Source organism: Pleurodeles waltl, chromosome 4_2 (assembly GCF_031143425.1).
Source record: "Pleurodeles waltl isolate 20211129_DDA chromosome 4_2, aPleWal1.hap1.20221129, whole genome shotgun sequence".
NCBI lineage: Eukaryota > Metazoa > Chordata > Amphibia > Caudata > Salamandridae > Pleurodeles > Pleurodeles waltl.
Window position 1 is genome coordinate 538,151,192 of NC_090443.1, and position 1,153,433 is coordinate 539,304,624.

Below are 1,153,433 nucleotides of genomic sequence, written 5' to 3' on the forward strand. Positions count from 1 at the left end.
TTGCTTTCACACACAGCAGCACGATGAACTCAGGGCCTGAATTAAGAAACGTGGCGCTGCACTTAGTGCCATATTTCTCACACCCCATAGTGCCCCCCTAACACCACCATTGGTGCGCCATATGGAAGATACAGAGCACCATTGCAGTAGTTAGGGAACTAGAGTCAGAATGTTTGACGCTAGTTCGGAGCTTTGCAGGATTATCATCATTTTTTACGCTAATCCCGCAAAGCCCATTGAGGCGCATTGTAAACAATGGTCTGAGCGGGCTTTAAAAGTGCCAGAAAAAATTATGCAAAGAACTCTCTTAGATTTCTTTGTGCCATTGTTTCGCCTCCCCCAAAGGGGGAATGCCCCCTTTGCATACATTATGCCTGGTGCAGGCGTAATGTAGTGCAAAGGGGTACAAAGTGGTGCAATGCATGCATTCCACCATTTGTAAATTTGGCGCATCAAATTTTGGTCTAGTTCGGCCACATTAGCATAAAACAAATGACGCTAATGTGGCACAAGGAGGACGCTAGGTTCTCTTAAATCTGCTCTTAGAATTAGAACTTTAACAGAACACTCTAGAATCCATAGAACATGCATATAAACCCAGAACATGCAGCCATCTTACTTCCTTGTTGCTGCTCAAAAACAGAGAAGTACATATTCTTGGTTAAACATTTAAACAATATCGTGACATGTTGGATAACGTTATATAAGGGTGGGTGACTTGTGTAGAGTAATCAGTGAATAGTTTTATTAGGTTTGATGAAGAGATGTGTTGTAAATTACCTATTCTTTAGACCTTTTTCTCTCCCTTCTTTATCCCCCCCTTTCCTTTACTCTTTGGGTTGCTTCCTAGATCCACTGATCTAACGACCATTGTCCATTTAAGGTTCGAACTGTCATTCCCAGCTGACTGTAATGTGTGATGGTGATAAATTGACGTGGAAAAGTATGTAAAAATACTTTTATAACACTTTTTTCAAACAGCTTTTCGTATACAGTGGCCGCTATTGATTTTCTGAGTCTATCGCTGTGTCCCTGGTTTGGCTAATGAATGATAGTTATTGTATAGCTCTCATATTTTATCCCCATTTACCGCACGGCCTATGTCAGTGCCCACATTAAGTTGATATTGTAGGACATGGTCCACCCCCTTTTTTTGTACTGAAAACAAAAATTGAACACCAATATTAAAATAAAAAATCATGTCACTTTGGCATAACAATCAAAATCATGTTGGAAATCTCCACTGTGGTCTAGACTGATTGGGCAGCAAAAGGTATCCCTTTAATTTCCAACATGGAAATATTATTTTTTGCAGCATCTAGATGAATATGTACTGCCTAACTTTGACTTTTATATGTTTTTTAAAACACAGAACATGTGCACCAAGGCTGGCATGACTGTGCTCTCCCAATGTCCCCATGCTTCTGCAGAAGCTGGGGTGGTCTGGCCATCTCACTTCTAACTCCATGTTGCTCTTACATTTACAGAATACTGATGTCACAGTCCAAGACAGATCATATCTGACTCCAAAATGTTGGTGCTGTGTTAGAAATGGGGTCTCTAGTTGGCAGAGGTATTCACCTTTGTCCAAATAGGGACCACAATCCTAGTCAGCGTAAGTCACACAAAATTCAAATTATCCTGTGCCCACCCTCTGGTAGCTTGGTGCGGAGCAGTCAGTTTTAACTTAGAAAGCAATGTGTATAGTATTTGTTCATTAAATCATACAGTAACGCAGTGAGAACACCACAAAAATACACCACACAGGTTTAGAAAAATATAAGATATTTATCTGGTTAAATTAAGGTAAAAAAGGATAAAGATTCAATAAGCACAAGTTGGGATATCACTTTTGCAAGGTTAAAAAGAGTCTTAAATCTTAGAAATCAAAAGTTGTCTCTTGTTTGCGCAAAGTACCTGCTTTGCATCACAAATAAAACTCACGGAGACCACAGAGGAGGAGATGTGTGGAAAAATAAGGTGAGCGCCAGAATTTCTGGTGCGGCACAGACGATGCGTCGTTTCTTTCCATGCTGCAAGGGGCTTTGTGTCGATTTCCGGCGTGCAGTCTTGGTTCCTCACAGTGATGCAGTGATCCTTTTGATGCCCTGGGACAATGGGGGAAAAATCCTGGACATGCGGGAAGAAGTCACAGGCATTGTGTTAATCCGGTAGGCAATGCATCAAATTTTCTGTTGAATGGCATGTGCTGCGTTGGTGCTTCACCGGGAAGTCAGGCTGCATCATTCCGGTTCGGCTCTGCATGGATCCGGTAGGCTGTGTGTTGAATTTCTGACTGCAAGGCAGGTGCTGCGTCAAATCTTCACTCGGGAAGTCAGGCTGTGTCATTCCGGTTCAGCTGTGCCGTGATTTTCTCATCGCAAGGCAGGCTGTGTGTCGTTTCCGGCAGGATGTGCGTCGATTTTCAGCTCACAAGGAGTTTCCTCAAGAGATGATGTCTTTTTGGCCTGGAGACTTCAGAAAACATGAGGCAAGCTCAATCCAAGCCCTTGGTGAACACTTCTCAGCAAAGTCAGAGGGCAGCAAGGCAGCAGGGCAACAGCAGGGCAGCAGTCCATCTCAGCAAAGCAGTGCAGATGAGTCCTTTGGCCAGGCAGTTCCTCTTGACAGGTTGCAGGCTCAGGTCCAGAAGTGTCTTAGATGATGGGGGCAGGGACCCAGTTTATATACCCAAAAATGCCTTTGAAGTGGGGGAGACATCAAAGAGTGTTTTTGAAGTGCACAAGTTCCCCTTTCAGTACAGTTCCTTCTCCCAGGGTCCCAGTAGGGGGGTTGGCAGACCATTGTGTGGGGGCAGGCAACTAGCCTTTTAAGTGTCTGGCGTTCCACCCTTCCAGCCCAGGAAGCCCCATTCAGAATGCAGATGAGTGCAGGTGTGACTAAATGTCCTGTGTTTGTGGTTGTCTGGATGAAATGCACGAGGAAGCTGTCAACCAGCCCAGCCCAGACGTTGATTGGAGACAGACTGTGAGGCACAGATGGATTTGAGTGCAGAGAAATGCTCACTTTCTAAAAGTGGCATTTCTAAAATAATAATATAAAATCCAACCTCACCAATAAGCAGGATTTTCTATTACCATTCTGACAATACTAAATATGACCTGGTTACCCCTTTCTGATCAGAATCTACCATTCAAACAGTATATGAGGGTAGTCCTAATGCTATCCTATGAAAGGAGCATGCCTCACAGTAGTGGAAAACAAATTTAGGAGTTTTCCACTACCAGGATTTATAACACAAACATGTACATGTCCTGCCTTTTACCTACATAGCACCCTGCCCTATGGGTTAACTAGGGCCTACTTTAGGGGTGATGTACATGTAGAAAAAGGGGATTTTAAGGCTTGGCAAGTACTTTTAAATGTCAAGTGGATGTGGCAATGAAACTGCACACACAGGTCTAACAATGGCAGGCCTGAGACATGGTTAAGGGGCTGCTTATGTGGGTGGCACAACCAGTGCTGCATGCCCACTAATAGCATTCAAGTTACCAGACCTGCGCACAGGTAGTGCACTTTACTAGGGACTTATAAGTGAATCAAATATGCCAATTGGGAATGAACCAATGTTACCATGTTCAATCGGGAGAACACATGCACTTTAGCACTGGTTAGCAGTGGTAAAGTGTCCAGAGTCCTAAAGCCAGCAACAATGAGGTCAGAAAAAGAAGAGGAGGAAGGCAAAAACGTTTGGGGGGGACCCTGCAGAGAGGCCATTTCCAACATTCCCTATTTTGAAAAAATGGGTGTTCCTCCAAAGTAGTGTCACCCCTGACCCAAGATTGGTAGCTCTCATTACACAAACTGGACTTGGGTCGGTTGCATACCTACATTAAGTCTCCTATCCAGTGATAAATATTTGATTTGTGATGATGGTCAGGTAACTTGCCCTTTTGTCCATCAGCTCCTTGGTGGATGTGGGGTTGTGGATGATAAGCATCTATATAGAAGTCATTTTTGGAAAACTAGTACATCTTTAGTTTCTCACTACAAGCCTTGGCATTTTTGTCACTTGTCCTGCATCTAACCTCTGTTAATCTGACCTGCTATGGATTCATTATGTGCCTACTATTAACACCTTACTAATCCTATATGATGGAAATCCATCAAGTCAATTTCCGTTCATTCACGCTGGTCTTGGGTCACTTCCTTACATGGAGCTAACACCTTGTTGAAGCCATCCCAAACCATACACAGCTTGACCTCGATGTGGGACAATTTAGACCACTTCTTTAAAAAAAGAATCCTCCATAGATTGGTTCTGGGAACTTTCTTTTTTTCTGCTCTATACTAAGAATCAAGAAAGCCCCACCCATATTGACAAGATATTATAAAGTATGCTTTCATTTGTCAACAATGTTGCGTGGGTTATCCTATATGATTGAAGCTTTATCAGCACCTTTTTGTTCTTTATCATTCTTTCTTATGTGTTCTTGTGTTTTGATGCTGTTGTATTTCATGACTGTTATCACTTGACTTGTCATTACTGCGTGCTCTATAATCTTCAGTGGGTATTGCTTCTCACTCTCATTTTATCTTTCACTGCTGCCCTATTGTGCATTCAGTCTTTTGATGAAGCTGCTATCATGACTATCCAAAATTACTAAGGGGGTCATTACAACCCTGGCGGACGGTGTTAAAGCAGCGGTAAGACCGCAAACAGGCCGGCGGTAAAAAATTGGGAATTATGACTGTGGCGGAAACCGCCAACAAAGACAGCCACTTTAATACTCTGACCGCCATGGCGGTACAAACAGACAGGCGGAAGACAAAGTACCGCCCACAGTATCACAACCTACCACCTTTTCCGGGGCGGATTCACCGTGGATAAAAACACGGCGGAAACAGCCATTTCAAAGGGAAAACGCTCACCTCTACACACTCCACGAGGAATCAGGACACCATGGATACGGAACTCCAAATACTCCCTGCGATAGTCTTCCTGCTCCTGTACGACCATCATCAACGTCGGCGCCGAAGACAACGGTGAGTACTGCACCTACGACATAGGGGAGGGGGAGGCAAAAGTCAGGGACACAGACACACCAACACCCCCACCCCCACCCCGACCCTCACCCACTACAACACTCACACCAATGCATATCCAAACATCCCAGTAACAATCCCCAAACCCCCCGGAAGAATGCAAAGACAAAAGGAAATGAGTGCAACCATTGTAATATATCAAAATACAGTAACCAAATATATACAGATCAATAGACACATTCAACAAAATATACATCACGATTAGTAGTGCAGGTAATGCACCATTCAATGTCCGTGGACCACTGGGCCCAAAATGCATGGGCGAGGCCCACATCAGATACCTGATCAAAACGGAGAGAACACTGCCGGGGCATCAGATAGAAATACAACAGACACCTCAGGGGGAAGGTAAGAGGGGCACCTCAGCCAGATGACTGCACTACGCCAGATCCACGAGGGGGCTCCATGCCCATTGATGTATCCTGGGGAGTGCAAAGCCACAGTCTCTCAAGTCTCTACAGTGGGTGGTTTGCCCACTGTTCAATCCTGGGGAGTGCAAAGCCACAGTCTCTCAAGTCTCTACAGTGGGTGGTTTGCCCACTGTACCATCCTGGGGAGTGTAAAGCCACAGTCACTCAAGTCTCTACAGTGGGTGGTTTGCCCATTGTACCATCCTGGGGAGTGCAAAGCCACAGTCTCTCAAGTCTCTACAGTGGGTGGTTTGCCCACTGTTCAATCCTGGGCAGTGCAAAGCCACAGTCTCTCAAGTCTCTACAGTGGGTGGTTTGCCCACTGTACCATCCTGGAGAGTGAAAAGCCACAGTCTCTCAAGTGGATAACAGTCTTAACAGTCTCCACTGGTTCTGGAGGGGGACTGGTGCCCAGAGTGCTTCATCCTACTAAGGACAGAGGTAGTAGATGTATCTCTTCACTGGTTCTGGAGGGGGACTGGTGCCCAGAGTGCTTCATCCTGGTAAGGACAGACGGAGTGGATGCTGTTCTCAACTGGTTCTGGAGAGGGACTGGTGCCCAGAGTGCTTCATCCTGGTAAGGACAGACGGAGTGGATGCTGTTCTCCACTGGTTCTGGAGGGGGACTGGTGCCCAGAGTGCATCACTCTCCCCGTGACGGTCCCAGTTCCGTCACTGCCCCTGCAGCACATGGGCTAGCGGTGCTTGAGTTGGCGGTGCTTGCCCTGTTCAGCGGTGCTTGTCCTGTTCAGCGGTGCTTGCCATGGGGGTCTGTGCCCTGTTCAGCGGTGCTTGTCCTGTTCAGCGGTGCTTGCAATGGTGGTCTGCGCCCTGTTCAGCGGTGCTTGGCCTGTTCAGCGGTGCTTGCCATGGCGGTCTGCGCCCTGTTCAGCGGTGCTTGGCCTGTTCAGCGGTGCTTGCCATGGCAGTCTGTGCCCTGTTAAGCGGTGCTTGCCATGGCGGTCCTTCATTGCCCAGTGGGGCTGTGGCTGCCGGGGCCCTCCTGGGCACTGACTCTGGCGGTGGCCTCCTGGCCAGTGACGATGGAGCTGCCCTCCAGGGCGCTGACTCTGGCGGTGGTCTCCTGGCCAGTGACGATGGGGCTGCCCTCCTGGGCACTGACTCTGGTGGTGACCTCCTGGCCAGTGACGATTGGGCTACGATGGGGCTGCCCTCCTGGGCACTGACTCTGGCGGTGGCCTCCTGGCCAGTGACGATCGGGCTGCCCTCCTGGGCACTGACTCTGGCGGTGGCCTCCTGGCCAGTGACGATTGGGCTGGCGGTGGCCTCCGCCGTGCTGCTCTTCCCAGACTTTGGCGATTTCTTCTGCCCCTTCACCACCTTGGGAGGAGTCACAGCTGAGTGGACACTCCCCCCGGGACCCTTGTGAGCGGCTTTGCCTGCTGGAGTCTTCCCCCTCTCCCGTCGGGCACTGTCCAACTTCTGGTGCTTCACAGGGGGGGGACTGGCTGTGTTGTGGCTCCGTGTCACACTGGCTGCCCTGGTGCCCGGTGCACTCCACATACCTCTAACAGGCACCACTGGTACCGGCGATTTTTTGGCTGAGGTGCTAGTACGAGACCTATGAATTGGAGAGGGGGGGTGGTGGGAAAGAGGTCAAGGTTGCTCAGGAAATGTTTCTTAGGAACACTGGGACGGGTAGCTGGAGGGGGTCTGGGAGTGGAGGAAGAGGAGGTGGTTGTAGGAGGTGTAACTTTTGTGGCTTTGGGTGCAGGTGCATGCGCTGGAGGCTGTCATGAGGTGGATGGCTGTTGGGTGGGTGTGTGCCTGTGTTTGTGTAGTTTGGGAGGGGGCGTCACAGACACACTGGGAGAGGACACAGGGGACGTGTAAATGGTAGTGGGGGTGGTGAGTGCAGGTGAGCGGGGTGTGGTGGTGGGTGTGCTGGTGCGGGACCTAGTGGCTGTAGTGGTAGTGCATGCAGGTGAGAGTGTAGACGACACTGGGATGGAGGAGGTAGACGATGACGAGGGGGACACAGGGGAGGCAGTGGATGTTGCTGTGTCTGTATGTGTGTGATGCTTGTGTGAGTGCCTGTGGGATGTGTGGTGCTTATATTTGCCTGAGCTTCCCTTGTGTGTTGATGTGTGTGCAGGCTGGTCTGATGGTGTGCTTGGGATAGGCTGAGGTACAGGGGATTGGGTCTGGGCGGAGGAAGTTGGAGGGGGGAGGCTATAGACAGGGACAATGGCTGCCATCAGTGCTGAGGCCAGAGATTGCAGGGTTCGATGAAGGGCAGCCTGACCAGAATGAATGCCCTCCAGGAATGCATTTGTGTGTTGCAATTCCCTTTCTACACCCTGGATGGCATTCAAAATGGTAGACTGCCCAACAGTGAGTGACCTGAGGAGGTCAATGGCCTCCTCAATGAGGGCAGCAGAGGTGACAGGGGCAGGGGCTGAGGGGCCTGGGGTGAAGGTGATGCCCACCCTCCTGGGTGAGCGGGCACAGGGCGAAGGCTGAGGGGCTGCTGGGAGGGCGGTGCTGGTAGGGGTGGTGGTGGCTGTACCTGTAGAATTGGGGGGCACAGATTTTGCCGCCACCACAAGGGAGCTCCCATCGGAGGACGAGTCTGTGTCGCTGGCTGCTGATCCTGTCCCCGCCGTGAAGCCCCCCTCGCCCTCCGTCCCACTGGTATATTCTGAGTCCGTGGTGTGGCCCTCCATGGCCATGTGGGATGCAGCTCCCTTGTGCTCCGGTGCCACTGTACCTCTGCCTGATGATGCTGATGCACACAAGAACAGGGAGACCACAAAAAGGGGGGGGGGGGGCAACAGAAGAAAGACAGGTTGAGTGCATGGCTTACTGCTACCGTTGGCGGACAATACAGACACAGCAGCCCCCTGCACTACGCCGCACTGTTGGGCTCTACAGATGCAGTTCCTGGGATATGGCCTACATGGCTATGGTGGACATCAGCACACATAGATGACACAGGGGCATGTATACCTGTACTTGGCACTCTACAGAGGTGGGGTGGAGTGCCACATGGCCTGCATTAGGGAGGTGCTTGGCCTACGGAACTCGCCCTGGCCTAGGGAAACCCACAGCCCTCCTTCCCCACCCAGACACCTTCACTGCACGCAAAGTCCGCAGAATGATATTGTACTCACACCCTTGTGTCTGCTGTCATGCCCTCAGGTGCCCATCCAACTCCGGGTAGGCCACCACCAGGATCCTGAACATCAGGGGGTCATGGTTCGACGGGCACCCCTCCCACGTTGGGAGGCCATCCCCAGCTGAGCCTCCGCCGTCTTCTTGCTCCAGCGGCGAATGTCCTCCCATCTCTTCCGGCAGTGGGTGCTCCGTCTCTGGTGGACCCCCAGGGTCCGGACGTCCTTGGCGATGGCACGCCAAATATCCTTCTTCTGGTGGGCTTTGACCTACATGACATGTACAGGGGAAGAAGAGAAGTCATTAGCAACTGCACCGTCGAAGTGAGTGGCCCACATCCCTCGCCTTGCCATGTGGCACATGCATTCACAGTCCTTCATGCACGCAGGACTCTGCCCCCTTCCTACTTACAACCAGCCCTCTCCACACAGGCATAGCCCATACAACATGCTCCCTGTGTACTCACCGGTTGGTCTGGAGGACCGTAGAGTAGCGTGTACTGGGGGGGACCCCGTCCACGATCTTCTCCAACTCCTGTGCAGTGAAGGCAGGGGCCCTCTCCCCGGACGCACGAGCCATTGTCTCTTCCAGACCGAGGTCACAGCAGCACTTGCAGTTTAGGTCCTCTTCTGTCGAAGATCAGGTATCGAGTGATTCAACAGATAGAAAATGGCGGTCACGTCCCGGCGGTTACGTCCGCAGCGGTGCGTATCATCACTGCCGGCGCACTTCCTCATTGGCTCCTGGGACCCATAGGGTCCAATGTTAACAAATGCAGCATTGCGCCGCGGTCTTCCACCGCGTACCGCAGCGGTGTAAACGCCAGCGCAGTTACCTCACATCCCATTGTCCCAGTTTAGAGGTCAGGCAGCCGCCATTTCAGGGGCCCACATGGCTTCATTTTCAACTGCGTCACACATACCTAGGCCTGGACTCAACACACATACAGACAACTTTTGGGATTTTGTTTCGTGTTCTGTGTACACTGTGGGTACATAGCTCTGAGTTGTTTGACTCTGTGGTCACTGTTGTCCTTCCTAGGCACCGTCAGCTGGGACATGTGAGGAGATGGCGGAATCCTCCGGTGTACCGACCGCTGGTGGACCTGTTGACAATGGAGGAGTGACATTTGATCATCACCTACAGGTTTGACCGTGAAACAATCCAGGAACTGTGTACCCAGTTGGAGCCAGACCTGATGTCAGCTATCTGCCATCCTACAGGGATCCCCCCTCAAGTGCAGGTGCTATCAGTGCTCCATTTCCTTGCAAGTGGGTCATTTCAAACAACAGTGGCCATGGCATCAGGGATGTCCCAGCCTATGTTTTCCAACGTGTTGTCAAGAGAGTTGTCTGTACTGCTGAAACACATGAGGAGCTACATCGTTTTCCCTCAGGTGGAGGATTTGGCTACAGTTAAAGGTGACTTCTATGCCCTGGGACATATCCCCAACATCATAGGTGCCATTGATGGGACCCATGTAGCTCTGGTCCCCCCCTACAGGAGTGAACAGGTGTACAGGAACCGGAAGAGTTATCATTCGATGAATGTATAGATGGTATGTTTGGCAGACCAGTACATCTCCCAGGTAAATGCTATGTTCCCTGGCTCAGTGCATGACACCTACATCCTGTGGAATAGCAGCATCCCTTATGTGATGGGTCAACTCCAGAGGCACCGTGTGTGGCTATTAGGGGAATCTGGTTACCCCAACCTGTCATGGCTACTGACCCCAGTGAGGAATCCCAGGACCAGGGCAGAGGAACGCTACAATGAGGCCCATGGGCGGACTAGGAGGGTGATCGAACTCACCTTCGGCCTCCTGAAGGCCAGGTTCAGGTGCCTCCATATGACAGGTGGTTCCCTATTCTACTCACCAAGGAAGGTGTGCCAGATCATTATCGCCTGCTGTATGCTTTACAATCTGGCTTTGCAACGCCAGGTTCCCTTTCTGCAGGAGGATTGTCCAGATGACGGTGTTGTGGCAGCTGTGGAGCCTGTGGACAGTGATGAGGAGGAAGCAGAGGAAGAAGACATTGACAACAGGGACTCAGTTATCCAGCAATATTTCCAGTGACACACAGGTGAGAACACATTCCTGCCTACTACAAGTACTTTTACACTTCTAACTCTATCCTGTCTGTCAATTTCAACCAGTATATGGTAACTGAGTTGTACATTTCCATTTCGGTTTCACAGGTGTGGTTACCAACGTGTGTCATCTGCTTACATTCCTCATGGACTTGTGATGTGTGACATAGGTATGTTGACATTACATTTGATAACGGATTTTGGCACTGTCATTGGTAATACACATTTTCAAAATCACAGACTGACTCCAGATTGTTTAGTGGTTCAAGGGTGTTTATTGAAGTGCTAAATATTGGAGGGGGGTGGTAAAATGGTGAGGGGTGATGGTGGAGGAATGTCCATGGCAGAGTCCAGTCTATTAGTCTCACAGGTGCACTGCCCATATGGGCATAGGAAGTGGAGCTGGAGCAGTTCCAATATGGATAGGGTCACAAAGAGGGACAGTGGGATGACAATCAGGGTGGTCTCATTTCTTGGTGGGGTCTTGCCATCGTGCTCTGTCCTGTTCCTGGATGATCTTAGGGACCACTTGCGGGGTGGTTCTCCGTCTGCAGGGGGTGGGGTGCTGGTGTTGTGGTCCTGTGGCGGTGGCTCCTGTCCACTAGCGCCGGCGGAGGTGGTGGGCAGTTCATCGTCCATGCTAGTGTCAGGGCCCCATGGAGTGCCACGGTGTCCCTCCTGGTGTTAAGTATCTCCTTCAGCACCCCTACGATGGTGCCCAGGGCGGAGCTGATGGTTCTGAGTTCCTCCCTGAAGCCCATATACTGTTCCTCCTGCAGGCGCTGGGTCTCCTGAAACTTGGCCAGGACCGTAGCCATCGTCTCCTGGGAGTGGTGGTATGCTCCCATGATGGAGGAGAGGGCCTTGTGGAGAGTGGGTTCCCTTGGCCTGTCCGCCCCCTGTCGCACAGCAGCCCTCCCAGTTCCCCTGTGTTCCTGTGCCTCCATCCCCTGGACCGTGTGCCAACTGCCACTGCCCCCAGGTCCCTGTTGTTGTTGGGGTGGTGGGTTATCCTGGGTTCCCTGTAGTGGTGGACACACAGCTGATTGACATGTCCTGGGGACGGAGGTATGGGCCCGCTGGGTGGGTGCTGTGCTGGTGTTAACAGAGGGTGGAAGGTCTGTGGTGGGCTGTGCCTGTGCGAGGGGAACTGACTGTGCCGAGGCCCACGATGGTCCGGGCTGGTCATCTGGATCCAGTTGGCCAGAGCTGCTGTCATCACTGTGGGCCTCTTCTGTGGGTGGGGTGGAGATGTCTGGACCCTCCTGTCTGGTGACGTTGGGTAGTGGTCCTGCAGGGGTGTAAAAGCATGATTATTGCATGTGTGTGTGTCATGGTGTGCAATGGGTGGGTGAGTGTGTACCCCGGTGCTAGCATTCCTGTGTGGGGGCTTGTGTGATGATGGTTGGGGGGGGGGTGTTATAGGTATGTGCAGTGGGCATGCTTTGGTGAGGGGTGTCCATGCTTTGTTGTGTCATGCAGGGCTTGGTGTTGGGATGGGTGGTTTGTGTTATTAGTACATTAGTGAGGAGTTGGAGTGATGGGGGAGGGGGTGAGGGTGGGGGTCTGTGATAGCATGCAGGTAGGGTGGGGGATATGATATTTAAGATTTGACTTACCAGAGTCCATTCCTCCACCGACTCCTCCGAGGCCCTCAGGATGCATAATGGTCAAGACCTGCTCCTCCCATGTTGTTAGTTGTGGGGGAGGAGGTGGGGGTCCGCCGCCAGTCCACTGTACCGCGATGTTGTGCCTGGAGACCACAGAATGCACCTTCCCCCGAAGGTCGTTCCACCTCTTCCTGATGTCCTCCCGATTTCTTGGGTGTTGTCCTACTGCGTTGACCCTGTTGACTATTCTTCGCCATAGCTCCATCTTCCTAGCTATGGAGGTGTGCTGCACCTGTGATCCAAATAGCTGTGGCTCTACCCGTACGATTTACTCCACCATGACCCTGAGCTCCTGTGAGAAAGTAGCCTCTTTCTAGCCTTGTTACCCCCACTTTTGGCCTGTTTGTGAGTGTATGTCAGAGTGTTTTCACTGTCTCAATGGTATCCTGCTAGCCAGGGCCCAGTGCTCACAGTGAAAACCCTATGTTTTCAGTATGTTTGTTATGTGTCAATGGGACCCTGCTAGTCAGGACCCCAGTTTGTGACCTATAGGTATGTGTTCCCTGTGTGATGCCTAACTGTCTCACTGAGGCTCCCTATACACTAATAAGGGATAACTGGGCCTGGTGCAAGGTGCAAGTACCCCTAGGTACTCACTACAAGCCAGTCCAGCCTCCTACATTGGTTGTGCAGCGGTGGGATAAGTGCTTTGAGACTACTTACCACTTTTGTCATTGTACTTTTCATAAGAGACAAATATACAAAACAAGTTCAGTGTATGTACACCTAACCAAAAAGTTTTGCATTTCTTTTCTCACCTCTTTTCTAAAGTGCTGAAAAGTACTTCTAAACTTTCAAAAAGTTCTTAAAAAGTTTTAAAAGTTTTTTCTGTTTTTCTAAAAGTTCTGAAAACTTTTTTCTCTTTTTCTATCACTTAAACTCCCTTTCTAAAAATGTCTGGCACAGGCCAAAATGTTGATCTGTCCAAACTTGCATATGACCACCTTAGCTGGAAAGGAGCCAGGAGTCTCTGTGTAGAAAGAGGTTTGAGTGTAGGGAAGAATGCATCCTTGGAATTATTGCTTAACATGCTTAAAGAACAAGATAAGGCCAGAAGGGCCCCATCTGTTGAAAAAGTAGCTAATGGTTCCCAATCTGATCCAGGGACTCCCCTAGGAAAAGATTCAGGAAAGAAACTTCATAGCCTGCCCATTACTAGACAGTCTAGCATAGTTGGTACTGAGGTTGAGTCACACCATACAGATAGTGTTGTCTCACATCATAGCAAGAGCATTCATTCTCACCACAGTAGAAGTGATGTATCTGTTAACCAAGCTGTTAGGGTGCCTTCTGTAAGGGACAGGTCTCCTTCTGTCCATTCTCATCATACTTCTGTTTCAAGGCATGTCCCTCCCACCCACCCTGATGACAGATTGTTAGAAAGGGAGCTCAATAGATTGAGAGTGGAACAAACCAGACTGAAGCTCAAGAAGCAACAGCTGGATTTGGATAGACAGACCTTAGAAGTAGAGAAGGAAAGACAGAAGTTGGGTTTAGAAACCCATGGTGGCAGCAGTAGTATTCCCCATAGTCATCCTGCAAAAGAGCATGATTCCAGGAATCTGCATAAGATAGTTCCCACTTATAAGGAGGGGGATGACATTAACAAGTGGTTTGCTGCACTTGAGAGGGCCTGTGCTGTACAGGATGTCCCTCAAAGGCAGTGGGCTGCTATCCTATGGCTATCATTTAGTGGAAAAGGTAGGGATAGGCTCCTTACTGTGAAAAAAAGTGAAAAGTGAAGCCAATGATTACAAAGTTCTTAAGAATGCACTCCTGGATGGTTATGGCTTAACCACTGAACAAAACAGGATAAAGTTCAGAGAGACAAAAAAGGAGTCTTCACAAGACTGGGTTGATTTCATTGACCATTCATTGAAGGCCTTGGAGGGGTGGTTACATGGCAGTAAAGTTACTGATTATGAAAGCCTGTATAACTTGATCCTGAGAGAGCATATTCTTAATAATTGTGTGTCTGATTTGTTGCACCAGTACCTGGTAGACTCTGATCTGACCTCTCCCCAAGAATTGGGAAAGAAGGCAGACAAATGGGTCAGAACAAGGGTGAACAGAAAAGTTCATACAGGGGGTGACAAAGATGGCAATAAGAAGAAAGATGGTGAAACATCTCAAGATAAGCATGGGGATAAGGGTAAAACCAAAGATCCCACTTCTAATCTTAAACACTCTTCAGGGGGTGGGGATAAAACAAATTCTTCCTCTTCTTCTCAACCTACACAAGTTAAAAAGCCTTGGTGCTTTGTGTGTAAAAATAGAGGCCATAGGCCAGGGGGTAAGTCCTGTCCAGGTAAACCCCCTGAGCCTACCACCACTAATACATCAAGCTCTAGTGCCCCTAGCAGTAGTGGTACTAGTGGTGGGACTGCTGGCAACAGTCAAGTTAAGGGTGTAGTTGGGTTCACTTATGGGTCCATAGTAGAAACTGGGGTAGTCAGTCCCAAGACAGTTTCTGTCACACCTAGTGGCATTGGCCTGGCCACACTGGCTGCTTGTCCCCTTACAATGGATAAGTACAGGCAGACAGTTACAATAAATGGTGTTGAGGCCTTGGCCTACAGGGACACAGGTGCCAGTATCACTTTGGTGACTGAAAACCTAGTGGCTCCTGAACAACACATCATTGGACAACAGTATAAAATTATTGATGTCCATAACTCCACTAAGTTTCTTCCCTTAGCTATAATTCAGTTTAGTTGGGGTGGAGTTACTGGCCCTAAGCAGGTGGTGGTATCACCTAGCTTACCTGTAGACTGTCTCTTAGGTAATGACCTAGAGGCCTCAGGTTGTGCTGATGTAGAGTTTTATGCCCATGCAGCCATGCTGGGCATCCCAGAGGAATTGTTCCCTCTCATTTCTACTGAAATGAAAAAGCAAAGGAGAGAAGGCCTGAAAACTCAGGATCCCTCTCCATCAACAGGTAAAAAGGGTATCACGGTATCCCCTAACCACCCTACCAATCAGGATACCATTCCTGTGGTGGGAGAAACCTCTCCTGGGGTGGCACCTGTTCCAAGGGAATCATCAGCTGGCAAAGCTGGACTCCCTGAGGTAGAAGTACCTCTCTGTGGGATAACTAACATTGGTGAGAAAAAGAGCACCATTTTAGTTAACATGGAGCATCCCTCCAACCCTCCCAGAGAAACTTTAGTGTAGAAAATCTGTACTGCCTCACAACACTTAGGTCAGCATCCCTGCCCTAGTGTGGAGCTCATAGGACAGCATCCCTGCCCTGCTCCAACTCAAGAGAAACAGCATCCCTGTTCTCTCTTCCAGCCATATGGACAAAGTTTTTGCCCAGCCATGGCTTTTCTGAGACAGCATCCCTGTCTGGCATTTCCATCACTACAAATAGGTTCAGTGGACAATTCCAACTGCTCTAAACTAAAACTTCCTGATAGAAACTCTGAAAATACATCTTCACATTGTTGCTTAGCTAAAAAACTTCAAACAGGGTGGTTTACATCCCCACAGGGAAGTAACCATATAGTGGATGATAAAGGGAGTAACCAGTCTATACCAGAGCTACTCTCTACTTATCACCACTTAGACAATAAAGTCTCAACTGGCCAAGGTTAGCCTTATTGTCCTTCGTTTGGGGGGGGTTGTGTGAGAAAGTAGTCTCTTTCTAGCCTTGTTACCCCCACTTTTGGCCTGTTTGTGAGTGTATGTCAGGGTGTTTTCACTGTCTCACTGGTATCCTGCTAGCCAGGGCCCAGTGCTCACAGTGAAAACCCTATGTTTTCAGTATGTTTGTTATGTGTCACTGGGACCCTGCTAGTCAGGACCCCAGTGCTCATAAGTTTGTGACCTATAGGTATGTGTTCCCTGTGTGATGCCTAACTGTCTCACTGAGGCTCTGCTAACCAGAACTTCAGTGGTTATGCTCTCTCTTTACAAATTGTCACTAACAGGCTAGTGACCAATTTTACCAATTTACATTGGCATACTGGAACACCCTTATAATTCCCTAGTATATGGTACTGAGGTACCCAGGGTATTGGGGTTCCAGGAGATCCCTATGGGCTGCAGCATTTCTTTTGCCACCCATAGGGAGCTCTGACAATTCTTACACAGGCCTGCCACTGCAGCCTGAGTGAAATAACGTCCACGTTATTTCACAGCCATTTTACACTGCACTTAAGTAACTTATAAGTCACCTATATGTCTAACCTTTATCTGGTAAAGGTTGGGTGCTAAGTTACTTAGTGTGTGGGCACCCTGGTACTAGCCAAGGTACCCCCACATTGTTCAGGGCCAATTCCCCGGACTTTGTGAGTGCGGGGACACCATTACACGCGTGCACTACATATAGGTCACTACCTATATGTAGCTTCACAATGGTAACTCCGAATATGGCCATGTAACATGTCTATGATCATGGAATTGCCCCCTCTATACCATCCTGGCATAGTTGGCACAATCCCATGATCCCAGTGGTCTGTAGCACAGACCCTGGTACTGCCAAACTGCCTTTCCCGGGGTTTCACTGCAGCTGCTGCTGCTGCCAACCCCTCAGACAGGCTTCTGCCCTCCTGGGGTCCATCCAGGCCTGGCCCAGGATGGCAGAACAAAGGACTTCCTCTGAGAGAGGGTGTTACACCCTCTCCCTTTGGAAAATGGTGTGAAGGCAGGGGAGGAGTAGCCTCCCCCAGCCTCTGGAAATGCTTTCATGGGCACACATGGTGCCCATTTCTGCATAAGCCAGTCTACACTGGTTCAGGGACCCCTTAGCCCTGCTCTGGTGCGAAACTGGACAAAGGAAAGGGGAGTGACCACTCCCCTGACCTGTACCTCCCCAGGGAGGTGCCCAGAGCTCCTCCAGTGTGCTCCAGACCTCTGCCATCTTGGAAACAGAGGTGCTGCTGGCACTGGACTGCTCTGAGTGGCCAGTGCCATCAGGTGACGTCAGAGACTCCTTCTGATAGGCTCCTTCAGGTGTTGCTAGCCTATCCTCTCTCCTAGGTAGCCAAACCCTCTTTTCTGGCTATTTAGGGTCACTGTCTCTTGGGATTCCTTAGATAACGAATGCAAGAGCTCATCCGAGTTCCTCTGCATCTCTCTCTTCACCTTCTGCCAAGGAATCGACTGCTGACCACGCTGGAAGCCTGCAAAACTGCAACATAGTAGCGAAGACGACTACTGCAACTCTGTAACGCTGATCCTGCCGCCTTCTCGACTGTTTTCCTGGTGGTGCATGCTGTGGGGGTAGTCTGCCTCCTCTCTGCACTAGAAGCTCCGAAGAAATCTCCTGTGGGTCGATGGAATCGTACCCCTGCAACCGCAGGCGCCAAAGAACTGCATCACCGGTACCTTGGGTCTCCTCTCAGCACGACGAGCGAGGTCCCTTGAATCCAGCAACTCTGTCCAAGTGACTCCCACAGTCCAGTGACTATTCAGTCCAAGTTTGGTGGAGGTAAGTCCTTGCCTCCCCATGCCAGACTGCATTGCTGGGAACCACGACTTTTGCAGCTACTCCGGCCTCCGTGCACTTCCGGCGGAAATCCTTTGTGCACAGTCCAGCCTGGGTCCACAGCACTCTAACCTGCATTGCACGACCTCCTAAGTTGTCCTCCGGCGACGTGGGACTCCTTTGTGCGACTTCGGGTGAGCACCGTTTCACGCATCCTCGTAGTGCCTGTTTCTGGCATTTCTGCGGGTGCTGCCTGCTGCTGAGAGGGCTCCTTGTCTTGCTCGACGCCCTCTCTGTCCCCTGACGCCATTTGCCACATCCTGGTCCCTCCTGGGCCACAGCAGCATCCAACAACACTAACCGCAAAATTTGCAGCTAGCAAGGCTTGTTGGCGGTCTTTCGGCGGGAAAACACTTCTGCACGACTCTCCATGGCGTGAGGGATCCGTCCTCCAAAGGGGAAGACTCTAGCCTTTGTCGTTCCTGCAGAAACCTAAGCTTCTACTGTCCAGTAGCAGCTTCTTTGCACCCACAGCTGGCATTTCCTGGGCATCTGCCCATCTCCGACTTGCTTGTGACTTTACAACTTTGTCCCCTTGTTCCACAGGTACCCATGACCGGAAATCCATCGTTGTTGCATTGTTGGTTTGTGTCTTTCCTGCAGAATTCCCCTATCACGACTTCTATGTCCTTTGGGGAACTTTAGTGCACTTTGCACTCACTTTTCAGGGTCTTGGGGTGGGCTATTTTTCTAACCCTTACTATTTTCTAATAGTCCCAGCAACCCTCTACAAGGTCACATAGGTTTGGGGTCCATTCGTGGTTCGCATTCCACTTTTGGAGTATATGGTTTGTGTTGCCCCTATCCCTATGTGTCTCAATTGCATCCTATTGTAACTATACATTGTTTGCACTGTTTTCTAATACTATTACTGCATATTTTGGTATTGTGTACATATATCTTGTGTATATTTGCTATCCTCATACTGAGGGTACTCACTGAGATACTTTTGGCATATTGTCATAAAAATAAAGTACCTTTATTTTTAGTATATCTGTGTATTGTGTTTTTTTAATGATATTGTGCATATGACACTAGTGGTACTGTAGGAGCTTCACTTGTCTCCTAGTTCAGCCTAAGCTGCTCTGCTAAGATACCATTATCTATCAGCCTATGCTGCTAGACACCCTATACACTAATAAGGGATAACTGGGCCTGGTGCAAGGTGCAAGTACCCCTAGGTACTCACTACAAGCCAGTCCAGCCTCCTACAGCTCCTCCTCCGAGAACCTGGGGTGTCTTTGCCGTGCCATGGGGTGGTGTAGGTTATGTGTGGGGTGGTGTATGTGGTGATGAGTGTGGTGATGTGTAGTGGTGTGTGGTGTTTTGTGCGTGGATGTAGTGTGGGTGATGGTGTTGTGTGCCTCTGTGTGGTGGCGTTGTCTATGCTGTGCAGTCTCCCTGGCCTTTGTCAACATTTTTGGTCATAGGGGTTTTTGGGTGATGTGGGTGTGTGTTTTATATAGTATTGATTGTGTGTGAGTGGTGTTTGTATGTGTATCAGGTGTGTGTATTTGGAATTGTCCAATGTGGCGGTGTTTTGGAGATGTGTGTGTATTTTGAGCGCGGCGGTGTGTACCGCCAATGGAATACCGCAGTTGAAAGACCGCTGCGTGGATTCGTGGGTCGTGATAGCATGGGCGTGTTTCTGTTGGTGTGACGGTGTCGGTTTTGTTTGCACAGTTTATCACTGACCTTTGGTGTGGCGGACTTGTGTGGGTGTCTGAATTTTGGCGGATTCCGAGATGTGGGTCATAATAGCTGTGGCGGATTTCCGCGGCCGCGGCGGTGTGTTGGCGGTCTTCTGCACATTCTACCGCCAATGTTGTAATGACCCCCTAAATCTCTTGATTATTTAATTTAATTTTTTTGTCAAACTTTTTTTAATTGACATTTTCATAGTTTACAAACAGATTCTCATCAAGCATGCAGTTAAATTATGGACCTGATTTAGGACTCGGCAGACAAGTTACTCCATCACAGAAGTGATGGATATCCCTTCTGTCAAAATCCCATTAAATCCAATGGAATTTAGTTTTCGGGGGACAGGATATCCGTCATCATTGTGATGGAGTAACCCATCTGCAGAGTTCTAGATCAGTCCCTATCTATTAAAGGACTAGCCAGTTTGAAACATAATAAACTACATGATGTCTCAGCAATGTAAGGCATGATCAATTAACAAGGAGTGTCTGAGCAGGATACTAACCGTGTTCCTGACCATCAGCTTGTGTGGCCCAGAAGTTTGCGCATAAATAAGGGATTATTCTTCTCTTGGGTCTCATGCACCAAAACTTATCCTGCACAATGCCCCCCATGGGTCCATCAATATAGAGGCATGGGGTGGTGAGGACCATCCTCCCATGTCCTGAAACAAGTTTCCAGGGATGTGCAGATAGATGCCATTGCATACTGGTCAGGCTTCTGGGTGCTAGTTGTACATTCCCACTAAGCTCATGGGGCCAGATGTATGAAACAGGCCTTTTGCGAATCGGAAATAGCGATTTCTAAGAAATCTCTATTTCTGATTTGCAAAATGTAATGTATCTCATTTGCGATTCGGTAATAGTGATTGCTTAAAAATCGCAAATGCTATTACCGAATCGCAACTTGCGATACAGCCCCCATTCGCATCTATGGGCCTGTCGGCCCATATTTGTGAATATTTTGCATGTCCCAAATTGCGAATTCCTAATTCCAATTCGCAATTTTGGGAAATGCAAAGTCCAGGGTGCTGGGGGCCTAAGCCCCCTCTGCTGCACCTCAAAACATTTCTTTACAACATGTAAGGTGCATACATGCCAAAAGGGCATGTGTGCGTTACATGTAAATTTAAAAAATGCATTTTAAATGCATTTTTAAAATTTGCACATGGTTACCACCAAGTTCAACTTGGTGGTAATAGCGATTCCTTAATTCCCAATTCGGATTAAGGAATTGCTTCTTACATGTGCTTTAGAAATCGCAAACAAGGAATCCTTATTTGCGATTTCTTATTTCGAGAGTCACAATTTGCAACTCTCTAAACAGGGTCGCAATTTTAAGGAATCGCTATTTTAGCGATCCCTTAAAATTGCATTCAGAATGCCTTTGATACATTCTGAAATGGCTTTTTGCATTCGCAAACGGGAATTCGCACCGTTTGCGAATGCAAAAAACTTTGATACATCTGGCCCATAGTGCGCAGGAAGGGGTTGATGGGACCGTGTCAGTCTAATGGGTAAGACCAGTGGGCCAGGAAGGGGAGGGGTGGGACTGAGGCTCAATGCATCATACCCCCACCAGTGAATAGGAAGAATTATACTTGGATGAGGGGCAGAGGCATAGAAAGGAATCCCAGACAGCTTTGTACACTCCCATTTGGTAAGTAAGTTGGTAGAACCACTGGGCCTCAGTTATGAGGCGCTTAGCACAGGGCGGCGCAGAAAATGCCTTGCTGCATCACCCTGCGCCACCAGGAAAGGGCAGAAATGAGCTTTATCTACAAGAGACTGCACGTTTTTGTCCTATCCTCCGCACTGGTGCCCAAATTGCTGCCTACTGCCAATGCAGGCACCCTTGCACCATGGTGCAAGGATTCCTACATTGCAGGGATAAATGTTTTTGTGCAAGAAAGAACAACTTCCTGCACAAAAACAATCACAACAGGTGTTTTCCTCTTTCCATGTGTGCTGCAAAACGAGGTCCTAAGGCTCATATTTATATTTTTTAGCACTGCATTTGCGTGCTTTTTTGATGCAGAAGCGTTGCAAACGTAAAAAATATAATTGTATTTTGTAAGTTTGTGCCGCTTTTGGGTAAAAAAATTATGCAAATGCGGCACGAAAAAAAGTATAAATATGGGCCTTAGTGTTTGCAGTCTGCCACTCTTGCTAACTCCATTAGCCACTCTGATGGGGTAGGAAGAGAGGGTTGCCTCCAGTGTCACAGGATGAGCACTTTGGCTGACCCCAGGGCTGTTGCTAGCCAATGTTGCGAGTGCTTTGAGGCAACCCTCCATGTCATGAAGGAGGACCAAGCGCATGGAAGGGGAAATGGTCTGCTCCCAGGTGGTCAGGGTCCGTGGATGAGAATGTCTGAAGAGCTGGGCAACAGCAGAGAAAATGTGGAAGGTGACAATCCCTGGTGCTGCATCTCCAACTAGAGGCATGCAATAGGAGGCTAACTCTGTGCAGCATCTGAGGAGTCCAATGCCAATCATTTAATACTTTAAAGTAATGAAATTTCAGTTTAGCTTCTTGTAAGAGAGTGCATCTGTGTGGAGGAGTGCATATAAGTCCTTGTCAGTATCGTCCCTGGCTAGCATGAGTTACCACTTATGCTTCGCCTGTCCTCTGGTTGGTTTGGAAAATTGGGGGTCTATGAATAAGTTGTACAGGCCAGACATCACCAACACCCCCCAGGCTTACAGAAAATGTCTCATGTTGGAGTGGTGAATGTGGGGTGCTGCTCCCAAACACCCTGTAAGGCAATGATGCAGTTGAACATAGGACCAGTGCCTGAACAGAGGGAGTCCAAACTCTGCTTGGAGTACAGGAAACATCTTGACTATCAATTAACTGATCAGTCCTCAGTATTCCTTCCGACCTCCAGGAAGGCCAGGAGATGGTGCGGCAGCCGATGCATATCTCTTGGTTCTGCAAAATGGGAGCAGAGAGATGTATCCACAGGCTGATCTATACAAGTGTGGGAAGACTGCCTAATGGTCAGCATGGCCCTGATCACTGAATTATCATGCTGCAATGTGCCATCGTTGTAGTAATAGAGGGCATTGAGGGATCTGACACATTTTAAAAGGCTCGCCTCTATGGTGACCCAGATAGGTGGGTCCGGGGTCTACAACAGCCAACAGGTAAGCTGAAAGAGATGATGCATCATGTAATATGAGGACATATGTGGCAGACGGAGACTCCCAGATTAAGTGTGATCATAGAGCTTGTCTAGTTTCAGTAAGGGATGCATTGTGCCCCAGATTAAGGATTTGATGGTGGACTAAATTTGAGACAGTGGGGCCTTGGGGCTCAACATCAGGAGAATTCCAAACACATAACTGAAGCAAGGGTAAAGACCATTTTCATGCCAGCATGAACCCCCAAAGGGAGAGCTGGAGGGCCGACCAACTTGAAAATTTAGTACAGGTCTTAGCTAGTAGGGGAAGCAAGTTATTGCCCACCATGTGAGAGAGGCCCCTGTTTAGACACATCTTCAGATACCTTTGGGCATCCACTGAAATGAAAGCCCTCAATACAGGCACTGATAGAGACTCATGGGGGTGGTATCACCTCACTCTTATTCCAGCTGACCTTATAACTGGAGAACTGGGAAAAGGTTTTCAGTACACTAATGAGGGCTGGGAAAAAGTCCCCCGGCTTTGTCACTGTCATGAGGATGTTGTTCACATATAGGAGGATTTTTATTGTGACACTGCCTCGCATGAAACCGTGTATCTGTGGCGAGGACTCTATGGCTAGGGGTTTCAAAGCCAGAGAGAATAACAGTGGTGAGAATGGGCACCCTTGCTGTGCCCCACAGCAATAGGGGAAGCTGCTGAACAGGAATTGAGTTGGGCTTCTGGCTGTTGGTAGAGCCATCTCATTTTGGAAATGAATTGTTGCCCCAGGCTAAACATCTGTAGGACTTTAAATAAGTAGAGGCATTGCACCTGATTAGAGGCCTTCTCTGCATCCAGACAGACCATCAAGGTCTCCTGGTCCAAGGTAATGGATGCCCATTACAAGTGTGAACTGTCCGGAGATGATTCCTGAATGAGTGGCCTGGCATGAACCTGACTTGGAATTGATGGATACATGGGGGAATGACTACTCGGTCTGGCCAGCACTATTTTGGCCAGAATCTTGATGTTAAGGGCATGTTTTGCAGCTTCCAGCCAATTACAATAATTCACTACAGAGGGGAAGTCATTGTAGGAAGCAGTAGCTCAGATAACAGAACCTTATGAAGTTACCTTCTCTCAATCTAGGCTTGTTACATTTATTACCAAAGTGTCTCATTAGGAGACCTCTCCACGTGGCCTTGCCTGCCGCTCAGAGGGTCTAGGGAGAGTCTACTGAGTGGGAGTTATTGGAGTGGGATCCCCGTATATGTGTGGACAGGATGTGTTTGTTATCCTATGTCTGAAATGTGCCCACGTTCATCATCCAGCCCCTCCCGGGGGTTGTCTCTTGACCCAAATCTATGGCGAGCTGCTTGAGGCAATGATCTGATATTGCTCCAGGCCGAATAGGAGCTTGGAACTCATAATGTAGAAGGGACTGACGTTCGTCAAAGGGAGCAGTGGGACCAGTATGCCCAGACTTTGGTCCCGTGCACACTTTGGGGCATATTTATACTCTGTCTGCGCTGAATGTGCGTAAATTTTTTTGACGCAAACCTTGCCCCATATTTAAACTTTGATGCCCGAGCCCGCGGATGTCAAAATCCTGCAGTGTATGTCATTTTCTGGATGCGGGAAACCGCCTTGCATTAATCATATGCAAGGTAGGTGTTCCTGTCCAAAAAATGACTTAAACGCCCGTGCGTCGTATTTATGCTACCGGGCAAAAATCCAGCACGGCCGGGAGGCGGAGTCAGAAAATTATGCACAGGCCGATTTGCGTAAAAAATTAACGCCTGGGTCAGGGCAGGCGTTAAAATGGGGCAAACACACCTGTATTTAATCAGAACACACAGAAGCAACAGCAGAGCAGCAAAAGGAAGACATGGAGGTGCTTCTCATCCAGCGTGCACGCAGACGCAGAGCACAGCAACAACAACAGCAGCTACCACAACACCAGCAGGGACCCCAAAGGAAACGCAGAAGGCAGGAGAGGATATTCTGCACCAGGACAACCCTTCATGGCCTCAGGGAACATGACATCATCCAGAGGTACAGGTTGAACTGGCAAGCCATTCAGGAGCTGCTGTGCAACATTGAGCCACAGATGGCACCCAGCTTGCTGACACCCCGCACCATCCTAACAGGAACCAAGCTGCTAGCTGTACTACATATGTTGGCAAGTGGCTCCTTTCAAACCACTGGCAACCTTGGTTGCTGAGATATCACAGCCATCATTCTCTGCCTTCCTGCCCAAGGTACTGGATGCCATCATCAGACTCACACCCCGCAACATCTGCTTCCCAAACACACAGCAGAAGCAGCAGGAGACCAAACAGGGGTTTTACCTCATTAATGGATTCCCACACGTCCTTGGTGCCATTGACTGCACACATGTACACCTTGTGCCACCTGCTGCAACTGAACACCTATACCGCAACAGGAAGCACACACACTCCATAAATGTGCAGGCCATTGCGGATCACCAAGGATTGATCACCATCATCGTGGCAAAGTATCCTGGGAGTGTCCATGACTCATTCATCTTCCATCACTGTGCCATCAATCAACACTTCCAGGATGGACGATATGGAAATGGACTGCTTATATACACACTGTAGAGCAACCCTCTAGGACAAACAACACATACACCACAACAGCAACATGTGAACAGTAACACACTGAGGTCGTGACACCGCTAGGCATGTTTGATAGGTCTGCAGTGAACCTGTCACACATCTGAAATTAGTGTACAGTCAAATGTTAAGACGTCAATGATCACAACGTATGGAGAGGTTTGGCTAATTGTCACCTTGCAAAATGTAAGCGTCTCACTGATGTTTAAATTAATCCATTGCATATGTCTGAGATGTCCAGGGTACATAGATGCTAACGTGTTACCACCACTGTCAAATTGAATTTGTGTATGGAACTATCATCTCACCCCCAGTGAAGACACAGGAACACCTGTATCACAAGTCACAACGCTAGGGAGTACACACTGTACTGCAAGTCCCAAAACTTACTGCTGACAACCGGTCAGCAGACAAACACTCGTTCAGCCAAGGAAACAACTCAATGCAGATGGTACATCCTAGAAGCCTAGGAATCAACACAATAACACTAAAGAGTCACAGACAACACAACTACTGCCATGCAAGGTGATATTAATGGGGCAAGCTACATCAACATGATCCCAATCATTTTCTTTTTCAGCTGATCAGGGGTTTGGGATCCGGCCATGGATTATGACACCATTTGGCAACCCAAGCACTGCAGCAAAGCGTGCCTACAATGAGGCACATAGGAGGACACGCACCATAGTCAAGAGGACCTTTGGCATCCTCAAGTCGAGATTCAGGTGCCTTGACATCACTGGTGGCAGTCTCCTATTCTCTCCGGAAATGGTCTGCAAAATCATTTTAACATGTGCCATCCTGCACAACATTTGTGTACGAAGGAACATTCCCATTTTAGAACCAGAGCCACAAATGCCTGAAGAGGAGGAAGAGGAGGATGCTGGCCTGCAACATGAGGGGGACCAACAAAACACAGCTGCTGGATTGCGTAAGCGTCAACATATTGTGAACAACTTATTTTGAAACAACTCACCATCACCACTGTATCAACAGATGTAAATATACACCTATAATAATCACCATATCATGGTCTGGGTAATCATTTTTGCTCACCTTTATCTCTAACTAACAGAATAAGAGTGTAGCCTCATGGAGCATTGCTGACATACCGATCAGGACACAGAAATTTCCAAACCAATTGTGATGCGTATTAAACAACAGTCACATTCACACACACTGTAAATGAAATATATCCTGTACATTTCACCTTTGAAGGCCAATAGCAGAGGACCACACCTATTTCACACATACATGTTAGCAACATGGTTCATCACAGCATATGGCACACAAGTAAGACACCATCAACCAATAAGGGGAAAAAACCTCATACAGGAGGCAGTGGATGTGCTATTACATTGGTAACAGGAATGTATGACCAGACCCTTGACAGCAGTAAGTCGTACAGCACCTATCTTTGCAAGGACTATCTGTGACTAGAATTCCATATAAGCAGAACATATACAGCACAAGTGCCACACCTATGACAAGCATTGCGCACATGGCAGTCCATGTACATTTCAGACCATGTCCTAAGTCCTGACACACCCATGCTCCTGGTCTCACCCCACCTGTCTTAAGAGGTCCCTGGAATGGTAATATGTGTACCCAGATATTCCCTCCCCTACACACACACAGACTAACAATAATTATCCAGTGTGCTTCACCCTTTAGTATGGTATGCCATAGTCATTGTACATCTGTCTGCATGGACGTCAGATTAAAATATGCACTGGCTTGTAGTCTCTAAGCCCTGTTATCACCTGTAGTTTGCTTCCCATGTGAAAGGTACTGTTGACCATTTGAACTCAAATCTCGCCTACTGGACTTGTGAGAAACTGATGCAGCACACACCTGTGAGCACCTCCATGCAGACCAGCCATTTAAACATGCACTGCCCTTGCAGATGCTTGGAACAGCATAGAAGCTGCCATTTTGGTGATTACACTGTTATGCATTGCTAGAAAATTTAAGCTGTGTAACACAGCCCTTGGGTTTATGTGTCACCTTCCAAAACACAGGACAAACACAGTTTTCCATGTCAACTGTCTTGTTCTTCCTCCGACCTGTCTTAGTCAGACCACTGAGTATGTACCTTGTGAAATTGCTGGATCCTGATTGACCCTGCATCCTGTCAGCCTGACTGGCACCTGTCTGTGCGTTACCCTAAAGGTTCCTTGTGGCTACATATGTATCATACTTGCTTTCCCAACCCCCACATTCCTCCGGGGGTATTTTGTCAGGTGGTTCTTCAATGCATACTCAAATACATTGTATAGCATAATCTGCTTATTTATCGTACCATAATTGGGAACTTGTCTTCAAATACCCAAATCATGTCCTATCCCTTGTCTGGGTCTCATGTATGCATGAGCGACAAAGTGTGTCAGTGTACCATGGCCGTATGCAGGGATTGGGTATGGTGCCTCCAGCAGAACCAGCAACGTCAGATAATGTGCATGAAAAGTCCACACATGTTAGGACCCTGACAGTTCACACGCTGAATCACATTGCTCACAACATATTGATGGGCTTTGCGTGCTGAATAGCTGCAAGATTAATCAACACATAGGCTATGATGTTCCCAGATGCAGTGGGAACTTCACAGGCCAACCTGTGTACAAATGTTGTAATGACACCTGCTGGAACAAGACTCCTGAGATATGATCTCACTCAGCACACCAAGGTTGCCCTGTTGACAGTCTCATAACACGTCTGCAGTGACAGGGTGGGACCATCCCCATGTAGGTTCTTATGTCCTCCTTGGCTTTACTTCCATTGATCTCCGAAGGATACTCAGTAGATACAGGAATAGCCGCAACTGACTCATGATGAGACCTGGACGTAACTGTGACAACATAGACCCCCAAAAATATACAGGATCAACATTGGACCACACACATGAACCATACACCTCTGTGCAATTGATCATTGGAAATATGTGGCCACTTGCTGCTGCGTCTGCTGGTCCGCCACTGCCACAGGAGAGTTGTGGCTCAGTCATATGACCACAACTGTGGCGTGATATTATATTTGTGGTTCACCTTTGGCTTTCCGTGTCCATAGCATGGTGCCCACTTAGGGGGTCATTCCAACCCTGGCGGTCATCGACCGCCAGGGTGGAGGACCAGGGAAGCACCGCCAACAGGCTGGCGGTGCTTCTCTGCCCATTCGCCGCGGTCAGAAAGAAAAGGGGATCCGGCGGTTTCCCGCCGGGTTTCCCCTGTCTGGGCTGAATCTCCATGGCGGCGCTGCAAGCAGCGCCGCTATGGAGATTCCGACCCCCTTCCCGCCACCCTGTTTCTGGCGGTTTTTACCGCCAGGAACAGGATGGCGGGAACGGGTGTCGTGGGGCCCCTGGGGGCCCCTGCACTGCCCATGCCACTGGCATGGGCAGTGCAGGGGCCCCCTAACAGGGCCCCAGCATGATTTTCACTGTCTGCTTAGCAGACAGTGAAAATCGCGACGGGTGCAACTGCACCCGTCGCACCCCTGCAACACCGCTGGCTCCATTCGGAGCCGGCCTCTGTGTTGCAGGGCCTTTCCTGCTGGGCCGGCGGGCACTCCCTTGGCGGGCGCCCGCCAGCCCAGCGGGAAAGCTAGAATGGCCTCCGCGGTCTTTTGACCGTGGAGCGGCCAAATGGCGGTGACTGCATGGCGGGCGGCGGACCGCCTTAGTCTGTACATGTGCCTGACTCACGGTGGGTTCACCAACAAGTGCCTAGGAAGCAGTATCCAAATTTCCAGGACATGTGATGGTCAAGTTTTGGACCATTGACATGAACAAGCGTCTGCCATCTATCCGGTGCATGCTTTGTAATTTGTGGTGTTTACGTTACCCAAAAACTAGGAAGTACACACAACAGATGTTGCTACGTGTATGACTAACACATGTCCTCTCTCATTTCCACACTGACTTGCATCTGAGGGTTGGAAACATTGACTTCACATTCATACAAGCATATTTGCAATGATGCATCTTGTGATGCACACACAATGGGTCAACAGCTACATTAGTAGCCAATGCACACACATTGAGCCATAGGCATTGAGGTATTGTACTTATGTGCGTCACATTGCTATCGTCTCCTGACGCCAAACATGCCCAATTTGTGCAATACTGATATGTAGGTCACACGTTTGGCCATCTAGTGCGTCAGTCAAGAGTGAAAATCCTGTAAATGAAGTAGCGGATCATGGTCCGCAGTAGTATGATGTCTCACATGTGCCCATACACTGTCATGACCAAAGTAGGTGCAATCAGCCTATCTCAGTTTTGTCACAAATGTAATCTAACATTAAAATGGTAAAATGACCCAAAGCCAGTTAATGCCTGAAAATTTGACGCACAAGCGTCAAAAAATGATGCTTGCGCTTAAAAAAGACACATAATGGCCTGAACAAACCTTGCCCCTGAGCTGTATCTTCCACACTGTACCTCAGAAAATTGGTTAAGTGTAAAACTCTTTCCAAACATATGGATGCGGGCTCATTTCTACTCCTGTGCGTTGAAAAAAATGATGCTCAGACTGTATGCATCAAAATCTTTTGACGCATAACGATAAAAACGCCCGCCGTTTTAGGCAGGAAGTGATGTAATAGGATATCCTGTTTACAGATTGTGTATAGTGGGTGTACTTTCACTTTCACTTTGCAGTCTGTGATACTTCATGACTGTGTGGCTGTGTTGAGAGTTTTGTCTGTTCAAATTGTGCTTTTGTCTCCTGTGTGGTCTATTTATTGTCTTTTTGTTAATAAAAACTTGTTGTTGTATCTTGTCTGAGTGTTTTTTGTGTACATTTGTGTTGTAAAGTATTGTCTTTGTTTTGTTGGGAGTCTGTTGTGGGTAGAGTTAGTTTGGGTATAGTCGGGCTGTGTTAGTTGTTTAGTTTAAGTATTTCCTATTCTACTTTCCCACAATTCTCCTTTGTTTAACTTTATCCCCTATTTATCTGTTGCTGCAAAGATGTTGGGTAGGCCTCGTCTTGGCAAGATGGGTGAGGAGGAGCTGGGTGGTTTTCTATGGCTGGTGTGCCATTTCCTACCCCTAATGATTGAGGCAGGTGGGCGGGTGATACAAAGGTATCACACTGAGGCACGGAGGCTCCGGTGGGCAAAGGTCTTGCATCACCTGCAACAGATTTATCGGACACCAAGGAACGACCACCAGCTGACGCACCAGTGGGCTGACCTTATCTCCCGGGAGAAAGATCTGCTGGACCACCTGGGTATTGTTATTGGTGGCCCTGTTGGTGAGTATAAATCATGTAAATGTGCACGATTAAATGCCTGTAGTGACATCAGATGATTTTTACAATATCTGCCGGCAATGTTGTTGAGTGTGTGGAATGCAACTTTTATCATACAGGGTCATATATCTACTTTGTTGTGGACCACAATTGCTAGCTGTTAGGAAGCAAGAGCTCCGCAAACTTACTGAATACTTTTGCATTATGTAAGTTAGTGCTGCCTTTGTGTCAAACAGCAACACAAGTTAGGAGCAAATTATGTATAGCTATAGGTCACAGTTGCCTGTGAGGTATAGAAATTTCCAAATAATTACCAACATTTGTTGACGCAACAGCTAGACTGACTTTTGAAACAGTACATGAGGCTGAAAATTAGTGCAGGCTTCACGTCACTTGATGATAGCAATGTGGCCCAAACATATGTCTCATGTGTGTCTGGTGAGTGTGTAAGGAAACCGATCACGGAAATTCCCAAAATCTTAGGGATTATTGTGCCCCTCCTTCATTTCTGATACATGTCTGATCTGGATTTGGACACATAGGGAACAAGTTCTAGGTGCGCTCAGCTAACATCTTATACTGGTATTTGAAGTTTGTAGTGCCGCACTTCGTTTAGGGATGGCTGGCCAAAGGTATGCACATGGGTTCATATCTCTATGGTTGGTGCAACTCATCATAACTGGGCCACATCAAATGAAGAAACTGTAACAACATGAGGGCTAACAACTGTCCCTGGCCCTCTGTACATTGTACCTGTGTGTCATAAATTTGTCATGGTCACAATGGCTGGTTGACTGGTAATGCCGTCCTCACGGAAAGTGGCTTTGGATGTCTCTCTACATGATGAGACGAATACACTCCATTATTATGTATGTCTGCTCACTAAGGAAGGAACATGTTTGCCACCACATGATAGTTAGGGCCACTGCATGTGTGCAGATATGTGTGTAACACTCACTGGAGACCCATGGTATGTACATGTTAGCCGTGCTATATCGGATGCAGTGTCATCATGTCTGAGTGGCTTCACTTACTTATGTAATCTTACACATAGTATTTGTCTTTGGAATTGTTGTACTGTGCTCACACATTACATTGAGCACATTTCTCCCTTCCATGCCTTACAGGTGGACCGGCACCTTACACTGTTGGCGAGGTGGCTCGATTTGAGGACCCAGAGAACTCCAATAAATGTTGATATGTCTGTTATGTGTTGTGTTTGTTGGTGATGTGTGATGGACTCCTGTGTGTTGGACACATAACAAGGTGTGATGCGCTGGCCAATCTTTTGTTTTGTTCTATGAGTGGAATATCATTTTATCATCATCTTTGAGTTGGCCAATCCTTATCCTATTGTCTTATTTAGGGATTCTAGGTCAGACCTGTAGGCCCCGCAATGTGAATAGGGATGAGTCATGTGGATAACACTTGAATCACACTTGAATCAGAAAGGATCACACTGGACCTAATTTGTGATTTAGTCAGCCAGTCAGACCCAAATTTTCCCAGAATGAGGCTGCCAAATGCTTACCCACAGACTTCTGCTTCCCAATTCACTAATGTACTTATTAAACTGTAGGTTGAACTTCCTAGCAGCATGTAGCTCCACATGTAGTGCTACGAGTATATGGCACTTGAGTGCAATGGCCAAGGTGTGCATGCAACTCATGGCCAGGGGTGTTCTTGCATTTCTGTTTTTGTTGTAATTCATGGCTTACTGGTAGTAAATGATGTGGACAAAGGTCTGCATTTCCAAACATGAGTGGCGCTGGTATTGGTCAAGGGTTTGCTGTCTCCTATTTGGAGATACTCCTTACCTGTGGTGTGTGTGTTGAGCCAAACACATGTCCAGCTTTCCTAAGCTTCCTGGGTTTCCTTGTTGTTTGAAATTGTTAGTTGTTAGTCCACCCCCCACCCTCAAACACAGGCATGGGTTTCTGAATAGTGTACCAAGGACTGATGATACAAGTTTGGTACACAGACATATAAATCAGTGAATCTTTTGTCTGAACCTAGTGTACACACTCATGTTTCGCACATGAGTACTATACTAGCAAGTCAATTTACAACTTGCAGATCATGTGGAAGCATTATTCTGTCCAACACAGCATTATGGTGTATAGTTTCTCTTTTCCTCAGATATTACCCTCAGGAAGGGCAGAGTATGATAGAATCCAGGCCACTGTGCATAGTTATCAGCCTACATTATTTCAGGACAGTTGTATTGACAATCTATGATATTTGACAGGAGGCAAAATGACATGTCTTTCTTCCATTGTCGACAGGTCCACCAGCGGTCTGTACATGGGAAGATTCCTCCATCTCCTCGCAAGTCCCAGCGGACGGTGCCTAGGAAGGACAACATGGAGCACAGAGTCAATCAACCCACAAGTACGTTCCCACAGCTTGCACAGTACACGATTCTCAATGCATTGAATGGCTTGTATGAGTGTTGATGCAAGGCCTAGGTATGTGTGACGCAGTAGATTTTAAGCCATGTGGGCCCTTGAAATGGCGGCTGCCTGACCTGTGAAGTGCGACAGTGGGATGTGAGGTCAATGCGCTGGCGTGGCACACCGTGGCGGGAGGCGGTCGAAGACCGCAGCGCAAAGCCGCATTGGTTAACATTGAACCCTATGGGTCTCAGGAGCCAATGACGATGTGCGCCGGCGGTCGCGGTACGCACCGCCGCGGTACGCACCGCCGCGGGTGTGACCGCCATTTTCTATCTGCTTAATCACTCGATACCTGATCATCCACAGGAGAGGACCTATACTGCAAGTGCTGCTGTGACCTTGGTCTGGAAGAGACAATGGCTGCTGCGACTGGGGAAAGGGCCCCTGCCTTCACTTCTGAAGAATTGGAGAAACTCGTGGATGGGGTCCTCCCCCAGTATGCGCTACTCTACGGTCCTCCAGACCAACAGGTAAGTACACTGGGACCATGCTTTGTGGCCAATGCCTGGGTTGAGTGGGGTGAATGAACGATGGTGGGGAGGGGAGCGAATGAGGCATGCATCAAACGACAGATGAGAGCATGTGCCACATGGCAAGGGTGGGGATGGGGGGCCACTCACATCGAGCATGCAGAAAATGATTGTTTATTTTTCTCCCCCTGTACATGTCACATAGGTCAGCGCCCATCAGAAAATCGACATTTGGCGTGCCATCGCCAAGGACGTCCAGACCTGGGGGTCCACAACAGACGGGGCACCCACTGCCGCAAGAGGTGGGAGGACATCCGCCGCGGGAGCAGGAAGACCGCGGAGGCTCTGCTGGGGATGGCCTCCCAACGTAGGAGGGGTGGCACTCGTCAATTGACCCCCCTGATGTCCCGGATCCTGGCGGTGGCCTACCCCGATTTGGATAGGCGCGTGAGGACATCACAGCAGACACAAGGGGATGAGTACAAATACATTCTGCTAACTTTGCGCGCAGTGAAGGTGTCTGGGTGGGGGAGGAGGGCTGTGGCTAACCCTAGGCCAGGGCGATTTCCGTAGGCTAGGCCCCTCCATTAGGCATGGCCCTGTGCCCCCGCCCCCCACCTCTGTAGGTTGCCTAGTACAGCTAATCATGGCCCTGTGTCACCTATGTGTGGATTTGTCGTCCATAGGCTTGTAGGCCATGTCCCACGGATTGAATAGTGTACCCCAAGTGCACGGCGTAGTGCAGGGGGCTTCTGTGTCTGTCCTCTCCGCCAACTGTGTCGCCAATGCATGCACTCAACATGTCTTTATTTCTCCCCCCCCCCCTTTTTTTGGTGGTCTTCCTGTTCATGTGTGCATTAGCATCATCAGGCGGAGGAGAAGTGGCATCGGAGCACGATGGAGCTGCATCTCACATGGCCATGGAGGGCCATGCAACCGACTCGGAGTTCACCAGTGAGACGGAGGGCGAGGGGAGCTCCACAGCGGGGACACGTGGTGACACCAGCGACACAGACACGTCCTCGGAAGGGAGCCCCCTTGTGGTGGCGGCAACATCCGTGCCCACCGCAACAACAGGTACAGCCGCCACCCAGCGCCCCAGCTCCGCCCTCCCAGCAGCCCCTCAGACTTCCCCCCATGCCCGCTCACCCAGGAAGGTGGGCATCTCCTTCGCCCCAGGCACCTCAGGCCCTGCCCCAGTTACCCCTGCTGCCCTCAGTGAGGAGGTCATTGACCTCCTGAGGACACTCATTGTTGGGCAGTCTACCCTTTTGAATGCCATCCAGGGTGTAGAAAGGGAGGTGCACCGGAGTAATGCATACCTGGAGGGCATTCATTCGGGTCAGCCTGCCCATCAGCGATCGTTCAACGCTCTGGTCTCAGCACTGACGGCAGCCATTGTCCCTGTCTCCTGCCTCCCTCCTCCAACTTCCTCAACCCAGTCCCACTCCCCTGTACCTCTGCCTATCCCAGACACACCTACAGACCAGCCTGCACACACCTCAACACCCAAGGGAAGCTCATCCAGACATAAGCACCACACATCACACAAGCATTCACCCAAGCAACAGCCACATGCAGACATGCCAACAGCCACTGCCTCCTCTGTGTCCCCAGCACCTCAGCCACCACAAAACCTGGACCTACAAGGACAATAGTCCAAGGATTTTGGAGGCCAACACCTTCAAGGCCAGCTACTTCGGCTAGCAGTAAAGATACAGCCAGCCCACCCCCTGGAAAGAAAGCCAAAAAAGCCAGTGCCCGGCGCGAGAGGCCAGACACAGCAGTACCCTGGCACCGTCAGGAAGTGGGGTGCCACCTGGCACACCGACAAAGGGAGGAAAGGGCCACAGAGGAGCAGGGAAGGGTGGCAAGGGCAGCACGCCCGACAAGTCCGTCAGCAGGCGAGCTTCCCAGGAGGGCCCCACCAGCCCCATTCCAGGGGTGAAGGAGGACACCCACGGGCCCAGGACGGCAGCACAGGAGCGCCCCGCAAGCGAGAAGACAGATGTGCACGAAGGGCACGGCAGCCACATGTCGGGTGGCGAGTGAGATCCATGTCATGGCCGGATCTGGTGCCCTGGAGACACATGTCAAGCACCGCTGAACAGGGCCCTTCAAGACAAGCACCGCTGAACAGGGCACCACCGTGTCAAGAACCACTGAACAGGGCCTTTCAAGACAAGCACCGCTGAACAGGGCACCGCCGTGTCAAGAACCGCTGAACAGGGCCCTTCAAGACAAGCACCGCTGAACAGGGCACTGCCGTGTCAAGACCCGCTGAACAGGGCCCTTCAAGACAAGCACCGCTGAACAGGGCACCGCCGTCTCAAGAACCGCTGAACAGGGCCCTTCAAGACAAGCACAGCTGAACAGGGCACCGCCGTGTCAAGAACCGCTGAACAGGGCCCTTCAAGACAAGCACCGCTGAACAGGGCACCGCCGTGTCAAGAACCGCTGAACAGGGCCCTTCAAGACAAGCACCGCTGAACAGGGCACCGCCGTGTCAAGAACCGCTGAACAGGGCCCTTCAAGACAAGCACCGCTGAACAAGGCACCGCCGTGTCAACAACCGCTGAACAGGGCCCTTCAAGACAAGCACCGCTGAACAGGGCACCGCCGTCTCAAGAACCGCTGAACAGGGCCCTTCAAGTCAAGCACCGCTCCCCTGGGCACCGCCGTCTCTGCACCGCTCCGCTGGGCCCTTCAAGTCAAGCACCGCTCCACTGGGCCCCGCCGTCTCTGCACCGCTCCGCTGGGCCCTTCAAGTCAAGCACTGGTCCGCTGGGCACCGCCGTCTCTGCACCGCCCCGCTGGGCCCTTCAAGTCAAGCACCGCTCCGCTGGGCCCTGCCGTCTCTGCACCGCTCCGTTGGGCCCTTCAAGTCAAGCACCGCTCCGCTGGGCCCTGCCGTCTCTGCACCGCTCCGCTGGGCCCTTCAAGTCAAGCACCGCTCTGCTGGGCCCCGCCGTCTCTTCACCGCTCCGCTGGGCCCTTCAAGTCAAGCACCGCTCCGCTGGGCCCTTCAAGTCAAGCACCGCTCCGCTGGGCCCCGCCGTCTCTGCACCGCTCCGCTGGGCCCTTCAATTCAAGCACCGCTCCGCTGGGCACCGCCGTCTCTGCACCGCTCCGCTGGGCCCTTCAAGTCAAGCACCGCTCCGCTGGGCCCCGCCATCTCTGCACCGCTCCGCTGGGCCCTTCAAGTCAAGCACCGCTCCGCTGGGCCCCGCCATCTCTGCACCGCTCCGCTGGGCCCTTCAAGTCAAGCACCGCTCCGCTGGGCCCTTCAAGTCAAGCACCGCTCCGCTGGGCCCCGCCGTCTCTGCACCGCTCCGCTGGGCCCTTCAAGTCAAGCACCGCTCCGCTGGGCACCGCCGTCTCTGCACCGCTCCGCTGGGCCCTTCAAGTCAAGCACCGCTCCGCTGGGCTCTTCAAGTCAAGCACCGCTCCGCTGGGCCCTTCAAGTCAAGCACCGCTCCGCTGGGCACCGCCGTCTCTGCACCGCTCCGCTGGGCCCTTCAAGTCAAGCACCGCTGGACAGGGCCGGATCTGTGTCGGGCAGGGCTGCACGAAGCACTCTGGGCACCATGCCTCCTCCAGAACCAGTGGAGTCTGTAATCCACTTGATTGACTGTGGCTTTGCACTCCCCAGGATGGCACAGTGGGCAATCCACCCACTGTAGAGACTTGTGAGACTGTGGCTTTGCACTCCCCAGGATGGCACAGTGGGCAATCCACCCACTGTAGAGACTTGTGAGACTGTGGCTTTGCACTCCCCAGGATGGCACAGTGGGCAATCCACCCACTGTCTGGACTTGTGAGACTGTGGCTTTGCACTCCCCAGGATGGCACAGTGGGCAATCCACCCACTGTCTGGACTTGTGAGACTGTGGCTTTGCACTCCCCAGGATTGAACAGTGGGCATGGAGGCCCCTCGTGGATCTGGCATCGTGGACTCATCTGGCTGAGGTGCACCCCCTTCCCTTCCCCCTGAGGTGCCTGTAGTTTTGCTATCTGATGCCCCTGCAGTGTTCTCTCCAATGGATTCGGGTATCGTGTGTGGGCTTTGGCCATGTGTTTAGGCCCATTGGCCCACGAACAATGGCTGATACCCAATTTGCACAGGACAATTTACATTTGTATATATAGTTATAGATGTTGGATATATTTTTTTACTTAGCCGTTCAACATACTTCAGAATTCATGAACATTTTATTTTGTCTTTGCATTCTTCCGTGGGGTTTGGGGGGTGTCACTCTGAGTTGTTGCTCTGCATTGATGTGTATGTAGTTGTGGGTGAGGGTGAGGGTGGGTGTGTCGCGTATGTGTGTGCCCGTAATATTTTGCCTCCCCCATCCCCTGTGTCGTAGGTGCAGTACTCACCGGTGTCTTCTGCGCCTGCGTTCGTGCTCCTGGTAGAGGAGCAGGAAGACAATAGCTGGTAAGATGTGTAGTTCGGGTTCCATGCTGTCCAGATTCCTCGTGGAGTGTGTAGAGGTGAGCGTTTTCCGTTCGTAATGCCTGTTTCCGCCGTGTTTTTATCGACGGTGCTACCGCCCCGGAAAAGGTGGCGGATTGGTGGGTTGTGATAGGGTGGGCGGTACATTGTCTCCCGCCTGTCTGTTGGCGGTGACCGCCGCGCTGTTTGTTTGTCCCGCCGTGGCGGTCGGAGTGTTAAAGTGGCGGTCTCTGTTGGCGGTTCCCGCCAGGGTCAGAATTCCATTTTTTTTACCGCCTGCCTGTTGGTGGGTTGGCCGCCGCTTTAACACCGACCGCCAGGGTTGGAATGACCCCCTTAGTCACCTACAAACGAAAGTACTGTCATCCTGAGACCAACAGTCTTGCTCAGAGCAAGAGTCCAAACTACGACATGGCGCCACCAACGATGATGTTAAGGCACTAATTTACGGATATCCTGACTATCACTGTCTCACAGACAACAGGTACCCTAAGTACCATTATACGGAGACGTCCGTGGTCTTTGGGAGAATCCTCCTCAGCCAAACAGGTAACACCTAATTAGGCTGTAGGTTGTTCGAGCTCGAACTCACAAAAGGAAAAACTTCCCCTATTTTGGTGTTCCGTTTCTCTAAGCAACTATGGCTAATACCATAGACATGCCTGCAAATGCTAGACATGCACTTACACAACATTTATTAGAGCATGGCCTTACAGAAGGGGGCGGGGATGTTACTATGATTATAGAAGCGACTGAAGCATACCAAACAGAGACTTTTTACAGTTGGGTCACCTTTCCTGAGGCTGACCAACGAACGCACACATTTGACATTGCGAACGTACCCGTAAGATACGAAGCATACCAGTATCATGAAATATCGCTCACATATCAAGAGCATCAGAACTGGTTTGAAGGAGCCCTACCGCATGTACTACGACGGATGAGGCTAGGTCCTTTAAGTAATGAAGGGCCTACATGGCCCATGTTTGCCACATATACACCTCACCCGGGCATACAGACTATGCCGATTGTAGATTTACGAATATTATATAATGAATTAGTGGCATTATATAGACGATTGGTTCAGTTCGTAATGCGAACATTGAACACTACACCAGCGCGTCCAGCACCACCAGTACCTGGTGGATATCAATTGGCTACTGGGATTAATCCACAAACAGTGCATACTATTATGGGTAAAGTGCCCACGGAACGGGAAAAAATACAGTTCTGGATTGCCCAGAAAACAAATCAGCTGGAAGCTGTGTTCCCCCATACGGGGCCACAGGAAAAACATAGACTACTCACTATGTTCTTGATGTTTGGGATGGTTCCCTCGGTGGATGAATGTGCCACTTGGGGTACAGTCTTCGCTGCTGTTTATACTACCACACATGATACCCATACACATGCCAATTTACCGGAAGTGTCAAAACAAATACAAAATGAGCATGGGGCTGCACCGGCCCTGGATCTGGGGATGAAATTGATGCGTAACTTTGACGCCGTCTCCTCGATAATACTAAGTAATATTAAAGGGGAAGCGGTGGCACTGGCAATACACCAGCGTCTCCGGGAAATTCCAAATGTGGAACAAGAGAGACAGCTACCGAAAATAATCTCCGATACCTATACTAGTATAGGACGGGATGGGTTGGGAGCCAAACCTAAAAAATTGGACATACCGAGTACCGCCCATAAGGTAGGTACAAAGCAAGCACAAGAGGGCTCTAATAAGCGCTGGGACAAACAAAAAGATTTCAAAGACAGGAATAATAAAAGAGCTGATTCTCCACATCCGGAGTACTCCGAAAGGAGGTATAATCTCAGAAATAGGGATAACATTAGAACTCCAGACAGATATACTGATTCACGTCCTTCTCGTTCCTTTCAGGACGCACCGGATAAACGTAGTGAGAGAGGGGGCCATCAAGATCGACGTCCGGAATACGTGAAAGAAAAAAAAGACATTCCTACAGTCTACCATTAAAAAAGAAGAAAAGACTCCTCAACAAAAGCCACAATTTAAAAGGAAGAAAGTGGCAGCACTGACCGTTAAAAATGCCAGTAGTATTGAGAACACTGTTGAGGGACAAGAGGTAGGCAGTGACTCTGTTGGACAGCACGGCAGAGGTCACGATATGTCGCCAGAGTCTGAAAGATCATCTGGATGCGACAGCAACTAGCGATTACATCGCGGTTGAGACGTCGGATGGCCGCGTTCTCCCACCCGTCGGGTTTATGATTTAACAATTCAGATAGAGGGAGACGTGGAACGCATTATTAGTGTAATATTTTGGGATGAACTTACTAGTGATATCCTGTTGGCCGAGAGAGACTGGCCACCTGAACATGTCCGCAAGCTCCCACATGGGGAAGATGTCATTTTGCCTTCTTTCTCCGATCTTGTTCCGGAGGCAGACAAAAGAGCCTATGCTGCTGAATGGGCTTTAGCGCAGGCACCTGCATTATACCGTAATCATGTAGGTTGGGACAAGGACTCTCCTTGTCATGTTATTCCCGTTAGGTCTACTCCCCACCCGCAGCCACAATACCCTGTTAAGCATGAAGCAAAAGCTCCGGTGACGGAGATCCTGTCACAACTTGAATATCAGGGAGTGATTGAGCCTTGTACATCGGCCATGAATAATCCATTATTTCCCGTTGCGAATCCAGATCATTCATATAGAATAGTGGTTGATTATAGACATTTAAATAGTCATACTCGCACATATGCTATACAAAATTCACACAGCACAGCACTGATAAACAATATAGTGCGTAAAAAATATAAAACTACATTGGATATATCGAATGGGTTTTTCTGCCAGAATTTAGCACATGAAAGTCGGGACCTAAGTGCATTTTCATTTGGCTCTCAGAAACGCTTTTGTCGTTTACCCCAAGGCTATAAAATAGCCCAGGACTGTTTTCAGCCCATGTAACATCAATTTTGCACGAGCTTGATTCCGATGCATTGTCCTATGTGGATGATATCTATCTCACTGACGACGCCCCCGACATTCATCTTGCGAGGGTCGATCGGATCATTTTGGGATTTGCAGACCTCGGTTATAAATTTAATTTTAAGAAAAGCAAGATAGCCTTTCTTAGTGTATTGTTCCTGGGATATGAGCTATCAAACGAGGGGAAGAGCCTGGCCCCGCACTTCCTAGAAAAGTGTGCTCAGCTACAGCCTCCGAACACACTTAAGAAATTACAGTCATTACTGGGTTTCTTTAAATTTGGCAGAACATACATTCCAGATTATGCAGAACGCATCAAACCACTTTATGACTTAATTCAGCCCAACTTTTCCAGCAGAAGATGGACGATTGAACACACACACATCCTTAGGGACATACAACGTGACATGCTAGAAGCAAAACACTTATACACACGGGACAATAAAACAAATTTGGTCATCAGAATAATTGCTGGAGCCCTTGGGTTTACCTATGTCACCTTTAATGAGGGTGACACGGTGCCGATAGCATACAAATCACACTTATACTCCAATGCTGAGAAACGTTTTGCACCTACAGAAAAGATTCTGACAGCAGTTCAGAAGGCCGTCATAAAGGAGAGGCCACTTGCCCAGGGGAAACGAATTATTGTTGTCTCCCCGGTGCCGGCCCAAGAGGCTGTCACTAAAGCGAGCGTTCCAAACGCTAAGGCATTACATCCACGTTGGATTCAATGTGCAACGTCTCTGACCGCCACTGATGTTGATTATGTGTTTGACCCAAGACTTCAGACACAAGAATTTTTCCAGTATGAACAGGAGTACCCCGCTCCTCTACATATCTTGCCAATAGACAGTTATAATACCATCATTTATACTGACGGGTCGGCACAACCGGCTGTAGGTACTAAACATCAATACTTGGCGGCTTGTGCAGCCGTGTGCGTGACGATGGAAGGCGGAGTTTTCCATCATCACAATACCTACACGCAGACCTTAGGGGACTGCACAGCCCAGTTGGCCGAACTTAAGGCTCTTCTTCTAGCGCTCGAACATACTGAGCCAGGAACCCAGACTTTGATAGTCTGTGATTCATATTACTGCGTCCAGTCATACAATGATTATCTCAATCATTGGAAACTGAACGGGTTTAGAGATTCTAAAGGGAACACCATTAAACACAAAATGTTGTGGGGAAGGGTGGCTGATCTTAAGGAGAAGCTATCATGTGTCCATGTAGTTCATACATTAGGACACCAACGTGTAGGAATACACGTTGCCGGCAATACATTGGCTGATGAAGCGGCCAAAGCATCAGTAGCTACGGCTTCTGTGGCTGCAGTGACTCGTTCTCAGACGAGGTTGGATAATGAAATACTGATTGCCGTTAAAGCTTTGGCTGCAGACGAGACCCTTCCGAAAGGATACCCTACGAACTATACTTATCATATCAGTGCACAGAATGTTGCTTTTGCAACAATTCCTGAGGTAGGTGATCGAGTGATCCCCAATGAAGACCAAAGATTAGAGCTAATAACAGCTGCACATGAGGGTGTCGCTTCTGCACATGCTGGTATACAGGCCACTATCACCATTCTACAACAACGGTACTGGTGGCCTGGTCTATGCAGACGGACTAAACAGTATGTCCTTTGCTGTGACATTTGTCAGCAGATTAAGGGCTCGAATATCAAACGCCCTCAGCAGACATCTCTCTTAGTGTCAGACAAGCCACTCCATTGTGTGTACCTGGACCATTGTGGTCCCTTGCAGCCTGATGGTGCATATAAATACATTTTAGTGGCTGTAGATTCCTGTTCTAGATTCCTGTGGGTATGGCCACAGCGGTCGGCTGACGCCCGGACTGTTATAAAAGATTTGCTGATCTTTATCGGTAGATATGCGGTTGCAGCATTCCATTCGGACCAGGCCCCTGCATTTGCCTCTAAAACTTTCAGGGACACCATGAGAAAGATGGGTGTTGAACTCCATTACTCCTCACCATACCATCCCGAGGGAAATTCGGTTGTGGAGAGGCGGAATCGTGATCTAAAGCAGTCCTTAACAGCTCGAGTATTAGGTTCAGGCCGCAGTTGGTTACATCACCCATATCCATGGGGTCCAGAGAGCACTGAATAAGGTCTCCATATGAGGTACTCTTTGGGACACCTATGTATGTCCCCCGATCTTGATGCCCCTGGTATGGTGGCAGCAGAAACACCATTTGACATAAAAGAACGTCTCGCTGTTTTACAGGAGCTTCAACAATACCGTGATGATAAATCATCTACAAGTGCTGCCACCTTGGGAATAAGGGAATTGGCGAAAACTTCGACTGGCTGGATTCCTAACGTTGGGGATCTGGTTTGTGAGAAGATCGCTGTGAAAAAAGAGTTTGGTCCATCATACAGAGCACCTGTACCGGTCTTGGGGATAAAAGGCACCAGGACTGTCATCCTTCCACCATTGTCTGGTTCCAAATCAAACAGATTAATCTCCATTGATGACATCAAATTACACCATGTGGCCGATTCTTCACAGTAGACCAGGAGGTCCTTTGGGTAGTTCCCGATCCCCTCTCACTACCCAACAGGACATCCATCTACATAGTAGGATGAATATCACTACTACTGACTATGCAACTATGTCAACTGCTGTTCCGAACACTTCCTCGAACATGGGGATGGCGGAAAATGAACTTTTGTTGGTTCCAGTAACAACTTCGGAGACCACCCCGCTTCAGGATTTGGCTGTGTTTTACACGAACACTTCCACGGAGAATGACGTTGTCTATCAAGAACTTCCACGAGCAATGGATGAGAATTCGACGGGTCCTGTGTTTGCAGAAACTTCCTCTGGCTATTTTGTAGACATTGATGATTTTTTCTTCGGATTCATCCTCAACTGAGTCTGACAAACTTTTGAGATGTAGCAAATTCTATCGATGGCTTAAGGAGAACTATTTGATATATCCATGGAACTATCTCTGGTTCTGTTTGACATTTATTGCATTATTTTTATGGATTGGTTTTGTGACTGTTTCTTTTTACTAATTAATGGTCACTATATCGCTGATCGCTCTTCTGTAGAGCCTGTTGATGAAATTTTAACACCACATCATTCTTCACATAAGGTCCGACGTGATTTGTCCCCTGTCAATATTACAGCTATACCAATTACTGATGGGATTGTGTGGGACAAAGTTCCGTTCGATATATATGGGCCTACAGAGATAATTCAAATACCATACGTGTTCAAAATTTCAATGTCTGATCTTATTACACCTAATGTTGTCTCTGATGATTGGGATGTCCAAACAGTTGATTCAATGCTAACTGAAATGAAGGACTATTCCGCTTTTGGAAGTGATGATGTATATGATTATACAATGAATTATGGGGAAATGTTCTGCTACAACAATTGGGGACATCACTACCTACACAGTGCCACTAGATATAGGCCTCTCTTGAATTATACACAATGGGAACATTGTTCGACACCACAGGTGGGGAGTCCGAAGTATTACAGCAAAAAATTTACATACTTTTCTGGGCATGATACAAGAAAAGCAGAGTCGTATTATTTTAAATTACCTCCGGCACAAATTAGAAAACTGCTGCTAACAGATACGAAACTGATTTATTCAGATCCCTTTGTTTCCCAGCTCTCGATTGAGGGTTACGAATATTGGAAAGATACTGTTGATTTGAAAAGTGTATGGGGGACACAAGATTGGCAGATACAGGGTAGGGAGGCTTTGTTTCGAGCTTGCCTGATTACTGTGCAAATGATTTTCTTAAATGACACTATTGAACAGACGTCATGTCTGGGGCTAGCGAAAATCAAAGACCTGAACACGCCCAGTATCCCTACTCCGACAAAGTTTAAAGATTGGCAACAATTTCTCAATGTCTCAGAAGACAAGCTAGATGCAATGGTTAAGGCTGGTACCTATAATTCTTCACTTTCCCGTCCCGGCGTGTGGTTGGTTTGGCCCTCTGACACTGATAAGTGTAGTAAGCGTTTTTTGAACTCTTCAGGGGGTTTTTCCATTCACAGGCCTGACCCTCGCTTTATATCAGGTCAACATACAGGTATAATTACAACATACAGGGGGTTATTCTAACTTTGGAGGAGTGTTAATCCGTCCCAAAAATGACGGTAAAGTGACGGATATACCACCAGCCGTATTACGAGTTCTATAGGATATAATGGACTCGTAATACGGCTGGTGGCAAATCCGTCACTTTTCCGTCACTTTTGGGACGGATTAACACCTCCTCCAAAGTTAGAATAACCCCCACAGTGTGGGTAAGCTGTGCCAGCAATGGGTGCAGACAAACATGCTAACAGCGGTTAAGCAACACCTGAACACTCTTTCTGACAGTATAGACTTACAGGATTTTCTGTTAGGTCCTAGGAAACATCGCTCGAAATGATTTCTATATGCTATGTATAATGAAATTTTGAAACTTTCCCAGATTGAGGCTGCTGCACGTTTAAGGCAACTAGATAAGGAGAATTTGGAAAAAACATTAGCTGTTGTCGATAATGGCATGAACACGCTGTCCAACAGGATTTATTCACTATCAAATATAGTGTCGTCTGCTATTGATATCACTCAGACTGACTTGTCCCAGTTATATCATGGGCAAACGCAGCTACGTTCCATCATGCAGCTGGGTTGGACATTACAGACACTGAAAAGTGGCCACATTCCATGGAAGTACATTAATGGGAGTGAACTGTTGGCTGCTTTTAATTTTTCCTGGGAACAAGAGACAAGGGCTAAAAGGGAGGCTCGTTTCACCCTGCTTCAAGTAGAGAAATTAGATAAGTTGCCCTTCACGGTAGCAGAGAGTCCTTCAACTATCTGGCTCTTGCACGGCATTATTAATTTACCGATTTCAACCTTTAGTTTCTCGAGCTGCCTGAAACATCTTGCGGTGGGACGATATGAGCAGCTAGGAGATAGCTTTATTAAGAAAGAGTGGGAGTTGCCCTTTGACTACAGATGTATGAACGGTGAACAGGAGGTCTTTCTTAGCGGAAGTGAATGTGAGACTGCTGTTTGTCATTCTATGATATGCAAACAGGTGTCCCTTCATGGTCTTTGCAATGCGGGGGTCGCAAATTTGGCCTGTTTTCTGAAGGGTACTCCCGTCCCCTTGATTCGTCCAGTGTTTCATGTACTTTCCAATGGAAGTTATGTTCTACTGAATGATCAAAGCTGTTGCGGCTTGCGACCTGGAATTGCCTACGCAATTTCAGTCACGAAGGTTGTTACGTGTTGTGGCCATGTTTTGTTTCCCCCCACACAAGAGATACAAGTATCTGAAATGTGGCCCTACATAGATACTATTAATATGAACTATGAAAAGTTGAGTAGACTAAGGGCCATATTTATACTTTTTGACGCAAAACTGCGCTAACGCAGTTTTGCGTCAAAAAAATTAGCACCGGCTAACGCCATTCTGAAGCACCATGCGGGCGCCGTATTTATTCATTGACGTTAGCCGGCGTTAGCCGGCGGCGCTGCCTGGTGTGCGTGAAAAAAAACGACGTACACCAGGCAGCGCCGGCGTAGGGGGATATGGAGCTTGGGCGTCAAAAAATGGGGCAAGTCAGACTGAGGCAAATTTTTCGCCTCAACCTGATTTGCGCCATTTTTTTCGACTCCCAACCCCCATAGAAATGACTCCTGTCTTAGCAAAGACAGGAGTCATGCCCCCTTGCCCAATGGCCATGCCCAGGGGACTTCTGTCCCCTGGGCATGGTCATTGGGCATAGTGGGATGTAGGGGGGCACAAATTAGGCCCCCCTATGCCACAAAAAAAAAAAAAAATACTTACCAGAACTTACCTTAATGTCCCTGGGATGGGTCCCTCCAGCCTTGGGTGTCCTCCTGGGGTGGGCAAGGGTGACAGGGGGTGTCCCTGGTGGCATGGGAGGGCACCTCTGGGCTCCTTCAAAGCCCACAGGTCCCTTAACACCTGCCTTGTCCAGGCGCTAAAAAACGGCGCAAAAGCGGCCGTACGTCATTTTTTTTGACCCGCCCACTCCCGGGCATGAATTTTGCCCGGGAGTGTAAATACGGCGCACATGCCTCAGAGTAAATTTTTTAGACGGGAACGCCTACCTTGCATATAATTAACGCAAAGTAGGTGTCCACGCTAAAAAATGACGCAAACTCCATGGACTTTGGCGCTAGATGCATCTAACGCCAAAGTATAAATATGAAGTTAGTTTTGCGTCGGAATTGTGTAAAAAAAAACAACGCAATTCCGGCGCAAACAGAGTATAACGGCCATATTTATAGTTTTTGATGCAAAAGTGCGCTAACGCAGTTTTGCGTCAAAAAAATTAGCGCCGGCTAACGCCATTCTGAAGCGCCATGCGGGCGCCGTATTTATTCAATGACGTTAGCCAGCGTTAGCCGCCGGCGCTGCCTGGTGTGCGTGAAAAAAAATGACGTACACCAGGCAGCGCCGGCGTAGGGGGATATGGAGCTTGGGCGTCAAAAAATGGGTCAAGTCAGGCTGAGGCAAATTTTTCGCCTCAACCCGATTTGCGCCATTTTTTTCGACTCCCAACCCCCATAGAAATGACTCCTGTCTTAGCAAAGACAGGAGTCATGCCCCCTTGCCCAATGGCCATGCCCAGGGGACTTCTGTCCCCTGGGCATGGTCATTGGGCATAGTGGCATGTAGGGGGGCACAAATTAGGCCCCCCTATGCCACAAAAAAAAAAAAAAATACTTACCAGAACTTACCTTAATGTCCCTGGGATGGGTCCCTCCAGCCTTGGGTGTCCTCCTGGGGTGGGCAAGGGTGACAGGGGGTGTCCCTGGGGGCATGGGAGGGCACCTCTGGGCTCCTTCCGAGCCCACAGGTCCCTTAACGCCTGCCTTGTCCAGGCGCTAAAAAACGGCGCAAAAGCAGCTGTACGTCATTTTTTTTGACCCGCCCACTCCCGGGCGTGAATTTTGCCCGGGAGTGTAAATACGGCGCACATCCCTCGGAGTCAATTTTTTAGACGGGAACGCCTACCTTACATATAATTATCGCAAAGTAGGTGTCCACGCTAAAAAATGACGCAAACTCCATGGACTTTGTATAAATATGGAGTTAGTTTTGCGTCGGAATTGCGTCAAAAAAAACGGCGCAATTCCGGCGCAAACAGAGTATAAATATGCCCCTAAATATGCCCCTAAAGGCGCTATTGTTTCAGAAACAGGTCGCCTTGACATCCACAAAAGAGACGTATGCTCTCCAGATTGCAAGATCATCAGCCGAGATACAATCCCTTTTAAATACCGATTTCCCCAAACACTTTGGAGAGCTGGTATCGAGAATATTCAATGCTTCAAGCACCACTGGGATTGTGCATTTCTTTCAGCCTGTCGGGTCTGGTTTCGTGTCCATCTTCCAGACTGTCTTCGGAGTCATCCCATCAGCCATCCATTCTCTCTTTTCTAGTGTGTTTGGTGGCATTCCGATTATTTTGGATTTAATTGGCGGACTACTACTGCTATTTTTTCTGATTCGCGGTGGTTGTTTCTTTCCAGCAACACAGAGCAATGGAGCTGCTCCCGTCAACCCCACTGTGCCGTGAACGCATGGTTCGGATCTTCGGTACACCTTTGCTGGTGGAACTGGAATTTGACTTGTCATTGTCATTCCGGCCGCTACTCTGGTGTGTACAGCCGTTCTTCCGCTGCATATGGTGCCTATTTGAACATCTGCCTGGTGTCTGTCTTGCTGTTGCTCCGACATCTCCTGTGGACCACGAACTGCTGATGTCCCCGATGAGGGTTCATTCACGGTCATGCCCCTTGAGACTGAGGTTGCTCCGTGAGGCCACCTATGAACTTTCTATTATAAGATCTAATATGGATGAGGGCGCTGCAGCGAGTGTCGATACACCGATGAATGTGGCTCACTTCTGCTCTGTGGATCCGTTTGTCCGTCCAGCTCTCGATTTCACTTCAGACGATGTTGACTCGTTTTTAAGATCCTTAAATGGTGACTTCGATGACATTCTTCAAGATCCTGCATATAACACATGATTTCATGAATTTGCTTACCAGTTCCCGGTTCTAAAATAAGCGATTATACTAAAAGTTTGCTATATTTGTCATGGTTGATATTAACATCTCTGTATGTTTTTTAAATGAATTTTAACACACAGCAATTATTTTGTCATTTAGTGAATTTTTTAGCTTGAGTTTTCGTTTTTTTTTGTGGTTTTTTTTAGTAGCAGCTTTTTTAGCATTTGGATTGCTTTACCTTCATCATACCTATTACGGCAATGGGGAGGGTGTAGTGAATCCTAGTTTGTTTTAACGGGATAACAAGAGTTAGCTTAGCCATAGGCTTGTAAACTAGTGCCCCCGTCACCCAGTGACTTTTAACCTACTTAGCTTGTTCTGTCTTAGTCCATTTAATTATTTATTTCCTTTAAGATGGCGGCCTTGTTTATAGTTAGGCCACTTGTTATGGGTTCTATTATCAGTGTCACTGCGCCAAGGCGTCAAGATCAAGCACGAAAGACAAACATACAGTAGGTATTCACACTTAGGGATTTTCCCTCTCTATACTTTCGAGGGACTGTTGATACTAATTGCCGTCCCAAGCATGCCTGTTATCTATTGTTATGAATAACACTTATGTCAGGGGACCTTGTAGATCTGTATAAATACAGCACTCTTTAAACAGATAATCAGAGGGATTCCGATCAGAGGGCATTGCCACCATCGCTGATACCGATGCTGCAGTCATCTTGACGCTGACACAGTCTTCGTGTCCCTGCGGAGTCTGAGATAGAGACCTCATTCCAAGGTAACGAGGACACGGCTTTGACAGATTAGGTTTAACGAACCCAGCTCTCCTTTTAGGTAGGAGGTTAGACCTATTCTCCTTAGGGTATTAGGGCATATTCCATCTTATACATATACATATATTTCTTTTATATATTGCACAATGGTGGGGGTCTTTATAACAATGACTCTCTTCTTCACAATACTGTTGCTTGGTATATTCATTATCCTAATCATTGCAGTTCATGCAACTTATCACAAATTGCAGTTATGTTGAATAAAAACGATTATAATTTCACTGCATCTGTGTTATTGCCTTTGTTTGTATGAGACATAATAAATCTGTGAGAAAAGGGTAATTTCCGTTTAACCACGACAACCCTGAGATATCTTACTTTGAGTCCATGCGTAAGCGACTGCTACAAATCACCTTTTACTATTGTGTTTCTGGTGAGGTACTGCTAGTGAGCCGGTAAGGTTTGGACAACAGTTACAACTAGTTGTAGGAAGAGACTTAGGCGGTCATTCCAACATCGGCGGCAAAAGCCTCTTACCGCTTTCAGAAGACCGCCACCATACCGCCACAGTCATTCTGACCCACAACACGGAAACCGCCAAAATACCGACACCCACAGAAGTCCGCCACACCAAAGGTCAGCAATAAACTGGCGAAAACAAAACTGACACCGTCACGCCAACAGAAATACGCCCACACTATCACGACCCACGAATCCACGCGGCGGTCTTTCAAACGCGGTATTCCATTGGCGGTACACACCGCCGCGCTCAGAATACACACAAACCTACAAAACACAGCCACATTGGACAAATCGAATACATACACACGCCACTCCCTCACACCCAATTAAATATAAAACACACACCCACATCACACACAAACCCCTACAACCAAAAATTAGGAACGAGGCACAGAGAGAGACACCACCATCTACAAACTAGCAACCACAGGCACACATTACCATCACCCACATTACTTCCACGCACCGCACACAACACACCACTAAATATCACCCCACACATCACAACACACACCACCCCACACTTCACCCACACCACCCCATGGCTCCGCAAAGACACCCCAGGTTTTTGGAGGAGGAACTCAGGGTCATGGTGGAGGAAATCATCCGGGTAGAGCCACAGCTATTCGGATCACAGGTCCAGCAGACATCCATTGCCAGGAAGATGGAGCTATGGAGCAGAATAGTGGACAGGGTCAACGCTGTTGGACAGCACCCAAGAAATCGGGATGACATCAGGAAGAGGTGGAACGACCTACGGGGGAAGGTGCGTTCCGTGGTATCCAGACACCGCATTGCAGTGCAGAGGACTGGCGGCGAACCCCCACCTCCTCACCCAGAATTTACAACATGGGAGGAGCAGGTCTTGGCGATCCTGCATCCTGAGGGCCTCGGCGGAGTATCTGGAGGAATAGACTCTGGTAAGAAACATCTTCACTACTTCATCCCCCCCACCCCACCTGCATGCCAATACATACCCCCACCCTCACCCTCACCCCCATCACTCCTACTCCTTGCAAATGTCTCACCATCACAACCCACCCATCCCAACACCAAGCCCTGTATGCGACCACAAAGCATGGACACCCATCACCAAAGCATGCCCACTGCACATACCCATCCCCCCCACCCCAAAGCCCCGTCACAAAAGCCCCCACACAGGAATGCAAGCACTGGGGGACACGGGCAGCCACCCATTGCACACCATGGCACACCCAGATGCAATAATCATGCAGGACCCCAACTCAACGTCACCGCGCAGGAGGGTCCACAAATGTCCACCCCACCCCCAGAAGAGGCCCACAGCGATGACAGTAGCTCTGTCGACCTGGATCAAGATGACCAGCCCAGCCCATCGGGGACCTCGGGACAGTCGGTTCCCCTCAGACAGCCACAGGCCACAGCAGACCTTCCCCCCTCTGGGAACACCAGCACAGCACCCACCCAGCGGGCCCATACCTCTGTCCCCAGGACACGTCAAGCAGCGGTGTGTCCACCACTACAGGGCACCCAGGTTAACCCACCACCCCAACAACAACAGGGACCTGGGGGCAGTGGCAGTGGGCACACGGTCCAGGGGTCAGAGGCCCAGGGAAACAGGGCAACTGGGAGGGCTGCTGTGCGACAGGGGGGGGACAGGCACAGGGAACCCACTCTCCACGAGGCCCTCACCACCATCATGGGAGCATACTACCGCTCCCAGGAGACGATGGCGACGGTACTGGCCAGGTGTCAGGAGACCCAGCGCCGGCCGGAGGAACAGTATTTGGGGTTCAGGGAGGAACTAAGAACCATCAGTTCCGCCCTGGGCACCATCGTAGGGGTGCTGAATGTGATAGCCACCTCATTGCAGCCCACCGTGGCACCACAAAGGGCCCCTGACACTAGCATGGACCAAGAACTGCCTACCACCTCCGCCGGCGCTAGTGGACAGGAGGCCCCGCCACAGGACCAACAGGCCACCAGCACCCCACCCCCTGCAGAAGGAGAACCACCCCGCAAGAGGTCCCTGAGATCCAGGAAGAAGACAGAATAAGATGCCAAGACCCCCGCCAGCAAAGGATACCACCCTGATTGTCATCCCACTGTCCCACATTGTCACCCTGTCCATCCTTAAACTGCCCCAGCTCGACTTTCCACAGGCATCTGGACAATGCACCTGTGATCCCAATAGTCTGGACTCTGCCATGGACATTCCTCCACCATCCCCCCTCACCAATTTGCAACCACCCCACAATATAGAGCACTCAAATAAACACAGTTATTGCACAAAAAACTCAGGAGTCTGGCTGTGATTTTGAACAAATGTATCAGACATTACCGTGCCAAAATGCTTATTTACATTGGGATGCCAACATACCAATGTCACACAGCTGTAGTCCATGGGTAAACAAAGCAGATGTCACACACTGGGGGCCACATTTCTGAAATCGCAAAGGAAAGTGACAACTCAGTTACCACACACTGGGTGAAAACGACAGACAGGAGAGAGGTGGTAGTGGTTAAGTACATGTAGTAGGCAGCTATGTATTCTTACCTGTCTGTCATTGGAAATACTGCTGTATAACTGTGTTCCTGTTGTCTATGTGGTCCTCTTCTGCTTCCTCCTCTTCACTCTCCACAGGCTCCACAGCTGCTACAACACCACCATCTGGACCATCCTCCTGCAGAAAAGGCACCTGGCGACGCAAAGTCAGGTTGTGAAGCATGCAGCAGGCCACGATGAACTGGCACACCTTCTTTGGTGAGTAGAATAGGGATCCACCTGTCATATGGAGGCAGCGGAACCTGGCCTTCAGGAGGCCGAAGGTCCGCTCGATCACCCTCCTAGTTCGCCCATTGTAGCGTTCCTCTGCCCTTGTCCTGGGATTCCTCACTGGGGTCAGTAGCCATGACAGGTTGGGGTATCCAGAGTCACCAATTAGCCACACACGGTGCCTCTGGAGTTGCTCCATCACGTAGGGGATGCTGCTATTCCGCATGATGTACGCGTCATGCAGTGAGCCAGGGAACTTGGCATTAACATGGGAGATGTACTGGTCTGCCAAACACACCATCTGAACATTCATCGAATGATAACTCCTCCGGTTTCCATACACCTGTTCACTCCTGTGGGGGGGACCAAAGCCACATGGGTCCCATCAATGGCACCTATGATGTTGGGGATATGTCCAAGGGCATAGAAATCACCCTTCACTGTAGGCAAATCCCCCACCTCAGGGAAAACGATGTAGCTCCGCATGTGTTTCAGCAGGGCAGACAACACTCTGGACAACACCTTGGAAAACATAGCCTGGGACATCCCTGATGATATGGCCACTGTTGTTTGAAAGGACCCACTTGCTAGGAAATGGAGCACTGACAGCACCTGCACTTGAGGGGGGATTCCTGTGGTTTGGCGGATAGGTGACATCAGGTCTGGCTCCAGCTGGGCACACAGTTCCAGGATTGTGGCACGGTCATGCCTGTAGGTCAGTATGACATGTCTCTCTTCCATTGTCGACAGGTCCACCTGAGGTCTGTACACCGGAGGATGCCGCCATCTCCTCACATGTCCCAGTGGACGGGGCCTATGAAGGACAACAGCGAGCACAGAGTCAAACATCCCAGAGTTACGTAACCACAGCTTGCACAGAACACGATTCTTAATCCCTAGAATGGCTTGTATGAGTGTTGAGGCAAGGCCTAGGTATGTGTGACGCAGTTAAAATATTAAGGCATGTGGGCCCCTGAAATGGCGGCTGTCTGACCTGTGAAGTGTGACAATGGGATATGAGGTCACTGCGGTGGCGTTGTACACCGTGGCGGTAGGCGGTCGAAGACCGCGGCGCAATGCTGCATTGGTTAACATTGAACCCTATTGGTCCCAGGAGCCAATGACGATGTGCGTCGGCGGTCGCGGTACGCACCACCGTGGACGTGACCGCCATTTTCTATCTGCTTAATCACTCGATACCTGATCTACGACAGGAGAGGACCTACACTGCAAGTGCTGCTGTGACCTCGGTCTAGAAGAGACAATGGCTCAAGCGACTGGGGAAAGGGCCCCCGCCTTCACCACTGAGGAATTGGAGAAACTAGTGGATGGGGTCCTCCCCCAGTACGCGCAACTCTACGGTCCTCCAGACAAACAGGTAAATACTCTGGGAGCATGCTGTATGGGCTATGCCTGTGTGGAGTGGGGTGGATGAAAGTTGGGGGGGTGGGGGGGAGATTGAGGCGTGCATGAAACAACGGTGATTGCATGTGCCACATGGCAAGGGTAGGGATGGGGGCCACTCACATTGACGGTGCAGAAGGTAATGACTTCTCTTCTCCCTCCGTACTTTTCATATAGGTCAGCGCCCACCAGAAGGTAGATATTTGGCGTGCCATCGCCAAGGACGTCCGGACCCTGGGGGTCCACCGCAGACGGGGCACCCACTGCCGGAAGAGATGGGAGGACATCCGCCGCTGGAGCAGGAAGATGGCGGAGGCTCAGCTGGGGATGGCCTCCCAACGTGGGAGGGGTGCCAGTCGGACTTTGACCCCCCTGATGTCCCGGATCCTGGCGGTGGCCTACCCCGATTTGGATGGGCGCGTGAGGGCATCGCAGCAGACACAAGGGGGTGAGTACACTCTCATTCTGCTGACATTGCACACAGTGGAGGTGTCTGGGTGGGGGAGGAGGGCTGTGGGTCTCCCTAGGCCAGGGCGAATTCTGTATGCTAGGCCCCTCCGTAAGGCATGGCCCTGTGCCCCCACCCCCCACCTCTGTAGGGTGCCAAGTACAGGAGATCATGGCCCTGTGTCATCTATGTGTGCGGATGTCGTCCATAGGCTTGTAGGCCATGTCCCAGGAATTGAGTAGTCGACCCCAAGTGCGCGGCGTAGTGCAGGGGGCTTCTGTGTCTGTCCTGTCTGCCAACGGTGTCGCCAATGCATGCACTCAACATGTCTTTATTTTGTTTCCCCCCCCTTTTTTGTGGTCTTCCTGTTCATGTGTGCATTAGCATCATCAGGCGGAGGAGAAGTGGCACCAGAGCACGAGGGAGCTGCATCCCACATGGCCATGGAGGGCCACACCACGGAGTCTGAGTTCACCAGTGGGACGGAGGGCGAGGGGAGCTCCACAGCGGGGACTCGGGCCGACAACAGTGACACCGACTCGTCATCTGAAGGGAGCTCCCTTGTGGTGGCGGCAACATCTGTGGCCACCCCAACAACAGGTACAGCCGCCACCCCCCCGCACCAGCACCGCCCTCCCAGCAGCCCCTCAGCGTTTGTTCCGTGCCCGCACACCCAGGAAGGTGGGCATCTCCTTCGCCCCAGGCACCTTAGGCCCTGCCCCAGTCACCCCTGCTGCCCTCAGTGAGGAGGTCATTGACCTCCTGAGGACGCTCACTGTTGTGCAGTCTACCATTTTGAATGCCATCCAGGGTGTAGAAAGGGAAGTGCACCAGAGCAATGCATACCTGGAGGGCATTCATTCTGGTTAGGCGGCCCTTCAGCGATCGTTCCAGCCTCAACACTGATGGCAGCTATTGTCCCTGTGTCTAGCCTCCCCCCTCCAACTTCCTCCACCCATTCCCTATCACCTGTACCTCTGCCTATCCCAGGGACACCATCAGACCAGCCTGCACACACCTCAACACCCAAGGGGGGCTCAGCCAGACATAAGCACCACACATCCCACAGGCAGTCACACAAGCATCATACCCATGCAGACATAGCAACAGCCACTGCCTCCACTGTGTCCCTCTCCTCCACGTCTCCCTCCTCCCTCCCTGTCACCTCTACATTCACACCTGCATGCACACCATCTTCAGCCACTACGTCCCTCAGCAGCACAGACACCAGAAGTGCAGTCACCACCCCCACTGCCACTTACACGTCCCCTGTGTCCTCTCCCAGTGTGTCTGTGACGCCCCCTCCCAACATACACAAACGCAGGCAGCCACCCACCCAACAGCCATCCACCTCACAACAGCCTCCAGCCCAAGCACCAGCACCCAAAACCACAAAACTTACACCTCCTACAACCACTACCTCTTCCTCCACTCCCATAACCACTACACCTACTCATCCCACTGCTCCCAAAAAGTTCTTCCTGTCGAAACTCAACCTCTTCCCACCAAATCCCCCACCCCGTCCATGTCATGTGACTCGATTGAGCACCTCAGCCCCCACAAAACCGGGCCCTGCCATCAAGGTCTGCCAGGGACAGTGGAGTGCCCCACCCACCAGGGCAGCCAGTTTGGTCCGGAGCCAAGGCACTTCCAGCCCACCCCCAGAGAAACACCCGAAGATAGGCAGTGGCCGGCGGGAGAGGCAGATGACATCAGGCACCAAAACCCCGACCAGGCCTCCGCCAGGGAGTGTGGAGACAGCTGCCACACCGGGCAAGGTGGGGAAGGGCCACAGGTGAACTGGGAAGGCTGGGAAGGGAAGCACGGCCGACACCACCGCCATCAGCCCAGCTGCCCAGGAGTGGCCCACCAGCCCCATCCCATGTGGGCAGGACCCCACCAACAGGCCCGTCCCAGCTGCCCAGGAGGACACCGCCAGCCACAAGTCAGGTGGGAAATGAGCACCCCGCCATGGCCGGGGCCGCTGACCTGCCCACTTCCATCTCAAGCACCGCTGAACTGGGCACCGCCGTCTCAAGCACCGCTGAACTGGCCACTCCATCTCAAGCACCGCTAAACTGGGCCCTTCATCTCAAGCACCGCTGAACCGGGCACCGCCGTCTCATGCACCGCTGAACTGGGCCCTTCATCTCAAGCACCGCTGAACTGGGCACCGCCGTCTCAAGCACCGCTGAACTGGGCACTCCATCTCAAGCACCGCTGAACTGGGCCCTTCATCTCAAGCACCGCTGAACTGGGCACCGCCGTCTCAAGCACCGCTGAACTGGGCACTCCATCTCAAGCACCGCTGAACTGGGCCCTTCATCTAAAGCACCGCTGAACTGGGCACCGCCGTCTCAAGCACCGCTGAACTGGGCCCTTCATCTCAAGCACCGCTGAACCGGGCACCGCCGTCTCATGCACCGCTGAACTGGGCCCTTCATCTCAAGCACCGCTGAACTGGGCCCTTCATCTCAAGCACCGCTGAACTGGGCACCGCTGTCTCAAGCACCGCTTAACTGGGCACTCCATCTCAAACACCGCTGAACTGGGCCCTTCATCTCAAGCACCGCTGAACCGGGCACCGCCGTCTCATGCACCGCTGAACTGGGCCCTTCATCTCAAGCACCGCTGAACTGGGCACCGCCGTCTCAAGCACCGCTGAACTGGGCACCGCCGTCTCAAGCACCGCTGGCCCATGAGCGGCAGGGGCTGGGCCGCATCTGTGTCGGGCAGGCCTGCACGAAGCACTCTGGGCACCAGGCCCCCTCCAGAAGCAGTGGAGGCATGCATCCACTACCTCTGTCCTGCACAGGATGAAGCACTCTGGGCACCAGGCCCCCTCCAGAACCAGTGGAGACTGTCATCGACTTGAGAGACTGTGGCTTTGCACTCCCCCGGATTGATCAGTGGGCAGACCACCCACTGTATAGACTTGTGAGACTGTGGCTTGGCACTCCCCAGGATTGAGCAGTAGGCAGCCCACCCACTGTATAGACTTGTGAGACTGTGGCTTTGCACTCCCCAGGATTGAGCAGTGGGCAGCCCACCCACTGTATAGACTTGTGAGACTGTGGCTTTGCACTCCCCAGGATTGAGCAGTGGGCAGCCCACCCACTGTATAGACTTGTGAGACTGTGGCTTTGCACTCCCCAGGATTGAGCAGTGGGCAGCCCACCCACTGTATAGACTTGTGAGACTGTGGCTTTGCACTCCCCGGGATTGAACAGTGGGCATGGAGGCCCCTCGTGGATCTGGCGTCGTGCACTCATCCGGCTGAGGTGCTCCCCCTTCCCTTCCCCCTGAGGTGCCTGTAGTTTTGCCATCTGATGCCCCTGCAGTGTTCTCTCCGTTGGATTCAGGTATCCTGTGTGGGCTTTCCCCATGTGATTTGGCCCGAGTGGTCCACGGACAATGCCTGCTACAATGCTCGGACTTGTACATTACTGTATTTATTATTGTGTTTTGGTGTAAATATTTAAATAGGTAGTTTTTTGATATATGCAAATGTTTCAAACTAATTCCTTTTGTCTTTGCATTCTTCCAGGGGGCTTGGGGGGTGTAACTGTGATGTTTTGCTATGCATTGATGTGTGTGTTGTAGAGGGTGAGGGTGGGGGTGGGTGTGTTGTGTATGTGTGTCCCTGTAATTTTTTGCCTCCCCCCTCCCCTGTGTCGTAGGTGCAGTACTCACCGTTGTCGTCTGCGCCGGCGTTCGTACTCCTGGTACAGGAGCAGGAATACTATCGCTGGGAGTATGTGAAGTTCCAGGTTCCATGCTGTCCTGGCTCCTCGTGGGATGTATTGAGGTGAGCGTTTTCCCTTCGGTATAGCGGTTTCCGCTGTGTTTTTATCTGCGGTGCTACCGCCCCGGAAAAGGTGGCGGATTGGTGGGTTGTGATACTGTGGGCGGTACATTGACTCCTGCCTGTCTGTTGGCGGTGACCGGCGCGCTGTTTGTTGGTTCCGCCGTGGTGGTCGGTGTGTTAAAGTGGCGGCCTCTGTTGGCGGTTAGCACCACGGTCGGAATGCCATTTCTTTTTCCGCCAGCCTGTTGGCGGTTTAGACGCTGCTTTCACGCCGACCGCCAGGGTTGGAATGACCACCTTAGTCACCTACAAACTAAAGTACTGTCATCCTGAGACCAGCAGTCTTGCTCAGAGCAAGAGTCCAAACTACGACAATGGCAGCCCATTGTGCGCCAATGCAGGGCACCAGGACAGGAGTGCGGCATATCTTGTAAATATGCTGCATTCCTGTCCTTTTCTTTTGCCACATGGCAGTGCTGCAAGAAGGCTTGTGGCGCTACCCTGCCTCAAAAGTTTGTAAACATGGCCCGTAGTTTAGGACATTTAGAGTATGGCTTAGGTGTAGAAATTAGGAAACTAAAAGTAATTGGTCAACTTGAGTTGAGTCAATCAATACTAGGTGATCTTACTTTGAAAAGAACAATGTTACTGTGTTTGTCTTTGCTTGTCAAAATATTGTTTGGGAGATTTGTACCACTAATCTTATTGGATCATCTTTATTTCTTACCTCAGCACCCAAAGGGAAGAAGAGGGCAACATCTGGGACAGGTCCAGGAGGAGTTGAGGGGGCCAGTGCCAACACCAGTGCGGAACCTGGCAGATCAGTAAGTCTTCCTGTTATAATATTGTGATTAGTATTTCCCTAATTTTCACCTCTCTTCATTTCAAATAATTTTTCTTTTATTTTTACTGTGCCTGTCGACCTTTTTTGTACTTATTTTTGTTCTATCTAAGCTTTGTTAAATTCTTAGTATCCCTACATTTATCTATTTTTCATGTTTCTGTACCTGACTTTCTCCTGTCTGTACTAGCTTTCCTCTGCTTTGTTACTAAGCTTACCTTTCCCTTCTACCCTCATATATCTTGTGGACTGATACTTTAATATTAAGAGGACAGATTTTTAGGACAGGTACTCTACCGACAAGATTGCATGTCAAAGCCAGCGTTTCTACACGTTTGTGAAGGTTTTCTTGGCCTTGCTCATGCCCTTTGGATTTGCGAACCAGGACCTCACCATAGGTTCTCCTGGATTGACCATAGTATTCCCCTCCTTTATTGCGCTTCAGTCACTTAGCTCAGCCCCTCTATTATGAAACATTTGAAGTTGATTTGTCTACCTGGCTTTTCTAACAACTGACAACATTCCTAAAGTGAATGATAGAAGAAAATAGAACTGTGGTGATCTATTGTGGTTGTATTTTGTGAGAATCTAAAATGTGTAAAAAAAAATTCTAGCCACACCAACCACCAGTTCAGGGGCAAATGGCAGCACGAGTGCTGGACGTGGCAGCAGTCAGAAGGGCAGCACCGACAACAGCAGGGATAGACATTAGTAAGTCATACTGCTCTTGCTTATTGACAATTACTAGTATACTCATGGCTAGGGCATTGCTTGTGCAGTCCCTGGTTTACCAGTACATTGGCGGTTGAGTTTTAATGACTTCTTCTCTCTTTAAATCTCTCAGACAAAAGCTCAAAATGAACGGACGCTACAAATGTTAGCTTGAATGGAAAAGCGAAGGATGAATGGTTAAACGAAAGAATGGGTGAAATGGTATATGAGTGAAAGAATTTGTGAGTGAAAGGAAAGAATGTATAGGTGAGTGATAAGAGATGCCTGGGTGGGAAAAAAGGATGAATGAAAGGGATGAAAGTGGTAAAAGGATGCCTCCGGGGCCGAAGGGCGGATGGCTAAAAGAAAGAATGGGTGAAACAGTATATGAGTGAAAGACTTTGTCTGTGAAAGGAAAGGATGCATAGGTGAGTGATAAGAGACGCATGGGTTTGTAAAAGGATGAATGAAAGGGGTGAAAGGGATAAAAGGATGCCTCAGTGGCTGAAGGGCAGATGAGTAAAAGGATGCTTGGGTGCAGATTGGGTGGATGGTAACGAACAATAATAATGAATGATGCGTGGGTAAATGGATAGATAGGTGAAAGCAGGGTGTTTGAAAGGATGGATATGGGATATTGAGTACTTGGATTAATGGGTGGAATATATGGATAGCTGGGTTGGAATGGTGAAAGACTGTCCGAGAGAGTGTAAAGCTTAAATGGTGGGTATCAAAGGGTGAATAGAATAGATGAATGAAAAGATGAATGTATAATTGCTTGGATCAAGAAATAAGGGAGCTCTTCTGGAGAGGGATGGGCCTGTTCACCTACTCCACTTTGGTTGCATGGTAATCAAAGCTTTGGTTCAAAGTGGAGGCATTTTAATTTTCTGTCTTCTCCCTTAACTCACTGTAGTTGAAGCAAGGCAGATATGTATCCTCTCACCTATCATCATACTTCCCTCCCATTAGTCAAACATGCTACTATGCCATAACTACAGCATGGTTCAATTCTGCAGTACAATAGTGTTGTCTGTGCAATGTGTACCACAGTTAATGCAGCATTGCAATGTTGCCAATGCATTGCAAACTTAAAAGGTGTGTTTCCCTTCCCTCCCAGTGCGCACCCTGCAGCTCCTAATACTTCAGTCATTTACTCTTTCCAAAGTTCTATCCCTGCCACCCAAAAAAAAAGAAAAATCCCTTTTGGCATGCACCACATTTATGTACAAGTGATTAATATTTAATGGCTTCCATAATGGATTCTAGGCCAGGTTTTACCCTTTTGACGTTTGTCTAATACAGTGAGGCATGTGTGGGTAAAAAAATGGCCCTTTGACTTGTTGTAATGAGCCACATCAAATTTCAATGGCCCTAGGGGAGCAGCAACATACTGCAAATGTACCACTCTACTTTAAAAAAAAAAAATTGTACAGAGCATTGTTTATAATTTGTAATTTGCCCTTTTCTTTCCCGCAATAGCTACTACTGGTGGACGTAAAGTTGCCAGGAGAGAGCAACCTGGCTGTAATGGTAGAGGCTGGATAGCATCTGCAATGAATGGCTGGTGCCCTTCAGGAGGAAGAGGACGAGGGCCAGGCAGCAGCCAACATGTTTGCCGGTCCTAGCTCCTCCAACCGGCCACCAGTGCCTCCAACCACCCAGCGGCACTATCATCGCAGCCACAAGCAGGCATCAGCCCATTCCTGTCCCATCACTGCTGCCTTCCCTCATACTCGGACTACATTGTCCAGTGCTGCATCCTTCAACACTTTGCACCCCAGGACCGCTGGGTGGCACACATTGAGGCAACCCTGGACGATCTCTGGACCCGTGTGGAGAACACCCTCTTCTTTTTTTTTTTTTTTTTTCTTTTTTTTTTGGAGGGAGGGAGGGACACTTGTGATGGGTAGAGAGGGTGAGAAAGAGAGTTGGGAACGGGTTTTTTTGTACTTTGAACTTTTTCTTTGGACTTTCACTGTGGGCTTTCATAGGACTTTGGTTGGGGACTGGACAATTTGTTTGGAGAGAGGGACAGGCCTGTTCTGGGTGGAAAGGGTAGGTTTTCTATTTGTAAAACATAAAACCGGATAATTTATGGTACTTCATTTATGCCTTAAACCTTTATTTTGGTGTTTTAGTTTACACTGCTGTGTTTTAGTGTGGCCTGTTTTTTTTAAAATCTGCTAAAAAACTCTATGTCATTTACTTATACCCTTGCTCTACTGCCCTCAGTAACTAAACTGACCACTAGGGAATGATTGTATTGCCTATCTTGCCTACAAAAGCCTGGATACACACAAACAACATCTTCTTCAGTAGAAGATAATTACTAACTAAATAAGGTTACTTCAATCCATAGTTCTTCTCTTACCTGAATAGATGAAGTGAGGGCTGATACCTCATTCTTCTTACTGCAGGGTTTTTCCAAGGTGGAATCTTATCTTAACGTAAGGGGATAGTAGAAGTAGGAGCCTAGCACGCTAACACAGAAGTCATAAGGTGGCACTCTCAACTATGGGAACTCCAAGTGTGGGATAAATTGAAGGGTTATCCACCACTGTCAACTAGATTGAAAGAAAATAAAGAGTTAGTGGGCTATTTATTATCTTTAGAAAGACTGAGACCAGACTACCATGATGGCAGTATTTGACACTCAACAAAGGAGACCTGATGTGATAATAAAAACTAGCAATAGCAACATCTTCTGAACAATGGGAAGCTAGTATTTAATGAAAACTAAACTCAGGAAATGAAATCCTCAAGTCAGGAGAAGTGGACTCAGGGACAGGAGTGGTTGGACAAACTTAAGCCTTTATTCAGCAAAGAACACAAGGTCTGAATGTTAATGGGGCTGGTGTGGAATATTGTAATAGAAAATCATGCAGTGAGTTGGTGTCGCTTTCATCACATCCGCCACAGCAAGTGTGTAATCCATTTATGGTGTAAAATTAAGTCACACCTTAATAAATCAGACTGCTTGAGGAAGGCTAGGGAATCGAAGAATGCATGGGAAAGGGGATTTTTAGTAAAGGTGTGACAAAGACAAACTCTACACAAAAGAAACAACAACAGTGTTCATTGGGGGTGCTGAGCAGCACACCATCATCAATCTGCTGTGAATGGAAATGATGAAAGGATAAGTATGACACAGTTCAGTTAAATGCTTGGCAAAATTTCCTTCAGCTTCAGAGAGACCTGAGATAGTATGTTGCTAAATGTTCTGTCTTCTAGGTTTACAAATTATCGAGGATTGAAGTTAACCCACACCCTTCTAAAAATGAGGATTGTTAATAAAAGCAAAATTATACTGTATGCCAAATTGGGCGATGCATCTCCATTCTTCTCGAAATGTCCATCACTCATTGATACCTGGCTGAACCTGTCCAGTAGGTAAGCTGGAGTGTTGAGCTTCCACCATTTTGTTCATGCAGGAGACGACTAGAAGAAGGCCTGCATATTGACAAACATTAACTGTGTTATAGAGTAAAGGAGAAGAACAAATGGAAGCAAGGTTAGCTTCATGAGATGCCAGTAGTGTACTAAGAAGACCCAAAGGCAGAGCAAGAACATAAAGAGGAGTTTCACGTTTGAATCTGCAATGCAGCACATTCACACTCAGCAGCAGTTCCCAAATCAACACATCTCACTCCAGCCTACAGAGCTGAGTGAGTACTACGCCTCAGAGTTTTCACCATCATCATGGTTTCTCTTTGAAGTCAATAACTTTCACCTTCTTACAGTTGAGGTAGTCCCAACCTGAGTGCTTCCATACTCCTGACTGAGTACTCTGTCCCTTTCCCAAACAGAGTGAGGCAGATCTGTGTAGTGCACTAATGTTGAAGAACAAATAGAGAAAAATTATTTGTGTTTGGCAACTAAAGTGACTGTTCTTTGAGAAACCAGAACAAATGAGTGGACCCTGCATGTACATTTTGCTAAGTTTGAAAAAACATGATCACCCATCAGTCCCCAAACATTGCAAATCATCAAACCATCTTGCAATAACATAAAATGACATGAGATATGAAATATGTCCTAATACTCTAACATGATGAATCTAATCTTTAACCTAAAGCGAGCTAGGTGTGTTAAACCTAATCTGCCAATGCCATGTCCATGAGAAGAGCCCCCCAACCCTTGTTACCTTGGAATGAGGTTTCTAGCTCAGACTCCATAGGGACACGAAGACTGGGTCAGTGTCAAGGTGATGTGCAGCATCAATAGCAGCGATGGCATCTGGTCGGAATCCATCTGACTATCTGTCTATGTGAGGTGCCTTTATACAGAACAGCTTGGACCCTGACATAGGTCTGTTCCCAAACAATAGATAACAAGACATGCTTAGGGCGGCAATTACATAAATAATTCCTTGAAAGCCCAAAGTAGGAAACTACCGAATGTGAAAACCTACATCTTATCTATCTACTGGCGCTGATAGTGACGCCTTAGCAGAGTGGCTCTGATAGTAGGAAACTAAAGCATTGTCCTAACTAAAAACAATGCAGCCATCTTGAAAACAAGTAATTAAATAATTGCGCTAAAACAGAGCAAGCTAAGTAGGGTAAAAGTCACTGGGTGAAGGGGGCACAGGTCCGCAAGCCAAAAGGCTAATCTAACTCTTGCTTCCCATTAAAACAAGATAGTATTCACTACACCACTTGAAAGCAAGCCAATGCAGAGGTTGGGTCCGATTCTTCTGATGCTGTTGTTGCCGGTGCTCTTTCTGTTGATGATAGCTGCTGTGAGACAAGACTGCCCTCTTTAAAAGTTGAAGGCGACACCCCAGAACTGCGGAGTGGAACTGTAAATTCCAGATGTTCTTCTTCCAGTTCTGTAGCATGCTCAACAATCCACTGCTTGCATTTTCAAACATCCCCTTCAGAAAAGGGAAGGAAAGTGGGAAGAATTTTTTCATAGCGTGGATCAAGTAGGGTGGCACAGATGTACTCTTCGGACTTGATAAAGTCAATTTGCAGCCTTGCACTACAAATCAAGTGATAGCTTTGGGCTCTCAACAAAGGTATGTACTGCTGAGTTTTTATTCACACCTCCAAGTGTAAACCTTTCAGACACCTTCTTTAGCTGCTTCTGTAGCAGATGCAACAATGGGATAGCCCAGTCCAATGCACTTTCCTCCTTGCTAACTTCCCGGATAAAAAACTCAAAAGGGAGCGGCATCTGTGTCAGGCATTTGACTAGGCCACATTTGTTGTCATCCATTGTCATAGCTTTCCTAATTGCAACCCCTCCTCTTAGAATGACATAGACACCGATCTGTCTGTATTGCTCAGACAGATGTTGCAATATACAATAGGCTGAGTTCCAGCGTGTTGGAATCTCCTGTATCAGGGCTTTAACTGGTACTCTGTTACCACACAGAGTACTCCTACCAGGATTTAAAAAAATGGCTGAAATGAGTGCTGATTCATCTGCAGGTGGTCAGTATGTTGCTGACTATGGGGGTCATTCCAACCCTGGCGGTCGGTGTTAAAGCGGCGGTCAAACCGCCAACAGGCTGGCAGTAAAAAAAATGCAATTCCGACCCTGGCGGGAACCGCCAACAGAGACCGCCACTTTAACACACCGCCCGCCACGGCGGGACAAACAAACAGCGCGGCGGTCACCGCCAACGGACAGGCGGGAGACAATGTACCGCCCACCCTATCACAACCCACCAATCCGCCACCTTTTCCGGGGCGGTAGCCCCGCCGATAAAAACACGGCGGAAACAGACATTTCAAACGGAAAACGCTCACCTCCATACACCCCACGAGGAATCTGGACAGCATGGAACCCGAACTACACATCCTACCAGACATTGTCTTCCTGCTCCTCTACCAGGAGCACGAACGCCGGCGCAGAAGACAACGGTGAGTACTGCACCTACGACACAGGGGAGGGGGAGGCAAAAAATTACAGGGACACACATATGCGACACACCCACCCTCACCCACTACAACACTGTTAGGGTTTGTACACAGCAAAGAGCATGTCCCCTCTCACTGCACTAGTGGGTTCTGTAATAGCTCCCTTTTAAACTTACTATTGAAAGCCTTTCTTGTTATCTCACCTTCCCCCCCCCTAGGCTTCTGTGTATGTTGTTTAATGTGCTGTTTTGTTTACACATTGGGCCTTGCTTTTACCAAGGCTTCTTTAAAATACTCGTCCCTAGGCCATGTGTTAATCCAACTCATTTGTATAATAACTGAAACTCTGCACACCTTTCAAGAACATGTGCAGCATGTGAGGACCACACCCAGCTCTTCAAACCACACCCAGCTCTGCACACCTTCCAAGAACATGTGCAGCATGTGAAGACCACACCCAGCCCTTCAAACCACACCCAGCCCTGTCTATAAAAGGCATCCCCGAGCCTCACCCAGTGCTTGTGCTCGTCTACCTCCCGCTTACCTGAGAACAGATCCCTCGGCGCTGGCACTCCTGCTCTTTACAGACTTTCATTGACTTCAATGGGCGCAGCTTCTGGCTCTTCCTTCTTCCGGTTTCCGGTTCCTCCTTGCTTCAGCCTCTCTCCTATGAGTAACCTGCAAAAGAGAAAGAAGACAAGGTTAGACTGATCAGTATCTCTTGCCAGCAACAAGTAAGTGCAAAACCTTTTATTACCTGAAAGAACTTTGACAACAATTTCTGGATTTGTGTATAGACAGTTTGAAGCGAAATACCTTCCACGAACATTGTGATTCAAACTCTTTGCTACAAGAATATTTTGCAGAACTTTGTGAAGCAAACATTGTTTTTTCTCATGGAACTTTTAAGAATCGAACAGTGGAAACCATTAACAGCAAGGCAAACAGTAAATCAAGGACTTGCACAAATTACATGCTGTATTTTGATGTAAAAGTACAGTATTTGTTTTATAAAAGATTCTGGAAATATGGGAAAAGTGAGACTGCTATTGGGAATTTAGGCTTTAGTTATATTATGATGAATGTTTGATATTGGTAATTCTGATAACGGTATTTGTTTAATGTTTTAGAAGCTTTACAGTAATAGAAAACACATCCCAGAGCAGTAACGCATTCCAAACCTGGAAACTAGAGACCAGGATCCAAGAGGTACTTTTAGAAGAGAATTTCTAATAAATAAAGGGATAGTCAGGAACCCATTTAGGAATAGGTTGCACTTATCTGTTCTTTGTTTATGTTTCATTAGGCACCAGTTTCTACAGAAGTCAGAAAGGGCTGCAGATGTGTGCAGCACTTCAACAGTGGAAACGCAAGAACGGTGTTGTCTCTCTTTTTTATTTTATCCACTTCCCCCCTTCCCTTGAGCTTCTGTTCTTAGTGCACTGTTTTAAAAACTAGTGTGCTGGAACAAGCAGTTTCAGGGTGGGGTCGGATTGTCTTCAACCTCCATCAGAACTGAACAAGAACTCAGGTGAGCTGGGCTTCTACAGAAGCACAAGCCTTAAAAAATTTCAGTTCTGGTGGACGATGAATAGCGGGGAAGAAATAGAGGGCATTGACGTCACGGATATGGCGCAGGCCCTAAATGAGGACTTGGCTCATAATGAATCAGTGTCTGGCATCTTGCAACATATGCAAGAGGAAATAGAGAGATTAAAGATGGAGAATACCTCTTTAAAACAGGATGTAAGCAGGTATAAATTTAGGGGATCTCAGCGGAACACAGCTTCTACGCCTTTGTTTAAAACCTCCTCAGAGACAGGGGCGCCATCAAAACATACAACTTTGCCTTCCCCAGTTGAGGTTACTGTTAATGTTCCTAATGTTGTGCCCTTAGCAGCACCTGAACGTTTTCATGGAGATAGTAACAAATTCCATGTTTTTATCAATCAATGTCAATTACACTTCATTTGTAAGCCACAACAGTTCCCTACTGATGATACGAAAGTGGCATTCGTCTTGTCTTATTTGGGTGGCACAGCAGCCAATTGGTCAATTCCTTTCGTGGATAGAGATGATCCCATCCTCCATAATTGGAATAAATTTAAACGTACCATGACCAGCATTTTTGCAAAACACACTTTCATGCAGGCAAGTGATAATGAGCTTTTAAATCTTAAACAAGGCAACAAGGATTTATTGACCTATCTCACTAGTTTTAATCGTTTACTCACCGAGACACAGTGGCCAGAAGAAAAGCGTGTCTCCCTTTTTTATAAAGGTTTGAGAGACGAGTTAAAAGACGCGCTGGCTCTTATCGTTGATTTGCCAAAAGACTATTCGGACTTTGTAGATTTAGTTGTGAAATTAGAACATAGACTAGGAGAAAGAAAGGGAGATAAATACAAACTGGAATCACGGTTAACTTTTATTAGACACGAGAAGAAAGACACAGATAATAAACTCCCTGAACCAGAGCCTATGCAAATAGGGACACTCAGAGGTCCACTCACATCAGAGGAAAAAGAAAGAAGGAGAACATTTCAATTATGTTTATATTGTGGCAGGGCAGGTCACTTTGCCAGAGAATGTCCAGTAAAGCCTAAAACTCCACGAAAGGGTGCTGTTTCCTCCACCTCCTCAACTGAATCGGGAAACGATTAAGCTCGACAAGGGGAGAGGTTACTTGTTCGAGAAAACATCTTAATCAAACCTCTAATGCTGCAGCCTTCAGGGTACCGCACATACCTAGACATTTCATAACTCAGGTCGTTTTAATTGTTACTACCCAAGTGAGGCATTCTCTCCCTGTCCTACTGGACTCAGGCGCGACAGGAAATTTTGTGGATAATAAGTTAGCTGAAATCTTAGGACTTCCTATGTGCCTAAAGCCTTGTCCAGAAGCAGTATGTGCAGTGGATGGGTCAGAATTGACCTCTGGATTAATCACAAAACAAACAAGTCCACTTGTTATGGTCTGTCAGAACGGGCACACAGAGGTGATTAGCTTTGATCTGATAGATACTCCTAATTTTAGTTTGATTCTCGGGGTACCCTGGTTAACAACTCATGACCCAAAAATTGATTGGGTGAATAGAACTGTTACTTTGGATTCCTCTTTCTGTAGAACCAATTGCTATCAAGAAGCAGGTACAGAACAGAGCACAGTATTACACTGTGCTAGTGTTACACAAGATGAACCAAGTCTCCCTCCTGAATATTCTGACTTTAAAGACGTCTTTGATCCAGTAAAGGCTAGTGTGCTGCCCCCACATCGGTCTTATGACTGCCGTATAGATCTTATCCCAGGGGCCCCTTTACCTAATAACAGAGTATATGCTTTGACTGACGAAGAAACCAAATACTTAAGAACCTACCTAGATGACCTACTACAGTCTGGGTTCATCCGTCATTCCACATCTCCGGTGTCATCTCCACTCTTTTTTATCCCGAAGCCGGATAAATCCCTGCGCGCGTGTATCGATTATAGAGGACTAAATAAGGCTACAATAAAGAATAAATATCCTCTTCCTCTAATACCTGTGTTGTTGGATCAATTAAGACATTCTACTGTATACACTAAACTAGATCTGCGGGGAGCTTACCACCTGGTCCGAGTAAAAGAGGGGGATGAGTGGAAGACAGCTTTCAAGACAAAGGGGGTGATTCTGACTGCGGCGGACGGCGGTCGCCGCCCGCCAAGCGGTTCCCGCCGAAACACCGCTCCGCGGTCAAAAGACCGCAGCGGTCATTCTGGCTTTCCCACTGGGCTGGCGGGCGACCGCCGAAAGTCCGCCCGCCAGCCCAGCGGGAAACACCCTTCCCACGAGGAAGCCGGCTCAGAATGGAGCCGGCGGAGTGGGAAGGTGCGACGGGTGCAGTTGCACCCGTCGCGAATTTCAGTGTCTGCAAAGCAGACACTGAAATTCTTTGTGGGGCCCTCTTACGGGGGCCCCTGCAGTGCCCATGCCATTGGCATGGGCACTGCAGGGGCCCCCAGGGGCCCCACGACACCCCATACCGCCATCCTGTTCACGGCGGGCGAACCGCCAGGAACAGGATGGCGGTATGGGCTGTCAGAATCCCCATGGCGGCGCAGCAAGCTGCGCCGCCATGGCGGATTCCCATGGGCAGCGGAAAGTCGGCGGTACACCGCCGGCTTTCCGCTTCTGGCCGCGGCTGTACCGCCGCGGTCAGAATGCCCGGCGGAGCACCGCCAGCCTGTTGGCGGTGCTACCGCCAACCTCTGCCATGGCGGTAATTACCGCCAGGGTCAGAATGACCCCCAAAGTTTGGTTTATTTGAGTACACAGTAATGCCCTTTGGGTTATGTAATGCCCCTGCAGCCTTTCAGTTCTTTATAAATGAGGTCCTACACGAATTCCTGGACGTTAGTGTCATAGTATACATATACGACATCCTCATTTACTCTAAGAACTCAGAAGAACATACCCAACATGTTCGTGCAGTATTATCAAAGTTAAAAGAAAATCATCTTTTTGCTAAGTTAGAAAAGTGTACTTTTAATGTCAACAAGGTGGACTTTTTAGGATACTGCCTGTCACCTCAAGGAATAACTATGGATGTAAAGAAAATCAGTGCTATTGCTGATTGGCCAGAACCATCCTCTGTAAAAGATATTTAGAAATTTCTGGGTTTCGCCAATTTTTATAGGAGGTTTATTGCACATTTTGCAGACATTGCAGCCCCAATAACTACCTTGTTGCGGAAAGGGCAACGATTTCTTTGGACTGATGAGGCGGCACACGCCTTTCAACTCCTAAAACAAAAGTTCACTTCAGCCCCAATTCTGAAACATCCTGATCCTGACTTGCCCTTTTTTGTTGAAGCGGATGCTTCACAAGTAGCTTTAGGAGGAGTTCTCTCTCAACGAGATGCAGTAGATGGCCAGTTACATCCTATAGCCTTCTATTCTAAAAAGTTATTGCCAGCTGAACAAAATTACACTGTGGCTGAAAGGGAACTACTAGCTATCAAAGTAGCCTTTTCAGAATGGAGGCACCATTTAATGGGAGCCAAGTACCCAGTTACAATCTTTTCTGACCATAAGAACCTACAGTTTTTTGGATCACTTAAAGCACTAACACCACGTCAGATGCGCTGGATAATTTTTTTTAGCACATTTGACTTTTTTATAACCTATAGACCAGGTGCACAACAAATTCAATCTGATGTGTTATCTAGATACGAACATACCTCAGACATGAAACAAGATAAAATAGGAGAACCCATTATTCCTCCCCAAAAGTTGTTGGCACCAGTACAACAGAAGGATTTCATCACAGATCTATATAATGCACACATGCAAATAGCACCTCAGGATTGGTTAAAGGATTCCCATAACACAATACAACGAGGTTTATTGTATCACAACAACATGCTGTTAGTGCCCACCTCTGAATTACAAACACAGGTGATAATTTGGCATCACGCCTCACCGTTGGCAGGTCATCCTGGTTGGGTAAAAACCCTGGAAAATGTGCAAAAACACTTTTGGTGGGACACTATAAGAAAGGACATTAAGCAATTTGTCACTACCTGTCCAATTTGTGCAAGACATAAATCTTCTCATAAGGCTCCTGACGGCTTGTTAATACCAATGCCAACACCCAAACAACCTTGGCACACTGTGAGCGTAGACTTTATTGTAGGTTTACCACCTGTAAAATCCTTCACAACAGTGTTGGTTATAGTGGATTTTTTATCTAAAATGGCACATTTTGTACCATTACGGAAATTACCCACGGCGGCAGAATTTGCCGATATTTTTATAAGGGAAATTGTGCGTTTACATGGTTTGCCAAGCAAAGTGGTGTCAGACCGAGGGAGCCAATTCAACTCCAGATTTTGGAAAAAATTATGTGAAAAACTGAAAATAGATGTGGCCTTATCCACTGCTTTCCACCCAGAGACAGATGGACAGACTGAACGACTGAACCAAACCTTACTTCAAACGCTACGTTGTTTATTGGCTGATTATTCTAGTGAATGGTTGGAAGCTCTCCCTGTAGCAGAGTTTGTTTATAATAATACTGAGCATTCAGCTCTACTTTGCTCACCATTCTATTTCTTGCAGGGGTATCATCCAAGAGCTATACCCATTTTGTTAGAAGATTCCCTGTTGCCTACAGTAACGGATAGACTAACGAGGTTAGGTGACATACAAGACAAAGCCAGGAAACATTTATTAAAGTACAAGGAAAGCATGAAAAGACAAGCAGACAAACACAGGTCTGAGGCCCCAATGTATAAAATTGGTGACAAGGTATGGCTCTCCACAAAGAACCTAAACATAGAGGGATCCCGAAAGCTGCAACCACGTTTCATTGGACCCTTTAGTATAACTGCCCTAGTAAACCCGGTAACAGTAAAATTAGATTTACCAAAAGAATATCCAGTACATACTACATTCCATGTGTCCTTGCTTAAGCCGTACAATTCAAAAACCCGACCTGAACCACCACCTCCACCCATACCAATTAAGGGAAATCTGGAATATGAAGTGAAAAGCATAAAAGACTCAAAAAGAATTAGTGGACGTCTGTTTTATTTAGTAGAATGGAAAGGATATGATGAATCTGAGAATTCATGGGAACCAGCATCATATGTACATGCCCCACAGCTGATTAGACGGTTTTATTTAAAAAATCCAGGAAAACCCCGTCCTGTAGGAGGGCCTTTGAGGGGGGCAACTGTTAGGGTTTCTACACAGCAAAGAGCATATCCCCTCTCACTGCACTAGTGGGTTCTGTAATAGCTCCCTTTTAAACTTACTATTGAAAGCCTTTCTTGTTATCTCACCTTCCCCCCCCTAGGCTTCTGTGTATGTTGTTTAATGTGCTGTTTTGTTTACACATTGGGCCTTGCTTTTACCAAGGCTTCTTTAAAATACTCCTCCCTAGGCCATGTGTTAATCCAACTCATTTGTATAATAACTGAAACTCTGCACACCTTTCAAGAACATGTGCAGCATGTGAGGACCACACACAGCTCTTCAAACCACACCCAGCTCTGCACACCTTCCAAGAACATGTGCAGTATGTGAGGACCACACCCAGCCCTTCAAACCACACCCAGCCCTGTCTATAAAAGGCATCCCCCGAGCCTCACCCAGTGCTTGTGCTCGTCTACCTCCCGCTTACCTGAGAACAGATCCCTCGGCGCTGGCACTCCTGCTCTTTACAGACTTTCATTGACTTCAATGGGCGCAGCTTCTGGCTCTTCCTTCTTCCGGTTTCCGGTTCCTCCTTGCTTCAGCCTCTCTCCTATGAGTAACCTGCAAAAGAGAAAGAAGACAAGGCTAGACTGATCAGTATCTCTTGCCAGCAACAAGTAAGTGCAAAACCTTTTATTACCTGAAAGAACTTTGACAACAATTTCTGGATTTGTGTATAGACAGTTTGAAGCGAAATACCTTCCACGAACATTGTGATTCAAACTCTTTGTTACAAGAATATTTTGCAGAACTTTGTGAAGCAAACATTGTTTTTTCTCATGGAACTTTTAAGAATCGAACAGTGGAAACCATTAACAGCAAGGCAAACAGTAAATCAAGGACTTGCACAAATTACATGCTGTATTTTGATATAAAAGTACAGTATTTGTTTTATAAAAGATTCTGGAAATATGGGAAAAGTGAGTCTGCTATTGGGAATTTAGGCTTTAGTTATATTATGATGAATGTTGATATTGCTAATTCTGATAACGGTATTTGTTTAATGTTTTAGAAGCTTTACAGTAATCGAAAACACATCCCAGAGCAGTAACGCATTCCAAACCTGGAAACTAGAGACCAGGATCCAAGAGGTACTTTTAGAAGAGAATTTCTAATAAATAAAGGGATAGTCAGGAACCCATTTAGGAATAGGTTGCACTTATCTGTTCTTTGTTTATGTTTCATTAGGCACCAGTTTCTACAGAAGTCAGAAAGGGCTGCAGATGTGTGCAGCACTTCAACAGTGGAAACGCAAGAACGGTGTTGTCTCTCTTTTTTATTTTATCCACTTCCCCCCTTCCCTTGAGCTTCTGTTCTTAGTGCACTGTTTTAAGAACTGAACAAGAACTCAGGTGAGCTGGGCTTTGACAAACACACACATCAATGCACATCAATGCATAGCAACACATCACAGTTACACCCCCAAACCCCCCGGAAGAATGCAAAGGCAAAAGGAAATGATTACAAATATAGAATTATATTGTAAGACTGAGTATAAAATATATCACACATCTATAACTTCATATACATAAATTGTCCAGTCCGATATGTCCATCAGCCATTGTTCGTGGGCCACTGGGCCAAAACACATGGGCAAAGCCCACACAGGATACCTGCCTCCAACGGAGAGAACACTGCAGGGGCATCAGATAGGAAAACTACAGGCACCTCAGGGGGAAGGGAAGGGGGGGCACCTCAGCCTGATGAGTCCACGACGCCAGATCCACGAGGGGCCTCCATGGCCACTGTGCCATCCTGGGGAGTGCAAAGCCACAGTCTCTCAAGTCTCTACAGTGGGTGGCTTGCCCACTGCCATATCGTGGGGAGTGCAAAGCCACAGTCTCTCAAGTCTCTACAGTGGGTGGCTTGCCCACTGCCATATCCTGGGGAGTGCAAAGCCACAGTCTCTCAAGTCTCTACAGTGGGTGGGTTGCCCACTGTGCCATCCTGGGGAGTGCAAAGCCACAGTCTCTCAAGTCTCTACAGTGGGTGGTTTGCCCACTGTTCAATCCTGGGGAGTGCAAAGCCACAGTCTCTCAAGTGGATAACAGTCTCCACTGGTTCTGGAGGGGGACTAGTGCCCAGAGTGCTTCGTGCAGCCCTGCCCGACACAGATGCGGGCCTGCCCTTCTGCCAATGGGCCAGCGGTGCTTGAGATGAAGGGCCCAGTTCAGCGGTGCTTGAGACGGCGGTGCCCAGCGGAGCGGTGCTTGACTTGAAGGGCCCAGCGGAGCGGTGCAGAGACGGCAGGGCCCAGCTGAGCGGTGCTTGAAGGGCCCAGTGCAGCGGTGCTGGAGACGGCGGTGCCCAGCGGAGCGGTGCTTGAGATGAAGGGCCCAGCGGAGCGGTGCTTGAGATGAAGGGCCCAGTTCAGCGGTGCTTGAGATGAAGGGCCCAGCGGAGCGGTGCTTGAGATGAAGGGCCCAGTTCAGCAGTCCTTGCCCTGTTCAGCGGTGCTTGCCCTGTTCAGCGGTGCTTGCCTTGGTGGTCCTTGCCCTGTTCAGCGGTGCTTGCCTTGGCGGTCCTTGCCCTGTTCAGCGGTGCTTGCCTTGGCGGTCCTTGCCCTGTTCAGCAGTGCTTGCCTTGGCGGTCCTTGCCCTGTTCAGCAGTCCTTGCCCTGTTCAGCGGTGCTTGCCTTGGCGGTCCTTGCCCTGTTCAGCGGTGCTTGCCTTGGCAGTCCTTGCCATGTTCAGCGGTGCTTGAGTTGGCGGTCCTTCATTGCCCAGCTGGGCTGTGGCTGGCGGTCCTTCATTGCCCAGCTGGGCTGTGGCTGGCGGGGCCCTCCTGGGCAGCTGGGCTGTGGCTGGAGGGGCCCTCCTGAGCAGCTGGGCTGTGGCTGGCGGGGCCCTCCTGGGCTGCAGTACCGGGCCTGTGTGTGTTCTCCTGCACACCTGGGATGGGGCTGGTGGGGCCCTCCTGGCCAGCTGGCCTGCTGCCGGACTTGTCGGGCGTGCTGCCCTTCCCACCCTTCCCTGCACGCTTGTGGCCCTTTCCCACCTTTGGCGGTGTGCCAGGTGGCACCTCACTTCCTGACGGTGCCAATGTAGGGATTTTGGTCCCTGGGGTCTTTGGTCGCTCGCGCCGGGCACTGGCAATCTTAGGATGCTTTTCCGGTGGTGGGCTGGCCGTGCCTTGGCTCCTAGCTGAACTGGATGCCCTTGAGGGTGGGGGACTCCACAGTCCATGGACAACAGACTTCACTGGTCCCGGTTTTGTGGTGGCTGAGGTGCTGATTGGAGTCTTATGAGACGGACGGGGTGGGGGAGTTGTAGGAAAGAGGTCAAGTTTGGAAAGGAAAATCAATTTGGAAAGAGAGGGACGGGTAGGTGTAGTGGGTATGGGAGTGGAGGAAGAGGATGTGGTTGTAGGAGTGTGAAGTCTGGTGTATTTGGGTGCAGGTGCTTGGGCTGGAGGCTGTCGTGAGGTGGATGGCTGTTGGGTGGGTGGCTGCCTGCGTTTGTGTAGTTTGGAGCAGGGGGTGACAGACACACTTGGAAAGGACACAGGGGACGTGTAAATGGTAGTGGGGTGGTGACTGCACGTGTGCGGAGTGTTCTGGTGGGTGTGCTGGTGATGGAGGTAGTGGCTGAAGATGTTGTGCATGCAAGTGTGAGTGGAGACGTCACAGGGAGGGAGGAGGGAGACGAGGAGGAGGGGGACACAGTGGAGGCAGTGGCTGTTGGTATGTCTGCATGTGGATGTTGCTTGTGTGAATGCTTGTGTGATGTGTGGTGCTTATGTCTGGATGAGCTTCCCTTGGGTGTTGAGGTGTGGGCAGGCTGGTCTGATGGTGTGTCTGGGATAGGCAGAGGTACGGGTATGGGTGGAGGAAGTTGGAGGGGGGAGGCTAGAGACAGGGACAATTGCTGCCGTCAGTGCTGAGGCCAGAGCGTTGAACGATCGCTGATGGGCAGCCTGACCCGAATGAATGCCCTCCAGGTATGCATTACTCTGGTGCACCTCTCTTTGTACACCCTGGATGGCATTCAAAAGGGCAGACTGCCCAACAATGATGGTCCTTAGGAGGTCAATGACCTCCTCACTGAGGGCAGCAGGGGTGACAGGGGCAGGGCCTGAGGTGCCTGGGGCGAAGGAGATGCCCACCTTCCTGGGTGAGCGGGCAGGGGGCAAATGCTGAGGGGCTGCTGGGAGGGCGGTGCTGGTGCGCTGGGTGGCGGCTGTACCTGTTGTTGCGGGGGGCACGGATGTTGCCGCCACCACAAGGGAGCTCCCTCCAGAGGATGAGTCGCTGTCACTAACATCAGCTCGAGTCCCCGCTGTGGAGCTCCCCTCGCCCTCCGTCTCACTGATGAAATCCGAGTCAGTTGCATGGCCCGCCATGGCCATGTGAGATGCAGCTCCCTCGTGCTACGATGCCACTTCTCCTCCGCCTGATGATGCTAATGCACACATGAACAGGAAGACCGCAAAAAAGGGGGGGAGGAGAAATAAAGACATGTTGAGTGCATGGATTACCGCTACCGTTGGCGGACAAGACAGACACAGAAGCCCCCTGCACTACGCCGCGCACTTGGGGTCCACTACGCAATCCGTGGGACATGGCCTACAAGCCTATGGACGACACCTGCAAACATAGATGACACAGGGCCATGGATACCTGTACTTGGCACCCTACAGAGGTGGGGGGCGGGGGGACAGGGCCATGCCTTACGGAGGGGCCTAGCCTACAGAAATCGCCCTGGCCTAGGGATACCCACAGCCCTCCTCCCCCACCCAGACACCTCCACTGCGCGCAAAGTCAGCAGAATGTATTTGTACTCACCCCCTTTGTCTGCTGTGATGTCCTCACGCGCCCATCCAAATCGGGGTAGGCCACCGCCAGGATCCGGGACATCAGGGGGGGTCAATTGACGACTGGCACCCCTCCTACGTTGGGAGGCCATCCCCAGCAGAGCCTCCGCCGTCTTCCTGCTCCCGGCAGTGGGTGCCCCATCTGTTGTGGACCCCCAGGGTCCGGACGTCCTTGGCGATGGCACGCCAAATCGTGACTTTCTGTTGGGCGCTGACCTATGTGACATGTACAGGGAGAGAAAAATTGTCATCAACTTCTGCATGCTCGATGTGAGTGGCCCCCCATCCCCACCCTTGCCATGTGGCACATGCTCTCATCTGTCGTCTGATGCATGCCTCAATCGCTCCCCTCCCCACCATCTTTCATTCACCCGACTCAACCCAGGCATTGGCCACAAAGCATGGTCCCAGTGTACTTACCTGTTGGTCTGGAGGACCGTAGAGTAGCGCATACTGGGGGAGGACCCCATCCACGAGTTTCTCCAATTCTTCAGAAGTGAAGGCAGGGGCCCTTTCCCCAGTCGCAGCAGCCATTGTCTCTTCCAGACCGAGGTCACAGCAGCACTTGCAGTGTAGGTCCTCTCCTGTGGAAGATCAGGTATCGAGTGATTAAGCTGATAGAAAATGGCGGTCACGCCTGCGGCGGTGCGTACCGCGGCGGTGCGTACGGCGGCCACCGGCGCACATCGTCATTGGCTCGTGAAACCCATAGGCTTCAATGTTAACCAATGCGGCTTTGCGCCGCGGTCTTCGACCGCCACGGTGTGCCACGCCAGCGCATTGACCTCACATCCCATTGTCACACTTCACAGGTCAGGCAGCCGCCATTTCAAGGGCCCACATGGCTTAATTTCTACTGTGTCACACATACCTAGGCCTTTCCTCAACACTCATACAAACCATTAAATGCATAGTGAATCGTGTTGTGTGCAAGCTGTGGGAACGTACCTGTGGGTTGATTGACTCTGTGCTCGCTGTGGTCCTTCCTAGGCACCGTCCGCTGGGACATGCGAGGAGATGGAGGAATCTTCCCGTGTACAGACCGCTGGTGGACCTGTCGACAATGGAGGAACAACATGTCATTTTGACATACAGGCTTGACCGAGCCACTATACATGAACTGTGTGCCCAGCTGGAGGCAGACCTGATGTCACCCATCCCCCAACCCACAGGGATCCCCCCTCTAGTGCAGGTGCTGTCAGTACTCCATTTCTTAGCAAGTGGGTCATTTCAAACAACAGTGGCCATAGCATCAGGGATGTCCCAGCCCATGTTTTCCAAGGTGTTGTCCAGAGTGTTGTCTGCCCTGCTCAAACACATGCAGAGCTACATCATGTTCCCTGAGGTTGGGGATTTGCCTACAGTGAAGGGTGATTTCTATGCCCTTGGACATATCCCCAACATCATAGGTGCCATTGATGGGACACATGTGGCTTTGGTACCCCCCAGCAGGAGTGAACAGGTGTACAGGAACAGGAAAAGTTATCATTCCATGAATGTACAGATGGTGTGTTTGGCTGACCAGTACATCTCCCATGTTAATGCCAAGTTCCCTGGGTCAGTGCATGATGCCTACATCCAGAGGCACCGGGTGTGGCTATTAGGGGACTCTGGTTACCCCAACCTGTCCTGGCTACTGACCCCAGTGAGGAATCCCAGGACCAGGGCAGAGGAACGCTACAATGAGGCCCATGGGCGGACTAGGAGGGTGATCGAACGCACCTTTGGCCTCCTGAAGGCCAGGTTCAGGTGCCTCCATATGACAGGTGGATCCCTAATGTACTCACCAAAGAAGGTGTGCCAGATCATCGTGGCCTGCTGTATGCTTCACAACCTGGCTTTGCGACGCCAGGTGCCTTTTCTGCAGGAGGATGGTCCAGATGGTGGTGTTGTAGCAGCTGTGGAGCCTGTGGAGAGTGAAGAGGAGGAAGCCGAAGAGGACGACATAGACAACAGGAACACAGTAATAGAGCAGTATTTTCAATAACACACAGGTAAGAGTAGACACCAGCATATTACATTTACCTAAAGACTCCTACCTCTCTACTGTCTGACTTTTCCCCCCAGTGTATGGTAACAGTGTTGTGACTTTCCCTTCCGATTTCAGAGCTGTGGGCCCCACTGCGTGACATCTGCTTTGTTTCCCCATGGATTACAGCTGTGTGACAGCGGTTTGTTGGCATCACAATGTGAATAAACATTTTGGCACTGTCATGTCTAATACATTTGTTAAAATCACAGACAGACTCCAGATTGTTTATGTGCAATAAGTGTGTTTATTCAAGTGCTCTAATTTGGATGGGTGGTTGCAAATCGGTGAGGGGTGATGGTGGAGGATTGTCCATGGCAGAGTCCAGACTATCAGTATCACAGGTGCATTGTCCAAATGCCTGTGGAAAGTGGAGCAGGGGCAGTTTAAAGTTGGACAGGGTGACAATGTGGGACAGTGGGATGACAATCAGGGCGGTATCCTTTGCTGGCGGGGGTCTTGGCATGTTACTCTGTCTTCTTCCTGGATCTCAGGGCCCGCTGGCGGGGTGGTTCTCCTTCTGCAGGGGGTGGGGTTCTGGTGGCCTGTTGGTCTTGTGTCGGGGCCTCCTGTCCACTAGCGCCGGCGGAGGTGGTAGCCAGTTCTTGGTCCATGCTAGTGACAGGGGCCCTTTGAGGTGCCACAGTGTTCCGCAATGTGGTGATTAACTCATTCAGGGCCACTACGATGGGACCCATGGCGGAACTGATGTTTCTTAGGGCCGTATTTATACTTTTTGGCGCACAACTGCGCCAACGCAGTTGTGCGTCAAAAAATTTAACGCCGGCTAACGCCATTCCAAAGCGCCATGCGGGCGCCGTATTTATGGAATGATGTTAGCCGGTGGAGCTGCCTGGTGTGCGTAAAAAAAATGACTTACACCAGGCAGCGCCGGCGTAGGGGAAAATGGAGCTTGGGCGCCAAAAAATGGGGCAAGTCAGGCTGAGGCAACATTTTCGCCTCAACCCGATTAGCGCAATTTTTTTTTACTCCCAACCCCCATTGAAATGACTCCTGTCTTAGCAAAGACAAGAGTCATGCCCCCTTGCCCAATGGCCATGCCCAGGGGACTTCTGTCCCCTGGGCATGGTCATTGGGCATAGTGGCATGTAGGGGGGCACAAATCAGGCCCCCCTATGCCACAAAAAAAAAATAATAATAATACTTACCTGAACTTACCTTAAGTTCCCTGGGATGGGTCCCTCCATCCTTGGGTGTCCTCCTGGGGTGGGCAAGGGTGGCAGGGGGTGTCCCTGGGGGCATGGGAGGGCACCTCTGGGCTCCTTCCGAGCCCACAGGTCCCTTAACGCCTGCCCTGACCAGATGTTAAAAAATGACGCTAAAACGGCTGGACGTCATTTTTTTTGACCCGCCCACTCCCGGGAGTGTAAATACGGCGCACATGCCTCGGAGTCATTTTTTAGACGGGAACGCCTACCTTGCATATCATTAACGCAAGGTAGGTGTCCACGCAAAAAAATGACGCAAACTCCAAGATCTTTGCCGCTAGACGGGTCTAACGCCAAAGTATAAATATGGAGTTACTTTTGCGTCGGATTTGCGTAAAAAAAAACGACGCAATACCGGCGCAAACAGAGTATAAATATGCCCCTTAGGTCCTCCCTGAACCCCATATACTGTTGCTCCTGCAGAAGCTGGATTTCCTGAAACCTGGCCAGGACCGTCGCCATCGTCTCCTGGGAGCGGTGGTATGCTCCCATGGTGGAGGAGAGGGCCTCGTGGAGAGTGGGTTCCCTTGGCCTGTCCCCCCCTGTCGCACAGCAGCCCTCCCAGTTCCCCTGTTTCCCTGGGCCTCCGTCCCCTGGACCGTGTGCCCACTACCACTGCCCCCAGGTCCCTGTTGTTGTTGGGGTGGTGGGTTAACTTGGGTTCCCTGTAGTGGTGGACACACTGCTGATTGACGTGTCCTGGGGACAGAGGTATGGGCCCGCTGGGTGGGTGCTGTGCTGGTGTTCACAGATGATGTACATGTAATCAGTAGCTTGACAACTGGTCCACAAGTCTGTCGTAAGATGAATAGTGTGGACAACATTTTGCTGCAAAACTTGTCCAACAAATTACAGCACATCATGATGCAGCGCTGGAACAGCAACTCTGGCAAAATAGGTCCGATTTGGAACCTTCCATTTCAGGGAGATGGCTGCCACAAACTTTAACAATCCCACTCCTTCCAATAAAGAAGAAGGGAGGAGGTCAAGCGCTAAAATTTTTGCCAGCTTCCCATTGCACAAATATGCCATTGGGTGGTTGGGGTCATAGAGCCTCCCCCACCTAATCATGTCCATAATAGTAGACTGGATTATCTTCTTTTGTGGGGCCACTGATGCAGGTAACGTTTGAAATGTAGGTAATGGTAGACTCAATGTGCATTGTGGTGCAGTCACGTATGCCGTGGTATCACCGACTCTGAGTCTTAATGTGCCATTGTGAGGTCGCTGAGGCAGGTGATTCTTGTGCACTGCTGGGGACAGGGCTGCTTTGCATGAGGATGTCACCCTCTTCTTCCTCACCTTCCACATTGATTTGACCAGTTGTAGCTGATGTTTCCCAGCTCTCCTCATCTTCACTACCGCGGCCACGTTCAGCAATTTTTTTAAGGTACTCTTCCCACTGGATTGTGTGATTTTTTTTTATATGAGTCATCTGACCTCCTGCACCATAATGTGAACTAGTCTTACCTCGATGAACACTTGTGTGGGAAATGGAGCATATTGCTATATTCTCCTCCTGTTTGCTAATCGTAAAAAAGTCCCTAACTGGGAGAAGTATTTCTTATGGGGCCACTGCCAATGCCTGAAGAAGAACTGGAGGTAGGAGGTTGTGTTGATTGCCTCTGTGCAATGCATACTTCTACTGATATTGGAAATATGAGAGCTGACAGTGCTGCCTGTGCCACATCCCTCAAAGCAGGTTGGATAATAATATCAGACTCCTCTGTGCCAGCTTCCACTATGACTGTTTGAGTTGCTGTCATCTTCCTCCTCACCATCATCCGCTTCCATGATTTTAAGGCTTTCTTTAACTTTTCTTTTCTCTTGCCTCTCCTGGCATCTCTCCGACTCTACTGGGGTCCAGTCCATGTCCCCATTATCATCATCAGAAGTGGTGCTTGGAGAAGATGGTGGAGTAGTACCCTTCCCTTTTTTTGCTGGAGATCTGGGAGCCATTGACTCTAAAACAGAAGGTTCTTGCTCGGCAGGAAGCTCGACCTCCTGTTCTGCTCCAGCTTTGGGAAGGCCTTCTGTAGGAGGCTGTGGATGCTGCCCACTTTACTCTGTTTCCTGAAACGACTGGGTACTACATTACAAAAGGGACTAATCCAATTCAAAGTCACTGCTCGTCAGCGTCACAATGATTGCAGTGGCTGCCTCACTGACAGACATGGTCTTGGGCTTAGGTAGGAGTGGTGCTGTAGATGAGGGAGTGCCTTCCCAGGTTCCTCCCAGGGGCCGGCGTGGCAGGCATATGTCTCCCGAAAAAGGTTGTAGTCGGCACACCACTGGTGGAAAGCTGCTTCTTCTCACTAACCACTTTCTTGGGAGCAACTTCTTTGGGGCCACATTAAAGCTCTCAGTTGGCAAGCACTAAGCTGTATAAGCAGAAGAGATTGGAGGACTAACTGTACAGGCTTTCTCTTTGGCAGTACTCTAGGTGATGTGACGTCTTTTCTCTTGTGCACTTAATAGCAAACAAGCAAGAAAAACATGTAGTTAGGTAAATGTGGCAATGTTGCAGGTTGAAATAGTACAGACAAATGCAATAGTAGTGAGGTTGGTTACTTATATAATAAATACCAATTTCATCAAACACTGCTGATTTCAAATTTGTCTACACTAAAGCCAGGGTGTTCAGGAGGAAATGGAATTATTATACACCTGAAGAAACCGAATGCTGTAGCGTGGTGGTGCGCCTTTGGTGGATGAAAGGATGGATGGATAGAGGAATGGAAGTGGATGGATGGATCAGGGCAAAATGCACAATTAAATACAATTAAATATAAAAAATTGAGGAACTAAAAAAAGTCAAAAGTCAAACGTAAAATTAGAAATAAAAATTCAAAATTAAAAAACTAAAATAAAATTCAAACATTTTTTTTTTAAAGTTTTAAAAAATAGAATAAAAATTAACATAAAGAGTTAAAATAGAAAATTAAAATAAAAAAAAAAATCATAAACTTAAAATAAACAAGTGATCATTCATTTCTGATGTTTGCATGGCAGCCTATGGAAAACCCACACTGTCTGCATGCACAAAATGGCTGCCAGCCACATGGTCAAACAACAACAAGGAGCAAAGAGGCATGGAACACAAAAAACACATGCAACCATGTGTGCAAAGGGACACAGGTTGGATGATGAACCACATGGTCAAACAAAAACAGTGAGCAGGTCCTCGTGCTAGCTCCCCCTTAACAGTATCTGTCCAGCTTGACCTCTGCCACCTTCTGCAGCGTAGTTCTCCTCATTGTGTGCTCCTTTTTTCCTCTGCTTTGCTCGTTTGCCATGTGGTTCAAGCCCATGTTTTCCTCCTCTTAACTGCTTGTTTTCTGCACCTTTCCCTCATCTTTTCTGACAGTTTTCTGCACCTTCACTTCCTCTTTTCTTCTTGTTCTCTGAACCTTCTCCTCTTCTTTTCTGCAAATTTTCCGCACCGCTTCCCAACTCCCGCCACCCATCTCCCCGCCCTTCCCCCTCGACCTACTTAATGGAGGCCTGAGTCTGACCCCCAATGAGCAGGTCCTCGTGTCAGCTCACCCATGACAGCCTCTGTCCAGCTTGACTTCTGCTACCTTCTGCAGCCTGGTTCTGCTCTTTGTCTGCTCCTTCTCTGCTCTACTCATTTTTACGCCTTTTTCTTCTCTGTTCTGTTCATGTTTTGCTCCTTTTCCTCCTCGTTTTGGCCCATTCCCTGCATCTTCACCTCCTCTTTTCTGCTCATTTTATGCACATTATCCTCCTCTTTTCTACTCATTTTTACCCTGCTCCTGCCTTTTCCGCTCCTTTTCCTCTCGTCCCTATTTCCTTTCTTCCACTCTTTCCCACCCCACATAGTGCCCTGCCCTGCCCCCTGGACCTACTTAATGGAAGTTGCAGCGGGAGTTCCCAGCGGACGTGTACAGCGTGCACACCGCTGGCATGCTGAAGGCACACCAAAGGCAAGCCCGTCTGCCCCCATCTTCACCTGGTCTGCAACCAACTCCAGGAACCCTGGCCCGCCAACCATCTACTGTTTCTCCACCTAAGGGGCTTAGAGCCTTTACTCCAGGATGCCACAACAACAAATGCTGCATCACCTCCCCTTGTGCTACCAAAGGACTCTTCACCAGCCAAAATCTGCTTATCCTGCAGCACCGAGCCACCAGCCCCGCGCAGCACCTGCCAGGAAGGTCACAGTTGATCTGGAACCTCTCTGACGTATCCTGCTCAATGCCCAATCCCTCTGCAAACACCACGGAAATCTGGGATACCATCACCTCCCTCTCACAAGACATTGCTTTCATCACCAAAACCTGGCTAAACCACTCCTCGAACCCTAACATTGCCACCGCAACACCTGACGGCTACAAGATCATACACCAATACTGCACCAACAATTATGGTGGGGGCATCGCTATCATATTCAAGAACACCATTCATTGCATCCCCAACAACAACACCTCACCCCTCATGGAACACCTCTGTTTCCAACTTAAAACTGACACCAAAACTACCCTCAGAGAAACCCTTGCATACAGACTCCCCAGGACCCTGACCAGCAGTCTGCAACGCCATCCCCAACATCACTGCAGCATTAGCCATTGACTCCAACCTCTACATTCTACTCAGCAGCTTCAATTTTAACATTGACGACCTCAGTGATGCAAACTCCACCACTCTCCTAGAGAACTTATGCAACATAGACCTCATTCAACTAGTCAATGGCCGGACACACTCTCTACCCCCTGTTCACCTCCGGCGACAGAGTCAGATTCGGCCACATCACAGAACTGGCCTAGTCTGACCAAAACATCATCCACTTCATCATCGCTGACACCCAACACACTACCACCAGGAACCACAGAGCTGACTACTGTAACTGGAGCAGAGTAAATTAATCACAGTGGATGCAGGTCCTCAGCTCATCCAAACCCAGGGCCTCATCTGACCTCAACCAGGCCATCTTGGGCTTCTCCTCCTGGGGCACCAAATGTGTCAACTCAGTTGCCCCGCTTAAACCAGTCAGAACCAACAAAACCTCTACAAACACCAGCTGTCATACTCCAGAGCTAAGAACTACCAAGCGCAGCTGCTACAAACTCAAGCTCACCAACAGAACAGCCCACAAAGCAGCCCTCAGCTCAAGGAGTTCAAGAGAGCAGCCATTGTGACCTGCATCGACTCAGCATCCAACAGCACAAAATAACTTTTCAAGATAGTCAAAGAATACTCCAACCCAGCAGCCACAGAAAAAGCCATTCACCCCTCCCAAGAACTCTGCAACACCCCTTTAGACTACTTCCACACCAAGATAACCACCATCTACAACAATTTCAACCCTCAAACCACAAACATCGACCTCAGCGCTCTCGACCCCTCAGGGCACACCAATATTATGTTCTTCACATGGGCACCACTCAGCACTCAATCCACCTCTATTATGTCATCCATTCACTCCAGGGCACCCAACGACCAATACCCCACCACCTGTTCAACCTCAGAACCAATCTCATCAGCACGGAATTCACCAGCATCCTCAACACTTCCATCACCTCAGTGTTGCTTTCCAGACAAATGGAAACATGTGGAAGTCAAAATTCCCCTGAAAACGCCCTCCGCTGATCCCAACAAACTCAAGAACTCAAAAATTATGACCCATCGCTCTATTCCCAGCCAAAATACTTGAGAAGGCTGTCAATCAGCAGCTCACCAGTTACCTGGAAAAAATACAACTTACTGAAAACCTCCCAGTTAGGTTTACGTTCCAAACACAGCAGCACAGAGACCGCACTCATCGGCGCCACTGTGGCATCAGAGCACCTCTTGCCCACGGAGAAACCGCTGCTATGATCTTCCTCGACCTATCAGCCACACTCAACACCATCCCCCACCACACCCTCATGAACAGACTCCACAGCATTGGAATACAAAACAACAACCTCAAATGGATTGCCTCCTTCCTGAGAGGACGCACTCAGAGTGTCTGACTACTCCCTTTCACCTCCACACCTAAGAGCATGATTTGCGGTGTACCCCAAGGTTCATCTCTCACCCAACTCTGTTTAACACCTACATGACCTCCCTGGCCAACACTGTTCGATCCCACAGACTCAACATCATCTCCTACGCAGATGATACTCAACTGATCCTCTCACGTACTGAAGACTCCTCCACCACCAAAACCAACTCCTGCAACGCCATGGCCACCATAGGCGACTGGATGAAAACCAACTGCCTGAAGCTCAACTCCGACAAGATGGAAGTCCTAATCTTCCGGATAAACACCTTCATTTGAGACCATAGTTGGTGGCCAGCTGGACTCAGACCCACTCCATGCCTGCAGACCATGCTTCCAACCTTGGCATCATCTTCGACAGTGAGCTGACCATGAAGCGGCAGATCAACCCAGTCGCCTTCTCCTGCTTCCACATCCTCCACATGCTCCACTGAATCTTCAGATGGATCCCAGTCAACACCAGGAAAATTGTCACCCAGGCCCTTGACACCAGCCACCTCGACTACGGCAAGGCTTTCTATACCAGTATGTCTTCCCAGCTCCTAAAGAGACTCCAGACAATATACAACACCATCGCCAGACTCATCCTGGACCTTCCCAGGTGCACCCACATCACCCCCACCTCAGAAACTTCCACTGGCTCCCTATCCAGAAAAGATGTAATTTCAAGTTCCTCAAACATGCCTACAAAGCCCTACATGATCAAGAACTGGATTACTTCAACCACCAAATATACTTCCACTAATCCATCAGACACCTGCACTCTGGCCTTCACACACAACCACCCAGATTCAGAGGCAGCTGCAGGTCCTCTTTTTTCTAGATCGCCACCAAGGCCTTGAACGACCTCACCCTCCGAACCGCACACTCAATGGCAGACTTCAGAGAGATACTCAAGACCTGGCTCTTTGACAGAGACATTGCACCCCAGCTGCCAGAAACCCCCAGGGATTGACTGCGACGCACTCTACAAATGACTGATTGATTGACTAATTGATTGAACAACAACAAGGAGCAACAAGGCATGGGGAACAAATAAGAGAACCCATGCAAGCCTATGGCAAAGACACACTGGCTGGATGCTCAAAATGCAACACAAATGCATGCATAAAATAGCTGGAAACAACATGGTAAAATACCAACAAGGAGCAAGGAGGCATGGCAAACAAAGAAGACTTGCAAGGCTACAGCAAAGGGACACTGGCTGTATGCAGAAAATGGCCACCAGCCACATGGTCAAACAACAACTTTGAAACAAGGAGACATGGAGAACAAAGAGCACATGCAAGCCTATGAACATAGACTACACAAAAGGGCCCCTGGTCACGCGGCATGGAGAACAAAGACAAATGGTGGATGATGACAAACACACCCACACACACACACACACGCACACACACACACTACTCTTAACCCCATGTGTGCACGTATGGGAAAATGGCCGACCCATGCACACCCTCCCTGCTGTGAGCCACGGCCGGTGGCCGATGCCAGAGAGGGTTTTTATAAAATCCTCCGGTGCTTCCACAAGAGGATTTTTTTTTAAATTTAATACCCTTTGGGAGACAAGGAAAAGCTTCCTTGTCTCCCCCTGACCTCCCCACCTGCCCCTCTATGATGTCAACGTGCCGCGAGGTATGCTGACCTCACTGTTTGTTTCCCCCACCAGAGCAGGAAGCGGAGGTATGGCCGCCTTCTACTCCGGTGGGGGAACACGGGCCCGAAAGGGCCTTCCCAGCCTTCAGGAAGGCCTTGTTCGAAAGGAGACACTCTCCCCTTTCAATCGCGGTATTCCTGAAAGTGCATGGTTGTGATTCATGCCCAGGAAACCCCACTAGACACTAGGTGTGTAATCTGGGGGGATCGACCCCCTTGAAGAAGGGGCGACGCCCCGCTGGGGGGACATTTAAAAAAAAAAACAATTTACCCCTAGTGGGGCGCTATCCCCCTCACCTGGACCAATTAAAAAAAAATGTGTTTACCCCTGGAGGGAGTGGGGGGGTGGGGGTAATCACACCCCCGGTTAAAAAAATACATTGAAAAAATTAAATTGACAGTGGGTCGCTCATGAGCAGGGCTGACCCCCTGAGGGGGCAATTTTCTTTTTTTATAGATGTGTTGTTTCCCTGGGGGCCACAATCGCCCCCCAAGGAAACCACATAGCTAAAAAAAATATATATATACATATATATATAGAGAGAGCCTCTCTAAAGGGAGAGAGAAATCTTTCATATATATATAAATATATATAAAAATGCTACCTCACTTGTGTGCCTGTGCCTAGTGCCTGCGTCAGGAGTGGATCAACCCATGGCCAACAATAGTCCTCATAAAGGACTACCATTGACCGTTGTGTGATCCATTCCTGTCATGGGCAGGAAACCCAGGCACACCTGTGGGGTAGCACTTTTATCGGGACAAGTTGGGGAACACTGGGTGGTAAGCAGTTTGTGGATCCCTGCAAATTCCTATATTTTACGTAACAGAAATGGAGGGAAAAAAAGGGAAAATAGTATTTTTACTCTATAGTTTACCTCTGCAGGGCATTCAGGGGGCATTCAGGGGGAAAAAAACATTGGGAAATCCTTACAAGCGATACCTCCCTGGTCCCATTGATGTCTGGATTTGATAGGTTTCCATAAATGATTCCCAATTCCAGGACTAATAAGTACACTCACCTTAGTTATCATTATCGCCACAATACATTTTGGTACCTTCCCTGTTGTGGGTACTTGGCCTACCCACACAAGTGAGGTAACATTTTTAAAGGAGAGACCTAGGGTAATGATGGGTGGAAGGAAGTTTGAGGCTGTCCTCAGATTCCAGAACTTTCCATCACCAAAATGTGCAGAAAAAGTGTTTTTAGCCAAATTCTGAGGTTTGCAAAGGATTCTGGGTGACAGAACCTAGCAAAATCTCACAAGTCACCCTATCTTGGGTTTCCCTAGGTGTCTAGTTTTAAAAAATATATAGGATTTCTAGGTTTCCATGTGTGCCGGCTGAGATAGATCCCAAAATCCACAGCTAGGCAGTTTGCAAAAAACACATCCATTTTCATTGGAAAAATGTGCTATGCCGGATAGTGTTTTGGGAGATTTCCTGTCACGGGCACTAGGCCTAACAACACAAGTGAGGTACCATTTTTATCGGGAGACATCAGGGACTTCTGGGTGGAAGGAAGTTTGTGGCTCCCCTCAGATTCCAGAACTTTGCAGCACCAAAACCTGAAGAAGAAGTGTTTTTTATCCAAATTTTGAGGTTTGCAAAGGATTCTGAGTGACTGAACCTAGTAAAAGCATCACAAGTCACCCTATCCTGGGTTTCTATAGGTGTCTAGTTTTGAAAAATATATAGGATTGCTAGGTTTCCTTATGTGTGGCAGAGCTAGAGCCCAAATTCCACAGCTAGGCACTTTGCAAAAAACACGTCCATTTTAATGGGAAACATTTTCTGTGTCCACATAGTGTTTTGTGACGTTTTCTGTCACGGGAACTAGGTCTACCCAAGCAAGTGAGGTGCCATTTTTATCGAGGGACATGGTGGAATTCTGTGTGCAAGGAAGTTTGTGGCTCCCCTCAGATTCCAGAACTTTGCAGCACCGAAATGGGAGGAAAAAGTGGTTTTATTAGCCCATTGTTGAGCTTTGCAAAGGAGTCTTGGTGACAGAAACCAGTGAGAGCCCCACATGCCACCCCATTCTGGATTCCCGTAGGTGTCTACTTTCTAAAAATGTACAGGTTTGAAAGGTTTCCCTAGGTGCTGGTTGAGCTAGAGGCCAAAATCCACAGCTAGGCACTTTGCAAAAAACACGTCCGTTTTCTTTGGGAAAATTTGATGTGTCTAAGCTGTGCTATTGGGCATTTCCTGTTGCGGGCACTGGGCCAACCCACACAAATGGGATACTGTTTTTATCAGGAGACTTGGGGAAATGATGGATTAGAGGGAGCTTGTTGCTCCCCTCAGATTCCAGAACTTGGAAGAACCGAAATGTGAGTTAAAAGTGTTTTTTGCCCAATTTTGAACTTTGCAAAGGAGTCTTGGTGACAGAACCCAGTGAGAGCACCACATGCCACCCCCATCCTGGATTCCCGTAGCTGTCTACTTTCCAAAAATATAGAAGTTTGGTAGGTTTCCCTGGGTGCCGGCTGAGCTAGAGGCCAAAATCACAAGTAGGCACTTTGCAAGGCACTTTGCAAAAAAATCAGTTTTCTTTGGGAAAATGTGAAGTGTCCATGTTGTGTTTTGAGGCATTTCCTGTTCCGGGCACTAGCCCTACCCACACAAGTGAGGTACCTTTTTTATTGGGAGACTTGGAGGAATGCTGGATGGAAGAAAGTTTGTGGCTCCCCTCAGATTCCAGAATTTTGCAGCAGGGAAATGTGAGGAAAAAGTGTTTTTTTAGCCCAGTTCTGAGGTTTGCAAGGGAGTCTGGGTGACAGAACCCAGTGAGAGCCCCACATGTTATTCCATCCTGGATTCCCCTAGGTGTCTACCTTCCGAAAATGTAAAGGTCTGGCAGGTTTCCATGGGTGCCAGCTGAGCTAGAGGCCATAATCCACAGCTAGGCACTTTGCAAAAAACATGTCCGTTTTCTTTGGGAAAATGTGATGTGTCCATGTTGTGTTTTGGGGCATTTCCTGTCTTGGGCACTAGGCCTACCCACACAAGTAAGATACCATTCTTATTGGGAGACTTGGAGGAATGCTGGGCGGAAGAAAGTTAGGAGCTCCCCTCAGATTCCAGAACTTTGCAGCACTGAAATGTGAGGAAAAAATGTTTTTCAGCCCAATTTTGAGGTTTCCAAAAAGGGGTATGGGCGACAGAACCCAGTTAGAGACCCACAAGTCACCCTATCCGGGATTTCTCTAGGTGTCTAGTTTAAATAAAATGTACAGGTTTGGTAGGTTTTCCTAAGTGCCGGCTGAGCTACATCCCAAAATCCACAGCTAGACACTTTTAAAAAAACATGTCAGTTTTCAATTGAAAAATGTGATGTGTCCTTGTCGTGTTTTGGGGCGTTTCCTGTAACAGGCGTACCCACACAAGCATGGTTCAGTTTTTGTCGGGAGACTTGGGGGAACACAGAGTAGAAGAACAAGTGTTTTTGCAAATTGACTTTCTCTACATTTTTGCCTTCCAAATGTAAGAGAGTGTGTAACAAAGAAGTCATTTTGTAAAATGCCGTCATTCACATGCTAATAAGGGGAACCCTGAATTTAGAGATGTGCAAATAACCAGTGCTTCTAAACTCCATATTTTGTGCCCATTTCGGAAATACATAGGTTTCCTTGATACCTATTTTTCACTCTTTATATTTTACCAAACGAATTGCTGTATACCCGGTATACAATGAAAACCCATTGCAAGGTGCAGTTAATTTTTTGGCTATGGGTGTCTTGTGTTCTTGATAAACCTACAAGCCCTATATACCCACAACAAAAAGGGATGAGCAGACGTAACGGTAGATTGCTTTAAAAAATGTGCCATAGCTGGAACAAGTTACTGAAGAAAGCGTAGACAGAAATGGCTGTTTTTTTCACCTCAATTTCAATGTTTGTTTCATTTCAACGGTTACTTTTTTTTTAACTCCTTCCCCCACCCCCTTTAATAGCTCCCAACTCCCCCATCCCTTCTTCGCACCACCCCTACTCTTGGGCTTACTCCTCCCACTTCTGCCCCCCTACCTGGCAACAGAAACCCCCCTCCCCTATTTCCCCATCCCCCATCCCTAAGAGCAATCAGACCGCCACTGGTCGGAATGATGATGACCCCAGATGTCCGCCGTAGGCCCACCCTGGACCTCCGGGTTTCCTGCATACATGAGTACCCCTATCATCATTACAGCTGTAGAACTTGCAAACTTCTACTCCAATTTCTGCTGATTCAGTACTTTCAGTTCCATCAAGTACTCTTTTGCTTGAATATCAGAAGTAAATATTTTGAGTTTCCCACTAACCACTGTCTTCAGCCATGCTGGGGCCAGCAGAAAAGCCTCTCCTCCCCTATCCTGAAAGGGCTTGATCAGCTGTCGCAACCTCCACCTTCGCTCCACAGTAACATGACAGTAATCCGGTCGAGTGAAGAAGGTGACATTATCTACATGGCTTGGAGCATCTGGGCTGGATTTTTAAAAAATGGCCTGTCTTAACAAGTATTTACCAAAAAAAACCAGTATAGCTCTAGGATGCTTAGATTACGCATAGCGATCTCCCACCCGCCTAACTATTGGGAATCTATGGACTTTTTGAACCTTTATCTCCAAATCCCATTTTGTAAGCTCTGGGAATTCGTTCCGCAGAAGCTTAATCAAGTATGCCCTGATGTCATTACCCTCCATGCCTTCTTCTATACCCAAACATCACAAATTGTTTCTCCTCTGTCAATTCTCATAATCTTCCAACTTCCACATGATGTCAGTTAGTTGCCCTCAGCCTGCTCTTTTAGTGCCTCAACCTCTGTCTCCACAGCAGCAGTTCTGTTCTCCATTGCGTTTAGTTTTTCTTCAATTTCTGTACAGGTTCTTGCAACTTTACGGACCGTACCCTGTAGTTGCTTAGTAGCAATCCGAGCCCTCTGGCTCTCTGCCCTTGTCTCTATTTGGAGCATCCTTATCGTACCGTATATCATCTGTAGCATTTTCGCGTCTATGCTGGTTGCATCAGTGCTTGAGACCTGACCATCCTCGCCCCCATCAGCTTCGGGTAGCGAATCAAACTTAGAATCTCTCTCCAATCCCATCAATCTAGTTCCTGAATAGTCACATTTGAGTGCCCTGGTGCTCTGTCCTGAGAGCTCTGCTCCACTGGTTGAGCCAGATCGTGATTTTATACACCTACGATGTTGTCGCGGTGGTCGCACTGTGGGCCCTGCCACTGATGATACACTCTCAGACTCTGATGATGCACTGCGCTCTACTACGCTCTGATTACATCCACTGCTGATAGCTTCGGAATCCTCAGTTAGCAAATAGAATTTATCTCCATCGTCCCTGGACCAGTCTGGGAACTTTTTACCTCTACCAGTTTTTTCTGGCTTCCGCTTCAGAGTTTTTGCCATTGCTGTCACCTCCTGCCGGTTTTAATCCTTCCCCCTCACTGAAGCGGAGTGCAGGGGCTTATCGACTAAGCCATGGGTACCCAGAGCGGTTTGAGTACCTGTGTTTATGCTCATCCGCTTGAAGTTGCATGTTGGCGCTAATGGATGCCTTGGCACACACACCATTTGTCACCGTATGCTCCTTAGAGCTACTTGGATCATCTAACAGCCACCCCTCACCATCCTGTGGCCTAACCAGGGGACAGTTGCTCCCTGAGGGCCCTTCCTTAGCTTGAAGTGGTTCTTCTCTCTGAGTCATTGTCTTAGCATTCTCTTGTAAACAAAGTGAAGTATCTTTGAGTGGAGATGAAAAACTCTCAATGCCACTCTCTTGCACCCCGCTGGTCAAAATGTTCGTAATAGTGGGCTGTAATTTGCCCTTCCCCCTGGGTTCAAGTGGGACCCCCCTGATGATATCCTTGCCATCCTTGCCATCCTTACCAGACCCACCTCCAGTTTTGCTGCTCAATTTGGTTAGCCCCAAAGCAGGTCGTCTACCAGTCGGGCCTACATCGCTCCCATCTTTCCCCACACGTATTAGCGGGGCCCACAACCCCTTATCACCAATATTCAGCTAGTTTTTTAGCGCCATATTCACTTTTGAAATCCACGGCAAGGCTCCAATAACCTTTGTAACTTTTCTTACTCTACAATGCCAGCACTCCGTTTCCTTTATGACAAAATTAATAGTGCTTCTCAACAGTCTAGTCAATATCCATAATGAATCATCAGAGGAGGCAAGCCGAGCTCTCTCAACTGCCCCCTCCTTTTGGCAGAGCCCAGTCAACATTAAAATCCCACCTTCCGATCCCTTAATATGAAGAAATACAGTCCATGGAGTCGCAGCTTCTTCACTTGCTTTAAACCTTTGAATAAGTGCCATAGTATAAACCCGGCTTGGTAAATTTTAAATCCTACCAGCCTCGATGAAGCGTGGCAGGAAAAGAGCAGTACTGCAGCTCCACGCTTCCGCATCTCCGCGAGTCTCGAACTCGTATGGCATCCAGCAGTCTCAGAAATCAAAGGGGGGGGAAATGTATTGAGCGCTCCACGCGCGGCATGCACGCTGCCTTCGGCGTCCGATCCTCTCCACACCGTGAATGCTCTGAGCTCTATGTCGGCATCCAGGGGAGGCGGGGCTAACGGTCATCCCCTACGTGGCCACCATCTTGCTCCCTCAACAGTTACTTTCTATAGGAAAACCTTGAAGGATCTACACAAATGATCCTTCGCTGAACTCAGAATTGTGTCTACTTTTCAGAAATGAAATGTTTAGCTGTCCAGGATCTACCATTAGTTTCATACCCTTTTCTTTCACTAACTGGAAGGAGGCGGAAAGCATAAAAATAGTAAAAATGGGGAATGTCCCAGTAGAATGCCAAAACTGTGTTTTATCACCGCAAACCCTTAGTTGATCCCATTTGCAGGGAGAAAACCAGATGCTTTCGTCTGAAGCATTGTTTTCCCATTTTTCCCAAAAACACCCATACTGTAGCTGTATTTGGCTAATTTCTCGGTCCTTTGCCGGGGACCCCACAAACTCTGGGTACCTTTAGAATCCATAGGATATTGGAAAAAAAGAAGAACATTTGGTGTGGATTTCCCCACAGCATATACACTTTTTGCAAAAAAATGAAATGTAAACAATAGCCAACATTTTTTATGTAATCCAATGCCACCCCTGCCCTAAATTAAGGCCCGTATTTATACTCCGTTTGCGCCGAATTTGCGTCGTTTTTTTCGACGCAAATTCGGCGCAAAACTAACGCCATATTTATACTTTGGCGTTAGACGCGTCTAGCGCCAAAGTATTGGCAAAGAGCGTCATTTTTTAGCGTGAACGCCTTCCTTGCGTTAATGAGATGCAAGGAAGGCGTTCCCGTCTAAAAAAATGACGGCGACGCAAATGCGTCGTATTTATACTCCCGGGCAAAAATCACGCCCGGGAGGTGGCGGGTCAAAAAACCCCGCATTTGCGCCACATTTTAACGCCTGGGTCAGGGTAGGCGTTAAGGGGCCTGTGGGCTCAAAATGAGCCCACAGGTGCCCTCCCCTGCCCCCAGGGACCCCCCCTGCCACCCCTGCCCACCCCAGGAGGACACCCGAGGATGGAGGGACCCACCCCAGGGACATTCAGGTAAGTTCACGTAAGTATAATTTTTGTTATTTTTCAATTTTTTTTGGGTGGCATAGGGGGGCCTTATTTGTGCCCCCCTACATGCCACTATGCCCAATGACCATGCCCAGGGGACATAAGTCCCCTGGGCATGGCCATTGGGCAAGGGGGCATGACTCCTGTCTTTACTAAGACAGGAGTCATTTAAATGGCGTCTGGGCGTCGAAAAAATGGCGCTAATCGGGTTAAGACGATTTTTTAGCGTCAACCCGACTTGCGCCATTTTAAGACGCCCTAGCGCCATTTTCCCCCTACGCCGGCGCTGCCTGGTCTACGTGGTTTTTTTCCACGCACACCAGGCAGCGCCGGTCCGATTGCGCCGTCTAACGCCATTCCATAAATACGGCGCCCGCATGGCGCTTCAGAATGGCGTTAGACGGCGCAAATTTTTTTGACGCTAAACTGCGTTAGCGCAGTTTAGCGTCAAAAAGTATAAATATGGGCCTAAATTTTAAAAACATATACCACTGAGATATTTATTTCATGCACTGATGGGCCTTCTGGCTTGATGGCCCTTTGGAAATCTAGGCCACATAGTAAGGTAATATTGGAAATGTTACAAACATGTAGAAAATGTTCTGACTTATGCAACAATGTTCCTTTACAAAAGATGAAAAATCAATTAAATACAAAATAAATAATAACTAGGCCCATACTTAAACTCCAGGCCACCCACCACTATAAGTTGTTTAAATCAAATTAAAGTAAAAAGAAATGCTGGTGCATGCCCAAGCAAACAAACAACACCCTGTTTCGATAGTTTTGGACCTTACTTGTGTGATTTCACTAGAACAAAGTCCCTAAATCCAAAGGCTTATCCAGGAGACATAGAGTGATCCTTGCTCCTTGAAATCCAAGTGAAAAGTGACCAGGAGATGGACAAAGCACTGGGAGGAGTCTGCTGGACAGGAACAAGAAGTTGGAGCCTCTGGGGCATTTCCTTCCTGTTTGAAAGAAAAAAAAAAGGTTTCTCACACTAAAAAACTACTTGAAGGGTCAACTGGAGAAGAAAATCCACTCAAAAAACTCTTTTTGACTAGATTTAGATGCATCTTGAGTAGAAAATCTACTCCAGGTGCATTTGCGCTTGCAAGCAGGACTGGTTGGTCCGCTGTCGCAGTGGGAAGCAGCTTGGGTAAACGTGAAGTTCGCGATCATGGCCAGAAGCAGTGTGAGTGAACAAAAGGTTTTGCACATGCTTACTAGGGGCCTGAGAGTGTTGTGGAACTTGCGAGAGAGCGCCAAAGCCAAATCTCACATGAACAAACTCCACTCTGCGGCAGATTGCAGAATTTGGGAAGTCAGCGCTACTCTGTGCAGCACGAAGTGCCCCATTTCCGCAAACTCTGGAGACAGAGGGAAGTTGTACACCTGGGTCCAGCTGTAACAAATGACATGCACTTTGTTTATGATTTACCCACAATTTGGCACATTTTGAAACTTGAGTTGTGAATAAATACGATCCTAGAAATAATTTTCTAAAACCACATAACCAAAGTCTTGAGTCATGCCATTGTTTGTTTCTTGGTGTGAGGCATCTCTTTTCATCCTGTCCCCTCCTATACTGCATAGAGCTTGTTTTTAGAGACACTAAAAGGCACATTTAAATTAGGTTTTTCAAATTGTCAACAAATATGCCAATGATCACCACTGAAATTCAATTTATTTATGTCTTTTTTGTACATATTCTTTCTGGATATCTATAACCCTTGATTAGACTTTACTACTAAGGATAACAAAATCCAATCTTGCTTTCCAGATGACCAACAAATTTGACACTGATCTCTGCTGAAATTCTTGTTTGAAATTGTTTTCATACGTCCTCATTGTGGATCACATGAGAAAAATTCAAACATGACTTTCAACAGTGACTGCTCTTGCAAAGCTGAATCTTAGAAAAACAGAAAATAAAAACATCAGGATGACACCACTTTTTGGGGGAAAATTATATGACCCTAAGAAGACATTTGCCTTAGAAATCTAAAAACAGGTTCAAACTCCTGGCAGACATGGACGATCAGACTGAGCCAGCTACAGACATAGTCAACAAGAAATCGGAATAAGTCGATTACATAGGAAGAGCAGTGAAACGTGTGTGAGGACCAAGCCAAAGAAGATGTAAGAATGGGTAAGACAAGACACATGACAAGCTATTGAAAACAGGAGAGCAGCAAAAAAAAACTAAACTCATGGAGGCCAAATCTGAGAGGCTGCAGGAGAAATACAAACAACAGTACACAGAAGCAAAACAGAGCAGTCAAAAGAATGACAGAAGAAGACAAGCAGACATATATGGATAACCTTGCCAGCCAAGCAAGGCAAGCAGCCAGTAGACGAGAACAGGAGAATATCTTGGAGATTACAAGGATGGTCTGTGGTAAATCTTGTGCAACATAAAACACCCCATATCATGGAATGCAAGACTCACTACTCACAACAGAGAAAAGACAGGAAGCTCATTGGGTTGAGCAATTCAAACACTTTTTGAAAAGATGAGTAACAATAAGCAGATTGGACATCCAAGAGGAAGAGACAGAGTTCAATGCGAATACCACCCAATCCCGGAAAGAAGAAATCATCTGATCTCTCAAGGACTGAAAATCTCCTGAATTCAGGAATGTATGAAATGTTCAAGGCAGACACTGAAACATCAGCCTAGATCCTCCAACCACTGCTTACATCGATTTGGGAGGGAAAGAAAGTACCAGACGTCTAGAAACAAGGGATCATCATTAAGATTAAGCAGAAGGAAGCATTAACCAACTGTAACAACTTGCATGGTGTCACTCTTTTGTCAATCCTGAGTATAATCCCTGCAAAAATCATTAAAAAGTGGATCTTTGATGCAGTGGACAAAAAAAAAAAAAAATGAACAGATAGGGTTCTACAAGGGTACAGGTTGTATTGATTAGCTCCTTACTTTAAATAACATCATAGAGCAATGCACGGAGTGGCTGAGAAACAATATACATTAACTACATTGATATTGTAAAAGGCTTTGAAAGTATCCACCGTGACAGCCTATGGCATATACTGAGTGCCTGTGGCATAATGCAGCTGATAGTACTCCTCATCAACAGTTTTCTATGACAATTTTACCTGCAATGTGGGAGACAGTGAGTACAGCTTTGAAGTCAAGATCGGTGTGAGACAGGGATATATGATGCTAGGGATGCTTTTCAACATAGTCATTGACTAAGTGATAAGATGCACAACAGAAAGCCAAGCCAGAGGTATCAGATGGACCTTACTCTGTACACTGGACGACCTTGCCTATGAGATTGACCTAGCCTTGCTCTCTCACACACACACCAGTATATGCAGAAAAAGATGCCTCACCTCAAAATCTATGCACAGCAGGTGGGCCTTAACATCAACACAAAGAAATAAGAAATCATGCCACACAACATACCAAACCCTTTATCAATCAAGGTGGATGGAGAAAACTTAGCCATGACTGAAGAGTTCGCCTAGCTAGACAGTACTATCAGACATGATGGAGAAGTAGGCAGTTACATCAAGAGCAGACTGAACAAGGCCAGGAATGCCTTCATGATGCTGACCAATGTGTGGAGGTCATCTCAGTACAGCGCCAACACCAAGCTAAGGCTTTATCAGAGTTGTGTTCTGTCCACACTCTTGTATGGATCAGATTGCTGATCGATTATCTAAGGTGACATCATTAAAATATTAGCCTTACACACTGTTGTGTGGCCATTTTAAGTATAGCTCCATGCACGTTAGTTTAACAACTAGCCCGCTGTGCACTTTGCCCTAGATACATTTTATTTGGCTTCACACTGTTATTTTACAATAACCAGTTTTTACGGTCTTGTTTTAATTTCTTCCATCAAACTGTTTAGCTTAGTTCAGCACTGTGTTCTCAAACAATGCATTCTTGATTGCCCTGTGCTTTAGTCAAGACTACAGTCTAGTACATTGCCGGTAAACGTGGTAGAAGTTTAGTCTCCAACATTCGTAGAAAATACATATCCTTACGTAGGGACATTTTCTTAGAACGTCTGTTGTGTTAGTTATAAAAACACTTTCTAGTCCTAGTACACGTCAAGAGGGAGATTCCAGCCAGGGAACCACAACTGTATGCTGAATGCCCCTTGCAGATGCTGATGCAGATTACAGGCCTTTGCTCAGGTATGAGGGTTGATGTCCTCCCGGGGGAACCTGAAAGGCAGGCTTAGAGCTTAACATGCTGTGCTCGAAATATAACTTGGAGAGAGAATAATCTAGCGGCACTATGATAGCCTTATTCTTGTGTTTCACTCTCATTGTTACTATTTTAATATTACTGTGTTGTGTAGTTCTGGTAATTGCAGCTCACACTTTGCTATCCAAAATGCTGTCATTTTATTAAACCAATTTTAAAACTTACACTGCCTTTATTGTCATTTAGATATGAGACCACACTGTGTATGAGAAAACCGGTTGTGACCTGAGTGACCACGACTTCCCTGAGAAGTACCGAAATGTAATGCGCTCGGCTGCCCAATCATCTCTACCATTCGGGAGAGATGAGGCACTGCTAGTTAGCCGGAGCAAAGCTCGGATTTGGAGCGACAAGCTTCACCTGCCATGGGTCAGACTCAGTCCCCCACACCGTGGACGATCTTGCTGCTCAAAATCCAGTAGTCTCATTAGGATAATGAGAGTCTACGCGACATGGCGCCGCCAACGTTTGGTCAGGCTCTACTTTTCAGGTCCACCGGAGTATCTCAGTCTCATTTTATATAATGACACCCCGGTTCCGTATACCGAGACGTCCGTGGTACTGAGGATTTCCACCACAGCCGTATAGGTAATCCTATTTCAGCTGGCGGTTGTTCAAGCTTGAACTTTAAAAGGAAAAACCCCATCTTGGTGTGACTTCTCTGAACTCTTAGTGCTTCTATGATGGCGAATCCCCAGGTTGTACAAATAGCTGTTAACATGAGACAACCCCTCACAACATACTTACTAGCAAATGGCCTCACGGCCCAGGGAGGTCCAGTCACATTTGTGGTGGACGCCTACGCAGTTTATAAAACAGAGCTTTTTTATTCTTAGGTCATATTTCCAGCAGTTGATGGGAACACAAATACATTTCACACATATACAGTTTCGAACACGCCTGGACAATACAGGGCGTATGCATATTTAGAGATATCTCTATCTTATCAAGAACATAATAATTGGCTTGATGGTGCCCTACCCCATACAATATTACCAGTAAGGTTAGGTCCACTAAGTAATGACGGTCCTACCTGGCCTTTATTGGACACATATACACCACATCCTGCGGTTGCGAATTTAGCAGTAGCTGAGGTTCGACGCTTATACATTGAGTTAAAAGCAATATTCAGACGATTAAGTGCAATTTGTGATGCAAACTTTAAATACAAACCCAGCGCATGCTGCTCCAGCACAACCACATGCAGTAACACCAGGTATAAATCCGGTGACTGTACATTCAATTATGGGTAAGGTTCCGGCCAAACGAGAGGAGACTCCGTTTTGGCCAGCACAAAAAATTAATACGCTGGAAGCAGTATTTCCCCATACGGGACCTCAGGATAAACATAGAATATTGACCATGTGCTTGCCCTTTGGGATGATCCCTACAGTTGAACACTGTAATACATGGGGCACGGTATTTGCCGCGTTCTATACAACGGCACACAGTACACCGACACTTGCCAACCTGCCGGAAGTGCTTAAACAAATCCAAGATGAATACGGGGCTGCCACAGCCCCAGATTTGGGAATGCAACTGATGGGCAATTTTGCCACAGTTTCTTCAATCATCCTAAGTAATCTTAAAGGGGAAGCAGTTGCACTTGCAGTGCGCATGCGGCTCTGTGACGTTCCACAACAAGATCAGGAACGAAAGCTGCCTAAAATAATAGCAGAAACATATTCAAGTATTGGTCAAGATAGCCTTGGGGCTAGACCACAAAAACCTCAAATTCAGGTTAAAATTAATAAAGATAATGCTAAACAACAACCTGAGGGTACTAAGAAAAGCTGGGAGAAAAACAACAAACACCTAAAAAAGAAAGGGGAGAATCTCCGTGAACGGAGACCCCACAGAATAGGTATAATCTCAGGAATAGATATAATATAAAAATGCCTGATAGATATCAATATACTGACACAAGCCAATCTTGATCCTTTCAGGACTCACCGGAAAAAAGAAATGAGAGAGGTGGGTGATCAGAGCGGAGAACAGAGTACATGAAACCGAGACAAGAATCACAACGCTCTTCAGAGGTTTGTGTTAAAAAGGAAGAGAAACCTGTACAACAAAAACAACAATTTAAAAAGAAAAAAGTGGCAGCAGTCTCAGTTCGACAAGCCACTCAGGAAGAGGGTCCTCTTGAAGAGCAAGAATTGGGCTCTAGCATTGCTAGACAGTGTGGCAGAGGTCACAATAGTTCGCTGGAATCTTCTAGAGCATCTGGAGGTGAAAGCAACTGATGACTTTATACAAGTAGAAACAGCGGACATGCGTGTCTCCAAGCCTGATAGGGTATACAAAGTAAGACTACAACTAGAAGGAGACATTGAACGCACGATACACGCAATCTTTTGGGATCGCAAAGTTAAAGTGTATGACATCTTGTTGGCCGAACAAGATTGGCCGCATGACTTTGTCCGCACCTGCCCATATGGAGAAGATGTCATTAAACCTTCTTTCTCGCCCCTTGTTCCAGAAGAACTCGCTGAGTCCTATTCTATAGAATGGGCTCTAGCACAAGCACCAGAGTTATACAGAAATCACGTGGGGAGGGAAAAGGACTCCCCCTACCATGTCATTCCCATTAAAAGTGAACCTCAGCCACAACCGCAGTATCCCATGAAACATGAAGCAAGGGCACCGGTGAGAGAGATACTCACGCAATTAGAATACCAGGGTGTGATTGAACCCTGTGTCTCACCAATGAATAACCCTTTATTTCCTGTAGCCAAGCCGGACCATTCATACAGAATAGTCTTAGAGTACAGACATTTAAACGGCCACACACATACATATGCTATACAAAATTCACATAGCACTGCACTAATGAGCAACATAGTGCAGAGAAAATACAAAATAACTTCAGAGATCTCAAATGGGTTCTTCTGCCAGACTATAGCGCCTGAAAGCAGGGACTTAACAAGCTTTAGCACTTTAGGCTCTCAGGAAAAATTCTGTTGTTTGCCTCAGGGGTATAAGAACAGCCCAGGACTGTTTGCGGCTCGTGTGACTGCTATTTTACATGAGATTGGCCCTGAAGCATTGTCATATGTAGATGATATATATCTCACGGATGATGAGTTACTACAACATTTAAGACAGGTAGCCCACATTGTTGTAGTGTTTGCCGAACTTGGCTACAAATGTAATTTAAAAAAAAAAATTGCCTTTCTCAGAGTCCTGTTCCTTGGATATGAGCTGTCGAGTGAAGGGAAGAGCCTAGCGCCACAATTTTTTGAAAAATGTGCACAGTTACAACCACCGAATACGATTAAAAAACTTCAATCTATGTTGGATTTTCAAAATTTTAGCAGAACATACATTCCTGATTATGCAACTCGCATAAAACCTCTATATGACTTAATACGTCCCGATTGTTCAAGTAAATTCTGGACAGTTGAACATACACGTACTCTTCGAGAATTCCAGACAGACATGCTAGCAGCGACACATTTACACACAAAGGGACAACAAAACACATTTGGTCATCAGGGTAATAGCTGGGGCTATCGGTTTCACCTATGTGACATTTAATGAAGGTGAGACAGTCCCGATTGCATACAAATCACATTTGTATTCAGCTGCTGAACAATGCTTTGCACCCACGGAGAAAATTCTCACTGCTGTACAGATGGCTGTTATTAAAGAAAGACCTCTTGCCCAAGGGAAACGCATCATTGTTGTTTCTCCAATTCCAGCCCTAGAGGCTGTTACAAAAGCTAGCGTTCCGAACGCAAAAGCATTACATCCACGTTGGATACAATAGGCTACGTCCTTAACAGCCACTGATGTCGACTTCATTTTCGATCCAAAATTACAACCCGAAGAATTTCTACAATATGAAGTAGAATACCCAGTTCTAGCGAATACTTTGCCTATCGAACAATATCATAGAGTCATGTACACCGATGGCTCTGTGCAACCAGCGATTGGAACTAAACATCAATACTCTGCTGCTTGCGCAGTCGTAAGTTTCTATATGGAGGGGGAGAAATTCTGTCCCCTACATACCTATACACGGACCTTAGGGGATTGTACAGCGCAATTGGCTTAGCTAAAAGCTCTGCTGATGGCACTAGAACATACGGATCCGGCACAGCCTACGCTGATTGTTTGTGATTCATATTATTGTGTCCAGTCCTTTAATGAATACCTGCATTATTGACGCCAGAATGGGTTCAGAGATTCCAAAGGCAACACCATAAAACAAAGAATCCTGTGGGGGAAGGTAGCAGACCTGAAAGAGATGCTACCGAAAGTCCATGTTGTGCATACACTTGGACACCAGCACGTTGGAATACACGTTGCTGGAAATACTTTGGCTGATGAAGCCGCAAAGTCAGCAGTGGCAGTAGACACTGTAGCTGCAGTGACTCGTTCGAGTTCCAAACCAGACACAGACATTTTGGCTGCCATAAAAGCTACGGTTGATGGTACGCTGCATCCTAAAGGATTTCCTAACAAATATCAACACTATAAGGGAGGTATGCTGAACGCTGAAGTTAAAATTCCAGACGTAGGCGTATGTGACATCCCAAACAAAGATATAAGACCACAATTGATCAAAGCAGCGCAGGAGGGGGTGGCATTTGCACCTGCTGGTGTGGTGGCTACAATTTCACTCTTACAGGCCCGTTTTTGGTGGCCCGGTCTCCACATTAGTCGCTGTTAATTCATGCTTCAGATTTGTGTGGGTGTGGCCACAATGCTCGGCTGACGCTCAGACTGTTATTCAAGATTTGCAAGTCTTTATCGGTACATCTGCAGTTGCGGCGTTCCATTCAGACCAGGGCCCTGCTTTCACCTCAAGGGCATTCAGGGACACCATGGCTTAGTTGGGGGTCCAACTGCAGTACTCGTCTCCATTTCATCCCGCGGGAAATAGTGTTGTGGAGCGATTAAACCGCGATTCAAAGCAATCCTTAACAGCCAGAGTCTTAGGTACCGGTCGTAGTTGGCTAACCCACCTTTATCGAGTTCAAAGAGCACTTAATAAACTGCCTAGAAGGTCCCTGGGGGGGTCGTACTTCATATGAGTGTCTGTTCGGAACTCAAATGTTTGTTCCGGATCTTGATGGTCCTGCCGTGGGGGCAGCAGAAACACCTTTTGACATAAATGATCGTGTCACTATTTTACAGGAATTACAACAGTTCCGTGAGGATAACTCTTCTAAAAGTGCTGCCGCCACAGGACTTAAGGATGTGTCTGTAACATCTACTGGCTGAATTCCCAGGGTTGGGTATCTTGTACGTGGAAAGGTCGCAGTAAAAAAATAATTTGGCCGTTCTTATCGGGCACCAGTCCCTGTACTGGGGATACACGGTACCAGAACTGTTATTCTACCACCGTTGCCAGGTGCCAAAGAAAATCGTTTTGTTTCAATTGACAATGTCAAACTACAGCATGTGGCCGATTCTGCACAGCCGACCAAGAGGAACATTCAGTAGTTCCCGAATCCCTCTCACTACTGGAGAAGAAGTTCCGCTGAAAGTTGTTTATACCAACACTGATACCTCTCCGAGCTTGGGGAGGGTGGATGATGATCTTGCATTAGTTCCACTAACAACAAGCACTTTAGAAACATTTGATCAAGTCACCACAACTACTAGTCAGACGGATGGTGCTGTCTACAGTGTACCACCACAGGAAACACCAACTCCGCCATTGACCACGGCTACGCCATTTGCACAAACTGCCTCTAGTTACTTTGCCGACTTCAATGATGGTCTATCAGACTCGTTTGCCTCTTCGACAGCTGACCTGTCAGGTGCACGTAAGCTAATACATTGGCTTAAAGAAACATATTTCATTTTTCCATGGAACTATGTATGGCTTTCCTTGACTGTCCTAGCCTTTCTGCTTTGGATTGGTTTTGTTATTACCTTTTTTTTGTTGATACATGGTCATTTTCTTCCAGAGAGATCAGCGGTTGAACAGGTGGAGGAGGTTTTGAAACCACATTTTTGTGAACATTTCTGCAGTGCCAATTCCTGATTGGATTGTTTGGGACAAAGTGATGTTTGATATATATGGTCCCACAGATATCATTCAAATACCATATGTGTTAAAATTATCTATGAATGATATAGTCATACCAGGCATTGTGTATGATGATTGGGATGTGAAAACAGTTGATTCTATGATGACAGAATTGCAATATTATACTGTCTATGAAAACAAAGATGTTTACCAGTTTAAAGAAAACTATGGTGATATGTTTTGCTATAATTATTATGGGCACCACTTCATACATAGAGCGAGTAGTCCCAAAACAATATTTAATTACACGCAATGGGAACATTGTCCAACTCCACCACAAGGGAGTTCAAAAACTTAGACTGAAAAGTTTGCATACTTTTCTGGGCATCGTCAAAAAAATGCTGAGTCATATTATTTTAAAGTAACTCCTACTAAGGACATACATATGCTATTGACCAACACAAAATTGATATAATCGGAATCCTTTGTTTCCCGGTTATCAATAGAAGGTTATGAATATTGGTCCAAATATATTGATTTGAAAAGTGTTTGGGGAACAAAAAATTTGCAGACCAAGGGTACAGAAACATTGTTTACACCATGTCTCATCCCTGTTCAAATGATCTTTTTAAATGAAAGTGCAACAAACAAGTTGTTTAGGCTTAGCAACAATTAGAGAATTAAACATGCACAGTATACCTGCCCCTGCAAAATTTGATAACTGGCAAAAGTACACAAATGCAACTATAAATTAGCTCAATGAGTGGGTTCAGAATGGTACGTTTAATGCTTCACTGACACGTCCAGGCAGGTGTTTATTGTGGCCAATAGATACCGAGTGTCATCAACGTTTTGTCACCTCCTTGGGGGGGGTTTCCGGACGAGTAGGCCAGACCCTTGCTATATAATCACCAGAACATGCTGACACAATTACAATGTATAGTGTAGGTAAATTGTGCCAACAGTGGCTAAAATCATCCTCACTAGATGCGGTTAAAGCACACCTCAATATCTTGTCTAACAACACTGACTTACAAGATTTCTTGTCAGGCCCCAAGATAACACGTAGGAAGCGTTTCTTGTGTGAAGTATACAATGAAATATGGAAACTTTCCCAACAAGAGGCTGCAGCCCGGTTAAGGCAAATAGACCAGGAAAATTTGAAAAAGGCATTAGCTGTTGTGGATAATGGGATTCACACCTTGTCCGACCGGATATATACAATTAACAACATTGTTTCTTCTGCTATAGACATTATGCGATCTGATATGTCTTCTTTATATCATGGACAGAGTCAGACCAGGTCCATTATGCAGTTAGGTTGGACACTTCAGACATTGAAGGCGGGTCGTGTTCCGTGGCAGCACATCAGTGCCAGGGAAATATTATTTTCTTTTAATTTGACGCGGCAACAACAACTAATGGCTAAAAAAGAAGCGACTTATGTCATGCTTAACATTGAAAAAATTGAAAGACTGCCTTTTACCGTGGCCGAGATCCCTTCGGCAGAGTGGATAATACACAGGGTTATTAATCTGCCTATTTCAACATTACAATTCACGTTCCGGTAGGCAGATATGAAAAGTTGGGAGATAGTTACATCCATGAGGTGTGGGAGGTTCCCTTCTCGTACAAATGCCTCAGTGGCATGAAAGAGGTCTTTCTTAGCGGTAGTGAATGAGAGACTTCAGTCAGCCATTCGATGATTTGTAAGCAGCTGTCCTTGCATGGGGCGTGTAATGCCCCGGTTGCAAACTTGGCTTGCTATCTGAAGGGAGTTCCAGTCCCCTTGATTAAACGCACGTTCCAGGTGCTTTCAAACGGCAGCTACGTCCTTCTCAATAGTGAAGACTGTTGTGGCATGCGGGCCGGAATAGTTTATGTTGTTTCGGTCTCTAAGGTTGTTACATGCTGCTGGAACATGTTGTTTCCCCCCACTAAATTAAGGGAGGTAGCTGATATCTGGCCTCATATTGCTACTTCCAAGGTGAATTTTGACAAGTTGAGTAGACTCAGGGCTTTATTGTTTCAGAAGCATGTGGCCTTTACATCTGCACGCAAGACCTACGCACTTCAGGTGGCAAAGTCGTCGGCAGAAATACAGTCCCTGTTAAATACGAACTTTACAAGACACTTTGGTGAACTCGTGGGACGTATATTTAATGCGTCCAGCATGGCTGGATTAGCACATTTTTTCAAAGCTGTTGGTATTGGTTTTGTTCACACCTTCTCCTCTATATTCGGTTTGATACCTTCAGCTATTCACTCAATTTTCGGAAGTATTTTTGGGGGATTTCCAAAAACTTTGGCTTTATTAGCCGGCACTTTGCTGTTGTTTTTCCACAATGGCTGTCCCGCTGCAACAAGGACAAATGAAGGCGCTCCCATCAGCGCAGCTGTGTCGTGAACGCATGATGCAGCAGTTTGGAGCAACACTCCTGGAACATTTGGGGTGTGACTGGTCTTTGTCATTCAGACCGGTTTTGGATTGTGTGCAGCCCGTGGGTGAATGGATGCATTTGTCCACTGGTTCTGGAGGGGGCATTGTACCCAGTATGCTTCGTCCTGCCAAGGATTGGGTGAGTGGATGCATCTCTCCACTGGTCCTGGAGGGTGCATTGTGCCCAGTGATGCTGCACCTGGGGTGTGGCACCTGGGGTGTGGCAGTTCCCATTCCCTCACCTGGGTGTCTGAGGCACGAGATGTGCAGGGAACAGGTAGCATGATACTGCATGGAGGCAGAGCCCCACTCCATCGTGTGACGACTTAGGCTGCAAACTGCTGGCAGTTCCAGTGCTGGTGCCTCAAGTGGTGTGTGCAGGGTCCAGGACGTCTCCTGCAGCCTGGGGATGCTGCTGATGTCCGATGTAGTGGCACCGTCTGGGCATGTGGCGGTGCAGGTGGCGATGCCGGCACCGGTGGCGATGTCTGCGGCAGAGATGCTGCCGGTGGTGCAGGTGCTTGTAGTAGTGGAGGGAGATACGAGGCTGTCTCCAGCAGCCTCGGACGGCTGCCTACTGGGGATGATGCTGGTGACTGCAGTTGTGGCAGTGGCAGTGCAGGGGGCGATGCAGATGGCATGGCAGGTGGCAGTCGTTGCAGCCGTGCTTACCATGGTACAGGTTGCTGGCCTGTCAGGACAAATGATGGTCACCAGGAATCTCTGAGCCCTGAAGTGACTTGCTCTTGCTTTTGTGTCCCTTCCCCACCTTGGTAGACACTGCTGGGACCTTGTCACTGTCCTCTTTTATTTTGGATGAGGCCTTGCTGGGTGGGTGGTGCGTCTTGTCCATGCTGCATGCTGGCCCCTTCTTAACCTTGGCAGGTGGTGGAATCGGGTGGTTTTTAGCATCAGAAGGTGGCACACTGCCAGCCCTGACGGGTGCCCCCTTCGATCCTCTCAGACTTGCAGGGACCACAGCGGACGCCAACTTGGTGGCTGAGGTGCTGGCTTGGGATCTAGACATCCTGGTCCTAGGGGAAGAACGGGAGGGGGAGGCATAGGGAAGAGGTCAACGTTAGCCAGGAAAAGTTTTTTTGACACACTGGTACGGGAAGATGGAGGAGGTGTGGGAGTGCAGGAAGAGGTAGTGGTTGTAGGAGGTGTACGTCTGCTGAGTTAGGGTGGCATGGGCTGGAGGCTGTAGAGAGGTGGATGGCTTTTGAGTGGGTGTGTGCCTGCATTTGTGTACTTTGAGAGGAGGGCTCACAGACACACTGGGAGAGGACACAGGGGACATGTGCATGGTTGTGGGGGTGGTGATTGCTCGTGAGGGGTGTGTTGTGATGGGCGTGCTGGTGATGGCAGTTGGGGAGGCAGTGGCTGATGAGTGTGAGTGGAGACGCTACTGGGAGGGAGGTGGACGAAGAGGACGAGGGGGACACAGTGGAAGAAGTGGATGTTGGTATGTGTGCATGGGTATGGTGGTTGTGTGAGTGCCTGTGTGATGATGTGGTGTGTTCATGTTTTCATGAGCCACGTTTGTGTGTTGATGTGTGTGCATGCTGGTCTGAAGGTGTGCTTGGGATAGGCTGAGATAGAGGGGATTGGGTCTGGGTAGTGAAAGTTGGAGGGGGGAGGCTGGACACTAGGACAATGGCTGCCATCAGTGCTAAGGCCAGAGCCTGAACTGCTCTCTGTTGGGCCGCCATGCCAGAATGAGTGCCCTCCAGGTATGCATTTGTTTGTTGCAAATTCCTCTTGACACCCTGGATGGCATTCAGAATGGTTGACTGCCCAACAGTGAGGGATCTCAGGAGGTCAATAGCCTCCTCACTGAGGGCAGGCTGACTGGGGCAGGGCCTGAGGTGCCTGGGCGAAGGAGACGCCCACCGTCCTGGGTGAGCGGGCACAGAAAACACGCTGAGGGGCTGCTGGGGGGGGCGGTGCTAGTAGGGGGGGGGTGGCTGTACCTGTTGTTGGGTTGGGCACAGAGGTGTCTGCCACCGCCAGGGAGCTTCCATCAGAGGAGGAGTCGCTGTCACTGGTGTCCCCTCCTGTACGAGTCGTGGAGCTCCCCTCGCCCTCCGTCCCACTGGTGCCTTCACCCTCAGTTGATTTGCCCTCATGGGCCATGTGGGATGCAGCTCCCTCCGTCGCCGGTGCCTCTGCTCCTCCGCCAGATGATGCTAATGCACACAAGGACAAGGTGACAAAACAAGAAGGTGGGGATAGACAGAGGATACACATGGTCAATGCCAGTAACACCACTACCGTTGGCGTACACAACACGCACTGAGCTGCCCTATGCACTAGGCCATGCCCAACCACTCACTAAGGTAGTCACCAGCCCATGGGGTACAATGCCTAACGCCAGCATCTGTACACCTCACACCCACAGGACCCTGTCCAGTAGGGGCCCCCACAGCCCCCACCCAGCTAGTTCCTAAAGCGCACAAAGTCAGCTTTCTGAAACTGTACTCACCCCCTTGTGACTGCTGTGATGCCCTCAAGCGCCCATCCAACTCCGAATAGGCCACCGCCAGGATGCAGAACATTGGGGGGTCATGGAGCAATGGGTACCCCTTCCACGCTGGGAGGCCAGACCCAGCTGGGCCTCTGCCGTCTTCTTGGTTCAGCGGCGCAGGTCCTCCCATCTTTTGCGGCAGTGGGTGGTCCGCCTGTGATAGACCCCAAGGGTCCGACCTCCTTGGCGATGGCACACCAAATACCCTTTTTCTGGTGGGCGCTGACCTAGAGGAAATGGACAGCAGAAAATGTAATTACTCACCAGTCCGGACCATCATACTCATTGCCCACCAGTTTCCACCCATGCCCTGACGCACATACAGTGACCACTTCTCATGCAGCATTCAGGCCAGGGTGCCTTAGCACCCCACAACATGTGGCTTACATCCACACCACTCAAAACAGGCATTGCCCACGCATAATGCTCACAGTGTACTCACGTGTTTGTCTGGAGGGCCGTAGAATAATGTGTACTGGGGGAGGACCCCATCCACCAGTTTCTCCAACTCCTCCGCAATGAAGGCAGGGGCCCTTTCCCCAGACACTCTAGCCATTGTCGCTTCCCGACTCAGGTCACAGCAGCACTTGCAGTGTAGGTACTCTCCTGTTGATAGTCAGGTAGCAAGTGAGTGAATAGGCAGAAAATGGTGGTGACGTCAGCAGCGGTGTGTACCGTCACCGCCGGCGTACATCGCCATTGGCTCCTGGGACCCATAGGGCCAAATGATAACCAATGCGGGGTTTCACGGCATCATCGACCGCCTCCTGCGACACAGCACAATGCCAGCGCAGTTACCTCATTTCCCCTTGTCCCTCCTCACAGGTCAGGCAGCCGCCATTTCAGGGTGGCTCATGGCATGGCACCTGACTGCGGCACAGCACATATTTGCACATATACTGACTCTCAAATTGACACACTGCTTCTGTGACATTAATTCAAACACAGTTGTGCTATCTATGTGGTAAATGACCTTCTGCTCACCGTTCTCCTCCATAGGCTACAACCGCTGAGGCTGCATATGAGATGGCGGCATCCTCTGGTGTACAGACCCCTGGTGGACCTGTTGACAATGGAGGATAGACACATTATCATCACATACAGACTTGATCGTGCCACAATCCAAGAACTGTGTGCCCAATTGGAGCCAGACCTGATGTCAGCTATCCGCCGGCCCACAGGAATACTCCCTCTAGTGCAGGTCCTGTCAGTGCTCCATTTCCTGGCAAGTGGCTCCTTCCAAACAACAGTGGCCATGACATCAGGGATGTCTCAGCCAATGTTCTCAAACGTGTTGACCAGAGTGTTGTCTGCCCTGCTGAAACACATGCGCAGCTACATCGTCTTCCCCCAGGTGGAGGATTTGGCCACAGTGAAAGCTGACTTCTGTGCCCTGGGACATATCCCCAACATCATTAGTGCCATTGATGGTACTCATGTAGCATTTGTGCCCCCCGCAGAAATGAACAGGTGTACAGGAATAGAAAAATCTATTATTTGATTAATGTACAAGTGGTGTGTTTGGAAGACCAGTACATCTCCCATGTGAATGCCAAATATCCTGGCTCAGTGCATGACGCCTATATCTTGAGGAATAGCAGCATCCGTTATGTGATGGGCCAACTCCAGAGGTTGTGGCTAATAGGTGAGCCCAAAGTCCCCACACAGTAAAAGTAGGTGTCTGGGCATTGGGTTGTCCCTAGGGCTTAGCGTGTGTCTAACAGTTGCCCCTCGATATTTGCAGGTGCCTATGGTTACCCCAACCTCTCATGGCTACTGACCCCAGTGAGGAACATCAGGACAAGGGCAGAGGAACGTTACAATGAGGCACATGGGCGAACAAAGAGGATTATTGAGAGGACCTTCGGCCTCCTGAAGGCCAGGTTCCGGTGCCTCCATCTGACAGGTGGATACCTGTACTACTCACCCAAGAAGGTGTGCCAGATCATCGTGGCATGCTGTCTGTTGCACAACGTGGCCTTGAGACGCCAGGTGCCTCTTCTGCAGGAGGATGAGCCTGGTAATGGTCTGTGGCAGCGGTGGAGTCTGTGGAAAGTGAGGAAGAGGAGGCAGATGAAGAAGATGTGGACAACAGAACAAGCATTATACAGCAGTACTTCCAGTGACACACAGGTATGATACTATAACTCCTCTTCACATTTCAGTATACTTTTGAAAATTGTACATGGCAGCCTCTTACCCTCTGTCTATGTCCACTGACTGTTCCCTTTGGATTCCCATTTTTTCAGATCTGTGTACCCCATTCTGTCTCCTGCTATGTGTACTGCTGCCCACCAACTGTCATACATTGGTATAATTCAATGAACATAGACATTGCAATGCTTTGAGAATATTGTAAGAAGATACCTTTCCAATCATTACACTGACTCCAGTATGGTTTATATTTCAATGGTGTTTATTTTTTGTGCTAAATAGTATGGGGGTAAGTGCAAGGGGCTGGGGTGATGGTGGAGGAAGGTCCATAGTAGAGTCCAGTCTCTTGGTATCACAGGTTCATTGTCCATTGGGGCATAGGAAGGGGAGTAATGGCAGTTCAAGGTGGACAGGGTGACATAGTGGGATACAAGGGTGACAATCAGGAGAGTCTTATTTCCTGGCGGGGGTCTTGGCAATGTTCTCTGTCTTCTGCCTGGATCACAGGGACCGTTTGCGGGGTGGTTCTCCTTCTACAGGGGGTGGGGTGCTGGTGCCCTATTGGTCCTGTGGCGGGGCCTCCTGTCCACTAGCGCCAGCAGAGGTGGAAGGCTGTTCCTCGGTTTGGCTAGTGTTGTGCCACTGCCTCCCTCATGGTCTTGCCCATGTCAGCCAGCACCCCTGCTATGGTGACCAGGATGGTGTAGATTTTTGTGAGCCCCTCCCTGATCCCGAGGTACTGTCCCTTTTGCAGCTGCTGGGTCTCCTGTAACTTGGCCAGTACCGTGCCCATGGTGTCCTGGGAATGGTGGTATGCTCCAATGATGTTGGAGAGTGCCTCGTGGAGGGTCGGTTTCCTGGGCCTGTCCTCCCCCATCACACAGCAGTCCTCCCAGCTTCCCTGCGGTCCTGTGCCTCTGTCCCCTGAACCGTGTGCCCACTGCCACTGACCCCAGGTCCCTGATCGTCCTGTGTTAGTGGGGTTGCCTGGGGTCCCTGTAGTGGTGGACACACTGCTGATTGACGTGTCCTGGGGACAGAGGTATGGGCCCGCTGGGTGAATGCTGTGGTGGTGTTTCCTGAGGGGGGAGGCTCTGTGGTGGGTTGGGACTGTGGCAGGCGAACAGACTGTCCAGAGGTCCCTGATGGGCCAGGTTGGTCATTGTGATCCAGGCGTGCAGAGCTGCTGTCATGACTGTGGGCCTCTTCTGTGGGGGGACTGGATATTGGTAGCACTTCCTCTCTGGTGACATTGGGTAGGGGTCCTGTTGGGATGCAAGTGCATTGTTATTGTATCTGTGTGTGCCATCTTGTGCACTGGGTGAGTTTCCCTGTATAATTGTGCTTTCCCTGTCGCCTTGGCCTTGTGTGATTGCTGATTGTGTGGGCTGGGTGAGACTCTACTGGGCATGCTGTGTTGATGGGTGTCCATGCAGGGCTGTGATGGGTGTCCATGCTTTGTTGTTGCATGCAGGGCTTGGTATTGGGATGTGTGGGTTGTGATGGTGGGGTATATGTGAGGTGATGGAGTGATGGGAGTGAGGGTACGGGTGGGGTATGTGATGACATGCAGGTAGGGTGGGGGATATAATGGTAAAGATTTGCCTTACCAGAGCCGAGTCCTCCTGCTACTGCTGCGAGGCACTAATGATGCGTGATCGCCAAGACTTGCTCCACCCATGTTGTTAGTTGTGGAGGAGGAGGTGGGGGTCTGGTGTCTTGAAACCACGGAACGCACCTTCCCCCGTAGGTCATTCCACCTCTTCCTGATGTCATCCCTGGTTCTTGGATGCTGTCCCACGGCATTGACCCTGTCGATGATTCTCCGCCATAGCTCCATCTTCCTTGCAATGGATGTCTGCTGCACCTGTGATCCGAATAGCTGTGGCTCTATCCAGATGATTTCCTCCTCCATGAACCTTAGCTCCTCCTCCGAAAACCTGGGGTGTCTTTGGGGTGCCATAGATGTAGTGTGATTGATATGTGTGAGGTGATGTGTGGGATGATGTGTTGGGGTGTATCCTGTGATGTGCGTGGATGAGGTATGAGTGAGGGTGTTCTGTGCCTCTGATTGAGTGTGTGCTCTTTGCTTGTCTCTCTGTGCTTGGGCTCTTTTTTTTAGTTGTAAGGGGTTGTGGGTAGTGTTTGTGTGTGTTTTATAGTGGTGTGAGTGTGTGGGTGCAGTGTGTGTGTGTCAGGTGTGAGAATTTTGAATTGTCCAATGTGTTGTAGTTTTGTAAGTATGTGTGTATTTTTAGTGCGGCGGTGTGTACCGCCAATGGTTTACCGCGGTTGAAAGACAGCCACGTTGATTCGTGGGTCGTGATACTGTGGGCGTATTCCTGTTGGTGTGACAGTGTGGGTTTTGCTATTGCCAGTTTATCACTGACCTTTGGTCTGGCGGACTTGTTTCGGTGTCTGTATTGTGGCGGTATTCTCTGTGTGGGTCATAATACCCATGGCCACAGGCACGGTAACTTTGCGGCCGTTGGCACGGTGCTAAGCAGGATTTACCACCTGTAATGAGGGCCTTAATATCTTTTTTTTTAAATTGTAGTGTTTTACTATCGTTTTAATAATATAGCAGAAAAATATAGTTTTTTGATAATTTGAATATGTTTTAGTTGATACATAAATTTTTTGTGTTACTATTGTTTATAAATAGTTGTTTTTTTTTAAATATAGGGCCATTTAAGAGCCCCTAACGTCACCAGTGGCGGTAAGCATTGCTCCATATTTACAAGGAGGTGTAATAGCACTATTTGGTGGTGTTACACCTCCTTGTAAATATGGGCCCCTCCGATGCAGTTTTCTGCGTCAGAGGGGCATGCAATGGTTGTTGTGGTGGGAATTCCACCACAACACCCATTGCTTTTGACGCTGTCTCAGAATTATGAGTTGTCGTAAATCTGAGGCAGTGCCAAAATCTAACGCCACCGTACTCGTTTTTTACTTTTTCTATGTGTGCTGCATCCTGCAGCACACAGAGAAGAAAGAAAACCGCTATAAACGATTATTTACGTGCAGGAAGGGACACCCTCCTGCACATAAACAATAATTCAAAATGAGAATTGATATTTAATTGATTTATTAATAATTGTTAATTAAATATTTAATTAATTTTTAATTATGTAAAATATGGAATCGTGATTTATTGTACTAATATTTTAGTTGTGAGGATGCTAGGTTTATATGGGTATAGGGTGGGAAGTTATTTACTTAACAATTCATTTATTATTGTTTGTTACTTGTACATGCATTAGGTAATTGAATTTTGAATATTTAAATTATGGAATATTATTTTAAATGTTATTTTAATTGTGGGCTGCTATGTTTGTAGGAGTCTTGACTGGAAAGTTAATTAAGTAATAATTACTTCACAATTAATTATTCATTGTCAATTAATTATTTCATTGATTTTTAAATATATGAACAACAGAATAAATATTTTTTACGTTATAATTTAGGTGTGGGCTGCTAGGTTTGTACAGGTATGGGGTGGGAAGTTATTTAATTTATAATTGAATAACTAATTAATGAATAGTCATTATGTAAATTGATTGTTTTTTATCACACACACACACATATATATATACAGTATATATATTCATATATGTGTGTTAAATGATATTTTTTGTATTAAGAGTTTAATATTTCTTATTCATGGTGGTGCTTGTATATGGAATGCGTATGAAGTGAAATACTTTCCCTAGTCTTGATTAGACTGTAATAGGAAAAGTCAAATTTACCCCTCAGAAATCCAATGCTTTCCCTACTGTTGCACAGACTGGAGTGGGAATGGTAAATTTCACTCTTCTGAAATCCAATGTTTTCCTTGCTGTTGCACAGACTGGAGTGGGAATAGTAAATTGTATTCCTCCAAAGTCTACCACTTTCTCTACCACTGCATAAACTAGAGTGCGAGTACTATATATTCAACATTCTTAGACCCCATTGGTTTTAGTAATGTGGGTTAAATAGAGTTTATAGCATTAATTGTTTTATATTGTTCATACTAACCCCTTGGGTGAACTGGACGCAACGGTTATGTCCTGGGTAGCACCGCTCGGGTGCCCAGGACGTAACCTTTATGTCCACATAGGTGCCCTCGGGGGAAGCGCTAGCGATCCCCCGGGGGCCTCGCGCCCCCCTCCCCTGGGCAGGGATGGAAGGGGAATCGCTTGACCCCCGTGGCGTCTGATGATGTCAGCACACAATTACACGCTGACCTCATCAGAGGCCTGCCCCTCCGCGCTGGAAGCTTCCAGCGCCGATCGGAGGAGAAATGCTTTTGCATTTCTCCTCCGATCATGTGAAGGGGCAAAGAAAGACATCAAAGGAAAGGAAAGACCTTTTCTTTCCTTTGAAATCTTTCTCAGCATTTCTGCAGCCCGATTGCGATGCGACCGTACAACAGAAATGCCCACTAGACAACAGGGAGATTTTTTTTTCTGCAATTGAATAAGGTGAGTGGACCCTTGGGCAAGGGCCACTCCCCAGGAGGGCAAATTATATTTAGGCCTTTTCTGCCCCCTTGGGGGCAGATCGGCCTCTTATAATTAGGCCGATCTGCCCCCGGGGGGCAGAAACCGCTAGACAACAGGGATAATTATTTTTTTCTTTATGTGCGGGGAGTGACCCCTTAGGCAAGGGTCGCTCCCCGGGGGTAAAATTACTCTTAGGCCATTTCTGCCTCCCTTGGGGGCAGATCGGCCTGTTTTTATTAGGCCAATCTGTCCCCCGAAACCACTAGACACCAGGATTTTTTATTTTTGGTGGCAATTTCATGCAAGGGGAGCGACCCCTTACGCAAGGGTCGCTCCCCTGGGGAGGCAAATTTATTTTAGGTCATTTCAGCTCCCCTTGGGGGCAGATCGGCCTATTTCTATTAGGCCGAACTGCCCCAGGGGGGCAGAAACCACTTCGGCACCAGGGATTGGTGTGTGTATATGTGTGTGTTTTATTTGGGGGGGGACAGCCCTTTGGGAAAGGGTCACTCCCCATGGGGGCACATTACAGTTGGCCATATCTGCCCCCATTTGGGGCAGATCAGCCTATTTTTGGAAGGCCCATTTGCCCCCAATGGGGGCAGAAAGCCCACCAGAAACCAGGGAAGTCAAAATAAGAGGGTCATATGGCCATACCCCCACCCCCAAATAAATGGGGCCAAAGTTGTTCTGCCCACCAGTGGGCACATGGGGCAATTACCCCTGATCCACACCATGGGGGGCAGAATGTCTACTAGATGCCAGGGAATTTAAAAAAATAAAATTGTGTGGTGGTGGCTACCAACCAGTATGGGCATGGTTATGCCTTCACCCCAACTGTAGGGGGTAACAGTCTTTCAACTTTCCCCCCACCCACTAAAACATCTTATCCAATGGCAAGCAAGAGGACATTTGATTATTTGGCCATGGGAGCTTGGCTAACTCTCAAAATCGTCCCACTTGGAATGGTGAGGGCTGAACTTTTTGGACATTGGGACGCTACCATGTAGAAAAATCCACAAGACCTAGACACATCTGAAAACTAAACGTCTGAGTGAGTCGAGGGTGGTGTGGTGTGCTTCACATGCACCCGCACCATTTTCTTCCCTACAATGCCCTGCAAACTTCCACCTTTGCTGGAATCACACATTTTCCCACATTTTTGTGATGGAACCTTCCGGAATCTGCAGCAATCCACAAAATTCCTACCACCCAGCATTGTCTCATCTATACCGATAAAAATTCTTCCCCACTTGTCAGCCTAAAATGTTTTTTTCAAACTGCCCTTTTGGATCCGCTTTGGTTCCCCCTCACTTCCGACATGTTTTTGGCTCTTCCCTGTCACAGGCGCTTGGCCCACCTACACAAGTGAGGTATATTTTTTACCGGGGGACTGAGGGGAACGTTGGGTGGTAGGACATTTGTCCCGGTGCAGTGATCCCTCACAGAAATGTGGAAAAATGTGATTTTTAGCTAAAATTGAGGTTTGCTGAGGAGTCTGGGAAAGAAATCACTGGGGGATGGACGCAAGTCACACCTCCCTGAACTCCCTTGAGTGTCTAGTTTTTAGAAATGTCTGGGTTTGGTAGGTTTCCCTAGATGGCTGCTGAGCCCAAGACCAAAAACACAGGTGCCCCACCCCGCAAAAACATGTAGTTTTGTATTTGATAATTTTGATGTGTCCTGATAGTGTTTTGGGGCATTTTCTTTCTCAGGCAATAGGCCTACCCACACAAGTGAGGTACCATTTTTATCAGGAGACCTGGAGGAACACTGGGTGGAAGGAAATGTGTGGCTCCTCTCAGATTCCAGAACTTTCTATCACCAAAATGTGAGGAAAAAGTGTTTTCTGGACAAATTTGTAGGCTTGCAAAAGATTATGGGTAACAGAACCTGATGAGAGCCTCACATGACACCCCATCCTAGGTGCCGGCTGAGCTAGAGGCCAAAATCTACAGCTAGGGACTTTGCAATGTAAAAATGTGATGTGTCCATGTTGCGTTTCCTGTTGCGAGCATTAGGCCTACCCACGAAGGGTGAGGTACCATTTGTATCAGGAGACTTGGGAGAACACAGAATAGCAAAATAAGTGTTATTGCCCCTTATCTTTCTCTACATTTTCTCATTCCAAATGTAAGACAGTGTGTAAAAAAGATGTCTATTTGAGAAATGCTCTGTAATTCACATGCTAGTATGGGAACCCCGTAATTCAGAGATGTGCAAATAACCACTGCTTCTCAACAACTTATCTTGTGCCCATTTTGGAAATACAAAGGTTTTCTTGATACCTATTTTTCACTCTTTATATTTGAGCAAATGAATTGCTGTATACCCGGTGTAGAATGAAAACCCATTGCAAGGTGAAGCTCATTTATTGGCTCTGAGTACCTAGCATTCTTTATGAACCGACAAGCCCTATAAATCCCTACAACCAGAAGAGTCCAGCAGACGTAACGGTATATTACTTTTAAAAATCTGACATCGCAAGAAAAAGTTACAGAATAAAACGTGTAGGAAAATTGCTTTTTTTTCACCTCAATTTCAAATTTATTTTTCAGCTGGTATTTTCTGCAGGAAACACTAGTAGGAGCTACACAAATTAACCCTTGCTGAATTCAGACTTTTGTCTACTTTCCATAAATGTTTAGCTTTCTGGGATCCAGCATTGGTTTCACATACATTTCTGTCACTAACTGGAAGAAGGCTAAAAGCACAAAAAATTGTAAAAATGGGGTATGTCCCAGTAAAATGCCAAAATTGTGTTGAAAAATGTGGTTTTATGATTCACATCTGCCTGTTCCTGAAAGCCGGGAAGACGGTGATTTTAGCACCGCAAACCCTTTGTTGATGCCATTTTCAGGGGAAAAAAACCACAAGCCTTCTTCTGCAGCCCTTTTTTCTCATTTCTTTTTTTTTTAATGACATTTTCGCTGTAGTTTAGCTAATTTCTTGGTCCCCTTCAGGGGAACACACAAACTCTGGGTACCTCTAGAATCCCTAGTATGATGGAAAAAAAGGACACAAATTTGGCGTGGGTAGCCTATGTGGACAAAAAGTTATGAGGGCCTAAGCTCGAACCGCCCCAAATGGCCAAAAAAGGCCTGGCACCTTAGGGGAGAAGGCCTGGCAGCGAAGGGGTTAAACATTATTTGTTTTTATTTTGTAATTTATTTTAATGTTTATATTATTTTTTGTAAATGCATTTTGGGGATTTTTCAATTTTTTAATATTTAATTTCATTTGTACATTAATTAATATATTTTATCTTATTACATTGTTTATGTTTTTATGGTTTTCATCGGGCCTGCAAACTCGAATATGCTCCAGAACCCACATCTGGCATTTAGTAAAGTGTGTCCCTAAGCAAATCACCTGCCCTTGCATGGGCCAATGATTGTTGATGCCATTGAGAAATGTTTACTTGAGCAAATGCTTTTTTTAGATCTCGTGTAGGAATGTGGGGCACGTGTCAACTTGTTGCCTGAGCTTGTGGCAACCTCATGACTCAGACAGGGTGTGGCCAGGTACAGAAGCCTTGTGACTCAGACTGGATGTGACCAGGGGCAGCAAGTTTTTAATGCCACACCATTCTTAAGGTGATTGCTTGCTGTCAGACGTCTTCAGATGCAGAGTGGGATTCTCTGCTTCCCCGTGCTTGTATTTTGATCATCTGCGTTTTGGATCACCCAGCGTTGCAGATGCCGATCCTAGAAAAGAAGAGATCAAGAAGATTAGCATCACGAAAGGCAGTAACGTGCTGCACGTGTTAGAAAGCCCTCTTACCGGTTAGCTTTGATACTTGATTGCGGGTTGTTTAGACGAGCATCACGCACTAGAAGGGTATGTTATCAGTGTCCTTGGTTGCTTGAATACTTGCTGTCTTCCGAATAATAATGCTCATTGTTGTTAACTTGCAATCACAGTACGGCTTTGAGCGTGTGTTGGACAATTGTTATTTCAACGATGTACTATGAACATGTTTGTTATAGTTGAGTTTTATGTAGCATTTTTGTGATACCAATCATTGCCTATGATAAAGAACACTCATTGCTTGGCACACGTTAGTTTCAAAACGTGAATCAAAGGTCTGTTATTGCCATGTTCAATTGTCACTGTGATGTAACAGTGATGACATCAATTACATACAAAAGTGAGCTTTAGTATACTAGCCCTATGCTCTCAGTGTGGTTAAAACACTGAACTGTGTTCTTTCCTATACTAATACGCTGCGCTGATTAATGAGAAATCTAAATACATAAGAATTGATTTTCATTTGCTTGTTATATATCTATGATTGTAAATGTGACAGTGTTTTCGAAAGTCTCATCAAGACTCAACGAGCAAGATGTACACTGAATTTCTTGAACGCTATAATAGGCCTTCTAGTGGAGCCACGTAGACTTGGGAACAAAGTGGGAATACATGCAGATAGTATAGAATGCTAACAAAAAGGGGCTGACAAAAAGCAGGGATTTCCAAAATGCGCTTTCCCCATTCATTTTTCAGTAGGATCTTTAGACACGCTTACAGCCTAAACTGCTGAACAGAATTACACCAAATGTGGCAGTAAGGTAGATCTTGTTGGTTGCGCAGAATGTGCTTTATGTAATTTGGTGTAAATCTATTCAGTAGTTTTGGAGATATTAAATGTAAAAAAAATAGATATCTAGAGACGTGGATCCTGCGCGAATCCAACTGTCCCATGCTGATATGTGATTGGCTGCCAAAACTTTAAGAAAGTGGTGGCAGACATTTTGGGACTCGGCTTAGGCTGAGTCCCAGAAATAAAGTGAAAAAAAGAAAAGGGGCCTAGGTTTAGCCACCTTGAACCCCTCGCCTTGTTCTAGGGGTCCCTTACAGACCCTGCCAGGGCTAAAAAGCATTATTTTGAAAAAATGTTGGATAGACATTTTGTAAAAACTGTGAACTCCTGTTGGATAAATGGGCAGGCGAGCTTCCGTTTTGGCCATGATGCTCATTTCATAGAAATTAAGTCACAACAGGAAGCACTTACAAATATAAACATAGCAGGTACCCCAGGTGAAGTTTCACTTCTGGAAAGGAAAAATGATTCTAACTCCTGGACTTGGCAAAGATGTTTTTACTCCATGATTGGCTGGGCTTGGCAAAAGTGTGTTTACGCCATGATTCCATATTGAAAAATTATCTTAAATCCTTTGTGGAGGTGAATGCATCTTTCATCTATTAGATCACACTCAGACACTCTTACACCCACATAAACCCCCTCACACCCACTCTAACAACCAAACACTCTCACACCCACTCTCCCACCCAAATACATCCTCTCACACCTATTCTCACACCCAGAGAGACAGGCCCTGTGGCCAACTCCTGCTGTGCACAGTGTGGGTTTGGGTGGTTAGGGGGGTTAGCCACAGGGACTGGATAAAGGCCAGGTCCTGCAGCCAACCCCCGCTGAGCATAGCCAAAGACCATGCACGGCTCAAGGTTGGGTGGTTATAGGGGTTGGCTGCAGGCCCTGCGACCAACTCCGGCCATGCACAACCAAAGGCCTTGTGTGGCGGTGGTTGGATTAATGTATAGTAATGGAAATTACTTCAGGTTAAAAAAACATAGAAATTCACTGAAAAAAACAAAGGTTACACAAACATTATAGTTAGGAAAGAGAATTAAAAAAAACCCTTAGAAATTAACTTAAAAAAAACAAAAGTTACAGGGACGTTATAGTTAGGTTCTGAATTTACTCACACAAAACCAGAGAAATTCAGCAGTTATAGTTAGAGTTGTTTCCAGTAACTATAACTTGCGGCCTAAGGTAACTATTACTCACCCCCCCAGCATGCACTGCTAATTACCCAAGATAACAGTACTCATGCCAACTTTTATAACATCAATAAAAATATCAATGAAACATTAGAAGCTAAATTACTGAAGAAAAAACGGAGCATGGTAAGTGGGCGAGTTATAGTTTCCCTATGCCGCAAGTTATAGTTACTTGAACTAACTCTAACTGTAACTGCCAAATTTTTCTGGTTTTGTGTGAGTAAATTCAGAACCTAACTATAACGTCTGTGTAACCGTTTCTTTTTTAATGAATACAAATATATATATATATATATATATATATATATATATATATATATATTTAGAGAGAGAGAAAGAGAGAGAGAGAGAGAGAAAGAGAAAGATAGCAAAAAAGTAAAAAAAGAGAGAGATTTAAATAAATATAAACACAGATGGGTGCCTGTTTATATAATATTAAATATTAGTGGAATATATTTAATTTACATTATATTAAAATCATATATTAAAAGATTAAAAATGTACTACTTTAAACTATTTCTATTTAAAAACTGATATTTGTGTCTATTTGTTGACAATATTCGTGTCAACCATATTTTTCTGATATGTTTGTACTTACCATTATACGTATTGGATCATGATATTATGTTAAATTATATTTTTCTTTTGGTATTTTGACAACAATATTTCAGAACAAGACTCAGGCCCTCATTTGGACTTTGGAGGTAAATTTCCCTGACCGCCAAAGCCCAATCCGCCAGACGATCGCCAATGCTGGCGGTCAGCAGACCACCATATTATGAGTGCTGGATGCTTTCCGCCATCAATGAGGCAGAAAACAGCCAGCTGTCATGCTGGCAGTTGGCGCTGCAGAGGCGGGTCCCTAGCTGGCACTGCCACACCAGAAGGCCTCCACCCGCTGTATTACAAATCGTAATATGGCTTGGCGGAGTCCTGCTGGAGTGGTGGGGGTGGTGGCGGCGAGGGAAGACCGCCAGGAACCATCACCTTCCGGAAGTTCCCCTCGACTGAGGAGGTAAGTGGGCATCCGAAGGGAGGGGGGAGGAGGTCTGTGTGTTTGGGTGTGTGTGTGCATGTTTGCGGAGGGGGGTGCTGAATGCGTGCATGTATGTCTGCGTCAATGGGGGTGTCTGTGTTTGTTGATGAATGGGAATGAGTGAGTGTGTCTGAGTGCATGTATGCGTATGCTGAATGGGTGTGTATGTGTATGCATGTATGCTTGAAGGGGTGTAGGGGGTGTGAGTGGGGGGATGGGTGGGGAGGAGGTGTGCATGTGTGCTGACATGTGTGTATGTGTGTGCCGGTGACAGGAATGGAGATTCTTGTAGCCGGGTGCATGCCTCAGAATCCGGACAGCAGGCTGGGGCCTGCCGCAGGGTTGGAGGTGCTCACCTCTGGCCGTGGCCGTGCGACTGCACCGGCGGGCCAGGCAGAGTTGTGGAGGCTTGGCATCTGCCAAGCCTCACAACTTGTAATGTGGCTCTCCTTACCGAGGCTGTAGGACCGACATGACGAGGCTGGCGGTCTCATGACCACCAGCCTCATAATGAGGGCCTTAGTCACAAGGCCAGCTCTCCACTAACCCCCAGAATGCAAATGGTAAAGAGGCAGGCCACAGAACACCTGAAGAAGAACTGTGGAAGCCGAACAGAAGACCCTGATCCACAGCTGAGGCAACGTACAGAAACTTGCGCAAGACAAACAGAAGTGAAGGTCTTTTGTTGCAGCCCGACATACCAGCCGGAATAATGGACAGTAGTAGTACTCATTGTTATTATCTTAAAATCCTGTGTGGATTATGTTTCCATCTTGACATCAGCTGGTGGCAATTTGGACTGTACTGTTACAATTAGACTAGGGTTTAGGTGGGGTGTATATGGTGGGTTTCTATCTAGAGTTCACTGTGGGGAAAAAAATCGATAGAGTGGAATGTGCCATAAGCGATTGCCAGTTGCTGAGATTAGTTACAGAGTTCTATTGATCATTTTGTTGTTTCTTACAGTTGGTGTGTTAAGTTCAATGGGTATTATCCCCAGACGTGTATACCTCTCTGATGAGGCCTAATTCGGCCATAATTGATCTAGTGGTGCTTACAGTCCCATCCCGAAGGTACCTGGTCTGGTAGTTAAAGCAGGGCTGTTCTTATTGTATTATTAAAGCAGGGCTGTTCTTATTGTATTAGGAGCAAGAATGATTTGCATATGGTGAATCTCCGTCTAGAATGACACAGCGGGTGAAAAACGATTAACTGCAATCCAGCTCGAGCGATTACCATTGGCTGAGGTAACTTCAAACCTTAAGCATTCCTTCGTCACTGTGTTATTTTTCACAGTCCATCATTCTACATGCATGGGATGCTTAGAAGATCTGAATATCCCGACGCTGCAATCTGTTTTCATAAACCTGCTTCCTACTACAGAAGTAATCCATCACCTGCAAATTATAACCTTCGTAATAGCAAACAGGCACACCATGTTTCTCTGGCGGGCTGCCAAGGGCTTCCTTGGAAGGAGTGTGCGGCCTACTATAAACTGCTTAGGGTGATTTATGGAGCTCTCTAAAGTGCTCCCAAAAGAGATTTATGGAGTGCTAACAATGACATTGTAATGTGAACACAGATCCGATGTTCTTGATAAGAGAGTGATAAAGAGTGACAGCTCACCAAAGCTAGTCTTCATAGGAACTGTAGATGGTAGAAGCTGCTTTCCTGACAGACGTTATCGCCGAGGACCCAGTCTTTTATGTTGTTAGTTGTCATGTGGTCAGGGTTTTATTTCTCCAAGTCTTATTTAACTCTGGTTAATCCCGCCAAACTGGTGTGCTGTAGAAATGTTTTCCGGTCTCCTTGCGAACTGGTGGAGTAAAAGAAAGCATCATTGCCCTGTTAAGATACATTTTGTATTCTCTTTCCACTTAGTTTGACAGGAAAGTATGCTGTAGCGGCTCAGGGTGGGCGGATGGGGAGAGGCGGCCCTAGGTGGAGGTAGCAGAGGGGTCAGTGGGGGAGTGGGTAATAAACATTAAGGGGCATATTTATACTCCGTTTGCGCCGAATTAGCGTCGTTTTTTTCGACGCAAATTCGGCGCAAAACTAACGCCATATTTATACTTTGGCGTTAGACGCGTCTAGCGCCAAAGTATGAGTAAAGAGCGTCATTTTTTTGCGTGAACGCCTTCCTTGCGTTAATGAGATGCAAGGAAGGCGTTCCCGTCTAAAAAAATGACGGCGACGCAAATGCGTCGTATTTATACTCCCGGGCAAAAATCACGCCCGGGAGGTGGCGGGTCAAAAAAACCCGCATTTGCGCCACTATTTAACGCCTGGGTCAGGGTAGGCGTTAAGGGGCCTGTGGGCTCAAAATGAGCCCACAGGTGCCCTCCCCTGCCCCCAGGGACCCCCCCTGCCACCCCTGCCCACCCCAGGAGGACACCCAAGGATGGAGGGACCCACCCCAGGGACATTCAGGTAAGTTCAGGTAAGTATAATTTTTTATATTTTTTAATTTTTTTTGTGTGGCATAGGGGGGCCTTATTTGTGCCCCCCTACATGCCACTATGCCCAATGACCATGCCCAGGGGACATAAGTCCCCTGGGCATGGCCATTGGGCAAGGGGGCATGACTCCTGTCTTTACTAAGACAGGAGTCATTTAAATGGCGTCTGGGCGTCGAAAATAATGGCGCAAATCGGGTTGAGGTGATTTTTTTGCCTCAACCTGACTTGCCCCATTTTAAGACGCCCTAACGCCATTTTCCCCCTACGCCGGCGCTGCCTGGTCTACGTGGTTTTTTTCCACGCACACCAGGCAGCGCCGGTCTGCTTGCGCCGGCTAACGCCATTCCATAAATACGGCGCCCGCATGGCGCTTCAGAATGGCGTTAGACGGCGCTAAATTTTTTGACGCTAAACTGCGTATTTATTCAATGACGTTAGCCGGCGTTAGCCGCCGGCGCTGCCTGGTGTGCGTGAAAAAAAACGACGTACACCAGGCAGCGCCGGCGTAGGGGGATATGGAGCTTGGTCGCCAAAAAATGGGGCAAGTCAGGCTGAGGCAAATTTTTCGCCTCAACCCAATTTGCGCCATTTTTTGTTCGACTCCCAACCCCCATAGAAATGACTCCTGTCTTAGCAAAGACAGGAGTCATGCCCCCTTGCCCAATGGCCATGCCCAGGGGACTTCTGTCCCCTGGGCATGGTCATTGGGCATAGTGGCATGTAGGGGGGCACAAATCAGGCCCCCCTATGCCACAAAAAAAAAAAAAAAAAAACACTTACCTGAACTTACCTTAATGTCCCTGGGATGGGTCCCTCCATACTTAGGCGTCCTCCTGGGGTGGGCAAGGGTGAAAGGGGGGTTCCTGGGGGCATGGGAGGGCACCTCTGGGCTCCTTCCGAGCCCACAGGTCCCTTAACGCCTGCCCTGACCAGGCGCTAAAAAACGGCGCAAAAGCGGCCGTACGTCATTTTTTTTGATCCGCCCACTCCCGGGCGTGAATTTTGCCCAGGAGTGTAAGTACGGCGCACATGCCTCGGAGTCAATTTTTTAGACGGGAACGCCTACCTTGCATATCATTAACGCAAAGTAGGTGTCCACGCTAAAAAATGACACGAACTCCATGAACTTTGGCGCTAGACGCGTCTAACGCCAAAGTATAAATATGGAGTTAGTTTTGCGTCGGAATTGCGTAAAAAAAAACGACGCAATTCCGGCGCAAACAGAGTATAAATATGCCCCTCAGTTTGATAACGTTTTCCGGTAAAGGTTTAGCAGCTGCCCCTGCTGGCGGTGGGGTGACGCTCCTCCGCTCTAATGGAGGTGCCACCCCAGAACGTATGTAACCATGACGGCATGTAACAGCCTCCAGGCTGCAGAAGGCTTTTCCCTTGTCAGTGAGGCAAGCCCCAGTGGCGAGAGGTAATTTCAAGTTTCGTGGTAATCATAAACAGTGCTTTGAACCTAAATCCTCACCGCACAGTGTTTTTAACAATGCATAACTGACAGGGAAAATAGCTATACAGCCTTCATCTCCATTTCTGTGCAGAAAGACCCAGGGCATATCTAATCAGTGAGACTGGGGATGGGCCCCTGAGATTTCTCATCCGTCACGACTGCATAACCAACTAAAAAAATATGGTGCACTGAGTTCAGTGGTGAGGGTACATATGGTTAGGAGATGGGCCAGCTGGGGAAAGATTAGGAGGGGTCATTTAAGGAAGAATGATATTTCAAAAAGTAAGAAACAAACTGCACAATTTTCTAATTGAATGTGAATAAGAGTCCTAATGCTATCAAAGACACAGAAACACTCTCCAAAAGGAAACTGGACACAGTAACATAACCATATTAGCAGACAATATTTTCAATGAAAGAGCATCATTATCCATCAATGTTTGAAGAAATCGGACCACCAACTCCACGTCCCACAAGGTAGAATCAAGCAGTTATGGGAGGTTCAAATATTTCATCCCCTTCAGTGACCTGCAAATGAATGGGTGCTCATCTACTAGACTATTACCTACCTTTTGATATCCCCTCTGGTCTGTGCCCATTGATACTACGAAATGACTTTTGCTGCCAGGGAAGTTAGGAAATTCAAAAACGAGGTGACAGCAAACTAAATGGGATCAGCACTCCTCTACAGACTCTAGCTAGATGAAGTGCCCCAAACTGATTTATAAGCCTTAGGTCTTTACTATAAACATGATGCTCTGATGACATCATAAGCTGTTTCTGAAAGTCCTGGGATGATTCATAATGCCCAATAGGTACTAAGACACAGGTAACAGGTTGCTCTGAGAAAATAACCTGTGATGCTGACCCCAGGGTCATCAAGAAATATGGGAAGACTGGCAATAGGATAGCAAGGTCTGTTGGCAACCCTAGAAGAGAAGGGTACCAGTGTTGCGCTGACCATAGAGGCATTATTAGAAAAACTTAAGCTATCTTCCTGTGGATCTCAGCAAGTCATCTAGATATCATCGTAAAAGGAGGAAAAGCATTGAGAACTCTGCACCAATATCTTGCAGAAATACATCTGTTGCTATTGCCTGCGATCAGGTCTCTGGCTGAAACATTGCTGTGCATGAGTTGTTAATCAGGAGGCAAGGAGATCTGACATAAGGCAACTATCATAAAGGATTTTTAAAGAATTTGTTGATAGGTTTGAAAACCTGTGAATGCAGCTGTCAAGCGATGTGGTCCAAATTCAGTCTTGATTACCAATTCACTGCTATGATGCAGGATCCTGCAAGGTACAAGGCCCACAGGAGTATTCCCCAGCAAAGAGTGAACTCCAACTCAGTCTTTGCTAAGTCTGCTAGGGGTTTCAACCTCGTTCCTCCCAACCAATTAACTTACATTGTTGTGGTTATATTGCCCATGCACAGAAGAACAGCACACTTTGCTTTGCCCTTTACAAAATTGTGAATCACAAAGGAGCTTGCAATAAGACCTAAACAATTTACGAGCATTGACAGCACCATCCTTAACAATTGTTCTCCTAACTATAAATTGCCACATCGCTCCCCCTTCTTCAAAGACTTGAAACAGATTCTCATATTAGATCTTGGACTTTAGGTAAAACAGCTTTGCCCTTTCAAGGCCCAGATTTCAGAGGGCCTAGCATATCCTTGCGCCACATTAGTGTCATTTCTTATGACGCTAATGTGGCCCAATGAGGCCAAATTCGCCACGCCATATTTACAAACTTACACATAGTAACTCCTCACATTATGCCTGCACCAGGCATAATGTATGCAAGGTGGATGTTCCATCATTAGGGGGAATGAAAAAATGGCGCAGTGGAAACCTAGAGATTCCACTGCGCCATTTTTAGTGGCTATTTTTAATGCCTGCACAGAGCAGGCATTAAAAGGGGGCATACCAAGGTTTTCAATGGGCCCCTGTGTACTCTGCAGGATTAGCTCCAAAATTGTACAGTACATCAATAGTGTCAAAAATGTTGACACTATTTCCACCTACTCTGCGCCATGGTGCACTATATATAAAATACGCCGCACACATGGTGGAAATAGGGGGGCACTAAGGGGCACAAGAAAAGTGGTGCTGCATTGGATGCAACGCCACTTTTCTTAAATGTGGGCACAAGAGTCTACAAGATCAAATGGTTTCCTCTCAGGTATAGTTATTGAAAGGAATTACACCTGAACAAGGCAGAACTCCTTGAAAATGTCTTATCTTTAGCTGTTACAGAGCCCAATGGAGGGGTCCTGGGAAGATTACCTAAATCAAAGAGGATAGGAGACCCTACGGTTTCACTAAGTGCCAGAGGGTGCATCTCCTGAAGGTTCAGGATTAACCTCAGTTCCTTCTTGATTACTGCTACCTTTCTTTCTGGGAGCTGAAACACTTCTTTGTGAGACTACCACAAATCCCAGAAATTCTATCTGTTGAGACTGGTCCCTTTTTTGATTAAATCTGGAAGGACATGAAATTGCCACGCCAACCTTGGTAGCTAATTTCTTAAGCTCTTCACGCATTCAGTGGGCACCTTTGGACACTGGCTCCTGATATCTTAAGCAAGAATCAGTCACAATTTGGTTTGGATTATGAACTAGGAGGCTCCTTGAAGCACTGGTTGCCACCAGCCTTAATCTTAATCATGGGTCCTTTACTGGGTATGTTTTTTCCCAGGGTTTATCCCTTTCCTTCTCTTTCCTCCTCCCTTTTTCAGGAGTTAAATTTGTTTTTAAATTAAACTTACAGGGTCTCACTTACTAGAAGTCCCTGTTTTCTGTGGATTGATTTCTTCCCTTCAACAACTTGATCCAAACAAGGCAAGTTCCTATTAATTTGCCATACCTTTCAGTGGTGTTTTAGCCCAACCTTCTTAAAAATAATGTCATAATGAGTTTTCTACATATACGGTGCTCACCCTTTGGTCCTGATGATACCCCCCTCCCCCAATAACCAGAGGTCAAAACTCAGTTCACTACAGATGTATATAGACCTTACATTTTGACTCCAGGCCTAGAAATAATACAAGGAGTTAAGAGTATTTTTATTTGTGATGCACGTTTTTCACTTGTAGTCCACATTTGTGAGCACTGTATGACTTGTAATAAATTGTCATTCATTCATAATTGAGTATTTGGTCAATTGACCATAAAAGTAGAATGAAAGCAGAAATTGAAAACGTCATATTACAATAGAACCATGATATTGCCAAGCTATACATAGAATAATTACAATGCCCCCCTGAAAAAATGGGTATATAGAATTTAAGCCCTAATGTGCAATTGTAAATTTAGAATAGGCTAATTATAAAAATACATCAGTGATAGTCCTTTACAATTGCAGGACTTATTTCCTTCACAGTTTCAATGCATGTGTGATGAAATTCAAGACTGAGAAGTAAATCAGTGGGGACTCAAGGTGCTGAAGAAAACCTAGGCCCTCCTAGTGATTATTAAAATGCCTACTCCTAAGGATCAGGTGTGGAAATTGGGACCTATAGGAAGAGTATAAGGTGCAAAAGCGCATAAAGTGCTTAGATGACTGATGCAACCTTCCATCGCAAGGACAGCAAGGTAAGGTTGGAAACCAAGTGCCTGACACATGGGAGGACACTAAAAAATAAATCTTATTCCCCCAGAGCCATGTGAGATAAAATCTCTGGGGCCTTGACCCATGTCAAATAAGGTTCCATACCCATGGTAGTTGACCATGGCACATATGATTGGACCATCACAGAGTCCAGCATTTTCGTGAGCCTAGCTTCCTCTTAAAAGCAACGTACTTTTCCCTTACTGGATTTGTAATATTGGGGGAAATCTCATCCAGCTCATCAGCAAGTTTTTGATATACTTAAGCCAAGGAATGGCTTGCATGTTACTTTGCGCAAGACAATCTTTGACAATACTACGTGTAAAATCCAATTAATCTCGGGTCCTAATTTTAATGCACTTGTGAATTGGAGCCAAGCAAACCCTATTTTTTATAAAGTCAGCCCCAAATTTATTATGAGTAATAAAACTTGGGGTAGCTATTGGAGTCCCTAATAACCTATTTAGGAATTTATTTTCTGCCTGCTGTAGGGGCTCATGTATTATGTATCCCCAAACTCCTGCTCCTTATATGCCCGCACTAAGGGGCATATTTATACTTTGTTTGTGCCGGATTTGCGTCATTTCTTTTTGTGCAAATACAGCGCAAACTTAACTCCATATATATATTTTGACGCTATACATGTCTAGCGCCAAAATATTGGAGTTAAAGTCATTTTTTGCCTATGGAGAACTACTTTGCATTAATGAGATGCAAGGTAGGCGTTCCGGGGCAAAAAATGACTCAAAGGCCCTAGCACCTCATTTATCCTCCTGTGCAAAAATCATGCACCGGAGGACGAGGGCCTTAAATAATGGTGCTAAACCTGCTTACCACCATTATTTAGCGCTTGGGTCAGGCCAGGCTTTAGGGGACCTGTGGGCATTTTTTCATGGTCAGAGACCATGAAAACAGCCTACAGGTGCGTCTCCCTACCCCAGGGACACCCCCACCCACCTGCACCTGGGGGACACCTAAGGATGGGGGAACCCATCCCTGGGAAGTCCAGGTAACTATTTTTATTTTTTTTGCAAAGTGCCATGGGGGGGGGGGGGGGCTAACTTGGGCCCCCTACATGGCACTGTGCCCCATAGCTATGCCCAGGGGACTTAAGTCCCCTGGGCATGGCCAATGGGCTGGTGGGCATGATTTTTGTCCTTACTTAGACAGGAGTCATGTCCATGGGGGTTGTGCGTGGAAATAATGACGCTAATCAGGTTAGAGTCATTTTTTTACTCTAACCTGACTCGTGCCATTCTTTCACGCACGACTTCCAGTTTCCCCTATGCCTCCCCCACCCGGTTAGCGTCAATAATTTTGACACTAACTGGAATAGCACCATTGCTTAAATATGACACCCAGCTGGCATCCAGGAATGGCGCTAGCCGGCAGTATACTTTTTGACGCAAACCTGCAGTAACGCAGGTTTGCGTCCAAAAGTATAAATCAGGGCCTTGGAACTTTACTTTTATACAGCGTAATAATGTCTGCTATGGGCTTATGTCCTAGATTCCTGGGAAATCTAAAAATTGACTCACAAGAAGCATCCATGCCCTTTCTTCTTTGATTTATTAGTCTTTCCCACTGCATATTCTTACTAAGTGTGAAGCCTAGCTAATTGAAATCTCTTGTCTTTAAAATCTCCTTTCCTCCAAGAAATTATTTTCTCAACTGGGTATCCTTTGGTCACAAGCCATAACATAAGATTTCTTGTAGTTCACGTTGAGCTTAGCTCTTGCATAAAATGATTAAAACCAATTAAAAGTGATTGTAGCCCATTTGCAGTGTGCGCAATCAAAACTGCATTGTCCACATATCAAAGTACTGGGACTGGATGGGAACCTACTTTAGGAACATCACAAGTAGAAGATATTAAGAAGGTATCCAAAGCATTAATATAAAATAAGAATACAACAGGGGCTAGGATACAACCCAGCCTTACACCTTGTTTTGCACTAATAGGCAGCATGTGAGCTCCTTGTTGAGTATAGCAGACCTTCATCTGAGTGTTATGATGAAGACTTTTTACAATGTGTAAAAGTACTGGGTCAGCCCCCTGCCTGGCCTATGATCTCCCACAGAATATCTCTGTCCACTAAGTCAAAGGCACAGAAAGGTCCATAAAGGCAAAATGTATGGCCCCTCCCCTGGTCATGACATATTTACCAAGGATCATATATAGATTTAACACTTGCTCCGTCGTGCCTAGCCCCAGCCGGAACCCATATTGGGCTTCAGAAAAGAAGGAATTTTCTTCCACCCAGTCTTCTAATTTGGGCAAGATTACCCTACCCAAAATATTGCCTGAGGCATCAAGTAATGAAATGGGCCTATAATTTGAGGAGAAACTTCTTTCTCTTTTTTTGAAGATGGGGATCACTCTAGAGTCTCTCCAATTCTTGATGGGTCACTCCTTAACCACTGTTCTAAAACATTAGTGACCAGGGTAGCCCTGAAGTCAAGGTTGTGTTTGAAAAGCTCAGCTTAGACCCCATCTGGACCCAGTGCTTTTCCTGCAGCAGAACTTAAGATCCCCTTTCACATGTCAGCTACAAAACTCGACTCACTAAATTTTAAGAGCTCTAAGGTTCACAACAAGAGAAACGGTCTTAAATGAGGGTTTAATGTCTCCACTAGAAAATATTTCTGTAAAATGCCCAGCCCAATCTTGCTCCAGGATATGACATTCTATACCTGTGGGGGGATTCCCTGAGAAGAAAGGCTGATTTTCCAGAATACCCGGTTATCTTCTAAAAGGGCTGCTCTTTCCAAGTCCCCTCAAACTCTTGCCCTGATCTCTGCTTTCTTATTCTCACTAGCTGGCTTATAAGCCCACCTTGGGCTCCTGACTGCAGCCTGATCTAGGGGAAGTATGTTAGTTATCTTTTTAACGCATCTGAGACTGATTTACATATCTCACTAAGGCTACCACAAACATCCGAACAGCAGCCCGGGTCTTAGCGTTAGGATCCCAGAAAACTACGTTGGGGTTCATGTGTAGCCATTTTCTTCAACCCCCTTATTCAATACATATGTTAGGAGGGGTTTGGCTTAATGAGTTGAGAAACTGGCAATGGGAATGCAAAAGTGACAATTAACCACTTACATGCCAAGGACGTAATGGTTACATCCGGTGGTATGGCGGACGTAACCGTTATGTCCTGGCTGTGACCCACAGGGGAAGCGCTAGCACTCCCCCGTGGGCCACCAACCCACCCCCCCAGCCCCCCAGGGCATGGATGCCAGACTTCCGCAGCCACCCCCGCTCCCCTGGTGACATCTGATGACGTTAGTGCGCAGTCATCAGATGTCGCCCTATCACGCTGGAAGCTATGCTTCCAGTGTGCCCCGAGGAGAAACTGATTAGTTTCTCCTCAGGAAGGTCGAAAGGGGGAGGTCAGGGAGGCATCAAAGGAAAAGCTTTTCCTTTCCTTTCATGTATCTTTGAGCATTCCTGAAGCCCAACTGCATAGCAATGGTGCTGCTAGAATGCTCACTGGACACCAGGGATTTTTATTCACATAAGGGGAGTGGCCCAAATGCAAGGGTTGCTCCCCATAGGGGGGGCATTATAATTTTTGCACCACTTGGGGGTAGATTGGCCTATTGTGATTCTGCACATCTGTCCCCAAGGGGGACAGAAACTACTAGACACCAGACATTTTTTTTGTATTACTTTACATAAGGGGAGCAGCCCCTTAAGCATGGGTTGCTCCCCATGGAGGCATATTATTTTAGGCCATTTCTGCCCCCCTTGTTGGCAGATCCACGTATTTTTCTTAGGCCCACCTGCCCCCAAGAGGGGCAGAAACCATTAGGCGCCAGGGAGTTTTTATTTATTTTGTTATTTTACATAAGGGGAAAGGACCCTTAGGCAAGGGTCACTCCCAATTGGGGGAATATTATTTTAGGCCATTTTGCCCCCCTTGGGAACAGATGGGCCTATTTTAATTAGGCCCTCAAGGGGTGCAGAAACCACTAGACATCATGGATTTTTTTTATTTTACATAAGGAGAGAGGCCCCTTAGGCAACGGTCGCTCCCCAGGGGACAATTATAATTTAGGCCATTTCTGCCCGCCTTGGAAGCAGATCGACCTAATTTCATTAGGCCCATCTGCCCCCATGGGGAGCAGAAACCAGTAAACACCAGTGATTGTTGTTGTGTGTGTTTTGTTTGGGGGGGGTGGCAAGGGTAAGGGTCGCTCCCCTTAGGGAGTACATTACTGTTGGCCATTTTAGCCCCCCTTATCGGCAGATCACCCTATTGTTATTAAGCCTATCTGCCCCCAAGGGGGCAGAAACCACTTAGGCACCAGGGATTGTTGTTTGTGTGTGTGTGTTTTGTTTGGGGGGCATCCCCTTGGACAAGGGTCATTCCCCATGAAGTCACATTACTGATGCCCATTTCTGCCCCCTTTGGGGCAGATTGGCCTATTTTTATTAGGCTCATCCACCTATAAGGGGGGCAGAAACCAGTTAGGCACCAGGGATTGTTGTGTGTGTGTTTTGTTTGGGAGGCGGCCCCTTGGGAAAGGGCCACTCCCCTTTGGAGGGGGGGGGCATTTATTTTGGCCATTTCTACCCCCCTTCACCAGAGAAGATTTTTTTTTTTTAAAGAGGGTGGGGATTTAGCCATACCCCCACCATAAATAAATGGGGACAATGTTGTTCTGCCCACTGGGTGGCAGATCGGGTAATTACCCACAATCCGCTCCCAGGTGGGGCATAAAGCCGATTAGATGCCAGGGAATTAAAAGAAATAGAGGGGTGGGGGCAACCAACCACTATGGGCATAATTATGTCCTTCACCCCAACTGAGGACGCAACAGTCTTTCAGCCCCCCCTGCAGACTAAAGCATCTCATCCCATTGGCAAGCAAAAGGACATTTGACTTTTTGGGGTATTGATTTTACCTATGGACCAAGAGAGCTTGGCTAACTTCCACAATCGTACCACGTGGGATGCTGAGTGACTGCACTTTTTGGACTTTGGTATGCTGCCACCTGGAAAAACCTACCAGATCTAGACACAGCTGAAAACTAAAGATCTGGGTGAGTCCAGGGTGGTGTGCTTCACCCTACACCATTTTCTTACCCACAATGCCCTGCAAACCTCCAACTTTGCTTGCAATCACAAATTCTCCCTACATTTTTGTGATGGAACCTTCTGGAATACAAAGCAATCCACAAAATTCCTACCACCCAGCATTGTTGCATCTATACTGATAAAAATGCCTCCTCATTGTCAGCCTAAAAACTTTTGGAAAAAACTGCCCTTTTGCACCTGCTTTGGTCCCTACATGTTTTTGTCCCTAACCCTGTCACAGGCACTTGGCCCACCTACACAACTGAGGTATCATGTTTATCAGGAGATGGAGGGGAACGCTGGGTGGTAGGAAATGTGCGCTGGGGTGGTGATCCCACACAGAAATGTGAGGAAATTTGAGGTTTGTAGGGGATTCTGGGTCAGAAAACGGTTGGGATATCCACGCAAGTCACACCTGCCTGGACTCGATGGGTGTCTAGTTTTCAGAAATGTCTGGGTTTGGTAGGTTTCCCTAGATGGCTGCCAAGCTCAGGACTAAAAACGCAGATGTCCCCTAGCAAAAACAGATAGTTTTGTAATAGATAATTTTGATGTGTTCATGTTGTGTTTTGGGCCCTTCCCTGTCGCAGGCACTAGGCCTACCCACACATGTGAGGTAACATTTTTATTGAAAGCCTAGGAGACTGCTGGGTGGAAGTAAGTTTGTGGCTCCCCTCAGATTCCATATCTTTGCAGAACCGAAATGTGAGGAAAATCTGTTTGGTTAGCCAAATTTTGAGGTTTGCAAACGATTCTAGGTAACAGAACCCAGTGAGAGCCCCACAAGTCACTGGATTTTCTCTACATGTCTAGTTTCCAAAAGAGTATAGGTTTGCTAGGTTTCCCCAAGTGCCGGCTGACCTAGAGGCTAAAATCCACAGCTAGGAACTTTGAAAAAAACAAGTCTGTAAAAAAATTGATGTGTCCACATTTTGTTTAAGGGCATTTCCTATTGGTGGCACTTGAGAGACTTGGGGGAATGGTGGGTGGAAGGAAGTTTGTGGCTCCTCTCAGATTCCAGAACTTTGCATCGTTGAAATGTGAGGAAAATTTGTTTTGTTAGCCAAATGTTGAGGTATGCAAAGGATTATGGGTGACAGAACCTGGTGAGAGCCCCACAAGTCACCCCATTCTGGATTTCCCTAGGTGTCTAGTTTTAAAAAATGTATAGGTTTGCTAGGTTTCCTAGGTGTCGGCTGAGCTAGAGGCCAAAATTCACAGCTAGGCACTTTGCACATCCGTTTTCATTTGGAAAAAATGTGATGTGTCCATTTTGTGTTTTTTGGGCGTTTCCTGACGCCGGCACTAAGCCTACCACAACAAGTGAGGTACCATTTTTATTGAAAGACTTGAGGGAATGCTGGCTGAAAGGAAGCTTGTGGCTATCCTCAGATTCACGAACGTTGCATCGTTGAAATATGAGAACATGTGTTTTTTAGACAAAGTTTGAGGTTTGCGAAGGATTCTGGGCAACAGAACCTGGTGAGAGGCCCACAAGTCACCCCATTATGGATTCCCATAGGTGTCTAGTTTTAAAAAATGTATAGGTTTGCTAGGTTTCCTAGGTGTCGGCTGAGCTATAGGCCAAAATTCACAGCTAGGCACTTTGCACATCCGTTTTCATTTGGAAAAATGTGATGTGTCCATTTTGTGTTTTGGGGCGTTTCCTGTCACCGGCACTAAGCCTACCACAACAAGTGAGGTACAATTTTTATTGAAAGACTTGAGGGAATGCTGGCTGAAAGGAAGTTTGTGGCTACCCTCAGATTCAAGAACTTTGCTTTGTTGAAATATGAGAAAATGTGTTTTTTAGACAAAGTTTGAGGTTTGCGAAGGATTCTGGGCAACAGAACCTGGTAAGAGGCCCACTAGTCACCCCATTATGGATTCCCCTAAGTGTCTAGTTTTCAAATATATACAAGCTTGCTAGGTTTGCTAGGTTTTCCTAGGTGCCGCCTGAGCTATAGCCCAAAATCCACAGCTAGGCACTAAAAAAACACACCAGTTTTCAATGGAAAAATGTGATTTGTTCATGTTGCATTTTGGGCCTTTCCCTCTTGCAGGAACTAGGCCTACCCAGACAAGTGAGGTACAACTTTTGTCAGGAGACTTGGGAGAACATAGCATAGATGAACAAGTGTAATTGCCAATTGTTTTTCTCTACATTTTTGCCTTCCAAATGTAAGACAGTGTGTAAGAAAGAAGTCATTTTGAGAAATGCCCTGTAATTCACATGCTAGTGTGGGGATCCCTGAATGCAAAGATACAATAACCAATGCTTCTAAACTCCTTATCTTGTGCCCATTTAGGAAATACATTGGTTTCCTTGATACATATTTTTCACTCTTTTACCAAATGAATTGCTGCATACCTGGAATACAATGAAAACTCATTGCTAAGTGCAGCTTATTTATTGGCTCTGGGTACCTTGGGTTGTTGATGAACCTACAAGCCCTATATATTGCCACAACCAAAATGGTCCAGCAGACGTAGTGGCATATTGCTTTAAAAACCTACCATAGCTGGAAAAAGTTACTGAAGAAAACGTAGACAGAAATGGCTGTTCTTTCAACTTAATTTCAATATTTTTTTTATTTCAACTGTTACTTTCTATGAGAAAACCTCTCTATACAAATGACCCCTTGCTGAATTCAGAATTTTGTCTACTTTTCAGAAATATTTAGCTGTTTAGGATCCACCCATTTCTGTCACTAACTGGAAGGAGATTGAAAGCACAAACAATAGTAAAAATGGGGTATGTCCCAGTAAAATGTCCAAACTGTGTTGAAAAATGTTATTTTCTGATTCAAGAATTTCTGTTCCTAAAAGCTGGCAAGATGGTGATTTTAGCACCACAAACCCTTTGTTAATGACATTTGCAGGAAGAAAAAAAACACATGCTTTCTTCTTCAGCACTTTTTCCCATTTTTCCCACAAAACCCACATTTTAGCTCTATTTTGGCTCATTTCTTGGTCTCCTCTAGGGGCCTACATGGTCTCCTCACACTTTTATTACTCATTATACAGGATAACAGAAAAAAGATCTCTGCTAAAGTGACCTTCAATGGGGCCTATAGGGCATAGCAATGCTGGTCCTACGTGGAGCATGCCCTATGATGAAGCATGGCATCCCTAAGGATGTGTGAGGGCACTAAGAAATAACTTTTAGGTCTCCCTGTCCCTGACTCATCCTCCGCCCTGTTCTTTTCCTTTCTCTTTAACAGGGACAGTACCTTCCTTATTTGTTAAAAGGTTTATTTTGCTAGGTTAAAATGGCAGCTTAAATCTGCTCACACATGCTGCTGTGGCAGGCCTGAGACATGTTTGAAAGGGCTATTAAAGTGGGTTGCACAGTAAGTGCTGTGGGCCCATTAGCAGCATTTGATTTACAAGTACTGGGCACAGGTAGTGCTACTATAGTAGGGAGTTCTAAGTAAACCTAATATGCTAATTGGGTGTAAGCCAATGCTGCAATTTATTTCAGATTGAGCATATGCACTTTAGCACTGTTTACCAGTGGTAAAGTGGGCAGAGTCCTAAGGCCAGCAAAAATGAGATCAACAAAAATAGGGGGAGGAAGGCAGAAAGTTCGGAGGAAGCCCACCCTAAAGCTAACAGGCCTAGCATCCTACATTTACATACCATGCACCCCGCCTTGTGGGGGCATGAGGCCTACATGTTTGTGACATTCATATTTAAAAGCAAGCTTGTCAAAAGAGTTTATTTTGATAGGCTGAATTGTAATATCTACACTGCTACAGTGAGACTACACAGGGTAGGCCTGAGACCATGTTGCATGCTGTAGTGGATGGCATAAGAGGTGCTGCATTCCACTGCTGGCATTTAACATTCAGGCCCTGAGTACATTTTTACCATATACTAAGGAATAATAGGCAAGTTAAATATGCCAATTAGGTGTATGCCCATTTGACTATGTTTAAAGGGAAGCATAGGCATTTTACTACTAATTAGAAGAGGTAAAGTGTACAGTGTTCTAAGGCCAGCACAAATATAGGGTTCAGCAAAAGAAGACAAATCTGGGGTGGTCACAAAGAAAAGGCAGATTTTCCTACAGATATCAACTGATTGAGATCCCTTAAATTTGGAACAGGGCACATTTTTTGCTCCTTTTTAGGTCGAGCGTAAGCGTTCAACCCCATGTATACCTTTACTATACTTTTTATGCCTTAAAGCGATTTCATTTGTTGGTTGCAGTATCCTTTAATAATTCTTGCTTGCTGGTGGTCAGTTCTGCCTTTTTCTCTCTCCTTTTGCAGTTTCAGAACAGCGACCAACTACTGTATGGTTCCACTTTGGTTTCTTTATCTGTTGCTGTGAAGGACTATTTCTGTTAATTCTTTTGTATTACCCCTATCACCGTGGGTGTTTTAGGCTGGTAGCTGCCTGCGTTTTATTGCAGCATTCTGTTCCTCCCATCTCCTCCTATGCAGGTGACATTTGTTTTGGCTTTATTCCAGTGCTGTCCTCGTTTACCTCTGGCTCCTAAAATAAGCTTATTTTACAAAAGAAACACCCAGTCATTTAGCTCACTGTTCACGAAAGCCACCATATGCCCTTTCTGGTAGAATGTAGCTAAACCTAGAAGCAATGATGTGAAACTTGCTTAGCCTTGTATCACATCTTGACTCTCTCTCCAGGGTCCCTCCCTGCCAGCACTCACGACATAGCACACAGAGCATTGTTTATCTCCTTAATTGGTGCCATAAATCTTCTCAGGCTGCACTGCTCATTGAAATGCGAGGCAAGGATGCTTGCAGGACGTTTCATTTTGTTAAAATAAAAAAAATACTTTTCAAACCTTATTTTCCAATTTCTGTTCAGACATTTGCACAATGCGAGGTAGTGCAGTCATCTTCTCGTCTCTCCTCAAGAGCTTGTGATTTCTGATGTCAGTAGCCAGTAGAGTAATTCCAGGCTCTGACAATACCCCTTCTATGATTGCAAATTAATGGTAGTGGGTACTCCGCCCTTATTTTTACTCTGGAGTCCCTGTGGCTAGAAGACTTTAACGTTGATTCAATATATTCCTCTACTTGCTAAGGCAGAGACCACTCAGAAGACTTGAGGTACTGTATCAGATCTGGATGTAAATTTGGGTATGACTTTTATGTAGCGAGTGAAGCGAGCAAGCTCGAGCAAGCTTAATGGATAAACGTGGGATCCAGCCGCCACTGATAAAAGTTTGGGAAAAGCTGTCAATAATGCATTTTTAAGGATACTGAGTTTTTAAGTTGTGTATGTAAACTCCAGGTCACAGGTTCCAATACCAGTAAATAACTTAGCTGGATGATACACCTGCTGCAGTCAGGGAGACAGAGAGAGAGCGATAACAGAGACAGAGAGAGAGAGAGATAGCGTTTGTGTGAGAAACACTTTTTATTTTTATGCTATATATCATTGTTCTAGTGTAAACCTAACTTCAAGGTGCAGCAGAAGGTTTACAGAAACCATATATATATATGTATCTTCACTGAAAAAATCAAAGGTTACAGGGATGTTATAGTTAGGTTTTGAATGTACTCACACAAAACCACAGAAATTCAGCACTTAGAGTTCTATCAAGTAACTAAAACACACACCCTAAGGTAACTATAACTCGGGAACTCACCATGCACAGTTGTCTCATCACCAATTGTATTGCAAATTTTGCAGTGAGAATATGAAAGATGGCGTAGACCATGTCATCAATGATATAATGTGTAGGAATTAGCTGTGCATGGTGAAGGCGCGAATTATGGTTACCTTAAGACGCAGGTTTTAGTTACTAGAAAAAACTCTAACTAATGTTTTTTTTTAATGTATAGTAAGTTTCACTGCTATACATGAATCCAACCACTGCCGTACAAGACCTTTGGCTGTATGCGGTGGCAGTGGCCACAGGAGTCCCCCTTTCAGCACCCAAACTTGCACTGTGCTCGGCCTTCTCCTGTGTGCAGTAGGGATTGCCCACAAGGGCTGACCTGTAGCCAGTCCTTGCAGACAACCCCCCAACCGCCCTGTTGCATAGGCTCTCATTATTCTAATGAGACTACTGGGTTTCGAGTGGCAGAATCGCCTGTGGTGAGGGAGACTGTGTCCGACCCAATGCAGGTAACACCTGTCACTCCAATCTGGGTTTTGCTCCGGCTAACTAGCAGTACCTGATCTCTACCCAAGGGCAGGGATGATTGGGCAGCCGAGCGCATGACAGAAATGGTTTCTCAGGGAAGTCATGGTCACTCAGGTCTCATCCGTTTCTCTCAGTTACATTAGTCTCATATACAAAATGACAAACAGAGGCAGTATACGTTTCAATAAGATTTTAATGAAGCGACTGCATCTTAGATAACAAAGTGTGAGCTGCAATATCCAGGACGACACAACATAATAAGATTAAAATTGTGAGAGGAGAGTAAAGCATAGAAATAACGCTACCCTGTTGTCACTAGAATCAATAGACTAATTCCTACCTAGGCTATAAGAGAGGACAGTGTGTTAAGCTCTAATTCTGCCCTTCAGGTTCCCCTGGAAAGACATCATTCCCCCATACATGAGCAAATGCCTGATGCCTGCATTAGCATCTGTAGCGAAGCATTCGGCAATCAGCATACAGTCATGGTTTTCTGGCTGGAATTTGCCTCTACCGTGTAAGGGACAGGGAAGTGTTTTTATAATGAAACAGTTGATATTCTGAGGAAATGTCCCTATGCAAGGATGTTTGTTTTCTATGAATGTCAGAGACTAAACTTTATACCATGTTCATCAGCAACCTATCTTACTGCAGCCTTGGAAAGCACGGAGTGAGCAAGAATGTCTTGTTTGAGAACAGAGTGCTGGCTTAGGCAAGAACAGTTAGATAGTGAAAATAAAACAAGACTGTGAAAGTCACTAATGTTAAAATAATAAATGAAGTTGAATAAAATATATCTAGGTTGAAGTGCACAGCGGCAGGCCTACTATGCTAAAATAACTTGCATGGAGCTATAACTAAAATGGCTACACAACACCCTCCCCTTCTTGGTTGAAGGTGGTTCAAAGCCTAAATATACATTAAAGGTACTAAAAACTCAACCTAAGATATATATAACAAAAATGTCAATTATGACAAGTTAAAAGGACACATGAGCATATATAAAAGGACAATTTAAAATGTTAACATATGGAATAAAAAGAACCGAATTTCAAGAGTCAAAATTATTTTTAGAATTCCCAATCGATTCCGGGACAATAGAGAACAGGAAATCATCCACTCCAGCAGGTGTTAAATTTGGAAAGTCATCGCCGAGAAGGACCAAGGAGCATTCGTATTCCACAGACTGAGCCTGAGCCTCAGCCAAGGCAGCATTCCATGGTGTTCCCAATGATGAGTGAAGAGACACATCCTCCAGGAAGGGCAAATCATAAGCAGCTTCCCGTAGCAAATGCACCCTCAACATGCATGTCTGGTAATAAGTTCTCAGCGAGAACATCACCAGATCGGCGTCCAATGAAAGCAAGCGCTGCATAGAAAGACAAATTTACAGTGCATGTTCAAAAGGCACCAGTGGCACCGAAACACAGGCTGCATACAATGTAAAACCGGTCTGAATGGCAGAGACCAGTCATACTCCAATTGCTCCTGGAGAGTTGCTCTGAAATACTGCATCATGCGGTCACGACACAGCTGCGCTGATGGGATCACTTTCATTCCTCCTTGTTGCAGCGGGACAGCCATTGCGCAAAAAAAAATAGCAACAGCAGAATGCCAACAATTATAGCCAAAGTTTTTGGAAATCCCCCAAAAATGCTGGAGAAAATAGAGTGGTTGGCTGATGGTGTTAAACCGAATATGGAGGAGAAGGTGTGAATGGAACCAGAACCAACAGCCTTAAAGAAATTTGTGATTTCAGTTGTACTGGACGCAGTAAATATTCGTCCCACGAGTTCACCAAAGTGTCTCGGAAAGTTTGTACTTAAAAGGGACTGGGTCTCTGCTGACGACCTTGCCACCTGAAGTGCGTAGGTCTTGTGTGCAGAAGTAAGAGTCACATGTTTTTGAAACAATAAAGCCTTGAGTCTGCTCAACTTGTCAAAATTCACATTAGAAGTAGCAATATGAGGCCAAATGTCCACTACCTCTTTTATTTTAGTGGGAGGAAAAAGTACGTTCCTGCAGCATGTAAGAAGCTTAGAAACTGAAACAACATAAACTATTCTGGCTCGTATCCCACAACAGTCTTCACCATTGAGGAGAACATAGCTGCCGTTTGAAAGCACCTGGAGCGTAGGTCTAATCAAGGGGACTGGAACTCCCTTGAGATAACAAGCCAAAATCGCTTCAGAATCGTTACACGCCCCATGCAGGGACAGCTGTTTACACACCATTGAATGGCTGACAGAAGTCTTGCATTCACTACTGCTAAGAAAGACTTCTTTCATGCCACTAAGAAATTTGTATGAGAAGGGTAGCTCCCACACCTCATGGATGTAACTATCTCCCAGCCTCTCATATCTGCCTACTGGAATGTGTTTTAAACAGTAGGTGAATTGTAGTGTGGAAATAGGCAGATTAATGACCCCGTGTATTAACCACTCAGCAGATGGTATTTCAGCCACAGTAAAAGGCAACTTTTCTAATTTATCGATGTTTAGTACGACATAAGTCGCTTTTTCTTAGCCATTAGTTGTTGTTGTCGCGTGAAATTAAAAGAAGAAAATATTTCTCTTCCGCTGACATGTTGCTAGGGAACGCGACACGCCTTCAGTGTTTGAAGTGTCCAACCCAACTGCATAATGGACCTTAGCTGACTCTGTCTATGATGTAAAGAAGACATATCTGTTTGTACAATGTCTATTGCAGAAAAAATAATGTTGTTTAAAGTATGTATCTGGTCGGACAGGGTATTAATCCTATTATCTACAACAGCTAATGCCTCTTTTAAATTTTCCTGGTCTATTTGCCTTAATCGGGCAGCAGCTTCTTGTTGTGAAAGCTTCCAAATTTTATTTTATACTTCATATAGGAAGCGTTTTCTATGTTGATTTCTGGGTCCTAACAGGAAGTCCTGTAAGTCGGTGTTATTAGACAGGAGACTGAGGTGTTCTCTAACCGCATCTAGTGAGGAAGTCTTTAACTATTGCTGGCATTGAAAAATATGTAAACTTTTCAGCATACGTTTTAGAACTCCCTTGTGGGGGAGTTGGACAGTGTTCCCATTGTGTATAATTAAAAACAGTCTTTGGGCTGCTTGCTCTGTGGATGAAATGGTGCCCATAATAATTATAGCAAAACATACCACCATAATTCTCTTTAGATTGATAAACATCTTTGTTTTCAAATACAGCGTAATACTGCAATTCAGTCATCATAGAATCCACTGTTTTCACATCCTAATCGTCAGAAACAACTCTGGGTATTATTATATAATTCATTGAAAGTTTAAACACATATGATATTTAAATGACCTCCGCAGTGCCATATATATCAAATATTACTTTATCCCAAACAATCCCATTGGGAATTGTAATAGCGGAAATGTTCACCAAAGACAAGTCTCTGAGGACCTTATGTGAAGAAAAATGTGGTTTCAGGACCTCATCCACGAGTTTAACTGTTGATTTTTCAGGAAGAAAGTGACCATGTATTAACAAAAAGAAAGTGATGATAAACCCAGTCCAAAGCAGGAAGGCTAGTACAGTCAAAGAAAGCCACAGATAGCTCCATGGAAGAATTAAATAAGTTACTTTAAGCCAATTTAGCAGCTTACGCGTTTTTGGCAGTTCTGGAGTCAAAGAGGCGAATGAGTCTGAGACGTCATCATTGATGTCGGCAAAATATCCAGAAGCAGTTCATACAAAAACTGGAGCTGTGGTAATTAATGGTTGGTGTTTCCCATGGTGGCACTGAGTAAATAGCACCATCCGGCTGTGTCGAAGGTGTATCAAATCGATCAATCATTTCTGTATTATTTTTTGTTAGTGGAACCAATGCTAGATCATTTTCCACCCTCCCCAAGCTCAGAGAGGTATCAGTGTTGCTACTTACAACTTGTAGAGGAACTTCTTGACCAGTAGTGAGAGAGATTGATGAACTACTGGTTGTTCCTTTTGGTCGGCTGTGCAGGATCGGCCACATGGTGTAGTTTGACATTGTCGATGGAGACAAAGCGATTTTCTTTGGCACCTGCCAACGGTGGTAGAATGACAGTTCTGGTACGGTGTATTCCCAAGACTGGGACCGGTGCACGACAAAAAGGACCAAATTCCTTTTTCACAGCAACCTTTTCACGTACTACATCCCCCACTCTAGGAATCTAGCCGGTAGGCGTTACAGGTACATCCTTAATTCCTGTGGAGGCAGCACTGGCAGAAGAGTTATCATCATTGAACTGTTGCAATTCCTATAAGACATTGACACATTCATTTATGTCAAAAAGTGTTTCTGCCATCTCCAAGCCAGGACCATCAAGAACTGGAATATCCATTTGAGTTCCAAACAGGCACTCATATGAAGTACGACCCCCCCAGGGACCTTCTAGGCAGATAGTTAAGTGCTCTCTGGACTCCATACAGGTGATTAAGCCACCTACGACCCGTACCTGACTCCGGCTGTTAAGGATTGCTTTAGATCATGGTTTAATCCCTTGGGATGAATTGGAGACGAATACTGGAGTTGGATCCCCAACAAAGCCATGGTGTCCCTGAATGTCCTTGAGGCGAAAGCAGGGCCCTGGTCCAAGTGGAAAGCTGCAACTGCATATGTACCGATAAAGACTCGCAAATTTTTAATAACAGTCCGAGCGTCAGCCGAGCATTGTGACCATACCCATAGAAATCTGGAGCAAGAGTCAACAGCAGGACTATACGCAGGAACCACCGCTCCTATACGCAGGAACCACCGCTAAACTCCAGAAACGTCTGCAAAGAATTCAAAACGCCTCCACCCGCCTCATCCTCAACATACCCCGCAACAGCCATAACTCTGCACACCTGAGACACCTGCACTGGCTTCCCGTCAGCAAAAGGATCACCTTCCGACTCCTCACCCACGCACACAAAGCCCTCCACAACAAGGGACCAGAATACCTCAACCGCCGCCTCAGCTTCTACGCTCCCACCCGTCTTCTCCGCTCCACCAGCCTCGCTCTCGCCGCCATCCCTCGAATCCGCCGCTCCACGGCGGGTGGGAGGTCCTTCTCCTACCTGGCGGCCAAGACTTGGAACACCCTCCCCACCATCCTCAGGACCACCCAGGACCACTCCGCATTCCGGAGACTACTCAAGACCTAGCTTTTCGAGCAGCAGTAACCCCTTCCCCCTAGCGCCTTGAGACCCACATGGGTGAGTAGCGCGCTTTATAAATGTTTATGATTTGATTTGATTTGAACAGCGACTAGGATGTATTCGTATGCACTATCCGGTATTAGGGGATCGCAATGGTCCAAGTACACACATTGTAAAGGTTTATTAGAATTTGTGAGGGATGTCTGCGGTGGGTGTTAAACAGTGGAAACCTTAATTTGTTGGCAGATGTCACAACAAAGTTCATACTGCTTGGCCTCTTTATACAGGCCTGGCCACCAATATTGGGCTTGTAACAAGGATATTGTAGCCGCCATACCAGCATGGGCAGATTCTACCCCTTTATGCTCTGCTTTCATCAACTCCAGTCTTATATCTTTGTTGAGAATATCTTGCACCCCTACACCTGGTATTATAACCTCAGCATTCAGGCAGCCTCCCATTCAGTAGGAATAGTTAGCAGGAAATGTTTTTGGATAGGGCGTACCATCAGCCGTAGCTTTCACATCAGCCCATATGTCTGCGTCAAGTTTCATACTTAAATGTGTTACTGCAGCAACAGGAGACATAACTACTGCTGACTTAGCAGCTTCATCAGCCAGTGTATTCCCAGCAACATGTATTCCAACACGCTGGTGTCCAAGTATATGCAGAACATGGATATTTGGTAGCGTTTCCTTCAGATCCGCTAATTTCCCCCACAGAAGTATGTGTTTGATGGTGTTGCCTTTAGAATCTCTGAACCTATTCTGGCGCCAGTAATGCAGGTATTCATTGTAGGACTAGACACAATAGTATGGATCACAAACAATCAACGTTGGCTGTGAAGTACCTGTATGTTCTGGTGCCATTACCAGAGCATTCAGCTCTGCTAATTGTGCTGTGCAATCCGCTAGGGTTTGCGTAAAGGTATGTAGGGGACAAAAATGATTGTCCTCCATATAGCCACTTACGACTGCGCAAGCAGCTGAATCTTGATGCTTTGTGCCACTTTCAGGTTGTGCAGAGCCATCAGTGTACATGACTCTATGATATTGTTCAAAAGGCAATGTATTTTCTGGAACCGAGTATTCTAGTTCGTACTGGAAAAATTCTTGAGCTTGTAACTTTGGTTCAAAAATGTAATCTACATCAGTGGCTGTCAAAGACGTGGCTCATTGTATCCAACGTGGATGTAATGCTTTTGCGTTAGGAACAATGGCTTTAGTGACAGCCTCTAGGGCTGGGATTGGAGAAACAACAATGATGCATTTGCCCTGGGCTAGAGGTCTTTCTTCAATGACAGCCATCTGAACAGCAGTGAGAATTTTCTCTGTGGGAGCAAAGCGTTGTTCTGCTGCTGAGTACAAATGTGATTTGTATGCAATCAGGACTGTCTCACCCTCATTAAATGTCACATAGGTGAAACCAATGGCACCAGCAATTACTCTGATGACCAAGTGTGTTTTATTGTCCCTTGTATGTAGATGTTGTGCTGCAAGCATGTCTGTCTGCAGGTCTCGATGAATGCGTGTGTGTTCGATTGTCCAAAATGTACTTGAAAATCAGGACGTATTAGGTCATATAAAGGTTTTATGCGTGATGCATAGTCAGGAATGTAAATTCTGCCAAAATTTAGCACACCCAGTAGAGATTGGAGTTTTTTTATCGTACTTGGAGGTTGTAGTTGTGCGCATTTTTCTAAGAATTGTGGTGCTAGGCTCTTTCCTTTACTCAATAGTTCATATCCCAGAAACAGGATGCTGAGAAAGGCTATTTCTATTTTTTTAAAGTTGAATTTGTAGCCAAATTTAGCAAATCCAACAACAGTGCGGGCTACCCGTCTTTCATCATTCATCATCCGTAAGATAAACATCATCTACATAGGACAATGCTTTAGGATCAATGTTGTGCAAAGTTTCAGTAACACGAGCTGCGAACAGTCCTCGACTGTTCATATACCCCTCGGGTAAACAATAGGATTTTTCTGCGAGCCTAGTGCGCTGAAACTTGTTAAGTCTCTACTCTAAGGTGCTATATTTTGGCAGAAGAAACCACTGGAAATGTCCAGTGTTGCTTTGTATTTTTTGTGCACTATGTTGTTCATTAGTGCTGTGCTATGTGAGTTTTGAATAGCATATGTGCGTGTATGACTGCTTAAGTGTCTATAGTCTAAGACTATTCTGTATGAATGGTTCGGTTTAGCTACTGGGAATAAAGGATTATTCATTGGAGAGGCACAGGGTTCAATTACGCCCTGGTACTCTAGTTGTGTGAATATTTCTCTCACGAGTGCTTTTGCATCATGTTTTATTGGATATTGAGGTTGAGGTTGGGGTTTATTTTTAATAGGTATTAAGTGGTAGGGGGATTCTTTATCCCACCCTAGGTGGTTGCAAATATATTGCGGGTGCCTGTTCCAATGTCCAATCGATGGCGTAGGATTCAGCGAGTTCCTCCGGGAGCAAGAGGCGAGAAAGAATGTTTAATAATATCTTCCCCATATGGGCAGGTACGGACAAATTCTGGTGGCCAATCTTGTTCGGCCAATAAAACATCATATATATTTACTCCATGATCCCAAAAGATTGCATCTATTGTGTGTTCAATGTTTCCTTCTAACTGCAGCCTTACTTTATACACCCTATGAGGTGTGTAGGCACCCATGTCCGCAGTTTCTACTTGTAGAAAGTCATCAGTTTCTTTCACCTCCAGATCCTCTAGAAGACTCCGGTGAACTATTGTGACCTCTGCCACGCTGTCTACCTGCGTTAGTGCCAACATCCTGTTCTTCAAGAGGACCCTCTTTTGAGTGGCATATCGAAATGCAACTGCTACCACCTTTTTGTTTTTAAATTGTTTTTTGTTTGGGCGAGGTTTCTCTTCCTTTTTAACAGAAACCTCAGATGAGCGTTGTGAGTCTTGGTTTCACGTACTCTGTCCTGCGCTCTGATCACCCACCTCTCACTGCGTTTTTTCGATGAGTTCTGAAAGGAACGAGATCAGCGTGTATCAGTATATTGATATCTATAAGGTGTTTTTATATTATCTCTATTTCGGAGATTATGGTGGTCATTCCAACCTTGGCGGTAAAAGCCGCTTACCGCTGTCAGAAGACTGCCAACATACCGCCGCGGCCGCAGAAAACCGCCACGGTCATTCTGACCCACAGTAGGCAAACCGCCAAAATACAGACATCCACAAAGGTCCGCCACACCAAAGGGCAGCGAGAAACTGGCGATGACCAAACCTACACCGTCACGCCAACAGAAATACGCCCACACTATCACGACCCACAAATCCACGCGGCGGTCTTTCAACCGCGGTATTCCATTGGCGGTACACACCGCCGCGCTCAATATACACACACACTTACAAAACACAGCCACATTGGACAATTACAAATACACACCCCTGATACACATACAAACACCACTCCCACACACCCAACACAATATAAAACACACACCCACATCACCCACAAATCCCCACTGCTACAGAATCGGGACCACGCACAGAGAAAAAGAGAACTGAGCACCCAGACGCGCATTTTACTTTCACCCAGCAATATTTTCACACACTTCACACAACACACCAATACACATCACCATACAATCCACCCCACACATCATCCACACCACCCCATGGCACCGCAAAGACACCCCAGGTTCTCCGAGGATGAACTCAGGGTCATGGTGGAGGAAATTGTACGGGTAGAGCCACAGCTCTTCGGGACACAGGTGCAGCACACCACCATTGCCAGGAAGATGGAGCTATGGAGCAGAATAGTCGATAGGGTCAACGCTGTGGGACAGAACCCAAGAAATAGGGACGACATCAGGAAGAGGTGGAACGACCTACGGGGAAGGTGCGTTCAATGGTATCCAGGCACAACATCGCGGTGCAGCGGACTGGCGGCGGACCCCACCTCCTCCCCCAGAATTTACAACATGGGAGGAGCAAGTCTTGGCGATCCTGCATCCTGAGGGCCTCGCAGGAGTATCTGGAGGAATGGACTCTGGTAAGTCAAATCATCACTACTTCATTCCCCCCACCCCACCAGCATACCAACTCATACCCCCACCCTCACCCCCATCACATCCTGCTCCTTGCAAATGTCTCACCATCACAGCCCACCCATCCCAACACCAATCCCTGCATGCGACCACAAAGCATGGACACCCATCACCAAAGCATGCCCACTGCACATACCCATCCCCCACCAAATCACCGTCACAAAAGCCCCCACACGGGAATGCCAGCACTGGGGTACAAGGGCACCCACCCATTACACGCTATGGCACACACAAATGCAATAACCATACTTTTATACCCCTGCAGGACCCGAACGCCACGTCACCGCACAGGAGGGTCCACAAATGTCCACTCCACCCCCAGAAGAGGCCCACAGTGAGGACAGCACCTCTGTCGACCTGGATCTAGATGACCAGCCCGGCCCCTCGGGGACCTCGGGACAGTCGGTTCCCCTCACACAGCCACAGCCCATAGCAGACCTTCCCCCCTCTGGGAACACCAGCACAGCACCCACCCAGCGGGCCCAACCCTCTGTCCCCAGGACACGTCAATCAGCGGTGTGCCCACCACTACAGGGCACCCAGGTTAACCCACCACCCCAACAACAACAGGGACCTGGGGGCAGTGGTAGTGGGCACACGGTCCAGGGGATGGAGGCCCAGGGACACAGGGGAACTGGGAGGGCTGCTGTGTGACAGGGGGGGACAGGCCCAGGGAACCCACTCTCCACAAGGCCCTCTCCTCCATCATGGGAGCCTACCACCACTCCCAGGAGACGATGGTGACGGTCCTGGCCAGGTTTCAGGAGATCCAGCTTCTGCAGGAGGAACAGTATTTGGGGTTCAGGGAGGAACTACAAAACATCAGTTCCGCCCTGGCCACCATTGTAGGGGCTCTGAATCAGGTAGTCACCACATTGCGGGACACTGTGGCAGGACAAAGGGCCCCTGACACTAGCATGGACCAAGAACTGCCTACCACCTCTGCCGGCGCTAGTGGACAGGAGGCCCCGCCAAAGGACCAACAGGCCACCAGCACCCCACCCCCTGCAGAAGGAGAACCACCCCACAAGAGGGCCCTGAGATCCAGGAAGAAGACAGAGTAAGATGCCAAGACCCCCGCCAGGAAAGGATACCTCCCTGATTGTCATCCCACTGTCCCACATTGTCACCCTGTCCATTCTTATACTGCCCATGCTCCACTTTCCACAGGCATTTGGACAATGCACCTGTGATACTAATAGTCTGGACTCTGCCATGGACAATCCTCCACCATCACCCCTCACCGATTTGCAATCACCCACCAATATAGAGCACTGAAATAAATACAGTTATTGCACAAAACAATCAGGAGTCTGGCTGTGATTTTGTACTAATGTATTAGACATTACCGTCCCAAAATGCATATTTACATTGTGATGCCAACATACCACTGTCACACAGCTGTAGTCCATGGGGAAATAAAGCAGATGTCACGCAGTATGGCCCACATCTCTGAAATTGGAAGGGAAAGTCACAACTCAGTTACCATACACTGGGGGAAAAGGTCAGACAGTAGAGAGGTAGTAGGGGTTAAGTATATGTAATATGCCGGGTTGGAATCTTACCTGTGTGTCATTGAAAATACTGCTGTATTACTGTGTTCCTGTTGTCTATGTCGTCCTCTTCGGCTTCCTCGTCTTCACTCTCCACAGGCTCCACAGCTGCTGCAACACCACCATCTGGACCATCCTCCTGCAGAAAAGGCACCTGGCGTCGCAAAGCCAGGTTTTGAAGCATACAGCAGGCCACGATGATCTGGCACACCTTCTTTGGTGAGTACAATAGGGATCCACCTGTCATATGGAGGCACCTGAACCTGGCCTTCAGGAGGCTGAAGGTCCGCTCGATCACCCTCCTAGTTCGCCCATGGGCCTCATTGTACCGTTCCTCTGCCCTTGTCCGGGGATTCCTCACTGGGGTCAGTAGCCATGACAGGTTGGGGTAACCAGAGTCACCTAATAGCCACACACGGTGCCTCTGGAGTTGACCCATCACGTAAGGGATGCTGCTATTCCGCATGATGTACGCGTAATGCACTGAGCCAGGGAACTTGGCATTAACATAGGAGATGTACTGGTCTGCCAAACACACCATCTGTACATTCATCGAATGATAACTCTTTCTGTTTCTGTACACTTGTTCACTCCTGCTGGGGGGTACTAAAGCCACATGGGTCCCATCAATGGCACCTATGATGTTGGGGATATGTCCAAGGGCATAGAAATCACCCTTCACTGTAGGCAAATCCCCCACCTCAGGGAAAACAATGTAGCTCCGCATGTGTTTTAGAAGGGCAGACAACACTCTGGACAACACCTTGGAAAATATAGGCTGGGACATCCCTGATGATATGGCCACTGTTTTTTTAAATGACCCACTTGCAAAGAAATGGAGTACTGACAACACCTGCACTAGAGGTGGGATCCCTGTGGGTTGGCGGATGGGTGACATCAGGTCTGGCTCCAGCTGGGCACACAGTTCATGAATAGTGGCTCATTCAAGCCTGTATGTCAGTATGACATGTCTTTCCTCCATTGTCGACAGGTCTACCAGCGGTCTGTACATGGGAAGATTCCTCCATCTCCTCGCATGTCCCAGCGGACGGTGCCTATGAAGGACAACAGCGAGCACAGAGTCAATCAACCCACAGGTACGTAACCACAGCTTGCACATAACACGATTCCCAATGCGGCTGCCTGACCTGTGAAGTGTGACAATGGGATGTGAGGTAAATGCGCTGGCGTGGCACACCGTGGCGGTAGGCGGTCGAAGACCGCGGCGCAAAACAGCATTGGTTAACATTGAACCCTATGGGTCTAAGGAGCCAATGACGACGTGCGCCGGCGGTCGCGGTACGCACCGCTGTGGTACGCACCGCCGCGGGCGTGACCGCCATTTTCTATCAGCTTAATCACTCGATACCTGATCTTCGACAGGAGAGGACCTACACTGCAAGTGCTGCTGTGACCTCGGTCTGGAAGAGACAATGGCTCATGCGACTGGGGAAAGGGCCCCTGCCTTCACTGCTCAGGAATTGGAGAAACTCGTGGATGGGGTCCTCCCCCAGTATGCGCTACTCTACGGTCCTCCAGACCAACAGGTAAGTACACTGGGACCATGCTTTGGGGGCAATGCCTGTGTTGAGTCGGTGGATGAAAGATGGTGGGGAGGGGAGCGAATGAGACATGCATCAAACGACGGATGACAGGACGTGCCACATGGCAAGGGTAGGGATGGGGGGCCACTCACATTGAGGGTGCAGAAGGTGATGACTCTTTCTCTCCCCCTGTACATTTCACATAGGTCAGCGCCCACCAGAAGATAGACATTTGGCGTGCCATCGCCAAGGACGTCCGGGCCCTGGGGGTCCACCACAGTCGGGGCACCCACTTCCAGAAGAGATGGGAGGACATCCGACGCTGGAGCAGGAAGACGGCGGAGGCTCAGCTGGGGATGGCCTCCCAACGTGGGAGGGGTGCCAGTCGGACTTTGACCCCCCTGATGTCCCGGATCCTGGCGGTGGCCTACCCCGATTTGGATGGGCGTGTGAGGACATCACAGCAGACACAAGGGGGTGAGTATACTCCCATTCTGGTGACTTTGCGCGCAGTGGAGGTGTCTGGGTGGTGGAGGAGTGCTGTGGGTCTCCCTAGGCCAGGGCGATTTCTGTAGGCTAGGCCCCTCCGTAAGGCATGGCCCTGTGCCCCCGCCCCCCACCTCTGTAGGGTGCCAAGTACAGCTATTCATGGCCCTGTGTCATCTATGTGTGCAGATGTCGTCCATAGGCTTGTAGGCCATGTCAAGAGATTGAGTAGTGGACCCCAAGTGCGCGGCGTAGTGCAGGGGGCTTCTGTGTCTGTCCTCTCCGCCAACGGTGTCGCCAATGCATGCACTCAACATGTCTTTATTTCCCCCCCCCCTTTTTGTGGTCTTCCTGTTCATGTGTGCATTAGAATCATCAGGCGGAGGAGAAGTGGCATCGGAGCATGAGGGAGCTGCATCCCACATGGCCCTGGAGGGCCATGCAACGGATTCCGAATACACCAGTGTGACGGAGGGCGAGGGGAGCTCCACAGCGGGGACTCGGGCAGACATAAGTGACACGGACTCGTCCTCTGAAGGGCGCTCCCTTGTGGTGGCGGCAACATCCGTGCCCCCCGCAACAACAGGTACAGCCGCCACCCAGCGCACCAGCACCGCCCTCCCAGCAGCCCCTCAGCGTTTGCCCCGTGCCCGCTCACCCAGGAAGGTGGGCATCTCCTTCGCCCCAGGCACCTCAGGCCCTGCCCCAGTCACCCCTGCTGCCCTCAGTGAGGAGATCATTGACCTCCTGAGGACGCTCACTGTTGGGCAGTCTACCATTTTGAATGCCATCCAGGGTGTCGAAAGAGAGGTGCACCAGAGTAATGCATACATAGAGGGCATTCATTCTGGTCAGGCTGCCCTTCAGCGATCGTTCAACACTCTGGCCTCAGCACTGATGGCAGCAATTGTCCCTGTCTCTAGCCTCCCCCCTCCAACTTCCTCCACCCAGACCCTATCACCTGTACCTCTGCCTATCCCAGACACACCATCAGACCAGCCTGCACACACCTCAACACCCAAGGGAAGCTCAGGCAGACATAAGCACCACACATCACACAAGCATTCACACAAGCAACATCCCCATACAGACATACCAACACCCACTGCCTCCACTGTGTCCCCCTCCTCCTCGTCTCCCTCCTCCCTCCCTGTCACATCTCCACTCACACCTGCATGCACAACATCTTCAGCCACTACGTCCATCACCAGCACACACACCAGAACCCCCCGCACACGTGCATGCACCACCCCCACTACCATTTACACGTCCCCTGTGTCCTCTCCCAGTGTGTCTGTCACCCCCTCTTCCAAGATACACAAACGCAGGCAGCCACCCACCCAACAGCCATCCACCTCACGACAGCCTCCAGCCCAAGCACCTGCACCCAAAGACACCAGACTTAAGACTCCTACAACCACAACCTCTTCCTCCACTCCCATACCCACTACACCTAACCGTCTCACTGGTCCTAAATTGCTATTCCTGTCCAAACTTAACCTGTTTCCTACAACACCCCCACCCCGTCCATCTCATAGGACTCCAGTCAGCACCTCAGCCACCACAAAACCGGGCCCTGTGATGACAGTCTGCCATGGACTGTGGAGTCCCCCACCCTCAAGGGCAGCCAGTTCAGTACGGAGCCAAGGCACGGGCAGCCCACCCCCGGAGAAACACCCGAAAATAGTCAGCGGCCGGCGAGAGAGGGTGAAAACACCAGGCACTAAAATCCCTACCATGGCTCCGGCACGAAGTGTGGAGACAGGTGGCACACCGCCCAAGGTGGGGAAGGGCCACAGACGAACAGGGAAGGCTGGGACGGTCAGCACGCCTGAGGAGAGCGCCATCAGCCCAGCTGGCCAGGAGGGCCCCACCAGCCCAATCCCAGGTGGGCAGGAGGGCACCAACAGGCCCGGTACTGCAGACCAGGAAGGCCCCGCCAGCCACCTGACAGATGGGCAGGAAGGCCCCACCAGCCACAGGACAGGTGGCAAATGACCTGCACGCCATGGCCTGATCCGCTGAACTGGGCACCGCCGTCTCAAGTACCGCTGAACTGGGCACCGCCGTCTCAAGCACCGCTGAACTGGGCACCGCCGTCTCAAGCACCGCTGAACTGGGCACCGCCGTCTCAAGCACCGCTGAACTGGGCACCGCCCTCTCAAGCACCGCTGAACTGGGCCCCGCCGTCTCAAGCACAGCTGCACTGGGCAACGCCGTCTCAAGCACTGCTGCACTGGGCCCTTCATCTCAAGCACCGCTGCACTGGGCACCGCCGTGTTAAGCACTGCTGAACTGGGCCCTTCATCTCAAGCACCGCTGCACTGGGCACCGCCGTCTCAAGCACCGCTGAACTGGACCCTTCATCTCAAGCATCGCTGCAGTGGGCACCGCCGTCTCAAGAACCGCTGAACTGGGCACAGCTGTCTCAAGCACCGCTGAACTGGGCACCGCCGTCTCAAGCACCGCTGAACTGGGCACCGCCGTCTCAAGCACCTCTGGCCCATTAGCGGCAGGGGCAGGCCCGCATCTGTGTCGGGCAGGGCTGCACGAGCACTCTGGGCACCAGTCCCCCTCCAGAACCAGTGGAGACTGTCATCAACTTGAGAGACTGTGGCTTTGCACTCCCCAGGATTGAAGAGTGGGCAACCCACCCACTGTAGAGACTTGAGAGACTGTGGCTTTGCACTCCCCAGGATGGCACAGTGGGCAACCCACCCACTATAGAGACTTGAGAGACTGTGGCTTTGCACTCCCCAGGATGGCACAGTGGGCAACCCACCCACTATAGAGACTTGAGAGACTGTGGCTTTGCACTCCCCAGGATGGCACAGTGGGTAACCCACCCACTGTAGAGACTTGAGAGACTGTGGCTTTGCACTCCCCAGGATTGAACAGTGGCCATGGAGGCCCCTCGTTGATCTGGCGTTGTGCACTCATCTGGCTGAGGTGCCCCCCCTTCCCTTCCCCCTGAGGTGCCTGTAGTTTTCCTATCTGATGCCCCTGCAGTGTTCTCTCCGTTGGAGTCAGGTATCCTGTGTGGGCTTTGCCCATGTGATTTGTGCCCAGTGGTCCACGGACAATGCCTCCTACAATGCTCGGACATGTACATATATGTATATAAGTGTTTTTGATGTGTAGATATATATATATAATTCAGTCAGTAATACAATATATTCCTATGTTTATAATCATTTCCTTTTGTCTTTGCATTCTTCCGGGGGCTTTGGGGGGGTAACTGTGATGTATTACTGTGCATTGATGTGTGTGTTGTAGTGGGTGAGGGTGGGGGTGTATGTGTGTCCCCGTAATATTTTCTCCTCCCCCCTCCCCTGTGTCGTAGGTGCAGTACTCACCGTTGTCTTCTGCGCCGGCGTTCGTGCTCCTGGTAGAGGAGCAGGAAGACAATCGCTGGGAGGATGTGGAGTTCGGGTTCCATGCTGTCCAGATTCCTCGTGGGGTGACTACGGCAACACCCTCTACGCTGGGACCACAGCCAAACTCCAAAATCGCCTGCAACGCATTCAAAACGCCTCGGCCCGCCTCATCCTCGACCTACCCCGCAACAGCCACATCTCCGCACACCTGAGACACCTGCATTGGCTCCCAGTCAGCAAAAGGATCACCTTTTGACTTCTCACCCACACACACAAAGCCCTCCACAACAAGGGACCGGAATACCTCAACCGACGCCTCAGCTTCTACGTCCCCACCCGCCTCCTCCGTTCCTCTGGCCTCGCTCTCGCTGCCGTCCCTCGCATCCGCCGCTCCACGGCGGGTGGGAGGTCTTTCTCCTTCCTGGCGGCCAAGGCCTGGAACTCCCTCCCCACCAGCCTCAGGACCACCCAGGACCACTCCGCTTTCCGGAGACTCCTAAAAACCTGGCTTTTCGAGCAGCAGTAACCCCCTCTTTCCCCTAGCGCCTTGAGACCCGCACTGGTGAGTAGCGCTTTATAAATGTTAATGATTTGATTTGATTTGATTTGTGTATGGAGGTGAGCGTTTTCCGTTTGAAATGGCTGTTTCCGCCATGTTTTTATCGGCGGGGCTACCGCCCCGGAAAAGGTGGCGGATTGGTGTGTTGTGATAGGGTGGGCGGTACATTGACTCCCGCCTGTCTGTTGGCGGTGACCGCCACGCTGTTTTTTTGGGCCGCCGTGGCGGGCGGTTTGGTAATGTGGCGGTCTCTGTTGGTGGTTTCCGCCAGGGTCGGAATTCCATTTTTTTACCCACCAGCCTGTTTGCGGTTTGGCCGCTGGTTTAACACCGACCGCCAGGGTTGGAATGACCCCCTATATCTATTCTGTGGGGTCTCCGTACGTGGAGTTTCTCCCCTTTCTTTTTTAGGAGTTTGTTGTTTTTTATCCCAGTGTTTCTTGTTACCCTCAGGAGCTTGCTTGGAAAAATCTTTATTAGATTTACCCTGAAACTGTGGTTTAGTTGGTCTGCCCCTAGACTATCTCAACCAATACTAGTATAGGTCTCAGCGATAATCTTTGGCATCTCGCGTTCTTGATCCTGTTGAGGAACATCCCGGAGCTGTCTGTGCACTGCTAGCGCGACTGCTTCCCCTTTGAGGTTACTTAAAATGATTGCGGATACTGTGGCAAAATTGCCCATTAATTGCATCCCCAAATCTTGGGCCGGGGCAGCCCCATATTCATCTTGAATTTGTTACAACACTTCCAGTAAGTTAGCAACTGCTAGTGCACCATGTACGGTAGTGTAGAGCACGGCAAACACCGTGCCCCATGTATTGCAGTTATCTACTGTGGGGACCATCCCAATTGGCAAGCACATCATTAAAATTCTATGTTTATCATGAGGTCCTGTATGGGGAAATCTGCTTCCAGTGCCATTATTTTTTGAGCTAGCCAAAACGGAGTTACCTCTCGTTTGGTGGGTACTTTACCCATGCTCAAATGTACAGTTGCAGGGTTAACACCTGGCATCACTGCATGTGGTTGCACTGGAGCAGCACATGCTGGGTTTGCATTCATTGTTTCCATTGCAAACTTTACTTATCATCTATATGTTGCTGTCAGTTCAGTATATAAAAGACAGACTTCAGCTACTGCTAAATTTGCTACTGCAGGGTGAGGTGTATAAGTAGCCAATAAAGGCCAGGTAGGGCCATCAGTACTTAGAGGACCTAACCTAACTGGTAAAATAGTGTGGGTTACAGTGCCATCAAGCCAATTATTATGTTCTTGATAAGATAAAGGTATTTCTAAATATGCATATGCCCTGTATAGTCCAGGGACATTTGCAAGTGTATAGTGATGAAATGTGACCCAAGAATAGAAAAGTTCTATTCTATAAGCCCCATCTGCGTCAACAACAAATGTGACTGGACCCCCCTGGGCCGTTAGGCAATTTGCCAATAAATGTGCAGTCAGGGGTTGGCTCATGTTAACTGCAATTGCCACCTGTTGCGGATTCGCCATAGTAGATGCTAAATTTGTTCAGAGAAGGCATGCCTAGTAGGGTTTTTCCTTTTAGAGTTCAAACTTGAACAACATCCAGCATCAGATAGGATAGCCTACTTAGCTGAGGAGGAAATCCTCAATACTACGGATGTCTCCGTATATAGTACTGAGGTGTCATTGTATATAATGAGACAGAGATACTCAGGAGGACCCGAAAATTAGAGCCTGACCTAACTTTGGCGGCGCCATGTCACTTAGGCTTTCATTATTCTAATGAGACTACTGGGTTTTGAGTGCCAAAATCGTCTGCGGTGTGGGAGATTGAGTCCGACCCACTGCAGGTGACACTTGTCGCTCCAATCTGGGTTTTGCTCCGGCTAACTAGCAGTGCCTCATCTCTACCCAAGGGCAGGGATGATTGTGCAGCCGAGCGCATGGCATAAATGGTTTCTCAGGGAAACTGTGGTCACTCAGGTCTCATCCGTTTCTCACATTAGTCTCATATACAAAATGACAAACAAAGGCAATATATGTTTCAATAAGATTTTAATGAAGCAACTGCATCTTAGATAACAAAGAGTGAGCTGCAGTAACCAGGACGACACAACATAATAAGATTAAAATTGTGACGAGGAGAGTAAAGCATAGAAGTAACACTACCATGCTGTCACTAGAATAAACAGACTCATTCCTACCTATGCTATAATAGAGCACAGAGTGTTAAGCTCTAATTCTGCCCTTCATGTTCCCCTGGGAAGACGTCATCTCCCATACCTGAGCAAAGGCCTGATGTCTGTGTTAGCAGCTGTAGCGAAGCATTCAGCAATCAGCATAGTCGTGGTTCTCTGGCTGGAATCTCCCTCTAACGTGTAAGGGACAGGGAAGTGTTTTTATAATAAAACAGTTGATATTCTGAGAAAATGTCCCTACGTAAGGATGTGTGTTTTCTATGAATGTCAGAGACTAAACTTTATACCACTTTCATCGGCAACCTATCTTACTGCAGCATTGGAAAGCACAGAGTGAGCAAGAATGTCTTGTTTGAGAACAGAGTGCTGGCCTAGACAAAAACTGTTAGATAGAGAAAATAAAACAAGACCCCGAAAGTCACTATTGTTAAAATAATAAATGAAGCTGAATAAAATATATCTAGGTTAAAGTGCACAGTGGCAGGCCTAGTATGCTAAAATAACGTGCATGGAGCTATAACTAAAATGGCTACAAAACAACCCAACCTGATGCTGTGCAAGACCCTTTGCGCATGCACGGCAGAAGTTGTTTTCGTCCACTCTGGGTATGAGAATAAGTGTAAGAGGCTGTATCCGGGGTAAGAGTGGATGTCAGTGTGTCTGGGTGTGAAAGTGCATACATCAGTGTTTTCATGGGTGCCTCAGTATGTGCACAGGTCTGTGAGTGGGTGCATCAGGGTGTCAGTGGGTCTGTGAGTGGGTGTGTGACAGTTTGAGTGAGTGTGTGAGTGTCTGAGTGGGTCTGTGAGTGGGTGTATGAGTATCTCAGTGGGTCTGTGAGTGGGTGCGTAAGTGTCTGAGTGGGTATGTGAGTGGGAGAATTGATTGAAGGAGAGACAGAGAGAGCAAAAGAAAGTGAGAGGGCGAGAGTTAGAGTTTTTTAGTCTTTGATGTCTGATATACTTAGAATGAGTTATTTGTTTCCAATTTAAAATAAAAAAAATTTATTTTAAATATAATAATTTGAAAACAATTTATATGGTTCCACCTAGACTTGAATCACCAAAGCTCAGTGTGAACGTCTGTGATCTTCACACTGAGCTGCGGGGTTTGTATTTGTTTTAGCCCTTTATGGGCTATCTGGGAATGCAAGGGATCTGTCAAGGGTTCCCCTGCGGTCCCTATATATTTTTTATTTATTGTATTTTAATTTTTAAAAAAACGTTCTTTGTGGTCTACCTGACACTGCAGGGGAAACCTTAAGGCTTTCCCTGCAGTGCCAATGCTTCAGCAAGCACGGAGCAGCTCTGTGCTTGCTGAAGCGTTTCATCTCTGTCCCCTGCACACGTGCAGGGGACAGAGATGAAAGCTCTGCTGTTTGACAGTGGGACATGCTTTAAAGTTCCCGCTGTCAAACAGCAGTGTGCTTGCTGTGGCTTGGCTGCAGCACTGCAGCCAAGTCACAACAAACATCTGTTTCCCATGGGTTCGCACCTCTAGACATAGCGGGAGCTGGCCCTGGGAAGTGGCGGTACCCAGGTCCATCCTTGGTCTCCAAGAGGGTGGCAGCATGGCCTCCCCCTCCAACTAGGACATAGCCCTTGGGGGTAGTGGTTCCTGGGGCTTGAGGGTCCCAAAGGAACCTGATTTGTCAAAATAATATTTGCTCTGAGTGGTGGCGGTCCCCGGGTGAGCAGGGGGGCTGCAGGCCCACCACATATTTGAAAAGGAAAGCCTTGGGGAGGTTGCAGTCCCCAGGACAGCTGGAGACCACGGGCCCCCTGCTTCTGTTGAAAGGAAGGACATGGGGAGGTGGCAGTCCCCAGGCAGCCCCTGCATATGTTAAAAGGAAAGTCCTAAGGAGACGGCGGTCATCAGGGCTGCGGGTGAGAGGGCATGGCCCCCCTGCATATTCAAAAATGAAAGCCCTGGGGAGGTGGCAGTCCCCAGGGCAGCAGAGAGCTGCGGGTCCCTCATACATAAAAAAATAAAAGCTCCAGAGAGATGTGGTCTTCGGAGCTGTGAGGGGGCAGGTAGGCCACACTAAATTTTGAATGCCCTGGGACCTGGCACACCCCGGGACCTATAAAAAAAAGCACGGGAGCCTGCGCTTGTTTTTTTTTATTTCTTTGCCGCTAATTCTCAAATATTGTAAACTTGCAGCAATGAAATAATTTTTAAAAATGTTTTTTTGATCTGGGGGTGTCCCTTTGGGAACCCCCCCACCAGTGCTATGGGGGCAGGATGTCTCTACCCTGGCCCGTCTTATGTTATTTTTACTTTTTTTTTAGAACTCAGCTCAGCCGAGTCCCAAGATGGCTGTCAACACTTCCTGGTTCGAAGTGTTGGCAGCCATTCAGAGCAGTGCATTTCCCTGCACGAGCTTGTCTTTCATCACAAATGCTTTGCGGCCAGAGATATTCAAATTTGAATTTCCCTAAATTTCTCAAAAATAACTCCAAATAAGTGAACACGTAATCTGAGCACCGATAGCTAGCTTTCTGCCAAATTTGGTTTAATTCCATCCAGTGGTTCGTCCTGTAGCAGTGTCTAAAGAATCCTATGGAAATTAACATGGGAAACGCAATGTTTTTTGAGCCCCCTGTTTCTCGGCCCCGCTTGACTGATCACCCTGAAGCTTTCCAAGGGCAACCAGAATCTCTGCAACACTCTTTTTGGAAAATTTCATGAAGATTCATCTAACGCTGCCAAAGATAAAGGCAAGTCAAAAAAAGCTTTTTCTGTAGAAACTAGATTCTAACTCTAAGGGGCATATTTATACTCCGTTTGCGCCGAATTTGCATCGTTTTTTTCGACGCAAATTCGGTGCACAACTAATGCCATATTTATACTTTGGCGTTAGACGCGTCTAGCGCCAAAGTATGAGGAATGAGCGTCATTTTTTTGCGTGAACGCCTTCCTTGCGTTAATGAGATGCAAGGTAGGCGTTCCCGTCTAAAAAAATGACTGCGACGCAAATGCGTCGTATTTATACTCCCGGGAGTGGGCGGGACAAAAAACCCCGCATTTGCGCCTCTTTTTAACGCCTGGGTCAGGGCAGGCGTTAAGGGACCTGTGGGCTCAGAATGAGCCCAGAGGTGCCCTCCCATGCCCCCAGGGACCCCCCCTGCCACCCTTGCCCACCCCAGGAGGACACCCAAGGATGGAGGGACCCATCCCAGGGACATTCAGGTAAGTATACTTTTTTTTTTTTTAATTTTTTTTTTTGGCATAGGGGGGCCTGATTTGTGCCCCCCTACATGCCACAATGCCCAATGACCATGCCCAGGGGACATAAGTCCCCTGGGCATGGCCATTGGGCAAGGGGGCATGACTCCTGTCTTTACTAAGACAGGAGTCATGTAAATGGCGTCTGGGCGTCGTTAAAAATGGCGCAAATCGGGTGGAGGCGATTTTTTTGCCTCAACCTGACTTGCCCCATTTTAAGACGTCCTAACGCCATTTTCCCCAACGCCGGCGCTGCCTGGTGTACGTGGTTTTTTTCCACGCACACCAGGCAGCGCCGGTCTGCTAGCGCCGGTTAACGCCATTCAATAAATACGGCGCCCGCATGGCGCTTCAGAATGGCGTTAGCCGGCGCTAATCTTTTTGGCGCAAAACTGCGATAGCGCAGTTTTGCGTCAAAAAGTATAAATATGGCCCTAAGTACCTAGTGACGACCTTCACTAAGGTATTTATTTCTAACCACTTAGTGGCGACCATCCCTAAGATATAAATATATATATATATACATATTATACATATATATATATATATATATATATATATATATATATATATATATCTTAGGGATGGTCACCACTAGGTAGTTAGAAGTTAGAGTTAGGATCTAGTTTCTACAGAAAAAGCTTTTTTTGACTTGCCTATGTCTTTGACCTAAGGTAACTATAATTCCAGCCATCATCATGCACTGTTAATTACCCCACAATTTACGCCACTCATGACACTTTTGATAACATTATTGATAATATCAATGTAATATTTGCAGGCACATTTTTTATGAAAAAACTGTGCATGGCGAGGGTGCGAGTTATATTTATCTTAGGGCACGAGTTGTAGTTACTTAAGATAACTCTAACAGGTGAATTTATATGGTTCAGTATGTTTATAATGTGAGCCTAACTATAACGTCCCTGTAACCTTTGTTTTTTTAAGTGAATTCCTTTTTTTTATTTTTTTATTACCTAACTATAACCTTCTTGTAACCTTTGGTATATATATATATATATATATATATATATATATATATGCATATATATATGAAAATCAAAAATATTCACCGCACTCCAGGAGGTTTATGAAGACTCTATTTTATTGTTTCCAGCAACCACCAACGGTTTTCGACTTCTAACAATTCTTGCTGAGGGCTAGTGAGTCCTTTTTCCTTTTGCCTTAAATAGTGTCGGTCCATAGTGCCCGTTATGTGACATTCTGGATCTTGTAGTTATTGTGTTTAAATACTGAAAAATAAACATTTACAATAACAAAAATTCCTATGTGGCAATTACTAATGATAAAAACTGTAGTATATTCTTAATCAATTATTATCATATATTAAAGTGCACGAATGCCATTTCCCTATGAGACACAATATACATATAATTATACCTTGAGTAGCAATGATGTTTCCTAACATATTATCCTAATAGTATTCCATTTTTCAATTTCTACTAGCTAAGTGCTATACATAATTATATTGCAGCAATTAATTCCCAAATGTTCATAATATTTTGTTTTCTTTTTTATGCAATATTAGCTTTGACCTACAGTTCGAAAGAAAATAAATATATGAAAAGAAAGAAGAAAAAAGAAAATAAGAAGAAAAGAAAAGAGAAAGTGAAAAAGAGAAAAACAGGGAAGAGAAAAAGAGAAAAAAGAGAGAAAAATGAAAAAAGGGAAAAATTGCAATTGAATATGAATATTTCAATATAAACATTCCAGATATTTTCATCCTTTTGGCACTTATGACTTGTTTAATATTTATATATGCACATGAAGTTCCTCGCCCATTTTTAACCCAAATGGGACCTTAGTTCGAAATTGGAAATGTATTTGCTCTCCAGCTGTCGTAGTTTGAGAGTTCTGTTTCCTCCACGTTCATTTTTATTCATTTGAGCCAACCCAAAAAACCTCAATCTTTTCCAGTCAGAATTATGATTCTCATTTTGGTGTTTCGCTATTGCATAGCTATGGTCTTTATGTTGTATAGCTCTTATATGCTCCAAAATTCTTTTATTTGATGGGCAAGTCGTGCTGCCTATACATTGCAGTCCACATTCACATTCAATGAGATAGTCAACAAACTGGCTGCTACGTGTTATTCTTTGTAAAATAGTAACATCTTTGCCTTTGTAGTCTTTAAAGATTGTGACATAATGGGCAATAGAGCATGCTTTGCATTTATTGCATTTGAAAAAACCTGTGGAGTTTTCATGCATCCAACTTTTCTATGGTTGTATTGAAAAGTGACTTTACACCAGCATGTCTTTAATAGAGCGTGATTTTCTAAATGTAACTTGCGGTTTGTCACCAATCATAGATGCTATATCATGATCACTTTTCAAAATTCTCCAGTGCTTTTTTAAAATACTCTCATTCTTTTTGCTTTCTTTGCTGTAAGCTAATATCAAGTGTGGTGCTTTATTCTCCATTTCTCCAATTGTTTGTGATTTACCAATCAACAATTATTGATGATTCTTATTTCATGCGTTTTGCATTCCTAGTTCAATATGTGATTTATGATATTTTCTTTCGAGAAATCGTTGCTTTACATATTGAAATTGCTTCTCCATTTCTTTATTATCCAAGCAATTCCTTCTTGTTCTCAAGAATTCTCCAGAAGGAATGCTTTTAAGTAATGGTTTGGAATGAAACCTAGTACCATGTAAAATACTGTTTGTATCAGTTTCTTTCCTATACCTGGTTGTATTCAATTAATTGTTTTCCACATAAACTTTAATATCCCAAAAAGTAATTTCTGAAGGCCAATATCATGTTCAATAGACATATATAAAGAAACTACATCTATGGTTACAAGATGATAATTAGAATTCCATACTATATCTGATGTAATTCTCAAAAAATCTCTAGTATCTTTAATGTAAGAACTGAGTGATGTTACCATTGGGGCTAACTAAAAAAACACATAACTTGCAATATTTTCAAATATTGAACCACATGCTGAGACAATTGGTCTTCTTGGAGGATTATGCAATGTTTTATGAATGTTTGGCAGAAAATAAACTGTGTGCATAATAGGATGTGATTGTTGCAAACAATGATATTCTTCATTAATCAATAATTATTGATGCCAATATTTTAATATAGTATTTACCCTATGCAATATCTCATTGGTGGGATTATTCTGTATTTTCTGATAGTTCTGAGCATCAGTTAGTTGTCTCAATGCTTCTTTCATATAATCTTCACGATTTTGAATTAACACATTTCCTCCCTTGTCAGCTGGTTTCATAATAATCGTATCATTAGTCATAAGTTGGTTTAGTACCTTTCCTTCATTTAAACGTAGATTTTCTTTGCTTTGATGACTGACATACTTTAAAGTTTCCAAATCCGTCATAACTGCATCATAAAATACATCAATTTTGTTTTCCTGATTGAGCATTGGACAAAATTTAGATTTTGATTTAAAATGACTAAAAATCTGATCTGATTTGTCGAGATACATAGTTGGTCTAATGTTTCCATTGGAGAGACGTCTTCATCATTAAATCACATTAACACACCTGTATATCTTGTATCTGGTCAATTATTAATTCTGTATCTATATTTGATGTTATGGTTGATTTTTCTTTACCAGGGTGTTTTACAAAATGTATGACCAATTTAAATTTTCTGATGAATTTATATGTGTCAATTTTAGTTTCTACCTTGTTAAAGTGATAGTCTGGGCAGAATGACAAACCTTTGTTTAGAACTTTATTTTCCTCATTTTTTAAGTCATAATCTGATAGGTTGACTACCAGATTTTCTTCAATATCTTCTAGAATTATCTCTATTGTTTGCTGTGGAGAGGGTAATTTCTTTTTTCTACTTCCTCTCCTAGCCTTTCCGTGCCTGGTTGTTGATATTTTGGCTGTCCTCTGCCACAACCGCATCCTCGGCCCCTGCCTTTTGATATCTGTTGATCTCGATATATGATTTGCATCTCCTCTAGTAATGCTGGTTTAGCTCTCATATCGCTATTATCTTCATTTTCACTAGATTCCCCCTCTGATTCACTAATCATTTCTGATGTCATAGGAGCAGTAGCTCCAGATCCAGATAGGAATTGTTGTTTAATTCCACTAAATCGTTTGGCAAATGTTAGTATTGTGCCATTTTTATAGTCATTTTCATCTCATAAAACTTTTCTCTGATTTTGCGCTATTACTTCAATTTCATTTTTTTCTTACTTTTCTTCCGTTTGATTTCTGTTTCATTATATCATCCTTATTATGCAACATAATTAATTGTTCCTTAATCTCTTTCACTGAGTTTGTAATTGCCTCTACATCCATCCTGGTATATTTAATTAGAATTAACATCATGTTACGTGAACAGGTCATATTGTTTTCACCCCAGGCCTGATGTCTGGATGGTTTGATAACGTAAAAATTCGAAGTCATCTTGGTACTCTTCTTATTTCTACATATTTTTGTAATGTAATATTTGCTGGTACATTTTTGACGAAAAAACTGTGCATGGCGAGGGAGTGAGTTATTGTTACCTTAGGGCGCGAGTTATAGTTACTTGAGATAACTCTAACAGGTGAATTTCTATGGTTCGGTATGTTTAGAATGTGAGCCTAACTATAACGTCCCTGTAACCTCTGTTTTTTAAGTGAATTCTATAGATAGATAATAGGAACCTCAGGCCACCCCACAAACAAAGGACAATCAGGGACCTGCGGTCAGTGGCAGTGGGCACACCGTTCAGGGGACAGAGGCACAGGACAACAGGGAAGATGGGAGTACTGCTGTGCACTAGGGGGAGGACAGGCCCAGGGAACCGACTCTCAAGGAGGCACTCACAGCGATCCTGGGACAATACCAACATTCCCAGGATATGTTGTGCCAGATTCTGGTCAGGAGGCAGGAGAATATGTGGCTGCAGGAGGGACAATACCTGGAGATCAGGGAGGACTTGAAGTCCATTAACACCACCCTGGTCTCCATTGCAGGGGTGCTGGCAGACATGGCCAACAGTATGAGGGAGGCAGTGGCACACCAGCGGGCCCCTGCCACTAGCCAGACTACTGAACATCCCTCCACCTCCACTGCCGCTAGTGGACAGGAGGCCCGCCACAGGACCAACAGGCCTCTAGCACCCCCCCTGCAGAAGGTGAACCACCCCACAAACATTCCCTCCAATCCAGGCAGAAGCCAGAATCTGTTGCCAAGACCGCGCCAGGAAATAAGCCTCTCCTGAATGTCCCCCTTGTATCCCCCTCTGTCACCCTGTCCACCTTGAACTGCCATTGCTCCCCTTCCTATGCCCCCTTGGACAATGCACCTGTGCAACAAATAGTCTGGACTCTAACCTGGACTTTCCTCCATCATCACCCCAGCCCATTGCACCTCCCCCTTTTCTCCAGAGCACTGCAATAAACACAATTTGAAAAAATACAAGAATGGAGTATGTCAAATTATTTCAAAATGTATTTGTTAACAAGGTTCAAACTTTGTAATTCAACTCTACAGTAATGTTTACATAGGAAAGACCTGTAGTTGGCTGCAGTGAACATAGCAGGAGCAATAGTGGGGCACCATCATCTGCAAAAAGAGATGCCAATGGGTACAGTGAGTGGGCATTGAAGTAGGAATTCACAACCTGCCAGTGACAATGTCACACATCAAACTGTCAATGAAATGTGAAATAACACTGTCTTACCTATGTGTCATTGGAAGTATTGATGAATTACTGCACTTCTGTTGTTCTCATCCTCATCCTCTGCCTCCTCATCTTCACTGTTCACAGGGTCCACTGCTGCCACACGGCCATCTCCAGCCTCCTCCTCCTGCAGAAAAGGCACATGGCGTCCCAAGGCAAGGTTGTGGAACATACAGCATGCCATGATGATCTGGCAGACCTTCTTTGGTGAGTAGCACATGGATTCACCTGTTAGGTGGAGGCACCGAAACCTGTCTTTCAGAAGGCTGAAGGTCCTTCCTATTATCCTTCTTGTTCGCCCATGTGCCTCAATGTAACGTTTCTCTACCCTTGTCCTGGGATTCCTCACAGGGGTCAGTAGCCATGAGAGGTTGGGGTAACCAGAATCACCTGCAAATATCGAGGGACAACTGTTAGCCACACACTAACCCTAATGGCCCACACCATACCCATTGATCAGTATAGGGAAAGGTGCGGAAGACATTGTGACGCAAAGGGTTAATTAGCTTGAACGGTGTAGATGAGCGTGATGCCTGCTGAAGCCCGAGCAACGTGGAAAAGTTCATGATGTTCGCTTGTGTAGGAGATTCCATCTCAACCTTGAGAACGAGACCACAGTAAAAAGATGGAATGAAAATAATGGCCAGGGAATGGCAGAGCATCCAAGAGACATGTGCTGATAACATAGCTAGAAAATGCTGGAAAGGGATAGAATCCAGGCTTCAGGTTATTTAAGCACTGAAGGGCGGGTGAGGGGATTGAAGCTCGCTGATGGAGTTGTGAAAGCTGTCATCTCCAGGCCCAGCGCTGCCTCCCTGTTTTCCTGTTCAGAGACCGTGACGCTTGAGGGGAAGAGAGGTCCAAGCAGGCGGTAGAGGGCTTTCCAGCATTTCGTGGACTACGTTAAGTTCCACCCAGGGATGAAAGGCCTTTGTTTCTCTGTTCTATTATTATGATTGATTATTATGCTTGCACTGTGTTTATAATCTAAAGTATTCAGCTCGTTTATATTTTGCTTTCTGAACTTCGTAGTGTGAGCTTGCTGCAGTAATTGAAACATGCATTTTGGTATGCCGTTAATCAAAGCTTATCTGAAGTAATCAGCTTGTTTATATTTTACTTCCTGAACATCGTAGTGTGACGCATTTTGGTTTACAGTTAATCAAAGCTTATGTCTGTCAATTAACTCTTTGCTCATATACATATACATAGATGCTCTTTGTAGTGTACTCATATATAAATAGACGCTCTTCATTGCTATTTTTATTCTACCATTGTTGATGTGCTAAATGCATACATTTACTTGAAATTCTAGTAAAGCTAAATTGTATTCATAATTGGCGTGTGGTCCTTCATTGAGCGTCCTTATTGACTTTTACCGAACAGGTGTCAACCAGTCACCTGAATAAGACATTTTGATACCAGAAGTGGGGCATAAGTCAATAATGCCTCTTTGGGGACGTAACAAAAGTGAGGCAGAGAGCGGAAGGCAGTATGGAACAGAAGCCAGATCCATTCCTGGGTGGTTAGCAACTGACCCGTTCTCTGGTGTGAAAGGACTCCTGAACCGGTGGGCAGCGCCGGTGTTATGGGAGGCATTAGATGAGAAAGTGACTCCTCTCTTAGTGGAAGATGTGGTCGAGAGTGTGAAGCTAAGAGGGGCGAAGCTGGAGCTGAAAGCAGCAGGGCAAGTGGGATGGCTTTTCCTGTCTGCGCTCCGTACGGTATACAGGAAAACATTAACACAAGATGCAGAGATAAGAAAACTGTGGGATGAGGTTGCAGCCTTGCAGGAAAGGCAGTTACTTATGAAAGAAACTATAGAAAGTGCAGTGACTCGGGGTGATCAAATGGAGGCAAGTTGCACCGCATTAGCAGTACGAGTAGCAAAACAGAAGAGTAGGCAGAAGCCTAAAATACCCTCAGCTGAGCAAGTGAGGGCATTGGTATGCAAACTGGGATCCTTATACTTGGGATGGAACAGTCTTGGATAATGATGATGACTGGAATTGGGAGGATGATGTGGAAGTACGTGTAGCAGAACTAGGTGGGGTTGAAAGTGGAGAAGGACGTGTAGGTGAAATTGAAGGTGAAAGGGGAAGTGAAATGGAGGTTCGCCCACTCGTGCAAAATAAATCAAAGGGAGTGAATGGTGGGCAAATACAGAATTCTCGTTTGGTAAGAGATTATACACAGAGTGAGTTGTTGGAGATAACCCGTATGTTTAGGCAGACGCCTGCAGAGCCTTTGTTTAAATGGTTGGTGAGATTGTGGGATACTAGAGCAGATGGTACATATTTGTCACCAACTGAACTTTTGAAAATGGGATCAGTAACTGCACATGCCATGTTAGGGCAACGAATACGAGGTGCACAGGGGCAACAAGCTTTCTCTCTAATGGGTTGGTTGATGGAAGGAGTGAAGCAATTCTACCCAACTGCTATAGATGTGGAAGAGAGTTGGGGCCCTTGGCATATGATTTCAGAGGCAAATGAACAACTGCGAGAAATGGGGATGCAGAACGCAGTGTATTCCCAACAGTTTTTAGGACCTGATGTTGAACCCGTGACAGCAGGGATCAGGGCACGGTTAATCAGAAATGCCCCTCTGCATATGAAAGGTGCCTTGTTGGCTCTTCTAGGACCCGCTCAGGGAAGACCAGTGGGGGATGTGGTGTTATTAATGGCACAATTGGAAGGGCTTGACAGACAAAAAGCAGCAAGAGCAGTGGGGCAGGACAATAAGTATAAGGGAGGAGAAATTACAATAAAAGTGACCAGACGACAAATGTGGATAGATTTGTTGAATGCTGGGGTGAAGAAAGACGAGATAGATGGGAAGCCTACCCCTTATCTGCTTAAAAAATGGAAAGCATTGCAGCGTAGACAGAAAGAGAAGGAGGCATTTGATGAGAAGCAGCACTCAGCACCACCCATGGAAGAGTCTGAGAAGGAAAAAACAGAATCAGGGAAAAATAGGAAGGTGCCTGTCTCAACTCTATATCCCGACTTGTCCAGTGATGGCTGGGAAGTCCCAGACCCCTTATTATGAAGGTCAGGCCAAACCCCGGGGGTCAGAGCAGTGCAAGAGGTAAGCCCCGGGGACCATATGTACCTCTCATCATTTATTGGCAAAAAGGAACACAACATGTTATGGCACTGCTCGATACAAGTGCAGAAGTAACTATGATAAATGGAAACCCTAAGAGGCTGCCAGGAAAGGGTATGATCATTAATGGTTATGGGGGTGCAGAGACAGAGGCCAAACCTGTTAAGCTCAAATTGTCAATTGGTAAAGGACCCCCGTTCACGGCAGAAGTGTTAATAGCCGAAGTACCAGAATACATTATTGGCATGGATTTATTACTTGGCAAAACTATTGATACGCAATGGGGAACATTTACTTTTGGTGTGAGGAGCGTACATATAAAGAAATCTAGGACAGTTCTGGTTGGGCATGCAAAGTGGAGTCCATTACATGTGCCTCCTCCAAAGGAGCCGGTGTGCATTAAACAGTACCGCATACCCGGAGGTCATAAAGAGATTTCAGAAACCATTCAGGGGCTGCTAGATGCAGGTGTGTTAAGGCCAGCTGTGAGCCCATTTAACTCTCCCATATGGCCCGTGAAGAAACCAGATGATACCTATCGAATGACTGTCGACTATCGACAACTGAATAAAGTGGCTCCATCCTTGGCAGCCACAGTACCAGACATCATCACGCTGGTGGAACTGTTGAGTAAAGATGTGGGGGAATGGCATGCCGTGACTGATTTAGCAAACGCCTTCTTTATATTGATGAGGCCAGTCAAGACCAATTTGCAATAAGCTGGCAGGACAGACAATTCACATTCAGGAAGTTGCCCCAGGGGTACGTGCATAGTTCCACATTGTGTCATGGACTAATAGCCAGCGATTTAGCCAACTTCTCAGCAGGAAACACCCGACTAGCACATTACATTGATGACATCATGATCATTGGGGAAACTAAAGAGCAAGTCTCAGACACACTGGAAAGGTTAATTAAATACTTACAGCAGAGGGGATGGGCTATTAACCCGAAAAAGGTCCAAGGCCCGGCACAAGAGGTAAAATTCCTGGGCGCTATTTGGTCAGGGCCGGTAAAAAGAATACCGCAGAAAGTGATTGATACAGTACAGCAGCTAAAGATTCCTACAACTAAGGCAGAAGCATAATGATTTATTGGTTTGATGGGATTCTGGAGGCAACATATCCTTCACTTAGGATTAATACTGAGGCATTATATCAAGTCACACGAAAAAAACACCCTTTCCAATGGGGACCTGAACAGCAAGAGTCCTTTGAGGGAGCAAAAGATGCATTACAGAATTATTTTGCGTTAGGTCCCATCACAGAAGGAGACCCGTTTGAGCTAGAAATGATAGTACAGTATGATGTAGTGATGTGGAGCTTATGGCAGAGCCAGGGAAGAAAGAGGGTGCCACAAGGATTCTGGTCAAAAAGATTAACACCATCCATGAGCAATTACACCCCGTTAGAAAAAGAACTAGCAGGGGCATATTGGGCATTAGTGGAAACAGAATGCATAACTGGTGACCGGCCAGTTACCTTAAGAACACGGGTCCCCTTACTAGGCTGGATAAGAGAAGGAGGGGTTGGCACTAAAGTAGGCAGGGCGCAGGAGTCTACCATCGTAAAGTGGAAATGGTATCTGCAGCAGAGGGCAAAACCGGGGCCAGCAGGAGTGTCGAAGTTACAAGAAGATGTGCTGGGGGCAGTGGATTTACAGGCAATGGCCCCCTCGCCAGAGCCATCTGAAATGGAATCCTCACCATTTAAAACAGCCCCACCTTTTGAACAACTCACTGAAGAAGAACAGCAAAATGCATTGTTTACTGATGGCACCGCCCGGTACCATCAAGGAAAAAGGCAATGGCAAACAGTTGCATTCCAGCCTGCTACAGAAACGCTGTTGCTGCGAGGAGGAGATAATGGATCAAGCCAGCTTGCAGAACTACAGGGGGTAGCAGCATCCCACTGCAGAACTACATGGGGTAGCAGGGGGTAGCTGCCCCCATTGGAGAGAAAACATTTGTGTACACTGACAGCTGGGCCACTTACCAAGGACTAGTAAGCTGGGCCCCGACTTGGCGCAAGGATGGATGGAAAATCAAAGGCACCCCCATGTGGGGATGCAAGCAGCTATGGGAAGAGATGTGGGAGAAAGGGCAAAAATGTAAAATCTATGTGGGACATGTGGATGCCCATTGCCCATCGGACACCTCACTTGCATCTCTATGCAACAACACCACAGATCAGATGGCCAAAACACGAACAGTGGTCATCAATGAGGAGGCTGAAGCTGCCCTAGCAAACTGGGTCCATGCGACATCTGGACATCTAGGAGAGAATGGCACTTATGCATGGGTACAGCAACGACAGATTCCAGTTACTAAAGAACAGGTGCAACAAGCAGTAAAGGAGTGCCCCACATGCAGCCAGATTAGACAAATGCCCCTGCAAATAAGCCTAGCACCCACATCAGAAGAGGAACCACAGCTGCTACGTTGTGGCAATTGGACTATATCGGGCCGCTACCAAAAGAAGGAGGAAAAAGCTACGTATTGACCATGGTGGACACCTACTCTGGCCTTATGTTGGGTATGCCCTGTAAGTCTGCAGACCAGAAGTCCACTTTGTGAGGGCTAAACTACCTGATAAAACATTATGGGGTACCTGATGAAATCCAAACAGATAGGGGCACACACTTTTCAGGGAAAACAGTGCAGGATTGGTCGCAGGAACAGGGAATCCGGTGGATTTTACACCTAGTTATTATCCACAAGCTGCAGGCATGATTGAGAGATATAACGGATTGTTGAAAGAACAGCTAAAAAATTGATCAGCACATCAGACTCTAAAAGGATGGAGTAGCAATTTAGACAAAGCCTTGTTCGAATTGAACAATAGACCAGTTGGGCAGCAGACTCCTTTCATTCGGATGACAGGGCATGATAAAGAAATCACCCATACAATGAATGTCTGGAAAACAGACCCTCAAGCTCGATTAGCTTTACATGCTACCTCTGGCAGTATAGGACTGGACCTGTTTGCTCCAGAGGACGGAGAAATACCCGTAGGACAGGTGAAGACTCTTCCCCTAGGAATAGGAGTAAGAGTACCACCTGGAACATATGGTAGAATTGCCCCTCGATCCAGCCTAGCCATCAAGGGAGTGTCGGTGCTAGGGGGAGTCATAGACCCAGATTTTAGAAGAGAGGTTAAAGTAGTATTACTGAACCAAGGAGATGCTGCTCTATCATATCAAGCACATGACAGACTTGCTCAATTGATTTGTGAACAAGCGTATACCCCCCACATTGAAGAAAGATCTGCCCCCCCGATAACACCCAGAGTGGTGAGGGAGGATTTGGAAGCACAGGAAGAAAAGTATGGGTGCATCATCCAGGGAAAAAGCCAGAGGCAGGGGAGATATTGAGGCAAGGGGTGGGGAGTACATATATTGTACTTTTAAAGAACTCTAATGTACCTGTATTTGTACCTGCAGTAAGACTTACCCCACGGTCGTAAATGATGACATCTGCATCAATGACGTGGTTCCTGTTTGCGGTCATGATTATGACCGGAAGAGGTGTATGGGTTTGACCGAGTGTAGCAGAGAATGTTGTTACAGACCTTCATGTCACTTGTGCACCTCAAGCCGCTAACGTAACTGATGACCGGGGAAATGTTTCATTTTGCAACGTGAAGGTACCTGGAGGCAAGTGGATGGCTGCCAAAGCTGTAACCTGGAAGGTAATTGGACAGCAAATCCGACATGCCAACGGACTGAATGAGTTGCAGGGGATGCCAGCAACAGTACAGGCTTTGAATTATACTCTAAACATGATATGTAAATATTGTGATACCATTGTACCTTTTACACCAGCACAGGCATATCCATGTAAACCCTATGATTGTTCTAACAAACAAAATATTTTACCAGGACATATGGTGGTTGTTACAATAAACAATGGAACCAAAGGAGTTTGATACTCCAAACCGCCCGCCTTCATGTTTTTTGTAGCCGAAAGATGCATGGTTAGCAACTTAGGCAACGTTTCCATAGTTCGATATAGAATAGGATGTAAGCAAGCTTTGCATGCAAGCATAATTAACCATATTGTGTTACAGATAACTATTGCCAAGGGGAATGTCTCTAAGTATGATCCATTATGCACACCATGGACACTACAGTTATGGCCCTTGCCGAAGTTACCCATTAGAAGAGATCAAGGATCCTTGATAGCCGGGGCCAACGGAATTGGAGTAGGGGCCCTGAATGCTTTTTATTTGAAGCCATTAGGAATAAGCTATCTTCTACAGGATATAGTACAGGGGAGGCCATAAAAGTAATTTCACAATGGGGCCCCACACACTCACAAGAAGTATGGAAGGTTCTGTGTGGGTTGTATCGTGATTGGCAATGGCATAATTTCACTTATGAACAATTTGGAAAAAGCTTTCAAAGCACGCAAACAGTGTCCAAAGGCATTCAGTGCATACTATGGCAAAGCATTGTTAATCAACAGTATGTAGATTTCAAAGCGGAATGGGGACAGCTTCAGGGTGAATATTGGAGACAACAATTGCATTTGCCTGAGGAAATATGGGTAAAGCCCATACAGTTTCATTGTGAGGGAGAAATGTGTAATGCTCATTTTGATATAGCTAGAAGTGATCTTCCTCCTGAAATATGGTGCCCCTTTATATTGTTCCCCGTAGTGATAGGTAAAGAATGGTGGATACCTCACACTGACAAAAGGTGGATGGATCAAACAAATCACACCGTAGATCCCACTAGATGTGCAGATTGGCCTAAGGGGTGGGTATGTACCCACACTGGACGGGTGCTAGATCCATGCCTTCACCCAATACCAGGAGAATGTGAATGGTTACCTTATCCTATTAATGGCACAGACTTATATCAGATAGGAACAGAGAGTATATGTTACATTACTAATCATCCCTTACTTATTAACGGATTTGTACAAACCACCTGAGAGCAGGTAATGTGTATGTGCAATATTACCAGCATTATTGACATAAGTACTCACACCCTATACCGACCGACTAAGTTCACCACAACCCCATTACAGACGCAAATGCAAGCACAGTTAGAATGGAACATCCCGCTTGTTGTGAAGTTGCCTAGACTAGAGGCAATCAGGCGCTACACACAAGTCACATTTGCTAAATTTGACATGGCGGCTAAATATACCAAGGATACCGCCATACAGATGACCATAGACGCCAAACAGCTTATGCACACTGCTTCACGCATCCAGCAAGTAACTGAGCACCATTGGTATGACATCTTTTTAGGTTGGCCACCAGGAGCTACGAAGACGCTAAATATAGTGTTACATTCGCTAATTTGGTTATTGATTGTCTGTGTTACACTAATGACTATACTATGTAGACTATATGTACGCACAATACAGCTTTATACTAAGATGCAGGCGTTTAGAATAATGCTAACAAGTATTCGTAGCAACCTAGCTAGCAAAGGGTCAAAATAAAGGATTCTTGTTTCGCATGCATAGCGCTCATCTAAGGGGTGGAGTGATCAGTATACGGAAAGGTGCGGAAGACATTGTGACGCGAAGGGTTAATTAGCTTGAACAGTGTAGATGAGCGTGATGCCTGCTGAAGCCCGAGCAACATGGAAAAGTTCAAGATTTTCGCTTTCAAGCTTGTTTTTTTTAACATTCCATAGATAAACTTATTTGCAGCTGCATGTGTAAGAAACAGGTTGTGTAGGAGATTCCGTCTCAACCTTGAGAACGAGACCACAGAATGGCAGAGCAGCGGAGAGACATGTGCTGATAACATAGCTAGAAAATGCTGGAAAGGAATAGAATCCAAGCTTCAGGTTATTTAAGCACTGAAGGGCGGTGAGGGGATTGAATCTCGCAGATGGAGTTGTGAAAGCTGTCATCTCCAGGACGAGCGCTGCCTCCCTGTTTTGCTGTTCAGAGACCGTGACATTTGAGGGGGAGAGAGGTCCAAGCGGCCGGTAGAGGGCTTCCCAGCATTTCGTGGACTAAGTTAAGTTCCACCCATGGATGAAAGGCCTTTGTTTCTCTGTTCTATTATTATGATTGATTAATATGCTTCCACTGTGTTTATAATCTAAAGTATTCATCTCGTTTATATTTTGCTTTCTGAACATCGTAGTGTGAGCTTGCTGCAGTAATTGAAACATGCATTTTGGTATGCCGTTAATCAAAGCTTATCTGAAGTATTCAGCTCGTTTATATTTTGCTTCCTGAACATCGTAGTGTGACACATTTTGGTATACAGTTAATCAAAGCTTATATCTGTCAATGAACTCTTTGCTCATACGTATATACATAGATGCTCTTTGTAGTGTACTCATATATAAATAGATGCTCTTCATTGCTATTTTTATTCTACCATTGTTGATGTGCTAAATGCATACATTTACCTGAAATTCTAGTAAAGCTAAATTGTATTCATAATTGATGTGTGGTCCTTCATTGAGCGTCCTTATTGACTTAAACCGAACAGGTGTCAACCAGTCACCTAAATAAGACACCCATAATCCAACATCCACAGGGTGGGTGCCAGAGCTCACCTATTATCACACCCTGTGACGCTGGAGTTGGGCCATCACATTTGGGATGCTGCTATTCCTCAGGATAAAAGCATCATGTACCAAACCTGGATACTTAGCATTGACATGGGAGATGTGCTGGTCTGCCAAACACACCATTTGCACATTAATTGAGTGATAACTTTTACAATTTCTGAAGACCTGATCATTTTGCCGGCGGGGGGACAAATTCAATATGTGTCCCATCAATCGCACCAATGATGTTGGAGATATGGCCCATTGCATAGAAGTCAGCCTTCACTGTGGCCAAATCCTCCACCTGGGGGAAAGCGATGTAGCTGCACATGTGTTTAATCAGGTCAGCCAACACTCAGGTCAGCATTATTGAGAACATTGGCTGTGACATTCCTGCTGCCAAGCCTACGTCAAATGGAAAGAACCAGTTGCCAGGAAATGGAGAACTGATAGCACTTGCACAAGAGGGGGGATCCCAGTGGGCTGACGGAGAACAGATATCAGGTCAGGCTCCAATTGGGCACACAGCTCTGTGATTGTGACCCTGTCAAGTCTGTAGTTGAGGATGATGTGCCTGTCCTCTGTTGTTGCCATGTCCATCAGGGGTCTGTACACGGGGGATGTCTCCATCTCCTATTCATCCGCAGCGGTTGCATTCTATGGGGTAAAAGAGTGAGCAGCTGATCATTATCTGTAGATTGTAACCACATAAATTCAATGCATATTGTGATTGTTACAATATTTTGGTGGCATATGTCCAGATTGTGAAATTGTGAACTGTGACGCAGTTAGGATCCATGGCCTGCACCCCCCTCCTGAAATGGCGTCCGCCTTTCCAGTATGGATGGACAGGTGGAAATGAGGTAATTCCGCTGATGATGTGTGCTGTTGCGGGAGGTGGTCTGGAACCGCCATGCAACTCCTCATTGGGCCCTATGGGGTACAGTGGCCAATGGTGATGTACGCCAGCAGTGACGGTACACACTGCCGTGGACGTGACCGCCATTTTCTATCTGAACACTCACTTGCTACCTGACCTTCAACAGGAGAGGACCTACACTGCATGTGCTGCTGTGACCTGTGTCTGGAACCTACCATGGTGCGTGTGACTGGGGAGAGGGGCCCCTGCCTTCACCTCGGTGGAGTTGGAGCGATTAGTGGATGGGGTCCTACCCCAGTACCGACTGCTGTATGGGTCTCCAGACCAACAGGTGAGTACACTGTGAGCGCGATGCATGGGGCATGAATGTATGGAGTGCTGTGTGTGAAGGCCTCGTGTGGGGGGGTTGGTGGATGGGCCCTGGGTAGCATGCAGCATGTATGCTGGGGCATGTCTGTGCTAATGGAGATGGGAAGGGGCATGGTGGGCAATAAGTGTAACAGACAGGACAGTCAGACTAATACCTTTCACTGTGTGTATTTTTCTGCAGGTCAGCACCCATCAAAAGAAGGGTTTATGGGTTGCCATCGCCAAGGAAGTGGGGACCCTGGGGGTCTACAGCAGGTGGAGCGCCCACTGTCAGAAACGGTGGGAGGACCTGAGATGGTGGGCACGGAACACGTCAGAGGCCCAGCTGGGGGTGGCCTCCCAATGAGGAAGGGGTGCCCGTCGAACCCTGACCCCCCCCGATGGCCCACATACTGGCAGTGGCCCATCCGGAGCTGGATGGGTGCTTGGGGGCATCACAGCCACAACAAGGCGGTGAGTACAGTGCCCTTCATTACTAATTACGCCTGGTAGGTGGTATCTGGGTGGGGGATGTGTGCCTGTGGGTGCCCCTAGGCCAGGCCTGATATTGCAGAGTAAGTCCCATGTTGGGCAGGGTTCTGATTTGAATTTCCTCCAACCTAGCTAGTAGGCATCCACTCCTGGCAGGGGTGTGTGGGTCTCAGGTATGCTGCAGTTGGCGGTATGTGTCCCTACCCATGGCCTGGTGACTAGCATTGTAAGTGGTAGTGCATTGCCTAGTGAGTAGGGCTGTTCCCTGTGTGTGAGTGTGTTGTATATGCCAACAGTGGTGTTGGTGCCGCCATTAACCAAGTGTATCCTTTGTCTCTTGCCCCTCCTTTTTTGTTTTGTCATCCTGTCCTTATGTGCATTAGCATCATCTGGTGGAGGAGCAGAGGCACCACCGACAGAGGGAGCTGCATCCCACAGGACCCAGGAGCCCGAGTCCACCAACGGTGAGGGTACCAGTGGGACGGAGGGTGAGGGGAGCACCATGGCAGAGACTGGAGGGGACAGTTTGGATATGAATACCTCCTCCGATGGAAGCTCCCTGGTGGTGGCGGACACCTCTGTGCCCACCCAAGCTACAGGTACAGCCACCACCCCCATACCAGCACCACCCTCCCCTCAGCCCTTCAGCGAGTTTCCAGTGCCCGCTCACCCAGGAGGGTGGGCATCTTTTATGCCCCAGGCACCTCAAGCCCTGCCCCAGTGAGCCTTGCTGCCCTGAGTGAGGAGGCTATTGACCTCCTGCGATCCATCTCTGTTGGGCAGTCAACCATTGTGAATGCCACCCAGGTGCTGGCAGCCCAAATGCAACAGTCAAATGCATTTCTGTAGGTCATTCACACTGGAGTGGCGGCCCAACAGAGATCAATCCAGGCTCTGGCCACCTCTCTGATGGCAACCATTGTCCCTGTTTCTACCGTCCCCCCTCCAACTTCCTCAACCCCAACCTATCTCAAGCACACAGGCAGACGAGCATACACACAGGACAACACACAAGAGTGAACCTGGTAAACACAAACACCACACTACATCACACAGGCACTCACACAAACACCATCCAGATGCAGACATACCAACATCCAGTACCTCCACTGTGGACGCCTCCTTCTCTTCGTCCACCTCTCTCCTAGTTGCGTCTCTACTCACACCTGCATGCACTACATCCTTATCCACTACCACCATCACCAGCACACCTATCAGAACACACACCTCACTGGCATTCACCACCCTCACCTCCATGCACACGTCCCCTGTGTCCTCACCCACTGTGTCTGAGCCCCCTTCTCCCAAAGTACACAAATGCAAGCACTCAGACATCCAACAGCCATCCACCTCACAACAGCATTTAGCCCATGCACATGCACCCAAACACAGCAGACAGACATCTCCTACAACCACTCCCTCTTCATCCACTCTCAAGCTATCTCACTCTTCAATGTCCCTAAGAAGCTTTTTCTCTCCACCATTGACCTCTTCCCTGCCCCCATCCATCACGTCAGGCCAGGATGTTCAAAACCCAGACAAGCACCTCAGCCACCCAGTCCACGGGCACAGTAGTGTCCCCAGCAACTCGAGGTGGAAAAGGATCCCAGCCACCAGCCAGCCAGATGGAAAGGGTGCCTGCCCCAAGTGCTGCAGAAAGGAAGGGCAAGGAGCCAGCTACACATGCTGCAGGGAGGAAGGGAAAGGAGCCAGCTACAAGTGCTGCAGGAAGGAAGGGAAAAGGGCCTGCACCATCAGGCAGTAAGGACAAGGGGCCTGTTGCTGGGACTCAGTCGGAGACTCCACCACCAACCATGGTGTTGCAGCCGTCCGAGGCTGCAGGGGATGGGCTGGGGCCTCCCCCCACCACTACCATCACCAGCAGCAGCAGCATCAGTGGGCAGCCGTCCGAGGCTGCAGGGGATGGGCTGGGGCCTCCCCCACCACTACCACCACCAGCAGCACCACTGCCACCACTGAACTGCCATCACCGCCAGCAGACATTCTGTAGACCTGCCTCCTTGGGCTGTTGTGCGGCCTGCCCACTGCAAATCTTTTGAGTATGACACCCACCTGAGAGACTGTGACCTTGCACTCCTCAAGATCTGCATCACAGGGAACGATGCCCCCTCCAGAACCAGTGGAGATGCCATCCACTCACCCCATCTTCCCCAGGATGGAGCTCACAGGGCACGATGCCCCCTCCGAAACCAGTGGAGATTCCATCCAGTCACCCCATCCTCCCCAGGAAGAAGATCACAGGGCACGATGCCCCCTCCGGAGCATGTGGGCAAGACACCCACTTGGGAGACTGTGGCCTTGCACTCCCCAGTACAGAGTAATGGGCATGTTGGCCCCTCCAGAGCCAGTGGGGTACTCACCCACTTGAGAGACTGTGGCCTTTCACCCCTCCAGGACTAGTGGCATTGTACCATCTTCCGGCTGAGGTGCCCCCCGTTCCCCGTCCCCCTGAGGAGCCTGCCTATTTTCTGACTGATGCCCCTGCAGTGTTTTCTCCGTGTTGTTGCAGGAGTAAAGTGGGGCCTTGGACTTTGTAATGTGGCTCTGTGACCCACAAACATTGAGGACTGGGCAGTGTCCCTTCATTTGTAAATATGTATATACTTTTTGATTTGGATGCACGTATTGCTACTATTTTATCTTACTACACTCTTTTTACTAAAATTGTAGTTGTCCTAACATTATTCCTGAGGGGTACAGGGTAAATATGTTATGTTGCTGCATCTGCTTGTGTGTATGGTGTTGGGGGTGGCTGTGTGTGTGTTGCATGTGTGTGTGTCACTCTCTTTTTCCTCGCCCCCTCCCCTGTGTGCTAGGCGGCTGTACTCACCGTGGTCGTCTTCGCCGTCGTTGGTGTTCGTAGTGGAGCAGCACGTAGAAGAACATGGGGAAGACATGCAGCTCGGGCTCCATGGTGGCATGGTTCTTCCCTCAGTCTCCACAGGTGAATTGTTTCCCTTCTGTGTTCTGTTTCCACCAAGCTTTTGATGTCATTGGTACCGCCCCGGAAAAGGTGTCAGTTTCCTGTGTCTTAAATACAGTGGGTGGAATATTGTCTTCCGCCTGGCTGTAGGCGGTTACTGCTGTGGTGCCTGTTGTTTACGCCCTGGCGGTCTGTGTGTTAAAGTGGCTGTCTGTCTGAGCTGTTTCCACCATGGTCATAACTTGGCAATATTTACCTCCAGCCTGTTGGCGGTATTACCGACCGCCATGGTTGTAATTAGGGCCAATATGCTTATTTGCATTTATATAACATGAACCCACTTAGTGATCAACAGAGGGGAGTTAGGAGACAATGAAGATCGTGTGCATCAAGTGGCGATTATACAATTACACTTTTTTGGCACAGAAAGGACAATTTGTCTAGTCTCGACCTAAAAATATAAGTTAATCCTTAAGGAAGCGCGTCTTGTATTCTTTCACATCAAAATCGGACAAGGTCCCCTTGTTTCATGGTACCATTAGTGCTTTAATCATGCAACTTTGAGAGAAATGACATTAGGGAAAACTGACTTATGATACTATGCCTAATGTCAGCATCACAAATCTGCAAACATCATAAAAAATAGGCAACATCATCGCCGGGCAAATGCAAACCTGGCAGGACCAGAAAGTCCTTCTCAGCCTCACTTTGCCATGCAGAGCCACCCTTTACATTGTTTTTAATGAAAAGCAAAGCCCAATTATACTTACAGTGGGGTATATGGCAGGGTTCAGCACATTTTAAAAACTTCATATGTTTACGGCCTATTGTTTCAGAGGCACACACCAGTAACAGCATTTGCCTAAGATCACACAACGCGGAGGGGCTGCGGCTACATGCCCAAATTTATAGATTAATGGTTCCCTTCATTTGAAGTTCCTCCTAGGAACATGTACTGCTGTTATAGAATGAACAGGAATAACGCACAGAGGGAACACCAAACAATAGGATGTAAGCTGAAGGTGTTTTTTTCCTCTTCAATGCAACTAAACTCATTCGTGCAACGTGTGTAAGTGATCGCGATTGAGGGCTGTTTTAGTGACAAATAGCAGTTCACATCATCATCAGTGCACTTGCTTGTGTTCGGATGATGGATATCTTTCTTAAATGCAGAATGGGATGGCTATTGTGCATCATTTGCCATCCTCTTCAGTTGCACTGCTTTAAAAGTGAATACACTGTGCTTAGTTGCCAGCTGACGCCATGCCAAGCGTGATATCTGTAATGCTGCGATGCCCTCACAGAGCGCACCAGCTGATGACATGGTGCGCATTAAATGAGAGCCTGACTCTGGTAATGGTTTGGCGGGAAGGAAAGACCCTGTGTTGTCCTTCCCCCATTTATTTATAGTCACCTGTCTCCGGGAATCAGTAACCTGACCTTCTGGGTCAGCCGCAAGCATGCAGCTGCCCGTCAACTAGACCAACACGCTTTATTACATCCCTCCCCAACTAGATGCAAATACGACAAAACTATAACAAACACACAAAGGACCTCATTATGACCCTGGCGGTAGGTGATAAAGAGGCGGTAATACTCCAACAGGCTGGCAGTAACTACCGCCAAATTATGACCATGGCAGTGATATCTCCGAAAGACAGCCAATGTACTACACCGACGCCAGAGCGAAACAATAGTCACCACGGCGGTACTGCTACCATATTTTAACCCTTCAATCCGCCACCTTTTCTGGGGCGGTACCAACACCATCAAAAGCCTGGAACCCAAACTGCGTGTTTTCCTGATGATCTTCTAAGTCATGCTCCGCCACGAACCCCAATGCCGGCGAAGACGACGACTGTGAGTATAGTTGCCTAGCACACAAGGGGGGGAGGAAAAAGGCAGTGACACACACATGCACAACACACACCCCACACACACACACCATACACACAACCAGCTGCACAAGATAATGAATTTGTCCATGATAATCGGCAAACTAATGTAAGGACAACAGGAATTGACTACAGTGATTGTGTTAAGATCAACATCAAAAATCATAAGTCGATCTGGCAATGCTACAGATATGTACAAATGTACAAAAAAGGGACACTGCCCAATTCATAGTTCACAGGGGCCATATGGCCACAGAGCAAAGTCCAAGGCCCCACTCGATTCCTGTACCAATACGGAGAGAACACTGCAGGGGCAACAGTTGGGAAATAGGCAGGCACCTCAGGGGGAGGGGGGCACCTCAGCTGGATGCAGAAATAAGACCACTTGTTCTGGAGAGGGCGACATGCCCTGTGATTTGTCCTGGGGAGTACAAGGCCACAGTCTCTCAGGTAGGTGACTTGCCCACTGGTTCTGGAGGGGGCAACATGCCCTGCGCTTTGTCATGGGGAGTGCAAGGCCACAGTCTCTCAGGTGGGTGACTTGCACACTGGTTCTAGAGGAGGCAACATGCCCCGTGCTTGGTCCAGGGGCGTGCAAGGCCACAGTCTCTCAGGCGGGTGACTTGTCCACTGGCTCTGGAGGGGGTAACATGCCCTGTGCTTTTTCCTGGGGAGTGCAAGGCCACAGACTCCTGAGTGGGTGAATACCCACTGGTTCTGATGGGGGCAGACCGCACAGCAGCCCATGAGGCTGGACTATATGGCATCCGTCGGCGGTGACGGGTGCACTGTGGTGGTGGTTGTGGGAGGCTCCTGCTCAGCCCCTGCACCCTCCGATGGCTGCACTGTGGTGATGGTTGTGGGAGGCTCCTACTCAGCCTCTGCACCCTCCGATGGCTGCACAACCACAGCTGGCAGTGGGGGCTCTGTGACAGCTGCTGGTGCAGGCTCCTTCTCCTTCAGTATTTGTGGCCTAGAATCCTTTCCACCACGAGCATGTGCTGCTGAAACTGGGCCCGTGGACTCTTTGGCTGAGTTGCTTGGCTGGGTTCTTAATACCCTGGCCATACGTGCAGGACGGGGGGAAGGGTAGGGAAGAGGTCAATCTGGGAAAGGAAATATTTTTAGGGACAATGGGGCGGGAAGATGGAGAAGTAATGGGAGTGGAGGATGAGGGAGTGGTTGTTGGAGGTGTTTGTCTGCTGGATTTGGGTGCAGGTGCATGGGTTGTATGCTGTTGTGAGATGGATGGCTGTTGGGTGTCTGAGTGCTTGCGTTTGTGTACTTTGGTTGGGACAGACATGGTGGGAGAGGACACAGGGGACGTGTGCATGGATGTTGTAGAGGTGTCTGCCAGTGAGGTGTATGTTCTGCTTGGTGTGGTGATGATGCTGGTAGTGGATGATGATGTTGTGCATGCAGGTGTGAGTGTGGACGTAACTGGGTGGGAGGTGGAGGAGGAGGAGGAGGAGACAGTGGCAATAGCGGATGTTGTTGTGTCTGCAACTGGATGGTGTTTGTGTGAGTGCCTGGGGGTGAAGTGTGGTGCTTGTGTTTGCCTGTGACACTCTTGGGTGTTGTCTTGTGTGCATGCTCATCTGCCTGTGTGCTTGGGATGGGTTGGGGTTGAGGAGAATGGGACTGGGAAGTAGTAGTTGGAAGGGGACGGTAGAAACAGGGACAATGGCTGCCATCAGAGAGGAGGCCAAAGCGTGGATCAATCTCTATTGGGCAGCCAATCCACCGTGAATTCACAATGGTTGACTGCCCTACAGAGAGAGATCTCAGGAGGTCAATAGCCTCCTCACTCAGGGCAGAAGGGCTCACTGGGGCAGGGCCTGAGGTGCCTGGGGTGAAGGAGATGCCCACCCTCCTGGGTGAGTGGACATGGGCAACTCGCTGAGGGTCTGCTGGGAGGGTGGTGCTGGTATGGGGGTGGCGGCTGCACCTGTAGCTGGGGTGGTCACAGAAGTGTCGGCCACCACCAGGGAGCTCCCATTGGAGAAAGTTTCAGCGTCTGTGTTGTCCCCTCTAGTCTCCGTCGTGGTGCTCCTCTTGCCCTCCATCCCACTGGTGTCCTCAGCGTCGGTGGACTCTGCCTCCAGGGTCCTGTGGGATGAAGCTCCCTCTGTCGCTGGTGCCTCTGCTCCTCTGCCAGATGATGCTAATGCACAAAAGGACAGGATGACAAAACAAGAAAGGGGGGAGAGGGACAAAGGATACACTGGGTCAATGACTGCAACAACTCCACCGTTGTAGTACACAGCACCCTCACACACAGGGTACAGACCTACACACTATGCATTGCACTACCAGTGATATTGCTATCCCCCAAGATATGAGGAGGAGCACACACCGCCAACTGCAGCAAACCTGGGACCCACGCAGCCCTGACCAGTAGTGGATGCTAACAAGCTAGGTAGGCAGTATTTCCCCTTCATACCCTTAGCCACCAGAGGACCTACGCTGCTATGTCTGGCCTGGCCTAGGGGTACCCACTGACACAACCACCACCTGGATGCCACTCCTTGAGCAGTGAGCTTCAATGATGGCCACTGTACTCACCCCCTTGTGGCTGCTGTGATTCCCTCAAGAACCCATCCAGCTCTGGATAGGCCACCCCATGTAGGGGGGCCATCAGAGGGGTCAGTGTCTGACGGGCATCCCTTCCTTGTTGGGAGGCCATGCCCAGCTGGGCCTCTGCAGGTCTTCGGTGCCCTGTGTCTCTGGTCCTCCCACCGTTTGCGACAGTGGGTGCTCCGCCTGCCATGGACTCCCAGGGTCCATACCTGCGTAGCGACGGCACACCATATACCCTTCTTTTGATGGGCGCTGACCTGCAGAGGCAATAAAGACAGGAGAACACCATGAGACAAACAGTCTAGCCAGTAACACAAATGGCCCACCATACCGTTACCATCACCTTTGGCACACAAATAGCCCAGCACACAGTGTGTACCTAGACAAGAGGACATCCCTCCCCCCTTACACAGTGCCTTCACACACAGCTCCATGCATTAATGTCACATGCATCCTGCCCACAGTGTACTCACCTGTTGGTCTGGAGGCCCATGCAGCAGTCCGTACTGTGGTAGGACCCCATTCACCAGTCTCTCCAGCTCTTCAGAAGTGAAGGCTGGGGCCCTTTCCCCTGTCACACAGGCCATGATAGGTTCCAGACACAGGTCAAAGTAGCACATGCAGAGTAAGTCCTCTCCTATGGAAGGTCAGGAAACAAGTGAGGAATATGATAGAAAATGGCCGTCACGTCCACGGCGGTACATAAGTCACTGCCAGCGTAGATCACTATTGGCCAATGTACCCCTTAGAGCCCAATAATAACCAATGAGGATTTGCATGGTGGTACCCTACCGCCTACCGCCACGCCGCACAACGTCAGCGGCATTACATCACTTCCACCTGTCCCTCCACACAGGACAAGCGGACGCCATTTCGGGGGGGGGGGAACACGCCTATGGAATAATGCTGCGTCACAGGATTAATAGGCACATACTTGACAAATTGCACTGTCCCATTACATGTTTACAGATTGTGGACTACTGTCGTGGCTCCATTGTTCAGTTTGTGACAGACTCCTCACTCTTTTGTCCCTTAGATACCTACAGTTGCAGATGAATAGGAGATGGAGACATACCCCCTGTGTACAGACCCCTAGTGGACTTGGCTACACTGGTGGACAGGCACCTTGGGGGTCATTATGACCTCGGCGGTCTTTTTGAAAGACTGCAGAGGGACCGCCGTACTGAATTCCGCCAGTGGTGGAGGTTTTCCGCTCGGCGTATTATGACTGTTGGCAGATCTCCGTCCTTTTTCGGACGGAGAGCCGCCAACAGCCATACTGGTGGGCGGCGGGGAAGTGGAGGTTGCTCCACCTCAACCGCCATGCCAACAGAACACCAACCACCGTATCACGTCCTGTGATTCGGCGTGGCGGTGTTCTGTTGGCGGTGTGGTGTCGGCGGAGCAGCCCCCATGGATCCCGTCCCCTCCCGGAGGATAGACGGACCAGGTAAGTCAGTCGTCCATTAGGGGAGGGGGTGGGGGGGTGTTGTGTGCGTGCATGGGGGTGTGCGTGTGTGTATGTAGAGGGGGTGTGTGATTGTGTGTATGCTTGCGGGGTTTTGTGTGTTTGGGAATGAGTGCGTGTTTGTCTGTGGGTATGTCTGTATGGATGTGTGCGTGTATGTTTGAATTTGGGGGTGCGTGTCTGACTGTGTGTGTGGATGTTGGCATGTATGTCGGTGTGTGTGCGTGTATGTGTGTTGGTGGTGCCTGCGTGTGTGTCGTGTGTGAGTGAGTGATGTGATGGTGGGGGTCGGGGTGGGGAGGGGGGTCCTGCCACCTTTGGGGGGTGGCAGGGGTGGTGGGGGGTGTAAGGGAGGGAGTCGGGGTGGGGGTGGGGGGTGGGGTAGACCCCTATCAGTGCCAGGGAAGGAATTCCCTGGCACTGATAGTGCTGACTTCCATGGATTTCATGGCAGTTTCAAACCGCATGAAATCCATGGCGGTCAGCCGGGTCCAAATACCGCCGGTGGTATAGTAACGGCCACCGGGCTGGAGACCCATGTCTCCAGCCCGGCGGGCGGAACGGAGAACCGGTGGATGACATGGCGTTAACCGCCATGGTCATAATAAAAAAAAAAAGACCGCCAGCCTGTTGGCGGTCTTACCGCCGCTTCTCCGCCTTCCGCCAGGGTCATAATGACCCCCCTTATCCTCACCTATAGACTGGACAGGGCCACAATCACAGAGCAGTGTTCTCAATTGGAGCCTGACCTGATATCTGCTATCCGTCAGCCCACTGGGATCCCCTCTCTTGTGCAAGTGATATCAGTTCTCCATTTCCTGTCAACTGGTTCATTCCAAGTGACAGTGGGCTTGGCAGCAGGAGTGTCACAACCAATGTTCTCAATAGTGCTGACAAGATTGTTGTCTGCCCTGATAAATCACCTGTGCAGCTTCATTGCATTCCTCCAGGTTGAGGATTTGGCCACTGTAAAGGCCGGGTTTTATGCAATGGACGTATCCCAAATATAATGGGGGCGATTGACGGAACACATTTTGCATTTGTACCCCCTCGCCAGAATGAACAGGTGTTCTGGAATCGTAAGAGTTTCCACTCCATGAATGTGCAGATGGTGTGCTTGGCGAACCAGTACATCTTTCATGTCAATGCTAAGTATTCTGGGTCAGTGCATGATGCCTTTATCCTGAGGAATAGCAGCATCCCAAATGTGATGGCCCAACTACAGAGGCACAGGGTGTGGCTAATATGTGAGCCCTGGTTCCCACCCAGTGGATATTGGTGTATGCCTATGGTGTGGGCCATATAGGATAGTATGTGGCTAAATGTTGTCCCTCAATATTTGCAGGTGACTCTGGTTATCCAAACCTATCATGGCTGCTGACCTCTGTGAGGAACACCAGGACAAGGGCAGAAGAACTTTATAATGAGGCACATGGGCGAACCAGAAGGATCATTGAAAGGACCTTTGGCCTCCTGAAGGCCAGGTTTCTGTGCCTCCATCTGACAGGTGGATCTCTGTGCTACTCACCCGGGAAGGTCTGCCAGATAGTCGTGGCATGCTGCATGTTGCACAACCTGGCCCTCAGACGCCATGTACCTTTACTGCAGGAAGAGAAGACTGGAGATGCCCCTGTGGCAGCAGTGGACCCTGTGGACAGTGAGGATGAGGAGGCAGAGGATGAGGGTGTGGACAACAGAACATCTTTGATCCGTCAGTACTTCCAATAATACGCAGGTGAGACAGTGAAACTTTACATTTCTATGACTTTGGTTGTAGACTGTGTGGCATTGGCATGCTGGTATTTCCCATTTTATGATCACTTACTGTTACCTCTGGCTAATAATTTTGCAGATGCTGGTGACTTGACAAATACTCCTGGTGTGATCACAGCAGCCAGCTACAGGTCATTGATTCTATGCTCATTCTATGTACAGTTTATTTGCAATGGTTGTACCTGTTTCAATCAATACATATTTGAAATACATGACATGCTCGAAATTGATTTATATCAAAGGGTGTTTATTGTAGTGCTAATATATAGAGGGGAAAGTGCAATGGGATGGGGTGATGATGGAGGAAAGTCCAGGGTATTGTTCCAGTTTGTTCGTAGCACAGGTGCATTGTCCAAGTGGACATAGAAAGGGGAGCAATGGCAGTTCAGGGTGGACAGGATGACTGAGTGGGACACAAGCGGGACAATCAGGAGAGTCTCATTTTCTGGCGGGGGTCTTGGCATGTGTCTCTGGCTTCTGTCTGGATCGAAGGGAATGTTTGTGGGGTGGTTCTCCTTTTGTAGGGGGAGGGGTGCTGGTGGCCTGTGGGTCCTGTGGTGGGGCCTCCTGGCCAATAGCAGCAGCGGAAGTGGAAGGCTGTTCAGATGACAGGCTAGTGGCAGGTGCCCAGTGGTCTGACACTGCCTCCCTTATAATGTTGGCCATGTCTGCCAGCACCCCTGCTATGGAGATCAGGGTGTTGTTGATGGCCTGCAAGTCCTCCATGATCCCCTGATACTGTCCCTCATGCAGCTGCCTGTTCTCCTGCACGTTGTCTAGGATCTGGCCCATCTTGTCCTGGGAAAGTTGATAGGCTCCCAGGATTTCAGAGAGCACCTCCTGGAGAGTCGGTTTCCTGGTCCTGTCCTCCCCCTGGCGCACAGCACTCATCCCAGTTTCCCTGTTGACCTGTGCCTCTGTCCCCTGAACCATGTGCCCACTGCCACTGAACTGAGCTCCCTGATTGTCTTGGGGGCGAGGTTTAGCCTGGGGTCCCTGTACAGGTGGGCTCACTGCTGATTGATGTGTCCTGGGGACAGGGGATTGGGTACGCTGGGTGGGTGCTGTGGTGTTGTTTCCTGATGGGGGAGGCTCTGGTGGTCTGTGACTGGGCTTGGGTAACTGGCTGTCCAGTGGTCCCTGATGGGCCAGGTAGATCATCCAGATCTTTAAGACCAGAGTTACTGTCATCACTGTGGGCCTCTTCTGCAGGGGAACTGGATAGTGCTGGCACATCCTCTCCAGTGACATTGGCTGGGGTACCTGTGGGGATGTAAATGATGTGTTATGGTTAATGTGTATGACATATTGTACATCCCTAGCTTCCCCTCTATGGTTGGTGTTGCCCTGCCAGCTTTTGCTTGTGTATGTTGGTGTATGGTGGGATTGTTAGTTTCCCTATGCTGTGCATGCTTTAGTGATAAGTGCCAATGCAGGGCTGTGAGGGGTGCCCATGCATTGGTACAGCATACAGGGCTTGGCACTGGGATTAGTGGGATGTGATGGTGGAGTGTGTGGGATGAAGTAAAGTGATGGGAGTGAGGGTGAGGGTATGTGATGGCATGCAGGCATGGGGGTAATAATTGATAGAATTTGACTTACCAGAGTCCAGTTCTCCTCCGACTCTGGCCAGGCCCTCAGGATGCAGTATTGCCAAGACTTGCTCCTCCCAAGCTGTGAGTTGTGGTGGAGGAGGTGGAGGTCCACCGCCTGTCCTCTGGATAGTGAGCTGCTGTCTTGCTGCTATGGAACCTACCTTCCCCCGTAGGTAATTCCACCTCTTCCTGATGTTGTCCCTTGTTCTTGGGCGCTGTACCACCGCATTGATCCTGTCCACGATTCTCCACCATAACTCCATCTTCCTGGCTATTGATATTTGCTGCACCTGTGCTCCAAATAGCTGTGGCTCTACCCTGACCATTTCCTCCACCATGACCCCTAACTCCTCCTCAGTGAAAGAGGCGTGCCTTTGTGGTGCCATGGGTGTTCTGTGATGTGTGTTGGTGAGGGTGTGTTGGGTAATGTGTTGGAATGTGTGAAGTGGGATGTGTGAGGGATGTATGGGTGTTTGTGGTGTGTGTGTCGAGTTGTTGCAGTGGTCTTGATGTCAGTCTGGTGGTGCTTATTGGTATTCGTAACGGGTTGTGGGTAATGTGGGTGTGTGTTTTAAAGTGGTGTGGGGTGTGGGTGTGGTGTGTGTATGGGTGTCAGGTGTGTGTTGTTTGAATTGTCCATTGTTAGGTTGTTTTGCATGTGGGTGTCCATTGTGAGTGCGGCGGTATGTGCCGCCAATGGTTTACCACAGTTGAATGTCCGCTGCGGTGATTATTGTGTCATAATGTGATGGGTGTCGTTCTGTTGGCGTAACAGTGTTGGTTTTGATACGGCCAGTTTATCACTGACCTTTGGTCTGGAAGATTTGTGTATGTGGCTGTATTCTGTCGGATTGGTGTGTGTGTGTCATAATGTGGTGAACGGATATCCACCGCGACGGAAGTAAGTTGGCGGCCGTCAGCGTGGAGGTAAGCAGGATTTACCACCAGGGTTTTAATGAGGGCCAAAGTCTCTTAGTCTTTGACTGGGCTGAAGGTTGGGCTTCAGACAGTATTTTCGTGACTAGTCTTAACTAAGTGGGGCTCTAGCACTGGCAACGGCTGAGGACTCTGGAGTGAGTGTGTCCCTTCCTACTGATGAGTTGTCCTTACACCTAGGCTCAGAGCCTTTGCCCGCTGACCACTCCATGGCATAATCAGCATCATGCAACACTTCTGGAGGCTCTTCAAATGTGGCTCGGCGAAACCAGGAGATATTTCGCATCACGCTCTCTCCTCGCCTCTCTGCGGTCACCATGGTGCCAGTTACTTTGATTATAGTCCATATCCCTGGTTCGTAAAGCATGTGGATTTTCCACCCTGGCCTCCGGTCCTTTATGATCACTCGATCACCAGCCTGGATATCCCATAAACCAGCATTGCGTGTTCAACTTGTTCGCTCGTCCATTTTCTTCCTCTTAACCTGCGTGTGCTGGGGGTGATAGGGAGTTGGCTGCCACTCTGAGTGAGTCGGGATGATGTCTCATCGCTGCCCTGTGACCATCAGGGACCAAGGGGCTTGGCTCATGGGACAGTGGGGCATCCCTCTGTATTCGCGCAAGAGCCAATGAAGACTGGTCTCAGGGTCAGTACATTCCAAAATGGCAATCCAAAGGACCTTATTGAGTGTTCGCATGAAGCGTTCAACCTCACCATTGTCCTGAGGCCACTGTGGTGTAACCCTCCAATGGCAGATGCCTAAACTCTTTAGAAGTCCCTGAAACTCACACCCCTGGAATGGAGGTCCATTGTCCGTCTTGATCTTGTCTGGGAGACCAAACATAGCGAACAGCTTCTCAAGGGCTGGACTAAAATTTGCGAACGCCGTTGAGTCTACCACCTCGACAACTGGATACTTGGAGGATCCATCAACAGCAACTAGGGTGATCCGGCCATCCGGGAAGCTCCCAAAATCAAGGCTGATTTTCGACCAAGGGACGAGGCACAGTTCTTCAGTGATGACGGGAGCAGGCACTTCGGGGTGGCAGTCAGTTGGCAAGCAGGACATCGCCTCACACAGTCATCTACCCCGGCCTCCAAACCAGGGAACCATACTTTTTCCCTCATGCAGGCTTTCATCTTAGCCATCCCTTGATGGCCTCCATGCACCAGTAAGATTACTTGTTGCTGCAGATGGAGAGGGATCATCATCCAGTGCACACGCAAGATCAGCCCATCAGGGATCAGATTCAATTCATTTTTCACTCTCCACAGCTTGACCCTTTCTGCCCCATCCCAGTTACTCGTGCCTTCGAGGAAGTCCTGCCAGGAGCCATGTTCAACGGCTTGTTTTACTTGCATCAGGGCAACATCTTCTTGGGTGGCATCGGAGATCTCTTTTAGGCTTAGTGTGTTGGGACAACTGCTGAGAGCTAGTGCTTGTACATGTGCCTCTGTTGCCTCCTCATCAGTGCTGGTGATTTGAACTGGTTCCCCGGGGTGAAGTGATAGGAAATCAGCAGGGTTTCTGGCACCAGGTCAATAGGTCACTTCCATGCAGTACACTTGAAGTTGAATGGCCCATCGTTCAATTCTGGGCAGTGGGTGTGGTGCTATCCCCTTGAACAGAGAAACAAGAGGCTGGTGATCCGTGAACACCCTAAATGGTCCTCTTTGCAGATATAGATTAAAATGGCCACAGTCCCACTTGATGGATAGGGCCTCCCTCTCGATTTGAGAGTAGCACTGTTCAGTGGGGGTTAAAGCCTTGCTGGCTTACGTGAGCGGAGCCCACTTATCCAGCTCAGCCTCCTGTGTTAGGACAGCGCCACGACCCTCCAGGCTGGCATCAACTACCAGTTCAGTCTTCTTAGACGTGTCATGGCCAAAATATGCCATTGTGGTCTTGCACAGGAGTGCCTCCTTCAATGCTGGAAATGCTTGCTCTTCTCTCTTTCCCCACACCCAAGGCGCATCTGCTTTTGTCAGGGCTTGGAGGGGCTCAGATAGTATTGCTAGCTGCGGGATGAAGCGTCCGCAATGTGTTGCCATCCCCAGAAAACTAAGCACAGCAGTCACAGTTTGTTGGGCTGGAGCCTGTGTAATGCATGGGATTTGCACAGGTCCACTTGTATGCCATCTTGGTTGAACACATACCCAAAAGAGTCAATGGAGTTCTGGAAGAATGAGCATTTGTTCTTGTGTAGGCTGAGCCCATGTTCAGATAGCGACTTAAGGGTGGCTTTTCAGCGTTAATGATGCTATTCGGCGGTGACGGAGAAGATCAAGATGTCATCACTGACGTTCATGACACCCTGTAGCCCTGACAGAGTCTGACGGATTGCATCCTGGAACATCTCGGCCGCCGACGATATGCCAAAGCTTAGACGCTTATATCTTCACAATCCAAGGTGCGTTGAGAATGTCGTAATATATCTGCTGTCTTCGGCAAGGCTGAGCTGGTGGTATCCGGCCTTTAAATCTAATTTAGAAAAACACTTGGACCCATTGAGGTCCATGATAATAACGTCTATGGTGGGAGTGATGTGTCTCTCCCTTTTAATCGCCTTGTTGAGGAGCCTCATGTCAAAGTCTGATTTGGCCTGGCTTTTTCAGTTTTTCAGCTATAACCATCAGCAAGATCCAGGGAGTGGGTTCCAACACCTTCTCTATGACTCCCTGTTCCTCCAGGCTGTTGAGCTCCTTTCCCACCAGCAGTCAGAGCTGAAATGGGACATGCCGGTGTCGCAGAGCAAAAGGTTTTACTGCTTTGTCAATGTGCAGCTTTATCGAGGGTGCCTTCAAACAGCCCAGTCCTGTAAATAGCTCTGGGAATTGATTCAACACCTCTTCTACCTAGCATGTTCTAATTCTTCTTGCGAATGATACCAGACCCAGCTCCTCTGCTGACTGGCTGCCGAGAAGGGTGTCAGCTTCTCTGTCAACGACATGGAACATGGTGTGGATTGCTTTATCTTCTGTCTGGACAGTTACTGACATGCGTCCCTTCAGAGGCAGGGGTGTGTTGCTCCCGTATGTGAATATTTTGGTGTTCGACTGTGTCAGTTTCGGGGGAGGTCGGAGTCGTTGGTATTGTTGGATGCCCATGACATTCACTGAAGCTCCCCTGTCTATCAGTGCTTTGACTTGCGACCCTGCGATTTCAATCAAGCATGTTGGTTGTGGGTGCCTTTGCTTCTTCAGACCACTTTCTAATGATATTAGGAATACCTCCTCTTCTTCTTCTATGGGGGAGGAGTCCTCCAGTGTGTGACGGGGCGATGGATGCCAGATGTGTCGGGAAGCGTGGTCATTCAACAACAGTTGTCTGATCGCTCGGGTGGGTGCCTTCCGTCCTATCATGCCTCTTCCCCCGCACATCCTTTACACACAGTGGTGAAATGGTTTAGTTTCCCACAATTGGAAAAGGTCTTACCCAGAGCTGGACAGTCTTTTTCATTGTGTTCATCTCTCCCACAATAGTCACACCGCATTCCTTGCCTGGCTAGGTTGTGCGATCTTGGCTTCCTCTTCACTGGTTGTGGCTGCACTGCGTCCACGCGTTCGATCGTGAGCACTGGGACTTTCTCCAGTGCTGGTGATGTGGCCAAGTCCATTTCTGCCGCCCTAGCTGCTGACAGGTCTTGAGATCGTGCCATAATTAATATGTTGTCAAGGCTGATAAGAGGTTGTCTCAGTATCAGGCCTCTGACCATCTTGTTTCTGCAGCCTTAGATAATCTGCGTGCAAATCTCCTTCTGTTGGTCGTCTTCTGTGCACATGCTTGCCAGTTCTCGGAGCCGGGCATTGAACTGGTCAATTGAGTCCCCCTCTCTTTGGCACACCTCGCAAAGTCTGAAGCATTCAAAATCTGGGTTGAAATGCGGGTCAAAATGCGCGTTCAGTGCTCTCACCACTGCATCATAGTCATCATATCTGCCTATGTGCGGGAGGTGCCTGAAGAGCTTATGGATCTCATTGTAGTGTGGTCAGTTTTACGTATCCTTTGCGCATTAGCTTCAGGCTTTAGGCCTTTGTGCATTTTGCCCTGGATGTATTTTATTCCTTTGCTCGCAGCTTAGAGCCTCTGTGCACTTTGCTCTAAATGCTTTTATTCGGCTTCGTACTGTTATTTTTCAAATAGCCAGTTCTACGGTCTTGTTTTATATTTCATATCACACTGTTTAGCCTACTTCAGCACTGAAGTTCTCCATAACACATTCCTGTTCACTCTGTGCTTCAGTCAAGGATACAGTCTGGTACATTGCCGATAGACGTGGTAGGAGTTTAGTCTTTGGCATTCCTGCGTAGGGACATTTTGTGATCACGCTGACATGTTAGTTATAAAAACACTTCCTTGTCCCAATACACGCAAGAGGGAGATTCCGACCTGGGAACCACAACTAGACGCTGACTGCCTCGTTGCAGATGCTGAACCAGATCACAGGCCTTTGCTCAGGTATGAGGGCTGATGTCTCCCAAGGGATTCAGAAAGGCAAGTTAGAAGCTTAACATGCTGTGCTCGAAATAGAACTAGCTGAGGGAGAGTAGAAATTATTAAACACCATGATAGCGTTCTTATGTTTCACTCTCCTCGTGACTATTTCAATCCTACTGTGTTGTATGGTCTGGTTATTGCGGCTCACGCCTTATTATCTGAAATGCAGTTGTTTTATTAAAACATTATTTAAAACTTATACTGCCTTTGTCATTTGTATATGAGATCATACTGTAAATGAGAGAATTGGTTTGGATCTGAGTGACCACGACTTCCCTGAGAAGTTCCAAAGATGTCATGCGCTCGGCTGCCCAATCATCTCTTCCTTGTTGGAGAAATGAGGCACTGCTAGTTAGCCGGAGCAAAACCAGGTTTAGGGTGACAGAGGTCTTTCCAAGTGGGTCAGACTCAGTCCCCCACACCGTGAACGATCCTGCTGCCTAGAAATCTAGTAGTCTCATTTAGGATAATGAGAGCCCACGCGACATGGCACCGCCAACGATTGGTCTGGCTCTAATTTTTGGGTCCGACTGACTCGCTCGGTCTCATATATATATTGACTCCTCGGTTCCGCAAGCGGATACGTCCGTGGGGCTGAGGATTTCCGCCGCCACGGGATAGGTGCATCCTATTACTTAGTGGTCGGTTGTTCAAGCTTGAACTTTGAAAGGAAAACCCAGTTATTGGTGTGCTTTCTCTGCCCTAGTGCTATTGTTATAATGGCGAATCCTCAAGTAGTGAACGTAGCGCTTAATATGCGCCAACCGCTCACGGGACATCTGATAGCACATGGACTGACGGTCCAGGGGGGTCCGGTCACTTTTGGGGTGGACGCTCATGCAGCCTATAGAACAGAACTTTTTTATTCTTGGGTCGTATTTCCAGCAGTTGATGGGGGTACAAACACTTTTTACGAATACACAATTGCGAATGTCCCTGGACAGTACAGGGCTTATGCATACTTAGAGATACCTTTATCTTATCAAGAACACCATAATTGGCTTGATGGCACCCTCCCACACACAGTAGCACAAGTTAGGTTAGGTCCACTGAGTAATGATGGTCCAACCTGGCCTTTATTGGCTACATACACACCATATCCTGCGGTTGCTAACTTGGCAGTGGCTGACGTTCGTCGTTTATATATAGACTTAGCAACTACATACAGAAGACTGGTTCAGTTTGTGATGCAGGCTTTAAATACTAATGCAGCGCGTGCTGCTCCGGCTCACCCACAGGCAGTGGTTCCGGGTATTAATCCGGCCACTGTACATTCGGTTATGGGTAAGGTACCGGCTAAACATGAGGAAACTCAATTTTGGCTGGTGCAAAAAATTAATACGCTGTAAGCAGTATTTCCCCATATGGGACCTCAGGATAAACATAGAATATTGACAATGTGTTTGCCGTATGGAATGGTTCCTCCTGTGGACCATTGTAAAACCTGGGGCACGGTGTTTGCCGCGCTCTACACTACAGCACACGGTACACCAACATTAGCTAATCTACCAGAGGTGCTTAAACAAATTCAAGATAAATATGGGGCTGCCCCCGCCTTAGATTTAGGCATGCAGCTGATGGGCAATTTTGCCGCAGTTTCTTCTATTATTTTGAGTAATCTCAAGGGAGAGGCAGTGGCGCTAGCCGTGCGTATGCGTCTTTGAGACGTTCCGCAGATTAATCAGGATCGGGAACTCCCGAGAATAATAGCAGAAACATATTCCAGTATTGGTCGAGATAGCCTAGGGGCTAGACCACAAAAACCCCAATTACAGGGTAAAAATAGTAAAGATAATGCTAAGCAACAGCAGCCTGAGGGTACTAAGAAGCGCTGGGAAAAGAAACAGCAAACACCTAAGAAAGATGGGGGACAGTCTCCGCAACCGGAGACCCCGAAGAATAGGTATAATCTCAGGAATAGGGATAATTTGAAGACGCCTGATAGATATCAATATACTGATACATGCCAATCTGGTTCCTTTCAGGACTCCTCGGACAAGAGAAGTGAGAGAGGTGGGCGGTCAGAGCGGAGAACTGAGTACGTGAAACGGAGACAGGAATCACAACGCTCAACGGAGGTTTCTGTTAAACAGGAAGAGAAACCACTCCTACAAAAGCAACAATTTAAAAAGAAGAAAGTGGCAGCAGTCTCAGTTAGACATGCCGCTCAAGAAGAGAGTTCTCTTGACGAACAAGACATGGGCGTTAGCACTGTTAGACAGTGCGGCAGAGGTCACAATAGTTCGCCGGAGTCTTCTAGAGCATCTGGAGGTGAAAGCAACTGATGACTTCATACAAGTCGAAACGGCAGATATGCGTGTCTCTGATCCCGATAGAGTATATAAAGTAACTTTGCAATTAGAAGGGGACATTGACCGCATTGTACACGCCATCTTTTGGGACCATGTGGTAAAATCATATGACGTTCTGCTGGTCGAACAAGATTGGCCACCTGACTTTGTTCGCGACTGTCCTGTTGGGGAGGAGGTTATTACACCTTTGTTCTCACCACTTGTTCCGAGAGAACTAGTGGAGTCCTATAGTAAATCATGGGCTCTAGCACAGGCCCACGCCCTATATAGAAATAACGTGGGGTGGGATAGACAATCACCTTATCATGTAATTCCAATAAAGGGCGAACCTCAGCCGCAGCCGCAGTATCCTATCAAATTTGAGGCAAGGGCATCGGTTAGGAAAATTCTTACACAATTGGAGTACCAGGGTGTAATTGAACGCTGTGTCTCGCCGATGAATAATCCCTTATTTCCAGTTGCTAAACCGGACCATTCATATAGGATAGTGGTGGATTACAGACACTTAAATGGACATACACGCACATATGCAATACAGAATTCACACAGCGCAGCGCTTATGAATAATATTGTGCGTAAAAAATACAAAACAACATTAGATATCTCGAATGGATTTTTCTGCCAAAATATAGCGCCCGAAAGTCGGGACTATACCAGTTTCAGTGCGTTTGGCTCTCAGAAAAAGTTTTGTTGTTTGCCTCAGGGGTATAAGAAAAGTCCAGGACTATTTTCGGCTCGTGTGACTGAAATTCGGCACGAGTTGGACCCTGAAGCGTTATCTTATGTTGATGACATATATTTGACAGACGATGAGATTCTGCAACATCTAAGGCGTGTAGCACGCATTGTTGTGGGGTTTGCTGAAATTGGCTATAAGTTTAATTTTAAGAAATCGAAGATTGCCTTCCTCAGCGTCATTTTCCTGGGATATGAGTTGTCGAATGAGGGCAAGAGCTTAGCGCCACATTTTTTGGAGAAATGTGCTCAATTGCAGCCTCCTAATACGGTTCTGAAGCTCCAGTCATTGTTGGGGTTTCTGAATTTTGGCAGAACTTACATTCCTGATTATGCTACGCATATAAAACCCTTATACGAGTTGATTCGCCCAAATCTTTCGAGTAGATTTTGGACGATTGAGCATACACATATTCTTCGAGATCTACAAACTGATCTCTTAGCAGTTAAACATTTACACACCAGGGACAATAAAACGCATCTGGTCATCAGGGTAATACCTGGTGCCGTTGGGTTTACATATGTCACCTTTAATGAGGGTGCGACAGTCCCGATAGCATACAAGTCCCACTTGTATTCTGCTGCAGAACAACGATTTGCACAAACTGAGAAAATACTCACTGCCGTACAGATGGCTGTGATTAAAGAAAGACCTCTGGCCCAGGGCCAACGCATAATTGTCGTTTCCCCGATTCCGGCCTTAGAGGCTGTTACTAAAGCTAGTGTTCTTAATTCGAAAGCTTTACACCCGCGATGGATACAATGGGCTACGTCTTTGACAGCCACTGATGTAGATTACATCTTTGACCCTAATTTGCAGACTCAAGAATTTCTTCAATATGAAATGGAGTACCCAGTTCCCGCTGGCACATTGCCTATTGACCAATATCAGGTGGTCATGTATACCGATAGCTCTGCGCAACCAGCGGTTGGGACTAAGCAACAGTATTCTGCTGCATGTGCGGTCGTGAGTGGCACTATGGAGGGGGAAGTGTTCTGCCCCCGACATACTTATACGCAGACCTTGGTAGATTGTACAGCACAGTTGGCTGAGCTCAAAGCTCTATTGTTAGCCTTAAAACACGCGGATCCGGCGATACTAACCTTGCTGGTCTGTGACTCCTACTACTGTGTTCAGTCTTTCAATGAATATTTACACTACTGGAGGTTGAATGGGTTCAGAGATTCTAAAGGCAACACCATTAAACACAAATTGCTGTGGGGGAAGGTTGCGAATCTGAAGGAAACGCTTCCTATGGTCCATGTTGTACATACACTTGGACACCAGTGCGTTGGAATACACGTTGCTTGAAATACTTTGGCTGATGAAGCCGCTAAATCGGCAGTGGCAGTTGCCACTTTGGCCGCAGTAACTCGTTTGAGTTCCAAACCAGACACAGAGATTTCACTGCCATAAAAGCTACGGCTGATGGCACGCCATTTCCTAAAGGATTCCCTTCTAAATATAGTTACTGCCTGGGTAGTATGCTAAATGCTGTTGTTAAAATTCCAGGCGTTGGTGTACGTGAAATACCCAATAAAGTTGAGAGACCTCGATTAATATCTGCAGCACATGAGGGGGCGGCATCTGCACATGCTGGTGTGGCTGCCACAATTTCACTTTTACAGGCTCGTTACTGGTGGCCTGGTCTCTATAAAGAGACAAAGCAGTATGTCCTTTGTTGTGAAGTCTGTCAACAAATTAAAGCTTCGACGGCTAGACGCCCGCAGCAGACGCCCCTTCTGATTTCAAATAAACCTTTACAGTGTGTGTACTTGGATCATTGTGGTCCGCTGACTCCAGATAGTGCATACAAATATATATTGGTTGCTGTAGATTCGTGCTCCAGATTTGTGTGGGTCTGGCCACAGCGCTCGGCTGACGCTCGGACTGTTATTAAAGATTTGCGCATCGTTGTCGATACATTTGCAGTTGCGGCTTTTCATTCGGACCAGGGCCCTGCTTTTGCCTCTAAGGCATTCAGGGACACCATGGCTTCGTTAGGGGTCCAACTACAGTTCTCGTCTCCATTTCATCCCGAGGGAAATTCTGTTGTGGAGCGTTTAAATCGTGATTTAAAGCAATCCTTAACGGCCAGAGTTATAGGTACGGGTCGTAGTTGGCTAACACTTCTGCGAGTGCTGCCTCCACAGGAATTAAGGATGAGCCAGTAATGCCTACTGGTTGGATACCCAGGATTGGGGATCTTGTGCGTGAAAAGGTCGCAGTAAAGAAATAATTTGGTCCTTCTTATCGAGCACCAGTCCCTGTATTAGGGGTTAGCGGCACGAGAACTGTAATTTTACCGCCGCTGCACGGGGCCAAAGGAAATCGCTTTGTTTCCATTGATAATATCAAGTTACAACATGTGGCCGATTCTGCACAGCAGACCAAGAGGGACACCCAGTAGTTCCGGAATCCCTCTCACTACTGGGGAAGAAGTCCAGCTGCAGGTGATTTGCACCGATGCTGTTTCCTCTCCGAGCTTGGGGAGAGTGGAAGCTGATCTTGCGATTGTTCCACAGACGACGATTAATTTGGAATCTTTGATCAAGTTGCTGTACGTTCTACTGATATTTCTGAACATGTGGTTTATAGCGTGCCAAGGCGAGAACCACCATCTGCTTCTTTGTTCAAGGTTGCACCTTTTGCAAGAACTGCCTCTGGCTGCTTCAACGACACTGATGATGCTGTGTCAGACTCCTCGTCCTCACTATCTTCAATCCGAGGTCAACGTAAGCTGCTGTGTTGGCTTAAAAACACATATTTTGTTTTTCCTTGGAACTATTTGTGGCTTTTTATGGCTGTAATGACTGTTTTCTTGTGGTTGGGATTTGTGGTTACTTTTTTTTTGGTAATACATGGTCATTTTCTTCCTGAACGATCTGACATTGAGCACGTGGAGATGGTGTTAAAACCACATTTTTCATCTCATATGGTTCGAAGAGACTTGTCCAATGTGAACATTTCTGCAGTACCGATTCCGGATGGGATTGTGTGGGATAAAGTGATGTTTGATATATATGGTCCCACTGAATTGATTCAAATACTGTATGTTCTCAAGTTATCAATGAATGATATCGTTATACCAGGCAATGTTTCTGATGATTGGGATGTGAAGACAGTAGATTCTATGCTGACAGAATTGCAATATTATACTGTCTACAACGATGAAGATGCTTACCTATTTAGAGATAATCATGGTGACATGTTTTGCTATAATTATTATGGACACCACTTTATTCATAAAGCGAGTAGCCCTAAGTCGATATTTGAATATGTGCAATGGGAACATTGCCCGACTCCTCCACAGGGGAGTTCTAAAACATATTATGATAAATTTGCATATTTTTCTGGGCATAATCAACAGAATGCTAAGTCTTACTATTTTAAAGTTACTCCGTATGCTAATAAGCAAATGTTATTGACCGATACTAAATTACTATATTCAAATTTGTTTGTATCTAAACTTTCGGTTGAGGGGTATGAATATTGGTCCAAGACTGTTGACTTGAAAAGTGTCTGGGGAACGAAAAATTGGCAAATGCGAGGCAGGGACACTTTATTTAGGGCGTGTATTATTCCTGTCCAAATTATTTTCCTCAATGACACTGTGCAACAGACTAGCTGTTTGGGCTTAGCAACGATTGGAAATTTGAATTTGCCCGGTATACCTGTCCCTTCCAAATTGAACAATTGGCAGCCATATGTTAATGCCACGTTTAGTGAGTTTACACACTGGGTCCAGAATGGTACGCTTAATACTTCATTGGTACATCCGGGCGGGTGGTTATTATGGCCCATAGACACTAATGGGTGTCATCAGCGTTTTGTCACCTCTTCAGGGGGGTTCAGGACTAGTAGGGCAGACCCTCACTACATATCACCAGAACATGCTGATATCATTACTACATACAGCGTGGGAAAGCTTTGTCAGCAATGGTTGAAGTCATCCACGCTGGATGCAGTTAAGTCACATCTCACGTTACTGTCTAATGATACTGACTTACAAGATTTTTTGTCAGGACCAAGGATGCCGCAGAAGAAGCGTTTTCTATATGAAGTATATAATGAGATTTGGAAGCTTTCACAGCAAGAGGCAGCGGCCCGGTTGAGACAAATTGATCAGGAAAATTTGATACAGGCTTTGTCTGTTGTGGATAATGGGATGCATACCCTTTCAGACCGTGTTTAGACAATTGACAACATCGTTTCCTCTGCTATAGACATTATTAAATCGGATATGTCTTCTTTATATCATGGGCAGAGTCAGACGCGGTCCATCATGCAGCTGGGTTGGACTCTACAGACCTTGAAGGCAGGTCGCGTTCCGTGGCAACACATTCGTGCAAGGGAGATATTTATTTCCATTAATTTGACTTGTCAACAACAGCTGATGGCTAAAAAGGAAGCGACGTATGTTATGTTAAATATTGAAAAATTAGAGAATTTGTCTTTTACGGTTGCTGAGATTCCTTCAGCTGAGTGGTTGATTCTTGGGGTTATTTATCTGCCTATCTCCACTCTGCAATTTACTTCTTGTTTAAAGCACATTCCGGTGGGTAGATATGAATGGTTGGGAGACAGTTACATACACGAGGTGTGGGAACTTCCCTTTCTATACAGATGTATTAATGGTTTGAGGGAGGTTTTTCTTAGCGGTAGCGAATGCGAAACTTCTGTCAGCCATTCCATGGTTTGTAAACAGCTGTCCTTGCATGGGGCATGTAATGCCTCGATTGCTAACTTAGCTTGTTATCTGAAGGGAGTTCCAGTCCAAGTAATTAAAAACACTTTCCAGGTGCTTTCAAACGGCAGTTACGTCCTTCTTAACAGTGAACCCTGTTGTGGCCTGTGTGCCGGAATAGTTTACGTGGTCATTGTCACCAAGGCTGTTACGTGCTGCGGGAATGTGTTGTTTCCCCCCACTCAAATTAGGGAGGTAGCAGACATCTGGCCTCATATTGCTACTGCCAAGGTAAATTTCGACAAGTTGAGTCGACTAAAGGCTCTATTGTTTCAAAAGCATGTGGCCGTTACATCTGCTAGCGAGACCTACGCACTTCAGGTGGCAAGGTCATTGGCGGAAATACAGTCCCTTTTGAATACTAACTTTCCAAGACACTTTGGTGAACTCGTGGGACGTATATTTAGTGCGTCCAGCACTGCTGGAATTGCACATTTTTTCAAAGCTGTTAGTGTTGGTTTTGCTCACACCTTCTCTTCCATATTCGGTTTAATACATTCGGCTATTCACTCTATTTTCTGAACCATTTTTGGGAGTTTCCCTATTACTTTGGCTTTATTGGCTGGGGTTTTGCTGTTGCTGCTGTTCTTCTGCAATGGCTGTCCTGCCGCGACGAGATCCCATATTGGCGCTCCTGTCAGCGCAGCTGTGTCGTGAACGCATGATGCAGCATTTTGGAGCGACACTCCTGGGACAATTGGAGTGTGACTGGTCTCTGACATTCCGGCCGGTTTTGGATTGTGTGCAACCCGTGTTTTGGTGCCTCTGGTGCTCGTTTGAACATGCACTGGCTCTTTGTCTCTCACTGCAGCGCCCCCCAGTGGTCGATCCTGATCTGTTGATGTTCCCGATTAGGGCTCATTCCCAGACTTGTGCACTACGGTTGCGTTTGCTTCGTGAGGCAGATTCCCTTCCTGGAGGAAGATGGTATTGTCTCATTCATAGGCCCTGCACGGGGTGCCGCCCTGAATGGTTTTGGGGCTTTGGAACACACCTGCTCCATGGTACTTTTTGGCGTGGATCTTCTGATATTGGCATATATCGAAGTGGAGGAACTCCTGCTTTCTATTGCCACTGTCTGACGATTGGATTTTTTTTAAATAAAAGAAAAATATACATTATATGGAATTTGGCTTTATCGTCACATGCTTCCCAAATTTATGACTTTGTTGTCCTCTGACCTTGTCGAAATGTATATTTTTATGTCTTGTTTATATCTGGGGCATACTTTTATAATATTAGAACCACTTGCTACCGACAAGGGGAGGGTGTAGTGTGGTCAGTTTTACGTATCCTTTGCGCATTAGCTTCAGGCTTTAGGCCTTTGTGCATTTTGCCCTGGATGTATTTTATTCCTTTGCTCGCCTCTGTGCACTTTGCTCTAAATGCTTTTATTCGGCTTCGTACTGTTATTTTTCAAATAGCCAGTTCTACGGTCTTGTTTTATATTTCATATCACACTGTTTAGCCTACTTCAGCACTGAAGTTCTCCATAACACATTCCTGTTCACTCTGTGCTTCAGTCAAGGATACAGTCTGGTACATTGCCGATAGACGTGGTAGTAGTTTAGTCTTTGGCATTCCTGCGTAGGGACATTTTGTGATCACGCTGACATGTTAGTTATAAAAACACTTCCTTGTCCCAATACACGCAAGAGGGAGATTTCGACCAGGGAACCACAACTAGACGCTGACTGCCTCGTTGCAGATGCTGAACCAGATCACAGGCCTTTGCTCAGGCATGAGGGCTGATGTCTCCCAAGGGATTCAGAAAGGCAAGTTAGAAGCTTAACATGCTGTGCTCGAAATAGAACTAGTTGAAGGAGAGTAGAAATTATTAAACACCATGATAGCGTTGTTCTTATGTTTCACTCTCCTCGTGACTATTTCAATCCTACTGTGTTGTATGGTTCTGGTTATTGCGGCTCACGCCTTATTATCTAAAATGCAGTCGTTTTATTAAAACATTAAATAAAACTTATACTGCCTTTGTCATTTGTATATGAGATCATACTGTAAATGAGAGAATTGGTTTGGATCTGAGTGACCATGACTTCCCTGAGAAGTTCCAAAGATGTCATGCGCTCGGCTGCCCAATCATCTCTTCCTTGTTGGAGAAATGAGGCACTGCTAGTTAGCCGGAGCAAAACCGGGTTTAGGGTGACAGAGGTCTTTCCAAGTGGGTCAGACTCAGTCCCCCACACCGTGAACGATCCTCCTGCCTAGAAATCCAGTAGTCTCAATTAGGATCATGAGAGCCCACGCGACATCATCACCTGCAAAATGAAGGAGTAGGGACCTCTTCACTGTGCCGTCCAGTTCACGGGTCACTATAAAGTAGTTATCGAGTCGACCAAGCCAGACTTTCCACCTGGGCGACGCTGCTGCTGGGTCCGCTAACTCACTGAAAGGTGGGAGCGCCCCAACCGTGGAGTGCCGGGACGGTTGATGGGCAGGTGGTGTTGGGTCATCAGCCGTAGGTATTGAGCACAGCAGAGTGAAAGTCCGTGCGGCCTAACCAAATACCCATGCTGTGGGCTATAACACAGCCTGCACTGTCCCACGTGGTCTGCAGGGCCCTATACCTGAATGTTGGCACAATTCATGTTGGTGGGACAATGTCCGTACAGCAGTGGAGCTTATGTTGAAGGCATGGACAGGGAGCACATGCGCTTACTTAGGGAGACAGCCATCCAGTCAAATTCTGTCACACCTTCAATGATTTTGGACCCTCGCGTCAATGTGGGTGTAGAAGCACCACTTGGCAGAACGGGGCAACGGTCAGCTCTTTGAGACTGTCTAATGATAGTAGGCACCGGTTGCTGCCAGCCGATAGAGGCCTCTTTGTTGCGCACAGTGTGGGAAGGGCAGGCACTGCACGGGTCTCTTGCCAGTGCTCAGACGCTGGTCCACGGTGAGAAGAAAAATGGGCCTCTTCACCATGTGGCTACACTCAACTGCAGATCACGTGTCTGCTGAATCGCACCAATGCAATGTTCCTGGGGACCTGCTGTGGACAACGCTGTCCGATGCTCATGTGAGAAGGGCCCCCTCATTGCTAGTGTATTGCTGCAATGCACAAGCTCTGATGGCGCGGTGCGCATTAAAGTCGCCCTTCTTCTGGGTCAGCCGCAAGCACGCAGATGGCGGATGACTAGACCAACACGCTTTATTACTATACCATAACCCATTCCTAAATGTCCCCTGGGCAGCACTTTGCATCGTAGACCTTGTAAGTACACTTTGTCATTAAGGGCATATGTCTAAAAGCTCTGCATTTAAACCACTGGGGCTGAAAAGTCTGGTGTAACAGGAGGTATCACACAACATGGATCCACTTGACAGGCATGAAGTTTCAGTTTTGGTGGCCATTATGAAATAAAACTTTTAACAGAGCCACATCGAACCCTGCAGTGCAGATTTGCGTGAGGTGGTTTTGTGGTATGCAAAAGCCCTCTTGTCGGACCACAAAAAACGTGTACCTACATATCACAACAAAAGAAATCCAGCAGTGTCTCTTCTTCACAGTGCAGAGTTTCCATGCCGGCAATTCTCTGACTTTCCACGCTGTTTCCTATGCTTGCATGTTCAGTGGCGCTGTAGCAACTTTTCAAACATTGCGTTAGAGTTTGTTTTCACGAACTTAAGGGTTAAGTGGGAATGAATGGGACACACATACTATATTGACTACACAGTGAGGAGTCAATACTAACTTCTGGAAGGAGTTAGCTGAGATTAACATCCCAAGTTTGCTACACATTCATGACAGGAACTGACAACCCACTGCTTTAGTTCGAGCATATTAGGATGATATATACATTCATAGTCAATCAATCAATCAAACAGTGATTTGCTAATCGCTATTCACCCGAAAGGGTCTCAATGCGCTGGGGGAGGGTGCTACTGCTCGAAGAGCCAGGTCTTGAGGTGCTTCCTGAAGGTCAGGAGGTCCTGAGTCAGACGGGGAGGGAGTTCCAGGTTTTGGCGGTAAGGTGGGAGAAGGATCTGCCACCTGATGTGGTACTGTGAATGTGGGGTACGGTGGGAAGGCCGAGGTTGGCGGAGCAGAGCGGGCGTGTAGGGATGTGGAAGTTGAGACGCTCGTTGAGGTAGGCTGGTCCGGCATCATGGAGAGATTTGTGAGTGTGGATCAGGAGCTTAAAGACGATCCTTTTGTTGACGGGGAAACAGTGGAGGTCTCTGAGGTGGGCTGAGATGTGTTTGTGGTGCGGGAGGTTGAGGATGAGTCGTGCTGAGGCGTCTGAATGCGCTGGAGTTTCTTCTGGAGCTTGGCCATTGTTCCTGCATAGAGGGCCTTGCTGTAGTCCAGTCTGCTACTGACGAGGGTGTGGGTGACCGTTCTTCTCGTTTCCACGGGGATCCATCTGAAGGTCTTGCGGAGCATGCGAAGAGTGTTGTAGCATGAGGATGAGATGGCGTTGACTTAGTGGGTCATGGAGAGCAAAGAGTCCAGTATGATGCCGAGGTTGCGTGCATGGGTGGTGGGCTTTGGAGCCGAACCCAGGGTGGCAGGCCACCAGGAGTCATCCCATGCTGATCTGTTGGGGCCAAAGATGATGATCTCAGTCGTCTCCGAGTTCAGCTTGAGGTGGATTTCTTTCATCCAGTTGGCGATGGCGTGAAGTCCGGTATGGAGGTTGTTCTTAGCGGTTGCTGGGTCATTCATGAGTGAGAGGATGAGCTGAGTGTCATCTGCATAGGAGACAATGTTGAGGCCATGGGATCAGACGATGTTGGCGAGCGGAGCCATGCAGACATTGAAGAGGGTGGGGCTGAGTGAGGATCCCTGGGGAACTCCACAGATGGTCTTAGTGGCCTTGGACAGGAACGGGGGGAGGCGGACTCTCTGGGTTCTATCAGATATGAAGGAGGTGAGCTAGTCCAGGGCTCTGTGGCAAATTCCGGTGTCGGAGAGGCATGTGTGAAGGGTGTGGTGACAGACGGTGTTGAAGGCTGCGGAAAGGTAAAGGAGAATGAGGGTGATGGTTTCCCCTTTGTTGAGCCTGCTCCTGATGTCGTTGGTGCAGGCGATAAGGGCAGTCTCGGTGCTGTGGTTCTTGCTGAATCCAGACTGGGAAACGTCGAGTAGGCTGTTGTCCTCCAAGAAGCGGGATAGTTGGTTGTTGACTATCTTCTCGATGACCTTCACTGGGAAAGGAATTAGGGAGATAGGTTGGTAGTTTTTTAGGTCTTTGGGGTCGGCTTTGGACTTTTGAGCAGGGCTTTGACTTCGGCTTATTTCCAGCTCTCTGGGAAGACGGCCGTCTCAAAGGAGCTGTTGATGATGGTCCGGAGCTGGGGAGCGATGATTTGGCTGGCTTTATTGAAGACGTGGTGAGGGCAGGGGTCGGCGGGAGGGCCGGAGTAGGTGGTGCTCATAGTCTTGGTGGTTTCCTCATTGTTGGTGGGGGTCCAGACATTCAGGAAGTTGGTGTGGCAGGGTGCATTGGGGTCAACCTTGGCAGTGGTGGTGGTGGAGGACGGTGGTGCGAAGCTTCCATGAATGTCAGTAATCTTGCTGTGAAAGAAGGTGGCGAGGGACTCGCAAAGGTCTTGCGAGTGGGGAGGGTCGGTGGAGCAGGACTTGGGGTTGGTGAGTTCCTTGATGATGCTGAAGAGCTCCTTACTATTGTGAGCGTTGTTGTCAATTCGTGATTTGTAGAAAGATCTTTTGGTGGCCCGGATGATCTGGTGATGTTTGCGCATGGCTGATTTGAGGGTAGCGTGGTTGTTTTCGGGTTGTTCTTGGCGCCAGGTCTTCTCGGCTTTCCGGCATTCACATTTGGAGGCCTGAAGGTCTGCCGTGAACCAGGCGCGGGTGTTGGTGGTTTTCTTGAGTGGGGCGAGGGTGTTGGCACAGTTGTCGAGCCATTGTTTGAGGTTGAGGGCGGCGGTGTTGGGGTCGTTGGTTTTGGACGGTAGGGCGTGGGCGAGGTTGGAGATCAGTTATTCCTTGGAAATCTTGTTCCACTTGTGGTAAGGGATCTGATGTTGTTGGTGGTGGGTGGTAGGTTTCTGGAAGGAAAAATGAGCACAGCGGTGGTCGGTCCAATGGAGTTTGGTGGTGTGAGTGAAGGTGACGTGGCTGCTAATCCCTTCTTTACTGCACTGCGCGAATGATGGCCTTTTTCTGGAGTTCATAGGATCTAACTTATTTTTTTTTGCTAGGCGACAGCTTTGGTTTTTTGTGTTCTTCATGTGAGTATTTGCGTCAACTCATTTGAACTTCTACTTAGAATCTCATTCTTTGAAAAGAACCCATTTCACCAACAGAACAAGAGAAAAGAACCAAATGTTAAACAATAATAACTTGCAGTCTGTTCACATGCAGAAGCTCCCACCCACCCCAGATTAATCATCCAATAAGAACCCAGATGGTTCAGAAGTTTGACTTGTGCTTCAGCTCACACATTATGGACAGTTTTGGGCTAAATGGGCCTGGAGGGACAGGGTGCACTCAAGCCTGTTGATACCAGAGGCCTGTCAGGGCATGGGCTGCTCTGGTAACAGGAGAGGCCAGTGCACAGTGTACCTTCCCTTCCCTGGAGCAGCAAATGAAGCACGCAACACACGGAGGCCTTTCACTGTCATCGACCACCTGGGCTGCCAAACTGCACCCACCTTCTACTGTGCGCAGAAAACAGATGATCCCTCCATGACACAGCTCTCCACCTTGATTTACTATTCATTTGCTCAACTCTCTCTGTTGTCATTGCACCAGCGGGAAAATTAATGCCTTTTACTAAAAAAATAAATGTTAACTCCAAGACAGGCAATTTCTGTCAGTCATGCCCTTGAATGAAAGCGGTACAAAATCACCCCTGTAATGCCAAACACCTCTCTACAATTCTCACTTACCACAATCCCCACCGTTTCTTGGGCTGAACAAAACAAACAGCAGTGAAGCCAGCTGGTGACGTCAGCAAGGAAGTGAATCAATGCTGGGCACCATGGGGCATGTAGTCCCTGCAGCACTGATGCGGCAAAAGAAGCACATTGATAATGCATGAGAAACTGCAAGTCCCGACCAGCAGTGTGCATGGCAGTTCACAAGGCAGTAAAACTTGAAAGCGGCAGTGGTAGGGAGCAAAAACAGGCACTCTCGACAACTGCCTCTAACATTTCACCTCTGTCTTTCAATGCACAGCAAATGTAACAAGATAAGAACATGATTTATAGCCCTGTTTACAGAAATGGACTTGGAGCAATGGAACACCACTAGCGCTCTTTTCAAATGCTCTTAGAGTAATTGTATTTAAATACCACGAACTACCTCTAATGAGGTGTCAAAGCACTTTCAGTGAGTAGCATGTTATTCTGGAACCCAAAAAGGATAAGTGGTGAATTAGTATAGAGAAATATGAGTTAAATTGAGCGGAGTACATGCAAGTCTGTTAGCTGGAGTGAAATAGGATAATGAAGGGATAGACGAGGAAGAGTCTAGAAAGTGTTACATGGGAGGTCATAGTAGTAAGATGAGGTTTGGGATGAGTAAAATTAGAGATGAAGGAGGGAAGCGTCTCCAGAAATGAATAAGGGAGATCATAGTAATAAAATGAGGTTTGGGATGAGTCAAAGGAGGGATACATATGGGGAGAATTTAGAAAGGGTTTGTAGATGGGTCTCCTCGACCGCCTCCTCTGCCTCCCAGAGCTGGCGCCGTTCGCACGCCTCGCTCAACCCACTTCCGCGTCCCCATGTTACCATGGGAATGCCGTCGGACGCCTCAGAAATGGATTTCCGGATTGAGGAACAAAAAGAGAAGACGGACTTTACGGGAGGCGCGCGTTACACGGAGCCGGAAAGGACGGAGGAGAGAAGACCGCTGGACGCCGAGGAAGAGTTCCCCGAGCCTGCACAGACGCCAGAGAATAGCGAGGCAGTTTCCACTTGAGCACGAGTGACAACGGCCCACGGAGCCCGCCACGACCCAGGAGGGTCGTGGCTCTACAAGGTACGGTCCTTCCTAGGACAAAAAGGGCACAAGAAGACAATAGGGGCACAGGGGAAGGAAACCGGGGAGGTGGGCCAGGGGAGCACCGGTGAGCCACTGGGGAGCACTTTGGGGCATAGTTCTGCCTAATCAAGAAAAGGATAGAACGTGCCAAAAGTATCCAAACCCACACCCTCACATTTGGACACCCTTCACCACCAAAGCCCTGAGAAACCCCTCCCTGCATGTGGCCCTAAAAAAAAAACACAAAAGCACCCCACAACATACTTACCTATGGTATCTCCTCTGTTTGTTTTTCGGTATTCACGGGAGACCCAAGGATTAGACGTCCGCTGAACCTAGAGGAAGAACAAAAGACAAGACTGTTAAAAGTTACCAGAAGAATCTACAAGACGTACAAACAACCCAATTGTACTAGGTTAAAACTAAATAAAATATCCTTCACCCTATCTAAGGCTCAGACCCTCTGTACCACCCGAAGCCTACCACAGGGTTGTTTGGGGATCATAGTGATAAAATGAGATTTGGGGTGATACAAAGAGGGAAAGAGGAGGGAAAAGCATAGAAAGGGTTGTTTTGGACATCATAGTAGTAGAATTATGTTTGGAATGAATCAGAGTGGAGGTACAGGACATATTGAGAGAATGCACAGGGGGAGACAGAGTAGTGCATTGGATTCAAAGGTTTTTTTCCTTCAACACTAGGAGTAAAGTAATAACTATATAGATACATAAGTACATAACAAGGATATACATGTTTAGGCCAGACAATATATCGAGTTTTGAGGTTGTATTTTATAAACTCAGATTTTCAAGTTGCTGTACTTTAAGTTTATTTTTATTTTGTGTATTTTTTCTACTATTTTTATTTACTTAATTTAATTTTTTTACTTTCTTACTTAATATTTCAACAGTGAAGCACTTGTAGATTAAACAGTTATGATAATATTTACATATTGTGATAGATAAAACAGAGACCCATAAGCATCTAATAAAATAACATATGAAAACTATGCATTAACTTTATACCCATGTGTGTGTGTGTGTATATATATATATATGTATATATATATACATAAGTAATATATATATTTGCTAAGCAGATCTAACAACTGTCTATACATTTTAAGTCATAAATATTATGCATATTTTTCCAAAGAAATACACACATCTAGATACATATATTTCATCAATTAATTCATGTTTATATACACAGGGAAATGCTGTACATTAGTGTTTGAGGATGGCGGTTATGTATGGAAGATCCAGCTCATGAGTAGTCTTCTGAAGATAAGATAGTTATCTATGGATCTTATGTCTGGGGGTAATGAAGTCCGTAGTGTAACTGCTTGAACAGAAAAATCTGTACCACCTATGTTTTTTTCCTTGTATGCAAGGATTTTTGTAGGACACTGAAACAATCAAATGAAAAGCAGTGGGCAGGCTATAAGCCCACAAAGAAGTAGATACACACATATAAAACAGGTCTCAAAAGCTCAATCTAAAAACAACAGATGTCATATGGAAAATGTCAGAAAAATTCCATTACCAACTGAATTAAATTTGCATGCTCTGTAACAAAAAAAATGTCACTGGAATACCTCCATCTTTTTTTAAGCCTACTTTTTATCAGATAAGTTGAGATCCATTGTTTTATTAACACAATACCTGTCACTTGTAACCAAAATGGAAGCCCTGTTAGGTCGAGCGTAAGCGTTAGACGTGTTGTATACTTTTAAGAATACTTATATTGTGTGTTCCAGCGATTTCATTTGTTTGTTGCAGTGTCCTTTAAAAATTCTTGCTTGCTAGTGGTCACTTCTGCCTCTTTGACCCGCCTTTTTCACTTTGGGAGCAGCACCAAGTACTGTAGAATTACACGAATGTCCTGTTTATGTCTTCTGTAGGGGACTTTTTTTCTTAATATTTGCCTGTTCGTCTTACACTGTGGGTGCGTGTTCAGTCCCTCCTCCCCACCAGCTCCCTCTGCAAACATAAAACAACAGCAGAGGTGGTATTTTCCAGGTCCAGCTAGCCCACATTTTAATTTGCAACGAGCACTTCCCACAAATGAGTGTATTTTGTTTCCTTTGATCAGAGGTGCTACCGCTTAACGGCTGCCGCGCTTCCTCTGCTATCTGTGCATGTTTCCCTGTTTTGTTAGTCTCCTGCTCATCTTTATGAGCTCTTGTTTTTTTTTTCCCACTAGAACAAATAGGCCCTCATTCTGACCTTGGCGGTCGGCGGAGAGGCGGCGGTCTGACCGCGAACAGACCGGCGGTCCAAAAAATGGCATTCTGACCGCGGCGGTCACCGCCGCGATCGACCGCCACTTTCCCACTCCGACCGCCACGGCGGTCATGACCGACGGGCTGGAGTTTGCGCACTCCGGCCCGGCGGTCGACCCAAGACCGCCAACCGTATCATGACCCTGCTTACCGCCGCGGTTTTTGGCGGTCGGGAACCGCCATGCGAACCATGGCGGTAGGCACTATCGGGGCCAGGGAATTCCTTCCCTGGCACTGATAGGGGTCTCCCCCACCCCCCACTACCCCCCACGAGTCCTCCCCCCACACCCTCCACCCCCCCAGAGGTGGTACGAACCCCCTGCCCCCCCCACCCCGACATGCACATACACGCACCCCGACATGCACGCACCCCCAACATGCACATATGCACACCCCCTACACACACACATACACAACGGGGGCACATACCCGCACACATACATGCCAACATGCGCACCCGCCGAATTACACACATTGCCCATAGGCACAGCAGCAGCCCCCGCCCGCATGCACGCACTCACACACCCCCTCTACACACCCCCATGCACGCACACATCACACAACACCCCCCCACCCCCTCCCCTCACAGACGATCAACTTACCTTGTGCGTTGGTCCTCCGGGAGGCGACGGGAGCCATAGGGACGTGACCGCCAACAGAAGACCGCCAACAGAAGACCGGCACACAGAAATGTGGGTCGTAATTCTGGGGGCGGTGTTCTGCTGGCGTGGCGGTGGAGGTTGACCAGTCTCCACTTTCCCGCCGACCGCCAGTGTGGCTGCTGGCGGTTTTCCGGGAGAACGCTCCCAGCGGTCGGAATACGCGCAGCGGCATACCGCCGCGGTCGGCGGTCTTTACCGCGGCGGTAACTCGGCGGTCTTGCGAAAAGACCGCCAAGGTCAGAATGAGGGCCATAGTCTTTACGAAATGCCCCCCAATAGCAATCTTATACTATCTCCTTAAAAGCGAGTGTTTATGTTGCCTCTTATCTCCTTAATGAATCAGAGCTTGTTCAAACCTGACAATAAAATGGGTGGACGGGGCTTGAATAAGTAATAACCTGAAACAGAAGGGCAGCATTGTAGTGGTGGCCATTGGATTGCTTATGTGAAACTGTTTTCCTTTTCATTTTCAGTTTATGTGGCAAGAAAAGTCTGGTTACGAGTTTACAACACTAATAGCTTTTTTTTTATATCAGACGCTTTCCTTTCGGACGATGTTTATGATGTTCAGTTCCTCTTTACTGATCTGATATCAAGGAGACACCACCCATTTTAGTTTTTTACGTATCCTGAAAAGAAATGACTGCCTAAAGCATGCTTGCGGGTGGTGTGCAGTGTTAACTGTTTAGAATTAGGTGCTAAACCAGCACGTAGGGATGCCAGATGTGCTTGCACTTTCAGCTTTAATTGAGGGGGCAGAGTAGGTTAGTTCAGAGAACTGATGCACTTTGGGACGTGGAAAAGTTCCAATAAAATCTATGTGTGGGATGCAAAGTATGGTCAGAGAACTGCAACTCTTGAGTTATTTCTATAGTTTTTTTTGATCGTTCATTGCCGGGGCATTGGTTCTTTAATAAATACTGTTTTATCTCAATAAAGTAGTCTGTTACAAGTGATGCTTCTACTAGTAGCTTGTGCAGACCTATTCTGCTTTCACGTCTCTCTATTGGAATTTGTGTTTTTTTTTCCTGTGAAAGGTATTGTGAAAAACAAAAGGTATTTATCAGCTGTGCCTGGGGGAGCTGCAATGTGAGCCTGGAACATCTCACCACATGCAGTTTTGCAGCTTTAAAACCGTGTTAGGCTGATATTCAACACTTATCTTTTGCAACCCCTACATTAGTGTACGTTTTAGATATCTGTGTTGCCGTCCTATGGCTAGAGCAGACAGGGGAAACTCAAAATGTTTTTAGGAAGTTTCAGGTGTGGATATTTCTTTTCTTGTGAAAAATAAACAATATTTTAATGCAAATCATTCTGAAAGTCAACACGTCATGCTGTACTGTAGATATAAAAAAATTGATGGAGCAATTATGTGAACCATTGGTTAATTTGTAAAGAAAAACATTAAGGTGCTCAGAGCTTTCCCCTGAGACTTGTGGTTGCTGCAATTAAATGTGCAAGCACAGAATACTGAGGCAGCGTAATCCTAAAGCCATCTTGACACCCTTTAATCCATTTACAGCTACTCCCTGCCGCTTCAGCTCAATCTTGCAGCTTTCTGCTTTCTCCCTTTGTGACGCTTTTTCATTTTTCCATTCCTCCGTATTTCCCATATGTGTCTTTTGCTCAAAAAATGTGTGATGCAAGGGCCACCAAAAATAGGTGCTGTGCCCCCCACCAGCACAAATTAAGCACTGAATTTTGAATGTAGCTTTGTCTATAAAGCTGTATAGATAGGTTTGTATGAGTAGCAGCATGGGTGGCTCACGTAATTGCTAAAATAAATAGAGTTGTCCAAACCTCCTCCTCTTTTCCAGAATGCAATGCTCCCATCTAGTATCTTTTAATGCAGCTCTCTTGGTGTATTTGGAATCATTTTGGTGGTGTTTTGGCCAGGGATGCGTGCATTGTTATCTCACACCCAAAGTCGACTGTTGCTAAAGTTCTTGCTGTTTCGCACATATACATCTTCCATTTTCTTAATCTACAGCTGGAATGCAGTTGCATGCAGACACAATTGCCCTCGCCTAGTCACGCACACTGTTACACACGCACACAGGGTACCACAGCATCTCATATATTCCGAAGGGCAAATTGCTTCTAGAGAAGATGTGGCATAACAGCCAAAGCTGCTGACTAAGGAACTTCAAAGTCAGGTTTGAGTCTCAGTGTCCACTTACCACCCTGTGAGTCTAAGCAAAACACTTTAATCTCCCCATGCCTAAAATCAACAAGCATTGGCAAAGTCAAAAAGTTTCACCTATGCAAAATCTGTAGTACGATTATTTATTTGTTGCCCCGCAGGCAATCTCACATGTACCAACTGCCAAGTAAATACGTTTTGCACCTCGGAGTAGTTTGTGATTTAAGGTCCTTGTTTAAAAAAATATTCCAGTAGGCCTTCTAGCCCTTTAGTTATATACAGGGCCACTAGAATCATGTGGCAGAAAGGACCAAAATATGCAGCAGGGTTGACCAATTTACATGGCAAAAAAAGTCCAGTTATGCATTTACAATGCCAATGGCTCCAAGTAAGGTAAATTAGAGACCTATTGCATTGCAAATGCTTTTTTTTTTCTTTAGCAAGCCTACAGTGGTTAAATACTTACAAAAACATCAACAGCTAAATGAATATACACTGAGAGCAGAATAGTGCTACCTTAAAGCATGTTTTACATTTTCCGAGGTAAAAATGGCATAATTCACCACCTACAAAAATGAGAGATGGATGTGGGTAGGTGGGGGCTTCTTTTTGGGTATACTGCTGTGAGTATGCATGTGTGTGTGTATTTATGTGCGTGCGTGTGTGTCTCCATGACAGGGAAGTATTTTAATAACTTGCAGAATTAATAGTCATGATGGCATCCTCTGTGTTTTACTGAAGCCACACTCCGATGAAGACCTTTAGGCTGCTATGAGTAAAACCTGCTCACATTTCTTTTTGTTGTTCCTGTTTTTTGTTGTAGGAGATAATGAACACCCTATACAGCCTTGGCTGATGACATCAAATTATCTTCTGTGAAGATTACCTGAACAACGGCACAACAAGGCAAAATTACTTAGCTCTGACACCATTGGGTCTGGTGGTTCATCCCTACAGGACCCTTTTGACCTCGTGGCCAAAGATACGAATGCAGGCGGGTGTACGGGCCTTTTATATTTCGGAAGTTGATAAAATTAGTTCTATTGAGTTGGGTAGCAATAAACATGTCATTATTGACCCAAGGGTGAATTCCTCCTTTACAAATACACTTTGGTGGTCATTACAACCCTGGCGGTCGGTGTTAAAGCGGCGGTAAGACCGCCAACAGGCTGGCGGTAAAAAATTTGCAATTACGACCGTGGCGGAAACCGCCAACAAAGAAAGCCACTTTAACACTCCGACCGCCACGGCGGTACAAACAAACGCGGCGGTCACCGCCAACAGACAGGCGGAGGACAATGTACCGCCCACACTATTATGACAGGCCAATCCGCCACCTTTTCCGCGGCGGATTCACTGCGGATAAAAACACGGAGGAAACAGGAATCCCGAAGGGAAAACGCTCACCTCTATACACCCCACGAGGAACGAGGACTCCATGGACCCGGAACTCCAAATTCTTCCTGCAATAGTCTCCCTGTTCCTCTACCAGGAGCACAAACGCCGGTGTCGAAGACCATGGTGAGTACTGCATCTACGACACAGGGGAGGGGGGAGGCAAAAAAACAGGGAGACACACACACAACACCCCCACCCTCACCCACTACAACACTCACTAATGCAAATCAATACATCACAGTTACACCCCCCAAACCCCCCGGAAGAATGCAAAGACGATAGAAAATGAGTGTAACCATTGTAATATATTAAAAGCAAGTAGGCAGAAATATATATATGCACCATGTACATAATATATACCAAGCATAGTAGTCCAGGTAGTGATCTAAGAAAGTCCGTGGAACACTGGGACCACACGGTATGGGCGAGGCCCACACAAGATCCCCGACCATGATGGAGAGAACAATGCAGGGGCATCAGAGAGCAACTAAACAGGCACCTCAGGGGGAGGGAAAGGGGGGGCACCTCAGCCGAGTGCACGACGCCAAATCCACGAGGGGGCCACATGCCCACATCCTGGGGAGTGCTAAGCGACAGTCTCTCAAGTCTCTACAGTGGGTGGGTTGCCCACTGTTCAATCCTGGGGAGTTGAAAGCCACAGTCTCTCAAGTCTCTACAGTGGGTGGGTTGCCCACTGTTCAATCCTGGGGAGTGCAAACCCACAGTCTCTCAAGTCTTTACAGTGGGTGGGTTGCACACTGTTCAATCCTGGGGAGTGCAAACCCACAGTCTCTCAAGTGGATGACAGTCTCCACTGGTTCTGGAGGGGGCATGGTGCCCAGAGTGCTTCATCCTGCTAAGGACAGAGGTAGTGGATGACAGTCTCCACTGGTTCTGGAGGGGGCATGGTGCCCATAGTGCTTTATCCTGCTAAGGACAGATGTAGTGGATGACAGTCTCCACTGGTTCTGGAGGGGGCATGGTGCCCAGAGTGATTCATCCTGCTAAGGACAGAGGTAGTGGATGACAGTCTCCACTGGTTCTGGAGGGGGCATGGTGCCCAGAGTGCATCATTCACCCCGTGACGGACTCAGTTGCGTCAGTGCCCTTGCCACTCATGGGCCAGCGGTGCTTGAGATGGCGGTGCCCTGTTCAACGGTGCTTGAGATGGCGGTGCCCTGTTCAGCGGTGCTTGAGACGGTGGTGCCCTGTTCAGCAGTGCTTGAGATGGCGGTGCCCTGTTCAGCGGTACTTGAGATGGCGGTGCTCTGTTCAGCAGTGCTTGAGACGGCGGTGCCCTGTTCAGCGGTGCATGAGATGGCCGTCTCCATTGCAGGGTCTCAGCTGCTGGCGGTCCTTCATGGCCCAGCGGGGCATTTGCTGGCGGTCCTTCATGGCCCAGCGGGGCTTTTGCTGGCGGTCCTGCATGGCCCAGCGGGGCTTTTGCTGGCGGTCCTTCATGGCCCAGCGGGGCTTTTGCTGGCGGTCCTTCATGGCCCAGGGGGGGTTTTGGGGCCGGTGACCTCCTGGGCAGGTGGGCTGGTGCTGGCAGTGGCCTCCTGGGCAGGTGGGCTGGTGCTGGTTGTGGCCTCCTGGGCAGGTGGGATGATGCTGGCGGTGGCCTCCTGGGCAGCTGGGCTGGTGCTGGCGGTGCCCTCCTGGGCAGCTGGGCTGGTGCTGGCAGTGGCCTCCTGGGCAGGTGGGCTGGTGCTGGCAGTGGCCTCCTGGGCAGCTGGGCTGGTGGTGGGGGTGGAATCCTGGGCAGCTGGGCTAGTGCTGGCGGTCCTCTCCTGGCCAGCTGGGCTAGTGCTGGAGATGGCCTCCTGGGCAGCGGGGATGATGGCGGTCTTCTCCGCCGTGCTGCTCTTCCCAGACTTGCTGGCTTTCTCGTGGCCCTTCCCCACCTTGGAAGGTGTCTGGGAGCGGCTTTGGTGGCTGGAGTCTTCCCCCTCTCCCGCCGGGCACTGGCCAACTTCTGATGCTTCACAGGTGGGGGACTGTCTGTGCTGTGGCTCCGTGCCACACTGGCTGCCCTGGTGGCCTGTGCACTCAAGATTCCAGTGACTTCAGGCACCACTGGTACCGGAGATGTTGTGGCTGAGGTGCTAATTCGGGACCTAGTAGATGGACGGGTTGGGGGAGGTGTGGGAAAGAGGTCAAGGGTGGACAGGAAAAGTTTTTGGGACACAATGGGACGGGTAGCTGGAGGGGGTTTGGGAGTGGAGGAAGAGGTGGTGGTTGTAGGAGGTGTTCGTTTGGTGACTTTCGGTGAAGGTGCATGCGCTGGAGGCTGTCGTGAGGTGGATGGCTGTTGGGTGGGTGTGTGCCTGCGTTTGTGTATCTTGGGAGGGGGCGTCACAGACACACTGGGAGAGGACACAGGGGACATGTGAATGGTAGTGGGGTTGGTGACTGCACGTGAGCGGGGTGTGGTGGTGGGTGTGCTGGAGAGGGACGTAGTGGCTGTAGATGTAGTGCATGCAGGTGTGAGTGTAGACGAGACTGGGAGGGAGGAGGGAGACGAGGAGGAGGGGAACACAGTGGAGGCAGTGGATGTTGGTGTGTCTGCATGTGTGTGATGCTTGCGTGAGTGCCTGTTGGATGTGTGGTGCTTATGTTTGCCAGAGCTTCCCTTGTGTGTTGAGGTGTGTGCATGCTGGTCTGTAGGTGTGCTTGGGATAGGCTGAGCTAGAGTGGATTGGGTCTGGGTGGAGGAAGTTGGAGGGGGGAGGCTAGAGACGGGGACAATGGCTGCCATCAGTGCTAAGGCCAGAGTCTGAAAAGCTTGCTGAAGGGCCGCTTGACCAGAATGAATGCCCTCCAGGAATGCATTAGTTTGTTGCAACTGCCTCTCTACACCCTGGATGGCATTCAAAATGGTACACTGCCCAACAGTGAGGGACCTGAGGAGGTCAATGGCCTCTTCACTGAGGGCAGCAGGGGTGACTGGGGCAGGGCCTGAGGTGCCTGGGGCGAAGGTGATGCCCACCCTCCTGGGTGAGCGGGCCCGGTGCAAAGGCTGAAGGGCTGCTGGGAGGCCGGTGCTGGTAGGGGGGGTGGTGGCTGTACCTGTAGATGCGGGGACACAGATGTTGCCGCCACCACAAGGGAGCTCCCATCAGATGACGAGTCCGTGTCGCTGGTGTCAGCTCCTGTCCCCGCCGTGGAGCTCCCCTCGCCCTCCGTCCCACTGGTGAACTCTGAGTCCGTAGTCTCGCCCTCCAGGGCCATGTGGGATGCAGCTCCCTCGTGCCCTGGTGCCACTGCTCCTCCGTCTGATGATGCAAATGCACACAAGAACATGGAGACCACAAAAAGGGGGGGACGGCAGAAGAAAGACATGTTGAGTGCATACATTACCGCTACCGTTGGTGGACACAACAGACACAGAAGCCCCCTGCACTACGCCGCACTCTTGGGCTCCACTGTTCAATTCCTGGGAAATGGCCTACAAGGCTATGGACGACATCTGCACACATAGATGACACAGGGGCATGACTAGGTGTACTTGGCACTCTACAGAGGTGGGGTGCCACATGGCCTGCCTTACGAAGGGGCCTTGCCTATGGAACTCGCCCTGGACTAGGGAAACTCACAGCCCACCTCCCCCACCCAGACACCTCCACTGCGCGCTAAGTCAGCAGAATGAGAGTGTACTCACCCCCTTGTGTCTGCTGTGATGCCCTCAAGCGCCCATCCAACTCCGTGTAGGCCACCGCCAGGCTCCTGAACATCAGGGGGGTCATGGTGCGACAGACACCCCTCCCACGTTGGGAGGCCATCCCCAGGTAAGCCTCCGCCGTCTTCTTGCTCCAGCGGCGAATGTCCTCCCATCTTTTCCGGCATTGGGTGCTCCATCTGTGGTAGACCCCCAGGGTACGGACGTCCTTGGCGATGGCACGCCAAATTTATTTTTTCTGGTGGGCGCTGACCTACCTGAAATGTACAGGGGAAAAAGAGAAGTTATTACCAACTGCACCGTCAAAGAGATTGGCCCCCATCCCTACCCTTGCCAAGTGGCACATGCATTCACCATCTTTCATGCATGCAGCACTCTCCCCCCTTCCTTCTTACATCCAGCCCTCTCCACACAGGCATAGCCCATACAACATGCTCCCTGTGTACTTACCTGTTTGTCTGGAGGACCGTAGAGTAGCGTGTACTGGGGGAGGACCCCATCCATGAGCTTCTCCAACTCCTCCGATGTGAAGGCAGGGGCCCTTTCCCCAGACACTCGAGCCATTGTCTCTTCCAGACCGAGGTCACAGCAGCACTTGCAGTGTAGGCCCTCTCCTGTCGAAGATCAGGTATCGAGTGATTGAACAGATGGAAAATGGCAGTCACGTCCGCGGCAGTGCGTACCGTCACCGCCGGCGTACATCGTCATTTGCTCCTGGGACCCATAGGGTCCAATGTTAACCAATGCAGCATTGGGCTGCGGTCATCGACCGCCTAACGCGACGGTGTACAACGCCAGCGCAGTTACCTCACATCCCATTGTCCCACTTTACAGGTTAGGCAGCCGCCATTTCAGGGGCCCACATGGCTTCATTTTCAACTGTGTCACACATACCTAGGCCTACACTCTACACACATACAGGCCATCTTTTGTGTATGAATGGTGTTCTGTGTAAACTGTGGGTACGTACCTCTGAGTTGTTTGACTCTGCTTGCTGTTGTCCTTCATAGGCACCGACCGCTGGGACATGTGAGGAGATGGCGGCATCATCCGATGTACCGACTGTTGGTGGACCTGTCGACAATGGAGGAGCGACATGTGATTATCACATACAGGCTTGACCGTGCCACAATCCAGGAACTGTGTACCCAGTTGGAGCCAGACCAATCCGCCATCCCACAGGAATCCCCCCTCAAGTGCAGGTGCTGTCAGTGCTCCATTTCCTTGCAAGTGGGTCTTTTCAAACAACAGTGGCCATAGCATCAGGGATGTCCCAGCCTATGTTTTCCAACGTATTGTCCAGAGTGTTGTCTGCCCTTCTGAAACACATGCGGAGCTACATCGTTTTTCCTCAGGTGGAGGATTTGCCTACAGTGAAAGGTGATTTCTATGCCCTGGGACACATCCACAACATCATAGGTGCCATTGATAGGACCCATGTGGCTTTGTTCCCCCCCCACAGGAGTGAACAGGTGTACAGAAACCGGAAGAGTTATCATTCCATGAATGTACAGATGGTATGTTTGGCAGACCAGTACATCTCCCATGTGAATGCCATGTTCCCTGCCTCAGTGCATGACGCCTAAACCTGCGGAATAGCAGCATCCCTCATGTGATGGATCAAGTCCAGAGACACCGTGTGTGGCTATTAGGTGAGCAGCTGGAAGCAAGTCAGTGGGAATGGTTGTCTGGGTCTGGGGATATCCCTCCAGGTTAGTGCGTGTCTAACAGTTGTCCCTCGCCATTTGCAGGTGACTCTGGTTACCCCAAACTGTCATGGCTACTGACCCCAGTCAGGAATCCCAGGACAAGGGCAGAGGAACGCTACAATGAGGCCCATGGGCGAACTAGGAGGGTGATCGAGCGGACCTTCGGCCTCCTGAAGGCCAGGTTCAGGTGCCTCCATATGACAGGTGGATCCCTATTCTACTCAACAAAGAAGGTGTGCCAGATCATCGTGGCCTGCTGTTTGCTTCACAACTTGGCTTTGCGACGACAGGTGCCTTTTCTGCAGGAGGATGGTCCGGATGGCGGTGTTGTGGCAGCTGTGGAGCCTGTGGACAGTGAAGACGAGGAAGCAGAGGAAGAAGACATGAACAACAGGGACTCAGTGATCCAGCAATATTTCCAGTGAGACACAGGTAAGAGTACAGACCTGCCTACTACATGTACTTTAACACTACTATCTCTCTACTGTCTGTCGTTTTCACCCAGTGTATGGTCACTGAGTTGTCACTTTCCCTTACGATTTCACAGATGTGGGTCCCACTGTGTGACATCTGCTTAGATTCCTCATGGACTAGAGCTGTGTGACATAGGTATGTTGACATTACAATTGAAAGAGCATTTTGTCACTGTAATTGCTAATACACTATTTCGAAATCACAGACAGACTCCAGATTGTTTTGTGCTTCAAGTGTGTTTATTTAAGTGCTCAATATTGGAGGGGGTAGTGAAATGGTGAGGGGTGATGGCGGAGGAATGTCCATGGCAGAGTCCAGTCTATTAGTCTCACAGGTGCATTGCCCATATGGGCATAGGCAGTGGAGCTGGGGCAGTTTAATTATGGACAGGGTGACAAAGTGGGACAGTGTGATGACAATCAGGGTGGTCTCATTTCTTGGCGGGGGTCTTGGCATCGTGCTCTTTCTTGTTCCTGGATCTCAGGGACCGTTTGCGGGGTGGTTCTCCCTCTGCAGGGGGTGGGGGGGGGTGCTGGTGTGGCGGTCCTGTGGCGGGGCGTCATGTCCACTAGTGTCGGCGGAGGTGGTGGGCAGTTCATCGTCCATGCTAGTGTCAGGGGCCCCTTGTAATGCCACAGTGTCCCTCCTGGTGTTGAGTACTTCCATCAGCACCCCTACGATGGTGCCCAGGGTGGAGCTGATGGTTCTGAGTTCCTCCCTGAAGCCCATATACTGTTCCTCCTGCAGGCGCTGGGTCTCCTGAAACTTGGCCAGTACTGTTGCCATTGTCTTCTGGGAGTGGTGGTAGGCTCCCATGATGGAGGAGAGGGCCTCGTGGAGAGTGGGTTCCCTTGGCCTGTCCGCCCCCTGTCGCACAGCAGCCCTCCCAGTTCCCCTGTGTTCCTGTGCCTCCGTCCCCTGAACCGTGTGCCCACTGCCACTGCCCCCAGGTCCCTGTTGTTGGGGTGGTGGGTTAGCCTAGGTTCCCTGTAGTGGTGGACTCACAGCTGATTGACGTGTCCTGGGGACGGAGGTATGGGCCCGCTGGGTGGGTGCTGTGTTGGTGTTTCCAGAGGGGGGAAGGTCTGTGGTGGCCTGTGACTGGGTGAGGGGAACCGACTTTCCCGAGGTCCCCGATGGGCCGGGCTGGTCATCTAGATCCAGTTGGACAGAGCTGCTGTCATCACTGTGGGCCCCTTCTGTTGGTGGTGTGGACATGTGTGGACCCTCCTGTCCGGTGACATTGGGTAGGGGTCCTGCAGGGGTATAAAAGGATGGTTATTACATCTGTGTGTGTCATGGTGTGCAATGGGTGGGTGACCGTGTACCCCAGTGCTTGCATTCCTGTGTGGGACCTTGTGTGATGATGGTTTAGGGGGTTGTATGGGTATGTGCAGTGGGCATGCTTTAGTGATGGGTGTCCATGCTTTGTTGTTGCATGCAGGGCTTGGTGTTGGGATCAGTGGTTTGTGATTTTGGGACATATGTGAGGAGTTGGGGTGCTGGGGGTGAGGGTGAGGGTGGGGGTATGTGCTGGCATGCAGGTAGGGTGGGGGATGTAATAATTAAGATTTGTCTTACCAGGGTCCATTCCTCCACCTACTCCTGTGAGGCCCTCAGGATGCAGAATCGCCAAGACCTGCTCCTCTCATGTTGTCAGTTGGAGGAGGTGGGGGTCCGTCGCCAGTCCGCTGAACCGCCTGGTGGTGTCTTGAGACCACGGAACGCACCTTCCCCCGTAGGTCGTTCCACCTCTTCCTGATGTCCTCTCGATTTCTTGGGTGTTGTCCCACTGCGTTGACCCTGTCGACTATTCTTCGCCATAGCTCCATCTTCCTTTCTATTGAGGTGTGATGCACCTGTGATCCGAATAGCTGTGGCTCTACCCGGACGATTTCCTCCACCATGACCCTGAGCTCCGCCTCCGAGAACCTGGGGTGTCTTTGCCGTGCCATGGGGTGGTGTAGGTGATGTGTGGGGTGGAGTGTGTGGTTATAAGTGTGCTGATATGTAGTGGTGTGTTGTGTGAGGTGCGTGGATGTTCTGTGGGTGATGGTGTTGTGTGCCTGTGGATGCTGTTGTTCTTGCTGGTGCTGTCTCTCTCTGGCCTTCTTTCGGAATTTTTGGTAGTAGGGGTTTGTGGGCGATGTGGGTGTGTGTTTTATATTGTATTGGGTGTGTGGGAGTGGTATGTGTATGTGTATCAGGTGTGTGTATTTCGAATTTTCCAATGTGGCTGTGTTTTGTATGTGTGTGTGTATTTTGAGCGCGGCGGTGTGTACCGCCAATGGAATACCGCGGTTGAAAGACCGCCGCGTGGATTAGTATGTTGTGATAGTGTGGGCGTATTTCTGTTGGCGTGACGGTGGAGGTTTTGTTTTCGCCAGTTTATCACTGACCTTTGGTGTGGCGGACTTGTGTGGGTGTCTGAATTTTGGCGGATTTCGTAATGTGGGTCATAATAGCTGTGTCTTCTGCACGGCGGTAAGCGTCTTTTACCGCCAATGTTGTAATGAGGGCCTTTGTGTTTTGAAACAGCAATTTGAACCTGATTCGTAACTGATAGCTGTGCATTTTCCAGTAGCAAATGCATCATGTCAAATCTGTAACTGCAGTTTTGGGGCCTTTAAGTCATGCATCGTATTTGGGGTCTGCAAGGCCTCTTTGATGGGGCGCCAGGTAGCAACTGCTGATCTGTGTTTATGGCCCACTGTGCACAACAGTGAGCTCGCTAGTTTGATGTACATTTTAGGACCTGTCCTGCTGATGTTAGGAGTGACAGTGTTCACTTTTAATGCGTTTTATGAGAGGTGGACCAGTATTCTACAGTTCAGGCCTTCCACTGTGGCATCCACGTTTAGGTCAGTAGTGCTGTAGTGAAACAGGAGGTGCAGGATGTGCTTATAACTTTATCTGCTAGGGTCAGGCTTGGGAACCAAAAGCATACCCGGCACAAATGCTCAAACCAGCCCTGCTTCTTTCATCTCGTAACCCAATCTCCCTCTTTGCATCCATCCATTCTTTCTTTTTCCTTCCTTTCTATCTTTCGTCTCCCTCTATGATCGCTTTTCTTCTCCCTTTCTCACTATCTCTTGAAGCCTCCCAGTGCATGCTGCAATTATTCTTCGAGAGCTGGGGAAAGTGACAGGAGCACTATGAGCGGTCCTGGGCATTTAAAACCGGCCTCAACGTGCCCCCGCCCACTGGGGAAACGCACAGTGGAATAAAAGGCCTGCCAGGCCATGGTACCTGCCACAATACCCTGCAAAACGTCCAAATTTAGTTTTGAAGAGGAGCTTTGTAAATCCATACCTCAGCAAATGATCACATTTCCCAATTAGTACTGCCACAGATTTGGAAAACTGTTAATAAATCAGGTTCATGTTCTCCTAAAGAGTGGGTTCCTAGGCGTACATCTGACTTTTCGTGCTTTCATGCACCCACTGGAGGTGTGTGACATTGTTATGAACTGCATGTGTCACCATGTAGACTGACTATACAGATTCCCTTTATAATGTGGTCGGTGATGACAAAGATAGTACTGTCAAGGGTGAGGGGAAGAATGGGACTAGGACATGTAAATTAATTTGCAACTGCTGTTTGATGTGGTGACGTGTTTTGGATGGCAGCAAGTCTTTATATACTAGTACCGTAAAGAAATGTCATGGGCTTGTACCAACGGTTCTTAACCTAGGGCCCGTGGACCCACAATGTCCACTCAGGGTTCTCAGGCAGTTAAGAAAATTAAATAATATTACCAGAATAATTCAGTATATAAACATAAAAAAATGAAATTTAAAATCGAAAATTTCAAAATCTTCTATAAATGTGAATGAATTTGAAATAGCTAAACATTTGCTATTCCTTGCCTGATTCATGGATACAGCACAAGTTCAGCCCATAATAATACAATTTCAACATTGTGTATTTTTCTGTTTGTGAATCAAATATTTCTTAATTTGTGTACTTGCTTGGTACATGCTTGTTCATGCATTTGTGTGTATTGTTTTGAGGTTAAAGTTGTTGAATTTTTTTAGGCTGGGGTCCCTGTTTCCGGTAGTGTTTAATGAGGATTTCCAGAAGTCAAAAGGGTAGGAGCCGTTGGTCTAGACAGTCGGTGTAGGGGAGCTTTCTGTTCCACCTGTGCTTCATCGTAGAGTAATGACTCCTAATGGTGTAAAGACAAGCAGGCATATTTTTGAGCAGGTTTGCACCGCATTTGCACCAAGCGACGTGGTACATGCATGACACAAACCTTAAATGTGATTTATGTAGCCATGCAAGCCCACTTTGCGTGGCCCTGAGATGCTCCATAAATCTGGAGTAAGGCAACACAACACAACACAAATAGTTGCATTGCCTTACTCTGCCCTGAGAAGGTGCTTCATGGGCATCATCTGGGTGTTGCCACGCAACTCCCATCGATTTTGATACATTCCCATATTTACCAAAACTGGTAAACCTAGGACTGTGCCAAAATGCTATGCCTTCCAAGGGGAGGCGCAGGGAGTAGAAACATCTTTATTTCTCCCTGTTACATCCTCTTTCTATGTGCGCTGCATTCTGCAGCACACATAGATTAAGGAATATGCCTCAAAGGATTGTTTTTGTGCAGGCAGGTTCCCCTTTATGCACCAAATAATCCTGCATGCAACACAGGCACCATTGCACCATGGTGCAATGGTGCCTGCGTTGGCGCTAGGCTGCCAAAAGGGTGACAGCCCAAGGGAAAAGAAAGGAATGCGCTGTATTGACTTAAACACAGCACATTGCTGCCCTTAACCTGTCATGCAGTGCATAGCAACAAGGCGACTTGCTGTGCTGCGCAGCACTGCATAAAAACGAATAAATATTGCCCAAAGATTGAAAATGGAGAGCATAAAAATAATATTGAACATCAAGCTTCATGTTGAATTTGTTGCTCGTTGACATTTTGTAGTGACCAAAGCTGTGATGGCTTAGAAAGATTACTATGATCAATGTTTTTGCTTGCAGTTGCATGTAGTTTTTAACTGTACTGTTTTGCAGAATGCCATGAAGTGTTTCTTCACACAACAGATGTATCGAACTTGCCAGGTACAACAGCTACATTTAACACTGACAATAACATTCAAATTGTCATCAACGTTGGGAGAAAACGATGGCCCTTTTTAAATTTAAAGCAAACATAGTGTCATTGCTTAAATCATAAATCTGCATTTTGTCTTCAAACAGATGTTGCTCAACGCCAATGTTGATTTGCAAGACCTGAGATTTAATCTACAAAATCGGAACAGGATGTATAAGTAATCATCACCAGTACTTGAAATGTGCAGTGACGTGTCATTGTTTGTTGTTCAACAACCTACAAGTTATAAATAAAACATGTTGAAACTAAACCTGAACCTTATATTTGAGAAATTGAAATAAGAGATGGCGTGTTAGGTAAGAATAAAAGATTTACTAAGAACTGTAGACGAAGGAATTTCGAATTATAGAAACTGTGGGAAATGAACATACAATGTCTTGGAAAGCAAATGACTCGATATCGCACGCAGTAATTCCTCCACACCCCCAGTGCTTATTAAATGGGTAGGTGTAATGTGATCCAAAAGGAATGGTGGTTGTTAAAAATAATAATAGAGCATGGAAAACAGGAACTAAACCTTAATACAACAGTTTTCATTTATATAAAACAACGCAGGGAAGGGGACATGTGGTCAATAAATGTAAATTTGGACTTTAAATTCCTTTCAGTTGGGTGTATACGAGCAGACTGTGAAATCTGTTAAATTTTTGCTTGACACACACTAAGAACGAGAAAGGTATTACTATTGATGTAACTAACTCTTTTGCCTGGATCCATCCCTATGTGTGCTTTTATAGTTTTGGGCTGGCTAAATTTAGTTCACGAACACATTTTTAGTTAAACTATGAAGGAACTCAGGGGCTGATTTCAGAGCCCCTAGCTCTCCTTGCGTCACATTAGCGTTATTTTGTATCACTCTAATGTGTCCCATCGAGGCCAAAAATATTGCCAAATTTACAAAGTGATGCATTGCTGCATTGCGCCACTTTGTAACCCTTTGTACTACATTATGCCTCTGCCAGGCATAATGTATGCAAAGGGGGCGTTCCCCCTTTAGGGGGGCTGAAAAAATGGAGCAAAGAAATCTGAGAGATTTCTTTGCTGCATTTTTTTGGTACTTTTAACAACTGATCAGAACAGACGTTAAAAGGAGGCACATCAATCTTTATAATGGGCATCAATGGGCTTTGCAGGATTATCCTGCAAAGCTCTGAACTAGCATAAAAAAAAATTACGCTTGTTTTCCTAACTACCGCCATGGTGTGCTGTATCTTATATACGGCTCACACTTGGTGGTGTCAGGAGGGTGCTAAGGGGCACAAGAAAAGTGACACTGCACTGTGGGCAGCACCACTTTTCTTAAATCAGGCCCTCGCTGTTGAGCTTTAAATGTTGGAAAGAACTTCAGCAAGAGTTATGTATGCATTAGAAGTTGCATATCTTCTTCTAGCTCTTGTGTACTATTTACATTTGCTGTAACATTGCTCTAGATGTGGATTGTGTGCCAACATTAGTATTGGAACAATGTAGCCAGGGACCCTAAAGCACTTAAGGACAACTAAGCCCTCCTCCATATTTGGGAAATATACATCAGCGGTAGTGGGGCTGTGCCACTTTGGTACTATTGACATGTATTGTATTGAATGCAGAGTACAAAGGACCGCGAAGGACAGGAAGTCTACTGAGTTCTGAAGTACTTTTAACCTGTGAAATATGTTGATCCTCTTCTGAGATTTGATGATTGCGCTTGAGAGAAAACAGTTTCGCTCTCATAATTTTCTCCTGGAAATTATGGAATGTGACCCAGAATTTAAAATCAGGGCACAATTTCTATAAATTCTTAAGTATCTTCTTCATTCATGTGAGATAAATGTCCTATATGCTGAGTATAACATACTGAAAAGAGCAGCGGCAGCCTGTCAGTTGAGCATGCAGTACAGCTTCATCCCATTATTCTAATAAACAATAAGAGCACTGACATTCTATATTCACGAAAAAGTTAGGCACTTCTGAATGACATGCTGCTGGAATAAGAGCAGTAGAATGGAAATCATTTCCCATGGAGGATACTGCTGTTCGTGAACAAGGTGAGTGTTTTATTTTGTCATACAAACTAAAATTAGTGCTCTAGAAAGCTAAAAATAAGGACATGTTTTATATAAATTGTGAAATATCATGTCATTAAAAAAAGTCTGACATTCTGAGTGAAACCTGTACCTCCATCACGGGCAGCTTGTCAGTTTTTTTTGTTAAATCTGTTTATTAAACGTTATACACACACAATAACATGTTTAGCCATTGATAATTTTTCAAATTGTTTACACGCATTTGTAGATCCCTATTGCGCAGTTGCGCAATACGATTCCAAAAACACCCTTGAAAATTATGCGACTAATTAATTAACTAAGGTCACAGCTAAACACCACTGGCATTATTCCTAATGTTGGATACACCGTCCCTGGGGGGTGGAATAAAATAAAGAGGAGATCCGGTTGTTACACTTAGAGGAGGGGTTAACACAGTTCGGATATTGGTTGTGAGGTGCAATAGGGCATAAAGCCATTTTAGGAATAAACAAAGTAAAACATATAATGCGTGAAATCGTGGTCCCTGCATAAGCCTCCAAAAGTGCCGCCTCATGTCGTTAGGAGGGGGCATGAGGGAGATAATGTACAGAAAGAGCGTGGGTAGGGGGGATTGAGAATACCATACTGTAATTATTAAACCAGAGGGTGATGTCTTTGCCCTTGTTATTTTATTTTATTTCAATTGTTAAGGAGGGTATGTGTCATCCCTGTTTTCTATCGCTACCACAAAAGTGTCCCAGACTTCGGGGCCATCCTGTAGTAGGCCTTTGTATTGCAGTAAGCGTAGTGTCTGAGCTTCAGCTTGTGAACGGCTATGCAAATCACGTAGCTAGGCAACATAAGATGGTGCGTGTGGGGCTTTCCAGTGTGTGGCTATTAGGCGTTTGAAGACAGCGAATGCCAAATCGATAAATCTGTGCCGATGTTTATCGCCTTTGGCATGTTGGCGTATGCCAAGCAGACATGATTCAGGGGTGGGCGACAGAGTGTGAGATGCAATGTCTGCTGTAGTATCCGTGACCCGATGCCAGGCTGAGTTTATGGGGTGACAGCTCCAGACCATATGATAAAAGTCTGCTGTCGGAGCAGCACATCTAGGGCATGACGGGTTCGCGTTTGGGTATATTCTTTGAATGCGGGCCAGAGATAAGTATGCCTGGTGAATGTAATTAAATTGGGTGTAGCGCAACCGAGGGTTGCGGGATATGGACTTAATCGTTGTAAGCGCCGCAATCCATGTTTTTTGTGATAGTGTTGTAGGGAGGGCCGCGTCCCAGCGTGCTTTAGCGAGCGGTAACGCAGAGCATACTTCCGCCATCAGTACTGTGTATAATTTAGTTATGATACCTTTTGCGCTACCCATAGTAAGAATAACAGTTAGTAGTTGGGATTCGGGTGGTTCATTATTGCCGGATCCCCAGAGGTTATTGAATAGTCGTTTAATAGCGTTGTATGTGAGGAAGGCTCCTGTGTGCATAACTCCAGCAGTCACTAGGTCTGCGAAGGTGCGTAGTTTAGAGCTCGAATAATAGTCGCCTACATTTAGAGTACTTATGTCACGCGTATCGTGATTTAATGATAATACTTGGGTGTTCGGAAGCTGAAGCAGTGGCAACAGAGGAGAGTAAGGGGGTAGAGGGGTCTTACTTTGAACGTATCTACGCCAGCAAAAGCGAGCTGCCTCTAGCAATATAAGTTTTGAGGGTAAGCGCTTAGGACCAGATAAGAGTGAGGACAGCAATGTTTGCTGGGCCAAATATGTCTGCAGCATTATGCATTCAGGGGAGGGGGTCTCTTTGAGCCATGTAGACACCCATAGCAGCTGTTAGGCTGCGTAATATCTCTCGAAGTTGGGCATGCCCAAGCCTCCTGCCTCTTGCGGATATTGTGTTGTGGCTAGCGCTACTCTGCGTCTGTCTCTGCCCCATAATAAGTCAGTCAATAATGAGTGCAATTTATAAACAAATGCCCGTGGCAGACACAACGGCAGGGCAGTAAAAAAATATAAGAACCTTGGAAGTATGAGCATTTTCGCTATTGCTACACGGCCCATAGGGGATAAGGGGAGCGAGCCCCAGAATGACAGTGAGCTGCGAGTAGAGCTGAGTGCTCTATCAATATTTCCTTCTTTCAGGTCAGCAATGGAGTGATAGATTTGGATCCCAAGATATTTAAAAGTATTGTGTGACCATGGGAGTTGATATTGCGGTAGTGTCATGTGAAGGTCTGCTAGTATGGGGGTAAGAGGGAAGATACTTGATTTGGACCAATTGACGCGCAAGCCAGAAGCTAGGGCAAAGGAGTCAAGCATTGATAGTACCTCAGCCATGGAGGTGGAGTGATTGCGCAGGTATATCAGGGCATCGTCCGCATATAAGGATATAATATGATGTGTGTTGGATTCGGAGATGCCCCATAGATGTGCGCAACTGCGTAGTTTAATTGCTAGTTGTTCCATAGCTATGGCGAATAATAAAGGGGATAGTGGGCATCCCTGTCTGGTGCCCCTGCCTATGGGAAATGCCTCAGAGATAACACGTCCGTTTTTGACTCGAGCTGTGGGATTAGAATATAGCGTTTTGATCCATTGTAAAAAACCGGGACCAAATCCAAAGGCTTTAAGCGTGCGTAGAAGATAATCACAGCTCAGCGTATCGAATGCTTTTTCAATATCTAAGGAGAGGGCTACAGCTTTTGATTCTGTGTTACTGTGCATTATGTGAAGCAGTCTTCTGATGTTTAAGAAAGTACTTCTCCCAGGGATAAACCCAGACTGGTCCGAGTGTATTAAACTTTCTAAGTGGGGAAGTAATCTATTTGCTAGTATTTTCCCCAGTAATTTACAGTCTGTGTTAAGAAGAGAGAGTGGCCTGTATGATGTAACCTCTAAAGGGTCACGGCTTGCTTTTGGGAGAACAACTATTAGGGCTTCGCGCATGGATTCTGGTAGTAGTAATTTATTGCGTGCCTCATTGAATACGTCTGTGAGTGGCTGTAGCAGATGTGTAGCATGGGAATTAAAGTACTCTATCGGTAAGCCATCTGAGCCAGGGGTTTTGCCTCGTGCCATTTGTGTTAGTGCTGCGCGCAATTCTTCTATTGTAATGGGACCGTCTAGGGTATTGGCATTGTCTATAATATGTTGGTTGTGAGAAACTAACGTTAATATATCAGTTAGTTGCTGCTCTGACGGGGGGAGGAGGTGTATATAGAGTACGGTAGTATGTTGAGAAGGCGACGTTGATTTCAGATTGGGTATTGACAATGACGCCGGAACTTAAACGTATTGCACCAATAGGTGATGACTGCGAGGGTTGACGGGTGAGTCACGCCAGTAGTCTACCCGATCTATCCCCCTCAGCGTGTTGTCGTGTCATGTAGTGTCTATAGTCGTGTTTACCCAGTCTAGTATCTGCTTCATTATAGGCAGCTTTAAGCGAATTCAGTTCAGTTAATGTAGCCTCACCCCTGGAGATCTCGATCTCCGCTTTGCGGAGCTTAACCTCTAAGTCTTGTAGTTCTTTAGTGAGTATCTTCTTTACCCCTACTGTGGCTGCGAGGCAGTGGCCGCGTATCACCACCTTGTGGGCGTCCCATTCTGTAGCACGAGATGTTGTTGTGTTTTTATTTAGTGAGAAGTAATCAGCCAATTGTTTGGACATTTCCGTATGGAAAGGGGGATCCAAGAGAATTTCTGGCTGCAGTCACCATGTTGGTATGCGGGTATGTATGTAGCCCCAGGCCATTATTGCGCATAATGGGCTGTGGTCCGATTTGGTGCGTGCCAAATATTCGGTACTGCACATCTTCTGGATTACGGATGCGGACACAAAGATCATATCTATTCTGGTGTATAATTTGTGTACTGGGGAGTAGTAGGAATATTCGCGGTGGGTAGGGTGACCTATCCTCCAGATATCTCTTAAATCATTATGAGAGGCCCATTTTGCTAAATCTTGAGAGGCTCGGTTGGTTGAGGCTGCACCCAGAGGGGAAAATGAGCGGTCCATTTGAGTGTTTAGGACACTATTGAAGTCACCCCCCCAGATGCACTCTAATGCAGGATCACTAAGACTGCCGGTGGTAAGCGTTTTCAGGAAGTCACCTTGGCTAGAGTTAAGAAAGTATAGCGCTACCAATGCTAATGGGGATCCGTCTAGGACACCCTCTAGTATCACATACCTGCCTTCTGGGTCGCATTGTGTGCGAGTTGTAGTAAATGGGACCCCAGGGGCCACCCAGATCGCCACGCCACGAGCATAGGAAGAGGAGGTGGTGGCGTGTAATTGTCCTTTCCATTTTAAGCGTGTATTCTCTAATATGGATTTAGTGAGGTGTGTCTCTTGTAGCAGGGCAATGTGTATTTGTTGTCTTTTAAGAAATGTGAGAATCCTTTGTCGCTTTTGCGGCGCTGCCATGCCCCTGATATTCCATGTGAGTATCTTATATTTCAAGATTCCCCGTTGGGTTTGAGAAGCCATAATACATTTGTAGATATAAATAAAACGGGGAGGTGTTTGTCCTCCGGTCCCGCTATGGGAATATCACAATGATTACCTTCCAAGACCAACCGGGCAGCGTACGCAGCATTGTTAAATGTGAGCTTATTGGTGTAGTGTATGCGGGATGGGTATTTGCGGATGTGTTTGCGGTAGAGTAGCGTGTGACAAGGCCAGTAACCCAAAAAAAAACTAATGCACTTGAAAACAGTATATAACAACAACAAGATAAATGAAAAAATGAAAAAAATTCCGGTCATTGCCGGCATGGGAGAACAGTCCATATGGCGCATGGGGGGTGCCAAAAATCGTTCGTGCAGAGTGAAAAGATAAGTCACCCTGCCCAAGTTGTTTATGATATTGAGTGTGCCGCCCGGGCCCGCGGTCGGGCCGCGCGCCGCGGCCAAGGGCCCGCAGTGTCGCCAGGTTTCACTCGGACAACTGGGGGGAGGAAGTCCCGTTATCGGTTATAAGAAGCAGGTATGGATGGATCACGGATGATTCAACCAATATCGTCTGCTGTGCGCGGTGTGAGCGTAGGGCCACGTGTGGAGTCCGCCGAGTCGGAAGTAAGGTCGTGGTCTGGTTCTCCTTCAGTTTGATTAGACCGGGCGGTTGGTGATATATTAACGAATCTGGACGTGGCTTGCAGGAGAAGGGAGCGTTCAGTTTGTGATTGTTCCGGTGAGGGTTTAGCACCTTGTTTTTTACGTTGCTTCCGCCTTGTCTTAGGTGGATACCAGCTGTTGCCTGGAGTTTCTGTGTCTATCGGGTCGGCAAAGCCCTTGGCGTGTAGCCAGGTCCAGGCATCTTCCGGTGTAGTAAAGAAATGTACCCGGGTGTCATCTTGTATTCGGAGTCTGGCTGGAAACATCAACGCATATTTGATGTGGTGTTTGCGAAGGCATTCTTTGACACAATAGAAAGAGCTCTGTTTCTTCTGGACTTCTGCTGTAAAATCTGGATATGCAGTAATCATTGCATTTTCGAAACGCATTGGGCCAGATTTGTGAAATAATTTTAGAATGAGGTCTCTGTCTCGATAGTTAAGGAGTTTCGCTATCAGCGGGCAAGGTTGAGTGCCAGGCGGAGGGGGTTTCCCTGGACCCTGTGGGCACGTTCGACAGAAAAGAACTTCGGGATATTGTCTTTGAGAATTGTATCCGTGAGCCATTGTTCTATGAATAGTTCTGTGCTGGGGCCTTCGATCCGCTCAGGAAAACCTACCAGACGTATATTATTGCGTCAAGACCTACTCTCCGCATCCTCCGCTCTGCGTTTTAAGAGGTCCACCTCTGTTGTTAGGTGTGATAATTGCGATTGGAGATCCTTCACAGAACGGGGTAGTATTGCAGAGTCTTTCTCTAATTCAGATACCCTGTTAGATAGTGCATGTTGGTCGGTTCGGAGTACGTTAAGGTCTTCTGCTACCGAGCCTATCTTGGCTTCTAGGGTGGACTTAGTATCTAGGATAGCTTGCAGTATCTTCTCGAACTGCGACGTGTGTGATTGTAATGTGATGTCCATCTTCTGCAAGGCCAGTTGCATGGACACCTGGGCGTCAATGGGAGGGGGGGTGTCAAGATCCATTTTACCCGGAGGTGCACGTGGGGTTTTTGGTTTGACCATTTGGCAGATTGGTTTCAGGAGTGTCCAGACAGTATAGGACCAAGTGGGGGAGATGCAGGAGGGGCGTTCATAAATTGCTACCCGTGGAACAGTGAGGGCGCTGTTATGGGGGTCTTAGGGTAACAGTTAGAAGCAAAAAGTGATACTCTGATGACCAAAGAATAGTGTACCAGGAGTGAGAGACAATTCACACGCCACCGGAACGGGACTGTAGTCACGTGGTTAAGATGCGAGCTGGTAGGTATCTAGTGGAGAGGTGGGTGCACTGCTGCTTTGGAACGAGTTTAGCACGTGACGCAGCTACTGGCAGCAGATGAAGTGTGCATGCTGTGTCACTTTAGACGAAAGAGATGGTGTTGTCGCGGAGTCTCACAGGTGTATCAGGACAGTAGGATAATTGGAATTGACACATTTGGGTAAGATGAGAAGCACAACTCTGGTTGGTGCAGCCTGGGTACGAAGGGCAGGCTGTCCAGTTGAGGGTCAATGTAGAAGAATGTGTGGGTAATGGCCCATTATATTAGCAAGTGTCAATACAGGTAGGAGGGCCACTGCACCTCCACCCCCGGCACACCTCTCCAACGAGCTCACACTCAGGTCAACGGCATAGCCACAAGCGATGGGGCCTATAGGATTTCAGACGTGCCTCCACGCAATGATGACAACACTGCACGGGAGGTAGTTGATGTGCGGAGTGTCAGCACATATCCACATGCACAGTACGCATATTACAGCTTAATTAAAGGTGCGCACCCACCTCAGTCATAGTCCGCAAGGCTGCGGCTTTTGCAGTATGATCTCCCGATCTGTCGTAAGTTCAGACTCCGATACAGGTCCTCTAACAGCGGGGTATTATTATATAGACCCCAGGCACGATCACGGGAGCGGCCGCATAGCAGTTCACAAGCCGATGGTGCAGCAGGTGTTTCATTTAGTGTACCGTTGCTGCCGCTGGTATAGGTCCCACTACCAGCCAAAGTACCCCGGGCACATCAATGTTGAAACTTGTCCAACGGATGGTAGGAGGAGTGCGCCGTGGGGCGGGGCATCAAGCCCCTGTCCGTAGAGTATTGTTTAAATAATTGGGCAGCCTCGTCCAAGACGGCTGCCCCGAAACATGGGCGGAAGTGTGGAGCCGCTCCCGTCTCCTCCAGCCAGAGCAATGTTATCGCGGCATGACCCCCGGGCCGGCCGCAGATGCACTCGTTAAAACGGGTACCAGTAGAACAATGCACATCCACACAAGCCTCCCTGCTACAGTTGTGGATGTAGATCCGGCAGCCCGCACACAGCATCCAACTCGGGCGCGGCGGCCGGAGCCCAGACACTGGGAACAGTTGAGGTAGAGCCGCCGATGGCCTCAGTAGCAGGTGTGCCCGCGGTCCAGCCTCTGAGCCAGACGTCGAAATGGCCGCCGACGCGCGGGCCGAAGTGTAGAGCCGTTCCTGTCCACCCCGGCTGTGGCGATACCACCGTGGCCCAACCTCCGGGCCGACCACGGGTGCATTGGTTGAGACGGGCACCAGCCCGGCAGCTCTCAGCTACGCAAGCCTCCCGGCTTCGGTTGTGGGCGTGAATCCGGCCGCACTGCCGCCCGCCCGCAACGTCCAAAGCGGGTGCGGTGGCCGGAACACGAACGCGTGGACCAGTGGAAGACGAGCCGACAATGGCTCCGATAGCAGGCGCACCCGCGATCCAGCCTCCAGGCCAGTCTTTGATGTGGTCGCCGACACGGGTCCGAAGTTGGCGGCACGGGACTACGGAGGAACTCAGGCCGCGGTCGCGAGCACGGCCGCGGCCTCCCTGGAACACGCTCGCGGTGCACACAGCAGGTGTGTTATCCGGATTCTGGATACGGCCCGCAGCGCGGACCCAGGACGGCAATTTAAGGCGGTGCCCGTGACCCTTTTCCAAGTTGCAGGCACCGCGAACAGGATGTTTTTTTGGGCCAGGGATCGGAGCTGCAGTTTATGCTGCCGCTCCGGTCGCCATGTTGGCCACGCCCCCCTTGTCAGTTGACTTCTAATGTTGTATTGTACACAAACTAAGCTCTCAACACAACTAAAATTAAGGAAAATTAATCACTAGAAATGTTCGCAATCCTTTGTAAAAAGGTAGGCCTGGGTGAAATTTTAATTATGCTGGGGTAACTAGAGTAATTTCAGTAAGTATGCATTACCCTTGTGATAGAAAATTACATAATTACAACAGCTTGGGCAATTAAGAGTAATTTCGGGGAAAAATACTACCACAGACACACAGGAACAATGAACTAAGAGAGAGCGAGTGACTACTGTTGTTCATGTCCTGTAGCAGTTAGTGATATTTTCTTAGGACAAAATAATTCCCTACCCCATTTTGGATGCAAGGGTTCATTTTGCACTAAGAAAATAGGGGTAAATGCTGGATTCTCACACAATTAAGCATAGGTATAAGTAATAATGCAGTAATTACACTACAGAGAACTATGCCCACCCCTAGTTAAAAGCACAATAACACTGAGATTCTTGCAAACTACACCTGAAAACTAAAATGTTTAAACAAGCTTTAACTATTAACTCAGTTCACAACAGGATAGCGAACCTCACATCATGGCCAAACTCAAATTGCTTTTGGTCCAAGTTATATTGAAAAGACTGTGTACTTTTTCCCCACACCACTTGTAAGCTCTGGTGTAATAGTCTTTATTTGGTATTGCACACAGCGGCTGTTCCTCTGTAATGGTGGAGGAGTGTCATCCCTCTAGTCAGAGGCAGCATATGAAAAATAAAATGATAATAAAACCATTTTTTATCATTTTATTTTTAACTGTGGGCCAGTTCCGTTGAGTCTGCCAAGGTTAGGGCGGGGCGGAACCATCCTCAATGGAGAGCATAAGAGAGGAGGAGTGGTGGGCATTGTAGGTATGCATGTCGGCTTGGTTGGCCATCTTAGCACAGCCCACCCAACATGCAAACTTAGATTTCTCCAACTCAGCTGTGTTGCACAACCAAGTGGAGAAAGGGCACATGCTCCCTGTGCCTGAGAGTGTGTCAGACGAGCTTGCTTGGGCCAATTCCAGTGCTTCTCTTATGCTTGTTATAGCATGAGAATAGCGTCTGGATTGGGAGGGAAGCCTGTGCAGAAACCAAGAAGCTGTGAAGGTGTGCTGATGTGGTGGCCGGCAGCGACAGTGGGAGGTAAGTTTTTTAAAAATTATTATTATTATTTCCCCTGCGCTGCCCCTTCACTCTTTATTGGCAGCAGTCGCTGCTGGTTCCACAATGAACTAATGATGTCACTTTTTCTATATTTTTATTGCATATTTTAATTAGAGAATTTAAAGCAACATGGGCTTGGCTCCAAAGAACAGTTGAGTCCTTTACATAATTATTTATTTCAGCTACTACATTTCAAAAGTGCAGGCCCTCATTAAAAGTGTCTCATAATCATTCCTGTTATTTCCCTGCTCTAGATTTACAGTTATCAGGGGTCCCGATATTTCTTGGGTCTGAGGAAATAAAGGGAATTATAAATTTGTGTAGAATACCATGCAGAAATTGAACTCTTTGTATGTTTTTTCTTGCTAATACACCTGGAGGCTTTGCCTGCTTGAAGCGTTTGGAATCTCTGCGTGGTGTACTACCTATCAGTAGTGCACCCACTGAACTCATATTTTTAACGGGCATGCTACAACTTCAACTACCGGGCCTGTTGTATTGAGGCCCATGGTGCTTTACGTATTGTATTGTATTATATTGTAACATTTATGTGGTATTTACTAACTCTGAGGGGCACTGAAGTGCTTGCCCACATAGGTAGCATGCTACACCATGTAGGACACGTAGTTGGAAAGATGCTATCCTCATTTTGTTTCTATGTGGCAAGTGATTCCATGTTATGCATGACAATCACCAAGGTGAGACTATCATGTTAGGGATACAACACTTAGCTGTTTGTTGGAAGAAGAGATGTGAGAGATAGATGCACAATTTATTATTGGTAGTATGTTGATAGTCTTGATTGGCTATGTAATTCCTTTTTTGGTCGACTTCTATGTTTCAGTCTATCTTGATAGTTACCCCATAGAGCCATCCATTCTAAGGTCTTGTCAACCCAAGCAGGCACAGGTGTGCAGGGAGAGGTTCAGAGATCTTCCTGGATAGATTATATTTTATTCAGCATTCTGTGAATGTCATCGAGTGATGTTAAGGAGTGGTCAAAGCATGTGGCTTCCTGAGGCCTTTAGAGGTAGGCTTTGTTAGAGTTCCGTAGTGGCCAAAATTAAACAGCAAACCTCTTCAGAAAGTCATTTCATGCTGGTACAGCTGGTGGGTAGAGTGGTTAGATTCCCTGGGCTGGAAAGGGTAGTGGATGATAGACGAGGCCTGTAACAGAACTACCCATATTTGGAAAGAGAGTCATGTGGCAAAATGAAATATTATGTGACTGTATTGGTTTACAATTAGACACAGTACCACTGTGGGTTGAAGTATTAATCTGGGAGCAATCATTATTACCCCTGGATGGTTAGCTGCTTTTACCCTAGTGTGCTAGTCTGTCTTGTGTGGCTGGCAATGGGATGCTTTTGGGGGCAGCTCACATTTTGTGGCTATAAAGGAGTTGTAGTTTTCAGGGCAACTAGTGATTTATATGGTTAGAGCAAGAGATACCACAAACTGGATTATTTCCTTTGTGATTGTGTCAGGTCTGTCAGGATGTATCATAAGCAAAAATTTAATTTAGCTGTGTAACAACATACAGCTGGGGGTGGCAAAATGCATTTGTGACAGTACACTATTGTTGGACCTGTTAGCCTTTGGGTGGTCTTCTCCAAAACCTTGGACCTGATTTAAGAAAAGTGGTGCTGCACTCAGTGCAGTGCCACTTTTTTTGCGCTCCTTAGCGCCTCCCTAATGCCACTATGTGTGCGCCGTATCTAACATACGGCGCACCATGGCGGTAGTTAGGGGAATTACCATCAACATTTTTTACTGTAGTTCGGAGCTTTGCAGGATTAGCGTAAAAAATGTTGACACTAATCCTGCAAAGCCCGTTGAGGCCCATTGTAAACAATAGTGTGCCTCCTGTTAATGCCTGCTCTGAGCAGGTGTTAAAAGTGCCAAAAAAAATGATGCAAAGAAATCTTTTAGATTACTTGTGCAATTTTCGGCCCTCCTAATGGGGGAATGCTCCCCTTGCATACATTATGCCTGGCACAGGCATAATGTAGCACAAAGGGTTACAAAGTGGCACAAAACATGCATTGCACCACTTTGTAAGTCTGAGGCGGCAACTTTGGCCTCGTTGGGGCACATTAGCGTGAAACAAATTACGCTAATGGGGTGCAAGGAGGCACTAGGTGCTGCCCCTTTGTGTCTTCACCCCTCCTATTGTTGCTGAATTTGTTTTGTTGGCACTAGGATTCTGTGGGCTTTACCACTGCTTGCCAGTGCAAAAGTGCTTGTGCTTACTCCCTAAAACATACTAGAATTGGCTTACACCTGATTGAAATATTTTATTTGCTTACAAGTCCCTAGTAAAATGGTATATCATATAAACTGGACCTTTAAATTAAATGCTACCAGTTGACCCACAGCGCTTATAGTGCCACCCACTTAAGTAGCTCTTTAAAACATGTCCCAGGCCCGCCATTGCAGCCTGCTAGCAGTGTTAAACTGCCAATTTGACTTAGTAAAATAACCCCTTTTCCAAGCCTAATGCTCCCTTTTTAAAACTAATAAGTTGTCCATAAGGTAATCACTAAACTGTCCTAGCTATTTTATGCCTGCAACCTGTTCCTGGGTCACATGGCTAGATATGAGTTACAATTGGCCTTTACATAATCCTTCCAGACAGCCACACAAGAGGCAGATTAGGCAGATTAGGTGTGTCAGAATCTCATCTCAGGCAGGATGGGGGTGCGGAACTGGGCACAGCTCCACTTGAAAATCAACAGGCTGTGCCTACACTCCCCTAGTATCAGCAGCCATTTGCTAACAATGTCCTCATTGACTTTCTAAGAGCCACCTTGCTTTCATCCTCCATCATTTCAGTGTCTAGTTCTCCATCATACAGACACAGGAAAGCAGGGATTACATTTGATCACCATCCATCTTGTGCCATGCTCAACCAGGGGCATCCAAAATGGATCCAATTGCCCACAGTGCTGAGTCTTGTATGATGCACGGAGCCCTACTCCAAACGTTTGCTACACATTCACTGCACACATGGAATGTCAGTGCAAGGTTCTGAGGGTTCATATAACAGCAAAACTTTACATGAGAGGAGTCTCTCTTTGACACAAACAGAGAGGTCTGGTCACACTAAAGATTCACAAAACAAGCTAAATTGCCTCCTCTGTTTATATGTTTCACTCTGGGCAGGAACAGCAGTCTTATGCACACTGTAAGGGTGCAATGTTCTACTCTTCTAGGGCATAGAAAATGTTCTGAGCCTTTTACTAATATGGTGAGGCTAAGGCCTCGAAGCACAGGGCCAAACAAAAATTCAGGATACTAGTTTCACATGCAGTCAGGAAGTCAGGACAGGAGCACATACCCGTTTACCATCCACATGTCATTCCCATCCCAACATGCCTCAATGATTGAACATAACATAATCATTGTTTCAATGGTCACTTGATGAATAATGCTCTATAAATCCTTTTCTTGCTTGGAAAAAACAAAAGTCTGTTGTTTGCTCACTCTAATTGACGAGAGTACAGAGAGCATGTTCTTCTTTATTAGTTAATGGAATGTGCTTTAAAACTCATTTACTGTCAGTACATTCTTACTGGGAATTTCTATCATTCTTTTTATTTGATTTATAGGTTCCTATTCATGCTCTTTCATTGACCACACTTTTCTTGCTAAATGACAGGGTTGGCTGTAATGAGACAAATTCCTAAATGGGAGAGATTCCCTGTTGTTGTCCATCAACACTGTCAGTAACGTTAGGCAATCTTCTGACCAAGCAGACAACAATACCTTGTACTACTTCCCCAAAGGACGTTATTTCCTATTTAAATTCATAATCATTTCTGAGAAAATTGATCACTAATTAGGAAAGCAGTGATATGATCACCAGTTCAGATTTTTTTTTCTAGGAGACGTCATTGTAGAATAACACAATATCAGGCATTTCAGCTTGATAAGCATTTTTTGCAGGGATGTCCTTGAGTTTCACCATCCAGGCATACTTGGATCAACTCATAAAAGCATGGCTTCTATTAAATGAGACATTAGGTAAGGATGGACCAAGAAAAATAATTGAAAAATTGTACCTGTCCTCCCCAGTGCAAAGGAGAACAGATATATGATAGGGAAAGATGGTCATTAGTTTGGGGAATTCAACAAATGGTTCTATCATCACTGGCTTTTCTTTTCTTTAACAGTAGGTAAATACAGGATATTGACAAACCAGTTTGACCACTGTAATTGAAAGCTGAAGGAAGGATGATTGATCAGTATGCCATTGCATCACAGTCAAAACAAGGTTGCATGCCTCCACTAGGCTTGGCCATATTAGCCTGCACATAGCCAACATGACCAAGTCGATAATCGTTAATATATAGTACATGATTTGTGCCAGTAAACAATTTTAAATTGTTTGAGGAACTGTAGGGTCTATTTACAAATTTATAAAAGTCCTACTAACACACTACATACTAACTATTGTTTACAAACCTATATGCAGAGTGTCTTCCTCCTCCTCCTCTGTCTATTTCTGTGTGGAAATCTTCAATGGGACTACGGAGTCTCCACAGATGTAAGTACGTAAGTATGTGTTTTTGTACTAAATATGGGAGGGACAGAGGGAAGAGTCTAATAAATGAGGAGGACTACTTACAACTAAAGGTTAAGGGCTTAGGCAAGATTCAGAGGGATTTACAAAGGGACATGTGCCCACCAACAAGAAGTAAGCCCATTGCTATCTACAAACTGCACTTCTAAATTTACTAGAACCGAAAAGGACCCAAACCGGTAGCAAATGTACTCAGCTCAGAGCTGGAGGAAGTCTAGCACTGCACATGGCTAACCACTGGTACTGCAACACGCTTCCCCAGAAACCAATGGAGGTACATAATATAAAACGCCATAGGAAAGAATATCAAATTAAATTAAATGTGAAACTATTTAATGATAAATAAATAATAAATATAACAAATTATCTCAAAATTAATCATATTTATTACTTAGATGTAATATATTTTAGTAACCTTTTGGGGATTTAAAAATTAATTTAACTTCACTATATGTAGCATTAAATTGTATTAAGCCATAATTAAAATAATTTTAATTCATTCTATATATAATTTTTATAATAAATAATGCAGAATGAAAGTATATGTTATTTTTACTGTACGTAAAACAAAAAATTCATTTGAATATGAGAAAATTATTTAAATTTAATACATTTAAATAACTTAAATAAGTAGCTATCTGGTATACTTTATTCTGAATGATAGGACAGGAGGAAAATGGCAGTATATGTAGTGCAATTCTTCCACTGTGGTGAAATTTGCATAAATTTGGAATTTCATACCTAATTAGTCACCTCTCTTAGAGATTTTATACACATACTAAAAGGGTAAAAACAAATTAACCGTGTGATATTGTTGCGACTGGAGAAAGGCAGAGAAAATTCTCACAGCAGCAACCAAAAACGAATCTTGAGAAGCCATTGAAGAAGCAAATACTGTGTATAAGTATACTTTAGACATTGAAATTAAAGATTGGGACAAAAATATTGAAGGTGTTCAGTTCCAATGGCATATAATAGCCCATGGAAGTTCATCTTTTGTTATAAATACGGGTCATTATTTACAACCAGGTCTTTGGGTCAACCATATTTCGACTCCCTACTCAAACCAGGACCCCACACCACCAGAAACTTTGAAAAGTGATCCAGCTCACAGCATTATACTCACTTCTGATGGCGAGTGTATTGTCTTTTCTATGACTGACACAATTAGTGCCACAGGTCTGTTCGCACAGTGAAGGCCCTTGGACCACATTTGATCCTGTGACATTTAAATAAGCCTGAAATTGCTGTGCGGTCAACCTACATAAATGCACTTTCTTTTGCTATTGTTGTTGATGCTTGGGCAGGGGCACACATTATTCTGATTTACAAGAAAGGCGAAAGAAAATCTTCAGCACACAACTGCTCAAGGAGTTCCAAGAGTGGGTGGACAGAGCACAGATTATATACTCCTTTCAGGCAGGTTTTCAGGTCTCGATTTGCACCACTGACCAAGCTTTTCATTTTAAAACGATATGATGAATATACATCCAGCTGAAAAAGTCCATTTGTAAGTAACCTTAGTTGACCAAAGAGGTGCCTTTGACACGTTCCAGATAAAAATGTTATGGGGGAATTTGGTACAATGAGTCATCCTCCTACTAAACTAAATTTATTAATTAGGCTGCATCATTCCAACTATGCCCAGTTCACATGTGGCAGGGTTGGTGAGGTAACAAATCTCATCCCAATTGCCAGGGGGACATGTCAGGAGCGTATTCTGGCAGCTACACTTTTTTGTTGTACATCACTTGTGTAGTAGATGTTTTTAACAACTGTGTAAATTTTTCCCTAAATTAAACAGGAAAAAAGTGCCTGGGATCATATTTGCGGGCTATACTCTTTTATTGTCCAGGATGTGAGTTGGGCAACAGAATATCCTCGACAAAGTTGAAGAATTTTGCTGGCTAAGAAGCCTAAAATTATTACTCAAAAGACCAAGCACATGATACTTAACCCCCACAAAGGCTCAAGTGGCACAGTGCAATTGAGAAGCAATATTCTCAAAAGTCCAAACCTTTGACTATCTTGGTCTAAGAATAGTCTGTCCATCATCATAGAGGTCTCAAATTCAAAATAATAGTCCCTTAGTTCAGCACAGTCCAGCAGCAATTTTAAAATTGCACCGGGGCATCCAGCCCAAATCAATCTCTCCTGCACTCCAAGTATATAACATAAACAATCAATCAGCTGAACTATATAGAGCCAAAATATGGGGTGAGGAGGCTGTAGCCTCTTTGACTGTGAAAAAAAAACAGTTTTGTCATATCAATACTACGCCTCCCCCAGAGCTCTTCCACTCTTCCTCTGTTCTTGGACATTGACCTAAAGACGATTGGCATCTTGCTGCCCTGAAGCCTCACCTTCATTTGATAAGGTTCTGATCCCAACATAGGCTGGAATCCTTTTGAAAACAAAGGGTTTAAGTTCTCCAGCTTGACTCTGGTTCCGGCACATGAAATTGTTGCTCTTTAGACTTGGGAGGACATTTATAAGCCCCTAGCGCCTCCTTGCGCCACATTAGCATAATTTTTTATGCTAATGTGGCCCAATGAGGCCTGCAGAGTACATCAATAGCGTCATTTTAAATACAGCGCACACATGGTGGCAGTAGAGGGACAATAAAGGGCGCAAGAATAGTGCAGCGCCACTTTTCTTAAATATGCCACCTCGTATGCAAACAATGTGGAGTGACCGAACAACCACTGGAAAAGCCACAAAGAATCATCTTATAAATATATACTAAGAAACTATTACTGAGCAGTGGCATCTGACTTCTAAGAATAGGAAACTTACAGATCATGTTTGGCTAAAAAGCCTTACTCAAAGTTGAACCTTATCTTGATGAGATTCAACCCCCTTTAGCAAAGAGCCTCTATATCAAGCTCAGGAATGGTTTATTACCTTTGAGATATTTTGTTTTGAAGTGGCACCTTTCTTTGAACATTGCTTCTCCAGGGTTTTGATGTTCTCAGACCACTAAGCCTATTGATCATGGGGTATTCTTCTTCCCAGCTTATTGCAAAAGTAGGTCTAAGTAGATTAGAAATCTGTGTTTAAAACTTGGTTTAAGAAGATATCAACAGGCTTGAGGAATCCACAAATCTGACACATGCAGACTGAGTAAGCATGTTTCTATTTTCAGCCTGGACACTAAGAAATTGCTTAATTCTTTCATGCCGCCTGTTGGTGGGCAAGATGGCACAAGTCAATTCTCAACCATGATATGTTCAATATCAAACTGTATCTATTAATGGCTGATGCCTCCATCTGGATGTTGTGCATATGAGTTTTTTTCTGTGTAGTCTGCAATTATAGAAGATCCTGGCTGACATAGAGGGCTTAACTTATATTGGTAATGTGTACGTGGGCTTATAATTATTCTGCAAATATTTACTATTTATTATTATTATATGTATGTATCTTTGTATTTTTACATCAATGTTTAATCTTAATAAACATATTTTGATGATGATACTTATCTTTTTGATTCAAATTTAAGTTTATAGTCCTGTAGTACATTTAAAATAAAAATATAAAAGTAACATTATTATTTAACTGACAAATATGTGTACTATATTTTCAAGCTTAATAATCTTTTGTACTTTCCCCTATACTTTTCTTTAGGGAGCTCTCCACTATCGAAGGACATAGAGGAGCACCTATGACAAAATGCAGGCCCTGGCAACATGGTGGTAATTTTTTACATATGTGGAATCACAGAGCACATTTTGACCAAAAAAAGAAGTGTGGTCAACTACTAAGGGGGCATCATGAAAGCATTTGAGTATTTAATGAATGCCCTTTCAGAGCAAAATTATGTGACATTTGTGTTTTAAACGCACTCTTTGACCCAATTTTCTACAAGCATGTGCTCAGGGGGACAACCCCTACAAGGCTTCCCTGGAAGAAAGTGGTTCATTTGCTTCACTCGCTTGTTAAAATTCACAGTAAAAGTATCATGCCCCAACTGGTTCACAGATCACCAGCTGCCATTGCAATGATCAGGACATTGAGCCTTTGATTTTGTAAAATAATTACATTGTGCATGCAGTGCAATGCACACTGTTCTGATTAAATGAAAAAAGAACCAGAGAACACATTTTTTTAAATGTTACCATGCTTCTTTATTGTGAATACATGAAAAATGATATGTTAATATAATTGTCTTTATGTTTCACACAAGTGATAGTGCCTTGGAAATGATTGTGAATCAAAATGTATTACCAACAAGGAATGATTTAAGACAATAACATATTTCATTTGAAATATAAGGTCTAAATCAGGTATTGCATGTGGATATAGGTACTACTGTTTCTTTGTATCTTGCTTGTATTACCTATTATTTATCAATTTATTTTTCATTTCATTGTACATCGAGGGACTATTGAATCATGACTGTTTGTGGTATAAACAATTGATATTCCCAGTGTTGTTTTGTATGTCCATCTCCTCTTAAAACTGGCATCTCTTGTAAGCACCTGATCAATAGGTGATATCTAAAATAGACATTTAGCTGTGCTGTGTTATAAATCATGTAGTTATTATGGACCTCCGAGTTTGTCAATTATTGTGGTGTACAGTATGGTGACATCTGTTCATGTGACGATTTAGGATCAAATAACATATGATGTCACTTGCTGTGGTGTCATTAAATCAAAGGGTTTGTGATGGCACTCCTGCTACCCAGGCATTTTGGTGACTCAACACCCATGTCTGTTCCTCTCATAGAATCATCTAATTAATCTGCAGGTGGCTTTTCTACTTTACCCTGGAGCCATAACTGCTCCCTCTTGCTGTTACTTTGTCTCATTTATGGGTTAGAGAGCACCCCATTTTACTTTGTGCCTCTTCAACCCTTTCTCTCTTTGCTATCATCCATGTTTTGGAGAATGTGTCCCATTTAAGGTCTGTCACCTGACCTTAAGTGATCAACAGAAAAATAGTTTCTGGAATTATTACTGAGAGAGGGGCTTAGACTCTGACCACATATCTGTTTCCTCGAATGCACCATTTGAAACCAGGCACACATGATGGAAAAGTATTGTCTACTGTATTGTATTGTTTCACTATTCCAAGATGGCCAACACTTTGATTCTAAATTGGGCAGCCATTTTGGAAGTAAGACAGTTATACACTATATAGAATACCACTGCAAGATGGCCACCCAGTGCTTTGTTTAACTTTGTTTGTTATTGCAAGCATATGCCCTCTCAATATTTAGGCAGCAGCATATTTTCTCTTTTTACCTTTTACTCTTTTAATTTATCTTGCATATATTGGTGAGTTTGTGTGTGTGTATTTTATTGTTGTTGTGTAAGTTGATAGATGCAAGAATGAGTCAGTAGGTGGATGAATGGAAGCATGAGTGCAAGGATGCGTGTCAGAGTGAATCTATGATGACTTTTTAAGTCCCTAAACTCATCAATGACTGAAGAGGGACTTTCATTTATAAGCCAGCCCTATTGGCATTGGAAAATGCTTGTTTTATCTTTACATGTTTAACCAGCAGGTGCATGTGTGTCACATGGTTCTTACGTGTGGGCAGGTATGCATTTTGGCATTTTGCTGTTCTACATCCTGTAGCTCCTCTGGTAGAACCGGTGCAGAGGTGGAGATGGATGTGTTAACCCTATGAATTCTATGTAGAAGCTGAACAGTTTCTGTGCTCCATGCATTCTTTATAGGCGCAATGCATGGGCAAGGAAGTGATTACTATGTAGCAATTGGTGGTTTTCTGCCTCCCATGTAATCCTCACTATCTGGCTTCTGCCTATTCTTTCATTTCTGCTTTCTTAGGTTTCCATGCTTTTTTTTCAATAAGGCCAAAAAGCTTTATATTGGTGTGTTTATGGAGTGTGTGTGCGTGTGTCTGTCTGTCTGTCTGTGTGAGAGGGGTCCTCTTGTGTTTTATATATTTATGGACTCAGGGAAAACTTTAGTGCTTTAATAAATAAGCATAGCAGATGAAAAGTAAATTAGGGCATAATTTAAATTTCGGAGTATGGTTTGTGAGGCCAATGGAGTGAAATACTCCATTGACTTGATGGAGTACCCATTGTCAGCATTTAAATGTGTCCATTGTCCCTGCAGATATCTCTAGTCATTGGCAGGAACTGCACTCACATCAGTTTCTGTTGATATGATAAAAGCTTGACGGACAGCTCCATCAAACTTGATGGCCATCCGTTTTTGCTTTTTTTAAAACAAAAGTACCAAAGCTGCATTTTGCTTTTAAAAAAGCAAAAACGATTGATCCTCAGATAATAGGATTTGTAATAAGGTGTAAGGGTAATTATTAATTTTTATTTTATTTATTTTTTGCTGTTGCTTACTGCTAAGTCTTACCTAACACTGGTGAATGTAAAAAAAAAAACACATAACACCGTCCACTCAAAATCAAACAGACGGTGTCATAGACAAACCTCTCACATCCTGTACTCCATTATGCTGTTGTAGGAGCATGTCAGCAGGGAAGCCAGAGTAGACTCCATCACTTGAATACTCATGCCCAGATTTAGCTAACTTTCATGTAGTGCAATGCAACAACCCAACAACCCAACTTGTCGCTCTACGTGAGAGGGCAGGGCTGCACATTATATGGCGCATTCCTGTCCTTTCCTTGTGTAGTTGCTCTTTTGTCTGCCTAGCACCAATGCAGACACCCTTGCATTATGGTGCAAGGGTGCCTCCATTTCAGGCAGGATTTTTTTTAACATTTTGTTTTTATTAGCATTTTCAGAAAGCAAAACAAGGAGCCCAAACGACATTTAAATAAACAGTAACATCACAATGGGTCATTTTTCAATTATTTTTTGCAACAACACAGTTTAGTACATTTAAGACATGATAATTGGACTGGTGACGGAGACGAGTGGTTCTCTAGATAGACTTCCATTCTGTGGCATTGAAATAGTTTTTAGTGAATGCCCCTCCACCCTGTTTCCCTCTTCAATGTGAAAGGGTTTCCTCCAAGGGCCCCATATCTTATGAAAGTTCATTGGGCACCCGCTAGCCTTATAGGTCACTTTTTCAAACCCTCAGGTATAAGTCCATCCCCATTTATTTGACGTCTCTATTCCTCTCCTCTATTTGCTGACATCTCTTTTGACCACTACTAGTCCTAGGTTACTAAATAGGAGCTTCTGCTTTGGAACATCTATGTCAGTTGGTATGCCCAGTAGGACATATTTAGGGTCAGCCAAGATTTCTTTGCCAAGAACTACCCTCAGCTCTCCCAGGGTTGTTAACCAGTATGATCGTATGCAGGGACAGTCCCAGAGGTTGTGTAAGAACGAGCCTGTGTGCCACACACCTTAAGCAGTGGAGGTATGCTGCCCTCCCAAACTTGTGTAGGCGTGCCCTGTCATAATATACCCTATGTACAATTTTAAATTTGATCAGCCTTAGTCTGGTTTTGAAAGCCACTTCCCTCAGGTGCATCAAAGCTGCCTCCCATTCTGTGTCATCCATTAGTCCCAGGTCTCTTTCCCATCTCTCTCGCAGTTTCCTTAGTGTGTCAGGCACATTATTATTGATAGTTTTATATGTCCAGGAGATGATTTTCTTCTCAATCTCCCCCTGAAGTTGTGCGTAATCTCGGATTTCTGTATGGGGTAGCTGCTCTGCCGGCCAAGCATGTTGAAGTTTCATATATTTGTGGTGTTGCATGCAGGCTAGTTGGTAGTCCTTTTGCAGGATGTTGAATGTTTTAAGGTGTCTCTCCTCTATCAGGTCTCCTAGTTTAGAGATACCTATCACTCCCCAGGCCCTGAAGCTCTGTAGTTTCCTGTGTTCCTGGAGGTATCTTCCATCCCATATGAGCATTTAAAGTGTGAGCTTCACATTCAACCCATATGTTTCCAGCAGATATCCCGGCCCCTATTGTCAGCTGTGTTGTAGTCAGTAATTTCTTTGCCCAATTTCCACCATATGGGAAGTAGAGATATGATATATGCTGGAATTGACTCCTCTCTCATAAATATGTGGGATGATGCCCTGGTGCATAACCCCAGTCGTTTATCACAATCAAGTGTGCTTCCCAGTAGTATGGCCGAATGTCTAGAATAGTATCCCCCTTTGTATTGATTTCACTGGAATCTCTGCAATGCCACACGCGAATGTCTGCCATTCCACAGTAGTTTGAGGACCTTCCCCTCTATCTTCGTGAATATTTCTTCTGGAATCTTAACATATATATCTTAGAGGAGATACAGTAGCTTCGTAGATTGAACATCTTACACATGGCAGCCCTATCTGTTAGTGGTAATGGGAGGTTCCTCCACCTCCTCGTGTCTCCTTGAAAAGCCACCAGGGCTTTTCTGATATTTTGGTTGAGGCTACGCTCCCTGTACTGAGTCACATATATTCCCAGATATTTGAACCCCTCCTTGTCTACTCGCAAGTATACCAGCAGGTCTAGCTGTGGCAGTTCCTCTCCTCCCAGGTACAGGCTGGATGGGTCCCAATTATCGTGTAGCCTGAGTGAGATCCATACCGCTCGAATAGTCAGAACACTTTGGGTAGTGTTGCGTGAGGTTAGGTGACATGCAGCAGGATGTCATCAGCGTGGAGTGAGACCCTTTCATCCTCTACCTCCCCCTCTCCCATGTGGAAACCCAATATTGCCCGATATTGGCATACCATACAGGCCAGGGGCTCCACTATAAGGGTGAACAATAGTGGTCGAGGGGATAGCCCTGTCTTGTTCCTCCCTCAATTGAAAATTTAGCTGTTTCCGTATTGACCCAGACTGCTGCCACTAGAGAGTTAGATAGTAGTGCTACAGAGGCCAGGAATTTGGGTCCAAATCCAAATTTCCACAGGGCCTGAGTCATAAAGGGCTAGTGAACAGCATTGAATGCCTTTTCAGCATATAGGAACAGCAGCACATGGGGGGTCCCCTGGCCCTCTTATGGAGTCTAACCTGTTGCGGAGCATGTGGAGGTTTATTCTAGTTGGTCTCCTGTTCATAAAGCTTGACTGGTCCTTATTGATCGAGGGTTATGACTTCTATTATTTCTCATACTAAGGGGCATATTTATACTCTGTTTGCACCGGAATTACGTCGTTTTTTTTTACGCAATTCCGACGCAAAACTAACTCCATATTTATACTTTGGCGTTAGACGCGTCTAGCGCCAAAGTCCATGGAGTTTGTGTCATTTTTTAGCGTGGACACCTACTTTGCGTTAATGATATGCAAGGTAGGCGTTCCCGTCTAAAAAAGTGACTCCGAGGCATGTGCGCCGTATTTACACTCCCGGGCGTGGGTAGGTCAAAAAAAATAACGTCCAGCCGCTTTTGTGCCGTTTTTTAGCGCCTGGACAAGGCAGGCGTTAAGGGACCTGTGGGCTCGGAAGGAGCCCAGAGGTGCCCTCCCATGCCCCCAGGGACCCCCCCTGTCACCCTTGCCCACCCCAGGAGGACACCCAAGGATGGAGGGACCCATCCCAGGGACATTAAGGTAAGTTCAGGTAAGTATTTTTTTTGAATTTTTTTGTGGCATAGGGGGGCCTGATTTGTGCCCCCCTACATGCCACTATGCCCAAAGACCATGCACAGGGGACAGAAGTCCCCTGGGCATGGCCATTGGCCAAGGGGGCATGACTCCTGTCTTTGCTAAGACAGGAGTCATTTTAATGGGGGTTGGGAGTCGAAATAAATGGCGCAAATCGGGTTGAGGCGATAATTTTGCCTCAGCCTGACTTGCCCCATTTTTTGGCACCCAAGCTCCATATTCCCCTACGCCGGCGCTGCCTGGTGTACGTCATTTTTTTCCACGCACACCAGGCATCGCCGCCGGCTAACGCCGGCTAACGTCATTGAATAAATACAGCGCCCGCATGGCGCTTCAGAATGGCGTTAGCCGGCGCTAATTTTTTTGACGCAAAAAAAATAAATATGGCCCTAAGTATAATAGTTGTGATGTTGCGGAGGAAGATCGGACAGTATGAGCTACATTCCTTAGAGGGTTTTCCTGTCTTTGGAATTACTACTGTTGTAGCCCTGCTGAGGTCTGATGGTAGGCTAACCCCATCTCTAGCTTCTATAAACATTCTGAGTAGGTAGGGGCCAAAGACCTGGCATTTTTCTTTAAAAAATTCTTCTGGCATACCATTAGTACTGGGCGGTTAGCCAGGCTTATGTTTACCTATCTAATTTCTTATTTCTAATAGAGTTATTTCTTTCTCAGGGGATTCACGGTCTTCTAGTGTCAGGGTGGGGAGATGCACTCCACCAGGAATTCCTCTATTTGGGTGGTGAGTGTAAGTGGCCGTGTTTATAGAACTCCCTATAATATTGTGCAAACTCCTTAGCTACTTTCTGGCCAGTATCATAGATCTCATTGTGTGTGCCCTGTAAACTATGTACATAGTGCACCTCCACCTCTCTCTTTCACAACCATGCCAATATTCTTCCGGCCTTATCACTGGCTTCGTGTAGATGGTTTTGTGTGGCTAGTGCATGGGATTTTGCAACAGTGTGTGATAGTGAGTGGTATTTCTGGTGGAGAATTGCTATTCTACATTGGGTGGGTATGTGGGTTCATTTGGTCTCTGGTTGTTTCTCCAAGGCTACTAATTGCTTTTCTAGGGATTCTATGTCTCCTTTCTCCCTTTTCTTTTTGTGGGCTATGACACTGTGAGATCTGTCCCTCAGTGTAGGAGGCTGGACTGGCTTGTAGTGAGTACCAAGGGGTACTTGCACCTTGCACCAGGCCCAGTTATCCCTTATTAGTGTATAGGGTGTCTAGCAGCTTAGGCTGATAGATAATGGTAGCTTAGCAGAGCAGCTTAGGCTGAACTAGGAGACGTGTGAAGCTACTACAGTACCACTTAGTGTCATATGCACAATATCATAAGAAAACACAATACACAGTTATACTAAAAATAAAGGTACTTTATTTTTATGACAATATGCCAAAGTATCTTAGAGTGTACCCTCAGTGAGAGGATAGGAAATATACACAAGATATATATACACAATAGCAAAAATATGCAGTATATTCTTAGAAAACAGTGCAAACAATGTATAGTTACAATAGGATGCAATGGGGAAACATAGGGATAGGGGCAACACAGACCATATACTCCAAAAGTGGAATGCGAACCACGAATGGACCCCAAACCTATGTGACCTTGTAGAGGGTCGCTGGGACTATTAGAAAATAGTGAGAGTTAGAAAAATAACCCTCCCCAAGACCCTGAAAAGTGAGTGCAAAGTGCACCGAAGTTCCCCTAAGGACAAAATAGTCGTGTTAGAGGGAGAATGCAAGGAAAACACAAATCAGCAATGCAACAACGATGGATTCCTGTCTGAAGGTACCTGTGGAGCAAGGGGACCAAGTCCAAAAGTCACAAGCAGCTCGGAGATGGGCAGATGCCCAAGAAATGCCAGCGGTTGGTGCAAAGAAGCTCTTACTAGGCTGAAGAACTGTGAATACTGCAGGAACGACAAGGGCTAGAGACTTCCCCTTTGGAGGATGGATCCCCCACGCCTTGGAGAGTCGTGCAGAAGTGTTTTCCCGCCGGATGGATGCCAACAAGCCTTGCTACACGCAAATCGTGCGTTTGGCGTTTTTGGACGCTGCTGGGGCCCAGGAGGAACCAGGAGGTCGCAAATTGGACCTGCAGAGAGAGGAGACGTCGAGCAAGACAAAGAGCCCTCACTGAAGCAGGTAGCACCCGGAGAAGTGCCAGAAACAGGCACTATGAGGATGCGTGAAACGGTGCTCGCCGAAGTTGCACAAAGGAGTCCCACGTCGCCGGAGACCAACTTAGAAAGTCGTGCAATGCAGGTTAGAGTGCCGTGGACCCAGGCTTGGCTGTGCACGAAGGATTTCCGCCGGAAGTGCACAGGGGCCGGAGTAGCTTGCAAAGTCGCGGTTCCCAGCAATGCAGCCCAGCGAGGTGAGGCAAGGACTTACCTCCACCAAACTTGGGCTGAAGAGTCACTGGACTGTGGGGGTCACTTGGACGGTGTCGCTGGATTCGAGGGACCTCGCTCGTCGTACTGAGAGGAGACCCAAGGGACCGGTAATGCAGCTTTTTGGTGCCTGCGGTTGCAGGGGGAAGATTCCGTCGACCCACGGGAGATTTCTTCGGAGCTTCTGGTGCAGAGAGGAGGCAGACTACCCCCACAGCATGCACAAGCAGGAAAACAGTCGAGAAGGCGGCAGGATCAGCGTTACAGAGTTGCAGTAGTCGTCTTTGCTACTATGTTGCAGGTTTGCAGGCTTCCAGCGCGGTCAGCGGTCGATTCCTTATCAGAAGGTGAAGAGGGAGATGCAGAGGAACTCGGCTGAGCTCATGCATTCGTTATCTAAAGTTTCCCCAGAGACAGAGACCCTAAATAGCCAGAAAAGAGGGTTTGGCTACCTAGGAGAGAGGAAAGGCTACTAACACCTGAAGGAGCCTATCACAAGGAGTCTCTGACGTCACCTGGTGGCACTGGCCACTCAGAGCAGTCCAGTGTGCCAGCAGCACCTCTGTTTCCAAGATGGCAGAGGTCTGGAGCACACTGGAGGAGCTCTGGACACCTCCCAGGGGAGGTGCAGGTCAGGGGAGTGGTCACTCCCCTTTCCTTTGTCCAGTTTCGCGCCAGAGCAGGGGCTAAGGGGTCCCTGAACCGGTGTAGACTGGCTTATGCAGAATTGGGCACATCTGTGCCCAACAAAGCATTTCCAGAGGCTGGGGGAGGCTACTCCTCCCCTGCCTTCACACCATTTTCCAAAGGGAGAGGGTGTCACACCCTCTCTCAGAGGAAGTTCTTTGTTCTGCCATCCTGGGCCAGGCCTGGCTGGACCCCAGGAGGGCAGCTGCCTGTCTGAGGGGTTGGCAGCAGCAGCAGCTGCAGTGAAACCCCAGGAAGGGCAGTTTGGCAGTACCAGGGTCTGTGCTACAGACCACTGGGATCATGGAATTGTACAAACAATGTCAGGATGGCATAGAGGGGGCAATTCCATGATCATAGACATGTTACATGGCCATATTCGGAGTTACCATGGTGAAGCTACATATAGGTAGTGACCTATATGTAGTGCACGCGTGTAATGGTGTCCCCGCACTCACAAAGTTCAGGGAATTGGCTCTGAACAATGTGGGGGCACCTTGGCTAGTGCCAGGGTGCCCTCACACTAAGTAACTTTGCACCTAACCTTTACCAGGTAAAGGTTAGACATATAGGTGACTTATAAGTTACTTAAGTGCACTGTAAAATGGCTGTGAAATAACGTGGACGTTATTTCACTCAGGCTGCAGTGGCAGGCCTGTGTAAGAATTGTCAGAGCTCCCTATGGGTGGCAAAAGAAATGCTGCAGCCCATAGGGATCTCCTGGAACCCCAATACCCTGGGTACCTCAGTACCATATACTAGGGAATTATAAGGGTGTTCCAGTAAGCCAATGTAAATTGGTAAAAATGGTCACTAGCCTGTTAGTGACAATTTGAAAGTAATGAGAGAGCATAACCACTGAGGTTCTGGTTAGCAGAGCCTCAGTGAGACAGTTAGGCACCACACAGGGAACATATACATGCACACCTATGAGCACTGGGGCCCTGTGTGACAGGGTCCCAGTGACACATACATATAGGCCACAAACCTATGAGCACTGGGGTCCTGACCAGCAGGATCCCAGTGACACATAACAACCATACTGAAAACATAGTGTTTTCACTATGAGCACTGAGGCCTGGCTATCAGGATCCCAGTGAGACAGTGAAAACAGTGACAAAACCCTGACATACACTCACAAACAGGCCAAAAGTGGGGGTAACAAGGCTAGAAAGAGGCTACCTTCTCACACAACCCCCCCCCAAACGAAGGACAATAAGGCTAACCTTGGCCAGTTGAGACTTTATTGTCTAAGTGGTGATAAGTAGAGAGTAGCTCTGCAATAGACTGGTTACTCCCTTTATCATCCACTATATGGTTACTTCCCTGTGGGGATGTAAACCACCCTGTTTGAAGTTTTTTAGCTAACCAACAATGTGAAGATGTATTTTCAGAGTTTCTATCAGTAAGTTTTAGTTGAGAGCAGTGGGAATTATCCACTGAACCTATTTATAATGATGGAAATGCCAGACAGGGATGCTGTCTCAGTAAAGCCATAGCTGGGCAAAAACTTTGTCCATTTGGCTGGAAGAGAGAACAGGGATGCTGTTTCTCTTGAGTTGGAGCAGGGCAGGGATGCTGTCCTATGAGCTCCACACTAGGGCAGGGATGCTGTCCTAAGTGTTGTGAGGCAGTACAGGGTTTCTGCACTAAAGTTTCTCTGGGAGGGTTGGAGGGATGCTCCATGTTAACTAAAATGGTGCTCTTTTTCTCACCAATGTTAGTTATCCCACAGAGAGGTACTTCCACCTCAGGGAGTACAGTTTTGCCAACTGATGATTCCCTTGGAACAGGTGCCACCCCAGGAGAGGTTTCTCCCACCACAGGAATGGTATCCTGAATGGTAGGGTGGTTAGGGGATACTGTGATACCCTTTTTACCTGTTGATGGAGAGGGATCCTGAGTTTTCAGGCCTTCTCTCCTTTGCTTTTTCATTTCACTTGAAATGAGAGGGAACAATTCCTCAGGGATGCCCAGCATGGCTGCATGGGCATAAAACTCTACATCAGCCCAACCTGAGGCCTCTAGGTCATTACCTAGGAGACAGTCTACAGGTAAGCTAGGTGATACCACCACCTGCTTAGGGCCAGTAACTCCACCCCAACTAAACTGAATTATAGCTAAGGGAAGAAACTTAGTGGAGTTATGGACATCAATAATTTTATACTGTTGTCCAATGATGTGTTGTTCAGGAGGCACTAGGTTTTCAGTCACCAAAGTGAAACTGGCACCTGTGTCCCTGTAGGCCAAGGCCTCAACACCATTTATTGAAACTGTCTGCCTGTACTTATCCATTGTAAGGGGACAAGCAGCCAGTGTGGCAAGGCCAATGCCACTAGGTGTGACAGAAACTGTCTTGGGACTGATGACATCAGTTTCCACTATGGACCCATAAGTGAACCCAACTACACCCTTTGCTTGACTGTTGCCAGCAGTCCCACCACTAGTACCACTACTGCTAGGGGCACTAGAGCTTGATGTATTAGTGGTGGTAGGCTCAGGGGGTTTACCTGGACAGGACTTATCCCCTGGCCTATGGCCTCTATTTTTACACACAAAGCACCAAGGCTTTTTAATGTGTGCAGGTTGGGAAGAAGAGGAAGAATTTGTTTTATCCCCACCCTCTGAAGAGTGTTTAAGATTTGAAGTGGGATCTTTGATTTTACCCTTATCCCCATGCTTATCTTGAGATTTTTCACCATCTTTCTTCTTATTGCCATCTTTGTCACCCCCTGTATGAACTTTTCTGTTCACCCTTGTTCTGACCCATTTGTCTGCCTTCTTTCCCAATTCTTGGGGAGAGGTCAGATCAGAGTCTACCAGGTACTGGTGCAACAAATCAGACACACAATTATTAAGTATATGCTCTCTCAGGATTGTGTTATACAGGCTTTCATAATCAGTAACTTTACTGCCATGTAACCACCCCTCCAAGGCCTTCACTGAATGGTCAATGAAATCAACCCAGTCTTGTGAAGACTCCTTTTTGGTCTCTCTGAACTTTATCCTGTACTGTTCAGTGGTTAAGCCATAACCATCCAGGAGTGCATTCTTAAGAACTGTAAAATTATTGGCATCATTTTCTTTCACAGTAAGGAGCCTATCCCTACCTTTTCCACTAAATGATAGCCATAGGATAGCAGCCCACTGCTTTTGAGGGACATCCTGTACAGCACAGGCCCTCTCAAGTGCAGCAAACCACTTGTTAATGTCATCCCCCTCCTTATAAGGGGGAACTATCTTGTGCAGATTCCTGGAATCATGCTCTTTTGCAGGATGACTATGGGGAATACTGCTGCTGCCACCATGGGTTTCTAAACCCAACTTCTGTCTTTCCCTCTCTATTTCTAAAGACTGTCTATCCAAATCCAGCTGTTGCTTCTTGAGCTTCAGTCTGGTTTGTTCCACTCTCAATCTATTGAGCTCCCTTTCTAACAATCTGTCATCAGGGTGGGTGGGAGGGACATTTCTAGATACAGAGGTATGATGGGAATGAACAGAAGGAGACCTGTCCCTTACCAAGGGCACCCTAACAGCTTGGCTACCAGCATAATGTGAGAGCACATCATCAGTATGATGTGATTCAACCTCTGTACCAACTATGCTAGACTGTCTAGTAATGGGCAGGCTGAGAAGTTTCTTTCCTGAACCTTTTCCTGGGGGAGTCCCTGGATCAGATTGAGAACCATTAGCTACTTTTTCTACAGATTGGGCACTTATGGCCTTATCCTGTACTCTAAGCATATTAATTAACAGTTCTAAGGAAGGATTCTTCCCTACACTCAAACCTCTCTCTATGCAGAGACTCTTTGCTCCTTTCCAGCTAAGGTGATCATATGCAAGTTTGGACAGTTCAACTTTTTGGCCTGTGCCAGACATTTTTAGAGAGAGTTAAAGTGATAGACAAAGAAAAAAAAGTTTTCAGAACTTTTTGGAAAGACAGAAAAAACTTTTTAAACTTTTAAGAACTTTTTGAAAGTTTAGGAGTACTTTTCAGCACTTAGAAAAGAGTGAAAAGAGGAAATGCAAAACTTTTTGGCTATGTGTATATACACTGACCTTGTTTTGTATATTTTTCTCTTATGAAAAGTACAATGACAAGAGTGGTAAGTAGTCTCAAAGCACTTATCCCACCGCTGCACAACCAATGTAGGAGGCTGGACTGGCTTGTAGTGAGTACCAAGGGGTACTTGCACCTTGCACCAGGCCCAGTTATCCCTTATTAGTGTATAGGGTGTCTAGCAGCTTAGGCTGATAGATAATGGTAGCTTAGCAGAGCAGCTTAGGCTGAACTAGGAGACGTGTGAAGCTACTACAGTACCACTTAGTGTCATATGCACAATATCATAAGAAAACACAATACACAGTTATACTAAAAATAAAGGTACTTTATTTTTATGACAATATGCCAAAGTATCTTAGAGTGTACCCTCAGTGAGAGGATAGGAAATATACACAAGATATATATACACAATAGCAAAAATATGCAGTATATTCTTAGAAAACAGTGCAAACAATGTATAGTTACAATAGGATGCAATGGGGAAACATAGGGATAGGGGCAACACAGACCATATACTCCAAAAGTGGAATGCGAACCACGAATGGACCCCAAACCTATGTGACCTTGTAGAGGGTCGCTGGGACTATTAGAAAATAGTGAGAGTTAGAAAAATAACCCTCCCAAGACCCTGAAAAGTGAGTGCAAAGTGCACCGAAGTTCCCCTAAGGACAAAATAGTCGTGTTAGAGGGAGAATGCAAGGAAAACACAAATCAGCAATGCAACAACGATGGATTCCTGTCTGAAGGTACCTGTGGAGCAAGGGGACCAAGTCCAAAAGTCACAAGCAGCTCGGAGATGGGCAGATGCCCAAGAAATGCCAGCGGTTGGTGCAAAGAAGCTCTTACTAGGCTGAAGAACTGTGAATACTGCAGGAACGACAAGGGCTAGAGACTTCCCCTTTGGAGGATAGATCCCCCACGCCTTGGAGAGTCGTGCAGAAGTGTTTTCCCGCCGGATGGACGCCAACAAGCCTTGCTACACGCAAATCGTGCGTTTCGCGTTTTTGGACGCTGCTGGGGCCCAGGAGGAACCAGGAGGTCGCAAATTGGACCTGCAGAGAGAGGGGACGTTGAGCAAGACAAAGAGCCCTCACTGAAGCAGGTAGCACCCGGAGAAGTGCCAGAAACAGGCACTACAAGGATGCGTGAAACAGTGCTCGCCGAAGTTGCACAAAGGAGTCCCACGTCGCCGGAGACCAACTTAGAAAGTCGTGCAATGCAGGTTAGAGTGCCGTGGACCCAGGCTTGGCTGTGCACGAAGGATTTCCGCTGGAAGTGCACAGGGGCCGGAGTAGCTTGCAAAGTCGCGGTTCCCAGCAATGCAGCCCAGCGAGGTGAGGCAAGGACTTACCTCCACCAAACTTGGGCTGAAGAGTCACTGGACTGTGGGGGTCACTTGGACGGTGTTGCTGGATTCGAGGGACCTCGCTCGTCGTGCTGAGAGGAGACCCAAGGGACCGGTAATGCAGCTTTTTGGTGCCTGCGGTTGCAGGGGGAAGATTCCGTCGACCCACGGGAGATTTCTTCGGAGCTTCTGGTGCAGAGAGGAGGCAGACTACCCCCACAGCATGCACAAGCAGGAAAACAGTCGAGAAGGCGGCAGGATCAGCGTTACAGAGTTGCAGTAGTCGTCTTTGCTACTATGTTGCAGGTTTGCAGGTTTGCAGGCTTCCAGCGCGGTCAGCGGTCGATTCCTTATCAGAAGGTGAAGAGGGAGATGCAGAGGAACTCGGCTGAGCTCATGCATTCGTTATCTAAAGTTTCCCCAGAGACAGAGACCCTAAATAGCCAGAAAAGAGGGTTTGGCTACCTTGGAGAGAGGAAAGGCAACTAACACCTGAAGGAGCCTATCACAAGGAGTCTCTGACGTCACCTGGTGGCACTGGCCACTCAGAGCAGTCCAGTGTGCCAGCAGCACCTCTGTTTCCAAGATGGCAGAGGTCTGGAGCACACTGGAGGAGCTCTGGACACCTCCCAGGGGAGGTGCAGGTCAGGGGAGTGGTCACTCCCCTTTCCTTTGTCCAGTTTCGCGCCAGAGCAGGGGCTAAGGGGTCCCTGAACCGGTGTAGACTGGCTTATGCAGAATTGGGCACATCTGTGCCCAACAAAGCATTTCCAGAGGCTGGGGGAGGCTACTCCTCCCCTGCCTTCACACCATTTTCCAAAGGGAGAGGGTGTCACACCCTCTCTCAGAGGAAGTTCTTTGTTCTGCCATCCTGGGCCAGGCCTGGCTGGACCCCAGGAGGGCAGCTGCCTGTCTGAGGGGTTGGCAGCAGCAGCAGCTGCAGTGAAACCCCAGGAAGGGCAGTTTGGCAGTACCAGGGTCTGTGCTACAGACCACTGGGATCATGGAATTGTACCAACAATGTCAGGATGGCATAGAGGGGGCAATTCCATGATCATAGACATGTTACATGGCCATATTCGGAGTTACCACGGTGAAGCTACATATAGGTAGTGACCTATATGTAGTGCACGCGTGTAATGGTGTCCCCGCACTCACAAAGTTCAGGGAATTGGCTCTGAACAATGTGGGGGCACCTTGGCTAGTGCCAGGGTGCCCTCACACTAAGTAACTTTGCACCTAACCTTTACCAGGTAAAGGTTAGACATATAGGTGACTTATAAGTTACTTAAGTGCAGTGTAAAATGGCTGTGAAATAACGTGGACGTTATTTCACTCAGGCTGCAGTGGCAGGCCTGTGTAAGAATTGTCAGAGCTCCCTATGGGTGGCAAAAGAAATGCTGCAGCCCATAGAGATCTCCTGGATCCCCAATACCCTGGGTACCTCAGTACCATATACTAGGGAATTATAAGGGTGTTCCAGTAAGCCAATGTAAATTGGTAAAAATGGTCACTAGCCTGTTAGTGACAATTTGAAAGTAATGAGAGAGCATAACCACTGAGGTTCTGGTTAGCAGAGCCTCAGTGAGACAGTTAGGCACCACACAGGGAACATATACATGCACACCTATGAGCACTGGGGCCCTGTGTGACAGGGTCCCAGTGACACATACATATAGGCCACAAACCTATGAGCACTGGGGTCCTGACCAGCAGGATCCCAGTGACACATAACAACCATACTGAAAACATAGTGTTTTCACTATGAGCACTGAGGCCTGGCTATCAGGATCCCAGTGAGACAGTGAAAACAGTGACAAAACCCTGACATACACTCACAAACAGGCCAAAAGTGGGGGTAACAAGGCTAGAAAGAGGCTACCTTCTCACACTCAGGACGTTTTGTGATCTTCCCAAATTGTGATGGCTGATGTCACTGAGTCTTTATTTTCACTGAAATATAGCTCGGTCTCTACTCTAAGTTCATAGGAGACCTGCTCATCCCTCAGTTCTCCAGGCATTCAGTATCTAACATGACCCCTTGCTGCCGGGTTTAGTCACCACCATGAGCCAGAGGAACGAGTGATTGGATAAGCCCCTGGCCAAATAGTCTGCTTTGTCTATCTCTCCCACCTCCCTCGCTGGGATGAAGATGTAGTTTAGTCTTTAAAACACCATGCGTGCTCCCAGGAAATAGGAGTATTGCTGGGCTTCTGGATGATGTCAGAATCAGAAGTCTATTAAGCCCATCGTGTTAAAAAAACCTGCCAGCTGTGTCTTTTTCAAATGTGTTTGGGTGGGCCTGATAGACCCAGTTCTGGTTTTATTACATTGTTAAAATCACCACCTATCATACTTAGGGAGGAGGAGGTGGTCTAACAGTATCTTAGCTACTCTGTCTAGAGTTTGTCTCTCCAGTTTCAGGGGGTCATATATACTTGCTCATGTAACAGCTTTCCTTCCCCACACCCTCTTAATGGCCACTAAGGTGCTGTTTGGGTCCACCCATGCCTTTTTGATCTTAACAGGTGTTTTCCTGATCAGAATAGCAACTCCCCATGATCCTGTTGTGTATCCAGCATGTGCCAACAGTGTGTAGGCCCCTCTACTTAAGAATTTGCATTGGGAACTCCTCAAGTTCGTCTCTAAGAGCAAGGCCACATCTGGTTTGTGCCTATTTATGTACGTGGCTACCAGTATCCATTTGACTTTATTGCCCTGTCCATTCACAGTCCAGTTTGTGATGAAGCAATTATGATCATCAGGTGATACAACTACTCCCCATCTATGCCTTGTATCTTTGTCTGGTCGCCTATATGTAGTTCTCTGTATCTGTACCCTGTGTTGTTCCCGATCCATTCCATGTGTTGTGTTCAAACTCTCTCCCCAACGTTTGTAAGAAGCAACTCCCTCTCCAACCCCCACAGTCCTCTGTGAGTGCTGTTCTTCTACAACATAACAATAACTACTCAACAGAAGAATCAGAGAGGTCTGTAGCTCACCATCCCATCCCACAAAATATTAACTTTTAACTCAGTGGAGCCTACTGCCTAGGAACCAGCAGCCTTGAGCTTCCTGTTGGGATTGGGTTTGCTCTGACTCAGTGAGTCTGCCTTGGCAGGGCAGGGGGTGAGTCATTCCAGCACCCCTAAGTTGTCATAGATCTCATGGAGTTTATAGTCTCTGCCAGCTTTGAAGTCTTGCCTCAAGGTAGGTTCTCTTTCCAATGAGGCAATAGCTGCCACCAAAGGGTGAGGAGAGTCCGAGTTTGTCTCTTGGTCCTCCCCAGATGGCCTACTCTTCAAGGTCTTTTTCTCATTCGTCGTCCTGCACTTTTTTGTGGCCATGTAACGATCTCCCTCACAGTCTGAGGATTTGCCTTGTTAAGTTCATTGACCCCCATGGTGCTGCCCCCGGCCTTCTCTGTGAGGACTGGCCTATCCTCTTGGGTTGTTGCTTGTCCTTAGGTCATGGTGCAGCCTCTCTTGCTGAATGGACATCTGGCTCCCGGCTCCCACCCCCTTTCAGCCAGCCATTCTTTGGGGTTCTAGAGGAAGTGTGTTTTCCCTTGGAAGATTACTTTCAGATTAGCCGGGAATAAAAGCGTGTATTGTATCTGGAGGTTACCGAACTTGGCTTTGACAGAATTGAACGTTCATCTTTGGCGCTGTACCTCCTGTGTATAGTCAGGGAAGATATGAATTTTGGAGTTCTCGTGTCAGACCTCTCAGAGTTTCTGGTCTTTGGTGAGGATCATTTCCCTATCTTGAAAGTTCGGAATCTCACTTTTACTAGTCTTGTGGGAGTCCTGGGCGGCAGTTTGTTTACCAATGCTTTTTGTGTGCCCATTCAATTATGAAGCACAAGGAGAATTTCTCTTGGGGTAGCTTTTGCCATAACCATCTTTCCAGGCACATTTGCATGTTTGGACTCTCCACTCCCTTCAGAAAGTCAACAAATCGGTGGTAACTCCTCCAGGCTCAGTTTTCAGAGTCATCTAGTCTCCACATTACATCTTTGTTGATCGTGCAGGTTTCCGTTACCTCCTTAATCAGGGTCTGACAGTGTCTTCAATCCAGCTATCCAGGTATCCTAGTTTCAGCTGAGGATAGTATTTCTGCCACGTTTCTGAGGTCCTGGAGAAGGAGAGATACCTCAGATTGGACCTCGCTCACCCTTCCCTTCAGGATTTCTCAGGATGACTGGATGGTCTGCAGGAGAGTTGCGTTGTCCGGGACTGCCTGTGCGGCTGGTTCTGTGGCCACTTCTGTAGGGGAATTTACCACTTTTGTGTACTTGTCCAGTTTCCCTTGGTGGGATGTCCTGGATTCCTATTTGCACGTCATGTCTCCCCCTGCAGCTCGCTGCTCCACTACCAATCTATGATGTGGTAGAGGAGTGTTGCCTCTGTTGTCCTGCAGTGTCCAGTATCGTCGCTCCAGAGCAGGGGTGCCAAGGTATGGCCTTTGGTCTTGATGTTGGGCCAATATTTGTAAAACGTGGGGGGCCCGCCCTAGTAGCTAGGCAGTTGCTTTCTTTGTAGGGGAGCTATTACTCTGTGTCCTGGTTGGCCCCTTAAGTGATTCAGTGTCCCTCTCTTGCCACCATGTAAACTTGTCCTGGCTGTTGGCACACCCGGGTCTCGTCGCTGCCATGTCCAGGTGATTAGACACGGGCCCAGGGCCTAGAATGTGTCCTCCTCTGCTCCCCCCTCGAGGGAAGAGAATGACCATTGTGGTGACCAGTGCAGGGTAGGCCAGATGTATCCAAGGGTGGGTCCTCCTCCTGAGCCTCGATCCTCGCCATGGGTCTGTCACATTTTCTGACTCGTGCCTTCCAGCCCGCTGCCTAGTGTCTCATTAGTCAGCATATCTCACTGTGTCTCATCAGTCACTCTCCTTTCCTCCTTTCCTCTCTCTGCCTGTCTATGTTGGGGGTAGGGATGCCTGGCAGTCCAGCTGTCAGAGAACCAGGCCGGCAAAAAGTATTCACTACCAACTATGCCCCCGGGGCATCCATGCCCCTTCCCTGTACACTGGAATCGTTTTGCCCTCCTCCTGGTCACCAATATTGGGGTGCCACTTTTTATGGAGGATGCCTGAATTACCAGAGAAGATGCCTCTAAGTGTGTTTTCCCATTCTGCTCACTCGGCCCAAGCCTGCAGGCCGGTCCCCCCTTTCTTTTCCTTACCGAAGGAGGGGGGCAATCATCTGGGCCTGCCAGGCCTCTCCTTTGGTGCTTGGTCTGGTATTCGGCCTGCATGTGAGGGTACAGCTCAGGTGACCTCCTCTTATCACGGCGCCTCATGTAGCTCACCTCTGTGCCGTGACTGGTGTGCTGTTCTAAACCAGAACTCCAGGAGCCACCGCCTCTAATCTCCAGGCAGTGGCAGACAGCTGCTAGCAGGTAGGCCCCACTCCGACCTCTGTGGTTCTGCCCCAGGCGGGGTCCCCTTCAGGCCCCACTCGGACCTCCGGGGTTCTGCCCCAGGTGGGGTCCCCTTCTCCTGGCTTGATGTCACCGGCAAGCCCAGGCTCCGGCTCGATGGTTTTGAGGGGGACTTGTTGCAGGCCATGTATTCTCCACCTGGGTCATCTGGCTGGTGTGATCCTCTGGTCGGAGATGTAGTCCCTCCCTTCCAGGCCAGGGGATCCAGCTGACTGGCCTCTAGTCCGCCACCGGACCCATCTCCTACTCAGCGTGTATCTGGCCTGCCGTGCTGTGTTCACAGCCATATCCGGGTTCCTGATCTCGGCTGCACTGTCTCTTGTTCTCTCAAACCTGTTGGCCCTCAGGATATTGTTGTCAGCTGTTGGGGTGTTATTCCCATGGGATTAGTGAGGATAAGGCAGGATTATAGGGGCCTTAGTGTGGAGCTCGTTCACTGAGTGTTTGACTTCATCGCATTTTAGTGCCTGCCCCCCTTCACGCCTGTTGCAAACATGATTGTTTTTGTGTAGAGAGAGAAACATTCCTGCACAAAAAAAATCCTCAGAGGCATGTTTTTCTTTCTATGTGTACTGTAAAATAAAGCACAAGTAGAAACAGGAAAAACGAGGTGAAATGAAGATATTTCTCTTTGTTACGCCTTGCCTGGGGAAGCGTAGTATTTTGGCACATTTTCAGGTCTACCACTAGTGATAAATCAATGAATGCACTAAAATCCATGGGTCGGCCTTGCTCCCCCTTGAGTGGCTCAAGGGCGATGCAACCCTATGATAAATATGGGTCTCAATGTCCACCCGCCTGTAAATCAGACGGGTGGGCCAAGGCTTTGGTGGAGAGGGTACTCCGCCGCACTAGCGATACAGTACCCTTGCCGCCAAACTCTAAATCAGGCCCTTAAGCTGCAATTCATTGCCCTGGGGTACAATATTTTCGATGTGATAAACAGCACCTATTATGGGTTTCTGAAAAATAACGTGGATTTTGGTGCTTATCACACTAAAATATGCATAGGACAATAAATAATATGCTTTACTCCCCTGTTAAATTCTGACAGGTTTGTCCTGGTGAAATTTAATGAAGGGTGAGCTATTTACTGCACCCGAGATTACCGGATTCAGCAAATACCACCCAAATCGTATTTCTCTACAATGTGCAAATAGAATTATGCAGGGGTTCGAAAACACCAACCCACTTGTGATCATGGCCTAAGACTTAGCAAGAAAGTCAAATGTCCGTTGAATACGTAGTAAGCTGAGTCTGTATACTCTTTATGCAGTGAAACTGCTACGCGAGCAGAGCATAGTATTTCAGTAACCCTGTCATGGGAATGAGCTCGCCTAAGGTCAGGCCAGTATCCCATGGTATCAGAGGGCAGGCTATGGAAGCACTAGGCTTTTCTGAGCCAGTGGAATTGGTTTCCTGAAGAAAGCCTGCTCCGTGCTGCCTCGGTCCCTTTATAGGTGGCTTGGACTATTGTTGCCTTCACAGGTCAAGAGAAGACCAGAAGAGAGCAGGCAGTGGGCATGCTTCGTCCACCACATAAGATGACCACCCTGCGGAGAGAAAGTGCACTTCTGGAACCCCCTGTCTAGGACCTGGGTGGGTAATAGCCAGAAGATAATAAAAGTTGAATAAACTAGTGCCTAGATGCCCTCCTCACCTTTTGTGGGTCTGAGCACACCATCTATAATTTACTTCTAGATAAGAGGAAAGGAACACTCCAACACTTACATCTGTGCAAGGAACCTCTAATTTCTGACTTCTCGCACTGGTCTATTTCCATATAACGAGTGAGAATCTAGTGCTTGGAATATTTGCCATTGAGTTCATGTGTAACCTGGTGCTAGGTAAAGAGTGAATGCTAAAGTGATTGACTCCCCTGTATGTGTTTGTCACAGCGAGAAACGTAAAATCACACCAGGGCATTCAAGTAGAACAGTCAACCTGAGGAGGATCCATTATCATTCTGTGGATATTGCAAGAAAGAGAATTAAAAGGGGAATTCATAGAGGAAACATCAGCGAAGTGAAAGGATGATGGCTCAAAGCTGAACTCAGCTAAAGTTCTCATAATATTGTTTCACCACAAGGTTTATGCCACATGCTTCTCTTGTCCAAACAGGCATGGAAATTAGGGTTGCATAAACTGTGTGTAATATCCTTCTGCCTAATCACACAAAAGTTTCGAAAAATGACTTAAATATAATCAAACTGCACTTCTGACGTAACACTATTTTACCGCAAAATGCACTAGGACTCATTTCACAACAATATAAAACGCAAAAAAACAAAAGTGCTACAAGCAACAGCCAGTCACTCACTTTCTGTTCTTTCACGTTGCTGGCCTGCTCTCACAATAGGATTTTTACCCACACGGACTTGAAGCTGAGCAATATGACAAAATTATGTAATATCGGAGATTTCAAGTAACAAGCGTAATTCTTAAAGCTAGAAATTAGGAGAGATTATGATGGCATAACGAAAATGCCGCCCCTAGCCTAGAGGAATTTCGGTGCCTCTACTTTGCTTTTAAAACCAACAAATATATCTTTGCTCATAGACACCTGCCTGGCGTATCATAGAACTTTAATAAAGGGTCATGTGAAGGAATCTCTTTCGACTGTGACACTAGTGACGTTCACACACTGAATACTTTACAAGCCTTTTTTATCATTTTATTTTTTTAGCAGTTGGGTGGTGCACCTGCTAATCTTCACCAGTGAATGGCCATTTTTTAGGTGTGCCTCTGCTCGTACATTTTTTCTAAGTTGCTGTGGTCGGCCGTCTCCTAGATGCTGGGAGCATCACCTAGCTGTGTGGCTCTCTTTTGATCCTTTGACTCATGCTTCACCTTCCGATTCCCCCTTTTCGATTCTCATTAACTTTGTTTCAAAAGCTCCCTCCATTTGTGTGGTTTTTATTCTTTATTTACTTTTGGATGTGGGGCTGTGTTCACCTTCCCCTATATTCCTTGTGTCCCCGCATCTCCTTTTTTCAGTGGGGTGTATTTGTCAGACAAGGGGCTCCTACTTTTCACCCTGGCCTGCTCTGCACACTTATATGTTGCGTTTTGCTGGAGTTCTACAAGCTAGATGGCTATGTATTTATTTTGATGGCCTCCCATCATCCAATCATGAAAGCTCCCATGGTTCCATTCTAATGGCATTCTCCTGACTTGGTTGTTTTGAGCATTTTGCCAGGACTGGTTTTGGTATCCCGTCTGACCCTGCATTCATGCTGACAGGCCCACTTACCCAGGCTTATGGACCCATTCCCTGCAATGAAAGTGCATGCATTGTTACGACTCTGGCGGGAAGATAACTTCCATGTAACTGCCAGCACTAGAAGAGCCGCAAACGCACCGTGAGGTTCCTTAACTCCAGAAACATCCTGGGAGCCTCCACTTGCCTAATTATAAGCAGCAGCCTCTGCTTCTAATGGGAGCTTTCACGAACACCACGCCCTCCACAGAGGTCTGGTGCTGCTCCTGAGGAAGGTCGGCGGACCTAGGGATTGTAACAAGCGTAATTTGTAATTCTTTCTCAGCGCACCTGTCATGACAGAGCAGGGTTCTAGGGTCCAAGGGGATGGTTGTAAAATCACTCAACGCAGCAAACTTACAGTGGTAGCTAACTTAAGTTTCTGTGACCTGCCCTCGCTGTCATTTAGACATTAATAGGATTAGTCATTCTGCACACTCAGCGCTGATGGCAAACGACTGAGGCGTGACTGGCGGGAAGGGAAGGTAGCTAATGTCAGTCAGTGGAGATAATTGAGGTGCATTTCTAAAATGCGAGAGTGAAACACCTTGCGAAAGTGAAGGTCAAGAAGTGTGAACATAGGTTAAAATACCACACGTCGGACGCCCTTTCACTCCCGGCACTTGAACAGGTGTTCGGGCACCAAAATAACCGTGGCCCTGGTTAACTGGTTAACAAACCAGATAGCTTAAAAAGTGGCCCCCGTTTGCAAATCAGGCAGCATTGAGCTTGTAAAGACACGCTGTATGCGTATTTTGCATGCATTTGTGTTTGCTGCAGGCAATGTGTGTGACACTATCAGGGAAAAAAATAAACAGTAACAAACAATTGCAATGCAATAGGTCTCACGTTTTCTTAAGCTAGAGCTATTGGCATTATACATTCATAACTGGACTTTTCTTGCCACCTAAATTGGTCAACTCTGTCTCATAATTTCATCTTTTTTTACCATATAATTCCAGTGGCCCAGCATTTAAAGCACTTCCTTTTACCTTCTTCGTCTATCTTTAAACATATACAATTTTATATATATATATATATATCACAGAAACCTTCATCAGAAATAAACTTTTGGTATTAGAATGTAATGCTCAAAACACCATAACAAAAATATCATTTAGGACGGACTGGAGGGTGAAAGGAAAGAGGGAGTCGGGAATAAAGATGAAAGTACAAGTGGCATAGTAACGGGAAAGGAAAATGGTTGATTGCAATTTCAGTAGGAAAATACAGCAGTAATTAGAGTTGAGTGAGGTCCATAGGTCTCTGGGCCCGGTGCCATCTGCACCTGTTGCTCCATTGATAACTAGGCCTTAGGAGAGAAAGCGGATGAGGCAGAAAAAGACAAGCGAAAGTAATACAGCAGACAAAAGGAAGAAAGAAAGGAGGTCGCAATGAAATGAAAAAAAAAAGAAAAAAGAATGAAAAAATGAAAACACAACTAAGAGAAGAAATAGAGCAAACGTGTGAGGCAAAAGAAAAAATGGAAGGAAGCTAGTGGATGAAAGATAAAGAGGAAAAAATTATGAAAGAAGTGTGAAAAGAAAAAGGAAAATGAACATTAGTGAAAAAAAGAGAGATGGGGAGAGAAACAAGCAGCGAAAGAACCAGGGCATGTATGTACTGACACATTTCCCACAGACACATAGTGGGGAACCCACTTTGACACTTCGGGTCCCGACAAGTAACTTGTGGCTTCCACATACAGGTGGGAAAAAGAAGGATTTATAGTAAAATCTGAATTGACAGATAAAGATAAGAAAAACAGCAAAGAAAGGAAAGAAGAAAGATAAAAAAAAGTGAAAGGATGCATACTGAGTCAAAGGAAAGAGCAAATACAAAAGACAAAGGAAGAATGAAGAGAAGAGAAAAAAATAGTAAAAGAATTGCCGCTTAATGAAGAAAAAGGAGAGGAACAAAACAAGGAAAGAAATACCCAAGTTTTTGCGAGTTTGAAAGAGGAGGTAGCAAAAGGAAGATGGAAATTAAAAAAAGGGAGAAAAGTAGAAATAAATAGTTGAAAGAAACAGCAAAACTGTAAATGTGTGGATTTTAAGAGCCTGAAAGAGGAAAGTGGGGGAGAAAGAAAACAGTGAGAGTAAACAAAGTAAAGGAAAGGACGGCCTGAGATAGGTGAAACAGACCCTCCCAAATAAATATGGAAGCTAAGATAAGATTTAATTGGCTCTCCCACGTCCTTAAACAGAAGCCAGAGTGTGAAACAGCAGGGGGGACTGCAGAACAGCAAGAGGTGCATTAGCAGATTGTATGTGAACCCCAATGCAGCAATATTGGGGTACATCAGATCAGGATTGGGGGTATAGACAGAACTGTGCCCGGCCCAGTGCTGGAATAACAGAAAGGCAGCAGGAGAAGAATGAGAAATGGAGTGCTGTGTAATTCTTGGTATTGGAAAAATGGGGCACTGCAAGTTAGGGTTGAGGTGTACTGACAGAGTTGTATGTGCGCTTCAGTACTGGAATAGTAACGGGCACACAAGATCAGAAGTGAGGTATGTTAATGGAACTATGTGTGGGACTTAGTAATGACGTGCCAGTGTTGCTGAGTATTAGATTGGCAGGCCCTAGTGAAGCTGCAAGCAGGGTCCAGTATGGGAGTGGCATTGCCTCTGAACCACAGAAGTGAGGAGTCCTGAAGGGTATGTGTGTGCCTTTGTACTGAGAAGAAATGTGCACTGAATGTTAAAACCAATGGATTCTGGGGGAGCTGTGGTGGTTTCTATCAACAGTGGTGTTGGATGTTAGACTTGAGGTGCACTGGCTGAGCTGCGTTTTGCTCTTTTGGGTCCAGTATTGGGTTGGCAGTGGGACTGAATATTAGAATTGACCTGCTGTAATGAAACTGTATGTGAGTGGGGTCCCAGTACAGGCAAGGAAGTGGCCACACCATGGTAGAACTGAGGTGCACTGATGGAGCTGCGCCCGAGGTCGTATTACTGGAACAGTAGAGTGTACTGACTGTAAGAACTGAGGTTCTCTGGCAGATGGTGTGTGTGATGTTCCTGGCACGGCTGAGGGCTTGGGGTGTGTGAACTGCAGTGCACTGATAGAGCTTCGAGTGGGATCCCAGTATCAAGCAGAAGTGGGTGTTGTCTCTAAGGATTGCGGAGCCATGGTAGAGCTGAGTGCCAGGATTTAAACAATTACAAGCGATCCTCTGTCCTTGCTCCAAGCACACAGGCAGGCACTCTTGGTAAAGAAAATCCAAGCCAAGGAAGGGTGGGAGCCAGGCAGCTGAGAGAGGGTGCAGAGAGCCCACAAAGACCAAATGAGACCAAGATAATAGCCTGATTTCTAGCCTTGTTTACAGCTAAGCTCGGAGGAAGAATGCTCTGCAAATGAAAAGGGACGCTTTCCTGGATAAGAGCAGGAAACACAATTAAAAAAATTCCCCTACAGACCAGATAAACAGGACAAAGCCTAATTAAACAGTAGTTGGTCCCCGCTCCCACACACAAGACGGAAGGACACAGAGGCATGACTGACCACTAGCAAGCAAGTATTTTTAAATCACACTGAAACTAACAAATGAAATAGCTGGAAGCCCACAGAGGAAGTATACTTCAATGTATACAAGAGGTCGTACGCTCACGCTCAACCTAAAAATCAGCCCACCCAGCCATACAACAGGCTCATAATCTGCAGGAAATAAACGGTCCACCAACCTATCGGGCACCGCCTGATTGGCTAGTCCGACCTCACAAGTGTTATCATAGACGAGTCTACCCTTTCTTGTGACTGCTGGTTTCTCCTAATACCACGCATTAAAAGCCTAGGGACACTGTGATTCATCTGCAAGGTTGCAAGACCAAAGGACTGCAGAATAAATATTGTAATACTGAGATGTAGCTATTGTAATAACCAGCTATGGTCAACTGGTTTAAGCAGCTCACTAAGTTAAGTGTCTAATCTGCCTTGCCCTATTAATAATACTCTTTTTTCAGGTCTAGCAATAGCCAAGACCCTTTGATTTTATCAAAATTAAACATGTAATATACTGACATGTGATTTGAGCCAGTGATGCTAAAACAATTCTGAGTTGGGGTGCTGCCATCAATATTACATCACTGAATGTATAGGGATTGTGAAAAATCCAAGTGTCACACTAAAAACAAGTGTAGAAGATGAGCCACGCCCATTCAGCAGGAGAGTGGTAAGGGTGTGGTATTTAGCAGATGGTGCATTTTAGAGCACTCTGTCACAAATATATTACTAAAGCATGCTGTGGTAGCACACTGCCATTTACAGACAGCACATTTCCACTGAAATGGCAACACAATGCGCACTGAAATACACTTTCACTGTATAACATACAAACAAACGTGTGGAAATCTGGTTCCAGCAAATATGTATAATTTGCACCTTCCCAAGTAAAGTGTCTTGAAATGTTTAGATCCTGTTAAAAACTTCCCTTCCATAACACGTTTGAATCACAGAAGAAAATTGTGCTTCATTTGTGCTTTCCTAACTGCGGATATGTTTTAAAATATTTGTAGAGTTTGGTTAGAAAAAATGCTTTCATCCTAAAGCCTTTCCTTTCACACTTTCCGTGTGCCCCACCAACATTGTCAGATAGTTCATTTAGCAAAATTCTCTAACTTTGCAGTCAGAGAAAGAAAAGTAAACACCAATCTACATATTGAAGTAATAAACAGCAAATTGAAAGACAGGAAATAGTCTAACACAGACAATACTCACCTCCTTAATTAAGCCAGCCTGTTCTGTGCCAAGCTACCACAGAGGGGGCACAGGTTAATTTATGGTGTGTAACAGACTTACCCAGACTAGGACTGTGGTCCCTACCTGGACAGGGTGCATGCTTCTGCCAACAGAAACCCAATTTCTAATAGCCGCTCTAATCTACCCTATGATAGACTACTCAACTCTACAACATACCACTCCTCTCTACAACACTTCACTCCATGCCACTCCACTATACAACATGCTGCTATACTCTATGACATGCCACTCCACTCTACTGTACAACACCCATTCCTCTCTACTCTGTGTAACACCTCCCCACTGTATGACATACCAGTCCACTGTATGACATGACACCATACCACTTTACAACACACCACTGCACTCTACACCACGCCAATCAACCTCGCTCCATTTTAAGACACTTTGTTGGTCATTTAGACATTGGCAGTAAAAGCCGCCTACCGCTGCTGTGACAGCCGCCAAAAGACCACCACCACTGCTACCATCCATCCGCCAGACTATGAGCACTGCTGGACTTCTGCCACAAAAAGGGTGGAAATCCGGCAGTGATCAGACTGGCGGACGGTGGTAATATGGCGCTGCTACCACCAGCACCACCACGCCAGTTGAACGCCGCCAGCCGTATCATGACCTGTGATACCGCCTGGGGGTCTACAGCTGGCAGAGCGCTGCTGGCAGTAGCAGCGCCCCCTCCCATTCCCTACCGGCCGACCTCCCCGGAGCAGGTGTGGTGATCGTCTGACAGGAGACGGCGGGTGGCTGGGTGTGGGGCATGTTGTGCGTGTGTGTGTGTATGTCTGGAAGAATGCGTGTATGAATACATGTATGCCAGTGTGTGTATGAATGCGTGTATGGATGAGTGTAAGTTAATAGGTGTGTGCATGGTGCATGTCTGTGCGTGTATGGGGGGTGGGGGGCTGTGTGGATGAATCGGAAGGGGGCTTAGTGTGTGTATGGGGGGCTGTGGGAGATGTATCTGAATGCAAACATGGCTGTAGACTGGCTCAGAATGCCAGGGGCGGTACTCTGTCGGCCGCCGGGCTGGGGATTGAGATCCCCAGCCCGGCAGCTCATACCGCCATGGCAGTATGAATGGTAAATTGGTGGGTTGGCTGCAGCCAACTCACCAATCTCATGATGTGGCCGTATATACCGCCAGCCTGTTGGCGGTACTACCGCCACATCAACCCTGTCGATCGAACACAATCAGGGACATAATGAGGGCCTTTGTGACATACCACTCCACAGCACTCCACTCTACTCTACGCCAAGCCAGTCCTTCGCTGTGCCACTCTATTCCAAAGCAGTCTACAACATTCACTCTACTCATAACAGGTCATTCAACCCTCCAAAACACCACTCCATTGTACAACACTCCACTCTATGACACCTCATACTACTCTCTATGACACTCCAATCTATTTTACAACATTCTTAGACACTCCACACCACTTCACTCTACAACACACCACTCCACTCTAGGCCACACCAATCTACTCTAGAACACTCCACTGTACCCCCTTCACTCTAAAAAACTCTACACCATGCCACTCTATGACATGCCTCTCCACTCTACTGTGCAACTCCATCTCCACTCCATACCACTCCACTTTATTCTACCACACACTACTCTACTTTATGGCACTCCGCTCTACAACACTCTATTCATCTCTATAATGCTTCACTTCACATCAATTTACTCAACTCTACTCCATTCTAAGACACACCACTCCACTCCATTTTATGACACGCCACTACACTCTACAACGTGGCACTTTACTCTATGAGATGCCATTCCACTCTAGGGCATGCCACTCTACTCTATGACACAACACTACATTGTACGACAAGCTACTCCACACTACGGCATGCCACTCAATTCTACACAACTCCAGTCTACATCCCTCCACTTTGAGACACTCATTGACACACCACTCTACTCTACAACATGTCACTCCACTGTATACCACTCCACTCTACTCTATGACATATCACTCCATTCTATGACACACCACTCCACTTTATGACTCTTCTCTCCACTCCAATCAGCCTTCCTCCACCATAGGACAGTTTATGAAATGCCACTCTATGATGCATCAGTCCACTCAACCCCATGATACGCCAGTCCCTCTCTATGCCACTCCACTCTATTCTACGACACACCACTCTACTCACAACATGCCACTCCACAAAACGTCACTCTACTCTACAACATTCAATGCTACAATACACCACTCCACTCTATGACACGCCACTCCACTCCACTCCATGACTTTGCCACCATACCACTTTACAACACACCACTGCACTCTACACCACGCCAATCCGCCTCGCTCCATTTTAAGACACTTTGGTGGTCATTTAGACATTGGCAGTAAAAGCCGCCTACCGCTGCTCTGACAGCCGCCAAAAGACCGCCACCACTGCTACCATCCATTTGCCAGACTATGAGCACTGCTGGACTTCTGCCACAAAAAGGGTGGGAATCCGGCAGTGATCAGACTGGCGGACGGTGGTAATCTGGCGCTGCTACCACCAGCACCACCACGCCAGTTGAACGCCGCCAGCCGTATCATGACCTGTGATACCGCCTGGGGGTGTACAGCTGGCAGAGCGCTGCTGGCAGTAGCAGCGCCCCCTCCCGTTCCCTACCGGCCGACCTCCCCGGAGCAGGTGTGGTGATCGTCTGACAGGAGACGGCGGTTGGCTGGGTGTGGGGCATGTTGTGCGTGTGTGTGTGTATGTCTGGAAGAATGCGTGTATGAATACATGTATGCCAGTGTGTGTATGAATGAGTGTAAGTTAATAGGTGTGTGCATGGTGCATGTCTGTGTGCGTGTATGGGGGGTGGGGGGCTGTGTGGATGAATCGGAAGGGGGCTTAGTGTGTGTATGGGGGGCTGTGGGAGATGTATCTGAATGCAAACATGGCTGTAGACTGGCTCAGAATGCCAGGGGCGGTACTCTGTCGGCCGCCGGGCTGGGGATTGAGATCCCCAGCCCGGCAGCTCATACCGCCATGGCGGTATGAATGGTAAATTGGTGGGTTGGCTGCAGCCAACTCACCAATCTCATGATGTGGCCATATGTACCGCCAGCCTGTTGGGGTACTACCGCCACATCAACCCTGTCGATCGAAGACAATCAGGGACATAATGAGGGCCTTTGTGACATACCACTCCACAGCACTCCACTCTACTCTACGTCAAGCCAGTCCTTCGCTGTGCCACTCTATTCCAAAGCAGTCTACAACATTCACTCTACTCATAACAGGTCATTCAACCCTCCAAAACACCACTCCATTGTACAACACTCCACTCTATGACACCTCATACTACTCTCTATGACACTCAAATCTATTTTACAACATTCTTAGACACTCCACACCACTTCACTCTACAACACACCACTCCACTCTAGGCCACACCAATCTTCTCTAGAACACTCCACTGTACCCCCTTCACTCTAAAAAACTCTACACCATGCCACTCTATGACATGCCTCTCCACTCTACTGTGCAACTCCATCTCCACTCCATACCACTCCACTTTAGTCTACCACACACTACTCTACTTTATGGCACTCCGCTCTACAACACTCTATTAATCTCTATAATGCTTCACTTCACATCAATTTACTCAACTCTACTCCATTCTAAGACACACCACTCCACTCCATTTTATGACACGCCACTACACTCTACAACGTGGCACTTTACTCTATGAGATGCCATTCCACTCTAGGGCATGCCACTCTACTCTATGACACAACACTACATTGTACGACAAGCTACTCCACACTACGGCATGCCACTCAATTCTACACAACTCCAGTCTACATCCCTCCACTTTAAGACACTCATTGACACACCACTCTACTCTACAACATGCCACTCCACTGTATACCACTCCACTCTACTCTATGACATATCACTCCATTCTATGACACACCACTCCACTTTATGACTCTTCTCTCCACTCCAATCAGCCTTCCTCCACTATAGTACACTTTATGAAATGCCACTCTATGATGCATCAGTCCACTCAACCCCATGATACGCCAGTCCCTCTCTATGCCACTCCACTCTATTCTACGACACACCACTCTACTCACAACATGCCACTCCACAAAACGTCACTCTACTCTACAACATTCAACGCTACAATACACCACTCCACTCTATGACACGCCACTCCACTCCACTCCATGACATGCCACTCTACTCTACACCACTCCACTGTGCGCCCCTCCACTCTAAGAAACTCTATGTCATACAACTCTATGACATACCACTCCACTCTACTGTACAACACCCTGTCTACAGTATTCTATGACACAGCACTCCAGTCTACAACACCCCACTTCACTCTATGGAACCACATGCCACTTCACTCTACAACACACCACTCCACTCTGTGACATGCCACTTCACTCTACTGTACAACATCCACTCCATTCTACTCTACTCTATGAAACACCACCCAATTGTACAACATGCTACTCCACTCTATGACGCAGCATTCAACTCTATGCCATGCCACTCCACTCTACGGCATACTGCTCCACTCTATGCCACTTCAACAATACGCCACCCCTCCACAATAAAACACTCTACAACATGCTATTCTGTGACACACCATTCCTTCTCTATGGCATGTCACTCCACTCTACCATACGCCAATCTACTCACAACACACCACTCAATTTAACAACACGCCACTCCAATCTACAACACTCCACTATATGATACTTCATGCCAATTCTCGCTACGACATGCCAATCCACTCTACGACAGTTTACTCTAAAACACTCAAACCACTCCACTCTATGACATGCCACTCCATGCTATGCTACTCCAATGTACGCCCCTGCACTCTCCGAAATTCTATGCCACGCCACTCTATGACATGCCACTCAAATCTACTGCACAACACACACTTCACTCCATGCCAACCCACTATATGCTATGACATGCCACTCCACTCTATGGCACTCCACTTTAAAGCACTCTACTGCACTCTATGCCCCTCCACTCTACACTACTCTACTACACTCTACAACACGCCACTCCATTCCATTCTACAACACGCCACTCCATACTGTGACAGACCACTCCACTCCACTCCACTCTAAGACATGCCACTCCATTCTACAACATACCACTCCACTATAAGACATGTCACTCCACTCTATGACACTCCACTCCACTCTATGACACTCCTCACCATTCCACTCTACAGCGTGCCACTCCACTTTACAACACACCACTCCACTTTACCCCACTCCATTCTATGCCCCTCCACTCTAAGACACTCTGGCCCTCATTTTGACATTGGAGGTAAATTCCACTTACCACTGCCACCAACATACCGCGCCGCGGATATCCGCTAACCATATTATGGCATACACACACCAATCCGTCACTATTCAGCCACACACACAGATCTGCCAGCCCAAAGGTCAATTATAAAGTGGCAGTATCAAAACCCACACCGTTACGCCAACAGAACAATGCCCACAACATTATGACCCACGAATCACCACGGCGAACATTCAATGGCGGTAAACCATTGGCAGTACATACCACCACCCTCAAAATACACACACATATACAAAACAACACCACAGTGGTCAATTCAAACTACACACACCTGACACACATACACACACCACACCCACACACCCTCACCACTATAAAACACACACCCACATTACCCACAAACCTTTACAAATACCAATAATTGCCAGCAGAGAGAGTCAGCAAGAACACTCACACAACTAGAGCCACATACCACCATTACCTATACACCACCCACGCACCTTACATCACACAACCCAACACATCACCCTACACATCCTCACCCACACCACTCACACTACACCCATGGCACCACAACGACACCCAAGATTCTCTGAGGAGTAGCTAAGGATTATGGTGGAGGAAATCATCCGGGTAGAGCCACAGCTATTTGGATCACAGGTGCTGCAGATATCTATTGCTAGGCAGATGGAGCTATGGCGGAGAATCGCGGACAGGGTCAACCCCGTGGGACAGCACCCAAGAACCAGGGATGACATCAGAAAGAGGTGGAACGACCTACGGGGGAAGGTGTGTTCCATTGCAGCAAGACACCAGCTCGCAGTACAGAGGACTGGTGGTGGACCCCCACCTCCTCCCCCACAACTAATAACATGTGAGGAGCAAGTCTTGGCAGTCATGCATCCTGAGGGCCCGGCAGGAGTAGCGGGAGGACTGGACTCTGGTAAGTCAACTCTCTATTACTATCACCCCCCCCCCACGTGCATGACATCACATACCCCCACCCTCACTCCCATCAATCCACCACTTCCCCCACCCCCCACAATCACAACCCATTCATCCCAATGGCAAGCTCTGCATGCCATAATAATGCATGGACACCACTCACAGCCCTTCACTACAGCATGCACACTAGAGACAATCAGCTAGCCCACCAAATAACAACTCACACAAGGCAAAGCAGCCAGGGCAATAACAACCATAGAGGGCAACCCACCCATGCACAATATGTCACACACAGAAACAATAACACTGCATTTACATCCCCACAGGTGCCCCAGCCAATGTCACCGGAGAAGAGGTGCCAGCACTATCCGGTCACCCCACAGAAGAGGCCCACAGTCATGATCGCCTGGATCTGGATGACCAACCTGGCCCATCAGGGACCTCCGGACTCGGTTACCCAGGCACAGTCTCACACCACCACAGAGCCTCACCACTCAGGAAACACCACCACAGAACCCACCCAGCGGGCCCATACCTCTGTCCCCAGGACACGTCAATCAGCAGTGTGTCCACCAATACAGTACCCCTTGCCACCCCACAAACACAGGACAATCAGTGACCTGGGGTCTGTGGCAGTGGGCACATGGTTCAGGGGACAGAGGCACAGGACAACAGAGAAGCAGGGAGGACTGCTGTGCTCCAGGGGGAGGACAGGCCCAGGGAACCGACTCTCCAGGAGACACTCAATGTGATCCTGGGAGCATACCAACATTCCCAGGAAACCCTGGGCCAGATCCTGGACAAGATGCAGGAGAACATGAGGCTGCAGGAGGGACAGTACCTGCGGACCAGGGAGGAACTTAAGTCCATTAACACCACCCTGGTCTCCATTGCAGGGGTACTGGCAGACATGACCAACAGTATAAGGGAGGCAGTGTCACACCCACAGGCTCCTGACACTAGCCAGACTACTGAACAGCCCTCCACCTCCACTTCCGCTACTGGACAGGGGGCCCCACCACAGGACCAACAGGCCACCAGCACCCCTTCCCCTGCAGAAGGAGAACTACACTGCAAACGTTCCCTGCCATCAAGGCAGAAGACAGAGACTATTGCCAAGACCCCCGCCATGAAATAAAGCTCCCCTAATTGTCACCCTTGTGTCCCACTCTGTCATCCTGTCCACCTTGAACTGCCATTGCTCCCCTTCCTATGCCCCCTTGGACAATGCACCTGTGCAACAATTAGACTGGACTCTAACCTGGACTTTCCTCCATCATCACCCCAGCCCATTGCACTTCCCCCTTTTCTTCAGAGCCCTGCAATAAACACCCTTTGAAAAAAGTATGGAGTAAGTCAAACAATTTAAATATGTAAATGTTTAACAAGGTTCAAACATTGCAATTCAACTGTACAGTAATGTTTACATAGGAAAGACCTGTAGTTGGCTGCACTGAACACACCAGGAGCAAAAGTGGGGCACCAACATCTGCAAAAAGAGATGCCAATGAGTACAGTGAGTGGGCATAGAAGTAGGAATTCACAGCCTGCCAATGACAATGTCACACATCAAACTGTCAATGAAATGTGAAATAACACTTTCTTACCTGTGTGTCATTGGAAGTATTGATGAATGACTGCACTTCTGTTGTCCTCATCCTCTGTCTCCTCATCTTCACTGTCCACAGGGTCTACTGCTGCCACATGGCCATCTCCAGCCTCCTCCTCCTGCAGAAAAGGCACATGGCCCGCAAGGCAAGGTTGTGCAACATACAGCATGACACGATGATCTGGCAGACCTTCTTGGGGGAATAGCACAGGGATCCACCTGTTAGATGGAGGCACCAAAACCTGGCCTTCAGGAGGCCGAAGGTACGTTCAATATTCCTTGTTTGCCCATGTGCCTCATTGTAATGTTCCTCAGCCCTAGTCCTGGGATTCCACACAGGGGTCAGTAGTCATGATGGGTTGGGGTAACCAGAGTCACCTGCAAATATCGAGGGACAACTGTTAGCCACACACTAACCCTTATGGCCCACATCATACCCATACACCATTATCTACTGGGTGGGAACCAGGGCTCACCTATTAGCCACACCCTGTGCCTCTGGAGTTGGGCCATCACATTTGGGATGCTGCTGTTCCTCAGGATAAAAGCATCGTGCACCAAGCCTGGATACTTAGCATTGACATGGGAGATGTACTGGTCCGCCAAACACACCATCTGCACATTCATCGAGTGATAACTGTTACAATTTCTGAAGACCTGTTCATTTTGCCGGGAGGGGGACAAATGCAATAGGTATCCCATCAACTGATGTTGGGGATATGTCTCATTGCATAGAAGTCAGCCTTAACTGTGGCCAAATCCTCCACCTGGGGAAAAACGATATAGCTGCACATGTGTTTAATCAGGGCAGACAACACTCTGGTCAGCACTATTGACAACATTGGCTGTGACATTCCTGCTGCCAAGCCCACTGTCAGTTGGAAAGAACCTGTTGCCAAAAAATGGAGCACTGCTAACACTTGCACAAGAGGGGGGATCCCACTGGGGTGACGGATAGCAGATGTCAGGCTCCAATTGGGCACACAGCTCTGTGATTGTGGCTCTGTCAAGTCTGTAGGTGAGGATAATGTGCCTGTCCTCCATTGTTGCCTGGGGTCTGTACACGGGGGGATCTCTCCATCTTCTATTCATCCACAGCAGTTGCAATCTATGGGGCAAAAGAGTGAGCAGCTGGTCATTATCTGGTACATTGTAACTACTACAATTCAATGCATATTGTGATTGTTACAATATTTTGGTGCCATATGTCCAGAATGTGAAATTGTGAACTGTGACGCAGTTAGGATCCATGGACTGCCCCCCCTGAAATGGCATCCGCCTGTCCAGTATGGAGGGACAGGTGGAAATTAGGTAATTGCGCTGACGTTGTGCGCCGTTGTGGGAGCTGGTCGGGAACCGCTGTGCAACTTCTCATTGGTTATCATTGGGCCCTATAGGGAACAGTGGCCAATAGTGATGTACGCCGGCAGTGACGGTATGCACCACCGTGGACGTGACCGCCATTTTGTATCTGTTTACTCACTTGTTACCTGACCTTCAACAGGAGAGGACCTACACTGCATGTGCTGCTGTGCCAGTGTCTGGAACCTACCATGGCGCGTGTGACTGGGGAAAGGGCCCCCTGCCTTTACCTCAGCAGGGTTCGAGCGACTAATGGATGGGGTCCTACCTGAGTACCGACTGCTGTATGGGCCTCCACACCAACAGGTGAGTATACTGTACGATGAGTACGATGCATGAGGCATGAATGCATGGAGTGCTGTATGTGAAGGCCTCGTGTAGGGGGGGTTGGTGGATGGGCCCTGGGCAGCATGTATGCTGGGCCATGTCTGTGCTAATGGGTATGGGAAGGGGCTGGGTGGGCCATGAGTGTAACAGGCAGGACGGTCTGACTAATACCTATCCTTGTGTCTATTTCCTCTGCATGTCAGTGCCCATCAAAAGAAGGGTTTGTGGTGTGCCATCGCCAAGGACATGCGGACCCTGGGGGTCTACAGCAGGCGGAGCAGCCACTGTTGCAAACGGTGGGAGTACCTGAGATGCTGGGCATGGAACACAGCGGATGCCCAGCTGGGGATGGCCTCCCAATGAGGAAGGGGTGCCCGGCGAACCCTGCCCCCCTGATGGCGCGCAAACAGGTGGTGGCCTATCCGGAGCTGGATGGGTGCTTGGGGGCATCATAGCAGCAACAAGGGGGTGAGTACAGTGCCCTTCATTACTACATATGCCTGATGGGGTGGTATCTGGGTGGGGGAAGTGTGCCTGTGGGTGCCCCTAGGCCAGCCCTGACATTGCAGAGTAGGTCCCATGTTGGGCGGGGTTCTGATGTGAAATTCCTCTTAACTAGCTCGTAGGCATCCACTACTGGGCAGGGGTGTGTGGATCCCAGGTATGCTGCAGTTGGCGGTATGTGTCCCTCCCCATGCCCTGGTGACTAGCATTGTCTAGTGCGTAGGGCTGTTCCCTGTGTGTGAGTGTGTTGTGTACGCCAACAGTGGTGTTGGTGCCACCATTGACCAAGTGTATCGTTTGTCTCTCCTCACCCTTTTTGTTTTGTCACCCTGTCCTTATGTGCATTAGCATCATCTGACGGAGGAGCAAAGGCACTGGTGACGGAGGGAGCTGCATCCCACAGGACCCAGGAGGCAGAGTCCACCGACGGTGAGGGCACCAGTGGGACGGAGGGTGAGCACCACGGCGGAGACTGGAGGGGACTGTTCAGACACAGATACTTCCTCCGATGGGAGCTCCCTGGTGGTGGCGGACACCTCTTTGCCCACCCCAGCTACAGGTACAGCCGCCACCCCTACCACCATCACCAGCGCACCTATCAGAACACATACCTCACTGGTAGTCACCAGGCAATCACCTCAGCCACCCAGTCCATGGGCACAGTAGTGTCCACAACAACTCCAGGTGGGAAAGGATCCCGGCCACCAGCTAGCCAGAAGGAAAGGGGGCCTGCCCCAAGTGCTTCAAGGAAGGGCAAGGAGCCAGCCCCAGCTGCAGGAAGGATGGGCAAGGAGCCAGCCCCAGCTGCAGGAAGGAAGGGCAAGGTGCCAGCCCAAGCTGATGCCAAAAGGGGCAAGGAGCCATCCCCAACTGCTGGCAGGAAGGGCAAGGGGCCTGCACCAGCAGGCAGCAAGGACAAGGGGCCTGGTGCTGGGACTCAGTCATTGCCCCCACCCCCAACCATGGTGTTGCAGCTGTCCAAGGCTGCAGGGGATGGGCTGGAGCCTCCCCCCACCACCACCACCAGCTCTACCACCAGCCCCACCACCAGCACCACCACCAGCCACAGTGGGTAGCCATCCGAGGCTTCAGGGGATGGGCTGGCGCCTCCCCCCCCCACCACCACCAGCTCTGCCACCAGCACTACCACCAGCAGCAGCAGCACCAGTGGGCAGCCGTCCGAGGCTGCACAGAATGGGCTGGAGCCTCCCCTCACCATCACCACCAGCTCTGCCACCAGCACCACCACCAGCAGCAGCAGCACCAGTGGGCATCCGTCCGGGGCTTCAGGGTATGGGCTGGAACCTCCCCCCACCACCACCACCAGCTCCGCCACTACCACCAGCACCAGTGGGCAGCCATCCAAGGCTGCAGGGGATGGGCTGTGGCCTCCCCCACCACCACCACCAGCTCCTCCACCACCAGCAGCAGTACCCGTGGGCAGCAGTCTGAGGCTGCAGGGGATTGGCTGGAGCCTCCCCCCCAACACCACCAGCTCCGCCACCAGTACCACCACCACCAGCAGCAGCAGCACCAGTGGGCAGTCGTCCGAGGCTGCAGGGGATGGGCAGGAGCCTCCCCCACCACCACCAGCTCCACCACCAGCACCACCACCAGCCACAGCAGCACCAGTGGGCATCTGATCGAGGCTGCAGGGAATGAGCTGGAGCTTCCCCCCACAACCACCAGCAGGAGCAGCACCACTGCCACCACTGAACAGTCGTCACTGCTGGCAGACATTCTGTAGACCTATGTCCATGGGCTGTTGTTGTGGCCTGCCCCCTGCAAATCCTGTGGGTATGACAACCACCTGAGAGACTGTGACCTTACACTTCCCAAAATCTGCATCACAGGGCATTATGCCCTCTACAGAACCAGTGGGGATGACACCCACACACCCCATCATCCCCAGGATGAAGCTCACTTGGCATGATGCACACACCAGAACCAGTGGAGATACCATCCACTCACCCCATCCCCCCCAGGATGAAGCTCACTGGGCACAATGCCTCCTCCAGAACCAGTGGAGATGCCATCGACTCACCCCATCCTCCCCAGGATGAAGCTCACCCCAGGATGAAGCTCACTGGGCACAATGCCCCTCCAGAACCAGTGGAGATGCCATCCACTCACCCCATCCTCCCTAGGATGAAGCCTACTGGGCACGATGCCCCCTCCAGAACCAGTGGAGATGCCATCCACTCACCCCATCCTCCCCAGGATGAAGATCACTAGGCACGATGTCCCCTCCAGTGTTAGTGGGCAAGTCACCCACTTGAGAGACTGTGGCCTTGCACGCCCCAGGAGAGAGTAATGGGCATGTTGCCCTCTCCAGAGCCAGTGGGCAAGTCACCCACTTGAGAGACTGTGGCCTTGCACTCCCCAGGACAGAGTAATGTGCATGTTGCCCCCTCCAGAGCATGTGGGCAAGTCACCCACTCGAGAGACTGTGGCCTGGCACTCCCCAGGACCAAGCACAGGGCATGTTGCCCTCTCCAGGACCAGTGGCGTTGTACCATCTGCTGGCTGAGATGCCCTCCGTTCCCTGTCCCCCTCAGGTTCCTGCCTATTTTCAACCTGATGCCCCTGCAGTATTCTCTCCGTATTGTTGCAGGAGTAAAGTGGGGCCTCGGACTTTGTAATGCGGCCCTCTGGCCCACAAACATTGAGGACTGGGCAGTGTCCCTTTATTTGTAAATATGCATATCCTTTTTGATTTGGATGCACGAATCGCTACTATTTTATCTTATTACACTCACTTTTATCTATTGGAGATGTCCTTGCATTATTCCTGAGGGGTACGGGGTAAATATGTTATGTTGCTGCATCTGCTTGTGTGTATGTGTTGGGGGTGGGGGTGTTGCGTGTTGTGTGTATGGATCACTCTTTTTTTTCCTCCCCCACTCCCCTGTGTGCTAGGTGGCTGTACTCACAGTTGTTGTCTTCGCCGTCATTGGTGTTCGTAGTGGAGCAGTATGTAAAACAGCATTGGGAATATGTGCAGCTCCGGCTCTACGGCGGCATGGTTCTTCACTGAGTCTCCACAGGTGAGTCCTTTAACTTTTGAGATCTGTTTCGGCCAGGCTTTTGATGTCATTGGTACCGCCCCGGAAAAGGTGGCGGATTGGACTGTCTTAATACAGTGGGCGGAACATTGTCTTCTGCCTGGCTGTAGGCGGTTCCTGCCATGGTGCCTGTTGATTACACCCTGGAGGTCAGTGTGTTAAAGTGTCTGTCTGTCTGAGCTCTTTCCGCCATGGTAATATTTTGGCGGTATTTACCACCAGCCTGTTGGCGGTATTACCGCTACATTATCACCAACCGCCAGGGGTGTAATGAGGGCCTCTGTGACATGCCACTTCATCACACGCCACTCCACTCTACTATATGAAATGCCACTCCACTCTATGACACACCACTCCACTCTAAGACACAACACTCCACTCTACAACACTCCACTCTATACCCCTGCACTCTTTGCCAGTCTACCCTATGACAATCTAGGCCCCTACACTCTATCACACCCTACTCCACTCTCTTCCATTGCACTCTAAACTTCGCTCCACTCTATGCCACTTTGTTCTACTTCACTTAACAATACTTTATGACCCTCCACTGTACAATACTTCACTGTATGTCATTTCACTTTATGCCACCTATCTCTAATAAACTATTTGTCACCCCACTGTATGAAACTCCACTCCACTCTACTCCATGACATGCCCCTCTAGTGTATGCTACTCTATGATCCGGCACTCTGCTCTATCACATGCCACTCACTCTATGACACTCCACTCCCCTCTAGGCCCCCCTAGGCTACTCCACTCTATGACACGGAACTCCAGAATACGACATGCCACTCCACTTTATGATAGGCCACTCCACCCTATGACATGCCACTCCACTCAACATCACTCCACTCTAGTCCTCTCCACTCTAAGGCAATCGAAAACACTCCACTCTATGACACACCACTCTACTGTATGCCACTCCACTCTACTCTATGACATGCACGTCTCTCCACTTAAATCCATGACACTCCATTCAACTGTACAACACTTCACTTCACACCACTGCACTCTATGACAGGCCACTTCACTCTACGCCATTCCACTCAATGCCCTTCCACTCTAAGGCACTCTGTGAGAATTCACTCTATGCCATTCCATTCTACTCTTTGACATGCCAGCCTACTCTATGTAACTCCACTCTATGCACTCCACTGTACGCCACTACACACCAACCAAGTCTAGGCCACTCCACCCTACTCTGCATCACATCACTCCACTCTATGGCACTCCACAACACTCTATTCCACACTAAGCCCCTCTGCTGTATACCACTCCACTCTAACATGCCACTCCACTCCACTCTACAACATGCCACTAAATGATATGCCACTCCGCTCTATGCCCTTCACTCTAACACATTCTACAAAGCCCCATTCTATGACATGCCACTCAATTGTATGCCACTCTACTCTACTTTATGACACATCACACCATTCTACAACACGGCATTCCACTTCACAACACTCCATTACACTCTACGATACTCCATTACATCCCACTCAGTGACACACCATACCACTCTACAACATGTCACTCTACTCTATGCTGCTCCACTGTATGCCCCATGACTCTAAGGCATTGTACAACACTCAAGTCTATGACATGCCACTCCACTCTACTCTACGACACACAACTCCACTCTACCCTATGACACATCACTCCACTGTACAACACACCAATCCACTGTACAACACTCCAGTCCACTCTATGATGCTCAATGCCACTCCACTGTATGATACACCATCCCACTGTACGATATGCCACCCCACACTATGACACACACCTCCACTCTTTGACATGCCAATTCATTCTATGCCTCTCTATTCTACTCTATGACATGCCACTCCACTGTAGGTGGCTCGACCAAGTCCTTCACAGAGTACCGGAAGCGTAAGCAGAGGTAAGAGGCTGGAGGAGCGAGGAAGGAAAGAGCGAGGTGCAAGGGTCAGCACGGCTGTCCGCAGCTGCCCCCGAGCTTCTCGAGCTTTTTGAGCCGTCCTGCCCCCTATTCTCCGGTGCCCTCGGCACCTGGCACCCGGCCCCTACAAGAAGGGAGGCACGGCCGCCAGCTCTCTCAGCCTGAACAGAGACAGAAAACAGAAGGTGGGAGCAGCAACGCAGTTTCTGACGTGACTCCCGCCCGCCCAGTTTCTTTGCCTTCTTTGCCCTCCAGCTGGACCCCGACTCTGATCACGACCCTCGGTCACCCATCGATTTCCTGGGGTTTGTTGTGCAGCCCGTGGAGCCCATGGGGTTGTGCAGGAGCTGGGCAGGAGTGGCAACTCTGGGATGTTCCTTGGTCCATGTTCAGTGGTGAACCTGGAGTGACGGGGCATCTGGAGTGACACAGGGCACAGTGCACAGTGCAGTGTGTGACAAGGTGCCAGATCGGTGAACTCCAACAGCGCCAAGCACGGAGTGGAACGGCACTCAAGAGAGGGCACGGCAAGTGGCCAGGACACCTCTCCCCAGCCTGCGAGGTGGGCTGGGTTGGTGGTGGTTGCAGCGCTCGCTGAGAAAGAGAGGCGACTTTAGCCCGTGGAACCCGTGGAATATCAATCCAGAGAGTCTAGAGAACTCTGGGAGTGCCTCGAAAAACTTGACCATAAGGCACCAAGTAGGAGCAAAATGGTATTAAAGCGAGACAAGAGTGGGTCAAGCAGCAGCAAAGCAGCGGAACAGATTGAAGCCTGAGTGCAGACGAGGCACGGACATAGCACCAAGCCACCAAGTGACAGAAGGTGGCAGGAGGTACGGAGGGGGATCTCATTATAAAAGCTGGGCTGTAATAAGGGTGGCCACGCAGACTTTTTTCGATCACCAGCACCAGCACCAGTGCCACCATCTATTATCACCACAGGCCAGAGGAGACCATAGACTGTAGACAATTGGCAAGCTTGCTCTCCGGTCTCCACGCCTGTTTGACCCTCAAATGACACAGAAAGTGAAGTGTCACAGCACCCATAATTAAAGTCGGTTGCATAGCCTAGCAGTTGGAGAGCACTTATGGGCAAGTCATCAGCATTAGAACAGACCTAGTGAATACTCCAATACTGGTTTTGTATGAAGCAGTAGTAAAAAGGAGAGCAAGTAGTGATTTAGATCACCCCACTCCATTCAGGGGGCAGACCTCAACTGACCTCTTTTCTGTTGCAAGGATCCATGATGATGAAAGAAGGATTGCTCCACTGGCACCAATCCAACAAAACTCAGGGGGTGGTACACCATTTATCCACAACTTGCAACTTCAAGTAAGCCCTGGAAAGAAAGCCAGAGTGAATCTACCCCCCTCTTTCCTCTTTCACCAACAGTAGTGATTATGGGAAAACAGCCTCTGACGGAAGATGTACTGCTTATAGCCTCAGTAGTACCAACTCCAGAAACAGGAGCTTCCCATACCCCCAGACAAGAAAAAATCAAGAGGAACATTTCTTTAGACCCAACCAAGTATCACCGGACATCCAGTCAAGCTAATCTATCTATTCTGGATTCGGAGATGGTAGTAACTGCGTAAACCCTAGAACAAGACTCCCAGCAAGGCGGTCCTTTGTGTCAAAGCCCCAAGTTCTACTCCTTTCCGATGTATGGATGTGAAAGTAAGGAGCAGGAGCTCTGGGATACATAACCGGGTATTCCAAAGAGAACACTGAAGGAAGAGAAAGTGAAAGCCTCACAGAAGTATCTCCTTAAAGCAAATACAATCAAAGGAACCCTAAGTGGGGACCATAAGGCCAACTCACAATCACAATCCTCGGCGGCAATCAGGGTGAACGAAATGTGGGCCGCAATCCTGAATTCAATGCATGCAACTGTTATGGATCTGTAGTTTCATTCAAATAAAATAGACATTCAGGTAGATTTGCTAAATACAATGGTGGTATTTGTTTCCTGAGTTGAAGGCAAGCTGGAAGAATTAAATGCCTTGATAACAAGGGCCCAAGCTAAACAAACCAATGATTTTACCATCTGCTCTTGCAAAGAAGTGGTAGACAAATTATCCCAACTGCCTTTTATCCTAGAAGGAATAATAAAAGAAGTTTGTTCCGCCCGAATTGATCAACGCATTTATGTTAACTCCTTTGCTACTATGTTAACATCTGCACCTCCTGTGCAGAAACAAGAAGAGATGCTTCACTCTTCCCAAGTGGCCTCATCTCCAACCATAACAGATAAAAGAGATTTGGCAGAAAGTAATATTACAGCAAGCCTTAGAATGGAAACCATGGAGACTCCATTTCTCTCAGAAGCTGCCAATAAGCCCAGGAACTCTGAGAACCCCACAACTCAGATTTTATAAAAAAGAGAATGGAAACGGGCAAGAAAAGGAAGGAAGTCAGTACGGTCTCACCAACTAACTGCTGTAAAGGCCACCAAAATCTCCCCAAATGAATCAAGCAAGGAGGGCACGGCATCAAGTGGAAGGCATAACAGGGACATTGGTGCCTATGATAAAGCAAGTACTGACCTAAATGCAGAAGAAAAGAATCCCCTTGATCCTGCAGGTGCCACTCAGTCAACAAGGTCCCCTTCGGGGCATCGGCCACCCATAGTAGTTGGCAACCACATAGACAAAAGAGCAAGCCCCCCAAGGGGCCAGCAGAGTGTAAAGCCAAAGAATACAGGAGACTCTAGTCAACTATCACAGGCCACTTTAGGCAGCAAGAGAAATGAACATGGTACCAGATTGAGTGAAGCTGGCCACAGGGAACAAAACTGGCACGCGGAGCAAAACCAGTCAACTCAAACAGGTACAAATAATCATGAACTGAATTATCAGCTGCTTTGGATTCCGGAATTCATCTCAAGGTTCCCTACAGATGGTCTCAATCGCTCTACTATCTTAAAACTTATAAAAGCAATTCCAGACCTACAGCATGTGTCCATGGATGACATTGCTGCCATAAAATGTATTCAAGCAATAGGCAACCAGCTTACGTACCCAACGCTTACTATTTTTTCAACGCCAGACCTCGCCAAACAGATTATGGAGAAGAAGGACCTACTGAAAGCCTGGGGTATTGAGGTGGCTATCTATAAAGGTGAGCGATATCCATCCCCGCTACTAGACTTTCAACTCTTGGAAATGCCTAATGGCATGTGGTCAGTCTTGCATGGAGTACAGGCTGCCATCCATCACAGTAGAGTCACTGAAGAAATGACTAGCGAAAGGAGAGCACCCAAGTCCCCCTTGAGAGTTCAAATATGGATGGAAGAAGGGAGGAAAAGACTGTTTTTTTGGTCAGAGATTTCAGCCTGACTGGAAATGGTTATCGACGGCATTCTCCCCAGGAGCGGCGGGCAAAAGCTGAATAGCTAAGGAACAATCCCCACAAGGTGTATTAAACATCTGCTCATGGAACATAGGTGGCCTACTGGCAAAGATGGAGGACCCAGCAGTAACAAAATATTTTAGTTAATTTGACATTATACTCCTACAGGAATCCTGGGAGAAGGAATCAACAACGTTAATAGGATTTACGGAATATTTCAGTCCAGCCACAAAAACCAATAGGTCTGGCAGGGTGAAGGGAGGCCTAGCAATCTATGTTAGCACAAGCATCCTAGCAAAGATCACAGAGCATAAGGAGGAAGATCTACCCTTTCAACTAGTCAGGCTTGATGGATGAGGAAAGAATATACAGGAACCATTAATCTTAGTTAATATATATATTAATCCAAAAAAGAAAACAGTTGAAGCTAACAAGCTACTAAACCGACTTGTAAGGATAAATAGCACAGTACACTCAGCATACTGGCTAATCTCGGGCAATTTTAATCTTTATCTATTCCATAATCCTGGTGAAGATCATATTCAAACAGTGACAATGGTGCCTGGTCAAACTCTCCCAATAAAAAGTAGGAAAGATAAGTTACGCATCTGTGAACCTGTAGGCCTCTTTGTGCTAAATGGTCGGAAGTCACCCGATATCCCATCTGCATGGACAAGATCATCCAGGAAAACGGTTTCTTACCTAGATTATACCCTGGTAACTCCTGCTTTGTACACATTAGTGAGTGACTTTAGAATTATGGACCGTGTGGAAAGTGATCATAAGCTGCAGATAATCAGGATTAGATCTTCACCATTTAAGCTAGAGAAAGTTGTATCCCTGAAAGGGGTGATTGATACTGAAAACTTAAAGTGACTGAAATGGTAATCTAATACCATCAAAAGTCAAGTAGAAGAGGCTCTATTAAGGCTAGAATCAATGGCTATGAACCTGGCATATTTGACAGCAGTCTGGGAGAACTTTGCCATTGATCTCATAAACAAAGACCCCTCAGGAAATACAAGAAAGGGTGTACAATTGAATTATCATAAATGCTTACATATACCACAGCCAGTCCGTAGAAGGAAAGCAGTTGCAGGTAAACTAAGGCAACTGCGTAAATTCCCAGAAAATGGATCACTACTGTCTGCCCTGCGAGAGCAAAGGAAACTGCTTAAAAGGGAAATATGGTCCTTTCAAAAATATCAGCAGGAGATGCTCTGGGCCAAACTACACTATGCGTCCAAATCCTCTGACTCCAAAAGAGTCTGGAAACTCATTAGTACCATAAATAAGGGTCCAAAGGGAGCTAATAAAGCAAACATAACAGAGGACGCTTGGGTGTGCCACTTAAAGTCTCATCTCAGAGAGTTGTCCACTAGAGAAGTGTCGCTAACTCAGGGATTCTCTAAAAATTGGGAACCTGATGGTTCGAATAATTTGATCACAGCATCAGAATTAATAAACATTATCGGGAAGTCGCGAACTGACTGTGCACCTGGCCCAAACGGTTTTCCGCAGGCACTGTTTCAACAAGCAACAGAAAGATGGGCCGATTTCCTGGCTGCAGTGTTCAATCATGTGCTTATAACAGGAATTATTCCGGCAACCTGGAGAGGTTCAATAATCCACCCTATATATAAGTGATTACAGATTAATTGCCCTCTTAACGTTGACCTCAAGTATTTCTCATCTTGTGTACTACATCACTTAGAGACATGGATTGCAGATAACAATATACTGCTGTTAAATCAAAGAGGCTTCACCAAGTATCAAGGAAAGTTAACGGACCTCATGGCACTCGGACTGATCATCAACAGAGCAAAAGCAACTGGGACTCCTACCTGTGCTTTGTTGATTTTAAAGCTGCTTTTGATTGTGTCCCCGTTGCAAATTATAGGCCAAACTACAGCATTGGGGGTTACCAGCCACTATTTTAAATGCCATCAAATTGATTTACTTTGATACATAGGTGAAGGTTAAACTGGAGGGAGGTTCACACCTATCTAGGGCAGTTAAAACAACAGTTGGTGTTAAACAAGGGTGTGTATTGGCCCCAACACTTTTCAGTCTGTACATAGTAGATCTCTCTGCTAAGTTAAATGATCAATCAGCCCATTCCCCCTCTCTAGGTGGTCAACAACTATCTAACATGTTATATGCAGATGTCCTATTATTGCTTAGCAACACCAGAATAGACATGCAAAAACTGCTAAACAATCTAGAAGAGTATGCAAGAATAAACAAATTAGAAATTCACCATAGCAAACCTAAAATGATTACTCTCAAGCGCAGACCCATTAGCCAGTGTAAATGGAATCTGAATGGAAAGACCCTAGAGGAAGTAAGCTCATACAGATACCTAGGAGTCATGATAGGTGTCAGAGGTAATTATGCGCCACAAAAAGAAGCGATAAAAAATAAGGCACACACACTTGTTCATGCTTTTGGCAAGCTTGCAAATTCAATCTGTGGCCATGCTCTGAATCCACTGACAGCCATAATGAGAGCAAAATTACTTCCAACCCTCACCTATGTGGCTCAAATAATGATGGGAATGGTGGTAGCTCTCCTGGATAAATGTCTGGTAAAGACATATAATCGTGTCTTTCGGCTACCAGGACACGCCTCCCCAGCCCAGGTCAGACTGGAATTTATGTTCGTTAAGCAGTCGGTGGCTCGTCCGGCGGCATATATCAAATGTTGTTGCAAACTAAGCCACGCCGTGAAAGGGTCACTAGCTAATCTAGTTTGGCAGGAAATTAATCTAGAAAGAGGGAATAGCAATTACAAAAGGTATCTGGAAAAAGCATAATTTTTTTTAACTTAGGCAATGTATGGGATCAGTCGCTTACCACCCTGGCTTTCAACAAAGCAGTGAATAGAGCAAGTAAATTATACAGCTGGCTAGAAGGCTGGGAAGTTCTGGCTAAAAGGTTGCATGGTTGGTTGATTCTCAATTCATATAAAACTCTCAAAGAATCACCACTTATGGCTGACCCCTATTCACAGAAAATCAAAGAACGCTTTCTAAAGCTAAGGCTGGGTAAAGTCCCAATGCTATACCACATGCCAAAATGGAAAAAGGGGTCGCCAGCAGACACCCATGAGTGCCGCCTATGTCATCTGGCGGTAGAAAACCCGGTGCACGTGCTCTGCATTTGCCCAGCTTTGGCTGCTGAAAGAAGATGCTCATTGAAAAAAGAACTAAGGGCCACATGTACAAAGATCCGGTTGTGTGACTTGCAAACTGCAAGTCTTAGCGACTCGCAATTTGCGACTCGCAAAACTGGATGTACAACAGTGTACTTTACACTGTTTGCGATTCCCAATGGGGTCGCAAATGACCTACCTCATGAATATTCATTAGGTAGGTCACAATTTGCAACCCCATTGGGAATGGCCACCCTCACAGGGATGGTGGCCTGCAGGGAAAGCAGACCACCATGTCTGTGACTGCGTTTAAATAAAGCAGTTTTTTTTTTTTTAATGCAGCACGTTTTCCTTATAGGAAAACGAGATGCATTCCAAAATCAAAAATGAAAAGTAACCACGCCCACGTCACGTCAGTCACTTTCATTGGTTCCTGGGCTTGCTCTTTAAAATCTGCTTGCTTGCATTTGTTAAAGCCATGCATACGTCATGCCTTTTCCGGTGTTTAGCCCACCTACACAGCACCGGTAAAGTACTGAAACCATTCGAGGCTCCATGTTTTCAGCCCGGGTTTCCGGACTACTTTATCTGTTTATTTTCCCCAAAGTGATCGCCCTGGGGTTTACATAGCACGATCGCGCTATGTTTTTACGTTTTCAATTTCAGTGCAATCGCACTGCATTTTACATAGCGTGATCGCGCTGTGTTTTATTTCTTTTCATTTGTGTCAAGAAAAGTCCGGTTAGGAGTTTACAACGCAAGTAGCTCGAACTCGAGCAAATGCGAGCCCCGTTGCATTGAAAATGCTTGTTTTGAAGTGGAATGAAGATGCCAGGGGCTACACAGCCCCTATTCACTTTCGAGAAGTCCGTCCCACTCATGGTTGTGATGATCTCGGTGTCGATGCTGGTCTGGTCTCAGAGTCAGAAACAGAGGGGGACTAGAGCTGTACTTGCGAGCGCAAAGGAGGCTGGACTCAGGCACTCAGCCCTGCACTTTAAGGCCTTGGCTAAAGCAGGGGGAAATCCTGGTGACCTGGAACAGAGACAGGAACAGAAAACTTGTCAGAGAGAGTGAAATGTCCTGCCTGTGTACAGACTGGGTTGCTCTGGGCATCACGTCGAGTGAGAAGTCTGCTCATCAGCACCAATCCCCCTCCTCTCAGGTCTCAGAGAAACTTCAACAGCCTCAGATCCGAGCACTGCCGCTGCTGTCATCTCACCAGTCACAGTGTGAACTGTCAGGCTTTCATGACTAACTGAAGCCCACCTACTATGACTGACCTTCTGGTGCAGCAGCTGTGTGCTGAAACTGAAGTAAAAGCACTTTCTGGGCTACTAGAACCAATAAACAACTGAACAGAGCATTTCTAGCCAATCCTATCAATCCAACACTACTATACTCAGTAGCACAAAACTAGGGGTGGGCGCCAGTAAACTTCACCACGCAGGGGTGGGCAGAGAGTTTGCAGAACTCCATGTTCCAAGTGGAGTGTAGAGTCCACAAAACTCTGCCAACTCTTCTGGAGGAGTGGAGTTTACGGCCCACCCCTACTCTACTGTGCGACACGCCACTCCACTGTATGCCACTCCACTCTACTCCATGATACACCACTTCACTTTATGACCCGCTATTCTACTCGACGACTTTCCACTCCACTTATGATACTCCACTCAACGGCATGTCACTCCACTCTGACATGCTACTCCACTGTACACCACTCCACTCTACCTCCTCCCCACTAAGACACTGTACGACACACCACCCTATGACATGCAACTAAATTCTACTGTATGACAATCTGTTCCATTTTTTGCCACTCCACTGTTCTGTAAGACACACCACTCCACTCTATGACATGTCACTCAACTAAACAGCCATCAACTCCACTCTATGACACGCCATGGCTCTACTCTATGACACACCACTTCACTCTGCAACACCCCACTCTACGTTATGACACACCACTCCACTCTCTGACATGCCACTTCACTGCACATCACTCCACTGTACTCTCCAACATGCTACTCCATTGCATGCTGTTCCACTCTAGGCTACTCAACTGTATGCCTCCACTCTATGCCATTACACTCTACACTATGCCACTTGACGTCATCCACTCTATGCCAGGACTCTATGGGCCTTATCATGACAGAGGGGTTTCCTCCATCACAAATGTGACGGATATCCCTTTCACTGTTTTACAATCTCCATAGAATGTAATGGGATCATAATACGGCAGAGGGGATATCCGTCACATTTGTGGTGGAGGAAGCCCCTCCATCAAGGTCATAATGAGGCCCTATGTCATGATGTCTTACACCACTACACTGTACGGCAAACACTCTAAGACACACCACTCTATGATGCTCCACTCTATGCCCCTCCGCTCTCTATCACTCCAATCCATTCCACTATATGACACTCTACACCCCTCTACTCCACTGCACTCTACTCTACTTTATGCCATTCCACTCTACAACACTCAACTCCACTCTACACCACACATCGAAAGCCTATTCAATTCCATACCAATCTATGACATCCTATGCCACTTTACTTGAATCCTTCAACAATATTCCATGCCACTTTACCCCACTCTACTCTATTGTAAACTACTACACTCTATTTCACTAAATCCCAATACTTCACTTTATGCCACTCCACTGCATGCCACTCTATACCACTCCACTCTAAAACACTAAGGCCCTCATTATGGCTTCGGCGGTCTATACCATAGACCGCGGAAGTCACGCCCGGCATATGACCATCTTCAGACCGGCCTATTATGGCTGCTGCCTGCTCTCTGCCACTATTTGGCGGGGTAGCCGCCAGCAGCCATACTGGTGGTTGGCGATCTAGTGGAGCTTGCTCCGCCGCCACATCACCACAACACCCACAGTATTAGTGTGTGTATGCGGGTGGTGGGGGAGTATGTGTGCATGTATACAGGGGGTGGGGGGATGCCCTGGCCATGTGTGCAGGTGTGTGTGAATGAGTGAGCGTGGATGTGTGCATGTATATATGTTAGTGTGGAGTGTACATGCGTGGATGGGTGGGTGGGGCAGGGGGTCAGTATGGTGATCGAGGGGTGGGAGTCAGTACAGGGATGAGGGGTAGGGGGTGTTGCTGCTTGGAGGGGTGGGGTGGCTTCTGATGGGTCCTACATGGAGGGGGGTTGGGGAGTCCTGTTGTGTCGACAGGAATTAGTATTCCCGTCTCCGGTATCCTTACCGCCAGGGATTTCGTGGCGGGACTCGCAAAATAGGGCTTGTGACTCGCTATTAGGACAACCTTCCTAATTGCAAGTCATTGTGGTATGTATGATTGTTATGTGACCGTGAATGCGGTCACAAAGGAATCACAGTTAACACCAATTTCAAATTGGTGGTAACACATTTGCAAACCCGTTGTGAATTGTAGCGAAAATATTTTTTCAGAGCAAAAATATTTTTTCAGAGCAGGCAGTGGTCCCATGGACCACTGCCTGCTCTGAAAAAATGAAAAGAAAACTTTTCATTTTTCGTTTTAAAATGCTTCCCGTTTTCCTTTAAGAAAAATAGGCTGCATTAAAAAAAACTGCTTTATTGAAAAGCAGTCACAGACATGGTGGTCTGCTGAGCCCAGCAGGCCACCATAACTGAGTGCTGGTCATTCCCAATGGGTAGCAAATTGTGACCTACCTCATGAATATTGATGAAGTAGGTCATTTGCGACCACATCAGGAATTGCTAAATGTTTCTGAGACACATTAGTTCATTTAATTTTGCAAGTCTCTAATTGTGAGTTGCAAAACATCACAATTAAAGACTTGCAAAATGAAATGGTCGTACATCTGCCCCTTAGAGTGGCAAAGAGTGGTGTGGCCTGTCACAGACTGGAGGGGCCTGTTGTAGAGTGGAATAGAGTGTCATAGAGTGGAGTGTCATAGAGTGGAGTGGAGTGGCGTAGAGTGGAGTGATGTGTCATAGAGTGGAGTAGCATGTCGTAGAGTAGAGTGGAGGGGCGTACAGTAGAGTGGTATGTGGTAGAGCAGAGAAGCATATCGTATAGTGTCATAGAGTGGCATATATTCCAGTATCTGAGAGTGTAGGAGCGTGAAGTGGAGTGACATAAAGTGAATTGGCATGATGTAGAGTGGAGTGGCCTGTTTTACGGTGGAGTGGTGTGTTGTAGAGTGGAGTGGCGTGTCATAGATTTGAGTGGAATAGAGTGTCATAGAGTGGAGTGGCATATCATAGAGTGGAGTGGTGTTTCATAGAATAGAGAGTGGAGTGGTGTACAGTAGAGTGGAGTGTCGTACAGTAGAATGGAGTGGTGTGTCATACAGTGTGGTGTCCTAGAATGTCTTAGAATGGAGGGTCATAGAGTGAAGTGGTGTACAGTGGAGTGGCATGGAGTAGAGTGGGTGGGGCAGAGTGCTGTGGCATGTTGTAGCATGGAGTGGTGTTTTGCACAGTGAAGAGGTATATTGTGGAGTGGAATGGCTTGTGGTAGAGTGGAGTGGCATGTCCTATAGTGGAGTGGTTTGTCATAAAGTAGAGTGGCATGGAGTGTCATCCAGTGGTGTGGAGTGTTTAGACTGGTGTGTCATGTCATAGAGTGTAGTTGTGTGTCATTAATTTAGACTGGTGTGTTATGTAGTAGAGTGGAGCGGTATGTTGTAGAGTGGAGTGGGTGGAGTATCATACACTGATTAGACTGGCGTACAGTAGAGGGGCATAGAGTAGAGTAGAGTGGTGCAGAGTGGAGTAGCCTGTCATAGAGTGGAGTGGTGGGATCATCATGCAGTAAGTAGAGTGGCATAGAGTCAAGGGGCATAGAGTAGAATGCTGTAAAGTGGAGTGGTGTACAGTGGGGTAGTGTATAGTAGTCTAGAATGGAGTGGCATTTCATAGAGTGGTGTGTCGTAGACTGTCTTAGAGTGGATGGGCATTAAGTAGAGTGACTTAGAGTGTGTTGGCATATTGTAGTGTGGCGTGGAAGCTTTAGAGTGGCGTAGCATGTCGTCAAGTGGAGTGGCATGTTTTAGAGTGGAGTGGTATGTCATAGAATAGAGTAGAGTTGCATGTCATAGAGTATTCCATAAAGACATGTACCTGTTTTATAAAGAAATATACAGATGAATGTGATGAGCTGTAATTTTAAATTTGTCCTTTAAGTCTTTGAAGAAGAAATAGAGCTGTATTGCTTTTCAATAGTCAGCACAGGCTCTATGGTTGTTGCTGTTATTTAGTAGTAGTGAGCTGTGTTTATAGCAATAGCAACACTTTCCGTTACTACCAATCACATAATGGTGTATTCCATCTAGTTTTCTATTGGCTTTCATTGTCCCAAGACCAGAAATGCATGCTTCAAATGCCTATCTAATGCTTGACAAACTTATTTGTTGCAGACTAGTTTATTTTGTTACCTCATTTTGGTTTTTGGCCGTATTCTGTTACGTTGATAGCCCAAAGTGTATTTTAACTAGTAATTGTCCTTTCTAAATTAAGTTTGTTGATATAATGTATTTTCCTAATGATCAGTCCTTTAACTCTTTACTTATCTGTTTGTCTGCCTCTGTATTCTGTGCCTAATTCCTGTATGTAAGTGTATGTGAAAGATGGATAGAGTTTAGTTTGTTGAGCACATTTTCATTTTTTTGGAACAGACTGCATGTCAAAAATGCATGTGTTAAAAATGATTTAGGTTTGAAAGGAGTTGAAGTAACATGGATTGCTGAAAGAGGTTTGAAATTGAACCAGTTACTCCCTTTACCTTTTCCTGTTAATAAATGTGACTGTTGGACTTGGCATCATTGACATTTAGGTTTCCCCTAAATGTTTGCCTTCAGCCCTCCTGTTTTTGACAATTACTTTCTTTATTCTGGCCTTAGGATTCTGTACATGAGGATATTAAAAAACAATTAATGACAGCAGACACTCAACAGTCCACCGCTCCACTATCCTCTACAACACGCCACTCCACTCTACAACACAGCAGTTCAGTGTATGTGACTGCACTGCACTCTACTACACTGTACGCCACTGCACTTGATGCCATTGAAGTCTATGCTACTGCACTGTATGCCACTGCACTGTATACCACTGTACTCTATGCCTCTGCAATCTTTCCCATTGCACTGTATGCAACTGCACTCTATACCACTCCACTCTATGCTACTGCAGTCTGCGCCACACCAGTCTGCACAACTGTACTGTACACCACTGCACTCTAAGCTACGACAGTCTTCACCTCTCCACTCTGCACCACGGTACTCTATGCCACTGCACTCTATGCTACTGCATTCTGCATCACTCTACATTATACCACTGCACTGTATGCCACTACACTGTATGCCACTGCAATGTACGCCACTGCACTGCATGTCACTGCACTCTGTGGCACTCTTCTGTAGTGTCCACCACTCTATCCCACTCTATTATACACCACGCCACTCCATTTCATGCCACTTCACTCTACACCACTATACTCTACTCTGCACCACTGAACTCTATGCTACTGCACTCTGCGGCACTCTACTCTGCACGACTGCACTCTATGCCACTGCACTCTATGCCACTGCACCATACACCACTGCACTGTATGCAACTGCACTGTTAATGGACTATGGGGGTCATTTTGACCTCGGCGGTCTTTCTTAAAGGCCGCCGAGGGACCGCTGTGCGGAAGACCGCCAGTGCAGGCGGTTTGCCGCTCGGCCTATGCAGGCGGTTTGCCGCTCGGCCTATTATGACCGTTGGCAGCTCTCCGTCCTTTTACGGACGGAGAGCCGCCAACAGCCATACTGGCGGGCGGCGGGGAAGTGGAGGTTGCTCCACCTCCACCGCCACGCCAACAGAACACCGCCCAGCAAATCACGTCCTGTGATTCGCCGTGGCGGTGTTCTGTTGGCGGTGTGGTGTTGGCGGAGCTGCCCCCATGGCTCCCGTCCCCTCCCGGAGGATCGTCGGACCAGGTAAGTCGATCGTCCGTGAGGGGAGGGGGTGGGGAGGTGTTGTGTGTGGTATGGGTGCATGGGGGTGTGCGTCTGTGTATGTAGAGGGGGTGTGTGAGTGTGTGTATGCTTGCGGGGGTGTTGTGTGTATGGGAATGAGTGCATGTATGTCTGTGGGTATGTCTGTATGGATGTGTGCGTGTATGTTTGAATGTGGGTGTGCGTGTCTGACTGTGTGTGTGGATGTTGGCATGTATGTCGGTGTGTGTGCGTGTAAGTATGTAGGTGGTGCCTGCGTGCGTGTCGTGTGGGTATGGGTGAAGTGATGTTGGGGGCCAGGGTTGGGAGGGGGGCCCTGCCACCTTTGGGGGGTGGCAGGGGTGGTGGGGGGGGTAGGTGAGGGAGTCGGGGTGTGGGTGAGGGGTGGGGGAGACCCCTTTCAGTGCCAGGGAAGGAATTCCCTGGCACTGATAGTGCTTACCGCCATGGATTTCATGGAGGTTCAAACCGCTGGAAATCCACGGCGGTAAGCCGGGTCAAAATACCGCCGGCGGTAGAGCGATGGCCACCGGGCTGGAGACCCAGGTCTCCAGCCCGGCCGTCGTCTCTGCCCTGTCGGGCGGAACGGTGAACCAGTGGATGACCATGGCGGTAACCGCCATGGTCATAATTCCATGCAGTAAGACCGCCAGCCTGTTGGCGGTCTTACCGCCGGTTCTCCGCCTTCCGCCAGGGTCGTAATGACCCCCTATATGCCACTCTACTGTACGCTCCACCACTCTATTCTACCCCACTCTACCATATACAACACCACTTCATTCCATGCCACTCCACTATACACCACTGCTCTATACTGCTGTACTCAACTCTATACTACTACAACACTACTGCAGTCTACACAACTCCACTCTGCACTGCTTTACTCTCAAACACTGCACTCTGCGCTACTGAACTCTATGCTACTTTACTCTGCACCACCCTACTCTGTGCCACTGAAGCCTATGTCATTGAATTCTACAATATGCCACTGCACTCTTCCCCACTGCATTACACTCCAGGCAACTGCCCTATATGACACTCTAGTGTACTTTGCACCACTCTACTCTACACCACTGCACTCTCTTCAAATGCACTCTATGTCACTCTACTGTATTCCATGCCACTCCAATCCACTCCACACAGTGTCACTTTACCTAAAACAAATATAGAACTTCAATGCAAAAAACAAAGGTTAAAGATAAGTTGTAGTTAGGAAAACTTAATTAATTGAAGAGTGATGGTGTAAACCTGAAGTATGTTGTCACAAATGATGGCAACTTTATTAATTCTCCAAGCAAATCTTCTTTGGGAGGCATTTCCAACCAGTATGGATGAAAGACTATGGCCTGATTTTGATCCTGACTGTCTTACCATCAAGCTGTGTTGGCAGTGGACCTGAAAATACCAACAACAGTGTTCCGCCTGCTGTATTTAATGTGTTGCGGCAGAGTGGAAGACCGTCATGGCCGAGTGTACTCCATGGTGCCAGCTGCATCATGCAGCCGACATGGTGGACTCCAATGCTGAGGAATATGCCAGCGTGCCATCTTGACAACGGGATCCAGCAGAGCCTATTTAGATAAAACAGTTGTTCTGGCGGTGTATCAAGGGTAGACCTATGAGGGCAGGAGTCTGTTGTGGGACCCATTCAGTATTGTACTATGGCTGTGGTCAGTGGTTGGATGCTAGTAATGCCTTTTGTATATTGGAAAATTGTGAACACCTGGAAAACACACTTTGAAACACACTCCATTTCAGACCATGAACCTTTGCAATCACACTGTAGCAGACCATTTGGATGCAGGAATTGCCACACAGGAGCCAGGATTTTTCTCTGTGTTTCTCTCCCTCTGTGTTTTTTTGTGAAGGTTTATTTTTGGGATCATACTTCCTCTTTTTGGGCACTAGATTTCTTTTCACAATTATTCACTATGGCAGGGGGGAGACATTCACGTTCCACAGAGGGAGAGTTGTCTGTCATGGTGGATGAAATCATTAAGGTAGAGCAACAATTGCTTGGAGCACGAGTACAAAATACTACCACATCTAAGAAAAGGCAAATGTGGTCCAGAAAAGTGGACAGAGTGAATGCTGTATCTAACAACCTGCACACATGGGAGGAGATTATCAATGGGTGGAACAACCTGCTGGGGGGAGTGTGTTCCCTGGCCTCCAAGCTTCACCTGGAGGCAAAGAGGACTGGTATTGGTTCTCCCATTTTCCCCATTACAACTCTTTCCCTGGAAGTAGAAGGTCTGGCAGATCCTACATCTTGAAGGCTTGAAAGGAATCCCTGCTGGAATGGAGAGTGGTAACTTGCACTTAGCAATAACTTAACAATCACATGTTGAGCTATGCCCTTAAGTTAGACTTCTAGACTGGTCCAACACCCTTATCAAACAAAACAGATATACCTAAACTTGACTCCAAAAAACATCTTGTTTCATACCGATTATGAGCATCATGGTTGTATCTCGTTTTAACAATGTGCAATATGTTTAGTCAGATTGTGTGTTGGTCCCCATGGATCATCCCTTGCATTTGCATAGTCCCTTGCTCTCAACCAATGAATGTTGTTCTCCAAAAACAGGTCCAGAACTACATCCATTTACACAGGAAGGGATTCTGCTTGGAAGTGGTATTTTTGCCTATTCACATCATACTCATATGTGTATACATGTTGTAGATGTGTGTTCATCACCACTATAGTTATTGAAACAGATATGTGTATCCCACTTTTTAACAACTAGTGTCTATGTTGTCAACAGATGACTACAACTACCCTGATGCCCTGTTTTGTATCTGCAAAACTATATTGCAATAGTGCAATGTAATGTTGCTCTACCTTCCTTTACTTCCATATGTGTACACATCTAAAACACTTGTGCATTTGACAGTCACTGTGTCATGCTATGGATGAAAATGTCAGTTGTTGTGTACCTCAAGCATTTATACACCTTTTCATAGCTAGATTGAAGTGATGTAAATGCTCACATAATTCATAGGGTGTTGAATCCAAGATCTCCTACTATGTGATGCGGCATGCTGAATAGAAGTAGTATGCATACACATTACCTTGCACTGTCCATATGATGACCAATGTAAGTTTTACTATTAAGTTGAACCACAGTTTGTCTAATGTTTTGTGGCCTAGTGGGCCTTGGAATGGTCCTGTACTCTAATCTACGCATCATTGTGTTGAATGTCTAGTACATGTAATGTACAATTACTGAAATAACATTTTGCATTCCAGGATATCTCTACAACATCACCACTGGAGTTTGCATCTGTGTTAACCAGCCTTCAATTGTAAAAAAATGAAAACCACACAAAAGATAATGATTCTATCAGTCTGTTGCTTTTTTAGATTGCCCCATCTGTAGCAAAAGAAACATGTGAGGTACAAACCAGATTATAATTTCACTTTGTATAGTTCTTCTCAGGTCCAAATCTCCCCTCCCAGGCCAGTGTACCACACTCTGACACTCAAGACACCACTACTCCAGACCAGGATGAAGCCTTCAGTGAGGACACCACTCCTGCAAGTCCAGATGATCAGGACCAGCCTGGACCATCTGGTCTGTCTGGCTAGACAGCTCCACTGAGTCACACTCAGCCCACACCTACACCTCCCACCCCAGATGGCAACAACACCTCAGCCAATGGATACCTCCACTTCCTGTGGCCAAAGGAATATCACCCCAATCTTGTGCTCCCTAGCCCTGGCTGCTGGTGAGACAACATCAACACCACCTCCAGTTAGATGGGGCACACTGCCTTCAGGGCACGGTGTAGTGGGGATTGGCATCATGGAAGGGAATCAGTGGGCCAGAAAAGTGAGACCACTGGAGTCTTGGGAGCAGTACAACAGTCCTAAGACATGATGGCCCAGGTCATAACTGAGCTCAGGAAGATCAGGGAGGTGCAGAGGGTGCTCATGTTGGAAATATGCAACCACAATGATAAAAGCCCTCTCGTGTTCACAGTCTATGTGTTACTATTTACAAGTATTTCCTTCTCCCTTTAACTAACTGGCTTGTAATTTCAGTATTCCTTTGTATTCACCCTTATGGACCTAGATTTTGCTGCATTTTTTGTTTATATGATCTTTCTTAGCGTGGCTATTCTTCAGCCAAAGAAGTAATGAAAATGTTTATTTTCTAGCTTTTGTCTGGGCTTATCATGGCCTTCCATTTTCAAACATATTTCTACTTATTGTGATGCCTTGAGACTCTTCTCGTGAAACCAACTTACAGTGATCTGCTATCCTAGTTCTATTGGTGTAAGACAATTTTTCTTCGCTGGACTTTGACGTCTCAACCTATATTCATACATATGATTTCATCTATATACGTTTTTTCTTGTTATGTGTATCATCTTGTTATGTCTTCACTTTTTTCATGCATGTACTAATATGAGAAGCATTGGCGGTGCTGTACTCCATCAACAATAATGTCTACACGTGCACAGATAATGCAGTGTTTATTCTTTGGGAAATTTTCTTTGCATTGAGGTTTACATTTCACTTGACGCATATGTTTTTTTTTTACTTATATGATGGAGACTTTCTCCTCTGCATGAATGATCCTTCGATTCACTTTTTGGGATTTTGCTGGCTTTATTTTTTCTTGTTTCTACTTTCCCACCACCTCTTATTAATTTTGTTTTTTTCTTCTACAGTTTTTTTCTTCTACAATTTCAACATAGCATATACACACTTTTTAAGTGTTTTTTGAGCTTTACATGTTAAGGTTATTTTCTGTACCTACTTTATTACATATAGGGCCATATTTATACTTTTTGACGCAAAACTGCGCTAACGCAGTTGTGCGTCAAAAAAATTTGCGCCGGCTAACGCCATTCTGAAGCGCCATGCGGGCGCCGTATTTATTCAATGACGTTAGCTGGCGTTAGCCGCCGGCACTGCCTGGTGTGCGTGAAAAAAAATGACGTACACCAGTCAGCGCCGGCGTAGGGGAATATGGAGCCTGGGCGCCAAAAAATGGGGCAAGTCAGGCTGAGGCAAATTTTTCGCCTCAACCCGATTTGCGCCATTTTTTTCGACTCCCAACCCCCATTGAAATGACTCCTGTCTTAGCAAAGACAGGAGTCATGCCCCCTTGCCCAATGGCCATGCCCAGGGGACTTCTGTCCCCTGGGCATGGTCATTGGGCATAGTGGCATGTAGGGGGGCACAAATCAGGCCCCCCTATGCCACAAAAAAAAATAAAAATACTTACCTGAACTTACCGTAATGTCCCTGGGATGGGTCCCTCCATCCTTGGGTGTCCTCCTGGGGTGGGCAAGGGGTGGCAGGGGGTGTCCCTGGGGGCATGGGAGGGCACCTCTGGGCTCCTTCCGAGCCCTCAGGTCCCTTAACGCCTGCCTTGTCCATGCGCTAAAAAACGGCGCAAAAGCGGCTGGACGGCATTTTTTTTGACCCGCCCACTCCCGGGCGTGAATTTTGCCCGGGAGTGTAAATACGGCGCACATGCCTCGGAGTCAATTTTTTAGACGGGAACGCCTACCTTGCATATCATTAACACAAAGTAGGTGTCCACGCAAAAAAATGACGCAAACTCCATGGACTTTGGCGCTAGACGCGTCTAACGCCAAAGTATAAATATGGAGTTAGTTTTGCGTCGGAATTGCGTAAAAAAAACGACGCAATTCCGGCGCAAACAGAGTATAAATATGCCCCATAGTTTTTAATCTTTAATTTACAGCCTTGAAAAAGTCCTTTGGAAGAAACACGTGTTGGCTGTTTTGTGTCTCTATACTCACCAGAAATAAAGATCTTTCATTGGATGAAGAAGAAGAATTGCTTTATGGACTTTTTTCCACTTACTGTTTGGACTACCTTGGTGTGCTCTGGTATTTTGATTAATGAATCCGGCAAGGAGGTCGTCTGGCAGAAAACAGGAAGGAGCGCTGCTACCGCCGGCAATGCCCGCTAGCAGGACACTGCCAGCCTGTTATTATTGGTCATAATACAGCTGGTGGAATTGGTGGAGTCCTTTTGGTGGGGCGGTGCAGGAGATAGCACCGCCCATGCGTCTCTGACCGCCAGCATGGCTGCTGACAGATTTCTACCCAAGTTGTGGTGGAAATCCGGCTGTATCCATGAGGTCGGGAGACCGCTAACACTGGTGGTCTCCTGGCGCCCTTGGATTTGGGGGTCTCGCTTTGAGACCGCCAAAGTATAATGAGGGCCAAAATGAGCTCTGTGACTGGTGTGCTTTTTGACATCCATCACCACATGTGCAGGGTTTTCCCATACCATCTGTTCTTGTCTGTGGTTTTTCTACATTTGGATCAAGTACACCACTGCCAGCCACAGACAGGGATGCCCTGCAACAGGAGGAGTCTGCTCCTCCCTGGAGGGGACAGTCATCCACACCACCAGGAGGGAATGACAAGACCCACACTACCCCCTCCTAGAGACGCAGATCCTAATTTCCTCCAGTGTGTGTTTATCATTCACTCTGTGGACTATTTCAGGGACACATTTACCTTTTTTGAGGGCAGTTGTATTTTGTACATTGGACTCCAATCTGTTTTTGACTCTGCTACTAAACTTTCATCCACCATGATAGACATTAATTTTAGTTCATTTTCTCATTAATTGATGCACCGTTCTGTTCCTTTGCATCGTGCAAATATATGGTTTGGGCACAAACTACAAGACTGTTTTTGCATTTATTGTAGCATTTCATTTTTCTTCTATCATCATATTGTCAAATCTTTTAAACAATTATTTGTAAATTAGAAATGACAAAGAGGTAATGTGTGCCCCATTTCATTCAAACACAGCAAATCAAAATTCCAATGTATTTGTAGCATACATACGTAGGTAACAAGTCTTGTACAAAATCAGAACTAAGTTTCACAAAACATGCATAACCCAAATAGGCTGTGCCATTTAGGGGTGGGCACTTCACAACCTTGACACAATGGAAGAAAGGAAATATTGTGTGGGATCAAATTAAATAGGCAAAGTATCATTGATGCATGATCTCAGTTGAAGCTATACATTCTGCCCCCGCAATAGGAATCCTACATCAATAACACCAATCGTCTACATCATGGCAGTAACACAGTTTGAGCCCACATGACCATTACAGGACACTGTGACAGTATCTGGTGAAATGACACAACCACCATTCAGTGGTGTGCTGAAAACGTTCCATCAACTATGAGGAGACACATCAACATCTACCTCCACTGATCACAAATTGAAGATTTAGCCAATGTGAAGGAAGAACAGGCAATATCACACAGAAAACAGGTATGATACACTCTCCTCAACTTCCATTCAATCACAGTGCAAGTTGTCTCTGTACAAGATCTGTCCATTTCAAATGGGTGTCTGTCCCAGGATCAACACATGTTCACTTTGTACTTTCTAACAGCAACCTATCACTGCAAATGTCACAACTTTGAAATGGCCAAATGAAGATGACATGGTGAAAGACCCTGAAATAAAATAAGAAGGGATAATAAATGATTTCACATATTCAATTTGACTCAAATAACAAGTTAGGAGGACACATATACTTAGCACACGCAAAGTTAATCTATGCCAATAATCACAGTAGTCAATGTAGGAAAACTATGGTCCATTAACATCTTTGCCTTGGACTTTCCTGAACTGACCATTCCTACCAAATTACAATTGCAGACTGAAATGTTACTTATGTCGACAGTATTTCTGACATTGGAAGTTACAATATGTAAAGGTAAACTTACACTCAAGTGAAGAAGTGGTCAATAACGCCTTGACAGAGGTCTTGACGTAGGTCAATTCCTTCTTTTTTTACCACTGTCATCTTCATTGGGCATTTCAACATCCTCAGCCGGTGGCTCTTCACAGATTCCCTCCTCTGCGATTATTGGGCTGTTCCATCGCAGCAGCAGACAACCATAATTTGGCACACCCTATTGGGTGAGGAGAGGAAGGCTCCACCGGTCTTGTCAAGGTATCTAAACCTGGCCTTGAGGAGCCCAAAAGTTTTCTCTACTGGCCTCCATGTTCTTCCAAGCGGATTTCCTCTGGCGTTGTTGGATTCCGCAGTGGTGCTAACAACCATGGTCTGTTAGGATAATCTAAGTCTCCTACATGGAAGCAACACCTCATTAGATTTCAAGCCATTGAACCTTTCTAAACTTGGATTGAAGCAAATTATTTTCAAGTCATATTGTACGTACCACCAAGCCAAGTTAAAATTCTCCGGTCCAAGTTGTGACATCCGCAGGGGTATGGTGCTGTTCTGTAGTACAAATGAATCATGTATTAACCTAGGAATGCGGACACACACACTTGAGATGTATAAATCCAGTAAGCAGACAACTTGCACATTGATGGAATGGAAGTTCTTCCGATTGTGGTAGACCTGTACAGTTACATGTGGTGGTAACAAGACAATATGCATGCCACCTGTGGCTCCAACCACATGTGGTAGTCCACACAAAGCATACAATTCTCCCTTCACTATGGCCAAATCCTGTTGTCATAAGAACTAGATGTAGCTGTCAATGTGTCTCATCAATGAAGCAAGGACTTCTTGTAGCACACCACTGATAGTTGGTCAGGACATGCCCCAGATACTGCCACAGTATACTGAAAAAAGCCAGTGGCCACAAAATGAACTACTGCCATGAGCTTCACTATTGGTGTTATTACTGTTGTATTCATATTGTTAGGCAGGAGATCAGGCTCCAGCTGGTGACACAAGTCCTAGATAGTTTGCCTATTTAACCAGATCTTCTTAATGACATCCCCTTCTTCCATGGTGACAATGTCTGGAAATGGCCAGAAAACCTAAGGCAGCCGTCTACTACCCATGACTTTGTTCAAAGGTCTGCATGTAATGAAAAGAAAATATCAGCTTAAATGGTCACACCATACTTTGATGATCAACACGTATCTTAAGTCTTGGTAACAGTAGGAATGTAATTTAAATTATGGACAAATAATACATTTGAAATGTATTATTCGCACTTAATTTTTTTTTTTGCAAATACTGTTAACGGAAGTATAACTTCCCCCTAGCATTATTGATGTCGAACACAGTCATGGTTCACTTTTTATTGTGTCATATTTTGCCAAAAACAGTGTGGTTCATATGTGATATTTGTATTGACATTGGCCCCCATTTTGAGGGCTGGTCATGTATTACCAATTTAAAAATACACAGCTTCACACCCCAAAATGGGAGCTGCTTGACCTTGCGGTCAGGACGTTGGCCAGCCGACATGCATTGGCGCAGGTGTACTGTGAAGTAGGTGGAACACTCCATGATGGACACTGCCATAGGCTAACGTGTGCTAGCTATGCACGAAAGCCAATGGCTGTGTCTGTCTACGCCACTGATCACTCACTTCCCTCCTAACACTGCAGCCAACAAGACCTCTTAATTTTTTGCCTCTGTTGCCAACCTCTGGGAGCCAGGATGCCGGACAAAGCAGATGACACGCCCCCTGCCTTGAGCACAGATGAGCTAGAGCTCCTTGCTAGGGAGGTCCTGCCCCTGAACAGCCAGCTCTATGGGGCCCCAGAGGAACAGGTACATATCTGGTTGGGAAATATTTGACTAAGTAACTGATTCCTTTTTTGTCCACAGAATAATTTGTCCTTTTTTGTTCCTGTGTAGATTGTTGTGATTGGAGTGAGCGAACTGAATGATTTAGCTGCGGACAGAATGCTGTTTACCACTGTTAAAAATATCTGTGCATGGAAATGTAAATTCACTAGAAAGGATAAGCTGTAATATCTGCCCATGTGACTCACAATTCCAGTTTCATCAGACAAACTGCAGGCCCCTTACTGTAGGAGGCTGGACTGGCTTGTAGTGAGTACCAAGGGGTACTTACACCTTGCACCAGGCCCAGGTATCCCTTATTAGTGTATAGGGTGTCTAGCAGCTTAGGCTGATAGATAATGGTAGCTTAGCAGAGCAGCTTAGGCTGAACTAGGAGACGAGTGAAGCTCCTACAGTACCACTAGTGTCATATGCACAATATCATAAGAAAACACAATACACAGATATACTAAAAATAAAGGTACTTTATTTTTATGACAATATGCCAAAAGTATCTCAGTGAGTACCCTCAGTATGAGGATAGCAAATATACACAAGATATATGTACACAATACCAAAAATATGCAGTATAGTATTAGAAAACAGTGCAAACAATGTATAGTTACAACAGGATGCAATGGGGACACATAGGGATCGGGGCAACACAAACCATATACTCCAAAAGTGGAATGCGAACCACAAATGGACCCCAAACCTATGTGACCTTGTAGAGGGTCGCTGGGACTGTAAGAAAACAGTGAGGGTTAGAAAAATAGCCCACCCCAAGATCCTGAAAAGTGAGTGCAAAGTGCACTAAAGTTCCCCAAAGAGCACAGAAGTTGTGATAGGGGAATTCTGCAGGAAAGACACAAACCAGCAATGCAACAATGATGGATTTCCAAACGAGGGTACCTGTGGAACAAGGGGACCAAGTCCAAAAGTCACAAGCAAGTCGGAGATGGGCAGATGCCCATGAAATGCCAGCTGTGGGTGCAAAGAAGCTGCTACTGGACAGTAGAAGCTAAGGATTCTGCAGGAACGACAAGGGCTAGAAACTTCCCCTTTGGAGGATGGATGTCCCACGCCGTGGAGAGTCGTGCAGAAGTGTATTCCTGAAGAAAGACCGCTAACAAGCCTTGCTAGCTGCAAGTCGTGTGGTTAGGGTTTTTGGATGCTGCTGTGGCCCAGGAGGGACCAGGATATCGCCAATTGTGTCAGGGGACAGAGGGGGCGCCCAGCAGGACGAGGAGCCCTCTCAGAAGCAGGCAGCACCCACAGAAGTGCCAAAACAGGCACTACGAAGAGGAGTGAAACAGTGCTCACCCAAAGTTGCACAAAGGAGTCCCACGTCGCCGGAGGACAACTCAGGAGGTCGTGCAATGCAGGTTAGAGTGCCGTGGACCCAGGCTTGGCTGTGCACAAAGGATTTCCGCCGGAAGTGCACAGAGGCCAGAGTAGCTGCAAAAGTCGCGGTTCCCAGCAATGCAGTCTGGCGTGGGGAGGCAAGGACTTACCTCCACCAAACTTGGACTGAAGAGTCACTGGACTGTGGGAGTCACTTGGACAGAGTTGCTGGATTCAAGGGACCTCGCTCGTCGTGCTGAGAGGAGACCCAGGGTACAGGTGATGCAGTTCTTTGGTGCCTGCGGTTGCAGGGGACGATTCCGTCGACCCATGGGAGATTTCTTCGGAGCTTCTAGTGCAGAGAGGAGGCAGACTACCCCCACAGCATGCACCACCAGGAAAGCAGTTGAGAAGGCGGAAAGATCAGCGTTACAGAGTTGCAGTAGTCGTCTTCGCTACTCTGTTGCAGTTTTGCAGGCTTCCAGCGCGGTCAGCAGTCGATTCCTTGGCAGAAGGTGAAGAGAGAGATGCAGAGGAACTCTGATGAGCTCTTGCATTCGTTATCTAAGGAATTCCCCAAAGCAGAGACCCTAAATAGCCAGAAAAGGAGGTTTGGCTACTTAGGAGAGAGGATAGGCTAGCAACACCTGAAGGAGCCTATCAGAAGGAGTCTCTGACGTCACCTGCTGGCCCTGGCCACTCAGAGCAGTCCAGTGTGCCAGCAGCACCTCTGTTTCCAAGATGGCAGAGGTCTGGAGCACACTGGAGGAGCTCTGGGCACCTCCCAGGGGAGGTGTAGGTCAGGGGAGTGGCCACTCCCCTTTCCTTTGTCCAGTTTCACGCCAGAGCAGGGCTGAGGGATCCCTGAACCGGTGTAGACTGGCTTATGCAGAGATGGGCACCATCTGTGCCCATCAAAGCATTTCCAGAGGCTGGGGAGGCTACTCCTCCCCAGCCCTGACACCTTTTTCCAAACGGAGAGGGTGTAACACCCTCTCTCCGAGGAAGTCCTTTGTTCTGCCTTCCTGGGCCAAGCCTGGCTGGACCCCAGGAGGGCAGAAACCTGTCTGAGGGGTTGGCAGCAGCTGCAGTGAAACCCCGGGAAAGGCAGTTTGGCAGTACCCGGGTCTGTGCTAGAGACCCGTGGGATCATGGGATTGTGCCAACAATGCCAGGATGGCATAGAGGGGGCAATTCCATGATCATAGACATGTTACATTGCCATATTCGGAGTTACCATTGTGAAGCTACACATAGGTAGTGACCTATGTGTAGTCCACGCGTGTAATGGTGTCCCCGCACTCACAAAGTCCGGGGAATTGGCCCTGAACAATGTGGGGGCACCTTGGCTAGTGCCAGGGTGCCCACACACTAAGTAACTTAGCACCCAACCTTTACCAGGTAAAGGTTAGACATATAGGTGACTTATAAGTTACTTAAGTGCAGTGTAAAATGGCTGTGAAATAACGTGGACGTTATTTCACTCAGGCTGCAGTGGCAGGCCTGTGTAAGAATTGTCAGAGCTCCCTATGGGTGGCAAAAGAAATGCTGCAGCCCATAGGGATCTCCTGGAACCCCAATACCCTGGGTACCTCAGTACCATATACTAGGGAATTATAAGGGTGTTCCAGTATGCCAATGTAAATTGGTAAAATTGGTCACTAGCCTGTTAGTGACAATTTGTACAGAGAGAGCATAACCACAGGTTCTGGTTAGCAGAGCCTCAGTGAGACAGTTAGGCACCACACAGGGAACACATACATATAGGTCACAAACTTTATGAGCACTGGGGTCCTGGCTAGCAGGGTCCCAGTGACACATAACAAACATACTGAAAACATATGGTTTTCACTATGAGCACAGGGCCCTGGCTAGCAGGATCCCAGTGACACAGTGAAAACACCCTGATAAACACTCACAAACAGGCCCAAAGTGGGGGTAACAAGGCTAGAAAGAGGCTACTTTCTCACACAACCCCCCCCCCCAAACGAAGGACAATAAGGCTAACCTTGGCCAGTTGAGACTTTATTGTCTAAGTGGTGATAAGTAGAGAGTAGCTCTGCAGTAGACTGGTTACTCCCTTTATCATCCACTATATGGTTACTTCCCTGTGGGGATGTAAACCACCCTGTTTGAAGTTTTTTAGCTAAGCAACAATGTGAAGATGTATTTTCTGAGTTTCTATCAGTAAGTTTTAGTTTAGAGCAGTGGGAATTGCCCACTGAACCTATTTGTAGTGATGAAAATGCCAGACAGGGATGCTGTCTCAGTAAAGCCATAGCTGGGCAAAAACTTTGTCCATATGGCTGGAAGAGAGAACAGGGATGCTGTTTCTCTTGAGTTGGAGCAGGGCAGGGATGCTGTCCTATGAGCTCCACACTAGGGCAGGGATGCTGTCCTAAGTGTTGTGAGGTAGTGCAGGGTTTCTGCACTAAAGTTTCTCTGGGAGGGTTGGAGGGATGCTCCATGTTAACTAAAATGGTGCTCTTTTTCTCACCAATGTTAGTTATCCCACAGAGAGGTACTTCTAACTCAGGGAGTACAGCTATGCCAGCTGATGATTCCCTTGGAACAGGTGCCACCCCAGGAGAGGTTTCTCCCACCACAGGAATGGTATCCTGAATGGCAGGGTGGGTAGGGGATACTGTGATACCCTTTTTACCTGTTGTTGGAGAGGGATCCTGAGTTTTCAGGCCTTCTCTCCTTTGCTTTTTCATTTCAGTAGAAATGAGAGGGAACAATTCCTCTGGGATGCCCAGCATGGCTGCATGGGCATAAAACTCTACATCAGCCCAACCTGAGGCCTCTAGGTCATTACCTAAGAGACAGTCTACAGGTAAGCTAGGTGACACTACCACCTGCTTAGGGCCAGTAACTCCACCCCAACTAAACTGAATTATAGCTAAGGGAAGAAACTTAGTGGAGTTATGGACATCAATAATCTTGTACTGTTGTCCAATGATGTGTTGTTCAGGATGCACTAGGTTTTCAGTCACCAAAGTGATACTGGCACCTGTGTCCCTGTAGGCCAAGGCCTCAACACCATTTATTGAAACTGTCTGCGTATACTTATCCATTGTAAGGGGACAAGCAGCCAGTGTGGCAAGGCCAATGCCACTAGGTGTGACAGAAACTGTCTTGGGGCTGACTACCCCAGTTTCTATGATGGACCCATAAGTGAACCCAACTACACCCTTTGCTTGACTGTTGCCAGCAGTCCCACCACTAGTACCACTACTACTAGGGGCACTAGAGCTTGATGTATTAGTGGTGGTAGGCTCCGGGGGTTTACCTGGACAGGACTTATCCCCTGGCCTATGGCCTCTGTTTTTACACACAAAGCATCAAGGCTTTTTAAATTGTGTAGGTTGAGAAGAAGAGGAAGAATTTGTTTTATCCCCACCGCCTGAAGAGTGTTTAAGATTTGAAGTGGGATCTTTGGTTTTACCCTTATCCCCATGCTTAACTTGAGATTTCTCCCCATCTTTCTTCTTGTCATCCTTGTCACGCCCTGTATGAACTTTTCTGTTCACCCTTGTTCTGACCCATTTGTCTGCCTTCTTTCCCAATTCTTGGGGAGAGGTCAGATCAGAGTCCACCAGGTACTGGTGCAACAAATCAGACACACAATTATTAAGAATATGCTCTCTCAGGATTAAGTTATACAGGCTTTCATAATCAGTAACTTTACTGCCATGTAACCACCCCTCCAAGGCCTTCACTGAATGGTCAACAAAGTCTACCCAGTCTTGTGAAGACTCTTTTTTGGTTTCTCTGAACTTCATCCTGTACTGTTCAGTGGTTAAGCCATAACCATCTAGGAGTGCATTCTTAAGAACTTTGAAATCATTGGCATCACTTTATTTTACAGTAAGGAGCCTATCCGTACCCTTTCCACTAAATGATAGCCATAGGATAGCAGCCCACTGCCTTTGAGGGACATCCTGTACAACACAGGCCCTCTCAAGTGCAGCAAACCACTTGTTAATGTCATCCCCCTCCTTATAAGGGGGAACTATACTATGCAGATTCCTAGAATCATGCTCTCTTGCAGGATGACTATTGGGAATACTGCTGCTGCCACCATGGGTTTCTAAACCCAATTTCTGTCTTTCTCTTTCTATTTCTAAAGACTGCTTATCTAAATCCAGCTGTTGCTTCTTGAGCTTCAGCCTGGATTGTTCCACTCTCAATCTATTGAGCTCCCTTTCTATCACTCTGTCATCAGGGTGGGTGGGTAGGGAATGTCTTGAAACAGAAAAATGGTGAGAATGAACAGAAGGAGACCCGGCCCTAACAGATGTCACACTAACATTCTGGCCTACAGAAGTGATACTTCTACTGTGATGAGAAACAACACTATTACTGTGATGTGAATTCACATCAGAACCAGCTATGCTAGGTGGCTTGCTAGGGGGCAGGTTGGAAAGCTTCCCTCCGACCTCTTTTGCTAGGGGTGCCGCAGAATCAGAGTGGGAACCATCAGCTAATTTCTCACCAGAAGTGCCACCTAAGGTCTTATCTTGTTCAATTAGCATATTAACCAACAGTTGTCTTGAGGGATTCTTCCCTACCCCTAAACCTCTATCTACACAGAGACTCCTTGCTTCCTTCCAGCTAAGGTTGTCATAAGTTATGTTGGACAGATAAAAAGTTTGGCCTGTACCAGACATTTTTAGACAGTGTTTAAGGGATAGAAAAAGTGAGAAAAAAGTTTTTTAGAACTTTTGGAAAGACAGAGAAAAAACGTTTTAAACTTTTTAAGAACTTTTTAGAAAGTTTAGAGGTACTTTTCAGCACTTAGAAAAGAAGTGAGAGAAGAAAAGCAAAACTTTTTGGTTAGGTGTACATACACTGAACTTGTTTTGTATATTTTTCTCTTATGAAAAGTACAATGACAAAAGTGGTAAGTAGTTGCAAAGTACTTATCCCACCGCTGCACAACCAATGTAGGAGGCTGGACTGGCTTGTAGTGAGTACCAAGTGGTACTTACACCTTGCACCAGGCCCAGGTATCCCTTATTAGTGGATAGGGTTTCTAGCAGCTTAGGCTGATAGATAATGGTAGCTTAGCAGAGCAGCTTAGGCTGAACTAGGAGACGAGTGAAGCTCCTACAGTACCACTAGTGTCATATGCACAATATCATAAGAAAACACAATACACAGATATACTAAAAATAAAGGTACTTTATTTTTATGACAATATGCCAAAAGTATCTCAGTGAGTACCCTCAGTATGAGGATAGCAAATATACACAAGATATATGTACACAATACCAAAAATATGCAGTATAGGAATTAGAAAACAGTGCAAACAATGTATAGTTACAATAGGATGCAATGGGGACACATAGGGATAGAGCCAACACAAACCATATACTCCAAAAGTGGAATGCGAACCACGAATGGACCCCAAACCTATGTGACCTTGTAGAGGGTCGCTGGGACTGTAAGAAAACAGTGAGGGTTAGAAAAATAGCCCACCCCAAGACCCGGAAAATTGAGTGCAAAGTGCACTAAAGTTCCCCAAAGAGCACAGAAGTCGTGATAGGGGAATTCTGCAGGAAAGACACAAACCAGCAATGCAACAACGATGGATTTCCAAACGAGGGTACCTGTGGAACAAGGGGACCAAGTCCAAAAGTCACAAGCAAGTCGGAGATGGGCAGATGCCCAGGAAATGCCAGCTGTGGGTGCAAAGAAGCTGCTACTGGACAGTAGAAGCTGAGGATTCTGCAGGAACAACAAGGGCTAGAAACTTCCCCTTTGGAGGATGGATGTCCCACGCCGTGGAGAGTCGTGCAGAAGTGTTTTCCTGTAGAAAGACCGCAAGCAAGCCTTGCTAGCTGCAAGTCGTGTGGTTAGGGTTTTTGGATGCTGCTGTGGCCCAGGAGGGACCAGGATGTCGCCAATTATGTCAGGAAACAGAGGGGGCGCCCAGCAGGACGAGGAGCCCTCTCAGAAGCAGGCAGCACCCGCAGAAGTGCCAAAACAGGCACTACAAAGAGGAGTGAAACAGTGCTCACCCGAAGTTGCACAAAGGAGTCCCACGTCGCCGGAGGACAACTCAGGAGGTTGTGCAATGCAGGTTAGAGTGCCGTGGACCCAGGCTTGGCTGTGCACAAAGGATTTCCGCCGGAAGTGCACAGAGGCCGGAGTAGCTGCAAAATTCACGGTTCCCAGCAATGCAGTCTGGCGTGGGGAGGCAAGGACTTACCTCCACCAAACTTGGACTGAAGAGTCACTGGACTGTGGGAGTCACTTGGACAGAGTTGCTGGATTCAAGGGACCTCGCTCGTCGTGCTGAGAGGAGACCCAAGGTACCAGTGATGCAGTTCTTTGGTGCCTGCGGTTGCAGGGGGACGATTCCGTCGACCCACGGGAGATTTCTTCGGAGCTTCTAGTGCAGAGAGGAGACAGACTACCCCCACAGCATGCACCACCAGGAAAGCAGTCGAGAAGGCGGCAGGATCAGCGTTACAGAGTTACAGTAGTCGTCTTCGTTACTTTGTTGCAGTTTTGCAGGCTTCCAGCGCGGTCAGCAGTCGATTCCTTGGCAGAAGGTGAAGAGAGAGATGCAGAGGAACTCTGATGAGCTCTTGCATTCGTTATCTAAGGAATTCCCCAAAGCAGAGACCCTAAATAGCCAGAAAAGGAGGTTTGGCTACTTAGGAGAGAGGATAGGCTAGCAACACCTGAAGGAGCCTATCAGAAGGAGTCTCTGATGTCACCTGCTGGCCCTGGCCACTCAGAGCAGTCCAGTGTGCCAGCAGCACCTCTGTTTCCAAGATGGCAGAGGTCTGGAGCACACTGGAGGAGCTCTGGGCACCTCCCAGGGGAGGTGCAGGTCAGGGGAGTGGTCACTCCCCTTTCCATTGTCCAGTTTCGCGCCAGAGCAGGGCTGAGGGATCCCTGAACCGGTGTAGACTGGCTTATGCAGAGATGGGCACCATCTGTGCCCATCAAAGCATTTCCAGAGGCTGGGGGAGGCTACTCCTCCCCAGCCCTGACACCTTTTTCAAAGGGAGAGGGTGTAACACCCTCTCTCCGAGGAAGTCCTTTGTTCTGCCTTCCTGGGCTAAGCCTGGCTGGACCCCAGGAGGGCATACACCTGTCTGAGGGGTTGGCAGCAGCAGCAGCAGCTGCAGTGAAACCCCGGGAAAGGCAGTTTGGCAGTACCCGGGTCTGTGCTAGAGACCCGTGGGATCATGGGATTGTGCCAACAATGCCAGGATGGCATAGAGGGGGCAATTCCATGATCATAGACATGTTACATTGCCATATTCGGAGTTACCATTGTGAAGCTACACATAGGTAGTGACCTATGTGTAGTGCACGCGTGTAATGGTGTCCCCGCACTCACAAAGTCCGGGGAATTGGCCCTGAACAATGTTGGGGCACCTTGGCTAGTGCCAGGGTGCCCACACACTAAGTAACTTAGCACCCAACCTTTACCAGGTAAAGGTTAGACATATAGGTGACTTATAAGTTACTTAAGTGCAGTGCAAAATGGCTGTGAAATAACATGGACGTTATTTCACTCAGGCTACAGTGGCAGGCCTGTGTAAGAATTGTCAGAGCTCCCTATGGGTGGCAAAAGAAATGCTGTAGCCCATAGGGATCTCCTGGAACCCCAATACCCTGGGTACCTCAGTACCATATACTAGGGAATTATAAGGGTGTTCCAGTATGCCAATGTAAATTGGTAAAATTGGTCACTAGCCTGTTAGTGACAATTTGTACAGAGAGAGCATAACCACTGAGGTTCTGGTTAGCAGAGCCTCAGTGAGACAGTTAGGCACCACACAGAGAACACATACATATAGGTCACAAACTTTATGAGCACTGGGGTCCTGGCTAGCAGGGACCAAGTGACACATAATAAACATACTGAAAACATAGGGGGTCATTCTGACCCCGGCGGTCATGGACCGCCGGGGCCAGGGTTGGCGGGAGCACCGCCAACAGGCTGGCGGTGCCCCGCAGGGCATTCTGACCGCGGCGGTTTGGCCGAGGTCAGATGCGGAAAACCGGCGGTCTCCCGCCGGTTTTCCGCTGCCCATTAGAATCCTCCATGGCGGCGCAGCTCGCTGCGCCGCCATGGGGATTCTGACAGCCCATACCGCCATCCTGTTCCTGGCGGTTCTCCCGCCAGGAACAAGATGGCGGTATGGGTTGTCGTGGGGCCCCTGGGGGCCCCTGCAGTGCCCATGCCAATGGCATGGGCACTGCAGGGGCCCCCGTAAGAGGGCCCCACTTTGTATTTCAGTGTCTGCTTTGCAGACTCTGAAATACGCGACGGGTGCCACTGCACCCGTCGCACCTTCCCACTCCGCCGGCTCAATTCTGAGCCGGCGTCCTCGTGGGAAGGGTGGTTTGCACTGGGCTGGCGGGCGGCCTTTTGGCGGTCGCCCGCCAGCCCAGTGCAAAAGCCAAAATACCCTCAGCGGTCTTTCGACCGCGGAGTGGTATTTTGGAGGGGGGAACTCTGGCTGGCGGCCTCCGCCGCCCGCCAGGGTGAGAATCACCCCCATAGTGTTTTCACTATGAGCACTGGGCCCTGGCTAGCAGGATCCCAGTGAGACAGTGAAAACACCCTGATAAACACTCACAAACAGGCCCAAAGTGGGGGTAACAAGGCTAGAAAGAGGCTACTTTCTCACACTTACTACCAGTGGTCATTACACAGTGGACCAGTAGTATGAGTGACAACGTACAGCCAATGTCAAAATGAGAGTGATGAAGAGGAAGAAAATGTTTTAAGGTTATGGAGTTGTCTGATGCTGTCTTGTCAAGTGGGATTGCAATCCATATTGTGGAAAAGAATGCTCTGTTTAGTTTAACCCCTTCTGTGCCGCGGACGTAGTGGTTACGTCCCGCGGCACAGTGCTGCTGTGCCGAGGACGTAACCACTACGTCCTCGGCACACAGCCCAGAGGGAGCGCTCTCGCTCCCTCTGTGTGCTTCTCCCCACCCCCCAAAGTCAGGGATGGAAGGGGAAGCCCTTCCCTTTCCACCCCCGACCCCCCCACCCCCCCCATAATGACGTCAGCACGCGATCGCGCGCTGACTTCATTATGGGGTTCTCGCCGCACAGGAAGCCATTTGCTTCCTGTGCGGCGAGCGGAGAAGAGGTGAGTTCCTCTTCCCGGTGGGTGGGGGGTTTGAGCTAAAGAGGCACTGGGGGAAAGGAAAGGCTTTTCCTTTCCCCCGGTGTCTCTTTGAGCATTCCTGCTGCCCGATCGCATTGCGATCGGGCAGCAGGAATGCCCACTAGACACCAGGGATTTCTTTTTTTTTGTTTACTTACCTGTTTTTTGTTGGCGGGGAGCGGCCCCTTGGGCAAGGGTTGCTCCCCTTTGGGGGGCAATTCGTTACGGCCATTTCTGCCCCCCTTGGGGGCAGATTGGCCTATTTTTTAGGCGGATCTGCCCCCAAGGGGGGCAGAAAACACTAGATCACCAGGGTGTTATATATTTATGTGCATTTTTTGTGGGGGGGGGTGCCCCCTTGGGCAAGGGGCACCCCCCCCCAAGGGGGCAGGGAACTGTTGGCCTTTTCTGCCCCCCTTGGGGGCAGATCGGCCTATTTTTTTTAGGTCCATCTGCCCCCAAGGGGGGCAGAAGACACTTAGGCACCAGGGATTGTGTGTGTAGTGGATGGGGGGGCGCCCCCTTGGGCAAGGGTCGCTCCCCTTTGGGGGGCATGCCTTTTAGGGCCATTTCTGCCCCCCTTGAGGGCAGATTGGCTACTTTTTAGCCAGATCTGCCCCCAAGGGGGGCAGAAAACACTAGATCACCAGGGTTTTTTATTTTTATGTGTATTTATGTGGGGGGGTGCACCCTTGGGCAAGGGGCGCCCCCCCCCAAGGGGGCAGAGAACTGTTGGCCTTTTCTGCCCCCCTTGGGGGCAAATCGGGCTATTTTTTTTAGGTCCATCTGCCCCCAAGGGGGGCAGAAGCCACTTAGGCACCAGGGATTGTGTGTGTAGTGGATGGGGGGGCGCCCCCTTGGGCAAGGGTCGCTCCCCTTTGGGGGGCATGTCTTTTAGGGCCATTTCTGTCCCCCTTCAGGGCAGATCAGCCTATTATTTTTAGGCTGATCTGCCCCAAGGGGGGCAGAAACCACTAGAACGCCAGGGATTTTTTTTTATGTGTTTATTTTTGTGGGGGTGCGTCCCCTTGGGCACGGGGTGCCCCCCCAAGGGGGGCATTGACCTGTTGGCCATTTCTGCCCCCCTGGGGGCAGATGGGCCTATTTTTGTAGGCCCACCTGCCCCCAAGGGGGGCAGAAGCCACTTAGACACCAGGGATAGTGTGTGTGTGTGTGTGTTAGTGGATGGGGGGGGGGCCTTGGGCAAGGGTCGCCCCCCACTTTGGGGGCACATGTACCCAGGCCATTTCTGCACCCCTTGGAGACAGATCAGCCTATTATTTTTAGGCTGGTCTGCCCCCAAGGTGGGCAGAAACCACTAGAACGCCAGTTTTTTAAAAAAAATTGTTTATTTTTGTGGGGGGGCGTCCCCTTGGGCACGGGGCGCCCCCCCAAGGGGGGCATTGACCTGTTGGCCATTTCTACACCCCCTGGGGGCAGATGGGCCTATTTTGTAAGGCCCACCTGCCCCCAAGGGGGGCAGAAGCCACTTAGACACCAGGGATAGTGTGTGTGTGTGTGTGTGTGTGTGTGTTAGTGGATGGGGGGGGGCCTTGGGCAAGGGTCGCCCCCCACTTTGGGGGCACATGTACCCAGGCCATTTCTGCACCCCTTGGAGACAGATCAGCCTATTATTTTTAGGCTGGTCTGCCCCCAAGGTGGGCAGAAACCACTAGAGCGCCAGGGTTTTTTTTTATTTTATTTTTTTGTGGGGGGGCGTCCCCTTGGTCACGGGGCGCCCCCCCCCAAGGGGGGCATTGACCTGTTGGCCATTTCTGCCCCCCCTGGGGGCAGATGGGCCTATTTTTGTAGGCCCACCTGCCCCCAAGGGGGGCAGAAGCCACTTAGACACCAGGGATAGTGTGTGTGTGTGTGTGTGTGTGTTAGTGGATGGGGGGGGGGCCTTGGGCAAGGGTCGCCCCACACTTTGGGGGCACATGTTCCCAGGCCATTTTTGCACCCCTTGGAGACAGATCAGCCTATTATTTTTAGGCTGGTCTGCCCCCAAGGTGGGCAGAAACCACTAGAACGCCAGAGTTTTTTTTTTATTTGTTTATTTTTGTGGGGGGGCGTCCCCTTGGTCACGGGGCACCCCCCCAAGGGGGGCATTGACCTGTTGGCCATTTCTACACCCCCTGGGGGCAGATGAGCCTATTTTCTTAGGCCCACCTGCCCCCAAGGGGGGCAGAAGCCACTTAGGCACCAGGGATAGTGTTGTGTGTGTTTTTTTGTTTTATTGTTTGTTTGAGGGCTGTCCCCTTTGGCAAGGGTCGCTCTCCATGGGGACACACTACTAAAGGTATTTTCTGGCTTCCTTGGGGCAGACAGGCCTATTCTTTTAGTAGGCCCATCTGCCCCTATGGCAGAATCCACTTAGGCACCAATTTCTAAATGTTTGATGGTGGGGTGTTTGTCAACTGAAGAAGTCTTTGCATTTGTGATAAAAAATGTTTTCCTCCTTTTTGTTCTAGTTCAAAGCTTTTGCTTTATTTGCATTGGCTCCTTGCGGTTTTGGCGGTGGTTGACCTGCAGTTTGCACAGTTGCATGTTTTAGGTAAGTAAAAACAATTTACTCCAAAGGAGTATTGTTGCAATGCATGAATACATGTTTGTAGGGGGTGTACTAAATGCAGGATTGTGTGTGAAATTGTCCTTAGGTTTGTGCACAATGATATTTGTTTTGTCTTATTTCTAATTTGCCTGTCTTTCTTTATTTTTAGTGGGATATCATTGGTGATTGCTGTGTAGTTGCTGGTGAATCAAGCTTTTTCAGGCAAGTGAGCGGTATAGTTTGTGAGTTTATAACTCTTACTAACAAAGCTACACTTTGTTACTTGTCTTACACAGTGCTGGTTGTTGGTGGTGAATTTGTCCAGTTAATTTTAGCAGGAGAGATTATGGCTAGCCGCAGGATGACCGCTCAGCAGGTGGTTGGTATTCTTTTTGAGTCACAGTCTGATCATGACTATGAGACGGACTCTGCATCTGAGGCAGAGGAGGAAGTCAGAGATTCTGGCAGTGATGTTTCTGTTGGAGGGGAATCTTCTGATGATGAAGCCACACTCAGTGCAGATGAAGGGCCTGTTTTAGAGGAGGACATTGATGTGCCAATAGTGCAGCAACCTGGGGCTGAAAGGTTTCCCGTTATAAGACCTGATGTCTGGGTTGCCCCAAACATGGAGCAGCTAGAGTTGCCTGCCTTTACTGGTCTCCCGGGGTGTAACGCCAATACAGAGAACTTTATGCCTATCAATTTCTTTGAGTTATTCATGGATGATATGTTTTTGGAAGAGATTGTTGACCAGACTAATTTGTATGCGGAGCAGCATTTGAGGGACAACGCTGCTAGACTTAGGCCACACTCTAGAGCTGCCCAGTGGATTCCCACAAATTTGGAGGAGTTAAAAAAGTTTTTGGGTTTGACTTTTTTGATGGGGTTGATAAGGAAGCCATCACTGGCTTCGTATTGGTCTACTAGTCCCTTGATGGCAACATCTATATTTCCAGCGACCATGAGTCGTAATCGGTATTTGCTTCTTATTAGGATGCTGCATTTTGTTGACAATGCATTAGCCTTGCCACGAGATCACCCAGATTCTGACCGTCTTTTTAAGATTAGGCCTGTACTTGATCATTTTGTAGATCGGTTTTCGGAGGTCTATGTTCCAGGCAAAGAGTTAAGTGTGGACGAGTCTTTGGTCCTCTTCAAGGGTCGTTTGGTTTTTAGGCAGTACATTCCTAGCAAAAGGGCACGATATGGAATTAAATTGTATATGCTGTCTGAAAGTAGGACAGGATATGTGTATAGTTTCCGTGTGTACACTGGTAGGGATTCCAATATTGACCCCCCTGGTTGTCCTCCCACTTTTGGAGTTACTGAGAAAATTGTGTGGGATCTTGGTAGACGACTGTTCAACAAAGGTCACCATTTGTAAGTAGATAACTTCTACACTGGTGTGCAATTGTTCAAGGAATTGTTTAGAGTGGACACAGTTGCTTGTGGCACAATCCGTTCTAACCGGAAAGGCTATCCAAGGGAGCTTGTCTGTAAAAAACTTGAGAGAGGACAGTGCTGTGCCTTGCGGAACGAGGAGCTGCTAGCTTTGAAATTTTCAGACAAGAGGGATGTCTACATGCTAAGTACCATCCATGATGAGAGTACTTCCCCTGTGACTGTTTGGGGCCAGGTTGCTGAAGTGCGCAAACCTGTGTGCATTTTAGATTATAATAAGCAAATGGGAGGTGTAGATAGAGTTGACCAGAGGTTGGAACCTTATACTGCTATTCGTAAGTCTTACGTTTGGTATAAGAAGTTAGCACTTCACCTCTTCCACTTAGCAACCTTCAATGCTTTTATTGTGTTTAGGGATAGGTCTCCAGAGTCAAAGATGACATTTGTGAAATTTCAGGAGTCAGTGATAGAGAGCCTTATTGTGGTGGAACAGGCCAGAGTTCCTAGAGAAGCAGTGGTGGAGGATGTGGCTAGATTGAAAGATCGCCACTTTGCTGAGCACATTCCTCCCACACCCAAAAAAGACTTTCCAGCTAAGAAATGTAGAGTGTGTTTTCGAAGAGGTATCCGGAGGGAGACTCAAATGTACTGCCCAGATTGTCCTTCAAAGCCTGGGCTGTGTGTCGGTGCTTGTTTTAAGAATTACCACACCCAGAAGAATTTCTGGGAACAACCATGAGTGTAAACTCATGTCTGTTTTGTATTTTCATGTGTTTAGTTTCATGGTTAGCATTTCTGTCATGTTCTTAGTTAGAGCTTTTGTGTTTGTAGTTTTTTAATTCTTTCTACTTAGTTAGGGGTGCCTCTGTTAAAAAAAAAAAAAAAAATGATGCCATTGTGTGTGGAGTGGGGCTTGGCTGAGAGTGTACATATTGACTTGCTGTTGGCTTCTGCAACACACTGCCAGCCAAACACCAGTCCACACACTCCCATCAGCTGGTGTGATTGTTGTATCAGGCATGTGGGCGTATGTAAGTGATGGGCCCTTGAGTGGCGCTGTCTGTCGATGTGAGTGTTGTAATGTGCTGGGCCCGTGGCTGGCGGTGTGAATGGCCTTGTGTGTGTCATGTATGAAAGTTGTGAGAATGGACTGTAAAGCGGTTGGTGCCTTGTCGAGGCTTTACAGCTCACGAGCTGTGAGTCATTGGTTCAGTTTTTTGCCTTTCAGTTACTAACCGTGCATTTCATTTTTGTGAAAGCTCTTCTGTTAGTAAAATTTGATCCACTGAACCATCACTCACCCTCGTGCCAAATCCAACCAGTATGTGTGGTAAAAATGACAAAACCTGCTCCGCTGTAATCAGGCGTCGCAGCACACCTGTGACACACTAGGTGCCTCAGGTGGGACCCCAATGATGAAGCATGCCACCAACTTGGTTGGTGGGTGAGGGGTATTTTTCACATAACCTAAGTGTGTTTCTTTTCAAAATTTTAGTGTTTGGCACATCACGGACGTATGTGGGCACATCAAAACGATATATTACAAAACTACCTGTGTTTGGGGGGGAGAGGGCACCTATGTTTTTGGTCCTGTGTGCGGCCTTCATCTAGGGAAACCTACCAAACCCAGACATTTTTTAAAACTAGACACCCCAAGGAGTCCAGGGAGGTGCGGCTTGCATGGATCCCCCAACATTTTCTTACCCAGACTCCTCTGTAAACCTCAAAATGTGCTTAAAACAGCATATTTTCCTTACTTTTCTTCGTAAGATCACGACTCCAGCACAAAATTCCTACTCCCCAGTGTTCCCCTCAGTCTCCCGAGTAAAATGACGCCTCACTTATGTGGGTCCCCAAAGCAGAGTCAGTCTAAAGATGTATAAAAGAATATGTCCTTATAAACTTGCTGTGCTATCCCCTCTATCTCTACAAGTTTTCGGCCTTATTCTGTTGCAGGCACCTGGCCCACCCACACAAGTGAGGTATCATTTTTATCTGGAGACTTGGGGGAACACTGGGTGGAAGGAAATTTGTGGCTCCACTCAGATTCCAGAACTTTCTGTCACCGAAATGTGTGGAAAATGTGTTTTTTTAGACAGAATTTGAGGTTTGCAAAGGATTCTGAGTAACAGAACCTGGTCAGAGCCCCGCAAGTCACCCCATCTTGGATTCCCCTAGGTCTCTAGGTTTCAAAAATGCACAGGTTTGGTAGGTTTCCCTAGGTGCAAGCTGAGCTAGAGGCCAAAATCTACAGGTAGGCACGGTTTTCAATGAAAAAATGTGATTTGTCCACGTTGCGTTTTGGGGTGTCTGCTGTCGCGGGCGCTAGGCCTACCCACACAAGTGAGGTATCATTTTTATTGGGAGACGTGGGGGAACGCTGGGTGGAAGGAAATTTGTGGCTCCTCTCAGATTCCAGAACTTTCTGCCACAGAAATGTTAGGAACATGTGTTTTTTTAGCCAAATTTTGAGGTTTGCAAAGGATTCTGGGTAACAGAACCTGGTCCGAGCCACACACGTCACCCCATCTTGGATTCCCCTTGGTCTCTAGTTTTCAGAAATGCACAGGTTTGGTAGGTTTCCCTAGGTGGCGGCTGAGCTACAAGCCAAAATCTACAGGTAGGCACTTTGCAAAAAACACCTCTGTTTTCCTTCACAAATTTGGATGTGTCCACTTTGCGCTTTGGGGCATTTCCTGTCGCGGGCGCTAGGCCTACCCACACAAGTGAGGTATCATTTTTATCGAGAGACGTGGGGGAACACTGGGTGGAAGGAAATTTGTGGCTCCTCTCAGATTCCAGAACTTTCTGCCACAGAAATGTGAGGAACATATGTTTTTTTAGCCAAATTTTGAGATTTGCAAACGATTCTGGGTAACAGAACCTGGTCCGAGCCACACAAGTCACCCCATCTTGGATTCCCCTAGGTCTCTAGTTTTCAGAAATGCACAGGTTTGGTAGGTTTCCCTAGGTGGCGGCTGAGCTACAGGCCAAAATCTACAGGTAGGCACTTTGCAAAAAACACCTCAGTTTTCCTTCAAAAGTTTGGCTGTGTCCACGTTGCGCTTTGGGGCATTTCCTGTCACGGGCGCTAGGCCTACGCACACAAGTGAGGTATCATTTTTATCGGGAGATGTGGGGCAACGCTGGGTGGAAGGAAATTCGTGGCTCCTCTCAGATTCCAGAACTTTCAGCCACAGAAATGTGAGGAACATGTGTTTTTTTAGCCAAATTTTGAGGTTTGCAAAGGATTCTGGGTAACAGAACCTGGTCCGAGCCACACAAGTCACCCCACCTTGGATTCCCCTAGGTCTCTAGTTTTCAGAAATGCACAGGTTTAGTAGGTTTCCCTAGGTGGCGGCTGAGCTACAAGCCAAAATCTACAGGTAGGCACTTTGCAAAAAACACCTCTGTTTTCCTTCACAAATTTGGATGTGTCCACGTTGCGCTTTGGGGCGTTTCCTGTCGCGGGCGCTAGGCCTACCCAAACAAGTGAGGTATCATTTTTATTGGGAGACGTGGGGGAACGCTGGGTGAAAGGAAATTTGTGGCTCCTCTCAGATTCCGGAACTTTCTGCCACAGAAATGTTAGGAACATGTGTTTTTTTAGCCAAATTTTGAGGTTTGCAAAGGATTCTGGGTAACAGAACCTGGTCCGAGCCACACAAGTCACGCCATCTTGGATTCCCCTAGGTCTCTAGTTTTCAGAAATGCACAGGTTTGGTAGGTTTCCCTAGGTGGCGGCTGAGCTACAGGCCAAAATCTACACGTAGTCAGTTTGCAAAAAACACCTCTGTTTTCCTTCACAAATTTGGATGTGTCCACGTTGCGCTTTGGGGCGTTTCCTGTTGCGGCCGCTAGGCCTACCCACACAAGTGAGGTATCATTTTTATTGGGACACGTGGGGGAACGCTGGGTGGAAGGAAATTTGTGGCTCCTCTCAGATTCCAGAACTTTCTGCCACAGAAATGTTAGGAACATGTGTTTTTTTAGCCAAATTTTGAGGTTTGCAAAGGATTCTGGGTAACAGAACCTGGTCCGAGCCACACAAGTCACCCCATCTTGGATTCCCCTAGGTCTCTAGTTTTCAGAAATGCACAGGTTTGGTAGGTTTCCCTAGGTGGCGGCTGAGCTACAGGCCAAAATCTACAGGTAGTCACTTTGCAAAAAACACCTCTGTTTTCCTTCACAAATTTGGATGTGTCCACGTTGCGCTTTGGGGCGTTTCCTGTCGCGGCCGCTAGGCCTACCCACACAAGTGAGGTATCATTTTTATCGGGGGACGTGGGGGAATGCTGGGTGGAAGGAAATTTGTGGCTCCTCTCAGATTCCAGAACTTTCTGCCACAGAAATGTTAGGAACATGTGTTTTTTTAGCCAAATTTTGAGGTTTGCAAAGGATTCTGGGTAACAGAACCTGGTCCGAGCCACACAAGTCACCCCACCTTGGATTCCCCTAGGTCTCTAGTTTTCATAAATGCACAGGTTTGGTAGGTTTCCCTAGGTGGCGGCTGAGCTACAGGCCAAAATCTACAGGTAGGCACTTTGCAAAAAACACCTCTGTTTTCCTTCACAAATTTGGATGTGTCCACGTTGCGCTTTGGGGCGTTTCCTGTCGCGGGCGCTAGGCCTACCCACACAAGTGAGGTATCATTTTTATTGGGAGACGTGGGGGAACGCTGGGTGGAAGGAAATTTGTGGCTCCTCTCAGATTCCAGAACTTTCTGCCACAGAAATGTTAGGAACATGTGTTTTTTTAGCCAAATTTTGAGGTTTGCAAAGGATTCTGGGTAACAGAACCTGGTCCGAGCCACACAAGTCACCCCATCTTGGATTCCCCTAGGTCTCTAGTTTTCAGAAGTGCACAGGTTTGGTATGTCTCCCTACGTGGCGGCTGAGCTACAGACCAAAATCTACAGTTAGGCACTTTGCAAAAAACACCTCTGTTTTCCTTCACAAATTTGGATGTGTCCACGTTCCGCTTTGGGGCGTTTCCTGTTGCGGGCGCTAGGCCTACCCACACAAGTGAGGTATCATTTTTATCGGGAGACGTGGGGGAACGCTGGGTGGAAGGAAATTTGTGGCTCCTCTCAGATTCCAGAACTTTCTGCCACAGAAATGTTAGGAACATGTGTTTTTTTAGCCAAATTTTGAGGTTTGCAAAGGATTCTGGGTAACAGAACCTGGTCCAAGCCACACAAGTCACGCCATCTTGGATTCCCCTAGGTCTCTAGTTTTCAGAAATGCACAGGTTTGGTAGGTTTCCCTAGGTGGCGGCTGAGCTACAGGCCAAAATCTACAGGTAGTCACTTTGCAAAAAACACCTCTGTTTTCCTTCACAAATTTGGATGTGTCCACGTTGCGCTTTGGGGCGTTTCCTGTCGCAGCCGCTAGGCCTACCCACACAAGTGAGGTATCATTTTTATCGGGACACATGGGGGAACGCTGGGTGGAAGGAAATTTGTGGCTCCTCTCAGATTCCAGAACTTTCTGCCACAGAAATGTTAGGAATATGTGTTTTTTTAGCCAAATTTTGAGGTTTGCAAAGGATTCTGGGTAACAGAACCTGGTCCGAGCCACACAAGTCACGCCATCTTGGATTCCCCTAGGTCTCTAGTTTTCAGAAATGCACAGGTTTGGTAGGTTTCCCTAGGTGGCGGCTGAGCTACAGGCCAAAATCTACAGGTAGTCACTTTGCAAAAAACACCTCTGTTTTCATTCACAAATTTGGATGTGTCCACGTTGCGCTTTGGGGTGTTACCTGTCGCGGCCGCTAGGCCTACCCACACAAGTGAGGTATCATTTTTATCGGGAGACGTGGGGGAACGCTGGGTGGAAGGACATTTGTGGCTCCTCTCAGATTCCAGAACTTTCTGCCACAGAAATGTTAGGAACATGTGTTTTTTTAGCCAAATTTTGAGGTTTGCAAAGGATTCTGGGTAACAGAACCTGGTCCGAGCCACACAAGTCACCCCACCTTGGATTCCCCTAGGTCTCTAGTTTTCAGAAATGCACAGGTTTGGTAGGTTTCCCTAGGTGGCGGCTGAGCTACAGGCCAAAATCTACAGGTAGTCACTTTGCAAAAAACACCTCTGTTTTCCTTCACAAATTTGGATGTGTCCACGTTGCGCTTTGGGGTGTTACCTGTCGCGGCCGCTAGGCCTACCCACACAAGTGAGGTATCATTTTTATCGGGAGACGTGGGGGAACACTGGGTGGAAGGAAATTTGTGGCTCTTCTCAGATTCCAGAACTTTCTGCCACAGAAATGTTAGGAACATGTGTTTTTTTAGCCAAATTTTGAGGTTTGCAAAGGATTCTGGGTAACAGAACCTATTCCAAGCCACATAAGTCACCCCACTTTGGATTCCCCTAGGTCTCTAGTTTTCAGAAATGCACAGGTTTAGTAGGTTTCCCTAGGTGGCGGCTGAGCTACAGGCCAAAATCTACAGGTAGTCACTTTGCAAAAAACACCTCTGTTTTCCTTCACAAATTTGGATGTGTCCACGTTGCGCTTTGGGGCGTTTCCTGTCGTGGCCGCTAGGCCTACCCACACAAGTGAGGTATCATTTTTATCGGGAGACGTGGGGGAACGCTGGGTGGAAGGAAATTTGTGGCTCCTCTCAGATTCCAGAACTTTCTGCCACAGAAATGTTAGGAACATGTGTTTTTTTAAGCCAAATTTTGAGGTTTGCAAAGGATTCTGGGTAACAGAACCTGATCCGAGCCACACAAGTCACCCCACCTTGGATTCCCCTAGGTCTCTAGTTTTCAGAAATGCACAGGTTTGGTAGGTTTCCCTAGGTGGCGGCTGAGCTACAGGCCAAAATCTACAGGTAGGCACTTTGCAAAAAACACCTCTTTTTTCCTTCACAAATTTGGATGTGTCCACGTTGCGCTTTGGGGCGTTTCCTGTCGCGGGCGCTAGGCCTACCCACACAAGTGAGGTATCATTTTTATCGGGAGACGTGGGGGAACGCTGGGTGGAAGGAAATTTGTGGCTCCTCTCAGATTCCAGAACTTTCTGCCACAGAAATGTTAGGAACATGTGTTTTTTTAGCCAAATTTTGAGGTTTGCAAAGGATTCTGGGTAACAGAACCTGGTCCGAGCCACACAAGTCACCCCATCTTGTATTCCCCTAGGTCTCTAGTTTTCAGAAGTGCACAGGTTTGGTAGGTTTCCCTACGTGGCGGCTGAGCTACAGGCCAAAATCTACAGGTAGTCACTTTGCAAAAAACACCTCTGTTTTCCGTCACAAATTTGGATGTGTCCACGTTGCGCTTTGGGGCGTTTCCTGTCGCGGGCGCTAGGCCTACCCACACAAGTGAGGTATCATTTTTATCGGGAGACGTGGGGGAACGCTGGGTGGAAGGACATTTGTGGCTCCTCTCAGATTCCAGAACTTTCTGCCACAGAAATGTTAGGAACATGTGTTTTTTTAGCCAAATTTTGAGGTTTGCAAAGGATTCTGGGTAACAGAACCTGGTCCGAGCCACACAAGTCACCCCACCTTGGATTCCCCTAGGTCTCTAGTTTTCAGAAATGCACAGGTTTGGTAGGTTTCCCTAGGTGGCGGCTGAGCTACAGGCCAAAATCTACAGGTAGTCACTTTGCAAAAAACACCTCTGTTTTCCTTCACAAATTTGGATGTGTCCACGTTGCGCTTTGGGGTGTTACCTGTCGCGGCCGCTAGGCCTACCCACACAAGTGAGGTATCATTTTTATCGGGAGACGTGGGGGAACACTGGGTGGAAGGAAATTTGTGGCTCTTCTCAGATTCCAGAACTTTCTGCCACAGAAATGTTAGGAACATGTGTTTTTTTAGCCAAATTTTGAGGTTTGCAAAGGATTCTGGGTAACAGAACCTATTCCAAGCCACATAAGTCACCCCACTTTGGATTCCCCTAGGTCTCTAGTTTTCAGAAATGCACAGGTTTAGTAGGTTTCCCTAGGTGGCGGCTGAGCTACAGGCCAAAATCTACAGGTAGTCACTTTGCAAAAAACACCTCTGTTTTCCTTCACAAATTTGGATGTGTCCACGTTGCGCTTTGGGGCGTTTCCTGTCGTGGCCGCTAGGCCTACCCACACAAGTGAGGTATCATTTTTATCGGGAGACGTGGGGGAACGCTGGGTGGAAGGAAATTTGTGGCTCCTCTCAGATTCCAGAACTTTCTGCCACAGAAATGTTAGGAACATGTGTTTTTTTAAGCCAAATTTTGAGGTTTGCAAAGGATTCTGGGTAACAGAACCTGATCCGAGCCACACAAGTCACCCCACCTTGGATTCCCCTAGGTCTCTAGTTTTCAGAAATGCACAGGTTTGGTAGGTTTCCCTAGGTGGCGGCTGAGCTACAGGCCAAAATCTACAGGTAGGCACTTTGCAAAAAACACCTCTTTTTTCCTTCACAAATTTGGATGTGTCCACGTTGCGCTTTGGGGCGTTTCCTGTCGCGGGCGCTAGGCCTACCCACACAAGTGAGGTATCATTTTTATCGGGAGACGTGGGGGAACGCTGGGTGGAAGGAAATTTGTGGCTCCTCTCAGATTCCAGAACTTTCTGCCACAGAAATGTTAGGAACATGTGTTTTTTTAGCCAAATTTTGAGGTTTGCAAAGGATTCTGGGTAACAGAACCTGGTCCGAGCCACACAAGTCACCCCATCTTGTATTCCCCTAGGTCTCTAGTTTTCAGAAGTGCACAGGTTTGGTAGGTTTCCCTACGTGGCGGCTGAGCTACAGGCCAAAATCTACAGGTAGTCACTTTGCAAAAAACACCTCTGTTTTCCGTCACAAATTTGGATGTGTCCACGTTGCGCTTTGGGGCGTTTCCTGTCGCGGGCGCTAGGCCTACCCACACAAGTGAGGTATCATTTTTATCGGGAGACGTGGGGGAATGCTGGGTGGAAGGAAATTTGTGGCTCCTCTCAGATTCCAGAACTTTCTGCCACAGAAATGTTAGGAACATGTGTTTTTTTAGCCAAATTTTGAGGTTTGCAAAGGATTCTGGGTAACAGAACCTGGTCCGAGCCACACAAGTCACCCCACCTTGGATTCCCCTAGGTCTCTAGTTTTCAGAAATGCACAGGTGTGGTAGGTTTCCCTAGGTGGCGGCTGAGCTACAGGCCAAAATCTACAGGTAGGCACTTTGCAAAAAACACCTCTGTTTTCCTTCACAAATTTGGATGTGTCCACGTTGCGCTTTGGGGCGTTTCCTGTCGCGGGCGCTAGGCCTACCCACACAAGTGAGGTATCATTTTTATCGGGAGACGTGGGGGAACGCTGGGTGGAAGGAAATTTGTGGCTCCTCTCAGATTCCAGAACTTTCTGCCACAGAAATGTTAGGAACATGTGTTTTTTTAGCCAAATTTTGAGGTTTGCAAAGGATTCTGGGTAACAGAACCTGGTCCGAGCCACACAAGTCACCCCACCTTGGATTCCCCTAGGTCTCTAGTTTTCAGAAATGCACAGGTGTGGTAGGTTTCCCTAGGTGGCGGCTGAGCTACAGGCCAAAATCTACAGGTAGGCACTTTGCAAAAAACACCTCTGTTTTCCTTCACAAATTTGGATGTGTCCACGTTGCGCTTTGGGGCGTTTCCTGTCGCAGGCGCTAGGCCTACCCACACAAGTGAGGTATCATTTTTATCGGGAGACGGGGGGGAACGCTGGGTGAAAGGAAATTTGTGGCTCCTCTCAGATTCCAGAACTTTCTGCCACAGAAATGTTAGGAACATGTGTTTTTTTAGCCAAATTTTGAGGTTTGCAAAGGATTCTGGGTAACAGAACCTGGTCAGAGCCACACAAGTCACCCCATCTTGGATTCCCCTAGGTCTCTAGTTTTCAGAAGTGCACAGGTTTGGTAGGTTTCCCTACGTGGCGACTAGGCTACAGGCCAAAATCTACAGGTAGTCACTTTGCAAAAAACACCTCTGTTTTCCTTCACAAATTTGGATGTGTCCACGTTGCGCTTTGGGGCGTTTCCTGTCGCGGGCGCTAGGCCTACCCACACAAGTGAGGTATCATTTTTATCGGGAGACGTGGGGGAACGCTGGGTGGAAGGAAATTTGTGGCTCCTCTCAGATTCCAGAACTTTCTGCCACAGAAATGTTAGGAACATGTGTTTTTTTAGCCAAATTTTGAGGTTTGCAAAGGATTCTGGGTAACAGAACCTGGTCCGAGCCACACAAGTCACCCCACCTTGAATTCCCCTAGGTCTCTAGTTTTCAGAAATGCACAGGTTTGGTAGGTTTCCCTAGGTGGCGGCTGAGCTACAGGCCAAAATCTACAGGTAGGCACTTTGCAAAAAACACCTCTGTTTTCCTTCACAAATTTGGATGTGTCCACGTTGCGCTTTGGGGTGTTTCCTGTCGCGGCCGCTAGGCCTACCCACACAAGTGAGGTATCATTTTTATCGGGAGACGTGGAGGAACGCTGGGTGGAAGGAAATTTGTGGCTCCTCTCAGATTCCAGAACTTTCTGCCACAGAAATGTTAGGAATATGTGTTTTTTTAACCAAATTTTGAGGTTTGCAAAGGATTCTGGGTAACAGAACCTGGTCCGAGCCACACAAGTCACGCCATCTTGGATTCCCCTAGGTCTCTAGTTTTCAGAAATGCACAGGTTTGGTAGGTTTCCCTAGGTGGCGGCTGAGCTACAGGCCAAAATCTACAGGTAGTCACTTTGCAAAAAACACCTCTGTTTTCCTTCACAAATTTGGATGTGTCCACGTTGCGCTTTGGGGTGTTACCTGTCGCGGCCGCTAGGCCTACCCACACAAGTGAGGTATCATTTTTATAGGGAGACGTGGGGGAACGCTGGGTGGAAGGACGTTTGTGGCCCCTCTCAGATTCCAGAACTTTCTGCACAGAAATGTTAGGAACATGTGTTTTATTAGCCAAATTTTGAGGTTTGCAAAGGATTCTGGGTAACAGAACCTATTCCAAGCCACATAAGTCACCCCACTTTGGATTCCCCTAGGTCTCTAGTTTTCAGAAATGCACAGGTTTAGTAGGTTTCCCTAGGTGGCGGCTGAGCTACAGGCCAAAATCTACAGGTAGTCACTTTGCAAAAAACACCTCTGTTTTCCTTCACAAATTTGGATGTGTCCACGTTGCGCTTTGGGGCGTTTCCTGTCGTGGCCGCTAGGCCTACCCACACAAGTGAGGTATCATTTTTATCGGGAGACGTGGGGGAACGCTGGGTGGAAGGAAATTTGTGGCTCCTCTCAGATTCCAGAACTTTCTGCCACAGAAATGTTAGGAACATGTGTTTTTTTAAGCCAAATTTTGAGGTTTGCAAAGGATTCTGGGTAACAGAACCTGATCCGAGCCACACAAGTCACCCCACCTTGGATTCCCCTAGGTCTCTAGTTTTCAGAAATGCACAGGTTTGGTAGGTTTCCCTAGGTGGCGGCTGAGCTACAGGCCAAAATCTACAGGTAGTCACTTTGCAAAAAACACCTCTTTTTTCCTTCACAAATTTGGATGTGTCCACGTTGCGCTTTGGGGCGTTTCCTGTCGCGGGCGCTAGGCCTACCCACACAAGTGAGGTATCATTTTTATCGGGAGACGTGGGGGAACGCTGGGTGGAAGGAAATTTGTGGCTCCTCTCAGATTCCAGAACTTTCTGCCACAGAAATGTTAGGAACATGTGTTTTTTTAGCCAAATTTTGAGGTTTGCAAAGGATTCTGGGTAACAGAACCTGGTCCGAGCCACACAAGTCACCCCATCTTGGATTCCCCTAGGTCTCTAGTTTTCAGAAGTGCACAGGTTTGGTAGGTTTCCCTACGTGGCGGCTGAGCTACAGGCCAAAATCTACAGGTAGTCACTTTGCAAAAAACACCTCTGTTTTCCGTCACAAATTTGGATGTGTCCACGTTGCGCTTTGGGGCGTTTCCTGTCGCGGGCGCTAGGCCTACCCACACAAGTGAGGTATCATTTTTATCGGGAGACGTGGGGGAATGCTGGGTGGAAGGAAATTTGTGGCTCCTCTCAGATTCCAGAACTTTCTGCCACAGAAATGTTAGGAACATGTGTTTTTTTAGCCAAATTTTGAGGTTTGCAAAGGATTCTGGGTAACAGAACCTGGTCCGAGCCACACAAGTCACCCCACCTTGGATTCCCCTAGGTCTCTAGTTTTCAGAAATGCACAGGTGTGGTAGGTTTCCCTAGGTGGCGGCTGAGCTACAGGCCAAAATCTACAGGTAGGCACTTTGCAAAAAACACCTCTGTTTTCCTTCACAAATTTGGATGTGTCCACGTTGCGCTTTGGGGCGTTTCCTGTCGCGGGCGCTAGGCCTACCCACACAAGTGAGGTATCATTTTTATCGGGAGACGTGGGGGAACGCTGGGTGGAAGGAAATTTGTGGCTCCTCTCAGATTCCAGAACTTTCTGCCACAGAAATGTTAGGAACATGTGTTTTTTTAGCCAAATTTTGAGGTTTGCAAAGGATTCTGGGTAACAGAACCTGGTCCGAGCCACACAAGTCACCCCACCTTGGATTCCCCTAGGTCTCTAGTTTTCAGAAATGCACAGGTGTGGTAGGTTTCCCTAGGTGGCGGCTGAGCTACAGGCCAAAATCTACAGGTAGGCACTTTGCAAAAAACACCTCTGTTTTCCTTCACAAATTTGGATGTGTCCACGTTGCGCTTTGGGGCGTTTCCTGTCGCGGGCGCTAGGCCTACCCACACAAGTGAGGTATCATTTTTATCGGGAGACGGGGGGGAACGCTGGGTGAAAGGAAATTTGTGGCTCCTCTCAGATTCCAGAACTTTCTGCCACAGAAATGTTAGGAACATGTGTTTTTTTAGCCAAATTTTGAGGTTTGCAAAGGATTCTGGGTAACAGAACCTGGTCAGAGCCACACAAGTCACCCCATCTTGGATTCCCCTAGGTCTCTAGTTTTCAGAAGTGCACAGGTTTGGTAGGTTTCCCTACGTGGCGACTAGGCTACAGGCCAAAATCTACAGGTAGTCACTTTGCAAAAAACACCTCTGTTTTCCTTCACAAATTTGGATGTGTCCACGTTGCGCTTTGGGGCGTTTCCTGTCGCGGGCGCTAGGCCTACCCACACAAGTGAGGTATCATTTTTATCGGGAGACGTGGGGGAACGCTGGGTGGAAGGAAATTTGTGGCTCCTCTCAGATTCCAGAACTTTCTGCCACAGAAATGTTAGGAACATGTGTTTTTTTAGCCAAATTTTGAGGTTTGCAAAGGATTCTGGGTAACAGAACCTGGTCCGAGCCACACAAGTCACCCCACCTTGAATTCCCCTAGGTCTCTAGTTTTCAGAAATGCACAGGTTTGGTAGGTTTCCCTAGGTGGCGGCTGAGCTACAGGCCAAAATCTACAGGTAGGCACTTTGCAAAAAACACCTCTGTTTTCCTTCACAAATTTGGATGTGTCCACGTTGCGCTTTGGGGTGTTTCCTGTCGCGGCCGCTAGGCCTACCCACACAAGTGAGGTATCATTTTTATCGGGAGACGTGGAGGAACGCTGGGTGGAAGGAAATTTGTGGCTCCTCTCAGATTCCAGAACTTTCTGCCACAGAAATGTTAGGAATATGTGTTTTTTTAGCCAAATTTTGAGGTTTGCAAAGGATTCTGGGTAACAGAACCTGGTCCGAGCCACACAAGTCACGCCATCTTGGATTCCCCTAGGTCTCTAGTTTTCAGAAATTCACAGGTTTGGTAGGTTTCCCTAGGTGGCGGCTGAGCTACAGGCCAAAATCTACAGGTAGTCACTTTGCAAAAAACACCTCTGTTTTCCTTCACAAATTTGGATGTGTCCACGTTGCGCTTTGGGGTGTTACCTGTCGCGGCCGCTAGGCCTACCCACACAAGTGAGGTATCATTTTTATAGGGAGACGTGGGGGAACGCTGGGTGGAAGGACGTTTGTGGCCCCTCTCAGATTCCAGAACTTTCTGCACAGAAATGTTAGGAACATGTGTTTTATTAGCCAAATTTTGAGGTTTGCAAAGGATTCTGGGTAACAGAACCTGGTCCGAGCCACACAAGTCACCCCACCTTGGATTCCCCTAGGTCTCTAGTTTTCAGAAATGCACAGGTTTGGTAGGTTTCCCTAGGTGGCGGCTGAGCTACAGGCCAAAATCTACAGGTAGTCACTTTGCAAAAAACACCTCTGTTTTCCTTCACAAATTTGGATGTGTCCACGTTGCGCTTTGGGGCGTTACCTGTCGCGGCCGCTAGGCCTACCCACACAAGTGAGGTATCATTTTTATCGGGAGACGTGGGGGAACGCTGGGTGGAAGGAAATTTGTGGCTCTTCTCAGATTCCAGAACTTTCTGCCACAGAAATGTTAGGAACATGTGTTTTTTTAGCCAAATTTTGAGGTTTGCAAAGGATTCTGGGTAACAGAACCTGGTCCGAGCCACATAAGTCACCCCACCTTGGATTCCCCTAGGTCTCTAGTTTTCAGAAATGCACAGGTTTAGTAGGTTTCCCTAGGTGGCGGCTGAGCTACAGGCCAAAATCTACAGGTAGTCACTTTGCAAAAAACACCTATGTTTTCCTTCACAAATTTGGATGTGTCCACGTTGCGCTTTGGGGCGTTTCCTGTCGTGGCCGCTAGGCCTACCCACACAAGTGAGGTATCATTTTTATCGGGAGACGTGGGGGAACGCTGGGTGGAAGGAAATTTGTGGCTCCTCTCAGATTCCAGAACTTTCTGCCACAGAAATGTTAGGAACATGTGTTTTTTTAGCCAAATTTTGAGGTTTGCAGAGGATTCTGGGTAACAGAACCTGATCCGAGCCACACAAGTCACCCCACCTTGGATTCCCCTAGGTCTCTAGTTTTCAGAAATGCACAGGTTTGGTATGTTTCCCTAGGTGGCGGCTGAGCTACAGGCCAAAATCTACAGGTAGGCACTTTGCAAAAAACACCTCTTTTTTCCTTCACAAATTTGGATGTGTCCACGTTGCGCTTTGGGGCGTTTCCTGTCGCGGGCGCTAGGCCTACCCACACAAGTGAGGTATAATTGTTATCGGGAGACGTGGGGGAACGCTGGGTGGAAGGAAATTTGTGGCTCCTCTCAGATTCCAGAACTTTCTGCCACAGAAATGTTAGGAACATGTGTTTTTTTAGCCAAATTTTGAGGTTTGCAAAGGATTCTGGGTAACAGAACCTGGTCCGAGCCACACAAGTCACCCCATCTTGGATTCCCCTAGGTCTCTAGTTTTCAGAAGTGCACAGGTTTGGTAGGTTTCCCTACGTGGCGGCTGAGCTACAGGCCAAAATCTACAGGTAGTCACTTTGCAAAAAACACCTCTGTTTTCCGTCACAAATTTGGATGTGTCCACGTTGCGCTTTGGGGCGTTTCCTGTCGCGGGCGCTAGGCCTACCCACACAAGTGAGGTATCATTTTTATCGGGAGACGTGGGGGAACGCTGGGTGGAAGGAAATTTGTGGCTCCTCTCAGATTCCAGAACTTTCTGCCACAGAAATGTTAGGAACATGTGTTTTTTTAGCCAAATTTTGAGGTTTGCAAAGGATTCTGGGTAACAGAACCTGGTCCGAGCCACACAAGTCACCCCACCTTGGATTCCCCTAGGTCTCTAGTTTTCAGAAATGCACAGGTGTGGTAGGTTTCCCTAGGTGGCGGCTGAGCTATAGGCCAAAATCTACAGGTAGGCACTTTGCAAAAAACACCTCTGTTTTCCTTCACAAATTTGGATGTGTCCACGTTGCGCTTTGGTGCGTTTCCTGTCGCGGGCGCTAGGCCTACCCACACAAGTGAGGTATCATTTTTATCGGGAGACGTGGGGGAACGCTGCGTGAAAGGAAATTTGTGGCTCCTCTCAGATTCCAGAACTTTCTGCCACAGAAATGTTAGGAACATGTGTTTTTTTAGCCAAATTTTGAGGTTTGCAAAGGATTCTGGGTAACAGAACCTGGTCCGAGCCACACAAGTCACCCCATCTTGGATTCCCCTAGGTCTCTAGTTTTCAGAAGTGCACAGGTTTGGTAGGTTTCCCTATGTGGCGGCTGAGCTACAGGCCAAAATCTACAGGTAGTCACTTTGCAAAAAACACCTCTGTTTTCCTTCACAAATTTGGATGTGTCCACGTTGCGCTTTGGGGCGTTTCCTGTCGCGGGCGCTAGGCCTACCCACACAAGTGAGGTATAATTTTTATCGGGAGACGTGGGGGAACGCTGGGTGGAAGGAAATTTGTGGCTCCTCTCAGATTCCAGAACTTTCTGCCACAGAAATGTTAGGAACATGTGTTTTTTTAGCCAAATTTTGAGGTTTGCAAAGGATTCTGGGTAACAGAACCTGGTCCGAGCCACACAAGTCACCCCACCTTGAATTCCCCTAGGTCTCTAGTTTTCAGAAATGCACAGGTTTGGTAGGTTTCAATAGGTGGCGGCTGAGCTACAGGCCAAAATCTACAGGTAGGCACTTTGCAAAAAACACCTCTGTTTTCCTTCACAAATTTGGATGTGTCCACGTTGCGCTTTGGGGTGTTTCCTGTCGCGGCCGCTAGGCCTACCCACACAAGTGAGGTATCATTTTTATCGGGAGACGTGGGGGAACGCTGCGTGGAAGGAAATTTGTGGCTCCTCTCAGATTCCAGAACTTTCTGCCACAGAAATGTTAGGAACATGTGTTTTTTTAGCCAAATTTTGAGGTTTGCAAAGGATTCTGGGTAACAGAACCTGGTCCGAGCCACACAAGTCACCCCATCTTGGATTCCCCTAGGTCTCTAGTTTTCAGAAGTGCACAGGTTTGGTAGGTTTCCCTACGTGGCGGCTGAGCTACAGGGCAAAATCTACAGGTAGGCAGTTTGCAAAAAACACCTCTGTTTTCCTTCACAAATTTGGATGTGTCCACGTTGCGCTTTGGGGCGTTTCCTGTCGCGGGTGCTAGGCCTACCCACACAAGTGAGGTATAATTTTTATCGGGAGACGTGGGGGAACGCTGGGTGGAAGGAAATTTGTGGCTCCTCTCAGATTCCAGAACTTTCTGCCACAGAAATGTTAGGAACATGTGTTTTTTTAGCCAAATTTTTAGGTTTGCAAAGGATTCTGGGTAACAGAACCTGGTCCGAGCCACACAAGTCATGCCATCTTGGATTCCCCTAGGTCTCTAGTTTTCAGAAATGCACAGCTTTGGTAGGTTTCCCTAGGTGGCGGCTGAGCTACAGGCCAAAATCTACAGGTAGTCACTTTGCAAAAAACACCTCTGTTTTCCTTCACAAATTTGGATGTGTCCACGTTGCGCTTTGGGGTGTTCCCTGTCGCGGCCGCTAGGCCTACCCACACAAGTGAGGTATCATTTTTATCGGGAGACGTGGGGGAACGCTGCGTGGAAGGAAATTTGTGGCTCCTCTCAGATTCCAGAACTTTCTGCCACAGAAATGTTAGGAACATGTGTTTTTTTAGCCAAATTTTGAGGTTTGCAAAGGATTCTGGGTAACAGAACCTGGTCCGAGCCACACAAGTCACCCCATCTTGGATTCCCCTAGGTCTCTAGTTTTCAGAAGTGCACAGGTTTGGTAGGTTTCCCTACGTGGCGGCTGAGCTACAGGCCAAAATCTACAGGTAGTCACTTTGCAAAAAACACCTCTGTTTTCCTTCACAAATTTGGATGTGTCCACGTTGCGCTTTGGGGCGTTTCCTGTCGCGGGCGCTAGGCCTACCCACACAAGTGAGGTATAATTTTTATCGGGAGACGTGGGGGAACGCTGGGTGGAAGGAAATTTGTGGCTCCTCTCAGATTCCAGAACTTTCTGCCACAGAAATGTTAGGAACATGTGTTTTTTTAGCCAAATTTTGAGGTTTGCAAAGGATTCTGGGTAACAGAACCTGGTCCGAGCCACACAAGTCATGCCATCTTGGATTCCCCTAGGTCTCTAGTTTTCAGAAATGCACAGGTTTGGTAGGTTTCCCTAGGTGGCGGCTGAGCTACAGGCCAAAATCTACAGGTAGTCACTTTGCAAAAAACACCTCTGTTTTCCTTCACAAATTTGGATGTGTCCACGTTGCACTTTGGGGCGTTACCTGTCGCGGCCGCTAGGCCTACCCACACAAGTGAGGTATCATTTTTAGTGGGAGACGTGGGGGAACGCTGCGTGGAAGGAAATTTGTGGCTCCTCTAAGATTCCAGAACTTTCTGCCACAGAAATGTTAGGAACATGTGTTTTTTTAGCCACATTTTGAGGTTTGCAAAGGATTCTGGGTAACAGAACCTGGTCCGAGCCACACAAGTCACCCCACCTTGGATTCCCCTAGGTCTCTAGTTTTCAGAAATGCACAGGTTTGGTAGGTTTCCCTAGGTGTCGGCTGAGCTACAGGCCAAAATCTACAGGTAGGCACTTTGCAAAAAACACCTCTGTTTTCCTTCACAATTTTGGATGTGTCCACATTGCGCTTTGGGGCGTTTTCTGTCGCGGGCGCTAGGCCTACCCACACAAGTGAGGTATCATTTTTATCGGGAGACGTGGTGAAACGCTGGGTGGAAGGAAATTTGTGGCTCCTCTCAGATTCCAGAACTTTCTGCCACAGAAATGTTAGGAACATGTGTTTTTTTAGCCAAATTTTTAGGTTTGCAAAGGATTCTGGGTAACAGAACCTGGTCCGAGCCACACAAGTCACCCCATCTTGGATTCCCCTAGGTCTCTAGTTTTCAGAAGTGCACAGGTTTGGTAGGTTTCCCTACGTGGCGGCTGAGCTAGAGGCCAAAATCTACAGGTAGGCACTTTGCAAAAAACACCTCTGTTTTCCGTCACAAATTTGGATGTGTCCACGTTGCGCTTTGGGGTGTTTCCTGTCGCGGGCGCTATGCCTACCCACACAAGTGAGGTATCATTTTTATCGGGAGACGTGGGGGAACGCTGGGTGGAAGGAAATTTGTGGCTCCTCTCAGATTCCAGAACTTTCTGCCACAGAAATGTTAGGAACATGTGTTTTTTTAGCCAAATTTTGAGGTTTGCAAAGGATTCTGGGTAACAGAACCTGGTCCGAGCCACACAAGTCACCCCATCTTGGATACCCCTAGGTCTCTAGTTTTCAGAAATGTACAGGTTTGGTAGGTTTTCCTAGTTGGCGGCTGAGCTACAGGCCAAAATCTACAGGTAGTCACTTTGCAAAAAACACCTCTGTTTTCCTTCACAAATTTGGATGTGTCCATGTTGCGCTTTGGGGTGTTTCCTGTCGCAGCCGCTAGGCCTACCCACACAAGTGAGGTATCATTTTTATCGGGAGACGTGGGGGAACGCTGGGTGGAAGGAAATTTGTGGCTCCTCTCAGATTCCAGAACTTTCTGCCACAGAAATGTTAGGAACATGTGTTTTTTTAGCCAAATTTTGAGGTTTGCAAAGGATTCTGGGTAACAGAACCTGGTCCGAGCCACACAAGTCACCCCATCTTGGATTCCCCTAGGTCTCTAGTTTTCAGAAATGCACAGGTTTGGTAGGTTTCCTTAGGTGGCGGCTGAGCTACAGGCCAAAATCTACAGGTAGTCACTTTGCAAAAAACACCTCTGTTTTCCTTCACAAATTTGGATGTGTCCACGTTGCGCTTTGGGGTGCTTCCTGTCGCGGCCGCTAGGCCTACCCACACAAGTGAGGTATCATTTTTATCGGTAGACGTGGGGGAACGCTGGGTGGAAGGAAATTTGTGGCTCCTCTCAGATTCCAGAACTTTCTGCCACTGAAATGTTAGGAACATGTGTTTTTTTAGCCAAATTTTGAGGTTTGCAAAGGATTCTGGGTAACAGAACCTGGTCCGAGCCACACAAGTCACGCCATCTTGGATTCCCCTAGGTCTCTAGTTTTCAGAAATGCACAGGTTTGGTAGGTTTCCCTAGGTGGCGGCTGAGCTACAGGCCAAAATCTACAGGTAGTCACTTTGCAAAAAACACCTCTGTTTTCCTTCACAAATTTGAATGTGTCCACGTTGCGCTTTGGGGCGTTTTCTGTCGTGGCCGCTAGGCCTACCCACACAAGTGAGGTATAATTTTTATCGGGAGACGTGGGGGAACGCTGGGTGGAAGGAAATTTGTGGCTCCTCTCAGATTCCAGAACTTTCTGCCACAGAAATGTTAGGAACATGTGTTTTTTTAGCCAAATTTTGAGGTTTGTAAAGGATTCTGGGTAACAGAACCTGGTCCGAGCCACACAAGTCATGCCATCTTTGATTCCCCTAGGTCTCTAGTTTTCAGAAATGCACAGGTTTGGTAGGTTTCCCTAGGTGGCGGCTGAGCTACAGGCCAAAATCTACAGGTAGTCACTTTGCAAAAAACACCTCTGTTTTCCTTCACAAATTTGGATGTGTCCACGTTGCGCTTTGGGGTGTTACCTGTCGCGGCCGCTAGGCCTACCCACACAAGTGAGGTATCATTTTTATCGGTAGACGTGGGGGAACGGTGGGTGGAAGGAAATTTGTGGCTCCTCTCAGATTCCAGAACTTTCTGCCACTGAAATGTTAGGAACATGTGTTTTTTTAGCCAAATTTTGAGGTTTGCAAAGGATTCTGGGTTACAGAACCTGGTCCGAGCCACACAAGTCACCCCACCTTGGATTCCCCTAGGTCTCTAGTTTTCAGAAATGCACAGGTTTGGTAGGTTTCCCTAGGTGGCGGCTGAGCTACAGGCCAAAATCTACAGGTAGTCACTTTGCAAAAAACACCTCTGTTTTCCTTCACAAATTTGAATGTGTCCACGTTGCGCTTTGGGGCGTTTTCTGTCGTGGCCGCTAGGCCTACCCACACAAGTCAGGTATCATTTTTATCGGGAGACATGGGGGAACGCTGGGTGGAAGGAAATTTGTGGCTCCTCTCAGATTCCAGAACTTTCTGCCCCAGAAATGTTAGGAACATGTGTTTTTTTAGCCAAATTTTGAGGTTTGCAAAGGATTCTGGGTAACAGAACCTGGTCCGAGCCACACAAGTCACCCCACCTTGGATTCCCCTAGGTCTCTAGTTTTCAGAAATGCACAGGTTTGGTAGGTTTCCCTAGGTGGCGGCTGAGCTACAGGCCAAAATCTACAGGTAGGCACTTTGCAAAAAACACCTCTGTTTTCCTTCACAATTTTGGATGTGTCCACATTGCGCTTTGGGGCGTTTCCTGTCGCGGGCGCTAGGCCTACCCACACAAGTGAGGTATCATTTTTATCGGGAGACGTGGGGGAACGCTGGGTGAAAGGATATTTGTGGCTCCTCTCAGATTCCAGAACTTTCTGCCACAGAAATGTTAGGAACATGTGTTTTTTTAGCCAAATTTTAAGGTTTGCAAAGGATTCTGGGTAACAGAACCTGGTCCGAGCCACACAAGTCACCCCATCTTGGATTCCCCTAGGTCTCTAGTTTTCAGAAGTGCACAGGTTTGGTAGGTTTCCCTACGTGGCGGCTGAGCTACAGGCCAAAATCTACAGGTAGGCACTTTGCAAAAAACACCTCTGTTTTCCGTCACAAATTTGGATGTGTCCATGTTGCGCTTTGGGGCGTTTCCTGTCGCGGGCGCTAGGCCTACCCACACAAGTGAGGTATCATTTTTATCGGGAGACGTGGGGGAACGCTGGGTGGAAGGAAATTTGTGGCTCCTCTCAGATTCCAGAACTTTCTGCCACAGAAATGTTAGGAACATGTGTTTTTTTAGCCAAATTTTGAGGTTTGCAAAGGATTCTGGGTAACAGAACCTGGTCCGAGCCACACAAGTCACCCCATCTTGGATTCCCCTAGGTCTCTAGTTTTCAGAAATGCACAGGTTTGGTAGGTTTCCCTAGGTGGCGGCTGAGCTACAGGCCAAAATCTACAGGTAGTCACTTTGCAAAAAACACCTCTGTTTTCCTTCACAAATTTGGATGTGTCCACGTTGCGCTTTGGGGTGTCTCCTGTCGCGGCCGCTAGGCCTACCCACACAAGTGAGGTATCATTTTTATCGGTAGACGTGGGGGAACGGTGGGTGGAAGGAAATTTGTGGCTCCTCTCAGATTCCAGAACTTTCTGCCACTGAAATGTTAGGAACATGTGTTTTTTTAGCCAAATTTTGAGGTTTGCAAAGGATTCTGGGTTACAGAACCTGGTCCGAGCCACACAAGTCACCCCACCTTGGATTCCCCTAGGTCTCTAGTTTTCAGAAATGCACAGGTTTGGTAGGTTTCCCTAGGTGGCGGCTGAGCTACAGGCCAAAATCTACAGGTAGTCACTTTGCAAAAAACACCTCTGTTTTCCTTCACAAATTTGATTGTGTCCACGTTGCGCTTTGGGGCGTTTTCTGTCGTGGCCGCTAGGCCTACCCACACAAGTCAGGTATCATTTTTATCGGGAGACGTGGGGGAACGCTGGGTGGAAGGAAATTTGTGGCTCCTCTCAGATTCCAGAACTTTCTGTCACAGAAATGTTAGGAACATGTGTTTTTTTAGCCAAATTTTGAGGTTTGCAAAGGATTCTGGGTAACAGAACCTGGTCCGAGCCACACAAGTCACCCCACCTTGGATTCCCCTAGGTCTCTAGTTTTCAGAAATGCACAGGTTTGGTAGGTTTCCCTAGGTGGCGGCTGAGCTACAGGCCAAAATCTACAGGTAGGCACTTTGCAAAAAACACCTCTGTTTTCCTTCACAATTTTGGATGTGTCCACATTGCGCTTTGGGGCGTTTCCTGTCGCGGGCGCTAGGCCTACCCACACAAGTGAGGTATCATTTTTATCGGGAGACGTGGGGGAACGCTGGGTGAAAGGATATTTGTGGCTCCTCTCAGATTCCAGAACTTTCTGCCACAGAAATGTTAGGAACATGTGTTTTTTTAGCCAAATTTTGAGGTTTGCAAAGGATTCTGGGTAACAGAACCTGGTCCGAGCCACACAAGTCACCCCATCTTGGATTCCCCTAGGTCTCTAGTTTTCAGAAGTGCACAGGTTTGGTAGGTTTCCCTACGTGGCGGCTGAGCTACAGGCCAAAATCTACAGGTAGGCACTTTGCAAAAAACACCTCTGTTTTCCGTCACAAATTTGGATGTGTCCATGTTGCGCTTTGGGGCGTTTCCTGTCGCGGGCGCTAGGCCTACCCACACAAGTGAGGTATCATTTTTATCGGGAGACGTGGGGGAACGCTGGGTGGAAGGAAATTTGTGGCTCCTCTCAGATTCCAGAACTTTCTGCCACAGAAATGTTAGGAACATGTGTTTTTTTAGCCAAATTTTGAGGTTTGCAAAGGATTCTGGGTAACAGAACCTGGTCCGAGCCACACAAGTCACCCCATCTTGGATTCGCCTAGGTCTCTAGTTTTAAGAAATGCACAGGTTTTGTAGGTTTCCCTAGGTGGCGGCTGAGCTACAATCCAAAATCTACAGGTAGGCACTTTGCAAAAAACACCTCTGTTTTCCTTCACAAATTTGGATGTGTCCACATTGCGCTTTGGGGCGTTTCCTGTCGCGGGCGCTAGGCCTACCCACACAAGTGAGGTATCATTTTTATCGGGAGACGTGGGGGAACGCTGGGTGGGAGGAAATTTGTGGCTCCTCTCAGATTCCAGAACTTTCTGCCACAGAAATGTGAGGAACATGTGTTTTTTTAGCCACATTTTGAGGTTTGCAAAGGATTCTGGGTAACAGAACCTGGTCCGAGCCACACAAGTCACCCCATCTTGGATTCCCCTAGGTCTCTAGTTTTCAGAAATGCACAGGTTTGGTAGGTTTCCCTAGGTGGCGGCTGAGCTAGAGGCCAAAATCTACAGGTAGTCACTTTGCTAAAAACAGCTCTGTTTTCTGTGATGTGTCCACGTTGTGTTTTGGGGCATATCCTGTCGCGGGCTCTAGGCCTACCCACACAAGTGAGGTATCATTTTTATCGGGAGACTTGGGGGAACATAGAATAGCAAAACAAGTGTTATTGCCCCTTGTCTTTCTCTACATTTTTCCCTTCCAAATGTAAGACAGTGTGTAAAAAAGACGTCTATTTGAGAAATGCCCTGTAATTCACATGCTAGTCTGGGCACCCCGGAATTCAGAGATGTGCAAATAACCACTGCTTCTCAACACCTTATCTTGTGCCCATTTTGGAAATACAAAGGTTTTCTTGATAGCTATTTTTTACTCTTTATATTTCAGCAAATGAATTGCTGTATACCCGGCATAGAATGAAAACCCACTGCAGGGTGCAGGTCATTTATTGGCTCTGGGTACCTAGAGTTCTTTATGAACCTACAAGCCCTATATATCCCCGCAACCAGAAGAGTCCATCAGACGTAACGGTATATTGCTTTCAAAAATCTGACATTGCAGGTAAAAGTTACAGAGTAAAACGTAGAGAAAAAGTGATGTTTTTTTCACCTCAATTTCAATATTTTTCTTTTTCAGTTGTTATTTTCTGTAGGAAACCCTTGTAGGATCTACACAAATTACCCCTTGCTGAATTCAGAATTTTGTCTACTTTTCAGATGTTGCGGTTACTGGGATCCAGCGTTGGTTTCAGGCCCATTTCTGTCACTGACTGGAAGGAGGCTGAAAGCACAAAAAATCGTAAAAATGGGGTATGTCCCAGTAAAATGCCAAAATTGTGTTGAAAAATTGGGTTTTCTGATTCAAGTCTGCCTGTTCCTGAGAGCTGGGAATCTGGTGATTTTATCACCACAAACCCTTTGTTGATGCCCTTTTCAGGGAAAAAACCACAAGCCTTCTTCTGCAGCCCATTTTTCCAATTTTTTTGAAAAAAACAAAATTTTCACTGTTTTTTGGCTAATTTCTTGGCCTCCTTCTGGGGAACCCACAAAGTCTGGGTACCTCTAGAATCCCTAGGATGTTGGAAAAAAAGGACGCAAATTTGGCGTGGGTAGCTTATGTGAACAAAAAGTTATGAGGGCCTAAGTGCGAACTGCTCCAAATAGCCAAAAAAAGGCTCGGCACAGGAGGGGGAAAAGGCCTGGCAGCGAAGGGGTTAAGCATGTCATGGGGCCACATATGGGTGTAGCTATTTCATGTGCTGCAAGTTCAAATGCCACAGGCTCTCAATCATCCATACAAGTATGTCCCATTCCTACACACACTTGTTCATACACCCCCCAAATCCTTGCTCTTGCTGACACATAGCTGCCCTTCCATACTGTCTTTAGTCATTGTACGTGATGCAAACCATGGGTGCTGACTCTTTAGGCATGAAGCCAATGTGGCTGTGCATCGGGTTATCTGCTAGTATTGTACAGGTTGTTTAGCCTTTAGTAGCTCACAATAATTGTGAGTAATCAGGAGTGGGTCCCACAACATGAAATGTTTTATAGCCCTGGCCTAGATGTTGTTTTGGGGCCGAAAGTGGTAACGTGAGGAGATAGAAGGGTTGAGGGTGCTCAAATGATCACTGCAAATCAGTATTTCCTAGAAGCCTCTAAATGTTTTAGGAAAAGGTGAACTTACAGTTTGGTTAACGCTTTTGAGTAATGCAACATAATTGTGTCACAGCTCTACAGATAAACCAAATCACTCAAAACTTCATTTCTTGTTCTTTTCTATCATCCATACAGGTCAACACCATCAAAAGCAGTAAATCTGGAAAGGCCATTGCTAAGAAGGTGCGGACCCTGGGGGACCATAAGCGGTGCAGCCTACATTGTCGGAAGAGGTGGGAGGACCTCTGATGCTCGACAAGTAAGTCTGCAGAAGGCCAGCTCGGGCAGTCCTCCTAATGATCTAATTAGGTGTGCCGCAGACTTCCCCCTCTAATGGCCTTTATCCTTGCAGGTGCCTACCAGGAGCTTGATGGGGAGTTGAGAGCCCCACAACAGCATCAAGCGTGTAAGTTATGGTCTGTAGCTATTTTTGTTGTTTAATCTTTTTAATTTCCAGCATTGTTGTATGATATCAACATGACGATTGACAGACATTAAGGGCCGTATTTATACTCTGGTTGCGCCGAATTTGCGTCGTTTTTTTCGACGCAAATTCGACGCTAAACTAACGCCAACTAACGCCATATTTATACTATGGCGTTAGACGCTTCGGGCGCCAAAGTGCCCGGAGTGTGCGTCATTTTTTAGCGTGAACCCCTTCCTTGCGTTAATGATATGCAAGGGAGGCGTTCCCGTCTTAAAAAATGACTCCCAGGCCTTTACGTGGTATTTATACTCCCGGGCAAAAGAGACGCCCGGGAGTGGGCGTGGCCAAAAACGGCGCATTTGCGCCGCTTTTTAACGCCTGGGTCAGGGATGGCGTTAAGGGACAAGTGGGCTCAAAATGAGCCCAGAGTGCCCTCCCCTGCCCCCAGGGACCCCCCCTGCCACCCTTGCCCACCCCAGGAGGACACCCAAGGACGGAGGGACCCATCCCATGGACATTAAGGTAAGTTCAGGTAAGTATTTTTTTTTTTTTTTTTGTGGCATAGGGGGGCCTGATTTGTGCCCCCCTACATGCCACTATGCCCAATGACCATGCCCAGGGGACAGAAGTCCCCTGGGCATGGCCATTGGGCAAGGGGGCATGACTCCTATCTTTACAATGATAGGAGTCATGTTGATGGGGGATGGGCGTCGAAAAAAAATGGCGCAAGTCGGGTTACGACGATTTTTTCGACGTAACCTGACTTGCCCCATTTTAAGATGCCCATACGCCATTTTCCCCCTACGCCGGCGCTGTCTGGTGTACGTGTTTTTTTTCCACGCAAACCAGGCAGCGCCGGTCTGCTTGCGCCGGCTAACGCCATTCCATAAATACGGCGCCGGCATGGCGCTTCAGAATGGCGTTAGACGGCGCTAAATTTTTTGATGCTAAACTGCGTTAGCGCAGTTTAGCGTCAAAAAGTATAAATATGGGCCTAAGGGCCGTATTTATACTCTGGTTGCGCCGAATTTGCGTCGTTTTTTTCGACGCAAATTCGACGCTAAACTAACGCCAACTAACGCCATATTTATACTATGGCGTTAGACGCTTCGGGCGCCAAAGTGCCCGGAGTGTGCGTCATTTTTTAGCGTGAACCCCTTCCTTGCGTTAATGATATGCAAGGGAGGCGTTCCCGTCTTAAAAAATGACTCCCAGGCCTTTACGTGGTATTTATACTCCCGGGCAAAAGAGACGCCCGGGAGTGGGCGTGGCCAAAAACGGCACATTTGCGCCGCTTTTTAACGCCTGGGTCAGGGATGGCGTTAAGGGACAAGTGGGCTCAAAATGAGCCCAGAGTGCCCTCCCCTGCCCCCAGGGACCCCCCCTGCCACCCTTGCCCACCCCAGGAGGACACCCAAGGACGGAGGGACCCATCCCATGGACATTAAGGTAAGTTCAGGTAAGTTTTTATTTTTTTATTTTTTGTGGCATAGGGGGGCCTGATTTGTGCCCCCCTACATGCCACTATGCCCAATGACCATGCCCAGGGGACATAAGTCCCCTGGGCATGGCCATTGGGCAAGGGGGCATGACTCCTATCTTTACAATGATAGGAGTCATGTTGATGGGGGATGGGCGTCGAAAAAAAATGGCGCAAGTCGGGTTACGACGATTTTTTCGACGTAACCTGACTTGCCCCATTTTAAGACGCCCATACGCCATTTTCCCCCTACGCCGGCGCTGTCTGGTGTACGTGGTTTTTTTCCACGCAAACCAGGCAGCGCCGGTCTGCTTGCGCCGGCTAACGCCATTCCATAAATACGGCGCCCGCATGGCGCTTCAGAATGGCGTTAGACGGCGCTAAATTTGTTGACGCTAAACTGCGTTAGCGCAGTTTAGCGTCAAAAAGTATAAATATGGGCCAAAACGCACATCGAGGATTTCTGGAGGTGGCAGTTAATCAGGCAGTGCCCGATGCTGTGTCTGGTATATTGCTCTGTGCTGAAGGTTGCCACAAGATTCCATATCACAAGCCAAGTACTGTTTTGAGCAGACACATGGCTGCATGCGAACAAAGGGTTACCTGCAGTTCCTCTATGTCATGAGGGACAGTTGGATGAAACATACCACATTTTATGACTGGTTCAGGTGGGATGTTCCATCCCAAATTTGAGTAGGTAATATAGGCCATATTACTGGTGACATGGCAAACTGTGCACTTAAGATGCAGTTGATGTATCAGACTTGACAATGTTAAGTTAGTGCGCTGACAAGATGATAATGAGCATCTGCTCCACAAGGACTGGAAACACGTGTACAGGGGCATCATGTTTGAAATCTGTTTGTACAGCATAATTCTAGTCAGTTCATGTGGACAGTAGCAGGTTAGCATGACAACTTAATCATCACGAATGTGCATATAAGCCATTCTGTGTCGAACACCATGAAATTGTATGCAAACTGTATTGGTTGTGACAGACAGGATTGTGTCCACATTGGTGAGAGAGTTACACATCCCCTAAACAACATTTTGGTGTCTTTGGTTCTGTCCGGATGAGAAATCAATTATGGAGAGGAATGTGATACTTAAAGGGACATTTGCAGATGTAACGCTACATCACATAGATGTTGTAGTATCCCAGCTTGAGAATTCAGTTTTCAGCTCAAGACATGGCTCTTTTGGAAATGTGAATATATTTTAGCCTTGTACTGCAGTGGGTTAAAAATGTCTCAAGGCCTATGTGTTTACTCATGCCATCGAAGCCCATTGTCATGAAGGGAACTAAAGTGGATAAGAGACAAAGACATGCATGATATAGGAGTTAACATGGGGAATTTTTAGACGTTGAGCAAATGTTGTGTGATCAAATTCATTTTTCAGCTGTTTTTGTACAGATACCCTTAAACTGTTGAATCTGTCTTTTCAGCATCATCTGTGCACGGTGAAGGTAACAGTGGCCATGTCAACAGGGATGACGCTAGCCCCTGTGAGTCTGCCACCCATGTTCCAATCTCCACCCTCCCTCTTGCTCCCCACAGTAGGCCACAACTACCCCCCTAAAAGGGGTGGCATCACCTTCGCTGCAGGCACCTCCCCCTCTGACCTGGTGTTCCAGGCTGTGCTCAGTCAGGAGGCTGTAGATCTTTTAAGGACTATTGCTGTAGGCCAGACTGCAATACTGAATGCCATCCAGGGTCTGGCTGGCCAGAATACCCAGATATTGGCCTACCTAGGTGGCATTCTCTGTGCCCTGTCTGGACTCCAGTGATCATTTCAGGGTCTGGCCTCCTCATTGGCTGCAGCCTCCCACCAACCCCAACCCCCTGCCCACATTTCCAGCCCTTCCCCATCCAAAATCCCTCCACCCAGCCCTATCCCAAGTAAACTCAAACATTTAGCACACTACAATGGCCACAAGCAGCATATCCTCACACCAACATACCAAGAAACACAGACACAGGCACACACATGCAGACACCACACACCCTACCACCACTAAAAGCATTTCCACACCCAGCAAACCCACCATGACACAAAACACAGACCCACCACTAGCACACCTGCAGACACCACACCCTCCATGACACAGCCGTCCACACTCACTACCAGCACACCTTCAGATACCACACTCACCACTATACACACACCCACACACACCGCCAGCACACACCACACTCACTACTACACCCACACACACACCACCAACACGGCTGCAGTCAGCACACCCACCATGACTCACACATGCACCTGCAGGTACGACAAAAACACACAGCACTTCCACAACAGACACATCCTTACACACACATACTGAACACAAATTCCTACACTGATCCACCTAGCAGAGACCCAGTAAAAAACACAAAGCAAAACATACAGTACATACAACAGACCCGCAGGCACCCATACCTTCAACAGATGCATGCACATCACAGACTTTCACTCCCTTTACCTCCCAACATGAACTCCCTGCCAACCACCCTACCCATTTTCCCAAAGAAGACCTTTATTTTTCCCCTGGACATGACCCCTTCCACATCCTAAACCACCCCTCCCAAATGTCTTTCCACTCCTTCCACATTCCAACTATCCCTTCACAATCCCAACCTATCACTCCCAAATGTAAATCCACCCATCCAGAATGTATTTCCAACCCTTCCAAATCCCAACCCATCCCTTCCAAATTCCAAACCACCCCTTCCAAATCCCAACCACCCCTCCTATACCCAGGACCCACCCACCCAGTAAAATCATTGAGGTGCTTGCTCTCTGCCCTATAGATCCCCCTTGCAGAGGAGGTCTATTTTGGCAGTGACATTAGGAGGCAAGTTGTGGGCATGCACCCACGCAATGGACTACTGGCTAGGGCCTTTGTTTTTTCTGTGTAGTTTAATTTAATTGACTTCTGAGAGAGTCATCTAATTTCTATAAAACATGTTTATTTTGAGAATACCTTTGTACTAGCCTTATTTAATGATTGTTACTAATTGTTTGCTGATAATGTGTCAGGGAGACCAGATCCTCGGTGCCTGCGCACGTTCCCAACATGTCCACCACTAGACAGCTCCAAAACTCCGATAGAAATATCACAGAGCCTGAGAGAGTCCAAGTGGGGAAAAAGGGGATTAGGAAGGGAACAGCTGCAAAGGAGACCTGTGGGAAGCAAAAGGTTAAACAACACAATATCAAGATATAATCACATTGACTTTCAATAGAATATGGTTCTAAGCGTTCTTATACTGTAAAAATGGATAACCTAAGAAGTGACTATAACTAGACCTCAAGAAATCTAGGTACCTAGAAAAAAATCAAGAATGGGTTAATACAATGTTTCACATGAGCTTTTCATGAAATATCACATACTGTCTAGAATACAAGAACCTTCTAGAATAATGTTTCAGAACAAACATTGCATTTTTACATGAGGACAAAGGCTATCTGAAACATTCCCTGGAAACAACAGGAACTGTACTAGGAACTTAATATGCACAAAGAAGTTCGCACTTTGAATTAAGCATCTTCACGGGAAATCCAAAAGCTCAGGATAAATGTATGCACCTCTACAAACACAGCAAAAACAAAGTTTTAATTGCCATGAAATGAATCGCGCACACTGCCGAATCGAACAAGAATATGCAAATGCCATGAAATGATTGTGCAAGCTGTTGCCGATCTGAACATCAAGGTTTACATGCGGGAAATGAATTGCGCACACTGCCGATTCGAACAAGAATATGCAAATGCCATAAAATGATCGCGCAAGCTGTGGCCAATCTGAACATCAAGGTTTACATGCGGGAAATGAATCGTGCACACTGCCGATTCGAACAAGAAAATGCAAATGCCATGAAATGATTGCGCAAGCTGTTGCTGATCTGAACATCAAGGTTTACATGCGAGCAATGATTCGCTCACTCTGAAAGTTTTACAAGTAGGCCCAAAACTCGAGAGTCTTTGAGAACGGGGTCGGGGGCCCAGCCCAACCTCTGCCTTACCGCCCTGCTCAAGGATCACCAATACAATGCGGGGCAGGCCTGGAACATCAAGGTAGGCCTCCGGAACAGGAGATCAGGAAGTTGCTGCTGCTCTGCCCCGGGACCTCTGAATAGTGAGCACGTGGAGCTGGGCTGGCTCCCTTATATAGAATCTGTCCCAGCCCACAAACCACACCCAGCCATGCTGCAGGGAAAGCTTCTAGAAGGTCCTACGAAAGGGACAACACCCTAACACACTCAGTAAGCCTGCAGCAATACCTTGCAAATGAACAGTTATTGCTAACATAATTAATAGTGTTTTTCAAGGTTAAAGTCTGCAATGCAAAAGGTTAACATACTGCATATAAACACAATGCATGAATTATGCTCTTGCATAAGGGCTGGGTTTTTGCATTTTTGTCACCCATAGAGCGAGCACTGTCCTGATGTTGACAGAATTTTATTTCTGCTAATGTGTTTGCCATGCGTTACTCTCATTTGTGACAGTGACACGCACAGGTTGTACATTGTTTTTCATTTTTAAGGCTTACATTTGTGATGGACATTTTTATTTTGATGCAAGCATTCATCGTGTTACTGGGCACTTTCACCAAAATTATATGTGTTTCTGTTATTATGACAGGAAAATGCATGCGTCTTTATTTTGACATGATGTGTCAAAGCATTACACAGGAAACCTGTCACTTTACAGTGAAATTACATCTAATGTCTGGCATATATTGCACACGCCAAAGGGACATGTGATCTTCATAATCTCTGCTATGTTTTCAGATGAGCGATAAGATCTGTAGTACATTCTGCGTACACCCACTTATAGCATGTTGTAGTGCAATTCCTACATTACAATGGGATTGAGTACTTCCTATTGGATATACTGTTTTGGTTAATGATTTCAAATTTATTGGGAAATTATTATACACACTTGTGTGGACACATTTCTATTTGTGATAGCTGTCCATTGCCATGAAGGCAGTGCATAACAGATTGGTGGGTGCTACTAATATCTCAAGGTGTGTTATGAGGTATTTTCTAAATACAACATTACACACGTTAGCATTGCGCATCATTATGGTGTGCTTTCAAAATGTTTTTACCCATTCACAAGCCTATTGCTACTGTACAGCAATAATTCTGAAGATGACAGGTATGACAGTGCCTTACCTTCTGTTCCGGGCGACAACAGGGTTGATTTCCTTCTTGATCCAGGGGCAGCAATAATGGCAGGACTAGTTTGACCGGGTTCATGGTGGCAGGAAATGTGGAAACTCGAAAAAGGTGAGATTCGTCCTTTTATCCCTCCCAATCTGCCAACTGAGGTGTGGAGGTTTAGCCAACACAGTTGCGTCTGCAGGAATGTACACCATGATTGGATTGGCAATAAAAGGGGCTGGAGTCCCGCCAGCAGTCTTTGCCTATGGCACCACAGAGGTAGGTGGTGATTCTTGACAGTGACGGTGGATCGTCGGTGGTCTTTCGCCTATGCTCCTGCTAACATATAAATACGGCGGGCAGACCATCAGAGCGGCAGACAGGTTTTCAGTCAAAAAGTTGATGGCTGGACCATTACTGCCAGCATCTAAGTCAGGCCCTATAATAGCAAACTTATTCTCTTCCATATTTTTAGAGATGATTACAATGCAAGTCTGTGTTGAAGCAGATATGCTAATTAAGAACATTTTTTATGATTTATATGTTGTTACTAATGTGAAAATGCAGAGAGATGTTAATCGTAGAAAAATAATGTGCATGTTTGAAAAATGTGCCCTCGGGGTATGATCACCATGTGTACTAAAACAACTGAAATGTGAAAAATAATGAAAATATATTAGAAAAGTGTAGTAATATGTCATAATGAGATGCATAACCTCTGTTTTGTGTTATTAAGTTAGCTGAAATAAGGGCCTAGTTCCACTGGGCCTCGCACACTCTGAACATGGAGAAACCGGACGCCTTGCAAAGGACTGGAAATCGTGCACTGCAGCCTTGACCTGTTCGAAGTTCAAGTTACTTAGCTAGAATTTTCTGCAATGTACCAACAGACAGGAGATGATGAAGACAATTTGATTCAATTACGTGTACAGCAGGCTAAATGTACTTTCCCAGGACTTGAACAATAGAGGCACTGACTGGAGAGCCATATGCAACAATTTTGATACCTGAAAGGCCAGATGATGAGGGCATCGCATGAAGAACCAATCTGTTTCGTGTAACTTGAAGTTTATTAAAATTAGTATATTCGGTTAACAAAAACTATAGGTTTAAGTCATATCTGCTGACCGACTGACCAATTAGCAATCAGGGGGATGGACTGGGAGACCCTAATAAAAAGTCATGACAAGGGGTGAGGAATCAGAACTGCGGGGAGAAAATTGATGACGTCAGGAGATACTGTCCGAGGTGCTGATATGGGATCATACTCCGTGAGCCTGATCCGTAGCTGACCAATTGATGACCTGAAGACGAAAACTGACTTGTTGCTGATCCATCCTGGATAGGTAGATATGAAAATGTGGCTGATTATTTTGTGCCTCTTCTTCTAGGTACCAACTGCGCTGTTTATAGAGATTTTCACTTAGGTAGATTTTTTCCAAATTAATGTTTTCTATAAATAGTTTTCGCATGAAGACCCCCATGCTAATGCTAATCTTGGTTTGGTAGGCTGTTAGGGGTGATGTTGACGGTGACAAATGACTGTCGAACTTAATTGCCAAATTACATTACTAATGCTGATATTCATAGCTTGTGGTGTTGTTTTGTCACACATGTTTTCCTTAAGAGATAATGGCCCTCATTACAACCCTGGCAGTCGGTGTTAAAGCAGCAGTAATACCGCCAACAGGCCGGCGATAAAAAAATGGGATCACGACCACGGCGGAAACCGCCAAAACATACAGCCAATTTAACACACCGACCGCCACAGCGGTAGCAACAAACACCGCAGTGGTAACCACCAACAGCCAGGTGGAAGACAACGTACCACCCACCCAATCACAACGCGCCCATCCGCCAGCTTTTCCGGGGCACTATCAATGCCATCAAAAGCATGGCAGAAACAGTATGTGGAAGGGAAACCACTCACCTCTCGACACTCAACAAAGAACCAGGACGCCATGGAGCCCGAGCTGCAGGTCCTCCCCATGCTGGTCTACCTCCTCATCCACCAGGAGTACCAACGGCGGTGACGACGATGACGGTGAGTACCTCCCCTAGGAGACAGGGGAGGGGGGAGGAAAAATAGAGTGACACACACATGCTACACACCACATCCCCACCCCCACCCTCATCCACAACACCATACACACAGACACATGCAGCAACATTACATTTACACCCCGTAACGCCCTGGAAGAACGCAAGGACAAAAGGAATAGAGTCAAATCAGTGATATATTAGAAATAGTCAGATATACGTGAGAATTGCTAAAACTGTATTTACAGAAATATACAATATGTACATAACGCTGTACATTGTCCACTCAAAATGTCCGTGGGCCACTGTGCCAAAACTCATAGGCAAAGCTCACACTTGACTCCTGCCTCAATATGGAGAGAACACTGCAGGGGCATCAGGTTGAGAACACACAGACACCTCAGGGGGAGGGTGAAGGGGTGCACCTCAGTCGGAAGATAGAATAACGCCTCTGCTCCTGGAGGGGGGCTCCATGCCCACAGAGATGTCCTGGGGAGTGCAAAGCCACAGTCTCTCAAGTGGGTGGTTTGCCCACTGCTTGGTCCAGGGGAGTGCAAAGCCACAGTCTCTCATGTGGGTGCTTTGCCCACTGCTTGGTCCTGGGGAGTGCAAGGCCACAGTCTCTCAAGTAGATGGCTTCTTCCACTGGTGATGTTTCATCCTGCCAAGGATTCGGTGAGTGGATGCATTTCTCCACTGGTTGTGGAGGGGACTTTGTGCCCAGTCTGCTTCATCCTGACAAGGATAGGGTGAGTGGATGCATTTCTCCGCTGGTTCTTGAGGGGGCTTTGTGCCCAGTGTGCTTCATCCTTGCAAGGAGGGGCTGAGTGGATGGCTTCTTCCACAGGGTCTGGAGGAGGATCTGTGCCCAGTGATGCAACACTTGGGGTGTGGCAGTTCACAGTCCCTCACCTGGATGCCTGAGGCACGAGATTTGCAGGGACCAGGTTGCATGATAGTCCATGGAGGTAGGGCTAGACTCCATCCGGCGACTGCAACAGCTGCAAACTGGTGGTAGTGCTGGGGCTGGTGGGGGTGCTGCCAGTTGTGGAGGGAGGCTCTAGCCCTTCTCCTGCAGCCTCGGACGGCTGCCCACTGGGGCTGCTGCTGCTGCCAGTGGTGCTACTGTCAGCGGTGCAGGTGGCAGTGCTTGCGGTGGTGCTGGCGGCGGTGCAGATGGCGGTGCTGGCCGTGGTGCAGGTGCCGGTGCTGCCAGTGGTGGAGAGAGGCTCCAGCCCTTCTCCTGCAGCCTCAGACGGCTGCCCACAGGGGCTGCTGCTGCTGACAGTAATGGTGCTTGCGGCGGTGCTGGTGGTGGCGCAGGTGGCGGAGAATGCGGCGGTCCTAGTGGCGGGGCTGCTGGCAGTGCTGGCCGCTGAGTAGGTGGTGGTGCTGGCGGTTGTGCTGGTACACACCAGGCCTTCACCTGCAGCTCGGACGGCTGAAGTTCCTTGGCTGTTTTTTTCTGCCCCTTCCTCACCTTGCCAGATGGTGGTGTGACCTCGGGTCTGGCCGCTGGAGTCCTTGCTGGGTGGCTGTGGCTCCTTCCCCTTGCTGGATCCCGTCCCCCCAAAGGATGGGGGGGAGGGGTAGGGAAGAGGTCAATGTTTGCCACAACACTGGGGTGGGAAGAAGGAGAGGGTTTGGGAGTGGAGGAAGAGGGAGTGGTTGTAGGAGGAGTCTGCTGAGTTTGGGTGCAGGTGCCTGGGCTGGATGCTGTTGTAAGGTGGATGGCTGTTGGGTGGGTTGATGCTTGCGTTTGTGTACTTTGGGAGGAGGGGTCACAGACACACTGGGAGAGGACACAGGGGACGTGTGCATGGATGTGGGGGTGGTGACTGCCAGTGAGGGTTGTAGTGATGGACGTGCTGGTGATGGAGGTAGGGGATGAGGATGTAGTGCATGCAGGTGTGAGTGGAGACGCAACTGGGAGGGAGGTGGACGATGAGGAGGAGGGGGACACAGTGGAGGCAGTGGATGTTGGTGTGTCTACATGGGAATGGTGCTTGTGTGAGTGACTGTGAGATGAAGTGCGGTGCTTGTGTTTGCCTGAGCCACTTTTGTGTGGTGATTTGGGTGAATGCTGGTCTGAAGTTGTGCTTGGGGTAGGTTGAGGTTGTGGGGATTGGGACTGGGTAGAGGAAGTTGGAGGAGGGAGGCTAGAGACAGGGACAATGGCTGCCATTAGTGCTGAGGCCAGAGCTTGAAATGCTCTCTGTTGGGCCAACACGCCAGAGTGAGTGCCCTCCAGGTATGCATTTGTTTGTTGCAAATGCCTCTTGACACCCTGGATGGCATTCAGTATGGTTGACTGCCCAACAGTGAGGGATCTCAGGAGGTCAATATCCTCCTCACTGAGGGCAACAGGGCTGACTGGGGCAGGGCCTGAGGTGCCTGGGGCGAAGGATATGCCCACCCTCCTGGTTGAGCGGGCACGAGAAACACGATGAGGGGCTGCTGAGAGGGCAGTGCTGGTAGGGGGGGTGGCGGCTGTACCTGGTGTTGGGGTGGGCACAGAAGTGTCTGCCACCACCAGGGAACTTCCATTGGAGGAGGAGTCGCTGTTGTGGTGTCCCCTCCTGTCCCCGTCGTGCTGCTCCCCTCGCCCTCCGTCCCACTGGTGCCCTCACAGTCAGTGGATTCGGCCTCCAGGCCCAAGTGGGATGCAGCTCCCTCGGTCACCGGTGCCTCTGCTCCTCAGCTAGTTGATGCTAATGCACACAAGGACAGGGTGACAAAACAAGAAGGGGTGGGAGAGACAGAGGATAAACTTGGTCAATGCCAGCAACAACACTACCGTTGGCTTACACAACTCACAGGGAGCAGCCCTATGCACTAGGCCATGCACTACCAGTTACTAAGATAGTCAGCAGCCAATGGGGTACAATGCCCAACGCCATTAGCTGCACACCTGAAACCCACAGGACCCTGCCCAGTAGTAGATGAACACTGACACTATTGAGGGTGGAGTGCTTCAGAGCCTGCTCAACAAGGGACCTATCCTGCCATGTTCGCCCTGGTCTAGGGCCACCCACAGCCCACATCCCCAACCCAGGTAAACCTCAACACGCGCAAAGTAATTAATCTGAATCTATACTCACCCCCTTGTGGCTGCTGTGATGCCTTCAGGCACCCATCCAACTCTGGATAGGCCACCACCAGGATGCAGAACATCAGGGGGGTCAGGGTACGACGGGCACCCCTTCGTCGCTGGGAGGCCATCCCCAGCTGGGCCTCCGCCGTCTTCCTTTCCCATCGGCGCAGGTCCTCCCACCATTTGCGGCAGTGGGTGCTCTGTCTGTCAAAGACCCCCAGGGTCCACACCTCCTTGGCAATGGCACGCCAAATACCCTTTTTCTGATGGGCACTGACCTGCATGGAAATGACAGCAGAAAAGGGTATTACTTAACCGTCCATGACCGTCACACTCATGGTCCACCAGATCCCTCCCATTCCCTGACGCACATACATTAAGCACCATACATGCATCACCCTGGCCAGGACGCCTCAGCCCCCCTCTACATGTGGCTTACACACACAGCAATCCATACATTCATGGCCCACGCATCATGCTCACAGTGTACTCACCTGTTTGTCTGGAGGACCGTAGTGTAACGTGTACTGGGGTAGAACCCCATCCGCCAGTTTCTCCAACTCATCTGCAGTAAAGGCAGGGGCCCTTTCCCCAGACACATGAGCCATTGTCGCTTCCAGACACAGGTCACAGCAGCACTTGCAGTGTAGGTCTTCTCATGTTGAAGGTCAGGTAGCAAGTGAGTGAACAGATAGAAAATGGCGGTCACATCCATGGCGGTACGTACCGTCACCGCTGGCGTACATCGCCATTGGCTCCTGGAACCCATAGGGCCCAATGATAACCAATGCAAAGTTGCGCGGCGGTCATCACCAGCGGAATTATCTCATTTCCACATGTCCCTCCTCACAGGTCAGGCAGCTGCCATTTCAGAGGGGCACAGGCCATGGCACCTAACTGCGTTATAGCAGACATTAGCACAGCAACTGACTCTCAGATTCACATACAGGTTCTGTAAAGTAAAAGATGTATCATTATTTCAATTGATGTGTGAATAAGACCCTCTGCTCACCGTTTTCCTCCATAGGCTTCTGCCGCTGAGGATGAATATGAGATGGCGACATCCTCCAGTGTACAGACCCCTAGTGGACCTTGCGACAATGGAGGACAGACACATTATCCTAACCTATAGACTTGATCGGGCCACAATCCAAGAACTGTGTGCCCAATTGGAGCCAGACCTGATGTCAGCTATCCGCCAGCCCACAGGTATCCCCCCTCTAGTGCAGGTCCTGTCAGTGCTCTATTTCCTGACAAGTGGTTCCTTCCAAACAACAGTATCCATGGTATCAGGGATGTCTCAGCCAATGTTCTCAAACGTGTTGATCAGTGTGTTGTCAGCCCTGCTGAAACACATGTGCAGCTACATTGTATTCCAACAGGTGAAGGATTTGGCCACATTGAAAGCTGACGTTTATGCCCTTGGACATACCCCCAACATCATTGGTGCCATAGATGGTACACATGTAGCATTTGTCCCACCCCGGAGAAATGAACACGTTTTCAGGAATAGAAAAAGCTATCACTCTATGAATGTGCAGATGGTGTGTTCGGCGGACCAGCACATCTCCCATGTGAATGCCAAGTTTCAGTTTTCTGTTGGACATTGTACATGGCAGCCTGATTTCCCTATGTCTATGGCCACTTACTGCACCCTTTGGCATCTCTATTTTCAGATCTCTGTGGCCCACTCTGGCTTCTGGTATGCGAACTGCTGCCCACTAAAGGTCATACCAATGTATAAATGACTGTATATATTACTTGCAATGTTTTCAGAATGTTGTACTAATACATGATTCAATCATTTGACAGACTCAAGATTAGTATTTGTTCCAAGAGTGTTTATTTCAGTGCTCATACATAGAGGGGGATGTGCAATGGGCTGGGGTGATAGTGGAGGAATGTCCAGTTAGAGTCCAGTCTCTTTGTATCACAGGTGCAATGTCAAATGGGGCATAGAAAGGGGAGTAATGGCAGTTCAAGGGGACAGGGTGACAGAGTGGGACAGAATGGAGACAATCAGGAGAGTCTTATTTCCTGGCGGGGGTCTTGACAATGTTCTCTGGCTTCTGCCTGGATCGCAGGGACCATTTGTGGGGTGGTTCTCCTTCTGCAAGGGGTAGGGTGCTGGTGGGCTGTTGGTCCTGTGGCGGGGCCTCCTGTCCACTAGCACCGGCGGAGGTGGAGGGCTGCTCTTCAGTGTGGCTAGTGTAGGGGCCCGTAGGTGTTCCACTGCCTCCCTCATGGTATTGCCCATGTCTGCCAGCACCCCTGCAATGGTGACCAGGATGGTGTAGATGTTTTTGAGGTCCTCCCTGATCCCCTGGTACTGTCCCTCCTGCAGCCACTGGGTCTACTGCAACTTGTACAGTATCTGGCCTATGGTCTCCTGGGAATGGTGGTATGCTCCCAGGATGTTGGAGAGTGCCTTGTGGAGAGTGGGTTCCCTGGGCCTGTCCTCCCTCTGTCGCACAGCAGTCCTCCCAGTTTCCCTGTTGTCCTGTGCCCTTTGTCCCCTGAACCGTGTGCGCACTGCCACTGACCCCAGGTCCCTGATCGTCCTATGTTTGTGGGGTTGCCTGGGGTCCCTCTAGTGGTAGTAGTGGAGTGGATCACTGCTGATTGACGTGTCCTGGGGACAGTGGCATGGGCCCGCTGGGTGGGTGCTGTGCAGGTGTTTCCTGAGAGGGGAGGCTCTGTGGTGGTTTGGGACTGTGCCTGGGTACCCGACTGTCCAGAGGTCCCTGATGGGCCAGGTTGGGCATCGTGATCCAGGCATGCAGAGCTGCTGTCATCACTGTGGGCCTCCTCTAGGGGGGACTGGATGTTGGTGGCAGCTCCTCTCCGGTGATGTTGAGTAGGGGTCCTGTGGGATGAAAATGCAGTGTTATTGTATCTTTGTGTGCCATCTTGTGCATGGCTTTGTTTCCCTGTATGGTTAGGATAGCCCTGGCAGCTTAGGCTTGTGTGCGTGATGATTTTGTGGGTTAGTTGATTCTCTCTAATGGGCATGATGTGGTGATGGGTGTCCATGCAGGTCTGTGATTGGGGTCCATGGATTGGTGTTACATGCAGGGCTTGGTTTTGGGATAGGTGGGTTGTGATGGTGGGGTATATGTGAGGTGGTGGGGTGATGGGGGTGAGGGTAGGGGTAGGAGTTTGGGATGGCATGCAGGTAGGGTGGGGGATATAGTAGTAATGATTTGACTTACCAGAGTCCAGTCCTCCTGCTACCCCTGCAAGGCCCTCAGGATGCATTATTGCCAAGACTTGCTCCTCCCATGTTGTTAGTTGTGGGGGAGGAGGTGGGGGTCCACCGCCAGTCCTCTGTACGGCTACCTGGGTCTTGCAACCGTGGAACGCACCTTCCCCCGTAGGTCATTCCACCTCTTCCTGATGTCATCCCTTGTTCTTGGGTGCTGTCCCACGGCGTAGACCCTGTCCACGATCCTCCGCCATAGCTCCATCTTCCTAGCAATGGACGTCTGCTGCACCTGTGATCCGAATAGCTGTGGCTCTACCCGGATGATTTCCTCCACCATGACCATTACCTCCTCGTCTGAAAACCTTGGGTGTCTTTAGTGTGCCATGGATGTGGTGTGAGTGATATGTGTGAGGATGTGTGGGGTGATGTGTTGTGGTGTGTGGTGTGAGGTGCGTGAATGGTGTATGGGTGATGGTGTTCTGTGGCTCAGATTGAGTGGGTGCTCCTGGCTTGGGTCTCTCTCTGTTGGCAATCTTTTTTTTTCATGGAAAGGTTTTTGGGTAATGTGGGTGTGTGTTTTATATTGGATTGGGTGTGTGGATGTGGTGTGTGGATGTGTATTATGGTGTGTGTAGTTTGAATTGTCCAATGTGGTATAGTTTTGTAAGGTTGTGTGTATTTTGAGTGCGGCGTTGTGTACCGCCAATGGTTTACCGCAGTTAAAAGACCGCTGCAGTGATTCGTGGGTCCTGATACTGTGGGCGTATTCCTGTTGGCGTAAAGGTGTGGGTTTTGGTACCACCAATTTATCACTGACCTTTGGTCTGGCGGACTTGTGTGGGTGTCTGTATAGTGGCGGATTTCTCAGTGTGGGTCATAATACTCGTTGTGGAATATCGCCGCTGTCACGGTATCTTGGCGGCCGTCAGCATGGCAGTAGGCGGCATTCACCACCAGGGTTGTAATGAGGGCTAATGTCTTTTAACTGATGAACTAGTAAAGAGTTGATTTGAATAAAGTTGATCTAACAGATAATTTAGAATTGTAAGCAATAGGGAAATAAAATTTGTTAACCCTTTTCCTGAGTAGTGGTCATTCTTGATTAGTATGGTTTAACATTTTGTTTCCATAGAGTGTTTTCCTGATTATTGATGTTAGTTATTGATTCAATAGTCACTGCATGACTAGGATACTCCATGTGATTCAAAAGATTCATCGACATATACATGTCCCCTTGTAAGTTTACTTACTAAGGACCAGGCGCGCTAGCAGTTTTTGGTAGCAGCTTGATAGTTAGTTTCCTTGGGGAACTAGTTATGTGGTGATTATTGGTTATGGTAGTAGTTTAAGTTAAGATTAGTTGATCATATTTTATGAGGTTTGAATTTTGTTTTTTTTAAATGGCAATTGTAGCAAAGATGATGTCCCCTTAAGCCCAGTAATGACTTTCCCAGATCCTGGATCCTGTTAGTGGAGTTGGGTATGTTCTCGACGTATTTTGAGATAGTTTGAAAGTGGTAGGTTGCGCTTGCACAAGCTTAAGGAAACCGCAGGTGAATTGTGATGTATGTGAGGTACGTAGGGAGTCTGCGTACTCCAGTTGAGGTTAGAAGGAGTGTGCGGACTCCGTAGTATGAGAGTTGGGAAGTCATCAAACTTCACATGTGTGGGGAGCTTTGTGCTCAAAAACTATCCAAGTGGTTGTTGGTGATGTACGGACCCTGCGTGGTCTAAAACTCCAGAGTATATTGACAAGTGTAGGAGACACTTGGGTATATGTTGTAATCTATCTGGGTTAGTAGGTTGATCGGGCATGGTCAACAAGTCAGTGTGAGTGATAATTGAGTAAAATAAATTTCGACTGAGATTTGGCAAGTTCTATGTTCACCAGGAGAGACCCATTGATCAGTTGAGAGTAAAAAATTGCAGGTCAAATTTTGCTTGCGAATGTGGGAGACTGAGAAAGAGGAATAGCTACATGAGCCAAAAGAGCCATTAGTCCGTAAGGTCTCTGAAGCGATAGTGTCCCTTCCTGTAGTAACCCAGCTTTACTTATTGTTTTTTTGGTAAGTGCTTGCAAATAATTTGCATTAGTCGTGTGAGTTGAGTTGAGGAGGACGAGCCGCAAGACTTTGTCAGCCACTGTGTTAGTGTGACGTCAGGTTGTGCCGCGCTGGGATAGGTCAGTTAGTGAGAAGATCCACGATCGGAGGGGCAGCCATCCGTAAGAGGCAATTGGTTGAGTAAGCGGGTGCAGGGAATCTTGGGAGTAAAAGTAATTTCATTGTTGAATCGAAATGAACAAAACAGACAAAAATGAAGTTTTTCAAGGTATTCAGAAGTGCTATGAAGGGTGATTCTTACATTGAGGCATCAGTGGGGGAGCCCACCCCACCGGAAAATTCTCCGGCTTACATTGTGATGGAGGAACGAGGTGTAGCACTGTGTCTTTGGTTGCAGCAGTGGTGTAAACTAACTAAGAAGCAAGGGCCCTAAGCATTTCCATAGCAAGGGATGTTTAATTTGAGAATTCTGGACTAGTTGTGAATGGCATTATATGAGATGAAGCCGTTACCGAGACCAGCACAGTTTGAGGCTCTAGCGGTATGGGAACTGGTGGCTAGACAGCAACAAGAAATTAAGTTTAAAAGGAGAATGAAGAATGTAGAGAAATCCTTAGCTGAAGCTAGATGGATTGGGAACAGAAGAGATGAAGAGCAGAGACACTACAGTGTGTTAAATTGTTTCCTGCAATTACGGAGGAGGATGAGGCAGAGAAGGAGGATGGCGCTAAAGAGGATGAAAGTGCAGGGAAAATGAAAAAGAGAAAGTCCTATGTTGATGATGAAGATTCTGATGTTGAGGATTTAATTACGCATCTGTTAAGAGATCGACATCCACCTTTAACGACCTATTCACGGGGTCCAGGCACTAGTGCCACTGCTGCTGCTCCACCACAAGCACAAGGAGCTGAAGGAGCAGTACAGGCAGAAGGCGGACAAATACCAGGGGTAGTACAGAGTACACCTAATGCAGGAACTGATACTGTTGTTCAAGCACAGATGCATCTACCTACAGTACAAAGAATGTATCCAGATGTACCAATGCTTGAGACAGTCTCGAACATAAATGGTGCAGAGGGAGCAAGTGCTTCCAAAGGCAATGCTAGTTCAGACAGAACCGACTCCAATGTTATCGCTTTCAGCACAGGCGCAGGGTTTGCCGAAGTTTACACCAATGACAGGAACACAGTCAGATATTACACCAGTGGTGAACCAGGCAATGGGGGTAACATTCCCACAGGGTGCAAGTGTTAGGGCAGCTCCAGATGCAATATTGCTACAAATTACTGTTGGTCCAGCGGTACCCTTATTTGGGCAAAAGAAATCAGACGCAGAATAACAGAATTAAATATCACATAGCCTCGTGAGGAGGGGAGTGAGTGATTCTGTGCAGATGATGTCATCTGCAGGACAGACTTTCAATGGATATAGGGGGTCATTCTGACCCTGGCGGTCCATGACCGCCATGGCGGAGGGCGGCGGAAGCACCGCCAACAGGCTGGCGGTGCTTCCTGGGCGATTCTGACCGCGGCGGTAAAGCCGCGGTCAGAAAAGGGGAGCCGGCAGTTTCCCGCCGGTTTCCCGCTGGCCCAGGGTATCCGCCATGGCGGCCCTGCTTGCAGCACCGCCATGGGGATTCCGACCGCCTTCCCGCCAGCCTGTTTCTGGCGGTGTCCACCGCCAGAAACAGGATGGCGGGAACAGGTGCCGTGGGGCCCCTGGGGGCCCCTGCACTGCCCATGCCACTGGCATGGGCAGTGCAGGGGCCCCCTAATAGGGCCCCACAAAGATTTTCACTGTCTGCTGTGCAGACAGTGAAAATCGCGACGGGTGCCACTGCACCCATCGCACCCCTGCAACTCCGCCGGCTCCATTCCGAGCCAGCTTCATTGTTGAAGGGGCTTTCCCGCTGGGCCGGCCGGCGGTCTTCTGGCGGTCGCCCGCCGGCCCAGAAGGAAAGCCAGAACGGCCGCTGCGGTCTTTTGACCGTGGAGCGGTCTTTCGGCGGGAACCGCTTGGCGGGGGCGACCGCCGCGGTCAGAATGATCGCCATAGTCCTTTAATGGATCTTAGTCCACTTGTAGCGCTTCCAGATGCAGTGAATGGCCCGAATGCATGTCAGAGTTTGAAACTTTTTACACCGCAAGCTTCAGGTGCAGTGGTGCAACAGTTACCAATGCCAAATGCGAGTAACATTTCATTACAGGGATTGTCAGCTCAGAAGTTGAGTGAATGGTTAGGTAGTCTAAACACTCCTCAAAACGCATCCAACGGTGAAGAGCAGATAAATAGTGTAAGGTTGAATATAGAAGCAACCAAACTAGTTGAGGGAACAATGGGTGTGAACAGATTGGAATCTTACACTGAAGAAGAGCTGAGGTATTTGTGTCCAAAGATTACAAGAGAAGTGAGTACAATACAACATAAATTGGTGGAGCTAGCAGAAAAACATGACATCAAGATTGTGAAAACAAAGCATTTGAAATGCAGTTATAGATTAGATTTTGAGGCAAAGGATTGATCACATGAGAGCAGCAGGAATGAAGGCACATTTGAGGGAATTGCTGCAGAGCACGTAGATTTGGGGAGCATTAGAGAAGTGGGAAGGTGGATGGACAAAGAAAAAAGATAAGCAGAAGCGGGATTCACAAGAAGGGTCTGAGGAGGTTCAAAGAGAAAGGGAATCAGTAAAGATGCTTCTGATGAGAGAGATTCCAGGAGGGCAGTTTTTTTTTCATGTCCCATGGCACAGGAGTGATATACTGTCATTTACAAAGGATTACCCAAAATTGAGAGAGAAGTTGGTTGAATGGTATCAGCAAACAGAGAGATTTGTGAAACTTTCTAAATATCTGTGGGAAGACTTGAACACACTATTGGAGATAGTCGTACCAGCTGACTTATGGGTTGAGTGTAAGACAGCAGTGGACTGGCCAACAAGTGAACCAGAAAGGGATAAGGTCACAGGTGCACCTTCATCTGAGGTAATGAAAAATTATTATAAGGTGATCGAGTTCCTGAATACAAGAATTTCTCCTAAAAATATTGATTGGCAAAGAATTGACAGAACGGTCCAAGAGTCTAAAGAGTCAATACATACTTATTATGAAAGATTGTCAAAGGCATTTAAGGAGTACAGTGGCAAGGAAGCAATTGAGCAGGAAGACATCCTACATTTTGTGTTCAGATTTGTCGAAGGGTTGAGACCAGAAGTAGGGCAGATGAATAAGGGTCACTTAATTTGCTGGCAGGCAAAACTGATTGATGAGGTATTGCAGCGTGCAAAATATTGGAGTGATGAGATTGAATTAAAACAGAAAAAGTTGAAGGAGAAAGCGATGGTGATGCAAATAAAGGCAGCTCAAACAGGAGTGCAGGGAGCCATAGTACCGCCCATGCCACCACAGCAGAGAACTGTTATGTTTCAGCCTCAAGTGAGAGGTAGAGGACATGGAGTTGACATAATGTGTAGTTCAGAGTTAGGGACTGTAGTTGTTGTTAGCTGAAATAAGGGCCTAGCTCCACTGGGCCTCGCACACTCTGAACATGGAGAAACCGGACGCCTTGCAAAGGACTGGAAATCATGGACTGCAGTCTTGACCCGTTCGAAGTTCAAGTTACTTAGTTAGAATTTTCTGCAATGTACCGATGGACAGGAGATGATGAAGACAATTTGATACAATTACGTGTAGAGCAGGCTAAATGTACTTTCCTAGGACTTGAACAATAGAGACACTTACTGGAGAGCCATATGCAACAATTTTGATACCTGAAGGGCCGGATGATGAGGCTATCGCATGAAGAATCAATCCGTTTTGTGTAACTTGAAGTTTTTAAAATTAGTAGATTTGGTAAACAAAAACTATAGGTTAAAGTCATATCTGCTGGCCGAATGACCAATTCGCAATTAGGGGGATGGACTGGGAGACCCTAATAAAAAGTCATGACATGGGGTGAGGAATCAGAACTGTGGGGAGAAAATTGATGACGTCAGGAGACGCTGTCTGAGGTGCTGATATTGGGCTCATACTCCGTGAGCCTGATCCGTAGCTGACCAAATTGATGACCTGAAGATGAAAACTGACTTGTTGCTGATCCATCCTAGATAGGTATATATGAAAATGTGGCTGATGATTTTGTGCCTTTTCTTCTAGGTACCAACTGCGCTGTTTATAGAGATTTTCACTTAGGTAGATTTTTTCCAAATTAATGTTTTCTCTAAATTGTTTTTGCATGAAGACCCCCATGCTAATGCTTGTCTTGGTAAGGTAGGCTGTTAGGGGTGACGTTGACAGTGACAAATGACTGACAAACTTAATTGCTGAATTACATTACTAATGCTGACATTCATAGCTTATGGTGTTGTTTTGTCGCATATGTTTTCCTTAAGAAATAATGGGGGTTATTCTAACTTTGGAGGAGTGTTAATCCGTCCCAAAAGTGACGGTAAAGTGACGGATATACCACCAGCCGTATTACGAGTTCCATAGGATATAATGGAGTCGTAATACGGCTGGTGGTAAATCCGCCAATTTTCCGTCACTTTTGGGACGGATTAACACCTCCTCCAAAGTTAGAATAACCCCCAATGTATTTTAACTGATGAATTAATAAAGAGTTGATTTGAATAAAGATGATCTAACAGATGATTTAGAATTGTAAGCAAAAGGGAAATAAAGGCGGTCATTCTGAAGACCGCGGCGGCCATTCTGGCTTTCCCGCGGGGCCTGCGGGCGACCGCAGAAGACCGCCGGCCGGCCCAGCGGGAAAGCCCCTTCAACAATGAAGCCGGCTCGGAATGGAGCCGGCGGAGTTGCAGGGGTGCGACGGGTGCAGTGGCACCCGTCGCGATTTTCATTGTCTGCAAAGCAGACAGTGAAAATCTTTGTGGGGCCCTGTTAGGGGGCCCCTGCACTGCCCATGCCAGCGGCATGGGCAGTGCAGGGGCCCCCAGGGGCCCCACGGCACCCGTTCCCGCCATCCTGGTTCTGGCGGTGGACACCGCCAGAAACAGGCTGGCGGGAAGGCGGTCGGAATCCCCATGGCGGTGCTGCAAGCAGCGCCGCCATGGCGGATACCCTGGGCCAGCGGGAAACCGCCGGCTCCCCTTTTCTGACCGCGGCTTTACCGCCGTGGTCAGAATCGCCCAGGAAGCACCGCCAGCCTGTTGGCGGTGCTTCCGCCGCCCTCCGCCATGGCGGTCATGGACCGCCAGGGTCAGAATGACCCCCATAATGTGTTAACCCTTTTCCTGAGTATTGGTTATTCTTGATTAGTATGGTTTAACATTTTGTTTCCATAGAGTGTTTTCCGGATTTTTGATGTTAGTTATTGATTCAATAGTCACTGCATGACTAGAATACTCCATGCGATTCAAAAGAGTCATCGACCTATATGCGAGCCCTTGTAAGTTTACTTACTAAGGACCAGGTGCACTAGCATCTGTATGAGTTGTGGTTTCTTTTCCAGCTTGAGTCATTAAGTGAGCGCAACTGAATTATTGTTCACTGTTTTAGGGTGTTTTCCCCTCACTTTTAGTTAAATTGTTCTTACTACATGTGTCCCATCATACTGATGTGGGTGTCATAGACTATTGTTGTGTGTCTTTGTGATGTCCTATAACTGTGTAGGGAAAAGGGTGTGCTGTGTCTTCAGCTTTTATGCCATGTGTATTTCATTTCTTAGGTCTGCTTTGAACTATTCACTATTCCACTCCATAATTTAAATTTAAAATGTGGGCAGGAGATAGTAAGTTAGAGAGGACCTGTGAAGGTGCAGGGGTGTATTTTGCTGGTCTTCTGCTGTACATTATTTAAACAAAGGGTTTATATAGTGATACTTAGACCTGTTTTTCTTGTTTCGAGTTAAGCACAGCAGCAGGATTTGCCACCATCCTGGTGAAAGAAGAACCGAGTTTGAATTACGGTTTTGAAGGGTAATTTTGGGCAGTAAGGTGGTTTTATTGTTTTAAAAATTGTCACATATTTTTGAAGGAGAGGTGATTATCAATGGTGTAACAGGTTCAATTAAAATTTCAGTGAGTTCAAATGTGAAGTATTTTTACCAACTTCGAATTAAAAGGAAAATGTCAATTTAGGACAGTTCCAAATCAAGCACCAGTCATGGAAAGAAGGAGATCCTCCACCTCGGCAGATGACAAAACCGGTAAATCCACACCTGCTCCTTAGTAGTGCTTAACTTACCTGATCTTGTTGTTGATAAAGGTTACTTACATTTTACGTAGATTCATTGTGAGGTAGCTGAAGAGTGTGACCCACCCTTGGGACAGGTGAAGATTTTGACCTGGCCAGGTGTCCTGAGGCAGCTGCTAGCGCGCCTGGTCCTTAGAAAGTAAACTTACAAGGGGGCGCATATAGGTTGATGAACCTTTTGAATCACATGGAGTATCCTAGTCATGCAATGACTATTGAATCAATAGCTAACATCAACAATCAAGAAACATTCTATGGAAAACAACTATAAACCATATTAATCAAGAATAACCACTACGCAGGAAAGTGTTAACAATTTTTATTCCCTATTGTTTACAAGTCTAATGTATCTGTTAGTTCAGTCTTTATTCAAATTAATCTTTTTAATAATCCATCATAAAAGACATAAATTCTTAGGGAAACTTATACGACAATACAACACCACAACTAAGAATACCAGCATTAATAATGCAATTCAGCAATTAGGTTTGTCAGTCATTTGTCACTGTCATCTTCACCCCTAACAGCCTACCTAACCAAGATGAGCATTAGCATGGGGGTCTTCATGCAAATTGTTTTTTAGAAAAAACATAATTTTGGAAAAATCTACCTACCTGAGAATGTTAAAACACAGCGCAGTTGGTACCTAGAAGAAAAGGCACAAAATCGTCATTCACATTTTTATAGCTACCTATCCAGGATGGATCAGCAACAAGTCAGTCCTCGTCTTCAGGTTATCAATTAGTCAGCTAGAGATCAGGCTCACAGAGTGTGAACACAATATCAGCACCTCGGACAGGGTCTCCTGACGTCATCAATTTTCTTCCCGTAATTCTGATTTCTCTCCCCTTGTCATTACTTTTTATTAGGGTCTCTCAGTCCATCCCACCAATTGCTAATTGGTCAGTCAGTCAGCAGATTTAACTCTAACCTATAGTTTTTGTTTACCAAATCTACTAATTTTCATATGTCCGAAGTCACAAGAAGCGGATTGGTTCTTCATGCGATGCCCTCATCTTCCGGCCCTTCAGGTATCAAAATTGTTGCATATGGCTCTCCAGTCAGTGCCTCTATTGTTCAAGTCCTGGGAAAGCACATTTAGGCCCATATTTATACTTTTTGACGCAAAACTGCGCTAACGCAGTTTTGCGTCAAAAAAATTTGCGCCGTCTAACGCCATTTGGATGCGCCGTGCGGGCGTCAAATTTATACTTTGACGTACGGCGGCGCAACCAACAGGTGGGCGTCAGGATATTGTGACGCACACAGCGGCGTCAAGTCGTAAGGAAAAACCACGTAAAGGCGACGCACATCACCGTGGGCCGATTTACGACAGCGCAATCGTGAAAGCGCTGGTTTTTCTCACGCAATTGCGTCAAATTCTAGCGCGAAAACTGCAGTGTTACCAGAGAGCCAACATGGATCCCAGTGGACACAACAGAGCCCAGGATGATGACAGCAGACCAGGAACCAGCCAAGAGGTCCCACAAACAAACCAGGATACCCAAAAAAAGAAAAGAAAGTGTCGCTTCAGTGAAGAGGAGCAGGAAATCCTGGTGAGAGAGGTGACGGAACACCAGCACCAACTTTTCATAACATCCAAATTGCCACTCAGTAGGAGAGAGGCCATATGGAAGCAAATAGTGGACAAGATCAACAGTGTGGCTGAAGAACGCCGCACAGTCACTGAGTGTAAGAAACGCTGGCATGACTGTAAACGCAGGACCAAAGAGAAAATGGCCAGGAACAGGAAGGCAGCAATGCAGACTGGAGGTGGGAGTCCAGCACAACAGGAGGCCCTGGACCACATGGAGGAGATGGTTGCAGCCGCCATCCCCGAGGAGATCGTCACAGGGATTCAAGGGCAGGACAGTGCAGACTACCAAGACACAATGCACATGCAGGGTAAGTCGCATGGGGAATTATAATGCACTAATGTTAACTGCAACCAGGGGGGGAATACCTACTACACAATGCATGTAAGTCAGCATATACATAGAGTGGCATGGGTAAAGGAGCACAGTAGGGGGGCATGCCTAGCACACACTGAAGCTGGGGCACCACCAAACACAGCAACAAGTACAGCCCCATGGGGACATCCTGTAAGTACAACAATAGAGCCAAGGGAAAGCAGCGACAGGTAGGAAGGCCACTACAGCAAACTCACATCCAGGCACTTGTTTTGTAAAATCTATCCTACAGCAACTAGGTCCCTATCAGTAACCCAGTAGGCAAAGCAACAACTGCAATGTAACTGCCACAACACCTTACAATAACGCCTCTCATCTCTGTGCAGCTACAGTACCAAATGGCAGCAACCTCCCCATGGAATATACATACACAAATTAGGGGGTGACATTGACATCCGCAACAAGTCAGTGTAAAAATACAAACGCACCAGTACACTCAAATGCCCAATGTCCATACCTGACACATACATAAGCCAAAGTAAACAGCAATAGGACCCACACAGCACCAACCACACACACATGCTGCATACGTCAGGGTCCCTCACATGCCTGGATAACAAGGCTACATCACTAATGTCATACTGCTCAGACAACACCTGAGGAGGAGACATAGGCAACTGGTCACTCCAACACACCTGCAAAGTCTGACAAACAAATCGGACCTTCATACGATAAACAGGCTTATACAATCAAACACACATGACCCACCTTCATCTTCAAACATCAACAATGTTTACATCCACACCACATCCAAACATGAACATGCATAGGAAATGGCACGGAACATGTACACTGCATGCAATGTGAATCAAAAGTGAATGGGGCAGGTCCTGAGAGGCAAGTGTGTTGGCAGGGCACTCACAACACCCACAGTCAGTCAATGTGTATTCTGGCAAGTGTAATGTATACTTTGCGCATTAGCCTCAGGCTGTAGGCCTTTCTGCACCTTACCCTGAATGTACTCTTACGCATATGCTCACATCTAAGAGCCTCTGAGCACTTTGCACTACATGCTTCTCATTGGCCTTCCTATCAGGAAATATACCAAATAGCCAGTCCTAGGGTGTTGTTAATAAGTCCAATCACACTGTTTTGCCTACATCTGCACTGGAGTGTGCCAGAACAGATACACTCTGTGCCCCAGTCAAGGATACAGTCTGGTACTTTGCGGATAGATGGGGTAGGGGTTCTGATTTGCCATTCCTGCGTAGGGAAACTATCTCATCACCATGACTTATGACTTATAAAATCACTTCCTTGTCCCAAGACACACAAGAGGGAGTCTCCAAACAGAGAAACACCAGACGCTGCCTGCCTTGCTGCAGATGCAAAACCAGATCACAGGCCATTGCTCAGATATGACGGATGAAGTCTCCCCAGTGATTCAGACAGGCAGGCTAGAAGCTTAACATGCTGTGCTATAAATAGAACAAGCAGAGGGAGAGTACAAACTGTTAGGCACCATGATAGCTTTCGACCAATGTCTTACTCTCCTGCTGACTATTTCAAGTCTACCATGTTGAAGTATTTGGGTTATTGTGGCTCACACCTAAATATAGACAAGTCAGTTGTTCAAAGAGATCATCATATGAAACAAATACTGTCTTTGACTTTTGTGTATGAGTTCATACTGGAAAAGAGTGAAGATGTTGGGATCTGAGTGACCACAACTTCCCTGAAAAGTTCCAAAGATGTCATGCGCTCGGATGTATAATCATTCCTTTGCTGTGGGAGACATGAGCCAATGCTAGTTAGCTAGAGCAAAATGAAAGAATCAGAGTGACAGAGTCAATTAAAAGTGGGTCAGACTCAGTCCATCACACCATTAGCTATCCTGCTGCCTCGTAAGCAAGTCAGCTCAGGTCGGATAATGAGAACACACCCTCGAAAATGTCTCTACATAAGAATAGTTAATCACGGAGGGACTAGTAGGACACAAAGATGCCTATTCACAAAATGTTACAAAGCAACACCTAGCGGCAATTAGGCAGACAAGTCTGGTAGCTCCACAGCACACATGTGACACACAGGTGGGCCATAGGCCTACAACAATGCCCATATGAAGGACAGCAGATACCCAGAAAAAAACAGACACCAAAGATAAGGCATCCAAACGCCTGTAACTGTTTGCAAACTTGTTACAACACAGACACACTAATTGTACCCTGTTTCATTGCAGAGGAACATGGATCTCCTGCCGATATGCCTGACCCTGATTTCCCTGATGACATCGATGACGACCCCATCAACCTCTCCCCACAAACCCTCAACATGGTCTTAGGAAGCCTCCAAACCCCACCTTCAGTCCCAAGGAGGAGCCCAGAAGAAGCAGCCACCCCAGTAGACCCACCTGCCACCCCAAATGTAATACCTGCCAGCTCCAACACAGCTGAGGACTCCGACGACACTGGAACCAGCTTTGAAAGAACCGTCGTTGGGGTCCAGCGGGAGCTGGCCAAGGAGGTGCGGGTGGGGATGCAAACTATGGCAGCCAGCCTTGAGAGGGTGCGTTCGTGCATGATCCCTCCTGCTGATCAGACAGCTGTGATGCAAGCACTAACATCGCACATGCAGGAACTTGTAGAAACTCAAAAGCAAATCGCCACAGCTGTCATCCAGTTGACGGAACAACTAAGAATGCAAGCCAGTCAACGGGTGCACGAATGCAACATCGAACCCCTCAGGGCTGACCTGGCTGCCTACCATCGGGATGTGGCTGCCATTCTGAGAAACCAGCAGGCCCTCCTTGCTGCAGGATTGCCCTTCCGAAGTCCACAGGGACTAGCCCCCGGGATGTCTGCCTCCATGTCTTCTAAAACTGAGGTGTGTGTTGCCCCTTCACAACCAACAACAACAAGGACAGAGGAGGCAACACACACATCAGAAGAAGAAGACGTGGAACAGATAACCTTCACACGGAGGAGTACCCGGAAGCCCTAGTCCCTGCACCATGGCCTACTCTGACCAAGGTCCTGCGTTTAGTCAAAGCCCAGTTTCTGAACACCTACACTCAATGACTGTTTGGCAATCCACTGTTTGACTTGTCCACATTGCCAGTGAATGTCTCTCTCCTACAATTTGGTAATCCTGTCCCTCTGCACTGACACCTTCTATAGGCTCACCAAGAAATGATGCCCCAGAACGGACTCTGCCAAAATGTTGAATGGACAATTTGCACTACAACACCTGTAAATAAATCGCACTTGCTCACCTATTGTGTCTCAGTGTCATTTCACACTTCAACTGTGCAGTACCTAACTCCAAAGTGGCTGTGTGGCAACCCTGTTGAATCTCTATACTACTGTCCTGATGTCATATATTCAGATCCATCTGTGCATTGGCCAGGATTGCATCATAGCCCTACCATACTGAGGGAAATAACTGAGGAAGGAACTAAGCACACACAATCATGCTGTGTTGGTCAGAATGATGCACCATCTATCGCTATTCCAGAGAGCAAATGGTGTCTGGGAAATGTAGGCTCCATGCAAGACTTAAATAAGAATGGATGCCGCTTAATGTAATGAATCGTGTACAAATCACACTGCATTAACTTCCCTTACAGAGTAGGCTTCCATGAAGGAAATTCATGCTGCTTCAGTACACACATGATGTAGCTCAGCAATGAAAGCAGCAATACATGAGTGTGAACAACTCCTCATCTACAAAGATCTCCCTGAGCTTCACACTGCTGTCCGACCTAACAATTAACCCACATTGACATGTAATGAAGCACTCTTTGTGAAGTTGGACACATATCATAACAAAAGCTTGGTGTACAATGCACACTACCAATGGGGAGTCTCCCAATTTGAGGATACTTAACAAGTGAGCACACGGGTAGATGGGATGTTAAACATCCATTCCCAGGGGATGCTGAGCATAGGACACAAATGTCACACTAAATCATTCTGCAACATGGATGTCAAGGCCATGATAAAGTAGCACCTAACGCATCAAGTAAAGGGTTAACAAAATATTTATTTATATCTAGTACTACAAGAGGCAACTAAGGGAAAGGTACACCTACACTAATCTAACCTGACTACTAATAACCCACAACTGTCCCTATCTAACCTCAGCTAAACTTACTCTACACATGTAACGAAACGATCTAAACATCAACCCCCCACCCACCATTATGAGACAGGACACATGCAGGACAAAACATACTAACCTACACACATACTACACTATCCTAAACAAGCAGATAATTTTTTTATTTTTTTTGTTTTCCATTTTTTTTGTTTTTTTGTTTTATTAAACATGAATCCCAACATTGCCCCCCACCCACCCACCCACACACAAATATTTGAGAAAAATAACAAGGACCCCCCACCCTCTTCCCTAACACTAACTAAGCTACATACCTATCCTAATCCTAATACTAATCCCCAAAGCCCAACTAACAGGAGAAAAAAAGGAAAGAGGTGAGAGGGGAGGGATAAAAGTTTAAGAGGGCAAACGAACTAGACGTTTGCACTCCTTAGTGTGCGCCTGATGTCGCGGACCCGGGTCTTTACATAGTTCATGTCATCAGTCAGGTTGTCCACCTTCCTCAAAAGTTTGTCCACTTTCTGGGACAATGCCTGGAAGGCTGCAGGGTCCACGGGAGGGTCTGTGGGGAGGGTTTGTGTGCCAGCAGAGGTCGAGCTAGTGGCAGCTGTTGGTGGGACATGTGACTGTCCTGCTGCCAGCACACGGATGGGTCCAGGTCGTGCTGCATGCGGCGGGTCCATGGCAGCTGAAGTAGATGGGACCACTGGGCCAGACCTGGTGGCTGTGTCGTTGGTGGCTGTAGGTGGCACACTTGTTGGAGGCTGTGGTGTGGCCCACCACGCCCCGGAGGCCCTTTCGGAGTGATACCTGCGGCCCATCCGCCGATACCCAGACTGCACCTGCAGGATGTGCCTGTAACGGATGGCACGCCGCTCAAAATGGATGCGATCGGCCGCCCTCATGTTAGCAGCTGTGAAGAGAAAAGGCAGATATTTACCTTTGGCTTTGCATTGGGTGGGATAGCACAATGGGTTATTTGTACATTACTAGAAATGTATAGGTTGCAGCAATTGTCACAACATAGTTCACAGAAGGGCTCAGAGGAAGTACATGTGAAGCATGCATACATAAGGGCATATCACACCTAGAATATCCAGGTCTCTACATGATGGATGACATCACCCTACACTACTCATCCTAATCATCCCTACGGTTTTGTACATCATGGCTGCACCTCTTCCGCATACTTACTTCACTACATATGTCACTATATGTGATAACTATCACACTCCTCACTCTAAGCCATCTGGAATTGGTTGTGTGCTAAGATTGAACCAATGGGCTATAACCCAATGTCTACACTAGGGACCAGATGTAGGAAGATGGGAAATGGGACGAACAATCTGCAATGCAGAATGGGGTATCTGACACCGTCTGTGAGTTGCTATGGGGTTGCTAAGAGCCACCTCATTTACATCAATGATGTGGGTTGCAAGTTGCTCCACCTTTGCAACTATGGGCACTCACGGGGATGGAGGCCTGCTGGGAACAGCAGACCTCCATGTCCGTGACCGCTTGGAAATAACGCAGAACATGTTCCCCAAGTGTAGGCCGTTTACCTCAACGGGAAATGAGCAGCACTTAGAAATAAATTACGACAATTTCAATATTGAATAATTTAAGGCACTTAGGCCCGTATTTATATTTGTTGTTGCGCCGCATTTGCGTCACTTGTTGACGCAAAAGCCGCGCAAAATTGAAAATTCCAATTGTAATTTGTAAGTTTGCGCCGTTTTGGCGTCAAAAAGCTGGGCAAATGTGGTGCAAAAAAATTATAAATACGGGCCGCAGTGGTCCCAAGGACCACTGCCTGTTTTGTACAGGATTATTTTGGTACACTCGGAAAGGTGATGGGTTACAATGGGGACCCCTTACTGCTAGCAAGTGGGTTACCATCCACTTAAAGTGGATGATAACTGCGACTCACTTAGCAACCACAAACTCCATTGCAAATGGACTTGCATACCACTGTCAGTTGCAAATAGGACTGGAAAAAGCCTTCATATTTAGGATTAGGAATAAAATCTCCCATATATTTTCATGATCACCTAATACATTTCGGAATAGGAAACAGATGTTTGCAACTCACACACAATAATTATGAGTTTATCAACTTGTACACAGTTTGGCACATCTGGCCCTAGGTTCTGACTCACGACACAAAAGGTGTCAAGTAAGTGTGAGATACTGGTTGCTACAGTCCAAGGTAGCCTGTTTCACATTAACATCCCAGTCGTTGAGGGTGGTGTGGGAAGAACAACCACCAATCCCATGTGAAATGCACACCCAGGAGTGTATTGAACGTTCACCAAGTATGTGCCTTCACACACAAGACCTATGAATGGCTAGCAACACGTTGGACTTAGGCAAACATTGTGACATCCATGGACCACACATGTCACAATGATATGACTTTTGCCAACATGACATACTATCAGTGAGGCATGTTTTACTACACACACAGAGGAGGTGGAACACCCATTCTCATGATTCAACAGAACACATAGGCCATTGCACTCAAGTCACACACACTCCTAGTTCAGCTTGTGTAAGTACATGCCCCCGGAAGATCCAACCTACAGTGTGCACAGTCCATCCTCAACTAGGAAGATGCACTTTTCATCACAGCCATGTGCCTAAGCTATATGGGAGAATGTCAGTCTGATATGCAGACTCAGTTCATGTCAAGTCCCCGACCAAGTCTTACTTTGACCAGTGTATTCTAAGTAACTCATCCCATTCCCCATTGCGGCCCAACTGTAATGTCCTACAGCCCCTCAATCTCAGAGATGGCTAGGTGTTGCTTAACAGAAACATAAGTCCAATTTGATATCACACTAACACGACAATGGCAATGAACGGCCAGCGCATCACATCATGATTTCTCTTGAACACACAGTAGTCCATTTTGCGTCATTGGCAAATAAATATATCAAATAGCACTCAGGCAACACTCACTGTAGGTATCGGGGTCGTCGAAGTGTGCCACCTCTCCCACGGTGTAAGGCTCTGGTCCACCTGTAAAGCATGACAGGAAGAATGTACTCAGACTGGGTGGACTGACAAAATAATTCTGTTACAATGACACTGTGAGAATATGACATGGTAATGATACACTTTCACACATGCTCATACTGCATGGATGAGTTTGTATTCAACATTAACATTGGATGATTCTCCTGCTACAGTTACACACCCTACTACACACATGCAGTGGCCAGGACAGTCAGGTGTCGTCCAAGTTTACTCACAATAATTATGCCCCGACAATATTGTTATCCAAACATCTCAGCATGTGCATTCCAGAGAGACATCCAGACACTTGTTCCATGAGGACTGCATGACCACTCACAGTCAAACAGCCTATGTGGACATGTTCAACACACAGCAACCACACACACATGTGACATATCTGTGGAAAACATATCTGACTTCATGTGACGTGTATAAAACACACATGTATATCATCATCATGGGATTGAAATCAGATTTCGAGCGATGGGGTCTACATATGTAGGTATGTTGTTTCGACATGACTTACTCATTGCCCATTATGACATGTAGAGTACAAATAGAGCCATTAACGTGTTGCTTGTCTGACACAAATGCTACACTACATTACATACAGCTACAGCCATCTGGTATGTGTAGAACAACTGAGCCATCTGACTGCTAGCATAGGTCTTCATACACATTGTGCAACACGTACACATTAGGGCACATATGTAAACATTAGTAAGGCAGCATTTGCATCATTGCATCACGCAGAGATGGGCCACACCTGCCAAATACAGATATATGTATTAAGTTTCTGCTGTTTGAGGGAGAAAAAGTGTAGCCAATTTGGGGATATCAATATATATTGACAAGGGCCTAGGTTTCCCTAGCATTACACATAGGCAGCTCCTTATCTAGCAGATTGGGTAACATTCATCACATGTTCACACACAGATTACTATCATGTCCATGTAATTGATTGCTACTCACCAACAGGGCCACCAATCCTGACTCCCAGGTGGTCCAGCAGGTCCTGTTCCCTCGTGATCAGATCGGCCCAGCGGTGTTTCAACTGATGGACATTCCGCATGGTCCCATGGACCCGGACCATGTGATGGCGCACCTTCTCCCAGCGAATTTTCCGGGCCTCCGTGTGATACCCCTGTATCACACGGCCCCCAGCCTCCAGCATCAGCGGGAGGAAATGGCACACTAGCCAGATAAATCCCCCCAATTCATCTTCGCCCATCCTGGACAGGCGAGGCCTCCCTGACATTATGACTGATGACTAACAGAAAAAATAAAGTAGGAAATGGGGAAAGGTAGAGGTGTGAAGTTAAGAAAATGAGAAAATAGCCCAACTAACCCCAATAACTACCCTAGCCACAACAGACTCCCACAGACAATACAAACAAATACAGGAATGGACAAAACTAGACTTAACAGACTGAGACAATGATACACAACAATATTAGACTGAACAAAGTACAAAAGACAAGCTACACAGGACAACAAAGCAGTAATTCACAGGACAACACTCTTCACTGAACCACACAGTCTAGAAAAATCTGAGACTGAAAAGTGAAAGTGAAAGTCAACTTCCAATACAGATTTGGCAAACAGGATATCCTATTACATCACTTCCTGCATAAAATGGCCGCCGTTTTTTAATCGCGGTTTGCGTCGTATTTTCACGCATACATAATTTCGCGTCATTTTTTATGACGCATAATATTGCACATGCTGCTGAGTGTAAAAATATGATATGAATATTAATATTTATTTACTGTACGAGATGTCCAAAAATATGTGCATGTTGCGTCATTTTTTCCGACGCATACATGATGGGCGTCATATTTTATCCACCTACAGGAGTGCTAATGCTGCTGAGTGAAAAAATATGATATGAATATTAATATTCATTTACTGTACGAGATGTCCGAAAATATGTGCATGTTGCGTCATTTTTTCCGACGCATACATGATGGGCGTCATATTTTATCCACTTACAGGAGTGCTAATGCTGCTGAGTGAAAAAATATGATATGAATATTAATATTCATTTACTGTACGAGATGTCCGAAAATATGTGCATGTTGCGTCATTTTTTCCGACGCATACATGATGGGCGTCATATTTTATCCACCTACAGGAGTGCTAATGCTGCTGAGTGAAAAAATATGATATGAATATTGTGAGAAGGTAGCCTCTTTCTAGCCTTGTTACCCCCACTTTTGGCCTGTTTGTGAGTGTATGTCAGGGTGTTTGTCACTGTTTTCACTGTCTCACTGGGATCCTGATAGCCAGGCCTCAGTGCTTATAGTGAAAACACCATGTTTTCAGTATGGTTGTTATGTGTCACTGGGATCCTGCTAGTCAGGACCCCAGTGCTCATAGGTTTGTGGCCTATATGTATGTGTCACTGGGACCCTGTCACACAGGGCCCCAGTGCTCATAGGTGTGCATGTATATGTTCCCTGTGTGGTGCCTAACTGTCTCACTGAGGCTCTGCTAACCAGAACCTCAGTGGTTATGCTCTCTCATTACTTTTAAATTGTCACTAACAGGCTAGTGACCATTTTTACCAATTTACATTGGCTTACTGGAACACCCTTATAATTCCCTAGTATATGGTACTGAGGTACCCAGGGTATTGGGGTTCCAGGAGATCCCTATGGGCTGCAGCATTTCTTTTGCCACCCATAGGGAGCTCTGACAATTCTTACACAGGCCTGCCACTGCAGCCTGAGTGAAATAACGTCCACGTTATTTCACAGCCATTTTACACTGCACTTAAGTAACTTATAAGTCACCTATATGTCTAACCTTTACCTGGTAAAGGTTAGGTGCAAAGTTACTTAGTGTGAGTGCACCCTGGCACTAGCCAAGGTGCCCCCACATTGTTCAGAGCCAATTCACTGAACTTTGTGAGTGCGGGGACACCATTACACGCGTGCACTACATATAGGTCAGTACCTATATGTAGCTTCGCCATGGTAACTCCGAATATGGCCATGTAACATGTCTATGATCATGGAATTGCCCCCTCTATACCATCCTGGCATAGTTGGCACAATCCCATGATCCCTGTGGTCTGTAGCACAGACCCTGGTACTGCCAAACTGCCCTTCCTGGGGTTTCACTGCAGCTGCTGCTGCTGCCAACCCCTCAGACAGGCAGCTGCCCTCCTGGGGTCCAGCCAGGCCTGGCCCAGGATGGCAGAACAAAGAACTTCCTCTGAGAGAGGGTGTGATACCCTCTCCCTTTGGAAAATGGTGTGAAGGCAGGGGAGGAGTCGCCTCCCCCAGCCTCTGGAAATGCTTTGTTGGGCACAGATGTGCCCAATTCTGCATAAGCCAGTCTACACCGGTTCAGGGACCCCTTAGCCCCTGCTCTGGCGCGAAACTGGACAAAGGAAAGGGGAGTGACCACTCCCCTGACCTGCACCTCCCCTGGGAGGTGTCCAGAGCTCCTCCAGTGTGCTCCAGACCTCTGCCATCTTGGAAACAGAGGTGCTGCTGGCACACTGGACTGCTCTGAGTGGCCAGTGCCACCAGGTGACGTCAGAGACTCCTTGTGATAGGCTCCTTCAGATGTTGCTAGCCTATCCTCTCTCCTAGGTAGCCAAACCCTCTTTTCTGGCTATTTAGGGTCTCTGTCTCTGGGGAAACTTTAGATAACGAATGCATGAGCTCAGCCGAGTTCCTCTGCATCTCCCTCTTCACCTTCTGATAAGGAATCGACCGCTGACCGCGCTGGAAGCCTGCAAACCTGCAACATAGTAGCAAAGACGACTACTGCAACTCTGTAACGCTGATCCTGCCGCCTTCTCGACTGTTTTCCTGCTTGTGCATGCTGTGGGGGTAGTCTGCCTCCTCTCTGCACCAGAAGCTCCGAAGAAATCTCCCGTGGGTCGACGGAATCTTCCCCCTGCAACCGCAGGCACCAAAAAGCTGCATCTCCGGTCCCTTGGGTCTCCTCTCAGCACGACGAGCGAGGTCCCTCGAATCCAGCGACACCGTCCAAGTGACCCCCACAGTCCAGTGACTCTTCAGCCCAAGTTTGGTGGAGGTAAGTCCTTGCCTCACCTCGCTGGGCTGCATTGCTGGGAACCGTGACTTTGCAAGCTTCTCCGGCCCCTGTGCACTTCCGGCGGAAATCCTGTGTGCACAGCCAAGCCTGGGTCCACGGCACTCTAACCTGCATTGCACGACTTTCTAAGTTGGTCTCCGGCGACGTGGGACTCCTTTGTGCAACTTCGGCGAGCACCGTTTCACGCATCCTCGTAGTGCCTGTTTCTGGCACTTCTCCGGGTGCTACCTGCTTCAGTGAGGGCTCTTTGTCTTGCTCGACGTCCCCTCTCTCTGCAGGTCCAATTTGCGACCTCCTGGTCCCTCCTGGGCCCCAGCAGCGTCCAAAAACGCCAAACGCACGATTTGCGTGTAGCAAGGCTTGTTGGCGTTCATCCGGCGGGAAAACACTTCTGCACGACTCTCCAAGGCGTGGGGGATCCATCCTCCAAAGGGGAAGTCTCTAGCCCTTGTCGTTCCTGCAGTATTCACAGTTCTTCAGCCTAGTAAGAGCTTCTTTGCACCAACCGCTGGCATTTCTTGGGCATCTGCCCATCTCCGAGCTGCTTATGACTTTTGGACTTGGTCCCCTTGCTCCACAGGTACCTTCAGACAGGAATCCATCGTTGTTGCATTGCTGATTTATGTTTTCCTTGCATTCTCCCTCTAACACGACTATTTTGTCCTTAGGGGAACTTTGGTGCACTTTGCACTCACTTTTCAGGGTCTTGGGGAGGGTTATTTTTCTAACTCTCACTATTTTCTAATAGTCCCAGCGACCCTCTACAAGGTCACATAGGTTTGGGGTCCATTCGTGGTTCGCATTCCACTTCTGGAGTATATGGTTTGTGTTGCCCCTATTCCTATGTTTCCCCATTGCATCCTATTGTAACTATACATTGTTTGCACTGTTTTCTAAGACTATACTGCATATTTTTGCTATTGTGTATATATATCTTGTGTATATTTCCTATCCTCTCACTGAGGGTACACTCTAAGATACTTTGGCATATTGTCATAAAAATAAAGTACCTTTATTTTTAGTATAACTGTGTATTGTGTTTTCTTATGATATTGTGCATATGACACTAAGTGGTACTGTAGTAGCTTCACACGTCTCCTAGTTCAGCCTAAGCTGCTCTGCTAAGCTACCATTATCTATCAGCCTAAGCTGCTAGACACCCTATACACTAATAAGGGATAACTGGGCCTGGTGCAAGGTGCAAGTACCCCTTGGTACTCACTACAAGCCAGTCCAGCCTCCTACAAATATTAATATTCATTTACTGTACGAGATGTACGAAAATATGTGCATGTTGCGTCATTTTTTCCGACGCATACATGATGGGCGTCATATTTTTGAAACGTACAGGAATGCACATGCTGCTGAGTCAAATCTGAAATATGATGTAACTTATATTTTGCTGTCTAAATCTGTGAAATTTTTGTATACATTCAGATTTGACTCTGCATTCTGTGCACTCATGTACGTGACCAAAATATGACACCCATGCTGTATGCGTAGAATTATGATCAAATCTTTTTGTTACGTCTTCATGTTTTTAACTTGGGGAAGGTGATTTGTCAGGGTCAAACGGGGCAATGTGATACACATTTGTGTTTGGATATGCCACATGTCCATTGTTGTATGTATGGCAGGCATTCACACAGTAATGGTGTGGATACGTTACATAATGTCTTTTCCATATTTGTCAACATATTTGTGGCAATTGCTGATGGCTGTTTGGAAATGATGGATGGGATACCATGATGTATTCCTTCTCCAAATTTGGTCCACACTTATGATGGTGATGCTTTTATCTGGAGTCCTAACAGGGAGTGCAATGGTCACTTACAGTTATTATGGGGCTAACCATGTCCTAGCCTCATTTTGTGTTTGTGCTTTGTGTTCTACTCTTGACATGTAGGCCACACATGTACCTTATGCATGTGTTTGGCTCACAAGTACAGGATTTGTGTATGTTTGTGGGACCGTAGAAGTGGACTTAGGCCCCCAGCACCCTAGGATTTGACCATCCTGATTAGTTACAGTATCCATGGCTTGGCTTAATATTTTATGGGAAACCTGCAGCAGCAGGCTAATGTAAGGCCATATGGTATGTATGACTGTTGACCATTCATTCATCTCATTAGCCCATTAGAAGTTTGCAGTAATGATGATTTTGAGCTGACATGCCTACCATTTCCCAATGACTATGTTTGGAAGACTCTGAGCGTTCCTGATGTTCTGGGGAATATTCTTTAGTGGGTGTCTGTGTCCCTTTCTGCATTAACTGGTTAAGTGGCATGTCACATTCTTCCTGCTAAGTTCAAACTGGGACCCGACTGTGATGGTCTACTTTCAATAATTTGGTTGATTGTATGACATATGTGTACATGTGTGTTGGTATGTGGATCCACTATCACCTGTCTGGGTGTATGTTGTCACTGTGACATCCAGGTCTCCTCCTGAGTTAGTGGCAGCTAATGTTGTCCCAATTGTGTTTTGCTCATATCACCCACTGGAGAGAAGCCATTGATGACATGGTGACGTACACATGGATGGTCCCACCCTGTCTCTGACCACATGTGATGTGACTTTCACATGATCTACTTTTTTTGTCTGGGTGCTAGACTGTCTCAGGTGTTTTGATGTAGCATGTGGATTTGCCACATTTGTACTCATGTGGGCCTCTGTGTATGGCAATGTATCATGTCACATCCTACCCTCTGTGCATACAATTGAAATGTTCTTTTTTGTTGTGATGATTGTTATGGCATTGTTGGTCAAGGAGACCACATTCTTCGTCAGCATTTTATAAGTAAAGGTGCTCAGTAATGCATGGACCAAAGCATGATGTGGTGTTTGATATCTGTGTTTATTTACAATAGTGTAATACAGGTGATTATTATACATTAAGCAAAAAAATTATTTACAAGCTGCTGGCGCCTACGCTGTCCTGCTGCCGTGTTGGGTTGTCCCCCCTCCTGTTGCGGCCCAGCATCCTCCTCTTCGTCATCCTCAGGCATGCCTGGGTCCAGTTCAAGGAGGGGAATGTTCCTCTGGACACATATATTGTGCAATATGGCACAAGTGAGGATGATTTTGCACACCATCTCTGGGGAATAGAGTAGGCTCCCGCCAGTGATGTCAAGGCAGCGGAACCTAGACTTTAGGATCCCAAAGGTCCTCTCCACAATGCTGCGGGTCCTCTTGTGGGCGTCATTGTATGCCCGCTCTGCAGCAGTGATTGGGTTCCCGAATGGTGTCATCACCCAAGGCTGGATGCCATACCCCTGATCAGCTGAAAGAGAAAGAGAATGGATTGAATTAGATGTAGGAGGCAGTGTTGTACGGATCTTTGATGGCTGTAGTTGTCTTGTGTTGTCTGTGACTCTTTTGTGTACTAATGTTCCAACCTATGGTTGTTATTGAAAACTTTGCTTTGATATATTTTCCCTTGGCTGAGCAAGTGTTTGTTGGCTAACCGTTTGTCAGAAGGACTGTTTTTGTTGTTGCAGTAGAGTGTTCCCTCCCTAGCATTGTGACTAGTGATACAGTTGTCTGTGTGTCCTCACTGGGGGTGTGATGTTAGTTCCATGCCGAGTTAAAACGTGAAAGTGTATTTGACACCTTCATGTGTATGAGCCCAGGCCATCCCATACCTTTTGACTTATGCATTGTATTAGTGTACAGGTTATTTTGAGACTTCCAATCTGTAAAGTGACATTTGGCCAACCACACTCATTGATGTCTTCACATTAGGCTGTGGATTAAATTCCAATGTGTGACAGGTTAAATGTTGACTTCTGACACATGGCTAGTGATGTGAGTACCTCAGTGTGTTCCTGGCTAGGTGTTGCTATTGTGGTGTATGTGTTGTTTGTCCTAGAGGGTTTGTGTGCGGTGTGTGTATGGGTTTGTTTTTTGTCCTTACCAACAAGTAGTCCATTGCCATAGCGTCCATCCTGGAAGTGTTGGTTGATGGTGGAGTGACGGAAGATGAATGCGTCATGTACACTCCCAGGATATTTGGCCACGATGTTGGTGATCAGTCCTTGGTGATCGACTATGGCCTGCACGTTGATTGAATGTGTGTGCTTCCTGTTGCGGTAGAGGTGTTCAGAATCAGCAGGTGGCACAAGGCGTACGTGTGTGCAGTCGATTGCACCAAGGACGTGCGGGAAGCCACTGATGGCGTAGAACCCCTGTTTAATTTCCTGCTGCTTCTGCAGTGTGTTAGGGAAGCAGATATGGCGGGGTGTCAGGCGAATGATGGCATCCAGGACTTTAGGCAGGAATGCAGAGAATGATGGTTGGGATATTCCACCAACCAGGGCACCAGTTGTCTGAAAGGAGCCACTTGCCAGCAGGTGTAGTACGGCAAGCAGCTTTGTTTCAGTTGGGATAGTGCGGGGTGTCACTAAAGTGGGGGCCAACTGTTGTTCGATATTTGCCAGCAGCTGCTGAATGGCCTGCCAGTTCAACCGGTACCTCTGGATGATGTCCCGTTCCCTGAGGCCATGCAGGGTTGTTCTTGGGCGGAATATCCTGTCCTGCCTTCTGCGCTGTCTTTGGGGTCCCTGCTGTTGTTGTTGTAGCTGCTGTTGTTGCTGCAGGGCTCTGCGTCTACGTGCACGTTGAAGAAAAAGCACCTCCATAGCTCCCTGTTGCTGCTCTGCTGCTCTGTTGTTTGTTCTGTGTGTTCTGCTTAAGTACAGGTGTGTTTGCCCCATTTTAACGCCTGCCCTGACCCAGGCGTTAAAATTTAACGCTATTCGTGCTTTGCGTCATTTTTTTGCGCCGCCTACGGCCCGGGAGACATTTTTGCCCGGAAGCATAAATACGACGCACCGCTGTATGCGTGGGTTTTTGGACGGGAACGCCTACCCTGCATGTCATTAACGCAGGGCGGGGTGCCGCTTCCAAAAACTCACGCACATAGCGCCATTCCCCTTGTGCGCCGCATCGGGCGTCAGGGTATAAATATGGGGCATCGTTTGCGCTGAATGTGCGTCAAAATTTTTGACGCACATTCGGCGCAACCGGAGTATAAATATGGCCCTTAGCCTGCTCTACACATAATTGTATCAAATTGTCTTCATCATCTCCTGACCGCCGGAACATTGCAGAAAATTTGACCTGAGTAATTTGAACTTCGAACGGATCAAGGTTGCATACAGCGGTTTCCAGTCCTTTGCAAGGCGTCCGGTTTTTCCATGTTCAGAGTGTGCGAGGCCAGTGGAAGTAGGCCTTTAGTTCAGCTAACTTAGTTCTATAAATTAATGTAAAACATAGGTTATACATTTCATTATGACATATTATTACATTTTTCTCTTATATTTTCATTATTTTGCATATTTTCAGTCGTTTTAGTACACATGGTGACCATACCCCGAGGGCACATTTTTCAAACATGCACTTTAGTTTTCTATGATTATTTTCTCTACACATTTTCTCATTAGTAATAGCATATAGATAATTAATAATTTTCTTAATTAGCATATCTGCTTCAACACAGCTTAGAGATGAAAGAAGAACAAAAACGTGCTCATTTTTTAATACTATTACAAAAAATGATATTAGGTCCTCACATTTTTTCTAACGTTTTAGGGTCCAGTCACAAGGGGTCAGACAAATGGCCGCACTGATATATGAGGGCCACATGCACAAAGCGATTTTACGTTCGAAAACAGCCCAGTTGGCAGAATTGGACATTTGCATATGCAAAAAGGCATTTTTGTATGTACAAAACCCAATTTGCGATTCACTAACCTGTTACTATATCGCAATTTAGGTTTACCATACAGTATTAGAATGGAGCGTGTTTAGGATGGCCCTTCCTATTACTGAATAGCCATGGCATGCATGAATGTTTTGTGAATGAAATGCCAAATTTAGAGATTTCCCAGTTGGCAGGTGGGAAATGTATGTTCCTGCTGTGGCACCACCTGTGCGGCTTCTCCACTGAAAGCACTGAACTTTGCAGAGCAGACTTCAAGTTTGTGGGTACATCAAGTGGGGGGGAGACTGCCTCAATGACCAGATGACCCATAGGATTTATTAACAAAAATTCAGCAACCGTGCCTATCTTGCCCCTGTCCCACAACCCACACAAGGTAATGAACAATTATTTTACCCTGTTCCTCAACAGCAAAATTCTTCTGTTTGTATCTCTCCCATCACCCTATCATCCAGTCCCGATCCATGACGGAGACTGTTTATGATTTTTAAAGGGCAGGCTTTATTGCCGCCTAAGTTATAGTTCAGAATTGTTAAGATATAACAGGCCTTCTTGCTTGCTCTGTTCTAGGTTCTTCCATTGTCGAAATACCTTTAATTGCCCATACCTTGTTCACAAATAACTTTAATTGAGTTCACAAAACCAGGGAAAAGTTTTTATATGGGAAAAAGTGACGCGCTTGTAAATAACCCGCTTAGTCATAGACAGCTTTGTATAACACTTCTAACATTGCAATTACATTCATTTATTTAATCCGTACTAAGTATAGGGTTCTTTCACATGAATTTCCCTTTTCTGACAGGTGGCAGTCATTACCAGTCAAGGTAACACCAAGGCTCTGATTACTAATGCCACAAAGGGGTTGGGGATACATTATTGCCCATGATAGACTCCAAAACCTCTGTACTGGATTTTGTAGAATATGATAATTGCAGCCTAATACAATGGCAGCCCTTCAAAATGGGGCATAATATATGGATTTCGAAGCTTTCTGCATCACAATCTGCAGGGCCTGGAATTAACCAGGCATTTTCCGTCATTATATACTGGCAGGTTTGACCTGCGGGTGTGTATCTTGGGAAAATTCCAAAGGTGCAAACTTCCTGACACCCGATAATTAACAGATGATTTATACTCCACCCAACTGATTATTCCAACTCCTCAGCTCACCAGGTTGTAGGTGGAGGCTGGCATTTTCCAGGGCTTTTGTTACCAGGGCGTACAAGTACTGAATTCACTGTACAACTGGATATAAGAACACAGAAACCTGTCGTCATGCTACCTATTTTAAAGGGGGCAGCTGGCAATGAAAGCGACTTTCACTAGCCTACTAAACAGGATACTGAGCAAGTTCTGTGACCTTGTAAAAGATCTGTGAATTTTTCTGCCACTACAAAGGCATGTGTGTTGCAGTATCTTTAAACTGTCGAAACTGACGTTTAAGTCCAAAGTTAATAAAATCTGCCTATAAAGTTTTGTCCATTAATTTGTCATTACAATTGTGTTTCGGCATTAGAAGCTGCATTTGGTGAAATATAACTTCACTAGGTTTCAGGCTGCTGAAGAGAAAAGGTTAACGTTACAAATGCAACAATATTTGGCTGTTGTGGACTGGTGGGAAAGGGTAGGTGAGTTGTTTTTTGGAGGATTGCTTTGACACATTTTGTTGATTTTTCAAACGTTCCATTGTATAATTCGTGTCGACTTTCTGGTTGGAGCATAGCTAGTGGCGGCACATCATTAAATTAGTTAAATCGGCTAAAGCTTGCCCCCATACTGTCAATATGATTCTTCTGTGCAATGCATATTGGGAAAGTAAAATGTCAAAGAGCAATTAAAACAATACGAATACAGTGTGCAATTGATTGGGTTGTGCTGGTGGGGGATAAAACACAAAGGACAATAGTTATACTTTTTTAGCGCTGCATTTGCGTAATTTTTTTATACTCAAAGGCAGAGCAAACTTACAAAATACAATTGGCCCATATTTATACTCTGCTTGCGCCTGATTTGAGTCATTTTTTTACGCAAATTCTGCGCAAAGCCAAGACCATATTTATACTTTGACGCTAGACCCAGCTAACGTCAAAATATCTCAGTGTGCGTCATTTTCTGGATGCGAGAAACCACCTTGCGTTAATGACATGCAAGGTAGGCATTCCTGTCCCAAAAATGACTTAAACACCGTGCGCCATATTTATCCAACTGTGCAAAAATGCCGCACGGCTGGGAGGCGGAGGCGGAAAATGGCGCATATCCCGATTTGCGTAAAAAAGTAACGCCTGGGTCAGGGCAGGCGTTAAAACAAGGCAAACACACCAGTACTTAAGGAAAACCCACAGAAGCAACATCAGAGCTCCAAAAGGAAGACATGGAGGTGCTATTCATCCAGCATGCACGAAGACGCAGAGCACAGGAGCAACAGCAGCCGCTTCTACCACACCAACAGGGACCCCAAAGGCAACACCGAAGGCAGGAGAGGATATTCCGGACCAGGACAACCCTTCATGGCCTCAGGGAACATGACATCATCAAGAGGTACAGACTAAACTGGCAAGCCATACAGCAGCTGCTGCGCCACATTGAGCCACAGTTGGCACTCAGCTTGCAGACACCCCACATCATTCCACCAGAGACCAAGCTGCTAGCTGTCCTGCACATGTTGGCAAGTGGCTCTTTTCAAACCACTGGTGCCCTTGTTGCCGGGATCTCACAGCCCTCTGTCTATGCCTTCCTTCCTAAGGTACTAGATACCATCCTCTCCCTCACACCCGCCACATCAGCTTCCCCAATACACAGCAGAAGCAGCAGGAAACCAAACAGGGCTTCTATCAAATCAATGGCTTCCCACATGTGCTTGGTGCCATTGACTGCACACATGTACGGATTTGTGCCACCTGCTGCAACCGAGCATCTATACCGCAACAGGAAGCACACACACTCCATCAATATGCAGGCCATTGTGGATCACCGGGGAGTGCACATAATTCATTCATCTTCTGCCATAGCACCAACAATCAACACTTCCAGGATGGACGATATGGAAATGGCCTACTTGTTGGTAAGTACAGAAAACTAGTTATATACACACAGCACAGCAACCCTGTAGGACACACAACACATACCTCACTATATTGACACGTGGCCAGGAAGACACTGAGGTTGTGACACTGCTAGTCATGTTTGATATCCTGACCCAATGGGATACACACCTATGGACAAATGACAAATAACAACAGATGCCACTCTAGAGCCACACAGGACCAATTTAAAACCACACAGTGATAATGATATGACCTAAACTGGTAGTACAACTTGGAAGATTAATCTTCCAATATCACATCAATATTACTCAATCACATGCCCTTCCATGAAATATGTACTGTGTAAGGGGTGTGTAATGTGTTTTGCTGCAGGTCAAACACCATGAGACACATAGCATGATGATGCTGACTCTAATGAAGGTGACATGGAATCATTGAGGCTGTACCAACATCTCACATCACTCCTGGGGTGACATTGCCCGCTACCAATAAGGATGTGGACTGTGCTAAGAGCACATATTGATGTGACAGTATTGCAAAGTGCACACTGCAACACATACGGATTGAGACAATTACACATATACATAACAGATGTACAGGCACATGGACCCTCTGACGAATATGTGACAGAACAACTAGGTCCTAAACAACTATAGCCTAAACCACTACTGCTAAACAACTAAAAAGTCTCTACAACTAAGTACTGAACAACTACTGTCTAAACAAGAACTGTGCCTGAATAACAATTGTCTGAACAACTAATATATATATATATATATTCTAAACAACTAATAAACCATAAAAATCAAAAAGAAAACCTTACCTTAAAATTAGTTGTTCAGGCAATTGTTATTCAGGCACAATTGTTGTTTAGACAGTAGTTGTTCAGTACTTAGTTGTAGAGACTTTTTAGTTGTTTAGCAGTAGTGGTTCAGGCAAGTAGTGGTTTAGACCTAGTTGTTCAGGATGTTTCCCCCCTCTGACACTTAAACCTTCACCCCCACAACCAAGTTAGCCAGCTTACCTGGACCAGGTTCAGTAGTGCAGGTACACTTTTGCACATGAGCCAACTAGGTGAGGGCACAAAAATAGGTTTGCATAGAACTTGTCACACATGGGATATTTGTGCATTGTTAATTATGAACACTTCAGTGCTGCCAACATATGGAGATGTGTTGTACATTGTCACCTAGCCAAATCAAAGGGCCTCACTGTTGTTTATCACGTGCTATTACATATGTTGAATTGGATGGGATGTGCAGGCCAGATAGTGCAACCGTGTTACCACTACAGTGGAATCAATTGTGTGTGTGGAAGTATCATGTCACCTCCAGTGAAGGCACATGGACACTTCTTTCACATGACATAATGCTTGGGAGATACACAATGAACTGCAAGTTTACTAATATACTGCTGATATCAGGTCAATCAGCCAAACACCAGTTTTGATAATTAAACAACCAAATGCAGAAATAACATCCTAGAAGCCGAGGATCCCACACAATAACACAAACACAGATGAGTCACAGACGACACAAGATAACAACTGCCATGCAAAGTGATAATCAAGGTGCAACCAACATCCAAATATTTACACTCATTTTCTCTTTCAGCTGATCAGGTTTATGGGATCCAGCCATGGATCATGACCCCATTTGCCAGCCCAAGCACAGCATCAGAGCGTGCCTATAATGAGGCACATCGGAGGACACCCACTGTAGTAGAGAGGACTTTTGGCATCCTGAAGTCCAGATTCCGGTGCCTCGACATCACCGGAGGCAGCCTCCTATGTTCACCTGAAATTATCTGATCATTCTGACTTGTGCCATCCTGCACAACATTTGTGTAAGGAGGAACATTCCCCGGTATGAACCAGACCCACAAATGCCTGAAGAAGAGGAAGAGGAGGATGCTGTTCATGAACATGAGGGGGAACCATCCAAACACTGCAGCAGGATTGCGTCAGAGACAACACATTGTACACAACTTCTTCTAACTATAGTCACCATCACCACTTTGTTATCATATGTCATTAACACCTACCTTCATCACTCAATCATTCTGGGTAATTTTTTATGCATCACATGATCCCTAGGAATCAGAATCAGAGTTTAGCCTCATGGAGCATTACAGAAATACAGATTAGGATACTGAAAAAGCCACATCACATATGATAGGTATGAATGTACAGTCAACATCACAAACAGTGTAAATGACATATGTCCTGTCTATTTCACATTTGAAGGGCAATATCAGAGGACCACAGCTATGACTCACATCCATGTTGCCAACATGGTTAAATGCAGCACATGACACACAACTAAGACACCATCAATCATAATGTAAAAAAGTGTTTCATACATGAGGCAGTGGATGTGCTATTGGATTGGTAACAGGAATGTATGACCAGACCCTTGACAGCAGTAAGTGTGACATCAGCTATCTTTGCAAGGAGCATGTGTGACAAGGAGTCCATCTAAGCAGAGAATGGATAGCACGAGTGCCCCAGGTATGACAAGCATTTCTCACAAGACATGCCCAGCGCAGTCCATCCCAGGTAATAAGTCCTGCCACTGCCATGTTTTAAGTCCCTGCACACCCTTCTCTAGTGGGCCCTGTAAATGGACTATCTGTACCCTGATAACCTTCATCAACACACACCCAGACTCCCATTCTGACTCCTGTGTGGTTCCCTCTTCAGTATGGCATGCCATAGTCATAGTTCATTAGTCTGCATGGACTTCAGGTCCGATAATGCACTGCTTGGTAGTCGGTAGGACCTGGAATCAGCTGTCTATTGCTTCCCATGTGAAAGGTCCAGCTGGCCCTTTGAACTTGATTCTCAACTCCTGGACTTGTGAGAGACTGATGCTGCACACACCTATGAGCACTTCCATGCAGACCAGCCATTTGAACCTGCTGTGCCATTGCTGCTGCCTGGATCTGCTTAGAAGGTGCCATTTTCTGAATCTCCTTGTTGTGCATTGGTGTACAAATCACTTGTGTAACAGAGCCCTTTGGGAATTGTGTAACGTTTCAAACCACAGCACAAATACAGTTTTTAGTTCCCACAGTGTTGTTCCAGAGTCTGCTCACTGTGTATTTGCCTTGTTCATGTTTGTTCCTGACAGAGCCTACATCCAGTTAGCCTGACTGGGTCCTGTCTTTGCATTAACCATAGAGGTTCCCTGTGGCTACATTTGTCTCATAGTTGCTTTCCATGCCCTCTCTCTCCTCATGGGGTATTGTGTCTGGTAGGTCTATGATGAATCCTCAAATATATAGTATAGTTTAATCAGTTTCCTTATCGTATTCTGTTCTGGGACATGTATTCAAATTGCCTAATCCAGCCCCCATCCCTTGTCTGGTTTTGCATTCATTCATTAGTGCCAAAAAGTGACAGTGTGCTATGGTTGTATGCATGGATTCAGTATGGTGCCTCCAGCACAACAAACAAGGGTTGCCAATGTGTATGTAAGGACAAAACATGTTGTGCCCAGGCGGTCCACACACAGATTCACTTCTGCCCTTTTGATGGGGCTTGCGTGATGACTAGCTGTGACATTAATAAGCACAGAGGCACTGATGTTCCCTGTTGCAGTGGGAATTTTAGAGGCCACCCTGTGTACAAATGTTGTAATGAAACCTGCCTGTTTACTATCACTGACCCAAATGTTTTTGAGCACACCAAGGTTGCCCTGTCGTCTGCCTTATTAAAGTTCTGCAGTGCCAGAGCTGGGCTATCCCCATGTGTGTCGTTAGTTGTTCTTTGGCTCTAGGTCAAATCTGCTTTAAAGGATACTCTGTTAATTCAGGGAATGGCTCCACAGACTCATGACTAGACCTGCACGTAACTGTGACAACATGGAGGCCAATACTCACACATGGTACACATGGCCACACACTTGAACTGGACACCTTTGTGCACTGAACCACTGGAAATATGTGAACACATGCAGCATGGTCTGCTGGTCCTCCACGGCCACAGGAGAAACATAGGTCATTTACATAACTCAAACTGTGGTGTACCATAACTTTTTTGGTGTGGAGTTGGGACTCTGTGTCACAAGCACTGTACCTACCTAGCATGTTCAAATGCTTGACTCATGGGTAGTATACACACAAGTGGGCATGAGGTAGTATTCATGGCATCTGATGGTTATCCACAATTACAACCCATGCATACAAGCACATTATGCAAAACACATCTTGTGACGTTCACACAGAGGCACAACAACAATTGAAATAGCCAATTCACAGACATAAACACACAGGCCATGAGGAAATTTTTTAGGTTGCGTAGCCTTGCTATCCTCTATTGATTTGAGACACAAACACTGTACCTACCTAGCATGTTTAAATGCCTGACTCATGGGTAGTATACACACAAGTGGCCATGAGGTGGTATTCAACATTTCATTTAATGTGATGGGTTACATATCTGACATAGCCATTATCAACCGTCCTCTATCTATCCTGTGTATAGTTCGTCATGGGAAATGTTTTGTCCCCAAAGTCAGGGAAGTACACACAGCATAAGACGCAACAGATATAACAAACACATATCATGACTGATGTACCGCAATGAATGGCATCTGATGGTTATACACAATTATAACACATTCATAAATGCACATTACGCAAACATTTTCTTGTGACGTTCACACAGAGGCACAAAAACAATTTAAATAGCCAATTCACAGACATAAACGCACAGGCCATAAGTCTATTTGTTTAGTTGCGTAGCCTTGCTATCCTCTATTGATGCACCACCTGCTCAAACTAGAGAATACCAATTTTAATTCCAAATGTTTGGGTTGCTGTTGCGTCAGTTAAGAGTGTTAATCAGGCAAAAGAACATGAGTATTATGGTCTGCAGTAGTGTGGTCTGCCACAGGTGCCCAAACACTAGAACACACACAGCAGGCTCTAACAGCCTATCTTTGTATAGTAATAGCTTTCATGTATGTTAAAAATGAGAAAAATTACACAAACACAGTTAAAGACAGATATTTTGATGCAAGCATGTCAAAAAGACTCATATGAGTCAAAATATGCCGCATATGCATTAAAAAATGACATACATCGATTGGACCCTAGCGTTCATTCCAACACTGCACCCCATGAAATAGGTTATCCATGAAAAATATATTGATCTTTGAATGTGGGGTAATTTTCAAGCATATACATAAAAAAATATTGACGCAAAGCCCATAAGCTTCATCAAATTTTCACGCATCATAATAAAAACGTACCGCATTTGAAACAGGAAGCAATATAATAGGATATCCTGTTTACAGAAATGGTACAGTGGGTGTACTTCCACTTTCACTTTGCAGTCTGTGATTCTTCTAGACTGTGTGGCTGTGTTGAGAGTTGTGTCTGTCCAAATTGTGCTTTTGTCTCCTGTGTGCCATTTCAATTGTCATCTGTTGTTTTTGTAATTGTCTCAGTAATTCAGTGTAAGTGTGTTTTTGTCATTTTTTGTCTCTAATTTTGTCTTTGTACTGTTGGGAGTGTGTAGTGGGTATTGTTAGTTGGGATATTATTGGGCTGATTGTGGGTTCTTTAAGTTTCATTTTCATACCTCCTTTCCCTGTATTTTCCTCTTTTCCCTTTCCCATCCCTATTATTTTTTGTGATGTTGGGCAGGCCACGTCTGGGGAGAATGGGTGAGGAAGAGGAGCTGGGGGCTTTAATTTGGCTGGTGTGCCACTTCCTCCCCCTGATGTTAGAGGCTGGTGGCAGGGTGATACAGGGGTATTACACCAAGGTGAGGAGGCTCAGGTGGTCCAAGGTGCTGTTCCACCTAAAGAGAGTGTTCAACAGCCAACGCAATGATCACCAATTCAAACATCCCTGGGCTGACCTTGTGGCCAGAGAGCAAGCCCTGCTGGACCACCTGGGTGTGGTGATTGGTGGCCCTGTTGTTGAGTACAAATCATACTAATGTGTACAGTACAATGCTCTGTAGTGGCAGTACCAGATTTGGTGACATGCTGCATGCAATGTTTGTGGACATGTGGAATGCAAGTTGATTATACAGTCTCCCTGATTTATACAATATTTGCTATGCATTACCGCCATTTGTTGACGCAAAAGCTGCACAAACTTACAAAACACAACTTGATCTTGTAAATTAGTGCTGCTTTGACGTCAATAGACAATGGTAATGTGGCACAAACAAATGTTTTATTCATGGCCTGTGAGTGTACCAGATGTATTTCACATGCTAATGCAAGGAATGAATGTAGTCCCCAATTATTTTGAATGCATGTCTGAACTGTATTCATGGCCATACGTACAAATATCTTCCTAACCTCTGGTAATATCTTAGGCTGATATTTTGACTTGGTTTGTGCAACATTTAAATTAATAATGGATGCCAAAGTAATGCACACTTGATAATATCTAAAGGTTTGGTGCTGTAGCGTAAAAACATGAAGCAAATGCTACACATAACTAATCTGGCCCTATGTTCATTGTTCCTGTGTGTTTTATTTTGCCTTGGGCACAATTGCTGGTACAGAGCTGATGTATTTGCCATCTGTGTCACTTTATAGCCAAGCAATTTTCATAAGTTAATTGGTCATCATGGGATCCCAGAACTTTGTGAATGCATGGTCACAAATTATTGATTTACATGATGTTGTGCAAGGGACCCCTGACTGCTTCCATCATACATTTAAAGTGACAAAATAGTTTGCTAGGTTACGTTTGGTACACCCCTGCTGATCTAGTGCAGCATATGTACAATTGTTAACTTCTCAGTATGAAGGCCATCACAGACATGGGTGTATGCTAAGATCAGCAGACCAGCATACCTGTGACTGCTGCCATTCCCAAGGTGCATACAAATTGAGACCTACCTGATCAAGATTGCCACAGTAGAACATTTGCTAAACCATGTGTCAATTAGGAGACAGTATCAGTTTGTTGTATAACCACAGATCACCCAACTTGGCAAATGTAAGATGATGAATGTGGCCAACTGTGATCTACAATACCTGATATAGGTACACTGGGCCCAGAGTGACACATTTCAGGTGCAATGACTACACCTGTGCCCATGCATTCTGTCACGGATGATCAAATTAGATACTGTCAGCATATATTTCTTTGTTGTTTTGATTTAGATAAATGGCCAATCCATGTTTAGCGTAAGATTGTCATCAAGTAACACACAGGATCCCTGCCATAATGGTGTCATAGGGGTCATATACAGCTCTGGGTACACTGGGAATGTGGCATATGTAACCTACAGACAACACAGGCCCCCATATAATAGACCATAGAAAGCACAATAATTCCTGAACTAAACTCAACCCACATGAGCATCACACAGTAACGCATTGTTCCTTGATGCACAAGCCACAATACCTGAGTGAGTGGTATTACAGTGCACCTGCAATGTGGCTTTGGATGTCTCTCATAACAACAAATGAAGAAATGGAGTACCCTCTAGAAAGAATTCTGCACAAAATTGAGTAATCATGTTTGGCACCACATGATTGTTAGGGCCAGTGCATGTGTGCATATGTGTGTCTATCACTCACTGGAGTGACAGGGTCAATGCATGATTGCAGTAGTATGTCTGTTGGGGTGTCTACATGCCTGAGGTGCTGCTCTATCATATAAAGTGTCACACACAGTGATTTGTTGTTCCAAGTTTTGTACAGTGAGCAGACATTGAGCGCATTTCACCCTTCCATGTTTTACAGGTGGACCAGCCTCCTACACAATTGGAGACGTGGCTCGATTTGTGGACCCAGACATATCCAGTAAGTGTTGATATGTTAGTTCTGTGTTGTGTTTGCAGCTGTTGTGTGATTGACTCCTGTGTGTTGGACACATTGCAAGGTATGATGTGCTGGCACATGATCTGATATGTGACTAGCCTGGAGTTTGACATTTTGTTCCATGTTTGAGGTGGACAATCAGTGGCGGAGAGTCATATTTTGGGATTCTAGTGCTGCGCTATAGGCATGGGCAGGTGAACAGGGTGACATTTGTTGCTACATTAATGCCAATGATAAATTTGGAAGTGGCCATTTTCATGATTTAGTCAGCAAGTCATACCCTGATTCACACAGACCAGTGATGCCGAAGTATTACCCACAGACTTGATTCTCCCTGTTAACTAATGCACATGTAGGACTGTATGTTTGACTTCCTAGCAGCATCTAGCTCCACATCTCGTGCTACGTTTATGTGGCACTTGAGTAGAATGTCATAGGTGTGCATGCAGCTCAAGCTCAGATGGGTGCTTCCATTTATGTGCTTGTTTTTGGAAAGGTATTAGTGAGATCAAATGATGTTGACAATTGTCCACAATTAGGAACATAAATGTGGATGTGATTGTCCAATGTTTGATTCAATCCTAGTTGGCAGCCCGCTTACCTGTGGTGGACTGCCTAAACCCATGGACAGCTGTCCAAAGCTTCCTGGCTGTCCTTAATGTTTGAAAGTATGTGTTGCATGTCCATCACCCCCTGAGGCACAGAGTTAGGTTAGGAAAAATGTGTACCTAGGTGTGAGGATCACAGTGTAGAAGACAGACATGTAATTCCAACATTCATTTGCTCCAACCTAGGATACCCCCTCATGATTAGCAACTGCATACCATCCAGGAAATTCCATTTACAAATCACAGATCTTGTGGGCCTTGGTTGTCATCCAGAAGATAGTAATTAGTTGGCCTGTCACATGTTGAGTACTTGCAGCATTTGTTATGTGACTAATAGCAGTACAAAGATGCACAGATCATTTAAGTTGGTACACACCTTTTTGAGCATTGCTGTGCTGTTAGATAGTGGATGGGTAGGCTGCATTGGCCTGTAATTCCTCAGGGACATTCTATGATCTGTACTGTGATTTGGACTATTTAAGCCAAGTGTAGAGGAAGTGTTGGAATATCATCTGTAGATGTATCACACAATAATGTCACTAATGACTGGCTTTTTCTATTTTTACAGCTGCCAACATGAATGCCCATGAGATCAGGGAATTCTAGAGGCGGGCGATGCGTTACCGCTACATACTAGATGTGGAGTCTGGGTTCCCCGATATGGCACGGCATAATAGCCATGAGAGAGCCACAAGGCTCTGGAGGGCATTTGCCCAAGGGGGGACATCCTTGCCCACAACAGCCACCACCACCAGCACAACCGGTCAGACCACAGTTGCACAAAGGATGACAGCCACTGTTGCAGGTCCGTCTACCTCATCGGCTCCAGGCCCACAGACAGCAGCTCCTGCACCTCTCCCTCCAAGCACCGCACCCTGCACCAGCAGTACCATCCACTAGTGGCACACAGACAACCCCAGATGCAGTGATAGGCAATACCGAATTCCAAGCAATGAGACGTGACATGCAACAGATGTTGCGCAGGATTGACAGGCTGCAGCAGGAGGTGTCCCGCAATAGCAGGAGACTGCGGGGTATAAAGAAGATCCTGCGGAGGGCAAATTTGTGACTTTGAGACCCTCAGCCATGATTCCCTCCCCTCCCTCCTCTTTCCTGGTTCTTATATTTAGTGGGTTTAGGGGGCTTAATGTTAGGTTAGAGTAGGCTGTTAGTTTAGTTAGTATAAGTGGGTTGGGGGTGTAGGGGTTATATTATTACATGTGTTTTTTTGTGGGTGGTTGGGTGGGGGATGATGTTGAGGGTTTATGTGTATAAAAAAGAAAGAAAAACAAATATTATATATATATATATATATATATATATATATATATATATATTTGTTTAGGTTAAGATAGTATGTGTTTAGGTTAGTATTAGTTGTCCTACATGTGTCCCGTCATATAAGGGGGGTTGGGAGTTGATGTTTAGAGTGTTTAGTTAAATGTGATAAGTAAGTTCAGATGAGGGTAGATAGGGCCAGTTGTGGGTAATGTGTAGTTACAATAGGTTAGGTTTGTCAAGGTGTTTCTCCTAGTTTTATTATCCTTTTTTTACTGTTAAATAAATATTCAGGTACTCCTTTACGGAATGTGTCATATGCTTGGGGATCAGGGCCTTGGCATGGGTGAACAGTGTCAATTTAGTATTTGCATTTGTGTGCCATCCTGCAACGAATCCCATTATTGACATGGTTATTCACAACTCCTAATGTGCAGTCACATTGGCAGCTACACCATAGCTACTTCTCAAAGCATCTGCCATCCATTGCACCCACCACTCAAGGTTACTATGGTTCCCAATGTGTTGTGAAGTTTGGATGTGTGTTTTAAATCTGTCATCGTTTAAGACCTGATTTGGAATCTTGGGCACTGTGGTACGTCTGCCTGCAGCCTGATGTTCATGTTAAACCTGAAAAGCTGAATGATGTTATAATATTATGTAGTATTGTATACATAACTCACACCTATCATTTCTTACATTGTACTCCCAGGTTCCAGATTTGTCCATACACTCGTACACATCCATTCCTGCTGTATGGTGTGTGTGTGTGATGAAAGTCTATAGTTAGATGTCACATACAAGAAGATTGTCTTGAAGGGAGTGTTGGACACATTGATTTTCAGCTTATACATACCTTGAAGTGTTTTTTTTTTCAGTCCAACACAGCATTATACTGTTAGTTTTAAATTTACTTCAGAAATAAGGCTCAGGAAGGGGAGATGATGATACAATCCAGACCCCAGTGCATAGTTATCAGCCCACAATCTTTCAACGCAGTTGTATTGACATTCTATGGCCATTGACATGTGACATACATCAATAATTTCCTACACCAGGGGTTCCCAACCTTTTGACTTCCGTGGACCCCTACTTTATCAGTACTGGAAGCTGGGGACCCCCACTGGACCATTATTGGAATCCGGGGACCCCCACCAATGAATCATTACCGAAAGCTGTTAATATTACAAAATGTTCGAAGCAGTCATGGACCCCCTAAGTAGGCTTCCCGGACCCCCAGGGTTCCCTGGACCACAGGTTGGGAAACACTGTCCTACACAGTTGATGTGTCACATTACACAGAGACAAAGTGGTTGTTTAAGTGCTATTTATTTTAAAGTGCTGTAGTACAATAATTACATAGTCCAGGATTGTGAGTCCATTAGTGTGACGCCTTCTATTGTGATGCTACACAAGTGCAATGGGACATGCCATTGGACATGCTGAGGTGAAGTGTCATGTAGTGCAGAGGAACATGAATTGCCAATGAGGTAGTGAGAGACAATCACAGAGCAGTGTCAAGGTAAACAGTGTGCTGGAGAACAGTGCATGTGAGTAGCTATTACAAGACTGGCATGTTAACAAGCACAGGGCCTAGGGTATCAGTGCCCATGTGGCATGGACTTGTGCTACTGGGTACTCCTACGTGTGAAGGTGATCTGTTCCACGTCTTCATCTTCTAATGTGCGTGTCATCTCCTCTGTCCTTGGTGGTGGTGGGGTTGAAGGGGCAGCACACACTTCAGTGTTTGAAGATGTGGAGTAAGAAATACCGGTAGCTGCCAACTGTGGGGCTATTAAGGGCAGTACTGCAGCAAGGAGGAGCTGCTGGTTCTTAAGTATAGCAGCTACATCACTGTGGTAGGCAGCCAGGTCAGCCCTGACGGGGTCATGATTGCATTCGTGCATGCAGTGGAAGGTTTGGGGTGCCAGGTGTTGTGGCAACTCCCTTACTACGGTGGTGAATCCCTTTACACATTGTTGTAGTCCTTGCAGGATGGATGTTAGTGCTTGCATGGCTACTGCCTGTTCTGTAGATGACATCATGCACAAAAGCATCCCCTCAAGGCTGGCTGTCATATTTTGCATCCCCACCCGCACAACCTTGGCCAGCTCCCGCTGTACTCCTACTACTGTCCTCTCAAAGGTGGTACCAGTGTCCTCAGAGTCCTCAGCTGGGTTGGAGCTGGTAGGTCGTACTATTGAAGTGGTGGGTGGGTCCTCTGTGATGGTTGCTACTTCTGTGCTCCTCCTTGCAACTGAAGGTGAGGTCTGGAGGGTTCAAAGGACATCTTGGAGGGTCTGCTGGCTAATGTTTCTCAGCTCGTCATCCATGTCATCAGGGAAGTCCAGGACAGGCATATCCCCAGGAGAGCCATCGTCCTCTGCAATGAGGTATTGTACAATTAGTGTGTCTGTGTTGTGGCATTTGTAATGTGACGTTCCTGACTTCCTATTAGTTGCACATTGTAATCTTGGTTCTTGTTCATTGTTCCTGTCATTAATATTATCATTCTCCCAGGCCTATGCCCCACTTGCATGTCACATGTAGTGTGGGCAGTTTGGGGAAATGTGTGTGTCACATCCTCTAGGTGTAGGTTCTTTCCAAATTGTATGTTGACACATTATTGTACTATTCAACCCTCCGTCTACTTCCATTATCATGGTGTGGCCTTGCACTGGCTCTGGGTGTTCTGATGGCACTTGCACCACACTCAACAATCTGGAACTGACCCAGTCGCTGATATTTCACATCCACCTATATGTTGCTGAGACCTAGCATATCTTTATAGAGTAACTTCCTAAGTGGTTCCATAAGGGTGGCAAAGTCTTTCACAAGTGTCCCCTAGTACTTGCACAGTCCATTAAAATATCTCAACTTCTCTTATTCATCTGGGTCGAGTGCCATCTTTATGACATCTACTACTGATTCTTTTAGAGTGACTCCTCTTTCTGACATGGTGTGGCCCAAAGAGTCCACTTGTTTTTTGAACAACTTGAAATTCTGCAGGAATAGTACCAAGCCTTTGTTGGACTGTCTCCAGCAAACCCCCTGTAAGATCTTGAAGTGGTTCTCCATTCCTTTAGTAGAGACCAATATATCATCTTGGAAACAATGAACATTGGATTCCATGTCCTTGAAGATGTGATACATCACACACAGGAACACAGAAGCTGCAGAGGCTAGACCAAATGGAGTGATGAAAGTGGTGAGTGGTCTGGATTATTCAGCCAGCTCCACCTGATGATATGCACTGCAAAGATCTAATGTTGAAAAGACATTAGCATGGTTTCACATTGTGAGAATATAATTTACCTTAGGAAGCGGATGATTACCTATGGTGATATTGGAGAACAGTTCAGAGAGATCTATGCACAGACTTAACTCCCCACTGCTTTTCTTCATGAATACAACAGGGGGATCCAATTGCATGATTCTATTTCTTCGATGATGTCTTCTTTCTGAAGATTTCCTAGGAGCTGCTGTACTTCCTTATGGGCAATAAAAGGGACATTTCTCAGTTTCTGTTTAAAAGGTGCAGAGTTTCTTTTTACTTTAATGCAATGAAAGAAACCTTCTAATCTGCCTTTTCAATCATTGAATACTTCCGGAAACATCTTTGTGATCCTTTGATCCCAATTATCTTCAACAACTACCATAACTGGTTCTGAGGCGCATAGGTTAAGTATAATTTCTGGTGCCTTTTGGTCATTCCATCCTAGAATACAGACTCCTGTTTTGACCGCATAAGTTTGAATTTGGCAGATCTTGCTGTGATAGTCACTGTAGAAATGAATCACATTATCATGTTACTGCTCTGACATCTGGTTCTGTAAATACTTTTATTTTCTTTGAGAACAGAGATTCCAACATGTCGCATGATATGCTGGTGAATGGTGAATCAGAGTTCACAAAGAATGTGTCACAATGCGCATAGGCGGTTTAGTTAGTTTGTTGGGTGAAGATTTATGCTCCTCATTTACCATGAGCACCATGGTCTTACTTCCTGGTACAGCTTCCTAATGAACATCCTCTTCATAAGCTTAATCTTCTGTTATCTGAGCGAATTGTGCTTTCTCTGCACATTTTGGAAAAATTTCCTTCATGCTTACAAATGCTGCATTTATTTTTAATAGTTGGACAAGATTTGTAATTGGTCAAGTGGGAAGTGTGTAAACTCCAATAGCACACATAGGGGGTCATTCTGACCCTGGTGGTCATGGACTGCCAGGGCCAGCGACCGCGGAAGCACCGCCAACAGGCTGGCGGTGCTTCCGGGGGCATTCTGACCACGGCGATAAAGCCGCGGTCAGAAAAGGGAAGCCGGCGGGAAACCGCTGGCTTCCCGCTGCCCCAGGGAATCCTCCACGGCGGCGCTGCTTGCAGCGCTGCCATGGGGATTCCGACCCCCTTCCCGCCATCCTGTTTATGCCGGTTTTCACCGCCAGAAACAGGATGGCGGGAACGGGTGTCGTGGGGCCCCGGGGGGCCCCTGCAGTGCCCATGCCACTGGCATGGGCACTGCAGGGGCCCCCTAACAGGGCCCCACTAAGATTTTCAGTGTCTGCTTGGCAAACACTGAAAATCACGACGGGTGCAACTGCACCCGTCGCACACCAGCAACTCCGCCGGCTCCATTTGGAGCCGGCATCCTCGTTGCTGGGGCTTTCCCGCTGGGCGGGCGGGCGGCCTTTTGGCGGTCGCCCGCCAGCCCAGCGGGAAAGTCAGAATGACCGCCGCGGTCCTTTGACCGCGGTACGGTCTTCTGGCGGTTCCCGCCAGGCGGGCGGCTTCTGCCGCCCGCGGGGGTCAGAATGACCCCCATATTGGCCCTCGGTTCTCTTCTATTTGTCTGACTGCCTTTGGGTGGTTTGCTGCTTGTGAAACATACTTCCCCCAGCTTCTTGTTTTGTTTGTCCTCACTAACATCCTTAACCCAGGACATGGACTGTTCTATTGCTTAAGCTGATTTGATCACTTCTTCTAAGGTGGGATCACCCATAACCCAGAAGTGTTCCTGAATGTGTTTGCAGTTAGTATTAACCATGAGCTGATCACAGATCATGTCATCAGTTGTGGGACCAAAATTGCATGAACGAGAAAGAGACCTAAGTGCAGTGAGGAACTCTGCAAAGATTTCATTGTCTTTTTGCTGTCTAGTATAGAAAAACAACCTTTCAAGAGTTTTGCTTCTGGAACGTTTAAACCTCCCTCCAACCTCAGCATAGCTTCCTCAGATTTATCACAATCCTCCTCTTCTGCTGGACATTCAATTTTGGGAAGAGATCTAAATATTTCTTGCTCTTTTGAGCCTAAGAGGTGTAGTAGAATGCTTTTTCTTCTATTCCCAGCCATTCTTTTGATGTCTATTGGGGACAAATAAATTATGAATTTTTGTCTTCCATTTCTTCTACTTTATGGAGGATTCTCTGTTATTTTGCAAAAACGTGTTGGGAGGATCAAGTTGCATGGCGTTAAAATACATGTTTTTCGGGGCCAGTGTCACTCCGAAGCCTTCTGCTCCTCTTTCTATCATTCTCATCAGATGCCTCCACTCACCAGGTTCACTTCTCTTTCCCACTCACAGGAAATTGTTGAGGTAGTGCAGCACTTGCTGTGAACCAGCCTCCCCTTTCACTACGCAGTCTAGAAATGTGCTAAATATTTTAAACACTGCACATGTGACTGAGCAACCCATCAGCATTGTGTCATCAACTAAAATCTGACCCTCAAACTCCATTCATAATAGGGAAAAACCATCTGAGTGCACCAGCAATAAACAGAATGTTGATTTCACATATGCTTTGCCCATTTTTGTGTCTGCTTTACACTTCTGTACTACGACCACCACTTCATTGATGCTTGGTTAAGACTGAGCACTCATATTATTCTATCCAGTCATTTGTAGATTCTACTTCTTGCCAGGTGTAAGGAAACAGGCTTTTTGCAGGTTTACCCCAACTTTGCACCTCTATTTTGACTACTATGTACTGGTGTAATGGTTCTACAATGCCCTAAGCCCTGCAAAGAGGACTTATGGCATGTACTCTGACCCTTAAAATGGTTTATGTTTAATTGGCTTGTACCCATTTAACATAATCTAACTTTCTTGTAAGTCCCTAGTAAATGGTACCAGAGGTACCTAGGGCCTGTAAGTTAAAGTGTCCCCCAGGGACTGCCGCACTTGTGCCATCCTGAGATGGACAAGATAAAACATGGTTCCCAGTCTGCCACAGCAATGTATATAAGTCACTCCTATGGCAGGCCTATAGGGCACTAAGGCGAGGTGCTGTATGTTAGAAAGTGAAGCATGGACTTTTACAGGTTCCAGTAGCAAAAACTCTAAACTGTTTTTTTACTGTGGAAAGGTTAGTAGCCCCGTTGACAAGTAGAGTTACAGGCTGACACCCCAGGCTTGCTAACGTCTAAATGGGTCTACTAAGGTTGTTGCTGTTTAGCATCAAAATAATCAGTGCATTAAATCTGATTTGATGTTTAAATCAAATTTAGTGTCACTGATGGGCAAAGTGCAACTTTAGAAGTTGCCACTTTAGTTATCCAAGGTTTCCAGTGCCTGTTTACCTCTGGCGTGAGCTAGGGAGCTCTAACTATTGAGAGAGGGGTCTCGCCAAATTAGGAGTGGGCAGAATGGTGCATCCTGGGATAGCCAGATGTCACACTTCCTAGGAAGTGGTCATCAGGAGGGAGGGAACCTGTTAGCCCATTGGCTACCAACATTATCCTACCCCTAGGGCATTTTCTGAAGATAAATAGGGCAACTCTGGCTCCCAGAACTCAGATCTCAACTGACTTGAAAGAAGGACTGCTCTGCAAGCTAAGAGACTCCAAGGAGCAGATGATTAGACTCTTGTTCGCAGCACAGGGGCACAACAGCTGAAGAAGCCTGCTGGGGCAAATTGATAGCCTAAAGTCTGCTAGCTGCTATGACTGCCACCGTGCAGTACCAAGGACCAAGACCCAATGCACAGAGTTGCAACCGAAGTTGGCTGAACCCAGGAATGCTGTTAGAGAGTTGAAGGGACTGTCAGAAGGCGAGTTATTGACCCAGGAAGGATTGATCTGGGACTGCGACAACTAGTGACTGGTAGTCAATTGATGACAGAACCTCGGCCAGACCAGAGAGGACTAAGTGGGATGTCGACCCTGCAAACAGGACCCACTCGCCATCTTCGTGGATGAAGAAATCCCTGCAGCAAGGCTCCCATTGATGACGTCGCATCCACAGCAACAGTAGAGCATCTTTAGCATCCATCATCCTTGCATCAGGACCACCCTATCAGAATCCATTGCAGCATGGATAACATGCCTGGAGCTGTGAAAGCACTGCTTCTCTAGTGAAGGTAACTGTTCTTGAGGACCTTGCTGGTCCTCCCGACTAGCTCCCCGCCATAGTTGGTCCCCCTAAGTACTTTTAACGGACCACATTGACTCTTACCCAGGTTTTCTTTGAAAAAGTTTCTAAGTGTCCAATTCATTGACCTTACCAAGACTTATTCATGGTTGAGTGAAATTGCATTGATTTATTGTTGCTTGTAAAATCTACATCTCCAAGACTCTCTGGTGGATCTTTTTCATCCTAGTATCTAAATCATTATAACAATACAATCTATTTTTATAAATTGGTGTCGGATTTCTTTAGTGTCATGTCTATTTCTTTTCCAATTGTTTAGGTGCTGTATAAATGCTTCACGCATGTTCCTCTAGAAAAGTCTTGTTGCTCACTGCCACAGCTACCCAGGTATGAGCTGAGAGTTTGGCAGACAAAACCTAAGGGTCTTAAAGGGGTTGGTAAATGTATTACATGGTGAGGTTACACTACCACACCACATAATGCACTCCATTTCCTTACACAAGGATAGGAACTACTAGTATGGTTGATATGAAAAGTCCCCCCATTGGTATACGGGCAACAGGCCTTTTATACATCCTACTTGCACTTCCTCATTAATTTAACATGTACTATTTCTGGAATATCCTGGGTAGATAGTAAATTCTGAGAAAACCAATGGTGCCACGGCCCGCCGTATGGTATCATATCCTAAGTCCTTCTAGAAATTCTTCTTTCAATTTTTGTGCTGCCTCTCTAACCAGTTATTGCTGGAACCACAGGTGAATCACCTCCTTGTTTATTGGATTAATGGCCCTTTCCCAGAGCTCCTCTCTCATTGCCTCTGCCCTGAATACATTGTTGTGCCCCTTAGCCCTGAATACATTGTTTTGCCCCTTAGCCCCCTAAACATTGTACTAGTGGGTGTTTTCTCCACAATTGGATCACTCATGCTAGAATCTACATGGTGTCTTATAAAACAACCTTTATTAAGTTTCAACACGCTCCTGGAATCCCATCTTTGGCTAGTCCCACCAACTCAAGGGTGAGGCACGGCTTTAAAGTGAGTGTGGGAAAGTGACAAATGATTTGCTGTGTTCACTGTCAGGTTGAACCTCATGGGGTCATCCATTGAAGCCAAAGCTTGTTATCCACCTTTCCCCATTGCTTTTATGGACACAGTCCCCTTCTACCTCTGAATTCTCGGTCACCATACTAGACTGCCAAAGCTGATACTGGTAGACCTGAGCTGGTCTAGATACTTCAAGAATGGAATGCTACACATTGTAAATGCTAGCATATATGGGGAACACTGCCGTCCACATATCTATCGTGGTGGGTACTTTTGATCACTTATCCAACTCTCTCTTTTTAACCTCAGACAGCTCATGTCTATGAGTTTCTCAGTTGAGGGCTTTGAATATGTGTATATGCACCCTAACCCATATTTTGTCTTTGGTTCTAGGCAAGAGAGGTCCCCTCAATGGAGCCACTATGCCCTGGTAGGGCAGCTTCACATTTGTGCTGATGGGTGCCCCTACCTGGGCTTTCTTTCATGTTTTCTCCTTTTCTTCCACCTGACCATGCTGCTGATCTTTCCTCCTCCTCCTCTTTTTTATTTTATCCTTCCTCTCCAATTCTATAACACTTGCTTACTTTTTCCTTTCATTTCTGCTACTTTTCCTTCTCCCGATCATTTCCCACCACATTCTTTTGAGGCATTGTCCATGCCATCCTTTCTCTCACCTCTGGAAATCTGTCCCATGACTCCCACCAAAACGTCAGGAATCCCTCAATCATTAAGTCCCGGCACATCCTGTCCTATCCTTTTTTTCTCTGTTTCCCTGTTATCCCTGTCTTATGATCTCACATGCACTCAGACCTCCCACCAATCTCCTTCATATTCAACAAGCACTCCTTCCGGGTCACAGCCTCGTGCCCAACACACTCTCTTTTCCACTCTTTTCCTCCTCTCCTCGGTTTTTCCTTGTGATAGCTGCCTTTTTTCTCTCCTCAGTTTTTCTCTCTTTGGGCTTTATTCTTCCTCCTGTGTCATTCGTAGTCTTTCGATCCTTTCTCCTTGTTCATTGTCAATTTCTGCAGCACCACCGCCACCAGTGTCAGCAAGGACATCTTTTCTACCCTGTTTCCATCTCCTACTACTTGTTTCCCTTCTTCTGACTGGCTCTTGTCCTCAGTGGAGGGGACCTCTCCTTCTTCAATGCCATCTACGTCATCTGTCACACACACCCTTGGCTAAGCCTTAACAGAGTTGTGATAAACAGGCTTATTCTTGGACAGTTGTGCTGAAGTAGGTACACATAACCCAACAAGTTTATTTGAATGTGGCCAAGCCAATTGAAACAAGTAAAAATAATAGAAACATGCCTAAACCAAATCCAGTTATCATGTAATTTAATTGATAACAGCAATAATACCTGGAATAACAGCACCATCAACAGAGGATATCCCATAAAAGTTACATAAATTCAAAGAATAACAAGGGGTGAGTGGATTTTTTCATTCCACCCCTGGTTTTGGCAGTATTTTGGTCACTGTGTGTTGATCTTTAACGTGGAGATCTGACCAAATTCTGCAAATCCCTGCATAGCAAAATGTAGCTCCTGCGAGGCACCAGAAAAAGCGAGCTGCTGAGCATAAGAGAGATTTGGCATCCCCTATTGAAATTTTCTATTGCGGATGGTCACAGGCAGTCGCAAGGGGTCGTGAGTAGATTTGCTGCCTCTCACGTAGATTTCGTACTCCAGCAGCAGCAAAATCAACTCAAATGGGTGCATGCTCTTGCATAACTCATAGGCCCTCATTATGACATTGGCAGTAAAAGCCCCTTACCGCCGTGCAGAAGACCGTCACCAGACCGCCGCGGCTGCAGAATTCCGCCACAGCTATTATGACCCACAGTTCGGAATCCGCCAAAATTCAGACACCCACACAAGTCCGCCACACCAAAGGTCAGTGATAAACTGCAGAAAACAAAACCTCCACTGTCACGCCAACAGAAATACGCCCACACTATCACGACCCACGAATCCACGCGGCGGTCTTTCAACCGCGGTATTCCATTGGTGGTACACACCGCCACGCTCAAAATACACATACATCTCCAAAACACAGCCACATTGGACAATTCGAAATACACACACCTGATACACATACACAGACCACTCCCACACACACAATACAATATAAAACACACACCTACATCACCCACAAACCCTTACGACCACAAATCACGAACGAAAGCCAGAGAGAGACACCACCATCAACAACACTAGCATCCACAGGCACACAACACCATCACCCACATAACTTCCATGCATCTCACACAACACCCCACTACATATCAGCACACTTATCACCCCACACACCACCCCACACATCACCTACACCACACCATGGCACGGCAAAGACACCCCAGGTTCTCGGAGGAGGAGCTCAGGGTCATGGTGGAGGAAATCGTCCGGGTAGAGCCACAGCTATTCGGATCACAGGTGCAGCACACCTCCATTGCAAGGAAGAGGGAGCTATGGCAAAGAATAGTGGACAGGGTCAACGCAGTGGGACAACACCCAAGAAATCGGGAGGACATTAGGAAGAGGTGGAACGACCTATGGGGGAAGGTACGTTCCGTGATCTCCAGACACCACCTGGTGATCCAGCGGACTGGTGACGGACCCCCACCTCCTCCCCCACAACTAACAACATGGGAGGAGCAGGTCTTGGCGATTCTGCATCCTGAGGGCCTCGCAGGAGTAGCTGGAGGAATGGACTCTGGTAAGTCAAAGCTTTACTATGACATCCCCCACCCTACCTGCATGCCAGCACATACCCCCACCCTCACCCTCACCCCCATCACTCCTACTCCTCACAAATGTCCCACTATCACAAACCACCCATCCCAACACCAAGCCCTACATGCAACACCAATGCATGGACACCCATCACTAAAGCATGCCCACTGCACATACCCATACACTCCCCTAAACCATCATCACACAAGGTCCCACACAGGAATGCTAGCACTGGGGTACACGGTCACCCACCCATTGCACACCTTGACACACACAGATGCAATAATCATGCTTTTATACCCCTGCAGGACCACTACCCAACGTCACCAGACAGGAGGGTCCACACATGTCCACACCACCAACAGAAGAGGCCCACAGTGATGACAGTACCTCTGTCCAACTGGATCTAGATGACCAGCCCAGCCCATCGGGGACCTCGGGACAGTCGGTTCCCCACACCCAGTCACAGGCCACTACAGAGCTTCCCCCCCTCTGGAAACACCAGCACAGCACCCACCCAGCGGGCCTATACCTCCGTCCCCAGGACACGTCAATCAGCAGTGTGTCCACCACTACAGGGAACTCAGGCTAACCCACCACCCCAACAAAAACAGGGACCTGGGGGCAGTGGTAGTGGGCACACAGTCCAGGGGACGGAGGCCCAGGAACACTGGGGAACTGGGAGGGCTGCTGTGCGACAGGGGGCGGACAGGCCCAGGGAACCCACTTCCCACGAGGCCCTCTCCTCCATCATGGGAGCATACCACCACTCCCAGGAGACGATGGCAATGGTACTGGCCAAGTTTCAGGAGACTTAGTGCCTGCAGGAGGAACAATATATGGGCTTCAGGGAGGAACTCAGAACCATCAATTCCACCCTGGGCACCATCATAGGGGTGCTGAAGGAAGTACTCAGCACCAGGAGGGACACTGTGGCACTACAAGGGGCCCCTGACACTAGCCTGGACGATGAACTGCCCAGCACCTCCGCCGGCGCCAGTGGACAGGAGGCACCGCCACAGGACCACCACACCAGCAGCCCACCCCCTGCAGATGGAGAACCACCTCGCAAACGGTATCTGAGATCCAGGATAAAGACAGAGAACGATGCCAAGAGCCCCGCCAAGAAATGAGACCACCCTGACAGTCATCCTACAGTCGCACTTTGTCACCCTGTCCATCCTCAAACTGCCCCAGCCCCACTTCCTATGCCCATTTGGGCAATGCACCTGTGAGACTAATAGACTGGACTCTGCCATGGACATTCCTCCACCATCACCCCTCACAATTTTACAACCCCCTCCAATATTGAGCACTTAAATAAACACCCTTAAAGCACACAAAAATCTGGAGTCTGTCTGTGATTTTGGAATACTGTATTTGCAATAACTGTGACAAAAAGCTTTTTCATTGGTAATGGCAACATACCTATGTCACACAGCTCTAGTCCATGAGGAATCAAAGCGGATGTCACACAGTGGGACCCACATCTGTGAAATCGTAAGGGAAAGTGACAACTCAGTGACCATACACTGGGTGAAAACAACAGACAGTAGAGAGGTAGTAGTGTTTAAGTACATGTAGTAGGCAGGTTTGTATTCTTACCTGTGTCTCACTGGAAATATTGCTGGATCACCGAGTCCTTGTAGTTCATGTCTTCTTCCTCTGCTTCCTCGTCTTCACTGTCCACAGGCTCCACAGCTGCAACAACACTGCCATCTGGACTATCCTCCTGCAGAAAGGGCACCTGTTGTCGCAAAGCCAAGTTGTGAAGCATACAGCAGGCCACGATGATCTGGCACACCTTCTTTGGTGAGTAGAATAGGGATCCACCTGTCATATGGAGGCACCTGAACCTGGCCTTCAGGAGGCCGAAGGTCCGCTCGATCACCCTCCTAGTTCGCCCATGGGCCTCATTGTAGCGTTCCTCTGCCCTTGTCCTGGGATTCCTCACTGGGGTCAGTAGCCATGACAGGTTGGGGTAACCAGAGTCACCTGCAAATGGCGAGGGACAACTGTTAGACACACACTAACCTGGAGGGATATCCCCAGACCCACACAACCATTCCCACTGACTAGCTTCCAGGTGCTCACCTAATAGCCACACACGGTGCCTCTGGAGTTGACCCATCACATAAAGGATGCTGCTATTCCGCAGGATGTAAGCGTCATGCACTGAGCCAGGGAACATGGCATTCACATGGGAGATGTACTGGTCTGCCAAACATACCATCTGTACATTCATCGAATGATAACTCTTCTGGTTTCTGTGCACCTGTTCACTCCTGTGGGGGGGTACCAAAGCCACATGGGTCCCATCAATGGCACCTATGATGTTGGGGATATGTCCCAGGGCATAGAAATCACCTTTCACTGTAGGCAAATCCTCCACCTGAGGGAAAACGATGTAGCTCCGCATGTGTTTCAGCAGGGCAGACAACACTCTGGACAACACGTTGGAAAACATAGGCTGGGACATCCCTGATGCTATGGCCACTGTTGTTTGAAATTACCCAGTTGCTTGGAAATGGAGCACTGTCAGCACCTGCACTTGAGGGGGGGTTCCTGTGGGATGGCGGATAGCTGAAATCAGGTCTGGCTCCAACTGGGTACACAGTTCCTGGATTGTGGCACGGTTAAGCCTGTATGTGATTATCACATGTCTTTCCTCCATTGTCGACAGGTCCACCAACGGTCGGTACACCGGAGGATGCCGCCATCTCCTCACATGTCCCAGCGGACGGTGCCTATGAAGGACAACAGAGAGCACAGAGTCAAACAACTAAGAGGTACGTACCCACAGCTTACACAGAACACCATTCATACTCAAAAAGTGGCCTGTATGTGTGACGCAGTTGAAAATGAAGCCATGTGGGCCCCTGAAATGGCAGCTGCCTGAACTCTAAAGTGGGACAATGGGATGTGAGGTAACTGCACTGGCGTTGTACACCGTCGTGGTAGGCGGTCGAAGACCGCGGCACAATGCTGCATTGGTTAACATTGGACCCTATGGGTCCCAGGAGCCAATGACGATGTATGCTGGCGGTGACGGTACGCACCGCCGCGGACGTGACCGTCCATTTTCTATCTGTACAATCTCTCGATACCTGATCTTCAAGAGGAGAGGACCTACACTGCAAGTGCTGCTGTGACCTCGGTCTAGAAGAGACAATGGCTCGAGTGTCTGGGGAAAGGGCCCCTGCCTCACATCGGAGGAGTTGGAGAAACTCGTGGACGTGGTCCTCCCCCAATACACGCTAATCTACGGTCCTCCAGACAAACAGGTAAGTACACTGTGAGCATGATGTATGGGCTATGCCTGTGTGGAGAGGGGTGGATGTAAGAAGGAAGGGGGGAGAGTGCGGCATGCATGAAATGACGGTGGGTGCCTGTGCCACATGGCAAGGGTAGGGATGGGGGCCAATCACTTTGACAGTGCAGTTGGTAATAACTTTCTCTTCCCCCTGTACAAATTATGTAGGTCAGCGCCCACCAGAAAAAACATATTTGGTGTGCCATCGCCAAGGACGTCCGGACCCTGGGGGTCTACCACAGACGGAGCACCCACTGCCGGAAAAGATGGGAGGACATTCGCCGCTGGAGCAAGAAGACAGCGGAGGCTCAGCTGGGGATGGCCTCCCAACGTGGGAGGGTTGCCCGTCGCACCATGACCCCCCTGATGTTCAGGATCCTGGCGGTGGCCTACACAGAGTTGGATGGGCGCTTCAGGTCATCACAGCAGCCACAAGGGGGTGAGTACACTCTCATCCTGCTGCCTTTGCGCGCAGTGGAGGGGTCTGGGTGGGGGAGGTGGGCTGTGGGTTTCCCTAGGCCAGGGCGAGTTCCGTAGGCAAGGTCCCTCCGTAAGGCAGGCCATGTGGCACCCCACCCCACCTCTGTAGAGAGACAACTACACCTAGTCATGCCCCTGTGTCATCTATGTGTGCATATGTCGTCCATAGCCTTGTAGGCCATTTCCCAGGATTTGAACAGTGAAGCCCAAGAGCATGGCGTAGTGCAGGGGGCTTCTGTGTCTGTCGTGTCCGCCAACGGTAGCCGTAATGAATGCACTCAACATGTCTTTCTTCTGTCGCCCCCCCCCCTTTTTGTGGTCTCCCTGTTCTTGTGTGCATTAGCATCATCAGGCGGAGGAGCAGTGGCACCCGAGCACCAGGGGGCTGCATCCCACATGGCCATGGAGGTCCACAGTACGGAATCAGACTTCACCAGTGGGACAGAGGGCGAGGGGAGCTCCACGGCGGGGACAGGAGCTGAGACCAGTGACACGGACTCGTTCTCTGATGGGAGCTCCCTTGTGGTGGCGGCAACATCTGTGCCACCCCCATCTACAGGTACAGCCGCCACCCCCACTTCCAGCACCGCCCTCCCAATAGCCCCTCAGCCTTTGCCCCGTGCCTGCTCACCCGGGAGGGTGGGCATCACCTTCGTCCCAGGCACCTCAGCTCCTGCCCCAGTCACCCCTGCTGCCCTCAGTGAGGAGGCCATTGACACTCCTCAGGTCCCTCACTATTGGGCAGTCTACCATTTTGAATGCCATCCAGGATGTAGAAAGGCAGTTGCAACAAGCAAATGCTTCCCTGGAGGGCATTCATTCTGGTCAGGCAGCCCTTCAGCGAGCTTTTCAGACTCTGGCCTCAGCACTGATGGCAGCCATTGTCCCTGTGTGTAGCCTCCCCCCTCCAACTTCCTCCACCCCGACCCAATCCCCTGTACCTCAGCCTATCCCAATCACACCTACAGACCAGCATGCACACACGTCAACACAAAAGGGAAGCTCAGGCAAACATAAGCACCACACATCCCACAGGCACTCACGCAAGCATCACACACATGCAGACACACCAACATCCACTGCCTCCACTGTCCCCCTCCTCCTCATCTCCCTCCTCCCTCCCTGTCTTGTCTTCACTCACACCTGCATGCACTACCTCTACAGCCACTACGCCCCTCTCCAGTACACCCACCACCACACCCCGCTTACGTGCAGTCACCACCCCCACTACCATTCACACGTCCCCTGTGTCCTCTCCCGGTGTATCTGTGACGCCCCCTCTGAAGACACACAAATGCAGGCACACACCCACCCAACAGCCATCCACCTCACGACAGCCTCCAGCGCATGCACCTTCACCCAAAGTCAGCAAACGAACACCTCCTACAACCACAACATCTTCCTCCACTCCCAAACCCCCTCCAGCTACTAGTCCCAGTGTGTCAAAAAACATTTCCTGTCCAACCTTGACCTCTTTCCCACACCTCCCCCACCCCGTCCGTCTCATAGGTCCCGAACTAGCACCTCAGCCACAACATCTCCGGGACCAGTGGTGCCTCTAGTCACCGGAATATAAAGTGCACCGGCCACCAGGGCAGCCAGTGTGGCACGGAGCCACAGCACAGACAGTTCCCCACCTGTGAATCATCAGAAGTTGGCCAGTGCCCGGCGGGAGAGGGGGAAGACTCCAGCCACCAAAGCCGCTCCCAGGGGTACAGGTGGGAGTGTGGAGTCAGATGCGACACCTTCCAAGGTGGGGAAGGGCCACAAGAAGGTCAGCAAGTCTGGGAAGAGCAGCACAGTGGAGAAGACCGCCATCTTCCCAGCTGCCCAGGAGGCCACCACCAGCACCAGCCCAGAGGCCACCGCCAGCACCAGCCCAGCTGCCCAGGAGGCCACCGCCAGCACCAACCCAGCTGCCCAGGAGGCCACCGCCAGCACAAGCCCAGCTGCCCAGGAGGCCACCGCCAGCACAAGCCCAGCTGCCTAGGAGGCCACCGCCAGCACCAGCCCAGCTGCCCAGGAGGCCACCGCCAGCACCAGCCCAGCTGCCCAGGAGGCCACCGCCAGCACCACTGAACAGGGCACCACCATCTCAAGCAACGCTGAACAGGGCACCACCGCCTCAAGCACCGCTGAACAGGGCACTGCCGCCTCAAGCACCGCTGAACAGTGCACCACGCCTCAAGCACCGCTGAACAGGGCACCGCCATATCAAGCATCGCTGGCCCTTGAGCGCCAACAGCACTGACGCTACTGAGTCCGTCACGGGCAGAATGAAGCACTCTGTGCACCATGCCCCCTCCAGAACCATTGGAGAGATCCATCCACTACCTCTATCCTTAGCAGGATGAAGCACTCTGGGCACCATGCCCCTCCAGAACCAGTGGAGACTGTTATCCACTTGAGAGACTGTAGCTTTGCACTCCCCAGGATGGAACACTGGGCAACCCACCCACTGTAGAGAATTGAGAGACTGTGGCTTTGCACTCCCCAGGATGGAAGAGTGGGCAACCCACCCACTGTAGAGACGTGAGAGACTGTGGCTTTGCATTCCCCAGGATGGAACAGTGGGCAACCCACCCACTGTAGAGACTTGAGAGACTGTGGCTTAGCACTCCCCAGGATGGAACAGTGGGCAACCCACCCACTGTAGAGACTTGAGAGACTGTGGCTTTGCACTCCCCAGGATTGGACAGTGGGCATGTGGCCCCCTCGTGGATTTGGCGTCGTGCACTCAACCGGCTGAGGTGCCCCCCCTTTCCCTCCCCCTGAGGTGCCTGTTTAGTTGCTCTCTGATGCCCCTGCAGTGTTCTCTCCGTCATGGTCGGGGATTTTGTGTGGACCTCGCCCATACCGTGTGGGCCCAGTGTTCCACGGACTTAATTGGAGCACTACCTGACTACTATGCTTGGTATATATTTTGCAAACGGTGTACATACATATTTTTGCCTACTTGATTTGAATATATTACAATGGTTACACTCATTTTCTATTGTCTTTGCATTCTTCCGGGGGGGTTGGGGGGTGTAACTGTGATGTATTAATATGCATTAGTGTGTGTGTTGTAGTGGGTGAGGGTGGGGGTGGGGGTGTTGCATGTGTGTGTCACTCTCTTTTCCCTCCCCCTCCCCTGTGTCGTAGGTGCAGTACTCACCATGGTCTTCGCCGCCGGCGTTCGTGCTCTTGGTAGAGGAGCAGGAAGACTATTGCAGGTAGAATTTGGAGTTTCGGGTCCATGGTGTCCTCGTTCCTCATGGGGTGTGTAGAGGTGAGCATTTTCCCTTCGGAATTTCTGTTTCCGCCGTGTTTTTATCCGTGGTGAATCCACCCTGGAAAAGGTGGTGAATTGGTGGGTGGTACATTGTCTCCACCTGTCTGTTGGCGGTGACCGCCGTGCTGTTTGTTTGTACCGCCGTGGCGGTCAGAGTGTTAAAGTGGCTATCTTTGTTGGCAGTCTTACCGCCGCTTTAACACCGTCCGCCCGGGTTGTAATGACCACCATAATGTTGTTCTCCTTGATTCTTCATCGCCTCCTTGTACTACTGATGCTAAATTGCAGCGCAACCAATACAAGCTGCATATTTTGAAACCATTGCCAGAACTCCCCAGAATCTCACAGAGATTTTATGTAACTCTATGAAATTCCTCTGTGTGAAACAGCGCGAGTTCCACCCATCCCTAAGAATAACAAGATATGGCAGACAATAAAGATAAGGTTTCTTATCTCCATGGAAGCGATGCCGAATGCTCCTTGTTCGCATTCATGACCAGTAACAATGCAAAAACAACAAGGGGATGGGTGGAATGCTTCAATTAACCTCAGCTACTAGCAATCACTCAGGGAGCACCACAATCCATTGTTTTTCCCCACTATGCCACCTCAGTTGGGACCGAGTCATATGCAAATCAGTCTTGGCCCTGCTCTTCATGAGAGCAGTCCAGCCCAAAATATCAGGCCAGGTCCTCCCTTAACTGGAGCTAAAGCAACCCATTACCGGTTTCACCCTTATTAGGGCTCTTCAGCCAGGCATAGCTTGATTCCAAGTCCACATTGAGCCCGGGCCCATGTTTGGTCATACCGGGTGCACTTATGGCATCAACTGCAAAATCAAGAACGTTATGAATGGAATGCTTGAATTAATCTTAGCCACTGGCAATCATGTGGGCCGCATACCAATCCATCCATTTTTGCCCACCATGCCACTTCAGTTTTGACCCAACCATAGGCGAAATAGCCTTGATCCTGCTCCTCTTGGAAAAAGTCCAGTCCAAACTGGCAGGCCAGGTCCTCCCTGAACTGGAACACAAGCAACTCAGGACCGGTTACGCCATTATTGGGGCCCTTACACCTGGTATAGCTTGGTTCCAGCATTCCATCTATCAGTTTTTTTGTGTCCTCACTGTGACAGGTATGCCCAGACATGTGCTCACTGTGCCACTGGAATCAAGCTATATCTGGCTGATGAGCCCATAATAATGGCAAAATAGGTCCTGGCTTGCTTGTGTTCCGATTCAGGGAGGACATGGCCTGGCACTTTGGGTTGGACTGTTCTCGCCAGAGAGGGACAAGGCTGATTTGCATATGGCTGGGTCCATGCTGAGGTGGCATGGTGGGCAAAAAACAATGGATTAGGACGTAGCCTGAGTGATTAAAAGAGGCTGAGATTAATTCAAGCATTCCATCCATTACTTTGTTTTTTGATGACCTCAGTGGGAAGGGTATGCCCCAGCGTTGTTCCTGTGTTCACAGTGCTACTGGAATAAAGCTATGCCTGGCTAATGAGACCATAATAATGTGTCTCTAAGTGATCACCAGTGGCTGAGATTAATTCAAGCATTCCATCCATTACTTTGTTTTTCATTATCAATACAAGGCACAAGAAAGGACAGATTGGCCACATGAAATAGTATGCAGTACTCTGCGCCTGAAGACCTGCTTATAACACAGTCTTTTATAACAAATAGGTTGGTGGTCGGTCACATTGAGCCAATGTGTAGAAGATTCCTCCAAACTCCATTGTTACAGCTATACATGCATGAAACATGTGCTTGTCTTCTCGTCTTGTCCCTAGGAACTAGTTGAATATTCCAAAGTCCCTAACCGAGGCTTGAGTCCCTATCTCTGATATATCTGCTCATGAATATTAGGCTGCCCTGTTACTCAAGAAACAACTTCAACCTTGATCACCTAGTTAGTAAATGGAAAACTCCTCTGTTGTTTGTTAGCATACCACAGCTGCTTCTTTTTTCAATACAATCACTTTTACTTCATTAACTATTTCACTCTTTTCACCCTATCATTTGCTTCCACATTTCATTTGCTCATATTCTTCCACTCGCTCTTAATTATTCTCTCTCACAAAGGAGCAATTTTAGTGGCCCTTAAGCTACCCAAAAAAAGCTAGTAAAACTTCCTTCATCGGCAATAACACAGTTACAATCAGACTACCTATTACATCCCAAAAATGAAGATTCCACATTGTGCCTCCAGAATTCTCAACACCACATGCCCATTTCTTGTTACTACACTTTGACACCTGCTACCATTCACTAACTCTCTCCCAAATCCAAAGTGTTTGACTAAGGTAAAACAAATACAGATAAAGATTACAGTTTTGCTCCTTTAGTCCTCTGAGCTCCTGTCCCAGAATTCCGTAATTTATGACAATTTCTATTCTCCATATGTTGAGAGATATTTACACAGCATCGTTTGTCTCTGCGTTTCACAAGTGCACCAACTGAATAAAAACCAAAGGGCCTGATTCACAAAGGTAAACTTACAATTTTGTGTAAGTTTAAGTTTGTTATTGTATTCACAAACTACAAGTTAATTGTAAGTTTAACTCTACACATAAAAAGATAGGACAAGCCAATCTTTTTACGTGCGGAGTTCTCTGCCCGGACTGCAGACTCTTCGTAGTCATAAACTTACTATTGACTCCTAGCTTGTGAATATAAAAAAGTGAACGTACACAAAAGTGGAAGCTTACCTTTGTGAATCAAGCCCATTAACTTTCTCATAGTTTTAACAGGCACTGGAGAAATGGGGCTGTTAGTTAATGGGGTGAAACCCTACTTAGCAACAACCACAATCCATGTCAGGGTGAACTACAAAAAAATCACTAAATTAAACTGTGCCTAATCCTCTGGTAGCTTGGCATGGAAGCAGTCAGACTTGAGTTAGAGGCAATTTGTAAATTATTTTTGCAGCACCCAAACAGTAATAAAGTAAAAACAGAAGAAAAATCCCACACCAATTCAGAAAAATAGTGTACAGTTCATTCATTTATTGCACACCAAATGACAAAAATCTTGTTGTTATAATCATACTTATGAATTTTTAATGTTTTAAATGCAAAACAGCACCTAAAAGATCAAAGCGACAATCGCGGACATCTAGAAACACTAGACCGCGGAAAAGTGGAAAGTTATGGCCAACCTCAATGGAGCATGTGGTGAATACACAAAGTGGATTTGGCCCGTTCTCTGCTGACCTTGAAACTCAGAAGAACATTTTTTGAAAAATATCTGAGAAGCTAAAGTTCAAAGGGAAAAGGCAGCTGGTGGTATCTGGGCAGGAGGAGTCCTTGTCAGGGAGCCGCTGGATGAAGTCACAGTAAAGATTCATTTGTTCGTACTTAGGGGGCTTATTTATACTTTTTAATGCAAAACTGCACTAACACAGTTTTACATCAAAAAGTTTCGCACCGGCTTGCACCATTTCTGAGCGCCAGCTGGGCACCATACTTGTGGAATACGGTGCAAAGGGTTGGCTAGCGTAAAAAAAATGACGGTAGCAAGGGGGGAGTGGCGGTAAGGGAGAAGAGGGTTTTATACCAAAAAATGACGTTAGGCTGGTTAGAGGCAAAAAAAATGCCTCTTTCCAGCCTAGTGTCATTTTCTGAGGCAAACTATCCATACCACATGACTCCTGTCTTGGAAAAGACAGGAGTCATGTCCACCACCACAACTGACAGCACAGGGGACCAGGGTCCCCTGGGCATGGCCATTGCACCCTGTGCCATGTAGGGGGCCCCAAGTTGGGCCCCCGAAGGCACTTTGATTAAAAAAAATATATTACTTACCTATACTTACCCTACTTAACTGGAGTAGGGTCCCCATCCTCTGGTGTCCCTCTGGTGTGGGTTGGGGTGTCCCTGGGGCTTGAGGAGGGAACCTGTGGACCCATTCCATGGTGCTTAACCATGGGAATGGGTCCGCAGGTCCCCTAACGCCTTGTCTGATCCAAGCATTAAAAAACGGTGCAAAGAAAGCTTTCCACCATTATTTAGCCCCTCCTCCCACCGTGTGTCATTTTAGCATGGGGGAATTAATATGGAGCTATGGTGTTAGCACCATTTTTAAGATGGTAATGCCTACCTTGCATCTCAATGACACAAGGTAGGTTCATGCATCTAAAAAATGGTGCAAACTCCAATATTTTGACGTTAGACAGGTCTAATGTCAAAATATAAATATGGAGTTCGTTTTGCACTGAATTTGCATAAACAAATTATGCAAATTCAGCGCAAATGGAGTATAAATATGCCCATTAGTGGAAGCTGCTGCAATGTCAATGCACCTTGGGAAGATCGATGAGCAGGTAGGTCCTGTTCTCCTCTCAGAGCACTTTTTGGTCAAAAATGTTTTAAGTCCCACATTTTTGTTTTATGCTATCTGGGCACCTTTAGCACCACTTTCAAGGGTCCAGGACTCGAAGGGCATCACTTGGAGGGTCAGGACTCGCTCAGACAGGTTCCAGGTGTGGGTTCAAAATGGTTGGAGCCTTTACTGTCCCTGAGGCTCTTATCAGGAGGCCAGCCACTCTGGAAGTCATGGGTTCCAGTAGAAGTGCAGGGCACAAGCAGCAATTGCAGACCTCTTAGGGCTCAGAGCAGGCATCAGGCTCCAGAGGTGTCTTTGTTGTTGCAGCAAAGCACCAAGTACACAGCAGGCCACAGCAGCAGGTAGTCCACTAAGAGTTCTTCAGCAGATCCAGAAAGTGAACTGAAGAGTGGGTCTGAGGGCCTAAACTATACCTGGTGCATCCTTTGAAGTAGAATACGTTTCTGGAGGGTTTCCTTTTCAGAAGTGTTTGGAATTTCCTACCTCCCCATCCTGCACCTAGTCTGTCTTCAGGCACAATAGGCTAGTGTGAAGTTCTTTGTGTGAGAGTCGGGCACATGCTATTGAAGTGCAAGTGGGACTGTGCACAGCTTGTCCCCCATCCTGCCTGAGATGGCCCATCCAGGCATTCCTAGTCCCACTATTGTGTGGCTGTCTGAGAGGTATATACAAAAGCCAACACACAGTCATGTGAACCAGGAACAGGCTGCAGGCACCAAATGGCTGGGACGGGGAAAGGACAATTACAATTCCTCAGATATCAAACATGACTTTCCTACCTGCTGTCAATCAAACGTTTTCAATTAATAAAATTAATAAGGTAACTCAATGTCAGCCTATGGAAGAGGTAGACATCAAAAGCAAGCTTCACAGCAGTGCGTTTCTCACTACCAGGACATATAAAACTTAAAAGTACATGTCCACCTTTTTAATTGCAATGCACCCTACCGTATGGGCTGTCCAGGGCCGACTTTAGGGGTCTTATTTGTAATAAAAAGAGAGTTTAAGAATTGGCAAGGAGGGTATTTTGATAAGTGGAATTGTCAGCTTGAAACTGTCAACAAGCTGCAGTGGCAGGACTAAGATATGTTTTAAGGCAGGGGTTCTTAACCTTTTGACTCCTGTGGACCACCACTTTAACATTGATGGAACTCGAAGACCCCCACCAATTCATTTTTGGTATCAGAAGACCCCCACTGAGTCATTACTTGATAACGGGGACCCCAGCCTAACATTGTCTATGATTTGAACCGCAAAACAATGCACATAAAATACAGAAACAAGCATTTATCAAATACATACACAAATGGTAACGTGTTATTTAATTTGCAAACAAATATAAATAAAAACAATAAAAACATATATTAATCTGGAGCGTTTCTAATTTCAACTGAAGGTACAGACTGTCCATACTGTATTCTGGTTGATGCACTTGCATTACTCCCACAAATCAATCTAGGGATACTAATTTAATTTTTAGCCTCAAATTTCAAATTCCTTGATATTCACAATCTGTTTTAAAATTTACAATTGTACATTTAGCCACATAATGTATATATACTTTATTAATCTGTTAATATTATTTAATTTTCTAAGTAGTGGCATACTCCCTGGGTAGGCTTTGCAGACCCCCATGGTCCCCAAACCACAGGTTGGGAACCCCTGTTTTAGGGGGCTACTTAAGTGGGTCGCACAATAAGCACAGGTTAGCAGTGGTAAAGTGTGCAGAGTCCTAATGCCACTAAAAACAAATTCAGACAAATAGGAGGGTGAAGGCAAAAAGTTTGGAGGAAGACCACCCTAAGGCTGACAGGTCTAACAGGCATCATGCATCATTTGAGTATCCAGAGGTATATTCACCATAATGCCTTTACTCTACTTGGTGCTTTCACTTTACACTGAACCACCCTCTCCATCTACACAATACAGCTTTATCTCCACCACACTCTAGTTTATCATCACAGCTCAGGGATTTTGGCAGCCTTCCTTAACCCTATCACTTCTTTCAGGGGCTCTGTAATGGACACTGGTTGGACCGTATCCAGCAGTACTTGCCTTCTGTCCCAGCAGAACCGTGAAGTTTTCAGTAAACCTCCTACTTCCACATATTGTTCCAAGGCTGGGTCAATTTTACACAAAAAGGGGACCAGCTCACTCACTTATTGTAATGGGGTTACTGCCTGCAGTTTCCTTCCGCAACATAGTCCAGTCTTCACCCTGTGTTGTCATAACCACCACTTTACAAGAGTAGACTCTGACTTGCTCCTTGATTTAGTTCTTGTCCCACCTCCTACTTTTACCCAATGTGGCTGGGAAACTTATGTATGCAAAGGAACTGGCTTGCTTTCTATGATGGTCTATGGATCCCCCATCCACCGAAACATGGATCAGAAGGATCCCTGCTTCTACAATCTCTTCCACAATTCTCAGGTTGTCTTTTCTTCACTGAGTTCCGCTCAAAGCAGTAATTTTCCCAGTGACCTTACACAGCATTTTCAAGATCACGTTCACAGAAAAAATTCAACACTCAAATAGTAAAACATCTGAACATTCCTACATTTCAATCTTTGTTTTGAAAACCTTCAGTTGCTGTACTGCACCAATCACTATCAGTATTCTTTTTTTTAACTGATTAAAATCATACAGAGCTTAGAAACTCTACATCTCATTTGAGTTCCTAAATGTTTCTCAATATTAGAGTCCATACCAGTTCCTCTAGGAATCATGTCATCCCTGTCCAACAAATGTGTACGGCTTTCCACGCCAATTATGCACTTCGCTGTCTCTCACATTGGCAGATAACATTAATCTCTTCTCACTGCATACTTCACTTGTAACAAACTCAACTTCAAAGTAAAATGCAAGGAAATTAGCTCTTTTTTCAATCACAGTGTTATACGTGTAATGTGATCTTTTAATTCCAACTTCAGTTTTCCTTGCATTTCTATATCATAAAGTACACATCTTTTAGCACATATAACTAACAGCTGGCTGATTTTTTAAATCATACAATATCCCACTCCAGGGCACTGCACCTCGCTTAGCTTTGCACGCACAGATTGTCATACTTCTAGTTAAACGTGAAAATCAATTCCTTCAACAAGCAACTGACCAAATTCCTTGAAGACAACAACCTACTCGACCCCTCCCTGTCCGGATTCCAAGCCAACCACAGAACAGAAACCGCCCTCATCGCAGTCACAGATGACATCAGAACTCTGATGGACAAGGAGAAACAGCCGCCCTCATCCTCCTCGACCTCTCGGCTGCCTTCGACACCGTCTGCCACCGAACCCTAATATCCCGCCTCCGCTCCACCGGTATCCAAGGACAGGCCCTGGACTGGATCACCTTTTTCCTTTCTAACCGCTCCCAAAGAGTCTACCTCTAGCCGTTCCGCTCGGACCCCACCGAGATCATCTCCGGCGTCCCACAGGGCTCCTCGCTCAGCCCGACTCTCTTCAATGTCTACATGAGCCCCCTCGCCGACATCGTACGCAAACACAACATCAACAACATCTCCTACGCCGACGACACTCAGCTGATACTTTCCCTCACCAAGGACCCCACCAGCGCCAAGACCAACCTGCAGGATGGAATGAAAGACGTCGCAGAATGGATGAAACTCAGCCGTCTGAAACTGAACTCAGACAAAACGGAAGTCCTCATCCTCGGAAACACCCCGTCCGCCTGGGACAACTCTTGGTGGCCCAGGGCCCTAGGCACCGCACCAACCCCCTCAGACCACGCACGCAACCTCGGATTCATCCTGGACCCGCTTCTCACCATGACCAAACAAGTCAACGCCGTATCGTCTTCTTGCTTCCTCACTCTCCGCATGCTCCGAAAGATCTTCCGCTGGATCCCTGCCAACACCAGAAAAACTGTGACCCACGCCCTCGTCACAAGCCGTCTGGACTACGGAAACACCCTATACGCAGGAACCACCACAAAACTCCAAAAACGTCTTCAGCAAATACAAAACGCCTCCGCCCGCCTCCTCCTCGACATACCCCGCAACAGCCACATCTCCGCCCACCTGAGACACCTACACTGGCTACCCGTCAACAAAAGGATCACCTTCAGGCTCCTCACCCACGCACACAAAGCCCTCCACAACAAGGGACCCGAATACCTCAACCGTCGCCTCAGTTTCTACACGCCCACGCGTCAACTTCACTCCGCCAACCTCGCACTCGCCGCCGTCCCTCGCATCCGCCGCACTACGGCAGGTGGGAAATCCTTCTCCTACCTGGTGGCCAAGACATGGAACTCCCTCCCTGCCAACCTCAGGACCACCCAGGACCACCTCGCATTCCGGAGGCAGCTCAAAACCTGGCTCTTCGAGCTCTTCGCATTCCGGAGGCAGCTCAAAACCTGGCTCTTCCTCCTTGGAAGGATGAAGCACACTTGGTTCCCAGTGTGCTTCATCCTGCCAAGGCCTCTATCTGGTCCTTTAGGCCTTTTCAAATTCTTTAGCATTTTTCAAAAACTGTTTTAAGTTTCATTATCCATGATAATATCCCACATTTGGTGATTGCATCCTTTTTAAGTGATTCGTTTTTATCTGTAGAGTTTAGTTTTGACGCTATGTTGTCTACTGCCCGAGGGCTAAACCATTTTAAAACTAAAAACATAAAAATGCATTTCTACTGAGCAAAAATTGCCTCTTCTAAGCACAGCAAACGTGAATTGAACTGGATAGTGCTTGATGCTGCTTAGCAGTTTTTTGGTGAGCCATTATCAAATGCTGTTGGCTTATTTCTGCACCACTGCCCATATTACATAAATTGACAAACTTTTATTCTGATTTTGGCATGTTGATCATTATAGAAATTTGCTTTATGCTCATGATAGAACTGAAAATGATTTTGCTATCTCGTGTGCACATTAGGTCATTAGGTGGGTATCTATCAGTGGTGCAGCAGGTGCAATGACATGTGAAGGTCCCATTGTAATCCAGTTACCTCTGTCTCACACCTAGTGGGTATGGGCCAGTTCATTGGCTTGCATTAGGGCCCTTGGCATCCTGGCTAAATCACTGTAGATCATGCCTCCTGCAACTCACATTGAAGGAGGCATGGTTTGCACCCTTCATCAGTGTATTAGGAAAAACATGTTAGAAGACTAGACTGGGGTTGCATTGAGTCACCCAGTATTACAATGCCTCGAACTCCCCTCAAGGCTGAGAAGACAATTTTCATGCACCTGATGAACTAGGCTACAAGTGTCTAGTACATCACGAATGACGCCTTCTTATTTCTTTTTTGCTCTCTGTCCTTCCATGTGAGAGCTTCTCTTTGCTATACCTCATGATTGAGCTCAGACTGCAACGTCTCCACCCTTGGAAGTGGTAATTCCTGTAATATAATCCCCACTTCGCCCTCTAAATCCAATAAATATGTATATGAGTATTTAATGTAAATTACATTTTAGTTTATTGTTAGTTCGAGGTTGTATCCCCTTTGCTCAACTAGCCTCCCATAGCAGAACACGAAACTCTCCACTTTAATTAGCATAAGCTCTTAATTAATTTTTCGAACACTCAAGTGTCCATTTGAGTAAATAAGCACAACCCTCTCATTAGCTTCATATTCTAGTCTGAGAACTGAGCACAACTGTGGCCCTCTGAGCAAACCTTTTCTGTTTTGGGGTGGAGGAATGGAGTTTCAGATCAGTGCAGCCCACATCAGATGCATTTATTCACCATGTTTGCTTCTCTTTCCCACGAGCAGAATATTGCTGAAGTATTGCACAGTGGCGCAAAAGAAGAATTTCCAGAGTGGGGGTGTTGCCATCAGTGTTACATTACTGAATTTACAGGCAGGGTCAGATTGGGATCACAATTTGGCCAGGGCACTTCAAAAAAGTGGCCAACATTCCCAAATCGTTAATATTTTAGGTTTAAATAGCAACTAGTCCCAAAGGCAATAGATCGAGAGCACCAGATACATTGCAACCCTGGTGGTCGGTGTTAAAGCGGCGGTAATACCGCCAACAGGCCGGCGGAAAAAAAAATGGGATTACGACCGTGGTGGAAACTGCCAACATAGACAGTCACTTTAACACTCCGACCGCCACGGCGGTAGAAACAAACAGCACGGCGGACACCGCCAATGGACATGCTGGACACAAAGTACAGCCCAATGTATTACAAGAGGCCTATCTGCCACCTTTTCCGGGGCGGAACCAATGATGTCAAAAGCACGGCAGAAACAGTATACAGAAGGGAAAACACCCACCTCTCGGCACCCAACGAGGAACCAGGATGCCATGGAGCCCGAACTGCACGTACTGCCCACGCTGGTTTACCTCCTCTTCTACCAGGAGTACGAACGGCGCCGGCGGCGAACACATTGAGTACTGCACCTACAACACAGGGGAGGGGGGGAGGAAAGAGAGTGACATACACATGCAACACACAACACCCCACCTTCACCTTCACACACAACAACATACACACAAATACATGCAGCAACATTACATACACACCTCCCCACCCCCTGGAAGAACGCAAGAACAAAAGGAAATTATTGTAACGATTGTTATCATGAAAAATCCATTAGTAAAAATCAAAAGTCGAAATTCAGTACATACAAATATGTACACCAACTACACAAGCCTGGATAGTGTACTAATCATTGTCCGTGGACCACTGGGCCCAAAATGCATGAGCGAGGCCCACACATAATACCTGACTCGAAACGGAGAGAACACTGCTGGGGCATCAGATCGAAAATACACAGGCACCTCAGGGGGAGGGGTGCACCTCAGCCAGATGAACGCACAATGCCACTGCTGCACAAGGGGGCTCCATGCCCACTGCTTTATACTAGGGAGTGCAAAGCCACAGTCTCTCAAGTCTCTCCAGTGAGTGGTTTGCACACTGCTTTATCCTGGGGAGTGCAAAGCCACAGTCACTCATGTCTCTCCAGTGGGTGGTTTGCCCACTGCTTTATCCTGGGGAGTGCAAAGCCACAGTCTCTCAAGTCTCTCCAGTGGGTGGTTTGCTCACTGCTTTATCCTGGGGAGTGCAAAGCCACAGTCTCTCAAGTCTCTCCAGTGGGTAGTTTTTCCGTTGCTTTATCCTGGGGAGTGCAAAGCCACAGTCTCTCAAGTGGATAGCAGTCTCCACTGGTTCTGGAGGGGGCCTGGTGCCCAGAGTGCTTCATCCTGCCAAGGACTGAGGTAGTGGATGTATCTCTCCACTGGTTCTGGAGGGGGCTTTGTGCCCAGAGTGCTTCATCCTGCCAAGGACTGAGGTAGTGGATGTGATACTCCACTGGTTATGGAGGGGGCTTGGTTCCCAGTGTGCTTCATCCTGCCAAGGACTGAGGTAGTGGATGTATCTCTCCACTGGTTCTGGAGGGGGCCCGGTGCCCAGAGTGCTTCATTCTGCCAAGGACTGAGGTAGTGGATGCCTTTCTCCACTGGTTCTGGAGGGGGCTTTGTGCCCAGAGTGCTTCATCCTGTCAAAGACTGAGGTAGTGGATGTGATACTCCACTGGTTCTGGAGGGGGCTTTGTGCCCAGAGTGCTTCATCCTGCCAAGGACTGAGGTAGTGGATGCCTTTCTACACTGGTTCTGGAAGGGGCTTGGTCCCTCACCTGGGTGTGCTTGCCACGAGATTTGCAAGGGTCAGGTAGCATGATACGCCATGGAGGCAGCGACATACCCCACACGGCTGTGACTGCGCCTTCCACCTGCAGGTGCAAACAGTGATGGAAGAATTGCCTCATGGAAGCTGCCCAGGGTCCAGGAACTCTCCTCCAGCCTCAGACGAGTGACCACTGGGGATGGTAGCCATGTCAGCGGTGGTGCCTGTGTCTGAGGGTGCCGCAGGGCTGGTGGCGGTGCTTGCGGCGGTGTCTGTTGTGGCGGTGTCTGTTGCGCCGGTGATGGCGGCGGTGCTGGCGGCAGTGCTGGCGGCAGTGCATGGCTCAGCACCTGCTGAGGGACACAGCAGGACGTCTCCTGCAGCCTCGGACGGCTGCCCACTGGGGAAGAGGCTGGGGACTGTCGCTGAGGCTGTAGACATGCCGGGGGCGGTGCAGGTGGTGGTGCTTGCGGTGGTGTCTGTTGCGGCAGTGCTGGTGGTGGTGCTGGCGGCGGTGCATGGCTCAGCACCTGCTGAGGGACACAGCAGGACGTCTCCTGCAGCCTCGGACGGCTGCCCACTGGGGAAGAGGCTGGGGACTTTCGTTGAGGCTGTAGACGTGCCAGGGGCGGTGCAGGTGGCGGTTTTGGTGGCGGGCAGCTAGCGGTGTTCGCCACTGTACAGGTTGGCGTGGTCATGGACAGAAAGTGTGACACTGGTCCCTCAGTAGGTGCCACCATACCCTCTCCTGACCTGATCTTCATCTTTTGACCCTTCCCCAGCTTTGATTGTGCCGCAGTTGTCTTGTCACTATCCCCTTTGTTTTTTGCTGAGCCCTTGGTGGCTGGTACTTTCGGGATGTGGGCACCTTTTTCACCTTGGCAGGTGGCAGAATGTCCTTGCCCTGGCTATGTGGCACACTGGCAGCCCTGATGGGTGGCGCACTCGATGACCCTGGCAGTTGCTGGCACCACTGTGCCTGGGGATTTGGTGGCTGAGGTGCTGGGCTGGGACCTGGAAAGCCTGGCCCTAGGGGAAGGATGGGGGGGAGGTGAAGGGAAGAGGTCAAGGTTTGCCAGGAAAAGTTTTTTTGACACACTGGGACGGGACGATGGAGGGGGTTTGGGAGTGGAGGTAGAGGTAGTGGTTGTAGGAGGTGTAAGTCTGCTGAATTTGGGTGAAGGTGCATGGGCCAGAGGCTGTTGTGAGGTAGGTGGCTGTTGGGTGGGTGTGTGCCTGCGTTTGAGTACTTTGGGAGGAGGGCTCACTGACACACTGGGAGAGGACACTGGGGATGTGTGAATGGTAGTGGGGTGGTGAGTGCACGTGAGCGGTGTGTGGTGATGGGCGTGCTGGTGATGGAGGCAGTGGCTGAGGATGTAGTGCATGCAGGTGTGAGTGGAGACGAGACAGGGATGGAGGAGGAGGACGTGGAGGAGGGGGACACAGTGGAGGCAGTGGATGTTGCTGTGTCTGCATGGGGATGGTGCTTGTGTGAGTGCCTGTGGGATGTGTGGTGCTTATGTTTGCCTGAGCCACTCTTGTGTGTTGATGAGTGTGCATGCTGGTCTGATGGTGTGCTTGGGATAGGCTGAGGTACAGGGGATTGGGTCTGGGTGGAGGAAGTTGGAGGGGAAGGCTGGACTCAGGGACAATGGCTGCCATCAGTGCTGAGGCCAGAGCCTGAAATGCTCTCTGTTGGGCTGCCTGCCCAGAATGAAAGCCCTCCAGGTCTGCATTTGCCTTTCAACACCCTGGACGGCATTCACAATGGTAGATTGCCCAACAGTGAGGGATGTCAGGAGGTCAATAGCCTCCTCATTGAGGGCAGCAGGGCTGACTGGGGTAGGGCCTGAGGTGCCTGGGGCGAAGGAGATGCCCACTCTCCTGGGTGAGCAGGCACGGGACACACGCTGAGGGGCTGCTGGGAGGGCAGTGCTGGGTAGGGGGGGTGGCGGCTGTACCTGTTGATGCGGTGGCCACAGAGGTGCCTACCACCGCAAGGGAGCTCCCATCAGAGGAGGAGTCGCTGTCACTGCTGTCTGCTCCTGTCCCCGCCGTGGAGCTCCCCTCGCCCTCCGTCCCACTGGTTGCTTCAGACTCCGTTGTTTCGCCCTCCAGGGCCAAGTGGGTTGCAGATCCCTCCTGCTCCGGTGCCAATGCTCCTCCGCCTGATGATGCTATTGCACACAAGAACAGGGAGACCACAAAAAGGGGGGGAAAGACAGAAGAAAGACATGTTCAGTGCATGCAACACCACTTCCGTTGGCGGACACAACACACAGGGAGCAGCCCTCTGCACTACGCCATGCACTGCCAGTTCCTAGAAATGTAAGCTGACCATGGGGTACGAGGCCTAAGACCAATTGCTGCACACCTGGTAGTCACAGGGGCCTGACTAGGTGTTGATGGCTATTACCACTGGTGGGTTTTGGGTGCCACATGGCCTGCCTCACAAGGGACCTTGCCTACCAAGTTCGTCCAGGCCTAGGGTAACCCACTGCCCACCTCCCCCACCTAGACACCACGTAATGCGTACATCAGCGAGTCAGCTGAATGAGAGTGTACTCACCCCCTTGTGGCTGCTATGATGCCCTCAAGCGCCCATCCTACTCCGGATACGCCACCGACAGGATCCGGAACATCAGGGGGTTCATGGTGTGACGGGCACCCCTCCCACGTTGGGAGGCAATCCCCAGCTGGGCCTCCACCATCTTCTTGCTCCAGCGGCGCAGGTCCTCCCATCTTTTATGGCAGTGTGTGCTCCGTCTGTGGTAGACCCCCAGTGTCCAAACGTCCTTGGCGATGGCACGCCAAATACCCTTCTTCTGGTGGGCGCTGACCTAGAGGAGTGGTACAGGGGAAAGGAAATTACTTACCCGTCCGGGCCGTCATACTCATTGCCCCCAGTTCCCACCCTTGCCCTGACGCACATACACTCCCCATCCGCATATGCAGGCCTCAGCCGCCCCCATGTATCTTCCATCCACACCACTCCAAACAGGCATTGCCCATGCAGCATGCTCATAGTGTACTCACATGTTTGTCTGGAGGACCGTACAGTAGGGTGTACTGGGGGAGGACCCCATCCACTAGTTTCTCCAACTCCTCCGAAGTGAAGGGATGGGCCCTTTCCCCAGACACTGTAGCCATCGTCGCTTCCAGACACAGGTCACAGCAGCACTTGCAGTGTAGGTCCTCTCCTGTTGAAGGTCAGGTATCAAGTGAGGGAACAGACAGAAAATGGTGGTCACGTCCACGGTGGTGCGTACCGTCACCGCCGGCGTACATCGTCATTGGCTCCTGGGACCCATAGGGCCCAATGTCAACCAATGCAAAATTGCGCTGCGGTCTTCTACCGCCCACCGCGACTGTGTAGAACGCCAGCGCAGTTATCTCATATCCCCTTGTCCCACCTTACAGGTCAGACAGCCGCCATTTCAGGAGGCCACATGGGATGGATGTTAACTGCGTCACACCTGTCTAGGCCGGGAATATAGAGAGATACCGGCACATTGCGGATTAATAACGTTTCTGCAAATAACAGATTGTGATACCTCAGTGTTGGATGACTCTCTGCTCGCTGTTCTCCTCCATAGGGCACGTCCGCTGGGGCAGGTGATGAGATGGCAACATGCTCCAGTCTACAGACCCCAGGTGGACCTGTCGACAATGGAAGAGAGACACATCCTAGTCACATACAGACTTGATCGTGTAACTGTCCAGGAACTGTGTGCCCAGTTGGAGCCGGACCTGATGTCAGCTATCTGCCATCCCACAGCAATCCCCCCTCTAGTGCAGGTCCTGTGTGTACTCCATTTCCTGGCCAGTGGGTCTTTTCAAACAACAGTGGCCATGGCATCAGGGATGTCCCAGCCAATGTTCTCTAACGTGTTGTCCAGAGTGTTGTCTGCCCTGCGGAAACACATGCGCAGCTACATCGTGTTCCCTCAGGTGGAGGATTTGCCCACAGTGAAAGGTGACTTTTATGCCCTGGGACATATCTCCAACATCATTGATGCCATTGATGGTACACATGTGGCATTTGTACCCCCCTGCAGGAATGAACAGGTGTATAGAAACCGGAAGAGCTACCATTCTATGAATGTGCAGATGTTGTGTTTGGCAGACCAGTACATCTCCCATGTCAATGCCAAGTATCATTTTGAGGAATAGCAGCATCCCTTATGTAATGGGGCAACTCCAGAGGCACAGTGTGTAGCTAATAGGTGAGCCTAAAGTCCCAACACAGTTTCATTTGCTGTCTGGGGATGGGGCTGTCCCTAAGGGTTAGTGTGTGTCTAACAGTTGTCCCTCAACATTTGCAGGTGACTCTGGTTACCCCAACCTGTCATGGCTACTGACCCCAGTGAGGAATCCCAGGACAAGGGCAGAGGAACGCTACAATGAGGCACATGGGCGATCTAGGAGGGTGATCGAACGCACCTTCGGCCTCCTGAAGGCCAGGTTCCGGTGCCTCCATCTGACAGGTGGCTCCCTATACTACTCAACAAAGAAGGTGTGCCAGATAATCGTGGCCTGCTGTATGCTGCACAACCTGGCTTTCCGACGCCAGGTGCCTTTTCTGCAGGAGGATGGGCCAGATGGTGGTCTTGTGGCAGCTGTGGAGCCTGTGGACAGTGAAGAAGAGGAGGCAGAAGAAGAGAATATCGACAACCAAAACAACATCATCATGCAATACTTCCAGTGAGACACAGGTAAGAAGATGCCACTGCTTCCCACATCTCATTCTGTTGTTGGCACTAGCATAAGTCTGTCATTTTCATTTAGTGTATGGACCCTGACTTGTCACTTTGACTTTCCATTGCACAGGCCTGGGTCCCAATTTATGCCCTCTGCTATGTTTACTGCTGGCCTACAGCTGTGTTACATTGGTATGTGAACAAGTAAATTGACATTGCTATATTCCATAGTTATTGCAATTACACATTTGTGAAAGCACAGACTGACTCCAGACTGTTTTGTAATTGAAGTGTGTTTATTCCTGTGCTAATAAGTGGAGGAGGTTGTGAAATGGGCTGGGGGGGTGATGGAGGAATGTCCATGGCAGAGTCCAGTCTATTTGTTTCACAGGTGCATTGTCCAAAGGGGCATAGGAAGTGGAGCAATGGCAGTTTAAGGATGGACAGGGTGACATAGCAGGACAGAAGGGTGACATTCAGGGGGGTCTCATTTCCTGGCGGGGGTCTTGGCAATGTTCTCTGTCTTGTTCCTGGATCTCAGGGACCGTTTGCGGGGTGGTTCTCCATCTGCAGGGGGTGGGGTGTTGGTGTCCTCTTGTTCCTGTGGTGGTGCCCCCTATCCACTAGAGCCGGCAGAGGTGGAGGGCTTTTCATCGTCCGGGCTAGTGTCAGGGGCCCCTTGTTGTACCACTGTGTCCCTCCTGGTGTTGACAAGGTCTGCCAGCACCCCTGCAATGGTGACCAGGGTGGTGTTAATGGACTTCAAGTCCTCCCTGATCCCAAGGTAGTGTTCCTCCTGCAGCCACTGGGTCTCCTGAAACTTGACCAGTACCGTTGCCATCTTCTCCTGGGAATGATGGTAAGCTCCCATGATGTTGGAGAGTTCCTCGTGGAGAGTGGGTTCCCTGGGCCTGTCCTCCCCCTGTCGCACAGCAGTCCTCCCAGTTTCCCTGTTATCCTGTGCCTCTATCCCCTGAACCGTGTGCCCACTGCCACTGCCCCCAGGTCCCTGATTTTCTTGGGTTGGTGGGTTTGCCTGGGTTCCCTGTAGTGGTGGACACACTGCTGATTGACGTGTCCTGGGTACAGAGGGATGGGCTCGCTGGGTGGGTGCTGTGCTGGTGTTTCCTGAGGGGGGAGGCTCTGTGGTGGCTTGTGACAGTGTCAGGGGAACCGACTGTCCAGAGGTCCCTGATGGGCCGGGCTGGTCATCTTGATCCAGTTGTGCAAAGCTGCTGTCATCACTGTGGGCCTCTTCTGTTGGGGGACTGGATATGTCTGGCACCCCCTGTCCAGTGACTTTGGGTAGTGGTCCTGTTGGGGTGTAAATGCATATTTATTATATCTGTGTGTGCCATCTTGTGCAATGGGTGGTTGACCCTCTACTCCAGTGCTTGTATTATTGGCTTGGTCCTTGTGTGAATGGTGATGTTGGGGCAAGAGTGAGTCTCTGTAGTGGACATGCTTGGGTGATGGGTGTCCATGCATTGGTGTTAAATGCAGGGCTTGGTTTTGGGATGTGTGGGTTGTGTTGGTGGGGTATCTGTGGGTTGTTGGGGTGATGGGTGTGAGGGTAAGGGTGGGAGTATGTGGTGGCATACAGGTGGAATGGGGGATAAGGTAGTAAAGATTTGCCTTACCAGAGTCCAGTCCTCCTGTTACTCCTGCGAGGCCCTCAGGATGCAGTATTGCCAAGACTTGCTCCTCCCATGTTGTTAGTTGTGGGGGAGGAGGTGGGGGTCCACCGCCATTCCCCTGTACAGCAATCTGGTGTCTGGAGACCACGAAATGCACCTTCCCACGTAGGTCGTTCCACCTATTTCTGATGTCATCCTGTGTTCTTGGATGCTGTCCCACTGCGTTGACCCTGTTGACAATTCTGCGCCATAGCTCCATCTTCCTAGCAATGGATGTCTGCTGCACCTGTGATCCAAATAGCTGTGGCTCTACCTGGATGATTTCCTCCACCATGACCCTGAGCTCCTCCTCTGAGAACCTGGGGTGTTGTTGAGGTGCCATGATGTGGTGTGGGTGATGTGTGAGGTGGTGTTTGTTGTGATGTGTGAGGGGGTGTGTTGGTGTGTGTTGTTTGAGGTGCGTGGATGTTGTGTAAGTGATGGTGTTGTGTGTCTGTGGATGCTGGTGTTGTTTTAGGTTGTGTCTCTCTCTGGCCTGCTTTCAAATTTATGGTAGTAAGGGGTTGTGGGTAATGTGGGTGTGTGCTTTATATTGGATTGGGTGTGTGGGAGTGGTGTGTGTATGTGTATCAGGTGTGTGTATTTCGAATTGTCCAATGTGGTTGTGTTTTGTAAGTGTGTGTGTATTTTGAGCGCGGCGGTGTGTACCGCCAATGGATTACCGCGGTTGAAAGACCGCCGCGTTGATTCATGGGTCATGATAGTGTGGGCGTATTCTTGTTGGCGTGACGGTGTTGGTTTTGTTATCGCCAGTTTATCACTGAACTTTGGTGTGGCGGACTTGTGTGGGTGTCTGTATTGTGGCGGATTCAGGGCTTTGGGTCGTAATACCTGTAGCGGAATTCCGTGGCCGCTGCGGTGTGTTGGCGGTCTTCTGCACGGCGGTAAGCAGGCTTTACCACCAGGGTTGTAATGAGGGCCTAAGTGGTTTGCCCAGAATCTCTGAATGTTGTACTGACACCAGAATTTAAACGTGCTCTGACGCCAGGACTTGAACGTGCTCCCAAGTCTCCCTCCACCTAGGTCTAAAAGACACAAAGACCGAGGTGACAGTAACTGTCCCCTGGCGAGGACACTTGTGGTACTCACCCCCTCCCCAGCCTACTTTAGCCTCAGGGTATGACCTGGCAGGGAGAGGGGTAAGAAATACATAGGTCTACTGCCCCCCCCAGAGAGGCCCCTGCATAATCCCACTCTCCCCAAACCCCCCATGGCCTAAAAGTGATGGCCCCGCAGGGGATGACACTGCTTCTGGGCTGGGCTGACCACACAAGACAGGGGGCCTGAGGTGAGTAGGCCCTAAGGGCCAGAACAACACCTGCACCCCAGCCTCAGTGTGACAGCATTCAAGGGAGTGCCCATGTTACTGGCAACATATTGTAGTAGTGTGGCAGGGAAAGAGGATAACATTAAGTTTCTGTTGGCTGGTTTACAGAAGCCCTAAACACCCGGCCCACAGGTGACCCTGAGGCACCGGCCCATCAGTCAATGCCTCACTGTCCGCTTTACCCATCGGACCCTGGCTACAGGTATTGTGAAAAATCCAAGCGCCACACAAAAACAAGTGTAACAAATGAGCCATGTCAATCCGACAAGAGAGTGGTAAGGGTATAGTAGTATGCAACTGGTGGTGCATTTTGAAGGACACTTTTGAAAATATATTATTAAAGCATGGTGTGGAAGCACACTGTCATCTACAGACAGTTGAATCTCCATTGAAATGCCAAGTAATTATGCAAAGGCATATAATCTTACTGATAAACCTATATCGCGCACGGACAATAATGTGTTGTCATGACTCATTTTGATATCATTAAAATCTTTGTTTCCATCACACTTAAGAATCACGAAAAGCACTTCATTTGTGCTTTCATAACCACCAATAAATTTTGTAATATTAGTGCTGTTCATCTATAGGTATTTCAATTTTGCTCTGGGTTAGACTAATGACATCTTGCAGTCTTTCCTTTCACACTAGCAAGAGTGTCATAGTTCATTTTACAAACTCCTCTCTCTCTGCAGTCAAGGAGAAGAAAATGTAATAACCAGTTTCCATGTTAAAATGATAATTTGTCAGAATTAGTTTGACTTTTGACCTCTATGTCTGCAACGCAAAGGTAACAAGATAAAAACAAACTTTACAGGCACCATTACTGCTCATTCACCTTCAGAACTCCAGCATGGTTATTTGCAGGGTGCTCCAGCACCCCCCGCCCCTCTGCTGCCAGTGTCCATGGAAGTGGTACACTTACTCTGATCCTTCCTCCTCTTTAATTACCCATTCTAGAATGGCTCTGAAAGTTTCAAACACTGCGCACGTGAAAAAGCAACCCATCCATACTGCAATGTCAATGAAAATCTGGCCATCAAACAATAGAGAAAAATCCTCTGGGTGCACTGGCAATAAACAGAATGCTGATTTCACATTTGCTTTGCTCACTTCATACTTCCATACCACGGCCACTGCTTGGTTAATGCTTGATTAAGACACTTAGACCTAGATTTAAGAGGGCCTAGCCACATTAGCGTCATTATTTTTACACTAATGTGGCGTTGGAAGGCCAAAAACACCGTGCCACATTTACAAAGTGGCACAATGCTTGCAATGTCCCAATTTGTAATCCCTTGCAACACATTAAGCCTGTGCCAGGCATAAAGTATGCAAGGGGCGTTCCAGCGCTGGCGGGGGTGAAACAATTGCGCAAAGAAATCTAAGAGATTTATTTGTGTCATTTTTATCAGCATTTTTAACGCCTGCTAAGAGGTAATAAAGGGAGGCTCCCATTGTTTTCAATGGGCATCTGGGTGCTTTGGAGGATTAGCATCAACATTTTTTACGCTAATCCTGCAAAGCTCCAGACTAGCATAAAACATGATGACGCTAGTACCCCTGACTACCACCATGGTGCACCGTATTTTAAATACAGCGCACACATGGTGGCGTTGGGGGAGCGCTAAGGGGTGCAAGAAAAGTGGCGCTGCACCTAGTGCAGCAACACTTTTCATAAATCTGCCCCTTAGCACTTAGGAGAAGTGGTATTTAAACAAATTTCTAGTATTGGTTTTACAATTCCATGCACTCTGGGGGCTCACAATGGACCCAAAGTACTGCCATACTAGCCTTCTGAAGTTTACCAGGCAGCCCCAGCTGCTGCCACATCACAGACAGGTTTCTGCCCTCCTGCTGCTTGAGCAGGTCAAGCCCAGGAAGGCAGAAAAAAGGATTTCCTTTGGGAGAGGGGTGTTACACCCTCTCTCTTTGGAAATAGGTGTTACAGACATGGGAGGGGTAGCCTCCCCCAGCCTCTGGAAATGCTTTGAAGGACACAGAGGTGCCTTCCTTGCATAATCCAGTCTACACCAGTTCAGGGACCTCCAGTCCCTGCTCTGATGCGAAACTGGACAAAGGAAAGGGGAGTGACTACTCCCCTGTCCATCACCACCTCAGAGAGTGTCCCTGGGTTTTGCCATCTTGGATTCCAAGGAGGTGGGGCACTCTGGGAGCATCTGAGTGGCCAGTTTCAGCAGGTGCCGTCAGAGCCCTCTCCTGATAGGTGCTTACCTGTGTAGTTAACTAATCCCCCTTTCGGGCCTACTTAGGGTCTCTCCTATGGGTGTTTCCTCAGATTCAGATTGCAAGACTCCAGAAGGAATCATCTGCATCCTTTACGTCACCTTCTACAGACGAAACTGCATCTGGACCCTCCAGGAACTCTATGAACTGTAACAAAGATGCAAAGACGACTTCTGCCACACTGTACCCTCAGGTCCTGCCAGCAACTGCAACTGTTTCCTGTCTTCAGCCTGCACCAGAAGAAGCAAAGGAATCTCCCTTGAAGCGAAGGAGTCACTTCCCTGCTTCAGCAGGCACCCCTCTGCAGCGATGACCAGTAGCGTGGGTCCCCTCTCCTGATAAAAAGCGTGGATCCAAAAACACGGGTGGTAGACTAAAGTGACCCCGACAGTCACAAGGTCTAGCTATCCAACTTTGGTGGAGGTAAGAGCTTGCCTCCCCATGCAAGACAGTACCCCCGTGCACCACGTGATTTGCAGTTCCCATGGCTTGTGTGCAAACTTCCATGAAGTTCTTCATGCACAGCACAGCTTAGGCCCCCAGCCCTCCATCCTGCGACACACAGCTTCCTGAGTGTTTCTCTGGTGGCATGGGATCCGTTTGTGTCATTCTGCAAGGGCCTCCATTTGCACCTTCTTGGTCCCTATGCTGTGGGACTCCTGTGCGCTCTTCGTGGTCTTCTGAGGGCTCTCTGAGTTGCTGAAAGCCCCCTCTGTTTCCCCCTCCTGGGTAGAGGCCACCAGGTCCCTCCTGGTCCGGGGCAGCGCCATTTTCTGCTAACCCTGTGCTTTGTGTGTCAAGGCTTGTTGGTGGAATCCAGCAATGCAAACCAGACTGCAATCATCCATCTGGTGTGGGACGTCATCTGCAGCAACCAGGAACCTGCATCCATCTTCTTGGGTACAGTACTGACTGTTCTTCTTCACCAGCTGTTCTTCTTTTGAACCTTCATCCGAGTTAGCAAGGGCTCCTGTTCTCCCTGGACTCTTAATTACTTTTTGGACTTGGTCCCCTTCTTCCACAGGTCTTCAGGTCCAGGAATCCATCATTAGTGTCTTGCAGTCTCTTCTGGTTCTTGCTTTATCTTCTATCACAACTTCTTGTGTGTTCTAGGAAACTTACTGTGATTTACTCCCGTTTTCCTGGGCTCTGGGTGCGTTCTATTACTTACCTTTGGTGTTTTCTTACACTCCCAGTGCCCCTCTACACACTACACTTGCCTAGATGGGAAACCGACTTTCGCATTCCACTATTCTAATATATGGTATTGATACTGTCAGGACGTTTGATTGAGCTTCTTTATCATATATTGTTGTTTTTTCAAATTTGTTTAGAGTTGATTCTCTGGACGGAACCTCTCTTTCTGGATATTTTTTATTAGTTGTGGACAGTATACCGGTGCCCTATGGAAGGTGGGTGACCTTTTGGCCACATTGCACTGAAACGTACGTCGGCACTTTAGGTATTATCATAGGTTATCATAGGATATTGCATTACAAATGATTGACCTCATGTATTAACAACATTCTGTATAATGCACTGATATGAGATAAAACATTGGTGCACACATGTACTGTTTCAGTCACTTGTCTAGACTATATATTTTTTACTGTGTATGATTATGTGTGGTATATATGAGTATGAATGTTGATTAGAGAGTTTTATAATTTGTTCTGAGAGTGTCCATCTTTATAAATATACATAAGTATTACATATCTATGTGTTATTATTCTAAATAAACAGTATTTCTACATAATGCACAGAATAATATTTGTCGTAGCTCAACGTTTTCTTAGATAATCTTGTTTGAATTCCTTTTGGAACCACGATAGGAGGTGGGTTTTGCTTTTCTTTGTTATGGTTTGTGTTCCCCCTACGCCCATTGCAACCTATTGTGATTTTCACCATTTGCACTGTTTTCTAACGGTTTTTACAGCTATTTCTGCATTCTAGTGGATACACTGTGTATATTACTTACCTCCTAAGGGAATATAGTCTCTAAGGTATTTTTGGCATTGTGTCACTAAAAATAAAGTACCTTTTTTTTTCTAACACTTTGTATTTTCTTTCATGTGTGCGAGTACTGTTTGACTGCAGTGGTATTGCAGGAGCTTTGCATGTCTCCTAGATAAGCCTTGGCTGCTCAGCTACAGCTACTCCTAGACAGCCAGGCTTCTAGACACTAACTACAGTTCACTAATAAGGGATAACTGGACCTGATATAAGGTGTAAGTACCTTTGGTACCCACTACAAACCAGGCCAGCCTCCTACAGCACCCGGCAATGCTACAAACCTGTGAATGTGCAACCCTGCACACCGGACTGTCACCTACCCAAAGCCGGTCCGTCCCTGGAGTGTGTGACGACTGAGGCAACTCCTTCCGACTGCTTCCCCGACCCGGTGAGTGCACTTCGTGCTCCCGGCCATTCGCTGCCCTTCCTAAAGGATAGTGCGTACCACCGGCGTCGAGAGGGGAGCATGCACGAACGGCCAGAGGGGGCCTGTCTGGTTCGGGACGATGGATTGCTGCCAGTGGGGGAAACTGCAAGAATACCCACAGACAAATACAATAGACTTCTCAGAATGCCTCACTCTAAAATGGAGCCATAGTCGAGCAGGAGGAATTACAGGCCTGATAGACTTGGGCCTCCATGCTACGCCAATGTGGAGTCTCCTGTGACTAGTGTGACAATGAAGGATCAATCAGTCATACCTGGGGCCCGATGTGCAGGGAGTCGCTGGCTGACAGGCCTTGAAGGTCGACCTAGCTCCAGCCTGTGGCTCCACTTGAGGGAGAGCCACCTTGTCAACGTTGCTTTGCTGGGATGTTTGAATGGGCCACAAATGATGTGGCAATGGTGAGTGGTACTGTGTAGTGCCCTGAGACAACACTCAGTAGGCAGATTAGAACCCCTGGCATAACAATAAACATTTCATACACAGAAGGAGTGGAGAAGCCACAGGGGGGTCTGCACATGTAACAGGTTACGCAGGTCACTAATGGGGACATTCAACTCCAAGATCAGCAGGCGTTGAGGAAATCAATGATTTGAAGACACCTGAATCCCCCTCCCTAATAGTAGGATTTCCACGACCTGCAAAGTAATTACTCCCCCCCACTCCCTGGACCAGACAGCAGGTAATCTGAGTGCGAGGCCCCATACCCTCACTAGCTGCCAACAGCCACCAGCTACCAGTGCTCAGCCCTGGTAGCATGTAGTCTTCCCAAAAAACACCAATCAAATACGGTTTCAAACTATTTTACCCCGGCTGAGGCCCGAGGTCAGGCAGAGTTGCCCATTTCCACAGACAACATGTCACTCACTAAAGAAGATCTCCTAACTTCCCTGAAGGACTTAAAAAAATAACTCAGTGAGGAACTCAAAGCAGTTTTTTCTTCATCTCTAGAAATTCTGCAATCTGATATCACTGACAAACTCACTGTGCTGCAACAAGGTATAGACTCTGTGGATAGCCGCACCCTTGACATTGAAAATAAAATCTGAGACTCGGACCAGCGACTCGGCTAACTTGAAACCACAAATAACCTTCTCCACCAACAACTGCAAGAAACTACCTTATAGTGTGAAAACTTGAAAAAGCAGTCATGTAGAGACAACATCCAAATCAGAAACCTGGAGGGTGGGTTGAATGGTCCTGATCAGGAGGTATTTGTGATGGGACTCTTCTCTGAAATACTGGGCGGCACCTCAGCCAAAGTGAAAATCAACAGATTCCACCAAGAGGGGCCTCAGCCAGCTGGAGAAGGAAGATGTCCCAGAGATGTTCTAACCAAATTACACTAATTTTTTAAAAAAAGGTCCTCTCCTGGTTGTGGCTCGTAAACTGGAAATGGTGATATTTCGGGTATCGACCTGTTCTCTTTTCCAGGACATTGCAGCGGCAACTCTTCTGAAGTGCCAACAATACCTCCAAGGAAATGAAAAATTGACTAAGGAACGGATCAGGTAATGTTGGCCATATCCCTTCGGACTAGCTTTTGACTTAGACAACAAACAATACATGTCACTGATGTGACCGCAGCTATGACCCTATTGGGAATCCCACTTTCCCCAAATCTAGCGACAGAATAACCCAACAATGCCTCCACAGAGTAGACCTGGGACCCTACATGTGGAACCCATTGACACCAGTAAGGCCAACCTTCACAGATGAGGAAATGAAGATAGTTCCACAGACAGGTCCTTAAATTGATCATTAAGAGGGGGCCACTGGTTCTGCAGGCCTCCATCTCCCAGAGGCTGTGCTGAGATATCCTCCGTGCAAGTTGAGCGGAGAGGCATCTCCTCCTTCTACACACTTAGCCAAAAGACGTGAGGAGGAATGTACCTCCACAGGCACTCACCCACACAATACGTACTTATATCTCCCTTCTTCTAGCTCACCTTTGCTACATTATTGGACAAATTATTCCCTGTAGAGTCAATAGCGTGCTTTACCAAATTGCCTACTATGATCAACGTTCTTATTCAGAAATATCCCATTTGAGGCTTCATTTTGGCAAGGTATATTTGTTTTTGTTTGTTTTAACGTTCAGGGAATGGCCTCTGGTACAACAGAGAGGCGGGAGGAATGACTGGAGAACCGGAGGGGGAGGAGTAGAGTTGACAAATGCACAGTCAAAGCAATGTGGGGGGTGAAATTGGAGAGAGGGGAGGACAACTGATAGGCCCTTTTCTAGAGGAGTTGTAACTCTTAACTTACCACTGTAGTCACCAATTTTACCTGGAATGTTAAAGGTCTTGATTCGCCCACCAAGAAAATCAAATTATGGAAATACATCTCTGATAATTGCCTCAAAAGTGTGGCACTACAAGAGAAACATCTTAAAAGCAATAAAGACCATTGAGATATAATAACTGCCCTCTGATATATAAAGACTCCACCGACTCTAAACATAATGGAGTGGTGCTGATGTTTCACTCCTCAATGCAGTTTAAACCAGGGGGTTCTAAAATGGATAAAGCAGACAGACTAGGGCAGGATGTGTACTTATGCATCCATTTTCCCCCTGCATTAATCTGGTACCATTACTTCAATTATTTTTTACTATGTTGGGAGGGTCTATGGAGGGCACGTAGTAGTAATGGGGGATTTTAATCTAACATGGCGTCCAAGATTGAGAGTACCCATCCCCATAGAACTTCAACCAGGAGCTTTTGTAAATACCTTAAACAGGTATTTTAGGATCTGGACTTTCTAGTCATATGGAGAGCATTGCATCAAAAAACAAAATACTATACATTTTTCTCCCACTCACATCGCACTTACACTAGACTGGACTGTATCTTCATTGGTCAAAGAGCACCTAGCGAGCTACAGAATGCCTCAATTTCGCCCAAAACCTTTTCTGACCCTGCACCAGTCTCAATAATATTCAAATGGGGTCCTACAGTAGCATGTCTGTAGCTCTGTTTTTTCCTGAACTCCCTGGTAAGAGATCGATTTCAAGAAGATAATTTAAGAAAAGGGATCAGAGAGTTTTTCCAACAAAAGAGTCCCCAGTACACTACCCCATCTAACACGTAAGACACATTTAAAGCTGTCATTAGGGGTATCTGTATTGCATTAAACACAGCTCTTAATAAGTAAAGATCAGTGGAAAGAGAAGCACTTGAAAGAGAGCTTCAACTCTTAAAGCAATCCCACAAATCAGCCCTGTCTTTGTTCCTTCAGCAGAAAGTAACAGCTCTGAGAGGGAAACTAAACGCTATATATAATATTAGGGCTGAATTCACACTACTGTGGCTATACAGTACCTCATATATGCATGGCAATAAAAGTGGGTCCACTTTTTGCATGACAGCTAAGACATAAAAGAGAATGGGAATATACAAGGGACATTCGCTGGGTTACGAGGACATTGGTGACCCCGGATCCTTAAACGGCACAAGCCTTCTCATCCTTTTACATCAACCTCTACCAAGCAGACCAGTCTGAGGAACAGGCTCGAAAGGAATACTTGGGGGGTGGATCTACCTCACGGAATGCAAACACAAAATGATGTGCTCTGAGAACCAATTGAGGAAGAGGAGGTATGTTTAGCTATAAAAGCCTTAAAACTCCATAAAGCACCAGGCCCTTATGGATTTTCAGCCCAATTCTACAAATCATTCAACTCGGAACTAGCCCCTAATTAACTACACTATTTATTTACATAGGCTTTCACGCGCACCATAAGCGAAGCACTAATCACAGCCTGGCCAAAACTGGGCAGAGATCAACAGGAATGTGCTTGTATAGGCCAATTACTCTGCTCAACATAGAAGCCATATTATAAGCAAAAATTCACCTACTCGATTAGACGGCCTGATGCCTGACCTAATCCACCTGGATCAATCCGGCTTTAATAACAGGCATCAAAAGGGTTGCCCCCGTCTCCTCTACAGTTTGCCCTCAGTGTTGAACCCCTGCTGGTTAGGCTCGGGGAAAATCCAAAGATCCACGGTATAACATTCGGGACCACCGAATATAAAATATCCCTATTTGTGGATGACATCCTTTTGACCCTGACCTCCCTGTCTTCCTCACTGCAGGTCCCCATATCTGACTTGATATATTTTGAAGGGGGTGTGGGATTTAAGATAAACCTCAATAAATCATTCCTTCTTAATTTAACAATCAAGGATACAGACATATCCACCTTGATTGCCTCTTCATCTATTCAGTGGGCAAAAAGGTAGATCACATATTTAGAAATCAAACTGATGGTCTCCATATCTACCCTTTACCGGGCCAAATACTCACCGCTTTTATAACGGCTTAAGATGGAGCTCAGATGCTGGTCGCCCATGTATCTTTCTTGGTTGGGGTGTATCAATGCCATTAAGATGATAATCCTGCCTATGGTCCTCTACCTCTTTCAGGCCCTTCCGATCCCATTACAGAAAGAATGTCTCCCAACTCTTCGCACTTAGGTGACAAGTTTCTCTAGGCAGAAGTGTAGAGCACATCTACCATTTATAATTTTCTGACTCCCCATTTCAGCAGGAGGCCTGGTACTCCAAACTTTCACTTATATTACCAGGCTGCCCAATCACGGGTGATAACCGAATGGTCCCTAAGACTTTCAGATAAACATTGGATACATCTGGATAGAGCCATTATAGGTAGAGTCATCTGGGATGACTGTTCACTTCAACCTGGCTTTCTCACCAGCAGCAGTCCAGGCGATTTGATGAATGGAATTAGGAGGGCTGCCTGACACTAGCTTACCTCTTCCATAACTGAGACATTCTGACCTTTGAAAATTGTAAATGTAATTTCCAGTTAACAGATGCAGAACACTATCACTATACTCAACTTAAACACTGAGCGACACACCCAAGGAATAGAGAGGCAGCAACTAGGGAACTTATATCCATTGTGCAATATGTCAAAAGCAATGGTGGGTACAAAGGGACCACATCTTATCTTTATGCTCTACTAATATGCATCCTTTATTCCCCACGGCCCCATCACATTTCATTCTGGGAAAATACCCTAGAGGAAACCAGGCCCGATAGCTCATGGGAGACATTATGGAAAGATCTATAGAAATACAAACACTCCATACCTCTGAGGGAAGCCACTTTAAAGTCATTTACAAATGGTATTTGCATCCCACTAAATCGAAGGCAATCTTCCCAGTGACAACAGACTTCTGCTGGAGGGGTTGTGGACTGTTGGGGGACTTCTGTCGTATTTGGTGTGATTGCCCGATTCTACACCCATCCTGGAACAAAATATTAGCACAAATTAAGAAGGTGCTGGTTTACCCGATCCCAGACACTCCCGCTTTTGCACTGCTTGGCCTACGAGATGCATTGTTATCACACCATCTGGGGGAGACAAAACAATTACGTAGCTATGTTTAGGTGCGGGCGAGATGGCAATAGCCATGTGAAAAACAACAAGCTCCAGGGCTCACACAATGGCACGCAGATCTATGGAGGGCATTGACTTTAGAACACATACTGGATATTTTTAGAGATTAATTAAAAAACTTCGAGTATCCCGAGCTTTGCATCTATTTCAGTTCTAGTACACACAAATGTTTGTGATTCTTCTGGGGCAAATAGCTCGATATTGATTTATTCCTTTGACAGTCCCACTCAGGATCCATCGACCACCACACAACAAATGCTTTTTTAATCATTCCCAAGTTCATAGTTTTTATATTGACTGTACTTTACTTTCATCATCACAGCTCAGACATTTTAGCTGCCTTCCTTAACCCTATCACTTCTTTCAGGAGCTCTATAATGGACACTGGTTGGACCGTATCCAGCAGTACTTGCCTTCTGTCCCAGCAGAACCGTGAAGTCTTCAGTAAACCTCCTTCTTCTACATATTGTTCCAAGGCTGGGTCAATTTTACACAAAAAGGGGACCAGCTCACTCACTTATTGTAATGGGGTTACTGCCTGCAGTTTCCTTCCGCAACATAGTCCAGTCTTCACCCTGTGTCGTCATAACCACCACTTTACAAGAGTAGACTCTGACTTGCTCCTTGATTTAGTACTTGTCCCACCTCCTACTTTTACCCAATGTGGCTGGGAAACTTATGTATGCAAAGGAACTGGCTTGCTTTCTATGATGGACTCTGGATCCCCCATCCACCGAAACATGGATCAGAAGGATCCCTGCTTCTACAATCTCTTCCACAATTCTTAGGTTATCTTTTTTCTCACTGAGTTCCGCTCAAAGCAGTAATTTTCCCAGTGACCTTACACAGCATTTTCAAGATCACGTCACAAGAAAAATGCAACACTCAAATAGTAAAACATCTGAACATTCCTACATTTGAATCTTTGTTTTGAAAACCTTCAGTTGCTGTACTGCACCAATCACTATCAGTATTCTTTTTTTTAACTGATTCAAATCATACAGAGCTTAGAAACTCTACATCTCATCTGAGTTCCTATATGTTTCTCAACAATAGAATCCATACCAGTTCCTCGAGGAATCATGTCATCCCTGTCCAACAAATGTGCACGGCTTTCCACGCCAATTATGCACTTCGCTGTCTCTCACATTGGCAGATAACATTAATCTCTTATCACTGCTTACTTCTTTTTTAACAAACTCAACTTCAAAGTAACATGCAAGGAAATTAGCTCTTTTTTCAATCACAGTGTTATACGTGTAATGTGATCTTTTAATTCCAACTTCAGTTTTCCTTGCATTTCTATATCATAAAGTACACATCTTTTAGCACATATAACTAACAGCTGGCTGATTTTTCAAATCATACAATATCCCACTCCAGGGCACTGCACCTCCCTTAGCTTTGCACGCACAGAATAACAGATTGTCATACTTCTAGTTAAACGTGAACATCAATTCCTTCAACATTGTTTCCAACAAAACAATGTCTTATTGTTTTCTCAGTTTTGTATTGTTCTCTGCTCTCTTAGGGGCAGATTTAAGAGAGTGTCGCTCCACCTAGTGCAGAGTGCAACTTTCTCCTAAATCTTGTGCCCCTTAGCACCCCCTACCCCACCATGTGTGCTCTAAGCAGGTGTTAAAAGTGCCAAAAAAATGGTGCAAGGAAAAATCCTTGCGCCAATTTTTAGGCCCCCCTAACGTGGAAACGCCCACCTTGCATACATTATGCCTGGCACAGGCATAATGTGGGGCAAGGGTTTTAAAAGTGGCACAATGTATGCATTTCGCCAGTTTGTAAATGTGCGGAGAAAATGCCACTTTAGCACCACCTTGGCGTAAAAAAAATGACGGTATGGCAGTGTTAAGGTAGCGCCAGGGCTCTCAAATGCCCCTTATTTTCTCTGTCTACACGCCTTATTCAGAGGACAGCTAAAATAATAGCCCCTGTTCTTTCTCAAAGTAATCTGCTCCTGTATTAGCTCTGCTGGATCAGCCAACAAATATTTCACTTCCCTCTTCTACTAGAGGATGAACATTGTCAATTGATCCCTCTGTTTTGCTGCACCTGTGATAGAACTGTAGTTAAACCTAGGCAGGGTTGTAGACTTTCCCCATCCTAGCTTATCTTTGTCCCATTTGTTTACAATTTTCACCTCTTTTCTGCTATGTGTCATACTCAGCCTGCATACCATCCTCCTTGCCAAGAGTGTTTTGGAAAGGTGTGCTCTGTAGTAACACCAAACCCAACATGTTCTTTTGAATGTGACCAATCTGGAGAAGCCTTGCGAAAATCAACACCAAATGCAAATATAATGTAATTTAATTGACAACAATAATTCATGGAATAGCATCACTACTTTCAGATCATAGATGATATCCCATAACAGCTACATAAGTTCAAAGTATACCATGAGAGTGCAGGCAATACAGATAAGGGCCCACATTTAAGAATCTCTAGTGCCACATTAGCGTCATTTTTTTTTTTTTAATGCTAATGCGGCATTAGACTTCAGAAATCACTGCACCATATTTACAAAGTGGCGCAATGCATGCATTGCACCACCTTGTAGCCCCTTGTACCACATTATGACTGCACCAGGCATAATGTATGCAAGGGGGGTGTTCCCCCTTTAGGTGAAGCAAACAAATGGCGCAAAGAAATCAAAAAGATTTTTTTCAGCATTTTTTAACACCTGCTCTGAGCAGGCATTAAAAGGAGGTGCACCATTTATTAAAAATGGGCTTCTATGTAATTTGCAGGTCTAGCGACAAAAGTGTTGGTGCTGGTCCTGGAAAGTACATCAATAGCGTCAAACTTTTGATGTTATTGCACCCACCCTGCACCATGGTGTGCCGTATAATAAATACAGCGCACACACAGTGGTGGTTGGGGGCGCTAGAAAAGTGGCACTGCATTGGATGCAGTACCACTTTTTGTAAATCAGCCCCAAGGTATCTTAAGTCCCTGTGAAGTGATGCCTGAGGCTCCTAATTGGTGTTCACAACCAATATCAATAAAAGGCAGAGGGATAGACACTGTCCGGTAACACGTTCTTTTATAGGCAATTAGTTGACTGAGTCAATAAGAAGACTTGTTGTACTCATTCTGTTTTTTTCCAAGCTCCATTGTTTTGGAAATTTGTCCATGTGAGGTAGATGTTCGTCTTCTCTTCTTGTCCCTAGGAACCAGTTGAGTGTTCTAAGCTCTCTAACAGAGGCTTCCATATGTATCTCTGCTCCATATCCATATCTGCTCAGCACAGGCGTTAAAAGGAGGCACAACATTATTTATAATGGGCCTCAGTGAGTTTTGCAGGATTAGCGCCAAAATTCTTGACGCTAAACCTGCAAAGCTCAGAACTACAGTCAAACATTTTGAAGATAGTTCCCCTAATTACCACCATGGTGCGCCGTATCTTAGATACAATGCACACATGGTAGCATTATGGGGCGCTCACAGGCTCAAGAAAAGTGATGCTGCACTGTGTCCAATCAGGCCCTCAGTGTTATACCACACCTCAAGTCATAAACACCAAGTTGAGTACTATAAAATTCATCTTCAACTATTTTTTTATTGACAACAAATGATTTACTAAATAGATCAGTTCTAAGAAGCTGGGAACATCTATCTTTTTAAGATCTATTTGTATTAGTAGCACTCATTCACATAAGACATAAATCATGTCCTATTTGTTTGCCCAATATTGCTCCATGGTAGAGTAAATTTGCTCGGTTTGTTATTTTTTAAATACAAAATGAAAACTTCCGAAGAACTCTATCTACTAATTATGCCTCTATCTGGTCCTTTAGGCCTTTTCAAATTCTTTAGCATTTTTCGAAAAGTGTTTCAAGTTTCATTATTTATGATAATATCTGACATTTGTTGATTGCATCCTTTTTAAGTGATTCGTTTTTATCTGTACAGTTTAGTTTTGACGCTATGTTGTCTACTGCCCGAGGGCTAAACCATTTTCTAACTAAAAACATAAAAAATGCATTTCTACTGAGCAAAAATTGCCTCTTCTAAGCACCGCAAACGTGAATTGAACTGAATAGTGATTGATGCTGCTTAGCAGTTTTTTGGCGAGCCATTATCAAATGCTGTTGGCTTATTTCTGCACCACTGTCCATATTACATACATTGACAAACTTTCATTCTGATTTTGGCATGTTAATCATTATAGAAATTTTCTTTATGCTCATGATAGAACTGAAAATGATTTTGCTATCTTGTGTGCACATTAGGTCATTAGGTGGGTATCTATCAGTGGTGCAGCAGGTGCAATGACATGTGAAGGTCCCATTGTAATCCAGTTACCTCTGTCACACACCTAGTGGGTATGGGCCAGTTCATTGGCTTGCATTAGGGCCCTTGGTATCCTGGCTAAATCACTTTAGATCATGCCTCCTGCAACTCACATTAAAGGAGGCATGGTTTTCACCCTTCATCAGTGTATTAGGAAAAACATGTTAGAAGACTAGATTGGGGTTGCATTGAGTCACCCAGTATTACAATGCCTCGAACTCCCCTCATGACTGGGAAGACAATTTCCATGCACCTGATGAACTAGGCTACAAGTGTCTAGTACATCACGAATGACGCCTTCTCATTTCTTTTTTGCTCTCTGTCCTTCCATGTGAGAGCTTCTCTTTGCTATACCTCATGATTGAGCTCAGACTGCAACGGCAACGTCTCCACCCTTGGAGCTGGTAATTCCTGTAATATAATCCCCACTTCGCCCTCTAAATCCAATAAATATGTATATGAGTATTTAATGTAAATTACATTTTTGTTTATTGTTAATTCAAGGTTGTATCCCATTTGCTCAACTAGCCTCCCATAGCAGAACACGAAACTCTCCACTTTAATTAGCATAAGGTCTTAATTAATTTTTCGAACACTCAAGTGTCCATGTGAGTAAATAAGCACAACCCTCTCATTAGCTTCATATTCTAGTCTGAGAATTGAGCACAACTGCGGCCCTCTGAGCAAACCTTTTTCTGTTTTGGGGTGGAGGAATGGAGTTTCAGATCAGTGCAGCCCCCATCAGATGCATTTATTCACCATGTTTGATTCTCTTTCCCACGAGCAGGATATTGCTGAAGTGGTGCACAATGGCGCAAAAGAAGAATTCCCAGACTGGAGGTGTTGCCATCAGTGTTACATTACTGAATTTATAGGAAGGGTCAGATTGGGATCACAATTCGGCGAGGGCACTGCAAAAAAGTGGCCAACATTCCCAAATCGTTAATATTATAGGTTTAGACAGCAACTCGTCCCAAAGGCAATAGATCGAGAGCACCAGATACATTGCACAAGATGACATCCATTTTTAAATTAGGTAGAGAAATTAAGTGATTTGCCCAGAATCTCTGAATGTTGTACTGACGGCAGAATTTAAACGTGCTCTGACGCCAGAACTTGAACGTGCTCCCAAGTTTCCCTCCACCTAGGCCTAAAAGACACAAAGTCCGAGGTGACAGTAACTGTCCCCTGGCGAGGACACTTGTGGTACGCACCCCCTCCCCAGCCTACTTCAGCCTCGGGGCATGACCTGGCCGGGGACGGGGTAAGAAATACATAGGTCTGCTGCTGCTTCTCCAGTGTGGTTTACTTAACAATGCCCCCCCAGAGGGGCCCCTGCATAATCCCACTCTCCAAAAGCCCACCATGGCCTGAAAGTGATGGCCCCGCAGGGGATGACACTGCTTCTGGGCTGGGCCGGCCACACAAGACAAGGGGCCTGAGGTGAGTAGGCCCTAAGGGCCAGAACAATACCTGCACCCCAGCCTCAGTTTGACAGCATTCAAAGGAGTGCCCATGGTACTGGCAACACATTGTAGTAGTGTGGCAAGGACAGGGGATAACATTAAGTTTCTGTGGGCTGGTTTACAGAAGCCCTAAACACCCGACCCACAGGTGATCCTGAGGCACCGGCCCATCGGTCAATGTCTCACTGTCCGCTTTACCCATCCGACCCTGGCTACAGGTATTGTGAAAAATCCAAGCGCCACACAAAAACAGGTGTAACAAATGAGCCATGTCAATCCAACAAGAGAGTGGTAAGAGTAGAGTAGTATGCAGCTGGTGGTGCATTTTGAAGGACACTTTTGCAAATATATTATTAAAGCATGGAGTGGAAGCACAGTCAACTACAGATAGTTGATTCTCCAACGCCATTGAAATGCCCAGTAATTATGCAAAGGCCTATAATCTTACTGATAAACGTATATAGCGCACAAACAATAATGTGTTGTGATGACTTGTTTTGATCCCATTAATATCTTTGTTTCCATCACACTTAAGAATCACGAAAAGCACTTCATTTGTGCTTTCATAACCACCAATAAGTTTTGTAATATTAGTGCTGTTCATCTATAGGTATTTCAATTTTGCTCTGTGTTAGACTAATGACATCTTGCAGCCTTTCCTTTCACACTAGCAAGAGTGTCATAGTACATTTTACAAACTCCTCTCTCTCTGCAGTCAACGAGAAGAAAATGTAATAACCAGTTTCCATGTTAAAATAATAATTTGTCAGAATTAGTTTAACTTTTGACCTCTACGTCTGCAACACCAAGGTAACAAGATATAAACTAACTTTACAGGCACCATCACTGCTCATTTACCTTCAGAACTCCAGTATGGTTATTTGCAGGGTGCTCCAGCACCCTCCACCCCTCTGCCGCCAGTGTCCATGAAAGTGGTACACTCACTCTGATCCTTCTTCCTCTTCAATTAACCATTCTAGAATGGCTCTGAAAGTTTCAAACACTGCACATGTGACAAAGCAACCCATCCGTACTGCTATGTCAATGAAAATCTGGCCATCAAACAATAGAGAAGAACCCTCCGTGTGCACTGGCAATAAACAGAATGCTAATTTCACATTCGCTTTGCTCACTTCCTACTTCCATACCACGGCCAGTGCTTGGTTTATGCTTGAATAAGACACTTAGGGGGTCATTCTAACCCTGGCGGTCCAAGACCGCCAGGGCTAAAATGACGGGGGCACCGCAAACAGGCTGGCGGTGCCCCGCTGGGCATTCTGACCGCGGCGGTTCGGCCGCGGTCAGAAGTGGAAAACCGGCGGTCTCCCGACGGTTTTCCGCTGCCCAAATGAATCCTCCATGGCGGCGCAGCAAGCTGCGCCGCCATGGAGGATTCTGACACCCCATACCGCCATCCTGTTCCTGGTGGTTCTCCCGCCAGGAACAGGATGGCGGTATGGGGTGTCGCGGGGCCCCCGTAAGAGGGCCCCAAAAAGAATTTTTGGGGCCGTCGCACCTTCCCACTCCGCCGGCTCAATTCTGAGCCGGCGTCCTCGTGGGAAGGTAGTTTTACACTGGGCTGGTGGGTGGCCTTTTGGCGGTCACCCGCCAGCCCAGTGTAAAACACAGAATAGCCGCAGCGGTCTTCCGACCGCGGTGCGGTATTCTGGAGGGGGGAAGTCTGGCGGGCGGCCTCCGCCGCCCGCCAGACTTAGAATCACCCCCTTAGGGCCATACGTACAAACACATTTTCCCATAGACACAGAAAGGGCAAAACTGCTTGCTACATCTGGCCCTTAGGCCCATATTTATACTTTTTGATGCAAACCAGCACCGGCACTGGTTTGCGTAAAAAATTGTACCGCTGGCTAACGCCATTCCTACACGCCATGCGGGCGCCTTATTCAAGGATTTACGTTAGCCGGCGATGCAGACTGGCCTGAGTAAAAAAAAAAGACTCAAACCAGGCAGCGCCGGCGTGGGGGAAAATAGGGGTTGTGCATCAAAAAATGGTGCAAGTCAAGTTTGAGGCAAAAATCATGCCTCAAACCGTACTTGCGCCATTTTTTGACGCACAACCCCCATTGAAATGACTCCTGTCTTAGCAAAGACAGGAGTCATGCTCCCTTGCCCAATGGCCATGCCCAGGGGACTTCTGTCACCTGAGCATGGTCATTGGGCACAGTGGCATTTAGGGGGGCCCAAATTAGGCCCCCCTATACAACTTTAAAAAAATAACAACAAATACTTACCTCAACTTACCTGTACTTACCTGAGATGGGCCCCCCCATCCATGGGTGTCCTCCAGGGATGGGCGAGGGTGCCAGGGGGTGTCCCTGGAGGCAGGGAAGGGTACCTCTGGACTCCTTCCATGGTCAGAGACCATGGAAGTGAGCCCACGGGTCCCTTAACGCCTGCCCTGACCCAGGCGTTAAAAAAACGGCACACATCAGGCTGTGCGCTGATTTTTAAGGCCTGCCCCCTCCTGTGCGTCAAAATGACGCTGGAGTATAAATAAGGTGCACAGGCCATAAAGTCATTTTTTGGGCGGGAACGCCTACCTTGCATGTCATTAACGCAAGGCAGTTTCCCGCATCCAAAAAATGACGCACGCGGAGGAATTTTGACATCCGCGGGCTTGGGCGTCAAAGTTTAAATATGGTGCATGGTTTGCGCCGAATGTGCGTCAAATTGTTTGACAACATTCGGCGCAAACAGAGTATAAATATGCCTCTTAGATCTAGATTTAAGAGGGCCTAGCCACATTAGCGTCATTATTTTTACACTAATGTGGCGTTGGAAGGCCAAAAACACCGCACCACATTTACAAAGTGGCACAATGCTTGCACTGTCCCACTTTGTCACCCCTTACACCACATTATGCCTGTTCCAGGCATAAAGTATGCAAGGGGGTGTTCCAGTGCTGGGGGGGGTGTGAAAAAATTGTGCAAAGAAATCTAAGAGATTTCTTTGAGTCATTTTTATCAGCATTTGTAACGCCTGCTAAGAGGCATTAAAGGGAGGGTACCATTGTTTTCAAAGGGTCTCTGGGTGCTTTGCAGGATTAGCATCAACATTTTTTACGCTAATCCTGCAAAGCCCCGGACTAGCATAAAAAATTATGATGCTAGTACCCATGACTACCACCATGGTGCACCGTATTTTAAATACAGCGGACACATGGTGGCGTTGGGGGAGCGCTAAGGGGTGCAAGATAAGTGGCGCTGCACCTAGTGCAGCACCACTTTTCTTAAATCTGCCCCTTAGCACGTAGGAGAAGTGGTATTAAAACAAATTTCTAGTATTGGTTTACAATTCCATGCACTCTGGGGGCTACTATGGACCCAAAGTACTGCCATACTAGCTTTCTGTTCTGGCATTTTGAAGGACACTTTTGTAAATATATTATTAAAGCATGGTGTGGAAGCACAGTCCTCTACAGATAGTTGATTCTTCATTGAAATGCCCAGTAATTATGCAAAGGTATATAATCTTACTGATAAACCTATATAACGCACAAACAATAATGTGTTGTAATGACTTGTTTTGATCCCATTAAAATCTTTTTTTCCATCACACTTAAGAATCACGAAAAGCACTTCATTTGTGCTTTCATAACCACCAATAAGTTTTGTAATATTAGTGCTGTTCATCGATAGGTATTTCAATTTTGCTCTGTGTTAGACTAATGACATCTTGCAGCCTTTCCTTTCACACTAGCAAGAGTGTCATAGTTCATTTTACAAACTCTTCTCTCTCTGCAGTCAACGAGAAGAAAATGTAATAACCAGTTTCCATGTTAAAATAATAATTTGTCAGAATTAGTTTGACTTTTGACCTCTACGTCTGCAACGCAAAGGTAATAAGATATAAACAAACATTACAGGCACCATCACTGCACATTCACCTTCAGAACTCCAGTATGGTTATTTGCAGGGTGCTCCAGCACCCCCCACCCCTCTGCTGCCAGTGTCCATGTCACTCTGATCCTTCCTCCTCTTCAATTAACCATTCTAGAATGGCTCTGAAAGTTTCAAACACTGCGCACGTGACAAAGCAACCCATCCGTACTGCTATGTCAATGAAAATCTAGCCATCAAACAATTGAGAAGAACCCTCCGGGTGCATTGGCAATAAACAGAATGCTAATTTCACATTCGCTTTGCTCACTTCATACTTCCATACCACGGCCACTGCTTGGTTGATGCTTGAATAAGACACTTAGGCCCATATTTATACTTTTTGACGTAAACTAGCACCGGCACTGGTTTGCGTAACAAATTGTACCGCCAGCTAACGCCATTCCTACGCGCTATGCGGGCGCCTTATTTAAGGAATGACTTTAGCCGGCAATGCGCACTGGCCTGAGTAAAAAAAAATGACTTAAACCAGGCAGCGCCGGCATAGGGGAAAATGGGGGTTGTGCGTCAAAAAATGGTGCAAGTCAAGTTTGAGGCAAAAATCATGCCTCAAACCGGACTTGCGCCATTTTTATATGCACAACCCCCATTGAAATTACTCCTGTCTTAGCAAAGACAGGAGTCATGCCTCCTTGCCCAATGGCCATGCCCAGGGGACTTCTGTCACCTGGGCATGGTCATTGGGCACAGTGGCATTTAGGGGGGCCCAAATTAGGCCCCCCTATCTAACTTTAAAAAAATAACAACAAATACTTACCTCAACTTACCTGTACTTACCTGAGATGGGTCCCCCCATCCATGGGTGTCCTCCAGGGGTGGGTGAGGGTGGCAGGAGGTGTCCCTGGGGGCAGGGTAGAGTACCTCTGGACTCCTTCCATGGTCAGAGACCATGGAAGTGAGCCCACAGGTCCCTTAACTCCTGCCCTGACCCAGGCGTTATAAAACAGCGCACATCAGGCTGTGCGCCGTTTTTTAGGCCTGCCCCCTCCTGTGCGTCAAAATGACGCTGGAGTATAAATAAGGTGCACAGGCCTTACAGTCATTTTTTGGGCGGGAACGCCTACCTTGCATGTCATTAACGCAAGGCAGTTTCCCGCATCCAAAAAATGACGCACACGAAGGAATTTTGACATCCGCAGGCGTCAAAGTTTAAATATGGTGCACGGTTGGTGCCGAATGTGCGTCAAATTTTTTGACGCACATTCGGCGCAAACAGAGTATAAATATGCCCCTTAGACCTAGATTTAAGAGGGCCTAGCCACATTAGCGTCATTTTTTTTACACTAATGGTTGGAAGGCCAAAAACACCGCACCACATTTACAAAGTGGCAAAATGCTTGCACTGCCCCACTTTGTAACCCCTTACACCACATTATGCCTGTGCCAGGCATAAAGTATGCAAGGGGGCGTTCCAGCGCGGGTGGGGGGGGTGAAAAAATTGTGCAAAGAAATCTAAGAGATTTCTTTGAGGCATTTTTATCAGCATTTTTACCGCCTGCTAAGAGGCATCAAAGGGAGGCTACCATTGTTTTCAATGGGCCTCGGGGTGCTTTGCAGGATTAGCATCAACATTTTTTACGCTAATCCTGCAAAGCCCCAGACTAGCATAAAAATTATGACGCTAGTACCCATGACTACCACCATGGTGCACCGTATTTTAAATACAGTGCACACATGGTGACGTTGGGGGAGCGCTAAGAGGTGCAAGAAAAGTGGCGCTGCACCTAGTGCAGTACCACTTTTCTTAAATCTGCCCCTTAGCACGTAGGAGAAGTGGTATTTAAACAAATTTCTAGTATTGGTTTTACAATTCCATGCACTCTGGGGGCTCACAATGGACCCAAAGTACTGCCATTCTAGCCTTCAGTTCTGGCATTTGGAAGGACACTTTTGCAAATATATTATTAAAGCATGGTGTGGAAGCACAGTCATCTACAGATAATTGATTCTCCATTGAAATGCCCAGTAATTATGCAAAGGCATTTAATCTTACTGATAAACCTATATAGCGCACAAACAATAATGTGTTGTGATGACTTGTTTTGATCCAATTAAAATCTTTGTTTCCATCACACTTAAGAATCACAAAAAGCACATCATTTGTGCTTTCATAACCACCAATAAGTTTTGTAATATTAGTGCTGTTCATCTATAGGTATTTCCATTTTGCAGCCTTTCCTTTCACACTAGCAAGAGTGTCATAGTACATTTTACAAACTCCTGTCTCTCTGCAGTCAACGAGAAGAAAATGTAATAACCAGTTTCCATGTTAAAATAATAATTTGTAAGAATTAGTTTGACTTTTGACCTCTAAGTCTGCAACGCAAAGGTAACAAGATATAAACAAACTTTACAGGCACAATCACTGCTCATTCACCTTCAGAACTCCAGTATGGTTATTTGCAGGGTGCTCCAGCACCCCCCACCCCTCTGCCGCCAGTGTCCATGGAAGTGGTACACTAACTCTGATCCTTCCTCCTCTTCAATTAACCATTCTAGAATGGCTCTAAAAGTTTCAAACACTGCACATGTGGCAAAGCAACCCATCCGTACTGCTATGTCAATGAAAATCTGACCATCAAACAAAAGAGAAGAACCCTCCGGGTGCACTGCCAATAAACAGAATGCTAATTTCACATTCGCTTTGCTCACTACATACTTCCATACCACGGCCACTGCTTGGTTGACACTCCCCTGTCCATCATCACCCCAGAGAGTGTCTCTGGGTTTTGGCTTCTTGGATTCCAAGGTGTTGGGGCACTCTGGGAGCATCTGTGTGGCCAGTGCCAGCAGGTGCCATCAGAGCCTTCCCCTGATAGGTGCTTGCCTGTGTAGCTAATACTTAGGGTCTCTCCTCTGGGTGTTTCCTCAGCTTCGGATTGCAAGACTCCAGAAAGAATCCTCTGCATCCTTTACGTCATCTTCTACCGACAAAACTGCATCTGGACCCTCCAGGAACTCTACAAACTGCAACAAAGACGCAAAAACGACTCCTGCAACATTGTACCTTCAGCTCCTGCCAGCAACTGCAACTGTTTCCTGTCTTCAGCCTGCACCAGAAGAAGCAAAGGAATCTCCCTTGAAGCGAAGGAGTCACTTCCCTGCTCCAGCAGGCACCCCTCTGCAGCGATGACCAGTAGCGTGGGTCCCCTCTCCTGATAAAGAGCGTGGATCCAGGAACACGGGTGGTAGACTAAAGTGACCCCGATAGTCCCAAGGTCTAGCTGTCCAACTTTGGTGGAGGTAACAGCTTGCCTCCCCATGCAAGACAGTACCCCCTGCACCACGTGATTTGCAGTTCTCATGTCTTGTGTGCAAACTTCCATTAAGTTCTTCATGCACAGCACAGCTTAGGCCCCCATCACTCCATCCTGCGACGCACAGCTTCCTGAGTGTTTCTCTGGCGGTGTGGGATCCCTTTGTGTCATTCTGCAAGGGCCTGCACTTGCACCTTCTTTGTCCCCATGCTATGGGACTCCTGTGCGTGCTTTGTGGTCTTCTGAGGGCTCTCTGATTTGCTGAGAGCCCCCTTTATCTCCCCCTCTGAGGTAGAGGCCACCAGGTCCCTCCTGGTCCCGGGGAGTGCCATTTTCTGCTAATCCTGTGCTTTGCATGTGTCAAGGCTTGTTGGTGGAATCCAGCAACGCAAACCAGACTTCAATCATCCATCTGGTGTGGGACATCATCTGCAGCAACCAGGAACATGCATACATCTTCTTGGGTGCAGTACTGACTGTTCTTCTTCACCAGCCGTTCTTCTTTTGCACCTTCACCGGGTTAGCAAGGGCTCCTGTTCTCCCTGGACTCTTCATTGCTTTTTGGAATTGGTCCCCTTCTTCCACAGGTCTTCTGGTCCAGGAATCCTTCATTGGTGTCTTGCAGTCTCGTCTGGTTCTTGCATTATCTTCTATCATGACTTCTTGTGTGTTCTAGGAAACTTACTGTGATTTACTCCTGTTTTCCTGGGCTCTGGGGTTGGTTCTATTACTTACCTTTGGAGTTTTTTTACACTCCCAGTGCCCCTCTACACACTACACTTGCCTAGATGGGAAACCGACTTACGCATTCCACTATTTTAATATATGGTATTGATACTGGACTTTTGATTGAGCTTCTTTATCATATATTGTTGTTTTTTCAAATTTGTTTAGAGTTGATTCTCTGGACGGAACCTCTCTTTCTGGATATTTTTAATTAGTTGTGGACAGTATACTGGTGCGCTGAGGAAGGAGGGTGACCTTTTGGCCACATTGCACTGAAACGTACGTCAGCACTTTAGGCGACTGTGAAGAGTTTAGAAAGGGCTAGACAGTGCATTTGGAACATTAGATGTCTACAACCACTATAATTTAAGTCTACCGAAGGAGGAAACAATACAAGATTCTCCGGAAGAACTGTTTGATTGAAAGAGCCTCATAGGTTATCATAGGATATTGCATTACAAATGACTGACCTCATGTATTAACAACATTCTGTATAATGCACTGATATGAGATGGAATATTGGTGCACACATGCACTGTTTCAGTCACTTGTCTAGGCTATTTAATTTTTACTGTGTATGATTATGTGTGGTATATATGAGTATGAATGTTGATTAGAGAGTTTTATAATTTGTTCTGAGAGTGTCCATCTTTATATATACATACATAAGTATTACATATCTATGTGTTATTATTCTAAATAAACAGTATTTCTACATAATGCACAGAATGATATTTGTTGTAGCTCATTGTTTTCTTATATAAGCTTGTTTGGATTCCTTTTGGAACCACGATAGGAGGTGGGTTTTCCTTTTCTTTGTTATGGTTTGTGTTCCCCTAGGTCCATTGCAACCTATTGAGATTTTCACTATTTGCACTGTTTTCTAACAGTTTTTACAGCTATTTCTGCATTCTACTGTATACACTGTGTATATTACTTACCTCCTAAGGGAATATAGTCTCTAAGGTATTTTTGGCATTGTGTCATTAAAAATAAAGTACCTTTTTTTCCTAACACTTTGTATTTTCTTTCATATGTGTGAGTACTGTGTGACTACAGTGGTATTGCAAGAGCTTTGCATGTCTCCTAGATAAGCCCTGACTGCTCAGCTACAGCTACTCCTTGACAGCCTGGCTTCTAGATACTAACTACAGTTCACTAATAAGGGATAACTGGACCTGATATAAGGTGTAAGTACCTTTGGTACCCACTACAAACCAGGCCAGCCTCCTACAGCACCCGACAACTCTACAAACCTGTGAATGTGCAACCCTGCACATCGGACTGTCACCTACCCAAAGCCGGTCCGTCCCTGGAGTGTGTGACAACTGAGGCAACTCCTTCTTACTGCTTCCCGCACTCTGTGAGTGCACTTCGTGCTCCAGGCCATTCGCTGTCCTTCCTATAGGATAGTGCGTACCACTGGGGTCGAGAGGGGAGCATGCACGAATGGCCAGAGGGGGCCTGTCTAGAGCGGGACGATGGATTGCTGCCAGTGGGGGAAACTGCAAGAATACCCACAGACAAAAACAATAGACTTCTCAGAATGCCTCACCCTAAAATGGAGCCATAGTCGAGCAGGAGGAATTACAGGCCTGATAGCCTTGGGCCGCCATGCTACTCCAATGTGGAATCTCCTGTGACTAGCGTGACAACGAAGGATCAATCAGTCATACCTGGGGCCCGATGTGCAGGGAGTCGTTGGCTGACAGGCCTTGAAGGTCGACCTAGCTCCAGCCTGCGGCTACAATTTAGGGAGAGCCACCTTGTCAACGTGGCTTTGCTGGGATGTTTGAATGGCTCACGAATGATGTGGAAATGGTGAGTGGTACTGTGTAGCACCCTGAGACAACACAGTAGGCATATTAGAACCCCTGGCATAACAATAAACATTACATACACAGAAGGAGTGGAGAAGCCACATGGGGGGCTGCACATGTAACAGGTTACAGAGGTCACTAATGGGGACATTCAATTCCAAGATCAGCAGGCATTGAGGAAATCAATGATTGGAAGACACCTGAATCCCCCTCCCTAATAGTAGGATTTACACAACTTGCAAAGTAATTACTGCCCCCCACTCCCTGGACCAGACTGCAGGTAATCTGAGTGCGAGGCCCCATTCCCCCACTAGCTGCAAACAGCCACCAGTGCTCCGCCTTGGTAGCATGTAGGCTTCCCAAAAAACACCAATCAAATAGGGTTTCAAACTATTTTACGCCGACTGAGGCCCGAGGTCAGGCAGAGTTGCCCATTTCCACAGACAACATGCCACTCACTAAAGAAGATCTCCTAACTTCCCTGAAGGACTTAAAAAAATAACTCAGTGAGGAACTCAAAGCAGATTTGTCTTCATCTCTAGAAATTCTACAATCTGATATCACTGACAAGCTCACTGCGCTGCAACAAGGTATCGACTCTGTGGCTAGCCGCACCCTTGACATTGAAAATAAAATCTGAGATTGGGACCAGCGACTTAAAACCACAAATAACCTTCTCCACCAACAACTGCAAGAAACTACCTTATAGTGTGAAGACTTGAAAAAGCAATCATGCAGAGACAACATCCAAATCAGAAACCTGGAGGGTGGGTTGAATGGTCCTGATCGGGAGGTATTTGTGATGGGACTCTTCTCTGAAATACTGGGCTGCACTTTGGCCAAAGTGAAAATCAACAGAGTCCACCAAGAGGGGCCTCAGCCAGCTGGAGAAGGAAGATGTCCCAGAGATGTTCTAACCAAATTACACTAATTTAAAAAAAAGGTCCTCTCCTCGTGGTGGCTCGTAAACTGGACACAGTGACATTTCGGGTATCGACCTGTTCTATTTTCCAGGACATTGCACTAGCAACTCTTCTGAGATGCCAACAATACCTCCCTGCAACAGAAAAATTAAGTAAGGAACGGATCAGGTAATGTTGGACGTACCCCTTCTGACTAGCTTTTGACATAGACAACAAACCATACATGTCACTGATGTGACTGCAGCTGTGACCCTATTAGGAATCCCACATTACCCCAATCTAGCGACAGAAAAACCCAACAATGCCTCCACAGAGTAGACCTGGAACCCTACATGTGGGACCCATTGACACCAGTAACGCCAACCTTGACAGATGAGGAAATGAAGATAGCTCCACAGACAGGTCCATAAATTGATCATTAAGAGGGGCCACTGGTTCTGCAGGCCTCCATCTCCCAGAGGCTGTGCTGAGATATCCCCTGTGCCAGTTGAGCGGAGAGGCATCTCCTCCTCCTACACACTTAGCCAAAAGACGTGAGGAGGAATGTACCTCCACAGGCACTCACCCACACAATACGTACTTATATCTCCCTTCTTCTGGCTCACCTTTGCTACCTTATTGGACAAATGGTTCCCTGTAGAGTCAATAGCGTGCTTGATCAAATTGCCTACTATGATCAACATTCTTATTCAGAAATATCCCATTTCAGTCTTCATTTTGGCAAGGTATATCTGTTTTTGTTTGTTTTAACGTTCAGGAAATGGCCTCTGGTGCAACAGAGAGGTGGGAGGAATGACTGAGGAACCGGAGGGGAAGGAGTAGAGTTGACAAATGCACAGTCAAAGCAATGTGGGGGGTGAAATTGGAGTGTGGGGAGGACAACTGATAGGCCATTCTCTAGAGGAAGTGTAACTCTTAATTTACCACTATAGTCACCAATTTTACCAGGAATGTTAAAGGTCTTGATTCGCCTGCCAAGAAAATCAAATTATGGAAATACCTCTCTGATAATTGCCTCAATATTGTGGCGCTACAAGAGAAACATCTTAAAAGCAATGAAGACCATTGTCTGAGTTTAAAAACTGCCCTCTGATATATAACGACTCCACTGACCCTAAACATAATGGAGTGGTGATGATGTTTCACTCCTCAATGCAGTTTAGACCAGTGGGTTATAAAATGGACAAAGCAGACAGAATAGGGCAGGATGTGTACTTATGCATCCATTTTCCCCCTGCACTAATCCGGTATCATTACTTCAATCATTTTGTTACTATGTTGGGAGGGTTTCTGGAGGGCACATAGTAGTAATGGGGGATTTTAATCTAACATGGCGTTCCAGATTGACAGTACCCATCCCCATAGAACTTCAACCAGGAGCTTTTGTAAATCCCTTAAACAGTAATTTTAAGATCTGGACTTTCTAGTCACATGGAGAGCATTACATCCAAAAACAAAATACTATACATTTTTCTCCCACTCACATCGCACTTACACTAGACTGGACTGTATCTTCATTGGTCAAAGAGCACCTAGCGAGCTACAGAATGCCTCAATTTTGCCCACAACCTTCTCTGACCATGCACCAGTCTCAATAATATTCAAATGGGGTTCTACAGTAGCATGTCAGCATCTCTGTTTTATCCCAAACTCGCCGGTAAGAGATCGATTTCCACAAGATAATTTAAGAAAAGGGATCAGACAGTTTTTCCCACATAATAGTCCCCAGTACACTACCCCATCTAACACGTGAGACACATTTAAAGCTATAATTAGGGGTACCTGTATTGCATTAAACACAGCTCTTAATAAGTAAAGAACAGTGGAAAGAGAAGCCCTTGAACGAGAGCTTCAACTCTTAAAGCAATCCCACAAATCAGCCCTGTCTTTGTTGGTTCAGCGGAAAGTAACAGCCCTGAGAAGGAAATTAAATGCTATATATAAAATTAGGGCTGAATTCACACTACCATGGCTACACAGTACCTCATATATGCATGGCAATAAAAGTGGGTCCACTTTTTGCCTGACAGCTAAGACATAAAAGAGAATGGGAATATACAAGGGACATTCGCTGGGTTATGAGGACATTGATGACCTCGGATCCTGAAAAGGCACAAGCCTTCTTATCCTTTTACATCAACCTCTACCAAGCAGACCAGGCTGAGGAACAGGCTCGAAAGGAATACTTGGGGGGTGGATCTACCTCAAGTAACGCAAACACAAAATTATGTGCTCTGAGAACCAGTTGCAGAACAGGAGGTACGTTTAGCTATAAAGGCCTTAAAACTCCATAAAGCACCAGGCCCTTATGGATTTACAGCCCAATTCTACAAATTATTCAGCTCGGAACTAGCCCCCACATAACCACACTTTTTAATTACATAGCACAAACATAGGCTTTCACGCGCACCATAATCACAGCTTGGTGAAAACTGTGCAAAGATCAACAGGAATGTGCTTTTATAGGCCAATTGCTCTGCTCAACATAGAAGCCAAATTATATGCAAAAATTCAGCTACTCGATTAGACAACCTGATGCCTGACCTAATCCACCTGGATCAATCCGGCTTTATTAACGGGCATCAACCCCATGACAAACTGTGGTGAGTTATCCACCTTAAAGAGAAGGCCACTAAAAAATGACTACCAGTGGCCTAACTAAGTTTACAGGCCAAAAAGACCTTCAGTAGCGTAAGCTGGGCCTTTATGTTCCTGACTCTATAGCACTTTAGCTTATGTGAGCCTTTCATGGCCATGGTGCGAGCTAACTATGCAGCTCTGCAATCTAGACTTACAGTTATTGGGACTCACGCTGAACTCTTCTAATTGTGTAGAGGGATGAGACAGGGTTGCCCCCGTCTCCCCTACAGTTTGCCCTCAGTGTTGAACCCCTGCTGGTTAGGCTCGGGGAAAATCCAAAGATCCACGGTATAACATTCGGGACCACCGAATATAAATTATCCCTATTTACGGATGACATCCTTTTGACCCTGACCTCCCTGTCTTCCTCACTGCAGGTCCTCATATCTGACTTGAGAGATTTTGAAGGGGTTGTGGGATTTAAGATAAACCTCAATAAATCATTCCTCCTTTATTTAACAATCAAGGATACAGACATATCCACCTAGAATGCCTCTTCACCTTTTCAGTGGTGATAACCGAATGGTCCCTAAGACTTTCAGATAAACATTGGATACATATGGATAGAGCCATTATGGGTAGAGTCATCTGGGATGTTCTCCCCCCATACTCCTGCTCACTTCAACCTGGCTTTCTCACCAGCAGCAGTCCAGGGCCATTTGATGGATGGAATTAGGAGGGCTGCCTGACACTAGCTTACCTCTTCCATAACTGAGACATTCTGACCTTTGAAAATTGTAAATGTAATTTCCAGTTAACAGATGCAGGACGCTATCACTATACTCAACTTAAACACCGAGGGACACACCCAAGGAATAGAGAGGCAGCAACTAGGGAACTTATATTCATTGTGCAATATGTCAAAAGCAATGGTGGGTCCCCACATCTTATCTTTATGCCCTACTAATATGCATCCTTTATTCCCCAAGGCCCCATCACATTTCATTCTGGGAAAATACCCTAGAGGAAACCATATCCGATAGCTCATGGGAGGCATTATGGAAAGATATACAGAAATACAACCACTCCATACCTCTGAGGGAAGCCACTTTAAAGTAATTTACAACTGGTATTTGTATCCCACTAAATCGAAGGCAATCTTCCCAGTGACAACAGACGTATGCTGGAGGGGTTGTGGACTGTTGGGAGACTTGTGCCGTATTTGGTGTGATTGCCCGATTCTACACCCATCCTGGAACAAAATATTAGCACAAATTAAGAAGGTGCTGGTTTACCCGATCCCAGACACTCCCGCTTTTGCACTGCTTGGCCTACGAGATGCATCGTTATCACACCAAACTAGGGGAGACAAAACAATTACGTAGCTATGTTTAGGTGCGGCCGAGATGGCAATAGCATTGTCATGTAAAAAACAACAAGCTCCAGGGCTCACACAATGGCACGCAGATCTATGGAGGGCATTGACTTTAGAACACATGATGGATATTTTTAGAGATTAATTAAAAAACTTCGAGTATCTCTGGAGTCCACTGGTAACATAATTATCCGTGTGTCTACAGCTGACGGCTTGTCATACACGCATCCGAGCTTTGCATCTATTTCAGTTCTAGTACACACAAATGTTTATGATTCTTCTGGAGCAAACAGCTCGATACTGACTTATTCCTTTGACAATCCCACTCAGGATCCATCGACCACCACACAACAAATGCCTTTTTAACCATTCCCAAGTTCATAGTTTTTATATTGACTGTACTTTACTTTCTTTTTCCTTTCTTCTCACTGTTGTTAAGGTTTTACTGTATGGACCAGTGACCCCTAGAATGGATGCCACATGGAGGTCGGGGGAAAGAGGGCTGGAATCAATGTCGTCTCTCTGTTCCTTTGTTTCACTAAAACTTTGCCAAAAAAACAGATTCAGATTTTTGCCATACCTTTTCCATTCTCCTAAGTGGTAGTCAGTGTGAAGCCCACTGATGAACTGGGAAATCATTGCTGAACTAAAAGTAAAGTAAATAAGTAGGAAAAAAGAAATGGCTAATAATGTTTTAATCTGTAATTGTTTGCCACAATTACCAATTCATAATAGTAGTGTGTCATAATGTCCATCAGAAGGCCCTTCTGGTCAGAGGGAAAGATCCTGTTTACCAGTTGTCCAAAATGTGTGATAAAACAGAGCCAACAACTGAGCTGCAGCTTATAATGATATTTCATTGTGTACCAACCATGCAGCAATTCATATGGTAAAATCTAATGAATACAATTGGAGAAGCAGGAGACCTATGCATTTTTAAAATGTGCCCAAGATATTGAATTTAGGAATAGAGGTAATGTGTATAGCTCAGAAATTGGGGTTTCAGAGGGCATTTTGGAAAATGTGTTTTTCTTGCACAGTGGCTTACATTTTGAAGCCAAAAATTGAGATAAAATATAGGAAATGTTGTATTATTCTGTATTTGCACACTTCTCAGGGTTAAAAATTGTTATGTGGCTGGGCTCAGGGACGGCTTTAGCAAAGGTGGCACCCTGTGTGACAGTCTTTTTCGGCACCCCCCCACCCTATGACAACCTCCTGAGATTCCCACACTACCAACCCGTAAATGTGCCCCTCATCACTCCATAGCCCCCCTTTCACATACATTCATTTGTTTTAAAGCGCTTATCCACGTAACCTATAATTCTGTTTTCTGCAGCAGCAATACTACTTTATGGCGAGTCAAAGCTGCCACAAGACAAAACTCCCATCTCTCTCCCTAGCAGGAACATTAATCACAAGAGGTATCTTGACATTTTAATTGCTTTCTGAAGGCTGGGCACTCAAAGAACTTTTCAGCAGGTGCTTTTAAGTCTTAAGTTTCGGACATTATTGCTGAGCACAATGCCCCCCTGAGGTCAGCATGCCCCAATTCAGGTCAGCACCCAGTGCGGCCGCCCCACCCTAAAGCCGGCCCTGGCTGGGCTTATTGCCCGCAAACAGAATGTCCTAAAAAAACCAATGTGGAGACATCAAACTTTTTCCTTCAAATATACTCAATTTGGTGATGTGGGTAGCACTGGTGTTAGGGCCCTGGCTCAGGTGTCACACAGGAAATATGCTAAAACTAAATCTTTGGGAAAACTAAACAATCAAAAACGTTCAGGGTGGTGTGACTTAAACAAATCCAACTATAAATTCTTCTTTAACATGCTCAGCAAACTTCAAACTTTGACTACAATGAAATACAAATGCACATTTTACTCACATTTCTGTGAGTTGAAGTTCCAGAATCCATAGGGAGCCGCAAAATTCCTACCACCCAGCAATCCCATAGTTCTCTTGATAAAAACAGAACCCCATTTGTGTGGCTAAACCTAACCCCCATGAAATGAAAGGCCTGAAAAACACAATGTTAAGATATCAAACTTTTAAAAATCAAGAGAGTAGGGGAAGAGAGAATTATGGGTTGTAACTCACCCTTGAGTTAAAAGAACTTTAATTCACTTAATGTTATCCAGTTACATGCTTCATCATCTGGTTCTTCCTTACCATCTGGGGTTGGGGCATGCTACGGCTTCTTTACTTAAAAGGGAGCACTTTTTAAGGAAAAAGGGTATGGGATCTATATGAAGTCATCTTTAAAAATGCCTAGGTGGTGACCAAATCAGTGTTTATTCACACGTCCAACTGACAAGGTTGAGAACTGGGGAAATGGACGAGTTGGAGTTACTATCACTTCTTCACTTCTTGGCCATTAAGTGTGATCAACTAGTCTCTGCCATGTACCCCAATGCAGTGGCTTTTATCAGGATCACTATGTCCCTATTAATACCCTTTTGGGAAAGCAAGCTGATTATTTATTTAATCATTCACACCATGCCACATACATACACAATAGACTACCATAACAAACTTTGTTAGAAGAAGGTCCACATATTTAGTGGATGCCTGGGGCCCCGTACGGATCTCCAGAGGGTAGTGTGCCCAGTAGTAACACAGTCATCATGGGTCCCCACTCAGACCTATTCACCTTCCTTATTTTTTTTATCTTATATAAGTTTAAAAAGCTATACAGACAACTGAAATTTGATAAGGTAGAGTGTGGTTATTTGGATTCACATAATAATGAAATCATGAAAACCAAATGAAGAATAAATTTAATTATTTTTAGCAAGAAAATTACTATAAACAGCAACAGACAAAAACTAAAGAGATAAAGAAAAAATGAATCAAAACGAATGGAAGGGGTAGAACTAAGGGATAAGCTGTTTAATCTCAATAAAACATTGTACTGTATTTTTTTATATTGACAATTGTGTATAAAATACCAGTATTCCCTCCAAGACATAAAGGCGGTCATTCTGACCGCGGCGGGCGGCAGTCGCCGCCCGCCATGCGGTTACCGCAGAATGACCGCCCCGCAGTCAAAAGACCGCTGCGGCCATTCCAACTTTCCCGCTGGGCGACCACCAAAAGGCCGCCCGCCGGCCCAGCGGGAAAGCCCCTGCAATGAGGAAGCCGGCTCCGAATGGAGCCGGCGGAGTTGCAGGGGTGCGACGGGTGCAGTGGCACCCGTCGCGATTTTCACTGTCTGCTAAGCAGACAGTGAAAATCTGTATGGGGCCCTGTGAGGGGGCCCCTGTACTGCCCATGCCAGTGGCATGGGCAGTACAGGGGCCCCCAGGGGCCCCACGACACCCGTTCCCACCATCCTGGTTCTGGCGGTGACAACCGCCAGAAACAGGCTGGCGGGAAGGGGGTCGGAATCCCCGTGGCGGCGCTTGAGGATTCCCTGGGCCAGGGGAAAACCGGCGGGAAACCGGCAGTTCCCCTTTTCTGACCGCGGCTTTACCGCCGCGGTCAGAATAGCTCAGGAAGCACCGCCAGCCTGTTGGCGGTGCTTCCGCTGCCCTCCGCCCTGGCGGTCATGGACCGCCAGGGTCGGAATGACCCCCAAAATGTCCCCACACTCTGTTAAAACTAGGATGACATATAAGTCAACATGTTTTTGAAATATAAAGCTTCAAAAAGTTTGAAAAACACATCATTTAAATGTACAGAAAATAATTTTAACAGCTGTTTTAGATCAAAAGTATGTTTAGATTGAAAAATATATTTTTTGGTTGCACAAAGTGTGCTGCTTGTATTGTTACTCCAGTGATAATGGCTCACAGTCTAAATGGGGAGGTACATTTATTTCACAAAATAAAATACTCTTAATTTCTGTGAAATTGAATGCATTACATGTGCTACATTTCAAGGGTACCTTGACTCATTTTTGTGTGTGGTGGTATACTTTGCACAAAATGTGGCATGAAATACTAGCCATGGATTGGTTTTGGATACATATATCCTTCAAGGAGAAAATGTCTCTTTTTGAGAGATTTTCAGTAGTATGCACTGCCCTGGTGTACGCCACAAACCACCTTTATCTATGTGCACCATGTGTAGACTACCTCAGATCACCCTATTACAGCCAATGCTGCCCCAAGTGCAGCTGCAAACTTGTGTCTACACTGAGAGCCGCACCTTAGGTGACCAGCAAACTGGCTGTTTGCAGCAGCTAGTCCATCTTTTACTAGGTAATGTCAGGAACCTGAAGGCTGTACCCTGTCTCATCTGTCTTCACCCTCAGGGAGCCTGAATTAATCATTAATCATGTGGTTATTTTGCCTAGTTTATCTTAAAAACAGGTTTCTTGTGCCAATGCTTATTCACCTGAGCACTGTCCTTTGTCTAATATTTGTTGCCTGAATTGTTGTTGCCAATGCTTGTTGGCTTCTAATCACTGTTTCCTGTTTGCAATGCTTTAAATCAGAAACATGCTACCAATGCTTGTTTGTTTGCACCTCCATGTCTACCCACCACGTTGCAGGAAGGCATTTCCTGTCATCCACATTGCTCGGCAATCAAAAAGCCACGTACTTGACTCCAAGCTGGCTATCTATAACAAACCACGGCCAGCATTTAGCCGCACTTGCTTTTGTTTTCCCGATCCAGGCAGCTGCGCATCTTCTGAACAGTTCAAAGCATCCCATGGCCCACTGCCTACTCTTAAAAAATTCTTTAAGATTTCTTTTTTTTATTATCACCACTCACTCGTGTGCTGGCCCACCAAATGTTATTGGCAGCAGCCACCACTGAAAGCTACGAGCATTGTCACTTCAATAAGCAATTACTATCATTCATGGAGTGAAATACATGGGTGACTTATTTATGGCATGCCACAGATTATAAGATGTGAATGGTTGCCCCCATCTATGTTTGTTTCATGGCCATAATGCAGAAGTACAACTTGTCGTATGTGCGTGCATTGGACATTGATCTCTCTCCTTGTACCCCCAGTGCACTACCTAGTGGTCATGAGAGAAGTATCCAGTCTCACCAAGTCATAGAACATACAACAAGTAAAGATTAGGACTCGCCTGTCAAGGTGCCAAGGTTAATGGGGTTCTAAATGGTTTACAAAGAGCTATCAAAGACACTCTGTTTTGCCCAAGACATGCAACATTAATCCTTATATGTCTTCTTCCTACTTTCAGAAAAACAACACTGACAACCTTGTTGACAGAATATCAACCATGACCTTTACACTCTCAAAGAAAAACGGGTGCCACGCTGGACCAGGCAACAAAGGAGTTTCAGTGTTTTCTCTTTACTTTCTTCCAATTCCCCTTCCCTTTCAGTACACCTGCTGAAACTCCTGTGACACATCAGTAGTGTTGAGAGGTTTCCTATGAGGTCAGGGCATTATTCCTCGCCCCTCCACATGTACTGCTTTTCAGGTGAGTGGACCTGACAGGTAATGTGGCCTGCCTTTCAAAAAACTAAAATTGTAGTCTTTCTTCTATTTTTGCTAAATGTCCCAGTTTTTGGTTCTCAAGATATGGTCATCCTAAGTCAGTGCATCTGATAGCTCTTAGACCTCTGCCTGCATGTACGTAGAGGCAACGTGCTCCCTCATTTGATGGGGCCACCCCACCAAGGAGACAATGACATGGATCCTTGAGATTGTGCTGGCACACAAGTAGCATAGGCGCCATTTATTTTGCAGAAGGGGTTGCACAAGCATGTGCACCATATCCTTTACAGCATTATGGAGGATCAGAAAGTGTCTTCACACGCTTGTTGCACCTCCTCAGGACTAAGTGTAACACAGCCCCAACAGTTCCTAAACATTGAGCAACAACCATACAGCTCTCGGTTTTTGAGTAGTGCTGTCTGCCACACGAGCACTTCCAGTATTATAAAATGCATTTCAGCTGAGCATAGTAAGCATAAATTGAACCTAATATTATTTGATGCAAAATAAGATTATGGATCAACTGTTGGCTTCTTCGCACATGACATACAGTGAACTACATTTCTGCTGATTTTGTCATATAAGTTGCTTTAGTTTTAAGTTAGGTGTGAACGTAATCTATCTCCTGTAAATATTACATAATTTAGGGAGCATCTAGCAAGGGTGCAGTAGTTGCAGTTGCACTATGACTTAGACATGTGAAGGGCCCACAGCACTCTTATTACTTCTACTTCAATTCTAGTGGATAGGGTGTCAGAATACATTGCTTACATTAGGAACCTTGGTTTCCTTGCTACACCACTGTTGACCTGCTTCGGACAATTCACATTGGAGGGGGCATGATCTGCAGCCTTTGTCAGTTTATCAGCAAAAACATCTTAGAAGACTAGGATAGAGTTGCATTGGTCCACCCAGCATCACAACGCCTGAATCTCCATGCAAGACTCGGGAGAGGATTACCATGGCTTCAGCAAAGCAAAGTACAAGTGTGTAGCACATTTCAATAACAGACATCTTTTCATTTCTGTCTTCTTATCTTTTTTGTCTGCCATGCTAGATTTTCTATTGGCTATATCTCTAGATGACTTTCAAAGTCCATTGGCTCCACCCTGAGAACTGGTTCCTGTTTCTTAATCCACATTCTGACGTCTAAATCCAATAAACATTTACATGTGTATGTTATTTAACTAAAATGTTACTTTATTGTTAATTCTGTGTTGTATCTCCTTGTTTTATCTGGCCTCCCATGTGAGTATACTAACCTCTTCACTTTATTTAGCTCAGGTCTTCATGAGATTTTAGAATATATAACCACCTTATAAGTGAAGAAGCACTCCCTCAAATTAGCTTCCTATATTTAACCCAAGAATTGAATATAGGGAATTATTGCCCAGTAAGCTAACTTTCCCTGCCGTGTTTGCTTCTATTTCCTGTTGACAGGAAATTGTTGAGATAGTGTTTTACTTGCTCTGATCCCTAAACCTCTTTTACTACTTATTCTAGAATGGTATTGAAAGTTTTGAACACTGCACACTATTGAGCAACTGAGCCGTATTACTTTCTCTATGAAAATCTGGCCCTCAAACTGTATCCCTTACAGGGAAAAATTTTATGGGTGCACCATCAATAAGCAGAATTTCACATCTGATTTGCCATGTTCTCTGCCACTCCACACCTCTGTACCAGGGCCGGTGCTACATCGATGCTTGAGTAGAACACTGAGCATTTAGGAGGAGAAGTCAATGTTATGTAGACAAACATCGACTTAGAGGTGGGGGTCATTCATATTTCTCATCATGGGATAGCATTACAAACCAAGCAAGCACATTGTTCTAGGTTTCTATGGATCACAGAGAACCATGCATTTTTGCGGGCTATCCTTTCCTTGTGGCAGGGCTTTTGCATGCTACCACACTGTCAATTACACTGAAGATGACTGTTCCCACCTACACTGTCAGCTCCCTGTTCTGTTTGAAGATTGCCACCCGGTATCAAGCGTCTATGATACCCGTTGGACATTGTCTCATTACTGGGATTTGGGACTTACTTACATTGAATGCCGGAGGTGAGAATTTTTGTGCACGAGGCAATCACTTACTATAGCGACTATATGACAGAGGAATACTGATGCCGTTTTTCTCCCTCCCTTTAGACACACGGCGACGCAGAAGTGAATCATCACTCCTCTTATGACTGCCAAGGGAGAGGTTAGGACGGCTTCCTTCAACCCTCTTCTATTGGAAACTTGCACAGTGGGAGAGAATGTGGGTCTCTGGACCCTCCTGATGGGCTGTAGAAACGGTTCAGTACACGGACTGTCAAGTCATATTATATTCCTCGAGGCACTGATAAGTCCAGCCATTATCTCAGCCCCAAAACAAAGAGTTGACATTTGCCTGTTAGATGGGATAAGAAAGGGTTGAATCAGATGGCTTAGTCCTGATGAGAGCTGAATAATAACCTTTGGGTTAAAATGTCGACGTGTATCTATGGTTGTAACTTGACTGAGTTTCTACTGGCTTTACTGCTAAAGAAAGACAGTTTTCTCATCTTCTGTTGTACATACACCAGCTGATGTTTGTGTGATTTTATGGCAATTTGAAATATCTTTAAATCCCAATAAGCACTGCGTCGTCTGCACTTTGGTTATTTGTTAAATGCCGAATACGTTGAATTTGCATTAAAGAGAGTGGCCCAGTGTTTTTTTTCTAATCAGAACACTAAAGGGCAGATTTATGAACATACTGTAGCGACATTTTTCTTGCTCCACTTAGCGTCTCCCTAAAGCCACCATGTGTGCACCGTATTTGATATATAGCTCACCATGGTGGTAGTTAGGGAATTTTTTATGCTAGTTTGGTGCTTTGCAGGATTAGCGTCACAATTGTTGACGCTAATCCTGCAAAGCACCTAGAGGCCCATTGAAAACAATGAGAACCTCCTTTTAACGCCTGCTCTGAGCAGGCATTAAAAATGCAGATAAAAATGACACAAAGAAATCTCTTTGCATAAATCATGCCTGGCGCAGGCATAATGTGGAGCAAGGGTGTATAAAGTGCAAGCATTGCGCCACTTTGTAAATACGGTGCAGCATTTTTGGCCATCTAACACCACGTTAGCTTAAAATAAATTATGCTAATATGTTGTTAGGATGGTGCTAGGCCCTCTTAAATCTGGGCCTAAATTAGTAGTAGGAATATAACAGAAACAAGACAAAAGTAATATCTTCAGGTAAGATCTGAGGAAACAGACATTTAAAGGAATCCCACAGGATAATTGTTTATATTTTAGCCTGGTGACCCTAGTCCGATTTGGGTCTAGAGGGTTTTAGTCAGTGTTCATATATATGTATAAACAAATATGGGGACAGGGAGATTTTTTCTGGTCCAGTGCACAATCTCCCACAATGAACCTGTAATATCAATATAAGTGCACTGTTCCACTAGGAAGAGAGAGATAAGCCAACCAATCAAGATTGGAAGTAGCGACTAAGTACTGAGTGTATTTAGGAGAGCCCTCAAGCACCCACTCGGGTGACAGGTATCATCATCGGGCTTGCTCCTCGCCAGACTGGTGCTGCAATATCTGGCGGGCTACCCAGCATTCTGGGTGGCACTCAACCATTGTAAAATTGCTAACAACAAGGGTCTGGGAAAGAAACTGACTAAGGAGCGGAGAGTGTAGAAAAAGAGACAAGACTAGTAAAATTAGCTCTGAACCTGAGCCATTATTTTAATATGATAGGAATTGGGTTCAGGCAAAGATTAAAAACAGCAATATAAGAGTGTTGTTGGAAATAATGTACCATTACACTCTATAGTTAGGGAAGGTAGTTTACCTAATCCGACATGGTCAACATGTTTCGCGTCTATGGTTGGTCACAAAGTGATCCTATGACGCTTCTTCAGGACCCACGAAAAAAAGCCTTTAATTATTATACTACTTCTCCTATGTGTCAGAAATTAACCAAGTGCACATCTAGTCACTTACAGAGTAGAAGACAGAATATGTCTAAGTCAGTTGGTCAATACAGTCGCCCTGCATATAATCAAAAAGACACAAAACAGTTAGTGCCGGTGGACAACGCAGAATAAACACACAATTTCAAACAATGATAGTGACAACCACCCTTAATCAGTGAGTAATAAATAATTATATAAAAAGTTCTCAAAAAAGATACATTTTTGCGATGCTTACCATCCCATATTAGAGATTGGGCTCCCTAGGTCTGCGCTAGCATCAACCAAGGAGAATGAACTGGATAAAAAGGATAATGATATGTGGTAATTTAGCACCGCATAGTCGTACATGGAAACATGGTGTTGAACAAGTTTGCATATTGCTAATGGGAATAGGTCACTGATTTCAATATTGAATACGTTTGTGCACAAGTATATACATATATACACCCATTTGTAGTGTTCGGTAAAAAGCACTCGTATAGAGAAACATATGTATTGTGCTAACTGGCAATGTCTCAAACCTTCAAAAATGGTGATGTCATTCAGCTACGTAATCTTGTCGGAATTGAATTGTCCTGTAAGAGTTTATGTTACCACAGAGAATTCAGACAAGGAGAGTACACACCTATTCCAAACCGGGAACCAAGTATATGCCAAAATGTGTATAAATCAATATCGGTTATGGCGGTTGCTCTGAGAATAAAAGAGCCGTGTGAGGAATCGGCCAGATGACGCGAAAGTAAGGTCATCTTGGAACTCCAAAAAAGCCCCCGGTGATCCCGCACTTACTTCATGTATTCCTCGGTTCATCCAGGAACCTGCCCCCTGCCTTAAATGAAATGCCCCTTTTTTTTAAAAAAACAACATCCAACTTAGAGCTTTCAAAAAATCCGGCAACATAAAAAAAAATGTTATATCGTCTTTGAATTGTAGAATTATTCTCTTAAAACAAAGAAAGGGCTACTTTGGGTATTTTCCCCGTATCTGTACGAGATCTTCTCATTATTGTCTGGACAATACAAGATGGTCCCCATAGTTAACCCCCCTTCTTAATGGTGTTTGGATCCGTCTTTTATGAAGTCCTTTATGAATTCCTTAAGATGGCCGCCGTAATGCTAGTCCTTCGACTATTTCTATTACCCGGAACAACCAGCTGGTTGACCTATTCCCATTAGCAATATGCAAACTTGTTCAACACCATGTTTCCATGTACGACTATGCGGTGCTAAATTACCACATATCATTATCATTTTTATCTAGTTCATTCTCCTTGGTTGATGCTAGCGCAGACCTAGGGAGCCCAATCTCTAATATGGGATGGTAAGCATCGCTAAAATTTATCTTTTTTGAGAACTTTTTATATAATTATTTATTACTCACTGATTAAGGGTGGTTGTCACTATCATTGTTTGAAATTGTGTGTTTTTTCTGCGTTGTCCACCGGCACTAACTGTTTTGTGTCTTTTTGATTATATGCAGGGCGACTGTATTGACCAACTGACTTAGACATATTCTGTCTTCTACTCTGTAAGTGACTAGATGTGCACTTGGTTAATTTCTGACACATAGGAGAAGTAGTATAATAATGAAAGGCTTTTTTTCGTGGGTCCTGAAGAAGCGTCATAGGATCACTTGGTGACCAACCATAGACGCGAAACATGTTGACCATGTCGGATTAGGTAAACTACCTTCCCTAACTATAGAGTGTAATGGTACATTATTTCCAACAACACTCTTATATTGCTGTTTTTAATCTTGGCCTGAACCCAATTCCTATCATATTAAAATAATGGCTCAGGTTCAGAGCTAATTTTACTAGTCTTGTCTCTTTTTCTACACTCTCCGCTCCTTAGTCAGTTTCTTTCCCAGACCCTTGTTGTTAGCAATTTTACAATGGTTGAGTGCCACCCAGAATGCTGGGTAGCCCGCCAGATATTGCAGCACCAGTCTGGCGAGGAGCAAGCCCGATGATGATACCTGTCACCCGAGTAGGTGCTTGAGGGCTCTCCTAAATACACTCAGTACTTAGTCGCTACTTCCAATCTTGATTGGTTGGCTTATCTCTCTCTTCCTAGTGGAACAGTGCACTTATATTCATATATATGTATTCACTGTGCTATCTAGCATCCTACAGGACGATAAATATTTCCATAAGAGTTCTTTCAATGAGCAACTTGACACAAGACCAAATGTGACCCAAAAAAGTTGGGGAACCTTCGTTACCACTGGCAGTGGGAACACCTTAATCGCTGGGTTATAAAACATTAAATATGTGCGTTTATGGTACCAGCTGCCCTTCGTCTCTTACAAATTAGGAATGTCCTAATATCCAAGATGAGTGAATTGGAAAAACGGACGAGCTGCTTCTAGAGGCTGGTCTGCCTTGAACTAATGCATTGCTCCTATGCCGGGGAGGGGGTAGCACATTAACTGTAACAGTGTGCACTGATGTGATCTGTGCCAAGTGCACCTATATAAATGTGCACTGTGGTGCAAATCAGGTCACCACCCTCTACTGAAGTTCTCCCACCAAGAGATATTTTCATCTTGAATGAGACAAGTATCGCATGCAAGGTCACACTGAAAAAGTTGTCAAGGTTTAGTTGAAAAGTACTTCATGTAATGCATGTAGCTTCACAAAATTAAGAATACTTTCTGAAAAAACTTGAACGTCAATATTTTGAACCTGAGCCCTCGTCACTGGAGTCTTTAATCTAAGCTTCAATAACATCTAAAGCTTCCTTCTTTACAGATAAGTATTTGTACATAAATGATGATATTTTTAAAACCAATATGAAGCATTACAGATCAAAGCCAAGTTGAGTTGTAAGTCATCTTGTTTTTTCACAGAGTTTGATAACATTTTATGTTGTGATGGGAACATGGGAAGTTTACATATAATCGTCAATATCAAAGACTAGAGTAAAGTGTTTATTGAGGGTTGAAGACCTCATCTCTTAGTTGTGGCCTGTCCTTTGTTTCTTTTTCTTAGTCATGTTCCTCTGCCTATGACAAAATGTATGTAATGTTTAACAAATAACTTGTTACTAATATGTTATGATTATTTGTTTTTGTTGTAAGCACCAAATTACTCATGTTATTTATTCCCCAGACACTCATAATTGCATTGTATTTATCACACATGATAAATTCCAACCTCGTGAATTCAGTTTTTATCAGGTATGATAATTATCACACCAAAAACCAGCAATGTAATGACAGCCTTATTCAGTTTTCCTCTGTTTTGAGTGTCTGTTTGCTACATCGATTTTTTGTTTTAGTAGTTCCTGTGTACATACTTATGGTTTCACATAGGATTACAGAAGCATGGCCGTGAAATCTTTCAATTTAATTAAACTTCAATTTCCCTTCTTTATCAAATGGGTGTTTTATTTATATATTAATCTTTTTATGTGAAATGCCCTTTAAAACTATACTGTGTTTAATGTGTGTCTTAACTACTACCTCACATTTTAAAATACTTAATTCAAGTTAATTGGATGGATACAATTTACTCTCTGTAAGTGTTTGTGTGTAGTATATGACATGGCTGGGAGGCCATATTGTGCAGTACCCTGGCAAATACCACCTTGCATCCAGTCAAGTACGTTTACTTAACCTTAAGCTCAACCCTGTGTATCTGTGGTTTTAAGCAGTAAGGCTTAGCAAAGGAAAAATGTGTAAAGCATTTAAGAGCACCAGACAACAGAATAGGAATGTCACACAATATGAAAGAAACAAGACATCAATTGATAAAATAGATTATATTTTCTATGACTTTTTAGAAACTTTAAGCATCAAAATCCACTTGCAAGTTCTGGAAACACAGATTTAGAAGCAAAAAATAACTTTTATATCAACCACAAACAGGCATTGGACAACAAAAAGATTTGAACTTTTGAAAAGTTTGTAAAAGTTAGGCCCATAATTATACTAGTTTTGCACTAAATTAGTGTAATTTTTTTACGCTAATTCAGCGCAAACCTAACTCCATATTTATAGGTTGGTGCTAGACACGTCTAGTGGCAAAGTTATGGAGTTAACGTCGTTTTCTGGATGGGAAAACCTACCTTGCGTCAATGAGATGCAATGTAGGCGTTCCCGTCCAAAAAAGGAAGATATGGCCTTTACGCCATATTTATCCCCTGTGCTAAAATCCAGCATGGGGGCCTTAAATAATGGTGCTAAGCTTGCTTAGTGGCATTATTTAATGCCTGGAATGGGCAGGTGTAAGGGGACCTGTAGGCATATTTCCATGGTCAGAGACCATGGAAATTGCCAACAGGTGCCCTTCCCTGGCCCCAAGGAACATCCCCACGCACACCAGGCGGACACCTAAGGATGGGGGACCCATCCCAGATAAGTCTGAGTAAGTATATATATTTTTTTCTCCAACCCCGCCTGGGGGCCCTGACTTGGAGCCCCCTGCATGGTGCTGGCCCCAAAGGCCATGCCCAGGGGACATTTGTCCCCTGGGCATGGCCATTGGGGTAGTGCGGTGGTGGGTGGGACCATGGGGGTTGTGCACCAGAAAATGCAGCTACACTGCTTAGAGGCAGTATTTTTGCCTCTGAACAGTGTAGCGCCATAATTTGGCTCACAAGCCCCAGTTTCCCCTACGCCTCCTCAGCCCTGTTAGCGTCCTTCCCAAGGACGATGACAGGGCATTAGCACCGGCTAGCGCCATTCTATAAACACAGTTTTGCGTGAAAAAGTATATATCTGCCCCCAAGTTCAACAACTCCTGCCCGAGTTGGGTGCCCAAGTCCGTCAGGACAGAGATCTAGGAGCCCCGAAAGGATTCTTTGGACAGTTATCTGGACACCAGAATATTTTTAAGGCAAGATCCAACCTTTTTAGGATGACTGACATAGATGTCAATGGAGTGTTCCTGATGCTAAGGGATGCAGGCAAAAAATGCTCAGAGGATGCTTCATTTATGGTGCGGTCAACCGGCATGCCTTGGCGGTGTTCCCTTGGTCCACGGATGAAGTGGGGTGTACTTGTCCACAGAGGTTGGGTCCCTCAAAGTCCTTGATGTTGCAGTAGCAGGCCAGTTGATGCTGTGCCAGCTGATGCTGGACTACTGGTCAGTCTGCTGTGCAGTTGGGGCAAAATCACTTGGAAGCTAGTGTCCCTTGCGTACAACAAATTTGATCCTGGATAGCACTTTCAGGATCAGCAGACACGGTTGCAAGTTTAGCTATCTCATATGTGTCCTCTTGGGTGCCCGGCAACTGGTAGCAGCAAACCCTCTGTGGTGGCTACCAACTTTGTGACTTGGGCAACTTCAGCTCATGAGTCCCTGAAGCTAGTTTGAGGAGATAAGAAAATTGATCCTTCGAGTCACTGCTGTTGCACAGACTGTAGGCATAGTCCAAACTTTGCTAGTCCAGAATGCAGCAGATGCAGCCCTTTCAACCATGCAGCCTATCTTTGTGCGGGTCTAAGGGCAGATGGGCAGTCCTTCTTTGGTTCTCTCTCCAATTCCAGTGTGATCTAAGCATCTGGCTGCTAGGAAAGTGCCCTAGTGGACCTCTTGGTCTCTAGCCAGTGGGCTAGTGATTGTGTTCCCTCCTACCTAATGATTAGGTTCCTGTGATGTGTGGCATCTGGCTACCCTAGCATGCCACATTCTTGCCCCTCTCAAGATGGCATGAACTTTCCACAGTCATCAAGAGCTTGGTATCACACCCTAGAGGGGGGGCTAGCTGAGGGCTACACGCCCACGGTAAAAATGGTTTGGGGATGAATTTCCCATCTTTGGCACTGTCTCGATGCTGTCTACAGGAATAAAAGTCATCCTCAGGGGTGTTGGGCCAAGGGCCCATTAAAGGCAACTTCCCCATTGAAGCTTGCCTCTGGGCTAACCCCAAGTGGCTATTCTGGCAGAGGAGGTGACACCTCACTGCTGTGGCACTATCTTTGCTCCTGAGCCTGGGAGTCGTTCACACGTCTCCCCAGGTGGTAGGAAAGTTGTCTGTGTGCTTTTGTGAGGCAGAGCACAGAGTGGCAAGTTTCTAAAAGTTGTCTACCTTTCCTAGTGATGTTAATTTTCGATGCAGCCACATTTAATTCCACAATTAATTTGATACCTTACATGACACAGTTTGGTAGTCCCTGTCAAAAGCTAGCTGGCTCGGGATGGCACACAGTAACCATGTTTTAGCCAATGGGGCTACCAACTGTATTCACTGCAAAACAACAAACTGGAAGTGTTGCTGTTAAGACATATCGAAAAACATATGTCTTACTTAACAAAATACAGCTTCCTGCCAGAGGACTTCAGAGGCCCTCCTTAGGGGAGACTTATGTATAATGGTAAGGGCTGGAGTAGCTGAACTGGCAGTAAAACACTACCCTTCCAGACTGCAGTGGCAGGCTGGGAGCCATTTTGTACCATGTCTCACAAAGGATGGCACAGACAGTTCTGCAGCCCTAGGTGATCACTCTGGGCCTGATCTAGACTCCAACAGAAGGGTTAGTCCATCACAACGGTGACAGATATCCCATCCACAGAAATCTAAATCCTGTTGTTTCCTTTGGCATTTAGATTTTGGCGAATGGGATATCTGTCACAGTTGTGACGGAGTAACCCCTCCCCTGAAATTTAAACCAGGCCATCTGTCTTACATGCCCTGGGTACCATATACTAGGGACTTTTACGTTAGTCAGGCTTGCCAATAGGGTGTATCTGATTCAACATGTACTTTGTATGGGGTTAAAACACTGGCACTGAGGTCTGGATAGTAGGCCTCAGAGCAGTCTCAGAGTTGAAAAACAAGCAACATCAATCCAAAAACAGGGGGGTAAACATTCAAAAAGAGGCATTTCCTTACATTCCTCATTGCAGTATGCCATTCCTTATCAAATACCTAGTTTACTACAATTGTGATTTAATTTCTAAAATTGTCCTGTACTCTAAAACCCATGTATACCTCAAAAGGGATCATAATCTCCAAGTCCACTAGGGTGGTGTGGGTTGCACACAATTTACATGGTTTTCCTCATGCCAATTTACCCCAGCAAATCTGCGATTATGCGGAGCTGGTATTCACCAGCAGTTTAATTCACACCCCAGTTTGCTTTACACACATTAGAATGTGGAAATACATGCCAATAGTCCCTGTTATTCTCCTTTCAGAAGTTCACAAACAGCACAAGTGCACATTTTCCAGCCAAGTTCCACCACATTTAACCTGATGAAAACTGACCGGGCAAAACACCCTTGAGCTGCACAATTTGCAAAATTTAACAAAAGTGGTAGTGCGCCCAGTGCAGCACCACTTTCCTTGTGCCTCTTAGTGCCACTCTTCTGCCCCAATATGTGCGCTATATTTAAAATACGGTGCACCATAGCGCAGGGTAGGGGACAATAGCACCAAAACGTTGACTTAACCCTGAACAGTAAATAGGGTCCCATTGTCAACAATCGTATGCCTGATTTAACTCCTGCCCTGTGCAGGAGTTTTTCTGGCTCCCCTAATGGGGAATGCCCCCATTTTATACATTATGCTTGGCACAGGCATAATGTGGTGCAAGGGGTGACAAAGTGGCGCAATGCATGCATTGCTCCACTTTGTAAATATAGCCTGGCGTTTTTGACCAAGCGGGGGACATTTCAGAGCAACAACGGCCTCTTGATCCTCTAATTATGTTTACATGGTTCGGCCAGTTGGAGTTGCCCCAGTGGGTTATGCAGTCTTTGTCATCACCAAGATATCCCTAAACAATATGAAGAATAATTTTTTATAATTCCATTTTTTCTGTGAAAAAAGCATAGTTTTGTCATATAGCTCATGCAAACTTGTAGATTCAGGAGGACACATTGGTCACCTGTTGATTGCAGGGAAAAAAAAATCATTAGAACATCTAATTGTTTCATGAATGCTATCTGTGAGGCGATGGCAGAATAGGTTACACTGCAGACCAGAGCTCTTTGTGAAGCAGGCTATAAAGTTTTGACTGCTGCAATATTCCCACTAAACAGACCACCACATGTTGTAATGGTTGTGTTCACACTCATCATTGGTGCCTAATTTTATGTTTCACACAGTGTGGAACTACAGCGCTGGTCCCACCATGCACCTTATGCGTCTAACATATACCCGTAGAGGCTGTAAGTCTGACTACAAGGAATAGCTATACATTGATATTAAATCTGTATATTGTGTTGTCTGCCTGCCTATGTCTTCACTCCTGCCATCAGGCCGCCTGTGCGGCCTGAACCCCGCTGGCCCTATTAGGGATTCCCTGCTGGGCCGGCAGGCGGAAACAGAATTTCCACCCGCCGGCCCAGCAGGGAACAGGGCCTTAACATTACAGCCGGCTCCTAATGGAGCCGGCAGCAATGTAGCAGTGCAGCGGGTGCAGCAGCACCCATCGTGCATTCCACTGCCCGTAATTCGGGCAGTGGAATGCATGATGGGGCTGTGCATGGGGTCTCCTGCACTGACCCCCCAGGCCCCCCTGAGTCCCCCATTCCACCAGCCTTTCCATGGCATGTCGGGCTGGTGGATTACAACCGCCGGGACCGCCAGGCTGCAAGCTGGCAGCAGCATGGCAGTGTCAGTGATTTGACTGTGGCAGCTCTGCCACGGTCATAATTTCGTGGCCGGACTTCCACTTTGGCAGCGGTCCGACCACGACTGAGACCCTGGCGGTCTAGTGACCGCCAGGGTCATAATGACTCCTTCAGTCTGTACTTATTTTTATTATCACGTCCACTTAGGTGTGCAGTGTCAACCCGTTTGCAGTACTTCACGGATAACATTCATGAAAAAAATAGATGTTCTAATTTATTCATTTATTTATTCTACCCTGCAATCAACAGGTGATCAATGTGTCCTCTTGCAGATGTGAGTGTATGCATGCTGTATGACAAAACTACACACCTTAGGCACACACTGAAGTAGGCATGAGAACTCCAGGGTTCTTTACTACATATTGACATAACACAGAGACCCCATGGGGTCCCAACCACACATTAACATTGCTATCAAGGCTCAAGTGATTTTAACCACATAATCAAGTGTTTATGAGGCCCAAGCAATCTCAAATGTAAATTAAAATGGGTATGATGGCTCCAGGGAACTTACCCACATGTTCAGGTGGGTATGAGAACTTCTGAAATTATTAACCTCTCATTGAAGTAGGTTTGAGGGCTTAAGGAATCTGAAAGACATATTGAAGTATGTATAAAGGCACTAGGGATCTTAACCACAGATCAAAGTGGGTTTGAGTGCTCCAGGAATGTTAACGACATACTCAAGTGGGCATATGTGCTCCAAGGATCTTAATCACATACGTAAGTGGGTATGAGGGATTTAGGGATCTTAACCATGTACTGAAATAGGTGTGAGGACTTCACAGATCTTAATCCAATCAGTTTCACAATAATTTGTGCAGAGGATGTTGTTTTTTTAAGTAGAAGTCATTAGAGACTCTTTCCAAAATATAGGTAGGAGGAAGGTCCATAGTCATACCCTTGATCACACTGCCTGGTCTGGGTATCGGGGTAGTTAGGCTTTTATGTACCAACACTTTTGTAACTAATTATGGCTTGATTAGGATTATTGTTATGGTAAAATGCAATTACACTCCTACCAAAAAGTGAAAGAAATATTAAAAAATAGCACCTGGTGTTCACTCCAGTACTGCAATTCCTACATCATGTTCAGTCAATCAGATGTTCCAGACATATTTCCAAAGATACAGAAAGTTTCAGGATGGTCCAAACTCGTCACCAGTTCCTCCAATACTAAAATGGGAAGAACATCTGTTGATAAACAATGTAGGTTCACATAGTCACCTATGAAGAATATGCATTCATTTTGTTAAATATTACATTCAAGTTGTTAAATGTCCAGATTTTTCTGTGTTAAGATTATGTGAGCGGAACTACAGTGCTGCATTTTTATGCATCTTCCTCAACAATTTTATTAAACATTATCATTATTTTATAATAATTACTTAGGCCCTCATTCCGACCCTGGGGTCATAGACCGCCAGGGCCGCGGGTGACGGAAGCACCGCCAACAGGCTGGCGGTGCCTCCTTGCCCATTCTGACCGCGGCGGTAAAGCCGCGGTCAGAAAACCGGGTCCGGCGGTTTCCCGCCGGATTTCCCCCAGCTGGGCGAATCCGCCATGGCGGCGCTGCAAGCAGCGCCGCCATGGGGATTCTGACCCCCTTACCGCCATCCTGTTTCTGGCGGTTTTTACCGCCAGGAACAGGATGGCGGGAACGGGTGTCCTGGGGCCCCCTAACAGGGCCACAGCATGTTTTCACTGTCTGCCTAGCAGACAGTGAAAAGCGCGACGGGTGCAACTGCACCCGTCGCACACCTGCAACACCGCTGGCTCCATTCGGAGCCGGCTTCAGTGTTGCCGGCCCCTTTCCCGCTGGGCCGGCGGGCGCTACCTTAGGTAGCGCCCGCCGGCCCAGCGGGAAAGTTGGACTGGCCCCAGCAGTCTTTTGACCGCGGGGTGACCAAATGGCGGTTCCCTCCAGGCGGGCGGCAACTGCCGCCCGCCAGGGTCAGAATGACCCCCTATGTTTGCTTATTGCACTCTTCACAACTTCATTGCTCCTAGATCAGGGACTCCCATCTACCTACGTTCAATGAATATCATGGCGAACTACGAATATTATTATTATTAACTAGTAACAGTGACCATGTAATACAAGTTTAAATTAGTGGTCACCATATGCAAGAAAACTAGCAACGGTCACCTCAGTTCTTCAGCCAGGGTTGCAATGCCCCTCGCATGAAAGTTGTAATTTTAGTGATAAGTCTCCCCCTATGATTATCGCAAAAAAATCAGCTTTAAATATATTCTCTCCAAACATTAGCTTATGAGTTCCGAAAATTCACATAGTTTCATACATTAATTCAACAAGCAAAAGGCTCTAATTTAGTAGGCTGGGATGCAGCTAGGAGAGCTATTTCAGGTAGCTAGAGAGCTACCAGGAGCTCAGTAGGTACTCGCTGGGGAAGCTAGTTCTAGATACTTTATAAAAAGGAGCATACAGTTACAGTAATACACCAGAAAAAAACATAAAAACTTTGGTTGGATTGTACATTTGCCTTCCTTGTGATCTCCTTGGAGAAGTTTTACATAAGTTTATCTTAAACATGCTTGGACAAACTATAGAAAAAACGTTGGAAAAAAACACCATGATGCAAAAATAGAATTGTAGGAATACTGTGGTGTCAAAACTTTCATGGACATAAATATTGAAGGCAAGTATATCATTTGTACATTGTAAAATATATTGTGAACTAAACTACTGTTTTATATAATATTGTTTTTTACAAAACTTTTGTTAAATAGTTATAGTTTTTAATGCATTTTTTATATGTAATTTTATAATTGTTTTATGTTTTGTATATTTATTTAAAAGCGTTATTGAATGTTATTTCTTTTAATTTTAATGTGGATATATTGTTACATTTTTAAATAAAAAAAACATGTGAATAAAATACTATTTTTCTTTACAATCTCTTTATTTACAGTAAGAAAAAACAGCTTACCTGCTAAGGACAATCAGCACCTTACTACAGGTGCATATAGGATTGTAGCTCAGTACACGTTAAGTAGCATGTGTACATCCCTTATCTTTTGCACAAACAATTTAAACAAAGCAGTTCCAAAAGACAAGGATGATAAAAACAATAGGCATTTCGCACATCAACCTGTATTGTCATTAGGGAGACGGAAAGGGAGGAAAAGGAAAAGTAAGGTAAATCAAGGTGAAATTGGGTGCATATATCAACAAAAGTTTATCAACTTGAATAATTCAATAACCAAGTCCAAGAATGTGAGCAAGTCGGGGGGGCTTGTCAGAGTGTAAGGTCTTAGCGTGACATAGGGACAACCATAGTTTTTGAGGAGCTCAGTGGCAGGGCAGAGCCCCAAAAGTGCTTTTTCAGTATTAGAGAAAGAGTTGCAATGCCTGTAGCTTTGGTGGGGAGAAGCAAGTGAATTCATTGTGGGAAAGGTACAGAAGTAGGGATTGCCAGATAGCCTGAAATTTAGTATCTGTGAAGTGCAAATTATGAGATATCTGCTCTATAGCCACTACGTACCAAAGACGGGTGAACCACTGGCCCATAGAGGGGGTGGATTTCTGCTTCCAGGATAGGACTATCCATTGCTTGGCCGTGTGTAGCATATAACTTCTAAGGGTCCACTTGGCATTGCTTTCAGATGTATGGGACGTACTCCAAGAATTACTAAATGATATGTGGCTGGGAGCAGAAACGTACTGTGGTTCTGATGTGACTCACTTCTTTCTAAAATGTGGTGATTAATGTACAAGACCACCATATATATTGGAAATCTTCACTTTCTAAATTACGGCACCAACATAAATCTGCGGCACTTGGTTACATAGCAGATAAGTGAGAGGGTGGATAGTACCATGGATTCATGAGTTTGTATGCGGTTTCCCTGTGTGAGAGACTGCAATAGGTTTTGGGTATATCTTGCCAAAGCTTCTCCCACTGAGCAGGCAGTATACCCCCAGTAGGTGTATTCTCCCATCTGTGCTGATACAGGTATGTGGAGGGTGGCGTGGCAAATTGGAGAGTGCAGTATGTATTAGATATCAGCCCACATGTGCCATCATAAGCCATAACTACTGTTTTGAAGGAGGTGTACTGGTGGATCATTTCAGGATAGACAGGGGGATGAAGAGCCCACTGACGTATTTGAATGTACTGTAGGCGGACCGTGTCTGGTAAATTATACTCCTTTTTGCGCTTATCAAATGTCTTTATGGTTTCACCCAGAAAAAGATCCCAGAGCGTCCAACAGTCCTTGAGCGTCCGTTCAGTAAATGTGTGTGGAGACAATGTCGGGGTAAATGTGGGATTGTGGGCTATTGGGGTATGCGGTGAAGGAAAAGTAGTTAAACACTTTGATGTCGCTAATTTGTCCCAGATATCCAAGTCCATTTTGGTTAACGTGGTGAGGAAGCCACGCTAGATCCCACAAGGGGCGGCAAGCCAAAGCCCTATCCTTATGAAACCAGTGGCTTTAGTTTTTTCTAGCAGTCCAGGCTGAGACATCATAAGTGAGCTACCCACTAGTATTCCAAAAGGTAGGGGTGTCCCAACCCTCCCCGATCATGGGGCTGCATCATGATGGTATTGGATAGGTGAGGCCTTTTGCCGTTCTAGATAAAGGTCCGAAGATCGCGCTGCAGACGCATAATGGCTCCTTGGGGGATGGGTGTGGGGAGCGACTGAAACAAGTAGAGGACTTGTGGGAGAACTATCATTTTGATAACATTTAGTCACCCTAAACATGAGATTTGAAGGGGTTTCCATCTCCGTAAGTCTTTCAAGAGTGCAGCCGCAATTTGGGCCAGTTCGCACTTGATCAGGTGTATAATGTGGGTGTAACATTAAGAACTAGGGCCCATATTTATACTCTGTTTGCGCCGGATTTGCCTCTTTTTTTTACGCAATTTATTTATACTTTGGCACTAGACCCGTCCAGTGCCAAAGTTATGGAGTTTGAGTCATTTTTTGGACGTGAAAGCCTACCTTGCGCTAATGACATACAAGGTAGGCGTTCCCATGCATAAAAATGACTCTCAGGCATGTGCGCCTTATTAATTCTCTGGCGCCCAGCAGGATTAGCGCAGTTTTTTAACGCCTGGGTCAGGGCAGGCGTTAAGGGCCCTGTGGGCTAATTTTCATGGTCTCCGACCATGGAAGCAGTCCACAGGTGACCTTCCCTGCCCCCAGGCACACCCCCTGCCACCCTCGCCCACCCCTGGAGGACACTCATGGATGGGGGGACCCATCTGCAGTAAGTAGAGGTAAGTATATATTATTTTTTTTAGGTGGCATAGGGGGGGCCTAACTTGGGCCCCCCCAACATGCCACTGTGCCCAATGGCCATGCCCAAGGGACAGAAATCCCCTGGGCATGGCCATTGGGCGGGGGGCTTGACTCCTGTCTTTGCTAAGACAGGAGTCATTTCCATGAGGGTTGGGCATCATAAAAGGACGCTAGTCAGGTTAGAGTCATTTTTTTTTACTCTAACCCGACTTGCACCATTCTTTGACGCACAACCCCCAGTCTTCCCTACGCCTCCGCTGCCCGGCTAAAGTCATTTATTTTGACGCTAACCAGTCCACAGCGCTGGCTACTGTCATTTTTAAAATATGACGCCTGGCTGGCGCGTTGGAATGGCGGTAGCCAGCGTTAAACTTTTTGACACAAACCTGCGCTAGCGCAGGTTTGCTTCAAAAAGTATAAATATGGGCCTAGGTATTTAATAGTGTCAAAGGCCCCGCGGAAGGGGGCCAATGCTTGCAGGGCCAGGTTATCGATCTTTCGAATTGTTCCGTTCAGAATGCTAGATTTGGCTAAATTCACCTTTAATCCTTAGACGGCTTCAAATGTGGTCAGACACAAGACTACCGCTGGTATAGAGGTAGAAGGATGGGTCACAGTTAGGAGTAAGTCATCAGGAAACAGGTTGATTTTGTGGGTTTGACCTCTGAAAGACCCTCGATCTGTCTGGTATTGCTGACTACAATGGTCACAGGCTGCACTGCTTGAGGAAATAGTAAATGCGACGGGACAACCCTGTTGGGTACCACAACCAATGGTGATAGTGTTTGTAAGCCTCCCATTAACCCAGATAGAGGCCTTTGGGGATATGTAAGAAGCCATTATTTTAGATATAATATTGGGGTCTAATCCTATTTTAATTAAGACCGAGCAAAGAAAACTCCAATTTATTCTATCGAAGGCCTTCTCAGCATCCAGCGAAAGAAGGCATAGAGGGGTGTTGCAAAGATGTGACTTCTCAATTAGGTGGGCCACCTTTAAGATGTTGTCAGCTCGGAGTCTGTTACATATAAATCCCACTTGGTCCAGGTCTATAAGGCCAGGCAAGTAATGGTCTAGCCTAGATGCCAAGGTTTTGGTATTGATCTTAGCATCGGTATTTATCAAGGCAATGGGGCGGTATGAAGAGCAAAGTCCTGGGTCTTTGCCTGGTTTAGGGATAAGAGAGAGTTTGGTTTGTGCCATTGTTGGAGTAAGGCCAGTGACTTCATTGCAAGAGTTATATAATTTGAGTAAGTGATCACCTAGTTTAGGGAGAAACAGCTGATAAAAACTAACAAGGGGCAGTCCAGACCAGGCGTCTTCCCAGGCAGGAGCGCGCAAAGTGCATGGTGGATCTCTTCTATTGTGAGACTCTGATTCCTCCCTATGAGCAGAAACAAGGGGCTGCCAGACATAGGCGTGCAAGTATGCATCAATTTCTACCTGTGGTGCCTCAGTGCAGCCGTAGAGTTCTTGGTAGTAAGCATGGAATTCATCCTGTTTGTCACAATCAGAGATCGCCCAGGACCCATCTGACCATCTAGGTTTGGTGATATGTACCTTAGTTTGCTGGTGGCATAAACGATGAGCCAGCAACTTGGATACTTTAATCCCACTCGTAATAGCATTATTCAAGGGCAAGAAGGGACTGCTCAGCCTTACTTGTTCTATGAGCTCGCAGTTGTCCCTGCAGGATAGCCAGTTGCCGCTTTAGCCAGAGTATAGGGTTTGCCTTGTCTTGTTGTTCTAGAGCTTTGATTTCAGATGTCTGATTGAGGTCGACTATCCATGCCTCACTGCCACAAGCAATGCCAATCGTGGAGATCACTCCAAGGATGGTGGCCTTGAAGCCATCCCAGAGCGTGTCATGCGATACGGCCTGATCCATATTGTGCGTGAAATAGTCAGTGATTCCTTTATGGATGTCTGCCATGTCCATTGGGTCTCGAAGACCTCAGGGAGGTCTCGTCACCCGTCAGACTGTCCCGGGGAGCCACACTGCCTCAATATGAGCATGATGGGAGATAGAGATGTCTGATATCGCTGTTGTGTCGAGGGTGTGTAAGAGTGTGTGTAATACGAAGATATAGTATGTTCGGGAGTACGTGGCGAGGACATGGGAAAAAAATAAATAGCTCCGGAGGTCCGGGTGTTGTAAAGCACCAGGCACCTACCAACCCTAAATTTGATATGTCCTGCCTTAACTGTGCTGACATGGCTTACATATCCTGATAGAAGGCAGCATGTCTATTCAAGACAGGGTCCTACACCAGGTTCAGATCCCCACCTCGATACTGTCTTCCACCACTCCCCCTAGCTGGTCTTTTAGGATGCGGTAGAGGTAGGAGTCCTGTGAGGTGTTGGGTGCATAGAGGTTAACCAGTGTGAGTTGCTGTTTGCCGCTTTACAAGTGCAGCATGAGGTACCTCCCTATCCCAGATCACTTTAGTTATAGGCAAGCCAAAGCAGGTTTACATAAAATCCCCACCCCTAATGTCTTGGAGTCGCTATATGCCCAATGCCTTAGGGGGTGTTTCGGGTGGGCCATCCTATGCCTATCTATTCCGCAGAGATTGGTATCCTGAAGAAAGACAATATCAGGGTCATGGTTAAAACTGTAGGCCCACAACTGCTTTCATTTTTTGGGGAGCTGAGGCCGCGAACATGTAGAGAGATTAGTTTCAGACCACACAGGTAGCTCATTGTATAGGTATGAAGACTAAAAGCATAGAGGGTCATTATGGGTTTGGCGGTACCAGGACCGCCATGTTGGCGGCGGCAGTCATACCGCCAATGGGCCAGCAGAGAAGACCGCCAAATTATGACCATGGCGGTCTTTCCAACAGAAGATAGCCAAACCACCACCAGTACCGCCAGTGCAGTCATGCTGCCACGGACGGCGGTAGCCACCCTAAGGCCAGTGGACACCCTGTTCCCGCCAGACATATTACGAGGCTGCACACCACCAAGGTTTCTGCAGCGGTCGCACCATCACAAAAAGCCTGGCAAAAACCAACTCTTTAAAAGGAGACACTCACCTGCTGGAACACATACCTATCTGGAGCCGCCATGGAGCCTGAACTGAACATCCTCCCACTGCTCCTGATCGCATGACGACTCCCGAACCAGTGACGACGACAACCCCGGCAAAAACCAATGCTATAAAGGTAGACACTCACCTTCTGGAACACATACCTGTCTGGAGCCACCATGGAACCTGAACTGCACGTCCTCCCACTGCTCATGCTCACACGACGACTCCGGAACCAGCGATGACAACAACCATGAGTGCATACACCTAACTGACATTGTAGGGAAAACCCAAAGTACACATACAAACACAACATACACCTCCGGGATGACAGGCGATGGTGACACACACACATACACACTCACACCCATACTACACACACCATGGCTAACACACATGTACAATACACACACCAACCCGCAGACACACAGCACGAGCACAACAATACGCAACACCATTGATTCACACAACTACACCACAACAGCACAAATGCTTCGGCAACCTAACACATTACACTACATACATACAACAACACGTAACAACACCTGACAACCAATATACACAATCACACAGCCATAAAACGAAGCATACGTCATACCACACTAACACAACACGCAACACTTCTGACATACCTATCACCACACACCCACGAACGCACACACAACAACCACACAAGGGTACAACACCACCATTACACAGGTCAACACAAACAATAGACAAACTGTCAACATACATGCATGTTTCAAACATAAACATATCCTACACACAATACACAGCCATCACAGTGGGACAAATGGCAGGGCAACACCCACACATGCTGCCCAGACACAACAACCAGCACAACTAACACACACACACATGTCACTCACACACAAACCAAAGCAGGCAAGAACAAAACAGCCATGTGTAAAGAAAGGCAGGACAGGTATGTTACCATCAAACCAACAACTGGTCGGCGCAGAAATAATAAATATATATATATGGCAATAAATAAATATGTACAAAGAGAAAGCCATTGGCCATTCCAAAGTTCAAAGTGCTCAAGGCACAAATGGCACTTCTGTGTGCCCCTACATGACTCCTGACTGCTATTTGACCTCCGCAGGGTAGGGGCATCAAGGGGCCAAGCAGGCACCTCAGGGATTAGATGGAGAGCTGGGGAGGAGGAAGGGGGTTGGCCTTGGGTTTGGGGGGGGACTTTGGTCTTGGCTTGGGAGTGGGTGCTTAGGGTAAGCTTTGGGGGAGGGCTGGGAACACCTGGGAGGGGTTGAATTATTGGCAGGGGGAGGGGCATGGGTACTAGCGGGGGCAGGGGAGGACTTAGAGGTTAAAGGGCTGGAATTGGGGAGGTACACAGACCATTTGGGGGTATCACAGGGTGGGAGAGGAGTAGGGAAAGGGAAAACTCCAAGGGGAAATGCTTCTTAGACACAAAAAGTTTGGGAGCGGAGGTAGAGGGAGTGGTTGTAGGAGGTGTCTTGGTGGATGTCTTGGGAGCATGTGCATGCGAGGAATGCTTGTGGGTGCTGGGTGTCTGTTGGGTGGGTGAGTGTGGGTGTTTATGTATCTTGGGAGCAGGAAGGGAGGAGGTGGTGGGAGATGCCATGCTGGATGGGGTGGTGTTGGGGTGGTGTCTGCAGGTATGGAAGATGTGCTGCATGTGGGTGTGTCATGGTTGTGGTGTCCGTGGATGTGGTGACTGGGGTGGATATCTGTGGGTCTGATACTGTGCTGCCTGTGGGTAAGATAGGAGTTGTACCTGGATCAGTGAATGTTTGTATGGTGGCTGCAGGTGTGTCTGGTATGGTGTCTGTGAAGGTAGCAGTGGTGGGGGAGTCTGTGCAGGTATTGAGTGTTGGTGTTTCTGCAGGTAGGTGTTTGTGTACATGACGGTGGTGTTGTGTTTGTCTGTGCTACCCTTGGATGTTGAGGTGGATGCATGCTTGTCTGTCTATGTGCTTTGACTGGGTTTCGGAAAAGGGGTTTGGGATTGGGAAGAGGTAGGTGGAGACAAAGGGTGACTGGCTGCTGTCAGTGTGGCAGCCAGAGCCTGAAAGGATGTCTGTAGGCCAACCAGTGCATCATGAATGCCCTACAGGAACAAATTACTCTGCTGGACTTGAGCTGCTAGTCTCTGGATGGCATTCACGTTGGTTGACTGACCCACAGAGATCGACCTCAGGAGGTCAATAGCCTCCTCACTGAGGGCAGCATTACTGACTGGGGCAGAGGCAGAGGTGCCTGCAGCGAAGGAGACAACCACCCTCTTGGGTGAGCAGGCATAGGCAACTAGGCGGGGAGCGACAGGGACAGCGGTGGAAGTAAGGGGGTAGCAGACTGAGATGATGCTGGGGAGGTCCCAGAAAGGTCCACCACTGCCAAGGAGTGTCCACTGGAGGAAAATTCCGAAGATGATGTGGACGATCCACCTCTCCTCGCCCTCTGTGCCACTTTGGCCCTCGCTGTCGCTGGTAGCAGCACTCCTGGTTCCGTGGCCTGTAGCCTCCTCAGTCGCCTGTGCCCCTTTGCCTGCTGATGCTGATGCAAACAAATAGAGAGAAAGAGGGAGAAAGAGAGGGAGAGAGAGGGAGAGAGAGAGAGAGAGAGAGAGAGAGAGAAAAAGAGAAAGAGAGAGAGAGAGAGAGAGAGAGAGAGGGCGAGAGAGGGTTAACATATACCTAAAATGTGTACATGTAAACATGCACATCTGTGAGAATACATATCCTGGCTAGGCTATCTCAGGTTCCAATACACATTTCCTACATCATGTCACAACATGTCACTACTTCCAGAATGCCAACCTTCACACCCACATCTAAATCCAAGTATGTCAGCACGAATGAAGTCATCCACATAATCACCACCAAACCCATGTTAGCATGCCCATCATGCCCTTGATGAAGTACAAATGACTCCCTGATTTCACATCATACCTCTCCATATTCCTATCACCCATTGGAAGTTCAGCTGACTCAACACAACACCTCAAGCCTGTACAGTTACAGCAGCTGATTAGTCCATGTCCCTTGTTAAGTATCCATGACAGTGAAGGCTACTCCACTCACACACCACACAGCATCTGCCTGTCACATTACATGGCTGACCTAACACTCTGTCAGTAATGCCAATATAGATCTGATAACTGATTTAGTCACTGCAAGTTGGACACCCATACAGGTGACATCTGATGTGTACAACACAAGTCTGGGATACAGCCATTTGATTAGTCTGACCCAATCACAGAGGAATGTCTGCAGACACCAAACACATATATATCACAACTAATCATACATCTAAGTGCATCTACAATGGTCCATATTGCACATATTGCACATCCATACTCAATCACTGAGTGCAGTGTCACAACTGATGAACTTCAGGAACAAACATATAACATCATGGTCCATATACAATACCACCACACATGCATTTTCACCAGTAGGGCTTCACAACATGATAACACCACCCTCACTCACACCATTCCAAAATTGTGAATACCTGTACCTAAGTCCAGACAACACACACCTCAGACGGTAAATATATGTAAGCATTATGTACACATAGACCAATACCACTGCCTTTGCACTGACAACACATCCCATGACTTTATTTGGCAGCCTCAGGAGAGAAAATACAACATTTAATTCACATCAGTATCTCATAAGTTATACAATACACAATCCTGTACTAATTACCCACTTCAGCTAGGCCAATGGTCGCAGACATTGTCCCACTTTACAGGTAACCATTAAGACATGATGTAGGCAGCAACTAAGCTATGTTGCACTGTACTTGCTAGGGCAGTGGCATACCTGGCATTTATGTTAAATATTGACAATGAAAAGGTCTGCCAAGGCAATTACCACCTCTAGTATCATCCCACTGGGTTAAAAGTTTCATCCTCACAAGTCTAATACTTAGAAATGCAGGATGATTACAATCGGACCAAACCAAACATACATTTCAATTTATTCTACTTTAGCAACCTTCACATACCCTACAGATAGCAGATGACCAATATATGGGGATACAACTATCAAGCCACTAGTCCAGTCCTATACAGGCCATATCTGTGGTGGAAATGTAATGGCTTGATGTATATAATCCCTGTGATAAAACAAGAGTCACACAGTTGCTTATACAGGTGTACTATACAGATGGGAGTGGACTAACAACTTAGGGGGTCATTCTGACCCTGGAGGCCGGTGACCGCCAGGGTCACCGACCACGGGAGCACCGCCAACAGGCTGGCGGTGCTCCCAAGGGCATTCTGACCGCGGCGGTTCAGCCGCGGTCAGAAAGGGTAAACCGGCGGTCTCCCGCCGGTTTACCGCTGCCCGATTGAATCCTCCATGGCGGCGGAGCGCGCTCCGCCGCCATGGGGATTCAGACACCCCCTACCGCCATCCTGTTCATGGCGGGAAACCCGCCATGAACAGGATGGCGGTAGGGGGTGCCGCGGGGCCCCTGGGGGCCCCTGCAGTGCCCATGCCAATGGCATGGGCACTGCAGGGGCCCCCGTAAGAGGGCCCCACAAAGTATTTCAGTGTCTGCTTTGCAGACACTGAAATACGCGACGGGTGCAACTGCACCCGTCGCACCCCTGCAACTACGCCGGCTCAATTCTGAGCCAGCGTCCACGTTGCAGGGGCATTTCCGCTGGGCCAGCGGGCGCTCTTTTGGAGAGCGCCCGCCGGCCCAGCGGAAATGTTTGAATGGCCGCCGCGGTCTTTTGACCGCAGTGCGGTCATTTGTCGGCGGGACCTTGGCGGACGGCCTCCGCCGTCCGCCAAGGTCTGAATCAGGCCCTTACAGCCACAAATGCTCAAATGCAGATGGATGGAGCAGGTCATACTCAGTGGGTAGAGTGATACACAAGCTCACATCCATAATAAAGGCAGGATGGAGTCACATATGTGCCAATGTCATTAGACCATCTCCAAAATGCAGACATGGAGATGTCTTGATATGGGAGATGTACATTCACTGATAGCAAACCATCAAAACATATCTACAGGCAGGGTGGTTACTGCCCATTCCCACTAGTCTACATACATGTTGCATTGACTACATTGTCACATAAGCTACAGGGAGGCAGCCAATCCCATTCAACCCGAGCCAAGTCCCAGGATACAGTCAGTACTCACCCCCTTGTGGCTGCTGTGCTGGCCTCAAATGCCCACCCACCTCATGTTAGGCCACCACTAAAATGCAGGCCATTAGGGGGGTCAGGGTCGGACGAGCAGCCCTCCCTCGTTAGGAGGACATCCTAAGCTGGGCCTCCGCAGTCTTCTGGGCACAGCGTCTCAGGTCCTCCCACTGCTTGCGACAATCGGTGTCTGCAGGCTGTTGACTCGCAGGGTCCCCACTTGCTTGCCGATGGCACGTCAGAACCCTTTCTTTTGATGGGCTTTCACCTGCATGGATGACACTGACAAAAGGAGAAACTCATGTACACTGGCACCATACCAACAGGAGTAGCTTATACACATCTGACTCACCAAGTGCCCACACATACCCATACTCTCTGCTCACATGCCTTCACTTTATGCCCTCTGCATGCATATACTCCTTCACCGGTACACTTGCCCGATTTAATGGCACACGCAACCCCTATCACACATGACTATGGCATTGGGTTCACCTGCTCCTCAGGTGCCCATATAGCTGTCCATACAGTGGTAGGACCTTCTCCGTAAGCTTCTCCAGCTCTTCTGGGATGAAGACTGGGGCCCTATCACCTGCATGACGTGGCATGATGGCTCCCAGAGACAGTACACAGTAGCTCAGGTCATGGAAGTCTTGCTAGCAACAGTGTCAGGAGTCATGTGAGCAAGGCTGCAGAAAATGGCGGTCACGGCCGCCATGTAAAGGACTGTGACCGCTGGCAGTCATCGCCACTGGCCCCTGTCCGCCATAGGCAGCAATGTTAACCGCCTACTGCCATGACGACGTATGCCGGCGGACTTAAGTCACTTCAACCCTTCCAGTGCAGCCTGACAGGAGGCTGCCATTTTTTGCATATATAATGCATTGATGTGCCAAAATAATTGCACCATACACATATTTAAAAAAATTGCGGAGTAAGCCTGTGTTGTGCCATAATAGTAGTGCAAAGAAATGTGAAATGCATGATATGACAGTATATCTGATGATGGCCATGGTTAAATATTCTGTGTCATACAGGTGGTGGCACTATATTGGTACATTCCCTAACTATTCGTTTGATCAGTGCAGGACAGCTCAGTCTGCCACATATGGTACATCAAAAATATGATATGTGTCCTATACGACTTACATGTACAGCAATGTGGTGCAAGGATGGTGTCCAAAGCACTTCAGCATGGCCCTAATAGTAGATGTCAGCAGTGCTACACATGTCCTACATTGTTCGGTGTGTGCTATTTTGATATGTTCTGCTTACAAGTGTCAAATGCTTTTCTCAATGTACATTCTCTCCTCTCTACCTAAACATCCTGCCATGAGGAAATTGAGGCAATCACCAGTGTACCGTCCACTAGTTGACCTTGCAACCATGGAGGACAGGCATGTCATCCAGACCTATCGTCTAAATCGTCAGACTATCGTGGATCTATGTGCACGGTTGGAGGCTAATCTTTTACCAGCCACATGCAATCCCTATTGCATCCCTCCCACAGTAAAGTCCTGTCAGTGCCACACTTTCTTGCCACAGGCTCTTTTCAGAATACAGTGGGCTTGACAGCAGTGATGTCTCAGCCCATGTTCAGTCTTGTGTTGAAGGATGTACTGTGTGCATTGTTGAAACACCTGGACAGCTACAACAGGTTCCCCCAAAATGCCTATGTGCCTATGTGAAGGCAGACCTTTATGATATGGGACACATCCCTCGTGTGATAGGGGCCACTGATGACACCCATATAGCCCTGGTCCCTCCCAGTGCCAATGACAGGAAGAACTACACTCCATAAATGTTCAGGTGGTGTGTCTGGCAGACCAGTACATCTCACAAGTCACAGCCAAGTTTCCAGGATCTGTGCATGACTCCAACATTTTGGGACTGGCTCCTTGGTATGTATGCATATGAAGGTGTTTCGCTGTTATGGCACCTGTCATCACATTCTTCCCTGTCGTATCTGTAATTTCACTGGTCCTATATTTTTTAACACAAGTGACTCTGCCCATCCTAACCTTCCCTGGCTGTTGACACCAGTGAAGTAGCCTGCAGTGAAAGGTTTCGGTGAGGCCCATTGGAGGACAAGGTGTGTAATCAAAAGAACATTTGGCCTCCTGAAAGCCAGATTCAGGTGCCCGGACCTGTCTGGAGGAATCCTCTTCTATTCACCCAAAAAGGTATCCCAGATAATTTTAGCCTGCTGCATGCTCCACAATCTAGCCCTGAGATGTCAGATACAATTAATAGCGGATGAGGGTGAGGCAGCTGGACCAGTGGCTGGTAATGCTGACATGGCAAGTAATGAGGAGGCAGAGGTGGAAGGTGCAGCTGACTCGAGGACTGAGCTCATCAATCAGTACTTCCAGTGACATACAGGTATGGTGAGTGTGGGTTTGCAAGTGTTTTATATCCACATGAATTACTGACAATAGTCCTCCTGAGTTGACTTTTATCAGTGAGGGTGTAATGTGGTCCTATCCCTATGTGTGTGTTGGGGGAGCTGACTGATTAAATGTAAAGTGCACAGCAAAAGTGTCTCAACTCTAACAAGTGTGCTCTCTGCAGTTTCCTACATTCATATCTCCAACGTACACACCAATATTGAGCTATGTTTGCTGCATTCTCCTGTTCTCATGCCAGTCCACCCACTCACTGTGGTATTGAAATATGTCCTTCTTCTACCCATGGCTTATAGTCTTAGCCATTGCTAAATGATTAGAGAATTGAGGGTTGTATATGACAGATGGCAGCTAAAGTGATTTGTGAAGAATAATCGGTGACTGGTGATGTATAGGTAATATCTGGGGGCCCCTGCTTAGGAGGTATTCTGCACTGGGCATGACATCTCTGAGCTATATATGTGCTTTGAGTGCTCCATGCCTTCCATCCTGGTGGTTCTCTCTGGCATTGTCTTTTTGCAAGTTGGAATACTGACTATACTCTTGTATGGCCCTAGATTTTTCACACTCTGACATCTGTCCTGGGACATATCTGTTCTACTGTGTCTCCTTCTGAGGTTGCCTCCCTCTGCTGTCCATTACACTGTTTGTTGGATGTAGGGGGGCATACCCAGATCACATTTAGCAATCATGACATTTGTTGATGTTTTAATGAAGACATATTTACAGTAGCTGTGTTCCATGGTGTTTATTCTGCCTATAATGAAATTGTGACTCAAACATTATGATGCTTGCACTGTCCAACAGGTGATGAGTGAGGTCATGGTAGATGGAATCATCAGAGTAGTTGGTACAGCTGTTGGTTACACAGGTCCTGTGTCCATGTGCCAATGGGAAGATGGAGTTATGTCATTGAATGATCAACAGGGTGTCTCAGTGGCACAAAAGGGAGACAAATCAGGTGGGGTTCACTTCCTGGCAGTGGGTTGGGTTTTGGCATCTGCTCCAGCCGGATGTATGGATAGACATTCACATTTGCAGGGGGCGTTCTTCCGCTACAGAGGGTGGGGTGTCTGAGGGCTGTGGTTCCCCTGGCAAGGCCTCCATTCCACAAGCTGCCGCTGATGTGGATGGCTCATATGTTCGGTTGCTAGTGGAAGGGGCCTGCTGGTTAGTGGAGGAAGCACGCAGGGTGGTGTTGATGTCCCTCAGCACCCCTGCAATGGAGGTTATGGTGACATTGTGGGCCTGCCACTACTGCATGACCTCCTGGTGGTATTTCCTCTGTAGCCTTTGGTTTTCCCCCAACATGGTGATGGACTGGCCCATCCTGTCCTGGAATTGTTGGTGTGCTCCAAGGACTTTGGAGATGGTTCCCTGGTCAGTAGAGTCCCTTGGTGGTCCCATCCTCTGGCCCAAAGCTTCCTTCCCAAGCCACTGCCCCCATGTGCTTGTGACCCTGGCACAGTGTGCCAACTGCCAGTGTTTTCAGGACCTTTATTGTCTGGGGTTTGAGGGGTCGACTCACTACTGTGGGGCACACAATAATTTGGACAGTCCTTGGGACACCAGTTTGGAGACGAAGGGTTGGCTGTGATGATAAACAGCCAGGCGTTTGGGGGGTATGGATGTGGGCAGGGTGAGGCAGGGAGTCGTAGATTGACCAGGTGTCCCAGATGGGCCAAGTAGGTTGTCAGCGTCCAGACATCCAGGCGCTACCATGGTGGGGTTAGCGGGGTGCTAAGGGGATCAAGAAAAGTGGCCACTTTTCATAAATATGCCCCACAGTGCGTGGCATGACCCAGTCGTGGGATGTCCCAAGAAGAACTAACTTCTTCAGTATCAATACAATGTGCAAGTCCCCACTCAGCAACCGATGGGGGGTCCCACTATGCACTTAAACAGTGCTCGACCAGTGGGGTAGTGTTTGAATGTTCATTCTAGCTGCAGTTGCCAATGCTAGTGACAGTCGTAATGGAGGGGAGGGCCGGCAGGGGCCGGCCCATCTTGGGGGCCTCCTCAGCACCAGGCACAGGCCACAGATTACTTGAAGCAGTGTCTCTGCAACAGTGTGTAATGGGCACAACGAGGCAGGAGAACCAGAAATGCTCAAAGACTATCAATGCCGAACAGAGACTTTAGGTTCAACACAGTGTCCCCAGTGACCTCAGCCCATCATTTCTGCCCCAGCTGTGTAAAGCAGTGCCTGGGCTCAGAGCGCCATTGGTGTCGAAAGGGGGTTCCCCCACTAGCAGGACCCCCTCATCCACCACCAATAGTGGCCATAGAAATACAAATGTCCTGTAGTTGTGGCCTATTTGTAACAGTCCTTCAGCAGCAATGGTAGGCCCAGTTATACAGTGCAGTCCTATTGGCCCACAGGACCGGTGAAAGGGCTGGCTTTCGGGTGATTGCCAGACTACCGTGAGCTGAGAGCAGTTCCACCCCTCACCATCAACACTGACTCGAAGTTGTGCACAACTTGTAAAAATCTTTCAGCAACCTAGGCACGACCAGTTATACTGTACTGTCCTTCTGGCCTGGAGGATAGGCCATCAGACTTTGCGGGACTTAGGGTCAGTCCATGCCCCGATGTCACATATACTGCAGTCACAGCCCGCTCTGTCTCACCACAAACCCATCTCAGTAAGTCTGTGATGGCCCACTCCAAGGCTTTGTGAAGCATGCAGTGAGTGACGCGGGTGCTGTTGGCGCGGTGCAGGAGTTATGGGTCCTCAGACGGCAGGTACATTATTAGGTCTTCAGGCTCAAAGAGGTGAAATTGCAACAACTACCACCTGGCAGTCGGGCAACCCATGAATATGGACCCACCTGGGTGGGCCCCAGGGGAGAGCGTTCCAAGATCGGTGGCTGCAGAGGGTATCTCTGTATGATGGGGCGGACACCCCAGTCCTGGCCACCCCAGCTCCACAGTCAATGCCCAGGACTCCCACTCACCTCCTTAGGGGCCACTATATACCTCCGCTGCCCAGACTCATAGCCAGTACTGCCCCCCACAGGCCACCGCTGGCTGCGGCCCGGCTGCTCCCGTAGACTACGCCCGGGCTTCCCCTGAACCTCTAATGCCCAGAACCGATTAATAATCCCCTGCCACTCTTAGACACACGGGCTGCTTTCTAGCACCTGAGAGGGACAGCGGGGCTCCTCTGGGATTCTCTGGCAACTTTACTATTTTGTCCTTTAAAAATATAATTGGTATTTAAAAAAAAAATGTTTGTTTAATGTACGTTTTCATAAGCGCTTTGTCTGTTTTAGTCATTTTTCAAATCATTATTAATATATTTATATATTTATTAGTTGGGTGTTTGGTTTATATGGGAGTAGAGTGGTGAGGTTCTGCTATACTTTATCAGATGTATATTTTGTTTAATATTTGTAATTTCAGTATTGATTTAAAATTTGAAAGCTAAAATTGTTACATTTTGAGATTTAAAGTGTAATATTGGAAATTTTTATTTGAATTTGGTGGATTAATATTTATCATTGTTTTTAAATTATTAAACAATGTTTAGTATTTTATTTATTCTTAAATTGTCTGCATATATTTGGTATTTTAATGTAGAATATGTCACATGTTCAAAATAAAATATAAAAATACATTTATGTAATTTATCACTACATTTGATGATGTTTATAATCTTTGTAAAGTTGTTGTAGAATATAAAAAATTTAGTTTTTAAAAACTTGGATGTATATAATTATTTGTATGTGTAAAAGTGTTTTTAATCAAATATAATTGTTTGTTGTTAGTTTGTATTGTCTGAATGTTGTTCATATATGTAAAATGTTTTATTTTAAATTACTTAATGTTTACATTTTTTAATATTTATGTAAATTATAAATATGTATTGTAACTTACATTTATTTGATTTTCATTCCTATTTATATTTTTTGCTTATAATGTACTGTCTTGTACAAACACTAACTGTTACCATTTTTGGGTCCAACACCTTCTCCAAAATAGTTAAATTGGGAGTGGGAATAGTATGTTAACTCCTTCACTGTCCAACACCTTTCTCAAAATTGTTTATATTGGAAGTGGAATATTACAGTTAATCTCTGCAGTGTCCAGCACCTTCCCCAAAATGGTTTATATTGAAGTGGGAATAGTAACACTAAGGGGCATATTTATACTCCATTTGCGCTGAATGTGTGTAATTTTTTTGCCTCAAATTTGGCGCAAAACTAACTCCATATTTATATTTTGACGTTAGACCAGTCTTATGTCAAAATATTGGAGTTTGCACCATTTTTCAGCTGGGTGAACCTACCTTGCATCAATGAGATGCAAGGTAGGCGTTTCCATCTAAAAAATAGTGCTTACCCATAGCCCCATTTTATCCCTCCGTGCTAAAATGAAGCACGGGTGGGAGGAGGGGCTAAATAATTGTGCAAAGCTTACTTTGCACCATTATTTAAAGCCTTGGTCAGACCAGGCTTTAAGGGACCTGTGGACCCATTACCATGGTAAAACACCATGGAATGGGTCCATAGGTGCCCTCCACAAGCCCCAGGAACACCCCCACCCACACCGTGGATGTGGTGACTGGGGTGGATATCTGTGGGTCTGATACTGTGCTGCCTGTGGGTAAGATAGGAGTTGTACCTGGATCAGTGAATGTTTGTATGGTGGCTGCAGGTGTGTCTGGTATGGTGTCTGTGAAGGTAGCAGTGGTGGGGGAGTCTGTGCAGGTATTGAGTGTTGGTGTTTCTGCAGGTAGGTGTTTGTGTACATGACGGTGGTGCTTGTGTTTGTCTGTGCTACCCTTGGATGTTGAGGTGGATGCATGCTTGTCTGTCTATGTGCTTTGACTGGGTTTCGGAAAAGGGGTTTGGGATTGGGAAGAGGTAGGTGGAGACAAAGGGTGACTGGCTGCTGTCAGTGTGGCAGCCAGAGCCTGAAAGGATGTCTGTAGGCCAACCAGTGCATCATGAATGCCCTACAGGAACAAATTACTCTGCTGGACTTGAGCTGCTAGTCTCTGGATGGCATTCACGTTGGTTGACTGACCCACAGAGATCGACCTCAGGAGGTCAATAGCCTCCTCACTGAGGGCAGCATTACTGACTGGGGCAGAGGCAGAGGTGCCTGCAGCGAAGGAGACAACCACCCTCTTGGGTGAGCAGGCATGGGCAACTAGGCGGGGAGCGACAGGGACAGCGGTGGAAGTAAGGGGGTAGCAGACTGAGATGATGCTGGGGAGGTCCCAGAAAGGTCCACCACTGCCAAGGAGTGTCCACTGGAGGAAAATTCCGAAGATGATGTGGACGATCCACCTCTCCTCGCCCTCTGTGCCACTTTGGCCCTCGCTGTCGCTGGTAGCAGCACTCCTGGTTCCGTGGCCTGTAGCCTCCTCAGTCGCCTGTGCCCCTTTGCCTGCTGATGCTGATGCAAACAAATAGAGAGAAAGAGGGAGAAAGAGAGGGAGAGAGAGGGAGAGAGAGAGAGAGAGAGAGAGAGAGAGAGAGAGAGAAAAAGAGAAAGAGAGAGAGAGAGAGAGAGAGAGAGAGAGAGAGGGCGAGAGAGGGTTAACATATACCTAAAATGTGTACATGTAAACATGCACATCTGTGAGAATACATATCCTGGCTAGGCTATCTCAGGTTCCAATACACATTTCCTACATCATGTCACAATATGTCACTACTTCCAGAATGCCAACCTTCACACCTACATCTAAATCCAAGTATGTCAGCACGAATGAAGTCATCCACATAATCACCACCAAACCCATGTTAGCATGCCCATCATGCCCTTGATGAAGTACAAATGACTCCCTGATTTCACATCATACCTCTCCATATTCCTATCACCCATTGGAAGTTCAGCTGACTCAACACAACACCTCAAGCCTGTACAGTTACAGCAGCTGATTAGTCCATGTCCCTTGTTAAGTATCCATGACAGTGAAGGCTACTCCACTCACACACCACACAGCATCTGCCTGTCACATTACATGGCTGACCTAACACTCTGTCAGTAATGCCAATATAGATCTGATAACTGATTTAGTCACTGCAAGTTGGACACCCATACAGGTGACATCTGATGTGTACAACACAAGTCTGGGATACAGCCATTTGATTAGTCTGACCCAATCACAGAGGAATATCTGCAGACACCAAACACATATATATCACAACTAATCATACATCTAAGTGCATCTACAATGGTCCATATTGCACATATTGCACATCCATACTCAATCACTGAGTGCAGTGTCACAACTGATGAACTTCAGGAACAAACATATAACATCATGGTCCATATACAATACCACCACACATGCATTTTCACCAGTAGGGCTTCACAACATGATAACACCACCCTCACTCACACCATTCCAAAATTGTGAATACCTGTACCTAAGTCCAGACAACACACACCTCAGACGGTAAATATATGTAAGCATTATGTACACATAGACCAATACCACTGCCTTTGCACTGACAACACATCCCATGACTTTATTTGGCAGCCTCAGGAGAGAAAATACAACATTTAATTCACATCAGTATCTCATAAGTTATACAATACACAATCCTGTACTAATTACCCACTTCAGCTAGGCCAATGGTCGCAGACATTGTCCCACTTTACAGGTAACCATTAAGACATGATGTAGGCAGCAACTAAGCTATGTTGCACTGTACTTGCTAGGGCAGTGGCATACCTGGCATTTATGTTAAATATTGACAATGAAAAGGTCTGCCAAGGCAATTACCACCTCTAGTATCATCCCACTGGGTTAAAAGTTTCATCCTCACAAGTCTAATACTTAGAAATGCAGGATGATTACAATCGGACCAAACCAAACATACATTTCAATTTATTCTACTTTAGCAACCTTCACATACCCTACAGATAGCAGATGACCAATATATGGGAATACAACTATCAAGCCACTAGTCCAGTCCTATACAGGCCATATCTGTGGTGGAAATGTAATGGCTTGATGTATATAATCCCTGTGATAAAACAAGAGTCACACAGTTGCTTATACAGGTGTACTATACAGATGGGAGTGGACTAACAACTTAGGGGGTCATTCTGACCCTGGCGGCCGGTGACCGCCAGGGTCACCGACCACGGGAGCACCGCCAACAGGCTGGCGGTGCTCCCAAGGGCATTCTGACCGCGGCGGTTCAGCCGCGGTCAGAAAGGGTAAACCGGCGGTCTCCCGCCGGTTTACCGCTGCCCGATTGAATCCTCCATGGCGGCGGAGCGCGCTCCGCCGCCATGGGGATTCAGACACCCCCTACCGCCATCCTGTTCATGGCGGGAAACCCGCCATGAACAGGATGGCGGTAGGGGGTGCCGCGGGGCCCCTGGGGGCCCCTGCAGTGCCCATGCCAATGGCATGGGCACTGCAGGGGCCCCCGTAAGAGGGCCCCACAAAGTATTTCAGTGTCTGCTTTGCAGACACTGAAATACGCGACGGGTGCAACTGCACCCGTCGCACCCCTGCAACTACACCGGCTCAATTCTGAGCCAGCGTCCACGTTGCAGGGGCATTTCCGCTGGGCCAGCGGGCGCTCTTTTGGAGAGCGCCCGCCGGCCCAGCGGAAATGTTTGAATGGCCGCCGCGGTCTTTTGACCGCGGTGCGGTCATTTGTCGGCGGGACCTTGGCGGACGGCCTCCGCCGTCCGCCAAGGTCTGAATCAGGCCCTTAGAGCCACAAATGCTCAAATGCAGATGGATGGAGCAGGTCATACTCAGTGGGTAGAGTGATACACAAGCTCACATCCATAATAAAGGCAGGATGGAGTCACATATGTGCCAATGTCATTAGACCATCTCCAAAATGCAGACATGGAGATGTCTTGATATGAGAGATGTACATTCACTGATAGCAAACCATCAAAACATATCTACAGGCAGGGTGGTTACTGCCCATTCCCACTAGTCTACATACATGTTGCATTGACTACATTGTCACATAAGCTACAGGGAGGCAGCCAATCCCATTCAACCCGAGCCAAGTCCCAGGATACAGTCAGTACTCACCCCCTTGTGGCTGCTGTGCTGGCCTCAAATGCCCACCCACCTCATGTTAGGCCACCACTAAAATGCAGGCCATTAGGGGGGTCAGGGTCGGACGAGCAGCCCTCCCTCGTTAGGAGGACATCCTAAGCTGGGCCTCCGCAGTCTTCTGGGCACAGCGTCTCAGGTCCTCCCACTGCTTGCGACAATCGGTGTCTGCAGGCTGTTGACTTGCAGGGTCCCCACTTGCTTGCCGATGGCACGTCAGAACCCTTTCTTTTGATGGGCTTTCACCTGCATGGATGACACTGACAAAAGGAGAAACTCATGTACACTGGCACCATACCAACAGGAGTAGCTTATACACATCTGACTCACCAAGGGCCGTATTTATACTCCGTTTGCGCCGAATTTGCGTCGTTTTTTTCGACGCAAATTCGACGCTAAACTAACGCCAACTAACGCCATATTTATACTATGGCGTTAGAGGCGAATAGCGCCAAAGTTCCCGGAATGTGCGTCATTTTTTTGCGTGAACCCCTTCCTTGCGTTAATGATATGCAAGGGAGGCGTTCCCGTCTAAAAAATGACTCCCAGGCCTTTACGTGGTATTTATACTCCCGGGCAAAAGAGACGCCCGGGAGTGGGCGTGGCTAAAAACGGCGCATTTGCGCTGCTTTTTAACGCCTGGGTCAGGCATGGCGTTAAGGGACAAGTGGGCTCAAAATGAGCCCAGAGTGCCCTCCCCTACCCCCAGGGACCCCCCCTGCCACCCTTGCCCACCCCAGGAGGACACCCAAGGATGGAGGGACCCACCCCAGGGACATTCAGGTAAGTATTTTTTTATTTTTTTTTAATAATTTTTTTTGGCATAGGGGGGCCTGATTTGTGCCCCCCTACATGCCACTATGCCCAATGACCATGCCCAGGGGACAGAAGTCCCCTGGGCATGGCCATTGGGCAAGGGGGCATGACTCCTATCTTTACAATGATAGGAGTCATGTTGATGGGGGATGGGCGTCGAAAATAAATGGCGCAAGTCGGGTTACGACGATTTTTTCGACGTAACCTGACTTGCCCCATTTTAAGACGCCCATGCGCCATTTTCCCCCTACGCCGGCGCTGCTTGGTGTACGTGGTTTTTCTCGCGCACACCAGGCAGCGCCGGTCTGCTTGCGCCGGCTAACGCCATTCAATAAATACGGCGCCCGCATGGCGCTTCAGAATGGCGTTAGCCGGCGCAAAACTTTTTGACGCTAAACTGCGTTAGCGCAGTTTAGCGTCAAAAAGTATAAATATGGGCCCAAGTGCCCACACATACCCATACTCTCTGCTCACATGCCTTCACTTTATGCCCTCTGCATGCATATACTCCTTCACCGGTACACTTGCCCGATTTAATGGCACACGCAACCCCTATCACACATGACTATGGCATTGGGTTCACCTGCTCCTCAGGTGCCCATATAGCTGTCCATACAGTGGTAGGACCTTCTCCGTAAGCTTCTCCAGCTCTTCTGGGATGAAGACTGGGGCCCTATCACCTGCATGACGTGGCATGATGGCTCCCAGAGACAGTACACAGTAGCTCAGGTCATGGAAGTCTTGCTAGCAACAGTGTCAGGAGTCATGTGAGCAAGGCTGCAGAAAATGGCGGTCACGGCCGCCATGTAAAGGACTGTGACCGCTGGCAGTCATCGCCACTGGCCCCTGTCCGCCATAGGCAGCAATGTTAACCGCCTACTGCCATGACGACGTATGCCGGCGGACTTAAGTCACTTCAACCCTTCCAGTGCAGCCTGACAGGAGGCTGCCATTTTTTGCATATATAATGCATTGATGTGCCAAAATAATTGCACCATACACATATTTAAAAAAATTGCGGAGTAAGCCTGTGTTGTGCCATAATAGTAGTGCAAAGAAATGTGAAATGCATGATATGACAGTATATCTGATGATGGCCATGGTTAAATATTCTGTGTCATACAGGTGGTGGCACTATATTGGTACATTCCCTAACTATTCGTTTGATCAGTGCAGGACAGCTCAGTCTGCCACATATGGTACATCAAAAATATGATATGTGTCCTATACGACTTACATGTACAGCAATGTGGTGCAAGGATGGTGTCCAAAGCACTTCAGCATGGCCCTAATAGTAGATGTCAGCAGTGCTACACATGTCCTACATTGTTCGGTGTGTGCTATTTTGATATGTTCTGCTTACAAGTGTCAAATGCTTTTCTCAATGTACATTCTCTCCTCTCTACCTAAACATCCTGCCATGAGGAAATTGAGGCAATCACCAGTGTACCGTCCACTAGTTGACCTTGCAACCATGGAGGACAGGCATGTCATCCAGACCTATCGTCTAAATCGTCAGACTATCGTGGATCTATGTGCACGGTTGGAGGCTAATCTTTTACCAGCCACATGCAATCCCTATTGCATCCCTCCCACAGTAAAGTCCTGTCAGTGCCACACTTTCTTGCCACAGGCTCTTTTCAGAATACAGTGGGCTTGACAGCAGTGATGTCTCAGCCCATGTTCAGTCTTGTGTTGAAGGATGTACTGTGTGCATTGTTGAAACACCTGGACAGCTACAACAGGTTCCCCCAAAATGCCTATGTGCCTATGTGAAGGCAGACCTTTATGATATGGGACACATCCCTCGTGTGATAGGGGCCACTGATGACACCCATATAGCCCTGGTCCCTCCCAGTGCCAATGACAGGAAGAACTACACTCCATAAATGTTCAGGTGGTGTGTCTGTCAGACCAGTACATCTCACAAGTCACAGCCAAGTTTCCAGGATCTGTGCATGACTCCAACATTTTGGGACTGGCTCCTTGGTATGTATGCATATGAAGGTGTTTCGCTGTTATGGCACCTGTCATCACATTCTTCCCTGTCGTTGTATCTGTAATTTCACTGGTCCTATATTTTTTAACACAAGTGACTCTGCCCATCCTAACCTTCCCTGGCTGTTGACACCAGTGAAGTAGCCTGCAGTGAAAGGTTTCGGTGAGGCCCATTGGAGGACAAGGTGTGTAATCAAAAGAACATTTGGCCTCCTGAAAGCCAGATTCAGGTGCCCGGACCTGTCTGGAGGAATCCTCTTCTATTCACCCAAAAAGGTATGCCAGATAATTTTAGCCTGCTGCATGCTCCACAATCTAGCCCTGAGATGTCAGATACAATTAATAGCGGATGAGGGTGAGGCAGCTGGACCAGTGGCTGGTAATGCTGACATGGCAAGTAATGAGGAGGCAGAGGTGGAAGGTGCAGCTGACTCGAGGACTGAGCTCATCAATCAGTACTTCCAGTGACATACAGGTATGGTGAGTGTGGGTTTGCAAGTGTTTTATATCCACATGAATTACTGACAATAGTCCTCCTGAGTTGACTTTTATCAGTGAGGGTGTAATGTGGTCCTATCCCTATGTGTGTGTTGGGGGAGCTGACTGATTAAATGTAAAGTGCACAGCAAAAGTGTCTCAACTCTAACAAGTGTGCTCTCTGCAGTTTCCTACATTCATATCTCCAACGTACACACCAATATTGAGCTATGTTTGCTGCATTCTCCTGTTCTCATGCCAGTCCACCCACTCACTGTGGTATTGAAATATGTCCTTCTTCTACCCATGGCTTATAGTCTTAGCCATTGCTAAATGATTAGAGAATTGAGGGTTGTATATGACAGATGGCAGCTAAAGTGATTTGTGAAGAATAATCGGTGACTGGTGATGTATAGGTAATATCTGGGGGCCCCTGCTTAGGAGGTATTCTGCACTGGGCATGACATCTCTGAGCTATATATGTGCTTTGAGTGCTCCATGCCTTCCATCCTGGTGGTTCTCTCTGGCATTGTCTTTTTGCAAGTTGGAATACTGACTATACTCTTGTATGGCCCTAGATTTTTCACACTCTGACATCTGTCCTGGGACATATCTGTTCTACTGTGTCTCCTTCTGAGGTTGCCTCCCTCTGCTGTCCATTACACTGTTTGTTGGATGTAGGGGGGCATACCCAGATCACATTTAGCAATCATGACATTTGTTGATGTTTTAATGAAGACATATTTACAGTAGCTGTGTTCCATGGTGTTTATTCTGCCTATAATGAAATTGTGACTCAAACATTATGATGCTTGCACTGTCCAACAGGTGATGAGTGAGGTCATGGTAGATGGAATCATCAGAGTAGTTGGTACAGCTGTTGGTTACACAGGTCCTGTGTCCATGTGCCAATGGGAAGATGGAGTTATGTCATTGAATGATCAACAGGGTGTCTCAGTGGCACAAAAGGGAGACAAATCAGGTGGGGTTCACTTCCTGGCAGTGGGTTGGGTTTTGGCATCTGCTCCAGCCGGATGTATGGATAGACATTCACATTTGCAGGGGGCGTTCTTCCGCTACAGAGGGTGGGGTGTCTGAGGGCTGTGGTTCCCCTGGCAAGGCCTCCATTCCACAAGCTGCCGCTGATGTGGATGGCTCATATGTTCGGTTGCTAGTGGAAGGGGCCTGCTGGTTAGTGGAGGAAGCACGCAGGGTGGTGTTGATGTCCCTCAGCACCCCTGCAATGGAGGTTATGGTGACATTGTGGGCCTGCCACTACTGCATGACCTCCTGGTGGTATTTCCTCTGTAGCCTTTGGTTTTCCCCCAACATGGTGATGGACTGGCCCATCCTGTCCTGGAATTGTTGGTGTGCTCCAAGGACTTTGGAGATGGTTCCCTGGTCAGTAGAGTCCCTTGGTGGTCCCATCCTCTGGCCCAAAGCTTCCTTCCCAAGCCACTGCCCCCATGTGCTTGTGACCCTGGCACAGTGTGCCAACTGCCAGTGTTTTCAGGACCTTTATTGTCTGGGGTTTGAGGGGTCGACTCACTACTGTGGGGCACACAATAATTTGGACAGTCCTTGGGACACCAGTTTGGAGACGAAGGGTTGGCTGTGATGATAAACAGCCAGGCGTTTGGGGGGTATGGATGTGGGCAGGGTGAGGCAGGGAGTCGTAGATTGACCAGGTGTCCCAGATGGGCCAAGTAGGTTGTCAGCGTCCAGACATCCAGGCGCTACCATGGTGGGGTTAGCGGGGTGCTAAGGGGATCAAGAAAAGTGGCCACTTTTCATAAATATGCCCCACAGTGCGTGGCATGACCCAGTCGTGGGATGTCCCAAGAAGAACTAACTTCTTCAGTATCAATACAATGTGCAAGTCCCCACTCAGCAACCGATGGGGGGTCCCACTATGCACTTAAACAGTGCTCGACCAGTGGGGTAGTGTTTGAATGTTCATTCTAGCTGCAGTTGCCAATGCTAGTGACAGTCGTAATGGAGGGGAGGGCCGGCAGGGGCCGGCCCATCTTGGGGGCCTCCTCAGCACCAGGCACAGGCCACAGATTACTTGAAGCAGTGTCTCTGCAACAGTGTGTAATGGGCACAACGAGGCAGGAGAACCAGAAATGCTCAAAGACTATCAATGCCGAACAGAGACTTTAGGTTCAACACAGTGTCCCCAGTGACCTCAGCCCATCATTTCTGCCCCACCTGTGTAAAGCAGTGCCTGGGCTCAGAGCGCCATTGGTGTCGAAAGGGGGTTCCCCCACTAGCAGGACCCCCTCATCCACCACCAATAGTGGCCATAGAAATACAAATGTCCTGTAGTTGTGGCCTATTTGTAACAGTCCTTCAGCAGCAATGGTAGGCCCAGTTATACAGTGCAGTCCTATTGGCCCACAGGACCGGTGAAAGGGCTGGCTTTCGGGTGATTGCCAGACTACCGTGAGCTGAGAGCAGTTCCACCCCTCACCATCAACACTGACTCGAAGTTGTGCACAACTTGTAAAAATCTTTCAGCAACCTAGGCACGACCAGTTATACTGTACTATCCTTCTGGCCTGGAGGATAGGCCATCAGACTTTGCGGGACTTAGGGTCAGTCCATGCCCCGATGTCACATATACTGCAGTCACAGCCCGCTCTGTCTCACCACAAACCCATCTCAGTAAGTCTGTGATGGCCCACTCCAAGGCTTTGTGAAGCATGCAGTGAGTGACGCGGGTGCTGTTGGCGCGGTGCAGGAGTTATGGGTCCTCAGACGGCAGGTACATTATTAGGTCTTCAGGCTCAAAGAGGTGAAATTGCAACAACTACCACCTGGCAGTCGGGCAACCCATGAATATGGACCCACCTGGGTGGGCCCCAGGGGAGAGCGTTCCAAGATCGGTGGCTGCAGAGGGTATCTCTGTATGATGGGGCGGACACCCCAGTCCTGGCCACCCCAGCTCCACAGTCAATGCCCAGGACTCCCACTCACCTCCTTAGGGGCCACTATATACCTCCGCTGCCCAGACTCATAGCCAGTACTGCCCCCCACAGGCCACCGCTGGCTGCGGCCCGGCTGCTCCCGTAGACTACGCCCGGGCTGCCCCTGAACCTCTAATGCCCAGAACCGATTAATAATCCCCTGCCACTCTTAGACACACGGGCTGCTTTCTAGCACCTGAGAGGGACAGCGGGGCTCCTCTGGGATTCTCTGGCAACTTTACTATTTTGTCCTTTAAAAATATAATTGGTATTTAAAAAAAAAATGTTTGTTTAATGTACGTTTTCATAAGCGCTTTGTCTGTTTTAGTCATTTTTCAAATCATTATTAATATATTTATATATTTATTAGTTGGGTGTTTGGTTTATATGGGAGTAGAGTGGTGAGGTTATGCTATACTTTATCAGATGTATATTTTGTTTAATATTTGTAATTTCAGTATTGATTTAAAATTTGAAAGCTAAAATTGTTACATTTTGAGATTTAAAGTGTAATATTGGAAATTTTTATTTGAATTTGGTGGATTAATATTTATCATTGTTTTTAAATTATTAAACAATGTTTAGTATTTTATTTATTCTTAAATTGTCTGCATATATTTGGTATTTTAATGTAGAATATGTCACATGTTCAAAATAAAATATAAAAATACATTTATGTAATTTATCACTACATTTGATGATGTTTATAATCTTTGTAAAGTTGTTGTAGAATATAAAAAATTTAGTTTTTAAAAACTTGGATGTATATAATTATTTGTATGTGTAAAAGTGTTTTTAATCAAATATAATTGTTTGTTGTTAGTTTGTATTGTCTGAATGTTGTTCATATATGTAAAATGTTTTATTTTAAATTACTTAATGTTTACATTTTTTAATATTTATGTAAATTATAAATATATATTGTAACTTACATTTATTTGATTTTCATTCCTATTTATATTTTTTGCTTATAATGTACTGTCTTGTACAAACACTAACTGTTACCATTTTTGGGTCCAACACCTTCTCCAAAATAGTTAAATTGGGAGTGGGAATAGTATGTTAACTCCTTCACTGTCCAACACCTTTCTCAAAATTGTTTATATTGGAAGTGGAATATTACAGTTAATCTCTGCAGTGTCCAGCACCTTCCCCAAAATGGTTTATATTGAAGTGGGAATAGTAACACTAAGGGGCATATTTATACTCCATTTGCGCTGAATGTGTGTAATTTTTTTGCCTCAAATTTGGCGCAAAACTAACTCCATATTTATATTTTGACGTTAGACCAGTCTTATGTCAAAATATTGGAGTTTGCACCATTTTTCAGCTGGGTGAACCTACCTTGCATCAATGAGATGCAAGGTAGGCGTTTCCATCTAAAAAATAGTGCTTACCCATAGCCCCATTTTATCCCTCCGTGCTAAAATGAAGCACGGGTGGGAGGAGGGGCTAAATAATTGTGCAAAGCTTACTTTGCACCATTATTTAAAGCCTTGGTCAGACCAGGCTTTAAGGGACCTGTGGACCCATTACCATGGTAAAACACCATGGAATGGGTCCATAGGTTCCCTCCACAAGCCCCAGGAACACCCCCACCCACACCGTGGATGTGGTGACTGGGGTGGATATCTGTGGGTCTGATACTGTGCTGCCTGTGGGTAAGATAGGAGTTGTACCTGGATCAGTGAATGTTTGTATGGTGGCTGCAGGTGTGTCTGGTATGGTGTCTGTGAAGGTAGCAGTGGTGGGGGAGTCTGTGCAGGTATTGAGTGTTGGTGTTTCTGCAGGTAGGTGTTTGTGTACATGACGGTGGTGCTTGTGTTTGTCTGTGCTACCCTTGGATGTTGAGGTGGATGCATGCTTGTCTGGTTATGTGCTTTGACTGGGTTTCGGAAAAGGGGTTTGGGATTGGGAAGAGGTAGGTGGAGACAAAGGGTGACTGGCTGCTGTCAGTGTGGCAGCCAGAGCCTGAAAGGATGTCTGTAGGCCAACCAGTGCATCATGAATGCCCTACAGGAACAAATTACTCTGCTGGACTTGAGCTGCTAGTCTCTGGATGGCATTCACGTTGGTTGACTGACCCACAGAGATCGACCTCAGGAGGTCAATAGCCTCCTCACTGAGGGCAGCATTACTGACTGGGGCAGAGGCAGAGGTGCCTGCAGCGAAGGAGACAACCACCCTCTTGGGTGAGCAGGCATGGGCAACTAGGCGGGGAGCGACAGGGACAGCGGTGGAAGTAAGGGGGTAGCAGACTGAGATGATGCTGGGGAGGTCCCAGAAAGGTCCACCACTGCCAAGGAGTGTCCACTGGAGGAAAATTCCGAAGATGATGTGGACGATCCACCTCTCCTCGCCCTCTGTACCACTTTGGCCCTCGCTGTCGCTGGTAGCAGCACTCCTGGTTCCGTGGCCTGTAGCCTCCTCATTCGCCTGTGCCCCTTTGCCTGCTGATGCTGATGCAAACAAATAGAGAGAAAGAGGGAGAAAGAGAGGGAGAGAGAGGGAGAGAGAGAGAGAGAGAGAGAGAGAGAGAGAGAAAAAGAGAAAGAGAGAGAGAGAGAGAGAGAGAGAGAGAGAGAGGGCGAGAGAGGGTTAACATATACCTAAAATGTGTACATGTAAACATGCACATCTGTGAGAATACATATCCTGGCTAGGCTATCTCAGGTTCCAATACACATTTCCTACATCATGTCACAACATGTCACTACTTCCAGAATGCCAACCTTCACACCTACATCTAAATCCAAGTATGTCAGCACGAATGAAGTCATCCACATAATCACCACCAAACCCATGTTAGCATGCCCATCATGCCCTTGATGAAGTACAAATGACTCCCTGATTTCACATCATACCTCTCCATATTCCTATCACCCATTGGAAGTTCAGCTGACTCAACACAACACCTCAAGCCTGTACAGTTACAGCAGCTGATTAGTCCATGTCCCTTGTTAAGTATCCATGACAGTGAAGGCTACTCCACTCACACACCACACAGCATCTGCCTGTCACATTACATGGCTGACCTAACACTCTGTCAGTAATGCCAATATAGATCTGATAACTGATTTAGTCACTGCAAGTTGGACACCCATACAGGTGACATCTGATGTGTACAACACAAGTCTGGGATACAGCCATTTGATTAGTCTGACCCAATCACAGAGGAATATCTGCAGACACCAAACACATATATATCACAACTAATCATACATCTAAGTGCATCTACAATGGTCCATATTGCACATATTGCACATCCATACTCAATCACTGAGTGCAGTGTCACAACTGATGAACTTCAGGAACAAACATATAACATCATGGTCCATATACAATACCACCACACATGCATTTTCACCAGTAGGGCTTCACAACATGATAACACCACCCTCACTCACACCATTCCAAAATTGTGAATACCTGTACCTAAGTCCAGACAACACACACCTCAGACGGTAAATATATGTAAGCATTATGTACACATAGACCAATACCACTGCCTTTGCACTGACAACACATCCCATGACTTTATTTGGCAGCCTCAGGAGAGAAAATACAACATTTAATTCACATCAGTATCTCATAAGTTATACAATACACAATCCTGTACTAATTACCCACTTCAGCTAGGCCAATGGTCGCAGACATTGTCCCACTTTACAGGTAACCATTAAGACATGATGTAGGCAGCAACTAAGCTATGTTGCACTGTACTTGCTAGGGCAGTGGCATACCTGGCATTTATGTTAAATATTGACAATGAAAAGGTCTGCCAAGGCAATTACCACCTCTAGTATCATCCCACTGGGTTAAAAGTTTCATCCTCACAAGTCTAATACTTAGAAATGCAGGATGATTACAATCGGACCAAACCAAACATACATTTCAATTTATTCTACTTTAGCAACCTTCACATACCCTACAGATAGCAGATGACCAATATATGGGGATACAACTATCAAGCCACTAGTCCAGTCCTATACAGGCCATATCTGTGGTGGATATGTAATGGCTTGATGTATATAATCCCTGTGATAAAACAAGAGTCACACAGTTGCTTATACAGGTGTACTATACAGATGGGAGTGGACTAACAACTTAGGGGGTCATTCTGACCCTGGCGGCCGGTGACCGCCAGGGTCACCGACCACGGGAGCACCGCCAACAGGCTGGCGGTGCTCCCAAGGGCATTCTGACCGCGGCGGTTCAGCCGCGGTCAGAAAGGGTAAACCGGCGGTCTCCCGCCGGTTTACCCCTGCCCGATTGAATCCTCCATGGCGGCGGAGCGCGCTCCGCCGCCATGTGGATTCAGACACCCCCTACCGCCATCCTGTTCATGGCGGGAAACCCGCCATGAACAGGATGGCGGTAGGGGGTGCCGCGGGGCCCCTGGGGGCCCCTGCAGTGCCCATGCCAATGGCATGGGCACTGCAGGGCCCCCCGTAAGAGGGCCCCACAAAGTATTTCAGTGTCTGCTTTGCAGACACTGAAATACGCGACGGGTGCAACTGCACCCGTCGCACCCCTGCAACTACGCCGGCTCAATTCTGAGCCAGCGTCCACGTTGCAGGGGCATTTCCGCTGGGCCAGCGGGCGCTCTTTTGGAGAGCGCCCGCCGGCCCAGCGGAAATGTTTGAATGGCCGCCGCGGTCTTTTGACCGCGGTGCGGTCATTTGTCGGCGGGACCTTGGCGGACGGCCTCCGCCGTCCGCCAAGGTCTGAATCAGGCCCTTAGAGCCACAAATGCTCAAATGCAGATGGATGGAGCAGGTCATACTCAGTGGGTAGAGTGATACACAAGCTCACATCCATAATAAAGGCAGGATGGAGTCACATATGTGCCAATGTCATTAGACCATCTCCAAAATGCAGACATGGAGATGTCTTGATATGGGAGATGTACATTCACTGATAGCAAACCATCAAAACATATCTACAGGCAGGGTGGTTACTGCCCATTCCCACTAGTCTACATACATGTTGCATTGACTACATTGTCACATAAGCTACAGGGAGGCAGCCAATCCCATTCAACCCGAGCCAAGTCCCAGGATACAGTCAGTACTCACCCCCTTGTGGCTGCTGTGCTGGCCTCAAATGCCCACCCACCTCATGTTAGGCCACCACTAAAATGCAGGCCATTAGGGGGGTCAGGGTCGGACGAGCAGCCCTCCCTCGTTAGGAGGACATCCTAAGCTGGGCCTCCGCAGTCTTCTGGGCACAGCGTCTCAGGTCCTCCCACTGCTTGCGACAATCGGTGTCTGCAGGCTGTTGACTCGCAGGGTCCCCACTTGCTTGCCGATGGCACGTCAGAACCCTTTCTTTTGATGGGCTTTCACCTGCATGGATGACACTGACAAAAGGAGAAACTCATGTACACTGGCACAATACCAACAGGAGTAGCTTATACACATCTGACTCACCAAGTGCCCACACATACCCATACTCTCTGCTCACATGCCTTCACTTTATGCCCTCTGCATGCATATACTCCTTCACCGGTACACTTGCCCGATTTAATGGCACACGCAACCCCTATCACACATGACTATGGCATTGGGTTCACCTGCTCCTCAGGTGCCCATATAGCTGTCCATACAGTGGTAGGACCTTCTCCGTAAGCTTCTCCAGCTCTTCTGGGATGAAGACTGGGGCCCTATCACCTGCATGACGTGGCATGATGGCTCCCAGAGACAGTACACAGTAGCTCAGGTCATGGAAGTCTTGCTAGCAACAGTGTCAGGAGTCATGTGAGCAAGGCTGCAGAAAATGGCGGTCACGGCCGCCATGTAAAGGACTGTGACCGCTGGCAGTCATCGCCACTGGCCCCTGTCCGCCATAGGCAGCAATGTTAACCGCCTACTGCCATGACGACGTATGCCGGCGGACTTAAGTCACTTCAACCCTTCCAGTGCAGCCTGACAGGAGGCTGCCATTTTTTGCATATATAATGCATTGATGTGCCAAAATAATTGCACCATACACATATTTAAAAAAATTGCGGAGTAAGCCTGTGTTGTGCCATAATAGTAGTGCAAAGAAATGTGAAATGCATGATATGACAGTATATCTGATGATGGCCATGGTTAAATATTCTGTGTCATACAGGTGGTGGCACTATATTGGTACATTCCCTAACTATTCGTTTGATCAGTGCAGGACAGCTCAGTCTGCCACATATGGTACATCAAAAATATGATATGTGTCCTATACGACTTACATGTACAGCAATGTGGTGCAAGGATGGTGTCCAAAGCACTTCAGCATGGCCCTAATAGTAGATGTCAGCAGTGCTACACATGTCCTACATTGTTCGGTGTGTGCTATTTTGATATGTTCTGCTTACAAGTGTCAAATGCTTTTCTCAATGTACATTCTCTCCTCTCTACCTAAACATCCTGCCATGAGGAAATTGAGGCAATCACCAGTGTACCGTCCACTAGTTGACCTTGCAACCATGGAGGACAGGCATGTCATCCAGACCTATCGTCTAAATCGTCAGACTATCGTGGATCTATGTGCACGGTTGGAGGCTAATCTTTTACCAGCCACATGCAATCCCTATTGCATCCCTCCCACAGTAAAGTCCTGTCAGTGCCACACTTTCTTGCCACAGGCTCTTTTCAGAATACAGTGGGCTTGACAGCAGTGATGTCTCAGCCCATGTTCAGTCTTGTGTTGAAGGATGTACTGTGTGCATTGTTGAAACACCTGGACAGCTACAACAGGTTCCCCCAAAATGCCTATGTGCCTATGTGAAGGCAGACCTTTATGATATGGGACACATCCCTCGTGTGATAGGGGCCACTGATGACACCCATATAGCCCTGGTCCCTCCCAGTGCCAATGACAGAAAGAACTACACTCCATAAATGTTCAGGTGGTGTGTCTGGCAGACCAGTACATCTCACAAGTCACAGCCAAGTTTCCAGGATCTGTGCATGACTCCAACATTTTGGGACTGGCTCCTTGGTATGTATGCATATGAAGGTGTTTCGCTGTTATGGCACCTGTCATCACATTCTTCCCTGTCGTTGTATCTGTAATTTCACTGGTCCTATATTTTTTAACACAAGTGACTCTGCCCATCCTAACCTTCCCTGGCTGTTGACACCAGTGAAGTAGCCTGCAGTGAAAGGTTTCGGTGAGGCCCATTGGAGGACAAGGTGTGTAATCAAAAGAACATTTGGCCTCCTGAAAGCCAGATTCAGGTGCCCGGACCTGTCTGGAGGAATCCTCTTCTATTCACCCAAAAAAGTATGCCAGATAATTTTAGCCTGCTGCATGCTCCACAATCTAGCCCTGAGATGTCAGATACAATTAATAGCGGATGAGGGTGAGGCAGCTGGACCAGTGGCTGGTAATGCTGACATGGCAAGTAATGAGGAGGCAGAGGTGGAAGGTGCAGCTGACTCGAGGACTGAGCTCATCAATCAGTACTTCCAGTGACATACAGGTATGGTGAGTGTGGGTTTGCAAGTGTTTTATATCCACATGAATTACTGACAATAGTCCTCCTGAGTTGACTTTTATCAGTGAGGGTGTAATGTGGTCCTATCCCTATGTGTGTGTTGGGGGAGCTGACTGATTAAATGTAAAGTGCACAGCAAAAGTGTCTCAACTCTAACAAGTGTGCTCTCTGCAGTTTCCTACATTCATATCTCCAACGTACACACCAATATTGAGCTATGTTTGCTGCATTCTCCTGTTCTCATGCCAGTCCACCCACTCACTGTGGTATTGAAATATGTCCTTCTTCTACCCATGGCTTATAGTCTTAGCCATTGCTAAATGATTAGAGAATTGAGGGTTGTATATGACAGATGGCAGCTAAAGTGATTTGTGAAGAATAATCGGTGACTGGTGATGTATAGGTAATATCTGGGGGCCCCTGCTTAGGAGGTATTCTGCACTGGGCATGACATCTCTGAGCTATATATGTGCTTTGAGTGCTCCATGCCTTCCATCCTGGTGGTTCTCTCTGGCATTGTCTTTTTGCAAGTTGGAATACTGACTATACTCTTGTATGGCCCTAGATTTTTCACACTCTGACATCTGTCCTGGGACATATCTGTTCTACTGTGTCTCCTTCTGAGGTTGCCTCCCTCTGCTGTCCATTACACTGTTTGTTGGATGTAGGGGGGCATACCCAGATCACATTTAGCAATCATGACATTTGTTGATGTTTTAATGAAGACATATTTACAGTAGCTGTGTTCCATGGTGTTTATTCTGCCTATAATGAAATTGTGACTCAAACATTATGATGCTTGCACTGTCCAACAGGTGATGAGTGAGGTCATGGTAGATGGAATCATCAGAGTAGTTGGTACAGCTGTTGGTTACACAGGTCCTGTGTCCATGTGCCAATGGGAAGATGGAGTTATGTCATTGAATGATCAACAGGGTGTCTCAGTGGCACAAAAGGGAGACAAATCAGGTGGGGTTCACTTCCTGGCAGTGGGTTGGGTTTTGGCATCTGCTCCAGCCGGATGTATGGATAGACATTCACATTTGCAGGGGGCGTTCTTCCGCTACAGAGGGTGGGGTGTCTGAGGGCTGTGGTTCCCCTGGCAAGGCCTCCATTCCACAAGCTGCCGCTGATGTGGATGGCTCATATGTTCGGTTGCTAGTGGAAGGGGCCTGCTGGTTAGTGGAGGAAGCACGCAGGGTGGTGTTGATGTCCCTCAGCACCCCTGCAATGGAGGTTATGGTGACATTGTGGGCCTGCCACTACTGCATGACCTCCTGGTGGTATTTCCTCTGTAGCCTTTGGTTTTCCCCCAACATGGTGATGGACTGGCCCATCCTGTCCTGGAATTGTTGGTGTGCTCCAAGGACTTTGGAGATGGTTCCCTGGTCAGTAGAGTCCCTTGGTGGTCCCATCCTCTGGCCCAAAGCTTCCTTCCCAAGCCACTGCCCCCATGTGCTTGTGACCCTGGCACAGTGTGCCAACTGCCAGTGTTTTCAGGACCTTTATTGTCTGGGGTTTGAGGGGTCGACTCACTACTGTGGGGCACACAATAATTTGGACAGTCCTTGGGACACCAGTTTGGAGACGAAGGGTTGGCTGTGATGATAAACAGCCAGGCGTTTGGGGGGTATGGATGTGGGCAGGGTGAGGCAGGGAGTCGTAGATTGACCAGGTGTCCCAGATGGGCCAAGTAGGTTGTCAGCGTCCAGACATCCAGGCGCTACCATGGTGGGGTTAGCGGGGTGCTAAGGGGATCAAGAAAAGTGGCCACTTTTCATAAATATGCCCCACAGTGCGTGGCATGACCCAGTCGTGGGATGTCCCAAGAAGAACTAACTTCTTCAGTATCAATACAATGTGCAAGTCCCCACTCAGCAACCGATGGGGGGTCCCACTATGCACTTAAACAGTGCTCGACCAGTGGGGTAGTGTTTGAATGTTCATTCTAGCTGCAGTTGCCAATGCTAGTGACAGTCGTAATGGAGGGGAGGGCCGGCAGGGGCCGGCCCATCTTGGGGGCCTCCTCAGCACCAGGCACAGGCCACAGATTACTTGAAGCAGTGTCTCTGCAACAGTGTGTAATGGGCACAACGAGGCAGGAGAACCAGAAATGCTCAAAGACTATCAATGCCGAACAGAGACTTTAGGTTCAACACAGTGTCCCCAGTGACCTCAGCCCATCATTTCTGCCCCAGCTGTGTAAAGCAGTGCCTGGGCTCAGAGCGCCATTGGTGTCGAAAGGGGGTTCCCCCACTAGCAGGACCCCCTCATCCACCACCAATAGTGGCCATAGAAATACAAATGTCCTGTAGTTGTGGCCTATTTGTAACAGTCCTTCAGCAGCAATGGTAGGCCCAGTTATACAGTGCAGTCCTATTGGCCCACAGGACCGGTGAAAGGGCTGGCTTTCGGGTGATTGCCAGACTACCGTGAGCTGAGAGCAGTTCCACCCCTCACCATCAACACTGACTCGAAGTTGTGCACAACTTGTAAAAATCTTTCAGCAACCTAGGCACGACCAGTTATACTGTACTGTCCTTCTGGCCTGGAGGATAGGCCATCAGACTTTGCGGGACTTAGGGTCAGTCCATGCCCCGATGTCACATATACTGCAGTCACAGCCCGCTCTGTCTCACCACAAACCCATCTCAGTAAGTCTGTGATGGCCCACTCCAAGGCTTTGTGAAGCATGCAGTGAGTGACGCGGGTGCTGTTGGCGCGGTGCAGGAGTTATGGGTCCTCAGACGGCAGGTACATTATTAGGTCTTCAGGCTCAAAGAGGTGAAATTGCAACAACTACCACCTGGCAGTCGGGCAACCCATGAATATGGACCCACCTGGGTGGGCCCCAGGGGAGAGCGTTCCAAGATCGGTGGCTGCAGAGGGTATCTCTGTATGATGGGGCGGACACCCCAGTCCTGGCCACCCCAGCTCCACAGTCAATGCCCAGGACTCCCACTCACCTCCTTAGGGGCCACTATATACCTCCGCTGCCCAGACTCATAGCCAGTACTGCCCCCCACAGGCCACCGCTGGCTGCGGCCCGGCTGCTCCCGTAGACTACGCCCGGGCTGCCCCTGAACCTCTAATGCCCAGAACCGATTAATAATCCCCTGCCACTCTTAGACACACGGGCTGCTTTCTAGCACCTGAGAGGGACAGCGGGGCTCCTCTGGGATTCTCTGGCAACTTTACTATTTTGTCCTTTAAAAATATAATTGGTATTTAAAAAAAAAATGTTTGTTTAATGTACGTTTTCATAAGCGCTTTGTCTGTTTTAGTCATTTTTCAAATCATTATTAATATATTTATATATTTATTAGTTGGGTGTTTGGTTTATATGGGAGTAGAGTGGTGAGGTTCTGCTATACTTTATCAGATGTATATTTTGTTTAATATTTGTAATTTCAGTATTGATTTAAAATTTGAAAGCTAAAATTGTTACATTTTGAGATTTAAAGTGTAATATTGGAAATTTTTATTTGAATTTGGTGGATTAATATTTATCATTGTTTTTAAATTATTAAACAATGTTTAGTATTTTATTTATTCTTAAATTGTCTGCATATATTTGGTATTTTAATGTAGAATATGTCACATGTTCAAAATAAAATATAAAAATACATTTATGTAATTTATCACTACATTTGATGATGTTTATAATCTTTGTAAAGTTGTTGTAGAATATAAAAAATTTAGTTTTTAAAAACTTGGATGTATATAATTATTTGTATGTGTAAAAGTGTTTTTAATCAAATATAATTGTTTGTTGTTAGTTTGTATTGTCTGAATGTTGTTCATATATGTAAAATGTTTTATTTTAAATTACTTAATGTTTACATTTTTTAATATTTATGTAAATTATAAATATGTATTGTAACTTACATTTATTTGATTTTCATTCCTATTTATATTTTTTGCTTATAATGTACTGTCTTGTACAAACACTAACTGTTACCATTTTTGGGTCCAACACCTTCTCCAAAATAGTTAAATTGGGAGTGGGAATAGTATGTTAACTCCTTCACTGTCCAACACCTTTCTCAAAATTGTTTATATTGGAAGTGGAATATTACAGTTAATCTCTGCAGTGTCCAGCACCTTCCCCAAAATGGTTTATATTGAAGTGGGAATAGTAACACTAAGGGGCATATTTATACTCCATTTGCGCTGAATGTGTGTAATTTTTTTGCCTCAAATTTGGCGCAAAACTAACTCCATATTTATATTTTGACGTTAGACCAGTCTTATGTCAAAATATTGGAGTTTGCACCATTTTTCAGCTGGGTGAACCTACCTTGCATCAATGAGATGCAAGGTAGGCGTTTCCATCTAAAAAATAGTGCTTACCCATAGCCCCATTTTATCCCTCCGTGCTAAAATGAAGCACGGGTGGGAGGAGGGGCTAAATAATTGTGCAAAGCTTACTTTGCACCATTATTTAAAGCCTTGGTCAGACCAGGCTTTAAGGGACCTGTGGACCCATTACCATGGTAAAACACCATGGAATGGGTCCATAGGTGCCCTCCACAAGCCCCAGGAACACCCCCACCCACACCGTGGATGTGGTGACTGGGGTGGATATCTGTGGGTCTGATACTGTGCTGCCTGTGGGTAAGATAGGAGTTGTACCTGGATCAGTGAATGTTTGTATGGTGGCTGCAGGTGTGTCTGGTATGGTGTCTGTGAAGGTAGCAGTGGTGGGGGAGTCTGTGCAGGTATTGAGTGTTGGTGTTTCTGCAGGTAGGTGTTTGTGTACATGACGGTGGTGCTTGTGTTTGTCTGTGCTACCCTTGGATGTTGAGGTGGATGCATGCTTGTCTGTCTATGTGCTTTGACTGGGTTTCGGAAAAGGGGTTTGGGATTGGGAAGAGGTAGGTGGAGACAAAGGGTGACTGGCTGCTGTCAGTGTGGCAGCCAGAGCCTGAAAGGATGTCTGTAGGCCAACCAGTGCATCATGAATGCCCTACAGGAACAAATTACTCTGCTGGACTTGAGCTGCTAGTCTCTGGATGGCATTCACGTTGGTTGACTGACCCACAGAGATCGACCTCAGGAGGTCAATAGCCTCCTCACTGAGGGCAGCATTACTGACTGGGGCAGAGGCAGAGGTGCCTGCAGCGAAGGAGACAACCACCCTCTTGGGTGAGCAGGCATGGGCAACTAGGCGGGGAGCGACAGGGACAGCGGTGGAAGTAAGGGGGTAGCAGACTGAGATGATGCTGGGGAGGTCCCAGAAAGGTCCACCACTGCCAAGGAGTGTCCACTGGAGGAAAATTCCGAAGATGATGTGGACGATCCACCTCTCCTCGCCCTCTGTGCCACTTTGGCCCTCGCTGTCGCTGGTAGCAGCACTCCTGGTTCCGTGGCCTGTAGCCTCCTCAGTCGCCTGTGCCCCTTTGCCTGCTGATGCTGATGCAAACAAATAGAGAGAAAGAGGGAGAAAGAGAGGGAGAGAGAGGGAGAGAGAGAGAGAGAGAGAGAGAGAGAGAGAGAGAGAGAGAGAAAAAGAGAAAGAGAGAGAGAGAGAGAGAGGGCGAGAGAGGGTTAACATATACCTAAAATGTGTACATGTAAACATGCACATCTGTGAGAATACATATCCTGGCTAGGCTATCTCAGGTTCCAATACACATTTCCTACATCATGTCACAACATGTCACTACTTCCAGAATGCCAACCTTCACACCTACATCTAAATCCAAGTATGTCAGCACGAATGAAGTCATCCACATAATCACCACCAAACCCATGTTAGCATGCCCATCATGCCCTTGATGAAGTACAAATGACTCCCTGATTTCACATCATACCTCTCCATATTCCTATCACCCATTGGAAGTTCAGCTGACTCAACACAACACCTCAAGCCTGTACAGTTACAGCAGCTGATTAGTCCATGTCCCTTGTTAAGTATCCATGACAGTGAAGGCTACTCCACTCACACACCACACAGCATCTGCCTGTCACATTACATGGCTGACCTAACACTCTGTCAGTAATGCCAATATAGATCTGATAACTGATTTAGTCACTGCAAGTTGGACACCCATACAGGTGACATCTGATGTGTACAACACAAGTCTGGGATACAGCCATTTGATTAGTCTGACCCAATCACAGAGGAATATCTGCAGACACCAAACACATATATATCACAACTAATCATACATCTAAGTGCATCTACAATGGTCCATATTGCACATATTGCACATCCATACTCAATCACTGAGTGCAGTGTCACAACTGATGAACTTCAGGAACAAACATATAACATCATGGTCCATATACAATACCACCACACATGCATTTTCACCAGTAGGGCTTCACAACATGATAACACCACCCTCACTCACACCATTCCAAAATTGTGAATACCTGTACCTAAGTCCAGACAACACACACCTCAGACGGTAAATATATGTAAGCATTATGTACACATAGACCAATACCACTGCCTTTGCACTGACAACACATCCCATGACTTTATTTGGCAGCCTCAGGAGAGAAAATACAACATTTAATTCACATCAGTATCTCATAAGTTATACAATACACAATCCTGTACTAATTACCCACTTCAGCTAGGCCAATGGTCGCAGACATTGTCCCACTTTACAGGTAACCATTAAGACATGATGTAGGCAGCAACTAAGCTATGTTGCACTGTACTTGCTAGGGCAGTGGCATACCTGGCATTTATGTTAAATATTGACAATGAAAAGGTCTGCCAAGGCAATTACCACCTCTAGTATCATCCCACTGGGTTAAAAGTTTCATCCTCACAAGTCTAATACTTAGAAATGCAGGATGATTACAATCGGACCAAACCAAACATACATTTCAATTTATTCTACTTTAGCAACCTTCACATACCCTACAGATAGCAGATGACCAATATATGGGAATACAACTATCAAGCCACTAGTCCAGTCCTATACAGGCCATATCTGTGGTGGAAATGTAATGGCTTGATGTATATAATCCCTGTGATAAAACAAGAGTCACACAGTTGCTTATACAGGTGTACTATACAGATGGGAGTGGACTAACAACTTAGGGGGTCATTCTGACCCTGGCGGCCGGTGACCGCCAGGGTCACCGACCACGGGAGCACCGCCAACAGGCTGGCGGTGCTCCCAAGGGCATTCTGACCGCGGCGGTTCAGCCGCGGTCAGAAAGGGTAAACCGGCGGTCTCCCGCCGGTTTACCGCTGCCCGATTGAATCCTCCATGGCGGCGGAGCGCGCTCCGCCGCCATGGGGATTCAGACACCCCCTACCGCCATCCTGTTCATGGCGGGAAACCCGCCATGAACAGGATGGCGGTAGGGGGTGCCGCGAGGCCCCTGGGGGCCCCTGCAGTGCCCATGCCAATGGCATGGGCACTGCAGGGGCCCCCGTAAGAGGGCCCCACAAAGTATTTCAGTGTCTGCTTTGCAGACACTGAAATACGCGACGGGTGCAACTGCACCCGTCGCACCCCTGCAACTACGCCGGCTCAATTCTGAGCCAGCGTCCACGTTGCAGGGGCATTTCCGCTGGGCCAGCGGGCGCTCTTTTGGAGAGCGCCCGCCGGCCCAGCGGAAATGTTTGAATGGCCGCCGCGGTCTTTTGACCGCGGTGCGGTCATTTGTCGGCGGGACCTTGGCGGACGGCCTCCGCCGTCCGCCAAGGTCTGAATCAGGCCCTTAGAGCCACAAATGCTCAAATGCAGATGGATGGAGCAGGTCATACTCAGTGGGTAGAGTGATACACAAGCTCACATCCATAATAAAGGCAGGATGGAGTCACATATGTGCCAATGTCATTAGACCATCTCCAAAATGCAGACATGGAGATGTCTTGATATGAGAGATGTACATTCACTGATAGCAAACCATCAAAACATATCTACAGGCAGGGTGGTTACTGCCCATTCCCACTAGTCTACATACATGTTGCATTGACTACATTGTCACATAAGCTACAGGGAGGCAGCCAATCCCATTCAACCCGAGCCAAGTCCCAGGATACAGTCAGTACTCACCCCCTTGTGGCTGCTGTGCTGGCCTCAAATGCCCACCCACCTCATGTTAGGCCACCACTAAAATGCAGGCCATTAGGCGGGTCAGGGTCGGACGAGCAGCCCTCCCTCGTTAGGAGGACATCCTAAGCTGGGCCTCCGCAGTCTTCTGGGCACAGCGTCTCAGGTCCTCCCACTGCTTGCGACAATCGGTGTCTGCAGGCTGTTGACTTGCAGGGTCCCCACTTGCTTGCCGATGGCACGTCAGAACCCTTTCTTTTGATGGGCTTTCACCTGCATGGATGACACTGACAAAAGGAGAAACTCATGTACACTGGCACCATACCAACAGGAGTAGCTTATACACATCTGACTCACCAAGGGCCGTATTTATACTCCGTTTGCGCCGAATTTGCGTCGTTTTTTTCGACGCAAATTCGACGCTAAACTAACGCCAACTAACGCCATATTTATACTATGGCGTTAGAGGCGAATAGCGCCAAAGTTCCCGGAATGTGCGTCATTTTTTAGCGTGAACCCCTTCCTTGCGTTAATGATATGCAAGGGAGGCGTTCCCGTCTAAAAAATGACTCCCAGGCCTTTACGTGGTATTTATACTCCCGGGCAAAAGAGACGCCCGGGAGTGGGCGTGGCTAAAAACGGCGCATTTGCGCTGCTTTTTAACGCCTGGGTCAGGCATGGCGTTAAGGGACAAGTGGGCTCAAAATGAGCCCAGAGTGCCCTCCCCTACCCCCAGGGACCCCCCCTGCCACCCTTGCCCACCCCAGGAGGACACCCAAGGATGGAGGGACCCACCCCAGGGACATTCAGGTAAGTATTTTTTTATTTTTTTTTAATAATTTTTTTTGGCATAGGGGGGCCTGATTTGTGCCCCCCTACATGCCACTATGCCCAATGACCATGCCCAGGGGACAGAAGTCCCCTGGGCATGGCCATTGGGCAAGGGGGCATGACTCCTATCTTTACAATGATAGGAGTCATGTTGATGGGGGATGGGCGTCGAAAATAAATGGCGCAAGTCGGGTTACGACGATTTTTTCGACGTAACCTGACTTGCCCCATTTTAAGACGCCCATGCGCCATTTTCCCCCTACGCCGGCGCTGCCTGGTGTACGTGGTTTTTCTCGCGCACACCAGGCAGCGCCGGTCTGCTTGCGCCGGCTAACGCCATTCAATAAATACGGCGCCCGCATGGCGCTTCAGAATGGCGTTAGCCGGCGCAAAACTTTTTGACGCTAAACTGCGTTAGCGCAGTTTAGCGTCAAAAAGTATAAATATGGGCCCAAGTGCCCACACATACCCATACTCTCTGCTCACATGCCTTCACTTTATGCCCTCTGCATGCATATACTCCTTCACCGGTACACTTGCCCGATTTAATGGCACACGCAACCCCTATCACACATGACTATGGCATTGGGTTCACCTGCTCCTCAGGTGCCCATATAGCTGTCCATACAGTGGTAGGACCTTCTCCGTAAGCTTCTCCAGCTCTTCTGGGATGAAGACTGGGGCCCTATCACCTGCATGACGTGGCATGATGGCTCCCAGAGACAGTACACAGTAGCTCAGGTCATGGAAGTCTTGCTAGCAACAGTGTCAGGAGTCATGTGAGCAAGGCTGCAGAAAATGGCGGTCACGGCCGCCATGTAAAGGACTGTGACCGCTGGCAGTCATCGCCACTGGCCCCTGTCCGCCATAGGCAGCAATGTTAACCGCCTACTGCCATGACGACGTATGCCGGCGGACTTAAGTCACTTCAACCCTTCCAGTGCAGCCTGACAGGAGGCTGCCATTTTTTGCATATATAATGCATTGATGTGCCAAAATAATTGCACCATACACATATTTAAAAAAATTGCGGAGTAAGCCTGTGTTGTGCCATAATAGTAGTGCAAAGAAATGTGAAATGCATGATATGACAGTATATCTGATGATGGCCATGGTTAAATATTCTGTGTCATACAGGTGGTGGCACTATATTGGTACATTCCCTAACTATTCGTTTGATCAGTGCAGGACAGCTCAGTCTGCCACATATGGTACATCAAAAATATGATATGTGTCCTATACGACTTACATGTACAGCAATGTGGTGCAAGGATGGTGTCCAAAGCACTTCAGCATGGCCCTAATAGTAGATGTCAGCAGTGCTACACATGTCCTACATTGTTCGGTGTGTGCTATTTTGATATGTTCTGCTTACAAGTGTCAAATGCTTTTCTCAATGTACATTCTCTCCTCTCTACCTAAACATCCTGCCATGAGGAAATTGAGGCAATCACCAGTGTACCGTCCACTAGTTGACCTTGCAACCATGGAGGACAGGCATGTCATCCAGACCTATCGTCTAAATCGTCAGACTATCGTGGATCTATGTGCACGGTTGGAGGCTAATCTTTTACCAGCCACATGCAATCCCTATTGCATCCCTCCCACAGTAAAGTCCTGTCAGTGCCACACTTTCTTGCCACAGGCTCTTTTCAGAATACAGTGGGCTTGACAGCAGTGATGTCTCAGCCCATGTTCAGTCTTGTGTTGAAGGATGTACTGTGTGCATTGTTGAAACACCTGGACAGCTACAACAGGTTCCCCCAAAATGCCTATGTGCCTATGTGAAGGCAGACCTTTATGATATGGGACACATCCCTCGTGTGATAGGGGCCACTGATGACACCCATATAGCCCTGGTCCCTCCCAGTGCCAATGACAGGAAGAACTACACTCCATAAATGTTCAGGTGGTGTGTCTGGCAGACCAGTACATCTCACAAGTCACAGCCAAGTTTCCAGGATCTGTGCATGACTCCAACATTTTGGGACTGGCTCCTTGGTATGTATGCATATGAAGGTGTTTCGCTGTTATGGCACCTGTCATCACATTCTTCCCTGTCGTTGTATCTGTAATTTCACTGGTCCTATATTTTTTAACACAAGTGACTCTGCCCATCCTAACCTTCCCTGGCTGTTGACACCAGTGAAGTAGCCTGCAGTGAAAGGTTTCGGTGAGGCCCATTGGAGGACAAGGTGTGTAATCAAAAGAACATTTGGCCTCCTGAAAGCCAGATTCAGGTGCCCGGACCTGTCTGGAGGAATCCTCTTCTATTCACCCAAAAAGGTATGCCAGATAATTTTAGCCTGCTGCATGCTCCACAATCTAGCCCTGAGATGTCAGATACAATTAATAGCGGATGAGGGTGAGGCAGCTGGACCAGTGGCTGGTAATGCTGACATGGCAAGTAATGAGGAGGCAGAGGTGGAAGGTGCAGCTGACTCGAGGACTGAGCTCATCAATCAGTACTTCCAGTGACATACAGGTATGGTGAGTGTGGGTTTGCAAGTGTTTTATATCCACATGAATTACTGACAATAGTCCTCCTGAGTTGACTTTTATCAGTGAGGGTGTAATGTGGTCCTATCCCTATGTGTGTGTTGGGGGAGCTGACTGATTAAATGTAAAGTGCACAGCAAAAGTGTCTCAACTCTAACAAGTGTGCTCTCTGCAGTTTCCTACATTCATATCTCCAACGTACACACCAATATTGAGCTATGTTTGCTGCATTCTCCTGTTCTCATGCCAGTCCACCCACTCACTGTGGTATTGAAATATGTCCTTCTTCTACCCATGGCTTATAGTCTTAGCCATTGCTAAATGATTAGAGAATTGAGGGTTGTATATGACAGATGGCAGCTAAAGTGATTTGTGAAGAATAATCGGTGACTGGTGATGTATAGGTAATATCTGGGGGCCCCTGCTTAGGAGGTATTCTGCACTGGGAATGACATCTCTGAGCTATATATGTGCTTTGAGTGCTCCATGCCTTCCATCCTGGTGGTTCTCTCTGGCATTGTCTTTTTGCAAGTTGGAATACTGACTATACTCTTGTATGGCCCTAGATTTTTCACACTCTGACATCTGTCCTGGGACATATCTGTTCTACTGTGTCTCCTTCTGAGGTTGCCTCCCTCTGCTGTCCATTACACTGTTTGTTGGATGTAGGGGGGCATACCCAGATCACATTTAGCAATCATGACATTTGTTGATGTTTTAATGAAGACATATTTACAGTAGCTGTGTTCCATGGTGTTTATTCTGCCTATAATGAAATTGTGACTCAAACATTATGATGCTTGCACTGTCCAACAGGTGATGAGTGAGGTCATGGTAGATGGAATCATCAGAGTAGTTGGTACAGCTGTTGGTTACACAGGTCCTGTGTCCATGTGCCAATGGGAAGATGGAGTTATGTCATTGAATGATCAACAGGGTGTCTCAGTGGCACAAAAGGGAGACAAATCAGGTGGGGTTCACTTCCTGGCAGTGAGTTGGGTTTTGGCATCTGCTCCAGCCGGATGTATGGATAGACATTCACATTTGCAGGGGGCGTTCTTCCGCTACAGAGGGTGGGGTGTCTGAGGGCTGTGGTTCCCCTGGCAAGGCCTCCATTCCACAAGCTGCCGCTGATGTGGATGGCTCATATGTTCGGTTGCTAGTGGAAGGGGCCTGCTGGTTAGTGGAGGAAGCACGCAGGGTGGTGTTGATGTCCCTCAGCACCCCTGCAATGGAGGTTATGGTGACATTGTGGGCCTGCCACTACTGCATGACCTCCTGGTGGTATTTCCTCTGTAGCCTTTGGTTTTCCCCCAACATGGTGATGGACTGGCCCATCCTGTCCTGGAATTGTTGGTGTGCTCCAAGGACTTTGGAGATGGTTCCCTGGTCAGTAGAGTCCCTTGGTGGTCCCATCCTCTGGCCCAAAGCTTCCTTCCCAAGCCACTGCCCCCATGTGCTTGTGACCCTGGCACAGTGTGCCAACTGCCAGTGTTTTCAGGACCTACTGCATGACCTCCTGGTGGTATTTCCTCTGTAGCCTTTGGTTTTCCCCCAACATGGTGATGGACTGGCCCATCCTGTCCTGGAATTGTTGGTGTGCTCCAAGGACTTTGGAGATGGTTCCCTGGTCAGTAGAGTCCCTTGGTGGTCCCATCCTCTGGCCCAAAGCTTCCTTCCCAAGCCACTGCCCCCATGTGCTTGTGACCCTGGCACAGTGTGCCAACTGCCAGTGTTTTCAGGACCTTTATTGTCTGGGGTTTGAGGGGTCGACTCACTACTGTGGGGCACACAATAATTTGGACAGTCCTTGGGACACCAGTTTGGAGACGAAGGGTTGGCTGTGATGATAAACAGCCAGGCGTTTGGGGGGTATGGATGTGGGCAGGGTGAGGCAGGGAGTCGTAGATTGACCAGGTGTCCCAGATGGGCCAAGTAGGTTGTCAGCGTCCAGACATCCAGGCGCTACCATGGTGGGGTTAGCGGGGTGCTAAGGGGATCAAGAAAAGTGGCCACTTTTCATAAATATGCCCCACAGTGCGTGGCATGACCCAGTCGTGGGATGTCCCAAGAAGAACTAACTTCTTCAGTATCAATACAATGTGCAAGTCCCCACTCAGCAACCGATGGGGGGTCCCACTATGCACTTAAACAGTGCTCGACCAGTGGGGTAGTGTTTGAATGTTCATTCTAGCTGCAGTTGCCAATGCTAGTGACAGTCGTAATGGAGGGGAGGGCCGGCAGGGGCCGGCCCATCTTGGGGGCCTCCTCAGCACCAGGCACAGGCCACAGATTACTTGAAGCAGTGTCTCTGCAACAGTGTGTAATGGGCACAACGAGGCAGGAGAACCAGAAATGCTCAAAGACTATCAATGCCGAACAGAGACTTTAGGTTCAACACAGTGTCCCCAGTGACCTCAGCCCATCATTTCTGCCCCAGCTGTGTAAAGCAGTGCCTGGGCTCAGAGCGCCATTGGTGTCGAAAGGGGGTTCCCCCACTAGCAGGACCCCCTCATCCACCACCAATAGTGGCCATAGAAATACAAATGTCCTGTAGTTGTGGCCTATTTGTAACAGTCCTTCAGCAGCAATGGTAGGCCCAGTTATACAGTGCAGTCCTATTGGCCCACAGGACCGGTGAAAGGGCTGGCTTTCGGGTGATTGCCAGACTACCGTGAGCTGAGAGCAGTTCCACCCCTCACCATCAACACTGACTCGAAGTTGTGCACAACTTGTAAAAATCTTTCAGCAACCTAGGCACGACCAGTTATACTGTACTGTCCTTCTGGCCTGGAGGATAGGCCATCAGACTTTGCGGGACTTAGGGTCAGTCCATGCCCCGATGTCACATATACTGCAGTCACAGCCCGCTCTGTCTCACCACAAACCCATCTCAGTAAGTCTGTGATGGCCCACTCCAAGGCTTTGTGAAGCATGCAGTGAATGACGCGGGTGCTGTTGGCGCGGTGCAGGAGTTATGGGTCCTCAGACGGCAGGTACATTATTAGGTCTTCAGGCTCAAAGAGGTGAAATTGCAACAACTACCACCTGGCAGTCGGGCAACCCATGAATATGGACCCACCTGGGTGGGCCCCAGGGGAGAGCGTTCCAAGATCGGTGGCTGCAGAGGGTATCTCTGTATGATGGGGCGGACACCCCAGTCCTGGCCACCCCAGCTCCACAGTCAATGCCCAGGACTCCCACTCACCTCCTTAGGGGCCACTATATACCTCCGCTGCCCAGACTCATAGCCAGTACTGCCCCCCACAGGCCACCGCTGGCTGCGGCCCGGCTGCTCCCGTAGACTACGCCCGGGCTGCCCCTGAACCTCTAATGCCCAGAACCGATTAATAATCCCCTGCCACTCTTAGACACACGGGCTGCTTTCTAGCACCTGAGAGGGACAGCGGGGCTCCTCTGGGATTCTCTGGCAACTTTACTATTTTGTCCTTTAAAAATATAATTGGTATTTAAAAAAAAAATGTTTGTTTAATGTACGTTTTCATAAGCGCTTTGTCTGTTTTAGTCATTTTTCAAATCATTATTAATATATTTATATATTTATTAGTTGGGTGTTTGGTTTATATGGGAGTAGAGTGGTGAGGTTCTGCTATACTTTATCAGATGTATATTTTGTTTAATATTTGTAATTTCAGTATTGATTTAAAATTTTAAAGCTAAAATTGTTACATTTTGAGATTTAAAGTGTAATATTGGAAATTTGTATTTGAATTTGGTGGATTAATATTTATCATTGTTTTTAAATTATTAAACAATGTTTAGTATTTTATTTATTCTTAAATTGTCTGCATATATTTGGTATTTTAATGTAGAATATGTCACATGTTCAAAATAAAATATAAAAATACATTTATGTAATTTATCACTACATTTGATGATGTTTATAATCTTTGTAAAGTTGTTGTAGAATATAAAAAATTTAGTTTTTAAAAACTTGGATGTATATAATTATTTGTATGTGTAAAAGTGTTTTTAATCAAATATAATTGTTTGTTGTTAGTTTGTATTGTCTGAATGTTGTTCATATATGTAAAATGTTTTATTTTAAATTACTTAATGTTTACATTTTTTAATATTTATGTAAATTATAAATATGTATTGTAACTTACATTTATTTGATTTTCATTCCTATTTATATTTTTTGCTTATAATGTACTGTCTTGTACAAACACTAACTGTTACCATTTTTGGGTCCAACACCTTCTCCAAAATAGTTAAATTGGGAGTGGGAATAGTATGTTAACTCCTTCACTGTCCAACACCTTTCTCAAAATTGTTTATATTGGAAGTGGAATATTACAGTTAATCTCTGCAGTGTCCAGCACCTTCCCCAAAATGGTTTATATTGAAGTGGGAATAGTAACACTAAGGGGCATATTTATACTCCATTTGCGCTGAATGTGTGTAATTTTTTTGCCTCAAATTTGGCGCAAAACTAACTCCATATTTATATTTTGACGTTAGACCAGTCTTATGTCAAAATATTGGAGTTTGCACCATTTTTCAGCTGGGTGAACCTACCTTGCATCAATGAGATGCAAGGTAGGCGTTTCCATCTAAAAAATAGTGCTTACCCATAGCCCCATTTTATCCCTCCGTGCTAAAATGAAGCACGGGTGGGAGGAGGGGCTAAATAATTGTGCAAAGCTTACTTTGCACCATTATTTAAAGCCTTGGTCAGACCAGGCTTTAAGGGACCTGTGGACCCATTACCATGGTAAAACACCATGGAATGGGTCCATAGGTGCCCTCCACAAGCCCCAGGAACACCCCCACCCACCCCAGAGGGGCACCAGAGGATGGGGGACCCCATTCCAGGTAAATGGGGTAAGCATAGGTAAATATTTTTTTTCAATTAAAGTGCCATCGGCGCCCAGCTTGGGGCCTCCTGCATGGCACAGGGTGCAATGGCCATGCCTTTGGGACACTGGTCCCCTGTGCTGGCCATTGGGATGGTGGGCATGGCTTGTGTCTTTTCTAAGAAGGGAGTCATGTGGTATGGATAGTTTTACACCAAAAAATGACGCTAGGCTAGTTAGAGTCAGCTTTTTTTACTCTAACCAGCCTAATGTCATTTTTTGGTGTAAAACCCCATTCTCCCATACCGCCAGCCCCAACCGGCTAACGTACTTTTTTTTTTACACTAGCCCACCCTTTGCACTGGCTTACACCATTCCATAAATATAGCGCCCGACTGATGCTCAGGAATGGCGCAAGCCGGTGCTAAACCTTGTGGTGCAAAACTGCGTTAGTGTAGTTTTGCACCAAAAAGTATAAATATGACCCTAAATCCTTAGGCCCGTATTTATACTTTTTGACGCTAAACTGCGCTAATGCAGTTTAGCGTCAAAATTTTTTGCGCCGGCTAACGCCATTCTGAAGCACCATGCGGGCGCCGTATTTATTGAATGGCGTTAGCCGGCGCAAGCAGACCGGCACTGCCTGGTGTGCGTGGAAAAAAACCACGTACACCAGGCAGCGTCGGCGTAGGGAAAAATGGCGTTAGGGCGTCTTAAAAATGGCGCAAGTCAGGTTGACGCTAAAAAATCGTCTTAACCCGATTTGCGCCATTTTAAACGACGCCCAGACGCCATTTACATGACTCCTGTCTTAGTAAAGACAGGAGTCATGCCCCCTTGCCCAATGGCCATGCCCAGGGGACTTCTGTCCCCTGGGCATGGTCATTGGGCATTGTGGCATGTAGGGGGGCACAAATCAGGCCCCCCTATGCCAAAAAAAATATTTAAAAAAAACAAAATTATACTTACCTGAACTTACCTGAATGTCCCTGGGATGGGTCCCTCCATCCTTGGGTGTCCTCCTGGGGTGGGCAAGGGTGGCAGGGGGGTCCCTGGGGGCATGGGAGGGCAGCTGTGGGCTCATTTTGAGCCCACAGGTCCCTTAACGCCATGCCTGACCCAGGCGTTAAAAAGTGGCGCAAATGCGGGGTTTTCTGCCCCGCCAACTCCCGGGCGTGATTTTTGCCCGGGAGTATAAATACGACGCATTTGCGGCGCAGTCATTTTTTTGGACGGGAACGCCTTCCTTGCATCTCATTAACGCAAGGAAGGCGTTCACGCTAAAAAATGACGCTCTTTACTCATACTTTGGCGCTAGACGCGTCTAGCGCCAAAGTATAAATATGGCGTTAGTTTTGCGCCGAATTTGCGTCGAAAAAAACGACGCTAATTCGGCGCAAACGGAGTATAAATATGCCCCTTAGTGTTATTGTCCAATACCTTATCCTAATGGTTTAGATTGGAGTGTGAACTGTTAATTTACTCCTTCAGTGTTCAACACTTTCTCCAAAATTGAAGTGGAATAGTGATGTAAATCCTTTGGTGCCCAACATTTACCCCAAAATGGTTTACATTGGAGTGGGTATATTAAAGTTTAATACTTTTATGTACAACACTTTACCCTAACTGGTTTAGACTGGAGTTAGAATATCAAATGTAAACCTTATAGTGTCCAGCTCCTTCCCCAAAATGGGTTAGACTGGAGTGGGAATAGTGAACGTAAACCCTTGAGTGTCCAACGCTTTCCAGAAAATGGTTTTGATTGGAGTATGAATCGTGAATTCAACCCCTTTAGTGTCCAACACCTTACCCAAAATAGTTTACATTGAAGTGGGAATAGTAAATACAAACCTTCAGTATCCAACAACTTCCCAAAAACGATTTAGATGGGAGAGGGAATAGTACATTTAAATACTTTAGTGTTCAACCCCTTCTCCAAAATGATATAAATCAGAGTGGGAATAATAAAAGTATCCTCTTTCGTATCCAACATGTTCCTCAAAATGATTTACTTTTGAGTGGGGATAGTGAATGTTATAAATTTACCATGAAACACCTTCCCTAAAATGATTTGTAGTTTGTAGTTTTGTTTAATGTGTAAATTTTCCAGTAATTAATAACATAACACATCTAAAGGTCTTTCCACCTTTTTTTGCTCTTAGATTTGATTTTTTATATTTAGGGGCATATTTACGAGAGGCTTGTGCTGCCAGAGCATTACTTGTTTTGATGCTCTGGCAGCGCAAGCCTTCTAACTATTTCTATAAGGCCACACATAGCCACTTTACGTTGCTGTTTATGGCCTCATAGATTGCTTTACTCTGTGCCATGGGGCGTTATATGACTGTTGCAGTGAATTTTCCCAAGCAACACCCCTGGATTTTGATGCTGCCCCAGATTCACATAATGACGCAAACCTGGGTCAGCGTAAAAACCTTACGCCTCCCTAGAGCAGGCATAACAAAGAGAACTATTTTTATTTCTCCTTGTTTTTTCCCCCTTCCATGTGTGCTGCACTCTGCAGCACACATAGAAAGAGCAAAACACCTCTACATGCAACACAGACACCCCTGCACAATGGTGCAAGGGTGCCTGCGCTGGCACGTGGCAGCGAGTTGTGCACAGGGAGAAATGACAGAAATGCACAATATTTCCTAAATATGGTACATTCCTGACCTTTCACATTGGCGTAGGGCAGTGCCGCAAGAAGACTTGCGGCAATGTCCTATGAAAATTGCCCATAAATATGGGCCTTGATGTTCATTTTTAGTTTTTATTTCCATACTTATTTTTTTGTTGCAAAGATACAAAATTATATTATTTTACATGCTACTGTGATAGAACATTCTTCATACTTTTTGCTACAGAATCACAGTATATTTTTTAATACAGGTTTAACACATATTTTTTACAAGTTTACAAAAATTGTACATATGCTTATATACATAAATGTTTAAAGATAGCACATTATAGTTGTACAATTATATAAACCATTTATAAGTCATAATAATTCGTACTATTTAATATAAAGTTATATTTTTATAGCGCTAATCAACTTATACTTTACATTTACATGTGTATTTGTTCCACACATCAACATGTTTTAAATATTTAAATATTACAAAGATTTTTAACTCTTTTTATTAACATTTTGTAACATACCTTTTGATTTCTATAGGCAATTAGGGCCAGATGTAAAAACAATTTTTTCAGTCGCAAATGGCCCATTTGTCCATTTGGGATCAGATAAATGTTCTTTGCTATGTTCTAAAGGCAAAATGAGAATCAGTAACTTGTTAACGAATCACATGTTGCTTTTGCAATTCAGTATTATGAAAAGGTGTGATTATAGCATCCCTTCCTATACTGAATTGCACTGGTATGTATGAATGTTTTGTGTCCAGAATGCGGTCGTGCAACATTCATACTTTACCGGCTCTGTGAAGGACCCCTTCCCCTTTAAGCATGGGGGAGTCAACATTTTTTAAGAGCAGGCAGTGGTCCCACAGACCACTGGCTAATCTTAAAAAATGAAAAGGAAACTTTTCATTTTTCTTTTTGTAATGCAGCGCATTTTCCCTTGAGGAAAACGGACTGCATTAAAAAAAATGCTTTATTTAAAAAGCAATCACAGACATGATGGCCGGCTGACCCTGGAAGCCACCATCCCTGTGATTTTGGTCATCCCTAAATGGGTCACAAATGTGACCTGCCTCTTGAATATTAATGCAGCAGGTCCCTTACGACCAATTCGGGAATGGATTAGAAAATCGCAAACCACTTTTTTAGTACAGGTGGACCTTAGTCTTTTTTTTCTCTTCAATTAGTGGGCAGTGATTTTTACTGCTACTTGTAGAAATTGCTGCTCAACAGAAAAGGTAAGACTTTTTTGAGTTTCTCTTTAGGGCTTTTGGTGTAGGAGGTTGTGGGTAGGCGTAGTCAGTGTGTGTTTTGGTGTACGTTTTGCTCTGAAAGTTTTTGTTGCATTGTTATGTAGTGTATTGTGGTAGGCCTATCTATAGTTTTGTAGGGGTTGTAGCATGTTATTGTATGTACAGCTATGTTTTGTACTGTTTGTAGAGTTCTACTGTTATTTTTGCATTGTGATTTGATTTGATTTGTATATTTTTAATATTTTATTTTGTTGTTTTCCCACTAATATTTCAATTAAGTATTATAAATAATAATTTTGATGTACATTTTTGTAGTTTAATAATATTTCTTTTTTGTAGAATGATTTATAAAAATAATTATTTTAATATTTATTTTTAGATGCTTATGTTATCATGGTGCTCTAGGTAGTGTACACCTTTGTTGTTTACAAAAGGTCTGACTTTGAATTGTAGTTTTTAGTACATTTTCCAGGTTTTGAGTTATTTCAGGTTTAATTAGGTTTACTGATTGTTCTATCAGTGACTGTTGGCAATATTGTTCTTTTTGGAGGGCTTCTATGAATTTGTGAAGTGCTGGCTGTGTTCTTCCTGCTAGTGCTGCCACTAACCTGAAAACCAGGTCTTCTGCAGGGGCGATGTAAGTCGACCCACTCCTCCTGAGACAACTCCCAGCAAGAGCTATTTAATTTACAAAAATGCTGGCAGGTGAATCAGAGGGAATGGGGTGTTGGGATAGAAGAAGGGAAGAAAAAGATTGCCTTCTCTGGTCTTGTCTTCTTCAGTTTGGAGGATGAGGATATTCTGAGTACTTCAGAGGATATCTTTTGAGGTCACTGGTTAGGGTTTCTGTTGGAAGAACAAAGAACATGTCAGACTGGTATAAGGGTATCTGCACACACCACTAGGATTTGACCTTACTTTACATGCACACACACACCTGAAACAGACATACCTTTTGTTTTATCAAACAGCTATGAGCAAATGATATATTGTACAACCACGATCTCAGGCGATCATAAGCGAAAGTTCCAAGTGCTATATTCTGACTGTTGACAACAAAGTCAGAGTGACTAAGGGCCTGATTTAGAGTTTAGTGGAGGGGTTACTCTGTCCCATAGGATTTATATTTCAGCGGACGGGAAATCCTTCACCATAGTGACAGAGTAACCCCTCTGCCAAACTCTAAATCAGGCTCTAAGTTCCAAAGTCTCAGGGCATTACCCTTGGAATGTACATAGGGGGTTATTACAACTTTGGAGGAGGTGTTAATCCGTCCCAAAAGTGACGGTAAAGTGACGGATATACCACCAGCTGTATTACGAGTCCATTATATCCTATGGAACTCGTAATACGGCTGGTGGTATATCCGTCACTTTACCGTCACTTTTGGGATGGATTAACACCTCCTCCAAAGTTGTAATAACCCCCTTAGTCTCTTGTAAACAGCTTACTCTTTCTTTAAAATGCTAGTTTTATACTCACAAATCTTTTCTGTTGGTGAGAATTTTTTTGTTTTAGTTACATGTTAAAAATAGAATTTTGGTTAGCTTTTGGGTGGGGGGTGGAATTTTAGTTTTATGTTTATCATATAACAGTTATTTCATTTTCATACCTGTATTTATTTGACCTACTTTGACAGTGCCTTGGTGCAGGTATGCAAAAGTGGAGTTGTTTCCTGTGTGCAGTGCTTCATTTTTGCTGAAGTAGTTCTTTAGTACCAAAGGAATAATTTATATATAATTAAAGAGAACGTTTAGTAGTTTATTTATAGATTTACATTTTTAAATTGTCAGGTTACAATGTAGTTATTTTAATGTTTTAACTTACTTGTGAAGGTGCCTTCTTATGTTTTTCAAAAATGTCTCTATCTTTTCTTTATGCAGTCGGGCAGAGTGGCATTTTCTTGCAGTTGTTAAGTTTGTTCCATTACAAATAATGAGGTTTTGTGTCTTTTTCCACAATTCTGTCAATTATGTTTATACTTTTATTGGTTAGTTTGTTTTATTAGCTACTTTGCATCTACTTTAGAATTTCTGCATTCTGCAGAATACACAGAAAGAGAAGAATGCCACTGAGGATTTGTTTTCTGCAGGAAGGTGTCCCTTTCTGCACAAAAACAATCCTACCTTCAACACAGGCACCCTTGCACCCTGGTGAAAGGGTGCTTGCATTGGTGATAGGCAGCTAAAAGTATGCCAGCACTAGAAAAGGACAGGAATGGGGTATACAATTTTAAATATGGCTCAGTTCTGCCCTTTTCCTTTCACACAGTGCAGAGAGATGGCTTGCTGCATTGTGCTGCATGCATGTTTGGTAAATAGGGGCAGGAGCTTTCAAGTGTTTGACAGTGAGGCAGACCGTGTTCCCTAAATTCCAGTCTGCACAGGCAGCCAACGAAGGCTTCTAAGCAGTTGTATGGCTCGCTGATGTTATTGCAAACTGAATATACTGTGCAATGAAGATTTTTGTGATATGTTAATGTTGCAAGCAGGAAAACTGGTGGGTAGATTGTTTTTCCCTTTCCAACTTAGCAACACATGTCAAAATTAGAATGTTGGCATCACTACATTTGCAAGGACAGTCCGTCTAGGAAGCTACATAATACATTAGAGTATTTACTGAAGTTATACATACACTCAAACAAACTAATTTAAATATACAAATATCATCCTTACCTTGTAGTACTGTACACCGTGTGATAAAGGAGATCTAATATCATGTGTAAACACTATTTCTGGTAAGTTCACACCAGACTTCTAAGTCGTCCAGTAGTTTATTTTAGATCCTAGTCAATTAAATCTATGCTTAATCAGCAAGTGTCCACAATTTCATATCCCTAGCCAGTCAATGAATAGATTGTTACAGTAGCCAGTCATTAAATGAATGCCAATATTGATGAAAAGGCTGTCTTTTAATTCCAGAGGTCTTCACAACATCCATTTCTCATGATTGGCCCCTCTTCTTCAAATGTGGCTACTCTGAATCTAATTTCCACTGCATGATGACAGCTTGAACAACTATCAGTAATTTCTGGTAAGAGGTAATTGCCAAACTAAAAAAGGTCTCTGCAATAACTATAGATGTTGAGTTTAGGTGCCAATTTATAAAGACACTGCCATCAATGAAAATAAGAAAACTAATTTTCCAACTAAGCCAATGGAATTGCAGCAAAGTAGCTTAGTCAGCAAGCACCCACCGATTAATCAATTGTAAAGATGTTCATCTATTGCAAGCACTGATGATCTTCCTTTACTAGGCTTTGAAATAGCTATTTTTTTTAAAAGCTTTGTTGACAATTGAAACTTGAAAAACTAAAACTATACCGACTTGGCATATTTAATTTACTTATAAGACCCCAGTAAAGTGCACTTCATGTGCCCAGTGCCTGTAAATGTAATGCTACTAGTGGGCCTGCAGCACTGGTTGTGCCACCCACATAGGTTGCCCCTTAACCATGTCTCAGGCCTGCCATTGCAAGGCCTGCCTATGCAGTTTCACTGCCACTTCGACTTGGCATTTAAAAGTACTTTCCAAGCTGTAAACTCACCTTTTTCTACATATGTCACCCCTAAGGTAGGCCCTAGGTAACCCATAGGGCTTGGTGCTATGTAGGTAAAAGACATGACATGTGCATGTGTGTTTTATATGTCCTGGTAGTAGAAAACTCCTAAATTAATTTTCCCCTTATGTGAGGCCTGCTCCTTTCATATAATAGTATCAGAGCTACCCTCATATACTGTTTGAGCAGTAGAATCTTATCAGAAAGTGGTAGCCAGGTCACATTTAGAATGGCCAGAATGGTAATAGAAAATTGGATTTTATATTACTATTTTAGAAATGCCACTTTTAAAAAGTGAACATTTCTCTGCACTTAAAATCCATCTGTGCCTTACAGCCTGAGTCCAATCCACGTCTAGGCAGGGCTGGTTGACAGCTCCCTTGTGCATTTCATCCAGACAACCACAAACACAGGATACTCAGTCACACTTGCACTCATCTGAATACTGAATAAGTCTTCCTTGGCTGGGAGGGTGGAGGGCCTGACCCTTACATTTCAAAGGCTGGTGGCCTTCCCTCACACAATGGACTGCAAATCCCCTACTGGGACCCTAGCAGACAGACCTGTACTGAAAGGGGACCTTGTGCATTTCAAAACCTCTCTTTGAAGTCTTCCCCACTTCAAAAGCATTTTTGGGTAAATAAACTGGGTCCCTGACCCCACCAGATCAGACACTTCAGGACCTGAACCTGTCAAGAGGAACTTCCGGGCTGCTCAAAGGACTCATCTAGACTGTTTGTCGAGACTGCTGCCCTGATGTTGCCCTGCTGCCCTCTGACTGTTCTGAGAAGTGCTCTCCAAGGGCTCAGATTGAGCTTGCGTCCTGTTTTCGGAAGTCCCAGGGCCAAAAAGACTCAAGGAACTCCTTATGTGCCTAAAATCCATGCACAGCATGCCGGAATTGACGCAGAGGCGTGGTGCGACAGAGAAATCACTGCCGAACCGGAACGTTGCAGCCCAGCTTCCTGAGTGAAGAATCGACACAGTGCCTGCCTTGTGACCGGATATTCGATGCACAGCCCTACTGGATCAACACACAGCCGAACCAGAACGATGCAGCCGACTTCCTGAGTGAACAATCAACGCAGCGCATGCCATACAACAGAAAATTCAACGCTTCGCCATACCGGATCAACACAATGCCCATGACTTCATCCTGCACGCCCAGGATTTCCATGCATCATCCCTGGGCAACAAAAAGATCCCTGCATCGCAGTGAGGAACTAAGACAGTGCCCAGGAAATCAACGCAAAGCCCCTTGCAGCGTGGAAAGAGGTGTCTCATCGTCTGTGCCATGTCGGAAAATCTGATGCATACCCTATTTTTCCTCACATTTACTCCTCTGCAGTCTCCGTGCATGTTACTTGTGACAAGTTAGAAGGTGTTCGATCCTAATTAAAAAGTGTACTGTACTCTTTAAGGTTAAAGATTATACTTAAAATATCATACATCTTGTTAGAAATGGGGTCTCTTGTTGGCAGTGGTTTGCACCCTGTCCAAGTAAGGACCTTCACTCTAGTCACAATAAGAGAGTCACACAGCTAAGATAATCCCTTCTCACCCCCTTGCTAGCTTGGCACAAGCAGTCAGGCTTATCTCAGAGGAAACATGTATAGAATATTACACGCACACAGTAACACAGTGAAATTCCACAAAAGTACTTCACACCAGTTTAGAAAAACAGCCAATTTGTGTCTGAGTAAAACAAAAACAAAACAACACAATTCCAACATACACAAGTAAAGATACAAATTTTCAAAGATCAAATCTTAGAAACACAATAGCTCTAAATGGGGCTATCACTGCGTCTTGATGAAGTTGCTTCCAACAGTCTGATGCCACTCTTGAGGGAGTGTGGGCCGTTCATGAAGTTGCATGGACCCCAGGTAAAGTACTTAAGAAAACAATGAGGAAAGAAAGATGTTGGACACTGTCAGGGAGATGAGGCATCACTGGAACAGGTGCCGCGGCGGTTCATTACTGCTACCAGGGAGATGAGGCATTGGTTTCTTACTGCTAGGCAGCGGAGGTGAGGAGTAGACATCAGTTCCTTATGGTTGTAGCATCAGTAGCGAGGCTACGTTTCCTTACTACAAGTCGGCGTTGATTAATCTAGCAGGTCATGATGCAAAGCATTGACTTTGCTGTGTCACAATCACACCACAGAGTCACAGGTGCTGTGGTGGAGTTAGGTATCACGGACGTTGGTGATTTGGCACTCAGGAGTCACACTGTGGTAGAAATCTGGAGGCAATGCGGTGGCATCGGGCCAGTCATTGCACTCAGTGGGGACCATGAAATCTGGTGCAGGCAGTGGCACGAAGTCAGACAGTGGTTCTGGTTCTGATGTCACTCTGGAGTCCATGTGCTTGGTTTCTTCTTGGTTGCACTAGAGCTCACTCCCAAGAGCCCAGGAACTGGATTTGGCACAACTTGGCAAGTCATGACTCTAAGCGAGAGAACTTTTGGAAGCAGGATGTAGAAAGCAAAGGCCAGTCCTTTCACTCCTGGCACAGAAGAAGCAAGGAGTAGGCCAGCATATCAAAGAAACAGGCAGAGTGGCAGTTGCTCCTACAGCATCCAGCTCTTCATCCTGGCAGAATGTCCTCAGTGCAGAAAAAGTCTAACTTTGTAGGTTGAGGTTCAGTATTTATACCCATTTCTGTGTTTTAAATAGGCAAACTTCAAAGAGAAGTTGTTCTAGTGCACAAGGCCCTGTCTTTCCCTGACCTGGCCTCAGACACACTCAAGGGGGTTGGGACTGATTTGTTTAAGGACAGGCACATCCCTATTCAGGTGCAAGTGTCAGCTCCTCCCACCACTCTTGCTCAGGAAGACCCATCAGAAATATGCAGGGAAAACCTCAGCTCCTTTTGTGTGACTGTCTAGAGTGAATTCATAAACTCCCCAACTGTTATCCAGATGTGAATTATGTGAATTCCACAGACTGGCAGACGCAGAGAATAGTTAAGCAAGAAAATGCCCTCTTTCTATATGTGGCATTTTCAAACTCAACTTTGCCAACAGATGTATTTTTAACTTGTGAGTTCAGAGACCCCAAACTCCATATCTCTATCTGCTCCCAATGGGAAATTAGACTTAAAAGGTAGTTTGAGGCAATCCCCATGTTACCCTATCAGAGAGCTAGTCCTTGCAATAGTGAAAACTAAATTAAGCAACATTTCACTATCAGGACATGCAAAACACACAAGTACATTTCCTACCTTTTAAATACACTGCACCTGGCCCCTGGGGCTACCTTGGGCCTACCTTAGGGGTGACTTAAATGTAATGAAAGGGAAGGTTTGGGCATGGCAAGTGGGTGCACCTGCCAGGTCGACATTTCAGTTAAAAAATGAACACATAATGACTGCAGTGGCAGGTCTGAGACATGTTTGCATGGCTACTCATATGGGTGGCAGAGTCAGTGATGCAGGCCCACTAGTAGCAATTGATTTAGAGGCCCTGGGGACACAGGGTATACTTACTAGTAAACCTAATATGCCAAACATGGGTACACCAATCATCAATACCATTTAGATAGTGAGCACTTGCACTTTAGCATGGGTCAGCAGTTGTACAGGGCCCATTGTCCTAAAGCCAGGCTGCCTGGCAGGAGGTCGGAACTTTGTCTTGACAACAGCAAGCATGGGTAAATGTGCCGGCTGCTCGGCCAGAGCACATAGGAAGGTGGCAAACAGGTGGGCAACCGCTAGTGCACCACCTGGGTGCATGCCAACTGTCCCACAACATGAGATTCATGTTGAGGGAGAGATGGGAAGTTGTTTGACATATCTTGGAGGTACCATAAAGGAGCTAGCAGCCCTGGTCAACTGAGGCTTAGGTCCCATGTTATCCTATGGCCCGGCCTGCACTTGTAGTGTTCCTAGATGAAAAGACGCTACAGAGACATAGAAGCTTGTGCTCATTTGTTTATACCTTAAATATAATTATTCTGCCGCCTGGGCTGCAGAGACCTTCCTTAAGGATCTCCTACATATATGTAAGGCAGTGCATGGGACTGTGCCACTTATGGTGAGGGCACAGTGGAACTCGTGCACTTTGCATTAGTAGTTTGCCTGGGTCCTCTAGATTGGCACAACCTCATGCTGCAGCCCTAGTGCCTAGGGACTCCTTTACTACTTACTAGGGGTACCATTTACTAGGGGCTTACAAAGGGGTAAGGTTTTGCCAAACAGGAATTCACCATGTCGACATGACAACTTGGAGAGAGAACACTTATATTGCTGTGGCCAGGTTAGCAGGTCTCAGTGCACTGTCAGAGTTGAAAAACCAGCATTTATGGGTTCAAATGTGCAAAAAGTGTGGGGGTGTGTGTCTGCAAAGCGCCCAGTTTTCTTACAATGTCATTTAATATACAGAATTAACTGGACGGCAAGACCTTTTTTTAAAAAGGAAGTCTTGGCTTAAAGATGTATTTTATGACTAAGGTATGCTACTGAGTCTCCAGTGACAAAGCCTTATGTTCTAAAGATTTGTATGTGTGTTGGGGAGGGTGGGGGGTTTCAAATTTCTTAATGTTAGCAAAATTACATGCAGTACATGAAATTTCACTGGTACCTTGAGTAACTTTTCTCTGTAAATGTATAACAAAAGTCAGGTGATATACCAGAAGACATTGTATTGTGGACAAAATTAATCATACTGGGACAAAATGGCGCTTGGCAAAATATTTTTTTACTCAAACCAGTCTCTCATAGACAAAACACAACATATTGCATTCTGTGATATTGTAATTGGATTTGTAATTGTAATTGGATTTATATAACGCTTACTATCCCTGACAAGGCATTGATGTGCTCTATGGTGAATAGCACTCTAATCTGGAACCCATGGTTGGTTAATCCAGTGGTTATTATTGAGTATTGGGATTAGTCATGTGCCCTCATGAAATATTGCATGCATTTACTTTGGTTAATTTGTGGTATGTTAATACAAGGTAGGTGTGGTCATCATTGGGGGACTATGTGGTGTCAGGTGAATGATTGGTTAGATAGATAGGCCAGAGGACATTATGTGACATTAGATTACAGTGCTAGAGTTTTAAATAGGAAAGGTCGTGCTCAATGAGGTATCAGCAGGTTGCAGAATTATGAAAGGAAGGTTTGAGGTAGACAGGCATGAGACAGAGGAGGATATTCTTAGAAACAGAAGGTATGCAGGGGATGGAAGTCAATATTTCATGAAGGATTTAGAAGTATATTGAGAGAATGCTTTCTGAGTTAGCAAGCAATCAGAGAATTGGAGCTGCAGTAAGAAACATAATACACAGTGCTCAATATCCGGGGCAGACAGCTTAAACATATGATTCTGAGAGTACTAGGCCTGGGACAGCCCTTGTAAATACAGTGTGGAGTATCCCAGCCTTGATAAAGGGCTTGTATTCTGATCAAGGTGAGTTGGCACAGAAAAGGAAAAGGTTGTATTTAAAGATCTTCCCTCACTATTCTGTAAATGGAAAGTTTTTTTCACTCACTCACTTAAAATGAGTTATTTGGCACTGACCAGTGCTTAATTTGTGCTGAGCACGGGCACTTCTTTTTGAGGTTCGGGGCTTATTCTTCTGCCTCAAGCATTTGCTGCGAGCAAATGCCTCATATAGGAACGACGGAAGAAGGGAAAAATGAAAAAGCGTCACAAAGGGAGAAAGTAGAAAGCTGCCACAATGAGCTGAAGGGGCAGGGACTGGCTTTATATGGATTGAAGAGGCATAAAATGGCTTTAGGATTACGCCACCTCAGTATTCCGTGTTCCCGTATTTAATTGCAGCAGTCGCGTGTTTAAGAGGAAGGCTTTGGGCTTCAGCATGTTTTTATTTACAAATTAAGCACTGGCACAGAGTGTTTCTCCAATGCACATTCCAAATGTTAATTAACCTGGGTTGCTGTGTTTGCTGGTGTATTTGACTACCACAGCATATGCATTATTATATGTATAAGCGAAGCAGAGTGATGAAGGCCTGTGAGTTCCATTCAGGAAGTCCCTGCCCTTGTCTGTGCATATGTTGGGGTTGAAGTTGTCACAGACAGTGGAAGTGTGTTGGGATGCTGGGGGAAGGAGACGTAGACAATGAAGTGAGGACAAGGCTCCTATAGAAATGTAATTAGGTACTTACTGTAGCACTTCCATTTGGTAGATGGTGGAGGTGAAGGGGGCTGCAGTATGTTGTCCAGAGTGAGACGGGTCCCTTAAGCGATATCAGACTTTTCTCGCTTTCCTAATTACTGTCTTTGTTTTTGCTGCTACAGCCAGGTGCATATGGTTCACAACTTTCTCCAGTGACGTAAAATAGGCCTGGCACTCTAGGGGCCCACTCAGTACATAACCCTGGCCTAAAAGCTCCTGACTGAGGTTGGGGGCGGGGTGTCTTGGCTTCCATGTACCTTGCAAGGGAGTAAGGCTCAAGTTTTGCTATGCCTCTACCCTGTTCTGCCTATGTTTTGGGTGATCCAGGCTGGAAACTATCCCGCTGTGAGGGGGCATCACCTCAAACAAAGTCTCTGTCTATGCATATGGTGAAAAATGTGCCTATTTTCTAAAAAACGAATTCCATGAGATTTACCCCTCGGGTGCCTTGGACGAGGTCACCTCGTCCTACATCCAGGAACCCCCTTTGCTCCCCACCCACCCCTCCAAGGCAAGGATGGAAGGGGAAGCCCTTGCCCTTCCACCCCGACCCCCACCACCCCCGTGACATCAGCATGCATTGCGCGCTGACAATCACAGAGGGCCTCCTCTCATCGCGCTGGAAGCTCAGCTTCCAGCGTGATCAAAAGATAAATGCTTTGCATTTCTCTTTCGATCATGTGGGTGAGGCCCAGAGAGGCTTCAAAGGGAAGGAAAGAAATTTCCTTCTCTTTGAAGTCTCTCTGAGCCTTTCAAAAGCCGGATTGCTTGCAATCCGGCTTTTGAAACGCCCACTAGACACCAGGGATTTTTTTTTTTATGAAATTGACCTAAGGGAGCGACGCCTTGGGCAAGCGTCGCTCCCAGGGGGGGCATTTTTTTGGAAGGCCTTTAGATCGGCCTATTATTAGGCCGATTTGCCCCCGGGGGGGCAGAACCCTCTAGGCACCAGAGATCATTTTATTTGTTTTTTTCTTTTTCTTTTTGTTTTGTTTTGTTTGGAGGTGGGGAGCGACCCCTTAGGCAAGGGTTGCACCCCTATGGGGCAAATTGTATTTAGGCCATTTCTGCCCCCCCTTGGGGGCAGATTGGCCTATTTTTATGAGGCCAATCTGCCCCCAAGGGGGACAGAAACCTCTAGATACCAGGGAGATTTTTTTTTTTTACGTGAAGGGCAAGGATTGCTCCCCTGGGGGAAATTTTTTTTTTAGGCCATTTCTGCCCCCCTGGGGGGCAGATCAGCCTATTTTGATTAGGCCGATCTGCCCCCAAGGGGGGCAGAAACCACTAGGCACCGGGGATTTTTTATTTTTTTTTTGTTTTACAGATGGGGAGCGACCCCTTGGACAAGGGTCACTCCCCTGGATGGGGAAATTTATTTTCGGCCATTTCTGCCCCCCCCCGGGGGCAGAAACCTCTAGACGCCAGGGCAATTTAGGCAAGGGTCACTCCCCTGAGGGGCAAATTGTATTTAGATCAATTTATTTTAGGCCATTTCTGCCCCCCCTGGGGCCGGCTGAGCTAGAGACCAAAAGCTACAGGTAGGCACTTTGCAAAAAACACCTCTGTTTTCTGTAGAAAAATGTGATGTGTCCATGTTGTGTTTTGGGGCATTTCCTGTCACGGGCGCTAGGCCTACCCACACAAGTGAGGTATAATTTTTATCGGGAGACTTGGGGGAACGCTGGGTGGAAGGAAATTTGTGGCTCCTCTCAGATTCCAGAACTTTCTGTCACTGAAATTTGAGGAAAATGTGTTTTTTTTGCCAAATATTGAGGTTTGCAAAGGATTCTGGGTAACAGAACCTGGTCAGAGCCCCACAAGTCAACCCATCTTAAATTCCCCTAGGTCTCTAGTTTTACAAAAATGTACAGGTTTGGTAGGTTTCCCTAGGTGCCGGCTGAGCTAGAGGCAAAATCTACAGGTAGGCACTTTGCAAAAAACACCTCTGTTTTCTGTCAAAAATTGTGATGTGTCCACGTTGTGCTTAGGGGTATTTCCTGTCGCGGGCACTAGGCCTACCCACACAAGTGAGGTATCATTTTTATCGGGAGACTTGGGGGAACGCTGGGTGGAAGGAAATTTGTGGCTACTCTCAGATTCCAGAACGTTCTGTCACCAAAATGTGAGGAAAATGTGTTTTTTTAGCCAAATTTTGAGGTTTGCAAAGGATTCTGGGTAACAGAACCTGGTCAGAGCCCCACAAGTCACCCCATCTTGGATTGCCCTAGGTCTCTAGTTTTCACAAATGCACAGGTTTGGTAGGTTTCCCTAGGTGCCGGCTGAGCTAGAGGCCAAAAGCTACAGGTAGGCACTTTGCAAAAAACACCTCTGTTTTCTGTAGAAAAATGTGATGTGTCCACGTTGTGTTTTGGGGCATTTCCTGTGATAGCGCGTCCAGTCCTTATAAATTACTTATACTTGGACACGCCGGAGGTAGGTGAACCTTTTGACCGGGTTGAGTTCTCCTCATCCAAAGAATTGTCGGATCCCTCAAATCAATAATCAATAATCATTTATAATCAATAACCAATACTCGATTAGTAATCAATCAACAAATTAGTTGAACAGAAAATCAGTAATTAGACACACCATGACCTTTCAGTCATGAATAACCACACCTGTTTATTAAAAGTTAATGAGTTTATTTCCCTTTATTAACAAAGCTAACACAATGTAAGTAAGTATGAAAAATGGGGTCTGCGAATCGCAAATAGCGATTTTTAAGAAATCGCTATTTCCGAGTCGCAATTGGCCATGTAACAAAATTGCGATTCGGAATTAGCGATTTCTTAAAAATTGCTATTTGTGGTCTGAGAGGCCCATTTACCGAATCGCAATTTGCATTCTCGCAATTTGCGATTTTTTAGCGATTCGGTAAAAAATCGCAAAATGCGAGAAAGTTCGAGAATGCACACCTGGAGGAGCCTGATGACATCACCAGCAGGAAATGAGTCATCCCAGCCAGGTTCAGGTGCCTCACCCAAACCAGCATCCTGAGAGAGAGCAGCCCAGCCTCATAGAGCAGCACTCAGCAGGAGCAGAAACAGCTGAGCCAGAATGGAGACCCCAGGAACATCACAGGAGAAGCAGGAGATGAAGCGCAAGATCAAGTTTAGTGAACAGGAGCTGGAGGTACTGACTGAAGAGGTAGTGAGGAGCCATGACCGCCTGTTTGGGAAATCTTCACTCCAGGTTCCTGAGAGCGAGAAAAGAGGGCTATGGCTGGACATCCAGGGAAAAATCTGCGCCATTGGAGTGGCACAGCGCTCCATAGAGGAGATTAAGAAAAGGTTGTACGACCTGCGCTCCCGGGTAAAGGAGAGGGTGGTAAGGAGACTTGCGGAGGCCAGGAGCACAGGTGGCGGACCACCAACCGAACCACCTTCCACACCACTGGAGGACCTGGTGGAATCCACACTCCTCCCTGAAGCTGTGACAGGGGTCACAGATATCGACACCTCCGGTCAACCGAGTACCAGCCAAGGTAAGTGCAATGTTGTGTGTGAACCCAATATGTGTATGCACAAAAGCCCCTTAGGAATTAGCATGTAATGTGAAGTAGTGTGTGAAGTAGTCCAGTCCACATCTTAGAAGCGGCACAACAATGCATTTTGGGAGTTGCGGTCCACAAACTAGTACAGACAGTAGCATGATAATGTAATGAAGCATAGTGACAGCCAAGGTAACACAACACACACAACACCATGTAGAGCAGTACTTGTACCTTTATTGCCATTTTCAGACAGATAATGCAACATACAGAACTGACATGCTGAATTTGTTGTTGCAGGTGGGCCAGGCCCAGCAGCCACACAGAGTCCATTTGTAGGGGAGACGGACACCCAGCAGCCCTCTGACACCAACACCAGTGGGTCCCTCCACATCTCCACTGTGCGACGCAGGCCCAGGGCACTACCACTGCCAGACTTCAGTGGCGACTCGGATGTGCAGCAGGAGGGGCCAAGCACACCGTCTGCACCAGACAGGCGCAGCCAGATACTGGAGGACAGGGGTCAGGCAGCACAATGCAGGAGTGCATGAGGCAGGTGAGGGTCCATCCTTGTTCGGCGGCCTTGAGGCTGCTATGTTGCAGCAACAGCGCCTGCAAAACAAGCGCATACTTAGTTTGGACCGGAACCTGAGAGTCCACAATAGACACATGATGGTCCTGCATCGGCAACTGGACACACTGAACAGCAACATCACACAGCTGCGTGAGGGACAGGTGCAGGATTCTGAGGACACTAGGGACCTTACTAGTGCAGTGCATGACCTCTGCCAGGAGCTGCGTCATGAAAGGGTTAGCCGGCGCAGACATGAACACCGATTCAGGACAATGTTTGCAAGCTACTGCAGGTCCTCCAACAGGATGGCAAACTCCACAGCACTCGCTGTGGCGGCACAAGTGGAGGCTGCACACACCAGCAGGGACGTGGTCCTGGGCCTTGTGCGCATCACTAATGTGATTGAACTTGTCATGGGACAGAGATCTGCCACTCCCAGTGAGGTAGCCTTGGGGGACACTGAGGACAGTTCTAGCCTCAGTAGTGTGGCCGTACCTGCAGCAGACACCAGACGGCGCAGTGCCAGGCGCAGCATTGCCACTGAAGGTGACATTCAGGGTGCCAGTGAGTTAACTGGGCACCCGATTGGTGTGCGGGGGAGGAGAAAGTGACTCTTGCCGCATTAACACTGGTGTTGCCACTATGACGTAATAGTGCGTGACTCAGTTCTTTTGTTAATTTTAGTTTTTTCCATCACCTGTTTACTTCATTTATCACCATTCATTACCTGACGTAAGGTAATAAATTTCTATAACTACAGGTACAGTTGTCAGTGGATTTTTGTCATTCATACTCACGTCTGAAATGGTTCTGTGTGATGTCGGCACGCCTTTGCCTTCCCTCTGCTGCACTGGTCCTGTCTGCTGGCTGTAGAGGTGGTATGGGATCGTCATCCTCATCTGATTCAGTGTCACTGATTTCTATAGGTATGCCCCTGGTTGTAGCTATATTGTGCAGAATTGCACAAGTAGGCACTATTCTACATGTGGTTTCTGGACTGTACTGTAGTGCCCCTCCACTTTTGTGGAGGCAACGGAAGCAACTCTTCAATAGGCCAAATGTGCGCTCCACAACATTGCGGGTTGCCCTGTGTGCTGCATTGTATCTCCGTTCTGCTGGTGTTGCGGGATTGAGGTAGGGCGTCATCATGTAGGTGCGCACTGCGTAGGCACTGTCTCCTGGAAGGGACAGAAGGTGTGATGAGTAACTCTGCCATCTGACATGGGTTTGTCATCTATGCGCCAGTGTACAGGGTGACATTACCTAGTAGATGTCCTTCACCAAACTCCCCAGCTAGCAGTCTTGTGTGAATGCCGCTGTGATGAAAGATGTCTGAATCATGTGTGCTCCCTGGGTACCTGGCCACGAGATCAGTTATGATATAGGAGGCATTGCATATCACCTGTATATTCATGGAATGTTGGTGTTTACGGTTTCGGTACACATACTCTGTGACTGATGGTGGACATATTGCCACATGTGTGCCATCTATGGCACCTAGGACGTGGGGGAACTGTGCTATCTGATAAAACTCTATTTTTGTCTGCTGTATTTCTTGTGGGGTGTGGGGGAATCTGATGTACTGTTGGAGTTTGCTTAGCATGGCGTTGATAAATGCATTGAAAAATCTGGAGAGGGTGCTCTGTGACACCCCCCCCAGTCGCTGCTATGACCCCTTGATAGCTCCCTGAGGCGAGTAGGTGTAAGGAGCATAATACCTGCACATGGGTGGGGATACTATGAGTATTTAGTGTTCTGCGCTGCAGTATGGGTTGTAGCTCAGCTATCAGATCAAGTATCATAGCTGAGCTTAACCTATACCTCTCAAATATTTCCTCCTCTGTCAGGTCAAATAGTGTAATGCGCACTCTGAAAATGCGCTCCTGTCTCCTCCTCCCTCTCCTCAAACCTGCCAGGATCCTCATCCTCCTCGCCATGACGTAGAGTGCAGCCATTGTGGAAAAGAGTCTGAGGCATCCTGGGCCTCTTTCTATAGGTTGCACCTGGTTACCACCTGCTTTCACTTAGTGGTATTTTACATGTGCAAAATGACATTCTGCGAAAAATCGCAAATTGCGATTTTTTGATGCATCTATTTGCGATTTGGATTTTGCGAATCGCATTTTGCACCTCGCAATTTCCTACTGGAAATACCGAATCGCAAAATGCGACTCGCAAAACCAGGTCGCACTGCAAAAAATCGAAAATTTTGCGATTTCTTATTTTTAGTCTGCGAATACCTTTCATGCATCGCAGACCACGTTTTTGCACTCGCAAACAGCCGATTTTTGCGATTCGCACCGTTTGGGAGTGCAAAAACTTTTCATACATCTGGCCCTAAGTCTCAAAATCAAATGATACACATATACGAACATTACTAGCTGTCCATAGCGACGGAAGAAACGCAATCTACGCAAAACTTGGATTATAATGCACTCAGCTATGGCAATGCAAATCACTAATAAAAGTAAATGAATTTGACTAATTTCATACATCGGTCAGCATTACAAGATTTCAATTCAGCACGGTGCATCAAATGAATACCTCAACTAACCTCTGATTAGCATTGGCATGTGGAGCTTCATGCAAAATGAATTTAATCAACATAAATTTAGAAAACTTCTAGCTTATGCTCGGTCAAAAATCAGCAGTTGGTACCTAATAAGGAAAATACAACGAATAATCCATTTATCCTTTTATAATTACCAAATACAATCAGCATTCAAGGAAAGTCTTCGTCCTTCAGGTACTGATTCGATCAGCATGGGGCAGACTTCAAGGGGCAAAGTTAAAGGCAAGTCTTCCTTGCAGCAGCAAGGAAAATGGGGGGAACAAAAGTTATTATATGGGCAAGGCAAAGTAAAGTGAAAGTTAAAGTCTCTAGGGTGCGAATTCTTTAAAGTCTCCCTCTGGGATAGAGAAAAGTATCAAAGTGTCATCAAAATGGCTTCTCGAATCTGGTTTCAAAATGGCATCAAAGAAAATAGCTGGTATCCCTTCGTCTGGTGGGATTAAATAAGAAAAGTTCCAAATTCTTCAGGTTCTTCCATTGGAGGGTCCATGGGGTGGTTTCTCTTTAACCAATGAATAGTGTCTTTTCTCTTAATACTCATCTACGCATAAGGTGTCCTTGGAGTTTTGGAACACAAGTAGCAACAAAGTTGCCAATTAATTTTGCATCAGTGTCTTTATTGTCTGCACCGGCAGAAACTGACCTTGCTTCAAAGGGGATGAAAGTTGCCTAGCACGCAACCTTGAGATAAGTGTATTAGTCATTCTACTGGAAAAATACAGCTTTTAAAGGTTTAAAACACTTCTTTGTTAATACAAGTGAAAACCACGCAGTTAAAATTGAGACCAGGCAACTAGGCCAAAGCCTCTGCTAAATGTAAGCTAAGCATGTAACAGTTTCAACAAGAAAATCGTAAAATATAGCTGCAATTGTGACATAATCGTACATTTGTCACTTTTCATGATTGATTAAGCTTGTTTATAATAATGGCGATCTACTTCGTGGGCACATTTTCTACATACATTATTTTTCTTTGCTAAAATCACATTGTCTTATACGATTTTTGTTAGTCTTTCTTTTTCTGCTTCATCAATCCCTCCTCTGAAGACTAATTCTGTCATCACATAAATCTTCCATCACAAATTTTATTTCACTAAAATTCTGTTTTAATAATTTTGCTTTTCAGTCATTTCCCTTTTCCTCTTTACTCCCTTTGATTTTTCCCTGTATAATTTTACCATTTCTTTTATTTCTTTCCTTTCAATTCTTCTCTTGTTTCTTGATTTTAGTATTTTAATAGCCTTCCATATGCCCCAAATACCTATTAAGCAAATTAGTATTATTAATATCCCTTTTACTATTTTCAGTAATATTCCGTTCCAAATGTTGCTCAGCCAATTTCCCACGGAAGCAAATCCTTTTCCACCTTTTTCCCATACTCCTGGTTCTTTAAATTCTTTCAAATCTGTACTATCGTTAGTTAAATTTGTAAGCATATTTCAAATTTGTTTACCTTTGTCTGGTATATATGGTATATATGAGCAACAGTGACGTGCACTAGGCATTTTGCAAACACAGCCATTCTTTGCTAAAAGAATGTCTAAAGCAAGCCGGTTTAGAAGCGTCATAGCTCTTTCTGCAGCAAGTTCAGTATCCATCAGGATCATTGCTCCTGAGAAATTTGTCAGCATGTTATCCACAATAGTAGACAACTTTCGTATTTTGATTGAATTCAATATAACTCCTACTAAAGGAATTATTGCTCCAAATATGTCTCCAACCACACCAGAAGCTGTCTCCCTTTTCTGAATACGATGTAATTCAGACAGCTTTGGAAATTTCTTTAAGTCATCTAGTTGATAAATCTTTGGAAATACTATTCCCAAATAACATCTCCCATACCATCCATTGCTGGCAAGTCATATTCCTGACATAATTTCGGAGGAGCTAACAACTTTTGACGAGCCCATGTCTTTCTTGCCCCCTTTTACACTGAACGAAACTGTGTCGGCCATTGCAGCCCAGAAAGCAGCAAAAGCCCCTGGGATGGACAGGATCCCCTCTGATATGTTTAAAGTGGACCAGAATACCTGGGGCCCATATATTAACAGACTTTCTAATGCCATCTTGATTAGCAGAATTTATCCTGACTCATGGAAAGAGGTGATCATAGTGCCCATCCATAAGAAAGGAGAGAGGAACAACCCGGGTAATTATAGACCTATCAGCCTCCTCGACAACCTTCAAAAAAAATTCTGTTATCAGTTGTTGAGCAGGCTGAACAAGTGGCTAGTTGAAAATCAAATCTTAAATCATCTTCAAGCGGGCTTCAGAGAAAAAATTAGCACATTAGATCAGATATTTCGTTTTACTTCTATTAAATGGAAAGTTGTCGATGTTGACTTAGGCCACCTATATGTAGCATTTGTAGACCTAAAATCGGCCTTTGATCTAGTACCCCGCCACAAACTGTGGGAAGTTCTGTCTAAAATAGGAGTCCCGTGCTCTATTTTAAATATTATCAGGGATCTTTACACTGGCAACTATGGTAGAATTAGATGGGGCCCACAAGGTGAATTAACAGAAAAATTCCTTACTGCCCGAGGTGTAAGACAAGGTTGTGTTCTTGCCCCTACCTTATTCCTTCTCTTCATAAACGCATGCATCCCTTATCTTATGGAGTGCTCTAACGACTCGCCTAAAATAGGAGGGCAGAAGATCCCCTGCCTTCTTTTTGCCGATGACACCCTGCTGGTATCTCAAACAGCCACAGGCCTTTCAACCCTGCTTTCAAGATTCATTGACTATTGCAATGATTATGGGCTTGAAATTAACCGATTAAAAACCAAGTGCATGGTGTTTGGCGATAGGAAAGGCAGAATGAGACGACCTATTTATTTAGAGGGTGCCGCGCTGGAAAGAGTCAGCGACTTTGATTATTTAGGCCTGAAATTAGAAGACTCACACAAGTGGCAGCGCCACATCCAGAAGGCAACTTTACGATTGCAACAGCGAGCGAGTGGCATTGCAAGATTTGCAGCTAGATCTCCTAGCTTTGCCATGACGCCCGCAGTAGAAATTTATAAACTACAAGCAAGAGGGGGAGCAATTTATGGAGCTGAACTGTGGGACCACTGTTGCCTAGATGATTTGATAAAAGTGGAGAACTCTTTTTTAAGGTCACTGCTAAGAGTTCCTCCCAGCACCCCACTGCTCCCAATACGCATGGACCTAAATCTCCCTTCTATCAGCCAGATTGTTGCACTCAAGCCCCTGTTGTACTGGATTCGCTTATGGTCAACAGATTCTCTCATCCATTATAGATGTGCGCTAGTTAACTTGATGGCCAACAACACTAGCTCCAAAATCAAGTGGTGTGCATATGTAGAAAGGACCCTCTCGCTTCTTGGTTTGGGGTCCTATTGGAAGGAACCATTATCTATCCCTAAGAACGCAACCCAGACACTAAAGGATGCTTTCTGGCTCCACGCTCAACTTTCCCAATTGTCCGTTGTCTCGCCATCATCCATGACGGGAAACTTTCTATATTTTAAATGCCATTATGAATTTCCCCAATATATGGATATAGTATCTTCTCCGTTTGCTCGTTCATTATACATCAGATTCAGGGTGGGCTCCCTTCCTTTGCGTTCCCTCACATATAAATGGTCTAATTTTAGTTGTTCTTCTAAGATGTGTCCGATGGGCTGTGCCAGAGAAGAATCAGTAACTCATATTCTCTTCCAATGCCCCGCATACTCCAAACAAAGAGCCCGTTGGATTATTCCTCTGTGCAGAAGTAAGGGTTTTAAAAACTGCTCGCTAGCTTTGAGAATTTTTAAATCTGATTCATCGGTTTTAGTGGTTTGTTGTTTGTCAAAATATTTAGATTCAATCTGGCGTATCAGACTGAACACGCTTAAAAAAGCATAGGGAAATTTAACAATGAATGTGGCAAGCAACAATTGATGGACTTATCATTGTATGCACATATTACTTTTATTGGTTCAGACGTATTCCCCACCTGCTGTTTTTATCTCGTTTTGTTTTTAGATACTTTTTAAATAGAAACGTCCTTTTTATCTGATATGGTTTGCCAGGCTTGTATTTTATTCTTTTACCCACAATGTGTTTTTATGTATAACTATAAGGTGCGATTTTCCAGTAGGGAACTGCTTATGTGTAAATATTTCTCTCTTCTTTTTTCTCTCCTTTTTAATCTTTTATGACTTAAATTGTTTATCATGTAGCTTGCCGTTCCTTTTTTATGTGATGTGCTTTTATGGTATTTATATTTACCGAAATAAAGCTAATGATGATGATGATACCATCCTTTTGGAAGACAGTAATAGGCATTAAGGGGGTCATTCTGACCCTGGCGGTCATGGACCGCCAGGGCCAACGACCGCGGGAGCACCGCCAACAGGCTGGCGGTGCTCCCATGGGCATTCTGACCGCGGCGGTACAGCCGCGGTCAGAAACGGGAAACCGGCGGTGTCCCACCGGTTTCCCGCTGCCCAAGGGAATCCTCCATGGCGGCGCTGCAGGCAGCGCCGCCATGGGGATTCCGACCCCCTTTCCGCCAGCCTGGTTCTGGCGGTTTTGACCGCCAGAACCTGGCTGGCGGTAACAGGTGTCGTGGGGCCCCTGGGGGCCCCTGCAGTGCCCATGCCAATGGCATGGGCACTGCAGGGGCCCCCTAACAGGGCCCCACCAAGATTTTCAGTGTCTGCCAAGCAGACACTGAAAATCGCGATGGGTGCAACTGCACCCGTCGCACCCCTTCCACTCCGCCGGCTCCATTTGGAGCCGGCATCCTCATGGAAGGGGGTTTCCCGCTGGGCTGGTGGGCGGCCTTCTGGCGGTCGCCCGCCAGCCCAGTGGGAAACTCAGAATTACCGCGGCGGTCTTCTGACCGCGCAGCGGTATTCTGACGGCGGGACTTTGGCGGGCGGCCTCCGCCGCCCGCCAAAGTCAGAATGACCGGCAAAGTCCACCAATATAATATACTCCTGGAGTAGCTGGATCTAGACCATTCAACATGAACTTCCATTTACTCTGGAATAAAAACACGTGTTTACATTCACTCGTTCCTACAAAGATTGTGTCATAGTATGATTTAGGAGTATATATCCAAAGTTTCCCTATGTGTAATGCATCTAAAGCTAGTTTCCCTTGTGTCTTTATTGCGGCAAAAGCATAGTTACCTACAGATGTCCTTTTGTGTAATTCTTTTTCTAATTTTTCCTTTATCATTTTCCTTCTATCTTCAGTGTGATCTAAAAAGCTTTTCTCTACGGGTGAAAGTAAGCATGTAAGGTTTTCTTTATGAGCGTGAGCTGTGGAAAAAGGTGATAATGGCTCAAAGAAACCTCTAACTAATTTTATATAATAATCTCTTGCTACTTTACTCAAGTACTCAATTATGGGGACATATGAAAATACAACATCATGATTGGAATAGAAGTATTGAATATACTCCTGGCCATAAAATCTGGTTAGTAACAAAGTACATGTTATTCCATACATAAGGGGCATGCTATGATATGTCACCCCTTCTATTACTGAGGTAGGGATTTGTGTACATATATAACAATCTTTTGCGTCCATTGTCTCAACATACTCATTCAGCAAGTGATAGAAAACATTAGATGAGAGTTCTTTCTTATGATGTAAATATTTTTCGTCTTGTTTGAGTTTCTTCAAAGGAGTTAATTCAGTAGTAGTTTTAAAAGTAGAAGCATCATTCGTGTCTCTTTGATTCCCTCCATGCATTCCAAGAATAATTTCCATAATTATTAGTATACATGCAATTATTAGACCTATACACATGTATTTACAATATTTCATTTTATGTCCTTGTGTAGTATTGTCAGTCATGATCTATAGAGAATCAGAAAGTTGACGATACCTTATCAAATCAAATTTGCAGATATATATAAAGGATCAACGAGTTCAAAGTTCATACAGTTTTCTTTAGCAGCTTAGGGCCATATGTACGAGCACTTTTTCCCATAGGCACAGAATGGGTAAAAACCTTTGCTACATCTGGCCCTTAGTCTCTTATCTGTTTAGCAGCTTTGTCTCCAAATCGGTTTCAAAAGTCAATCAGGTTATCAATGTCTTATTCGGAAATGTTTATGAAATTTCACTTTTCAAGTACCAAAGTTTCGTTCTGCTTCTTCATTTTCAAGACTAAGAGTTAGAAATTCATCTGACCAATCATTAGTGGCTGTGTATGCCCATTCTGGACCAGAATATCTTCTGCTCGCTATTCTTTTCCTTTTCAATTTTGCATCTCCTTTTGATTCCCTTTCGCTTATGTCTTGTTCTTTGGCTGTGTCTTTTTCTTCATTCGATGTGGTTATGATAGACACTTCCTTTCTTTTCTCCTTCAATTTTGGCCACTTGTTTTCGTTTAATGTTTCTTTAGTCGTTGATATGCTTTGTCTCCGTTTCGCGTTGTTTTCACCTGATGGACCTGCAACCGGTTCTGGAAGAATCGGAACAATTTCACTTTGCTCTGTCTTGTCTCCTTCACCTGGGAGGTCAGTCAGGTTTTCTCCTTCTTTTTCTGTATCGTCTGCTTCTGGGAAAGCCCTACTCTTATTAGGCTCTCCTGCTTCTTCACCTGAGATAGGATCTTTGTCACCTCCTGAGGCTTCTTCTCTGTTGTCCTCAAAAGGATTGACTGCGTCTTACTCAGAGAATATTTCTTCTGTCTCAATTTCTTCTTGTTCGCTTTCAGGCCCTCTTCGTTCTGTCTCAGTGCCTGGTACTTTCCTGTTATCTGTTGGTAATTTCAGTGCTTCAATTTCTACTTCTGTGGGACAAGTCACCCTCTTCGTGTGACTGGCGTGAATCCAGTTGGGAACTCCCGCACACTTCACAGCGGTGGTAGCTGTCAGAATCACTTGAAAAGGTCCTTTCCAACAGGGTTTCAAACACGACTTTCTCAGGTGCTTCTTTACCACAACCCCGTCACCTGCTTTCAGGGCGTGTCCTGGACTTTGGATCTGTGGCAAGGTGGTTGCCTCTACCTGGTGAGAAAAAGAGCGGACCACATCAGCCAGACCTTTGCAGTAGTCCAATACCATATCATCTGTAATATTTACAAGGGCATTCGCAGGAACTGCTGGAAGTCTCATGGCTCTGCCCATGAGAATTTCATGTGGTGATAGTCCAGTTTTTCTATCAGGTGTGTTTCTCATTGACATTAACACCAAAGGCAACTCGTCAGGCCATTTCAAATTTGTGGATGCGCATATTTTCACCATTCTTGATTTCAGCGTGCCATTCATTTGCTCCACTAGTCCTGATGCTTCAGGGCGGTAGCTACAATGCAATTTTTGTTCATTGTTCAATGCTGCACATAGTAATTTGATTACTTCATTATTGAAGTGACTTCCCCTATCTGATTCTAAAGAGATCGGAAATTCGAAACGTGGTATTAGTTCTCTCAAGAGTAGTTTTGCAACTGTGAGACTGTCGTTTCTGCGTGTAGGGTATGCTTCAATCCAGTGACTAAAAATACACACAATAACCAACACATATTTCAAGCCTGCATGCATAGGCATCTCAATGAAATCCATTTGCATCCTGCTGAATGGCCCACCTGCTCTTCCAATGTGACTCAAATTTACTACGGTTCCCTTCCCTGCGTTCATTTGTTGGCAAATGACGCAACGATGGCAAACTGCTTCAGCAACTTGGCGAAATTTGGGATTAAACCAATCAATTTTGAATAATCTAATCATGGCATCTCTTCCAATGTGTGCTTGTCCATGATATAGCCTAGCTATTTGTGACAAAAGACTGTCTGGCAAAACTTATCTCCCTTCACTTGAAACCCACAAATCATCTGTTTTTTTTACACATTGTAATTTACTCCATGAGAGTTTTTCATCCTTACTAACATTATTTTGTAGGAATTTCAATTCTTCTATTGTGTCTACAACTTTTAGAGCAAAGGCTTCATTTGGTTCAAGTTCTGGCTCACTTATCAAATTCCATTAATCTCTGAGCAATATACAGTTCAATGCTCAAAACCTTGCGACTTGATCTGCATATCCATTTCCCAAAGAAACAAAGTCTTGTGATTTCGAGTGTGCACTGCATTATACCACTGCTTCTTCTCCTTGTAACTGGATAGCATGTAACAATTCTCTTATTCTTTCACCATTTTTCACTGGTGATCCTGAAGATGTCATAAAGCCTCTTTGTGACCACAATTGTCCAAAATCATGCACTATTCCAAATCCGTACTGACTGTCAGTGTAAATGGTGACTTTCATTAATGCGGAAAGTTGGCAAGCTCTAGTAAGGGCTACTAGTTCTGCTACTTGTGCAGAATAAATTCCTTGAAGCCAAGATGCTTCTAGAACACCAGTTATTGTACATATAGCATATCCTGCTTTCAATATTCCGAGTGCATCTCTCAAACATGAACCATCAACAAAAATAATCTGATCATTTTCTTCCAATCGAGTATCTTTGATATCAGGTCTTGGTTTAGTACAAAATTCAGTCACTTGAAGACAATCATGCTCGATATCATCTGCATTTTCAATTTCAACATTTTCACTGGGAAACAAAGTTGCTGGATTCAATGTAGTGCACCTTTTTAATTGCACATTAGGTGATCCCAAAATTATTGTCTTGTACCTTGTAAGCCTAGCACCAGTCATGTGCTGTGTTCGGGAACATGTCAAAAGTATTTAGACTGAGTGAGGGACCATAACTGTTAAAGGATGTCCCATCACTATTCCTTCACTTTGATTTAAGCTCATACCAACTGCTGCTACAGCACGCAAGCATCCTGGTAAGGCTGCTGCGACTGGATCCAAAGTAGCTGAAAAATATGCTACTGGTCTGTTTATGCCACCATGGGCTTGAGTCAAGACAGACAAGGAACATGCATCATGTTCATGACAAAACAATGTGAAAGGCTTTGTGTAATCAGGCATACCTAAAGCTGGAGCTCTGCACATGCATTCCTTTAATTCAATAAAGGCATCCATTTCATCTCTTTTCAACATTATTTCGTCCTGCGCATCTTTCTGGGTCAGTTTCAGTAAAGGTTTGGCTAGAGTTGAGAAATTGGGAATCCATTGGCGACAGTAGTCCACCATTCCCAAAAACTTTCTCACCTCTTTTCTTGTTTTGGGTGGACTCATTTGAAGTACACTCGTTATTCTTTCTTTCATTATTTTTCTCGACCCTTTTTCTATTTGGTGACCCAAATATTTCACTTTCTTTTGGCAGTATTGCAATTTTGAAGGAGACACTTTGTGTCCATTCCTTCCCAAATGGTTCAGTAAGGCAATAGTGTCAACTGTACAGTCACTTTCTGTTTTGGATGCAATCAGTAAATTGTCAATATACTGTAATAAGGTTGATTCAAAAGGTAATTCCAATGATTCCAGATTTTTCTTTATAATCTGATTGAAAATTGATGGTGACTCCGAAAACCCTTGAGGAATTCGACACCAACTGTAGACTCTATCCAGGAATTTGAAACAAAAGAGAAATTGGCTGTCCTCATGAAGAGGCACAGAAAAGAATGCTTGTGACAAATCGATGACTGTGAACCACTCTGCATCACAGGGAATTTGAAACATTATTACGGCTGGATTTGGTACTACGGGACAACATTTGACTATTATGTCATTTATTTTTCTCAAATCTTAAACAATTCGGACCTTTCCACTTGGTTTTATTAGTCCCATGATTGGTGAATTACATGGACTACTTAGTACTTCTTTCAGTACTCCCTGTTTCACAAATTTGTCAATGAGTTGGGCGACTTTCATGAGAGTATCTTGTGGCATATGGTATTGTGGAGTCTGAGGAAAATTTACATTAGGTTTCACAGTCACTTTCACTGGTTCTGCTCCTTTGATCAATCCTACTTCTTTCCCTGTCATATCCCACACTTCCTTCTCAACTGTTTCTTGTAAATCAGCTGGAATATCTGCTTCAGTGAGCATAGGATAAAAAGTAATCAGGGGATACCCTTCATCGACAGTTTCCATTTCTTCTTCTTCTAAACTGTCCTCTTCTTCCTCATCACTGTTTGTCTGAATTTTAATTCCATTATGTGAGCACATAATCGAGCATCCTAGTTTGCATAATAAATCTCTTCCTAATAAGGATATTGGACTTGAGTCACACACCACAAATTTATGTAACCCTTGAAAGTTACCAATTTTGACTTGCACTGGATCTGTAATTGGGTTTGTCAGATACCGATTTGCTACTCCCACTACTTGAACTGTTCTCCCTGAAAGTGGCAAATTTGGTACTTCGATACTTCTAACTGTAGAGCGTGTAGCTCCTGTGTCAACCAAAAATGAAACATTGTGACCCATAACTCTTCCTTCCACATATGGTCCCTTTTGATCAACTTCCGAAGATGCTGCAAGCATACAATTTCCCTCCTCATCTGAACTTTCACTCTCCCATTCATTGTTTATTCCATTCTCACTGTGTAACGGGAATTGGTGTACTGTGTTACTTTGATTCATTCCTTGACCTTTAACCTGTTGAGGAAGCATTACTTGTTGCTGATTCATTTGTGCCATTTGTACACATGGCATTTGCACCTGCTGTTGTTGTATAGGCTGTAGACCTTGCATCGGATTTACATTATTTTGAAAAGTTGGATTTGGACCTCTCAATTTTGGTCCTCTCATATTCTGAAATGTATTGACATCATTGTTTTGCTGACCTACACCTTCCTGCACCAACATTGGGCACTCCCGTTTCCAATGTCCGACGATTCTGCACGTGTGACATGGTATCACTTTCTTCATTGCCTGTATACCATTAGGAATCACAACAGTATTTAAATCAGGACCATTATTCACAAAACCTCCTCGGCCTCTGCCTCTCATCTGTGGCTGAAACATAGCATTTCCCTGCTGTTGCTGCTGCGGCAACTGTTGTTGGAAACCTTGCAAACCTGTCTGAGCTGCTCTAATCTGCATCACCATCACTTTTTCTTTCAACCTTTTCTGCTTTGTCTCAATTTCATCACTGCAGTATTTTGCATAGTTCAACACTTCATCGATCGATTTTGACTGCCAACAAATCAAATGCATTTTAATCATCTGGCTAATTTCGGGTCTCATCCTTCCACAAATCTGAATACAAAATGAAGCATGTCCTTTGCCTCAATCGTTTCCGTGCCACTGTAATTTTTAAATGCTTTCAACAATCTCTCATAGTATGCATGTTTAGACTCTTTAACTTCCTGTGCTGTTCTGTCAATCTACTGCCAATCTACATTTTTCGACGCAACTTTTGTTTTCAAATACTCAATCACCTTATGGTATAAGCTCATTACCCTAGGCGACGGTGCACCTGTGTCCTTATCTCTTTCTGGTTCACTGTTTGGCCACTCTACAGCCCTTTTACAATCTTCCCACAAATCTGCTGGAACTACAAATTCAAATAAGGTATTCAGGTCTTCCCAAAGACATTTTGCGAGTTTCACGAATCTATCTGTTTGTTGATACCATTCGATCGGTTTCTCTCTTAACTTAGGGTAATCACACCTGTGCCATGGTACATGGATAAGTTTTCCTCCTGCTGTTTCTCTCATTGTTAACATGGTTATAAGATCATCATTCTGTTGTATTTTAACATTTTGATCTGGGGTACTTTCTTTCTTCTTATCCTTTTTCTTAACCCACCTACTTTCCCACTTGTCTAAACATCTCCAAACCTGCGCGCTTTGCAATATTTCTTTAAGGTGTGTTTTCATTCCTTCAGACCTCATGTGTTCGAAATCTTTTGCCTCAAAGTCTAACCTGTAACTTCTGCTCAAGTGCTTAGTTTTATTTATGTCTATTTTGTGTCTGTCACCAATTTCTTGTAACCTCTTATGTATGCTGCTTACTTCTCTTGTAATTCTAGGACAAATGTATCTCAGCTCTTCTTCTGTGTATGATTCTAACCTGTTCAGACCCATCGTTCCATCTACGAGTTCACCTGCTTCCATGCCCAATCTTATTTGATTCAAATATTCTTCTCCTTTCCCCTTGGGTGTACTCTGTGGGGAATTTAGACTGTTCAACCATTGTGTTAACTGCTGTGCGTTTAGTCACATTAATGTAGCATCTACGTCTACTGCTACTGATGGTTTCTGTAATGTTTCTGTTTTTGAGGTTTGCGGTATTATTAGTGGTGGATTTGACCTTACCACAGTTGACGGAACACAAATTGGAATTGGACTAAATTCCATCAAACATCCAGATCTATTTGACAGTGTTCCTACTGGAGTCGTTTCTTGAGTATTTTCTACGTATCTCCTTCCTGTCTCATTTTGTGTCATTACACCTTGATTGCATACACTTGGCTTTGCTTGTATATATAATGGTACTGGTGGACCTACAGTAATAGGCAAAGATATTGCATCCGGATTCTGTCTGTTACCCAAATTCTGTGGCATGTTAATTCCCACATTATGGTTCATCATTGCTGACATGTCTAACTGTGTTTCTGCTGTATGAATGTACTTTGGTATTTCTTGTACCTGCTTTTGAGGCATCAAAATTTGTGTTGGTTCGGTTTGAATCAATTTCGGTCTTTGGTAATTCTGTCCTATCTGCACCATTAAATTAGAAGTCATTCTCATCATAATAGCGTTTTTGGACCTGTGGCTGATAATCATTAACATGTTCCAGTTTAGTTATGTCAGGATATATTCTCTGAACTTGCGGTATTTCTTGTGTAAAAGGCATATCAGGACTACTTTGCCTCTGCAATTTTCTCACATTTGGTGTTACAGTACCCTGTATCGGTTCTGGAGGGGCAGTACTAGTGCTTGGGCCATTTTCGTTTTCCACATATGGTGGTGGACGGTCATTTAACAATTGCAGAATTAACTCCTCATCGTCTGATTCGTCAGACCTTTTCGAGGTTCTCTTATTTTCTCTATCTTTGGACTGACTCCTGTTTGTTTTATGGGTAGCTTTCTTTCCTTCCTTCTCTGCTTCGTCAGTAATTGCTGGAAACAATTTAATTCCCTGCAATATATCTGATCTCCAAACCTTTTGAGCACTATCCCATCTAGCATCTGCTAGTGTCTTTTCTACTTTTCTCACTCTTGTCTCAAATTTCTTTTGTAGTTGCCTTCTAGCCATTTGTTCCCAAATTGCTAATGCTTCAAACTGTGCTGGTCTTGGAGATATTTTCATGTCATATAGCGCAAATCTTAAATTCTCCAAGACTCTTAGATTAAACGTCCCATGAATAGGAAACGCTACACTTCCATGCTTTTCTGTTAATTTACACCATTGCTTTAAACAAAGACATGGTGCGACACCCTTTTCTTCAATTACGATGTAAGCTGGTGTACCCTCAGGCGGTGTTTCTTATCCTACATTTGCTTTAATATATACATCACCCCTCAAGGTACTCTTTAATGCTTTGAAAAATGTAATCTTTCCGTCTTTTATTTTCTCAAAATGTAATCAATAAGTGACTTTAATTCCAAGAATACTCTTTGCTTGCCTTTCCCCACCAATTGCGCTTCACGGACTGCGTCCAATCCGTGCGCGACCCTTATCACCAACCAACCTATCCCAGCGTGGCTCCTAGTGACGTCACACTCACACACTGCTGCTGACAAAGTCTTGCGGCTTGTCCTCCTTCATTCAGCTTCACTCAAAACTAATTTCTGCAATATATCGCGAGCACTAATCAAAAAGAAGAAAACAAATCTGTCGGTTTACTACAGGAAAGGTAATACAATCGCTTCAGAAACCTTAGGGATTTTTCACTAGCCTCGGCAGTTATTCCATCTTTCTCGGTTTCCCACTTTCGCAAGCAAAATTTGACCTGCAAACTTTACTCTCAACTGATCAATGAACTATTCTAGTGCACCTTAGAATTCGTCAAATCTCAAAGTCGAAAATTTTCTTTTATTCCTCAACATTCGTACTGACTTGTTGACCACGCCCGATCAACCTATTAAACCGAACAAATTACAACATCAATCAAGTGTCTCATACACTTTTCAACATACTCCGGAGTCTCTTGACCTCGCAGGGCCCGTTTCAACATCAACAACCACGTGGACAATTTTTCCTGCACAAAGCGCTACACACATATGAAGTTCGACGACTTCCCTACTCTCACACTTTGGAGTATCACTCCTCTAAAATTTTAATTGGGGTTCGTAACCCCTAAAATCCTCACAAACTTCACAATTCATCTGCAGCATAAGCTATGCAAGCGCGAAACCCTAACTTCACTCATACCGTCACTAGAAACGCCGAAAACATTCTCACACCTCTATTTCCTCCATTCGCAAGCTCTGAGATTCCAGGAAAGTCATTGGGGACTTAGGGCATCATTATCTCTCCAACTTGTTTTATTAAAGAAAATTCGAACTTGAATCCGTCTATTGTTCGGATGGGGTCCCAAAGGGCCAAACCATCCTCTGCTACCATCTGCTGATAGCGCGTCCAGTCCTTATAAATTACTTATACTTGGACACACCGGAGGTCGGTGAACCTTCTCCTCATCCAAAGAATTGTCGGATCCCTCAAATCAATAATCAATAATCATTTATAATCAATAACCAATACTCGAATAGTAATCAATCAACAAATTAGTTAAACAGAAAATCAGTAATTAGATACACCATGACCTTTCAGTCATGAATAACCACACCTGTTTATCAAAAGTTAATGAGTTTATTTCCCTATATTAACAAAGCTAACACAATGTAAGTAAGTCTCTAAATCAAATGATACACATATACGAACATTACTAGCTGTCCATAGCGACGGAAGAAAAGCAATGTACGCAAAACTTGGATTATAATGCACTCAGCTATGGCAATGCAAATCACTAATAAAAGTAACTGAATTTTACTAATTTCATACATCGGTCAGCATAACAAGATTTCAATTCACCACGGTGCATCAAATGAATACCTCAACTAACCTCTGATTAGCATTGGCATGTGGGGCTTCATGCAAAATGAATTTAATCAACATAAAGTTTGAAAACTTCTAGCTCTGTCAAAAATCAGCAGTTGGTCCCTAAGAAGGAAAATACAGTGAATAATACATTTATCCTTTTATAATTACCAAATACAATCAGCATTCAAGGAAAGTCTTCGTCCTTCAGGTACCGATTCGATCAGCATGGGGCAGACTTCAAGGGGCAAAGTTTAAGGCAAGTCTTCCTTGCAGCAGCAAGGAAAATGGGGGGAACAAAAGTTATTATATGGGCAAGGCAAAGTAAAGTTAAAGTCTCTAGGGTGAGAATTCTTTAAAGTCTCTCTCTGGGATAGAGAAAAGTATCAAAGTGTCATCAAAATGGCTTCTCGAATATGGCTTCAGAATGGCATCAAAGAACATGGATGGCTTCCCTTCGTCCGGTGGGATTAAATAAGAAAAGTTCCAAATTCTTCAGGTTCTTCAATTTGAGGGTCCATGGGGTGGTTTCTCTTTAACCAATGAATAATGTCTTTTCTCTTAATACTCATCTACGCATAAGATGTCCTTGGAGTTTTGGAACACAAGGAGCAACAAAGTTGCCAATTAATTTTGCATCAGTGTCTTTATTGTCTGCACCTGCAGAAACTGACCTTGCTTCAAAGGGGATGAAAGTTGCCTAGCACGCAACCTTGAGATAAGTGTATTAGTCATTCTACTGGAAAAATACAGCTTTTAAAGGTTTAAAACACGTCTTTGTTAATACAAGTGAAAACCACACAGTTAAAATTTAGACCAGGCAACTAGGCCAAAGCCTCTGCTAAATTTCAGCTAAGCATGTAACAGTTTCAACAAGAAAATCATAGAATATAGCTGCAATTAGGACATAATCGTACATTTGTAAGTTTTCATGATTGACTAAGCTCGTTTATAATAATGGCGATCTACTTCGTGGGCACATTTTCTACATACATTATTTTTCTTTGATAAAATCACATTGTCTTATAAGATTTTTGTTACATGATATATGAATGTTTGTTAGTCTTTCTTTTTCTGCTTCATCACCTGTCACGGGAGCTAGACCTACCCACACAAGTGAGGTATCATTTTTATCGGGAGACTTGGGGGAACTCTAGGTGGAAGGAAATTTGTGGCTCCTCTCAGATTCCAGAATTTTCGGTCACCAAAATGTGAGGAAAACGTGTTTTTTTAGCCAAATGTTTAGGTTTGCAAAGGATTCTGGGTAACAGAACCTGGTCAGAGCCCCACAAGTCACCCCATCTTGGATTCCCCTAGGTCTCTAGTTTTCAAAAATGCACAGGTTTGGTAGGTTTCCCTAGGTGCCGGCTGAGCTAGAGGCCAAAATCTACAGGTAGGCACTTTGCAAAAAACACTTCTGTTTTCTTTCAAAAAATGTGATGTGTCCACGTTGTGTTTTGGGGCATTTCCTCTTGCGAGCGCTAGGCCTACCCACACAAGTGAGGTATCATTTTTATTGGGAGACTTGGGGGAACATAGAATAGCAAAACAAGTGTTATTGCCCCTTATCTTTCCCTACATTTTTTCCTTCCAAATATAAGAGAGTGTGTAAAAAAGACGTCTATTTGAGAAATGCCCTGTAATTCACATGCTCGTATGGTCACCCCGTAATTCAGAGATGTGCAAATAACCACTGCTCCTCAACACCTTATCTTGTGCCCATTTTGGAAATACAAAGGTTTTCTTGATAGCTATTTTTCACTCTTTATATTTCAGCAAATGAATTGCTGTATACCCGGTATAGAATGAAAACGCACTGCAGGGTGCAGCTCATTTATTGGCTCTGGGTACCTAGGGTTCTTGATGAACCTACAAGCCCTATATATCCCCGCAACCAGAGGAGTCCAGCAGACGTAACTGTATATTGCTTTCGAAAATCTGACTTTGCAGGAAAAAGTTACAGAGTAAAACATAGAGAAAAAGTGCTGTTTTTTTCACCTCAATTTCAATATTTTTATTTTCAGTTGTTATTTTCTGTAGGAAACCCTTGTAGGATCTACACAAATGACCCCTTGCTGAATTCAGAATTTTGTCTACTTTTCAGAAATGTTTAGGTTTCTGGGATCCAGCATTGGTTTCATGCCGATTTCTGTCACTGACTGGAAGGAGGCTGAAAGCACAAAAAATTGTAAAAATGGGTTATGTACCAGTAAAATGCCAAATTTGTGTTGAAAAATTGGGTTTTCTGATTCAAGTCTGCCTGTTCCGGAAAGCTGGGAAGCTGGTGATTTTAGCACCGCAAACCCTTTGTTGATGCCATTTTCAGGGAAAAAACCACAAGCCTTCTTCTGCAGCCACTTTTTCCCATTTATTTGAAAAAAACGAAATTTTCACTGTATTTTGGCTAATTTCTTGGCCTCCTTCAGGGGAACCCACAATGTCTGGGTACCTCTAGAATCCCTAGGATGTTGGAAAAAAAGTACGCAAATTTGGCTTGACTAGCTTATGTGGACAAAAAGTTGGGAGGGCCTAAGCGCGAACTGTCCCAAATAGCCAAAAAAAGGCCTGGCACAGGAGGGGGAAAAGGCCTGGCAGCAAAGGGGTTAAGCTGATATAACAGAAATTCCACGCACGTCTAGTTGTAAATAATAGGAGGGCAGTAGCCTAACGAAACTTAAAGGGAGCCCCCAGAAAAGTCCCTGGAGGGGGGCCCCTGGACCCAGTCAGGGGCCTGTCGCCCGTGCACAATGTAGTGTGCTGAGGGGGCCCCCTGGGGCTCGGGGTCTGCGGAGGGCCTTTGTTACACCATTGTAGGAGGGATGTCATGTTGTTTGTAGCTGTCTGGTTCGTCGCAGGTCTCGGTTTCTCAGCGTATATCACAGCTGGTTCTACATATCACTGTCAACGCACCTGTGCGTGTACGATAGGCAGGCTTTTCCACAAGACTCAGAAAATCGGTAATTTAATTAGAAAAGAACCTGTCATAATTGGTTTATAACCTAGGGGCGATTCATCTGAAGAGAGACATTCGTTTAGACATGGCGGCGATTTTCGAATAACTTGCTCATAGCTGGCATGTGTTGACGAGTTAGGCGGAGGAGGAGGAAGGAACAGAAAGGAAAGGTAACATTAGAGGATCACCGAGCCGCATTGTTTATCGCATACTTTTTGGCTTCCCTCCAGATCCGGCTGCTTCACACGAGTGATTAACAGCTTCAGGAGGAGATTAACGATTATGGTATCAGATTTAGAGCTCCTCTGGCTAGGAGGCGCAGCGTGGGTTGAGCAGTAGCCCTACATTGGTGCGTCAGTAGCCTCAAAGATCTGGTCTGACCAGTTGGCTTTGTGCACAGTTCCTGCGGTGCGTGGAAGGGGTGAAAAAAGCAGGAAGGAAAAGAGCATTATGATTCTACAGGAGAGTTCCTCAATGCGAAATTATGTATTAACTTTTCTGCGAATGATTGATTTATTATATTGTATTTATATGTTTGAGGTGTAAGACGTGGCGAATGAAGACAAAGTGAATCTGCCGGCGTAAGTGTCCACCATGCACAGTTGCACTCGTTCTTCATTTGTGCAGCTAGGATGTCACCGCAGAGCTATCTGGCCACAGTCTTATGTGGTGGAGTCACGTAAGGCCTCTCCGGGCCCCAGTGTTTAAGGGACACACAGGCGCTGAGGACAGGGGCATAGCTACCCATGGTGCAGCAGGAGCAGTGGCGCCGGGTCCGGATTTCAAGGGACTTCTCTGCCAAATTTATATAAGATTTTTCGCAGCCACAAGCTATAGGAGGGACATTTTACTGCCTTGCATTAGGGTCCCTGTTGACAAGCCTCAGTGAAATTCTCCTCACAGTGTCTACATTTTTGCTTCTCACTCTAACTCTTTACTGCTAAGCAGTGCTTAATTTGTGCTTGTTGTTTCAGGTGCTGAGCACCGGCACTTATTTGTGAAGGCCGGAGCTTATTCTTATGCCTCAAGCATTTCCTGCGAGTACAAGACACATATGTGAAAGACGGAAGAAGGAAAAACTAAAAAGCGTCATAAAGGGAGAAAGTAGAAAGTTGCAGGATGAGCTGAAGGGGAAAGGGTGGCCGTAAATGGATTGAAGAAGCCCGAGATGGCTTCAGAATTAAGCTGCCTCAGTATTCAGTGCTGGCAGATTTAATTACAGCAGCCTTGTATTTAAGAGAAGGGCTTTGAGCACTGGCACCTCTTAATTTACAAATTAAGCACTGTTGCTGATTTGCGCTTCTCCCCTATACTCTTTTCAGCTTTTCCTCTGTTGTAGTCATTCCGACCTCTTCCATTTCATATGAGAGTCCCTTGTTGTCTCAGCAGGATGTGGTGCCGACTAGGGGTGCGTAACTTGGTAGCTCTGTTTAGCTTTATGACACGGAATTACGCAAGAAGAGTAATTCAGCGTTTAGCATTCTTAGTGCAAGTGTGCTCCCTCGCATCCAAAATGGATGCTAGGATGCATTTTGTTTAATGAAATAGCTATTTCGCCCACTAAATGTGTTCTTGGGGTAGGATTTTTCACCAACTTACTCACGGTTTAGCACTATTTTCTTAACACAAAATGCACCCTTGCACCTAAAATAGAGGTGAGGATGCATTTTTGCACTAAGAAATAGAACTAAATGCAGCATAACATGAATAGTGAGCGGCCACTCTTGCCCACGAAATGCGCTCTCACTGTACAATTCTTTACCCCAAATTACGCGAACAGGAGGAATCACAGAATTGTTGTAAATCTGCTTCAAAGAGTAATGTGGAATCCCCAAAATTACTCTGATTACTGAGTTTTAATTGGAATTCCACCTAGGCCTAGTGCTGATATCGGCTCCTCCATGACAGGAGTGAAACTTTCATTTGTGCACCAGGTGTGGTAGCACCAGTGCCCAGTGCTCGAGGGACCCACTGAATCCTGATATTTTATGTATTTTGCAATTCAAATAGTAGCCAGGATGCAGGTGTGTTCCTTGCACTAGGGCCCATGACCCACTGTCACTGCCACAGCTCTACTGTGGGTCCCCACTCCCTGGAGGTCTTGCATCAGTTGTTTCTCGAGATGGTAATGTGACGAAGAACTCTGTTGTGCTCTTCGGCTGCTTAACACTATTACTAAGTGTTTCCAGAAACTATTCTTGGCCAGGTGTTGGTCAGTAATAGGAAGAGATTCAACCACCCCTGCTGTTGTCCTCTCATTAATGTGAAAAAAGTAAAATATGTTTTAAAAGTTGTATTTTTGGGTTCCTTCTTTTTGTTCTTTGTTCTTTCGCCTTAGATGGGGTGTGTTTAGCATAGGTCCCAGAGGACCAGATTTTTGCTAGAAGAATTTTAGGATTAGCCCTAACTCACAGAGATCTTACTGAATTCAATGTACGTTCATTGATCTGGGTCTCGTTAATCTTATATGCAGTCACTTTGTTTCCAAAGATCTTGAGCTCTCTGTGTCAGCAGGGTCACAAAGCTTGCCTTTGCAATTTGTTCCATTGTACGTCTGCCATAGTCGGCAATATTTGGTGGTCTAATATGTCGCCATCATCCTCGCATCAGCAGGAGGAGAGGGCAAGTCATGGAATGGACTGGAGACATAAGGTGCCATTGAAAAATAATTGATGTGAGCAATATGATGAGTATGAAATACCACTTTTTATTATTTTTTCACAGGTGGAAGAAGGGAGCAATATTACACAGTCCAACTGAAATAGTACTCAGTGGTGGTAATCTATAAAATCACACAAATTATATAATAAAATGCAAAGTGAACTGAACATAGTCAATAGGAAAATCTACAAGAATTTGTAACTGACCAGAAATAAATACACAGGCAATACCTACTTCCTCTTGTTTTGGTGGATTGCTCTTCTAGTGTGATCAGGCCTGCAAGGGTGGACCCATGCTGTGCTGAACAAATCCCACATTACATGTCCCACTAAGAGTATTGGAAGAATCCACTTTCTTTATCAGTGTGAACCACTTCAGGTCTTCATGAAGACTTTCTGCAAGCTTTCTGCTAAGGATAGAAGTTGCTTATGCCAAATGCAACACTTAACAATACAAGGGATTGTCTGCCTCTACTGTTGCGTGGATAATGACTTGACAGTGAATCTCTCTTCCATTCCTTGGTCTTCCACCATTTTGTTCAATATGCTTCCTTATGTGGTTGTTTCGTGCCTACCAGCACAAGTGACAAGAGCTGGCATTGATTACCCAGCTTCCTGCGTCACACAAGCCTGCTCAATTTAGAGTCAATAGTCAGGTCTACCAACTTAGTGCTGCCATTTGTACACTGTTTTTTCACTCATCACATAGCAATCCAATGAAGAACCACTATCAGAAAATGACCTGGAAGCCCTTGCACAGAATAGGTTTCCAGCTCAGGAGTGAACATTTTGCACAGCTGGTCTCCAAAAAATACCCCCCAGAACAAGAAAGATGGCTCCAGATGATTTAATTATTTCTATATGGAAGAGTAAGTGTGCTTGGGAGTGCAGAGAGTCAACCTCACTCTTCATGAACCTGCTTCTCTCCAAGGTGCCTCCCGCTTTTCCCTATATGATCACATGGTGAAAATCTTTACAAGGTTGCCAGGTTACTTTTGTTGTGGAAGTCAGTATTCATGGCCTCGTGCTCCAACTAATTCACATGACAGAATTTAGTAGGTGGACATTCATTGGTTGAGGTAGGGTCAGAGCTCAAATTGGGTGGAATCTATGGGTAACAATGTGCCCATACTTTTATATTTTTATAAAAGTTGGTCCCATACTTTTTGTTGAAAAGCAATGGGAAGTAGAGTGCCTCCCATGCTGTGAAGCTAAGAAGAAACAAGCCTTCCCACCAGGGTGCCATGTGAGAAAAGGCCTCTTTTTGACCCTCTACTTTTTGCTTGATGTTTGATGTAGCCTAGAAGTTGTAGTGCCCAGGGTCCATGCTAACCAGGTTCCCTGGGCCAGAGCTCTTTCCCTAAAACTGTTGTGATGCATTGGCTTAATTGGATACACCCTTAACTACCACTATAAGTCCCTAGTAGATGGGTACCTATGTGCCCAGGGCATGTGGTACTATAGGTGGACCTCTGAGGGCAGCAGCACTGATTGTGCTACCCTCTAGGGCCATGCATCCAGATGCACCCAGCACTGCAATTGCAGGCTGAGTGTCCTGGTGCAAAGCTAAAACATAAACTCAACATGGTACACTGCCTGTGTTCCCTGTCCACCATACACTGCATTTACTGTGGGTAAGACACCCACCAGGCTGGCCTTACAGCCCTAAAGCAGGGTGCTCCATATTATATCTGAGGGCATAGCTACATGAGCGATATGCTCCCACTATGTCCTTGCCAAACCTGGGACATACTGAGTGAACAGAATAGCCATTTTAATACATGTGCTGGACACTGCTCAACACAGGTTTCCCAGCTACATGATGGCCACTCTGAACCCTGGGTTGTTTTGTATCAAACAACTCAGAATGATACATCCAAACTGGTACCAGTATTGGACTTATCCCTAAATGTACCCAGAGGTCACCTTAGAGGTGCCCCTTACAAAAGCTTACTATCCTGGCATGGTTGCTGACTGGTTCTATCCAGCCTGCCACCTCCAGACAGCCAATATACAAACCTTGGAGGAGAGCCCTGTCTCTCTGGTTTGTAAAACAATGCCCTTCTTGGGTGGAGGAGCTAACACCCCCTCCCTCAGGAATGTGCACTGCCCTGGTGGTGAGCTTCAAAGGGCTTACCACCCTTAAAACCCGACCCCCAGGCCTGCTGCTAGCAATAGATGGCCTCCCCCTTTAGAAAACCCCAGTTTTGATGGAAGCAAAGGCGGGAAACCACAAAAAGGATAGGAGGAGTGGCTCCACCTGGCATGCACCACCCCTAAGGTGTTGCCTGCGAGGTGGACACTCCACTTAATTTCTCTCCATCTTAGATGAAAGGAAAATAGTGAATTAGATTTAGGGAAGTGATCCTTCCCACAGGAAGTGGTCACTATAGTGGGTGTAGCCACCCAAAGATAAGTGTCCTATTGGACACTGCCAGATTCCCCCTAAAACGCTAACTAAATTCAGTATTTAGTGGGCATCCAGAGACCAAGAAATCAGATTTGAAGGACACAAAGAAGACCAGCACAAAGAAGATCCAAGGCACGAGAACTGTGGACCTGCTGCATCAAGAAAAGGTTCCAACCCTGCCTGTTGCACCCAGGACCTGACAATTGCCACTGCGGGAAAGCTGGATACTGGACTGACCTCAAGAAATCCAGAGGACTTCCAGACTTCACCAATCACCCAAGAACTTCCTCTAGAGTGGAGGTACCACTCTGCAACAATCCAAGAACCAACAACCCAGTGAGGGTCACTTCACTGACTGGCCGATATCTCCCAATCTGGAAGATGCAGCTAGACCCGACGAAACACCGACAACCAGGAGGATAAGCCCCGCAAGTATGCCAAGTTTGGTGGCACTGCACCCTCCAGTTGCCGAATCATGCCAATACACTAGGTACTAGTCAGCTTATGTCAGACACCAGGAAAACCAGATTGCACAGAGCTAAAAAAGGACCAGGAGGAAGCCCCAGTTGAGAGACATCAGGAACACCCTGGACCTCCTGTCCAGAGTGCCCCCATTGTCCTGCAGGCAACCCTCAAACTATCTCCAGAGCCAAATGGCATCTTTGCGCAGAGCCTCCGGCTCATCGATTCGCTCTGCACCCAGAGGTCCTGTGCCCTGCAATAAAGAACCAGCACTGCCCCAAGGGTCCCTCACCCCCTTGCAACTTTGACACTGCAAGGGGACCCCAAGGAACCATCTTTGACTTGACCAGAGCAGACCTTTTCCAAGCGGTCCCCCTTAGTGGCCCTGCACCAGCCCCAAGAGACTTTCCACCACTGCTCCCGCCAAATCACAGCATGCCCACTGAAGACCTAGACCAACCTGCAAAAGGGGAACTTTATAAAGCAACTCTGTGATTTTATATGCGTTTTAAAAGATGTCTTCTATTGATTCCTATGGTGTGTAATTACGCACAGAAAGACTACATTTATTAAAACCTAAAAAATCCATATCTTTAAAAGTACTTACCAATTTTGATAATATTGGTCTTAAAATTTATATAAAAATCTGAATTATTTTTATAAATTGGCTTCAGGTTATTCCTTCTAATGTGTGACTTGCATGATAGATACTGTGAGTACACCAAATGCTTTGCACTTCTCCAAGATTGGCCTAACTGCTCGACCAAGCTACCTCAAAAATTAGAGCATTAGGTGATCTAGTGTTTACCTCTGGAAACCAATGTGTGGTTGCCTGGACCCCTTGCACAGTGTGCCTAGCTTTGCACACTACATAAAGGGCCAGCCTCCTACATTTGGTGGATCAGCAGTGGGATAAAGTGGGCACACGGATATCTCTCCAAATTGCCTTAAGTTAATTATTTTTTATTTTTTAATTGACTGAATATTTTTTGCAAATTTTTAAAAAATTGTTAGGGCCCTGGTTAGGTCCCTACAACTCTAGCAAAAAGTTTTAAAAGTCCTTACTTTAGTTGGCCTTTCCAAAATGGGGATAGGTTGTATTTAATATAATGGAAAATGATGGTTCATGGCGCTGCGCCAAATTTGGCAGCGTCGAGCACCGTCATTTTCACAACACAGGGATACGCCGTGTTTAATAGAATACGGCGCACCCCTGTGTTGCCCCCGGCGCCAGCGCAAAATTTGCTGCTGTGCTCCAACGCAGCCACTCTTGGACTGTGGTGCAAGGATGGCTGCGTGGAGGGGGAGATTGTTTTTGTTAAGGAAGGAACACCTTCCTGCACAAAAACAATCTTAAATGGCAATTTTTTCTTTCTATGTGTGCTGCAAAATGCAGCACACATGAAAAGAGAACAAAACAATGAGAAATTAAAGCATTTCTCCTCGTTGTGCCACTGTGATTTTTTTGCGCTGCCTCAGGTTTACGAAAAATCGTAAATCTGAGGCAGCATCAAAGTGCAATGAGTGTTGGTGTGGCATGCCCACAGGCACACCCATTGCATGCCCCTTCCACGCAAAGTGCTGGGTGTGAAGGGGCCGTATCTACAAGGTGGTGTTAAGCCACAAAAAGTGCCTTTACGTCACCTTGTAAATACGGCATAGGGCATAGCGCACTGGACCGTCACGAAAAGTGATGGCCAGCACGAATAATTCACACACACTTGCTGCAGCCAACTAGAGTTAATCCATACGGTGCCCCGGACGAGCTGGTCTCCCCCTCAGCACCAGTTGCCCAGTGCCGAGGACGAGACCAGCTCGTCCTGCTACGGGCCCCCGGGGGAGCTCTAGCGCTCCCCCAGATGGCCGAGCACCTCCTCCCTTGGGCAGAGATGAAAGGGGAACTGCTTCCCTTTACACCCCTGCCCCCCCCCTTGGCGTCAGATGACAACAGCACGCTTTTGCACGCTGACCTCATCAGAGGCCTTCCCCCCGGTGCTCGAAGCTCAGCTTCCAGCGCCGATCGAAGGAGAAATGCGAAAGCATTTTTCCTCCGATCACGTGGAGGGGCAGAGAGGCATGAAAGGAGAGGAAAGGCTCTTCCTCTCCTTTCATGTCTCTCTGAGCATTTCTGCTGCCCGATCGCGATATGATCGGGCAGCAGAAATGCCCACTAGACACCAGGCATTTTTTTTTTTGTTCTATGAAATAAGGGGAGCGGCACCTTGGGCAAGGGTCGCTCCGGGGGGGGCAAATTATTATTAGGCCATTTCTGCCCCCCCGGGGGCATATCAGCCTTGCGATCTGCCCCCAGGGGGAGCAGCAACCACTAGACACCAGTGATTATTGATTTTTTCATCCTTGCGCATAGGGGGAGCGGCTCCTTGGGCAAGGGCCGCTGCTCAGGGGGGCAAATGATTTTAAGACCATTTCTGGCCCCCCTGGGGGCAGATCGGCCTAAAATTATTAGCCCAATCTGAAAACCACTAGACACCAGGGCTAATTTTTTTTTTGTTTATTTTTATTTTTTTATGTTTGGGGAGCGACCCCTTAGGCAAGGGTCGCTCCCAGGGGGGCAAATTATTATTAGGCCATTTCTGCCCCTCTGGGGGCAGATTGGCCTTGCGATCTGCCCACAGGGCGGGGCAGAAACCACTAGACACCAGGAATTATTGATTGTTTTCATATTTGCGCATAAGGGGAGCGGCCCCTTGGGCAAGGGCTGCTCCCCAGGGGGGCAAATAATTTTTAGGCCATTTTTGCCCCCCCGGAGGGGCAGATCCACCTAATATTATTAGGCCGATCTGCCCCCTGGGGGGGGGACAGAAAACCACTAGACACCAGGGAAACTCTTTTTTTGTTTATTTTCATTTTTTATCTTTGGAAGTGACCCGGGGGTGGGCAAATTATTTTTAGGCCATTTCTGCCCCCCGGGAGGCAGATTGGCCTAATATAATTAGGCAGATCTGACCCAGGGGGTGAAGAAACCTCTAGACACCAAGGATATATATTTTTTTTATGTTTTTATGTATGGGGAGCAACCCCTTAGACAAGGCAAATTGTATTTAGACCATTTTTGCCCCCCTTGGGGGCAGATCGGCCTATTTTCGTTAGGCCAATCCGCCCCTAAAGGGGGCAGAAACCTCTAGACACCATGGATTGATGTGTGTGTTTTGTTTGGGGGGGCAGCCTTGGGCAAGGGTCGCTCCCCATGGGGGCATATTACTGTTGGCCATAACTGTCCCCCTTGGGAGCAGATTGGCCTATTTTTGGAAGGCCCATCTTCCCCCAAGGGAGGCAGAAAGCCCACCAGAGACCAGGGAAGTTTTTTTTTCAAAATAAGAGGTTGGGGGTATGGTCATACCCCCACCCCAAATAAATGGGGCCAAAGTTGTTCTGCCCACCAGTGGGCAGATTGGGCAATTACCCCCCATCCACACCCAGGGGGGAAGGAAAGTCTACTAGATGCCAGGGAAAAAAAATAAAAGAAAATAGTGGGGTGGTGGTTACCAACCAGTATGGGCCTGGTTATGCCCCCACCCAAACTGAAGGGGCTAACAGTCTTTCAGCTCTCCCCCACACACTAGAACATCTTATCCCATGGCAAGCAAGAGGACATTTGATTCTTTTTGGTTTTTGTTTTATATTTGGGCCATCAGAGCTTGGTAACTCAAAAATGTCTCACTTGGAATGCTGAGGGTTGCAATTTTTTTTACTTTGGGACGCTGCCATGTAGAAAAATCCACCAGACCTAGACACATCTGAAAACTAAACATCTAGTTGATTCCAGGGTGGTGTGCTTCACATGCATCCCGCACCATTTCCCTACCCACAATGCCCTGTAAACCTGCACCTTTGCTGGAAAGCACACATTTTTCCCACATTTGTGTTATGGAACCTTCTGGAATCTGCAGGAATCAACAAAATTCCTACCACCCAGCATTGTCTCATCTATACCGATAACATTTCTGCTGCACTTGTCAGCCTAAAAATGTGTTTTTTCAAACTGCCCTTTTGGACCCACTTTGGTTCCCCCTCAATTTCGACGTGTTGTTTTTTTGGCTCTTCCCTGTCACAAACACTTGGCCCACCTACACAAGTGAGGTATCATTTTTACCGGGAGACTGAGAGGAACATTGGGTGGTAGGAAATTTGTCCCGGTGATCCCACACAGAAATGTGGGGAAAATGTGATTTTTTAGCTCAATTTTAGGTTTGCTGAGGATTCTGGGTAAGAAAACATTGGGGGATCCACGCAAGTCACACCTCCCTCGACTCCCTCAGGAGTTTTCAGAAATGTCTGGGTTTGGTAGGTTTCCCTAGATGGCTGCTGAGCCCAGGACCAAAAACGCAGGTGCCCCCCCAGAAAAACAGGTAGTTTTCTATTTGATTATTTTGATGTGTCCAGATAGTGTTTTGGGGCATTTCCTTTTGCAAGCACAAGGCCTACCCACACAAGTGAGGTACCATTTTTATCAGGAGACTTGGGGGAACGCTGGGTGGAAGGAACTTTGTGGCTCCTCTCAGATTCCAGAACCTTCTGTCACCGAAATGTAAGGAAAAAGTGGATTTTTAGCCAAATTTTGAGGTTTGAAAAAGATTCTGGGTAACAGAACCTGGGGAGATCCCCACAAGTCACCCCATCTTGGATTCCACTAGGTCTCTAGTTCTCAAAAATGCACATGTTTAGTAGGTTTCCCTAGGTGCCGGCTGAGCTAGAGGCCAAAATCCACAGCTAGGCACTTTGCAAAAAACACCTCTGTTTTCTTTCAGAAAATGTGATGTGTCCACTTTATGTTTTGAGCCATTTCCTGTCGGGGGCACTAGGCCTACCCACACAAGTGAGGTACCATTTTTATCTGGAGGCTTGGGGGAATGCTGGGTGGAAGGAAATTTGCGGCTCCTCTCAGATTCCAGAACTTTCCGTCACCAAAATGTGAGGAAAAAGTGTTTTTTAGCCAAAGTTTGAGGTTTGCAAAGGATTCAGGGTAACAGAACATGGTGAGAGCCCCACAAGTCACCCCATCTTGGATTCCCCTAGGTCTCTAGTTTTCAACAATGCACAGGTTTGGTAGGTTTCCCTAGGTGCCGGCTGAGCTAGAGGCTAAAATCCACAGGTAGGCACTTTGCAAAAAACACCTCTGTTTTCTTTCAGAAAATGTGATGTGTCCACTTTGTGTTTTGAGGCATTTCCTGTCAGGGGCACTAGGCCTACCCTCACGAGTGAGGTACCATTTTTATTGGGAGACTTGGGGGAACGCTGGAAGGAAGGAAATTTGTGGCTCATCTCAGATTCCAGAACTTTGTGTCACCGAAATGTGAGGAAAAAGTGTTTTTTTAGCCAAATGTTGAGGTTTGCAAAAGATTCTGGGTAACAGAACCTGGTGAGAGCCCCACAAGTCACCCCATCTTGGATTCCCCTAGGTCTCTAGTTTTCAACAATGCACGGGTTTGGTAGGTTTCCCTAGGTGCCGGCTGAGCTAGAGGCCAAAATCCACAGGTAGGCACTTTGCAAAAACACCTTTGTTTTCTGTGGAAAAATGTGATGTGTCCACGTTGTGTTTTGGGGCAATTCCTGTTGGGGGCACTAGGCCTACCCACACAAGTGAGGTATCATTTTTATCGGAGGACTTGGGGGAACACTGGGTGGAAGGAAATTTGTGGCTCCTCTCAGATTCCAGAACTTTGTGTCACCGAAATGTGGGGGAAAAGTGTTTTTTTAGACAAATTTTGAGGTTTGCAAAGGATTCTGGGTAACAGAACCTTGTGAGAGCCCCACAAGTCACCCCATCTTGGATTCCCCTGGGTCCCTAGTTTTCAAAAGTGCAACGGTTTGGTAGGTTTCCCTAGGTGCCGGATGATCTACAGGCTGAAATCCACAGGTAGGCACTTTGCAAAAAACACCTCTGTTTTCTGTGGAAAAATGTGATGTGTCCACGTTGTGTTTTGGGGCATTTCCTGTCGCGGGCACTAGGCCTACCCACACAAGTGAGGTATCATTTTTATCGGAGGACTTGGGGGAACACTGGGTGGAAGGAAATGTGTGGCTCCTCTCAGATTCCAGAACTTTGTGTCACCGAAATGTGGGGGAAAAGTGTTTTTTTAGACAAATTTTGAGGTTTGCAAAGGATTCTGGGTAACAGAACCTGGTGAGAGCCCCACAAGTCAACCTGTCTTGGATTCCCCTAGGTCTCTAGTTTAAAAAAATGCACAGGTTTGGTAGGTTTCCCTAGGTGCCGGATGAGCTACAGGCCAAAATCCACAGTTATGCACTTTGCAAAAAACACCTCTGTTTTCTGTGGAAAAATGTGATGTGTCCACGTTGTGTTTTGGGGCATTTCCTGTCGCGGACACTAGGCCTACCCACACAAGTGAGGTATCATTTTTATCGGAGGACTTGGGGGAACACTGGGTGGAAGGAAATTTGTGGCTCCTCTCAGATTCCAGAACTTTGTGTCACCGAAATGTGGGGAAAAAGTGTTTTTTTAGACGAATTTTGAGGTTTGCAAAGGATTCTGGGTAACAGAACCTGGTGAGAGCCCCACAAGTCAACCTGTATTGGATTCCCCTAGGTTTCTAGTTTTAAAAAATGCACAGGTTTGGTAGGTTTCCCAATGTGGCGGCTGAGCTAGAGGCCAAAATCCACAGGTAGGCACTTTGCAAAAAAAAACCTCTTTTTTTCTTTGGAAATATGTGATGTGTCCACGTTGTGTTTTGGGGCATTTCCTGTTGCGGGCGCTAGGCCGTCCCACACAAGTGAGGTAACATTTTTATTGGGAGACTTGGGGGAACATAGAATAGCAAAAAAGTGTTATTGCCCCTTGTCTTTCTCTAAATTTTTTCCTTCCAAATATAAGACAGTGTGTTAAAAAGACGTCTATTTGATAAATGCCCTGTAATTCACATGCTAGAATGGGCACTGCAGAATTCTGAGATGTGCAAATAACCACTGCTCCTCAAAACCTTATCTTGTGCCCATTGTGGAATTACAACGGTTTTCTTGATACCTATTTTTCACTCTTTATATTTCAGCAAATGAATTGCTGTATACCCGGTATAGAATGAAAACCCACTGCAAGGTGCAGCTCATTTATTGGCTCTGGGTACCTAGTGTTCTTGATGAACCTACAAGCCCTATATATCCCGCAACCAGAAGGGTCCAGCAGATATAACGGTATATTGCTTTAAAAAATCTGACATTGCAGGAAAAAGTTACAGAGTAAAATGTAGAGAAAAATGGCTGTTTTTTTCAGATCAATTTCAATATTTTTTTATTTCAGTTGTTATTGTCTGTAGGAAACCCTTGTAGGATCTACACAAATTACCCATTGCTGAATTCAGAATTTTGTCTCCTTTTCAGAAATGTTTCGGTGTTTGGGATCCAGCATTGGTTTTGCACCCATTTCTGTCACTGACTAGAAGGAGGCTGAAAGCACAAAAAATCGTTAAAATGGGGTATGTCCCAGTAAAATGTCAAAATTGTGTTGAAAAATTGGGTTTTCTGATTCAAGTCTGCCTGTTCCTGAAAGCTGAGAAGCCGGTGATTTTAGCACTGCAAGCCGTTTGTTGATGCCAATTTCAGGGAAAAAAACACTTCTTCTGCAGCCCTTCTTTTCAATGTATTTTGGCTAATTTCTTGGTTTCCTTCAGGGGAACCCACAAAGTCTGGGAACCTCTAGAATCCCTGGGATGTTGGTAAAAAAGGACGCAAAGTTGGCATGGGTATCTTATGTGGACAAAAAGTTATGAGGGCATAAGCGCGCCCTGCCCCAAATAGCCAAAAAAAGGCCTGGCACCTGAGGGGGAGAAGGCCTAGTAGCAAAGGGGTTAAAAAAAGAAAAGATAGCATTCCCAAAGCTAATATGTTTCACAGGTGAAACATAATGATTCAACGCTGTTTGTTTATTTTTACCTTCCCCTCTTATTTCTTTGTGTTTTACACCTTGTTTTTCTTTTCTCTTTTATTTTCCTCCTTTTATCCTCTTCCTTTCCCTATTCTATGTCTCTGTTATTTTCTGTTCTCAACATCCTTTCCTTTCCTGTTTCCTCTTTTTTCAATTTTTTCACACCTTTGCAAAAGTTTCTAGTACACAGAGGCCCTCATTCTGACCTTGGCGGGCGGCGGAGGCCGCCCGCCAAAGTCCCGCCGTCAGGTTACCGTTCCGCGGTCGAAAGACCGCGGCGGTAATTCTGACTTTCCCGCTGGGCTGGCGGGCGGGCGCCTTCAGACCGCCCGCCAGCCCAGCGGGAAAGAGGCTTCCACGATGAAGCCGGCTCGGAATCGAGCCGGCGGAGTGGAAGCTGTGCGACGGGTGCAGTTGCACCCGTCGCGTATTTCACTGTCTGCGCAGCAGACAGTGAAATACATGTAGGGGCCCTCTTACGGGGGCCCCTGCAATGCCCATGCCAGTGGCATGGGCACTGCAGGGGCCCCCAGGGGCCCCGCGACCCCCCCTACCGCCATCCGGATCCCGGCGGTCGGACCGCCGGGATCTGGATGGCGGTAGGGGGGGTCGGAATCCCCGCGGCGGTGCAGCAAGCTGCGCCGCCGTGGAGGATTCAATGGGGCGGCGGTACACTGGCGGGAGCCCACCAGTGGTGCCGGTCCGACCGCGGCTTTACCGCCGCGGTCGGAATCCCCATTGGAGCACCGCCGGCCTGTCGGCGGTGCTCCCGCGGTCCTCCGCCCTGGCGGTCTTTGACCGCCAGGGTCAGAATGAGGGCCAGAAGAGTGTTCTTTGGATCAGCCTTTTAATCATGATTGGATGGCTTTCTTTACTTTCTCAATTTTCTTCTCCACATTTGATGGCTTTGCTCGCTTGTGTTTACGTTGTCCAGAATTTTGGTCTCACCGTGTTTTGACTGTATGTCATGTATCCTCCCATTTCTGACAGCAGGCCTTACATTGCAGTGCATTTGTAGGACTCTTTTCTTTACCTCTCCCTACCCCCGTTTCTCGCATCTACTTAGCTCTTTTTTAAAGCCTCCTCTTGAGTGTGTTGTGGATTATTTGGTTACAGAAAAGGTCATACCCAAGTTTCCTCAGTGTATGTGGGAATTTGGGTCACACACACAGACAGATATAGCTTTGTTATCACCAACTATTTGTAATCACTTACCACGAGCCCCACTTGCTCTTTTAGCACTGTCTGCTGCTCTGTTGATGGGTGGCCATGTTAATTATGTTTAACCATTCCAACATCAGTTCATGTGCATGCAAGTGGACACATAGGGCCATATTTATACTTTTTGACGCAAAACTGCGTTAACGCAGTTTTGCGTCAAAAAAATTTGCGCCGGCTAACGCCATTCTGAAGCACCATGCGGGCGCCGTATTTAATCAATGACGTTAGCCGGCGGTAGCCGCCGGCGCTGCCTGGTGTGCGTGGAAAAAAACGATTTACACCAGGCAGCGCCGGCGTAGGGGGATATGGAGCTAGGGTGCCAAAATATGGGGCAAGTCAGGCTGAGGCAAATTTTTCGCCTCAACCCGATTTGCGCAATTTTTTTCGACTCCCAACCCCCATAGAAATGACTCCTGTCTTAGCAAAGACAGGAGTCATGCCCCCTTGCCCAATGGCCATGCCCAGGGGACTTCTGTCCCCTGGGCATGGTCATTGGGCATAGTGGCATGTAGGGGGGCACAAATCAGGCCCACCTATGCCACAAAAAAAAAATTAAAATACTTACCGGAACTTACCTTAATTTCCCTGGGATGGGTCCCTTCAGCCTTGGGTGTCCTCCTGGGGTGGGCAAGGGTGACAGGGGGTGTCCCTTCCGAGCCCACAGGTCCCTTAACGCCTGCCTTTTCCAGGCGCAAAAAAACAGCGCAAAAGCGTCCGTACGTCATTTTTTTTGACCCGCCCACTCCCGGGCGTGAATTTTGCCCGGGAGTGTAAATACGGCGCACATGCCTCAGAGTCAATTTTTTAGACGGTAACGCCTACCTTGCATATCATTAACGCAAAGTAGGTGTCCACGCTAAAAAATGACGCAAACTCCATGGACTTTGGCGCTAGACGCGTCTAACGCCAAAGTATAAATATAGAGTTAGTTTTGCGTCGGAATTGCGTCAAACAAAACGACGCAATTCCGGCGCAAACAGAGTATAAATATGCCCCATAGTGTTCATCCTTTAATCTTTTTTTTGTTTTACTCGTCCATATCATAAAAATCCATTGCTTTTCAGTGACATAAAAATCTACATTATTTTTTGCATAGATTTACTACCATTTCTGTTCATTATTAGTGCACAGTACGAGTTGCCCCTAAATGCACATACATGTCCATTAAGTAAAAAGAAAATAGAAACTTCAAAACTTGTCTTTGATTGTGTACCTTTAAGAAATATGAGTCAGACAAGAATAGAACTTCTAATTACAAACACTGTAATCACAATAAATAACAAAAATGTTCTCCCTTCCCAATACAAAGTATGGTCAGTGATGAAGTAATGACTATATGCTATAACTTTGTGAACATTTACATTTTCTGCAATATTCTCTACTGTTAAATAGAAATGAATGTTCATGGTCTGTAGGTACAACTTGCAAGTATTAATAGTATTAATTACAAATAATATAAAGAAAAAAATGACTTTTCCTAGATGGGTCAGAACACAATTCTTTCATTTCTGCTCTGGGCTCTTACCTTGGAGCCTAGGTTTCTTAAGAAATCAGGCAATGCAGAGTAGCAAGTAAAGTTGATGCACTGCTTTGCATGAACTGTAGATGGCATAACAATGTCATATCTATTAAGATGCAGCGCTGTTCTGCTCTCTTCCTGTGCTGGCACACTTTAGGCTGCCATGCACAAACACAGACATCCATATGTCACAGTGCTAAGGTGTCTGCTTTGTGGCAAGCATAGTTTTGTACAGGAAGAGGTCACTTCACGTACTGAAATTATGTTTTAAAGGGTTTCCCTCAATGTTTGTGTGCCGTAGAATGTAACACTCATGCAAAGAGGAGAAAAGCAAGGAGAAATGAAAATGTTTGTCCTTGATACACCTGCCTCAAGGCGGGGCAGGATTTTGGCTTGAAACCCTTCCTTCAGTTCCTTGTATACAACGATTTGCATCAAAACCCATAGGTGATTGCATAAGAACGCTTGTGCCCCACCCACAGAACCCCTCCTTGGTCCAAAATAATGCAAGGCAGCACACTGCCCAGCTTTGTATTACTTTTAGTTACAATCCTGCATAAATCACGATTTTCCTTAAATTGTAAATACCAACATAACACCTTGGATTTGGTTAATAAACAAACACAAACCTGATTTAAATTGTTTGCAAATTGGTACCTAAACACTCTTACCTTTTTCTTGAAGACACCTTGGGCCAGATCATAAAAAAAAAAGAAATGGGTCGAAGCATTTCATTTTAGGGACAGTAAGTGGATTATTGTGCTTCTTTAAAACACCATACTGCTGCATCATGTATACTGCTGTATCATGGAAGGAGTTTCTGAAGCTCTAGCTTTTTTTTTTTTTACTTAAACTACGAAGGTGTTCTGCAGGGTCAAGCTGCAAGCTTGTCTTGTGTCAAGAAAAGTGTACATCTTTTACTGCTAGAAGAGACCGAATTACTTTACTTTGTTCTCTTACAGAATTACGGGTCATCTGTATAAATCTACAGGGCCGAACTGAGGACCCAAAAACTGCCCTGGCAAAAAGTTAGCAAACCAGTCCCCACCCCACTTCACCTTATTGCACACTCTCTATCCATTAACCTGTTCTCCTTTTGTCCTTTCTCTCTTTTACCTCTCTGATTGCTCACTCCCTACCTTCCCCCACACTCCCTCACTTTCTCTCTCCGTCTCCCTCACTGGCTCTGTCTCTCTCGAAGCATCACTGCGCCTACTGCAGTTAACCTTAGTGGACTGAGAAAAGTGACAGAGGCACCTGGAACGGCCCTATGCTATCAAAATCGGCATTGGAGTGCTCCAGGCTACCATGGAAATGTGCAGTTGAATAAAAGGCCTGTGTAGCCTTGGTGTGGTCTCAAAATACTGGTCATGAAATGTGACCAGTATTTTGGTGACCTGCAAAGATTTTAAAGAATTGGCTTATGTACTAATAGGTAGGCTCATGAAAATCTAAATCGTAGTAGGTCAGAATCAGACCTACCTCATTTATGTCAAAGAGGTAGGTCACAAATTTTTACTCACTGCGATAGGATGGCATCACAGGGATGGTGACCTGCTGGGGTCAGCAAACGACGTCTGTGCCCACCTTTCAGTAAATAACACTTTTTTTATACAGCCTGTTTTCCTTAACAGAAAGCAGGCTTCCTTCACAAAGAAAAGTTCACCATTTTTGTTTGTTTATGGTTTCCAGTGGTCTACTCCTGGCAAACTTTCTTTGACATTCAGAAAGAGGAAGTTCTCCTCAAGGGACTCCCTTCCCTTTTGTGACTAGATTAACATCCAACTTAGGAGGTCGGTTACTTTCAATGGTTTTTGACTGCTATTTCGGCCCTAAACCATTGCTACATATCGATAACAATTACTATTTACACACCCCTTCCAAAATGCAATTCCTTATCCATTTCGAAACTGACTTTACAAGTCTGTTAAACTTTCCTGACTCCTAAAATTGATTTAATACATTACTAAAAGCAGTTTTCAGTCACAAACTACTAATCAGAACCTTTGCTATGAAAGACTGCTTTGTACTAGGGATGGGGGGAACTCACGGAGTTGTATTTAGTAATTCTGGGTTGCAAGAGTAACGCAGAATTATTAAATTCCTCCAACTCTGCCAGCGGAATAAAAAAATTCGCCCACCCCTACTTTGTACATCTGGCCCTAAATCCTTTCAGTGTGATTGTTATTCCTTGAGCAGCTGAAATCAGGTGGAGCCTGCTGCAAATGGTCATCTGGTTACTAATTAGCAGATCACGGCAATGGATACACTTTGTGACTGAAAGAAGCAGGAGGGAATGCATAAGGGGGTCACAGCTTTCACTTTCATAAGGCAACATCCGCAGGGAAATATGTGTCATACAGTTCTGGAACAGAACAATGAAAGTGAATACAAAATTAAATTAAATAGAGCTGTTAAATAATGTATCACTCCCAAAGGTGGTAAAATACCGCTGCTACAGCTCTTCAATTATTTTGGGCACCATCAGTTCAAAACCATAGCAGAGACCAGGCCTTAAATTAGCCCTTGTCAAGCTCACCTTATGTGAACGTACCCCTGGCGTCCTTTTGCAAATGCACATTTCCGATTAGGAAACTACCGGTCATCAGTGTAAAGACATCGTGGATGAGACATCAGGGATCGGGGAAAACTCACAGTGAACTAAACAGAATGAGTCTTGCTCCCGCATGGGTCACCTACCGCGCACAGGCCCCTGAACAGGCCTGTATGTTGTTTAATTGCTGTGGCGGGATAGTACTCAAAACTGAAGCCTGCAATACCTGCTCCAGCAATTAAGCAATCGTAGTCATTGCTCCCTTATTGGAACATGCTATTCCGAACGGCCTTTTTCGCCACTTTCTCGAGTAAATATAAATCAAGGCACCTTGCGCCAAGGCTACCGTCTGCTCAACTGGGGCATCGCAAGCCCGGCTGCTTGTGGGTGTGTTTCTGCATGCCCGTGCATGCACAAATGTGTGGAACAGTTTGTTTATATACAGGTTGGAGCTAATAGCTCTTATTTTCTTTTAATGTCAGACATTTTGGACGAATAAAACTATATTTTCCGTCTGGTAGGAATGCCCGGGCATGGCTTGGTCAGTGTGACCGGAGAGTGGTGGGGTTCGTGTCGCGGGAGCTTAATATTCCCCAACAATGACGCTGCGAAATATTGTTAAAACATATTATTTGAGAAGCAGGGCATGAAGAAGGCTTAAGGGGCAGTCAAAGAGAGAGAAATAAGGAATGTTAGGGATACATAAAACAATATATTTCAAACTAATCAACATTTTAAGGCCTTCAAAACATGGAGAAGAGAGAGAGTCTGTTTTGTTTTTGTCAGTGAGGCCATGGCAAACTCACAGGCGAAATCCCCCAGACCCTTCACATTACCCACTGAAATCACTTGAACCCAGTTATTTACTACAGAATACATTTTTTAGTGGGGTAACACCCCAACCACCCCCTCCCTTGAGATACGCCCCTGGGTAAGATGTCTTTCACCATTTCTTGACACACTTGCTTGCCGCACCTGCCCAATTCCTTTGTCTTTCAATTTTAGAAATCTGTTGGGCAAGGGGTTGCTTCAAATAGTCCCAGAGTTTCTAAAAAAATATGAAAAGGAGCGTCACTTACATTGTTCTCAGCTGCTCCTATTTGACGGTTCAGTGGACTACCTGGAAGCATGTAGGTGGGGGTGTCAACTTTACTGAAACCTCCTTGGCTCAAACCTAGACTCTCAAAGCTGCATGGTTGGCCATTTTAAAACAGACGATTCTTCAGGCGGAGGCCTACCTCACATGTTGTTTCATTTGTTCACACCAACAGAATCCTCACTTTTACTCCTCTCTTGTCCAAGGATTATCCCATTGACATTTCAACGTTAGCTCTACAACTACAGGGAGTGCAGAATTATTAGGCAAATGAGTATTTTGACCACATCATCCTCTTTATGCATGTTGTCTTACTCCAAGCTGTATAGGCTCGAAAGCCTACTACCAATTAAGCATATTAGGTGATGTGCATCTCTGTAATGAGAAGGGGTGTGGTCTAATGACATCAACACCCTATATCAGGTGTGCATAATTATTAGGCAACTTCCTTTCCTTTGGCAAAATGGGTCAAAAGAAGGACTTGACAGGCTCAGAAAAGTAAAAAATAGTGAGATATCTTGCAGAGGGATGCAGCACTCTTAAAATTGCAAAGCTTCTGAAGCGTGATCATCGAACAATCAAGCGTTTCATTCAAAATAGTCAACAGGGTCGCAAGAAGCGTGTGGAAAAACCAAGGCGCAAAATAACTGCCCATGAACTGAGAAAAGTCAAGCGTGCAGCTGCCACGATGCCACTTGCCACCAGTTTGGCCATATTTCAGAGCTGCAACATCACTGCACAAGGTGTGCAATACTCAGAGACATGGCCAAGGTAAGAAAGGCTGAAAGACGACCACCACTGAACAAGACACACAAGCTGAAACGTCAAGACTGGGCCAAGAAATATCTCAAGACTGATTTTTCTAAGGTTTTATGGACTGATGAAATGAGAGTGAGTCTTGATGGGCCAGATGGATGGGCCCGTGGCTGGATTGGTAAAGGGCAGAGAGCTCCAGTCCGACTCAGACGCCAGCAAGGTGGAGGTGGAGTACTGGTTTGGGCTGGTATCATCAAAGATGAGCTTGTGGGGCCTTTTCGGGTTGAGGATGGAGTCAAGCTCAACTCCCAGTCTTACTGCCAGTTCCTGGAAGACACCTTCTTCAAGCAGTGGTACAGGAAGAAGTCTGCATCCTTCAAGAAAAACATGATTTTCATGCAGGACAATGCTCCATCACACGCGTCCAAGTACTCCACAGCGTGGCTGGCAAGAAAGGGTATAAAAGAAGGAAATCTAATGACATGGCCTCCTTGTTCACCTGATCTGAACCCCATTGAGAACCTGTGGTCCATCATCAAATGTGAGATTTACAAGGAGGGAAAACAGTACACCTCTCTGAACAGTGTCTGGGAGGCTGTGGTTGCTGCTGCACGCAATGTTGATGGTGAATAGATCAAAACACTGACAGAATCCATGGATGGCAGGCTTTTGAGTGTCCTTGCAAAGAAAGGTGGCTATATTGGTCACTGATTTGTTTTTGTTTTGTTTTTGAATGTCAGAAATGTATATTTGTGAATGTTGAGATGTTATATTGGTTTCACTGGTAATGATAAATAATTGAAATGGGTATATATTTTTTTTTGTTAAGTTGCCTAATAATTATGCACAGTGATAGTCACCTGCACACACAGATATCCCCCTAACATAGCTAAAACTAAAAACAAACTAAAAACTACTTCCAAAAATATTCAGTTTTGATATTAATGAGTTTTTTGGGTTCATTGAGAACATGGTTGTTGTTCAATAATAAAATTAATCCTCAAAAATACAACTTGCCTAATAGTTCTGCACTCCCTGTATTACTCATGGAGTCATATAGAATGTTGCAAAGCTGTACAACTGTGTGGTGATCGAGTTTTCAGGCATTTTTACCGATCGACTATTCCTCAACACCGTCATTAATATGAAATATCACTGAAATCAGGACATATGTCTACTCCTAATTTTCACTATTAAACACCCTTGTCATATTCATAATATTCACTAAAGACACAATATATTTTTCGTAAGAGTTGTTTATCCATCTACCTCAATGCAGCACAAATGTAGATAAAACTAATTCCCCGAAAGCCTATTTAAAACTCAAGCCCACTGGACGCCACAGTTTCATAGCCCTGACTCTTACTAACATTTCTGTCTTCAAACAATATATTTCGCAAGTTCAAGACATCTGAGAAAAGTAAGTAACATAGCAAACCATCTGCTGGCTCTGCCTTATGCACAATATATGTGATTTGAAAGATACACTTTGACTGTTTGCTTATGAAAACTAATTCTAAGAAAAGGAAAACATTCGAAACACATTTTAAAGAGTGCAAAAACCAGATTAAACCATAAACCTTGTTAACTCTCTAATTTGAGGGCTATACCATCCTTTTTAGATCTCACCAAAGTCTGTTGAGAGGCATGTTGTTAGCTTTCAGTGGGCTTAGTTGCCCACGATTGGTTGGCTTTATTGTCACTATAATTTGCTCGCGTCTTATCCAACAGTTTCCATAGGCTGCCGGGGACGTGCTGGAAGCCATTTGCTTCCAGCTCATTAGGAGAGAGGATGCTCAACAGCTGAGACCTTCTCCTAGGGGGGGTTTGGCGGGGGAGGGGTGGAACAGACACAGGGGGAAAGGAAAGAGTTTTTCCTTTTCCCCTGTGCCTGTTTTGAATGGATTCACCTGTGATCGTGGAGCAGGGATCCACCCACTAGGCACCAGGGATTTTTTTTGTTCATTTTGGGGAACATCCCCTTAGGCACGGTCGCTCCCGTGGGGGCTTTGTTTTATCCATCTTTCAGCCCCTCAGGGGGTTCAAAACCCACTAGGCACCAGGGATTAGTTTTATTTTTTATTTTAGGGCAGCGACCCTTTCAGCAAGGGTCACTGCCCTGTATGTTTTGGAACCCCCCTGGGGCTAGATAGGCCATTTTTTCTGCAGATCTGGCCCCGAGGGGTTGAAACCCACTTGACACTGGGTATTGTTGTTTGGGTGTGTGTCTTTGTGTGTTATTTGTTTGTTGGGGGGACCTCTTGGGCAAGGGTCACTCCCCTTAGGCGGCCATAATGTTGTACGCCATTTCTGCCCCCACTGGGGGCAGATCAGCCTATTATGTTTAGGCCCATCTGCCCCCAAGGGGGGGGCAGAAGCCATGCTGATGCCAGTTTTTTTTTTTGTTTTTTGTTTTTTGTTTTTTTGTGTTGGGGTCCACCCCCTTTAGCAAGGGGTGTTTGTCAATTGGCGAAGTATTTGCATTTGTGATTCTAACAGTTTATTTCTCCTTTCTTTTCTAGTTCAAAGCTTTTGCTTCCTTTGCTGTGGCTCCTTGTGGTTTTGGCAGTGGTTGACCTGCAGTTTGCTTAGTTGCTTAGTTGCATGTTTTAGTTAAAACAAAAATTTTACTCCAAAAGAGTATTGTTGCCATGCATGAATGACATGTTTGTAAGTGGTGTACTAAATGCAGGATTGTGTGTGAAATTGTCCTTAGATTTGTACACAATGATATTTGTGTTATCTTATGTCTAATTTGCTTTTCTTTTTTCTTTTTAGTTAGATATCATTGGTGATTACTGTGTATGTGCAGAGTAATTGCTGGTGAGTCTAGCTTTTTAAGGCAAGTGAGTGGTATAGTTTTTGAGAACATAACTCTTTGTGATAAAGCCACACCTTGTTTATTACTTATTTTAGACAGTGATGGTTGTTGCTGGTAATCCATTTGTTGTTAGAAAGGATCATGGCTAGTGGCAGGGTGACCGCTCAGCAGGTGGTTGGTATGCTTTTTGATCATGATTATGAGACTGACAATTTGAGGCAGAGGAGGAAGTAAGAGATTCTGGCAGTGATATTTCTGTCCGAGAGGAATCTTCTGATGAGGAAGCCACTCTCAATGAGACAAAGGGCCTGTTTTGGAGGAGGACACTGATGTGCCAATAGTACAGCAGCCTGGGGCTGAAAGGTTTCCCATTGGAAGTCCTGAACTCTGGGTTGCCCCAAACATGGAGCAGCCAGAGTTGCCTGCCTTTACTGGTCTCCCAGGGTGTAGAGTGCATACAGAAAACATTTTGCCTGTCAGTTTCTTTCAGTTGTTTATGGACAATGTATTTTTGGAAGAGACTGTTGAGCAGACTAATTTGTAAGTGAGAGCAGTATTTGAGGGACAATGCTGCCAGACATAGGCCTCAGTCTAGAGCTACCCAGTGGATTCCTACAAATCTGGAAGAGTTAAAAAAGTTCTTGGGTTGACTTTTTTGATGGGGTTGATAAGAAAGCCGTCACTGGCGTCTTATTGGTGTACTAGTCCCTTGATGGCAACAGCTATATTTCCTGCAACCATGACTTGTAATTGGTATTTGCTTCTTCTTCGGATGCTACATTTTGTTGACAATGCTTTAGTCTTGCCACAAGATCACCCTGATTATGACCACCTTTTTAAGATTAGGCCTGTCCTTGATCATTTTGTAGATCGTTTTTCAGCTATGTTCCAGGGAAAGAAATATCTGCAGATGAGTCTTTGGTCCTGTTCGAGGGGGCGTTTGGTTTTTAAGCAGTACATTACTAGCAGAGGGCATGGTATGGAATTAAGATGTATATGCTGTCTGAAATGTGTATAATTTCTGGGTCTACACTAGTAGGGATTCCAGTATTGGCCTCCCTGGTTGTTCGCCCAGTTTTGGAGTTAGTGAGAAAATTGTGTGGGAACTTGGTAGACGACTGTTTAACAAAGGTTAATTAATTAATAATACATTTGTATGTAGATAACTTGGAGTGCAGTTGTTCAAGGAATTATTCAGAGTGGGCACTATTGCTTGTGACATAATCCGTTCTAACCGGAAAGGCTATCTAAGGGATCTTGTATGTAAATAACTTGGGAGGGGACAGCGCAGTGCCTTACGTAATAATAACCTGCTAGCTCTGAAATTTGCAGATAGGAGGGATGTGTACATGCTGACTACCATCCATGATGAGCGTACCTCCCCTGTGACTGTTTGGGTTCAGGTTATGAAAGTGCGCAAACCTGCGTGCATTTTGGACTACAATAAGCACATGGGTGGTGTTGATCAGAGGTTAGAACCTTACATTGCTGTTCCTAAGTCTTATATGTGGTATAAAAGGTGGGCCATCCATTTGTTTAATTTAGCTAATTTTAATGCTTTTATTGTGTTCAAGGATTGTTCCCCTGAGTCAAGCATGAAATTTGTTAAATTTCAGGAGTCAGTGATAGAGAGTCTTATTGAGGTGAACATGCAAGAGTTCCTAGAAAACCAGTGGTGGAGGATGTGGCTAGATTGAAAGATCACCACTTTCCTTCCACTCCCAAAGAAGACTTGCCCACTAAGAAATGTAGAGTCTGTGCCCGAAGTGTATCCGGAGGGAGAGTCGGATGTACGCTTTGTCCTCCAAAGCCTCGGCTGTGTGTGGCTGTCTGTTTCAGGAGTTACCACACCCAAAATAATTTTTGGGAACTACTGTGAGCGTAAACTGCCTGTTTTATATTTTCATATGTTCAGTTGCACTGTTGGCATTACTGTCATTTATTTAGTTAGAAATGTTGTGTTTGTAGTTTTGTGCTTATTTATAATTAGTTAGTAGTTTCTTTGTTGGTTAAAAAAAAATTATGGCGATGTGCATGGAGTGGCACTTGGCTTGTGGTGTGCATGGAGTGGCGCTTGGCTGGCAGTGTGCATGGAGTGACGCTTGGCTGGCGGTGTGCATGGAGTGGCACTTGGATGGCGGTGTGCGTGGAGTGGCACTTGGCTGGCGGTGTAAATAGTGATTTGCTGTTGGCCATTGCAACACTGCTAGCCAAACGCCAGTCCACACACTCCCATCAGCTGGTGTGATTGCTGTGTCAGGCATGTGGGCGCATGAAAGTGATGGGCCCTTGAATGGCACTGTGTGTTGGTGCAAGTGTTGTAATGTGCCGGGCCGCGGGGTGGCAGTGTGAATGGTCTTGTGCATGTCATGTATGAAAGGTTTGTGAATGGACTGTAAAGCAGTTGGTGCCTTGACGTGGCTTTATAGCTCACATGCTGTGAGTCATTGGCTCAGTTTTTGGGCCTTTCAGTTATTAACAGTACAATTTATTTTTGTGAAATCTCTGGTTAATAAAATTTGATCTACTGAATCATCACTCACCCAAGTGCCAAATCCAACCAGTATGTGTGGTAAAAATGAAAAACATGCTCCGCTGTAATCAGGTGTCGAAGCACACCGGTGACATGCTAGCAGTCTCGGGTGGGACCCCGATGATGAAGCATGCCACCAACTTGGTTGGTGGATGAGAGGTCTTTTTAACATAACCTAAGAGCATTTCTTTTCAAAATTTCAGTGTTTGGTCCCGGGTGCGGCGGTCATTTAGGAAAACCTACCAAATCCAGACATGTTTGCAAACTGGACACCTGGGGGAGTCCAGAGAGATGTGGCATGCGTGGATCTCCCAACATTTTCTTACCCGTACTCCCTGCAAACCTAAAAAGGCATATTTTGCTCACTTTTCTTTGTAGAATCACCGCACAGGCACAAAACTCCTACCACCCAGCATTCCCCTCAGCCTCCCAAGTAAAACGATACCTCACTTGTGTGGGTCCCCAAAGCAGAGTCAGTCTAAAAATGTATTTTTAAAAAATTGTGCTTATCAACTCTCTGTGCCATCCCCTCAATCTCTACACATTTTTGGTCTTTTCCTGTTGCAGGCACCTGGGCCATCCACAAAAGTGAGGTGTCATTTTTATCAGCAAACTAAGGGGAAAATTGGGTGGTAGGAATTTGTACCAGAATGATCCTACCAAGAAAAGTGTGGATAATGTGTTTTTTTAGCTATATTTGAGATTATCAGAGGAGTCTGGGTAAGAAAATGTAGGGGGATCCACACAAGCCACACCTCCCTGGACTCCTCCGGTGTCTAGTTTGGTACGTTTCCCTAGATGACCACCGCACCTGGGACCAAAAACGCAGGTGCCTCCCGACAAAAACAGGTAGTTTTGTAATAGATCATTTTGATGTTTCCACGTGGTGCTTTGGGGCATTTCCTGTCATGGGCACTAGGCCTACTCACAGACGTGAGGGGCTATTTTTATCAGGAGACTTGGCAGAGTGCTGGGTAGAAGGAAATTTGTGGCTCCTCTCAGATTCCAGAACTTTTTATCACCAAAATGTGAGGAAAAAGTGTTTTTTTTGCCAAATGTTGAGATTTGCGAAGGATTCTGGGTAATAGAGCCTGGTGAGAGCCCCACAATTCACCCATCTTGGATTCCCCGTAGGTGTCTAGTTTAAAAAAATGCACAGTTTTGGTAGGTTTCCCTAGGTGCCGGCTGAGCTAAAGGCCAAAATCCACAGCTAGCCACTTTGCAAAAAACAGGTCAGTGTTCTTTGGGAAAATGTGATGTGTCCACTTTGTATTTAGGAGCATTTCTTGTCTGGGACACTTGGCCTACCCACACAAGTGAGATACCATTTTTATCAGGAGACTTGGGGGAACTCTGGACAGAAGGAAGTTTGTGGCTCCCCTCAGATTCCAGAACTTTCCATCACCAAAATGTGAGGAAAAAGTGTTTTTTGCCAAATTATGAGGTTTGCAAAGGATCTGGGTAATAGAACCTTGTGAGAGTCCCACAAGTCAATCCATTCTGAATTTCCCTAGGTGTCTAGTTTAAAAAATGTATAGGTTTGGTAGGTTTCCCAAGGTGCAGTCTGAGCTAGAGGCCAAAATCCACAGCTAGGCACATTGTAAATAACAGGTCAATTATCTTTATGAAAGTGTGATGTGTTCATGTTGTGTTTTGGGGCATTTCCCTTTTCGGGCACTGGGCCTACCCACACAAGTGAGGTACCATTTTTATCGGGAAACTTGAGGTAGTGCTGGGTAGAAGGAAGTTTGTGGCTCTCCTCAGATTCCAGAACTTTCCATCACCGAAATGTGAGGAAAAAGTGTTTGTTTTGGCCAAATGTTGAGATTTACAAAGGATTCTGGGTAACAGAACCTGGTGAGAGCCCCACAAGTCACCCATCCTGGATTCCTGTAGGTGTCTAGTTTTTATAAAATGCACAGGTTTGGTAGGTTTCCCTAGGTACCATTTTTATAGGGAGAGTTAGGGGAACGCTGGGTAGAAGGAAGTTTGTGGCTCCTCTCAGATTCCAGAACTTTCCATCACGGAAATGGGAGGAAAAAGTGTTTTTTGCCATATTTTGAGGTTTGCAAAGGATTCTGGGTAATTGAAACAGATGAGAGTCCCACAAGTCACCCATCCTGGATTCTCCTAGGTGTCTAGTTTTAAAAAAATGCAGAGGTTTGGTAGCTTTCCCTAGGTGCCGGCTGAGCTACAGCCCAAAATCCACAGCCAGGCACTTTGCAAAAAACAGGTCACTTTTCTTTGGGAAAATGTGATGTGTCCACGTGGTGTTTTGGAGCATTTTCTGTCGCAGGCACAAGGCCTACCCACACAAGTGAGGTACCATTTTTATTGGGATATTTGGGGGAATGCTGGGTACTAGGAAGTTTGTGGCTCCCCTCAGATTCCAGAACTATTCATCACTGAAACGTGAGGAAAAAGTGTTTCTTTTGGCCAAATTCTGAGGTTTGCAAAGTATTCTGCATCATAGAACCTAGAGAAAGCCCCACAAGTCACCCCATCCTGGATTCCCATAGGTGTCCAGTTTTTAAAAATGCACAGGTTTGGTAGGTTTCCCTAGGTGCCAGCTGAGCTAGAGGCCAAAATCCACAGCTAGGCACTATCCAAAAACATGTCAGTTTTTGGGGGAAAGTGTGATGTGTCCACGTTTTGTTTTGGGGCATTTCCTGTCGCGGGCACTAGACCTACCCACACAAGTGAGATACCATTTTTATCGGGAGACTTGGGGGAAAGCTGGGTAGAAGGAAATGTGTGGCTCTCCTAAGATTCTAGAACTTTCCATCACCAAAATGCGAGGAAAAAGTGTATTTTGCCAAATTTTGAGGTTTGGAAAGGATTCTGGGTAATAGAACCGGATGAGAGCCCACAAGTTACCCATTCTGAATTTTCCTAGGTGTCTAGTTAAAAAAATTTATAGGTGTGGTAGGTTTCCCTAGGTGCCGCCTGAGCTTGAGGCCAAAATCCACAGCTAGGCACATTGTAAAAAACAGGTCAATTTTCTTTGGGAAAATATGATGTGTCCACGTTGTGTTTTGGGGCATTTCCTGTTCAGGGCACCAGGCCTACCCACACAAGTGAGGTATAATTTTTATCGGGAGACTTAGGGAAACGCTGGGTGGAAGGAAATTTGTGGCTCCTCTCAGATTCCAGAACTTTCTGTCACTGAAATGTGAGGAAAAAGTGTTTTTAGCCAAATTTTGAGGTTTGCAAAGGATTCTGGGTAACAGAACCTTGTGAGAGCCCCACAAGTCACCCCATCTTGGATTCCCCTGGGTCCCTAGTTTTCAAAAGTGCAACGGTTTGGTAGGTTTCCCTAGGTGCCGGATGATCTACAGGCTGAAATCCACAGGTAGGCACTTTGCAAAAAACACCTCTGTTTTCTGTGGAAAAACGTGATGTGTCCACGTTGTGTTTTGGGGCATTTCCTGTCGCGGGCACTAGGCCTACCCACACAAGGGAGGTACCAATTGTATCGGGACACTTGGGGGAATGCTGAGTAGAAGGAAGTTTGTGGCTCTCCTCAAATTCCAGAACTTTCCATCATTGAAACCTGAGGAAAAAGTGATTTTGTGGCCAAATTTTGAGGTTAGCAAAGTATTCTGAGTAATAGAACTTGCTGAGAGCCCTACAATTCATACCATCCTGGATTTCCCTAGGTGTGCAGTTTAAAAAATGCACAGGTTTGGTAGGTTTCCCTAGGTGCCAGCTGAGCTAGAGGCCATAATCTACAGCTAGGCACTATCCAAAGAACATGTCAGTTTTTTGGGGGAAAATGTGATGTGTCCACGTTATGTTTTGGGGCATTTCCTGTCACGGACAGTAGGCCTACCCACACATGTGAGATATCATTTTTATCAGGAGACTTGGGGGAACGCTGGGTAGAAGGAAGTTTGTGGCTCCCCTCAGATTCCAGAACTTTCCATCACCAAAATGTGAGGATGAAGTGTTTTTTTTGGCCAAATATTGAGGTTTGCATAGGATTCTGCGTAATAGAATCTGGTGAGAGCCCCACAAATCAACCCATTCTGAATTTCCCTAGGTGTCTAGTTTAAAAAATGTAGAGGTTTGGAGGTTTCTCTGGGTGCTGGCTGAGCTAGAGGCCAAAATCCGCAGTTAGGCACTTTGCAAGAAACAGGTCATTTTTCTTTGGGGAAATGTGATGTGTCCACGTTGTGTTTTGGGGCATTGCCTGTCGCAGGCACTAGGCCTACCTACACAAGTGAAGTACCATTTTTATCGGGAGACTTGGGGGAACGCTGGGTGGAAGGAAATTTGTGGTTCCTCTCAGATTCCTGAACTTTCTATCACCGAAATATGAGAAAAAAGTGTTTTTTGCCACATCTTGAGGTTTGCAAAGGAGTCTGGGTAATAGAACCTGGTCACCCCATCCTGGATTTCCCTAGGTGTCTATTTTTAAAAATGCACAGGTTTGGTAGGTTTCCCTAGGTGCCGGCTGAGCTAGAGGCCAAAATCCACAGCTAGGTACTTTCCAAAAAACACGTCAGATTTCAATGTAAAAATGTGATGTGTCCATGTTGCGTTTCCTGTCACGGGCATTAGGTATACCCACACAAGTGAGGTACCATTGTTATCAGGAGACTTGGGGGAACACAGAATAGAAGAACAAGAGTTCTTTTCCCTTGTCTTTCTCTACATTTTTTCCTTCTAAATGTAAGACAGTGCCTAAAAAGATGATTATTTGAGAAATGCCATGTAATTCACATGCTAGAATGGCGATCCCAGAATTCACAGTGATGGAAACTACATTGATTGAAAAAAACTTCTAGTCTGGCTGTGAACTTCAAGTAGAATAGGATGGCTTCAGGTTGGTGGAGATGTGTATTGCCTTTGCTGCCCCAACCATTTCCAGCAAAATGCTAAATAATGCTCAAGACAATAGATTGCAGTGGCATTCATTACCATTGATCTATTGGCTTGGATTTGAATTGGCAGAAACCTATATTAGGATATTTTCGTGTTATCATAATCATAGCAAAGGAAGCTGCCTAAGTAAGGTATGTATGAGCACGCCTGAATCCCAGCTGGTATCAGCCACATGGATGTCTTGGGGAGTTTTAAGTCCTTGGTGGCTTTGCCGGCCCTTTTGAGCTGGGATTCAATGACAACCCTCCTTAGGGTCCATTATGAAGTGTTGCCTGTAAAAAAAGTCATGCCCTGATAGTAACTGTAGGGGAGTCCTGACATTTCACCTTTGAACTTTAACCTTTCGTTGTCCCACGTAGACACAGCACGGCGTCTGCAGGAGCTGGTTCAATCTTGAGACACACTCGCACCAACAGAGTCATGCATTCCTGGGACATCCCTCCACCAACATACTTGCACTATTCTACCCTACTATAATGCATAACTGGACACGTGAGATAATAAAGACACCTCACTTCGGTTTGGATTTAAATTGACCATGGTCTACATTTAAATATTTATATGTTATCAGAATAGAGAGAGTCCCCTAAGTAAAGCACGCCTGATTGCCTCTGAGGCTAGCGTGGTGGTTGCCACACGTTTGGCTGGGGAGTTTTGAATTGGTGATAGGTCCACCCTGCCTCTCTGATGGAGCTAGGAATCACCAATATCCCTCCATAGGCTCCTTTGTGGTGTGATGCACTATAGCCCTGATAGCGACCCTGGTGAAACCCCAGACTTTTCACTTTGACCTTCTGTTATGCCACCTGATCACCCCACCACCGACTGGGAAAGTTGGTGTAACTAAGGGCCAGATGTACGAAGCCGTTTGCATGTCGCAAACTGCAAAAATCGCAGTTTGCGGCATGCAAACGGGCGAACGCGATGCTCATTCCCAAATTGCGAGTTGGTACCGACTCGCAATTTGTTAATGCGACTCGCAAATAGGAAGGGGTGTTCCCTTCCTATTTGCGACCGCATCGCTATTCAGAGTTGCTTTGTGACCGCGAAAGCGGTCGCAAACCAACTCACAGTTACCACCGGTGTCACACTGGTGGTAACTCATTCACAAAAGGGAAGGGGTCCCCATGGGACCCCTTCCCCTTTGTGAATGCCGAAAAAATATTTTTTCAGAGCAAATGGTTTCGGTTTAGTTTTCATTTTGCAGCTCGGTTTAAGGAAAACGGGCTGCAAAATGAAAAAAAAAACTGCTTTATTTACAAAGCAGTCACAGGCATGGAGGTCTGCTGACTACAGCAGGCCACCATCCCTGTGAGTGCAGGGACTCGCTATGGGGTCGCAAACTGCGACCCACCTCATGAATATTGATGAGGTGGGTCTTTGCGACCCCATAGCGACTCACAGAAGGTGTCTGAAACACCATTCTGCATCCAATTTTGCGAGTTGCAAATTGCGAGTCGGTCAGACTCGCAATTTGCAAGTCGCAAAATTGGAGTTTCCTTCATCTGGCCCTAGGTAACACCCTTCTACCACAACAACAAAGAAGCCCTGCTGTTTGGAGAATCCAAAAAACTCCCAGTAATTTCACTGTAGTTGCCTGCTTATGCTTCAGGTGTTTCTACACAGCCATTCTATTTACCACTCCTGACGAGCTATACTCACCATTACCTCCTCCTTCCCAGTTATTAACAGTGCCCCATTGCACAGCACGCAGCTAATGAATGGATCATGTCTTTCTTATTGTGTACTTGGTCAAAAACAGGGGTCGCTCGTCTCTTGTTGAGCCTCATTCCCTTCATTATTCTGTTGAAATGCCAGGAGCAAGCCGAAAGTGAACTTGGCAGGATTGAAGAAAACATCTGCCTGCAAAACACCTTAGGTAAAAGTTATCGATGGAGAAATTCATCCGGACCCCCCAATGATAACTAGCATGGCCCTAGATGTAGGCACCCGAGATCACACACCATTAGCAATAATTTCTCAAAAGTGGATTGCCCTTCCGCTTTAAAGCACGATACTGAATGACATTCCTGATTAACAGGCACATCTACAGACTGATTTGATGTATTCTTTGTCAAGAAATGCCTCCTTGCCCATCTTTCAACTAGACCATCTAAACCTTCAAACTGCACTGTCAAATGAAGCTTAACAACCTCCACTGTATAAATAGTGATGCACTGAAATCCCTTTAGACAATGACAAATGCTGAATTTAGCAGAATTCCCCTCTATCCTTCTTACTGGGCCCAAAAGTGATACCTTCAAGCATGGAAATGGAGGAGGGTCAAACCAAGCGGCTAACCTTCCAGAGTTGCACCATTCCCACACCATCTCCATTATCATCTTTGGATGTCCCTTGCTGATTTCAAACTGTTATCCCATGCTGCCTTCTTCATCTTTTATTAGAAAGCTGACTTCTTACTTTTTTGAAATGTCCTTTAAGTGCTTACCTAGCTACTGAACCACATCTTAGCATGAGAGGAGCATGATTCCTTTTGAATTCCCCCTGTAGTCTGGAGTCCTTTTCTCCATATTGGTTGTACCCATACTACTTGTCCTCTTGCATCTGCATACACTAGGACTTCGGATGCCCTCCGTCACAGCATCTTCACTCAGGAATGATCTTGCAACCCTTCTCAGAACAGCTATCAACTGCCTCATACTATAAGCAAGCCTTCCTCTTCTTGGGAATTCCCACTTACTCTCTTATCATGCTCCTCTACCTGAGGCACTAAACCCAAATGGATACCTCACTGATCTATGGCTGGACTAACTTATGATATCGATTTTTACTTTGTCTCAGTATGTATTGTAATTCTCCAATTTATGCAACACAGTCTCCTGATCAGAGCGATACCAGCCATTATATTTGTGCCAGTCATGCAACTTCTTAATAGTCTAGTAATAAGAGAGTATGCTCTCTGTCAAATAACATGCTCCTTCCAACAAAATTGGTTCCATGATACCAAATTCTATGTCAGGACCAGAGGCTCTGAGTATGCTTCTCTTTCTATGCTTTAATAACTTTCAGCAGCCAATAAGAAAGACTTTCCACAAAAAACTACAAATCCCATGAACCCACCATAACACCTGAATAGCCATAGAGTCCAGCCCTATAAAACCTTCTCGACAAAACGTCTCTTCCTCTTTCTTTGCTGCTCCGCAGCCAGTCAAGTCATATATATATTTCATTAGTGTGATTCTTGGCTTTTCATTGTTGTTAAAGTGTTGTTTACTTCTTGCTCTGTTCGCGCGCCGTTGTTTGCTGTGTTGTTAGCTTGCTTACATTCATTTGAAACAATTGACGCCGCGGGCGGCTTGCCGCTCGCATCTTGGTGGAGTGGGAGCTGTGTACTGGGAGCGTGGACTGGGCGGGCTTGCCACACAGTCCTATTTTTATGTTCATGATGTTCTCCAGGTGTGTGCGAGCCAACTAACGTGTTCCTTTTTATTAAGGGATTTTCCCGGCTCGCATGTCCAGGTTTCACTTCAGCGCATCTTGCCACGTTTTACCCTTGTGCCCCTCTAAGCACCCGGAAGCAGCTTTACGATTGCGGGGCCTCATAACCCCCCTTTGCTCCCTTGACACCCTGACAATCTGGCTGTCAGGGTTGTAAAATCTTAATAAGGATGTAGCCTAGAGCTTGTCAAGTGCTCCCTCCATGCTCTACTTCAATTACTACACTTGATTGGGGTCAGAAATTCCAGCTCCCCCTTTTAACCTTCCCCTTGGTCACAGTGGTGATTATTATATATATATTCCATTTTACTCTGGTTGAATTCATCATTCATCAACTATGTATGAAGAATACCAGGAAGGGGATGAGAATTATTATTTTGAAGAAACACACACCAGTTCGTTTGAACAGGATATTGTGAATGCAATGGACGCAGGCGTGCTCCAGACCGTTAATGATGTGTTGGCTAAAGCTATTACCCAGTTAAAGCATCACCTTTACAGTTTGCTCAACAACAAGGCTGGCTCCCCCCACCGGAGGCCTTAGTGAAGGGTCCATGAATTTACCATCTAAGGAATTCACTCTGAAGTCTTCGAGAAACTTGCAGCTTCTTTGGCTAACGAGCATCCCTACAGTATGCCTGCAGATCCCCATGCAGAAGGGTTATCAGATGATTCCGACACTTCCTCTTCTCGAGGTTCGTCTAAAGGTGATTCGCACCCACCACACAAGCGTAAGGCGAAAACCCATCATACCTCTAACAGTAAACAGGCAAAACTTTTGACTTTTAAACCGGGAGAGATCATCCATCCTAGACTTCCTGCTTGGTTTCCTCCCCTGAAGTCACTGACTATGTGAAAGATCACATTCAACAAGAGTTCGATAAGGAGGTGCGCGCACGCTTACGTTCCGAATGTCCCAGACCAAATCTCCCCGACAAGGTAGCCTAGACTCCCAAAATAGACCCATCCATGCTGACTTACCTGAAGAAATATACTAATGACCCTAAGAAGGGAATCAATAGAGCTTGAAAATCCTGTCAAGACAAACTTTTGGACTTGATAGGCCCCTTGACTGAGATCCTGGAACTAGCATACCATGCGAAAGAATCCAACACTCCTATATATTTATTTTCTAGTCTGAATAAGGCTCAAGGTTCAATCAAAGAGCCCTCAACCTCTTTTTTCCCAGGCTGGACACTTCAGGGGGGCGACCGTTCGGCTGCGGTAATCAGAATCCAACTGGAAACAGCTTCCAGGGACACCTCCTTCTACCCTTCCAGACGCTCCTTCAGAGGCCGATTTCATAGAGGACGGTTCAGGGGTACAGCTGCCGCCATACAGGGTTCCTCCCCTGCAGGTGAGAATTCTTCCAGGGGAAGAGGTTTTGTTAGGGGGTCGCACTAAATTTTTCTATCACAATTGGCAAACACTCAAATGACCCGTGGGTGCTAGAATCCGGTCGGGGATTCAAGATAGAATTCTTTCAGTCTCCCCTTCAACTTCCATTTACCAACACTGTATTTTTCCCACTCAGATCAGATTATCATTCAAAAAGAGATTCTTGCCCTTCTATCCAAGGATGCAATAGAGGAAATGTATTTGCATCCCCGAGGTTTCGTGAGCCCCATTTTTCTGGTAGACAAAAAAGGTGGCAGCTCAAGATTAGTTCTCAATCTAAAGGAATTCAATCAGTGGATCCTGTATCGACATTTCAAAATGGAGGGCATCCATTTGTTATGAGACATTCTCCGGTCAGGAGATTGGATGGTCCGGCTGGACCTGAAAGATGCTTATCTATCCGTTCCTATCTTCCCTCCCCACAGACGTTTTCTCCAGTTTCGTTGGGAGGGAAAGATCTACGAATTCAAGGTTCTTCCCTTAGGCCTGTCATCGGCTCTGTGGTGTTTCAGGAAGCTGATGAGGCTGGTGGTGGAATGTCTGAGAGCCTGGGGCGTTCATCTGATCATTTATCTGGACAACATAATAATAAAGTCCCAATTTCCCCAGACGGTTATGATCCATATGGAATGGGCGATCTCTCTCCTTCAGGAGTTAGGTTTTGTTATCAACATTAAAAAATCCATTCTAACCCCTTCTCAGTCTATAGAATTCCTAGGTTTTTTGGTGGATTCGCCTTCGGCTCAATTGATTCTTCCTCCAATGAAAGTGAGAAACATCAAGAGAGAACTGAGACTAGCTTTGTCCAAGACGACTCTGTCCTTGAGGTCCCTGGCTCGTCTGGTGGAACTGCTAGCCTCTTCTATTTAAGCGATCTTTCCGGACCCCCTGCATTACAAGTCTCTTCAACGCCTGAAGGTCATGCACCTGAACAAGGGCTTGTCTTACTCCCAGTCAGTTCCCCAATCAGAAGAGGCAAAAATTTAAATTTCTTGGTGGTTAACTCACATGGAGGCATGGAATGGGAGAGACATTTTACCCTGCTCTCCGGACCTGGTCATAGAAGCGGATGCCAGTCTGTGGGGTTAGGGGGCTCGCTGTGGCCAAATCTCTACCGTGGGTTGTTGGTCCCAGGAGGAACTTTCTCTGCATATCAATTGCCTGGAGCTCTTAGCTGGCTCCTTTGCAATTTGCAGCTTCACTGCGGGCAAGGTGAAATGTTGCATTCTTCTTAGGATGAACAATGTTTCAGTGGTTCGGTACGTGAACAAGCTTGGGGGAACCTGTTCACATTCACTGACAAAGACTGCCAAAGACTTTTGGCATTATTGTCTTCAGAATCACATGACAGTGGAGTACCTACAAGGTCAACGGAATGTGATAGCGGACTGGCACTCCCGTCATTTGACGGATTCCAGCGATTGGAGATTGCATCCATGAGTTTTCAGGACTGTCATGCGGATGTGGGGTGCGTGCGCAATCGACCTTTTTGTTTCCCGTCTGAATTCTCAACTTCCGACGTACTTCAGTTGGCGTCCGGATCTGAGAGCGAGAGCAATGGATGTGTAGGAGGTGAGGGTAAACTGTTATGGAAGTAACAGTATAATAAACTCAGTCAGAGACGGAATTGTGTTTTAGTGATATTGTTGTTTTATTGCCTCAAGTAATTTAGTCCCTTTGTCTTTCCTGAGCTCTGTATAGCCCGTCTTTTTCTGTTCTCCGTTCCGTCGTTTGGTATTCTTGTCTTCTTTTGTTATTCTCTCCAATGTTCCTAATTCGTTGTTCTGCCTTTCTTTTAGGGGTTCTTTCCTCAATGACACACTTCCCCATCGTTCGAACAGGACCGGAGGAGGCAGCGGTATGGAAGTCGGGAGCGGAGGAAAAGAAAACAAAAGAAAGGGAAGGTAAGTAGGGTGTTCTGGGACTTCTGGGGTAGGGTTAGCAGGGGTAGTGTAGCGTGGTGGGTGGTGGTACAGGGTAACCCCTTTATATGTGCCCAAAATATCACCAATTCGTGAAGTGTTTCTGGATATCTTCCAAGTGAATCTATTGAATTGAGTCAGTAGGGCTTTTAATCTCACAGTCCTCGTAAGTGCGTATTAGTAAAGCAGTCCGAAACACCAACTAAACAAACATACACAAAAGAAAAGGACTCTAATGCTCCTGTTTTAGCTAAAAAATGTTGGGTTGTTTATAATCAGCTGTTGCCAATATCTACCGCAACACCACCCCCTCTCTCCTCCCTGCCGAGTAGTGTATTATAATGAACTGGGATGCAGGAACGTACCTGCGAAGTGCTCCTGAACACTCTTGTGCGGTCAGCGTTGCTGGGTTTTGGTCTCCGACATCTTCTCTTGTGTCCTCGGGTGTCTGCCGTTCTCTTTCTGTCTCCTTCTCCGCTCCGTCTTCACTCTCCCTGTTGGACGCTGCACGCGTCAGAAGTTCTTCTTTTGAGGTTGTGCAAACCCAGATATCTGGGCTTGGGCTGAACTCCAGCGGCTTGCTTTGCACTACAGTGCCCCCGGGGCACTGGTTGATCGGGCTAGGGCCGGCCTCCGTAACCACGGATCTCGCGACCCGGTTACAGGATGCTTTCCTCCAAGATTGGACTCCATTCCTCTCTTATGTATTCCCTCCATTTGTAATGATCCCCAGGGACCTAGCTCATCTCCAGAGACAAGAAGCGGATATGGTTTTGATCTCCCCATATTGGAGAGCCCAACCTTGGTTTCCCATCATTATGGAACTGGCCTGTGCTCCCCGCAGTCTCTTGCCCCGCAGTCTCCTGGTGTTGGAACCTCCTTCGGGATCCGGTGGGATCTCCTCATCCCTTGATCCTGTCAGGTCAACTGTCTCTACTAGCTTGGCATCTTTCAGGCAAAACTGGAGTCGCCCAGGCCTTTCGAACAATGCTCAGGAATTCATCAATAAATCCTGGGCTCCCAACACACATAAATGTTATGCCTCAGCTTGGAGACGCTGGCATAGTTGGTGTACTTCACGGGGTTCAGATCCCTTTAATGCAGATTGCACCTTGATCTTGAATTTCTTGGCGTCTTTAGCCGCCTCTGGGATGGCTTATAATTCTATTAACAATTTTCGCTCAGCCATTTCTGCCGGCCATGTCTTTATTGACGCTAGACCTGTTGGTCAGTTACCTGTTGTTTGTAAACTGATTCAGGGCATTAGGATTTTAAGCCCACCTCTACCCAAATACTCAGAGCTTTGGGATGTTAACATTGTTCTACGGTTTTTCGATTCCTGGCCTTCCAATAAATACCTCTCTAGGAAACAGCTTTCTGCCAAGCTTACTATCCTGCTTTGCCTCATTTCTTGTAAACGTGTATCTGACGTCAAAGCTTTAGATTTAACAGGGAGACGTTTCTCCCCTGAAGGTGTTTCGTTTGTCATATCTTGAAAATTCTAGATGCGATAGCTAGAATATTTTTCAGTGTATACTTCTGTTTTTTTCTTCTCAGGATCCATTTAACACTCTTGCCTGGATGAGCCTATATCTTCACTTGTCCCCTGGCAATGAGTAAAACATGGAAAAATACTCATCCAGAGGAGGTACTACGTGTCTATGGGCTGCTTCTTTGGCCTTGGTAGCCTGGTCTTGACTTGTGCCATTAACAAGCCATTCCCCTTATAGTGCCCTTTTCCTGTACAGCAATTGGGCCATGTTCATGGACTCCCACTCTTCATACCTCCAAGTTGGCCACACACAGCTGCTATCTCTCTTTCATAATACCTGCCTCTTTCCCTTTTCTTCTTGCCTCCTAATTGCTGTCTACTATCGCTATCCCTTTCCTATGGTGTTTTTCTCCTTTTCCTCACAATTTCTTGTCCCACTGTCTTTTGTTAATCTCCTCTTCCACACCCTGGCTTCACTCCCCCCACTAAGTCTGCCTTCCTCATCACCATGCAGCTCTCTAGCTTAACTTAACAACTTCTTTGTTCTCCTAGCCCAAGATGGCCTTGCCACAAACCTTTCTCTGATGCCTCCATCACGCACCCTTCACTTCCCTGGCCCCTGAACCTTCTTCTCTCCTCTTCATTCCCCTTGCCCTTTTTCCTATCATCAGCAGCCCTCCTTTCTCCTCCCTGTCTCCTTCTACCTTGATCGGCTTCAGACCCAAATGTTCCTTCTGCTGCTCTTCTTGCTCTGAATCCTACTCTACATACTGACCCTATGCATCCTCTGTCTACCTCCCCCATTCTCCACATCTACATCCCTTTAACTCAGCATGACCTGCCTCCCTCACCCACATGCCATCCATATGATCCAGTCTGCTCTTGAGGGACTGTTTTGATTAATTATTGCCATATGAAAAAGTAGTAGGAGTTTCTGTGTGCCGTCCCCCTTTGTCACCCAGCAGGTCAGTTTGTGAGTTGTATATCAGCTTATCATATACAGAAATATCCTCTGAGATAAATATTGTGTCCTAAATACCATTCACAAAACATTGTTTTATTGGGTGTACATTTTCCAATGCTAACTCCAATAGGCGATATTTTTGTAGACAATAAGTGGCCATACAACCTTTGACATATTTCTGGTTCCTCACAGAGTTTGTGAAGGATAGCCTGTGGCATGCAAGAGACAAGCCCTCAACAAAAGAGGAGCCCAAAGTGTGGTTATCTGTTTTCACCTGTGAGAACATTATGTGTGAAGTGTCAGTCCTGAATTCTGCCTTGACAAGGAAGCTAAATACCCAGTTACAACCCCTGATTGGCAGATAATCATGTGAAATCAATTCACATCCTCAGAGCTCATTAGGAGATCTATGCTATCAGTATAAATTCTAGAACACAGTGATGATTATGAGAGATGCAGTCTTCATTGAAGTGAAAGACAAAGAATGACATATTGAACCATCTCAGTTCCTTCCAAATTTTCAGTAGGGCAGAAAGTCTGCAAGGCTGAATTACATGACACTAAGGCCCTCATTACGAACTCGGTGGGAAATCCCGCCGAGTTCGGTGCTGGCAGTCGAAATAACGATCACCAGCACATTGAAGACCCTGGCGGCCCAATAAAAATCATACCGTCGGCCGGTGGGCGGAAACAGTGTTTTTGCCAGCCGGCCCAGCGGAATGCTGGGCCTGTACATTGCCGGCGGCTCCACATGAAGCCATCAACAATGTAGGAGTGTGGCGGGTGCAGCAGCACCCATCGTGCATATCACTGCCTGACATGCGCGATGGGGCTGTGCACGGGGGCCATCTGCACTGCCCATGCCAAGTGGCACCCATTCTGCCAACCTTTCCCTGGCGGCCTAAACCATCAGGGAAAGGCAGGGGGAAAACAGGTTAATTATCCGGTGGGCAGCGCTACTTGCAGCGCTGCCCTGTCGGATAAGGAACTCTGCCATCGCCAGGCTGCCTGGTGGCAGAAGCCTGCCTCTGGCGGAGTTCCGCCTGTGGCGGTCTCCACATGAATATTATAAGGCGGTCCGGACCACCATGCCAGTGGCTGAAATTTCTGCCACCGCCGGAATGGAGGTCCGGACCGCCATGTTCATAATGAGGGCCTAAATGCCATTAGCCTTTGAAACATGCTACACCTGAGATAAGGAAACTTGTCATCCATTTAATTTAACAGTGATCTATAAACAGCAACGAAGAAAGCATTTGACCAAGGGTAGAACTGTGTTGCTGCCTACCTGCAAGCAGGGGTGTGGCTAAATCAGTCAGGTTCGGGAAGGGGGGGTATTGAATCTCAAATTTCCCAAATATCAATGCAGTGATATTTGCAGGGTATGATTCCTACATGTTTGATACCAAACATGCCTATGTTCAGAATTACCATTATGTTTCTAGACATAGGTAGTGATCTATGTCCAGTACACGAGTAAAATGGTGTCCCCGCACTCATGAAGTCCGGGAAAATGGTCCTGGAGGTTGTGGGGGCACCTCTGCTAGAGCAGGTGTGACCTCACACACAGGTACCTTTCACCCTGCCTTCAGGGATGGGGCCTGTTATAGGGATGACTTATAAGTGACCTGGTGCAGTGTAAATGGCAGTGAAAGGGTGCATGCACCTTTTCACGCAGGCTGCAATGGCGGTTCTGCAGAAGCATTTGCATGGGCCCCTGATGGGTGGAAAAATATATGTTGCAGTCCATAGAGATCACCTGGAACCCCAATGCCCTGGGTACTTAGGTACCAATAACTAGGGACTTATAAGGGGCACCAGTATACCAATTGTGGGTGAAATATTGTGTTAACAGTATCCTACAACCAATTTCAGAAGGAGAGAGCATAACTACTGGGGTCCTGATTAGCAGGATCCCAGTAGACACAATCAAGCACACTGACATCAGGCAGAAAATGGGCATAACTATTGCAAGAAAGAGGGCACTTTCCTACACACAGCCAGGTTGCCTCCAGCTGACAGCCTGGCGGTGTTGGTGGTTTGTAATCTTCCAGGATGGCGTTGCATGCAGCGCCACCTTGGGGATGACGGCTCCCCAATCCGCCTGTCTTTTCATGGCAGTTTGGCCACCATGGAAGGGCTGGTCAGCATGGGCGGTGCAAGTCTCTCCATGGACAGCCCTGTCGCACTTTCCACGGCCCAAAATACGGGCAGTGAAAAGCGCGACGGGTACTGCTACACCGCCACATTGCCAACAGCTCGATTATGAGCCAGCGTCAATGTTAAGCCCTGTTTCCTGCTGGGCTGGCAGATGAAAACGCTGTTTCCACCGCCGCCAAACTCGTAATGAGGGCCATTGTGTCAAAAATGAAGGTAAGTGCAGTGAGGTAAGTATAGATTTACTATTCTTAACTCTACATCTACATACCTTGAAGATATATATGTTGTCAAGGTACATATATATGTGGAGTTATGTATAGTTAAAGTTTGCTTATTCATAAAAACTTACCTTCACAATATTTTGACCTCGATATTCCTGACATAATATTTTGTTCACACAATATTTTTTCTTCGATATATTGAGCAAATACCCCAGATGCATCTCTCTCTCTCCCACCCTTTCTTTGCATCAGAGGTCACTGCTTTTGTCTTTTATTCTTGTCACACAGTGAAAAAACTGACACAGACATAGCAAACTTCATGATGGACCCCAGACTCAACTGTCCAGCCAAAAATGCATTTATTTGGGGGGTGTAATACCCAAACACTCCTGATTAAGCTGTGTCCCTACCCGCAAGAGCTGAGGCTGGAATCTAAGAATGAGGAAGAAAGTCAGCTGTTACTAGGACTTGGGAAGATGTAGGTAGGCTGGCAGCCCTTCTGGGGCTGTGTGCAACTAGGCTGCAATGACTCAGCTGCTCTCAGCAGTGCTAATTTGTAAAACAATAAGGGCCACATGCACGAAAACAGAAAATTGTGATTCAATGCGAATTGTAATTACCGACTCGCAAATCGGAATGTACGTAGTAAGCGAAGACCAATTTAGCGATTTTGTGCTGAGTCGCATCTCAATTCGCGAAATCACAAATTGTGATTACCTAAATTGAGAATGGGGGTGTTACCGTATCGCATTATGCGACCCAGACTAGCAAATTGCGACTGAGTTGCAATTAGCGAAGGGGAGCAAAAGAATAGAGAAACTTCACTTCCTGGTGCTGGGTAATGACCTTAGAACCAGGAAGTGCCTCCCGTGAAACTGGGTGGAGTCTAGCCAGCACACACAGCAGAGGAACACTACGAAGAGAGGAGCAACTGGAGCCATGGCTAGCCAAACAAAGGAGACAAACAAGGTAGGGAGGAAGAGAAAGTTACAATTTTCTGAAAAAGAGTTGGAAGCCCTCACTGAGGAGTGCTGCCTACATCATGAGGTCCTGTTTGGGAAGGCAGCAATGACTGTACCTGACTCACAGAAAAAAAATATGGATGGACATACAAAGCGAAATCAGTTCTATTGGAGTCAGCCACCGCTCTATTGAGGAAGTGCACAAAAGGTGGTATGACCTCAGGTCAAGAACCAAGGAAAAGGTTTCAGAGTGGATGAAGGATTTGCTATGAACAGGTGGGGGACCATCCACAGTACCACCCCACAGCAATTGAAAGTATGGTTGAGACCACATTGGAGCCGGAGGCTGTTGTGGGAATAGGGGACCTGTACAGTTCATCACCAGGAACCTCCAAAATAAGTAGCACATATACAATTTCCACACTTTTCAGGGCACTATGCATACAACCTCAGTTCACAAAAGCATGCATCATTCAGATAATTCCATGCCTATAAGGCCAGGTCAAGTATAGTGCATAATGGGTAATGTAGTCCAGTAGTCCAAAATGTGACACCTGAGAGGTACTGGCAGTGTATCCCCTGTGTCCCACAGGGCTCCCTCAGGTATCCACTGATGACCCCAGTGTGGAGGAGATGATGCCACCATGGAAGCAGAGGAGGCAGTCAGCATTACCACAGAGGAATGCAACCCACAAACTGTTATTTACAATGCACCTGAGCCCACAGAGGACACAGATTTGGACAATGAAGGTGTTAACCTGCTTCCCAGTCCACAGATGGGTCATAGCCATCCACAGAGAATTGCAGGGAGTAGGCATAGAAGGCATCCTCTGGCACATGATGCAGGAGACGAGGATGCCAGTACTCAACTTTTTCTGGGACTGGAGACATCCCTGCTCAACAGTCAACACCTGCAAAACAAACATATGCTCTTAATGAACAAGAATTTACACCGTATGCAACAGACTCTCACACAGGGATTTGGGAATGTGGAAACACAACTGGCCACCATGATTGGCAACATGGTCAACCTCACCACTGCCATCACTGACCTATGCAGGGAAATGGTGGCAGATCATGCCCAGGTAATGCGCCATGAGCACAGCACAGCTGCACAGATGGACCGGCTAAGTCAGTCGATTGACCATCTAGCCACAACTACTACAAACCAGTCATGATGCACAGTCACGCTCCAGGTTGAACTGGGACATTTTGCTGGAGATGTGGCCAGGGGACTAGGCATCATTACTGCAGCTGTGGACCTACTTCATACCTCCCAGGCAGCAAGAGGCACTAGTGACACCCCTCAGGACAGTGAGGACATATCCAGTTTGAGCAGCATTTCTGCCTCTGATACCCGCATCCTGCGGCGTAGCAGTGCCCACCAGACATCTGTGGACCAACCAAGCACAGGCATGGTGGTCATAGCCGTAGGAGGGTGTGATGTGATGAGTCTCAATTTTTTTTAAGGCACATGGCTGGAATGTGTCTGGTTATGTTACACCATTTTTGTTTACTAATTGGTACATACCACTGTATTCTTATTGACATAATGCACTCCTGACATTAAAGGATATTTATTTCAACAACCTGGCTAATTGTGTTTGACATTTGTGAATGCAGTGTCGGTTGTCACTTACCTGGCAAAGTATTGGGTTGCAATATGATCCCGTCACCTTCTTCCCTCCATTGAATGCTACCATCCCCAGGCTGTCGTAGTGGTGGCTCCTGATCCTCATCCTCAGATTCTGTGTCATCTATGCCATACTGGAGTGCACCTCCACTTTTGTACAGGCATCTGAAACGTGATTTTAACATGCCAAAGGTACTTTCAGTACGATGTTCAATGTTGTAGCGCCTCTCGTTCTGATTTGCAGGTGTTAGGCATGGGGTGAAGTTCCATGGCCTCAATCAATATGCACTGTCACTTGTGTAACAAAACAGCAAATGTGAGTATGGCTTTACCTGGTTATGCACTGACGCGTATTTTTGACATTGGTGTGTACTACACAGTACCTAATAAATATCCATCATCATACCCCCCACGTTCTAGATGTTGGTATATTCCACTGTGCCTGAAAATGTATGCACAATGTGTGCTCCCTGTGTATTTTGCCCTATATCGGTAATGACATTGTGGGCATCACATACCACCTGGATGTTGAGTGAGTGAGTACATTTCCTATTGCAGAACACATATTCCAGACGTGCAGGAGGACATTTGGGTATATGTGTCCCATACACACACCCTAATACATGGGGAAAGTTGGCAATTCTGTAGAAGTTCACTTTGGTGATGTGTATTTCCTCTGCATTCCTGGGATAGTAAATGTACATGTGTGCAAGTATGGCATCTAAGAACCATCTAAAGAAATGTGACAAGGCACTTTGTGACACATCACCAGCAATAGCAATCATCCCCTGCTCAGTCTACAGTTCTCATATATTTCCTTCTCAGTCTGTTGAACTATGGTCTGCCTGGTTCTTTATATCCTCTCCTGTCGCCACCTCCTCCTCCTCTGCTGGGCAGCCTGGAATCGTCTCATCCATGCAGTCACGTAGAGTGCAGCCATTGTAGTAAACCCAGATGCCTTCTGGGTCTGCTTTTATACTTTGATTCTGCTTACTACCTGTTTGGAATCAGTGCTAATCTGTATGTGCAAAATGGCCTACTTACGACTAGTCGCAATTTACGACTACCATGTACATATGGTTTGTGAGTTGCAAATTGCGATTTCCCATTTGCAAATTGCAAAATCGAGTCGCAAATATTTGCGATTCGGTAATTGGTTGCATCGCTATTTGGGCCTCCAAAATGGCATTTGCGACCCATTTGCAAGTCGCAAAATGGACGTATATGTGGCCCTAAATGCTGGTGTCTGAAGCGTTTCTCAGGATATTATGGGCCAGATTTACAAGTCCCTGGCACCACCGGAGTACCACTTTTTGTGAAGCTCCGGTGGTGTAAATATGGCCCCTCTGATGCGGCATTCCACCACAACATCCATTGCTTTTGACGCTGCCCCAGATTTACAACTAGGTGTAAATCAGTGGCAGTGCCAAAAGCTAACTCCACCCCAGGGGGTCCCTTCCTGCACATAATCAATCATTTAAAAATGACAGTTTGGTACTTCTATGTGGCAGATCCCCATTGTAGACACCTTCCTGCACATAAACAATCAATCCCCTCAACACAGACACCCTTACACTGTAGTGCAAGTATGCCTGTGTTGGCGCTGGCAGGTAAATTTAGTGCTGGCACAGGTGGAAACACAGGGGTGAATACAGCATATCCCTGCATTTCTAAAGTGGTGCAGCGTGGTGCCTCAAATGTTGGTGCAACACTGCACTGCGCCACTTTTTGGTAAATTTGGTCATAACTGTCTTTTAAATATCATTGCACCTAAAGTCAGGGCTACATAGCCTTGAATCCACTACATGCCTCTTTAATCCACTACTACACACTCCTTGCCTCTTTAGCTCTCTCTTGCAAGGTAGAAACTGGACTTCTTTGCAGATGTCCCCCCACATTTTGCCTCCTTTAGATCTGCTAGATGCTGGTTTTTGACTCTGACAGTGCACTGAGGTCTGTATATCAGACCTCAGTGACAGTGTTCTTCCCCTAAAACAAGTAATTGTAGCCCAACTGGCATGGACTTTAGCACCCCTGTAAGTCCATAGTAAACGTTACCTCTGATACCAGGCTCATGGGTACTAAAGAGGGTGCCTAAGGGCTGAGACATGTCTTACGGCAAGGGACCAACATACAAGATGACACACAGACTGTCCTTGCAGACTATGTGACAATGCATGAGCTATATGTAAGTCACCCCTAAATCAGACCTTGGAGCCCTAAGGTAGGGTACATTATGCTACATGTGTGGACATATCTGAATGAGCTGATGTGGCCCTGTGATTTCTATGTCAATTCTTAGACATTACAAGGGAAGAGGGAAGCCATCTTAAAGTGTGTATTGGGCACTGGTCAAAACAAGTTTCCCAGCTACATAATGGCTTCAGTGAAACCAAAGGTGTTTGCTATCAAACACCTCATATTAATAAACCCACACTGATTCAAGTGATTGATTTATTAATACATGCAACCAGAGGCTACCATAGAGGTAGCCCCTCAAACCCAATAGTCCTCTAATGTGCTGGCTGACTGGTATGGTCCAGCCTGCCACCACAGGCAGGATTCTGATCCCCTGCAGGTGAGAGTCCACGCTCTCAGAGGCCAGAAACAATGCTTGCTGTGAAAGAAGGTATTCACACCTCCTCCAGCAGGATGGCTAGTGATTTAGCATGCCAGGGCTTCAAAGTCTTGCCACCTATGATATGCAACCCCGGCTTCCCCCAGTCGAGGGAGATGCCACCCCCCACCCTAAGGCCCAATTGGCACAAGGATAGGTGGGAAATTAGATAGTCAGTGTCGTAAGGACTCTTGTGTAATAACAAGACTGCTATATTTGGGGTGTCAGCACCTCTGCTTGTAGGTGACGGAGTCACTTCCACACCAGTTGGCAGCTTTTGGCCCAATCTTTTCGACTTTCTAGCAGCACCTCACCCAGACCCAAAGGGTAAAGGTGATTTGTGGTAGCCTAGCATCTGGAACTCTCAAAACTCCCCAGGGAAGTCGTGGTGAACAAACCTTACCCTTTTATCCCCACATTCAAGTCTCTTACACACACAAATGCAAGAAAAGAGATGCAGAATCTTTTTAAACACATTTTCTTAAAAGACTTCAATCTGCAGTAAAATGTATGAGCCGTAATGATGAGGACAATGAGGAATAACAAAATCAGGATTGTGAAAATCAGAGATGTGAATATAAACAACCTCAACATATTGTACTAACATGGATATATAATTCCTACCTAAAAACCTGGGGCCACATGTACGAAGCAAACAAATTGCGAGTCGGAAATAGCGACTCCTTCCGAATCGTTATTTCCGACTCGCAAAACAGGATGTAGGTAAAAATCGTAATACCAATTTGCGATTCGGTTCGGAGTTGTACCGTAATTTGCAATATCGCAATTTGCAAAATCGCTATTTGCAAAATCGCAATTTGCGATGTCCCAAATTGCACAAGGGTGTGGTCGGGAGTCTCAAATTGCGACTGGCTCGCAAATTGCACGTAGGTAATAATAAAATAGGTGAAAACACATTTCCTGGTTCTGAGTGATGATCAGAACCAGGAAGTACCCCCATGGAACAGGGAGGAGCCTACCCAGCACAGACAGCAGAGGCACACCCAGCTGAGAGGAGCAACTACAGCTATGTTAGCTCAGGACAAGGAGACACCCACTGCTGGGAGGAAGAGGAAACTCACGTTTTCTGAAAAGGAGCTGGAGGTCCTAACTGAGGAGTGCTGCCTGCACCATGATGTCTTGTTTGGCAAGGCATCAATGAGTGTCCCTGACACACAAAAGAAGAAGATCTGGCAGGACATCCTGAGTAAGATCAATGCCATAGGAGTCAGCCATCGCACCATTGATGAGGTCCACAAAAGGTGGTACGACCTCAGGTCCAGGACCAAGGAAAGGGTGGCAGAGCGGATGAGGGAGATGCACAGAACTGGAGGAGGACCATCAAGAGTACCACCTCCTACAGCCATTGCGAGCATGGTGGAGACCACTCTGGATCCAGAGGCTGTGGTAGGAATCGGAGACCTGGACAGTTCTGCACCGGGAACATCCAAAAGTAAGTACCAAAAATCACTTATTTACACCACAGTACACAAAATCATGCATCTTCTAGATATGCTCCATTCCCATCTTGCAACCTACAGAACAATGCATTATGGGCAATGTAGTACAGTAGTCCAACTTTTGAGAAATATTTATTGTGATACACCAAACATAAGAGAGGCACTGACAGTGTATCCCCTGTGTCCTACAGGTCTCCCACAAGTACCCACCAACAACCCTATTGTGCAGGGAGAAGAACCTACCACCAACACAGCAGTCGAGGCAGCCAGTGTAACAGCAGGGGAGTGCATGACTACACCACACGTCCACCATGCACAAGAGACCACCGAGGACACAGATATTGATCTTGAGGCAGGCAACCTGACACCAGGGCCACAGATGAGTGGGAGCTGGCCACATAGGTCAGCTGGGTCTGGGCAGAGACGGCAACGTCCAACACAGTCAGCCAGTGAGGAGGATGTCACCGGTGAACAATTCCTAGGACTGGAGGCATCCTTACTGAGCAGTCACCGGCTGCAAAATAAACACATGCGGGTTATGAACAGGAACCTGCACAGACTGCAACAGACCCTCTCCCAGGGTTTTGCCAATGCTGACAACCAATTCACTGCCATGAACAACAACATGGCAAACCTCACCAGCTCCACCAATGACTTGGTCAGGGAAATGGTGGCAGATAGGGCCCATGCAAGGCGCAGAGAGCGCAACACTGCTGCCTGTTTGGACCAACTGAGTCAGTCAATTGTCCGCCTTGCAACCACTACTACCTGCTTGTCAAGGAGCACCATAAAGCTGCAGGTTGAACTTGGCCATTTTGCTGGTGATGTAGCAAGGGGACTAGGGCACATCAGCCATGCAGTGGACCTAATAGAGACCACCCAGGCAGCAAGGGGCATTGACATTACCCCTTAGGATAGTGAGGACATCTCCAGCGTGAGAAGTGTTTCTGCCTACACGCATCCTGCGGAGTAGCAGTGCCCACCAAGGATCAGTGGACCAACCAAGATTGGGCCATGGTGGCCGTAGTTGCAGGAGGGTGTGACCTACCTATTCTGTGTTTTGCCTGAGGCACATGATGTTAATGTGTCAGACATTACATTTTGCTTTTTTCTTGTTGTTGAGATGTCAAAAGTTCATCATTACATTCCTGACATTAAAGGGATTAATGTTTGTACTACACAACCTGGCTATTTGTGTCTTACATTTGTGAGTGTTGTCACGGTTGCCACGTACCTGCCAAAGTAGTAAGTTGCAATGTGGTCCCATCTCTGTCTGCCCTCCAGTGCGATGCTACTATCCCCAGGCTGTCGGTGTGGTAGCTCTTGCTCCTCATCCTCTGAATCTGTGTTGTCAAGGGTGAGATGCAGCCCACGTCTGGTGGCTATGTTGTGGAGGATGGCACATGTTGCAACGATCTTGCATGCAGTCTCTGGGGCATACTGGAGTGCACCTCCACTTTTTTGCAGGCATCGGAAAAGTGACTTCAACAAGCCAAAGGTCCTCTCAATGACAGCTCTGGTCCGCCGATGTCCTATGTTGTATCGCCTCTCATTCTGATTGCCAGGTGTTACGTATTTGGTGAGTATCCACGGACTCAGAGCATATGCACTGTCACCTGTGTGACAAAAGAGCCAAAATTAGCATGGCATCATATGGTTATGCAGTGACATGTATTTAAGACATCAGAGTGTACTACACAGTACCTAATAAATATCCTTCGCCAAACTCCCCAAGTTCTAGGCGTCGGTGTATCCCATTGTGTCTGAATATGTATGCATCATGTGTACTCCCAGGAAATTTAGCCACTATGTCAGTAATTAAATTATGGGCATCACATACCACCTGGATGTTTAGTGAGTGGGTACATTTCCTATAGTGGAACACATATTCCAGATTTGCTGGTGGGCAAATTGGTATGTGTCCCGTCCACACACCCTATTACATGGGGGAAGTTGGCAAATCTGTAGAAGTCCAACTTGGTGCTGTTAATTTCCACCTCATATCTGGGAAGGTATATATTTCTGGACATGTGTGCGAGTATGGCATCTAGGAACCATCTGAAGAATCGTGACAGGGCACTTTGGGACACCCCACCAGCAACAGCAATCACCCCCTGATAGCTACCGAGGCCAATAGGTGCAGTGAGCAGAGCACTTGCACATGTGTGAAGATGGAGCAACCGGGCATTGTCTGGCATTCTAGCTGAGGTTTCAGCAGTTCAATAATCTCTAGGATAACTGCGCTGCTCAGTCTGTATTTATCATAAATCTCGTCCTCAGTTTGTTGAAATAGGGTCTGCCTGGTTCGGTATATCCTCTCCTTTCTCTGCGTCCTCCTCCTCTGCTGGGCAGCCTGGACTCTCCTCCTCCATGCAATCACGTATAGTGCAGCCATTTTGGGAAACCTTGATGCATTCTGCGTCTCCTTTTATACTTTGGTTCTGGTTACCACCTGTTTGGAATCAGTGCTAATCTGGGTGTGCAAAATGGGCTTTTTGCGACTGTCTTGTGCATTCGGTTTGCGAGTCGCAATTCGCGACTTCTTAATTGCGAGTCGTAATTTCAAGTCGCAATTTTTGCGACTCGGTAATGGATTGCATCGCTATTTGGAACTCTGAAATGGCATTGGAACATACCATTTCGCTTTTTGTGAGGTCGCAAATAGCGATGTAACCGATTTGCGACTCGCAAAACTTTCGTACATCTGGCCCTTAATCTCTAGCCCCAAGCGAGAGCATGGCAGTGAAAGCCAAAATCTGTCCGTGCAGTGTCTATGAGAAGCACACACCACCCCCGTTAACTTGTACAAGGTCAGGCCTCCAGTCTCCAGATCAAGGTCCGTAGAGACACAAAGGTTGAGGTCGAATGCAAACCGAAATGCAGTATGGATGGAAAATCCTGGTTGAAACCGCACACTGATGCCTTTTGTCCTACAATATGTTTACATAGGGGACATGTTTTACTCTTGCACAGAAGCCTGACATGGTTATGTATCTAAGGGATGGACTGTATATGCAGTCTTGTGGCTGTAATAAAAAATATTATCCTGTGTGTCTCGCATTCTGTCTTGTTAACCCGGGGTAAATTCACACAATAAAAAATATATCATCCATAACACTGATAGTGAAGCTCTTGCAGAATAGTGACTGATTATACAAATGAAAACATTGCTCCTAAAACAAGCTCTGTTAAAATGAATAAAATCGAATAACTGAAAACGGAGCATATATATCTGGGTAAAAGAACACAGGCCACAAGCCTAATCTAAGCCAAATACTGTGCCCAGGAAAGGAGCAAAAATGGGCCCACGACACCCTCCCCTTTTTGCCGAAACAAGGGTGCAAAATGGTGTGTGTAAGAGAAATGTGTGCGTTTATGTCTGTGTGTATGTCTGTGTGTATATGTGCGTGTATGTGTAGTAGTTGTGTGAGTGTGCGAGTAGGGGTGTGTGTGTCAATGTTTGGGGGGGTGTGGGGAGGAGGGGGTCCTACCACCTTTGGGGGTGGTAGGGGGGTCGTGGGTTTGGGGGGAGGACTCTGGGGAGGTGGAGGGGGTGGTGAAGACCACTATCAGTGCCAGGGAACGTATTCCCTGGCACTGATAGTGCCTACCGCCATGGATTTTGTGGCGGTACAGAACCCCATGAAATCCATATCAGTATGTGGGGTCGTGATGCCGTCGGCCGTGTAGTGACGGCCGCCGGGCTGGAGACCGAAGTCTCCACCCCAGTGTTCATTACCACCCTGGCGGTCGGAGTAGAGAAGTGGCGGTTTGGCATGGCAGTCACTGCCATGCTTGTAATTTCATTTTTTTTACCGCCATCCTGTTTGCGGTTTTACTGCCAATTCTCCACCAACCGCCAGGGTTGTAATGAGGGCCAAAATGTCTAAGTCAACAAGCAAAGTAGGCCAACAGACAGGCCGAATTAAAAGGCAATTTGGTGTCACATTTCATACTTTGAAAAAGCCAATGATCAAATTTAAACAGTAATTGTAGTCTTGCAGAAAATCTCCAATGTCATCAAGGGAGTTTGAGACCAAAAAGGACTCCACTTCGGCCGGCGACAAGTTGGCCAATGTATTGGTAGAAGGATCCACAGAGCAGAGATGTGCAGAAGCCTCCGGCGCAGAATGAACCACAAAGGTAGTACTGTCCATTGTGCCAGATGCCATTGGAGATCCACAAGAGGTGGCTCAGATGCATCGCGTACCAACCTTAGGTGCCACTTTCCATAAATCTGCCCCCAAGAGTCCTAATGTGGTTGCTTCATGTATGCACCTTTTAAAAATACATTTTAATTGTAGCCCGTAAGGAGATTAACACATACGCAAATTCTCATCTGCACAGCTCCCCAGGCCTTAGGTGTTATCAAAACCTTGGGTCGTGAGGAAATGTGTATCAGTCCTGGCTCCTCTGCCACTAAATTTGGACCCAGGAAGGGGTTGTCGACTGTACAGTGGCAATCACGGCATATCCCAGTATCCTTCTCATCCGAACTCCACAGGCTCAACAAAGACCGTGCATACTTTACTGATGAGCAGGAAAGGATTCCCCGCAAGGCTTCCTCCTCTGGCAGAAGCACTTTCGATCAGCTGCCTTGAGAGGAAGAGAGCACCACAGCATATTCTTCAGAGATTACATTTCAGCACAATCATACCAGAGAGTGCAGAGTACCACCCACGCATCTTCCTTTGAACCTCATCTTCCACTTAGATGGGCAGTGTAGTGCAGGACAGGAGTCTATAGCAGGAAATCGAGAGCCTCCATCTCGGCCTTCAGCAAGATCCGGCATCACTTCCTTATGTTTATTTAAACCAGACTATACAGGGATCCTCATTGTCTACGGAGGTTTTATGTAGCTGGTGATACTTACATCTTAGTCATTAACTTACTTAATGACTAGGTTGAAATCACGTTCTGCATGCAATATGTCAAGTGTTCTGTAAGTTACATCCTGGTACAATACACCTTATGCTACTCAGTGTTTGAGGTTTGGTCCGCCACATGATCCCTATTCCTATTCACAGATTGGCTCAGAGAGGGAATCCAGTGTATACTTTCACATAAAAACTGTATCTTTGAAACACCACTATTGTAGTTTGAGATTTATTATACCAAATCTCAGACTTCCTCTGTCCTACAGTCACTTATCTAAAGGCTCTCACCATATCTCAGTGATGTCTAACACGTTGTGGTGGGTCTTTTAGTCTTCACTTGGTTCTCTCTCCCTGCCCCACTATAGGCATTATGTTTACTTGAGGATTCTTTTAAAATAAATTGCATCTCACCAAGGGTGATCAACTTTCTTCCCAAGGACTGCGTTTACATGAAAAGATCAGGCCTCTGCTATACCCTATTTTGGTACCAGGGTACCCTCAATGGTTCTAATCATACTAGTTTTTCATTCCCATCACCCATCTTTAAGCTACCCTCCCTGTCATCAGTCACAAGTCATCGACAGGCAGCCCCTTTAGATAGTTGTGCTTATCAAGATATTTGCAGCCCACACAATTTTTTTTTTTCTGTGGTCCACTTCTCACTAACAACAAAACTCCACCCCATGGAAAGACTCAATTGAGTCAGGCATGACAGTAGCAGCCTGGGTCTGCTCGTGGGGCTAACATGAAAGGGCCTTCGGGTGGTGCATTAAAGGAAGCAATACCCTAGACTTTCTTTCTGAAAGAATTTCCTCCTTCAAGACACTCAGACAGGATGAAGTAGCCTGCCATACGTTTTCCTTTACCTCTCTTCCTAAATTCTCCAGGTTCTCCAGTCTTGAAACCAGTTCTTTCCATCTTGAGCATTCTACTGCAATATCACTGGTGTCACAGGGCTTCCATTATAGACCCAATTGTTTTTTACTATGACCTATAGCCTTGGCGTCGGTAAGATGACATAGCATGAATCTCCTAGAAAATTTCGTGTAAGATATCAGGTTTGTCACATTCTATTTTTGTTTACTAATTGCCTACGCCAAAGTTCTTATTGTAGTAATTGGTTGTAATTTTTTATTTACCAGAGTAGCGCATAACAAAGCTTTGGAGCAACCATATTGTCATGTTCTTTTACTTCTCAAAACCACATTGGGGGCAACAAAAAATTACTCAACTGTGGTCTCTTGCAAGTATTTGTAGTGTCCAGACTGTTCCTGCGAAGTAGTCCAAGTGTCCGTACTCTTCACTCTGCAAAGGGAGACCTACTTGGGGGAGGTTACATAAAAACCCCTGGATTGCATCACAGGCACTTTGGCCAGTTTCATACTTGCCAGCCCGACCGATTTAAGTGGTGGGCACTTCTTTCTCGTCAACCTTCTCGCCTACCCATTTCTACTTTATGATCCTGCAGCTTTTCTTGGGGCCACAGCAGGGCACAGAAATTCACTGTATCTCCTTCAGTTAATAAACTTTAGAATTCTCAGTGCAGACAGCCAGGGGTTACATTAAAAGCTCTATGAAAACCGAGACAAAACATGTATTAAAAATGCGTAATCATTTATCTCATGTGTTTAATATTTATTTACATATTCATTTGTTTATGTAATATTTATTTATAAAAAATAAAACGAAACTAAATATTTAAGGGTCAGTGAGATGAAAGGCGAGTAAGGCGAGTGATCCCTCCATAAGAGATGTGTGTTAATGGCTAACATTTTCCAGTTCCCGTGCTAACTATCTGCCATAGCTGAACAAAATAGCAAGCTGCAATATATGTTGTATTAAGTCACAATCAGTAAAGATGACAAAGTACTATTTCTCAAACATGGGCCCTCTGCTTCACTTAAAAACTCATAGCCGCCCCCTGTCATTTGAAAATGATGCCCCAGCCAGGTTTGGGCCTATACTCGCAATTTGAAATGCAAAACTGCATGTGCCAAACTGTAAACTTCACACTTGTTTAGCACACTACTCACCCATCAGGGTCTCAAGGCACTGTACGCATACTGCTGTGGAACCCCTCCTGGCTTTTTCCTGTGAGGCACCCACTCCTGGACAGCCCCAGGGTGAAGCCAGGCGTCCAAGCACTGGGAGGGCCGTTGTGGAGATTAAGCAAGCTATTGCCCAGAGTTACAGAGTGGGACCCATTAATTAGATTAGGCACCAAGGCGAGAATTATCTGGACCAATGGAATTGAGCCCAAGAGCCACTGAGGTGGGAACTGAAGCCTGGTCCCAGGCCAGATCTCTGTATTAGGGTCTGCCACTCTAACCATTGTGCCACACTTCTCAGACTGCCACGCTTCTCACACTGCCAGAATGGAACGTGCTGCTGCCTAAGTAGAAAGAGCTTGCTGAAGGTGGCACACATGGCATGGGGCTCCATAGCAGCGAGGCAAAGCATGTACACTCATGTTACAATCCATAAATCTATTCCTTCACTTCACTAAATTGGCGTTTTAGATTCTGCAAACGTGCACCGAGAAGCGTGGCTCGCAGATTTTAAATGTTGGTGTAGAAATGCCCACCGCTGTGCTAGACAGGCTCTATTCAGGACAATGGAGGAGGGGCAGTATGGAGAAAGGGGTGAATCCGGCTGCATATTGTGCCTTTGGACAGCTTGTGCTCTAGAGGAGAGTGAGTGGCAAGTCTTCATTGTTTGAGACGCTGAACTGAGGGCAGACTGCAAACTGCAGCCTAAGTTCACTGCACACATGGAGGGGAAGATGGACCATCAAATTTAGCCAGCAAGATTGAGGTGCATTGGCAACATGTCTTAAAAGGGTCCTTTACTGACGAGGACATTGAAGGGGCTGCAGTTCATCATCAAAGAGCATTGGCAGAGCTGCTTACAAGGGTCCTGTGTAGGAGGCTCGCCTGGTTTGTAGGGGGTACAAAAGGTACTTACACCTTATACCAGGTCCAGTTATCCCTTATTAGTGAAATTTAGTCAGTGTCTAGAAGCCAGGCTGTCTAGGGGTAGCTGTAGCTGAGAAACCAAGGCTTATCTACGAGACATACAACTCTTGCAATGACACTGTAGTCACACAGTACTCACACACATGAAAACAAAATACTCATTGTTACCAAAATAAAGGTACTTTGGCCCAAATTTATAATCCGTTTGCACCAGATTAGCGTCATTTATTTTGACGCAAAGTCAGCGCAAAGCTAACACCATATTTATACTTTGATGCTAGACCCGTCTAACGTCAAAATATCCCAGTGTGTGTCATTTTCTGGATGAGTGAAACCGCCTTGCATCAATGAGATGCAAGGTAGGGGTTCCCTTCTAAAAATTTACTTAAACACCCTTGTGCCAAATTTATCCAACTGCGCAAAAATGGCACACGGCTGGGAGGCAGAGCCGGTTCAGGGCAGACATTAAAATGGGGCAAACACACCAGTACTTAAGAAAAACTCACAGAAGCAACATCAGAGCTAAAAAAGGAAGACATGGAAGTGCTATTCATCCAGCATGCATGAAGAGGCAGAGCACAGGAGCAACAGCAGCAGCTTCTACCACACCAACAGGGACCCCAAAGACAAGAGTGGATATTCAGGAACAGGACAACCCTTCAGGGCTTCAGGGAACATGACATCATCCAGAGGTACAGACAAAACTGTCAAGCCATACAGCAGCTGCTGTGCCCCATCAAGCCACAGTTGGCACCCAGCTTGCAGACACCCCACATCATTCCACCAGAGCCCAAGCTGCTAGCTGTCCTGCACATGTTGGCAAGTGGCCCTTTTCAAACCACTGGATCCCTGGTTGCCGGGATGTCACAGCCCTCATTCTCTGCCTTCCTTCCCAAGGTACTTGATGCCATCATCTCCCTCACACCCTGCCACATAGGCTTCCCCAACACACATCAGAAGCAGCAGGAGACCAAACAGGGCTTTTATCAAATCAATGGCTCCCCGCACATGCTTGGTACCATTGACTGCACACATGTACGAATTGTGCCACCTGCTGCAACGGAGCATCTATACCGCAACAGGAAGCACACACACTCCATCAATGTGCAGGCCATTGTGGATCACCGGGGTTTGATCACCAACATCGTGGCAAAGTATCCTGGGAGTGTACATGATTCATTCATCTTCCGCCACTGCACCATCAATCAACACTTCCAGGATCGACGATATGGAAATGGCCTACTGTAGGAGGCTGGCCTGGCTTGTAGTGGGTACCAGAGGTACTTACACCTTGTGCCAGGTCCAGTTATCCCTTATTAGTGTAGAAGAGGTGTTTCTAGCAGGTTAGACTGATACAAGCTAGCTATGGCAAAGCAGCTTAGGCTGAACTAGGAGACATGTAAAGCTCCTACTATACCACTGGTGTCATATGCACAATATCATAAGAAAACACAATACACAGAATTACTAAAAATAAAGGTACTTTGTTTTTATGAAAATAAGCCTACATGTTGGTAAGTACAGAAACCTAGTTATATACACACAGCACAGCACAGCAACCCTGTAGGACACCCAACACATACACCTCTACATTGACACGCGGCCAGGAAGACACTGAGGTTGTGACACTGGTAGCCATGTTTGAAATCCTGACCCAATGGGATACACACCTATTGACAAATGACAGATGTAAATAACAAGATATGCCACTCCAGAGCCACACGGGACCAATGTAAAACCACACCGTGACAATGGCCTTAGCTAGCAGTACAACGTGGAAGATGAATCTTCCAATATCACATCAATAACACTCAATCACACACCCTTCCAAGCAATACGTACTGTGTAAGGGGTGTGTAATTTGTTTTTCTTCATGTCAAACACCATGAGACACATAGCATGATGATGCTGACGCTAATGAAGGTGACATCGAATCATTGAGGCAGTACCAACATCTCACATCACTCCTGGGGTGACATTGCCCGCTAGCAATAAGGAAGAGGACTGTGCTATGAAAACATGTTGATGTGACACTAATGCAAAGTGCACACTGCTTCACATACGGATTGAGACAATTCCCGATATACATAACAGATGTACAGGCAGATGGACCTTCTGACACTAAAACCTTCACCCCCACAACCAAGTTAGCCAGCTTACCTGGAGCAAGTTCAGTAGTGTAGGTACATGTTTGCACATGAGCCAACTCGGTGAGGGCACAAAAATAGGTTTGCATAGAACTTGTCACACATGGGATAATTGTGCATTGTCAATTGTGAACACTTCAGTGCTGCCAACTGATGGAGATGTGTTGTACATTGTCACATAGCCAAATCATAGGGCCTCACTGTTGCATTTCACATGCAATTACATATGTCGAATTGGATAGGATGTTCAGCCCATATAGTGCAACCGTGTTACCACCACAGTGGAAACAATTGTGTTTGTGGAAGTATTATGTCTCATCCAGTGAAGGCACACAGACACTTCTTTCACATTACATAATGCATGGGAGATACACACTGAACAGCAAGTTTCGAAATATACCACTGATATCAGTTCAATCCGCCAAACACCAGTTTGGATAGTTTAACAACCCAATACAGAAAGAACATCACAGAAGCCTAGGATCCCACACAATACCACAAACACAGATTAGTCACAGATGACACAAGAAAACAACTGCCATGCAAAGTGATAATCAAGGTGCAACCAACAACCAAATATTTACCCTTGTTTTCTCTTTCAGCTGATCAGGGTTACGGGATCCAGCCATGGCTCATGATCCCATTTGCCAACCCTAGCACAGCAGCAGAGCGTGCCTATAATGAGGCACATCGTGGAACACGCACCATAGTTGAGAGGACTTTTGGCATCCTGAAGTCCAGATTCAGGTGCTTGGACATCACTGGAGGCAGCCTCCTATATTCACCTGAAATGGTCTGCAAGATCATTTTGACCTGTGCCATCCTGCACAACATTTGTGTAAGGAGGAACATTCCCCTATATGAACCAGACCCACAAATGCCTGAAGAGGAGGAAGAGGAGGATGCTGTCCGTGAAAATGAGGCGGAACATCAAAACACTGCTGCAGGATTGCGTCTCAGACAACACACTGTACTAAACGTCTTCTAACTATAGTCACCATCACCCCTTTGTTTTCATAGGTCATTAAACACCTAACTTCATCACTCAGTCATACTCTGGGTAATCTTTTATGCATCACATGATCCCTAGGAATCATAATTAGAGTTTAGCCTCATAGAGCATTGCAGAAATACAGATTAGGATTCTGAAAAAGCCACATCACATTTGATAGGTATGAATGTACAGCCAACACCACACACAGTGTAAATGACATACATCCTGTCTATTTCACATGTGAAGGGCAATATCAGAGGACCACAGCTATGAGACACATCCATGCTGCCAACATGGTCCATTGCAGCAAATGACACACAACTAAGACACCATCAATCATAAGGAAAAAATTGTCTCATACACAAGGCAGTGGATGTGCTATTGGATTGGTAACAGTAATGTATGACCAGACCCTTGACAGCAGTAAGTGTGACATCAGCTATCTCTGCAAGGAGCATGTCTGACAAGAAGTCCATCTAAGCTGAAAATGGATAGCACGAGTGCCCCAGGTATGACAAGCATTGCTCACAAGACATGCCCTGTGCAGTCCATCCCAGGTAATAAGTCCTACCACTGCCATGTTTTCAGTCTCTGCCCACCCTTCTCTAGGGGGCCCTGTAAATGGACCATCTGTATCCTGAGAATCTTCATCTACCCACACCCAGACTCCCATTCTGACTCCTGTGTGCTTCCCTCTTCAGTATGGCATGCCATAGTCATAGTTCATCAGTCTGCATGGACTTCAGGGCCGATAATGCACTGCCTGGTATTCGGTAGGACCTGTAATCAGCTTTCCATTGCTTCCATGTGAAAGGTACAGTTGGCCCTTTGAACTTGATTGTCAACTCCAGGACTTGTGAGAGACTAAAGGTGCACACACCTGTGAGCACGTCCATGCAGACCAGCCATTTGTACCTGCCCTGCCCTTGCTGCTGGCTGGAACTGCTTAGAAGCTGCCATTTTCTGAATCTCCTTGTTGTGCATTGGCATACAAATCACTTGTTTACCAGAGCCCTTGGGGGATTGTGTAACGTTGCAGACCACAGCACAATTGTTTTTTTGTTCCCACAGTGTTGTTCCTACTTTTCCCAGTCAGAGTCTGTTCACTGTGTATTTGCCTTGCTCATGTTTGTTCCTGACAGAGCCTGCATCTTGTTAGTCTGACTGGTTCCTGTCTTTGTGTTAACCATAGAGGTTCCCTGTGGCTACATTTGTCTCATAGTTGCTTTCCATGCCCTCTCTTTCCTCCTGGGGTATTGTGTCTGGTAGGTCTATGATTAATCCTCAAATAAATAGTATAGTTTAATCAGTTTACTTATCGTATTCTGTTCTGGGGCATGTATTTAAATGGCCTAAACCAGCCCCCATCCCTTGTCTGGTTTTGCATGTATTCATTAGTGCCAAACAGTAACAGTGTGCTATGGCTGTATATATGGATTTGGTACAGTGCCTCCAGCACAACAAACAAGGGTTGCTAATGTGAATGTAAGGACCAAACATGTTTGTGCCCTGACGGTCCACACACAGATTCACTTCTGCTGCCACCTTTTGATGGTGCTTGCGTGATGACCAGCTGTGAGATTAACAGCACAGAGGCACTGATGTTCCCTGTTGCAGTGGGAATTTTCTATCCCATCCTGTGTAGAAATGTTGTGATGAAAGCTGCCTGTTTCCTATTACTAATCCTTAAAGTTTTTGAGCATACCAAGGTTGCCCTGTCGTAAGCCTTATTAACGTTCTGCAGTGCCATAGCTGGACTATCCCCATGTGTGTCGTTAGTTGATCTTGGGCTTTAGGTCAAATCTGCTTTGAAGGATACTCTGTTAATTCAGGGATTGTCTCCACAGACTCATGACTAGACCTGCATGTAACTGTGACAACATGGAGGCCAATACTGACATAGGGCACACATGACCACACACTTGAACTGGACATCTTTGTGCAATGAATCACTGGAAATATGTGAACACATGCAGCATGGTCTGCTGGTCCTCCACAGCCACAGGAGAATCATAGGTCATTTACATGACTCAAACTGTGGTGTACATAACAATTTTAGGATTGGATTTGAGACTCTGTGTCACAAACACTGTACCTACCTAGTGTGTTCAAATTCCTGACTCATGGGTAGTATACACACAAGTGACCATGAGGTGGTATTCAACATTTCATTAAATGTGATGGGTTACATATCTGACATAGCCATTATCAACCGTCCTCTATCTTACCTGTGTATAGTTCGTCATGGGAAATGTTTTGTCCCCAAAGTCAAGGAAGTACACACAACAGATATAACAAACACATATCATGACTGATGTACCTCAATGAATGGCATCTGATGGTTATACACAATTGTAACACATTCATAAATGCACATTACGCAAACAATTGCTTGTGACGTTCACACAGAGGCACAACAACAATTTAACTAGCCAATTCACAGACATAAACTCACAGGCCATAAGTCTATTTGTTTGGCTGCGTAGCCTTGCTATCCTCTATTGATGCAACACCTGCTCAAACTAGGAAATACCAATTTTATTCCAAAAGTTTGTGTTGCTGTTGCGTCAGTTAAGAGAGCTAATCCGGCACAACAACATGAGTATTATGGTTCACGGTAGTATGGTCTGCCACATGTGCCCAAACACTAGAACACACACAGCAGGTCATAACGTCCTATCTTTGTATAGTTATAGCCTTCATGTATGTTAAAATAAAAATGACACAAACACAGTTATAAACAGATTTTTTTGACGCAAAGACGTAAAAAAAGACGCATATGCGTCAAAATATGATGCATATGCGTTAAAAAATGACGCTCACACCCATAATACATTGATTGGTCCCTAGTGTTAATTCCAACACTGCACCCCATGAAATCGGTTATTCATTAAAAATGTATTGGTCCTTGAATGCGGGGGAATTGTTAAGCATATGTGGCAAAAAATATTGACGCAAAGCCTGTAAGCGTCATAAACTTTCACACATTATGATAAAAACGCACCGCATTTGAGACAGGAAGTGATGTAACAGGATAGCCTGTTTTCAAAAATGGTACAGTGGGTGTACTTTCACTTTCACTTTGCAGTCTGTGATTCTTCTAGACTGTGTGGCTGTGTATAGAGTTGTGTCTGTGAATATTGTGCTTTGGTCTCCTGTGTGCTATTGCCATTGTCATCTGTTGTTTTTGTAAGTGTCTGTGTAAATCAGTGTAAGTGTGTTTTTGTCATTTTTTGAGATTGGATTTGTCTTTGTACTGTTGGGAGTGCATTAGTGGGTAGTGTTAGTTGGGGTTTTGGTGGGCTTTTTGTGGGTTCTTTAAGTTTCCTTTTCATACCTCCTTTCCCTGTTGTTCCCTCTTTACCCTTTCCTATCCTTATTATTGTTGAGATGTTGGGAATGCCACGTCTGGGGAGACTGGGTGAGGAGGAGCTGGGGGTCTTTGTGTGGCTGGAGTGCCACTTCCTCTCCCTGATGTTGGAGGCTGGTGGCAGGGTGATACAGTGGTATCACACGGAGGCTAGGAGGCTCAGGTGGGCAAAGGTGCTGTTCCACCTAAGAAGACTGTTCAACAGCCAGCGCAACGACCACCAAGTGAAACATCGCTGGGCTGACCTGGTGGCCCGAGAGCAGGACCAGCTGGACCACCTGGGTGTGGTGATTGGTGGCCCTGTTGGTGAGTACAAATTAGACTAATGTGTACAGTAAAATGCTCTGTAGTGACAGTAGCAGATTTTTGTACATGCTGCATGCAGTGTTTGCGGACCTGTGGAATGCAAGTTGAACAAACAGTGGCCCTGATTTATATTATTTTTGCTACGCATTACTGTCATTTGTTGACGCAAAAGCTGCACAAACTTACAAAAGACAACTTTATCTTGTCAATTAGTGCCACTTTGACCGCAATAGATGATGGTAATGCGGCACAAACAAAGGTATTATTCAGGGCCTGTGAGTGTACCAGGAATGAGATGTATTTCACATGCTAATGCAAGGAACCAATGCGGTCCCCAAATTTTTTAAACCATGTCTGAACAGTATTCATGGCCATACGTACAAAGATCTTTCTAACCTCTGGTAATATCTTAGGCTGATATTTCGACTTGGTTTGTACAGCATTTAAATTAATTATGGATACCAAAGTAATGCACACTTGATAATATCTAAATATTTTGTGCTACTTTCCATAGCTTTAGCGTAAACAAATGAAGCAAATGCTACACATAAAACAAAAGAACATCTGGCCCTAAGTCCATTTTTTCTGTGTGTTTGCTTCTGAACAGATAATCTTTCACATGGCCAAACGTAATTGTGCCCAGATTCTACCAGACTGCAGTAGCACTAAACAGGTTCATCTTGTTGCTTTTCAGAGTAGGCATAGAAATCCTATCATTGAGTAGCATGGGCCAACAACATTTTTGCCTTGGGCACGATTGCTGGTACAGAGCTGGTGCATTTGCCATCTGTGTCACTTTATAGCCAAACAATTTTCTGAAGTTAATGGGTAATCATGGGATCCCTGACCTTTGTGAATGCATGGTCACAAATTATTTATTTGCATGATGTTGTGCAAGGGACCACTGACTGCTTCCATCGTACATTTAAAGTGACAAATAGTTTGCTAGTTTAAGTTTGGTACACTCCTGCTGATCTAGTGCAGCATATGTACAATTGTTAACTTCTCTGTATGAAGGCTATCACAGACATGGTGGTATGCTAAGATCAGCAGGCCAGCATTCCTGTGAGTACTGCCATTCCCAAGGTGCTTACAAATAGAGACCCACCTCATCAAGATTGCAGAAGTAGGACATTTGCTAAACCATGTTTTAATTGGCGGACAGTGTCAGTTCGGTTGTATAACCACAGATCACCCAACTTGGCAATTCTAAGATAATGAATGTGGCTAACTGTGATTTACAATACCTGATATAGGTACAAAGGTCCCAGAGGAACACATTTCAGGTGCAATGACTACACCTGTGCCCATGAATTCTGTCACGGATGACCAAATTAGACACTATCAGCATATATGTTTTTGTTGTTTTGATTTAGATAAATGGCCAATCCATGTTTAGCATAACATTGTCATCAAGTAACACACAGGATCCCTGTCATCGTGGTGTCATAGGGGGCATATATGGCTCTGGGTACACTGCCAATGTGGCATATGTTACCTACATTCAACACAGACAAATATATAAAGGACCATTGAAAGCACATTAATTCCTGAACAAAACTCAACCCACATGAGCATCACACAGTAACTCATTTTCCCTTGATGCACAAGCCACAATACCTGAGTTACAGGTATTGCAGTGCACCAGGAATTTGGCTTTGCATTTCTCTCATAGTAACAAATGATGAAATGGAGTACCCTCTAGAAATAAATAAGCACAAAATTTAATAATCATGTTTGGCACCACATGGTTGTGCATGTGTGCATATGTGTGTCTATCACTCTCTGGAGTGACAGTGTCAATGCATGTTTGCAGTAGTATGTCTGTTGAGGTGTCTACATGCCTGATGTGCAGCTCTATCATATAAAATGTCACACACAGTAATTTGTTGGTCCAAGTTTTGTACAGTGAGCAGACATTGAGCACAATTCACCCTTCCATGTTTTACAGGTGGACCCGCCCCATATACAATTGGTGAAGTGGTTCGATTTGCAGACCCAAACGTATCCAATAAGTGTTAATATGTTTGCCCTGTGTTGTGTTTGCAGCTGTTGTGTGATTGACTCCTGTGTGTTGGATTCATTGCAAGGTATGATGTGCTGGCACATGATCTGATATGTGACTTCACTGGATGTTGATATTTTGTTCCATGTTTGAGTTGGACATTCTGTGGCGGAGAGTCATATATTGGGAGTCGAGTGCTGAGCTATAGGCATGGGCAGGTGAACAGGGTGATTTTTTGCTACATGTATGCCAATGATTAATTTGGAGGTGGCCAGTTTCATGATTTAGTCAGCAAGTCATACTCTGATTCACACAGACCAGTGATGCCGAAGTCTTACCCACAGACTTGAGTATCCCGATAAGTACTGAACATGTAGGACTGTATGTTTGACTTCCTAGCAGCATCTAGCTCCACATGTTGAGCTCCGTTTATGTGGCACTTGAGTGAATTTTCATAGGGGAGCATGCAGGTCAAGGCCAGATGGATGCTTGCATCACTGTGCTTGTTTTTGGAAAGGTATCAGTGAGATCTAATAATTGACAATTGTCTGCAATTAGAAAAATAAATGTGGATGTGATTGTCCAATGTTTGAGTCAGTCCTAGTTGGCAGACCTCCTTACCTGTGGTGGACTGACTAAACCCATGGACAGCTGTCCAAAGCTTCCTGGCTGTTCTTGATGTTTGAAAGTATTTGTTGCATGTCCACCCCCGAGGCACAGGGTTAGGAAATATGTGTACCTAGGTATGAGGATCCCAGTGTAGAAGACAGACACGTAATTCAGTCATGTGTTCCAACCTACGGTGCCCGCTCATGACTACCAACTGCATACCGTCCAGGCAGTTCCATTTACAAATCACAGGTCTTGTGGGCCTTGATTGTCATCCAGAAGATAGTCATTAGTTGGCCTGACACATGTGGAGTACTTGTGATGAAGCAGAAAAAGAAAAACTAACAAACATTCATATATCATGTAACAAAATCGTATAAGACAATGTGATTTTAGCAAAGAAAAATAATATATGTAGAAAATGTGCCCACAAAGTAGGTCGCCATTATTATAAACAGGCTTAATTAATCATGAAGAATCGAAAATGTAGTAATCCGTCATAAATGCAGATGTATTTTATGATTTTCTCGTTAAAACTGTTATACGCTTAGCTTAAATTTAGCAGAGGCTTTGGCCTAGTTGCCTGGTCTCAATTTTAACTGCGTAGTTTTCACTTGTATTAACAAAGACGTGTTTATACTTTAAAAGCTGTATTTTTCCAGTAGAATGACAAATACACTTATCTCAAGGTTTCGTGCTAGGCACGTTTCATCCCCTTTGAAGCAAGGTCAGTTTCTGCAGGTGCAGACAATAAAGACACTGATGCCGAATTAATTGGCAACTTTGTTGCTACTTGTGTTCCAAAACTCCAAGGACACCTTATGCGTAGGTGAACATTAAGAGAAGGACACTATTCAATGGTTAAAGAGAAACCACCCCATGGACCCTCCAATGGAAGACCCTGAAGAATTTGGAATGTTTCCTTACTTAAGCCGACCGGACAAAGAGAAGCCATCCATTTTCTTTGATGCCATTTTGAAGCCAGATTCAATGAGCCATTTTGATGACACTTTGACGCTTTTTCTCTAACCCAGAGAGAGAGACTTTAAAGAATTCTCACCCTAGAGACTTTAACTTTATCTTGCCCTGCCCAGTCCGTAACTCTTGTTCCCCCATTTGCTTGCTGCTGCAAGGAAAACTTGCCTTAAAGTTTGACCCTTTGAAGTCTGCCCCATGCTGATCGAACCGGTACCTGAAGAACGAAGACTTACCTTGAATGCTGATTGTAGTTGGTAATTATAAAAGGATAAAATGTATTATACATTCTGTTTTCCTTCTTAGGTGCCAACTGCTTATTTTTGACAGAGCATAAGCTAGAAGTTTTCTAAATTTATGTTGACTAAATTCGTTTTGCATGAAGCCCCACATGCCAATGCTAATCAGATGTTAGTTGAGGTATTCACTTGATGTACCGTGCTGAATAGAAATCTTGTTATGCTGACCGACGTATGCAATTAGTCAAATTCAGTTACTCTTATTAGTGATTTGTATTGCTATAACGGAGTGCAGTATAATCCAAATCTTGCGTAGATTGCGTTTCTTCTGTCGCTATGGACAGCTAGTAATGTTCGTATATGTGTATCATTTGATTTTGAGACTTACTCATATTGTGTTAGCTTTGTTAATATAGGGAAACAAACTCATTAACTTTTAATAAACAGGTGTGGTTATTCATGACTGAAAGGTCATGGTGTGTCAAATTACTGATTACTATTGATTCCTAATTTGTTGTTTGATTATTAATTGAGTATTGGTTATTGATTATAAATGATTATTGAGTATTGATTTCAGGAATCCGACAATTCTTTGGATGAGGAGAACTCAACCCGGTCAAAAGGTTTACCGACCTCCGGCGTGTCCAAGTATAAGTAATTTATAAGGACTGGACGCGCTATCACTTGCAGCATTTGTTATGTGACTAATAGCAGTACAAAGATGCACAGATCATTTAATTAGGTACACACCTGGTTGTGCATAGCTGTGCTGTTAGATAGTAGAGGTGTAGGCTGCATTGGCATGTCATTCCTGATGGACATTCTATCATCTGTACTGTGATTTGGACTGTATGTCCTATTTTTTGAGGAAGTGTTAGAATATCATCTGTAGATGAGTCACACAATGATGTCACTTATGTTTGGCTTTCTTTATTTTTACAGCTGCCAACATGAATGCCCTTGAGATCAGGGAATTCCAGAGGCTGGCAATGCGTTACCACCACATACTAGATGTGGAGGCTGGGTTCCGCAATATGGCACACCGTTATTGCCATGAGAGAGCCACAGGGGTCTCGAGTACATTTTCCCAAGGGGGGACAGCCTTGCCCACAACAGCCAACACCACCACTACAGCTCAGACCACAGTGGCCCCAAGGATGACAGCCACTGTAGCAGGTCCCTCAACCTCATCTGCTGCAGGCCCACAAGTAGCACCTCCTGCACCTCCCCCTCCAACCATGGCACCGGCACCGGCACCAGCAATGGCATCAACAAGTGGAACACAAACAACCCCAGCTGCTGTGATAGACAATCAGGACATTCTGGGGCATATTTATACTCAGTTTGTGCATATTGTGCGTCAAAAGTTTTGACGCACAATCAGCGCAAATGTTGCCCCGTATTTAAACTTTGACGCCCGAGCCCGCGGATCACAGAATTCCGCCGTGTGCGTCATTTTTTGGATGCGGCAACCCGCCCTGCGTTAATGATATGCAAGGTAGGCGTTCCCGTCCAAAAAATGGCTTAAACGGGCGTGCGTTGAATTTATGCTTTCGGGTAAAAATGACGCACGCCCAGGAGGCGGAGCCAGAAAATGACGCACAGCCCGATTTGCGTCAAAAATTAACGACTGGGTCAGGGCAGGCATTAAAATGGGGCAAACACACCTGTATTTAATCAGAACACACAGAACAAACAGCAGAGCAGCAGAGCAGCAACAGGGAGCCATGGAGGTAATTCTAATCCAGCGTGCACGCAGACAACAGAGCCCAGCAGCAACAACAGCAGCTACAACAACACCAGCAGGGACCCCAAAGGCAGCGCAGAAGGCAGGAGAGGATATTCCGCCCAAGATCAACCCTCCAGGCCCTCAGGGAAGACGACATCATAAAGAGGTACCGGTTGAACTGGCAGGCCATTCAGCAGCTGCTGCGAAATATCGAACAGCAGTTGGCCCCCACTTTGGTGACACCCCACACCATACCAACAGAAACAAAGCTGCTTGCCGTATCTCACATGCTGGCAAGTGGCTCTTTTCAAACAACTGGTGCCCTGGTTGGCGGAATATCACAACCATCATTCTCCGCATTTCTGCCCAAAGTACTGGATGCCATCATTTGACTGACACCCCGCCACATCTGCTTCCCTAACACACTGCAGAAGCAGCAGGAAACTAAACGGGGGTTCTACGCAATCAGTGGCTTTCCACACGTCCTTGGTGCAATCGACTGCACACATGTACGCCTTGTGCCACCTGCTGCAACTGAACACCTCTACCGCAACAGAAAGCACACACATTCCATCAACGTGCAGGCCATTGTCGATCACCAAGGAATGTTCACCAACATCGTGGCTAAATATCCTGGGAGTGTACATGACTCATACATCTTCCATCACTGCACCATCAACCAACACTTCCAGGATGGAAGGTATGGCAATGGACTTCTTGTTGGTAAGTACAATTACCTACATATATGCACACTGCACAGCAACCCTCTAGGACACACAACACATACACCACAACAGCAACATGTCAACAGGAACACACTGAGGTCCTGACATCACTAATGTGAAGACATTAATGAGTGTGGTTGCCGAAATGTCACCTTGCAAATTGTAAGTGTCCCAATGACCTTTACATTAATACATTGCAGAAGACTAAAGGTATTGGATGTCCAGGGTACTTACATATGAACGTGTGAACAACACTTTCTATCTTAACTGTACATGGAACTATCATCTCACCCCAAGTGAAGACACACGGACACCTGTATCACAAGTCACAATGCTAGGGAGGGCATACTGTATTGCAAATCCCAAAACATACTGATGACAAACGGTTAGCAGACAAACACTTGCACAGCCAAGGAAACAACACAATGCAGATAATATAGCCTACAAGTATAGGATGTCACATCAGTACACAAAAGAGCCACAGACAACACAAGACAACTACTGCCATTAAAGGTCTATTCAATAGTGCCAGCTACATCAACATGATCCCATTCTTTTTCTCTTGCAGCTGATCAGTGGTATGGCATCCAGCCATGGATAATGACACCATTTGGCAACCCGAGTACAGCTGCAGAGCGTGCATACAACGACGCCCATAAGAGGACACGCAGCATTGTCGAGCGGACCTTCGGAATCCTCAAGTCAAGGTTCCGCTGCCTCGACATCACTGGTGGTAGCCTACTATATTCCCCCGAGATGGTCTGTAAGATCATACTAACATGTTCCATCCTGCACAATATTTGCATAAAAAGGAACATTCCCCTCCTGGAACCAGACCCATACATGCATGAAGACGAGGAAGAGGAGGATGCTGCCCTGCAACATGAGGGGGAACAACCAAACACGGCTGCTGGGGTGCGTAGGCGCCAACACATTGTGATTTTTTTAAAAACAATATTATCACCATCACCACTTAATGAACTATTGTAAATAAACACTGATAAGAAACACCACATCATGGTCTGGCTAATCATTTCTGCACACCTTTAGCTCTAAATATCAGGAGAAGAGTGTCGCCTCATGGAGCATTGATGATATAACAATCAGGACACAGAAAATACCACTACAAATGTGATGCCTATCATAAAACGGTCACATACACACACAATGTAAATGACTGACATCCTGTACAGTTCACCTTTGAAGGGCAATAGCTGAGGACCACACATATTACACACATACATGTAGGATACATGTTTCATCGCGGCATATGGCACACAACTAAAACACCATCACTCAACTAGGGGAAAACAGGCCATCAGGCAGTTGACATGCTTTTGCATCAGGAACAGGAATGTATGATCAGACCCTTGGCAGCAGTAATTCCAACTACATACAATCTTTGCAAAGACTATCTGTCACTAGAGTTACACATAAGCAGAACATACACAGCACAAGTGCCACACATATGACAAGCATCCAGCACATCACATCCCATCTACATGTCAGCCATTTTCTAAAAACATGACACACCCAAGCGCCTGGTCACACCCCACCTGTCTGAAGAGGTCCATGGAATACAAATATGTGTACCATGATATTCCCTCCTCTACACACACACACTAACAAGAGTCATCCAGTGTGCCACACCCTTTCCTATGGTATACCATTGTCATTGTACTATCTGACTACATGGAAGTCAGCTCAAATAATACACTGGCTTGGAGTTTTTAAGGCCTGGTATCACCTGTAGTTTGCTTCCCGTGTGAAAGGTACTGTAGGCCATTTGAAAGCAATTCTCATCCGACAGGACTTGTGAGACACTGATGAAGGCCACACCAGTGATCACCTCCATGCACACCACCCAAATTTACATGCACTGTCCCTGCTGATGCCTCCTACAGCATAGATGTAGTTATTTTGACAATTACATCGTTAAGCATTGCTACTAATGTTGCCGAGTAACACTGTATCTGGGTTCATGTGTCACCTTCAGAACAACACAGGACATACAAAGGTTGACATGTCAACTGTCTACTGCTCCCTCTGACCAGTCTTAGTCAGACCACTGATCATGTCAATTCTGAAAGAGCTGGATCCTGATTGACCCTGCATCCTGTCAGCCTGACTGGCACCTATCCGTGGGTCACCCTAAAGATACCCAGTGCCCACATATGGACCACACTTGCTGTTCAAAACCTCTCTTTCCTCAGAGGCTAATTTGTCATTTACCTCATCAATGTATACTCAAATACATTGTGTTGCATCATCTGACTTTTATTGGTACCATATTTGTTACAGTGCCCTTGAATAGCTAAAACATGGCCCATCCATTGTCTGGACCTCATTAATGCCTAAACTACAAAGTGTGACAGTGTACCTGGCCCATAGCCTTTGATGGTGTACGTGGCCTCCAGCAGAACCAACAACCTCAGATAATGTCCATGAAAAGTCGACACATTTGAGGACCCTGACAGTTCACACACTGAGTAACATTGTCCAAATAATAGAGATGGCTCGTGTGTGGTGAATACCAGCCATATTATTCTGCACAGAGGCTATGATGTTCCCAGATGCATTTCCATCCACCGAGGCCAACTTGAGTACAAATGTTGCAATGACACATGCCGGATCCTGACACCTGAGACATTCTCTCACTCAGCACACCAAGGTTGCCCAGTTGAAAGTCTCATTACACGTCTTCAGTGACAGGGTGGGACCATCCATGTGTAGGTTACCATGTCCTCAATGACTTTACTCACATTTATCTCCAAAGGATACTCATTAGATACACGATTAGCTGCCACTAACTCATGATGAGACCTGGACGTAACAGTGACAACATACATCTTAACAGTTGATACAGGATCAACATTGGACCACACACATGTACATGTACCATCCAATCAACAAAGTGGTTGCAAGCAGCCTATCACAGTAGTGTCCCAATTGTAACCTAGCATGAAGATTGAAACATGCCACTAAACCAGGAAATGCATAGAGGGCCACATACATCAAAAATCTATTTGCAATTATAACATAAGGAACTTTGAGAATTTCCTAATAAATCAATGCTAAATGGTATGTCACAATTCTCTAAAGAAGTAATAGGGCAAACTTCAAATGGGCTAATGGTATTACAGATTTCCAAAAAGAGAATCATACTCAATTTGCATCTATGGGCCTGCTGCCAATGGTTTAGCATTACTGAAATTGGTAAAACCGTTGATTTATTCGCAAATCAGGAACAGCAAATCCCAGGGTGCTGGGGGCCTCAATCCCCCTCTGCTGCACCCCAATTAAAAACTTTTTACGGACACGTGAACCACACACATGCTTAAGGGGCATGTGTGCGCTACATGTCTATAGTGAAACATATTTTAGCTACATTAACTCGTAATTAGCACATGGTTACCCCCAAAAATTGTTTAGGCGTCAATTGCATTACCTAAATAGCCATTTTGCAATTTGGAATAGCTTGATACATGTGCTCACAAATTAGCCAATAAAGACATCCTGTTAGCTCTTTCATATTTGGAAACTCGCAAACAGCATTTACCTACATGTGTGCGCAATTATGAGTAATTTCCATTGTGGCCAATCATTACTATTGCACTGTGAATACCTTCCTTACATCCTGTAAGGCACATTTGCTTTCGCTAACCCCAGTATTTATCATTTAGCACCGTTTGGTAAAGGAAAATTTCATGACTCATTTGGACATATGAAATACATATTTGTCATTATGCGTCATATTTTCACGCATACAGCTTGTGCGTCATAATTTTTTACGCACAGGAGTGCAAATAATGCTGAGTCAAAATATTTTTAATAATTGGTAAATAATATTTGGAGGCGGATTCATTTTCACCTCTGGAAGTGTAAATTATGCCGCAAACAAATAATATTTACCAATTATTAAAAATATTTTGATTCAGCATTATTTGCACTCCTGTGTGTCAAAACATATGACGCACAAGCTGTATGCGTGAAAATATGACGCATAATGGAAAAAAACGGCGGCCATGTTATGCAGGATGTGATGTAATAGGATATCCTGTTTACAGATTCTGTACAGTGGGTGTACTTTCACTTTCACTTTGCAGTCTGTGATTATTCTAGACTGTGTGGCTGTGTGCAGAGTGTTGTCCTGTGATTTTGTGCTTTTGTGTCCAGAGTGCCATCTTACTTGTTGTTTTGTCATTAATATATTGTTGTAGAATACTGTCTGAGTCTGTGTTGTCTACATTTGTACAGTCCAGTGTTGTATTTATTGTCTGTGGGAGTCTGTTGTGGGTACTGTAATATAGGGGATAGTTGGGCTCTTCTATTTGTTAAGTTTACTTTGTATTTCCTTACTCCAACTTTCCCCATTTTCCCCTTTCTTCTTTTTTTACCACTACATTTTCCCCTTTTCTGTGCCTAAATGTCTGGTAGGCCACGTCTTTCCAGGATGGGTGAGGAGGAACTGGGGGGGTTCATATGGCTGGTGTGCCATTTCCTCCCACTGATGCTGGAGGCCGGGGGTAGGGTGCTACAGGGGTATCACACTGAGGCCCGAAAGGTCCGGTGGGGGAAGGTGCACTATCACTTGGTGCGTCTGTATGGGAGCCAACGCAATGAGCATCAACTGAAGCACCGCTGGGCTGACCTGATCTCCAGGGAGCAAGATCTGCTGGACCACCTGGGAATCATGATTGGTGGCCATGTTGGTGAGTACAGATCATGTAAATGTGCACAATTAAAAGCTGTGTAGTGACATGAGATGATTGGTACACAATCTGCCAGATAAGTAGCTGACTGTGTGTAATGCTGAGGAAACATACAGGGTAATTGATGCACTATGTGAAGGATGACAAATGCTAGCAGTCAGGCAGCTCATGTTTTGCACACTTACAGGTTGCTTGTTGCTGAATGTAATTTAGTGCCGCCTTTGTGTCAGACAAGCGAAACATTAATGAGGCAATCAGGACTCTACTGGTCACAATTGCCAGTGAAGTATGGATGTACTAACATCATAGCTACATATGTTGACGCTATAGCTAGACTGAAATTGGAAACCCTACATGATGCAGAAAATGAGTGCTTCCTTCACGTCATTTGATGATATCAATGTGGCCCAGACATATGTCTCATGTGTGTCTGGTGAGTGTGTAAGGAAAGTGTTCACGGAAGTGCTATGCCTGTTAGGGATTAAAGTGCTCCTTCATATTTTATTGATACATGCCAGATCTGAACATGAAACATATTTGGAAAGGAGTCAGGTGCCCTCAGCTAACATCTTAGACAGTTATTTTTTGTTTATTGTGCCAAAATCCGATTAGGGATGGCAGTCCAAAGGTATGGACTAGGGTACAAACATCTATGTTTGGTGCCAATCACCATTGTTGGGACACATCAATTTATTAAACTTTTACAACATGAGGTATTGTCAAAGTCCCAGCCCCTCTGTACCATGTACTTATCTGTCACAAATGTGTCATGACCACATAGGCTGTTTGACAGATCATGCAGTCCTCAAGTAACCAGTCTATGGATGTCTCTCTTGGATGCACATGAATAGACGAATACACACCAATATTCTTGCTGCTCACTAATGGAGGTGCATGTTTGCCACCACATGACAGTCAGGGCCACTGCATGTGTGTAGCAATGTGTGTAACTGTAGCAGGAGACCCATCCTATGTACAGGGAGTGCAGAATTATTAGGCAAGTTGTATTTTTGAGGATTAATTTTATTATTGAACAACAACCATGTTCTCAATGAACCCAAAAAACTCATTAATATCAAAGCTGAATATTTTTGGAAGTAGTTTTTAGTTTGTTTTTAGTTTTAGCTATGTTAGGGGGATATCTGTGTGTGCAGGTGACTATTACTGTGCATAATTATTAGGCAACTTAGCAAAAAAAAATATATACCCATTTCAATTATTTATTATTACCAGTGAAACCAATATAACATCTCAACATTCACAAATATACATTTCTGACATTCAAAAACAAAACAAAAACAAATCAGTGACCAATATAGCCACCTTTCTTTGCAAGGACACTCAAAAGCCTGCCATCCATGGATTCTGTCAGTGTTTTGATCTGTTCACCATCAACATTGCGTGCAGCAGCAACCACAGTCTCCCAGACACTGTTCAGAGAGGTGTACTGTTTTCCCTCCTTGTAAATCTCACATTTGATGATGGACCACAGGTTCTCAATGGGGTTCAGATCAGGTGAACAAGGAGGCCATGTCATTAGATTTCCTTCTTTTATACCCTTTCTTGCCAGCCACGCTGTGGAGTACTTGGACGCGTGTGATGGAGCATTGTCCTGCATGAAAACCATGTTTTTCTTGAAGGATGCAGACTTCTTCCTGTACCACTGCTTGAAGAAGGTGTCTTCCAGGAACTGGCAGTAGGACTGGGAGTTGAGCTTGACTCCATCCTCAACCCGAAAAGGCCCCACAAGCTCATCTTTGATGATACCAGCCCAAACCAGTACTCCACCTCCACCTTGCTGGCGTCTGAGTCGGACTGGAGCTCTCTGCCCTTTACCAATCCAGCCACGGGCCCATCCATCTGGCCCATCAAGACTCACTCTCATTTCATCAGTCCATAAAACCTTAGAAAAATCAGTCTTGAGATATTTCTTGGCCCAGTCTTGACGTTTCAGCTTGTGTGTCTTGTTCAGTGGTGGTCGTCTTTCAGCCTTTCTTACCTTGGCCATGTCTCTGAGTATTGCACACCTTGTGCTTTTGGGCACTCCAGTGATGTTGCAGCTCTGAAATATGGCCAAACTGGTGGCAAGTGGCATCGTGGCAGCTGCACGCTTGACTTTTCTCAGTTCATGGGCAGATTTTTTGCGCCTTGGTTTTTCCACATGCTTCTTGCGACCCTGTTGACTATTTTGAATGAAACGCTTGATTGTTCGATGATCACGCTTCAGAAGCTTTGCAATTTTAAGAGTGCTGCATCCCTCTGCAAGATATCTCACTATTTTTTACTTTTCTGAGCCTGTCAAGTCCTTCTTTTGACCCATTTTGCCAAAGGAAAGGAAGTTGCCTAATAATTATGCACACCTGATATAGGGTGTTGATGTCATTAGACCACACCCCTTCTCATTACAGAGATGCACATCACCTAATATGCTTAATTGGTAGTAGGCTTTCGAGCCTATACAGCTTGGAGTAAGACAACATGCATAAAGAGGGTGATGTGGTCAAAATACTAATTTGCCTAATAATTCTGCACTCCCTGTAAATGTTGTCCATTAAAGATTCCACGCAGTATGATCATGTCTGAATGTGTTTCATTACCCATGTCAGCTTACAAATTGTAATTTTTTGGGGAAATTGTTTGTCACTGCACTGATTCTGAGCATATTCTTCCTTCCATGCTTTACAGGTGGACCTGCACCGTACACAGTGGGAGAGGTGGCTCGTTTTGAGGACCCCGACACCTACAGTGAGTGTTGACATGTGTGTTCTGTTTTGTGTTTGCTGGTGATGTGTGATGGACTCCAGTGTGTTTAACACATTGCAAGGTGTGATGCGCTGCCCAATCCTTAGTCTTGTTCCATTAGTGAGATTCAGTTGTAGGCCATTCCTGTAGGGCCCGCTAAGAGAACTGGGGTGAGTCATGTGGAAGACACTAGTTACAATAAGAGTTGCACTGGGACTCGTCTCGGACTGAGTCTGCATGTCAGACTGACATTCTCCCAGATAGCTTCTGCAAATGGCTTTTCTGAAGACTGCTGCTTCCCTATTAACCGATGTACTGAGTACACTGTAGGTTGGACCTTCGGGGAGCATGTACTTCCACAAGTTGTACTACAAGTGTGTGGAACTAGAGTGCCAAGGCCTAGGTGTGCATGCTATTCATGATCATGGGTGTCCTTGCTCCTCTGTGTCTGTTGAAAATTATGTATCACTGGAAGTATGTGATGTTGACCTAGGTCTGTACATTCTGACATGTGTGGGCCTTGGATAGAACAAGGTTTAGCTGACTCCAATTTGTTGATAGCCCTTATTGGTGGTGTGTGTGTAGAGCCAAAAACATGTTGAGCTTTCTATACACTCCTGGGTGTGCATGTATTTTGGAATTGTTTGTTGTTCTATCCCCCCCCCTCAAACACAGGCATGTGTTTGTGAATAGGGTACCTAGGACTGAAGCAACCAGTATGTTACACATACTTGTGACTATTTGAAAAATTGTTTTGAACCTAGTGTACACACTGAGGTGTGGCACATGAGTAGTGTACTAGCAAATCCCATTACAAATCGCAGACCTTGAGGTTTGTGATTATCATCACATACACTGACATATGTAGTCCAGGCAATAGGCGGAGGAGGTGCAGCATGATTGTTAGCTGCAACTGTCAGTACTTTGATGACAAGTTATTGCCAGTTGTTACCCATCATGTAGATTTTGTATGTGCTATGTGTGGGATGACCTTTGTAGGCAGGCTTTCCATTTACTTCCTCTGAGACTTTCAATGATCTGTATGGTGATATGAGCTGTTACAAGTACAGTAGATGTATTGTCAGATTGACCACTTGTGCTATTCCACACAATGCAGTTCCTATGGTAAATAGTTGCCCTTTGTCTTCACAGCTGCAACCATGACACCTGCCCAGAAGCATGAATTTGAGAGGCGGGCCATGAGGTGTAGACACGTCCTGCAGGTGCAGTCGGGGTTCTGAAGGATGGCCCGTACCTACCAGTCAGATCGGGCCTCCGGAGCATGGTGGGCTTCACCGCAGGGTGGCCCAAGGTTGCCCACTACAGCCACCACCACCACAAGCCCCGGTTCTCCCCAGGTGGCCACACCCACAGCGGGGACAGTTGTCCCTACATCTGCTGCACACCCAGGCCCCAGCAGTGTGACAGCTGCAGGACAGTCCAGTGGGCTAGGCTCCACATGGCCACAGAGCACCTTGGCCAGGACACAAACGGCACCAGCACCAACAATCGATCCTGCAGCATTCCTGGCTTTGGAACGTAAGATGGACAGAGTTCTAAGGAAGGTGAACAATCTTAGCCAGGATGTCAGCTACATCAAGAAGCGGGTCAAATCGATCAGGCGGACCCTCCGGAGGGCCAACCTCTAGGAATAACTTTTTTCTATAGACATAAAAATAAAAAATATATAAAAATTATTAAAAGAAATTAACAAAAAAATATATGATTGTTTAGGATAGTATAGTATGTGTGTAGGTTAGTTTGTGTTGTCCTCCATGTGTCCTGTCTCATAATGGTGGGTGGGGGATTGATGTTTAGAACGATTCGTTATATGTGAAGAGTAAGTTTAGCTTAGGTTAGTTAGGGACAGTTGTGGGTAATGAGTAGTCAGGTTAGATTAGGGTAGGTATGACTTCTCCCTTAGTTGCCTCTGGTGTGATTAGTTTTGAATAAATATATAGATAACCCTTTACATTATGTGTTAATTGCTACTTGATCATGGCCTTGGCATCAGTGTAGATGATTGTTGTTCTATGACATTTGTGTCCTATGCTACAAACAAATACAAACTGAGGTGTAAAATGTCAGCTACCGCAGTGCTACCTTGGTAAGAATCCACCATTTGTTAGAACCACCAATCGGAGTTGACATGGATCACAAAGGATTTTTGTCGATGAGTATGTTTTCTATGTCACAAAGTGTGCTTCCAGACTTGGTATTTTGGGGACAGTGTTAGGTCGGACTGCAGTGTGATGTTCAGGGACACCTTCGAAGATGAGGTCTTGTTAACACTCTTGTCTTCTTGTCTTCATAACTGACATAGATCATTTGTGTCAATATTCAGCATGATTACCTATTTGGGTGTTAACTCAGAAATATTGATTCATGCTGTGTTTTGTAGTGTTTGCTTAGATTAGACTGCACAGTTCAATCTGTTAGTATTGCATGGTGACAACATTTAACAGCCACTAATAGTTGACTTTGATATCTCTTGAGGAACCATTATTCTGTCCAACTCAGCATGATGGTGTGTGGTTTCTCACTTCATCAGTTATTCTCCTCAGGATGGGCAGGCTATGATGCAATCCTGGCCACTGTGCAGATGGTTCTGACTACATAATGTCAGGACAGTTGTATTGACAAGCTACATGATTGGAACACAGACACATTTGTGTTATCTACTGCACAGTTGATGTGTCAAATTACACAGAGACATATTTGTTGTGCAAGTGCTATTTATTGATAGGTGCTGTAGTCCAATATGTACATTGTCCATGTTTGCTGAGTCCATTCTAGTGAAATCTTACATGGTGATCCTACAGAAGGGATGTAGGTAATGCTACTGACATGCTGGGGTGATGTTACAGACAGTGCAGAGGGACAGGATTTGCCGATTAGTAGGAGAGAGACATTAACTGGGCATGCTGACAAGTTATACAGTGGTTAGCAGAACAGTCATTGAGTATAGTTGTTGTAAGACTGGCATTTGACAAAACGTTGGACCTTGGTCAAAGTAGGCCATGGTGCAGGAACTAGTGCTTCCGGGTACTCTTCCGTGTGAATGTGATCTGTTCCATGTCTTTTTCTTCTGATGTGTGTGTTGCCTGCTTCGTCCTTGTTGTTGTTGGTTGTGAAGGGGCAACACACACCTCAGTGTTAGAAGACGTGGAGTCAGACATCCCGGTCGCTGCTCCCTGTGAAGGTCTTAAGGGCAGTACTGCAGCAAGGAGGGTCTGCTGGTTTTTGAGAATAGCAGCCACATCACGATGGTAGGCAGCCAGGTCGGCCCTGAGGGAGTCATGATTGCATTCGTGCATGCAGTGGAATGTTTGGGGTGCGAGGTGTTGTGGCAACTCCCTTACTGCAGTGGTGAATTCCTTGACAGTTTCTTGTAGTCCTTGCAGTATGGATGTTAGGGCTTGCATACCTGCTGCCTGATCTGCAGATGACATCATGCACGAACGCACCCCCTCTAGGCTGGCTGCCATAGTTTGCATCCCCACCGCACCTCCTTGGCCAGCTCCCGCTGTACTCCAACTACAGTTCGCTCAAAGCTGGTGCCTGTGTCGTCTGAGTCCTCAGCTGTATTGGAGCTGGCAGGTCTTGCAATTGAGGTGGTGGGTGGGTCCTCTGCGATGGCTGCTTGTTCTGTGCTCCTCCTTGTGACTGAAGGTGGGGTCTGGAGGGTTTCAAGGACCTTTTGGATAGTCTCCTGGGGAATGTTTATGTGCTCATCATCCATGTCATCAGGGAAATATGGGACAGGCATATCGGCAGGAGATCCATCTTCCTCTGCAATGAAACAGGGTACAATTAGTGTGTCTGTATTGTGACATTTTTGACGTGACATGCCTGCCTTTTGATGAATTCACTTTGTGATCTTGTTTTGTGTTAATATCTGCAATCCTTCAGATGGGCATTGTTTCAGGCCTATGGCCCACCTGTGTGTCACATGTATGTTATTGAGTTATCCGACTTGTCAGCCTCATCGCCTCTAGGTATAGATTTATGCCAACTAGAGAATTGCCACCTTCTTGTCCTACTCGACCCTCCGTGTATATCCATTCTCATGGTGAGACTTTTCAGTGGCTGTAGGTGTTGTGATGGCCCTGGCACCACCCTTAACTATCAGGACCTGCCCCAATCCCTGATCTTTCACATCGACTTAATTTTACTTGACATGTAGCATATCCTATGCATGGCAATGTTATGTTGTGATATGGATGTTGACATTGTTGATGTGTCCTGCTGATGTTGGGTAATGTGTGTTACATTGGATTGCCCTGATAGTCTTATTTTGTTCTCTGACTGTGCAGGTGTATTTCAGTGACCAGTTCCATGTGTCCCCTCCTCAATGCTGTTGTCTGAGCAGTATGACATTTGTGATGTTGCTCTGTTAGCCAGGCACGGGATGGACCCTGACATATGCAGCATGGGTGTGTCCTTAGTGCTGTGTCGCTCCTATTGTTGTTTACATTGGCTGATGTTAGTGACACCTATGGGCATTGACCTATGAGTGTACTGGGGCCTTTGTCTTGTTTCAGGAGATTGTTGCAGATGTCATCCTCACCCCCTAATTTAGGTATGTATGTTCCATGGGGAGGTTACTGCCATTGGCTAATTGAGCTGCACACAGATCAGAGGTGGTAGTGGCAACTGTTGTTGCAGTTACATTGCAGTTGTCAGTTTGGCTAGAGGATTGCTAATAGGGCCCTAGTTAATGTAGGAGATATGTTGGCTGACGAGTGCCAGGATGTAAGTTTGACGTAGTGGCCTTCCCTCCTGTTGTGGCTTTCCCTTTGCTCCATCGTTGGCATGACAGCATGCCCCCATGGGCCTGTTGTTGGTGTAGTGTAATGGTGTGCCCCAGCTTCTGTTTGTGCAGGCCATGCCCCCCTGTGGTGCCCCTTTACCCATGCCACTCCATGTATATGATGACTTACATGTAATCTGTAGTAGGTATTTCCCCCCCTGCTTACAGTAAACATTATTGCATTATAATTCCCCATGCGACTTACCCTGCATGTGCGTTGTCTCGTGGTAGTCTGCGCTGTCCTGTCCTTGAATCCCTGTGACGATCTCCTCAGGGATGATGGCTGCGACCATCTCCTCCATGTGTTCCAGGGCCTCCTGATGTGCTGGACTCCCCCCTCCAGTCTGCAGTGCTGCCTTCCTGTTCCTGGCCATCTTTTCCTTGGTCCTGCGTTTGCAGTCATGCCAGCGTTTCTTACACTCGGTGACTGTTCTGCGTACTTCAGCCACACTGTTAATCTTGTCAACAATTTGTTGCCATATGTCCTCTCTCCTACTGATTGGCAACTTTGAGGTGATAAACAGTTGGTGCTGGTGTTCCGTCACCTCTTTAACCAGAATTTCCTGCTCCTCTGCACTGAAGCGACACTTTCTTTTCTTTCTATAAGTGTCCTGGCTCTTGTATGGATCATCCTGGCTGGTTCCTGGTCTGCTGTCATCTTCCTGGGGTGTGTAGTGGCATCTGGGATCCATTTTGACTCTCCCCTGGTGCACTTGCAGTGTTTGCGTTTTTTTTTTCCGCTATTGCGTCAAAAAACGGCGCATATCTGGGTTGAGGTGTCGTAAATCGACCCACAGTCATTTCCACCACGTTAACATCATTTTCCTTTACGACGTGACGCCGCGGTGTGCGTAAAAAATAATGACTCCCAACATGTTGATTGTGCCGCTGTGCGTCAAAGTATAAATATGACGCCCGCATGGCGCAAAGGAAATGGCGTTAGCCGGTGGTACATTTTTTGACGCAAAACTGCGCCGGCTCAGTTTTGCGTTAAAAAATATAAATATGGGCCTCAGACACTGAAACGTGACATGCAAAGAATGTTGCGCAGGATGGACAGGCTGTACCAGGAGGTGTCCCGCAATAGCAGGAGACTGCGGGTATCAATAAAATCATGCGGAGGGCCAATTTGTAATTTATAGATCCTCACCCATGATTCCCTCCCCTCCCTCCTCTTTCCTCATTTTCATCTTTAGTGGGTTTAGGGGGCTTAGTGTTAGGTTAGAGTAGGCTGTTAGTTTAGTTAGTATAAGTGGGTTGGGAGGTGGTTATATTATTACATGTTTTTTTGGATGGAGGATGAGGTTGGGGTTATGTGTATAACATTTAAAAAAAAAAAATATATATATATATATGTTTGTTTAGGATAAGCTAGTATGTGTTTAGGTTAGTATATGTTGTCCTACACGTGTCCCGTCATATAAGGGGCGTGGGGGGTTGATGTTTAGAGTATTTAGTTAAATGTGATAAATAAGTTTAGCTTAGGGTAGTTAGGGCCAGTCGTGGATAATGTATAGTTAGGATAGGTTAGGTTAGTTAAGGTGTTTTCCCTAGTTTAAGTTTCCTTTATTACCGTGAAATAAAGTTTTAGGTACTCCTTTACAGTATGTGTCATATGCTTGGGGATCAGGGCTTTGGCATGGGTGTACAGTGTCAATTTAGTATTTGCATTTCCCGTTCCATCCTGCATCAGAATTCCATTATTGACATGGTTATTCCCGATTCCAAATGAGCTGTCACATTGGCAGCTACACCAAAGCTACTTCTCTATGCATCTGCCATCAATTGCACCCACCACTCAAGGTGACTATGGTTCCCGATGTGTTGTAAAGGTTGGATGTGTTTTTAAATCTGTCATCTTTTGAGTCCTGAATTGGAATCTTGGGCATTGTGGGACGTCTGCCTGCAGCCTGATGTTCATGTGAACCCTGATAAACTGAGTGATGTTATAATCTCATGTAGTTCTGTATACATAACTCACACCTATCATTTCTTACATTGTACTCCCAGGTTACATATTTGTCCATGCACTCGTACACATCCATTCCTGCTGTATGGTGTGTGTGTGTGGTGAAAGTTTATAGTCAGATGTCACATACATAAAGATTGTCTTGAAGGGAATGTTGGCCACATTGAGTTTCAGTTTATACATAATTTGAAGCTGACGTTTTCTGTTCTACTCAGCATTCTACTGTTTGTGATGCCTTAACTTCAGAAATAAGCCTAAGGAAGCACAGATGATTATAAAATCCAGACCCCAGTGCATAGTTATCAGCCCACATTCTTTCAACACTGTTGTATTGACATTCTATGGCCACTGACATGTGACATACATCACTAATCTCCTACACAGTTGATGTGTCACATTACACAGAGACAAAGTAGTTGTGTAGGTGCTATTTATTTTAAAGTGCTGTAGTGCAATATTTACATTGTCCAGGATTGTACGTCCATTAGTGTGATGCCTTCTATTGTTCTGCAACACAAGTGCAATGGTGAATTCCCTTACACATTGTTGTAGTCTTTGCGGGAGGGATGGTAGCGCTTGCATGGCTGCTGCCTGTTCTGCAGATGACATCATGCATGTGCGCATCCCCTCAAGGCTGGCTGCCATATTTTGCATCCCCACCCAGACCTCGTTGGCCAGCTCTCCCTGTACTCCCACTACTGTCCTCTCAAAGGTGGTACCAGTGTCCTCAGAGTCCTCAGCTGGGTTGGAGCTGGCAGGTCATACTATTGGGGTGGTGGATGGGTCCTCTGTGATGGCTGCTGTATCTGTACTCCTCCTTGCCACTGAAGGTGGGGTCTGGAGGGTTCCAAGGACATCTTGGAGGGTCTGCTGGCTAATGTTCGTCAGCTTGTCATCCTTGTCATCAGGGAAGTCCAGGACAGGCATATCCCCAGGAGAGCCATCGTCCTCTGCAATGAGACATTGTACAATTAGTGTGTCTGTGTTGTGGCAGTTGTAATGTGATGTTACTGACTTCCTATTAGTGAGACATAGTAATCTTGGTTCCTGTTCATTGTTCCTGTCATTAGTATTAGCATTCTCCCTGGCCTATGCCCCACCTGCATGTCACATGTAGTGTGGGCAGTTTGGGGAATTGTCTGCGTCACATCCTCTAGGTGTAGGTTCTGTCCAAATTGTATGTTGCCACCTTCTTGTGCTACTCAACCCTCTGTCCCATTAGCATGTTGAGGCCTTGCAATGGCTGTGGGTGTTCTGATGCCTCTTGCACCACACTTAACAATATGAAACTGGCCAAGTCTTGCATATTTCACATACACCTATATGTTGCTGAGACCAAGCACATACTATGTATAGCATTGGCATGCCACCATACAGGTGTCAGCATTGGTAGTGTGTAATGTTAATGTTGGGGAATGTGTGCTACATTCGATTGCACTGATGGTCCTGGCAGTGTTCCATTTCCTCTTATGACGGTGCGGGTGTGTTTAACTAGCTAGACACATATGTCCTCCCCCTCAATGCTGTTGTCTTAGCAGTATGACAGCTGGGATGTTGCAAGGTGGTGTACTGCCATTTGATGGAGTTTGTTTTGACCAATGACTTTGTGTTTCACCACTGCGCATATTAGTTGCTCAATGTTCACCAGTAGCACATGGTATGTTTTGTTCAGTTTAGCCGCCTATGGGCTTTGACATGGCATTAGCCATTACTTTCTGTATTCAGTTTAGCCGCCTATGGGCTTTGACATTGCATTAGCCATTACATTCTGTATTCTGCCTATTGGCTTTGACATGCTGTATCCAGTCTAGCCGCCTATTGGCTTTGACATTGCATTCCTATTGGCTTTGACATGATGTATTCAGTTTAGCTGCCTATTGACTTTGACATGCTATTAGATATTCTGCCTATTGGCTTTGACATGATATCATATATTACATTTTGTATTCAGCTCCGCTGCCTATTGGCTTTGACATGATATTATATATTGCATTTTGTATTCAGCTTAACTGCCTATTGGCTTTGACATGATCAGCTCAGCTGCCTATTGGCTTTGCTGCCTATTGGCTTTGACATGATATTATACATTGCATTTTATATTCAGCTCAGCTGCCTATGGGCTTTTGACATGATATAAGACATTGCATTTTGTATTCAGCTCAGCTGCCTATTGGCTTTGACATGACACTAGACATTGCATTTGATATCTAGGTTAGCTGCCTATTGCCTTTAACGTGGAGTTAGACATTGCAGTTGAGAATCTAAGCTGTATTTTTCCAAGCTGTGTTTTTGCACCAGAGAACCAAGATGTTTTTCTCACAGTAGACTAGACATGATAAGAGAGAGTACATGGGTGTTGTTTTTTCTTCGCTTGAGCTTGGGAACAGGAGTAGTCTTGGAGACCTGGCCAGTCTCCAAAAGGCTTGCTCAGTTTCCCAGGTCTGAGAGGAGGGGGCACACCTTTGTAACAAATGTAACAGGCTGCAGAGAGTCAGATTCGAATCTGCCGGACCTCGTGCTGGAGCTTGGCGCCAGCTGGCAGCAATCCCGTGTGGGTAGATGAATCTCTTTCCCGCGGCTGACAGGGGTCATCAGCTTGCAGACCTTAGAAAGATGAAGCTGTAGATAGTTCCCACACGGTGAAGTATTTGTTTTGCTTTGCATTCAATATCTTATAAATATAACCTGCTGTGTATATTGCAAACTGATATATTTTGTTTGATTAACGCGGACTTGAAAGCTACTAATTCGTCATTCATAAATATTGTGGTTGGGGAAGAATTAACAACAATAAAAGTCTTCTTTGACCTCAGAAGTGCATTTCTGTTGTGTTATGTTAGTGCTTAGAAACTAGATAAGAGCAAAGCACTACAATTGGTACCAGGAGTCGTGGGGTGTCGGTCATTAAGAGGTGATTAAGAGGGTGTTGACGAGTTGGTAGATTTCTAAGTGCACACTTTAAAAGTGTAATTGTTTTTGTTGTTTGGAGAATTACAGAAATTGTTTTTTTTGGAGAATCACAGTAGCACGGCAGACTATGTCTGGGAATGCATGTATTGGTAAACTGCCTGATGGTGCTACAAAAAACTGTGAATTGTTTTCTGTTTGGGGAATTACAGAAGAAAATGCATGTGTAGCTAAAATGCCTTATGGTGTTTTGAGAAATAATTCCTGTTGTACATATGTAGAAAACGTGTCTTTTGGAAGTAATGATGACAGAAAGGTTTGGATACCTTTATCTGCTTACAGAGAAATGCAGGAGAAATGTAGGAATTTGGAACATGAAAATAGGAATTTACGTGAGCAAATTAGCCCGACTGAAAGTTATAAAAAGGCTGTTTTTGAAGAATCTTTCTTGTCCCATTCCAGTAATGAGGGGGTTAAGACAGCTCCGAGCTGCACTGAGTTTTCGTGTGAGCCAGGGTTTTTGGCAGACAAAATGCATTCCTTAACTGATAACACAGACGAGAGAGACCAGAATGTGATTTACGAGTTACCGTTGCAAAATGCACAAGTAAAACGAAAGATTTTAGAGCAAGAGCCGACTTTCATTAGCTTGTTTGATTTTTGGAAAAAGAATAGCCCTCATTTGAGTGAAATCCTAACACTTTTGTATATGGTCACTGTCAAAAATGATATGCAGTTGCGCGCTTGTGATTTGGCAAATGAAATAATGCAGACTTTAGGTTTCTGCGCAGTGCAAGAAGGAAATACTTATGTACATGTAACTCAAGAACAAGGAAAGAAAATAGTGCCCCTAGCTAGAATCATACAATGGATCTGGTACTTGCAAGACAGGGCTAGAGTACCACAGGTAAAAGAATTACCGGTGAAATTGTGTGCACCATTTGAATTCGTGTCTACTGAAGATAAAAAGCATGTTTGTTTTACTAATGATTCATTGACTGAAATGTTGTTTTCTGGCACAGGAGAAGGAATGGAGTTGTATAATGTGTGTCAGATTTTAAAGCAAGAGCTACGTGAGATGTGTCATTTTTACGCTGATTTTTGGTTCATTGCTAATGTTTTAGCACCTAACTGGTTCAATTACCTTGCAGATGTTAATGAGAAAAATTCAGAGAGAGAAGTGTATACCCAGAATTCTGCCTTAGTGGGGATGGCTAAGTGGGTGCCCCAGAAATGTGAACAGCTGAGAGAAAAAGCCACTTACAGGTGGGCAGAGATGAGAGAGATGCACATTCCCCTAGATTTGATAAAAACTGTGCAGCACGCACAAAAGCAATCTGTCATGCAAGCAGTCACAGAGCAGTTGGGGAGAGGAACGTTACCAGGACAGGAATGGCAAATTGATCAGGTTTTAGGGAGAGTGATTGCTGCAAATTACCAAGGAAAAATCGAAATTATGCTGATACCTAGAAAAGAATCTGATTCATTCATACAAATTGGAGACGGAATGGCCCAAATTGACAAAAGTGCAGTGAATGGAGGTTTGGTAAAGAATGAGTCTGCCCCAGCCCTTCTGACAGTGCAAGAAAAGGGAAGCTGTGGCGCAGCAGATAAAAACCTCAGTACTGATGTGTGGGCTGAAGCCCCAAGTGATCCTCCAGAACCTGCAGAAATTATAACAAAGGGCCCCAAAAACGTCCTGCTGATTATAAAACAGGGAAAGAAAGAGGAAGGGTGCAGTTTAAATGAAAAATGTTATTTGCAAGAAAAGTCATACTTGTTTCTTTTGCAGATCCTACCACGTTTCGCCACTGTCCCTGAGTGTGCTGTGTGGTCCCCCTTCCGGTGTGTGCGTGTGGGGTCGGGGAAGGGACCGAACCCCCAACCTGATCCTGGCTGAGTAAAGTGCCAGCACCATGGATCCATTTTGCGCAAACTGCGCCTTCAGTTCAAGTTCAACTTGTTTGATTGCATTCTTCCACTGGAACTAAGCTGTGTGTTTTTTTTTTTTTTCCCTCTCGTATGGAACTCTGACTTTTGCTTACCTTCCAGCAAACCTTTTAGATGGACCGTGCATCTTTACATGAGTAGTACTCATGCCACATCAAATTGCTAACACTGTTGAATTAGAGACTCATTCAGAGTATAAAAATTGCCCAGTCTTTTCTATGTAGATGTATCTGATGTGAAAGGTTATGAAATCAATGTGTTAATTCACTTCTATTGCTTTACAGGGATTGCTTTGACTTGCTGATAATGTTTTTTTTTTTTGTTTTGTGCCGATGTTTTTTGTTTTTGTTTGAAACAGGAGATATGTGAAACAAAAATTAATTGGTCAAAGGGCGGAATGTACTGCCATTTGATGGAGTTTGTTTTGACCAATGACTTTGTGTTTCACCACTGCGCATATTAGTTGCTCAATGTTCACCAGTAGCACATGGTATGTTTTGTTCAGTTTAGCCGCCTATGGGCTTTGACATGGCATTAGCCATTACTTTCTGTATTCAGTTTAGCCGCCTATGGGCTTTGACATTGCATTAGCCATTACATTCTGTATTCTGCCTATTGGCTTTGACATGCTGTATCCAGTCTAGCCGCCTATTGGCTTTGACATTGCATTCCTATTGGCTTTGACATGATGTATTCAGTTTAGCTGCCTATTGACTTTGACATGCTGTTAGATATTCTGCCTATTGGCTTTGACATGATATCATATATTACATTTTGTATTCAGCTCCGCTGCCTATTGGCTTTGACATGATATTATATATTTCATTTTGTATTCAGCTTAACTGCCTATTGGCTTTGACATGATCAGCTCAGCTGCCTATTGGCTTTGCTGCCTATTGGCTTTGACATGATATTATACATTGCATTTTATATTCAGCTCAGCTGCCTATGGGCTTTTGACATGATATAAGACATTGCATTTTGTATTCAGCTCAGCTGCCTATTGGCTTTGACATGACACTAGACATTGCATTTGATATCTAGGTTAGCTGCCTATTGCCTTTAACGTGGAGTTAGACATTGCAGTTGAGAATCCAAGCTGTATTTTTCCAAGCTGTGTTTTTGCACCAGAGAACCAAGATGTTTTTCTCACAGTAGACTAGACATGATAAGAGAGAGTACATGGGTGTTGTTTTTTCTTCGCTTGAGCTTGGGAACAGGAGTAGTCTTGGAGACCTGGCCAGTCTCCAAAAGGCTTGCTCAGTTTCCCAGGTCTGAGAGGAGGGGGCACACCTTTGTAACAAATGTAACAGGCTGCAGAGAGTCAGATTCGAATCTGCCGGACCTCGTGCTGGAGCTTGGCGCCAGCTGCCAGCAATCCCGTGTGGGTAGATGAATCTCTTTCCCGCGGCTGACAGGGGTCATCAGCTTGCAGACCTTAGAAAGATGAAGCTGTAGATAGTTCCCACACGGTGAAGTATTTGTTTTGCTTTGCATTCAATATCTTATAAATATAACCTGCTGTGTATATTGCAAACTGATATATTTTGTTTGATTAACGCGGACTTGAAAGCTACTAATTCGTCATTCATAAATATTGTGGTTGGGGTAGAATTAACAACAATAAAAGTCTTCTTTGACCTCAGAAGTGCATTTCTGTTGTGTTATGTTAGTGCTTAGAAACTAGATAAGAGCAAAGCACTACAGGTGGCATTGCAGTTATTGAAACACAGGCACAGGGTAGACCCTAAAATGTGCAGCATGGGTATGACATTACTGCTGTGTACTTCATAATGTAAGTAACAATACCTGATGTTTATAGCGCCTATGGACATGAGCATTTGACAGGATTTGCACTTTGTTAGGAATTAAAGGGGATTGATAACATTGTCATCCTGAACCCTCTATTTTGGGTGTGTTTGATCCCTGGGCACGTAACTGCCATTAGCTACTTGACCTGCGCACACAGCACAGGTGATAGTGGCAACTGTTATCATTGGTAAATGCCACTTGTGGATATGGCCTGAGTCTGGAAATTGAGCCCTAGTTCATGTAGCAACAATACCAGCTGTTGTGTGACAGTAGGCCAGTTTTTTCGTTGTACCCTACCCTCCTGGACTGGCTTTGCCTTTCCAACATCCTAGGCATGGCAGAGTACCCCATGCAAAGGTTGTTGGCGTAGTGTTGTGCTGTGCTCCTGGTTTCCCCTGCACAGCCCATGCGCCCGTGCGGTGACCCTTTGCCCTATCCACTACCTGATTTTCATGGCAGACATGCATTGTGTAGTAGGTATGTCTCCACCCTGTTTACAGTTTGCATTTAGGCAGTTTTGTCCCCCATGCAAATTACCCTGCATCTGTGTGGTTTCCTGGAAGTCTGCGCTGTCCTGTCCTTGAACCTCTGTGACGATCTCTGGGATGACGGCTGACACCATCTCCTCCATCTGATCCAGGGCCTCCTACGGTGCTGGACTCCCACCTCCAGTCTGCAGTGCTGCCTTCCTGTTCCTTGCCATCTTTTCCTTGGTCCTGCGCTTGCAGTCATGCCAGTGTTTCTTGCACTCAGTGACTGTTCTCCGTACTTCTGCCACACTGTTTATCTTGACGACAATTTGTTGCCAAATTGCCTCTTTCCTCCCAATCAGCAATTTTGAGGTGACAAAAAGTTGATGCTGGTGTTCCGTCACCTCTTTCACCAGTATTTCCTGCTCCTCTGCACTGAACCCACACTTCCTTTCCTTCTTCTCCCTCTCTTGGGTCTTGTCTGGGTCCTCCTGGCTAGTTCCTGGTCGGTTGGAATCTTCCTGGGGTCTCTCATGGCTTCTGGGATCCATTTTGGGGCTCCTTTGCACATTTTGCTGTGTCTGCGCCGCTTTTTGACGCACTGCCCGGGAAAAATGGCGCAGATCCGGGTTGTGATGTCGTAAACCGGATTAAAGTCATTTTCGCCACATTGACTTCGTTTTTCTTTACGATGTGGCGCAATGATTAGAGTAAAAACAAATTACTCTCACCCGTGGTTTGCGTCACCAAACGTCAAAGTATAAATTTGACGCACGGGTGGCGCAAAGAAATTGCGTTAGCCGGCGTTAAACTTTTTGACGCAAAACTGCCTCTGCGCAGTTTTGTGTCAAAAAGTATGAATATGGCCCTTTATTTTTTGTGACACAGTGCCAAAAATACCTTAGAGACTATACTCCCTTAGGAGGTAAGTAATATACACAGTATATACACTAGAATGCAGAAATAGCTGTAGAAAACTGCAAATTGTGAAAATCACAATAGGTTAATTAATCATTACGTTTCCTAGAACACACAAGAAGTCACAATAGAAGATAATGCAAGAAGCAGAAGAGACTGGAAGACACCAACAATGGATTCCTGGACCTGAAGACCTGTGGAAGAAGGGGACCAAGTCCAACAAGCACTGAAGAGTCCAGGGAGAAAAGGAGCCCCTGCTAACCCAGATGAAGGTGCAAAAGGAGAACCACCAGTGAAGAAGAACGTCAATACTGCACCCAAGAAGATGGATGCGGGTTCCTGGTTGATACAGATGAGGACCTACGTTGGATCGATGATTGCAGTCTGGTTTGCGTTATTGGATTCCACCAACAAGCCTTGGCACACACAAAGCATGCAGTTAGTAGAAAATGGTGCTGCCTGGGACCAGGAGGGACCTGGCGGCCTCTCCCCAGGAGGGGGAGACAGAGGAGGCTCTCAGAAATGCAGAGAGCTCTCAGAAGAGCAGGCAGCATGCACAGGAGTCCCACAGCATGGGGACAAAGAAGGTGCAAATGGAGGCCCACACAGCACAACATAAAAGGATCCCACGCCGCCGGAGAATCACACAGGAAGCTGTGCGTCTCAGGAAGGAGTGCTGGGGGCCTAAGCTGTGCTGTGCAGGAATAACTTTGCAGAAGGTCGCACACAAGCCTTGGCAACTGCAAATCATGCGGTGCACAGGGGGACTGTCTTGCGTGGGAGGCAAGTTCTTACCTCCACCAAAGTTGGACCCCTGGATCATGGTACTGTCGGGGTCACTTTTAGTCTACCACCCATGTTGCTGGATCCACGCCAGTTGTCAGGAGAGGGGACCCATGCCACTGGTCGTCGCTGCAGAGGGGTGCCTGCTGAAGCAGGGGAGTGACTCCTTCACTTCAAGAGAGATTCCTTCACTTCTTCTGGTGCAGGCTGAAGACAGGCAGTCCCTAGAGGATGCCTAACTTGGAAACAGTTGCAGTTGCTGGCAGGAGCTGCAGATAGAATGTTACAGAAGTCGTCTTTGCTTCTTTGTTGCAGTTTGTAGAGTTCCTGGACGGTCCAGGTGCAGTTCCGTCGGTAAAAGATGAAGTAAAGGATGCAGAGGATTCCTGCTGGAGTCTTGCAATCCGAATCTGAGGAAACACAGAGTAGAGAGACCCTAAATAGCCCTGAAAGGGGGATTGGTCAGCTGCACAGGTAAGCACGTGCTGGCACTAGCCACTCAGATGCTCCCAGAGTGCCCCACCACCTTGGAATCCGATATGGCAAAACCCAGGAACACTCTGGAGGAGCTCTGGGCACCACCCCTTACTAATTGGTAATTTTTAAACCTGTAAAATCCTACCTCTGTTTAGTCACAAAATGTTGGCAAGTATGAAGTGTTGCTGATTTACATGATCAGTTCACTTTATCTCTGAGAGTCAAGCACATCCTCACCATATACCCATTATCATGAAACAATAGCAAAATAACTAAAAAAAGAATAGTGATCACCGTCCAACTGTAACTTACACGAGAGAGTCCCACCCGGGGTGCTCCTCCCCCAGTTACCTTGTCCATGATACTTCACGATCATCCCAACAACATCAGGATATATGAAAAATCCTGGAAAAGACCTTTTAAAGAATATCAGTAATCAGCGAAGATCTAGCATGTAAAATAGGCTCAGGCATCTTCCAGTAAAGTGATGCAGCAGCAATCACTTTCGCTGTCACTAAAAAAATCTCAATGGAAGAATAAAGGTGGAGAAGGAGGCAAAAGAAATAGGCGGCTACCAGCAAAGTTAACAGAGCAGTATCCCTGCCCACACACAGAGGAGCAGGTGAAAAAAGGAATCAAGGCAAGCAAACCTACTCAGTGGTGCCAAGACATTCACACACATTTTGACAGAAAAGTCATTAGATGTAGTCAGCCCCCAAATTAAAAGTAAATACACTGCATTGGCGACAAGGTCATAAGTTAGGGACTTGCCATGCATGCCAAGGTCTCACAATAAATTTAAGAGAGTTATGAAAACTAAAGGCATCTAGTCTCCTAAAATCTTCAGCAATGGAAGGGTATAGTGTACTCTGCTTTGAACTGTGTCAGCTCACAGCAAACACAAACCTAGCAAGCTGCAAAAAAAGGTTTGGCTTGGAACTTCACATCCCCAAACTTGGAGACAAAGAGAATCCTGATGAACTGAGATGGAGGATGGGAGAAAACCGAATATGCATGCTGCTCGGTGTGACGCTTTGCACCACTGCCAAAGATTGCGGCCCAGGGACTGGTAAAAAAGCCCAGCTGCATCAACATAGCTAAAGGAATGTCCGATTCTATTTGCCTAGTCAGTAGCCCTGAAGAGCTAGACCTCCAAATATATATATTTTCAAGGCGCATCCTGACAGAGAAGAAATATGAAACCAGCTTGGCTCATGGATGTGTCCTACAGAAGCATGACCTATACACAGCACCTCCCTACCATTATAATGTGTGCAAAATTAATAAACATTTGGGGATAACTTTGCTTCAGAATCATGGAAACAGGCAAATAGAATTTCCATGTCAAAGACCAGGAAATTATTATGGAAGTCAGTTAGTGGTAGCCAAGTGTAGATGCGACATCCCTGGTTTGCCCTGTTCTACCATAGAATGCACTTGCTGCTGTTGGTCTCAGGGCTCATGAAGGAACTAAAAAACAAACCTCTTAGATCCATGTCTACCTTTTGAATTTTCCAAGCCTTCTGAATTCTGAAATTGCTTTGAATGCCTCCTCGCTGTTTTTGCAACCTGAATTGTTAAAAATGGGGGGAGCGTGTTTGGGAGCCTGATGTCGTGATGGCGTGCAGCAAGATATCCAATCCTTCTCAGAAGAAAGTTCAGGAATTTACTCAAGTCTTAAGGAGAGCTGGTTCTTAACTAAGTCTCTATTTAATTTCACAATTAGGGATAGATTAGATGACTTGAATTATGTTCAAGTGGAGGTTTCTTCGGTTCATTTTATGTTCACATTGACAAATTGGAAAAATAAAATTTTGCAACGTGTTTTGACATGAAAATACCAGCCACACCAATAAAATATTGGCAGTGTAGTCACTGGCTGCAAACAGAGCAGATCTTTCTCCGTTAGTGATCCGGGAGTGGGTAGCTAAGTACAAAGGTTTTTTTTCTTTCAGAAAGGCAGAAGGAAAACCTGCTGGATCCTCAGAGCACTGAACCAGGGCATCAGGAAATGTGCAGAGGCTCATTTTAGGTCACATACACAACACGTCCTGTGAGATGTATTGTTTACAATTCGATGGGTTTACAACCGGCCCACATCACACCATTAGTTCTTTTTTTGTGACTCTCATTTGTAATCTATTGGTTGCTTAGCATCCGTAGGCTTCCCTTCCTTGCTCCTGTTAGCTTCTTCCTGGAGCATGGACCAAGTACATGTGTCCTTCCTCTGTTCTGTCTTTTTCCAACACACTTTAAAAAAATGTAGAAGCAGTTTGGTATTATTCCTGGGCATGCAATGTGCTTTTCTACTTTTAACACAGGCAGACAGCATCTTGTTTATGTTGCTTTCACGCTATCTGCCATCTCTGTTGGTGCCTTTGTTACCTACACCCACAACTGTAATCCTCCATGCCACTCTCCTCTATGCCACTCTACTCCGTACCACTCTACACCATTCCAATTTACAACACTCTAATCTGCACCTCTTCGCTTTCCTACATGTCACTCTAAACCACTCCACTCTACATTGCTGTATGTCACCCAACTCTGCTCTATGACATTTCACACTACACCACTGCACTCTATGCCACTATATGCCACTCCACTGTACCCCACTCCACTCCACTCTACGGCACTACACTCTACTCTATACCACTACACTCTACTCTACGCCTCTCTACTCAACACCACTCTACTTAACACCCCATACGCCTTGCCACTCAACTCAAAGCCACTCTATGCCACTCCATTCTGTGGCTTTCTACCCTCCACCACTCTATTCTAGGCCACTCCACTCCATTATTTGCCACTCTACTCTACAACACTCTATCATACGCCACTCCACTCAATGCCACTCCACTCCACATTATTCTTCTCCAAGCCATCCCAATCTATAGCACTATACTCTTTGCCAATCTACTGTATACAACTTCCTTCCACACCACTCCACTCCACACTACTCTACTCCATGTCACCCATCTCTGTTCCACTCTACTCTTCACCTATCTATGCCACTCCATTCCACTCTATGCCATTCTACACTACTCCATGTCACTCCACTCCAATCTATGCTAATCTACTACATGCCACTTCCCACTATTCTATTACACACCACACAATGTCACTCTATGCCACTCTACTCTACACCACTCTACTCTATGCCATTCTACTCTATGCCTGTCCCTGCCACTCTACACAATGCCATGCCACTCTAGTTTACCCACTCCACTCCATGCCACTCTACTCCATGTTACCCCACTTTATGCAACTCTACTCTATACTACTCTACATTACACTGCTCTTCTCTTCACCACTCTGCCATGTTACTCTATGTCACTCCATTTTGCTCTTTGCCACTCTACACCACTCTATGTCACTCTACTCTACCCAACTGTACTCTATGCTACTCCACTCTACTCTATGCCACACCACTCCACTCCACACCAGTTCACTCTACTCTACACCACTCTAGGGCACACCGCTGTACTCTATGCACTCTATGCCACTCTACTCTATGCCACTCAACTCTATGCTACTCTACCCCATTCTCTGCCACTCTACTCTATGACACTCCAATCTATGCCACTCCACTCTATGCCATGCCACTGTACATTAGCCTACTCCAAGTCACCCCCTCTCTGACATTCTACTCAACACCAGGCCACTCCACTGTATGCCCCTCCACTTCATGCCACACCACTTTATGACACTTTACTCTTTGACATTCTAGTCTGCGCCACTCTACTCTTTACCACTTTATGCTATGCTACACTATGCCACTCCATTTCACTCTATGCCACTCTACACCACTCTACACCACTCTATACCACTCTACTCTATGCCATTCTACTCTACACCACTCCACCCTACTCTATGCCACTCCGCTCTATGCCACTCTTCTTTATGCCACTTTGCTCTATTCTACACCACTCTGCTCTACAACACTCTGCTCTACACCACTTTGTTGTGTAGCCATTTTAGCTATAGTTTTATACGCGTTATTTAAACAGACTAGGCCTGTCGCTGTGCACTTTAACCTAGATATGTTTATCCTAGCTCCATTATATTATTTTAACAATAGCCACATTTTCAGTCTTGTTTTATTTTTCTCTGTCTAGCTGTTCTTTGCCTAGGCCAGCACTGCGTACTTAAACAAGACATTTCTTTCACTCTGTGCTTTCTCAAGGCTGCAGTAAGATAGGTTGCCTGCAAAAGTGGTACGCTTTATCTCCAATGTTCACAGAAACATACACACTCTTACGTGGGGATCCTTTCTTGGAACATCAGCTGTTTTATTATAAAGACACTACTTTGACCCATGTACGTTAGAGGGAGATTCCAGCTAGATAACCACGACTGTATGTTGATTGCTGAGTGCTTCGCTGCAGCTGCTGATGTAGACTACAGGACTCTTTCTTGGGTATGAGGGATGATGTCTTCCTAGGGGAACCTGAAGGGCAGAATTAGAGCTTAACATACTGTGCTCTAACATAGCCTAGGTGGAAACTACTCCTAATGATCTTAGTGACAATATGATAGCGTTATTTTTATGTTTTACTCTTCTTGTCACAATTTTAATCTTGTTGTGCTTCATCGTCCTAGTTATTGCAATACATGCTTCATTATCTAAGATGCACTTACTTCAATAAACCTTATTGAACTATACTCTGCCTCTGATTGTCCTTACATATGTGAGACTAATGTAACTGAAAGAAACGGATGAGATCTGAGTGACCACGATTTCCCTGAGGAGTCATTTGTGTCATGCGCCCGGTTGCCCAATCATCCCTGCTCTTGGGTAGAGATGAGGCACTGCTAGTTAGTTGGAACAAAACCCGGATTAGGCTGACAAGTGTCGTCTGGTGTGGGTTCAGACTCCCCCGCAGTACAAGTGATTCCTCCGCCTGGATCCAGTAGTCTCATTAGGATCATGAGAACCTACTCAACAACTCTGCTCCATTCTACTCTATACCTTTTTTACTTTAAGCCGCTCTACTATGTGCAACTCCATTTACTCTATGCCCCTTGACTTCATGCCACTCTATTCCAAGCCACCCCACTCTATGCCAGTCTACTCTTTGCCATGCCATGCCACTCCATTCCACTCTTGGACACTCTACACCACTCTATGCTACTCCAATTCACCCTATGTCAATCTACTCTATGCAATCCATGCCACTCTACTCCACTCCACACATTGCCACTCTGAGCAACTCTACTCTATGCTACTCTATCTTGCCACTCTACATCATGCCACTCCACCTAGTGCCACTCCACTCCATGTCATTCTACTCCAAGTCATCCAACTCTTTGCCACTCTACTCCATACCACTCTACCACGGTACTCTCTTCTTCGCCACTCTATGCCATGCCACTCTATGCCAATCCATTTCACTCTAGACTACTCTATGCCACTCTACTCTATAGTACTCTTCTCTATGCCACTTCACTCTACACCATTGTGTTCTATGCAGCTCCACTCTATGCCACTCCACTCTATGCCACTCTATGCCACTCTATGCCATTCCACTATACACCACTCCACTCCACGCAATGTCACTTTACGGCAATCTGTGCCACTCCACTCTACTGCACTCCACTCTATGCCACCCCACTCTACCCCACCCCACTGTATGCCACTTTACTCTAGTTCACTCTAGTCTATGTACCGCTACTCTACACTGATCTTCTCTACACCACTCTACTCTATGCCACTCCATTCCACTCTGCCAGTGTACACCACACCATGCCACTCTCCTTCAAGGCACTCTACTCTACGCCACTCCACTCTATGTCACCCCACTCTAATCCACTCCAGTTTATGCTACTCTACTCTACGCCACTCTACTCTGCACCATCTACTTTGTGCCACTCTACTGTATGGCACTCTACTCTATTGCACTCTTCACCACTCCACACCACTCTACACCACTCTACTCCACATCACTCTACCATACACCACTCCACTCTATGCTGCTGTACTCTACACCACTCTACTCTATGCCACTCCACTCTACACATCTTTAAATCACTCCACTCCACACAACTCTATAGCACTCCACTCTACATAACTGTGCTACACTCTCTTTTATGCCACTCTACTCTATGCCACACTATTAATTGTTATCAATGCTGAACAGTAGCCAAGCTGCTGTACAACATGGCTTAAAGCTTCCCTTGATAAATATTAAAACATAACACCATCAAATCACCTCAATCATTCAGCCATTCTCCAAATATAATCTTAAATGCACAATCACAAATACAACACAATTTAATATCACAACACTTTAGAAATATATATATGGTTTTAAGCCTTCAATATGGTTAAAAAAATCTGAAAATCACATAAAAAATGGGTAAAAACCGTGATTGATGAGAGCGGTATATGTAGGATGCATGGGAGTTTGAAGTAAAGCAGAAAAAAACAGAACTAACCAATTTTGGGAATTTGAATTAGTGAAGAGGTCATATTAGGACTGACTCGTAGACATACACAGTGAGATAATCTACACAAAGACCTGAGAAACCAAAGCATAAGAGGGAGAAAAGATTCCAAAGTGAAACTCACACTGAATTGGTGAATGTAAATGGTCAGGAATCTATCAGCACTGATGAAGCAGCAGATGTCATGAAACATGTATTGGCTGTGAAAGTTTTCAATTTTTATAAATAAAGAAGATAACGTGTTGAAGTCTAAAACAAATGCGAGATGTAACATTGGAGCGAGCCATTGTGCAACATTTGTGGACTGTTTATATGGACACTTAACTCTCAGAGTTTTCATATGTTAAATGGCTCTGACTGGTATCCAGAGAATGAGAGGGTACCCGGCATGACACCTTATCACCATTTTTTGCACTATAACATGGGATGTATAAATGTTTTGCAACCAAAATTCGGTCTAGAACATTGATAAAGTACCAGTTCCTGAGGGGGGATGGTAAGACATCAGTAAATGTGAATGTAAAAATCAAAGTTTGTCGGTGAGTAGGCAGTGCTCTCAAACAAACTTTTTAAAAAATTATATTTTAAATGCGGCTCTGTTTTGTTGTAAGTAAAGAGCTGCATTTAAAAGAATGTTTACTTTCTTTAAATGCTATCACAGATAATGTGATCTGCTGTCCCCAGCAGACCAACAACCATCCCTATGATGGTATCCATTCATAGTGAGTTTCAATCTTTGGCTTAACCCATAAATATTAATGGGGTAGGTCAGATTGTGACCCACTATGGTTTACAATCTTCTGATTAGAGCTATTAGTGCATAGGTTGGTTTGCAAATTTATTTTCCATTTGCAAAAAGTCAGTGTACAATTTAAAACCATCTTTATCCAATCGATATTTGGTACATGAGGCTCTTAGAGCTCAAGATAAAACAAGTGGGGTAAAAATATATAGTTGTAATTATACACGAACTACGAATAGTCTAAACCATTTTCATACGTTTCCATTAAAAGGACATACAGCAGAACGCAGCTGAAAAAATCCCTACGTTACTTCTAAAAAATAATAAACATTTGTTACCATAAAGCTTCAAATGTCTCTATCAATTAAAGCTATATACTGGCTCTTGAGCAGCCTTCAGATTTGCTGATTAACCAAATGTACAGATTTAGATTTATTTTAGGTTGCAAGTATACTGCTGAGAGAGCTTGTGTCTTCTTCTGCTACCTGCCTCTGCCATGGCTTCACAGAACAGGAGAACATCTCCAGTGCTGAATTTGAGCCCGTGGTTGCCGGTGGGACCCATGAAACAATGACTGAGAGCAAAAGAAGGAAAAATACATAAATGGTAAAGGAGAAAGGGAAAGATCACACATGGAGAAAGCAAGACCCTGAAAAAGTGGGATAAAGGGACAGGGTATGTCTGGTAGTGGATTAAAAAGGCATGAGGTGGATTCAGGACAATCAGTTCACTGTGCCAACATTTAACAGCACTGGCCTCTGGCTTCTGAGCTTCACTTTTCAGCTGGTTGCATCTGATGGTCAGAATTATCCATTCTGGATTTTTTAAACATGCACTGCTCCATCTATGACACTCCACACAGTAGCATGCTTTGGCACCTTGTTAGGAGTATGAAGTACTGTATAAATACAAGTACAATACAATGCAATGCAACATACTCACACCCTCCAGCCCTGACAGACCCTAATAATGGCAATACAGACTTAGGCAAATTAACATTGACATAACTTACCACTGCTTTTTATAAACATACATATTTTACTTATACCCAGATTCAAAGTTGTATATGAAACTCTGACCCAGGTACAGATTAATGTTTGCACAAAGGGTGGAATTCTGAGTTATGCATCAGTTAGCACATTTTGCAATTTTCTTGTGACAGATTTCCCCAGAAAAAGGCTCAGAAAATCTATCTGCATAAAATCGTAAAACATAAATGCAAATCGTGCAGTAGTTGGTGTGGTGAACACAATTCCACTTGTTAGGCTTCATTCTGAGGTTGGGAACTCAAGAGAAGTTAATTATGTTACCCATTAAATATCCCACATCAGGTTAGCTGTAACTACCATGTGCAATAATTATAGCCCAAATACTGCATAACATGAAATAATTACCTAGATCTTCAAATCTTTCTTTTGTTTTTCTATCATTATGATTTTCATACAGGTACACAGGATCCATAGAGCCTATTATGAAACAATATCCATGTTCGTCATGTGTATGATTCCAAGTCCAAAATGATCCTTTTGGTGTTGCTATTCCCTCCTGTTGTCAGTCCCCCAGTTTAGAAAGGATCAGTGGAGATTAGAAGGGGCTACTCCTTCTCTTCTGTTGCTCCCTCTGTTTGAAATGTACTTTGTCTTGTCCTGTGGAGGACGCATCTGTGTTTAGGTAAGCTGTAGGAAAGTGGAGTATTGGGCAGTGATGCTTGTTAGTCTTCACCATGCAATATTCTCACAATATCCCAAAGATCCTTGGATTCATAATAATAAATCATTAGCTCGGTCCTGTTAGTGTGGCACAGAGCAGTCAGGCTTTACTAGAGGAACAAATGGTAAGCATTTCGGAGTACCAATATGGACGATAAGTAATTGACACGACTCAAAAGAAATCCAACTTCAGTTTATAAAAATGAAGCAGATTTGTTTTGATAATTTATTCACCAAAACAAAGTAAACCAGATATGTATAACTGGAGTTAAAGAATTTCAAGTGAAAAACAAATCAGTACAATTCAAGCTGTCAAATTTTTACCATTGCGGTCAATGAGGAAAATCACTAGTGATACCCACTTAAGGGGTGAGTTCAGAGGAACCCACTTATAGTCAAGGTGATCCAGGTCCCAGGACTAAGCTTAGACAGTCAGACCAATTTTACCTGGCTAATGGGACACAGATGCAGAGGTGTCCTGGCTGTCCTTGGGGCTGAATGCGAAATCCGCAGGTGCTGACAAATGCTACCTGTGACACTCGGTCTTTTGCAGGTCGAGTTCATGGGAGCCAACTGGGGGCTAAGGTTGTGTGGGCTCCTGGACCACAATTCACCAGGCAGAACAACTCCACCTAGCTCGGGTGTCTCAGGTGCAGAGGTGTGCTTGACTATCCTGGGTGCTGAACGGAGCTGAAGCTGCTGGCTTTAACACTGTGACTGTGCAGGCAAGGAAGCCTGGGCAGTGGTAAGGTGAAAGAGACGCCTTTGCCATTTACGGAAGCCATGGGGAGACTTGATAGAGAGCTGGACTACACTGCCCATGTTGCACTGGAACACCTGCTTTTATGCAATCCCATGGTGGACCCGATGGACGGCACTTCTTTTGTTCCTGTAGATGATTTTTACCTGCGGTGTGCAGCGCACTAGTGCTGCTAGTCCAAGGGAATCTGGTCTTGCCTTTGGCTCATAAAGGGTTCCCTCTTGCTGGGGGAGTCAAATTGTTGTCTAATTTGAGTAGAAATCAAGAAGTTCCTGAAAAGTTGCCACATGTTCAAGGCATCACACCTTTGGTTTGTGCAGGCTTCTGTTGTTGTTGATGCAGGTCACCTTCTTTCCTTTCTCTGCACGTTGTAGCAGATCTGAGGTTCTGGTGCCAGGGGTGCCCCTTAAAATCTAAAATTAGGGGCATTAGGGGTGTGGGTGCAAGTAGCCAATGGACTACTAGCCCCTGCGGCTAATCCGCTACTGAGGTGATCACACCTGGTGGGTTGTGGCACCTTTTCTACCCAGAACTCTCTATTTTGTCACTTTTTAAGATGGCAGGAGTCTTCCACAGCTGCACAGACCAGGTAGCCTACCCAAGAGGCGTGGCTAGCCTTCTGGGAGTGTACATCTCCTGATTAACTCATTTTCCAACCTGGCTGGGTGAAAATGTGACTGGGACAGTGGGATCACGTTGTCGTCCGCTGGGAGACAGTCTGCTTGCATATCAGTGGTGATGTTTCCTTTAAAGCTCACCGGCCTTGAAGTTCCACTTCACTAGCCTTCATGGAAGGGAGGGAGGTGTGGCCTCCTTCCCATTCAGGCTTTTGTTCTGACTCCTAGGAGTGTTTATTCTCCTGCAAAGAGAGTCAGAATCCTGTATTGGTGGCAGCAGCAGCGAGCTGGCACCCTGGGCACAGGAAAACTGGGGCAACTAAGGAGACAACCTCTAAGGTCACCAGATAGGTGCATGTCATATCATTCTTGACATGAGATTTGTGTCAGGAGTGAGAAGGCACATTGTTTGATACCAGACATGACCCATTTGGTGGTACCACAATACAGCTGGTGACCTTGGGTTTCTTCAGGTGCAAGCCCATGTTGTCAGATGGACCACCATTCACTAATAGTGGCCTTTAAAGGAAAAGGGGACTATAGGGATTTATAAGCTTGGACTGATATGTCCACACCTTTTATATAATGCACCCTGCTTTCTGGGCTAAAAAGGCCTTTTTAGGGGTGACTGACATATGTTAGATGTAGCACTTTGACTGTGCAACACATGGTGTGGGCACAGTCACGTTTAACCAGTTTATACAGCTTCTGCAGTTTGCAATGACAGGCCTGTTGTCAATAGTTTACTTGGGTCACTAAGGGGCATATTTATACTCCGTTTGCGCCAAATTTGCGTCGTTTTTTTCGACGCAAATTCGGCGCAAAACTAACGCCATATTTATACTTTGGCGTTAGACGCGTCTAGCGCCAAAGTATGAGTAAAGAGCGTCGTTTTTTTGCGTGAACGCCTTCCTTGCGTTAATGAGATGCAAGGTAGGCGTTCCCGTCCCAAAAAATGACTGCGACGCAAATGCGTCGTATTTATACTCCCGGGCAAAAATCACGCCCGGGAGTGGGCGGGCCAAAAAACCCTGCATTTGCGCCTCTTTTTAACGCCTGTGACAGGGCAGGCGTTAAGGGACCTGTGGGCTCAAAATGAGCCGACAGCTGCCCTCCCATGCCCCCAGGGACCCCCCCTGCCACCCTTGCCCACCCCAGGAGGACACCCAAGGATGGAGGGACCCACCCCAGGGACATTCAGGTAAGTTCAGGTAAGTATAAAAAAAAAAAATTAATATATTTTTTTGGGCATAGGGGGGCCTGATTTGTGTCCCCCTACATGCCTCAATGCCCAATGACCATGCCCAGGGGACATAAGTCCCCTGGGCATGGCCATTGGGCAAGGGGGCATGACTCCTGTCTTTACTAAGACAGGAGTCATGTAAATGGCGTCTGGGCGTCGTTAAAAATGGCGCAAATCGGGTGGAGGCGATTTTTTTGCGTCAACCTGACTTGCACCATTTTTAAGACGCCCTAACGCCATTTTTCCCTACGCTGGCGCTGCCTGGTGTACGTGGTTTTTTTCCACGCACACCAGGCAGCGCCGGTCTGCTAGCGCCGGCTAACGCCATTCAATAAATACGGCGCCCGCATGGCGCTTCAGAATGGCGTTAGCCGGCGCAAAACTTTTTTACGCTAAACTGCGTTAGCGCAGTTTAGCGTCAAAAAGTATAAATACGGGCCTAAGAGTGGCAGAAACAGTGCTTCAGGTCCTGGTGACCCCTTAACACCCATGCCCCAGGTCACACTGATACCATATACTAGGGATTTATAAGGGGGGGTTAAAGTCCTTGCCGATTGGGGATACCAATTCACATATACCAATTTAGGGAGGGAGCACTGGCACTGGGAGGCTGGTTAAAAAAAGGGCACTTTCGCACAAAGGCACTTAAAATGTATCTGTTATATTAATAATTATCTTATTTATTTTCATATGTTATTTTTGCACCAAGATGCCTTAGGGCAATCGCTGAACTTTATAAATAAGAACTCAACTCATATCTTGCATGTGTAAGTTTTCAATAGTTTAGAGGGTGCCCTTAGGCCCTAAACCCAGCACCGGTTGCAACTTTAGAAGAATTTGGGCACAAATGATGGGTTATTGTTCTATCCTTTCGTAATGGAGCATTGTCACCTGAGGCATATCAAAGGTGTCTGCCATCTGACCTGTGGATAGACTGAGAGATAGCTCAACTATGTGAAGCCTAACATATAACTTATATTTAAACAGAGGCATATCTCGTCCTCCTATAGCTAACACCTCTTTAATCAGATTCTCAGAGTACCTTGTAAGACAGATCAAGAATTTGCCTTCTATGTGTTTCTTGCTGGACTGGTGTCTATGCAGATGTAGTACACCCTCACTCCCTTTATGTGGGCATGACTGTGTCATGCTTCTTCAAACTAGTATCGTTTGCCATCAAAATGCTTGTAAAACCTTATTCTGCTTTCAAACGTAGCCTGGGTCTCTCAAAATTACCATATTTGAGATATAGGGGGTTATTCTAACTTTGGAGGAGTGTTAATCCGTCCCAAAAGTGACGGTAAAGTGACGGATATACCACCAGCCGTATTACGAGTTCCATAGGATATAATGGACTCGTAATACGGCTGGTGGTAAATCCGTCACTTTTCCGTCACTTTTGGGACGGATTAACACCTCCTCCAAAGTTAGAATAACCCCCATAGTTTGGTATAGGTCATAATGCAGAGTTTTGTGCAATGAAAACTCTACTTTGTTCACAACTTGATCCAGTGTTACAATAACAAACTGGTAACCATGTTTTCTGCCTAGAGTGCCTCTTGTACCCCATTCAAGTTTCTCCCTTTCTCTACCCATGCCAGTCTAATTGCCATAATTATCATAGACATTATGAACACTCATTATAGAGAATGTTCATTCTTTTCAAGGGAATTTTGAAGAAATTTAAAACAAACGCTGCATTTTACACTGCACAGTGTCCCCACGGGGTTAAAAAACAACATTCATATTTTACTGGATTTCACGCTTTATGATGGGAGCTTCAGCATAAATTTGAAACCATGGTTGTTGGTATATGTTATTAAGAAGCACTCTTTCTTTGCATAAGACCGTCCATCAACCACACATTCAATGTGTTCTTGAGACGGAATGAACATTTGTATTCTTTGTCTTCTAGAACACCATTTGTCGCAAAGTTTTTTCTAGGCAACTACATTTTTGCCAGTTCTTTAGTCCTGGTGGCTTTCTGCATGGACATAGCTCTGTCATCTCATGTGAGAATTGCTCAATGTGGACTACTAACAACAAATATTTTATTTTGATTTAAAAAAATCCAGATAACTGGCAGAATAAACAGGCTATAATAATAATTATTATTTAATTTGTTTAAACAATAAAAGAAAACAATGACCAAAAGAATTACAGGATGTCTTGTGGGATGTTTCAATTCAGCATAGTTGTTGGCACACTCCATAAAGAAGGTAGCTTCTTGCAGCCAGTGTAGAATGTTTTGTTTAGTTGGGAATGTGCCTTCATCCAGCAAAAGGCCAGTTGCTTCTTGGACATCAGTACCAGTACTCCCACCAGCTTTTAATTTTAGCCTTTAGCTTGAATTGTGTTTGGTGTACCCCAGTGAGGCGCAGTCAATTTCAGTTCCCACAATGGCAGTTATAGTGCGGAAGACCTCTGTCTACAAGTGCTGCACCGGTGGTCACAGGGTGTCAGGCAGAGGCCAACAGCAGGGTCCAGTACAAGCCCAATAGCCACTGGTCAGCTGGGTATTAACAGGAACAGGCTTCTTGCAGCTTGTTTATCTCACTGTGGCGTACAGGAACTTAGTCAGATGAAACTTGGAATCCACACCTCTGTCCTGGGTACCACAGAGAGCAGGTCAAGTCCTTCAGGGATCGTCACATAGACAGCAAGTTCAGTCCCCCTCTGATCAGATGCCGGTCCAGAAAGTGTTCTGAAGATAGTTCTTGGGATGCCGTATTTATGCCTAACACTAGCTAGTGAGTGGGGTGACTCTTCCCCTTCGCTAACCAAAAAAGAAGTTCCCAGACCCTGACAAACAGTTCCAAAATGCAATGTGCCGGAGCAAATCCAAGATGGTGAAGGTCTTTGGCCACATTTACCATGGGCTCTGAGTCTAGGGGTGTGAGTTGAGAGTGTAGTATGGTAATCCTGGTGTCGTCTCACATTTAATCATAAAATTCATTTTGAAACAGACAGTGTACCCCCAACAAACCGAGACACAAACATCTGGTAGGTCAAAAGCAGGGTCCTTCAGCAAGCAGAGAAGGGATCCACAAGAATTGTCTTGCCATCCTGTTCTCTACTTTTCAAGTGTGCCCCAAGTGTTACATGTGGCCAAACAAACCTGTCAAGTAGGATTTTACACTGTGCTGTTAAATGGAGGTCCACAGCCTCCACTCTGCATTTCCTGTTAGTCAACGCAGTTCCTTTAGGTCAGCCTCTTGTTTGCCCCTGGAAGGCATTTCACTTCTATTTCACACTTATTCAAGGCTGAGCACTGATTGAGTGCTGGACAGGTGTATGCTAGATAGCCTTTTGAGAGTTCCGGCAGGTAAAGGTTCACTTTCTAAAAGTTACTTTTTCCTAATATTTATTAGTCACCTGACTTCATAATTAAATAGAATTTTTAATAATTGTTTAGAATAGTTGTTTATTTACTTTCTAGCTGGTCCCCTATTCATGATACAGTATTAGAATTTTAATTTGTACTCTGGTTTTCTATACAGCTGCACCTGACACAATAATGTGGCAATAAACCGGCAATCATCCTGGACACCAACCTCACAATGAGATATCAAATCAACGCTGTCACCTCTGCCTGCTTTCACATACTATGCATGAAGACAATAAATGGGCCAGTCCTTGTAACCCCACTACATCTGGACTGGATAGTAAACTATCAATATAATACATGTATAGTGGGGATAAATATCCACTCATTATTTCCAGAGTGACACTTGAATTGTTCACCTGAACATACTATATTTTGTTATACTATATTTATTATGAAATTCTCTTCTTTTCTTACAATTGCCCGTTTCCCCATTATTCATGTAACAGTTTGTATGTACACCTAGGCCCTCATTCTGACCTTGGCGGTCGGCGGAGAGGCGGCGGTCGGACCGCGAACAGACCGGCGGTCCAAAAAATGGCATTCTGACCGCGGCGGTCACCGCCGCGATCGACCGCCACTTCCCCACTCCGACCGCCACGACGGTCATGACCGACGGGCTGGAGTTTGCGCACTCCGGCCCGGCGGTCGCCCCAAGACCGCCACCCGAATCATGACCCTGCTTACCGCCGCGGTTTCTGGCGGTCGGGAACCGCCATGCGAACCATGGCGGTAGGCACTATCGGGGCCCGGGAATCCCTTCCCTGGCACTGATAGGGGTCCCCCCCACCCCCCACTGCCCCCCCGAGTCCTCCCCCCACCCCCTCCACCCCCCTGCCACCCCCCAGAGGTGGTACGAACCCCCTCCCCACCCCCACCCCGAAATGCACATACACGCACCCCGACATGCACGCACCCCAACATGCACATCTGCACACCCCCATGCACGCACACATCACACAACACCCCCCCACCCCCTCCCTCACGGACGATCAACTTACCTTGTGCGTTGGTCCTCCGGGAGGCGACGGGAGCCATAGGGACGTGACCGCCGACAGCACACCGCCAACAGAAGACCGCCACACAGAAATGTGGGTCGTAATTCTGGGGGCGGTGTTCTGCTGGCGTGGCGGTGGAGGTTGACCAGTCTCCACTTTCCCGCCGACCGCCAGTCTGGCTGCCGGCGGTTTCCCGGCGGAACGCTCCCAGCGGTCGGAATGCGCACAGCGGCATACCGCCGCGGTCGGCGGTCTTCACCGCGGCGGTAACTCGGCGGTCTTGCGAAAAGACCGCCGAGGTCAGAATGAGGGCCCTAGTCTCTCATCAATTATTCAACATCTACGAATCACATATCAAAACAAAACAACACTCTAACAACCCAATACTAAAAAAAGGTTTCAAGGTAATATGCTTCCCAATTGTTCCAAGCAAGCTGCTATGCATAGTTCCAAAAAGGCAGTCATCTCCTTTGAGGTAGTAATAACAAATGTCAACAGCAACTGGCAATTATGTCAATATGACTCATTTACATGGGCACATCCTTTCTTCTGTTCAATTCATAAATTTCCAATCCTCAAGACTTTCTGTTGACGCATTTCAGCCTTCATTATTTTCAAGCGTCTTCAGGACATAGGAAGGCATGGATACCTTATAGGTTTTTTGGACATAGTTATATACTGGAAAATTGATGTTTACGTTTCTCTAAGGCTGCCCTTAGCGGTTATATACCTCTTTGGCTTCTGATTACACCTCGTTTGTCTTGGAGGGAGTGGAAAACTCTCCTTCGAATGCACGTAACACGTTTGGTTACCTTGGTTCCCACCAACAGGTCAAAGAGCAAGCTCCCTCGGTTGAAACAGTGATTCACCAAAGACGTTGAACGTGGTGATATGTAATATGACAGGGGAACAAAGGTGAGTTTCCACCCCCTCCAAGACAAACAAGGTGTAATCGGAAGCCAAAAAAGTATATAACTGCTAAGGGTAGCCTTAGAGAAACGTAAACATCGATTTTCAAGTATATAACACAGAAAGGTGTACTCTGCAGAGTACATGAAGAACTGCTGTTAACTAGGGTTGGTGAAACTTGCATAATTTGCTGTATTTTAATAGCATGAAATCAAAAGAAAATTAAGTGAGATTATGCATAATTATGCTAAGTATCGAAACCCTACATTTAGCACTATCTACGTAGTGCAAAATGCACCCTTGCATTCAAAGGACATGAGGATACATATTGCAATAGGAAAACAGCACTAAATGCAACAGAATATGAACAGCAGCACATAGCAGTCATTCACGCTCACTAAATTAATTATTACAGTACTCCTGTGATAGAATTTTTGTGCTGCATTACTCATAATTACTCAAAAGGGCATGATTGCATAATTTTCTGTAATTTCACGTCAAAAGAGTAATGCAAAATCACTCTGAATACTTGAGAGTAATTAAAATGTTGTTCAGACCCACGGCTAACAGGGCTTGTGCTATTGGAAACTTAGGGTCTCATTATGAGTTTGGCAGTCGGACCACCATGTTGGAGGCCCTAAAAAGACTACTATGTTAGAGGTCTTCCAGACCTCCCTATTATGAATCAAACAGGCAGGACTGCCGACTGCCAAACAAGAAAAGCAACTGGTAGCTTCGCAGAGACCTGGAAATAGGCAGTCTGACCTCAAGCGCTGACAGCACCTTGACCTACCACTACCCATATTACAAGACCAAAGCTGCAGTGGTGGACGCACATGGCGGTCAGCCAATGGGGGTCCTACCCACGGCAGTTTGCGATCACCAAATAAATCCAAAACAGCACATTGAATAGATTCATTGAATAGATTTGAAAACAACACAGCTGATGCACATTGCCATGCTGGACACACCTGTAAAGGACACTATAAAACACACCCCTTCAAACACCACAACCCTGTTCATTTACACTGGAAAACACTGAAGCCAGACAAAATGATTTACCCCACAGCACAGCTAATAGGCACCAATTTTTTCTCACCATCTCTTTTCACGCCCAGCACACACTTTTGTCCAGTCACACCCTTTTGCACCTCCCTTCTTTAGTAAGTCACTGTCAGATTTATTTTTCTTATCCACCTTGTCACTTTCAAAATGGGAGAGTACACTGGACTTTGGACTTCTAATGATGTGGCATCTACTCCAATGATTTCAACCACCATGACTGACCCCTTCACTTTTCTGTTCCATCTTGCCCCAATTTATATTCTGCACAAATTAAAAATTAAATTAATTTATCACAAAGTCATTGCCTGCTTGCTTCTGTTCCACATTTTGCTATGTAGAGATGTAAGACCATGTGAAGCAAATCAGGAAGACACAAGGTACTAATGCAAGGAGGGGTATGTTACAAGTACAGTGGCCTTCTAGGGATTACTACCAACACACACAAACACATTGCCTGATAACACAAAACATTTTATTCCACTGTGCAACACACAGGCAGTTGAAATGTCCGGACTTCCATAGCCGAGAATGGCTGACTCATAATGAGTCAAGGTACACATACCAAGGTATAGCCCCACCAGACCACGGAATGAAGGGCCCTGTCAGACACTATCCTGTAGAATAGGCAAACAGAAAAGTGGATGGTGTCACCAGCTTGAGCTTCCTATGTCGGAACAGCATCAGATACCTGCCAGTGTCACAACTCTGAAATGCCCACATGAGTATGTCATGGTGGGGGTACCTGTACAAAGACAAAACAAGGAGTATGGACTTGAAAACATACCTATTACACAAATCACATAACAAGCTTCTGGAAATGAAATAACATTGCAATGAGACTGTCACAAACAAAGCAGCATCATCAAGGTAGGGATATGTCCCTGTGGCTGAATGCTGCAGAGTATAAGCTCCCTAGGTGTTGCCAAAACACTCAACTCCACACATTCTCAGACCTACAGTACATTGTACAGTCACAGTCATGACATAGTATGACATACTTACACTCAAGAAAAGTAGCTGCTGATGAGATCTTCCCGCAACTCAGCTCGTTCCTCTTCACCCCTGTCATCCGCACTTGGTATTTCAGGATTCTCATCTAGTGGCGCTGCAGGCTGCCCTTCCTCCCCAGGGCGATGTTGTGGAGCATGCAGCATGCCACAGTGATCTGACACACTTTTCCAGGTGAGTAGAGGAGGGCTCCACCAGTCCGGTCAAGACAGCGGAATCTGGCCTTCAGGAGCCCGAAATCCCACTCCACTACCCACCTAGTTCTTCCATGGGCTTCACTGAAGCAGACTTCCCTGGCGTACTTGGATTCCTTATTGGCATCAACAACCAAGGATGGTTTGAATATGCTGAGCCTCCTGTTAAGGCATGGGACATATGTGCAACAATGAGTCACTCACTTCATTATTGTAGCACCAGACATTGAACACACATACACAGGACAGATGTGACTTACCAACCAGCCAGGCCCTCTCTTTGTACAGCTGTAACATCAGCTGGGGTATGGTGCTGTTCTGCATTATGAAGGATGCATGGGCTGAACCCGAATAACAGGCACAGACCAGGTGAAATGTAGAGATCTGCCAAACATAGAACTTGAACATTTATGGAATGGAAGTTCTTTCTGTTGAGGAAGACTTGTTCATTGGCCTGTGGTGGGACTAAGCCAACATGTGTGCCATCAGTTGCCCACACCAAATGTTGGATGTGTGCGAAATCATAAAAGTCAGCCTTCAAATGGCCTAAATCGTCACGTCAGGGAAACTGGATGTAGCTGTCAAGGTGTTTCAACATTGATGAGAGGACACCCTTCAACACCAGATTGAACATTGGTTGGAACATGCCAGTTGATAGGGCTACTGTATGTTGGAAGGATCTTGTGGCCAGGAAGTGCAATACTGACATGACTTTTACAATGGGTGGTATGCTAGTTGGATAACTAATAGTTGGCATCAGATCTGGCTCCAACTAATGACATAAGTCCAGTATTGTTTGCCTATTCAGATGGTAAAGGAAGTTAATGTGGCATTCTTTCATGGGTTGAAGTTCTGGCAGTTCACAGTAGACTGGAGTTTGTCACATCGTTCTCTCCCTGGATACCTATATAATTTCTAACATTAGTCAATGTGTCCACAGCAACATACATTATGAATGTCAATGATATCACATGACAACGCATTCATGAAGGGATAGAAACGGCAACCAGTACATATCACAGCTGCAAATAACACAAGGGGCACATGTGATCCCCCATGATTTTCCACAAGTGTCCACAACATGTACATGGACCAAACTCAAAGATGTGCAACACAATTGCTCTCCGAAATGTGACTTCATATGCCTACCACCAAAATGTCTGTCGGCAGCAGTGGCCTGTGCCCCACTGTTAAATGCCATCTGTGCCCTGCAACATATTACAGTGGTGTTTGAGTAATAGGTACTACATGACAAGACAGGACAAGCATGTCTGCATGGCTAAAAATACATTTTTGGATGTGTGATGCACTTTATTAAGCCCAATACAGCATTTGAGGCTGCCAATATGGCGGATGCCTGACCTACTCCATTGGACATTAGGAACCACCCGTGACCGCCGCCGGAAGGTGTCATGGCGAGAGACAGTTGCAACCACAGCGGACCCACCCAAAGGCTAACCTTGTTGCCAGCGAGGGGTGAGGGGCCAATGGCTGTGTCTGCCGGCAGTGCTGACAGCATACGTGGCAAACGTGACCACCATGTTCTGCAGATTCTTGCACCTGGATCCTGTCACTGTTGCCAGCAAGGCCTCCACGATCTAAGCTGCTGTGTACTACCTCTGGGAGCTATTATGCCACATCCAGTAGGTGATAGGGCCCCTCCCTTCTCTCCAGAGTAGCTGGAGAGGCTAGTGACTGAGGTCCAACCACTGTATGGACAGCTCTACGGTTCACCAGAGGAGCAGGTAAGTACCTCATGTGCACAATTTTCTCTGTACTTAACCATCCTTTCCCTCCTCACAGGCTAGAATGTGGCCATGTGTGCCAATTTGACTACTCATGTGCCTTTTTTTGCAGTCTGTGTGGCATTAATGTGAGGGACAATGTGCAGGTTTATTGGTGGCCAGTACAATATGTTGAGTTTAGTCACATTGTATTGTGTGAGGTTTTAGGGGTCTTAGATTATCCTTGTGTTGGATGTACATGACTAAGTGAGGAGACATTACTGCCATCCACTGACATCTCTTGCCTCACAATTGTTTTAAATGTCCGACAACATGCATATGCATGACAGCATGAGCTGAGAATGCGTTATATGAGTCAGTTGAGAGTTATGTGAGCAATGTGTATGGTGCCACAGATTTCTGAACACATCTGCCCTTGCTAAACTGTTGTGTGGAAGGCATATCATGACACATTCTTCCCTTCAGGTTGCCACACACACCACATGCCAAATTGATGTTGGCTACATGATATACTGTCATGTATGAAAGTGATGGAAATGGACTGTCATGTAGGTTCTCCCAGCTCAGCCTGCAGAGACCAGGGTCTATCAAATGTATCTCCCAGGATGGGACCTAGTCTAAGCTGGGGTAGAGTCACGGTGGCTATGCAACTGTGGCACTGTGCCCACTCCCTGTACCCAGCAGATCCTGTCATGTCACAAATATGAGGCTCTGGTGGCAAATCATGCTCGGAATGCCTCATTCCTTTAAGTAGGTTATGAATAGATGCAATGGTAAGTCATCAATATGAGCCATATGTCCCCTTAGCCTCACTGTCAATGTGTGTGTTTGACACATGACCAGTCCCTTACTCCCATCAGCTCTGTTGTCAACTTCCCAGAGGTCACATTTGTCCTGTACAGGCTTATTTCACAAATGACAGTCCCACAGTGCAGACAGTGTGTTTATTCCTGGCAGGCCATGATATGTGACTCAGTAGCTTGGTCACATAGTAGAAACTGTACAATCCATGCCTTTATTTGGTTGATGCCATCTCTGTAGGATGGACACATATGTCCAAAGGAGTGTTCTGTGGTACAGGTACATGGCACAGAACCCCACCCCCTGAAGTTGCACAAGTCTGCATCTGTTATTGCACATGTCCACACATGGGCAGGAAGACACTTTTTGTACCCACCATGCCTGTTCCATCATTATTACTCATGTGTAATGTTTGAGTTTCCGCTCTGGCAGCTGCCTCTAAGGACTGTATACAGTGAGTCATTCTCACAGAATGTGAATGTGTTGGTCCATTCATGCCTAAGGATTTTACCCTTCAAAAGCCACATACGTGTGATGTGTTTCAAAGTGGCTTACATCACAGTACAGGTTGCCAGAGCATGGGCTACCCAATGTCAGTAAGCTTTCTTAGCCAGGCCCTGAGCAAGGTAGTGGGTTAGTCTGCAGATGGAAAAATGTATGTCTATAGTCATGTCCCGGTAATTTGGGGCTTATATGTGTCACACTTGATGTTGCTGACATGTATGTGACTCAACCATTTGTGATCAAGATCTCTTGATTTGTGTTTTGCATCCATGCAGGTCAACGCACATCAAAAGATGGCATTATGGAGAACCATTGCCCAGAAGGTGCAGACCCTGGGAACCACAGCTGGCAGAGCGCTCACTGCAAGAAAAGGTGGGAGAACCTGAGATGATGGTCCCAGAAGATTGCTGAGGTCCAGCTGGGTATGTCCTTCCAATGTGTGTGGGGGGGGGGTGCCCGTTGGACTATTCCCCTCCTAATTGCTTGCATTCTGGCAGTGGCTTATCCGGAGCTTGGTGGGCATTTGAGGGCAGCATAGCAGCCACATGGGGGTGAGTACATGGCATATTTTCTGCTTTTCAAATTGCCAAGCGAATGATGTATGTTCTGACAGCTCCCACAGACAATTATGGATGAGCCATGTGTCACACAGTAGTTGAGCGATTGTTTGTGTAGACATGTCATATGGTGCATATTGATGTGCCTTGCATATTGGCCCAGGGACCTAGGACACAAATGGGTAGACTCCTGTCGGTGCTGCCTGGTCATCTGTGGTCTCTCACCAGTGTTGGGAGCCCCTCTGCCTCCTCAGTCCAAGTTGAGGGACCCAGGTCCCTCCTGTGTCCAGGCAGCACCATTTTGATGCAAAACGCGAACTAGCTTAAACATAGGCTTGTTGGACGAATCCAGCGCCGCAAACTGCCTGCATCCAACATCTTGACGTGGGACATCTCCTGCACCATAGCAGGAGCCTGCAGCCATCTTCTTTGGTGCTCTTCTGCAGGCTTCTTCTAACCGGAGAATCCTCTTTTGCCCCATTTTCTAGGTTGGCAAGGGCTCCTGTCCTTCCTGGAATCTTCTGCAACTTCTTGACTTGGTCTCCTCTCTTCACAGGTCTTCAGGTCCAGGAATCCACCATTTGTTGCTTGCAGTCTTGCTTGGTTCTTGCAATAACTCTTATCACGACTTGCAGTGTGTTCTGAAGAAACTTGCAGTACTTTAGTCCTACTTTCCTGGGCTCTGGGGTGGGGTATTTTACTTACCTTTGTGGTTTTCTTTCACTCTCAGCACCCCACTACACACTACACTTGCCTACAGGGGAATTCATGATTCTCATTCCACTTTCTTAGTATATGGTTTGTGTTGCCCCTAGGCCTATTGCATCCTACTGCATTCTATTGCATTTTCTACTGTTTGCACTATTCTGTGACTATTTACTTACCTGATTTTGGTCTCTAGTGTATATATTGTGTATAGCACTTGCCTCCAGAAGTATTGCCTCTAAGATATTTTTGACCTTGTGTCACTAAAATAAAGTACCTTTATTTTTGGTAACACTGAGTATTGTCTTTTATTGTGTATAAGTACTGTGTAACTATAGTGGTATTGCAGGAGCTTTGCATGTCTCCTAGTTCAGCCTAAGCTGCGCTGCTACAGCTACACCTAGACAGCCTAGGCAGCTAGAACATTGACTACATTTCAGTAACAAGGGATACGTGGACCTGGTATAAGGTGTAAGTACCAAGGGTACCCACCACAAACCAGGCCAGCCTCCTACAACAGGGCTTACATTTATCTTTGGGTGCAACTACAGATCAATACTTTCCCTTGGTAAGTGGGGAATGTCCATTGACATGATTTATGTGCCATCACTATTTCCACCATTTGGTGTGCCTACATGTCAGCATGAGTCCCTTTCTCTTTTGAGAAACATTTGTAAGCTGCTGTTTCATGCATGGTCTGCCTATGTTGATGGGATGATGTCTGTATTCCCTCACATAAATGTGCATGGAAAACTGTGTGTAGAATGAGATATTTACAATGAAGGTACATTTCATGGTGTGCCACAGACAGCAGTGTGTCAGCATTGTTTATTGGCTGGCATAGTCCCTCATGCATCATAGCATCTCATTTGGCATGTACAACTGCAGTAGCAATGAGGGACATGACAGGGAGGCCTAGTATTTTGAGCTTCAAAGTGAAAATCTATGCCCTTATTGTGGCATCATGTAGAAATGTGCACTTCACATGTGTAATGGGTAACGTTTGTGACCTGACCGTTAAACAGCATCATGGAGTGACTTGCACTTATGTTGGAATCACATGTGTTTGGGTACAAACATTCATCCATAGACAGACATCTGAGTATGCATGACCATGTTCTTCTGTTCTTCTGTTCTTCTTGTCTTCTGTTCTTCTTGTCTTCGGCTCTTCTGCCTCCTCCGTCCTCTTCTCCCGGCGCCTGCCCTCCTGCTCCTGCCTCATCCCCCTCCCCCACTCGCATCCCCCTCTCTATCTCTCCGATCTAACCCGTTCACTATCTACCTCCCTCACTCCTCCTATCTACCTATCTCTCTATCTCTCTATCCCACTATCTAACTCCCTCACTCTCCACCTCCTCCTATATTCCTATCTCTCTATCTATTTCCCTATCTATTTTCTCTATCTATTTCTCTTTCTCTCCCCCCCCTCCCTCACCCCCTCTATTACCTATCTTCCTATCCTCTCACTCTACCTCTCACCCTCACCCACCTCTACAACCCCCCCTCTCCTATCTTCTCAACCCTACTCCTATCTTTCTCCCTTATCTCCTAAACCTCCTAACACTCACCCCCTCCACCCTTAAACCCCCCTCCCCCAGCTCTTCTCACTCTACCTGTCCCCCCCTCCCTCGCGCTTTCCTGCCGCGACCTCCTGCACGCCCCCGCCCCCCAGCTCCCATTCGCCCCCACCTGACCCCTCCCCCCCCCTCCTACCTCATATGGCGGCCGCTGCGCGACAGTGGTAGCGACCCTTGACCCAAGGGTAGGTCGCTCCCCCTGCCGCTGCAGCTCCTCCAGGTTCCTGAGTTCCTGAGACCCACCTCACAGTAAGTACCCCCCCCCTCCCAGCCCCTCGCTCTGCCCCGCGCTACTCACCCTCTTTCCTGCTCCTGCTTCTTTTCTTCTTCTCTGTTCTTCTGTTCTTCCTCCTCGCTCCTCGTCTGTAATCTTCTTCTGTACTCTTCTTTCCCCTGTCTTCACTCTTCTTCTCTTCTTCCTCATCTTCTTCTGTGGTCTTCTGCCCTCTGTTCTTCGTTTTTCTGTATCTTCTTCTCTGTTCTTCTGTGTTCTTCTATGTTCTTCTGTGTTCTTCCGGTCTTCCTTTCTTCTCTCCTTCCGGTCTTCTGATCTTCCTTTCTTCTCTCCTTCCGGTCTTCTGTTCTTCTGTTCTTCTGTTCTTCTGTTCTTCTTGTCTTCTGTTCTTCTTGTCTTCGGCTCTTCTGCCTCCTCCGTCCTCTTCTCCCCGTGCCTGCCCTACTGCTCCTGCCTCATCCCCCTCCCCCACTCACATCCCCCTCTCTATCTCTCCTATCTAACCCGTTCACTATCTACCTCCCTCACTCCTCCTATCTACCTATCTCTCTATCTCTCTATCCCACTATCTAACTCCCTCACTCTCCACCTCCTCCTATCTTCCTATCTCTCTATCTATTTCCCTATCTATCGATTTCCCTATCTATTTTCTCTATCTATTTCTCTATCTCTCCCCCCCTCACCCCCTCTATTACCTATCTTCCTATCCTCTCACTCTATCTCTCACCCTCACCCACCTCTACAACCCCCCCTCCCCTATCTTCTCAACCCTACTCCTATCTTTCTCCCTTATCTCCTAAACCTCCTAACACTCACCCCCCTCCATCCTTAAACCCCCCTCCCCCAGCTCTTCTCACTCTACCTGTCCCCCCCTCCCTCGCGCTTTCCCGCCGCGACCTCCTGCACGCCCCGCCCCCCAGCTCCCATTCGCCCCCACCTGACCCCTCCCCCCCTCCTACCTCATATGGCGGCCGCTCCACGACAGTGGTAGCGACCCTTGACCCAAGGGTAGGTCGCTCCCCCTGCCGCTGCAGCTCCTCCAGGTTCCTGAGTTCCTGAGACCCACCTCACAGTAAGTACCCCCCCCCTCCCAGCCCCTCGCTCTGCCCCGCACTACTCACCCTCTCTCCTGCTTCTTTTCTTCTTTTCTGTTCTTCTGTTCTTCCTCCTCGCTCCTCGTCTGTAATCTTCTTCTGTACTCTTCTTTCCCCCGTCTTCACTCTTCTTCTCTTCTTCCTCATCTTCTTCTGTGGTCTTCTGCCCTCTGTTCTTCGTTTTTCTGTATCTTCTTCTGTGTTCTTCTGTGTTCTTCTATGTTCTTCTGTGTTCTTCCGGTCTTCCTTTCTTCTCTCCTTCCGGTCTTCTTATCTTCCTTTCTTCTCTCCTTCCGGTCTTCTGTTCTTCTGTTCTGTTCTTCTTGTCTTCTGTTCTTCTTGTCTTCGGCTCTTCTGCCTCCTCCGTCCTCTTCTCCCCGCGCCTGCCCTCCTGCTCCTGCCTCATCCCCCTCCCCCACTCGCATCCCCCTCTATATCTCTCCTATCTAACCCGTTCACTATCTACCTCCCTCACTCCTCCTATCTACCTATCTACCTATCTCTCTATCCCACTATCTAACTCCCTCACTCTCCACCTCCTCCTATCTTCCTATCTCTCTATCTATTTCCCTATCTATCGATTTCCCTATCTATTTTCTCTATCTATTTCTCTATCTCTCCCCCCCTCCCTCACCCCCTCTATTACCTATCTTCCTATCCTCTCACTCTACCTCTCACCCTCACCCACCTCTACAACCCCCCCTCCCCTATCTTCTCAACCCTACTCCTATCTTTCTCCCTTATCTCCTAAACCTCCTAACACTCACACCCCTCCACCCTTAAACCCCCCTCCCCCAGCTCTTCTCACTCTACCTGTTCCCCCCTCCCTCGCGCTTTCCCGCCGCGACCTCCTGCACGCCCCACCCCCCAGCTCCCATTCGCCCCCACCTGACCCCTCCCCCCCCTCCTACCTCATATGGCGCCCGCTGCGCGACAGTGGTAGCGACCCTTGACCCAAGGGTAGGTCGCTCCCCCTGCCGCTGCAGCTCCTCCAGGTTCCTGAGTTCCTGAGACCCACCTCACAGTAAGTACCCCCCCCCTCCCAGCACCTCGCTCTGCCCCGCGCTACTCACCCTCTCTCCTGCTCCTGCTTCTTTTCTTCTTCTCTGTTCTTCTGTTCTTCCTCCTCGCTCCTCGTCTGTAATCTTCTTCTGTACTCTTCTTTCACCCGTCTTCACTCTTCTCTTCTTCCTCATCTGCTTCTGTGGTCTTCTGCCCTCTGTTCTTCGTTTTTCTGTATCTTCTTCTGTGTTCTTCTGTGTTCTTCTATGTTCTTCTGTGTTCTTCCGGTCTTCCTTTCTTCTCTCCTTCTGGTCTTCTGTTCTTCTGTTCTTCTGTTCTTCTGTTCTTCTGTTCTTCTGTTCTTCTTGTCTTCTGTTCTTCTTGTCTTCGGCTCTTCTGCCTCCTCTGTCCTCTTCTCCCCGCGCCTGCCCTCCTGCTCCTGCCTCATCCCCCTCCCCCACTCGCATCCCCCTCTCTATCTCTCCTATCTAACCCGTTCACTATCTACCTCCCTCACTCCTCCTATCTACCTATCTCTCTATCTCTCTGTCCCACTATCTAACTCCCTCACTCTCCACCTCCTCCTATCTTCCTATCTCTCTATCTATTTCCCTATCTATCGATTTCCCTATCTATTTTCTCTATCTATTTCTCTATCTCTCCCCCCCCCACCCCCTCTATTACCTATCTTCCTATCCTCTCACTCTACCTCTCACCCTCACCCACCTCTACAACCCCCCCTCCCCTATCTTCTCAACCCTACTCCTATCTTTCTCCCTTATCTCCTAACCCTCCTAACACTCACCCCCCTCCACCCTTAAACCCCCCTCCCCCAGCTCTTCTCACTCTACCTGTCCCCCCCTCCCTCGCGCTTTCCCGCCGCGACCTCCTGCACGCCCCCGCCCCCCAGCTCCCATTCGCCCCACCTGACCCCTCCCCCCCCTCCTACCTCATATGGCGGCCGCTGCGCGACAGTGGTAGCGACCCTTGACCCAAGGGTAGGTCGCTCCCCCTGCCGCTGCAGCTCCTCCAGGTTCCTGAGTTCCTGAGACCCACCTCACAGTAAGTACCCCCCCACTCCCAGCCCCTCGCTCTGCCCCGCGCTACTCACCCTCTCTCCTGCTCCTGCTTCTTTTCTTCTTTTCTTCTTCTCTGTTCTTCTGTTCTTCCTCCTCGCTCCTCGTCTGTAATCTTCTTCTGTACTCTTCTTTCCCCCGTCTTCACTGTTCTTCTCTTCTTCCTCATCTTCTTCTGTGGTCTTCTGCCCTCTGTTCTTCGTTTTTCTGTATCTTCTTCTGTGTTCTTCTGTGTTCTTCTATGTTCTTCTGTGTTCTTCCGGTCTTCCTTTCTTCTCTCCTTCCGGTCTTCTGATCTTCCTTTCATCTCTCCTTCCGGTCTTCTGTTCTTCTGTTCTTCTGTTCTTCTTGTCGTCTGTTCTTCTTGTCTTCGTCTCTTCTGCCTCCTCCGTCCTCTTCTCCCCGCGCCTGCCCTCCTGCTCCTGCCTCATCCCCCTCCCCCACTCGCATCCCCCTCTCTATCTCTCCTATCTAACCTGTTCACTATCTACCTCCCTCACTCCTCCTATCTACCTATCTCTCTATCTCTCTATCCCACTATCTAACTCCCTCACTCTCCACCTCCTCCTATCTTCCTATCTCTCTATCTATTTCCCTATCTATCGATTTCCCTATCTATTTTCTCTATCTATTTCTCTATCTCTCCCCCCTCCCTCACCCCCTCTATTACCTATGTTCCTATCCTCTCACTCTACCTCTCACCCTCACCCACCTCTACAACCCCCCCTCCCCTATCTTCTCAACCCTACTCCTATCTTTCTCCCTTATCTCCTAAACCTCCTAACACTCACCCCCCTCCACCCTTAAACCCCCCTCCCCCAGCTCTTCACACTCTACCTGTCCCCCCCTCCCTCGCGCTTTCCCGCCGCGACCTCCTGCACGCCCCCACCCCCCAGCTCCCATTCGCCCCCACCTGACCCCTCCCCCCCTCCTACCTCATATGGCGGCCGCTGCGCGACAGTGGTAGCGACCCTTGACCCAAGGGTAGGTCGCTCCCCCTGCCGCTGCAGCTCCTCCAGGTTCCTGAGTTCCTGAGACCCACCTCACAGTAAGTACCCCCCCTCCCAGCCCCTCGCTCTGCCCCGCGCTACTCACCCTCTCTCCTGCTTCTTTTCTTCTTTTCTTCTTCTCTGTTCTTCTGTTCTTCCTCCTCGCTCCTCGTCTGTAATCTTCTTCTGTACTCTTCTTTCCCCCGTCTTCACTCTTCTTCTCTTCTTCCTCAAATTCTTCTGTGGTCTTCTGCCCTCTGTTCTTTGTTTTTCTGTATCTTCTTCTGTGTTCTTCTGTGTTCTTCTATGTTCTTCTGAGTTCTTCCGGTCTTCCTTTCTTCTCTCCTACCGGTCTTCTGATCTTCCTTTCATCTCTCCTTCCGGTCTTCTGTTCTTCTGTTCTTCTGTTCTTCTTGTCTTCTGTTCTTCTTGTCTTCGGCTCTTCTGCCTCCTCCGTCCTCTTCTCCCCACGCCTGCCCTCCTGCTCCTGCCTCATCCCCCTCCCCCAATCGCATCCCCCTCTCTATCTCTCCTATCTAACCTGTTCACTATCTACCTCCCTCACTCCTCCTATCTACCTATCTCTCTATTTCTCTATCCCACTATCTAACTCCCTCACTCTCCACCTCCTCCTATCTTCCTATCTCTCTATCTATTTCCCTATCTATCGATTTCCCTATCTATTTTCTCTATCTATTTCTCTATCTCTCCCCCCTCCCTCACCCCCTCTATTACCTATGTTCCTATCCTCTCACTCTACCTCTCACCCTCACCCACCTCTACAACCCCCCCTCCCCTATCTTCTCAACCCTACTCCTATCTTTCTCCCTTATCTCCTAAACCTCCTAACACTCACCCCCCTCCACCCTTAAACCCCCTCCCCAGCTCTTCTCACTCTACCTGTCCCCCCCCTCCCTCGCGCTTTCCCGCCGCGACCTCCTGCACGCCCCCACCCCCCAGCTCCCATTCGCCCCCACCTGACCCCTCCCCCCCTCCTACCTCATATGGCGGCCGCTGCGCGACAGTGGTAGCGACCCTTGACCCAAGGGTAGGTCGCTCCCCCTGCCGCTGCAGCTCCTCCAGGTTCCTGAGTTCCTGAGACCCACCTCACAGTAAGTACCCCCCCCTCCCAGCCCCTCGCTCTGCCCCGCGCTACTCACCCTCTCTCCTGCTTCTTTTCTTCTTTTCTTCTTCTCTGTTCTTCTGTTCTTCCTCCTCGCTCCTCGTCTGTAATCTTCTTCTGTACTCTTCTTTCCCCCGTCTTCACTCTTCTTCTCTTCTTCCTCATCTTCTTCTGTGGTCTTTTGCCCTCTGTTCTTCGTTTTTCTGTATCTTCTTCTGTGTTCTTCTGTGTTCTTCTATGTTCTTCTGTGTTCTTCCGGTCTTCCTTTCTTCTCTCCTTCCGGTCTTCTGATCTTCCTTTCTTCTCTCCTTCCGGTCTTCTGTTCTTCTGTTCTTCTGTTCTTCTTGTCTTCTGTTCTTCTTGTCTTCGGCTCTTCTGCCTCCTCCGTCCTCTTCTCCAGGCGCCTGCCCTCCTGCTCCTGCCTCATCCCCCTCCCCCACTCGCATCCCCCTCTCTATCTCTCCTATCTAACCCGTTCACTATCTACCTCCCTCACTCCTCCTATCTACCTATCTCTCTATCTCTCTATCCCACTATCTAACTCCCTCACTCTCCACCTCCTCCTATCTTCCTATCTCTCTATCTATTTCCCTATCTATCGATTTCCCTATCTATTTTCTCTATCTATTTCTCTATCTCTCCCCCTCCCTCACCCCCTCTATTACCTAACTTCCTATCCTCTCACTCTACCTCTCACCCTCACCCACCTCTACAACCCCCCCTCCCCTATCTTCTCAACCCTACTCCTATCTTTCTCCCTTATCTCCTAAACCTCCTAACACTCACCCCCCTCCACCCTTAAACCCCCCTCCCTCAGCTCTTCTCACTCTACCTGTCCCCCCCCTCCCTCGCGCTTTCCCGCCGCGACCTCCTGCACGCCCCCGCCCCCCAGCTCCCATTCGCCCCCACCTGACCCCCCCCCCTTCTACCTCATATGGAGGCCGCTGCGCGACTTCCGGCGCGCCAGAGGCAAGCCCGTCTGCGCCTGGCACGCGCCCAGCGCCACAACCCCTGGTCCCCAGCTCTCCCAAGCCCCGCTGACCCGCTACGACCCCACCACCCTCCACGCCCTCAACCCAGGACGCTCCAACACCTGCTTCCAAGCTCACCCCAAAAGCACCCATGGACCCTTCGCCTGCAACTCCTGCAAACGCACCTTCCACCACGCAACAACCACGACCACAAGCCCACGCGCCATCAACCACCTCAAGTTCATCCTAGTCAACGCTCGCTCCGTCCACAAACACGCCATTGAACTCTGGGACCTCCTGGACTCCATAGCACCGGACGTCGCCTTCATCACGGAGACCTGGATGAACGCCTCCTCGGCCCCTGACATCGCCACTGCCATCCCCGAAGGCTACAAGATCTCCAGAAAAGACCGCACCAACCAGGTAGGAGGAGGTATCGCCATCGTCTTCAAAGACTCCATCAGCGTCACCACCTCCACCGAAGACACCCCTCTCGCCGCTGAACACCTGCATTTTCAGATTCGCACCGATCCGAGGACCACCCTCAGAGGATCCCTCGTCTACCGTCCTCCCGGCCCACGCGCCCCTTTCAGCGACGCCATCGCCGACTTCATCTCCCCGCACGCCCTCGCCTCGCCGGACTACATCCTCCTAGGTGACCTCAACTTCCATCTGGAACAAAACAACGACCCCAACACCACCACCCTGCTCGACAACCTCGCCAACCTCGGCCTCAAACAACTGGTGAACACCGCCACCCACATCGCCGGACACACGCTTCACCCCATCTTCTCTGCCAGCAAACACGTCTTCTTCAGCCACGCCTCCGCCCTACACTGGACCGACCACAGCTGCGTCCACTTCACATTCCGACGCGAGACCCGCCACCTCCGCACCCAACCCATCCCTCGTCGACAGTGGAACAAGATCCCCGAAGAGCAACTCTTCTCCGCACTCGCCGCCAACCAACCCACCCTCACCACCGACCCCAACGACGCAGCCCTCAACCTCACAAACTGGATCTCCAACTGCGCAGACATCCTTGCTCCCCTCAAACGCACGCATCGACAGACCATCACCAAAAAACCTCTCTGGTTCTCTGACACCCTCAAAGAATCAAAGAAAACTTGTCGCGCCCTTGAGAAAGCCTGGCGCAAGGACCGCACCGCTGACAACATGACCGCCCTCAAGAACGCTACCCGCGAACACCACCACCTGATCCGCGCTGCCAAAAGGAACTTTTTCACCGACAGACTGGACAAAAACAGACACAACAGCAGAGAACTCTTCAGCATCGTCAAGGATTTCTCCAACCCCAGCGCCAACGCCGTCACGCCCTCACAGGATCTGTGCGAATCCCTCGGCACTTTCTTCCATCGCAAGATTAGCGACCTCCACGACAGCTTCGGACACCAGACCCAACCATACACCACCGAACCGGCATCCACGGCCATCACCCTCAACAACTGGTCCCACATCAACACGGAAGAAACCAAATCCATCATGAACTCTATCCACTCCGGCGCCCCTTCGGACCCCTGCCCGCACTTCATCTTTAACAAAGCCGACGACATCATCGCCCCGCACCTCCAGACCGTCATCAACTCTTCTTTTTCTTCTGCTACCTTCCCCGAATGCTGGAAACACGCCGAAGTCAACGCCCTACTAAAGAAACCTACGGCTGACCCGAGCGACCTAAAAAACTTCCGCCCCATCTCTCTTCTGCCTTTCCCAGCCAAAGTAATAGAGAAGACCCTCAACAAACAGCTGACCACCTTCCTGGAAGACAACAACCTGCTCGACCCCTCACAAACCGGATTCCGAACCAACCACAGCACTGAAACCGCCCTCATCTCAGTCACTGACGACATCAGAACCCTAATGGACAACGGTGAAACAGTCGCCCTCATTCTGCTCGACCTCTCGGCTGCCTTTGACACCGTCTGTCACCGCACCCTAATCACCCGCCTCCGCTCCACCGGGATCCAAGGCCAGGCCCTGGACTGGATCGCCTCCTTCCTCTCAAACAGTTCCCAAAGAGTTTACCTCCCTCCATTTCGCTCAGAACCCACCGAGATCATCTGCGGCGTACCCCAAGGCTCATCGCTCAGCCCGACACTCTTCAATGTCTACATGAGCCCCCTCGCCAACATCGTACGCAAGCACGACATCATCATCACCTCCTACGCCGACGACACCCAACTTATACTCTCCTTCACCAAGGACCCCGCCAGCGCCAAGACCAACCTACAAGAGGGTATGAAGGACGTCGCAGATTGGATGAGGCTCAGCCGCCTAAAGCTGAACTCTGAAAAAACGGAAGTCCTCATCCTCGGCAACACCCCGTCCGCCTGGGACGACTCCTGGTGGCCCACGGCCCTCGGCACCGCACCGACCCCCACAGACCACGCCCGCAACCTCGGCTTCATCTTTTTTTTTTTTTTTTTTTTTTTTTCTTTTTTTTTCGTCCTCATAATTATCACCCATGCTTTGGTAGAGGAAAAATGGTACCGGACGGGGGAAACGTAACCCTTGGGTCGTCCCGTTTGGTCTACGTTTTATTATTCTCCCAATCGTATGCCATCAACCAGGATATACTATTTTCTATGAAACCTAGTCATAACCAAAGCATCGCCCAGTATTGGGTAAGGGGAGTACTAATCATTGGACTTAAGTTGCACGAGGAGGAGACCAGACAGCAAAACAGTAATATACTATTGGTAGACATTTTCCCAGTTCATCCAGAAGTTATCCCTTCTAGAAAGGGGACCTCGTTGTTCCATTATGCACATTCGATTTACAGATATTTGCCAATCCTTAGAACGGGGGGGAAAGGGGTCAACCCATTTACGACAAATTTCTCGTCTAGCCAAAAGTATTAATACAAACAACAGGTGCTCCTGATGTGCTGACAATTTTTGATAATTCATACGCTGTTCACTGACCCCAAACACCACCATAGAAAGATCCAATTTTACGTTCACATTAAATATTATCTTTAAAGTGTTTCCTATCTCCTCCCAATATTCCCACAACTTTGAACATTGCCAAAACATGTGTATATCGTTTGCCTTATCGTCACCACACCTCGGACAGTTTTTCTGAGTTTTCCCGATAGCTGTTAATCTGGCCGGCGTCCAGTAAACCCTATGAAGTGTGAACAAATGGTTTTTCTTCAACTCTGCCGGGCTGGTCGTGAACCACAATTCTGAGCAGGACCTATTCCATAAAGATTTCACATCTAGAGTTGGAAAGATCCCCCCCCACTTCAACAAGGGAAGGGATGTCCCATCCCTTGTTGCTTCCAACAGAGCATGGTACCACAGAGCAACTTCCTTATTAATGATTTTCTGGTTTAATTTCCCTTCCCATATATTCCTTCCTATTTCTCCTATTTGTTGCGATTTAACCCAACTAGCTATCTGAAGATACTTGAATTTGGAGACTGTCCCTCCAGTCCCTTCATAAAGTGTCGACCAGCTTAACAGTTCTGGTCCTTCCATTATCTGGCCCCATCTTACAATCCCACTCACTCTCAAAGGAATTGATAATTTATCAGTGAGGCATTCAGGAGTGCCAGGTGAATCCCAAATGGGGGAAGAGCTGCAAAAATAGGGTATCTCTAGCACCTTCCGAAAGTGCATCCAAATGTTGCATGCATGTCTGAGTGTCTTCAAGCGTACCTTCTTGAAGTACTTAGGATGGCCGAATTTATATAGAAAATGATCTGCTTTTTCCTCGAGGTGTGCCGTTAAGGCTTTCCACGCCGGATCATATTCTGACTTCTTATTCAATAGGTTTCTAATGTTTTTTAATTGAAATGCCAGATAATACTTGAAGAAATCTGGAGACGCAATGCCCCCCCACTCTTTTTTTTTACTCATCTTTTTCCACGAGATCCTTACTCCTTTAGAGGCCCATACAAACAAGGATAAATCCCCCTGTAGTTTTTTAAACCAGCAGTTCTTAAACTCTAGTGGAATAGTGTTGAATAAAAAGGTGAATTTTGGGAGAATACACATCTTCAAAATGTTGGATCTTCCAATTATGGAAAGAGGGAGAGCGGCCCACGTCTTTAGCAATTTTTTGGTTTCTCTGTATGTTATGTTAAAATTTAGTTTAGGTACCTCATTTAGATCATTTGTTAATCGTATACCCAAATATCTGATCTCTTGTTTGACTAAAGGAGAAGCATAAGTCAAATTCCAACACATTATTTCTGTCTTTTCTGTGTTTACGCTGTAACCAGAAAGTTTACCAAATTGCTCCATCAAAGTATTGTACGCTAGTAGGGTAGAACTAACATCCTTGGTATATAGCATAAGATCATCCGCATATAATGCTACTTTTTTTTCCCAGTCCCCACTTTGAAATGGAGTAATTTCCTTACTTAACCTAAGAGAAATTGCCAGAGGCTCAATATATAAGTTAAAAAGCAAGGGAGACAATGGACATCCCTGTCGCGTACCCCGCCAAATCCTAAATTCTTGTGATAACTGGCCGTTGACCAGAATTCTCGCTGAGGGGCATCTATACAATTCCCTGACTGTCCTAACAAAAGGAAATCCCAAGCCTCCTTTTTCCAGCACTAACCTCAAAAAAGACCAATTGACCCGATCGAAGGCCTTTGCTGCGTCAAAAGTCAGGATCGCCAGAGGGGTCTTTTCTTGTTCCGCCAGATCTATTGCAGCAAATAACTCATGTGTTACATCCTGGAGATACCTCCCTGGCATTCAACAGGGAGATGGGTCTGTAAGATGCACAAGACATTGGATCCTTACCTGGCTTTAAAACTAGACAAATTATAGCCTCTCTCCAGGATTTAGGCGTCTGAGCCCCCTCAACCAGCATAGAATTAAATAATTCTAATAAAAAAGGACTAATAACTTCCCCCAAGACCTTGTACAATTCATTAGGTAGATTGTCTGGACCAGCGGCCTTTCCTTTTTTTAACGCTTTTATGCCTTCAATAAGCTCAGCCTCATTTATTTTACAATTTAATAGGGTCTTTTCAGAATCTTCTAGGTGTAGTTTTTCTAGAAAATCACTAATCGACTCGTCTGAATTAACCAGGCTTTCTGAGTATACGTCTTGGAAAAAAGATACAAATGCCCCCTCAATCTCTTCTTGCTCCACACAAATCGTATTGTCCGATTTGACTGCTGAAATATATCTTTTAGAGAGGTCTGACTTAACCTTCCATGCTAGTAGCTTACTGCAACCTTCTCCATATTCATGGTGAGCATATCGGCTAGCTTCCCATTTTAACTTACTGCGATTTTCCAAAAAAGCCTCTAGCTTAGTCCGAACATTAACCTCTTGACATATCAAGTCCTCTAATAAATTGACCTTCTCTTCTGCTCGTGCTTTATGGATTGCAGCTTGCAAGGTTTTTAGAGATAATTCCATATCTCCCAATTTCTCTTTTTCTTCACGATGTTTGTATATTGCCAGGCTCATAAGCCTCCCTCTAATATAAGCCTTAAAGGCATCCCAAACACACCATAAACTTGCCGTACCTTGGTTCAAAAGAAAGAAATCTCTTGTGTCTTTTTTTAATGCTTCTACTATAGAGTCGTCTAATAGTATAGCGCGATTAATTATACATCTAATACCTTTATTTACGACCCTGATATCCAAGTGTAATTTTACAGCTGAATGATCTGAGAGGTGAGCTGGATTGTGGGCTACCTTTCTGACCTCTGGGCATAAACTTTTATGTATTAAAAAAAAATCTATTCTAGATCTATGCCCATATTTTTTATTGTAAAATGTATATCTGTCTCCTTCGCCTCCTCTGCAGTGCCATATGTCTACCAATCCTAAATCTTGCATGGCTTGTTTCACCTGTGCCCTCATTTTAGGAGAGTTATCCGTACCTCGAGGGGTTGACTTATCGTGTACAGGGTCTAACAAAATGTTGAAGTCTCCGCCTAGTACCACTGGATATCTAGCTAGAAGTAAAATATTGAATAACTCTTGAAATGGTGTGGGATCATCTAGGTTAGGTCCATAATAGCCTGCCACCGTGACCCAATAACCACATACGCACAGTTCTACCACTACCCATCTCCCTCTAGGGTCAACTTGCACCGATCCTATCCTAAGCTTTATGGATTTTTTGATGAGAACTGCCACGCCTTTTATCACACTAGTTTGGGAGGAGCATACGCTAAGAGAAACCCAATTCAACCGTTTAACCCAGGTCTCCCACTCTGTTTGTTGGAGATGAGTTTCTTGCAATATGATAATCTCCTCTTCCGCCAATCTTAAATATTCAAAAATCTTCCTCCTCCTGCTTACCACTCTTAAACCATTCACATTCCAAGAAAGAAATTTCAATCTTAAATTCCCATACTTAGACATATCTGTCAGGAGAAAAGGAAAACGTCATAAGCACAGCGCACCCCCCTCCTAGGTAAACAACATATGAGGACTTTCTTATTTTTATCCTTTCAACCCACCTAACCCACCTAACCCAACCCAAACCCCCACACCCAGTGCCTTCCACCCCCTCCACCAACACCAACCCCAACTCCCACCCAAACCCAACCCCCCTACCCTGGGGAACCCTCCCTGATTCTACTAGGATAACCATCCTGTTATCCTAAATTCGAACTCCCCATCGGACGAGATACTTCCACTAGATCTTATTGTGACGCCTTAATCTGGTCTATAAATGCGCTAACCTCCCCCGGATCTCTCATGTTATACATTTTGTTCTTCCACATGATCCGGAGTGCTGCCGGAAACCTTAGCTGTACGGTAGCCCCAAGAGAACGAAGCTCACGCATAAAATTTCCCAATTCCCACTGTCTATCTAACGTTGCTTTAGACAAGTCCGATCTTATCCTGAAGGCCCAATCCCCCTTGGAAAAAACACCAACTTTAAGGGCTTCAGACAGAATTTTTTCCTTGATAGAGTACGTATTGAAATTTATCAGAATCCTCCTGGGATTCTTCCTCCCGGGATTTTTCTTGAACGGGTCACGATGGACTCTTTGAATATCCTCTTCCAGGTTAAACCCTGCTGTATTTGGGATAACCTCTTTTATCAAAGCAATCACATAGCCCTTAATATCTTCCCCTTCCAATCCCTCAGGAACACCCAAAAGCCTGATATTATTTCTCCGCATGTTATTTTCCAAAATCTCTAGTTTGTCCTGTAACAACTTTTCTCCACGTTTTAATTGTGAAATATCCTCAGATTGAGCTGCCACCCGCTCCTCATGGGCCGCCACCACAGTCTCGAGTTTACCCATCCGATCTGTTAACAAAGTGATTTTATTTTCCAAAGCCTCACATACTTCCCGAATCCTTGTTTGGTTATTTTCTGATGTCTCAAATTTTTCCCTAATCTCTTTAGTAAGAGAGATTAGCAGGGCCTGTACGTCCATACCATAAGACATTGTACCTCTGAGAGGGTTGCTCTCCACTTCTAACAAAGCCGATAATTTAGAGGAATCCTCTCCCTGTCCATCTAGATCCTTGTCTAATGGATTTAGGGGCGACCGCCTAGCCAAACGCATAGCTAAATTTGACATTTCTAAATCATCTGAGGTTAGTTCACTATTTGCCATATCCTGCGATGGAAAGGTAGTAGTCCGAAAATATCTTGTGATCAGTGATTCACTCCTCCCCAGAAGTTCAGGTTGGCCTTCCCCCAAGAGAGGGATAGGAGGGCCCACAGATGACAAAATTTGATCAGTCCCCTTTAAAGAGACTTCGCCGTGAGTCTTATATCCAGGATTTGTAACTGCTACAGTCTCTGATGAATAAACCTGGGGCTTATCACTCACACCCAGGGGGCCGGGCTTACAAGTCCTTGCACCAACCAGGTTTTTAACCTCTGCCCGTGCAACCCTGGGGCGGCGTTTGATTGGAGACATGCACCGAGAGGCTCTGCTGGTATCACGTTCTCCTCCCACCTTATTCCTGTTCAAATTACTCCTAGTGGAAAGCCCCGGAGTCTCCGGTAAACTCCCACGAAGAGAACAGCGAGAGGTATAAGATCTCCCTCGTCGCACACCCCTCACTGCTTCAGCCCAAATACTGGAATTTAAAGCTTGATTCCAGGGGACCCCCTGACCACCTCTCGCCGAAGCAATTTCGCCCCCCTCCTTGTTCGCCGTGATTTTTAATTAAATCTCCCGACCTGGGGCGGGGAGATCAATATAGACAAGTACACTCCAATAGTAACGTATTCCGAGACTGGATTTTCTAGGATCCTTCCGAGTCCTTCAAATAGCTACTCCAAGCCCGATAGGCAAATGATGCCCAGTGATGCCCAACTCGGTCTAATTCAAGGAGTAGAAACAACGTTGGAATAACTCTTAAAGCAAAGAGACAATGCTCAAAGTTAATGATAAGAGAGTTTAACATCAAACCTCTGTGGGTGACAGAAGAAGTCTCAAAAAAAAAAAAAAAAGAAAGGCTCACAAAAAAAAAAAAAAATCCTATGCAGATTCAACCTGCGATTGTTTTTTAAAGATCCGATGTTCAGGTTAATTAACGATTTATGGTATTCCTACCAATCTGGATTTATCAGTGTGTATCTCTCACGCAGGGAGCTCTGTCAACCTCAACACCGAGAGAAAAAAAAAAAAAAAAAAAAAAAAACGCCATCAACAGCTCTTCCCGGCAAGAGGAACGACTCACCCGGGGCGCCGGTCTAGGAGCCCTGCACAATCCCAGTCTCTCCCCTAGTCTCTTCCCCGGCGTCTCTCCTCCAAACCTCTTCCTCGTCACAACAAGGGGGCCCCTCTACGGCCGCGGTGATCCTCTCGCGCGTCGATCCAACTGCGGGACTGCTCCGGCTCTCAGCGTGTCGTTTCCAGGTCAGGGGTCGCAGGTCGCGTCTCTCGTCCGCGTCTCTCGTCCGATGGGAGTTCGCGGTCAGCGCTTCAACCGGCCGCCATGTTCCCCGTCCCTCAAGCACATTCCTGCAGCCCCCACCAGCTCGAGAAGTCCTCCCAGCAGCATGCCCTCCTCACCGGCATCACAGAGTGAGCAGGGGCGGGCCACATGCAGGGATGCACATCCATCCCAACCTCGGCTTCATCTTGGACCCTCTTCTCACCATGACCAAGCATGTCAACGCCGTGTCCTCCGCCTGCTTCCTCACCCTCCGCATGCTTCGCAAGATCTTCCGCTGGATCCCCGCCGACACCAGAAAAACCGTGACCCACGCCCTCGTCACGAGCCGCCTGGACTACGGCAACACCCTCTACGCCGGGACCACAGCCAAACTCCAAAATCGCCTGCAACGCATTCAAAACGCCTCGGCCCGCCTCATCCTCGACATACCCCGCAGCAGCCACATCTCCGCACACCTGAGACACCTGCATTGGCTCCCTGTCAGCAAAAGGATCACCTTCCGACTTCTCACCCACGCACACAAAGCCCTCTACGACAAGGGACCGGAATACCTCAACAGACGCCTCAGCTTCTACGTCCCCACCCGCCTCCTCCGCTCCTCTGGCCTCGCACTCGCTGCTGTCCCTCGCATCCGCCACTCCACGGCGGGTGGGAGATCTTTCTCCTTCCTGGCGGCCAAGACCTGGAACTCCCTCCCCACCAGCCTCAGGACCACCCAGGACCACTCCGCTTTCCGGAGACTCCTAAAGACCTGGCTGTTCGAACAGCGATAACCCCCCCCCTTTTTCCCCTAGCGCCTTGAGACCCGCACAGGTGAGTAGCGCGCTTTATAAATGTTAATGATTTGATTTGATTTGATTTGACCATAATGGAGACAATGATGTAGCTTCCAATCGGGCAACATGTTGAATGCCTTTTACAAGTACATGCAAATCTCTGGCCCTATCCAACATCCAAGGGACTAATGGTGTCTACTAATGCACTCAGGGTATGTCATTGTAAGGAGTGCTAGCCTTTTGTGGTGATTAGCTTGGGGCTTGCTGATTCATTGTGTTGTGGACTTCTCTCCCTGACATATTGCACATGATGTCTACAGTGTGCATTTCCATGCCACATATGTGGCCTATCTGAGCACCATTAATACTTACTCCATGACTCTATTGGGACAAATATCACTTGGTGAAGTGTGTACAGTGGAACCGTTTCCAGCGTGACATGAGTATTTCCATGTCACCTTCTCCAGGCTATTGTACCTTTGTCAGCAACATGGCGGGATTTTGGAGCATCATTCCTTATTGTTGGGTCATTATGTATGTGACAAATAGATTTTCTCATGACCTTGTATGAGATCTGTGGGAATGCTATTGACATTGGCCTACTATTGTATGACAACAGGTAACTGAGGTATGCTCCACGGGGCAAAGTTTTTTTGAGGGGGGGTGATGGGGTCTCCTACTTGTTGAATGGTCATTGTGATTACACAACTACAGCCATGCTATTGTAGTTGTCTGAGACTCTGATTTTCCTGTGGGCAACTGCTGATAGTTTAGATGGCATGCATGCATATGGTATGGCACATGTATGGGCCACTTAGGTGGAGTTTGTTGCTGGCCCTACTTGATATCATGGTAATGTTTGCTAATCAGAGGTGTTGTTCAAGTGTGATCATGGACATGTGATTACCCTATTTCTCTCTGTATTTGCATGAGCACCTACAAGTGAAGGAGACGGGGCACAGCCGAGTGGGGAAGCATCTGGACCTTGGGTCAAGACACCACCGACACAGAGGGACCGAGTGGCCTGAAGCACAAGGGGAGTGCCATGAAGGAGACCGGAACATCCGCTCCATCATCGGATTCTTCCTCCAGTTGACACTCCCTAGTGGTGGCAGACCCATTGGGGCATCCCCCTGTACCATCTTTGTTTGCCTCCCCCTTTTCTAAGACCACCCTCCCTGTTGGTCCCCACCCAGTTAGCTGTGCCCGCTCACCCAAGAGGGTGGGCGTCCTCTTTCCCAAAGACACCTCTGCCCCAGCCCCTGTCACCGCTGCTGCCCTCAGTGAGGAGACTATTGACCTCCTGAGAAGTATCTATGTGGGTCAGTCAGTCATTGCAAAAGCCCTCTAGGGATTGGCAACCCAACTACAAAAAACAAATGCATTCCTGGAAGGCATTCATGGTGCAATGACTGGCCTACAGAGATCTTTTCAGGCTGTGGCCCCCTCACTGACGTCAGCCAGTCATCCCCCACCTTCCGTCCCCCCTCCACCTTCCTCTTCCCAATCCAAATCCCCTCTTTCCCTAACTACCAACCCAAAGCACACAGAGCCACACACATCCCCTCAACACACAAGAGCAGCACACACAGACCACAAAACGCAACAGCACTCAAGCAAATAACAGACCCCCACAGACAAAACAACAGTCACCTCTTCCCCAGACACCCCCACCACTCACAGCATTACACACACAACATCTAGCTTACTCACAGGGACCACCCCAACAGTCAGTGAAACACCCGTCACACCCAGCATGCCTGCAGGGATCACACCAACAGATACTCAGACATATACTCCGACATCCACTACAGGCAACATACCCGCAGGCACCACACAAACATCCACTACATCCAGCATACCCACAGTCACCATCACAAAAGATACACGCACATCCACCACTCCATCTCCCAGCACCTCCACCTCCCAGTCTCCCAAGACACACAAACACATCCACTCATCCACCCAACAGACACAAACCAAACACAAGCATGCCTCCCAGACACATGCACCCATGACATCCACACCAACACAGCAGACAGCCAGATAGGTGATAAACGCATAGGCATGTGACAAAGAGCTAAACGTTTGAAAGAAAGACCGGTGAGAAGGGATGATAGTATGAGATCTGTACTATAGAGAGAGAGAAATGAGAAAGAGATAGCTATGGGAGTCGGAGAGGGGTATATGCAGGTTTGAGAAAAAGTTATAAAGAGACACAGGGCTGATAAAGAGCTGAGAGGTAGATGGAGATAGGTGAGATTTAGGAAGATAAAGTTCAGAGGGACAGTTAGGAGACAAATAAGACAGAAGGGGATTACGGGGGGAAGGATATGTGAGAAAGAGAGACAAGAGGCTAATGAGAGTGTTCAGAGAGATTGATATGGCGAGGGTGGACGGAGTCTCGTGAGAGAAATGATAGAGAAAATGATGAGAAACAGCACAGAGAAGAGACAGCTGTAAGAGAGATACACAATAAAAGGACATTTTTATAAAGATAGGTGAAAGAGATGAGGAGGTAGACAGATGAAAAAGTGAGAGCAAAAAGAATTGAGAAGTTGAGAAATAGGTGTTAAAGAGACAAAGCAGAATGGGAGGAAGAAAGCTTATACTAGTTCAAGAGTGAGACAAAGTGGTGATAAGGAGACAGACAGATTAGAAAAGACGTATGCTGTAGTAGGAAGGTGAGAAAGAGACTGAGTAAAAGAGGTGGGAGACAAGTGACAGAGATGTGTATAGGAAACAAGTAAAAAATTAAAGTGAGAGAGAATTACAGGTGAGGTCTGATAAGACCAGTGAGGAAGATTCATTCGAGATAGAGGAGACGAGGTGAGAAAGCGACAGCAACAGGTGAGAGAGACTGGTGGGGGGAGTTAATAAAAGGAGAGACAGTTGAGAGAAGACACAGAAGAAAGGAGGGTGATAGTCAGTCATATCACATCACTTCCTGTGATTCCATTGGTGTCAAAGGACATGTGATATCACTTCCGTTACCCTTAACATTTTGGTGAATTAATGCCAATGGTCATACTGTCAGTGCACCCCCTGATGGCCGCTCTCTGGAAAGAGGGAAAGGGGGTGCATCTCCTCCTTGGCGGGTGCAGTCTCTCACTCCACCCGCCTGCAAGGGGTTCTCTAATCCCCCTTCGAAGTGAAAACGAGTTCCCACCTACACTGTGAAACACGGAGCAGCTTCAAAACAGCAGCTCCGTTTTTCAGATGAATACACTGCCCCAAGGCAGCGCAAGTTCATGACTGCCCTGGGTGTACATTCTCTGTTTGCACCTGGGCACTTGTTTTTAGGTGCGCCAGGTACAAACAGAGAAAGTGCGCTCTACGTATAATAGGGCCTTGTATTAGGTATATTTTTTTCATTGAAACAGGGTTTCAACTAGGAGATTGTAAGAACTGCTCAGCTGACGAGAACCCTTTAAAATTGGTGTCTTGGCAAGATTGTGGAAGTGATCAGAGTATAAGAGTTTGTGTACTGAGCATGCAAGATTATAGGAAGGCTAGTCCTCAATAGGGAACCCTCTCAGACAGTGCAGAACAGGCATGATATTTTTAAAATGTTCAGTCCTGCAGATACGACAAGCTGCAGTATATCTTTAACAGGAGAAAATGAACTCAGAGAGGATGGACCTCCAGTAGTCTAATATGGAGATGACCAGTAACAAGGCTTTTACTACTTCATTAAGGTCCTGTACAGGAAAAAAAAAGTTTTGAACATTGGAAAAGTCTAAGTTGATGGCCGGCATATCTGGCCATATTATGAATCAGTTTTGAAGATTAAGGTGAGTATCGGTTAAAAAAACAGATTACTTGGACCTTGCAGTGATAGTGCAAGACCTATCTAACATACAAGTAGAGTCATCCCAGTTTTGAACTGGGTTAGAAGAGGAGTATGGGGGCTAAAAAGGATAATCGGAGAAGTGTTTTTGGTACGGGAGCAGGGTTAAACAAAGCATTTCCAATTTTCATCAGTTGCAGCGACTGGCAAGAAAGGATTTAAACCAGTCCAGTGCCTTGCCTTCTATACCTAGGCAGTCTTTGTAAGTGTGAATGTAATTCTCATAGTCAATATTTATACAGTGTCGTCATCATCATCATAATAAGCTTTATTTGTTTTTTAAAGGATTGTTTGTCACTTGACTGCTCCCATTACATTCCCTGGCTCAAGTAAGTTATGGAAATCCTGCAGTCTAAAAAGGGTTAATTTATTTTATACTCTTGAGAGAACAGTCAAGGCTGATCATGCAAGCCTGAAAGAACATTTAAAGAGGCAGAGATCCAACAAGGAGCCCTACAGATGTCCTGAGTCTGTAGCTGCATTCTGTTGAAATCAGTTTTAACAATGGAGCGATAACTCTCAGATGTAAAGAGCCTGTATGATCGCTTTTTATTCCCTAGATCAGTGGTTCCCAACCTATAGTCCGGGGACCCCTGGTGGTCTGCAAAGCCTCCTCAGAGGGTCCGCGACTGCTTAGAAAATTAAGTAATATTAACAGATTAATAAAGTGCATATAAATTTAGTGGCTAAATGTGCAATTGAAAAATTGAAAGCATACTGTAAATGTCAAGGAATCTGAAATTGGAGGCTAAAAATTAAATTAGTATGCTCAAATTGATTTGTGGGAGCAGTGCAGGTGCATCAAACAGAATATAGTACCAACGATGTGTGGCTTCAATTGTATTTAGAAAAGCTCCAACCTTCCCAATCAATTAAATTTGATTTTATTTGTTTGCAAATTACATAAAAAGTGTTATCATTTGTGTATTTGTTTGATGAATGTTTGTTTCTGTATTTTTGTGTATTGTTTAGCAGCTTAAATCATCGACAATGTATAGGCAGAGGTCCCCGGCTTCCAGTAATGACTCAGTGTGGGGTCCACAGATTCAAATAATGATTCAATGGGGTCTCCGGATTTGTGTGGTGATAAAGTGGGGGTCCACAAATGTCAAAACATTGGGAACCGCTGCCCTAGATTCAGAATGGATTTATTGCACTACGTATTAGCTTTTCCTTGAGGCAGGAAAGTGGGCCATAATCTTGAACCCTGTGGGCTGCGCCAATATGTCTCCGCAGGATACTGTGCATTTTCTAATGTTTTGTGGCCCCAAGAAAGGCTTACATTATTCCTATATTAAAATGGGCAAACGTTTCTCAAGTGCACCCTAACCTCATGTACCTTCAACTGGTCTCAGGGGAAATTATTTATAACATAATCAGCTTTTTAAAAGCCACAATCATACTGAGAAACAGTGTCATCTCAAGAATGTTTGGGATTGCACAAGTATTTCTATCTCTCTCTATATATATGTATATGTATATATATATAGGTGCACGTGTGTGAGTGTGTGTGTATGTATATATATATAGGTGTGAAAGAAAAATCACATTACCAGGGGCCTCTGGGCAATTGCCCACTTAGACCAATAAAATAATGTATAGCCTATGTGGACCTCTCTGTGGAGGATCATCATCTCTTGTTTGGAGATATGAGGCATTTTGGCGGGATGGTGCTCTCGATCGCACAGTCCTGAAGTTGGCTCAGGGCAGGATTAACTCCAAGATGGCCTCTTACTATTGCTGTGATCCTCAGCTGCAGGCTTCAAGGTGTAGATGCTCAGGCATCAGAATACAGTAGGTTTCAGTCAGGGGAGTTTCATCACAACAGTTGAACTAAAGAGCCCAGGTCTTACTGAATAAGTTCCTGTGGGGCTCAAAAACACGCGTTAGCACAAATTAAGCACTAGTGAGTTGGCAGGGGGCTTAGTGTGTAAGCATTTGGGAAATGCACAGGTGAACAGTGCCACTAACATATTAGATGTAGCAGTCTCATTTTACAGATGAAACAAGGGGCCTGATTTAAGGAAAGTGACGCTGCACCCAGTGCAGCATCACTTTCCTTGCACCCCTTGGCGCCCCCTCAACACCACCATGTGTGTGCCATGTCTAAGATAGGGCACACCATGGCGGTACTTAGGGAACTAGCATCAACATTTTTGACCCTAGTTTGGAGCTTTTAAGGTTTAGTGTAAAAACATTGATGCTAATCCTGCAAAGCTCATTGAGGCCTATTGTAAACAATGGTGTGCCTCCTTTTAATGCCTGCTCTGAGCAGGTATTAAGGCCCGTATTTATACTTTTTGACGCTAAACTGCGCTAACGCAGTTTAGCGTAAAAAAGTTTTGCGCCGGCTAACGCCATTCTGAAGCGCCATGCGGGCGCCGTATTTATTGAATGGCGTTAGCCGGCGCTAGCAGACCGGCGCTGCCTGGTGTGCGTGGAAAAAAACCACGTACACCAGGCAGCGCCGGCGTAGGGAAAAATGGCGTTAGGGCGTCTTAAAAATGGTGCAAGTCAGGTTGACGCAAAAAAATCGCCTCCACCTGATTTGCACCATTTTTAACGACGCCCAGACGCCATTTACATGACTCCTGTCCTGTCCCCTGGGCATGGTCATTGGGCATTGAGGCATGTAGGGGGGCACAAATCAGGCCCCCCTATGGCAAAAAAAAATATATTAAAATTTTTTTTTTTATACTTACCTGAACTTACCTGAATGTCCCTGGGGTGGGTCCCTCCATCCTTGGGTGTCCTCCTGGGGTGGGCAAGGGTGGCAGGGGGGGTCCCTGGGGGCATGGGAGGGCAGCTGTGGGCTCATTTTGAGCCCACAGGTCCCTTAACGCCTGCCCTGACCCAGGCGTTAAAAAGAGGCGCAGTCATTTTTTTGGACGGGAACGCCTACCTTGCATCTCATTAACGCAAGGAAGGCGTTCACGCAAAAAAACGACGCTCTTTACTCATACTTTGGCGCTAGACGCGTCTAACGCCAAAGTATAAATATGGTGTTAGTTTTGCGCCGAATTTGCGTCGAAAAAAACGACGCAAATTTGGCGCAAACGGAGTATAAATATGCCCCTAAATGTGCAGAAAACAATTACGGAAAAAAAATTCTTAGATTTCTTTGCACCATTCTTTCAGCCCCCCTGACGGGGGAACGCCCACTTTGCATACATTATCCCTGGCGCAGGCATAATGTAGCGCAAAGGGTTGTAAAGTGCCACTTTGTAAATTTGGCGCATCGATTTTGGCCTCGTTGGACCACATTAGGGTAAAAAAAATGATGTCAAGTAGGCGCTAGGGGCTCTTTAATCCGCCCGAGGTCTTCCAGTGAGATAATACTGCTCTGAATATTATGCAGCCTATTCACAAATATTTAGACACAATTTTGCAAAGGCAGAGTACCCTTCAATAATGTGCAACAGTATTTTCTTTAGCAGCAGGTCCTGATTCATAACGTAGGCGTGAGGTCAATAGGAATGCTGGACAGCAGCGCGGATGCTGCATTCTTGTTTTCAGTAGAACTCTTCAGGCATAACAGTGACGTGAGGTGCACCTGCAGCTCTGTTATGCACTGGCTTTCATCAGCCACCGGCAAGATACCTGAGGCCAATGGATGTGAGCCTACTTCTGCTACCAAAACTGTCACCTATAGGAGAGCAGTGATAAGTATGGCTCTTTAAAGGCCGTGTCAATGATTAGATTTTGATTTCCACCCCTACATTACGTGCCTACTCTACCACCCATTTATTTAATGAACAATGGAGTAGGGGAGCGGCAGGGAGAGTAGAGTGACAAAGTCATATGTGGGGCATGTGCTTTGGAACAGTAGGATTGGTGCACTGCCAGAATATTGAGTCTTAAATAGTAAATATCTCTTACTAATTTAACTATGGAATTAAGAATAGTAAATCGATATATATCCATTTATACTACCCTCACAATATTTTTAAGTTGATATTCCAGCTGGAATATTTTTGCAGTAAATATTTTTGTGCTTAATATCCTGACATACGACCGTGTCAGAATAGCACACGTGCTTCAGGTCAGAATTATGACGAACTGTCAGTACAGTGCTGGTTCCCAGTACTTGAATTGTGACTGTGGTGCACACGATGTTTGAGGTGAACTGGCACCAGTACTAGAATAGCAGAGGGCGTGGCACTGTAAATGCACTGGCCCATCATGCACGTGTGTGTATCTGCATGTGAGCGTTTGTATCCGTGTATCCTACTCGTGTCATCATAACATCATGTGCCAAAGGGCATTGTTGAAGTAGCCAGGGTGTACGGGGGCCCCGAAAAAAGAAAAGCCAGGATTCTGCAGCCAGGACTGAGGAACACTGAATGAGCTGAGTGTGAGCCCCAGTACTTATTTCTGCAATAGCAGAGGATTCGTGGCATTGCAGGTGCAAATAAATTAATTTCAGGGGTTGCTTCAGGTTATTGATGAGCTGTATGTGGGTGCCAAATAAGGGGAGAGCCATGGGTGTTGTACATTCTATTTGTGTTTAAGGTAAGTGACTAATCCTCTTTGTGTCTACCAGTGCGCAAACATCAACTGTACTATGACGGTCTCTCAAGCAGTAAAAAGCTCATTGTCTCTGCTACTCCAGAGACCACGTTGATACTGTGTGTGGTGCACTGATTGCGAGTGTCCCAATGGAAAGAGTGATATTAATCGCACCTGTTCAAATCTGATACCCTCTGGTTTGAAATGTATAGAGTTCAATAAATACGTCCTATTACATGTGAGAGAGCGTAGCTTATATAATTAATATTAACATGAAATGTTTATGAACTAATGTACAATAATGCCGCATAGAAAATGTACTAATGTATTTTGCCATAACATGCATTTGAAATGTGCCCACGGGGAGTGGCCGCCAACATACATGGGAACTAATGAAACTGACTAATAATCATGAAGTGTTTTATTAAAATGTGATTTTGCACTAATATTGAAAGGTTAAATATGAAACTTCTGCTAATAAACCATTACGCCTTAGTTAGCATGAGTTAAGGCCTAGCTGCCTGACTCTCATATTAAATGTGTTTTTCTAACGTGCAGTGTGCTGACTCGCTAAAGGACATGAACTCTTGTTTTTCTCCAAACTAGAAGCTTAATGTAACTGTGGTAGATCCGTTCTCATTAAATTCATATTGGTTGTAGAAACATTTTAGCTGAATGCAACAGTGTAGATTATTGTTAGGTACAAGGTCGCCTAAATCGGTACAGACAATGGAGCCACTGACCGAAGATGAGCAAAGAATCACAAGAGGATGGAATCATACCACTAAAGACGTCAATCATAAGGACCAATAAAATGCATGAGAACTGTTATGGGGTGACAAATTTGATGAGCTAATTTAAAGTTAATTGGTTAAAGATAGTGGGGTGCAATCTTTGTCCAACCAGATTTTAGGGGAATGTACAACGAAAATGGGATAAAAACCCTTGACACCAGGAAGTGAAGGAGAATGGGAGAATTAGGGAGTAGGAGACTAGGAGAGGGGGAGATGCTGATGTGATTTGCTATGATCCAGACACTTTGTCACTTTGCTTAGTGACTTGATATTTTTACCTTAAACCATCCTTGCCCTTAGATTGCCCGGTTATACTTTACCTCCTTAAAAGGGAAGTACCCCTTTGCCCTTTCTGCCTGAGCTGAGTTCCTGATAGATGGCGAAACAACTGATGTCCTGAGGATGAAGACCGAACCTGAGTGCTGACCCAAACTTGGAGGGTAACTATATGACAGTGAAATTGTGATTGTCTGTTTGCTTTTCCTTTCTAGGTACCAACTGCTTTTCTTTTGACAGAGACCATAGCTAGATTACTAAATTGTTTTGCATGAAGCCCCAACATGCCAATGCTAATTTGAGGTTAGGACAGGTGTTCACTAAACTGACGCAAATAGACAAACGACTGAATCTATGCTTTGTTGAATAATGTTTTAGTGATACTCTGCTAAGGATAACCTATGCTCACATCTTGCTATTCGTGATTCTTGCTTTGATGAAATCTTATCAGAGTTCACATATTGTGACTATGCTAATGAGTTTCTTGGTTTTGAGATTAATAAATTTACTAGTAGAATTGTAATCAATAGGGAATAAATATCACAAAATTCATACTAATCTGGTGTGGTTATTCATGACTGCAAGGTCATGGTGGTGTCCTGAGTTTCATTAAATGTCATTGACTAAGGTGAAATGCATTGTTGTAATAAGTATTGATGACTTTATTGACGTATTTATTGACATGTTGATTAGCTATCTCGTCCTAAGGTGTCTTCAATCAGGGTTGAAAGATTCAATGGCCTAAAACGAGTCCCCGAGTGTATAAATTAGTCATAAAGGGACGCGTTAACACATGTTTTCTCTACAAAATGTAAATTCTCTCTAAAATCTGCATGTATTTTATTCCTTTGGTATGTGTCATCGGGTGTGACCTGCTGATATGTAGCTGGGGAAAAATCACAGAGTTTCTGATTTACGCACCAAGCAGATGTGCAGGGTTCAAATTTATCTGGAAAAACTTAGACACAGGGGTTGTGTGGCGTTTGATGACATGCAATGAAATATTTTGTTATTTAATTTCTTTACTGTTTTTGTAAGGCCTCCTAAGGTGATGAGTTGTTTTTAATTCTTGAATTTTACAACAATTGTGTGCAGAATTGCGCAAGTAAGTGTTTTTTTGCTGGGTTAGTAAGCAAAGCAAAGCAGGTGAAAGATCATCGTATTAGTTTTCACAGAACACAGTATTTTCAGGTCCTCACATGACTTTTATTGTCACCACAATAAGCCTTCTTAGATACTCAGGTACCTATTTACAAGCCCCTGGGGCGCCACCAGAGTGTCACTTTTTGACTCGCTCCAGTGGCGCTGTGCTCTGCACCATATTTGCAACGCAGCGTTAAGCCACTTTTTGTGGCTTAACACCACCTTTTAGTTATGAATCCCCTGACACCGTTTTCTGAGGCAGAGTGGCGTGCAATGGGTGTTGCTGTGGGTGTACCCACGCAACACCCATTGCTTTTGACACTGCCCTAGGTTCACAAGGAAACAAAAATCTGAGGCAGCACCAAAAACTCCCAGGGTGGCGTTAGCATGGCGCAACGAGGATAAATGCTTTTATTTGTCTTTGTTTTTGCTTTTTCTATGTGTCCTGCATTCTGCGCCATTATGGGCCTAATTTGAGAAAAGTGGCACTGCACCCAGTGCAGCACCACTTTTCTTGCACCCTTTAGTGCCCCCTAATGCAACCATGTGTGCGTCGTATCTAAGAGACGGTGAACCATGGCGGTAGCTTGGGAAACTAGTGTCAAAATCTTTTATGCTAGTTCGGAGCTTTGCAGGATTAGCGTCAAAAATGTTGACGCTAATCCTGCAAAGCCCAATTAGGCCCATTGTAATCAATGGCGTGCCTTCTTTGAACACCTGCACTAAGCAGGCGTTAAAAGTGCCGAAAAAAGACGCAAAGATTTCTTTGCGCCTTTTTTCTGCCCCCTAACAGGGGAATGCCCCGTTTGCATACATTATGCCTGGAGCAAGCATAATATAGCACACAGGGTTACAAAGTGGCACAATGCATGAACTGCGCCACTTTGTAAATGTGGTGAGGTGCTTTTGGCCCCGTTGAGCCACATCAGCGTAAAAAAAAAAAATTATGCTAATGTGGCGCAAGGAGGCGCTAGGAGCTCTAAAATCAGTCTCTATGTTTCTAAACTCGGCTTCCTCTGTTGTAATGATTCTGCTGGTGCCCTAAGTAGGACTTTGTTTACATCTCTGATAATTAGGTTTCTGTAGGTGTCGCTGATTGTACGTTTTATTATAGTCTGGTCTTATGATAGGCATGCACCCGCCTGATTTACCAATATACATGTTGGCATCAACTGATGGTTATAAAAGATTTTGCTGAGTCTCATAAGTTCATCCACAGAGTGGGGATTAGGATGAAAAAAACAGGCGTCGGTCATGACTGTAGCGCATATTCCATCCCGCACCCCTTCCACAGATGAGTCAAGAACCAAAGTCATGTTAAAGGCCTGAGGCGCAGCTTTGCAGCAGCCATTGCCAGATGCAAACCGGTTCTCCAAGAAATAAGCTGTCTTCGTACACGACACATAACACATCCACGTGTCCACAGCTCAATGCCATATACTGCATGGAACCAGGCCATAGCAAAATCATGGACGTCATTTAGGGTTCGCCAGGGGTCGTAGCTGCGACCGCTGGCTTGCAACTTGCTACCACTGGAACTGTCTTTGAGAATCCTGGCCTCAGAGGGGCCAAAGTCTGTTTCTAGGAACACAACGGCAACTCCACTTTGTTTGTTTTCCGTAAATTTTATATCACACTAATAGTGAATAATAAAATCGTATTCACTATTAGTGTAATAAATAATTGATTACAATTTGCTGGAATATGACCCTCCCGGGCGGCTGAGGTAAGTAAAAAAGATTTGAAATGTATTTGGTGTGTGTGTTTCAGGGGAGAGTGTGTTTAAGTGAGAGTGAGTGTATGTATGTGTAAATGTGTGTGCAAGTGTAAACATGCTTGCGTGAGTAACAGTAAAGGTGAAATTATGTGGGATGTCACCTCAGCTACCCCTGGCAGTTTGGCGAATTGACGTTCATGAGCAACATCACAGGCAGACATAAAGAGGGACCGAACAGAAGAACAGATTAATCCATGCCTGATTAATGTGTGATTTGTGAAAGATAGAAGGATAAAGGGGCAGATGGGTGAATGTTTTAAATATCATTCAATAGTTGAGGGATGGGCGAATGACTGATGGGTTCAGAAATTATTAATGAGAGAAGATGTAGACCTCCTATGCCTAATAACTCAAAAACTGGAGTCATGATTAAGGGGGTGGGAAATTAATTAAATTTGCTTTTGTGTAATGTCAAGAAGTTTTAGAAAATTACACAAAATTATGCATATTTATGCAAAATTCAAGTCCATCATTCAGCACTTTAGTTTAGCATGAAATGCATCCCTGTGTCAAAGAGTGACACAAGGACTCATGTTGCATTAAAAATAGTAAGGAAAACTCAATTGCCATGAAAACAGCTTATCGCACTCTGGTTGCTTACCTTATTCTCACTCCCTAATTTTTCCTTGAGCAGCGATGTAATTATGGAACAATAGAGTTATTTTAGGAATTTCAGGTAACAAGTGTAAAGGAAAAAAACGTATCCGGGATACGGAGAGGAGGATGAATGTCTGCAGCTCCCGGCAACGATTGAAGTGCCAGTAGGGGGTGGAATAGTCCCCGTCAGTTATTAAATAAGACTATGTCAATACTCTGGTCCTCATTACCAGTGTGGAGGTCTTAAGACCGCCACTCTCCCGGTAGCGGTCGGACCGCCGCCAAAGTGCCAGTCCAACCTCCACATTACGACCGTGACCACCAGCAATGCCACTTTTAGGCCGGCCGATAACCTGGCAGTGCCGCCAGTCTTAATACGCAAGGGAATCGCTGCCCTGGGTATTGCGAGTCCCGTGTCTGCCAGCTTTTGCATGGCGGTTCCACTGCCATGCAAAGTCTGACGGACACGGGGTGCTGGGATCCCACTGGGGGCCCATGCACTGCCCATGCATTTGGCATGGTAAGTACAGGGGCCCCCATGAACAGCCCCATCATGCTTTTCACTGCCTGATCTACAGGCAGTGAAAAGCACAACAGGGGCTGTCGCACCCGACGCACCGCAACATTGCCACCGGCTCGATCACAAGCCAGAGTCAATGTTGTGGTGAGTTTCCCGTTGGGCCAGTGGGTGGAAACGCTGTTTCTGCCTGCTGGCCCAGCGGGAAACTCGTAGTAGAGCCAGTGGGAGGAAGATCGGATTGGCGGTCTTCCGACTCGAAGAGTTTGGCGGGCCTCCGCCACCCACCAAACTCATAATGAGGCTCTCAATGTATAATTCAATGAACCTTAATTTCAGCATATTGGTGAAACATTGGATAACTCCTGACATTTGTGGTATGAAGTAAATCAGCCGCTATCTCACCCAATCCCATATTGGTTCAGAAACAAAAAAACTGGGAAGTTTGGTTTAACTATGAGATCTCCTTCAACCAACAGGTTACAGTAGTTGCAACAAATACCTTCATTCACCTTATGTTATGATGCTGAGAAGGGTTCCCACTTTACTGCAGTTGAACTATAAAATTGAACTCACAAGAGCTCTATTACCGCCTTGTCTAGATATATGAATTACAGCCTACATCACAGCTTCAAAGAAGTAAATTCTTGTTTCTAACAGGTCTGATGATTGATTACAATTTCCACCCTGTTCCCTCACACACTCCATAGCAGTCAGTTTAGTAAGATGTAAATCAACTAAAACAATAGTTCGGTTGTTGACCAACAACATTTTGGCTTTGATAACTCTTGTTTTGTCTAGCCATAGTTTTTGCAAATCTTTATCTTTTGAGAAGCTGATGGGCCCTCATCAATCTAAAAGAAAAACATTGGCTAAGAGAATTCATTTATATATTTGTTTGGTCTCACAAAGCACACATTGTCATAGTGTCCCTGGCACTTAAGAGAACTATTTTGTGCGTGGATGTGCTCTCGTGAATCAGAAGAGTGCTGTCACTCTCAGTGATGTTATCCAGTGGCTAATGTGAACGGTACCATTGCCATATGTTCTATGCTGTAGTGGGTGGAAGAAAAATGTGAAAGCCCCGAGAAGCAAACATATTATACCTATAATGGTAGTATAATGAAAAGGTCATGGCAAAAGCCAGCTCTATAACGGATTTGTGTTCCATCTCATTGGGTGCCATGTATATTTTAAAGAACTACATCTGAGAGGCCTCGTCCTAGGGTACAGAAGTCATTTGTGGTTGCTAGACAGCACTCCTGAGGGTTACACCATTCACAACTGGTGTTCCATGGCCTAACATACTATTGCATACTAACTGGATAACCAACTCCTTTGTCTATTCTTTACTCTTCAAAGGTAGCTATGTCAGATATGCCTAGGTTACCCAGGAGATTTGGAACTCAAAGTATGACTGGGGAATCAGATGCAAAACAATCCATGTTCAATAAGAACTTTTCATTTTTAAAAAGAATAGGAGACTGTGAGAAGGAAATTTGAGGACTTAAAATTATGCACATCAAAGAAAAACAGCAGGTTGTAACATCTTCTGTTGTAGTGAGGCCGTTTTGGACCTACGTTGGTTCTCCATTTTAGCTTCTTTTTATATTTTACAGTCTAGACGTTTTAGCTGACATGGCTTTTAGCAGTGACATTTCACACATTTTACCATAAACAATATTAGTAGAAGAATGCATTGTATGAGTTGCTTATTTGAATTAGCCTTTCTTGACATGTAGGCTGTACGTTCTGTTCAAGGCTAAGAACACAGTATAAGATATCCTAGTGCTTGTGTTGCCTGTTCAGCGACAGCCTCTAACAGCTAGACTAATTATTGCATCAGAGCTATGCCGCCAACACAGTGTATTTGATTGTATAAACAAGGCATCGACTCTGGGGTTAGGGGGGTCAAAGGGCCGATCCAGCCATGACCATCTGTGGATGAATGGTATGTTCGACATACAGCTCTGCTGATGTTGAGCTTCCAGTTTGCAGAAATGATTGGCATTCATATTACAGGCCTTCTCCTGCATGAGTAATACAACAAAAGGGTAAGATCTTTTTACACAATTTCCTTGGGGCCAGAGTGTCATATTCAGGTTGCCATGATCAACTTTCATTCCGGTAAAGTTTGGGGTTCAGGGCAGGCACTGGGAGCTTACCAAGAATTGGGTCAACAGCTTCTGAAGTTGTGCATGGACTCAGTCCCTACATTCTGGAGTTCTGTTGTTCTAATACACAGTGCTATTATTTTAGTAGGGACTATAAAACATGGCAAAACCACCGTTCATAGGTCAGGGACATATTTAACGGGTCTCGTGAGTAGTTCTCTTGTGTGTGCCCAAGGTCCCCTAATCATCATAAAAAGGAGGTGTCTGTGGTGTTAGAGGTATATGTTCCTCAGCATTACTGGAAGCATCTACATTTGTCCATAGGTTGTTCAAGCTTGAACCTTTAAAAGGATACCCCATCTATTCAGACATTTAAAACAGTTTGTTTTGAGCACCATAACAACTGCCCCAGCACGGTCTGTTCAAGTCTGTCCAACCACAAGTGGCTGCACCTGGAATTAACCTGTTAACTATTAATGCTATCATGGGTAAGGTCCCCACCAGACAAGAGGAAATTATGTTCTGGATACACCAAAAAACAAATCAGCTTGAAGCAGTGTTTCCCCACACAGGACCCCAAGATAAACAAAGAATCCCCACCTTGTGCTTGCCACTTGGAATGGTTCCATCTATTGATGACTGTGCCCCATGGAGTATGATCTTTGCTGCACGCTATAGCCTAACTCATGGTATACCATCACTTGCTGTTTGGTCAGATATGCTAAAACAGATTTGAAATGTATATGGGGTGGCCCCTGCGCTGGAATTGAGGATAAATTATTTGACAGCTTTGCCACAGGCCCCCTATTTATTTGAGGAAATATCAAAGGGGAAGCAGCAGCATTGGCAACTCGCGGGTTGCAGTAGCAGATCAGGAGCAAGAACAACATTCACAAACTATTGTGGACACATATACCTTAACAGGTCGACATTATTTGGGGTCCAGACCAAATAAGCAACAGCTTAAGACTAGTGATGATAAGGACGACATGAAACAAGCATCCAAGTCTTCAAAAAATGCTGGGATAAACAAAAAAATTAACATAAAGTAAAGTCATGGGGAGACTCTCCCCAACCAGAGAACTCTGACAAACATTATAATTTACATAACCATGATACATTGAAACAGCCTGACAGATATCAGTACACTGATACATACCAGAAACAAGAAACAGTCTGAGAGTACAGGGAGAACAGCGCACAAACGAGAAGAGTATGCAAAACCGAAAAAGGACTCATAATGTTTGTCTGACATAAAGCAGCAAGAGAAACTTCCTCAGCAAAAACCCCAATTCAAAAAGAAGGTGGCTGCGGGAATTTCATCAAAATATGCCACAGATATTGAGAACTCTACTTCAGAACAGGATGTGGACAATGACTCTGCTAGACAGTGTAGCAGAGGTCATGATAGTTTGACAGAATGTTCAAGTGTTTCTGTATGTGAAAGCAACTAATGACTATAGAAGTCGATACCCCAGATCAACGTGTCAGCCCACCAGACAGACTATACAAATCAAGCATATAGATTGAAGGTGACATAATGCAAACAGTAATATTCTTGGAAAATTTAACACTTAGCTATAACATTCTCTCTGATGAAAGAGCTTGGCTGCCAGAGTTTGTAAGAACACTTCCACAAGGAGAGGAGATAATTATACCATCCTTCTCTGTCCTTGTTCCTGAATAAGTTAAAAACATATTTGACACAGAATGGGCTCTTGCACAAGCCCCAGCATTATACAGCAAACATCTAGGCAAGGATAAGGATTTGCCTTATCATGTAATACCCATAAGGTCCAGTTCGCAAGTGCAACCAGAATACCCATTTCGGCATGAAAGGAAAGCTCCAGTGAGAGAGATTCTCTTACTGCTCGAGTACCAGGGAGTGGTTGAACCCTAAGTATCCTTCATCAATAACCCTTTGTTTCCAGTACCTAGGCTGAATAACTCCAATGGAATCATTGTTGATCATCAATATCTAAACAGTCATACACGCACATTTGAAAAACAAAATTCACACAGTACGGCTCTAATGAGCAATATTGTCCGTAAAAAATAAAATACAAAACAACACTGGATACTTCCAACAGCTTTTTCTGCCAAAACAGAGCACCTGAAAGCAGTGATTTAACTGCTTTTTTCACATTCTGCAGTTTTTATCGACTCCCTTGGGGGTATAACAACAGTCCTGGATTATTTTCAGTCCGAGTAACATCAATATTGCATGATATTGATCCAAAAGCATTGTTTTACTTTGTTGAAATAGATGACTTATTGTGATGGGATTTGCTGAACATGGATACAAATTCAATTTAAAAAATACAAAAATTGCTTTTCTCTGTGTCTTGTTTTTAGGATACACGTTATCAAATGAGGGAAAGAGTGGACACCATATTTCCTAGAGAAGTGTACAAAGATCAAGAACTATTAAAAAATTACTACCTTGTTAGGATTTTTCAATCTTGGCAAACATACATACCAGATTATGCGCAGCACATACAACCTTTGTATGATTTAATTCATCCAGATGATTTTAGTATACAGGACACCAAAACATACACAAATACTCACTACAGACTGGCATGCTTGCACCAGGACATTTACATACGTGTCAAAAAAACAAATTTGGTCAACCAAATAATACTGGGTGCCATTGGTTTCACGTATGCCCCATTCAATGGTGGTGACACAGTGCCGATTGCATATAAATCACATCTATATTGTAATGGTGAAATGCATTTTGAATCCACTGAAGAAATACTGACTGTAGTTCAGATGGCTGTCACAAAGGAGAACCATTGGCTCAAGGGTGTCAGGAATAAGACTGTGCGTGGTCCAGGACCCGCCCTGACCTCTGCTTCGCGTCTTTGTGGCGCGTCATGCGCGCCGCTTGTCATCCCCGCTTGCTCCAGAAGTGGTCATCAGCGTCGCCTGCCCTGTGGAAAAGCTAATGTAGCTACAGGGTCAGGACATTGGTGGACAAGATGCACTTATCAATGCCATTCTATAAATGGACTACAACTCCCAAGTTTTTAGAGGCAGCAGCCATCTTGGGGTGTGGCAGGCCTATAAAGCCCAGCCACACCCAAGCACATTGCTCACTATTTTGTAGACTTCAGTGCAGATGGACCTCGTGGGGAGTTCCTCTGAAGAAAGCAGATTTCCTGCATGTCAGAGTGGCAGCATGTCAGAGTATCCTTGTTTCCATGGTGAATTCAAAAACGAGTAGGTCGTACTCGCATTGGTAAGGTCTTGATGAGTCAAATCTTGAAGGTGGTTGTTTACTCCCAAAAGTAAAGCGCCCCTTAGAAAAATGAGCAAAACGCTTTAGACCAAAAGTAAAGCGCTCCTGGCACAACGATCAATCGCTTCAGGCCAAACAAGTAAAGCACCCTTGGAACGACAATCAAAGCGCTTCAGGCCACACAAGTAAATCGCCCTTGGCATGACGATCAAAGAGCTTCAGACAAAACGAGTAAGGCGCCCCTTGACACAACGAGCAAAGTGCTTCGGGCAAAACAAGTAGAAGCGCCCCTGGCGTAATGAGTAAAGCGCATTATGCATGATGATCAAAGCGCTTCAAGTTCAATTAGTAAACCTTTTCAGGCCTCAGTTGCAAATGTGAAAGCGCTTGAGAAAAGCAAGCCGTAGTTTCATTGTTTTTTGCGAAGTACAATATGTGAGATACATATTTAAATCTTTTTTGCATTTCTAGGCTGAGATCAAACGTTTATGTTATGAAAGCATAACTGTTACATGGTTAACCTCTTAGCTGCTGGGCCTTCCCCCCCCCGTGCTGAGCCTTTTTTTGGCTATTTGGGGTAGTTCGCGCTTATGCCTTTATAACTTTTTGTCCACATAAGCTATCCACGCCAAATTTGCGTCCTTTTTTTCCAACATCCTAGGAATGCTAAAGGTACCCAGAGTTTCTGGGTTCCCCTGGAGGAGACCAAGAAATTAGCCAAAATACACATAACCTTTTGTTTTTTTCAAAAAAATTGGAAAAAGGGCTGCCGAAGAAGGCTTGTGTTTTTTTTCCCTGAAAATGGCATCAACAAAAGGTTTGTGGTGCTAAAATCACCATCTTCCCAGCTTTCAGGAACAGCTAGACTTGAATCAGAAAAACAAATTTTTCAACACAATTTTGGCATTTTACTGGGACATACCCCATTTTTACTATTTTTGGTGCTTTCAGCCTCCTTCAGTTAGTGACAGGAATGGGTGTGAAACCAATACTGGATCCCGGAAACCTAAGCATTTATGAAAAGTACACACAATTCTGAATTCAGCAAGGGGTCATTTGTTTAGATCCTACAAGGTTTCTCTACAGAAAATAACACCTGAAAAAAAAAAATATTGAAATTGAGCTGAAAAAAACAACCTATTTTCTCAGCGTTTTACTCTGTAACTTTTTCCTGCAATGTCAGATTTTTTAAGGCAATATACTGTTACGTGTGCCGGACTCTTCTGGTTGCAGGGATATATATGGCTTGTAGGTTCATCAAGATCCCTAGGTACCCAGAGCCAATAAATGAGCTGCACCTTGCAATGGGTTTTCATTCTATAAGGGGTATACAGCAATTAATTTGCTGAAATATAAAGAGTGAAAAATAGGTATCAAGAAAACCTTTTTATTTCCAAAATGGGCATAAGATAAGGTATGGAGCAGCAGTAGTTATTTGCCCATCTCTGAATTCCGGGGTGCCCATACTAGCATGTGAATTACAGGCCATTTCTCAAATAGACGTCTTTTTTACACACTGTCTTACATTTGGAAGGAAAAAATGTAGAGAAAGACAAGGGGCAATAACACTTGTTGTGCTATCCTGTGTTCCCCCAAGTCTCCCGATAAAAATGGTACCTCACTTGCGTGGGTAGGCCTAATGCACGCGACAGGAAAGGCAACATGGACACATGACATTTTTACATTGAAATCTGATGTGTTTTTTGCAAAGTGCCTAGCTGTAGATTTTGACCTCTAACTCAGCCGGCACCTAGGGAAACCTACAGAAACCTGAACATTTGTTAAAACTAGACACCTAGGAGAATCCAGGATAGGCTGACTTGTGGGGCTCTGATCAGGTTCTGTTACCCAGAATCCTTTGCAAACCTCAAAATGTGACCAAAAAAACACTTTTTCCTCACATTTCGGTGACAGAAAGTTCTGGAATCTGAGAGGAGCCACACATTTCCTTCCACACAGCATTCCCCCAAGTCTCCCGATAAAAATGATACTTCACTTGTGGGGGTAGGCCTAGTGCCCGCGACATGAAATGCCCCAAAACACAACATGGACATATCACATTTTGACAAAGAAAACAGAGCTGTTTTTTGCAAAGTGCCTAGCTGTGGATTTTGGCCTCTAGCTCAGCAGGCCCCTAGGGAAACCTAGCAAACCTGCACAGTTTTGAAAACTAGACACGTAGGGGAATCAAAGAGATGGGGTGACTTGTGGGGCTCTGAACAGGTTCTGTTACCCAGAATCCTTTGCAAACCTCAAAAGGCGGCCAAAAAAACACTTTTTCCTCATATTTTGGTGACAGAAAGTTCTGGAATCTGAGAGGAGTCACACATTTCCTTCCACACAGCATTCCCCCAAGTCTCCCGATAAAAATGATACCTCACTTGTGGGGGTAGGCCTAGTGCCCGCGACAGGAAATGCCCCAAAACACAACATGGACACATCACATTTTGACAAAGAAAACAAAGCTGTTTTTTGCAAAGTGCCTAGCTGTAGATTTTGGTCTCTAGCTCAGCAGGCACCTAGGGAAACCTAGCAAACCTGCACAGTTTTGAAAACTAGACACCTAGGGGAATCCATGATGGGGTGACTTGTGGGGCTCTGATCAGGTTCTGTTACCCAGAATCCTTTGCAAACCTCAAAATGTGGCCAAAAAAACACTTTTTCCTCACATTTCGGTGACAGAAAGTTCTGGAATCTGAGAGGAGCCACAAATTTCCTCCCACCCAGCGTTTCCCCAAATCCCCCAATAAAAATGATACCTCAGTTGTGGGGTAGGCCTAGTGCCCGCGACACGAAATGCCCCAAAACACAACATGGACACATCACATTTTGACAAAGAAAACAGAGCTGTTTTTTGCAAAGTGCCTAGCTGTGGATTTTGGCCTCTAGCTCAGCAGGCACCTAGGGAAACCTAGCAAACCTACACAGTTTTGAAAACTAGACACCTAGGGGAATCCATGATGGGGTGACTTGTGGGGCTCTGATCAGGTTCTGTTACCCAGAATCCTTTGCAAACCTCATAATGTGGCCAAAATCACACTTTTTCCTCACATTTCGGTGACAGAAAGTTCTGGAATCTGAGAGGAGCCACACTTTTCCTTCCACACAGCGTTCCTCCAAGTCTCCCGATAAAAATGATACCTCACTTGTGGGGGTAGGCCTAGTGCCCGCAACAGGAAATGCCCCAAAACACAACATGGACACATCACATTTTGACAAAGAAAACAAAGCTGTATTTTGCAAAGTGCCTAGCTGTGGATTTTGGCCTCTAGCTCAGCAGGCACCTAGGGAAACCTAGCAAAACTACACAGTTTTGAAAGCTAGACACCTAGGGGAATCCAAGATAGGGTGATTTGTGGGGCTCTGATCAGGTTCTGTTACCCAGAATCCTTTGCAAACCTCAAAATGTGGCCAAAAAAACACTTTTTCCTCACATTTCGGTGACAGAAAGTTCTTGAATCTGAGAGGAACCACAAATTACCTCCCACCCAGCGTTCCCCCAAGTCTCCCGATAAAAATGATACCTCACTTGTGGGGGTAGGCCTAGTGCCCGCGACAGGAATAGATCACACAATGGTCAATGTTGGTACTTACATGAGGCAACTGTTGTCCCTGGGGTGATCCATTCCTTACGCAGGCACTAGGTATAGGCACTCAAGTGGGGTAGTGTTTTTATCAGGACAGGTGAGGAATCACTGGGTGGTAGGAATTTTGTGGATCACAGCATATTCCTGTAGTTTGTGTGACAGAAATGCAAGAAAACTAGAGTTTTTATTCAACATTTCAGCTTTTCAGGGTATTCTGGGTAAGAAATCTTTGGGGAATCCACACAAGTCACACCTCTGTGGACTCCCCCGGATGTCTAGTTTCCAGAAATGTTTGGGTTTAGTATGTTGCCCTATATAGCCGCCGAACCCAGGACCAAAAACACAGGTGCCTGCCTTACAAAACCAGTTTGTTTTGTGATAGATAATTTTGATGTCTCCACAATACAATTTGGGCAGTGGAATTCGGGGCTGAACTAAATGGGGAGCTCCCTCAAGAGCACCCTCTCTGTGCTTGCCCCCGCATTCACCTGCTCTCTGGGTTGGGCTAACCCACTATTGCCCTGTTGCACAGACTGTGCTTGCGAAGGGACAACAGGACTGCCCTCATCACCTCCCTCACAATTTACTGGAAGGAGTTATCCAATGGGACTCCTCCAACTGAAAAATCACTCCCAGAGTCTGCGCCATTGTCCTATCCCTCAGATGCTATCTCAGTATCTGCTGTCTCAGTCTCTGATCCTATGTCAGAGCTGTGCTCTATAACCAGAGTGACGTCAGCAGCAGTCATCCATCAAGATGCCATCTCTGCTATTGGCTAAACTGTTGCTCTAAAACACTAGCTGGTGTGTGTGTGATACGTGCAACAGTAGAGGCCACCTTACCTGCGCTTCTTCCCTCAATCAGCACGTTCTTTCAAGACACTCAAACACCTTGTCACATACCATTCGTCACAGTCTTTAGCACCTCCTGCGCCCAGTCCAACAATCATTATTGGTGCCCCCACTCCCATGTCCTCATCCTCGGATTCCCTCATTACCACCCAGCAAACGTGCTCTTCATCTCTCCATAGCCACCCCCCACCCCGCCCATACATTTCATTTGTAGTGTAGCGCAGGTAGTGGCTGACTTTACTAACGTACTCAGCTATTTACTTAAAATACAGATTTGCTCTTTGCAGTAGTCATATAAACCTTCTGCGCTTCTTTATGGCACTAAAACTGCCACTAGACAAAAGTCTGATCCTTTTGTAGCAGAAACATAATCACAAGACTTACTTGACTTCTTTATTGCTGCCTAAGCGCTACAGTTGAAATGCGTCAGTTGAAGTATGTGCACTGCTTTGAAGATGCAAGCTGCAACTGCAAGACAACTGGTGGCAAATATACATATATATATATATATATATATATATATATATATATATATATATATATATAGATCACTTTTATATGTGGGTCTGGTTTTCCTGGGGGCTGATGGATTATATATATATCTTTTTTTTTTTTTGGTAGTTGTAGGGTTTCCTTGGGGCCAAAATGATAGAGGAACCCAATTTTCTGCATGTTTTTGGCAGCAATGTTGCAAGGATTTACAAATTGATTCAACCTTATCCACTAGTTATCATCCACAAACGGATGGTCAAACAGAGAGACCGAACCAAACTCTAAAACAAAATTTACAATATTATGCAACAAAGTCTCAAAAAACCTGGCTGGATCTCATGTGGCTTGCAGAACTTATAACAACTCTCACCACTCTTCAATAAACTCAACTCCCTTCTATGGTTTATATGGGCGTCATCCGCACATTTTGCCAGCTACGCTATCTGCTTCTACGCAAACCACTCCAGCAGTCATGGATATGTTAACACACATGAAAAGAGTACATTCACAACTACAAGCAAATCTACACCAGGCCAAGACAAAATATAAAATGCAGTTTGACAAAAAACACCAGCCTGGCCCTCAGTATAGAGACAAAGATAGAGTTTGGTTATCCACAAAAAACGTTGTATTCAAAAATAATAACATGTTTCATCCAAAATTCATAGGGCCCTATGAAGTTCTACGACAAGTGAACCCTGTAACATGTAAACTAAAATTGCCATTGTCCTTGAAAATCCATCCAGTGTTTCACACTTCACTTCTTAAACCTGCTTCGCCATCAAGTGTCGCAAAACCTGCTCCTCTAGTAGTCCAAGGTCATTGGGAGTATGAGTTGCGAGCTATTTTAGACTCCTGATATCATGGGTCTTCCCTGTGGTATTTAGTGTTCTGGAAGGGATACGGACCGGGAAACTGCACAGCATGTCCATGCACCACATTTGGTGCAACGTTTTCATCTCCTCCACCCTGATAAGCCGGGTCCTGGACCGCGCTTGGAGAGGGGTGTAATGTCAGGAATGAGGCTGTGCCCGGTCCAGGACCCGCCTGACCTCTGCTTCGCGTCTTAGCCGCACGTCATGCGTGCCGCTTGTCATCCCCGCTTGCTCCAGAAGTGGTCATCAGTGTCGCCTGCCCTGTGGAAAAGCTCATGTAGCTGCAGGGTCAGGACATTGGTAGACAAGATGCACTTATCAATGCCATTCTATGAATGCACTACAACTCCCAAGTTTTTAGAGGCAGCGGGCATCTTGGGGTGTGGCAGGCCTATAAAGCCCAGCCACACCCAAGCACATTACTCACTATTTTGAAGACTTCGGTGCAGTCGGACCTCGTGAGGAGTTCCTCTGAAGAAAGCGGATTTCCTGCATGGCAGAGTGGCAGCATGTCAGAGTATCCTTGTTTCCAAGGTGAATTCAAAAACGAGTAGGTCGTACTCGTATCGGTAAGGTCTTGATGAGTCAAATCTTGAAGGGGTTGTTTACTCCCAAAAGTAAAGCGCCCCTTAGCAAAATGAGCAAAACGCTTTAGACCAAAAGTAAAGCGCTCCTGGCACGACGATCAAAGCGCTTCAGGCCAAATGAGTAAAGTGCCCTTGGAACGACAATCAAAACGCTTCACGCCACACGAGTAAAGCTACCCTTAGCACAACGAGCGAAACGCTTCCCGCTATACAAGTAAATGCCCTTGGCAATATAATCAAAGCGCTTCAGGCTACATGAGGAAAGCACCCTTGGCACGACAATCAAAGTGCTTAAGGCCACACGAGTAAAGCGCCCTTGGCACAACAATCAAAGCGCTTCAGGCCACACGAGTAAATCGCCCTTGGCACGACGATCAAAGTGCTTCAGACAAAATGAATAAAGTGCCCCTTGACACAACAAGCAAAGCGCTTCAGGCAAAACAAGTAGAAGCGCCCCTGGCATAATGAGTAAAGCGCTTCATGCATGATGATCAAAGTGCTTCAAGTTCAATTTGTAAACCTTTTCAGGCCTCAGTTGCAAATGTGAAAGCGCTTGAAAAAAGCAAGCTGTAGTTTCATTGTTTTTTGCGAAGTACAATATGTGAGATGCATATTTAAATCTTTTTAAATTTCTAGGCTATGGTCAAACGTTTATGTTATGAATGCATAATTGTTACATGGTTAATATTCAGAGTATGATCATAGTCTAAAGCTCTAGCCATCTTTAGGTACAGAGATTGCAGTTTGTTCTTGTTCCATGATTCAAAGAAGGGGCTACGCCCAGTTCCCAAAGGGTCTCAATCCAATATCACGGAGACGCCTTTGTTCCAGAGTCTATTGGTGAGTTTATACTGTTATGAATGAGTATATGCATATTTGTCCTAACCATTTTCTTTTCAGATCTCTCTCCCTGCAGTTCCCTACCCTAATTCCCTTCCCCCGACCTGGCTTCATCAACACTATGCGCTCTGATAGCTTTCTGAGTTAGTGATGCTGGGAGGTGGGCCTTTTGGTCAGCAGCGTGCAGATCCTGAGGAAAGGGCACTGTGACAAAGGGAAACGCATAATTGTTGTTACTCCCATTCCAGTCTTAAAGGCTGTCATAAAGGCCAGTGTCCTGAACGTGAAACCTTTACATCCTAGATGTATAAAATGGGCTACTTTCCTGATGGCTACTGATGTAGACTATGGGGGTCATTCTGACCTCGGCGGTAAAAGGCCCTTACCGCCGGTCAGAAGTCCGCCATACTACCGCCGCGGCCGACCGCCACGGTCATTCTGACCACCAACTGTGAAACCGCCAAAAATCCGACATCCAAGGAAGGGCGCCACATCAGCGGGCCGCGGAAAACTGGAGATGACCAAACCTCCACCGTCACGCCAACACAAACACGCCCATGCCATTCTGACCCACGAATCCACGCGGCGGTCTTTCAACCGCGGTATTCCATTGGCGGTACACACCGCGGCGCTCAAAATACACACACAGCTCCTAAACACTGCCACATTGGACAATTTGAAATACGCACACCTGACACACATACAAACAACGCTCCCACACATCCAATCAACTATAAAACACACACCCACATCACCCACAAACCCCCACTAGTTGGAAATCGGAGCGAAGGCGAGAGCGAGAGATAGCGATAGCGAGCACAGCATTAGAAAACCCCAACACACACAGGAACACAACTTCATCACCCACACCACATCTACGCACACATCACCACATATCACCACGCACATCACCACAAACACCACCCCACACCTCATCCACACCACCCCATGGCACCCCAAAGACACCCAAGGTTTTCGGACCAAGAACTCCGGGTCATGGTTGAGGAAATCATGAGGGTTGAGCCCCAGCTCTTCGGCACACAGGTGCAGCACACCACCATAGCAAGGAAGGCTGAACTATGGCAAAGGATCGTAGACAGGGTCAACGCTGTGGTACAGCATCCCAGAAATCGGGAAGATATAAGAAAGCGATGGAACGACCTACGGGGGAAGGTGCGCTCGATGATCTCCAGGCACAACATCGCTGTGCAGAAGACTGGCGGCGGACCCCCACCCACCCCACCCCAATTCACAGCATGGGAGCAAGAGGTGGTAAACATCCTGCATCCTGATGGCCTCGCTGGAGTACATGGAGGAATGGACTCTGGTAAGTAGAATCTCAACCACTTCACCCCCCCCCAAACACCAGCATGCCAACCCCCCCCCCCTCACCCCCAATCTCACCCCCTACAACATAACCTCCCTGCCAATGTCTCACCAGCACAACCCACCCTAAACAACACCAACCCCTGAATGCCAACACAAACCATAGACAGCCACCACCAAAGCATGACCATTGCACATACCCATACACCCCCCCAAACCCTCACACAAGGGAATGCCAGCACTGGGGGAGAAGGGCACCCAAAATGCACGCCATGGCACACACAGAAACAATAACCATACTCCTTTACCCCTGCAGGGCCCGAACGACAACACACCGCCACGAAGGGTCCAGAGATGTCCATCCCACCCCCAGAACAGGCCCCCAGCGAGGACAGCAGCTCTGTCGACCTAGAACCTGACGACCAGCCCGGACCATCGGGGACCTCTGGACAGTCGGTTCCCCACACACAGGCCACAGCAGACCCAAACCCCCCTGGGAACACCAGCACAGCTCCCACCCAGCGGGCCCATGCCTCTGTCCCGCGGACGCATCAATCAGCGGTGTGTCCACCACTACAGGACACCCAGGCTGACCCAACACCCCAACAACAACAGGGACCTGGGGGCAGTGGTAGTGGGCACACCGTCCAGGGGACAGAGGCCCGGGGAAACAGGGCAACTGGGAGGGCTGCTGTGCGACAGGGGGGGGAGGACAGGCCCAGGGAACCGACTCTCCAAGAGGCCCTCACCACCATCATGGGAGCGTATCATCACTCCCAGGAGACGATGGCGACGGTACTGGCCAGGTTCACCGAGATCCAGGCACAGCGGGAGGAACGGAACATGGAGTTCAGCAATGAACTCCGGGCCATCGCTACCGCAATGGGGACCATAGTCCAGGCCCTAAACCGCATTGAAACCACATTGCGGGACCATGTGGCACCGCAAAGGGCCCCTGTCACTAGCCAGGAACAGCCTACCACCTCCGCCGGCGCTAGTGGTCAGGAGGCCCCCACAGAACGACGGGCCACCAGAACCCCACCTCCTGCTGAAGAACAACCACCCCGCAAGAGGAACCTGAGATCTCAAAGGAAGACAGAGTAGGATGCCAGGACCGCCGCCAGTCTAATATCCCCCCGGATGTCATTCCACTGTCCCACAGTGTCACCCTGTCCAACCTTGAACTGCCCCTGCTCCATCCTTCCACTGCCATATGAACAATGCACCTGTGCGACCGAGAACTGGACTCTGCCATGGACATAACTCCACCCTCACCCTTCACCGTTTAATATCATGTACCAAAATATAGTACTAAAAATAAATCACTCATTGCACATAAATCATTCTAGAGTCAGCCTGTATTATTTACAAATGTATAACACATTACTTATCAATAATGTTCTGTTATATATGTGTGGACAACATACTGATGTCAATAAGCATTAGTCCATGGGCTAACCAGGCAGAAGTCACGCAGTGGGTCATACAGCACTGAAAAGGGAAGGGAAAAGTAAACTTCAGGTTAAAAGAACTGGGGGCAATACACAAAGTAAAGATGCAGGGGGCATTCACTAAATAGTAAATGGCGTGGGAGATTCCTACCTGTGTGCTACTGAAAATACTGTAGGATAACTCTGTCCCTGTTGTCTGGGTCGTCCTCTTCGTCTTCCTCCTCTTCACTCTCCGCAGGCTCCACAGCTGCTTCCACACCACCATCTGGACCATCCTCCTGCAGGAAGGGCACCTGACGTCGCAATGCCAGATTGTGAAGCATACAGCAGGCCACGATGATCTGGCACACCTTCTTTGGTGAGTACATCAGGGATCCCCCTGTCATATGTAGGCACCTAAACCTGGCCTTCAGGAGGCCAAAGGTTCTTTCAATGACCCTCCTAGTTCGCCCATGGGCCTCATTGTACCGTTCCTCTGCCCTGGTCCGGGGATTCCTCACTGGGGTCAATAGCCAAGGCAGGTTGGGGTAACCAGAGTCACCAATTAGCCGCACACGTTGTCTCTGTAGCTGTTCCATCACATAAGGGATGCTGCTATTTCGCATCACATACGCGTCATGCACTGACCCAGGGAACATGGCATTCACATGGGAGATGTACTGGTCAGCCAAACAGACCACCTGGACGTTCATCGAATGGTAACTTTTCCTGTTTCTGTACACCTGCTCATCGTCTTTTGGGGGTACTAAAGCCACATGGGTCCCATCAATGGCACCAATTATGTTGGGGATATGTCCAAGGGCATAAAAATCACCCTTCACAGTGGCCAAATCAACCTCCTCAGGGAATACAATGTAGCGCCGCATGTGTTTCGTCAGGGCAGACAACACTCTAGACAAGATTTTTGAAAACATAGGCTGAGACATTCCAGATGACATGGCCACTGTTGTCTGGAATGAGCCACTTGCCAAAAAATGGAGGACTGACAGAACCTGCACTAGAGGAGGAATTCCTGTGGGTTGGCGGATGGGGGACATCAGGTCTGGCTCCAGCTGGGCACACAGTTCATGTATAGTGGCTCGGTCAAGCCGGTATCGTAGTATGATGTGGCGTTCTTCCATTGTCGACAGGTCCACCAGCGGGCGGTACACGCGAGGATTCATCCTTCTCCTCGCAAGTCCCAGCGGACGGTGCCTAGGAAGGACAACATGGAGCACAGAGTCAAGCAAGTCACAGGTACGTTCACCACTGCATGCACATTACACGAAAAGGTATGGATGGCTATGTTTGGATGTGTGGCAATGCAAGGCCTAGGCCTGTGTGACGCAGTTGAAATTAAGCCATGTGGGCCCTTGAAATGGCGGCTGCCTGACCGGTGAAGTGGGACAATGGGATGTGAGGTCAATGCGCTGGCGTGGCACACCGTGGCGGTAGGCGGTCGAAGACCGCTATACGAACCCGCATTGGTTAACATTGAACCCTATGGGATTCAGGAGCCAATGACGATGTGCACCGGCGGTCGCGGTACGCACCGCCGCGGTACGCACCGCCGCGGCCGTGACCGCCATTTTCTATCTGCCTAATCACTCGATACCTGATCATCCACAGGAAAGGACCTATACTGCAAGTGCTGCTGTGACCTCGGTCTGGAAGCGACAATGGCTGCTGCGACTGGGGAAAGGGCCCCTGCCTTCACGTCTGAAGAGTTGGAGAAACTAGTGGATGGGGTCCTCCCCCAGTATTCGCTACTCTACGGTCCTCCAGACCAACAGGTGAGTACACTGAGTGCACATTGAATGGGTTATGGCTGTGTGGAGTGGGGTGGATGTAAGTTGTTGGGGTGGGGAGAAAATGAGGACTGCAACGCACGACAGATGAGAGAATGGGCCACATGGCAAGGTTGGGGAGGGGGGGCATGTACTCCAAACATGCCGAAAATTCACGTTTTCTCTTTCCCACCCTGTACATGTCTAACAGGTGAGCGCCCATCAGAAAATCGACATTTGGCGTGCCATCGCCAAGGAAGTCCGGGCCCTGGGGGTCTACACCAGACGGGGCACCCACTGCCGCAAGAGGTGGGAGGACATCCGCCGCGGAACCCGAAAGACCGCCGAGTCACTGCTGGGGATGGCCTCCCGACCTAGGAGGGGTGCCAGTCGTACCCTGACCCCCCTGATGTCCCGGATCCTGGCGGTGGCCTACCCTGATTTGGATGGGCGCTTGAGGACATCACAGCAGACACAAGGGGGTGAGTACCTGCACATTCTGCTATCCTTAAGCGCAGTTGAGGCGTCTGGGTGGGGGAGGAGGGCCGTGGGTGACACTAGGCCAGGGCGCTTTCTGTAGTGTAGTCCCCTCCCTTAGACATGGCCCTGTGCCCCCGCCCCCCACCTCTGTAGGGTGCCAAGTACGGCTATCCATGGTCCTGCATCACCCATGTGCGCGTCTGTTGTCCCTAGACCTGTTGGCCTAGTCAGAAGTACTGAGTAGTGTACCCCAATTTCGCGGCTTAGTGCATGAGGCACCTGTGTCTGTCCTCTCCGCCAACGGTATTGACAAGGCATACACTCAACTTTGTATTTTTTCCCCCCCACCCTTATTCTTTGTCTTCTTGTGCATCAGCATCATCAGGCGGAGGAGAATTGGCGTCGGAGCACGAGGGAGCTGCAAGTCACAATGCCCCGGTGGGCACTGGAACAGACACCGAGGGCACCAGTGATCCGGAGGGCGAGGGGAGCACCACAACGGGGACCGGTGAAGACACCAGCGACACGGACACGTCCTCGTTTGGGAGCTCCCTAGCGGGGGCGGCAACATCCGGGCCCCCCGCCTCCACAGGTACAGCCGCCACCCAGCGCTCCAGCTCCGCCCTCCCAGCAGCCCCTCAGCCTTCGCTCCGTGCCCGCTCGCCCAGGAAGGCGGGCGTCTCCTTCGCCCCAGGCACCTCAGCCCCTGCCCCAGTTACCCCTGCTTCCCTCAGTGCGGAGCTCATTGACCTCGTGAGGACGCTCATTGTTGGGCAGACTACCCTTTTGAATGCCATCCAGGGGGTGGAAAGGAAGGTGCATCGGAGCAATGCCTACCTGGAGGGCATTCATTCGGGTCAGGCTGCCCATCAACGATCGTTCACTGCTCTGGCCTCAGCACTGACGGCAGCCATTGTCCCTGTCTCCAGCCTCCCTCTTCTAACTGCCTCCACCCTTTCTCTGTCTCCTGTCCCTCAGCCTATCCCATCCACACCATCAGACCAGCCTGCACACACCTCAACACCCAAGGCCAGATCATCCAGACACAAGCACCACAGGGCACCCCAGCAACACCCAGATGCAGACATTCCAACAGTCACTACCACCTCTGTGTCCCCCTCCTCCTCGTCTCCCTCCTCCCTCCCTGTGACGTCTACACTCACACCTGCATGCACACCACCATCAGCCAGTGCTTCCATCACCAGCACACCCTCCACTACAGTCCTCACATGTGCAGTCACCACCCCCACTGCCATCTACACGTCCCCTGTGTCCTCTCCCACTGTGTCTGTCACCCCCTCTTCCAAGACACATAAACACAGGCAGACACCCAAACAACAGCCAACCACCTCACGACAGCCTACGCCTCAGTCACCTGCACCCAAAGACAGCACACCTGACTCTCCTACAACCACATCCTCTTCCTCCACTTCCATCATCACTACTCCTACCCTTTACCTTGGTCCTAAGAAATGTTACCTCTCTAATCTTAACCTCTTTCCCTCCCCTGACCCACCCCCTCCATCGGTTAAGAGTCCCAAGAGCACCTCAGCCACCACCAGCCCAGCATCGAGGGTCCAAGTGGTGCATGGCTTCTGGAGTCCACCCTTTGGCGGCAGTGACACTTCACTGAGCAGCAAGGGGACATCCAGCCCACCCCCAGGCAAGAGGACACGAAAAGTGAAGGGCCGCCGTGAGAGGACTGAGACGGCTGCCCCCAAGGAGCCAACAACGGCCACTTCACCTGCCACAACAGCCAGGGGAGGCAAGGGCTCGAGAGCCCCATCTAAGGAGCGAAAGGGCAGCAGGGCGGAGAGGTCATCCATCAGGAGCGCGGAGCTGGAGGGCCCCGCAAGCCCCATCCCGCCTGCAAGGGACGACAGCAAAGGGCCCAGGACTCCGTCCCCGAAGGGGCCTGCCACTGCACATTCGGAGGGCGAGTGATCAGGGTGTCCAGCCCAGGTCTGGCTCCCTAGACTTCCTGGAAGAGGACAGCTGAAGAGGGCACCGCCGTGCAGAAGAGCACCGCTGAAGAGGGCCCCGCCGTGCAGAAGAGCACCGCTGAAGAGGGCCCCGCCGTGCAGAAGAGCACCGCTGAAGGGGGCCCGCCGTGCAGAAGAGCACCGCTGAACAGGGCCCCGCCGTGCAGAAGAGCACCGCTGAACAGGGCCCCGCCGTGAAGACAGGCACCGCTGAAGAGGGCCCCGCTGTGAAGATAGGCACCGCTGAAGAGGGCCCCGCCGTGCAGAAGAGCACCGCTGAACAGGGCCCTTCCTGTCAAGCACCGCTCCGCTGGGCCCCTCCTGTCAAGCACCGCTCCGCTGGGCCCCGCCGTCTCAAGCACCGCTCCGCTGGGCCCCGCCGTCTCAAGCACCGCTCCGCTGGGCCCTTCCTGTCAAGCACCGCTCCGCTGGGCCCCTCCTGTCAAGCACCGCTCCGCTGGGCCCTTCCTGTCAAGCACCGCTCCGCTGGGCCCCGCCGTCTCAAGCACCGCTCCGCTGGCCCCTCCTGTCAAGCACCGCTCCGCTGGGCCCCGCCGTCTCAAGCACCGCTCCGCTGGGCCCCTCCTGTCAAGCACCGCTCCGCTGGGCCCCGCCGTCTCAAGCACCGCTCCGCTGGTCCCTTCCTGTCAAGCACCGCTCCGCTGGGCCCCTCCTGTCAAGCACCGCTCCGCTGGGCCCTTCCTGTCAAGCACCGCTCCGCTGGGCCCGCCGTCTCAAGCACTGCTCCGCTGGGCCCCGCCGTCTCAAGCACCGCTCCGCTGGGCCCCTCCTGTCAAGCACCGCTCCGCTGGGCCCCGCCGTCTCAAGCACCGCTCCGCTGGGCCCCGCCGTCTCAAGCACCGCTCCGCTGGGCCCCTCCTGTCAAGCACCGCTCCGCTGGGCCCCGCCGTCTCAAGCACCGCTCCGCTGGGCCCCGCCGTCTCAAGCACCGCTCCGCTGGGCCCCTCCTGTCAAGCACCGCTCCGCTGGGCCCCGCCGTCTCAAGCACCGCTCCGCTGGGCCCCTCCTGTCAAGCACCGCTCCGCTGGGCCCCGCCATCTCAAGCACTGCTCCGCTGGGCCCCACCGTCTCAAGCACCGCTCCGCTGGGCCCCTCCTGTCAAGCACCGCTCCGCTGGGCCCCTCCTGTCAAGCACCGCTCCGCTGGGCCCCGCCGTCTCAAGCACCGCTCCGCTGGGCCCTTCCTGTCAAGCACCGTTCCACTGGGCCCCTCCTGTCAAGCACCGCTCCGCTGGGCCCTTCCTGTCAAGCACCGCTCCGCTGGGCCCCGCCGTCTCAAGCACCGCTCCGCTGGGCCCCGCCGTCTCAGGCACCGCTCCGCTGGGCCCTTCCTGTCAAGCACCGCTCCGCTGGGCCCCTCCTGTCAAGCACCGCTCCGCTGGGCCCTTCCTGTCAAGCTCCGCTCCGCTGGGCCCCGCCGTCTCAAGCACCGCTCCGCTGGGCCCCTCCTGTCAAGCACCGCTCCGCTGGGCCCCGCCGTCTCAAGCACCGCTCCGCTGGGCCCCGCCGTCTCAAGAACCGCTCCGCTGGGCCCCTCCTGTCAAGCACCGCTCCGCTGGGCCCCGCCGTCTCAAGCACCGCTCCGCTGGGCCCCGCCGTCTCAAGCACCGCTCCGCTGGGCCTCGCCGTCTCAAGCACCGCTCCGCTGGGCCCCTCCTGTCAAGCACCGTTCCGCTGGGCCCCGCCGTCTCAAGCACCGCTCCGCTGGGCCCCGCCGTCTCAAGCACCGCTCTGCTGGGCCCCTCCTGTCAAGCACCACTCCGCTGGGCCCCGCCGTCTCAAGCACCACTCCGCTGGGCCCCGCCGTCTCAAGCACCGCTCCGCTGGGCCCCTCCTGTCAAGCACCGCTCTGCTGGGCCCCTCCTGTCAAGCACCGTTCCGCTGGGCCCCGCCGTCTCAAGCACCGCTCCGCTGGGCCCCGCCGTCTCAAGCACCGCTCCGCTGGGCCCTTCCTGTCAAGCACCACTCCGCTGGGCCCCGCTGTCTCAAGCACCGCTCCGCTGGGCCCCGCCGTCTCAAGCACCGTTCCGCTGGGCCCCTCCTGTCAAGCTCCGCTCCGCTGGGCCCCTCCTGTCAAGCACCGCTCCGCTGGGCCCCGCCGTCTCAAGCACCGCTCCGCTGGGCCCTTCCTGTCAAGCACCGCTCCGCTGGGCCCCTCCTGTCAAGCACCGCTCCGCTGGGCCCTTCCAGTCAAGCACCGCTCCGCTGGGCCCCGCCGTCTCAAGCACCGCTCCGCTGGGCCCGCCATCTCAGGCACCGCTCCGCTGGGCCCTTCCTGTCAAGCACTCCCCAGGATATGGCAGTGGGCATGGTGGCCCCTTCGTGGGTCTTGCGTCGTGGACTGATGTGGCTGAGGTGCCCCCCCTTCCCTTCCCCCTGAGGTGCCTGTAGTTTTGTCATCAGATGCCCCTGCAGTGTTCTCTCCAAAGGACTCAGGTCTCGTGTGTGGGCTTTGCCCTTGTGTTGCTACACTTTGGCCCACGGACAAATCGTTACTACGTAAAATGTGCAGGACTGATTTCTGCAGTTGTCCACTGCTGTGTATATTGACTTTATAAATGTAATTATTCTGGCTAGTTGACCAATACTTATCGGAGGCTATTTTGGACATAAATATTTATTGACAATTTTGAAATGTCATTGCATTTTTTACGGGGGTTTGGTTGGTGTCACTGTGACTTGTTGCTCTGCATTGGTGTGTACATATTGGGGGGGGGGTTGCATATGTGTGTGCCCGTAACCTTTCGTCCTCCCCCCTCCCGTGTGTCGTAGGTGCTGTACTCACCGTTGACGTCTGCGCCGGAGTTCGTACTCGTGGTAGATGAGCAGGTAGACGAGAGCAGGTATGATGTTCAATTCGGGTTCCATGCTGTCCTCCGTACTCGTGGAGTGCGTAGAGGTGAGCGTTTTCACATTCGTAGTCTGTTTCCGCCGTGTTTTTATCGGCGGGGCTCCCGCCCCGGAAAAGGTGGCGGATTGGTGGGTCATGATAGTGTGGGCGGTACATTGTCTGCCGCCTGGCTGTTGGCGGTGACCGCCGCGCTGTTTGTCGGTCCCGCCGTGGCGGTCGGAGTGTTAAAGTGGCAGGCTGTGTTGGCGGTTCCCGCCAGGGTCAGAATTCCATTTTTTGGACCGCCGGCCTGTTGGCGGTTTGGCCGCCGCTTTATCACCGACCGCCAGGGTTAGAATCACCCCCTATGTATTTGAACCTACCATACAAACTCAAGAATTTCTCAAAAATGGACAAGAAGACCCGATACCCACTAACATAATGCCACTAGCCAAGTATAAATATATAACTTATACTGACGGCTCAGCCCAGCCTGCTATAGGAACCAAACACCAACACTCTGCGGCTTCCAAAACTGCATATGGAATAATGAGGGGTAGAGAATTCCAGCCTCAACAAACTTTTACCCAGCCCCTAGTGGATTGCACTGCAGAATTGGCTCAATTAAAAGCATTGATTATGGCACTAGAACATAAGGATCCAGAAATCCCCACACTGATAGTGTGTGATTTGTATTACTGAGTCCAGTCTTTTAATGAACATTTGTATTATTGGCACCTAAATGGAGTCAGGGACTCAAAAAGGAATACTATAAAGCATAAAGTACTTTGAGGAAAGGTGGCAGAACTCAAAGATAGTGTGCCACAGGCTCAAGTAATTCATACATTCAGTCATTAGCATGTTGAAGTACCCGTTGTAGGGAATTCACTGCCTGATGAAGTAGCCAAATCTGCAGTGAAGACTGTTACAGTAGCTGCGAGTACTCGTTCTCATAACAGGGTAGCTTAAGAGATAATGGTCATATATGGATCCATTACCTGTATGGAGTTGAAAGAACATCAAACAATCTGCCTAGATGATCTTTCGGTGGCCGGACCCCATACAAGATCCTGTTTGGCATCCAGATATATGTTCCAGATCTTGACGGTCCTGGCACAGTAGGGGAGACACACCTTTTGACATAAAAAAACATTTTGCTTTCGTACGGGAACTCCAAGACTTCTGAGATGAGCATTCAAATAATTGTTCTGCCAGTGATGGAGTGAAGGAGCAACCAGTACCTTCCTCTGGATTCCAAAGTTTGGGGATCCAGCTCAAGAGAAGATTGCAGTGAAGAAGGAGTTTGGCCCATCATAATGTGCCAGTCCTTAGCCTTCAAGATACCTGGGATTTTGCCTCAACTTGCTGTTTGCAAAGACAAACATTTTGGCCCTCATTATGAACACGGCGGTGTTAACAGCCGTGTTCATGCTGGCTGTCATTTAACTGATGGCCGGCAGGTGGAAACATTGTTTCCGCCCACTAGCCCAGCAGAATGCATGGCCGGGACATTTCCGGCGGCTCCACATGGAGCTGCCGTCAATGCCTCTGTGCAGCGGGTGCAGCTGCACCCGTCGCGCAGATCACTGCTTGTAAATCGGGCAGTGACCTGCATGATGGGGCACTGCACAGGGGCCCATGCACTGCCCATGCCAAGCACACCACAACGGTAGCCGCCTACAGCCAGGTGGAAGGCAAAGTTCTGCCCACCATATTATGACCTAGCAAACCGCCACCTTTTCCGGGGTGGTACCAACGCCATCAAAAGCCTGGTGGAAACAGAGCACAAAACTCAAAGGACTCACCATTGGAGACACAGGGAAGAACCACGCAGCTATGGAACCAGGACTGCAAGTGTTTCCGATGATCTTCTACGTACTGCTCCACCACGAACACTAACCTTGGCGAAGACAACAATGGTGAGTACAGCCACCTAGCACGCAAGGGAGGGGGGAGGAAAACAACAGTGACACACACATGCACAACACCCCCCCACACACACACACACACCATACACACAAACAGCTGCACAAGATAATCAATGTATCCCCGATAACTGGCTGAATAATGCAAGGCCAACAGGAACTGACAAAAGTGATTGTAATAATATCAACATCAAAAATCATAAGTCGATGTGGCAATGCAACAGATATGTACAAATGTATAAAAAAGGGACACCTCCCAGTCCATAGTTGATAGGGGCCACTGGGCAAAGTCCAAGTCCCCTGTCGATCCCTGCAGCAATACAGAGAGAACACTGCAGGGGTATCAGTTGGCAAACAGGCAGGCACCTCAGGGGGTGGGGAGGGCACCTCAGCCGGATGTGGAAACAAGATCACTGGTTCTGGAGGAGGCAACGTGCTGTGCTTTGTCCTGGGAAGTGAAAGGCCACAGTCTCTTGAGTGTGTGACCTTCCGACTGGTTCTGGAAGGGGCAACATGCCCTGTGCGTTGTCCTGGGGAGTGCAAGGCCACAGTCTCTCGAGTAGGTGTCTTGCCCACTGGTCCTGGAGAGGGCAACATGTCCTGTGCTTTGTCCTATGGAGTGCAAGGTCACAGTCTCTCAAGTGGGTGTCTTTCTCACTGGTTCTAGAGGGGGCAACGTGCCCTGTGTTTTGTCCAGGGGAGTGCAAGGCCACATTCTCTCGATTGGGTGACTTTCTCACTGGTTCTGAGGGGGCAACATGCCCTGTGCTTTGTCCTGGCGAGTGAAAGGCCACAGTCTCTCGAGTGGGTGTCTCGCCCACTGGTCCTGGAGGGGCAACATGCCCGGTGCTTTGCCCTGGGGAGTGGAAGGCCACAGTCTCTCGAGTGGGTTTCTTGCCCACTGGTTCTAGAGGCGCAACATGCCCTGTGCTTTGTCCTGGAGAGTGCCAGGCCACAGTCTCTCAAGTGGGTGTCTTGCTCACTGGTTCTGGTGGGGGCAGGCCGCACAGCAGTACATGGAGTTTGGATCATATGGCGTCCGCCGGCTGCACTGTGGTGGTGGCTGTGGGAGGCTCCTGCTCAGCCCCTGCACCCTCCGATGGCTGCACTGTGGTGGTGGTGGTTGTGGAAGGATCCTGCGCAGCTCCTGCACCCTCCGATGGCTGCAGTGTGGTGGTGGTGGTTTTGGGAGGCTCCTGCTCAGCCACTGCACCCTCCGATGGCTGCACTGTGGTGGTTGTGGGAGGCTCCTGCTCAGCCCATGCATTCTCTGATAGCTGCACAACCACAGCTGGAAGTGTGGTCTCTGCGACAGCAGCTGGTTTAGGCTCCTTCCCCTTCTGACTGGCTGGTGCAGGGTCCTTCCTCTTCTGGCTGCCTGGTGCAGGCTCCTTCCCCTTCTTGGTGGCTGGTGCAGGCTCCTACCCCTTCTGGCTGGCTGGTGCAGGCTCCTTCCCCTTCTTGCTGGCTGGTGCGGGCTCCTTCCCCTTCTTGCTGGCTGGTGCAGGCTCTTTCCCCTTCAGTTTGTGTGGCCTAGTATCCCTTCCACCTCAAGTAGGGGCTACTAGAACTGGGCCCGTGAATTGTATGGCTGAGATGCTTGGCTGGGACCTTGATACCCAGGCCATACATGCAGGACAGAGGGGTAGGGGTAGGGAAGAGGTCAACCTGGGAAAGGAAAATCTTTTTAGGCACATTGGAGTGGGAGGAGTAATGGGAGTGGAGGATGAGGGAGTTGTTGTTGGAGGTGTTTGTCTGCTGGTTTTGGGTGCAGATGCATAGGTTGCATGCTGCTGTGAGGTGGATGGCTGTTGGGTGTCTGAGTGCTTGTGTTTGTGTCCTTTAGGAGGGGAGGACAGACGTGGTGGGAGAGGACACAGGGGACATGTGCATGGATGTTGTGGAGGTGTCTGCCAGTGAGGTGTGGGTTCTGCTTCGTGTGGTGATGATGCAGGTAGTAGATGATGACATAGTGCATGCAGGTGTGAGTGTGGACGTAACTGGGTGGGAGGTGGAGGAGGAGGGGGTGACAGTAGAAATAGTGGATGTTGTTGTGTCTGGAAATGAATGTTGTTTGTGTGAGTGCCTGTGCGATGAAGTCTGGTGATTGTGTTTGCCTGTGACACTCTTGGGTGTTGTCTTGTGTGTGTGCTCATCTGGCTGTGTGCTTGGGATGGGTTGGGGATGATGAAAATGGGACTGGGAAGTGGAAGTTAGAAGGGGGACGGTTGAAACAGGGACAATGGCTGCCATCAGAGAGGAGGCCAGAGCCTGGATCGATCTCTGTTGGGCCGCCAGTCCACTGTGAATGCCCTCCAGGAATGTATTAGATTGCTGCATCTGGGCTGCCAGCCCCTGGATGGCATTCATAATGGTTGACTGCCCTACAGAGATGGATTTCAGGAGGTCAATAGCCTCCTCACTCATGGCAGCAGGGCTCACTGGAGCAGGGCATGAGGTGCCTGGGGCGAAGGAGATGCCCACCCTCCTGGGTGATCGGGCACAGGCAACTCGCTGAGGGGCTGCTGGGAGGGCGGTGCTGGTATGGGGGTGGCGGCTGTACCTGTAGCTGGGGTGGTCACAGAGGTGTCCACCACCACCAGGGAGCTCCCATCGGAGGAGGTATCTGAGTCTGTATTGTCCCCTCCAGTCTCCGCCGTGGTGCTCCCTTCGCCCTCTGTCCCACTGGTGCCCTCAGCATCGGTGGACTCTGCTGCCTGGGTCCTGTGGGATGCAGCTCCCTCCATCGACGGTGCCTCTGCTCCTCCACCAGATGATGCTAATTCACTTAAGGACAGGATGACAAAACAAGAAAGGGTGGGAGAGAGACAAAGGATACACTGGGTCAATGACTGCACCAACACCACCGTTGGCGTACACAGCCCCCTCACACATAGGGAACAGGCCTACGCACTATGCATTGCACTACCAGTGATAATGCTAGCCACCAAGGCATGAGAAGAAGAACACACTGCAGCACACCTGGGACGCACGTAGCCCTCACCAGTAGTGGATGCTAACAAGCTAGGTAGGCAGTATTTCCCATTCAGACCCATAGCCACCAGAGGACCTACGCTGCTATGTCTGGCCTGACCTAGGGGTACCAACTGACACACAACCACCACCCGGATACCACCCCACCAGCCATAAGTTGTAATGATAGCCACTGTACTCACCCCCTTGTGGCTGCTGTGATGCCCTCAAGCGCCCTTCCAGCTCTGGATAGGCCACCGCCAGTATGCGGCCATCAGAGAGGTTAGGGTCCGTCGAGCACCCCTTCCTCGTTGGGAGGTCATCCCCAGCTGGGCCTCTGCGGTCTTCCGTGCCCAGCGTCTCAGGTCCTCCCACCATTTGCGACAGTGGGTGCTCTGGCTGCCAAAGACCCCCAGGGTCCTCACCTCCTTGGCGATGGCACTCCATATTCCCTTCTTTTGATGTGTGCTGACCTGCAGAGGCAATACAGACAGGAGAACGCCATTAGACAAACAGTTCAGCCAGTAACACGAATGGCTCACCATACCCGTTTCTATCACTATTGGCACACACATATCCCAGCACTCAACGTGTACCCAGCCAAGAGGACATCCCTCCCCCCTTTTAGGATGCCTTCACACACACCTCCATGAATTCATGCCACATGCATCGTGCCCACAGTGTACTCACCTGTTGGTCTGTAGGCCCATACGGCAGTCCATACTGGGGTAGGACCCCATCCACCAGTCTCTCCAATTCCTCTGAAGTGAAGGCTGGGGCCCTTTCCCCAGTCACACGGGCCATGGTAGGTTCCAGGCACAGGTCACAGCAGCATATACAGTGTAGGTCCTCTCCTATGGAAGGTCAGGAAACAAGTGAGGAATCAGATAGAAAATGGCGGTCACGTCCGTGGCGGTGCATACCGTCACCGCCGCCGTAGATCACCATTGGCCACTGTACACCATAGGGCCCTATTATAACCAATGAAGAACTGCACGGCGGTTCCCGACCACCTCCCACCACAGCGCACAAGGTCAGTGGAATTACCTCACTTCTACCTGTCCCTCCACACAGGACAGGCAGACGCCATTTCAGGGGGAGGGCAGGTCTATGGAATAATGCTGCGTCACAGGAGAAATAGGCACATACTTTACAAATTGCACTGTCCCATGACATGTTTGCACATTGCGGACTACTGTTGTGGCTCCCTTATTCAGTTTGTGACAGCCTCCTCACTCTTTTGTCCCTTAGATACCTACTGCTGTGGATGAATAGGAGATGGAGACATACCCCTGTGTACAAAACCCTGGTGGACTTGGCTACACTGGAGGACAGTCACACTATCCTCACCTATAGACTGGACAGGGCCACAATCACATAGCTGTGTACCCAACTGGAGCCTGACCTGCTATCTGCTATCCGTCACCCCACTGGGATCCCCCCTCTTGTACAAGTGCTATCAGTTCTCCATTTCCTGGCAGCTGGTTCTTTCCAAGTGACAGTGGGCTTGGCAGCAGGAATGTTACAGCCAATGTTCTCACTGGTGCTGACAAGAGTGTTGTCTGCCCTGATTAAACACATGTGCAGCTAGATAGCATTCCCCCAGGTTGAGGATTTGGCAACTGTGAAGGCCGGGTTTTGTGCAATGGGACACATCCCCAATATAATTGGGGTGATTGACGGATCACATATTGCATTTGTCCCCCCTGTCAGAATGAACAGGTGTTCAGGAACCATAAGAGTTTCCACTCTATGAATGTGCAGATGGTGTGCTTGGCGGACCAGTAAATCTCCCACGCCAATGCTAAGTATCCTGGGTCAGTGCATGATGCCTTTGTCCTGAGGAATAGCAGAATCCTAAATGTGATGGGCTAACTACAGAGGCACAGGGTGTGGCTAATAGGTGAGCCCTGGTTCCCACCCAGTATATGTCGGGGTATACTTATGGTGTTGGCCATAAAGGATACTTGTGGTTAAATGTTGTCCCTCAATATTTGCAAGTGACTCTGGTTAACCAAAACTATCATGGCTGCTGACCCCTGTGAGGAATGCCAGGACAAGGGCAGAAGAACCTTATAATGAGGCAAATGGGCCAACCAGAAGGATCATTTAAAGGACCTTTGGCCTCTTGAAGTCCAGGTTCCGGTGCCTCCATATGACAGGTGGATCCCTGTGCTACTCACCCAAGAAGGTCTGCCAGATAGTAGTGGCATGCTGCATGTTGCACAAGTTGGCCCTCAGATGACATGTACCTTTTCTGCAGGAGGAGGAGACTGGAGATGCCCCTGTTGCAGCAGTGGACCCTGTGGACAGTGAGGATGAGGAGGCAGAGAATGAGGATGTGGACAACAGAACATCTGTAATCCATCAGTACTTCCAATGACACACAGGTGAGATAGTGCAACTTTACATTTCAATAACTTTGGTTGTATTCTGTGTGGCATTGGCCTGCTGGTATTTCCCACTTCTATGCCCACTTACTGTTACCCCTGGCTATTCATTTTGCAGATGTTGGTGATTTGACAAATACTCCTGGTGTGATCACAACAGCCAGCCACAGGTCATTGATTCTATGCTCATTCTATGTACAATTGATTTGCACTGGTTGCTCCTGTTTCAATCAATACATATTTAAAATACATGACATACTCAAAATCGAGTTATATCAAAGGGTGTTTATTGAAGTGCTAATACATAGAGGGGGAAGTGCAGTGGGATAGGGTGATGATGGAGGAAAGTCCAGGGTATTGTTCCAGTCTGTTCGTAGCACAGGTGCATTGTCCAAGGGGACATAGGAAGGGGAGCAATGGCAGTTCAAGGTGGACAGGGAGACTGAGTTGGACAAAAGAGGGACAATCAGGAGAGTCTCATTTCCTGGGAGGGGGTCTTGGTAAGTGTCTCTGGGTTCTGTCTGGATCGCAGGGAACGTTTGCGGGGTGCTTCACCTTCTGCAGGGGGAGGGTGCTGGTGGCCTGTGAGTCCAGTGGTGGAGCCTCCTGGCCACTAGCAGCAGCGGAAGTGGAAGGCTGTTCAAATGACTGGCTAATTGCAGGGGCCCCCTGGTCTGACACTGCCTCACTCATACTGTTCGCCATGTCTGCCAGCACCCCTGCTATGGATATCAAGGTGTTGTTGATGGCCTGCACGTCCTCCCTGATCCCCTGATACTGTCCCTCCTGCAGCCGCCTGTTCTCCTGCACGTTGTCTAGGATCTGGCCAGTCATGTCCCGGGAATGTTGATAGGCTCCCAGGATCTCAGAGAGTGCCTCCTGCAGAGTCGGTTCCCTGCTCCTGTCCTCCCCCTGGCGCACAGCACTCCTCCCAGTTTCCCTGTTGGCCTGTGCCTCTGTCCCCTGAACCGTGTGCCCACTGCCACTAACCCCAGGCCCCTGACTGTCTTAGGTGCGAGGTGTGGACTGGGGTCCCTGTACAGGCATACTGCTGATTGGCGTGTCCTTGGGACAGAGGTATGGGTACGCTGGGTGGGTACCTTGGTGTTGTTTCCTGATGGGGGAGGCTCTGTGGTGGTCTATGACTGGGCTTGGGTAACCGGCTGTCCAGTGGTCCCTGATGGGCCAGTTAGATCGTCCAGATCCTGAAGATCAGAGTTACTGTCATCACTGTGGGCCTCTTCTGTTGGGGGACTAGATAGTGCTGGCACCTCCTCTCCAGTGAAATTGACTGGGGTAACTGTGGGGATGCAAATTATGTATTATGCTTCATGTGTATGACATATTGTACATCCCTGGCTTCCCCTCTATGGTTGGTGTTGCCCTGCCAGCTTTTACTTGTGTATGTTGGTGTATGGTGGGATTGTTAGTTTCCCTATGCTGTGTATGCTTCAGTGATGAGTGTCTATGCAGGGCTGTGAGGGGTGTCCATACATTGGTACATCATGCAGGGCTTGGCACTGGGATTAATGAGACGTGATGGTGGAGTGTGTGGGATGTAGTGGAGTGATGGGAGTGAGGGTGAGGGTATGTGATGGCATGCAGGTAGGAGGTGATAATTATTGAAAGTTGACTTACCAGAGTCCAGCCCTCCTCTGACTCTGGCCAGGCCATCAGGATACAGTGTTGCCAAAACTTGTTCTTCCCATGCTGTGAGTTGTGGGTGAGGAGTTGGGGGGGTCCGCCGCCAGTCCTCTGGATAGCGAGCTAGTATCTTTTTGCTATGGAACGTACCTTCCCCCGTAGGTCGTTCCACCTCTTTCCGATGTCATCCCTTGTTCTGAGGTGCTGTCCCACGGTGTTGACCCTGTCCACGATTCTCCACCATAGCTCCATCTTCCTGGCTATTGATATCTGCTGCACCTGTGCTCCAAATAGCTGTGGCTCTACCCTGACGATTTCCTCCACCATGACCCTTAACTCCTCCTCAGTGAAACGGGGGTGCCTTTGTGGTGCCATGGGTGTTATGTGATGTGTGTTGGTGAGGGTGTGTCGGGGGCGTGAGGGATGTATGGGTGTATGTGGTGTGTGTATGTGGTGTGTGTATGTAGTTGTAGCAGTGGTCTTGGTGGTTTTGGTGTCAGTCTTGTGCCAATCATTTGTATTCGTGACGGGTTGTGGGTAATGTGGGTGTGTGTTTTATAGTGGTGTGGGTGTGATATGTGTATGGATGTCAGGTGTGTGTGGTTTGAATTGTCCAATGTGGTGTTGTTTTGTCTGTGGGTGTCCATTGTGAGCGCAGCGGTATGTACCGCCAATGGTTTACCGCCGTTGAATGTCCACTGTGGTGATTTGTGGGTCACAATGTGATGGGCGTTGTTCTGTTGGCATAACCGTGTGGGTTTTGATACCGCCAGTTTATCACTGACCTTTGGTCTGGCGGATTTGTGTCTGTGGCTGTATTCTGTTGTATTGGTGTGTGTGTGTGTCATAATATGGTGAACGGATATCTGCCTTCACGGCGGTAAGTTGGCGGCCGTCAGCATAGCGGTAGGTGGGATTTACTGCCAATGTCATAATGAGGGCCATAGTCTTACACCACCAGTGGGGAGTCCCAAAATATATTCAGATACATTTTTCTGGCATGAAACTTCAGATCCTGTTTCCAATTCCTATAAATTAACACCTTCCAAAGAGAAGAAGAATATGCTGGCCCAGACAAAATTAATTTATTCAAATTTGTTAGTTTCCCATCTTGCAATTAAAGGATGTGATTATTGGAAAGAAACAGTTTATTTAAAATCAGTTTGGGGAACAAAACATTGGCAAGGGCAAAGATGCCTTATTTATTGTGTCTTAATCCAATACACATGAATTTTCTGAATGACATAGTGCAGCAGACCACTGGCTTGGCTCAAGCAATATTTAAGGAAATATATGTGCCCAGTATTCCCTCTAGTGCTCGTTTTGAAAATTGGCAACACTTGGGCCGTATTTATAGGCCCCTAGTGCCACAGGAGTGCCACTTTTAGTGCCAAAGTGCCGTTAGTGATTACTTATGTGCAGGAAAGGACACCTTCACGCACATAAACAATCACACCCCTCAACACAGACATCCTTGGTGCGAGGTATCTGCGTTGGCTCTGGCAGCTATATTTAGCGCCAGCGCAGGGGGAACGCAGGGGTGCCCCGTTTACCCTTAAATGGAGCGCATCCTTGCATTTCTGAAGTGATGCAGCATGGCACTACATTTTTTAACTCTTCACAGGTTTTTAAAGCAAGCCGACTGGACCCTCATTATGTCAGTCCCAGCACTCAGGGGTGGTTACCATTTATAGCGTGGGGAGGTTGTTCCAGTAATGGTGCAACATTCCACTCTATTTGCAGTAAAAGAACACCTCTCTCTCCTCCTTGATGACATGTGTTTACAGGTTTTCTTGTTAGGTCCTTGCTAATCACGTTCCAAAAGTTTTCTTTAGGCAACTTATAATGAATGATGGAAGCTTTCTCAAATGCATGGTGCTGCATTTTTAAGTCAAATTGTTCATGCTAATTTGGAAAAAGCATTGGATGTTGTTCATAATGGAATGAATATATTGTCCACTCATAGTTACACGTTAAATGACATTGTATCATCTGTAATTGACATCACACAGAATGACCTGTCTTCTTTACAACATGGTCAATGTCAGCTTAGATATATTATGCATCTGGGTTGGACATTACAATTTTTTATATCAAACCACGTATGCTGGAAGCACATGAAGGCAACAGAATTATTTTGGCCTTAGTTTGACACGTAAACAACAAATAATGGCAAAGAAAGATGCTACCTGTCCAATGCTGAATTTTGAGAGATTAGAAAAATTGCCTTTCACAGTATTCTAAACACAATCAGCAGTATGGCTCATTCATGGAGTTATCTCACTGTCAATTGCAACATTTCAGTTCACATAATACTTGAAACATATTCCAGTAGGCAGATATGAAGCTTTAGGGGGGAATTTTACTCAAGAGGTATGGGACTTACCATTAGATTACTGAGTGCGGATAAAGAGGTTTTTCTGAGTGGGATCAAATGCAAAACTTCTCTAAGCCACTCCATAATTGCAATAACAGGTGACATTGCATGGGGCCTGTAATGATTCCGTGGCCAGTCTGGCATGTTACTTGAAGGGAGTACCAGTTTGCTTAATTCGCTCAGTATTTAAGTTACTTTTGAATGGGAGTTATTTGATGTTGAATGATCAAGGATGTTGTGGGATGGGAACAGGTGTCTCCTTGTAGTTTCTGTTTGTCAAATAATGAACTGCTGTAATAATGTAGTATTTCCTCCCGAGCATAAGGTTAGAGTAGTCACTTTGTGGCATTCCATTCCAACTTTTAATGTTAAGTTAAAAAAACTGAACAGGGTTAAAGTCCTTATTGTTTAAAAAAAATGTCACGTTTACATCTTCTCATGTAAAATTTGCACTGCAAGTTGCACGGTTGTCCACTGAAAAACAATTGCTGCTTAACATAAACATTTTTCCTGACATTTAGGTGAAATTGTGATTCGCTTCTAACACCACGGGTATTACATACTTTTTAAAGCAGTTGGTTCTGGCTTTATCAGCATGTTCCAGTCTGTTGTCAGAGTGAAACTATCTTTTATACACTCTTTGTTTTCAAGTGTATTTTGAGGCATACCACTTGTATTATTACTAATTGGTGGTATTTTGGTTCTATTTTTTCTGCGCTGCAATGGATGTCCCACTTCAAGGCCAAATGGTGATGGAGCTACTGCACGTCCAGCTGTGTCGTGAATGCATGATACAGTACTTTGGAGTACCTTTACTCAAGGAACTTAGGGCCAGATGTATCAAGCTCCCGGTTTGCATTACTTAAATAGCGAATTTTAAGAAATCGCTATTTTAGAAATGCAAAATGGGATGTATGAAAATTGCGAGTCGGTAATAGTGATTTCAGAAAATTTGTTATCACAATTTGCGAGTTGCAAATACCTAATCGCACAAAATAGCGAATCGATATTTGCAAATCGCAAATTGCAAAACGGCAACCAGGAACAGACTGATGACATCACAACCAGGAAGTGAGTCAGCCCATGCTGTTTCCAGAAGCCCCACCCACAGGAGCAGGCAGAAAGACCCAGCCAAGCACCAGGGAGGCAGCCTTGAGAGCCAGCCAGACCAAACAGCCTTGAGAGCCAGCCAGACCAAACAGGATTATGGCTACTAAGAAGACTAGAAGCGCAAGCTCAAATTTGTTGAGCCCGAATTGGAGGTGCTCACCGAGGAGGCGGTCAGGAACCATGACAAACTTTTTGGGAAAAAATCACTACAGGTACCAGAAAGTGAGAGGAGGAAACTGTGGTCAGACATCCAGACCAAAATATGCTCAGTGGGTGTTGCGCAGCGCTCCGTCGAGGAGATACGCAAGCACTGGTACGACTTGCGTTCACATGCCGAAGAGAAGGAGCACCGGAGGAGGACCACCCACCCAGACACTGTCTACACCAATGGAAGACATGGTGGAGTCCACACTGCTTCCTGAAGCTGTCAGTGGTGTCACTGACATTGACACCTCAGTCACACCCAGCACCAGCAAAGGTAAGGGCAGTAATGCTGTGTTTCCCCATATGTGCATGTACAAATGGCCCTTAGAAAATAGCTATGGCACTATGCAGTGTGATAAGTAGTCCATGCCACATCTTACATACAACACAACAAAGCGTTTGTGTATAGTGCATACCTATGCCCTCATCACACATATATTACCTGAAGTCAAGGCAATAAAAATGCTACCTACAGCAATACATAAAATAATCATGGTATTTTCATTACTAACATCAGAAATAGTTGTGCATGATCTCAGGACGTCTTTGTCTGCCCTCTGCTGCACTGCTTCTGTCTGTTGGGTGAAGGGGTGGCAAGGGATCGTCATCCTCATTTGAGTCCGGCTCGGTGGGTTCCACAGGTATACCCCTCATTGTTGCAATTTTGTGCTACATGGCACAAGTAGCCACGATTTTGCATGTTGCTTCAGGGCTTTATTGTAGTGCACCATCACACTTGTGTAGGCATCTGAAGCGGCTCTTCAGCAGGCCAAAGGACCTCTCAACAACACTGCGGGTTGTCCTGTGAGCAGCATTATATCTCCTTTTGTCTGGTGTTGCAGGATTCAGATAAGCCATCCGTATGAATGACCGCACGGCATAGGAACTGTCTCCTAGAATGACTGGAGAGTAAAATGAGTAATTGCTATCCGTAACATCACATATACATCTTGGCAATATAGTCTACTATAACATTATCAAGTAGCTATCCTTCGCCAAACTCCCCAGCAAGTAGTCTTCTGTATATTCCACTGTGCTGAAAGATGTAGGAGTCATGTGAGCTACCTGGGTATCTGGCCACGAGATCCGTTATAATGTTGGAGGCATTGCTAATTACTTGTATGTTCATGGAATGTGTACTTTTACAGTTCCGATAAACATACTCTGTGGCCGATGGTGGACAGATAGCTACATGTGTCCCATCGATGGCGCATATTTCATGTGGGAATTGGGCAATCTGGTAGAAATTGAATTTTGTCTGCAGTAATTCCTGTGGGGTGTTGGGGAATCTTATGTGCTGTTGAATTTTGCTCACCATGGCATTGTGAAATGCATTGAAAAAACGTGAGAGAGCACTCTGTGAGATCCCTCCAGCTGCTGCTATGGCCCCTTGATAGCTGCCTGAGGTTAATAGGTGCAGGGAGCATAATACCTGCACATGGGTGGGTATGCTATTGGTCCTGTGTGTGTTTCGCTGCAGTAGGGGTTGTAGATCAGCTATCAGGTCAAGTATAATGGCTGAGCTTAACCTGTACTTATATATCTCCTCCTCTGCCTGGTGAAAAAGGGTAATGCGCACTCTATAAATGCGCTCCTGTCTCCTCCTCCCTCTCCTCTAACCTGCCAGGATCCTCATCATCCTCGCCATGACGTAGAGTGCATCCATTGAGGAAAAGAAGCTGAGTCATTCTGGGCCTCCTTATATAGGCTGCACCTGTTTACCACCTGATTTCACTTTGTGGTAAATTGCACGTGCAAAAGGCCATTCTGCGAATATTCGCTATTTGTGATATGTTGATGCTTTGCATTGCGAGATGGAATTTGCGATTTGTATTCTGCAAATAGCAAATTCAGATTGCAATTTGCAATTTGCATTCTGCGAATTGCAAATTCATGTCGATATTTGCGATTTGCACATTGTGACCCACAAATTCAAGTCACAGTTGCAAGGAATCGCTATTTTAGAGATTCCTTATATTTGCACTGCGAATGCCTTTCATACATCGTGAAAGGCGTTTTTTCATTCGCAAACGGTGGAATTTACCAATTCGCACCGTTTGCGAATGCAAAATCCTTTGATACATCTGGCCCTCAATGAAAAAAAGTCCCTTTCTTTCTGGCCAGTATGGTACTATTGTATGCAACCTGTGTTCTGCTGTCTTTGGTGCCTTTTTGAGTGTGCATTTGACATTTGTCTTGCAAGCAAGTGTGCACCTAACATCTGTCTTTCAATGCAATTGGTACAATCTATGGACATGGACCTACAGATGTCCCAGCTGAGGGTTAATTTTCGGTGCTGACCCATGAGACTGTCATTGCTTCAGGATGTTTTCTATGAGCCATTCTCTTTTTCTGGATATGGATGCTGGGGCTCTAGGATTGCGTTATAATAACTCTCTTGATGTGGGCAGTGTACAGGACGCATCAACCTCTGAGAATACCAACCATGTTTGTTCCTTTGATTTGCTCATTGAGGCCATTGTAGCTCTTTCATCTGCTAAAGTGGGATCCGTTTTGGATTCTATTGATATTGACCCTATGGATGACATTTTGTAAGCCTCCTCTGATTTTTAAAACTGCGCACTTGATTTATCAAAACTATTTTAATTGGTTTTGTGTTTTAAATTGACACTTTTTTTTAATGGCTTCTTTGCTTTCCTTGTTAGAGGGAATATATTTTTTTCTCCCTTACTAGATCATAATCGTATTGGAATCTGTCTTTTCATAGCGAAGGGGAGGGCGTAGCGAAGCCCTTTTCGACCACGGTTGGTTCTCCAGTTTAGCTTTGTTTTATATTTTACAGTCCTCATGTTTTAGCTCACAATCTCTTTTAACTGGGACGTTTTTACACACGTAGGCTTGCAGGCTGTTATTCTAAAAATACATTGAAGGAGTTGCTTGTTTTAGTTAGCCGTTCTCAACATGTAATCTGTATGTTCTGTTCAAGTTTAGGAACACAGTACAAGATATCCTATTGCTTGCATTGCTTGTTTGGCGACAGCTTCTAACATCTAGACATTGCATTGCATTAGAACTGTGCCCCTGACTGCGTGTGACTTTGATTATTTGAACAATGCCCTCACCTGGGGGGCAGGGGCACTCCAGCTGTGACCATCTTGGGATGAATGCTTCTCTGCTGGAGCTGATCTTCCACTTTGCAGAAATGATTGCCATTCATACTACAGGCCAATTTGTGATTCAGTTCTTTAGGTATTGGGGCTAAGGCTATCCTCTTAGATCAGGTGAAGGCAGAAAGTACATTCACTTTGCTTTCAGTATTAGGTTACTGACCAGTAGGAATAGATAGAAATCATGTGCCCTGATTGGACTGTTTTTTCTCTTCACCATGTTTGTAATGCTGATAGTATTGCTTTGTTTCATCTGCCTAATCATTGCTGTGCATTCTCTCTATGCTAGACTATGATTGTTTCAATAAATGTATTGAAAACATATTTTGTATCTCTCTTGTGTTTCGCCTGAACATGCATGATTAATACAACAGAAGAGTATGATCTGTTTCCACAATTTCCTTGGGGATCAGAGTGTCATGTTCAGTTTGCCAAAATCATCTTCCACCCCGGTAAAGATAGGGGCTTGGGTGAGACACTGTGAGCCAGGCAGGAATTGGCTTTTGATGGTGTGGGTTAACTCAGTCCCCACATTCTGAAGTTCTGGCATCCTAATATGCAGTCCTATTGTTTTAGTAGAATCCATATACCACTGTATGCAGAACATGACTCCAGAAAAGTTTCTAACACTTATGAACACCATCAGTGAACTCTCAGGAGACAATATCTTTGCTTCTGCAATCAGTGAGAACATTTTGCAGTTCTTCAGTTCTACAGCTTGGTAATGAGACCTTCAATAGCCCAAGCACTGTGACAGATTCATCAGTAACTTCTCAATCACTAGTTTGCTACAAACCAAGGCCTTATTAGGAACTTGGGGCCATATGTACGAACACTTTTTCCCATAGACACAGAATGGGTAAAAACATTTGCTACATCTGGCCCTTGGTGCACAAGACACTCCATCCGAAAAGTGGCAAATATATATATTCAGTGAAAAAACTAAAAGCTAAAGTAACATTATAGTTAGGTGAAATTCTCACCGACATTAATGTTTTGAACTAAAAAAAAAGAAATCTCAAATTACATAATTGATAACATCACTGTTTGCATCACCGATTACATAATCCAATGAGTGTGCTAATTTGTTCTTCAGTTTACATTGAGGAGGGTAACTTCCATATTACATTTCCATATAATGTTGTACAGCTTGGGGCCAGTTAATGGGCGTAAGTTTTTACAAGTTGTGTAGAGGTATTGGCCATAGTATAAATGTTTGCATTCAAATATCTGTGTGTGCAAGTGACAGTTGACACGTTATGGTGCAGAGCCATTTGTTTGGTTCTGCATAAACGTTTTCAGCAGGAGAAAGATTCTACGTAGTAGATACTACCTTTTGTAACCAGCCTTGAGTTATTAGAGAGAATCTTTTTTGCATGAAAATTTGTTATAGAACATAGAAGACTGTGTGCGCCAGGTACTAAGACGTGGGTGTCTACAAGTTTTTATAGAAAAGATTATTTATATATAAAATTTTCACCACAGTATGAAGACTCCAGGTAGTATGTTCTCTAGCACCTTCAGATCGTGGTTATTTTTTATCAAATAGTTTTTTTACAACTGTTACATAGAATGTACACTGTTCTTAGTAGTCTTTTTAGTACTCTGTGATTAATTTATTATTATTTCACTATCTGCAAACAGTGTAGTATTCAGTGAACTTTCTCCATAGAGTACCGACTTCTCTACTGTATATATATATATATATATATATATATATAGCTATCTCTCTCTCTCTCTTTCTCTCTCTCTCTCTCTATATATATATATATATATATATATATATATTTATATATATATAGCTTACATGGCACCTTGTCCTATGGCCCACCTTCGGTGTGACTTATATGTAAGAAAATGGGATTTCTGGGTTTGGAAAGAGGTTTTAAGTGACAAGTGAGGGTGGCAGTTAGACTGCAAACACATGCCCTGCAGTGGCAGGCCTGAGACATGTTTACAGGGCTACTAAAGTGGGTGGCACAATCAGTGCTTCAGGCCCACTAGTAGCATTTAATTTACAGGCCCTGGGTATGTGATATATCATTCTACAAGGGACTTACAGGTAAATTAAGTATGCCAATTGTGGACACACAATATTACCATGTTTTGGGGGAGAAGCACATGCACTTTATCACTGGTTAGCAGTGTTAATGTGCTCAGAGACCTAAGGCCTACAAAAAGATACAGCAACAAAACAGGAGGTAAAGGCAAAACGTCTGGTGTAATACTACCCCAAGGATGCCAGCTATAGATATAAACATATATATACTAGTGGAGGCCGCCACCAGGTAGTTATAGTTAGGACCATGTTTCCACAGATTTTTTTTTTTGACTTGCTTATATCTTTGGCACCATTTGTTGAATATTTTCCAAAAAAGTGTCCCGGTGGTTCTTTTGGGGTCATCCGTCAAGCAGGGGCCAAGAAAAAGAGAGGGGTCAAAAAAGTTGTGTTTCCCATATTGATTCCCATAGGACCTATAGTCGCAAGTACAGCCCAAACCACTGGACGGATTACACCGAATTTGTCAGAAAGCTAGCTTTCGGTATGCGGATTACGCTTTTGCTTATTTGGTGTAAATCCGTCCAGTTGTTTTTAAGATATTAAATGGAAAATACCTTTGTATATCTGGGGACGAGGACACTTCACAATGTATTTGTGAATAATGAAGAGCTCGTGCAGGGAAATGCACAGCTCTGATTGGCCACTGGCACTTCAAACTAGGAAGTGTTGGCAGCCATCTTAGAACTGAGCTTCAGCCAAGTCCCACAAAAAGAGTAAAAGAGAAAAAAAAAACAAGGGGCCAGGGTAGAGTCACCCTGACCCTTTAGCTCCTGTGCAGGGGTCCCAGAGGGACCCCCCACAGAGCTAAAAAAACATTATTATTTTTTTTGCTGCAATTCAAGGTGAACATGCGAATCCCGTAAATTTTTCTAAAGCATGGGCTCCCGCGCTTGTTTTCTAAAGAGTCCCCGGTTGGGCCAGTTCCAGGGGATATTTCTTTAAGCAGACATGGTGGGGCCACCCAGGGCCCCCCTGCTGCCCCAGTGACCTCCATCTCCCTGGGGCTTTGCTTAAAATTAATGTGGGGGGCTGCTGGGCCCTCCACAGCCCCAGGGACTACCACCTCCCCAGGTCATTAAAGACATTTGATGTGTGCGTCCCCCACTGCAGCCCTAGGGACCACCAATCCCCACCGGGGATATTCTATGTTGGACCCCCCTCATGGAGCCACTGATGGACCTGGGGACCGCTACCCCAGGGCTGGCTCCTGCTCTGTCCCAGGGTGCCCACCAGACAGAACTGTTTGCTGTGGCTTAACGGAAGCTTTGAAGCTGCCCTCAAGTCACAGCAAACACTCCGGTCCAATGAAGGGAGAGCTGTTAAACAGCTATCTCTTCATCAGAGCGGGGGTTTTCTTCTGTGTGCCTGCCCGTGGAAATACAGGTAAGCACACAGAGGAAACTGCTCTCACGGAGAGGGAGCTACTTTTAGGAGGTGAGGAGCCAGCTGGGACCGTGGGGGACTTCAGGCTCCCCCCACAGTCCAGCACATTGAGACTTGGTGCCCCGGGGTGGGACATGCAGGTCACATATCCGGGGCCCAAGAGACTGGGTTCAGGGGGGACAAAATATGTCATGGGGAGGGTTGCCACGTGGCCTCCCCCAAAAAATAATAATTAGGCCACACCCTAGGGGTGGGTTCACCGGGACCCAGATCAGCCTAGGGAGGGGGGCCACAGAGCCAAGACGCCCACTTCAGCTGCTGTCTGGAAAATTTTGGGGTGATCCATCAAGCAGGGGATGAGAAAAAGGGAGGTATTAAAATACAATCTCTCCATATTATTTTCCATAGGGATTTTGAACAGGAATAGAGACTGAACCGCTGGATAGAATTTCACCAAATGTGACAGAAAACCGTCCCTTTGTCCAGAAAGAGCCCTTTTTGGTATTTGGTGTAAATCTGTTCAGTAGTTTTCAAAGTATTAAAGAAAAAACAAATATCTATATATAGGGATGCAAAGGCTCAGTGAACACTTCCGATCTCATGCAGAGATGTGATTGGCTGCCAACACTTCAACAAGGAATTGTTAGCAGGCATCTTGGGACTCGGTTTCACTCTTCTGGGGCAAAAGAAAACATAAATGCGGGGACCGCCACCTTCCTAGAGCTAACTTTCAGTTACATGGGGAGGGCCATGAAGCTCCCCTGCAGTCCTGGGGACTGCCACCTCCCCAGGGCTATTTATTTAAATTAAGAGGGGCCTCACGGCTCCCTCAACAGGGGAGGGGACCACCACCTCCTCAAGGCAAGTACAAAATTGGAGAGGGAGCCAGGCGGCCCCCGTGGAGCTACAGATTGGCCTGGGGATCGCCACTCCTAGGGCTGGCTCTTTCTATGTCCCAGGGTGTCCACATCTGGGACATTGCTGTTTGTTCTGACTTGGTGGCTAAGTCAGAGCAAACACTCTGGTTCCAGCAATTGAGAGCTGTCAAACAGCTCTCGCTTGCTGGAAGCGGAGGTTTTCTCTGTTTCCCTGCATTCAGAGATGTAGGCAGGGAAACAGAGAAAACGATTGCTCCCTGTCTGGAACAGCAATGCCGGCTCCCGCACAGGCCCCCTCCAACATTAGAATTAGCCCCAGAGATGTGGCAGTCTTTGGGGCCAAGGGTCCTTATCGGACTCCCTTTATTCTTTCATTTTAGCCCCAGGGAGGTGGCGGGCACCGGGGCTGTGGGGGGCCACACTGCCCTCCTGCATTTCATTCAACATTTGCCCGAGGGAGGAGCCCCGGGGGTGCAGGGGAGGGCGCGCTTGGATCACCCTCATTTTGTATCTCTGATTGCCCTGGGGAAGTGGCGGTCCCCGTGGCTAATACAAGCTCATAGGAGGGGGGCTCCATGTGACCCCTCCTTCTTAAGGCACCCTGTGAGCACGAGACCCAGCCCATGCATGAGCAAAAGAAAACAACAGTTCAGGAAAATATCCTTTTTTAAAAAAAAAAAAATTGTGAAAATCCTTGGATTCGGATCCACCGATTTTCCTGGCATTTAAAAAAAATGCTTTTTAACCTTGACTGGGTCCATGAGGGTTTCCTAGACCAAGGCAGGGTGCTCAGGAGGACCCTAACCTGGCCCGTTTTCTTTTTTTTTTCACTTTTTTTGTGGGACTTGGCTGAAGCCAAGTCCCGAGATGACTGCCAACACTTTCTTGTTGAAGTGTTGGCAGCCAATCAGATATCAGCACCGGGACAGTTGGAGGATCCATGTCCTAGATATACATATTTTCTAAACTCTAATGTGTCCAAAACTACTGAAGGGATTTGCATCAAGCACAAAAAGTATGCTTTTGCTCATTTGGTGTAAGTCCGTTCAGTAGTTTTTGTGAAATTTAGGGAAATCCAAATTTGTATATCTCTGGCCGCAAAGTATTTGCGAAAAAAGACAAGCTCATGCAGGGAAATACACAGCTCTGATTGTCTGCCAACTCTTCAAACAGAAAGTGTTTCCAGCCATCTTGGGCCTCGACTTCAGCCGAGTCTCAGAAAAAAACACAAAAAAAAGAAAAAGGGCCAGGGTATAGACACCCTGAACCCTTAGCTCTGGTGGTGGGGTCCCAGAGGCCCCCCCCCCCCCCCCCAGTGCAAAAAAGCATTTTTTTAAAAATAATTTTCCCATGGATTTGCGATACTTGCAAACTCACAACAAAAAAAATAAAAAAAACAAGCACAGGATGATTTTTTCATAAGCCCCTGAGTAAGCCAGGGCCCGGGGCATTCATAATTTTGAATATTGGGGGCCTCCCCCCCCCACAGTCCTGCAGACCACACCTCACTGGGGGGATTTTTGTGATGTATGGGGGGGCTATGCCCTCTCACCCTGGGGAACACCTCCTCTCTGGGACAACATGCTTTAATTGTGTTTGGGAGACCTGTCGGCCTACCCCACATCCCTAGGGACCACCACCTCCCCGGTGCATTTTTGTGCTATATGTGGAAAGCCCGTGGCCCTCCCGCACCCTGGGGACCACCACCTCCCCAGGGCAAAATGCTTTAATTGTGTGGGGGAGGCTCGTCGGCCTTCCCCACAGTCCCAGGGACCACCACCTCCCTGGGCAACCTGAAAAAAATAGAAATAGCCCTGGGGACCACCACCTACTTGAGAGTATGCATGTTGGAGGGGGCTACTTGACCTCCTCGAGAAGCCACTGATGGACCTGGGGACTGCCACCCCCCAGGACCGGCTCCTGTTGTGTCCTAGGGGGTGCCTACCTCCAGGACATAGCTGCTTGCTGCGGCTTTCACAGTTGCAGCCAAGTCACAACATCGGCTGCGCACGAGCGAGGGCTGTGCAAGGTTGGCTGTTCATAGAGGGTTGGCATCAGGGCCTAGCTGCAGGCCAACACCTGTGGCCAACCGCTGCCATACAAGTTATAGTTACTTTAGGGCACAAGTGTTTTTTGCCTTGGCCCCAGAGCTAAGGGGTCATGGTGTCCCTACCCAGGCCCCTTTTCTTTTTTTTCCACTTTTTTCTGGGACGCAGCTGAAGCCGAGTATCAAGATGGCTGCCAACACTTCCTGGTTTGAAGTGCTGGCAGCCAATCAGAGCTCTGCAGCCCCCTGCAGAAGCTCTTATTATTCGTGAAGTGATGGGAGAGGATCGGCAGCCCTAGATATACACATTTATTTTCCATTTAATATCTCAAATACTATTTAACGCATTTACACCAAATAAGAAAAAATCCTCAAACGGTGCCAAAGATATAGGCAAGTCAAAAAATGCTTTTTCTATGGAAACATGGTCCTAACTATAAAAACTAAGGGGCATATTTATACTCCGTTTGCGCCGGAATTGCGTAGTTTTTTTTGACGCAATTTCGACGCAAAACTAACTCCATATTTATACTTTGGCGTTAGACACGTCTAGCGCCAAAGTCCATGGAGTTAGCGTCATTTTTTAGCGTGGACACCTACTTTGCGTTAATTATATGCAAGGTAGGCGTTCCTGTCTAAAAAATCGACTCCGAGACATGTGCGTGGGATTTATACTCCCGGGCAAAAATCACGCCCGGGAGTGGGCGGGTCTAAAAAAATGACGTACGCCCGCTTTTGCGCCGTTTTTTTGCGCCTGCAAAAGGCAGGCGTTAAGGGACCTGTGGGCTCTGAAGGAGCCCAGAGGTGCCCTCTCATGCTCCCAGGGACCCCCCCTGTCACCCTTGCCCACCCCAGGAGGACACCCAAGGCTGGAGGGACCCATCCCAGGGACATTAAGGTAAGTTCAGGTAAGTATTTTTTTAATTTTTTTTGTGGCATAGGGGGGCCTGATTTGTGCCCCCCTACATGCCACTATGCCCAATGACCATGCCCAGGGGACAGAAGTCCCCTGGGCATGGCCATTGGGCAAGGGGGCATGACTCCTGTCTTTGCTAAGACAGGAGTCATTTCTATGGGGGTTGGGAGTGAAAAGAAAATGGCGCAAATCGGGTTGAGGCGCAAAAATTGCCTCAACCTGACTTGCCCCATTTCTTGACGCCCAAGCTCCATTTTCCCCTATGCCGGCGCTGCCTGGTGTACGTCGTTTTTTTTACCGCACACCAGACGGCGCCGGCGGCTAACGCCGGCTAACGTCATTCAATAAATACGGCGCCCGCATGGCGCTTCAGAATGGCGTTAGCCGGCGCTAATTTTTTTGACGCAAAACTGCGTTAGCGCAGTTTTGCGTCAAAAAGTATAAATATGGGCCTAAGGGGCATATTTATACTCCGTTTGCGCCGGAATTGCGTCGTTTTTTTTGACGCAATTTCGACGCAAAACTAACTCCATATTTATACTTTGGCGTTAGACGCGTCTAGCGCCAAAGTCCATGGAGTTAGCGTCATTTTTTAGCGTGGACACCTACTTTGCGTTAATTATATGCAAGGTAGGCGTTCCCGTCTAAAAAATCGACTCCGAGGCATGTGCGTGGGATTTATACTCCCGGGCAAAAATCACGCCCGGGAGTGGGCGGGTCTAAAAAAATGACGTACGGCCGCTTTTGCGCCGTTTTTTAGCACCTGCAAAAGGCAGGCGTTAAGGGACCTGTGGGCTCTGAAGGAGCCCAGAGGTGCCCCCCCATGCCCCCAGGGACACCCCCTGTCACCCATGCCCACCCCAGGAGGACACCCAAGGCTGGAGGGACCCATCCCAGGGACATTAAGGTAAGATCAGGTAAGTGTTTTTTTTTTATTTTTTTTGTGGCATAGGGGGGCCTGATTTGTGCCCCCCTACATGCCACTATGCCCAATGACCATGCCCAGGGGACAGAAGTCCCCTGGGCATGGCCATTGGGCAAGGGGGCATGACTCCTGTCTTTGCTAAGACAGGAGTCATTTCTATGGGGGTTGGGAGTGAAAAAAAATGGTGCAAATCGGGTTGAGGCGAAAAAATTGCCTCAACCTGACTTGCCCCATTTCTTGACGCCCAAGCTCCATATCCCCCTACGCTGGCGCTGCCTGGTGTACGTCGTGTTTTTTAACGCACACCAGACAGCGGCGGCGGCTAACGCCGGCTAACGTCATTCAATAAATACGCCGCCCGCATGGCGCTTCAGAATGGCGTTAGCCGGCGCTAATTTTTTTGACGCAAAACTGCGTTGGCGCAGTTTTGCGTCAAAAAGTATAAATATGGGCCTAAGGGGCATATTTATACTCCGTTTGCGCCAGAATTGCGTCGTTTTTTTTTACGCAATTTCGACGCAAAACTAACTCCATATTTATACTTTGGCGTTAGACGCGTCTAGCGCCAAAGTCCATGGAGTTAGCGTCATTTTTTAGCGTGGACACCTACTTTGCGTTAATTATATGCAAGGTAGGCGTTCCCGTCTAAAAAATCGACTCCGAGACATGTGCGTGGGATTTATACTCCCGGGCAAAAATCACGCCCGGGAGTGGGCGGGTCTAAAAAAATGACGTACGCCCGCTTTTGCGCCGTTTTTTAGCGCCTGCAAAAGGCAGGAGTTAAGGGACCTGTGGGCTCTGAAGGAGCCCAGAGGTGCCCCCCCCATGCCCCCAGGGACACCCCCTGTCACCCATGCCCACCCCAGGAGGACACCCACGGCTGGAGGGACCCATCCCAGGGACATTAAGGTAAGTTCAGGTAAGTGTTTTTTTTTTTTTTTGTGTGGCATAGGGGGGCCTGATTTGTGCCCCCCTACATGCCACTATGCCCAATGACCATGCCCAGGGGACAGAAGTCCCCTGGGCATGGCCATTGGGCAAGGGGGCATGACTCCTGTCTTTGCTAAGACAGGAGTCATTTCTATGGGGGTTGGGAGTGAAAAAAAATGGCGGAAATCGGGTTGAGGCGAAAAAATTGCCTCAACCTGACTTGCCCCATTTCTTGATGCCCAAGCTCCATATCCCCCTACGCCGGCGCTGCCTGGTGTACGTCGTTCTTTTTTAACGCACACCAGACGGCGCCGGCGGCTAACGCCGGCTAACGTAATTCAATAAATACGGCGCCCGCATGGCGCTTCAGAATGGCGTTAGCGCAGTTTTGCGTCAAAAAGTATAAATATGGGCCTTAGGGGCATATTTATACTCCGTTTGCGCCAGAATTGCGTCGTTTTTTTTTACGCAATTTCGACGCAAAACTAACTCCATATTTATACTTTGGCGTTAGACGCGTCTAGCGCCAAAGTCCATGGAGTTAGCGTCATTTTTTTAGCGTGGACACCTACTTTGCGTTAATTATATACAAGGTAGGCGTTCCCATCTAAAAAATCGACTCCGAGACATGTGCGTGGGATTTATACTCCCGGGCAAAAATCACGCCCGGGAGTGGGCGGGTCTAAAAAAATGACGTACGGCCGCTTTTGCGCCGTTTTTTAGCGCCTGCAAAAGGCAGGAGTTAAGGGACCTGTGGGCTCTGAAGGAGCCCAGAGGTGCCCTCTCATGCTCCCAGGGACCACCTCTGTCACCCTTGCCCACCCCAGGAGGACACCCAAGGCTGGAGGGACCCATCCCAGGGACATTAAGGTAAGTTCAGGTAAGTATTTTTTTAATTTTTTTTGTGGCATAGGGGGGCCTGATTTGTGCCCCCCTACATGCCACTATGCCCAATGACCATGCCCAGGGGACAGAAGTCCCCTGGGCATGGCCATTGGGCAAGGGGGCATGACTCCTGTCTTTGCTAAGACAGGAGTCATTTCTATGGGGGTTGGGAGTGAAAAGAAAATGGTGCAAATCGGGTTGAGGCGAAAAAATTGCCTCAACCTGACTTGCCCCATTTCTTGACGCCCAAGCTCCATATCCCCCTACGCTGGCGCTGCCTGGTGTACGTCGTGTTTTTTAACGCACACCAGACAGCGGCGGCGGCTAACGCCGGCTAACGTCATTCAATAAATACGCCGCCCGCATGGCGCTTCAGAATGGCGTTAGCCGGCGCTAATTTTTTTGACGCAAAACTGCGTTGGCGCAGTTTTGCGTCAAAAAGTATAAATATGGGCCTAAGGGGCATATTTATACTCCGTTTGCGCCAGAATTGCGTCGTTTTTTTTTACGCAATTTCGACGCAAAACTAACTCCATATTTATACTTTGGCGTTAGACGCGTCTAGCCCCAAAGTCCATGGAGTTAGCGTCATTTTTTTGCGTGGACACCTACTTTGCGTTAATTATATGCAAGGTAGGCGTTCCCGTCTAAAAAATCGACTCCGAGACATGTGCGTGGGATTTATACTCCCGGGCAAAAATCACGCCCGGGAGTGGGCGGGTCTAAAAAAATGACGTACGCCCGCTTTTGCGCCGTTTTTTAGCGCCTGCAAAAGGCAGGAGTTAAGGGACCTGTGGGCTCTGAAGGAGCCCAGAGGTGCCCCCCCCATGCCCCCAGGGACACCCCCTGTCACCCATGCCCACCCCAGGAGGACACCCACGGCTGGAGGGACCCATCCCAGGGACATTAAGGTAAGTTCAGGTAAGTGTTTTTTTTTTTTTTTTTGTGTGGCATAGGGGGGCCTGATTTGTGCCCCCCTACATGCCACTATGCCCAATGACCATGCCCAGGGGACAGAAGTCCCCTGGGCATGGCCATTGGGCAAGGGGGCATGACTCCTGTCTTTGCTAAGACAGGAGTCATTTCTATGGGGGTTGGGAGTGAAAAAAAATGGCGCAAATCGGGTTGAGGCGAAAAAATTGCCTCAACCTGACTTGCCCCATTTCTTGATGCCCAAGCTCCATATCCCCCTACGCCGGCGCTGCCTGGTGTACGTCGTTCTTTTTTAACGCACACCAGACGGCGCCGGCGGCTAACGCCGGCTAACGTAATTCAATAAATACGGCGCCCGCATGGCGCTTCAGAATGGCGTTAGCGCAGTTTTGCGTCAAAAAGTATAAATATGGGCCTAAGGGGCATATTTATACTCCGTTTGCGCCAGAATTGCGTTGTTTTTTTTACGCAATTTCGACGCAAAACTAACTCCATATTTATACTTTGGCATTAGACGCGTCTAGCGCCAAAGTCCATGGAGTTAGCGTCATTTTTTAGCGTGGACACCTACTTTGCGTTAATTATATGCAAGGTAGGCGTTCCCATCTAAAAAATCGACTCCGAGACATGTGCGTGGGATTTATACTCCCGGGCAAAAATCACGCCCGGGAGTGGGCGGGTCTAAAAAAATGACGTACGGCCGCTTTTGCGCCGTTTTTTAGCGCCTGCAAAAGGCAGGAGTTAAGGGACCTGTGGGCTCTGAAGGAGCCCAGAGGTGCCCCACCCCATGCCCCCAGGGACACCCCCTGTCACCCATGCCCACCCCAGGAGGACACCCAAGGCTGGAGGGACCCATCCCAGGGACATTAAGGTAAGTTCAGGTAAGTGGTTTTTTTTTTTTTTTTGTGGCATAGGGGGGCCTGATTTGTGCCCCCCTACATGCCACTATGCCCAATGACCATGCCCAGGGGACAGAAGTCCCCTGGGCTTGCCATTGGGCAAGGGGGCATGACTCTTGTCTTTGCTAAGACAGGAGTCATTTCTATGGGGGTTGGGAGTGAAAAAAAATGGCGCAAATCGGGTTGAGGCGCAAAAATTGCCTCAACCTGACTTGCCCCATTTCTTGACGCCCAAGCTCCATATCCCCCTACGCCGGCGCTGCCTGGTGTACGTTGTTCTTTTTTAACGCACACCAGACGGCGCCGGCGGCTAACGCCGGCTAACGTCATTCAATAAATACGGCGCCCGCATGGCGCTTCAGAATGGCGTTAGCCGGCGCTAATTTTTTGGACGCAAAACTGCGTTGGCGCAGTTTTGCGTCAAAAAGTATAAATATGGGCCTAAGTAACATATGTATATGATAGACGGATAGATAAATAGAAAGATAGATAGATAGATAGATAGATAGATAGATAGATAGATAGATAGATAGATAGATAGATAGATAGATAGATAGATAGATAGAGGCTCTGCAGCCAAACCCTCGCCGCCGACTGCCGAAGGCTGTGTGTGGCAGGGGGGTGGGAATTATGTATGGTAATAAAATATTACTTTGTTAGAAAACCCCTAGAAATTCACTTACAGAATAAAGGTTAAAGTAACATTATAGTTATGTGAAATATTCAATAACAATGTAAAGTTTTAAAATCTAAAAAACACTTCTGTGACATCATTGATGATATCACTGCAACATTTGCAATTACATTATTAATGAGAAAACTGTGTATGGCAGAGCGTGAGTTATAGTTACTTTAGGGCACGAGTTATATGTTTCTAAACTATAACTTTACTTTAACCCTTGTTCTTTTCAGTGAATATATATATAACAATTTCATTTAGTTCTTTTCTAAGGAAAATGTTTTCAGTTTTATGGCTTTGATTTCATCGGGATGGTGTTCAGGTGTGCCACACTTCTGTCGTAAATGCAGAATGGTAGCGCTCTACTTCTTTATTAGAACACTGTAGTGAAGGTACAGTAGAACACTGGGGAATCAACAGCCGGGTGCTGCTATTAGAAGTACGTTTTACCCAAAATATCAGATTTAATTCTCACATGGCTGAGGAAGATGTGTGAATGTGCTCTTGTTTTAGTGTCTGGAGCACCTTCCATAACCTCTATGAGGAAATCATGAGCAAAAACAGTTTTCTCTCAGACATGATTCATCAAATCCCAGCCGGGAAATTTTCTCAGGGTAAAGTCACCTGAGAACTCACCAGAATTCCTAAAATCGATATAACCCTCAACAACAAATGATTTATATTGTCATTAAAATCTGTCATCACCCTTTGTATGTGGCCCTTTATGTGACTCTAAAAAGCTGGCATTCATTACAATGAATTTCAATGAGGACCATATATCCAAGTCCAATATTGGCTGCAACAACATGTTGTCCATATTGTGGCCTGCCAATCAAGAGAGACTTCCCCCCTGCACACACACACATAGATGCCTCCTTATAATATTTTTTATTTATTTTCAGAAGAAAAGGAGGGACCATCTCCCTGAGTCCTGTAATGGCTGCCACAATTTGCTGTTCATGTTAGGCCTAGCCAATCAGGATTGAAAGAAAAAAAACTCAATAATACAATTAAACCCAAGTGAGTATATGCAGCTAGTCAATGCATAACTAATCAAATGCAATCAAAATAACTCAATTAAAAAACTAGGCCCAAGTATACAAGTATACAATGCTATAATTTAAATTAATAGATGATTCATAAATAATTAAATATATTGAATCATGTAAAAAATATGTGCAAATTCTCTAAATGTCCAGTATGTCATCCCCAAGTAGTACATACCAAACAATAAGCATTACCTAAATCTAAGTAGTCACAGCCAAAGCCACATCTATTGCAAAAATACAGACATCGCCTCATCCATACTCAGAAAAAACGGGTATCTGTTTGCAGTATATAATATGATTCTGAATTGCAGTCTTCTATTCCCAACTCAATTTTGTCTTCAACAGTATTGATTGCAAAGTACGTCAGCACTTCACAATTACAATTGTACACTTCTTTGAAATGTCTACCCACTCTGTACGTAGGACCCTCTCATCATATGGCCCTATGATGTTCAAGGATTCTTTTATTCAAAGGAAAATTGTACTTCCTACATGTTGCTTATTGTAAGAATATTATAGGACACACACTGTATGAGTTGTATTGTATGTGATATGTTTTGTATGTTTGAAAAACTGCCTCAAATTTTCAAGAAATCTCCTGGAAATCAGGTGGCCATTTCGTGTGTTTCCATTTAAACTATGAGAGAGGGTAAGTATCATAGAGTACAACAAAGGGGAAAGGCAGTGCAGCGGTGCAGTTCAGTATTATTTATTTTTTAGAAAAGCAAAATATTTGACCTGTGTAGAAACCACTTTACACCCCAATTAACTTTTGGGGTGTTATGTTCCTTCTTCCATATCGAAAGTGAATTGCTTCAGCCCTTCATTAGTGTAAATCTACAACCATTTCCCAAGCTGCAAAGGGCAGGTAATGTTCGAATACAGAAGTGGTTATAGCTCGATTGGTGTCAGAACTACAATCAAAGGGCCACACTGGAAGCAGGAGCTAAAGAGTCCAATCGTAGGGGTTGAGGCTTTTTCCCCTGATGTCCCAAAGCCCCACTTACTGTGGGTCTTGAGCAACTGGGCCAATGGGCCAAGTAACCCTTCAGGACTAGACTCTCAGTAGCAACATGGGTTATGTAGTCCAAGGCTTTTCGGTGGGGGGGAGTAGGGGGTGTAGGTGCGGGGGTGAACACGGCTCACCACTCAACATTCCTTTGATAGCAGTAAGTGATTGTTCTCTCATATACTTGCTTTTATGAAAAAGGCCTATTTATATACAAACACACAAGTAAAATACAACATTCACAAACAATTCAGACAGTCCCCTGAGTTTGAGGCTCCAGTGCTAGCCAGTTCCATTCCCTTTCAACTAGTGACAGTGGTTATTCCCCATTGACTATAAGTGACATTCAATCAAGTTAAGCCCCACTAGTAGTCTGAGCAGGGCTTCATGTGGGCTGGGTCAGTCCGGGTCTCAGACCTGGTAAAAAATAAAAAATGGATTTTGAAACAGGACTCTATCCAGCCTTAAATCGATATCCAGAACTTCACAGGCAAACATACTGAGTGATTTCTGAAAAATGAATGTGAAAAACTTTAAGGTAATCAATTATCAGTGATGTAATTTGTGTTTATGTTTCTCATGTTTTACTTAGTATTAACGTTATTCTTGCATTCCCTAAAAGTGCTTGCCATTTCCAGGATGATGTGTTTCTGTTTTCATTTTCATATAGGCCCTCATTAAAACCCTGGCTGTGTTAAAGCGGTGGTAACACCGCCAGCAGGCCAGTGGTAAAAAAAAATGGGATTATGACCACGGCGGAAACCGCCAACATAGACAGCCACTTTAACACTCCGACCGCCACGGCGGTAGCAACAAACACCGCAGTGGTCACCGTCAACAGACAGGCGGAAGACAATGTACCGCCCACGCTATCATGAGAGGCCAATCTGCCAGCTTTTCCGGGGCAGTACCAACGACATCAAAAGCATGGCGGAAACAGTACACCGAAGGGGAACCACTCACCTTCCGCACTCCATGAAGAACCAGGACACCATGGAGCCCGAACTGCAGATCCTCCCCATGTTGGTGTATCTACTAATACACCAGGAAGTAGAAAGAAGGCGGTGGTGACGACAACATTGAGTACTGCCCCTAGCACATAGGGGAGGGGGGAGGTAAAAGACAGTTACACACACATGTGGCACGCAACCTCCCACCCCCCACCCTCACCCACAACACCATACACACTAACACATCCAACAACATTACAGATACATCCTGTTACCCCCTGGAAGAACGCAAGGACAAAAGGAATTGAGTTTGACCAGTGATATTTTGAACAATCAGATATAGCAATCAAATAAAAATAATTCAGTATATACAAATATTCATATTATGTACAGAAGGCCGTACACTGTCCCTTGCAAATGTCCGTGGACCAGTGGGCCCAAAAATCATGGGCGAAACCCACACATGACACATGACATCTGCCTCAAAACGGAGAGAACACTTCAGGGGCATCAGGTTGAAAAAACACAGGCACCTCAGGGGGAAGGGGTGGGGGGCACCTCAGCCGGAAGATGGTACTATGCCACTGCTCCTCGAGGGGGCTCCATGCTCACTGCTTGGTCCTGGGGTGTTCAAAGCCACAGTCTCTCAAGTGGGTGGTTTGCCCACTGCCTGGTCCTGGGGAGTTCAAAGCCACAGTCTCTCAAGTGGGTGGTTTGCCCACTGCTTGGTCCTGGGGAGTTCAAAGCCACAGTCTCTCAAGTGGGTGGTTTGCCCACTACTTGGTCCTGGGGAGTTCAAAGCCACAGTCTCTCAAGTGGGTGGTTTGCCCCCTGCCTGGTCCTGGGGAGTTCAAAGACACAGTTTCTCAAGTGGATGCCTTTCTCCACAGGTTCTGGAGGGGGCCAAGTGCCCAGTGTGCTTCATCCTGCCAAGGAGGGGGTGAGTAGATACCTTTCTCCACAGGTTCTGGAGGGGACCTTGTGCCCAGTGTGCTTCATCCTGCCAAGGAGGGGGTGAGTGAATGCATCTCTCCACTGGTTCTGGAGGGGGCTTTGTGCCCCGTGTGCTTCATCCTGCCAAGGAGAGGGTGAGTGGATGCATCTATCCACTGGTTCTGGAGGGGGCTTTGTGCCCAGTGTGCTTCATCTTGCCAAGGAGGGCGTGAGTGGATGCATCTCTCCACTGGTTCTGGAGGGGGGCTTTGTGCCCAGTGATGCTGCACCTGGGGTGTGGCAGTTCCCATTCCCTTGCCTGGGTGTCTGAGCCACGAGATGTGCAGGGAACAGGTAGCATGATACTCCATGGAGGCAGAGCCACACTCCATCCTGTGGCAATTTAGGCTGCAAACTGCTGGTAGTGCCAGTGCTGGTGGTGGTGCCTCATGTGGTGTGTGCAGGATCCAGGATGTCACCTGCAGCCTCGGACGGCTGCCCACTTGGGATGGTGCAGATGGCGGTGCAGGTGACGGTGTCTGCGGCGGTGTCTGCGGCAGAGATGCTGCCGGTGTTGCCCGTGGTGCAGGTGTCTGCAGTGGAGGAGGGAGACACCAGACTGTCTCCGGCAGCCTTGGACGGCTGATCACTGGGGAGGATGCTGCTGACTGATGTTGTGGCAGCGGCGGTGCAGGTGGCGGTCGTTGCGGCAGTGCAGACCGTGGTACAGGTTGCTGGCCTGTCTGGGGAAATGGTGGTCACCAGCCCCTCACTAGGAGGCTTCGTGCCCTGAGGTGACTTGGTCTTGCTCTTGTGTCCCTTACCCACCTTGGTAGTCGCTGAAGGGACCTTGGCACTGTCCTCTTTGTGTTTGGATAAGGCCTTGCTGGGTGGGTGGTGCGACTTTCCCCTGCTGCATGCTGGCCCCTTCTTAACCTTGGCAGGTGGCGGAATCGGGTGGTACTTCCCATCTGTAGGTGGCACACTGGCAGCCCTGACGGGTGCCCCCTTCGATCCTCCCGGACTTGCAGGGACCACAGCGGACGCCGATTTGGTGGCTGAGGTGCTGGCCTGGAATCTAGACATCCTGGCCCTAGGGGAAGGACGGGGGAGGGGAGGTGTAGGGAAGAGGTCAATGTTAGCTAGGAAATGTTTTTTTGGCACACTGGGACGGCAAGATGGAGAGGGTGTGGGAGTGGAGGAAGAGGTAGTGGTTGTAGGAGGTGTACGTCTGCTGAGTTTGGGTGAAGGTGCATGGGCTGGAGGCTGTTGTGAGGTGGATGGCTGTTGAGTGGGTGTGTGCCTGCGTTTGGTGAGGTGGGATCACAGACACACTGGGAGAGGACTCAGGGGATTTGTGAATGGTTGTGGGGGTGGCGATTGCTTATGAGCGGTGTGTTGTGATGGGTGTGCTGGTGATGGAGGCAGTGGCTGATGATGTAGTGCATGCAGCTGTGAGTGTAGATGATACTGGGAGGGAGGTGGAGGACGAGGAGGAGGGGGACACAGTGGAGGCAGTGGATATTGGTATGTGTGCATGGGGATGGTGCTTGTGTGAGTGCCTGTGTGATGATGTGTGGTGCTTATGTTTTCCTGAGCAACTTTTGTGTGTTGATGTGTGTGCATGCTGGTCTGAAGTTATGCTTGGGATAGGCTGAGGTAGAGGGGATTGGGTCAGGATAGTGGAAGTTGGAGGGGGGAGGCTGGACACAGGGATAATGGCTGCCATCAGTGCTGAGGCCAGATCCTGAAATGCTCTCTTTTGGGCCGCCACGCCAGAATGAATGCCCTCCTGGTATGCATTTGTTTGTTGCAAATGCCTCTTGACACCGTGGATGGTATTCAAATGGTTGACTGCCCGACAGTGCGGGATCTCAGGAGGTCAATAGCCTCCTCACTGAGGGCAGCAGGGCTGACTGGGGCAGGGCCTGAGGTGCCTGGGGTGATGGAGATGCCCACCCTCCTGGGTGAGCGGGCATAGGAAACACGCTGAGGGGCTGCTGGGAGGGCGGTGCTGGTAGGGGGTGGTGGCTGTACCTGTTGTTGAGGTGGGCACAGAGGTGTCCACCACCACCAGGGAGCTTCCATCGGAGGAGGAGTCGCTGTCACTGGTCTCCCCTCCTGTCCCCGTCGTGGAGCTCCCCTCGCACTCTGTCCCACTGGTTGCTTCACCCTCCGTGGATTCACCCTCATGGGACATGTGGGATGCAGATCCTTCCGTCGCTGGTGCCTCTGCTCCTCCGCCAGATGATGCTAATGCACACAAGGACAGGGTGACAAACAAGAAGGGGGAAAACACAGAGGACACACATGGTCAATGCCAGCAACACCACTACTGTTAGCTGACACAACACACACTGAGCTGCCCTATGCACTAGGCCTTGCCCAATCACTCACTAAGGTAGTCACCATCCCATGGGGTACAATACCTAACGCTAGCACCTGCATACCTGACACCCACAGGACCCTGCACACTAGTAGTTGCCCACTTGTACCATTGCTGTAGGGGTGCTTCAGAGCCTGCAAACAAGGGACCTACCCTGCCATGATCGCCCAGGCCTGGGGGCACCCACAGCCCACATTCCCCACCCAGCTAGTTCCTAAAGCACACAAAGTCAGCTTTCAGAATCTGTACTGATCCCCTTGTGGCTGGTGTGATGCCCTCAAGCGCCCATCCAACTCCGGATAGGCCACCGCTAGGATGCAGAACATCAGGGGGGTCATGGTGCGACGGGCACCCCTTCCACATTGGGAGGCCAGCCCCAGCTGGGCCTCCGCTGTCTTCCTGGTCCAGTGACACAGGTCCTCCCATCTCTTACGGCAGTGGATGCTCCGTCTGTGACAGGGTCTGCACCTCCTTGGCGATGGCACTCCAAATATCCTTCTTCTGGTGGGCCCTGACCTAGAGGGTAAAGACAGCGGAAAATGTAATTACTCACTCGTCCGGACCGTCATACTCATTGCCCACCAGTTCCCACCCATTCCCTGATGCACATACACTGACCACTTCTCATGCAGCACTCAGGGCATGACACCTTAGCACTCCCAACATGTGCCTTACATCCACACCACTCCAAACAGGCATTGCCCATGCATCATGCCCACAGTGTACTCACCTGTTTGTCTGGAGGACCGTAGAGTAGCGTGTACTGGGGGAGGACCCCATCCACCAGTTTCTCCAGTCCCTCCGCAGTGAAGGCAGGGGCCCTTTCCCACGACACTCCAGCCACTGTCGCTTCCAGACTGAGGTCACAGCAGCACTTGCAGTGTAGGTCCTCTCCTGTTGATGGTCAGGTATCAAGTGAGTAAATGGGTAGTAAATGGCGGTGACGTCGGTGGTGGTGCGTACCGTCGCCACCGGAGTACATCGCCATTGGCTCCTGGAAGCCGTAGGGCCCAATGATCACCAATACGGAGATGCGTGGCAGTCTTCGACCGCCTACTGCAACGCTTCACAACACCAGCGCAGTTACCTCATTTCCCCTTGTCCATCCTCACAAGTCAGGCAGCTGCCATTTCAGGGTGGTACATGGCATGGCACCTAACTGCGTCACAGCACATAGTGGCATATATACTGACTCACGATTTAACACACGGCTTCTGTAACATTAATTCAGACACAGATGTGCTATCTATGTGGTAAATGACCTTCTGCTCACCGTTCTCCCCCACAGACTACAGCCGCTGAGGCAGATGATGAGATGTGGCATCCTCCAGTGTACAGACCCCTGGTGGACCAGTCGACAATGGAGGACAGACTTGATCGTGCCCCAATCCAAGAACTGTGTGCACAATTGGAGCCAGACCTGATGTCAGCTATCCGCCAGCCCATAGGTATCCCCCCTCTTGTGCAGGTCCTGACAGTGCTCCATTTCCTGGCAAGTGGCTCCTTCCAAACTACAGTGGCCATGGCATCAAGGATGTCTCAGCCAACGTTCTCAAATGTGTTGAGCAGGGTTTTGTCTGCCCTGCTGAAACATATGCACAGCTACATTGTGTTCCTCCAGGTGGAGGATTTGGCCACAGTGAAAGCTGACTTCTATGCCTTGGGACATATCCCCAACATCATTGGTGCCATTGATGGGACACATGTGGCATTGTCCCCCCGCAAAAATGAACAGGTGTACAGGAATTCAATGAATGTGCAAATGGTGCGTTTGGCGGACCAGTACATCTCCCATGTGAATGTCAAGTATCCTGCCTCTGTGCATGACACCTATATCTTGCGCAATAGCAGTATCCCTTATGTGATGGGCCAACTCCAGAGGCACCGGATGTGGCTAATAGGTGAGCCCAAGGTCCCCACACAGTATGAGTAGGTGTCTGGGTATGGGGTTGTCCCTAAGGGTTAGTGTGTGTGTCACAATTGTCCCTCGATATTTGACTCTGGTTACCCCAAACTGTCATGGCTACTGACCCCAGTGAGGAATCCCTGGACAAGGGCAGAGGAACGTTACAATGAGGCACATGGGCAAACTAAGAGGATTGTTGAGAGGGCTTTCGGCCTCCTGAAAGCCAGATTCCGGTGCCTCCATCTGACAGGTGGCTTCCTGTACTACTCACCGAAGAAGGTGTGCCAGATCATCGTGGCATGCTGTATGTTGCACAACCTGGCATTGAGATGCCAGGTGCCTTTTCTGCTGAGGATGAGCCTGGTAATGGTCTTGTGGCAACGGTGGAGCCTGTGGACAGTGAGGAAGAGGAGACAGAGGAAGAAGATGTTGACAACAGAACAAACATTATCCTGCAGTACTTTCAGTGACACAAAGGTAAGAGACTCTAACTCCTCTTCCCTTTGAGTTCCCTTTTTTCAAATCTGTGTACCCCAATCTGGCTTCTGTTATGTGTACTGCTGCCCAACAACTGCCATACATTGGTATGGGTAAATGAACATATACCTTGCAATGCTTTGCTAAAGTTGTAGTAATACATTTGTGAATCATCAGACTGACGGTAGATTGATTCAAGGGTGTTTATTTAGGTGCTAATAAGTATAGGGGTATGTGCAAGGGGCTGGGGTGATGGTGGAGGAAGGTCCATGGTAGAGTCCAGTCTCATGGCATCACAGGTGCATTGTCCAACTGGGCATAGGAAGTGGGGCAATGGCAGTTCAAAGTGGACAGGGTAACAGAGTGGTAACAGAGTGGGACTGAAGGGTAACAATCAAGAGGGTCCTATTTCCTGGCGGGAATCTTGGCAATGTTCTCTGTTTTCTGCCTGGATCACAGGGACTGTTTCTGGGGTGGTTCTCCTTCTGCAGTGGGTGGGGTGCTGGTGGCCTGATGTTCATGTGGCGGGCTTCCTGTCCACTAGCGCCGGCGGAGGTGGAAGGCTGTTCCTCGGTTTGGATAGTGTCAGGGGCCCTTTGTTGAGCCACTGCCTCCCTCATGGTCTTGCCCATATCAGCCAGCACTCCTGCTATGGTGACCAGGATGGTGTAGATTTTTGTGAGGTCATCCATGATCCCTCATGTACTGTCCCTTCTGCAGCCACTGGGTTTCCTGAAACCTGGCCAGTACTGTGCCCATGGTCTCCTGGGAATGGTGGTACGCTCCCATGATGTTGGTGAGTGCCTCATGGAGGGTCGGTTCCCTGGGCCTGTCCTCCCACTGTCACACAGCAGTCCTACCAGCTTCTCTGTTGTCCTGTGCCTCTGTCCCCTGAACCATGTCCCCACTGCCACTGACCCCAGGTCCCTGATCGTCCTGGGTTAGTGGGGTTGCCTGGGGTCCCTGTAGTGGTGGACACACTGCTGATTGAAGTGTCCTGGGGACAGTGGCATTGGCCCGCTGGGTGGGTGCTGTGCTGGTGTTTCCTGAGGGGGAGGCTCTGTGGTGGTTTGGAACTGTGGCAGGGTAACCGACTGCCCAGAGGTCCCAGATGGGCCAGGTTGGTCATCATGATCCAGGCGTGCAGAGCTGCTGTCATCACTGTGGGCCTCTTCTGGGGGGGGACTGGATGTAGCTGGCACCTCATGTCCGGTGACGTTGGGTAGGGGTCGTGTTGGGATGCAAATGCATTGTTATTGTATATGTGTGTGCCATCTGGTGCAATGGGTGTGTTTCCCTTATAGAATTGTGCTTTCCCAGTCGCCTTGGCCTTGTGTGATTGCTGATTGTGAGGGCCGGGTGAGTCTCTCTACTGGGCATGCTGTGATGATGGGTGTCCATGCAGGTCTGTGATGGGGGTCCATGCATTGGTGTAGCATGCAGGGCTTGCGTTTGGGATGTGTGGGTTGTGATAGTGGGGTATATGTGAGGTGGTGAAGTGATGGGGTGAGGGTAGGGGTAGGAGTTTGTGATGGCATGCAGGTAGGTTTGGGGATATAGTAGTAAGGATTTGACTTACCAGAGTCCAGTTCTCCTGCTACTCCTGCGAGGCCCTCAGGGTGCATCATCGGCAAGACGTGCTCCTCCCATGTTGTTAGTTGTGGGGGAGGAGGTGGGGGTCCACCACCAGTCCTCTGTACTGCTATCTGGTGTCTTGATACCACGGAACGCACCTTTCCCCGTAGGTCATTCCACCTCTTCCTGATGTCATCCCTGGTTCTTGGATGCTGTCGCACTGCATTGACCCTGTAGACGATTCTCCGCCATAGCTCCATCTTCCTAGCAATGGACGTCTGCTGCACCTGTGATCCAAATAGCTGCTCTACTCGGATGATTTCCTCCACCATGACCCTTAGCTCCTCCTCTGAAGACCTGGGGTGTCTTTGAGGTGCCATGATGTGGTGTGAGTGATATGTGTGAGGTGATGTGTGGGGTGATGTGTTGGGATGTATTATGTGATGTGCGTGGATGGTGTATGAGGGATGGTGTTCAGTGCCTCTGAGTGATTGTGTGCTCTTTGATTGTCTCTCTGTGCTTGTTCTATATTTTTTGGTTGTAAGTGGTTGTGGGTAACGTGGGTGTGTGTTTGATAGTGGTGTGAGTGTGTGGGTGTGGTGTGTATGTGTGTCAGATGTGTATATTTTTGTCAAGGAGACCAGATCCTCGGGGCTTGCGCATGTTCCCAACATGTCCACCTCTTGGCAGCTCCAAACTCCACTACTTATATAGCACAGAGTTAAAGAATGGCCAAGTGGGGGAATGGGTTTTGGGTTGGGAACAGCGGGGAAGGAGACCTGTGGAAGCAAGAGTTAAACAACACAATTGCAAGATTAATCACAATGACTTTCAATAAGTTTTGTTTCAAATAAACACTGATGCTGAAAACATGAATGGCCTAAGGCTTCACTATAACTAAGCCTCAAGAATCTAGGTACCTTTAAATCAAGAAAGGTTATGCAAGGTTTTCTCATTGAACATTCCAGAATGATCATATTATATTTTGAACAATAAACTCTCTCCAAACTACTTCTTAGAATAATCACGATTTAATTGCCATGAAATGATCACGCACACTGCCAATCTGAATGCCAAGAAGTAAATGACTGGAAGGAATTGCGCACACTGTTGCCGATTCGGAATTCACAATGCAAATGCCATGAAATGATCACGCACACTGCAGATCTGAATGTCAAGAAATAAATGTCTGGAATAAATTACGCACACTGTTGCCGATTTGGAATTCACGATACAAATGCCATGAAATGATTGCGCACACTGCCGATCTGAATGCCAAGAAGTCAATGCCTGGAAAGAATCGCACACACTGTTGCCGATTCGGAATTCACGATTTAAATGCCATGAAATGATCGCGCACCCTGTCAATCTGAATGCCAAGAAGTAAATGAATGGAAGGAATTGCGCACACTGTTGCCGATTCGGAATTCACAATGCAAATGCCATGAAATGATCGCGCACACTGCCGATCTGAATGCCAAGAAATAAATGCCTGGAATGAATCGCGCACACTGTTGCCGATTCGGAATTCACGATGCAAATGCCATGAAATGATCTCTCACACTGCCGACCTGAATGCCAAGAAATAAATGCCAGGAATGAGTCGCGCACACTGTTGCCGATTTGGAATTCACGATGCAAATGCCATGAAATGATCACGGACACTGCAGATCTGAATGTCAAAAAATAAATGCCTGGAATAAATTACGCACACTGTTGCCGATTTGGAATTCACGATACAAATGCCATGAAATGATTGCGCACACTGCCGATCTGAATGCCAAGAAGTCAATGCCTGGAAAGAATCGCACACACTGTTGCCGATTCGGAATTCACGATTTAAATGCCATGAAATGATCGCGCACCCTGTCAATCTGAATGCCAAGAAGTAAATAAATGGAAGGAATTGCGCACACTGTTGCCGATTCGGAATTCACAATGCAAATGCCATGAAATGATCGCGCACACTGCCGATCTGAATGCCAAGAAATAAATGCCTGGAATGAATCGCGCACACTGTTGCCGATTCGGAATTCATGATGCAAATGCCATGAAATGATCGCTCACACTGCCGACCTGAATGCCAAGAAATAAATGCCTGGAATGAGTCGCGCACACTGTTGCCGATTCGTAATTCACGATGCAAATGCCATGAAATGATCAAGCACACTGCCGATCTGAATGCCAAGAAATAAATGACCGGAAAGAATCGCAAACACTGTTGCTGATTCGGAATTCATGGTACAAATGCCATGAAAACAATCGCACACGCGATTTCAAGTTTAGGCCCAAAACTCGAGTGTCACTGGAAAACGGAGTTGGGGGCCTAACCCGACCTCCGCCTTACCACCCTGCTTGAAAATCACCAAATAAACGAGTGCAGGCCTGGAAATGACTGGATAGGCCTCCGGGACAGGAGCTCTGGAAAATGCTGCTGCTCTGCACCTGGACCTCTGAATAGTGAGCACGTGGAGCTGGGCTGGCTCCCTTTTATAGAACCAAGCCTCGTCCACGAGCCACACCCAACCATTTTGCAAGAAAGGCTTCTAGAGAGTCTTAGAATAAAGGACCACACCCTGTAGTCCTGCAAACAAGCCTTGCAAATTAATAATGAATTACAAACAGCATTAATGACTTTTCAAGGTGAAAGCTCTGCAATGCAAAAGGTTAACATACTGCAGAGAAACACAATGCATGAAATCTGCCTCTGCATAAGGACTGGGTTTTTGCATTTACATCACCCGTAGAGCGCGCACTGTCCTGATGTTGACAATTTTGAATTTTCCAATGTGGTGTAGTTTTGTAAGTGTGTGTGTATTTTGAGCGCAGTGGTGTGTACCGCCAATGGTTTACCGCGGTTGAATGACCTCCGCTTTGATTCGTGGATCGTGATACTGTGGGCATATTCCTGTTGGCGTGACGGTATGGGTTTTGCTATCGCCAGTTTATCACTGACCTTTGGTGTGGCGGACTTGTGTGGGTGTCTGTATTGTGGCGGTATTCTCAGTGTGGGTCATAATACCCGTGGCGGATTACTGCTGCATACACGGTATGTTGGCAGCCGTCAGCACAGCGGTAAGCAGCATTTACCACCAAGGTTGTAATGAGGGCCATAGCCTATTACTCTTGTGCATAATTTGAATTGAGTCACATCCAGGTGTTAAACCAGGTCACAATTTAGAGCTCTGGAGTTCAGGTTGAAGGGAGTGTGGATTTCTCACAGTGCCTGTCAAGATAATCAGAAAGGTGTTCATAATTGATTGTCATCTAATCCTTGGTCTTTTTGCAGAGCTATTTGACTTTGCGATTAGTCTTACCTGCCGGGGTTGCACTACTGGAGTCCCCAGAAGCATTTTCCTCTCATGTGTCACAGAGCTGCAGTGGCTGCTGACGGTGCGTAGCACTCGCAGGTCTGCAGGAGTGCTTCCTCTGGTGAGAGGTTAAATTCCTCTGATCCTCCTGTTAGGTGGGTGGCAGGGGGAATCGTTTAGGTTCCAATCCTCAGTTGGACTTCTGGCATGTAAGATCCACCACAGTGTCCTCTCTTCTCAAAGACGGGTGAACCAGGCAATGTCCCTAGTTCTTCATGACAGCACTGTTTGGCATACAGGGTCACCAACCTCATTCTACACATGGGCAACAGCCCAAACGGCACAGCATGTATATACTCATAATGGAGGCCCACTTTGGCAAACAGGGTTGCCAACTTCACTCTAGACTCAGGCAACAGTTGGCCCCCTTTGACATACAGAACCACTGCCTTTAATCCACAAACAGGCTCTTGGCCAATCAGTAGAGCAGTAATCTTCATGGCAGCACCCTTTGGCAAATGTGGTCACTGACTTTACTTTCCACACGGACATGGGCAACAACCCGATTGGTGCCATCACAGCAAACTTCATGGTGGGTCCTTCTGGCATATGGGGTCACTGACATGGATCTCCATATAGGTGACAGCCCATTCATTGCAGTTGCCGTCTCCACACACATTGCTATAGAGATCCACATGCCAGGATCCCCCACTAGACCTCATATCCTCCAAGCACTCTCCTCTTCCCCACAGGGCACTCTGGTCTGGGAAGAAGGCTGGTACTGGTGCTCCAGGCTCCAGGGGCTGGTGGCCTTGGATTTCCATGGGAGATGTCTCCTCATCTGGCTGGGACACTGGACAACAGTGGTGCAGCACCAATTGCATCAATACAGTCCTTGTGGCTCTCAGTGCACCCCTTACCCCTGCCATGTGTGTGCCTAATGAGAATTAAGGCACAGCATAATGCAGGGAGGGTCCAACTGCATCTATTTATGTGTAGGTAAAGGATGTACTCAGCAGGAGTCGCAACATATCATCACGACTTCTGTACATGGGGCCCATCACATACATTTATATGCCCATACATACATTTATATGCCCCTATATCACACCTGCTCTCAGTAGCTGTTCAGAGTGCATGAAATTTGGAATTTAGGTATTTCTCAATTTTCCCAGTGGCTTATCCATTTGCTTCCCAAACAGGTTTTGGGACCCCCTTCCATACATGATGCTTGGTGCATCACCAATAAGGTGCTGCTCAATACCAAGTTGCCCCTTGCATGCATCACAACACTTTGTGATGGTTGTGTAGGGAAAATGGTATATCTGCCCTGCATTGGCTTCATTGTTGTACATTTGAATTGCAGGCCTAAGGTGGCACTGGAGCTCTTCATACAGGTTGCATACGACATGTCCAGATTTACAACCATCACATGCAGCATTCAACAGCATATGCAACTGTCATGCACATGCACAAAATTGACTTTGTATGGAAATGGGAGATTTACCAACTTCTCCACCAATCTCTATGCCCAGATAATCCAGCAGATCTTGCTCCCTTGTAACAAGGTATGCCCAGCGGTGCTTCAGTTGGTGGTTGTTCCTTCCTGTCTGAAAGGCAGCTGGTGGAACACCTTGTGCCACCGCAGCCTCCTAGCCTACAATGACACGACCACCCAGTTCCAGCATCATGGGGAGGTAGTGCTGTACCAGCCATATAAAACCCCCTAGCTCATCGGCCGCAATCCTCGCCATCCTCCCTTTCCCAATCATACTGGACTGCAAATGCAGTTGACCAAAAAAATAAAATGAAAATCCAAACAACTACCCCAACAACTATACTACCCCAGACAAACACCTCCCTATACACAGACAGAAACAGTACACTTACAATACAAAAGACAGGTTTATAGACAAATAAACACGACCTACAGGACACAGTACAATAAACACTCAAAACACTCCAAACACTCCAAAACTCCTGCAGCAGCAGCTCCACACACCCTCATACAGTCACAGACAGTAAGACTGTAAAGTGAAAGTGAACTCACTGTCTCATGTTTGCTGGCAGGATGTCCTTCCTGTGTCATCACTTCCTTGACCAGTGCATCATGTTTCCACTCATGCTTTTTTTTTTTATGCATGACGGTCATGCGTCGATTTTTTCCCATTTTTCATGAAATTGCCTGTGGACGCACGATAGACGTTCAGGGGCTAGGCGGCTTTTAGCTTAGGGGAATTGTAATATATATGCGTGTGAGTGAAAACTTTTGACGCATGGTGGTCATGTGTCGATTTTTCACAATGGTGCTTTAAAAAGTATGTGAACATGTGATTGACGCTGAGGTCCCAGGTGTCATTTTACTTACGTTGCAGAGTGTGGATTTGATGCGTTTGCATCATTTTTTTCTTCAGCATGACTAAATTGTGTGGACTGTTGCATTGTAGGCCTTGAATGCACCCTGATTCACTTATCATGTCACATGGGCTGTGCTTCAATGTTGTATATGTGGTATATGTGGTAACTATCCAGTGATGTCATAACAGTGACATTAGTATGTTGAATCCTTAGGTTTGTCTACGAGTCTGCTGCATGTTATTACTCATACCTTGTGCATGTGTAGCTACACTGAGTCCACATACATGTAGGCACATGTGTGCTATGTGTGTACATATGTGTTTGAATACTAATTTGTGGGTGGACTACATTGTTATGTCTGAGATACAAATGTACACATACCTACAACACAATATAAATGATGGCCTATGTCCAACACATGGTAAGACATGTGACAACCATGACAATTAGTACTAGGACTGCATTGACATCACATCACCCCTGGCAATTTGCGTGTGCATGTGTGTCCACTCAGTGATGTGTTGTCAGATTTGACTTCATGATGCTCTACACGTGTGGCATTTGGTTCCCCATGCATCTTAGTTGCGGGAGATGTTATGTACACATGTGTTACTGAAGGTTGGTATATGCTCTGTATGCGTAAAGACATTTGTAGTGTCATTTCTGTAACATATGACCACAGTGGTGTGTTCATGGGATGTGAAACCTCACATTAATATCTTCCTACATGGGCACATGTTGACATTTTTTGATAAATGCATGTGTAGTCACATCAGTGTCACCTATGTTTCCATATGTTGTAGCACATGTGAAGGTCATTACTGTCAGTCACTGATTTTGTGATACCTGTGCCCTTACTTTTGGGCTAGGTTGCCTTTTGTTCAGAATCCTTATACATTACCATACCTGAGCCATTATAGTGGTACATGCATCAGTCCCCTGACAATCTCATACGTTTGTATAGCCAGAGCAGTGGTGTGTGGGTTTATTGAGCAGTGGTGTAGACTCTTCATGATTGCTACTCAGCAGAACTATGCACACTCCTCAGCAGATAGACACATGCACAATTGTGGTCAAACAGACCAGGATATCACATTTTCCTCTGTGTTACTTGATGTCAGCCTTCCCCTCTCATGTACAGAGGACTGGGTGCTTGCATATGTAGGACATGTCTCATAATTTGACGTCTTAGTTGTTTCCATGGGCAGCTTGTTTAGGGGTTGCATATCTGTTGTGACTTCAATTTTGGGAACACGCCAGGCTACAGATGGTGTTGTCGGTCACTGCCTCCTGTCATGATGGCATGCGATGGGCAAATACCAGGGTATGCTAGTGGCCAACATGACTGGTTAATGTACCGACCATGCCACCCTCTCTATAAATATGGTAAATGCTGACATGTAGACATTGATGTGTTGCACAGTCAGTATTGGTCCATGTGTGCTCCTTCTCCATGTTTTCCGGCATTACTGGTAGGGTGTGTATTTTCTCCAACATTGCTCCCATTTCGTTAGGCTGCTTGCACTTTGCACACATCTTCTACAGCAACATTGTCTGGTCATACAAGGATAGGATGAAACATGTGACTTGTGTAATTTGTAGTTGTACACATCTCCTACTACTGGCTACTTGATAGTTTCCGTTCCATTGACAGTATTTGTGAGATGTAATGACTGCCACCCACACATGACGTTACACTTGCCACTGCACTTGTGATGTCTCCAAGTGACCTCCCCTGTTGTCTTTGCAAGTATCTGTGGGTATTTCTAAGCTGTCCATCCACATCCTCCATTGAACATGGGTATGCATTTCTTCCAGCATGCCACAACCTCGGCAACTCTTATCATAACTGAATGATGTTGAGGTATGAAATCATCTCAGTGCTGTACTTATCATTAGCCAAATGCAATATATATGACTAGGTCTTCTCCCACTGAGTTTGATTTGTGTCTCTGACATTATTGAACAATGCTGGACATGGTAGCACTTTACACACCTGATAGCAATATTGGAGCCCAAAATTTCTATAGGATAATTTGTTACTGTTGCTACCATGCACTTGTTCTGTCATGTGAGTGAAAATGAGTGGTGTGCATTTCTATGTGCTGTGTGATGTTGTTATACAAAGCATACTAGGTAAACAAGCGGACACATGGCAAGCATTGTTGATACTGGCAAACCTGTTACTACCTAAGACATACATCCTAAAATCAATCTTCACATGTTTATCTGGATCTGTAGTAGGCATGTGTCAAGACAGCAGATTTGTGACAAGTGTGCATTTTATGTACATAGGGAGTGTAACACACAATGCCTACATCCCCAAGACTTTTATTTGGTAGTGCGTTGTCCCATTAAATGCTTAAATCCTGACAATGGGCATGTGCTTGGATAGTGATTCTGCACCCATAGCTGCTTAATTTTTCTGGCAACCCATTGTGCACTCCACAGCCAACATGTGTGTGAAATACGTGAGGTGAGTCCACCATGTGTCAGGGTTGTGCCCAATGGCAGTGCAATGACATAATCCCATGGATACACTGGCAGGCTCAACATCTGACATTGGGTACAGTCCATGGACAATTACTGAAGGACCATAGTTACCTATGATGCACCACCCTTGTCACATATGTACAGTGCGGGCAAAGCAGCAATCACCCTGAGTTGTGACAGTGTTCAGTTCCAACATTATTTAAAATACATTTTTGACAGCCCCTACCTTATGTGTGCCCCCTTGCATACATCCTGTTAGACATAGTGGTGTTGTGGGGAATGGCTAGGAAGTAGGGCCACATGATGGCATAATATATGTAGTGGTGCATGCTTCTAGGCCTTCAGGAGTCAAAAGCCCATGAATTGCATGTCACTGATATGTGAAATGGAGGCAGAAGACCCTCTTACATCACAAACCATGTTGCTACCATACTTTTAATTCTCAGGCCAGAATGCACCAGTTTTGCGTCAAAAAGTTTAGCGCTGGCTAGCGTCATTTCTTAACAACATCCAGGTGTCAAATTTAGACTTTGATGCTGGGAGGCACTAAGAACAGGTTAGTGTAATTTTTCCTGACGCTAACCATTGTGCCTTGTCATAAGGCAAAATGACGCTAATGCAGGAAAAATGACTCTAATCTGGTTTGTGACATGGAAAAACGTTGCAAAACGGATATGCACCATTTTTCACTGCAATAGCGTCAAAAAGAGCCGCAAATGCAGCAAACAGTGCTAAGGAGCCCAAAAGTGGATCCCAGAAGCCAGGAGAGACCCCAGGGAGACCTCACACAACCAGAAACCAGCCAGGAGGACACAGACAAGACCCAGGGGAGAGACAAGAAGAAGAGGAAGTGTCGCCTCAGCGCAGAGGAGCATGAAATCCTGGTCAGAGAAGTGACGGAGCACAAGCATTAACTCTTCATCACCTCTAAATTGTCAGTTGGGAGGAGAGAGGCAATTTGGTAACAGATTGTGGACAAGATTAACAGTGTGGCAGAGGTCAGGAGAACTGTCACGGGGTGCAAGAAACGCTGACATGACTACAAGCGCAGGACAAAGGAGAAAATGGCAAGGAACAGGAAGGCAGCACTGCAGACCGGAGGTGGGAGTCCAGCACCGCAAGAGGACCTGGACGAGATGGAGGAGATGGTTGCAGCCGTCATCCAGAGGAAATCGTCACTGGTATTGCAGTACAGGACAGTGCAGACTACCAGGAAACAACACATGTGCAGGATAAGTTATATGGGGGACAAAAGTGCCTAAATGTCAAGTGCAAGAAGGCGGAGGCACATACCTACTACACAATGCATGCCAGCCCTGAAAATCAGGCAGTGGAAAGGGCAAAGGGGCACGGCACGGGACGCCCTGCACTGTGGATGCCAGGTTCATGGGCTGTGCAGGGGCATCCAGGGGCACAGCACAACACCAACAATCTTTGCATAGGGGTACACCACCGTGGCAAGGCTGCTGGAAATGCTGAAGCAGACCAGGAGGGTAGGGTAGAACGTAAAAATGGTCCGCTGTCACAGGACAGCTGATATTGTCAGAATGTAAACTAGAGGACAATGCTCAGTCTCAGGCCATTTCCTCAAGCGGCATTTACCATTGACAACGCTTGCCACTACTACCAGTGCGGTGTGCCCTGGTCAATTCGGAAATGGCAGTTAGGTGCCCAGGGCACAAACACACTCAAAATGAGGGTTCAGTATGACAATGTGATCAATCCCCATCAATCCCTATCCAAATGCAAATCCTGTCAACTGCTCATGTCCATAGACTCAATAACCTTCAGCCACTGTCACGTACATTATGATGTACACAGCAGTAATCTCATACCCATGCTGCCCATTCCAGGGTTTACCCCTGTGCCTGTGTCACAATAGCTGCAATGCCACCATCCAACATCTCAGGTGTCCTAGTGCTAAGACAACAGCATTGAGGGGAGGACATATGTGTGTAGCTAGGCAAACATACCCGCAAAGTCATATGAGGAAATTGAACTCTGCCAGGCCCATCAGTGCAATGCAATGTAGCACACATACGCAAACATCAACATGAGAAACTACCAATGGTGACCCCTGTATTGTTTCATGGAAATGTAATACATGGTATGGTGCTAGGTCTCAGCACCATATAGATGTATGTGAAAAATTATATCAGAAACCAAAGAGAGGGCTAGAAAATGCAGGAGATTTGAAAAAGAAAAGAAAAATTGTTCCTGTGTATAGTACTCCCATCCAAATCACAACACAAAGAGTACACAGTTCCACTCTGGGAAAGAAGATTCAGTCCTGACAACAAAAAGGGGGGGGCAGTAATAATGGATGATGATTTAAGCTTACAGCATATCACGTTTTTGACTCCCGTTGTGGGGCCTTCGATATGCTTGATAACAGGAGCTGTGAAGGGAATAGTTACATGCTTACTTGCATTCCCCTTTTCCCTTGGTGGGAGCTTTCATTTGGAGTTGTGTTGCATTATGATGTGTTACACCGCATTTTGCTTCATATATAATTATATCAACTATTCCTCCACTTTGATGTTGATTGTGTGAGAGGTATTTATTTCCGAATTATGGTATGTTCTACATTAGATCTTATTTATGACACCTTCATTTAGGGATCCATATTATTTATAGACTCCACATACCATATGGGCCATTTAATTTACCCAGCCTGTCGCTTTACATCACTACATCCACCTAGGAAGAGACAAATAGGACTGGACATTTAGTATGGGGCATTCTCATAACTAGATGTGTTATCTTCCTTGGGGTGACAACTTGATGTAACTATGAGCATTTTATTTCTGTTTTTTTGTAACTAATGTACCATACTCACACATGTTTAGATATCCAGACAAGTTTGGACCACTGGAGCTTGTTGCTACCCTGATGGGGCCCATCCTTTAGTACGAGGAGGGTAAGAAAGGTTCCTCTTAATTTTGAGGATTGAGTTTGTTTGCATATTTGACTACTCACCATTGTTTGTTGCACTTCACGAGGGGGACTAGACACCAATGTGTTTTGGACTTCTTTACCTCTTCACAAGTGCACGTAGTTTGATTTCTACATTATGTTTTATGCTTTCCTTTTTGTTTTCTCCAGGTTCCACGGAAGTCTCCCAATTTTAAATTTAGGAAAAATTAGGATTAGGTAGGCTTATTGGTCTTGACGAATCGCACTAGATCCTTGTTGTCTATAGAAGCGAGAAACATGTTGACCTGACTTTAAGGCAGTATAGGGATTCCCATACTTGCACTCTTCACATTCCCATACTACAGGGATTGTGCTCATCAGACACTTCACCTTTTTAGGGTAGATTAGACATTATTCTAATCCATTTCCCCTACACGATTTTTTAATCATGACAGAGGTTTAACCTCCAATAAATATTTATTTTAGTTTTTTCCTCTAGTCATTTTTAACAGCACTTTTTCATACCAATCCCACAACATTTCATCATTCACTTACCGGTAATTCTCTATATCTAAAGATCTCCACCAAGAGTCCCCATGCGGGGCCCGTAAGGCATTGCAGTGCCAGCCTGACGAGGAGCAAAGCCCTATGATGAAGCATGTCACCATCCGGTGAGTGAGGGCTCTTGTTCCGACTTGATCAGACTCTCTGGGACCATCTGTTCTCTTCTTTCCCTTTTTCCCCCTTCACCCCCCCCCTTTTTGTTGTCGGGACTGAATCTTCTTTCCCAGAGCGGAACTGTGTATTCTTTGTGTTGTGTTAAAAATGATAGACTGGGACAGGGCCATATTGTTATGGGTGGTGCTTGTCGTATCAGCACACCAACAATCATTGCAAGGCCTCACCATGCTAATGGAAGCAGAGGGAGGGTTGATTAGGACAAGAAGGTGGCAAGCCACAATTTGGTCAGAACACAACACCCATAAGATGTGACGCAGAAAATTCCCCTAAGTGTCCACACTATGGGGGTTATTACAACTTTGGAGGAGGTGTTAATCCGTCCCAAAAGTGACGGTAAAGTGACGGATATACCACCAGCCGTATTACGAGTTCCATAGGATATAATGGACTCGTAATACGGCTGGTGGTATATCCGTCACTTTACCGTCACTTTTGGGACGGATTAACACCTCCTCCAAAGTTGTAATAACCCCCTATATGTGACATAATAACAATAATGACAGGAACAATGCATGGGAATCAAGATAACAATGCACCACCAATAGGAAATCAGTGACGTCACATTACAACTGACACAACACAGACACACTAATTGTATAATATCTCATTGCAGAGGATGATGGCTCTCCTGTGCATCTGTCTGTCCTGGACTTCCCTGATGACCTGAATGACCAGCTGACGACCATCAGCCAAGAAATCCTTCAATATGTCCTGGGAACTCTCCAGGCACCACCTCCAGTCGCAAGGAGGAGCACACATGTAGCAGCCATCCCAGAGGACCCACCCATCACCCCAGTAGTAAAACCTTCCAGCTCAAACACAGCTGAGGACTCGGATGACACGGGGACCACCTTTGAGAGGACAGTAGTGGGAGTACAGCAGGAGCTGGCCAAGGAAGTGTGAGTGGGAACGCAAACTATGGCAGCCAGCCTTAAGAGGATGTGGATGTGCATGATAACATCTGCAGAACAGTCAGCAGCTGTACAAGTCAAACAGTCCCTTCTGCAAGGGGTCCAACAGTGAGTGAGGGACCTCACCACTGCTGTGAATGAGTTGCCACCACAGCTGCCCTCCCAATCTTGCAGCTGCATGCATGACAACAAGCTGCACTCCCTCAGGGAAGACAAGGCTTCCTACCAAAGGGGCGTTATTGCCATACTCAATAATCAGCAACTCCTCCTTGCTGCAGGTATGCCATATGTAGCTCCACAGATGGCAGCTGTCGGGAGTCAACTTCTCCAACCACTGAAGTGTGTGTTGCCCCCTCAAACCCACCACCACCACGATCAAGGGAAGAGGAGATGACACACTGATCAGAGGATGAAGATGTGGAACAGATCATATTCACCCGTAGGAGTACCCGGTAGCACCAGCCCATGCCACATGGGCACTGATTTTCCTTTGCCCTGTGCTTGACAACATGCCAGTGTTGCCACAGTTGGTGACATGTACTCTTCACTGACACACTGTTAACCTTACCACTGTCGACTGTAAATGTTTCTCACTACTCAATTGGCAATTCATGTTCCTCTGCACTGAATGACACTTCATCTCAGCATGTCCAATGACAAGTCCCTCTACCTTGCACTTGTGTTGCGTCATAGTAGAAAGATTTACACTAATGGGATCATAAACCTGGACTATGTATTGCACTACAGCACTTTAACATAAACAGCACCTACCCAACCACTTTGTCTCTGTGTAATGTGACACATCTACGTGCTGGAGATTTGTGATGCGTGTAACATGTCTATGGTCACAGAGTGTCAATACCAAAGTGCAGAAATAATGTAGGCAGATATTTATGCACAAGGGCCATGAATTCTAATTCTTCAGTGCTGCATTTGTGTCATTTTTTTGGCAAAAGCAGCACAAACCTGCAAAATATCATTGTATTTTGTAAGTTTGGGCTGCTTTTGCGTAAACAAATGAGGCAAATGCAGTGCAATAATAGTATATTTCTGGCTCAAGGTATCTAATAGATGAAACTCAATGCTGGCCACATCCCCTACAAGAAAGTCATTGTGCATGTGACATTTGCTTTAAAACATACATGCCTCACCCACAACATACAGCAGGAATGGCTTGTGGCCCATCACGTACCCTAGTGTACAATGTGGACGCGGCAGATGCCGCGGTTGAAGCTCACCTTCTGGAAAGGACGGCCCACCCTGGCTCTTGGGCTTAGCAGGGATGGGGCGGGGCAGGGCTGTGCGCTCAGAGATCCCATGGCGGAGGGGATCTGGAATCCTTCCTGGAGGTGAGCTGATGATGTGCTGGAGCGTGGTCTGTGTCTGACTGGGACGCGCGGTTTCTGTCTTCCTCTGCTGGAGACACAGAGTGGAGGGTTTCTCCCTTTGTGGAGCACCTGTGGGCTCCGCCCGCTGGGCCACGCCCCGTCCACCCTCGAGGTAGGTGGGGGAGTTCCCGCCTTTTTACCAGGATGATGGATGGACGACTAAGTATTTTTTACCCATGTTTCTAATTATGTATTGTATGTGCAGATGTGTGTGTATAGTCATGTGTGTGTGTGTGTATAAATATATATATATATGTGTATGTATGTGTATATGTTGTTTCTGTGCCTGGCATGTTTCTATGAATTTCTGCTCTCTTTTTATCACACTTATCTACTCATCGCTCTTATGTCATGTCTCTATCAAACTATCCTCCATTCTCACTCGGACTCATCCCAAATCCCTTCGACCACTTTCATCTCCTAAATATCTCTGCCTAAGCTCATCCCTCCACCCCCACATCTAACTCACCAAACCTCACTCTACCTCTGTGACCTCCCACACAACCCTACTAAATTCTCCTGCATTCATCTCACCCTGCTACTATGCTCTCCCTAACCCTTCCACATCCTCTTTCCCCTCCGCCCCCCTTTTATTCATCTCAAGCCTTTGGATTGAGCAAATGAAGGATAAACTCCCAATTAACACTTCTGGATTTCTTTCCTCCTCCACCCCTCCATTACTCCAGTCAATCTAACTAACAAACTCTCATATCCGCAACTCAAATTAACCCATAATAATACTAAAACTGTACTCCTTATTAAATTATACTAATCCATCACTAATTCTTGTTGGGTACCGGAGTAGCGTGCTACTCATCGAAAAGCGCTTCGACGCCTCGTCAGGGGTAGTAAGCGCTATATAAATACGATTACAATTACAATTACAATTACAATATGAGTGTTTGGTCAATAATGTCAGGTGGGAGTACAATTAAAACACATAAGCGTGAAATTTGCGTACTTGACCTGAAATTGACACTACTCAGTTTAGGAGAGTTCACATGAACTCAGGCTGCAGGTAGACGTCCCACAGTGCCCAACATTCCAACACAGGACCCAAACGTTGACAGCTTTAAAACCCCACCTGCCTGTCCAATACATGGGAACCATAGTCACGTTGAGTGGTGGGTACAATGGATGGCAGAGTGCAAAGAGATTTAGATTGGTTGTAGCTGCCAATGGGACAGCTCAGTTGGAAGTGGGAATTAACTTGTCAAGAGAGGGATGTGGATGCAGGATGGAATACACAGGCCAGCAGACAATTGGCACTGTACACTCATGCAAAGACCCAGAGCCCCAAGCATATGACACATGCAGTAAGGGAGTACCTAAATCTTTAATAACTATGTACAAAACAGAACTTAAAACTATGTAACACACCTATACTAACCTAATCTATCCTAACTATACATTACCCACAACTGGCCCTAACTACCGTATGCTAAGCTTCCTTACGACATTTATCAACACACTCTAAACATTTGCTCCCCACCCACCTTATATGATGAGCACATGTAGGACAACATATACTAATCTAAACAGATACTAATACTAAAAAATATATATTTTTTTGTATTTTTAAAATGTTATATATATATTTTTTAATTTTTTAAAATAAAATACGCTAAAGCCCCAACATTAACCGCCAACAAACCAACATGTAATAATATGAACCTCCCACCTACTTATCCTATCTAAACTACTACCCTACTTGAACCTATCATTAAACCCCCCTAAACCCACTAAAAAACTGGATAAGGAATGAAGAAGGAGGGGAGGGAATTTGGGCTGAGGGGAGGCAGGAGTTCAGAGGTTTGCCCTCCTCAGAGTCTTCTTAATATATTTGAGCGTCTGGGTATTTTTGTCGACGTCCCGCTGCAGAGTGTCAAGCTTTTTCAAAACTTTTCACATGTCCCTCTGGAGCTGGGAAATGGCGGCCATGTCTAATGCAGCAGATGTGATGGTCTGTGTTGCAGAGGTTGTTGCTCCTGCAGGTGTGGTGGTCGGTGGTGCTGAAGTGGAAGGTGAAGCAAGTGTGGTGGTTGTTGGTCCCGAGGTTGACGGTGCAGCAAGTGGGGCTGATGTCATGGTGGCCACTGTGCTACTGGGTGAAGTTGTGGTGGTGGCTCCAACCGCTGTGGCCAATGCCGGCCCCCCTTGGCTGAAAGCCCGCCATTCTCCTGTGGCTCTCTTCCTCTGATAGCATCTTGCCATCCTCCAGTACCCAGACTCGATATCCAAGATGTGTCTGTACCTTACTGCCCGCTTCTGAAAATCCCTGATCTCTGCTACATTCATCTTGGCAGCTGTACAAATCAGACAGGCAACCATCAGTGTCATCATTGTGTGATACATTTACAGATGATAATCTAACACTCTTCCTCAATTTGCACATGCAGTCCAAATCACAGTACAGATTATATAATGTCCCTGACGAATGAAATGGCAATGCTGCCTAGCCATCAAGTATTTAACAGCACAGCAAAGCACAACAAGAGGTGTACCAAATGAAGTGATCTGTGCATTGATGTAGTGCAATGTGTCACAATCAAATGCAGCAAGTTCTTCACATGGGCCAAGCCGACTAATCTTTATCATCTGATTCAACTTCAAGGCACCCAAGACCAGCGATTTGCAGATGTAATTGGCAGGATGGTATGCAGTTGTTAATCATAAGAGGTCAGTGTTGTTTGGGACACATGCATGCTTGAATGAGATGACTGTCATCTACATTGTGACCATCACATCTACCTACATACATGTTCTTGTGAAAGCACAGACTGACTCCAGATTGTTTTGTGATTGAAGTGTGTTTATTTCTGTGCAAACAAGTGGAGGGGGTTGTAAAATGGGCTGAGGGGATGGTGGAGGAATGTCCATGGCAGAGTCTAGTCTATTTGTTTCACAGGTGCATTGTCCAAAGGGGCATACGAAGTGGAGCAATGGCAGTTTAATGATCATCTTGATCCAGTTGTGCAGAGCTGCTGTCATCACTGTGGGTCTCTTCTGTGGGGGGACTGCATATGTCTGGCACCTCCTGTCTGGTGACATTGGGTAGGGGTCCTGTAGGGGTGTAAAGGCATGATTATTGCATCTGTTAGTGCCATCGTGGCAATAGGTGAGTGACCCTCTACTCCAGTGCTTGCATTCTTGGCTTGGTCCTTGTGTGATAGTTTGTTTGGGGTCTATATGGGTATCTGTAGTGGACATGCTTTGGTAATGGGTGTCCATGCTTTGGTGTTGCATGCAGGGCTTGGTATTGGGATGGCTGGGTTGTGATCGTGGGGCATATGTGAGGTGTTGGAGTGATGGGGGTGAGGGTGGGGGTATGTGACAGCATGCAGGTGGGGTGGGGGATATGGTAATAAAGATATGTCTTACCACAGTCCAGTCCTCCTGCTACTCCTGCGTGGCCCTCAGGATGCAGTATTGCCAAGACTTGCTCCTCCCATGTTGTTAGTTGTGGGGGAGGAGATGGGGGTCCACCACCAGTCCTCTGTACAGCAATCTGGTGTCTGGAGACCACAGAACACACCTTCCCCCGTAGGTAGTTCCACCTCTTCCTGATGTCATCCCGTGTTCTTGGATGCTGTCCCACTACGTTGACACTGTCGACAATTCTGCGACATAGCTCCATCTTCCTTGCAGTGGAGGTGTGCTGCACCTGTGATCCAAATAGCTGTGGCTCTACCCAGACGATTTCCTCCACCATGAGCCTGAGCTCCTCCTCAGAGAACCTGGGGTGTCGTTGAGGTGCCATGATGTGGTGTGGGTGATGTGTGAGGTGGTGTGTGTTGTGATGTGTGAGGGGGTGTGTTGGTGTGTGCTGTTTGAGGTGCGTGGATGTTGTGTAAGTGATGGTGTTGTGTGTCTGTGGATGCTGGTGTTGTTTTAGGTAGTGTCTCTCTCTGGCCTGCTTTCAAATTTCTGGTAGTAAGGGTTTGTGGGTAATGTGGATGTGTGTTTTATAGTGGTGTGAGTGTGTGGGAGTGCTGTGTGTATGTGTATAAGGTGTGTGTATTTTGAATTGTCCAATGTGGTTGTGTTTTGTAGATGTGTGTGTATTTTGACCGCAGCGGTGTGTACCGCCAATGGATTACCGCGGATGAAAGACCGCTGCGTTGATTTGTGGGTCGTGATACTGTGAGCGTATTCCTGTTGGTGTGACGGTGGAGGTTTTTTTATCGCCAGTTTATCACTGACCTTTGGTGTGGCGGACTTGTGTGGGTGTCTGTATTGTGGCAGATTCCGAGCTGTGGGTCGTAATACCTGTAGCGGAATTCCGCTGCCGCAGCGGTATGTTGGCGGTCTTCTGCACGGCAGTAAGCGGCATTTACCGCTAGGGTTGTAATGAGGGCCATGGAAGCTTATCCTTAAGATCAGCCACCCTCCCCCACAATGTCTTGTGTTTAATGGTGTTCCCTTTTGAATCTCTAAACCAGTTCAGCTTCCAATGAGTAAGATAATCATTGTATGACTGGACGCAGTAATATGAGTCACAGACTATTAAAGTCAGGCATCCTGGCTCTGTGTGTTCTAGCTCTAATATAAGAGCTTTAAGTTCAGCCAACTGAGCTGTGCAGTCCCCAAGGGTCTGCGTGTAGGTGTTGTGTGGGTGGAAGACTCCATCTTCCATCACTCTGATCACGGCTGGCAAGTGGCTGAGTACTGATGTTTAGTACCTACAGCAGGTTGTGCTGAACCATCAGTGTAAATGACAGTATGGTATCTGTCAAATGGCAAGATATTTAGAGGAGCGGGGTACTCCTGTTCGTACTGGACAAACTCTTGTGTCTGAAGTTTTGGATCAAAGATGTAATCGACATCAGTGGCGGTCAGAGACGTTGCCCACTGTATCCAACGTGGATGTAATGCTTTTGCATTGGGAACGCTTGCTTTGGTGACAGCCTCCAAGGCCAGCACCGGGGTCACGAAAATGATGCGTTTCCCTTGGGCAAGTGGCCTCTCCTTTATGACAGCCATCTGAACTGCCGTCAGAATCTTTTCTGTAGGTGCAAAACGTTGTTTTGCGTTTGAGTATAAATGTGATTTATATGCTATGGGTACTGTATCACCTTCATTGAAGGTGACATAAGTAAATCCAATGGCACCAGCAATTATTCTGATAACCAAATTCATTTTATTGTCACGTGTGTGCAAGTGTTTAGCTTCTAGCATGTCCTGTTGCAATTCCCTAAGGATGCATGTGTGTTTAACTGTCCAGTGTCTGCTAGAAAAATTGGGCTGAATCAAGTCATAAAGTGGCTTGATACGTTGTGCATAGTCTGGAATATATAAGTTCTGCCGAAACTGAAGAAACTTAGTAAAGACTGTAGTTTCTTAAGACTGTTAGGAGGGTGCAATTGTGCACATTTCTCTAGAAAGTGCAGGGCCAGGCTCTTCCCCTCGTTCGATAGCTCGTTTCCCAGGAACAATACAGTGAAAAAGGCAATCTTACTTTTCTTAAAGTTAAAATTCGTAACCGAGGACTGCAAATCCCAAAATGATCTGATCGACCCTTACAAGATGAATGTTGAGGTCATTGTCCGTGAGATATATGTCATCCACGTAGGATAACGCCTCGTGATCAATATCTTGTAATATTGATGTTACACAGGCTGAAAACAGCCCTGGACTGTTTTTATAGCCTTGGGGTAAACGACAGAAGCGTTTTTGTGAGCCAAATGAGAATGCACTCAGGTCCCGACTTTCATGTGCTAAATTCTGGTAGAAAAATCCATTAGAAATATCCAATGTTGTTTTATATTTTTTACACACTATATTGTTTATTAGTGCTGTGCTATGTGAGTTTTGTATAGTATATGTATGTGTATGACTATTTAAATGTCTGTAACCAATGACTATTCTGTAGGAATGGTCTGGCTTTGCAACGGGGAATAACAGGTTATTCATTGCAGATGTACAGGGCTCAATTACTCCCTGATTCTCGAGCTGAGTGGGGATCTCCCTCACTGGAGCTTTTGCTTCATGTTTAACAGGTTATTGTAGCTGTGGCTGGGGTGTAGACCTAATGGGAATAACACGACAAAGAGACTTCTTGTCCCAACCTACATCGTTGTGGTATAACGCAGGTGCCTGCGCTAAAGCCCATTCAACAGCATAGGCTTTTTTTCTGCTTTCTGCTAGTCTCTTTTGGCCAATAGGATTTCACTTGTGAGTTCATCCCAGAATATCACACCAATGGTGCACTCCACGTCTCCCTCTATTCGAATTTTTAAATCATAAACCCTGTCGGGTGGGAGAACGCGGCTGTCCGTATTCTCAACTGCAATACGATTGCTAGTTGCTGTTGCATCCAGATAATCTTTCAAACTCTGGCGACATATCGTGACCTCTCCTGCGCTGTCTAACAGAGTCACTGCCCATGTCTGGTTCCTCAACAGTGTTCTCAAGTGTACAGGCATTTTTAGCTGACAGTGCTGCCACTTTTTTCTTTTTAAACTGTGGCTTTTGCTGAGGAGTCTTTCTTCTTTTTTAATTGTAGACTGTGACAAGTCTTTCTTTTGTTTCATGTATTCAGGACGTTGATCAGGATGGCCCCCTCTCTCGTTACGTCTATCTGGTGCGTCCTGAAAGGAACAAGAGGGACGTGAATCAATATATCTGTCTGGAGTTTTAATATTCTCCCTATTTCTGAGATTGTATCTCCTCTCGGAGTTCTCTGGGTGTGGAGAATCAGCTCTCTTATTTCGTCTATCCTTAAATTCTTTTTGTTTTTCCCAGCGCTTTCTAGAGCCCTCTTGTGCCTGCTTCGTACCTTCCTTAAGGGTGGTACTTTGTAAGTCTAATTTCATTGGCTTAGCTCCCAAACTATCCCACCCTATACTAGTATAGGTGTCGGAAATTATGTTTGGTAGCTTTCTCTCTTGTTCCAGTTGTGGAGTTTCTCAGAGATGCTGGTGTATTGCCAGTGCTACCGCTTCCCCTTTAATATCACTGACTATTATTGAGGAAACTGCATCAAAGTTACGCATTAACTTCATCCCCAAATCTAAGGCTGATGCAGCCCTGTGTTCATTCTGTATTTGTTTTAACACTTCCGGTAAATTGGCAAGTGTCGGGGTACCATGTGTGGTAGTATATATAGCAGCGAAGTCTGTACCCCATGTGGCGCAGTCATCCACCGAGGAAACCAACCCAAAGGGTAAGCACATAGTGAGGAGTCTATGTTTTTCCTGTCGTCCCGTATGGGGAAACACAGCTTCCAGCTGGTTTGTTTTCTGGGCTATCTAAAACGGTATTTTCTCTCATTCTGTGGGTATTTTACCCATGATAGTATGCACTGTTTGTGGATTATTCCCAGTATCCAATTGGTATCCACCAGGTGCTGGTGGAGCTGGACGCGCTGGCGTTGTGTTCAAAGTTTGCATTACAAACTGAACTAGTCGTCTATATAATGTCACTAATTCATTACAAAAATTTCGCAGATCTGCTATTTGCATATTTGGTATGTCTGGGTGAGGTGTGTACGTGGCAAACATAGGCCACGTTGGTACATCATTACTTAAGGGACCTAGCCTCACTCTTTGTAATACATGTGGTAGGGCGCCTTCAAACCAGTTCTGATGCTCTTGGTATGTGAGCAATATTTCATGATACTGGTATGCTCGGTACCGTTGAGGTACGTTTGCAATTTCATATGTGTGGAATGTATGTGCTCTTTGGTCCACCTCGGGAAAGGTGACCCAACAATAAAATGTATCTGTTTGGTATGCTTCATTAGCTTCTATTATCAGAGTAACATCCCCGCCCTCTGGTGTAAGGCCATGCGTCAGTATGTGTTGTGTTAGTGCTTGTCTATCATTTTCAGGAATTTCTATGACGTTATCCATGTTCGTTTAGAGAAACGGAACACCAAAATGGGGAATAAAGTCCTTTTATGAGTTCGACCTCTAGCAACCTACAGCTTAATCAGGTGTGACCTTTTCAGCTGAGGAGGATTTTCCTAAAGGCCACAGACGTCTCCGTTTAATGGTACTTAGCGTGCCTATTGTCTGTGAGAAAGTGATAGTCAGGGTATCCGTAAATCAGTGCCTAAACACCATCATGGTGGCGCCATGTCATAGTTTGGACTCTTGCTCTAGGCAAGACCGCTGGTTTAAGAATGACAGTACTTATGTTTGTAGACAACTATGCCTATCCTACAAGAAGTCGCAGCTGTCGTCCCAACCATTCTGGCTCACTAGCACCACCTCACCAAAAACCCAAATACTAAAAGGTGATTTGTGGCAGCCTTTACGCATGCACTCGAGAGTAAGACATTTCAGGGAGTGTCGTGGTTAAGCGGAGATTACCCCTTTCTCACAGATATATCATGTCTCATCCAAACACAGGCAATAACGAAGATACAGTGAAGTTTCAATAGTTTTTCTTTAACACAACTTCAATCTGCGATAAGTTGCATGGGCTGCAATGATTAGGATAATGAACAGTGCAAGAAACAGAATTGTAAAGACAGGAGTCATCATTACAAAGACCCCCACCATCTTGCAATAGCATGAAAAGACATAAGGTGTGTAATATGTCCTAATACCCTAATATGATAGGCCTAAGCTCCTACCTAAAGGAGAGCTGGGTTTGTTAAACCTAATCTGCCAGTGCCATGTCCATCAGAGGAGCCCCCAACCCTCGTTACCTTGGAATGAGTCTCTATCTCAGACTCCGCAGGGACACGAAGACTAGGTCAGCGTCAATACGACGTGCAGCATCGATATCAGCGATGGCGGTGATGCCCTCTGGTCGGAATCCCTCTGATTATCTGTCTAAAGTGTGATGTATTTATACAGATCTACTTGGACCTCTGACGTAGGTTTGTACCCAAACAATAACAGACATGCTTGGGGCGGCAATTAATATAAACAATTACGTCAAATGTATAGAGAGGGAAAGTCCCTAAGTGTGAACACCTACTGTTTGTTTGTCTTTGTCACTTGATCTTAACGCCTTAGCGTGGTGGCACTAATAATGCAAAGCATAACAAGTGGCCTAACTATAAAGAAGGCAGCCATCTTAGAAGAATCAAATAGTTAAATGGACTAAGACAGAGCAAGCTAAGTAGGTTAAAAGTTACTAGGTGACCGGGGCACCAGTCTGCAAGCCGAAGGCTCGGCTAACTCCTGTTATCCCATTAAAACAAACTAGGATTCACTACAGGCTGACACATAGGAATGAGTTATCCATAGGTCAATCACATCTACGTTCAAGTGTCCAGTTATGGACAACCATCAACACCTGATCTGCCAACAGATGACAGCGCACGTCTGGCCTTGACCTGCATGCACACCTATTACATACCACATACGAGTCACGTAAATGGAATACAACTTATGGGGCTAGATGCTGGGGGATAGTTACCCATACAGTCCTACATGTACATTACAATACAGGGATGCGCAATTTTGTGTGGAAAACTAATGCATCACTGTCTTGTGAAAATGAGGGTATGACTCAGTGACAATATTCTTACATTGGAGCACTTCCAAGTCACATGTGGGCCTACATGAGGCTACAAATCACCTTGTTCCCATGCTCCTGCCTATTGAGCAGCACAAGACTCCCAAAATATGACTCTCTGCCTATGGATGTCGAACCCTTTCATGGAACACACGGTCAAAATCCAGTCAAGTAATATATCAGATCACATGCCAGCTCATCATATCTTGCAATGAGTGTAACACATGAGAGTCACTCACACAGCAGCTGCAATCACAACACAGGACAGACATTATCACACTTACTGGATACATCTGGGTCCTGAAGTCGAGCCACTTCCCCCGATGGCATAGGGGGCCGATCCACCTGTAAGACAGGGAAAGGAAATATATGCTCAATGTCAAATCACTGTAGAAACGTGTGGACAACATATCAGAGTGTGTAACATTTTATATGAGTGAGCTGTTGATCCTGCAGGTAGACACTCCAAGAGACATACCACTGCAAACTCACATTGACACTGACACTCCAGTGAGTGATAGACACACCTCTGCACACATGCACTGGGCCTTACAATCATGTGGTGCTAAACCTGACTACATCCATTTGTGGCAAATACATTTTAGATGGTACTCCATGTCATGATTTGTAATCGGGTGACAATTTCAATGGCACTTCCCTGGTGCACTGTAATACATATGACTCAGGTATGGTGGCTTCTGCATCAAAGGACACTGAGTTACTTTTTGATGGGCATGTGGTTTAATTTTCAGTCAGCAATTATCATGCATTCAGTGGTCCATAACAGATGTGGCACAGTTGTATGTAGGTAACAAATGCCCCATCAGCAGTGTCCCCTAAGCCATGTATGCCCCCTTTGCCAACATGATGGCAGGGATCATGTGTTTGTAATGATGACAATGTAGAACTAAACATGGATAGTCCACTTTGCTGTGCCAATATAGTAAAATGTGGTATGCTGACAGTGTCTTACCTGATCATCATTGACAGAATGCATGGGCACAGGAGTTGTCATTGCACCTGAAATGTGTTACTCAGGGCCACATGTACCAAGATCATGTTTTGTGAGCCAGACATTGCAAGACTTAGCAACTTGCAATTTGCAAGTAGGATGATCTGAGGTACAACACTGTCAATGAGACTGTTTGCAAATCACAAATGGGGTAGCAAATGACCTGCCTCATGAATTTTGACGAGGTAGGTCTCCTTTTGCAAATCCCTTGGGAATGGCGGCACCCACAGGGATGCTGGTCTGCTGGGCTCAGCAGACCACCATGTCTGTGACTGCTTTCAAATAGAGATATATATTTTCTTTTAAATGCAGCCTGATTTCATCAGGGGTAAACAGAAAGCATTTAAAAAAACAATATTGTGACTCAAATCATTTTTTTGAAGGAGTCAGTGGTCCATGGGATAACTTCCTGCTCAGAAACAATTCTTGCCCATGCATTCACAAAAGGGAAGGGATCCCATGGGGACCCCTCCCCTTTTGCAAATGGGTTAGCACCAACTTGAAACAGATGGTAACTGCAATTGTTTAGTGCCAGCATTTGCGGTCATCAAAGAATCAATCAGCGGACTGTGACTCGCTAATAGGAAAAATGATCTGATCGACCCTTACAAGATGAATGTTGAGGTCATTGTCCGTGAGATATATGTCATCCACGTAGGATAACGCCTCGTGATCAATATCTTGTAATATTGATGTTACACAGGCTGAAAACAGCCCTGGACTGTTTTTATAGCCTTGGGGTAAACGACAGAAGTGTTCTTGTGAGCCAAATGAGAATGCACTCAGGTCCCGACTTTCATGTGCTAAATTCTGGTAGAAAAATCCATTCGAAATATCCAATGTTGTTTTATATTTTTTACACACTATATTGTTTATTAGTGCTGTGCTATGTGAGTTTTGTATAGTATATGTACGTGTATGACTATTTAAATGTCTGTAACCAATGACTATTCTGTAGGAATGGTCTGGCTTTGCAACGGGGAATAACAGGTTATTCATTGCAGATGTACAGGGCTCAATTACTCCCTGATTCTCGAGCTGAGTGGGGATCTCCCTCACTGGAGCTTTTGCTTCATGTTTAACAGGTTATTGTAGCTGTGGCTGGGGTGTAGACCTAATGGGAATAACACGACAAAGAGACTTCTTGTCCCAACCTACATCGTTGTGGTATAACGCAGGTGCCTGCGCTAAAGCCCATTCAACAGCATAGGCTTTTTTTCTGCTTTCTGCTAGTCTCTTTTGGCCAATAGGATTTCACTTGTGAGTTCATCCCAGAATATCACACCAATGGTGCACTCCACGTCTCCCTCTATTTGAATTTTTAAATCATAAACCCTGTCAGGTGGGAGAACGCGGCTGTCCGTATTCTCAACTGCAATACGATCGCTAGTTGCTGTTGCATCCAGATAATCTTTCAAACTCTGGCGACATGTCATGACCTCTCCTGCGCTGTCTAACAGAGTCACTGCCCATGTCTGGTTCCTCAACAGTGTTCTCAAGTGTACAGGCATTTTTAGCTGACAGTGCTGCCACTTTTTTCTTTTTAAACTGTGGCTTTTGCTGAGGAGTCTTTCTTCTTTTTTAATTGTAGACTGTGACAAGTCTTTCTTTTGTTTCATGTATTCAGGACGTTGATCAGGATGGCCCCCTCTCTCGTTACATCTATCTGGTGTGTCCTGAAAGGAACAAGAGGGAGGTGAATCAATATATCTGTCTGGAGTTTTAATATTCTCCCTATTTCTGAGATTGTATCTCCTCTCGGAGTTCTCTGGGTGAGGAGAATCAGTTCTCTTATTTCGTCTATCCTTAAATTCTTTTTGTTTTTCCCAGCGCTTTCTAGAGCCCTCTTGTGCCTGCTTCGTACCTTCCTTAAGGGTGGTACTTTGTAAGTCTAATTTCATTGGCCTAGCTCCCAAACTATCCCACCCTATACTAGTACAGGTGTCGGAAATTATGTTTGGTAGCTTTCTCTCTTGTTCCAATTGTGGAGTTTCTCAGAGATGCTGGCGTATTGCCAGTGCTACCGCTTCCCCTTTAATATCACTGACTATTATTGAGGAAACTGCATCAAAGTTACGCATTAACTTCATCCCCAAATCTAAGGCTGATGCAGCCCTGTGTTCATTCTGTATTTGTTTTAACACTTCCGGTAAATTGGCAAGTGTCGGGGTACCATGTGTGGTAGTATATATAGCAGCGAAGACTGTACCCCATGTGGCGCAGTCATCCACCGAGGGAACCATCCCAAAGGGTAAGCACATAGTGAGGAGTCTATGTTTTTCCTATGGTCCCGTATGGGGAAACACAGCTTCCAGCTGGTTTGTTTTCTGGGCTATCTAAAACGGTATTTACTCTCGTTCTGTGGGTATTTTACCCATGATAGTATGCACTGTTTGTGGATTATTCCCAGTATCCAATTGGTATCCACCAGGTGCTGGTGGAGCTGGACGCGCTGGTGTTGTGTTCAAAGTTTGCATTACAAACTGAACTAGTCGTCTATATAATGTCACTAATTCATTACAAAAATTTCGCAGATCTGCTATTTGCATATTTGGTATGTCTGGGTGAGGTGTGTACATTGCAAACATAGGCCACGTTGGTCCAGTTTACTTAAGGGTCCTAGCCTCACTCTTTGTAATACATGTGGTAGGGTGCCTTCAAACCAGTTCTGATGCTCTTGGTATGTGAGCAATATTTCATGATACTGGTATGCTCGGTACCGTTGAGGTACGTTTGCAATTTCATATGTGTGGAATGTATGTGCTCTTTGGTCCACCTCGGGAAAGGTGACCCAACTATAAAATGTATCTGTTTGGTATGCTTCATTAGCTTCTATTATCAGAGTAACATCCCCGCCCTCTGGTGTAAGGCCATGCGCCAGTAAGTGTTGTGTTAGTGCTTGTCTAGCATTTTCAGGAATTTCTATGACGTTATCCATGTTCGTTTAGAGAAACGGAACACCAAAATGGGGAATAAAGTCCTTTTATGAGTTCGACCTCGAGCAACAGACAGCTTAATCAGGTGTGACCTTTTCAGCTGAGGAGGATTTTCCTAAAGACCACAGACGTCTCCGTTTAATGGTACTTAGCGTACCTATTGTCTGTGAGAAAGTGATAGTCAGGGTATCCGTAAATCAGTGCCTAAACACCATCATGGTGGCGCCATGTCATAGTTTGGACTCTTGCTCTAGGCAAGACTGCTGTTTTAAGAATGACAGTACTTATGTTTGTAGACAAATATGCCTATCCTACAAGAAGTCGCAGCTGTCGTCCCAACCATTCTGGCTCACTAGCACCACCTCACCAAAAACCCAAATATTAAAAGGTGATTTGTGGCAGCCTTTACGCATGCACTCGAGAGTAAGACATTTCAGGGAGTGTCGTGGTTAAACGGAGATTACCCCTTTCTCACAGATATATCATGTCTCATCCAAACACAGGCAATAACGAAGATACAGTGAAGTTTCAATAGTTTTTATTTAACACAACTGCAATCTGCGATAAGTTGCATGGGCTGCAATGATTAGGATAATGAACAGTGCAAGAAACAGAATTGTAAAGACAGGAGTCATCATTACAAAGACCCCCAACGTCTTGCAATAGCATGAAAAGACATAAGGTGTGTAATATGTCCTAATACCCTAATATGATAGGCCTAAGCTCCTACCTAAAGGAGAGCTGGGTTTGTTAAACCTAATCTGCCAGTGCCATGTCCATGAGAGGAGCCCCGAACCCTCGTTACCTTGGAATGAGGTCTCTATCTCAGACTCCACAGGGACACGAAGACTAGGTCAGCGTCAAGATGACGTGCAGCATCGATATCAGCGATGGCGGTGATGCCCTCTGGTCGGAATCCCTCTGATTATCTGTCTAAAGTGTGATGTATTTATACAGATCTACTTGGACCCCTGACGTAGGTTTGTACCCAAACAATAGATAACAGACATGCTTGGGGCGGCAATTAATATAAACAATTACGTCAAATGTATAGAGAGGGAAAGTCCCTAAGTGTGAACACCTACTGTTTGTTTGTCTTTGTCACTTGATCTTAACGCCTTAGCGTGGTGGCACTAATAATGCAAAGCATAACAAGTGGCCTAACTATAAAGAAGGCAGCCACCTTAGAAGAATTAAATAGTTAAATGGACTAAGACAGAGCAAGCTAAGTAGGTTAAAAGTTACTAGGTGACCGGGGCACGAGTCTGCAAGCCGAAGGCTCGGCTAACTCCTGTTATCCCATTAAAACAAACTAGGATTCACTACAGGCTGACACATAGGAAAGAGTTATCCATAGGTCAATCACATCTACGTTCAAGTGTCCAGTTATGGACAACCATCAACACCTGATCTGCCAACAGATGACAGCACACGTCTGGCCTTGACCTGCATGCACGCCTATTACATACTACATACGAGTCACGTAAATGGAATACAACTTATGGGGCTAGATGCTGGGGGATAGTTACCCATACAGTCCTACATGTACATTACAATACAGGGATGCGTAATTTTGTGTGGAAAACTAATGCATCACTGTCTTGTGAAAATGAGGGTATGACTCAGTGACAATATTCTTACATTGGAGCACTTCCAAGTCACATGTGGGCCTACATGAGGCTACAAATCACCTTGTTCACATGCTCCTGCCTATTGAGCAGCACAAGACTCCCAAAATATGACTCTCTGCCTGTGGATGTCGAACCCTTTCATGGAACACACGGTCAAAATCCAGTCAAGTAATATATCAGATCACATGCCAGCTCATCATATCTTGCAATGAGTGTAACACATGAGAGTCACTCACACAGCAGCTGCAATCACAACACAGGACAGACATTATCACACTTACTGGATACATCTGGGTCCTGAAGTCGAGCCACTTCCCCGATGGCATAGGGGGCCGATCCACCTGTAAGACAGGGAAAGGAAATATATGCTCAATGTCAAATCACTGTAGAAACGTGTGGACAACATATCAGAGTGTGTAACATTTTATATGAGTGAGCTGTTGATCCTGCAGGTAGACACTCCAAGAGACATACCACTGCAAACTCACATTGACACTGACACTCCAGGGAGTGATAGACACACCTCTGCACACATGCACTGGGCCTTACAATCATGTGGTGCTAAACCTGACTACATCCATTTGTGGCAAATCCATTTTAGATGGTACTCCATGTCATGATTTGTAATTGGGTGACAATTTCAATGGCACTTCCCTGGTGCACTGTAATACATATGACTCAGGTATGGTGGCTTCTGCATCAAAGGACACTGAGTTACTGTGTGATGGGCATGTGGTTTAATTTTCAGTCAGCAATTATCATGCATTCAGTGGTCCATAACAGATGTGGCACAGTTGTATGTAGGTAACAAATGCCCCATCAGCAGTGTCCCTGAAGCCATGTATGCCCCCTTTGCCAACATGATGGCAGGGATCATGTGTTTGTAATGATGACAATGTAGTACTAAACATGGATAGTCCACTTTGCTGTCCCAATATAGTAAAATGTGGTATGCTGACAGTGTTTTACCTGATCATCATTGACAGAATGCATGGGCACAGGTGTTGTCATTGAACCTGAAATGTGTTACTCAGGGCCACATATACCAAGATCATGTTTTGTGAGCCAGACATTGCAAGACTTAGCAACTCGCAATTTGCAAGTAGGATGATCTGAGGTACAACACTGTCAATGAGACTGTTTGCAAATCACAAATGGGGTAGCAAATGACCTGCCTCATGAAGTTTGACGAGGTAGGTCTCCTTTTGCAAATCCCTTGGGAATGGCGGCACCCACAGGGATGCTGGTCTGCTGGGCTCAGCAGACCACCATGTCTGTGACTGCTTTCAAATAGAGATATATATTTTCTTTTAAATGCAGCCTGATTTCATCAGGGGTAAACAGAAAGCATTTAAAAAAACAATATTGTGACTCAAATCATTTTTTTGAAGGAGTCAGTGGTCCATGGGATAACTTCCTGCTCAGAAACAATTCTTGCCCATGCATTCACAAAAGGGAAGGGATCCCATGGGGACCCCTACCCTTTTGCAAATGGGTTAGCACCAACTTGAAACAGATGGTAACTGCAATTGTTTAGTGCAAGCATTTGCGGTCATCAAAGACTCAATCAGCGGACTGTGACTCGCTAATAGGAAAGGAACGCCCCTTCCTAAATGCCACTAGCAAACCCTGATTTGTGATTGGACAATATGATAGCAGAATGGTAAAATTGGGGGGGTGCATTTGAATAAACATTTTTCCGGACGTAAACAGAATAAATCTGAAAACTAGGCCGCTGGGTACATGTGGCCCTAAGTAATAGTCGGACATGACTCAACAAAGCTCAGGACTGCATGGTTAACATGTATAGACATGTATAAATCATCTCAGTACTGGGACACTAACAGTTTGTTCTACTTGCATTCAACATGGCCACAAACACTGCATGCAGCACGTCAAGACATCTGCTACTGTCACTCAGGAGCTTTCAACTGTACACATTTGTCAATGTGATACTCACCAACAGGGCCACCGATCACCATACCCAGGTGGTCCGGCAGGTCCTGTTCTTGGGGTACCAGGTCAGCCAGGTGATGCTTCAGCTGGTGCTCTTTCCTTGTGCTGAATACACGTTTGAGGTGGTAGAGCACCTTGCCCCACCGCAGCTGACTTGCCTCTATGTGATACCCCTGTATCACATGCTCAACCATCGCCACCATCAACGGCAGAAAATGGCACATCAGTCACACAAAGGCCCCAAGCTCCTCCTCACCCATGCGGGTCAGCCTCGCCCTTCCCGACATGTCCGTGCACAACAATTTAAACAGAAACGGGAAAAAGGAAGGAAAATAAATGTGAACAAAAAGAAACTTACAACCCAAACTACGAACCCCAACTAACCCAACTAATGTAACCCCCAAACAGACACTCAACAGTACAAATACAATCCAAAAAACACGAAACTACCCAAAAGCATTTAAACAAGTACAATATACTAACAGAATACACATAAAGACACAAGAGAGACAACACAAGATACAAGAAATACACTCCAGACAAGAGCAACACCAAGACTGCCACACAGTCAAGAAAAAGCACAGACTGGAAAGTGAAAGTACACCAACAGTACCATATCTGTAAACAGGATTTCCTAGTACATTACTTCCTGTCCCCTTTACGGATCATTTTCCATTGACGCATAACCTACATGTGCGGAAAAATACCACGAATTACTGGGAAACTTCTATTTTAATGGAAATCCGCATGCGTGTGGTGCACTTGTGGAATTAACTCTAAGGGCCCATGTATGTTTAGTTAGCGTTTGCGTTGTTTTTGGACGCGTTTACGTCAAAATATTTGACTCAAACTGTGTTTGCATGATTTTCAATTATTTAACATGTTTGTACCCTGTATCAAGATGGAGATAGGATGGTATGGCCTGCAGTGTGAGGTATAGTGGTTGGCCACATGTGGTAGAGCATGCAACTGTGGCCCAGATTTCCTCCATTTTCTGACGCAAAAGTGGCGCAAACGTACAAAATACAACTGTATTTTGTAAGTTTGCGCAGCTTTTGCGTCAATAAATGACAGCAATGTGGCACAACAAACGTATGAATCATGGCCTGTGTGTTTTGTGTGTGAATGATCTGTAACAACAATATGTGTGCTTCTGAAGGAACAGCATGCAGTACATTTGACGTAATTCTCATGTACGAATGTGTTACAAATGGGTATCTACATCAGATGGCAATCAATGATGTACAACAGTCATTTGATGTGTGTAGTTGTTCGACTTTGGGGACATTACATTTCACACAACAAACAAAACTTAGGGATGATTGAGGATGGCTGATGAGTGCAAGGTCGGATATGTTACCCCTGATATGACATTAATTGTAGGCTACGACTTCATGGTGACTTGTGTGTGAACTACCCAGATGTTGTCCATGTGTACATGTTTGGCACGTACAGTGTTTGAGGCACTGTGCCTTAATTCCACCCATAAAACTGTTAAGTACATGTCAGTTTGACTCATGAAAATTACCTATGTGGCTCATGTTGCTGTGGTGGACCTGCTGCCCTGGCTGCATGTGTTCACATATTTTCAGATGTGCATTCTACAGATGTGTCCAGTTCAAATGTCTGGGCATGTGCACCCTGTGTCAGGATTGGGCTCCATGGTGTTAGGGTTTCGTGCGGGTCTAGTCAGGAGTCTGTTAGGGGCAACCCTTCAGTTCACAGAGTATTTTGCAAGGAAGACGTGTACCAAAGCAGAAGAGCAGCTAAAGGCATACAAGGGGAGAGGGCAGCTATGGTAAGACAGATAAAACAGAAAAGTGAATACAGAGCAACCTTAGTGTGGACAAATATGGAATGGGTCAGTAATGGATAAACACGCAGGGCTTATCACTAAGATTGCACACCGGACAGGGCTCAGAACTTTGCACAGCAACAGAGAACGTCAGTGCCTCTGTGCAGATTAATCTCACAGCTAGTCACCACCAAGGTCTATAGAAAGGTGGCAGCAGAAGTGAATCTCTGTCTGGACCCTTAGGGCACAAACAAGGATTGTACTTACATACACAAGACAAGCCCTTGTTGGTCAGGCTGGAGACACAGTAACACTTCCTGGAATACAGCAGTAGCACACTGTCACTGTTAGGCACTAATGACTACATGCAACACTAGACAAAGGATGGGGGCTGGATTAGCCTCCTGGCAACCAGGTGCCAGATCAAATACAAACTAAAACACTTCTAGACAGGTGAGGACTGAAAAGACACTTACCAGACACGATAACCCAAGAGGAAACAGAAAGCAAGGGAACCAACTAGGAGGCAGAGCCAGGCACAGGGAACAGGCTCTGGTTGACACAAAGTCTGACACAGGTCTGGCTAACAGAAAGCAGGCTCTGACAGAAACAAACATGAACAAGGCTGAGCAACAGGGAGCAGAGTCTGACTGGAACAAGCAGGAACAGCACTGGGTAAACATAGAGCAGGTTCAGGCATAATCAGGACTGTAACACAATCTAACAAGGGATCTGGAACACAAAGGAATCATACTCCAATGCACGATGAGGCGCTTCAGGGAATGGCAGCTTCTAAGCAGTTCCAGGCAAAAGCAAGGCCAGGGCAGAGTCACATGGCTGGGCTGCAGAAGAGAGGTCACAGGTGTGTGCAGCTTCAGTCTGTCACAAGTTCTGGAGGAGAGAATCCAGTATAAAGGGGCAACCAGACTTTTCCCATAGGAAGCAATGGACAGACGATTACAGGTCTTACCAACTACCAGGCAGTGCATTATGGGACCTGAAGTCCATGCAGGCTAATCTAGTTCTTCAATAGCAGGCCAGATGGAAAAGGGAACCAATCAGGAGTTGGAAAGGGAGTCTGGGTGAGTGTCAATGATGATTCCCAGGCTACATATAGTCCATTTACAGCGCCCCCTAGAGATGGGAGGGCAGAGACTTAACACATGGCAGTGGCAAGACTTATTTCCAGGGATGGACTACGCAGGGCATGTGTTGTGAAAAATGCTTGTCATACCTGGGACACTCATGCTATCCATTTTTCAGAAATTATGCCCCTCTTGTCACACACGGCTCCTTGCAGATATAGCAAATGTCATACTTACTAATGTCAGGGGTCTGTTCATACATTCCCGTCACCACTGATATTTCACATCCACTGCCTCATGTATGGTGTGCTTATTTACCTTATGAATGGAGATGTCATAGTTGTGTGTCATGTGCAACAGTAGACCATGTTGGCAATGTGGATGTGTGTCATATGCTGTGGTCCTATGATTTTGTACTTCTAATGTGAAATTCAAAAGATGACTTTTTTAATATATGTGTGATGTTTGCTGTACAATCACACGCATCACATGTGATGTTAGATCTGACGTAGTCAGATTTATCTTTGTGAAATGCTCCCTGAGGTTATACTCACATTCCTAAAGGACATGTGATGGAGAAATAAGTAACCAGAGCAGGATTATGTGATAAAGTAAGGTGTTTAATAACATATCCTAACAAGGTGTTTAGAGTGACTATTGGATAAAAAGGTTTTGAACGATCTGCTGTATGCGGTGCATTCCTGCAGCTGTGTTTTGATGTTCCCCCTCATTTTCCCTGGCACCATCTTCCTCCTCCTCCGCCTCCTCCTCAGGCAGTACATGCTCAGGTTCATATAGGGGGATGTTCCTCCTCACACAAATGTTGTGCAGGATAGAGCATGTAAGTATTATTTTACACACAATGTGTAGGGCATATAGGAGGCTGCCTCCTGTGATGTCCAGGCACCTGAATCTGGACTTCAGGATGCCAAAGGTCCTTTCCACAATGGTGCGTGTCCTCCGATGTACCTCATTATAGGCACGCTCAGCTGCTGTGCTTGGGTTATGGAATGGGGTCATGATCCATGGCTAGATCCCCTAACCCTGATGAGCTGAAAAACATAATAGGAGTGAGTATTTTGTTAGTGCTTGCAACAGGAATGTCATGTCGCATGGCAGTTGATATCTTGTGTCCTCTGTGACTCAGATGTGTTTGTGGTATTGTGTGAGATCTTGGGCTTCTGTGAGGTTTTTTCTGCGGTGGGTTGTTTGACTTGACAACTTGTGTTTGGCTCATTAACCTGGTATCTATAATTTTGTTTCCAAACTGCTGGTCAGTATGTATGTACCATGCATTGTATAGTGAGCAACATGTTTTAGTGTGCTTTCATTGGAGTGGACATGATACTTCCACACACACAATGGATTCCGATGTGGTGGTAACATGGTTGCACTACATGGCCTGGACATCCCATCCAATTAGACATATGTCATTGCAGATGAAATGCAACATTGAGGCCCTTTGATTTGGCTTGGTGACAATGCACAACACATCTCCATAAATTGGCAGCACTGAGGTGTTCAGTATTGACAATGCACAATTTGCCCATGTGTGACTTGGTTGTAGGCAAACCTTTGTAGTTCCCTCTGTCAGTGGCTCATGTGTAACCGTGCACCTACACATCCAAACTTGTTCCAGGTAACCTGGCTAGCTGCCTTGTGGAGGTGGATGTATCTGTGCAGGAAGGGCCATCTCCCTGTACATCTGTTATTTTGATGGACAATTGCCTCTTTCAGTGTGTGCAGCAGTGTGCAGTTTGCATTAGTGGCACATCAATATGTGTTCATAGCACAGTCCTCTTCCTTTTTGCTACCTGGAAGTGGCACCCCAGGAGTGATGTATAATGTTGGGACTGCCTCAGTATTTCCGTGTCACCTACATGTGATTCTGTATCATCATGCTATGTGTTTCATGGTGTTAGACCTGCAGCAACACACATTGCTCACCCCTTCCACGCTACATATTGCTTGGGAGAGTTTCGGATTGATTATGTGGCCTAATGTAATAGTAAATGGTTCCTCTTCCAAGTTGTACTTTCAATGCAGGCCAGGTCATTGTCACTGTGTGCTTTGACATTGGCCCATTGTAGCTCTAGAGGGGCAGCTAATGTTATTGGCAGCCGTCATGTGTCCATAGGTGTCTATCCCATTGGGTCAGGGTGTACAATATAACTACCTGTGTCACACCTCAGTATCTTCCTGCCCATGTATCAATGTAGTGGTGTATGTATTGTGTATCCTACAGGGTTGCTGTGTCATGTGTATATTGCTAGGTTTATGGACTTACCGACAAGAAGGCCATTGCCATATCATCCATCCTTGAAGCGCTGATTGATCGTGCTGTGGTGAAAGATGAAGAAATCATGTACACTCCCAGGATACTTGGCCAAGATGTTGGTAAACAATCCCTGGTGGTCAACTACAGCGTGCACATTTATGGAGTGGGTGTGCTTTCTGTTCCTGAATAGATGCTCTGTTGCTGCAGGTGATACGATCCGGACATGGGTGCAGTCAATTGCACCAAGCTAGCAGCTTGGTCACCGGTGGTATATTGTGTGGTGTCTGCAGGCTGGCTGTTATATGTGTCTCAATTTGGCGCAGCAGCCGCTGGATGGCTTGATAGTTGAGTCTATACCTCCGGATGATGTCCTGTTCCCTGAGGCCCTGGAGGGTTGTCCTGGTCCTGAAGACCCTCTCCTGCCTTCTGCATTGCCTTTGGGGGCCATGTTGGGGTGGTGGTGGCTGCTGCTGTTGGTCCTGTGCTCTGTGTTGTCTAGCATGCTGCATCAGTAGCACCTCCATGTTGTACTTGTTGAGCAATGATGATGCATGTGTGTGTTTTCCTTAAGTAGTGGTGTGTTTGCCTCATTTTAATGCCTGCCCTGGCATTAAAATTTGACGCAAATAGGGTTTAGCATCATTTTTCTGGTCCGCTTCCCACCCGTGCGTCATTTTTGGCCTGTTAGATCAATATGGCGCTAAGGTGTTTGAGTCATTTTTTAGACGGGAACGCCTACCTTGCATCTCATTGATGCAAGGCAGTTTCATGCATCCTTGAAATGATGAAACCTCCATATTTTTGACGCTAGATGGATCTAGCGTCAAAATATAAATAAGGAGTTAAATTTGCGCTGAATTTGAGTGAAATAAAATAATGCAGATCCAGCGCAAACCAAGTATAAATATGGGCCTTAGTGTTTCTTACCTGCTCTCTGAGATGGGTCACATTCCAATAGTATATGTAGTGGAGAATGAGTAGACCAAGGAGATTCAATTGCAAAGTATGTTATTTGTGCTATTTACAATGTGATGTTGTTAGTCCGGTGACTATGTATAGAAGTTCTCTGCAATGTGGAGTCTCCTGCAAACTCCTGCAGCAGGTGTTCTACTGCCCCCCCTCCAAATTATCTGCTCCATCATCATCCTCTTCCTCCGTGGGAACATCAACCTGGTCATCCCAAGGGACATTTGTTCGCACACAGAGGTTGTGGAGGATTGCACATGCCAGTATGATTTTGCATACGAGTGGAGGAGCATACAAGAGGCTTCCTCCTGTCAGGGCCACGCACCACAACCTTGATTTCAGGAGCCCAAATGTCCTCTCCACCACATTGCATGTTCTTCTGTTCCCTTCGTTTTAGGCACGCTCTTCCACCACTGTGGGATTGGCAAATGGAGTCATAACCCATGGCTTTCTGCTGTAACCTTGATCAGCTGCAAAGGAAAGAGAGTAGATGTGTTGGTAAAGCTTGATAGTGGTTTAGAACATACCATGGCAGTTGTTAGTTGTAGTTGGGGTGGTGACTCAGACTTGCTTGTGGTATGTTCCTGTTCTTGTGAAATGGTTTCATTGTACTGTGTTGATGATATGACAATCTTGAGTAGTGGCTCAAGGACCTGGGAATTTTCATATTGATCCCAAAATGAATGTTATAATTTAGATAAATGTGTTGTGTAGTCCACATTTGAAGCAGTGTTCTATTGTTAGATGGAACCTACCACCTCCTTGCACAAAATGGTGTCAGATGTTGAGACACCATAGTTGCCCTGCAAAGCCAGACTGTGCCATCCATGTTACCATGTGGAACAACGTAGGAGGTTAAAAACCTAGTGACCCTTTGCGGCAGATGATGTTTGTGCCAGCCATCAAGTGTACGAGGGTGTGTATCACACATTAGTAGGATGATGTAATTTGGTGCAGTAGTATCTCCTAGCTTCCAACACATGATTTCTCACAGACACATTCAACACGTGCACAATGTAGGCTTTGAGAGGAGGCACAGCTATTTTTCACATGGGCCCCTTAGTACGGTGCATGTGAGGTCAAGTATGTCCTCTATACTCCTACCGAATCCTACTATGGCAGCCATGATTATTATAGTTTTTTTACAAACTCTGCACCATGGTGGACCATTTCTCGTATGTGGAACAGACATGGTGGTGTTAGGGGGCACTGGAGGCGCATGTGAGCTGGCACTAGAGTAGGTGCTGCCCCGTTTCTCATTATTCTACGCCATGGTCTTTAATGGAAGGTAACTTTGCATTCGTATGTCTGTAACACAATGCAGCAGACAGGTGTATATGCACACTACAGGCATGTCAAGTGCATGTAGATTATAAGTAGTTGGTTATGGCACCACTTGGGTGGCATCCGATTTACGTTCTGTCAGAGGCTTGCACACCATGATTTACGTGGGGCTGTGCGTTTGTGTGACTTTCTTTAAATGGCCATGGCCTAAGCCAGAGACATGGCTGAGCCATTCTTTGTTCGGTGTAATGAGTGTGTGATCTGTATTTAGTTGTCAACCTGTGGACACTTGTAGTGGTTTGTGAGCAGCTTCTATTTGCAAAGGGGACTTGGCTCCACCTGTGCATAAGTGGTGTGCCAGTCAAGGTGTGTCTGTGTTATGTACATGTGGATGTATGTGTTTATGAAGTGCAATGCAGGCGGTGCAGGGTAGCATGTTTCATATGTGTTGTTGCCTGTACGTCTATGTACCCCTGCCCATGTGTATTTAGTGTGGTGTTTGTCTTGGTGGCCCTAGATTGTTGGTGTGTTGTGTGTGTTATGATTGGTATTGTAGCTTACCTATGAGTAGACCATCGCCATATTGGCCACCCTGGAATTGCTTGTTGGTGGTGCAATGGCGGAATATGTATGCATCATGGATTCTGCTGGGATATTTTGCTAGGATGTTGGTGAAGAGTCCACGGTGGTCCACAATGGCCTGCACATTGATTGAATGTGTGTGCTTGCGGTTCCAATATAGTTGTTCCGTTCCTGTAGGTGGCACCAGTTGAACAAGGGTGCAGTACATTGCACCCAGCACATGCAGGAACCCAACAATTTGGTAGAAACCTTGCTTGGTCTCCTGCTGCAGATGCTGGATGTTTGGGATGCAGATGTGGTTGAGTGTGAGGCATATGATAGCGTCCAGGACCTTAGGTAGGAGGACCGAGAAGGATGGCTGGGACATACCAGCAACTTGTGCACCTGTTACCTGAAAAGGTGCCAGCATATGGAGGACAGCAAGGAGTTTGGTCATGGGCGGATTCGTAGTGTGAGTTGGCACCCTTGCTGTGATGTGTGGTGCAATGTGGTGCAGCAGGCCTACAATGGACTCCCAGTTCAGTTGGTACATCCTGATCACATCTTGTTCCCTGAGGCCAAGGATGGTTGTGTGTTGTCTGAAGATTCTCTCCTGCCTTCAGTGCTGCCTTTGTGGCTGCTGTGGTGGTGTTTGGGTTGGGGTGGTGGTGGAGAAGGGACCTGCTGTCTTCACTGAGGTCTTTTCCTGGAGTGGTGTTGTGTGGGCCTCTTTTTAATGCCTGACCAGGTGTTAAAATTTGACACTAACATAGTGCCATTTTTTGGTCCGCTTCCTTGGTTTGCGTCATTTTTGTGTTGGTAAGTAAATATGGCGCTAGAGGGCTAGCGTAAGTTTTAGGAAGGGAACGTCTACCTTGCATCTCATTGTTCAAATGAGACGCAAGGTAGATTGGCACTTCTTCAAAATTGCGCTAACTCCTAAATTTTGATGCTAGACTGATCTAGAATCAAAACATAAATACAGAGTTAGTTTTGCACTGCTTTTGCATTAAAAAATGACGCTAAGGTGGCACAAACATTTCATAAATATGGGCCAAAGGGGCATATTTCTAAGCCCCTAGCTCCGCCTTGAGCCACATAAGCATCATTTATTTTTACAGTAATGTGGCTCAGCAAAGCCAAAATCCTCGCGCCATAATAACAAAGTGGCGCAATGCATGCATTCCACCACTTTGTAATCCTTTGTGCTACAATATGCCAGGCATAATGTATTCAAAGGTGGCGTTCCCCCATTAGGGGAGCCAAAGAAATGGCACAAGGAAATCTAACAGATTTCCTTGTGTCAATTTTATGGCACTTTTATTGTCTGCTCAGAGTAGGCGTTAAAAGGGGACTTCCATTATTTATAATGAGCCCCTATGTACTCTGCAAGAGTAGTGCCAATATTTTGGTGCTACTCCTGCAGAATACATCAATAGCATCAAAAACAATTACTCTGTTGCCCCCTACCCTGTGCCATGGTAAAAGGTATCTTAGATACGGTGCACACATGGTGGCGGTAGGGGGGTGCTAAGGAGCACGAGGAAAATGGTGCTGCACTAGGTGCAGAGCCACTTTTCTTAAATTTGCCCCTAAATTTGTAAAGTGATTGATGTGATCATAATAAAGAGACAGATGTTGTGTATTTATATAATAATATGACTATCTGAACAGAAAAATGCTGAAAAAGATTTGTTTGGCTGAGATAGGAATGCACAGTTTTGGTATTGTTTGACGTAGTGAGTCAAAAAATTGAAAATTTATTAAACTCATTCCAAATTGTTCCAGAAGGTGAAGGACGGCTGGAACTGGCTAAGTGCAAAAAATTAATCACATAAATATAAGCAGCACTGGCATCGGTCAGGAACGGCAACATAGACCCTGGTGCACTGGAGGGAGGTGGGCCTAAATAATGGTGCTAAGGCTGCTTAGCGCCATTATTTAACTCCTGGGTCAGACCAGGCGTTAGAGTGCTAAACACCATGGAATAGGCACAGAGATGCTCACCCCAAGCACCAGCAACTCCACCACTTACACAACAGGGACACTACAGGAGAAGGGAGCCCATCCCAGGTAAGTTTCAGGTAAGTGTTTGTGTATGGTTGTGGTGTGCCAGAGGGGGCCCCTTACATGGGCCCCCCTGCCTGGCACTGGGTATGTAGGGCTTGCCCAGGGGACACTGGTCCCCTGTGGTGGGCCCTGGGGTGGTGGACATGACTCCTGTCTATACTTAGCTTGCTGTGCCACCAGATTCAAGCTAGACTGGCTGATGAAGGGTTATACCCTGAAACTGGTCCCAGAATGTTTGTTTCTGGTCCAGGGAAGACTGGGCTTGGCAGTTTGGGCTGGACTGTTCCCATGGAGATCAGGGTCAAGACTGATTTGCATATGGGTGGTTCCAAACGCAAACTGCATGGCAAACAAAACAAAACTGATGGATTAAGCCCAGATCTGTGACTGGGGGTGAATGTTTGATTTGCTCTGCAATCTATTCATCATCTGCTGTTTTTGTTATTATACTTAGACAGGAGTCATGTTTTTGGCTCCTTGTGTGTGAAAAAATGACGCCAGGCTGATTAGCGGCAGAAATGTTGCCGCTAATCAGCCTAACCTCATTTCTGACCCACTAGCACCATTCCCCCCCCAGCTAGTGCCTTTTATTTTTACGCTAGCCATTACTTAGCACCATCGTGTGTCATTTCATAAATATGGTGCACGGATGGCTTTGAGGAATGGCATTAAAATAAATGAAGCACAACTGCATTAGCGCAGTTGTGTGCCAATTTACATAAATATGGGCCTCAGGGCGGTGGATAACGGACTCAATACAGATCCCAAGTTACATGTGTTTTTGGATGCTTGATAATCTTGTTTTTTGTACATCCGTTATTTGAACATAATGTCGGGATACTTTATGACTACTGGATTCTTACTTGTCGATTTATCTGACAATTATTTAAGGCTACATGTACGTAGCATTTTGCACATCCCAAACAGCAAATCAGGCCGTTTGCGACGTGCAAAATGCACTTTGGTATGCTGAATCCCATTTTTGCGATTCGTAAACTAGTTACCGAATCGCAAACAGGGATTGCGAGTCGCAATTAGGAAAGGGTGTCACCTTCCTAATTCCGAGTCGCAGTCCTGTGTAATATTGTTTTGTGATCACAAATGCGGCCACAAAACGATCGCAGTTAGCACCAGGGTCACACTGGTGCTAACCCATTCACAATTGGGAAGGCGGCCCCATGGGGGGACCACTGCCTGCTCTGAAAAATTGAAATGAAAACATTTGGGGGTCATTCTGAGTCTGGCGGGCGGCGGAGGCCGCCCGCCAGACTTCCCCCCTCCAAAATACCGCTCCGCGGTCGAAAGACCGCTGAGGGTGTTTTGGCTTTTGCACTGGGCTGGCGGGCGACCGCCAAAAGGCTGCCCGCCAGCCCAGTGCAAAAAACCCTTCCCACGAGGACGCCGGCTCAGAATTGAGCCGGCGGAGTGGGAAGGTGCGACGGGTGCAGTTGCACCCGTTGCGAATTTCATTGTCTGCAAAGCAGACACTGAAATTCTTTTTGGGGCCCTCTTATGGGGGCCCCTGCAGTGCCCATGCCATTGGCATGGGCACTGCAGGGGCCCCCAGGGGCCCCCAGGGGCCCCGCGACACCCCATACCGCCATCCTGTTCCTGGCGGGAGAACCGCCAGGAACAGGATGGCGGTATGGGGTGTCAGAATCCCCATGGCGGCGCAGGCAGCGGAAAACTGGCGGGAGACCGCCGGTTTTCCCTTTCTGACCGCGGCCAAACCGCCGCGGTCAGAATGCCCTGCGGGGCACCGCCAGCCTGTTGGCGGTGCTCCCGCCGACCCTGGCCCCGGCGGTCCGTGACCGCCGGGGTCAGAATCACCCCCTTAATTTTTTGTTTTTGAAATGCATCTCGTTTTCCTTTCAGGAAAACAGGCTGCATTTCATTTTTTTTAAACTGCATTATTTAAAAGCAGTCACAGACATGGTGGTCTGCTGTCTCCAGCAGGCCACCATCCCTGTAAGGGTGGCCATTCCCAAGGGGCAAACAGTGCTAAGCCTGCTTAGCACCATTATGTAATGCCTCAGTCTGACCAGGCGTTAGGGGGCCTGTGGACTCATTACCATGGCTAAACACCATGGAATGAGCCCACCACCCCAAGCCCCAGGAACACCCTCACCCACACCATAGGGACGCCATAGAATGGGGGACCCCATCCTGGGTAAGTACAGGTGAGTGTATATATATATATATATATATACATATATATATATATACACATATATATATATATGCATATATATATATATATATATATATATATATATATATATATATATATATATAGATATTTTTGTTTTTTTCTGTGTCATTGTGGGCCCCTTAAATGGGGTCCCCTGCCCGGCACTGGGTATTATGGCCTTGCCCAGGGGACACTGGTCTCGTGGGCTGGCCATTGGGGTGGTGGGCATGACTACTGTCTTTTGTAAGACAGGAGTCATGTTTCGGTGGTAGTGTGTCAGAAAATGACACTAGGCTGGTTAGTCACATATTTATTGACACTAACCAGCCTAGTGTTATTTCTGGCCCACTAGCGCTTTTTCCCCTTTGCCATCTCCCACCCCGGCTAGCGTCTTTTCTTTAGACAGTAGCCTGTCCTTTGCACCACTGTGCACTATTCCATAAATATGGGGCCGGCTAGCGCTATGGAATGGCGCTAGCAGGGGCTATGGATTTTGACCCAAAACTGCGTTATCGCAGTTTTGCGTACAATCCATAAAAATGGGGCTTAGTTTACATGTTAAGATGGTGCTCTCATGCTCTCTTTCTATCTGTGTGAGGACTACTTCTAGTCCTCTTTCCACTTCCAAATCAAAACATTATTTGAACATTCAGACATAGCTCTGTCAATTGCATACATTCAAATTTATGCGCGACCATTGTTCTCCTAGTGAGTTCAGGAATATTTTCTTTTTTTTGGATGAACTCATCAACCACTGCCTTACCCTAGATATTATCTTAATTTTGGATATTTCCCCTCATAGCACTATGGAGGGGCTTATCATGGTAATATTATTACTTTAACTTGGATTACTATTGAGTCCGGTTCTGCCTTTCAGGTACGTGATCATTCTTGTAGTTAGTGCCGACTCCATCTGACAAACACATGTTTGTAGGCACCAGATCAGCACCCTTTTTTTGCAATATTTACTCTTTTTATATATCTACGTTTACCTTTTAGAGATTCCTGTATACTTTTGCGTGACTTTTCAACCTGAATCTGATACCTGCTATGTTACCTGGTATTTTTATCAACACAAAAGGATGATGGACGGAATGCTAAAACTTTTCAAACACTCACCCCAAGTCACAGGTCTGGGTTGTATCCAATGATTTTTTGCAAACCATGCCACTCCAGTTAGGACCCAGTCATATGCAAATTTGTCTTGATCCTGCTCCACATGGGAACAGGCGAACACAAACTGCCAGACCAGGTCCTCCCTGGACCAGAAACTAACATCCTGAGATCAGTTTGAGATATCACTCCTCATCAACCAGGTTAGCTTGAATCCAGTGGCACAATAAGCAAGGGACCCACATCTGGGCACACCCTAGCAACTTAGGGAAATTTTAGCAACACAAAAATGATGGATGGATTGCTGAAATGTTTCAAACACTCACCCCAGTCACAGATATGGGTTTATCCTATCATTCTTTTGCTAACCATATCACTTCAGTTAGGACCCAGCCACATGCAAATCAGTCCTGATTCTGCTCCACAAGGGAACATTCCAGCCTGAACTGCTAAGCCAGGATCTCCCTGGACTGTAAACCAGCATCTGTGAACCGGTTTCAGAGGATCACCCCTCATCAACCAGGTTAGCTTGAATCCAGGGGCACAGGGAGCAAGGGACCCATGTCTGGGCAAACCCTAGCCACTTAGGGCAACATAAGCAACACAAAAGGATGTTAAAAGGATTGCTGAAACTTTTGAAACACTCACCCCCAGTTACAGATCAGAGCTATATCAATTGCTCTTTCACTCGTCATGCCACCCCAGTTAGGACGCTGACATACGCAAATACTCTTGACTCTTCTCCACATGGGAACAGTCCAGCCCAAACTGCCAGGCCAGGTCCTCCCTGGACTGGGAACCAGCATCCCGGGATTTGTTTCACGGTATCACACTTCATCAACCAGGTTAGCCTGAATCCAGTAGCACAGTGAGCAAAGAACCCACGTCTGGGAATACCCTAGCCACTTAGGGCAACTTTAGCAACACAAAAGGATGACGGATAGAGTGCAGAAACTTTTCAAACACTCACCTCCAGTCACAGATCTGGGTTATATTCATAATTCTTTTGTTCACCATGCCACCCCAGTTAGGACCCAGCCAACTGCCAATCAGTCTTGCCCCAGCACCACATGGGAACAGGCCATCTCGATGTATCAGGCCAGGTTTTCTCTGGACTGGAAACCAGCATCGTGGGACTCATTTTGGGGTATCACCTTTCATCAACCAGCTCAGCTAGAATTGAAGGGCACAGTGAGCAAGGGACCCATGTCTGGGCACACACCCTGGCCACTTAGGGCAACTTTAGGAGCACAAAAAGATGATAGACAGAGTGCTGAAACTTTTCAAACACTCACCCCCAGTCACAGATCTGGGTTGTATCCATTGTTCTTTTGCTCATCGTGCCACCCCAGTTAGGATGCTGCCTTATGCAAATCAGTCTTGACCCTGCTCCACATGGGAACAGTCCAGCTCGAACGGCCGGGATAGGCCCTCCCTGCACCAGAAACCAGCATCCTGGGACTGGTTTTGGGGTATCACCCCTCATCAGCCAGATTAGCTTGAGTCCAGTGGCACAGTGAGCAAGACAGCCACGTCCGGGCATACCCTAACCACTTAGGGCAATGTTAGCAGCTCAAAAGGATGATGGACAGATTGCTGAAACATGTCAAACATTCACCTCCAGTGACAGACCTGGATTACATCCATCACTCATTTGCTCATCATTCCACCCCAGTTCGTACCCAGCCATATACAAATCAGTTTTGACCCTGCTCCACACAAGAACAGTCCAGCCCAAACTGCTAGACTAGGCTCTCCCTGGAATAGAAACCAGCATCCTGGGACTGGTTTCAGCATATCACCCTCTCATGAGCCAGGATAGTTGAATCCAGTGGCACCACGAGCATGGGACACATCTTGGGACACATGTCTGGGCATAACCTAGCCACTTAGGGCAACTTTAGCAACACAAAAGGATAATGGACAGAGTGCTGAAGCATTTCAAACACTCACCCCCAATCACAGATCTCGGTTGTATCCATAGTTCTTTTGCTCAGCATGCCACCACAGTTAGGACCCAGCCTTATCCAAATCAGTCTTGACCTTGCTCCACATGGGAACAGTCCAGCCCAAACTGCCAGTCCATTGCCCAGTTCACCTGACGGGAATTACTTTGTAACGGATTTGAGGCTTTGCATGCAGAACTTTCTCTACTAATGAAGTTCAAGCCTTGTTTTTTCATTTAAGGCACATCCATTTCACTTTTTAGAAGGGTTTTCTACATTTTTAAATTCAAAGTGACTTCTAAAAGTTGCTTAATTGTTTCTACTGTGGTGGTGTCCTTCAAATCAGATTTATTAGTTCAATGGTGGGTAGGCTTCATATTTCCTGTGCAACAAACTAGCTATTTTTCTATCTCCCCATTGTTTTTCACTGCCTCAGCATGGTGGAGGGAGGCTGCAATTCCTCGAAAAATAAAATGAATCTTTCACTTCCTCTACCAACTGCAAGGAAATATTTGTGGTGATAGCTGTTGAAGAAAATATATGTATATATCTACATACCACATTTACGTATCTAAAGGTATGATACTTTAGTTCCAATTCTCTCCGCCATTATCTGAATCTCAGTAAGCTATTTAATATTTTCTCTTACCAAGATGCTTGTTCCTCTCATTCACAGAATGGGTCCACTCATCCACATAACTATTTTAGCACTGCCCCAAGACTTCCCTGCTGACCTCTCTGACACCTATGCCAGCTGTGCAAACAAACCTCTCCAAGCCACGTTGTTAAGTTTAGCTCAGTCTCACACTTTAAGCCCAGCCAGTCGGCAACCCAGCCCCCTTTCTCTTACAGTCCACCTGTTGTATGTTCACTCGTTTCTGCTCACTGCATTATGTATAATTTTACTCTGTGGTCTTGAAGTTTTGCATATGTAGCATTCCTTTTTGTATATGCTTGCCATGTTTTCCCCTTTTGGGGTTTTGCTGAGACAGCACTTTTTGACATATATAACTGCCTGACTTAAATGTCTCAGGGCAGAAGATGCTAGCTTGTAGGATGTAAAACACATGGATGCGCATCTGCCTTCTGCCTTGGACTGCCAATAAATCTTTGTACCTCAACAAACATTTCATTTGTTCTGGAGCCTTGCCTAGTGTTTGTGTTTTCTTTACGTCACTCTGAGGAGGGTTGGAATAGTAGTTTCTCTAAAAATAGCAGGAGACTTGAAAAGTAACTTGCTTCCCCTAGTAAATCATCTCTCCCTGTCACTATGGAGGACTTGATGGGAGAAGGTAAAATTCTGAGACCCTTCATGTTGGAAACCACCACTTCTCTTCAATGGCTTGATGATAAATGGTCCTCCCTCGATGAAAGGGTTTTAGATCTTGGACTGCAGACAGCCAAACCCTGCTACATTTCTTCTAAAATTACCAATATAACGAAGGATATTTCAATTCTCAAGCACCAAATGGAAAAACGCAACAATCTCTGACTCTATGGAATACCAGAGGGAGCAGAGGGAGGTGATATGGTCTCCTTTGTTCAGTTGAACCTACCCAATGTAGTGGATCTCAATAACATCTCCCCCCTGAATATTCAAAGAGCACATCGTCTTGGTCCAAAACTTTTCAGTGCCAGTTCCAAACCCAGTGGAATGATCATCAGTTTTCTCCAATACAAAGACTTAATGCAAATTCTTTCTGTATCTAAACAACATAAACAGATGATATGACCTGGTTATTGGATTTATATTTCACAAGATGTTTCATCTGTCACTGCAGCTAGTCGCAAGGTTTTCCTGGGTCTCTGTCCTTCTTTACACACCATGAGGGTCAGACATGGTCTTCTACATCCCTGCATCTTTAAGGTTACCTATTAGGACAGGACCACCTCTTTTGATTCTTCAGCTCAACTTAGGAGTTCATTAACCATCACAAGAAGGAAGCCATGGACACTGGCGGAACTTGAATTTACATTTTGCCTCTTTTCACTTCTTCTTCTAGCTGCATTTTCTCAACTTAATTCCTTTTATTTTTTCTCCACAGATCTTGTGTATGTCATTAAAGACGTTGTCTACCTGTTCATTATTTTGCTGTTGTTTACTTCTCCTTTAATGGATTGTCTCCCCAAGTTTCCCTTCCCGATGGGTATGTTCATTTTACATACCAAATATGTTTTCATTGTATTGCTCGCTGCACTGTCCCTTCTTTATTCTTATTTTTTCTGGTTGTTTCTTTCCATATTCCTTTTTCATACTTTTGGACCGGGTGCTACGGTTGGTTCATCTCTCATGGTGTTCATTGCCACTCGACTTTCTTTTCATTTTTTCCTTCTGCTCTTTTTTTATTGTTTGGGTCTGTTAGACCTCTTACCATACTTCCCTGGTTTCTTTCATTCAGGCCTTTTTTGGTCACCTACCTCTTTCTCTTTTCCACCTCCCTTCCTGTTTTTTCCTTTGTCCTTCTTTTTTATGTAACATTATTTATCAGATTTTCACTTCCTTTCACATCTTTCTTACGGGCCTTTCATCCTTTCCCTATTCTTTCCTCATATTATCTGTCCATTTCTTCTAATACTTCTTGTTTTTGTGCTATATATATTTACCTACCTACTAACAAATTAGTTTCTATTTACCTATTCCCTTGTTATATTGCTATTATTGATGAGGTTACTGTTGTGTATGTGATTTTACAACAATTTTTTTCATGAATAAACTTAGAATTATATCTTGGAATGGCAATGGTCTTTGTATCACGTTTAAAAGAGAGAGGGTTGTTACACACCTCTCCAAATCCTCATGTCATGTAGCCTTGTTGCAAGAGACTCATCTTCTCGAGAAATAAATTAATAAGCTTAAGAAAAGTTGGGTTGGTTCTGTTTACTGTTTCTCTGTTGTTCAACATAAAATGGTAAAATCATTTTATGTCATAAGTCCTTATCTGTTAATATGTTAAGTCAACAAACTGATGCTGAAGGGAGATGCCTCCATTTAGATGTTACTATTAATGACTGCCCTAAATCTTTTATTAAAGTTTACAGTACTAATGGAATTGACCCACTTTTTGGGATTCCCTCTCAATCAAACTATTATCACTCAGAAGTGTTAGCCTTATTCTCGGAGGAGACTATACTCAGTTGCTTGATCCATTTCTAGACAGAAAATCAACTTTCAAGTACATCCCAAATAAAATGCAAAAAGCTTTCTATAGAACAATTTCAGATAGAGGTCTTGTTAATGCTTGGCGTCTTTACAACCAAGACCTCCTTGAATATTCTTTCTTCTCCTCTATTCATCACTCCTCTTCTAGAATAGATTACATTTTCCTTGATAAAGACCTACTCCAAACCTTCTTCATGCCGAGTTAGGCCCCATATTGATTTCTGACCATGCTCCAGTAATAATTGACCTCGAATCCTCCCATCCCTCTGCATGCTCTAGTAGATGGTGTTTTAACAATTATTTGCTGGAAGATCCACAATTTGTTAAGGGTTTTGAGCAAATTATCACAGATTTTTTTCTCATTAACGCAACTTCTAAAATCAGTTTCTACCATGTCTGGGATTCTTTCAAAGCCTCTGCTCAGGGTGACATTATTAACTATTTCTCTCAAAAGAAAAGGGCTGCAGCCAAGGAATCTTCCACTATCTTACACCGTATTAAGGGATTAGAACATAAATATTGTTCCTCGTCTAATAATCAAGTTGTAGACCAACCAGCTTATTAAACCCAAACTTAGTTTTAACAAAACTTCCATTAAGAATGCTTAAAATGCCCTTTTAAGAGTTAATGTGAAATATTATAGCGGTTTCAATAAAGCAGGGGAAATGCTGGCTAATTATCTAAAGGTTAAAAAAATTAAAATAGAAGATATCTGTGATGCCTCCGGCAAGCAGCTCTTTAAAGATCAGGATATCTTGAACTGTTTTGCAGATTCCTATTCTAATCTTTATACTGAAGACACTCTTTCCTCTCCAGAGTCTCTTGATTCTTTTTTCAATACTATACCAAAATATCATATTCTACAGTGTGATTTTCCCTTGCTAGAAGTGGATATTTCCTGTTCTGAGATTCGTCTTGCTATGTCCAAACTCCCTAAAGATAAAGCTCCAGGTCCAGACGGTTTCACAATTGAATTTTACTCAAATTTTTCTAATCTTTTGGTTCTCAAACGTCTTACGCTGCATTTTTCACTTCTGATACTATAATTGGCTCTTTTTCTGCAGCTATGATTTGTTTAATTCTCATGAAGGATAAGGATCTAATGGAATTCAAAAACTATTAACCAATCTCTCTGATTAATATGGATTGTAAAATCTTCTTGTCCTTCATGTCAATGACCTTCTTCCTTCTCTTAATTGTATTGAGCAGTCTGGCATTGTCAAAGGTCGTACATTTCCACTAATTCTTGTACCTTTTTAAATAACATTCATGGGGATTCCCATATTAAAGAACCCTTAGGGGCTGTCACCTTTAATGCTGAGAATGCTTTTGCCCATGTAAATTGGGAATCTATGTTCAGAGCCCTCACCTTCCACAGTTTGGATCCAAATGTCTTCAGTTTGTCAAAATTCTTTACACCTCTCCCTTTACCTCAGTTGTCACTAATAATTTATAATCTCAATATTTTCCCCTTACCAGTGGAAGGAGACAGGGATGTCCTTTATCTCCAATACTTTTTATCATTGCTCTGGAACCTTTTTTGGAATCTATCTCAGATCAGGATTTATCCATGGCAAGCTTCATATCAAATTTATTGCACATGCCAATGATATCTTACATTATATTTCCAATCTTCAGCTTCTATCTAATTTTTCTGCAGTTTCTGGCTACCGACTTAATATTGTCAAGTCTGAAGTCATGCCACTTAACAAGTTCTGTCTAAAAGATATGTTCAAAGACGCTGGTTTTCTTTGGAATTCCTCAAAAATCAAATGTTTGGTTATTCTTTATTTTCTCTCCATCAAAGACACCATTACAATTAATACAGAAGCCCTCCTTACGAGTTTGGTGGACTTTACGAAGATCACCTTTCTAGCGGCTGCCAAAAGACCACCAGTGATGGCGGTGTACTGACCGCAGTATTATGAGTCACATAGTTAAGACTGCCCAAAAACAGCCACTAATCTGACACAACCAGGGCGACCTAGGGTGGGAGAGAGGCGGTCCCACCACAAGACCCGCCACAGCAACAACATCCCACCCTCCATATTATGACCCACAAATCAGCACAGCGATCATTGCACAGTGGAAAACCATTGATGGTGCAAATCACCCCAGTCAAATTATCACCTCCACCAGAACCCAACACCACATTGGACAGTATGAAGACCCCACACCTGACACACATACCCACACTACACACACACACCACTATAAAACCCCCACACACAACCTACAATCCTTTACAAATAAAACCACAGATAGACAGCGAGGACCAACAAACCCATTACTAACCACTGCTTCACCATAGGCACATATACACTTCACACTCAGCACACACCAAACAACTGCACCATCAACACCATACACACGTCACAGCTGCATGCAAACACAACACACCAGCACACAAAACTAAGCACCCCACACACCCCATCAAGCCCCAAACACCCCACCCTTGCGCACAACACTCCCCAAACCACTTACTACCACCATGTCCCCTCAAAAGCACCCACGGTTCACAAAGAGTTTTGGTCATGGTCATGGTCAATGGAATCGTCAGCGTGGAGCCACAACAGCTGGGGGCACAGGTCCAGCAAACATCCATAGCCAGGAAAATGGAGTTATGGTGGAGGATCGTTGACAGGGTCAACTCAATGGGCACCCATTCACACATAAGGGAGGACTTCAGGAAGAGGTAGAATGACCTATGGGGGAAGGTGCATTCCATGACATCACAACACCAGATTGCCATCAACAAGACTGCCGATGGGCCCCCACCTCTTCCCCAGAGTTCACATCATGGGAGGAGAAGGTCTTGGACATCATGTCTGGACTCTGGTAAGTCACCAACACTCCCCTGGCACCAATAACTCTTGTGCAGAATGCGCCTCCATCACCCTATCATCTCCTAATTCACCCCAACTCACACATCTGCCCCCCCAATCACCTGTCCACACACAGTCCCCCCCCAGTGCACGGATAACACTCACAATGGCAAACACCACAACTCCCACAATGCATCACTCCCTACACATGAAAATATGCCATTCTCATCTCACAGTGAAACACCTGCATGTAAAACCATTGCACATGCAACCCATACTGGATGCTTCGACTGCGTACTACTACATGACAATGACAGCAATGCTATCAACTATCCACAACCCACAATGGAACATAGAAACAATGTCATAATCCATCACCTCAAACAATGTCTGCAGTGCAGCATCTGTCATTGCCATCACTGGGAAGCAAGTCAAGCCACGGTATGCATCAGACTATGATACAACAAGTACAACTCCACAATGTAACTCTCTCCCTCTCCATTCACAGGTACCCCTGCCACTGCCACCCTGCAGAGGATGCCAGAGACAGACAGCCCTTCCCAGGATGAAGGCCCCAGTGGATGTCTGGACATTGACAACTTACCTGGCCCATCTGGAACAACTGGTTAGTCCACCACCACCAGTCCCACCCTGCCCACATTTGAGTCCCCCACCACAGTGGCAACAACACCACAGCCAACCCCTCGTCCCCAAACCTGTGTTCCAAGATGTGTTCAATCAGCTGTGTGCACCACAGTACAGGGACCAGAGTCAACCCTGGTTGATGAAGACCATGAAGATGAAGGTCTTGGTGTAACTGGGAGTGGGCACACTGTGCCAGGGGCACAGGTACAAGGGGCCAGGGGCAGTGGGAGGACACCTGTGGGCCAATGGATGGGCCCCCCAAGGGGAATGACTAGCCAGGAGGCCATCTCCCAAGTCTTGGGAGCATACCAGCAATCCCAGGACAAGATGGGCCAGATCCTCTCAACCTTGCAGGGGAACCAGATGCCGCAAAGGGAATACCACCAGGAGGTCATGCAGCAATGATAGGCTCACAATGTCTCCATGGCCTCCATTGCAGGGGTGCTGAAGGAACTAACTACCATTCTGCGTTCCTCCTCCACCCACTAGCAGGCCCCTTCCACTAGCCACATACCAACTGAGCCATTCACTTCTGCTGCAGCAAGTGGAATGGAGGCCCTGTCAGAGGACCCGCAGACCACCATTACCCATCCCTCTGTAGCTGAGGAACACCCACGCAAACAAGGTCACCCATCCATACATCCTGCAGGACCTGATGCCAAGGCCAAAATCATTGCCAGGAACTGACCCTCTCCTGAACATTCCCCCTTGTGTGTCACTGAGACACCCTGCTGACTGTCCAATGTCATGTCTCCATTTTCCCATGGTGCCTTGAATATTGGACCTGGACTACCCACAGCTGGGCCAACTACTCTGATGAGTACATCAACGATGACCCCACTCATCACCCATTGCACTTGTGTACTACATTAAAGACCATTGAGCACAGCTGCTGCTTACCTGTCTTTATTACAACAAGTACGATTTTCAGTATTGCAGTACGTAAGTACAGTTAATCCATTGACCATTAAAAGTCTGGTAGATGGACAGAAGGGGGAGCAATGTGCAGCAAGTATGACAGTAGAACAGGCATATTCTGAACTCATGTGTCAAAGGAGCTGCCACTCGTGCCAGGAACCAGAGTTGCACCACCCAACAGACCTGCAAATAGACCAAGACAGACAACCATCATGATAGGAGTCAATGTTGGCCACTCAACACACATGCAGTACATTGGGGACCTCCCTAGTGTGAATTGGCAAGTAGAATGTTAGCACATACTAACATGGCAGATCCACATTTACCATACATGCATTCCCAATGGTCCATCCCTCACAGCTGACATTATCCAACTAAAGGCAAGGTCCACTGTCAGTAAAAGTCATGTACCATATTTGTCTATTGTGTACAGTGAGGAAAAGTAGCAAAAATGATAACACTACTGTAGGAAGTTGGCTCTGTATATACTATTTCAAAGTAAGAAATAGCATGCGCAGAGTCCAAGGGTTCCCCTTAGAGGTAGGTTAGTGACAAAAAGAGATAATTCTAATGCTCTATCTTGTGGTAGTGTGGTCGAGCAGTAGGCTTATCAGAGGGTAGTGTTAAGCATTTGTTGTACACACAGTCAATAAATGAGGAACACACACTCAAAGACAATTCCAGGCCAATAGGTTTTTGTATAGAAAAATATATTTTCTTAGTTTATTTTAAGAACCACAGGTTCAAGATTTAAAAACAATACTTTAAATGAAAGGTGTTTCTCTCAGGTATCTTAGGAACTTTGAATCATCACAATAGCATGTACAGTTGGCAATAAGCTATTTTAAAATTGGACACAGTGCAAAATTCAACAGTTCCTGGGGGAGGTAAGTATTGGTTAGTTTTGCAGGTAAGTAAAGCACTTACAGGATTCAAAGTTGGGTCCAAGGTAGCCCACCATTTTGGTTCAGGGCAACCCCAAAGTTACGACACCAGCAGCTCAGGGCCGTTCAAGTGCAGAGTTCAAAGTGGTGCCCAAACCGCATAGGCTCCAATGGAGATAGGCGTGCCCCGGTTCTAGTCTGCCAGCAGGTAGGTACCCCCGACTTCGGAGGGCAGATCAGGGGGGTTTTGTAGGGCACCGGGGGGGACACAAGTCAGCACAGAAAGTACACCCTCAGCGGCACAGGGGCAGCCGGGTGCAGAGCGCAAACAGGCGTCGGGTTTGCAATAGGTTTCCAGGGGTATCTTCAGCGATGCAGGCAGGCAAGGGGGGGCTCCTCGGGGTAGCCACCACCTGGGCTAGGAAGAGGGCCACCTGGGGGTCGCTCCTGCACTGGAGGTCGGATCCTTCAGGTCCGGGGGGCTGCGGGTGCAGTGTGTTTATCAGGCGTCGGGTTCTTTGAAGCAGGCAGTCGCGGTCAGGGGGAGCCTCTGGATTCCCTCTGCAGGCGTCGCTGTGGGGGCTCAGGGGGGTCAACTCTGGCTACTAACGGGCTCGCAGTCGCTGGGGAGTCCTCCCTGTAGTGTTGGTTTTCCGCAGGTCGAGTCGGGGGCGTCAGGTGCAGAGTGGAAAGTCTTCCGGCGGGAAACGTGTGGTCTTTAAAAGTTGTTTCTTTGTTGCAAGTTTCAGTCTTTGTGGAACAGGGCCACTGTCCTCTTGGTCCTTTTAGATGCAGGGTAGTCCTCTGAGGCTTCAGAGGTCGCTGGACCCTGGGGACGCGTCGCTGTTGCAGTTTTTCTTGAAGTGGGGAGACAGGCCGGTAGGGCTGGGGCCAAAGCAGTTGGTGTCTCCGTCTTCTCTGCAGGGCTTCAGGTCAGCAGTCCTTCTTCGTCTTCAGGTTGCAGGAATCTAGTTTCCTAGGTTCTGGGGAGCCCCTATATACTGAATTTAGGGGGGTGTTTAGGTCTGGGAGGGCAGTAGCCAATGGCTACTGTCCTTGAGGGTGGCTACACCCTCTTTGGGCCTTCTCCCTGAGGGGAGGAGGGCACATCCCTATTCCTATTGGGGTAATCCTCCAAAATCAAGATGGAGGATTTCTAAAGGCAGGGATCACCTCAGCTCAGGACACCTTAGGGGCTGTCCTGACTGGTGGGTGACTCCTCCTTGTTTTTCTCATTATCTCCCCTGGACTTGCTGCCAAAAATGGGGGCTGTGTCCAGGGGGCGGGCATCTCCACTAGCTCGAGTGCCCTGGGGCATTGTAACACGAAGCCTGAGCCTTTGAGGCTCACTGCTAGGTGTTACAGTTCCTGCAGGGGGAGGTGTGAAGCACCTACAACCACAGCAGGCTTTTGTTTCTGTCCTCAGAGAGCACAAAGGCCCTCACCACATGGGGTCAGAAACTCGTCTCTCAGCAGCAGGCTGGAACAGACCAGTCAGTCCTGCACTGAACAATTGGGTAAAATACAGGGGGCATCTCTAAGATGCCCTCTGTGTGCATTTTTTAATAAATCCAACACTGACATCAGTGTGGGTTTATTATTCTGAGAAGTTTGATACCAAACTTCCCAGTATTCAGTGTAGCCATTATGGAGCAGTGGAGTTTGTTTTTGACAAACTCCCAGACCATATACTTAATATGGCCACACTGTACTTACAATGTCTAAGAATAGACTTGGACACTGTAGGGGCATATTGCTCATGCAGCTATGCCCTCACCTCTGGTATAGTGCACCTTGCCGTAGGGCTGTAATGCATACTAGAGGGGTGACTTACCTATGCCACAGGCAGTATTTTGTGTGCATGGCATCCTTAGGGGGATGCCATGTCAACTTTGCCTTTTTGCCCCCACCAACACACACAATCTGCAATGGCAGTGTGCATGTGTCAGGTGAGGGGTCCCTTAGGGTGGCACAACATATGCTGCAGCCCTTAGGGACCTTCCCTGGTCACAACTTATCTGTGTGCCAGGGGTCTGCCAATTGTGGAAACAATGGTACATTTTAGGTGAAGGGACACTGGTGCTGGGGCCTGGTTAGCAGGGTCCCAGCACACTTCTCAGTCAAGTCAGCATCAGTATCAGGCAAAAAGTGGGGGGTAACTGCAACAGGGAGCCATTTCCTCTACACCTACTATTTTTGGCAGTCCTATTGCAGTTGGCATAGCAGTACAGGGAACATACAACATGGGTAATCCTTTGCAGATGTGATGCTAGACAAGAGCATGGTTATAATTGCTCTGACACAAGAAGTGTAACATCTCACTTGTTGGCCACTATGTTTACCCCAAAAACCCACACAGAGGGATAGCTGCAATAAACACCTCCTCTGATGATACACACCAGGAGGAGCTATGTCACAAGGCAGAAAGGAGCACAGTTCACATGCAAAACAGTTAACACATAACTGTATTTCATTGGAAGTATTGGAGGATCAACTCTGCATCCTCATCATCTGCCTCCTCATCACTTTCCATGTCAACATCATCAGCCACTGGTCCAGCTGCCACCTCTTCAACATCCAGTAATGGGATGTGATGAGTCAGGGCCAGATTGTGTAGCATGCAGCAGGCAACAACGATCTGGCTGACTTTTAGTGGACCACTAGAGCAGGGCACCTCCTGAGATATGTAGATACCAGAATCTGGACTTCAGTAGCCCACAGGTCCTCTCGATTTCACGCCTCGTCCTGCCGTTGGCCTCATTGAAACGGTTTGCCCCATCGGTGGTCGAGTATCTAACTGGTGTCATCAGCCAGGGAAAGGTGGATAGCCAGAGACACCCATACTATTGCAAACATACCAATGAGCCACGCTCTTTCTCTCTGTAGTTGTGCGATCATGTGTGGGACACTGCTGTTCCTCAGAATGTAGGAGTCATGCACAGAAGCAAGAAACTTGGCCATCACCTGGGATATATACTGGTCAGAGGGACACACCAGCTGTACACTGATGGAGTAAACATTTTTCCTGTTCCTGTATACTTGTTCATTGGTCCTGGGAGGAACCAAATCAATCTTGGTGCCATTTATGGCCCCTATCACACGAGGGACATATCATAGAAGTCAGCTGTTACAGTGGCCAATTCTGCACGTTGGGGGAATCTGATGCAGCCGCCCAGATGTTTGAGTAAAGCACACAATACATCCTTCAATACAAAACTGAACATTGACTGTGACATCCCTGCTGCCAAGCCCACTGTAATCTGGAATGAGCCTGAGGAAAGGAAGTGTAGCACAGACAACACCTGTACTGTGGGAGGGATGGCATAGGGATTACTTATGGCAGGCAAGAGATCCTGCTTCAACTGGGTACACAGTTCCCCAATGGTCTGATGGTTTAGACGCTAGGTCTAGATGATGTGTCTCTCTTCCAGAGTAGGAAGGTTGACTAGGGGCCAGTACACCGGTGCATGTCTCATTGTCACCATTGTACAGTATCTAGGAATAGGAGGGAGGAAAAGACACAAGTTGAGGACAACAGTTACCAAGCCAACGAACACTATTCTTGTAGCACACAAGAGTAATGTGGACATAACGCTGACATACACATAATCCATTTGGGTATGCAGAATGACCATGTATGCCATCCTAGATGACAGTTGCAGCCATTGCATTTGACACTTCCATGTAACAACACCCTATTTCCACAGGTAATAAGATGTATGTAGCATTTGAACATATAGATATGGTTACCCTGTCTATGAGGCATTGAGTGACTGAACATGTCATATCATAGTAACTAGTGCATCTAAATAAACTGTCCATGAATGTCACATGTGTGAACCCTGCTTTGATGTGTGAACATAGTTGATCTATGCACATGTGACTAAAACACATTCAAGAGGCACTTATCATTCACCTACAGTACACTAATTACATATTAAACGGCAGTCCACTGTCCTTCATGCACAGGAAAGATGGAAGTGACCTAATTCCACCAGCGTTAGTCGGCATGGCAGTAGGCGGGCTCAACCGCCCTGCAACTCCTCATTGGGTAACATTGTTGCCTATGGGAGACTGGGGCCAATGAGGATCACCGACAGCGGTGACGGTCATGTATGCAGTGGCCGTGATCCCCATTTTCTGTTGCTTAGATCACTTGACTCCTGACACTTGTGCAAGCAAGATCGTCACTGAATGAGCTGCTGTGTACTGTCTCTGGTAGCCATTATGCCACCTCCTGCAGGAGATAGGGCCCCTACCTTCACTTAGGAGGAGCTGGAGAAACTAGTCGACGGGGTCCTACCCCTGTATGGACATTTGTATGGGGCACCAGAGCAGCAGGTGAGTCAAATGTTCCTGTCCTGTCTGATGATGATGTGTGTGAGATTGAAAGGTGTTTTGATGACGCACACGAAGTAGATGCATGCAGCTACGTAGTTGGTGCAATTTTGTCATAAAGACATGTTGGAGTGTTTATGAGATGTGCCTGAGGTGTGAACACCACTGCTGTTGCTGTGAAGCCACTTTACATGACTTTCTCCTTCTGTAGGTGTCACCCATGCAGGTCAGCGCTCATCCGAAGAAGGGGATTTGGCGTGCGATCACAAAGCAAGTGTGGACCTTGGGGATCCATGCCCAGCAAAGCACCCACTGCAGAAAGCGGTAGGAGGACGCTGAGCCCGTAAGACCGCAGAAGGCCCACCTGGGGATGTACTCCCAATGAGGGAGGGATGCCCGTAGGACCCTGACTCCCCTAATGGCCCGCAATTTAGTGGTGGCCTACCCTGATGTGGATGGGTGCTTGAGGGCAGCACAGTAGCCACAACGAGGTAAGTATACATTCACACCTCGCTTATGTATGGCTTTGGGTAATCTACTAGGGGGAAGATGTAGTGTGGATCATTGTTAGATGCACATCAACTACGAGTATGAGCCATCCAGGATTTGTGTCAATTATATGTGCCAATCCCATGCAGACAGTGACTTCTGAAGGGACTTACTTCCATGTTTCGGTTTGTCTGGACATCCTTCACATCTTTTGAGTCAGCAGCTCCTTCCATCTGCATTAGTATGCCCGAGGTGTCAGGGCATTGCCATCAGCAATAGTCTGCCACTGTGGCAGAGGTAATTTGTGAGTTCTAAATCAGCAGCCTTATACTGTGTGTGTAGATGGCTGCAGGTGGAAAAATATTACTGGCCACATTGTTTATGGATTGTTGGCATGCTACCTTGCCATGCAGGAATCGTTTGTGTAAGGAGTACAGGATATGACTACGTAAACGACCATGGGATGGTGCCAAGTACTGTGCTACTGTGAATTGTTTGAGTCTTCATCAAGTCAATGAGTGCCAATATTCCCAAGTTAGTAGTTTTTTTTCTGCATAGCTTTTGTTTCCCCTATGATCTCCCACAGTTGTGCATGTCAATGTAAAGGCATGCCCTGCCATGGTATATCAGCAGAATATGAGATTGTTACTCTGTGTGAATGATGGGTAGGTATTGAGCCATTGCACTCTTTCTTTCTCTCCCACCCTCCCTCTCCGCCTCTGTCTTTGTGGGCATCAGCATCATCAGGCGCAGGAGAAGGGGTACCAGCAAGTGGTGAAGGTGCAGCCCATGGAACCCAGGAGGCTGACACCAGCGGAGCCCATGGGACCAGTGGGACTGAGGGTGAGGGGAGTGCCATGGAGGAGACCCAATCTATAACATTATTTTTGGATTCCTCCTCCGATGGATGCTCCCTTTCGGTGGCGGACCCATCTCGGACCAGCCCAGCAGCATCCTTATCTGCCACCCCATCACCGGCACCGCCCTTCCTGAAGCTCCCCACCCAGTTGTCCATGCCTACTCACCCAAGAGGGTGGGTGTCTCCTTCGCCACAGGCACTTCTGGCCCTACCCCAGTCAGCCTTGCTGCCCTCAATGAGGAGGATATTGACAGTCAACCATCATGAATGCCATCCAGGCACTAGCATCACCGAAGCAGCAGACCAATGCCTACCTGGAAGGCATTCACGGTGCCTTGACTGGCCTGCAGAGATCCTTTCAGGCTCTTGTCTCCTTGTTGATGGCAGCCAGTGTCCCTTCGTCTTCTGTCCCCCCTCCAGCTACCTGTGCCCAATCCCACACCCTTCTCCCCACACCCATCTGGAGAACACAGTCAGACCACCATTCATCCACCTTAACAGACACGGTTTGCAAAGACAAAAACAGGCACCAAAAGACCCACCACCGCAATGCACATAGTCAACAGACACATGCAGACACAACAACATCCACCCCCTGCACAGACTCCCACACCATCTCACCCTCACAGAGACTACACCACTCAAACCTGCTATCACCACCACATCATCACTCCCAGATCAAGCCACAAGTTCCCTCATGCCTACCGTCACCACAATAGCAGACCCCCATACATCCACCCCATACACCACATGCACACTCACCACGACTACCAACACACCTACATGCAGCACATCCACCTTACCTGCAGACACCCCCAACAGACACTCACACATCAACTTTGTCATCTTCCTGCATCTCCTCCCCCCTCCTCACAGTACACCTAAACGCCCACACTCACCCACCCAACAAACACCCAGCACACACATGGCATCCATCCATGCACCAGCACCCAAAATACCTACACGTACACACCTCTCAACCACTCCCTCTTCCTCCACTTCCAAATGTTTGTCCCATGACTGCCCTTGTGTCCCTAAAAAAATATTCCTGTATGAGTTTTCCCTATTCCCTCGCACTGGCCCAGTCCCTGTGTCCCCCAAGTGTCCAGTTACCCACCCCATACCCAGTCCTTCCACCTCCCAGTCCTCCCATGGCCCCCCGGCACAACTCATTCCCCTCACCCAGCAAAGTCTTTTACCCCACCAAACCCAAGGTCACCCCTCCCAAACCAAAAACCAAGGGCCATCCCCCAAATGGTAAAACTAAGGACAAATCCCCCCAAACCCAAGCCAAGGGACCACCCTCCAAAACCCAAGCCACCCCCCTCAGCCCTCCACCCCTGAGGTGTCTACCTGCCCCATTGATGACCTTGCCATGTGGAGGCCACTTTGCAGTCAGGAGTCAAGTTTGGCCCAGAGACATTGCCCTGTGTGCCTGGGGCACAATGAGCAATTAGACTGGCCAGTAGGCCTATGTTGTACATAGTTTTTTTCATATCATTTATATTTAATATATCTGCACCAGAGAACCTTTGGTGTCGAGGGTGACAAACTTGTCCTGGCTTTCTTTTCACATGTATGTATTGTATATGTGAGATTTGGTGTGTGTGTTCTGTGTATGTGATGTGTAGCAGCATGAGTTGTGTAAGTGAGTTGTGCTATTGACTTGTTGTGATGTGTTGTGATGGTGTTTTGTGGCATTGTGTGGTAGTGGTGTGTGCATCCGTGTGTGTTGTGATGCATCTGTGATGTGCTTTGTGTGTTGGGTAGACGTGGTTGTGATCTGACACGTTGTTTGGTGTTCTTTTGGTTTGGATTGGTTGTGCGCTGTTGTTACGTGCTGCTGTCAGTGTGTATTGTTCTGTGGAGGTGTGCAGTGTGCCTCTCTGCCAATATGTTTGTGTTGTTGCGATGGTGTTGTGTGACTGGATGGTGTTGTGTGTGGATGTGTTTAACAGAGGTGGTGGTGTGTGTGCGGTGTGGTATATGTATGGCACGTGTATGTTGGCTGTGGTGTGTGTTGCTTGTGTGTGAGTGTGTGTGTATGTAGGTGTGTTTGTGTGTTGGTGGGAGTGTATGTTTACATGTGTGTGTGTGTGTGGCCATTGCTAGCCGTGCCAGGGTTGTGTGTTGTGGGTGGGTGTGTACTAATCACTTTCTCTCCAGTGTGTGCTAGGTGGGTGTACTTAAGGTTGTTGACTTTGTCGCTGTCACTGGATCTGGAGTTGTATGGCCATCAGGAGCAGTGGGAAGACTTCAAGTTGGCGGCTGCAGATGTGTCTGTGTTCCTGAAGGTGAGTGTCTCCTTTTATATTGTTCATTTCCGCCAGGCTTTTTGTGGCGGTGCGACTGCCCCGGAAATCCTGGCGGTGTGCAACCTCGTAATATGTTCAGCGGAAACATGGGTGGTCATTACAACCCTGGCGGATGGTGTTAAAGCGGCGATAAGACCGCCAACAGGCTGGTGGTAAAAAATTTGGAATTACGACTGTGGTGGAAACCGCCAACAAAGACAGCCACTTTAACACTCCGACCGCCACGGCGGTACAAACAAACAGCTTGGCTGTCACGCCAACAGACAGACGGAGGACAAAGTACACAGTATCACAACCTACCAATCCGCCACCTTTTCCGGGGCGGATTCACCGCAGACAAAAACACAGCAGAAACAGGACCTCGAAGGGAAAACGCTCACCTCTACACACCCCACGAGGAACCAGGACGCCATGGAACCAGAGCTGCAGATCCTGCCAGCCCTTATCTTCTTGCTCCTCTACCAGGAGCACGAATGCCGGCAGCGAAGGCCACGGTGAGTACTGCACCTACGACACAGGGGAGGGGGTAGGGAAAAAACAGGGACACACACACGCAACACCTCCACCCTCACCCACGACAACACACACACTAATACATCATGATACATTATAGTTACACCCTCCAACTCCCCCGGAAGAATGCAAAGACCAAAGAAAATGAGTGTAACCATTGTAATATATTAAAATGCAGTACGCAAAAACATACATATATACACTATTAACAAAATATACACCAAGAATAGTAGTCCAGGTAGTGCTCCATTGAAGTCCGTGGAACACTGGGCCCACACGGTATGGGCGAGGCCCACACAAGATCCCCGACCATGACGGAGAGAACACTGCAGGGGCATCAGATAACAATAAAACAGGCAACTCAGGGGGAGGGAAAGGGGGGCACCTCAACCGGCTGAGTGCACAATGCCAAATCCATGAGGGGGCCATATGCCCACTGTTCAATCCTGGGGAGTGCAAAGCCACAGTCTCTTAAGTCTCTACAGTGGGTGGTTTGCCCACTGCTTTATCCTGGGGAGTGCAAAGCCACAGTCTCTCAAGTCTCTACAGTGGGTGGGTTGCCCACTGCTGCATCCCGGGGAGTGTAAAGCCACAGTCTCTCAAGTCTCTACAGTGGGTGGTTTGCCCACTGTTCAATCCAGGGGAGTGCAAAGCCACAGTCTCTCAAGTCTCTACAGTAGGTGGGTTCTGGAGGGGGCTTGGTGCCCATAGTGCTTCATCCTGCTCGTGACGGACTCAATAGCGTCAGTGCCCTTGGCGCACATGGGCCAGCGGTGCATGTGGCGGCGGTGCCCTGTTCAGCGGTGCTTGTGGCGGCAGTGCCCTGTTCAGCAGTGCTTGTGGCGGCGGTGCCCTGTTCAGCGGTGCATGTGGCGCCGGTGCCCTGTTCAGCGGTGCTTGTTGCGGTGGTGCCCTGTTCAGCGGTGCTTGTTGCGGCGGGGTCCTTTGCAGTGACTCAGCTGCTGGCGGTCCTTCATGGCCCAGCGGGGCTGGTGCTGGCGGTCCTGTCTGGGCCAGTGGGGCTGGTGCTGGTGGTCCTGTCTGGCCCAGCTGGGCTGGGGCTGGCGGTCCTCTCTGGCCCAGCGGGGCTGGTGCTGGCGTTCCTGTCTGGGCCAGCTGGGATGGTGCTGGTGATCCTGTCTGGCCCAGTGGGGCTGGTGCTGGCGGTCCTGTCTGGCCCAGCGGGGCTGGTGCTGACGGTCCTGTCCTGGGCAGCAGGGCTTGTGGCGGTGGCCTCTTGGGCAGAAGGGCAGGTGCTGGCGGTGGCCTCCTGGGCAGCGGTGATGATGGCGGTGGCCTCCTGGGAAACGGGTATGATGGCTGTGGCCCCCTGGGCAGCGGGGATGATGGCGGTGGCCTCCTGGGCAGCAGGGCAGGTGCTGGCGGTGGACTCCTGGGCAGCGGGGATGATGGCAGTGGCCTCCTGGGCAGCGGGGATGATGGCGGTGGCCTCCTGGGCAGTGGGGATGATGGTGGTGGCCTCCTGGTCCGTGGGGATGATGGCGGTGGCCTCCTGGGCAGCGGGGATGATGGCGGACTTCTCCGCCATGCTGCTCTTCCCAGACCTGCTGACTTTCTTGTGGCCTTTCCCCACCTTGGAAGGTGTTTCAACTGACTCCACACTCCCACCTGTACCCCTGGGATTGGATTTGGTGGCTGGAGTCTTCCCCCTCTCCCGCCGGGCAATGGCCAACTATTGATGCTTCACAGGTGGGGGAACTGTCCATGCCTTGGCTCCGTGCCACACTGGCTGCCCTGGTGGCCGGTGCACTCCAGATTCCGGTGACTACAGGCACCACTGGTCCCAGAGATGTTGTGGCTGAGGTGCTAGGTTGGGACCTGGAGAGTTGGGCCATAGGAGACGGACGGGGTGGGGGAGGTGTGGGAAAGAGGTCAAGGTTGGACAGGAAAAGTTTTTGGGAAACACTGGGACGGGTAGCTGGAGGGGGTTTAGGAGTGGAGGAAGAGGTTGTGGTTGTAGGAGGTGTTCGTTTGGTGACTTTGGGTGAAGGTGCATGCACTGGAGGCTGTCGTGAGGTGGATGGCTGTTGGGTGGGTGTGTGCCTGCGTTTGTGTATCTTGGGAGGTGGCGTCACAGACACACTGGGAGAGGACATAGGGGATGTGTGAATGGCAGTGGGGGTGGTGACTGCACGTGAGCGGGGTGTGGTGGTGTGTGTGCTGGTGATGGAAGTAGTGGCTGTAGATGTAGTGCATGCAGGTGTGAGTGTAGACGAGACTGGGAGGGAGAAGGGAGACGAGGAGGAGGGGGACACAGTGGAGGCATGGGATGTTGGTGTGTCTGCATGTGGGTGATGCTTGCGTGAGTGCCTGTGTGATGTGTGGTGCTTATGTTTGCCTGAGCTTCCCTTGTGTGTTGATGTGTGTGCATGCTGGTCTGAAGGTGTGCTTGGGATAGGCTGAGGTAGAAGGGATTGGGTCTGGGTGGAGGAAGTTGGAGGGGGGAGGCTAGAGACAGGGACAATGGCTGCCATCAGTGCTGAGTCCAGAGTCTGAAAAGCTCGCTGAAGGGCCGCCTGACCAGAATGAATGCCCTCCAGGAATGCATTTGTTTGTTGCAACTGCCTTTCTACACCCTGGATGGCATTCAAAATGGTAGACTGCCCAACAGTGAGGGACCTGAGGAGGTCAAAGCCTCCTCACTGAGGGCAGCAGGGGTGACTGGGGCAGGGGCTGAGGTGCCTGGTGCGAAGGTGATGCCCACCCTCCTGGGTGAGCGGGCACGGGGCAAAGGCTGAGGGGCTGTTGGGAGGGTGGTGCTGGTAGGGGGGGTGGCGGTTGTACCTGTAGATGCGGGGGCACAGATGTTGGGAGCTCCCATCAGAGGACGAGTCCCTGTCACTGGTGTCAGCTCATGTCCCCGCCGTGGAGCTCCCCTCGCCCTCCGTCCCACTGGTGAACTCCGAGTCCGTTGTCTCGCCCTCCAGGGCCATGTGGGATGCAGCTACCTCCTGCTCCGATGCCACTGCTCCTCCGCCTGATGATGCTAATGCACACAAGAACAGGGAGACCACAAAAAGGGTGGGGACGACAGAAGAAAGACATGTTGAGTGCATGCGTTACCGCTACCATTGGCGGACAGGACAGACACAGAAGCCCCCTGCACTACGCCGCGCACTTGGGCTCCACTGTTCAATCCCTGGGACGTGGCCTACAAGGCTATGGATGACATCTGCACACATGGATGACACAGGAGCCTGACTAGGTGTACTTGGCACTGTACACAGGTGGGGTGCCACAGGGTCTGCCAGAACAAGGGGACCTTGCCTACTAAACTCGCCCTGGCCTAGGGAAACCCACATCCTATCTCCCCCACCCAGATACCTCCACTGCATGCAAAATAAGCAGAATGAGAATGTACTCAACCCCTTGTGGCTGCTGTGATGCCCCCAAGCGCCCATCCAACTCCGGGTACGCCACAGCCAGGATCCTGAACATCAGGGGGGTCATGGTGCGACGGGCTCCCCATCCCACGTTGGGAGGCCATCCCCAGCTGGGCCTCCGCCGTCTTCTTGCTCCAGCGGCGAATGTCCTCCCATCTCTGACGGCAATGGGTGCTCTGTCTGTGGTAGACCCCCAGGGTCCGGACGTCCTTGGCGATGGCTCGCCAAATATCTTTTTTCTGGTGGGCACTGACCTACATGAATTGTACAGGGGGGAAAGAAAAGTTATTACCAAATGCACCATCACAGTCATTGGCCCCCATCCCTACTCTTGCCATGATGCACATGCACTCACTGTCGTTTCATGCACGCCTCAATCTCCCTTCCATCTTTCATCCACCCCACTCCACACAGGCATAGCCCATACAGCATGCTCCAAGTGTATTTACCTGTTTGTCTGGAGGACCGTAGAGTAGCGTGTACTGGGGGAGGACTCCATCCACGAGTTTCTCCAACTCCTCCGATGTGAAGGCAGGGGCCCTTTCCCCAGACGCACAAGCCATTGTCTCTTCCAGACCGAGGCCACAGCAGCACTTGCAGTGTAGGTCCTCTCCTGTCGAAGATCAGATATCGAGTGATTGAACAGATAGAAAATGGCGGTCACGTCCGCGGCGGTGCGTACGGTCACCGCCGCCGTACATCGTCATTGGCTCCTGGGACCCATAGGGTCCAATGTTAATCAATGTAGCATTGCACCGCGGTCTTCGACCGCCTACCGCTACGGTGTACAACGCCAGCGCAGTTACCTCACATCCCATTGTCCCACTTTACAGGTCAGGCAGCCGCCATTTCAGGGGCCCACATGGCTTAATTTTTAACTGCGTCACACATACCTAGGCCTAGCCTCAACACACATACAGGCCAATGTTCAGGTTATGATTTGTGTTCTGTGTAAGCTGTGGGTACGTACCTCTGAGTTGTTTGACTCTGTGCTCACTGTTCTCCTTCATAGGCACCGTCCGCTGGAACATGTGAGGAGATGGCGGCATCCTCCGGTGTACAGACCGCTGGTGGACCTGTCGACAATGGAGGAAAGACATGTGATCATCACCTGCAGGCTTGACCGTGCCACAATCCAGGAACTGTGTGCCCAGCTGGAGCCAGACCTGATGTCAGCTATCCGCCATCCCACAGGAATACCCCCTCAACTGCAGGTGCTGTCAGTACTCCATTTCCTTGCAAGTGGGTCGTTTCAAACAACAGTGGCCATAGCATCAGGGATGTCCCAGCCTATGTTTTCCAACGTGTTGTCCAGAGTGTTGTCTGCCCTGCTGAAACACATGCGGAGCTACATAGTTTTCCTTCAGGTGGAGGATTTGCCTATAGTGAAAGGAGACTTCTATGCCCTGGGACATATCCCCAACATCATAGGTGCCATTGATGGGACCCATGTGGCTTTTGTACCCCCCACAGGAGTGAACAGGTGTACAGAAACCGGAAGAGTTATCATTCCATGAATGTGCAGATGGTGTGTTTGGCAGACCAGTACATCTCCCATGTGAATGCCAAGTTCCCTGGCTCAGTGCATGATGCCTACATCCTGCGGAATAGCAGCATCCCTTATGTGAGGGGTCAACTCCAGAGGCACTGTGTGTGGCTATTAGGTGAACACCTGGAAGCAAGTCAGTGGGAATTGTTGTCTGGGTCTGGGGATATCACTACAGGTTAGTGTGTGTCTAACAGTTGTCCCTCGCCATTTGCAGGTGACTCTGGTTACCCCAACCTGTCATGGCTACTGACCCCAGTGAGGAATCCCAGGACAAGGGCAGAGGAATGCTACAATGAGGCCCATGGGCGAACTCGGCGGATAATAGAGCGGACCTTCGACCTACTGAAGGCCAGGTTCAGGTGCCTCCATATGACAGGTGGATCCCTATTCTACTCACCAAAGAAGGTGTGCCAGATCATCGTGGCCTTCTGTATGCTTCACAACTTAGCTTTGCGACGACAGGTGCCTTTTCTGCAGGAGGATGCTCCAGATGGCGGTGTTGTTGCAGCTGTGGAGCCTGTGGACAGTGAAGACAAGGAAGCAGAAGAAGAGGGCATGGACAACAGGAACTCGGTGATCCTGCAATATTTCCAGTGAGATACAGGTAAGAATACAAACCTGCCTACTACATGTACTTTAACACTACTACCTCTCTACTGTCTGTCGTTTTCACCCAGTGTATGGCCTCTTTGTTGTCACTTTCCCTTACGATTTCACAGATGTGTGTACCACAGTGTGACATCTGCTTTGTTTCCTCATGGACTAGAGCTGTGTGACATAGGTATGTTGACATTACAATTGAAAGAGCATTTTGCCACTGTAATTGCTAATACACTATTTCAAAATCACAGACTGACTCCAGATTGTTTTGTGCTTCAAGGGTGTTTATTTAAGTGCTCAATATTGGAGGGGGTTGTAAAATGGTGAGGGGTGATGATGGAGGAATGTCCATGGCAGAGTCCAGTCTATTAGTCTCACAGGTGCATTGCCCAAATGGGCATAGGAGGTGGAGCTGGGGCAGTTTGAGGATGGACAGGGTGACAAGGTGGGACAGAAGGATGACAATCAGGGTGGTCTCATTTCTTGGCAGGGGTCTTGGCATCGTTCTCTGTCTTTGTCCTGGATATCAGGGACCGTTTGCAGGGTGGTTCTCCCTCTGCAGGGGGTGGGGTGCTGGTGTGGTGGTCCTGTGGTGTTGCCTCCTGTGCACTAGCGCCGGTGGAGGTTGTGGGCAGTTCATTGTCCATGCAAGTGTCAGGGGCCCCTTGTTGTGCCACAGTGTCCCTCCTGGTGTTAAGTACTTCCTTCAGCACCCCTACGATGGTGTCGAGGGAAGAATGGTTGGCTCTGAGTTCCTCCCTGAAGCCCAAATACTGTTCCTCCTACAGGCGCTGGGTCTCCTGAAACTTGGCCAGTACCGTTGCCATCGTCTCCTGGGAGTGGTGGTAGGCTCCCATGATGGAGGAGAGGGCCCCGTGGAGAGTGGGTTCCCTTGGCCTGTCCTTCCCCTGTCGCACAGCAGCCCTCCCAGTTCCCCTGTGTTCCTGGGCCTCCGTCCCCTGGACCGTGTGCCCACTACCACTGCCCCCAGGTCTCTGTTGTTGTTGGGGTGGTGGGTTATCCTGGGTTCCCTGTAGTGGTGGACACACTGCTGCTTGACGTGTCCTGGGGACAGAGATATGGGCCCGCTGGGTGGGTGCTGTGCTGGTGTTTCCAGAGGGGGGAAGGTCTGTAGTGGCCTGTGACTGTATGAGGGGAACCGACTGTCCAGAGGTCCCTGATGGGCCGGGCTGGTCATCTAGATCCAGTTGGACAGAGCTGCTGTCATCACTGTGGGCCTCTTCTGTAGGTGGTGTGGACATGTGTGGACCCTCCTGTCCGGTGATGTTGGGTAGGGGTCCTGCAGGGGTATAAAAGGATGTTTATTACATCTGTGTGTGCCATGGTGTGCAATAGGTGTGTGTCCGTGTACCCCAGTGCTTTCATTCCTGTGTGGGACCTTGTTAGATGGTGGTTTAGGGGGGTGTATGGGTATGTGCAGTGGCCATGCTTTGGTGATGGGTGTCCATGCTTTGTTGTTGCATGCAGGGCTTGGTGTTGGGATGGGTGGCTTGTGATAGTGGGACATATGTGAGGAGTAGGAGTGATGGGGGTGAGGGTGATGGTGGGGGTATGTGATGGCATGCAGGTAGGGTGGGGTATGTAACAGTAAAGCTTAGACTTACCAGAGTCATGGGGGAGGAGAAGGGGGTCCACCGCCAGTCCGCTGAACCACAAGGTGGTGTCTTGAGACCACAGAACGTACCTTCCCCCGTAGGTCGTTCCACCTCTTCCTGATGTCATCCCTATTTCTTGGGTGCTGTCCCACTGCGTTGACCCTGTCCACTATTCTTCGCCATAGCTCCATCTTACTAGCAATGGAGGTTTGCTGCACCTGTGATCCGAATGATTTTCCGGATGATTTCCTCCACCATGACCCTGAGCTCCTCCTCAGAGAACCTGGTGTGTCTTTGCCGTGCCAGGGGGTGGTGTGGGTGATGTGTGGGGTGGTGTGTGTAGTGATAAGTGGGGTGTGTTGTGTGAGGTGCGTGGAAGTAATGTGGGTGATGGTATTGTGTGCCTTTGGATGCTTGGTAGTTGCTTGTAGTGTCTTTCTCTGGCCTTCTCTCTGTACCTGTGGTCGTAGGGGTTTGTGGGTGATGTGGGTGGGTGTTTTATATTGTATTGGGTGTGTGTATGTGTATCAGGGGTGTGTATTTTGAATTGTCCAATGTGGTTGTATTTTGTAAATGTGTGTGTATTTTGAGCGCAGTGGTGTGTACCGCCAATGGAATACCGCGGTTGAAAGACCGCCGCTTGGATTTGTGTGTTGTGATAGTGTGGGCGTATTTCTGTTGGCGTGACGGTGGAGGTTTTGTTTTCGCCAGTTCATCACTGACCTTTGGTGTGGGGGACTTGTGTGGGTGTCTGAATTTTGGCGGATTCCGTGCTGTGGGTCATAATAGCTGTGGTGGAATTCCTCGGCCGCGGCGGTGTGTTGGCGGTCTTATGCACGGCGGTAAGCGGCATTTACCGCCAATGTTGTAATGAGTGCCATGGTCTCCATCGGCCTAGAGTTGCCTGCCGCCAACCGCGGTGGTCCATCTACACTGGCGGTACTGGCGGTGTATTGGCTATGTTCCGTTGGGAACACCGCCATGCTCATAATATGATGGTCTTCTCCACCTGTGCTGCCAGCGGTGCGACCGCCATTGACACTGTGGCGGTCCTGGGACGACCAAACTCGTAATGACCACCAGTCTTCAAAACATAAGATTTCTACTCTGTCTGCACAGTGGTCACCTTTATTTCTGTCCTGGGGGAAGATTAGATAGGATACAAATGATGTTGCTGCCGTCCTTAATTTCTATTTACAGCTGCTCCCTGTTCATTTACCTATCAGTTTTTTCAGATGAATTGATGGTTTACTATCCAAATTCGTATGGAACAAGCAAACAGCTCAGTTCTCCCATTCTAAACTTAAAAATTCTAAAACATATGATGATGTTAGTTTTTCTAATTTCACTCAATATCACTCCTCTTTTACTCCTAGGCAAGTCTGGTCTTTGTTAAATTTGTCCTCATCTTCCTCTCATACTATTTGGCGCTCCCTTGAATTGTCACTAATTTCCCCTTTTTCTTTTCTTCAATTCTCTCTTATCATCCAGAAGCCTAGGTCCATGTCCTCTCCTCTATCAAGACTCTCTAGTAACATTGTCAACAAGTTTATCACCCAGAAATATACTCCCTCACAGTTATCATTATTAAATCCTATTTGGTTTACACCTCATATCACTATAGCTCATAAAGTCCTTCATTGGTATCCTTGGCTTGCCAATGGTGTTATCTCTGTATCTCATCTCATTCAAGTTAATCACTTCCTCCCCTTTGAAGACTTACAATCCAGCTTTCACATTCTGTTGTTACATCAAGTCAAATATGATCTCCTCATTAATAATCTTAAACAACAAGGCTTAGATCCTTCCTGGATTCCATCTACAGTGTCAATTGGCAATACCTCCTCTCCTGACTTCTCCTTGGAAATTACGGTTTATTACATATATAAGCAGTTCTCTTCTTCACACTCTAATAGAATTAAAGGGAAGGTTGAGGAGGCCTGGGAACGGAATCTGCAGTTTCCTCTTCCCATCTCGTTAAGAAACAGAATATGGCACAAAATACATCATAATTCTCTGTCTGCAAGTTCCACTCAGACTTTTCTTTTTACAACAAGTTGTTTTTAACTCCATGCTCTATACACAACATGAAACTCTCAACTACTAATATGCGTTTGATTTTGAATGCCCCTAAAGCAAACTTTGGCCTCATTACGACTATGGCGGTGAGTGATAAAGTGAAGGTAATACCGCCAACAGGCTGGCGGTAAGTACCTGCCAAATTATGACCATGGCGGTGATAACTCCCACAGACAGCCAGTGTACCACACCAACTGCCAGGGCGGAAACAACAGTCACCACGGTGGTAGCCGTCAACAGCCAGGCTGGAGACAAAGTACCACCCACCATATGAAGACACTGCAAACCGCCACCTTTTCCGGGGCAGTACCAATGCCAACAAAAGTCTGGCAGAAACAGAGCTCAAAAGTGAAACAAGTGGAGACACAGGGAAGAACCACGCCGCCATGGAACCCGAACTGCAAGTTTTCACTGATGGCTGCATTGTGGTGGCAGTTGGAGGAGCCTCCTGGGCAGCCCCTGCACTCACTGATGGCTGCATTGCGGTGGTGGTTGGAGGAGCCTCCTGGCCAGCACCTGCACTCACTGATGGCTGCATTGTGGTGGTGGTTGGAGGAGCCTCCTTGCCAAGCCCCTGCACTCCCTGATGGCTGCACTTCCGCAGCTGGTAGTGGGGGCCCGTGACAGCTGGTGGTGGTAGCAGTGTTAGCCTGACAGCTTCCGCTGGTGAATAGTGCCTCGTCTCCTCCTGTCCATGGCTCATAAATCCCTCACCCTTCCTGACACGGGTGGATGGGCTCTTCCCCTTTCTACCTCGTGGTGAAGGCTCCTTCTTCACAGCTGATGCTGGCCCCTTCCCCTTCTTCACAGCTGGTGCAGGACTCTTCACACTCTTCCCTGGTGGTGCAGGACTCTTCCCTTTCTTCTCTGGTGGTGCTGGCTCCTCCCCCTTCTGTGTTGTAGGTCTGGTATCCTTACCACCATGAGCAGGTGGTGCTACTACTGTCCCCGTGGACTGTTTGGCTGAGGTGTTGGGCTGTGTCCTTGATACCCTGCCCATACATGCAGGACGGAGGGAGAGTGGTAGGAAAGAGGTCAATCTGGGAAAGGAATAGCTTTTTAGGGACATTGGGGTGGGAGGAGTGAGGAGTTGTGGGAGTGGATGATGAGGGAGTGGTTGTTGGAGGTGTATGTTTGCCGGATTTGGGAGCAGGTGCATGGGCTGTATGCTGATGTGAGATGGATGGCTGTTGGGTGTCTGAGTGCTTGCGTTTGTATCCTTTAGGATGGTAGGACAGACACAGTGGGAGGGGACCACGCATGCATGGTTGTTGTGGAAGTGTCTGCCAGTGAGGTGTGTGTTCTGCTTGATGTGGTGATGCTGATAGTGGATGTAGATGTAGTACATGCAGGTGTGAGTGTGGACGTGAATGGGAGGGAGGTTGAGGAGGAGAAGGCGGGGGAGACAGTGGAGGCAGTGGATGTTGTCGTGTCTGCAACAGTATGGTGTTTGTGTGAGTGCCTGTGGGATGAAGTGTGGTGCTTGTGTTTGCCTGTGCCACTCTTGTGTGTTGCCTTGTGTGCATACTCGACTGTATTTGTGCCTGGTATGGGTTGGGGGTTGAGGAGAATGGGACTGGGAAGTGGTAGTTGGAGGGGAGATGGTAGAAACAGGGACAATGGTTGCCATCAGAGAGGAGGCCAGAGCCTGAATCGATCTCTGTTGGACCGCCAATCCACAGTGAATGGCCTCCAGGAATGCATTGCATTGCTGCATCTGGGATGCCAGCCCCTGGATGGCATTCACAATGGTTGACTGCCCTACAGAGATGGTCTCAGGAGGTTAATAACCTCCTCACTCAGGGCAGACGGGCTCACTGAGGCAGGGCCTGAAGTGCCTGGGGGGAAGGAGATACCCATCCTCCTGGGTGTGCGGGCACATGCAACTCGCTGAGGGGCTACTGGGAGGGTGGTGCTGGTACGGGGGTGGCAGCTGTACCTGCAGCTGGGGTGGTCACAGAGGTGTCTGCCACCACCAGGGAGCTCCCATCGGAGGAGGTATCAGAGTCTGTGTTGTCCCCTCCAGTCTCCGCCCGGGGTGCTCCCCTTGCCCTTTGTCCCACTGGTTCCCTCATCATCGATGGGCTCTGCCTCCAGGGTCATGTGGGATGCTAATGAACACAAGGACTGGATGACAAAACAAGAAAGGAGAGAGAGAGACAAAGGATACACTGGGTCAATGACTGCATCAACACCACTGTTGGCGTACACAACACCCTCACACACAGGGAACAGGCCTACACACTATGCATTGCACTACCAGTGATATGGCTAGTCACCAAGGCATGATGAGGAGCACACACCGCCAACTGCAGCACACCTGGGACCCATGCAGCCCTACCTAGAAGTGACTACTAACAAGCTGTATTTGCCATGCAACCATTACCCTTCAGAGGACCCACGCTGCAATGTCTGGCCTGGCCTTAGGGGCACCAACTAACACACAACCACCACCCAGATACCACCCCACCAGCCACAATTTGTAATGATACCCACTGTACTCACCCCCTTGTGGATGTTGTGATTCCCTCAAGCGCCCATCCAGCTCAGGGTGGGCCACTGCCAGTATGTGGGCCATCAGGGGGGTCAGGGTCCCACAGGCACCGCTTCCTCATTGGGAGGCCATCCCCAGCTGGGCCTCCGTGGTTTTCCATGCCCAGCGTCTCAGGTCCTCCCACTGTTTCCGACAGTGGGTGCTCCGCCTGCCATAGACCCCCAGTGTCCGCACCTCCTTGGCGATGGCACTCCTTATTCCCTTCTTTTGATGGGCACTGACCTGCAGAAGCAATAAACACAGGAAAGCACCATTAAACTAACACTCCAGGCTGTCACACTCATGGCCCACCATACCCGTTTCCATCACCATTGGCACACACATTGCACAGTGCACGACATGTACACCACCAACAGATAATCCCCCCTTACACAATGCCTTCACACACATCCTCATGCATCCATGCCACATACATGGTGCCCACAGTTTACTCATCTGTTGGTCTGGAGGCCCATAAAGCAGTCCGTACTGGGGTGGGACCACATCCACCAGTCACTCCAACTCCTCTGAAGTGAAGGCTGGGGCCCTTTCCCCGTCACACGCGCCATGGTAGGTTCCGGACACTTGTCACAGCAGCACATGCAGTGTAGGTCTTCTCCTGTCAAAGGTCAGGAAACAAGTGTGGAATGATTTAGAAAATGGAGGTCACTTCCACGGCGGTGTACGCCGTCACCACCGGCGCACATCCCCATTGGCCACTGTACTCCATGGGGCCTAATATTAGCCAACGAGAAATTGCATGGTGGTTCATGACCGCCTACCGCCACAACATCCAACGTCAACGGAATTACCTCACTTCCACCTGTCCCTCCAGACAGGACAGGCAGTCAGCATTTCAGGGAGGGTGAACAGGCCTATCGATAATTGCTGCGTCACAGGATAAATATGCACATACTTTGAAAATTACACTGTCCCAATACACATATGCTCGATGTGGACTGCAGTTGTGGTATAGTTGTTCCAATTGTGACAACCTACTCACTCCTGTGTCCCTTAGATACCTACCTCTGAATAGGAGATAGAGACATACCCCCTTGTACAGACCCCTGGTGGACTTAGCTACACTGGAGGACAGGCACATTATTATACTTACCTATAGATTGGGCACAGCCACAATCACAGAGCTGTGTGCCCATTTGGAGCCTGACATGATCTCAGCTATCGGTCATCCCACTGGGATCCCCCCTCTTGTGCAGGTTCTATCAGTGCTCCATTTCCTGGCAACAGGTTCTTTCCAAGTGACAGTGGGCTTGGCAGCAGGAATGTCACAGCCAGTGTTCTCAATCCTGCTGGCAAGAGTCTTTTCTGCCCTGGTAAAACACATGTGCAGGTACATTGCTTTCCCCCAGGTGGAAGATTTGGCCACTGTGAAGGCCGGATTCTACGCAATGGGACATATCCCCATTATTATTGGTGCAATTGATGGAACACATATTGTGGTTGTCCCCCCCGGCAGAATGAACAGATGTACAGGAATGGTAAGAGTTTCCACTCCATGAATGTGCAGATGGTGTGTCTGGCGGACCAGTACATCTCACACGTCAATGCTGAATATCCTGGGTCGGTGCATGATGCCTTTTTCCTGAGGTCCTGAGGTATAGCAGCATCCCAAATGTGATGGCCCAACTACAGAGGCACAGTGTGTGGCTTATAAGTGAGCCTTGGTCCCCACCCAGTATATGTTAGTGTCTGCCTCTGCTGTTAACCTAATAGGATAGTGTGTGGCTAAATGTTGTCCCTCAAAACCTATTGTGGCTGCTGACACCTGTGACAAATCCCAGGACAAGAGCTGAAGAACGTTATCATGAGACACATGGGCGAACCAGAAGGATCATTGAGATCCTGAAGGCCAGCTTCAGGTGCCTCCATCTGACAGGTGGATCCTTGTGCTACTCCCCCGAGAAGGTCTGCCAGATAGTAGTGGCATGCTGCATGTTGCACAACCTGGCCCTCAGATGCTGTGTACCTTTTCTGCAGGAGGAGGAAACTGGAGATACCCCTGTTGGAGCAGTAGACCCTGAGGACAGTGAGGATGAGGAGGCAGAGGATGAGGATGTGGACAAAAGAACATCAGTAATCGTTCACTACATCCAAAGACACACAAGTGAGACAGTGCAACTTCACATTTATATGACTATTGCTGTACTCTGTGTGGCAGTGGCATGCTGGCATTACCCACTTGTTACCTCTACTTACTGTCACCTATGGATCATCATTTTACAGATGGTGGTGACATGACAACAATGTGCTGATGTGATCACTACAGCCAGCAACAGGTCATTCTTTCTATGATCTCACCATGTACAGTTCATTTGCAATGGATGTGCTGTTTCAATCAATACAAATTTTCAATACATGAAATACTAGTAGTTGAGTTTTTTCAAAGGGTGTTTATTGTAGTGCTAAGAAAAGAGGGGAAAGTGCAATGGAATGGGGTGATGATGGAGGAAAGTCTAGGGTATTGTTCCAATCTGTTTGTAGCACAGGTGCAGTGTCCAAGGGGCCATAGGAAGGGGAGCAATGGCAGTTCAAAGTGGACAAGGTGATAGAGTGGGACACAAGGAGGACAATCAGGAAAGTCTTGTTTCCTGGTGGTGTTCTTGGCAAGTGTCTCTGGCTTCTGTCTGGCTCGCAGGGAATGTTTGTGGGGTGGTTCACCTTCTGCAGGGGGAGGGATGCTGGTGGCCTGTGGGTCCTGTGGCGGGGCCGACTGGCCATGAGTGGCAGCGGAAGTGGAGGGCTGTTCAGTTGACTGGCTAGTGGTAGTGGCACACTGCTGTGCTGTTGCCTCCCTCATGACGTTGCCCATGTCTGCCAGCCCCCCTGCTATGGAGATCAGGGTGATGTTAATGGTCTGCAAGTCCTCCCTGATCCCCTGATAGTGTCCCTCCTTGCAGCCGCCTGTTCTGATGCACATTGTCTAGGATCTTGCCCATCGTATCCTGGGAATGTTGGTAGGCTCCCAGGATCTCGGAGAGTGCCTCCTGTAGAGTCAGTTCCCTGGTCCTGTCCTCCCCTGGCGCACAGCAGTCCTCCCAGTTTCCTTGTTTGCCTGTGCCCCTGTCCCCTGAACGGTGTGCCGACTGCCACTGACCCCAGGTCCTTCATTGTTTTGGGTAAGAGGTGTGGCCTGGGGTCCATGTACAGGTGGGCACACTGCTGATTGACATGTCCTGGGGACAGAGGTTTGGCTACACTGGGTGGGTGCTGTGGTGTTGGTTCCTGATGGGGGAGGCTCTGAGGTGGTCTGTGAGTGGGCTTGGATGACCGGATGCCCAGTGGTCCTTGATGGGCCAGGTAGGTCCTCCAGATCCAGAAGTCCAGAGTTACTGTCATTACTGGGGGCCTCTTCTGTTGGGGTACTGGATAGTGGTGGCACCTCTTCTCCACTGATATTGGCTGGGGTACCTGTGGGGATGTAAATGATGTATTATGCTTCAAGTGCGTGACATTTGTACTTCCCTAGCTTCCTCTCTATGGTTGGTGTTGTCCTGCCAGCTTTTGCTTGTGTATGGTGATGTATTGTGGTTATGTTTGTTTCTCTATGCTGTGTATGCTTTAGTGATGGGTGTCCATACAGGTCTAGGAGGGTTGTCCAGGCATTGGTATGGCATTCAGGGCTTGGCATTAGGGTTAGTGAGATGTGTAGGTGCAGTGTATGGGATGGAGTGGAGTGATGGGGGTGAGGGTGTGGGTGTGAGACGGCATGCAGGTATTGAGGGGTGATAGGTATTACATTTTGACTTACCAGTGTCCAGTCCTCTGGCAATTCCAACGAGTCCCTCAGGATGCAGTATTGCCAGTACCTGCTCCTCCCATGCTGTGAGCTGTGGGGGAGGAGGTGGGGTTCCATCGCCAGTCCTCTGTGTGGTGAGCTGGTTCCTTGCTGCAATGGAACGTACCTTCCCCTGTAGGTCGTTCCATCTCTTTCTGAGGTCGTCCCTTGTTCTTGGGTGCTGTCCTACGGCATTGACCCTGTCCACGATTCTCTGCTATCTTCCTTGCTATAGACATCTGCTGTACCTATGCTCCAAAGACCTGCGGCTGTACCCTGACAATTTCCTCCACCATGACCCTTAACTCCTCGTCATTGAAACGGGGGTGCCTTTGTGGTGCCATGGGTGTTGTGTGATGTGTGTTGGTGAGGGTGTTTTGGGTAATGTGGTGGGTTGTGTGATGTGGAGTGTGTGAGGGGTACATGGGTGTAAGTGGTGTGTGTGTCTAGTTGTCTCTGTGCTGCTCTTCTCATTCTCCTGGTGGCAATTGTTCTTCGTAAGGGGTTGTGGGTAATGTGGGTGTGTGTTTTATAGTGGGGTGGGTATGTGGGTATGTGGGTGTGGTGTGTGTGTGGGTGTCAGGTGTGTGTTTTTAGTATTGGCCAATGTAATGTTGTTTTGTATGTGGGTTTCCATTCTGAGCGCATCGGTTTACCGCCATTGAATGTCCGCTGTGGTGATTCGTGGGTCATAATGTTATGGGCATTGTTTTGTTGGCGTAGCGGTATGGGTTTTGGAACAGCCACTTTATCACTGACCTTTGGTCTGGCAGATTTGTGTATGTGGCTGTATTCTGTTGGATTGGTGTGTGTGTGTCATAATATGGTGAACGGATATCCACCACTGTGGTGGTATGTTGACGGACATCAGCGTGGCGGTAAGCTGGATTTACCACCAGTGTCATAATGAGGGCCTATGTTCATATATTCTTCTAATGCTCAAAAGTTTCTTCCTTCTGGCAGCAGAAATGGATGAAATTATTCAAAGTGTTCTCTTTCAATGTTCATTTTGAAATTCTGCTTGTCTTTCCAGGCAGCTGCTCAGATCTTTGGTATGGTAATTATGCTCAAGGAAAATTTATGGATCTTCTTTTGGCGGTGGCTTTTCAAGTCATTACATCAAATCGGGATAATTCTAATAACATCTCTTTTCATACATGGTGGAATTTGATTTGTCATAATCATAGAATGGACACTGCTCACTCTCCCACATTACAAATAGCCATTAAAAGAGATTTGTTGTGGCTACCTTTGACTTTTCACCCATCCAATCATAACACAAGGCTATTTCTTATAGATAGCAAACATTCATTTATCCACATATTTGATAAAATGTATTGTATTTTGTGAAGTTATGATTTATATTTTGTATTCTATATTTATCTTAATTCTTCATCTTAGCGTTTTTATATTTTGGACATATTTAATTGTCATGTATATTGCATTTTCTCAATATCTTCAATAAAGCGTTTCAAACCCAAAGGAAAATTATGATAAAAGTGGTGTAAGAAGTTTTGGAAGTACAGAAGTTTTGTTTAGAAGGCCACTAGTTGAAAAAGAATTGATAAATAGTAAGCTGGTGAAGGAGTGGCTGTCTGGGGAAGAGGCATATTCGCTCCATAAGCCCACTAGGAAGTGTTTCAAGTGGAGGCCTACCTTGTAATATGCAAATAGATTAACAATGGCAGGCAGACATCATCAGTCTACAAGATCTATCTAAACATAATAACAGAGCACAATACTACTAAAAGTCATCAATATATTATCAAAGAAAGTCTTTGCAGAAGCACTACGCGATGACGGGAACTAGAGTCATGGCAGCCTTTAAAGTCACATTCAGCAAAGGCAGAACCCCGCAAAAACTGCAGACAGATGCGGGAAAATAATTTTTAAATAAACAGTTTCTTTCAGAATTCATTAAAACAACACTGGATCCATCATTTTATAATGCATACAGAAGTCAAAGCAACAGTGCTAGAACGTTTTAATGGAACTTAAAAAATTTTAATGTGGGGATATTTCACGGCTTACAACACACACCGTTATGTGGACACATCACAGATATTTATAGTTGTTTACCTTGCCAGGTACCACAGAGCCATCAAAACAGAGCAAATAGCGGTAACACAGCAACATTTTTGCGCAGTGTGGAGAACAGTGCTCGGAAATCGGTTCTCAATCAAAGTAGAGAAAGCCCTTCTAAAAGAAGGTGATCAAGTTAGGGTGTCTAAGTTGAAAGGGGTCTTTACAAAAGGCTACCAACAGACTTTCAGCAATTAAATATTTATAGTGGAGCAAGTATAGCTTAAAGGAGGTATTTATAGCTAGCGTTTAAAAGATTACAACGGTGAAGAGGCTATGGGAAGCTTTTACAAAGAACAGTTGCCAAAAGTGCCAGCTAATCCCGAGCGGATCTATAGGGTTGAGAAAGTTCTGAAATGGAAAGTTAGGGGGCTAGGAAGCAAGCCTTAGACACTTGGAGGGGTTGGCCTGAGAGAAATTTAACAGTTGGGTGCAGGGTAGCTGTCTAAAGGATGTGTGAGTATACAGCTCTCTACATCAGAAGGTGAAACAAAAATATGGAGAGTGAGTCATTTTAGACCACCTTACCTTCCAACGGGTCGAAGGACAGGTTCCCTGATAATCAAATTTCTAATTTTATGGTGAAACTGGCAAATCCTATAGACATAAAGGGGAGTGGGGGTTCAGCCCTAACTGAAATCCAGTACCTCTGAAAATGGAATACATTTACCTAGGCAGAGGCCAAGTTTACTATAACGCGTGATCAGAAGGTCACGTACCTCCATGCCGGGTATACTGTGGTGGTCGCGGCCATCAACCAATCCTTAGCCAGAATTGAGGCATATTTGGATATTCAGTTGTATTTAGATTATGTCAGAAGGAACGTGTTCATTAAAACATCCAGACTTGATACAAAGTTTATCTACATGGGTAATTAAGCAGGGTTTTTGGGACAGCATATAAAAAGCACGGTGGATCTGGGACCCTAAGTGTCCTGATATTAACAGGGATATTCTATACGCTCTTCCTATATACCAATATTATATTACCCCAGAAGGTAGGACATAGGTATTCCCCCTTGTTAAGGTCGGTACAGGTGAAGGGTTAAAACAACACATTGGTAAATAGTCGATCTATCAAGCCCAACTACCTACTGATTAAAAAAAAAACACCTTGACACTATCTCCATCATGATATTCGACAACCAGTCTCAACCAGTATTTATTTAAATGTGAAAAAGTGATTGTCAAGTTTCATTTAAGGTCATGATGTGAATATTACAGAAGTCGTCATAGTGTTCATGAAAACACACAGTGACCTTGCCCTGTACAGGGACTATTACAGACACCAGGTCAGATATGGAGGACCCCCATTCTTTCAAGGTGCCTCAGTTATATATAATGTGGGCTGGGAGGTTGTTTTCACAGTTTGTTTAGAAAAGCTATGCCTTTCTAGAAAAGAGGTTATGAAATTGCAAAATCCAACATTGAAGCGGCCGGCGCAAACACTACCCAGGATGTGGTAGGGTCTGTGACACCTGCGGTAGCCGAGCAAATGAATTAACAACCCCAAGAAGATGAGCTTGTCTAAAAGGTTAATACAGGTGTGCAAAAGAAGCGAAAAGCATTAAGGTGGAGGGACCCACCCACTCCCTATCAAAAAAGGAGACGCGCTGCAATAGTCTCTCACAAAAGAATGTCTGCAAGCTCGAACAGACCCTCAAAGAACAAGAAAACAACAGCCAGAGTAATTATTTTTTAAAACTCGAACAATAACAGTCATGTCCTTTGTGCATTACGCCTCTGGAAATGTGCCAAATCTGAGCTAGATCTATTTTCTCTCAAGCCAGTGGAGACTAGCATCAAAAGTAGCTTTTTCATGGAAGCCTCTCCTCTACCTGCTTTAACTCTGTTCACTCTGAAAGAGTTTTTTTGTGTCAGGGTCTACCAGCATGTATCTGGATCTCAACAATACTCTACTACATCTGATCCGTAAAATCACAAAAGCAAATGGTGCCAACATAGATGCTGATGCTAAAGTGGTGATGATCGCTTAACCTTTGGCAAATATGTTTAACCAAAGAGATATTACCCTTGGTGATCTTCTAATAACCCAAAGTGATAACATGTATGCCTACAGAGCTAACATCAAGAGTATTCTCAACTGCAGCAGTGACGCCTTGGACACCCAACTTTCAGCTGGGCTCTTCTAAAAGGATACCTATGCTCATTTTGAAGGCAAGGAGCTGGATGGACCCAATAAACATTTTGAAAAGAGAACTAGCTTTGCATCCAAAAGTAAATAGTTTGACCTCATCGACCGTTTACATTCTGATCCTTTTTTCCAAGAGAAGCTACTCATCAATGGTATCGATCTTAAAATCAAACTTACTCGCAACAAAGACTCATTCTGTCTCATTAGTGGTGATGCGGAGCTGTACAAACCTGTCATATTGGCAGTTAGTTTATTTGTAAAGAGAGTGAAAGTGCCACCCAGCGTCAGATTGGCACACACTGAGGCTTTACAGGTATTGAATGTCAAGTGTGCTGTTGAAACAGTAGCTTTGAAGATATTCAGCGTACCCACATGGACGAGGTTAACCCATAAACAAAATGTATTTTTGGGACAACTACCAAAACTCTTTATCATAGGGTTTGCCAATTACACATCTTTTAGTGGTTTGTACACTGCAAAGCACTTCAATTTTAAAAACTAAAACATCACCTACGCTGTGCTATTCCACGAGGGTGCTCTAATTCCTGCAAAACCACACACATCCAGATTTGAAGACAATAATTTTGTCAGGGAATATAAAGGACTGGTTTCAATACCAGGAAAACACCTTTGGGACTCTGGAGTCTCTGTGTCAAGGGAAGGGTATGGGCGGGTGTTCATGCTGTTTGCCTCAGATTTGAGCCCCGATATGGAAGACAGCAACCACTACAACGTGATCAAGAATGGAAATCTAAAAGCTGAAATACGTTTTAAGCATCCCGTGGTGGCAAATGTGAATATGGCTGTATTCCCTGTGTTTGACAACCCCATCCAAATCAACCACACCCACCAGATTTTGTTTGATCATATTTAAACTGTTGTAAAATGGACACTTTTCAGATTTGTGATTTCTTAAACAAACATAGATATGCCAAGAAATACGTTTTAGGGGTATTTTCAATGGCTATGTTAGCAGCTTGAATTGGGCTACAAAGGCCTGTCACTCTTGTGTTTAACACAAATCCGCACTATAAGGAAGGAACTCATTGGGCAGCTCAGTTATTAGATGAAGGTGGTGTTACGATGTTTGACAGTGCTGCTGAGTTCCGCACACACCACATCTATACAAAACCTATATTCACATATTTTAAAAAAGATGCTCAAAGGGTAGAGTATATCAAAATACAGGTCCAGGATATTCTCTCCATTAAGCACAGTGTGTTGTATATATTTTATTAGTAAAATGTCAGTGCGTGTTACGTTTAGAACATTTTAAAATCTATATTCAAGCAACCCTGCTAACAGCAACTGTCTTGTTATGAAATATGTGCATGAAAACACAAGACCTACAACAAGTACAGCTATATCAGCTTTCACAATTTATCACAGCTGTAAGCCAATGTGAGGCACCTCATTGTGTAATGTTACTTGTGTAAAATAAAAATAAAAAGTTAAATCTGAATACCCTTGTGTGATTTGTTTATTCCCATTTGAACATACATATTGAAACTTTAAAAATAACATGTTTTTTAAAAGATACCAAAGAAAGGGTGAAAAGATAAAAAAGGGTTTTGTTTACAATGCAGTTTTCGTACCATAAGGACACAACATTTACTACAAAAAATAAATAATGTAAATATGTCTATGCAAACATATACATCATTGTTTAATACACAATTATGCAAGAGAGTTTTCAAAGATGCATTAGACGGTTTGCCATGTCTTCATTCTGAATAAAATCTTTTTACGTTCAAGAGATGGAGCCTTGGTGCTCCTTTCAGGAGACAACTGGGAAGAAAAGGAGAAGTGGTTGTCTTTGAGTGGGAGTGAAAAAAAATTTAGCAGGGTCCATGGAGGCGAATAAGCCTGATCTTTTAAGTTTTAAGTTTGTTGTTGGTGTTCAGCAATACCTACAAGCATAGAAGGAATGCTGAGTTCTGCAAAGGCATGTAGACACTGCTCCAGTCTCGAGGTGCTTTCTGCCATGATTTGATTAGGCAAAGCATCATCTGAGATTATCCAGTATGCCTTCTATAAATTCAATGTATGGAAACTTTCAGGAGAGTTCTGTATACAGATCTCATCAGCATGTATACAACAATACTATGTTGGTAGGGGTATGGGTTAAAACACTGGGAGCATTTTCTAAAGCTTCTTTATATAATAGCTTTTACAGCAATTTGAGGGGCCGGATAATAAGTTTGAGAACCGGTGCTCCAGTCTGGTGTCCATAGCCAGATCTGGATATTTATGCCTCTCAGTACCGGTGGGGCAGGGTTTTATAGTCAGCACTCAGTACCCTTTTATCAAACACAATGTGCAAGGTTTTATGATAAGGAACGGTTGTAATTTCCCCCCATTGTTTGGACCTGACAATGCTCGGCTGATGGACCCAGTGGCACCGGCTGCAAATCTCAAGTGGGAGGGATGGGATGTGGGGAAGGCAAATAAAAAAATAATTGTAAAAAGTACCTCTTACTGTCTCTGCCACCTTTTGCCACCTTACTCCTCTGCTCCTGATGGTGTCCCAGCATTCACTGGGACACCAGCACAGGCTCCCCAGCAATATTAGCATGAAAGCAGCATCAGGATTGGTCTCAGTGGCTTGGGTCTGTGCAGTTTCTCCAGCCCAGCTGTTTAACACAGTCAGGTTGGAGAAACCTAAGTGTGCATGTGTGTTTGGCTGGCCTAAGACGGCAGGCAAAACATACATGCAAACTTTCTCCTCCCCTCTCTCCCCCTCCCTAGCCCAAGCCCTGCCCCTCCCTGCACTGCTGGCTGGGTCAGCAGATGGCAAGTAAATCCATAAATAAATATTGCTTTATTTTTCAGCTCCTGGCTATACCGGGGGGGGGAGACCCTCCTTCGCCATTGCCAAGGAGCTACCTCTGGATGGACCATAATAGTTTTGTCCCTTTGGTGGTCAAAGTGCCATATCTTGTGTATTTTTCCAAGTCTGCAACCTTTCTCCACAGCAGCTTGCACCTCAACGCTGCACCAGGTACCTGTGATGGCCCTTTCTTCACCAGAGTGTTTGCACACTGTAGTCTGTTTATTTTCCGCGCACATTCGACATATAGGAAACATTAGTCTACCCTCAACCCTGTGTGGCAGAATGAGGAAGTAATGTCTCCTGGGAGAGTAGACTTGAAATTTAATCAACCCAAAGTACTGATCAATGTCCTTCAAGTCCCTATATGTGATGCAAGGGTGCCCAAGGGAGTAATGCTTCATCTTATTGATGTAAAGATATAAACTGGTAAAATCGTAGTAATGGATTTTGTCCCCCCCACACATGCGCTTGTACAGCTGTATAGCATCAGTATGCCCCCCCAAAAAAAAGGCGTAGCAGGGTTCAATAGATTCTGGTAAATCTCGGCTCTTAATGAAGGAGCACAGTTCTGCATCTGATTTTAACATTTTGAGCCACCCATGTTCCCAAAGGGATCTCAGAAGAAATTCCCCATTCTCAACATATTGCACCTTCAACAGACTATGCAGGTGCCCAAAACTGGCACACAACAGGGAGTTAAACTCATGGGGCTTGTAACATTGCATGGTAAAAGCAGTCGTTGTAATCAAAGGCTGTCGGCACTCTCTCAATTACAGTGTAAACACCTAGGAAGCATGGCCCCAAGCGGTATTGCCCACTTTGTAAAGTGTGTTGAATAAATATGTTTTCCTTTCCAGAGATGCACATAAGCCACAGGATAGCAGGTGTAGTGTAACCTTTTGTTTATCATTATAGAGGTCTGGGGGTACCAACACTATGCTTTCAGGCTACAAAAACGTGATTGCAGATAGGTTCACATGGTGAAAAGGGTCAATGTACTCGAAGGTTTTCATCATCTCAGGGATGCCGGGATTCAAAACCTTTTCTTGCATGGTCATCTTTACAGCCCCATCTCTGAAGAGGTTGCAAGTGTTCCTCAAGATGAATATATCTTCCTGACAGTAAGCTTTCAACACAGCTTGAAAATTAAGGGGCATATTTACAAGTCCCTAGAGGCACCGGAGCAACTCTTTGTGACACTCCGATGGTGCTGTGCACTGCACTGTATTTACAAGGCGACGTTAAGCTACTTTGTGTGGCTTACCAGGGCCTCGTCAATACAGCCCCTTAACACGCAGCACTTTGCCTGTAAGGGGCGTGCAATGGGTGCTGCTGTGGGCGTTCCACCACAAAACCCATTACATTCTGACGCTGCCCCAGATTTACAAGATTTTGTAACCCTGCGGTGGCGGGAGCATGGCGCAATGCTTTTATTTCTCCTCATTTTTTTCTCTTTCTGAGCAATTCACATTAAAGATTGTTTTTGTGTAGGAAGGAGTCCTTTCCTGCACAAAAACAATCTCCTATGCAATGCAGCAATCCTTGCACCATGGCAAAAGTGTGGCTGCATTGGTGCTCGGCAGCTCATTTAGCACTGGTGCAGTGAGAAACACAGGGATGTGCTGTATTCTGTTATATATATACAGTGCATCCCTGCTTTTTAGAAGTGACGCAGAGCAGTGCTGCCAATTTTAGGAGCATATTTAGTAGAAGTGGCGCAGCACAGCCGATGCGACACTTATAGTAAATATGCCCCTAAATGTCTTTCCACTGTTTTCATGATGCCATTTTAGTTTCTATTTTTCATCAGGCATCATATACTCCACACCATAGCTGCCAGGCGATGGCATGGGTCTCATATAATTTTGATTTGCCCAGGTGTTAAAAAAGTGCGGGAAATATCCTTTAGACACTGGAAAACCAAAGCCTTTTGGCAACTTACTCACTATCATTGCCAGAAAATTCTACGGATCTATGAGTCTTATATGTAGAGGAACTGCTGTGAGCAACATTAGTTTGGAACCCTGCATTATGAGATGTACAGGAATCTTTTCATGAATCATATTTTGTAAAATGAAGAGTCATAGGCTTTAGATTTATTGGACGCCAGCGTATACCCCTTGAATTTGTTTGTATGTGCATGTTGAGGAAATCGTTCATGCATGAAGGTACTGCAAACTTCCAAGTGTCATCTGAAATTAGATGCTGGGTGAATATGTAGTTGGGCGCGTGCAACATTTTCTTGAGTACATTCTATAGCAAACATAACACAGTTTTTTGTTTTGGTTTTGGACGGTCTTTAGTCATGTACCACATGTGGTCTTTTCCTGGAAGGAAAATGTTCCTTACAACGGGGGCATTTCATACCGCTGCAGTCATGGTCAAGGGAGATATATCGGCCGCATCCCGAGCAGTATGCTTTGGGGGTGCACTGAACCACACCGGCTCTCACCATTTGTTGATGCATAATCAGACAGTTTACTGAGAAACAGAAAAGATTACAGCAGGGGTATCTCACTTTTGCACCCTAGTCTGAGATGCACCCCTCCCTCTGACACATTTTTCAATGCATTTCACACTGTTGAGTAGTTTTGCTGCTGTGGATGTGGTCGCAGTATGCACACACATAGCGCCTAAAAAAACATTTAGTTTAAGATAATGTAAAAATGATTTTCATGATGTGGAATAGAAACAGTCTTGCTTCTGACAGGCTCTCTGGACGTGAAATACTTGCAAGAGCTGCTGTGGTTCGGAAATTTTACTGTCACAGCAAAGTCATTTTCAAACAGGCCCAATTTGCAAATACCGATCAGTCTATCAGAGGTTATTTCAAGGTTGGCATGGGCTTGCGCTGGCCTAGACAGTTCAAAAGAATTGGCTGTGCTCTAGTGCGTGAGTAGGTCCACGATGCTCGCTGCCAGACACATGTTGGTCTCACTGAGGTTAAAGTTAAGTAAACACTGCTGCTTGTTTTCAATAACTTTGCTGCAAAAAGTACTTTTTAAGGTTATGTACACACCCCTCTCACACCCACGGACAACAAGAACAACTATTCTGAAGGTGCCAAAAGCTGTGTCTTCTGCTTTACTTTGTAAAAGTTTAGCAAGGTTTTCTAAAAATTCCACAGCGTCAAATCCCGCGAAGAACATCTTGTAAACAAAGGACTGTCAAGACCCTGACCATGGAAGCGGAGCTCGAAAAAATTATTTGGCCTTACTCCTTGCAACAAATGCTCTATAAGAGTTTGTATGGCCTGGTGAATAGCTAAAAAACAGGATCCATGGATCTCACGCATTCTAAGTTAACAAAGCAGAACTCTTCATTATACTCTGTTGCTCCCAATCTTCTAAATTTCTTTGCTACATTCTGACTCTCTCTAAAAACACTGTCTCTGAATCCTGAGATGTGGGATCTGAATGGGGGACCACGATCTCAGCTGAATCATTTTGTGAAGGCTTAGTCTGGTTCTGATGAGCAGCATTTTTAATCTGTTTTATGACTAGAATTCTGACTTTCTTTCATTTATTAATGAAAAGCCTACAAATCAAATCAAATCAAATACATTTATAAAGCACGCTACTCACCCGTGAGGGTCTCAAGGCGCTGGGGGGTGGGGAGATTACTGCTGCTCGAAGAGCCAGGTTTTGAGTTGCCACGGGAATGCAGGGTGGTCCTAGGTGGTCCTGAGGTTGGCGGGGAGGGAGTTCCATGTCTTGGCAGCTACACTGCTTGGTGCTAGTAGCTCACTTTTGTTTTTTGCTAACCCACCCTCACCGGTTTCTACTGTCAAAGAAGTGTTACTTGAAGTCCCCACTATCACTGTGTCCCCATCCTTTACTTCAAACCAGCAGTTTTTTTTGGTGTTTCTGTCTCTGTTTGCTCTCCGCCATGAGCTCTTGGAATGTTTGGAAGGTCTGTAGACATCTCCTAAATTATGATTTTGGGTTCCCCGCTGCTGCATTTTAGAGGGTGTGGGCAAGGTGTTTGTGTGTTTTAAACCGGCTCTAGCATGTGGTTCGGTCATTTTGGATTAGGACACTCATAGGAACCTCCGAATTTTGGAAACAATCTCCTGCATCTTCTTTTTAAAGTGGGGGGTTGAGCTTTTTAAACAAAACAGTACCCCGAAATGCTGGGGCTCTGTATCTCTCACGTGAGCTTGAAACATTGTTCAAGTCTGACAAGAATGCTTCACTGGAATTTAGAACCTTGCTTTCACAACGTTATAATATATGGATATGGGGAATTAGTGTTGTGAGCAAGGTTGTAACACATATTACCCTGAATCTCCCTGAGAACATCTCTCTTTTCACCACCCGAGCATCGTCCTGTTGTCCTGCCAACGCCGGCTCAAGTAAATCCAAACAACCCACAGAAAACCATAAGTGCTAATTGGCCCCTGCTGCCTGGGGTGACTCCGTGATGCTCTGTGGTGCAAAGATTTGATTAAGACCCCAGGGCCATTCTGTTATAGCGTTGTAGGTTGAAGAGATGTAAGTGACGGAGTTTACAGCTACTGCAGGGCTAACTGGGGAGAATGCATGTGGGGGTGTAATCGGGGACAAAACATGCAGGTAATGTAGATTCTGATCCCAGTAGGTAAGATCTACACCACCTTGGGCCTCTTCTGAACTGTGAGGTTCCATCTGAGGGTCCTCCTGGTCTACGTTAAAAGGCAGACTGTCAGAGACTGATGCTGTGGGGAGAGTCTCGGAAAGCTGCAGCACTTCGCTAAGATCTTTGAAAAGCTCTGCGTCTGTAGCTGCCGCCTCAGATGCATCCTGTACTTTAACCCCTAGGTTGCCGAAGACATTTAGGGGTGATTCTGCAGACCCTTTGGAGCGTACAGCTCCATTTGGGCTCAAGGGCTGGAGGATTATCTGCAGTATTATTTATGAATGCCAGGTCGTCAGGGTTATGGTTTAAAGACAGGTCTAATGACACAGGTTGTGGCGAGATGCATTGGTGTTTCTTTTTCAAGGAAAGGTCCAGAGCTGTGTTTGGGTCTGGATCGTGGCTGTCTAGGGCGGCCATGTCCCTAGTCAGAAGCACAGTTCCAGTCGCTGTACCAGGGTATGTAGTGCTGGGGGTCACGCATCTTATGTCTATAACAGATTCTGTTTAAAAGTCAGTAAACCTGAGGCGTCTCGCACTGGTTGTAGGTGTTGATTCCTCATTAGGGTGTGCTATTGTTCTGGCCATTTGAAGCAGCACATTCCTTTGACCCTGTGCATGTGCAGGTGTAAGTTCTGATTCCAGGGGCTGGAGCATTGTCATTCTGTCCTTTAGCTGACCCAGTGACTGTTGATCCTTTTTAAGTAGAGTGGCACACCCAATGGTCTTGGGCAATCAATCTAGGCATTAAAAGACTACAAAATACACATCAGTAAAATACATTTAATGCGTTTGCAGCCAAACCAGTATAGAAAGCAGACTAAATAACTCTTTACATTTTCAGAAGACCCCTTCAGCTGGTGGAGAAATGTGCTGCATAGAAAAAATACATAAGTTCGGATGATTATTATGCTATAATTCATAAATTGCCCCTTTGAGTAAAAGCTTTCTCTGTTATTGGGACGACAGCAGGATTCTCAGATTTCTTCTTTTGAACAAAGTCTCAATCCTCTGTGAGCTCTTTGGTGTCACAATACTGGCACTTGGAGCCATGTTATGAACAGACTCAGCATAGTTAAGGGTTCCAGCACAAGACTGACGGCTGTGAAGAGAGGAATCCACATTTCCAATACTAAGCAGTAACTAAGGGCCATATTTATACTCCGTTTGCGCCGAAATTGCGTCGTTTTTTTTGACGCAATTTCGACGCAAAACTAACGCCAACTAACGCCATATTTATACTATGGCGTTAGAGGCGAATAGCGCCAAAGTTCCCGGAATGTGCGTCATTTTTTAGCGTGAACCCCTTCCTTGCGTTAATGATATGCAAGGGAGGCGTTCCCGTCTAAAAAATGACTCCCAGGCCTTTACGTGGTATTTATACTCCCGGGCAAAAGAGACGCCCGGGAGTTGGCGTGGCTAAAAACGGCGCATTTGCGCCACTTTTTAACGCCTGCTCAGGGCAGGCGTTAAGGGGCCTGTGGGCTCAAAATGAGCCCACAGGTGCCCTCCCATGCCCCCAGGGACCCCCCCTGCCACCCTTGCCCACCCCAGGAGGACCCCCAAGGATGGAGGGACCCACCCCAGGGACATTCAGGTAAGTTCAGGTAAGTATCATTTTTTATTTTTTATATTTTTTTTTGGTGGCATAGGGGGGCCTTATTTGTGCCCCCCTACATGCCACTATGCCCAATGACCATGCCCAGGGGACAGAAGTCCCCTGGGCATGGCCATTGGGCAAGGGGGCATGACTCCTATCTTTACAATGATAGGAGTCATGTTGATGGGGGATGGGCGTCGTTAAAAAATGGCGCAAGTCGGGTTAAGACGATTTTTTCGACGTAACCTGACTTGCCCCATTTTAAGACGCCCATGCGCCATTTTCCCCCTACGCCGGCGCTGTCTGGTCTACGTGGTTTTTTCCCACGCAAACCAGGCAGCGCCGGTCTGATTGCGCCGTCTAACGCCATTCCATAAATACGGCGCCCGCTTGGCGCTTCAGAATGGCGTTAGACGGCGCAAAACTTTTTGACGCTAAACTGCGTTAGCGCAGTTTAGCGTCAAAAAGTATAAATATGGGCCTAAGTGAGGCTCTTTAGGGTTAGAGGATGCCGGATCTGTAGATAGGCAAAGAAACACATGAGGATTTTTACTCAGTTTTAGGTTAAAATACCTGTGTTGTTTACCTGTATGCAGAAGGTTACACTGAACACTGGTTAAACTGTAAAACGCAAGGTCCTCTTTCTTTAAGGTTAAGGTTGGGATTAGCTCCTCAACCCATGCACCAAAGTGTGGACCACTGCCTTAAAAAACATGCAGGAACGATAGAGCGCTTTTAAAATCTGTGATAAGCTTTCATCTTTGTAGACCTATGTACGTGTTCATTTTTACTTTAGAACATGCTGCATACACACATTCTGTTAATCAAGTGGTACAGATGGGTGAGGGATAACAATGTCTCCGTAATGCACGGTGCAGAAGGGTTGAAAGACAGCATGTGAGAGCTAGACATAAAGGGGGGAGGTGTGCTGGCAGGTACAAGCATAAGGCTTGAAAGTTAGCAGGCAAGTGGTAGACACATAGCAGGGCATGCACGTTGGCACGCTAATAAGGCTTACTATGTAATCAGAGCTATGCAGCCCTAAACATACATCTGTACTTTTTGTGTAGGTAAGTAGTCAATGTCCCACTCTGAGGGTTGTAGAGCCTGCACCAAAATGCCAAAAAAACGGATTACAAGATTAAAAGATGAAACAGTAATAATCTACACCTACAATGCTGTTTTTTTCTTTTCTTAAGCTACCCTTTCAAAAGGTGTCACACCAGAAGCCTGTTGTGGTGGGAAGGATAAAGGTTTGTAAGGCCCCTTTAGAATTGTAACCTAGAACTGTTAGCTCAAGCTCTCAGCCCCTGCCATGTTAGACCCCTATAATACTCATCCTATAAAACTTTCACTGCATACAAAACAATATCAGGATTACATAACATATTCAAATTGCCATGTTTAACAGCACATCACTCCATACAAAACCATATCGGAATTCCACTGCATATTCAGTTTGCCTTGTTTAACAAAAATTGTCACCCCACTGTAGCACTGACATCAGCTACAGCATGCACAAATCTCACTAACAAGCTCCTGGGTTTAGAGTTCTTTCAAGACCACAAAGTCTTTTGAAACATGGTTTACATTACACTAATCTGCTTGAAAACTGCATTTAATCAATCTCCCCTAGAACACGTTTAAATCACACCAGAGCATTATTGCAAGAATTTAGAAACAAAGTGATCTCTAAACAGAGTGCCTTGTATCATCGAAATAGTCAATCTAGCTGCACGCAGATGGGGCACTTCGTGAATGACTTTTAAGTTCCAGCCTGCGTATATGCCCACACGTCTACACACACACACACACACACACCTGTATTTAGATATCAATTCTCCTAGACATGTGGATTAATTTCATTCTTTGAGAATGTTGCATGAACAAAACATTTTATCACACATTAATTTAAAATAGAGATAAAATCACCCGCTTCAATGTTAATGCCTAACATCTACATACATAATAATACAAACAAGCATTTGCAATACAACAGGTTTCGCATTTCTCCGAGTTAGAGCTATTAGCAGTTGTAAACTCCTAACCAGACTTTTCTTGCCTCATTAAATGGGAAAAAAACTAGCGCGATCGCGCTGCTGAAAAAGATAAAAAGTAGTCCACAAACTGGACGGAAAACAGCGAGCCTCGTATGTTTTCAGTACTTGGTCGCTGCACTAGATGAAAGACACTAACGTGACATGGACGGGGCTCTGACCCCTTTTCTAACTACTTCAGCGTCTTGCAAGCGATATGCATGCGCAAGCGCATGCGATGCAGGTTCGACCCTAAAAAGTGACATATCAGAAACTTAATAATGTAATGCTGATAGCGTAGGCCCCTACAGGGATCCACCATGAAATAGATAAATCATGAATACTCAACATATTGATTTTACATTGTTTAAACACAAACTGCATACATTAGCTGAGGTATGCCCCAGCAGCTCCCCTCAAACCTGCTTCTGTCTGACTGCTTTCTCCCCTCACGCCTCAGTGAGTGGACTAATCCTATTAGCTCAGCCTTTTATAAACACCGTCTGAATCTCAAACGGTGAAAGATACTTTGTTGTTTAAAACTGAGCACTTCAAAGCTGTCCTGTCGAAACCAGCATTTCAAAATACTAAGCATTGCATTACACGTGCAATTTAGAGCATGCCAAAACTGTATTCCTGGTACATTTTATTCATCACATTTTGCACATTGTGCTCTGCACAGAATCCCTATCCTGTAGAACTTGCAAAAAAAATAATTGTAGCAACAAACTAATCTTTAAACAGAAGGCATTGCAACATCTAAATAGACAATAACAACAGCCAATCTAACAGCCCACGCAGTCAAGGGCCCTTGAATCAACCTAAACAAACCCCCCCAAGGTGTCTCTCTCTTTCTCTCTGTCTGTCTGCCTCTCATCTGTCACCTAGACCCAAGCAAGTTTTGGTACCCATGCGTGCATGTATTACACCACTATCAGACAACACCTTGTTCTTGCTTGAAAGAAAATCACCTATTTATACCCAGCACAATAGCAGGGTGTACCGTGAGTAAAAAATGCCCGGGACTTGTTGCACCCCTGCTCAAGAGGGTTGTAATGAAGATGGCTGAGGTGTACCCTGTAAGCAATATTGTATGTTGCTGTAGGCCTCAAAGGCGGATTTCTGCCTACACCAAAATTATCCCCCACTTGCTCATATGTGGGGGATGCTATAAAACCACACAAGATATATCCCTATGGTGTTGTACATTACAAGGGTTGCATTACACCCTGCGGTTGCTACATGCCCCTTGGGACCAAGTGACTGGTCAGCTGACTAAGGGGATGACACAACCGGGGTCACATGCTCTTCTGGGTCAGGGTTCACTTGTGACATCACCATCGTCATGTGATTGGTCACCTGACTAAGGTGATGTCACACCCCATGTGACCACACCACAGGTCACATGACCCACACAGTCATGTGACCAGAACATGATGTCACATCATGGGTGGGCCCCAAGGGCCTGGAAGTCCCATCCATGGAAGTTACGTCACTTAAGGGGCGGAATAACTATCACTTTTAGTTTGATGAAATGTATCACACTACCTTACTTGTCTTTATAAGTTTATAAAGTGGTGCTGTCTGCTCCACATTTTCATTCAATAGTGGTTAATATAGGCTATTTGAATAAGGGTTGCACCATGCTTCTGAACAGAACTACCATCTATGCATGTTTAGATAAGGGTCGCACTTATGTGCTTTGTGTATTGGAATACTCACTGATTTCTTGTACTTATTGTACTTACAGCCTTTACAACGGTGTCTTAGATGAAACACGTGTCAGATGTCTGCTATTCTTGGAAATACAATGGCTGTTTTCCGATGTTGGAAACACAATTCATTAATTGGATCAGTTTTTGTTTTATCAGTAAATTGAACCTGCTTTTTGAAGCAGACCATCAACTGACTTTGTGGTGCTCTGGGTTTATTTATATGCAAACCGGAAGGTTATTCATAAGAACCAGTGTATTGTGCATGCAAATCTACATGTAATGCTTTCAAACTAATGTGTTGTACAATTAAACTATGTATTACACATACAAACTGGTACATTACAAGAACAAAGCAATGTATTATTATGAATCATGCAATTAAAATTGTTGACAGCACAGTATACATAAAGTACAACATGAATGTAAATTAGTGTGGTATTCATGCAAAACCCACCAGGATATGCACTTGAACCAGTACATCATGCATGCAAGCCAGCATCAAAAGTTTCAAACCAATAGGCTATCCATTGCAACCAATGTATTTGTAAGGGCATGACTTTTTGTGTGGTCACATCCAAAGTTTTGGACTGGTGGTTTTTCAAATCTGAGAGCACACAGAGGCCTGCTAACCAGTCTTCTGTGCCTGTGCCCTGACCATAAAATGTGTATAGTTGATTGGCTTATACGCAGAGCCATTGGAATTATGCAGCAGGAGAGGGCGAATTCAGTATATGGTGCCCAGGGTACCCAGGGCCTGTAAGTTGAAGAGTCACCCCAGGAACTGCAGCACTGGTTATGGCACCATGGGTTTTACAAAGTTAAAACATAGCTCCTACTCTGCCACTGCAGGCTGGAAGGCAGTTTGAAGCTGCTAAGTTGACTTTGGAATTTATAGTACTGGCAGAGACAAGTCCTCCTTTTTAGGTTGAGTGTGCAAGTGCTCCAACGTGTTGTAATCTATCTGTAGGCTTTTAACCACCCCCACTGCACGACCATCACTGTCAATCATTCATGGGCTTGTCTTTCATAAAACCTTTGTTATCATTGACAAATGTTTTACGTTTGTCCCTCCTTGGGGCAGTTTTGTTACCACCTTGGCCATCAACCCTGTTACGTGGATAATTGCACGACTGCTGATATGTTTGACTGCAAGCTACCTTCTTTTTCCTTTTGTGTGTCTCCTTCACGGTCATGCTCATGGCAACTGTGGCACTTTGAATTGACTTGCTTATGTTAACAGTTTTACTTTTCATTTGCAAATTATTTGGCAAGAAAAGTCCAGGTAGGGAGTTACAATGCTAATATCTTTAACTCAAGCAAATGCGAGACCCATTGCATTGCAAATGCTTGTTTGTTATATGTAAGTCACTGTTAAGGTAGGCCTAGCAAGCCCTTTACTGTTGTATGCTAAGAAGTGGAGCATGTGTTTTTACATGTTGCAACAGTGAAAACCAGCAACTGTAATTTTTACTGTGGAAAAGGTTAGTAGCCTCATCAGTTAGTGCAGAGTTGCTGGCTGCCACATCAGCTCTGCTATCTTCTGACTTGTCTACTAAAGTTGATACTCTAATATGTCAAACAGCTAGTAGCATCAAGCCCGACTTGATGCCCAAGTCAAAATTAATGTAACTTGTTGCAGTGTTCAACTTTTACATAGTTGCCACTTTGGTGGCCTAAATCCTCTGTGCCTGTCCACGGTTGGCCACAAAGTCTGTCCCTGAGCCAGATTTCTGCCATCCTGGGGCGACATGCAAAGGGCTCCCACAAAAGAAGACAATAGTACCCTGCGTGGAAGGGAGAGGCTGTTTCTCTCTATCAGGAAGCCACAGTGGTCTTAGCCCAAAAGGCAAGCTTCAAAGGGGAAGTCTTCTTTGAAGGAAAAATGGTAAACACTTGGTGGAGGGTCTGCTCTATTGTTCAGGTTGACAGGTTGGCATTCGGGAACAAGAGAGGACACCAGTTGTCCAGCTGATTTTCTAGGGGCATGTAGCCCTCATTGTAGCAACACTTCTGGATTGGGCTAGGGAGCCCTGGACACCACGAGAGGGATTCTGCCATGTTGGAAGTGGGCAGAATGGTGCACCCTTGGATAGCTAGATGTCATATTTCTCATAAGTGGCCATCAGGGGAGACAGACCCTGGTAGCTCATTGGCTACCTAATGCATCCTACCCTGAGGGCATTTTCTGGCCATAATAAGGGCACTCTTGGCACCCAGTTCTCAGATCTTGCTGGACTGGGGAGGAGGGCAGAAGAAGCAGTGCCCTGCTGCACCAAGGACATGGCAAAGAGAGGCTGCACTGGCATGGACTGTACCTGCTGCACCCACGAGCTAGCAAAGGAGAAGAGACTGTGCCTGCTGTGTCCTGCTCATGGAAAACTTCTCTCCAGAGCCCAGCCAAAGCAAGAGACTCCAGGGTTCAGATCACCGACCTCCTGTTTGCAGCACAGGGACACAACAGCTGAAGAAGCCTACTGGGGCAAGGTGGTAGGCTAGATCTTCATATCACCGCCAAACTCCGACCTGCAACACCAGAGACAAGGACTAGACATTCAAAATTGCACCTCAGTCTGTTGAATCCAGGAGAGCTGTCAGAGTGTAGCTTGCTTTCCCAGAAGGCATGATACCACCCAAGGAAGTATTATTCTGTAAACACGATACTGGGTGACTGGTAGCCCAGTGGCAACTAAACTTCTGTCAAGACCAAGAGAGCTTCAAGAGACATCAACACTGTAGCTAGAACTGCTTCACCAAGTTTGTGGACCATGCAGAAGTGCCAGAAATGCCCTTGTTGACCCGATCTCATCCACAGCATCCTTCAGCAACTTCAGCATCCTATATCCCTTGCATCAGGACCACGTTCACATAAACCTAGAGCAAGTGGATAAAACAGCCTGGAACTGACTGAAGATTGCTTCTCCCTCTGAGGTAATTTTTTCTAGGGACCTAGCTGGTCCTCTTGACCGGCTCCCTGCCAAAGTTGGTCACCTAAAACAACTGGAAGAAACTGCATTGATACTTAATTACGTTTTTCCTCAAAAAGTTTCAAAGTGTCAAATTCATTGAATTTGCCAATGCTTGTTTTTGGTTAGAAGTAGAAAGTGCATATTTTCTACACCACGCAAAATCTGTATTTCCCAAAGTCTCCAGTGGATCAGTTTCATGGGAGTGGAAATATACATAAAACACAGTTTGTAAATTAATTTCAGATTTTGAGTGTCTCATGCATTTCGTCTTCAATTGTGTTGGTGCTGTTTAAATGTTTTTCACTTGTTTCTTTATGTAAGTCTGACTGCTCAGACTCACATCTCCCCAGGATTTAGCTAATGGTTTCACATGCAAAACCTACTGGTCCTAAAGGGGTTGTTAAGTGCATTGCACAGTGAGGTCGCACAAGCACATCACATAATATACCCACTTCCTCACAATATTACACATACAAAACAATACTTTATAAAAGTGAGGAAATATCTAAATATCTGCATTATGAATGTCTTACAGTACATAATAAATGCAAACTAGTGTATGATACTTTCAAACTAGTAGGTAGCAATTTTCCTCCAATATATTATGCGCACAAACCAGCATCTTACACGACTGAGACATTATGGGCCTGATTCTAACTTTGGAGGACGGTGTTAAACCGTCCCAAAAGTGGCGGATATACCACCTACCGTATTACGAGTTCCATAGGATATAATGGACTCGTAATACGGTAGGTGGTATATCCGCCACTTTTGGGACGGTTTAACACCGTCCTCCAAAGTTAGAATCAGGCCCTATATGTTATATTTGAACCAGTACATTAAATATTTGCACTAATGTATTACTTCTGCCAAACAGGATTACCTGCAGTATAACAGGTATGCAAATCAGTTTGCTTTCCATGCAAACATTAAATTATGTGGTTTAACCAATATACTTCATCCCTCAACCAACACATTACAAGTCTCGACAAGTGTGTTCTGCATATATAGATGGAGGTTATGAAATCAAGCCACAATATCATGCATGTGAACCAATGAAAAATGTCCTAGCTAAAGTAACAGAAAGTTTCAATTCTATAAAAAACATGGAGGCGAGGATTATGCTTTAAGCTTTCTTCACTTTATAACACAGCAGCCATACTGAAGAACCCAACAAACCACATTTCAGAGAAACCACAGGGAAATTGGTAAAAACAAATAACAGACAACATAGTCCACCAGAGTTCATCATCCAATCAGGTGTCAGGGTTCTCCATATAGTCCCTTGTCTTTATCCTCCAAATCCTCTCTCACCATGTGAGTCACGCCAATGACTTTGTCTATACATATTGTTTCCCAGCATCCATGCCTGGAACAAAATAATTTAAATGACCACGAGAATCTGGACCCCCAGTAACCCACCTAGTAATCAAAACATGCACAAGAACATATCTCATGACATAGCAATTAGCAACAATCAAGATCAGAAGAGCAGAGACTCATTACTTACTAGTTACAGGGAGGCTCTCCCAGATCGGTAATCCGTGGGTGAGATAGTCCTTACCTCTTTGCCCTTAATAGAACCAAAACTTTCTGTTACATTAGCTAGGAAATGTTTCATTCTATGTCATGACTGGGGGCTTGGTTTATGCTACCTCAAAGCTTTCTTACCACCAAGTGAGCCATATCCAAAACTTGCTTAAGAAAAAACCTTTTAAAGGTAGAGTCTGAGGACCAGTCAGCCACATTCATAATGTCCTCTAGTTGTGCGCCTAGACTGAAATCCGTGGAAGCCATTGTCATCCTAGTAGAATGGGCACCAAAAATCTATGCTAGCTTCCTGCATGACCCACCACACCCAATGTCATATACTGGGAGATGAAATTGTCTTATGAGGTTTCCTAGTGGCAATCAGGAGCTGTCTCTCCCTCACTGGCAACTGCCAGAGGATCCCGTCTCCAACTGAAGAATCAGGGCAACTGATGGCCCAACCTGGAGGCAAAAAGATCCATTGAGAAAAGATGCCACCAATCCTGGAGAATGGCAAAAACCTCCAAATACAGTTTTCACAAGCTGGAATCCAAAAAGTGCCCAGACTGCCAGTACACCACTTGGTTCTCCTGACCGGGAAGGTAAAGCGGCATCACCAAAATCTGATGGTCGAGGCAGAACTGCCAAATATTTGTCACTAGATTGGACAGAACCTTTGAACAGGTGCCACCCAGGTGATTTATGTATAGGATGGCTGAAATGTTGTCCATTTTTAGCAGGACACAAGGCTGGATCTTGTCCCTTGTCCAACACCAGACCACAAAGGAGACTGATAAAAGCTCCAAACGGTTGATGTGCAAAGCCTGCTTTTGCAGACACCACTAGCCTCCTGTGGAAATTTCTCCTTACCCATTGCCCCAGCCTGACCTGCTGGTGTCCAATTCAATGACATGGTCCGGGACGGATCAAAAAATTGCTTTCTTATTACATGCTTTCATTTGGGAAAGCTACCAATGGATTAACTCCCATGCTTTGTCGGACAGGACGCCTGACTGAGAATTAGCAAGGCCTCTCTGCAGACGCACAGCTTTTTATCTTTTTAGGGCCCGAGCGGTCTGCCTTAAGTACACTCTCTGTCTGAAAAATGTTCTGCAAAGTTCATGCAGGATCTGGGTTATCTTCTGAGAAGGAAAGGTCAGGGTGGCTTCGGTGAAATCTATGACAAACCCCAGGAAGGTTGCCCTCAGTGCAGGCACCAGAAGGGATTTCTTCACGTTTATCACAAAAACAAGGCTTTCCATGAGATCAACATCCATCTGCAAATGCACTGATAACTGTCTAGGGTCCTGCACTAAGAAGAGCATATCATCGTGATACACAATAAGGCAATCCCCTGTGCTTCGAGACACTTCACAACAAGTGTGAGTACCTACGTGAAGCACCAAGGTGCAGAGGAGAGGCCAAAAGGGAGAGTTGTGAATTGGAATGTTTGCTGGCACCACAAGATTTGTAGGAACTTCCTGTGAGGAGTAAAAATCCGAATAGCCAGGTATGCGTTCTTCAAGTCCAGTTGGACCATCCAGTCTGTTGGGTGCAAGACATCCCAAGGAAGATGAATCCCCTCCATCTTGAAAGGCGGTAAACCAGCCAGTTGTTGAACTCACATGGGTTTAGCGACCACTCTCCGACCCCCATCTGCTTTACTAAGAACATATTGCTTATGAAGCCTTAAGGATGAGGAGAGGTAGGACAAATTGCTCCTTTTTCCAGGAACGAGGTGACCTCCACGTCCACTAGCCCTCAAAATGTGCTGGAAAAAGTGGATGCATCTGGGACGCACCTCCTGACATGGGAAATGGTAGAACTCTATGTGGAAGCCTTGTACTGTTTGCAGGACCCATGCATTGCTCATGAGTGTTACCTAAAATGAAAAATGTTGCCAACCTGCCCCCTACTATTAAGAGGGAAGAAGTAGATACACTAACCAGAATTTGAGGCAATGCCGGTCCCTCTGAAACCTCAGCCTCTGGAGCATCTTCCACAGGTCAGGTATAATTTGCCATAGCGGGCTTGATCCTGGAATTGCTCATGCCTGGAGCCTTGCTTTTAGGGATATTGGGAGGAGGGCTGACTGGTCAAGGAGCCCCTACCTTGACCAGCCCCATGGAAAACCCACTAGAACACCCTTTTCATACATAATTGGGCTTTGTCCAAAGACGTGAATGTTCACAAATTTTCCAAGCTCTTTAATAATAGGCTCACCACACAGCCCACGTTGGGCCACCACCCTGTTTCAGAGTCCACCAAGTCACCCAGCTTAGTGTTCATTTTAATCAGAAAAGAGTGTGTCCGCTCGGTGGAAAGCATGCAGTTGGCATTGCCCAGTAATGTGACTGCACGCTGTGCCCAATCAGAGAGCGCTTCCGGGGAAATGAGTGAGCACAAAGTTTTGACATCTTCTGCCATATCTAGGATCATGGTCATGGGGCCAAGGGCATCCAAGAACTTATCCTGGTACACCTGCCAGGATCTGTCAATATCCTTCTTCAGGCATTTTATGCACTTTCTATAGAAATGTTGCCATCCTGGGCTCAAGCTCCTGGGTCAGAACTATCTTACCATCAAAAGAAGGCTGTGGGCATTCTGTCTTAAGGTGGCTATGGGCTTCTTTCCCCAACAGGGCTCTTATCCTACTCACCACTCGGTTGGCCACCTTTATGGTTGGGGTCCATTTGGATGATCTAGGATGGAGGAGTGGAAGAGCTATCCAGGATCAAACATGTCAGATCCATCATCCACAGCACAAGGTTCAGTTTCAAGGGTTGAAGGGGAGGGGTGACAAGGTCTGGACAGGCCAGGCTTCTCATCCATGTCACCGTCTGCATCATTCCTGGTGGGGTCAGGTGAAACCAGGTTTGTAGGCACCTTTGGCAGGGACGCTGCATCAGGGGGCACAGTGAGAGACTGATTTTGGGCCAGTAATGCCTCTCAGAGATGCACAAAGACATTGTGATCCACCACCTCCTCTCAGGGGAGCTTGGTCAGGACTGGCTGGTCATCTTCGGGCTGGCTGGGGAAGTGGGGGCTGGGACCGCAGTAGTCGCGATCTGGGCCTGCTTGTTGCATTCACGTGCAAATTGCTGCACTGATCGCTTCTCCATGTGGGCCATCACCTCCTCTACCGCACTATAAATTGATGCATCCACCGCTTCAGAAAACTCATCATCCCATGGTAACTGAGCTAAGGGATCCTCATCCCCCTGTATGTCTCCATACTCTGACATGCTCACAGCAGTATGGTTAACAGGGCCCACCTTCTTAACAATGCATGGGCACACTGCCTCCAGGCACTTAAATCAAATGATCATGCTATGACAAGCACAGAATAAACCTCAAGGGCAGTGCTAAGGACTGCAGTTATGTTGCTGGTGGGTCCAGTGAGTTAATAATGGGCAGTGCCCCAATCAAAAAGCGGTTTAAGCCCCAAGGACACCACCATCCCTGGGAAAATATGTGGATTATTTGGGTGAAGTTGCCTCCTGGGAGTGTGTCCCCACAAGGCATAATGCCTTGACAGCAGTGGTACAGACCCCTGAGGGGCGTGTGAAGGCAGGCAAACTTACCCTGGGCAATTCACAGGGTGTCTAAAATAAATGCAGGCTTCACAGACTGTACAGAACCTCTGCAGCGAGGGTGCCACTCTCCTGGGACAGGCAGAGGCACAGGCAAGCGGCATGTGATTCTAAAACCTGACAGGAATTCCAAAGGCGTGCATTGCATACCATAAAGAGAAGGTGCTCCCACAGCCCGATCTACTGGCTGGAAGCCATCACAGCACTCTGTATACCAGGGAATATAATAAATGTCAAGTAGGAGCGCAAAGCACATGATGCACAGGCATTCATACCCAAACAGGGAATAAAGCTAACAATCCAACATTTGGCCAGAGAAGAGAAAAAACTGACTTATCTGGGCTTCGAGCAGCAAAGAAAGAGGATTTGGAGGATAGAGACAAGGGACTATATGGAGAAACCTAACACCTGATTGGATGATGGACCATGTTGCATGTTGTTTGTTTTTACCAATTTCCCTGTGGTTTCTGGAAAATTAGGTTTGTTTGGATCTTTAATATGGCTGCTGTGTAATAAAGTGAATAAAGCATAAAGCATAATCCGAGCCTCCTATCCTGACAGAATTTATTATGAGGACAAACCAATATAGTATGACTACAGTCCAATGCCAGCATGCCACTGTGTTAAACATACATCAGTATTTTGTACGCAAATACTATTGTACTAAACAGCCATAGAGATATGCTGTTGATATAAACTGGTTTATTGGGAACATAAATTATATGTTATGTTTAAAAAAGTCGCACCATTAATTGTATGCCTTCTCATGTAAACCAATGTAATTGATTTGTGCACCAATAGTTTATGTGCAAATTCATCAAGATGTTGATTCTTCAAATCATTGTTACTATATTTCAACTAGTATATTGCATGCAATCCAATAAAATGTGTGTGAAAAAGTAAAGTATGCACAAACACATGCCCAATATGTTTCATACTTATGCCAATGGAGTAACCCACTATAATTGACATAACCCAATATGTGTCACATACAAGGTAACTGAATTGTGGCCCGTTTGGCTCTGTATATAAAACTACTTCTAGGTCTATTTGTTATGACATTTAAAATGTAAAGCTCCTTCCTCTGGTGTTTGTCATGGAGTTCACAATGTAAAACCTGGTCCTGATGTATTTGAAAAAGGGTTTCCAATGTAAAACCCCTTCCTACTGCATTTGACAGAGAATTTGCAACATAAAGCCCATCCCGATAAAATGTATCTCTAACAGTAACTAGGCAGAGCTGCACTAGGCTGACCCGGTGAAATGCTCTGGCCTACAAACTCAGAACACAGAATTACACTGGATTAGTACTCCACAAATCAATATTCCTCCAGTGCTTTTTCTTTAAAATTGAAAAGTTCTTTAATGGACACAGAACTAAGGGGGTCATTCTATGGGCCGGGGACCGCGGATGCACCGCCAACAGGCTGGCGGTGCATCCAGGCCAATTCTGACCGCGGCGGTAAAGCCGCGGTCAGAAAAGGGAAACCGGCGGTTTCCCGCCGGTTTTCCCCTGGCCTGAGGAATCCTCCATGGCGGCGCTGCAGGCAGCGCCGCCATGGGGATTCCGACCCCCTTCCCGCCAGCCTGGTTCTGGCGGTTTTGACCGCCAGAACCTTGCTGGCAGGAACGGGTGTCGTGGGGCCCCTGGGGGACCCTGCAGTGCACTGCAGGGGCCCCCTAACAGGGCCCCACAAAGATTTTCAGTGTCTGCATAGCAGACACTGAAAATCGCGACGGGTGCAACTGCACCCGTCGCACCCTTTCCACTCCGCCGGCTCCATTCGGAGCCGGCATCCTCGTGGAAGGGGGTTTCCCGCTGGGCGGGTGGGCGGCCTTCTGGCGGTGGCCCGCCGGCCCAGCGGGAAACTCAGAATTACCACGGCGGTCTTTTGACCGCTCTGCGGTATTCTGTCGGGGGAACTTTGGCGGGCGGCCTCCGCCGCCCGCCGAAGTCAGAATGACCCACTAAGTATTATAATGAAAACAACAAATATGTACACAATTGCAGGTGGACTTAGAAACTATATGGTGGATTTGTAGATTAATCAGGGCACAAATTGAGCACACTAAAGAAATATCAAAGGTGGGAATAAGCCCTGTAAATGTGGTCTGCTAGAATTAACTGGGAGTTACCATGTAACAATATGCACACCATCAGCAGGCTCTAATCATAAAAGAACAAATGGTCATTTGTCAGCTTATTGTCTGTTCACAATCAAAAGGTTAAGTCTAAGGGCTTTGTGAAGTTGTTCACAATCTAAAATGAGTTTTTTCTGTCTGTGAAAACATTTAAGCATCAAAAAACTAAGCGTAAAGGCTTTAACGTGAATATAAATATGGCCACTTGATCTTTGACTAAAACTAAATATTTTATACAGATCTAAAGTATATACTGCTATGAACACAAAGTCTCGCTCTGACCACCAGCCATTTACTGTGGCCAGAATGAAAAACAGACCTCCATGTTAAACTCTTTCCTATTGTGTGTATCCGCCAAGTCAAAGTACACAAACTTTAAAATGTAAAATTTCATCCTGTTCAAAACTCCATCCTTCTGTATTAGTTTCCACAATATGTGCAAAAAATAAAGAATATTGAATGGAATGCTGGAATTAATTTCAATTTCTGTGATTTTCTCTGTCCTGTCTTCCAATATCTCTTTTTTTGCTTACAGTAAGGATGTATTGTGTGTCCTGCAGCAGAGGGTGTTAGCATGCACATGTGCTCCATCAGCATTTAGCATGCCCAGTATGCTTCAGCACTTCCGCGTGCAGCAGCTACACACAAACTGTGCCATTCTCATATGCACCTTCAAGAGTCCGCGTCATCAAAGACCATGTCAGGTTCTCTTTTTAAGCCGCAGCTGCTCCGTGGAATGCATTTAATCTGCCCCCCTAATCTTGTTACGGGAATGATTCGTGAGAAATGAAAGGCTCTTGGCTAACATAGACGTTTTTGCAGCTGATCTCTCCAAGCGACAAACATGGGGGGGGGGCTATTTCCTCATTTAGTGTGCTGTGTGACTCATTGATGCTAAGGAATTAGCCATGCATTTCTGCGTTGTTATTATTTACAGGAAAGTGTGTGTGATTGCACATATGGTCTTTTCTCTAGTCTTCCATACTTGCCAAAATTACTTGATAGCATACTAATGCTGTCGTCAAAAATTACATGAAATGTCCATTGTACCAACAACTTAACAGGAAATCACAGGACGCGAAATTGGATCTTGGTCAGAGGGAATTACCACGTGGCTTCTGACCAAAATGATATCCCTAACACTTAAATTACATGGCATATGCACATGGACTTTGATTGCAATAGCCAGCCTTAATCTTCCTAACACTGGTTCGGTTTGTTACTCCAGAAGCTACAGCACGACTGTAAAACCTGTTTTTGTTTTCTTAAATTGTCTACTAGAAAAATCTTTAAAGGTTTGCATTTCAAAGATGACACATTTTTACTGTCTCTCTTTTTCAAACATTAGTAATGGGGAACTTTCAGAAGCACCATATAGTCCCTAGTTGTAATTCTGCTCTATAAGAAAACTGCATAATGAAATTTCCTTTTTTTGAAGCCGAAAGACTTTCATAGGACATGCTCAAAAGGCATTGTGAACTGGTTTAATCTTAGGCTGGCAGCAGGCATTAAAAAGGAATTTGTTGCAAAATCGAAAGGCAGTAAGAACAATTACAGACCAGCAGCCTGCCAGCTAAGTCGTTTTGCCCTTCAGACGTAGAACAGAAGGAAAGCTACCCTGTAACGACATCCATTGGAAACTCATACAGAATCCATTTCGGGGTGCAGCTGAAAACCGTTTTCAATGCACAGAGATTGCCAAATATCCACTTTGAGTAATCTGTTTATTTTGCAAAATAATCCACCTCGCTAGCAGGAGTTGCTGCAATAGATGTTTGTGTTCCCAAAAACTGCTGTGCCAATACTGCTGAGCCTTCTTTTCTTTTGTTCCAGACTTGATAATACATACTTGAAACTATAAGAACACAAAGGAGAGAGAGAAAGAGAGAGAGAGAGAGAGAGAGAGTAAGAGAGAGGCCTAGGATTTTGTGAGCAGTGACTGCGCCTTCAGCTTGCTCATAGCAAACTCAAAAAAGCAAGAGCAAGGTTTCTTTTACATAATCATTTGCTCACCTTTAGAAGATGGCTTCTAGTAGCAAAACTGAACAACACAAGCAGATCACAGAGGCACTACAGCGGTCTCACAGAAATGCCAAACATCTCTGCCTTGCAGGCAATATTTCAAGAGCCAATCCTCTTATAAAGGTACAAAATATGTATCATTTTTAAAAAACAAAGACCCATTTTAATACTCTGCTCGCGCCGGATTTGCGTCATTTATTTTACGCAAATTCGGGTCAAAGCTAACACCATATTTATACTTTGACGCTAGACCCATCTAACATCAAAATATCCCAGTGTGCGTCATTTTCTGGATGCGTGAAACCGTCTTGCGTTAATGGGATGCAAGGTAGGCGTTCCCGTAGAAAAAAATTACTTAAACACCCGTGCACCATATTTATTGAACCACGCAAAAATGCCGCACAGCTGGGAGGCGGAGCCGGAAAATGGTGCACATCCCGATTTGCGTCAAAATTTAACGCCTGGGTTAGGGCAGGCATTAAAATGGGGCAAGCACACCAGTACTTAAGGAAAACCCACAGAAGCAACATCAGAACTCAAAAAGGAAGACATGAGGTGCTATTCCTCCAGCATGGACGAAGACGCAGAGCACAGGACCAACAGCAGCAGCTTCCACCACACCAACATGGACCCCAAGGGCAACACTGAAGGCAGGAGAAGATATTCCGGTTCAATAGTGTAGGTACACGTTTGCACATGAGCCAACTCATTGAGGGCACAAAAATAGGTTTCCCTAGAACTTGTCACACCTGGGATATTTGTGCATTGTCAATTGTGAACACTTCAGTGCTGCCAACCTATGGAGATGTGTTGTACATTGCCACCTAGCCAAATCAAAGGGCCACACTGTTGTTTATCACATGCTATTATACATGTTTAATTGGATGGCATGTTCAGGCCATATAGTGCAACCCTGTTACTACCACAGTGGAATCTATTGTGTGTGTGGTAGAATCATGTCACCTCCAGTGAAGGCACATGGACACTTCTTTCACATGACATAATGCATGGGAGATACACAATGAACTGCAAGTTTACAAATATACCGCTGATATCAGGTCAATCAGCCAAACACCAGTTTTGATAATTAAACAGCCCAATGCAGAAAGAATATCCTAGAAGTCTAGGATCTGACACAAGAACACAAACACAGATGAGTCACAGACGACACAACATAACAACTGCCATACAAAGTGATAATCAAGGTGCAAGCAACATCCAAATATTTACACTCATTTTCTCTTTCAGCTGATCAGGGTTACGGGATCCAGCCATGGATCATGACCCCATTTGCCAGCCCAAGCACAGCATCAGAGCGTGCCTATAATGAGGCACATCGGAGGACAGGCACCATAGTAGAGAGGACTTTTGGTATCCTGAAGTCCAGATTCTGGTGCTTTGACATCACCGGAGGCAGCCTCCTATATTCACCTAAAATGGTCTGCAAGATCATTTTGACCTGTGCCATCCTGCAAAACATTTGTGTAAGGAGGAACATTCCCCTCTATGAACCAGACCCACAAATGCCTGAAGAGGAGGATGCTGTTTGTGAAAATGAGGGGGACCATCCAAACACTGCAGCAGGATTGCGTCGGAGACAACACATTGTACAAAACGTCTTCTAACTATAGACACCATCACCACTTGGATATCATATGTCATTAAACACCTACCTTCATCACTCAATCATGCACTGGGTAATTTCTATGCATTACATGATCCCTAGGAATCATAATCAAAGTTTAGCCTCATGGAGCATTGCAGAAATACTGATTAGGATACTGAAAAAACCACATCACATTTGATAGGTATGAATGTACAGCCAACATCACACACAGTGTAAATGACATATATCCTGTCTATTTCACATGTGAAGGGCAATACCAGAGGACCACAGCTATGTGACACATCCATGTTGCCAACATGGTCCATTGCAGCACATGACACACAACTAAGACACCATCAATCATATAGAAACAAAGTTTCTCATACATGAGGCACTGGATGTGCTATTACATTGCTAACAGGAATGTATGACCAGACCCTTGACAGCAGTAAGTGTGACATCAGCTATCTTTGCGAGGAGCATGTGTGGCAAGGAGTCTATCTAAGCAGAAAATGGATAGCACGAGTGCCCCAAATATGACAAGCATTGCTCACAAGACATGCCCTGTGCGGTCCGTCCCAGGAAATAAGTCCTGCCACTGACATGTTTTCAGTCTCTGGCCACCCTTCTCTAGGGGGCCCTGTAAATGGAGTATCTGTACCCTGAGAATCTTCATCTACACACACCCAGACTCCCATTCTGACTCCTGTGTGCTTCCCTCTTCAGTATGGAATGCCATGGGCATAGTTCATCAGTCTGCATGGACTTCAGGTCCAATAATGCACTGCCTGGTAGTCGGTAGGAGTTGTAATCAGCTGTCCATTGCTTCCCATGTGAAAGGTCCAGTTGGTCCTTTGAAGTTGATTCTCAACTCTAGGACTTGTGAGGGACTGAAGCTGCGCACACCTGTGAGCACTTCCATGCAGACCAGCCAAATTGAACCTGCCCTGCCATTGCTGCTGCCTGGAACTGCTTAGAAGCTGCCATTTTCTGAATCTCCTTGTTGTGCATAGGTGTGCAAATTACTTGTGTAACAGAGCCCTTGGGGGATTGTGTAACATTGCAGACCATAGCACAAAAACAGTTTTTAGTTCCACCAGTGTTGTTCCAGCTTTTCCCAGTCAGAGCCTGCTCACTGTGTATTTGCCATGTTCATGTTAGTTCCTGACAGAGCCTGCATCCTGTTAGCCTGACTGGTTCCTGTCTTTGCGTTAACCATAGAGGTTCCATGTGGCTACATTTGTCTCATAGTTGCTTTCCATGCCCTCTCTTTCCTCCTGGGGTATTGTGTCTGGTAGGTCTACAATGAATCCTTAATTATATAGTATGGTTTAATCAGTTTCCTTATCGTATTCTGTTCTAGGACATGTATTCAAATTGCCTAATCCAGCCCCCATCCCTTGTCTGGGTTTGCATGTATTCATTAGTGCCAAACAGTGACAGTGTGCTATGGCTGTATGCATGGATTCGGTACAGTGCCTCCAGCACAACAAACAAGGGTTGTCAATGTGTATGTAAGGACAAAACATGTTTGTGCCCTGACGGTCCACACACAGATTCACATCTGCCGCCACCTGTTGACAGTGCTTGCGTGGTGACTACCTGTGAGATTAATCAGCACAGAGGCACTGATGTTCCCTGTTGCAGTGGGAATTTTTGAGGCCACCCTGTGTACAAATGTTGTGATTAAAGCTGCCTGTTTTCTATTACTGATCCATAAAGTTTTTAAGCACACCAAGGTTGCCCTGTCGTCAGCCTTATTAGAGTTCTGCAGTGCCATAGCTGGACTATCCTCATGTGTGTCCTTAGTTGTTCTTTGGCTTTAGTTCAAATCTGCTTTGAAGGATACTCCGTTTATTCAGGGAATGGCTCCACAGACTCATGACTAGACCTGCACATAACTTTGACAACATGGAAGCCAATACTAACACAGGGTACACATGGCCACACACTTGAACTGGACACCTTAGTGCACTGAACCACTGTAAATATGAGAACACTTGCAGCATGGTCTGCTGGTCCTCCACAGCCACCGGAGAAACAAAGGTAATTTACATTACTCAAACTGTGGTGTACCATAACTTTTTTGGAGTGGATTTGGGACTCTGTGTCACAAACACTGCACCTATTTACCATGTTCAAATCATGGACTCATGGGTAGTATACACACAAGTGACCATGAAGTGGTATCCAACACTCCATTACATGTGATGGCTTACAATTGTAACATTGCCATTATCAACCGTCCTCTATCTATCCTGTGTATAGTTTGTCATGGGAGATGTTTTGCCCCCAAAGTCAGGGAAGTTCACACAGCATAAGACGCAACATATATGATAAACACATATCATGACTGATGTACCTCAATGAATGGCATCTGATGGTTATCCACAATAACAACACATGCATACAAGCACATTATGCAAAACACGTATTGTGACGTTCACACAGAGGCCCAACAACAATTGAAAAAGGCAATTCACAGACCTAAACACACAGGCCATGATTGAATTATTTAAGTTGCGTAGCCTTGCTATCCTCTATTGATGAACCACCTTCTGAAACTAGGGAATACCAATTTTAATTCCAAATGTTTGGGTTCCTGTTGCGTCAGTTAAGAGTGCTAATCCGGCACAACAACATGAGTATGATGATCCGCAGTAGTGTGGTCTGCCACATGTGCCTAAACACTAGAACACACACAGCAGGCCCTAACAGCCTATCTTTGTGTAGTTATAGCCTTCATGTATGTTAAAAATATGAAAAATTACACAAACACAGTTAAAGAAAGATATTTTGACGCAAAAGCGTAAACAAAATGCAGATGCGTCAAAATATGCCACATATGCATTAGAAAATGACGCCCACAGCCATTATACATCCACTTTTCAGTCTGTGATTCTTCTAGACTGTGTGGCTGTGTAGAGAGTTGTGTCTGTCAAAATTGTGCTTTTGTCTCCTGTGTGCCATTTCAATTGTCATCTGTTGTGTATGTAATTGTCTCTGTAAATCAGTGTAAGTGTGTCTTTGTCACTTTTGTGTCTAATTTTGTATTTGTACTTGTTGGGAGTGTGTGATGGGTATTGTTAGTTGTGGTATTGTTAGGCTGTTTGTGCGTTCTTTAAGTTTCATTTTCATACCTCCTTTCCCTGTATTTCCCTCTTTTCCCTTTCCTATTCCTATTATTTTTGTGATGTTGGGAAGCCCACATCTGGGGAGAATGGGTGAGGAGGAGGAGCTGGGGGCTTTCATTTGGCTGGTGTGCCACTTCCTCTCCCTGATGTTAGAGGCTGGTGGCAGGGTGATACAGGGGTATCACACCGAGGCGAGGAGGCTCAAGTGGTCCAAGGTGCTGTTCCACCTAAAGAGAGTGTTCAACAGCCGGCGCAATGACCACCAACTCAAACATCGCTGGGCTGACCTTGTGGCCAGAGAGCAAGACCTGCTGGACCACCTGGGTGTGGCGATTGGTGGTCCTGTTAGTGAATACAAATCAGACTAATGTGTATAGTAAAATGCTCTGTAGTGACAGTAGCAGATTTGGTGACATGCTGCATGCAATGTTTGTGGACATGTGGAATGCAAGTTGATTATACAGTGGCCTGATTTATACAATATTTGTTACGCATTACCGTCATTTGTTGACGCAAAAGCTGCACAAACTTACAAAAGACAACTTGATCTTGTAAATTAGTGCTGCTTTGACGTCAATAGATGATGGTAATGCGGCACAAACAAATGTATTATTCATGACCTATGAGTGTACCCGGAATGAGATGTATTTCACATGCTAATGCAAGGAATTAATGTAGTCCCCAGTTATTTTGAATACATGTCTGAACAGTATTCATGCCATACGTACAAAGATCTTCCTAACCTCTGGTAATATCTTAGGCTGATATTTTGACTTGGTTTGTGCAGCATTTAAATTAATTATGGATGCCAAAGTAAGGCACATTTGATAATATCTACCTGTTTGGTGCTTCTTTCCATAGCTGTAGCGTAAAAACATGAAGCAAATGCTACACATAAAAAATAAAAATAAAGATCTGGCCCTATGTTCATTATTCCTGTGTGTTTTATTTTTCCTTGGGCACAATTTCTGGTACAGAGCTGATGCATTTGCAATCTGTGTCACTTTATAGCCAAGCAATGCTCATAAGTTAATGGGTCATCATAGGATCCCTGAACTTTGTGAATACATGGTCACAAATTATTTATTTGCATGATGTTGTGCAAGGGACCCCTGACTGCTTCCATCATACATTTAAAGTGACGAAGTAGTTTGCTAGGTTACGTTTGGTACATCCCTGCTGATCTAGTGCAGCATATGTACAATTGTTAACTTCTCATTATGAAGGCTATCACAGACATGGGTGTATGCTAAGATCAGCAGACCAGCATTCATGTCACTGCTGTAATTTCCAAGGTGCATACAAATTGAGACCTACCTCATCAAGATTGACACATCAGGACATTTGTTACACCATTTTTCAATTAGGGGACAGTGTCAGTTCGTTGGATAACCACTGATCACCCAACTTGGCAAATGTAAGATAATGAATGTGGGTAACTGTGATCTACAATACCTGATATAGGTACACTGGGTCCTGAGTAACACATTTCAGGTGCAATGACTACACCTGCGCCCATGCATTCTGTCCCGGATGATCAAATTAGACACTGTCAGCACATGTTTCTTTGTTGTTTTGATTTAGATAAATGGCCAATCCATGTTTAGCGTAACATTGTCATCAAGTAACACACAGGATCCCTGCCATCATGGTGTCATAGGGGTCATATACGGCTCCGGGTACACTGCCAATGTGGCATATGTAACCTACACACAACACAGGCACACATATAATGGACTATAGAAAGCACAATAATTCCTGAACTTAACTCAACCCGCATGAGCATCACACAGTAACTCATTGTCCCTTGATGCACAAGCCACAATACCTGAGTGCCTGGTATTGCAGTGCACCAGGAATGTGGCTTTGCATGTCTCTCATAACAACAAATGAAGAAATTGAGTACCCTCTAGAAATAACTCTGCACAAAATTCAGTAATCATGTTTGGTACCACATGATTGTTAGGGCCAGTGCATGTGTGTATATGTGTGTCTATCACTCACTGGAGTGACAAGGTCAATACATGTTTTGCAGTAGTATGTCTGTTGGGGTGTCTACATGCCCGAGGTGCTGCTCTATCATATAAAATGTCACACACAGTGATTTGTTGTTCCAAGTTTTGTACAGTGAGAAGACATTGAGCACATTTCACTCTTCCATGTTTTACAGGTGGACCAGCCCCCTACACAGCTGGAGAAGTGGCTCGATTTGTGGACCCAGACATATCCAGTAAGTGTTGATATGTTAGTTCTGTGTTGTGTTTGCAGCTGTTGTGTGATTGACTCCTGTGTGTTGGACACATTGCAAGGTATGGTGTGCTGGCACATGATCTAATATGTGACTTGACAGGAGTTTGACATTTTGTTCCATGTTTGAGTTGGACAATCAGTGGCGGAGGGTCATATTTTGGGATTCTAGTGCTGCGCTATAGGCATGGGCAGGTGAACAGGGTGATATTTGTTGCTACATTTATGCCAATGATAAATTTGGAGGTGGTCATTTTCATGATTTAGTCAGCAAGTCATACCCTGATTCACATAGACCAGTGATGCCGAAGTATTAACCGCAGACTTGACTAATGTACATGTAGGACTGTATGTTTGACTTCCTAGCAGTATCTAGCTCTACATGTCGTGCTACGTTTATGTGTCACTTGTGTACAATGTCATAGGTATGCATGCAGCTCAAGCCCAGATGGATGCTTGCATCTATGACACTAGTATAAAGTACACTGTTCCAACAATATGATGTAATATGATGTGCAATCTTTGTTGCAGGAACGTGGCCCCCGGGTAGGTTCCCGATTATTGACAGGAAAAACGCGATACTGCGTACCTGTTTGTGGGCTCGTGCACTCCAATGGAGCCGTTATCATAATTTGGGACGGGCGACCATTCGAATAGACTGACCAGACGTGCGGTTGGTGTGAGTAAGTGACTGGAGTATATTTGTTAACTTGAGTCCCATTAGGGTCTATGTAGTATCCTAAGGAGAAGTTGGGTTTATGTTTTTGGTCCTGATGAAGCATCATTGGATCCTTTGTGACCCCTAAGACACAAAACATGTCGATTAGAGGAGATAGGATAATGTCCATTGCCCTCGATTCACAAAAAGTGAGAGTGCACATATCTCCACCAGCACTCTCCATACTGCTTTTAACCTTGGCTTAAGCCCATTTCTGATTTATTAAATATGATGATTTTGGTTTAGAGCCAATTTTCTTCTCTAATTTTCTTCTCTCCTGACTATGTCCATAGTTTGTATTCATCCTCGGCATAACTATATTTGGTAAAAGATCTCCAGTTAAGAGACCCCCTTTTTTAAGGGGGGCCCGTCAGACACTGCAGTGCTGGTCTGACTAGGAGCTTGCCCAGTGATGAAGCTTGACATCCTATTGGGTGGTTGAGGGCTTTCTTGCTCCTGGCAACAGAGTTCATCTGTGTTGTCCTTGTGTTTCCATTCTTCATATTATTGGAACAGTGTACTTTATACGAGTGTCATAGGTTATATTTGGAAGGTCGTACACTGGACCATTAATATCCCTGTCCCCCTCTTTTTCGAGTTGCTTGTGTCTATGTGCTTGTTTTTGGAAAGGGATTAGTGAGATCAAATGATGTTGACAATTGTCTGCAATGAAAAACATAAATGTGGATGCGATTGCGCAATGTTTGAGTCAATCCTAGTTGGCAGCCCTCCTTACCTGTGGTGGACTGACTAAACCCATTGACAGCTGTCCAAAGCTTCCTGGCTGTCCTTGATGTTTGAAAGTATGTGTTGCATGTCCATCACCCCCTGAGGCATAGGGTTAGGGGTATGAAATATGTGTACGTTGGTGAGAGGATCCCAGTGTAGAAGACAGACATGTAATTCCAACATTCATTTGTTCCAACCTAGGATACCCCCTCATGATTAGCAACTACACACCGTCCAGGAAATTCTATTTACAAATCATAGATCTTGTGGGCCTTGATTGCCAACCAGAAGATAGTCATTAGTTGGCCTGTCACATGTGGAGTACTTGCAGCATTTGTTATGTGAGTAATGGCAGTACAATGATGCACAGATCATTTAAGTAGGTACACACCTTTTTGAGCATTGCTGTGCTGTTAGATAGTAGATGTGTAGGCGGCGTTGGCCTGTCATTCCTCAGGGACATTCTATGATCTGTACTGTCATTTGGACTGTTTAAGCTAATTTTGAGGAAGTGTTAGAATATCATCTGTAGATGTATCACACAATGATGTCACTAATGTTTGGCTGTCTCTATCTTTACAGCTGCCAACATGAATGCCCATGAGATCAGGTAATTCCAGAGGTGGGCGATGCGTTATCGCCACATACTAGATGTGGAGTCTGGATTCCGCAATATGGCACAGCGTTATCACCATGAGAGAGCCACAGCGGTCTGGAGGGCAATTGCCCAAGGGGGGCTCTCCTTGCCCACAACAGCCACCACCACCAGCACAACCGCTCAGACCACAGTCGCACAAAGGATGACAGCCAGTGTTGCAGGTTCCTCAACCTCATCAGCTCCAGGCCCACAGACAGAAGCTCCTGCACCTCCCCCTCCAAGCACGACACCGGCATCAGCAGTACCATCCACTACTGGCACACAGACAACCCCAGCTGCAGTGATAGACAAAGCCGAATTCCAAACAATGAGACGTGACATGCAACGGATGTTGCGCAGGATGGACAGGCTGCAGCATGAGTTGTCACGTAATAGCAGGAGACTGCGTGGGATAAAGAAGATCCTGCGGAGGGCAAACTTGTGACTTTGTGACTCTCAGCCATTATTCCCTCCCCTCCCTCCTCTTTCCTGGTTGTTATATTTAGTGGGTTTAGGGGGCTTAGTGTTAGGTTAGAGTAAGCTGTTAGTTTAGTTAGTATAAGTGGGTTGGCTGTGGAGGGAGTCATATTATTACATGTGGTTTTTTTCTGTGTGTGGGTGGGTGGGGGATGATGTTGGGGTTTAAGTGTGTGTATATATATATATATATATATATATATATATAAATATATATATATATATATATAAATAAATACCCAACAAATCTATATTTGTTTAGGATAAGATAGTATGTGTTTAGGTTAGTATATGTTGTCCTACATGTGTTCCGTCATATAAGGAGGGTTGATGTTTAAAGTGTTTAGTTAAATGTGATAGGTAAGTTTAGGGTAGTTATGGCCAGTTGTGGGTAATGTGTAGTTATGATAGGTTAGGTTAGTTGAGGTGTTTCTCCTAGTTTTCATATCCTTTTTTACTTTTAAATAAATCTTTAGGTACTCCTTTACAGTATGTGTCATATGCTTAGGGATCAGGGCCTTGGCATGGGTGAACAGTGTCAATTTAGTATTTTCATTTGTGTACCATCCTGCATCGGAATCCCATTATTGACATGGTTATTCACAATTCTTATTGTGCAGTCACATTGGCAGCTACACCAAAGCTACTTCTCAATGCATCTGCCATCCATTGCACCCACCACTCAAGGTTACTATGGTTCCCATTGTGTTGTGAAGTTTGGATGTGTGTTTTAAATCTGTCATTGTTTGAGACCTGATTTGGAACCTTGGGCACTGTGGTACGTCTGCCTGCAGCCTGATGTTCATGTGAACCCTGAAAAGCTGAATGATGTTATAATCTCATGTAGTATTGTATACATAACTCACACCTGTCATTTCTTACATTGTACTCCCAAGTTACATAATTGTCCATACACTCGTACACATCCATTCCTGCTGTATGGTGTGTGTGTGTGATGAAAGTTTATAGTCAGATGTCACATACATAAAGAGTGTCTTGAAGGGAATTTTGGACACAATGATTTTCAGCTTATACATACCTTGAAGCAGACTTTTTCAGTCCAACACAGCATTACACTGTTAGTTTTCAATTTACTTCAGAAATAAGCCTCAGGAAGTGCAGATGATGATACAATCCAGACCCCAGCGGATAATTATCAGCCCACAATCTTTCAACACAGTTGTATTGACATTCTATGGCCATTGACATGTGACATACATCACTAATCTCCTACACAGTTGATGTGTCACATTACACAGAGACAAAGTGGTTGTGTAAGTGCTATTTATTTGAAAGTGCTGTAGTGCAATAATTACATAGTCCAGGATTGTGAGTCCATTAGTGTGACGCCTTCTATTGTGATGCTCCACAAGTGCAATAGGACATGTCATTGGACATGCTGGGGTGAAGTGTCATACAGTGCAGAGGAAAAGGAATTTCCAATGAGGTAGTGAGAGGCAATCACAGAGCATAGTGTCAAGGTAAACAGTGTGCTGGAGAACAGTGCATGTGAGCAGCTGTTGCAAGACTGGCATGTTAACAAGCACTGGGCCTAGGATATCAGTGCCCATGTGGCATAGACTTGTGCTACCGGGTACTCCTACGGGTGAAGGTGATCTGTTCCACATCTTCTGATGTGTGTGTCGTCTCCTCTGCCCTTGGTGGGGGTGGGTTTGAAGGGGCAACACACACTTCAGTGTTTAAAGACGTGGAGTCAGAAATCCCAGTAGCTGCCAACTGTGGGGCTATTAAGGGCATTACTGCAGCAAGGAGGAGCTGCTGGTTCTTGAGTATAGCAGCTACATCACTGTGGTAGGCAGCCAGGTAGGCCCTGAGGGGGTCATGATTGCATTCATGCACGCAGTGAAAGGTTTGAGGTGCCAGGTGTTGTGGCAACTCCCTTACTGCAGTGGTGAATTCCCTTACACATTGTTGTAGTCCTTGCAGGATGGATGTTAGCGCTTGCATGGCTGCTGCCTGTTCTGCAGATGACAGATCCCCTCAAAGCTGGCTGCCATATTTTGCATATCCCCAGGAGAGCCATCATCCTCTGCAATGAGATATTGTACAATTAGTGTGTCTGTGTTGTGGCATTTGTAATGTGACGTTCCTGACTTCCTATTAGTTGCACATTGTGATCTTGGTTCCTGTTCATTGTTCCTGTCATTAAGATTAGCAGTCTCCCAGGCCTATGCCCCACCTGCATGTCACATGTAGTGTGGGCAGTTATCAGCATCACATCCTCTAGGTGTAGGTTCTGCCCAAATTGTATGTTGCCACCTTATTGTCCTACTCAACCCTCCATCTACTTCCATTATCATGGTGTGGCCTTGCACTGGCTATGGGTGTTCTGATGCCGCATGCACCATACTTAACAATGGAACTGACCCAGTCTGAGATATTTCACATCCACCTATATGTTGCTGAGACCTAGCATATACTATGTATAGCATTGGGATGGCACAATAAAGGTGTCAGCATTTGTAGTGTGTGCTGCTGATGTTGGGGAATGTGTCCTACATTGGATTGCACTGATGGTCCTAGCAGTGTTCCATTTCCTCTTATGACTATGCAGGTGTGTTTCACTAGCTAGACACATATGTCCTCCTCCTCAATGTTGTTCTCTTATCACTATGACACTTGAGATGTTATATGGTGGCATTGCAGCTATTGTAACACAGGCACAGGGTAGACTCCGAAATGAGCAGCATGGGTATGACATTACTGCTGTGTACCTCATAATGTTACTAACAATACCTGATGTTTATAGCGCCAGTAGACATGAGCATTTGACAGGATTTGCACATTGTTAGTAATTACAGGGGATTAATAACATTGTCATCCTGAACCCTCTATTTTGGGTGTGTTTGGTCCATGGGCACATAACTGCCATTGGCTACTTGACCTGCACACACAGCACAGGTAGTAGTGGCAACTGTTGTCAATGGTAAATACCACTTGCGGATATGGCCTGACACTGGAAATTGAGCCCTAGTTCATGCAGCGACAATACCAGCTGTCGTGTGACAGCAGGCCAGTTTTACGTTGTACCATACCCTCGTGGACTGGCTTTGCCATTCCAACAGCCTTGGCATGGCAGAGTACCCCCATGCAAAGGTTGTTGGTGTAGTGTTGTGGTGTGCCCCAGATTTCCCCTGCACAAAACATGCACCCATGCCGTGCCCCTTTACATTTTCCACTACCTGATTATCATGGCTGACATGCATTGCATAGTAGGTATGTCCCCCCCTGTTTACAGTTAACATTTAGGCATTTTTGTCCCCCATGCAACTTACCCTGCATCTGTGTTGTTTCCTGGTAGTCTGTGCTGTCCTGTCCTTGAATCCCTGTGACGATCTCCTCAGGGATGACGGTTGCCACCATCTCCTCCATGTGGTCCAGGGCCTCCTGCGGTGCTGGACTCCACCTCCAGTCTGCAGTGCTGCCTTCCTGTTCCTTGCCATCTTTTCCTTGGTCCTGCCCTTGCAGTCATGCCAGCGTTTCCTGCACTCAGTGACTGTTCTCCGTCCTTCTGCCACACTGTTGATCTTATTGACAATTTGTTGCCAAATTGCCTCTCTCATCCCAATTGGCAATTTAGAGGTGACAAAAAGTTGATGCTATTGTTCCGTCACCTCTTTCACCAGTATTTCATGCTCCTCTGCACTGAACCAGCACTTCCATTTCTTCTTCTCCCTCTCCTGGGTCTTGTCTGGGTCCTCCTGACTGGTTCCTGGTCGGTTGTAGTCTTCCCGGGGTCTCTCATGGCTTCTGGAAATCCATTTTGGGGCTCCTTTGCACATTTTGCTGTGTTTGCGGCACTTTTTGACGCTATTGCGACAAAAAAAGGCAGGTACCCAGTTTGCGACGTCATAAACCAGATTAAAGTCATTTTCGCCACGTTACCGTTGTTTTTCTTTACAACGTGGTGCAATGGTTTGAGTAAAAAAAAATGACTCTAACCCGTGGTTTGGGCCACGGAGCGTCAAAGTATAAATTTGACGCCCGGGTGGTGCTAAGAAATGGCGTTAGCCGGTGTTAAACTTTTTGACGCAAAACTGCATTGGCGCAGTTTGGTGTCAAAAGGTATAAATATGCCCCAAAATGTCTTTTCTAAAAAGTGCCCAGTCTGAATAGGCAAAAACAACTTACCCACGTGCATGGGCTTTCTCAAGATCAGGTTTCTTAATCCAATCCGATGTTTTATGTCGGCATAGCCAGAATTTAGACACCTACCAATCACCCTGCAGTTACAGTCAAAATCTATCACTTGAAAGGGATGTTACACTAAAATATACGCCTCGTCAAGACAACCACAAAGAAATTTGTTAAGAAGACGCGAAGGTATAAATACTGAAGGCTTAAATACTGAGTTCGTTTTATATATAATTCAAATCTGATATGAGACTTAAGTCAATGCCACGGTCAACCCTCATACTTCCAAACAGCAACATACTGACTCCAGGATAATAAAAACTGCTAAAATATTTAAAAATTACATAGCATTATTAAGGATTAGACCATGGATCGTATACATTCATGTAATTATTTTAATGTACATCTCGGATCAATAGCTAACTCAGTTCAAGAGTGTCCAACAATTTCTTAAATTAATACAATTTATAGCTATAAATACCTAATTCAAAGTGTGAAAGTACCTAAAATGAGAAATGAGCATTTCTAAAATTACATAAGGGTATAAACACACATCTTATACACTTGTCTATTGTTCAAAAGGGTATATAAACATTCATCATACTCAAAGGTTTCAGGCTGGATGTTTTAAAATCTGAGGTGGACTTGTACTTCAAAAGAACACAGTGACGATGCTTCTGATTCCCAAATGTAGTAAAATGTAGTAAAAACCCACAACCACTGCTCAATCTACCTGTTCCATGCTGTGTAAAATCCAGCTGATGAATTCTGGGAGAGCTGTGCAGATGTGAGATGGTCTATGATCTCTACATGCATAGTTTAAAAAATTATTATGCTGCTGCATAATAATCTGTTCCAAGACACATGATGCAAAGATAAACTAAATAACTAGATGCTATTTGGGCACACAATAAGTCCATGCTTTAAATCAAAAGAATAAAAATGTATATGAAATCTGATTGAGGTTGGTTTTGTATGCTGACATACAATAACAGATAGTTATCTAGGCTCCTACCTACATGCTCATTAAACTAAACATGACACATTCTCTGAATCATGGTTTTATGTAAATTGCTTTTTTAACCATTTTTATTAGAATTTTACAATGTTACACCGTCATGGTATCCGTCATCAGTATTTGATTTACAAATGTACATCACAACTGATGGCAAGCTTAAATCGAAGAAAAGCAATGCACGTGAGCCAATAGGATACACAAACATCCACACAAACACACACAACACAAGATCGGGATAAAAAGGACAAGGGAACCAGTAGGGTGACAACAGGTACATTATAATCAGAAAGTCATTTAAGAAAAGAGAAAGGTAGGACAAGAAGTGTCTGGTATAGGAGGCTGGGAAATCAAGAAAGGGTTTTGGTTCCTAATCAGTGCCCAATTCTTGTTTGCAAGAAGAGGCCGTCATAATATCACCACAGACTTTCCAAGTTTAAGTGGGGTCATAAATGACTAAGGGAGAAACAAACAGAAGGGTCAAGGGTAACCCAGAACCTGAATAAACTGGATAAGACCACTGCTGGCTGATGCTACCTATGTTAGATCACTGGTATCATGGGAGTGATTGGGTATCACCCATTATCTAATAGAGGACCTATATGTAATATTGTAGGCCTCCAAAATATCATTTACCATGTAAATGATTATCTCTAAGGACACTAAATGGAACAGGTCTGTTAGCCATTTTCTGTGTGTGGTTATTGTTTCTGTTTTCCAGGGCTGAAGGAGAGACACTTTGGCAACTGCATGTGAAGTTGACTTCCAGTACCTCCAACAAGAAGACGATTTTAAGAATGTTCAAGATATATTATGTTATTTTAGGAGGTATACCTATACAAGTGTCCTGGAGCTAAGAGACGAGTGAAAATGCTATTCAGAGGCTGAACCTAGATGAGTGTGGCAAAATAGAACTTAATTATTACCTAAACCACCAGGTCTGCCCATTCTAAACTACAGAGACACCGAAGAATACTAACCAGAAAGCTGTGAAGAAAGCACTATAGATTATGACTGAGATGAGTAGCAGGTTCACAGGCACACTCAATTCATCTCTTCGACAATGCATTAATTGCTTGAAGTACTAGAGCTGAACTGCACTCAAGCCAAATTCCAGACATAAATCCTCAAAGCTGAAGAGCACTCCATCGTAAGTAGTTGGTTAATCATCAGAACTCACCAATCACACCATGCTTTCCAGTGAATTAGGTGATTTATACCAAGAATAGCATCATGTGTAGAAGCAGAAAACCCAAAAAGCCACCAGTTGGTTCACTGACGTGGGATTCCTCATAGCCAAGCAATCTATAGTGATGCACTGCAAACCGAGCACCATTCCACCCATGCAGCATTGGCGTGAAGTGACTTTGAAATGGGGCAGGGCTGGATCAGTTGCACTGCACTGCGAGGAGGTCCGAAGGCTCTGAAGTGTTCCCCTGGCAGCATCCTGGGACACACTGCTGCAAGAATTACAGGTATACCACGACACTAAGACTACCTGAGAAATGGTTATCCTTCCCACTGACTTACACTGCCAAATACAAACTGGTATGCGCCCCATCTTTCCCAGCGTAACACCCCTCCACCCCCACTGACAATCAAGTTGCTACCCATATCGGGGAAGAGACGGGGCCTGTCAGAGGGGGCTGTACAACCTAGATTGCCTGTGTTATAACCCATGTACTGTGAGCCCAATCACTAACACCTACCATATTATAGCACTGCTTCCTACATATCTCTCATGCCATGATCTGTAGTTTGAATTTGTTTTTACCATGTTGTTATTGAACGTTCGGTTCTAGCCAGTAAGCCCAGCCTTCATGTATAAGTAAATGCTGTTAAATGATCTGGCAAACTGTACGATGTATGTAACATGATGTCAAAATCAATAAAAATGGTTAAATTAAAAAAAAAAAAATAGCACCATGTGGGCCATTTTAACTGCATGAAACTGTCTCCATTTGTCAGTTACAAGGAGAAACAGCTAGCCATATCAGCTTCAAAGGAAGTTAGAATTATGTCACAGTATAATTTACCCATGTCTTTCAAGAAAGTATTCACAAAAATAATCCATTTATATTTAATGATGATGCCTTTGTGGAGGGATAGTCAGAAATAAGGCTTGGGAGGCTTTTCCAGTTTGTGTAAGGTGGCTTTTTATTATCATTACTCAGGTCAAATATACAAAGGGATTCTACCACATCCTATAACCAGGATTTCCTTCCAGTCGATAGTACTCCTGTATAGTCTCTCCTTCTTGGGTGTAGATCGTGGATGACACCACTGGGGTAATAGTCTTTCTTCTTTTCTTCCTTTCCATGTCCTGGGTGATGGCTTCCACCAGAGTCCCTCAAGAGACAGGAGAATACTCAGTTAAATACATTATAAATTCCCTCATTTTGGTCTCAAATATGACCCTTTTTAGCCAGTCGAGGTGTATTCTCGTCACTTTCACCAGTGCGTATCGTGCAGATACAGGGAAAACCTTGTAATACTTTTGGGATATTTAAAGCAATTCACTGGGTCCACGTTGCCTTTTCCCTCTTGTGATCTGATTTCCTCCTTAACCTTCATTTTAGACAAACATTTGCTTGTATTTGTGTTGACCTCCTATTGCCCTCAGCCGCTCCTCGGCCCGGTAGCAACTTTAGTTAGCCATGAGCAGTCCTTCCCCTTGTATGATGGAATCCAACCCTCCGGAGTGGTGGCACTCAACCCTTTTGAGTGATGGAGCCCAACCTCCTCCTGTTCACTTACTGCCGTAGCCCCAACTCTTTGTCCAGTTTTCATCACCCTCTGTCTCTCCTTCCTCGTAGACTTCCCCTACTTGTCTCACCTTCCTCGATTTATTCCTCAATGCTCTCCAGCATCCCAAGCAGTCCATGGGGAAGAAGGACACCTCACAGGACCTTACTGTGTGTAAAAGGCCGCTTTATTGGAAACAGGTGCACTCACAAAACTAAAGCCTCACTATACATTAATTTTCCTACTTCCTCTCTCCCCCCTCCCCTACCCTACCCACCCCCCAACCTTACTTTTTAACCACATGTCCTTTTAACCCTTCAAATGTACTGCTTTCTCTCATAATCCAAACTTCACATTACTAGTCTCCTAATGTCCAATTATCTGTCCTAATTGTCCTGCTGTCGTCCACTCCCTTTCCCACCTGAAAATATGTTGTCGGCACTGCCGTCCCTCTCTGTTGTCATATTCCTGCGAACTGTCCCAATCCCCGCCACCAGGAAAAGGCAACCTTCCTTTTCCTGCCCCCGTTCTCCTTCTCTTCCTAGACTTTGCCTTAAACCTCTCGGAATAAAGCTTTTAAAGCTTCTTTCAATTGCAGCAGGTATAACTCCATGCCCATGAAGGACAGGTGTACACCACCATCTCTAAAAAACTCATTGTCTTCAAATTTCAGGTCACTGTGTTAAAAACACGTGATACCCTGCATTCCACAAAATAATTTCATCTCATTATTAATCTTTCTCCGTGCCTTCTCTATAGCCCCTGGTTTTCGCGCCCCTCTCCAAATCCTGCGAGGTACAAATGCTGTCCAAACCAAATGGCACCCATGCCACTGGCGTTTAATTTCCAGTAAATCCCTTTGCATGTCCTTAAGCACATCTAACCCAGTTCTGCACCAAGTCGTTCTCCCATAAGTGAATGAGTAGTACATCTGGACAAAACCCCTGACCCTTCATATCCCTTAATGTCTCTAACAATTGTCGCCACTTCATCCCCCCGATGTGCCCACTTAATAAAGGAGTGTCCGACAACCCATATATACAGGAACTGCACCTCCAGCCCGGTACGGAACCTATAGAAAAAGGAAAAAAGACATGTCACTCCACTAGTCCAACAAACCGGAACCCCCTTTCCATACATACCGCCTATACGCGTCTGACTTCCACCTTCCCAAAGTCATTATTCCTCTGCCCGTCCATCCCCTACACCCTGCTTCCATAGCCATTTCGATCCGAAACGAATGTGTGCCAAATTGATCCCCGTCTTGACCAATGCGCCGCAAGCCCGCACGCAATACACCTAACAACTGATGCGCTGATACCCTCGCCCCCGTCTGATGCCTGAAAACCCCCTGACCTCTTTCCCAAACCGTCCTTTTTAACTCCCGACCCCAATGAATGGGACACACATCAGATTCCGGATAAGCTGCCTATATAACCCGCGCCCCGAAACCTTGTTGGTCCGTCTTAGAACTCCCAATTCTCACGACCAAGTGATCACGCCCAAAATCTATGTCGTCCCTCGTCACCCCGATCTGTCTCTGTGTCCCCAGGAGCTCCGATACTCTGAAAGCTCAAAAAAACATCCATGTCATCAAAGTACGGAAAAGCAGGCATTCGAACGCATTATAAAAAATGCAATGCAACACGTGTTTCACCCTCTTCAACAAGGCCAAAGTCAGCGGCTGTCTCCCAGACCCCTTTCTTCAGTCCACCTTCACCCAACCGTCCAGAATACGCAGACCCAACTCCCCCGCAGATGGAGAGTGTCCCCATGACAATTTGCCCATAAACGCGATGCCTTCTTACTTCCTGGAGATGGTAATCCTGGACTGGCGGCTCTCTACCAACTCCATGATAAAACGTACCACATCCTCCAATCTATCTCCCTCATCGTCCCTGCGACAAGCTCCAGACCGTGTGAATTCCCGCCAAGCACGCACATACGCCTGCTGAGTAGATGGCGCCAACGAGTTCAATAACAATCGTAGCATTCTGTCTCTCCTGCGGACCACAGCGCCGCCGGCATCGGAGTCCCGCACAAGGTTTCGCCCGCAACCAGCCCATGGAATCTCACCCACTGTGAACGAGACAACACATCCGCAATGTCATTGTTCCCACCCGTACATGTCTGGCTGTAAAGTGAATATCGCGGCACAAACAGTGAAGCACAAAAACTTGCAATAACTGCAGCACCTGCACGTCCCTTGTGGACTGCCTATTGTTTACCTGTACAACTGCTAAGTTGTCCACTCTAAACAGTACCTTGTAGTGCTCCAGTAAATGTCCCCAGATGCATACCGTATCTATCAGTGGAAATAACTCTAGGAATGCAATGCTCCGCCCGCCCTTGGACCACGACACCGGTCACGTCTCAGCACAATACTTACCATCCCAGAACACACCAAACCAGACCTTGGCAGTGCCACAAAAAAGAAATCATCCAAGTAGTGTGTCACAGCCGCATGCCCTGTTGCTGCTGAAAATATCCACTGTAAAAAGGTACTGAAACACTCAAACAAAGAACATGAACAGCCCATAGGTAGAGCCTTATCCACATGCCAATGGCCTCGAAATTGAATGCCTAATAACTCAAAATCACTTGGATGTACTGGCAAAAGTCAAAAAGCAGACTTAATATCTGTCTTGGCCATCAATGCCCCTGGTCCAAAAGTTTGCACCAATTCAATAGCCACGTCCACCGACGCATATGACACCTTTGTCAGTTCCTTTGGGATGAAATCATTAACAGAGGACCCTTCCGGCCACGACAAATGATGTATGAGTCTAAACTGTCCTGGTTCTTTTTTGGGGACCACGCCTATAGGGGACACTATGTGATGTTCTAACGGCCAATCCATGAAAGGACCTTCCAGACGTCCTTCAGCTATTTCCTTGTGTAATTTCTCTTGCACAATGTCCTCCTTTCCCGTAACAGATCGCAAATTATCCGCCCACCACCGCACCAGTATCCCAAAGAAAACCCAGCAGAAAAGCCCATAAACAATATATGGGCAGCCTGCCTGTCATCGTAAATGTCCAACAATGGGACCAACTTGTCCAATCTAACCGGAGTACAAGATTTTTCCCAAAGGTCCCTGTCCGCTCCTATAGCGTCCTGTCTGCTGACTCCCCGAGGTGGCTCCACCTGACTGTTGCCTTTGCCCTGCGCCCGAGCCCCCCTGTGTTGCAGGGGCATAGCAGTGCAGAAGCGCGTGTTGTCCCGTGCATCAAGAGCACTCGTGGCGGTATTTACAGTACTCCCGGGTGCACAAACCCTTGTTGTACTCCCAGCAAGCCCCCGTCTTGGCGGGACCGCTCCCAGACCCCGACGCTCCCTTCCCATTACTGCTAGCCCCACCCTGAGTGGGGCGCTCTCGAAAGGACGGTAAGTAATGGGCAACCCACTCGCTGTGATGACGGTCTTCCCGAATTTTGCTGGCCCCATGGTGTGTTGGCATAGATCTGCGTCAATCTCACCCCATTTGACCTCCTCATCCGCTGCCATTCTCGCCCTGAACTCTTCGTCATATCGGACCCAGGCGTAACCCCCATAATTCAGATAAGCCTTCCTAATTACATCCATATATTTAAAAAGCGCCACTGCCCTTTCAAGAAAGCGCTCGCAATATACGCTGGCATAAATAAAAAATGCAGCCGTCCAATTTTCTATATTGACCGGCACCGTCGGGCGTTTAGCGAGCTCGTACTCCTCCTCCTTTGATCCCTCTTTTGCCCTGATTTCGCGATGCAACAATTTGAGCATCTCCACATATTCCCCTTTCCATATTTTTTCTTTAGTGGCCAACATTAAATGGGCCCCCAGTGGTTTAGCTGAGCCCATATATGGCAATTTTTGGGCTTTGTCTTGCCCTGAAGTTGTCTTTTCTGTCCCGGAGTCCGCCGCCTTCCCCCCTTTCATCTCTCCACACTCCTGAGATGCAGCCTTGTCTTGCTTCAATCTCGTACATTCCATACCCCCTCCCCCTGTTCAGGCCCAACCCCTACATCCGTGATGTAAACCCCTTTATATAGCTGGTCCTGTGTGGCGCCTACCTTCGCCTCCACCGCCACAGAGATTGCCCCATTGCGCACCGCACTGCGCTTCTTGCCTGCTTTCAAAACAGGGGGCCGCTCTGGGGTCCTCCTCCTTATCTGTCCCTGTTGTCCACCGTCCTGCGCAGGAGTCTGAAACGACTTAATTACAGGGTTAGACACCCCCCCCCGGTGCTCCACCAGTCATCCTCCAAGTCCTCTCTCAGCTCCCCTTCTTCCATACTGTCCTCGTCATAGTCTAATTCATCCATCGTCTCAACCAAATCACCAGGCAGGGCACCCCCCGAAACCCTTGCCTGTACCTGTATCTCACCTGCTGCACCATGCGCAGATCCTGGAAATGCCACACTAGGTTGTTGCTCCCGCCGGAAAGCTGCGACGGGGGGCGCAAGACCCACTCCGCCATGCCTCCCTGCGGGAACCACGATAGCCGTGGACGCACCCGCAGATACCTCTCTCCTCGTCATCCGGCTGGCCGCACTGGGTCCCGCCATCACTTCGTCCTGGGGTCCTCGACCCGCCCAGGTCCCGATGCAACCACTCACCATCCTGCCATGAAAAGCCCGGAGTGCAGGTGAAACCTACGTTCACATTGCCCCCAAACTCACTAGTACCCTCCAAATCTCCTAACCCCCTACCCCTTTCTTCCTCAAAGTCCTCCTCTCCCCCTCCTCCCACACCTGGGCAGCTCCCCCCGTCCTCTGATACCTCTCTGTACCCCACCCGGATGTAGGTGCGCCGGGGAGGGAGCACCCATAAAGTGATCCCATCCTCTTCCACCACCCACCCATTCCCTTCCTCATCCTCACTCCACTCCCAACCAGAGGGCCCTTCCTGAACCTGTCCCTCACCTAATCCCTCTGACAAACTTAAAGACTCCTCAACCTCCCCATCCTGAAACTTGTCCACAGTGTCCCTCAACTCGCTATGCACTCTCAGCAGCAACTCCTCACCTGGCAGTTCCTCCGGGGCCCTGAGCTGCCTGGGGCCCTGGACCCCTTTTGGCCTAACAACCTTCAAGGCTGCCTTACGACGCCTGCCTCCCCGCCGCCTGAGCACAACTCCCAGACAATGCTGCCCTGCTGCCTGCTGTCTCTGCCTTGAAGAGACACATGCAAAAATAGATGGGCCCGGTGTGATCATAAAGGGTAGGGTTCTCTGTCAGTTTTGTTGCTTCGTTATGTTGAACTGTTAGCCCCTCCCATTTACCTGATGCAGCGTTTGTTTTTACTAGCTGCCGCTGACGCTTCTCTGTGACATGCACTCCATTTACCTGGTAAAGGGGGTTTGTGGGGGCTTGGCAGTTCACACCCCTCTTTAAGCTCCTGAATCCCCCATAATCTATGGAGATCAATGTGAGTTGAAAAGCAAACATTCAGATGTAACATGGTTGAGTAATCACCAAAAGACACAGAATAATCCTCAATGCTATCTAAAATGATGGTAATGTTTCATATGGAAATAGTACACGATTTTGATGATTTTGGGCATATGCCTCCATAAGTATATGAGATGGAAAAATCAAACGTAAAAGAGAGAATTAGCACTACCCCAACCTATTAATAATAACTGCAAATTGTTTCTAAGCTAGCCTTGGTGGAATTTGTGATCATTCTCTCAGTGAAGGTTTATTACACTAACACTCTGTCAGTAGCAGGATGTTGATCATACATTCCCCCAGTAGTTATTTAGTATGTTTAGTGGAGCTCCCTCAGCACAATTGTACACTGAGTTTGCCTATTATGGGGTTAAAGAAAAAAATTACCCTGAGATCCAATCTGTTTTTTGTTGGGATTTGAGTTTCTCAGTATCTAATTTTTCTTGTGCTGTCAGAAGCAAGCCGCTGCCGTGGGTTACTCATAGTAATAAGGTATTGACAACTTGAGTCCAAGATGGTGTGTTGTTTAGATATCCCCATGATTCACAAGTCAGTGACACCACACATTAAAGAAGATTATTAAGCAGCAACTTTGAAAAGATCATTAGCAGCCCAATGTTTGGTGCTTAACTAGAAAAGTGGCATGAAGTCTTATCTGGGGTTGGTGTCCCATTTCAAAAGTGATTTCCTGAAATTATGTTTTAGAATTTTAGCATTAGAACACTGTATTAACACATAGAGAGGTGAATATTCTACTACTAGAATTTTCAACTTTTATATAACTGACGAGAAACAAAACAGAGTGCACTTTTTTTTGCCCTGCCTATGCATTCAATATCGGATACAGTCACGACACGTATATTTTGCAAATCGTCCCAAATATGCTTGTAGTGTTTGAAGAGGCTCAGTTTATTGTTGCTGCCTGGCACATGTGCCTGAAGTATCAGAATGTTTAACCATTGCTAAATTGCATTAGTGATCTATAATAATTGAGATCCTTGTACATCTTCTACAGAGGTATTGCCACAACTGGTAAAATAATTGTCACTTTTAATGACAATCCAATTGAATTTATTGATTTAATTGTTTCAGCTTCAAGCCTTACAAAATGTTTTTTTTAAAACAATGCATACATACAGCAATTAACCTTGATTACAAAAAATCATTATTCATTCCTTAAAAGCTTAAAAACTTGAAAACAGGGGACAGCTTCATCCAGACATGTCCAAAATGGTCCACATTGTCTACCTCCCCAGGAGAGCAGTCACAGTACTTGAGTCCTGCCACTAGCCTACGCGTGCGTACCAAGTAACCTCTTACGGGCAACACACCCAGTCTATATTTAATGTAAAGAGCCCGCTTCAAATCAGGATACAGCAGATCCTAGTAATCTGGAGGCTCAGACACATTGATAACGTAATAATTTGTGATGAAATCAGGCCTAAGTTCCTGGCACATCCTCCTCTTGTTAAATTCCCTATATAGCTTTTTTACCTTACCTGCAGTTTCTTGATTCATTCCACCCGGATCCTCCCAGAGAGCCTCTAACCTGAGGTTACCTAGGGTGCCTTTGACATGAGTTCCCCAAGAATGCCTTCCTGGTCCACCACTCGCAGTGACCTCTTCAAGGATTTCTAAGAACACTGCTGCCCTAGGATTGCAAACTAACCTCACCCAATATAGTATTGGCCTTAAAGCTGCTAACTCTGATATTGGCAACAAATTTAGCTCTGCAAAGAGGGCCTTCAGTGGAGTACTTGGCCCTAGCCCCAGTAGAGATCTCAAAAAGTTATTTCCGGCTATCTGTAGCATGCTAATATCAGCGTATCCCCAGAATTTTGCTCCACAGAGTGCTGCACCCACTGCTTTCCGGCCATTTATTTCCAGAATTAAGCTAATATTTCTCACTCCAACTTTGTGCTTAAACTTTAATATTGCCCCTGCCGATTGCTTAACCGGTTCTGTGCAGCAGACATAATGGTTACGTCCCATGGCACACTGCTCCTGTGTCGACGACGTAACCACTACGTCCCGGCACCAGAGCTAGGAGGGAGTGCTAGCCATCCCTCTGTGGGCTCCCACCAACCACCCAGAGCAGGACTGGAAGGGTTTTTGCTTCCCCATACCCCCATCCTAAATAAATAGGGACAAAGTTGTTCTACCCACCAGTGGGCAGATGGGGCAATTACCCCCGATACACTCCCGGGGGGGGGGGAGAAAGCCTAATAAATGCCAGGGAATTTAAAAAAATAAAAATACTGGGGTGATGGCTACCAACCAGTACGGGCATGGTTATGCCTCCATCCCAAATGAAGGGGCTAACAGTCTCTCAGCTCTCCCCCCGTACACTAAAACATCTTATCCCACAGCAAGCATTTGATTATTTTGGGTTTTGGTTACATTTGGGCAATGAGAGCTTGCCTAACTCTCAAAATCATCCCACTTGGAATGGTGAGGGCTGCACTTTTTGGACTTTGGGTCGCTGCCATGTAGAAAAGACCTAGACACATCTGAAAACTAAACATTTGGGTGAGTCCAGGGTGGTGTGCTTCACATGTACCCCGCACCACTTTCTTACCCACAATGCTCTGCAAACTTCCACCTTTTCTGGAAATCAAACATTTTTCCCACTTTTTTTGATGGAACCTTCCGGAATCTGCAGGAATCCACAACATTTCTACCACCCAGCATTGTCACATATATACCGATAACATTTCTGCCCCACTTTTCAGCCTAAAAACATATTTTTTTCAAACTGCCCTTTTGGACCCACTTTGGTTCCCCCTCATTTTCTACATGTTTTTGGCTCTTCCCTGTCACAGGCACTTGGCCCACCTACAGAGTGGGGCATCACTTTTACTGGGAGACTGAGCGGAACGTTGGGTGGTAGGAAATTTGTGCTGGTGCAGTGATCCCAGACAGAAATGTGGGAAAATTTGATTTTTTAGCAAAATTTGAGGTTTGCTGAGGATTCTAGGTAAGTTTTCTCTTGGGGATCCATTCACGTCACACCTCCTTGGACTCCCTCGGGTGTCTAGTTTTCAGAAATGTTTGGCTTTGGTAGGTTTCCCTATATGGCTGTTGAGCTCAGGACCAAAAACGCAGGTGCCCCCAGCAAAAACAGGTAGTTTTGTATTTGATAACTTTGATGTGTCCACATAGTGTTTTGGGGCATTTCCTTTTGCGTTTCCTTTCGCGGGCACTAAGTCTACCCACGCAAGTGAGGTACCATTTTTATCGGGAGACTTTGGGGAATGCTGGGTGGAAAGAAATGTGTGGCTCCTCTCAGATTCCAGAACTTTCTGTCACCGAAATGTGAAGAAAAGTGTTTTTTTGCCAACTTTTGAGGTTTGCAAAGGATTCTGGGTAACAGAACCTGGCGAGAGAGCCCCACAAGTCACCCCATCTTGGATTCCCCTAGGTGTATAGTTTTACAAAATAAACAGGTTTGGTAGGTTTCCTTAGGTGCCGACTGAGCTAACGGCCAAAATCCACAGCTAGTCACTTTGCAAAAAACAGCTCTGTTTTCTTTGGGAAAATGTGATGTGTCCACGTTGTGTTTTGGGGAATTTCCTGTCGCGGGCACTAGGCCTACCCACACAAGTGAGGTACTGTTTTTATCAGGAGACTTGGGGGAACCCTGGGTGTAAGGAAATTTGTGGCTCCTCTCAGACTCAAGAACTTTCTGTCACCGGAATGTGAGGAAAAAGTGTTTTTTTGGCCAAAATTTGAGGTTTGCATAGGATTCTGGGTAACACAACCTGGTGAGAGCCACACAAGTCACCTGATCTTGGATTCCCCTAGATATCTAGTTTTCAGAAATGCACAGGTTTGGTAGGTTTCCCTAGGTGCCGGCTGAGCTAGAGGCCAAAATCCACAGCTAGGCACTTTGCAAAAAACGGCTCTGTTTTTTAGGGAAAATGTGATGTGTCCACGTTGTGTTTTGGGGCATTTCCTGTTGTGGGCACTAGGCATACCTACACAAGTGAAGTACCATTTTTATCAGGAGACTTGGAGGAACGCTGGGTGGAAGGAAATTTGTGGCTCCTCTCATATTCCAGAACTTTGTGTCACCAAAATGTGAGGGAAAAGTGGTTTTTGGCCAAATTTTGAGGTTTGCAAAAGATTCTGGGTAACAGAACCTGGTGAGAGCCCCACAGGTCACCCCATCTTGGATTCCTTTAGGTGTCTAGTTTTAAAAAAATCCCTAGGTGCTGGGTGAGCTAGAGGCCAAAATCCACAGCTAGGCACTTTGCAAAAAACACGTCAGATTTAAATGTAAAAATGTGATATGTCCATGTTGCGTTTCCTGTCACGGGCATCAGGCCTACCCGTGCAAGTGAGGTACCATTTTCATCGGGAGACTTGGGACAACACGGAATAGAAGAACAAGTGTTATTGCCCCTTTTTTTTCTCTACATTTTTGCCTTCCAAATGTAAGACAGTGTAAAAAAGACATCTATTTGAGAAATGCACTATAACTCACATGCTAGTATGGGGATCCCGGATTTCAAAGATGTGCAAATAACCACTGCTTCTCATAACCTTATCTTGTGCCCATTGTGGAAATACAAAGGTTTCCTTGATACCTATTTTTCATTCTTTATATTTCTGCAAATTAATTGCTGTATACCCAGTGTAGAATGAAAACCCATTGCAAGGTGCAGCTCATTTAGTGGCACTGGGTACCTAGGGTTCTTGATGAACTGACAAGCACTATATATCCCCGCAACCAGAAGAGTCCATCAGACGTAACGGTATATTGCTTTCAAAAATATGACGAAGCAGGAAAAAGTTACATAGTAAAACGTGGAGAGAAACGGCTGTTTTTTTCACCTCAATTTCATTATTTTGTATTTTATTTTAGCTGATTATTTCTGTAGGAAAACCTTCTAGGATCTACACAAATGATCCCTTGCTGAATTCAGAATGTTGTCTACTTTTCAGAAATGTTTAGCTTTCCAGGATCTACCATTGGTTTCATACCCATTTCTGTCACTAACTGGAAGAAGGCTAAAAGCATAAAAAATAGTAAAAATGGGTTATGTCCCAGTAAAATGCCAAAATTGTGTTAAAAAATGTGGTTTTCTGATTCAAATCTGCCTGTTCCTGAAAGCTGGGAAGATGGTGATTTTAGCACTGCAAACCCTTTGTTGATGCCATTTTCAGGGAAAAAAACACAAGCCTTTTTCTGCAGCCCTTTTTTCCGTTTTATTTTTTCAAAACAAACATTTTGCTGTATTTTGGCTCATTCCTTAGTCTCCTTCAGGGGAACCCACAAACTCTGGGTACCTCTAGAATCCCTAAGATGTTGAAAAAAAAGGATGCAAATTTGGTGTGGGTACCTTATGTGGACAAAAAGTTATTAGGGCCTAAGTGCAAACTGCCCCAAATAGCCAAAAAAAGGCTCGGCACAAGAGGGGGAAAGACCTGGCAGCAAAGGTGTTAAGGACTCTGGCTTCCTTCCGAACCTGGCGGTCCCAGCTCAAGTTGTCTGAAAAACACACACCTAGGTAATCAAAGTGCCTAGTAGCCTCAATTGCTATGTGGTTTACGGTTAGTTTCCGCCAGAGACTGGGGGAGGGTTGCAGGGTCATCCTCATGGTCTTCATTCAATTGATAATTAATGATGTTTCCTCACAGTATTTAACAAAACTGGCGAGTAGCCTATGGGCCACATTCTCAGTGCATGCCATAAGTACTGCATTATCCGCAAAGAGTAATATTGGAACCCTCCTACCAGCAACAACAGGGATCTCTAGCTGATCCACTAAAAGATAGTCAACCACTTCGTTCAAGAAAAGGCTGAAGAGTAGGGGGGCCAGGACACAGCCTTGCCGAACACCCATTTGTACCCGAAAAGGGTCTGCGCACTCCCCGCCCATTCCATATCTCAGTTTGGCTGTATTATCCATGTGCACTACTGCTATGGCTTTCACTAGGGGGGCATCGACCCCTAGGTCCATCAATGAACTCCACAATTTGCCCCTATCCACTGAATCAAAAGCGGCTGTCAGATCTATAAAGACGAAATACAGAGGACCTCCTGACTACGTAAATTTATATGAAATCAAATACAGTCGGATGATCTGGTCAATAGTTTCCTCTGAGGCCAGAAGCCAGCTTGTGCTTCTGTTATCATGCTCTGGGCATCAGCCCACCCCTGTAGGCGGTTAATAAGGACTTTTCCTAGAACCTTCCCGGCTCTATCTAGTAGGGAGATCGGCCGATAATTAGCAGAATAGCCTTGATCGCCCTTCTTATAAATCGGAACAATAATAGCAGAGCACCAGGACTACAGAACTGCATTACCCTCAAGGGCAGCATTGAACATCTTGGTAAGTATTTTAGCCCAGTAATAGGGTGCTCATGATAAAGATCCACCAGAACCAGACCTGGGCCCGGGGCCTTATTCTTCATTGCTCCCAATGCTCTGATCACTTCTAGGGTTAAAACTCCTATTTCACTAGTTGTGGTAAAAATGGCACCTTGCCTCTGTCTAGGGGTCAAGGGATCAGCCACATGAGTACTATATAATGTACTGAGGTGGTGAACCCAGGCAGGTGGGTCTATATGGGTTTCTACAATGTTTGCTGTCCCCTTCCACACTCTAGCTACTAGTTCCCAGAATTTATTGGTGTTATGGTCAGCTATGGTTGCTCTGAGTTCAGCTCACATTGCATTCTGGTACAGCCATTTCTTAGTTGCTGGCAGGCACTTATAGTCTCTTCTATATTCTTTAAATTTCATTTAATTAATTAAGCTAACATGGCGCTGTGTTAAGGTAAGCGAGACTTCTCTTTTTGTGTTTGCACACTTCTTGTCAAACCATCCTTCATATCCTAACTGCCCTTTTCTAATAATACCATCTGATTTAATCCATGCTGGTTTAGACCACAGGCCCCCCAGCTCCCTTGTCATTAGGTCATAAGCAGCCAGTATCAGAGGGCTGTCATTAGCCGGGGCGTCTATGATAGATTGTCCATAGTTGGCTATTATGGGTTCTAGCGGCGGATGCCCCTGTCGATCCTTCTCACCATCCCATTGTATTCTTCTTCTGCAGTTGGACAGAACAATCTCTCTCTTGTGCAGCCCCGGGGCCCGTCCTGTTGTAATCCCTAGCCCCAGAGCGTCTGTCCTCATAGTGAGGACAAGTGGATTGTGATCACTTTCGACTCTGCTAACCACTGCAATAGCTAAAGTAGATGGCCATGCTTCTACATTGACAATCGCATAATTAATGATCGAGGAGGATTTACCATTATTGAAAGTTGCATGTGCAGCACCATCTGACTTTGAACACCCATTAACAAAGCGGAGACCATTATTCAATGAAAGATCAGTAAAGGCCTCAGCTGTTTCTGTAGACTTAAAGCAACTCATAGCTCTCTCAGGGATCCCCATACTATGATCTTCCAGCAAGATTTCATGGCTGTTAATAGTGTCACAAACGGATGAGTTAAACCAGCATCACACTCCTGTCTCCTTCACAGTCCTGTGTAGTTTTACCATCTACTGTGCTTCTTCTGATCTTTTGGATATATATGGAGCACTCTTTCCAGAGTGCCTGAACACCCGAAGGCCACCCTGGCAGAATGTATATGTTCAAGATATCAATTACCACCCCTTTATCATTTCCTGACCTATGTCTCACATGCTGGATGTTGGTAGAAGCCATCAGAAGTGGTATATCAACTTGCTCTACTTTACACTCTAGCTTGCATGACACCCATATTGAGATGCCCTCCGAAGGGCGACCCTTCCCTGCCCAGGCGGCCAGCACATCAAAGCCCAAGAACCCATTAATGCATAATCCTTCAACAGCCCATGTTTCTTGGAAACAACAAATATCATGCAAACTGACATATTGTGTCCAGTCATTGGCCCTCATTAGGACCTTGGCGGCAAATGGCGCCTACCGCCACGACGACGGCCGCCATCATACCGTTGCCGTGGCTACCGACCGCCCATGCCATTATGACCTTAGCTGGAATTCCGCCAGAAAGCTGGCGGAATTCCGGCGACGGTCATGGCGGTGGATGGCGGTAAGGTGGTGCTGCTGCCAGCAGCAGTGCCACGCCAGCAAAACACCACCTACCGGATCATGTTCCATGATACCGCCTGACGGTGTTTTTCTGACGGCCGCTGCTGCTGGCAGCAGTGCCGCGTCCCATCTCCTTCCGCAGGACCCCCTGCAAGCAGGTAGTCGGGTTCTACGACAGGAGAGGGTGCTGGGGGGTGTTGTGTGCATGTGTGGTGGTGTGTGTGACTGTGTGTGAATGCGTGCATGTGTGTGTAATATGTGTGTGTGCATGAGTGGGTGTGTGTGTACGTGCATGTTGTGTTGTGTGCTTGCGTGTGTGCCTGGATGTATGCTTGTGAGTGTTTCTGTGAGTGTGTATGAATGTATGCATGCGTGGGAGATTGTGTGTATGCGTGTGTGTATGGGTGTGTGTGTATGTGTTTATATATGTGGGGGGGTCAGGAGTGTGGAGGGGAGGATGGGGGAGGACTCTGGAGAGGGTGGGAGGGGTGGGGGAGACCCCTATCGTGCCATGGAAGGAATTCCCTGGCACTGATAGTGCCTACTGCCATTGTTTCTGTGGCGGTATAGAAACCATGGAAACCATGGCAGTGGGCGGGGTCAAAACACCATGGGCAGCCTAGTGACGGCCGCCGGGCTGGAGACTGAAGTCTCCAGCCCGGTGGTCATTACCACCGTGGTGGTCAGTGTGTTGACTTGACGGTTTGGTTTTGGCCAAACCGCCAATGTCATAATAGTGGAGGTAGGTACCGCCAGCCTGTTGGCAGTAATACCTCCACTAAAGCACCGACCGCCGGGGTCATAATTACCCCCTTTGTCTTCCAGTTTGCTAGCCAAGCTTGCTATGTTCCAGGACAGTATTCGCAAACAACCCCCCTCCAAGTTATTGCCAGCAAAGATATGGGAGGGGGAGCGTACAGGAGGAATGGCTGGATAGAGAGAAGGTTCCTTTACTAATCAGTCAGTTCTTATTCTAGGGGATGCTCCTGTATCATCAGCAAGTACATCCGCTACCCATGACCAGTTCTCACAGTTGGGCCCTTTTTTAAATCACATCACGGCTGGGGATTCAGATTTGTCCACTGTATTTGTAGGTGGTGATGGTCAGTTATTCTCGCACTCTACTGCCCTCGGCTATAGAACTCTTCTTATTTCGCCATTGTGCCAGACTGTGCATAGTACGACTGCCTTCCCTTAACGTATCTGCACCGCTCCCACACCTCTCATCTCTGTTAATTATCTCCTGATTGGAGGTAGGACAGGGCAGCACGTTGACCCCCATTATATGGAAACAATCAGCATGATTGAGGATTAATCTAGCTATACATAGTAGGGTGAATTCAACCAGAGCTGAGGGGCAGGAGAGAGCAAGATCGCCTTGGGGATTGGTAGAATGAGTGCACCTCCTGCCATAATCAAGCTGGTGTTGCTTAGTGCCCAGCTTGACTAATTTCACATCCCTGGAAGAGAGAGCACTCAGTTCAGGTACAGCAGAGAAAAGGCTTAGTAATCTAGATCTATTTAGGGGTTGGCTTAAACCAACTGTAGGAAAGTACCATCTTTCTTGGCATGTTACCCCCAATTTTACATGTATGTCAGTATGTTTTTGCCTGTCTCACTGGGATCCTGCTAGCCAGGAGCCCAGTGCTCATTGTTTGTGGCCTAAATGTGTATGCCTGTGTAGTGCCTAACTGTGTCACTGAGGCTCTGCTAATCAGAACCTCAGTGCTCATGCTCACTCTGCCTTTAAACTTGTCACTATAGGCTAGTGACTACATTTACCAATTCTAATTGGCATACTGGACCCCCCTTATAAGCCCGTAGTATATGGTACCTAGGTATCCAGGGCATTGGGGTTCCAGGAGATCCATATGGGCTGCAGCAATTCTTTTGCCACCCAGAGGGAGCTCAGACAAACCCTTACACAGGACTGCCATTGCAGCCTGCGTGAAATAATGCACATGTTATTTCACAGCCATTTTCAGTGCACTTAAGTAACTTATAAGTCACCTGTATGTCTAACCTTCACTTGCTGAAGGTTAGGTGCAAAGTTACTAAGTGTGAGGGCACCCTTGCACTAGCAAAGGTTCCCCCACATAGTTCAGGGCCATTTCCCCGGACTTTGTGAGTGGGGGGACACCATAACACGTGTGCACTACATATAGGTCAATACCTTTATGTAGCTTCACAATGGTAACTCCGAAAATGGCCATGTAACATGTCTAAGATCATGGAATTGTCCCCCATTCCAAATCTGGTATTGGAGAGCCAATTCCATGCATCCTGGGGGCTCCACTATGGATCCCCAGTACTGCCAAACCAACTCTCTGAGGCTTGCACTGCAGCCACAGCTGCTGCCACTTCACAGACATGGTTCTGCCGTCCCGGGGTCTAGGCAGCCCAGTCCCAGGAATGCAGAACAAAGCAATTCCTTTGAGAGCAGGGTGTTACACCCTCACCCTTTGGAACTAGGTGTTACAGGCTGGGGAGGGGTAGCCTCCCCCAGCTTCTGGAAATGCTTTGAAGGGCACAGATGGCGCCCTCCTGCATAATCCAGTCTACACCAGTTTAGGGAACCCCAGTCCCTGCTCTGGTGTGAAACTGGACAAAGGAAAGGGAAGTGTCCTCTCCCCTGTCCATCACCACGCCAGGCGTGGTGCCTAGAGCTCCTCCAGTGTGTCTCAGACCTCTAGCATCTTGTTTTCAGAGGTGTGGGGACACTCTGGAGGCCTCTGAGTGGTCAGTGCCAACAGTTGATGTCAGAGACCCCTCCTGATAGGTGCATACCTGGGTAGGTAGCCAATCCTCCTCTCAGGGCTATTTAGGGTCTCTCCTGTGGGCTTCTCTTCAGATTACCACTTGTAAGAATCCACCAGGACTCCTCTGCACTTCTCTCTTCGACTTCTGCCAAGGATCGACTGCTGACTGCTCCAGGATGCCTGCAAAACTGCAACAAAGTAGCAAGAAGACTACCAGCGACATTGTAGTGCCTAATCCTGCTGGCTTTCTTGACTGTTTCCTGGTGGTGCATGCTATGGGGGTTGCCTCCCTTCACCCTGCACTCGAAGCCACGAAGAAATCTCCTGTGGATTGACTAAGTCTTCCCCCTGCTTCAGCAGGCACCAAACTACAGCCTCACTGGCACTCTGGGTCCCCTCTCACCCTGAAGAGCGTGGCCCCTGGAACACGACTGTCTAGTGGTCCAACTGTCCGAATTTGGAGGAGGTAAGTCCTTGCCTTCCCTCCCCAGACAGTAATCCTGTGCACCGCGTGATCTGCAGCTACAAGGGCTTCTGTGCACATCTCCAAGAAATCCTGCATGCACAGCCGAGCCAAGGTCCCCAGCACTCCGTCCTGCGATGCTCAGCTCCCTGAGTTGACCTCCGGTGTCGTGGGACCTCTCCTTGAAATGTTGAGATGATTGCCATGTTCAGTCTCTTGAACCCGTGTTCAAGGACTCCTGTGGGTGCTTCCCTCCTTCCAGTGGGCTCTCTACGTTGCTGAGGGCCCCTTCTGCCTCCCCTCCTGAGTGGCGACATCCTGGTCCTTCCTGGACCGTTTTTCTTCATCCGCGACTCTTGCAGGTAGCAAGGCTTGTTTTACAGTATTTTGCTGAGGAAACCACTCTGCATCCACCAGGACGCCATGGGACATTTTCTGCACAAAGCAGAACCTCCTACTGCCTTTCATTGGTGCAAAACCAGCATCTTCTTCCAACCGGAGGCAGTCATTTTGCACTTTCATCCGGGGTTTATTGGGCTCCTGCCCCACCTGGACACTTTAGCGACTCTTGGACTTGGTGCCCTTCCTTTACAGGTCTTCAGGTCCAGGAATCCTTCTTCAGTGCTTTGCAGTCTGTTGTGGTCCTTGCAAAATCCTTTATCACGACTTTAGTGTGTTTTGGGGGAAATAGTAGTACTTTACACCCTTGGTGTTTTCTTACACTCCCAGCAACCCTCTACACACTACACTTGCCTAGGGGTGCATTCGTGGTTCGTATTCCACTTACTTAGTATATGGTTTATGTTCCCCCTAGGCCTATTGCATTCTATTGTGTTTTACAGTGTTTGCACTACTTTCTGACTGTGTTACTTACCTGAATTTGGTTTGTGTGTATATTTTGTGTATGTTACTTACCTCCTAAGGGAGTATATCCACTGAGATATTTTTGGCACATTGTCACTAAAATAAAGTACCTTTATTTTTAGTAACTATGAGTATTGTCTTTCTTATGATATAAGGGGTCATTACGACCTCAGCGGTCTTTTCGCAAGACCGCCGAGGTACCAGTGGTGGCGGTCTTCCGCGCCGCGTATTATGACCGCTGGCAGGACGCCATCCTTTTCCATACGGAAAGCCGCCAGCAGCCATACTGGCAGATGGCGGGAAAGTGGAGCTCAACCTCCACCGCCACGTCAACAGAACACCGCCCACTGAATCACGTCCCATGATTCAGTGTGGCGGTGTTCTGGTGATGGTGTTCTGGTGGCAGAGCTGCCCCCATGGATCCCGTCTCCTCCCGGAGGATCAACGGACAAGGTAAGTTGATTGTCCGTTAGGGAAGGGGTGGGGGATGTTGTGTGTTGTGTGCGTGCATGGGGGTGTGCGTGTGAGAGTGTAGAGGGGGTGAGTGAGTGAGTGTATGCGTGCAGGGGGGGGGTGCTGTGTATATGGGAAATGTGTGCGGGTCGGTCGGTGTGCATGTCTGTTTGTATGTGTGCGGGTATGTGTTGTCGGGGTGTATGTGTGCGTGTAGGGGTGTGTATATGTGCATGTTGGGGGTGTGTGCGTGTAGGGGTGTGTATATGTGCATGTTCGGGGTTGGGTGGGGAGGGGGGTTGTGCCACCTTTGGGAGGTGGCAGGGGGTGGGGGTGTGGGGATCGAGGATTCCTGGGGGGTAGGGGAGGTGGGGGAGAATCCTATCAGTGCCAGGGAAGGAATTCCCTGGCACTGATAGTGCCTACCGCCATGGATCTCATGGCGGTTCCTAACCACCCGAGATCCATGGCGGTATGCAGGGTCCTGATACCGTCGGCGGTCTAGTGACGACCGCCTTGCTGGAGACCGCAATCTCCAGCCCATCGGTCTTCACCGCCATGGCGGTCGGAATGGTGAAGTGGCGGATGACCGCGGCGGTATCCGCCGCAGTCATAATTCAATTTTTTTCCGCCGGCCTGTTTGCGGACTTACCACCAGGGTCGTAATGACCCCCATAGTAGCTATATGATATAGTGGTATTGCAGGAGATTTGCATGCCTCCTAGTTCAGCCTTGGCTGCTCTGCTATAGCTACCTCTATCAGCCTAAGCTGCTAGAACACTACTACACTCTACTAATAAGGGATAACTTTACCTGGTATAAAGTGTAAGTACCACTGGTACCTACTACAAGCCAGGCCAGCCTCCTGCACCAACGTCAGGGGAGAGATCGACGAATTCCAGGCTTTGTCCGCTGTATTGTCTCCCTGGCGGGGCACACTGGAGCCATCAATTCTGTTGCGTTGTGAGTCACAGGCATCCAGGCTGTCTCTGTATCTAAACCGTGAACGCGCCATAGATCGTGAAGCATCAGGGTTCAATCCAGGGAGCACCCTTAATTCTCCAGGAGTGCATAATACCTCCTGTTTAGCTTGTTTAATTTGGGCTGCCACCGTCTTGTGGGGACAAGGCAGGGAGCTGCCAGTCTTAGCTACCTTCCTTGAGCCCTTCCTTATTGCCCTTCTTTTTTTTCTTTGTAGAGCTTTTCTTCTTATTCCTAGGCTTCCTTCCCTTTGCTGGGCTTTCTTGGCAAGCTTCACCTTCTGCTACAGCTGGGTGGATCGTGAGGGTTCCGCTCCCCCCTTACACTTAGCAGCCAGCCAATAGGTGTTGTCCGGTGGGGGGGGCAGCTGAATTTCTGATGCCCATGTTCTCCTTACTTAGTGTATCCTTGCAGCTGGCAGCTGGCAGCTGGAGCTGGCCCACTGTCTATGCTGTTCTTATTGTTGGAGAATAACCATTTAAAGGAGTAAACTGGAAATGGTGTAGCCCGCTTTCCCTTTTCTTTAGTACTTCCCTTCTTCTTATTAACCTGGATCATGGTTGCCCCAATATCAACAGGGGCTTCATTCAAGGATCCCAGAGCTCTCCTTTTACCTTCCACTGTGCTAACTAGTAGCTCTTTTGTTTGAATGGTTGCGTTTATTTTGCTGGGACTAGCCTTGTGCTCATCTGCAAGAAGGCTACCTCTTTCTGTTGCAGTGGGCCCAGCACCCTCTCCATGGACATAGGTGCCTTCACCACGGGGGTTAGCCCTGCTTGTATTAATCTGTAATATACTCCCAGTCTGAGCGAGAATGGAATCTGCAGTTTGCATATGTGTAGTACTCCTTATAGGATTGAGGGATTAAACCAGCTATGACTAGCATACCAAGGGGTTTGTGGAGGTGGAGCGTGATAAAACCCAATTGTTCGTTCACCTGGGAATAGGGCGTGCAGTATCATAGTTAGATGTGATTCAAGGTGCTCAGTCCCCCCAAGAAATTTCTCCAGTGGTGCAAGGATTAAGACTAAAACATTGTTTAACGCAGTCATAGCCTCGGAAATTATAAAACCTTGTAGGGTCTCCACAGATACAGGATTATTCCTTGAGGACTGGCAGGCAGAAATATGCTGGTATATCAGCCACACAAAACCTCCCACTAGGGGAGGAGCTGTTGATTGCAGGTTTGAAGCCGAATGCAGCCTCCGCCAAGGCCAAAGGACTATCTTCAGCTGCCAGCAAAACCTTAGATGGCCCACAAGGTCTGGCTTTAGCTATTGGGCTGCAAGGTACATCTGACAGTGTATAATCCAGAAACATTAGGGAGCATCATTAAGAGTCACTTTTCCCCTCTGGAATACCGCTGCCCAGAACCCCTATGTCCCCCAATTCATTGTTTTCTGACCTGGCTACTCAAATTCTCCCAGGGACCTCTGCAAATCTTGTTTTCAAGATTACAGCATCAAGTGGCCACCTGGAGGAGCTCTGGGCACCAACCCTGGGGTGGTGATAGACAGGGGAGTGGTCACTCCCTTTTCCTTTGTCCAGTTCCGTGACAGAGCAGGGACTGGGGGTCCCTGGACTGGTGCAAACTGATTTATGCAACAAGGGCACCAAATGTGCCCTTCAAAGCAAACTGCTGCCTTGGGAAGGATACCCCTCTCAAGCCTCGCAACACCTATTTCCAAGGGAGAGGGTGTTACCTCCCTCTCCTACAGGCTTTGTTCTGCCTTCCCTGCCTGAGCTAGTAAAGCAGCATGAGGGCAGAAACCTGTGTGTGGGGTGGCAGCAGCATGGGCTGCCCGGAAAGCCCCAGAAGATTGGTAGGAGCAATCCTGGGGGTCCTCTTAGGAGCTACCAAAGTGCATGGAATCATACAACCAATACTGGCAACAGTATTGGGGTATGTTTCCGACATGTTTTATACTAAACATGCCCAGGTTCCGAGTGACCATTATGTAGCTGGACATGTGACTGGAGTAAAATGGCTTCCCGCATTTACAAAATCCAGTGCAATGGAATTAGAGTTCATAGGGGCACCTCTGCTCATGCAGGGGTTCCCTCACACACAGGGACCTGCACCCTGCCCTCTGGGCTTGGAGGGCCTACCATAGGGGTGACTTCCAGTGACCTGGTGCATTGACCTGCGGTGAAAGGGTACAGGCACCTTTTCAATCACGCTGCAGTGGCAGGCCTGCAGACTCATTTTGCATGGGCGCCCATGGATGGCACAATACAGGCTACAGCCCAGGGGAACCCCTGGTGCCCCAATGCTTTGGTACCTAAGTACCATATACTAGGGAGTTATAAAGGGGTACCAGTATGCCAAATGTGGGGTGTGGAAAGTCCTAAGCAACCAAATTTAGAGGGAGAGAGCACAATCACTGGGGTCCTGGTTAGCAGGATCCCAATGAAAACAGTCTAAGCATACTGATGGCAGGCAAAAAGTGGGGGTAACCATGCCAAAAAGGGGGTACTTTCCTACAACTACCCTCTACGCCATGACACATTATTCCACTGTACACAACTCCCTCTATGCCACTCCACGCCACTTTACTCCACTCTGAGACACTCCACTCCACTCTATGACACACTTTGCCACTCTACTTTACAACACATTACTCCACTCTATGGTACTCTACTCCACTCTACACCACTCCATGACACCCTACTCCACTCTATGGCATTCTACACTGTGCCCTTCCACTCTACTCCACTATACTCTACTCCCTCCACAACAGCCTATGACATTCCACTGTACTCCACTCTCTGCCTCTCCACAACACTCTACGCCACACCATGACACCCCACTCTACTACACTTCACTCTATGCCACTCCATGACACTCCTCTACATCAATAACTTTTCGCCATGCTGAACAGCAGCCACGCTGGTATACAATGTGGCTAAACAAATTGGCAAAGCCAATAGCTCTTATACAGGCTGCTTTGCTGCTGACTGGATCACGGAAACTACTGCTCTTGTCATGTGGATGGAGGCAGCAACGGTGAAGTATTTCTACGGACTGGTTGGCGACTGAGAATGTTTGGGCATTATGGGCTGGGGTGGCTCTCCATTTCTTGCAAGGGGGCCCCAAATGTTTTGTTATGCTACTGAAACACCCACTGAAATTACAGCCTTCTGCTTGGACCACTCAGGGTTTCAACTACCTCTTCTCCTAAAAAAATAAAAGCTACGATTTAGAATCACTGCTGTTTCTTTTGGAATAATCTAGGTAACATTTGATCACAATTGTACCATTATTAAGAATTTTCTTTCTTCAACTAGTATAACCTTTGTCCAATGTTCAACTAGGTAATCTGCAAATAAATAAGAGAGGTCTCAGTTTCTAATTAAATACATGCACATCAGATACTCATACATAAAAGAGTACAATGCTCGATATTTTGGTGTCCAGAGTGTGGTAACTCCCGTCAAGAAAGGTTTTGTAGGAAGTTGTTATATCACAATTTACTATAATTCAATCCAGGTAATAATGTGTCAGTCTTTTCTCTGATAGTTTTTACTAGTTAGGCAGACAAAGGAATTATGCATAGTGTCAAAATCCATGAATTCAATACTTTAGACACTCACACAATAATGCCAGTACAGCAATCCATCCAAGACTCCAACGCCCAGATTTACTATGGTTTTGTGTCATGGTTGTTTTAATTTTATGGCACAGTCCTGGCACAAAGACTTTGTTGGCATTTACTAAGCCACACAATGTCACTTTGCGTGGTTTGGTAAATACAAAGTAATGCAAAGCAACTTATGCGCTGCCTTGCATTACTTTGTGTGGGGGAGCCATTACAGCCATTACATGGGTGGAGCATGGGTGTATCCATGCATGGATTTTGACACAATCCCAGATTTACTAAGGTGAGTAAATCTGGATTGCGCCAAAAGGCTGCACCTTTCTGAAGCAGGCATAATAAGGAGAAATATCTTTATTTCTCCTTGTTACTATATATAGAAAGAGGAAATTGCTATTAAGGATTGTTTTTCAAGCAGGAAGGTATCCATTCCTACACAAAACAATACTGCCTGTAATGCAAACATTCTTGCACCATGGTGCAAGGGTGACTCAGTTGGCGCTAGGCAGCACACAGCGCGCTAGTGCTAGGAGAGAGCAGAAATGCAGGATATCTTACTAGAGATGGTGTATTTCTGCTCTGTCTCTTTGAAGCAATGCAGCAATTGTGCGTGCTTCCTTGCATTGCGTGAAATGTTAGTAAATAAGGGCCAGATGTAGGTACGTATCAAATTGCGACTTGCAATTTGCGAGTCAAAGCGACTCGCAAATTGCAACTCGCAATCCGAGATGCAGAAAGGTGTCTCAGACACCTTCTGCGACTCGCTATGGGGTCGACCCCATAGCGAGTCTAGGCACTCACGGGGATGGTGGCCTGCTGGAAACAGCAGACCACCATGTCCGTGACTGCTTTTTTAATAAAGCAGTTTTTTTTCTCTTTGCAGCCCGTTTTCCTTAAAGGAAAATGAGCTGCAAAAAGAAAAAATTCCGAAACCATTTGGTTTCGGTTTCTTCAGAGTAGGCAGTGGTCCATAGGACCACTGCCTGCTCTGAAAAAATATTTTTGTGGGCATTCACAAAGGGGAAGGGGTCCCATGGGGACCCCTTCCATTTTGCAAATGAGTTACCATCCACTTTAAGTGGATGGTAATTGCGAGTTGGTTTGCGACCACTTTCGCGGTCACAAAGCAACTCTACATCGCGATGCGGTCGCAAATAGGAAGGGAACATCCCTTCCTATTTGCGAGTCAGAATCACATTTTGCGAGTCGGTACTGACTAGCAAAATGTGATTCTGCATCGCGGAAGGCCTTGCAAACTGCGTTTTTCGCCATTTGCGAGGCGCAAAAGGCTTCCTACATCTGGCCCAAAGAGCCCAAATGAGAACAGCAACGAGTTACAAAAGCTTCAGCTCAGCAGGTTTCAAAGGCTAGACGCAGAGCAATAAATACCCTTGTAATGGCAGACGTATTTTCATGCTTTCTTCCTTTTGAGAAAGCATGAAAATACAACAGTTATGCTGAATAAGGATAACTGTCTATTTTCATGTCCTAGTACAGTATCCATCTTTAGTGAGTAAAGGGTTACGTCAGATATCTAAGCCAGGTATGAGTAAATCATTTATGTGAGACCAGATATCTGAGCATGTATGGATACAAGGAAAGTGTAAACATGTCTGAAAATATTTACAGTGAATAACGGGTCTTCAATCTGTAATGGGTAACACTTTTCTTTCCTAACCGTGACCGTAGAGAGCCCCACTCAGCTGACCTTGAAATTCCTGAATAGGAGCTGGAGGAGTATTAAACAGAGATTGAAAGATACACACAGATCTGAGGAAATGTGAGTATACATTAGTGCGTGTAGACTAGGTAAAAGTACCCAACAGATTCAGGCCTGTGTTGCTTAATTTAACCAAAAAAACTAGTGTTCTACCAGTGTAGCGTGATCACATTTTTAACCTGAAGTATTATCACAACCACTATATTTATCACCAATATATCGTCAAGTTAAGTGAATGTAAAGTTAAGAATAGTAAATATGTACTCAACTTAATGTTTTACTGGTAATCAGTACTATGGATTCTGTATTTGTGCGTTATTTCGACTACTATGTAGTGAGAAAGAAGCACCATAGCTGTGTGTATAAGATGCAAGCCAGGAAACATTGATATGCAACACTACTTATAAGTGGCTAATTTGAGGAAATTCTTCGGAGCATGTTTCCATTTGATTACAATTATTACTGTATTAACATGGTGGTTTGTTGATTCTGACATACTTACCTTCAAAGCTGAAGTTGTTGTGGAGTGCCATTGTTCAGCCATCGCGCCATAAGGTGTTCAGGAAATTTTGTGGTCCAGCTACATAATGGTAAGTCCGAACCTGGGCATGTTTGGTATCAAACATGTCAATTTCATACCCCAATACCGATTCCAGTATTGGTGGCATGATTCCATGCAATCTGGGGGCTGCTTAGAGGACCCCCCAATACTATTCTACCTGTCTTTTAGGGTCTGGGAGCAGCCCACACTGCTGCAGCTCCTCAGACATAATTCTCCCTTCCTGCTGCTTGACCAACTCAAGCAGGGGAAGGCAGAAGAAAGGATTTCCTGTGGGAGAGGGGTGCAACCTCCTCTCCCTTTGGAAATTGATGCTACGGGGCTGGGGAGGGATAGCTTCCCCATGCCAATGGTTTGCTTTGAAGGCCACATTGGGTGCCCTTCTTACATAATTCAGTTTGCATCACTCCCTGCTCTGGTGTGAAACTGGACAAATGAAAGGGGAGTGACTCCCCTGTCCATCACCACCCCAGGGGTGGTGCCCAGAACTCCTCCAGGTGGCCACCTGGTTCTGCCATCTTGTGCAGAGACCCCTGGGAGCATCTGACTGGTCAGGGTAGAAAGCTGACGTCAGTGACCCCCCTCTAATAGGTGGTCACATTGTAAGCCGCTTTTTGGGCTATTTAGGGATTTCCTTGTGGGTGGGTCCTCATATTTGGCATGCAAGACTTCACCAGGACTTCTCTGCATTGACTTCTTCTGCTTCTGGCCACCGGGACCGCTGCTGGACTTAACAGGAATCGAACAAGACAACCTCTCCTTGCAACATTGTTTTTGCAGCTTCTGTCAGCAAATTGCAACATTTCCACAGCTGTGCATCTTATGGGGTCAGCAAGACTTCAGCTGCAACAAAGAAGCAAGAAGGAATCTCCCTTGAAGTGAAGGATTCACTCCCTTGCATCTGCAGGCACCTAAGGCAACAACGTCCGGCTGCTGGGATCTTCTGTACTCTGCACCTGCAAAGATTCTCCAAAACAGGTGGTGGTGCTGAGGGGTCCTCTGGGTCCTCTCTGCCTTCTGTCCAACTTGGGAGACAGTGAGCACTTGTCTCTTCCTCCAAGACAGAACCCCTGTGCATTGCGACTGTTGCAGCAACCAATACTTTTTGACTCCTGTTCCAAGGGATCTTCAGGCTCCAAGTAGCCCCAGCCCCCAGCACTCTACCTCTGCAAGTACAGTCTCCTCTCTGATGCTCCAGCAACGTAGGACTCCTCTTCAGGTTTGCTGTCTGGGCCTCAGTGCGACTTACTGTGCCTGCTGCCAGTGGGTTGCTCGTGGGTGCTCTGACTGCTTCTGCTGGCTCTCATGTCTTCTGAGGGTCAGTCCAGACCCCCCTCCAAGGGTTGAGTCCCCAGGACCTTGCTGGTCCTCTTCAGCTCTGCAAATCTCCAACTGCTCCAGTTGCAATTGCTTGGGCTTGTTGGTGGTCCTCCTGACCACTGACCCATCTGCAATCTGGCAACCATCGAGGGACAGCTCCTAGGTGACTTCAGAGACTCCTCTGCAGCTCCTGGACTCCGCAGCTGGATTCATCCACTGCCGTTGACCTGGATCATCACTCACAGAAGGGTAGGCATTGCCTCCTGCCCCCCGGACACTCCTGTGTGGACTGGACTCTGTCCTCTTATTTTGCAGGTCATCTTCTTCCTGAATCCACCGTTGTGTTCCACTGGCCTGTTCCTGCTTTTGCAATATTCCATTTACGAGTCCCCTTGTTAGCCTATGGGATGACCAGGTAACTTGCCTCTGCTCTCCTGGTCGCTGGGGGTCCATGTTAAGCTGGGGGTCTTCTAGATATTTACCTCTTGGGATTCCACTCTCTCCCAACCCTCGGCAACCTACTCCATATTCTCTTGGGGGGACCCATTCTGGCATTCCACTTTTTTAGTATATGGTTTTGCCCCCCTATAGGGCCCTTGCTATTTTATTCTATTTTCTAATACTTACCTGTGTATATTTTGAGTGTACTTCCCTCCAGAAGGGTGTTTGCCTATAGTAATCTAGTTTGGTGCTCTTGTAATAAAGTACCTTTATTTTTGCAGCATTGTGTGGTTCCTTTCATGTGTGATAAGTTACTGTGGGGCTACTGTGGTATTGCAAGTGCTTTACACTCCTCCTAGATAAGACTTGCCTGCTCCACACAGCTACCACTAGAGAGCCCTGCTACCTAGACACTGTAACACTGCCTGGTGTAACATCATAGGTGTCCACCATACACTGGGCCAGCCCCCTACAGTGATTCATATGAAAATGTGTAGTGTTACAGTTGTGGAAATATGGGTCATACCTCTAACATAGTGGCATGTTATTCCAAAAACATGTTGTGTCATAAATGTTGTAAGACTGAATACCTAGGTCAGTGTGTATACAGCATGCAAGGTACAACAGGTGGAACAGCTAATGCATGCATTGCACCACTTTGCGACCCTCTTGCGCCACATTATGCCTGTGTCAGGCAAACTGTATGAAAGGAGGGGGGTTCTGGCGTTTGGAGGTCCGCAAAAATGGTGCAGTGAAATCTACAAGATTTCACTGCACCCTTTTTAGCATAATTTCTAACACCAGCTCAAAGCAGGAGTTAGTGTGATGCACCCGTTTTAATCAATGGGCGTCCTTGCACTGTGCTGCACTAGCGTCAACATTTTTAATGCTAGTGTAGCAAAGCACCACAATAGCATCAAAAATGTTGACGCTATTGACCTAACATACTCCATGGTGCTCCTTATTGTAAATACAGTGCACCCATGGTGTTCTTACGTGGAGCAGGGCGACGCAAGAAAATCGGTGCATTAGCACTGATGTGCCACTTTCTTGTAAATATGCCCCAAAGGGCTTGAGGTGAACAGCTTCGAAGAGACTTACAAGGTGGTTATGCAGGGGTGTGCTGTTGGATAAGAGAAAAGTAGGTGAAAAACGGCCACTTGTAAATGTTTTTGACATGTTAGCTCTCATGGGTCAAGTCAACATTTTATTTGACGGATTGGCCATCTTAGTATCACCAGATGAGGCTCCATGAGGAATTATTACAACTCACCATGTTAGGTTTTGCCTGCACAGCACTTGTGCTGTGCTTGTGAAATCTATTTTCTTAAAAGGGCTTACATTCTGCCCCCATGCTTTTCATTGGTTCCTGTGCTTGCCACTTATTTTTCGTATGTTTCTATTGGCTGTAGCTTGCTATTTCCTGTTCTAACTTGTGTGTTTGCTCTTATCAGTGTCCCGAGGCCCAAGTACTGTTTTTATCTGCTTTTAAAGTGGAACTTTTTTGGTGCATGTTTTGCTTGCACAGCTTGCCTTGCGCTTGTTTACCTAAACCCCTCCTGGCTGCATGCATTTCACGCATGCTTGCCGGCTGCGTTTTTTTCTTGGTTTGTCCAATGCCTTTTATCTAATATCCTCGTGTCAGCATGCATTTATCCCTTGTGCTACTTTCACCAAGCCCACAGCACTTGTTGATTTGCGGTGCTAAGACCGATCTGGGCAGCCTGTGCCTGTGTGGTAGGGAAGGGGCAGGGAGACGCTCCGCTGCAAACAGAGGGTCTCCCCCTCCACCATGGCTACATGTACACAGCCTGGCCATGTGCATCGGCTGCTGTCAGGCACCCAGTAAACACTTCTCACTCCCGACATGTTCTTTAAATAAGACATAAACGTGATAGCTTTAATTTATGATATCTTTACACAGTCGTCCATCATAGTGCAGCTTGACAGGAAAGCAGTCTCAGAACCTATTTTGCTTCCCTATGGCCAAGTTTGTTTCCAGGGTGTTATTTGCTATGCTACTGTAGCTTCTGGTCAGCATTCTTAGTGGTGTAGGGGCTAGAGCTGTTGTCTATGAAGCTAGAGAGCAGGGATCGCGTCTAGGGATAGCATTTTTGTTCACTTTTAGTTTGCTCCTCTGTTCATAGATTTTGTCGCACTTTTCCATTGCTGTAGAAATGGATTGCACCACGTTGTTTTGCGCAATTTTCCATCCGAATTAAAGTGCTTTAAATCTTGGTTACAGGCTTTGTTTCACTGTTCAGCATGCACTCTTAGAGTGCATGCCGCTGTAGTCCTTTTCCTTCACACCCGCTTTCCTGCCATTCTCCGTGGTGTCAGCTTCCTCCTCCTCTCTATGGTGTCAGCCACCTCCATGTTGTCACCTCCTGCTGTTTGTTGTTTCACCGACCACCTTAACCCCCTTCCCCGCCCTCCTCCCTCTCTCTGAGATGTTTCCTTCCTTCTCCTGACAACCTCGAAGGACAGGGAAGCTCAGTCTAAGGCCACACCTGTCTGATGGAGTCCTCAGTTAAGACTGAATGACCAGCTCCTTGTGATTGCTTCCGGGCAATTACTTAGCATGTCAGCTTAGTGTGCATGGTGACCTTCCTTACTGCTGTCTTGCAAGCTTACTATAGTTTTGCAAGTTATGCTAGTTAAATACATTTTTATTGGGTATTTTTCCTTGCACTTCAGAACATGTCCTTCTTTGTTCCCCTTCTCCTCCCTTCTTATTTTCCATTGGTGGATGACTCTGCACCACCCAGATCTTAAAAACCCAGAAACTGTTGACTGTTTTTTTTTTCTGCAAGGAATTGCTTGTTTCTGTCACGAGGGATGACACCTCTTCTTGAGTGTCTTCTAGCAATGTATATTTTTTTCTGCCCTTGAGTGTACCAAAATTAGATGCCAAAGCAGAGGGGGGGGGTGTCCACGTTGTTCTCTGCGTTTTGTAAATATGCCATACTTTTGGCAACCTCCTCCTTTGGACTGTGAATTATATTCTGACAACTTTACTATTAAAGCTCTGGAATGTGCATTCCATTGCTGGTGTGCTTTTATTTAGTCACCTGTAGCTGTGTCCCTCACATATTGACACTAATTTTGCAGGGCACCCATTCCTTTGCAGCACAGACAATTAGCAGCCTGTCTCTTAACAAGGCTCCTGTTCCGTTGCTATCTTTTGAACTTTAACCATAGAATCCACAACCTGATCCTTTCAGCCCCTTCTTTGTTTGACTTCTCACTTTTCTTTCACTTCAGGTTGCTGCAGTTTTCTCCTAGGGACCTTACTGTAGCTTGCGTTGCCCCCATTAGTACCTCTGCTTTGTTACAGCTCAGATGATATATCTACCACAACACTTTAGAGCAGGGGCCTCTAACCTTCTCTGTAGTGAGAGCTACTTCTGACCAGTGAAAATCATCATGAGCTACTGACGGCTAAGCAACTCATGCATTGTTACCAGACGCTCCCATGCGCAACTTAGTTGACTTTAAGCCTAATGTCAATAGAGACAAATACTAAGGTTTGAATAAAATACTTTGACTAGAGGCACAATGGCAGGGGTGCTATGTGTCAATCAGAGCATGGTCCTTGGGGATGTATGAGCATGTGTGAACATGTATGAATGGGATATATGTGTATAGGTGACTGAGAGACTGTGTCGTTTGTACTTGTGTCCCAGGACATACATTTCGCCATATGTGGCACTGTTGTATAAAACAAATATACAACCATTTCTTTTAAATAGAAGGCAGTAATGTGCAGAAAAATGCCCTGCAAAAATGCTCAGAATATGGAACATTTTTCTCCACTTTAAATTTCTCCCACTTAAAATAGTGACATAGGGTCTGATTTTGATTTCGATAGATGAGTTACTCCATCACAACGGTGACAGATAGCCTGTCCGCCGAAATATATATCCCATTTTGTCCTATGGGATTTAAATTTTGGCTGACAGGCTATCTGTCACCGTGGTGAGGAGTAACTTATCCACTGGAATCTTTATCAGGCCCTTAATGTTTCATAGAAAAAGTTGTCTTCACTTTAAATTTCTCCCTCCTGAAAAATACTATTTTTCAGTTATAAATATGGCACAGTGTCTACTGCTTAAAAATGTGACACTTTGAAATGGGAGGAAGTTAAAATGAAGAGTTAATCAAATGTGACACTTTGAAATGGGAGAAAGTTAAAATAAAGAGTTAATCACTAAGGTAACTTTATATTTTAATTCTCTCCTATTGGAAAGCATCCAGAAACATCACTTTGTTCTCACACTCCAAAAATGGATCAAAAACGACTTTTATTTAAGACTTAAATAGTTCACTGCTTCAGTTATTCACCTCTGTGCTCCACCCTGACCCATAAATCTGATTCAGCACTGCTCATTATCAGACTTTGCTATCTGAAGCCTGGTGGTAATAATGCAAAGTAAAAACAGCCATCCCTTAACTTTAAATGAAAAATTTGACCCAGTGCTTTGCTTAATTAAAAATGAACTTAAGGTGAGCTACTCTGAAGGTGTCTGACACCTACTGGTAGCCCGTGATAGACTGGTTGGAGACACCAGCTTCAGAGGCTCAGTGTTTTGTTCAGTGTTGCCAATTTCACCCCTCGGTGCCACTTGCACCTTGTTTCATCAGCTGTTGGGTGCATGGCCTGGGAATCAGGAGATACTTAGCAACCTTTTAAGTTTTAAAACACAGGCAGTGCAAAAACTGGGTACGCCAAACATACTACTTTTATTATAGAATTATGTTTATTTAACCTGACAAAGGTATTGTTGAGAACACCTATATACAGTTGCACCAGACAACATATTAAAATAATTACTATATATAGCACCAGCTTCCTTTTGTTTGGTATGTAGGCAATGATGACAACTGTTAATTATTACCCTATTCAGTAGTACTCATTTTATCGACTTCAGAAGTATGAAAGAATAAATTTAGAATCTGTTATTTTACCAGCGGCTTTACAAATGTGCTTCATAGAAGAATGCTACTTTTGTCGGGCACTTTATGACTGAATAAGATTTCTATTTGTAGCTCACAGAAGAAATAATACTCTCATGGGCTTTCCTTTAAAAAAACACTTCATCCGGAGATTTCTTCAAATTACTTGGGAATGCCATGTCTAGTTTCAAACAAGCATCAAATCAGTCCAATACTGTGGTTAACAATAGTGCAGCAAATGCAGTGTGACCAGGGCTCAGGATTTTGTGCGGCCCACTGCATCCCTGCTATGGTTGTCTTTTTTTACTGCCAAACCATGGAATAGTAAGCTCTGTTTTGGGGTTTCCTCTGTACAGCGCTTGTGCTGTGCTTGTAAAATCTATTGTTAACATATATCTTAAAAGGGCTTATATCCCACCTCCTTGCTTTTCATTGGTTCAGGTGCTTGCGCACTGCCTTTTATCCTATGCACCAGAGGTTTCAAACCTGAAGGGTTATAAACAACCACCCACAACATGAACTTCCACAGACACTTACAGATGACCCAGTTCATTGTATGGAGTATTGTATGTCTTATATTCTTTTCTCTTTTTTTCAAGTTCTTTTCTTGAGGTAGGGTGAGAGCATTTCACAGCTCTTTGCAAGTTTAGTTCATGAGCTTGCTCAAGTATGGCATGCATATCAAATGTGCTTGGCCACTGCATGTTTTTTTTCTTTGTCCTCTGCCATTTACCTAATCTCCTGGCATTATATTACCACCAGTTACTGCACAAAATATATTGGCTTTTGCATAAAACAAGTCATAACACTTTTATGGAGTTTCAGTAACTTATATTGCATAACTGCTCACCAAGCTAAATCTTACATCAACAAAAAATCAATATTAATCACATAGGTGAAACATAATGCATTTACCAATGCTTGCTTATAATACTATTAGACACCCAACTAGTTTAAATGCATGCCATTCGACCTTGCATCAGTAGATGCCTCTTTTAAAGAGCTATGGTAAAGTTAATAATAATAATAATAATAACTTTTATTCAGTATGAAAAACTTCATCCATTACAACAAATAATCACCAATACATTTGTCAAAAATAGCAATAAAACCATATATAATAAATAAATACACCCATCAAGAATATAAACATATAAAACCACATTCATAGAAAGCACTAAAATAGAAAAATTCATTCTAAAAACTCAACATTATTACGCCAAGTAATAGCTCCCTTCAGGAATGCTCCCATGCCCTTCCACCCCAATACATCTGAGGCCATTTGCAACCACATAAAAGCAGGACGATATTGCACGAAACCCTTGGGCTTTAGGAGAGGTAATAAAAATTGAGTTCTAAATGGTGCATAAAAAACACAAAACAGTGTAAAATGGGACAAGGTCTGTTGGGACACCCCATCACAGGGACAGGGTCTAATACATTGGTCCCCATACTGACCTAACGGGAAACACAGATTACTTCTGATGATCCCCAAACGGAATCGGGTTATAAGAGACCTTTCCCTCACATCCTTTATCTCTAAGAGATAGCGCTCAGGACCTACCCACATCTTTAACATGATGAAATCCCTGATCGATTTTTTTCTCTAAGGCCTCCCCTCCCTCCTGGTCCTCTGGATTCTTAAGAAATTATCCTTTACCCATTTCTTATCACAACTAGTCAGGCCCTCAGGATAGTCAAACAATTCAGGCCGCCCCAAATCATGAGCCATCTTCCTTATGTGCATCAGCCAAGGAATATTCTTTACATTGTCGCAAGCCAAACAATCCTTTAAGATATCCCTATTAAGAGTGGCATGTTCATTACTCCAAATTGAGATCCATAGCAGAAGGGGAGCCAACTGGATAGTGTCCTGCACAAACTCAAGCTCCAGTTCCAGATGAAGGCTAAAACCAGGGATATTTTGTCCAACTCCCAATAGCCTTCTACAGAACCGATTTTCTTCCACCATAAGGGCTCGGGTGTCCCTATACCCCCAAAGTGCAGCACCATACAGTAGGACAGGGAGGCATTTCCGCCTATAGATTTCAAGCAAAGGCTTGAAAGGTTTACTACCTACCCTTACAGCAAAGTCAAAAGTCGCACCAACTGTTGCATGGAAAAGCGCACCCCTTTTGGCAATACAGGGCTTCCAAGATCCTTTCTCATCAAAAATAATCCCTAAGTATGGAAACTCATGGACCCTACTGATAATTTGATCCTCCACCCTTAGCTCCCCCACCCTGCACAAGGGTCTTCCACAAACCATAAAATGTGATTTCTTAAAATTGACCTCTAAACCCAAAGCTGACATAAAGGAGGCATAAGCTCTAACTATTTCCCGGAGACCATTCATAGTGCGGGCCACAAGGACCGCATCATCCGCATACGTCAACACTGGGATATCAGTACCATTCACCTTTGGGACATCCCTACAATGTTCCATCAGAAAGTCAGACAATCCGTTTGTATATAGAAGGAACAGAGTAGGAGCCAGAACACACCCCTAGCGCACACCCCTTGAAAGCTTAAAAGCCTCTGAGCATTCCCCATTAGACCCCACCCTCACATTTGCAACCGTCCCCGAATGGAGATGTCGGAGCAGCTTTACAATATTAGGATCCAACCCTAACTGATTTAACCTCTCCCATAATATAGACCGGTTCACCTAATCGAAGGCACAGCTAAGGTCCATAAAAGCAAGATAGAGCGTACCTTTCCTGGCCTGCGTGTATTTGCCGATCATCATCAGTAGGTGGAGACATTGATCTTGCGTACCGAGGCCTTCCCTAAAACCATACTGGTCCCGGCTTAAAATATCATTCCCTATCATCCAGGCCTCCAAACGCCTTAAAATAATCTGTCCCAGAATCTTCACAGAAGAGTCCAGGAGAGAAATAGGGCGATAAGACTTAGGATCATTTAGATCGCCCTTTTTAAACACTGGGACAATACATGCCAGTCTCCAAGAGGCAGGAATACCCACAGTAACTGCTGCATTGAGGACATTTAAGAGAATAGGTGCCCATAACTGGGGGTTAGCTTTGTACAAGTCCATAGGAATCGAATCCGGGCCCAGCGCTTTATTACTCGCACTACTCTGTATCGCATTCATGACCTCCTGTAGCGAAAACCTAATTGCTATGTTGGGAGCCATATCATACTCGTTCTCCCAGTTATTTCTTAGGGGAGTACCCTAAAAAATTCTACAAAAATGAGTTACCCAGGCCTCCGGGGCGATGTTACAGCCAAGGCCCTCAGATGTATCTGTTCCAAAGGAACCTCTATTTACCACCTTCCAGAACAAGCCAGGATCCTTCAGAGCTATGGCACGCTCTTCCCAGGCTTTATCTTTATATTTTATCTTGCTGTCCCTCAGGGCCCTTTTATACTTCATTCTAGCTTCTTTTACGAGGACCCAATCTCTAGGATGTTTCTTAGTGGCCATCTTCAGGTTTGCCCTTGCAGCATAGCAGGTCTTGTCATACCAACCACATTTACGTTTACTAGGTTGCCAGCCTACTGAAAAAAGGCAGTCTCTCACTGCTGCATTTACTACTGTTATTGCATCCATAACAGTCTTGGAATTAGGAGCCTCTGTCAAGAGTGTGTCCATAAATAAATGTAAATTTTCCCCCACCACCCTTTCTACAACTTTTTGGGAATCCACTTGCTTCCACCCAAGCCGCCTACCCTGGTCATTTATCTCCACTACTCCAGGCCTACCTCGTCCTAATTTACGTAGGGCCCCAGGGAGTTTAAAGGATATTATAAGGGGATTATGATCACTGAAACACTCCCTCAACACCTCACCCCCAATCACCAGGTCTTTTCATAGGTGGAGCCACAAAAATATAGTCAATAGTGGATTCAAATCCTCTTCCCACATAGGTTGGGAGTTGATGAGTGCCTACGGCTTCTATATCACAAAAATTCAGAAGGCCCATCTTCCTGAGTTCCTTAATTAGGATCCTGCCTCTGGAGTCCTGCAGACCATCCACTAAATAATCCTCGCAATCACAGATAAAGGGATTAACCACAGTACTGAGCCTCCCCAATTTAGCATTAAAATCTCCAGAGACAATAGCACAAAATTCCAGCCCCACCTCCTCCATTCTGTGTTTCAGAACCTGAAGAACGGAGAACAGGGTCCCAATGTGGCACCCCACATCCCACACAGCGTTATAGAAGTTTACCAGCAAAATATTAAAGTTATTAGAGAAAATTGCCCATACCAGCAATATACCTTGGTGATTGCAGTTAATTTGAAAAGCACCCACTATCTTAGAGAGGCGAATTAGGGTAACCAGGCCACCTGTAGAGCGGCCACCAAGAGATTGCACAGCTGGAATTGCAAATCTGTCATACCCGTCCCACACTGACAAACCCTCCGACCAGGTTTCCTGAAGCATGATCACATCATAGTTAGTCACACACCTAACCCACGCCTGATCAGATAACTTTGCATCATAGCCCGCAATATTCCATGAAATAAGCTTACACTGTGGGGGCACCTCTTCCCATATAACCAGGGTCTCGGCGCATTGTCAGTCCACCCCTTCCAAGAATAAATTACTGTTAGTGACAAGTCTTCTGCTGGTTACCTGGAGGCTATTCTGACCCAGGAGGGGATTCCTACCAGAGCCAAGAGACACCCCAGTACTCAGTCGCATGTGATCATAAAAATAGCCAAGGGGGGCCATACCTATTGTACCAGCTCTAAGAACAGCCGGACGATAAGTAGAAAGGAGCCTTTGACTCAGGGCTGGATAACTAACATTTATAATAATTCAATCTTCGTTCCCCACCTTATTTTTGGGCCCGATCCAGCCAATTCTTCTGGCAAACAGAATATCCTTGAAATCCTTACATGAAAAATCACAGTTCTTACTCAGCCAGTATCCAACCTTATTTGTGAGTTGGGTCGTGGACTCAGTTACCCCAGGAGCAAGAGCAGGTACATTTGTCAATACCACCACATAGGGGGCACAAGCGGGGGGAGATCCAAACAGGCCAATGAAGGCCTAGCCGTCGGTGGATTCAAATTATTGTTCCCAACCAGCTGTTGGCCAGCCCCCCCAGCTACCACAGAATCAGGATCAGGCTGCCTACTACAGCTAAGCCTATTGACAGGCCTATCCACCCTTAATATAGAAGTCGGTGCAGCCGGAGCAATCTCAACACGGGCGCCCTGACCCCCAGAATTTCCAGAATTAGCCAATAGCTGAGATGATTTTCCCAGAGGCCCCAAAGACCCTGCAGCTTCCTCCGGCAGGAGCAACTCCTCACTGGGATGGGATCGCCTGGTCGGGGCCACAGATCCACCTACACAATGCCTCCCCTGACTTCCTTGCACAGGTATCAGAGAAACTGCCCTTTCTATGGCGATAATTTCGCCACAACGGGGGATAAAATCTCCTGAATCATTTCGCGAAGTTTTGACAATAAAATAGTAACATCACAGCCCAGATGCTGGCAAGGTGCAGGGTCACTGCACGTACCCTTAGGGAGTTCCAAGAGAGATGTTTTTGATTTGGGCATCAATTTCTTTAAGACCTTTTTTTTCCTCGGGTGAGGGCTACATTTATCCATGGAGGAGGCCGGGGGAGAAGATAATAAAAGTCTTTTGCTTCTTCTGGAGGGGCCTTGGCCACCAGAACCCTCTATCGTCTCTGTTAGTTCAATTTGAGCAGGCTCAACAGCAACCATTACAGTACCTTGGTCTCCCCCCGGATGAGCCACCTCCAAATCCACAACCTCACGAGGACCACTATCTATTGGGGCCTGACGCCAGTCCACCAGTTCCATGGATAACCTCCTCTCTGCCAGATCAATCTCCTTCGTTACAACCCCGACAGCTCTTGCGAGGAAGGAATCCAATGTGGTGGTGCCACTTCCCTGTCTACTAGCGCCACCACCACCCCCGAATGGACCAGTTAACTGACCTCTTTTCCTGCCCATTTTTACAGTAAAGTTTTCAGCCGCAGAACAACAAGCAAAACAGCCTGATAAGTAAGAGTTAAAAAACTATTAAAAACCCACTGTAGAACTCCAAGATATACTGCCAAGTATTAGAAAATAAATATAGTCACCCTCCACTGGAAATGAAAGAGGGGTGGCCCAGCCCAGCCTCTTGCGGGCGATGACGGGCGCAAGACGGGCCCACCCTTGGCCCAGGCGCCTCCCGCACGCGTCCCGCGATAGCGGGAGCGCGAAGTTGCATTTAAAGGGCTCCTGCCCTGACACACACAGGCGCCGCCTCCTCCGGGTCCCGAAAGTGCTTCCCACGGTAGCGGGAGAGCGAAGTTGCTTTTAAAGGGCTCCTGCCCTGACACACACAGGCGCCACCTCCTCCAGGTCTCGAAAGCGCTTCCCGCGGTAGCGGGAGCGCAAAGTTGCTTTTAAAGGGCTCCTTCCCTGACACACACAGGCGCCGCCTCCTCCGGGTCCCGAAAGCGCTTCCCGCGGTAGCTGGAGTGCAAAGTTGCTTTTAAAGGGCTCCTGCCTTGACACACACAGGCGCCGCCTCCTCCGGGTCCCGAAAGCGCTAGGCACTGAGTAGGCAGCAACCCCATCAACTATTCAGGATTGAAGTATGTAGTTGAGTTCACACACCCTCCCACCGCCTGACAAACATACAGACTAACAAATATGGTAAAGTTACTGTCAGGAATAGATAATGCTGTCCAGTTTCGGGATGATCAATTTGTGTGGGGAAGTAGGTTGGACGAACATAACAAGGTCTTATATGAAGCAAGGTATCCACTAAAATGCAAACCGTAGGCATGTATGACTTTACTATGTAAGCACAAAAATGATTACACTTACATAGCATTCTCATCAACACTATTAAATTTTACCATGCAGCACAAGCCACAACATAACCCATTCCTGAACCCTAAAAACTCCTTAACGCCCCTAACAGTACCCAACACTGAACCTTAAAAACTCCTTATCACCCCTTAACACTATCCTACCCTGAATTATAAAAACTCTATACTACCCCATAACACTACGGTTTCCTGAATCCTAAAAACCTCTTGTCACCCTTAGCACTACACAGCCCTGATCCATTAAAATACATTACCCATCCGTGAAAGCTAAAACTTTCTTATTACCATTTAACAATAGCTTTTCCTATGCCCCAAAAGCCCATTGCCATGCACCCTTATATTATATGTTGTAATTATTAAAGTGTAACCTACCACATTGTAACTTACAAAATTGTACACGTAGATGTGTTGGGAAAAATAAACCATTATAAAAGTCATGCGTGGTGATATATGCATTGAAAAGGTACATTACAATTTGAAGTGCTGGGCACATTGGAAAATAGTGGGATTATCGTGAAGAAAGAAAAATGTCAACTTAGTCAGTACTGAACTTGGTAGAACCTGTGGAGAGAGATTTCAACTCCTCACACTAAGGATCAAATGCCTGATTAACCAAAATGAATAACAAATCTAAACCCATACAAGTACTTCTGTATTGGGTGTAGATTTACTCTTTTTTGGAATTCCCAAATATTTGCAGTAGTATGCTTGGAAAATTGCGCCAGCTGCAGATATCCTGCTGTAATTTTGGCAATGTCATTGTGAGATTTTAGATGTTGCTATTTCTATAATGTAGAAGTGTTGCATTGTATATGTAGAACGATTCCACACTAGGGAAAGGAAACTCTGTCGTGCAATAACACATTTTTTTATTTTTTTCCACATGGAAACATAATGTTGAGAAATCACTTCCCCTACACCCATACAAACTTTGTACATGTTGCATTCCTCTTCTCACGCTGCAAGGTAATTTATTTCAGCCCTTTGTTGGAGCACATCTCTGGCCATTGCCAGTCTGAGAACTCTGAGAGGAGTTTCTGAATGGCCACAAAGTCACAAACCTTTTGACGTTTACAAACTTTCAAGGCATTTTTAACCCGCTCACATCCCTTACATGCAATTTACTCCTAACTGAATGCACTCATAGCATACAATTAAGCAGTAGTAAAGACACTCATATTACTAAGTATCCTTTTGTGGATACCTGGAAGATGTGTATGGAACAATTTCCCCATAAACAAGTATTTACGAAAATGGCTTTGTGAATCTGGGCATCATCACCGTTACTGTAATGTATAAATAATTCCAGGCTACCGCGCCCTTGAAATTTAGTGATGATACTACCCAGAACTGCACCAAGTCCCGGCCTGTGATACAGCGCCTTGGCTCTTCAGCGATACTGCAGATTTGTATCTAGCAGAATCATGATGCAAATTAACCCTTGTGATTAAACGTTGGTGACAGACCACAAAGCACTACCAAGTAACGGCTTGTAGTACAGCATTCATGCCCATCCAGTCATGGTGCCACAAAGAAAAGATGCAAATTTTGTTTAGTGGAAAATAGTTCCCAATTGATTATGTTTCTTCTAGGCCAGAGCACTCAGGCATCTTTTAAAGTAGTGAATAGAGAGCAGAGTGATGATTTACAATAGAATTTAAAACTAATATGGCCTGGCAATATTTTGTATACGCTTCCATGGTGGATAGTACCTGCATCTTCGAGCAAGGAGTCGAGGTGTCACAGAAGCAAAAGCGGATTTACTGAATGTGGCATCAAAGGTGCAGCTCTCGAAATTCAACTGTGTCTCTCATCTGAAATACCACTTACTAAAAGTCGCTGGTATTGCTTCTTTGTAAACCAGCTAATCTGCAGCATGGGACGTCGCAGAAGCCTGCTGTAATGAGCCCTTGTAATTCAGCAATGGTGGTTCTGGGCAGGTTGCGCATGCAACACATGTACACAGGTGTGTGCATACGTGTGAAGGCAGAAGAAGGATGACTATTGTCCGAAATAGACTAGCATCTCTGCATGTCAGATCCAGTACTCAGGCTCCTTCCATAGGCTGATCACTTCCGCATCCCAAAATATGGAGAACTCATGGTCCCACAAGAATGACCATATATACATCTCACACCCTTCTGCTTTATTCCATGGCTAAATGAATCTCTACCTAATGCTTCCCAAATAGACTTCTTTATAAAAACACACTCTCCAAACAATATACCTGTTGGGTTGCTTCTTATGGAAGAGTGCTTTAGGGTCTCACCGGTAGTCTGAAGTACTATACAAATGTTACAATAAAAAATATAGTACAATCAGTTTGTGGCCAGATGAAATACAAGGTTGAACGGTCAAACGTCTGTAGCATAGCAAGCATTCTATGGACTCATGCTAGCAAAGATAAAATTCCAACTACCCACAGCCTGGACGGCACAAAAGGGAGGCATAGGTGGTGTGCTGGGAGTCCCTCACACCACACTGCACCTGCCGCACTATATACAATTGCACCACCAAATGATGCAACAGTTAACTACAGCAGTGAAACATCACTGGATGACATTTTGGCTTGACTAAACAATCGGAAAAAATATTTTTCAACTGTTACATTGATGATATCGGGGGAAACCCACACCAAACATCCATATAACTGCTCAAATAGATACCAAATTCAAACAATAGGAAGAGAGTTGGCCAGTCTTCCTACCAATGTCCTGACTTACCTCAGTTTACCCAACTCACAGGTTTGCCTAATTAGAGATAGAAAGAGGCCTTGATAGGCTTTCTGCAACTGTTGACAAGATGGTTGATCCTTGGACAAGAATTTACTGGTCAAGCAGGATAGACAGAATGTTAGGCCAGCTTTGCCCCATTAGGCCCAATGGTCCAAAAGGGGCTATGAGAACAGCTGCACACACATGCTGAGATCCCAGGCCTCCCCACCTGTGACCAACCTATTGCAGACCAGGGACACAGGATACTCTTGGTGGGACAGAGTGGGCATCTCCCAAAGGCTGAATCAAAGAGTTAAAGTTAAGGCTGTCAGGCCACGTGGGAAGTGATGGCCAAAACCTGTAATAATGGCTTTAGAACTGCCATCGTCACCTATAAAAGAGAGACTCACACTGCACTGGGCAGTTGTGGTGGTAAAAGCTACAATGGGCACATGACAACCCGACTAGAATCAGGGCAAGACTCCACATGGCATGTCCTAAAGCTAGTATTTAGAGAATTTTAAGTACAGGACCAACTACTCTCAGCATTTCCCACTCCCTTCAATGTAAGTGAAAGGAGTCATCATCTACATCATTAACAATGGAATTTATGTGCTGCACTCAACGACTCAGTTATAAAGGAACCAGGGGCCATAATACAGTATGGGTGCACTGTCCCTTTTTTTGCCTGGTGCACTTTTAAGTAAGTGTGCCAAAAAAGCTCACACTGAGACTGTGCAGCCTGTTACTGACAAAATGCTGCACATAGGGCAGCCACAGGCAATCACGAACATGTGCTACCTGGGGTTACAGCTCATTAATGAAACATGGACCAGCTGATTGAAACAGCTGGTCCTCCTTTCTAGGCTTGGGTGTAGAACTCCGCTCCGTTCATTTGCAAATGCAAGATTTGGTTTTGGTGCTCTCTCGTGAGTGCCACAATAATCTCAGGCTGCTAGCGAACATGCACAAGAGTTTGCATTCACTTGTGCTGTTTCAAGCCATGACGGCAGCCAAAGCACTCCTACTCGCGAGCGAAAATGCACCTGGAGTAGATTTTTTACTCAAGATACATCTAAATCTAGTCAAAAATACGTTTTTGAGTGGTTTTCCTTCTCCAATTGACGCTTCTAGTTGTTTTTTAGCGTGAGAAAACATTTTTTTTTCAAACAGGAAGGAAGTGCCCCAGAGGCTCCAACTTCCTGTTCCTGTCCTAGAGGCTCCACCCAGTGCTTTGTCCACTTCCTCGTCACATTTCACTTGGATTTTGAGGTGGAAGCATCACTCTCTTTGTCCGCCGGACATACCTTTGGATTTAAGGACTTTGTTTTTGTGAAATCACACAAGTAAGTTAAAAAACTATTGAATAAGTGGTTTTTTGTTTACTTGGGCATGCATCAGTATTTCTTTGTACTTTAATTAAGTTTTCGTGGTCGATGGCCTGGAGTTTAAGTATGGGCCTAGATATTATTTGTTTTACATTTCATTGATTTTTCATCTTTTGTAAAGGAAAATTTTTGCATAGCTCAGAACCGTTTCTACATGTTTGTTACATTTGCAATATTAATGTACTACGTGGCATAGATTTCCAAAGGGCCATCTAGCCAGTAGGCCCAGTACTAGTAGCCATCCGTGCATGAAATAAATGTTTCAGTGGTATATGTTTTTAACACTTCATTTAGGGCAGGGATGACATTGGATCAAACAAAAAATGTTGGCTATTGCTTGTATGTAATTTCTTTTGGCAAAAAGTGTATATGTTGTGGTGTAATATTATGGCATAGCAGGATGTGTACTGTTGTTGTGAAGTTTGTATAGCTCAGTTCATTTACATGTTTTGCATTGCTGAATTAACCTTCGGTGTTTCTTCAGTTGTACTACCATCCCTCCTTGTGGCCACTGCGTGACGCTTTTAATATTTTTATGGGTAATCTTGGCCTTAAAATTAGTAGAACAAAATCATACGTGATGAAGTGTGGCCCAAAGTCATCAAAAAGCAAAAAAAATGTTTTGGTGGGTGCAGAAATACATAAGGTCCCTAATTTTACTTATCTGGGGGTTCCAATCGATGTTGATTTTAACTGGAAATCTCTAATAAATGTTCGTATTCTGCAGTTTCAAAGAGCCATTGATGCAGTGTTTAGGTTCTCAAAGAAACTGGCACATAAACCAGTTAAGGAAATGATGATCATTTTGAAAAGCAAATGTCTTTCAATTGCCACATTCGGAGCGGGGTGTGGGGTTATATGAACTGTTCAAGTCTACAGGTAGTGGAAAATATGTTTTTGAGAAGGCTGTTACCAGTCCTTCAATCCACCCCAGCTGCTTTTTGCCATGATGAAGTGGGGCTGAGGGATATAGCCGATTAAATAGGAATGCAACCTTTATTGCTCTGGCTAAGAGTGTGGCTAAATCCAGAATCCCACTTGTGCAGATCTGTGATCAGGGACTGTTTGTCACTGGCGCGCTCTATGGATATCCCTTGGATTAGATATGTAAATTCCATGTTTTCACATCTTGGGGCAAAGGAATATTTCCAGAATCCTACCTCCTTGCCGTAGGGCATTATACAGAGAACTAAGGATCTGTACTCGCACTTTAATCATAACCAGGATTTAACTGGTAATATGTCTGGGCCTCGGGTTCGTCTGTTTTTAAAACCATTAGTTCCCAAGTTATATCTTAGTTTGATCACCTCCAAACGGCACAGGTTTTTACTTGCTAGATTCCGTCTGAAATCTATACATTTTTTATCAGTATTTCCTACTCAAGGTACCTGGTTCAAGAATCTGCCCCTATGTGGTTGTGATGGTAGTTTGCATCAAAGTACCTTTCATTTTATCCTCTTTTGTAATCTATAAAGAGGTTTTTACGCCCGGCCCTTCTTCTCTCAGGTATCAGACGAAGCTACCCTGCCTTTTCCTATTTACAGGATTTGGGCAGAGAGGATACAATAGAGGCGGTGCTAAATTTCATAAATGCTGCTATCCGAATTCAGAATAGCTATTAACTGTTTTAATCTCTTTTTATATTTGACACTGGTATTTATTTTTATTTTTTTATTTTTTTGATTATGATGCTTGTAACTGACTGTGTCTTTTATGGCTCTTATGAGCCAAATAAAGTATTTTGATGATGATGATGCCAGTGTGTGTGTGTGTATGTGTGTGTGTTTGTCATCGTCCACCATTTGTCTTTGTTCTCTATGCTGTGTGTCCAGGGGCCAATTTGTGTAATCTATGTCCATAGGCTTGCATGTGTTATTTGTTCTCCTTGTTCACATTTGTTGTTTGACCATGTGGCTGGAGGCAATTTTGTGTATTCAGCCAGTGTGTCTTTGCCGTAGGTCTGTGTGTGACTTTGTTCTCCTTGCTCCTTCTTCTTGTTGTTTGACCATGTGGCTGGCGGCCTTTTTTTGCATGCAGCCAGTGTGCCTTTGCCATAGGCTTGCATGTTTTCTTTGTTCTTCTTGCCTCCTTGTTGTTGTTTGACCATATAGCTGGCAGACATTTTTTGCATGTCTGCCAGCTAGAGTGCCTTAGTCATAGACTTGCATACAAACATCAGCAATTATTGATTATTTGTTTATTTTAAGATTATTTAAAAAAAATATTTTAATTTTCTATTATATTATTATTTTAATGTTATTTTTTTTGTATTTTAATTTACATTTTAGTTTTTATTTAATGTTATTCTTTTTCTACCTTTTTAATTTTTTATTTCCTTTTATCTAATTCTGCATTTTGTAATCCATCCATTCCTCCATAAATCCAACCATCAAAGGCGCACAGCCTAGACATCCTGGCCGTGGTGTACTGCAGACACATCAGCTGCATAAATCATTTTTACAGATTATTCCATTTCCACTTGACCAACTTGCCATTATAGGTTTTTTAAAGTATTTTTCAATTTTTCCATGTACCTCTCTCTGGCTGCCACAGGTGTCTCCTTTACAGATGGACATAACGGAAAGAGCTATAGCTACATGTTGTAATGAAACTAAAATGTGTGGTGTGGTTTGACTTTCTAATGTTTGATTAAATTGGTATTTATTACATAAGTAACCAACCACACTAATATTGCATTTGTCTGTACTATTTCAACCTGCAACAATGCCATGTCTCACTAACTACATGTTTTTCTTGCCTGGTTGCTTTTAGATGCAGAAGAGAAGAGACGCCACATCACCTGCAGTACTACGAAAGAGAAGGCCTGTACATTTAGTCCTCCAATCTCTTCCCCTTGCGCAGCTTAGTGCCACTGCCAAATGAAAGCTTTGAGATGGCCCCAAAGAAAGTTGCTCCCAAGATAGTGGTCAGTGAGAGGAAGCAGCTTTCCACCAGTGGCGTGCCATCCACAACCTTTTTCGGGAGACGTGTGCCTCCCACACCAGCCTCCGGGGAAGGACCTGGGAGCAGCATCCCATATCAACAGCACCACCCCAGCCAAAGCCCAAAACCATGTCTGTCAGTAAGGCAGTCACTGCAATCCTTGCGACGCCGATGAGCAGTGACATTGAGGGCCAGATTTATACTTTTTGACACAAAACTGCGCTAATGCACTTTTGCGTCAACAAGTTTCCGTCTAGCGCCATTTCTAAACGCCACCCGTGCATCATATTTATACTTTGACACTGGCTTGCACTAAGAATAGGTTAAGGTAATTTTTCCTGTCGCTAACCATTGCGCCTTGTCGTAAGGCAAAATGACGTTAACGCAGGAAAAATGGCTCTAATACGGTTTACAACATGTACACGTCACAAAACAAAAATGTGCCATTTTTGCCCACAATAGTGTCACAAAAGTGACGCAAATGGAGCAAACAGTGCAAAGGAGAGGCAAGATGGATCCACAAAGCCAGGAGAGACCCCAGACAGCCAGGAACCAGCCAGGAGGACACAGACAAGACCCAGGGGAGAGACAAGAAGAAGAGGAAGTGTTGCTTCAATGCAGAGGAGCATGAAATACTGGTGAGAGAGGTGACAGAGCACCAGCATCAACTCTTCATCACCTCTAAATTGCCAATTGGAAGGAGAGAGGCAATTTGCCAACAGATTGTGGACAAGATTAACAGTGTGGCAGAGGTCAGGAGAACTGTCACTGAGTGCAAGAAACGCTGGCATTTCTGCAAGCGGAGGACAAAGGAGAAAATGGCAAGGAACAGGAATGCAGCACTGCAGACCGGAGGTGGGAGTCCAGCACCACCAGAGGACCTGGACGAGATGGAGGAGATCGTTGCAGCCGTTATCCTGGAGGAAATCATCACTGGTATCGCAGGACAGAGCAGACTACCAGGAAACAACACAGATGCATGGTAAGATGCATGGGGGACCAAAATGCAAAAATGTCAAGTGCAAGAAGGGGGAGGCACATACCTTCTACACAATGCATGTCAGCCATGCAAATCCGGCAGTGGAAAGGGCAAAGAGGCAGGGCATGGGACTCCCTGCACTGTCCATGCCAGGTGCATGGGCTGTGCAGGGGCATCAAGGGGCACAGCAGAACACAACACCAACAACCTTTGCATGGAGATACACAGCCATGCCAAGGCTGGTGGAAATGCTGAGGTAGACCAGGAGGGTAGGGTAGAATGTAAAACTGGTTTGGTGTCACAGGACAGCTGGTATTGTCAGAATGTAAACTAGAAGACAATGCCCAGTCTCAGGCCATTGGCTCAAGCCTCATTCCCCATTGACAACTTTTGTGCACTGGGCAATTAGGAAATGGCAGTTGGATGCCCATGGAACAAACACACTTGAAGTGAGGGTTCAGTATGACTATGTGATCAATCCCCATCAATCCCTATCCAAGTGCAATTCCTGTCAACTGGTCATGTCCATAGACTCAATAACCATCAGGCACTGTCACATACATAATGATGTACACAGCCCTGGGTTTATCCCTGTGCCTGTGTCACAATAGCTGCAATGCCACCATGCAACATCTCAGGTATCATAGTGCAAAAACAACTGCATTGAGGGCGAGGACATATGTGTGTGTGTGTGTAGGAAGGCAAACACACCCGCACAGTCACAAGAGGAAACGGAACTCTGCCAGGTCCATCAGTGCAATGCAATGTAGCACACATACACACACATCAACATAAGAAGCTACCAATGGTAACATGTGCATTGTCTCATGGAAATGCTATGCATGGTGTGGTGCTGGTTCTCAGCACCGCATAGGTGTATGTTAAAAATGAAAGACTAGGACAGGGCCATATTGACATGTGTGGTGCTGTGGCATAGGCATACCAACATTCATTGCAAGGCCTCATAATGCAAATGGAAGCAGAGGGAGTATTGATGAGGGCAAGAAGTTGGCAATCCACAGTTTGGACAGAACCCACACCTAGAAGATGTGGCGCAGACAATTGCCCAAGCTGCCCATCACAACATGTGACATGCAGGTAGGGCATAGAGTTGAGAGACTGCAAACATTAATGACAGAAACAATGTATCGGAATCAAGATGACAATGTACCACCAATAGGAAGTCAGTGATGTAACATTACAACTGGCACAGCACAGACTAATTGTGCAATATCTCATTGCAGAGGACGATGGCTGTTCTGTGGATCTGCCTGTACTAGACTACCTTCATGACCCGGATGCCCAGCTGACAACCATAAGCCAGGAAATCCTCCAAGATGTCCTGGGAATTCTCCAGACACCACCTCCAGTCGCAAGGAGGAGCATTCCTGTAGCAGCCATCCCAGAGGACCCACCCACCACCCCAATAGTACGACCTGCCAGCTCAAACACATCTGAGGACTATGATGACACAGGGAACACCTTTGAGAGGACAGTAGTGGGAGTACAGTGGGAGCCGGCCAAGGAGGTGAGGGTGGGGATGAAAACTATCCCCAGCCTTCAGGGGATGCACATATGCATGATAATGTCTGCTGAACAGACAGCAGCCAAACAAGGCACATAGGCCCTCATTACAACCCTGGCGGTCGGTGCTGAAACGGCGGTAATGCTGCCAACAGGCCGGCGGAAAAACAAAATGGGATTATGAACATGGCTGTTACCGCCATGCAAAACCGCCACTTTCACACACCGACCGCCAGGGTGGTAACGACTGCTGGGCTGGAGACTTCGGTCTCCAGCCTGGCGGCCTTCACTAGACCACCGGCGGTATCAGGACCCCGCATACCGCCATGAATTTCGTGGGGTTTTGTACCGCTACGAAATCCATGGCGGTAGGCACTATCAGTGCCAGGGAATTCATTCACTGGCACTGATTGGGGTCTCCCCTCCCCCCTCTCCCTCCCCTGAGTCCTCCCCCATCACCCACGACCCCCCTACCACTCCCCAAAGGTGGTAAGACCCCCTCCCAACCCCCCACACCCACAGAAACCCCCACACACACCCCCACACCCTCTTACACGCACACTCACACCACTCACACACATACACGCACACATATATGCACATGTGCATACATACATACACGTCACATTTCCCATACACACATTACACCCCGCATCCATACATGCACTCACACACCCCATCTACACACTCACACGCACACCCCCATGCACGCACATACCACACAATACCCTGCCCATCCCCCTCCCCTAACAGACGATCACCTTACCTGTTCCGGTGATCCTCCGGGAGGGAACGGGATCCATGGGGGCTGCTCCGCCGCCAGCACCCCGTCACCAGAACACCACCACGCTGAATACTGGGACGTTATTCGGTGGGCGGTGTTCTGATGACATAGCTTTGACGGTGGACCAGCCTCCACTTCACCGCCGACCGCCAGTACGGCTGCTGGCGGGTCTCCGTCCGAAAAAGGGCAGAGGGCTGCCAGCAGTCATGATATGGTTGGTGGAAGACCGCCACCACTGGCAGTCTTCGGCCCGGAGGAACCTCAGCAGTCTTGGAAAAAGACCGCCGTGGTTAAAATGAGAGCCATAATTCCTACTGCATGGAGTACAACAGTGTGTGAGGGACCTAACCACTTCCATGAGGGAGTTGCCACAACATCTGCCCTCCCAATCTTGCTGCTGCATGCATGACAACACACAGGGATGTTGCTGCCATAGTCAATAATCAGCAGCTCCTCCTTGCTGCAGTGATGCCATATCTAGTTCCACAGATGGCAGCTGCTGGGAATTTGGTGTCCACCTCTCCAACCACTGAAGTGTTTTGCGGCCCCCTCAAACCCACCACCATCAAGGGCAGAGGACACAACACACACAGCAGAGGATGAAGATGTGGAACAGATCATCTTCACCCATAGGAGTACCCGGTAGTGCCAGTCCATGCCACATGGGCAGTGATTTCCCTTTGTCCTGTGCTTGAGAACATGCCAGTGTTGCTGCAGTTGGTGACATGCAGTCTTCACCGACACACTGTTAACCTTTCCAGTATGGAGTGCAATTGTCTCTCACTACTCCATTGGCAATTCATGTTCCCCTGAACTGAACAACACTTTGCCTCAGCATGTCCAATGATATGTCCCTCAACCTTGCACTTATGTTGTGTCACAATAGAATGATTTAAACTAATGGGGTCACAGACCTGGACTATGTAAATATTGCACTACAGCACTTTAAAATAAACAGCACCTACTCAACCATTTTGTCTCTGTGTAATGTGACACATCAACTTTGCTGGAGATTTGTGATGCATGTAACATGTCTATGGTCACTGAATGTCAATGCAAGAATGCAGAAATAATGTGGGCAGATATCTACGCACAAGGTATCTACATGATGCACGTCAATGCCTGCCACATGCCCTACAAGAAAGTCACTGTGTATGTGACATTTGTTTTAAAACATACATGCCTCACCCACTTCATACAGCAGGAATGGATGTGTAAGAGTGCTCAGCCAATAACGTGAGCTGGGAGTATAAGTAAAAAACATTGGTGTGAAATCTTTATACTTGACTTCATATGAAATTGGCACTACTCAGTTCAGCAGAGTTGACATGAACTTCTGGCTGCAGGTAGACATCCCACAGTGCCCAACATCCAGACACAGGATCCAAACAATTACAGCTTAAAAAGCACACCTACCTGTCCAATACATGGGAACCATAGTCACGTCGAGTGGTGGGTACAACGGACGGCAGATGCATTGAGATATAGATTTGATGTAGCTGCTTATGTGACAGCTCAGTTGGAAGAGGGAATTAACATGTCAAGAGAGGGATGTGGAGGCAGGACGGAATCCACAAGCCAACAGACAATTGGCACTGTACATTCATGCAAAGACCCTGAGCCCCAAGCATATGACACATGCAGTAATGGAGTACCTACATTTTTATTAACTATGTATGGAACAGAACTTAAAACTATGTAACACACGTATACTAACTTAATCTATCCTAACTAAACATTACCCACAACTGCCCCTAACTACCCTCTGCTAAGCTTACTTACCACATTTAACAACACACTATAAACATTTGCCCCCTACCCCTCTTATATGACGAGACACATACAGGACAACATATACTAACCTAAACATATACTACCTAATCCTCAACAAATATATATTTTTGTTATTTAAAAATATATATATCTTTTTATTTTAATTATTTATATACACAAAAGCCCCAACATTAACAATCCACCAACCCACCCACAAACTAATATGTAATAATAATAATAATATTAAAAACCACCCCCAAACCTACTTATCCTATCTAAATAACTACCCTACTCTAACCTATCACTAAACCCCTTAAACCCATATCAAAACAGGATGAGGAATGAGGAGGAAGGGGACTGAACTAGGGGTGATGGGAGGCAAGAGTTCAGAGGTTGGCCCTCCTCAGTGTCTTTTTGATGGCCTTCAGTCTCTTTGTGTTCCGGTCAACATACTTCTGTAGGCTGTCCAGCTTTTTGAGGACCTTTTTCATGTCCCTCTGGAGCTCCCCTATTGATGACATGTCCATTGCAGCAGACGTGGTGGGCTGTGGTGCTGAGGTTGATGGTGCAGCAGGTGGGGCAGCTGTGACGGTAGCGGCTGTGGTCCCCTGTATAGGTGTTGTGCTGGTTACACTTTTTGTGGCCATTGTGGGTCCCCCTTGGTTGAATGCCCCCCATCCCCCTGTGACTCGCTCTTTTTGATAGTGTTGTGCCATCTTGCGGTACCCAGACTCAACATTCAAGATGTGGCGACATCGTACAGCCCGCTTTTCGAACGCCCTGATTTCCGCAACATCCATGTTGGCAGCTGTAAAAATGAGACAGGCAACCATCAGTGTCATCAATGTGTGATGCATGTACAGATGATAATCTAACACTCTACCTTGATTTGCACATGCAGTTCGAATCACAGTCCAGATAATACATTGTCCCTGATGAATGTAATGGCAACGCTGCCTACCCATCATGTCATTTACGCCACAGCAAAGCACAACAATAGTTGGACCAAATAAAGTGATCTGTGCATTGATTTAGTGCAATGTGTCACAATGCAATGGTAGCAACTACTTCACATGGGCCAGGCCACTAATCTTTATCATGTGAGTCAACTTCAAAGCACACAAGACCAGTGACTGGTAGATGTAATTGGCAGGATGGTATGCAGTTGTTAATCATAAGGTGTCAGTGTTGTTTGGGACACATGCGTGCTTGATTGAGATGACTGTCATCTAGACTGTGACCATCACATCTACCTACATATATGTTGTTCCCCTACCCTTGTGCCTCAGGGGGTATGGGCATGCAATACATCATCACAACTGTTGAGGACAACCATGAAGGCATGTCCACTTATACATGGATTTAGTTAGTGGATCACATGTGAGGAGGGCTACCACCTAGGAATAAGGTATCCATAGGTCATTCACATCTACATTCTTGTGTCCAGTTGTGAACAAGCATGAACACCTGATCTGCCAACACAATTCCCAAACCACCCACATTGATGCCAGCACACGTCTGGCCTTGACCTGCATGCACGCCTATTACCTACCACATAGGTGTCAAGTAAATGGAGTACAACCTATGGGGCTAGATGCTGGGGTACAGTCACCCATACAGTCCTACATGTACATTACAATACAGGGATGCACAAATTTGTGTGGAAAACTGATGCATCACTGTGTTGTGAGAATGAGGGTATGACCCAGTGCCAATATACTGACACTGGTGCACTTCCAAGTCACATGTGGGCCTACATGTGGCTACTAATCACATTGTTCACACGCTGCTGCCTATTGCGCAGTACATGACTCCCAAGATATGACTCTCTGCATGTGAATGGGTAACCCTTGCACAGAACACTATGGTGGTCATTCCGACCTAGGCGGGCGGCGGTTGCCGCCCGCCCGTCGGAAGCCGCCTGAATACCGCCCCGCGGTCAATAGACCGCGAGGGGTATTCTGACTTTCCCGCTGGGCCGGCGGGCGATCTGATTCAGATCGCCCGCCGGCCCAGCGGGAAAGCGCCTTCCACAAGGAAGCCGGCTCGGAATCGAGCCGGCGGAGTGGAAGGCGTGCGACGGGTGCAGCAGCACCCGTCACGCTTTTCAGTGTCTGCATCGCAGACACTGAAAAGCCTAGTTGGGCCCTGTTAGGGGGCCCCAAGACGCCCGTTCCCGCCGGCCAGGTTCTGGCGGTAAGAACCGCCAGAGCCAGGCCGGCGGGAAGGGGGTCGGAATACCCATGGCGGCGCAGCATGCTGCGCCGCCATGGAGGATTCCCCAGGGCAGCGGGAAACTGGCGGGAGACCGCCAGTTTTCCCTGTCTGACCGCGGCGTTAGCGCCGCGGTCAGAATGCCCTTAGGGGCACCGCCGGCCTGTCGGCGGTGCTCCCGCGCCCGTTGGCCCTGGCGGATTGTATCCGCCAGGGTCAGAATGAGGGCCTATGTCACTATCCAGCCTAGTAAGATATCAGATCACGTGCCAGGTCACCATATCTTTCAATGAGTGCAACACACAAGAGTCATTCACACAACAGCCACAATCACTATACGGGTCAGACATTATCATACTGAGTGGATATGTCTGGGTCCTGAAATCTTGCCACTTCCCCGATGGTAAGGTGGGCAGGTCCACCTGCAAGACATGGAAAGAAAATATATGCTCAATGTCAGATCACTGTACATACGTGTGGACAACATATCACAGTGTGCAACATTTTACATGAGTGAGCTGGTGATCCTGCATGTATACAGTACAACAGATATACCACTGCAAACTCACATTGACACTGACACTCCAGTGAGTGATAGCCACACATCTGCACACATGCACTGGGCCTAACAATTATGTGGTGCTAAACCCTACTACAACCATATGTGGCTAATCCATTTCAGATGGTACTCCATGACATGATTTGCAGTTGGGTGAAAATTTCAATGGCACTTCCCTGGTGCACTGCAATACAAGTGACTCAGGTATTGTGGCTTGTGCATCAAGGGACACTGAGTTACTGTGTGATGGACAAGTGGCTTAATTTTCAGTCTGCAATTATCATGTGTTCAGTGGTCCATGACAGATGTGGCACAGGTATGTATGTAGGTACTCCTGTATGTAGGTAACAAATGCCCCACTGACAGTGTCCCCTAAGCCGGGTATGTCCCCTTTGTCAAAATAATGGCAGGAATCTTGTGTGTGTAATGATGACAATGTAGCACTAAACATGGATTGCCCACTTTGCTGTCTGGATACAGTGAAATGTGGTATGCTGACAGTGTCTTACCTGATCATCATTGACAGAATGCATGGGCACAGGTGTTGCTATAGCACCTGACATGTGTGACTAAGGGCCACATGTACAAAGATCAGGTTTTGTGAGTCACACATTGCAGGACTTAGCAACTCGCAATTTACGAGTAGGATAATCTGATGTACAACTCTGTCAATTACACTGTTTGCAATCCACAAATGTAGCAAATGACCTACCTCATGAATATTCATGCGGTAGGTCTCATTTTGCAAACGCCTTGGGAATGGCGGTACTCACAAGGATGGTGGCCTGCGGTGCTCAGCAGACCACCATGTCTGTGACTGCTTTTAAATAAAGCTGTATTTCCTTTATTGAAATGCAGGCTTATTTCATTCAGGGAAACAGAAACCATGTCAAAAACAAATATTATAACTTTTATTTTTGGGACCACTGTCTGCTCTGAAACATTGTTTTTGCATGCATTCACAAAGGGGAAGGGGTCTCATGGGGATCCCTTCCCTTTTGCGAATGGGTTAGCACGAGCTTGAAACTGGTGGTAACTGCAATTGTTTTGTGACGGCATTCGTGGTCACAAAGCAATCATACATCGGACTGAGACTCACAAATAGGAAGGGAACGCCCCTTCCTAAATGCCAATAGCAAACCCTGTTTTGTGATTCGGCAATGTGATTGCAGAATGGCAAAATTAGGTATGTGCATTGGAATAAAAAAAAAATCTTGACGCAAAGGCACCAATTCAGAAAACTAGGCCGTTTGTGACAATAAAAAATAGCTTCATACATGTGGCCCCAAGTGATAGTCATACATGACTCATCAAACCTCAGGCCTGCATTGTTAAAATGTATAGACATGCGGACTCCATCTCAGTACTGGGACACTAACACTTTGTTCTGCTTGCATTCAACATGGCCACAAACATTGCATGCAGCACGTCTATCTGCTACTGTCACTCAGGAGCAGGGCCACTGATCACCACACTCAGGTGGTCCAGCAGATCCTGCTCTCTGGCCACCAGGTCAGCCCAGCGATGCTTTGGCTGGTGCTCATTCCTGCTTGTATGGTACACCCTTTTGCGGTGGTAGAGCACCTTTCCCCACTGCAGCCGTCTTGTCTCTGTGTGGTACCCCTGTATCACCTGCCCACCCATCTCTAGCAACAAGGGTAGGAAGTGACACACCAGCCACACAAAGCCCCCAAGCTCCTCCTCCCCCATGCATGTCAGCCTCGCACTTCGCGACATGTCCCTGAACAACAAATCCAAACAGAAAATGTAGAAAAAAAGAGGAAAAGAAATGAAAACTTACAGCCCAAACCTAAGAACCCCAACTAATCTAATCCCCAGACAGACACCCGACAGTACAAATACAAAATGAAAGACACTAAACTACACAACATCACATACACAGGTACAAGAAACAAACAGTTTTCACAAAAGACACAAGAGAGACACCACAAGATACAATAAACGCAATCGAGACACCAGCAACACCAAGACACAGCCACACAGTCAAGAAATAGCACAGACTGTAAAGTGAAAGTGAAAGCACACCCACTGTACCATGCCTGTAAACAGGATTTCCTATTACATCACTTCCTGTCCCCTTGCGGCCCATTTTCTGTCATGCGTGTATTTTTTTGACGCATACGATGTTTGCGTGAATATTTTCAGCGTATCACCTACATGTGCGGCACAATACCACGCATTACCTGTATACTTCAATTTCAATGGATATCCGCATGCATGTGGTGCGCAGGTGGAATTCACGCTATGGGCCCATTTATGGTTAGTTTGCGTTTGCTGGAGTTGTGTGATTTTCTCATATTTAACATGGATGCACCCTGTGTCAACATGAAGATAGGATTGTATGGCCTGCAGTGTGTGATATAGTGTTTGGCCACATGAGGTAAAGCATGCAGCTTTGTGTTTTGGGTGTGAATGATCTGTAACAACGATGTGTGTTTCATGCAATACTTTGGATGTCATGCAAATGTATGAATGTGTGCCAAATGTGTATCTCCATCTGATTGCAATCAGTGATCTACAACAGTCATGGTATGTGTTAACATGTCTTGACCCATGTGCTGTGTGTAGTTGTTTGACTTAGGGGACATTACATTTTGCAGGACAACCAAAACTCAGGTATCATTGAGGATGGCTGATGAGTGCTAAGTAGGATATGTTACCCCTCATATGTCATTAATTGTTGGTTACGATTTCATGGTGACTTGTGTGTGGACTACACAAATGTCTGACATGCGTACATGTTTGGTACGTACTGTGTTTGAGACACTGTTCCTTAATTCCACCTATAAAATGTTTGGTACATGTCAGTTTGACTCATTACAATTACATACGTCACTTGTGTTGCTGTGGTGGACCTGCTGCCCTGGCTGCATGTGTTCACATATTTTCAGATGTGCATTCCACTGAAGTGTCCAGTTCAAGTGTGTGGGCATGTGTACCCTGTGTCAGGATTGGGCTCCATGGTGTTACAGTTTCGGAAGGGTCTAGTCAGGACTCTGTTAGGGGCACCCCTTGAGTTCACAGAGTATCTCGCAAGGAGGTAGTGTACCAAAGCAGAAGAGCAGCTAAAGGCATACAAGGGGAAAGGACAGCTATGGTAAGGCAGGGAAAACAGGAAAGTGAAGGCAGAGCAACCTTAGTGTGAGCAAATTTGGAACGGTTCAGTAATGGACAAACATGCTGGGGTTATCATTAATGTTGTACACGGGTAGGGCTCACAACTTCCCACAGCAACAGGGAATGTCAATGCCTCTGTGCAGATTACTCTTACAGATAGTCGCCACGCAAGCCCCATAGAAAGGAGGCAGCAGAAGTGATTCTGTCTCTGGACCCTAAGGACACAAACAAGGATTGTACTAAATACACAAGACTAGTCCTTGTGGGTCCAGCTGGAGACACAGTGTCAATTCCTGGAAAAGAGCCATAGCACACTGTTACTGTTAGGCACTAAGGACTACATGCAACACTAGACAAAGGCTTGGGGCTGGATTTGCCTCCTGGAAACCAGGTGGCAACCCAAGTACCAAGGAAAACACTTCTACACAGGTGAGGACTGATAGTACACTTACCAGACACGATAACCCAAGAGGAAACAGAAACAGAAGGAGCAAACTAGGAGGCAAAGCCAGGAACAGAGAACAGGCTCAGGTCGCTGCAAAGGCAGGAACCGGTCTGGGAAACAGAGAGCTGGAACAAGCAGGAACAGGGCTGGGAAACAGAAAGCAGGCTCTGGCTAAAACAAACAGGAACAAGGCTGAGAAACAGGGAGCAGACTCTGACTGCAACAAGCAGGAACAGGACTGGGAAAACAGAGAGCAGGTTCAGGCTGAATCAGGACTGTAACACAATCCAAAAAGGGGTCTAGAACACAAAGGAATTGCACTCCAATGCACGACCAGGAGCTTCAGGGAATGGCAGCTTATAAGCAGTTCCATGCAGCAGAAAGGCCAGGGTAGAGCCACATGGCTGGGCTGCACACGAGAGGTCACAGGTGTGTACAACTTCAGTCTCTCACAAGTCCTGGAGAGAATCCAGTGTAAAGGGACAACCTGACTTTTCCCATAGGAAGCAATGCACAAAAGATTACAAGTCTTACCGAGTACCAGGCAGTGCATTATGGGACTTGAAGTCCATGGAAGCTAATGTAGTTCTTCTATAGCTTGCCATATGGAAAAGGGAAGCAAACAGGAGACAGAAAGGGACTCGGGTGTGTGTTAATGATGATTCCCAGGGTACAGCTAGCCCGTTTACAGCACCCCCTAGAGATGGGAGGGCAGAGACATAACACATAGCAGTGGCAGGACTGATTTCCAGGGATGGACTGCACAGGGCATGTGTTGTGAACATTGCTTTTCATACCTGGGACAGTCATGCTATCCATTTTCACAAATGATGCCCCCCTTGTCACACAAGCTCCTTGCAGAGATTTCACGTGTCACACTTACTAATGTCAGGGGTCTGTTCATACATTCCTGTATTTCTGAAATTTCACATCCACTGCCTGATGTATGGGGCGCTTAATTACCTTATGACTGGAGATGTCACAGTTGTGTGTCATGTGCTACAGTAGACCATGTTGGCAACATGGATGTGAGCCATATGTTGTGGTCCATTTATTTTTTCCTTCATATATTACATTCAAGAGATCAGTATTTTTTTATATGTGTGTGATGTTTGCTGTACAATCATATGCATCACATGTGATGTTGCTTGAGAAGTAGACAGATTTGTCTTTGTAACATGCTCCCTGAGGTAATACTCACATTCCTAAGGAACATGTGATGGAGAATGAAGAAACCAGAGCAGGATTGTGTGATCAAGTAAGGTGTTTATTTGCATATCTTATCAAGGTGTGTAGAGTGACCATTAAGTGAAAAAGTTGCGTACAATTTGTTGTCTGCGGCGCATTCATGCAGCTGTGTTTCTGCTGTTCCCCCTCATTTTCCCTGCCACCATCCTCCTCCTCAGGCAGTTCTTGGTCTGGCTCATATAATGGAATTTTTCTCCTCACACAAATGTTGTGCAGGATAGCACAGGTCAGTATAATTTTACACACATTGTGTGGGGCATATAGGAGGCTGGCCCCTGTGATGTCGAGGCACCTTAATCTGGACTTCAGGATGCCAAATATCCTTTCCACAATGGTGCGTGTCCTATGATGCGCCTCATTATAGGCACGCTCTGCTGCTGTGCTTGGGTTGGGAGTGGGGTCAGGATCCATGGCTGGATCCTATAACCCTGATCCGCTGCAAAAGATAATAGGAGTGAGTATTTTATTAGTGCTTGCAACAGGAATATCATGTAGAAAGGCAGTTGATATCTTGTGTCGTCTGTGACTCATATGTGTTTGTGGTATTGTGTGAGATCTGGGCTTCTGTGAGGTTTTATCTGCAATGGGTTGTTTGACATGACAACTTGTGTTTGGCTCATTGACATGGGATCTATGATTTTTTTCTAAACTGTCGGCCAGTATGTATGTACCATGCGTTGTGTAGTGTCCAACATGTTTAAGTGTGCTTTCACTGGAGGGGACATGATAAATCCACACACACAATGGAGTCAGATGTGGTGGTAAATTGGTGCACTACATGGCCTGGATATCCCATCCATTTAAACATATGTCATTGCAGATGAAATACAACACTGAGGCCCTTTGATTTGGGTAGGAGACAATGCACAACCATCTCCATAAGTTGGAGCTGTTCAGTATTGACAATGCACAATTGTCCCATGTGTGGCTTGTTTCTAGGCAACCCTTTGTTGTTCCCTCTGCCAGTAGTTCATGTGCAACTGTGCACCTACACTACCGAACTTGCACCAGGGAACCTGGCTAACTGCCTTGTAGAGGTGGATATATCTGTGCAGGAAGGGCCATCTCCCTGTACATATGCTATTTTGATGGACAATTGGCTCTTTCAGTGTGTGGAGCAATGTGCAGTTTGCTTTAGTGCCACATCAATACGTGTTCATAGCACAATCCACTTCCTTAGTGCAACCTGGAAACGGCACCCCAGGAGTGATGTATGATGTTGGAACTGCCTCAGTATTTCCGTGTCACCTACATCTGAATCAGCATCATCATGCTATGTGTCTCATGGTGTTAGACCTGCTGCAACACACATTGCACACCCCTTCCACGCTACATACTGTTTGGGAGGGTGGACGATTGACTATGTGGCCTTATGTAATTGTAAATGGTTAATTTTCCAATTTGTACTTACAGTGCAGGCCATGTCATTGTCATATTGGGCTTTGACATTGGTCCCTTGTTGCTCTAGAGTGGCAGCTAATGTTTGTGGAAGCCGTCATTTGTCCAGAGGTGTGTATCCCATTGTGTAAGGGTGTACAACATAACTACCTGTGTCAGACCTCTGTGTCAGCCTGCCCACATGTCAATGTAGTGGTGTATGTTTTGTGTGTCCTATAGGGATGTTGTGCTGTGTGTATATTGCTAGGTTTATTTACTTACCGACAAGAAGGCCATTGCCATATTGTCCGTCCTGGAAGTGCTGATTGATCCTGCTGTGGCGGAATATGAATGAATCATGGACACTCCCAGGATACCTGGCCAAGATGTTTGTGAATAATCTGTGGTGGTCAACTATGGCCTGCACATTGATAGAATGCGTGTGCTTTCTGTTCCTAAATAGGTGCTCTGTTGCTGCAGGTGGGACGAACCAGACATGGGTGCAGTCAATTGCACCAAGCACATGTGAGAAGCCATGGATTTGATAAAAGCCCTGTTTTATCTCCTGCTGCTTCTGCTGGGTGTTGGGGAAGCTGATGTGGCAGGTGTGAGGGATATTATGGCATCTAATACCTTGGGCAGGAAGGCCGAAAATGAGGGCTGTGATACCCCAGCGACCAGGGCACCTGTTGTCTGGGAGGAGCCACTTGCCAACATATGCTGGACAGCTAGCATCTTGGTCACCAGTGGTATGTTGTGTGGGGTCTCCAGGTTAGCTGTTAGTTGTGGCTGAATATGGCGCAGCAGCTGCTGTATGGCTTGCCAGTTGAGTAGATACCTCCGGATGATGTCCTGTTCCCAAGGCCATGGAGGGTTGTCCTGTTTCTGAAAAGTCTCTCCTGCCTTCTGCCTTGCCTTTGTGGGCCTCGTTGGGGTGGTGGTGGCAGCTGCTCTTGGACCTGTGCTCGATGTTGTCTTGCAAGGTGCATAAGTAGCACCTCCATGTTGTCCTGTTGATCTATAATGTTGCTTATGTTTTTTTCCTTAAGTAGTGGCATGTTTGCCTAATTTTAACACCTGCCTTGACCCAGGTGTTACATTTTGACGCAAATCGGGTTTAGCGTAATTTTTCGGGTCCACCTCCCACCCGTGCGTCATTTTGCCTGGGTGGATAAATAGGGCGCTAGTGTGTTTGAGTAATTTTTTGGACGGGAGCGCCTACCTTGCATCTCATTGACGGAAGACAGTTTCATGCAACCTTAAAATGACGTTAACTCCGTATTTTTTACACTAGACTGGTCTAGCGTCAAAATATAAATATGGAGTTAAGTTTGCGCTGGATTTGCGTAAAAAAATGACGCAAATCCGGTGCAGAGTATAAATATGGGCCTGAATTTGATTTGTCCTCTTTGCAAAGTAGTACCCAGTCGTTTCGGGAAGCAGAGCAAAGTGGACAGCATCCTCAGCCAGCAATAGCAGATCTTCCCAAAGTTGGAACACAACAGGAGGTAGAGCTTCCTGCCAAGAAAGAATCTCCTCCTTAAAATCAATGGCTCCCAGATCTCCAGCAAGAAAAAAGAAAGGGTACTACTTCACCATCTTCTTCAAGCACCTCTTCAGATAACAATGATAGGGACATGGAGTAGCCCCTGACAGAGTCCGGGAGACGCCAGGAGAGCAAAGGAAAAAAACAAATTCCAGAAATCCCTGATGATGAGGGGGATAATGACGATGAGCCAGTCATTGTGGAAGCTGGCACAGAGGAGTCCAACATTATTATCTAACCTGCTCCAAGGGATGTGGCACAGGCAGCACTGCTAGCTCCCATATTTGTAAGGCCCCAGTAGAGGCATGCACCAACCCCTGCCTCAGTAGATGTATGCACTGCAGAGAGGCAAACAGCACACTCACCTACCTCCAGTTCTTCTTCAGGCACTGCCAGTATGATAGTACTTCTCCCCAGTTAGGGACTTGTTTACGATTAGAAAACAGGAGGAGAACATTGCAGTATGCTGCACTTGCCACACAAGTGTTCGTCGAGGTAAGCCTGCTTCACATTATGGTACTGGAGGCCAGGCGTCCCATATGAAAAACCTTCACGCAATCCGGTGGGAAGAGTACCTAAAAAGAAATTGGTGAATGTGGCCTTGGTGGTGAAGGTGAGGAGAGTCGGGAAACATCAGCTGTAACTGGTCAAATCAAGGTGGTGCGTGAGGAAGAAGAGGGTGACTTCCTCACGCAAAGCAGCCCTGTCCCCAGCAGTGCGCCAGAATCACCTGCCTCAGCAACCTCACAATGGCACAGGAAGATTCAGAGTCAGATGGAGACACCATGCTATATGGTGATTGCACCATGTCGCACATTGAGTCTACCACCACCAACATCTCAAGAAAATCCAGGCTACTATTGTGGGCATCTTTAGGCAGAAGGGACCCTACGACCACAACCACCCAATGGCACGTTTGTACGTTGTGAAGCTGGAATTTTGTTTTAGCGCAGGACCTTCTCCCTTTTTCTTTTGTGGAAGGAGTGGAATTCTTAGAGATTTGTGTCAGCCACCTGCCCAAATACAAAGATTCCAAATTGGACCTGTTTTGCCAGGGTTGCTGTTTCAGTGCTTCATCATGATGTGGTACAATTGGTTGGACAAGCTTTGCAGCAAAGTGTTGTCCACACTATCCACCTGATGACAGACATGTGGACCAGTTGTAAGGCTACTTATTACATGCACATCACTGCACACTGAATCTCTTTTGTGGAGGTAAAGCAAAAGCTATCTACAGGTCTTGACCCTGAAGAAATTTTTAAGCCTGTTCGGTGGCATGCAACAGTAGTCATGTTCACTGTGGAGAAATCACATACAGATGCAAACATTTGGGTGAATTTAATAGCAAGGTATCTGGATGGCTGCGACCCCGAGGTCTCAGAATTGGATTTGTTGCCATGGACAATGCCAGTAACAAAGTCAAGGCTATGACAGACAGTGGCTATTTCAGGGTCCTGTGTTTGATGCACTGCATTACCCTGGTTGTTCAAGCGTTCAAGACTTTCTAAAAAAATAAGACATGTTGAGCAACCTACTGGCCACCTGCAGATGAATGTGCACTCATTTCAGCCATTCTTTAAAGCCCGGAAGCAGTTGCGGATTATTCAGCGTGGTAACAGAGTACCAGTTAAAGCCCTGACACAGGAGGTGCCAACACGTTGGAACTCAGCTTATATGTTGCAACGTCTGTTTGAGAAGAACAGACAGATCGGTGACTATGTAATTCTAAGAGTAGGGTATGCAATTAGGAAAGCTATGACCATGACTGCAGGTCAAATGCCTTACACAGTTGCTGCTCCCTTTTGAGGCTAGAAGTTAGCAAAGAAAAAGTACAATGGGCCAAGCTATCCTGTTGTTGCATCTGCTACAGGAGCAGCTAAAGAAGGTGTCTGAAAGGATTGCACTTAAAATGAGAGCCTAAGCTATCGCTTGACTTGTAGTGCAAGGTTGCAAAATGACAATATCAAGTCCAAAGAGTACATCTGTGCCATCCTAATTGATCTGTGCTACAAAACATTCTTCCCACTTTCATTCCTTTTTCTGAAGGGGATGTTTCAAAATACAAGAGGTGGATTGTTGAGCAAGCCAGAGAACTGGAAGAAGAATGGCTGGAACTTAGAGTCCCACTCTGCAGTTCTTGCGGTGCGGCCTTCAACTGTCAGAGAGGGCAGTCTCGTCTCACAGCAGCAAACACCAGCAATAAGAACACCAGCAACAACAGCATCAGAAGAATCGAACCTGACCTCTGCACTAGCTTAGTTTCAAGTGACAAGTCTTAAGTCCAGTGCAGAGGTGAAGACAAAAGAGGTTGAGCAAGTAGCAGCACTAATGACACTTCAGAGGATGTTCCAGGAGTATCTGGATGACCCAAAAGAGGTGTTTGTGGATCAAAACACATTGGTGTATTGGTATGGGAAGATGCAACAGTGGCCAGAGCTTAGCAGGCTGGCAATAATGTATCTGGCTTGTCCTGTAGCCAACGTGTCTGCTGAACTTGTTCAGTTCAGCTGGTGCAGTTGTTACAGTGAGAAGGACTAGTCTCTCACATCAAAATGTGGAGAGATTAACCATGATCAAAATAAACCAACATTTTAGACCACCTGATCACACTATTCCCGAAACACCACAGGAGGAGGAAGAGGATGATTGGTTAGAATCAAGGGTGTTTGCTGACCAACTTCTGGGTGAACCACTTGAGTGTGAAGACAAACTCTACTTTCCAGATTGAGCATGCTAGTACTACCATAGAACATTTTTTATTATTTCTCGTTGAACTTCTCTCTTCCTTCCTTCCTTCCTTCCTTCCTTTCTTTCTTTCTTTCTTTCTTTCTTTCTTTCTTTCTTTCTTCCTTTCTTTCTTTCTTTCTTTCTTTCTTTCTTTCTTTCTTTCTTTCTTTCTTTCTTTCTAAAAACAAAATCGATAGTGGAATATTGTTTGCGTCAGATTTATGCTGCCCCACCATTTAATAATCACATATATGGCCGGATTGGAGGGGGACCCATGTGCAGTGAAGACGCCCCCACATTCCCTTCAGGACATTTGAGACAATGCCTGCCTCCCTCACATGCCATTGCCTATCCCTTTTTTTGTTTTACATCATCTAGCCGGGCTGCCCCAGAAGATCATTGATTAAAAGACTGCCAGTGACAATGCCAAATTCCAATGTGTTGCTACCATCAAAGAGGAGATAATATTTTGTACCAGCCGCTGTGCTTGGATTGGAAGAGGTAACTACTAACTATTGCACCAATGAGTAGTGATATATTGAGTGATTGCGAGTGATTATTGATGATGTATTTGATGACATGAGGGAGGGAGTTCAAGAAATTTGTAAACTTGATTTCGATGATTTGCAATGATTAGGGGCTGATGGGTGATAATTTTTTCCTTAAAAGTAATTGGCCTTTCAAACTTAGTGAAATTTACCTGCAGGGTTCACTCCTTTTTCTGGTTCCTCAGAGACCAGATCAGTCACTTTTGTTACCAAACACAAATCTACACAAAATACTCCAATTCTGTTTCTCTATTTGTTCTTCAGTGGCAGTGCACTACACAGGTCCACCTTGCTTGGTTTGGAATTGGGACAGATTTACTTAGAATCAGGAGGAGGACTCAGAGCGGGACTACCTCAACAGCTAGAAGGAGAAAGTTATTGAATTCAAGGAGAAACCATGATGATGGCGAAGACTCCTGAGACCTAGTACTCACTCTGCTCTGTGGACTGGAGACAGGTGCATTGATTTGGGAAATGCTGCTGAGTGTGTGTTTGCTGCTTTGGTGGCTCAATGTGAAACTCCTCTTTATGTTCTTGCTGTGCCTCTGAGTCTTTTTGGTACACTCCTGACTCCTCATGAAGCTTACCTTGCTTCCTTTTGTCCTTCTTCTTTACTCTATAAAACAGTTAATGTTTTTCAATTCACCAGCCTTCTCCTAGTCCTCTTCTGGACAACCAAAACTTGGTGAATTCTCAATACTCTAGCTTACCTACCTGACAGGTTCAGCCAGGCACCCAAGAGTGACGGACATTCCAAGAAGAATGGAGATGCACAACCCAATTTTGCAGTACAGTATCATTTTCCTTATACCAATCATAATTTTAAGAACTGTGTGGGTTAATTTTGATCCTCCAGAATTTGTTTTTTTCCAAACCTAAAAGGCATAACATTTAGAGATATAGGCCCTCATTATGACTTTGGCAGTCTTCCGTGAAGACCACCAAAGCCGCAGAGGCCAGGAGACCGCTGGCGGTCTCCTGCTCACCATATCACGGGTACGGCCGGATTTCTGCCACACTTTGGGTGGAAATCTAGCAGTAGTCATGATGGAGGGTGAAGGTGCTCTGGCGGTTCCACCACCAGCCCCTCCCCACCAGTAGAACACCGCCTGCCACATTATGGACCATAATACGGCCTGGCGGTCTCCTGCTGGTGGGCGCTGGCGGCGGTTGAAGTGCCCCTTCCTGTTTCCTGTCGGATGACCTTCTCCCCGAACAAGTAAGGGGACCATCCGACCAGGGAAGGGGGTGGGAGGGTGGGCGTGTAGTGTGTGCATGTATGAGTGTGTGGTGTCTGCATGTGTGCATTAATGTGTGTATGCGTGGTTGTATACATGTCTGATCGTTGTAGTGAGTGCGTGTCTGCATGTGAGTGTGTATGTATGTGAGTATGCGTGTGTGAATTTTGTTATGAATACGTGTATGGATGCGTGCTTGAATGCATGTGTGAATGTTGTTGTGAATGCCTGTATGGATGCGTGTGTGAATGTTGTGAATGCGTGCATGTAAGTGTAGGTGAATGGGTGTATGCGTGGTGCGTGTGGGTGTCTGTACGTATGCATGCGGGGAGGGGGTGCTGTGGCTGAAGGGGCGGTGAGGGTGTTGTGGCTGAAGGAGGGTGGGGGTAGGGGAGCGGGCAGTGTGGCTGCTGGGGGAGGGGGGTATAGCGCTTGCTGAGGGGACTAGGGGAGCCGTCTACCAGTGACAGGGAAGGGATGCCCTGTCACGGTAGTCTTTCTGCCATTGTTTTCGTGGCGGCTACCTACCTCCATGGAAACCATGACGGAAAGCCAGCTCCTAATACTGCCAGAGTTCTTCTCTGGACTGCCGGGTCGGAGATGATCATCTCCGGCCTGGCAGCTCCGACCGCCATGGCAGTATGAGTGAAGATGTGGCGGGTTGGCCTCTGCCACACTCATAATGTCACAGTCTGCACCGTCAGCCTGTTGGTGGTGGGACCGACACATTTACCCTGGCAGTCAAAAGACAATCATGGTCAAAATGAGGCCCATAGTATCTTGGGCCTCTCTGGGGCAGAAGGACTGTTTGCAATGCATTTAATTGAACTGTGTCATACTTATCTCTTCATCATTTCCTTCCACAACAGATTGATGATGGTGTGCTGATCAGCATCACAATGAATATTGTTGTGGTTTCTTTTGTGTAGAGTTTGTATTTGTCACTCCTTTCCCCAAATCCCACTTCCCATCCATTCATTGAGCCCCTAACCCTCTTTACTCAGGCTGTGTAGTTTATTGATATGTGACTTAATTTGACACCATAAATGGATCACACACTTGTTGGGGTGGATGTGGTGGAAGCAACACCAACTCACTGCATGACCTTCTATTAGCTCAGCAATATTAAATCCTTGTGTGTTGCACAAATGCTTAACCTTGTCTAACTACTCCGGACTCGGAGCCCACTTCTTCTGACTCAAGGATTTCATTTCCAAAGTTTAGTTTCTAAATAATATCTCCCCATTGTAGGAGGCTGGCCTGGTGTGTGTGGTGGGTACCTATGGTACTTACACCTTATACCAGGTCCAGTCATCCCTCATTAGTGTAGTGTAGGCAGTGTCTAGAAGCCAGGCTCTCTAGAGGTAGTTATGGATGAGCAGCCAAGGCTTATCTAGGAGACATGTAAAGCTCATGCAGTACCACTGTAGTCACACAGTACTCACACACATGAAAGAAAATACTCAGCATTAAAAAAATAAAGGTACTTTATGTTGGTGACATAAATACCAAAAATACCATAGAGACTATACTCCCCTAGGAGCTAAGTAATACACAAATTCTGCACACTAGTATGCAGAAATAGGCATAAAAACAGTTAGAAAACAGTGCAATTAATGAAAATCACAATAGTTAGAAATGGGCCTAAAGGGAGCACAAACCACATACTAAGAAAGTGGAATGCGAATGTTGATCCCCCTCCTAGGCAAGTGGAGCTGAGAGTACTAGAAAAGCCCAAAGGTAAGTACCACAACCCACCCCAGTGACCAGGAAAACAGGAGTAAATCACAGTAGGTTTCCCAGATCACACACAGAAACGAGAAGAAGAATTATGCAAAACCCAGAAGAGACTGCAAGACACCAACAGTGGATTCCTGAACAAGAAGACCTGTAGAAAAAGGGGACCAAGTCCAAGAATCACAGAAGAGTCCAGGAAGAGCAGGAGCCCCTGCTAACCTGGATGAAGGTGCAAAAGGAGAACCAACGGTGGAGAAGAAAAGTCAGTACTGCACCCCAGAAGTATAAGTCAGGTTCCCGGAGGGTGCAAGTGATGTCACGCACTAGATGGAGGATTTCAGTCAGGTTTGCATCGTCGGAGTCCACCAACAAGCCTTGGCACACGCAAAGCTTGTGGTTAGCGGGAAATGATGCTGCCAGGGACCAGGAAGGACCAGGTGGACTCTACTCAGGAGGGAGGGCCAGAGGGGGGCCATCAGCGACACAGAGAGCCCAAAGAACACAAGGCAGCACACACAGGAGTCCCACAGGACAGGACAAGAAAGTTGCAGAAGAGGCCCATGCAGCAATACGACAAAGTCTCCCATGCCGCTGGGGAACCACTCAGGAAGCTGTGCGTCGCAGGAAAGAGTGCTCAGGTCCGGGGCTACAAGATGAATGAAGGACTTGGAGGAAGGATGCCAACAATCCTTGGCAGCTGCAAAAGACACTGTGCATGGGGATACTGTCTTGCATGGGGAGGCAAGGTCTTACCTCCACCAAAGTGGGACAGCTGGAAGAGAGGACTATTGGTACCACTTCAGTCCACCACCTGTGATGCAGGATCCACACAGCTCAGCAGGAGAGGGGATCCACACAGCTGGTCGCCGTCACAGTTGGTGCCTGCAGAAGCAAGGGAGTGACTCCTTCACCCCAAGAGATTCCTTCTTACTTCTGATGCAGGATGAAGAAGGGCTGTCTTCAGAGGATGAACAACCGGGAAACTGTTGCAGTTGCTGGCAGGAGCCAGAGATACAATGTTGCAGAAGTAGTCTTGCTTCTTTGTTGCAGCTTGTAGGTTCCTGGAGGGTCCAGATGCAGTTTCTTCAGTGAGAAGTCGAAGTGGAGGATGCAGAGGATTCCTGCTGGAGACTTGCAATCTGAATCCGAGGAAGCACCCAAAGGAGAGACCCTAAATAGCCCTGAAAGGGCGATTGGTCACCTAACAAGGTAAGCACCTATCAGGGGAGGGCTCTAACGTCACCTGCTAGCACTGGCCACTCAGATGCTCTCAGAGTTCTCTGCCAACCTTAAATCCAAGAAGGCAAAACCCAGGGACCCTCTGGAGGAGCTCTGAGCACCACCCCTGGGGTGGTGATGGACAAGGGAGTGGTCCCTCCCCTTTCCTTTGTCCAGTTATGCATCAGAGCAGATACTGAGGGTCCCTGAACCGGTTGAGACTGGTTTTGTGCAAGGAGGGCACAAAATGTGCCCTTCAAAGCATTTCCAGTGGCTAGGCGAGGCTACCTCTCCCCAGCCTTTAACACCTATTTCCAAAGGTAGATGGTGTAACACCCCTCTGCCAAAGGAAATCCTTAGTTCTGCCTTCCTGAGTTTGAGCTTTTCAAGCAACCGGAGGGCATTAACCTGTCTGTGAGGTGGCAGCAGCTAGAGCTGCCTGGAAAACCTCAGAAGGCTGAAATGGCAATACCTCTAAGGAGCCCCCAGAGTGTATGGAATCATACAACCAATGCTTGCAAAAGTCTTGGGGTATGATTACAACATGTTTGATACCAAACATGCCTATGTTCGGAGTTACCGTTATGTAGCTGGACATAAGTAGTGACCTATGTCCAGTACACCCATAAAATGGCAACCCCTCACTCACGAAGTCTGGGAAAATGGGCTGGAGTTCGTGGGTATAACTCTGCTAGTGCAGGGGTGCCCTCACACACAGGTACTTTGCACCCTGCCCTCAGGGTTGGAAGGCCTGCTATAGGGGTGACCTATTAGTGACCTCTTGCAGTGAAAATGGCAGTGAAAGGGTGCTTGCACCTTTTCACGCAGGCTGCAATGGCAGTCCTGCAGAAGCCTTTGCATGGGCTCCCTATGGGTTGCAAAATAGATGGTAGAGCCTATAAGGATCACCCTGGAACACCAATGCCCTAATAACCTAGGTCCCATATATTAGGGACTTATAAGGGGGCACTGGAATGCCAATTGTGGGTGCAATACAGACTTTTGCGAGAGAGAGCATGATCACTGGGGTCCTGGTTAGCAGGATACCAGTGAACACAGTCAAACACCCTGACATCATGCAGAAAATGAGGTTAATCATGCCAAGAAAGAGGGTACTTGCCTACATCCATTTCTCAGAAGATGTTGAGATTACTAGTTTTTATTATCATATTGGGTCTTCTTTGTTGTGTGTCAGTTACTGTCATTGTGGTAGTCTGGTCTCATTCTTCCTAATGTTATAATATAATATATGAACCACTAACTCTCTGTTTTCTTTCAATTTAGTTGACAGTGACGTATAACCATTTAATTAATTCTGCAGTTGGAGTTCGCATAGGTAAAAGTGGCATCTTGTGTCTTCCTGTTAGGGCACTTGCCTACTACAGCTACTATCTGTAGGAGGCTGGCCTGGCTTGTAGTGGGTACCAGAGGTACTTACACCTTGTGTCAGGTCCAGTTATCCCTTATTGGTGTAGAAGAGGTGTTTCTAGCAGCTTAGGCTGATAGAAGGTAGCTATGGCAAAGCAGCTTAGGCTGAACTAGGAGACATATAAAGCTCCTACTATACCACTGGTGTCATATGCACAATATCATAAGAAACACAATACACAGAAGTACTAAAAATAAAGGTACTTTATTTTTATGACAATATGCAAAAAGTAGCTCACTGAGTACCCTCAGTATGAGGATAAGATATATACACAAGATATATGTACACAAACCAAAATTATGCAGGTAATAGCAAAAGGAAGTAATGCAACAATGTAAAGTTAAATTTGATTGCAATAGGAGCACATAGGTATAGGGGGCAACACAAACCATATACTCCAAAAGTGGAATGCGAACCACGAATGGACCCCAAACCTATGTGAGCTTGTAGAGGGTCGCTGGGTCTGTAAGAAAACAGTGAGGGTTAGAAAAATAGCCCACCCCAAGACCCTGAAAGGTAGGTGTAAAGTGCAACTACTACCCCCAGAGAGCACAGAAGTCGTGATCGGCGGATTCTGCAGGAAGAACAAACATCAGCAATGCAACAACAGTGGATTTCCGGACCTGAGTGCCTGTAAGACAAGGGGACCAAGTCCAATAGTCCTGACAGTGTCGAGAGTGGGCAGGAGCCCAGGAAATGCCAGCTGAAGATGCAAGGAAGCTGCCACATGTTGGAAGAAGCTTGTAGTTCTGCAAGAAAGAAGAGGACTAGGAACTTCTCCTTTGGAGGACGGATGCCCCACGTCGCGATGAAGCTTGCAGAGGTGTTCCCACGCAGAAAGATCACAAACAAGCCTTGCTAGCTGCAAGGGTCACGGTTAAGGTTTTTGGGTGCTGCTGTGGCCCAAGTGGGACCAGGATGTCACCACTTAGATGAGGAGACAGAGGGGGCGCCTAGCAATGTAGGGAGCCCTCAGAGAAGCAGGCAGCACCTGCAGAAAGTACCTGAACAGGCACTTAGAAGAAAAGTGAACCGAAGTCACAAAAGGGAGCCCCACGACGCTGGAGGACAACTCAGAAGGTTGTGCACTGCAGGTTAGAGTGTCGGGACCCAGGCTTGGCTGTGCCCGAAGGAAATCCTGGAAGAGTGTACAGGAGCCGGAGCAGCTGCAAATCACGCTGTACCCATCAATGCAGTCTAGCGTGGGGAGGCCAGGACTTACTTCCACCAAACTTGGACTGAAGAGTCACTGGACTGTGGGAGTCACAGAGTTGCTGAGTTCCAGGGACCACGCTCGTCGTGCTGAGAGGGGACCCAGAGGACCGGTGATGAAGTCTTCTGTTGCCTGCGGTTGCAGGGGGAAGATTCCATTGACCGACAGGAGATTTCTTCAGAGCTCCTGGTGCAGAGAGGAGGCAGGCTACCCCCAGAGCATGCACCACCTGGAAACAGTCGAGAAAGCCGGCAGGATGAGGCGATACAAGGTTGCTAGTAGTCGTCTTGCTACTTTGTTGTGGTTTTGCAGGCGTCCTGAGCAGTCAGTGGTCGATTCTTTGGCAGAAGATGAAGAGGGAGATGCAGAGGAACTCTGGTGAGCTCTTGCATTCGTTATCTGGTGAGATCCCCAAAGCAGAGACCCTAAATAGCCAGAAAAGGAGGTTTGGCTACCTAGGAAGGAGGATTGGCTACCAAGAGAGGTGAGAGCCTATCAGAAGGAGCCTCTGATGTCACCTGCTGACACTGGCCACTCAGAGCAGTCCAGTGTGACACAGACACCTCTGTTTCCAAGATGGCAGAGGTCTGGGACACACTGAAGGAGCTCTGGGCACCTCCCCTAGGAGGTGCAGGTCAGGGGAGTGGTCACTCCCCTTTCCTTTGTCCAGTTTCACACCAGAGAAGGTCTGGGGGATCCCTAAACCGGTGTAGACTGGCTTATGCAGAGATGGGCACCATCTGTGCCCATGAAAGCATTTCCAGAGGCTGGGGGAGGCTACTCCTCCCCAGCCTTCACACCTATTTCCAAAGGAAGAGGGTGTAACACCCTCTCTCAGAGGAAATCCTTTGTTCTGCCTTCCTGGGCCAGGGCTGCCTGGATCCCAGGAGGGCAGAACCCTGTCTGAGGGGTTGGCAGCAGCTGCAGTGGAGAACCCGGAAAGGCAGTTTGGCAGTACCCGGGTTCTGTGCTAGAGACAAGGGGGAACATGGAATTGTCCTCCCAATGCCAGAATGGCATTGGGGTGACAATTCCATGATCTTAGACATGTTACATGGCCATGTTCGGAGTTACCATTGTGACGCTGTACATAGGTAGTGACCTATATACAGTGCACGCGTGTAATGGTGTCCCCGCACTCACAAAGTCTGGGGAATTTGCGCTGAACGATGTGGGGGCACCTTGGCTAGTGCCAGGGTGCCCACACACTAAGTAACTTTGCACCCAACCTTCACCAGGTGAAGGTTAGACATATAGGTGACTTATAAGTTACTTAAGTGCATTGGTAAATGGCTGTGAAATAACGTGGACGTTATTTCAGTCAGGGTGCACTGGCAGGCCTGTGTAAGAATTGTCAGAGCTCCCTATGGGTGTCAAAAGAAATGCTGCAGCCCATAGGGATCTCCTGGAACCCCAATACCCTGGGTACCTCAGTACCATATACTAGGGAATTATATGGGTGTACCAGTATGCCAGTGTGAATTGGTAAATTTTGTCACTAGCCTGTTAGTGACAAATTTGGAAAGCAGAGAGAGCATAACCACTGAGGTTCTGGTTAGCAGAGCCTAAGTGAGACAGTTAGGCATCACACAGGGAACACATACAGGGCACATACTTATGAGCACTGGAACCCTGGCTGGCAGGGTCCCAGTGACACATAGACTAAAACAACATATATACAGTGAAATATGGGGGTAACATGCCAGGCAAGATGGTTCTTCCCTACACAACCCCCCCCCAAACGAAGGACAATAAGGCTAGCCATGACCTGATGAGTCTTCATTGTCTAAGTGGAAATATCTGGAGAGTCCATCTGCATTGGGGTGGGTACTCCCAGGTCTATGTTCCACTGTATAGTCCATTCCCTGTAGAGATATGGACCACCTCAACAATTTAGGGTATTCACCTTTCATTTGTTTTAGCCACAGTAGAGGTGTGTGGTCTGTCTGAACAATGAAGTGAGTGCCAAACAGGTATGGCCTCAACTTCTTCAGTGCCCAGACCACAGCAAAGGCCTCCCTCTCTATGGCAGACCAACGCTTTTCTCTAGGGGTCAACCTTCTGCTGATAAAAGCAACTGGTTGATCCTGGCCCTCAGAATTCAGTTGTGATAAGACTGCCCTACCCCTAATTCAGATGCATCAGTTTGAACAATTAATTTCTTGGAGTAACATGGGCTTTTTAGGACAGGTGCAGTGCACATGGCCTGTTTGAGCTCCTCAAAAGCTTTCTGACAGCTAGCTGTCCACAATACCTTTTTAGGCATATTTTTACTGGTGAGATCATTACGTGGGGCTGCTATGGAGACATAGTTTTTAATGAATCTCCTGTAATACCCAGTGAGGCCTAGGAAGGCTCTCACCTGGGACTGTGTTGTAGGGGAAACCCAATCCATGATTGTCTGGATTTTCCCCTGAAGTGGTGCAATCTGTTCTACACCTACCAGGTGTCCCAGATAAACCACCTTTCCCTGCCCTATCTGGCACTTTGAGGTCTTGATAGTGAGGCCTGCCTTTTGCAGGGCCTCCAAAACTTTCCAAAGGTGGACCAGGTGCTCATCCCAGGTGGAGCTAGAGACAGCTATATCATCTAGATATGCTGCACTAAAAGCCTCCAATCCTGCAGGAATGTGTTCACCAACCTCTGAAAAGTGTCAGGTGCATTTTTCAAACCAAAGGGCATCACTGTAAATTGGTAGTGCCCTTCTATAGTTGAAAATGCAGTTTTAGGTTTAGCATCCTCTGCCAATTTGATCTGCCAATACCCTGCAGTCAAATCGAAGGTGCTTAGATACTTGGCAGATGCCAGTGTATCTATGAGCTCATCTGCCCTGGGTATAGGGTGAGCATCAGTTTTTGTTACCTGATTGAGACCTCTGTAGTCTACACAAAACCTCATCTCCCTTTTTCTATCTTTTTAGTGAGGCTTTGGTACAAGCACCAGAGGAGAGGCCCATGGGCTTTCAGAAGGTTCAACCACTCCTAGATAAAGCATTTTCTGAACCTCTTGTTTTATGCAGTCCCTGACATGGTCAGGCTGCCTATAGATTTTACTTTTCACAGGCAAGCTGTCTCCAAGATCAATTGTGTGTTCACACCAAGATGTGGTGCCTGGCACAGTTGAAAAGAGTTCGGAAAATTGTCCAAGGAGATTTATGCAGTTGTCTTTCTGTTCTGCAGTCAGACAATCTGCTAAAACGACTCCCTCCACTGGAGCATCCTCTTCAGTGGAGGAGAAGAGATCAGGGAGACGGTCACTCTCTTCTTCCTGTCCTTCATCTGTTGCCATGAGCAGGGTGAGATCAGCCCTGTCATAGTAGGGTTTTAGGCGGTTGACATGAATCACCCTAAGGGGACTCCTGGCAGTGCCCAGGTCTACCAGATAGGTAACCTCACCCTTTTTCTCTACAATTAGATGGGGTCCACTCCATTTGTCCTGGAGTGCTCTTGGGGCCACAATATCCACACCTTCGGTCCTGGTGGGTACTGGATCAGAACAGCCTTCTGGTCATACCATTGCTTCTGGAGCTCTTGGCTGTCCTGAAGGTTTTTACTGGTCTTTTCAATGTACTCAGCCATTCTGGATCTTAGGCCAAGTACATAGTCCACTATGTCCTGGTTTGGAGCTTTTAAAGGTTGTTCCCAACCCTCCTTCACAAGTGTTAGTGGACCTCTTACAGGGTGCCCAAAGAGGAGTTCAAAGGGGCTGAATCCCACTCCTTTCTGGTGTACTTCCCTGTAAGCAAAAAGGAGGCAAGGTAACAGGACATCCCATCTCCTCCTGAGTTTTTCAGGGAGTCCCATTATCATACCTTTGAGAGTTTTATTAAACCTCTCTACCAGTCCATTAGTCTGTGGATGATAAGGTGTGGTGAATTTGTATGGTACACCACATTCCTTCCACATAGCTTTCAAGTATGCAGACATAAATTGCTACCCCTGTCTGATACAACCTCTTTTGGAAAACCCACCCTGGAAAAGATTCCCAGGAGGGCATTTGCCACTGCAGGTGCTGTAGTGGTCCTTAGAGGAATTGCTTCAGGATATCTTGTGGCATGGTCCACAACCACCAAGATAAACCTATTGCCTGAAGCAGTAGGAGGGCAAAGGGGGCCAACTATGTCAACCCCTACCCTTTCAAAGGGGACCCCAACCACAGGTAGTGGAATAAGGGGAGCCTTTGGTGTGTCTTGCCACTGGCTTAGCAGGTCACACAAGACTTGCAAAAATATTTTGTGTCCTCTGACATCCTAGGCCAGTGAAACAGGGGGACAAGCCTTTCCCATGTTTTGATCTGGCCCAAATGCCCAGCCAAAGGAATGTCATGTGCCAGAGTTAGGAGGAACTCTCTGTACTGCAGGGGAATGACCAATCTCCTGGCTGCTCCAGGTTTTGGGTCCCTTGCCTCTGTGTACAAGAGGTTGTCCTCCCAGTAAATTCTATGTGAGTCACTGACATCCCCATTTTGCTGCTTGACAGCTTGCTGTCTGAGACCCTCTAATGTGGGAGAGGATTGCTGGGCCACACTCAGCTCTTCCCAGGCAGGCCCCCCTCCACCCAAAACCGCAGCAGTGTCTGCTGCCAGCTCATCTGGTGAAGGTTCTGCACAGGGAGGAAATTCTTCTTCCTCAGAAGGAGAATCATCTGTAGAGGGAGGGCTAGTGGCTGGGGATTTACCCTTGCTACCCCTAGCTTTAGGGAGCACTTGGTCCATTGTTCCAGGATCCAAGTTACCCTGTCCTTTTTGCTTTTTGGCCTGAGCCCTTGTCAAAGCAAAAATATGCCCAGGAATGCCCAGCATTGCTGCATGAGCCTCCAACTCCACTTCTCCCCAAGCTGATGTCTCTAAATCGTTCCCTTTACAGTCTACAGGTAAATCTGAGGCAACCACAACTTTCTTTGGACCAGTAACCCCCCCCCCCCAGTTGAGATTCACAACAGCCATGGGGTGGCTAAGAGTGTTGTTATGAGCGTCTGTCACTTGGTACTGCTGACCAAGTAGGTGTTGTTCAGGGTGTACCAGTTTCTCTATTACCATGGTAACACTGGCACCTGTGTCCCTGTAGGCCTGAACCTCAACTCCATTTATTAGGGGCAGTTGCTTGTACTTATCCATATTAAGGGGACAAGCAACCAAGGTGGCCAAATCAATGGCATCTTCAGAGACTAACAGAGCCTCTGTGGTCTCCCTAACAAGACCAACCCCAACTAAATTACCAACACTGAGCCCAGCTACTCCCTTGGATTGGCTATTAGTAGGTTTGCTCCCACCACCACTGCTATTACAAGGGGCACTAGAATTTGCAGTAGGGGTTGTGGTAGTGGGAGGTTTGGTATTTTTCTTTGGACAGCTGGCATCAGTTGTCCAATGGCCTTTGACTTTACACAAATAACACCAAAGCTTTTTAACTTGATTTGAAGAGGATTTGGACCCACCACCCCCACCAGAGGATTTTTGTGGGCCTGATGAAGACTCAGTTTGACTTTTGTCCCCACCCTTGTCAGAAGACTTACCATCCTTCTTCTTGCCATCCTTGTCACCCCCTGTATGAACATTTATGTTCACTCTTGTTCTGACCCATTTGTCTGCCTTCTTTCCCAATTCTTGGGGAGAGGTCAGATCTGAGTCCACTAGATATTGGTGTAACAAGTCAGACACACAGTTATTCAGAATATGCTCTCTCAGAATAAGATTATACAGGCTTTCATAGTCAGAAACTTTACTGCCATGTAACCACCCTTCTAAGGCCTTCACTGAACAGTCAACAAAGTCTATCCAGTCTTGTGAGGACTCTTTTCTGGTATCTCTGAACTTAATCCTGTATTGTTCAGTGGTTAAGCCAAATCCATCCAAGAGTGCATCCTTCAAAACTGCAAAATTGTTAGCATCACTTTCTCTAACAGTAAGAAGCCTATCCCTACCCTTTCCATTGAAAGATAGCCACAATATAGCAGCCCACTGCCTTTGAGGGACCCCCTGTACCATACAGGCCCTCTCAAGTGCAGCAAACCACTTGTTGATGTCATCCCCCTCCTTGTAAGGGGGGACTATCTTGTGCAGATTCCTGGAATCATGCTCTCTAACAGGATTTCTATCAGGAATACTGCTGTTCCTGCCACCATGGGGTCCAAACCCCAATCTCTGTCTCTCCTTCTCCAGGTCTGGGGATTCCCTATCTAAGGCCAGCTGTTGCTGTTTAAGCTTCAGTCTGGTCTCTTCCACTCTCAACTTTTTGAGTTCCCTTTCTAACATGTTGTCTTCAGGGTGGGTGGGTTGGGAATGCTTGGACACAGAAGATAAATTGGAAACAACAGAGGGAGATCTGTCCCTAACTGACTGGACTCTAACAACCTGGCCTCCAGGAATACAGACACCCCTACTATGATGGGAGCCTCCATTACTACTAGCATTACTAGGTCGTCTGCTAAGGGGCAGATTTGGAACAGAACCCTCCCCACCTCCCTCAAGGAGATCCCCTGAGTCAGAATGGGAGCCATCTATTACCTTCTCATTTGAAGTGCCTGCTTGGGACTCATCATTCACAATAAGCATGTTATATAGAAACTCTTTTGTAGGGTTCTTTCCTATCACTAAACCTCTATCTAAGCAGAGACTGCTTAGGCTCTTGTAATTTAAATTGTCATAGGTAGTATTGACCATTTTAAGAGCAGACTCTACATCAGACATGATAGAAGAAGGTTTGGAGACAGTGAGAAGAAAGAAAAAGTTTCAGAACTTTTTAAAGAACAGAGAAAAAAATAATTCAAACTTTTTGGAAACTTTTAGAAGTTTTTAGAATACTTTTCAGCACTTAGTAGAAAGTGTAAGAGGAGAAAAGCAAAACTTTTTGGTTAGGTGTACATACACTGAACTTGTTTTGTATATTATTCTCTTATGAAAAGTACACAATGACAAAGTGGTAAGTAGTTACAAATACGTATCCCACCGCTGCACAACCAATGTAGGAGGCTGACCTGGCTTGTAGTGGGTACCAGAGGTACTTACACCTTGTGTCAGGTCCAGTTATCCCTTATTAGTGTAGAAGAGTTGTTTCTAGCAGCTTAGGCTGATAGAAGGTAGCTATGGCAAAACAGCTTAGGCTGAACTAGGAGACATGTAAAGCTACTACTATACCACTGGTGTCATATGCACAATATCATAAGAAAACACAATACACAGAAGTACTAAATATAAAGGTACTTTATTTTTATGACAATATGCCAAAAGTATCTCAGTGAGTACCCTCAGTATGAGGATAAGATATATACACAAGATATATGTACACAAACCAAAATTATGCACGTAATAGCAAAAGCAAGTAATGAAAGCAATGTAAAGTTACAGTAGATTGCAATAGGCGCACATAGGTATAGGGGCAACACAAACCATGTACTCCAAAAGTGGAATACGAACCACGAATGGACCCCAAACCTATGTGAGCTTGTAGAGGGTCGCTGGGACTGTAAGAAAACAGTGAGTGTTAGAAAAATAGCCCACCACAAGACCCTGAAAGGTAGGTGTAAAGTGCACCTACTACCCCCAGAGAGCACAGAAGTCGTGATAGGGGGATTCTGCAGGAAGAACAAACACCAGCAATGCAACAACAGTGGATTTATGGACCTGAGTACCTTTAAGACAAGAGGACCAAGTCCAATAGTCGCGACAGTGTCGAGAGTAGGCAGGAGCCCAGGAAATGCCAGCTGAAGATGCAAGGAAGCTGCCACATGTTGGAAGAAGCTTGGAGTTCTGCAAGAAAGAAGAGGACTAGGAACTTCCCCTTTGGAGGATGGATGTCCCACGTCGCGTTGAAGCTTGCAGATGTGTTCCCACACAGAAAGACCGCAAATAAGCCTTGCTAGCTGCAAGGGCCGTTATTAGGGTTTTTGGGTGCTGCTGTGGCCCAAGTGGAACCAGGATGTCACCACTTGGATGAGGAGACAGAGGAGGCGTGTATCAATGTAGGGAGCCCTCAGAGAAGCAGGAAGCACCCGCAGAAGTACCTGAACAGGCACTTAGAAGAAAAGTGAACCGGAGTCCACCCGAAGTCACAAAAGGGAGTCCCACGACGCCGGAGGACAACTCAGAAGGTTGTACACTGCAGGTTAGAGTGTCGGGGACCCAGGCTTGGCTGTGCCCAAAGGAAATCCTGGAAGAGTGCACAGGAGCCGGAGCAGCTGCAAATCACGCTGAACCCAGCAATGCAGTCTAGCGTGGGGAGGCCAGGACTTACCTCCACCAAACTTGGATTGAAGAGTCACTGGACTGTGGGAGTCACTTGGACAGAGTTGCTGAGTTCCAGGGACCACGCTCGTCGTGCTGAGAGGGGACCCAGAGGACCGGTGATGCAGTCCTCTGTTGCCTGCGGTTGCAGGGGGAAGATTCCATTGACCGACGGGAGATTTCTTCAGAGCTCCTGGTGCAGAGAGGAGGCAGGCTACCCCCAGAGCATGCACCACCTGGAAACAGTCGAGAAAGCCGGCAGGATGAGGCGATACAAGGTTGCTAGTAGTCGTCTTGCTACTTTGTTGCGGTTTTGCAGGCGTCCTGAGCAGTCAGCGGTCGATCCTTTGGCAGAAGATGAAGAGGGAGATGCAGAGGAACTCTGGTGAGCTCTTGCATTCGTTATCTGGTGAGATCCCCAAAGCAGAGACCCTAAATAGCCAGAAAAGGAGGTTTGGCTACCTAGGAAGGAAGATTGGCTACCAAGAGAGGTAAGAGCCTATCAGAAGGAGCCTCTGACGTCACCTGCTGGCACTGGCCACTCAGAGCAGTCCAGTGTGCCACAGACACCTCTGTTTCCAAGATGGCAGAGGTCTGGGACACACTGGAGGAGCTCTGGGCACCTCCCCTAGGAGGTGCAGGTCAGGGGAGTGGTCTCTCCCCTTTCCTTTGTCCAGTTTCCCACCAGAGAAGGGCTGGGGGATCCCTAAACCGGTGTAGACTGGCTTATGCAGAGATGGGCACCATCTGTGCCCATCAAAGCATTTCCAGAGGCTGGGGGAGGCTACTCCTCCCCAGCCTTCACACCTATTTCCAAAGGAAGATGGTGTAACACCCTCTCTCAGAGGAAATCCTTTGTTCTGCCTTCCTGGGCCAGGGCTGCCTGGATCCCAGGAGGGCAGAACCCTGTCTGAGGGGTTGGCAGCAGCTGCAGTGGAGAACCCGAAAAGGCAGTTTGGCAGTACCCGGGTTCTGTGCTAGAGACCCGGGGGATCATGGAATTGTCCTCCAAATGCCAGAATGGCATTGGGGTGACAATTCCATGATCTTAGACATGTTACATGGCCATGTTCAGAGTTACCATTGTGACGCTGTACATAGGTAGTGACCTATGTACAGTGCACGCGTGTAATGGTGTCCCCGCACTCACAAAATCCGGGGAATTTGGCCTGAACGATGTGGGGGCACCTTGGCTAGTGCCAGGGTGCCCACACATTAAGTAACTTTGCACCCAACCTTCACCAGGTGAAGGTTAGACATATAGGTGACTTATAAGTTACTTTAGTTCACACAGGCTGCACTGGCAGGCCTGTGTAAAAAAATTCAGAGCTCCCTATGGGTGTCAAAAGAAATGCTGCAGCCCATAGAGATCTCCTGGAACCCCAATACCCTGGGTACCTCAGTACCATATACTAGGGAATTATATGAGTGTACCAGTATGCCAATGTGAATTGGTAAATTTGGTCACTAGCCTGTTAGTGACAAATTTGGAAAGCAGAGAGAGCATAACCACTGAGGTTCTGGTTAGCAGAGCCTCAGTGAGACAGATAGGCATCACACAGGGAACACATACAGGGCACATACTTATGAGCACTGGGGCCCTGGTTGGCAGGGTCCCAGTGACACATAGACTAAAACAACATATATACAGTGAAATATGGGGGTAACATGCCAGGCAAGATGGTACTTTCCTACACTATCCCCTTGAGTAAAGATATGATGCCACATTGGCAAAACCCTGCAGTAAGAAGAATAAAGTATCAGCTCTTGCTTCATCTATTCAGGTAAGAGAAGAGGTATGGATTGAAGTGAACTTGTTTAGTTAGTAATTACCTTCTACCGAAAAAGATGTTGTTTGTATGTATCTAGGTTTTTGTAGGCAAAATTGGCAATGCCACCACCCCCTAGTGGTCAATAAAGTTACAAAGGGCAGTAGAGCAAGGGTATAAGTAAATAACATAGCCTTTTTTAGCAGATTTAAAGATCAGGCTACACTAAAAGACACCAGTGCAAACTAAAACACCAAAATAAAATTTGGAGGCATAAATGATGTAAAATAAATTATCCCCTTTTATTTTTTAAAAGTAAGAAAACCCACCCTTTCCACCCAAAACAGGCCCATCCCTCTCCCCAAACATACAGTCCCGTCCCCAAAATCCAATGAAAGTCCAAAGTGAAAACCTGGTCCCAACACCCTTGCCACCCTCTCCAACCACTAGTACCACCCACCTAAACAAAAAATTGAAAAAGGGCTTAGAAGATGGCATTGGCGATTTGGGGCCGGAGCTGGTCCAGGCTCTGCTCAATCCTCTCCAGCTGACTCTACACTTGCCTCTCCAAGCGGTCCAGTCACTGCAGGATCGGCCGCAGGAATATGCTCCGTAAGTCAAATGGGGTGGCAGCATTAGCAGTCAGGGCACCTGACAGCTGGCACTTGCAATCTAATGTTCTGGAGGCTGGGACTGATGTGCTGAACCGGGGCCCGGGTCGGAGGTAGCTGGTTCCACCTCTTCATCCTCCAGGATCATCAGCCACCGGTATTCTGCCTGGATAGTCTCCAGCTTCTGCTGCCGCAGACGGGCTACTATCTCCTGCCTGGTGGTTGGTGCTGGTGGACCAGCAGGAGTAGCTATATCGAGAAAAACTAAAAAAAAAATGCAAATTATAAACAATGCTCTGTGCAAACACTTGTTGAAAATTAAGTAAAGTGGTAGCACAGTGGCAGTACATTGCTGGTCCTTTAAAGACATTGGAAGCTGATGTGATTATGAGTAGGAGAGTCACAGGGCCAATTTTATTTGTTTTCCCCCATATGCATCACATAAAAAGCATTGACTGTCTGGTGGAAATGAATTAAGACAGAATAACACCAGATTAAAAGAACAGTGATTTGCTTTTCTTTTAAAGACTTTTCTAGTAACTAAACAGGCACTTTGAGTGGAAAAATAAAATAAATTACCTACCATTTTTGAGTCAGGTATTATACACTATGGAGTACAAGTGCTAATTTAATGGAGGCATGCTAGCCAGCGCTTCAGGTATTTTGCGTTCCTTTTGTTGATCAGTTTGGGAATGAACCCGGGACCATTGTGAGACAGACTGAACCCTTGATACAATTTTGAGTGGAACCTGTACAGCCTGTGCTAATTAAATATGAATATATATATTCCTCATTGCATCTAGAACCTTGAGAAAACCTCATTTGGTTTTGTGACTAGCAATTTGCGGGGGTCGCAAATGCCCACCTCATGATTATTCATGAGATTGGTCGCAATTTGCGACCCCATTGGGAATGGTCGCCTTTACAGGGATGGTTGCCTGCTGGAGACAGCAGACCACCATGTCTGTGACTGCTTTTAAAGAAAGCAGGTTTTTTTAAAAATGCAGCCCGTTTTCCTTAAAGGAAAACAAGATGCATTTCAAAAACAAAAAATGAAACGTTTTTGTTTCATTTTTTCAGAGCAGCTCTGAAAAAATGTTTTCACTGACATTCACAAAGGGGAAGGGGTCCCATGGTTCCTGTTTGCGAATGGGTTAGCACCAGTGTGACACTTGTGCTAACTGCAATTGTTTTGCAACCGCATACGCAGTCACAAAACACTCAACTATGGCACTGCGAGTCGCAATTAGGAAGGGAACACCCCTTCCTAATTGCGAGTAGCAATCCCTTTTTGCGATTCGGTAAATAGTTTACAGAATCGCAAAAATGGGTTGGTACATGGGAAAGTGCATTTTGCACGTCGCAAACAGCCCGATTTGCTGTTTGTGACATGCAAAAGCCTTCGTACATGTGGCCCCAAGTGTCAAGGCCGTCCCAGAAGAACACTGCACCACCCTGCAACACCTACAATTCCTGGTCCACTCCAACCACAACTCCTTCATCTGTGGCACCCTGGTGTACAGGCCACCCAGCCCCTGCCCAGCTTTCATAGATGACTTCATAGACATCGCTGTCCCCCCAGGCCCTGGTGTCAGTCGACTACCTCCTCCTCGGCGACCTGAATTTCCACCTCGGGGACCGCACTGACCAAAACACCAACACTCTACTCAGCAACCTCACCACCCTCGGCCTCAGACAGCTGGTCTCCGCAACCACACACAACGCAGGACACTGGACCCAATCTTCACCTCAAGCAACCGGATCACCATTGAGACCATCTCCACCCCAGACTGGACCGACCACCACTGCATACACTTCACAATCACCGCACCCAGCAGCCTCATCTGTACCTTAAGGACCCCCCCACAGGAAATGGACCGAAATCACCAACGAGCAACTCACCTCATTGCTAGCCAAATCACTCCCTCCTCCATGGTGTAAACCACCATGGAAAGGCTGGCAGATGGGGACTTTTAATTCCCAGGGCAGTGCTGCAAGCAGGATTGCCCTGAAGGATGAAAACCACCGGGACCGCAAGGACGCCGGCTTGTGGCAGCCTGGTGGTGTCCGTGGTCCGACCGTGGCAGCTCCACCACAGTCATAATATGGCGGTCCCACCACCAGCCTGATGGCGGTGGAATCACCACCGCGAGTCATGCGACCGCCAGACTCGTAACGAGGGCCATAGTGTTGGTTGGCATATGCAATGGGACTTCATACTTTCCAGCCATGCTGCACTGTGATGGGAACTGTTGGTATACTGTATAATTCATTGCACAGCACAACATTAGGTGTTAGGGGGATGGTCAATGACCATGGCTACTTTCTTGTTAACTGTTTGAGCATGAGCAAGAAAAATAAAGCCTTCTCCACAAACATGCATGAATATTATTTATAATACCAGCTTACTTGGGCCTGCAATCTTCACAGTAGACGGTAGAATACCAAAAATCTGTTCCTCATCTTACAGTACCATAAGATATATAGGGACGAGGGAAAGATTACCAACAAAGCAGAAGAAATCTACAGACTAGTATAGACCAGAAAAAGTCAGCTACCAAAAAAGAACATGAAATAAGGAAAAAAAGATTATGCAGGGATATGGAAATTAAACAAAAATTGGATAGGGGAGTTGAACAAAAGGAAGCAGTATAAAAACATTAAATAAGGCAAAATGTAAAGTAGTATCATAGGTAAAGGTTAGGGAAATGCTAATAATAATTAAATAATAGGACTTACTGGGGTAAGCTGAGCCCCCAGCAATGGCACTGGTGGTCAGCACCACCTCCTCCACATCTCTTCCGAGACCCGCCTCCACGCTGTCCCTCTTCTTGCCCTTGGGTGCTGATACAAAGTGGCAAAGTGCTTTCATCATTTGCATGAGGTCACCCCCCTGCATGAGTGAATGCACCTTTAGGATAGCACTGGTGCTATATATGCACTGGTACTGTTGCTATTACAGAGGGGGCTAAAAAACATCTGTGGCCTCTTCTGTAATTCCAAAGCACCTCAGGGGGCAGAAATTGGGAGTATATGATCATTGTTTACGTAGGGTACTTTACATAGTGAACCCAGTCGCGTGATAAGTGAGCAGGACTTCATAGACGTTTCAGTTATCTCCATGCCTGGGGCACACATAGAGAAGGTGCGGTGTCTAGACTTGCTGGTTCAACACAAACAGGTGGAGGGAAGTTGCCAGTTGAACAGTAATTTCTTCCTTAATTGTCCATCAATAAACATTGTCTAATCATACCTATGAAGCCTGATTCAACTCTCAGCCGAGAAGCAGAATGTGTTCCTGGTTCATCTGAAAAAGGTGGGCATGTTCTCCTGTGCCTTGGAGGATGTTCTGTCCAGTGCTTAATTTGTAAATAAAAACGTGCCGGTGCTCAAAGCCCTCCTCTTAAACAAGCGGCTGCTGCAATTAAATGTGGGAACACGGAATACTGAGGCAGCATAATCCTAAAGCCATCTCAGGCCTCTTCAATCCATTCAAAGCCACTCCCTGCCCCGTCAGCTCACTTTTGCAGCTTTCTACTTTCTCCCATTGTGACACTTTTTCGTTTTTCCCTTCCTCCGTATTTTCCAAATGTGCCTTTTGCTCACAGCAAATGCTTGGGGCAGAAGAATAAGCGCTGGCCCTCAAAAGTAAGTGCCGGTGCTCAGCACCGGAAACAGCAAGCACAAATTAAGCACTGGTTCTGGCTGCTGCTGCTGTGATTCTGTTTTGAGAAACATGTTTAATTGCCCCTTGCTCAGAAATAATTCCATTGTCACTCTGTATCGGTCTATTCACTGCAATCTCTCTGTGCATCTAACACAGGAGAATGTCTTGGTACTTCCTGATAAGGAATTGGAAGATGCCTGAAAATGTGGAGCAGAACTCCGTCCCCTGGCAGGAATTCCAAATCCCTGAATATCTGTAGTTCCAGACCTAGTTCCATTATGTATTTTGCGGGCTGCTGGAGGGATAAGTGTGTAGGTTGTTCACAGCTGTTGCTTTTGGCCTTTTGTATTGGGCAGAGGTGTCTGAAGATTACTACAACTGTGACACACAAGCAAAGTAATGGTGTATGACGCATTAGTGGTATGGAAACAAGTTGCAAATTGCTTTTGTGATCACTAAGTCAACATGTTACAATGTTTGAAACCTTTAAAAAAATACATTTTCTAACTTTGCACAGTGATGTACTAAAATAAGAATTTCTATTTTGCAACATGGAAATAGCAATTTATAGTCAGTGATTACCAAACAACGATTCACAAACAATATGTAGATAACATTTACAAATTACAAATGCTTGCAAATACACCATATTACACTTGCAAATGACCATCAAGTGGAAGCGGGTGGCAACTAGGTGCAAAGTATGAGAGGAGATGCAAAATACAATGCAAACATTTGTAATGGCATAGCTCTCTTTAGTGGTGAAGAGAATGCAGATACTCACAGCCTGGCAGAGAAGTATGAGGATATTCAACAAAGGGTGAGACTATTTGAGCAAACAGAAGAGATTTCTGCAAAGTACCTGTTAAGAAGTCTGGTCAGACATACCTGATGAGGCATTGCAAACCTTAATAGACAAGCATAGTCAACGCAGACAGTACCTATACACATTCTGGTTATTAATTGCCTACACTTAGCAGAATCAGTAAGTTACTGTGGTGTTGTTGCATGTCAGCCTCTCAAATCAATGATTTTATGAAACGTCCTTGGTGCAATGCTGTCTCAAATAACACTTTCGCTAGTAACCCTGGTAAATTGCAGGATAAAATGGTCTGAACGTATGCCATAACACAATTAACACATGTATCTATATACAAATTTACCCCCAGAGTAGCGCATATAGGGACTCCTGTCCCTATATGCGCTACTCTGGGGGTAAATTTGTATATAGATACAACAATAATCACCACTCACAAAGCCATCAGTTTTCAATGTATGACTCACAATTAAGAGTAGAGTTTGGTGATGGGCAGCTGCTAGAACATAACACCTTATGGAAATAAACAAATAACCATTTTAAAGATAAGTTTTTATCAATTATTTATTATGATAAACATAAGATGGGGTCAACTAGCTCTGTTCATCATCACCAAATAGAAAAAATGATATATATTGTAAAGCTGAACATGCAAACACTATTTGTTAATAGGTATTTGCATACTGCTCTAGTAAACATTGTTCTGTCTGTGAGGTGCGGAATCGCTCTGCCCATGTAACGTCTAATCCTTACAGTACCAGGAGACATACTACTAACACTTGAAGCCTCTTTACTCTCCGCTGGTGCTGTGCTGGACCTGTCGGCTGGATTGAATGACTGCATTTCTTCAAGTGAATTGGACACTTGTCCAATGCTTTTGACTGCATTGCCACTGTGATGAATCATTTCATCTTTCATATTTTCTATAGGTCAGCACATATTTGTTTTTGCAGATACCAGTTTTTCCACAGAGTGTCCTGTTGCCTGAAAGCAGTTTTGCCAACATCTGTTTGCATATGAGTCAGCGCGATTGCCCTGGCACAGGACCTTCATTGCTGTCGGTAGTTTAGATATTCTAATCTGATGATTTCTTGTCCATCAAACATGCTTTTCCTATATTCCTCTACCACCTTCTGAGTTCAAAGGTGGGCCTATGATGTTACCATTGAATCATGAGCATAGATTTCTTCAAACTACAGAAATGTGTGCAGTATGTGTCTCTAATGTTACCTCGGGTATCATCCGATCGACCCCTTGGCTAGAGGGTCTGCCCTGTCTGCACAATTGTTGATGTGTAAGCCTGTCTCAATACATTTGTTGTGTGAGTGAGTGAGTTGTTGTGACTTTGCATGTGTGATTTCAGGCATTGAAGTAGTTGTGTCTGATGTCAGCACAGGTTGAATAATATGAAACCAGACTACTTCTGTTGCTGGGGTGGATTCAGAACCACTTGTAGCAGGTGTAATTATGTCATCCTGCTCAAATGGTTCTCCCTCAGTCTGGACCTGGGTTCTCTGGGTAGCTGGCCCTGTTGAAGCAGACAACATGTGTACTTTCAGGTCATTATGGATCTACAATTATAATTTAACACTGTAGAAGTTTATTATAATCGTACAGCCACATGGTGGGTGCGTGGCCTACCACCCAAGATGGCGGACGTCTAAACGTGGGGTTCCCGATCTGAGCCCACCAGCCGCACATTTTCCGATGCATCGAGGGGCCATCCATACACTGGAGGCACACCTCACAAGCGCTACGAGGACTGGAGCCGGATGGGTCCCGCAGAGGGGAACAAATGAAGCGCGTCAGGCCGTGCCTGGTGATGGGATGAGCCTACCTGGCTGTGGGGTTCCCTAGCAACTGCCTGCGTGGCCGGGGTGAGGCAATGTGCAGCAGTACCGCAAAATAGCAGAGAGAGGCGGTGAGGAGGAGAGATTAGGGACCGCATAACGACCTGTCCTGGTCGTGTAGCCAGACCAGATGGTGGCCGAGAAGGTGCTGCATTGCAACTTGCTGGTTGAGGGAGAGGTGAGAGCAACAGGGAGGCTCCGGGAAGTCCAGAGAGGACTGGCGGTGCAACCTGCGACAGGGCTCCCTGGCTGGGGGCCTGGAGATTGCTGAGGCGGGGGAGTCAGAATTAAAGGACCCTGGTCCTGATGGTGCCGGATTGGGTGAACCTGAGGGGGCACTACCGGCGGGGGGGACGAGTTGGTGCCAGAAGCTGTGCTGGGGGCTCCAACTGGGCCCCCCCCCTCAATTGTTGTGTGCCTGGGGGTGCTTGTGGGGTGTGCACTGGTGGTCTGCCCCCCCAAGTTGGATTTCAAAGGCCTGCAACACTCGCTTGATGATTGGTGACACCTAGAGGAGAGTGGTCTGTGGCATTAAATAGCTCTCCCTCGCCGGGCATACGTGTACACTGTATCAAAACCGCACTGCCCGGAAGCCGATTACACATTCAGCTATGGACCGCACGAAAAGGAAGCACATGGACCTTAAAGAGCAGGGCCAGCACTCAACACATTTGGAGGGCTCCGGAGTGTCCATGCCCGAAGACTACAAACGGTCTATGCTTGCTGACCCCAGAATTGAATAAGCTGGATGTTATCTTTAAAGAAATCAGAGAGTCTGATTTGGCAATAGAGCAAAGATTGGGGTCCATCACTACTGAACTCAGCCTCCATAAGGACAAACACGGAAAATTGGCAGACAGGGTAAAGACCGCAGAGATGGACATCGCTACCCTCCTACCCAGACAGAAAGATAGTGAGGGTGCGATCAATCAGCTGCAGACAGAGGTTGAGACACTACTTGAGAGGGTGGAAGATGCAGAGGGGAGGTCACGCCGGAACAATATCCATTCAATTGGCCTAACAGAGGGCACAGAGGGGCGAGATGCCACACAATATGGGAGACCTGGCTGCAGAGTGTGGCGACGTTTGGACTGTCGGGTATTTTCACAGTGGAGAAAGCACACCGAGTTCCAGCAACGAGGCCTCTGCCAGGGGCACCACCCTGCTCAATGGGGGATCGTATACTAAACTACAGGGCCCTCTGCACTCTCCTATATAGGGTCCTGAAGGCAGACCCTCTTATCATTGAAAATGCTTGAATATCTCTGTATCCAGATTATACGCTTGCAGTACAGAGTCCAGTTTTTGCTGTTATTGTGTCCCTGCACACTTTACCACTGCTGATCAGTTCTAATGTGCAAGTGCTCCCTATGTAGTTTGTATTGGTGATTGGTTTATCCCTGATTGGCATATTTGATTTACTCATAAGTCCCTAGTAAAGTGCATTATGCATGCCCAAGGCCTGTAAATCAAATGCTAATAGTGGGCCTGCAGCACTGATTGTGCCACCCACATGAGTAGCCCTGTGAACATGTCTCAGACCTGCCACTGCAGTGACTGTGTGTGTGCAGATTTAAACTGCCAATTCGACACAGTAAGTGTACCCACTTGCCAGGCCCAAACCTTTTCTTTTACTACATGTAGATCACCCCTAAGGTAGGCCCAATATAGCCCCATGGGCAGAGTGCAGTGTATGTTAGAGGTAGGACAGTACATGTACTGATGTGTTTTACATGTCCAGACAGTGAAATACTGCCTAATTTGGGTTTCACTGTTGCAAGGCCTTTCTCTCTCATGCCTCTCATAAGTTAACCTGAGGACTGCTTTTAAATATCTTTTAAGTGCAGTTTACCATTGGGAGAAGATGGAGATATGGAGATTGGGGTCTCTGAACTCACAATTTAAAATTGCACCTTTTGGAAAAGTTGTTTTTTAGATTTTCAGTTTGAAAATGGCACTTTTAAAAAGTGTGCATTTTCTTGCTTAAACCATTCTGTGCCTCTGCATGCTTGTGTATTCCACATATGGGTCAGACTGACAGTTCGGCTGTTGTGAATTCCCTCTAGACAGTGACACAAAGGGAGCTAGGGTGTGTCCTGCATATCCTGATGAGCCTCCTGGGCTAGAGTGGGGAGGGAGGAGCTGACACTTACATCTGAAGGGGCTGTGCCTGTCCTCACACAATGCAGTCTCTGGCTCCCTGGAGTGTGTTTGAGGCCAGATCTGGGCAAGGCAGGATCTTGTGAACAACAGAGACTTTCCTTTGAAGTTTGCCTACTTCAGAGGCAGAAAGTAGTGTAAATAGTGGACCCAAAACCCTGGATTTTTAGAACACTTCTGGGTCGAGAGGAACCTCTGCCAAGGAGAAGAGCTGAAGAGCTGGAGGAGGAGTATTGCCCCTTTGCAGTGTTTGCTTTGCTAGGTTGGCCTGCAGTTGCTGCTTCTGCCTTAAAGAGGGCAAAGACTGGACATTGCTGTGTATCCTGCTTGTGAAGTTTCTCCAGGGGCTTGGAGTAGAGATTGCCTCCTGTTGGAAGTCTCAGGGATATTCAAAACTTCAGCTTCATCTGCCTACACAACTGGGAACTGTGTGTTTTGTGCTCCAACAGTAGAAAAACCACTGTGACGTCATCAACGACATTGCTGCCTGCACCGCAACTCTGGTCTCAACGATGCCTACCACCTGACGCCATCACCAAGCCTCTGCTTGTACCGTGACCTGTAGGCCCCGCACTCTGCCTCGCCTTGCTCACACTGCAGCCTTGGCATCCCTCATGATGACGCTCCACACTGACACCAATGCCGCTGCCTGCACCGTGGCCTGAGGACACCGCTTGTGAGGTACACAATGCACCGTCCTATCCTGCATCCAGGCCTTGGCCCACAGACACCAGCGATATCAACTCCAGTGTCATCAACAGATGCCCTGTCTGCACTGTGGCCATGGGTGCCGCATGGAGCCCGCCCCATGCCACACCGCCACCTTGGGCCTACTGACGACAGCGCTTCAGCAATGACAACACTGCTGCCTGCACCGTGACCAGGAGACACCACACGTTGTACTGCTCCGCTTCACACCGCAGCCCCAACGCAATCCATACTAGCATGCATGATTTCATCATCAGCCCGGAGTTCGATCTGCATTTGACCTCAAGAGCCCGATGACCCCGGCACTGACCTCTGGAACCGATGCCTGCGACGCCAGTGATGCCGCACTCTAGATCTCATCATGAGGATCACAACTCCGTACATTTCCAAGGTACTGTTTGTGGGTCTTCCCGACACCGTAGCTGGGCCGCTACGCCGCAGCCTGCCTGAACTACTAGATTTGTTGTTCACGATGCATTCAAGGAACTGCATTTTTAAGTTAATTCTTGCAAAATTCATATCTTTATTATTGTGTGTTGGATTTTTCTTATTTTGGACTTGTTTTACACAGATAAAATTGGCTATTTTTTCTAAAACTGGTGTGGTGTCCTTTTGTAGTGTTGTCATTGTATTACTCTGTGTTATGTGCACATACTTTCCACATCGCTTCTGAGATAAGCCTGACTGCTTGTGCCAAGCTACCAAGGGAATGAGCAGGGGTTATATGAGCTGGGCATCTCCTTTTTCGTGACTAGAGTGAGGGTCCCTACTTGGACACAGTGCAAACTGACTGCAACTAGAGATCCCATTTCTAACACAGGGTAAGTTGCAGTGGGGGGCAATTTTGAAACTAACAAATGGCAGAAGGGAGGCACATGGGACACACTGAATGCATGCAAAAAGATTACATGGGGACACAATAATGGCCAAACACTTACAATGCGCTCATACCTCCCCCCTATATGCACAGACCATTTCTCATCCCTCACAAAATTCCTTTACTGTTGCAACTGAACCACCTGCCCATGTGTAACACTCATTGGGCAACATATATTACGTTTGTTGCACTGGTTTGGTCACCAAGAACTGCAAGACGTCTCCATGCATTATTGGGAATAGGCACAAAAGTGATCATTCACAACATATGGGGCACGTCTGTCAATATCATCTGTGTTGCGTAAAAGTAGCTTCCATGTCATCATGTAGCAAGGTTGCCTGTGTGGTGAGAATGGTCGGTGGCGCGCACAAAGGGACACCTTAATGCATAACATCTGCCACAAGTTGTCTCACTGTCTTACTAGGGGCCTAAATTTACAAGCCCTCACTGCAACATTAGCATCATATCAATTGATGCCAACACGGACTCTAACCATTCATTCCCCTTGTGCTACATTAACAAAATCACACAATGCATGCATAGACCAACTTTGTAGATCCCTGCACCACAACATGCCTGTGCCAGATATGATGTATGCAAGGAAATATTTCTTAGGCAGGGAGGGAAGAACAATTGGGGCACACAATCCATAAAGATTGCACTGTGCTATCTGTTAACCTTATTTATGAGGCCTGCCAATGGTAGATATGAAAGTAAAACAAGTATTGTAAGCAATGGACTTCCCTGTGCTTTGCTGCACTAGTACTATCATTTATGGTGCCAATGTAGTAAAGCATCACTATAGTGCCAAAACTCATGAAGCTACTATGGAAATGTCCACCATGGTGACCAGAAATGTAAATAAGGTGCTTCCATGGTGCTGTTGGCTGAGGCTAGCAGCTGCAAGGAAAATGGTGATTTGGGATCAATGCGCTAAATACATAGAAAGTTTGTGCTATGTTTGCTGAGCAATGCAACACACAATGAACCCCTAAATTCTTTGGAAATACAAACTCATCACACAACCACTTGTTACTGCCACACCACCCTTGAGTTTTTGGACTACACTGAACAAAATCCAGATGTGCATATTTGTAAAGGAATCAGAAGCTGGGTAGGTCACACATGTGTTGCATGGGAAGATTCCAACTATACACATGGAATGCTAACCACATGCAGTGTCAGGTGTGAGCGGGGCACATGAGAATTAGGCAAGGATAAGTAATGGAAGGTGCCTTACCGAAGCATGGCAATTATGAGCTACTATTATCCACTACTGGAGTGTACGGTAAAAAAAAACTGCATTGGTAGAGCACTATGATATCTGAGTCTGGGCATTGTGGCACATATTTACCTATTTATGAAGAAAGATGCAGTGCAACAGCTCAGCTTGGTGTGCTGTGCAGCATCATTTCAAAGGTGCAGGGATTTGCAGTTCTTACAGACTGTCAGGGCATCCTCTATTAACCTTGGTTATGGCAAAAGAAATGGCCAACAATACCAACTATCTGCATGTAGGGGTGCCCCTCTTGCTGGTCCAAATGCACATGTGCAGGAAGGCACACATCATGCAAATTCAACAACAGGAATGCTGTCTACCGCTTACAATGATTGATGAGAATTGCAACACACATTGAAAGTAGTCCACATTAGGACTACAACAATGTCAGTCCTCAGTACTACAACTACAATGCCACCCCTGATGTGGTGTACCAACATGATGCATCCAAACATCATCAAGCCTCAAAATTGTCAGGTCCTCATGCCACCCTACGTGGGTTGTCAGAGTGACGGAAGTGGGTGGGCTTTCCATGTGCATCCTCCTAGCCACTTTGAGTCATGTGTTCAGTAACCTGCCCACACATTGTAACAATGAACCACCTCATGTGTATGTGAGCAAACAGGAAGGCCTAAGTTTCAGCAAAACAACACTCAGTCCAGAAATGCAAGCATCCTTGTAGCCATACAACAAGCGAACCTGTGATACACGGATGAGTGTTGTTCTGCAGCAAGGGAGAAATTCCTCTTTGCACACATACACACGGGGTGGTTGAAACTTTCAATGGGTGGTGCAGGATGCTGGACACTTAAAGTGGCTAGGAGGATGCATGTGGACAGTCACACCCTTCCACCACTCTAACAACAAAAGTAGGGTAGCAGAGTAGTCAGTTACTTACTCAAATATCTGTAAAACCAAATGCAAAATATTCTGTACATCTCCATTTGTAGTGTGTGCACAAGTCTCTAAAAACACTCATGGCATGCATATGTAACACTGTCAAATAAATGAAAGGGGTGCATATGCAGAAGACCATGATAAGTCATTCAAGATGGGTGGAACACACAGGGAAATGTGGATTGACAGATTGAGCCAATGGTGATTCCATAGAAATGATGCTCAGCTGGCACAGTGTGCCACTAGGGGGGCATAAATGTGTGCCTTGATGTGTGGTCTGCACCATGTCACTAAACCACTAGTAGCAAGTAAATGATGACTCATGTCAGCAGCCACTACCGTCCAAGATTGACATTTCACTATCTCATTGCAGAGGGTGAAGCCTTACCTCCTGCAGAGCTGCCTGTTCTGGATTTCCCTGATGATCTGGATGACCAGCTGCAGACCATCAATGCTGACACTCTCCAGGATGTCCTGAGTTCCTTTCAGACACCATCTCCAGTCACAGGGAGGACACACAACATTGCAGGGTCTCCACATAAACCACACAACAACCAACACACAGCACCGACCAGTACTGCCACAGCCCTGGACTCTAAGGACCCAGACATTACCTTTCAAAAGACAGAGGTAGGAGTCCAGTGGGAGCTGGCACAGCAGATGCAGGTGGGGATGGAGATCATGGCGGGCAGCCTATAGGGTGTGCAGAGGTGCCTCAGTCCGAATAAGGACAACTCTTCTGCCATCAGAGGCCCCCACTCCCACCTATGTGGACTGCCGTAGTCCCTGGCCAACGAAGCTGCTGCCCTGAGGCAGAGGCTGGAACAATTGCGCTCCCAAAGTGACAGCAGCATGATTGACAACCAGATGGGGACTATTCAAAATGTCCTGAAGTCAATGCAGTGGAATCTGGCCTACCTTCTTGAAAACATGGCTGCCTACCACTGTGATGTAGCTGATGTGTTGTGAAACCAGCAGTTCCTCCTTGCTGCAGTGATGTCTTTTGCTTTCCCACAAATGGCAGCTGCCGGGACTTTGATTCCACATCTCTATACCCTGGTGTGTGTGTGTGCCCCTCATCTTCAACAACAGCACCACTCATGGCACAGGAGGCACCACACACATCAATGGATGGAGATGTGGAAGGAATAATATTCACAAGGAAAAGCACCAGGTAGCTACAGTCTGTGCCACAAGGACAGTATCTCTTTAGTTCTGTGCTTAAGATCATGCCAGTGTACTGACAGCTGGCAACGTGCCCTCTTCACTCTACCACTGTTAACTTATCATGCATGGACTGTCATAGTCTCAATTCCTACCTATTGTCAATGTGGGCACCTCCTCACTGATGCACACCTTTCCTACACATTTCATGACATATCCCTCACCCTTGGACTCTGACTGGACATTCAATGGCTAGGGATCACTCATAGGGTCAATGAACATGTACGTCATCTGAAACAAAACTTGCACATGTCAATACATTATCATATTCACATATGTTCTGCTTTTTTCAGTGATCCATCAACTGTTTCAAATATATGCATTGCGTGAAGCTATGACAATCAGTACTGAACAAAAGGACATGTGTGGCTTTCTGTCAGACACAAAGCCACACACATAGACTCAAGCAAGATTAAGGTGACTGATAGCACTGTGTCTGAGTCTTCCAGGCATGTATGAGACAGGTACCTTGCAAGTCTACATATGGCATGTTTGGCTCAGAATACAAGTGTCAGGAAAGATCTCTGATGAATGTACCAGTACAACATTGATGTGACAAACAAAATGGGCAAATGTAAGACTGTGAGGGGCAGCCATTAGTGTGCCAGTAACCATTCCCCAAATGAGGTGGAGTGCAATGTTCTAAACGTTTGAACAATGAATGTGACATTAATTACCAAAAACAATAGATGTTGTCTGATTACCTATCTTAGATTGTGTATCCATGCACAATCAGAGTGTCAGGAACTGCACAGAATAGTGTATTGAGTAGCTGATGTCACACCGCTACCAATCAGACAGGTACTTGGTCAGGGGATACACATAGTCACACATGTTAATCAATACTGAATGCACACCCAAAGACATTTGTCGAACTTGACCAGTGCAGACATTATAACACCCAGAGAGTCAATCATCATGGACACCATATTGTAGGAAACTAACATGATTTATTAATACTAAAGATTTCTACCTATCAAAAATCTAAACTACACATTAACCTTATGTAAGGAAATGCCTCCTTGGCATGGTTACCCCCTGACTTTTTGCCTTTGCTGATGCTAAGTTATGATTTTAAAGTGTGCTGGGACCCTGCTAACCAGGCCCCAGCACCAGTGTTCTTTCCCTAAACTGTACCTTTGTCTCCACAATTGGCACAACCCTGGCACCCAGGTAATCCCCTTGTAACTGGTACCTCTGGTACCAAGGGCCCTGATGCCAGGGAAGGTCTCTAAGGGCTGCAGCATGTCTTATGCCCCCTAGGGACTCCTTACTCAGCACATACACACTGCTTGCAGGCTTGTGTGTGCTGGTGGGGAGAAAATGACAAAGTCGACATGGCACTCCCCTCAGAGTGCCATGCCAACCTCATACTGCCTGTGGCATAGGTAAGTCACCCCTCTAGCAGGCCTTACAGCCCTAAGGCAGGGTGCACTATACCACAGGTGAGGGCATATGTGCATGAGCACTATGCCCCTACAGTGTCTAAGCCAAACCTTAGACATTGTAAGTGCAGGGTAGCCATAAGAGTATATGGTCTGGGAGTCTGTCAAACACGAACTCCAAAGCACCATAATGGCTACACTGAAAACTGGGAAGTTTGGTATCAACTTCTCAGCACAATAAATGCACACTGATGCCAGTGTGCACTTTATTGTAAAAATACACCCAGAGGGCATCTTAGAGATCCCCCCTGAAAACATACCCAACTTCCAGTGTGGGCTGACTAGTTTTTGCCAGCCTGCCACACACCAGACATGTTGCTGGCCACATGGGGAGAGTGCCTTTGTCACTCTGTGGCCAGGAACAAAGCCTGTACTGGGTGGAGGTGCTTCTCACCTTCCCCTGCAGGAACTGTAACACCTGAAGCCCTGCAGTGAAGACGGAGACGACAACTGATTTGGCCCCAGCCCCACCGGCCTGTCTCCCTACTTCGAAGAAAACTGCAACAGCGACGCATCCAACAGGGTCCAGCAACGTCTGAAGCCTCAGAGGACTACCCTGCATCTAAAGGACCAAGAAGCTCCAGAGAACAGCGGCCCTGTTCAAGAAACTGCAACTTTTTGAAACAAAGAAGCAACTTTTAAAGACCCTCGTTTCCCGCCAGTAGCGTGAGACTTTCCACTCTGCACCCAACACCTCCGGCTCGACCTGTGGAAAACTAACACTACAGGGAGGACTCCCCAGCAACTGCGAGCCCGTGAGTAACCAGAGTTGACTCCCCTGAGCCTGCACAGCGACGCCTGCAGAGGAAATCCAGAGGCTCCCCCTGACCACGACTGCCTGCTTCAAGGAACCCGACGCCTGGAAACCACACTGCACCCGCAGCCCCCAGGACCTGAAGGAACCGAACTCCAGTGCAGGAGCGACCCCCAGGTGACCCTCTGCCTAGCCCAAGTGGTGGATACCCCGAGGAGCCCCCCCCCGTGCTTGCCTGCATCGTTGAAGAGACCATTGATTCCTATTAGAAACCTGACGTCTGTTTGCACTCTGCACCCGGCCGCCCCTGTGCCGCTGAGGGTGTACTTTCTGTGCCTGCTTGTGTCCTCCCCGGTGCCCCACAAAACCCCACTGGTCTGCCCTCCGAAGACGCGGGTACTTACCTGCTGGCAGACTGGAACCGGGGCACCCCTATTTCCATTGAAGCCTATGTGTTTTGGGCACTGCTTTGACCTCTGCACCTGACCGGCCCTGAGCTGCTGGTGTCGTAACTTTCGGTGTTGCCTTGAACCCCCAACGGTGGGCTACCTTGGACCCAACTTTGAACCCTGGAAGTGCTGTACTTACCTGTGAACTTAACATTTACTTACCTCCCCAAGGAACAGTAGATTTTTGCAGTGTCCACTTTTAAAATAGCTTATTGCCATTTTTTGTCAAAACTGTACATGCTATTGTGATTATTCAAAGTTCCTAGAATACCTGAGTGAAATACCTTTCATTTAAAGTATTATTTGTAAATCTTGAACCTGTGGTTCTTAAAATAAACTAAGAAAATATATTTTTCTACATAAAAACCTATTGGCCTCGAATTTGTCTTTGAGTGTGTGTTCCTCATTTATTGCCTGTGTGTGTACAACACATGCTTAACACTACCCTCTGATAAGCCTACTGCTCGACCACACTAACACAAATTAGAACATTGGAATGTTGCTAGCTCCATTGAAAACAATGGAGTGCTGCGGGCTTTTACTGGCCGGTAAAAGCCCACAGCGCCAACATTCCAATGTTCGCTTTGTTCACAGCAGCAGCTGTGAACAAAGCCTCAAGGAGCCCGAGGGGATTTTAATCCCCTCGGGCTCCGTGAACATTTTTTGTTTTTTATAGAACATTCTGCCCTGAGTGGCAGAATGTTCTAATAGCCTTAGAACCCGCCGTAGCGGGCTCTACCGGCTATTAAAGTCCCTCTCCCTTGTTAAATGCTCTTGCCTTCGGCTCGGGCATTTAACGCGGGGAGCGGGCCTTTAATAGCCGGTAGAGCCCGCTACGGCGGGTTCTAAGGCTATATTAGAGCATTGGAATGTTGAGCACTCCATTGAAGACAATGCAGCTCCAGAGATCTGTATTCACTGGTAAAGGCCCTCTCAGCTGAGTGTTCGAAACTCCACAAGCTGACACTAGCAATCCATTCTACAGTTTAAAGTGCAGTTAACCCAACAGTCAGAACCAGGTGAAGAGCTCAGCAGTAGCTATGGCAAATCCTCCAAGTAATGTTCTGTTTTTGGAAAAGCCTCAACACATTTCTTTCAATTTATTTGGACATATTTCCATTGAAGAATGGGTAAATAAATCAGCTGGAGTACTAAAAGAGAAGCCTGGAAAACGCCACCAAAACTTTGCTGCACATGAACTGGATGTACTTGAAGAGCAGAGGGCTGAAAGCAAGACTAGAACAGCAACAAAATGGGCAACTCAAATATTCAGAGACTGGTTGGTAGAAAATAGGCACGCACCTGATTTTGAGATGCAACCACTGCCTGAACTCTGCAGCCTTCTGAGACATTTTTATGCGGAGGTAAGAAATGCTAAAAGGGAATGCTATAGTAATCAAAGCCTAATATCAATAAGAGCTGGACTAAATAGACAAATTAATAATCCTCCTTTTAGCAGAGCTGTTAATATCATGCATGATGCTGTGTTTGCACCCGCTAACAATGTGTTAGTAGCAATTTTAAAAAAACAACGTAGAGAAGGCAAAGATGTCAGTGTTAGAAAAGAATTAATATCAGCACAGGACTTGTCACTGATAAAACACAGTGATATTTTGAACTGTGATGAACCTATTTCACTTCAGTACAAAGTTTTTTTTTATACCCAACTTCACCTTGCAAGACGCGGCAGGGAAGGATTGCGAGAGTTGCCTAAAAATGCTTTCACATTCCTACTAGATGAACACAACCGAGAGTATGCAACGTTAACCTTCAATGAACCAACAAAAAACCATAAGGAAGTAAATGAGAAACTTAGATATCAAAACAGAGGGCGCATTTATGCCCAACCAGACAGTGCAATGTGTCCTGTGAAATCTTTGAAATTGTACATTTCCAAATTGCCCAGAGAATGCAGTTGTTTCTATGTACAACCAAAGAAACTTACTGTGGTGGATGCGGCAAGTGCCTCTGTGTGGTATTTCATTAAGCCTCTTGGGAAAAATACAATTGGAGGACTAATGAAAGAAGTCAGCAGGAAAGCAGGATTAAGCCGTATTTACACAAACCATTGTCTGCGTGCTACAGCTGTGCAATTGCTTGCAGATAATGGTTTTGAAGCACATCAGATAATGGCAGTCACTGGCCACAAAAGCGAAATGAGTGTGCAAAATTACTGGAAAGCTTCATCTGAAGATAGAACTGTTTGGTCCACTGTACTAGCAAATGCTGTTGACAGTATCAAGAAAGATGGATCTGAAAAATACATAAATGGAGCACAACCCGGTGTAGAAATAGAAGACAGTTCTTCATTTAGAGTACCAGGGAGCAGCACAGATCACAATACGCAAAGAATTGTTTCCGATATTTTCTCACACTGTAACATCACATTTAACGGCAATGTGCAATTTTTACTGAAATGAAACCTTACTAGTACAGATGTGTCCTGATTGTTTTAATGCATTGCAATGCTTGTTTTTCCTCAAACACATTAGTGAGCATATTTAACTTGTGAATGTAAAACTTTTTATTTCATGATTTTAGTACTTTTATTGTAGAATGAAGTGTTAGTAATATAATAAAGGCCTTTTGTTCCCAGTTGGTTGCTGAAATTTAAAATGTGTTAAAAAGTCAGACATTTTTACGCTTCTTTCGATTCTTTCAATTATTTAGTCATATTTTCAAAATGAAACTGGCATTTTACAAGCCTTGTTATTCTTTGTCAAAGTGTGCCTTACATACCTCATTTCTGGTAAAAACAGTACTGCTTTCTAGATTGCGTAGAGAACGACCATGGTGGGTGGGCTCTTCCTTATTTTCAGAATCTCCACTTCCGTTCTCAGAAGCGCATGCCCAGCAAAAGGACCCAATCTCTTTATTGAAAAAAAAAAGAAGATGCTTATTTCCCAGCAAGGTGGGTGAACCCTGGAAATTATTTAAATAGAGTGAAAAATGAACTCTGCAGCACCTCGTCCAATTCCAGTTACAGAGTGTGAAAAGAGCCGTTACACTTAACGGCAGCCGCCATTGTTCTCCTTACGAGATGAAGGTATGTGTACAAAAACGTTTATTTTTGTCATATATCTGTCAAGGTTTTTGAAAACGCTGTATGCGCTTTACAAAAAAGTAATTGAGTGAGGCAGACACATTTAAAAATATATTTAGATAAACATGGACCGGTTGCGCAACGTGTGCAGCCTGAGCTGCAACGGTATTGTTTTGAAAAGCCTCGTGCCTTTTCAAAACATAAGGCAATTGACCTCTGTGTGCAGAACCCATTAACCCACACTTCTCAGACCCAGAGCCGTACATTCTTTTATTATTATTTTAACGTGAGTTTTGTATTTATTTCAACTTCGAGGTTTTTGTTTATTTTCCTGAAACGTAAAACTGCAGACGGTGGTGTTACGTTTCAGGAAAATAAACGAAAACCTCAAAGTTAAAATAAAGACAGAACTCACGTTTAAATAATTTAAAAAAGAATGAACGGCTCTGGGACTGAACAATTTGGCTCAGTCTATGACGCCTTCATGCTCCCACCTTCTCTGTTCATGCTCTAATAGCCTTAGAACCCGCCGTAGCGGGCTCTACCGGCTATTAAAGTCCCTCTCCCTTGTTAAATGCCCTCGCCTTCGGCTCGGGCATTTAACGCGGGGAGCGGGCCTTTAATAGCCGGTAGAGCCCGCTACGGTGGGTTCCAAGGCTATAATAGAGCATTAGAATTATCTCTTTTTACCACTATCTTACCTCTAAGGGGAACCCTTGGACTCTGTGCACGCTATTCCTTACTTTGAAATAGTATATACAGAGCCACCTTCCTACACCTTACTTATACTAACTAATCTTAACGTATCCCTACAGCTAACTATCTTTATGTAAACTTATCTTATACATGTAGCACCACACAATAAACATTGCCCCCCCACCCCCTTTAAGAGACAATAGGCGAGAAGGACAACATGAACTAAAGCTAAACATACACTAACTAAACCTATTGCCTAAACAAATATATATTTTTTGGTTTGTTTTTTTAAATTATATTTAAATATATACCCCTATACATAATCCCACCAACACCTCCCAAAAACAAAAAAAAATCTAAATTCCACCCCCCTAATATTACCAACTATGTCCTAAAACTAACCTACCCTATGGTAGCTCATCTAAAACTATTTACAATGAAAACTAGGGGAAGGGAAGGTACTGGGAAGAGGAAAGGGTCCAAATTCAGTGTCTGTAGATCTTCTTTTTGATGTACTTTAATAGTTTATTATTTCTATAATTTGCCTCCTCCAATTTGGCCAACCTCAACTTGATCTCGGCCATGTCCTTACATATTTCGTCCACAATTTTGGAGGCAACTGAAGCTGGTCTTGGCTGTGGCTGGGATTCTGTTGTGGTAGGTGTCCTAGATGTTGAGGGCCGGTACCTGCAGACCCACCCCTGACCTTCTGTGTTGTGATTTCAGTAGTGTGTGTGCTAGTAGCAGGCTGTGTGCCTGATCCTCCCTGTGGAAATGCCTGCAACAACACTGATTTATTTTTACGTCTGTATCGCCTGTAACGTGAAACCTCTCCAATGGTGTAGGGTGTAGGTCCACCTCCAAGACTTGACATGAAAACATAGCTTTGTGATTGTAGAACAAAGAAAAGCATGGACAACTGTTATACATTCCACTTGTTTAGGTCATTGACCTAGTTAACTTAGGTTTAGGAAGGACCAACTAGCATCTATAACATGTCAATGAGACAGACAATGTTAGCACACAAAAACACGTACAGTTACGGAATTCACTCATACGTATATGTCTCAAATACATACGTAACAATTTCTAGGGGACAGGGCACTGTCAATTGTCAGAAGCTTAGGACTATATTGAAAATCTATGTGAAAATGAAGCATCAACTCTGAAGCTCCACTTTTGCTGCAGCCACCTACCACCACCTAACTCCATCATGTGTATGCCCTATTTGGCACAAAGTGCACCATGGCACATGTTAGGACACTAGTGTTGTAAACTATGACAATATGTTGGCACTTTGCACGCTTTGCACCATACATGAAGGTGTTAAACCTGCTAAGTGAAATTAGGCACATAGAAAACAATGAGATTGTCATCTTACTAACCTGCCTTAGGCACGCATTCAAGTAAACTCCAAAATTGGTGCAGTGGAATCTAGTAGATTTAAATGCTACATTTTTGCATGCCACCTACCGCCGGAAACACTCATTCATCATGCCTGGCGCAGGCATTATGTGACGCCACGGTTTAAAAATGCCACAATGCTTGCATTGTGCAACTTTTAACATATGGTGTGGCAACACTTACCACCATCAGCCACATTACCTTAAAAATATATGACACCTTTGTTGCAGAAGGAACTACTAAGCCCTGCTTACATTTGGGCCCTTGTGTCACTCTGCACATATGTGACTCAAGGAACACACACTTCAATGACTACCTATAATTAATCATCATGTTTGCCATCACTTCAATCAATCAATCAACCAATCAGTATTTGTAAATTGCAGCTACTCACCCATGAGGGTCTCAAGGCGCTGGGGGGAAGGCGAGGGGCCTCATCCGAAGAGCCACGTCTTGAGGTTCTTCCTGAAGATGGTGAGCGATGTGCTTTGTCTGAGGTGCAGGGGGAGGTTGTTCCAGCTCTTCGCTGTAGTGTAGGTGAAGAATCGTCCTCCGGCGGTGGTTTTGCAGATGCGAGGGGTGGTGGCCAGGGCCATCTGGGTGGAGTGGAGGATCTGGTGGGGGTGTGGAAGGAGACGCAGTGCTTCGGGTAGGCTGGTCCTGCCTTGTGTATGGCCTTGTACGTGTGGGTTAGAAGCTTGAAGGTGATTCGCTTCTCGACCGGTAGCCAGTGGAGGGTCCTCAGGTGTTGGGAGATGTGTTCTAAGCGCGAGAGGTCCAGAATGAGTCTGGTGGCAGCAATCTGGATGAGTTGTAGTTTTTTGATGTTCTTGGTTGAGGTGCCGGCGTAGAAGGTGTTACCATAGTCAAGCTTGCCAGTGACTAAGGCGTGGGTGACTGTCCTGCGACAGTCTGCTGGTATCCATCTGAAGATCTTCTGAAGTTTGCAGAGTGTGTGCCAGCAGGAGGAGGCAACAGAGTGTACCTGCCGGGTCATGGATAGGGAGGAGTTGAGGATGATTCCTAAGTTGCTTGCATGCTCAGTCGGTGCAGGGGGGCGCTGAGGGATGTGGTCCACCATGAGTCGTCCCAAGCTGACTGGGCGTTTCGATGATGATGAGCTCAGTCTTGTTGGAGTTGAGCTTGAAACCGTTTCTCTCATCCAGGCAGCGACGGCTTCCATTCCTAAGTGGAAGTTCCTTTTGGCTGTGTCCGGGTCTTCAGTGAGGGAAATGATGAGTTGAGTATCATCAGCATATGACACAATATTCATACCGTAGCTTCTGACGATTGCAGCGAGAGGGGCCATGTATACGTTGAACAGTGTGACACTCAGTGAGGGTCCTTGGGGGACTCCGCAGTTGACTCCTGTGGGTCTGGGAGTGTAGGGTGAGAGTCTGACCCTCTGTGTCCTCCCGGAGAGTAAGGAGTGGACCATTCCAGGGCTCTTCTGAGGATTCCTATGTCGTGGAGTCTGGTGCATAGAGTGCTGCGGGAGACCATGTTGAATGCTGCTGAGATATCGAGGAGTATGAGTGCTGCGGTGTGGCCACGCCTAGGAGTAATCTTATGTTGTCATTGGTTCCCAGGAAGGCTGTCTTCGTGCTGTGGTTGTTGCGGAAGCCGGATTGAGAGCTGTCCAGGGAGTTATAGGCCTTGATAAAATTCCACAGTTGTGCGTTGATTGCTTTTTCCAGTATTTTGGTGGGGGTACGGTAGCAGCGAGATGACCGGAAATTCTTTAGTTCTGATGGGTCGGCCGAAGGTTTCTTCAAGAAAGGGAGTATTTCGGTGTGTTTCCAGTCCTTGGGGAAGGTGCCCGTGTTGATGGAGCAGTTGATTGTGTTTGGGAGCTCAGGCGATGGATGCGCTAGCTCTGATGTATATGTGGTGCGGGCAGGGGTCTGAGGGGGCTCTGGACATTTGAACATTACTATGCAAATTTCAACAGTTGTCAAGCCCATGATAGACATGGACAGTTGTGCCTGGAAAAGATGAACTCTTGCGCCTTTACACATGTGTGTTTTGTCTACTGCACTTCAACATGTATATGCAATACACAAGGTACAAAGAGAGAAATTTGCAAATTGCCAGGAACTGCTGAGCTCTCATGAATGCAGGTTTCAATATAACTTGCTGTCCTCACCTTTGTCATGACATGCTGAGGTACTCCTATGTCCTCCTGTTGTGCAAATGCAAATAAGGATATCGCTACATTTAAGGTGTACTTACCAACAGTTCTGCCGACCCAAATAATCAGGTGATCCAGGAGATCCCTATCATGGGAGATGAGGTCTGCCAAGCGGTGCTTCAACTGGTGCTCTGGACCGAGAAGATGCTTGTGAGCTAGTACAGCACCTTGCCCCAGCGCAGCTTTTGTACCTCCTTCCGGTAGCTCATTATCACACGGCCACCCATGGCCACCATGTTAGGGAGGTAGTGTCAGACCAACCAGATGAAGCCTCCCAGTTCATTCCCTGTCATTCTCTGCACCCTTCCCTTCCCTGGCAGGTCGCAGTATCCCTCTACTGCAACCTAAATACCCAGAAAAAATAATAAAAATACTATTCCTCAACTAACCCCAACTACACCCCAACAAACTTATCTACCCCTAGACACACACCAGACAATACTGACACAATAACAGGACAAACATTTACAAATGCAATGACACAAAGTACTAGATAAATAAGGCACAGACAGCACACATTGCAAAATACTCCATATCCACCACTCCGCATACCAGCACAAGCACCACACAACCTCTCCCAAGCACAGACTACAAGAAAAATCACTTTTCCACGTGTGCAGCAAGGAAGTCCTATTACATCACTTCCTGGGCGTATGTGTCACGTTCTCTGATATGAGTCATTTTTTTGACACCTGGCAGCCATGCGTGAGATTTTGTATGAACGCTGACAAGGCATAACGCTTTAGTTTAGATGAGCAGGTGCGAGGTGTCATTTTCAGTATTTGCGATGTTTTAAGTACTACCGTATGCGTCAATTTTTTGGTGCATGATGGGCATACGTGGATTTTAGAGGGCTGACAGGGCACCCAGAGTCACATTTTTAGTTACATGTGCTATGCATCTTTATTGTTTGTATGCTATGGCAACATATGTATGCATGAGTATTTTACTGTGGACTGGTAACATAGGAATGTGTTTCCATATGTTTGTAGGTGTTTGTGATGCATGGGAGGACTGGTACTGTTTGTAAATGTGCCTGTTTCCACATGTGTCCAATATGTGTACTGTGAGTGTAATATGTGATGGAACTCACATTGTAGGTCTAACACATTGTTATGTGAGAATTCCCCCTGTTGGTTTCACAACGCAGAATAGGATGGGTGGGCCATGTGCAAAACATGTTCAAGCATATGATAGACTTGACAAATGTTTAGCTAAGGATGCTGTTGACTAAGGCTGGGTTATGATCCGGTAGCCCATGACAAGGTATGTACAAGTGTGTGTTACACTCTAGTTGTGTTCTAAGGGCCAGACTTCATGATGCAATGAAACATGTGTACCGTATAGTTACCCATGCATGTGAATTCTTGAAGATGGTGTACGGACATGTCTCATGGTTGTTGTGTGTTATGTTTGCCATGAAAATGTATGTTTCATGTATGGTAAGTAATGCACGGATATTTCTCGACCATTGTATCACACTTGTGCACTCATATCTGTGTTTACTACGTTCCCCTATGTAGAAACATATGTACTGGTCAAAATAATCACCAGGGGCTATGTTTGTGTTGGACATGTGTCATCATTTGCCATGGTTAGACATGACTCTGCATACATGGATGAGATTATTCCTGTGATGCTTGGTTCAAACATAGTATGTTTGTGTTGGACATGTGTCATCATTTGCAATGGTTGGACATGACTCTGCATACATAGATGAGATTATGCCTACGAAGCTTCGTTAGGTCATTGATAGGTTGTGGAACTGGGCCATATCTGCAGACCCAGGGTACTGATACTGTCACTTGCTTCTGTCACACTTGTTTATGCTGTCCAAGCACATAGTTGTAGTTGTTGCCAATGTGACTAGAATATGTACAGACCTACACAATCTCTGTGAATTTGTGACTGATGTCACATAAAAACATTGTTGTGTTCTATAGTGTGTATCAGTCTATGTGTGTTTCTTCACACACATTGATGGCATATTTTGTCAGGTATGCTTCTAATTCAACTGCAGGTATCATTTGTGCAGATTAGCATTAGTGATCATCTTCGTCATCCACATTGTTCTTTCATTCATGCACAGCATAATAAGTAAGACTTGTGAACTTTGTAGATAGACACAGCTTCTTCTATGGGTTAAGCAATATTTGCCTTTGCATTTCCAGACTTTGCAAGATCACATGACTGACCCCCACACATTACAGAACACCAGCCACAGCATTTGTGTAGTGTCTAAGTGACCTCCATATATTGGATCTCAAAGTGAAGTAAGGGAGTCTCTCACCTGTCCTTCCACATATTATATTTGAAATTGGCACTCACTCACTTCTGCATTCTACAACCTTCATCACATTCACTATGAGTGTGTTTAGAGTGTGTTATTACTCATGACAGCTATGAGTGGAGAAGATGTGACATTCAACCTATATGTTTGCTTATTCAAGTGTACAATTTGGCAAGGGTTCATATCTTTCTGAGGCATTGCTTGACATAAATGCACATTCCATACTGGACTGAGTGTGGCAGACGTAGAGATTTAGGTGTTTTGGTCCCTGTATTTAAATCTCTTTTGGTCAAACATGTGAGTGCCACTGAGTAGTATGTTTTTCAGTTATCACCTGTGATAGTGACATTCAGACATTACTTGGTTACATAGCAGACACAAACCTGCCATTGTAGGTGATTGCTACTCTTTTCCTACCTAGGCCAGACTATGGCCCTCCTTACAACCCTGGCGGTCGGCGTTAAAGCGGCGGTAATTCCGCCAACAGGCCGGCGGTAAAAAAAATGGGATCACGACCAAGGTGGAAACCGCCAGCACAGACAGCCACTTTAACACTCCAACTGCCACAGCAGTAGCAACAAACACCGCAGCGGTAACCGCCAACAGACAGGCGGAAGTCAATGTACCGCCCACCCCATCACAACCCGCCCATCCGCCAGCTTTTCAAGGACGGTACCAACGCCATCAAAAGCACGGCGGAAACAGGACTTGGAAGGGAAACCACTCACCTCTCGACACTCAACGAAGAACCAGGACACCATGGAGCCCAAGTTGCAGGTCCTGCCCATGCTGGTCTACCTCCTCATCTACCAGGAGTACGAACAGCGGCGGCGACAACGACCACGGTGAGTACTGCACCTAGTACACGGGGAGGGGGGAGGAAAAAGAGAGTGACACACACACGCAACACGCAACACGCAACACCCCCACCTCCAAAACCATACACCCAAACACATGCAACAACATTACATTTACACCCTGTAACCCCCTGGAAGAATGTAAGGACAAAAGGAATAGAGTCAAATCAGTGATAAATTAGAAATAGTCAGATATACGTAATAATTTTAAAAACAGTATTTACAAAAATATACAATATGTACATAAGGCCGTACATTGTCCACTCAAAATGACCGTGGGCCACTGGTCCAAAACTCATACGCCAAGCCCACACTTGACTCCTCCCTCAATACGGAGAGAACACTGACGGGGCATCAGCTTGAAAACACACAGGCACCTCAGGGGGAGGGTGAAGGTGGGGGCACCTTAGCCGGAAGATGGTGAAACAGCACTGCTCCTCGAGAGGGCTCCATGCCCACATCGATGTCCTGGGGAGTGCAAGGCCAGAGTCTCTCAAGTGGGTGGTTTGCCCACTGGTTGGTCCTGGGGAGTGCAAGACCACAGTCTCTCAAGTGGGTGGTTTGCCCACTGCTTGGTCCTGGGGAGTGCAAAGCCACAGTCTCTCTAGTGGGTGGTTTGCCCACTGCTTGGTCCTGGGGAGTGCAAAGCCACAGTCTCTCAAGTGGGTGGTTTACCCATTGCTTGGTCCTGGGGAGTGCAAGGCGAAAGTCTCTCTAGTGGATGCCTTCTTCCACTGTATCTGGAGGGGGCTTTGTGCCCATTGTGCTTCATCCTGCCAAGGATAGGGTGAGTGGATGCCTTCTTCCACTGGTTCTGGAGGGCGCTTTGTGCCCAGTGTGTTTGATTCTGCCAAGGATACGGTGAGTGGATGCATATCTCCACTGGTTCTGGGGGGGGGGGGTGTTTGTGCCCAGTGTACTTCATCCTGCCAAGGATAGGGTGAGTGGATGCATATCTCCACTATTTCTGGAGGCTCCAGCCCTTCTCCTGTAGTCTCAGATGGCTGCCCACTGGGGCTGCTGCTGCTGCTGGTAGTGGTGCTACTCTCAGCGGTAGAGGTGGCGGTGCTTGCGGAGGGCCCTGCGGTGGTGCTAGCCGCGGTGCTGGCCGTGGTGCAGGTGCCAGTGCTGCCAGTGGTGGAGGGAGGCTCCAGCCGTTCTCCTGCAGCCTCGGACGGCTGCCCACTGGGGCTGCTGCTGCAGACAGTAGTGGTGCCTGCATCAGTGCAGGTGGCGGTGCATGTGGCGATGCTTGCGGCGGTGCTAGCAGCGGGGCTGCTGGCGGTGCTGGCTGCGGTGTAGGTGGCGGTGTTGGCGGTTGTGCTGGTAGACACCAGGCCTTCACCTGCAGCCTCGGATGGCTGAAGTGCCTTGCCCGATGTTTTGTGCCCCTTCCTCACATTGGCAGAAGGTGGTGTGACCTTGGGTCTGGCAGCTGGACTCTTTGAGGTGGCTTTGCTGTGTGGTTGTGGGTCCTTCCCCTTGCTCAATGCTGTCCCCCTCTTCACCTTGCCAGGTGGCGGAATGGTTTTGGGCTTGGCAGGGGTTGGTGGCACATTGGCTAGGCTGACGGGTGCCCCCTTTGAGCCTCTGATAGCTGCAGGAACCACAGCGGACGTCGACTTTGTGGCTGAGGTGCTGGGCTGGGTTTTGGCCACCCTGGCCCGAGGGGAAAGACGGGGGGAGGGGTAGGGAATTGGTCAATGTTTGCCAGGAAAAGCTTTTTAGAGACACTGGGGCGGGAAGAGGGAGAGGGTTTGGGAGTGGAGGAAGAGGGAGTGGTTGTAGGAGGTGTCTGTCTGCTGAGTTTGTGTGCAGGTGCATGGGCTGGGTGGCTGTTGGGTGGGTGGGTGCTTGCATTTGTGTACTTTGGGAGGAGGGGTCACAGACACACTGGGTGAGGACACAGGGGACGTGTGCATGGATGTGGGGGTGGTGACTGCCAGTAAGGGGTGTGTTGTGATGGGTGTGTTGGTGATTGAGGTAGTGGATGAGGTTGTGGTGCATGCAAGTGTGAGTGGAGACACTACTGGGAGGGAGGTGGGTGAGGTGGAGGAGGAGGAGGAGGACAAAGTGGAGGCAGTGGATGATGGTGTGTCTGCATGGGGATGGTGCTTGTGTGAGTTCCTGTGAGATGAAGTGTGGTGCTTGTGTTTGCCTGAGCCACTTTTATGTGTTGATTTGGGTGAATGCTGGCCTGAAGGTGGGCTTGGGATAGGTTGAGGTTGAGGAGATTGGGACTGGGTAGAGGAAGTTGGAGGAGGGAGGCTAGAGCCAGGGACAATGGTTGCCCTCAGTGCAGAGGACACAGCCCGAAATGCTCTCTGTTGGGCCGCCACGCCAGAGTGAATGCCCTCCAGGTATGCATTTGTTTGTTGCAAATGCCTCTCGACACCTTGGATTGCATTCAGTATGGTTGACTGCCCAACAGTGAGGGATCTCAGGAGGTCAATAGCCTCCTCACTGAGGGCAGCAGGGCTGACTGGGCCAGGGCCTGAGGTGCCTGGGGCGAAGGAGGTGCCCACCCTCCTGGGTGAGCGGACACGGAAAACACATTGAGGGGCTGCTGGGAGGGTGGTGCTGGTAGGAGAGGTGGCGGCTGTACCTGTTGTTGGGGTGGGCACAGAGGCGTCCACCACCGCCAGGGAGCTTCCATCGGAGGAGGAGTCACTGTCTGTGGTGTCCCCTCCTGTCCCTGTCGTGGTGCTCCCCTCGCCCTCCGTTCCACTGGTGCCTTCACTGTTGGTGGATTCAGCCTCCAGGCCCATGTGAGATGCAGCTCCCTCCATCGCTGGTGCCTCTGCTCCTCTGCCAGATGATGCTAATGCACACAAGGACAGGGTGACAAAACAAAAAGCGTGGGGAGAGACAGAGGATACACATGGTCAATGCCAGCAACAACACTACCGTTGGCGTACACAACACACAGGGAGAAGCCCTATGCACTAGGCCATGCACTACCAGTTACTAAGATAGTCACCCGCCCATGGGGTACAATGCCTAACGCCATTAGCTGCACACCTGAAACCCACAGGACCCTACCCAGTAGTAGATGCCCACTTACACTATTGGGGGTGGAGTGCTTCAAAGCCTGCCCAACAAGGGACCTACCCTGCCATGTTCGCCCTGGCCTAGGGGCACCCGCAGCCCACATCCCTCACCCAGGTAAACCTTAACAGGTGCACAGTCATGATTCTGAATCTGTACTCACCCCCTTGTGGCTGCTGTGATGCCTTCAAGCATCCATCCAACTCCAGAGAGGCCATCGCCAATATGCGGAACATCAGGGGGGTCAGGGTACGACGGGCACCTCTTACTCGTTGGGAGGCCAGCCCCAGCTGGGCCTCTGCCGTTCTCCTTGCCCAGCGGCACTGGTCCACCCACCGTTTGTGGCAGTGGGTGCTCTGCCTGTCAAAGACCCCCAGGGTCCGCACCTCTTTGGAGATGGCACGCCAAATACCCTTTTTCTGGTGGGCGCTGACCTGCATGGAAAACACAGCAGAAAAGGGAATTAGTCAACCGTCCGGACCATCACACTCATGGCCCACCAGATCCCTCCCATCCCCTGACGCACATACATTGACCACCATACATGCAACACTCTGGCCAGGACGCCTCAGCCCTCCCCTACATGTGGCTTACACACACAGCAATCCATACATTTATGGCCCACCCATCATGCTCACAGTATACTCACCTGTTTGTCTGGAGGACAGTAGAGTAACGTGTACTGGGGTAGGACCCCATCCACCAGTTTCTCCAAATCCTCTGCAGTGAAGGCAGGGGCCCTTTCCCCAGACACATGAGCCATTGTCGCTTCCAGACACATGTCACAGCAGCACTTGCAGTATAGGTCCTCTCTTGTTGAAGGTCAGGTAGCAAGTGAGTGAACAGATAGAAAATGGCGGTCACGTCTGCTGCAGTGCGTACCGTCACCGCCGGCGTACATTGCCATTGGCTCCTGGAACCCATAGGGCCCAATGATAACCAATGCAAAGTTGCGCGGCGGTCATCAACCGCCTACTGCAACGGCGCACAACGCCATCGGAATTACCTTATTTCCACTTGTCCCTCCTCACAGGCCAGGCAGCCGGCATTTCACTGGGGCACAGGGCATGGCACCTAATTGCATCACAGCAGAGATTGGCACAGCTAATGACTCTCAAATTCACATACTGGTTCTGTAAAGGAAGAGATGCATCATTATTGCTATATATGTGTGAATATGACCCTCTGCTCACCGTTTTCTTCCATAGGCTTCAACCGCTGAGGCTGAATATGAGATGGCGACATCCTCCGGTGTACAGACCCCTGGTGGACCTTGCAACAATGGAGGACAGACACATTATCATGACATACAGACTTGATCGGGCCACAATCCAACAACTGTGTGCCCAAGTGGAGCCAGACCTGATGTCAGCTATCCACCAGCCCTCTAGTGCAGGTCCTGTCAGTGCTCCATTTCCTGGCAAGTGGTTCCTTCCAAACAACAGTGGCCATTGCATCAGGGATGTCTCAGCCAATGTTCTCCAAAGTGTTGACCAGAGTATTGTCAGCCCTGCAGAAACAGATTCGCAGCTACATTGTATTCCCACAGGTGGAGGATTTGGCACTGGTGAAAGCTGACTTTTATGCCCTGAGTCATATCCCCAACATCATTGGTGCCATTGATGGTACACATGTGGCATTTGCCCCACCCCCAGAGAAATGAACTAGTGTTCAGGAATAGAAAAAGCTATCACTCTATGAATGTGCAGACGGTGTGTTTGGCGGACCAGTACATCTCCCATGTGAATGCCAAGTATCCTGGCTCTGTGCATGACGCATTTAACTTGAGGAATAGCAGCATCCCATATGTGATGGGCCAACTCCAGAGGCACCGGGTGTGGCTAATAGGTGAGCCAAAGGTCCCCACCCAGTATAATTAGGTGTCTGGGTATGGGGTTGTCCCTAAGGGTTAGTGTGTGTCTAACAGTTGTCCCTCGATATTTGCAGGTGACTCTGGTTACCCCAACCTCTCATTGCTACTGACCCCAGTGATGAATCCCAGGACAAGGGCAGAGGAACATTGCAATGAGGCACATGGGCGAACAAGGAGGATAATTGAAAGAACCTTCGGCCTCCTAGAGGCCAGGTTCCGGTGCCTCCATCTGACAGGTGGATCCCTGTACTACTCACCCAAGAAGGTGTGCCAGATCATCGTTGCTTGTTGCATGTTGCACAACCTGGCCTTGAGACGCCAGGTGCTTTTTCTGCAGGAGGATGAGCCTGGAGATGGTCTTGTGGCAGCGGTGGAGCCTGTGGACAGTGAGGAAGAGGAGGCAGAGGAAGAAGATGTTGACAACAGAACTAATATAATACAGCAGTACTTCCAGTGACACACAGGTAAGAGACTGTAACTTCACTTTACTTTTCAGTTTCCTGTTGGACATTGTACATGGAAGCCTGATTTCCCTATGTCTATGGCCACTTACTGTACCCTTTGGCATCTCTATTTTCAGATCTCTGTGGCCCACTCTGGCTCCTGGTATGTTTACTGCTGGCCACTAAAGGTCATTCAAATGTAAATTTAACTGTCCACATGACTTTCAATGTTTTGATAATGTTGTACTAATACATATTTGAATCATTTGACAGACTCCAGATTTGTATTTGTTCCAAGGGTGTTTATTTAAGTGCTCATAAGTAGAGGGGTATGTGCAATGGGCTGGGGTGACGGTGGAGGAATGTCCAGTTAGAGTCCAGTCTTTTGGTATCACAGGTGCATTGTCCAAGGGGGCATAGGAAAAGGGGCAATGGCAGTTCAAGGTGGACAGAGTGACAGAGTGGGACAGAAGGGTGACAATCAGGAGAGTCTGATTTCCTGCCGGGGGTCTTAGCAATGTTCTCTGGCTTCTGCCTGGATCACAGGGACCATTTGCGGGGTGGTTCTCCTTCTGCAAGGAGTGAGGTGCTGGTGGCCTGTTGTTCCTGTGGCGGGGCCTCCTGCCCACTAGCGCAGGCGGAGGTGGAGGGCTGTTCATCGTTGTGACTAGTGTCAGGAGCCCGTTGTTGTTCCACTGCCTCCCTCATGGTGTTGGCCATGTCAGCCAGCACCCCTGCAATGGTGACCAGGATGGTGTAGATGTGTTTGAGGTCCTCCCTGATCCCCAGGTACTGTCCCTCCTGCAGCCGCTGGGTCTCCTGCAAGTTGGCCAGTATCTGGCCCATGGTCTCCTGGGAATGGTGGTATGCTTCCAGGATGTTGGTGAGTGCCTCTTGGAGAGTGGGTTCCCTGGGCCTGTCCTCCCCCTGTCGCACAGCAGTCCTCCCAGCTTCCCTGTTGTCCTGTGCCTCTGTCCCCTGAACCATGTGCCCACTGCCACTGACCCCAAGTCCCTGATCCTCCTGTGTTTGTGGGGTTGCCTGGGGTCCCTGTAGTGGTGGCACACTTCTGATTGACGTGTCCTGGGAACAGTGGCATGGGCCCGCTGGGTGGGTGCTGTGGTGATGTTTCCTGAGGGGGGAGGCTCTGTGGTGGTTTGGGGCTGTTACAGGGTAACCAACTGTCCTGAGGTCCCTGATGGGCCAGGTTGGTCATCGTGAGCCAGGCTTGGAGAGCTGCTGTCGTCACTGTGGACCTCTTCTGGGGGGGGACTGGATGTAGCTGGTAAGTCCTCTCCGGTGACGTTGAGTAGGGGTCCTGTGGGGATGCAAATGCAGTGTTATTGTATATGTGTGTGCCATCTTGTGCATGGGTGTGTTTCCCTTTCAGTTTTGCCTTGTGTGTGTGGTGATTGCGTGGGCTGGGTGACTCTCTCTACTTGGCATGCTGTGGAGATGAGTGTCCATGCAGGTCTGGGATGGGGTTCCATGGATTGTTGTGGCATGCAAGGCTTTGTATTGGGATGGGTGGGTTATGATTGTGGGGTATGCGTGAGGTGGTGGAGTGATGGGAGTGAGGGTGAGGGTGGGGGTATGTGATGGCATGCAGGTTGGGGGCTGATAGTAGTAATGGTTTGACTTACCAGAGTCCAGTCCTCCTGCTACTCCTGCGAGCTCCTCAGGATGCATTATTGCCAAGACTTGCTCCTCCCATGTTGTTAGTTGTGGGGGAGGAGGTGGGGGTCCACCGCCAGTCCTCTGTACAGCTAACTGGTGTCTTGCAACCACGAAATGCACCTTCCCCCGTAGGTCGTTCCACCTCTTCCTGATGTCATCCCTTGTTCTGGGGTACTGTCCCACGGCGTTGACCCTGTCCACGATTCTCCACCATATCTCCATCTTCCTTGCAATGAACTTCTGCTGCACCTGTGATCCGAAGAGCTGTGGCTCTACGCGGATGATTTCCTCCACCATGACCCTTCGCTCCTCCTCTGAAAACCTGGGGTGTCTTTGGTGTGCCATGGATGTGGTGTGAGTGATATGTGTGAGGGTGTGTGGGGTGATGTGTTGGGGTGTGTGGTATGAGGTGCGTGGATGGTGTTTGGGTGATGATGTTTTGTGCCTCTGATTGAGTGGGTGCTCCTGGCATGTCTCTCTCTGTTTGCTATCTTTTTTTTGCTGTAAGGGGTTGTGGGTAATGTGGGCGTGTGTTTTATATTGGATTGGGTGTGTGTATGTGTCAGGTGTGTGTAGTTTAAATTGTCCAATGTGGTGTAGTTTTGTAAGTGTGTGTGTATTTTGAACGCAGCGGTGTGTACCGCCAATGGTTTACTGCGGTTCAAAGACCGCCGCAGTGATTCGTGGGTCGTGATACTGTGGGCGTATTCCTGTTGGCATAACGGTGTGGGTTTTGGTACCACCAATTTATCACTGACCTTTGGTCTGGCGGACTTGTGTGGGTATCTGTATATGGCGGATTTCTCAGTGTGGGTCATAATAACCGTAGCGGAATATAGCCGCGGTCACGGTATTTTGCCCGCCGACAGCACAGTGGTAGGCAGCATTTACAGCTGGGGTTGTAATGAGGGCCTATGTTCCTAAGTTATTTACATCCTTTGTGGTGCAGTCATTCCCTCTGAGATGTGGGTGAGTTAAATAGATATGTGATAGTGAGAAATCAGAGTTAAAGTGATTTATTTTAAAAAATGTATATATTGATGGTTGGAGTACAGTTTCTAAGTGAAAAAGTTGTGCACAATATGATCTCTTCTGCATGCTCCAGCAGCAGAGCTTGGTTGTCCATCATCCTCCTGTTGTGCATCATTGTCCTTATCCTCTTCACTGTGGATATCTACCGGTTCATCCCAGGGGACTTGGTGCATACACAGATGTTGTGCTAAATTGCACAGACAAGTATTATCTTGCACACAAGGGGTGGTACATATAACAGGCTTCCTCCTGTTAGACCTACGCCTCATTGCTCAGGATCAGTTAGTGGGTTTCCAAACGGGGTCTTGACCTATGGCTGGATGCCGTAACCTTGGTCTGCTGCAATGGAATGTGAGAAAATGTGTCAGACATGCATGTGTGTTAATTGCTATGTTCTGTGGCACATATTAGTCTTCGGTAGAGTGGCAATTCAGGCTTGCATCTGGTGTTTTGTATGTTCCTGTTTGAATGCATACTTGTATTGGTGTGTGGTGCTGCACTTTCCATTCATGGGTTGTGCCTCAGGAACCTGGTGATTGGTAATTTATTTCTGGTATGACAATTCACTGATGCAGAATATGTGTGGTGTTGTCTATCTTTGTCCCTTAGTCCCATACATTTAAACTTGCAAAATAGTGATGGACCTATTTTGTGTGTTGTGTGGCATAAGACAGATGTTGTGCCCTGTGTGTTGCATGTGAATCCCACCCCCTTTGCCTTGAATTACCTCCCTTGCAGAAAGTGTTGTTGTTGCCAATTGCTGGCTAGTATGCATTTGTGGGTCATATGCACAGTGCGGCATAGATGTATGGGATGTATTGCGATGTATGCAATAAGACTGCAGACACCTGTGGGAGAGGGCATGAGGTGCTTTTCTGCACTGCCCTGCATCACCAGTCCAGCCCTGCAAAGTCCCATGTCTCCTTAATAATATGTGTTTCTGGTCTCTACCAGTGCACTGGCAGTAGTTCAGCTGCCACTGTCCACTGTTGTCACCCTTGAATCACGTTAGGGAGATGTGGGATTTACATGGGTGTTTGTTGGTGTGCTGTGAGGTGTCCATTCCTACATAAGATCTATCAATGATGGCGATGTTCTATTTCAATGTGTGCTGCACTATGCACCACACAAGGGAAAGGTGAACACAATGAGTGTAGAAGGTACATTTTGATGATAAGTGAATGGTGATGCGACCACTACAGTGGCATTCATTTTCGGTGCTGCCTCAGGTTTCTACAGCATGGTAAATGTGGGCGGTGCCAGTATGTGAGTTGTTTGACAGTGACATGGCTAATGCAATCCACATAAATGAGCTATTCCATGCTAAGTGTTATGTGTGAAATATCTGTATTTTGAGACAAATATGTGGACACATATTTAGTGGTTTGACCCCAGCTTTTGAATGCAGAGTGGACATTGCTCCACCAGTCCATCATGTACAGAGTCAGTCAGGTGGTGCTAACAACTTGTACATATGGGTGTTGGTGAGGGTGATGTGCAACGAATGTGGTGTAGTGAAGCATGTGGCATATGTGTTGTTGTCCAAACATCTGTGTTTCCCAGTCCATGTCTGTTTAGCATGGTCTATGTGTTGTTTGTCCCACATGTTTAATGTGTTGTCTGTGTTATGCTGGATTACCTACAAGTAGGCCATTGCCATATTGTCCATCCTAGAAGCATTGATTAATTGTAGAGTGTCTGAAGATATAGGCATCATGGACGCTGTCCGTATATTTAGCAAGGATGTTGTTAAATATTCCACAATGGTCCACAATGGCCTGCACATTAATTGAGTGAATGTGTGTTCTGTTCCTGAGGAGGTGTTCAGTTGCAGCAGGAGGGACAATTTGGACATGTGTGCAGTCTATTGCACCCAGCATATGCGGGAACCCAGCAATTTGGTAGAATCCTTGTTTGGTCTCCTGTTGCAGTTGCTGGGTGTTGGGGAACTGGATTTGGTGGTGTGTGAGGTGGATTATGGCGTCCAGGATCATAGGAAGGAAGGCATCAAGGGATGGTTGTGAGACATCACCCACCTGTGCTGCAGTGATCTGAAATGATCCAGAGGACAGCATGTGGAAGATAACCAGGAGTCTGGTCATGGGTGGTATGGTTGTGTGACTTTCCACTCTTGCAGTGATGTCAGGAGCAATGTGGTGGAGCCGCCGGACAATGGACTCCCACTTGAGATGGTACAGTCTGACAACCTCTTCGTCCCTGAGGCCAAGGATGGATGCTCATTTGTGAAATATTCTCTCCCTCCTGCGCTGCCTTTGTGGCTCCAGTGGTGGTGGTTGAGGTTGATGGGCTGGTGCTGGTGGCACTTGGCGTCATCGCTGTCATCTTCTCCGTGTGCCAAGCTGTAGCAGTAACAGGTCCAGTTGCTTGCCAGGGTTCCTTCTGTGTGTTTTCCTGATGTTGAGGCTGGGCCACATTTTAACGCATGGTCCGACCAGGCGTTACATTTTTTATGCTAATCGGAATTAGCATTATTTATTGGGCCTGATCCTGGTGTGTGCTGTTTTCCCGTCGACTTGTAGATTTGGCACTAGTGTCATTTTTCAGGAGGGAACGCCTACCTTGCATATCATTGTCGTTAAATGACGCAAGGTGAGGAGGTGCTCAAAAAACGACGCTAAGTCTGGAAATTTGTTGCTAGACTGCTCTAGCGACACTGTCTAAATATGGCGCTGGGTTAGCTCCGCTTTTGCATTAAAAAAATGGCGCAAATGAGGAGCTAGCTTGTATTAAATTTGGGCCTTAGTCTTCTATTTCTACTTTCAGACATGTGCACGTTTTTGTTGCACATATGGCACATGAAAGACACTGTAAGGTGCTGTAGGGCCTGACATACTAAACACTACACTATAAATGCATTCAAATGAATCCATAAGTAATGTTATGCCCCACATTACCTTACAGTGTGTCTGATTAGGTAAACTAAGAAAAAGGAGCCCCCATTCAACAAGCAAGAATACATCACCCCATCAAAGAACATATTGACACTGTGGACCTTACTGCAATCTGTCTAAGGGTACATGCACACTGGTACGCAACAAATCTACAAATCACATTAGGATGGTTTGGTGCTGAGTCACAAGACAGAACCCCGTATTGAAACATCCTTGGAAACAATCTACAGCTGTGCAAACAATAAACAGGGGAATAGGGAGAAAAAGGAGAATGGCTGTGGCTACATACAGACCCTCAAAAGGATGTGGAGGAAAAAGCACTTTCGGTTTTAACACTAGAGGAAATACCATACCAATTTTACTTCACTCCTAATTACTAACCATTATTTCGCACTAGGGGCAAAAACAGAGTGACTGGAAGGTAGAATCAATGCTAAACATATATAAACATTTTGCTCATAAATTATTTTACGTACCTAAGAAAGATTTAGTAAATAAATTAAAATCAATGAATATATCTTTATAATAGAAAATGATGCAAACACTGTGTGCTTAAAACCTAGTTCCAACTGTTAATGTCAATGCTGCTACAAAATAGAAAACTCTCATTTTATCTTAAATGAAAATCACAAATACAGAAAAATAGATTCGCTGGTGTTGAGGTAGACAGATGTTTGGAAAAGGTAGGTACCAGAGAACAGATGGAGAGCATGAGTCCCTGCGGCACCTTGCTGTGGTGCTAGATGAGTCCTGGGTTAACTGATAACATATGGTGGGGTCTAGACAAAGATATTCAGGAGACTCACTGGGTGATGTGAAATGGGCAGAGTATAGGATTCAGAGATGACCAGGTATAGGTATCATGGTAAGCAAGTATGGTGGAGTGGCCACTAGGAAGCTCAAGAATGAGGTGATGATACTGAACATGTGCAGAAGCTGATGGAGAATGAAGAAGGGAGAAATTAGGTGCCTGATGGTGCTAGTGACCCCAGTTGGCTAAGTAAGGAAGAGAGGAAGCCTGGAGGACAGCATTGTGAGAGAACCAGGAAGGCATAGAGGGACTACTTAAACAAGAAGAAGTCTGACAGTCCAGAGGTATCAGCATTTGCTATAGGGACTAACACTGTAGTGAAGAGATCACTATTTTCATACCAGTTGACAATGGCAATAGTAGCCGCAAACGTTTTAACACTTCCTGGCACAGTATCCATCATAGTGTGTTTTCAGGTGTATAACGAAATAAAAAAGAAAACAAAAAAAAATCTGTGACATCATTTCAAGCACACTCTGCTGCCCAATAAATTCAAGTCAGATCTGACATTGACTCTGAAACGTGGATACATAAAAAAACAATCTTAAAACCACACTCTTATCAATCGAACCAAAAACTCTGCTTTGTAAGTAATAAGGCATTAGTTTTGCAGCCATTACTGTAATAATCAGCTTTATAGGTGGAGAATGCTAACTACTGTAAAGTCATCTGGCAGCATAAATTACTGAAACTGGTTCTATTTTCAGTATGGCTACATATGATTTGGCCAAATGTAACTCTTCTGGTGATGCTCCTAGATCATTACATGTCCTATTTACACCAAAAAGTTGCTAATCTTTCAATAGTCACTTTGCATTCTTCACACTGAACACACATTTATTTGTGGTATTATATGTGCTATAGAGTTTTGCAAACCTGCAAATGTGTGGTCTAATATATTTGTACTATCTGCATGTTACAGAAGTTACAGCCAAACCCGTCCTAATTTGCGAGAAATATGCCCTAAATCCAAACAAAATCCATCTCTTGCATAGAGGTTATAAAGCAGGGAGGTAATCATGCAACCCTGCCCCACAAACCTCTGCTGGTGGGAATCTCGCTAAAGAAAATTCTGCTGGAAGCCAATTTGATTTGTACCCACATATTCCAGTATTTGGATTTTGGGTCCAAAAGGGCTTTCCAGATCTACAATGATCATACCAGAGACCACAATCAGCTTTTGACGTATTCACTGAAGCAAAGAAAGGCAAGGCTTTGCAGAAGAGAACCATTTCTTACAGGAGCATGTTCTGCATTGAGAAATGCTGCACACTAGCCCTGATTACTGGGTTTCACATAGCGGTGAGGAGGGATGTGCTGCTGCGTCCAACTTGCCTGATGTCCTCAGGAAGATAAAGGAGCTGTCTCCCTTTACAGTCATATGTGTAGCCATGAAATCTCTTGGTCACAACTCACTTCAAAGGAAGGAATTTCAGTGTGTGCACAGCTATTTTATTTCTACTGTGGGCTTGACAACAACTGTAATAGCTCTATCTTCTCTCTAGTTTGTCATGACTCACAACTCCTCAAGGGTTGTCTTGATGTGTAGGCAGTAGTGATAACTAGGATCAAGAAACATCAAGACTGATGTGGTTGACAGCTCATTTGTCAAGGAGCAGAAGCCTAACTCACAGTCTGTTATCCTCCTGGGGTTATTAAGAATTTACAGCTTGTTGTAGAGTTGCACAGATTAATCAGTTTTGTGTTTCTTTTTCTTTGCACATGAGTATGCTTCATTAGCTTGGTGAGCAGCCTGGAAATTATTGCAAATTCAAGGTCGAATCATTGATAACAGTTAAAGAACACCTGGAGACTTGTACTTTCGTGCAAGTGTTTTGGTCTAGGTTATGTTTGGGAGGACTCCATTAGTGGGCATACTTCAATGCCTCTCTGAGACAATACGACTTACACTGGGGAATCACAATTGACACTTGCAGAGAAACAGCTTTAGCTCCTGTTTGCGCTGATGGTTCAGGATTTTCTGTAACCTATTGCTTTTCCAGTGTTTTTCTGAAAACGTTGTTGAATTGCACCAATTCCTTCAGTGGGTTTGTAGCCCATTGATTTATCTGTGAGACTATGGAATGTCGCTTCTTATGAGTCTTGGGGCATCCATTTAAACCTCTAAAAGCCGAAGGCAAAGGTGAAAGCTATTATCTTGGAAGCACACTCTGAACTCTGGCAGTGGGCACTTTTCAAGTCAAGTACTGAAAAACAGCTGCCTTTAGCAAAGCTGTTGAGCGCATGGTCGGTATGCATCATCTATACAGTGTGGCAGTAAATGTGAATTTTGATGTTGTTATTTTTCTTGTAGGCTGCATCAATCAGTGAAACATAAGGCCTGCGACAGTCTTGAATGAATTTTTTACCAGACAGTCCAAATGTTTTGGCACATGGCCTATGTCTCCGGAGGTTAGGCAGCTGCACTGATCTCAGAAAGGTATATTATAGTCAGATGTTGTGCTCAACCTGACGGAAATCTCTGTCTTCCCAAAGACATGACAGAACAACATGCTTTCTGGTTCACTTGCAGCATAGCATCTATTATGTTGATTTTGGCTTGGAAAAGTCACAAATGTTCAACTCACTGGAGTGCATTTCAACACCCCCACAGCAGTTGCTGTTGTCTTAGCTAACATGGCCAACAGATGAACATGAGATAGTCAAGTTTCACCAGGGAGTGTAGAGGGACGGATCAGATTTACTCTAAATAAGTGTTCCTGACCAATACCAAACTCCCTGGTCTAAACGTGGCTCAATAACACAAGTCTGAAAGGTTTCTCGTCTCTCTCAATGCCCCTGTCAAAGGCCTCAGCTTTCACAGTAATGCCATTTTCATATTCAAACTCCTATAACCAATGAATCCCAAAGAGTGGACTCTGCATGACCAAACCCTAGATACATTAACCCAGCTCCAAGCAACAGTACAAATTACGGTTCTCTCCAAAAGTGATGAAAATGAAACTTACCTCACAAGCTATCCAAGTTCTTCTTTGGCATCCTTAAAACTACTCTCCATGTGACAGATTGCCTCATTTAAGGCGAAAGAAGGGAAAAGCACTTTACCACTAACCTCGGCATTCTGGGCTTGCTCACATGAAGGCTTCACTTAAAATTGTACTGAATCCCCTGCAAAGCCCTGTTAGTTCATTATAAAACGCTCATTCTTCACTAAAAGCCTCTCAATCTCTAGTGAGAGCTGACCAACAAGAAACCATGGGGCAGATTTAAGAACTCAGTGCAGTCTCCCCTTAGTGGCCCCCTACCGCCACCATGTGTGCACTGTATTTAAAATACAGCGCAACATGGTGCAGTGTAGGGGGCAATAGCGTCAAAATTTATGATGCTATTGATGTACTGTTCAGGGTCAGCGCCAACATTTTGGCGCTAACTCTGAACAGTAAATAGGGGCCCCTTATAAATAATGGTGTGCCCCCTTTTAATGCCTGCTCTGAGTCGTAAATGTTGGAAAAATGGGGCAAAGAAATCTAAGAGATTTCTTTGTGCCATTGTTTTGGCCCACCCTAATGGGGGAACGCCCTCTTGCATACATGATGCCTGGCACAGGCATACTGTGGTGCAAGAGGTTACGAAGTGGCACGGTGCATGCATTGCACCACTTTGCAAATCTGGTGTGGGAATTTGGCCTCGTTGGGCCGCATTAGTGTAAAAAAATTGATGCAAATGTGGCGCAAGGAGGCGGTAGGCCCTCTTAAATCTGGGCCCGTGTGTGTGCACCTATAGATATCCCATGGAGCAAAAATGCGGGGAAAAACAAGCAAGAAAGCAAGCCTTTTTGATTTCAGCCTCACAATCAGCAACATGTCCTCTCTCCAAATTCAAATTAACCCACCTGAAATTAAATGTTTTTGGCAGAGGATTTAAAAAAGCAAATTTTTAGATCAATCATTTCTCTGTGTCTGTAAACACACCACAAGAAGACATGCACATCTTGTAGTTATGTAATATATTCAAACCTCTTCTTCAGTTCTTCTAGACTTCTCTTCTTTCCATGTTTGCCTGCAGTCCAGCTTTTTAACACTAGGCCGACAACTAGATGTGTGACGAACATAGATAGAATCCCGCCTGTGTAGCTATGCACAGTTCAGAACTTTTGTACTTCATGAAGTTTCAGACACTGAACTTCGCCTGTATTGAACCTTTCCACAAAACTGGATGCTGCATTATTCTCCTTAAAAATCTATTTTTGTCAGATGTTCCACACAACTTTAGAAACTTCCTGAAGGTTACAAAGTTTTTAAACAAGGTTCAAGAAGGTTATGCAACACCCATCTAAGAATACTGTAAACTGCATATGCAAGATCGCCTGCATGATGTAACTCTATCATTTGTCAAGTGAATGCTCCAGGATTATGCATGTTAAAGGCTGAGATGCAATTTATGCAGCAGCACCAAGCTGTATTTGGACAGAGGCATAGACATCATTAGTAAAGCAGGTGCAGTAGCATCAGGGCTCAGGGATCTTTGTCACCACTGTAGAAAGTGGGAGTGATAGACCACTGTAAAAAGCGGGAGTGATAGATAGTATGGAGTCTGATGAAAATCTCTCAAACTACCTAAAGGACATCACAGAGATGCATGTATTTTCCAGCTCTATGCAAGAGTGCACCTAGAGGGAAATAGAGGCAGAAGCAAGAACAATAGAAAATACAAAAGAGGCAAAAGAGACTCCCATCTTCATATCAGGTGCTGCATGCTTCTGGGAGTTGTTGGGACTGACTTCTTAAGAATGTGCATTGTTTTGCCTACTTCCTAATACAAATATATGAATATAACTGATTATCGGGAGGATCATTTATAACAAACTGGGAAAGATTATAAGGCAATGAAATGGGTGTAGCACTTACCAATTCCCTCAATGATTAGTTGGTGAAGATCCTCGGAGGGCACCAGGATATGCACAGAGACCCAGAAGGAACCAGTTTGGAAAGCACAGCAACACAACTTCAAAATAAACTCTGCCACCTAATCTTTACAGTCACTCATAATCAAAGAACAACACCAAACAAAACTAGGGGTGAACAGAACTCGCAGAGTTTCACTCCATGGAACTTCGCCAAGCTACATAAAAACGCTGTGAGATTCCACACATTTCAGGGAATGAGCGGAAATCGGTACATCACACTGTTCATGATGATTTTTAGCACCAGGAGTTTGTTCCACGCTGAAAAATCTGATTGTACAGTACCATGCAGCACGCCAGAGGTTGCTGCTTTTTGAGTTGGTTTGGCTGCCACTCAACTAGATTTTCTACTAGAGTGGCAGCTTTCTGACGTCAAATGGCCGTGACTGCCTGCGACTGCCCCCATTGGGAAAATCTCAACAAGTGCCTTCCTAGCTCCCAAAAATGTTGCTAGGGGATGCCGATTTCCACTTGGCAGTTTACCGTTGGTGAGCCACGCCTGAGTAAAACTCTGCCACACAGCAGTTGGTAGAATTTGGCCAGAACTACACATTACAAGCGTAATGTGGAGTGGCCAAAATTCCATCAACTCTACCGGCAGAGCAGAATTTAGAGCCCACTCCTAAACAAAACCTGAAACAGAGTGGGGAATAAAACATCCAAGGTGGGTGATGTGTTGTAGTGCAGATGAGTGAAAGCCATACAACCAAAAGAAGTTACTAGTCATCTACGCACTGGTTCTGTATATTGCCTTGGAAGCAGTGCATGTGCAGCTCTGTATCTCCCTACTGCAGCCTGGAAGTGGTAGAACCCCTCTCACCCACTTTCTTTGTCCCAGCTGCCAAGAGCCAGCCCTGCAAACTCTCCTTGCAACATAACGAACGTGATACTAGCTAAGATCATGTTGCATCCCATTGTGTACCCATTGTGTCTATTTGGGGCAGTTTGTGCTAAACTCTCCATAACCTTTTGTGCACATAAGCTATCCAAGCCAAATTTGAGTCCTTTTTTTCCAGCATCCTGGAGATTCTAATGATGCTCAGGATTTTTGGATTCCCCTGGAGGGGACCAAGAAAATTGGCAAAATACAGCAAAATGTTGAGTTTTTTTAGAAAAATAGTGAAAAAGTGCTCCAGATAAAATTGACTGTTTTTCCCCTAAAAATGACACCCACAAGCAGTTTACTGTATTAAAGCTGCCACCATCCCTGCATTCAGAAACATACAGAGCGAAATCAAAAACCCAAATTACGTACCACAGTTTTAGCATTTTTCTAAGAGGTAGTCTATTTTCCCTATTTTTGTGCTCTCAACCTACTTCCTGTTTGTGGTGGAAACCAGTGTGAAGCCCATGGGTGAGCATGGCAAGCTATAGATTTCCAAAAAGTAGACAAAATTCCAAATACAGATAGGGTTCACATGTGTTGATCCCTCAAGGTTTTCCTAAGGAAAATAACTGTTGAAATAAAGACATATTGCAAATTAGTAGGAACAAATTGTATTTGTGAGATTTATATCTGTACCTTTTTGTCACAATGGCAGATTGAAAAAAGCAGTATACCATTATGTCTGCTAGACCCTTCTGGTTGTGAGAATATATAGAGTTTGTAGGTTCCCCCAAGTACCCAGGGTACCTAGAGCAAACAACTGAGCTGCACCCCACAATGGTTTTTCTTTGAGTACCATGTATAGATCAATTCTTAAAATAGGCAGAGTGAAATATGGGCATAAAGGAAACTTATGTATTTCTGAAATGGTCACAAGATATAAAGTTTAGGAGCAGTGAGTATTTCCACATCTCTGAATTTGCGGGTAGCCATACTAGTGTATGATTTAGAGGATTTTTCTGAAATGTAATCTTTCTTATACACTGACTTACATTTGAAAGGCACAAATGCGGCAAAATCCAATTGGTAATAACAAATGTTCTACTATTCTATGCTCCCACAAGTCTGTCAGTAAAAATGGTACCTCACTTTGACCCTCTTTTTCTGATGTGGGTAGCTCTAGATTTTGGACCTTAGCTCAGCTGGCACCTCTGGAAACCCAGCCAACCTGTACATTTTTGAAAACTAGACACCTAGAGAAATCTAGGGTGGCCTGACTTGTGTGGCTCTCGCCACATGTGTTTACAGAGAATCCCTTGCAAACCTCAAACACATTTTACTCATTTTTGTGGCAGAAAGTTCTGGAATCTGCAGGGAGCCACGAACTACCTTCCACCTGGCATTCCCCCAGGTCTCTCGATAAATATGGTACCTCACATGTGTGGGTAGACCTAGTGCCCACCACAGGAAACAGTCCAAAGCCCAACATGGATGCAGCTAATTTTTCCAATGAAAACTGACCCTCTTTTTACGATGTGGGTAGTCCTAGATTTTGGACCTTCGTTCAGCTGGCACCTTGGGAAACCTAGCCAACCTGTACATTTTTTTAAACTAGACACCTAGGGGAATTCAGGATGGCATGACTTGCATGGATCCCGTTAGTTTTTATTATCCACAATGTCCTGCAGAACCAACAACGTTGCCTGAAATTACGCATTTCCCTACAGTTTTGTGACAGAAACTTCGGAAATACGCAGGAATCCACTAAGTATCCACCATTCAGCATTGCACATCTGTGCCAATAAAAATGCCCCACTTTTGAGGCTGGGCCTACTGCCACTACAGGGAAGGATCCAACTAAGGGCAATGGGAGCCCTTGTGTGGAGAATGCATGGAGACCACTCCTATAGCATTAAGAAAAGTTGATCCGAGTGCCTAGTGGGTTTTTTGCCCCCTGTGGGGGCATATGAGGGGCTATTGCTCCCACTTGCCGCCAAGGGGGCAGAAAGACTGCATTTTCTAAAAAACATGCCTGGAGGAGCAAATGTCCTTGCCCAAGGGGCCGCATCCCCCTCCTTGGTGTCCCTGCGGCGAACCCCAAGCAGGGATCCACTAAAGAGGGGTGCCATTTGAAAGAGCAGATTCTCCCCTTTCCAATGACACCTCTCCCATCTGCTTCGGTGCTCTGGGGAGTAGAGATAGCCCCTGAGCACTTAGGCAGTGAAAGTGAAATGAGTCGATTGGCTCATTTCACTTTTGTTTTCAGTGAAATGATGCCAGCCACCGAGCATGCTGATCATCATTTCACTGAAAGCCAAAAACAGCCTCTGGAGCTGGGGAAACTATTCCACAGCTCCAGAGGCTGTTTTTTAGGAGAAGGAAAGAGCTCTGGTGCCCACACCTGAGGGATTTCCTGTGCTGTGTGCATGGACATCCGGGAGTCATTCGACGCACACAGGCACCACGCACGCGAGAGGCTAATAATATAATTTTCTAATAATTTTATGTCATTTACATAATATTTTATTTACAATTCACAAACAATAAAACAATAATCTTTATTTTTTTACTAGGCAATATATTTAAATTTATAAATATGAATCAATTAATTGTAATGTATGTTAATCTAAAAATAATTATGCAATTACCTATCTCCAAAATAAATATGTTTGTAATTGCTAAAAATATAAAATAATTTGTCTGGGAAAATGCAAAACAAACGTTACTTTTTAAGATACTGGCATATATGCAAATACATACTCGAAAATAACAAAAGTAAAAACAAATTTTGCTAAATTATTAATTTATTAATCAATTACATAGTAAATGTAAACAATAAAAAATCAAACCTAAACATAAAACAATATTTAATGCGTAATTATTCACTACAATTATGAGACATTTAAAAAAAATAGACTTTACTTGTGATAGTTACATGTACCTTTCTAGCGCGACTCCACCAAATATTGGGGAAAGAGAAGATTTAAGGGGGTCAAATGTTCTATTCTAACTTCAATAAAGGTACAATTAGACTATGTTTGTGTAGGAGGATCAGATTTTCTAGTCTAATTCCAATCAAACTAACAACAGAAAAAGAGCATGTTTTCAGGAGGGTTAGATATGCCATTCTAACCCTAGTCAAATTAACATTCAGGATATTGCATGCATTTGAGGAATCAGGTTCACTATTCTAACTCCAGCCTAAATACAAATGTGAAAAGTATATACATTTAGGGCCATTAGATTCACTGTTCTAACTCCAATCCAATTTAGGCTGGAGAAAGTGCATATTTTTAGAGAGGTCATATTTACTATTCTAAATCCAGTTCAATTCAACTAAAGTTGGAAAAAATGCATATATTAAGAGGTGTTAGATTAACTACTCCAACATACGTACAACTAACATTGGTGAACGCATACATATTTGGGGAGTCAGACTTGCTATTCTAACTCCATTCAAACTAACATTTGAGAAATAGTATGTGTTTAATGTTCTATCTCCGGTCCAACTAAAATTGGGAAAGTGCATATATTTCTGTCAACCTTATAAGTCAAACTGCAATACAACCATACATTGGAGAAAGTGTATATAATTACTAGTCTTTAGATTTACTTTTCTAAACCTAACTCAACTAACATGGTAAAGTGGTCAACTGCACAATGACCAAACTAGACTCTAAACTATCAGTCATATCTTCATAAAGCATCTCTGTACATACAGACATCAAATTATCCTGTATTTGTCTAGATTCGACAGAGAAAGAATCAATGCCCTTAAAAAAGATAGATGTTGAGATTGGTACCATAGGCGAAAAGTCATAAACTTGAAAGATCAAACAGAACTTTTTCCCCTTCGATAGTACGTCCCCTGGTAGTGGCGGCCTGCGAACTTGAAAATGGTAGGGTGTAAAACACTGCATGCTACTGTGCATAGTAAGAGCACCTGGTTCGTACACCTGGCCTGTGCTCAGAATTTAATTTTGAGCCTTTCTTCTTGAAAAACAAGAAAGCCATAGTTTTTATAGTTTTTTCTGAGGAAATGATCATGACATATTGAAATAAATTAGTGGTTGAACAAGCAAGCCTACTCTCCTATTATTAGTGCAGATACCAGGCTGGATAGTTTTCATCCCAAGATGCCCTTTTTTTTAAAAAAGAAAGCAAATGGTGCATTTATTCCGCACTTTTGCCATGGAAATTTCATGAAAAGCAAATGTTAGAAAAGTCCTGAAGATTCTATGCTAATAATGCTTCAAATAAAATATGACTATCAAGGGCCGTATTACATGAAGTGCCCTGGGGTGCAACAGACATATGTGCCTGCTTTGTGTGTCCGCCTGCCCCCACCCATGACACTTTGGTGTAACAAAAGGGACCACATGGCACTTGTGCGGCTACTTATTTAATACTGATAGAAATGGCGCACATGTGCTCATGAGCTATTGTGAGCGGGCATTACCTATTTCACAAGTGTGGGAATCTCTTTGCCTCTATGCTGGCGCAGTATTATGGTGCAATGGCAAAGAATCTACCAGGAGCTGCAATGACAATATGCACAAAAAGGTGGCACACTTTCAGGGCGGCCACAGAGGACAGCCCTCAGGAGGGAGGAAAGGAGTTCCCATGGACCCCCCTCCCCCCCACACATCCTGCAGGTGAGTGCAGTCATTCACTGCACCTGCCTTCAAGGGGATCTTTCTCCCCTCTTGAAAGTGAAGGCTGGTTGCCACCTGCCCTGTGAAACAAGGAGTGGCTTGTAAACAGATGTCCACATTTCACTTGAATGCTCTGCCTTAAGGACGGCTCGAGTTTGCGGCTGCCCTGAGAGCAGTCACCATGATGGGGTGCACTTTCTCTGTTTGCTCCTGGCACACCTATTGAAAGGTGCTCCATGGGGCAAACGGCCAAAATGCACTCTGTGAGTAATACAACCCCAAGAGTGCTGCCCAAATGAACTACTGCTGCTCATTGTGCTAGTGGTGTGGTAAACTAGATCAGTGGTCCTAATTTTGCCTGTGCTGTTGACCACACTTTGAACTGAATCACCACCTGCGTAAGCCGGGAGTGCAGATATACTCGGGCACCAGAGTAACTGGAAATGCAGGTATGGTCAGGGAGGTGAGAGGGCAGTTAAGACTTCCATTCTCATTCATTAATTTTTGCACTCATTCAAGACTAGCAGTAGGAACACCAGCTGTGACTTACCTATAATGGCGGTTTGTATAAAATAGGACAGAAGATGATAAATGCAACAACGGCAATAACACTGAAAAATGGTCACAGTAGGTGGAGAAAAGTCATGCAGTGACCATTATAATACACAGTGGTGTGATCATATCAGATTTATTTATACACCTTGAATCAGAAAATTTCCGGGTGCACTATCAGTACTGATGAATCTGGTGCTTTGGTTTTGGAGGTACATTTGGCTCTACACTAAAGACAAATAAAATAATTTATCAAAATTAATATAAAAATATTCTATGAGCATGGCTCAGAGAGCTGAACACTAAAACAGATTAAATGGGTTGTTCTGGAGAGCATGAATTTGCATTGTAATATAGTAGATGCAATCTTTCATCTTTCTGTGATGGATAGATTGAGTACTATAATTTGAGTAACAACAGTAATGTTTTTCATTTACAGTGCTCAGAAAGGATAGAAATGTAGTATTCACTGCTGTTTAAAAAAAGTTATTATAAGTTAAAAAAACACACCTTGTATCAGAAATTGTCCCAGTGCCTGTGTGGTAGTTTGGGTCCCTGTTTTCAACCCCTATTTAGGTCTGGCGTTAGCAAAGACTTTTTGATTTTACTTAATTATGTATAATAATATGCTTACATATAAGGGCTTTCAGCCACCGCTCTTCATCCTTTGGTCTCTTTTTTTTGTAATTCACATTTTTCCTCTCACTGCAGCATATTTTCCCATTTTTCATCATATTGATGGAGCAGTGGGTCAGCCTACTTTAAGTCACTGGTCAACATTACTTTGAGTTACTGCATTTTGCTCTCTCACAAGGAGCACATCCACAGACAACCCTGTTTCTCTCAGTGCCAGTTTTTAGGTTGAGCGTTCGACGTGTTGTATACTTTTAAGTATACTTATAATATGGGTTCAAGCTAATTCAAGCAATTTCATTTGTTGGTTCCAGTGTTCTTCAAAAATCCTTGCTTGCTAGTGGTCAGTTCTGCCTCTTTGTCCTGCCTTTTTCACTTTGGGAGCAGCAAACATTACTGTATAATTATGCTATGTCCTGTTTATCTCTTCTGTAGGGGACTTATTTTTAAAATATTTTGGCTGTTCATCTTACATTGTGGGTGTGTGTTCCAGAGCAGCCACCTGGGACAAGTCCCTCCTCCCCTCCAGCTTCCTCTGAAACATAAAACCAGCAGCAAGGGGGGGCTTTTCTAGGGCCAGCTCACCCTTATCTTAGCTCCCATGGTGGGGTTGGAATGAGAGATTTAATTTCCTTGTTGTGGGGTCATAGCTGGAATAGACCAGCTGCGGTGCTCCGGTGCTGCTTAAAAGGGAGTGCTCTGCTGATTAGTGACTGCAGGCATGATGTTTGTAAGAGCATAATCCCACAAGGCTGCATTTAAATAAAGCAAATATGCAACTTAGAGTTTATTTAAACTAACTAAATACATTGGAAAAACAAGAAACAGGCAGAAAAACATACACATAACACTGCGAGGGCAGCTCTGGGCCCCACAAGGCTATAACTGGCATTGCTTCTTTAAGGGGTCTCTTGAAACCGCCTCGCTCTCTCTAACTTGATGAAATGCGAGGCCGTTGTTGCTTTCCCAGTACCTGACTTCATCGGCTTGGAGCTGTGTGTTTGTGAGATGGCATGCAGGAAAAAAACTATTTAATGAGGGAAGAAGACACTTTTGCTAAAGAAGTCTTTTGTCCTGAGAAGGAACACCACTTTTGTGGACAGGTAAGGTGTTAATGATCTTGTTTTTCTACAGCTCAAGCTTTAGTTTTCTGTAACCAGTAGACACAAAAGAAGGGTTTTAACATGCCACGTTAATGTTGCTGTAAGATTGCACGGAGTTCAACATAAATGCTATTAAACAAACCTTAATTTGATTTGATGAAATATGTATTGTAAAGAGGGACACAACGTATGTTAAATACTTAACTACGTCTTTAAATTTTTGTTTAAATAGAATCATGTCGTGATATGTTGAAACTATCCGTTTATGCGTTACAACTGTCACTGGATCTACTATTTGTTCCTCCAAATAGAATCCGGTCCATTGAAATATGACGCGTTCTTTCCGCGTTATTTCAATGGTTCATTTGTCTGCAACGCTGTGAAAAATATACGTCACCCATGAGTTCTTCCTGCCAAGATATTTTTATTTTTATTGAAAGTGCACTCAAAGCTGCATTTGTGCGAAGTTTTACATGTTTTTGTTTTATGTTTAGATCCATTGCCTCGAGTGGTGCGTGTGTCTGAGCAGTACTCGCCTCTGCTGCGAGGCAGACAGGTTTTCGTTGTGTGATGCTGCGGCTGAGCTTTCCCTGTGTGGCTTTTGTTTGCATTATGTTTTTAGAAGTCCACAATAATGCCTGACCGAAGTTCTATGACATTCCTTACGATGCTCATTGTGCAAAGCTAGAGCAGGTTATCCAGCTGTATGGAAACTGCATTTGACCTTTAGTCTCCACTTCTCATTTCCCTAGCGCCTGTTGTCAGTGATTCATTTAAGGCATTCTCATGGATTCCTTCGGGGGTCCTTCACCACCCCCACGCCGAGATGGACGGCAGCATCTGCCGGTGCCCCTGGTCCACCGCATCCTACGATTGAATCACAAGCCTTTCAAAGATGCCCAGAGGAGATGAGAGGTGGTTGGGCACAGGCTCTAAGGGTGGACTTCCATGTGGTATTCGTATTAGGTTTGTACCAGAGTGCATCAGACTCCTTCCCCAGTTTATCATCATCCATAGTGATTCAGAGGTTAATGGGCTTTCAGCAGCAGGCCTACTGCTCTTGAGGGGTAAAGGAAAGTGGCCAGCCTGGTTCAAGTTGCAAGTGCTAAGGAACAACTCGTACAGCAGGATCTGTGGCAATTATTTTTATACCCTTTGTTGCACCTTGGTGAGACAGTTTCTAGGGTGTCAGTATGTTGCTATCAGAGATGGCCCTATTGGATTCCACTAAATAATCCTAAATTATACATATACATTTTTACACAAACTGCTCCTGACTCGAACCATGTTGTGATTTAGTTTCAAAGGAGTAGCTTCACTAGCGGTTTGTGGCCGAGGCCTACTTTTGGTGGGAGAGGGGGAGGCTTACAAAATTCTGTGATCTACAAAATACAATCTCTTTAGTTATGTTTCTATATGTACATATATGCATTTCACATCCTAACACTTAATGGATCACATAAAATAGTATGACGTAACATCATGAAATGGCTATGGCACCAATAAGTCATGTTTTTAAACTGGACTTGGCAGCACTACTTAAGATTCAGCGCAACGTTCTGTGAGTCTGGGCAAATCACTTAATCTTGCTGCGCTATATACATCTACATTTCATTTCAAACATATACTGAAAGCACAGCCTCTCTTAACCAAAAAAAAAAGACAAGGCTGGTAGGTAGGTACACACGTATACAACTTGCTAGTAGCAGTACTGCGATGGCCATACTGGACATAAATGCCCCAAACTCAATGCAGATTCATAACTGTGGACCTTGCTGTGAGGAGTGGGTCATCTATTAAAGGAAGAAATGGCAGTAGACAAACTGTAACTTGGAATGGGACAGAGAACTAGACAGCTTCAAACCCCATGGCCAGATGTAAGCAGCCACTAGCAGGAAGCTTAAGACCCCAGGGTCGTAAATAGAGCTGGTAGATTTGTGGTGGCGCTTACACAGAAGAGAAAGCGACTTCTCTTGCTTTTAAGAGTGAGAGGTTATACAGCAGAGACTGTGGCCCTCATTACAACCCTGGAGTCGGTGTTAAAGCAGCAGTAATACCGCAAACAGGCCGGCGGAAAAAAATAGGATTATGACCGTGGCGGAAACCGCCAACATAGACAGCCACATTAACACTCCGACCGCCACGGCGGTAGAAACAAACAGCGCGGCGGACACCGCCAACAGACAGGCGGAAGACAAAGTACCGCCCACTGTATTACAAGAGGCCTATCCGCCACCTTATCCGGGGCAGAACCAACGACATCAAAAGCACGGGAGAAACAGTAAACAGAAGGGAAAACACTCACCTCTCGACACCCAATGAGGAACCAGGACGCCATGAAGCCCAAACTACACATACTGCCCATGTTGGTTTACCTCCTCTTCTACCAGGAGTATGAACGGCGGCGACCACGGTGAGTACTGCACCTGCAACACAGGGGAGGGGAGTAGGAAAGAGAGTGACACACACACGCAACACGCAACACCCCCACCCTCACCCTCACACACAACAACATACACACAAATACATGCAGCAACATTACATATACACAATCCCACCCCCTGGAAGAATGCAAGGACTAAAGGAAATGATTGTAACGATTGTAATCATGAAAAATCCATTAGTCAAAAGTCAAAATTCAGTATATAAAAATATGTACACCAACTACACTAGTCCGGATAGTGTTCCAATCATTGTCCGTGGACCACTGGGCCCAAAATGCATGGGCGAGGCCCACACTTGATACCTGACTGGAAATGGAGAGAACACGGCTGGGGCATCAGATTGAAAATATACAGGCACCTCAGGGGGAGAGGGAGGGGGCCTCAGCCTGATGAACGCATGACGCCACTGCTGCATGAGGGGGGCTCCATGCCCATTGATGTATCCTGCGGAGTGCAAAGCCACAGTCTCTCCAGTGGGTGGTTTGCCCACTGCTTTATCCTGGGGAGTGCAAAGCCACAGTCTCTCAAGTCTCTCAAGTGGGTGGTTTGCCCACTGCTTTATCCTGGGGAGTGCAAAGCCACAGTCGCTCAAGTCTCTCCAGTGGGTGGTTTGCCCCCTGCTTTATGCTGGGGAGTGCAAAGCCACAGTCTCTCAAGTCTCTCCAGTGGGTGGTTTGCCCACTGCTTTATCCTGGGGAGTGCAAAGCCACAGTCTCCCAAGTCTCTCCAGTGGGTGGTTTGCCCACTGCTTTATTCTGGGGAGTGCAAAGCCACAGTCTCTCAAGTGGATAACAGTCTCCACTGGTTCTGGAGGGGGCCTGGTGCCCAGAGTGCTTCATCCTTCCAAGGACTGAGGTAGTGGATGTATCTCTCCACTGGTTCTGGAGGGGGCCTGGTGCCCAGAGTGCTTCATCCTGCCAAGGACTGAGGTAGTGGATGTGATTCTCCGCTGGTTCTGGAGGGTGCCTGGTGCCCAGAGTGCTTCATCCTGCCAAGGACTGAGGTAGTGGATGTGATACTCCACTGGTTCTGGAGGGGGCATGGTTCCCAGAGTGCTCCACGTGCAGTGTGGCCAGTACAATTCCCTCACCTGGGTGTGCGTGCCATGAGATTTGCGAAGTTCAGGTAGCATGATACGCCATGGAGGCAGCGACATACCCCACACTGCTGCGGCTGTGCCTTCCACCTGCAGGTGTAAACAGTGATGGAAGAAATGCCTCATGGAAGCTGCCCAGGTTCCAGGAACTCTCCTCCAGCCTCAAACAACTGACCAATGGGGATGGTAGCCATGTCAGCGGTGGTGCCAGTGTCCGAGGACGCCACGGGCCGGTGGCGGTGCTTTGCGGCAGTGTCTGTTGCGGCGGTGCTTGCGGCGGGGCTGCCGGCGGTGCTTGGGTCAGCACCTGCAGAGGGACAAAGCAGGACATTTCCTGCAGCCTCGGACGGCTGCCCACTGGGGAAGAGGCTGGGGACTGTCGCTGATGCTGTAGACGTGCCGGGGCGGTGCAGGTGGCGGTGCTTGCGGCGTGTCTGTCGCGGCAGTGCTTGTGGCGGTGCTTTCGGCGGGGCTGGCGGCGGTGCATGGGTCAGCACCTGCAGAGGGGCACAGCAGGACGTTTCCTGCAGCCTCAGACGGCTTCCCACTGGGGAAGAGGCTGGGGACTGTCGCTGAGGCAGTAGACGTACCGGGGGTGGTGCAGGTGGCGGTGCAGGTAGCGGTTGTGGTGGCGGGGCAGCTAGTGGTGTTTGCCGCCGTGCAGGTTGGTGTGGTCGTGGACAGAAAGTGTGACACTGGTCCCTCAGTCAGTGCCACCATCCCCTCTCCTGACCTGCTCTTCAGCTTTTGGCCCTTCCCCAGCTTTGATGGTGCTGCAGTTATCTTGCCACTAACCCCTTTGGTTTTTGCTGAACCCTTGGTGTCAGGTACTTTCGGCTTCTCCCTCTGGGATGTGGGCACCTCTTTCACCTTGGCAGGTGGCGGAATGTCCTTGCCCTCACTACGTGGCACACTGGCAGCCCTGATGTGTGGCGCACTCGATGACCCCACAGTTGCTGGCACCACTGTGGCTGGGGATTTGGTGGCTGAGGTGCTGGGCTGGGACCTGGAAAGCCTGTCCCTAGGGGAAAGACGGTGGGGGAGGTGTAGGGAAGAGGTCAATGTTAGCCAGGAAGAGTTTTTTAGACACACTGGGATGGGAAGATGGAGGGGGTTTGGGAGTGGAGGTAGAGGTAGTGGTAGTAGGAGGTGTACGTCTGCTGAATTTGGGTGAAGGTGCATGGGCCAGAGGCTGTTGTGAGGTGGATGGCTGTTGGGTGGGTGTGTGCCTGCGTTTGTGTACTTTGGGAGGAGGACTCACTGAGACACTGGGAGAGGACACTGGGGATGTGTGAATGGTAGTGGCGGTGGTGATTGCACGTGAGCGGTGTGTGGTGATGGGCGTGCTGGTGATGGAGGTAGTGGCTGAGGATGTATTGCATGCAGGTGTGAATGGAGACGAGACAGGGAGGGAGGAGGAGGAGGGGGACACAGTGGAGGCAGTGGATGTTGGTGTGCCTGCATGGGGATGTGCTTGTGTGAGTGCCTGTGGGATGTGTGGTGCTTATGTTTGCCTGAGCCACTCTTGTGTGTTGATGAGTGTGCATGCTGGTCTGATGGTGTGCTTGGGATAGGCTGAGGTACAGGGGATTGGGTCTGGGTGGAGGAAGTTGGAGGGGGGAGGCTATACAAAGGGACAATGGCTGCCATCAGTGCTGAGGCCAGAGCCTGAAATGCTCTCTGTTGGGCTGCCTGGCCAGAATGAATGCCCTCCAGGTATGCATTTGTTTGTTGCAAATGCATCTCTACACCCTGGATGGCATTCAAAATGGTAGATTGCCCAACAGTGAAGCATCTCAGGAGGACAATAGCCTCCTCACTGAGGGCAGCAGGGCTGATTGGGGCAGGGCCTGAAGTGCCTGGGGCGAAGGAGATGCCCACCCTCCTGGGTGAGCGGGCATGGGACACACGCTGAGGGGCTGCTGGGAGGGCGGTGCTGGTAGGGGGTTGGCGGCTGTACCTGTTGATGCGGTGGGCACAGAGGTGCCCACCACCGCAAGGGAGTTCTCATCAGAGGAGGAGTCGCTGTCACTGCTGTCTGCTCCTGTCCCCGCCGTGGAGCCCCCCTCGGCCTCCGTCCCACTGGTGGCTTCAGACTCCGTTGTTTCGCCCTCCAGGGCCAAGTGGGTTGCAGCTCCCTCCTGCTCCGGTGCCAAAGCTCCTCCGCCTGATGATGCTATTGCACTCAAGAACAGGGAGACCAGATAAAGGGGGGGAAAGACATGTTCAGTGCATGCAACACCACTACCATTGGCAGACACAACACACAGGGAGCAGCCCTCGCCACTACGCCATGCACTAACAGTTGCTAGAAATTTCAGCTAACCATGGGGTACGAGGCCTAAGACCAATTGCTGGACACCTGGAAGTCACAGGAGCCTAACTAGGTGTAGATGGCTCTTACCACTAGAGGGGTTGGGGTGCCACATAGCCTGCCTCACAAGGGGCCTTGCCTACCAACTTCGCCCTGGCCTATGGGAACCAACTGCCCACCTCCCCCAACCAGACACCTCGTTATGCGTGCAGAGTCAGCTGAATGAGAGTGTACTCACCCCCTTGTGGCTGCTGAGATGCCCTCAAGTGCCCATCCAACTCCAAATAGGCCACTGCCAGGATCCGGAACATCAGGGGGGTCATGGTGCAACGGGCACCCCTCCCACGTTGGGAGGCCATCCCCAGCTGGGCCTCCGCCGTCTTCTTGCTCCAGCGGTGCAGGTCCTCCCATCTATTACGGCAGTGGGTGCTCCATCTGTGGTAGACCCCGAGGGTCCGGTTTTCCTTGGTGATGGCACGCCAAATACCCTTCTTCTGGTGGGTGCTGACCTAGAGGAATGTTACAGGGGGAAAGGGAATTACTTACCCTTCCAGACTGTCATACTCATTGCCCCCCAGCTCCCACCCTTTCCCTGACGCACATATACTCACCATCCACACATGCAGGCCTCAGCCCCACCCCATGTATCTTCCATCCACACCACTCAAAACAGGCATTGCCCATGCAGCATGCTCACAGTATACTCACCTGTTTGTCTGGAGGACTGTAGAGTAACGTGTTCTGGGGTAGGACCCCATCCACCAGTTTCTCCAACTCCTCCGCAGTGAAGGCAGGGGCCCTTTCCCTAGACACATGAGCCATTGTTGCTTCCAGACACAGGTCACAGCAGCACTTGCAGTGTATGTCCTCTCCTGTTGAAGGTCAGGTAGCAAGTGAGTGAACAGATAGAAAATGGTGGTCATGTCTGCGACGGTGCGTACTGTCACCGCCGGCGTACATCGCAATTGGCTCCTGAAATCCATAGGGCCCAATGATAACCAATGCGGAGTTACACAGCGGTCTTTGAACGCCTACCGCAATGGTGCACAGCACCAACAGAATTACCTAATTTCCACTTGTCCCTCCTCACAGGTCAGGCAGCCGCCATTTCAGGGGGGCACAAGGCATGGCACCTAATTGCATCACAGCAGACACTGTCACAGCAACTGACTGTCGGATTCACATACTGGTTCTGTAAAGGAACAAAATCATCATTAGTGCAATAGATGTGTGAATATGACCCTCTGCCCACCGTTTTCTTCCATAGGCTTCAACTGCTGAGGCTGAATATGAGATGGCGACATCCTCCGGTGTACAGACCCCTGGTGGACCTTGCGACAATGGAGGACAGACACATTATCATAACATACAGACTTGATCGGGCCACAATCCAAGAACTGTGTGCCCAAGTAGAGCCAGACCTGATGTCAGCTATCCCCCAGCCCACAAGCACCCCCCCTCTAGTGCAGGTCCTGTCAATTCTCCATTTCCTGGCAAGTGGTTCCTTCCAAACAACAGTGGCCATGGCTTCAGGGATGTCTCAGCCAATGTTCTCCAACGTGTTGACCAGAGTGTTGTCTGCCCTGGTGAAACACACGGGCAGCTACATCGTATTCCCCCAAGTGGAGGATTTGGCCACAGTGAAAGCTGACTATTATGCCCTGGGGCATATCCCCAACATCATTGGTGCCATTGATGGTACACTTGTGGCATTTATCCCCCCACGGAGAAATTAACAAGTTTTCAGGAATAGAAAAAGCTATCACTCTATGAATGTGCAGATGAAGTGTTTGACGGACCAGTACATCTCCCATGTGAATGCCAAATATCCTGGCTCTGTGCATGACGCCTTTATCTTGAGGAATAGCAGCATCCCATATGTGATGGGCCAACTCCAGAGGCACTGGGTGTGGCTAATAGGTGAGCCCAAGGTCTCCACCCAGTATAAGTAGGTGTCTGGGTATGGGGTTAGTGTGTGTCTAACAGTTGTCCCTCGATATTTGCAGGTGACTCTGGTTACCCCAACCTCTCATGGCTACTGACCCCAGTAAGGAATGCCAGGACAAGGGCAGAGGAACGTCACAATGAGGCACATGGGCGTACAAGGAGGGTTATTGAAAGGACCTTTGGCCTCCTGAAGGCCAGGTTCCGGTGCCTCTATCTGACAGGTGGATCCCTGTACTACTCACCCAAGAAGGTGTGCCAGATCATCGTTGCATGTTGCATGTTGCACAACCTGGCCTTGAGACGCCAGGTGCCTTTTCTGCAGGAAAATGAGCCTGGAGATGGTCTTGTGGCAGCAGTGGAGCCTGTGGACTGTGAAGAAGAGGAGGCAGAGGAAGAAGATGTTGACAACAGAAGTAATATAATTCAGCAGTACTTCCAGTGACACACAGGTAGGACACGGTAACTTCCCTTAACTTTCCAGTTTTCTGTTGGACATTGTACATGGCAGCCTGATTTCCCTATGTCTATGGCCACTTACTGTACCCTTTGGCGTCTCTATTTTCAGATATCTGTGCCCACTCTGCCTCCTGCTATGTGTACTGCTGCCCACCAAAGGTCATTCCTAAGTATATTTAACTGTACATATGACTTGCAAAGCTTTGATTATGTTGAAGTAATACATATTTGAATCATTGGACAGACTCCAGATTTGTATTTGTTCCAAGGGTGTTTATTTAAGTGTTCATAAGTGTAGGGGGATGTGCAATGGGCTGGGGTGATGATGGAGGAAAGTCCAGGGTAGAGTCCAATCTCTTGGTATCACAGGTGCATTGTCCAATGGGGCATAGGAAGGGGAGTAATGGCAGTTCAAGGTAGACAGGGTGACAGAGTGAGAAACAAAGGTGACAATCAGGAGAGTCCTATTTACTGGCGGGGGTCTTGGCAATGTTCTCTGGCTTCTGCCTGGATCGCAGGTACTGTTTGTTCGGTGGTTCTCCTTCTGCAGGCGGTGGGGTGCTGGTGGCCTGTTGGTCCTGTGGCATGGCCTCCTGTCCACTAGCGCCAGCAGAGGTGGAGGGCTGCTCTTCAGTGTGGCTAGTGTCAGGGTCCTGTTGGTGTGCCACTGACTCCCTCATGGTCTTGCCCATGTCAGCCAGCACCCCTGCAATGGTTACAAGGATGGTGTAGATGTTCTTGAGGTCCTCCCTGATCCCCAGGTACTATCCCTCCTGCAGCCGCTGGGTCTCCTGCAACTTGTACAGTATCTGGCCCATGGTCTCCTGGGAATGGTGGCATGCTCTCAGGATGTTGGTGAGGTCCTCCTGGATAGTTGGTTCCCTGAGCCTGTCCTCCCCCTGTCACACAGCAGTCCTCCCAGTTTCCCTGTTGTCCTGTGCCTCTGTCCCCTGAACCGTGTGCCCACTGCCACTGACCTCAGGTCCGCAATCGTCCTGTGTTTGTGGGGTTGCCTGGGGTCCCTGTAGTAGTGGACACACTGCTAATTGATGTGTCCTGGGGACAGTGGCATGGGCCCGCTGGGTGGGTGTTGTGGTGGTGTTTCCTGAGGGGGGAGGCTCTGGGATGGTATAGGAGTGTGGCAGGGTAACCGACTGTCCAGAGGTCCCTGATGGGCCAGGTTGGTCATCGCGATCCAGGCGTGCAGAGCTGCTGTCATCACTGTGGGCCTCCTCCGGGGGGGGACTGGATGTTGCTGGCACCTCCTCTCCGGTGACGTTGAGTAGGGGTCCTGTGGGGATGAAAATGCAGTGTTATTGTATCTGCGTGTGCTATCTTGTGCATCAGTGTGTTTCCCTATATGGTTGTGATTGCCTTGTCAGCTTTGCCTTGTGTGCGTGGTGATTTTGTGGGCTAGGTGATTCTCTCTAATGGGCATGCTGTGGTGATGGGTGTCCATGCAGGGCCGTGATGGGGGCCATGGATTGGTGTTACATGCAGGGCTTGGTTTTGTGATGGGTGGGTTGTGATAGTGGGGTATATGTGAGGTGGTGGGGTGATGGGGGTGAGGGTAGGGGTAGGAGTTTGTGATGGCATGCAGGTACGGTGGGGGATATAGTAGTAAAGATTTGACTTACCAGAGTCCAGTCCTCCTGCTACTCCTGCGAGGCCCTCAGGATGCATTATTGCCAAGACTTGCTCCTACCATGTTGTTAGTTGTGGAGGAGGAGATGGGGGTCCACCGCCAGTCCTCTGTACGGCTACCTGGTGTCTTGCAAACACGGAACACACCTTCCCCCGTAGGTCGTTCCACCTCTTCCTGATGTCATCCCTTGTTCTGGGGTGCTGTCCCACAGCGTTGACCCTGTCCACGACGCTCCACCATAGCTCAATCTTCCTTGCAATGGACTTCTGCTGCACCTGTGATCCGAATAGCTGTGGCTCTACCCAGATGATTTCCTCCACCATGACCCTTAGCTCCTCCTCTGAAAACCTGGGGTGTCTTTGGGGTGCCATGGATGTGGTGTGAGTGGTATGTGTGAGGATGTGTGGGGTGATGTGTGGGGTGTTGTGTTGTGAGGTGTGTGGATGTTGTATGGGTGATGATGTATTGTGCTCTGATTGAGTGGGTGCTCCTGGCTTGTCTCTCTATGCTTGTTATCTTTTTTTTTCACTGTAAGGTGTTGTGGTTAATGTGGGTGGGTGTTTTGTAGTGGTGTGGGTGTTTGGGTGTGGTGTGTGTATGTGTGTCAGGTGTGTTTAGTTTGAATTGCCCAATGTGGTGTAGTTTTGTAAGTGCGTGTGTATTTTGAGTGCGGCGGTGTGTACCGCCAATGGTTTACCGAGATTGAAAGACTGCTGCAGTGATTCGTGGGTCGTGATACTGTGGGCGTATTCATGTTGATGTAATGGTGTGGGTTTTGCTATCGCCAGTTTATCACTGACCATTGGGCTGGCGGACTTGTGTGGGTGTCTGTATAGTGGCGGATTTCTTAGTGTGGGTCATAATACCCGTAGCGGAATACCGCCGCGGTCACAGTATGTTGGCGGCCGTCAGCACGGCGGTAGGAGGCATTTACCGCCAGGGTTGTAATGAGGGCCTTAATCTCGGTGCTTTGTGAAAACCTGATGCTGAGACACCAAGCAAATCTAGTGGGCAAAGAGCTGTACCTTGTCAAGGAATAAGAACTGCATGTGGGCAAAGAGCTGTACATTGTCAAAGAATATGAACTACGTGTGGCCAATGGTTCTTGAGAGTGTGAACCTGAGCAAAAAGCCCCCTTCTGATGGTAAATGAGTACTTTGTAGAAACGAGAAAACACAGAAGTCCAAAACATCTCTTCAAATGTCATAACCCACAAGTGTTACCAATGAGTCTAGTTGAAAAAAATATTCAACTCACCTCCTAGAAACTTTTAATTCTCTGCAATGCAGTGACACTTGTACCTAATAATAGTATATTAAAAAAAATAATGGCAATGTTTAAAAAAAATCAGCAGATAGAGGAAGAAGGTTAATAGAAGTGCTTTACTTATATGCAGGGCCACTGGAATTATGTGGCAGAGAGCACCAAAATATGTTGCAAGGTTGACCAGTTTACGTGGCAAGAAAAGTCCAGTTATGCAATTACAATGCCAATAGCTCTAATTCAAGCAAATGCAAGACCTATTGCATTGCAAATGCTTGTTTTGTTTCACTTTCTAATTACTTTAGTATAGCGTGATAAGATAGCTGGAGACTTCTGAAGCACATTCCATCTTTATCAGAGCCCATCTGCTGCCAATGCTGTTGTAAATTCCTTTTAGGGTGGTTTGCTTTTCTGACTATTGCTGTTTCATAGTATACCAGAGTGTATCTATTTGAAACTGTACTTTATTGTTATCATTTGTTTACTTTTCTCTGTCTCTCCTGCTATCTTTCTTTCCTAGTTTTTTCCCTCCTTCTATCCTTCTTTCTTTGTTTCTTTACTTCTTTCTTTCTTTCTTGACCTTTTTTTCTTTCTTTCACTTTCCTTCTTTCATTCTTGTCTTCCCCTTTTCTTTTTGTCTCTTTTTGTTTCTTTCCCTCCCTCTTTCTTTCTTTCTTTCTCTCTTTCTTTCGAGGCTTGCCAGACTGATTGACTTTTAAACTTCCCTTCAGTGCCAGGGAGTACTATGGCAATGTGTGTGCTTTTTTTAGACAAAAAAGGGTTTTAACTGTAGTAAATGCTTCTTTAATTAACATCTGTTGTGTCAAGAAAGCAAGATGGGGAGGCAAATCCTTGGCTTTTAAAGCAGCCAATCTATGGAACTCCCTCCCACTGGAACTCCGCTTAGAGAACTCTGAACTTTCTTTCAGCAAAAACTTGAAGACTCTACTGTTTTGTCTATAGTTCCTTTTTTCAATTCTTCTTTGGCTTGTTTAATGGTCCTGCATCAGTGCTGGGAAGCCTCTTGGTAGCCATGCGCTATAAATGCTAATAATAATAATAATACATTATTTTTCATTAGATTGATGAGGTCTCTCATTTTCCTACACAATAAGGTTTTGCAAAAAACATGACAAAACAAAACAAGAATTGTCAGAAGTCTAGTGGCCAACACCAGATCTGTTGACTTTGCCAAAGCTTGTTTTGGTATTTGAAGCACCCTCAAATGGGTAAGATAGCTCAACAAAGTAATCATCTGGTGCTGAGTTCTATGTAACACGTGCAGCATGGAAGCCCAAGGGTCAGCAGGATTGACTGAACCTTACATTGTTCCATGGATGTTCCAAGCAACTATTTTGATTGGAGGGAAAACACATTTGAGAAGTTCTGTATCAAACGCATTAGAAATCATTGAAAAATAAATAAAAAATCCACTCTGCAAAAATTAACATCAGTATTCTTGTGCAAGATGTGCCCCTTTCAAAGTCAAGAATTCCAATCCCCTCTCTTTGACTTGTACGTTATTCTACAAATGTGCACTTAATGCACTCCTTTTTGTCTTCTCACATCAGCTTTTTGTTGGCATATAAGTACTTAACTCTTTTTGCCTCTCACAACTGAGAGTGGTGTAAATGCCAGCTGGTATTTTAACTTTTCAGTTCACTATCAACCCTCTCCTGAAACGGTGGCAGTCTGGAAGGATAACGAAGACGGAGGGAATGGGAGATGATCTGTGATAAAGAAAGAGAGGACGGACAAGTGATATGACAGAGACGAAGAAGGAGAGGTGAACCAACAGACATGGAAATAGCTGATTATGGAACGACAAACAAAGCAGGCATGCTAGATGAGGAGCTTTTAATAGGATTAAATGAAAGATGAGGGAAGACTGGAACTGGAGAATGAAAAGGAGAGAGAGAGAGACGAAAGAGAAGATGGTAAAACTGGAGAGAGGGAGATAACCTTTACGAGCTCAATGCTCAGCTAACGCTGCGTGTTTGTGCTATCATACAGGCCGCAATAATACTTCACCTCTTATCACCATTGCGCTCGCGAAGGCTTGCTCATCCATTCCAATCTTCTGAGGAATGGGAAAGGGTGGGATGTATATCGGTGAGTGATGGCTAACCTCAAGCTGGGATGCAACCGGCAACGCTCGGCAGCGCCACTGTCATACACTGAATATCATCACTCCCCTGGCATTAAAGGGCTGTAAAGAGGTAAGCCTTACGTTGTGCAAGATGTTTTATTGACAGCTTCCGGCCCCTTGCTCGGATTGAGGGTCATGCTGTCCAGACAAAGAATATATCTTTAAGTAATTGCCTGTATTTAATGTTTTTGAAAATATGAGGTGCCAAATTCAGTAGGGCGTGTGTTGAGGTGGATGTGTGCGGATCTGCCTGTGTGCTTGGGATAGGTAGGGAATAGGGGTTTTGGAATGAGAAGAGGGAGGTGGAAAGGGGACAGAATGCTCCCAGAACATGCCATGTTGCTGGCAACAGTACAGTAGTCTTGAGAATGTGATATGGAGATACTCATGTCACACTGGAAACATATCCACAATGCACACTTCACCAAGTGAAATTTGTTCCAATGGAGTCATGGAGGTAGTACTAATGTTGCTCTGGTAGGCCACACATTTGGCATGGAAATGTACACTGTAGACATCATGTGCAAATTGTCAGGGAGCTATGTCCCTAAAATCCACAACACAACGAATCAGCAACCCCCAGGGAAATCATCACTAACATCTAGTATCCCTTGCAATGACATGCTCTGATTGCATCAGTAGAAGCCATTAATCCTTTGTATGTTGGAGAGACATAAATATTTGCAAGTACTGTAGAAGGCCCTCAACATGTTGCCCAGTGACAAGCTACACCACTGTCTCTGTTGTGGGCCTGCAAACCCAGATATGTGTCTGAATGGTTGTACCCAGACACATGTGATTTCAACATAACTGCAAGACATTCCATGATGCATGCCAACAGTCATGTAAAAAACCTTACCCATTACACATGTGCAGTGCACTTTGCTACATCAATGCCACATCAGTGGCCTAGACATGCACATTGTGGCTTAAAAATCTAGTCAAACACGCCTTATCCCTCATTGCTACTGCAGTTGTACATGCCAAATGACATGCAATGACGGCTGAGGTATGTGTGATCCAACAATCAATGGTGACACACTTCTGTCTGTGGCACCACATGAAATGTACTCTCATTGTAAATGTCCTATTCCAAACACAGGTTGCCATGCACATGAATGTGAGGGGATACAGGAATCATCCAATGAACACAGGTAGAGCATGCATGAAACAGTAGCTTTAAGAGCCTTAAGAAGAGAAAGGGACACATGCTAACATGTAGGCAAAAGGAATTTTGGCAACTGTGATAGCACACAAATCATGTCCTTGGCCATTCCCCACTTACCAAGGGAAGGTATTGATCTGTAGCTGCACACAAAGATAAATGTATGCTCTGTCACATGTATGATGTCCATCTTCACATTACAGACAGTAGTGAGGCACCAGCATCCGCTACACACTGAAGACAAGTAGTCTCTGGGTGGTAGATGCCAATATACTCATTTAACCAGACACATGACTGAGGACAGTTATCCATCCCTTTCTTTACTTTGGCCTGTAACACTGAGGAGTAGTGGTTTGTTGCATAGAATTTACACCCACTACAACAAAAAACAGTACTTGATTGATCAGTGTGCACAGCTATATGTTGTCCTTGGAAAGCAAATCGTTTGTGTATTATACACAGTTGTGTCCTAGGTCTCTGGGTCAATAAGGCAAGCCACATCAGTATGAACCACATGATGGCCCAGATTTAAAAGGGCCTAGCGCCATCTAGCGACACATTAGCGTCATGTTTGTTACGCTAATGTGGGGTTAGATGGCCGAAAACGCCGTGCCAGGTTTACAAAGTGGAGCAATGCATGCTTTGTGCCACTTTGTAACTCCTTGTGCCACATTGTGCCTGTGCTAGGTGGCGAAAAAATGACACAAAGAAATCTAAGAGATTTCTTTGCATCATTTTTATCGGTATTTTTAACACCTGCTCAGAACAGGTGCTAAAAGGAGGCTCCCATTTGTTTAAATGAGCCTCTGGGTGCTTCGCATGATGAGTGTCAAAATTGTTGACTCTAATCCTGCAAGGTGCCGAACTAGCAGCAAACATTCTGATGCTAGTTCCCTTACTACCACCATGGTGTGCAGTATATTAAATATGGCACGCACATGGTGGCATTAGGGGGGGTGCAAGAAAAGTGACGCTGCCCTGGGTGCAGCAGCACTTTTCATAAATCTCCCCCTATATATCTACACAGTCACTCATCTACTGTGTTACACATGGCACATCCCTAATCATCAGGGGGAAATGTCAGAACCTAACATATTAACTTGACATTGTGACAGATTATGCCCTGTACTCACCCACTTGTGGTTGCTGTGCTACCCTCAAACGCCCATCAAGGTCCGGGTATACTACCACCAGGATGCATAACATTAGGGGAGTCATGGTCCGACGTGCGCCCCATCCATGTTGGGAGGACAGCCCCTGCTGAACCTCCACAATCTTCTGGGCCCAGGGTCTCAGGTACTCTGACCTCTTGTGACAGAGGACGCTCCGCTGGCTGTGGACCTCCAGGGTCCGCACCTTCCGGACGATGGATCGCCATAGCTCATTCTGCTGATGGGCGTTGTCCTGCATGGATGCAAAGTTCAAATCAAGAGATTACAGCCACAACTTTTCACACAAATGGTTGACTCACACACATGTCAGAAAAACAAGCTCAAAATGTTCAGTTTTTTAACACACCACAAGTGTAAAAGCACACACGCCACTAAGTACAGGGACGTGAGTACACACTTTTGTAGCCATCTGCAGACTGACCCACTACCCTGCTCATGGCCTACAATGACTAAGCAAGCCTACTGACATCAGGTAACCTATACCCCAGCAACCAGCAACATGTACTGTGATTTGAGTCACAATGAAACACTATACACAGATGTGGCTTCTGAATGCTAAACTCCTGAGGCCTGAGTGGACCAACACATTGACACTCTGTGAGATTGACTCACTGCATGCAGTCCCTACAGGCAACCACCATAGTATAGACATAGCCATACTATTTGAGTGACAATGAAGGGGTTGGCATGGTGAGTACAGAAAGTGTCTTTCTTGTGCATGTGTGGACATGTGGTCTACCAACTGCAGACTCATGCCACTTCAGGGGGCGGGTACTGTGGCATGTACCTGTACCACAGAACACACCTTTGGCCATATCTGTCTATCCCACAGAGAGGGCCTTGAACATTCAAAGGTATGCATTGTACGATTCATGCTTTGTGACCTAGCTACTGAGTCACATTTCACTCCCAGGAATCAACGCACTGTCTGCACTGTGGGTCTGTAATCAGTGCAATGAATCTGTACTGGAAAAATATTACTTTTGTGAAGGTGACATCAGAGCTGTGGAAATAAGGGACCTGTGATGAGCCAAAGACACACATTGACAATGATGCTAAATGCACATATGGACTAGTTCAAGGATTAAACTTAGTACCCATTCATAATCTAGGCATTCAGGGCAAGTGTTGCAACTAGAGCCTCATATTGGCAACACAGCAGGATCTGCTTGCGTACAGGAAGTGGGCACAGTGCCACAGTGGCATAGCCACAGTGACTCTACCACAGCCTGGACTATGTTTTCCATACTGGGAGATACGTTTGACAGGCCCTGCAGGCTGAGCATACATAACCAACATGACACTCCATTTCCATCACTTCAATGCATGCCAGCCTATCATGTGGCCATCAGCAATTTGGCATGTGGTGTGTGTGGAAACCTGAAGGGCAGAGTGAGCCAGGATATGCCTTCGGGACTACAGTTTGGCAAGGCCAGATGTAGGGTAAAAGATCTGTGGTACTATACACATTGCTTATAAGACCCTTAAATGAATCATACAAAATGCATACTCAGCTTATACTGTCATGCACATGCATGTTGTCTAACATTTACATACATTGTAAAGAAAAAGATGTAATTGGATGGCAGTAAAGTCTCCTTACCTAGTTATGCGCATTCCGACACAAGGAGGATCTAGGACCCCCAAAAGCTCACACAATGTGACTGAACTTAACATATGTTACTGACCACCAGTATCTGCGCCATGTACAGCCCATTGATGCCACACAGACTGCAACAACAGGCACACAGGAAGTCTAACTAGCACTCAGGGACACATTGTAGCTTGTGAGGAGGAAAAGGATGGTGTTGAACAATATCTATTGTGCCTATGAGATTCCTATCTGCTCTTCGTGTGAGCCATAGAGCTGTCCGTACACAGGTAGGACCTCATTTGCATGCCTCTACAGCGACTCTGGAGAGAAGGCAGGGGCGGTCACGGATGGTTTGTAATGTCCATTGGAGTAGGTCAGGCATCCACCATTTTGGCCGACTGAAATGCTGTATCTGACCTTATAAACTGTGTCACACCTACAATATATGTTTAATTGCATCACAAACATCACCATTCTGTCTTGTCATATAAGCCCTTCTACTCAACCACCATTGTAGTGTCTTGCAGGGCAAAGATGTAATTTAACAGCGGTGCACGGGCCACCACCGCTGATGGTCTTTTTGGTGGTCGGAATATACAAATCACATTTCGAGGGGCAATTGTGTAGCATATCATTGACTTCTGTCCAAATCCATGTTGTGGACACATCTTGAAAACCATGGGGGTCCCATGTGACCCTGTGTAGTTGCCATACCGTGTGTCATGCCTATCCAGTCAGAAATGCTTTGTCACATGATATTGTTGGCATGCATCATGTATGTTGCTGGGGACACACTGACTAATGTTAAAATCAGGTCTTGTCACACATAGGGACCCTGGGAGAGGAAAGATGTGACAACCTCCTGTCAACCATCCACTGCCAGACCTTAAGACAATGGAAGAACACCACATTATACTACTCTACCATCTGAATAGGCAGACAATAGTGGACTTATACTTTCAGTTGGAGCTAGACTGATGCCCGTAGTTAGTTATCCAACCAGTACACCACCCATTGTACAAGTTATGTCAGTACTGCACTTCCCAGCCACAGGGTCCTTCCAACATACAGTGACTCTATCTGCTGGTATGTCACAACCTATGTTCAGTCTGGTGTTGAAGGATTTCCTCTCAGCAATGGTGAAACACATTGACAGCTATATTAGATTCCCCCAACGTGAAGATTTTGCCTATGTGAAGGCTGACGTTTATGGTTTTGGCCACCTCCAACATGTGGTGTGGGCCATTGATGCACACATGTTGGCTTGGTGCCACTGCAGGCCACTGAACAAGTCTATTGCAACCGCAAGAACTTCCATTCCATGAAAGTGCAAGTTTTCTGTTTGGTGGACCTCTACACATCACATGCATATGCCCGATATCCAGGCTCAGCCCATGTTTTCCTCATAATGCGAAACAGCACCATACCCCAGCTCATGTCACAACTGCACCCAGAAAGAGCCTGGCTGGTTGGTAAGTCTGGTCTGTCCTGATTGTGTGTGAGCAATGCCAGTTGCTACAATCCTGAAGTGATGGACTCATTGTTGCACTTATGTCCCATACCTTGACAGGAGACTCCGCATATCCTAACCGTGGTTGGTTGTTGACACCAGTGAGGAACCCAACTATACCAGGGAAAGTCTGCTTCAGTGAGGCCCATGGAAGAACACAGCAGCCAGTGGAGCGGGCTTTTGGACTCCTGACGGACAGATTCCACTGCCTGGACCGGACTGGTGGAGCCCCCCTCTACTTACCTGGGATAGTGTCTCAGATCACTGTGGCATGCTGCATGCTCCACAACATCATCCTGGGGAGGAATATCCTGTACATCCCAGAGGAGAGGGAACCTGTAGTGCCACAAGGTGAGAAACCTGAAATGCTAAGCGAGGATGACAGTGGTGAAGAGGAAGCAGCTGACTTGTGGGAAGATCTCATCAACAGCTACTTTTCATGAGTATAAGTACGTCATGTGATGTAATGACTGTGACTGTACGGTGAACTGTAGTTGTGAGAATGTGTGGAGGTAGGGAGCTGATGCTCTGCAATGTTCAGCCAAAGGCCACCTTGATGATGTTGCATTGTTTATGTCAGTTTCCTTGCAATGTACTTTATTTTCCATTTGCTTGCTATGTGACTTGTGTCATAGGTATGGTCTCAAGCCTTTACTCCTTGTTTTGTTCTTTGTACATGTACCTTCAACATGGCATCCTTATATGGGCTTTTCAGAGTTGTGGCATTGGCAGGTATCTGATGCTGTTCTTGCATACAATGTGGGCATGGGCTGGTCCAGGTAATGTAGGTCGCAGAGTTTGGATTTATGAGACCTGTACCAAGACAGTTGACACAGTGTATGGCTATAGGTACAGAGGTGCACATATCAATAGATTTGTGTCTTGTAGGGGGCCTGATGCATCATTTCTGTAATCATGTAGTCTGAAAATATGTAGTCCTAGCTTTTGTTCAAGTACTTTTTCCCTCAAATTGGCTAAACAATATTTTTGTATGACATGTATAGAGCTGTGGATATGTTTCATCATTGCATGCCACCATGCCTGCGCCACAACACTGACATATGTTTGTGTCATACCACCAGATGCATGGTAACTGGATTAGGATGGGCCTGTGATCTGCGACTGTTGTACTGCCATCTGTCTGTATCTTGGATTATGTGATGTTGGATCACTTTGGGGTGGTATGTGATAAGGCTCAAGCTGCTGACATCAACCACTTTAATGTTTGCCTATTCTACAGGACAATGTCAGACAAATCCCTTCCTTCCATGGTCTGGGTGTCTGTACCTTGAAATATGTACTTTGACTCAGCGTGAGTCACACATTCTTGTTACTAAGAGTCTAGACATATTGACAGCCTATGTGCTATACAGGGGAATAAAAAATTTGGTTTGACCAGACACTTATACTGATGTGTTTGTGTGTAATGTATGTAATCCTGAGCTGGACACTGTGTACCTATACCATATCAGTGCTGGCACAAGTAGCTTGTGTCTTCATTGTATGGTTCACATGGTCTTACATCTCTACATAGCGAAATGTGACAATGAAGCAAGCAGACAATGAGTTTGTCATGGGTGATGTAGTGGGTGTGGTAGTAAGATCCTCCTTCCCTCTAACACAGTCTACTCACAGAAAGGTTTATATAAAGAAGAATGTCCTTTATTGTTTACCGTATGGCACTGTCATTTATTAATCCTATTTCATGGAGTACCACCGCTCTATTATTTAAGAGGAAACAAAAAATATTTTCTTTTATTTCTATATGCTATTAGTTCTCTATTCTTTCCCCAATCTCCTTCTTCTTTTGTTTTCATCTTTGTTTGAATGGTCTTATACTCTCTCTTTATCCATCAACTTGTTTTTAACAGTCTCTCTTTTGGTTGCCTTCTAGGGGTTCACGGGTTCCTGTTTGAGACTTCACTGCGAGGCATGGGGAGAAAACACAAGATAAAAATAGGAGGTAAGTCTGGGGTTTGTTTAACCATGTGTAAAAAGGGGGGTGAAGGGGAAGTGGAGCAACTGTGCACCTTCGGTGAACTTCCTCTTTTTCACTGTGTGGTTTTCCCAGTGATTTAGTTGTTGTGAGTTGAATAAAAAAAAAACAGGGCGGAAGAGTTTGTGTTACTATCGACACGCCCTCTTCCCTAGCAAGGTATTATACTTCTCTCCCTTGCTCCTCACTCAGGTTGATGTTATATTTTATTTCAGCCCTCCTGCCTGCTTCTGTCGCTTCCCCCACCCCCTCGCTGTTCCCCAGAAGGCACGTACAGCCCATATACGGGCAATACGTGCTTAAACCACGCCCCTCCAAAGACGTGGTGGGTCATTACATCTTTCATGGTCTTCTGTTGTTGCCGTCAACTTGCGTCGCCTTCTCCCAAATGCGACTTCCCGAGGCCTCCTCTTCGTTTCTGCTTGTCGCCTTCTCCTTTGTTCCTCTCCGGTTGGGGTTTCCTCTATCGCCGCTGTCTGCATCTCCTTTCTGTGCACGCTCGCCCTCCCAAGACTGCGCGTCCTCTTCCTGGTTCTTCACATTGTCACAGTGTAACGACGTGACACACTCGAAAGTGCCCCCGGGGCACTCTATCGTCGGCCTCAGTTTTGTTGGCTTGTCCAGGGTTCCGATAACCCTGTTACAGGTGAATTTATTACAATGCTACTTATGAACAGAAAAAGAAAATTGACAGAAAGAAACAAAAGATGTAAATTAAAGGGGTCAGTCATGGTGAATAAAATCACTGGAGTAGATGTCACACCATTGGGAAACCAGCCCAGAGTACTCCTCCCATTCGAACCGGTGGGTGGTTGAGGATCAGTCAACAGAGTGAATTGTGGCACACAAAGGAGGTCCTTTAAGAAGAGGTCACTTGCCGGCAGAGGTCGGTGTCTTGCCATCTACATCTCCTGGGACCTTTCTTGGACATCCCTGCTTGTGGTGGGGGGGTGGAGGTCTGCCGCTACAGAGGCAGAGGTGTCTGGGTCAGGTTCTTCCTCTGGCAGGGCCTTTCTTCCAGTGGCTGGCACTGATGTTGATGTGCCTGGTGTTGATGAGCCAAAGGAAGGGGTAGACTGTTGTTGAGAATCCCTGCTCAGGGTTGTGCAAATGTCCCGCAGCACCTCTGTTAGGGAGGCCATGTTGGTATTGTGGGTCTTCATCTGTTCACCCATGTCTCTGTACATGTCCCTCAGTAGCTGCTTGATTTCTCAGAGTTCAGTCACGAGATGGCCCATCATGCCTTGGGACTCCTGATAGACCCCCCAAGACATGGCTGATGGTGTGTTTTATAATGGTGTGGGTGTACGGGTGTGGTGTGTGTATGGGTGTCAGGTGTGTGTTGTTTGAATTGGCCAATGTGGAGTTGTTTTGTCTGTGGGTGTCCATTGTGAGTGCGGCTGTATGTAACGCCAATGGTTTACTGCTGTTGAATGTCCGCCGTGGTGATTCGTGGGTCATAATGTGGTGGGCGTTGTTCTGTTGGCGTAACGGTGTTGGTTTTGATACCGCCACTTTAGCACTGACCTTTGGACTGGCAGATTTGTGTTTGTGGTTGTATTCTGTCAGATGGGTATGTGTGTGTGTCATAATATGGTGAACGGATATACGCCGCCACAGCTGTAAGTTAAAGGAAATCAGCGTGGTGGTAAGCAGGACTTACCGCCAATGTCATAATGAGGGCCATAGGTATATGTCTTGCCTTTTACCTACACAGCACCCTGCCCTATGGGTTACCTAGGGCCTACCTAAGGGGTGACTCATATGTAGAAAAACGGAAGTTTAAGGCTTGACAAGTACTTTTAAATGCCAAGTCAAAGTGGCAGTGAAACTGCACACACAGGCCTTGCAATGGCAGGCCTGAGGCATGGTTAAGGGGCTACTTATGTGGGTGGCACAACCAGTGCTTCAGGCCCACTAGTAGCATTCAATCTAAAGGTCCTGGGCACATGTAGTGCACTTTACTAGGAACTTACAAGTATATCAGATATTCCAATTGGGGATGAACCAATGTTACCATGTTTTAAGGGAGAGAGCATATTCACTTTAGCACTGATTATCAGTGATAAAGTGCGCAGAGTCCTAAAACCAGCAAAAACAGTGTCAAAAAAGTGGAGGGAGGGAAGCAAAAGGTTTTTCCAGAGCTGGTAGTGAATGTCCATGCAGCATCATGAAGAAGACTGAAACAAGCACATCCTGTCCCTCTGATCTCCAGTGTATAAATCATTTGTGATTAAGGCCCGTATTTATACTTTTTGACGCTAAACTGCGCTAACGCAGTTTAGCGTCAAAAAGTTTAGCGCCGGCTAACGCCATTCTGAAGCGCCATGCGGGTGCCGTATTTATTGAATGGCGTTAGCCGGCGCTAGCAGACCGGCGCTGCCTGGTGTGCGTGGAAAAAAAACACGTACACCAGGCAGCGCCGGCGTTGGGGAAAATGGCGTTAGGGCGTCTTAAAAATGGTGCAAGTCAGGTTGACGCTAAAAAATCGCCTCCACCCGATTTGCGCCATTTTTAACGACGCCCAGACGCCATTTACATGACTCCTGTCTTAGTAAAGACAGGAGTCATGCCCCCTTGCCCAATGGCCATGCCCAGGGGACTTATGTCCCCTGGGCATGGTCATTGGGCATTGAGGCATGTAGGGGGGCACAAATCAGGCCCCCCTATGCCCAAAAAAATATATTAAAAAAATAAAAATGTATACTTACCTGAACTTACCTGAATGTCCCTGGGATGGGTCCCTCCATCCTTGGGTGTCCTCCTGGGGTGGGCAAGGGTGGCAGGGGGGGTCCCTGGGGGCATGGGAGGGCAGCTGTGGGCTCATTTTGAGCCCACAGGTCCCTTAACGCCTGCCCTGACCCAGGCGTTAAAAAGAGGCGCAAATGCGGGGTTTTTTGCCCCGCCTACTCCCGGGCGTGATTTTTGCCCGGGAGTATAAATACGACGCATTTATGTCGCAGTCATTTTTTTGGACGGGAACGCCTACCTTGCATCTCATTAACGCAAGGAAGGCGTTCACGCAAAAAAATGACGCTCTTTCCTCATACTTTGGCGCTAGACGCGTCTAACGCCAAAGTATAAATATGGCGTTAGTTTTGCGCCGAATTTGCGTCGAAAAAAACGACGCTAATTCGGCGCAAACGGAGTATAAATATGCCCCTAAATGTCCAACATGGAGTTATGCTGACAAACCCACAGGGCTACTCATCATGGAAAGCTTTGTTCAATTAAAGGCAGCTAAAGTGAGGAATCACATTCCACTGTTAGACATTGCGAGAAATGCGGAAAGCAGCACGGTTCCCCGAGTATTTTACAACAGGAAGTGCAGGAGCCTGTTTCTATAAAGAAAGATTTACAGACTATTAAGCGAAAAGCTGAAGCAAGTGTCAGTGATGATGCTGGAATGAGTGAGTGCATGAGTTAATGCTTAAACAGAAGAACATCAATAAATTCAAACGTGTATGAGGAAGAATGTATATTTTGTGGAAAGATAAAGTGTTACAAGGGAAAATTAACGCAAGAGAAATTAATCAAAGCCACAGAGCCTAGAGTTGACAAAAGGCTTCAAGAGTGTGCAACCATTAATTGTGATTCAAAGATCTTAGTAGTTTGTAGAAGAGGCATAGTGGCTGCAGAAGCCCATTATAATGCATCTTGTTATAGGAAGTATTCAAGGGTTAAATCAAAGGAGGATTCTAGCATTCACACGAATTATCACTACAAAAATATGAGAGCTGGAGCATATGATGAACTATTTCAATACATTAGAACTGAGATTATTCCTAAAAAAGAAGTAATACATGTGACGACTCTCACTGAAAAGCTTGAAACCCTCATAACACGCAGAGGAATACAGGGAATAGACAAATCAACCAAGAAGCATATTAGAAACAAATTGGACTCCGAGTTTAGTGACAGTCTCCACATTTTCGCCGATAACCAAAGAAAGTTGTTGGCCTAACCTGATAGTGTCATGCCAGGACATTGTAAGAGAAAACAAGACTTTGAAAAGAGAATGATCTGTTTTAAAGGTTAAAGCAACAGACATGAACAAGATAATTGATCAAACAACATAGCACATAAGAACAATGATTAAGACAAACCTGACATCAACACCATGTGCTGGACCTGGCCAATTACAGGGTCATCCTCAAATCTTTTGCCTTCCTCCTCCTATTTTTTCTGACCCTTTTTGTTGACGTTAGGACTCTGAGCACTTTACCACTGCTGATCAGTGCTACAGTGCATGTACTCTCCCTTCTAAACTTGGTATAATTGGCTTACACTTAATTGGCACATTTAATTTACCTGTAAGTCACTTGTCCAGTGGTATCCCTATACCCAGGGCCTGTAAATTAAATGCTACTATTCGGCCTGCAGCACAGCTTGCGCCACCAGAGAAGTAACCTTTCAAACCTGTCTCAGGCCTGCTACTGTAGGGTTCTGTGTGCGCAGTTTACTGCCACATGGACCTGCCATCTAAATCTACTTGCCAGGCCTGGAACTCCCATTTTACTACATATAAGTCACCCCTAAAGTAGGCATTAGCTACCCCTAAGGGCAGGGTGCTATGTATGTAAAAGGTAGGACATGTGTCTTTATGTACTACATGTCCTGGTAGTGGCAAACAGCCTGTTAAGTTTCACACTACTGTGAGTGCTGCCTTTTTCATAGGATTGCATTGGAAATGCCATAACCTATGTGTAAGTGGTATTGTCTAATCGATGAAGGGTATCGCAGGCATCTTTGGTATGTTTGTAATGGTAGTTAGAAATGCTGCTTACTGGTGTAGGTGGATTTTGTATTATCATTATAGAAATGCCACTTTTCGAAAGTGAGCATTTCACTGTGCTTATGAATCTGGTGTTTTGCAATTTACCACCAATCCACCTCTGGGGAAGAATTACAGCTTGGCTTTGTGCATACCTTTCAGACAGTCTATATACAGGGAGGGTGGTGATGTCACAAGAGTGCATCTTCATATTGAATGCTCTTCCTGGGCTGGGAGAGGTGGGGCACACCTGTATTTGTAAAGGCTGTGTCCTGGCCTCACACAAAGGGCTCGTTTACCCCCACTGATGTCTGGAGCTAGTACTGGAGGAGAAAGGGACACTCCTGGAACCGGTTAGTACTGGTTGGAATCCTTTCTCTCCGTTTTGTGGAGACTGCGCCAAATTAGTTTTAAGTACAGGAGGTCTTCCCCACATTAGAAGAGCACTTTTGGACTTGGGACAGAGCCCCTGTCAGAGGGACTGCCTGACTGCACAAACGACTCATCTGGACTGCTCTTCTTTTGTTGGCCTGCTGCCAGCCTTTCCCCTGACTCTGGACTGCCAAGGTTATGGGGGAGTTAGAAGGAATCGCCACCTGAATTTCTCGAAGTGTGCTGGCCTATTTGCCCCTCTGTATTCCCTCCAGTGTCTCCCTGGGAGCCCAGCATATGGGGAGCACTGCTCACAGCTCCTTGGCCTTGAGCACACCATAGCACATGAAGAGCGCTATATTTCCTCATCTTTGTAGAGCGTGAGGAGCGCTCCATTCTCTTGCTTCAATGTGTGAAGAGCGCTCCCCTTTTTTTATTGGTATTTTATCCCAGAACAGGGAGAGCGCTTTACTCCTGGTTTGGCTGTTCAAGGCACCAGGAAGTGCCTCCACACCATCGTGGTTTCCCCCGCCAAAGCCGGCAAACCCAAGAGCAGCCCACTGGCAGCTTCTGGAATAGCGTAGACCAGCGCGCTTCCAGTAGTGCCCCCGGGGCAACCGCAGGTGCCTACTTGGGGATAATCACCACTGCGACCGGGGAGAGAACGCAGAAAAGAGCTGGCCTGCGGTTAGGAGGTACCCCCTGGCCGGGCCACCATACAGAAGAAGAGGTAGAGGTCTGGGAGGCCCTGGAGGACCCTGGATTTACCTGTCGTGACCAAAAGTACAGGGTGTGAGATAGCCTCGCAGTACGGAGACTGTCGGCTGCCGTGGGATTTTTCCCCCCCTTGGGAAGGAAACTGGCTGGAGCCACCCCCTCCCTGAGCCGCTGCGCAACTGCCCTGTGAGCAGCGGCCACTGTCAAGCCCTAGCACTGGGAGCCTAAGGAGTGCTTCCCCCATAACCTTGTGGGGGATCCCCTCACTCCATGTAAGAGAGTGACTCCGGTACTTGCAGCCCAAGGAGTGGGGCCGCTCCCATGTTACAAGAATAACATCTCTTTTGGGAGACTAGGAGCGGGGGAGCTCCTACCCTGGCAAGTTGTGTTCGGCCTCATCTCCTCCCACCTTCTAAGTCATCACTTTGGGAGGCCCACAAAGTGCCCCCAGCATCCCATGACCGGGCGTCTGCTCCCAGGACCACCATATAGTATGTAATAGGGGCCCAGGGGCGTGGCACCTCATACTCTAAGAGGAAGAAAAGTATATGCCAGATTACCTGCCACATTTCATATAATAGAAGCGTAGTTGCACTGTGGTTTTCATGCAAGTGTGTTTTTCCTGCAGTTCATGACCTAATGTTCTGAAATACATAATTTTTCTCTTGTTGCCTGATGCGCATATTTTTAGGACCTCTATGAGCTGTTCTAGGGAGGGTGGGTAATGGTTTATGACATATGCAAAGGATGAGGATAACTCTGCCCTCATGATGAAGTGTTTGTTATGGCATGTGGATTTCTTCTGACAATGACAACCTGACTACTTCTTGTGTTGCAGAATACCAGTAACCTATATGTTTACCTGACTACTGTTTATTTTTGCAGAGTATTAGTAACCTGTGTAATGTTCTGACAACTGCTTGTTTAGGCGGGCATTATAGATACATGTTGTGTTTGGTCTAATTATGTTTTATACAATACAGTTTATTTTTATATGAGTGGGTGTTGTGTTTCCTTTGTGGTGTATTGATTGTATCACGTGTGTTATGTATCTTGTGCAATCGCTTTACACATTGCTTCTGGGATAAGCCTAACTGCCTGTGCCAAGATACCAAGGAGGTGGTAACTCCCTCACCCTGATTAGAGTGGGTGTGTTCTGCCTGGCTTAGGTGCAATCCTCAGCCAACCAGAAACCCCATTTCTAACACCATGGCCATATCATTCATCAGACATTGATAAAGATTTATTTACAGTGCCTGATTACCTTAAACGGTTCCTACTGGGAATTCTGACTGGAGATCCAGAAAACACAAAGCCGTCCAAAAGAGTTGCCTTACTTATGCAATCATTAAGTCAGGACATTATATATGCAATCACAAGTGGCCCGCAGAAACCCTCCAAACAATTGTTGCTCCCATATGCCATAAAAACTCTGACAGTCAATGTTGAAATCATTTGCACTCTAAACAGACTTGGTCATGGGATTTCATACTCACAACTGGAAGAAATTGATACCGTCTTGTGTCTTCAGACACATGCTGCTACCTTAAATGAGCAAATTGTTCTTCCAGCTGACACTCAGCTTTATGTTTTCACTAACTTAGCATGGGATAACATTGATAGACTAGAAGAGACTCTTACTGGTAAGGGGACAACTCACAGAGTCAGCGGTATAGCTGTGCAGCCCAGGTTATCGGACCACAATCTTAAACAGCTCCTCTCCCAAGCACCAAGAAACAAAAGCAAAGAACATTGACCACCACAAATACTGAAGAATTGTTCATGTATGTTTTTGGTAAACGAGTTGGGCCTCAGCCATTGATGGCAAGTGCCAAAGTCATGTTGGAATGTGTTGCCCAATTGCAGCTTGGATAAAATAAGAACATTATCTGGGTTGTTACCAGACAAGAAGCGAGCCCCTCACAGAAAGTACCAAGTTGGACAGGACTTAACATCAGCACTAGAGACCAGAGCTGAAAAGGGAATCATTGCATTTGTAGTGGTCATAGATCAAGCTCTCTATGCAAAAACAACTGAGATTGTGTGGAAGCATAGAGCAATGTACGACAGAATCATTCTTCGAAAGGGCATCTTTCACACCATTTGTAAAGTCATGTCCATTTTCGGAAAACGTTTTCAAGATGCTGGCGTTCGTGATCTTTGCTTTGAAGCAGACCTGATAGCAGAAGACTCAATATCACCAGTATCAGAAGGTCGTATGAACAAACATTCAGTTCGAGCACACAAGTGCGTATATGAAGGCATGTTGAGACTGACTTGTTTGGAATTTATCCCATGGGTGGAGAAGAATTACGAAAACAACATTCAGGTAGTCTACTCCTTCATTGAGGATGTTAATGGCATTGCAAAAGACTCATGCCAACAGAGATTAGAGTAACCTTTGCAGAATTTTCCCTTTGCCGAAGTAAAACACCTTTGGCATGCATTCCTGGAACATCTTCTTCATGACAATGGAGATCTCTCTGCATTTTGGATGTTGTATGTGGATATTGGTGAAAATGTCTTGCTGGCTCTGCTGCGTCCTACTCGAGAAGGAAATTGCATTTACGTCTTACTGCCATACTTTGTATCATTCCATGGTGTTTTGCGTATGACAGGATGAACTATGCTAGATATCATCCTGGATACTGTGCTGAAATCACATTACTAGCAGTGAAAGATCCAGTGATACACCACAACTTCATCAACAAATGCTTTTCAGTTCAACTGTCAGATGTTAATCCGTTTGGACAAATTCTGGTTGATCAAGCAATAGAGATAACAGTCAACAAAGATGCACAGACTCTGGGTAGTTCGACAAGGTTCAACCTCAAGGTGGGTGCTGTGAAAATATATTATACGACGGCTGAACAAAGAAGTGCCTTTTTGGGTCAGATAAGGGAAATGTTTTGTAACAACAGATCCGATCTTGCTCACGCAGACCTACATAAATCACTAATTGAAAAATACAAAGATACTGTTACAAAAGCTGTTAGTCTGGTTCAAAGCTGGAAAACCCCATTTGTTGGGCCACGTGATCTCATTAGTCTGTCCAGGACAAAAAAGGCATCTCAAGACATAGGGGGTCATTATGAACCTGGCGTAAGGCGGAGAAGCAGCGGTAAGACCGCCAACAGGCTGGCGGTCTTTTTTTGGGAATTATGACCATGGCGGTTACCGCCAAGGTCATCTGCCGGTTCACTGTACCGCCCGCCAGGGCGGAGACGACCGCCGGGCTGGAGACCTGGGTCTCCAGCCCGGCAGCCGTCACTATACCACCGGCGGTATTTGGACCCGGCTGACCACCATGGATTTCATTAAATCCATGGCGGTAAGCACTATCAGTGCCAGGGAATTGCTTCCCTGGCACTGATAGGGGTCTCCAACACCCCCCACCCCCACCCGACTCCCTCCCCTACACCCCCCACCACCCCTGCCACCCCTCAAAGGTGGCAGGGCCCCCCTCCCACCCCGACCCCCAACATCACATCACTCACTCACACACGACACGCACGCAGGCACCACCAACACACATACACGCACACACACCGACATACATGCCAACATCCACACACACAGTCAGACACGCACACCCACATTCAAACATACACGCACACATCCATACAGACATACCCACAGACATACACGCACTCACACACCCCCTCTACATACACACACCCCCATGCACGCACACAACAAACAACACCCCCCCACCCCCTTCCCCTAACGGACGATCGACTTACCTGGTCCGTCGATCCTCCGGGAGGGGACGGGAGCCATGGGGGCTGCTCTTCTGACACCACACCGTCAACAGAACACCGCCACGCCGAATCACAGGATGTAATTCGGTGGGCGGTGTTCTGTTGGCGTGGCGGTGGAGGTGGAGCAACCTCCGTTTCCCCGCAGCCCGCCAGTATGGCTGTTGGCGGCTCTCCATCCGAAAAAGGACGGAGAGCTGCCAACGGTCATAATATGCCGAGCGGCAAACCGCCACCACTGGCGGTCTTCCGCACGGCGGTCCCTCTGCGGTCTTAGCAAAAGACCGCCGAGGTCAAAATGACCCCCATAGTATCCGACATAATGAAGGGGCATGAAAGCATGAAATAGGTGAACAGTGCTATACAGACTTCAAACTTGAGGGCCTTGAAAATAATCCACCTATTAAGATGTTTCGTGACCCAATGAAAATGAACAAACTTAAAACCTTCACTAACATGAAAAAGGTAGTGAACAGCAATGGCAGGACAGTCATCATCAAAGCAGACAAGTCACTATTTGGTCAAATCATTGTGACAGTACAGGATCAGAACCTTCAAATGGCAGATGTACTCTCTCATCCATTAGGATCTTTACAATGGGCTTTAGCAACTCCTGAAGGTCTGTTTTGAAAGACAAATGTTATATTCTAAGGGGCTGTGTATATCTTTAATTGCAGGAAGCGTATTGTCATGTCGTAATGTAATTCTATTGGAACTAGAACCCTTATTAGCATGGATTATTTTCTAGTCATTTAACTTGTGGCTGGCAAAGGGAAGGATTATGCAGGTCTCTGTTGCAATAAATCTTCCTTTTAATTCAACATTTGTTTCCTGATCTACAGTGTAGCTACTTCAATTTGGCGATGAGCGCCAGCCACATTGGAAACACCGCTGCTAAGTTAGAAAAGGACCGAGGGCCAGGCATGTTCCAGTGGTGATCTCATAGAGTCACCACTCAGTTCATACGTGTAGAACTGTAAGAGGAGGCTGTGAAGTTCTTTGTGTTTGCGGTGTTGGGAGAGAAATCTGGCGAAGTGAGAACAGGTACAGAAAGTTTTGAGTGTATAATGCGCTAAGGACATCACCATTACATGGGCACATCGTTGCTTCACGTGCCACCACATGAGTGTGTCATTCAAAAAATAAAAGACAACGGCACGCACATTCAGTTTCACCTGCAGTATCTCAGGTGTACGTTTGATCACGGCAGGAGACTGAAAGTGGCGTTCAATATGTAATGTACAGTATTTCTTAAATAAAACGAGGCTGTTACACAGGAAATGTATCTCACCTGCTTGTGACAACCTCACTCTCTGTACGACGTCAATGTTTGAAGGAATTAATCTTAGCACCTTCAAGAGGCTCTGAAAAGGTGAAAGAGAAAGAGGACTGTGACTGTAGAAAGTTATTTGGGACATTGTTGGTGCACAAAACTTATTTCTGTATATTTGTTTCACCCTTTGGTGCCTGGAAGACATATAACTACAAGTAAAATAGATATTTTACATATATCACCCACAGTTTATTATTATTATGGCATCATCCATCAACATTCCTTCTTCATTTCTAGATCAGCATGGGCAGTCATCTATCCAATGGGAAGAATGGATAGATACATAGTGGGATTAGATGGTCAATCTTTTTGCGATGAAAGAAAAAAAAGCTCTGTTGTTAAGCACCATTGGTAAAGAGGCACATCATATATTTAAATACTTAACGGAAGTACGTGGTGGCATGAAGAGGCAAAATTACGCTTAGGGAAAAGGTTTGCTGAGGAAGAGACCATTGTAATGTCATGTTATAAATTTTACACCAGGTCTCAGAAATTGGGAGAGTCATTGGAAGAATTCATTTCAAGTTTACGAGAACTATCAGTGAAGTGCAAGTTTGGTCCTATGACCAAAGAATTGATTTGTGACCAACTTACTGTGCAGTGCAGAAGCTAGAAAACTCAAGAACATCTATGGGCAGCAAAAAAACCATTACTCAAGGATGCAATAACTATTGCAAAAATAGTAGACGAGTCTGAACATTGCATGAAAGAAATAAATAAAAAAGACAATATGAACAGTGAAGGTGATATAGCTGTTGTAACTAAGAAGGGTGATGCTCCTGAAAATGTGGGGCCAACCAGCAAACAATATATCAGGGATCAAAGAACAACTAAGTCAAAGGTATGCTCCAGATGCTGAAGCTATGTACATACTTGTGAGGCTAAATGGTGCTTTGCAGTAAATGAAGAATGTAGGAAGTGCGGTCAGAAAGGGCACTATGCTTGCATGTGCAAGGGTGGATACAAGTCACGAGTAGCAATAACAGAAGAATATACAGAGGAAACTACAATGAAGATCGGGTACTAATGGTACAACAGGAAGCAGCGGAGAAGTAAAGAGAATTTAGACTAAGGTGTCCTTTATCATTACAGACAAAGAGGTGGAACTAATGGTAGACTTTGGATCACTCTACACAATTATATCTAAAGCAACGTGGAAAAAAGAGTGGCCACAAATAGTTTTGCTACCAAAGGACATTATTCCAAGAGGTTGCCAAGGTTCGAAAATAGATGTTTGGGGGGGTTACTTTGTATCAACTATAGAATTCAGGTATCGCTGTATTGAAGGAAAAGTTTATGTGGCTGTGGACGGACCACCCATATTGGGTTGGGTACACCAATATGACTTGCACATTGTGATTGATCAACTCTCAAATGACAAGGTATTAATCCTAGATGATTTGAATATGGAAGAGATTTTGAGTGAAGCAAAGGAAGTGTTTGATAAAAATTGGGGGAGTTGAAGGGTTATGTACACAAAATAATTTAGCAAGAAGGCATTGTTCCAGGAAAACACAAAGTAAAGAGAGGTCCAGTAGTAGTGAGGGAGGAGGTTAAAAAATGTTAGATGACATGTTAAAAGAAGGGATTATAGAACCAGTTGAAGTCTCCCCCTGGGTCTCTCCAGTGGTTATAAGCATGTTCCAAAGAATAATGTCAAGAGTTTTCAAGGGAGTACCAAATGTAACATACTTTCAAGATGACATTTTGGTGTTTGGTCAGACTATAAGAGAGCATAACCTGGTGCTAAGATCGGTACTGGGTAAGCTGAAAGAGGCTGGGCTAACCTTAAGAAGAGATAAGTGTAAATTTTTAGCTGAGGCAATTGATTATTTGGAGGAAGGGATCAGCCCCAAGGAGGATTTGCTGAAAGCTATTAGATCTGCACCTGTTCCTCATGATAAAGACCAATTACGGGTCTTATAGAATATTACAACAAGTTTGTTGACAACTTTGCACAAAAAACAGAAGAATTGAGGATGCTTTTGCGCAAAGGCTGCAACTTTAAATGGGAAAAGGCTCAACAGCTAGCATTTGATGCAGTGAGGGAGGACATTTGCAAAGCGGGCATTTTGACACCCTTTGATATCCGGCAAAAAAACATTTTGACAGTTGATGCCAGTGCATGCGGGGTGGGAGAGGTTCTGTCGCAGTTACGAGGAGAAAAGAGGAGACAGTGGCTTTTGCTTTCCGCTCTTTAACGGAACGTGAACGAAACTATTCAGTGACAGAGCATGAAGCATTAGCTGCAGCTTAGTCTGTAGAACACTTTCAAACTTTTCTCTGAGGTATAGATTTCAACATACAAAGTGATCACAAACCGTAACTTAAAGTGTCAAGTCCATGGGGAGCAGGCAAAGGTTCCGCTAGATTAGCGAGATTAGCTTCAAGACTCAAAGAGTATCGCTTTAAAGTATAACATATTCCCAGCTGGAAGAATACACAAGTCCCCAGGCAACTGGTATGGTGGGAAGGGCCAACTGATTGGTTAAGGGTACCATACTTATGGCCACCCAATGTGGAAAGGATGTGAAAAAATGGTAAATGAGATGATGTGGTCTCATCGCACTACAGTCAACAGAGCAACTGGTGTGTCTGCTTTTGAGAAGATGGGGGGGGGGAACCTGGATCAAAGTTGACTCCGGCTCGGATGACACACAATAGTTGTAAGAAAAATGACAATGGGGAGAGAAAGAAGAGGAAAAGATATGTTGAAGAAGGTGAATGGGTGAAAATAAATCATATGAGAGGGTCTGGAGGACTATCCAAATTTTGGGGTCCTTTCAAGGTAAAAAAAGTGAGAGAGGGGTATGTAGAGTTGGAAAATGGCAATAAATGGAACAAAAAGAAATTGAGCCAGGCTGATTGATGGTAAGGTTCTTGCTCAGAGAGGAATAAAACTTTGGTGAGGTGGCTATGTCTGTCTTGTCCATGGATTTGCAGGAAGGAAATAGGAATCAAAGAATCAATGTTGTGTTAGATACGTACAATGAGATGTATGTTAAGAACAGCGAAAGGACTGTCAGAGGGAAGGAACTCGGGCACCAGATATAGTGCATCTCACCTTCCTAGAGTGTCAGTCAGTGGAGGAAATTCCTCAACCACATAAGGAATAAAACATCTCTCATCGCATTTCTTGTTAACAAATGGAGGAAACCAGAGTATTTTGTAATGTTGTGTAGCCATTTTAGCTATAGTTTTAAGCATATTATTTTAGCAAACTGGGCCTGCTGCTGTGCACTTTAACCTAGATATATTTTATTCAGCTTCGTTTTATTATTTTAACATTAGCCACATTTGCAGTCTTGTTTTATTTTCTCTATCTAGCTGTTCTTCACCTAGGTCAGCACTGCGTTCTTAAACAAGACATTTCTTACACTCTGTGCTTTCTCAAGGCTGCAGTAAGCGAGGTTGCCAGCAAAAGCGGTACGCTTTGTCTCCAATGTTCACAGAAACATACACACTCTTACTTGAGGATCCTTTCTTGGAATATCAGCTGTTTTATTATAAAACACTACTTTGACCCATGTACGTTAGAGGGAGATTCCAGCCAGATGAACACGACTGTATGCTGGTTGCTTCGTTGCAGCTGCTTGTGTAGACTACCTGCTTTCTGGCCCATATGGGAACGGTGTCTATCTAGACTACAGGCCTCTTGCTCAGGTATGAGAAATAATGTCTTCCCAGGGGGAACCTGAAAGACAGAATTGGAGCTTAAAATGCTGTGCTCTAGCATAGCTTAGGTAGGAACTATGGCCCATATTTATACTATTTTTGTGCCGCATTTGCGTCAGTTTTTGACGCAAAAGCATCGTAAACTTACAAAATACAATTATATTTTGTAAGTTTGCACTGCTTTTGCGTCAAAAAATGACGCAAATGTGACACAAAAAAAGTATAAATATGGGCCTATCTTTACAAACCTTAGTGACAGTATGGTAGCGCTATTCTTGTGTTTTACTCTCCAAGTCACAATTTTAATCTTATTGTGCCTCATCATCATAGTTATTGCAATACATGCTTTATTATCTAAGATGCAGTCACTTCAATAAAAACCTTATTGAACTATACTCTGCCTCTGATTGTATTTGCATGTGTGAGACTGATGTAACTGAGAGAAACGCATGAGATCTGAGTGACCAGGATTCCCCTGAGGAGTCATGTATGTCATGCACCCAGTTGCCCTAATCATCCCTGCTCTTGGGTGGAGATGAGGCACTGCTAGTTAGCCGGAACAAACCTGGATTAGGCTGACAGGTGTCACATGGTGCGGGGTCAGACTCAGTCCCCGGCAGTACAGGTGATTCTTCTGCCTGAATCCAGTAGTCTCATTAGGATAATGAGAATATACACAACATAGCGCTGCCAAGTTTTGGTCAGGCAATAATTTTCGGGACCTCCTGAGTATCTCTGTCTCACTACATGCAAAGACACCTCAGTACTATATATAGAGACGTCTGTGGTATTGAGGATTTTTCCTCCTCAGTTAAGTAGGGAGTACCTAACTAACACTGTAGGTTGTTCAAGCTTGAACTCTAAAAGGATAATCCCCATTTGGTGTCTTTATCTCTGAACAAAATTTACCATTTACTATGGCGAATCCGCAACGGGTAGCAATTGCAGTCAATATGCGACCACCCCTTACTGCACATTCATTGGCACATGGTCTAACGGCCCAGAGGGGTCCAGTTACGTTTGTTGTTGAAGCTCATGCAGCATACAGAACAGAAATATTGTATTCTTGGGTCCCATTTCCAGCAGTTGATGGGAACACAAATACATTTCACCACTATACATAATAATTGGCTTGATGGCGCACTACCACATATAATACTGCATGTTAGGTTATGTCCTCTAAGTAATGATGGCCCTACCTGGCCTTTATTGGCCACATATACACAGCACCCTGATGCAGCAACCTTGGCGGTACCTGAGGTTCGCCACTTATCTACTGAGCTTATGGCAATATACAGACTATTAGTACAGTTTGTAATGCAAACATTAAATACAAACCCAGCACGTGCTGTCCCGGTGCAACCACATGCAGCAATGCAAGGTATTAATCCTGCGACTGTACATTTGATCATGGGTAAAGTACCCGCCAAACGGGAAGAAATTCCATTTTGTTTAGCTCAGAAAATAAATGCACTGGAAGCAGTATTTCCCCATACGGGACCTCAGGATAAGGATAGAATATTAACTATGTGCTTGAGATTTGGGATGGTTCCCACAGTAGATAACTGTGATAGTTGGGGCACTGTATTTGCCACGCTCTATACTACTGCACACGGTACACTGACACTTGCCAACCTTCAGGAAGTGTCAAAACACATTTATGATGAATACGGGGTTGCCCCGGCCCTAGACTTGGGGGTGCAACTTGTGGGCAATTTTGCCACTGTATCTTCCATTATATTAAGTAACCTTAAAGGGGAAGCAGTTGCACTAGCAGTGCTTATGCAGCTACGGGACGTTCCTGCACAGGATTAAAAACGTGAGCTGCCAAAGATTATCGCGGAGACCTATTCTAGTATTGGTGGGAAGAGTCTGGGGATCAGACCCATAAAACCACAATGTCAGGGTAAATTTAATAAAGATTCTACAAAGCAAGCACCTGAGGGTTCTAAAAAACACTAGGATAACAAAACAACAAACACCTTAAAAAGAAAGGGGAGAATCTCCGCATACAGAGACCCCACAGAATATATATAATCTTAGAAATAGAGATAATATAAAAATGTCTGACAGATATCAATATACTGATACACGCCAATCTCGTTCCTTTCAGGACTCACCAGAAAAACGCAGTGAGAGAGGTGGGTGGTTAGAATGGAGGACTGAGTATGTGAAACTGAGACAGGAATTACAATGCTCAACAGAAGTTTCTGTCAAAAAAAGAAGAGAAACTTCCCCAACAAAAACCCCAATTTAAAAAGAAAAAGTTTCAGCAGTTACGATTCGTCATGCCACTCAAGAAGAGGACTCTATTGAAGAACAAGACTTGGCCACTAGCTGTGCTAGACAGCGCAGCAGAGGTCACAATAATTTGTCAGAATCCTCAAGAGCATCTGGAGGTGAAAGCAACTGATGACTTCTTACAAGTCAAAGCTGTGAACATGCATGTCTTCACGCCTGACAGGGTGTAAGAAGTAACAATACAGTTAGAAGGAGACTTTGAATGCACAATAGACGCAATGTTTTGGGACCACGTCATCAACATTTATGATATTTTACTTGCCGAAAAGGATTGGCCACCTAAGTTTGTCCATACTTGCCCATATGGGGAAGAGGTTATCAAACTTTGGGGGCATGGCTTGGCCGTCCTGCAAGATGGCCTCCATGCTGTGAGGCTGTGCAGGGCAGGAGCATTAATCTGTCTTTTTTCCTGACAGATCAGCTGCCCAAGACGGTCGGCTATAAGTATTCTATCCCGGGTAGCTGCCGGGAGTTGTAAGCAGCGATAATGGAGCTGGCCCGGCAGTAAGAGCTGTGTGTGGCTGTGCGACGTGTAAGGGCGGTGCCGGGCCCGGTGTGTACCTTGCTTGGGCCGTGGCACGTCTTGTTGATGTGGGCCCCCCCGGGCGGTGGGATTCAGTGGCTCCTCCCCCTGAACCCCCCTCTGGAGAAGATACCTAGAGGCTCTGCGGCTGGGTGGTTTAGTGCCACGTGAGCCTTGAATGCTGGATTCCTGTGGGGCCTGATCGGCAGTGGTGATCGGGGCAAGTGGGAGTATCGGCAGGCTGGGGACTTGTGCTGGTGGCTGGTGCGAAGCATCTGCCCTATTACGCAACCTGGATGGGCCGCGACTGAACGCGCTTTGGTGAGGGCAGGGGGCCGCCCATGTGAAGAAGGTGAAGAAGAGGCAGCCCATCGTCCTGAGGAAGGTGATTGGAGGCTGCGCGGCTGGAGCCTTGGGCCGCATTGGAGCCTCCAATGTCAAGTGCCTGCGGGGCATTATCGGCGGCGACGATCGGGCCGCGGGCCCCACAGGTGGGTGCAGCGGTGAGCTGAGTGCTGTTGTGGGGGCCGGTGGCAACGAGTGTTGCCGGAGAGACTGTGGGCTACCTGCCCATTGCGCTGGATGCCTCCCCTTGTCCTCCTGAGGTGAGGATTGGCTGCCTGGACGGGGGGCTGTGGAGCTATCCCACCTCCGGGGGGATATTAGTTGGTACTGTGGCGGCCTGGGGGATGCGAGGCGGGCGGCAGCAGGGTGCCACCCTTTTTCTCCCCCCTTTTTTTCTTTTTGTGCCAACCGGCTGGTGCTCCTCACTGAGGGGATGAGCTGGGGATTTTTGGCGGCCTGTTGGTGCATGGGACTACTTGCCTGTGGGCTCACCAGGGTGTTAGTGACCCCCTCCCCTGGTTCGCGCTGTCAGCTGAGACGGACACTGTTTGGTGCACACTTGGGAGCTGAGGTGTGCTTTTGACGAGATGGGGAAGGTGGACCAGAGACACACCAAACTCACGTTTGAGGGCAAAAAGAAACGTAGCCAAGCCAGTTGGATCACTTGACTGAACAAATGGATCGTTTGAAGGAGAGGGTGGACGGCCACGACACACGCCTTGATCAGGTGTTATCTCACACGTCTGACCTGGAGGATGGTCGGCGTGGAGACAGAGGGAAACTATTGCAAATGGAACGCATGCTAGAAGTAATCCGAAATAAGAATGAGGATCTCGAAGCTCACTCCTGCCGTAATAATATCCGTATTTTGGGTCTCCCAGAGTCAACGGCTATGGGACGGATGGATGACTATGTAGAGACTATGCTGTCTGTGCATTTTCCTGGTGAGCTCTCCCAGCTATTTGTGGTGGAACGAGCCCACAGGTCGCTTGGGCCAAGGCCGCCGCCTGGGACACTGGCGCGTCCAGTCATTGTGCACTTATTAAACTATAGAGATAGACACAATCCTCCGGCTAGAGAGCGTCGGTCCATGAGCTATAATAATAATGAGCTCAGCATTTTCCCAGGCTACACCCCTGGGGTACAGACAGCTCGCAGAGCATTTCTTCCGGCCAAGCGCACTTTGAGTCAGACAGTTGCCAAGTATTCCCTCATTTACCCGGCCAAGTTGCGAGTACAACACAAGGGCAAGCTACACTTTTATACAGACCCAAAATTGACAATCAAATATGCTAAAACCATCCCCAAGATGGTGCCTCCAGTCTGCTCGCAGGCTGATGGGGGGTGGTGATGCCCTCAGTGATAACGACTGAAAGGTGGCTGACCTTGGGAGGTGCCGGTAGTCCGGTGCTGCGATTTGGGCCCTGTTGGACCCTGAGTGAATCCCTCCTCTCGGCGCAGCCCGGCTCCTAACATGACTGGCGCTGACGGAGCTCCTGCCCACCCATCCATACTTGGGTGGTTAACAGATGGCCACGCTGTCGCTCCACTGGATGAGTCCAATCAAGTTGTTTGCTGCCAAGTTGTGGGACATGTGTTTGGGTGGGTCTGCAGAGCTGACTCAATTGAAGAGTCAGCGTGGGGGGGTGGTTGTGGGCTTGTTGATTATTGCATTCTATGCTTTCTCTTCATTTCTACCTTTCTTTATTATCCTGCCCTCGATGCTGTTTCGTATTGTGCTGTTGGAAGAGGTGAGCGTGGAGCAGGTGAGATGTGTTGTATGATGTTACTTAGGGGGGCGGTATATGTGAACTGCATAACTTGGATTGTTCGGGGGCTGAGCGATGGGTGCAAGATGCAACTGATATATGCCTATATGCAGTGTCATGCGGTAGATGTTTGTATGCTTCAGGAGGTTCACCTGATGGCCGCCACGAAACACATGATAAGAGCTGGTTGGATTGGGGAATGCCACGTGGCGGTGTATTGGAGCTATGCGCATGGAGTCGCCATTTTGATTAGAAAGGGACTGCAATGATATAACGAAGAGGTGATTATTGACCTGCAGGGTTTTTTATGACTTGCTGCAGGGTATATTGCATGACAGACCATTTTGTCTTGTGTCCGTATATGGTCTCAGGGTGGACGACCCACGATTCTTTGAGGAGGTGTGGCGCTTGACGTGCTCTTTGGGGCCAGGGTCGATATTGTGGGGTGGAGATTTTAATGTGGTTCTGGATAAAGTAGCGGACCGCAAGAGGCAGGGGCTCGCATTATTACGGATGGGGCAGTGGTGAATTTGTGGAGAGCACGGTGTAGCTAGAGAGGGAACATGCGTAAACTCAGTTCATAACAGTTGGTCGCGAATTGACAGATGGCTTGGCAATAGAGACGTGGAGCTCTGGACGGATACTATTGAACAGTTGCCTCGAACCCTGTCGGAACACTTTCCGGTTCTCCTCAAACTGGGGATCCCAGGGGAGCGTGTCATGATTTTATATGGAGACTTCCATGCAAAGCATTGATAGATGCAGTCTTTCATGAGGAGGTGCGTACGGCTATAACAGAGTACTTTGCAGTTAACAAGGGCTCGGTTACGTCGGCTGGTACCTTGTGGGAGGCGTTCAAGGTGGTGATCCGGGGGATTTGCTTAGCTAAACAGCATGGCGTAATCGGAGCGATACGTCGGAACTGGCAGATCTGGAGGCCCAGCTGAGTGCGCTGGAGAAGTGTTTGTGTGCAGACATGTCTAGTACCCTCCTGGAGGAGTTCTGGGAGAAGCTGTCGGAGTATGAGGAGGCGACGCTGCGCGAGCTCTGCTTTCTGGGCACGGAGGCTAAAGCGAGACGGTATGGTGAGGTCGAGCGGTCTGGTAGAACACTAGCCAAAATGTTGCATCAGCCGTGGGCTGGAAACTACATTGTGGAATTGTTGGACTCTGCTGGTGTGTGCCTGAGGGGTGCGGTTGAGGTCAGTCGGGTACTGACAGAGTTTTATGCTTCCCTTTACTCTGCTTCGGGGAGGGCATGCGCAGAGTCATATACAGAATATTTAGAGGATGTCAGCCGGCTTTGGTTGGAGAACTTGCATCAGCAGTATCTGGATGCGCCGTTCTCGGTTGAAGATATAATTCAGGTCATCCGCAGTTTGCCCGGCGAAAAGGCCCCGGCCTTGATGGGTTCTGCGCGGCCTTTTACAAGGAATATGCTGATCTGTTGGCCCCGTAATCACTAGATGTGTATGCCAAAGCACTTGAGTGCGGCACTCTGCCGCCGTCGTTGCGAGAGGCCTTTATAGTTACTGTACTGAAGCCGGGTAAAGATCCGTGCTCTTGCGACTCGTATAGGCCACTATCGCTCATAAACCTGAATAATAAGATATTAGCGAAGCTTATAGGGACGCTTCTGCAGCCCCTTCTTTTGTCTTTGGTGCTTCTGGATCAGTCCGGCTTCGTGCCAGGTCACTCGACCTTGTATAATCTCCGCACCTTCTTTGCGGTTGCTAGGATGGTGTTTCCTGAGGCCCAAGTTGCGGCTGTTTATCTGGACGCCACTAAGGCGTTCGATTCACTTAAATGGCCATATCTGTTTGGGCTGCTGTCGCGAGTGGGATTGAGCCCCAAATGTATTCAATTAATCCGCTCGCTATATTCTGCCCCAGTGGCACGGCTGAGAATTAATGGGATGTTGTCGGATCCCTTTCCGGTGTCCAGGGGTACTCGGCAAGGATGCCCCCTCTTGCGGTGGCAATGGAGCCGCTGACTGCGCATTTGTGACAGCACCATAACCATAGAGGATTGGCGTTCAGACAACGCCCGGTCCTGGTGATGTGGCTCTATATGTACGGGATCCACGGACCTACCTCAATATCCTTCTGGGTGAGATTACACATTTTGCTCGGATCTCAGGGATCTCTATAAACTGGTCTAAATCCGTGGTCTTGCCCCTGTCGACTGTCACAATGCAGCACCAGTCGAGATATCCCCTGAGCTGGGCCGATGGACTGGTCCGCTATTTAGGTGTCCGGGTGTGCAGGGAGCTAAATGAATTGTGGTCCGCCAACTACGGTAAGGCCATTATGTGGCAGGAGGACAGGATCAGCGCGTGGGATTCACTTCCGCTGTCGCTGACCGGCTGTATAGCCATTGTAAAGATGGTGGTCCTGTCCAAGTTCCTTTATTTGTTTACTAACATCCCTCTAGTGCTTACTTCCAGCTTCGGGAGAAGACTTAGATCTCTTCTCATATCCTTGGTGTGGACCAGCAGGCGGCCCCAGATATCATGGAAGATGCTCATGCTGCTGTTTGAGTTTGGCGGACTGGCAGCTCCAGATTTGGAACTTTATTATAATCGTGCACAGGCTCGCTATGCGCATTTTTGGATGCACCCTATAAAATATTTACCACACCTGGCCCCAGAACAGGATTCGATTTAGCCCGCCCAGCTATCTGGTGTGTTATATGACAAGCCCCACACTTGGTCGTGGGGTGTGGATACGGTGGTATGTACTGTGCGGGCCTGGAAGGTGCTTCTGTGGCGAGCTGTTTCGGGGTGCCGTTTGCACCCTCGGCGCCAGTGCGGGATGTTATGCAAGCTCATGTTTTAGAAGGGGGCCGGCTCGATGGGCATTTACGTGCATTGCAACTGCTGACTCTGGGTTCCTGGTTTCCTGCGGACTCATTCATTTCTTCTGACCCTGCTCTCTGCGCGCCGTGTGATGCCGTGCAATTTCGGCTTACTTGCCTTTAGATCAGGGAGTGCCTATGCTCCTGGTACCCTGGTTTCCCTGCGGCACCTCTGGCAAGTCGCGTCTTGGTGCTCCTTTATAGGTCTTCATCTCCCCATGGCCTTATCACAAGTCTATATGTGTGTATGCAGAAGACTGTGCCGGTGGCGCCGTCTAGAGCGTGAGAAAAATGGGAGGAGGAACTCGGGGAGACCCTGTTGGATGAGACGTGGCGGTATTGCTGTGTGCACATGCAATAGCTCTCCCCCAATTATAGACTCCGTTTACTGCATTTTAAATTTCTGCACTGCTTATACTATACACTGCATTGTCTTAAGAGGATGGGCATGTGGCCTGATGACAGCTGCGATCGTTGTGCGGCACCAGGGGCGGATTTACTGGCATGGGGCTGTGGGGTGTTGTGGGACTTCTGTACGGAGGTGTTGAGTGCGCTAGAAAAGATGGTCGGGCTGCAGTTGCCTAGGTCCCCTAAACTTGTCTTGCTGTGCTACGTTCAAGAGATTCCCTCTGAGTGCAGGAGATTAGTGGGGTTGCTTCTGGTGTTGGCAAAGCGCAGAGTAGCGATGTGCTGGGGTAGAGGGCAGGTCCCTTGCCGCCAGGATTGGTTGCGAGATGCTGCATACCGCCAGGAGAAGATAACCATATATTGGTAGCTAATGCCACTTACCTCCCGACCCAGGGATGTGTGGTCCCCTCTGCGGACCTTTCTTGCCAGTGAGTAGCAGAGGAATGAGACGGCAACTGATGTTCAGAGCTGTCTGTGCTCGTTACCCCCTCCTCCTTTCCTCACAATCTTCTTCTTCCCCCTTTTGCTCTGTTGTGGATACGCTCGTCTTGCCCGGATTGGTGCTGACAGCTGTGAGGATTTTTTCTTCTGTTTCTGTTTTTCTTTCTTCTCCTCTCTAGCTACCTTTCTCGTGCTTTTGCCTCTTAATGCTGATGGTGGCATGCATTATTGGGTTATTCGCCCCTCTCTCATTTACACTTTGCTTGTTTGGAATGTATAGTATGTAACATTGCTATGGGATCGAGGTGGCTCTTTACCTGGTCTTAATGTTTGATGTGCTTTTTGTCACATGCTGCATATGCATTCTGCCTGCTGCATCAATGTTGCATCTTGTTATGTGTTATCTAGTTTTGAAAATGCTATAAACATTTCTTTTTTAAAAGGTTAGCAAACCTTCTTTCTCGTCTCTTGTTCCAGATGAGCGCGCAGAATCCTAAGCCATTGATTGGGCTTTGGCGCAGGCACCCGCATTATACCGCAACCACGTAGGGTAGGATAAAGATTCCCCCTATTGTGTAATTCCAATTAAGAATCAACCCCAACCTCAATACCCAAACAAACATGATGTTAAAGCACCTGTGAGGGAAATCCTCACACAACTAGAGTACCAGGGCATAATCGAACCCTGTGTCTCACCAATGAATAATTTTTTATTCCCTGTAGCTAAACCGGACCATTCATACAGAATAGTCTTATACTTAAACTTAGACTACAGACACTTAAACAGTCATACATGCACATATGCTATACAAATCTCTCATAGCACAGCAATTATGAACAACATAGTGCACATAAAATACAAAACAACATTGGATATTTTCAATGGCTTCTTCTGCCAAAATATAGCACCTGAGAGTCGAGACTTAGCAAGTTTCAACGTTCTAGGCTCCCAGAAACAAATCTGTTGTTTACCACAGGGGTACAAGAACAGTCGGGGACTGTTCGCGGCTTGTGTAACTTCAATATTGCACGACATTGACCCCGAAGCATTGTCCTATGTAGATGATATCTACCTTACGGGTGATGAATTACTGCAAAATCTAAACCGGTAGCCCGCATTGTTGTAGGGTTTGCCGAATTCGGCTATAAATTCAACTTCAAAAAACAAAAATAGCCTTCCTTAGTGTCCTGTTTCTGGGATATGAATTATCAAGTGAAGGAAAGAGCATAGCGTCACAATTCTTAGAAAAATGCACACAGTTACAACCCCGAAATACTATTAAAAAACTCTGTTCGCTATTGGGTTTTCTAAATTTTGGCAGAACTTACATTCCAGATTATTCAACACGCATCAAACCCTTATATGACTTGATACATCCTAAATTTTCTAGTAAATTCTGGACAGTCGAACATACATGCATTCTCAGAGCATTGCAACAAGACATGCTTGCAGCACAACACCTACACACAAGGGACAATAAAAAAACATCTGGTCATCAGAGTAATTGCTGGTGCCATTAGTTTCACCTATGTAACATTCAATGAGGGTGAGTCAGTCCCGATCGCATTCAAATCACATTTGTACTTAACAGCAGAACAACGTTTTGCTCCCACTGAGAAAAGCCTCACTGCTGTTCAGATGGCTGTCATTAAAGAAAGACCACTAGCCCAGGGGAAGTGCATTATTGTCGTATCTCCAATCCTAGCCCTTGAGGCTGTTACCAAAGCCAGATTTCCAAACGCTAAAGCATTAGATCCACATTGGATCCAATGGCCAACGTCTCTGACAGCCACTGATGCTGACTATATTTTTGACCCCAAGTTACAAACTCGAGAATTTTTGCAATATGAACTAGAATGTCCAGTTCTGGCAAATACATTGCCTATTGATCAATATCAAAGAGTCATGTACATCGATGGCTCAGCACAACCTGCTATAGGCACAAAGCATCAATACTCCCCTGCTTGCGCAGTCGTAAGCAGCTACATGGAGGGTAGCAAATTCTGTTCACAACATACCTTTACGCAAACCCTAGGGGATTGCACTGCACAACTAGCAGAGCTAAAGGCTCTGGTGATGGCACTGGAACATCCTGAACAGCTAACACTGATTGTCTGTGATTCGTACTATTGTGTCCAGTCCTTCAATGAATATCTGCATTACTGGTGCCAGAATGGGTTCAGAGATTCCAAAGGTAACACCATCAAACACAGACTCCTGTGGAGGAAAGTAGCGGATCTGAAGGAAACGCTACCAAAAGTCCATGTTGTACATACACTTGGACTCCAGCGCATTGGAATACACACATTGCTGGAAATACATTGGCTGATGAGGCAGCCAAATCAGCAGTAGCTATGGCTTTTGTTGCTGAAGTAACTCATTTTAGGACAAAACCGGACGATGCCATATGGGGTGCCATGACAGCCATGGCTGAAGGCTCGCCCTTGCCAATAGCATATCCTGCTAAATATTCCTACCGAATGGTAGACTTGTTTTCCGCCTTAGCAATACTACCAGGTGTGGGTAATCACAACATTCCCAACAAAGATCGAAGGCCAAAATTGATCAAAGCAGCGCACAAGGGAGTTGCTTCTGCCTGTCGCGTGGGCTCTCATTATCCTAAATGAGACTACTGGATTTCTAGGCAGCAGGATCGATGGTGTGGGGGACTGAGTCTGACCTACGTGTAAGGAACTCTGTCACCCTAATTCCGGTTTTTGCTCCGGCTAACTAGCAGTGCCTCATTTCTCCCACGGGGAAGAAATGATTAGGCAGCCGAGCGCATGACATCTTTGGAACTTCTCAGGGAAATCGTGGTCACTCAGATCCAAACCAACTCTCTCATTTACAATATGGTCTCATATACAAATGACAAAGACAGTATAGGTTTTATATAATGTTTTAATAAAACGACTGTATTTTAGATAATAAGGCGCGAGCCGCAATAACCAGAACAATACAACATAGTAGGATTGAAATAGTCACCAAGAGAGTAAAACATAAGAACAAAGCTATCATATTTCCTAACAGTTTCTACTCTCCCTCTGCTTGTTCTATTTAGAGCACAGCATGTTAAGCTTCTAGCTTGCCTTTCCGAATCACCGGGGAGACATAAGCCCTCATACCTGAGCAAAGGCCTGTGATCTGGTTCAGCATCTGCAACGAGGCAGTCAGCTTCTAGCTGTGGGTCTCTGGTCGGAATCTCCCTCTTGCATGTATTGGGACAAGGAAGTGATTTTATAACTAACTTGTCATCATGATCACAAAATGTCCCTACGCAGGAATGCCAAATCTAAACTCCTACCACGTCTATCGGCAATGTACCAGACTGTATCCTTGACTGAAGAACAGAGTGAATATGTTATGAAGAACTCCAGTGCTGAAGTAGGCAAAACAGTGTGATATGAATAAAAAACAACACCGTAGAACTGGCTATTTGAAAAATAACAGTACGAAGCCTAATAAAAAGCATGTAGAGCAAAGTGCACAGAGGCTCTAAGCTGTAAGCTAATGAATAAAATACATTCAGGGCAAAGTGCACAAAGGCCTAAAGCCTGAAGCTAATGCGCAAAGTATACGTAAAACTAACCACACTACACCCTCCCCGTGTCAGTAGCAAGTGGTTCCAATAACATAAAAACATGCCCCAAACATAAACAATATATTTCGACAAGCTAAGAAGACAACAAAGTCATAAATTTAGGAAACATGTGACGATAAGGCCAAATTCAATATAGTGTCAATTTTGCCGAAGAGGAAAAAAACAAAATATCAAATTGTCAGACAGAAGCAATAGAACGTAGGAGCTCCTTCACTTCGATATATGTTAATATCGGAAGATCCACGCCACAAAGTACCATGGAGCAGGTGTGTTCCAAAGCCCCAAAACCATTCAGGGCGGCACCCCGTGCAGGGCCAATGAAAGAGACAATATCATCTTCCTCCAGGAAGGGAATCTCATAAACCGCCTCACGAAGCAAATGCAACCGTAGTGCACAAGTCTGGGAATGAGCCCTAATCGGGAACATCAACAGATCAGGATCGACCACTGGAGGGCGCTGCAGTGAGAGACAGAAAGCCAGTGCATGTTCAAATGAGCACCAAAGGCACCAAAACACGGGTTGCACACAATCCAAAACCGGTCTGAATGACAGAGACCAGACACACTCCAAATGGCCCAGGAGTGTAGCTCCAAAATGCTGCATCATGCGTTCACGACACAGCTGTGCTGACGGGAGCAGCAATATAGGATCTCGTCGTGGCGGGACAGCCATTGCGAAAAAAGAGCAACAATAGCAAGACTCCAGCCAACAAAGCCAAAGTAATCGGGAACCCCCCAAAAATGCTTCCGAAAATAGAGTGTATAGCCGAAGGTATCAAACCGAATATGGAAGAGAAGGTGTGAGCGAAACCAACACCAACGGCTTTGAAAAAATGAGCAATACCAGCAGTGCTGGATGCATTAAATATACGTCCCACAAGTTCACCGAAGTGACTTGGAAAGTTAGTATTCAAAAGGGACTGTATCTCCGCCGATGACCTTGCCACCTGAAGTGCGTAGGTCTCGCTAGCAGATGTAAGGGCCACATGCTTTTGAAACAATAAAGCTTTCAGCCGACTCAACTTGTCGAAATCAACCTTGGAAGTAGCAATATGAGGCCAGATGTCCACTACTTCCCTAATTTGAGTGGGGGGAAACAACACATTCCCGCAGCACGTAACGGCCTTGTTGACAACGACAACGTAAACTATTCCGGCACGCATGCCACAGCAGCGTTCGCTGTTAAGAACAACGTAACTGCCGTTAGAAAGCACCTGGAAAGTGTTTTTAATAACCGGGACTGGAACACCCTTTAAATAACAAGCTAAGTTAGCAATCGAAGCGTTACACGCTCCGTGCAAGGACAGCTGTTTACAAACCATGGAATGGCTGACAGAAGCTTCGCATTCGCTACCGCTAAGAAAAACCTCCCTCAAACCATTAACACATCTGTATTGAAAGGGAAGCTCCCACACCTCGTGTATGTAACTGTCTCCCAATAGTTCATATCTACCCACCGGAATGTGCTTCAAACAAGAAGTAAATTGCAGAGTGGAGATAGGCAAATTAATAACCCCATGAATCAACCACTCAGCTGACGGAATCTCAGCCACTGTGAAAGGCAGTTTCTCCAATTTCTCAATATTCAACATAACATACGTCGCTTCCTTTTTAGCCATCAACTGTTGTTGACGAGTCAAATTAAAGGAGATAAAGATCTCTCTGGCACGAATGTGCATCCATGGAACGCGACCCGCCTTCAAGGTCTGAAGAGTCCAACCCAGCTGCATGATGGACCGCGTCTGACTCTGCCCATGATATAAAGAAGACATGTCCGATTTAATAATGTCAATAGCAGAGGAAACAATGCTGTCAATCGTGTAAACACGGTCAGAAAGGGTATGCATGCCATTATCAACAACAGACAAAGTCTGCAGTAGATTTTCTTGATCAATCTGCCTCAACCGGGCTGCAGCCTCCTGTTGGGAAAGTTTCCAAATCTCATTATAAACTTCATATAAAAACATTTTCTTCCGTGGTACCTTGGGACCTGACAAAAAATCTTGTAAATCAGTACCATTAGACAGTAACTTGAGATGTGACTTAACTGCATCCTGCGTGGATGACTTCAACCATTGTTGACAAAGCTTCCCCACGCTGTACGTAGTTATAATATCAGCATGTTCTGGTGAAATGTAACGAGGGTCTGCCCTACTAGTCCTGAACCCCCCTGAAGAGGTGACAAAACGTTGATGACACTGATTAGTGTCTACAGGCCATAATAACCACCCGCCCGGATGTAACGATGAAGTGTTAAGCGTACCATTCTGGACCCAATGCATAAATTCACTAAAAGTAGCATTCACATAGTGCTGCCAGTTGTTTAATTTGGAAGGGACAGGTATACTAGGCAAAGTCAACTCTCTAATCGTCGCCAAGCCCAAACAGCTAGTCTGTTGTACCGTATCATTGAGGAAAATCATCTGCACAGGGATAAGACATGCTCTAAATAATGTATCCCTGCCTTGCATCTGCCAATTGTTTGTACCCCAAACACTTTTCAAGTCAACATTCTTTAACCAGTATTCATATCCCTCGACCGAAAGTTTAGATACAAACAAATTTGAATATAGTAATTTAGTATCGGTCAATAAAATTAGCTTATTAGAATACGGTGCAACTTCAAAATAGTAAGACTTAGCATTCCGCTGATCATGCCCAGAAAAATATGCAAATTTATCATAATACGTTTTCGAACTCCCTTGTGGAGGAGTCGAGCAATGTTCCCATTGCACATAATTAAATATGGACTTAGGGCTACTAGCTTTATGAATAAAGTGGTGTCCATAATAGTTGTAGCAAAACATGTCACCATGATTATCTCTAAATTGGTAAGCATCTTCATCGTCATAGACAGTATAATATTGCAAATCTGTTAGCATAGAATCTACTGTCTTCACATCCCAATCATCAGAAACAATGCCTGGTATAACAATATCATTCATTGATAACTTGAGGACATACGGTATTTGAATCAATTCAGTGGGACCATATATCTCAAACATTACTTTATCCCACACAATCCCATCCGGAATCGGTATTGCAGAAATGTTCACATTGGACAAGTCTCTTCGAACCATATGAGACGAAAAATGTGGTCTCAACACAGTCTCCACGTGCTCAATGTCAGATCGATCAGGAAGAAAATGACCATGTATTACTAGAAAAAAAGTAACCACAAATCCCAACCATAAAAAAAGAGTCATTACAGTCATAAAAAGCCATAAATAGTTCCAAGGAAAAACAAAATATGTGAGTTTAAGCCAACTTAGCAGCTTACGTGGACCTCGGGCAGAAGACATCGAGGACGAGGAGCTGGACACTGCTTCATCAGCGTCGTTGAAGCAGCCAGAGGCAGTTCTTGCAAAAGGTGCAATTGTGAACAAAGAAGCAGATGGAGGCTCTCTCCTAGGCACGCTATAAACCACATGTTCAGAAACATCAGTAGAACGTACAGCAACTTGATCAAAAGATTCCATATTAATCGTTGTCTGTGGAACAATCGCAAGATCATCTTCCACCCTCCCCAAGCTCGGAGAGGAAACAGCGTCGGTGTAAATCACCTGCAGCGGGACTTCTTCCCCAGTAGTGAGAGGGATGGCGGAACTACTGGGTGTCCCTCTTGGTCTGCTGTGCAGAATCGGCCACATGTTGTAACTTGACATTATCAATAGAAACAAAGCGATTTCCTTTGGCCCCTTGCAGCGGCGGTAAAATCACAGTTCTCGTGCCGCTCACCCCTAACACAGGGACAGGTGCTCGATAAGAAGGACCAAATTCTTTCTTTACTGCGACCTTTTCACGCACTAGATCCCCAATCCTGGGTATCCAACCAGTAGGTGTTACTGGCTCATCCTTAATTCCTGAGGAGGCAGCACTTGCAGAAGAGTTATCTTCACGGAATTGTTGTAAATCCTGCAAAACAGTGACACGATCATTTATGTCAAAGGGCGTAACTGCCGCCTCCACACCAGGACCATCTAGATCAGGAACATACATTTGTGTTCCAAACAGGCACTCATATGAAGTACGACCCCCCAGTGACCATCTAGGCAAGTTATTAAGTGCTCTCTGTACTCCATATAGGTGGGCTAGCCAACTACGACCCGTACCTATAACCCTGGCCGTTAAGGATTGCTTTAAATCACGATTTAAACGCTCCACGTCAGAATTTCCCTCGGGATGAAATGGAGACGAGATTTGGAGTTGGACCCCCAACGAAGCCATGGTGTCCCTGAATGCCTTAGAGGCGAAAGCAGGGCCCTGGTCCGAATGAAAAGCCGCAACTGCAAATGTATCGACAAAGATGCGCAAATCTTTAATAACAGTCCAAGCATCAGCCGAGCGTTGAGGCCATACCCACACAAATCTGGAGCACGAATCTACAGCAACCAATATATATTTGTATGCACTATCTGGTGTCAGCGGACCACAATGATCCAAGTACACACACTGTAACGGTTTGTTTGAAATCAGAAGGGGCGTCTGCTGCGGGCGTCTAGCCGACGATGCTTTCATTTGTTGACAGACGTCACAACAAAGGACATACTGCTTCGTCTCTTTATAGAGACCGTGCCACCAGTAAGGAGCCTGTAAAAGTGAAATCGTGGCAGCCACACCAGCATGTGCAGATGCCACCCCCTCATGTGCTGCAGAAATTAATCGAGGTCTCTCAATTCTATTGGGAAGTTCACATACACCAATGCCTGGAATATTAACAACAGCATTTAGCGCACTACTCAAGCAGTAACTATATTTAGAAGGAAATCCTTTAGGAAACGGCGTGCCATCAGCTGTAGCTTTTATGGCAGCCGAAATCTCTGTGTCTGGTTTGGAACTCGAACGAGTCACTGCGCCCACAGTGGCGACAGCCACTGCCGACCTTGCGGCTTCATCAGCCAAAGTATTCCCAGCAACGTGTATTCCAACGCGCTGGTGTCCAAGTGTATGCACAACATGGACCTTAGGAAGCGTTTCTTTCAGATCCGCAACCTTACCCCACAACAATTTATGTTTAATGGTGTTGCCTTTAGAATCTCTGAACCCATTCAACTTCCAATAGTGCAGATATTCATTGAAAGACTGAACACAGTAGTAGGAGTCACAGACCAGCAAGGTCAAAATCGCCGGATCCGCGTGCTCCAATGCTAACAATAGAGCTTTGAGCTCAGCCAGCTGCGCCGTGCAATCTCCCAAGGCTTTAGTATAAGTATGTCGGGGCAGAACACTTCCCCCTCCATAGTGCCGCTCACCACCGCACATGCAGCAGAATACTGTTGTTTAGTCCCAACCGCTGGTTGCGCAGAGCCATCGGTATACATGACCACTTGATATTGGTCAATAGGCAATGTGCCAGCAGGAACTGGGTACTCTATTTCATATTGAAGAAATTCTTGAGTCTGCAGTTTAGGGTCAAATATGTAATCTACATCAGTGGCTGTCAAAGACGTAGCCCATTGTATCCATCGCAGGTGTAAAGCTTTCGAATTAGGAACACTCGCTTTTGTAACAGCCTCTAAGGCCGGAATCGGGGAAACGACAATGATGCGTTGGCCCTGGGCAAGCGGTCTTTCTTTCATCACAGCCATCTGTACTGCATTGAGTACTTTCTCAGTCTGTGCAAATCGTTGTTCTGCAGCAGAATACAAGTGGGACTTGTATGCAATCGGGACTCTCTCACCCTCATTAAAGGTGACATACGTAAACCCAACAGCCCCAGGTATCACCCTGATGACTAAATGTGTCTTATTGTCCTGTGTATGTAAGTGTTTAACTGCTAAGAGATCAGTCTGTAACTCTCGCAGTATGTGCGTATGCTCAATCGTCCAAAATCTACTAGAAAAATTCGGGCGAATCAGTTCGTATAAGGGTTTTATACACGTAGCATAATCAGGAATGTAAGTTCTGCCAAAATTCAGAAACCCCAACAATGACTGGAGCTTCCGAACCGTATTAGGAGGCTGCAATAAAGCACATTTCTCCCAAAAATGTGGCGCCAGGCTCTTGCCCTCACTCGACAACTCATATCCCAGGAAAATGTCGCTGAGGAAGGCAATCTTTGATTTCTTAAAATTAAACTTATAGCCAATATCAGCAAACCCCACAACAATGCGCAATACGCGCCTTAGATGTTGCAGAATCTCATCGTCTGTCAGATATATGTCATCGACATATGATAACGCTTCAGGGTCCAACTCGTGCAGCATTTCAGTCACACGAGCCGAAAACAGTCCTGGGCTATTCTTATACCCCTGAGGCAAATTACAATTTTTTTTCTGAGAGCCAAATGCACTGAAACTGGTATAGTCCCGACTTTCGGGCGCTATATTTTGGCAGAAAAATCCATTCGAGATATCCAACGTTGTTTTGTATTTCTTACGCACTATATTGTTCATAAGCGCTGCGCTATGTGAATTCTGTATTGCATATGTGCGTGTGTGACTATTCAAATGTCTGTAATCCACCACTATCCTATATGAATGGTCCGGTTTAGCAACCGGAAATAAGGGATTATTCATCGACGAGACACAGGGCTCAATTACACCCTGGTACTCCAATTGTGTACGAATTTTCCGAACCGATGCCCTTGCCTCAAATTTAATAGGATACTGCGGCTGTGGCTGAGGTGTGCCCTTTATTGGAATTACATGATAAGGTGATTGTCTATCCCACCCCACATTATTTCTATATAGGGCGGGAGCCTGTGCTAGAGCCCATGTTTTACCATAGGACTCCGCTAGCTCTCTCGGAACAAGTGGTGAGAAGGAAGGTACAATAACATCCTCCCCAACTCGACAGTCGCGAACAAAGTCAGGTGGCCAATCCTGTTCGGCCAACAGAACATCATATGATTTTACCACATGGTCCCAAAAGATGGCGTGTACAATGCGGTCAATGTCCCCTTCTAATCGTAGAGTCACTTGATATACTCTATCAGGATCAGAGACTCGCATGTCCGCCGTTTCGACTTGTATGAAGTCATCAGTTGCTTTCACCTCCAGATGCTCTAGAAGACTCCGGCGAACTATTGTGACCTCTGCCGCGCTGTCTAACAGTGCTAACGCCCATGTCTTGTTCGTCAAGAGAACTCTCTTCTTGAGCGGCATGTCTAACTGAGACTGCTGCCACTTTTTTCTTTTTAAATTGCTGTTTTTGTTGCAGCGGTTTCTCTTCTTGTTTAACAGAAACCTCCGCTGAGCGTTGTGAATCCTGTCTCGGTTTCACGTACTCCGTCCTCCGCTCTGACCGCTCCCCTCTCTCACTTCTCTTCTCCGAGGAGTCCTGAAAGGAACGAGATTGGCGTGTATCAGTATATTGATATCTATCAGGCATCTTCAAATTATCCCTATTCCTGAGATTATACCTATTCTGCGGGGTCTCCGGTTGCGGAGACTGTCCCCCATCTTTTTTAGGTGTTTGCTGTTTCTTTTCCCAGTGCTTTTTTGTACCCTCAGGTTGCTGTTGCTTAGCATTATCTTTATTATTTTTACCCTGCAATTGGGGTTTCTGCGGTCTAGCCCCTAGGCTATCGCGACCAATACTTGAATATGTCTCAGCTATTATTCTCGGAAGTTCCCGCTCTTGATCAATCTGCGGAACATCCCGAAGACGCATTCGCACTGCTAGTGCTACTGCCTCTCCCTTGAGATTACTCAAAATAATAGAAGAAACAGCGGCAAAATTGCCCATCAACTGCATGCCCAAATCTAAGGCAGGGGCAGCCCCATATTCATCTTGAATTTGTTTAAGCACTTCCGGTAAATTAGCTAAAGTCGGTGTACCATGTGCTGTAGTGTAGAGCACGGCAAACACCGTGCCCCAGGTATTACAGAGGTCCACCGGAGGAACCATCCCATACGGCAAACACATCGTCAAAATTCTATGTTTATCCTGAGGTCCCGTATGGGGAAATACTGCTTCCAGCGTATTAATTTTTTGCGCCAGCCAAAATGGAGTCTCCTCCCGTTTAGCCGGTACCTTGCCCATAACTGAGTGTACAGTGGCCGGATTGATTCCCGGAACCACTGCTTGTGGGTGCGCCAGAGCAGCACGCGCTGCATTAGTATTTAATGTCTGCATCACAAACTGAACCAGTCTTCTGGATGTTGTAGCTAAGTCTATATATAAACGATGCACATCAGCCACTGCCAAATTTGCAACCGCAGGATATGGTGTGTAAGTAGCCAATAAAGGCCAGGTCGAACCATCATTACTCAACGGACCTAACCTCACTCGTGCTACTGTATGTGGGAGGGCGCCAACAAGCCAATTATGGTGTTCTTGATAAGATAGAGGTATCTCTAAATAAGCGTAAGCCCTGTATTGTACAGGGGCATTCGCAACAGTGTATTCGTGAAAAGTATTCGTACCCCCATCAACTGCTGGAAATGTGACCCAAGAATAAAAAAGTTCTGTCCTATAGGCTGCATGGGCGTCCACCACAAAAGTGACTGGACCCCCCTGGACTGTCAGTCCATGTGCTATCAGATGTCCTGTGAGCGGGTGACGCATATTGATGGCTAAATTCACTACATTAGGATTCGCCATTTGCAAAAACTAGCTCTAGGTCAGAGAAGGCACACCGATATCGGGGTTTTTCCTTTCAAAGTTCAAGCTTGAACAACCAACCACTAAGCAATAGGACGTACCTATCCCGTGGTGGCGGAAACCCTCAGCCCCACGGATGTCTCCGCGTATGGAACCGAGGAGTCAAAATATATATGAGACCGAGCGAGTCAGTCGGACCTAAACATTAGAGCCAGACCAATCGTTGGCGGCGCCATGTCGCGTGGGCTCTCATTATCCTAAATGAGACTACTGGATTTCTAGGCAGCAGGATCGATAACGGTGTGGGGGACTGAGTCTGACAAGATTTCTCTCAGCAATTCAGTGGTGTGTAAGGAACTCTGTCACCCTAAATCCGGTTTTTGCTCCGGCTAACTAGCAGTGCCTCATTTCTCCCACGGGGAAGAAATGATTAGACAGCCGAGCGCATGACATCTTTGGAACTTCTCAGGGAAATCGTGGTCACTCAGATCCAAACCAACTCTCTCATTTACAATATGGTCTCATATACAAATGACAAAGACAGTATAGGTTTTATATAATGTTTTAATAAAACGACTGTATTTTAGATAATAAGGCGTGAGCCGCAATAACCAGAACAATACAACATAGTAGGATTGAAATAGTCACCAGGAGAGTAAAACATAAGAACAAAGCTATCATATTTCCTAACAGTTTCTACTCTCCCTCTGCTTGTTCTATTTAGAGCACAGCATGTTAAGCTTCTAGCTTGCCTTTCCGAATCACCGGGGAGACATAAGCCCTCATACCTGAGCAAAGGCCTGTGATCTGGTTCAGCATCTGCAACGAGGCAGTCAGCGTCTAGCTGTGGGTCTCTGGTCGGAATCTCCCTCTCGCATGTATTGGGACAAGGAAGTGATTTTATAACTAACATGTCATTGTGATCACAAAATGTCCCTACGCAGGAATGCCAAATCTAAACTCCTACCACGTCTATCGGCAATGTACGAGACTGTATCCTTGACTGAAGAACAGAGTGAATATGTTATGAAGAACTCCAGTGCTGAAGTAGGCAAAACAGTGTGATATGAATAAAAGTACGAAGCCTAATAAAAAGCATGTAGAGCAAAGTGCACAGAGGCTCTAAGCTGTCAGCAAATGAATACAATACATTCAGGGCAAAGTGCACAAAGGCCTAAAGCCTGAAGCTAATGCGCAAAGTATACGTAAAACTAACCACACTACATGCCCATGCTGGTGTGGGGGTTACAATATCCTTGTTGCAAGCTCGTCATTAGTGGCCAGGTCTATACAGGCAGACCAAACAGTGTACCCTTTGTTGTGATATCTGCCACAAATTAAGGGGTCCACCGTCAAATGCCCACCGCAGACACCCCTCCTAATTTCTAACAAACCATTACAATATGTGTACTTGGACCATTGCGGTCCCCTGACACCTGACAGTGCATACAAATACATCTTAGTCGCTGCTGACTCCTGCTCCAGATCTCTATGGGTGTGGCCACAATGCTCTGCTGACGCTCGGACTGTTATTAAAGATTTGCAAGTCTTTATCGGTACATATGCAGTTGCTCCTTTCCACTCGGACCAGGGCCCTGCTTTTGCCTCAAGGGCATTCAGGGACGCCATGGCTTTGTTAGGGGTCCAACACCATTAATCATCTCCATTTCATCCTGAGGGAAATAGTATCGTGGAGCAATAAAACCGAGATTTAAAGCAATCCTTAACAGCCAGAGTTCTAGGTACGGGTCCTAGGTGGCTTAATCATCTGTATGGAGTCCATAGAGCACTTAATAATTTGCCTAAAAGGTCCCCGGGCGGTAATACTTCATATGAGTGCCTGTTTTTAACTCAAATGTATGTTCCAGATCTTGATCGTCCTGGTGTGGAGGCGACAGAAACACCTTTTGATATAAATGAACGTGTCACTGTCTTGCAGGAATTTAAACAGTTCTGTGATGACAACGCTTCTGCCGGTGCTGCCTCTTTAGGAATTAAGGATGCACCAATAACATCGACCGGCTAGATTAAAAATGTTGGGGATCTAGTACGTGAAAATGTTGCTGTGAAAAAGGAGTTTGGTCCTTCCTATCATGCACCGGTTCCAGTCCTGGGAATACACAGCACCAGAACTGTTATTCTACTACTGCTGTCTGGTTCTAAAGAAATCCGTTTTGTCTCCATTGACAATGTCAAGTTACACCATGTGGCCGATCTTGCGCAGCAGACCAAGAGGGACAACCAGTAGTACCTGAATCCCTCTCATTACTGGTCAGGGTGTCCCCCTACAAGTATTCGGCAGAAACACTGACACCTCTCGCAGTTTGGAGAGGGTGGAAAATTATATTTCATTAGTTCTACTATCATCTATTACAACGCGCAACACAAAAAATGTTGACTGATCATTCTCGAATTCTACACAAACGGATGGCATTGTTTATTATGAACCACTGTGAGAGACTACTAAATACAGCTCCAGTTTTTGCACATACTGCTTCTAGATACTTTGCCAACATCACTGACACTTTATCGGACTCATCTGCCTCCTCTACATTTGAACTGTCAAAAAAAGGTAAGCTGATAATTTGGCTCAAAACGAATTACTTTATTCTTCCATAAAACTATCTGTGGCTTTCCTTGACTATATTAGCTTTCCTCCTTTGGGTTGGCTTTCTTATTACTTTCTTTCTACTAATACATGGTCATTACCTTCCTGAACAATCAACAGCTGAACAGGGGGATGAGGTTCTGAAAGCCCATTTTTCTTCTCACAGAGTCCGCAAAGGCTTGTCTCTCATGAACATTTCCGCTATACCAATTCCTGATAGGATTGTTTGGGATAAAGTCACATTTGATATATACCGCCCAACTGAGGTTATTCAAATACCATATATGTCTAAACTTTCTATGAATTATGTTATAATACCCAGAGTTGTTTCTGATGACTGGGATGTGAAAACAGTTGATTCTATGATGAGTGAGTTGCAGTATTTTACTGTATTTGAAAGTGAGGACGTTTATCAATCAAAAGGAAATTATGGAGACATGTTCTGTTATAAATATTATAGACACCATTTAATTCACAGAGCAAGTACCCCAAAGACTATTGTTAACTACACACAGTGGGAACATTGTCCAACTCCACCACAAGGGAGTTCTAAAACATATTCTGAAAAATGTGCATATTTTTCAGGGCACAACGTTAAAAATGCTGAGTGGTATTATTTCGAATTGCCATTGATGGAAAATGTACATATGTTACTGACTGATACAAAATTCATCTATTCGTATTCCTTTGTTTACCAGTTGGTTATAGAAGTCGATTGACTTAAAAAGTGTGTGGGGACAAAAAATTGGCAAATAAGGGGAAAGGAAGCTTTATTCAGAGCATGCCTGATACCTGTTCAAATCATATTTGTTAATGAAACTGTACAACAGACAAGTTTTTTAGGCTTAGCAAAAGTTAAGGATTTGAATGCGCCCAGTATTCCTGCCCTTGAAAAATTTGACAAATGGCAAAAGGTTATCAATGCAACAGAAGATCAGCTCGATGAATGGGTCCAAAACGGCATATTTAAAGCTTCACTTTTGCATCCTGGTGGGTGGTTAGTGTGGCCAATAGATACCAATGGGTGTCATAAACGTTTTGTAAACTCCAAGGAGGGTTTTAGAACAAGTAGGCCTGACCCCTGCTACGTGTCATCTGAACACGCAGATATAGTGACAACATAGAGTGTAGGGAAACTAGGCCAGCAATGGTTGAAGAGTTCCTCACTAGATGCTGTTAAAGAACACCTCAGTCTCCTGTCTAACAACACTGACTTACAGGATTTCCTGTTAGGCCCCAATAGACAACGCATAACACGCTTCTTATATGCAGTCTATAATGAAATTTGGAAGCTTTCTCAACAAGAAGCTGCTCCCCGGTTAAGGCAAATATAACAGGAAAATTTACAGAAGGCATTAGCTGTTGTAGATAATGGGATTAATACCCTCTCTGACCGAATATACACCTTAAACAACATTGTTTCCTCTGCAATAGACATAGTACGGAGCGACATGTCCTCTTTACACCATGGACAGAGTCAACTAAGATCCATTATGCAGTTAGGTTTGACACTACAAACACTGAAAACAGGTTGCATTCCCTGGCAACACATTAGCGTGAGGGACATATTTTCTACATTTAATTTAATGCAACAACAACAGCTAATGGTTAAAAATGAAGCAACTTATGTCATGTTAAATATTGAAAAATTGGAAAAGTTGCCTTTTACTGTGGCTGAAATACCATCTGCTCAGTGGTTAATACATGGGGTCATCAATCTGCCTATTTCAACACTTCAGCTCACATCCTGCTTAAAATACATTCCAGTGGGCAGATATGAAAGGCTAGGAGATAGTTACGTACACGAGGTGTGGGAGCTACCCTTCTCATAAAAATGTCTCCATGGCATGAAAGAGGTCTTTCTTAGCGGTAGTGAATACAAGATTTCTCTCAGCAATTCAGTGGTTTGTAAACAGCTGTCCTTGCACGGACATGCAACTCTTCGGCAGCAAACTTGGCTTGTTATTTGAAGGGAGTCCCAGTCCCCTTGATTACACCTGCATTCCAGGTGCTCTGTGCTCCTTAATAGTAAGAGCTTGTTAGAAATGGGGTTTCTAGTTGGCTAGGGTATGCACCTAAACCAGGCAGAACCCACCCACTCTAGTCAGGGCAAGGGAGTTACACGTCCAAGATAACCCCTGCTCACCCCCTTGGTAGCTTGGCACGAGTAGTCAGGCCTATCCCAGAGGCAATGTGTAAAACATTTGCACAACACACACAACACATGTGACGCACTATCCCCACCACAAAGGTAACATAACACCAGGTTATATGAAAATATACTGCATTGTACACAACGCAATTATTAGACCAAACATCACATATCAGTAATATCCTGCTACCTTAGCAGTTGTCAGAACGTTACACATTAGTTACTCTGCAAAACTAGTAGTAGTCACAAATAACACACAGGTTACTTAGTATTCTGCAACATAAGCAGTAGTCAGGAAACACGTTATTACACCAAAGCACATGTCATAAAAAAATATCATAAAGGCCTATACCAGGAATATTATAAAATGATATGGCAAGTCATGAAAAACATATATCAGTATGTCATGCCCATAACAGGAACATGTAGCAAATACATGCCCTCGCAGTGCCCTCAAAAGTACCTGGTTCCTGAGAAAAAGGCACTCCTAGTGCCTGGAAGAGTAAGGTGAGCCCCCGCACTCAATGAGGGCCACGTTTGGCTCCTGGGGTAGAGGGGCAGTCGGCACCCTCTCCGTTGCACCTAACGGGCCCCTCCTGGGGCATGCGCTCTCGGGGGCCCCCTCGGGCCTCCACTGGCTCTATCACCAGGGGGGGCTACCAACAAAATGCCCAAAGCAGTGGCCGGTGGGAAAGGAACTCCTTTTCTGCCCTGTGCCCTGCGTCGTGCAGGCAGCTGCCCGTGTCTTCGGTGCGGCTGCCAAAACAAAGGAAAGGGAGAGCAGGGGCCTCCGATGAGGCTTTCCTCCTGCTCCTCCGCCGCCGCACCCGACATGGTGCACAAGCCGCTCTTATACCCTTCCCCGACCGCGACAGGTATCCGGCCCTGAACCAGGGCTTTCTGGTGCCCTAGGGGCATGCTTGCTCCGGTTTCCTTTTCTTTGTGCCCTAGGGGCACTGGGGAGCATGCAGCACTCGCGCTTCCTCTGGTTTAGATGCCCGGGCTGCGGCGGTGAATTGTGAGCCCAGGTCACGTCAGTGCGATCTCAGCAAAGCGACCTACAGAGCGCTCAGGGGTCCCCCAGGCAGCGCTCTTCAGTGCCCTATGCCCGGGCTGCGGCAGTGCTCCTTCATCACCACACTGCGCTCATCTGAAGCGCCTCTGTCCCCCTACAAGGGCTAGAAGGCGCTTTAGGGGAAAAATGCAGCTTACAAAAGTTTACATGGGTCAGGGGCCACAGCACCCTGCTCCTGGAGACAAGCAAGGGGGGGAGCACAGGGCTGGCAGTGCCAACAAAAAGTCAGCACAAGGGGTGCAGGTAATGGCAGTTCCTCCTAGAGACCAGGCAGGTCACAGTTCAGCACAGCAGCCCAAGGTGGTTCTGGTGAGTCCATTCAACAGCGTCCTGTGTCCAGTTCCAAGTAAGTTTTCAGGAGTCCCAAGAATATCTAAATTGTGGGGAAAATTCCCCTGTACTTATAATCAGTTTTTACAGCATCTTACAATGGAAGGGGAGAGGAGGTGCCGATCAGTTACAACTGGTTCTGGGAGTGTCCCCCTCTCTCCACCAGCACAGGCTCCAAACATCAGTTGGGGGTAAACAACCCTTTTGTGTGAGGCCAGGGCACAGCCTTTACAAATGTAGGTGTGCCCCGACTCTCCCTTCTCTCAGCCCAGGAAGACTATTCAGTATGCAGATGCACCTCTGTGACACCTCCACCCTCCCTGTGTACAGGCTGTCTGAAAAGTATGCACAAAGCCCCAACTGTCACTCTGCCCAGACGTGGATTGGAGTCAAGCTGCAAAACACCAGAGTCATAAGCACAGAGAAATGCTCACTTTCTGGAGGTGGCATTTCTGTAATAGTAATAAAAAATACACCTACACCAGTAAGCAGCATTTCTCATCACCATTACAACCATACCAAACATGCCTAAGCTACACCTCATAAATCAGACAATACCCCCTACATATGCAGTAGGGCATTTCTAATGCAATCCTATGAGAAGGCAGCACTCACAGCAGTGAGACACCAAGTTAGGCTGTTTGTCACTACCAGAACAGGCCACGCAACCTGGCACATGTCCTGCCTTCTACATACATAGCACCCTTCCCATAAAGCTAGCTAGGGCCTACCTTAGGGGTGACTTACATGTAGTAAAAAGGGAGTTCTGGGCCTGCCAAGTAAATTTAGATGTCAGGTCCCTGTGGCAGAAACTGTGCACACAGGCCCTGCGCTAGCAGGCCTGAGACAGGTTTGAAAGGATACTTCAGTAGGTGGCACAAGCAGCACTGCAGGCCCACTAGTAGCATTTAATTTACAGGCCCTGGGTATAGAGATACCACTGTACAAGGGACTTATAGGTAAATTAATTATGCCAATTAGGTATAAGCCAATCATACCAACTTTAGATGGGAGAGCACCTGCACTTTAGCACTGGTCAGTAGTGATAAAGTGCTCAGAGTCCTAGAGTCAACAGCGAGAGGTCAGAATAAATAGGATGAGCTAAGCAAAAAGTCAGAGGGTAAAACTGCCACAAGTGCCAGGTCCAACAGAGCTGTTGTGGGATGCAAGCCGGAATAGTTTATGTCGTTTTGGTCTCCAAAATTGCTACATGCTGCGGGAATGTACTTTTTCCTCCTACCCGACAGAGGGAAGTAGCTGAGATTTGGCCCCATATCGCTAATTCAAATGTGAATTTTGAAAAGTTGAGCAGACTCAAAACTTTGTTGTTTCAAAAACATGTGGCGCCTACATCTGCACGTGAGACCTATGCGCTTCAGGGTGTGAGGTCATCCGCAGAGATACAGTCCCTTTTAAGTACTAATCTCCCGGTGAACTCGTGGGTCGGATATCTAACGCGCCCAGTACTACTGGAATCGCATATTTCTTTAAGGCTGTTGGTTCTGGTTTCGTTCACACCTTTTCCTCTATATTTGGTTTAATACCTTCAGCATTACACTCAATATTTTCCAGTATTTTGGGGGGATTTCCGATAACTTTGGCTATATTAGGTGGCATTTTGCTATTGCTACTTTTTCTGCGCAATGGCTGTCCCTTTACAACACGGAGGACTGAAAGCGCTTCCACCAGCGCAGCAGTGTCGTGAACGCATGAAGCAGTACTTTGGAGCACCACTCCTGGAGCAAGTGGAGTGTGACTGGTCTCTGTCATTCAGACAGGCTTTGAATTGTGTGCAGCCCGTGTTTCGGTGCCTACGGTGCCCTTTTGAATGTGCACTGAACGTTTGTCTTTCTATGCAGTGCTTGCTTTCATTGGACGCTGATCTTTTGATGTTCTCGCTGAGGGCTCATTACCAGACACGCGCGTTGAGGGTGTGTTTGCTACGGGAAGCTGTTTATGAGTTGCCCTTTGTGGCTCATGCAGCTTAAAACTCACTGTTGGGCATACAATGGAATGCTGCTGCCTCTGCTGGATCTCAGGCTTTGGAACACGAATGCTCCTTAACTTTCCTTGGCAATGAACTTTCTACCTTACCACCTGCCAAAGTGGAAGTTTTCCTATCTTCAACTGTCTAGAATTCAATTGGCGACTTTAAAGATGACTCTGACTTTTGAAATTCGGCTTTCTTGAAACCGCAATTAACATTTTAAATTGTCCTTTTAACACATGCTCAAGTGTCCTTTAACTTGTCATCATTGACATTCCCACATAGATGCCTTAAGATGAAATTTAGTAGCTTTTATGTGTTAAATTATGCTTTGAAGCACCTTTAAACCAGCAAGGGGAGGGTGTTGTGTAGCCATTTTAGCTATAGTTTTATACACGTTATTTCAGCAAACTGGGCATGCCACTGTGCATTTTAACCTAGATATATTTTTTTCAGCTTTGTTTTATTATTTTAACATTAGCCACATTTGTGGTCTTGTTTTATTGTCTCGATCTAGTTGTTCTTTGCCTAGGTCAGCACTGCATTCTTAAACAAGGCATTTCTTTCACTCTGTGCTTTCCCAAGGCTGCAGGAAGATACGTTGCCGGCAAAAGTGGTACACTTTGTCTCAAATGTTCACAGAAACATACACACTCTTACGTGGGGATCCTTTCTTGGAACATCAACTGTTTTATTATAAAAACACTACTTTGACTCATGTACATTAGAGGGAGATTCCAGCCAGATGAGTACGACTGTATGCTGATTGCTTCGCTGCAGCAGCTTGTGTAGACTACCTGCTTCCTGGTCCATATGGGAACGGTGTCTATCTAGACTACAGGCCTTTTGCTCAGGTATGAGTGATGATATCTTCCCAGGGGAAACCTGAAAGGCAGAATTAGAGCTTAACATGCTGTGCTCTAACACAGCTTAGGTAGGAACTATCTCTACAAACCTCAGTGACAGTATGGTAGCGTTATTCTTGTGTTTTACTCTTCTAGTCACAATTTGAATAATACTGTGCTTCATCGTCCTGGTTATTGCAATACATGCTTTATTATCTAAGATGCAGTTACTTCAATAAAAACTTTATTGAACTATACTCTGCCTGTGATTGTCCTTGCATATGTGAGACTAATGTAACTATGAGAAACGCATGAAATCTTAGTGACCACAATTCCCCTGAGGAGTCATGTATGTCATGCGCCCGGTATCCCTAATCATCCCTGCTCTTCGGTGGAGATGAGGCAATGCTAGTTAGCCAGAACAAACCCAGATTATGCTGACAGGTGTCACATGGTGCGGGATCAGACTCAGTCCCCCATAGTACAGGTGATTAAAGGTGATTCTGCTCCCTGAATCCAGTACTCTCATAAGGATAATGAGAACCTACACAACAGTAAAACTTGAGAATAAAACACTGTTTGCGAACTGTGAAGATAATTGCTACAATATCATATCTGAAAGGAACCACAAAGTGGCCGATATCACCAGTACACACGAAGAATCAGATACTCATTTGTTGCTGCATGCTGCACACAATGCTAATGAGGGTTATGAGGTAGTAATGATACACTCAGATGAAACCAATGTGTTTGTTATGTGTTTGGGACTGCCAACAGACATACACAAGAAATATTTTATAAGATATGAATGGGATCTCTCTGAAGAATTAATGGACAAATTGGAGCAATTCTCCTGCTTGCTGTAGGCACCAAAATCTTTGGTTCATCATGTCAATGACTTGAGATATCATCTATTCTGCATAAAGAAGGGTGAGATAGACAGTCATCAACTTCCATCTTGCAGTGACTCTCTTAAGAGGCATGTCAGACATGAGAATTATCAAGCCGCTATAAGCAAGAGATGTCTTCTGACTGATCTACAGTCATCTAGTCCAATTGGGAGAGGGTGGAAGTTGAAAAAACATGAGGGAACAGAGCAACTGGTAGTAGACTAGATGGAGGGGCAGCCAGCACCTCAGGCTGTGTTGGATCTACTAGCTTGCAACTGCATTAGGAACTGCAAACTACCAACATGTGTCTCTTGCCTAAATAACCTCGGGTGCACTCACATGTGCAGACTTCCTGCCTGTGAAAATCAAACAGATGCAGAGAATGATGACACCTATTCAGAAAAAGATGATAATGACAAATGTGAATGATAACATTTTGTTTATGTTCACTCATGACATACATTGCCTATGTAGATGTGACAACTATTATTATTTGAAATTGTAAGTGAAAATGATGCATACAATCTATAACAATATATGAGAAATACAATGAAGTAGTATTGTTATTATTTTAAGGACTATTTAGTTATTATTACAATTAATAATCATAATTATTTAAAAATTATATTGATTTTAACCAATCTGTTGGAATTAGATTTATTTTCCACATATGATGAATTTGTATTATATTTATCAAAAATATGAAAACCATTATTGTATTTGGCTATGGTTGCTAATCCAATAATATCAGACAAAAGGCAAAGAAAGATGACTTGCTATCACATATTTTCCATTTCGAGGCCTCCATACTGTGTAAAAAAAATAATGTTAGAACCCATCCCTCCGAGTGGTACCAATGGCCTAAATTTGGCCTACACCATGCCTTTTGTTCGCCTACAGGCAGGTTCCACAGAACAGGGTTCGCTTCAGCCCTTTGGAACTTCCATATGGATACCCTGTGAGAGGATCTCTCAGTTTGGTTAAGGAAGGTTGGGAACAAGCTCTCAAAAAGCCACCCCAGGATGCAGTTAGCTACCTGCTGGTGTTCAGCAACCAGACAGCCCACGTCTCGGTGTTCACACAGGAGAACCTGGAAGCTAGCCAGGAGGACATGAAACAATGATACAACCAGAATACCACTCTGGTTGAGTTTCAGCCTGGTCAAAATGTGTAGGTAATGGAGCCAGTGAAGCCCTGGGCCCTGTAATACTGTTGTTCTCAGACTTATGAGGTGAAGGAGCGCAAGACTGATGTGGCCTATTTGGTGGACCTCAAGACTCCTAAGATCCCTTTGAGGGTCCTGCATGTTAATCGTCTCAAGCCCCACTTCGTGAGGTCTGAGATTACCATGGTCTTGGTTACTGATGATGGGGTGAAAGAGTAGAGTGCACTTCCCTCCAACCTCCTATCTTCCGAAGAGCAGGATGGGTCAGTGGAGGGTGTCAGCCCCTCCCCTACACCGACCTTACATCAACAGAGAGACTGCTGCCACTTGCTGAGTCAGTTTGCCTCTTTGATCTCCCTTACCCAGAACTCACTACACGGTGTACCCATGATATTGATACTGGGTACAACACACTTGTAAAGAACAACATTTACAGGCTGCCTGATAAGGTGAGGGCTAGCATCAAGGAGGAGGTCTTCAAGATGTTAGCATTCGTGGTTTTTGAGTCCTCAAATAGCCCATGGTCTAACACAGTGGTGTTGGTGCCCAAGGCTGCCCCACTCGGTGTCACACCTGAAATTAAGTTCTCTGTGGACTACTGTGAGCTCTGTGCAGTCACCTAGACTGACACACACCACATCCCTCAAGCTGATGAGCTCGTAGACTGGCTTGGAGCTGCCAAGTTCCTCAGCGGGTTTGACCTAATGCTTAGCTACTGGAAGATTTCGTTGATGGAGGGGTCTAAAGAGAGGTCTGCGTTCTCAACACCAAAAGGGCACTTTCATTTCTGGGTCATGCATTTAGGTTGAAGAACGCCCCTGCCACCTTCCAGAGGCTGGTCAATCCAGTCCTGGCTGGGTTGGAGAACTTCAGTGCCGCCTACTTAGATGACACTGCAGTCTTCAGCTCTAACTGGGATGTCCATATGAACCACCTCCATGAAGTGCTTGAGGCCCTGCAGAGCGCAGGCCTGACTACTGACTATCAAGGATAGTAAGTACCAGATAAGGAGGGGTTCTGTGGTCTACTTGGAACAGGAAGTAGGAGGTGGCAAGGTACAGCCCTTGCAACCCAAAATTGGTGCCATTCTGGCTTGGGAGCCCCCCTTAACCCAGACAGAAGTTAGAGCCTTCTTAATCCTCACTGGATACTACAGGAGATCTATCAAGAGATATGGCACCATTGTAGCCCCCATGACAGAGCTGCCTTCCAAGAAGCAGCCACTTCAGGTGATCTGGACAGAGGCATGCCAGAAAGCTTTTTACGCTCTGAAGGAAGCCATATGCACTGTGCCTGCGCTCAAGGCCCTTGATTTCTCCAAATAATTTGTTGTGCAGACGGACACTTCAGAGCATGGAATAGGGGCTGTGCTCTCACAGCTAAATGAAGAGGGCCTGGATCAACCTGTAGCCTTCATTTGTAGGAGGCTACTTCCCAGGGAAAAGATGTAGAATGCGATTGAAAGAGAAGCCATTGCTGTGGTCTAGGCATTGAATAAGCTGAGGCCATACCTATTTGGCACACACTTCCAGGTTCAGGCAGACCACAGACACCTCAGATGGTCAATGCAGATGAGGGGTGAGAATCCCAAATAGTTGAGGTGGTCCATCTCCATACAGGGAATAGACTTTACGGTGGAACACCATTATTGCAGCAGATATGCTAATATGAGAATATGCTAATGAGCTGCGTATAATGACTAATGAGAAAATTTGACATTTGATTAACAGTAATTAAAAATAACGTGTAATGTGCAAAATGTGCCCACGGGGAGTGGTCACCATCTGTGTTAACAGTACTAAAATAATGTGAAAAAGTTTAATAATTGTACTAATGTGTTATAATGAGAGATATAAATTTATGTTATGATGCTTCATATCCTTAATTTAGCTATATCAGAGGCCTAGTCGGCACTGGGCCTTGCTTGCTTAAACGTGGAGACGCGATGAGCTGCCACAGACTGGAACTGGAGAAAAGAGGCCTTGAACTGCACAGAGTTCACCATGAAACGCCAATAGAAAAATTTGCAAACTCACCAGCGGACAGGAGACGATCAGAACAAATTGATACAATTATGTGTAGAGTAGGCTAAATGTACTTTACCAGGATTCGAACAATAGAGCTACAGACTAAGAGTTGGGAGAAAACAATTTTGTTGCCCGCAGAACCGGATGATGTACTCATCGACAAGAGGAAAAATCATGTTAATGGAACTTGACTTTCAAAATAACGTAGACAAGTGGTAAACACAAATTATAGGTTAGAGTCACAACCGCTGATAAGGTTGACCAATGGGCAAATTGTTGGACGGACTGAGAGACCCTAATAAAAAGTCATGACATGAGGGGAAGAATCAGAATGGAGAGGTGAAAGTTGATGACGTCAGGAGACGCTGTCTGAAGTGCTGAAACTTGGGCTTGCTTCCTGTGAGCCCGACTCTTAATGACTGATAACCTGGAGACGAAGACTGCTCGTTGCTAATCTATCTTGGATAGGGAGCTATAACCTCACTGACTAATGAATGCTTTTCTTTCTAGGTACCAACTGCGCTGTTTTAAATGTTTTTCTCTTTTAGATAGATTATTTCCAAATTAATGATTTTGACTAAATTGTTTTTCGCATGAAGACCCACATGCTGATGCTAATTCGGAGATAGGTAGGCTGACAAGGATGACTTAGGGTGACCTAGACTGACTGACTTATATTGCTGAATTATTCAATTGTTCAATGAATTGCTATGCATTGTTTAACGTTGGTTGCATATTAGTAAAGTGCTGAGAATTCATTGCTTATGTTGCTATAAAATTTGGAAATCATGATATTATTGAATAAAGGTTTATGATTAGAATTGTAACTAACAGGGAATAAAACGAACTTACTTTCATATGAGTGATGGTGGTTTTTCTGATTAGATTAGTTAATGGTATTTTAAGTTGATTGGATTGATTTGTTGAAACTGTCTTTTACTCGCTATACTTAACTAGGATACCCTATGTGATCCAAAAGATTCATCGACCTATACACGTCCCCTTGTAAGTTTACTTACTAAGGACAAAGCGCTAGCAGTTTTTGGTAGCAGCTTGATGGTTAGTTTCCTTAGGGAACTAGTTAAGTGCCGAGTAAAGGTTATGGTGGTAGTTTAAAAATTGAATATAGTTGTTTTTATTTCATGAGGTTTGGAATTTGTTTTTCTGAATTGATAATGGTAGCAAAGATGATGTTCCCTTAAGCACAGAAATGACTTTCCCAGATCCTGGATCCCGTGAGTAAGGTTGGGTATGTTCCCGGCGTATTTGAGATAGTATGAGAGTGGTAGAATTGCGCTTGCCTAAGCTTAAATTGATCGCAGGTGAATTGTGATATATATGAGGTAAACAGTAGGGAGTTTGCGTACTCCAGCTTATAGTTAGTAGCAGTGTGTGTACTCCTAGATGGTGTGAGAGTAGGGAAGTCGTCGAACTTCATATGTGTGTGCGCTTTGTGCTCAAATATTGTCCATGTGGTTGTTGGTGATGTAGGGACCCTGCGTGGTCTAAGACTCCGAAGTATATTGACAAGTGTAGGAGACACTTGGGTATATGTTGTCATCTGTCTGGTTTAGTAGGGTGATCAGGCGTGGTCAACAAGTCTGAATGAATGAACGCTGAATAAAAGAAGCTTCGACTGAGATTTGGTGAGTCCTATGTGCACCAGGACAGACCCAAAGATCAGTTAAGAGTAAAGGTTTGCGGGTTGAATTTTACTTGCGAACGTGGGGGACTGAGAAAGAGGAATAGCTAAGGTCCCAGAGAATGCCTTTTAGTGAAAATCTGTAAGGTCCCTGAAGCGATTGTGTCCCTTCCTGTAGTAAACCAGTGGATTTGTTTTAGTTATTATTTAGCGAAGACGCTTGCAATAAATTAATTTGAGTTGAGGAGGGCGAAGCCGCAAGACTTTGTCAGACGCTGTGTGTTAGAGTGACGTCAGCGTGTGCCGCGCTGGGATAGGTCGGTTACTGAGAAGAGACGCGACCGGATTGGCAGCCGTCTGTGAGAGGCAATTGGTTGAGCGAACGGGTGAAGGGAATATTGGGAGTAAAAGTCATTTCACTCATTGAATTGTAATACATAAAACAGGCAAAATGAAGTTTTTCAAGGCTTTTAGGAGTGCGATGAAGGGTGAATCTTACATTAAGGCTTCAGTGAGGGAACCAACCCCCCCGGAGGACAGTCCAGCACATCTCGTCATGATGGAAAAGGGCATAGCTTCTTGTCTTTGGTTAAAGCAATGGAGCGCATTTACTAAGAATCAAGGAACCTTGGCATTTCCAGAGCATGGAACGTTTAATTTAAGGGTTCTAGACCAGTTGCGATTATCATTTTATGACATGAGACCGTTACCGAGACCAGCACAGTTCGAGGCTTTAGCAGTTTGGGAGCTAGTGGCCAAACAGCAGCACGAGCTAAAGACCAATAGAAGGATAAAGAAGATAGAGAAATCACTAGCCGAAGTTAGGTGGAATTGGGAACACAAAAGATGGAGAATGGCAACCATGAAGGAGATTAAGATGTTCCCTGCAATCACGGAGGGTGACGATTCAAACAAGGGAGACGATAACAAGGAAAGAGAGAATGAGAAGAAAAGAAAAGGGAAAAAGTCTTATGTAGAGGATGACGATTCTGATGTAGAAGATTACATTACGCAGTTGCTGAGGGATAGACCTCCACCTATGACAACTTAGGGGGTCCAGGGAATATTGCTACAGCCCCTCCTGCTACTCCTGGAACATCCCAGGGAGCCGTGGGTGCTGTACAAACAGAAGGAGGACAGATACCAGGGGTAGTGCAGAGTACGCCAGTTGCAGGAACGAGAGCGGATGCCCAAGTGCAGGTACCTACACCTTCAGCACCAGTGATTTACCCGAATGTACCAACTTTTGAAACTGTTTCAAATATTTTGGTGCCAAGGGAGCAGGCGCATCCGCAGCCAATGCTAGTTCAGACAGACCCAACACCAGTGTTACTGCCGCCAGCACAGATACAGAATATGCCAAGGCCTAATCAGTTAACTGGGACATCAGTGGATTTCGCACCAGTTCTGAATCCGGCAATGGGAGTACCACTCACACTAAGGGCAGGCCCTAGTACAGCTCCAGATGCAATATCGCTACTGATTACTGTTGGTCCAGCGGTACCTTTATATACTCAGAAGAAATCAGAAGCAGGGGGACAAACTGAGATATCACAGAACTTAAGGAAAAGGGGAGCAGGAAACACAGCACCCATGACAGCATCCTCAAGTATGTGTTCGAGTGAGCTGAAATCTCCGGTGGGATTTAGTCCTCTAGTGGCATTACAAGATGTGAATCAGAGTATGAGACTTTTGACACCACAAGCAGTGGGGACAGGGGTACAACAGTTGGCAGTGGTTAGTGCGAATAACATTTCATTTCAAGGATTGACAGCACAGCAGTTGACTAGTTGGCTGGACAGTTTAAGTTCTTCGCAAGGTGTCTCAAAGGGGGAAGAGCAACTGAATCGGGTAGGACTAAATATTGAGGCAAATTAATTGGTTGAGGGAACAATGGGATCGAACAGGTTAGAATCCTATACTGAAGAAGAACTGAGGTATTTGTGTCCGAGGATTACAAAGGAAATGGGAAAATTACACCAGAAATTAGCAGAAGTAGCAGAAATATACAGTATGATATTGATCTTAAGGCAATGAAACATTTGGAAGAGCGCCCCCCCCAAAATGGGGGAGCGCGGCCCCTTAGAAAACGGGACCACCGAGGCCCAAGAACCCCTTTGCACTAGTGGTGCGATGGGCTGGCCTGTGACTTCCGCCCCCACGCCTCGCAAGGTGTGGGGGCGGAAGTTTAGGAAGGTGAATGTTTCAGCTGCACCAGCTCCGGCCGGTTCCAGCCGCCACATGCCAGTGGGGGGCTACATAAGCGCCCCCCCCAGGAAGGCTTGGCCTTCTTGCATTGCGGCGGCTGGAGTATCGGCCGGCTCACATATATAGTTCTCTGGAAGGGTACTCTGCTTCTGTAGTGTTGCTGGGGTGCTTTAAGGCTAATGAGGTGCTCTTGCATAGTTAAAGTTAACTAGTGATGATACAGTGTCTTGGTTTTCTGATCTTGATGGGATTCGATAATGATGGTGATGCTAACTTGCTCTGGAGCAGTTATGGCTCCACTAATGCTCTCTAGTGATCCTAGGTGCTCTAGTCCTGCCGGGGTGCTCCTGAGTTGACCCTGAGGTGGTGTGACACCGTGTATCTGCTACCATTACCTATACTGTGAAATGTAAACATCACTGTGGTGAGTACATGTATTGAGTTAATTGCGCCATTATGAATGTAGTGAAATATTTATTAGTCACTTCATTATGCTACTTGGAACAATCTGGCAAAATCTATATTGACACCTATAGGAGGTACGCTTCATGAATTATTAGGGGTTTCACCCAAACTTTATCTCCTTGCTAAGTTGAATGTAGGAGCGATATTAATAAAAATAAAAAAAATAATAATTTGGCTGACAGCCTCTGGCCGGAACTTAGTAGAATCAAAAATGGGTAACTTTCTTAAGCACTGAGCAATGGAGAGTCAGATGGATAGTCGGTGCATCTCTGTGTGTTTCGGTGAGAAGGTGGCAATTTAAACATTAATTTAACACCCAGAGAAGTTTTGTTGGGCGCTTTCCACCCCTGAAACACAAGTAAAAGTACTGTAAAGGGCAAGAGTACAACCATGTTCTAGTGTGGGAATTGAAAGGGAATATCCCTGTCCCATCTAGTGCCAGAAATATACTAAAATCATAACCCTAATACAGGAAGAAAGAGTCAGCTGTCCAGACTCCCCCGTGATCTTGTGCTAATGAAGGGAATCTGTGATCCATAAATTTTACTGTGAGTCCGAAAATCACGTAGGCACTTACAAAGAGGTATGAGGCGCTACAGAAAGAGACGCCGGGCTGAGATCTTCTTGTCGGTAAAATGAAACAATGTCATATTGCTTCCTTCAGCATACCGCACTGAATATATACTTCAGGCTCATTTCATAGAGACGCGCCATTTGAGAACGCAGTCATGACATGCAGTCACGTTTATTGCCCAAGAAAATGAAAATGGCCTTTAGCAGTTTTTTCTTATGTGAGTGGGAGAGTGTCAAGCAGTAGAAGGTAATTATTGTGCAGTGTGTATATTCTGCAAAGAAACAGCATGATCTCTGCGTAGCATAGTATTGGTCCTGGGGGGTCATATACTGTATTGTAAGGGTATTTAAAATATTGATTGCTAACCACGATAAGGAGCTGAAGCGCTTTACACTGCCACATTGTCTGGGGATGTTCAACTTTATTTAAAAATTTTACTACCCATCCATGACAAGCTACACACCAGGTGCCTAGTCGTCGCAGTGATTTTGTGGGAACAGGAAGGTTGAACCCCGCATATTCATTCTAACGTAATACCTTTGCATTTGCTTGCCCTTATGGTGTTAGGTATGTATTTCAAGTACATATATCCTTGTTCCGTTCCGGGGCGGTGCTTCATCATTGTTGGGCTGGCTGAAGTGCATCAGAGTGCGCTAGTAGTGCTGCACTCACATCTCAGGTGCTGATGCCACATGGCTCCTCCCCTCCAATGCAACCCTGGCGTGGGGGCATATCAAACCATCGCAGAGACAAGCACATGATGGCTCCCTCTCTCTCCTTGGTTACCGGGCCAGCTCTCTCGCCCTGTCGGCGGAATCCCCGTGCCCCTACTCCCTAGGAGGCCTGAGCCAGCCATAACCTCTGTGGCGTCAGCAACATTCGGCCGAGCCCACGGCGAGCAGCTCATTTGTCCAAAAGGAAGTACAATGTTTGGGCTGTGGTTTTCCTGTGTTGGGGGCACTTTCATTTCTATGGGTGGCTGCAAACAAGGCACATAGGAGCAGCCGGTGGTCCTCCGTCTGCTAGTTGACGGTATAATCAGCCAGTGCTGCAATAACAAAAGCCAAGTTTGCTTTGCTTATGCTTCACTTCGGTACAACATACTCATGCTTGTTTCTTCTGTTTCAATAGCAGGACGTTTTATGAGTGCTCAGTCACTCCTTTGTCCGGGAGACGACTGTGGATCACTCAGCTACAGTGACTGGTTCAGAGGGTGAAGGGGTGCGTGGGACTTCTGTTCCCGGACCGCATTGCCGGATCGAGGTGGGTCCTGGATATGGTTGAGGCAAGTATCAAGTATACCGTGGTAATTACCCCAGTTCAGGGCGTGCGGGAAATACCCTACGCAGTCTGTTGAAGGTACAGTCAGATGCTGAGTAGAGGGTGCATTTCTCTGATCATGCAGTCCTGATTTAAACCGGAGGAAGTACACACCAGCTTGGGGGTAAGGGTGCCCAGATCGCTAGGGTGGGCACGGGGCTCCCGCTCCTGGCCAACTCACTTGCACCCCCATGGCAGCTCGTTGTTGGGGTGGGGGCGGAACCCTGAGCTCGTGGACACGGGACAGAGAGGTGTTGGGAACCGCCCCTCCACCCCCAAGGAATACAGGTGATGTATTGTTCACCTGTGTGGTCCAACGGTGTTCGGGACGCAGGAGTTTGGGTTTGCCTTTATCATGATTTAGGACAGGATGGGTTGTCGACTTAGGGTATATGTTTTTATGATGACAAAATTGTTATATTGCATAAACAATCAGATTTTGTCGGTTTACATTTAGCGAGGTTGGGGCAGGGACCTACTGGTGGCGTCTGGGTTTTGTGGCAGAGCACCTCCCCAATTACGTCGCAGTCTGTTTGCGGGTGGGGAGGGCGAAGGACCTTTGGGGCCCTTGTCGCCCTCGTGGCGGAAAGTGAGGTATTAAAGTAACCAGGAGCAACAGAGGGGTCCCCAAGGCTGGGGCCCCGGGTTAACACCAGAGATAGGATCCTGAAGTCCTGAGCTAACCTGCGGATGTACACACCAGATTAAGGGGTAGGGAGCCCAGATCGTTGGGGGGGCCATGGGGCTCCCGCTCTTGGCCGCCCCGTTACACTCCTAGGCAAATTGGTGTTTGGAGGGGGGGCGGAACCCTGAGCGTGTGGACAAGGAACGGTGTAGTCAGGGCAACCGCCCCTCCTAGGGATACAGGTGAGGTACGGCTCACTTGTGTGGTCCAATGGTGGTTCAGGACAGGAAGGGATCCTGTCATAAGTAAATGATTTATGGTTACTGAAGATATCTTATGGATGTGATTTATGTTTTTGTGAATATGAAAAAGTTTATTTGAATTGATTTATGGTGATGTTATATGTAAAAATATCATAAATATCTTGTAATAAAAACTTCTTCCAACCAATAAGTTGTCGGTCTACGTATGGCTGGTGGTGTGGGGGTGAGGGCTTGCTGGCGGTCTCCGGGTTCTATGGAAGAGCGCCCCCCCCCCAAAATGGGGGAGCGCGGCCCCTTAGAAAACTGGACCACTGAGGCCCAAGAACCCCTTCGCACTAGTGGTGGGATGGGCTGGCCTGTGACTTCCGCCCCCACGCCTCGCAAGGTGTGGGGGCGGAAGTTTAGGAAGGTGAATGTTTCGGCTGCACCAGCTCCGGCCGGTTCCAGACGCCACATGCCAGTGGGAGGCTACATAAGCGGCCCCCCAGGAAGGCTCGGCCTTCTTGCATTGCGGCGGCTGGAGTATCGGCCGGCTCACAGTTGTCCCACCCACCCTCTCCTTAATTTAGGTTGTTTAGAAAGTATTAGGCGGAAAGTGAGGTATTAAAGTAACCAGGAGCAACAGAGGGGTCCCCAAGGCTGGGGCCCCGGGTTAACACCAGAGATAGGATCCTGACGTCCTGAGCCAACCTGCGGATGTACATACCAGATTAAGGGGTAGGGAGCCCAGATCGTTGGGGGGGCCATGGGGCTCCCGCTCTTGGCCGCCTCGTTACACCCCTAGGCAAATTGGTGTTTGGAGGGGGGCGGAACCCTGAGCGTGTGGACAAGGAACGGTGTAGTCAGGGCAACCGCCCCTCCTAGGGATACAGGTGAGGTACGGCTCACTTGTGTGGTCCAATGGTGGTTCAGGACAGGAAGGGATCCTGTCATAAGTAAATGAATTATGATTACTGAAGATAACTTATGGATGTGATTTATGTTTTTGTGAATATGAAAAAGTTTATTTGAAGTGATTTATGGTGATGTTATATGTAAAAATATCATAAATATCTTGTAATAAAAACTTCTTCCAACCAATAAGTTGTCGGTCTACGTATGGCTGGTGGTTTGGGGGTGAGGGCTTGCTGGCGGTCTCCGGGTTCTATGAGACGAAGCTACAGATTAGATTTTGAAGCAAAGGACTTTGAACACATGAGGTCAGCCGAAATGAAGGCACATTTGAGAGATTTGCTGCAGATTGCGCAGATTTGGGAGCATTAGAGAAGTGGAAGGCAGATGGGCGAAAAGAAAAGATAAATGAAAACGGGATTCAGAAGGGGAAACAAAGGGAGTAGAAAAGGGAGAAGCAGTCAAGACGTTACCAATGAGGGAAATTCCAGGAGGACAGTTTGTTCATGTTCCATGGCATCGAAGTGACATACTGGCCCTCATTACAACATTGGCGGTAAAAGCCGCGTACCGCCATGCAGAAGACCGCCAACACACCCCCGCGGATTCCCGCCACAGCTATTATGACCCATAGCTCGGAATCCGCCAAAATTCAGACACCCACACAAGTCCGCCACACCAATGGTCAGTGATAAACTAGCAAAACAAAACCTCCACCGTCATGCCAACAGAAATACGCCCACACTATCACGACACATGAATCCACGCGGCAGTCTTTCAACCGTGATATTCCATTGGCGGTACACACCGCCGCGCTCAAAATACACACACCCTTACAAAACACAGCCACACTGGACAAATCGAAATACACACACCTGATACACATACACACACCACTCCCACACACCCATTACAATATAAAACACACACCCACATCACCCACAAACCCCTATGACCAAAATTACTGAGAGAAGGCCAGAGAGAGACACCACAAACAACTACCAAGCATCCACAGGCACACAATACCATCACCCACAGAACTTCCACACACCTCAGACAACACACCACTAAATATCACCCCACTTATCACTATACACACCACCCCACACATCACCCACACCACCCCATGGCACGGCAAAGACACCCCAGGTTCTCTGAGGAGGAGCTCAGGGTCATGGTGGAGGAAATCGTCCTGGTAGAGCCACAGCTATTCGGATCAGAGGTGCAGCACACCTCCATAGCTAGGAAGATGGAGCTATGGCGAAGAATAGTGGACAGGGTCAACGCAGTGAGACAGCACCCAAGAAATCGGGATGACATCAGGAAGAGGTGGAACGACCTACGGGGGAAGGTGCGTTCCGTGGTATCAAGACACCACCTTGCGGTTCAGCGGACTGGTGGCGGACCCCTACCTCCTCCCCCACAACTAACAACATGGGAGGAGCAGGTCTTGGCGATTCTGCATCCTGAGGGCCTCTCAGGAGTATATGGAGGAAGGGACTCTGGTAAGTCAAAGCTTTACTATTACATCCCCCACCCTACCTGCATGCCATCACATACTCCCACCCTCACCCTCACCCCATCACTCCTACTCCTCACAAATGTCCCACTATCACAATCCACCCATCCCAACACCAACCCCTGCATGCAACAACAAAGCATGGACACCCATCACCAAAGCATGCCCACTGCACATACCCATACACCACCCTAAACCACCATCACACAAGGTCCCACACAGGAATGCAAGAACTGGGGACACGGTCACCCACCTATTGCACACCATGGCAAACACAGACGTAATAAACATCCTTTTATACCCCTGTAGGACCCCTACCCAACGTCACCGGACAGGAGGGTCCACACATGTCCACACCACCAACAGAAGAGGCCCACAGTGATGACAGCAGCTCTGTCCAACTGGATCTAGATGACCAGCCCGGCCCATCGGGGACCTCGGGACAGTCGGTTCCCCTCACACAGTCACAGGCCACTACAGACCTTCCCCCCTCTGGAAACACCAGCACAGCACCCATCCAGCAGGCCTATATCTCTGTCCCCAGGACACGTCAATCAGCAGTGTGTCCACTATTACAGGGAACCCAGGCCAACCCACCACCCCAACAACAACAGGGACCTGGGGGCAGTGGTAGTGGGCATACGGTCCAGGGGACGGAGGCCCAGGAACACAAGGAAACTGGGAGGGCTGCTGTGCGACAGGGGGAGGACAGGCCAAGGGAACCCACTCTCCACGAGGCCCTCTCCAACATCATGGGAGCCTACCACCACTCCCAGGAGACGATGGCAACGATACTGGCCAAGTTTCAGGAGACCCAGCGCCTGCAGGAGGAACAGTATTTGGGCTTCAGGGAGGAACTCAAAGCCATCAATTCCACCCTGGGCACCATTGTAGGGATGCTGAAGGAAGTACTCAACACCAGGAGGGACACTGTGGCACAACAAGGGGCCCCTGACACTAGCCTGGACGATGAACTGCCCACCACCTCCGCCGGTGCTAGTGGACAGGAGGCACCGCCACAGGACCACCACACCATCACCCCACCCCCTGCAGAGGGAGAACCACCCCGCAAACGGTTCCTGAGATCCAGGACAAAGACAGAGAACGATGCCAAGACCCCCGCTAAGAAATGAGACCGCCCTGAATGCGATCCTTTTGTCCCACCTTGTCACCCTGTCCATCCTCAAACTGCCCCAGCTCCACTTCCTATGCCTATTTGGGCAATGCACCTGTGAGAGGAATAGACTGGACTCTGCCAAGGACATTCCTCCACCATCACCCCTCACCATTTTACAACCCCCTCCAATATTGAGCACTTAAATAAACAACCTTGAAGCACAAAACAATCTGGAGTCAGTCTGTGATTTCGAAATAGTGTATTAGCAATTACAGTGCCAAAATTCTCTTTCAATTGTAATGTCAACATACCTATGTCACACAGCTTTAGTCCATGAGGAAACAAAGCAGATGTCACACTGTGGGACACACATCTGTGAAATCGTAAGGGAAAGTGACAACTCAGTGACCATACACTGGGTGAAAACGACAGACAGTAGAGAGGTAGTAGTGTTAAAGTACATGTAGGAGGCAGGTTTGTATTCTTACCTGTGTCTCACTGGAAATATTGAAGGATCACCGAGTTCCTGTTGTTCATGTCCTCTTCTTCTGCTTCCTCGTCTTCACTGTCCACAGGCTCCACAGCTGCAACAACACCGCCATCTGGACGCAAAGCTAAGTTGTGAAGCATTCAGCAGGCCACGATGATCTGGCACACCTTCTTTGGTGAGTAGAATAGGGATCCACCTGTTATATGGAGGCACCTGAACCTGGCCATCAGGAGGCCGAAGGTCCGCTCTATTATCCGCCGAGTTCACCCATGGGCCTCATTGTAGCGTTCCTCCGCCCTTGTCCTGGGATTCCTCACTGGGGTCAGTAGCCATGACAGGTTTGGGTAACCAGAGTCACCTGCAAATGGCGAGGGACAACTGTTAGACACACACTAACCTGGAGGGATATCCCCAGACAACTATTCCCACTGACTTGCTTCCAGGTGCTCACCTATTAGCCACACACAGTACCTCTTTAGTTGACCCATCACATAAGGGATACTGCTATTCCGCAGGATGTAGGCGCCATGCACTGAGCCAGGGAACTTGGCATTAACATGGGAGATGTACTGGTCTGCTAAACACACCATCTGCACATTCATGGAATGATAACTCTTCCAGTTTCTGTACACCTGTTAACTCCTGCAGGGGCTACCAAAGCCACATGGGTCCCATCAATGGCACCTATGATGTTTGGGATATGTCCCAGGGCATAGAAGTCTCCTTTCACTGTAGGCAAATCCTCCACCTGAGGGAAAACGATGTAGGTCCGCATGTGTTTCAGCAGGGCAGACAACACTCTGGACAACACGTTGGAAAACATAGGCTGGGACATCCCTGATGCTATGGCCACTGTTGTTTGAAATGACCCACTTGCAAGGAAATGGAGTACTGACAGCACCTGCACCTGAGGGGGGATTCCTGTGGGATGGCGGATAGCTGACATCAGGTCTGGCTCCAGCTGGGCACACAATTCCTGGATTGTGGCACGGTCAAGCCTGTAGGTGATGATCACATGTCTTTCCTCCATTGTTGACAGGTCCACCAGCGGTCTGTACACCGGAGGATGCCACCATCTCCTCACATGTCCCAGCGGACGGTGCCTATGAAGGACAACAGCGAGCACAGAGTCAAACAACTCAGAGGTACGTACCCACAGCTTACACAGAACACTAATCATAATCCGAAAATTGGCCTGTATGTGTGTTGAGGCTAGGCCTAGGTATGTGTGACGCAGTTAAAAATTAAGCCATGTGGGCCTCTGAAATGGCGGCTGCCTGACCTGTAAAGTGGGACAATGGGATGTGAGGTAACTGCGGGGTAGGCGGTCGAAGACCACGGCGCAATGCTGCATTGGTTAACATTGGACCCTATGGATCCCAGGAGCCAATGACGATGTACGCCGGCGGTGACAGTACACCCCGCCGCGGATGTGACCGCCATTTTCTATCTGTTCAATCACTCAATACATGATCTTTGACAGAAGAGGACCTACACTGCAAGTGCTGCTGTGACCTCGGTCTGGAAGAGACAATGGCTCGTGCGTCTGGGGAAAGGGCCCCTGCCTTCACATTGGAGGAGTTGTAGAAACTCGTGGATGGGGTCCTACCCCAGTACACGCTACTCTACGGTCCCCCAGACAAACAGGTAAATACACTGGGAGCATGCTCTATGGGCTATGCCTGTGTGGAGTGGAGTGGAGTGGAGTGGATGAAAGATGGGGGGGAGAATGAGGCGTGCATGAAACGACGGTGAGTGCATGTGCATCATGGCAAGGGTAGGGATGGGGGCCAATGACTGTGACGGTGCATTTGGTAATAACTTTTCTTTTCCCCCAGTAAAATTCATGTAGGTCAGCGCCCACCAGAAAAAAGATATTTGGCGTGCCATCGCCAAGGACGTCCGGACCCTGGGGGTCTACCACAGACGGAGCACCCACTGGCGTAAGAGATGGGAGGACATTCGCCGCTGGAGCAAGAAGACGGTGGAGGCACAGCTGGGGATGGCCTCCCAACGTGGGACTTTTTGTGGTCTTCCTCTTCTTGTGTGCATTAGCATCATCAGGCGGAGGAGCAGTGGCACCGGAGCAGGAGGGAGCTGCATCCCACATGGCCCTGGAGGGCGAGACAACGGACTCGGAGTTCACCAGTGGGACGGAGGGCGAGGGGAGCTCCACGGCGGGGACAGGAGCTGACAGCAGTGACACGGACTCGTCCTCTGATGGGAGCTCCCTTGTGGTGGCAGCAACATCTGTGCCCCCCGCATCTACAGGTACAGCCGCCACACCCCCTACCAGCACCGCCCTCCCAGCAGCCCCTCAACCTTTGCCCCGTGCCTGCTCACCCGGGAGATGGGCATCACCTTAACCCCAGGCACCTCAGGCCCTGCCCCAGTCACCCCTGCTGCCCTCAGTGAGGAGGCCATTGACCTCCTCAGGTCCCTCACTGTTGGGCAGTCTACCATTTTGAATGCCATCCAGGGTGTAGAAAGGCAGTTGCAACAAACAAATGCATTCCTGGAGGGCATTCATTCTGGTCAGGCGGCCCTTCAGCAAGCTTTTCAGACTCTGGCCTCAGCACTGATGGCAGCCATTGTCCCTGTCTCTAGCCTCCCCCCTCCAACTTCCTCCTCCCAGACCCAATCCTCTCTACCTCAGCCTATCCCAAGCACACCTTCAGACCAGCATGCACACACCTCAACACACAAGGGAGGATCTGGCAAACATAAGCACCACACATCCCACATGCACTCACGCAAGCATCACACACATGCAGACACACCAACATCCCATGCCTCCACTGTGTCCCCCTCCTCCTCGTGTCCCTCCTCCCTCCCAGACTCGTCTACACTCAAACCTGCATGCACTACATCTACAGCCACTACTGCCATCACCAGCACACACACCACCACACCCCGCTCACGTGCAGTCACCACCCCCACTGCCATTCACACGTCCCTGTGTCCTCTCCCAGTGTGTCTGTGACGCCACCTCCCAAGATACACAAACGCAGGCACACACCCACCCAACAGCCATCCACCTCACGACAGCCTCCAGCGCATGCCCCTTCACCCAAAGTCAGCAAACGAGCACCTCCTACAACCACAACCTCTTCCTCCACTCCCAAACCCCCTCCAGCTACCCGTCCCAGTGTGTCAAAAAACCTTTTCCTGTCCAACCTTGACCTCTTTCCCACACCTCCCACACCCCGTCCGTCTCCTAGGGCCCGACTCTCCAGGTCCCAACCTAGCACCTCAGCCACAACATCTCTGGGACCAGTGGTGCCTGTAGTCACCGGAATCTGGAGTGCACCGGCCACCAGGGCAGCTAGTGTGGCACGGAGCCACAGCACGGACAGTACCCCACCTGTGAAGCATCAAAAGTTGGCCAGTGCCCGGCGGGAGAGGGGGAAGACTCCAGCCACCAAAGCCGCTCCCAGGGGTACAGGTGGGAGTGTGGAGTCAGCTGCAACACCTTCCAAGGTGGGGAAGGGCCACAAGAAAGTCAGCAGGTCTGGGAAGAGCAGCACAGCGGAGAAGACCGCCATCATCCCCGCTGCCCAGGAGGCCACCGCCAGCACCTGCCCTGCTGCCCAAGAGGCCATCATCCCCGCTGCCCAGGAGGCCACCGCCATCATCCCCGCTGCCCAGGAAGCCACCGCCAGCACTAGCCCCGCTGGGCCAGAGAGGACCGCCAGCGCCAGCCCCGCTGGGCCAGAGAGGACCGCCAGCACCAGCCCCGCTGGGCCACGACCACCAGCACCAGCCCCGCTGGGCCAGAGAGGACCGTCAGCACCAGCCCCGCTGGGCCTGACATGACCGCCAGCACCAGCCCTGCTGGGCCATGAAGGACCACCAGCAGCTGAGTCACTGCAAAGGACCCCGCCGCCACAAGCACCGCTGAACAGGGCACCGCCGCCACAAGCACCGCTGAACAGGGCACCACCACAACAAGCACCGCTGAACAGGGCACCGCCACAACAAGCACCGCTGAACAGGGCACCACCGCCACAAGCACCGCTGAACAGGGCACCACCACAACAAGCACAGCTGAACAGGGCACCGCCACCACAAGCACTGCTGAACAGGGCACCGCCGCCACAAGCACCGCTGAACAGGGCACCGCCACAACAAGCACCGCTGGCCCATGAGCGCCAAGGGCACTGACGCTACTGAGTCCGTCACGAGCAGGGTGAAGCACTCTGGGCACAAGGCCCCCTCCAGAACCAGTGGAGATTCACATCCACTACCTCAGTCCTTGGCAGTATGAAGCACTCTGGGCACCAAGCCCCCTCCAGAACCAGTGGAGAAAGGCATCCACTACCTCAGTCCTTGGCAGGATGAAGCACTCTGGGCACAAGGCCCCCTCAAGAACCAGTGGAGATTCACATCCACTACCTCAGTCCTTGACAGGATGAAGCACTCTGGGCACCAAGCCCCCTCCAGAACCAGTGGAGACTGTCATTCACTTGAGAGACTGTGGCTTTGCACTCCCCAGGATGGAAAGGTGGGCAAACCACCCACTGTAGAGACTTGAGAGACTGTGGCTTTGCACTCCCCAGGATTGAACAGTGGGCAAACCACCCACTGTAGAGACTTGAGAGACTGTGGCTTTGCACTCCCCAGTGGGCAACCACCCACTGTAGAGACTTGAGGGACTGTGGCTTTGCACTCCCCAGGATGGAACAGTGGGCATGTGGCCCCCTTGTGGATTTGGTGTTGTGCACTGAACCGGCTGAGGTGCCCCACCCCTTTCCCTCCCCCTGGGGTGCCTGTTTTCTTGCTATCTGATGCCCCTGCAGTGTTCTCTCCGTCATGGTCGGGGATCTTGTGTGGGCCTCGCCCATACCGTGTGGGCTCAGTGTTCCGCGGACTTCAATGGAGCACTACCTGGACTACTAATCTAGGTGTATATTTTGTTTATAGTGTATATATGTATATTTTTGCGTACTGCATTTTAATATAATACAATGGTTACACTCATTTTCTTTGGTCTGTGCATTCTTCCGGGGGGATTAGGGGGTGTTACTATAATGTATCAATATGTATTAGTGTGTGTGTTGTTGTAGGGTGAGGGTGGGGGTGGGGGTGTTGCGTGTTGCGTGTGTCCCTATTTTTTCCCTCCCCTGTGTCGTAGGTGCAGTACTCACCGTGGCCTTCGCCACCGGCGTTCGTGCTCCTGGTAGAGGAGCAAGAAGATAAGGGCTGGCAGGATCTGCAGCTCTGGTTCCATGGCGTCCTGGTTCCTCGTGGGGTGTGTAGAGGTGAGCGTTTTCCCTTCGAGGTCCTGTTTCTGCCGTGTTTTTGTCTGCGGTGAATCCGCCCCGGAAAAGGTGGCGGATTGGTAGGTTGTGATACTGTGTACTTTGTCCTCCGTCTGTCTGTTGGCGTGACAGCCAAGCTGTTTGTTTGTACCGCCGTGGCGGTCGGAGTGTTAAAGTGGCTGTCTTTGTTGGCGGTTTCCACCACAGTCGTAATTCCATGGAGTCCTCGTTCCTCGTGGGGTGTGTAGAGGTGAGTGTTTTCTCTTCGAAGTCCTGTTTCCGCCGTGTTTTTGTCCGCTGTGAATCCGCCCCGGAAAAGGTGGCGGATAGGTAGGTTGTGATACTGTGGGCGGTACTTTGTCCTCCGCCTGTCTGTTGGCGTGACAGCCAAGCTGTTTGTTTGTACCGCCATGGCGGTCGGAGTGTTAAAGTGGCTGTCTTTGTTGGCGGTTTCCGCCACGGTCGTAATTCCAATTTATTTACCGCCGGCCTGTTGGCGGTCTTACAGACGCCTTAACACCGATCGCCAGGGTTGTAATGACCACCACTGTCTTTTACCAATGATTATCCTAAATTGAGAGAAAAGCCAGTTGAATGGTACCAACAAACTGAGAGGTTCGTGAAACTCTCCAAATGTTTGTGGGAAGATTTGAACACCTTGTTTGAGATAGTTGTGCCAGCTGACTTCTGGGTTGAGTGCAAAAGAGCAGTAGATTGGCCAACAAGTGAACCTGAGAGGCACAAAATTACAGGTGCACCGTCGCCTGAGGTAATGAAAGATTATTACAAGGTGATTGAGTTTTTAAAAACTAGGATTTCTCTGAAAAACATTGATTGGCAGAGAATTGACAGTACGGTTCAGGAAACCAAAGAGTCAATACATACCTATTATGAAAGATTGCTAGAGGCTTTCAAGGAGTACAGTGGCAAGGAAGCAGTCGAATCAAAGGACATGTTGCATTTCGTGTTTAGATTCGTTGAAGGGTTGAGACCTGAAGCAGGGCAGATGATTAAGAATCATTTGATTTGTTGGCAGGGAAAGCCGATTGATGAGGTGCTGCAGTACGCAAAATATTGTAGTGATGAGATTGAACTAAAGCAAAAGAAGTTGAAGGAAAAAGCAATGGTGATGCAGATTAAGGCAGCACAATCAGGACTGCAAGGAGCTTTAGTGCCGCCTATGCGGCCGCAACAGAGAGCTATCGCGTTTCAGCCTCAAGTGAGGAGTAGAGGACGTGGTATGGATGTGATGCGTGGTCCGGATCTGAATACAGTGGTTGATCAGAATGACATGCAGGGGATGAAAAGAGTGTTGCCATGTCACCTGTGCGGAAACGTGGGACACTGGAAGTGGGAGTGCCCTTTAATGGTGCAGAAAGGAATGATTCTGCAAAGTGATGTCAGTACAGTACAAACAATGAGAGTCCCCAGAGTGAGGGGCCAAGTCCTGAATGTTCAAACTCGAAGTCAGAACTTTTTACCAGTTCAACAGATGCAGGTGCCACGAGCACAATTTACTCCTTTAGCACCGGTACAGCAGCAGATTTCTATGTTGCCTAGACAGCAAATGCACATACCTCAAGCCCCGATGGAGCAGCAACAAGTTATGCTTACTCAGCAGGTCAATGGTCAGAGATAAGATAACAGTAACAATACAGTACACCAATTCCCATTTCACAGTGAGGATGAAATAAACGATGAATGGATGAGTGACAGTTCAGATTAAGGAGCCTGTATTCTTTCCACATCCCTAGAAGTGGATCAGAGAGGGCCTTTTGTAAAGGGAAAGGTAATGGGACACAAAGTGTCATTTTTGGTTGACACTGGAGCCACACGCTTCACAGTAAGGAGTATAGAAGTACCAGATGTGCCCCTTTCTGGAAGAACAGTGCAGGTTGTGGGAATAGAAAATAGGCAATTAACGAATCCTATCACGGAACCAGTACAGATTGAAATTGGGAACTACACAGGACTGCATAGATTTGTAGTGTGCGACTCAAGTCCTGTACCCTTGTTAGGCAGAGACTTATTATGCAAGAACATAAGTTCCATAAATTGTACTGATGCAGGAATAGAAGTCCAGACAAACAGTGATGATGAGGAAGAGCAAGCATCAGTCATGGTTCTTAATGGAGCAATTGAAGAATATCTCTTGATTGAGGTTTTCCCAATGTTCACCTTGAAGGAATTGCATGCAGATTTACAGAGAACAGTGAAGGAGAAGGTTTGGGATTTGACAGGGAAAGAAGTGGGTTTGATCAAGGATGTGGAGCCAATTAAAATCACTTTGAAGCCGAATGTTGAGTTTCCAAAACTTCCACAGTACAATATGCCACAGGATGTGTTGATGAAAGTGGCACAAATAATTGGGTATTTCTTGAAGCAGGGTGTCTTGAAGGAAGAGCTGAGCAGCCCATGTAATTCACCGATAATGGGATTGAAAAAGCCCTGTGGGAAAGTGCGAATTGTGCAGGATTTGCAAAAGGTGAATGACATGGTGGTTAAGTGTTGCCCGATTGTGTCCAATCCAGCAGTGATACTGTTTCAGATTCCATGCGAGGCAGAGTGGTTCACAGTAGTAGATCTGTCAAAAGCTTTCTTTCAGTACCACTTCACGAGGATAGTCAGTTTCTTTTCAGTTTCAAATTCCTAGATAAAGCCTACAGCTGGTCTAGGCTTCCTCAAGGGTACACGGAGTCACCATCCTTGTTTAACCAGATTTTGAAAAAGAATTTGGAGTCATTGGAATTACCTTGCCAGTCGACTCTTGTACAGTACATTGATGATTTATTGATTGCGTCCAGAACAAGGGACAAGTGTAAACATGATTCAATTGTCTTACTTAATCATCTGGGAGACTTTGGTCACAAGGTCTCACCTGCAAAATTGCAGTATTGTCAGAAGTCTGTCAAATACTTGGGTCATCAGATTGAGAAAGGGTTGAGAAGAATCGCCGAGAGAGAATTACAATGATTTTGCAGAGAAATCCACCGACTTCCCAGAAGGATGTACGCATGTTTTTGGGAATGGTAGGATACTCTAGACAATGGATCCCGAATTTTGCTGAGATTGCCAAACCTTTACAACAATTGACACACAAGGGAGTTACAGACCCAATCACTCTCGACGAAGATCAAATGAGGGCCTTCACTGAATTAAGAGAGAGTTTGTGCAGAGCTCCAGCGTTGGGAATGCCTGATTACACAAAGCCTTTCACACTGTTTTGTCATGAACGTGATGCATGTTCTTTGCCTGTCTTGACACAGGTCCATGGAGGTGCTTATCGCCCAGTAGCCTATTTTTCAGCTACCTTGGACCCGGTTGCAGCAGCTTTACCAGGTTGTCTGCGAGCAGTAGCCGCAGCTGGTCCAAGTCTTTCCCAATGTGAAGGGGTAGTCATGGGATACCCAGTGATGGTAATGGTGCCACATTCAGTTGAAAGTTTGCTGACGAGAACAAAAACACAACATTTGACGGTAGCCCGACTAACAAGGTATGAGACAAGTATATTGAGAGCTCCAAATGTTACTTTGAAAAGATGTACAGTGTTGAATCCAGCAACATTACTGCCAAGTGATACTGTTGAAGTTGAAAAAGAGGAAGACATAGAGCATGATTGTCTTGAAGTTACAGACCTCTGTACAAAAGCCTAGACCTGATATTAGAGACACTCGACTGGAAGAAAATGATCAAATTGTTTTTGTTGATGGTTCATGCCTTAGAGATGGGACAGGTACATTGAGAGCAGGATATGCTGTATGTACAATTACGGGTACCCTGGAAGCATCTTGGTTCCCTGGTGTATATTCAGCACAAGTGGCAGAATTGGTGGCTCTCACTAAAGCATGTTATGTCTCTACCAGGCTGAGAATGACAATATACACAGATAGCCAATAAAGATTTGGAATTGTTCATGATTTTGGTCAATTGTGGTCGCAAAGAGGGTTCATGACCTCCAGTGGAACCCCAGTACGAAATGGTGACAGAATAAAAGAGTTGTTGTACACAATACAGTTACCTGAGGAAATTGCTGTAGTAAAATGCAGTACACATCAGAAAACACCAGACTATGTTTCCCTAGGAAATGGATATGCGGATCAGGCAGCAAGATTTTGTGCCCTGAACTGTATATCATATAAGGATAAGTGGGAACTAATGCAAGAAGAAGAGACCAGTTGTGCAAATTTTGCTCTAAAAATAATTGACACCTTAGAGGAATTGAACACTTTACAAGAAAATGCAGACAAGGAAGAGAAGAAGCTGTGGGCAAAGTTGAAGTGTATGCAGAGACCAGATGAAATATGGGTATCTGAGGAGGGCCAGATGGTGCTACCGAATTGTCTGTTGTCTCAGGTGGCTCGGTATTACCTTGGTCAGCCACACATTGGAAGGGATGCCATGATTAGGTTGTTCAAGATTGATTGGTTTAATCTGAAATTTAGACAAGCAGCTGAAGCAGTGTGCCATAGATGTGTGATTTGCCAGCAGTTGAATGTGGGAAAAGAGACAGTGGTAAATTTGAGCCACATTGGAAGAGCAGGAGGATCATTCAGCAGAATGCAATTGGATTTCATTGAGATGCCTGCATGCGGTGGACTGAAGTACATGTTGGTGATTGTGTGTGTGTTTAGTCATTCGATTGAAGCATACCCCACACGCAGAAATGACAGTCTCCCAGTTGCAAAGTTATTGCTTAGAGAGCTGATACCAAGGTTCGGATTTCCAATCTCTTTAGAATCAGATACGGGAACGCACTTCAATAACGAAGTGATCCAACTCTTATGTGCAGCACTGAATATTGAACAGAAGCTACATTGCAGCTATCGTCCAGAAGCATCAGGATTGATAGAACAAATGAATGGTACCCTGAAATCAAGAATTGCCTAAATGTGTGCACCCACAAATTTGAAATGGCCAGATGCATTGCCTTTAGTGTTGATGTCAATGAGAAATGTACCTGACAGGAAGACAGGGTTATCCCCACATGAGATTCTCATGGGAAGAGCAATGAGACTACCAGCAATACCAGCCAATGCTCTTGTCAATATCACAGATGATATGGTGTTAGACTACGGCAAGGGTCTAGCTGATGTGGTTCGATCTTTTTCTCAGCAGGTACAAGCTGTTACTCTGCCACCTATTCATGATCCAGGTCACAACTTGAGAGCCGGAGACTGGGTCGTGATCAAAAAGCATGTGCGAAAAACCTGCCTAGAACCACGTTGGAGAGGTCTATACCAAGTGGTGTTGATGACTACTATAGCTGAAAAGTGTGCAGGATTGCCTAATTGGATACATGCAAGCCATACGAAAAAGGTGGTGAGTCTTCAGGATCATGAAGAAGTGTTGCTAAGAACACCAGCAGCAGCGAAATGAACAATTCTGCCTGAACCAGAGCCAGAGCAATTTGAGCCGGAAGTGGATCCAGAACTGACAGAAGAAGGATCGATCACCCCAGTAAGAGACGAGGGTGTGGAAAATCAAGAGGCAGAACGTGCAGACAGTGCAGAAAAGACGTTACGAGATCCATGCACAGGAGAAGTGCTAACTCAAACAAAGGGGACTGGAAAACAAGGAGACTCAGTGCCAGAGCCTGAGGGGGAAAGAGTTGAGCCAGGTCAAAGCAAAAGTGATTTGACTCCTCCTGAACCCGTTGCAGGCCCATCAAGAGAGGGCACTTCAGAAAAAGTCAAGGAGAAAAGTCCTATCTTAAAGAGATTGCTGACAGAAGATGTAAGAAAAAGGGATAATTGGCCTGAACCCCAAATCGGCAAGAAAAAGGACTTGGTCATAAATGAAACAATAGAGAAAGAACAAGATACCACCAGGAAAGATGACCTGAGTGATGGAGAACTGACAGCGGAAAGGAGGTTGAAAAGAAAAAGAGTGGCAAATCGGAAATACGCAGGACCAGAGTGGGCATACGCCACAACAAGTGACTGGCAGAACGAGTTTATGTCCTTTTGTTTTGACAGAGAAGTTCCAAATCAGTATTTTGACGCAACCTGAAGAAAAGGAAAAGATAGACTGGATTGTTGAATAAAGAAAAAGTTTGAAATTACTTATCACAAAAAACATTGATATCCTGATATAACACTTTGAACCTGGAATTGACCAGCTGCTAACCAATTTTGACAAATAAAAAAGGGGTCTTGTTGTGCGAAATTGGAAGTGTGAAGAAAGAAGTATCTTTTTTTTTTTTTTTTTTTTTTTGTGTTGCATATTAAGTAGGAGTTGAAAATTCTGCTTTCTGATTCTTTATAGATTATGGCTAATTTAGATAATAACGTAAGGCACATTAAGTATTGTAGATATTTGAGTGTATGAATGGCGATTGTGTGTAGAATATTGTTTGTGATAATGATTGTGGGAATGTCAATTCATGAAATGAAAGAAATGAGAGATACATCTGTGCATGAAACTAATACACTAACAGCAATAGAGAGGTTTAAATTAGATGAGCAATATTTGCATGATTATACTAACGCAAAAGGAGAGTTGTCTTATAACGTCCTTTATGGTTTATTGAGTGAGTATGTGGAAACGATGGATGCAAAGGATTGTCTTGTGTGTACACAAATATCCTCCTCGGTGGAAGAAGGGGTTACTTATCATAGTATACCACTGATATACGGTATAACTTGCAGTCTGTTACTAACACGCTTTTATAATCAAGAGTATATACAGTACTTTTATTCCAACTATGATTTAGGCCCTCATTTCGACCTCTGCGGTCTTTTTCAAAGACCGCCGAGGTACCACCGTGCTGAAGACCGCCAGTGCAGGCGGTTTTCCGCGCGCCGTATTATGACTGCTGGCAGCCCTCCATCCTTTTTCGGACAGAGAGCCGCCAGAAGCCATACTGGCAGTCGGCAGGGAAGTGGAGGTTGTTCCACCTCCACCGCCCTGTCATCAGAACACCGCCCACCGAATCCCAACCCAGGAATCGGTGTGGCGGTGTTCTGGTGACGGAGACCTGGCAGCGGAGCAGCTCCCATGGATCCTGTCCCCTCCCGGAGGATCAACGGACAAGGTAAGTTGATCGTCCGTTAGGGGAGGAGGGCGTGGGGGTGTTGTGTGCGTGCATGGGGGTGTGCGTGTGAGTATGTAAAGGAGGTGTGTGAGTGCGTGTATGCATGCAGGGGGTGTGTTGTGTGTATGGGAAATGTGTGCGGGTCGGTCTGTGTGCATGTCTGTTTGTGTGTGTGTGGGTATGTGTTGTTGTAGTGTATAGGGGTGTGTGTATGTGCATGTTGCTGGTGTGTGTATGTTGATGTTGGGGGTGGGGGTGGGGAGGGGGTCCTGCCACCTTTGGGGGTGGCAGGGGGGTGGGGGGTGGACTCGGGTGGGGGAGGGGGGTGGGGAGACCTCTATCAGTACCAGGGAAGGAATTCCCTGGCACTGATAGTGCCTACCGCCATGGATTTCGTGGCGGTTCAAAACCACCCGAAATCCATGGCGGTATGCAGGGTCCTGATACCGCC